We start from the raw sequence: 1,153,433 nt of genomic DNA, 5'->3' as shown, positions 1-1,153,433 counted from the left end.
GTCACTGCCAACAGGGTTTACTATGGCAGCTTAAGAAAAACAACTTATGGCACAACAAATTTGCGCAGTCACTACCAACAGAATTTACTACAGAAGCTTAAGAAAAGCAACTGCTGGCAGAATTTAAAAGAATAATCAAATTAGAAGAAACTTAAGTAGCAACTGCCAACAAGAGAACCATGAAAAGCTATTGATGTAATTAAAATTTAGTATAACACTGACAGTTTAAGTGAATGTTAAATTCAATTCAGAGTGGCTAGTCCAAGGAAATACTGGAGCAAATATGCAGGGTGTTTCAAAATGAACACAGGTTTTAAGGCTTTGTAGCATTCATTACATTCAACTTGCAATTACAAATAACATTTCAAATGAAAGCGGAAATCAAATAGGTGTTATTAAAAGTGTTCAACGGGAAGACCGTTCTTCCCAAACCTTGATCAGTGTGTCTGGGGTAATTTTTGCAACAATGCTGTTTCTAAAGTCGGGCAGATCTGCTGGTAGCGAAGGCACGAAAATCGCAAGGTGTAAGGTCATGAGTGAACATGGAGGTCATGATAAACAAGCTCTGTCATCCAGCGGCCGGGTACAACGTCGTTTAACCAATCGCGTACCGTGTTATGCCAGTGACGCTGTGCAGCATATTCCTGCCTAATAAAGTTCTTCCTTTTAGCTTTTTCCAATTGAGAAAAGAGTCGTAGTTCTAACGCATCAGTATAAGAAACACCGGTTACAGTTGGTTCACCGAAAAAGAGATGTCCATAAACTTTCCGTCGGGATATGGTTCAAAAACGTTCAATTTAGCGGAGTCTCGTTGCAGCTGTACCATCTCGGGATATTTGCTGAATCCCAGATGCGTAAATTATGTGTGATTACATTTCCATTTAGGTGAAATGTGGATTTATCACTGAAGACGACACGATCCAGAAAACCATCGTCCTGCAGCAACGTTTGCAAAGTAGGCAAGTAAACCATAGTCCGTAGTCTGTCATATGTTGGCTTTAGACCTGTGAGAGTCAAACATTTCCGCTCAGGGGTGAAGACTGATATTGTGGGGAGACGTCTTGGGCCGGATGTATACTGATCTTATTTACTCGTAACCTACTTAAAGCAGTATCTTTCGAACCGGCAGTTGGTTGCAATATGTTGACCGTTGACCTCATGTACCGATCGTTAAAAAACATCGGATCCATCCGGAACACTTCGTGTCAACTTTTCTTTGTTTCAGATTGCTTCCACTCTCAGCGACACTGTATTTGCGCGACGAAGTATGTGTTGTTTGTGTGAGCAGGTGATTAATTGTTTAATAACAGTAATTGCACCTGTATTTAAAACTTCCACGCCGGCGCAGATAAATGTTTTTCTCGCCGTTGGGCGGTGTGTTATTCATTCTTCACTTCAGCTGGCGGCGCTGCTTTTCATATTTATCCTCGTGAGGAGGAGGTCGTATTCAGGGCCGGAGGCTACTGTTTTAATACACTGATCTTTCCTCAATTACAACAAATTATGTGGTATCTCATTTGTCCAGAAAGCCCTCTCGTTGAAGGGTCACACAGAATAATTGTATTCACAGCTGTTCGTTGCTGATAGGTAATACATTATACGCTAGTGTTTTGCTGGTAGCATAAATGGAAGCCAGTTAAGGCTGAGTGCCCTGCGCTGCCGCTCAATCTCGGTTTCCGTTCACAGAGAATCATGTTAGTGGCGGTACGGCTATAAACTAAACGTTGACTCACACCACTTTCAAAATAAACAACCCAATATGAATCTGAACTTCCTGCGTGTCTTCGTCATCAAAACCAATAGTACGAAGAGTTGCCAGCGAAACTGAACGGGCATTTCGATGGAACGACAAAAGTAGCTTTTTTACTGTGACTGCAGTTACTTATTGAATTTTATTCGTGCTGAACCATCAAGTGACTCTTTCGCCTCCAACTCTCCTCTTCAGTAATCTATTCATTGTTACAACTTTGTGTTGGAAGTTACGCAAAACCTGTGACATTTGTCTGTCCTGTTGATCAAATGGGCCAAATAACAGAATCCATGAACACGTCAACATTGCAGTATGCAGAATGCCTCCGTTCGTAACATTAGTGCTGTTTATACAGGGTGAATCACCTAAATTGCACCGCAATGGAAAGTGCTGTTGATGTTCGATTTTCACAGAATGGATTGGTAGTCAGGGGCTCGTATTGTTAGCCAACAGATAGATTGTAATAATACTTACAAAGTGCATTTTTGAGCAAACATACACTTTCTTAAATGTAACAATGCTCTTTTACATTAACAGACTATAACAGAGGTTATATTGGCTCTGATAAATCTTTTTTAGTTGTATATGATGCTGGTAGGAGGATCTGTTAACATGTTTAGTAACTTTTTACTACTGAGGTCAGGGGATGTAGGCGGCCGAAGTACACGACCTGCTCGAACTATGCCTGTTGGAGCGTATTGGCGCGTTTGATGTCGTCTTACATCAGCAGCAAAACGTGATTTTTCCCCTCGTGCACATAACTTTAGAGCTTTTAACAACTGCAAACGATTAGGACATAGATTGTAAGCCTCTCCTTAAAAGTGTCCACATAGACGTCACTGGAATTGCTGATTCTCGACTAGCCTTCCGAACTGATTTCTTGGTGCTAGCGTGAAAGTCTCTCACTTGTTCAACATGTTCTTCAGTCACTTTTTGTTGTTCTATATTCTTTCCTGTTTCAGTTGCTATTCAATTTGACGTATTAATTAAAATTGTAAACTGTATGTAATAAATGCTACAAAGCCTTAAAACCCGTATATTTACTAGAACTGTACCAGCAAGATCCTATTAAATAATGAAATTCAAACCAAAAGATACACATTTTCACACATAAAACTTATTACAGAAAAGACATTCAAAATTTGACGGGAGCAAAACTCAATATCGCTAATCATATCTCAAAATAACGCAAAGGTACACAAAATTATTTTGTAACACTGAACATTGGGCCGTTAGATGGTCTTAGTTATAATACACTAGCCTCTGTTCCGGCGTCCATGGGTACTCAGAAAAACAGACAATACTACAAAGCCCGCCCCTTCCTGTAACATACGAAACACAGACGAGTAATTTTAAAAACTTCTAAAATATACGTGTACAGAACAGGAAAACTTGAAGCTAAAAGAGCCGCTTATACTCGAAAGGTACGATGAACAACCTTAAACAAAATTTAACTACCATGTCAAAGCATTGACTTCACTGACATGAGGTTTGCAATGCTGAGCTGGGGTGTCAAGCTACACGACAGGATTTGGCCAAGCGGCTTCAGTAATACCGCAAGATCACTTACAGACAGTCGGTAGAAAACTACTTAATAAACAACCTGACGTAACTAGTTCACTGATTCTACTGCGCTTCTTACGAAATTGATTTACCAGGACAGCTAGTAACGCAGATGATAACATCACATAACGACATAACAGCGTTAAAACGAAGGATAAACGCTTTCAGAGTATCGTTGTATATATCAACAGCAGCTCAAATAACAGACTGCAAGCAAGCAATACAAGTAGCGTTCATGAACTAACAAAGCGTAATCCAAAAGCAGCCCTTGTTCACAGTGATTGGAGGTGACTCATAAGCAGCATACCCGCCGCCGCAGCAGACACAGGTTTCCCCTGGGTACTCAAATGTCGAGTACAAGTAAGCGTCGTCGGAATAAGATTTCTACAGGGCGATCTTCAATGGCTGAGCGACAACAGCAGGCACTTCGGACCTTCTGTAATTGTAAACGTCGTTGCTCCCCAGGTGTACCACCGCCCACGAATTCACCCCTTTGCCTTACGCAGTCGCTTAATAGAAACTCACTGACTGCCCTGTAACTGACAGGGCCTCTGCCCACCGCGAGCTTAAATGGCCCGCCACGAGACGTTACCTCCCTTGTTGCAGAAACACCACTCGTCGCGCAGCCACCCAGCAGCGATGCTGCCACTCAGAGGCACCTATCGATAATACGCAACAAAGAAAGAAACACGCATAGCACACGTAGTAATGATGATACCCTTCCGTTTCGCTACACGAACATCTTGAACGACCGACAGAAAAGTCAGTGGACCTCTAAAGAAATTACCTTATCGTGAATATTTCAGAGAAATTTACTTCATTACTCCACAGAACGCGCAAAAACTAATATTGCAGTATTAGGCCGCATTAAGTCTAAACGCGGACAGATCTGCATCTTCCAGTACTCAGATGTGGAACGATTTCAATCTGTTCATTACTGAAGGATATTATCGTTTCTCTGCGCATATTGTGGCTCTCCCTGTCAGGTCGAAGTACTAGTGACAGTTCGCCAATAGTCACTATTATGTTAATTTTCTTTCCGACTTACGATGCGTTTTGCACATGTAAACCCATTGTGAACGAGAAGAGACTGTGTGTGTAGTTGTTGTTACGCTTCTGTTTCACATCTGGCACAGAGTTATACGAGGTATCTACTTAATTATAGAAGTACTTGCCATAACTATTATCTTCACTTCTATAGAACTGATGTGATTCGGAAATGATGTGATAATTTGTGACGTTACCCAACTTCACCCGCTATAACATGAAGATTGTGTACATCATAGTAAGACACTTCTTTAACTTTATTTCTCTGGGTTTGATCAAAATGAAAGTAACGCAAGAGTTGCTTCTACCACACATCGTGCGATGGATATCAGAGTAAAAGTGTAGATGTTACCATTAGATGACGCGAAAATTAAGAAGTTAATGTAATACACTCGTATAATGCATTACTTTTTTCTGTCGTGCAACAGTGAAAACATGAAACTTCTACTTTACGTTACATAAAGTTTCTTTTACTTCGTGATAAACTAAACACCACAAATCACGAAAATTATGAACGAGCCATATTCCTTCAAGTAGGACTAGGACTATTTCGACACAAAGCTTATTATAAGTCAGACGCGAAAATTAAGAAGTTAATGTAATACACTCGTATAATGCATTACTTTTTTCTGTCGTGCAACACTGAAAACATGAAACTTCTACTTTACGTTACATAAAGTTTCTTTTACTTCGTGATAAACTAAACACCACAAATCACGAAAATTATGAACGAGCCATATTCCTTCAAGTAGGACTAGGACTATTTCGACACAAAGCTTATTATAAGTCAGAGTGACATCTCTCCGCTGCAGCTGATCGAAACTCAGTATAAATTGTACGTGTGTCTTCCACCACGAAATCACAGATCATTTTCAAAACAGAAAAAAAAACAGAAAAAAATGATCGTATGACGAAAACCATTAACAGAAAAAACAGTTTTAGAGGGAAAAAGAAAGTACAGAACTAACCTAACGCAAAACATTATGTACGGCAGTTAGCTAGAAAAACTGATCTGGGATTAACAAAGCGATTTGTAAACATTATCAGTGGTTAAAGTCAGTTAAAAGCCACACCGAATCATAAGAAGGCAGGGAATGTGAAGAACCCATTTAGAAGTATGCAATCCAGACACACTACTGTTTCAGAGGATTGCAACACTGGAAGAAAGGAGGAAAGAGGATAAATGTTACCACTTTCTGGCAGATTAAAACTTTGTGCCACTCCGACCCTTGAACTCGTGACCTTTGCCTTTCTCGGGCTAGTGCTCTTCAAATGAGCTACCCAAGCACGACTCACAAGCTGACTTCACAGGTTTACTTCCACCAGTACCTCGTCTTCTACCTTCCAAACATCACAGAAGCTCTCCTGCCAACCTTGCAAGACTAGCACTTCTGAAAGAAAGGATATTGCGAAGACATGGCTTAGCCACAGCCAAGGAGATGTTTCCAGAATGAAATATTGAAATCCCCGTCAATCCCTCAAGATTTCAGCTTCCAGCGGTTCCCCTGTATGGTGCAGTTCCTTTGCACTCAGTGCAGCTAGTTTCTTTCCCGAAACCAACTTTGTGGTCAGTCTCGATGTCGACCTAACCGTAAACCACAGAATTACTTCCTTTTCGTGTCTGGGCTGCAGAGATGGCAGTAATTTCGTAGTATGGTACTGTCATAGTTCGATCCTCGAGACAGTATTTGCTGTCGCAGTTCAAAGACCTTGAAACTGATGGTTCCATCGACTCTGACATCATGGTGGAGAATGCAGAGAAGACGGCGCCAGTCTGCCAATGGGGGAACAATATACCGTTGGACACTACGCGGACTCTGTGAAAGATACAGGTATTTATGGCTCTATGCTCTCAGCAGAACATGCCATGTAAAGTGTGAGGATTCTATAAGTGTGAGAATGCAACTTTCTTGTCCCAAAAGCAACTGCAGTTTACCCCTCAAAAATGAATGAATCAGATAGGACTCAAGAGGGTCATAGGAAACAATATGCTGTAACAATAACACGCTGCTTTGAGGCACCGATAGGATCGAGCCAAAACAAATTCCTTTTTTTTTATTTGTAGGCCTCTGGGAGCGAAAATGCGAGAATTTCATTGGTCAGTCTGGTCTGATGTAGCACTTTCGGAAAATTATTGAGAAGTGGGAGGGCGCTCCAGGAGAATTGACACTTGTCATTTGTTGACTGCTTGCGATAGGCTGGAACTGGTTCTTGAAGGCGTTAGGTAGCTTTTCGGGATAAAAGGCGTAGTATCCGACACACTGGCCACCGACACCGTTAAAGAAATGGAGGATCTGCAATCAGCTTTGGCGTATATAGGTTGCAATGTACTCAGTAAACGTTAGTGTTAATGCGCGCTACCGCTACGGTCGCAGGTTCGAATCCTGCCTCGGGCATGGATGTGTGTGATGTCCTTAGGTTAGTTAGGTTTAAGTAGTTCTAAGTTCCAGGGGACTGATGACCTCAGAAGTTAAGTCCCATAGTGCTCAGAGCCATTTGAACCATACCCCATACAGGGAACGCGGACAAAAGTGTGTGTCGACTGGCCGTGATGGACGGTCATCGAACAGTATTGTGTCAAAAACTAAAAGTCATTGCAGAACTGAATGCCCTTCTGATAAACCAAACAACAAAACAACACCAAGGCAGTTCCATATGAAAGGAATTGCATGTGGAACTGGCATTTCATAACCACTCATTAACGATGTGGATGCCCGTAACAGTAGTACTAAGTGCCGAAACTATCAGACCTGCACTACGGAGCAACGGCAGAAGGTTATTTGGTCGAATGTGTCTCGTTGCACACTGTTTCCAACTTTTGGTCGAATTTACGTTCTTAGAAGTGGAGATGTCGCGAGTTCGTTGATCGTTTGTACTGCCAAATGGTAGTATTGGTTCAAATGGCTCTGAGCACTATGGGACTCAACTGCTAAGGTCATTAGTCCCCTAGAACTTAGAACTAGTTAAACCTAACTAACCTAAGGACATCACAAACATCCATGCCCGAGGCAGGATTCGAACCTGCGACCGTAGCGGTCCTGCGATTCCAGACTGCAGCGCCTTTAACCGCACGGCCACTTCGGCCGGCATAATGGTAGTATTCCATAGGCCCCATGATTGCTGTGCAAGGTCGTATTACTGCGAAGGATTATGTGAACATGTTGGCTGATCAGGTGCAGTGTTCGTTCCCCAACGGCGACGCTGTGCGCCAAGAGGACTGGGCGCCTGTTCACGCAGCTCGCATCGTCCATGGCCGGTTCTGTGAGCACGAGGATGAATTGCCGTACCTACCCTGGCCAACACCATAACTCAATACTCTTGAGTCTTTGTGATGTATCTCCATCACCGGTCATTATCCATTCTAAGACTAGTGGAAGCTGTTTTGAATGTCAGCGGGTTTCCTTCATCGTATTAGGCATGGTAATGTGATGGGTTTTTCGTGTTTCCCTATTCTTGTCCGCCCCGTGGCTATGCATATTGTGAAAAGTAAATGTCCAATAAAGTTACCTTACTGACGATCTTCAGCATCGTCCCCAAGGTGGACCGGTGTCCTCTGATTTGGAGTCGAGTGGAGAATCTAAGCCAGAGACTACGTCGACTCTGTGTCGAAAATGGTTGTTGATTCCTCGACCTACGCTATGAGACGGAAGGTTGCATTACACACAGGAAGCAGTTATATCAGTAGCACAGTACTTGTGGCGTGCACACAGGTTTTTTTTTTTTAGATTAGGTTCCTCCCCACGGAAACAGACCGTCGGCCTGAAAAATTATCAGTTCATGAGACTGATGTGGGTGTGCCAAATGTAAACACTGTTAGTTCACCTAAACAGGTCATTCCAAAGGATTTAAATATGCTACATCTGATGTTAGTAAATTGTCGAAATGTCTGTAGCAAGATCCCCGAGTTACTCTCTGAAATAAACTGTAGCAATGCCAATATTGTATTAGGTACGGAAAGCTGGTTAAAACCAGACATAAATAGCAGGGAAATTTTGAATTCGGATTGGACAATGTTTAGCTAGGATAGGACAGATGCTATAGGAGGTGGTGTGTTCATTGCAGTTAAAAGCTGTTTGAACGCAGTTGAGATCTATACTGGGTCGGACTGTGAAATAGTCTGGATAAAGCTGCCAATCAGACCACCAGCATCCACATCTAACTGTCGCAGCACGTTTCAGTGAAAGTCTTGAGTACATAAGAAATAAATATATAAATTATTCATTAGTTGTAGGTGGAGACTTTGATCTGGCCTCCATTGACTGGGAAAATTACACGTTTATCACAGGGGGTAGAAGCAAAGACTCATGTGAAGTTATCCTAGGAGCTCTCTCAAGATACAACCTTGAGCATCTGGTTAGGAAACCAACTCGAGATGGGAACATATTAGATATCTTGGCGACAAATAGACCTGATCTGTTTGAGGAAGTTAATCTAGAAGAAGGTATTAGCGACCATAATGTCGTTGTGGCTTCTATGTCAGTGGAAGTTGCAAAAAAAAAAAAAAAAAAAAAAAAAAAAAAAAAAAAAAAAAAAAAAAAAAAAAAAAAAAAAACAGCCTAGAGTTTTCTTGTTTGGGAAAGCAAATAAAAGCGTCATTAATGAATATCTTCATAGTCAGTTCCACGCTTTCACCGCGGGACGCAAAGTTATTGAGCATCTTTGGTTGGAATTTAAAGGTATTGTCCACCAGAGAAGTTTGTGCCTAGCAAAAATATAGGGGAGGGAAAGGATCCACCTTGGTACAACAACATATTAGGAAGTTGATCAGAAAGCAGAGAATTTGGCACAGTCTTTTTAAACGTAGTCACAGCATCGCTGACAAACAGAAATTATGCGAAATGAAAGCAGCTGTTAAAAGCTCAATGAGAGATTCTTTTAACGAATTTGAAAGCAATATTTTATCTGCATTTTCTAAAAACAACTATAAAAAATTTTGGTAGTACGTAAAATCTTTGAACGCTATAAATAATTCAATACCTTCTCTTGCTGACAGTACGGGTGATGTAACGGATGATGGTAAACGGAAGACCGAAATTCTAAACATAGCTTTCAAAAACTCGTTTATGGTAGAGGACTGCAGCACCATTCCCCCTATCACTTGTCGAACAAACGAAAGGATGGCTGACATAGTGTTTAGTGTACCTGGGATTGCAAACAGTTAAGATCCTTAGACGACAGGAAGGCATCTGGCCCAGACGGTATCCCCGTAAGCTTATACGTTGACTATGCTACAAATTTAGCACCTTTCTTTTCCATCACGTATCAGAGATCGCTGGAACAGCGGAAAGTTCCACGGGACTGGAAGAAGGCCCAGGTCATAGTAATCTATAAACAGGCGATAAAATCGGATGCACATAATTACCGGCCAATTTCACTGGCATCGATTTGTTGTAGATTCATGGAACATATTTTGTGTTCAGACATAATAACCAGAAAGACTCTGAGCAGCTCATCTGCAGAAAACAGCACGGTTTTAGGAAACAGCGGTTATGCGGGACACAGCTGGCCCTCTTTGTGCAGGATATACAACAGGCTCTAGATACCGGTTTCCAGGTTGATGCCATATTTCTCGACTTTCTAAAGGCGCTCGACTCAGTTCCGACTTGTCGCTTGCTCCAAAAAGTTCGCGCTTACGTTCTATCCCATGACATATGCGGTTGGATAGAAAGTTTTCTAACAGACACAGAGCAGTATGTCGTCCTGAATGGGGTGACTTCAACAGAAACAAGCGTAACTTCAGGTGTGCCCCAGAACAGCGTAATAGGTCCGCTGCTTTTCACGATTTACATAAACGATTTGGTTGATGGTATTGACAGCTGCATTAGACTGTTTGCCGATGATGCTGTAGTCTACAGGAAAGTAGGATCACACGAAAGTTGTGAACAAATCAATGAGGATTTGCAGAAAATAAATGCGTGGTGTAATGACTGGCAGTTATCTCTCAATATTAGTAAGTGTAACCTACTGCGCATAACAAGGCAAAAATCCCCATTAATGTACGAGTACAAAATAAGTGCCCAGTCCTTGGAAGCGGTAACATCCGTCAAGTATCTGGGTGTGACTATTCGAAATGGTCTCAAATTGAAAGATCAGGTTACACAAGTAAGGGGCAAGGTGAACTCTAGATTGCGGTTTATTGGCAGAATCCTGAAGCGATGCAGTCCTTCAACAAAGGAAATTGCTTACAATACGTTAGTTCGTCCATTCTTAGAGTATTGTTCGTCTGTATGGGACCCTTACCAGTTTGGTCTCATTCAGGAGATTGAGAATGTCCAAGGAAGAGCGGCGAGATTCATGACTGGTACATTTATCCATCGTGAGAGTGTTACAAATCTCGTAGTTTGTAGTGGGACACACTTGCAGATAGACGGCGCGCTAAACAGAGGTGTCTGCTCTCTACAATTCCGCAATCCGATCTTCGCCGAGGATGTACAGCATATATTATTACCACCAACTTTCAAATTGCGTAATGATCACCATTCAAAGATAAGAGAAATTAGAGCTCGTACTGAGGCGTTCAGACAGTCGTTTTTCCCTCGCGCGATCCGCGAGCTGTACAGGGGGAGAGGGGGGAGGGGAGTATGTGTTTGGCGCGAATTGTGCCCTCATCCACACAAAGCTTGGTGGCTAGCGGAGTATAGATGTAGATGGTGTACGAGCGAAGTTAATTTTACGCCTGAAGATATCTATCCGAAAGGAATGTTATGTGTGTTCTGTTCATGTGGCAACAGTAGGGAAGTGTATCGAACGCCTTTCTGTATTTCAAGCCACACGTCATCAACATGGACGCCGATATCCACTGCCTTTTACGTTTCGTGAACAAACAAATCGAGTTGGGTTTAACACGATCATCGTTGGTGAAATCCATGTTGAATCACTTGGAGGAATTTTCGGTATCGAGAATTGTCATAATACTTGAGTATAAAATGTGTTTCAAATCCGACAGAGGACTGATGTTAGCGGTAGAGGCCTATAGTACTACTCACTAAGTTTAATTTGAAGGCGATTAATTCTGTTTGAATAAGTCCGTTAACAGTACCTCATTTAGAGCAACATATAAGATGAAATGAATTTTTGAAAAGAATTCGTGCAGCGACGGACGTGGAGTGCTGATGACACGTGCCGAGGCACTCGCGTCTGCTGAGGTTGTGTCGCCACCATACAAAAGAGAGCGCTCCGATATTCGCTCGCGGCGGGGAATTTCACGCATTCGAAAGCAAAGGAGACGCGAGCGGCGCCCGAGTGTGTGTCATACAAAGTATCGATGTCACGCTTTGAAGTGCAGCCTTTGCTGTCGCGCCTGCAAAATCGAAACACTAATTGCAAACAAGGGAGCTTCTGTTGACTGGAGCAGGACCACGTGCCTGTAGTGACAGCGGTCGCAATAAACAGCCACTGTAGTGACGATCTTCCGCCGGTTCACTGTCACTAACAAGTGGAAACAACCACGAGTGGCACTGCAGGTACAGCTTGCATGAGAACAGTCGTTGCTCTACATCAGGCCTGAGACAGTTGGGGACGAAAATATTCTAACATTACTTTTATACAGCCTGGTTTAGTCAAGTGATGATCGGAACCATCATCCGGATGTGGTAGAAAAATACTTTAGTACTTTATTGGTCAGCCTCGACCGGCACGTTCAGCACCTACTTAAGTTTCAATACGTCACGATCATCGTCAAGCCGGCCGAAGTGGCCGTGCGGTTAAAGGCGCTGCAGTCTGGAACCGCAAGACCGCTACGGTCGCAGGTTAGAATCCTGCCTCGGGCATGGATGTTTGTGATGTCCTTAGGTTAGTTAGGTTTAACTAGTTCTAAGTTCTAGGGGACTAATGACCTCAGCAGTTGAGTCCCATAGTGCTCAGAGCCATTTGAACCATTTTTTGATCATCGTTAGATCCAGCCACTACGGAGAAGACTTACAAAGTCAGCCCGCCGTAGGTCGCTCTAACACAGTAGAAACTTCGCGTGGTGAAAGAAGGGCCAGAATAAATTGACTTCTTTTGCTTCGTTTTAGGTGGCAACACCCAATAGTTTCCGAGGAAATGACGAAGTTTTGATGCTTCTTAACTAATTCGTGCCTATGGAATTAAACCAAGTGAGGAGGTAGCATCGAGAAATATAGTGAGATTATCTATAAAACATGTAAACATTCCAGACTTTAATAAAAATAGATTTTATTAGCTCTAATCTTATAGATCCTTATATGATTAACAGCAACTGAAAATAAAAAGCATATGAATTCTAATATATCACTGTTCAAAAAATGTTCAAATGTGTGTGAATTCCTAAGGGACCAAACTACATAGGTCATCAGTCCCTAGACCTACACACTACGTAAACTAACTTATGCCCGAGGGAGGACTCGAACCTCTAGCGGGTGTGGCCGCGCAGCCCGCGACAGGACGCCTCAAACCGCGCGGCCAGTCCCTGCGGCTATTTCACTGCTTGGTCTGATTTTTTTTCTTTTGTACTTCAAGAGAACCAGTGCATTCCTCATAATATCATAAAAACATTCAAAGCTTTAAAATTCAGAGCTCCATGAGCAACGTGTTAAGGCACAAATGCTACAGTCGTATAAAGAACGATAGCTCTGCTCATTATATGAGACAGTAATGTATACAAATGACTAAATTGTTACGTAAAGACACAAAACTTTGGCCAAAAACTGAGGGTTATTGTATCTCCTTTGGTATAATCCGTTTGTTTGCTGCTGTTTTTCATTGTTTTTTTTCTGTTCCTGACGTAACTGTTTTACATTATTATTTGAATTGTTTTGACAATTACTGTAGTTTTAGGTGCTTATTTGGGTTACTTATTTCTAAATTTGATTTTTCCCATAATTTATTTACTTTACTTACACTGTCTTTTGTTAGATTTGCTGATTCTATATGATTTTATCATATATGAGATTTCGAGATTCTGTGGCCGTTTCGTACACATTATGATGCCGTTACATTAATTGGTTTGCTTCTTGTTGGACTCGAGTACCAAATCTGCCGCTGACTTCTTGGAGACTAACAAAAAACTGCTGGTAATTGTTTCCCCGAAAGTTTTAACCCGTACTGTGCTATTTACGAGAGCGTAAGCTCACAAGTTCAAGCAGCTATGGTGATGGAGGATCCAGGTGACATGCGGAGAGCGACTAGAGATGAAAATAAAACGAGCGACTCGTGGGTGTTCGATCGTTTTACGAAGGCTATAAGCAATCGACATGGTTACTACACGAGCACTGCGGCGGTGGGGAATGGCTGCAATAGACTGATTGGTGTCGTAAAATTTTGAATAGAATGCCTGGAACACCTGGTGTGATTCTTTCAAGGGGAAACACAGTTTTCAGCAGCATACCTTCTATGAATTACTGGGAAGAGAACGACTGTTTCAACTTACACCTCCACTGTAATTCCTAAATTCTTGACCTGTTTTTCTTATAAGTTCGGATCAAACAGAATGTATCACATCACTAGAAAGAGGACGACTGCAGTTGAGGGGAGAAAGTTACAGACTTAGCTGTCGGTCAATTGAAACAAAGAAATCTATGAACAGTTTTTGAACATTTTGCGATCTTACATTAAAAAAAAAACGAGCCGTTCTGTATATTATTTACAAGTAGGATGAGCAAAGATATTCCACCTTATATGATGGCCTGGTCGTCGCTGAGATCGGAATTCCGAAGTTTTCATTAAAAGTTATTCCGTCAAAGGGTATGCTGTTCTGTTAAGTGCCTGTCAGAAGTGCGTTATTTTCTCTGCACCGCAAATGGAAACCACCAGTACAAGGGATGCACGCCTGCATTCATAATCAATTGCAGACACCAGCTTTCAAGAGAATGCTTTGATGTGCTTGGTTTGCCGCGAAATTGTCGACAGAATGCGAAGTATTTAGCAACGTTATCGAGATTGCTTATCCTAACGCTATTCAAACTGAAAAATGTGAGTGAGGCGTACGTCCCACACACATTGCTCATGGTGCTCCGAACTTTTATGCTTTGAATGTTTTTATAATATATGTCACTTCGGGGAATGCGCTGGTTTTCTTGAAGTATAAAAGTAAAAAATCAACGCAAACAATGAAATACTAGAATCTATATCTTTTTCATTTTCAAAATGGTTCAAATGGCTCTGAGCACTATGGACTTAACTTCTTTGGTCATGTCCCCTAGAACTTAGAACTACGTAAACCTAACTAACCTAAGGACATCACACACATCCATGCCCGAGGCAGGATTCGAACCTGCGACCGTAGCGGTCGCGCGGCTCCAGACTGTAGCGCCTAGAACCGCATGGCCACTGCGGCCGGCTTTTCATTTTCAATTACTGTTTATTATTTAAGGTTACATTATATAAGTACCGATAAAATCTATTTTTAATAAGATTTCAAATGCTTGTTTCTTTCTTCAATAATATCACTGTAATTGTTGGCGTCACAAAATATGCTGATGTCATTGACATTATATATTTCTATGGCAGCAAAAGAAAGATTAATGCGATTCGATTTGAATACAAAGAGCAAAAATTCGAAACTGCTCTTAGCCAGTACGCTACCACCTCTGCTAGTTTAATGCTGCTCTCACGAACTGATGAGATAGCGTCGAAACATAGATTGTCATTTTCTTGTAAACTATTGAGTTTTTACACGTAAGACGGAATAGACGTTCCATTATTTTCACCCTTTTTTTCACCAAGCGAAGCTTCGACCCTATCTGAGAGCGACCTATAGCGCATTACCTTGTTCCTACAGTAATATTTGTAAACTCTTAACGCTAACTAATGTAATAAGAGTGCGGTATTGTAACCAGAATGCGACTTCATTATTACGAACGATTAGTTACGAACTGCCACAATAAATACAATATTGCTTCAATATGTTGCATGTTACTAGTTACTGTGCCCTCTTGGCTGTTCAAGGCGACGTTTTATGCGTCATATTCGCACCTGTATGCAACACTGCACTCGTCTCTGGATTGAGTTACGACTTCTTTCAAACACAGTCAATCTTGACAAGACTGTACAATTCTTTGCTCCAGTTCTTCAGCCATATCAGTGGGAGAGCTGTACACTTCACCTTTGAGGTGACCTCAGACAAAAAAATCCATTGGATTTAGTTCGGATTATATTGGAGCCCCTCTCCGACCGATCCATGATAAGCGGTTGGAGCGTTAGATGTTGTCTTAGCTCAACAGCGAAAACAGCCACTGCCCCATCATGCAGCTACATTCCCCAACCATATGCCATGAGTGGCAGTTTATCCCCACTGATGGAGACGTAACCGAAAAGTTTACATTTCAAATGCACTTGTAATAAGTAGGGCAACATTTGATACTGAAGTCAGTGTAGACTGGTAACCACACATTGTGCAATTATCTTGCAAACGGCTTGCATTCGGGCTCAATTTTACTGGGAAGTTTTTACTTTTATTACTGTAAATTTTCCATTTTCGCTGTTAATTCTGTTGTGCCCTATAGAAATCAAGACTGACGACTGAAATAACGCTACTGACCTACAATTGGTAACAGGTAATCACGTTAAACGATTTTAGCACTCTCTAATCAGACACCCTACAATATAATTTGAAGCAGTATACGCTGGTGTGGAAAAACTATGGGCGAAAGTAACTTTCGCTTGATGTGTCACTGATAGGTAACACAGATCGATGAGACTTTGACCACATAGAGAAAGAACTGCTACAATACACACTGAAGCGCCAAAGAAACTGGTATCGGCATACGTATTCAAATACTGAGATATGTAAACAGGCAGAATACGGCGCTGCGGTCGGAAACGCCTGTATAAAACAAGTGTCTGGCGCAGTTGTTAGATCGTTTACTGCTGCTAAAATGGCAGATTATCAAGATTAAAGTGAGTTTGAAGTTGGTGTTATAGTCGGCGCACGAGCGATTGCACACAGCACCTGCTATGAAGTGGAGATTCTCCCGTACAATCATTTCACGAGTGTACCGTGAATATCAGGAATCCGGTAAAACATCAAAACTCCGACGTCGCTGTGGCCGGAAAGATATCCTGTGAGAACGGCACCAAGGACGACGGAAGAGAATCGTTCAACGTGACAGAAGTGCAACTCCTCCGCAAATTTCTGCAGGCCCACTCGTGTATCCTTGATGACTGCACAACGCAAAGCTTTACGCTTCGCCTGGATCCGTCAACACCGACATTGGACTGTTGATGACTGGAAAAATTTTGCCTGGTCAGACGAGTCTCGTTTCAAATTGTTTCGAGTGGATGGACGAGTACGGGTATGGAAACAACCTCATCAATCCATGGATCCTGCATGTCAGCAGCTGGTGGAGGCTCTGTAATGGTGTGTGGCGTGTGCAGTTGGAGTGACATGAGACCCCTGGTACTTTTAGATACGACTCTTGACACGTACGTAAGCATCCCGTCTGGTCAGTTGCTTCCATTCACGTCCATTATGCATCCCGACGGACTTGGGCAATTCCAACAGTACAATGCGACACCCCACACGTCCAGAATCGCTACAGCGTGGCTCCAGGAACGCTCTTCTGAGTTTAAACAGTTCCGCTTTAGCACATCTGGGATGCCTTGCTGCACTACTTCAGACGTTAGTCGAGTCCGTGCCACGCCTGTGCGGCGCTTCTGCATGCTCGCGTGGGCCCTACACGATATTAGGCAGGTGTACCAGATTCTCTGGGTCTTCAGTGTAGTACAGAGGGTAATTGAAAGAAATACGCCATGATACTTTTATTCAAATACAATAATTACACTGAAGTCAACGCGATTCATGGTAGTCCTCTGGACACTAAAAAGGGCGGGACATGATTCCTAAAAGGGTGTGTGATCACTGCGGACGGCGTGCGTCGTCCACAACGTGCTCCCGTGCTCGTCACAATGTTGGTAAGGAATTGATGAGGTAAGGCATTCCATTCCTCCACCAACGCCTTTGAAAAACTTCTTTCCGGTCGTTGGTATATGGGGACGTACTGCAACACGTCTCCCCAACACACCACACTGCGCACAACAGGATTTTAGCCGGGGGAACCGGCAGGCCAGTGCATTCGCTGAATGAATGCTCTCGTTCCAAGAGTTCCTCCACCTGCGCTCTTCGAAGGTTCTCAGAAGCACAGCACAGACCCAGTGTCTGCTGGGTGGTAGCCAGTTTCCGCGGAAATAGTCATTGTTACCTACTGCTTATTGTGGCAAGTTCCGGCGCTAATCCGCTTGTCACAGACACGCTGCCGCCGATTGCCACAGCTTTCCCTTGAGGTTGATATTTGTCTTTCTGTTCGCATATCAACGTGGAGCCGCCTACTGATGCTTGTATGGTACGAGAAACTTCGTTGCTTCCCTCAAAAATTACGAACTGTTCAATCCAGAGTTCGCCCATGCCACCAAATATAGTGTGGAAGGTGGTGACCGATGCAGAGAGACACTTCGAAGCAAGTACCAACCTCATGAATCATCATGATACTTTTTGTAAAGCTTGAGTGGGAAATTTCAGTTGATTTCCTCTGTTTTTACGTAGAAAATGGAACATATTCATTCGTCATATTGGCAGCAGCATTCAGTCTGAAAGTGGAGCTTGGGTATTGCAGGAACCCAAGAGAGAACTTTGATTGTAGAGGATTCGCTTCCTGAGTCTACTCTGGTACTGACGGGCCTCTGTACTTGACGAATGTGTTACGCCCAGGCAGTAGCGTAAACCATCTTCTGAGCAGCTCACATTTAACACACGTGGTTATACTTCTTGTATGGTCAGTTAACTATTTTAAATATTTGTGAGCTGCCGAGATATTTCAGTCTTATTAATTCTGGTTCTTGCAGTCCTCCAATTAAATGCCAGTCCCACTGAGTTTAGAGTCATTTTATTTTAGTTTGCTAAAATTTTCAGGACATTGTTCTGCATTATTTACTATTTACATCAAATGGAAGTTTTGTACTCTCCATCTGGCTAATGTCCTAGAATTTCCTTACGGTTATATGACCTTTCAATAATAAATAGCCGTGCGGAGTGGCCGCCCGATTAGAGGCTCCATGTCACGGATTGCGTGGTCCTTCCCGCCAGAGGTTCGAGTCCTCCCTCGGGAAAGGTTGTGTGTATGTGTTGTTCTTAGCTTAAGTTAGTTTAAGTAGTGTGTATGTCTAGGGACCGACAACCTCAGAAGTTTGGTACCTTAGGAATTCACACACATCTGTACAATTTTTTGAATAATAAATACAACCAACTACATGTCTAGGATGTTGACTTCGTAGGGACGAGTTTCCGTTTTGTGCAGTGCCAATGCACTATTTACAAAGATGTACGAGATGAATAGATGGCAACAAGTGCCAAACTCTCACGCTGTTTTGTATAGCAGGAGTAGTTGGCGCACAAGCTATTGAATCTTATTTCGACCTCGTGCAGGTCTGTTAATTGTGTCGTTATCCATCTTAACTGTCTCATGGGTTTCGTCTAGGAACATTCTGCATTCTAAGCATTTAATTTCCACAGGTACTGAATCAGCTAGCTACACGCCAATAAACGTATTTCCAACACGAAGCATGTAAATTTCAATATTTGAAAAAAAGCCTTTCACCGTCTTAATAGCATATAAACGCTCTGATTATAGTTTCAGTTCATTACGAACATTTCCAGCTGACTGCGTTGCATTTGTTAATACAGTAACGCGTCAGGGTTCATGTAAGAGGAACGTTCATTACTGATCAAGATACTGCAAGACAATTACTTCAGAAGTTCGGGTAGCAACGAGACTAAGACGTATTTCCATTAAGAACTCATAGTCATTTGCAATTATGGCTCTGTACGGTTGTTAAAACAGATAGAATCTAGCTATAGTATTTCATAGTTTTTATGAGGACGCGTCTCACATCATGAAGGTCGTAAGCTGCTTCCTTGACTTCGAAAAACACGTTGACGGAGTAATAACAAATCCACTTAGAATATTTCTTACCGCAACGGATGTTTGGATTGCCTTTTCCTTTCCATGCTGCTAAGTCTTCCTGATTGATGTTGGTAGAGTTTCCGGTCTGTTGTCTGGGGCGTAACTTCACGTGCTCGCGAATTATCAGAGAAACAATTAAACAAGACCTATAGAAGAACAACAAACAACACGACCGTTTTTACTGAATCCGCCTATGTAAAACTAGGATAACTTGTCGCAGAACTAGATTTATAAAATTCCTCAGGAGTAATATTACATGCGATCGTTTGCTTTGGAAGGAGGTGTCCTATTGCAGCATTACGAAAATACAAATCATCTCTTTTCGCCGGCTCATAATTTAGAGGCCATCTCTGGTGATCACAGACCTCTTTCAATGTTCCTGATTCGGCCTCATGAGAAGCGTGCGTAAGCCCTTCCAAACGGGTGCTTTACTGTGTGTTTGATTATTGTTAAACACGTGACTCCATTCTCTTTGAGGCTGTTCCTCTAACTGGTATGGACAGTACTGCTCGCACAGTGCGGTAGTGATGCTACATCCGAGGCACCAGGACAGCGCTTTGCCGCTGCCGTTTTCTGTTTAAATGGCAAACAGCCAAGCCCATTGTTGACTAACTGTCCCATGGCCTTGTGTACGGGGCTCTCAGTGTTTATATTTATGCTGCTGTCAGGTCAGGTTCATTGTTAGCGATTTCATTAGTCCTCTGCATCGATACAGAGCCGTGAATCTCGGTGGTCTATAGTATAGCCAATCAGGTACACGAAAATTTGCTACCCATTCTAGCACACCGTCCTCTATAGCAAAAGTAAACTCTGGAATGAAGCTCTTATATAGGCATTCCAAAATCAACCTGAAATATGGGGTATTCTCAAAGTCGCGTAACATTTTGAAATTTAGCTAACAGAGCTCCCTATTTTCAGTTTTAGGAGGTACGAGAACGCATTCCGTTACAGAGAGAAGAGCGGTAGATAACTGTTCAAATACCCTCCAGATCACCTTACTTTATGTTTTCTCCTTAGTCACACGACATTTTATTTAGAAGACTTGCACGTATTTTTAGTAGAAAAAGAAAACTAAGTGGTCGGAACACGAGCTCCTGAAACAAGGTGTGTACGCCAGAACGTATTCTTTTTCCATTCCCATAGCAAGGTACTAACGTAAAGTTAGTTTGAAGAATACTGGTGGAGTGTTGGCTGCTTGAGAATCTCTTCCGGAGAGCTGTAAGCGGAACTCTCCCTATCGAACAGATAAGAGAGGGCTACTTCCGAAAGTCGTGGGTGCTCTTCCACTTTCCTCACTATTGTTTCCTCCTTTTACTGCGAGAACTGGCATTGGCGCTTTTATCATCGTGCGAATGGCAGAAGTTTGCCGTTCACTTCTTCCGACGGAAAACAAGAAACCAAATAAGCGGGAAATGGGAAAATGCAGTGAAGAAAAGAGAGAGGGCGGGGGTCAGAGAGGGAGAGAGAGGAAAAAAGATGAAATCTTTTCTAGAAATAGGGTTCCATGAGATCTATAAGACAGAATGAAATAATGGAATCAGAGGGCAGTGGCATTGTCAGGTACGCGTTGTTTTATCTTGCTGTTAGCTTTCATACAGCAACGGAGGATCTGTGACGCTGCAGATGTTACACAGAGATGATTCGTTAGCGTAAGACTCCTTTCGATCCACATCTGCATAATATACAAATCATTCCAGTTGTAGAGAGTACTTATTGGGCCATGTTTCAATATTACCTGTTCCATCTGAGAATGGAGCAACGTAAATAATGACTGCTTTATCCTAACAGATATTAGTCTAATTTTATCCCGTTAGTCTCTGTGGTAGCGACACTTAGCGACGCTTGAGGTGGTGTAAACAGCGACGCCACTTAACAGTGAATAACTGCAAACGAGTGATTTGGAGTGACAAATCACAGTAGACGATACTTGTCGTCTTGTGTAGTGCCAACAGTGAAGTTGTAAGGTGGCTATAATTTCGCATCTTACAAGCTCTCATTCACTTGCCGTGATCTACAAACACAATTAGGTATCATGTGATAGGTTGTACATCGTATATACGAATATATAAATGAGTCTGATATTGGTACGTACGTCTTGTAAATAATTGTTAACGCTTATTGCATGAAAGGTACGGAGTGTCTTTATTATGAAAACGGCGTAATTAATGATTGCCTATACTAGTAAAGGTTGGAAAGCCAGTGGAAATAAAACAGCTGGCGGAAATGAAGCCGTGGGTGGAAGGCCCACACATTGGTCCTGCTTATACACAGGAAATAGCAAAACGAACGTCGTAGCACCTAAGTGCTGGTGCAAAATAGAGTCGCGACCGGCCGGTTTTGTAGTTGAACCGGAAGGATTATATTTCGGAAATGCTGAAAATCTTGGACGCAGGTGAGAGGAACGAAGAAGCAGCATCTCAGAAACCACGCAGGTTGGGTTATTTCTAAGGTTTTTACTCAGAAGCGTACCATTGTACGAGCATAGGTTTTTTCTCGCAAACTTTCCGCGCTGGACGACAAAATACTAAAATATGGTTGGTCGGCGTGCGGAAGAATCTGTGGAGAGGGAGAATATTCCGCGGTTTCGGGAATATGATTCGTTTTTTGAATTACGAGGGTGGGGAGCCAAACCTTCCTGGGAACCCAGCGGTGGAGAGGGCAGTCTTCGGTTGTGAGCGCCCGTGTGTGACAGTCGCCCAGTATTAGCTTTGTTGGCACAGGCGGACTTGTTGCCTTTGCTCTCAGGAGAGTTTATAGTTAGAACAGTTAAGCACTATACTGTTGCGAACATATACGATTCTGGACTTCACCTCCGGGTTGGAAGTCGTCGTTGAGTACGCACCGTTCAGTAACTGAGAGCACCTCTTCTGCCTATACTTGAGACGGTATCTGAACTCCGTCCTTGTGGCTGGGAGTTCGCGTTTCTTGTCTGTAGGACACAGAGAGGAGAAGACAGTATTAGAATATATTAGTCAGAGGACCGCCCTCTGTCGTTCTAGTGTTTGAAAGGGTTTATTTGTGGCTGGAGTTCTCCCACCGTCGCAGACGAGTACGAGAACCATCACTTCGACGCACCGGACGCAGTACATACGGTGATATCGCAAATTGCTTCGGCGTATTAGTGCTATAAAAGCCAAACAGCTGTGATCACGTTAGTTTATTTCCACTGAGGTTCCACACCACCGTACATCAGCTTTGAAAGTAGTGTCTTCTAGTGTTTGGTACGTAGATGACGTCGGTCATTCCGCGTTATTGATATTAGATCACGCAGTCATAATAAGGGGCAGAGTTACTTAGGAAATGTAAACTTTGTAATATAAAGTTTTTTTTTTTAATCTACGATAAATATATAAGCTGGAACAACGTTTATCATTTAGTAAGATTAGTTGCTTTCATCATTCAGTTATGTTTAGATTGTAATTTATAGAACTAAGCGATCCTAATGTCTGCGTCAGGGGGTAGTCAGACAGGGCCAAATCTTCATTTTAGCGTTTATTATTTTCCGTTGCGCACATTCGTTTTACACCCGCCAGGAGTAGCATCTTGGAAAGTACATGGGAAGTGATGTTACGGTATGGGGTGTTTCCGTAGTTAGGGTATGACACCCTTATTGGGCTTAAAAAAATGGCTAAATTAAGAAAGATATAAACACATTTTACGACATTGTGTATTGCACACGGTAGAGGAAATACTCCGAGACGATGATTGTGTCACCATGACAATGCACCGTGCCATAATATCACATCTGGCCTGCTCAGAGTCCCGATGTGAATCCAATGGAGCACGTCTAGGATGAGATATAACGGCTAAGTCACCCCAGCCGCAGAGTTCAACTTCACTACCTTCTCTCCTTTCATTTTTTGAGGAAGAATTCGCAGCCATTCCTCCACGTACATTCAGACAACTCATTGAAAGTGTCCCTAGCAGAATTCAAGCCGTCTTAAGGGCGAAGAGTGGACAACCTCACATTAATGTCCAATAATAAGCGTCTTTATTTTGATCAGACAGTGTACTTAACAGTCCTTTTATTACTTTTTATATCCTGCATGTTAATAAAGCCAGTGTCAATTAGCACGATCTCTGTTGCCTACGTTCGATGTCCCGTATTAGTACAACTTGATACGGATCTCTTACAGCTGAGCAGTAAGTCAGTGTCTCCCGTACTAGTGCCGTAAAGGTAGACTGTTTCGTAGGAAAGATTCAGTTCTCCAATAATCTACCAACAATCCATTTGCCTCAACCACAGCTTTGACCACGTTTCACTTTGTCTCATTATGCTGCGTTACTCCGCGTTATTGTAGACACGACACGCTCCAAACGCAAGGAAGGAAGGAAGATTAGGGTTTAACGTCCCGTCTACGAAGAGATCATGAGGGCGCAACACAAACCTGAACTGGTTTAAGACAGGGAAGGAAATCGGTTGTGTTCATTCAAAAGGAGTATTCCGTCATTCACCATAAGCAATTTTCAGAAACCAAGAAAACCTAATTTTGGATGGCCGAATTGGGACTTGACCCGCCATTCTGCCGAGTACAAGTCCACCGTCTCGTAACTATTGCGTCAACTCTCTCGGTGACTAACGGAAAGACCCAACTTTTTTTCGTTTTGTTTAGAGGCATCTTAATATTTCCACATATTTAAAGCTAGCTGCTAAGATCCATTAGTTCTATACTTACATATTTATCTCTTGCAGTGCACTTCCTTGATGACAACAATGAACCGTTACATATAAAATTATATTCATGTGAATATATAATCTATCTTTATTTTGGTTCTGAATGTTAACTAAATTTACAGTGTCTATCATACTACTTTCTGTTATCTTTATTTTGTCTGTCGCACTTTCTGAATGTAGCAGAAAACACTGGGTTAAAGGGTTCAGTTAAAGAAGCAAAAAAAATTGTTAAAATGTCATTCCCCAGGACTATAGGCCTTTAGAAATAGCACCAACAACCCGCACTGAAATTAAGAGAATTATAAATATACTGAAAAACAAGAGCTCATGTGGTGTTGATGGAGTCTCGAACAGTATTTTGAAGTCTTGTTCTAATTTAATAAGTGGACTCCTTAGCGATATATGTAATGCTTCGCTGTCACAGGGAATTTTTCCAGAGAGATTGAAATACGCAATTGCCAAACCTTTTCATAAAAAGGAGGCAAGAATGACTTTAATAATTATAGATAAGTCCCCTTGCTAACTTCATTTTCTAAACTATTCGAAAAAGTTATGTATTCAAGAGTAGTCTCACATTTAAGTGAAAATAGTTTACTCAGTATGTCAACAGTTCGGATTCCAGAAGTGTTACTCGACTGAGAATGCTATCTACACATAGTATTATCTACAGATAGTACAAGTCCTAAATAACAAATTATCGCCAGTTGGTATTTTTTGTGATCTCTCCAAGGCATCTGACTGTGTGGATCATGTCACACTCTTATAAAAACTCAGGTTTTATGGAATTGAAGGCTATACACATAGCTAGTTTGAATCATACTTAATGAACAGAAAGCAAAAACTTGTGCTGAATATGTTGGGAGGGTGGTAAATTCTAGTGACTGGGGAGTTATCACAAAGGGAGTCCCACAGGGTTCAATTTTAGTTCCTCTGCCGTTCCTCATTCATGTGACTGACCTCCCACTTAACGTTCAGCAAGAAGAACTAGTGCTTTTTGCAGATGACATGAGTGTTATAACAAATCCCGTTCCAGAAAAAGCAGCTGAAGATATTGTGAAGAATGACAACTCAGTAATGTCTTATGGAATAGTTTTCTGGGGTAACTCACGACTTAGACATAAAGTATTGATTGCACAAAAGAGAGCAGTGAGAATAATAAGTGGTGTTCACCCAAGGACGTCATGTAGGCACATTTTCAAGGAGTTAGGTATTTTAACTGCACCATCAGAGTACATAAATTCGCTAATGAAATTCGTTACAAATAATCCATCTCAGTTCCCGAGGAACAGCGATGTCATACGTACAACACTAGAGGGAAAAATGACCTTTCCTATTCGTTGTTGAAGCTGTCAGTTGCTCAAAAAGGAGTACATTATTCAGCAACAAAAATCTTTGATCGTTTGCCCAACAACATAAAGTGTCTGGCAGGTAGCAGATCAAGTTTTAAATCTAGCTTAAAATCATTTCTTTTGGACAACTCCTTCTACTCCATGGACGAGTTTCTGTTTCAAAAATGGTAAAAAAAAAAAATTGTCCTCTAAATGTAGTTGCATGTGTAGAACTAAAAATTTCAGTAATATTAATATTAGCACTGTTCATGTCTGTATATATATATATATATATATATATATATATATCTTGTAATCTGACATGTTCCACATCATGTCGATAAAATAATCGGGAAAAATGATCTACGGTACATGACATAACTAAAACTAAAACTAAAAACTAATATTTAGATGGCTATCTGTACGCTACTCTGTGACATTCTTTTCCACTCTCAGTAGGTTGTTCCTCTACGTGGCAGAAAAAGAGGGGTAGGTTATGTTATTTCAATATGTTTTGACTAATTTAGAACTATCTACTGATGTTAGTACTATTACAACAGCATATTCTACTACAATAACAAGCAATTCAACTACTTCAAGTGTAAGAAGACCCTATAACTTCTATCATCAAATTCATTTTTCTACAGCAACTATTACTACTGAAACTTGTGTTACTAATATTAAAATTTAACTATACGTTTATTGTATAATACCTCCTGAGAATTCGGTTTATAGGCGACTGCTCGCAATAAAAAAAGCATTGGGTACAAAAAAAGGTCGAAACCCGTTTGAGTACAAATTTTCATTTGTTAAGTCATATTCATTACCGACATTCCTGATAGATGAGGAACATCAAGAAGGTGAAGTGAAAACTCTTGAATTATCGCTCATATGACTGCAGTTTCCCATGAGGAAATAGCTTTTTGAATTATTGATATTGTGATACAATCACAACATAATTCATGACGTTGTGGTGACAGTAACTATCTTTCGTGAAGGACTACATATTTATTTATCTAACCATTTATTTAACAAAATTGCTCGAGAACAGAAGAACTGAAAATCGTCTACAAAAAACTAAAATGCAGTTCAAGTACTTATGGCTGGAAGCGGGCGAAACTAGGAAAGTACTGCAAAAAAGAAGAGGATTGGTGAATTAAAAAAATGAAGAAGAGGAATGCATGCCTTCTTGTTGGGAAAAAACAAGAGGACGGCCCTTTTATTATCAGCAACAAAGTATCGCCATGATTGCCTATTTCAAAAACTGTAAAACAGAGAATGTCTTTTACTATGCAACGTTACTGAACCATTTACAAATCCTCACCCAACCTATTTCTCATATTTTCACTGTTTTGATTTCTTCCGTGTTCTAATACAAAAAGATACGAGGGAAAGAAATTTATGTAAAAAAAAACTTTGGAAGTTCATTTGGACACATCATTGGAGGTCGATGAAAATTATTTTTACGTACACAACTTTTACTTTTTTCGTAAAAACTGTTATACATTGTTGACCAAACATCGATTTTCACAGTATACCGACACATTTTTTGTAGGAAATACGTGAAGCAACGATTATTACCGTGATCTTCGCCGAAATAATACTGGGCGACTATTACAGGTTTTTGTCAATAAATAAATGTATCAGTGTGTTAGTGATGTTGATGTTTGAAGCTGTAGAAGGGAGTCGTTGGAATCTTATCGTGGAACTAGAGAAAGCGTTCGATCGTGTGTCACCCCGTGGTTCTAGTGGTTTCTACGAAACCTGAAGTTGCCACGGGAAGGTTAGTTCGTGATCTGTGGCAACACAGTGATATTCATCACTCCGAAACGGAAGAAAATGTGGGGACGTGACTGCACCGCACCAGTTAGTACATTGTTGACCAAACATCGATTTTCACAGTATACCGACACATTTTTTGTAACAAATACGTGAAGCAACCATTATTATCGTGATCTTCGCCGAAATACTACTGGGCGACTATCACAGGTATGAGATTTCTCTTTAAAGATCAACGGTACTGATAGGGCATCACCTACTTTTTTCACAGTTTTCGTGAATTTTACAGATAAATTACTATAACAACGATAAAAGGTCACGGAAATACCGCTTACCCGCCACCAGGACTTCGGTAATGTTGTGGAAGTAATGTTGTGGACGACTAACTCGCGTAAAATGTGGTCAAGTCTTTTTCCAAATAAAGTGTCTTACGTCATAGTTTCTTCTGAAGACGAGATAATTAAAGCACCCGTTACAGACGATACCCAGCCATAATTACACCATACCACTAAAGTAGTTCCTTAAAAAATTCACTACTTTGGGTCTGATTTTTGTTACAATACATGAGTGACAACTACCAGACACTGTGTTGAAATAACAATTATATTTAACCGGATTCAAGCAGCGTTCAACCATTTTTGTTTTCGTCTTCGGAGAAGAATTTTTATAGTGTTCCTGTTAGGACATTTTTCGTATTGTGATAAGGTTGTTTAGAAGAAACAAAAATAATACCAAATACTAAGAGAAATACAACGAGGCTGGGTACGACGTAAGGAACAATAAAATGCTTGAATAGCTTTAAATCCCTGGGTGAACGGACTGTAACAAACGGAGTAGACAAAGAAAGCTTAGATTTACAAACAACAAAAACATTTACAACAAAAAGTGCTTTTTCGTGGATATCAAAATTCATAATTACTGCTCTGTCTTAAAAACAAAGTGCTGATATGTATCTGAGCCTCTTAACCTCTCTGAGTAATGTTTAGTAGCGGAGTTAGAAAGGAAAGAAAGATAGCCCACAATATACTGAATCTTAATTACAAAAACGGGCTCTCCATAAAAAAAATGGAAGTATGTTGTAAAATGGACCAAAAATACGAACTCCATGCGCAGACACTGAGTTCGGTTTTATGGGCACATAAGAAGAATGAATACCTCCAAACTGACGTAGAAGTCTTCATCGTCTTTTACCTGAAACCGAGAACAAGGACACCATGGTACATGAATGTAAAAGAAAACCTGCAGAAATGAGCATACAACCAGAAGACATACAAAACCGAAATTTCTTGAGAAGAGCTGTAGTGTGAGCCTTTTCTAGATGAGACACGAACACTTATTGCAAATAGTTGAACACCGTGATAGACAAAGTTCGTTAATGAAAAAGCCTGTCTTAATCAAAACAAAAACAAAAACTGATAAAAATTGTGTTAATGGTTTTAAGCTAATCGAAGTCTTTAGATGGACGACTAACGATCTAAAATGTATCAGCATCCAGAAGAATTAGTAAAAGCAACACGGGAATAGGGCGTTTCATTGATGATAAACGCATGCCAGTCATAAGCAGCCTCATTTCAACATAGTGCTCGGTAGCTGTTATTTATATCCTGCGCTGCATTGCAATTACTAGCGCGAGACTGATAGTTTATTAGTTTTTATGCTGTGACTCCCAAGTATTCGGCCTATAAGTGGCGTATAGTCCTCTTTCCGTCGCTAGTGCTCAACATGTCAAGAACCAATATCAGGTGATTTCCGCACGGTGGACTTCTAATTCGATCCGTTGTAACGTTATTTCTAAAAATTTTGTGTTTTTGTTTGCCAATAAAAATGAAATACGTAATGTTTGTCTCACGCAAATTAACTGTGTGATGTGTTGTTGAGCAAATGACATAAACTGCAAATCCAATAAGCAATTTTCATAATGAAATTAATCCCTCTGAAATTTACCCAGTCTCGTGAGCACTGAATTCAATGGCCCTGTACAATAAACTGATAAATTCCCTATGCAGATTAACAATGAAGTAAATTTTTCGTAGCTCTAGAGTCGAAACGGATGTAATCTTGGTGTTATGTTCTCTCTGCGGTAGGCATAGAAAGTATTCAATCTGGGCACAGCGAAGTGCAATGCCGGCCGCTGTGGCCGAGTGGTTCTAGGCGTTTCAGTCAGGAACCGCGCTGCTGCTATGGTCGCAGGTTCGAATCCTGCCTCGGGCATGGCTGTGTATGACGCTCTCAGGTTAGTTAGATTTAAGTAGTTCTAAGTCTAGGGGACTGATGACCTCAGATGTTAAGTCCCATAGTGCTTGGAGCCATCTGACCATTTTTGAAGCGCAATGCCGACCGCGAAATAGCTTCATACAAATAATATCAGTAGACTGGTTGATAAATAGATAACCTCGCAAATGTTCAGTGAAAATACTGGATATTGGCTCAGCGCTGTGCAATGCTGCCCGCAATGAAGCTGTTATAAACATTAATACTTTTCTGATTATGTCACATTAATATTTTTATGACTCTGGTTGAGAAATGATTTATTTACAAAAATATTCATTGGGTTCAAATAAACATGACCTGCAAGAGGATGTGCCACTGATAAAGGGATATCGTAAGACAAAATGCTTCAGTTTGAAAATCGTATTCAAAATAAAGTTTCTCCGTCACCAAATATGATGTGAAACATTTTACATTAACTTCAAAATCGGTGAACTTTTGAACTAACCTACAATTCTCACTTACTCTCGTGATTAAAAATACTTGAATTGTTACATGAGAAAAAGTCTGACATCATTTGGCAAATAGATTCCAAAATTTAACTTCTCTGTATCAGGATGACAAAACACACAAAATATTACCAATCGGGTATACCTAATCAATCTGAACATTAAACCTGATGGAAATGCCTGGTCAGTAAATCCACATTGCGTTGCTGCATACTTAAAACTAAATATACAAAATTTCATAACCTTAAAGATTTGTTCCAGCTACTTTGCCTTTCAGTTACAGTATTAATTCATTACTCTTCTCTAATTGCCATGGACAATGGTCAATATTTTTAACGATTAGTATCACTTCAATTCTCGATAATCTTATAGCCTTACAAATTAATGAAACACACTTTACACTGTTATAGAAATAACTACGACCTAACAGTTACGGGCTCTGTGTGAGCACAAACAATACCATTCATCACTTCATTTTATAAAAACTGTGTTATGCTGCGTCTCTAGACCAACAGGCTTTAAGTCTTACATCCTACCTATAACAGAGTGCAACGGCCACTGCTATTGAGCTCCGCGCTCCCCTACTTACAATCGATTTCGATTCTGCCACTCAGGCAACATATTTGGTTCATTGGTATCAGAAACGCCGCGTCCTCTACATATGACAATCGTTTCAGGTCATTTTTCATGAATTATATCACAAAATTGAGCTCCACGCACAAGTGGACCCCTTGCAGTGTGAGCATGCTGGTAAAACTCTTCTAACAAACGTTCTCCTGGGCACCAAGTGAGGGAAGCTCTGATATCCCCCAATCTGTTACTTGTAAACTAATAAACACGCCGTCGGTGTTCCCCGACGTACAAGTAAACGATGAACGCCTGCACTACCGTTGTTACAAATGAGAATCCTGACAGAGATAAAGCTCGTGAGCACTGAATTCAATGGACCTGTACAATAAACTGATAAATTCCCTATCCTCACGAAACTTGGAGAGCTAACTGTAACGACCACAAGAACGTAGGGTTACACTCCATCCAGGAAATGTTACGTTTTTAACTATGTCACCTGACCAAAAAATAAGTCATGTTAGTCCAAACAGTGTATGTAATAGTACTGGAATGGGTGATGCTACTTTAGGGACAAAGAAGGTATTGGAGATCTAAATGTCTGACATCCCTGAAACTGGTACCTGATCCTGGCAGCTGCAAGTACTTTCAGAGCGGTTCATTACGATAATATGAGGAACTGGAGAAGACTGTACGTTTCATGTCGAATCTTCCGCGTAGCAGTCAGTTCTGATTACACCAAAAGACGAAGTTATAATGTTTTAGTCACTGCTATGATTTCTTGAAACCAGCAAAATCAAGTTCTCCAGCAGCCAGATTTAGCCGTTACGATTCGTGGTGGCTGTCACCTAAATCAAGCGAAATGTTTCCGCTTAATTGAAACGTCTCCACAACAACATAGATCTTCCCCCAGCTTCCACCAGCCCTCCGGAAAGCAGTCCACCCTAAAGACTCGCTAACTCGGTTCGGCAGATAACACGTTTCCTTTCACCGAAACCGAGCAACAGTAATGAACTATCTCCTATGTTTAACTTCCAGCCCTGACACGCAATTTTTCAGTGTTCATTTAAAAACAGAACTGAAAAAATTCTTAGCAAAGAAACAATTTTTTGTCATGGGCTACCTACATGTCATCTTTAGGTACATTTCCAACGTAAATTACTTCTATACTGGCATTACTCTCTCTGCTAGAAAAGTAAAATACAATACATACGCCAATATGCAACCCCGATAAGAATATAAGCTATGGTACATTTGAAAAACAAACACCCTCTTGCTACATTTACCAATATTCCTAATAATTTGCCTCTACCACCCTTCGTTACTTGTCAGTTTGAATTTTTAGTAGCCCCGTCAAAATAACAAGTAATGTTCTCTTCCGCAAGTTTAAAATGACTGTCGAGATACATACGAATAAGATTTGCTAACATTCACTCTAAAACTGATCACTACTGCACATGGTTTGCTGATAATTCTTCATTTTAGATATTTCGTAAGGAGATTGCTAAGAGCAACTAAGATAAGGGTACTCCAAAGAATAGGCTAAACTCACTTTCTAGACTGTATAAATGAATATTACTGTCTGAGCGGCATCCCAGGAGCTGTTCAGTCTCCTAATTGGAGTGCTTTCTTATCTCCCTTCCTCATGAACGCTGGTACCTTGCCTTTGCGAAATGTGCCTACTGTATCTAAAATCTTTGAGAATGTGATGTATTCTAGAGTAGTATCTCAACTGAGCAACAACAATATCCCTGGAAAATGGCAGTTTGGATTTCAGAACAGTTGCTCTACTGACAATACCATTTACAAACTCACTCACCAAATTTTACAAGCATCAAACGATAAAATAGCGGCTGTCTAAGGCATTTGACTGGGTGAATCAATTTATTCTTCTAGATAAGTTTATGGGTTTGATGCTCTAGCCAATGAACGAATAATGTCGTATCTAATGAAAAGAACGTAGAAAGTTGTACTTAGTAATTCAACCAATGCAGTCTGGGGACATTATTCTGACTGAGGAAACGTCACATATGAGGTCCCCATGGCTCTCGTAGATACACTATTGTTCCTCATACATGTAAACGATCTTCTTCTGTCTAAAATACAACGAGCAGAATTAGTTATTTTTGCGTTGAGAATAGTAGTGTGATCAATCGAAGCATATATACAGCAACATAAGGAATGGTGATCAAAGTTCTTAAAAGTATCATTGACTCGTTTTCTGAGAATGGTCTCACACAACACACTCACTTCTGTACATCTAGGGGTACTACACCAATGATAAGTGTGACACATATTGGGGAGATAATAACTTCAAAAATTTTAAGTGTCCAGATTGACGGGAATTGAAACCGGAAAAAGCAAATTTTGGAACTCCTAAAACAACTTAGTTCAGCCACGCTTGCACATAGAACAATGTAAACCTTGGAGGGAGACAAATCAGTAAGTTGAGATATCTGAGTATTTTGATTCACTAATGTCATATGGAATACTGTCCTGGGGTACCTGATCCTTAAGAAAGAAAGTCTTCATTACTCAAGAACGTGCTGTAAAATGCGGTGCTCACCCAAGAACATCTTATAGACATCCGTTGAAGGAGTTGGACATTCTGACTATTGCTCCACAGTATATTTATTCCCTAATGAAGTTTGTTGTAAATAACCAATTGCAGTTCAAAAGAAACAATGATGTGCATAATTACAATACCGGATGGAAAAATGACATTCATTACTCAACACTAAGGTTGTCGTTAGCAACTAAATTATAACTTACCCAGTGATATATTTGTCTGACAGGCAGCAAAGAAAAATGTGAAAACAAACTGAAAAACTTTCTCCCTGACAACTCCTTCTATTCTGTAGAAGAATATCTATTATTGTAATGTATAAAGGGTGGCGGTTGTTCGAAATTACTAACCAAATCTACATACATTTATAAAAAAATCGTTACTAATGTTCGGCATGTAGCCATATTCACAAGTAAAATTGCGATGTGAATGTAAAATGCCTTGTTCCACCTCCTTACGATTTATTGTACCAATGATCCATAGACATAAAACTGAGTAACTAGGGTGTACCTCTCTAGTGTTGGCGACTGCGTGTATAATTTAAAGTCATGTTTGTGTTGCCGTTGATGGAGAGAGAAGGTAGAGAGAGGATGGCTCCGCTTGATTAGCACCAACGGAACCGCCGAGCTTTATGCCTCCATCCGACGGAAAAGTCAGGACCAATAGCGTCACATGTTCTTACTCCATGAGGCACTACTGAGAAGTTTTGCAGTTTCACTCAGGACACTGCTGCAGTAACTGCACGTCACCACCTCAATTCCGTTCTTTCACCACCAGGGTTCGAACCGAATACTTCCGACTCGGACGCCACTGCACAAGTATGTGTTCACGAGTTCGTGTATGGAGATCGTTTCTGGTCGGAATGAATGGAGGATTTGTACGTCTGCTTCGCTGCAAAACACTTAATGACCTATTTTGTAACGAATTTGTTGTTGTGGTCTTCGGTGCGAAGATGGGTTTGGTGCAGCTTCCCACACTCCTCTATCCTGTAGAAGTCTCATCATTTCCCACAGCTACAGCTGACTATTCAACCTACATCAGTTTGAACCTGTTTACAGTATTCGAGCCGTGTTATCCTTCTGCAATTTTACGCGCCCAATCCCCTCCATTTACCTCCATTACGACACTGACGATTCCTTCGCGCTCATGTGTGTTTCAAACAATCCCTTCTTTTAGTCAAGTTATACCAGAAATTTCCCTTTTCCTCATTTCGATTCTGTACCCACTCATTAGTTACTTGATCTTGCCCTCTAATCTTCAGCATTCTTCTGTAGCGCCCGTAAGATTTTACGTTGACTATGCTACAAATATAGCATCATTCTTATCTGTCATCTATCAGAGATCATTAGAACGCGGAAAGTTACAAGGGACTGGAAAAAGGCCCAGGTCATAGCAATCTATAAAAAGGGTAGAAAATCGGATGCACATCGATTTGATGTAGAATCATGGAACATATTTTGTGTTTAGACATAATGACCTTTCTAGACTCTGAGAAGTTCATCTGCAGAAACCAGCACGGTTTTAGGAAACAGCGGTCTTACGAGACACAGCTGGCCCTCTTTGTGCATGATATACAACAGGCTATAGAAACCGGCTCCCAAGTTGATGCAATATTTCTCGACTTTCGAAAGGGGTTTGACTCAGTTCCGCACTGTCGCTTGCTACAAAAAGTGCGCGCTTACGGTCTATCCGATGACATATGCGGTTGGATAGAAAGTTTTCTAACAGACAGGGAGCAGTATGTCGGGGGGACTTCAACAGAAACAAGCGTAACTTCAGGAGTGCCCCAGGGCAGCGTAATAGGTCCTCTGCTTTTTACAATTTACATAAACGATCTGGTTGATGGTATTGATAGCGGCCTTAGACTGTTTGCCGATGATGCTGTAGTCTGCAGGAAAGTAGTATGACACGAAAGTTGTGAACAAATCAATGAGGATTTGCAGAAAATAAATGCGTGGTGTAATAACTGGCAGTTATCTCTCAATATTAGTAACTGTAGCCTACTGCGTATAACAAGGCGAAAATCCCCATTAATGTACGAATACAAAATAAATGCCCAGTCTTTGGAAGCGGTAACACCCGCCATGTATCTGGGTGTGACTCTTCGAAATGATCTCAAATGGAATGATCAGATTACAGAAGTAACGGGTAAGGCGAACTCTAGATTGCGGTTTATTGGTAGAACCCTGAAGCGATGCAGTCCTTCAACAAAGGAAATTGCTTACAATACGTTATTTCGTCCAGTCTTGGGGTATTGTTCGTCTGTATGGGAGCATTACCAGTTGGGCCTAATTCAAGAGATTGAGAAGGTCCAAAGAAGAGCGGCAAGATTCGTGACTGGTACATTTAGCCATCGCGAGAGCGTTACAAATCTCATAGAAGGTTTGAAATGGGACACACTTGCAGATAGACGGTTCGCTAAACAGACGGGGCTGCTCACTAAATTCCAAAATCCGATCTTCACCGAGGATGTAGAGCATATATTATTACCACCAACTTTCAAATCGCGCAATGATCATGATTCATAGATAAGGGAATTAACAGCTCGTACTGAGGCATTCAGACAGTCGTTTTTCCCTCTCGTGATCCGCGAGTGGAACAGAGTGGGAGGGAGAGGGGGGGGGGGGGAATATGACTTCGTGACTTCGGCGCGAAATGTGCCCTCCGCCACTCACCGCTTGGGGGCAAGCGGAGTATATATGTGGATGTAGATTTAGATTTTAAAAGCTTCTGTTCTCTTCTTGTGTAAACTATCGACCACGTTTCACTTCCGTACATTGCTACGCTCCACATAAATACTTCCTAATATTTAAACTTATATTCGACGTTAACAACTTTCTCGTTTTCATCAACACTTTTCTTGCTATTGCCAGTCAGCATTACCTTCTCTGCTTCGACTATCGGCAGTTATTTGGTTTCCCTAATACCCTAACAGATAAACTCATCAACTGCTTTTAGTGTCTCATTTCCTAATCTAATTCTATCAGCATCACGTGATTTAACTCAGCTACATTGCATTACCCTCGTTCTACGTTTGTTGATTTTCATCTCGTATTCTCTTTTCGAGACTATGAATTCCGTTCAACTGCTCTTCTAGTCCCTTATCGTGTAAGAAGGTGTGCTGAGAAGTAATCCTTCTGAATTTTTTATGTGAAAAGTCTTAAATCTTTTTAAATAAAACAAATGTTATTAGCATTCCGCATCTTTAACCATCATGTTCACATATTTACAGCCCTCTGCCGCTAGAGGGCTCCGAATTGTAGCGCTTAACATGGCGGTGTGTAATCTAACTATGACGGTGCGTGAGAAACAGCGTGCCGTGATCGAGTTTCGAATTCGAAGAATTCGTGCACAAATGGAGCACCCCCCTTTCAGCATGACATTTCCAGACCACACACGAGCGCTACGACATCTGCAACAGTCTGACGCCTTAGGTTCACTGTCAGCGGTCATCCTCCATACAATCCAAGCTTGGCCCGGGTCGATTCTCAACATTTTCCAAAACTTAAAGAACCCCTTCGACGGTTTCACTTTAATAGCCATGAAGCGGTGAAAGCAGAGGTGAAGTTGTGGCTGTCAACTCAACTACTTTTTCCCTCTGGTGTTCCTCGACTCTCATAACTGCAATCCTGCCTCTCTACATGTTGTAGATAACCCTTCACTACCTGTATTTCATCCCAAATGCCTTCATACTTTCCAAGAATGTAGTTATTAATTTCGATTTTTTTTCATTCTTCGTATCTTTTGTTGACTGATCAGGTTATTTACGTGAATGGTGTAACATTACCACAGAAGTTATCAGGCAATAAGGCACTGATTTAATCTGACTAAACATCTCTCTCTTGGTCATCACTCAGGGCCGAACCCGAGCTAGAAGACAGCAGTTCGAAAACTTGTCACTCGAACTGCCGAAACAAATCCTTCGACGACGCAGCAGAATTAGGAAGAAGCACAATGCTGCTGGACAACAGTCCACGCTGTTTGTTTTGAACGGCGCGGCGTAGTCGGCCAAAGTTGTCCGCTGCCTTTATGGACGCTCTTTCGACCCAAAAACTGGGTGACTATAACATTTTGATGCTGAGTACTTGTTTGGCTTTTTTGATTTGTTTGAGGATCGTGAATGATGCTATTCCATTGACTGACACTTTGTTTCTGGACTCTTATGTGTATCTAACATTTTGATAAAGAACTGATAGTAAAATTTCAGGAATCCTTAAGCTCGGTGCATCAACAGTGTCCTTTCTGCTCAGTCCTTGATTGGAGTTCGTCAGTCACAACTGAAGGTTCGCCTGGTCATTGTTCATCATTAACATTCGTTCGTGCACCATTAAACATGATGCACCATATTCGAACTGAACCCCCATTGATTACATTTCCATAAACTTCTCTTATCTGACTGCTAATTTCGATAGGGTGGGCTTCCTTTTTTGCATTCGGAGACACTGTGAACCTCGTACTTAGCAGAATCGTTAATTTAGTCACACTTTTTAAAATCGCACAATCGGTAAATAACATTTTCTACTCGCTGTTAGCGTCGTACTGGTACCAATGGTTAGAAAGGTCTATGTTGGGGGCACCGTCAGATCATAAAAATGGTTCAAATGGCTCTGAACACTATGGGACTTAACATCTATGGTCATCAGTCCCCTAGAACTTAGAACTTAAACCTAACTAACCTAAGAACATCGCACAACACCCAGTCGTCACGAGGCAGAGAAAATCCCTGACCCCGCCGGGAATCTAACCCGGGAACCCGGGCGTGGGAAGCGAGAACGTTACCACACGACCACGAGCTGCGGACGTCAGGTTATAATTTTCTTTACTTTTAAAACGCTCTCGTATTTCTCATGGAACAAGTTGAGGCGCTCGGTGCTAGATAATGGTAAGCCACATTTAGTACAATTTAAAGGAGAAACATACGGAGGTTCAAAAAATTACGTAAATTTGGATGGGCAGAAGAGGTATGTTTATAGTACTATCAGGTACTAAAAACATTAAGGTATTATTTGTATATCACTAAAATTTCAGTGTCAACATTTGGCTTCACTTGTCATAATTCACGCTGCGTTCATTGTAATATACTGCGATCAATTAATTCAGGTTCGTCAACCTGCTCTGTGGCTTCGCACTGAGACAGGGAAGAAAAAAGAATGCAAAAGCTGTGTACAGCATGAACGTAGGAAACTACATTGAACAATATAGTTAACATCTGTGTAATTGCAAGCCACAATAAACCCTGCAGAACGTACCTATGATACCCTTCACAAGCACAACAATATATACCTCAACCTGTACTGTTTCCACTGCAAGATGCCATTTTGTGCCGGCTTACCACACAATAGCATAAAAATGACATGCTTGTCTTGCCGCAATACACGACAACATTATGTATTTTGCCGCCTATTAGTTTCTTCAAATACTATTCCGCGAGTGGCTTGCCAGCCTCCAGTAAATACGAAGAAGTTACAAATCTCAATGTTGCTCATTGTGTGGATTACCATTAAGGAAAGACCACACTGAGCGGAACTACACTGCTGCTAACCGGCGCGCCACGACGCGAACAAATGTTGTTTATATGAAATCGTGTGGGACAGATCGTACTACGTTGAAGCGAAACTTCACGGTACAGTTGACAAACTGGCCGTGCGGCGTCGCGTAACTTCATTGTCGATAGGGCTGTACAGCAAGTTTCGCGACACTGCACGTCATTCAGATTGTACGTCCTTTCATGTGCGAAATGAAAGTTTGTTTGCCATGATGAGCTGAAGAGGAAAAGTTTATTCTATGTTCAAAAATGGCTCTGAGCACTATGGCACTTAACATCTGAGGTCATCAGCCCCTAGACTTAGAGCTATGAAAACCTAACTAACCTAAGGACATCACACACATCCATGCCCGAGGCAGGATTCGAACCTGCGACCGTAGCATCCGCGTGGTTCCGGACTGAAGCGCCTTGAACCTCTCGACCACAGCGGCTGGCTTATTCTATGTATAAGTGAACATAGTTATATGGCCGTTAAAATGAACATTTCATGAATAGTACCAGGAAGAGCATCATTTAGAAAGAAATTGCCAAGGAAATTGAGTAAACATAAACAATAAACATACGAACACCTGCAAATTATGGTTCTTTTTTTAATTTTGTGGAACGGACAGTGACGTCTATCGTTTATAACTACATGCTTGTTATTACATTTTCGTACTACTTATTTTCTCCTCGATGACATTCTATGTTTACAAGGCCAAAGTACTTTGCAGGGAATTCAGATAATCTTCAAATCCATCCCGCATCTGGATAGCACTGTTTACGAAATTACCTCCTATTTGAGAAAGGTCTCGTTCTCTGAAACTCTTCGGGCTCTGCTATGTTTGTAAGCGTATACTTTGTTCAGTTGGTCATTTCATTGTGTACCAGTATCAAATGGTTCAAATGGCTCTGAGCAATATGGGACTTAACTTCTAAGGTCATCAGTCCCCTGGAACTTAGAACTACTTAAACCTAACTAACCTAAGGACATCACACACATCCATGCCCGAGGCAGGATTCGAACCTGCGACCGTAGTGGTCGCGCAGTTCCAGACTGTAGCGCCTAGAACCGCTGGGCCACTCTGGCCGGCTGTACCAGTATCTTCAGTATCAAACAACACTGTATCATTTCTGAGGAAGCTGCACACGTAACAATCGGCAAGAAGCACGTTTACTGCATGTTTCTGACTGAGACGGATCTTGTGACAATCCTACATTTTTTGGCGCAATATTCAAAATTCGTTTGCTGAAACTCTTCGGGCTCTGCCGTATACATTTTTCAGTTAGTCATTTAATTGTGTACCAGGTTAACATCTCATATAGGTTTTTAATGGAAATGCTTCGTCTTCAGCAATCGCGTGCTTGCCTGATAATTCTTTTGCGCCTGGTATAATCAAGGTAGCCGGCCGGAGTGGCCGTGCGGTTCTAGGCGCTACAGTCTGGAACCGAGCAACCGCTGCGGTCGCAGGTTCGAATCCTGCCTCGGGCATGGATGTGTGTGATACCCTTAGGTTAGTTATGTTTAATTAGTTCTAAGTTCTAGGCGACTGATGACCTCAGAAGTTAAGTCGCATAGTGCTCAGAGCCATTTGAACCATTTTAATCAAGGTATTTATTTCCAATTTTGTTGCTAGATCTGACCGTGAAATGGTCCCCGCATCGCTAGTTTTACCAAGGTCACCAACGTTCACATATAAACATATCAATTTGGTCCCCTTTGCTCGGAGCTTGCCGAACGACTTGTATACAACATTTGCTTCGTATCGCCGTGTCGCTGCAGTTCAAATACGGTACACTAAATATAGCCGCGTGGAGCCGCGCCGATCTGCTGCAATGCAGTTCCGTCTTTATCTGGCTCCGAGCACCTCACTGATCATAAGTACTCAGTAGATTACGACTTTTGGGAAATCAGTAATCTGTGTGTGTGTGCTCCGAGCACCTCACTGATCATAACTACTCAGTAAATTACGACTTTTGGGAAATCAGTAATGTGTGTGTGTGTGTGTGTGTGTGTGTGTGTGTGCGTGTGTATGGGTGTGTGTGTGTGTTAGGGGGGGATCATCATTAGTTAACCAACAGTCATCACACAGAATCACTTCACTACTGTTCTGGTAACAAGAAATGGAAATGAGCGTATGGCATCGCTGGCCGGAGGAGTTCGGCCGCCAAGTGCAAGTCTTATTTCATTCGACACCACATTGGGTGACTTGCGCGCCGGTGATGAGGATGAGGACAACACAACACCCAGTCCCGGGGCGGAGAAAATCTCTAAACCGGCCGGGAATCGAACCCGGGCCCGCTTGCATGGGAGGCGAGCATGTTACCACCTTTTCTTTTCGATATAGTTCTTTGCGTTTGGTCTGGGCGGACGTCACAAGACATCAGTTCTAGCTGATCGTTGATTTTTTTTTTTTTCATTAGAGAGAGCACGTAGCCCTCTGACCGAACACGCTGAGCTACCGTACCGGCATTTTACCACCCAGCTAAGCAGGCGGGCACTGTCCTGGTATTCCCCCTTTAACGCTGCGCAGCGTCGCTCTTGTCCAAATGTGCTCGCCAGCGCTTCCAGCATATAGCGACCACTCACGATGTGTAGCAAGAAGCGACAGCTGCAGTGTAAAATAGTAACTCGGTCTACAGCGGCGCGCTCCACATGAGCTACAGGCGCGCGAGCTACGCCCCCGGCTGTGCTGTTGCACGCGTGTCGCGTTAATCTTGGGCCGCAGACCGCAGCCGCAGCGATACCCGGCATCGTAATTACCGGCCAGCCGGCCCGGCCTTCATTAATTACGGCCTGCAGTGGGCGCCACTACCGCCCTCATTTCCGCAGTGCGCGAGCTGCACCGAGCTTATCGCCACGCGGCTCTGCCCGCGGCAAGTCTTGCGCACTTGTCGCCATGGTAACAGCTACCACAGAACATGCACTACATAATGTCCAGACGCGTCAAAGATTTCGACCAAGCAGATCAATCGTTACTAATGTCTTGCAGGTAGCATAAAAAGTGCGTCTTGCTATTTTCTGAGTCAGCAGACTTCTGACTTGTGTGACGCGGCCTGCCACGAATTCCTCTCTTGTCCCAAACTCCTCATCTCAGAGTAGCACTTGCAACCTTCGTCTTCGATTATTTACTGCATGTATTCCAATCCCTGTCTACCTCTACAACTTGTGCGCTCTACAGCTTCCTCTAGTACCATGGAAGTCATTCCCTGAAGTCTTAACAGATGTGCTAGCATCCTGTCCCTTCTCCCTTTTCCTTCCACATATTCCTTTTCTTTCCTTTTCTACGCAGCACCTCTTCATTCCTTGCCTTATCGGCCCATTTAATTAATTTTCAGAGTTAGTCTGTAGCACCATATCTCAGACGCTTAGATTCCCTTCTGTCCCAGTTTTCCCTAAATCTGTGTTACACTACCATACTATGTTATGCTCCAAACGTACATTGTCAGAAATTTTTTCCTCATTTTAAGACCTACGTTTGATACTAGTATACTTCTCTTGGCAGGAACGCTTTTGATGTTCTCCTTGCTCCGTTCGTCATTGCTTATTTTGCTGTCCGCTTCACTTACTTCGTGACCATTAATCCTGATGTTATGTTTCTCGTAGTTCTCATTTCTGCAACTTCTCATTACTTTCGTCTTTCTTCGATTTACTCTCAATCCATAACCTGTACTCATTAGACTGTTTTTTCCACTCGGCATATCATGTAACACATCTTTAGTTTCAGTCAGGATAGCAATTTCATCAGTGAATCGTATCATTCATATCTTTTCACCTTCAATTTTAATTCCATTCCTCAACCTTCCTTTTATTTGTATTACTGTTTTTTCGATGAACAGATTAAACAGTAACGGTGAAAGACTACTTCCCTGTCGTACAACCTTTTTAATCCGAGCACTTCCTTCTTGGTATTACACTCTTATTCCCTTTCGGCTGTTGTACATATGTATTACACGTCCCTCCCTATACCTTACCCCTATTTTTCCCAGAATTTCGATCCGCCATCATTTTACGTGTTTCAACGCTTCTTCCAGGCCGACAAATCCTATCAACGTGGCCGGCCGCTGTGGCCGAGCGGTTCTAGGCGCTACTGCTACCGTCGCAAGTTCGAATCCTGTCTCAGGCATGAATGTGTGTGATGTCCTTAGGTTAGTTAGGTTTAAGTAGTTCTAAGTCTAGGGGACTGATGACCTCAGATATTAAGTCCCATAGTGCTTAGAGCCATTTGAACCATTTGAACCTATGAACGTGTCTCGATTTTTTTTTATTTAGTCTTGCTTCCATTATCAGTCTCAACGTAAGAATTGCCTCGCTGGTGTCTTTACCTTTCCTAAAGCCATATTGGTCGTCGTGCAACATATCCTCAATTTTCTGTTCCATTCTCCTTTATATTATACTCGTCATCAACTTGGATTCATGAGCTTTTAAGTTGATTTTGTGATAGTTCTCGCACTCGTTAGCTTTTGCAGTCTTCGGAATTGTCTGGACGATATTTTTCCGAAAGTCACACGTTATGTCACCAGACTCATACATTCTACACTCCAACGCGAATTTTTTTGCAACTTCCCCCAATTATTTTAAAAGTTCTGATGGAATATTATCTATCCTTATTGCCTTATTTGATCTTAAGTCCTGCAATGCTCTCTTAAATTCTGATTCTAACACTGGACTCCCTATCTCTTCTAAATCGACTCCTGTTTCTCGTTCCATCACAGCAGACGAATCTTCCTCCTCGTAGAGGCCTTCAATGTACTCTTCCCCTGTATCCGCTCTCTCCTCTGCATTGAACAGTGGAATTCCCGTTGCACTCTTATGTTACCACCCTTGCTTTTAATTTTACCAAATGCTGACACATTTTTCTTGAAGCCATTTCGTCTTGGCTACCCTGCACTTAATATTTATTTGATTCCTCAGCGACTTGTATTCCCGTTTTCCTCAATTTCCCTTGACGTTTTTGGATGTCCTTTTTTCATCGAAGTATTTCTTCTGTTACCCATGGTTTCTTCGCAGTTACCTTCTTCGTACCTATGTTTTTCTTTCCAATCTCTATGATTGCCCCTTTTAGAGATGTCCATTCCTCCACAACTGTACTGCCCAGTGAGCTAATGCTTATTGCTATATCTATAGCCTTAGAGAACTTCAAGCGTATCATCTCTTCATCCCTTAATAACTCCGTTATCCATTTCTTTGGTCACTGATTCTTCCTCTCTAATCTATTAAACTTCAGCCTACTCTTCATCACTATTGCATTGTGATCTGAACCTATATCTGGTCCCGGGTACGCCTTACAATACAGTATCTGATTTTCGATTCTCTGTCTGACAATGTTGTAACCTAACGGAAATCTTCCCGCATCATCCCCTCTTTTCCAAGTATGCCTCCTCCTCTTGTGATTCTTGAACGAGTATTCGCTATTATTAGCTGAAATTTATTACAGAACTCAATTATTCTATCTCCTCTCTCATTCCTTGTCCCACGCCCATACTCTCGTGTAACCTTTGCTCCTTCTCCTTCCCCTACAACTGCATTCCTGTCCCCAATGACTATTAGATTTTCATCTCCCTTCACGTGCTATGTTACCCTTATAATATCCTCGTACTTCCTCTATCTCTTCATCTTCAACTTGTGACGTCGGCGTGTGTACCTGAACTATTGTTGTCGGTGTTGGTTTGCTGTTGATTCTGACTAGAACAACCCTGTCACTGAACTGTTCGCAGTAACGCACTCTCTAGCCTACCTTCCTATTCATAACGAATCCTAAATCCGTTATTCCATTTTCTGCTGCTGTTGATATTACCCTATACTCGTTTTACCATAAATCCTTGTCTTATTTCCATTTCACTTCACTGACATCTACTGTTTCTAGATTGAGCCCTAGCATTTCCCGTTTCTAGCTTCCCTACCACGTTCGAGCTTGTTACATTCCACGCCACGACTCGTAGAACGTTATCCTTTCGTTGGTTATTCAATCTTTTTCTCATGCTCACATCCCACTTAGCATTCCTCTCCCGGAGATACGAATGGGGGACTAGTCCGGAATCCTTTGCCAATGGGGAGATCATCATGACACCTTTTCAGTCACAGGTCACATGTCCTGTGGATATCCATTGCGTGTCTTTAATGCAGTGGTTTCATTTGTCCTCTGCATTCTCGTTCCGTTGATTCTTCCACTTTTAGGGGCGGTTTCCCAACCCAAGGACAAGAGTGCACTGAACCTCTCTCCGCTCTCCCGCCCTCTCTGACAAGGCCGTTGGCAGAGTGAGGGTGATTTCTTATGCCACCAGTGCTGCATATGAATCGAAATTTAAACGGTGGCGGGTTTTGAAACGGCGATCGAGGACGTTTTGATTACTAATCGAAGACGCTTCTCTTAGATCACGGGTTCTATTACTAAATCTACATCGCTCAGAGTGGCCAAAATTCGTGGCAGGACACTGGACATGACATTGGTAGTCGGTTGCTGAAGTCTATGCGGTACATTAGTTTCCGCATACTCGCGGTAGAAATAGGTTCCTGACGCCTCGCGTTCAGGCCAGAGGCGATCTGAGACACAGCAGCCCGTCGATCGCCCCGTGTGTCTGCGAAGGCGACGTGACGCCTATTTGTGAAACACTTGCGATTCACCTTCGTGGCTGTTTACCGGGATGGACACATTGTCACTAAGCAACTGAAAATCCACAATGGACACTGTTGACCTTCCTTGTATATACTTGCCGTATCTTATGACTAAGGATATAAAACAGTCGTTCTATTTAACGGCCAAATCCCTTGCCTTCTTTGCCTTATTTCGTTCTATTTTTAACCAAAATTGCTACTGTTTTTTGTCAAATTTCGTGTTTCTTCCAAATACAGTAATTTTCTTGTCAAATTCCATATATTTTTTTGCCAAATTCTACGTTATTTTTTGCCAAATTACGCGTTTTTTGCCACATTCTGTGACTTTTTGCCATATTTGTTGTTGGTTTATTTTGCCAATATCGGTTATATTTTCGTCGTCACGTGGAAGTTCGTTAAAAAATATCATTTCATGAACATCAGCCTTGAGGTGATCTGTAGTCAAAATGCAGTTTTTACATTTAGTGTCTATCAGTTACGAGTGTTGGTAAACTGATGACCTCAGATTTATAACATTTTTATAAGGCAAAATTAGACATTTCGCGATATCTCCTAACACGCGCCGATTTTATCTTCTTTCGCTAAAACCGCTAATTTCGTATTATCGTTTTTGCGAAATTTTTGTGTTCGTAGTTGCGACCCATGCGTCTTGTGCCGAATATGGTATTCTATTGAAAGTCAGTTGATCTCGAACGAAGTGCCATGTGCACTATACATCTATTTTAACAGATTGCTCGGATACTACCGTGCGTGCGCACGCGCGCGCGCTTCTGTGTGTGTGTGTGTGTGTGTGTGTGTGTGTGTGTGTGTGTGTGTCTGTGTGATATCATAGACGATCAGTTGATTACTCCTTTTGAGTTGGCGCATCATCTTACAGGTCCACGTTATCTAGACTTCCTTGGACACGAACTTCAGCCATTATTGGAAGAGGACACTTTGACTGCAAGAATTGGTATGTTCTTCCCGCATTCACATTCTATTCGTCAAAACATAACATTCCCTGAAACATGGACCGTGAAATATAGTCACGTTTCTTGGTTACCGAAGTCCCCGAGACTTACTATTTTAGATTAATGCCTGTAGAGACGGTTGGAAGGCGAAATCTACGTAAAATAAAAGAGACGAATTCATCGTTCGAATTATGAATATAGCTTCTCTCATAAAAGAACACCAAGAAGATCTCAGAACAAAAAGGAAAATTAAGCTTTTAAGTCCCGTCGACAGTGAGGCCGTTAGAGACGGGGGGCAAGCTCGGTCTCTTTCTGGAATAGGGAACTAAATCGGCCTAGCCCTCTAAAAGGAACAGTTCCGACATTAGCCTGGTGCAATACAGGGAAATCACGGAAAACCTGAACCTGGCCGGACGAGGATTGGAACCGTTGTCCTCCGGAATACGATTCCAGTGTGCTAACAACTGCGCCACCTCGACCAATGACCTCAGAAGAGCTACACGTAGTGCTGTCAAGAGAATATGAAAGTGTATTCAAGCCGGAGGTGGAATTCACGAACATCAACTTTCAAATTTGTCATTTGTCTTTGCTTAATTCATTCTGTGAGTATCTGATTAGGTTATACACCCTAACACAAAAAATATCGGGCCGCATTTCGAAGCATTCAACATGAAAATTCTGCTCCAGTCAAAGAGGTTTGAGGCAGAAGACGTGCCTGGAGATGCTCCAGGCAGCGGTGGGATACCAGCCTGGCTGTCACTTCTCATACTGTCTGATTACCAGGAATGATGGTCTTATTTTCATAGCAAGAACCCTTTGTCTGCGCGGCTATCCCCGTAGGAGGTTCGAGTCCTCCCTCTGGCATGGGTGTGTGTGTTGTCCCCAGCGTAAGTTAGTTTAAGTTAGATTAAGTAGTGCGCAAGCTTAGGGTCCGATGACCTCAGCAGTTTGGTCCCATAAGACTTACCACAAATTTCCAATTTTATCCTCTTTGGCTGTCGTCCGCGACACCATCACAGCACAGCGGCGTGTCGACGATATTCTACGCCCCGTTTTGTTGCCTTTCGTGTCACACCATCCTGGGTTTACATTTCAGCAATATAATGCCCACTAACAATCAGCGGAGGTTTCTACTGCTTGTCTTCGTGCCTGCCATACCATATCTTGGCCAGCAAGATTGCCGGGTATCTCCCGAATTGAGAACGTTTGGAGCATTATGGGCAGGGCTCTCGGACCTGCCTGGGGATTTGACGATTTAACGCGACAGTTGGGTATAATGTGGGACGACATCCCTCAGAAAAAAGCCAACAACTCTATCAATCAATGCCAAGCCAAACAACTGCTTGCATATGGACCACAGGTGGACCAACGCGTTGACTTGCACAGTTTGTGAAGCTCCTTCTCTTGGCGAAATCATCCAATTTCCGTGAGTTCTGACAGCTGTATCTCTGTAATCAATGTGAGTGTTATACGGAATGTTTCCAATTAGTATTTACTACTATCTCCTAAAATATTTATAGTTCCTCCTGAAACACATTTTATACAGCTACGCAGGTTGTTCACAGCTTCTGTTGTCAATACTCCTCAAAGCTTCATACATAGACACACGCTTCTTCATGCTCATTTGTATGTTACATCACATAGTACATTATTTCGTTGAAGGCTTATGTCACATTACTTCGATTCATTTATATATATAAAATTCTGAGTTATCAGAATTTTCGCCCTCATTCTTCAATCTCGTTGTTACTCAAATGATTATATACCTTTCTGTCTCTCAAGAACACCTGTGCAGCGGCAGCGGACACGGAGGTACGATTCGAGTCCTGGTGTTGGAAGCATCGACAGTTCTTGGCTGGGGAGGAGAGGAGAGGTGATGGCGAATAGTTATCGATCACCAGAATCCTGGTACTATTTCTGTAAAGAATCATGTCGAAACAGCTCCGTTTGATGGTCTGAGTGGGATATCTCCGGTCATGTATTTCGAAATGAAAAAACGGGTCATGAACTGGGCGCTTGGTTGTAAGTAGCAGTGGCTCGTACTGCCTTCGTCCCATAGCGGTCTTCGAGCTTCAGTGAGGGCGGTAGCACAGCGCTCGGCGTGCCAGGTGGCTCGCCCAGTCCGGCAGCTGCGGCAGTGGCGGCCCAGCTCGTTGACGCCTGCGGTCTACGCGCCGTATCGCCTTGCACCCCAAAAGCCGGCTCGCATTCCGCGGGTACGCAAACGCGCTCCCTCACGCGAAAAGCGCCGCTCTCTGCCGTCGGAAGTGGCTCCACCGCAGCGCGTCTCGCCAAAGCAACTGACGCTGCTGTCATCTTTGCAGCTGAGTATAGAACTCAGTGCTCGAGATGTATCATACCGGGAGAAATGCTGCAGTTTGCCGAACATGAATCTGTATCTACTTTTTACAACAGGATTTTTTTAAATTGAGTACTAGATTCGATCAGATCTATCCTGTTAACACCAAATAGACGATTACCCACTGCGTGGTTGAATGCCACCTGGCAGCGTTGCTGGCACGTGACGTGGTACCAGAAGTATGTAAATGGAGCTGACACGAGTGGTGAATTATTGTAGAGACAAAACTGGCCGCAAATGGGGAGATACACTGACATAAGGGTCGTTCACAAATGGCTAGAGTTGTGAAACTACTGTAAGCTACCATACACTACCATAAATAAGTGTAGGGTACAGTGCATTTCCTAATAGCTGTGTTCAGTTAAGATCTTACCCCCGTTACCTGTGTGCTAGGTGTGTTGCATACCCATCAGGCGTTACTTAATAGCGATCGCTTTCTTTCCGTATGGGATCAGTGTCTTAGTAGATCCCCTTAAAATCTGCAGGTAGCAAACTGTCTAGAAACTCAGTGAGAATTCGACACTTAATCTACGGAACATTTTTATCGTACATAGTTAGCCTCTCGGCTGTTACTTAAGACAAAGTGCTTTTATATCAAAACTGAGACTATCAACATTTAACACGGATTTTATTCGAAAATTGTTGATTTGGAAAATGAAAAACGGGGATGTTGTAGTTAAAATAAAAGAAAACAATACAGGTTTCTCATGTAGTGGTATGTAACGCAATTTCCTCAAGGAAAAGGCAAAATAAAAGAAACGCGAAATAATAGTATATTTAACATCGCTTCAATACCTCGTCGAACTTATATAAAATATGTATCTGTTATAGATAAACAGCTTCCACATTTCTCAGTTGCAGCAAGAAACTCTTGCCTTTGATAGTAATGAAGAACGTTCTACTGAGTACAAAATGTAAATAATAATTACTTTTTTTATGTTTACGATCGAAAACCGTTCTTTCATCAAAAACAATTGCTTTGGTTACATAAGATCACAAAAGTTACGCGATCAACAAATTTTTATTGTTGTTGTTGTTGTGGTCTTCAGTCCTGAGACTGGTTTGATGCAGCTCTCCATGCTACTCTATCCTGTGCAAGCTTTTTCATCTCCCAGTACCTACTGCAACCTACATCATTCTGAATCTGCTTAGTGTATTCATCTCTTGGTCTCCCTCTACGATTTTTACCCTCTACGCTGCCCTCCAATACTAAATTGGTGATCCCTTGATGCCTCAGAACATTTCCTACCAACCGATCCCTTCTTCTGGTCAAGTTGTGCCACAAACTTCTCTTCTCCCCAATCCTATTCAATACTTCCTCATTAGTTATGTGACCTACCTATCTAATCTTCAGCATTCTTCTGTAGCACCACATTTCGAAAGCTTATATTCTCTTCTTGTCCAAACTATTTATCGTCCATGTTTCACTTCCATGCATGGCTATACTCCATACAAATACTTTCAGAAAGGACTTCCTGACACTTAAATCAGCACTCGATGTTAACAAATTTCTCTTCTTCAGAAACGCTTTCCTTGCCATTGCCAGTCTACATTTTATATCCTCTCTACTTCCACCATCATCAGTTATTTTGCTCCCCAAATAGCAAAACTCCTTTACTACTTTAAGTGTCTCATTTCCTAATCTAATTCCCTCAGCATCACCCGATTTAATTTGACTACATTCCATTATCGTCGTTTTGCTTTTGTTGATGTTCATCTTATATCCTCCTTTCAAGACACTGTCCATTCCGTTCAACTGCTCTTCAAAGTCATTTGCTGTCTCTGACAGAATTACAATGTCATCGGCGAACCTCAAAGTTTTTATTTCTTCTCCATGGATTTTAATACCTACTCCGAATTTTTCTTTTGTTTCCTTTACTGCTTGCTCAATATACAGATTGAATAACATCGGGGAGAGGCTACAACCCTGTCTTACTCCCTTCACAGCCACTGCTTCCCTTTCATGTCCCTCGACTCTTATAACTGCCATCTGGTTTCTGTACAAATTGTAAATAGCCTTTCGCTCCCTGTATTTTACCCCTGCCACCTTCAGAATTTGGAAGAGAGTATTCCAGTTAACATTGTCAAAAGCTTTCTCTAAGTCTACAAATGCTAGAAACGTAGGTTTGCCTTTTTTTAATCTTTCTTCTAAGATAAGTCGTAAGGTCAGTATTGCCTCACGTGTTCCAGTGTTTCTACGGAATCCAAACTGATCTTCCCCGAGGTTGGCTTCTACTAGTTTTTCCATTCGTCTGTAAAGAATTCGTGTTAGTATTTTGCAGCTGTGACTTATTAAACTGATAGTTCGGTAATTTTCACATCTATCAACACCTGCTTTCTTTGGGATTGGAATTATTATATTCTTCTTGAAGTCTGAGGGTATTTCGCCGGTCTCATACATCTTGCTCACCAGATGGTAGAGTTTTGTCAGGACTGGCTCTTCCAAGGCCGTCAGTAATTACAATGGAATGTTGTCTACTCCGGGGGCCTTGTTTCGACTCAGGTCTTTCAGTGCTTTGTCAAACTCTTCACGCAGTATCATATCTCCCATTTCATCTTCATCTACATCCTCTTCCATTTATAATATTGTCCTCAAGTACATCGCCCTTGTATAGACCCTCTATATACTCCTTCGACCTTTCTGCTTTCCCTTCTTTGCTTAGAACTGGGTTTCCATCTGAGCTCTTGATATTCATACAAGTCGTTCTCTTATCTCCAAAGGTCTCTTTAATTTTCCCGTAGGCAGTATCTATCTTACCCCTAGTGAGAAAGGCCTCTACATCCTTAGATTTGTCCTCTAGCCATCCCTGCTTAGCCATTTTGCACTTCCTGTCGATCTCATTTTTGAGACGTTTGTATTCCTTTTTGCCTGCTTCATTTACTGTATTTTTATATTTTCTCCTTTCATCAATTAAATTCAATATATCTTCTGTTACCCAAGGATTTCTACTAGCCCTCGTCTTTTTACGTACTTGATCCTCTGCTGCCTTCGCTACTTCATCCCTCAAAGCTGCCCATTCTTCTTCTACTGTATTTCTTTCCCCCATTCCTGTCAATTGTTCCCTTATGCCCTCCCTGAAACTCTGTACAACCTCTGGTTCTTTCAGTTTATCCAGGTCCCATCTCCTTAAATTCCCACCTTTTCGCAGTTTCTTCAGTTTTAATCTACAGGTCATAACCAATAGATTGTGGTCAGAGTCCACATCTGCCTCTGGAAATGTCTTACAATTTAAAACCTGGTTCCTAAATCTCTGTCTTACCATTATATAATCTATTTGATACCTTTTAGTATCTCCAGGGTTCTTCCATGTATACAACCTTCTTTCATGATTCTCAAACCATGTGTTAGCTATGATTATGTTGTGCTCTGTGCAAAATTCTACCAGGCGGCTTCCTCTTTCAATTCTCTGCCCCAATCCATATTCACCTACTATGTTTCCTTCTCTCCCTTTTCCTACACTCGAATTCCAGTCGCCCATGACTATTAAATTTTCGTCTCCCTTCACAATCTGAATAATTTCTTTTATTTCATCATACATTTCTTCAATTTCTTCGTCATCTGCAGAGCTAGTTGGCAAATAAACTTGTACTACTGTAGTAGGTGTGGGCTTCGTATCTATCTTGGCCACAATAATGCGTTCACTATGCTGTTTGTAGTAGCTTACCCGCATTCCTATTTTCCTATTCATTATTAAACCTACTCCTCCATTACCCCTATTTGATTTTGTGTTTATAACCCTGTAGTCAGCTGACCAGAAGTCTTGTTCATCCTGCCACCGAACTTCACTAATCCCCACTATATCTAACTTCAACCTATCCATTTCCCTTTTTAAATTTTCTAACCTACCTGCCCGATTAAGGGATCTGACATTCCACGCTCCGATCCGTAGAACGCCAGTTTTCTTTCTCCTGATGATGGCATCCTCTTGAGTAGTCCCCGGTCGGATATCCGAATGGGGGACTATTTTACCTCCGGAATATTTTACATAAGAGGACGCCATCATCATTTAATCATACAGTAAAGCTGCATGCCCTCGGGAAAAATTACGGCTATAGTTTCCCCTTGCTTTCAGCCGTTCGCAGTTCCAGCACAGCAAGGCCGTTTTGGTTATTGTTACAAGGCCAGATCAGTCAATCATCCAGACTGTTGCCCTTGCAACTACTGAAAAGGCTGCTGCCCCTCTTCAGGAACCACACGTTTGTCTGGCCTCTCAACAGATACCCCTCCGTTGTGGTTGCACCTACGGTACGGCTATCTGTATCGCTGGGGCACGCAAGCCTCCCCACCAACGGCAAGGTCCATGGTTCATGGGGGGGAAAAATTTTTTTATTAGAAATATATATTAATACCTTCAGCTGCTGTAATTTTTGTTACTTATAAAATGCAGTTTATAATCTGTAAGGATATAAAATAAACGCTGAATTAACAGTGAATGATGTGCGGTTCTAATTACGTGCAAAACAAACAACCAAAGAAACAAAAAAAAAAAAACAAAGAAGTCGTCGGCTCACATTTGCTCTCGTTCATTTATGTTTCTTTCCCTACCAATGTTACCAGCACTGCCAGTAATCCTGACATTTGCTGCCTCATTTACATAGTTTACGGAAACTACCGAAACGTAGTTTTGGTAGAGCGGCACTCTGCAAAGGGCAGTTTATTGTGGCCCGTAGCCTCGGAATGAGCATCTCGAAAAAGACGTAGCTGGTCAGCTGCTGGTATGCTACTATCGTGTGCTTCTATGGAATGCAGTGGACAGAAGGGGAGCCAAGAAGAGGCGACAAGGATTTGGACGTCCATGTTTCATCATAGAACGTTGAGTTCGAAGACTTATCCACTCTGTAAATCAGGACAGACGGTGATCATTTCAGACCAGACAACGGAATACAAGACTGGCACGTGAACAAGCGCTTCACAGCACATAGTTCCGTGAACACTGTCGAACACTGGGCTCTGCGGTAGACGACCATTGCGTGTTCACGTGTTGACCAAACGACATTGTCAGTTACGATTGCTGTGCGCACGGGACCGTCATAGGACCGTGCATTAATAGAAACGTGTATCTTGTGGTATGAATCATGTTTCTTGTTGCACCACGTCGGTGGTCGTGTCCAGATAAGCCGCCATCGAGACGAACGGCAACACGGAACTTGCACCGCGCCACGCAGATAGGCCGCTTGCGACTGCATTATGTTCTATGGGACGTACACCTGGACTTCTATGGGAGAGTGGTGGTAATCTAAGGCACAGTGACCGCTGTGATTACTGCGATCCAGCTGCATCATTGTACTCTTCGCAACTACGCCGACTACGACGTTATCTTCCAGCATGATAACTGTCGGTATCTCAAGGTGAGAATCGTGCTACAGTCAGTGTTCGCCTCACCACAAACACCAGAACATTCTGAAGGAGATTTCAGGACAGGGGTTGAAACTTCGGTCTTTAGAAGAAATTTGAAGTGTAACATAACAAGCCCTAACATCCCAGAAGATTTTTCTTTAAGTGCCAACGACCAAAGAGGCCTCCAAATTTACACTTTCCATTATATATATATAGTCAGTTCTACCTTTTCCTCTGTTTCTGCGTCACATTCGAAATGTGATACCTCGTTCAGCTATTTTTCAACACTTTTGTAAAGTATTAATTTTATTTTATTGTAACTGTTAGCTCAAGTTGAATTTTCCCCTTTTCCACCTCGTCTTCACGCATTTTCGGGCGAGCAGGTGCGTGAGCGCACACACACACACACACACACACACACACACACACACACCAGCGCGCGCGCGCGCGCACGCACTCCTTAGGTGACATTTATTAATACCGGCAGATGGCACCACAGACTTACGATGCACGTTGTTTTAAAGCTGGAGCCGCCATATCAGATGGCCCAGAACTTTAATAGACTACTGTCTACGATCGCTTCTTAATTTCTGTCGTGTACACACAGTAATTCCTTTAAACAGAAAATGTTACAATACTTTCCTGAATAACACACTGTCGGGAAGACACTTTCCGACTCTTTATTGATTTCAAATACATATTTGATCCAGTAATATGATGCAATTAGCGTAACTTTGTTTTTATTATAGGTTCCGAATAAAGAAGGACGTAAGTATATGATGTGGCAAGGCTGCTTTCGTAATCCAGTACTTTCCTTAATACGGACCGAAGAAACTGATGTTTGCTCTATGTCCTCGTCCCGATAATAAAGGGAACAGATTTTGCTACGTTTGCTCGGTTTCCAGTCTTCCTCTCTCACAGCGTTCAGCCAGAGAGCTTTTAGAATTGATGTGATAGAATATCTGAAGTCAAATGACAACAATATAACCATTACACTAAAAGTAATCAGCACATTCAAAGTTCATATGATAAAGGAAAATAAGGTTTGAACGAGTCCAGTAACAAATGAAATGTGATTCCCTTACACTTTAGACTATAATAAGAATAATTGCATCTGTAAATGACGTAAGCTGGCCTCTTTTATCAAACACTTCCAGCCAAGGATAATGACTGGGGCAGCTGACATGGTGGACGTCGGCTTCAAGTTTTTGACGTCTTGACAAATCCCTTTATTACATCTCCACGATGCTTACACCCTAGTCCCCATAGGCAATATCTTTTTCAGTGTTGTTCATCTACATTGTATCATCCTTGACTGTGATAGTTAAATACAAATGATGGCATTGTAAGCTGAAAAGCAATTAACGTAACCAATTAATACGGCAGAATGTCTACAGGTGTGTGCTTTTTACTGACATTGTTCTATCAAGAAACTACGAAAGATTCAGTTAATGCAGTACATCTCTTTTTAAAGCCCTACTTTACACCGTCCATAGCAAAGCGATTAGTTCGTAGTGGTTTCTTTTGACGCTCGCAGTTTTATGCATACGTGTAGTGTACAGAGATTTATCATCGAACAATGTCCCAAAACGCTGGGATAATTTCTCATTTACGGTCTAAGGAGATGAGATAAGAGACAAAAAGTTTGTGAAGTCTGAGTTCAGAACTGACAGAATATGGGAGATGTCGAATCACCTCCCAGTCAAACTACTAAACATACATCATTTTGGACTGCAATGTATGTAAGAAGGCGCCTGTCATATGTGTTCTGTCCAGAGAGAATCAGACAATACTTCGCTGCGCCACCAAGATGTCTGTCTCTGTCACACACCCATGTTCGAGAAGTGCCCTCTTCTAGCAACTGGAAACTCTGAATCAAGCTCTATGTAGATACTCTATCTGCTTATTCTGACTCTCCACTGAAAAATTCATGAAAACTCTACAGTTCTCTCTTATATACAGAGCGCTTGAAACAAAAAAGGACACGAAAATAACGTCAGATCAGAGTAGTAGACGTGTAATCGAGCAAAATCTGCCAGATAAGCAAATCGATCCACAGCCGCCAGACGGCAGCCAACAGCCAAAATCATTCGCAACATGCCAGTAATTTTCGACAAAGTGATCTTTTCGAGTATGCAAATTCACTAGCGCTCTCGAAGGCCTAAATTTAAAGCATTTTCTGTGAAAAATGTATAGAGGAGAAAGAGAAAAAATTAAATTTGATTACTGTTTAGTGCTTTATCAGTGGCTTACATTACAGTTACTGGTCTATGTACTGAAATAAAAGTTCGCTTGCCTCTTCGCACATTGGAAAAGATTAAAATATATTGCCTTTGTAGTTCACTAATGAAAACATTGCGCCTTACAGTACGTAATATCGACTACCTTACCGCAATACTGTTTTTGTAGTGAAACTTACTACTTTATCGTATTAATGGGATTACGGTGTTTTCTAGCGTAGGTGATTTAATAGTCAAGCTTTTCCCAGCGAAAAAAAAAGAACAGTCGCTTCTAAGGAAACCAGATATGGAGAGGAATTTAGTTCCCGTTGCGTTGACTATTTACCTTAATCGATGGTCTTGAGTCAAATTAACCAGTAACTACGCTCTGTAGCGTAACAGGTATTAGCTGTGGTAATCACGCTAACTGGGTCCATTCAAAGGCACTCGTCGCTGATTGCTTGCCGGTTTGTGGCACGAACACCGCCTCTTGGTTTTGCACATCGCACCGCCGCCTGCCTCGTTACGTTCACACAAATATAGCAGCGTACGTAAGAGAGTTGTACACTCTGTTTTATTATTGATATTTATGTGCCCGTAACAAGTTGGAGGTGGCAATGATAACAGCTCTGAAAATATACCAAGGAGGCAGTTCATAGTACTTCAGCGTCGTATTACACTTATCAAAAAAAGTTTTCGCCCTGGCTCCCAGAACTCCTGAAGATAGACGTTGTCTGTGCATATCATCACAGACGCAGTCCCATTGACTGTTTAGAGATTTATCTAAACCCGCCCAAAGATGTGAACAATCATGCATGAGCAGCGCCTATTAGACGTAGGGGGTCAGACAGCCTATCAGTTCCAGTTATTCCATCAGAAAGGAGGTACACGGCCCGTGTTGTCTGTAGTTCAATCATGCCTAGATGGTCAATACCGCGGTTCGATAGCGTCCGCATTGTTACTTTGTGCCAGGAAGGACTCTCAACAAGAGTAGTGTCCAGGCGTCTCGGAGTGAACCAAAGTGATGTTGTTCGGACAAGGAGGAGATACAGAGAGACAGGAACTGTCGGTGACATGCCTCGCTCAGGCCGCCCAAGGGCTACTATTGTAGAGCATGACCGCTACCTACGGATTAGGGCTCGGAGGAACCCTGACAGCAACGCCACCATGTTGAGTATTGCTTTTCGTGCAGCCACAGGACGTCGTGTCACGACTCAAACTGTGCGCAATAGGCTGCATGATGCGCAACTTCACTCCTGACGTCCGTGAGGAGGTTCATCTTTGTAACCACGACACCAAACAGCGCGGTACACATAGGCCCAAGAACATGCCGAATGAACCGCTCACGATTGGCATCACGTTCTCTTCACCGATGAGTGTCGCCTTCAACCAGACAGTCGTCGGAGACGTGTTTGGAGGCAACCTGGTCAGGCTGAACGCCTTACACACACTGTCCAGCGAGTGCAGCTAGGTGGAGGTTCACTGCTGTTTTGGAGTGACATTATATGGGGGGACGTATGCTGCTGGTAGTCATGGAAGTATTGGGTAAGGGAGTTTGTGGTGCAGTTTTAATATTAAATTGATATGCGAATTAATTAAATTGATCAATTAATCACCCCAACCCCAGTCCACCCTCATCCCTGACCACATGCACACCCACCCCCAGATGGTGTCATGTGTTTTCTCAGCTGCATGTGTGCGACCCCCCGATTCCTTCTCCCAACCCATGCCCACAACCTACCCTACTGGCAGATATTTTGAATTTTGGTGGGAATTTCTAATTTTGGAAGGAATTTATGTGCTGACGTCCCACCCCACCTCCCCACCCACGAATTGACGAGAAATTAAAAATGGCGGTGCCGTTACAGAGACTCGAGCCCTAGTCCTCCTGGGTAGATACACCAATTGCACCCCCCTAACACAATTATACCATCAGAGGCGCTTGTAATTGACGGGAAATTAAAATGGCGGTGCCCTTTCTGGGACTCGAACCCCGATTCCACTGGATGGGAAGCCCAAGTGCACCCCCTAACAAATGGAAACTGTATAGGTTAGTGTACTTTATTTTGATCGGGAAACTGACGCAAATATCGATCCTAATCGTACATTTAATCACAAAGATCAGGCCTAATTACGCAACTATATGCATATTGGTACACAAGGAAGGCATAAAATCGCATTGCAACTCAGAAACAGATGATAACATACAACTGGTGTTATCCGGCTGGGAAAAATTTCGCAATACCACTCCAACTTTACCCTACACGTACAAGCTGGTGGGGAAAGGGCGGAGGTGTAAGTTCTTTTTGGTGGGATATATGTTCAAGTGACGAGATGCTGGTATTGGACAGAAGGGATTTTAAAAAGTGTTTTACCTGTAAGCATACAGTATCTGTCGTTGTTTGACGTCAGATTTCGCTACATATGGCTGCTCATAAACCATCCTGCAGCCCAGGAAATCAAATCGAATACACGATACCACAACTGATGGAAAAATATGCAACCCAGTTCTAATTACACTTCGAAATTGTCCTGAAGAAACCAACACTCAGGGTAATAATGCAGCACATGTACTCTGCAAAATTTTCGTCCTAAAAGACTGTAGAGGAGGCGGTAGTTGAATGTGCATTCTCCTCAATAGGCGTCCACAAACTGACGAAATTCGAGGCCCCATTCCTCCCTCCCTCCACGCCTCCCGCCATCCATCCCCTTACAGGGGTGGGGAGGGGGGAGGAGGAGGGAGTCATGCTCCTTCAAATGGCCAGCTGCTCCGCTGACTGCCTCGCGGCATGGGCAGGCCACTGTCCATCCTCTGCTGTCACTGGCCGCACTTGGCTTTCCATCATCTGGCCACTGGCCACTGCCTTAATGCAGTGGTCCTAAACAACACAAAAGGGAAATTAAGTAGCATAACCCAGACCATCCAGAGGACACTCAAGATGGCTATTTCAAAAGTCGTGCCATTTGCTGTTTTTCTGCACACCCGTGTACGGCAGCGGACCTCCAAGTGACCCTCGCATGTGGCATATCTTTGATGTAGCGCCCCCTAGCACAAAAGGGAAAATTACAGGCATATCCCTGCCCATCCGGAAAACGGTCCAGATCAGCACTCGGCCTTCCACCATATGGCCACCGCCTTAAGACGACGCTCCTATACCAACACAGTAGCGTGTACAGTCAACTAAACAATTGCAGATAAAAGGACGGCCTCCTCACATGGAGAGAGTGGCTGTGTCTGGCGACCCCCCCCCCCCCCCCCCCCCCGTAACCCCTTCACCCTCAGCAGCCTGCTGTTTGGTGTTGGAGAAAAATTGTATATGATGTCAACGAATCTATAATCAAGCATCTATTAAAAACAGCAAAACACATTTGCGACCATAATAATACATTTGACAACAAGAAGCTATAATTCAAGAGAACTATGACAGGGTGCCTTTTACCTGTGCAATGATATATCATACTAGCGTTTACGAAGCAAATCGTGAGAGCCTGTCTCGCCTTGCATAGGTGGGGGATTGATATTTCGTTAAATATAGCCAAAACGAAGAAAAAAAAGAAATACTTGTCAAGAATCATTTTGTGCTGCCCTAGACATCTCTTCCACCAGACAGGTCATTGATATCAGTTTGACAGGCTAATTAATTAAACTGATCTTGAGAGTCACTTTGCATGGCAAATAAATTTTTTTCAGCAGTCAGATTATACTCACCAGCTAGCACAGCTGGGAATCCATGGATGGAACGTGATGCTCCTTTCGAGGAACACTACTGAGAAATGACATTTGAAGCTGGCCACAGTAAATGTGCTGCATTTGGAGGGGAGGAGGAGAAAAGGGATGGGGCACACATACAGCTGAGAAAACACGTGACGTCATCTGGGGGAGCGGGTGGACGTGTTCGGAGGCGAGGGTGGGTGGGAGTGGAGGGATTAATTGATCAATTAAATTAATTTTCATATGAATTCGATATCAAAATTCCACCACAAACGCCCTTACCCTACTACTCATGGAAGGCGCCGTAACATCTGTACCATACGTGAATGCCACCCTCCGGCCGATAGTGCAACCATACTGGCAGAATATTGGCGAGGTATTCGTCTCCATGGATGACAATTCGCACCTTTATCGTGTACATCTTGTGAATGACTTCTTTCAGGATAACAATATCGCTCGACTAGAGTGGACAGCATGTTCTCCAGACATGAACCCTACGGAACATGCCTGGGATATATTGAAAAGGACTGTTTATGGACGACGTGACCAACCAGCCACTCCGAGGGATCTATGCCGAATCACCGTTGAGGAGTGTGACAATCTGGCCCAACAGTGCCTTGATGAACTTGTGTATAGTATGCCACGACAAATACAGGCATACGTAAATGCAAAAGGGCGTGCTACTGATATTAGAGGTACTGAGGTGTACAACAATCTGGACCACCGCCGGCCGAAGTGGCCGTGCGGTTAAAGGCGCTGCAGTCTGGAACCGCAAGACCGCTACGGTCGCAGGTTCGAATCCTGCCTCGGGCATGGATGTTTGTGATGTCCTTAGGTTAGTTAGGTTTAACTAGTTCTAAGTTCTAGGGGACTAATGACCTCAGCAGTTGAGTCCCATAGTGCTCAGAGCCATTTGAACCATTTGGACCACCACTTCTGAAGGTCTCGCTGTACGGGGTGGTACAACATGCAATATGTGGTTTTCATGAGCAATAAAAAGGGTCGAAACGATGTTTATGTTGATTTCTATTCCAATTTTTGTACACGTTCCGGAACTCTCGGAACCGGGGTGTTGCAAAACTTTTATTGATGTGTCTATTTATTCCACGAGATGCATTAATTCATCCGCCAGAAATACGCAAGAAATTTGATCAGTAATGGTAGACGTTGCTCTCGAGCTACTTGATGACCAATATGCACAGATATACCTGAGGTACCGGTAAGATGAATTTCTTTAATTTTGCCTATGTGATGGATATGTCACATAATGATTAGCTCTTCACGGATCATGTGAATCAGTTTTAGCTGACTAACATGCGTCAGCATCAGTTAGATTCGTCGCGAGATCTTCGTCAAAGACTCTTTGACGTATGCCTCTTTGAAGTGCACCATTTTCTCATATTGCTTTCTCTAATTGTATTCTCCTAGCTGTCAGAAAAAAGAAAGATTTAAGTTCTCTTGCTTTTCCAACGTACGTGAAAAGCGTAATATATTGAAATTTAATACTCCCTTCCCATGTCTCAAGAAGTGATCTTACTTTTTCACGTAACAAGTGACTTCTACAGAGGTGAAAAAATTTAATTGAAAGACTGATACTACATAAACATACGCTTTTTCTCATGAGCAAAATCGAACTGTAACTGAATTCCTTTCTGTATTTGGAACATGGGGGAGTAGCAGAAACAAGATTAGCGTCAAACTTAATGAAAATTAGGGACAATGTAGTAGCCTAAGTGTAGGAATTTTGCTAACTTAGGAGCAAACTAACACAGACTATCGCAGGAATAGATAACATTAATCGTCAAAAGACTTCTTCTAAATCAAACGCAGCTCTTAACACGAGAAAGTTTCTGTGAACACACGATGGTATGGAGTCCCCTAGCGGTTGTTCGTTTGTGGCACCATGGTGACTACATCACAACAGAAGTCATTTTGTGTGTTGGAATTTGCGCGATGTTGGTCCATCGTTCAAGTGCAATGTGCATTCCGCCAACGATTCAGCAAGAAGCTGCGTCTGCAGAGCAGATACATGACTGGCACAAAACATTCTTATATTACATAATAGACAGAGATACCGAAATCAGATATTGGATTTTAAGGGATGTCCCGGAGCGGAGAGAGATTCAGATCACAATCTGGTAGAGATGAAGAGAAGACCGAAGTTTAAAACACTGGTCAGGAAGAATCAAAACGCAAAGAAGTGGGTACGGAATTATTAAGGGTTGAAGAGATCCGCTATAAGTTATCTGAGGCTACAGGTACGGCGGCAAGGAATAGCTCAGTGGGTAGTTCAGTTGCAGAGGAATAGACATCTCTAAAAACGGCAATCACAGAAATTGGAAAGAAAAACATAAATACAAAGAAGATAACTGCGAAGAAACCAAGAGTAACAGAAGAAATACTTCATTTGATCGATGAAAGAAGGAAATACAAAAATATTCAGGAATATAGAAATACAAGCCACTTAAGAATGAAATAAATAGAAAGTGCAGGGAAGCTAAGACGAAATGTCCACATAAGAAATGTGAAGAAACTGAAAAACAAATGATTATCGAAGGACTGACTCGACATATAGAAAACTCAAATTAATCTTCGATGAAATTAAAAGCAAGATTGTTAACATTAAGAGTGGAATGGGAATTCCACTGATAAATGCGAGGAGAGAGGTGATAGGTGGAGAAAATACATTTAAGACCCTCATGATGGACGAGGCTTGACTTATGAGGTGTTAGAAGAAGAAACAGGAATCGATAGAGAAGAGATACAGGACCCAGTATGGGAGTCCAAATTTAAAATAGCTTTGAAGACATAAGATCAAATCAGGCATAACGGTTAAACAGCATTCGATCAGAATTTCTAAAATCATTGACGAATCTGGCAAAAACATGACTGTTGATACTGGTGTGTAGAATATATGAGCGTGGGGACATACCACCTGACCTTCGGAAGAACATTAACCACACAGTTCCGAAGATTAAAAACGTTGGCAAATGAGAGAATCATCGCACAGCCAGCTTAACAGCTCATGTATCCTAGTTGCTGACAAGAATAACGAACAGGAGAATGGAAAAGGAAACTGAAGATGTCTTGGATGACTATCAGTTTGGCATTATGAGAGGTACAGGCAGCGTAGAGTCACTTCTGACGTTGTGGACGATAATTGAAGCTAGACTAAAGTAAAATCAAGACTCATATGATTTGTCGATCTGGAGATAGAGTTCGACAACGTCAAATGGTGCAAGATGTTCGGAACCGAGAGAGAATAATAAGAGTGGATTACGAAAAACGAGGTGCTCGGATTAAAAACGGTGTAAGACAGGAATGAAAATAAAATAAAAATTCAAGAGTGGAATTAAAATTCAAGGTAGAAGGATGTGACTGGTAAGATTCGCTGATGAGGTTGCTGTTCTCAGTGTATGTGAAGAAGAATTACAAGATATGTTGAATGGAGTGAACAGTCTAATTAATGTAGAATATGAATTGGGAATAAGTCGAAGAAAGACGAAAGTGCTGAGAAGTAGCAGAAACGAGAACGGTGAGACAATTTACATCAGGATTGACGGTCATGAAGTAGATGAAGTTAGGGAATTCTGATACCTACGCAGCAAAATAATCCATGACTGACGGAGCAAGGACGATACAAGAAAAGGCTAGTACAAGCAAAAATGTCATTCCTGGCCAAGACAAATCTACCGAAGTCCAATATAGGCCTTAATTTGAGGAAGAAATTTCTGAGAATGTACTTTTGGAGCACAGCATTGTAGGGTAGTGAAACATGGACTGTGGGAAAACCGGGACAGAAGAAAATCGAAGATGCAGTGCTACAGTCTAATGTTGAAAATTAAGTAAACTGATAAACTAAGGAATAAGGAGGTTCTCTGGTGAATGGAAGAGGAAAAGAATATGTAGGAATCACTGCCAAGATGAAAGGACAGGATGAATCGACGTTCCATCTTTCGTGTAAAGTAAACCGCCACAGCGTAAGAATTGGGGGTCACGAAATCCTGGCTTCGTCTTAAAAAATGAGAGAGACTAGCCGAAACTAAACGAGTTTTTTGCCATTTCTGTTCTCTTAGTTTATGGACCTTTCTTTTTTAACGATGAAACTGTGACAGGAATGTCACACCCGAACACACCGCGAAATTGGTTGTTCCCTCAACTACACGAAGATTCCTCTGATTTCATTTTCATGTACAACAGCGTCCCACCTCAGTTTTATTTTGAGGTGTGACGTTACAGTAACATCATCATCCAATAAAGTTAGACTGGAAGAGGTGGCAACAAGTTCTCGTTCATTGCTTTTTGCTACCAGGTCACCGCCTCGAACAATGTGGGGCTACATAATAGACAGAGTCTTTGTCCCACCTATGGTGCAACTGTCAATTCAATAAATAGGGACCTGTTGATTCCGTGCGTGGGATGAAATGGTCTTCCTATCGATGTTTCTCGAGCAACGCGTTGTACTCATGTTGAGTGAATGGTGTAGTGCCTGTTCGAACATAAAACTTTAAACCTTCCTCTATCGAGTGACATTCGATATGTGTTTCCGTTAGGCTCGTGCACAAGTTCGTAACGTTTTCCCATAAACTTAATAAACAGAACAGATACACATAACAGAGACTCTAGTAATTAATCTATTTTTTTTCACTGTTTCTTCCAAAAATTTAATGAACACAACAGATCACATAACAGAGACTTCACTATTTACAACAGCCTGCCAACGCTGGAGTAGATTTTCGACTTCGCGACTGTAGAAATCACGTAGTTTTGAAGAGACGAACTCGTGAACCATGCTCGGAAAGCATTTTCATACGGAAAGGAAGTTCCTTGAAGGTTGTTAGATAGAGTCCGGAAAAGGTGAAAATCTCGCGGCGCAAGATCAGTTGTAAAAGATGGTTGTGAATGACTTTCCAACCCAACACCTGTAGAGTGCTTTTTGTCGATCTAGCAGAATGCGTGCGGGCTTTACCGCGGAGTAGCATCACTTGACGCAGTATTCCTGGTTGTTGTTGTTGGATTGTGTCTGCAAGGCGTCTCAGTTGTTGACAATAAATGTCATCAGTGATGGTTACACCACGGGGAAGCATTTAGTAATTTACCACGTCGTCGCTGTTGCATCAGATGCATAACTTAACCTTTTGTGGCTGTGCACAGGCCTTTGTACGGGGAGTTCCTGCTTTGTTTGCGCTCAACGATTCCGTTTTTTTCTTTGTGTTATGAAAGGGGCATCATTTTTCGTCACCAGTTGTTGTTGTTGTGGTCTTCAGTCCAGAGACTGGCTTGATGCAGCTCTCCATGCTACTCTATCCTGTGCAAGCTTCTTGATCAAATGGTGCAAATGGCTCTGAGCACTATGGGACTTAACATCGGAGGTCATCAGTCCCCTAGAACTTAGAACTACTTAAACCTAACTAACCTAAAGACAGCACACCCATCCATGCTCGAGACAGGATTCCAGATTGAAGCGCCTAGAACCGCTCGGACACACCGGCCGGCGCTTCTTCATCTCCCAGTACCTACTGCAACCTACATCCTTCTGAATCTGTTTAGTGTATTCATCTCTTGGTCTCCCTCTGCGGTTTTTATCCTCCATGCTGCCCTCTAATACTAAATTGGTGATCCCTTGATGCCTCATAACATGTCCTGCCAACCGATCCCTTCTTCTAGTCAAGTTGTGCAACAAATTTCTCTTCTCTCCAATTCTATTCAATACCTCCTCATTAGTTATGTGATCTACCCATCTAATCTTCAGCATTCTTCTGTAGCACCACAGCTCTAAAGCTTCTGTTCTCTTCTTGTCTAAACTCTTTATCGTCCACTTTTCACTTTCATACATGGCTACACTCCATACAAATACTTTCAGAAACGACTTCCTGACACTTAAATCTATACTCAATGTTAACAAATTTATCCAGAAACGCTTTCCTTGCCATTGCCAATCTACATTTTATATCCTCTCTACTTCGACAATCATCAGTTATTTTGTTCCCCAAATAGCAAAACTCATTTACTACTTTAAGCGTCTCACTTCCTAATCTAATTCCTGCAGCATCACCCGATTTAATTCGACTACATTCCATTATTCTCGTTTTGCTTTTGTTGATGTTCATATAATATCCTGCTTTCAAGACCCTGTCCATTCCGTTCAGCTGCTCTTCCAAGTCACCAGTAACGATACAGTATAGGTAACTGATGATGAGCCATCAGAGATGCACATATGGCCACCCTCTGATTTTCGTGCATTTGGCTTAGAGCATCAATTTCCCATGCACCTGATTTGTAAACCTTCCACATTGCATGCAGGTGTCACACGATGGTGTAATGCTAACAGTTCATTACATTTGCCAGTTCTCGACTACAGTGATGTGAATCGTGGATCAATGCGTTTAAACGATAGTCATCAAACCCTAAAAGATTTCCTGAACTTGGGGAGTCGCTATTGTCAAGACGATCTTCCTTAAAACGAGAAAACCATTTCATTTCCGTGCTCTGTCCAAGGGTATTATAACCATTCACAGCGCATTTGTTTCTGGCTACCTCTGCTGCTGCCACCCCTCTATTGAACTCAGACAGAAGAATATATAAGAAATGTGACGATTTCTTCAGTTGTCACTCCATTTTCTGTCGTCCACAGCTCCACTCGACGTCTCCAAATGACAACATGTAAACTGAAACTGCAAAATTGACTTACGATTAAAAATTGGTTGGTGCAAATGGCTCTGAGCACTATGCGACTTAACTTCTGGGGTCATCAGTCGCCTAGAACTTAGAACTAACTAAACCTAACTAACCTAAGGACATCACACACATCCATGCCCGAGGCAGGATTCGAACCTGCGACCGCAGCGGTCGCCCAGCTTCAGACTGCAGCGCCTAGAACCGCTCGGCAAAAAATGGCAATCGATGAACGAACCCATAGCAACCGGCGTACCAATAAGCAAAACAGACACGCTCCGAACTTACGCAGCGACCTAATGTCTTTCGTAGATTGTTTCTAATAAACAACTGAAATCTCTTCTTTCTTTTTGAATCATCGCTTAGTTTTATTGTCGGGTTGACTGTGATCCGCTACTGGAGCACTTCACCACTGGCCGCGGGAAGAGCCTTCTGATTCTCCCTCTTTACCCGTCGCGGCTCACTCTTGCTGCGCGGTCACGGTCGCGGCCGGCCACCTAAGAGCGTTTACGGCGGTCGCCCTCACTCAGTTATGTGCTGGCGCCCATTAGCGCCCGCAGCCTCCTCAAAGGGCCTGCCGTGAAAGAGGGCCCGGCCGCCCACTAGCAAAGGTCAGGGTTCACGTCCCGCCGCCGCCCGCCGATCAATGGCTGCATTCACAGCCGCAGGCGTGGGAAGGAGCGAGCGGCCGCCGTTTGTCCTCTGCCACTCATTGTTTTACGAAGGAGACCGGCAAGGTGTCAACGCCCTCAGATCAGCGTAAGGCAGCCAAGAAATGTGCTTCGGCGAGTGCCGAGGCAGAATCCCCCCCCGGCCACTTTGAGTAAGCTCCTTACAGCACGGAGCCGTAGAGTATAAAGCCATTAACGAAAGCCTGCGTCCTCAGAACCGACAAGGCTCGGGAGTTGTGAAGGTGGGGAGGGGAGGGGGCGGGGGTAATCGACGGAGGTGATGTCTAAAGGACCGCCCCACACGACCTCCGTTCACTTCCAAAGATCTTACAAGGAAGCCTTACGGGCTATTCTGCCCTCTTCATGATTTCCTTTGTAGCTACAGGATAACAGTTTCCTAAAGCAGTTCTACGCAATTCTAAAAAAAGAAAAGAACATTCAAAAAAGTCCTTTTGGAAAATTAGATTTCCGAGCCTTGTTAAGTATAAAACATTTTCGAACTGATTAATATAGTCGCCAGTAGCCGGGTAGATGGACCGAAACGTTGCGCCTTAAGATGAACTCCATTACACCATGACATAATAGCCCGCAACTTCCTACACTACTAGCCATTAAAACTACTACACCAAGAAGAAACGCAGATGATAAACGGGTATTCTTTGGACAAATATATTATACTTGAAATGACATGTGATTACATTTTCACGCAATTCGGTTACAGAGATCCTGAGAAATCAGTACCCAAAACAACCACCTTCGGCCATAATAACGGCCTTGATACGACTGGACATTGAGTCAAACAGAGCTTGGATGATAATATTCTTCTCGGGAATGCAGCCGGATCATTACGTCTTCATGACACAATATTTCCGCGATCCAACTGGCCGCCATCTTCAGGTGAGAGTGCTGGTGCACGATGTCGCCGAACTGACTTCCCAGCGCAAGCGGCGGCCCCTATATAGGCCGCAGAAGACCCACAACGCGTGTGCGAGAAGGTGCCGTAACTGCCCTCTAGCGCAGTAGACATACCCCGCCGCCAGTGGTGGAAGCAGGCGAAATCGAGATATCCCTGTCAAAAATTAAAAAATTTCATTCCGACGATCGAACCACAGACCGTTGTTTTTTAATGTCAGATAACACTGGGTCCCAAGTCTTACTTAAAAGATAACCCTTGTCTCTATTAATAAGATTGTCAGATAAACGAATCTCTATGGATTCTTTTAAAACACATTCCCAATAGCGAGATGCAGGGACAACCACTTGTGTCTCGTCATATAGCATTCTGTGTCCCTCGGTGAGACAGTGTTCCGCCACTGCAGATTTCTCAGGCTGAAGCAGCCGTGTGTGCCGCTGATGCTCAACACATCGATCCTGAATGGTCCGGATCGTCTGACCAATATAAGCCTTTCCACAGTGGCAAGGGATCTTGTACACACCGGGCTTCCTCAAGCCCAAGTCATCCTTAACAGAGCCAAGGAGCGCTCTAATCTTGGCTGGCGGACGAAAAATGCTTTTGATATGATATCTTTTCAGAATCCTTCCTATCTTCGAGGAAATGCTCCAGCAAAAGGCAGAAAAGCCACCGATTTGCAGGTATCTTCTGGTGGTTCAGGCGAAGGTCCAAACTGGAAAGCACGACGGATCTGTTTATCTGTATAGCCATTCTGCTTGAACACAATCTTAAGATGGTCCAATTCTTGTGTCAAGCTTTCTCCATCTGAAATGGCATAAGCTCTTCTCGCCAACGTCCGCAGGACCCCCGTACGCTGGAACGATGGATGACAGCTAGAAGCATGTAGGTAACGGTCCGTGTGCGTAGGCTTTCGATAAACACTGTGTCCCAGTGTCCCATCATCCTTTCTGTACACCAGAACATCCAGAAACGGAAGCTTTCCATCACTTTCCACCTCCATGGTAAACTTGATGCTAGGATGCAGGGAATTAAAATGATCTAGGAGGCGGCCAAGAGCTTCTCTCCCATGAGGCCACACCATAAACGTATCGTCAACGTACCTCCAAAAACAGGTTGGTTTTAAGGACGCCGTCCTCAGTGCCATGTCCTCAAAATCTTCCATAAAAGGATTGGCGACTATTGGGGACACTGGGCTCCCCATAGCCACTCCGTCAGTCTGTTCAAAATATCTGTCATTGAATAAAAAGTACGTCGACGTCAACACGTGGCGACAAAGCCTGGTTGTTTCCTCATCCAGTTTCTCACCAATCAATTGCAAGGACTCTTCCAGAGGAACCTGGGTAAAAAGCGACACGACATCAAAGCTCACAATCAAATCCCAGGGACTAAGAGACAAGGACTTCAATCTCTGAATAAACACCATAGAATTGGAAATGTGATGTTCGCATTTACCGACGTGAGGGCCAAGAACAGATGCTAAATACTTGGCTAGATTGTAGGTAGGAGCACCCAAATTACTCACGATCGGACGAAGCGGGACCCCTTGCTTATGAATCTTGGGTAGACCGTATAATCTCGGTGGCACGGCAGCACCAGGACGGAGTTTTCTCAGAACGTCGTCAGGTAAAGAACTCTTCTTCAGTAGTGAAAGCGTCTTCCGTTTTATCCGTTCAGTTGGGTCGTCCTGCAGTGTTCTGTATGCTGAGTCTTCAAGTAAGAGATCCATCTTTCCCAGATAGTCATCACGTGACAGAAGAACCGTTGCGTTGCCTTTGTCCGCTGGTAGAACTATCAGATCTTCGTCTTCTCTAATGGACCGGACGGCTGCCCTTTCGAGAGAGGAGATGTTACTCCGTGGAGGCGGCGCCCGCCGCAATGCATGTGAGACCTCTTGCCTAATCTCTTCAGCTCGATCCTCCGAAAAGCTGTACACCGCTTGTTCGACTGCGCAGATGAATTCGGTGATAGGCACATTCCTCGGTGTAGGGGCAAAATTCAGGCCTTTCTCCAACACTGACAGCGTGGCGTCGTCCAGTTCTTTACTCGTTAGGTTAATCACTGCCCGTCGACGGGTGTCGTCATCAGATATCATGGGTTGAGCACAAAGCCGTTGAAACTTCGAAGACTGTTTCCTGACGGCGCTCCTATGCGTCCAATCTGATAGTGCCCAAGAAGAACTGTCGGATGCGTCCTATGCGTCCAATCTGATAGTGCCCAAGAAGAACTGTCGGATGCGTCCTATGCGTCCAATCTGATAGTGCCCAAGAAGAACTGTCGGATGCATCCTGGGAATGGGTGGATAGGGGCCGCCGCTTGCGCTGGGAAGTCAGTTCGGCGACATCGTGCACCAGCACTCTCACCTGAAGATGGCGGCCAGTTGGACCGCGGAAATATTGTGTCATGAAGACGTAATGATCCGGCTGCTTTCCCGAGAAGAATATTATCAATTATTACGTCGGGAGAGCCTTCGTAGTCAGAGCTTGGATGGTTTGTCCAGGTACAGCTCCCCATGCAGCTTCAACACAATACCACAGTTCATCAAGTGTAGTGACTGGCGTATTGTGACGAGCCAGTTGCTCGGCCACCATTGACCAGACGTTTTCAATTGGTGAGAGATTTGGAGAATGTGCTGGCCAGGGCAGCAGTCGAACGTTTTCTTCATCCAGAAAGGCCCGTACAGGACCGGCAACATGCGTTCGTGCATTATCCTGCTGAAATGTAGGGTTTCGCAGGGATCGAATGAAGGGTGGAGCCACGGGTCGTAACACATCTGAAATGTAACGTCTACTGTTCAAAGTGCCGTCAAGGCGAACAAGAGGTGACCGAGACGTGTAACAGATGGCACCCCATACCATCACGCCGGTTGATACGCCAGTATGGCGTTGACGAATACACACTTCCTATGTGGGTTCACCGCGATGTCGCCAAACACGGATGCGACCATCATGATGCTGTAAACAGAACCTGGATTCATCCGAGAAAATGACGTTTTGCCATTCGTGCACCCAGGTTCGTCGTTGAGTACACCATCGCAGGCGCTCCTGTCTGTGATGCAGCGTCAAGGGTAACCGCAGACATGGTCTCCGAGCTGATAGTCCATGCTGCTGCAAACGTCATCGAACTGTTCGTGCAGATGGTTGTTGTCTTGCAAACGTCCCCATCTGTTGACTCACGGATCGAGACGTGGCTGCATGATCCGTTACAGCCATGCGGATAAGATGGGTGTCATCTCCACTGTTAGTGATACGAGGTCGTTGGGATCTAGCCCGGTGTTCCGTATTACCTTCCTGAACCCAGCGATTCCATATTCTGCTAACAGTCATTGGATCTCGACCAACGCGAGTAGCAATGTCGCGATACGATAAACCGCAATCGCGATGGGCTACAATCCGACCATTATCAAAGCCGGAAACGTGATGGTACGCATTTCTCCTCCTTACACGAGGCATCACAACAACGTTTCACCAGGCAACGCCGGTCAACTGCTGTTTGTGTATGAGAAATCGGTTGGAAACTTTCCTCATGTCAGCACGTTGTAGGTGTCGCCACCGGCGTCAACCTTGTTTGAATGCTCTGAAAAGCTAATCATTTGCATATCACAGCATTTTCTTTCTGTCGGTTAAATTTCGCATCTGTAGCACGTCATCTTCGTGGTGTAGCAATTTTAATGGCCAATAGTGAAAAAAACATTTTCGAACTGATTAATATAGTTGCCGGTAGCTTGGTAGGTGGGAACGAAACGTTGCGCTTTAAGATGAAATCCATTAGACCATGGCATAATAGCCCGCAACTCCCTATTAATTGCGAAATTTACGGCCGTGGAAGTTTTTGTTTCATAATTAAAAACAGAGCTTGGATGGTTTGTCCAGGTACAGCTCCCGATGCAGCTTCAACACGATACCACAGTTCATCAAGTGTAGTGACTGGCGTATTGTGACTGTCAACAGTCGTATTATCATTAAAAACAAAAATATTCCATTTGTATCGAAAGAGTATAACTGAATATGTGTAATCCCCGTTTCTAATTTCCAGTTCCATATGTTAACAAATGCAGAACTGAAGTAAAAGTAAAAAAAAAAAAAAAAAGTTGGTACTAGCAAGATTTGAACTATGGATATTATGAATACCAGAATTTTCCTCTACACACTTTCTTTTGTAAAGAAATAATTTACTGACTTACATTTCGTAAGCAGAGATATCTTTCATACAACAATTCAATTCCATATAAAAAAACTATTCACAATACAATGAAAAAAGGAAAGAAATTTGAACGTAACGAATCAAAGTGAAACATCAGTGGTGTGCTTCCGGGTGTTCTCCCGAGTGGTTTCCTATTTTTACACATCATTTCGAAGACAAGCGCCTTCTTCACGTGTTGCGAGTTTTGCTGTTGCGTATACTAGCTACCTGAATTGCAACCAGAAGTCGCAAAAAAGAAGCACGTCCCAAAACATATTCTCCTATTCACCTGTTCTGGGTACCTATGTGCAAAATATTATTCCCTCTTCCAAATGCTTCACACCTGGCTAAAAATGACTTACGCGTTAGTAGCGCCATCCATCGGTAATGCTGGAATTCAATGTAGTGTTGGCCCAACCTTAACATTGATGGCAGCTTCCACTCTCGCAGGCATACGCTCAATCAGATGCTGGATTGGCAGCCCATTCTTCACGGACTGCTGCACTGAGAAGAGGTATCGATGTCGGTCGGCGGGCGTTCTAAAACATCCCAGAGGTGTTCTGTAGGATTCATGTCAGGACTCTGTGCAGGCCAGTCCATTACAGGGATGGTATTGTCATGTAACCACTCCGCCACATGCAGTGCATTATGAACGGGTGCTCGATCGTGATGAAAGATGCAATCGTCATTCCCGAATTGCTCTTCAACAGTGGGAATCAATAAGGTGCTTAAAACATCAATGTAGGCCTGTGCTGTGACAGTGCCAGGCAAAACAGCAAGGGTATAACACTACAACAGCATTTACGTAGCTTACGTAATCAAATACCAAATTTGGTTTATTACTTATTATGCCCCAACAGAACAAATAGTCCTGTCACGGAAAAGCCGCCGGCCGGTGTGGCCGTGCGGTTAAAAATGGTTCAAATGGCTCTGAGCACTATGGGACTCAACTGCTGAGGTCATTAGTCCCCTAGAACTTAGAACTACTTAAACCTAACTAACCTAAGGACATCACAAACATCCATGCCCGAGGCAGGATTCGAACCTGCGACCGTAGCGGTCTTGCGGTTCCAGACTGCAGCGCCTTTAACCGCACGGCCACTTCGGCCGGCGCCGTGCGGTTAAAGGCGCTTCAGTCTGGAACCGCGTGACCGCTCCGGTCGCAGGTTCGAATCCTGCCTCGGGCATGGATGTGTGTGATGTCCTTAGTTTAGTTAGGTTTAATTAGTTCTAAGTTCTAGGTGACTGATGACCTCAGCAGTTAAGTCGCATAGTGCTCAGAGCCATTTGAACCATTTGAACGGAAAAGCCACGTATAACACTCCCTGTCTGCTGCTGCTATACCATAACCTCGAAGCTGGAGGCAGTTTGCAAAACAGAATTATTTTGTTAGAGTAATTATGGTATAACGCAACAGAGCAGTATTACCCTCTGAGAGGAATTTTATTATGTTGACCGTATTGTACCTAACGGAGGTGGCTTATCGGAAGTGAAAGTCAGAATTACGTAAATATTCAAACAGTAACAAACAAAATTTTGCCTATCTGCACTGTTTAACTGATAAAGAAAACGGTCGCCAGCCTAACTAGGCAAGTGAATGATTAACATTCTCGTTCAAGAAAATAGTTATTAGTAACTCTAATGGATAAACACAACCTAGACTTGGCCACACGCGAGTGCAATGAACTCTGACACCTGCATATGTTAACGTTAAGGTTGGAACAAACAGCTAGAGCAGCACAAACTATTTGTAAAATTATAATAGATGACGAAACACACTATTACTTTCAGGGCTTGTTCAAACTGAATGGTCTTTATAACATTACTATTTAACATTCACTGCAGAATCATTAAGTGGATATAGGTTAAATCTCTCTCAGATAAATACTTTACTATTTAAAATGAAAGTTAATTGGAATCCACTGAAAGATTGCTTCTCACTATCATTTGAAGAAAGAAATTATGATTTTCATAATTAATGGTCTTTCTGTTACTTGTTACTCAGCATTAACACAATAGACAAACTGTGGATCCAGTTATACGATTAATATGCACTTCCAATACACAAGAGAGACAAACATTTAGCAATCATGAACATATAATTTCCTACTATTGCAGGTTTCCACTTTTACTACAGCGAAACACAATGTTGACAAAATTGCAAGAAACTGACTAACCTTTCTGAATTTAATACAGATATCAAGGTGATCATTTGCTAAGCAAAACTTTATAAGCCTCAGTCTTAAGAACTTTTAATTTTGTAGTTGGCAACAGCACTTTAATAAGCAGTTTTAATAGGAAAATTATTTTCAGCAAACAACATTTACTTTAACTTACCCTCTTGCCACATTAACTTTAACTTTATTTTTACTAAGTTCAAGAGCCATTAATTAGCATAACATTGGTCATAAATGTTCTTTCAGTAGGGACACTCGGTAATTACTTTAGTTCAAACGGAAAGGAACCTGAGAGGTGTTATGATTAGGAAAAAATTAAGGTAGGTACATAAATTTAGGTATAAATTACCTTATATTTGTGCACACTAAAACATCCATTAAGCTGATCCTTCACTGTACATCATTGTAACATTCCGATGCAATGATTGCGCAATGTGGTGGCAACTGCATGTTGGTAGGTGGAATTGCAGGTAGAATTGCTGGACTCAGTCATTTCTTGGTGGCGATGATAGATACAAATTCCAGAATAGTTCCAGCTATTTATCCATCCATCCGAGGCATTGGAAGGTAGCAGTAAAAGCCTCTCTCGGAACCAGCACAATATGCATACTTTACATGGCAGTGCACAGTTTGGTAACTTGTCCCCGACTCGTAGCTTGTCCCCCGACTCGTAGCTTGTCCCCCGACTCGTCGCTCGTCTCCGACTGACTCTTATTCCACCTTTTCTACCTAGGCCAACCACAATTTGCGTGCGCTACACAGTTCCGTTCCCGAGGGGAACCACTACATCGTTTACATACAAACTAACTAAGAACCCTAAGTGAGGATCAGAAATTTACATAACAACAAACATACATTTTAAAAAAGACAGAATATTTGCACATATTGACATTTCTACCAAAAATTATTCACACAAAATTATAATTATATAGAGTAAGTTCTGTTCCCTCCAAATGGTACAAAGAATTTAAATGACAGATGTGCTACACAGCATGCAATCAAATCATGACATCAAAGTTTTAACAAAGAAAGGAGTATACAATTTTGTGTTCTCTATTCTATCAAACACACTTACAGAAGCTCAATGATGTAACATTAAATGAAACAAAAGCAAAATAAATCAGTAGAGCATTAGAGCTATGGTGTTACAAGGGGTGCAAGCCTCTCCATGAAACGCACGACCACACCATAACACCACCGCCTCCGAATTTCACTGTTCGCACTACACACACTGGCAGATGATGTTCACCAGGCATTCGCCATACCCACACCCTGCCATCGGATCGCCACATTGTGTACCGTGATTCGTCACTCCACACAACGTTTTTCACCGTTCAATCGTCCAATGTTTACGCTCCTTGCACCAAGCGAGGCGTCTTTGGTATTTACCAGAGTGACATGTGTGTTATAAGTAGCCGCTCGCCATGAAATCCAAGTTTTCTCACTTCCCGCCTAACTGTCATAGTACTTGCAGTGGATCCTGATGCAGTTTGGAATTCTTGTGTGATGGTCTGGATAGATGTCTGCCTATTACACATTACAACCCTCTTCAACTGTCGGCGGTCTCTGTCAGTCAACAGACAAGGTCGGCCTGTACGTTTATGTGCTGTTTGTGTCCCTTCACGTTTCCACTTCACTATCACATCGGAAACAGTGGACTTAGGGATGTCTACGAGTGTGGAAACCTCGCGTACAGTTGTATGACACAAGTGACTCCCAATCACCTGACCACGTTCGAAGTCCGTGAGCTCCGCAGAGCCCCCCATTCTGCCCTCTCACAATGTCTAATGACTACTGAGGTCGCTGATATGGAGTACCTGGCAGCAGGTGGCATCACAATGCACCTAATATGAAAAACGTATGTTTTTGGGGGTGTCCGTATACTTCTGATCACTTAGTGTATGTCGAGTAGAATACAAATAAAGTTGAATAAGATCTCCTATAAAACACGCCGTACTGTGTGTGGCAACGATCAGTAAGCTGGGATACATGCTGCAGAGATATGAACTAAGGCCATTCGTACGTCCGGCACCCAAGACACCGGATGTACTACGAGCTGTTAAAGGCGACATAGCGCTTCGTCTGCCAGGCGTGTATGATGTCCCTTGCGAATTCGGCAGGTCGCAAAGCTGCGGAGCGTTCTACGGAGATCAAGAGACATGTTAAAGGAAGGCAGCTTGACAAGTCGGCCATAGATGAGCACTGCCTGAAAAACAGATACACTATACAATTTTGAAAGACGAGAATCTTCGCTCATGCGTCAATATTTTGGTATTCCATTAAAAAGGAGGCGGCTGAGACTAGAATTTATAGCAAAAATTTTAAGAGAGACCAGAAGGCTATGGGGACGGCTTTGTATATTGAAAGAAAGCAAAGACGGATGCTTGATGCTCTTAGTGAGTGACCGTTTCAGACGTCCGGTCTGCCCCTCGCGCCACTTGGCGTCACTCAGTCCAGCCCGCGGCCAACGAGATGTACGGACCCTGCAACGAACTTGCGACGTCACACTAGTCGACTTGTTCGTCACACTTCGCGAACGCTCGGCTTCGTGCAGGGGTCACGGAAAATAAGTATTTAATTGAAAAAGTACTGACTAAACTTTTTTGATTTTGTCATGTCCTACCGAGCACTTGCATGCATTTTAAGATTCAGTCCAGAATTGTTACACTCGTCTGAAATATTCACTCGTGCCACACTGGAGACGGCTGCTGGCATTGTAAGACCTGCCGTATCCCGTGCTCTGACGTACGCGCCACGATCTGTCTTTCCTGTGCGTTTCAGCCTCGCGGCGGGCCGGAGAAGCTATGAGCTGCCCAACCCATCTTACGTGCACCCGGTTTTTCGGCCCTCTATGATTATGCCATATGTTGTAATCGTGGCTATATAAGCGAAAAACCGTGCAAGTCTTGGTAGTCAATGGTTTTTACTCTTGACGACGATGGCGGAGATAGCCGTAGAAAGTGCGAGTGTTTTATCCGAAACGACGTGAGTTGAAAACCAAGAAGACTATTTTTCAGAGATGCAACCGCGAAAGACTCCGAAGCTTTCAGATTGTTGCTTCACCTCACTTCCAGGTAAGCCGATGTACGAGTATTAGGGTACACAACTAATCCAAATTTGAGACATAAGTTGCTAACGCAGCGTTCTGTTGCAAATAACATATTATTTGTTCATATCATGACATTGACCACCCTTGATTTCTGTTGTTAAAACTTTTTTGAGAAATATTTCTCCTTATATTCATCCATTTTTGTTGTAATCTTTGCTTCCATTCTGTTCTACCTTTTCTTCATTTCTAGTTTTAAAAGAATAGTTGTCTTAGGTATACTTTCGTTATTTTTACTATTTTTTTGAACGAAATTTATTTCGACAAGATGATTTATGACAAGATTGAACTCAGCTATCAGCGATTATGTCAGTTATTTGGAACAGTTTTGTACTTAAAAGCGCTTGAAAATCTCTGATGTACAGACAATGAACTCGAAATTTTGTTGTGTATGATGAACGTTTAACACGGCCAGTCGATGAGACCTCCACTTTAGAAATAATTACTGTTTATCTGGATCTGTAAGGCTTCTTCAGTAGGCGCGCGAGGTAGCCGCGCTGTCTTAGGCGTCTTGTCACGGTTGACGCGGCTCCTCCCGTCGGAGGTTCGGGTCCTCCCTCTGGCATGGGTGTGTGTGTTGTCCTTAGCGTAAGTTAGCTTAAAGTTAGATTAAGTAAGGGACCGATGACCTCAGCAGTTTGGTCCCGTAAGACCTTACCACAAATTTCCTATTTTTTTTGCTTCTTGAGTAATGATTACACAACATTATTCCATAGATCCGGCAGGCAGTAACGGTGGAGTTTGTGCTTCTTGAGACCCAGTAATTCTTCAGTACAGTTCCGCATTAACGGCTGGTTAACAAAACATATGCACGCAGGTATTCGTTTAGAGTGAACACTTCCTAGCAAACAAAACTTATAGTGTCGTTGTTACTGAGGAGGCATCGTCAGAAGCAAAGGCAGCGTCCGGTGTAACTCACAGTAGTGTGGTCGGCCAGCTGCCGTAGACGAAATGTATCAACATCCGAATAATTCCTGCGGTACTGCAAGGCTTTTAGCTAACAACGTAGTGGTGAAAAATAAAATGAGATTGTTACAAACTGATCGCGAAATTCAGAGTCTGCAGATTACCAACGCCTCGTTAAATATTAAAAACTCGCTGATGAGCCAAAACACTGTGACCACTGCTCATGGAGAATTTTTGCTGTCTGGTGGCCATGAGGGCATTGACGTTGTAAGAAACGTGTAGACGGTGTTTCAGAGTATTTGCATCAAACGTCTGGGGTGGTACCCGTAGATCACGTCAAGAGGAACAACTTTTGTTAGAAACAAAATGTTCGCAGATGCTTACCACTGGCGTCGTGCCTTGTTTCATTGAATTCACCCGCCATGGGAAGACGAGATTTCATCAAATTGCCAGGGTCTACAAACCAGGTGTGCTGCATCTGTATGCTGGCTACCCGGTAAATTCGTAGAGTGATTTTCAACGAGGAAAACCTTAAAAATACGGAGAAAGCTATTTTATAAACTCAGAATATCCCCTTTCACACTGATCAGATAACTGGATTATACTCAACACACATTGGATACGAACGACACAGAGAGCTTACGTCCTGCCTTATCTCAGGAGCATATTCGGTTATAAAAGCCACCTATCGTCGTCGGAAAGGATCTCTGAATACTTTATCTCTAACGAAATTTGTTTTCCATTATGTGCTCTGTCACTCTTAGACATTTGATGCAAAGACTTTGGAACACCATGTATAAGCGAAGCAGAGACATATGGGAAGTCTTTCTGGCAACGATTTAGACCGCAAGTGAGGACATAACTGTGATTTACCGTCTTGTAAAGTCATCAGATGGTCAAAACAAATGGCAAAATGATTTAGACAAGATATCTACATGGTACGAAATGTGGCAATTGACGCTAATAATGAAAAGTGTAAAGTCATCCACATGGGTACTAAAATAAATCCCCTAAAGTTCGGTTACACGATAAACCACGAAAGATAAAAGCTGTAAATTCAACTAAATATTAGGGATTGCAGTTACGAATTACTTGGATTGGAACGATCACGTAGATGATGTTATGGGGAAAGAAAACCAAAGACTGCGTTTTGTTGTCAGAACACTTGGAAAGTGCAATAGATCTTCTAAAGAGACTGCTTACACCACACTTGCCCACCAGCTTCTGGAGTATTGCTGTGCGGTGTGGGATCCGCATCAGATGGGACTGACAGAGGACTCGAAAAATTTCAAAAAAGAGCAGCTCGTCTTCTTTTATAGAGAAGTAGGGAAGAGAATGCCACGGACATGACAGGTGAACCAGGATAGCACTAATTTAAACAAACGCGTTTTTCGTTGTGGCATGATCTTCTCGTGAAATTTCAATAGCCTACTTTCTCCTTCGGCGGCAAAAATATTTTGTGGCGCCCACTTACACAGGTTGAAAAGTCATCAACAAAATGATAGAAATCAGAGCTCGTACAAAAGTTTTAACTGCTCGTTTTCCCTCGCACCGTTCGATAGTGGAACGGCAGAGAAGCTGCTTGAAGGTCGTTCGATGAACGCTCTGCCAGGCATTAAACTGTGAATTGTAGAGTAGGCATGTAGATGAAGATGTAGATTTAAGCGTCATAGAGGAATTGCAGATTATTATGGCCCAGTGCCTGGTAAGGAGCATTTCGGATACGACGGAGATGGTCAGCTGTTCGCATGCTACTGTCGTGAGTGCCTGTGGAACAGTGATTCAAAGACGGCGCCACCACGAGTTGACGCCATTTGGTTGGTCGTCCACAGCTCGTCACAGAATGTGCAGGTTGCAGGTTTCTGCGCTCTGGAGGATAGCCGACGATGTAGCATGTCTGAAAACAGATGAGAACTCTGATGGGCGGGAATGTTTCATATTAAAATGCTCTTGTGTGCCTGAATGTTTCAGAACGACTGGTTTGATGCGGCCCGCCACGAATTCCTTTCCTGTGCTAATCTCTTCATCTCAGAGTAGCACTTGCAACCTACGTCCTCAATTATTTGCTTGACGTATTCCAATCTCTGTGTTCCTCTACAGTTTTTGCCCTCTACAGCTCCCTCTAGTACCATGGAAGTCATTCCCTCATGTCTTAGCAGATGTCCTATCATCCTGTCCCTTCTCCTTATCAGTGTTTTCTACATATTCCTTTCCTCTCCGATTCTGCATAGAACCTCCTCATTCCTTACCTTATCAGTCCACCTAATTTTCAACATTCGTCTATAGCACCACATCTCAAATGCTTCGATTCTCTTCTGTTCCGGTTTTCCCACAGTCCATGCTGTACTCCAGACGTACATCCTCAGATATTTCTTCCTCAAATTAAGGCCGGTACTTGATATTAGTAGACTTCTCTTGGCCAGAAATGCCTTCTTTGCCATAGCGAGTCTGCTTTTGATGTCCTCCTTGCTCCGTCCGTCATTGGTTATTTTACTGCCTAGATAGCAGAATTCCTTAACTTCACTGACTTCGTGACCATCAATCCTGATGTTAAGTTTCTCGCTGTTCTCATTTCTACTACTTCTCATTACCTTCGTCTTTCTCCGATTTACTCTCAAACCATACTGTGTACTCATTAGACTGTTCATTCCGTTCAGCAGATCATTTAATTCTTCTTCACTTTCACTCAGGATAGCAATGTCATCAGCGAATCGTATCATTGATATCCTTTCACCTTGTATTTTAATCCCACTCCTGAACCTTTCTTTTATTTCCATCATTGCTTCCTTGATGTACAGATTGAAGAGTAGGGGCGAAAAGCTACAGCCTTGTCTTACACCCTTCTTAATACGAGCACTTCGTTCTTGATCGTCCACTCTTATTATTCCCTCTTGGTTGTTGTACATATTCTATATGACCCGTCTCTCCCTATAGCTTACCCCTACTTTTTTTCAGAATCTAGAACAGCTTGCACCATTTTATATTGTCGAACGCTTTTTCCAGGTCGACAAATCCTATGAAAGTGTCTTGATTTTTCTTTAGCCGTGCTTCCATTATTAGCCGTAACGTCAGAATTGCCTCTCTCGTCCCTTTACTTTTCCTAAAGCCAAACTGATCTCCACCTAGCGCATTCTCAATTTTCTTTTCCATTCTTCTGTATATTATTCTTGTAAGCAGCTTCGATGCATGAGCTGTTAAGCTGATTGTGCGATAATTCTCGCACTTGCCAGCTCTTGCCGTCTTCGGATTTGTGTGGATGATGCTTTTCCGAAAGTCAGATGGTATGTCGCCAGACTCATATATTCTACACACCAACGTGAATAGTCGTTTTGTTGCCAGTTCCCCCAATGATTTTAGAAATTCTGATGGAATGTTATCTATCCCTTCTGCTTTATTTGACCGTAAGTCCTCCAAAGCTCTTTTAAATTCCGATTCTAATACTGGATCCCCTATCTCTTCTAAATCGACTCCTGTTTCTTCTTCTATCACATCAGACAAATCTTCACCCTCATAGAGGCTTTCAATGTATTCTTTCCATCTATCTGCTCTCTCCTCTGCATTTAACAGTGGAATTCCCGCTGCACTCTTACTGTTACCACCGTTGCTTTTAATGTCACCAAAGGTTGTTTTGACTTTCCTGTATGCTGCGTCTGTCCTTCCGACAATCATATCGTTTTCGACGTCTTCACATTTTTCCTGCAGCCATTTCGTCTTAGCTTCCCTGCACTTCCTATTTATTTCATTCCTCAGCGACTTGTATTTCTGTATTCCTGATTTTCCCGGAACATGTTTGTACTTCCTCCTTTGATCAATCAACTGAAGTATTTCTACTGTTACCCATGGTTTCTTCGCAGCTACCTTCTTTGTACCTATGTTTTCCTTCCCAACTTCTGTGAGTGCCCTTTTTAGAGATGTCCATTCCTCTTCAACTGTACTGCCTACTGCGCTATTCCTTATTGCTGTATCTATAGCGGTAGAGAACTTCAAACGTATCTCGTCATTCCTTAGTACTTCCGTATCCCACTTCTTTGCCTATCGTACAGCGCAGATTATTGAACATGGTGTCCACAGCAGACGGCCTATATGTATTCCATGTTAGCGCAACGATATCGTCAGTTCCGATTGCAGTGCACATGGGATCATCGAGAACGGTCCGTGAATCTATGGAAACGTAGCCCCTTTCCGTATGAATCACATTTCTTCTTACATCAGGTCAATGGACGTGTCCAGCTACGCCGTCATAGAGACAATGGCTGCTCGAAACAGGCACAATGCCACAGTCGCCGACTGGTCGGGGCAGTGTTATGCTGTGGGGGACGTTCATCTCGTATTCCATATGACCTCTAGTACTAGTCGTAGGCACCATGACCGATATGGAATAGATGAACAACCTTGCGGACCACCTATATCCCTTCATGCTTCATGTGACTGAATCTTCCAACAGAATAATTGTCCGTGTCGCAATGCCACGATCGTACTACGCTGGTATGAGGAGCATCATAGTGAACTCACGTTGATGTCTTGGCCACCAAATTTGCCTTCTCTGAATACGATGGATGGTATCTGTGGCGTTATTTGGCGCCACTTCCGCATCCACAACCCACCGACTCGTAATTTACGGAAATTGTGTGACCTTTGCATAATCATCAGGCTTAAAATACTGTACCTATAATCGAATCCATGCCACGTAGAATCGCTGTTGCACTGAGTCTCAATCGTGGAGCAACACACTATTGCGCCATTGCAGTGTCCGTTTTCATTCTCATTACGATGCATAGTTACTTTGAGCATGCATGCATGTCCAAAGGAACGTTGCATCGTAATCAGAATGACGCAGGCATTGCAATATCGTATTTCTCCAATTAATTACAACGTCTGACCTGTATGGCAATATACATAATGGATGTACGAGTACAGGTTGACAACATATGGAAGCTTAGGTCTGGCCGTGAGTCGTGCACACAGATAGTCAAACAGTAAGGGTGCCGCTCGCGATAGGCGGGAAATAAGGGTTTGAATCTCGGTCCTGTACAAATTTTCACTGTCGTCATTTCATTCTACAACTGATGGTTGTCCTTATTCACAATTGCGAATACATTTAATGAACACACTATTAATCAGGTGGTCACAGTGCTTTGGTTTATCAGTGTGCATGTAACGCAATTCGCGTAAATAGATAAAAAGGTGTGATCCCGCTTCAATACTCATTCGGCGAACAATCACGGGAATCAGTCAATAGAAATTTCTGGATCAGTTTAAATGTACTTTGAAAGAGATGTCAGACTTCTACGACATATAATTTACACACAGAAGAGGTCGCTTACGGGGCCCTAACCAAGTCTGATTAATAGAAGATGAAAAATATTCTAAGAATAGCTGCAAGCTTCGTCTTCTTCACGACTGCGACAATCGACTGGTTTTAGCAACCAATTGTCCTGTCTATGTATCTTCATTCAGTCTGAGTTTTTTTTTTATCATTTTTTTTTCAGCCAAATGAAACAAGCGGCATTATAGTCCCTGCCGCCAAGACCGCTATGTGGATGTTTTCCGCTCACTCCCTGGTAGATTCACTTGATGTGAGACAACTGCCTGAGCCAAGTCTCTGACGTTTGACGTTTAGATCTGTTACAAGAATGTTTTCAGTCAGTCTCTGGGTTTGAGCGATTACACTTACATATCCTTTCAGACTGTTATACATGAACCATGACTTCGGTTGCCAACATTCTTACAAACAGCTACCTTATTTCGAGCAGAGGTGAATGAATGGATACTGTACGAGCTGTGAACGCCAACTTGTACGGTGAGAGCCGCTTCATATGAGCGGAAGGTTTTTGCTTATATTAAATTCTTCCTCCTCCTCCATCAACCAGTTTGCACGCTTGCCCAGCAGAGCACAGCGCACCCCGCTCTGCGGTACCAGGAGAGCAGCCGAACGGGGGAAGTAACCAGCACATGTTGATAACAGGCGGCTGCAGCCAGCGGACGATACGCGCCACCTCTTCGCTGCTTCTGCTGTCCTGGACAGCAGCGCAGCGGGTGATGTAAGTCACTCCCAGTGATCCAGGCAGGTGCGAACGGTATCAGACTCGATTGTGATTTGTACGTATATAGCCAATAACGTAATCTTCTGCGCAAGTAGGTACATTTGTTTGGTAAGGCTTGTTTGGCCCTTGTGAGCCTTCTTTCGATATCTCTGTCTCCTGTTGCCACTAGGCGGTGTGCTCTATCACTCCACTACCAAAATGCCGAAGTCCTTCACCTGTTTCTGTTATGTTTCCTGCTCTAGCGTAGAGTCTCAAATCCTTGTTTAGTTTTTTCTGTCAATATGCTTTTTGTTTTATTTGCATTTATCGTCATTCTAGAGCAGCCATTAAAATCGGTGACATATAATTCGTCTCATTTTCTGCCATCGGAAAACGCAATGTGTATTTTTACGGTAAATTATTACACCTTTTGTTCTTTTTATTGTCTGCCTTGCATTTTAATCAAAATTAAATAGTCATGAAGTAATCTGTCATCTCACGAAGCGGGCCCATCGTGAATACACAAGTTACTATACGAATACAAATCTAAAAATAACTTACTGTTTCTAAAAAATGTGCTGTAGAACGAAAGTATATATATTGTAAACATAAGTCAAAGAATTTGAAATGTAAAGATGCTGCGTTTCTACAAACACACAGGTGTTATTATCTCAGAGAAGATACAGGGCATTATTTACAAAACACATATTTGAGAATATGTCAAATGTAGATTATTTTATCAAATGGTAGTAGTGGATAAATTAAACTCTTAAAATTACTGAGCAAACTGTTACTGCTAAGCTCTGTTTGTTGATTTAATTTGTTTTCAGAGAATTTTGCTTTGTGTAATATTATTTCTAATTATTCTAGTGGATCAAGTTTTTTACCATGGGTTTCTGTTTGGAGTACAGCTGGGCTGTTGTGAATGTCGCATAGTCTGTGTCTCTTAACGTGCATATGGTTGGCTACTGTGAATTTGTCGAAGTGCTTACTTCTAAAAGCGTCAGTGTGCATTTTTTTGTGTGTGGAAAGTTCTCACTGTTTTGCCTGTCTAAAATACAGGATAATAGTTGTATTGTAACATATATTCCACTATGTTCTGTTACTGGGGTGTTTGTGTTAACTGTGTGAGGTAAGTGGCGTTGAAGTTTGTGGTTTTCGGAGAATGGTATTTTAATATTGATGCTTCTAAAGAAGTTGGTAATTTTTTTGAGACGCTCTCCCTAAACAGGGAAGACTTGGGAAGAAATGTGTTGTGTCAGTTATTATTCTTGTAATGTTTCTGTTACTGACGTTGGCCTATATTTTTTGGATAGTTTGTCAAATGATTTTTCAGAATACCCATTATTGCTTTTATCGTATCAATTTCCTGTATAAATGCTTTGGGTTTCAAGGACGATGTGTGTCCTATTCAATGTGGACCTAAATGCAGCGTACTTGTGTCTGTTTGGATGATGTAATTATTCATATATTGTAATATCAGCGTAGGTTTGTTTCCTATACACGTAAAAACTATGTCCTTGTTCATTCCTAGATTGCATTTTTTTGTCTTATTCGCTTGATTCTAAATTCTTCAGCAGTACCTTCATGTTTTAATTTTTTCGCTCGCTGCTTTAAGATATTGTTCGCTATTCTATAAACTTAAAATAGTACATGTGTTGTGATCACTGTTGCCCAAAGTCGATAATACATTTCTATTATTGCTATAACGATTCTATGTCTAGCTTTTCTTATGATTGGTCGTGTCGTCATAACATAAATTTTACTTGGACTGTCGTTTGTGCCCTTTTCTTCTACTGATTCTGGCTAAAATATGAAATGAATGTTTCCCTTGTTACATATAGCAATCTGATGGCAAATAAAATGCTAATTTGAGAGGAATCGTTTGTAACTGTAGTATCAGATGTTTAGAACCATACTGGTTCCCCTCATAGAAATCTTTAGCCTGCAGCTACGTACGGCGAGCGCGTCACGTTTCTTGCGTGTTCATTTTGTGACTCGTTCGCTGAGAGCTCAAGCACGGAGCCTCGTAATCGGCTGGCCGCTCGAGAGGAGTTTTCAGATTTCCCTCCCTTCAAACTCGAAGTCATTAGTAGCGGATTTGGCGGACTAATTATTCGAAATTGAGGCTTATAAGGCGACCGTCATTCAGAACTTGAGTTCCTAATTTAGTTCCCTCAATACCCCGCCGAGCTGCACGTTTCAGGCATTGAAACTGCAGCGCTCTCACTTTGCACCGTTAATACCAACTTCCTCATGACGTGAAGTCTCCTAGCTCGGATGAAACAGTTCTGTACTTTCAGTATCACATTGTTCAAGTACTTTACAGGAGAAATGAAGTCTATTTCAACCAGGGACAGTATTGGTCTTTATAGAAACGCTGCCTTTCTAGTTTCAAAACACTTTAGCAATCTGCATAACTCAGTGCCTATCGTAATCAATCAGTTAATCATTGGAACAATGATGCATGCTGCAAGAAACTTTTTGTATAATAATTTCGTTGAAAGAATAGAAGCATAAAAGAATGTGATGTAGTAGAACTTTTTGAGTGAGCGATTTTTATGTTTATCTTGGTTACAAGATCTAGCTGACAATAACTGAACAATATATAAAATTTGAAAACATTAAAAGGAAACCAATACTATATTCAATATTAATTAAACTGTACCTAAATTTCTCATATTACTTAAAGTTCTCAGTATCACTTTGACTAGGTACACGAAAACTTCCCAGCTTGCACAACTTAGCACCAACAGGTAGCACAAAGAGTGTCAGTAACAAGTTTTCATGACGTAGAACACAATGGAAACCACTGTATTAAAGACACATAAATTTTATCGACAAAACGTGTATCTTGTAACTGAACAAGTGTCATCAAGATCTGCATATTGGCAAATATTCCATTTTAGCTCCTCATTTGGATCTCTGGGAGGAGATAGCCAGGCATACGGGAGCATGAGAAAAATATTTTAAAAAACCAACAAAAGGGTAAACACTTTAGGAGTCGGAGAGTGGAACGTCAGAAGTCTGAATATAGTATGGAAACTACGAAATATGAGAAGGGAATTACAGATGCTCAATCTAGATCTAGTGTGGGTCAATGAAGTGAAATTGACGTAAGATAACTGTTTCTGTTTACATTAGCAAGAGAAAACGGTATAACAGGACTTGGAATAGGAAAGCAGGGAAGCGAGCGAGTTACTGTAAATAGTTCAGAGATAGGACTGCTCTCCTCAGAATCGACAACAAACCAACATTAACAATAAAAGCTCAGGTATTTACGTCAGTCTCACAATCAGAAGATGAAAAGATGGAGAAAATACATGAAGACATTGAAATGTACGAGAGTGAGCTCCTGGTCCGAAGAATTGTGTTTAGACTGGTTGACTGTCAGTTAAGCAATTCGACCGTGTTCGGATTTCATGCAACCAGGGTGTAAGCCATCTAAAATTCTTGAAGTACGTTAATCAAATATTTCTTTGTTCGACTTATAGATCTTTTGTATCAGAATTAGACTTGACTGAAAAAAATACCCGTTCTCTTGTTGTCCATAAATTGCAATTTAGTCGATAACAAGTGAAAGATGCTTTATCCTGATGAAATTCCAACTAAATGTAATTATCTCAGACTGTGAGCTCAAACTATTGGCACGGTTGAAAAAACCCTTCTAATACTTGAATATATAAGTAGTGTATAAACTGTTGTGTAATCTGTCATTGTAAATAAAAGAGCTTTTTCACTTACGTCGTAAAATCAAATTTCAACTCTGTATATTTGTATGAATGTATGTCGTTAGTAACCAACAATCGCAGACTACTACTTCATTACAATTTCATTACAGTTACTGCTATATTTTCTTATTTTTTCTTTCTTATCATTGCAATGGCATCGATTGATAACCATTGGAACAAGAGTTTTACAACAGTCGCCGGAAGGATCATCTCGCTATCGCTGGCCGTTGCTTCAGTTGTGCAATGTATGCGTCACCATCTGTGGCTGTAGCAGCGAAAACTCTACCGTTGGAGTATTTCACCGCTCTTGATGTTAACATGAAACAAAGAAGACAAGCATTCACACACTAATGAGTTGCAATAATATACAAATTAAGCACATAAATTTAAAGAATTTACCTTTACAAGCATTAAATTTTATTACGAAGTCCTCTCACCTGTTTTCACTAAGGTTATTATAACAAGAGCGGGACAGCTTCAGATATTCTATTACCTCACAACGGGTAACTGACTGTGTGATGGGGTATGAAAAGCTAAAAATCATGGAGGTCTGAAACGGTTTATTAGATGATGGAACACAGGAAAAGGTAAGGGCAAATACGAGCTCGATACTAAGAATGTGAGAAGTGAAATATTTCTTCAGTTCTGCAATAAATTTCGGCTAGTAATATAACGAGCAAATTTTAAGCCTCCTCTATACATTGGTTTACTCCATGTCTTTATGTACACAAATGTAAAGAGGAATGATTTATAAATTAGTAACTTTTTTCTTTCACTATAATTATATGTTGCTTTTATATATCTGTGAGACCTTTAGCCCGGTAGGTAACATTTTATCTATGTAAAATAAAAAAAACGATCAACATAGAAGTAACAAATGATGAGCAGTAGTCTATGGAAGGACTCTGGATTATTAAGATGAATGACTAAGGCACATTTGACAATTATCGAAAGTTTAATTATTTGGTGGAAAGCAGAAGAGTTTTTAGTACGGTGGAAAGTGGAGAATCTTGGAAGGTTTCAGGGACGGCTCATTGAGATCGAGATCAAAATAATTTACGGGGACGGATAATGAGTTTTCAGAACCTTCTGGGAAGTGACTGGGTCACTGTTGCTGAAACATCTTACAATAATTCGAAAAGTCGACGCAGAAGAGGATTTGACAGAAGTTGAAGAGCTTTGAAAAAAAGAAGAGTTGCAAGACAGAAGATGGGTTTCAGACACAAAGTAGAAGACATAGAGAAGAATAAGAAGCAGACAACAGCTCGAACAATATTGAACCAGAAGCAACCACATCAAGAAGATGCAAGTACACCGTGATTTCTTTGAGCAACCGTGATAGCGTTACGGAGATGTTTAATAAACTCAAGTGGCAGACTCTGCAAGAGAGGCGCTCTGCATCGCGGTGTAGCTTGCTCGCCAGGTTTCGAGAGGGTGCGTTTCTGGATGAGGTATCGAATATATTGCTTCCCCCTACTTATACCTCCCGAGGAGATCACGAATGTAAAATTAGAGAGATTAGAGCGCGCACGGAGGCTTTCAGACAGTCGTTCTTCCCGCGAACCATACGCGACTGGAACAGGAAAGGGAGGTAATGACAGTGGCACGTAAAGTGCCCTCCCCCACACACCGTTGGGTGGCTTGCGGACTATAAATGTAGATGTAGAACCAAATGAGTTACTTTCCATGTTAAATTGAACAGAAAAGAGACTACGAATTTTACCTGTTCTACGCACTGTACTACGAGTGGAGACTGGTAGTTATTTTTGTGTGTGTTGAACCTTGAACTATTTCAAAAGAGAGCTTAAATAGTGTGACGGCCGAAGCTTCTGATCACTAAGAAAAGTGACATTTCGACATTTAAACTGTGTCTACAATAGTTACCCAACGTAATTCGTTCCTGCATCGCACTACAAAATAGATTTTTTTCGAAACTTTACAGTGTTTTCAGCTGAAACGACGTATCGGAGCAGTCGTGAATTTTTATTTAAATCCTTGTAATTAATTTTGTAATTGACAAGAGAGTGCCAGTTATATTCGAAACATAACAGCATAGTGACTTCAGCAAGCAGTTTCCCTCACGTGTGGTACGACCCAAGGTTAACCACATCAGACTTCAGAGGTTATCATCCAGCCAGCATCTTTGACTAACATCACGTTACAATCAGAATCTTATAACTAACTCTTAAACAAAGATGGACAAAGTCAGAAGAACATTGTTAGCATTCCTTAAGAAAAGTAATTAAAAGAATTTCATAGCATACCGAGTACTGAAACGTTAAGTTCCTTTAGTTTTACAATGAGACGTTCTGACGTTGGTCAGCGGTCGTTCTATCTGAAAAAAAGAATAACACTCCCAGCGATTTCACGCCTTCAAAAACGAATTATATCTTTGCTCGTTGTACAATTATTCATGCAGAGAATAACAGTCAAATCTTTCCATTAAAAAGTCCTCAAATTGAGCTCAATGTTGGTACCTGTTTTGCAAAGGTTGGCCGCCACAATGAAAGAACGGATTAAAATAAACAAATTTGACTAATCAGATTTATAAAATTTTCAATAATGAAGGGTCACCTATTCGAAGTCATGAGCTTGAACGAAATAAGTTAAAAAGATCAATTTTAATTAAACTCGTTTATTATCTTGATATAGATTATATAACAGGATCTGAGTTGAATGATATGAAAATTAGAATTTGTTGTAACAATGTTGTTGTTGTTGTTGTTGTTGTTGAGGTCTTCAGTCCAGAGACTGGTTTGATGCAGTTCTCCAAGCTACTCTATCCTGTGCAAACTTCTTCATCTCCCAGTACCTACTGCAACCTACATCCTTCTGAATCTGCTTAGTGTATTCATCTCTTGGTCTCCCTCTACGATTTTTACCCTCCATGCTGCCCTCCAGTACTAAACTGGTGATCCCTTGATGCCTCAGAACATGTCCTACCAACCGATCCCTTCTTCTAGTCAAGTTGTGCCACAAACTTCTCTTCTTCCCAATCCTATTCAATACTTCCTCATTAGTTATATGATCTACCCATCTAATCGTCAGCATACTTCTGTAGCACCGCATTTCGAACGCTTATATTCTCTTCTTGTCCAAAATATTTATCGTCCATGTTTCAATTCCATACATGGTACACTCCATACAAATACTTTCAGAAACGACTTCCTGACACTTAAATCTATACTCGATGTTAACAAATTTCTCTTCTTCAGAAACGCTTTCCTTGCCATTGCCAGTCTACATTTTATATCCTCTCTACTTCGACCATCATCAGTTATTTTGCTCCCCAAATAGCAAAACTCCATTACTACTTTAAGTGTCTCATTTCCTAATCTAATTCCCTCAGCATCACCCGACTTAATTCGACTACATTCCATTATCCTCGTTTTGCTTTTGTTGATGTTCATCTTATATCCTCCATTCAAGACACTATCCATTCCGTTCAACTGCTCCTCCAAGTCCTTTGCTGTCTCGGACAGAATTACAGTGTCATCGGCGAACCTCAAAGTTTTTATTTCGTCGCCATGGATTTTAATACCTACTCCGAATTTTTCTTTTGATTCCTTCACTGCTTGCTCAATATAGAGACTGAATAACATCGGGGAGAGGCTACAACCCTGTCTCACTCCCTTCCCAACCACTACTTCCCTTTCATACCCCTGGACTCTTATAACTGCCATCTGGCTTCTGTACAAATTGTAAATAGCTTTTCGTTCCCTGTATTTTACCCCTGCCACCTTCAGAATTTGAAAGAGAGTATTCCAGTCAACATTATCAAAAGCTTTCTCTAAGTCTACAAATGCTAGAAACGTAGGTTTGCCTGTCCTTCTAAGATAAGTCGTAGGGTCAGTATTGCCACACGTTTTCCCATATTTCTATGGAATCCAAACTGATCTTCCCCGAGGTAGGCTTCTACTAGTTTTTCAATTCGTCTGTAAAGAATTCGCGTTAGTATTTTGCAGCTGTGACTTATTAAACTGATAGTTCGGTAATTTTCACATCTGTCAACACCTACTTTCTTTGGGATTGGAATTATTATATTCTTCTTGAAGTCTGAGGGTATTTCGCCTGTCTCATACATCTTGCTAACCAGATGGTAGAGTTTTGTCAGGACTGGCTCTCCCAAGGCCGTCAGTAGTTCTAATGGAATGTTGTCTACTCCCGGAGCTTTGTTTGGACTCAGGTCTTTCAGTGCTCTGTCGAACTCTTCACGCAGTATCGTATCTCCCATGTCATCTTCGTCTACATCCTCTTCCATTTCCATAATATTGTCCTCAAGTACATCGCTCTTGTATAGACCCTCTATATACTCCTTCCACCTTTCTGCTTTCCCTTCTTTGCTTAGAACTGGGTTTCCATCTGAGCTCTTGATATTCATACAAGTGGTTCTCTTTTCTCCAAAGGTCTCTAATTTTCCTGTAGGCAGTATCTATCTTACCCCTAGTGAGATAAGCCTCTACATCCTTACATTTGTCCTCTAGCCATCCCCGCTGAGCCATTTTGCACATCCTGTCGATCTCATTTTTGAGACGTTTGTATTCCTTTTTGCCTGCTTCATTTACTGCATTTTTATATTTTCTCCTTTCATCAATTAAATTCAGTATTTCTTCTGTTACCCAAGGATTTCCACTAGCCCTCGTCTTTTTACCTACTTGATCCTCTGCTGCCTTCACTACTTCATCCCTCAAAGCTATCCATTCTTCTTCTACTGTATTTCTTTCCCCCATTCTTGTCAATTGTGCCCTTATGCTCTCCCTGAAACTCTGTACAACATCTGGTTCTTTCAGTTTATCCAGGTCCCATCTCCTTAAATTCCCACCTTTTTGCAGTTTCTTCAGTTTTAGTCTACAGTTCATAACCAATAGATTGTGGTCAGAGTCCACATCTGCCCCTGGAAATGTCTTACAATTTAAAACCTGATTCCTAAATCTCTATCTTACCATTATATTATCTATTTGAAACCTGTCAGTGTCTCTAGGATTCTTCCATGTATACAACCTTCTTTTATGATTCTTGAACCAAGTGTTGTGTGATTAGGTTGTACTCTGTGCAAAATTCTACCAGGCGGCTTTCTCTTTCGTTTCTTACCCCCAATCCATATTCACCTACTACGTCTCCTTCTCTCCCTTTTCCTACTGACGAATTGCAGTCACCCATGACTATTAAATTTTCGTCTCCCTTCTCTATCTGAATAATTTCTTTTATTTCATCATACATTTCTTCAATTTCTTCGTCATCTGCAGAGCTAGTTGGCATATATACTTGTACTACTGTGGTAGGCGTGGGCTTCGTATCTATCTTGGCCACAATAATGCGTTCACTATGCTGTTTGTAGTAGCTTACCCGCATTCCTATTTTCCTATTCATTATTGAACCTACTCCTGCATTACCCCTATTTCATTTTGTGTTTATAATCTTGTAGTCACCTGACCAGAAGTCTTGTTCACCCTACCACCGAACTTCACTAATTCCCACTATATCTAACTTTAACCTATCCATTTCCCTTTTTAAATTTTCTAACCTATCTGCCCGATTAAGGGATCTGACATTCCGCGCTCCGATCCGTAGAAAGCCAATTTTCTTTCTCCTGATAATGACATCCTCTTGAGTAGTCCCCGCCCGGAGATCCGAATGGGGGACTATTTTACCTCCGGAATATTTTACCCAAGAGGACACCATCATCATTTAACCATACAGTAAAGCTGCATGCCCTCGGAAAAAATTACGGCTGTAGTTTTCCCTTGCTTTCAGCCGTTCGCAGTACCAGCACAGCAAGGCCGTTTTGGTTATTGTTACAAGGCCAGATCAGTCAATCATCCAGGTTGTTGCCCCTGCAACTACTGAAAAGGCTGCTGCCCCTCTTCAGGAACCACACGTTTGTCTGGCCTCTCAACAGATAACCCTCCGTTGTGGTTGCACCTACGGTGCTGCTATCTGTATCGCTGAGGCACGCAAGCCTCCCCACCAACGGCAAGGTCCATGGTTCATGGGGGGAGGGTAACAATGATATACTAAGAATAAACTAGCGTGAAACTAAAAATCGTGAAATGCACACAGATTGATAAATTTGGGTGTGCAATACCATTAAACTAATTACTAACGAAGATTCTTCACAAAGAATATCAGTTAATCATACCGGAGATTTGATTATTCCTCAATTATTTATGAGCAATTGAAACTAGTAACAAGAAAGACTGCTAACAGACGTGCAGGTGGTGTTCCAATAGGTCTGAGCAGCTCACAAATGCATTTAAAGGAAATTGTCGAATACTAAATCCAACTCTGAGTTAATACAAATGCAACAGAAGATGCGATTTAAACGACACACAGTTTGTGAGTTGCTAAGGGGAAAAAGGAATGCGCTGTTGTGGAACTGCGACACTTACTCAAACGCCAAACCCGTCCAAAGCCGCAGACAACCATCTCGTCAATTCAAACACGGACCCCACTACTACCACACACTCTCCACAACAGTATGTCCTCGAGGAAAGGGTATATCACAACTACCAGTCTGACAACCCAGGATTTTTCTTTCCAGCACAAATCGCAGGGGAGAAACTACTGAAAGTCTTCAACTCTGGCCGCTGTGTATTCCTTAGTTGTTTATCTCGCCGCTCAGGGTACACCAAAATCAGGGCTGGGCGGGTTGGAGCTCTCAGAATACGAAAAGTTCCCACACTCTGGAAACACAAAGTGGCAGAGTCGCATACTCCAGTGCCCAATACGGGCAGCAGATTCGTGACACTTGCGAACTCTTCCGGGACTCAACGGAATTTCCTGACTTCAAAGTGAGCGCTCTATCGTGCCGACAAACGAGAACGGTCACGGGCATCCTGTGAGTTCTTAGAATTTCGCGGGCCTTGAGAAGTCTAGCGAAGGAGCCCCATGTTCCACAGCATTCAGCCCTCCCAGGAACGATGCTGACTCGTCAGAACTGTTTCACGGAAGAGAAGATATTGTAACTTGACTTCCAGAATCACTACATACATCTGTTCTCCGAGCACAGTTTAGGAAACAGAGATATTTTCAAACCGAATAAAGATCGCATAGTGACATCGAATGTACCAGTTACGTTTCAGTACATTAGCAGTATAGAACACTTTTTTGCAGTAGAACTTTCAGTTGTACAGTATAATTTAAAATCTGCAAATATTTGAGCTTCTGTACTAATTGAGCACCCCTGATCTAGGGTTGCCGGCACGGTAGCTCAGCGTGTTCGGTCAGAGGGTTGGCTGGTCTATGTAATAAAAAAAAACTGTGTGAAGGGATCAACAACAAAATGTAGAAAAAGGGGGCGTCTTTGGCTAGTAAACAAAACGTCTTCGGTCCTGGGTTTGTAGCTCGCCACTCAATTTTGATTAATAATCAGCATTTACAGCCGAAGGCTTCCGGCATAAGCAGTCACTGTCATTCTGCCGGCGGCCTTGTCAAATATGACAGAGGAGTCGATAGAGCTTCAGGACACTCTCTTGTCCTTGTGGTGGGAAACTGCCTCTAAAGGGGGAAGAATCAGCAATGATCAACTGCATGAGGACGCAGAAGGCAATGGAAATAACTGCATTAAAGACACATAACGTGTAGCAACAGGACATGTGGCCTGTATTTGAAAAAGTGTCATAATGATCTCTCCATTGGCAAGAGACCCCGAATAGTTCCCCATTCTGATGTCTGGGAGGGAACTGCCAAGGGGGAGGTGACCATGAGAGAAAGATTGAATAACCAGCGAACGGATAACGTTCTTCGAGTCGGGGCGTGGAACGTTGAAAGCTTGAACGTGGTAGCGAAACTAGAGAATCTGAAAATGGAAATTCAAAGGCTCAATCTAATTGTAGTAGGGGGCCAGTGAAGTGAAACAGAAAGAAGACAAGGATGTCTGGTCAGATGAGTATAGGGTTATATCAACAGTAGCAGCAAAAGGTACAACGGAGTAGGATTCATTATGAATAGGAACGTAGGGCTAAGAGTTTGTTACTGTGAACTGTTCAGTGATAGGGTTTCTCTTATCAGAATCTACAGCAAACCAACTCTGACATTGATAGGTCAGTTATAAATGCCAACAGTGTGGTAGTTGTGTAGGCTGAAGTGCAAGCGATTAGTCAGGAAGAATCAATATGCAAAGAAGTGGGATACAGAAGTACTAAAGAATGACGATATACGCTTGGAGTTCTCCAAGGCTACAAGCACAGCAATAAGGAACAGCTCAGTAGGCTGTATAGCTCAAGAGGAATGGACATCTCTAAAGAGGGCAGTCACAGAAGTTGGAAAGAAAAGCATAGGTACAAAGACGATAGCTGTGAGGAAACCATGGGTAACAGAAGAAATACTTCGGCTGATCGATGAAAGAAGGAAGTACAAAAATGTTCAGGGAAATTTAGGAATACGCAACTACAAGTCACTGAGGAATGAAATAAACAGGAAGTGCAGAGTAGCTAAGACGAAATGGCTGCAAGAAAAATGTGAAGAAGTCGAAAAATAAATGTTTGTCAAAGGACTGCCTCAGCATACAGGAAAGTCAAAACAACCTTCGGTGAAATTAAAAGCAAGTGTGTTAACATTAAGCGTGCAAAGGGAATTCCACTGTTAAATGTATAGGAGAGAGCAGATTGGCGGAATGAGTACACTGAAGGCCAGTATGAGGGGGAATATTTGTCTAATGTGACAGAAGAAGAAACAAGAGTCGATTTAGAAGCAATAGGGGATCCAGTATTAGAATCAGAAATTAAAAGAGCTTTAGTTGACTTAAGATCAAATAAGGCAGATGGGATAGATAACATTCGATCATAATTTCTAAAATAATAGGGGGAAGTGGCAACAAAACGACTATTCACGTTGGTGTGTAGGTTGTATGAGTCTGGCGACATACCACCTGACTTTCGGAAAGATATAATCCACACAATTCCGAATACTACAAGAGCTGACAACTGCGAGAATTATCGCGCAATCAGCTTGACAGCTCATGCATCCAAGTTGCTGACAAAACTGATATACAGAAGACTGGAAAGGAACATTGAGGATGTGTTAGATGCGATCAATTTCGCTTTAGAAAAGGTAAAGGCACAAGAGGCAATTCTGACGTTGCGGTTGACAATGGAAGCAAGACTAAAGAAAAATCAAGACACGTTCATAGGATTTTTCGACCTGAAAAAGCGTTCGACAGTGTAAAATCGTGCAAGATGTGCGGAATTCTGAGAAAAATAATTGTAAGCTACAGGGGGAGACGGATGATATACAAGAGCCAAGAAGGAATAATAGAAGACCGAAAAACTAAGCGCTCGGATTAAGAAGGGTGTAAGACACGAATGAAGTCTTTCACCACTATTATTCAATCTGTATATCGAAGAAGTAATGATGGAAATAAAACAAACGTTCAGGACTGGGATTAAATTCAAGGTGAAAGGATATCAATGATACGATTCGCTGATGACATCCCTATCCTGAATGAAAGTGAAGAAGAATTACATGATCTGCTGAATGGAATGAACAGCCTAATGAGTACAGAATATGGACTGAGAGTAAATCGAAGAAAGACGAAAGTAATGGGAAGTAGCAGAAATGAAAACTGCGAGAGACTTAACATCAATATTGATAGTCACGAAGTAGATGAAATTAAGGAAATAGGCAGGAAAATGATCAATGACGGGCGGAGCAAGGAGGACATCAAAAGCAGACTAGCACTGACCAAAATGGCATTACTGGCCAAAAGAAGTCTACTAGTGTCAAACATAGACCTTAATTTGAGGAAGAAATTTTTGAGAATGTATGTTTCGAGGACAGCACTGTATGGTAGTGAAACTAGACTGTGGGAAAACCGGAACAGAATAGAATCGAAACATTTGAGATGTGATGTTACGGACAGATGTTGAAAATTAGATGGAATGGTAAGGTAAGATAAGGAATGAGGAGGTTCTGCGCAGAATCGGAGAGGGAAGGCATATGTGAGTAACACTGACAAGAAAATGGGATAGAATGATAGGACAGCTGTTAAGATATCAAAAAATGATTTCCATGGTACTAGAGGGAACTGTAGAGGGCGAAAACTGTTGTGGAGGACGGAGATTGGAATACATCCAACAAAAAATGGTGTTCTGATGTGAAGACGTTGGCACAGGAGAGGAATTCTTGCCGGCCTGCACCAAAGCAGTCAGAAAACTGATGACTCAAAATAAAAAATGATTTATCACATTCTCCGTATGTGTTCGCCCTTCAATAGCCTCATCATTAATGAAGTTATTATTGCTTAATACATTCAACGATGTTGTATAAAGACCGGCAGTTATATTACTTAAGAAAGCGAGGTTAAAGGTAGGATATAATGGGACACATAACAAAAACACAGTATTTACGTTAGAGTCACTTACAGTTTCAGGTGTCAATCGCAAGTGTTTTTATTGTGTACTGCATTATGTGTCGTTTTGTACTGTGCAACCTAACTCTGGTTAAGCGTTGCTCATACAACTGACGTTTCAGTAGCACTGTGTCAACATTTTCGATCTGAATATCTTACGCTATACCGAGCAGCCAGTACTCATCAGTAGAGCACATATGTTCACTTCCTCTTTCCATAATACTATATTAAACATAAACGTCACACTTGATATCACTGCAGTATCAGTAACAAACGGTTAATGTCTCAGTAATTATCATTACAATACACCTTCCGATGTACATATATGTAGTGTAAGAGAAAAGATAGCCACAAGACAATTCCACAGATATATTCAATCAAATGTGAAAAGTCCTATATAGTTACAGTTGTGGTTTACATCGGCATTTTTCGTATTTATTACACAATTTAGTAATGATGAAGCATAGACTGAAATGTAAGAGAATCGTTAGGAAGAATCACTGTGTAAGGAATTACAGTCCTGCATTATTGGGACTAATGACGTGAGTTTGAAACTCTGTAACACTGTACATACTGCGATACTGAATAGCATCAAAAGCAGTTCAATTGAAGAAGAATGTAGATGTCCGAAAATGGTAATCACAGGAGTTGGATAGAGAAGTACAGATATAAGGAAAGTAACTTCATAGAAACCTCGGTTAGCAGAATAATTTCGTTTGATTGGTGTCCTAGAAATAAATTATAATAGTTTCCATCATCTGGTAGTCAGTCAAATTGCAGAAGTGGTAGTTCCCTCCATACTTCACCTAATTGTGACTTCCTCTGTCCCCGCTTGGTTTTCGTTAAAAACAGTCCGGCATTACAATGAGCCATAGCCCGAATACTACTTACTACCACATGGAGCAGAGAATGATTTTTTATAAAAATATAAACATTCCTTTGCTAATCAGTGGTGCAATGCGTGGATAATTGCTCTCGCACACCGCATAAGGCTAGGAACGCGACTTCGAGCGCGTACACTAGTCCAGTTCGTACTACACCACGACCTCGGAGAGAACAAAGTCGAATGAACGTTTTAATTCATCATTATAACACACGCATCGGTTTGTTTCATATTTGGTTGAACTAAGTTCTGCTGATTAGTGACATGCTATTCATGTTACATCTCGTGTTTTTCCTGCAACAATCTGTAACCAGCTTTGATATCGTCTGTGGTCTACATCAGGTAACTGCTAGGTCATTACAGGTTGTCCCAGAATGTAGAGACTGACGTCGAGAGGCTGTAAAGGGTATCTTGCGTAATAAATCGATGATTGTGTCCGGGAACGTCGTTCGAAGACGCTACCACAGCGTAGGAGTAACAGGTGCGAGCACCTGCTAGTCAGGAAACTTGACTTTGTACGCTGACGGAGTGTAGCGGAATGCCTCGCAATGTTGTTTATTTTTTAATGAGAGCGACTGAATGTAACGATCGCTAGAATAGAAGATGGAACGTAGACCGGCCTTGCCTCCTACCAGTGCGAGTCTCTCTTGCCTTGGTGGATTACGGTTTCACACGCGCGTTTCTATCTGGAGTTCATTTTTCGCCTCTATACCGAAAAAAAATTGGAGGTTTTTGAGGGTTCCAGAAGAAAAATAAACTGCGGATGGAAAACCATGACCAAAACCGTCATCCACCAAGTCAACAGAGCGTCGTACTCCTAGGAGACAAGGCCTTTCCAAGCAGCAGTCAGCTCCGTCTTCTCCACTGGCGACAGTCGCAGTCAGTCGCAATCACTGAATAACAAACAACATCGCGAGATGATCCAATTACGGTCGGGCGGCGTGCAAAGTCACGTTTCTGCTGAAAGGGTGGCCCAGTCTAGGGCGCCGGCGCCAATAACGTCGACGCTCTGTCTTTGGATGACGGTACTGGACACTGATTCGTACCCTCGATTTGTTCCTCATGGCAACCCCTACAACCCGTCGAAGTTCGTCGCAAAATTTCTGGGACACTGTATTTATAGAAACAACCCTCGCGCGCGCATGAAAACGGTTATTTGTTCTTCGGCTCCGTTTTTGTGGATTCATTATAATTGGTCAAAGCAATGCCTCCTCACCATTCTGGTCAAGTGTACTGCCTATGGTCTGTATCTTTTATCTTTCACTGATACTTTCACGCGCGCACGCTCGCACATACACAAACACACGCACACACACACACAAACACACACATATACACACACACACACATACGGTGGAGCGTGCGCGCGCGCCCAAAGCGTGAGAACGGAAAGGTGAGTTGCCTTGCTATTCTTCAGACTCACGTTATTTACAAATCATTCAAATATCTATTATATAATTAAAACGAAAAAAGTGATGAGTTCAAAAGTTAACGAAGATTAATCATGTACATGAAATTTATATTTAAAACATTATTGACAATTGTTGTTGTTGTGATCTTCAGTCCAGAGACTCGTTTGATGCAGCTCTCCATGTTAATCTATCCTGTGCTAGCTTCTTCATCTCCGAGTAACTAGAGCAACCTACGTCCTTCTGAACCTCTTAGTGTAATCATCTCTTGGTCTACCTCTTCGATTTTTATCCTCCACGATTCCATCCAATACTAAATTGGTGATCCCTTAATGCCTCAGAACGTGCCCTACCAACTGGTTCCTTCTTTTAGTCAGGGTGTGCCGCAATTTCCACTTCTTTCCAATTCTGTTCAGTACTTCTTCATTAGTTACGTGATCTACCCATCCAATCTTCAGCATTCTTCTGTAGTACCACATTCGGAAGCTTTGGTTCTCTTCTTGTCTAAACTTTTATCGTCCATATTTCACTTCCGTACATGGCCACACTCCGTACAAATACTTGCAGAAAAAACTTCCTGGCACTTAAATCTATATTCGATGTTAACAAATTTTTCTCCTTCAGAAACGCTTTCCTTGCCAAAGCCAGTCTACAACTTATATCCTGCCTACTTCGACCATCATCAGTTATTTTGTTCCCCAAATAGCAAACTCATATACTACTTTAACTGTCTCATTTACTAATCTAATTCCCCCAGCATCATCTGATTTAATCCGACAACATTCCGTTATCCTCGTTTTGCTTTTTTTTTTCTTTACTGCTTGCTCAGTATACAGATTGAATAACATTGAGGTAAGTACAACCCTGTCTCACTCCCTTCTCAACCACTGCTTCCCTTTCACGACCCTCTACTCTTATAACCGCCATCTGGTTTCTGTACAAATTGTAAATAGCCTGCCGCTCCCTGTATTTTACCCCTGCCACCTTCAGAGTCTTAATGAGAGTGTTCCAGTCAACATTGTCAAAAGCTTTCTCCAAATCTACAAATGATAGAAATGTAGATTTGCCTTTCCTTAATCTTTCTTCTAAGATAAGTCGTAGGGTCAGTATTGCCTCGCGTGTTCCAAAATTTCTACGGAATCCAAACTGATCATCCCCGAGTTCGGCTTCTACCAGTTTTTCCATTCGTATGTAAAGATTTCGTGTTAGTATTTTGCAGTCATGACGTTAAACTGATAGTTCGGTAATTTTCACACCTGTCAAAACCTGCTTTCTTTGGGATTGGAATTATTATATTCTTCCTGAAATCTGAGGGTATTTCGTCTGTCTCATACATCGTGCTCACAGATGGTAGAGTTATTCCACGGCTGGCTCTCCCTAGGCTGTCAGCAATTCTAATGGAATGTTGTCTACTCCCGGGGCCTTGTTGCGACTTAGGTCTTTCAGCGCTCTGTCAAATTCTTCACGCAGCATCATATCGCCCATCTCATCTTCATCTATGTCCATTTGCATTTCCACAATATTGCCTTCAAGTACATATCCCTTGTATAGACCCTATATGTACTCCCACATTTCTGCTCTCCCGTCTTTGCTTAGGACTGTTTTCCCATCTGAGCTGTTGATATTCAAACAGGTGATTCTTTTTCCTCCAAAGGTCTCTTTAATTTTCCTGTAGGCAGTATCTATCTTATCCCTTGGATATATGCCTCTACTTCCTGACATTTGGCCTCTAGTCATCCTTGCTTAGCCATTTTGCACTTCCTGTCGATCTCGTTTTTGAGACGTTTGTATTCCTTTTTGCCTGCTTCATTTTTGGCATTTTTATATTTTCTCCTTTCATCAGTTAAATTCAGTATCTCTTCTGTTACTCAAGGATTTCTACTAGCCCTCGTCTTTTTACCTACTTGATCCTCTGCGGCCTTCACTATTTCATCCCTCAAAGCTACCCATTCTTCGCCTACTGTATTTCTTTGCCCTGTATTTGTCAATCGTTCCCTAATGCTCTCTCTAAAACTCTCTACGACCTCTGATTCTTTCAGTTTATCCAGGTCCCAACTCCTGAAATTCCTACCTTTTCTTCAGTTTTAATGTACATTTCATAGCCAATAAATTGTGGTCAGGGTCCACATCTTCCCCTGAAAATGTCTTACAATTTAAAACCTAGTTCCTAAGTCTCTGTCTTACAATATATATATATATATATATATATATATATATATATATATATATATATATATATATATATAAAATCTATTTGAAAGCTTCCAGTGTTTCCAGGCCTCTTCCACGTATATAACATTCTTTTATGATTCTTAAACCAAGTGTTAGCTATGATTAAGTTATGCTCTGCACAGAATTCTAGCAGGGCGCTTCCTCTTTCATTCCTTACCCCAGCCCATATTCACCTACTACTTATCCTTCTTTTCCCAACTATCGGATTCCAGTCCCCATGACTTAAATTTTTGTCTCACTTAAATATCTCAATAGGTTTTTTTTATCGCATCATACAATTTCTTCAGTCTCCTCATCATCTGCGGAGTCCGCCCCCGGTAGCTGAGTGGTCAGCGCGACAGACTGTTAATCCTAAGGGCCCGGGTGCGATTCCCGGCTGGGTCGGAGATTTTCTCCGCTCAAGGACTGGGTGTTGTATTGTCCTAATCATCATCATTTAATCCCCATCGACGCCCTAGTCGCCGAAGAGGCGTCAAATCGAAAGACTTGCACCCGGCGAAAGGTCTACCTGGCGGGAGGCCCTACTCATACGACATATATATATATCATCGGCGGAGCTAGTTGGCATATAAACTTGTACTACTGTGGTAGGCGGGGGCTTCGTGTCTATGTTGGCTACAGTGATGCGTTCACTATGCTGTTCGTAGCAGCTTATCCGCGCTCCTATATTTTATTCATTATTAAACCTACTCCAGAATTACCCATATTTAATTTTGTATTTATAGCCCTGTATTCACCTGACCAGAAGTCTCGTTCCTCCTGCCACAGAACTTCACTAATTCCCACTATATCTAACTTTTACCTATCCATTTCCCTTTTTTGGACAATTATGACGATTTGACAGTTATGCTTCTCGTAAGTCCGAGATGTGCGCTGTATGTACGACGATCACTTACCGCTTCGGACAGGAACGTGAGAAGGGAAGATGGAGCGATGCAGGACGATATGAATACATCACCCTGACTGGCGGGAGCAGGTGGGTTTCGTGAGTATTAGGAACTGCGTAAACCCCGGGGCACCGGGACAGAAAGGTGCGAGAGTTGAAATACGGTAGCTGAGAGTGGTCTTTGCTATTGAAGCACTGCTTTATGAAAATGCGTGGACCACGATTTTAACTGTAGGAACGTCTGAGACAGTTGTTCGCTGCGCCACAGCAGCTCGTTTAAAAGCGCTGCCAAGTGAAATGAGTGGATGGAACGACAACGGTGCATTTTGGAACGACCTGAGGTATACTGTGTCAGTAACATCTTTGTTGTCTATTTTTTTTGTTTTCCTCGTCCATAGACCTGAACAATGCGAGATGTAAAAGGCCGTATTTAGTGTTGCATTCTTCATTTATCCTGAGTATATGAATAGCTCCATCTGTTTCCCTCTGAATCTCAGCGCGACACCGACCTGGCAACACAACCAGGCTCACAAATTGTTTGGTGCACCTACTCCCGCTTGAAGACAGTACTTCGTTCAGGACAAAAATAGCTCTGGGAAGAAAACACACGTAGTTGTTTCTTTTTATTTTTATTTTGTATGAGTATAAAACGACTATCCGGACTGCAGACAACCTAGTTGAACAAACAAATTAATTTTAAAATAATGCTTCATGGTACTGAGAACTTCAGCCTGTGAAAGTAAATAACTACAAAACAAAAGTTGAAGTTTCGATTGCTTTGCGGCTGTCCTATTCGGGGCAGAGAAACCACTGGCTGTGACAAGTTGTATTCTGAAAACAGGGTGTTAAAAGAAAAGTGTACAATTTTCTTACGGCAGATAGTACGGGTCAATACAACAATAACAATTCTAGTAAAACTATGACCGGAAAGCAATATTATATCCTTTGACAGCTGTCTGTCTGTTTACCAGTAGCCCCAAACTACTGAAAGATTGTATGCCTAAGCAGGAACTTGGGAGAGTTCTTCTTTTCCACCGTACGAATATTAAGCTGATTACAAGGATTGAGTGCATCTGGTAAATAAAAGGTGTAAGACCAATAAAATAATTCTGAACTTTATTCAGTTGAAGATTAAATCTGCTCCAAGCTCAGAAAAACGGGCATTTCGGTGTGGTACATGAAAATCGCCAAAAGCCGAAATCATGATTGTACAATACATATACAGTCAAATGGCTGAACTTCCATTTAAACAAGAGAACCTAATGTTTTTCTTCCATAAACGCTCGAGCATAAACGTGTGCACCTATGTGACTATTGTGGTAACATATTAGCCCACTCTGTGTGAATCTCGATTCATGTGTAAATAAAATGCTGTCAAAGGTGGATATTGAGCGCTCCCTCTTAGAATTCGTTAACAGTACTGTAAAATTGACATCATGATCTTGAGGCCTCAAACGACAACACGCTGTAACAGACATGGAAAAAAGTAACTGCTTGAGCAGAATTCACCAAGCACGAGTGTGGATTATGAATTCAGCAGCTCTATTTCTTCGCTTATGTCTTTCAGCATCGTATTCAAATCGTCGTAAGAACTGCTCCTCCAAATCTGGGGGACGAATTGTGCAAGGTCTACCACGGTCTCTCGTCTTTGCTGCGATTAATTCCGTGTCTGCATTTCAGAATAAGCTGAATATTTTTGTCAGATGGACTGTGACATTCAAGTTGTCATTCGGTGGACATTATACGTACCTGCTGATTAATACCGTTGGCTAAACTGTACCAGAATACCATATCCCCCATCTCAATGTGATTGTTGCTTGAATTCCATGAAATCACGAATCTTGTTCGGATGGCAGCATAACTTCAAAGCAATACGTACCGCATGGCTGTTGTCGGAGACTATTGTTAGAGTTACTCGCATTCTGACAACACACCACAGACAGAGAGATAAGTACAGAGACAAACATAACGACTGAGAAATGAGCAATGAATGCCATTGATTAAAACTTCACGGATTATCAGTCGAGTCATCGGGCCGTGTTGTTGCAATGTTTCGACTAGTTTCGCTCCCGTTATCTTCAGGTGAAGTGTCGGGTTCATGTCCGTTTCTTCCCTTTATAGCCGCTGGACTGGAGGCTGTTCTGTCGAGGGCACGCGATTGTTTCACCCGTTGCTTCTCGTCAGAGAAACCAGACATGATTTCACCAAAAGTGAAAGTAGCCATATCTCGACAAATATTTCTGGATATCAATTTTATAGAATGTTTTTCCATACTTTGTCAGCGCTGTCTTCTGCAAGAACGTGAGACATATTTTTAACATAGGGTCATAGATGAATCGCTTCTTATCTTGAGATTTACAGCTCTATGTGTTACCCCGAAGTTAACATCGTGCTCAGATAACAATGTGTACTGTGTATTTTTTTTATTCGTTGTACTCAAGTATGGAGCTGATTTGACCTTATTGACCACTTTTTCTCCTTTTTTTCTCCCAGTAACTCTTCATTTGTTCACTCTGTTTCGTTTTACGTTCTTCTGTCTCTTCAGAATGTTACAGGAAGCTTCCTCAGCAAATTTGTATTTGTCAATTAGGAGTCTACATTTCGTTTTACCTCAAGTAATTTTTTCATGAATTCTAATTTCTTTTAAGTCTTCATTAACGTACGGTAGCCCGTTGTTGTGGTTTTGCTTCTACATCACATCTACATTTACATATATACTCCGCACATCACTTGATGTTGTTATGTTTAGGATTTTCTTTGTGAGCCTGTTGCTGTTCTTTTTATATAATTGATTCTAAATCTGTAATTACCGTTTCTTGATGACATCTCTGGTTTTCTTACCTGTAGCCAGCTAAATCTCTCGTCATTTCTTTTTCATCCAAATGGCACTCCGTACTATTTTGGGAAAAAAATTTGTCTCACCAAGTGAATTCCATAATTTTTCAATTACTGACTTGCATTTTTGCATGTATTAGCTCTTTAAGCACCTTGCTTTGTTGGTAAAACAGGGAAACACTCGTGTATTCATACAATATCGACAGGGTCTATCAAAAAGTAAGGTCAATGATTGATGAAAAGATAGTGGACCTTATTTGCAACAAAAAATGTTAATACAGCTTTTCCCTATTCGTCACTGTTTTGGAGTTACATATGTGACAGATTTCACATATTGTTCGTGTGTACTGACCCCATACATGAAAAAAGTATGTCCGGGAGATCATGTGTTTGCACGCCATATTGAAAGTCACACGTAACCAGCCACTGCGTGAGTTTCTTTTGCTGGCGTTTGCGTACGGTCCTGCGACTAACTACAGCCTGCAGTGTCACTGACACAGTCTTTCTTTTTTTTAGCCGTTTGTGCTCCTGGACGAGACCGCTGAAACAATCAGTTGCAGAGGTGAAGTCGTGTGTGAACATCCACAGTATTTACTAGTAAGCAATAGCGGACGTGCACTTTGCTTACGGTTTCTGTATTGGCAATCCGGCCGCGTCTGAAGGAGAATTCCGAGAGATGTTTTCGCGATTATGCCATCCAATGAGACTGGTGTTTCAATCAATTCACCAATGCATGGGGGATGGAGAAATACTGCAACCTAGGCATCACGTTGGTCGTCAAGGACATGCTCCATAATGTGACGAATAAATTTTTGATATTGTAGAATCACGTCCATCTATCAATACAATGCAACTTGGGCGACGTGTTGAACTCCTTCACTTATATGACTGGCGAGTACTTCATCGGAAAGATCTTCATCCGTACCATCTGAACCCTGTGCAACAATTAAAGCTGCAAGATGATGGACATCGTCTCGCATACTGTCAGTGCTATTTACCGACCACTAATGACCAACCAGATTTCGAGAACCACGTCTTCTGGACAAACGAGTCGGTATGCACAAGAGATCGTGCTATGAACTGACGCAACTTATATGTACCGACGAGAATCCTCGTGTAACTCGTTCCACCTCATTCCAAAAGAGATTCAGTGTTATCATATGGGCAGTTATCCTTGGTGGTACATTGTTGGCTTATCCGTACTGGAGGACAGAATGGCGAGGGTGGGGATGGGTGTGGGTATTGATTATTTCATTTATTTGGCTGGTATTACACTATCAAATTTCTTTGTCAAAGATTTGATCAAAGATGTGATCAAATATACCGTCTAATATATTTGACAAAGATCTTTGACGTAGCGCTAGAAGGAGTATTACACTGCCATCATATTTTTCGTCCAAGTTCAAGACGGCTGGCAACAACAACTTGTTATTAACCGCAGCAGTTGCATGTACCACAATTGCACTGTGTGCACATGCGGAAGAGAAGCGGGGGGAAAAAAGGAAACATACCTGGATGAAGCCGTGGGTTTTACGACGACACGATGAAAGCATTCAACAAAACTTGTTAAGTGAGCTTGTAGTGGAGGACGTCAAGTCGTACACCAATTACTTAAGAATGGATGAGCACACATTTCTGTATGTGCTCAATGAAGTGTATCCTCACATCACAAAGCACAATATTCACTTAAGAACTGCTACATGTGGAGAAGACAGGCTCACTATAACACTCCGATTCCTTGCTACAGGAGAGGGTTAGGTTAGGTTAGCTTAGGTCAGGTCTCCAATCTTCGTAATCTATTTTTGTATTCGGCGTGCCTCACGTTGTAAAGCGCCTCATCAGCTCCATACATCTCTATTAATTTTGTAGTTGTCGGCACACACCAATTGTATTTACCGGCAATGTTTATAAAAACACTACAGACGACAGAATGCAGCGATGATAGCGCTCCATGTGGTGACATGTCACATTGCAGTGAACAGAAGACAAGCAACTTCTTTGATCAAATCTACAGCGAGGCCCTAGATTTGATCACATATTGGACGACATTTGACAAAGTTACCTATTACACCATCAAATATCTTTGACAAAGATATTGGACAAAGATATTTGACAAAGAAATTTGATAGTGTGATACCGGCCCTAGGTGTGCTTACAGCAATACTGGGTGATATGCCCCGGAAGGCAAGCCAACACTGCTCCAACACATTTCCGACTACGCTCCGATGGTGACTGGACAAACGTTTTCCAGCTACATGGACTGGAAGGGCGGTACCCCTCCTTGGCTCGCCCTTACACCACTGAATGACGTGCAGCGAGAGATTAGGCAGCGTGCTGAGATCTGTATTTGTGCGGGAAGGAGGCATTTCGAGCATCTGCTCCAATATGGCTAAGACGAATCAAGGACAATGACACGTACTAATGCAAATTATTAAAGGAATTAGATGAATAAAATGAATAAAATTAGAAATGCGTTCACTGAAACTGATATTCAAAGGAAAGAGAAACATATGTTATCTCTACAAACTGTGACCAATATGGAAATAATATTAACAGTTTTTGTGCAAATGAGGTTTTCTTTCATCTCACCAAGGATTTATCTTACCTTTTGATACACTCTGTACGTTAGTTTTTGAAGACTGATGTAGGATCGAAAGTGCTAACGGTTAACTATAGTGTTCATTCGATCACATTAAGAATGTTTGGAGCGCATTTTTCCCCCTTACCAATCTCAGTTTCTTCTTATCTATTAATTATAATCTACACCTCTATTTCAAATAAGTCCACTGATAACAATGAGAATACATTAAAAAATACGCCTCTAATCTTCAGGGACGATGAGCATTAAGCTGGTTCCGCATAACTTTGCAGGTAGCAGCTTTGTTTGGGATTTTTGTAATCCCTTTCCTTCTTGTGCATCCCGGCACAGCAGCGGACCCGCTACGGTACGCTTTCCAGCTCCACCCTTCCTCACCCCTCATCATCCCAACCCAACACTCCCAAGGTACCCCTCGGGAAGGCCGTTTGTTACTCCTTTCAGACCTAAGCGAAACTTTGCTTTTGTGTACTCGGAGATTCAAATACAGCCGCCGTCCCTCCCCTACCCCCGTTCGTCCCTACTGTCTGTGTTCCGGAGACCGGCGCGCCACGTGGATTCGCTGCTGCCGTATCGGCCAACGCTGCGCACTGGGGTACTTGTAAGCCCGCTGCTTTTTTTTCCCTCTTGGTCTGCGGCAAAGTCTCTCTTGTTCGTTGAGATTCGGCAAGACGGGAATCGCCGAACTACTCCAGACGTTGTCGGCAGAGTTCCTTTCGTAGCTGTCTTTGTCGACAAGCGGAGAACAGGAAGGAAAACATTGTCGTTTCAGACCTCTAATAAGTACTGCTTTTCTGCTGTCTGGACGCTGAAATTCGAAGAATATTCAAGGGAAAGAAGTAACCGTAAAGGAAACAATCCTCAGATTACCGGTGTACATTACTAAATTATTATTTTGATCTGGTAACTTTGAATGTTATTCGGACTTTCGTTTATGGATCACAAAAAATTCGTTGGAACTGCTGTAATAGTATTGCTTTACTTTTCAAAAGTTATTGAAAAGTCATCTCCATTGTTAGCGCTGAACATGCTTTGGTTGGGGGTGGAAGGAGGGGGGGGGGGGGACGAGCGCAATATCCCTATCCAACCATCCAGTTTTCAAGTTTTCATGGATTCATTCAGTAGCTTAATGCCAGTATTGTTCCTTGAAAAGGACACGATCTGTTTCTTCCCAATCTTTGTATAGACGATCTGTTGCCCCGCTAAAAAATGTGTCGTCGTTGTCGACACGATATTCCCTTCTTCTAGCTGCTCACTAAATCTATTCAGATGTGTGTCACAGAACAGCGGAAGACACATATTCACTCTTTTGTCTCATTTATTTAATTCTACGCACTGCAGGATTTCCACCTCAGTAGTCCTAGGTCGTTTCGACTCTTCTACTTACGTCTCTGGAAAAATCCTTCCTTAAACACGCCACCTTAATTTACGTCATGCTTCTGAACATCGTATAAATTATTTCGAGATGCGGTTTCGTCTCTAAACTCCATTTAGGTAACTATGAGGTAAAGAAAATTTTCCAGGTTTTTCTTCAACAGGAAAAGCTGATTGCAAGTTCATCCGTTAGCTAATACCACCTGCCACAGTCCACGTCATTTATATTAGTTGAAGAATGATCAGAGGTCATAACTTTAAAGTGAGCTGCAAAAGTCATAAATTTTCTGCAAATTTTAAACCATTAAGCTGTGATCTGTGTATACAAGAAAGGGCTGCACTAACGGCCAGGTTCTTGTTTGACTATCAGGAGAGTGAAAAGACATGTTGTAAAATGTGAATTGACAGAGCCTCGAAGAAAGACACAGCATAGGTCGTGAGAACTTCCTTTGAAAATTACAAGAACTGTCTCGTCTCTCGGGGTAGAATAGGCCTACACGAATGTCTCTCGGGCCCAACGCATCTACCTTACAGAGATCGTGCAATAACCGGCAGTCATTGTTACCCCGCTCCATATGTGATTGGCACGGAAGGAAATCTTAATAAGTGGTTGAGCAAAACATACCTTCTTAATGGCACATCGCTGTGATACAAAAAGACAGAATTTCAAACACGTAATATTCCGTTCGCGGCGTCTCCATTTGCACCGGACATCTTTGAAATGTATGAAGTCACTGCGCAGCCCTAAATTCACGAGCAGGCTGCGTCTGTTTTCACCAGAAGATAAGTTTTAGACACGCTTTGAATTTCAGCAACGAATGCGGACTATCTCCTAAATTACCTGTCGCACATCAAGAGAAAATGTTAGAAAACTATATTAAATGGTGCAGACAACGTCATAAAACACGAAAAGCCTTCACAACCGCGATAATCTATCTGCATATTCATCTTAAACAATGGTTCAGGTATCTTTCTGTCTGTGACTCCATAATTCAACTATAATTAAACATGTATTCCACAGTGTAAAGCGCTTTAAAAGTCTTGCAAGGGACTCACCTTGAGAATGGCTGAAAGCCTGTCAGCCGAAATCCTGGATACACTCCCCCAAAATGACGGAATATAGCGAAACAGTTTCCACAGGATTTTTCTTCTGTCTTGTAACTTAAATGATAAATACTTAATTCATTGGGCGCAGGTCCTTTAGCACCGCAATTGCCTAGGCTGATTTGCTGCCTATCATCTTCAGTACTCTTAACTTATCTTTTTTACTTTTCTTGTTGCTTTTATGTTCTTCAGTCTCGCATTATTGACAGTTCATTAAAATATATATTTGTATAATCAAAACGATAAAAGTGATGAGTTTAAAAAGCTGCAGAAGAATAATCATACGTGTTTATCGCCATTTTATAGCTGAGTCGGCGTAAGTTGTTCCCTGTGAACTGCATTGCGCTGGGGGAGGCAGCTTCGCAGGTCTACCTCAATCACCAGCATAACGCGATTATGTAAACATCTCCATGGCAATGTTTCAGTAGTGTCACAGCTCTTTAGACGACTGCTGTTTACGCCTGCAGACTGTTAGTGCTTGGCAGGTGAAAGCTGGCAACAGAGCTATGAGCTGTCAGGGATCTTCTTATACGCTGTCTCGACTACAGTTTCGAAGCATTTTAAACTTTTTCAGATACGTTGCTATTTCTATCATACTTCTCCAAACGTATTTAATATTTCCTTTTTGTAAAGAAACCGGTTCTAAGCGATCTACTTTGCGAAATTTTGCCAGCGTGTTTATCGAGTTTTTAAGGTGGAAAACGGCGATGAAGTAAATTTTGATTCTTTTAGACTCAAAAGAAATGAACTGTGTCAGAATTTGGCAAGGAAAGCCAAAAGTACTGCAAAATTATAAAACACCGGAACAGGCGGTAATATGACTTAATGAAAATTATGAAAATTAAATAAACTTACACAAAATGAGTGGGCGTTAAATCAGGCGATCTGCTGGCCGTCGAATGAAACGACCAAACATCCACCCGTCTAGAATAATGGGGTGCTGCACCATCGTGCTGAACCAGCGCCTCGCAGCTAACTGAAGTGGGATGTCTTCTAGGAGATGCCAAAGATTCAGCTCTTTCTGTAGGAATTACAAATACAGTCGACCAGTCAGTCTCGGAGCTAAATAAACAGGTCCAATGATGTGGTCTCCTAGAATGCTGCACCGTATGTCAACACCCTACTGCGCTGGCATGTGATGTGATCGTAACCAGTGCAGGAATGCAGTAATGTAGATTGTGTCTATTGACAGTGGCTTCATTGGCGAAATAGCAGTTTGTCTTATGAAATCCGGATTTGCGGCTACTTTATTTACTAGATTTCTGCAGAACGATAACCGATTTTGGAAATCGTTTCCATATATCTGTTGGTGTTTCATTGCAACAGAAGCTTTCGTCCCGAAGACCACGATATTCTCAGGTCCACAGCATCTCTTCTTTGTCCTAGTTTCGATGAGAAATAGGCACTACTCAGCGAGATCTAATTAATTTCATAATGTTAATAATAACGATATTATTATTATTATTGTTATTACTATAGGTACAACTAACACTGAAACCTAAATGATGCAAGAATCTACAGATTTTAAACATAGTTCTCATAGTTGGGCAGATATCAGATTTCAAGTTACCAAAGATTTCGTGCCTTGCACCAATGATAAGTGTGCAACCTCGTCCCTACTGGTCGCAGACCAGAAACTAATGACAGACGGTACAATTTGGCGATTTACCACATACCTCAGTCAAATATGCAGATGTGCCTAAGAGAAACACTGCGCATATATGAAGAACCATGCCCCTCCAAAATATTCTTCAAAACTCATGCAATCACAACCAAAATAAAATAGAAGAGAGAGACGGAAAAAGCAGGTAGTAATGATAGAAAAATAATAACAAGGCAAACAATGGCAACACAAGGATTTGAACCTACTAACACTAAAAATGTGTTTATTCAAGAAAAACAAATGTTGGATAACTCTTATGACAGAAGAAGAAAATTACAATTGAAACTATTTAAAATGCTTTCTGAGTCTTCATAGAAAAAGAGCTTTGCAGCTACTCTGTGCAAAGGCGTCAGCTCGTCGGTGGTGGCGAGGTAGTTAAAGTATGTTCATCAATTGTCAAATGCAGTGGCTACATCCTCTTGCTTAGTGTACGATTCTTCTGGTGGTAATGGTTTTTCGTTTCAGCACAGACGGGGCAGAGGTAGTTAGTGCGACGTAGAGCGAAGTTTGTATGAGTACGGCTATAACATTCCTTACACACACGACGCCGCTATTAATGTCCAGTACACAGTTTTGAAACAGTGTAAAAGTTAATTCAAAACGTCGATCGTGCAGTTAGTTCGTCCATTTGTAGCATGCTAATCACTTCCGCGAATTCACAATTTGGTGAACAGCTTTCATATGTAGTAAAAGTTTAACAGTTTTTGTAAAAAAATGGCTCTGAGCACTATGGGACTTAACTTCTAAGGTCATCAGTCCCCTAGAACTTAGAACTACTTAAACCTAACTAACATAAGGACATCACACACACCCATGCCCGAGGCAGGATTCGTACCTGCGACCGTAGCGGTCGCGCGGTTCCAGACTGTAGCGCCTAGAACCGCTCGGCCACCCCGGCCGGCAACAGTTTTTGTAGCAACGGAATATTCATACATATGAAACAAAACATGGGGATGGAAAGGTAAAGGATAGATGGAAATGCGTGACTCCCAGCCGCGCAGGGCATTGTGGTAATGCAGTGGCGAACGTTGCAATTTTGTACCGGACCGGGACTCGAACCGGGTGCTTTCCTTCTCTACAACGGTTGCGTTAAACACCTCGGCCTTCCGAACACGCTTCCAGTCCGACCCAAATTCTGAACTTATCGCACCCTGCACTGCAGCGTCCCTCGTCCATTATCTTCCTACTTGCGAATAATTGATCACCTTAGAGTTCGGGCGATATTAGTAAATCCGCACTGAAACACATGTCAAGCAGCCGTCACGCTTATACAGAAATGTATATATCTGAGTGGTGTCTGTCCTGTTGGACGTGTACTAATGCGGATGCACTAATGTTGTCCGAACTCCTAAGGGAATCACTAATTTGGAAGTAGAGGCATTGCAGCATGCAGTAAGTTTAGAGCCTCGGTCGGATGGAAAGCATGTCCGAATGGCAGAGGCGGTTAAGGCAACCGTTTCAGAGAAGCGGAACATTCTCGTTCCGGCTCCAGGCTGGCACAAATTTTCACCTGTCGCTATTGCATTACCACAACGCTCTGTGCAGTTGGAAGTCACCAATTTCCACCCCAATCTTTCCCATTCCTTCCCCGACCTCTATTTCATAAGTATGTATGCACCAACCGCGTCCTTACAAGTGGTGCCTCTTCCGTCTGACAGTTTGTACAGAACAGTCACCTCTCAAATATACATATTAAAGTATTTTACTTTGTCAACTTGCTTTGCTGCAAAACAATCTGATTGTAATAACGAAAATCAGCGTCCACTTGAGTGTGCATTGTCACTGCTGATTAAAACACCCACGAAGCTCGTAGTATTCAAAGAGTCTAACAATTTACTTCACAACGTTCACGTATACGTCTAGTCCAAGTTGTATCCGAAACACAAATGCTCGATAGTATGTTTTGCGTGTGGTTTTTATCCGACGCGTTACTGACACATCGAGATAACACAACCTCGCGATCTTGCCACTGCACGCCCACTGACTCGCTCTGTCGACTGCGAACATCAATATCCTTCTCGCTTCGTGGAGCGTACAGCAAATCAAGACCAGGAGTTTAAAAACCTCCTTGGTTCTACACATTCCGTTTCGTTTTCCATGTTGCATTTAACAAAAGTTATCACAAGAAAGAGCAGAAAAGAAATTGAAAGTTTTACTTATTCAAAATTAAGAGTAAACATATTAATAAGAGATTCTTGATGTAAAATAAATAAAGTAAAACATAGCTACATTTTACAAAGTAGGACAAAAAATAGTCTGAACCATCGAAGACATATGCACAGAGGGAACAAAAAGCGAAATTTGCATTTAGCACACGTCTACAATACCATTAAGGAAATAGTGAAAAAGGATTTGAGCCAATAGATTGGTTCCGCTATGCTGACACCTTACCGACTGCATACGGGTTGTTCTGTTGTTCTGGTTATCAGTCTACAGCTTTCGTATCATAACAGCGACAGTCGCGTGGTAGGCTTACTGCACAACGCAAAATAAAATACTGAAAAATGACACTTAAAGACTGGGGACAGCATCGATCACATTACTGAGTCACGTGCGTCGATTGTTCCGTTTCATTGCTTTTCTTTTCTTTTCTTAGCGCCTCGAGTAAGATGAAGGACAAAAAAGGATTGTGAAATTAGGTTAAAAGTGCATCACCATTCCTTGAAAAAAGAAACAATAATTAACGTTTTTATTGCCGTGGAATGTAGGTGCTTGAATGACATTTTTGTCTGCTTTATGACCCATCCACAACGGAGGAGTTTACATTAATTTAGAATTTCTTCTTCAGTTTCCGTTAACTTCCTTAATAATAGTGAGCTCGTAAGGTGCAACTTTGACTTTCGTACTTATTATAGCAACGGATGGTAATGGGTCATTTGTATTATTTCTGTACTTAATTTCATTACAGTCACATTCCTTATTTGTTTTGCCTTTCTCTCTAGCTGCATCTCACAGTTTGTGACTACGTTTATCGTCGAAATGAAAGTAAAGTCATTGACACGGCTAGAGTTCGGGAAACATTTCGTTGTGGAATTGCCTATGTACTTTCCCTATTTGGACTTCATCACACTCTTCTTGCTCACTTACTACGAATCAAAAATTTCGCAACCAGTCACAGACTAAGTGCAAAATTTGTCAACTATTACTCAATGCACCGAAACCAAACACGGAAGGAAGAGTAGACGACATCGTAATCAATTTGGCTTGGAGGACTACGCGACACAACGGTATGTCATCTGAACGAGTCATTCGCAACGCTTGAGGCTGCACGTCTCCCTGCATTCTTTCTAGGTAGCCGAGCTATTTGTTTGAACTTATTTAGTTTTATTTTTTTAAACAATAAAAGTTGCTGTCTTTGCATTGAATTTGCACTACTTGTAATCGTATCTGCAAGCGTTTATTGCTGTAAGAAGAATCATTGAGGCTGTCTTACTTTACTTGTAATCATTATAATAGCAACCAATATCTTGCTCCTTTATAATACCACTTGTTCCGCTATGGAAACATTGGTCAGTGAAACTTTATTCTATAATTATCGACGTTTATAGTCTGGTGTTCTACGCATTTTGACACAACTACAGTGTGTATCTAAATTCAGATTTCACTCATTGAGGTATTTTAGCAGCGATCAAGCAATTTTCACGTCCAATAGGAATGATGTTTGCAACATTATCATTCGTGACCAACAGAAGTAATCATGTAGAATAATTCACCAGCAAAGTACTTGGAAGAGCAGTTGAACGGAATGGACAGTGTCTTGAAAGGAGGGTATAAGATGAACATCAACAAAAGCAAAACAAGGATAATGGAATGTAGTCGAATTAAGTCGGGTGATGCTGAGGGAATTAAATTAGTAAATGAGACAGTAAAGTAGTACATGAGTTTGTTATTTGGAAACAAAATAACTGATGATGGTCGAAGTAGGCAGGATATAAATTATAGACTGGCTTTGGCAAGGAAAGCGTTTCTAAAGGAGAGAAATTTGTTAACATCGAGTATTGATTTAAGTGTTAGAAAGTCGTTTGTGAAAGTATTTGTATGGAGTGTAGCCACGTATGGAAGTGAAACGTGGACGATAAATACACTCCTGGAAATGGAAAAAAGAACACATCGACACCGGTGTGTCAGACCCACCATACTTGCTCCGGACACTGCGAGAGGGCTGTACAAGCAATGATCACACGCACGGCACAGCGGACACACCAGGAACCGCGGTGTTGGCCGTCGAATGGCGCTAGCTGCGCAGCATTTGTGCACCGCCGCCGTCAGTGTCAGCCAGTTTGCCGTGGCATACGGAGCTCCATCGCAGTCTTTAACACTGGTAGCATGCCGCGACAGCGTGGACGTGAACCGTATGTGCAGTTGACGGACTTTGAGCGAGGGCGTATAGTGGACATGCGGGAGGCCGGGTGGACATACCGCCGAATTGCTCAACACGTGGGGCGTGAGGTCTCCACAGTACATCGATGTTGTCGCCAGTGGTCGGCGGAAGGTGCACGTGCCCGTCGACCTGGGACCGGACCGCAGCGACGCACGGATGCACGCCAAGACCGTAGGATCCTACGCAGTGCCGTAGGGTACCGCACCGCCACTTCCCAGCAAATTAGGGACACTGTTGCTCCTGGGGTATCGGCGAGGACCATTCGCAACCGTCTCCATGAAGCTGGGCTACGGTCCCGCACACCGTTAGGCCGTCTTCCGCTCACGCCCCAACATCGTGCAGCCTGCCTCCAGTGGTGTCGCGACAGGCGTGAATGGAGGGACGAATGGAGACGTGTCGTCTTCAGCGATGAGAGTCGCTTCTGCCTTGGTGCCAATGATGGTCGTATGCGTGTTTGGCGCCGTGCAGGTGAGTGCCACAATCAGGACTGCATACGACCGAGGCACACAGGGCCAACACCCGGCATCATGGTGTGGGGAGCGATCTCCTACACTGGCCGTACACCACTGGTGATCGTCGAGGGGACACTGAAGAGTGCACGGTACATCCAAACCGTCATCGAACCCATCGTTCTACCATTCCTAGACCGGCAAGGGAACTTGCTGTTCCAACTTGACAATGCACGTCCGCATGTATCCCGTGCCACCCAACGTGCTCTAGAAGGTGTAAGTCAACTACCCTGGCCAGCAAGATCTCCGGATCTGTCCCCCATTGAGCATGTTTGGGACTGGATGAAGCGTCGTCTCACGCGGTCTGCACGTCCAGCACGAACGCTGGTCCAACTGAGGTGCCAGGTGGAAATGGCATGGCAAGCCGTTCCACAGGACTACATCCAGCATCTCTACGATCGTCTCCATGGGAGAATAGCAGCCTGCATTGCTGCGAAAGGTGGATATACACTGTACTAGTGCCGACATTGTGCATGCTCTGTTGCCTGTGTCTATGTGCCTGTGGTTCTGTCAGTGTGATCATGTGATGTATCTGACCCCAGGAATGTGTCAATAAAGTTTCCCCTTCCTGGGACAATGAATTCACGGTGTTCTTATTTCAATTTCCAGGAGTGTAGTTTAGACAAGAAGAGAATAGAAGGTTTTGAAATGTGGTGCTACAGAAGAATGCTGAAGATTAGATGGGTAGACCACATAACTAATGAGGAGGTATTGAATAGAGTTGGGGAGAAGAGGAGTTTGTGGCACAACTTGGTTAGAAGAAGGGATAGGTTGGTAGGACATATTCTGAGGCATCAAGTGATCACCAATTTAGTACTGGAGGGCAGAGTGGAGGGTAAAAATCGTAGAGGGACACCAAGAGATGAGTACATTAAGCAGATTCAGAAGGATTTAGGCTGCAGTAGGTACTGGGAAATGAAGAAGCTTGCACAAGATAGAGTAGCATGGAGAGCTACATCAAACCAGTCTCAGGACTGAAGACCACAACAACAACAACAACAACATAATTCACTCCTCTCAGCGGCATTGCCCGAGGAAATAGCGATAGTAAACTATTGTGGTTATTGTAATTATTACATAAATAACCAGCTAGCTAACAATTTTAAATCTTAAGAAGAGCCAACGAAATGCACAGTTTTCACGGTCTACTTTGTAAAATTGTTGTCTCTTCTTCTGTATCACAGTCTACTACTACAAAGGCTGCTTACATTGGCCATTGTCAAGACATTACTTATAAAGGTAATAAGTAATACGACGACTGTTTGACCCAGCATACGTTAAAGAGCAGAATTCACTTATTTTGCATGTTTGCTCCTGTTTCACGCAGACAATATGTTTCCAGAAAGAGTTCCTCTTTACACTGAATCCAGTTTGCTATCCACCACAAGGCCGCGAGTTTTATTAATGGAATATAGTAGTGTCTTCACATTAAGCTTTTCTGTCTTCAACATCACAGCTGCTGTTGTTAACATTTCACATCAAGTAGAGTTGCAAACGGCTACTTATCCTAGTAATTTTCCATTCCTGTCTAGCATATTTTTCACAGCGCGGACGGCCTTTGTTTTGTGAAGATAATAGCAATCAACAGTCTTCTGCTCAAGCAGTGCCTTGGTATCATTGTCTAATACGTTAAATATTTAATAACACAAAAAATATCGATAAGATAAATAAAGATGCAAAACGTAGGATGACAAATTACGTCCTTCAGCTGTGTCGTGTCATGGGTGACCAACTACTTCAGCGTACGTCAGTACGCTGCTAGAATACTCCCAACGCTCTTCTTTGCGGCTAAAATATTGTCAATTGTCAGTCGATTTCTTTGAGAGCAAACGCATTGGACCGCAAAGAAGTTTAGGTGTCGAATCATCCTATTCCTGCGGAACAAAGGAAGAGCGACGTGTTTATGCATTTAGGGCACTCGACGGTGGGATTGTGAGCACCCTGTTATTTTCTTTATCTCTCAGTCCGCGCTAGTTATGTATACCATAATAATGATTTTTATGTGCCGTCATTCATAATTGAATAGGCTTTCGAGGCCAGAGTCAGTCGACATAAAAGTTTTCTGGGTACGGTACCGCGTCATAACCGAATAGACGAACACCTTCGCCGGGTTGGGGTGTAGCCTGTCTTCTATAGTTGTCGCAGAATCAAGGACGTGCTAGGCTCCACTAAGGACAAGGCAGATTAATTACACACTGCAGGTGTGTACAAGGTGGAATGCGAATGTGGAGAGGCATACATCGACGAGACTGGCAGGCCAATAGCAACTCGTATTCGGAAACACGAGCGCTATATTCGTCTAGGGCAACACAACAAATCTGCAGTGGCAGAACATCAGCAAGACTGCGTAAAAGAAATAAAATTCAGCGAAGCCTGTGTGTTGGCCAAGCAGCCGGTTATGACGAAACTCAAAATCAGAGAGGCCATCGAAATACTTTAACACCCTAATAACATGAACAGGGAGGATGGACTCAGACTTGCCCAATCTTGGCTGCCAGCAATCGGAGCCCAACAGACCGCACTGTCAACACAAGGCACGAGCACTACCGGCGAGTAACTGCCGCAGTGCGCCCGGCGTCCAGCATTTGGTAAACAGCAGCCAACTACTCCTTCGACAGTGACCACCAGTCATGGCATATAACACAAGAGCCAATAGACAACAGAGGTTGAGCTCTCCCTCTACCGCTATAAGCTATTAAAATTAAATTCCCTCTCCTTCTCCCTTAAGTGACGAATGAAACGAGCTATCTTTTTTTAAATTATGGCGTAATGGCATGCGCAGTGAACGGTAGCAACAAAGTATAAGGGACACTGGATAGCTAGAAAGCACCAATAGACCCAGAAGAGGGGCGCTGCAACCGTGGCCGAAACATAGTTTTTTTCTCCAGCAAAATGGTTCAAATGGCTCTGAGCACTATGGGACTTAACATCTGTGGTCATCAGTCCCCTAGAACTTAGAACTACTTAAACCTAACTAATCTAAGGACATCACACACATCCATGCCCGAGGCAGGATTCGAACCTGCGACCGTAGCAGCAGCGCGGTTCTGGACTGCGGTGCCTAGAAACGCTCTGTCACCACGGCCGGCACCAAGTCCCACCTCAGATTCGCCGGTCACACACATTTCGACAAAGTAATCACTCTTTCACAGTAGATAACATTAGACGCAGATATGTGAGATACACAAATTCCGTTCCGCGGGTGGAGGCGGCCGGAGTGGGGCGGGAGCGCGGAAGGGAGTGGTGGGAAGCGGGGAGGGAGGGAGAGTAACACGAAGAGCTCACGGCCAAAGTCTACCAAAAACATTGTCAAATCCAGATCAGTATGCCGACCCAGTGAAGATAGGAATAAGGCCGAAGAAGGAGGTAACGAATTATAGACGATCCAGCGTCTTGCAAGTACACATATTTTGTAATTTTTTGTTTAATCCTCAATATATTTCAATATAGTTGTGGTATCCTCACTGGACTTCCTCTTCTATCATTTCTGAAACTTATACAAACAAATTGTACGTAGGTTAGGAATGTCTTGACATAGTTTTTTTTTTACATCATGTGCGTCCTATGGCTGGTAACAAAATTTAACCTCAAATCTACTTCAATAGAGCAAGTGAGCTGCAATACAGGGGTGCTAGGGCAACGTCTGAATTGAATTTTGTTTTATAATATAACTTATAAATTAAATATAACCTCTACTTTCTGTATTCTGGTATTTCGACGCTTACCACTACTGTAGTTGACCAGGTCGGTGTTGTACTTGGCTATTATATACCTCCCAAATGTCTTGTTCTTGCTTTTACGTTAAAGGTGACTTGTGGGCATAGATAAAATTTGGTGAAATTGATTTGGAAAACTATTTGGTGTGCAAAGATTACGGTACAGTATAGTCCGACAAATATGTAGAAATTTCATAATAAGATGCTGTGAACATATAAGAGCACTGAAAGGCGATAGCCCACATTCCACACTTGCGTACTACCTCGCTGAAAACATCCACCACCCCGCGGCAACAGACCTCTAGATTTCAAAAGACAATTATCATCTATACTATTCATTAACAGTGAAAGAAAATTACCACGTCCAAAAAGTTATGTACAGGGCAAAAAAGTCATCAATGATAAAACAGTATTCTACAACACCTTACTCAATGCTCAAAACTGAACTACGAAACAGCTCATGACAAAGTCACACACACACACACACACACACACACACACACACACACACACACACACACACACACACATAAACAAACACAAACGCACAATCAAAAGCCATCCAGACAAATGAAGCTTCGAGATCGCCAGTCCAAAACAAATCTGTCAGCTTCATATCTTAAAGACAATTGTGCAGCGAAAAGTGCATATAGATCCTAAACATAACAGTATAGTAACATCCAGATTCGCCAGTCAGCACGAGCACGCACATAAACGCAATTACTAACCCATAACACAATCTATATACAGCAAATTACACCAAATAGTTTTCCAAACCAAAACCTCATGAAAATTTATCGATGTCCACAGTTCACTTTAAACATAAAAACAATAACAGAATTATGTAGTTTAATAGGCAGAACAATACCGGTCAACTGTAGCAATGACAAGCGTCAAAAAGAAGCATAAGGCACAATTTTACAGGAATACGTAGTTCAGAGGTCATTGTTGTTGTTGTTGTTGATGTTGTTGTTCTTGTAGTCTTCAGTCCAGAGACTGGATTTACGCTACTCTATCCTGTGCAAGCTTCTTCATCGCCGAGTAACTACTGCAATCTACATCCTTCTGAACCTGCTGAGTGTATTCTTCTCTTGGCCTCCCTCTACGATTTTTACGCTTCACGCTTCCCTCCAGTAGTTAATTGTTGATCCCTTGATGCCTCAGTTCGTGCCCTACCAATCGATCTCTTCTTCTAGTCAGATTGTGCCACAAATTCCGCTTCTTTCCAGTTCTATGTTGTACCTCCCTATTAGGTACTTGACTACCCATCCAATCCTCAGCATTTCGAAAGCTTCTTTCTCTTCCTGTCTAAACCATTTATCATCCATGTTTCACTTCCATACATGGCTACACTCCATACAAATACTTTCAGAAAAGTCTACCTGAGACTTAAATATTTGCTCGATTTTAACAAATTTCTCTTCTTCAGAAACTCTTTCCTTACCAAAGCCAGTTTAAATTTCGTATCCTCTGTACTTCGAAAATAATCAATTATTTTGCTCCCTCAAATAGCAAAACTCATCTACGACTTTAAGTGTCTCATTTCCCGCTCTAATTCCCTCATCATCACTTGTTCGTTTTCTTTTGCTGATGTTCATCTTATATTCTCCTTTCAAGACATTGTCCATACCGTTCAACTGCTCTTCCAGGTCCTTTGCTGTCTCTAACAGAATTACGCCATCGGCAGACCTAACAGTTTTTATTTCTTCTCCGTGAATCGTAATTCCTGCTCCAAATTTTTCTTTTGTTTCCTTTACTACTTGCTCATTACACGGATTGAACAACATCGGGGATAGGCTACAAACCTGTCTCGCGCCCTTCTAGCCCATTGCTCCATTTCGTGTCCCTTGACGTTTATAATTGTCATCTGGTTTCTGTTCAAATTGGAAATAACCTTTCCCTACCTGTATTTTACCCCTGTCACCTTCAGAATTTGAAAGAGAGTATTCCAGTTAAGATCATCATAAGCTTTCTCTAAGTCTACATATGCTAGAAACGTAGGTTTGCCTTTTCTTAATCTATCTACTAAATCATAGGGTCAGTACTGCCTCGAGTGTTCCAACATTTCCACGGAATCCAAAGTGATCTTTCCCCAGTTCAACTTCTGCCAGTTTTTGCATTCGTCAGTGAAGAATTCGTGTTTAGTAATTTGCAGCCGTGACTTATTAAACTGATAGTTCTGTAATTTTCTCAATTGTCAACGCCTGCTTTCTTTGGGATTGGAATTAGTATATTCTTCTTGAAGTCTTGGGGTATTTCGCCTGTCTCATACATCTTGCTAATCAGATGGAAGAGTTTGTCATGACTGGCTGTCCCAAGACCATCAGTAGCTCATACAGTAATCAAACTTTCAAACCAGACGCTGCTGTAACATTCCTGGGTTATAGATGACGTGTTGTTTTAATATACACTTGCGGAGGATGTCTGTTAATAGCCACAGGATACACACAATGCAAAGGAAGGTACAGTGCACATGTAATCTAAGCAACAATAAAATTAGAAGTCGTCATATTCCTATCCTACATAAAATAGATATATTTGAGAAACAATAAAACTAAAAAATCCACTGCAGACGACAGAACTGTGCCGAAACATGTTTGGGGATTAAACGAAACAAAAGAAAAATATATGTTCTTGCAACAGTGGGGGAACTTCTCCAATTCATTACTATTTTCTGTAAGCGTGGGTGCAGAGCCTAAAATTCCAGTATGATAATAAAAGAGTGATGTCCATTTCTCTACCATATTGGAATTTCACTTTTATGATGTCCCTCTGTCTGGAGAAAAGTGTAGCATACGGTCATTGGTAGCTTTTTAACTGTTTTACGCATTCTATACGCCTAGAGATTGGAAAAATCAACTGATTAAAACCGATACCGATTGCAGTCCTGAATATCCGATATTTTTAGGTATTTGTTTTGTCTCGGTTATAACAGGTGCTTTTTTATTTTTTACTAATAATCGAGTAGACAGCCCGAAATATGAATTATTATCCATAGCAGCCGTGCTAAAATTTTTCGTTTTTGACTGAACCTTTTTTAAAAAATGAGCAATTTTTATTCGTAAAGTCTGCATTGGTTTGAACTAGAAATGAATGACAGAAAATGGTAAAACAGCGATCAGTGTTGTTTTATTGACAATGACGACAGAAACGACCAACAAACAGATGGCAAAAGAGCTGGTCCAGAACTGCTGAGATAATAATGTCCCTGTTGCGGTATGTAGTGGCTTAAGGGGGCGTGCTCGTAGGTGGAAGTGTGCAAGACTTGCCCCGACCTGTGTACACGGTATTCTCTCGCTGTCGTGGCCAGTCATCCGTTGCAGGGCAGAATGGCACCAACCCCAGTCTGGAAATGTTTTTAAGAAGTGACTGAGCAATGAAGTACAATGTTTCATTTGCTTTAAAAGATGAAACATTGGTCTGCCATTTCTATATAATAATAAAAGACGAAGAGAATTTGGGTAACGGTAATAAATTAAAAACTGAACATCAGTTCATTCGTATTACACAATAAAAACAGAAAGCAGATTTCTCTTCATAATATGACTAACTGTAGCCTATGAAAACGGACAAACGAACACGAAAAACACAGTTCTCCAAATTCAATGCTCAAAAGTGGTACGATCCCCGATTTCAACATGATCTGAGCAGAGTTACAAAACATTAGAACCAATGCGAGAATTCTGGTGACTTTTTGTATATTCAACCACTCTTCACTTTTCAAGAAGAGCAGCGAACGGTCGACGGACTAAGTTTTCTTTTATTTGCCTATTTAATGTAATATTTTGATTCTATGTATCTTGAAGCTGAAAGAGACTAAATTTTTCAATCTTTGTTCGATTTCTGTGTTTACTACAGGAAATGGAAGGAATAAACAATTGAAGATCAGTCATTTCAGAAGCGGCTTGCTTCGAGCGGTTTTAACACTCAGGTTAAACTGGCATGAAAAAAAGCAGTATAATCGAAAACCGGTAGCTTCATCGATAAGCCCCATTCCTACTGTAGAATTCTGCCGTGGCCCTTCCTCCTCCTGGCCACACTCCACGCCTTCCCCGCGCTTCCGCTAGCGAGATGTATCGCCGCAGACCCACCCTCTGCTCTTTGCCACAGAAACAGCGCGTGCATTCGCCGTGGGCACGACGCGGCAAGCGCCAAATTAAAAACAGCCCTCCTTGGCGGTCCTCTGGGAAATAAAACTCCCGTCAAGCCGGCTCCGCCTGCACCCAGCGGAGCGCAGTTCCGCGGCGATTCCTCGTTTTCCCACAGTAAGCAGCCGATACACGAACACCCACGTTGTTTCAGGTTGCAAGCAGGCTCTGCAGGAAGTTACATTTAGGACGACATTTCCACAGCGCTAAGTCTTACGCTTAGTGAAACATACAATTTGCGACGCAAGCAACTCCAAAACCTTGTGCGTAGGAGAGAGAAAGAAAGAAAAATAGGGTGAGTGTGAGGCAGAGAGTGCGAGAGGCTAACAGAAAGAAATGAAATCGAAACCATGGCCCATACAAGATACAGGCAGCCACTTCGTATCGTACTCTGACGTACAAGCAGCTCTGTGAGAATACGAGACTGAAGATAGAAGCCAGAAATAATCTCTTCACAAGATCACTGGTTCCATGTAGGCCTCTCGGCCACAAAAATCGTAAAAATGACTGTATTACCAATATCTTACAGTTATGCAGAGTATGCGTATGCAGTCTGGTACAAAAACCCATCAAATATAGTTGTCAAGGCGCTAAAGGAAACGTGTAGACTTACCACAGGTTAGTAACTGTGTATGTGTGGCCATCATCCGCATTTACAAAAATATGAGTTGCTTGATGCCGGCCGGGGTGGCCGAGCGGTTCTGTGCTCTCTACAGTCTGGAACCGCGCGACCGCTACGGTCGCAGGTTCGAATCCTGCCTCGGGCATGGATGTGTGTGATGTCCTTAGGTTAGTTAGGTTTAAGTAGTTCTAAGTTCTATGGGACTTATGACCACAGCAGTTGAGTCCCATAGTGCTCAGAGCCATTTGAACCCAGTTGCTTGAAACCTACGCCATTGTACCAACTTGGAGACTTACCGTCACAGATATCCGTCGTAAGGCCGCTACCAAAGCGGAAAAAACAAATGTGGAAAAGAGCCGGCCGGAGTGGCCGAACGGCTCTAGGCGCTACAGCCTGGAACTGCGAGACCGCTACGGTCGCAGGTTCGAATCCTGCCTCGGGCATGGATGTGTGTAATGTCCTTAGGTTAGTTATGTTTAAGTACTTCTAAGTTGTAGGGGACTGATGACCTCAGAAGTTAAGTCCCATAGTGCTCAGAGCCATTTGCACCATTTTTGAACAAATCTGGAAAACCATACATCAGGAAAAAATACATTCCAGTATCCACAAAGTTGAGGTCCAGAAGAAGTTTCCTCAAGACCTCTTCAGTCTTATAAACAGCAGCAGCTACAGAAAGAAAACAGTTGTGGATTTTTCAACTTCAGAACAACTCTATCAGGCCTCTCTCTTCCAAAATCCACTCACTTGGGCATGAACAAACATGGGTAGATTGGAGGTCACTAAACTACATTTGTTCTGGTGTTGGAAGATGCAGAAGTAATCTCCAGAAGTGGCACTTCCCAGTGGGTACCACCAACTGTAACTGTGGAGAGGCACAGACCATGAACACATACTGCAGTGCCAATTATACCCTGCATCATACACAGAAGATCATCTGTTTGCGATTCTCAGCGCAATTTGTGGTATCATAGATCGATACTACGTCCCAGCAGCGTCTCACAGTTGTCAACGGAAAAGTACGTTCCCGACAGACGCCGAAAGCGGTTGCGCAGGGACCTGGCGGATCCAGTGGAGCGCGCCCGCTGTGCGGTGCCTTCAGCGGCTCCGGCAACGAGAGCCCTCTACCACCGCGGTATAGGAGGCGGCGGCAGCTGCACGGGCCAGTCTCTGTTGTAGCCTTCGACAGTCTGCAGTCCTAGTCAGCATTCAACAGTTCGTTCGCGGATTAGTAGCAGAAGCCGCACAATGCACTACACTTCTCAGTTTGGTTCTTGTAATAGTTGGACGCTATTGCTGTTTGTTTCTTTGTAAAGTTTCTTAGCAACGCTTGAAGGAAGCTACATCCTAAGTAAAACTTCTGTTTACTGTATTTATGTGTTTCTTAAGCATTTCTGGTCCTGTCCAGCTGAACTACATGTACGTCTACATCTACATAGACTCCGCCAGGGCCGGCCATTGTGGCCGAGCGGTTCTAGGCGCTACAGTCTGGAACCGCGCGACCGCTACGGTCGCAGGTTCGAATCCTGCTTCGGGCATGGATGTGTGTGATGTCCTTAGCTTAGTTAGGTTTAAGTAGTTCTAAGTTCTAAGGGACTGATGACCTCAGATGTTAAGTCCCATAGTTCTCAGAGCCATTTGAACCATTTTTTTTGACTCCGCAAGATACCGTATGGTACGTGGTGGAGGGTACCCTGTACCGCTACTAGTTGTTTCCTTTTCTGTTTTACTTGCAAACAGTGAGAAGGAAAAACGACTGTCTGCATGCCTCTGTATGAGCACTAATTATCTTATCTTCGTGGTTCTTAAGCGCAATGTATGTAGGCAGCAGTAGAATCGTTCTGCTTCAGATGCAGATTCTCTAAATTTTCCCTCCATGAATTCTCCGTAACATTTACGTGTTTTTCGAACATACTGGTAACAAATCTAACAGCTCCCCTCTGAGTAACTTCGTTGTGTTTCTTCAATCCGACCTGATAAGAATCCCAAACACTCTGGCTGTACTCACAAATATGTTGCACCAGCGTCCCATACGCCGTCTGCTTTACAGGGGAACCACTCTTTCCTAAAATTCTCCTCAAAAACCGAAGTCGAAAGTTCGCCTTCCCTACCACAGTTCTCACATGCTCGCTCCATTTCGTATCGAAATGGTTCAAATGGCTCTGAGCACTATGGGACTCAACATCTGACGTCATCAGTTCCCAAGAACTTAGAACTACTTAAACCTAACTAACCTAAGGACATCACACACATCCATGCCCGAGGCAGGATTCGAACCTGCGACTGTAGCGGTCTCGTGGTTCCCGACTGAAGCGCCTAGAATCGCTCGGCCAACCCGGCCGGCATTTCGCATCGCTTTGCAACGTTACGCCCAGATATTTAAACAACTTGACTGTGTTAGGCAGGACACTAGTAATACTATAGCTAAATACCACAGGTTTGCCCACCATGTCCTTCAAATAATTTATGTATGTAGAGAACGAGAGAGGTCCTACCACACTCTCCTGGTACACTCCTGATGATACACTTATCTATGACGAACATTCGAGTCGAGGACAACATACTGGTTTCTGTTCTGCAGTCGCCTGGATCTTTGTGCTGGGCGAGAGATTCACGATAAGTGCAAGCTAGGTAAGGGTCCAGTGTCCAGTGCAATAGAGTACTCCTTGTAAAATCGAACTGGAATTCCGTCCAGACTTAGTGAGTTATTTGCTTTCAGATCTTTCAGTTGTGACTTTACCCCAGGGATGCCTATTACTACGTCGTCCATATGGGGGACTGTGAGGTTGTGAAATGACGCTAAATGATGTTATGTTGGCACGATTCTCCTGAGTGAACGATTTCTTGAACGTTAAATTTAAAACTTCGGTTTTTGTTTTCCGCTGTCATATCACGCAGGTCAACAAGGGACGGAATGGAAGTCTAGTACCCGCTTAGCGATTTTATATACATTGTCACTACAACGACAGCTCCTGCACTACTCTGAAGCCCACCTCTGCTTACTGTCACGAATGAAGTAGGACACAACACGATTGAAGTTGCAAGATTTTTGTCAACAGTAACGTAGTTTGATGGTTCTTTCTTTCATTTTTAATGGTAATTACCGTGTACTGTATTTGTTTCTCACTCGAATAATTAGAATGATAACAGCAGCTGGAGTTTGGTCGTACCTTTCGTTCTGTACACAGTTACCATTTCGCTCTGCTTCCTCAGCTGCGGGTTGCAAGTTAGTTTACAACACTAGCATATACGTCACTCATCTCTAAAAACCTAACCTTCAGCCCTGTCACGGGAGAAGCCACATATAACATTTACTTGCCGTGAAACTAACTAATGTTACGCTCTGGGAGGATTATTAAGAACGACCGCACGTGTGTCAAATGGACAAAGGTGTAGGATTATAGGTTTGCATTTGGTGAAATTAACAGGAAAGAAACATACGGAATTTAACCTTATGAGTTAATGGAAGTGATAAAATCATAAGTGAATGAAAAAAAGAACGGTCGCGAGCCCAATTGGAAAAATTAATTTGGAAATATACGTTTAAGAAAACTGAATATTGGTTGTTGAAGTTACTTCCGTTGAGATTTCCCTTTGAATAGCAAACAGGATACAGACTGCCACAGTGCACTCTGAACTGTGTGTAGTAGCAGTTACCAAAAACGCATACATCAGTAAATTATAAGAAGTAATTTTCCACCAAGCTCATACAAATGATAGCTTCCCTCAAGAGCATTACTTGATCAACTACTGAAATTTTACTGCATGATGTGCAAAACAACATTTGGTCTTGAGGGGCTTTTTTCTTAACTGACATTAATAAAATCAATAAAGACGAATAATCTCATAAATACACCGTTTAAGCTCCTCTACATACATCAGTTTTCCTTAGCAACAGTAATAGTTCAATTTTTTCCTAATACATTACATTACTGAATGTATGAAGTTAGTGAAGCAGTGGCGAAGATTGGTGGCAAGAGAAATGGCTGCCAACTGTACTCACGGCTCTCGAATGTTCGAATGCTTTATAAACTCTCTTCTTGGCGTCGGATTTTCACCATATTAGAGCCATTCCTTTTAGCCGAGAATACCAAATAATACCCAGATCCACATCCGAGGCAAATCCATTGTAAAGCAGCTTCCAATTGCACCGTCGAAATGTACCGTGCTACGGCTAGCCAGATACTGCGTATCGTTCACACCAAGGAGCCGCCAAAACCACCTTTTACATCGCGTCCTACCACTTCCGTTGCGGAGAGACTTCCCTACGTCTTTTATATATTACCAATACAAGTGCCCTAAACATGAACCAGCTTTCAATAAACATTTTCTTTTTATCACATACACATATTATAATAATTTATCATTTTCCATATATACATTACAAAACTCTAATTTTCCTGTCACAAATCCAAGACTTTAAATAACGAAGAATACACACCCCATAATTACAGATACACAGTTACATAATATAAACCCACTTCTAATCGATATAAGTGTTACAAGGTGTGGACGAAAATTGCGGTCTGCAACATAAGTGTTGTGATTTGGCCTTATTGTTCAAAAAATGGTTCAAATGGCTCTGAGCACTATGGGACTTAACATCTGTGGTCATCAGTCCCCTAGAACTTAGAACTACTTAAACCTAACTAACCTAAGGACACCACACGCATCCATGCCCGAGGCAGGATTCGAACCTGCGACCGTAGCGGTCACGCGGTTCCAGGCTGAAGCGCCTAGAACCGCACGGCCACACAGGCCGGCGGCCTTATTGTGATTTGTTCATTATCCGGTACGTTTCTTCTTAAGGAGCATGTGAAATAGCTGCGAAATAGCTTAGGAAAGTAGTAAGAGTGCTAGGATGCTGCAAAGCGAGCTCAATATTTCACGTTAACGGGGAACGTATGAACGGACTCAGAACGGAACTGCACCGCTGCTGCTGCCGATGCAGTATTGCGGTTGCGCATAACGGCGAACTGACATCATCCCTCCTCTTCCTTGCCCAGCTGTCAATCACTTTGTCACGGGAGGCCCGAGAACATTTTTCCATACAAGCGACGTATCAAGTGGCGGCCCTTCCGCTTTCTCCTTTCACTCCTACAATTTTACGTGTGTCACTTTTCCCTACGAGTTGTGATACACACTGCCTAAAAATCTTGCATTTGGGTGTTCGTGGTGTATCTCAATTTGGCGCCCCATGCGTCGGCTTGTGACGATTGTGCCTTAAACTGGCCCAGCACCTGTTATTCTAATCCAGGTCTAGAGTCTACTCTAACGAAGTCCCTTGCTGGGAGTGGATGTTCGTTTAGTCTTTCCGATGAGCCATTTGGTAGTTTCTCTGTTTATTCTTCCGCGCGGAGGAGTAGTTAAGAGAAGCTAAGAGACACTGTATGCAGTTCATTGTACAAGTAGTCACAGTGTGCGGCAGAATAAAGTGAAATATCAGTTGAGTCCAAATTCAACCGACAACGTTGCTCTTGACATTGGGAACCATTTGGCTTCAATTTCCAGTGACGCAGTAATTCGTTTTCTTTGTTTGTAACCACTTTTGTGACAGCGTTATTAAAAATATCCGTACACTGCAGCAAATTGTTGTAAAGAAACATTCCCATAGAACTCGCTGTTGGCAGTGCAGTTAAATTCTCTTAGAAGATTGGCTTAGAAATGAGTAAGGTACGGCAAAATAAATAACAGGCTCCATAAAAGACCCGGCGTGTAGAGGATTAAGTGCGAGTGAGGACGTGAGTACACAGGACAAACACAACGCAGCACCTGGCAACGATCCATCAAGTACAGTAGACGTATATTCGCCTCTGAAAAGACTAAGACGCTCAGTTACGTCAGCAGATTCTGGGACTCGGTCATCAATAAGGCAGTACAACTAAAACTCATGAAGACAGTAAACTGGAAAAGGGACTTCCATATTAGCCCCGCCTGAATGAGATGATTGTGGAAGAGTGACGGGAACGCTTTCTCCAACGATGGGCGCCGAATGTACTGCCACCGCAACCTGAAGTTCACGCTTCTGCACGCACTGTAGTAGTAGCAGCAGTACTAGAAAAGCACCACTACGCGATCTAGCCCAGACGGCCCAATTGGGATGAACCGACCGCCGTGTCACCCTCTGCCAATGGCGTGATTCAGATGCGGTGTGGAGGGGCATGCAGTCAGTACACCGCTTTCGCGCTCATTGTCGGCTTTTCTGACCCTATAGACCTACTTCTTATTCAAATAGTTCCTCAGCTGGCATCAAGGGGCTGAGTGCATCCCATGCCTGTTCTCCTACCAAGGAAACATCCCCCGCCAGACTGAGAATCGAACCTGGATCCACCATAAGCAACTGAACGCGCTGCGAAGGAGATAATTGTTGTGGTAGTTTTGTAGTTTTATTAATCAATAGATCACTTTACAACGATATTAAACATGTTGTCGTGTTACAGTTTCAGATTAGAAGGGGAAAAAAAGATATAATCGATATACACAAGCATTTACGCAGGGTGGTCAGAAAAAGTCTGAAAACCTTATAAGGGTATTGATTGGGAAGTTGTGCTGAGAAGTAATTGTTAAGAAAAAACTCGGTACGCTGCACCGTTTCCAAGTTAATTAACACTGTACTGAGCTAGTCAGGTTGCTGTGCGTGCAGATTCAAGCGGCCCGCAGAGATGGTGTCGCCAAACGTGTTCTTCGTTTGGTTTCCTGAAACTGTACAAGAGAGAGATACACAAAATGGACATGGGACCGTAGTAACGACAGAAACCGAGCTAAAGGTTGAGCAAATTTGAATTATATTAATACTTTCAGCTGCTGACGGGCGTTGATATATATCAACGGGAACAGGTGAAAATGTGTGCCCCGACTGGGACTCGAACCCGGGATCTTCTGCTTACATGGCACACGCTCTATCCATCTTTTTTTCACTCAGTTTTTTTTATTACAGAGGGTAGCTAAACTCTCTGACCAAACATGCTGAGCTACCGAGGCGGCAATCTGAGCCACCGAGGGCACAGACGATAGTGCGACTGCAGGGACTATCTCGTGCACGCCTCCCGCGAGACCCACATTCTCACCTTGTATGTCCACACACTACATTCGTAGTGTCCCACCCCAACACACTCATTACTCGTGGAAGACATTCTTACCAAGTCCCGGCCGGCCGGAGTGGCCGAGCGGTTCTAGGAACAGCGCGACCCCTACGGTCGCAGGTTCGAATCCTGCCCCGGGCATGGATGTGTGTGATGTCCTTAGGTTAGTTAGGTTTAAGTGGTTTTCAGTGTAGGGGACTGATGACCTCAGAAGTTAAGTCCCATAGTGCTCAGAGCCAAAAAATGTTCAAATGTGTGTGAAATCTTACGGGACTTAACTGCTAAGGTCATCAGTCCCTAAGCTTACACACTACTTAACCTAAATTATCCTAAGCACAAAAACACACACCCATGCCCGATGGAGGAATCGAACCTCCGCCGGGACCAGCCGCACACTCCATGTCTGCAGCGCCCTAAACCGCTCGGCTAATCCCGCGCGGCTGCTCAGTGCCATTTGAACCATTTGAACCAGAGGATAATTAGAGACTAAATACTTCTTACCACAAAGCCAGCCTGTGCAAAACATCCCAACCTCGTCTGGTTTACCTCTAGTTCCCTAAATTGTCTTTGTTTCCTTACTGCCAGCCAATGATCACAAGAATTGCCATCAGACTATTGATTTCGGCCTTCAGTGACCGTCTTCAGATCTGTTTGAAATATATACGAATATAATAAAGTCACAGTGGCATCGTCAGGAGATATAAACAAAACAAACAAACGCATCGTCGAACGGGATACAGGTAGCGAACTAGGCTTCAGTGCTGGGTGAGTCATAAAGTGAACGGCGCTACTGTTCAAAGAAAACTGTTGAGCTATGGCTATGTTAATTTTGCGTATGCCTGTTGTTGCTTCCACTCTGGCGTTATATTTTAAATGGATAAGAATATGATCGCTACATACCGAAATCGTTAGTCAAGCGACTTTTTTTTATATCACAAACTGGAATTAAAGAAACAGACTATCTATATTTCCTGGATGTTTTTATTCACGACTAAGTCGCACATTCCCTTTATTGTCTTGTTTATACATTATTATTGTTCTAAACTAGGTATTTCTAGTTATTTCACGAAGTAGAACACTTCTTAAATAAGGAGATAATTCAGAGGCTTCCTTTACTAGGATACAGGATGGCTGGCAGCTTTTCTAGGAGCTCTTTGCGGTGTGGGGGAGTAGCCATGTATGTGAAAACCGGCATCCCAGTTGAGTCAATTGATGTTTCAAAGTAATGCACTGAAAAGGTGTTTGAATGTTGGGCAGGTTAAATTTAATGGAGCTAAACTTCTAACTGTTTTATTCATAGATCCCCAGACTTCGATTTCACAACATTTTTGCTAAAGCTAGAGGAGGTTCTTGGTTCACTTTATAGGAAATACAAAAAGTTAGTTATATGTGGTGACTTCAGCATTAATTGTATAAGTGATTGTGCAAGGAAAAGGATACTGGTAGATCTCCTTAACTCATATAATCTTATGCAAACCGTATTCTTTCCAACTAGAGTGTAAGGGAACAGTAGAACATCCATAGACAACATTTTTGTTCATTCCTCATTACTAGAAGGGCATTCTGTTACCAAAAAGGTGAATGGCCTTTCAGATCATGATGCACAAGTTTTAACTCTAAAAGATTTTTGTGCTGCAACACATGTTAAATATAGTTTTCAACTGTTTAGGAAAGCTGATCCAGTTGCTGTAGAGACCTTTGTAAACCTTGTCAAGCGCTGATACAGTAGATGATAAATATAATGCTTTTCTCAAGACTTTTCTCGTGCTCTTTGAAAGTTGCTTTCCGTTAGAACGTTCAAAACAAGATACTAGCACAAACAGGCAGCCTGGGTGGCTGACTAGAGGGATAAGAATATCTTGTAGAACAAAGTGGCAATTATATCAAAACGTTAGAAACAGGCAAAATCTAAATGCAGCAGCCCATTAAAAACAGTATTGTAAGGTGCTTAAAAATGTTATTAGGAAGGCAAAAAGTATGTGGTATGCAGATAGAATAGCTAAGTCTCAGGATAAAATTAAAACCATATGGTCAGTCGTAAAGGAAGTGGTTGGTCTGCAGAGACAGGTCGAGGATATAGAATCAGTGCGTAGTGGGAATGTCCGTGTTACCGATAAGTCACATATATGTACAGTATTTAATAATCACTTTCTGAAAATAGCAGGTGAACTAAATAGAAACGTAGTCCCAACAGGGAATCATATAACGCTCTTAGAAAAAAGTGTTCCGAGACTGTTGCATGGGGGCTTAATTAAATAAAATGCAAATATTTTTGGTAGCTGTATATCCGATTACGCTGTCTCGTAAACGGTTGGCCCTGACTAGTATTATTACGCAATCTGACTGCATGGAACAACAACAAAGAATGAAATGAAAATTTTCGTTAACACAATTAATTAATTAAGTCCCCAGCAACTATAAAACCTACGAAGCCAACAAAGCTCAAGTGTAGCTGTTTGTGTGTGGAAGTGTGATTCAACGTACACATCTGGCACGGTTCTTCTTCACTAAAACAAGAAATTTTAACTATCATTTATACTGAAGTAATTAAAAAATAGAAATACTATAATTGCGTAAGGGAAGCAGAATTACCCTCTAATACAAGAACACAAGCCAGATGCTTTGTTGACTGAACCTGTAATGATGCATTATTCAGGACATTGAAATAATGAGAAAAAAAAGAAAAGGAGTTTGTTACGTCATTTATATTGATGAAAATCACTCTAATCCTTACAATATATCTCCACACCGATTCTCTACTACCACATCTCAACAAGACTCTCCAATATCACATCTCAGCAAGCACTGCCTACTAGCTCATCTCAACAAACACTCTTCACTACGACATCTCAGCACAGACTGCCACGAGACCTCGACAGGCACTGACTACTACGAGTTCTCCCCTAGCACTGTGTAGGCGGCTTAATAATACTCTTTGGCGCAATCTCTGGCGCAGTGGCTCAGTGTAGCCACCTTTCGTATGCCCCTCCTCCACAGGCCAGAATTTGATGGTATTATTGCCAGCATTGGTGGTGAAAATACCACCAAATTCGTCCACAAAAATACAGACAAAACAAAAGATAATAGTAATACCTAAATATCACATAATTAGTTAAAATTTTGGCTTTGCACTGACCTTTCAATAACCTAATATATAAAATACAGTAGGCAATACAAATTCTTTCATACATGTGGCTTTACATAATAGTTTACACAATACACAAAAAATCAGTTTATACAAATGTTCACATAAAATGCTTTCAATGATTAGTTCCAGTAGTAGCACCCAGCGATGGTCAACAGGTGCAAACACCAACAAGTGACATCATTTTAGTAAAAGCAGTTTCATCAGTGGCACCCAGTAAAGTTGAGCAGGTACACACAGCAACAAGTGACATTATTTCAGTAGAAGCAGTTCATCAGTGGCACCCAGTAAAGTTGAGCAGGTACACACAGCAACAAGTCACATTTCTCAGCAGAAGCAGTTCCATTAGTGGCACCCAGCAATGTTGAGGAGGTGCAGACACCAACAAGTGACATCATTTCAGTAGAAGCAGTCCATCAGTGGCACCCAGCAATGTTGAGCAGGTGCAGACACCAACAAGTGACATTATCTCAGTAGAAACAGTTCCATCTGTTGCACCTAGTAGTGTTGAGCAGGTACACACAGCAACAAGTCACATTATTTCAGTAGAAACAGTTCATCAGTGGCATCCAGTAAAGTTGGGCAGGTGCAGACAGCAACAAGTGACATCATTTCAGAAGAAGCAGTCCATCAGTGGCACCCAGTAAAGTTGAGCAGGTACACACAGCAACAAGTCACATTATTTCAGTAAAAGCAGTTCATTAGTGGCACCCAGCAATGTTGAGTAGGTGCAGACACCGACAAGTGACATCATTTCCATATAAGTAGCTCCATCTGTGCACCCAGTAATGTTGAGTAGGTGCAGACACCAACAAGTCACATTATTTCAGTAAAAACAGTTCCATCTGTTGCACCTAGTAGTGTTGGGCAGGTACACACAGCAACAGGTGACATCATCTCAATAAAAGCAGTTCCATCAGTTGCACCCAGCAATGATGAGCAGGTCCAGAGAGCAGTCCATAATATTCACTATCACTGATCACACTGTTCATCAAAGCTTATAAGCAGAAATTAAACATGTCCTAGTGGCACCAATCATGTAGAAAAAGTACAAGTAACAGTCCATAATATTCACTATCACTGATCACACAGTTCATCAGCAGAAATTAAACGTTTCTAAGTGTCACACATCATGTTGAAAAGTGCAGGTAACAGTCCATAATATTCACCATCACTAATCAGACAGTTCAAGCATGAACAATAGTTTGAATACACATACAAATGCTTTTACAATGCTCTTACACTAAACATACAAATTCTAATAAACACACAAATTATATCAGATAATTGTCATATTAACTATTACAAAAACTCAAATATCAGTAAACCCATAATATTTATGGGTGTCAGTGCAAGCCACTACAAACAAATAAAATAATATTTAGGAGATAGGTGGGTAGGATTAGGAAAGGAAAACACACAAAGCACACTCATTCATCTTTCATCCACGTTAAGTACTACTGTGTAATTGAATGGTGTTAACTGTGTAAATGTAATTCTGTCAAAATCTGATGTTCATCATGTGTATCAAGTAGTAGTGGCAGCAATGTATAACAGTCAATAATAGTTAAGTCAACGTCATAGTCATCATGTCAAGACCAATGTTTGCCAAGCCAGATCAAATGTACTGTTGTTGAACAACTGTCAGTGAGCCAAGATATGCAAATACTTCCTCTCTTCAAAAAAAATATATACTGCTTAGTGATTTAACAAAGTGTGTGTATAGACTATCTTCCTTCTACTTTAGTGTTCTAGTCTGCTATCTTCATCCTCCTTGTTCCATTAAGACCAACAAAAAAAAATATGCTTCTCACTTACTTTACCTCTTATCCACCAAAACTCCAATAATCATCAACTTCACACAATCTCAATAATACCTCAATAATACCTCTTCAATACGTCGATACATATAAACCTTATTGCCAATATATGCTCCTCACTTACTTTACCTCTTATCCACCAAAACTCCAATAATCATCAACTTCACACAATCTCAATAATGCCTCAATAATACCTCTTCAATGCATCGATACATATAAACCTTATTGCCAATATCATCTCACTTCCAACACAACTCTTTCCTCTAGTCAGTCTCCTCGAACAAGTACAGATAAAATCCTAATGCAAACTTCAGTTCATCATCCCATACAATCTGAAGACACATTGTCAACACACAACCTCTGTGTAATCCATCTGAGCCAAATCTTCTACTCATTATGAATTATAAACAAAAGAAATGCATACATGACCTCTAACAGACTTAGTTCGAATAACTCTCAGTAATTAAGTACGATTACGGAGTGTGAATGATCATAATATTTCACAGTGTGTACACCACTTCAAGAATTATGGCAAACAGAAGCAAACATGTGGAGTATTTCTTGTGTCAAGTGTCACTTCCTATTTCAATTGCTCACGAAAAATGCAGTGTAATGACTGTCAATGGTCTAAACCTATTTTTGGTATGTCATGTCGTTAGCCTCCTTCCTATTAGCATAAATTTATACAGCTTCCATAAAACCTCAGCTCATGTGACTTCTATGAAGTTTCTTGTACTAATGTCGTTCGTCGAATTATAGCAGCTCATTTTCTTATCTTAAAAATATAAGGCACTGAGCGTAAGCAAAACAAGCAATAGCGAGTAAATATACCAGTAGAGAACAGAATGTCAACAAGTGTATGCAGCACAATTCTTACAACGAGGCTCTGCCAAGCGAACAATCTATAATTAATACAATAGTGTGACCTAAACTCTATGTTCATACACAGTATATCAGCATTTCTATACACCAAATTAAAGAGTAGTTATGACAACAAACAGAAATGTATAAATATGCAATCCATACGCATAGCAGCAAACAGGTCATTAGCATCATATCAGCATAAGCAAATAAATGTTCATATGTCATCTTAATAAGTAAACATGAAGGCGCAAGCAGATAAATCACAAAGTGTAACCTACATACATAACCACAGTCAGCACAATTAATCAGGTGACAATTATAATTTAAATAAATAAGCACAGCAGGCACATAATTAAAAAAAATATGACATCAGTGAAAAAGCATAGCAGCCAAGCGATGCATAATATATACAAATAACAATCCTGTTCATTAATAAAACATTGACAAAAATCAGCTAACATACGCAAGCACGTCGCTTCACAAGTAATTTCAGAGAACATGAAATTAGCACAAAGTATGAATCACGTAATCGCGAGCAGCAAATTACGTCTAAAGTACGTACCTAAGTGGAAATATGTTACCTGAAAAATGAACTCAATTAACAGTTACCTTTTTTTTAGTTTATTAGTTTCTTCTTGGAAATTACATTCTTTCTGAAAATTTCTCGATAGCAAGTCCTCTTAACGTCGGAGACACACAGAATTTACCTGAAGTTCTTAAATATTTTATAGAACCGTATCCTGAAAAATACTGAATGTTAATAACATAATTCATCAAGTCACTATAGCTTTATACTGAATTTAGTCGGAGAGATTAAACTGTGTATTTGTTTACGGCTGTCAGTGCATTCGCACTGAGCGCTCGATCAGCTGTAGGCGCGTGACGTAGGAAGCAATTGTTCGCGGTCAACGACTGCCTTGTGCGGCGCGCAGACTTGACTGTTGCTTTGAGTATGTCCCGCCGCCAAAACACAGCGCGGTATCCTTGTACTCTCCGCATGTTTACATCTAGCTGTTGGTTTCTCAAAAGTATGTCATTCCACAAAAATTTTTCAAAAGTATATCATTCCACAAAAATTTTGGAAACTACGAACCTCACGTTTTGTGGTAGGAACAGCATGATTACGAATAGCGTCTAATTTTTCTGGATCAGGGAGAATACCTTCTGTAGAAATAATGTGACCGAGAAATTTCACCTGAGAACGACCAAATTCAGATTTTTTTTTTTTTTTTTTAAGTACACTGTAATGCCAATTCGTGCAAAAATACGAAATAATGAATCCAAAATTTTGTTATGCTCACTCCAAGAACGTTTAGCAATAAGAAAGTCGTCAACATACGAAGTAATATTGTCACGAAGATAAACAGGTAACATTTCGTTTAAACTACGAATGAATGCTGCAGAAAATATAGTAAGTCCAACGGTAAATTCCAAAGTCACTTTTGGGTAAAACAGTCATATCCGGTTATTGTTTATCTACTGTCTAGATAGATTGATAGTAGAAGAGTTGTTTTTGACAGATGCAAAGAATAGTAAAAGAGTAGGCAGCGGTACAGAAAACTAAAAGAGAAATAGCACCACTACAGCTCGAGGCCCTATGCTCGCTACGGCACATATTCACTTAGAGTAGTGAATCCCCTGAGGACGTTAATAGCTGCACATAATTTTCAGTTTGTGACTTTGTGGCACATCTGGCGGAAGTGTGTACATAAATTGATCTAACCATGCACATGGATGTATGTCATTCTTAGAATTGCGGAAGATCTTAAATTTCCGGACAGTCAAAAAGTGTTTATAGTCAAAACTTTCGCCTCGTGGCGACAAAGACCTACCGCGTCTGTCCCAGTCCCAATGACGATTATTGCTAAGTTCGCGCGCCAGGCGCTCTCTTGTTGCATTCCGTAAATGAAACAAATTATTTTCTTCAAACCCCTCTGCTATCTGTGATTCCAAATTTCTTTTGCTGTCTTTTCCTACAATTTAGCCTTCGATCTGTTTGACTTGCTTTCGTAATGCCTCAACTTCCCTTTTAACGCGTTCATTAAATTTTCCCTGATTTTCAACATGCTTATTTATGTTCTGGTACTCTTCGGTTTCTGCAAATGGCAATGGTGCTGTATCATCTGAATCTCTGTCCCCATTTAAACTAAGACTTGTCAATTTATCTGAAATCTCCTCAACTCTTTCCGATAAATCACCTATTTGTTCTTTCTGTTTATTTACGTCTTCCGTAAGTGTCGCGACTCGGGTTTCAGTATTAACACATTTAGTAGTTAACTGTTCATACTGTTGTGTTAGGTTATTTAATCTGTCATTTGGTACGGATTCCTCGATTCTCTCAAATATTTCTTCCTTATCGTTTGCACGTTGTAAATTTAACTCTGAAAATTTCTGTACTATCACGCGATCTCTTTCTTCCTGTTCTCTATCCTGTTCCCTTTGTCTAATCTCTACTGCAACTAATCTATTATTGTGAGCATTCAAAATCGGTTGTACTTCTTCTCTGATTTCTTTCTTTAATTCATCTTTCATATTTTTGAAACATGTCCCTATTCGTGAATCTAACCGTGTTTCCAAAGTTCCCATCTCTGTTTTTAATTCAGATCCTAACTGTGATCCAAGTGAGTCTAACCGTGTTTCCATTGTTCCCATCTCAGTTTTTAAATCAGATCCTAACTGTGATCCAAGTGAGTCTAACCGTGTTTCCATTGTTCCCATCTGTGTTTGTAATTCAGATCTAAACCGTGTTTCCATTGTTCCCATCTCAGTTTTAAATTCAGATCGCAAATTTAATATTACACTCATCAACTGCTCCATATTAACTTGTTCGAGATTCCTTTCGCCCCTATCATTTCTCACAAAACCAGCTTCCTTCGTCGTGGCTGTAAAGCTATCTGTGTTCGATACTATTCCAGATTCTTCTATCGTTAATCTCGTATTCTGTGAATTTTCTAATTGAGAAAAATCTTGAACTGGTTCCGGACTGTTTTCCCGACTTATTAAATTGTTTTCAACTCCATTATTCAAGATACTGTTGTCCTGTGTTGGCGAGTTCGCCATGTCAACAATTTCGTCATTTCACTATTCATCATTTTCGCCTTTTTCATCGATCGCGTAATCATTTACAAAACATACAAAACTCGTCACTGTACGAAAATTATACACAATGACTCCTTATCTCCAACAATACCATTCACATGAAATGTTTCCCTCAAACACGATTAATCGAACAATTGAAATAATTGCACTCAATTGTCAAACCCATAGACAAGACAATAAAAATTAAATTTTGAAAAATACCATTAGAAGAATGCCAATTACCAAATCTACACTTGCAATATAAACTACAATTACTAAACTACAAATTACTACAACAATACTACTGTCTACTATTTTTACAATCAGAAGATTCCAAGGGACGATCCGAAGCAGCGGTCGCCACGTGCATGGGGTCTTAATTAAATAAAATGCAAATATTTTTGGTAGCTGTATATCCGATTACGCTGTCTCGTAAACGGTTGGCCCTGACTAGTATTATTACGCAATCTGACTGCATGGAACAACAACAAAGAATGAAATGAAAATTTTCGTTAACACAATTAATTAATTAAGTCCCCAGCAACTATAAAACCTACGAAGCCAACAAAGCTCAAGTGTAGCTGTTCTGTGTGTGGAAGTGTGATTCAACGTACACATCTGGCACGGTTCTTCTTCACTAAAACAAGAAATTTTAACTATCATTTATACTGAAGTAATTAAAAAATAGAAATACTATAATTGCGTAAGGGAAGCAGAATTACCCTCTAATACAAGAACACAAGCCAGATGCTTTGTTGACTGAACCTGTAATGATGCATTATTCAGGACATTGAAATAATGAGAAAAAAAAGAAAAGGAGTTTGTTACGTCATTTATATTGATGAAAATCACTCTAATCCTTACAATATATCTCCACACCGATTCTCTACTACCACATCCCAACAAGACTCTCCAATATCACATCTCAGCAAGCACTGCCTACTAGCTCATCTCAACAAACACTCTTCACTACGACATCTCAGCACAGACTGCCACGAGACCTCGACAGGCACTGACTACTACGAGTTCTCCCCTAGCACTGTGTAGGCGGCTTAATAATACTCTTTGGCGCAATCTCTGGCGCAGTGGCTCAGTGTAGCCACCTTTCACTGTTACCTGAAATGCTCCTCCATGATACTGATAAGAGGGAGATTGAGTTAATAATTAAATCACTACAGACCAAGAACTCTCATGGATATGACGGGGTATCTAGCAGAATACTGAAGTATTGTTCTATGTATGTTAGCCCAGTACTTAGCCATATCTGTAACTTTTTCTTTAGAAGTGGTCGGTTTCCTGACCGATTAAAGTACTCGGTAGTGAAGCCACTTTATAAAAAGGGAGACAGGGATAATGTTGACAATTATAGACCTATTTCTATGCCATCGGTGTTTGCTAAAGTTATCGAGAAGGTTGTATATACAAGGTTACTGGAGCATTTAAATTCACATTATTTGCTGTCAAATGTACAGTTTGGTTTTAGAAATGGTTTAACAACTGAAAATGCTATATTCTCTTTTCTCTGTGAGGTTCTGTACGGATTAAATAAAAGTTGCGAACGCTAAGTGTTTTCTTTTACTTAACGAAGGCTTTTGACTGTGTTGACCACTAAATATTACTGCAGAAGTTGAACCATTATGGAGTAAGGGGAGTAGCTTACAATTGGTTCGCCTCTTACTTAAAGAACCGAAAGCAGAAAGTAATTCTCCGCAATATTGAGAGTGGTAGTGATGTTCAGTCCCAATGGGGCACTGTTAAGTGGGGCGTTCCCCAAGGGTCGGTGCTGGGGCCACTGCTGTTTCTTATTTATGTAAATGATATGCCTTCTAGTATTACAGATGATTCAAAAATATTTCTGTTTGGTGATGACACCAGCTTGGTAGTGAAGGATCTTGTGTGTAGTATTGAAACAGTGTCAAATAATGTAGTTCATGAAATAAGTTCATGGCTTGTGGAAAATAATTTGATGCTAAATCACAGTAAGACTCAGTTTTTACATTTTCTAACTCACAATTCAACAAGAACCAATATTTTGATCAGACAGAATGTGCATATTATAAGCGAGACGGAACAGTTCAAGTTCCTAGGCGTTCAGATAGATAGTAAGCTGTTGTGGAAAGCCCATGTACAGGATCTTGTTCAGAAGCTTAATGCTGCTTTATTTACCATTAGAACAGTATCTGAAATAAGTAACAGTTCAACACGAAAAGTAGTCTACTTTGCATATTTTCATATGCTTATGTCGTATGGTATTATTTTTTGGGGTAATTCTTCTGATTCAAAACGGGTATTTTTGGCTCAAAAACGGGCTGTTCGAGCTATATGTGGTGTAAGTTCGAGAACCTCTTGTCGACCCCTATTCAATAGTCTGGGAATTCTGACATTGCCCTCACAGTATATATTTTCTTTAATGTCGTTTGTTGTTAGCAATATTAGCTTATTCCCAAGAGTTAGCAGCTTTCACTCAGTTAATACTAGGCAGAAATCAAATCTGCATGTGGAATGCACTTCCTTGACTCTTGTGCAGAAAGGAGTGCAGTATTCTGCTGCATCCATTTTCAATGAGCTACCACAAGAACGCAAAACTCTTAGCAGTAGTCCAAACTCTTTTAAGTCTAAACTGAAGAGTTTCCTCATGGCTCACTCCTTCTATTCTGTCGAGGAGCTCCTGGAAGAGCTAAAAAATTAAGCAAATTCCAGTGTGACATTGTTGATTTTCTTTATTTAAACTTACGACTTGTCGCCTGAATATGTTTTTTACATTTCATTTTATCTGTTTCTACTATCGTGTTATAATTTCATGTATTGACTCGTTCCATGACCATGGAGACTTCTCCTTAATTTGGTCCCACGGAACAATAAATAAATAAAATAAAGTGCTACACTGCTCATTCAGTTTTCACCACGAATCACGTCACATGCATACAATTTCCCTTGCCTTGAAAAATGAGACAGAATCCGTCGGCACTATTCGTCCACCTACTGTTATTCCAGTCGATGTAGACCAGAAGACCGGAACATATACACTTCTGACAGAAAAAAAAAATCTAAAGGGAAACACCCAGAAGACGTGTTCACATGGCAATCTAACTTCACACATATTCATATTACTAACGTGTGTGTAAATGATTAGAGCTACATTTCCCTGTGATCGCTATAAAGGTCACCACTGTTCACACAGTTGATAAGGGGCGTGACCAGCGTCAGAAGTTGAGTGATCAGTCTGAAGGAGACGGAGATGTGGCGCATCCGTGTGAGGCAGCACTATCCGAACCTTGATAGAGTTTCAGAAGTGCCTCCATTTCGCTGGCTCGTCGAATCGTGCAGTATCCAGGTTTTTGGGGTGTTCAAATGTGGCTGTGTGGGAACGTGAGAGCAGGTATACTCGTCTTCGTGTTTCCGGCCAACCACCTCAAGGGTGATTGGTGTACGTTGCATCAAGCACATTGCAACCCCTTCATATTTGCGGTTCCCATCCGAGAACAAGTAATGGACTCGCTGAACTGTTCTCTGTCATCTCGCACCATTGCTCGGAGACTACAAGAAGCTGGACTAAGGAATTACTGTACCATTCGTAGGCTGCCGTCAACACCACAACACAGATGCCTGCATTTGGCGTGGTGCCGCTTCTGGGAAGCATGACTACTAATGAATGACGTAACATCATGTTAAACGATGAATCGCGGTTATTCACTGCCACGGATGATCGTCGTCGGCTAGTATGGTGTCTACCTGGGAAGAGGTCCCATTCTTCCAATATTTTGGAGAGACGCAGTGGTGTTATTGCTGGTGTGGTGGGCTGGAGAGCCATTCCGTATGACTTCAGGTCACGGCTGGTTGTGACTGAGGAATCTCTGATGGAGCAGTGGTATGTCGCGGACGTCCTGGGTCCTCATGTGTTATCTCACATGTGACAGTATCGTGGTGCTATTTTTTTGAAAGGATAATTCTCGTCTACAGATAACATGTGTCCCTATGGACTGTCTGCGTGATGTTGAAGTAACCGCGCAGCCGGTACTTTCGTAGTGTGTCCGCGATAGAACATGTTGGCACCAGCTCTGATATCAGCTCCGTCCCTGTGCCACTAAGCATAATACCAAAGAGCAGTTGCAACCACTGTAGGCCAGCTTACTTCAAGGGAGGTTACAATGGCTTTATGACAACGTTCCTAACTGATTTAAAGCATGTATCCAGGCAAGAGTGAGGTGTAGAGTAGTATTGATATGCCCCAAGTTCTCTGTAAATTTGACTCGATTTTATAATCACTGAAATAACATCGCATTTCCTCTCAACCCGTGAAGTATCTTTTCGTTTCTACCTCCTGACATTCATAAGCCATTTTCCTCCGGCTGACAACATTTTTCGACTCATCCTTGCCCTACTATCTCGTCGTCTGTATTACTTCACACTCTGATTATACGAGGTTCATTCAATAATTAAACAGACAAATTGATCTGGAGAAAAAAGCGTTTATTTTTATATAAAATACTTTTTCTACTTTTCAACATAATCCCCTTTAACGTTTATGGACTTATTCCAACGGACTACCAGCTTTCTTATTCCCGCTGCAAAGAACTCCTGGAAACCCTTCCCACGTAATGCCTCCTTCAGTGCACCAAACAAATGGAAGTCAGGACTGTAACGGGGATGAGGTAGTACTTCCCAGCCCATTTTGTCGATGTTTTCACGGGTTAGTTGAGCAATATCAGGAAGAGCGTTGTCTTGCTGGAGAATCACACCTCTCCTCTGAGATCGAAAACGTCTCTCTTTCATGGCTGGCTTCACCTTGTTTAAAAGCAAATTCGAATAGTACTAGCTCTTCATTGCACGCTGCTCTTCCAGAAAATCACAAAAAACTGGAACTTCAGTATCCCAAAACACCCTCAACATGACTTTTCCTGCTAATAATTGGGTTTTGAGTTTTTTCTTGACAGGTGAGTTGGTGTGCTCCCACTTTGTCTTCTTGATTCTGGCTCATAACAGTGAACCCAAGTTTCTTCACAAGTTTAAATTTTGTTGAGGAAATGCTCACCTTCTCTTTCATAACGTTTCTTTATCTCTGTGCACCCTCTCAACCTTGTTTCCTTTTGTAGCCGCGTCAACTCCTTTGGGACTCATCTTGCACATATTTTGCGATACTTAAGCTTGTTACAGATAATGTTATTAACTGTATCAGTACTAACTTTCAGCTTGTCAACTATTATTTCCACAGTCACACGGCCATCGGCACGCTGTTTAGCGCCCGAAAACCTCAAACCACACACACACACACACGAATAATGTCATCAGTTCGATTTTCAATTGAATGAGTTGAAATGCAAATGGTCGACCAGAACGGTGCTCCTCAGCCACTGAGTCGCGAGCATTTGCGAACTGCTCTACCCACTTGTAAAAATTTGCACGATTCATATAACCTTCACCGTAGACATTAGACATTCTACAGTAGATTCGCCTTCAGCAGTTTTTCGCCTTCAGCATGTAAAAAATGAATAGCAGAACGTTGTTCAACTAATGTGGACGTTTCAAGGGGACTAGTCATCTTGAAATGTATTTTTGAGGTTATAAAAAAACAATGTTGTTATATCAGCTGATCAGGGCTCATCCCAGGGATGCCAACTTAAAGCCAAAAAGGACCAAACTTGCCCTACTAACAGTTTTCCCCCCAGACCAATTTGTCTCTATAGTTACTGAATGACCCTCGTAATAATTAATTTGACCTAAACGCGTTTCTTGTCACTGGCATTGACTGAAGCGAGTGTGGAAAACCTGAATCATATTTTCATTTGAAAATGCTGTCTGACTCCATATGTTTTTGTTGTTGTGGTCTTCAGTCCTGAGACTGGTTTGATGTAGCTCTCCATTCTACTCTATCCTGTGCAAGCTTATTCATCTCCCAGTACCTACTGCAGCCTACATCCTTCTGAATCTGCTTAGTGTATTCATCTCTTGGTCTCCCTCTACGATTTTTATCCTCCACTCTGCCCTCCCACCAGATGGTAGAGTTTTGTCAGGACTGGCTCTCCCAAGGCTGTCAGTAGTTCTAATGGAATGTTGTCTACATCCGGGTCCTTGTTTCGACTTAGGTCTTTCAGTGCTGTGTCAAACTCTTCACACAGTATCGTATCTCCCATTTCATCTTCATCTACATCCTCTTCCATTTCCATAATGTTGTCCTCAAGTACGTCGCCCTTGTATAGACCCTCTATATACTCCTTCCACCTTTCTGCTTTCCCTTCTTTGGTTTCCATTTGAGCTCTTGATATTCATACAAGTGGTTCTCATTTCTCCAAAGGTCTCTTTAATTTTCCTGTAGGCAGTATGTATCTTACCCCTAGTGAGATAAGCCTCTACATCCTTACATTTGTCCGCTAGCCATCCCTGTTTAGCCATTTTGCACTTCCTGTCGATCTCATTTTTGAGACGTTTGTATTCCTTTTTGCCTGCTTCATTTAATGCATTTTTATATTTTTTCCTTTCATCAATTAAATTCAATAATTCTTCTGTTACCCAAGAATTTCTACTAGCCCTCGTCTTTTTACCTACTTGACCCTCTGCTGCATTCACTACTTCATCCCTCAAAACTACCCATTCTTCTTCTACTGTATTTCTTTCCCCCATTCTTGTCAATTGTTCCCTTATGCTCTCCCTGAAACTCTGGACAACCTCTGGTTTAGTCAGTTTATCCAGGTCCCATTTCCTTAAATTACCACCTTTTTGCAGTTTCTTCAGTTTTAATCTACAGTTCATAACCAATAGATTGTGGTCAGAGTCCACATCTGCCCCTGGAGCCGGCCGCGGTGACAGTGCGGTTCTAGGCGCTTCAGTCCGGAACTGCGCGACTGCTAAGGTCGTAAGTTCGAATCTTGCCTCGGGCATGGATGTGTGTGATGTCCTTAGTTTAGTTAGGTTTAAGTAGTTCTAAGTTCTAGGGGACTGATGACCTAAGCTGTTGAGTCCCATAGTGGTCAGAGCCATTTGAACGATTTTTTTTTTTTTTTTTTTGCCCCTGGAAATGTCTTACCTGGTTCCTAAATCTCTGTCTTACCATTATATAATCTATCTGATACCTTCTACATACATTAGTTGTAAATATAAAATCGAACTGATACGGATGATATGAAATATTTTAAAGCACACGAGGGCTGTGCAATAAAAAAAAAATGGTTCAAATGGCTCTGAGCACTATGGGACTTAACTTCTGAGGTCATCAGTCCCCTAGGACTTAGAACTACTTAAACCTAACTAACCTAAGGACATCACACACATCCATGCCCGGGGCAGGATTCGAACCTGCGCGCGTAGCGGTCGCGCGGCTCCAGACTGTAGCACCTAGAACCGCTCGGCCACTCTGGCCAGCCCTGTGCAATAGACACAAAAGATTAAAGTAAACTTTTTTCCTCAGGAGCCCCACTCTGCAACCCGCTTCACTGACTCTGTCAGCTACTCCCACAGAGCACTACTTTTACTTTGGACAGCAGCGTTCTGACGTGTGCGCCGAGTGCAAACAGTGTTGTTGTGTCCCCCGGAAGCGGGCACCTCCTTCCGAGGGATTATGAAGAGGAGTGCCCTTTGTGAGAGGTCCGACTGGCGGCACTCGTCACAGGCCGCACAATGCGCCCCTCGGAGCCTCGCCGGCTGGCATTACGCATTTATCGCCGATGCCGGCGCCCTCAGCTCTCCCCGCCTGCTAATTCTCTCGCGCCGCTCGTGTGCTTCTTTCAACCTGCCAGCGCTTTCAAGGACACCGGGCGCGCCGCACGTGGCTATACGGCACAGAAAATATCTCTTTTGCTACAAAAGCGGGCAATTAGCGGTCGCGACCACAGTGCTTCTACCGCACGAGGCCTACCTTTGAGAGGTACTTTCTTTGCTGGGAAAGCTGACGGTTCCATCGCCATTCGTCATCCAGTCTTATATCGTACCCTACCTGCAAGTCTCTATCAGTCTGCCTGACAGTGGTTAATCGCAAGCCAGCACTACTTCTACCTGTTGTCGCGTTACGCGTTGCTGTTGTTGTTGGGAGCCCGAAGATTAACCTGCGCTCTTATATTCAACCACGAACGGCTCCTGTGCAATGTCATCAACAAATTGCAAGTGAAAGTTGTGGTCACAACAGTGACCTTTTTTTTTTTTTTTGAGTCATCAGTTTTCTGACTTGTTGTAACAAATTCCTCTCCTGTGCCAACCTCTTCATCTCAGAGTAGCTCTTATTGCAACCTATGTCCTCAATTATCTGCTTGATGTATTTCAATCTTTGTCTTCCTCTACAGCTTTTACCCTATATAGCTCCCTCTAGTACCATGCAAGTTATTCCGTCATATCTTAAGAGATGTCCTACAATCCTTTCCCTTCTTCTTAGAGTGTTCTCCATATATTTCTTTTCTCGCCGATTCTTCGGAGAACGTCCTCGTTCCTTACCTTATCAGTCCACCTAATTTTCAACATTCTTGTGTAGCACCGCATCTCAAATGCTTCGATTCTCTTTTGTTTCTGTTTTCTCACAATCCATGTTTCACTGCCATACAATGCTGTTCTCCAAACGAACATACTTAGCAATATCTATCTCAAATTACGGATTAAGGCCTATGTATGATACTAGTAGACGTCTCTTGGCTAGGAATGACGTCTTTGCCAGTTCTGGTCTGCTTTTTATGGCCTCCTGGCTCCTTCCGTCATAGGTTATTTTGCTGCCTACGTAGCACAACATCCTATCCACCAATCCTGATGTTAAGTTCCTCTCACTTCTCATTTCTGCTACTTCTTACTACTTTCGTCTTTCTTCGATTTACTTTCAGACCACTCAGTCCACATTCTGTACTCATTAGACTGTTCTTTCCATTCAGCACATGGTGTAATTCTTCCTCACTTTCACTGAAGATAACAGAATCACCAGCAAATCTTGTTATTGATATCCTTTCACCCGGAATTTTAATCCCTCTCTTGAGTCTTTCTTTTATTACCGTCATTACTTCTTCGAGGTATCGATTGAACTGTAGGGGAGAAAAACTACACCCTTATCTTACACCCGTTTTTATTCCGAGCACTTCGTCCTTGGTCCTCCGTTCTTACCGTACCCTCTTGTTTCTTGTACTTGTTGTACATTACCCGTCTTTCCCTATAGCTTACTCCTAATTTTCTCAGAATTTTGAACATCTTGCACCATTCTACACTGTCGACGCTTTTTCCATATCGACAAACCCTATGAACGTGTCTTGATTTTTCTTTGCTCTTGCTTCCATAATCAACCACTAAGTCAGAACTGTATGGAACATTTATACTGCGTACAGCGGAAGCTGTGAGGGGTTGCTGGTCCCCCATCGAGCGCCTCCCCAGGTGGCGGATAGGGGAATGCTCACCAGATATGGTGGGTACCAGGAAAATGAAATACCCGAGGCGGACCAAAACCAGTAGCTGCTGCCTTTCAGAGAGACAGCGCCGCCAAAGGCTGAGAGAAACCCGAGAGAAAAAACTCCTGTGAGTTCGATTGCAGTCAAGGAAGCAGATCTCCTATCGAGCTAGGGTGTATGCGTTGACAACCCGTGAACCTGAAACCAGCGTATCACACAAATTGCAACATAGAATATCAACAATGGGACATATTTAAAGATGACAAACTTGGCAATCAAAAAAGTGGCACGGATAAGATTCTGGGACGCGCGTACAATGTGGCCAGTGCAAGTGATACAAGAAATGGAACGATACAGATTAGAAATTTTAGCGTTAAGTGAAACAAGAATAACTGGATTTGAAGAAAGAAGAATAAAGGAAGGACATATCCTCCTCTAATCTGGAAGAAAGGATGAAACCCATATTGAAGGAGTGGCATTAATATTAGACTGGAGAGCAAAGCGGTCTTTAATAGAGTGGCGCCCAATTACAGAGAGAATCATAGTCGCTCGCTTTGCAACGAGGTTAAAACCAGTGACTATTGTAAATGTTACGCACTAACAAAATTGCCTGAGGATGAAGAGAAAGACAAGTTCTATAGCAAACTCCAAGAAGAACTGCAAAAGTGTCGAAAAAGAGATATCCTCCTTCTAACGGGTGACTTTAATGCAAAAATTGGGAATGACAACTATGGGATGGAGCAGTTATCGTGCAACATGGTCTCATAGAGCTCTGCGGCATGTTAAACTTCAACATCGGAGGGTCCATTTACCCCCATAAATGGTGTCACCAAGTGTCGTGGGTTTCACCACGCGGTAGAACAGGGAACTAGATATACCACTTTTCAGCTAGCAGGACCCGGCGAAAATCACGCATAGACGCGAGGAATAAAAGAAGAGTATAGGTCGGTGGCGATCACCACCTTATACTGGCAACAGTCCGTCTAAAAATAGCTGCGCACAAGGGACATTATGGGCAGAAGAGGTTTAAGTTTAATTTTGGAAAGTTGAGCAACACAAACGAGAGGAGCTCTCGACCCAACTGAGGAATCGTTTTGAAGTGCTTAGCAGAGGAATCAAAGAGAATGACATTAAAGATAAGAGAACCATCATCAACAATCTCGCAGCTAAGGCGGCTGCAGCAGCTAACAGAGGTGACAAGAAGACACTATATAACATATAAAAAGGCTCTATATAACATCACAAGGAAACTGTAAAATAAGAGATTTGGGGGTGACAAGCCTGTAAAGGACAAGCAAGAAAACTACTAGCAAATCGAGCAGACCAAGTGCAGAGACGGAAACAACATTTTGAGAACTTTCTGAATCGTGGAACTACAGATGATAGAGTAACTCAACTGAAGGTGGATGGGGAATGATTCCCACAAGATATGTCAATTAACGTAGAACTGTCATCCAAAGAAGAAATCGTTAAAGCAGTGCAGTAAATAAAAAATGGAAAATCTCCGGGCCTGGACATCAATCCAGAGTTACTTAAAGTAGGTCCCTCTATAATAACAGAAATTTGACATCTACTCATGACAGCCATATGTGTGAATGAAGAAGTACCAAATGATTGGAGTATAGGCTCGCTCATCACGTTCCCTCCCCAAGAAAGGAAACCTATCGGTTTGTGATAATTGGAGAGGCATGACCCTGCTGTCAATCCCAAGCAAGATCGTCTCACGAATAATCCTAAACGGGATAAAAGCTTATGTAGACAAGAAATAAGAAGAGAGCAGTATTCAGGGAAGGTCGCTCTTGCATTGACCAGATAAACACCTTGAGATTAACAGCTGAACATTCATATGAATATGAGCCATCGCTTTACATGTTGTTTTTAGACTTTGAAAAGGCCTTCGACAGTATAATTAGAACAAAAATATGGAGCTCACTGTAAGCTTTTGAAATTCCCAAGAAAATAATTGCTCTTGTCAATAAACGTTCCAGATTCAATATCATGGTCTGCTTTCAGATCAAATAGCAGTGAAGACAGAAGTTAAGCAAGGCTGGATGCTTTCGCCGATACTAATTAACGCAGTACTGAATCTTTTACTGGCGCAAGCAATGGCTAAAGAAAGGGGAATGAAATGAAGCAATGTAACTCATATAGAAGACCTAGATTTTGCAGATGACCTTTGCCTTCTGTCCCACAACCTTAAAGACACGAAAGTGAAACTAGAAAATCTGAAATCTGCTGCGAAGAAAGTCAGTTTGAAAATTAATGCCCAAAAAACAAAAGACATGCGGGCAAATGATAAGAACACAGCAGTGCTGAAGCTAGAGAGCCAGATAATCGAAAAGGTGGATAAGTTTTGCTATCTTGGAGGTATGATTACACCATTTGGTGAGGCAACATAGAACATTAACAGCCACATCAACAAAGCCAAAGGCGGTTTTACAATTTTCGCTCTATCTGGAGATCGAAGGACATAACACTGAGGACCAAATTGCGGATACTTTGAAGTAATGTACTCGTATGCTTCTGTATGGATGTGAAACATGGAAGGTGACAAAGCAGCTAATCCATAAGCTGCAGACATTCAGCACAGATGTCTGAGGAATATCCTGGGGATACGGTGACCAAAAGTCATCACTAACGAAACACTCTGGGAAGGTATCAATCAGAAGACAATTGAGCTGCAACTAAGAAGCAGGAAGTGGAGATGGTTAGGACACGCACTTAGGAGACCAAACGAAAATACTGCGAAGGAAGCACAGGGACGACGAAGACGAGGCAGGCCCAAAATGACGTGCAGACGATCAGTTGAAGCAGAAGGTCAACAGCAAGGAATAGGATGGAAGAAGTGAAAATACTAGCAGCAGACAGAACAAGATGGTGACCCTTTGTTGCTGCCTTATGCTCCACATTAGGAGTTGAAGCATTTAATAATAAAATAATGATAATACAGGGAAAGCGGAAAACTTCATCCCCTAAGTCACCAAGCTGACGAAAATTTGTGCTGAGTGATCGTGACAGACACTGAAGAGAATTGTGACTAAAGATTTGAGGTTGACAGCTGTAAACGTCACTGGAGAACTGAATGCTGCATTCGCGAACACTGTCAGCGATAAAACAACGCGAAGGGGCCCCAGAAGCTAGGAATTTACAAGGCGAATTGAAATTCCAGAACCTCACGTCAGCGTTGCAAATTTCCGTAACAGGAGTACGCGGTGCCGAGGCGGTAAAACCTGGACTGTGGAGAAATGCATGAAAATCCTTTGGTCGTATGAGTATTGTTTCGCACTGTTACCGGCTTCTGGCCGAGCTTACGTCCCAGGCGTGAAACACGATAGGGTTTCGGTGATGATTTGGGTAGACATATCGTGGTATTCCATTGGCCACATGGTTACTCTGCAACGTCGCATTACTGCCAATTGTTATGTGATCATTTTGGCTCAAGCTCTGTCCCACGGTACAGTGTTTGTTCCCCAATGCTGATGCTGTGTTCCAAGACGACAGGTCCCCTCTTCACAAAGTCCGCGTCGTCCAGGCCTGGCTTTCTGAACACAACGTCGCATCTCCTCTGGTCACCACAGTCATTAGATCTCATCATTTAAGCCTCTGTAGTCTACTTTGGAGGGAAAGGTGCGTGATCGCTATAAATCCCCATCATCGTTACCTAAACGTGCCACTATTGTGTAGGAAGAATGCTATAAGATACATTTAAAAACCGTACGGGACCTCTATTTATCCATTCCAAGACGACTGAAAGCTGTTTTGAATGCCAACGGTTTTCCTGTACCACATTAAGCATGGTTTTTGGTGTTTCAGTTTTTTTGTCCAACCTCTACACGTACTCGGGTACCGCGCGCTGCGGAATTTGAATCCGCGCCAGACGTCATGGACCTCGAAGACCCTTAGAATTCTCTGCACCAACACGCCGTAAGCTGTGGCGGCGCGCGCCTCCTGGCCCGCTTTTAGTGTGAGGGTGCCACAGTGGAACACGTGGTCCCAGGGCCAATAGCGGCGCCCCCGACGCGTACTTAAGCGCCTGCCTCGCGCTCAGCCGTGTTTCCCCCTCCCCCCCCTTCGCTTTTCCTCTCCTTCCCCCCTTTTTTATTTTCCCATCATCTGTCCAGTTTCCCCCCACCTGCTGTCTGCTGTGGTATGTCACATTTGCCAACTTTTTAGTGCAGTGTTCCAGTGAATGTTCAGTGTTGTTCGTCTTTCTAGTGTTGCGAACAGAAACCATGCTGTCGCTGGGTGTGAATTTTATGTCTTTTGCGAACAGAAACCAGACTGTCGCCGTGTGTTTTAATTGTCTGTCTATTGTTTTACCTGGCTGCTTCGAATATATTTTATTAGCATCATCATCCCTTTGTTCTATGTTTTAAGTTCCACGATTTTTTCGCCATGTTACTTTTTAAGTCCCCGGTTTTGTCGCCTGTTTTGATTATTTATTCCCTTCATCTTTTTAAAACAAAGTCTGTAGGCTGAGGAGCAGCATACTACGTTGCTGCGAGCCCGCCCCCTTCGGGGGGAACCGAAAAAAAAAAACAAAAAAAAACAAAAAAAAAACAAAAAAAACTCAGCCTGTCAGTCTAATCTCGCGTACGTCGGTTTACACCTCGCTTCGCGCTATACAGCTTACTTACTTCCTTGTTCTGTGTACGAGTGGCCGTGTTTGTTTCCTTGTGACTCCGTTGTTTGATCTTGTATTCGTTCTGTCCTTCGTTGGTCGTGTCCGTCCTCTCCCGTTGTGTTGTTCGCGGGCCTCTCCGCGGGTCCCGCCGCACTTCCCGTCATTGCTACCCCGCGACCGTCTTGGTCGCAGTTACAACACATACATTTCAATCTGTTCATGCATTCATGCCTAGGTCTTCCTCTACAGCCCCCCCCTCCCCTCCTCAGACATCACTCGATTACCGTTTTCATTATTCAGTTAGGATGTGTTCTATCAGCCGATCCCGTCTGTTACCGACGTTGTTGATGAGAGACTTTTCTAGTACACATACGCTCGTATGTTACGAGGTTCAAGACCATTTCGTTCAGCCTTACGCAGAAAGTGATATGAAATATTTAACTGATTTAAAATGGAAGTACAGATTCGGACTGTAATAGAGAAGACGAATCAGATTGTAATCACTGGTGGACTGTATACGTAATTCACGAGCTGATAAATTTGATTGGCAGTTTTCACCCTTATAGATAATTTTTCCGGCAATTCTGAAACGCCAAACATAATCCCAAGATAAAGTGCTACGGAAAGAGAAGGTTCGCGTAGTTCTCTATAAGACAAATTAGTACAATAGTTCCAAAATTGTCATCTGTTGAAAAGGAAGACTTTCGCCATTGTATTCAAACTTTGTTCGGAGACACTGTTCCGCTTAAGGGGGTGCAGTTTTTGGCGGGAGTGGTAGTTTGGCGTCTCCTCAGAATGACCAATATAAAGCACCAAGGATCTTCCCTGCTATTCATCTGACCCGCCGCAGGAGAGACAGGGCTGCCTCTCCAGTTAGGCTGGCAGCGTAAAACGAATTTTTCTTCGCAGCGGCAACACTAGTGTGTAGCCTCCGATGTTATAAATCCGAGAGATGCGTGCTGCGGAGGCCCTCTAAAGAATCTTCTGGACGCAGTTACACTATATCGATTACGTTACATCGGAAGATCACGTGTAAGTCAGCCCTCATTTTCGTTGCAGTATTTTTTTGGACATCATTACTCTGAAACTAGGCGTGTCAAGTAAATAGTCGATCAGAAACCGGTTGCGTTTTTAGAAGATACACAGTAGGGTTGCGACAGCGGTGACAACATGTTCTTGTTTTCGGGTTTACAGGCAGCCCACCAACTCACTTTGAACACATTTATGGTAACCAAAACTCTGATGAACTCGCGCTCTAGTTTCTCCGTCTAAGTCCCTCTCACAGCTCGTTGATTATGTGTGTATCTTTCCTGGTTGTTTCTCCCTTAATACTACTATTGTTTTTCACGAAAGAGTGGGCGAACTCCCACTGTTACTTCCTTATGTAATTCGTGTATTTATTTTCCACTGGTTGCTTGCTCGTGCCAGTAGTCTTCCGAAATTGTCGATTTTTTGCTGTTCTCACATTCTGAAGGTTGTCTCGCTTTTTCCATTGCTCTTAAGAGCAATATACAGATTTTAGTTCAATTGCAGCATCTCAATTATTTCTACGGCCCCTTCTCCTGTTCCTAAATAATTTAATCAGCCTAAAATGAAACACCTGTTCTCGTTTGCGAGATACAATGATGGCAGTTAAGGAGACAGGCAGTTTTGCATCTAATGTAAGGTCTGATTTATCTCCGAAATCGCATGTAGGAGTGACCGAGCAGCAAGTACATTTTAGATCAATCGCACTCCACCTTCTCTATAATAAGCCTCGTCACGGAGACTGACGGCTTAACAATTCCCCCTAGTTTTTCACCATCTGAAGCATTTGTGCAACTCCCTAACGCTGCAAAGTTGTGCAATAAATTTCTTGTCTCCCCACTGCGATTCAGTACCTCCTCAATAATTATTCGATCTGCCCACGTAATCTACAGGATTCTTCTGTAGCACCACATTTCAAAAGCTTCTATTCTCTTCATGTCTGTCTTTTTCGAAAACAGTGACACCTGGAAGGAACGTCGTACTGAGTACCGAAATTTACAGTGAAAATGGAATAAACTAATGTTTCCGAGTTGTTACACTGACAAAGGGCCTGCTTAAATGATTCCTTCAAATGGTAAATTTGAAAATACATAAAGTCGAATGATGGAAATCAAGGTTTCGGCTGTCATCGCAGGTAGCCTTCATCAGGATCATATCGATCATGTTGCAGCAAACGCACAAAATCTTCAGTCAATCTGTTACCACCCGAGGGCCGACAAAATTTCGGAGGTTATTCAGCGACATCTACTGAATATTTTGAAACATGGGCCCCACGGTCTCCGGTGGTCCATTACATTGCTTTCCGTTGCATTTATTAACTAGATGGAGACGTATTGTCCGCATGTCACCATGAACACCTCTAATGTATAGAAAAACAAGTACTGTCACTTTTTTACTTTATTTGATACCCCTTTTCGATCCGTTATTAGGTCCGAAGATGCGTTAATTATGAATTGCAGCGAAGCAAATGTCGTCAGTTGTCAATGATACAATTTTAACTGAAGAGTGACAGACGGTGATTGTTTTTCTACGTATTTATTGCCCTCATTTCTCTCTGTATCTGCATTGCACTGGGAATATCTGCACAAGAGTACAAATGAAGGTATACAGCGTGCGTCTTCTTTTGGAAACAAACTTCTTCCATTTACTCACGGCGTGTGCTGTCGGCAAAAGTGACGCTCTTCTCCCTCAGGCTTATATTCAGTACTGCTGGGTTCCGTTCCGGTTTCTTGTTTTCTGGCAATATATTAAGTTATATTTACTGATGCAGAGTAGCAAGTGCTGAATGCAGTTGAAGAGTCGCCCAATGGCGCTGAGTTATTACTCTGTAAAAGGGACCGACGAAAACAACAGGTCCCTTTACACCATAATTACCATAATACCGTCTTCGAAAATTAGTTCACACAATGTAGGCAGTGGACTGTGTAGTATGATCATACTGCTATGAACACATTTACGGAGCTTCCTTGTGACACACATGAAGCTATTTCATTCATCCATATTGTGGCGTGTATGGTTTGATTGCGTGTTGTACAACTTCAGCAAGATTGCAATAAAACTAGTTACTTATTATTAATGTATCATGAGGTTTTATTTTATCACTGCTTTTCCCGGCTAATGATCGTTATTTTGCTCCTCCTGGGAACGTGTAGCAATGTTGTCTGTCAAGCAGTGTAGATGGCACTAAGTTCATGCACAAAAGTAATCTTATAGAACCAGCAAATAAGCTAAATGCATGATAAGTAATCTGAAGTAAATAAGAGTAATGATTTTTAGTAATTTTCAGTACTGTTATACAATAGTCTCTTTACAAGTTGCAGATCGTTTATCGAATTTAACGCTACTGTTACTCGAGGTGGCAACACTTTTCTTTAAGTAAAATGAACAGTTTTGTCACAATACCCACGCACACAACACCAATGTATTTTTTCCTGTCAAATTATTTCATAAACGTCGTTACAAAATAGCCAGTCTTCATACATCAGCAGATAAGAATTTATATCAAGTAAGATGCTGTTTGCATTCATATAAGTTCACTGTATTAACAGTCTAACTGGAATTTATTATCTCAGAGTGGGTTCTGGGCCACCAATACACAATTATTATTGCAATTATGACCAAGAACATTTATGTCAATGTAACAAACCAATTTAAAACTGCCGCTGCAATAATTCACTAAGATGGCGGCTAACATAAGACAATCACTTATCGATTTTGCTTCAGGTCCTGTTTTACTACTAACAAATAATATATATTAAATCTTTTTGCACCTTCACTATATGCATTAACACTTGAAAATATTTCTCATTGTTAATCGCTTATTATTCAGCATTTACCAATAAACCGCACTATAGATCAATAGCGCTAATGGCTGCGATCTTTTGTAGCTGAGCAGAAAACTTAACATTTATATAGGACGAGAATTACAATGAAATAAAACTCCAAACAAAGAAGATTCATTTCAATGACACATAAACTCTACTTTCCAAATATTAAATAAACAACATAATACAATTTTTTACAGACCTCTGTGTTACAAGACATCAATCACATCCTGTCAGTACAACAGTTTGAACAAGGAGAAGAAGGATTTTTCTAGAAGAACCGTTGATAACAAAAGATTGAGATTTTCATTATCTTTTTCCATGGGTATTATCTGAGATACAATTTTTTACACAATATTAAATTATGTCACTAACAATAGATATTTATTATTTTATTAACGATGAAGTCCTTTTTATTAATATCACGAGAATACGATTAATGTTCATTCACATTCCACACACAATGCTGTCAAGAATATTATTCTGAATAAAATATAGGCGTGGATATTACAATATCCAATAAGTCCTTTCGAAACTTTCAAACCTACTACTGCGTGTGGTGTCCGTATATCATGTGCACCTTAGATACTTCAACGAGACACGCGCTTCTTGGTGCATACGCGAAGATAGTTACTTTACTGATAATGATATCCAGACCTAGTGACCGCAGTGTCATGGCTGCATATATATTAATGGTGTATTTGTTACATTACAGAAAGCTAAAGTAAATGTGATGATTTGGATCGTAAGGTAGAAAACACTGTTATTACGTTTAATGAGACGACTATTGCCACGAAAGTGATTTTTGACGTTGCTATACATTAATGAACTGCGCGAACGAAACCAGCATTGTAGCTACAGCATAAACAAATCGTTTACGGTAGAGCCGCTGCTATCACAATATTTGTAAGCTAAGCGGCTTCAATAACACAAGGACAACGTAGACCGTCGACCACACAGGTTGTTCGTCCCGTACAATTACACACTATTCGTCTCTTCCCTTCGTGCGGAGAACATCATGGAAAGAGTAAAATCATTTATGGATCAAGCTGGATTTTGGTACCAGTATTTGTTTCAGCTACAATGCTGTTAATTTTGGTAGGCACTATCGATAGGCTGAAAGCAAAAATTAGTTGATTATACATGTGAAACTACACTGAAGAACCAAAGAAACTGGTACACCTGCCTAACATCGTATAACGACCCCGCGAGGACCCAGAAGTGCCACAACACGACATGGCATGGACTCGACTAATGTCTGAGTGAATTGAAACCATGAATCCTGCAGGGTTGTCCATAAATCCGACGGGGTATCTTCTGAGCAGCACATTACAAGGCATCCCAGATAAGCTCAATAATATTCATGTTTGGAGTGTTTGGTGGCCAGCGGAACTAAATTCAGAAGAATGTTTCTGGAGTCACTCTGTAGCAATTATGTACGAGTAGGGTGTCGCATTGGCCTCCTGGAATTTCCAAAATCTATCGGAAAGCACAATGGACATCAGTGGATGCAGGTGATCAGACAGGATCTCACGTACGTGTCACCTGTTAGAATCGTATCTAGACGTGTCAGGGGTCTCATATCACTCCAACTGCACATGCCCCACACCATGCCTCCATGAGCTTGAACAGGCCACTGCTGATATATAGAGTCCGTGGAATCATGCGGTTGTCTCCATACCCGTACACGTCCATCTGCACGATACAATTTGAAACGAGACTCGTCCGACCAGGCAACTTGTTTCCATTCATCAACTATCCAACGTCAGGGTTGACAGACCCAGGCGAGGCGTAAAGCTTTGTGCTGTGCAGTCGTCAAGGGTACACGAGTGGGCCTTCGGCTCCAAAAGCCCATATCGATGATGTTTCGTTGAATAGTTTGCACGCTGACACTTGTTGACGGTCCAGCATTAAAATCTGCAGAAATTAACGCAAGGGTTGCACTTATGTCACGTTGAACGATTCTCTTCAGTCGTCGTTGGTCCCGTTCTTGTAGGATTTTCTTCCAGCCACAGCGTTGTGGGAGATTTGATGTTTTACCCAAATCCTGATATTCACGGTACACTCGTTAAATGATTGTACCGGAAAATCTCCATTTCATCGCTGTGCCCAGCCGCTCGTGTGTCGACTATAACACCACGTTCAAACTCACATAAATTTTGATAATCTGTAACTGCAGCAGATCTAACAGCTGCACCAGACACTTCTTGTCTTATATAGGCTTTGCCGACCGCAGCCCCGTATTCTGCCTGTTTACATATCTATGTATTTGAATACGCCTGCCTCGGGCATGGATGTGTGTGATGTCCTTAGGTTAGTTAGATTTAACTAGTTCTAAGTTCTAGGAGACTAATGACCTCAAAAGTGGAGTCCCATAGTGCTCAGAGCCATTTGAACCATTTTTTTTTTTTTTTTTTGAATACGCCTTCCTATACTAGTTTCTTTGGCGCTTCAGTGTATATGATATGACTGCGGCGAAGGCTGTGTTTCGACGGGAAATTGTCTCTTCAGCATTAATAACCTTCCACATACAGGGCTGGAAACATCAAAGATTGCTGCTGTTAACACAAAGTTTATATTCATTGCTGGTCCCACAATCGTAGTCGAATTTTAATGTTACCAAAACACTGAAATTCCTGGAAAAAGCTGTTAATCTCTGGCATCTCTGAAAAAAATGTCGTCAGGTTCTATGAGAAATGCTATAAAATCATATGAACACATTTCAGTATTTATGTACGTTCGGATAGGTTAGGCTCGTTTGGAAGGCGGTATCTTAAGCGGCTGTTCACGTTTTAAGATACTAGTTTAGATATTGTAAAAAATATATAGAGTGCTTCTCATCTCACTGTATAAGTAATGTGAAAGACTAACAACTAGAAAGCTTGAAATAACTCACAAATTTTGTTTGATGCGGAGTATTCTTTGACATGAATAGTAGACAACATATTCCTACAACAAGTAACAAAAAGTAGGTGAGGACTAAAAACACCTGCATTGATGAATCAAAACGTTATGAGCTTGGACCACCTGGTGGCGTTTTGGGCACGTGACGCGGGAAGCTTCACACACACACATGAACACAACGTTCTCCATGTTCAACCAGATGTTAAATCACACAGAACACTATTTTGCGTTGGATTTCTTCCACATTAATTGCTTTTACAAGAAAATCACGTTCCAACATCTTTAATCTATGACACTAATTATCTTGTCATTCTCCTGAGCTCAGCATCTCATTGATTACGACGGGACAGTGACTCAGTTTTCCAGATAGACTGAAGGGAGCACGTGGAGACGTGCATACGCTACAGTAGCATCTTTATGAGCCTAGAGTCAGTTTTAGAGACGTACTGAAGAGAAAGCTACGGGCATAGCAGTACATTTGTGGTCACCAGTGGCTGCCTCTAGTGTGTGCAGTAATAGTGCAAAGATGCGAAGAAAAAAATGCAAAATTGTTTCATTTGTATCAATACCCACTTGTCTCCAAATTGGGTTTAAGTAGAAGAATGTTACACAACATTAATCAACCGAATAAGGCAGTTCAGTTATTAATACACAGCCTATATTGCCATTCAGATTTAGGTTCTCCGCGGTTGTCCTAAGACATTTCTGGAAATGCCGGAATGGCCTTACAGCAAGGCCATGGACGACCATCTGTCCTATTCCCGAAAGAGATGGTTGTACATTCCGTGCTTTTACATGTTGAGCTATTTATTTTAATTGTATTAATATATCATTGTAATATGATCCCTGGACGAATAAATAAATAAAAATATTTCGAAATACGTATAACACAGCATTTTCGGTGTCGTTACATAATATTAATGTTACTTAAACGATTATATACCGCTCTACAAACTTTAATATTTTTGGAAACCTACTTCCCCCTTAAACACAGTCGTTAACAAAAGCCGATATGGTGGCGTTCGTTATACATAGGAGAAGAATATTGTAATGAAAATAAATGTCTTAATTTTTACCTATGGCTCCAACTGTATATATTTATTTCACTTCTATTGTGCACATCTCTATGTTCAGCTGTGCCACATCGCTCCCATACCTCTTGGAACGCATTCCTAAACTACGTGCACAACACGCTGGTTCTGCAAGGCAACTGAAATTTCAGTTGTTAACAGTCTTTTCCACACCCATCTATATTCCTACAAAGTTTTTTAGGGTCTTCAGGGCAACATTTCCATACGATTATTTCTTCCTGGATGGGAAATCACAGTTCCTCAGACACACAAGTTGTTCACAATTAAAATACATGACTTTTTTTATTACCCTAACTGTGTATATTGACTATTTTTTGCACCAAAACGTGAATCAATTTATATCTTCTTCTTCTTCTTCGCCGCAATCGCAGTTTGGCATGTTTGCTGTTCTTTTTCGACACAAATGCTTCTTATAGCATAAGTGGCCAAATATCAAGTGTTACTTGGTTTATATCTCAACCAGTTGAGCACCTGCACTTCGTAAACCGCCTGATTTCTTGTACGAGACACATGTTAGCATTAACGGTGTTTCTAGAGCTAGAATCGTAAAATTCCTAATACGTAGATATTTTATTTTGGCCCTAAAATGTGAAAACAAATGTGTTAGAAAAAATATATCCTGGTTTATGTGTCCAGTCCAGGCGTATTTTGGTACAATCGTACCAAAAAACCAATAATTCACTTTTCTGGAAAAAGAAGATTTCCAACATCAAAGATACGGCATTTGAAACACATCAAAAGAAGAATGTTTTACTGCCTTCTAAACTTCTTTTTATTCGTTCATTTTTCCTTGTCGCGCGAAAGTAAGTGGTAACGTGCACTTCGGGCGTAAACAAATTTTGGCGCTGAGTAGGTGATGCGTCTTTCCTTCAGTAGGCTTGATGGAGCGTAATGTGAGCTCATAAACTACGGTCGCCTGCAAACAGCAGTCACGTGATACCCTCTACAGCGAATGCGGATTCTTTATATTAATAATTGAACATCATTTGAAGCGTATGTCCAATAAGATTGTTGCTGTTACAATGAAGCATATATTTTTTAAATATTATTTATAATATTAATGGGTCATAACATTGCATTCCATATCGAACGTAACTGGCGCATCACAAATAAAACAAGTTTTAAAAATTTGCTTTACCGAAAAAAAATTAAAGTGTATGGCTCTGTTGTCCTGCAAGATATTCGTCGCTCGCACATTAATGCTGGCTTTCTTAACTGCGAGAATAATTACTTCTGCAGGAAATGTAATCATTTTCAGTTCACTTACAAATGCTGCACCTGCTGTAGAACTGGGGTCTTCTGTGTGGAAATCAATTTGTATGTTCAGCTCCAAATGGGGACCATTTCAATAGTAAATTTTCACAAAGGATTGTTTCTTCTTTGCTGAACGAGAGTCTTGAAAAATGTTTCGGATGGTTTATCTGACACTTCTGAACTCAACATATCATCTCGATTACTAGCAAATGTTTGGGTCCGGGATCATACTGACTTGTAGTCGATTATCAGCTAACGTTAATTTATACTTGACAACTTTTTCTGCAGTCTCATTCCAGGTATTTAATATTTTCTAGAAATCCTTGTGTAACTCAAGTGGTTTTTCTGAGTTATTCTAAATTAGAGCTAAGAAATAACAAGACGTATCACGTTCATTTAGCTGCATAATTACAACCACTTTCGCATTAGTATTTTGTGAAGCAGATGATCTTAAAACTGAGAAACTTTAAAAGATTCGCTGATGGCAGAACAAATTGTCGAAAGAAGTTGACAGAAAATACAAGCATTTTCCCACAAAGTATATCTCGCGACCAGGAGCTCCATCGGTAACCGGAACCATATGATAGCATAACAGTTAAACTTTATTTCAAGAGAAACGATAATAGTATATTTGGACTGTATTGACGTCAAAGCCATTTGTGACACAGGCTACGTTCACATGTAGATACCATAGTCGCCACGGAAACTAGTGACGAGATACAATCAACTAATAACTCATGATTCGCCAAAAGTTCAAGAAGACAGTGTAATATGCTGAATCACCAGAACATACTGTGAGTCGTTTAAGTCATCCCTTGATTTTGGACCAACAGCAAAACGTACCAAGGCCTTTCTAGAAAACAGTGTTTTGACCGAAGTAGTGTAGTGGCAGACTCGTGATGCTTTATGGTTGGCAGTCTACATGGCGTTATGAGAGAGTTCTCCGTCTGCTACGATTTATCTCCATTAGACACGGCTGACAGCAGCGGCTGACAAAGCTGAAGTGCCGATCGATGAGAAAACGTGCACGCCAACATTCCAGATCCCGCACATGCAGTTCTTAAGCGTTCCGAGGGCGGCAGACGAGAAAATGTAGTCTGTCAGAAATCTGTTGAATCCTTGTGAATGTCGGACTATTTAGAAGAAACAAGCGACCAGAATCTCATCAAGCCTAAATTTAGACGGCCTTTCCTACCGATACTGTTAGGTCAGTAACTAAAATTTCATTTTGCTGTTTCTAATTTCACATATCTAATCCACACATTTATGTTTACTGGGACGTATTTACTTATTTATCACTTAATTAAAATTTCGATTAGATTCTGAAGATTATGTAAATGAAGCTGTACAAAGCTTGATAAATAATGACTGCTAACGTATCATCCTGAGACTGTCCTTTTTTCCACAGGCAGGATAGTAAACTGCTTAGTCTAACGCTACGGCGAACACTTGTCAGTTCCACATTTAAGTGTACATTTCAAATCCACAATGGTAACTCACCAGTATTATAGAAAACACGACCTCCAAGACATTACTACTGCTGTTACAGTTTGCTGTAGATAATGCTCATGCAGCTAATTTTGCAACCAATATTCTGAACTGATCCAATGGATTGTGAATACAAGAAAATATTCCTAGAATTAAGCGCAGATGGTTTCTTAAAAATAATAAGAGCAAAGAAATATTTCACAATGACGCGACCTCTCACAAATACGCGCCCATTTGGCCTCCAACCCCATCGCTAGAAGCTATCTAAAAAATGTTTCAAATGGTTCTGAGCACTATGGGACTTAACATCTTAGGTCATCAGTCCCCTAGAAGTTAGAACTACTTAAACCTAACTAACCTAAGGACATCACACACACCCATGCCCGAGGCAGGATTCGAACCTGCGACTGTAGCAGTCCCGCGGTTCCGGACTGCAGCGCCTAGAACCGCACGACCATCACGGCCGGCTAGAAGCTATCTACCTATTTATTTGGCTACGAGTATTTCGTATTTCTCTCTCTCTCTCTCTCTCTCTCTCTCTATATATATATATATATATATATATATATATATATATATATATACTCCTGGAAATTAAAATAAGAACACCGTGAATTCATTGTCCCAGGAAGGGGAAACTTTATTGACACATTCCTGGGGTCAGATACATCACATGATCACACTGACAGAACCACAGGCACATAGACACAGGCAACAGAGCATACACAATGTCGGCACTAGTACAGTGTATATCCAACTTTCGCAGCAATGCAGGCTGCTATTCTCCCATGGAGACGATCGTAGAGATGCTGGATGTAGTCCTGTGGAACGGCTTGCCATGCCATTTCCACCTGGCGCCTCAGTTGGACCAGCGTTCGTGCTGGACGTGCAGACCGCGTGAGACGACGCTTCATCCAGTCCCAAACATGCTCAATGGGGGATAGATCCGGAGATCTTGCTGGCCAGGGTAGTTGACTTATACCTTCTAGAGCACGTTGGGTGGCACGGGATACATGCGGACGTGCATTGTCCTGTTGGAACAGCAAGTTCCCTTGCCGGTCTAGAAATGGTAGAACGATGGGTTCGATGACGGTTTGGATGTACCGTGCACTATTCAGTGTCCCCTCGACGATCACCAGTGGTGTACGGCCAGTGTAGGAGATCGCTCCCCACACCATGATGCCGGGTGTTGGCCCTGTGTGCCTCGGTCGTATGCAGTCCTGATTGTGGCGCTCACCTGCACGGCACCAAACACGCATACGACCATCATTGGCACCAAGGCAGAGCGACTCTCATCGCTGAAGACGACACGTCTCCATTCGTCCCTCCATTCACGCCTGTCGCGACACCACTGGAGGCGGGCTGCACGATGTTGGGGCGTGAGCGGAAGACGGCCTAACGGTGTGCGGGACCGTAGCCCAGCTTCATGGACACGGTTGCGAATGGTCCTCGCCGATACCCCAGGAGCAACAGTGTCCCTAATCTGCTGGGAAGTGGCCGTGCGGTCCCCTACGGCACTGCGTAGGATCCTACGGTCTTGGCGTGCATCCGTGCGTCGCTGCGGTCCGGTCCCAGGTCGACGGGCACGTGCACCTTCCGCCGACCACTGGCGACAACATCGATGTACTGTGGAGACCTCACGCCCCACGTGATGAGCAATTCGGCGGTACGTCCACCCGGCCTCCCGCATGCCCACTATACGCCCTCGCTCAAAGTCCGTCAACTGCATATACGGTTCACGTCCACGCTGTCGCGGCATGCTACCAGTGTTAAAGACTGCGATGGAGCTCCGTATGCCACGGCAAACTGGCTGACACTGACGGCGGCGGTGCACAAATGCTGCGCAGCTAGCGCCATTCGACGGCCAACACCGCGGTTCCTGGTGTGTCCGCTGTGCCGTGCGTGTGATCATTGCTTGTACAGCCCTCTCGCAGTGTCCGGAACAAGTATGGTGGGTCTGACACACCGGTGTCAATGTGTTCTTTTTTCCATTTCCAGGAGTATATATATATATATATGAAAGCTTGAGTACGAACATAACCTCTGCACGACGTGTCACTGCCGGAAAACATAGCTCGATGAGACTTGGCACGCACATAGAAAGACCTCTAAACCGTAGTACTGCAAGAAAAGCGCAATGAGGCGAATAGAAATGACACTTTTATTCAAAGCCAATAATTACTTCGATGTCACTGCGATTTATGATGGTCTCATTGGCATTACAAATGACGGGACGTGGTCTTCAATAGGTCATTTGATCACTATGGGCGGCAATGCATGCCTTGTAACGTGCTCCCATGCTGGCCACGAGGTTATTAAGGAGTTCTTGTGGCAGAGCCTTCCACTCCGCCTCCTGCTTGGTTGGCAACTGTTGGGTTGTCGTGGTCCATGTTGACGTATTGCAATACGTCTCCTCGACGCATCTCACGTCCTTGATGGGATTTAAGTCAGGGGTACGGGCAAGCCAGACCAGCCGCTGTATATTCTCTGTTTCTCCACCTGCACTGTTCAAGACGGTCGCGCATTTTCGTCCATAAAAATGACGTGAGGCCGAATGCACCTCTGAAAAGACGTACCGGGGGAACGAGTACAGTCTTACAATAACGTTTATCGGTGAGTGTACCGTATTCGAAGGTTGAAGGTCAATACGCACATGCAACATTATGCCTTCCCACACTATAACGCCTGGACCACCAAAGCGATCTCGTTCGACGTGTTTCTGGACGTATATTCATATTGTAAGAGGTGGGAACACGTATCGTATCTAGGAACATTGTCGGACATACAACGATCTGCTCTTGTAAACTTTCAGAAGTCTCCTAGATCCAGCACACATTCCTATGGGCGTCCAACAGTTGTTCGGCCATTTCAAATCGATCGTGGATGAGGCAGTCCGCATGCTTCCCGTGGAGTTATTCGCCAATCTAATAATATCATTTATTTCTGTCTTATACGCTGGAGCTGTTGTACATGTCTCTGACGCATAGAGTGATGGGCAGTTAATGTCTATTGTTGCTTTTGGCTCACAGAGTGATCGGTGGCTGTTGTGAAAATACTGTTTCAGATTCCAAAGTCGCATTTCGTTCATATACTCAAAATCGGTTCGATCCTTGCACCCCTTTCGCAACTGAAGCAGTCAGTTTTTCGAACGCCCGTTTAGAATTATGAATGTCATAAAGGTACAAAAATGTAAAGCTGTCGTCAATGTGAAGGTTGGTTTGAACACCACAGTCCTTTAGTAGGCATGGTGTCGTTGGACGTGATATGCTGTTGTCTTCCTCCGACCTTGAATTGACAAACCCGGCCAGTTATAGTGTGAATCACAGCTTAACGTGGGTTCCGAACCATGGGTACCACGGTGCAACTCGGCATTTTCACGTCAACAAACATTTCCAGAGATGAAGAAAGTGTTTAACTAGCAATGCACGCATACATCGTGATAATAATTGGTATTTTCTTATGGATTTTTTCCAGGCATGTCTTCTCCAGTTAATGAAGCCAAAAGTGTAGCTCAGAACACTGGAGCTACTTGTATATTAAGGACGCTGAAGGTGTTTGTTCATTTAAATTCGATTTCAAAATTGAGGAAATCCTGTTGACGTTGTACGCATATATGCTTAGTTTTAAGGTTCTATACATCAGTCGTTTTAATTTACAGATTTTATTACTACTATTACAAAACAAGAAAGTAAGGGAATAGGAGAGGAAAATTTTCAAACTTCGAACAGAACGGCATTGCTCAAGAGTACGGAAGAATCAACACGAGCCAGCTACTAGATAAAAAAAATTACGACATGGTTAGTTGATCATCAAGAGTGTGACATCAGCACTTCTATGTGTGAGTGAGAGCGAGATCAGTGGAAACTGGTTAGACGAGTGTAGACCAGCCTGCCTTTGTTACTCTTGTAACATTATGTAAGGAGCTTTAAGGAGGACGCAACAACACCCAACATGGATTTCACAAAGCAACTATGACACTGAAACAAATTGGTTCAGCAAACGTAGCAGAACGAATGACCACTGCAAATCGTAAAGATAAGAGCCGATTCGGCGAAGATAAATAACATCAAACAAGCAGAGCCTCTCCTCAACGTCATAAATACTCTAAGCCGCTAGGCTAGAGTGAGCCGATCATTAGGATCAATGGGACTCATGTCTTTCGCACTCAGTGTTTTGATTATTGTGTTGTAACCTCTTGGGTATGAGATTGTTGTAGTATCGGTCATACTCCTGTCACCTTACGAGATGACCACTGATCTGCAGCCATGGATGATAGGGGCCGGCCATCAGTAACAGTCGCTATTGGTGGGTTGTCCGGGGGAATGCCAATAGCGTTCCAACATGGGGCACAAACTGCTCTAAACTCCACATAACTTTGGGCAGACGACCTACTGAACCGGAGGAGGGGGGGGGGGCAAGATTAGTATTCAAGATGAGCTCAAGGCATCCGACATCAGAGTCCATCTCTGATGGGAAAATATGGGCAGTGACCTGGAAGGGGCAGGGAGTACTCGCAGAACGTCGTCTGAGTCACAATACACACACGCTGTGGTCATCGTCGTCTCTGAGCAGAGCTTCCGACGGGGCGCCCCTTCCACACACGGGAGGCAACACGCCTACTAAAACTCACCCACCTGAGCACATGGTTGATGCAGCGAGATACGGCAGCCTGAGCGATCCATTGGGTACAGCAGATCCGCCGCCGGCTTGCTAAGCCACCAGCCGTCGCTGATGCTACGGCGGCAAGATGCAGTCAGAGAACTAAATGAAGTAGTAAAGTAGTAATCATTCCTATTTCCTTGCGTCTGTCGAGGCCACACAGGTTCCTCGGCCTTCATGACAAACAGGAGGAGTTCCAAATCAGGAAGTGGGCGACCCCTACGCTATTATCGGCTGAAAAGGACCCACTGTTAAGCCTATTATTCCATTCGTTTTCTCAATTTGAAGGAAACGTGCAATAAATCAACACATTTGTAGAGCATTTCACTTGTTCAAAGTATGATCTTCTAAACTACATTTAGTATTCTGCTTTCGGTCGCAAAGAATAAGGAGTTTTGTGGTTTTCCAACAGGAGAACATGCTACTTATAGTTCCCCACGACAGAAACACGATTACTTTAATTCATACCTCAGCACTGTAATTTTTCTATTCTGTTCTGTTGATAGTCATAGGGGAGATTTGCCCAAATTGTACTAGTTTCGAGATTTTATTTATTGTAGCCTAAACACTAAGTTACAACATTATTTAAACAATGCTATCCTCGACTGCAGGATATTTTTCTGGGTATCTGTTTTATAGAACGGAAATTCTGAGAAAAATAAGCACAGTACACTTAATTTTCTAGACATATGTAAATAGTGCAAATTAGGTATTTGCTTCCCTCATTCGCATCAGTGGGTGCATAAATTGTACCACAGTCATAAATTATGTCCCTGATTTAAGTTTAAGGAAATTTCCCATATTTTAGTTCTCATATCACTATTTGCAGGCATTGCTGTATAACTTTTTCACTCATTGCGCCAGCCGGCCAGTGTGGCCGAGCGGTTCTAGGCCCTTCAGTCTGAAACCGCGCGACCGCTACGGTCGCAGGTTCGAGTACTGCCTCGGGTATGGATGTGTGTGACGTCCTTAGGTTAGTTAGGTATAAGTTGTTCTAAGTTCTAGGGGACTGATGACCTCAGATGTTAAGTCCTATAGAGCTCAGAACCATTTTAACCACTCATTTCCCCATCTGGACACATTTTCCTTGAATCTGAATTTTGCATTTCATACATCACATCAGTTTATCGGTTCAAACGTTCTCGCAGAACTCGCCATACTCCCTCTTTCCCACAGAGTCTCCAAAATAATTCTTTTTCGCAGGTGAAGCTGTAGTTCTACATTTCTTCCCCGGTACTTCGGTTAGCTTTTGTTTCTTTTTCTGTAAGCTACTCGTCAGCTCAGAGGCACCTTGGATAGGTCTCAAAGTTTTGTTTGGAAATTTTATTATATGCATCGGATTCAGTTATGTTTCTCGGACAGACACCTTTAGCTCACTTTTCGCCACCCATGGTTTTTGCTGCATTGGCGTTATGGGGCAATCCGTTTCGTTACATAATGCTGAAAGCAAGTTTCCTTTTGTCCGCTGTGCATAAACCGTTGGCTTAGGCACATTTTACTTGCTTGTACATTTATTTAATCCATGATCCCCATTTACATGTTCTGTTACAGCTAAATTCATCTGCGCTTCTCTTTCCCTAATACCTTTTTGTGGACGTACTGTAAAACAAAATAATTATTTAATCAATAACTTACGATAAAGGATCATTATAAAATTCTCCATATCCTTTCTAAACATTACGTTGGTCTAATACTGCAAAATGTGTTTTTTTTTTTTTTTAATCACGGCACGAGAAAGTTTCTTAAATTGTACCGGTACAATATAGGACATTTAACGTGGTGCATTATAGACTACGTCGCCATTTTGTCTTTGTCGATTTCCTATTAGTTTCCTTCAAACGAATCATAAAGAATATGTATTCGTGACTGTCTGAAAAGTAAGATTATGTCGTTTATATTCACCCATAAATAAACCATTATGGTAGCTCTTAGTTTATAACAATAATTCTCTTCGCCACGTACAAAAAACGTTATATGAAAACTAGAATAAAATGAATGCTGTCTTCAGACGAGCTGTTTCTCAACACACAAAACTCATAACTGACAATATGGAGCCAAGGAGCACGTCGTACGCTCTGACGTTACTAAATGTCGGATAATACAAGAAGTAAGGACTTTAGAGTGGTGATATAAATTAGGAGCTGGTACGATATAGGTAACTCTCCGCTATCATTTTGCAACTGAAAGGTAAGTTAGTTTGTCTGGCCTTCTTGCTATGAAACAACTGTGCTTGTAAGTGTTAAGTTTAGATCGAACTGCAAATATAATAAGTTTTTGCATAACGTTCACAAAACTCTTTTTCTTCCATCACCCTGACGGGAAAGTTTAAATTAATAATGCTAATGAAATAGCCGACAAAGCTGGTGACGTGAGAGAGAGAGAGAGAGAGAGAGAGGATATTGAGAATCTCGTGCGGCGCGTATGCGCTTTAGCTTAGGTGACTTTTGTAGGCTAGTTTAAGGCTGTTTCCTGGCTTAATAGACCGTAACTGTTTTCTATCAATTATTCATCTAGACTTCCACCACACTTCCACTACAACTACACCTCTGTCGTATAAATTAGTCGATGTGGTTAGGATCATTCATTTCGATATACTGGCGCCAGAGATACACACATAAAAATCGTCCAGAGAGTAACCGAGACTACGTTACTGTAAAGTGGGTAAAATCCAGCGGTGACTGTCCTCTGCTGTTGTCCGCGTGGCGCAGCGCCTGTGCCGGAAGTAATGGAGCGGACCAGAGAGAACGAGCCAGCAGTTACTGGCCTCTGCCGGCAGCTGGGACTTGGGCGGGTAACAGATCTCTAGTGCTCTGCCGTAGTTTAGCGGAGTGCCCGGCCGAGTGGATGATGTGCGCCTCTGCAGCTGCGATCAGGCGGTGGCATATGAATTCTCCGTCGCTCGCAATTCTGCTATACTGCCGGGTTTACGGTCGTCAAATTTTATCTCTCTCGCCGTATGAATGCTTATGTGGCGATGCGATAAAAGGAGCGCCCAGACAAGCTGGGCTCTCTTATGCGAAATACAGCGCTGAAGCGAAGCATTGACGAACGTATGAGGAACTATATGGCGACAAATATTTCGCATTATTATTCGTGAGTTATTAATAACAGGACATGATTGTCTAGTAACTAGGCTAATATCAAAGTGAGTTAGAGTTTTTAACCTGCACGTTTTTTAAAAAATGGTTTGGTAAATAAGGTAATGTAAAGATTTAAATATCGTTATGGTATTCCTGAGTGAGATGTGTAACGGGATGGATTCAGCCTCCGGTCGGAAATAGTCTTCTCCCCTGTGCACGATGGTCGCTTTCGTTACGGACATGTGAGAGCGGAATTGCGTGCGTATTTGTAAACTTTACGTGATTATAATAAGTAATGGTTGCATGTATTACACAGTGTTATGTATGCGTCTCAAATAGCACGAACAGACAGCCTCCGAGCTTAACATCCCCATTCGAGGTACGGATCAGCACCAATAGTGTCACATGCTCTCATTTCAAGAGATACTGCGGAGAGGTTTGGAATTTAATCCAGCACATTGGCGCAAAGACTGGTGATTAGTACCATTACGTCAAAATACCTCCTTTCCTTACCCATCAAATACCGGCAGAGCTTATTCACCACCAGGATTCGAACAGGCCATCTTCCAAGTGGAGTATTACTCTACAGACATGCGTTATCGACGTTGGCGAGTATAAGGTAACGTTATTCGCGACAACTGCGCCCTTCAAGTTCCACTGCCAGATACAGATTACGAAGAACGTACAGCAGCTGCACAAACACAAGATACTGCGGATAATCAGGATTTTTCTTATGCTTTTAGTTGAAATTTCACTTTTCCGGCTGTGGAACGCCGACTCATTCGTCTAAAAGTGGTTTACTTTACTACACTTTGCAGAAATGGTTGTGGGGGACTGAAACACTCTCAGTTACCATTCCATCCCTCGTCCTACTATGCCGCAGTGTTTTTTGACTTAAGATTATTATTCATTGGAGAATACTTATCTTCATCTACAATAGTAACAGGTCTTCGTACACTATATTAGTGATAAGGTTTGATTTTTGCTAAACCAAACTTTTGAACGTCATACGACATTTACGTGCATGTGGTATTACATTTTCCCTACAACTTATGTATTGTACTACAGATGATCTTTCTTTTTCTTCTTTCATTAAATTCTAGTGATACGAATAGATGGTCCTTTAATACTTAGTAACACGACACCTGCAAATGAACCTGAACAACAGTGCACCTATGGTCTTAGAAATCAGTAGAGAATATTGAATAACCTATCCATTTCTATTCCCAGAAAGTTCATTGAAGAGTTGCCTTTTTTTTCTTGATAATCAGTCTAAGTGTTACCTTCTTATCTCGTGCTAATTATTTCATTTTCCCGGCATTCTTGAACAAATGTCAATGAACTGTGACACGTATCTCAAATCTCATATTCTGCGCAAGTTTGTTCCCAGATATAAAGAAATAATGAGCTTTTCACCTTTTTAGTCATCAGTATTAAGACTTTTCATTTCGTATTTTGCATGCTCTTTCAAAGTCTTTTGTGGCGCTTCTCATTCCTTGTTTCCCATCTCCATTTCGTCCTTATTAAACTTATAGATGGTACAGTGCTTAAATGACACCTCATTTGACACTTCAGAGATAACTGTACATGACCAGTTTTAGATGTTCTACTGCATAATAATAAAGTAAAATAGTACGAGGTCTGAATCTCAGCAGTAATTTTCAGTGCTTCTGGAAAAACCACTGAATGTCACTCATAACGTATTTTACAATATGGTATTGAAATAATGAGTGTTGTTCCTCGTACAACAAAAGCGCTTGTCTTAAGTTGCCCTTTCCTCGGATTTTGGCAGTTTTAACCTAAAGGAGCGACGCAGCGAGTTGGCACAGTGGTTAGCATACTAGACATGCTTTCGGGATGACGACGGTTCAAACCTGCGACCGTCCAGCCTCATTTAGGTTTTCCTTGATTTCCCACCCTCATTTAGGTTTTCCGTGATTTCCCTAAATCGCTTCAGGCAAATGCCGAGATGGTTCCTTTGAAAGGGCACGACCGACTTCCTTCCCCATCCTTCCCTAATCCGATGAGACCGATAACCTCGCAGTTTGGTCTCTTCCCCCAAATCAACCCAACCCAACCAAAATCGCTTCAGGCAAATGCCGGGATGATTCCTTTGAAAGGGCACGACCGATTTCCTGTCGCAGCCTTCCCTAATCCGATGGGACCAATGACCTCGCTGTTTGATCCCTTCCCCAAAATCAACCAACCAACCAACCGAACCGGACGAATTAGGAGCGGCCCTCGAAAGAAGTCAGAGAGAATCGTTTGCCCATTCAACACTTCAGACTGATGTGTCAGTAACATTTCAACACAGAGCTGTGCATAAACTTATTCTGGGCAGAGGTTAACTGGTTAACTGGTTAGTGAGTCGGGATTCGGAGTAGTGCTTTCCGTCCTGTTATCTCCAGTACTACCACAGGGATCGGTAGGCAAAGGAAACGCGACTGGAGCCAATGGAGGGGAAGTCAGTGGACAGGAGAATACCTAGTCGGCAGGTATGGTTAACTAGTGAGTATATAGAACTTCGCGGCTAGTGAGCCCCCTTCGGCTGATTATTATAGGAGGCGAGGAGGAAATGGATGAGGCGATCATTCGGCGAAAGACGTATACACTATCTGATCAAAAGTATCTTGACACTTTTATTGGACATTAATGTTGGGCATGTCCACTCTTCGACTTTACGACGGCTTGAACTCTGCTGGGAACACTTTCAGTGAGGTGTCTGAACGGCTGTGGAGGAGTGGCAGTCCATGATTCCTCTAGAGCCTAAACCGGAGAACGTCATAAAGTGCATACTGGGGTCAAGAGCAACGACGACATTCTAACCCACCAGAAAGTTGCTCCGTTAGGTCCATGTAGGCACTCCGGACAGGCCATTTCATTTTCAGGGATGTTACTGTCCACAAACCATTGCCTCACACATTCTGCTTTATGACAAATTGCAGTGTCATTCTGAGACAAACAATTATCGACTCCGAACTGTTCCTCTACTGTACTTAGCACACGATGCTGTAAAATGTGTTCGTATTCTTCCGCGTTTAGTGTTTTCTTAAATCCAATAAGGGAATTACAATTATCCGCTAAAAACTTCTCAATATCTTTACTTCCTCTGTATTTCACCACTGGCGCTACATATGATGGCAGTTAACGTTCTCCAGGCATTCCTCGAACCCAAACCATTCCATCGGATTGCCTCAGGGTATCGAGTGATTGTTCACGCCAAATAACTCGTTACCGATCATCCACTGCCGACTGAGGTCGCTCTTTGTAACACCTCAAGCGAAGTGTCGCTTTGCATTGACTGCAGATAATATGTGCATCATGCTCGATCATTGTAAGCCATTCTTTTTAATTCACTGTGCACAGTAATTGCAGTAATTGTGCTAGTTAGCCTGCTGGGCCGGCCGCGATGGCCGAGCGGCTCTAGGCGTTTCAGTCCGGAACCGCGGTGCTGCTACGGTCATAGGTTCGAATCCTGCATGTATGTGTGTGATGTCCTTAGATTAGTTGGGTATATCTAGTTCTAAGTTCTAGGGGACTGATGACCCCAGATGTTAAGTGATGTTAAGTCCCATAGTCTTCAGAGCCATTTGTTTTTTTTTTTTTTTTTTTTTTTTTGCTTGGGCAGCTTTGGAAGAGTTCAAACGTTCCTACTTGATTTCTTAGATTCGTGTGACAATCAATGACTAGTCAACTTCCCTTTTGACCTATGTATTCTGCTGTTCCTGCTTCCTTTTACACTGTTGGGTCCCCTACCGTGACATCTAGTGGTGAACTCCGCATTACAGAAAGATGTCGGGATACGTCTGAAGAGAGAGTGCACGCCAGCAATGAATTACTATTTGAAGAGTAACGAAATATTTCAAGACGGTGCGATATCAACTTATAGCTTTTCTTCCTTGTAAGTTCCTGGTGCAGGAATAACGGGTAACAACAGTACATTTCCCATTTTCTGGCGGTGAAACATGTTTTACTGTACGTAAGGATCAAAAGTTTTGTATCTTCATAAGTATGATATGTATTACGTGGTTTATCTTCGAAGCCCCTCCCCACCCACCCACCACTTCGTTTTTCCTCTCCTTCCCCCCTTTTCTTTCCCATCATCTGTCCAGGTCCCCCCCCCCCCCCCCTCGTCTGCCCTTGGCTGTGGTATGTCATATTTGTACCATCTTTTTAGTGCAGTGTTTAAGTGAGTGTTCAGTGTTGTGCGTCTTTTCAAAGTGTTGCGAACAGAGATCATGCTGCCGCTGGGTGTGAATTTTATATCTCTTGCAGACAGAAACCAGATTGTCGCAGTGTTTTTTAATTGTTTGTCTATTATTTTACTTCTCTGCTTCCTGTGTATTTTATTAGCATCATCAACCCTTTGTTTCATGTTTTAAGCTCCACAATTTTCCGCCATTTTACCATTTAAGTTACTGTTTTTATCGCCTGCTTTTACTATTTATTATCTTCATCTTTTTAAAACAAATTCTGTGGGCTGAAGAGCTGCGTACTAAGCTGCTGCCAGCCAGTCCTCTTCGGAGGGAATCGAAACTCAATAAAGAAAAAAAAATCTTCGAAGTAGCCTCTTATAACTACTTCCTTACCTATCTCTGCTTCATCTCTGTGTAAACCAAGCGAGAAATGTAATTCAACACCTAGATGTTCCGTTGTTAGAATGTGTTTAGCAGACGAATCAATAAATTTATCAGAGCGTTCGCTGAATATTGTAGGTGCTGTAATATTTATGTTATGTGTAAGCACCGAAAATAATAAGTATTAAACATTGCAGTCATTTTAGATAAGCAAAAATAATTCCGATACTTACAATATTTTAATGGTTACTGTGGTCATGCCCACATCGATTAAAAATGTTTTGGAAAGCTTAAAATGTTTCTGGCTAGAAAGTAATACGAAGGTGAAGGTTATGTGCGCACTGTGATTGTACCAACATAGAGGAAAGGATCAGCCTTCGAAACTGTGACTGATTCTTTGTCTACCCCTCCCCACCCCCCTCTCTTACTCCATTCACCAGAAAGACGGAAAAGAATTTGCTTACAACGAGTTATTCTAAGCGCTGTAGTAAATAGATGTCTTGTTTCTCCTGCCTAAGTATACTTTGGAAGCATTTATTATTTGATTATCAGTTTGGATGCCGCACCTGAGACTACGACAGCAGCAGCTAGGCGATGTGTGGAAGAATCCGATACCCGCACTCCTAGAGAGTCCGTTGATTTGGATAGCCGATCAACAGGATCCATCACAGTTCCACACTTGTCTAGTAGCTATACGAGAGTCTCGAGACTTTTGCAATTTTTTTCGGGGCTATATAGTCATAGGCCACTTTCTGCCCGTGTAGGGTGTCTGAAGCGACAAGCAGCGAGCAGATGCCGCATTGAATTCTTGGAAGCAAAGATGCCACGTGCGCGCAAAGGCGCATCAAAGCTGACGGCGAAATATTTCAGCCGACTACTAGCGGCGCCGGGTGTGTAGGATCACACCGGATTAAGGGCTCTCGGCGAGCTGCTGTCGGCATTTTGGCAAGAGTTTGAGCGTCCGCCTTTGTACAAATAATAATGGCGCCCAAATCCGACTGGGCGTGGAACGGCGAAGTTGGGGCGAGGCGGCAGCAGCGGCTGCGTCTGCCAGTGGCTGGAGGCCGGACGGCAATATCCCCAGCGGCGCCGGCTGCAGACAGAAACAGGCCGGCTGAGCCATGGACAAGACGCGGATTACCGCTGCCTCGGATTCCGCCAGAGCTGATGGCCAAACACGCGACGGATATTGCTGACAGAGGTACGTATGTAGCCGTGCCACAATGCAGGTCGCCTCGCACTTGAGTCCGAGCCTACTACTGCTGCTGAACGCGCTGGGCTGGGTGGAGAACTTGTAACGGGACATCCTTCTCTAGCATTGCTTCTCCCCGACAGTAGTTTTCGACACCAGTATTATTTTTCGAATTTTGGACAGGTCAATATTACCTCAGCTTCTTTTCTCAAAACTTTCGTATAATTTTACATACAGTATGTTATATTTCAAGCTAAAATTTATCAAAAGGAATCATTTTATTTTGGATGTTATTATCGATCAATACTAATTCTGAATGTACAATTAAAATAAATTTTTTATAAACATTTTAAATTACCAATTATTTGACACACTTAAAATTTCTATTATTATTTACGCAATCTAGCACAGTTTATTGTGTTATTTTTGCATTCATTTAAGAAGTAATAATCTAACTTGATAGAAATTCATTTGTCAAGAAAAACTGTAAACCCTTTGGCGTATTGTTATTACAGCAGAGTGAAGTCGTTGTAAGCATGCCTCTGATATGGTCGCACGTGTTTCTCTATTTTGGGCAACAATGTAATTTCGGCTTTGTTAAAGTAAAAATTCAAAAGACTGTACAATATAATAAAATGTGACAAAATATATTAACGTAACAACAAAAATTCTACAACAACAATCTTCAGACTTATTTAGATCTATTCAACCATGAGGGCCTAAAATGTGAGAATTTCATCTTCAAGAATCAAACCTCTACACAAGAAGAACTGGAGCCAACTCTACACGAAAAAGTGGACGATAAATGGAATTAGGAAAGAGGACGATAAATGGAATTAGGAAAGAGGGGGGAGATTAAAAACTCCTTTCGGATGTACTACAAATTATGTAGGCCTTATAGTCACGTCTAATACAAAGTGAGAACTTATTTCGGTAATACACGAGCCTTCTGGCGTACACAACAACTCTCGCACTCTTCAACTCCCTACAGAACAATAATTAAGATATAAATAAAACAAAATAACAAAACGACATATCACCAAGGAATCATCCGAATGGCGCAGAAATCGTAGATGTGACGTACAGAAATAGCATTTAGGAACAAACAAATGATTACTGTTTGCCGGCCGGAGTGGCCGTGCGGTTCTAGGCGCTACAGTCTGGATCCGAGCGACCGCTACGGTCGCAGGTTCGAATCCTGCCTCGGGCATGGATGTGTGTGATGTCCTTAGGTTAGTTAGGTTTAATTAGTTCTAAGTTCTAAGCGACTGATGACCTCAGAAGTTAAGTTGCATAGTGCTCAGAGCCATTTGAACCATTTTTTGATTACTGTTTCTGAAAGAACTGAGTGATTAAGAGAAAGGGCTTGTTAAATTGAGCAGGTTAGTAACGTGTTGGTCTACCTGCGGTGCTGATTCAAGCAGTTATTCGGCTTGTCATTGATTGATAGAGTTGTTCGATGACCTCCTGAGGGATATCGTGCCAACTTCTGTCCAATTGGCACCTTAGAGCATCAAAATCCGAGCTGGTTGTAGGACCCTGTTCATAGTGCTGCGAGCGGTTCCCAATTGAGGAGAGGTCCGGTGACCTAGCCGGCCAAGGCAGGGTTTGGCAAGCACGGAAACAGGCAGTAGGAACTCTCACCGTATGCGAACAGGCATTGTCTTGCTCAGATCTACGCCCAGAATAGCTTTCCATGAAGCTGGGCGTAGAACATTGTCGACGTACCGCTGTCGCTATGAGAGTGCCGTGGATCACAACCGAAGTGGCCCTGGTAAGGAAAGAAATGACACCCCGACCATCACCCCGGGTTGTAGGGCCATATGGTGGGCGACAGTCAGATTGGTATCCCACTGCTCTCTTGGGCGTGTCCAGGCTAGGAATCCCATTCGCTGGAGTTGGTCTTCAGTGATGAATCCTGTTTCGAAATGATTCCCCATGACCAGCGAAGCTGTGTCTGGAGATGCTCCAAACAGCGGTGGGATACCAACCTGACTGTTGCCCGCCATACGGTCCGAAAACCAGGAATGATGGTCTGGGGTGCCTTTTCTTTTCATAGCAGTAACCCTTCGCTTGACATCCGGGGCATTCTTAACACCACAGTGGTACGTCGAAAATAGTCTACACCCTGTCTCGCTGCCCTTCTTGGCAAGCTATCCTGGGCATACATTTCAGCAAGGTAGTACCGTTCCTCACACAGCAGAATTTCTAATGCTTGCTTCCGTTCTTGCTTTCGACCTTGCCAACAAGGTAGCCGGATTCCTCCCCCATTGAGAACCGTTCGGAGTCTTACGGGCGGGGCCCTCCAACCAGCTCGGGACTCCGACAGTCTAAGGTGATGAATGATACGATTCACTGATGACATTGCTATCCTTAGTGAAAGTGAAGAATTACATGATCTGCTGAATTGAATGAAGTCTCGTGGGTACAGAAAATTGAATGAGAGTAAATCGAAGAAAGACGAAAGTAATGAGACGTAACACAAATGAGAACAGCGAGAAACTTAACATCGAATTGATGGTCAAGAAGTAGATGAAGCTAAGGAATTCTGCTAGCTAGGCTGCAACGTAACCAACGACGGACGGAGCAAGGAGGACATCAAAAGCAGATTAGCACTGCCAAAAAAGGGCGTTCCTGGCTACGAGAAGTATATCAAACATAGGCGTAAACGTGAGGAAGAAATTCCTGAGAATGTACGTTTGGAGAACAGCATTGCATGGTAAGGGAACATGGACTGTGGGAAAACTGGAGCAGAAGACAATCGAAGCATATGAGATGTGGTGCTACAGACGACTGTTTAAAATTAGCTAGACTGATAGCGTAAGGAACGAAGAGGTTCTGCGCCGAATAGGAGACAGAAGGAATATGTAGAAAACACTGACACGGAGAAGAGACAGGGTGATAGGACATCTGTTAAGACATCAGGGAATGACTTCCATGCTACTAGAGGAAGCTGTAGAGGGCAAAAACTGTAGAGAAAGACAGAAACTGGAATACATCCAGCAAATAATTGAGGATATAGATTGCAAGTGTTACTATGAAATGAAGAGGTTGGCACAGGAGAGAAACTCGTGGCAGGCCGCATCAAATCAGTCAGAAGACTGACGACTCCAAAGAAAAAAAAGTGCCAGTTGGACAGAATTTGGCACGATATCCCTCGGGAGGGCACCCACCAACTCTGCTAATCAATGCTAAACCATATGGGACACACGTGACCCAACGCCTTATTGCCTTGCTCAGTTTGTGAAGTCCTTCCTCTTAAATGAATCATCCAATTTTTCTATAATAGTAATCACTTGTTTATCTGCACATGTACATCACATCTACCAATTTCCTTCCCATTCGCATAAATTCTTCGTGATGCGTCGCTTTTTTTGTCTTCTAGTGTTTATGAATTACTTTTATCTTTAGTCAGAAAAGGAGGAGACGTAATATAACTACACAGGGTGATTTTGTTAATTGGGGACAAATTGCAGGAGGCGATCCCTGAGAGGATAAGGAGCTAGAAGGGCCACGTGGACAAATGGTCAGAAATTTTTTCAATCGGAGGTAAACGTACTTGAAGGTGGAGATAAAAGATCTCACAACACCCAACTGTAGGCTACAGAGAATACCCGTGGTGTGGTGACTGTGGGCCATCAGCACCGGTTCAGTCTCAATGTGTGGGTGGAAATTATGGGCGACTGCATTGTGGGACCAGTCATCCTTCCACAATGCCTCATAGGCACTTCCTGCAGGAGACTCTGCCTTATCTGCTGCAAGGCGTGGCGTTGATGGTATGATGGGCAACGTGGCTACTAAGTGATTGTGCTCTAGCTGGCTACCTTCTTGAATGTGGAACTAAACTACTAGTACTAAAAGAATGTGTGGAGTATTCTGGATCCTATCGATTTCATGTAGACATGGCTGTAATCAGATTTTCAATTTCGACATGGTTCTATGTTTCTAGACCCGCTTCAATTTGACATCGAAGAGAATTTATAATTCAAAGACGCTTTATCTCTGCCTTCAGGCAGACGATCCGCTCTCGGAACGCATTTCCAGCCACACGTCCGTCTGACCTTTTCTTGTTGCTTACCCTCTCAGAGTTCGTTGCCGGTAGTTTGTCCCCATTTAGTTAAATCATTCTGTGGAATCTATAAAATCAGTTAAGCAATAATTTATGTAATGATAAAGAAGGAATTTATGGGCTACATAAAGGCACATGCTGCAGCGATATAACGTTTCCGTTCACTTCGTCAATGTTACTAGAGGCAGCAGTAGCTAGTGGTCGATATTTTGTAGGCGGAGTGAATGCTCTACGTCTGTAGATACAAGTCTACAATCGTGAAAGGAATATCTACCTCGAAAAAACGTGTAGTTAAATTCAGAAGAGTAATGTGACATCATTTAAAAAATATATATCTTTAATGTCAGCGTCTGCAAACAAAAGTGGATGTACGTGCCATGGGATGGACGAAATAGTTCATAGGCACTTGACGGTTTGGCAAAACCACAAACACCGTCGGAAGAAGACCACTGGCTGATCGGAATGAGTTACCGCTTTTCAAATCTCCACTGAAACGATACCATCCAACATTTTAACCATTGGTGCTGTTGTCTGATAGGAGACGGACGAAAGCGTGATAGATTGCAGTGATTTCTAATTAAATACAATACCAGTGGGTGACAAAGTTGCCCGCTTCCCGACAGTTGAAAATCAAAAAATGGTTCAAATTGCTCTGAGCACTATGGGACGTAACTTCTGAGGTCATCAGTCCCCCAGAACTTAGAACAACTTAAACCTAACTAAGGACATGACACACATCCTGCGACCGTAGCGATCCCGCGGTTCCAGACTGTAGCGCCTAGAACCGCTCGGACACCCCGGCCGGCTTGAAAATCCTTACCTACTTGTAAGACTGGTACTTCGTCAGTCATTATTGCAAGAAATGCAACACTGACTGTTCAGCATACCGACACTGTTCTCAGTGTGCTCTTCTGGACTTACCAGACACCGCTGGGACATGGTAGTGGCGGTTACGACTAATACTCAAAATTACGCAGTGCAGATATTTCGAAAAGCGGTGATGACTTGTAGAGGTTGGGTGTCTTATGAAAATATTCGATTATTCAGTTTTCTGTAAAATTTACAAGGAAGTGCATTGTACTGTATGATTCATGTATAGTGCGAAGCAAAAGCGAATTTGAAAAGCAGGATGTGAGACAAATACTGCTCCACTTGCACTTTAAGTAGTCTTAATGTCTTTTAACCATTTGCTATGCTACACCTTTACGTTCTGTGCTTAATTTGCTCAACTATCAACAGCGCAGATCACAAGCTTACTCGCCACTATACGAAGTTGCCGATGCTTACTAATAACAACCTCCATACAGACGACGTCTTCCATCTGGTGGTAATAGTTGACCATCGAAATGCTTAATCGTAAAATAAATCTTCGTGTCTGCCGTTAAATCATATGTTGTATCATTTATATTGTGGTGCTGGAGGTGTCGGGAGTAGTAAATGGCAGCAAGTTGTAGGAACGTGAAGACTTATCAGTTTAAATATTATTTGCTAGCGTTATAGCACAGCCAATCAGAGCGCATCAGATTGGATAACAAAATAAGGAAATCTTATTAGCGCTCAGCTACAAGACATAAAACACGAGTAGAACACACATCAAAAAAAGTTTTGCATTACCTCGGTTCAGAGACTTCAAGAACGTGTACAGAAAATGGGAATAGAGATAAAAATAAACATCATTTCCGCCCATTTTATTGCTCATGAAATCCACACATTGCATGTTGTACCACCTTACAGCGAGACCTTCAGAGGTGGTGGTCCAGATTGCTGTCCACACCGGTACAATACCCTTTAGCATGTCCTTCTGGATTGATGCACACTTTTATTCGTCGTGGAATACTGTCCACAAGTTTATCAAGGCACTGTTGGTCCAGATAGTCCCACTCCTTAAGGGAGATTTGGTGTAGATGACTCAGAGTTTAGAAGAGATAGGGGACCCAGTATTAGAATCGGAATTCAAAAGAGCTTTGGAGGACTTACGGTCAAATAAGGCAGAAGGGATAGATAACATTCCATCAGAATTTCTAAAATCATTGGGGGAAGTGGCAACAAAACGACTATTCACGTTGGTGTGTAGAATATGTGAGCCTGGCGACATACCATCTGACTTTCGGAAAAGCATCATCCACACAATTCCGAAGACGGCAAGAGCTGGCAAGTGCGAGAATTATCGCACAATCAGCTTAACAGCTCATGCGTCGAAGCTGCTTACAAGAATAATATACAGAAGAATGGAAAAGAAAATTGAGAATGCGCTAGGTGACGATCAGTTTGGCTTTAGGAAAAGTAAAGGGACGAGAGAGGCAATTCTGACGTTACGGCTAATAATGGAAGCAGGGCTAAAGAAAAATCAAGACACTTTCATAGGATTTGTCGACCTGGAAAAAGCGTTCGACAATATAAAATGGTGCAAACTGATCGAGATTCTAAAAAAAGTAGGGGTAAGCTATAGGGAGAGACGGGTCATATACAATATGTACAACAACCAAGAGGGAATAATAAGAGTGGACGATCAAGAACGAAGTGCTCGTATTAAGAAGGGTGTAAGACAAGGCTGTAGCCTTTCGCCCCTACTCTTCAATCTGTACATCGAGGAAGCAATGATGGAAATAAAAGAAAGGTTCAGGAGTGGAATTAAAATTCAAGGTGAAAGGATATCAATGATACGATTCGCTGATGACATTGCTATCCTGAGTGAAAGTGAAGAAGAATTAAATGATCTGCTGAACGCAATGAATAGTCTAATGAGTACACAGTATGGTTTGAGAGTAAATCGGAGAAAGACGAAGGTATTGAGAAGTAGTAGAAATGAGAACAGCGAGAAACTTAACATCAGGATTGATGGTCACGAAGTCAGTGAAGTTAAAGAATTCTGCTACCTAGGCAGTAAAATAACCAATGACGGACGGGGCAAGGAGGACATCAAAAGCAGACTCGCTATGGCAAAAAAGGCATTTCTGGCCAAGAGAAGTCTACTAATATCAAATACCGGCCTTAATTTGAGGAAGAAATTTCTGAGGATGTACGTCTGGAGTACAGCATTGTATGGTAGTGAAACATGGACTGTGGGAAAACCGGAACAGAAGAGAATCGAAGCATTTGAGATGTGGTGCTATAGACGAATGTTGAAAATTAGGTGGATTGATAAGGTAAGGAATGAGGAGGTTCTACGCAGAATCGGAGAGGAAAGGAATATGTGGAAAACACTGATAAGGAGAAGGGACAGGGTGATAGGACATCTGCTAAGACATGAGGGAATGACTTCCATGGTACTAGAGGGAGCTGTAGAGGGCAAAAACTGTAGAGGAAGATAGAGATTGGAATACGTCAAGCAAATAATTGAGGACGTAGGTTGCAAGTGCTACTCTGAGATGAAGAGGTTAGCACAGGAAAGGAATTCGTGGCGGGCCGCATCAAACCAGTCGTAGACTGATGACAAAAAAAAAAAAAAATAAATAAATAAATAAATGCAGAACAAGGAATCAGCATAAGGTCGTTGCAGCGTCCCTGAATATGGAAGTTAATAGGAATATAAAAAAAGGGAGGAAGGTTTATCTGTTTAGCAAGAGTAATAGAAGGCAGATTTCAGATTACCTAACAGATCAAAACGAAAATTTCTGTTCCGACACTGACAATGTTGAGTGTTTATGGAAAAAGTTCAAGGGAATCGTAAAATGCGTTTTAGACAGGTACGTGCCGAGTAAAACTGTGAGGGACGGGAAAAAACCCATCGTGGTACAACAACAAAGTTAGGAAACTACTGCGAAAGCAAAGAGAGCTTCTCTCCAAGTTTAAACACAGCCAGAACCTCTCAGACAAATAGAAGCTAAACGATGTCAAAGTCAGCGTAAGGAGGGCTATGCGTGAAGCGTTCAGTGAATTCGAAAGTAAAATTCTATGTACCGACTTGACAGAAAATCCTAGGAAGTTCTGGTCTTACGTTGAATCAGTAAGTGGCTCGAAACAGCATATCCAGACACTCCGGGATGATGATGGCATTGAAACAGAGGATGACACGCGTAAAGCTGAAATACTAAACACCTTTTTCCAAAGCTGTTTCACAGAGGAAGACCGCACTGCAGTTCCTTATCTAAATCCTCGCACAAACGAAAAAATGGCTGACATCGAAATAAGTGTCCAAGGAATAGAAAAGAAACTGGAATCACTCAACAGAGGAAAGTTCACTGGACCTGACGGGATACCAATTCGATTCTACACAGAGTACGCGAAAGAACTTGCTCCCCTTCTAACAGCCGTGTACCGCAAGTCTCTAGAGGAACGGAAGGTTCCAAATGATTGGAAAAGAGCACAGGTAGTCCCAGTCTTCAAGAAGGGTCGTCGAGCAGATGGGCAAAACTATAGACCTATTTCTCTGACGTCGATCTGTTGTAGAATTTTAGAACATGTTTTTTGCTCGAGTTGTAGGGAAGCAGCCTACTCACGCCATAGTAAATTCACATCAGTCCTTCCATTGTGTGCCAGCCAGTCCGGTGTAACTAGCTCTGACGTCATAAATGTGTCGCAATACTTTAAAAATGAAGTAAATAACCTAAAATGTTTCTAGCATTTCAGAAGTAATACTAAATTAATATGTGTTGAATATCAGTTCGATAACTTTAACCATTTTCGAAATTTGGACGTTTTTCTGTAAAAATCATTGGCGCAACAGAAAAGAGCTAGAGACTTAAAAATTTATATTTAGATTCCTTTTACATAATTATTTAATAGAAACAGTCTTATGGATCTCACAAATTAAGATTTTAGTTGAAATTCAATATTTTCTGGTTTTTGTCTTAAAAATTAAGGAAGCAAGACAGATTAAGTAGGTTAATAAATAAGGCTAGGATGTTTAAGTAGAATGGAGATCCGCTATAACCATGAAGATGTGAGAAGTTTCAACTCAATAACTGTAAAACTATAGCGATAGCGTATCTTCAAAGGGCAAGTTCAGATCTCGTCTACTGCGTGTAGTGTAATTAAATTAATTCTCTCGCCCAAAATATTTAACTTAGCCACGTCAAACTTTTATTATGATTACTTACCTGTGTGCTGAATGCACATTTAAATTGAGAGCTTCATCGGCCATCAGCAAAAGAAGCTATGATTTATTCAATAACTTAATGTGATGCATTACTAGCCCAGCGGCTAGTTGGGAGAGCCGATTTGATCAGGCGTTCCCTTAGCCGTCCGCACCGCGGCTTTATACCTGTATATAAGAACGCTGCGCGAGGAAGCAAGGCCCCAGTTCTCTCCAGACGCTGAATAGCACGCCATCTGTGTCGGGAATCGCGTTGCGTCGGTATCATTGCTATAAACAGCCTCGGATGCCGTATTAAGTTACTCGGGATACGCGTAACCATGAAATTGTGTTCGAGAGAAGTGTTAATTCTGGGATGACTTTAATTATCTATCTTCAGTTTGCGTATGTCGTATTTTCACGTGGCGCCGCGGGACAGACATTCTACCATTATTTAGCGTGGCGTTTGATGAACATTATCATCAAATTATGGCGAGCATTCATTTAAACATTTAATTTGGACAGTTATAGTTGCATCAGCGCATTAGACTCTGAACTGCTCTGTTAGTCAGATTGTGTGGATTCTTCTTTTTTTTTTCATCTGTGACTTTCAGAATATACTGAACTATGTTTAATCAAAATCGTTTTTGATTATGAATCCCAGACAATCTCCTAATTTCTCAGAGCTCTAAGTGTATTTCTCAGATGAAGTGGGCACTAGGAATTCTAATTACAGGCTTCACGTTTTGCTAATCACTTTCTGGTTGCCAATATTGTGGTTAGAGAGCCAGTGTTGAGAACGGCAAAGACAGCATAAACAATAGGAACATTTTAACAACAACATAATTTCCACCCGCCGCCCCACAGAGTATCATGTCGCTTTTGGAAACCCAGAATCTACTATGTAGGAATCGACATGGATTCCGGAAACAGCGATCGTGTGAAACCAAACTCGCTTTATTTGTTCATGAGACCCAGAAAATATTAGATACAGGCTCCCAGGTAGCTGCTATTTTTCTTGACTTCCGGAGGGCGTTCGATACAGTTCCGCACTGTCGCCTGATAAACAAAGTAAGAGCCTACGGAATATCAGACCAGCTGTGTGGCTGGATTGAAGAGTTCTTAGCAAACAGAACACAGCATGTTGTTATCAATGGAGAGACGTCTACAGACGTTAAAGTACCCTCTGGCGTGCCACAGGGGAGTGTTATGGGACCATTGCTTTTCACAATATATATAAATGACCTAGTAGATAGTGTCGAAAGTTCCATGTGGCTTTTCGCTGATGATGCTGTACTATACAGAGAAGTTGCAGCATTAGAAAATTGTAGCGAAATGCAGGAAGATCTGTAGCGGATAGGCAGTTGGTGCAGAGAGTGGCAACTGACCCCTAACATAGACAAATATAACGTATTGCGAATACATAGAAAGAAGGATCCTTTATTGTATGATTATATGATAGCGGAACAAACACTGGTAGCAGTTACTTCTGTAAAATATCTGGGAGTATGCATGTGGAACGATTTGAAGTGGAATGATCATATAAAATTAATTGTTGGTAAGGCGGGTACCAGGTTGAGATTCATTGGGAGAGTGCTTAGAAAATGTAGTCCATCAACAAAGGAGGTGGCTTACAAAACATTCGTTCGACCTATACTTGAGTATTGCTCATCAGTGTGGGATCCGTACCAGATCGGGTTGACACAGGAGATAGAGAAGATCCAAAGAAGAGCGGCGCGTTTCGTCACAGGGTTATTTCGTAACCGTGATAGCGTTACAGAGACGTTTAACAAACTCAAGTGGCAGACTCTGCAAGAGAGGCGCTCTGCATCGCGGTGTAGCTTGCTCGCCAGGTTTCGAGAGGGTGCGTTTCTGGATGAGGTATCGAATATATTGGTTCCCCCTACTTATACCTCCCGAGGAGATCACGAATGTAAAATTAGAGAGATTAGAGCGCGCACGGAGGCTTTCAGACAGTCGTTCTTCCCGCAAACCATACGCGACTGGAACAGGAAAGGGAGGTAATGACAGTGGCACGTAAAGTGCCCTCCACAACACACCGTTGGGTGGCTTGCGGAGTATAAATGTAGATGTAGATATATTTGTGGGGGAGCGGAGGAACTAACAAACCAAAGCCTGAACCGCGCCTGTCCACCTACTCCCTTTAGCCAATGGCGCCATTCACACGTATTCTAAGGAAGAATGTCTGTTAGTAGTCTTGTCAAATCATAGTGGGGAATAACATTTTGAATGAGAAACGGATGTATCCAAGTACGTGTTCTCGTTGCACAAGAAATCTTATTCCGAGTGCCAGTCTGAAACAAATTTTCCATTTTCACTGCGTATTAAAAGCAGTCATTTGTTTCTGTATTGTAAATATTTCTGATCTTAATGAAATTTTATTGTTGTTGTCGTGGTCTTCGTCCTGAGACTGCTTTGATGCAGCTCTCCATGCTACTCTATCCTCTGCAAGCTTCTTCATCTCCCAGTACCTACTGCAACGTACATCCTTCTGAATCTGCTTGGTGTATTCATCTCTTGGTCTCCCTCTTCGATTTTTACCCTCCACGCTGCCCTCCAGTACTAAACTGGTGATCCCTTGATGCCTCAGAACATGTCCTACCAACCGATCTCTTATTCTAGTCAAGTTGTGCCACAAACTTCTCTTCTCCCCAATCCTATTCAACACCTCCTCATTAGTTATGTGATCGACCCATCTAATCTTCAGCATTCTTCTGTAGCACCACATTTCGAAAGCTTCTATTCTCTTCTTATCTAAACTATTTATCGTCCATGTTTCACTTCCGTACATGGCTACACCCCATACAAATACTTTCAGAAACGACTTACTGACACTTAAATCTACACTCGATGTTAACAAATTTCTCTTCTTCAGAAACGCTTTCCTTGCCACTGCTAGTCTACATTTTATATCCTCTCTACGTCGACCATGATCAGTTATTTTGCTCCCCAAATAGCAAAACTCCTTTACTACTTTAAGTGCCTCATTTCCCAATCTAATTCCCTCAGCATTACCCGATTTAATTCGACTACATTCCATTATTCTCGTTTTGCTTTTGTTGATTTTCATCTTATATCCTCCCTTCAAGACACTATCCATTCCGTTCAACTGCTCTTCCAAGTCCTTTGCTGTCTCCGACAGAATTACAATGCCATTGGCGAACCTCAAAATTTTTATTTCTTCTCCATGGATTTTAATACCTACTCCAAACTTTTCTTTTGTTTCCTTCACTGCATGCTCAATATACAAATTGAATAACATCGGGGAGAGGCTACAACCCTGTCTCACTACCTTACCAACCACTGCTTCCCTTTCATGCCCCTCAACTCTTATAACTGCCATTTGGTTTCTATAAAAATTGTAAATAGCCTTTCGCTCCCTATATTTTACCACTGCCACCTTCAAAATTTGAAAGAACTTTTATATCTGTGTATAATAATTTCTTTTTTACTTAATAGTGCAATCGCCTTAAAATGAATAACTAAATTAATAAATAAACGGATTTAATTCTGAAAAGTAATAGAAAGTACGTTAAAGAATGAAATATAAGTATACACAGAGCTTAAGAAAGAAAAAGTTATGTCTCACCGATCAGAAGCACCCTTCTGAAAAGGCTACACAGTAATCCCAAAATAAAATGAAACTTTAGGAGGAGTACGAGGGTTCACACAAATATTTTGCACTTGATATGCCAATGCTTGAAATATAGTGTACATCCTAAACTAAATATTAGTACATATTAACAAAATTTGACGTATTCATAAACGATTATAGTGCGCCTTATCGCTGCTGGAAGTGTAGGCTAATCCCATAGTGCTTAGAGCCATTAGAACGACATAGTTTGCCGTGTATGTGCATTTTTCTAAGAGCACGAAGATGAGTTTGTCGTACTCCTCCACATTTAAACCCAATCGAGCACCTGTGGGACCACCTCGGCCGGACTGTTCGCGACATGGATCCTCAACCATTATACCTAGCGCAGCTGGCCATGGCCATACCTTCGCACACCTCAACACCTCGACCACCAAAACGATCGCAAGGAGTGTAAAAAGAGGAAATGGGGTACCAAACTGACCAGCGAGAAGCCTAGTTTTGCAAAGAAGGGTTCAATTGCTTGAAAGTAATCATAGTATCTAAGAAATACTTTATTAGTGATGTAAGGGAAAATTTGTTGTCAGAATTTTCATAGCCAGGCGAAGAGCATGAAATGTGCAATTGGGCTACAAAATTGACCAGGCAAAAAAAAAGTTTGTCTGAAAGTAATCAGAGTGATTAACAAAATAAAAGAATACCTATAGATACTTAAATATGTCACATGGCATACTTTCTGAACAAAACTTAAGTATAAAAGAAGCTGAAAGAAAGGGACTAATGTTTTGTGAAATGATTCTTCTTACAGTACGAAACAAAACAGATTACAGAAACTCTGAGTGGTACCAGAAATCATGCTCAGAAAATACCCTCCAGTGCTCTTTAAAACTGTAAGATTCTAAGTTAAACTTTCGAGTTAAATTTACTGCCTACGATTTCGAGTATCATTTAGAGGAGCGTGAAAAGTTTTTCTAATCTGCTTAGACGATTTCATAAAACATTTGACCATTTTTCTTTCTTAAAAACTTTTTTTATTTGATGAGATATTGAAACACCATCGAGAAGAATAGCAGGCAAAGTTTAGGAAGTAAGAGGGACGTAATGGTAGAATTTAAGCTATGAGCGTGGATCGTATATCTTTTACACGAATTTTGTTTGGTAAGAGCATTGCCGGCGAAAGGAAAGATTCGTGTTTCGAGTGGCGGTCCGGTAAACTGTTTCACTCTGCCAGGGACTCTTCAAGACAGCACACACACTCCGGTGGAGAGTGAAAGATTGACTTTGGCTGTCGTACTAATATTCCCAGTTTTGAGTAACAGCCTTGCGTAAAACAGCGTGTCTGTAATTCTCTCTTTCAAACACACAAATGTGATCTTCATTCTGAGGGTTAAAGGTGAAAACCGGTGAACGTTACCAGCATTGCCATATCGGCGAAAAATGAGCTTTCTACTGACGCACATCGTAAATCTTTCGTAAATGCAAGCCAGCTTATGTGCAATCGAAGCTGCAACAGCCCCACAAAATCCTATGAAACAGGTGAACCCGCTCGAGCCGCACCAAATAATCCGTAGGCACCACTGAACGCACTACAAGCAATTTTAATTATTTGGGGTAAATTCCGAAACTTTCATATGATTACGCTTGTGGTTAGTTTCTGACAGACAGTTAGCACTTCATCTGATTGAAAATAGACACTATCTCTATCAGTAGCTGAGACAAATAATTAACGTGCAATAACAATCAATCATACTGATCATAGCTTTGAAATGAATCAACACGAATGATTACTATTTATTTCTTTTTTTCTTCTTTTTCCTCGGCTTACTCCATAATTTAAGGGGCTCGACATGTTAACGTGAGTTTGCCAACATTAGTGGTAGAGGATGCCCTTTCTGTCGCCATCCCTGTACGGAATTTCTGTACCCCATCTGTCTGCGTCTAGTATTATCGCACGTGAAAGCGCGATAATGTTTTCGAATTGTTCATGAATCGTGTAACTGAGGCGAGACGTTTGTAACAGTCCAAACTCACCTAGGGGGATGTGTGAAACCGCCTAAAAGCCACATTCAGATTGATCGCCACAGCGGCCTTCGTCTTTAATTCACATGGAGGATTCGATCCGGTGCCCGCGCTCTTCCCCGGAATGCGGCGACGGCGTGCTAAGGCACGCTTCTATCTGGTCGGGTCCGAATGGCTAGTGCAACAATCCCTCTGTGGATCTTGTCCCGCAGTTCGTATACTTCTACAGCAACAAACTTACCTCATATCCTGGAAGAGGAAATTTATGTGCGTTTGTACAATGTAGAAATTGTGACCATGGGATGATAGGCAGACAGTTACGTAACTAAAATTTCGATTAAGTTGATACTGAGTCGATAATAGCAAAAACAAGGGGATTCCAACCATAATGCAAGCTTACACATAGCGAAATACGAAAGGCACCACACTTTACCGAAAGTACAAGCCTCGCCAACTCTTCTCGTTGTTATTATTACTATTTTAAAATGGTTCAAATGGCTCTGAGCACTATGGTACTTAACAGCGGAGGTCATCAGTCCCCTAGAACTTAGAACTACTTAAACCTAAGGACATCACACACATCCATGCCCGAGGCAGGATTCGAACCTGCGAACGGCATTGAAAAACACATTTAGAGTGAACATAAGAGAATGCAAAGATAGAATATGGAAAGCAAGAACGTATATGTGGACAAGAACACGTGTCAAATTACAGATTGGTCGGTATGCACTTTAAGATTCACGAAAAGCAACTAATCGAAATTCTGCAACCAATGTAATCCCATAAAATAGCTTCAACTTCGGTAACACAAGAAGTAGGAGTGATTAAAGTTCTTTCACGAAACGTGTGTAGGAATAATTGAGCTTTCGTTGCTCGTAGCTCAGTCCGTCCTCAACAACTCCCCCCTGTCCCACAGTCTTACGGAAAGTGCGGGCTCACACAAAGTGTTAGGACACACAGGGCCATAAGAATAGTTTTAACTTAAATAAAATATTTCTGAGAAATAATTAACAAAATTTTCCTTTTAGACATACAGTAAAACTTCTATGTGTATACCTATCCTATCTATGAAACGTTATTGTACAAGACTGTCAAACATTTATGTTATGTCGTTATTCAATTTACACTCTCGATTAGACAAAAATTCATTTTAGTGGGGCCATTCGGATAGTGGTAGGGGCTATTTGAATAAGGTTAATTATGGACAGATATACACGGATGTTTAGGTGGAAACAATACCAATTTCTGTTTGAATAAGGTTAACTACGGGCAGATATACACGAATATTTAGGTGGAAACAATGCCAGTTTCTATTTAATAGTGATTAGGCCTAATACTGCAATAATAATTTCACATCAATAGAAATTCCATGAAATTCCTGTACAAATTAACACACTCCCCCATTACGTTGGGTCTTCTGGAACAGTTTGTGAAAGGATTAACCAATGTTTCACGCATCCCTACAAGAAGTTTCCATGCCATGTATACAGGATGACTTTTTACACCGTGTACAAACTCCAGGGACTGATCGATGAGATGATACGGAACAAAAAAACCTCATGAACTTATGTCCGGACATGCACGTTTCCATGCTAGAAACCATTTGTTCAATCGTACTTTGTTACAGAGACTGCGGTCCAATACGTGCGGTACCAAGCAGCCACAGTTACAGTATGCATGGTTTACTCCTAGAGGGTGGTACTGTTCCTCATACGTCGTGCCCTAGCGTATTCTTCTGCCATAGTAATTGGTAATGTGGTGTCCGATTCACTTCTCTTGCTGATTTATCTTGTAGTGGATGTGATACAGCGTTGTACGAAATGGTTCCGTAGTCGAATCGAGAGCTTACCAACAAAGTTTTTACTTACGGAAAGTCAAATGTAAACTTGCGGCGTGGCAGAAAGATTGTATCAGGAGACCTACCCCGCCGACAACACACCATTTTATCGTTTGCAACAGTGTTTCGCCGTTTGCCTGAGACAGCGTCGTTTCAGTAAGCAAGAAATCATGAAGGACGTGCCCGAAATGTTCGAACACCAGACTTGGAGGAAAACGTGATTAACACTGTGGAAGACGACCGCCGTGTCAGTACCAGGCAGTTGCCCCGCCAGTACTGGGTAAGCCTGACGATCGTGTGGAACATTCTCCGTGATAACTTTTGTTGTCCTTATCACTTATAGCAGGTGCAGAGTCTACTACCAGTTTTGTCACTGGTTTCTTGACCAGGCAACACGATTACGAAATTTGTGTCATACTTCCTATTCACAGATGAGGCCATCTTTCCGAGGAGTGGTATCTTCCACTTTCATAAAAGTCATTTGTGGGATAGAATGGAGAGCCCCACGATATGGTGACAGCGAACCATCAGCATCGGTGCAGCCGGAATGTGTGGGCCGGAATAATTTGAGGCCATATTTTGGGACCAGTGTTCCTTCCACGTCGCCCAACAGGGCGGAACTATCTGCGTGTCTTGCGAGTGACTTTGCCTCCCTTGTTGGAAGAAGTGCCATTCATGATTCGAAAGGTTATGTGGCTGCTACGTGATGGTGCTCCAGTCCACTTCACCTTCAACGTCCGGACGCTCTCAGTAGTGTCTTCCCTGGTCGACCCGACGAAGGATCCCACTAGTATGGCCTGCTCGTCCACCGGATCTCAACCTGTTCGATTTCTCGTTATGGGGCATCTCAAAAGTATCATGTATGCAGAGCCCATTCCAGATGTGGAGACACTGGAGCAACGTATTGTGTGTGGCTCTGAGCACTATGGGACTTAACATCTGTGGTCATCAGTCCCCTAGAACTTAGAACTACTTAAACCTAACTAACCTAAGGACATCACACACATCCATGCCCGAGGCAGGATTCGAACCTGCGACCGTAGCAATCGCGCGGTTCCGGACTGAGCGCCTGAACTGCTAGACCACCGCGGCCGGCTGCAACGTATTCATGCTGCCTTTGACACTGCTGGGATGCAGCCTGGCCAATGTGAACGTGTGAGACAGAACATGCGTTGAGGCACATGGAAACCATGTTCAACAGATTGTGTAGCTATGGATGCTTGGTACAGCACGTATTAGACCGCAGTCTCTGTGACAATGTATGATTGAATAATTGGTCTCTAGCATGGAAATCATGCATTTCCGGACATAAGTTCAGTAGATCTTTTTTGTTCTCTATATTCTCATCGTTCAATCCCTAGAGTTTGTACACGACGGAAAAGATCACCCTGTATATTAGTTGCTTTTTCATGGAAGGGGAGATTTGTAGGAAGCTCATTTAGAAGTTCTAAGTGCTGTTTCTCTTCCGATCGCGGCTGATCTCGCTTTCCAGAGATACTCTGACTTTCTCAATCAGAGAATCGCCGATTCTTTCAGAAAGAAACCCACCAGTCCTTTAGCTACGACTTTCGAGGGATATTTGATGCTGTTCTGGACAGATAGTTTGAAGGCTGCGATACGCATATTTTACCGAAATACATATTATTCTATTCTGAAAAGATACTTCCAGATCTTTAAGAAATATATTTGGATGTCCAGCAGAGTTACCATATGAATATTTTTTTGGTAAAAGAGAACTAATTAACATAACGTAATGTTTTTCCTTTCGATAAAGTCGGTACAAACTTTCAAAAGGTACTCCAAAAGTTTTACTGGCTTCTAGCATTCATGTCCCTTTCATCTCTGCTTCAGCTGCCTTCTTAATCGACCCTTCGCCTCATTCTGTTCTGACTTCTTCTTCTTCAGTAGTACTACAGCCTTTGGTGAGCCTTGGCTTCTTCAACAAACTTCCCCCACACTTCTCGTCTATTTGCTGCTCTTTTCCACCCCCCGGACTCCCATACTGGTGATATCCATTATTACCTCGTCGATCCATCTTCTTCTAGGTCTCCATTTTCGCCTAACTGAATGGATCATACCTTTCATAATTTTCTTTGGAATTCTATACTCTGCCAATCTCTCTAAGTGTCCTAGCCATAGTATTCGCTGTGATTTCACAAATTTTACTATGTCCCTGCCTTGTACTAACGCTTGTAATTCGGCATTGTAGCGTATTCTCCAGCCTCTCCAGCCTTCTTCCTCCCTTATTGGCCCATAGATTTTGCGTACTATTTTCCACTCAATGGTTCTTAGTGCATTTTTATCGTGTTCTGTCAATGTCCATACCTCTGAGCCGTATGTGATAACTGGGCGGACTAGAGAATTATATATTAGCAGTTTAGTTATTCTTGTAACAAGGCTATTTTTGAAAAGTTGCATATTTGCAAAGTAAGCTCTATTTCCTGCTTCTTTCCTTCCCTTATAGCCTTTCCAATACTGTTATCATTTGTTATTAGGGCTCCCAAGTAGTTAAAAGCGGACACTCCATTGAAGCATTCCCCATTGATGTTTAGGTTTTTAGGGGTCCTTCTTGGCCTCAGATTGTGACATTACCATATATTTTATTTTGTTTTCATTTACTATGAGGCCAATTTTTAAGGCTTCTGTTTCCATTGCCCGGTATGTTTTAGGAGTTTTTTGGCATTTCTTCCTACTATAGCAATGTCATCAGCGTATGTACATATCTGGCTAGTTTTCATAAATATGGTGCCTACTTTGTTGATTTTATTTACTACACTATGCAGGGCTATATTGCTTCACACCTTTATTAAAGTCAAAGCTTTCACTTGTTCCGCTAAGGACCCTTACTTTTGCTCTTGTCTCTGTCATTTCATTCTGATTAGTCTTATTAATTTAGCACGTATGCCAACTTCTTTCAGACTCTGTATAGTTCTTGCCGATTTATGCTGTCAAAGGCTTGTTTGAAGTCGATGAATAGGAAATGTAGATTATATAATATTCGTAATCCGTTCTGACTCTTTTCCTTTTATATATTCTCACCAGCTGAAGGAGATGAAGTAATAATCGCATTGCAAATATGCACTTGATCTTATATTCAGTTTTTCACTAGCTATTCTTAAAGCCCCGTTTCCAGTTATTCATATAAAGTACATTTTTTATGTTATCGTGACGTAGATCGACTGTATACTAACAGATGGTAGCACCAGTCACCAGTGCGGCGTACGAAGGAGTAAGTCAGTTTTACAAACCGTACAATGACCAGTTGTGAATCACTTACCTTTTACACTTTAAAGCAATCTTAACGAAATTTCTAAAGTCGCAAAACTAAATAGACTTGTTCACTGGGCAGACAAGGTTTCAGGAGATCAGACTCACATAATGACGTTTTATCGCTGTTAATGTCGTGGCACAAAAAAGTCTTACATTTATACATATAGTCCCTCCATTCAATAAGCCCCTCTCTATCCTGTGCCAGCTTTTCGGCGCAACCAGAAGCTGTCGTTACATTCACTGACCAACTTAACAAAGACGCACGTGACTTTAGTAATTATTTCGTCTTCTGGAGGCTGACGAAAGTTAGTGTGTTTAATGTTTACCGCTTTACATAGAGGCAACACAGACACCTTTCAATTTTCATGAGCAGTTTCTAGCGCTCCAGGTCTTTTAAAAAGGAACTACACTGATTTTCCTGCTCTCGTGTTTAAAAGACGCAGTGAGATAATACTAAAGCAGTACCAGAGTGCGTGCTGGCCATGTGGCCGCGCTTGGAGTCTGCTAATGAGATTTATTGATTACGCCCTGCTGCGACTCGTCCGGGCTGTGATTACGCTCCAATAAATTTCTCGCAGCACCAGAATTACAGACCGGCATCGTAATTATCTCCGAAACGTCTGTTTTATGGACGATATCATTTAACAGTTGGACCGGTTGCGAAATGCAGTAGCGTTCGAGGCATCTGTTGCTCAGCAGTACGAAAAACTGGTGTTGGTATATTTGATTAATATTGTGGGAAATATAAATATGTTTCTCCCTATTTCTCTCTGCCCCTGCTAGTGCACGTCTGCAACTTTGAGTAAACGTTATGGACGTCAGCTGGATATTACGATTGGTTTGGGTTCTGTTCAGTTATTTCTGTTGAAAGTATCATTAAACAGTTATTGTAATATTTATTGTGTCAGTTTTTCGACTGCTTGTGTGAGTAGTTGAATAACATTTCTTGATTGCCGATCGTAACATCAATTTATGACGCCTGCTACAAGATTTCCTACTGACTGGAATGTATGTCACGTGCATAGTTTGAAAGTTGGTAACAGTTTACATACGAACGAGAGTTCTGTCAAGACAGAAATGTGTAAATAATTGAGTGGACAATCAGAATAAATGTGTGATACAGGTTGACCATTTTTGCAACGATTTATGGCCTGTGTCCTTAAGTTTACAAGATTTGTGCATATGATTTTCACTGTACCTGGCTTCTTCGATACGCTGAGAAGCACGAACAGAGGATTTTTGAATTTCCGTAGATAACACATAGCTGATTGGAAGACTACAGCACAAATTTTACACCAGCTGGGTCCTCCTAGTTATTCTGGGAATTCACTCAGTGGTACATGTGGATACTGTCCGCAGACTTCATTGTGCTAAGAGGTACTAGTAAGGAAGTAGTAAACTGAAACGTCATACCTGATGCGGCAGTTTTTGGTTTCCTAACACCGAACAAGAGAGCGATACGAAAATTACACGTGGGACGGTGTGCAGTATCGGACACTATTGCATACGCTATGAGAATAGCTGACACTAACTGTATCTGGTAAGGCGCTTGAATTTGCACGTACAGTGGCCTATTCGCTAATGAGAAGTAGGAGAAATGAGAATAGCGAGAAACTTGACATCAGGATTGTTGATCGCGAAGCAGCTGAAGTTAAGGAATGGACAAAGCAAGGAGGCATCAAAAGCAGACTAGTACTAGCAAAAAGGGCATTACTGGCCAGGAGAAGTCTACTAGTATCAAATACAGGCCTTAATTTGAGGAGGAAACTTGTGAGAATGTACGTTTGGAGCAGAGCAATGTATGGTAGTGAAACGTGGACCATGGGAGAACCGGAACAGAAGAGAATCGAAGCATTTGAGATGCGGTGCTACAGAAGAATGTTGAAAATTTGGGATATCTCTACAGAATCGGCGAGGAAAGGAAAGTATGGAAAACACTGACAAGAAAAACGGGCAGGATGTTAGGATATATGTGAAGACATCAGGGGCTAACTTCCATAGTGTTGGAGGCAATTGTAGAGGGCAAAAACTATAGAGGAGGACAGATACTGAGATACATTCAGCAAATAATTGAGGACGTAGGTTGGAAGTGCTATTATTAGTTAAAGATGTTCGCACACGAGAGGAATTCGTGGCGGACCGCATCATAACAGATGAATGATGTTAAAAAAAAGAAAAACAAAGAAATAAAAACAAAAACAATCATGTACATTGAGAATTAAAGGGGAACGAAATAACAAATAATCTCCTTGAAGGTTTCAGATGGTACCAGAAAGGAGTGCAGAAAAACGTAAGCAGTCGCTTCGCAGAAGCCAGTCCCAGCAGCACGAACAAGAGTGTGGAAAGATGATACAGAATGTGGAATAGCTACGGAATCGACATAACGAGAGAACTTGAATACCAGGAGGATGCTGCATAAGGACTTCTCGGGACATTGTGCTTCTGACAGACTAGAGTGGGGCGTCTGACAGAATATCATGGAGCTACGGTTCAAGGAACCCACAGTGGCTTGTCAGATACAGTCGCGGGATGTATTCTGGAGTGCTACTCGCAGAACACGACGAAAGAGAAGACCACACCAGACACATACGTGGTGAGTGAAGTATATCAGCCCACCTCTACACGGATGTCTGTCTCTTGGATTCCACTTGTCTGCAGTAGGAGCTGTAGTGCAGAGTGTTTTAAGTTAAAGCGTGAACTACTGAGCTTTGTAAAGTATGTTGTTGTGATACACAACAAAAAATAATTATCTGAAAATAGAGTACTTCCTTTTAAAGGGAAATATGTCCAGATTAATGCAGATAGAAACGAGAGGCCTTCACTGTCTGAGACAAACTGGAGGCTCGCCGGTTTTGTTTCGTGGAGAAAATCGGTCTCGCAGGAAATGCAACACTTGTAAAAAGAACGAAATCCATGATCTCCATACCTGTCATAATCTTAGTGTAATATTTAGTGAGCGCTCAATCAATTGAACCCTTGAATATAAGCGTTACGACCTAGCTATGGAAGAAAGCTAATATTTTAACAATGACTTTATAAAATAGTGATATGTGATATTTTTCAATCCGAATTCCTAGACTCCTGCCGCAGTAAGCAGGAACAGCCACCAACATCGTCAACAGCAGCAGTCAGGTGGATATTACATTCATACCTGTCCATGGAAGATCAGTTCTATATACAACGACCGGGATACAACGTTTGACCGTATAATGATTTCAGTAGATGCAGTAGTTCACAACGTCGCATCCTCTATCTTATATACTTTTTCCATCGGTCACTAAGTGCAAAAATCGACAGTTCATTGCAGTATTCAGCATAATGTCCGACCGACATCGTATCGTAAATTTAGTTTAAGGTTGTAAGACATGAGTAGGTAGTTAGGCAGATCGACTGTTCAACGTGTAACATTCGTAACAAGATACTGGGTTTCTCGTAAGTTTCTGCTTTTTTATATCTAATAGTAATTTTGTATTTGACTTTGTTGTAAGTTTATTCCTGATGGTGTATCATAAGAGTCGACACGATTACACTGTTGTAAATCAACCCTATCCGATCAAAGCAACTGTGAATGAAAAATATTTGATAGGTGGTTACATTTAAGAAACAGAGGAAATATCTGAATAGCAGTACAAGCCGTTAACTTGAAACGTTTAAGATATCTTAAGCCTGATTTCGCCCAAGTGAACTGTGAGAAAGTCCTTACTAAATGACGTATAAGCTAACGGCCTTGCCACAGTAATAACACCGGTTCCCGCCAGATTACCGAAGTCAATCTCTGTCGAGCTGGGCAAGCACTTGGATAGGTTATCATCCGGTCTGCTGAGCGCTGTTGGCAAGCGGGATGCACTCAGCCCTCGTGAGCCAAACTGAGGAGCTACTCGTACTTGATTGAGAGATAGCGGTTCCGGTCTCGAAAACTGACGAAACGGCATGGTGAGCGGTGTGCTGACCACATACCCCTCCCTATCCACATCCAGTGACGCCTGTGGGCTGAGGATGACACGGCGCCCTGTCGGTACCGTTGGGCCTTTATGGCCTGTTCAAGAGGAGTTTAGTTTTAAATGAGGGTGTAGTCTCTTTTCATTGCTATATTAACTGCAAACATATCGGTATGAACTTCTTTTTAAATGTAGACAGCTGGAAAGCAACGGACGTATCATCTAAGGATAATTCATCAGTTAATTACGGTAAGACCTCTGCTCTCATTTATGCTTGAGCCTTGAAAGAAAATTACACGTCAAAAACTGAATGGTTTTGTAAAACAGGGAATTGAAGTGCAAAGACTGTTAAATAATTACTTCGCATTATGAGTTTCATATCAAGACACACTCTTACATTCTAAAATTACATCAGTAACAACAACAAAAACTAAACGACAAAAGAATGTGCTGTTCAGAACTTCCGACGCACGTTTGCAGTCGCTGGTGCAAGGACATCCGACAGACTGAAGATATTCCATCGGTATCATTCTAGGAAGAATCGGCGAAGAACGGAACAAATGGAAAATACTGACAAGAATAAGGGACAGGATGATAGAACATGTGTTAAGACAGCAGGGAATATCTTCCAAGGTACGAGAGGGAGCTGTAGGGGGAAAAACTGAAGAAGAAGGAAGATATTGGGATACGTCGTAAACATAGCCGAGTACGTTACGTTCAAGTGCTACGCTGAGATGAAGAGGCTGACAGACGCGTAGCCTGATGACTCAAAAAGTACCATTGCAAACGTGTCGTTAAATCCACTTAGGAGGGACTTCGACGAGACTACATCTTTGAAATTTAAAGCTTGGTATTCTCCCTCTGGTATGTAACTATTCTTCGTCTGCTGTGTGCGTTTCTTCGAGCACGATGACATCGACTTCGAATTTCCTTGAGAGCCTGGAGAGACTTATACATTTTGTTCGACTTATTCTTTTGATACATTATTTTAACAAGCAAGCCAAGATAGTCGAATTCTACGAACTGAAGAGGCCCTTCCCGCTCCTTATTTGTACTTTGACCAAGAGGTCTTTTAGACAATTGGGTATGCATTTCACCTACGCGACAGGCAGGCAAATTACAAACCACAAGTCAGATTCAGAAGCCAGGTGTTCTCGTGCTGCACTACACCAAAAAACCTACGAAAAATACTGGATAGCAACATCTTTCAAATGAGGCTGCTAAAGTCAAAACCATAAGTAACATTCTTCAAAAATTTGCTGATAGACGGGGAGATAATGCTCGAATTATAAGATCTGCAGCCTTAGCCCTATAATAATCTGATGCTTAATACTGGTGTTCGACCTGGATCACTAGTGCTCACTCTTAGAAAACGTACAACTCAATCAGGCAATGTAAATAATTGCGGAGTACAAACTCCGGCATCATGTTCTCAGCAGTTTCTCACCTCCAGCTCCAAGAAGGTCAGAAGCTCTGAATGTCTGAAACAACATTCAGAAAAATCCTTAGCTACCCATTCATCGAGATATTACACAAAGAGAACACCAACGCTTGAAATCAAGGAAATGGTCATGGAGCACAGCAAACGATCTTATTGGTTTCTTCTTCAGTGCGAACCATTCATGGGGAATCCAGAAGGAACAGTCATCAATAGTCAACAAACATCTAGTTGAGAATTCTTCCATACAGATGCAAGGACTCGATCTCTGCAGACGTCAATGGAAGGTCATAAACAGGATTCGGAGTGGACAAGGCAGGTCATCTAACGCACAAGTGGGGATGTGCTTATTCTCCAAGTTTGCAACCTCCCCACTGTATTTTGTTTCTGTATGGAATATAGCCCAACATTACCTCCCACTCTATAAATGTCGACTTATTAACAAAACTAAGTATTCACAAACTGTTATCCAACTTACACTTGTATGATAACCGTTGACTAAACAGAACCAAATTTGTATTGAACTGTAACTGATTTGAACGCAGCTTGGCTTTTTATTAAATGCTCAACTCAAGTAAAGCAGTTATCTGGCCATAATCAGAATTTCCACTTACTTCGCGTCTTGACAAGATTGTACAGGTTTCTTGCAAGCACAACAGCAAAGAGCAAGCAGGCAACGGTTAAACTAGATTTCTATTTATAATCATATATTCAGACTGTTGCAAGTGGTAATGCATGATGATAAACAGAGGAGCGAGGAGAGTAACTATTCCGATGAAATGATATTCCGAGACAAAGACTTTAGAATGAAATACATATTCAAAAGGACAGAGTAAAACTCGGCGTTATCTTCGCACTTAACATTGGTCTAAACAATACTATGCTTAACAAAGTGAACAACGATTTGAAAAGGGGATGGTGTTATCAGAGAAGTTCTATAAAAATCAAAAAGCTTAATCAATAGGTATCTTAATTCATGACTCAGGGAAGTGGAGTGGTCTTTCAATTCTGAGCAAGTTTACTAGCTGACAACAATCATTCCGACAAATTAGGTGTATAACGCTGCAGTCTTGCCTCAATCTTCTTCTCTTCAAAAAAAATAATGTCATTCAAAATTATATTCTTTTCACCTTTCATTGCCTTCATCATATTCACCCTTGCTGTCCTTTCTTCATCTAACAGATACAACTATGAATGTATCACACTGTCCAGAGGAAAAGACAGTGCCACCCAATACCAAAGATTGTTTAACAGTAACATGCCTTGCTCTCTCTCTGACATCGATGACATACAAAAATCAGAATGAGGTGACGACCTTGCAAACTGTTACTGTGGTGCCTCCTTAGAGTCAATCTACTACATCGTTACTGACTGATCTCTTCGAGCGTACAAAAGGATGTTAATGGACATTCACCACACTTCGAATGAGACGATCGAACGGATCAGGGAAATAAATCTGGAGATGTAAGATCGTATGAACTAGTGATTGTGAATATTTGTCCACAAGTGTTGTATCTGTGTATTTGCTTTCATCATGCGATCAACAAATAAATCTTAACGTTAAATCATAAGTACTAAGTATTGTAATTTCTCCAGAGGTACTAATCCGATTTAAAAGACTGAAACTTCTATGAACGAGTGTGTTTTATAACTACGATTCTAACTGCGGAGATTTCTAAATTTCTGTGAGAAAAAGTGTTTTTGAAATCGATATCTCTGTAATCAATATAGTTACGAAAATAGAATGCACATAGTTTACTGACGGCTTTTTCTCAACTCATCTGGCTAAAACCAGAATTGTGATAAGGTAAACAGTTCCGGAAATATCTGAGAACAACGGCTTAGCTGTCACCCTGTACAATCCCCTCTGAATCTCTAAAGACAGGCATGCGGCAGGCAGATATAATGTATAACTATTAGTAGTCCTCCAAGACAGTGTACATGACCTTACATTTGATATCTACATTGAAACGCCAAAGAAACTGGTACAGGCACGCGTATTTCAATACAGAGAGATGTAAACAGGCAGAATACGATGCTGTGGTTGGCAACACCTATATAATACAGCAAGTGTCGGGCGCAGTTGTTAGATCGCTTAGTGCTGCTACAATGGCAGGTTATCAAGATTTAAGTGAGTTTGAACGTGGGCTTACAGTCGGAGCACGAGCGATGGGACACTGAATCTCCGAGATAGCGATGAATCGGGGATTTTCCCGTACGATCATTTCCCGACTGTACCGTGAATATCAGGAACCTGTAAAATATCAAATCACCGACATCGCTGCGGCTGGAAAAGGATCTTGCAAGAACGGGACCAACAACGACTGAATGGAATCTTTCAATCTTTCAATGTGACAGAAGTGCAATCCTTACGCAAATTGCTGGACATTTCAGTGCTGGGCCATCAACAAGTGGCAGCGTGCGAACCATTCAACGAAACATCATCGATATGGACTTTCGGAGCCGAAGGCCCACTGGTGTACCCTTGATGACTGCACAACACAAAACTTTACGCCTCGCCTGGGCCCGTTAACGCAGTCATTGGACTGTTGATCACTGGAAACAAGTTGCCTGGTCGGACGAGTCTCGTTTCAGATTGTATTGAACGGATGGATGTCTACGGGTATATAAACAACCCCATGAATCAATGGACCCTGCATGTGAGTAGGGAACTGTTCAAGCTCGTGGAGCCTCAGTAACGCTGTGGGGCATGTGCAATTAGAGTGATATGGGACCCCTGATACGAATAGATGCGACTCTGACAGGCGACACGTACGTAAGCATCCTGTCTGAGCACCTGGATCCATCCATATCCATCGTGCATTCCGACATACCTGGGATATTCCAGCAAGACAATACGACACCCCAAAAGTCCAGAACTGCAATAGAGTAGCTTCAGGAACACTCTTCTGAGTTAAAACACTCCGCTGGCCACCAAACTCCTCAGACATGAACATTATTGAGCCTATCTGGGATGACTTGCAACGTACTATTCAGTAGAGATCTCCACCCCTCGTACTCTTACAAATTTATGGACAGCCCTGCAGGATTCAGGGCCTCAGTTCCCTCCAACACCCCTTCAAGACATCAGCTGAGTCAATACCACGTCGTACTGAGGCACGTCTGCGTGGTCGCAGGGGCCCTACATTATATTAGGCAGGTGTACCAGTTTCCTTGGCTGTCTAGTGTAACTACCCTAATATTTAGAATCGGAATAGAGGACACCCACGTATTTTAGTTAAAGCAAGCTCACAGAAGTCAGATAGTGTCTTGCAAGATTCGGCAGAAAGATGTGGAGCGGATTTTTGTCGGGTAGTAGGGGGGAAGAAGCCGGCGGTGTTGGATGCAGGCAGCGCATGCGTGGCAGGGGGCTGCGGGTGGCACGTGCGGTGGTTGGCGAGGACAGCCAAACGCTGACAGATTGCCCGAGGCGGACCGCTCCGTGGCCTGGGGGCAGCACGGCAGCCAAACACTTGCCGGCAACAGTTGCCTGGGCAGGGCAACGCGCGCGGCTTGCTAGCTCCGCTGCGGATTCCGTCCTCCTTCTTGGCAGATCGGAATCGTCGACAGCCTGAGAGGGAGATGAGGTAAAGGTTCAGCCTTATAGCAGTGAACTGCAGACGCGTATGACAGCATTGACCCTGAGATATGGCTGATATCCTCATACTCACGCACATGTTCAAGGTGTGTACAGTGACACAATATATCCAAAGTATAGCACACAATATCTTTAACTTTCTTGGTGCCACAGCACTGCGTACATCATATTATCACAGACTTTAAGTATTTATTGCAGGAGGCGGGAAAGAAAATTCTTGCACCTACCATTTTTCAGGTACAGAAACAAATCAAATTCTCTGTTCCATGAACAATAGAGCACATTTTTCCATGTAATGATATCAGCTTGCCAAGATAGCTCATTATAGTTACTATAAATTCGCTAGTAACAATTTCATAAATTTCTCAATAAATGTTGTATATTTGTTTATGTACTACTTTACCTGTTTTGTAGTATTGTTATAAAATGTATAAACAATTTTTATGAAAATAATGTTTCATCTAGAATGTACCTCCACGTACTACTAAATTATATCTGGTTGTAACTTCAAATACATAAGATCTTAGCAAATGTCTTATCTGAACATATTTGCTAAGAGGTTGTTTGTAGAAATTCAGTGTAGATTTGTAGAAACTGAGTGTATTACTCCTTATTTTTCTTGTAATTTAATTTAATTTCATAGACCTGCATTATTGTATGAGAATTGAAATATTGTGTGATAGAGCTGTGATCTGAAATAGGTCCTACCTGTAATACCTGTATACAACCTCCTTCTTTACTATCAAATGCTGTTTCTGAAGAACACTTATATCAATTGCAGCTAGTTCTTTCATTGTTTAAAATACTCTTTCTTATAATGATCATATTACACACCCATTTTGAATCATAATTTTGAAGATGTTTCTCGATTCACCAGAGATAATGCTTGAAAAATGTACACCATCTAAATTAGTGAAATTTAATCTTTAATCATTTAAACCTTACTTAGATTTCCCTTCTTAATAACTTCTATCTTATGATACTCAGGTCCTATTCTTCTTAGTTTTCTTGTCTGTCTAAGAGGTGTTTGCCAATTCTTTTAATAATTCTGACTTTATAATGTATTGTTTTATATTTATTTAAATCTTCCATTTCTGTCATTTTGTCCACCATATTATTTTTCAATTATTTTTATGTGTAACAATATGATCAGCCCACTCTGTAAGATGGCTTATAGAACACAGATGCATTTGTAGCAATAGATCCAAACATCTAACATAGTACCATGTATGTCTAAATTCGTAATACTAATGTATCATACTGTTAAAAGCTAATTCCACATCTTCTGAAAATTATCTTTTTGGATTTATGTGTATGATGAAAATAAGCTATGTATTCCTAGAGACATTACATTTCTTTTAAATAACTTAGAAGTATATTTCATTAAACTGAAAATAGAAAGAAGTTGGTTGTTTTTGTTGTACCACATTCAGGAATAAAATATTTACTAATTTCGGAATCAGCATTACTGTGATTTTACTTTAACAAAGTATATGTTTCACAATATATAATTGCAAAATTCAAAGCAAATATAGTGGCTGTGTATATATACAACTACAACTAGTTTAGTTGAAGCAAATTGATAAACTAATTTCCAAAGATCCCCAAACAAAATTTTTGCGTATGTTCCTCATGAGCTGGTTGTATTTTATCTGTTTTCAACTTGAAATCCTTGTATCATTCCTGACATGTTTCTTGGATATCTAACTGGAAACAAAACTTTCTAAATCAGCATACTATCACACTTTCCAATTTATTTCCAATTTGGAATGTTTTAAGTAAAAATCCTTGTTATGGGGCTTCTATTCACATTTAATCTTTAATTTTAAAATTTTCCATTTTTTCACAATTTTACATTGTTGCCTTCTTCTACATCCTCTATTTTATATTACAATACTGATTAGAGAACCCTATTTACTGATTATGAATGAATTTTTCATTATAAACTCTAGTATAAGTAGCTGTATTTCCCCATCATACTCTCTTTTCGATTGTAGTCCATTGTTTGCATAGTAATGTAAGAAATAAATATGAATCTTTTTTATAATAGTGTTATTATAGTTAATTTATCTATGTATTTTTTGTGCCATTATTTAACAAAATAACTTGTGTTACTCCATCTTTTCTTTCAAACCACATAATTTACACCAACTGCACTTATTTTTTAGGATTTATATATATTGATACTTACCCAAAGGTTACTAAATTATTTTGTATTATGTTCCTAAATTCCATATTTCTTAATATTTTGCTATCCTTTTCCATACATTTTCAAAATCTTCTGGTATAATGTCATTCCTATAAAAATTCGATTTCTTCCTCTTTTGGCTACATTTTTTTAAATTTTACTGCCTCTTTTTAGTTTATAGTAAATGTGCTGTATTATTGAATGTTATATATTTACTTAATCATGAAGTAGATCACTGCTTCTCTCCTAAAATTAGTGCTGTAACATTTGTATTCTGTATCAGTCCAAGACATTCAACTTTTATGTTGTTAGAATCAGCAGAAATCAGTGCATATAATTTAATATGGTGTGTTTCTCCAACACTAATGTAGCATTTATGATTAATAGCTGTAATATTTATACATTCTTCAGTTCGAAAGTAGTTGTTTCCTAATGGATTAAACCTGAAGTCAGATGAAAAATATTTTGCTTCTCTTTCTCATGTTTCTGGTACTGTCATTAATATTTAAAATCATTTATTTTAATTCTTAATTATATAAATTGTAACATATGCTTCAAAAAATTGTTCAATCATAGCACTTCTACACAGTAATTATCTTAAGTTCTTTTACTTGTTTAAATAGTGCTCCAAAATGAAACAGAGTTTCATCAGAATAATTTTATTATTTTCTTTTAATTTTTTAATTCATCTAAAAATCTCCCTTATTTTTGTACACAGTAACTACTATTAATAAGTTTAAAAGTTCTATTATTAAATCTGCTAGCTTATAATTCACTCACTCATACATTTGTTAAAATTATTTATAGAGCTGCAATTGCTTGTTTATACATTCACTTAAAATTATACATTGTGTTATAACTTTGGAACTGATGGAACTATTTTCACTTGCTGTCTAATAAATAAGGGCTTTTGAAAAATATATTTTCTAAAATTAAAAATATGTCTCTACTAACTGATTAAGCATAATTAAGAAACTGTTCATATCAATAAAGTAAATAACTGAAACTAAATAAAATTTCCACTGTAATAAAATCTACTCAGTAACTTTCTTTGGCAGTCATCCAATTTTCTAATAATGTTACTATAGCATGCAACAAATGACAAGCTGGTATGAAGTGTACTGCACTACAATATTAACCCCTAATATGAGTGTTTCACCTCACCTGGCCAAAGTATGTGGGAGTAATGTCACATACAGTCTCTACATAAAGTAAAATTACACAGCAGGGTTCTTATTTAGAAACTGCAATTAGGTTATTATTCTTTTGTGACTCTTGTTATGCCTTGTAATTGAAGGAGAAACATCGACAAACATGTCAAAACTAAAATGCAGCGGGGTCATGGCCTATCGATACTGCAGTTTTTTGCAATACTGGTGATCACATTGCTCAGGATTCCATAACTGTCATATGAATATGGAACTGGTAGGTTCAAAAAGTCCATACTCAAAACTGTGCATGTTCAAATGCCCCACACAACTAGTCACTGAGTGTTTGACATATTATTCATTCATCTACAGTATATCTTCAGCTATATGAAGTACCTTGAAGTCAGGAAATCGGTTGTTTACATGGCAAACATTCAAATGCATAGTCTGCTGATTTGTGGAGCACAGTGGGCTGCCATCACAGATAATACTGTTGTGATTTCTCTTGATGTGGCAGCAGATGAAGTTGCACTAACAATGGTACACACATACAGGCAATACTAGACAGAGAAGTGGCATAGAGGTCTTCTCAACTGCGTTCCATTTTTGCATTTAGCATCATGATGTAGTTATTCAAGTGTGGAAGCTTTGAGGAGAGAGAAAGATTCCAGACTGTATTCATCATCATCATCCAGATTCAGCAACTTGTTAGATGGAATGGCATTTCAACAACTGTATAAAACACAATCACTTCTGCTTAGTACAACAGATAATTTGGAATGTAAGAGGGGAAATAAAGTTGATGAACTGAACCGAAGATCAGAGAATTGAACAGAAGAATGAAAAAGGAGGCAGTATATGGTAATAGACAGTACAGTTAGTCATCTTGTTCTTGTTTGTTGGTCACACTTGTTGGTCTTTCTTTAGCTGCAGAAACAAAATATCTCTTCCACACAGTATAGAATAAATGCAACAATATTAAAAAGTTAGTAGTTTACACCCAATCTGAAAGGAAACCTTATTATCCATATTCCTGTTTTTAAGCTATCTCTTGTATTCAATCATGTATTATTTATAAACAGTTAGCTATCTGTCTCTTTTCACCACAATCATAATTATCTAAATCCTTGACAACACAACACTTTTTATTACTTTCTATTATTTATACGATATATGCGCTGTCTGTTCGAGGTAAAATCTAAAAATTCATTACTATGGATTTTCATTTTAAAAATAAATTATACATTATTCATGCTTCATTTATACTGGAAATAATGTGGAAAAAATGCATTTAATCAAAATATAATAATTTTTAAAAAAATTTGAGAGATTTCTCAGGAATGATTTTGTATCACCTATTGACTTCTATTTAATATCGTGTTTTGTTCATAAGATTTTTATTCATGTTTAGAAATCATAACATTACGATCGATTGAGAAAATTTCCTGACATTTACATGTTTTGTATAAAACCGAACAGTTAGTGTTGATGTTCATGGAATAAAGGTACACTGGTGAATTTATAGGCTGTTTGTATATTGGAGAAACTAGAGGTACTATGATTACATTAGTGTATTCCTTTCTTGTCAGTTCACCAACGATATATTTCAGAACCCACAGTACTACAGTTTGGTAGTCAGTACATCAAGTAATTATCAGGACAGCTGACACACATATGGGAGAAGTTTCCATTGTTTATTCTGTGTCTGGAAGTCAGTTCAACTATACTGTGTATGATTTTGTTGTTCTTCAAAACTGTGTTTTAATTTTCTCTTTGCAAAAGTAGTTACTTGGTTTTGATACCTCGTTGGATAACCTGTTCCATTGATATCATATTTTTCTTTAGTTTGGGCTCTTCATTTTACATAGGGTTCTACTTTGTAAATTGTGTATGACTCTTCAACAATCACTTCATCTGTATAAAAACTCAAAACAAAAGTCCTAATTTTTGACACATACAAAAAAAACAAAGGAATTATGGGTAAATCTATCAGAGTCGCAGTCATAGCAGGTAACATGTCTAAAGCAACATATATATATATATATATATATATATATATATATATTTTATACACTAAAACTACTGTGCATGCCTCTCATTTGCCTTTAAAGAGAGTAACTGACGATTCTGTAATGGGCACAAAGGGTAGCACAGTTATATGATGGGATTTGATGCATAATAATATTATTGTGTAGTTCATATTCTACATTCTTTCACCAAGAGTTTAAACGCTCATTTTCCTGCCTTTATCCCTTCTCTGATTCTTTCATTGTCATAATCAAATTACATTCAACTTTTACTATGCTGTTAAATTTTAAGGTTCTTCAGTGAGCATGATAAAAGTAATGTAGTTGTTCAGCACTTCGTTTTGTACTTACACATGTAACCTTCTTGTTATTTTTATCTCATTTTACCTAATATTTATCCTATTTTTAACTATACAGACGTTCTCCGTAGCTTATTCTATCATTGGTTATTGTTTTTACTTCTGCAAGTTCCACCTTATCAGATGATCACACTTTTACTGATTTTTCCTTTCACAAAATAATATTAAAAACTATTTTCTCTTTATATTCTTAACTGTGGGCCGATATTTAAAAAACTGCATCAACAATATTGCTATTAAGTTTCGAATTTCCCTGTAATACTGACTACTCAATGAGACTGCGGGCAAAATGTCATACATGGCTAAACTGTTACACTAGCTGAGTACCTTTCAGTCATAGTTTGTTATTTCTAGGAAAGCAAGCTGCACCCTAAGGAAACAATACATAACAGAAACCTTAAGCACACAGACGAAGAAAACAGCTCTGCTTGCTGCTAGGAAAATCTATATGGGTTTATCTGTTGTGGCTTTGTTGGTAGGCAGGTGGTAAAACTGGATCTCTTGAACAAGTGGCAGCAGAACACCACATGGATTGGGTAGGTCGTGACCAATCTACTTAATAGACAATATCGTCACGTTAGCAGTTATGAAGACATTTTTAAATGTTTCTTCAATTTATGCCCCAATTAGTGCCAGTAATTATAGTTACATCAATAGCATGCAAATAGTAGTAGGGTACGCTTTTTCCTTGCAGCAGACGCAAATTATCATTCTGTCTGGATAAACGGAAGCTTTCGTAATGGAATTTGCACTCTTTGTAAAGCTCATTCAGTTATTTCCTCTTTTTCTTATGCATAAAAAAGCGGTTTACAAGTGAACATACCATAATAAACATTATATAAGACAGATAACATGGAATGCTATTTATTGGTTAGACCATCAGTGACAGAGCACAGCGAGTTCCTGCTGCTAATAAGACAAGTACACTGTTTGTTTATTACATATATTTATGAGTTTCAAACAGGAGCGGGTTCAGAAATGGAAAGGCACTGTGATTGCTGTATACAGATGCGAGCTGAGTTAGTGACCCTATGCTCATAGCTCCAGGCAGTGTTGGCTTCTGTCACACAGCTTGAGGCTGCTGCCAAGGAGCATCACTATGGGAGGTCAGATGTGGGAATGCGAGGGACGTCGAGCACGACCCACATGTCCCCCGATCGATCCAGTGTTGTGGCTGCCCAAGGTACTGCCTGCACTGAGGTTGACCCCTCACCCATAGTCGTGTGGGAGATCATTCCAAAGCCTGGCTGGCAGCGAAAGACTTTCCATGGGCTCGACTATAGGGCCACCCTGGTTCATTTGTGTGACAGGTTTTGGGAATTATCTGTGGCTGACGAAGTCTCTGTGCCAGATGCAGTCGTCCACCTGTTCCAGAGGAAGCTTCTCGACCTGCAAGGTCTGCGCATTCACAGAGGTCGGGTTTACTGGTAGTTGGGAGCTCCACATTAGGCGCGTAATGGGGCCCCTTAGTAACATGTCTGCCATGGAGGGAAGGAAGCCAGTGTGCATTCTGTGTGCATACTGGACGTGGAAAGAGTGCTTCCGGATGCCATGAAGAGTACAGGGTGCAGCCAACTGCAGTTGGTAGCTCATGTCGGTACCAATGACGTGTGTCACTTTGGATCAGAGGAGATTCTCTCTGGTTTCGGGTGGCTAGTGGAAATGGTAAAAACTACCAGTCTTGTTTCAGAGATTAAGGCGGAGCTCACCATCTGCAGCATCGTCGACAGAACTGAATGTAGTGCTTTGGTGCAGAGCAGAGTGGAGGTCTGAATCAGAGGCTCAGGCGGTTCTGTGACAGTGTAGGCTGCAGATTCCTTGCCTTGCGTCATCGGGTGGTGGGTTTTCGGGTTCCGCTTAATAGGTCAGGAATACAATACACACAGGAAGCGGCTACACAGGTAGCGGGGCCTGTGTGTTTGGGACTGGACGGTTTTTTAGTTGAGAGGGTATCAGGAAGCCACAGAAAGGGCGTTCGTCTAAAAGAGGGCAGGTAAAACACAGTAAGGTATTGTAGAATCGATCGGTATTGTAGTTCTAAATTGTGTAGCTGAGTTGGGAAAGAACCAGAACTTCAAGCCTTAATAGAAAGCACTGAAACATAAATAGTTATAGGTACATAAATCTGGCTAAAGACGGAAATAAGTTCAGCCAAAAATTTTTTCAAACGATCTAATAGTATTCAGAAAGTACAGATTAAATACAATTGGTGGTGGAGTATTTATTGCAGTCAGAAGTAGTTTGCCTTGTAGTGAAATTGAGGTAGATATTTCCTGCGAAGTAGTACGGCTAGGGTCAGACTTGACAATCGGACTAAACTATTAATTGGATCGTTTTACCGACATCCCCCCCCCCTTCCGCCCCTCCCCTCCCCCCCCAATCAAAAGATACAGTTGCTGAACAGTTCAAAGAAAATACTTGAATCTCATTTCAAATAGGTACCCCACTCATACAATGTATAGTCGGTGGCGACTTCAATCCACTCTCGATATACTGGAAAAATTATATGTTTAAAGCCGGCGGCAGACATAACACGTAACCCGAAATTCTACTGAATGCTTTCTCACAAAATTATTTTGAACAAGTAGTTCACGAGCCTACGCGAAGCGTAAATGTTTGCAAAAGCATACTTGACCTCTTAGCAAGAAATAATCCTGGACAAATAGGGAATATCATGACGAATTCAGGTATTAGCTACCATAAGGCAGTTGCTGCTAGGCTGAATACCGTAACACCCACAACCATAAAAAAGAAACGCAAAGTACATCTATTTTAAAAAAGCTGATAAAAATGCTCTTAACGCCTTTTTAAGAGACAGTCTGCACACTTTCCGATCTGATCACGTAAGCGTATAAAAGATGTGGAATGATTTCAAAGAGATAATATCGACGGCAGTTGAGAGGTATATACCACATAAATTAATAAGTGATGGTACTGATCCCCATGGTACACAAAACGGGTCAGATCGCTGTTGCAGAAGCAACGAAAAAAAGCATGCGAAATTTAAAAGAACGCAAAATCCCGAAGATTGACACAGCTTTGCAGAAGATCGAAACATAGCACGTGGTTCAATACGAGATGTTTTTAATAATGTCCACAACGAAACTCTGTCTCGGAATTTGGCAGAAAACCCAAAGAGATTCTGGTCGTACATAAAGCACACCAGTGGCAAGACGCAATCAATACCTTCACTGCGCGATAACAACGGTGAAATCACTGATGACAGTGCCACCAAAGCAGAGTTATTAAACACGGTTTTCTGAAACTCCTTCACCAAAGAATACGAAATAAATATTGCCGAAATCCAATAAAGAACAACTCCCGTGATGAGAAACATAGAAGTAGATATCCTCGGTGTAGCAAAGCAGCTTAAATCACTTAATAAAGGCAAGGCTTCCGGTCCAGATGGTATACCAGTCAGGTTCCTCTCAGAGTATGCAGATGCAATAGCTCCATATTTAGCAATTATATACAACCATTCGCTCACAGAACGTTCCGTGCCTAAAGACTGGAAAATTGCTCAAGTCACACCAATACCCAAGAAGGGAAATAGGAGTAATCCGCTGAATTACAGGTCCATATCACTAACGTCGATTTGCAGTAGGGTTTTGGAACATACACTGTATACGAACATTATGAAGTATCTCGAAGAAAACTATTTACTGACACATAGCACGGATTCAGAAAATATCGTTCTTGCGTAACACAATTAGCTCTTTATACTCATGAAGTAATGAGTGCTATCGACAGGGATGTCAAATGGACTATATATTTTTAGATTTTCAGAAGGCTTTCCAAACCGTTCCTCACAAGCGTCTTCTAACCAAACTGTGTGGCTATGGAATATCGCCTCATTTGTGCGACTGGATTCGTGATTTCCTGTCAGAAAGGTCACAGTTCGTACTAATACACGGAAAGTCATCGAGTAAGACAGGGGTGATAACCGGCGTTCCACAAGGAAGTGTTATAGGCCCTCTATTGTTCTTGATCTATATTAACGACATAGGAGACAATCTGAGGAGCCCTCTTAGGTTGTTTGCAGATGATGCTGTCATTTACCATCTTGTAAAGTCATCAGATGACCAAAATGAATTGCAAAATGATTTAGATAAGATATCCGTATGGTGCGAAAAGTGGCAATTGACCCTGAATAAAGAAAAGTGTGAAGTTATTCACATGAGTACTAAAAGAAATCCGCTAAATTTCGATTACGCGATAAGTCACACAAATCTGAAGGCTGTAAATTCAACTAAATACTTAGGGATTAAAATTACAAATAACCTAAATTGGTATGATCACATATATAATGTTGCGGGCAGAGCAAACCAAAGACTGCGATTCATTGACAGAACACTTAGAAAGTGCAACAGATCTACTAAAGAGACTGCTTACACTACACTTGTCCGCCCTATTCTGTAGTAGACCTATTGCTGTGCGGTGTGGGATCCGTATCTGTTGGGACTGATGGATGATATTGAGAAAGTTCAAAGAAGGGCGGGTCGTTTTGTATTATCGCGAAATAGTGAAGATAGAGCCACAGACATGATAAGTGAATTGGAGTGGCAATCATTAAAACAAAGGCGTTTTTCGTTGCGACGGGATCTTCTCATGAAGTTTCAATCACCAGTTTTCTCCTCCGATTGCGAGAACATTCTGTTGGCGCCCACCTACTTAAGGAGAAATGATCATCACGATAAAATAAGAGAAATTATGGCTCGCACAGAGAAAATTAAGTGCTCGTTTTTCCAACGCGCCGTTCGAGAGTGGAACGGTTAAGAGACAGCTTGAAAGTGGTTCATTCAAACCTCTGCCAGGTATTTAATGGTGAATAGAAGAGTAATCACTTAGATGTAGATGTAGATGTAGATTACCCCTCTCACGTTCCGTGGTTTGCACCTGAAACGTGCAGTACTAATATGCTGTAATTATTTAAGTTTAACGATGGAATGTTAGTTGCCGTACAGTGATTCATTCCACCACATTTGCTAATTCTCGCTACGAATGATGTGTATCGTTATGAATGAAAGACGTTATCAGCTGTCAACGACTCTGATCATGGCAATCATTCACGTCATTGTGGGCTTCTTAGATATAAGAGACACATTTTCTCGCCAAGATTTTTACCGTAGGCTTCTTGGTCCGAAATTTGTATTATGCACTTTGATGGCTAAGTGTGCGACCAGAGAGGTATCATTCTGAAAAGGAACTAATAGCTACAAACGATAATACATATAGACTGTGCTCGCATTCTGTTTCGATCTTGGGTCGACGTTACATAATTGCACAATGTAAATTGTACAAAAATGTTCATGAAGCCCTCATAGGTAACAACAAAATATTTCTGTGTAAATCGCCTCCTGAGGTCTACATCGCTCATCGAAGTTTGCTTTCTTTATTCTTGCCTCTTGGAAGGGCGGTCTGCGAAGTAAGAATAATTTTCCCCGTAAAAATCACGTCCCTGCGAAAAATTAATCAAGAACTGCCTGACTTAATTAAAGCCATGTCCGCGGCAGTAACACAGCAATTAAAGTCCCGTAAATTAATGACACCCTCAGTGGGCTCGACGCTGTTTTTGCTGTTGTTGGGGGAAGGGTAGGAATGGCAAGAGGGGGGGGGGATTGAGAGGGGGAGGAAAGAGGAAGGAGGGGAAGTGATCGTAAAGCTCACCACAGATGGGCTGCACCCGGTCGTGCACTCGTAAATCTCTTCTGGTTTGCGGGACACACAACAGCCTGAAATATGGCACTCACTCTTCTATTTGTAACTCTGCAATGGTCGTTTGCTACTGACTTGGAACAGATGGAAATGGACTATCCTTGCTACGCAGAAGGACCTGACTCTCAAATTTTTTGCCAAGGCTGGGATATCACCTCGCCCCTCCAAATCGCCAGCTTCTTCTTGCGGGATCGCGACATTATCAAAGAAGAGTTTCTCACGAAACACACTTACGTGGCAGATGCCGTGCGTCTTTCAGAGTGGAAGACTATGCCACACCATCCCATTGTAGTAGAGCGCACAGAAGATGAAAGCGCTGTCATAACTTAGCCAATGTGACACACCTCCACTACATATCCTGTAGCTACATGAGCCATCTCTTATTTACGTTACCATCTATACTGTCCAACCATAGGTTGCCATATCTATCTATACCCAATATTTATTTGTAACATATATAATTATGTTGGAAAAAACTAGTTTGTATATATTGTTAGAATAATCATTAACACAGACTGCATTTTTTATAAAACAAATAAAACTAGCTACTGTGCTTTTTATTGGAATATCCATTACCCAGAGTTTTATCTTACTGAGCCAGCAGAGAATTTAAGCGCCAAGCTCCAGCATTCCCATGTATTTACAGTAACAAGTATTTGTCCTGTATATCACTCCGTGTGTACCATAACATACGGTGACCCAAAAATCCGTTACCATTTGAAAATTCAGCACTTCACGCAGTAATGTTAAGTAGAGAGGGGATCACTGACTCCTATTTTTGAAGTTGCCTTAGGTTTTATTTAAACTAAAAAAAGTACACAAACTGAGCAACAGATGACGCATCATATGACAGAAAAGCAATATTTAGCATAACAATTGATTTTTAGCAAATGCGATGTTCTTTGTAACAAACGACAAATGCTCATGTCGGCCTCCATTCGTCAACAATGTATGTAGTCGTGGGACAATGTTGTGAACAGCACATCAGCAGATATGGTCAGAAATTGCTGTCTGGTGCTGTCTTTTGGCATCGCTAATGACGTCGGACGTTCGGGGCTGACTTGTGACTTCGTGTAACCACACGGATTGAGGCCTGGGGACCTGGGAGTATAAAGGAAATGACGGCTCAGAACCACGCAATCGTCACCAGACGTTGAGCGCAAGAGATGTTTCATTCGTGTAGTAATATAGGATAGAGAGCATCCCGCATAAAAGTCTTACCTTCCAGCAGCTGTTGTCAGCCACGTTAAGAACGATGCGATTCTGCAAAACATCGGCAATACGTCGCATCCGTATCGCTGACAGTTTGACAGGCACCCGCATTTTCTAGATGGAAAATGGTCCGATCACGATTATGTGGTAGACCCATACCGCACCGTGGTTATCTAATTGTGCAATGGGTTTTCCACAACAATTCTACGAATTTGGATAGCCCAGATTCTACAGTTGCGGGTATTCTCAATCGGTGTATTTATATCTAGCGCCTTCTGTTTCAGTTTTTCCACTCGTTTTTGGTTTCAATTATACCTCGTGTCATTTCAGGCATGCGCATCTAGTTTTACCTGACTTTTTACATGATTCCGTGAATTAGTGTATTTTCAAATGTTAACAGACTTTTCGGTCACCGCCGGCCGGTGTGGCCGACCGGTTCTAGGCGCTTCAGTCTGGAACCGCGCGACCGCTACGGTCGCAGGTTCGAATACTGCCTCGGGTATGGATGTGTGTGATGTCCTTAGGTTAGTTAGGTTTAAGCAGTTCTAAGTTCTAGGGGAGTGACGAGCTCAGATGTGAAGTCCCATAGTGCTCAGAGCCATTTGAAACATTTTTTTCGGTCACCGTGTATGCTGCTGCAACTACCACCAAAATATTAGCTTTTTCTTGCGTAGAAAATTACATATTACAGATACAACTAACCAGGAATCTTTGCTGTCATACTTAGTAGTTCCTTAGATCATTTAAACCTGAAGGTATCAAAGCACAACGCCAGCACAGAGAGTTTGTGCGGTCATCCCGTTTTGTTTCACCATCTCAGCGACAAAACTTGGTTGGTGTGGTTCCATAATACCGTGGCTGCATGTCTCTCATACTTAGAACCTAAACTGATTGAGGTTGTGTCACTCGGACCTCAGCAGCCAGAGCTCCACCCCTCAACGAAACCAGTTAGCATCGCTTGTTGTTCAGTAATGAGCTACAGTGCTAGTCCTCCTTAGATCAAGTGTCCAATTGTCGTTTGATTTTCCCTGCTTCCCTTTCGACGCCCCACTTATGAATCAAATTTCCCTGCCACATGTCAGTCTCCCCCCCCCCCCACCCCCTCTCTCTCCTAAATATAGCGATGTATCCTTACTGCCCTTCAACCCTCCACCCACTTTTCACACCCTCACTGCACTTACTGGCAATTAGTTAACCTCTATTGAGTTTCCAGAAGCACCATCGTCATCTACATCATCCCGCCAACCCCACAATCGACATCGTTGTTACTTCTAACGCGCTCATCAAAAGGAATAATCGCATGTTGTATTCTCTCTACACTATTTTATTCGTTTTAGCTATACCTGAACTCAAGGCGTAATTGGGGTAACTGACACCCTCGGCAGACTTGAACTTTGCAGCCCCCGTACCCCACCGATATTTTCCAATTTTTTCACAACCTTCCTCGGTGCTTAACCTGTTTGGTTTGTTGCGATTAATATTATTTCATTTCAGTGTTCTTTTCTGTATGATATAGTTAAGAACAAGGATTAACATAGTTCAAAGTAGCATTACTTGCAATAGCGTACGGACAATGCTCTTTCATTGTTTCACTGGCAATGACAGCAGTGACAAACAAAACAAAAAACGGAAATTATATTTACTAACATTCTGCGTAAGCGGTCGTTGACACCTGTAAGGTATCCGACGAATTTCGATGTATGTACAAGAGCTGCGCTTGTTTTTATTTCTTAAGCGATTTCGGTCTGCACTATCTGGTCAAAAGTACCCTGACGCCCCTTCATAATGTGGAATTGACCCATTGTATGTCTCGAGAACCGGACCTGAAAGTATAGAAGGACACGGGGAATATTGTGTTGTCAGAAGCCAAGCGGTAACAGAATGAGTCCATCAGGGGAGCTCAGTGATTTCGAACTTGGACCAGTCACTGGATGTCACAGGAGTGACAAATCTATCGAGGATAGATTTACTGCCCATTCCGACTGTTGGTGACCCGATTGTGAAGTGGAAAGGCGAAGGGTCAACTACAGTTAAACCAAGACCGAATAAACCTTGTGTATTGACAGACACGGATAGCCGAGCATTGTGGAAGGAGGTTGTATAAATCTGCCTCAGATCAGCGGAAGGAGTCACTCGCAAGCAGTTCAGCTAGCACAATGGCTGTGATTACGGAGTTAAAAAGAACTGACTATAGTGGTCAAGCAGTTCCTCATAAGCCACACATTTCCATGGTCAGTGCTAAGCGATACTTGAAGTTGTGTAAAGAGTGCCACTAATGGTCAGTTGATTACATCAGTACTTTTTGAATGCAACCCAAATGTTATATTCAACTGAATCTATTACAATGATCACTTTAGAGCTTCTTGATTTCATGTCTGTTAGTGATATGGAGTGATGAATGACGCTATACCATGTAGTAATCCAATGGAAGGATTTGAATTTGGCCAATACGTGGAGAACGTTACCTGCTGTCGTGTTTAGTGGCAACAATGGAGTATGGAGGAGTTGATTTTACAGTTTGGACTGGTTTTTCGTGACTAGGGTGTGGCCTCTTTGCTGCGTATAAGAAAACGCTACATGCAGAAGGATAAGAACACATTTGACAGCATTGTCTGGCGTGTACAGTAGAAGAACAGATGGGAGGCAATGATTGTTTGTGTCAGCATGGCAATCTACATCTAAATACATACTACGCAAGACACCATGTGGTTATGGACAATGAGATTCCTGATATGGACTAGCCTGTCCAGAGCCCCGACCTGAACCCAATGGAACACCTTCCGAATGAATTACTACGTCGACCACGCTGCGGACTCCAGCGTACAACGACACTACCTTCTCTGGTAGTTCTTTGGGAAGAACGGTCTGCCAGATATTCAGGTACCTCACTGGAAATGTCCGCAGCGGAGTTCAAGTCCTCGTAAAGGGGAAGGATGGAAATACTGCACATTAATGTTTACCAATAATCGTCCGAAAACTTTTGATAAGATAGTGTAAACTCGGCTGTTCCCACACTATTATATATTAGCGATCAGTGAGACAGACTGAAGACGGTCCAGAGTGGATCGAAATTGGTTGGTCAGTAATGCATAAAAAAGTACAGCTACTGTATATACAATCAAATTACCCTGAGAAGAACTCTTTCGTTACACTCTACATCGTAACCGAAAAGAAGGACAAGTGTCTCTTTAATAGGTAGCGCTAAGTATTACGGAACTGTTCAACCCTCTCCTCCATCTCCGTGTCATCCTCCATCTCCTCTCTCTTCTTCTTCTGTTGCGTCTCCTTCTTAATACTTCGCGTTGCGTTTGCTTCTTCGCCTTGCATTTTGTCCTTTAATACTGTTCATCAGTTTTTTCGCCATCTGAAACAGCGCCCCAATGGAAACGGAGCCCAGAACATGCGCCCTGGCTGCAGTTCCTACTTAAGCCACGCATGAACTATATGATTATTTTTAGAGTCACTAGGCTGAAGAACAGCAGTGTGCCTGCTGTTAGCTGGCTCCCTTACATGTATGTACGTATGTGAGTGAGAGAGCGAAAGGAAGGGAAAAGGAGGTGAAACACAAAATGGTTGAGAAAAATTACATCTATAACCTGTACAAATATTGGACACGTATAAAATACAAACATATGGCGGAGGAACGGCGGATAGCGGCTAGCTGGAGTGCGCCAGCGGGATGCTTAGGCTGAGTCTGGCAGTGCCGCCCGAGATGATCTCCCCCGGCGCGGGTCGTTCTCTCCCCACACGGCAGCGGGGGCGGGCACGGCACGCGGTTTGTTTACTGAGAGCACGCCACGCCCAACACGCAGAGGCAAAAACCCGACGCGCTTCATCACGATTCCCTCCGCAGCCTGTTTTGTCCATCGCAGCCCCACAGGAAAACATGGCAATCAGCCTCGATTACCACTCCTTTGAAATACACCGTTATACTGCCAAGCCGACCATTTCCGAACTACAAATATTTATCTGCGGCTTTTTGCGTGACGTGAAATCGAATTATCGCTTCAGGGTGATAAGCAATGCAACATATTTCTTTTCTCGGTTGAAAAAAGAATGAGGAATTTGTTATTGGAGCTTGTGGAGTATTTCCGGCCGGCCGCTGTGACCGAGCGGTTCTAGGCGCTTCAGTCTGGAACCGCGTGACCGCTACGGTCGCATGTTCGAACCCTGCCTCGGACATGGATATGTGTGATGTTCTTAGGTTAGTTAGCTTTAAGTCGTTCTAAGTTCTAGGGGACTGATGAGCTCAGATGTTAAGTACCATAGTGCTCAGAGCCATTTGAACCATTTTTGAGTATTCCCGCTTCAGCCCCTATAGTTTCGTGAAGTTCCGATAGGTGGCGGCGCTATGTGTAGCCTTCAAAATGACGTCTTCAACGGAGGTGTGTTCCAAGCAGAGATCTGTCACCGAATTTCTTTTGGTTTGCAGAATGTTTAAGGAGACATGGCAGTGAGCAAGAGCACAGTAAGTCGTTGGGCGTTGCGTCTGTCATCATCGCAACAAGGCCGTGAAAATCTTTTCGATCTCCCGCCTGCCGGCCGGCTGCACAACAGCTGTGAGTCCTGGAACGTGCGGACACTCTCATTCGAGGTGATCGACAAAAACGCAGAGAAACCACTTCTCAAAGCAAGGCCTCACACAAGTCTGCGCATCGGAAAGGAGCTCAAAAAGCATTTTTCTTCCTCGTCCACTCCATAACCTGGATCTCGCACCATCCGACTTCCAGCCAATGGAGGAAGCACTTGGCGGGAAGCAGCGCATGGATGATGAGGAGGTTATTCACGCAACAAGACGTTGGCTTCAACGTCGACCAGTACAGTGGGACCATGTGGGGATACGGGCCCGCATAGCAAGGTGGTGTAAGACCCTCGCATTAAGTTGAGCATGTGTCGAAAAACAGGATTTTCTAACCAAAAGAGTGGGGAATAATATGGTGTCCTCGGTAAATCCAACCTACGTTCAGAAAAAAGTGTTGCTTTACGATTTTAACATAGGAATCATACAGCCAACCGGTTGCAAATAACTGTTCGGTACATTGTCCTAGGTTTCGTCAGAATGAAATGTGACAACAGTAAAATGACACTGCGAAAAAGCAATGGTTCGAGTTAAGAGCAGATACCCTCAAGTCAAAAAATAAAATATATCACGTTCCAGCCAGTGGTGGCCGTGCGGTTCTAGGAGCTGCAGTACGGAACCGCGGGACTGCTATGGTCGAAGGTTCGAATCCTGCCTCGGGCATGGATGTGTGTGATGTTCTTAGGTTAGTTAGGTTTAAGTAGTTCTAAGTTCTAGGGGACTGATGACCTGAGATGTTAAGCCCACAGTGCTCAGAGCCATATTGAACCAGCAACGACATCAGTCTGGTGTTGTTCCTACCTAACCATACATGCCAAATGCTGGAACGTGTTTTATTCTATTTTTTGACTTGAGGTGTCGAAACCTAGGTCAGTGTACCGAACACCCATTTGCAAACGGTTGGCTGCATCACTCATATGTTTAAAGAAAAAAGAAAGTGTTGCATTACTTATTGAAAGCTCCTCGTAAATTTGGCTTAGAGTGCCTTGTGAAGATACTTCCAGTGTTCGAAATTTTTGCAATACGTTATCAGTCTTGACGGCAGAAAACGTTTATAATTTCTTTCGAACATTTATGTCCACCACAACATTTCATCAGCGATATTGTTGTATGTACTTTCACTAATGGCAACCTTTGTAATAAAAGGCTTAAATGAGCCATCATGCTAAAGCGTTATGCGAGCTGGACTGTTATATAAGTTATTAGTAAGAGTAGTCGTAATATTACATGTTTTCCTTGCAGGTGTGATATGCATTACGCTGAAACTCACATCTACAACTTGATGAAACAATTACGTTACAATTTTTAGGTTCACAAAATAAAGGTCATACGTCGTCATTGGCTTCGGTTTTTCTATGCTTTAATAAGAATAGTAGAGGTAAATGGCTCTTAATATTATACAAATATTTTTAACTTTCCCGTTCCTTTCCCGTTATTTGCAATTTGAAATTAACGTATTACACACATTTATTGAGCTATTGACGGACGAGTCACGTTCCGAGTCCCATCCCTCCGCTTTTTCTGCTGTTTCCTATGTTTACCACATATGTCATTTTCTCCTCATATTTCGTTTCTTTTCTTCCATTCATACTGCTGTTTCATACTTTCCTCTCATCTACATACAGAAAGTGGGACTTCCTGTGTGTTATTTATCATTCTTGACTATTCTGTGTTTCCAATTTTTTTTATTTGTATGCATATGCATTTACTTCTTATTTAACATATTTAGATTAGACGCGATAGCATTAAATTTTACGAGGTTTTGTGGAATCAAAAATAAAATAATATAATCATCAGTGCCAACTATTTTTCATCCATTACCGAATAATGGTATCTGCCAGACTTCCGTACGCATCAGAGTCTTCCAGTTTGTAGCTTGAAGTATGTGATCCATGTTTATTGTCGTTTTTGGGTGACTGTTCCTCCAGTTCTTGGTAGACCAACTTCACAATTGTAGATGAAAAGCACAGATATCCATAGTTTTAAGCTTTTCGTGTACAGTTTATCGATTTCGCCTTCCATCAGATTGTCGTCTGAGCGACTGTTATCCAGCAAAAAATTCCGAAGTCCATCTGTTCATCTGTTCATCTGACCAAATGTCTACACCCTACCCATTACACTTCCATAAAAATCGTTCTGCCATCATCTTTTCATATTAATTTCACTTGCTAATTTTATTCATATTCCGGTCCGTTTCGTTATTCAGACCCAGTTATTATCTTTCGACAGTTGTTCATTTTTACGCGGATGGACTCATAAGGCTACCGTGATCGATAACACATAAATGAGGACACGGCAAACGTACTGACTTGTGTGATTAAGAGAACTGACATCGTTCTTTCAACGCCTGGTGCCCTGGTAACTTTCACGTCGAGTGACTGTTGTTTGACTATACTCAAATGATGTCTATATATCCAGATTTTTCGTTTTCTACAGTTAACTTAAAAGTACTGTACTTTATGTAAATGGGAAACTAGTGGCGACTATTTCTTTTCCATATATAGTCAATCCATGTTTACTGCCCAGGGGTTGATAAAAATGATGGGCTTAAATTTCGTAACATCAAATCTACTAACGCGTCTTTCTTCTCATTTTGCATCTGTGTGTAATATTAAGTACATGTACTGAGTGCTAAACACTTTTTCTTTGGAAATTTCCGCGCAGTAGCAACTTACTATTGATGTTTGATGTTAGATAAGCTTATTTTTAATTACCGTAGGCTCAATGGTTTATCACCAAAAGTAACACTGTGGAACATTGTATAACAAGGAAAAAACTACCGACCCAGAAATATACATGTTTTAGTTCCGACTGATTACGAACTTCATGTTAGTGACATAGGAATTCTATAATTCTAACAATCGATATGTAGTTACTTTCAGGGCCGCCTGTAAAACAGTGCCGGCCGCGGTGGCCGAGCGGTTCTAGGCGCTTCAGTCTGGAATCGCATGACTGCTACGGTCGCAGGTTCGAATCCTGCCTCGGGCATGGATGTGTGTGATGTCCCTAGGTTAGTTAGGTTTAAGTAGTTCTAAGTTCTAGGGAACTGATGACCTCAGATGTTAAGTCCCATAGTGCTCAGAGCCATTTCAATTTGTTTTTTTTTTTTTTTAACAGTAACTAAATTTTTCTTTGTTTTTATCTGGTTTATTTCCTTTTATTTATCCTACTATCCCGTCACGGTAACAGAAAGAATGAAAATGGAAGCAAGATTAGAGTCGACAAGTTGAGGTTTTTGAGTTGGTTAAAGTGCAGCGCAGCGCCAATGTGTGATTGTATGTAGGGCCTATATGGGAAACCTCGGAAGACCGTCCTCGAATTGGCCGAAAAAAACAACATTTATCATCCCAGGACTGCACCAAGGTAATCCTCGCCTCCCTAGTTTGTCACGTTACTGTGTAGCGTGTCAACTGGAATGAAGAACCGGTAGCTCTGTGACTGCATGCGACGACGTGTTGCACCCACGGACTTTGAGAACGCCACAATCCAGGAGATCACATTTTTCGACCTTCAAATTTCACACTTGCTTCCTTCCCTTCCAGCGCGTAAAATGGTATTTCACTTTCCTGACTGAAGTGTTGGAGTTAATTTTAGACGTATACATCTACAATATAGAATGGCTATATTCTTACGGATACGCTACAATAACTCTGTCACGTAAAGCTGTTTGCAGACCCAGTAAGCCATCTTGAGTTTTGTGATTCCGTTGCGGATGAGGAGTAGGGGGCGTTCTTAAGGGATTAGGAGACGAATCACTGCCATGTTTGTGCGTAGGGAATCGGCGACGGAATCCGTGCGCCAGGGGTTTGTTAGACTGTATCTTTTCTGCGACTCAGTAAAGGTTAAACGAGGCAGCGCAAAAAAAAAAAAAAAAAAAAAAAAAAAAAACGCGGGCATTACTTTGGTACTGTTCTGTAAAGATGCGTATTCGCCTTGGGTGCAGATCAGCTCAGAAAGAGCAACCTTACCAAGGAATCTGCATAATTTCCCCTGAAGAGGGTAACAACTAAAGAATCCCAAGATTACCTTTGAAACTGTGATATATCTATCTGGTCGCGATCGGCAGTGTTAAATCTGCAATATAATGAAGTCGCAGGCAGTGATTTCTACAAATTCGAAGAATTATGAAATGAATAAAAAGGCTGTACCCTGGTACGGGTCCAGGTGCAGATGCGTACGGTATGGGAGATGATGAAGCTTGCACTGGATAGAGTAACATGGGGAGCTGCAACAAACCAGTTTTCGGGCTGAAGAACACAACAACAGCAAAGTAGGTGACAGGGAGATGAGGCGTGACATATCCAGCATATTTTTGATGTAGTTTCATTAGCAGCTGTGCGACAACTACAACAAAGAGCAGCTATTTGGCTTATCCGAATCAGGTGATAGGGAGTCGCCGTCCTGCAGACTGAGCAGTATGAGCTCTGTGATCAGCAGTTGTTAACCGATTACTTTTCTCTCCCGTACAGAATTCGTTTAGACCATAGAATTCGATGGCTATGTCTACTTCCGTTCCAATTTTTCTATTTGTCGTTTAAAAGTAACAAATGTAATTTTGGCATCACCTAATTTCGGTAACTATAACTGTGCCATGAGAATACGAAAACATGAGTCAGAGAACGCAGATGATATTTGTTGCAATATCTAAATTAATATGCTCCGGAAAGTTACCATGCACAACAGACATCATTCGCCTCTTAAAGTTGAATAAAAATACGCAGGCAGCTGCAGACACTGGTGCAGGGGCATCTACCAATGGAATACGACGTATATCCATTTAATTATTTTTAGAACAAAGCATATCTTCTGCGCCGACTTTTGATTTAAATTTTATGTCACCCCCCTTTACAAAAACGCAAACAATATGCAGGCTGATTGGAGTGCTGATGGCCATAATAAAATTGTTACATAAATCCTTATCTATGATTTAAAAATTCAGAAGCTACAGTCATGAACAGTTTCAGATATGTATTCACTTCTGGGAAAAAGTGCAACAGAGATACATCACGCACTTTCGCTCAGACTGCAAAGTATACTGTCTTCAAAACATTGTTTATTATGTTTATTATCGACTTAATTTGTGGATGACGTCTTTAAAAGCTCTTGTAAAACCTACAGCACTCCGAGAACATAGCTTTTTTGTGTGGCAGTAATTTGTCACTCTACGGGATACTTTGTCTAGTTCTTGTTTCACACTTAGGCCTATGATCAGACAGAGCACTGTCAACGATTTCTCAAAATTTCTCGAGAAATCTCGAGCGAGTGAAAATCCTGGTCTCACAAAGTGTGGTCCTGGCTCTGAGGTAACACGTTACCACAGTCAGTTTCGGAAAGATAAAAACAACTGATGAAATCTTCTCGGGCTTCCATCCGGGTAGCTGCGTCGAAAATCCACGACGTTCGATGAGTATCATTCTCATCATCTTCGCCAGAAGAAATTATTGTTTGGTTTGTGGGAGATTCATTCTTGTTTCTTCAGTATCCTGCAAGTTAAAGAAATATAATATGTATAATCAGTGGTCTAAATTACCGAAAATCAGTTTATTTGTGTGAGTTACGCTTTAAACAAAGCTACTTTCGAGCATTACACACGAAAAGATGATAATGTTAAATATCTGTAGTATTTCGTAATCTACGTACGCAAACAAATCGTTACGCGTAAATAAAAGCTCATCTGGTTTTGCTGGTGTTTCAATATGATAAGCCCTGTCTTACCTGACATATGTAATGGATCACTAACTCCAGGAATTTTCCCAGAGAGGCTGAAATATGTCATTGTCAAACCCCTTCAAAAGAAAGGCGACAATATTGTCTCACTTGGACACCAATAATATTCTCAACAAATCACAGTTTGGATTTCAGAAGGGTTGTTCTATTAAGAATGTCATTTAGATGTTCACTCACCAAATTTTGCATCCATTAAATCATAAAATAAGGACGGTTGGTATTTTCTGCTACCTATCTAGGGCATAAGACTGTGTGAACCACAATATTCATCCAAGTAAATTGAAGATTTATGGGATAGATGATACAGCCAATCAGTAGAAAATGTCATATCCAAACAATGAAAAGCAAAAAGCTGTACATAATAATGCAACCATTGTAGTCAGAAATCACATATGGGGTTCCCAAAGGCACAATATTAGGTCTACTGTTGTTCCTCATATATGTAAACCATCTTCCGTCTAATACACAACAAACAGAATTAGTTCATTTTGCAAATGATGCTAGTATTGTAATCAATCCAGGCATGCATACAGAAGCAGAAGAAATAGTAAGCAGTCTACTTAAAAGTATCATTTACTGGTTTCTTACGAATGGTCTCACCCTCAGATTTATAAATACATAACATATTCAGTGCTGCACATCTAGCGGTACTACACCAATGGTAAGTGTAATACAGGGTGAGGAAATAATAAATAGGGTTGAACCTTCAAAATTCTTAGGTATCTATACTGATGATAATTTAAACTGGAAAAAGCAGACTTTGGAACACCTAAGACAACTTAGTTCAGCCGCATTTGAGCTTAGGCTCATTGCAAATCTTGGGGAGGGACAAATTAGTAAGTTGGCATATTATGCATATTTTCATTCAATAATGTCATATAGAATAATATACTGGGGTAACTCATCTTTAAGAAAGGAAGTCTTCATTGCTCATAAACGTGCTGTAAGAATCTTTTGTAGTGATCAGCCACGATCATCTTGTAGAAATCTGTTTAAAGAATTGGGCATTCTCACTACTGCTTCGCAGTATATTTATGCCATCATGAAGTTTCTTGTATATTATCCATTGCAATTCAAAAGGAACAATTATGTAGGGAATTACAATAACAGAAGGAAATAGACATTCATTACTGCACATTAAGATTGTCCTTAGCAAAAAAAAGTATGTACAATGCTGCAACAAAAATTTTTTATAACTTACGCAGGGATAGAAAATTTTACCAGATAGCAAAGTAAAATTTGAAACAAAATAAAAAATTTTCCCACGCCAACTCCTATTCTGTAGAAGAATTTCTATTACTGTAATGTACAAAAGGTGTAGTGTAGGAGTTTCTAACTCACATCTGTAGAAATTTAATAAAGAAAAAGGAAAACCTCTACAAATTTTCAGCATATGACCATATTTAAAAATTAAGATGTGATGTGTATGTAAAATGACTCGTTCCACTTGATTACGATTTATCGTGTATATGGTCCATGGAACATGAAACTAATTAACTAATGAATGATCCTTCTTCGTTCTGGTACGCTTTGATCAGTAGAAAATACCAGAAGAAGATTAATATATTACAAGCGAATTTGTGAGAGGTACACTTAGTAAGAGATTAATGGACTACGACTGAATTTTGGCAATCTTGTCATTATGGTAATTAGGTGCCGACTACGGATATGTTGCGCCTCGTTGATTTACTACAAAATTCTACGAAAAGAAAATGAATGAACTTATTTAAACGAAAATTAATTAAAGCTTACAGCTAACAATAAGACGTGCCTTCACTCGCATAAATATTAGTAATAAATTGAAAGCAGTATGTAATCCCGGTGTTATGAAAGTACAAACAGTATGTCTTAACACAGTACGCAAGATAGATTTTCCCCGGAATCAAGCTACAGCTCTAACACCATTAAACAGTAATTTCATGCGTAAAGATATGTAAATGAGACGGAATTCAAGAAGTAGAGTTTAATAATTTATGTCTCAGGAACTAAGAGATTAATTAATAACAAATAGTATGCAAGTCGAAATTATTTATATATGCCTTGCAGGTCCTCATAAATCTGTATTAAAGAAACTGAGCGTAGTTAGGTTATAAGCTTAATGGTTAAGCATTAGTGCACGAACTGTTGTGGATCTGGTGAGAGATAGATAAGACAGAGTAAGGAAACCAAAATGATTCCGAAAATTTTCTGGTACAAAAGGCATCTCATGTACAGCTTTCACTTGTTTTCATGTTGATTACATCTGTATTTGAGAGCTTTTGAAAATATGACTGAATTGGTATGGTGATCCACAGGATTCGCTATGAAATATTCTGCAAAAGTAAGGAAAAAAAAGCATTCAAATGGGATGAATTTGAATATAGCGCAGCTTCCTTTCCGCTATACGTGGTATAGGTCATCGAAAGTCTGCGTTAATATGCAGCCAGTGTACCGCACCTTTTTGTGAAAACTTCAAGTACAATATTTGCGAATCGTCATATCACTCATCTCTACTATCCGAACTGTAAGGAGATCTGTAGATGTGATGTGCATTTACCGACAAACAAACGATTACAATGTAAGGAAAGCTGGATGCTTCAGGAGAAGGAGCTTCACAAGTTGGGCAAGTCAATAACGTGGTGATTCACCTCTTGCCTTTAAGCAGTACGTTACTAGGATTGGCAGTGAGTGACAGAGTTGTTAGACGTCTTCCTGAGGAATTTCGTGCCCAGTTCTGACCAACTAGTGCGCTAGATTGTCAAACCCTGTGCTGGTTGGAGGATAATGCCCGTATTTTCCACGTTGTCAATTTGCGGAGAGATCCGTGGTCCTTGTTGGCCAAGGCAGGGTTTGGCAAACACTACAACAACCAGTAGAAACTCTCGCTCTGTGCGTGCGGACATTATCTTGCTGGAATGTATGCTCAGGCAACTCGTTACGACGAGCTACAAAATGAGACGTAGAATATCGTCATCGTATCGCTGTGCCATGAATGACACCACAGGGGTTCTGCTATGGAATGAAATGCACTCCAGACCATCATTCTTGGCCGAAGGGCTGGTGACCGTCCGTATAGTATCCCATAACTGTTCAGGGCGTCTCCAGACACTTCTTTGCTAGTCATCGGAGCTTAGTTCGAAGTAAAAGTCATCACTGAAGACAATTCTAATCCTTTCATTGAGATTCCAGGACGAACGTTCCTGACACCACTGCTACGCTTGACCTGCTGTTCCCAAGAGTCCCAGGCATTTTCCTATGGGGTTTACAGTTTACACAGGATGATTTAACTGTTTTGTGAGATGCAGAACTGTACCTGAGTGTTTGTCAAACCAGAAATTTACGCGTACAGCCCTGTGGATACGCCAGTTTTCATATTCGGAGACAGGAGGAGGAGGAGGATATTAGTGTTTAACGTCCCGTCGACAACGAGGTCATTAGAGACGGAGCGCAAGCTCGGGTGAGGGAAGGATGGGGAAGGAAATCGGCCGTGCCCTTTCAAAGGAACCATCCCGGCATTTGCCTGAAGCGATTTAGGGAAATCACTGAAAACCTAAATCAGGATGGCCGGAGACGGGATTGAACCGTCGTCCTCCCGAATGCGAGTCCAGTGTGCTAACCACTGCGCCACCTCGCTCGGTCGGAGACAGGAAACTCATCATGGAGGCGTATAAGAAAAGCAAAGACTTGGTCACCGAGAAGTTTTAAATAAGCACCCTAATTCATATTGACGATAAGATGAATGTGAAGGCCAAATTCATGATGTGGAACACACCCCGAGATTTACATTCACTTTTGGCCTAAACAACAACCTCCACATACAGTGTAGAGGAGTGTACGCGCTACACTGAGCTGACGGAGCATTCCACGCCTTGCGTCATTTGAAAAGACGAACAATTCCGAACCCCGGATCACATAACATGAGGCTACTCACTGTTGCTGTGCTGTTTGGCTCTACGAAGACGTCCGCTGTGAGCATTGGCTTTTTGCTATGTACCCTACTATAACTGTCCATCCCATGTAGACACGTTAACAGTCCGCGACGATTCTGTACCTTCATTCAAGGTGTGATAATGGGCATGTCCTAGCATGAGGGCTCTTCCCGGCCATTCTTTCACGTTCCCTCGTCGACCCTACTTACAGTACTGACTTATTTCAATTGGTTGACACATACACACCACTTTACTGACATGGTTTACGTCAGTAGCGGAGAGTCACATAAGCACCTGGTACCAGTTCTAGAGCATCTCCAAGAATTCCGACGATTTACAGAAGCTCGCAGTTAAGCTCGGATTTCAGTACCAGATGTTTGTAGTAGACATTAATAAAAATAAATAAATAAAAAACATTTTCCATGCACGTATGATCCGAAAGGGACGGAAATAGGTAGACGTGATGTACATGTGCAGGCAAACAAATTTCAGAGAAATTGGATGATTCATTCGAGAGACAGAGCTTCACAAATTGAGCAAGTCAGTAACTCGTTGGTCCACATTTGGCCCTATGCAAGCAGTTATTCGGTTTGTCATTGCTTGATAGTGTTGTTGGATATCCTCCTGGCCAACATCGTGCCAAATTCTGTCCAATTGGCGCGTTAGATCGTGAAATTCTCGAGCTGGTTGGATGGCCTCTCCATAATGCTCCGAACATTCTCAGTTGCAGAGATGCCCGAAGGTAGGGATTGGCAATCACGGAAACAAGTAGTACAAACTCTCGCTATTTGCGGGCTGACATTATCTTGCTGAAATGTAAGCCCAGGATGGCTTGCCATGAAGGGCAACAAAGGGGCGCCGAATATCGCCGACATACCACTGTGTTGCAAGGATGCCGTAGATGACAACCAAAGGGTTCCTGCTATGAGGTGGAAGACACCCCAGACATACTGCACCTGGTTGTCGGACCGTAGGACAGTCGACGGTGAGGTTGGTACATCTTTACTGGTCATCGGGATTCAATTTGAAGCGGGACCCGTCACTGTAGACAGTTCTTCTCCACTCACTGATATTATAGGCGCCACTGCAAACGGGCTTATTGGCGTACTGGTAGTGGGCGCCGTGAGTTCAGTCCCATTTCTGTGAGCATTAGTTACACGTCGGACCGATGATGATAATAAATCCGGGGCTCTGAGTGCCTCTCTGACTATTGGTCGGTCCTCACGTTCTGTTGTCTCCTCCTTGACACTATGTTCGGCCATGGTTCAGCCATTCCTGCCAACATCAACGATAGTGGCATCTCTCCTACTCAAATGTCGAGTGATTCTGAAACTATTCCAACTAGCTTCTTTGAGTCGGATTTTACGTCCTCACTCAAATTATGACATCTGTATATTGTTCATACTCCTGTCTGCGAGGCATAGTTGCTGTCCAATTGAGTACAGGTAACTGGAATCGACGCGCCCCCTGTTCACTAACCTCGCTAGCTGCGCGGTGACATTGCACTGCAGCGTCTCACATTCATCCAACGGTAGCAAAAGTTTACATATTTGCATCTTACATCGAAAACTGTATGAATATCAACTTGTGGTCAATTTGCATACATCCTTATTGGTGCGTCGTCTTTTTTGTCTTAGAATGTAGTTTGCACAATACAACTTTATCTTGTAATCTGACAAAAAACCTAAAGAGATTCTGGTCGTGCATTAGGTATACCAGTGGATAGATACAACTATTACACTCATGTTCAGAAACAAACAGAACTCCTTTAACGACTAGAGATGGGACGTTAATATTCACAGGTCATGTACGTTAGTATGCTCTGCAGAAATGATTAGCATTTGAGCCTTGTCCGCCGGCCACTGTGGCCGAGCGGTTCTAGGTGCTTAAGTCCGGAGCCGTGCTGCTGCTACGGTCGCAGGTTCGAATCCTACCTCGCGCAAGGATCTGTATGATGTCCTTAGGTTAGTTAGGTTTAATTAGTTCTAAGTCTAGGGGACTGACGACCTCAGATGTTAAGTCCCTTAGAGCCATTTGAACCATTTTTGGGAGCCTTGTCGCTTCACGAGTTCAAGGTCACTATCGACATCACGGCGCAAGATTACCTACCGGTAAAATATGCCTGCGGCTCTCGTTGAGAATGAGTGTCGTTTGAGCAGACACGCAGGATGCCTCGTAGACGTATACGCGAATCGTACTGTCAAATTAGTGAGTTTGAAAGAGGGCACATTTTGGCATGATGCATTCCATCCGAGAAATTTCTGCTCATGTGGGACGAAGTGTTTCAGTAGTGCAACGGGCGTGTGCAGAATGGTTCACGGAAGGCCACAGTACATGGCGAGATGGGTCAGGTCGCACTGCCCAGACCATCCCCCGAGAAGATCGTCACCTCATCCAAATAGCACTGCGGGACGGATCTGCGTCTTCCTCGGCTCTGGCGCTACAGTGGAACAGTGCAACACATCGTACACTATCACGGGTGACAGTCCGTCGTCGTTTATTACGGCATGGGTTAGGAGCGCGTCGTCCACTTCCCCGCCTACCTTTGACGAATGTGCAGAAACATGCTAGTCGGCAATGGTGTGTGGAATGACGTCACAATGGTGTATGGAACGACGCCACTGGTCTCATGTATGGCATCAGCTAGTATGTCAGACAAATCCAGGTTCTGTTTCTTTGAAAACGATGGCCGCAATTTGGTTTTCCGCAGACAGGGGGAGCGGCATCACAGTGACTGCATTCGCGCAAGAAACGCCAACTCCAGGCGTTATGGAGTGGGATGCTGTTGGGTACAACCATAGATTACAGTTGGTGTGTATCCAGAGCACTGTGGCCAGTCTGACCTACGTGAATGACACCCTGCGACCCGTATATACACCCTTTCTGCACAACACCCCACACACCATTTTTCTGCAAGACAATTCGTGACCGCATGTTGTTGCACAAACACGTGGCTTCTTGGTGTCAGAGGATGTCAGCCTTTTGCCCTGGCCCGCCAGATCACCAGACTTGGTGGGGGGGGGGGTGTGGGGAGGGGGGGTTAAACGACGGGTGCAGCACTGTGATCCAGCGCCAACCACCACAGACGAACTTTGGAATCAGCTGAATGCAGCATGGATGGCTATTCCACAGGACGCCATTCACGTCTTATTCGTGTCGATGCCATCACGCATGGAACAATTTATCAGGGCCCATGGCGGACGCAGGTAACAGAACACATGCTTAACCAAGGTGATTGAAATCCTAATTATTTCTACAGAACATACTAATCTATATATCCTGTGAATGTGAACGTCCTATCTCGAGTCGTTCATGGTGCTCTGTTTTTTTCTGAACATCAATGTACTTTCGCGATCTACATAAAAAATTCAGGAGACGATCAGTGCAGAACTCTTAGATTGTTTGCAAATGTTGCTGTCGTTTACAGCGGAGTAAACTTGTCAGAAAATCAATACTGATTACAAGATATGCGGATGGTGCAAAAAGTGGCAGTTTATCCTGAAAAATAAAAAGCGTGAGGTCCTCCGCATGGGTACTAACAAAATTCCGTTAAATTTCGGAGTCGTCAAAACTCATGGTTAATTAAATATTGTCCACACAACGAAGTGCCTAGGGACTACAATTATGAACAACTTGAATTGGAACGTCACATGGAAAGTGTTGTCGAGAAGGCGAGCCAACGACTGCGTTTCCCTGCGCAACACTTAGAAGATGCTACAAATCTACGAGAGCTGCGAACACTATGCTTTTCCGTCCTGTTCTGGAGTACTACTGCGCTGTAAAGTATCCTTACCATAGAAAATGAGGGAGTACATCGTAAACGTTCAAAGACGAGCAGCTCGTTTTGTGTACATTTAGATGCAGATGTGGATCTACAGCACTGAAAACCGATCAGTGGGCTCTGTTAAGGAGTTCACTGTATTTGGTGGAAGAGAAACAGATCGGTATCTGGCGGAGAGCCCGGAAACGCGATCATACGAGAACTCACGGCAGCCAACCGCCGACGCTGGAGCGTCGAATGGCTGCTTGCCCTCGTCGCCCCTCGCACTCACGCCGCCGCTTTCTCTTGTTTACAAACAACGGCGCGTCGGCGGCTGCGGCTGCGGGGGCCACGCCCTTGTGAGTTCCGGCGGCGCGCATTTCATTACGGTGCGCTGGGCGCCGGCTGTCAGCCAATGAAAGCGGCCGATCGATGACAAGGCGAGCAATCCGACACAGTGGTCACTCATCGAAGATATTCTCGGCGGTTCATTGCTCGCCAAGGACCCGCTAAAAGCTGCATGTCAGATTGAGGGAAATGACGGCCAGAAATTATTTCCTTAGAATGAAGTACAACTTAGTGCATCCACACCTTTATTCCGCGAGCCATCTTACGGTGTGTGGCGGAGGGAACTTTGTCTACCTCTGTCACTTCTCCAGACGCGATAATTTCTCAGGGGGGGGGGGGGGGGGGGTTAGTGTCGGTAAGACACAGTGAGAGTTCGAATCTCTCTTACTTTACCTCAACGGTATTTAAGTGAAATTTACGTAGGAGGATGCGATACATTGGTTGACTCTTCTGGAACATAACTCTTGGAATCTTGTCAGTAAACTACAACGTGATACAGACCGTATCTGCCCCGCCTGCCACTGGAATTGGCTGAGCATATTCGTGACGCTTTCGTTCTTACTAAATGTAGCTGTAACGAAACGCGCTGCTACTCTTTGGTTCTTCTCTATTTTCTGTAGCAATCGTATCTGGTACAGACAACATCAGCAATAAATGGACGCAACTAATTATTGGTTAGTTCCACTTATTCTTCAACAGATCAGTTTCTGTAACTCTTTAGGCTTTTTCGGCTAGGGTTTTTTTTCTGACTGATGGCAACCTCTCCTGATTGTAAACTCTTCATCTGAGAAGAGTTTACAGCACATGTCCTCAATTATTTGCTGCAAGTATCCAAATCTCTATCTTCCTACATAATTTTTATCCTGTATAGATACTTCTAGTATCATAAACGCTACTCCTTGATGTCTTTACAGATGTCCTATCATCCTGTCCCTTCCTCTTGTCAGTGTTTTTCATACATTCGTCTGTAGCACCACATCTCAAATGATTCAGTTCTCTTCTACTCCGGTTTTCCCACACTCCTTGTTTCACTACAATACAATGCTGTGCTCCAAACATACATTCTCAGAAAATTATTCCACACATTACGACCTATGTTTGGTACTAGCAGACTTCCCTTGGTCAGGAATGCCGTTTTTGCCAGTGCTAGTCTGCTCTTTGTGTCCTCCTTGCTCCGTCCATCATGGGTTATTTTGCTGCCTCGATAGTAGCATTCCTTAACTTCTTCTATACCGTGATCACCAATCCTGACGTTAAGTCTCTCACTGTCCTGATTTCTGCTACTTCTCATTACTTTTCCTTCGATTTACTCTCAGTCCGTATTCTACACCCATTAGACTGTTCATTCCATTCAGCAGGTCCTATAGTCCTCGGAATAACGACTAACTGTTTGCAAAAAAATGTCAAATATGAGTGAAATCTTATGGGACTTAACTGCTAAGGCCATCAGTCCCTAAGCCTACACACTACTTAACCTAAATTATCCTATGGACAAACACACACACGCATGCCCGAGGGAGGACTCGAACCTCCGCCGGGTAAAGCTGCACAGTCCATGACTGCAGCCCCCTAGACCGCTCGGCTACGCCCGCGCGGCTACTGTTTTCAAATCCTTGTTCTTTTCCACCAATAAACTAACACTTAAGATCAGGAATTTCTAGCTCATGTGAAGAGCGTATTTTCAGTGTCTATTCCTGTTTAAAATATTCATTGACGATGTCATACACCATGGTGACTAAGGATCAGTTGTACTAAATTTTCAAATTTAATCAGGCGCCATTACACCATTAATGTGGGACATAACTAACTTTGAGAGTTCACCTCTCATTCTGAAATAACTTAATCGTTCAAGATCAAGCGACCTTCGCAACATTTGGGAAAAAAACTGAACTCTTGAAACTAGTTATGTCATATAAGTGATCTTATTTATGGATTCTTCCGTTTCTTCTTGCTAGAACAGTTCCATATTTAAGGTTAAATGACAAGTGCACTGTTCTTTTTTAAACTGATTTTTGTTTATTAGTAACTAGTTTTCAGATTACTAGGCTTAAAAATGTTATTCACAATGTAAAACATGTTTGTTTCTCAATATAAGTTACTAGTGCCCAGTTAGATAGTTCTCATCCAAAGTCACAACCTCACAAACTATGGCATCATAACCATATAGCCTGTAAAATTTAAAACTATATTTTCTAATTATTGTATATAAAACTAACTATTGCCTAAAGTTTAGTTTACAAGTTAAAAAATACTAATAAAAATTGTTACACAACATAATGTAGAATATCTAGTGTAATAGAAAAAATGAGTAGTTTAGTTATAGTTTAATAATTTGCTGTGTTTAACATTGTCCATTGCGTAAAGTGTAATTTCAACATTAAGAAACAAGTAAGATGCGCAACACTCTGTGCAAGTGATTATATCTTCGCCTGTAATGTTTAGTTACCTAAGAACCAGTGTCTCTTCCAGACGCTAGTCAGTTCTTTCCCGAAGATGGCCTAATAAGGCGAAAACTAATTCGAAATAAACAAAAACCAGTAGAACAAAAGCATTGTACTTGTTATTCAACCTTAAATCTATTAAATGATATAATGGTGGCTGGAGATAATTTATTAGAGTTTCTACTGCTCATTTACTTCACACATCTAAACCGTTTTCTGGAGATGCTCTTGAACTGAAATCCTTAAGTTCCACTGACAATCCTGTTATGCGACAAAACTTGTAAGGGAACGTGAGAGTAAAAAGTTTTACAAATTTCGTCAGTTGGTGTTACTCAACCACGCGCGAGTGTCGCTAGCCGCCAGCCGGGAAAAACAAACATTTCGGCACCGTTACTAGGTCAGGCAAAACATTGGCACTCTTACGAGAGACTGTGCTACGAGCAATTCAGCAGAAAATGGTTAGAACAGTGCAGATCAAACTGCCTTTACTACTGCTGCGACGTTATACAGGAGAAGTTATAGGACGCAATAACGATTAGCGAGAGCTTGAATAAGCAGTAAAGAACCTGTAATAAATTCATTACGCAAATGCAGCAGAACTGAAGACCGCTGACGACTCAGGAAGAGCAAAATCATCTCGCCCTCCGCCCCCCCCCCCCCCCCTCTCACTAGCTTTTGACACCCGATCAACAGAGTTGATGGTGTTCAGGTCGTTCGCACTGTGGTTATGGTAGATTGTTCCAGTGTTAGTCTTGCACTTGCTGCTCTGCGAGACGATCAAGGATCCGAATCTATAACTGACGGAGTCCACCATGCGGTACTGACGTAAGCACAGCAGCCAACATTGATAGGTAGACCGAAGATCTACTAACACAACTCCAGTACAGGACGGAAGCTGACCTAAACTCCAGCGTCGCAATGTTCTCGAGGCCTACTGTACCGGCGAGCGAGGTTCAGCATTCAGCACGACTACAAAGCATCCAACATCGCGGTTCACCTTAGGGGACAACGTGCGCACTGACCTGGGAGAGATTGAGAACTCCCCGAAACGACGTGTGTATCGAAACAGACACGTACCGCTCACCGACATCTCCAAGAACAGAACTACGGTGGAGCGTGCCTCTCTCGCCAGCGGTCGATAAATCCGCCATATCAGGGAAGCAACATAGCCAGATTCGGATTCAACATCCCGTCGAAATACATTTGATTAGAGAGGGAGCGTAAGCTTGGATTGTTTCAAGGGTGGAGAAGGAAATCGACTAAGCTCTTTCAAGGGAACCATCGCGGCATCTACCTGGTGCGATTTAGAGAAATCACGGAAAACCTAAGTCTGGATGGCCGGACGCGGATTTGAGGCGTCGTCCTCATAATTGGCTGTACGGGTGTGTGTTTGGAGCGTACGGGCTATCAACAGGGCGATTATCAGCTTCGTTATACTTATTAAAAGAAACGAATGTGGATAAAATTACTAAAATTGTCGTCACGCGGTGATGAGGAAACCTATAAAATGACACTTATTCACTCAAATCCAATTCAGTCGGGGTTTCCAGCCCTGCACAAGGCGGCTCCTAGAATCCATCTGTCAACTGGTCTTCCCAGTCATCCGGTCATTAGCACTGTCTTTTACTCAGTATTATCTAAGCGCATGTGCTTTTACACTGTCGGTTACTGGTCCCACAAGTTTTTATATGTTTTTGTCAAATTTAACATATTTTCATAAATTTAGGTGATAATCAGCTGGAATGGACGCCACAAGTGGTGGATGAACATAACCTACTCTTTCACGTTGCTCTTATCTGACTACATAGAATCGCGGTGCAACTGAGATAATAATAAATAACTGTTGTTGAGAGATGTAGTTATTACAGCATACTCTGTTAAGTAGCGTAGAAAAATCAGTTATTTTATGATGTATGACTTGGGATCACTGGGTCTACAAATTATCGAAGAGTCTCAAACTTAATAATAACAAAAAGTTATTAATTTTGGCCATTATTTTTTCGGTCAAGTTCGTTACTTGCAAAACCCACGTAAATATTTCGGTAGGGTACTCATTTTCAAGACCCTATGGAACGAGCATTGGCCTCAGAGAATATCAAACTACTTGGAAATATATTTATCGACAGCACCCATTCCCGAACTTGACGTTGTTTAGCTCTTTCGTGCTCAAAAGAATATAGAATTGAGTTCATTTAGGATTCCACCAGCACCTGTAGGATCTGCGCTCTACTGTCAGCGGAAGTACTCTTAAATCCAACCACTCCATCACCACAAAAGACACTTAACAATAAACAACACCAACAACAGTTCGCGATCGAGAAACAGCACACTGCAGAAAAGCGAGTGCACTGTGTCCGCTGAAGCGGAGGGGACGTGAACTTCCTTTGATGATTTGCTCTAAAACAGACACCAAACGGATCACAAGCGAATCCTTGAGAATGCGATCCGCGTACGACCGAATGGCAATATATCCAAGCTTTTACACCAGAGAGAGTTCTCATTCGCTGCTGCGCGTTCGCTTATGTTCGCTTCGGTGTGAAGGGGGCTTTAGCTGCCATATTTCGAGCGGTCGTTCTGCAGTTGTTCTGAAAACAAGAGAGTTGATGTGTGGTCTTGTAAGCTAAACAACTGCTGAATTTCTTTTCCGAATCTCTAAAAAGACTGAAAACTGTGGTGCATTTTGTGGACATTGATGTATTTGTTGGCTTGTGTAACAAAGCATGTTTCAGGCAACTTCTGCTTGCCAAGTATCTTAAGCCATATGGTATCTGAGAATTCTTTGACAATGGAGAATCCTGAGAAAGCTTGCGTCACACTTCGTGCCATGCTTCAGGAGCATAAAATCGTAAGTTTTAGTTATGACTAAGAAATTAGTTGCTGGATGGAAGATATGGTGAATTTTCTATGCGTCTTTTAATATATGTGATTCAGTTTCTGACAGTCGCAACAGACATTACCCGAAATAACTGCTTTTTGCTCTTTGGAAATTTTGACTGTTGTATACTTTCATATTAGAAAATATAAATAATAGACAGTTTTTATGTGAGCAGATAGTTACTTGTTTTCGATTACTACTTCAAAATATAATAAAAGACCTTTTCACACAAAGTAAAAACTGCATATTGGGCTGTGAAACACCCTAGGTATCAATTTCATAAGTACATGAGTATTCGTTTTGAGAAGACTGGATCTATATAATAAGCAGAAGATGAACTAATTCAAGAGAATGCTAGCTTAGCTAGGCAGTGCCTTAAATGCTAGTTTCTTAACCTTAGATCACCCAAAAAATTAGATGTATATTCGACTGGAGGAGTGGGTTGCGTCGTAATGTACCTGATCCGCGACTCGGAATTTCCCTAGTTGATCCACTTAATACACATGTCTTTTGACTTTTTTTCAAATTCAACACAAATTGTTACTATATGCTACATAAACATTTTATGAAGCCAAAATTTCTAAACCTATTTTCTCTTAACTGTCTTCTCCGATAGTAGTGGGCTGCACATATCTCCAGTTTATTTTCTAATGCTGTGCTTGATGTATCTTATGTATCGTACAAGAAGTATTAAACCACACGAAGCCTGATCCTAAACGATATTTTCCATAATAAGTCTTCTTGTTCTGAACGTCACTCAATCAATCGTCTTGGACTGGAGTATTGCTGGGGATAAAGAGAAATATCAATTAAACTGGTTATATTTCATGTCAATAAATTTGGGAATATGAAGGTGCTTTTATGTATTCGATAGGTCAAAGTGCGCTGTTTAAAAACCTAGTGTCAAGTTAGCTGGTATACCATTTACATATAAGATTTTTCTTTTTCAGTAATACCTCCGACGAAGATTATCTCTGACATTTTCTCGCAAAAGGCGAGGACAAGTTTTCCCTGATGAGACAAAATGTGTGCAGAAGAGACGGCTTTCAGTTTTATAACTTCGATACGGTTTTAAATGTAGAAATCAGGGCAATAATTTGGCAGGAATTTGAAACCTTCTCGAATTGAATTCCGCGCTGAATTATTCAGCAGAGCGCACTGGCAGTCTGCGCTGGATTCGCGCCAACGTTTTATTGCGCACTTCAGCTTTTTTGCTCAGTCGCGCTGTAGCGGCTTATTGACCAGCATATGCGTCTGGAGGTGGAGCGGTGGGACTTCGGCCAGCTCCAGCAACCCCGGTCTCGCGTCCCTCACCAGGCACCCGTGCTCGCCAAAGATTTCACCGTTTAAGTGTAGGCTTGACACCCGTGGGTAACGCAAGCGACTAGTGTCATAATGGATATAAGGACATAACATTGTCGCGACATAATATTGATGCCGATCTACCAGAACACTGTGGTCGATTGTGGCATTTTCATTACGTGAACTTGACCCATAACTTCATTTTAACAGTGTCAGTATGCAACCGTAAAGTAGCTGATAAATATTTGATATAGGAAAGGAAAACATAGGTGCGAAGAAGATAAATGCGAAGAAGCGGTGGGTGACAGAAGACATGCTTCAGATGATTGATGAAAGAAGGAAGTACAGAAATGTTCAAGAAATTTCAGGAATATAGAAATACAAGTCACTTAGGAATGAAATAAACAGAAGGTGTGTGGAAGTGCTAAGGCTAAATGGCTGCATGAAAAATGTGAGGAAATTGGGAAAGAAATGACTGTCGGAAGGAAAAATCAAAATAAACTTCGGTGAAATTAAAAGCAAGGGTGGTAACATTAAGAGTGCAATGGGGATTCCAGTGTTAAATGTATAGAAGAGATCGGGTAGGTGGAAAGAGTACACTGAAGGCCTCTATGAGAGGGGAGACTTGTCTCATGACGTGACAGAAGACGAAACAGGACTCCATATAGAAAAGATAGGGAATCCAATATTATAATCAGAATTCAAAAGAGCTTTGGAAGGCTTAAGAACGAATGAGGCAAAGGCAACAGACAACAATCCATCAGAATTTCTGAAATCAGTGCTGGAAGTGGCAGCAAAATGACTAATCATATTGATGTGTAGAAGGTATGAGTCTGCCGATATACCGTCAGAATTTCGGGGAAACATATGCAAAAGTCGTCAAGTCTGATAATTGTCACACAATCAGCTTAAAAACTCATGCTTACACGTTGCTGACAAGAATAATATACAGAGGAATGGAAAACAAAATTGAGGATGTGATTAGATGACCATGAGGCTGCCATTAGGAACGGGAAAGGCACCAGAGACGCAGTTCTGACGATGAAATTGGTAATGGAAGCAAGAATTAAGAAAAATCAAGACATGTCATAGGTTATGTCAACGTGGAAAAAAGCGTTCTACAACGTCAAACGGCGCAAGACGTTCCACATTATGATAAAAATAGGGGTAATCTGTAGGGAAAGACGGGTAATAAACAATATGTACGTTAGCCAAGAGGAAGCAATAAGAGTTGAAGACCAAGAATGATGTACTCGGATCAAAAAGAATGTAAGACAGTGAAACAGTTTTCATCCGTAGTGATCAATCTATACGTCGAAGAACCAATGACGGCAATAAAAGAAAAGTTCAATAATGGAATTAAATTTCAAGGTAAAAAGTATCAGTAATAAGATTCGCTGATGACTTTGCTATTCTCAGTGAAAGCGAAAAGAATTACAGCATCTGCGGAATAAAATGAACGGTCTAATGAGTACATAATATGGACTGAGAGTAATTTGAAGATGGACGAAAGTATCACAAATTAGATTAGCGATAAACTTAACATCATGATTAGTGAATGAAGTTAAGGGATTCTACTACCTAGGCAGCAAAATAACACGTGATGTACGGGCCAAGGAGGACATAAAAAGCATACTATCGCTGGTGAAAAGGGCATTCCTGGCCAAGAGAAACTACTAGTGCCAAACACAGGCCTCAATTTGAGAAAGAAACTTCTGAGAATATAAATTTGGAGCACAGCACTGTATGTGAGAAAACCGGAACAGAAGAGAATCGAAGCATTTGAGATGTGCTACTACGAAAGAAAGTTGACAATTCAGCGGACTGTTAAGGTAAGGAATGAGGAGGTTGTCCACATTATCGACGAGGAAAGGAATGTATGGAAAAAAACTGACAAGAAAAAGAGACAGGATCGTAGGGCATCTGTTAAGTTATCATGGAATAGCTTCCATGGTACTAGAGGGATATGCAGAGGGTAAAAACTATAGAGAAAAACAGAGAAGAGGTTGGCACAGGAGAGGAATTCGTGGCGGTCCCCATCAAACCACTCAGAAGACTGATGATTAAAAAATGATATAGTAAACATCAATCGCACTAGGTTAAACATTGTAATCGAATAATTTTTTTGACAGCCTGCCTGTAAAAACGTGGTTCAGCGCGTTTCAGACAAAACTTGGAATACGTTTGCTTATCAGGTGACTTATCATGTGATTAAAACTGGTACCAGTGACGACAAATGAACGATATGACTGGAATTTTTCATTCTGATTTTTCATTTTCTGGAGTACTGCCACCTGCCATGGACTCGAACGGTGAATAACTTGACTCCTGATCTTTGCTGATTTTCAACGTCTCGAACAGCTCTATGTCTCCAGAATGAGATTTTCACTCTGCAGCGAAGTGTGCGCTGGAAGGTAGGAGACGAGATACTGGCAGAAGTAAAGCTGTGAGGACGGGGCGTGAGTCGTGCTTTGGTAGCTCAGTTGGTAGAGCACTTGCCCGCGAAAGGCAAAGGTCCCGAGTTCGAGTCTCGGTCCGACACACAGTTTTTATCTGCCAGGAAGTTTCAGCTCTATGTCTGTAATCGGTGCTTGCTACATTTTCTCTTTGACATGTGAGCCTAATCTGTGGCTAGCGCAGCTGTGAAATCTATGTCACCTATGGCGCAATTGCACTGCATTTTCCGGACTAACTTTCAGTAACGTCGTTTTCGTAGTTCGAAGATTAAGCAGGCACGCTTTCACAATTACAAGTCAGTCTCCGACTCGACCTGACAATGGCTGGAAGCTGAAATGTGGAAACAAGAAGTAATAATGTTCAGGATGCACGCACAGAGCATGATACAATGATTCAAAAAATATTCGACAATGTGATTACAGAGCCTAAGGGTTGTTACCGTGACTGACTTTTCTGCTACGAGTCACATTATTTATGTATTTTTAATTTCATACATTTCTACGCATTCAGATCAATTTTTGCTCATTATCATTTCATTGCATGATTATATAAGTTGTTTATGCACCCATAGATCTTTCACAAAATGATATCAGACACGTTATCTTAAGTGAAAAAGGCAGCTGTAATCACGACCTTGATGGTACTTCCACCATTATGTTGAATTTTTCGAATTGTCACCTTGGCCTGTCTGCAACAGCTGAATCAGGAACTCCCTACAATGAATGAGCTGCAGGGCTGAAGATAGTGGAAAATGTTACCCACTCTTTTGGTTACAAAACAATATTTTTCAATATAATCACCGATCAATGGAAGGCCTTATGCCACTATCCTAGTGTGGGCCTGTATGCCCACATACTGCCACTCTACTGATTGATTTCATAGCCATCGTCTTGCTGCATCAATAATCTCCCCATCAACCACGTACAATTTCCCTCAGAATTCACACATCATGGGGCCAAACAGATGGAAGTCGGAAGGTGGGAGGTCTGGGCAGTAGAGTGGATAAGGAAGAAGAGTCCAATGAAGTATTGTGAGTTCCTCCCAGGCACGCAGACTTGTGTGAGGCCTTGCATTGTTATGGAGAAGAAGAAGGTCGTGTACATTTTTGTGGCAACGAAAACGCTGTCATTTCTTCAGTTTGCTGACGACAGCACAGTGAAATGAAATGATCGTATGGCATTGCCGGCCGGGAGGCCCCAACCGGGGACGTTCGGCCTCCAAGTTCGAGTCTTATTTCAGGCGACGCCACATCGGGAGACTCGCGTGCCGATGATGAGGATGAAATGATGATGAGGACAACACAACGCCCAGTCCACGAGCGGAAAAAAATCTCCAACCCAGCTGGGAATCCAACCCAGGGAGGCAAGCACGTCACCACTCAGCTAAGTAGTCGACGATAGCACAGTTGTATCATGGGATATCCATGATAGATATCCATCTCGATCAGACTTGTTATGCAACTTTCATTGTAGGTTTCGGCATACAGCCATTATCAGATCATCAAACCTGGTAATGTGCGTTGTATAACATATGTGACCGCGGACTCGTTGTCGGATAGTATGTCTTCAGTGGATGAACAATAAAACATTACAGTCAACGGCAGGAAGGTGATACCCCTCACTCGTAAAGGCTTATAGCATTTAGCTCAAGTTCACGTAGAAAAGGAGGCAGTGTGAGCGTGTTAGAGAAAAGCTTTCCTGTTCAGCGACTGAGTTACTATTGATAATCCTCTGGCCGAATATGCAATATGATCATTGCTTGTCCTACCACATTTGCAAGCTTTTAGAACGGAGAGTCGTTTACGAATTCTGAAAGGCGTGACTGTGCATCCAAGAATTCGAAAACTGTTGCTCGTTCTACGATGTTCGGGGTTTACGAAATCCTCCTACTTCCGTATTACAGGCGAATATGAATTTCGTTTCCGAGCGCAAAGTACCAGCATCGCAGAGTCGCGGCGAACTCTCTTCTGGCGATAAGATCAGGAGTGGAAACTTTTCCGGCCACCTCAGCAGACGTGTCTGCTGCTCGGCGCGCGGGCGGAGCGAAACACATAGAATTAGTTGTGCAAACAGTACGGGGGCGGCAGCGAGCAGCTCCGAGCGCGAGGTGCTCGGCGGAGGGCGGGCGACGCAGCCGATCGACGGCGAAGCGTCGCGCGGCGCTACGACCGATCGACCTGCTGCAACTCGATAGCGTGGGACTGGCGCGCCGCGCCGCCGGGCCGCTGCGCCGCTCGGATTTCAGTGGCCGCGAAGTCCTATCGCCGCTCGGCAACGCGGGCCGTGCGTAGACGCCGCTCGCCCGTATCTTTCTGATAAAAGAATATGCGGAAAGTGGCCCACGACACGCGTAGTCGCGTGAAAAGTTTACCTTCCGCGATACGTACATACATTTATGGGGCCTACGGAGTTTAAGGCCCCTGTTATGCGAGAGCCCATAGCGCTCCGTTTTCAGTGCCGTGTTTACTTCGGACGACTACAGTAGTGGCACACTACACTGCACTGTCAAATACTAGCGCTGTCAACGCATGGAAATTGGCGTTACCGGTCGTTGAGCGCCCCTGAAGCCGAGTTTATGGTTCAAGTGGCTCTGAGCACTACGGGACTTAACTTCTGAGGTTATCAGTCCCCCTAGAACTGAGAACTACTTAAACCTAACTAACCTAAGGACATCACACACATCCATGCCCGAGGCAGGATTCGAACCTGCGACCGTAGCAGTCACGCGGTTCCAGACTGTAGCGCCTAGAACCACACGACCACTCCGGCCGGCCCGAGTTTATGTCTCGATCCTTGGTAGAAATGAATCCCCATTATACGGGGCGTATTTAACGCTGCTCACTCTTTCGATTTACAAGATCGAAAGTGTACGTGTGCAGTCTTCTCGGCAGCGTTTAATGAATCGAGGACGTAAAACACTGTTGATGGTGATCCGTCTGCGGGATGGGGACGTTAAGCTGGCCCTCTTAGTGGCCTCCCAGAGCAGTTGGCCATGTGCCGGCACCACGTTTCATCCTCTCTCTTCTCTCATCATCCCCGACGCGAACAAGACACTGTACTACACACACACACACACACACACACACACACACACACACACACACAGTATTACATTCATCTAAAGTTAACGGATGCACTTACACACCCAACTCTCACACTTCGTGAATGAAAGGTATCTGCCACGCGGGATTAACGTAGCGGTCTAGGGCGCTGCAGTCATGGACAGTGCGGCTGGTCCCGGCGGAGGTTCGAGTCCTCCCTCGGGCATGGCTGTGTGTGTGTTTGTCTTTAGGATAATTTAGGTTAAGTAGTGTGTAAGCTTAGGGACCGATGACCTTAGCAGTTAAGTCCCATACCAATGGGCGTGGAGGATAGGAAAAACATTTCCAGTGAGCCCGCTGAACCTGCCCTCCGCGGTCTCGCAGTCATTCATGCCATTCGACTTCACTTTACTCAAGCGTTGGTCTCCCTCTACAATCTTTACGCTCCTAACGATCGACAGACGATTCCTTGATGCCTCGAGACGTGACCTATAAATCGATCCCCTCCTTTAGCCAACCTGTGTCACGAATTTCCTTCTTCCCTAATTCGATTCAGTACCTCTTCTTTAGGCATTCGATCTAACCACCCAACCGCACGGTTTGAGGCGCCTGGCCACGGATTGCGCTGCACCTCCCGCCGGAGCTTCGCGTCCTCCCTCGGGCATGGGTGTGTGTGTTGTTCTTAGCATAAGTTAAAGTAGTGTGTAAGACTAGGGACCGATAACCTCAGCAGTTTGGTCCCTTGGAATTCACACGCATCCAACCATGTAATCTTCTGCAGCACCACATTTAAAAATTTCTTTCCTCTTCGACATAAAACTTTCTGGGTATGATACCTCGTCATAATGTATAAAACACTACTGCTGCTGGAGAAAAACCAACGACTCGGCCGCGGTTGTGGCGCCCTTCTTCTGGATCTACTTCTTTTCTCTTCTTGTGTGAAGCACTTACTGTCCCAGTTTCACATACGTACTACGCTACACTCCAGACAAATAACTTCAAAAAACACTTTCTAATGCTTAAATTTATATTCTACGATTATGTTAACAAATTTCTCTCCACGATTATATTAAAAAATTTCTTTTTATCAGGAATGCTTTTATTTGCTGTTGCCATTATGCATTTTATATTTGCTACCTAGACTCATCTGCTCCTTTGTCTCTCATATCCTCATCTAATTCTCTCAGCATCAACTGATTTAATACGACTGCATCCCATTGCCCTCGTTTTACTTTTGTTGATGGTCAGCTTACAATCTCTTTTTCAACACATCATTCATTCTATTCAACCATTCTTCCACGTCCTTCGCAGTCCATGACACAATTACAATGTCATCGTCAAAACCTAAACTTTTTATTTCTTCTTCCTGAACTTCAGTTCCCTTTCCAGATTTGCTCCGCGGAGTAGCCGCGTGGTTCTGAGGCGCTTTGTCACGGTTGGCGCGGCTCCGTCCTGTAGCCGAGCGACCGCTACGGTCGCAGGTTCGAATCCTGCCTCGGGCATGGATGTGTGTGATGTCCTTAGGTTAGTTAGGTTTAATTAGTTCTAAGTTCTAGGCGACTGATGACCTCAGAAGTTAAGTCGCATAGTGCTCAAAGCCATTTGGCTCCGTCCGTCGGAGGTTCGAGTACTCCCTTGGACATGGGTGTGTGTGTCGTTCTTAGCGAAAGTTAGCTTAAGTAGTGTGTAAGCCCAGGAACAGATGACCTTAGCATTTTGGTCCCTTAGTACCTTACTACAAATCTCCTTTCCAGAGTCCGCAGCAGGTGGTCGTGCGGTAGAGTTCTCGCTTCCCGCGCCATGGTTCCCTGGTTCGATTCCCGGCGGGGTCAGGGATTTTCTCTGCCTCGCGATGACTGGGTGTTGTGTGATGTCCTTAGGTTAGTTAGGTTTAAGTAGTTCTAAGTTCTAGGGGACTGATGACCATAGATGTTAAGTCCCATAGTGCTCACAGCCATCCATCCATCCTTTCCAGAGTTCTTCCTGGAATCCTTTACTGCTTGCTCGGTGTACACGTTGAAGAACATCAGGAAAAGGCTGGAACCCTCTTTCAACCCTTTCCAAACCACTGCTTCTCTTCCATGTCCTTCGATACAACTGCAGGCTGATTTCTGTACACGCTGTAGATAAATTTTTGCTCTTTCTACTTTATACCTGCTACGTTCATAGATTTAAAAAGTGTGTTACAGTGAACAGTGACAAAATCTTTTACTGAAATTGTAAAAGTAGATTTACTTACCTTTCTTCCAGCTATATTGCGAGATAAGTCATAGAGCCAGCATTGCCTTGCAAGTTCCTACGTTTCTCCAGAACTGAAACTAACCTTCCCCAAGATCGGCTTCTGCCACTACTGAGTACTTTGAGACAGTTAACAAAAGAGGGAAATAGATTAGGAAATGAGGGACTTAAAGTAGTAAAGGAGTTTTGCTATTTGGGGAGCAAAATAACTGATGATGGCCGAAGTAGAGAAGATATAAAATGTAGACTGGCAATGGCTAGGAAAGGGTTTCTGAAGAAGAGAAATTTCTTAACATCGAGTATAGATTTAAGTGTCAGGAAGTCGTTTCTTAAAGTATTTGTATGGAGTGTAGCCATGTATGAAAGTGAAACATGGACGATAAACAGTTTGGACAAGAAGAGAATAGAAGCTTTTGAAATGTGGTGCTACAGAAGAATGCTGAAGATTAGATGGGTAGACCACATAACTAATGATGAAGTATTGAATAGAATTGGGGAGAAGAGGAGTATGTGGCACAACTTGACAAAAAAAAGGGACCGGTCAGTAGGACATGTTCTGAGGCATCAAGGGATCACAAATTTAGCATTGGAGGGCAGCGTGGAGGGTAAAAATCGTAGAGGGAGACCAAGAGATGAATACACTAAGCAGATTCAGAAGGATGTAGGTTGCAGTAAGTACTGGGAGATGAAGAAGCTTGCACAGGATAGGGTAGCATGGAGAGCTGCATCAAACCATTCTCAGGACTGAAGACCACAACAACAACATTCACATAAACAACTTACACTTTTTGCAACAGCTATAGGTCACAGCAGCTGTACAAAGCGACGACTTCCAGTAGCAGCGCGTGCATTACATCATACTCCAATCACAGGATTGAACTCGGGGTTAAGAACAATTTGCCCTCATTGCTTGCACCCTTTATTTTGTGAGAGCTTTGTTACTGTCCGCCCATTTATTCTCCTTGTCTCCTGTGATGTGCACCGAAGTGCAACACTACACAAAACATATGTCAAAACAGCCACTGCCGTATGGTCACCATTGGGCAACTAACATCACAGAAATAATAACGGTCGTTTACAATAATTATTTCACCAATATCGCCATAATTGCACGAATCAAAATAAGACAAGGCATTACAAGTCTAGTTAATGACAAGTCTGGTCAACTAACTAGTGGAGTATAAGGTGTGCGGGAAAAGTAATGGGACTGACAACACTGTGAGCGATCTGTAAAAACTGTGTTGTACTTGGTAGACCGGCGTGTAGAGCTCCTCCAGGTGCTCAGTCCGTGTTCCGGCTCCACATAGCCGTCATGTGATTTTTGAGACCACAATCAATAAAATTGTGAATCTGTTGTGTGTTACCAGAATGGAACAGTTGAATTTAGAGCAACAAAATGCCATGAAGTTTTGTGTTAAACTTGGGGATTCCGCTAGTGTGACCTTTGATAAGTTGAAATAGGCCTATCGGGAACATTCCTTAGTGAACCACAAGTTTTTCACTGGCACAAATAAGGCTTATAACACATTGAAGATGAACCTCACCAAGGGAGACCTTCTATTTCAAAATCAGTACTAATTGTTTTTGAACTAGGAGTATCGTGCGTAAGGAATTTGTTCCTCTAGAACAAACAGTCACCAGGTGTTTCACAAACATTTGCTCGACGGGCTCAGGAAACAGGTGAATCGACTGAGGCTGGACATTGCAGATAAGTGGATGCTCCATCATGATAACGCCCGATGTCACACGGCGACTCCCACTACGGATTTTTTTAACTCAAAAATCATTTCTGTGCTTCCAAAGCATCCGTGTTCGTCTGATCTGAGTTCCTGTGCCTTTTTCATTCCCTGAAACTGAAAAATTTCTTAAAACGACATCATTTTGGGACTCTTGAGAACATACGAACGAATGTGAGCAACGTGTTAAAGGCCCTTCAAGTTGAATTCTTTCGGTGCTCCTATCAAAACTGGGGAAACTACTTTCAAGGGGATAATACCGTTGTTTGAAAAACATAAAACCTAAAACATAAAAACTTTTCTCACACACCCCGTACATTCATCCCCTCTGAATTCTTCAAAGTGTACATATCAGGAACAAATTGACGAATGCTTATTGATGACTCCTTTCCCAAATTATCCATCAACATCTCCTCAAACTCTACATTTCAAGTCATTATTTATGAGCCCTCTATTATTTGAACTATTAATTTCTTCTAATTAGGTTGACGCCTGCTGCGAAACTTTTATGTGTAAAGTTGTTCTGTTTCCCGCCCGGTATATCCTGTTTCACCGTACGTTAAATGCGTGTCTGCACGTAAGTGTAAAGAGTAATTCTCATTCTCCGACAACCAGTAGTGTGAAACGTAACGTACTACTTGCAATATTCGTTTTAGACAATTTTTTTCTGAAAATATTCAGTTTAGGATACTCTCCCATCTCCCATCTGTATAATTTTCATTCTTTAACTTTTAGACACGCTGTACTTTGTGCCAGTCTTGATTCTCCGTTCTACTACTCCCTGCTAACTGATTGATAATTTTGTTGGCATGTTTTACTGTATAAGAATATTCAATAAATCTCGAAATAACCACTTGCTTGTGATATCAGTCAAAGAACAATACCAACCGGCAATTAAACGCATGATACTAAACGAAGCTTAGTTTAAGAATCATGAAAGAAGGTTATATACGTGGAAGAGGCCAGGAGACACTGGAAGATTTCAGATAGATTACATAATGGTAAGACAGAGGTTTTAAACTGTAAGACATTTCCAGGCAGCAGATGTGGACTCTGACCACAATTTGCTGGTTATGAGCTGTAAATTAAAACTGAGGAAACTGCAAAAAGGTGGGAATTTAAGGAGATGGAACCTGGATAAACTGAAAGAACCAGAGGTTGTAGAGTGTTTCAGAGAGGGCATTAGGGAACAATTGACAAATACGGCGGGAAAGAAATACAGTAGAAGAAGTATGGGTAGCTTTGAGAGATGAAATAGTGAAGGAAGCAGAGGATCAAGTAGGTAAAAAGACGAGGGCTTGTAGAAATCCTTGGGTAACAGAAGAGACATTGAATTTAATTGATGAAAGGAGAAAATATAAAATTGCAGTAAATGAAACAGGCCAAATGGAGTACAAACGTCTCAAAAATGAGATCGACAGGAAGTGCAAAACGGCTAAGCAGGGATGGCTAGAGGACAAATGTAAGGATGTAGAGGCTTATCTCACGAGGGGTGAGATAGATACTGCCTGCAGGAAAATTAAAGAGACCTTTGGAGAAAAGAGAACCACTTGCATGAATATCAAGAACTCAGATGGAAACCCAGTTCTAAGCAAAGAAGGGAAAGCAGAAAGGTGGAAGGAGTATATAGAGGGGCGATGTTCTTGAGGACAATATTGTGGAAAAGGAAGAGGACGTAGATGAAGATGAAATGGGAGATATGATACTGCGTGAAGAGTGTGACAGAGCACTGAAAGAATTAAGTCGAAACAAGGACTCGGATGTAGACAACATTCCGTTAGAGCTACTCATAGCATTGGGAGAGCCAGCCCTGAGAAATCTCTACGAACTTGGTAGCAAGATGTACGAGACGACCAAATACCCTCACACTTCAAGAAGAATATAATAATTCCAATTCCAAAGAAAGCAGGTGTTGAAAGATGTGAAAATTACCGAACTATCATTTTAATAAGTCACGGCTGCAACATACTAAAACGAATTCTTTACAGACGAATGGAAAAACTGGTAGAAGTCGACCTCTGGGAAGATCAGGTTGGATTCCGTAGAGGTGATGGAACACGTGAGGCAATACTGACCCTACGACTCATCTTAGAAGTTAGATTAAGAAAAGGCAAACCTACGTTTGTAGTATTTGTAGACTTAGAGAATGCTTCTGACAATGTTGACTGGAATACTCTCTTTAAAATTCTGAAGGTGGCAGGGGTGAAATACAGGGAGTGAAATGCTACTTACAATTTGTACAGAAACCAGATGGAAGTTATACGAGTAGAGAGGCATGAAAGAGAAGCAGTGGTTGGGGATTGAGTGAGACAGGTTTATAGCCTATCCCCGATGTTATTCAATCTGTACATAGAGCAAGCATTAAAAGAAGCAGAAGAAAAACTTGGAGTAGGACTAAAAATCGATGGAGAAGAAATAAAAACTTTGAGGTTTGCCGATGACATTGTAATTCTGTCAGAGACAGCAAAGGACCTGGAAGAGCAGTTGAACGGAATGGGAAGGAGGATGTAAGATGAATATCAACAAAAGCAAAACGAGGACAATGGAGTGTAGTTGAATTAAATCAGGTGATGCTATGGGAATTAGATTAGGAAATGAGACAATTTAAGTAGTAGATGAGTTTTGCTATTTATGGAGCAAAATAGCTGATGATGGTCGAAGGAGAGAGAAATTTGCCAACATCGAGTGTAGATTTAAGTGTTAAGAAGGCTTTTCTGAAAGTATTTGTAAACATGGACGATAAATGGTTTGGACAAGAAGAGAATAGAAACTTTAGAAATGCGGTGCTACAGAAGAATGCTGGAGATTAGCTGGGTGGATTACATAACTAATGAGGGGGTACAGAATAGAACTGAGGAGAAGAGAAATTTGTGGCACAACTCGACTAGAAGAAGGAATCGGTTGATAGGACATTTTCTGAGGCATCAAGGGATCACCAATTTAAAATTGAACGTGGAGGGTAAAAATCGTAGAGGGAGTCAAGAGATGAATACACAAAGCGGAGTAAAGGATGTAGGTCGCATTAGTTACTTGGAGATGAAGAAGCTTGCACAGGATAAAGTTGCACGGAGAGCTGCATCAAACCAATCTCTGCAGTGAAGACCACAACAAACAACTAAACGAAGTCGGGGAATTAATGTATAGGAACTGGTATGATTTGCTTGCAAGATGCATGTGAAGAGAAATGATTGAAGAAAATTCAAATTTGCATTCTACATTGTTGAAAGTAGGCATTACACTAAGGGGGTAAAAGACATGACATAGATTAGATTAGATTAATACTTGTTCCGTGGATCATGAATGCAACACCTAGTCATGATGTGGAACGTGTCAGTCTAACAAAGGCTTTCTTAACTTGCCGTAATTCAAGTTTTTTCTTTTCTTTTCTTTTTTTAGCTGTAAGCGTCAGATTTACATATAAAAATTCACCTCTTGAATAGAGGGAGTCGTCATTCAGAAATTCCTTTAATTCCTTTTTTAAATGTTGGTTGGATATCTGTCAGACCTTTGATACTATTTGCTAAGTGAACAAAGACTTTTGTGGCAGCAAAATTCATCCCTTTCTATGCCAAAGATAGATTTAACCCAAAGTAGCGACGATCAGAACGTAAACAGTCTCCACCGGAAAAACCCTTTATTAATTGTGGTTACGGTTTCGGTCAGCTACTGGTGGTGAACGGAACAGGCATTATGAACTCCACGAACGTTCAGCTGTCAGGAATGACACTGGGCAGTAGATGTCGACATCAGACCTTTCCCCCTTTTTATATAATAACAACAGAATGTTTCAATCTGTCAGGAAAAACGCCCTGTTTCAGTGAGCTATTACATATGTGGTTGAGAATTCTATTTATCTATTGGGAACTACCTTTTAGTACTCTTGGGAGATGCCACCAATCCCATGTGAGCTTCTACTTTTGAGTGCCTTTGTTATATTCCTAACTTCAGAAGGAGAGGTGGCTAGGACCTTAATTTTATCAAATTGCTTAGGTATTGCATTCTTCCATGTATAGTTTTGCCTTTTCTAATGAACATCTGGCTCCTATTTTCTCCACAACGTTTATAAAATGACTATTAAAAATATTTTCAACCTCTGACTTCTTGTTAATAATCTTTTCATTCAGTTTGATGGTAATACATGTGTTCTTGATTGCCCTGTTAAAGCTTTCAACAATATTCCAAATTGTTTTAATTTAATATCAGACGTGCTGATCTCAGGCATAGTTCACGTACTTCTGGACTTTTTAATAACTTTGCTTAATACATTAAGTAGTTTTTATAACATTTGACTGTTTCTGGGTCATTATTCTTCGTTACTATTAGATACATTTCCCTTTTCCGTTTCCAAGATATTTTTAACCTTATTGCAAGCCATGGTACTTTTCATGGTTTCCTACAATTATATTGCAGTGTAGTCTTAGGGAGACAGTTTTCAAAAATACTCACAACTGTATCATGAAAATAGGCTGTATTTTAAATTAGCATCAGGTTCCCAGCACACCCCATCCCAGTCTAACTGCTGCAGGCTTTCCCTTAAATATGCTGTCGTTAAATCATTAATTGAACTCACCATTTCGGGGGAATGTTTTGCATGGAGCTATGTCATATACTGTAACTAGCTTTGCATCGTGATCAGAAAGAGCACTCTTCAGAGGATAAACGCTTGTCTGATTGAAATTTCCGTGGTCTATGAAAATATTTTCTATCAGTGTGCTGCTTTCCTACACTACTCGAGTAGGAAAATAAATAACTGATGTCAAGTTGAAAGAAGTGAGTAGTACTTCAAGAGGATTCTTCGTATCAGGCTCTTTCAGAAAATTTACGTTGAAATCCCCGCAGATAAGCAGGAATTCAAGTTTTTCAATAAAACTTGAAAATTTTCCAGTAGAGACCTATACATAGCTACAATTATGAAATTAACATTACTTAGTTCAAGCTCACAGGCACATGCTTCTATATGTTGCACTACACAAATTTCTTTAATTTCTAAATTTTTAACACTATGATAACTTTTAACATATATGGCATCTCTTCCGTTTTCCATATCGTCTCTACTCACATATACCGAAAGCTTGTCTCCACTTACACTTATCTTTTTCATAGCTGAGACTATATGATGTTCAGACAGGCACAGTACGTCTATTCCATTCTCTGTTTCTGTATCTCCCAAAAGAACAAGAAGTTCATCTACTTTGTGTTTTAATCCTCTGATATTCTGAAGGAATATACTAACGTTATTTTACACGGTACTTTTAAAATAATCTTGTGATATTTTAACTTCTATAGTACCTGCCTGTCTGAGCTTCTCAATATACTTGATTGCTTTCAGTGTTGTATAACTGGACACTGATCTTAGCCTAAAAACGAGGTACTCCCACGAGTTTCAGTGATCCTCCCCTTTAACGATTTTGCTATCAACCCAGACAATTTACCGTCCCCTTTCGTACTGAGATGCAGGTCATGGCTAGTGAAATCCCATTCCAGCAACACTTTTGTTAAGTAGGGACGGCTATAAATTCAGCATGGCTCAATATTTCTGCGGGGGACTTGTGGAGTCGACTCAGATCAGTCCATTATCGGTTTCCAACATATTACGGATCCTTCTTCAGAAATATGTCACTTATATTGTGGCCTTCCTGCTGGTTCCTCGGTTTGTAGCCGTTATGATTTTCCGCACTAAGATAAACAATGTTTCTTTCGAATTCGGTTAACTTGCGAGAGACTTGGTTTTCCTTCTTTTGACCGCCACAGAAATATACGTGAAATAATTTCAAAGTTATTAAATGGGACGAAAACTTACGTGTCTATTTCCGTGCGACAAATTCGCAGCGAATTTCTGTCGTATTTTTTAAAGTTAACACATTTTGGCATGTGCGCTACGTGAGTGCTGTTAAATGTTCAGAAAACTGCTCAAACACACACAATTTTATGTAGGGCTGCAGGTTTTCGTGGCCGTTGTCACTAAAATTAAAATCTTCTTGGTTGTTAGGCCTTCTTTAGAAGGAAATAAGACGCGGCCTAACAACGCAGATGATTTTAATTTTACATACCATTTTATGTTTTATGGCCACACACACGCTCAGCATTTACAAAACGTGACCCAGGTTCACAGCAGGAAAGCAAGACAGGGCCACATGGAGATGGATTTGTAGAAAATCCGCAATCGGTAGGGGTTTGATATAAATAACGCTTTTAATCGTACCAGTGGCTGCTTGCTGTTTTAAATTGTAAACCTTAGACTTCCAATAAATTACACAAGAAAAGAACAAGTAAATGACAACTAAAGTTTAGAAACTATGCTGTGGCAAGCAGTTTGTACTTTAGAAGTTTATGGAACATTGTGTTTGTAGACTCTCAGCTAGAGGTCAACAGATGTGTGCATCAGGATCTTTTCTTCTTCGCTCTTCAAATGTTTGTAAGATGTTGCAAAGGCCCAATATAGTTTAATGTTGCCCATTTTGAAAATGAAGCATTACGACGGTAACAACGCCCCAACAATGACATATTTGATACAACTGGGCGTTAGCGGTAGGTTAGAAACATGATGTGTGATGTCAGAGTTCCATATAATTTACCGAAATAACATGCAGTTCGGCATTATCCAAGCGGCGCTATTAGCCCCCTCATAAAATGAGCCGAAATACTGTGTGCTCACTGTTGGACATCTGCTTCTGAATTACATTACGAAGTTACTGAGACTATTAAAAAGAGAACTACCAAGCAAGCACATCGTACGTTACACGATCTTAGCCATTAAAGAGCTGTATTGTCACCTTCGTTGCGTCAGTAAACCTGGTGTCAAATGCGCAGTCATACGGGAGCTGCATGTTTCGATAACTGCTAATTATGGCTACGAAGTCTTTGACGACAGAGTCCTTGGACAAAAAGATTCAGATTTGACCCGTTAAGTCTATCCAGTTGCCAGTAATGCTGGGCAATATGTTGAAACGAAATCTGTATTCCAAAGCGACAGAAGCTTCGAAGTATAAAAAAATTACGTTGCAGTTAACTGGAGTGCAACACGGTTACGTAGATAACTCGTCACCGACTGACGCTCTGGAAAAGTGAGTCACAAGCAGGAATGTAGAACTCAGCTCCATCAGCTCTGTGCTGAGTCAGGAACATGGTAGTCACTAGTATTTCAAAGAGATGATAACACAGTCTGTAACACAGTCTTTAGACGCTTGAAGATAAAAAGTGGTGGGGACAAATGCAAGTAACATAAATAACAAGATAAATTTCGTAACCATATCAGAAATAACAGGCACGTAGAAACTTTTTAGAAAGACGAAAAAACACAGAGGAAACGTAGTCTTAAAGAGCCTACCGTCACCGTTTCGAAACGCTGATAGTCACAGTACAGTTCTTTTCAACATCAAATGTGGACGAGTGAGGCAATGACAAAGTAAATCCGTGGAATACCCAGTCGTCACCTGGATTAATAACTGACAAAGATTATTCAAATTATTCCTACCTACCGCCTAACATTTCTGTGCAGACTGAAGAGCCGCTACTCAAAATTCAACTAAAAGAGATATTGAGTAAATTGTATTTTGAAATTCAACTCTTTATAATTCGTTTTTATTAACATGAATATCTGCATGCTATTATCAAACAGTGAACTGAAACAGATAGGAGGAAACTCGCCATATAATCTAGAGAACTGAACGTTCTGGCCAAAAGGTTTTTTGCTGTTCTGCTTTCTAATCCGGATAGTTGCCTTCTTTTGTGACGAAGTGCACTACCAGTGACTGAATGTTTAAGCTCTCCACTACGAGTATAAAAAATCGTCTCGCTGAAGATGATTGTTAAGAAGAATCTAGAGTTTATGAAAACAGTTATCAACTGCAGCCTTAATTACAGTGAATAATGTAACCTAAATTTATTCTTCAGTACTGTTTCAGCGTTTAGGATCTCTATCAAGACAATCTCACTAAGACATCGAAAAAAATTTAAGAGGCTCAACTAGTACTGTAACAGTTCGTAACGGCCCTTACGATAGTGCGATAGAGATGCTTGGAGCACTTAGATGAGGCCAGTAGGAAGACAAACGACGTAATTCTTGGGAAACCCTGTTGGGTAAATTTGGAGAACACGCATTCCACGTAGAGACTGTAAGAGCAGTAATCTCTTTTTCGCATATCGCGCTTAGAATTCATAGAAATAAGATAAGGAAGATAAGGGTCTATATCGAGGCACACAGACAATTATTTTCCCTCTGTTCACAAGCAAATGTGTCAGAACAGGGAAAGCGAATAGTGATACAGTGTGTTCCACTCAATGCACAATGCGATGATTTTTTTAAGGAAATATGGTGAATATATCATGTTTCAATTTATAGTTTATTGAGATCAAATCATCGCAGACTATTCAAGGAGAAGCCGACAAGCGACAATGTTGAACGCCAGGAAACGCTAGAAAACCTATGATGAAGAAATCAACACGTTATCGTACGTTTACGACTAGCAGTATAACACATGTAAAAAATTGTATACAGATTGGCACTATCAGCAGAATTTTTCTGAGAGCGAGGAAGTCTCAGCAGATATGCCTTCTGGTTGAGTGGCTTTGAATATAAGGCTTTTTTTCTCTTGGGCACAGCCATTTGTGGTATGCTACGCTGGCGATATTCCCTGTCTAGTTCTTGGGTATGAGTGACGTACGAGAATGCCCGTGGAAGGTTTAATTAAGTTGTCGTAAACACGGCTGCTGGGAGCACGTTGCGTAGAATCTCTCAGCACAGATATACGCCCGCTCTCCTCTATTTACAGAGACAATAAAAGTGGATTGTGTCGAGGTGTCTTCATAAATAAACCACACGCCGCGCCGCCTCCAGGAAATAGCAAGCATTCCAGTCAGCTCGGAAATAGATTTTCGTTAATGCGTGGAGCCGTGGTGCGGCTGTTTATAGAGTCCACGCCATGTTTTTCTGCCGGTTCTCTTGCACATTAGACTGGAGATGTTCACAGATACGAAGTATTTCTCCTGCTCCTTGAACAGTATGCGAATTGTAGTCTCAATCAACTTTCGGTTACACATTCGTCACATTTGCTGAAAATACAGTGTTTATAAGGAAGAAAACATACCATCATGAACTTTCTTTCCTCTAAACCTCGATTTCATAGATAAGGTCGTATAAGAAAGACTAGCGATAAGCGCTCATCGTTTTGTCGACGTCGACATCATTACAGACGTGGCCCTAGGTGCTAGTAGAGAAGGAAAGGACACGATTCGGCATTTTTCACAGTGTTTTAATAAAATCCGAGAAAACTCAAATGAAGATGTCTGTGCGAGGATTCTAACCTGTTCCTCTCGGATAACTGTTCAGTGTTTTGGAATACTGAGCAACGTTAAATTGAACGCTCCAGAGAAGTTCGGATCACAATACCCCCAGTTCCATTTACATACTAGTCTTACCTCTACAATAGGTTTCGCCTCAAATTTTATTACAGATGACAACAACACATGTCGTTTCATCACACACGTTTTTTTATGTGATCGCATTTTTCTCGTTGAAAAATCTAACACACTTTAGAATGAGTCGTAACTGAGTCTAAAGTGACTGCGTGAATAAACAACGTAATTGGCAACTGGAGTGTTTCGTTTCAATAAACATGTAATCAGCAGTTGCGGAAGAAAATGCAAAAGTTCAGCAACAATTTCAGTCTTTCAAACTATTCGTTACACTAATATTCACAAAGATGCTCTCACATCTTGACAAGATTTCAGAACGGTTTAGAAATTCGAGACCTGGTTTAAATATTCAAAAATGTGCATATATACTCCAATATCTTCACTTCCATGAAGTCTCGTCATACTACAACGTGAATGGTTTGGGTGTCCTTCCTTTGATCAATGACTCGCATTTTCCCTTCTAGAAAACATTTTAGTATGTTGTGGAGCAAATATTTATGCTTTTCTGTGGGTATCCCACATGGATTTTATGCCGTGTTTTGAGGATATTCTGCAGCCATAGTGTCTCATCAACTAGCTGTAGAAGAGGGGCTAACGATGTATTTAAGAGGCGGAATCATATTAGGCAGAACCGGTTTTCAAAATCCCTTCTCACGAAGCAGATTTATGTTATTATCAGTTTTTCGGTATCACTTTAGTCAAACACCACGAGGTTCCCTTTGAATAAGCTACGTTTGGTTTCCTTTCCTGGCCTTGCCCAATTAGCCTTCATTCTCTGTCTGTAATGCAATAAAAAGGCGATCTCATATGACAGAACATTAAACTTCAGTCCACCTCCTAGATCTACATACACGCTCCGCAAGCTATGCACAGTACATATGGAGGGTACCTTTGTTAGACATTCTTTCTCACCTTCGACTGGCAAATGGAATGATGGAAAAATGATGGCCTTTGTGCGTCCTAGGATAGAAGGGTGAGTCCCTGTTTAAGGTCCCGTCGACATCGACGTTATTAGAGACGGAGCACAAACACGGAACTGTTTAAGGATGGAGAAGGAAATCGGCCCTGCTCTTTCAGAGGAAAGCGATTTAGGGAAATCACGGGAAACCTAAATTCGGATTTCCGGATGCGGGATTGAACTTTCGTGCTCTCGAATACGAATACATTGCGCTAACCACACTGCCACCTGGTGTATATGTGTTCGTCCGAGCGCGCGCGTGCGTGCGTCTTTACGGACCCTAATCACTCTTAACTTAAACGGGAGAAGTGCTTCGGACGTGGCAGAATATTTCTGCCGTAAGTCGTAAATACTGATCCTCTAAACTTTCTCACAAGCTTTTTGCAAAAAAAGACGTCCAAGGATCCTCGCTTTAGTTCACTCCACGTTTGAGCAACACCCTACTACGCGTAATATCGAATAGTAACAAGTCTGAATGCATGAACCTGGTGGACCACCACTACTAAAGACAGGGTCGTACAAGCGCCCTTTACTGTACAGAGTTCCTCCAACAAAGCAAAGTCACCCATTCGCCTTTCCTACAAGTTGCATTACCTGCTGGTTCTATTTCACGTCGATTCGCACCGGTAGAACCAGATAATTAATCGAAATTGTATTTGTTAGTGACACGAAAGTCTCTTCCAACATCCACATTACTTTATATTTATCTATGTTTAAAGCAAGCTGCTATTCATCGCACTGAACAGAAATTCCTTACAACTAATTATGAACATATCTACAGTCGTTCAGCGAGGACTTTTTCCCTTATCCATTACACAACAGCAATATCAGCAAATTATTCTGGTAAGTCACAACATTATGACCATCTACGGAGCGTTGATACACCTTTGTAAATCAGCACAGCAGCGATTCTGGGCGGCATGGCTTCGACAAGTCGTTGGTAGCCTTATGAAGTACATACCACCAGACATCTACTTACAAGTTAGGCAGTTCCTGTAAATTGTGCCCCCCCCCCCCCCCCCCCGTTTATGGCTAATGGCTACAGAGGTGGAGCGTGATAACGCGACAAGGGTGTTCCATAGGGTTCTGATCAACTGAGTATGATGGCCAAGGCATCAGTGTGAGTTCATTATCATACTCTTCAAACCACTATAGCACGATTCTTTCCATATGACACTGACAGTTATCCTGCAAGAAAATGTCATCAGTGTCAAAGACCACATCAAGCATGAGGGTCCTCAATAATATCAACGCAGTCTACAGCCATGATAGTGCCCCACAGTATAATAGTGACTGCGTCTATGGCGCGGTTCATATTTCTAACAGCTGTTCGCCTTGGTGCTGAAACTGCGTGTCCAGTCAAAACCCTCAACATGGTGTAACATGAAACGTAAGTCATCAGACCAGGCGACACGTTTCGGTTGATCCACGTTCCTGTCTCGGTGATCCTGTGGTTGGATCGACATGTGGACACGTAGATGTCTGCAGAGCAGCCCACGTTTAACAACGTGCTCTGAACACTTTCGACGGCTCCAGCATTGAACTCTATCGTCAGATCTGCCACAAACCACCGTCTGTCCTGCTTTAGAGAGCAGGCAGGCCTCTGGTTTGCAAGTCTATGGCTGAAATGGCTCTGAGCACTATGGGACTTAACATCTGTGGTCATCAGTCCCCTAGAACTTAGAAATAATTAAACCTAACTAACGTAAGGACAGCACACACATCCATGCCCGAGGCAGGATTCGAACCTGCGACCGTAGCAGTCGCGCGGTTCCGGACTGAGCGCCTAGAACCGCTAGACCACCGCGGCCGGCTGCAAGTCTATGAATAAGCATCAAAGTCCAGCACCTTGTCATCTGCTCGTGATTTCCCACTTTCCATAGATGCTCACGACAGTAGCACACGAACAGCCGACCAGTTTCGCAGTTTCTGCGAAGTTTCTTCCCAGGTGCTGGTCCATAACAATCATCCCTTTGTCATTGTGGTGTGTCAGTGGGCTTCCCCATTTGCGGCACGTATCATCTCAGGTTCGCTTATCTAGTTTCCTTAACGTATCACGTGCTCGCAGTACCATCCTGCATCGTTCAATCTCCCGATGAGCAGCGTTCATAACGTTTTGGTTCATTAGTAGAACAGAAAACAACTGGAGTGGCCCCACTAAACGTCTCTACGTACCTTGAAATAACGTTTGTCTCTGTTGAACTATTGTTCCCAAGGATATACAAGCTGTGTTTGTTAATCGAATAGTTTTTGAGCCTTCCTTCTCCGTGGTATTTCTTCATTTCTTGTTTCCGCAGTCCACACATGCTCTTAAAATATTCCTTAACTACCAAAAAATAATTCAAAGGCCCTATTTGTTAAGCGAATCAAGAAAAGCACGTTAAATATAACTCTCGGTGGTTGAATGGAAATTTAAATTACTCTCGTACCATCCAACAGCTCCACCACCTACGGCCTTATTATTATGAGCGCAATTTGATACTGAAACTGTCTTATGGCGATGACAAAAATATATGTATGTACATTTTTCTTTTCTTTTGCAGGTACGGTCCTACAGCGGACAGCATTTTACGCGGCGGCAGGCCGGTGGTTTTTGCGAGGAAATCGTTGCTGAAAATCTGAGAGCCATAAACAACCAATTTTGTAAGGTTAGTGAAGTTCTGTATAGTATCTCTGGCTGTCTGTCCGATTCTGCCGACCTAAGCAGCTCTGAATATTCAACATGTTAGCTTTGACAAGGCATCGCTAAACCCAGTGCGTATATACACACGTAACTTCAGTTCCATAACGGCCCGGCAGCTCGTAAGGAAAATACAGGGTGCGGCACTTCTGTTGCGCCTCCTGGAAAAGGTGAACGACCTATCGACCACACAGCGAGCTATTACAGGTGGAGACGGCTCTGATCTACATCTACATACGTACTCTGCAAGTCACCGTATGGTACATGGCGGAGGGTGCTCTGTAGTACTAATTTCCTTTGCCGTTCTACTCGCAAACAGAGCGAGGGAGAAATGACTGTTGCATGCCTCCGTATGAAGCCTAATCTCTCTAATCTTATCTTCATGGTTGCTATGCGAAATGTACGTTGGCGGCAGTAGAATCGTTCCGCAGTCAACCTAAAATGCCGGTTCTCTAAATTTTCTCAATAGTTCTCGAACTGAACCTTGCGTCCCCTCCATGAATTCCTATTTGGGTTCCCGAAGCATCTTCGTAATGCTTAAGAGTTATTCGAATCTACCGGTAACAAATCTAGCAGCCCGCCTCTGAATTGCTTCGATGTCTTCCTTTAACTCGAGCTGGTGCGGATTCCAAAAACTCGAACAGTATTCAACAATGGATCGCACTATATGCGGTCTCCTTTACAAATGAACCACACTTTCCTGAAGTTCCCCACTAAACTGAAGTCGACCCTTCGCCTTCCCTACTACAGTCATTTCATGCTCGTTCCGTTCGATATCGCTTCGCCATTTTACGCCCTGATATTTAAACGACATGACTGCATCAAAACAACACACTACTAATGCTATATTCGAACATTATGGGTTTGTCTTTCCTACTGCATTAACTTGCAATTTCCTACGTTTAGAACTAGCTGCCATTCATCACTCCAACTAGTAATTTTGTCTGAGTCATCTCCTATCCTCCTACACTCACTCAACTTTGACAACTTCCAGTACACCACAGCATCATCAGCAAACAACCGCAGACTGCTGCTCACACTGTCCGCCAGATCATTTATGTATAGAAAATGATATCAGTGCTGTCACACTTCCTGAGGCACTCCTGACGGTACCTTTGTCTCTTATGAACACTCGCCGTCGAAGACAACTTACTGGGTTCTATAGTCTAAGAAATCTTTGACCTACTGTCATATCTGAGAAGCTATTCCATACGTTCGTTCCTTCATTAAGAGTGTGCCATGGAGCATGGTGTCATATGCTCTCCGAAAATCTAGAACTATGGAATCTGCCTGTTGCCCTTCATCTGCAATTCGCAAAATGTCATGTGAGAGAAAGACAAGCTGAGTTTCGCCCGAGTGATTTTTTTTTGAAGACCGTGCTGTTTCGTGGACAGAAGGTGTTTTCTCTCGAGGAAATTTATTATACTCGCACTGAGAATGTGTTCAAGGATTGTGCAGCAGACGAATATTAACGATATTGGTCTATAATTCTGCAGTTTAGCCTTCTTATATACCGGAATCACCCGTGCCGCTCTCCAGTCGCATGGGGCTATGCGGTGGGCGAGAGATTCACGATAAAAGTAAGGCGCCAATTCTGTAGAGCACCCTTTGTAAAACCAAATTGAGATTCCATCAGCACCTGGCGACTTACTTGCTTTCAACTCTTTCAGTTGTTTCTCAGCGCCAGGAATGGTTCAAATGGCTCTGAGCACTATGGGACTCAACTGCTGAGGTCATAAGTCCCCTAGAACTGAGAACTACTTAAACCTAACTAACCTAAGGACATCACACACATCCATGCCCGAGGCAGGATTCGAAAGCGCCAGGAATGTTTATTCCTATCTCTTCCATACAGTAGTCTGTGCAGCGGTCATATGAACATTGTAGTGCACTCGCGATTTGGAACGTCGATACGTTGGAAGAGCGCTTGTTTCCAGTGTAAGAGAATAGAGTAATAGCCGATTATATGGTCACTTCGAGATTTCTTAAGGTTACTTAGCTGGAACAGTCGATGTAAATACCTATCTTTAAATTTTCCATCGTTAATGGGGAGCGGAAGTTTAGTTGTACGTAAGTTGCGATGAGGAATAAATCTGCCTCTGACCGCAGAAATGATTTTAAATTTCTTTTTATTGCTTCATGATCGGTATCGGGGCTACCAGTCCCAACCTCAGATGCAGCTGGCGTATATACACGTAGTCGATATGAGGCATGTTTTTCCCGGGTTGGTAGCTGCCTGTCATCACCATCCGCCAGTCGCGTGCGCTGTAAAACCTTTGTCCACAGCACCATTCGGAAAGTGACTCCATGAATGGTTGGCAACAAATTACGTTTATAGAGAAGCGGACAGATAGGCATATTCGTGTTGGGTAACTACAATATTTATTTCACTTTATTTATTTGTTTCTTTAGGCCAGACTATTTACGCCTTGAGACCATATCGTACATGGGACTGAGAACACATTTTCTAGAGTCACGAAATTTTTAGACGTGGTTTAGCCTCAGCTGTTTTCTAATAACAATAACAATGGATAGATACATACTGACCAAAGCGTTGCAGCTAACAAGCCTGTCGTAATCTGATTTCATCCATTACTCGTAGAAATGGTCTTGAAATCCTGCGACTGTGAAGGCAATGGGTTTCTTTATAATTACCTTTTATTTACCAGTGACTATTTCCTTTTATTTGTATTTTACACGACGCATTTCGGCAAATTATTCCCATTTTCTAAACCCGTCGTGCAAAATATAAATAAAGCGAAACAGTGACTGTTATCAGAAAAGTTATTTATAATAAACCAATCCCGACGTAGCACGACAAATGGTTCAAATGGCTCTAAGCACTATGGGACTTAACATCTGAGGTCATCAGTTCCCGAGACTTTGAACTACTTAAACCTAACTAACCTAAGAAATCGCACATATCCATGCCCGAGGCAGGATACGTACCTGCGACCGAAGCAGCAACGCAGATCTGGACTGAAGCGCCTTTCACATCCATGCCCGAGGCAGGATTCGTACCTGCGACCGTAGCAGCAACGCGGTTCTGGACTGTAGCGCCTAGAGCCGCTCGGCCACAGCGGCCGGCAGTTGCAAAAATGGTTCAAATGGTTCTGAGCACTATGCAACTTAACTTCTGAGGTCATCAGTCACGTAGAACTTAGAAGTGATTAAACCTAACTAACCTAAGGACGTCACACACATCCATGCCCGAAGCAGGATTCGAACCTGCGACCGTAGCGGTCGCTCGGCTCCAGACTGTAGCGCCTAGAACCGCACGGCCACTCCGGCCGGCGGCAGTTGCACTACAGCCAGATAACCTATCCTTAGTACAGTATGGCGATACTGATAAAGGGGACTCAGACGAAACTGAAGTGTAAGGATGTGAACATCGAGGCCAGTTGAATGTAAATGTTACAACTGATACTATCCCCTCTGTCACTGGCGCCCTGCCATCAGTGTTGGATAACCTGCAATACGCTGCCCCTTCTATCCCAGCACGTATTAAAGCCAGTGAAATACAGGACAGAACGTAAAATCTTTCGTAATAGCCCAATCTAGCGTGAAGTATTATAAAAATAATTGAGGTTACCAGACTTATCCTTGGCAAAACAGGAAATAATGAGTAACCTGGGTTAGACGTGGTCATATTCAAATATATAACCTCTGTTGTGAGAAGTTAAGACATTAATAACAATAATAATGAGGGGATGCAGGGTAGTAGACAGAAATTCAGCCAACAAGAGCATTGGCACGATAACGCTTCTAGAACATTGTTAAATTCACCTCAACATGAGGATTTATCACAATAAGTCACAAACATAATGTAAAATCTCCATGAAGTTTTTGATTTACCTTGTGATAACAGACTTGAAGTATTAATTTTACTTTCTTACTTACGAACTACGTGTTTAAGTACTATTACTTACTTAATATCACGTATTTATACAGTCATACAATTTTGTACGTGTTACATTACGGAGAAATCAAAACAAAACTCAGTTATGTTACTTTTAACAGCCTAACTTTCTCTAGTTCGCTTACGTCCGTCTATTTGTGTGCGACTATCTGGACTGAGCCAAATTTACAGGGAGTATTTCCATTCGGTATCCCATCGACATTGCAGTCCCTGCTCCGAGAGCCCCTGTGACTCATCGTCCTACCAGTTGCGAATCGAGCGCGAACGCCGTCTACCTGGCTGCAAAAGCCAGAAATCCCTCTCGGCTCGGCTGCTGTGCGGGATGACAGCTGTAATCTGCCCCTGCAGGCCGGGATTCGCAACCCTCCCTTTCCCCCTCCCGCCAGCCGCCGCTCTGCTCATCTCCGCCTCGCGGACACGTGCGCCCTGACAGGTAGCAGCTCGGCTCTGCTCAGATAGTGCCGGCGGGCGCCGCGCGTGGCGCTGCGGTCTGGCTAGCGGCGAGACGGGTCCGACACGCCAGTGTGCCTCAGGAGCGGGCGCGGTGCGTTTGTGTGTGTAGTGTTGCTGTCGCGGCTCGGCGCCCGTGTGTGCGAGCCGCTTTTGTGCGCCGGCGACAGTGGCAGCGGCGTCGTTCACCGCCGCTGACCGAATACTGGACAGACCACGCGTCAGCACCAGCTAGTTGCCTGCGCTCCCCGAGAATTTTTCCGAGGTAACAATGTACTCCACGGACGGAAACACTCCACCCTCGAACAGGCAGCGAACTTGACGTACTGTTTTATTTCACGTCAACATGTGTTACCACTGGATTCACTTGTAGGAAATAAACAATTCGTAAAGTTTGTTTGTGTAAATGCTATTAACAGCGCGAAATAATAAGAACCGCACATTTTGGCGTTTAAAAGGCCTAGCCGTGGTGTTCGCGCCTCTTCGCGTGCAGTCTTCTCCTCCGACACGAATAGGCATTTGTTGCTAGGATACCGAACCTGCTGCCCATTAACACCACACACCTATAAAATAAACCTCTCAAATTTTGTAAATCGCTCAGGAAGTACCTTTCACAAGCAGGAAACCCACAGTATTTTTCTTATTTATTTATTTTCTTTTTTTTTACGATACTGATTGTCAATTTTCTGTATCCAGAAGAAGTGTACTCAATTCTTCGGAAAGTAGATGCTTTTGGGGCGCGCAGTTGTGTGTGTGTGTGTGTGTGTGTGTGTGTGTGTGTGTGTGTGATGAAGACGGAAAGAAAGCGAGCTTCTGGTGTAAGGTCTAAAATGCAGATGAACTTGATTTTTATCTTGGGCTTTACTTCCTCGTAATTTTTTCACATGCGTGTATGTACATTAAATGTTAAATACCTGCACTTGTTATACCTTTCAAGTAATGCACTTTTGTGTTTCGAAATAGGCTCAATGCTGCAGACTTGAGTTACAACTATATAATCTTAAGGTATTGTTGTTATTAAGAGCTCTTAAGTTTCCCGTGGGTAAAAGTCTGTCGCTAGCGTAGTTGCTGTACAGTTGTCTCCCAAATTTGGATACCGATGTAGCTATCCTCCTCCGCCTCTTAGAGTTGTAGCTGAAGCGGCTGATACGAGTTAATGAACAGCACCCTGCAACTCGCGCGCGAAGTTATGAAACACTTTTTCTTGCCTTTAGTACTTCATGTGTTTCCGCTGATTACGCCCTGTGACATTTGATTCGTTTTATTCTGTGTGTCACACCCACACTGTCATTTTAGCTAGCAAAAGACAGACAAATGTTTTGGTCATTGCTTCAGAATATTCTGAAAAGACATGGGTCTACAGTTATGTACAATTTGTTCAGCTTCGATCTAAAATTTGTTTTTTAGTCGTTTCCGTATGAACGAAGTTATGACAGAGGCAATGTGCGCTACCCAATCCACAGTCTTACTGTCGAAGACCTGATACCTGTTAGTGTTCGCTACACATACTGCTTCCGTCTAATAATTTTCGTGCATAAATACTGTTTCGGCCGCTACCTTCGATAGTTTAGTATTTTAATTGTGCTGGATTAACTTTCTGAAAACGTTTATTACGTATCGAAGGACGTTACCTCTTCATTTTTGCCACAAATGCTGTAACTACCAGCAGGCATTCAGCGATGACCAAAGACCTGCTATCTAAACAATTACGAAAATGTTGTGTGCCCTTTTCGTAACATTGGTCGACGACAACGGTAATACTGCCATCATCAGCGACTGACATCTACAGACATACATGGAGACATTTTAAGCGAGGATTACCTTCCGTAGGCTATCAAATTTTATAAAGCATCAGACAACTTCAGAAGCACTAGCTCTTTCATGCTACATCCAGTTTGCGTTTTCTTCGCAGTCTAAGCTGATGGACCGGATTATGGAAAAGTGTCTTCTTTCCTTTCCATTTGCCAGTGTGTTCTCCGGAATTGGGGTAAAGTCTATCAGTGGCGTATGAGAGCGGATTTTCATTTCCAACATTAGCGTTACACATACACAAAAGAGCCATCTTAACTGAATGTTCATCAGGACCAGTGAATTTGAACGTGTTTCAATATTATTGCAGGCGTAAGTACTATCGCGTCCTAAAATACGTAATTGTCAAGTGTATAATGTAGAGTAGTTTCGATGATTTCTCGACGTAATCTGAATTTTACATGATCATACTGTTATTTACTTAGTATGTAAGTCATTCTATGCCCAAATTGAATAGTAATAAGCCGAAAGGGGGAACAGGATCGTCAATCGTGGACCCCACAATTTCAGCAGTTGTATGAGACCTAATTTTCCACGGTTGTATGGCAAGGACTGTAAATGCAAATGTATTTCTTTTTTGCTTATTTGCTTTTGTATACAAATTTCACCGTTAAATTGGAAGGACCATAAAGCATTGCTAAACTTTGCTATCTTATTCGGTAGACTGCTCGGGACAAGTGGATTCTTCATTGGAAATAGCTGCTACAAGAGAGTTCTTATTCCGCCACCAGCTCTACATCAGAACGAAACCTCTAGAGAAGTTCCTCGGAACCAGATATTCTCGCATAGTTACTCGTTACTGACAATGGTATTCTTGGCAGTAAAGTTTCACTTCAGTGTGCTACGTAACTGTTCGCCCCTGTAAAAACTGCAGGGAGATTTTTGTTCTTAAATTTCTCATCCGCTACCGAGAGTGAAACTTATTAAAGTTCATATATTTTCTTGATCTCACCTCTCCCATCCCTCTTCTTTCAACACACTCTGCTTTAATTTTCAACGGATACAAGAGTCTCTGAAAAAAGAATAATTCCAATGAACCGGATCCAAGAAAGTCTTTCGACAGGTGTCCCTTGGTTGTCAGGCATGTGCCAAAATTACAAATTTCCTCCAAAATAGTCCCAACTGGTAACCCTTCCGTCCCTTTCCCAATGCGCTAGGACACTGGTGTAGTGCATCAAACTCTCTAGAATTTTTTGGAACATTAATAGGCCTACTTGAAATCACTCTTACTTGAATACGAAGGCACCAAGCTTTACGACATCATATTGTCAGTTTACATCAACTAAGTAGGGCTACATTAACAACCTGCATAGAATTCCTTACGACGTCGTCGGATAACTTCGCGAAGGTGTAGATCCAACCGCAGCCTTGTATAGCGTTATTTTAATTCGATACTTTTTTTAAACTGATATACTTCACACAAGTTCGTGTGTGTGTGTGTGTGTGTGTGTGTGTGTGAGAGAGAGAGAGAGAGAGAGAGAGGGAGAGAGAGAGAAAGAAATTGTAGTTCACCGACCAAGGAGGGGGCTCACAATGCCCCGGTTCGGCACAACATTGCTCGTCAGTCTATTATCATTACCAGATATATCTGATAGTGGAAACAGAGAACATCCGAATGAGAGCAGAGCGCTTCATCACAGTTTTAATAAACGCGATAATTCACAGAAATGCTCATCAAATCCAGAGGCAGACGCTATAAGAGAGGCCTTATGTGTCATCGTATGGTTTACTGTTAAAATTCCAAGAGGTTACGTTCCTAAAGGAGTCAGTCAAACTGCTTCTTTCTACGCATATCTCGCAAAAATATCGTTAAGATAATGTAAGAGAGGGTAGAACTTTCGCGGAGGCTGCTGTGAATAGTTCCCCCCAGCTTACCGTTCGCGTCTGGGATAGGAGATTGGGGTAGTGGCAGTGATACTCAAAATACTCTCCGACACACACCAGAAGTTGACTTTGCGGAATATGGAATCAGAGAGAGAGAGGGTCAGACAGACAGACAGACAGAGCAGTTCAAGGGTGGAGGATCATTGACTTCAATGTAACGATAGTTTATGGGGAGTTTATAATGGTAGCGGTAATGGTTCAGTCACGGACGATGGTATTCCTCAGCTGACGTGCTGGAGTGTAATGGTGACGCCTGTGGTGGGCAGCTGGTGGCGGTGGCCGGTGGCTGCAGGTAGTCGCGAGTCAAGGTCCCTCGCTGCAGGCTGCTGCACTCTGGGCCGGTAATTGGCTGGCCAGTGACATAAGCCAGGATGACACGGCTGCGGGCTGTGTGTGCACCGCCGCGGCGCGCTCAGCAGTGACGCAACACGGCACGCCGCTGTCTGTTTTCATGCGCCCCGGCGGCAGCCTTGTCCCAGATCCTCTGAGTACCCTACCCTACTCTCGCCCGGCAACCGCTGCTGCTTTCGCTTAATTGATCTGATACACCCGAACGGTCGCCGCGGTGGAAGTTTCCACGACCGTACTCGCTGACGAATAGTGGTCAGCATTTGCAGCAGTTCACCGTGTGCAAGGCAGTGTAAGAGGCAGTCAAACGAAAACCAAACACCTGCCACAACGAGACCATGAAATGGTCCCATTAAAAAGTAATCACCACATGCATTTAGACAATTATCCCAGAGGGAGACTACACAGTCAGTTCCTATTCCGTAAAACGCAGTCGGCCGCTGTCCGATCCACAACCGCATCCATTTTTGCACTTCCTCGTCCTACCAAAACCGACGTCGACGCATGCCTTTCATCAGATCGGAAAAGTTTTGGAAATCACACGGTGAACGATCAGACGAATGTGGAGAATGGCCGTGCGGGATTAGCCGAGCGGTCTCAGGCGCTGCAGTCATGGACTGTGCGGCTGGTCCCGGAGGAGGTTCGAGTCCTCCCTCGGGCATTGTTGTGTGTGTTTGGCCTTAAGATAATTTAGGTTAAGTAGTATGTAAGCTTAGGGACTGATGACCTTAGCAGTTAAGTCCCATAAGATTTCACACACCTTTTTTTGTGGAGAATGTAGCGTCGTTTCCCAACCAAATCACTGAAGCGTCTCCTTCGTCCGATTGGCAATGTGTGACAAGAAGATGATTCTGTCAGAAAGTGTTCCTGTGCATTTTGACTTCATGGTACGTCATCGTTTCTGAAAAGTGTCTTCACAGCGCTGCGCATTGATTATTGATTCCAGGCTCGAGGAACTCCACGAGCCATTGAAGAAGGAGGTCATCATGACCTTACCGGAACTTGTGCGAACAGTTTTGGATTTCTTTGGCCGGGCCGATATTGGTTGGGAAACACTACAACGTGCTCTGTACAGCCCTGAGCCTTCAGCGTGTGAATTTCACAGCTTTGGAGACCCGAAGAAAGACGTGAGTGGACGTCGGTTGTGGATCCGCCAGTGGCCGATCGCGTTCTACGAAACAGAAATTGATCGTTTCGTCTCCCACTGGGATAAACGTCTTAGCGTGTGAGTTGATTGCTCTTGAATGGAAGCATCCCATGCTACCGTTGTGGTGAGTGTTAGGTTTTCATTTGACTGCTCCGTGATGCCTTGGTCAGGAACTGATTATTTTTAAAGAAAAGATTAAGATTAGAAGTAATATAACAGAAAGAATGTAAAATGAGGTGATCAGCCACTTCTTGCTCCATATATGAGGCGTTAAAGAATATTCCATATCCCCTCCGTCCGGTCCCATCCCATTCCAAGATTAATGGGAGGTGCCGTAGAGCTGTAAATGGTATTTCATAGTGATACACGGGAAATAGAATTTTAAGCTACTTTTCTAAACCCGTCTTTAGGTTACATCTGGAAGAATCCATCTTGCTTGGTGTTCTACAGGTCCTCTATATAAACACTGAAATATTCCATGGAAGCTTCAAATTCAATTTTTCTGTTTGACATATCTCCTGTCATAAACACAAAGAAGAGAATCACCAAACAAACGAGAACACATTCTGTTTCTATTCCACAGCAGAGCATCTAATGTAGTCCGTTTGCTTTTACCTACTACATGACTCTTGTGAACTAGATGCACTAGATATCTTTCATCATACGACTTGTCCGAAGCTCGTGGTCTAGAGGCTAGCGAAGCGATTTTCTCTGTTCAGCGACTGGGAGTTTGTGTTGTCCTCTGTCCTCATCATTTGTGACAGCGGCTAGATTGGACTGTGTAAAAATAGGGACTTTGTACGGGAGCTGATGACCGCGCAATTGAGCGCCCCACAAACCAAACATAACATCATCATACGATATGGGTTCGACAGTTGCTTCCATTTGCCATATCATAACGGAAGACAATGTCTGCCATTTCCTGTGTGGAATAATAGCTTTCTATTATGATGCTAAGTGCAGACAAAACTACAGTGTAAAAGCATTTCACAAATTTTTCCAAACACAAACTTGTACCATTACCACTAAGTACACCCTGCACTTATCCAGAACTGTGGGTATGGTTCACATTAACAACACTAGCAGATATCCACTGCATGATGTATCCATGGACAATAGCGCAGGAATGTGTTCTCGTTAGTTTACTGCATTCTGTAAGTCGTTCGTTATGGTAAAGAGATTGCAAAATACAAAACAAGATATGCGTTTTACAAAAAATGGTTCAAATGGCTCTGAGCACTATGGGACTTAACGTCTGAGGTCATCAGTCCCCTAGAACTTAGAACTACTTAAACATAACTAACCTAAGGACGTGACACACATCCATGCCCAAGGCAGTATTCGAACCTGCGACTATGCGTTTTACAGTATAGAACGTGTACGAGTACTTAAAGCTCTGAAGGTATGAAGGTTTGCTCTAGCCATGTTTACCGGACATTTTTATCTCAAAATGTGAAATACTTTTTTAACACCTTGTACATTTGTACTCATATTTTTAACAGTATTACAGCTAATTTATTCCTCCACATACCTCATTGTGTCAACAGTCAGCGCAAACTCAACATGGTTCCCGCAACCACCGATCGTGTCCGACGCAACTTGTTTTGTTTTCAGTGAGACCTCAAAGGTAGTAGTAGCGGAGCTGTTCAGGTCCATGTCCTGATTCGCGACTTCCGGAAACTCTTCGATAGTAAACAAACTGCGTAAATACTGAATATTTGAACGGATATGTAAGTGGACTGAAGACTTCCTAGAAATCCTCGGTATTTCGTTGTTAACGGGGAGCATCGTTAGAAGAAGAAGAAGAAGCAGTGTACCACAAAGACCTCAACAGCTCACCATGTACACAAATGACTTGGCAGATAACGTTTGAAGCAGACGACGCAGTTGCATACATTAAGCTCACATCGTTAGGATACTTGAATATGACAAATGCCTGGGGCAAAGATTGGCAGCTGAGACCCACTGCAAGTAAATGCAGTGTAATGCGCGTGAACGAAACCATCAGCCATCGTTCATTTTCGGTGATCAGTCTCTGCAAACAGCCACTACCATGCGGTACGCAGGAGTATCATCCCGAGGAATTCAAGGGGCAACGATCACACAAATTTCAACGCAACGAAGACAGATGTCAGGCAAACTTATTGGAAGAAGTCGCTTACAGGACACGCACTCCACCAATTCTTGAGTATTTTTGGGCAGTCTATGGACCTTACCAAATTGGCTTGTCGAAAGTGATAGAAAATAATTCAAAGATGAGCTACACCACTCGTCAGTAGACGCATATCAAGGGTTTGGTTTTGGGCGATGACTGTTTCTCTCTCACTCTCACTCTCTTTTTCTCTTTTCTTTTTCTGTCTCTTTTTCTCTATCTCTACCTTTCACCCTTTCTGCCCCCATCCGTCGTTCACGCACATACAAATATAGATTGCCAACACATTCAATTTTACGTGCAACAGATGCATACGATTAACAATAATAATAAAATATAATAAATATTTTAATATAACTATAATAACAATAATAATTTGTTGAGATCAGTGATTAGTAAATGTTTGTAGCGTAAGGTCCAAGATGGTAAATGGAAACAGTATAGCACTTAAAAGGCATTCTTCAGAAAATATGTTATTTATGTAAGAACCTCAGTGGAAACAAAATCCCACGACTTTGACAATGCTATAATTTACACGATATAAAATGGAATTGTGCATTCACCATTATCAGTTTTCACTCAGCACTAGCACAGTGACACAGGTGTGAATGAGAGGTATGTCGTTTCTTCCTGTCTTTATCGCATACGTTTGGGAAGACTGGAACTTTTTCCCGGTGTGGAGTGTTTTTTTTTTCGCAGTATTCCCTTGCTTAACTTCCGATGTTTTCCCAGTTCTGCCTATGGACTCTCAAACATCATCGGATTTGTCGTTGACAACAGATATTGTCGACCTATGGATGTGCACCCCCTCCCCCCGGGATTCGCGCGTCAGATTTATCCAGGCACCAGTAGAGATTTAACGCAAATGCCCAATAAACCTTATGGTAAGACGTTACACGATAAGCGTTGAACATTGCAGGCAGAATAACTCAGGAAATTCCGAGAACTTCCATTCCACTGTGTATCAAGAAATGTATTGCCCTCCTTTTATATAATGCTTGAAAACAAAAGTACAAAAGTTTATTAACGAACATCCACAGCTAAAGAACTTTATTTCGAGAAAAAACATAGCTGAAGAGGTATGGTTACTTTATTTAAAGAGCGCAACCGGTTTCGTAATGTTAGTTTCCTCATCTGGTGAAGTCGGTTACGACGTGATACTGGAGTACAATTGACATTAATGTTCCCCTGGTTCCTGGAATTTCACTCCATTCTAAATATCATCTCGCAGCTCACGACAGACCAACGTAGAAGGGAGCCAATATCAATTGTACTCCAGTATCACGTTGTAATTAACTTCACCAAATGAGGTAAATAACATTACGAAACCGGCTGTGCTCTTTAAATGAAGCAACCATACAGCTGCCGTGATGGTTTTTACTTGTCGTAATATAAAGCTTCAGTTTTTTCAACCAAGTTAATTTGTCGAACTGGTACGACGTTTCGATAAGTGTAACACCCATCAGCTTCCGGCTAACATTCCGATGAAAGCACTCACATGAAAATCCGCGAGTTTTACATAAGAAATATTTTACTTTTTGCAAAATGCGTTTGGCGTTGTTATTACAACGCTTCCCAGAGTTGTACGTTTACATAAGAAATATTTTACTTTTTGCAAAATGCGTTTGGCGTTGTTATTACAACGCTTCCCAGAGTTGTACGTAAGAAATATTTTCCTTTCTGCAAAATGGATTTTGCATTTTTATTCGGACGCTAAAATTAGAGAAATTCGAGGTCATGCAGATGAGTAGTGATCAATGTTCTCCTCGCACATCATCCACACATTAAATAGAAGTGTTGGGGGGAGGGGGGAGAGGGAGGGGAGCGGCGGTGAACCACGTACTCTCTTCCGCACGTACGAGAGTTTTCATAGCTCAGTTGACGGCAAACTTTACGACTGCGAGTTTTTTTCGAACAGTCAAAACCTGTTAAGATTTTCAGTTTCACCATTCAGTATGGATGACTGCTGTATCTGAACAAATGAGACAATATACTTCCCTCCAGCAAGGCTGTATACGCACTGAGGTACTCACTATTTACGTACAGGCATGGTATTACTGTCTGACCCCTTTACAGAAATGGTTTCTCTCGCTACAATTCTCCCACTCATTATATGACAATGATAGTATCTTCCAAACAGTTCCCGTAACGCAGCCGGTCAAGACGACGTTTCCATACGACGTTTATAAACGACATCTTGCATTTCAGCGCGAAATTAGCAACACCACATACGCTGAAGTGTTCGTTAGTGCAACATTAAAACTATACACTGTTTCAGCTGTCAAAGTATTGAAGATAAGTTCTACTACGTTTCTTCTTACGAAGTGAACAACAAAATCAATAGGACTAAAAGGGAAATATTATACAGTCTAACATCCAACACGGGAGAACACGTGAATTAGACTTGAATACAATCGATACTTCGATTTCTAGTAGACGCTAACTGCTGCTTTAAGGTCGTTTTCGAGGCTACATTATTTTATTCAATTATTCCTGAAGTATCGTTACAACTGTATGACTATTTCTGTGTGAAAACGAATTGTACTAAACGAGTGGGTGACATTGACTACCAGGAAGAAAGCCGCTGTTATATTATCAGTAGAAATACTTTCGGCTACGGTCTTATGCACATGTAAAAAATCCGGATTGACAAACTCAAAAATGAAATGAATATCCATCTCCATCGCTAACGGACGCATGAACCTTCGCACTTGACCAAGAGCGAATTTCAATACTAGTCGTAGATAAAATTTTCATCGCCCGAATTTGGCCAGCCTGTAAACACTAATCAACCAGAACATTATGACCACCTACTTAATAGCCGGTATGTCCACCTTTGGCACGGATAACAGCGGCGAAGCGTCGTGACATGGAAGCAATGAGGCCATGGTAGGTCCCTAGAGAGAGCTGGCACATTTGCACATGCGAGTCACCTAATTCCTGTAAATTCCGGGGAGGTGCGATGAACTCTTACGCAACGTTCAGTCACAGCCCAGATGTGTTCGATCGAATTCAGACCTGGCGAGTTGAGGGCCAGCTCAACGATTGGAACTGTGTTTCTCTAACCACTCCACACACTCCTGGCCTTCTGACATGCCGCATTACCTTGATGAAAAATACCACTGCCATTGGGAAACATGACTTTCATGAAGGGGTGTACGTCGTCTGTAACCAGTGTACGACATTCCTTGGCCGTCATGGTGCCTTGCACGAGCTCCACTGAACCCATGGATGCCCATCTGAATGTTCGCAGAGCGTAATGGAGGTGCCGTCACCTTATCTCCATCCCGCAGTACAGTTGTCAAGAAGCTGTTCTCCTGGAAGACGACGGATTCGCGCCCTTCCATACCCATTATGAAGACCAGGCAACGCTCTCCTGCTGTACCAACGTCCAGTGCCGATGGTCACATGCCCATTTCAATTGCAATTGCAGATGTCGTTGTTTTAGCATTGGCACATGCTGGGTCTTCGGCTTCGGCTGCGAGGGGGCGGTCGTTAGGAGTGTTCGGTACACTGTGTGTTCAGACACATTTGTACTCTGCCCAGTATTAAAGTCTGCTGTTAGTTCCGCCACGGTTCGCCGCCTGTCCTGTTTTACCAGTCTGCCAAGCCCTCGGCGTCCGACATCTGTAATGAGGGGTGACCGCCCAACCCCACGACGTCTGGACCTGGTTTCGCCACATGTTGAAGTCACTCACCACCGCACTTCTCGAACAAGCGACAAGAAATGTAGTTTCCGTAACGCTCCTGCCGAGCCTCCGGGCCATCTCAATCGGCCCTCGGTCAGATAGATCGCGTGCCTTCCTCATTCTATAATCGGACAGCATGCTCACTGACACTACATGAATGTTGCGTGTGTCTAATTAGCAGTCATTCCTCGCCTGGACGGGTTTATAGAGATAGGAGATCGGTGGTCATAATGGTCTGGCTGATGAGTGTATGGTAGGTATGGTGATGTACAGATGTAAAGTTCCAAATCGCCAGGTTTTGCGCCAGTATCCGAGGTTAAGCTCTATATCTTCAAAGTGGAGGGCGGGCTTTTGACACTGTTAACTGCGATCCGTAAGTCAAATCTAGACGGTAGACCTGACGAATTCTTTCATGTCTTTCGAGACAAGTAGCCGGTATCTCATTGACAACACAAACGCTACCCATACGATACAATTATTCGCCGCAATCTCCGATAGGGCACAGAAACAAATGTAAAACGAAATGTCATCCAATCATGAAACAACTCCCTCAGAAAGAAATGTGAGTGAAGAAACAAACGACAATACACTACTGCACAAAAACAAAGCACACTTCAGTGAAAACATCGCTATATAAACAAACTTTTTTGTTGATAACAAAATATTTCTAACAGAAACCACCAAGAAGTTAACGTTATTTTTCTAGTTATAACTATCAATGAGTGTTGAAAATGTTTGCAGTATAAAATCTCAGCTTCTCTCTCTCTCTCTCTCTCTCTCTCTCTCTCTCTCTCTCTCTCTGTGGCGCGTAATACACAGCTGCTTCTGTTTAATCAACTACGCATGCCAAGACAACAAGCCACTCAAAAACTTAGCAAACAGAGCAAAGTACTATCCCAACAAACATTCCACTAAGTTCAAACATTCTTTGCCGCTGAAAAGCGTCACGACTGTTTATATGTCCGAGAGCCAGCAAGACTGATGTATGTCGCTACAGCAACGTTCGGGATGCGTGAGGCAACTAGCTGCACTTTTATACAGCCTTACCAACTCGTAATCAATATTAACGTTCTGTTCTTTTGAACAATATACGGTGTAAAAGAACAGAAAGTCAATATTGAATTCTTTATTAACATTTATCGTAATTATTGAAAAAAATCACTTCATTATTATTCTTAACCAAATACTGAAAGTAAAATTCATAGCGTGTCATATGTCCGGCTGCTTAGCTAGGTGGTAACGTGCTTGCCTCCCATGCACTGGGCCCGGGTTTGATTCCTGGCCGGGTTGGAGATTTTCTACACTCGGGGATTGGGTGTTGTGTTGTCCTCATCATCATTTCATCCACATCACCGGCCGCAAGTTTTCCAATGTGGCGCTGACTGAAATAAGACGTGCACTTGGCGGCCGAACCCGACTGGGACATCCCGACCAACAATGCCATGCGATCATTTCATTTTTTTTCAACGTGTCACATACGAGTAACATGTTTCTGTGGTTTCACATTTAGTTAAAACAGCCGCCCCCTTACACGTTTAATTATAGAGGAAAACGTGTACATTTTCTCCAAGATAACATTTTCTCCGGTCAGCAGTGTTGTTACAGATACAAAAAGATCAGGAACCAAAGTGATAAAACATGAACACCAAACACCAATCGCAAAATTTTTTTACAGTGGACGCCTTAGTAGATCTAATGTAATTATTCTTTTCAAATGTATAACACATCTATCAAATGTCATAGGCAATGCGGCATTCAAGAAACGAGCCTATCACAAAGGCTACATTATTTCAGTAAGTTATCTCGCTTCTCAGTTAGTGATTATAGCACTGTGGTGTCACTGTGAAATTGACAGGCGGCGAATTCACGTGAGTAGTTTCGATAATGTGTACCGCGTTGTCCCCAAGCTCACCGTCCTTGCTTACTGACCTAACCAGTGGAAGTACACCTAAGTCATTGCCAGGAACAAAAATAACTAATTTCACCACAGGACGTGCTAAACTGTCAAAGAGTGTTTGAACGCAACAGAATGTTTGTTACAACAGTACGCTGTGTTTGTGAGGTTTTGTGTGGCCTGTTCCCTTGGCGTTAGTGATTGCTTACACAGTAACGAGGTGTTTGTTCCGTTCCATTACCAGAACAATGGGACATTATTTTACACTTTTTTTGTTTCTCGTTATCCGTTCAAGATGTTCTAGATATACACAGTTTAAACCTGCGTTAGCACGCAGAGTTTTATTTTTGACATCTTTCTCTTACACCCGTGGCCTAGGTTTAGCGTCTTTGATTAGTGAACGAAACGTCATCAGTCCCGGGTACTAAACCCGCCACCGCTGAAATCTTGATTAATAATCAGCAATGTCGGCCGAAGATTTCCAGTATAAAAAGTAACTCTCTTTCTGCCAACTGCCTTGTCAAACAGGGCGGAGGAGCGGACAGAGGTTCAGGGCACTCTCTTGTCCTTGGGAAGGGAAACTGCCCCTAACGGCGGAAGATTCAGCAATGATCGGCGGGATGAGGATGCAGAAGGCAATAGAAACAACTACATTAAAGACACATAACGTGTATCCACAGGATATGTGGCCTGTAATTGAAAAAGTGTCATGATCTCTCCACTGGCAAAAGATTCCGGAATAGTCCCTCATTCGGATCTCTGGGAAAGGACTGCCAGGGGGGGGGGGGGGGGGGGGCTGACCATGAGAAAAAGATGTAATAACCAACGAAAGGAAAACGTTCTATGAGCCGGGGCGTGGAATGTAGTAGGGTAGCTAGAAAATCTCAAAAGGAAAATGCAAAGACTCAATCTAAATGTACTGGGGGTCAGTGAAGGAAAATGAAAGGGAGACACTGGTTTCTGGACAGACGAGTATAGAGTAATATCAACTGCAGCGGAATATCGTATAACAGACGTAGGATTCGTTATGAATAGGAAGGTGGGGCAGAAAGTATGTTACCGAGCGGTTCTAGGCGCTACAGTCTGGAACCGCGCGACCGCTAGGTCGTAGATTCGAATCCTGCCTCGGGCATGGATGTGTGTGATGTCCTTAGGTTAGTTAGGTTTAAGTAGTTCTAATTCTAGGGGACTGATGACCTTAGAAGTTAAGTCCCATAGTGCTCAGAGCCAGCCAGAAAGTGTGTTACTGCGAACAGTTCAGTGATAGAATTGTTCTTATCAGGATTGATAGCAAACCAACATCGACAAAGATGGTTGAGATATACATGCCGACGTCGCAAGCTGAAGATCAAGAGATAATATGACGATACTGAAAGAGTAATACAGTACTTAAAGGGAGATGAAAATCGTATAGTCATGGGGGACTGTAATGCGCTTGTAGGAGATGGAATAGAGGAAAAGGTTACACGAGAATATGGGCTTGAAACAAGAAATGAAAGAGGAGAAAGATAGTGTTCTGTAATAAATTTAAGCTAGTAATAGCGAATACCCTGTTCAAGAAACACAAGAGGAGAAGATACACTTTCAAAAGGCCAGGTGATACGGAAAGATTTCAGTTAGATTACATCATGGTCAGACAGAGACTCCGAAATCAGATACTGGTTTGCAAGGCGTACCCAGGAGCAGATATAGATTCAGATCACAATGTAGTACTGATGAAGAGTGGGCTGAAGTTCAATTAGTCAGTAAGAGTCAGTATGCAAAGAGATAGGATACAGAAGTACTAATGAATGACTTGATACGTTTGAAGTTCTCTAAGACTGTAGATACAGCAAACAAGGAGTAGCTCTGAAAGCAGCACAGTTGTAGAGGAATGGACACAGAAGTTAGGAAGAGAAACATGGGTATAAAGAAGGCAAATTGCGAAGAAACCATGGGTAACAGAAGAAACACTTCAGTTGACCGAAGGAAGTACAAAAATGTTCACGGAAATTCAGAAATGCGGAAATAGGTCGCTGAGGAATGAAACAAATAGAAGTGTAGGGAAGCCAAGACGAAATGGCTGCATGAAAAATGTGAAGGAATCGAAAAAGAAATGATCGTCGGAAAGACTTACTCAGCATATAGCAAAGTCAAAACAACCCTCGGTGAAGTTAAAAGCAATGGGGAATTCCACTGTTAAATGCAGACGAGAGAGCGGATAGGCGGAAAGAGCACACTGAAAACCCGTATGATGGGGAAGATTTGACTTATGTGATAGAAGAAACAGGAGTCGATTTAGAAGAGGTACGGGATCCAGTATTAGAATCAGAATTTAAGTTTTGGACGACTTAAGGTCAAAAGCAGGAGGGACAGACACCATTCTATCAGAGTTTCGAAAATCATTGGGGGATGAGGCAACAAAATGGTTATTCACGTTCCTGTTTAGAATGTATGTGGCTTGTGACATACCATCTGACTTTAGTAAAAATATCATCCACGCAATTCCGTAGACTGCAAGAGCTGACAAGTGTGATAACTATGGAACAATCAGCTTAACAGTTAATGCAACCAAGTTGCTAATAATAATGATATACAGAAGAATGGAAAAGAAAATGGAGGATATGCTAGATGACGATCAGTTTGGCTTTAGAAAAGCCAATTCTGATGTTGTGATTGGTCATGAAAGCAAGACTAAATAAAAATTGAGACACCTTCATAGGATTTGTGGACTTGGAAAACGCGTTCGATAATGTAAACCGGTGCAAGATGTTCATAATTCTGAGAAAAGTAGGGGTAAGCCGTAGGGAGAGACGGGTAAGATATAATATGTAGAAGAGCCAAGAGGGAAAAATAAGAGTAGATGACAAAGAACGAAGCGCTCGGATTACAAGGTTCGTAAGAGTGTGATGCAGTCGTGTGTAAGACATGGATGCAGTCTTTCACCCTTAATGTTCAACCTGTACATCGAAGAAGCAATGATGGAAATAAAGGAAAGGTTCAGGAGTCGGATTAAAATTCAAGTGAATGGATGTCATTGATAAGATTCGCTGGTGACATTGATATCCTGAGTGAAAGTGAAGAAGAATTACATGATTTGCTGAATGGAATGAACAATCTAATGAGTACAGACTATAGACTGAGAGTAAATTGAAGAAAGACGAAAGTAATGAGAAGTAGTAGAAATGAGAACAGCGAGAAAACATCGGGATTGAGGGTCACAAAGTAGATGAAGTTAAGGAATTCTACTACCAAGGCAGCAAAATAACAAATAACGGACGGAGGAAGAAGGGCATCAAAAGCAGACTAACAGCGGCATAAAGGACATTCGTGGCCAACAGAGATCTACTAGCATTAAACGTTGGCCCCAATTTGAGGAAGAAATTTCTGAGAATGTTCGTTTGGAGCACAGCATTGTACGTCAGTGAATCAAGGACTGTGGGAAAACCGGAACAGAAGAGAATCGAAACATTTGAAATGTCTTGCAACAGACGAATGTTGAAAATTAGGTGGACTGATAAGGTAAGGAATGAGGAGGTTCTGCGCAGAATCGGGGAGGAGAGGAACACTGGTAAGGAGTAGGGCAGGATGATAGGACATCTGTTAAGACATGAGGGAATGATTTCCATGGTACTAGAGGGGAGCTGTACATGGCAAAGACTGTAGAGGAAGACAGAGACTGGAATATAGCCAGCAAATGATTGTGGACGTTGGTTGCAAGTGCTAGACTGAGATGAAGAGGTTGGCACAGGTCAGGAAATCGTGGCGGGCCGCATCAAACCAGTTAAAAGACCCATGACTCAAAAGAAAAAAAATATTTTACAGATCCATAAGGATGGTGTGTCTTTGTTCACTAGATGGTCCTGTGTAGAACGTTCAGCCACCTTGTTGGGAACATTGTCTCCAGCCACTGGCACTGAAACCTTTCCCTACCTAAGTGTTGAGTGACTAGGATGAATATATTTATGATGTTTGTTCTGATGATGATGAGGAGGAGGAGTAGGAGGAAACAGAAGACAGTGGGTCAGTCTCCAATTATTATGACTACAAAAAGCCGACAGAAGACCGTTCTGTCAATGAGGTGTTTGGTTCTCCTTATTTCTAACGTTAGTCCTCTTCCATGGGGACGGGTTACCATGACCAGTATCACGTAATCTTCCTTGACGAGACAGAAGCGCGAGTTCTGGTAGACAGCCAAGGACGATGGCCCGCAATCTGGTGGCAGTGAACAGTATGCTAAACAGTATGCGATTACCTCTCCTCTGTAGGACAGTCAAATACTAGGAACACAAAATTTCCACCACCGCCAGTACTGGAACCGAGTGCCTTACAAGTACAATGTAGCCGCATTAACATTTTTCAGTAACAGTCGCTACGAAAGCACATGCTATGCAATGTAGGCCGAGTCCAGATTCGGTGATAGATGGCCGATCATATAGTCAAAGATAACGGCACTTCTCATTATGTATCTTTACACCAATCACTTGTAATCTTGAGGACTTCTTGAACTTCAGCACAATTTTTTAACGACGTTGTCTCCCTGTATACAAAGGATAAATTTTAATGTGTCATCTGGAAAAATAATTAGGTTTTAGTTTTTTAGAAGGTACATATTTGCAATCCTAGTATACACTGAAATCCCCAGGCTACAGAATTATAGGATGCCGCAAGAGCAGCCATCATAGAAAGGTGATATAGTGGACTGAGGTATGGTAATTTGTTTTCTGCGTTTGAATGTGATCAGTACTGAGACAGTTCACGCTCAATTGGTGGCATCCGTTGCTTCCTTTCCGGTGAATTTTTCTTGGTATGGCGTTTCTCCAAAATCGTGGATAACTGAACAAATCCTTATATATGCTAGTATTATGACGGAGTCGCCACTCCCAAAGGCATTTTAATGATTCTAATACCCTAAACAGTGTTTGAGACCTAATAAGACTGTAAAAAAAAATTAACACCTGTATATTTAGACACTATTTCTATCACTTCGTTAATGTTCAAACAACTGAAATGCATCCTTTTTCTGCCTTTTTAATAAACTAGAAAATTATCATTGAGGCGTTTGGTTCTTGCTATTTATAATAATCCTTTTGTATGTTTGGTTTTTTCTCCGCCACGCGACAAGGTTATTCAGTTCTTCACTTTTGTCCTCACTGGTACCATGGCCAAAATTCTGCTTTCACACCTGTTAATTGTGACGAATGGCGTCAGTATTCTTAAGAGTTCTTCCAATAATAAGAGCTACCAACGACAGACCGCTCGCTAAAACAATAGCGGTTGTGTTGTTTGAAAGTGAGTTTATATTTTGTTGTCTTTTCAAGGCCCAAGCAATTGTACTTTGGCTCGAATTTCACTATTTGAGAATGTAAGCAGCTGGCAAAGGGTACAGCCATAACGCGGCAGTGGTGGTTAAATGATGAAGATGCTTTCATTGAGGCCGAAAAAGTCTGGATGTCGAAGACGAAGAGGTAGACCATCTCTCTTTTAAGAACCGGGTATCGCCAGAGACGTAGAGATCCTCTTGCTCTAAGACCGGCGTATCAGAATCGGGGAGATAGTGGAAAAAGTGAAGCTCACCCATGGAGCTGCTTTCGACATCTTGAACGAAGGTTATCGTCCGCTGGGGTCCGCAACTTCTCTCGTTTAAAAGGCACGCCGAATAGAGACAGGAGAGGACGCGTGCAGCTGATCACGCCAGTTTAGACGGCTTCTTAGTGACCTAGCCACCACGGGCACGAGTGCTGGGTGTGTCACTACGACGCTGAAACTAAGGGGCAAAGCGAGCTATGGAAACTTGGTAATTCACCGCTGCCGAAACGATTAAGACCAAATCAGCGTCAAACAAGCTGAGTGTTTTCCAGTACTGCCATGATGTGCACCAACAGATTATGCGCATAAAGGGCAAACTGTCAAAGTAGCATACTATTGCAATTTCGTGACGAGGTTACTGGGGGCTGTCCAAGAGCGTTTTTCTGCTCCACAACAACTCCTCAGTTCATTTTGTACAGGACAGTCTCAAAAGATGCATCTTTGGACTGTCAAATTTTGCCTCACCCTCCCTATCGTCCGAAATTGGTTCTCACTGACTCTGTATTTCCTCGGATGAAGAAGCCAATGAGTGGCTTGCATTTCCAGAATTACGACAAGAAGATTTTTGATGTGTAACAGATTTCTGTAACTGAGGTCTCCGTCAAGTAACCAGTCGTTGAGAAAACTGTTTCGTACTGAAGGGTGAAGATGTAGAGGAGGACTAACAACTCTCTGATTGCAACTAGCTTTTTGCCTAAATGATAATTAAAGTCTTGCGTTTGCTCAAAAATAACTTTCCTGCTACGAATCACGATTTTCTTTTATTTATATTCTGCTTGGTGCCTTTCGGGTAATATCAAGCATGTTTTCCTCTGTGTACTATGCCATTTTTTATATGTGAGGTTCTGCATTGTTTTGTTGTATTTAAGGTTTCTTGTGATCGATTCGTGCAGAATATCACACACAAGCCTATTAAATATCAAATACAATATTCTATTCACAGAGTACATCGAGAATAACTGACGCACATTAACAAACACAATTAAACCTAAAGACAAACGAACAATGCAGAACCTCACACATCAAAAACATCACCAAGAAATGGCACAGTACACAGAGAAAAAGGCGCTTGAATATGTGAATCATTTCCCGAAACGCGTCGTGCAAAATATAAGGAAAAGAAAGTCTTAACTGATAGCGAGAAAGTTATTTATCATCAAACTCATTGTTTTCACAGACACAGGCTTTCACAAAACATTTCTAAAGGGGTAAATAAAACTTCATGACTACGCCTCGGTCACTGGGTTGCCTAACGATAGCATCAGAGAGATGAATATGTGACCTGCAGAACCCTTTATATGGAAGGCGATACAAGATGAGCAGAAATGTCGACTGCAGAAAGTGCAAATAAATGGCAAATTTAAATTGCTGTTCTATTTCGTTGTTTGTTTACACGAATTTCTGGAAGCCACCTGTAGTCAAAACAAACGTCCGCGAGCGGATGTCAGAAGTCTTGCGCGATGCTCACGCGCGACGAAAAGTAACGACAGCTCCGTCAATACTGATTTTTGTATAAAACGGCGCAAAATTTTCTGTTCCTTCTACGAACTTTAATATGTCATTTGCTTTTCGGAACTACCGAATCCACCTGATTTAATGTTTGCAATAACGGTGCAGTGACACTTTCTGCACTTAGAATGAATGTCACTTTCCCTCAATTAAAAACGAAGTATTTTCAGAATTAAAAAAAAAAGATAAGCAATATTTTAATCATCTAGATTGCAAACATTAAATTGTTGTTTGCGATCCAGACAATAAAAGGGTAGTATAATTTAAAAAAAAGAATTCTGAAAATACTTAAAATCTCTTTGTTTCACGATAATGTTAGGTATTACTAACGACGTATTTGTTTCTGCTAGCTACAATATTTCAGTAAAACAGTGTGCTATTTGAGATACTCTCGTAAGCATTTATCTCGATGTGGACGGGAATGTTAAAACACCATAAGTAGATTGATAATGTCTGCAGCTGTTTTATAATAGGAAGACTACTACAGAAATAATTTTGCACAGTGCGGAACTGACGCCCTTTAGCGTGCCATATGTGTTCTATTGGGTTCATATGATGCGAATTTAGTGGCCAAGGAATCAACGTGAGTTCACTAGAATGCACCTCAAACCACTGTAGCACGTTGTGGCCATGTGACACAGCGAACTACCTCGCTGGGAGGTGCCTCATCAAACAAGAAGGCATGAAAGTAATCAATAATAATGTTCACTTAGTCCACGGCTGTTACGGCGCCTTCTGTTACCATCAAAGGTCCCGTGGAATGCAAGGTGAACATCCTCCCGTACCATAATAGTGCCCTACCGGCCTGCGTCGGTGGCGCGGTGCATGTTTCGAGTAGCCATTCGCCTGTATGACGTATCCGCACACGTGCGAAAACCTAGTGTGAGGAAAGCATAATTTATCCGACAAGGCGACACGTTTCCTTCGATCTACTGTCCGATCTCGATGATCTCTTAGCCACGGCAATCGTAATTGACGGTGTCGTCGGCATCTGAACACGGGTGGTTTGTCTGCTACAGAACGCCACGCTCATCAGTGTGTGCAGAGCGCTTGTGACACTCCGTTTAGGGGTACCTTATCGGTATGTTCTTGGGTTAAACGTCAACGAAGAAACGTGCTACAGATTTCGGTTGCATCTCGACCGTAGTTCCAAACATTTCCCTGGCTGGTTCCATGTGAAAGACATGTTTATTGTGCTGCGACATGGTGAAGCCGGAAAGCAGACTTACCTACGCGCTCAGGTACAAAAACGGGATGCCTAGATTTCACCCAGGAGGCCCGTGTTCGACTAGCGGTACCGGAACGAAATGACACGTTAACCCCATTCTTTTGTTGCCTCGGAACGAAATGTAAGTTTAATCCCTTTAATTTGTTGCCTCTTTCTGCCCCACCAATGTTTTTACCGAAATCAATCGGATCGCCAGCATCAATAAAAAGGTTCATCGCGTAAGACAACGGCAATCTCAGGTTCACCTGATAACTCTATATAAAAATAGATAACCACATTCGAAAGTTTAAGGTGGACATTGCAAAACAAACGACAATTCAAAGAAACTAAAATCACTTACAGGTGAGAAGACTATTAAAAACGGCACGCCGATACAAATGAAAAGTGTTTATTAATTTCCGTTAATTAACATTCATATATTTTTACACTCTTTGAAATGTAAGTTTCAATTTAGTCTCAGAAATATCTTTACACACCTGAAAGCTAGCGGAACAGACGAACTACATTTCCTGTAAGGCTAAAATCTTCTGGGGTGTCAGGCCGCGTCATATTTCCTCTAAAATAAACGGCGCTTCGTCCCCTCTGCTGGAATCTTCTTCAGAATCTTCCGGTGACCGCTATTGCTAGTGGACACCGGAAGACCCTGTAGAAGATCCCAGCCGAGGGGTCGAAACGTCGATTATTTTAGAGGAAATACGAAGCGGCCTAACACCCCAGAAGACTTTAGCTTTTAGTGACTAGGGCCACGAAAGCCTGCAGACTTAGAAACATTTCATGTCTTCTGCAAAAGTAATCAATACTCCCACCCGGAAATAAGCTGTAGAAAATTCCGTTCGACACTTTAGCTTTCACTGTAATTACTGCGCTTCTATGCTTTCCACTGCTCCAGACTGAACTGACAACCTCTTCCTTGGAGCGGGTTGTCATGCTTGTGGCCGCCACCCCAGTCTCCCACTGACTGCCCTCGCGCCCCCCTCGCTCAAACAGTCGGGTGCACTTTTCGCTTTCTTCCTCTCTTAATTGATTATCTCGCCAAAATCGATAAAACCGAGCTCCCACTGGTCACTCGGCTCCACGGCCGACTCCCACTGCTGTGCTGGGTGCTGCCAGGTGAATTTCCGGTATAACCGTCGTCCGGAAACCATAGACATCATTTCACAAAAAAGAAGCAACGCTTTGTCCCCATAAAAGCCCACAATCGCCTGGCTTCGCAAATAGCATCTGAGTTCGTTACGCCACGGTACGGTTCAATAACTTCTCCCGTTATCGCCTAGACTCCGAAGTAAACATTACTGTGAACTGTTCCACAGTGCTTCAATCGGCGATCCCAAGCATCCTGTGCGCGCAGATACGTCAGCCTTCCAGCTTCCTAATGTCACTGCACAATATACACTCCTTTCACATGCGCAAACTATCTAGGAAGGTGACACTTTCCCTGTGAACGAGGTGCAGATTCATATCTGGTTCTCACACTGAGATTTAACACAACAACAACTAATGGAAAATTAATGTGACTCAGCTGCTTTTTCCGTTGAAATAATTCGACAGCTGCACTTGAAAATGCTGCGATCGGTCCTGAACTCGACCCGTATTCTCTGCTTCTCGTCAACTGTCGCCCTGACAACCTCGGTCATCCGGACACGTTTGTCCGACTCAAATTCCCAACACCACTGATATTGTGCCTAGGCTCGTTTTACCCTTTGCTTGCAGCCTCACTGTATTCCCGCAAGGGGACGAACGATCCGTATTAAACCAATCATACTGCCTGTCGCCGGCCAGTGTGGCTGAGCGGTTCTAGGCGCTTCAGTCTGAAACCGCGCGACCGCTACGGTCGCAGGTTCGAATCTTGATGTCCTTAGGTTATTTAGGTTTAAGTAGTTTTAAATTCTAGGGCACCGATGACCTCAGATGTTACGTCCCATAGTGCTCAGAGCCATTTGAACCATACTGCCTGTCGAGGTTTATGCTTACAAAAATATGTGTAGTGCCTCGTCTTTCGAACATGTCCGTAAGGACAGAGCGCTACCCATACACTGGTCAGCCAGAACATTATAATCCCCTACGTACTATCGATATAAACCCGTCCAGGTGATAGCAGCCTCGCCTGGCGAGGAATGACTGCTAGTCAGCCATAAGCTTGTAGTACGAATGCTGTATGTGGGGAAGGCACGCAGTCTATCTGAGATTGACTGAGGGCAGATTGTGATGGCCCAGAGGCTCGGCACGAGCATTCCGGAAACTGCAACGTTTCGGGTGTTCGAGGATTGCTGTGGTGAGTGTTTTCAGCACATAGCGAAACCAAGGTGAAGGCCCGCCAAGACGTCGTGGCGTTGGATGGCCGCCCCTCATTACAGATGTCATACGTCGTAGGCTGGGCAGAATGGCTAAACAGGAAAGGCGAACCGTGGCGGAATTAACATCAGACTTTAATACTGGGCAGAGTACAAATGTGTCTGAACACACAGTGCACTGAAAGCTCCTAACGATGGGTCTCCACAGCCGTCGACCCAAGCATGTGCCAACGTTAACACCATGACATTAGCAACTACGACTGAAATGGCACGTGACCATTGGCACTGGACGTTGGCACAGTATCAGAGCGTTGCACGGTCTCATGAATCCCTATACCTTTTTTGTCTTGCCGATAGGAAGGCGCGAGTCCATCGTCTTCCAGGGGAACAGCTCCTTGACGTCTGTACTGCGCGCCGGAGACAACCTGGCGGCAGCTTCATTATTCTCTAGGGTACATTCACCTGGGCATCCATGGGTCCAGTGGAGTTCGTGCAAGGCGCCATGACGGCCAAGGTGTATCGTACACTGGTTGCAGACCACGTGCACCCCTTCATGGAGATCATGTTTCCCGATGGCAGTGGCGTTTTTCAACAAGACAATGCGCCATGTTACAACGCCACGAGTGTGATGGAGTGGTAACGGAAGACTGTGGCGAGGTCTAGGTGACGCACCACAACACACTGCCCTTTGTCAGAATTGCTTATGTCAGCAAACTTCCCATATGCAGGCCGTCTGCTTCGCTAATTTGCTATCCTTATTGCGTCACGTGCCCCGGACCCCAACAGGCAGCATTCAGTCTCTTGGTGGGCATTATCATATTACTTTGCACATAGGCGTATTTATTTTCACAGTTCTCGAGACGTGGGGAACCATTGGTTTAGCCTTAGGCAAGAGCACGATTCGGCGTCAGCCGCTAGCGTGCCAAGAGGAGATGGCTTGCGGTCTGAGTAGGCTATGCTGGTTCCCGGCCTCGCAGGTCACGAGGTTGAGCGGGGCGTTGCCCCTCATGCGTTTACGGCAGTGCGCTCGCAGGGCCCCTATCACGCCGTGCAAATAGGCTGCGCGCACGGCTCCAAAGCACCCACTTAGCAGGCACAATAGCTCTTACCAACAGCAAACGCCTGAACGCTTATCGTACTTGATATTCTCACACGTGCTCTCTCTCTCTCTCTCCCGCGCGCGCGCTTGTGTGTGTGTGTGTGTGTGTGTGTGTGTGTGTCTTCAGATATAGGACATAAATTGAACATAATGAAAGTTTAAAAGCGTGTTGTTGGTCGGGACTCGAACGTGGGACCTTGACCTTTAGCGGCAAAGTGCTCTGCCGACTGAACTATTTAAGCACCCATATGGACGGATCTGAAGCTGTGACGGTGGCCCCTGAGTCGTGCTTCGGTAGCTGGCCATGAAGAGTACCCCTTAGTCAGTAACATGGTCACCTACTGGAACAAATCAGTCACGAAAATCAAGTTAAGTCGCAAACAAAATACTCAAAATGCAGACTGTTTTGACACCATGAATGAAAATGTAACAGAGAGAAATCATTGTTCGATGTAACTTTACGCATGTGTTTTTCGACTACCGCTACTACTACTATTATTATTTCTATTATTATTATTACTGTTTTTAAGTTGTTGTTGTTGTGGTCTTCAGTCCTGAGACTGGTTTGATGCAGCTCTCCATGCTACTCTATCCTGTGCAAGCTTTTTCATCTCCCAGTACCTACTGCAACCTACATCCTTCTGAATCTGCTTAGTGTATTCATCTCTTGGTCTCCCTCTACGATTTTTACCCTCCACGCTGCCCTCCGATACTAAATTGGTGATCCCTTGATGCCTCAGAACATGTCCTACCAACCGATCCCTTCTTCTGGTCAAGTTGTGCCACAAACTTCTCTTCTCCCCGATCCTATTCAATACTTCCTCATTAGTTATGTGATCTACCCATCTAATCTTCAGCATTCTTCTGTAGCACCACATTTCGAAAGCTTCTATTCTCTTCTTGTCCAAACTATTTATCGTCCATGTTTCACTTCCATACATGGCTACACTCCATACGAATACTTTCAGAAATGACTTCCTGACACTTAAATCAATACTGGATGTTAACAAATTTCTCTTCTTCAGAAACGCTTTCCTTGCCATTGCCAGCCTACATTTTATATCCTCTCTACTTCGACCATCATCAGTTATTTTGCTCCCCAAATAGCAAAACTCCTTTACTACTTTAAGTGCCTCATTTCCTAATCTAATTCCCTCAGCATCACCCGACTTAATTAGACTACATTCCATTATCCTTGTTTTGCTTTTGTTGATGTTCATCTTATATCCTCCTTTCAAGACACTGTCCATTCCATTCAACTGCTCTTCCAAGTCCTTTGCTGCCTCTGACAGAATTACAATGTCATCGGCGAACCTCAAAGTTTTTATTTCTTCTCCATGAATTTTAATACCTACCCCGAATTTTTCTTTTGTTTCCTTTACTGCTTGCTCAATATACAGATTGAACAACATCGGGGAGAGGCTACAACCCTGTCTTACTCCCTTCCCAACCACTGCTTCCCTTTCATGTCCCTCGACTCTTATAACTGCCATCTGGTTTCTGTACAAATTGTAAATAGCCTTTCGCTCCCTGTATTTTACCCCTGCCACCTTCAGAATTTGAAAGAGAGTATTCCAGTCAACATTGTCAAAAGCTTTCTCTAAGTCTACAAATGCTAGAAACGTAGGTTTGCCTTTCCTTAATCTTTCTTCTAAGATAAGTCGTAAGGTCAGTATTGCCTCACGTGTTCCAGTGTTTCTACGGAATCCAAACTGATCTTCCCCGAGGTTGGCTTCTACTAGTTTTTCCATTCGTCTGTAAAGAATTCGTGTTAGTATTTTGCAGCTGTGACTTATTAAGCTGATAGTTCGGTAATTTTCACATCTGTCAACACCTGCTTTCTTTGGGATTGGAATTATTATATTCTTCTTGAAGTCTGAGGGTATTTCGCCTGTTTCATACATCTTGCTCACTAGGTGGTAGAGTTTTGTCAGGACTGGCTCTCCCAAGGCCGTCAGTAGTTCCAATGGAATATTGTCTACTCCGGGGGCCTTGTTTCGACTCAGGTCTTTCAGTGCTCTGTCAAACTCTTCACGCAGTATCGTATCTCCCATTTCATCTTCATCTACATCCTCTTCCATTTCCATAATATTGTCCTCAAGTACATCGCCCTTGTATAGACCCTCTATATACTCCTTCCACCTTTCTGCTTTCCCTTCTTTGCTTAGAACTTGGTTTCCATCTGAGCTCTTAATATTCATACAAGTCGTTCTCTTATCTCCAAAGGTTTCTTTAATTTTCCTGTAGGCAGTATCTATCTTACCCCTAGTGAGTTTTTAAGTATAAGAGAAGAAATCATATTTTACAACTCACGCCTAGTTCCGTGTGCATGCAGTTAAATTAACAAAAATAGGACAGACCAATGTCATCTATAAAAAATTTGAACATATCCTTCACGTCATTAACGTATATTTCATTTTTTCCTTTTCTTGTAGTACATGTTAAATTCTTATTTTGTGCTGTTTAATATCTCTATTTTGCATCTAAAACCAGTTCAGGTAATCTACAACATAGCATAAACGAAATGTTCAGCAAGAAGAAGTAAAAACAATTTATGTGTTACTATGGATACAAAGTGGTAACTGCTTTAGTTAGCCTTTTTATTATCATTAGTATCAGGTATTGAAATAATAATAATAATAATAATAATAATATTGACCTACTCGTTTGGAGTGGTGAAATGGAGTAACACAGACCTAGAAGCACTCAATACACTTACACGATCACAATGGCACAAATGTAGAATACATCACGTACATTCAGCAACAGAAAGATTCACATTAAGCAGAAAGGAAGGAGGAAGGGGATTTATCGACATAAAAAACCTACATTATGGACAGGTAGATAATTTAAGAAAATTCTTTATAGAACGAGCAGAAACTAGCAAAATACACAAAGCAATCACTCATATAAATACATCGGCTACACCATTGCAATTTCATAACCACTTCTACAACCCTTTAGATCACGTAACATCAACAGATACGAAGAAAGTAAATTGGAAAAAAAAAACACTACATGACAAGCACCCGTATCATCTAACACATGGCTAAGAAAAGGCAATACATACAGAGAGACAGAAAGATTCATGATTGCAATACAGGATCAAACAATAAACACCAGATATTACAGCAAGCGTATTATTAAAAATCCCAATAGCACAACAGATAAATGCAGACTTTGCAAACAACTAATAGAAACAGTAAATCACATCACAAGCAGATGTACAATACTAGCAAATACAGAATACACCAGATGACATGACAATGTAGCAAAAATAATACATCAACAACTTGCCATACAACATAAACTAATAAAACAACACGTTCCCACAAACAAGTATGCACCACAAAATGTACTGTAGAATGATGAATACAAATTATACTAGAACAGAACCATTATAACAGATAAAACAACACCACATAACAAACCTGACTTCATACTCACCAATAAAAAGAAGAAATTAACACAACTAATCGAAATATCCATACCCAATACAACAAATATACAGAAGATAACAGGAGAAAAAATTAAAAAATACATCCAACTGGCTGAGGAAGTCAAGGACATGTGGCATCAGGATAAAGTTGACATTACACCAATTATACTATCAACTACAGGAGTCATACCACACAGTATCCACCAGTACATCAACGCAATACAGCTACATCCAAACGTATACATACAACTACAGAAATCTGTAATTATTAATACATGTTCAATTACCCAAAAGTTCCTAAATGCAATGTAACATATACCGTACAGTTAAAAGGAAGTCACGCTTGATCAAGGTCCTCATCACTTTCCATTTTTAACCAGACATAACGTCTGAGAAAGGTAAAAAAATAATAATAATAGTAATAATTACCATCTGTTCCTTGTTTAATGTAAATAATTAGACGATGTACTGATACTGATTAACCTTGTAATTCTCATATTTCAGTTCAATAAAAGATTTAGTTACAAAAAAAAGGATAGCTCAGTCGGTAGACAATTTGCTTCCGAAAGACAAAGGTCCGAATGGGCACGCAGTTTTAATCTGTCAGGAAGTTTCAATTCAGCACATATTCCTCTGCAGAGTGAAAATACATTCTGGGAAGGATAGTTCAGACTGGCACTAAGCCACGTCTCGACAACATCCTTTTTTTCTGAAGCGCTGGTCCCGCAACGTAACACAGCACAACTTCTGTGAAGTTTGGAAGGTAGGAGATGAGGCACTGGCCAAAATAAGACTGTTGCGGCGGGTCGCGGATCGCGCTTGAGTAGCTCAGTCGGTGTCGGCACGGCAGAGCGTGTTCGCTCAGCGGACTGGCCGCCCTCTGTAATAATAATAATAATAATAATAATAATAATAATAAACGTTAGAGTTCTTGCGTAGAAAGGCAAGTAAGAAAGAAAAGTGTCGGCACAGGAACTTCCACAAAAGTAAGGCTCGTAGGTTCGACTTCCGATCCGGCACACAGCTTTAATCTTGCAGGAAGTTTCAGATCAGCGCACACTTCGCACCAGGTGAATAATTCATTCTAGATTCAAAATGTTTTGAACTACCTAATAGATAGATGCAAATCCCTGCTTGGGCAGCATGAATTAGGTTTATTTTATTGGCAAACAATGATGTACAGCTCAAGACGATAGCAGCTCGAGCAGCAAAAAAGGTGCTATATGATCAATGTTCTTTATTGAATACTAGGCTCGGTCTTTGGGATTATCGACCGGTCTAAACACTTGGTTGAAGCAGTATATGTTAACATGTTACTGTCTCATCCGCCTTGTCTCTGCTATCTACAACGAACTTCCTGGACCGAAATATAAAGCTAGATTCACCCTTCAACTTTAGCAATAGTCCCTCGTTGTACGGGATCATCCGCGCTACCGAACTTAGCTGTACACGGGAATGATAGGTCAGCGAACGGACGTGCGACACGACACGATACGACACGAGAAGCGATGAAATGTGGTAATTGTAACACGCCAGGGAGGAAAGGTGGCAGATATGCAATACTAATAAAAGCTTGCCTTAGCACTCGAGACTGTACAGCAGTCCCTAGACACAGGATCAGGGCTGGATATTTAACGACCGTGTGCCTAAACCGACGTACCTGGTCCTTCACGCGGCGGTTGATCTGCTGCTCTCTGCACTGCCCTCTATGATGGGTCCTGTAATAACTATTGTCTAGCAGGGAGAGGAGCCACTCACACCAACAATACCAAGTTGATCTGGTAGAATTCACTGTATTCTGTTAAACAGTCGCACAGGTTGGAGCTGCACTGTCCACAATTAACATTATTCCACAATGGACGTGATCAGTATTTTCTACTCCAAGTACGTGTCCGTTGTGACGTAAAATGTTGCTGTCTAAGTGATGGCGTCCAATGCAAATCGCGATGCACAGACACAAAATAATCACTGTTCAACGGATGTTTTATCGGTCGACAATTGGCACATTTCTCCCAACAGTACCAAACATTTCAGTAGCTTATAACACGAGCGTGCGCGTGATCGAATAGCGACGTGGATGCTCCATAAAATTGTGGGTACGATATACGAACGAGACAGTACCTGCGCTCATGATATTCTGTCACCTAAAATGACGTGTGTTTCTTTCACGTATAATTAGGATCATACCAGTCCACACTATTTTTCCATAACCGTCGCGGCACGGTTGATTGTTGTTCTCCCGACAAGATACACGAAACCGAGGAATATCACCTTTTGGATAAACATCGGTACTGCATCGTGAAGACTGAAATTAAACGCTAAACTTGTGTGGCAAACATTTTCAGTTACTTCATAATAACTCGTATTATACGTGCTGCAGCCACAGCATCAACACAACACTACTCCCACGCTCCACGAAAGCCACGCCACAACTCCCTATTGTTGCTCTGCGTTCGGCAGAGAGGCGACTATCGATAGTCAACGATTCAATTCCATGCTTACATATCCTTCTTTTTGTTCCAGACTTTGGGTCGCCGCTAAGTAAATTGGAAGTATGTATTTCCGTTGATATATGTTTCAACCTATAAATTATTTTATGTCATTACCTCTCATTTAAAACGTAGAACTAACTTTACATTACAAAGTTCAGTATATATTACCACATCCCTGTTTTGAAACGGAACATTAACAACAAATGGTTAATTAGCCATATATGGTTTCTGGACATGTAATTGAGAACTAGTTTGGTAGTAATTACGCAGAGGCGCAGTTCATGATTTTGTTTATTCTCTGTGAAAGCGTAAAGTAAGGAAATTATTCATGATTCATGAAGTGGACTGTAGTTGTACAGTCTCTAGTATTTTATTAATGAAAAATGAGTGGCGTCCCGTTCAAACAAAGCAATTGAAAATTTAAATACAGTTTAGTTTATTACAGCCTCAAGATAACGTCCTACGTGCTGTTTTCTGCGTATCGGATTGCAATTATGGAAGACTGCCGGTTGGTGAACATTATTCAGAATATACGCATTCCAGTCAAGGAGGTGGAAGCAACTAGGCATCTCTCATGTACTACAATCTTAGTTCAAATGAGATCAGTGAGACGACATATGTCGTAGCGCGGAGGAGGTATGATGGAAAGAAGGGAAGGGATTTATCACATACTCATAAATCCTCTCGTCTCTCTTTTTCGCTTGTCGTACGTCGATTGTGTCAACTGCAGAGTTTGAAAGATAGATGGTTAGTAGAACAGACACAATTGCGTATTTTAAAATAATTTTAATTCTGTCACAACTACTATACAAAACGAGGTCTTCAGTTTACACCTCCTCTTGTTGATAATGAGTGCAGTTCAGCGCAGCGGTTGGCCGGCCGGAGTGACCGAGCGGTTCTAGGCGCTTCAGTCTGGAACCGCGCGACCGCTACGGTCGCAGGTTCGAATCCTGCCTCGGGTTTGGATGTATGTGTCGTCCTTAGGTTAGTTAGGTTTAAGTAGTTGTAAGTTCAAGGGACTGATGACCTCAGATGTCCCATAGTGCTCAGAGCCATTTTCAGCGCAGCGCAGCGGTTGTCATCGTGTGATAGGTGTGTTTGTCTGCAGATTTGAAGACTGCCGGCTAGAACTCGGTTATCAGCCGACGGCAGCCGCAGCCCGTGGTTATTAAACAGCCGGCCGGCTGGAGATAGCTGGTGGAGGGGGGAGAGGGGAAGGCGGCGGCGGACCGCGATAATGCCATGGAGCAGCGCGGTGGCACAATACAATACAATAGTCTTATCTGTCTCCCAGCTGCGCCTAGCTGCATGACTGTCCCGCCATCATTCCGCTGTCGGCCGTACCGGTTTTCCGAAACTGGCACGCATGTAAATGACTGGCACAATTATCCGCGTGTTTGCCGGCACCTCGCGCTGTGGGCAGGAGGGTGCGCGGGACCAGATACCGATCTCCCGTCACCTCCTCCCCCCCCCCCCCCCACTACCCACCCACTACCGTTCCCTTACTGAGGGCAGCCAACCTGATTCCGTCGACCTCAGCGGCTCCGACATTTTATGCCATCATCTTAGACGTTAATTGGCTTCCTCCGGGATGTTGGCAGGTCAGACACAACCTGTGCTCCACTCGTGACGTGTTGTTGACCTTTCTCGGGAGTCCTCTCCCGTGTAAACCGGTACCGGGCGCGTACCTGACACCTGTGCTTTCTAAATCATTGTTTGCATACTTCGACGTTGTGTAGGTGTGACAGCACGCCTACTTTTACAATCTTAAGTCTCCAATCTTCTTTCTACATTTCATGTTCTAGTAACTGGTTTCAACTATACCCTGTCAAGATCATATTATTATCACGACAGCAGTGCAAGCAGCAAGCTAGGCACTAGTGCCCCCTACTGAGCAGCAGCAGCAGATGTGTAAACGAAATAACGTGTTACTGCATTGGTTATTTGTATGTTCCTTAATTCTGTCACTGGTTAATATATATACGAGTGGTCTTAAATTCTGTTTATTACTTGATTTATTACAAACAACCGATTTTATTCGTGGTAATATATTCACAGTACTTTGTCTGATAAGTGTGAATACCATTTTCTTGTTTCGAAGTTGACAGATCTATCAGAGAATAAATAGTGGTCTTCACGGCACTAATCTTCAGAGATGGTTTTGTGCTCAACTAGCATAACTCTCCTCATATCTTGTAATATAAAAGACAGTAAATTTTTATTCACAGTATCATTTCCTACACTATATAATATAGAAGCAATTCGGGAGTCATTTCTAAACATACATACAATCAGTTTTCTCCCGCGGCGTACGTGTAAGCAAACAGACTTCGGGAATACTGTTTCTAGTTACATCAAATTTTACCGATTATGCAGCGTGAAATGCTTTTTCCAACTAAGAATGAACATTGTAGATAATATTGTTTCACGAATTTTTTCGCAAAGTTAGCCGCTGAGATAATATGAATTATTTCCGTTGGCAGTGCACATGTGGGTCGATTGATGGAATTATGCAGCCTGATGAAAACAGTTTATGCGCACACTTAAATGTAATAGACATATTTACCCATTTGTGATTGCTTTTGCTAGGATCGTTCTGACATTCGAGAATATTTATCTTAGATATATATGAATGAAGATCCTTGACAGGTGAAGTTCTGTCTGATCGTGTAATGAACTGTTGGGAAGAGATTACAGAAGAGCACGCAGACGATTCAGTATGTGGAGAAGGCTCTGATGCAGCTACTCTTTCTACTGTTTCAAACACTACTACTGTAACTGATTGTAGCCTGGATAACACAGTCCCGAGGAGACCAGAGGGTGAAACGTACAGTACATATGAAGCAGGTAGGTTAAACTGTTTTACTGTGCTTGAAAAAAAAAATAAATAAAACATTTCAGAAAAGTCGTGAAGCTGACTCTGATACTGATATGTACGTGGACAAAACTTTGCTGTAAAACCCAGTCCTTTGAGAAATGTATTCCTCCTGAGAACGTATATTTACAAACAGAAGCTGACATTGATAATTTCCTGCATCCTGCAGATTTTTTCAAACTTACCGGGGAAGCTACCATGTACAATTTAGTGTTTCTGATTCATTGCATAAATATTTACCATCCCGTAACATAAGGTGGATTTAGAAATACATAATGAATTTAGCAGTTTTATTGATCCCAACAAATAGCACATACTGATATATATTTCATTGTTATGGTAGATGAAATAATTTGTCACCGAGCGAGGTGGCGCAGTGGTTAGCACACTGGACTCGCATTCGGGAGGACGACGGTTCGATCCCGCGTCCGGCCATCCTGATTTAGGTTTTCCGTAATTTCCATAAATCACTCCCGGAAAATGCCGGGAAGGGCACGGCCGACTTCCTTCCCCGTCCTTCCTTAATCCGATGAGACCGATGACCTCGCTGTTTGGTCTCTTCCCCCAAACAACCAATCCAAATATTTTGTCCTATAAAGGTTAGAAGCGCCTACCAAAGCGAATGGGAAAAGTCACGTGTGGCTAGACACGCCACGAGTGCACCTCAGTAAATTTCGTGAAGAGAGAAAACTATCGTCGTGCCGAGTGCTCAAAGTAAATCAGCAGGTTTTGTTTTGCCTTGCGCGACCGCTGCATTGTATGACGTGGCTTTAGTAGCAAAAACCGCAGGGCAGCCCTTGTCTCCAATCACAGACGTGTCGTGGTATCCGTACCTCCCAAGGAGGCTGGGATAAATTCTAATCTCCTAAATAGATTAGATTCTAAACTTCTCGATCTCCCCAAAAAATGACAAAGATATGGGAGGCAGTATGACCAAGCTGTCGGCTGAAACTGTCGTGTGTCCTCTGACGACAGCGTCTGGCGACCGCTGTCGGTGCCACTGAGACCGCGGCGCAGCCGTGGAGCACAAGTGGCCGCGGAGTTTGCCTAAACTCGCTACCCGCACCCTCTGATGCATGTTGCAGGGAACAGAAGGCAATTCATGTCTGCGCGCGAAAGCGCATACGATGTCACACGAATTCTGCCGATAAAAGCCGAAGCGTTCACTCACAACTGTGCTTGCAAGCGAGGAAGGCGGCTGTAGCTTCACAGTTCACAGCTTCCATGGCGTGCTGGCGAAGGGATTTCGATGAAACCGAAGTCAAAGTACGGCAACTTCGAGTCAAGAACACGTGAATATTTTAAATGAACAATATGAGCTGAAACCATGATTTTTATAAAATAAGATTAAAGATTACGGTAACGGAATCAAACTCTGCGCAGCATTAAACGAAATATGCTGTTAGTTACGCGTAAAAGCGTGTAGGCAGCATTCAGTAATGCAGGAAATTAAAAAGAAAAAAATCTCTATATACGGAACCCCAGCGACCAGGATACTGTGTGGAGTGCTCAAAATGGCTACTAAGAGTACATTACGACGGAATCACTTCTCGTCTTTTTGCAAGTTCTTTGTGAATGTTTTGAGGAATCGCCGACGCAGAGCATATTTCCTTATTAAATAGAATTATACAAAACAATCACCTACTACACCGAACTTCATATCATTGCCATTGGTCTCTTATAAAAATCCATGCAGTATCATGTTTACACAATTTACACATAAGACAAGTACGTATACACGTGGGTTTGTCAATAATAAAAGAACTACCTGACACGTCTCTACTTGTCGTTATTTCTGTCTGAGTCTCTATAAGAGTCCTGTAACAGAGTGGATCACGAGGTGGAGGTCCGTACCGCCGAATCCATCCCAACAAAAGCAATGGTGGTACAACAGATGATGGCCGAGTGGTTCTAGGCGCTACAGTCTGGAACCGCGTGACCGCTACGGTCGCAGGTTCGAATCCTGCCTCGGGCATGGATGTGTGTGATGTCCTTAGGTTAGTTAGGTATAAGTAGTTCTAAGTTCTAGGGGACTGATGACCCCAGAAGTTAAGTCTATAGTGCTCAGAGCCATTTGAATCATTTGAACAACACATGATGCATTGAGGAAGCGTTTGCAATATGTTTATGCAGAAGAACATCTTATGAATTTACAGGTTTCTTCTTAGAAGGAAAATGAGGATTTTGAGGAAGCTGATGTATCGTATGCGGGAGTGGCTGCGCTCGGAGCTGAGGAGGTACAACCGGGTTTTTCGATTTCGGAGGCGTGCAGTTCGCAAGAACGCTCATCTCAGATGGTCTCCTCCCTATTACGCGGAGAGGAGACATCTGCCCCAAAAAGAACCTGCCGAGTACTGCATACTCTTTTCTCAGTTGCTGAAATAACCAGACAACTTTCACTACATCAGGTGAAGAGAGACACTTTGTTACGTACTCCAAATGATTCGTGGTGACGCTGAAAAGCAAGATTACAAACACTCTGCCAGACTTTAAGTAAATCAAGTAAAACAGGTAATTCTCATTTAAATTTCAGTGACTGTCATTCAGGCTATATGTAAAAGACAAACATAAATTTTAGAATAAAATATGCTTAACATCTAAAGCACTTAAAACTGGGAATACATGCATCATTTTTTGCGAACAACCTCATATAACAGAATCACCACCCTACTAGCGCCACTACAGTAACTTCAAGCCTAAATAGTGGCATACGCCGCATTTTTCACTTGAACACGGAATTTTTTTCTGAGATTGTGATATAGGCCTAAAACTTCAGATACAGATTTTGCCTGTGCTACAGCTGACATTCTACTTAGAGTACAGAAATGAGGCTGCAATGCCTAGAAAGGCGCAGAACATACGTAATGTAACATAAGGTAACGTTCAACTAACTATCATTCAACTTTTAACAATCAATAAATTGGCGATTTCGGATCTGAAGTCCGAGATATCCATTTTATTACTATCTTTCTCCTCACTAGGATGCCACAAACTCCTTCTCTATTGTACTAAAGTAATAAAATTCTCAGAATCCCTATTAGCCTTTGGGAACGTCTCAGCATTTCACCGAAGGAAATAAAAGCATCGTCGAAGACCGTCCGTTCGGTCGTCGAGATGTGTTGTCCCGAGATCACTCATGTAGTGCTCTACTGATTTGAAAAGACTGGCCGTCTTCAGCCGATGTCGGTCGTCGGCGTAACGCCCCGATGTCGATGTCACCGTGACCGCGTGAACGGACACTTACGCAGTTTCGTAATGAGATTATAAATACAAGGACTTTTAGTTCGATTGTAAACAAACTGTGAAACTTTATTTTTGCACTTAACATGCCTGTCACGCCTGACAGTAGTTTGGTATACAAGAAAAGCCAATTTGCTCTGTGGCGCAGATTTCATATTAACCTGTAGGTTCTCCAAAAAAAATAGTTTAAACGGCTCTGAGCACTACGGGACATAACATCTGAGGTCATCAGTCCCGTAGAACTTAGAACTACTTAAACCTAACCAACTTAAGGACATCACACACATCCATGCCCGAGGCAGGATTCGAACCTGCGACCGTAGCAGTCGCGCGGTTCCGGACTGAGGCGTAGGTTCCCCAATAACAAGCTGTTTCTGTCAATTTACGGTGGCCGAGAAAGCGAGTACATTCCACTTCTAATAGAGAGAAGCACGTATTGTTCAGACTATTCTTTGGGTTGATGACACACTTCCTCTCGTCTGCAAAATTCCAGACAATTAATTATTTCCAGAGCTTGAGATAAGCCTGTCTTCCTCTAACCGCAGTGGAAGTCAGTATGTTTACACTTGGCGCCGGTAGTAACTGACGAGTTTGAATGTCAATATTTCATCAGCTTCTCCCTAAATTTTCTACCGTGGAGGAGTCATGCCTCGTCGTTTTTAAACACAGAGACGTGCCTGGAACTGCAGTAAAAAGGGAAAATTTCATATCTGAGCGCCTGCATAGCCTAATGATTAGCGTCGTTGCCTTCGTAGAGGAAGGACCGGGTTGGTGTCTCCTCAGAGTTCTCTTAGGCAGAGCGGTCTGGAATGGGGTCCACCTGAAGGCCAAATAAGGAGCTGCCTGAATAAAGAAGAAGCAGCATCACAGGGACTCACCTACTGGCAAAAACGGCCTGGAAGGGATTAGCGGCATGCTGATCATATGACCCACGGTCATAGGTCACTACATCCAGTAGTCAGCTAGTCGGGACAAGCCTACGGCCTAATCCTTCAGTGGTGTTTACATTATGTTTGCCTTGCATGTATGTCAGTGAAACCCTTGTTTGAAACTGGATGGCGGGGTAGTACAGATTCGGTGTTAAATAGAAAATAAAACATGCAGCCCGGATGTGACGTTTCCAGAGAAGCGATGCCTGCATTCGCAATTAACAATTTAGGGACTACCTTGATAGGTGTGAGTGCGCGAGGACATAACCTCGCTCCTTCCAAATCTGATTACGAAATATGGATGGTTTGGCACGATATCACCATCCAAATATAGTGTCTTCGAGCTGGTAAACGTAACACATCCAGAGCCTACGTACTGTTGTCAGTCACATGCTGGTATCACCAAAATTCAGATAGCTTTTGTTGCTTATGGAACACTGAGTGGACAAGCAGCCGAGATCTCTACGTGTGGAGTTCTGTCCGCTGCCCGACGTCGACTGGCCGGACCGGGTGGACGGGTGGGAGACGCGACCACAACGGAACACGTTTAATTAGTGGATGCCGCGTACCTAGACCGGATGTTATCGGGCAAGGCGCCAGCCACAGGCGCCAGCCACCAGGACCGCCTGTCTCCTGATCCCTCCGTGGTGCTGCTCCCTGACGCCTACGTCTACATTTGCGCTCCGCAAACTACACTGAAGTACGTAGCAGAGGGTACTTCAAATTGCACTGCGTATGTGGGGTTTCTTCCCGTTGCGTTCGCTTATGGAGCGTGGAAAAAATGAATGCTTCGCTATCTCTGTGCACTTGAAACCCTCCCCCTTGCTCTAATAAGTACATACCCCGGTGTTTGGTTGTAAACTGGAGTCCAAAATGAAGGCAACAAACGGAAATTTTGCAAGGTTACGTATATTTTGCAACAATACGGTGTGAATACATGCTAGTAAAGTGGAAACAATGTAAAGAATACAGAAGGTAAATAACTGCAACGTGCATAACAATAGACGAAAATGTTCGTCGTTTTTTCCAACTTAACGGATTTGCACACGCATTCCGACAACTGGTTAATTTGGTCAGTGTGGAGTGTAATCACCTTTGGTAGCAGTACAGGCCAGACATCGATGGGTCATGCTTTGAACTTTGTCGTCAACCTAATGATGAGGCAATAAAGCCCGTTCTTCCTGCACAGCTGCTCGCAAGTCTTGGAGAGTGATTGGAGGATGCTGACGTGATGCAATCCGTCTCCCTAGTGCATCCCACCCCCCAGCCCCCCTCCTGCAAGAGGTGGAGTATCAGTACGAAGTCTGCGTCCACAGCACCTCGCCACAACCACACATTAGGTCCCAATAACTCGTCACGATACGTTACAGCAGTTAAACATTGCCCATACACTCGTATAATTCCATGAGAAGGTGTTCATGTGGTCAATATAATCCCTGCCTTCCACGATATCGGTCTCTTTCCACAATGTTTTGATCCCGAAATCGTGTTCCACGTTCGCTCCAGATGCGAAACCGTCGAGAACCACTCTCCAGACCAAATCGGGACCGAGCGAGGTGGCGCAGTGGCTAGCACACTGGACTCGTATTCGGGAGGAGGACGGTTCAATCCCGCGTCCGGCCATCCTGATTTAGGTTTTCCGTGATTTCCCTAAATCGCTCCAGGCAAATGCCGGGATGGTTCCTTTCAAAGGACACGGTCGACTTCCTTCCCCGTCCTTCCCTAATCCGATGAGACCGATGACCTCGCTGTCGGGTCTCCTTCCCCAAAACAACCCCAACCCAACCAACCAAACAACAACAAAACAAAATCGGAACTCATCTGTGAAAAGAACGTTGGCTTACTGTTCGATCATCCGTGAGGCATGTTGGCCATTCTCGACGTTCCTTTCTCTTGAGACGCATCAGAGGTACACATACAGAAGGTCTCTAACAATAAAGGCAACTCCACTGAAGCCTTCTGTTCACCTTCTTTGCGTCGATACAACACGTCGAATGGACGCTACGAGGTCAGATGCCAGTTTCCGTGCAGTACTAAGGCTCTTTCTGATGTCATGGCCCTCCACCGCAGAGAGTCTGGTAGGCTTCTTCTCTCTGCCATACTGCACCGTCTGTGGCCGTGTACACAGCGATTGTGGATTGGGGACTATATGGCGAACACTGCCCTGTTTGATAGGTGCCCTCACGTCACCGCTGGCATCGTTGTTTGTTGATCGGAATGCCATCTCCCGTGCAGAACACGATCGGACAATCTGTTAAGAGTTTGTATGATTATACCGTGAATTAGAGACAGGACAGACAAATAGCGGTTTCTTGCTTCAATTTTGGACACCAGTGTAACACACAAACTGAAAACGCGATTGTAGACCCCTCACCCCTCGCAAAAATTCTCGAAAGCACTCCTACCTGGATTCTTCCAAAGACTTCACTATCGCGGCAGCTGACAGCACCAGGTCGTGGCCTCGGTGATGTGTTGTCGGGTTGTTAAGTTAAAATTGTAGGAAAGTGATGAGCTAATCTGCAGCAAAGAGCACATCATGTGTTTTAAGAGATGCTATCTCTTATTATGGTCTGAAAATCTAACCAAATTGTTCAACCTAAATTATATTTGTAGCTGTTAACTACAGGCACTCGTCTCACTTGCTGGTACATTAATCCAATAATGTCTACTTCAAAGTAATACAGTCGTCCTTGATGACACTTTAGTCAAAATATATCCTGAGTGGCTGCAGTTTTGGCCTTCACATTTTCGTCGGATTACGACATTTTTAATAATGATATTTTCCATAACAACTGGTTGTAGCCATCATCACCATGACCGATTACTTTAGAGATTTTAAGAAAAAAGTAATACGATTTTACACCTGAATAGAGCCATCACCGATTCTACCATTCACTATCGCTCCCGCTAACAGACTTTGCTACCAGCAAAGAAAACAGACTGCCTCCTGATAGAAAGCAGCTTCTGGCTCGAGTCGCAGCAAAGGAAAGTTTGTTGTGGAGCCTTGCTTACAAAGAGACCGTACGAACTTCGCCTCACCGATTTCATTCGTATTGGCAGGATGTGTAAACGGGAAGAAACAACGTTCAACCGTTTTCGATAAAACTGCATTTGAAAATTTTAGAGGCGCTTATGTATTTTGTGGGCCAACGGTTTCTGAGAAAACTGCATTTGGAAATTTTAGAGGAGCTTATGTATTTTGTTGTCCAACGGTATTGCCGCAGTGGTAACACCGGTTCCCGTCGGATTAGGTGCTGTCGGGCTTTGCTTGCACTGTCCGGGTCTGCCGAGTGTCGTCAAGCGAGGTGCACTCAACCCTTGTGCGGCCAAAGAGGAGCCACTTGACTCAGAAGTGGCGACACCGGTCACGAAAACTGACAACGGCCGGGAGAGTGATGTGCTGACCACATGCTCCACCGTATCCGCATCCGGTGTCGCCTCAGGGCCGAGGATAGCCGGCACGGTAGCTCAACGTGTTCGGTCAGAGGACTGCTTGGCCTCTGAAATAAAAAAAACTGAGTAAAGGAATCAACGATCATCTTGAACGGACGTCTGGTGATGTCCGCCTAGACCAAAAGCACCGAACTATATCGAACAAAATGGAAAAAAAGGGTGTATGGCGGCCGGCCGGTCGGTCGGTAGCTACCGTTGGGCCTTCAAAGCTTGTTCGGGCGATGTCTGGTAAGAACGAGGTTGGTGGGTCGAATCGCACCGCCTCCGCCGGTATGTTTCTTTCAAATGGTTCAAATGGCTCTAAGCACTATGGGACTTAACATCTGAGGTCATCAGTCCCCTAGAACTTAGAACTACTTAAACCTAACTAACCTAAGGACATCAAACACATCCATGCCCGAGGCAGGATTCGAACCTGCGGCTGTAGTAGCAGCGCGGTTCCGGACTGAAGGGCCTACAATCGCTCGGCCACAGCGGCCTAGCCGGCACTTAATTCAAACAACACATTTATGATGACTCTGCAGTTTATCAATATTTAATGATTCATTTATTTTTTCGTAATCTTAATCATAAAAAAGGACATTTTTTTTTCTTAAGGAGATTGGAAATAGAGAAAAAGGATACACGAGAACTTTGAAATCACTGTAGTCATTTTGTTTATCTTATTGTATCTGCATTTGTGACAAGTAGAATATATAACCTACAAAGCAGTGCACGAATCAAAATGATACTGATCGCAGAAACATGAAGACAATAATGATTGCGATAAACGGGACATTTATTAAACGCCATAGCTTTCCGTGTGCACGGTTACGGTTATTTCAGTACGACTGTTGCAAAACAAACGTGGTTTACATTCATAATCGGTTCTCGGGCGTCACACCATTTTGCGGCGTACCGCGCATATCGAAGCAAATCGCTGCGTAATGGTGCAGATAGCTCAGAAAAAAGCGGTATCGACAGCGAGATTCGGCTCAGCGACCTCAAGTTTCTACGTCTACATCTACATGGATACTCTGCAAATCACATTTAAGTGCCTGGCAGAGGGTTCATGAAACTAAGTGCTTACCCGATCGGCTAGTGGTTCCTTGAATCCTAGTGACTCTACCAAGTATATAAGCAAGTCTCAATTTTCTCGAAAACGGTTAAGAGTTGCGGTTTTCTGTTTACAGATGTTGAAGTCCTCGTCGTGCCTTAAGCAACCCGCCAATTTGAAACAAATCGGCGAGGGGAAGTTCCTACTGCCCTTTTGTTAGCCAATAGCAATTGAAGGTGTTGTTTTCAGGTGGGTGACGATGTGCCACGTCAACAAAATGCCACACTGGAACCTCCGCATCTCCTTCTGCCCGAACTGTAGGTCTTGTGACCACATTACAGATCTTCGACACCAAGTTTAATAAAGCGTTACACCATCCTCCGTAGTGGAGGCTCCTGAAGCACGCCTGTGCAGGGACCTCGATTCTACATCTACGTCTACATCTACATGATTACTCTGCAATTAACATTTAAGTGCTTGGCGGAGGGTTCATCGAACCACAATCATACTATCTCTCTACCATTCCACTCCCGAACAGCGCGCGGGAAAAACGAACACCTAAACCTTTCTGTTCGAGCTGTTATTTGTCTTTTTTTTATTTTGATGATCATTCGTACTTATGTAGGTTGAGCTCAACAAAATATTTTCGCATTCGGAAGAGAAAGTTGGTGACTGAAATTTCGTAAATAGATCTCGCCGCGACGAAAAACGTCTTTGCTTTAATGACTTCCATCCCAACTCGCGTATCATATCTGCCACACTCTCTCCCCTATTACGTGATAATACAAAACGAGCTGCCCTTTTTTGCACCCATTCGATGTCCTCCGTCAATCCCACCTGGTAAGGATTCCACACCGCACAGCAATATTCTAACAGAGGACGAATGAGTAGTGTAAGCTGTCTCTTTAGTGGACTTGTTGCATCTTCTAAGTGTTCTGCCAATGAAACGCAACCTTGGGCTCGCCTTCCCTACAATATTATCTATGTGGTCTTCCCAACTGTAGTTGTTCGTAATTTTAACACCCAGGTACTTGGTTGAATTGACAGCCTTGAGAATTGTACTATTTATCGAGTAATCGAATTCCAACGGATTTCTTTTGGAACTCACGTGAATCACCTCACACTTTTCGTTATTTAGCGTCAACTGCCACCTGCCACACCATACATCAATCTTTTCTAAATAGCTTTGCAACTGATACTGGTCTTCGGATGACCTTACTAGACGGTAAATTACAGCATCACCTGCGAACAACCTAAGAGAACTGCTCAGGTTGTCACCCAGGTCATTTATATAGATCAGGAACAGCAGAGGTCCCAAGACGCTTCCCTGGGGAACACCTGATATCACTTCAGTTTTACTCGATGATTTGCCGTCTATTACTACGAACGGCGACCTTCCTGACAGGAAATCACGAATCCAGTCGCACAACTGAGACGATACCCCATAGGCCCGCAGCTTGATTAGAAGTCGCTTGTGAGGAACGGTGTCAAAAGCTTTCCGGAAATCTAGAAATACGGAATCAACTTGAGATCCCCTGCCGATAGCGGCCATTACTTCGTGAGAATAAAGAGCTAGCTGCGTTGCACAAGAACGATGTATTCTGAAACCATGCTGATTACGTATCAATAGATCGTTCCCTTCGAGGTGATTCATAATGTTTGAATATAGTATATGCTCCAAAACCCTACTGCAAACCGACGTCAATGATATAGGTCTGTAGTTCGATGGATTACTCCTACTACCCTTCTTAAACACTAGTGCGACCTGCGCAATTTTCCAATCTGCAGGTACAGATCTATCGGTGAGCGAGCGGTTGTATGATTGCTAAGTAGGGAGCTATTGTATCAGCGTAATCTGAAAGGCACCTAATCGGTATACAATTTGGACCTGAAGACTTGCCCGTATCAAGCGATTTGAGTTGCTTCGCAACCCCTAAGGTATCTACTTCTAAGAAACTCATACTAGCAGCTGTTCGTGTTTCAAATTCTGGAATATGCCATTCGTCTTCCCTGGTGAAGGAATTTCGGAAAACTGCGTTCAATAACTCCGCTTTAGCGGCACAGTCGTCGGTAACAGTAGCATCGGCGCTGCACAGCGAAGGTTTTGACTGCGTCTTGCCGCTTGTGTACTTTACATACGACCAGAATTTCTTCGGATTTTCTCCCAAATTTCGAGACAATGTTTCGTTGTGGAACCTATTAAAGGCATCTCGCATTGAAGTCCGTGCCAGATTTCGCGCGTCTGTAAATTTTAGCCAATCTTCGGGATTTCGCGTTCTTCTGAACTTCGCATGCTTTTTCCGTTGCCTCTGCAACAGCGTTCGGACCTGTTTCGTGTACCATGAGGAATCAGTTCCACCTCTTACCAATTTATGAGGTATGAATCTCTCAATTGCTATTGCTACTATATCTTTGAATTTGAGCCACATCTCGTCTATATTTGCATAGTCAGTCTGGAAGGAATGGAGATTGTTTCTTAGGAAGGTTCTAGTGAACTTTATCCGCTTTTTGAAATAAAATTATTTTGGCTTAGTTTCTGGTGGATTTGGAAGAAACGGTATTGAGCCTAGCTACAACGACCTTGTGATCACTAATCCCTGTATCTGTCATGATGCTCTCTATTAGCTCTGGATTGTTTGTGGCTAAGAGGTTAAGTGTGTTTTCGCAACCATTTACAATTCGCGTGGGTTCGTGGATTAACTGCTCGAAATAATTTTCGGAAAAAGCATTTAGGACAATCTCGGAAGATGTTTTCTGCCTACCACCGGTTTCGAACAAGTATTTTTGCCAACATATCGAGGGAAGGCTGAAGTCCCCACCAACTATAACCGTATGAGTGTGGTATTTATTTGTTACGAGACTCAAATTTTCTCTGAACTGTTCAGCAACTACATCGTCGGAGTCTGGGGGTCGGTAGAAGGAGCCAATTATTAACTTAGTTCGGCTGTTAAGTATAACCTCCACCCATACCAATTCGCACGGAGTATGTACTTCGACTTCACTACAAGATAAACCACTACTGACAGACACAAACACTCCACCACCAATTCTGCCTAATCTATCTTTCCTGAACACCGTCTGAGACTTCGTAAAAATTTCTGCAGAACTTATTTCAGGCTTTAGCCAGCTTTCTGTACCTATAACGATTGCAGCTTCTGTGCTTTCTATTAGTGCTTGAAGCTCAGGGACTTTCCCAGCACAACAACAACAATTTACAAGGACAATTCCGACTGTTCCTTGATCCAAGCACGTCCTGTATTAGCCATGCACCCTTTGAGATTGCAGCCCACCCCGTACTTTCCCGAGGCCTTCCAACCTAAAAAACCGCCCAGTCCACGCCACACAGCCTCCGTTAGCTGTGTAGCCGCCAGCTGAGTGTAGTGAACTCCTGACCTATTCAACGGAACCCGGAACCCCACCACCCTATGGCGCAAGTCAAGGAATCTGCAGCCAACACTGTCGCAAAAACCGTCTGAGCCTCTGATTCAGACCCTCCACCCAACTCTGCACCAAAGGTCCGCAGTCGGTTCTGTCAACGATGCTGCAGATGGTGAGCTCTGCCTTCATCTCGTAAGCAAGACCGGCAGCCTTCACCAATCAGATAGCCGCTGGAATCCAGAGAGAACTTCCTCAGATCCAAAGCGACACACGTCATTAGTGCCGACATGTGCCACCACCTGCAGCTGGCTGCACCCTGTGCTCTTCATGGCATCCGGAAGGACCCTTTCCACATCAGGAATGACTCCACCCGGAATGCACACGGAGTGCACACTGGATTTCTTCCCCTCCTTAGCCGCCATATCTCTAAGGGGCCCCATTACGCGCATAACATTGGAGCTCCCAACTACCAATAATCCCACTCTCTGTGATTGCCCGGACCTTGAAGGCTGAGAATCATCCTCTGAAACAGGGCAGGCAGCTGCATCTGGCTCAGCCAGAGACAGTACCTGAAACCTGTTTGTCAAACGCACCGGGGAGGCTTTCTGATCAGCCTCCAGGGACGTCTTTCGCTGCCTGCCACGCCTTGGAACGACCTCCCAATCAACCATAGGCGAGGGCTCAGCCCCACTGCGGGCAGCAACCGGGGCAACCACAGCGGCAGACCGATCTGGGGACAGACGGGACGAGGTTGACATCCCCGTGATACCCAAGTCCGGCTCCCCACAGTGGTGCCAGTGGTGCCCATTGGCAACAGCCTCAAGCTGCGCGACCGAAGTCATCGCCGCCTCTAGCGAACACAGCAATCACAGTCCCTGTCCATTCTAATCGATGTTGAACAACAGTTACTGAAACACGAGACCGTGCCTAGATAACGCAAGGGAAACACGCAAAGAATGTATGAACTAACCAGTACAAATACCTAACGACTGCGCTACAATCGGCCTGAATTTACGATTACAGTAACTAAAACTCGAAATTACACCTCCCATACGACACTCACACGCAATTTAAGTAAGAATCTACGAAGTAAACACAGAAAAGAAGCTATATACGTATCTTTCTGCGCTGTCGATGTGCACCAACTGGGAGCTCAGGGAGGGACACGGGTTCGAAGCCTGCCAGTATTTGGTCGGCCAGGGGAGGAGAGGTAGCGGCAGGAACTGCTTGATCACCAGTCTTTGCGCTAGTGTCCTGGATTAAATTCCAGTCTTCTCCGCAGTGTCTCTTTAAGTGAGTCACTCGTGTTTTTGTAGGTTCCTCAGTTAATACTGGTTCTTGAAGCTTCGAAAGTAAGCTTTCGGCTGATAGTTGGCGTCTACCTTCGAGCGTCTGCAAGTCCAGTTTTTCAGCGTTTCCGTGACGCTCTCCCACGCTGCCTTATTTGTATAAGTTCAGCATCCTCTGTTAGTTCTGACTGGTAGAACACTCACGTGAACAATTTTCTTACACAGTGTCAGACGAGGCTTTTCTTGCAATGCGTTCTCTTCTGATTGCATTTTCCCAGTATCATACCCATGAAACAAAGCCTGTCACATATGATTCAGTCCGTGTGGTGACCATTTCATAGGCGTAGCGCTTATTATATCCAGGTATTATTACGATTTAACTGATGCTTACAGTGAGTCACTGATATTGAGTCATAGGATACTATGATTTTACATTTTTTGAACAGCACAGTTTCACATTTCAAAACATTTAATTCTTATTACCGACGTTTGCGCCACTTAAAAATCTTATCAATATCTAATCGAGTATTTGTAAAACAATTTCCAGCCAGTATTTGATTATGGATTACTGTATAAAAGAAATCCCTGTTATATAAGCTATGCAGTCACCATATTTGATTTTTTACTGGCGACTTCGGTGGAGATACAGAAGGGAGCGGAGAACTAGAGTTTAATATCCCGTCAACGATAGTCCAGTCGCAGCAGAGGTCTGGATTCTGGACATAGCCATATCGTTTTCAAATGAACCATTTCGGATAACCTAAATTAAGATAAACGGAAGAAGCGGACATCGAAGCAGTATCCCTCTCGCATTCGAGTCCGATGTCTTAACCAGTGCGTTGCTTCGCTTGGTGATGGTGTAAAGAGCTTCAGAGAAAGGCATAGTTACTTTCCAGACAGGCTGTTCCGTTAAAAAACTGTATTCATCATTACTCGCCAGTTTGAACCTTACGTCCTTGCCAAGCATAAATATGTATGTAGACACATTCCTATAATACGTCAAAATAAGAAGAGACATGCTATGCAAGTTTATCATTGCATGGCCATAATTGGACACATCCTCCAATCATAACAGATAATCAGAATTAAGACACTTATTCACAGTCAACTCAGATGTTTTCATCGCAAGTATATCTGTGCTCATGCCTTTCCTGGAATTTATACAGAATATGGTGAACTACGAGTAGAAATTGAAAGTTATGTAGTACGGTTAATATCCTTGCGAAGTTCTAAATTTGTGAAAGTTATCTAAACGTTTACATGTTTCGTTACCAAAACAAATCTTAGGATTAGTTAAGATCCTTATATACACCTAACACGGTATTGGTGGTCCCTCTATCATAAGGAAAAATAATTAGTTTCTTTGGTGCCTTATCCTGAGTAACCAAGGAATCATGAACGTGGTAATGGTGGAAAGTGTCAAGTGTGAAAACTGTAAATGGAGACGAGGCTTGAGTTTACCGGGCAGATTCATATGGACTTAGTTTGCAGTAATTAGAGACGGGCAGGATTTCGCAGGATAGCCAAGCATGGACAGCTGTGTCAAATCATCAGACTGAAGACGAGAACAACAGTAACATAAATCTTCCAAAACATATTTGCAGTTTCGTAATTCAGACGATGTGAAATCTGAGTGTGAAGTCGCCGTTATCAGTATTTCAAATAGCAACATTGTGATAGAAGGCCTGCAGATGATAGTTACACGAATTTGTAAGTGAGGGGGATGCTGCTGCTTTCAATTCGTTCTAGTCCCGTTCCTGAAAATCAGGATTATGTATTTAGTGGAGGGTCTTTCCCTTGGCATCTGACCTCGGCCAACATCCCATGTTCCACTAGTTCTTCCTGTGGATTCGCGAACTGTGTCTGGCTCTGAGCACTATGGGACGCAACTTCTGAGGTCATCAGTCCCCTAGAACTTAGAACTACTTAAACCTAACTAACCTAAGGATATCACATACATCCATGCCCGAGGCAGGATTCGAACCTGCGACCGTAGTGGTCGCGCGGTTCCAGACTGTAGCGCCTAGAACCGCTCGGCCACTCCGGCCGGCGAACTGTGTCTGATTTGCTGCTGTCCGCAGCTGTGGTCAGCCCGCGAATGGACGAGTTTTCCTGGCTGGCATGTCTTGTGCAGACGGCCAGGCAGCTGGCCCACTCACATAAGCAGGCTCTCATGCTTGTATTCTACATAGCTTCGAATTTTCTAGAGTCCTTGCTATTTTATCGGGTCTAAGTTTTTAAGCTACTTTATTTTCTGAAAATAGCCGAGAAATAAAACACTTTTAAATTTTCTTGTGTGTCATTACCGTCCCAAACCACCCACCAACCTCTTAACCTCTTGCAGCATCCCAGCACATAAGACTGAAAACATTCGGAAATCAGTGAAGGATGATTTTTTATTGCAGAAGGCTGGAATCTACTAAATACATTGCCAATGTGGTATGGTATAGCCCAGACAACGCACACCGTGGATGAACACTGCACAGAACATACACGATGCACTCGCCGTTTGCACCCAGCCAGTTCTGCTGTTGTTGGGCATTGTATCTTTACTGGACACTTAATGGCGTACGATAAAACAATAATTTTGGTCACAGACACAACTTTATGGGACTCGATTATTAAATAATTGTTGTAAATACGTACTGCGGACATTCTTCAGAACCGTGAGAGCGGATATCAGGTTCGTTGCGCCCCATAATTTCCGCAATTTGCTGCAAACGAAGATGCTAGAGTACGCCGATGGCCATGGTGACCCCTAGGACAGGTAATTTCCGCAGTCCACCGGCGATGACGCTGCCGACCCATTTTGTGGTCAGTGTATTATCACGAACGCATGCGCAAGAGACTGCATCTGAAGAGCACTTAATAAGTTTTCGGACGGGAGGAACCTTCGCCAGTCTTCAGTGGCTGACCTGAAGATGAGTGCCAGGCGCGCAGTCGAGATATCTTGGAGTGCAGTTAAAGAAGACGTTCTGTGAGCCGGAAACTTCTTTGAATATTCAATACACCGGAAAAATTCAGGGAATGTTTTACAGGCGGACCTGCATTAATTCCCTGCTACACCACGTATAGCCAGTCGACGTAAAGGTCGCCAGCGTTGCTTTAACCCTCGAGAGACGGTTAAACTTTCGCCGTTCCAAAGTCAAAAATTAAAAGTTCTGTAACTATCCAGCCACTTCAAGGAAGATCCCGAGATCTGACCACAGGACAGGTTACATCTTCACAACTAACTGTCCGTGCACCGTTTGCCAGTGCTATTTAACAACTCTCGCTGATAATCTCCACGCAAAAAAAACATTAATGCAATTCAGTATTAAAAAAAAAGGAAAAAAGTCGTACAAAAACGAAAACAAATGGAATTTGTATGTTTCAATTAAACCTCTCCACATTCTGATACAAAGTGTCTCTTCCTGTGGAACATTTACACTCTTACTGATACAAAGTGTCTCTTCCTGTGGAGCATTTACACTCTTACTAAAAGTGCATCAGTCTTAGAGAAACACAGGATAGTACCTAATCAGACTTCTGTACAGTGATGCGTCGTGTAAAATTATGCCAGTGTGCTACAATGTGATGGGCTATAGCCTTTCGACTTATACTGAGGTGACGAAAGTCATGTCATAACGACATGCACATATATAGATGGCGGTAGTATCACGTACACAAGGTATAGAAGGCCAGCGCATTGGGGAGCAGTAATTTATGCTGAAGTGATTCACGTGAAAATATGTTCCACATGATTGTGGCGACGCGATGTGAATTAACAAAATTTGAACGCGGAATTGTAGTTGTAGCTAGACGCATTGGGCATTCCATTTCGGAAATGGTTAACAAATTCGATATTGTGAGATCCACAGTGTCTACATTCCGACGGAAATACCAAATTTCAGGCATTACCTCTCACCCCTGACACGCAGTAGCCGGCGGCCTTCCCTTAAAGACAGACAGCAGCGGAGTTTGCTTAGTCAGTGCTAACAGACAAGTAAAACTGCGTGAAATAACCGCAGACATCATGTTAGGTTGGATCCTAGACGACTGGAGAACCGTGGCATGGAGGTCAGATGAGTCCAGGTTTCTGTTGGTAATAGCTCACTGTAAGGTTCGAGTTTGCGCAGACTGCACGAAGCCAATGATACAATTTTTCAAGAAGGCACTGTGAAAGCTGGTGATGGCTCCATAATGGCGTAGGCTGTGTTTACATGGAATGGACTGGGTCCTCTGGTCCAACTGAACCGATCATTCACTGAAAATGGTTATGTTCAGCTACTTCGAGACATTTGCATCCATCCATGGACTTCATGTTCCCAAATGCGGCGTGTCAGCGAGCCATACTTGTTCGCAATTGGTTTGAAGAACATTTTGGACAATTCTAGCGAATTATTTGGCCACCCAGATCGGCCGACATGATTCTCATCGAACGTTTATAGGACGTAATCGATACATCAGTTCGTTCACAAACTTCTCCACCAACAACACTTTCGCAGTTACGAACGGATATAGAGGCAGCTGCATGGCTCAATGTTTCTGCAGGGAACTTCCAACGACTTGTTGAGTCCATGCCACGTCGAGCGGCTACACTAAGCCGGGCAAAGGTCAGGCACGATATGAACACGTATCCCACGGCTCCTGTCACCTCGGTGTACAGTGATAGAAATCGTAACTAAGTTGAATACTTAACGAAATTAAATTTTATTTTAAATACTTTAATACTGTGGTGAATAAAATAAAATGGTGAAAATGTTGGTGTCTGTGGTAATCGAACCCAGGTCCGCAAAGTATTAGTCAATGCTTCGTACTAGTGACGCACAGTGGAGGCAGGACATTGGCGCTTTAAAAGTCTCTTACACCCTACGCCTGTACAATATGCTACCCGCAATTTCAAAGAAAAATACGACCGTTTGAATTTAGTAATCTGTGGCAAAAAATTGACATGGTTGTTCAGAACATGACCTGCCATTCTTAAAACGTAATTCAACTCAAATTTCCGGAGAAGTCTGTCTATCTTGAACGAAATAATGCCAACAGAGAGTAGAAAAGCTGGTGATTTTGCCAGCATGCTGGTCTCTGGGGTTAAGAGTGGAGCAGTATGTGACGTAATATTCGTCCCGCGCGCCGCACAAGAGTGCATGGATTCCGGTCGCCGTGTATTTGATTTCGCGCGTTGTCGCGGAGGAACGGAGAAGACAGCTCCGTTTCACTGCCCGCCGCTGACGTGCCACTTGTTGTGTGTTCGGCGACCGAAGTAGCCGTGCAGTTCTAGGCGCTGCAGTCTGGAACTGCGAGACCGCTACGGTCGCAGGTTCGAAACCTGCCTCGGGCATGGATGTGTGTGATGTCCTTGGGTTAGTTAGGTTTAACTAGTTCTAAGTTCTAGGGGACTAATGACCTCAGAAGTTGAGTCCCATAGTGCTCAGAGCCATTTGAACCATTTGTTGTGTGTTCGCTTGGTAGCGTGCATCCAGGCGTGGTGAGCGCGGCGGCGCTGTCACCGCCGAGGCCTTGGCGCAGCCACCCACTTCCTGGGACTTGCGTAACGCGCCTCTCTCTGGCGCCTCTCCCGCTCGCGACACCGATCCCACAGCACAGGAGCGCATAGCAGAGCGCAGCGGGCGGCTAGGCCACTGTTTGCTTTGGACGCGACAGCCGCCGCCTGCAGCCAGCAGCCATTAACTCAACCCGCTGCTGTCAGGGGACGGCCGGGTCGTTAGCTCGGCGCTCAGCGGCGGGCGTGTTCGGCACGTGTTGCCCGTACGCAGGCTTAATCTCGTCCAGGGGTGAGTGCAAGGGCGGAGGGGAGCAGGGAGGGGGTGGCGCATCGTGTTTCGGAATCCCGGCAGAGTTCCCCGGAAGGCGCTTGTGTCAGCACAGGCGCCTCAGGAAATTGCTTGCTGCAGATCTATGTAACTTGAGCGCATTGCGCTACCTTACCCTTCGCTGTCTGCATACTGTAGTCCTACATCCGAAAAGAGTTAACACTGCGAATGGGAAGTACTTCTCTTGTCAAGAAATGTAATAAGCTTTACTCCTGATGACGAAAGTTACATTAACCCTCGAGAAATTTGATAATAAACTCCATTTGCTGTCTTTTCAGAAGCGTCTTACTTCGCCGTTACATATTCCGAAGGGACTGGACTCTTGTGTGAACTAACATTTGTGCGGGGAGTCGCAGGTAGTCCGTCCGTTAGTTGACGAAGCCCACGAATGGGAAAGCAAACAAATAAAATGCCTTGGGATCCGCAGAAATGTCAACACATCCCGTCTCTGCACAATTGTCGCAAACTCCATTTCGAAGGACACATTCATCTTTAGGGCTTGAGGAACTTCAGGGTGGTAGCTACACGCTACAAACGCTTATCTGTGAATTTTACTGATTTTTCGGTTGTACCGCATTGAAGTAATTTTTTTCGTTTTCTTTATGCTGTTTATGACGATATGTGGTTTTCAGTTTGCCAATAACTGCTGCCGTTCTCGGCAACTGGGTGAAATTTTACTCCTAGCCTATTGTGCGAGTTTCCATTCTTTCTCGTGGCTGGTATAATGCGAATACAGCGTGTTTCAAAGTCTTTGCATCAAAGTCTCGGGGTGATAGGTCATGTCATGGGGAACAACATCTGTTAGAGACAAAATGACAAAATGTTAGCTGATGCTTCCTGGTGGCGTTAGGTGTGTTTTTATTGGATTCTCCTGGCCTGGGACAACAAGATTTCTCCGGACTATCAGTGTCTACTAACCAAGTGTGCTGTGTACTATCTACCCCAGTAAACTGATGAAGATTTTTAACAAAGATACTTCAAGAACGAGTGTGCCTAAGAGGAGAGTGATATTTTAGAAGCGAATGAGGACCTTGAGTTTTTCTCCGCCTGTCTACATTCACGAAGAGCAGATGACTGGAGTATAGGCAACAAACACTGAATACGAGCGCCAAAGAATGCCTGTGCCCTGACACATCTTTGGAGCTTAACCAATAATTACAGACTCCTATCACCGCTGGAAGCTTCAGCGACCATTTTGTCCGTAACAACAGTTGCTCCCCACGACATGACTGTCAACCGCAGACGTTGAAACACCCAGTTTGCTATTTTACATAGATCACCTGCTTTGTTAATGTCAAATATGTACGATTAAACACACGTAATTAATGAGCTCATCTGCAGCAGACCACAAGTGCTGAAGAAACACGTAGAAGCCATTGACCTTCAGCAGTAATTGGACATGTCGATGAGAAAAGCACAGTGGTCTTTTCTCTCCTGCCGGCCGGAGTGGCCGAGCGGTTCTAGGCGCTACAGTCTGGAACCGCGCGATCGCTACGGTCGCAGATTCGAATCCTGCATTGGGCATGGATGTGTGTGGTGTCCTTAGGTTAGTTCGGTTTAAGTAGTTCTAAGTTCTAGGGGACTGATGGCCACAGCAGTTAAGTCCCATAGTGCTCAGAGCCATTTGAACCATTTTTTTTTTTTTCTCTCCTGCGAGCCACTCTGTCAGGAGTTGATCCACGGTTCGATTCTGGGAAAAGAGGGAGGAGGAGAGGGAATCGGTTACAGTTTGTTACTATCTCTGTCTCCTCTCGCTGCACGAAATATAACTTGCCAACATCCCCAGTTTTAACGTGCCACAAATATGTACTATTTCAATAATAATGAGAAAAAACATGAATTATTTTATTATTATTATTTTGATGAGAAGAAAGAGAGCGTGGAGCTGGGATTGTAAGTTTCCAAACCGCAAGACATTTCTCGTCCCTCCCCCACCCCCCCCCCCCCTACCAAATACTTTATATTTTGATCATTTCTGCCCAAAAACAATAAAATCTACACAATTTTATTTCTGAAGCTTAACACAGTTACAGCAGAATTCACTAAGTTCCCAACTGGCACTAAACAATTTATGAAAACGTACGTTAATATGTCCAGTTTCCAGTTACATAAGAATTAAATAGGTCCCCAAATGGCACTAAAGACTTGATGAAAACGTACGTAAGTACACCTAATTTACACTAAATGGCTGACAAACACAACCAAATCTGAGAAGATGTAACCTTGCTAGTTTTTCAGAGCATTTAACTGGTCACCCATACAGACTAAAACATTTTAAAGACTGTCACAAAACACAGAAACAGAAAAAAACATGACTCCAAATTACATTTAGAACATGCAAAAAGAAAAGCCTTCATAATTTCGAATAAACAAGATTAACATTTAAGCACAGGAAATAGTTAATCCCGATACCAGATCAGAATCACATGAACATATGCAAAATACATCTTAAAGCATTGGCAGTCCTTTACAAGTTCCTTAATTCTCTTTCAAGAAAGCAGTACAGACGAAAAACACAACCACAACCAGATTACACTGCCACGATACTGGAGAAGCAAATGAAGCTTAAATAAAGTTTAGCTAATTTTCGTCTCGCGACGACCATGGATGGAAACACACAAGTTACTCGGCTGTGAAAAATAGAAAAGTTGCAAGCGTTTATTTTTAAAACACTCCCCGTCTGATGCATTGTGTTCATCGGTGCTCTCTGGTGGTGCGGTCAACGAAGTTGGCAACTCGTAGTTTCTTACGCACAGCTGTGCTCGGTCTGCCCCTAGCCCATCATTCCAGACTGTAGCATGCTAGGGACGAGATCTCCAGAGATGTTGTTACCAATGTGTCCAGCAACGGTGCAAATCTGAGCAGCATGGCGCACCGGAGCTCCTCGGAATGCGGCCGTGTAGTCGATGGTAGTCACTGATGGCACGAAGACTCTATGGCACTATACAAGCAGCACACACCGAAGCCACGGCTGCGGACCCACCGCTCTAAATTCGGGCAGTCGGCGTCAACTGCACTCTCTTGTGAAACTTTAAAGCACTGGTTGCTAGGTTACAACAACATAGATATAATAGAGGGAAACCCTGTATTGCTTTATCACAGCTCCCAGAGAACGGCTATTCAGAAAAATACAGCCTTTGAAAAGCAGGAACTTTAATAGCAGAAATCTAGAAGTATGGAATCAATGTGAAATACTCTGTCGATAGCACTCATTACTTCGTGAGAATAAAGACCTAGTTGTGTTTGACTTCGATAACGTCATAATTTACATAGAAAAAAATAGAAGTGTGCATTCAAAATTATCAGTATTTCACCAAGCACTACGTCTGCTAACACTGGTTTGAAAATTATAGCTATATGGCCGTCTAAGTCCGCAGCTCGTGGTCGTGCGGTAGCGTTCTCGCTTTCCACGCCCGGGTTCCCGGGTTCGATTCCCGGCTGGGTCAGGGATTTTCTCTGCCTCGTGATGACTGGGTGTCGTGTGATGTCCTTAGGTTAGTTAGGTTTAAGTAGTTCTAAGTTCTAGGGGACTGATGACCATAGATGTTAAGTCCCATAGTGCTCAGAGCCATTTGAACCATTTTTTTGGCCGTCTAAATGAGGGGAGTCATTTCCGACTTTGTTCAGGATGTCAGTCTTCCCGGTTCTGTCTTGTCTTATTCGACTTCCACGTGGGCTTTCAATAAGTAATGCAACAGAGATTTTTTCTGAAAGCAGACTGGTTTTATTCAGGATTCCTATACACCATATTATACCTCAAATAATCTTCGTTCAATACGATGGCCAGACACCACCTTACTGGGAAGTCCTGTACGCGCATGGTACCACTCTACTGGTCGACGTCGAAGCCAACGTCTTGCTGCATCAATAACCTCCCCATCATCCACGTACTGCTTCCCGCGGCGTGCTTCCTTCATTGGGCCAAACAGATGGTAGGCGGAAGGTGCGAGATTCGTGCAATGGGATGGATGATGAATAACACTCCAATAAAGTTTTGTGAGCTCCTCTCGGGTGCGCAGACTTGTGGGAGGCCTTCCGTTGTCACGCAGAAGAAGAAGATAGTATGAATTTTTGTGGCGACGAGCACGCTGAAGTCGTTTCTCCAGTTCCCGAGAATAGCACAGTGCACTTCATGCTTTGCGCGACTTCGTTGCACTGATGATAGATGCCTCGCCCAACGACTCACCGGGCTTCTGTTCGTTGACATGTTTCCGCAGACATTCTGCAAGCGCCTATGAATATTGACGATGTTCTAGTTTTCGACAAAAGAAACTCGCTGACAACTCTCTGCTTGGAACGCATCTCCGTTACAGACGCCATTTTGAATGGTACGAGGCCCCTGCCGTCTATCGAAACTTCATGAAACTATAGAGGCTGTAGCAGGAATATTCCACGATGTCCCACAACACATTCAACTGAAATTGGCCGAGAAAAAAAATGATACTTTAGTTATTGAGCATCCTCCGTACATGCAGACTCACGTGCCGTGTCGGATTTGTTGTTTGCAGTAGGTATGGTCAGCCTGTGAATGTTTCTTCTTGGCTGTGAATGTCTCCTCTTAGCTGTGAATGTGTCCTCTTGGCCGTGGATGTCTCCTCTTAGCAAGAATGTTATCGGCTAGACTGTAAGTCCAAGCAAGTGAGCTCGTTCTTACTCAAGCAATTGTGAAGTATCCTGCGTAAAACATAGTTTGCAATTTCTAGGATCGTGTACCATTTCTGAGACTCTTTCGTTTTCAAGCTGCTTTATTCTCCCTTATTCTCGTTTGTGTGACCCAGTTTCTCATACATTTCTCTCCTCGACTGAACATTCCTTTCAATTAGCAGGACGCTTTTCTTTGCACATTCGCTGTAATCCTTGGGCAGTACATTAAATGGTTGTTCCCGAGTTCATGTGATGACTAATGTTTTCTCTTCGACGGACAGTCGTAACTGTCAACAGAATAAACACCATTGCGGACACGTTACAGACTGTATCGTTTGTTTCTTTCAAGAAAGTCTCGTTACTGTAGACAGTTGTTTGTTATGAAAATCTAAAAATTTCCTTACACGTACCATCCATCCACTGTTCATTGAAAAAGTTATGCTTCCTGTAATATTCATTCGCAAATTTTGGTCTGTTCTCTCAGAATAGGTTCCGCTACCGCCCGTAAATTTTGGCCCGAATGGTTTTGTTATCTAAGCTGTCCTCACAGACTAGAGTACAAGAAAGTCAATTGAAGTTGGAGCAAAGTATCGAAATTTATCATGGTTAATAATTATGTTTTACTGAATGGTTACGTAGAGCTATTTCGATTCTAAAAGTTTAGAGTAGTTTCACGGATACCGACTTAGCAAATATGGTGTATCACTTGTTGTTGTCGTAGGTTTGAGTCCGGTTTGCTGCATCTACCCACGCTAGTCTACTCTTTGCAAGTCTCTTCACCCCTGAATAGGCCCTGCAACCTACATCCAGTTGAACCTCCTTAGTGAATTCATGCGTAGGTTTCCCTCTACATTTTTTTTCCTATTGCTTGATGTCTCAAGATGTATCCAGCCACCATATCCCTTCTTTTAGTCAAGTTGTGCCATTAATTTCTTTTTTCCCAGTTCGATTCAAAATTCACTCATTAGTTATTTCATCTACCCATCAATATTCCGCATTCTTCTGTAGTAAACTTTTTAAAAGATTTCTTTTCTGCTTGTCGCAAAGGCTAATCGTCCATGTTTCAGTTCCGTGCAACGCTACAGTCCAGACAAATATCTTCAGTCAACATTTGCCACCACTTAAATTTATATTTGTTTACAGGATCTATATGGCGCATTGGTATCGACCGATTACCTTGCCACCCTCTGCCAATAGCGCCACTGGATGTGGTACGGAGGGTCGTGGAGTCAGCCCCCGTTCTCTCGGTCGTTGTCAGATTTCGCTAATTGGAGTAACTACTATCGAATCAAGTAGCTTCTCATTTGGCATCGTGAGGCCGACTGCACTTTTTACAATCCTCACACCAAGGAAAAATCCCATGCAGTACCGAGAATCGAACCCGGGGACCCTACAAGTTAGTCAGCCACGCTGACCGCTCACGGAGGCGGACTAAATTTGTATTAGATAACAATTCCTCTTTTTGAGCAACACATTCCTTGCTATGCTAATCTGCATTTTATATCCATTTCTTCTTCGACTGTTTTGAGTTATTTTGCTGCCAAAATAGGAGTAACAAATGACATCTGCCGCCGGCCGGGGTGGCCGAGCGGTTCTAGGCGCGATAGTCTGGAACCGTGCGACCGCTACGGTCGCAGGTTCGAATCCTGCTCGGGCATAGATGTGTGTGATGTCCTTAGGTTATTTAGGTTTAAGTAGTTCTAAGTTCTAGGGGACTGATGACCTTAGAAGTTAAGTCCCATAGTGCTCAAAGCCATTTGAACCATTTTGACATCTGCCTGTTTCAGTGCCTCGCTTTTGTTGATGATCTTCTTATAATCCCTTCCCAAGAACACTTACGACCCACATATTCAAAAAGTTAGCGCATAGCGTTAGTGATGGGAAGTGCTACATTCATGCAGGTGAAATGAAGTTATACCAATGTGTGGAACGCATATTTTCTTTCTCCTATAGTTCCTTTGCGATCTGACGCTAGGCTAGAACTCTGGCCAGACATGTCATCCCTGAAAATAGCCTTCGTTTGATGGCGTCGGAAATAGTTTCAGTGTGTCGTCGATCACCGACAGACTGGGAATCGTTCCGCGCACCCGGGTTCAAAGTTTACACGAACCGTGCGTGCGTGTGTGTGCGTTGGTGAGGGGGCAGCGGGGAGGAGGAGGGGTAGTGCCAGAGACGCAGGGCGGAGGTCAGGATAAAACAACACGGGGCGCCGCATCGCACAGCAGCGCCCGCGATAGCTGCCCGCCAGGGTAAACGCCGCTCATAGTTCCAAACAAGTAGCAGGCGGCGATAGGCCTGCTCACAGACAGCCCGTCGCTCCTACTGTGCGGCAAGTCTGCGCAGTAGTTTTTGCTCTGACGGTGTGGTGGAGAGGAAATTTCAAGTTATTACTGAAGCTGGTAGAGCCAGTGCAGGGGCATTCGTCAACGTGTCGAATAGTCAAGACAGTGAACATGAGTAGTTGAGAATGTCGCATCGTTATTGTGGTTGCAGGGGTCTGTCGTAGGTCAGTGAAGCAACTAACGGTAAACAACTACCTTCCAATTGGAAAAAAAGGAAAAAAAAATTAAGGCGCAGTTCATTCCCAAGAAGGGTCGTTAGACAGAGATGCATAATTATAGGCCTAAATCGATGACGCCAGTTCTGTTGTAGAATTATGCAACATGTCTTATGCTCCCGCAATATGTTTATGGAGAACGAAGATTTCCCGCACAAAAATCAGTATGGATTCCGCGAAGAGAGATCTTGAGAAATTTAGTCCATGAGCTCCACAGCGCTGTATACATCGACTCTCAGGTTAATGCTGTGTTCCTTAGCTTCCGGAAGGCAGCCGATACATTTGTGCACTGTCGTCTAGTAACAACATACGAGCTTACCAAGTTTCGGACCAGACTTTGGACTGAATGCAGGACTCTGTTGCAGAAATAATTTAAGTGTCTTTCGTGACGTAACGAAATCGGCAAATGTAGAGGGTAATTTCAGAAATACCCTAAGGGTACCATTTACAATTTATACTAATGATCTAGCGGAAAGTACTGGAGGTTTCTTGAGGCTATTCGCGGACGGACTGTTCCCTGTAGGGATGTTCCAACCTCAGAAGACTGTAGCGAAATGCAGAAAGGCCTGCATCGGATCGAGGACTGGTGGAGGGCGTCAAAATAACTGTCACGTATTGCACACACAGGCGAAGAGATCCACTACTGTTACATTGAAACATTGGCGCCGGCAGCTGTGGCCGAGCGGTTCTAGGCGCTACAGTCTTGAACCGAGCGACCGCTACGGTCGCAGGTTCGAATCCTGCCTCGGGCATGGATGTGTGTGATGTCCTTAGGTTAGTTAGGTTTAAGTAGTTCTAAGTCCTAGGGGACTGAAGACCTCAGAAGTTAAGTCCCATAGTGCTCAGATCCATTTGAACCATTTTGAAACATTGGAGACAAATCATTGGAAACAGTAGCTACCGTAAAATAACAAGGAATGACCTACAGTGGAACGGCCACATAAAACAAATTGTCAGAAAAGCTTTTGTCAGCTGAGAATCACCGGGAGAATATGAATAAAATGTAATTCATCCACAAAAGAAGTAACTTACAAAGCCTCGTTCGACCGATTCTTCAGTATTGTTCGTCATTCTGGGACCTTTATCAAGCAGAAATAATAGAGGAGATGGAAAAATGTCCAACTGATACATTTCGGCACAGGATTACTCGGAGCGAGAGCGTTACGTAGATGCTCAACAAACTCCATTGACAGACGTTACATGACAGGCGTTGTGCATCACGGAGACATTTTCTGTTAAAATTTAGAGATCGTGTGTTCTAAGAAGAGCGGGACAACATTCTTCTTCCTCACACATATGTCCAACGAAATGATAATCACGAGAAGCCGCGCGGGGTAGGCGCGCGGTCTTAGGCGCCTTGCCACGGTTCGCGCGGCTCTCCCCGCCGGAGGTTCAAGTCCTTCCTCAGAAATGGGTGTGTGTGCTGTCCTTAGCGTATCTTAGTTTAAGCTGGATTAAATAGTTTGTAAGCCTAGGAATCGATGACCTCAGTACTTTCGTCCCATAGGAATAACCACCACCATCACGAGAAACTGAGAGAAATTAGAAATGTGTGTGTGAATTCCTAAGGGACCAAATTGGTGAGGTCATCGGCCTCTAGACTCACAGACTACTTAAACAAAGAACAACACGCAAATCCATGGCCGAGGGAGGACTCTGATGGGAGGGGCCGCGCAGTCCATGACATGGCGCCTCTAACCGCGCGGCGACTCCGTGCGGCAGAGAAATTAGATGTCTTGAGGAGCTATATAGCCATTAATTGTTTCCACGCGCCTATCTTGAGTAGAACAGGACAGGGGAGAAAGGGTAGAAGTACCAAAAGTAATATCTGCCTCATATCGTAAGGTGTCTTGGGGAGTATGGTTGGGAAGTTTCTGCGAGAGATGAAGTATGAGTATGAGTGTTCTACTATTCTGCACCGCCTAGAAACGTTGTAGATTTGTGTGTGCGGTGCTTCACCATACATCCTCTGCGTATTCCAACACCGGCCGTATCAGGGTCTTGAAGGGGATCGTACTGTGTGCGGCCACCATAGATGTTGGATTAAACACCTCACTCTGCCCGGTACTTACCTCAAGATCTCTTACCTAGTATGAAGTTCAAGTATTTTCTTATGACATACCGAGTGAGACAAGGCATGGTGAAAAGGTGGAGTTTTATTCCGGAAATCAGCTGTTTAATCTACCGTTCGGCCATCCAAATTTAGTTTTTTGCTTGAGTTCCCAAAATCACTGTGTGTAATCGTCAGGATGAATGCTTAAAAAAAAAAAAAGCACTTCGTCTTCAGGCAAGAAGTGGCCCATCGGGACCATCCGCCCGCCCTCTCGTCCTCAGCTGAGGATGCGGATAGGAGGGGCGTGTGGTCAGCACACCGCTCTCCCGGTCGTTACGATGGTTTTCTATGACCGGAGCCGCTACTATTCGGTCTAGTAGCTCCTCAATTTGCATCACGAGGCTGAGTGCACCCCGAAAAATGGCAACAGCGCATGTGGCGCGGATGGTCACCCATCCAAGTGCCGGCCACGCCCAACATCGATTAACTTAGATGATCTGACGGGAACCGGTGTATCCACTGCGGCAAGGCCGTTGCGATGCTTCGAAAGGAAACCATTCCTTCCTTCCTTTACCACGCAACACGACTTCTCAACACACTAACTGGTGGTAGATCTGCTGTCTGTTACAAATTCTCAATGGGTGGTGATGGTAACTGGTCCGATTAACCGGGTCTTTTGCAGCGACCGTAGCCACCACTGTGCACTCCATACTCACTTTCTGTGACAGTGAACAGCTGAATCATTTGCATGAAAGCCAGCTGTAGTATTCGTATGCTGAAACGCAAGGTCTTTAACGTGATAACGCTGCACCGAGGATCTCCAGTTAGTATTAGACGCTGTGTCTGCACGTACGTGAAAAGTGCGATCTCAGAGAGAGCTCTGGAGGAGCATCACGTGTGATAAAAGAACTCATTGTAGGCAGAGATTACGCTAGAGGAAAGTACGGCAAGGAAGCTTAAACGCAAATGGCTCAGTAATCGCAGTTGAGAAGACCAGAACCAGATTTACAATTTCTTTGGTTTCTCTAAGTCGTTCCAGACGAATGATTGGACAGTTTCTTTCTGCAGATTGTAGCTTATTTCCTACTCCATCCTTATCCATTTGAACTAGGGTAGCTAACAATATGCAGCTTGTGTGATATGAATTATGCCGTGTGCAGTAAACTTTTTTGCTCTTCGGGCTGCCGGTTGAAACATATCATGCTAGATTGACTGGTAATTGCGACTACCATAATACGGTTCTGCTCAAATAATAACAGAAAAATGCAAAAAAGTGATCTTCGGTGAGATCGCAATGCCACATCAAAGTCGACAACGCGAATCGATACCCCAGACAATAAAAAGGGCTCGCTGCAATCCTAACAACCAGTGGGAGGTACTGGAGAAATCCACGCCTCGCGCTGAGATCAGCTAGCGTCGACCAGACAAGAGCTCTGACCCAGTTCGTGGCCTCATCTGACCTTCTGATGAACTTACACTTTAGTAAATGTCGATCAGTGTAGCTCAAGAGAACAGTTTGTTAATTAGTGCATCATGTCGTTGACAGTTGTAAATTATTCAGTGCTCCTGTGGCAAAGACGTGTGTCAAAGCTAAGTAAATCCTTAGTTCATTAGCGTAATAAAGTGAATTAATGTCATGAGTTTCAGTTTCTATGGGGCTCCTCACTGAGCACCCACAGTTATGGCGGGACGATTGTAGTTTCGTCTGGTCGTAACACAAAGTTATACAAGGTGTTACAAAAAGGTACGGCCAAACTTTCAGGAAACATTCCTCACACACAAATAAAGATGTTATGTGGACATGTGTCCGGAAACGCTAAATTTCCATGTTAGAGCTCATTTTAGTTTCGCTCAATGGAGCATGTTATCATGATTTCATACGGGATACTCTACCTGTGCTGCTAGAACATGTGCCTTTACAAGTACGACACAACATTTGGTTCATGCACGATGGAACTCCTGCATATTTCAGTCGAAGTGTTCGTACGCCTCTCAACAACAGATTCGGTGACCGATGGATTGGTAGAGGTGGACCAATTCCATGGCCTCCACGCTCTCCTGACCTCAACCCGCTTGACTTTTATTTATGGGGGCATTTGAAAGCTCTTGTCTACGCAACCCCGGTACCAAATGTAGAGACTCTTCGGGCTCGTATTGTGGACGGCTGTGATACAATACGCCATTCTCCAGGGCTGCATCAGCGCATCAGGGATTCCACGCGACGGAGGGTGAATGCATATATCCTCGCTAACGGAGGACATTTTGAACATTTCCTGTAACAAAGTGTTTGAAGTCATGCTGGTACGTTCTGTTGCTGTGTGTTTCCACTCCATGGTTAATGTGATTTGAAGACAAGTAATAAAATGAGCTCTAACATGGAAAGTAAGCGTTTCCGGACACATGTCCACATAACATATTTTCTTTCTTTGTGTGTGAGGAATTTTTCCTGAAAGTTTGGCCGTACCTCTTTGTAACACCCTGTATGTAGGAAACGATAACATTTGACCCCAGCAAGTGGACGGGTGAAACAGGTACCTGCAGGATGTGCTAGTACAGAAAAGTCAAAGTGAATTTTAAATTCGTAGTAAGTCATGGTGAAGTGTGATCGTTTCTGAGCAGGTTTTGAGAAGGAAAAGTGGTTTACCGAACAAAATCTTATTTGTGGTGATCAAGATAAATGGGGTGCCTTGTTTATATCTGAGACTCTGAGATCTACATGCCTGGCAGAGGATTTATCGAATCATCTTGACAATATTTCTCTACTCCCCTCCAGAAGAGCGCACGGAGTAGAACGAACACGTATATCATTCTTTGCAAGCTCTGATTCCCTCTTTCTATTATGACAGTCGATTCTCCCTCTGTAGGTCGGAAAAAATATTTTCGCATTCGGAGGAGAAATTTTATGATTGAAATTTCGTGAGAAGCTCCTGCAGCATCGAGAAACGCCTTTGTTTTAATCATGTCGACCCCAAATCGTGTACCATGTCCGTGATACTGTCTCTCCTGCGTCCCGATAATACAACACGTTCTGCTCTTCTGTGAACTTCCTCCGTTAATCCTATCAAGTAAGTATCCCACAGCACGCAGCAGCACTCCAAAAGAGAACGGACAAGCGTAGTGTAAGCAGTCTCTTTAGTACGTCTGTGGCATCTTCTATGTGTTCTACCAATAAAACACAGTCTTTGGTTCGCCTTCCCCAAAGTATTTTCTGTGTGTTCTTATCAAGTTAAGTTCTTCGTAATTGTAATTCCTACGAATTTAGTTGATTTACGGCCTTTAAATTTGATTGATTTATCATGTAACCGAAGTTAAACGGATTTCTTTTAGCACTCACGTGGATGATCCCACACTTCTCATTATTTAGGATCAATTGCCAATTTTCGCACCACATAGGTACCTCTTCTAAAACGTTTCACAGTTGGTTTTGGTTTTCTGATGATTTTACTAGACGATAAACGAAAGCATCATCTGCCAATAGCCTAAGACGGCTGCTCAGATTGTCTCCTAAATAGTTTAAATAGACAAGGAACAGCAGAGGGCCTATAATTCTACCTTGGGGAACGCTAGAAATCACTTCTGTTTTACTAGATGACTTCCCGTCAATTACTGCGAACTATGACCTCCCTGACACGAAATCACAAAACCAGTCGCGGAACTGAAACGATATTTCATAAGCACGCAATTTGATTAGAAGCAGCTTGTGAGGTACGGTGTCAAAAGCCTGCTAGAAGGTTAGAAATACAGAATCAATTTGAAATCCTTTGTCGATAGCACTCGACACTTCGTGTGCGTAAAGAACTAGTTGTGTTTAACAAAAATGATATTTTCTAAATCCGTGTTGACTGTGTGTCAATAGACCGTTCTCTTCGAAGTACTTCATAATATTCGAACACAATATATGTTCCAGACTCGTTCTGTAATTTAGTGGATTACTCCTATCGCTTTTCTTGAATATTGGTATAACAAGTGCAATTTTCCAGTCCTTGGGTACAGATCTTTCGTCGAGCGAGCGGTTGTATGTGATTGTTAATACGGAGCTATTTCATCAGCCTACTCTGAAATCAACCTAATTGGTGTACAGTCTGGTCCGGAAGACTTGCATTTATTAAGTGATTTAAGTTGTTTCATTTCTCCGAGGATATCTACTTCAAAGTTACTCATGTTGACAGCTGTTCTTCCCTCGAATCCTGACTATCATTCACAGAGCACAACTTTTTGATTTTCATGCGTGCTTGATATGAGGAGGGTGCAGAGGATTATGCCCTATATCATCGTTGACACCGCTGTAATCTCCGGTCACAGTAGAACACCACTACATCATTTTCCTCCATCATCTTCATTACTATCATCACTCTCCATCTCACATCCTCTGCTGGGGAAAGATCCGAATAGAATTTTCTCTTCAGTACAGTATACATGCAGCATGTTTCCTACTGTCACCCAAAAATCTGACGTCGTTGTTGTTGTTGTTGTTGTTGTGATCGTCAGTCCTGAGACTGGTTTAATGCAGTTCTCCATGCAACTCCATCCTATGCAAGCTTCTTCATCTTCCAATACCTACTCCTTCCTACATCGTTCTGAATCTGCTTAATGTGTTCATCTCTTGGTCTCCCTCTACGATTTTTACCTTCCAAGCTGCCCTCCAATACTAAATTGGTGATCCCTTGATGCCTCAAAACATGTCCTACCAACAGATCCCTTCTTCTAGTCAAGTTGTGCCACAGACTCCTCCCCGATTCTATTCAATACCTCCTCATTAATTATGTGATCTACCCATGTAATCTTCGGCATTCTTCTGTAGCACCACATTTCGAAAGCTTCTATTCTCTTCTTGTCCAAACTATTTATCGTCCATGTTTCACTTCCATTCATGGCTACACTCCATACAAATACTTTCAGAAACGACTTCCTTACACTTATATTTATACTCGATGTTAAAAAATTTCTCTTCTTCAAAAACGCTTTCGTTTCCATTGCCAGTCTACATTTTATATCCTCTCTACTTCGACCATCGTTAGTTATTTTGTTCCCCAAATAGCAAAACTCCTTTACTACTATAAATGTCTCATTTCCTAATCTAATTCCCTCTGCATCACCCGACTTAATTCGAGTACATTCCATTATCCTGACATTATTCAGATGAAACCGGGGATCAGTTGATTATAAGCACCTATCCCTGCGATTCAGGCAGGAACCCGGTTCCGTTCGATGCTGAGATGCTATTCCAGTATAGTTGGAGAGCCTCTGCAACGCTGTTCGAGTTTAGAGGGAATTCATGTGGATTGAGGTGTGAATGGTAATTTGGATTGGGTTCGAATCCCGGATTTGGTACAAATTTTCATTGGTCGCTTCAGCCTGCATATATACAACATACCTGTCATTTTATTGTCACCTAGGTGTTATTTTTATCTCTTGATGTTCAGCGAAGAACTTTGTGGACCATCTCCCAGCCATTCGGCTGGCTACATGATTAGTTTCATCACTCACATAATTACGTTACCGAGTTCAGTTTAATCCTGATCCATTTCTTCTATTTCCTATAACTTATAGTAACTGCTAATATACATTACTCAGTTTTTTTGCTGAGAAACTCTTTGTTTTAATATTTGTCGTATTAAAAACATCTGTCTTGTATGCATAAGTCAAAATTGGTAATACATACTGACAGCAGACCGCCCGTTTGAGAGATATAATAGCTGCGTTTTCGATATTCTGTTTATCAACGCCTCTCCAATATTTTACGTCTGTGATATTACCTAACGCCTTTTGAATCAGTTTCTTTTCTGACGAAAACAACGGTCTGTACTCGTTAAAGTTCAGGATTTTATTCTGATAAATGTGTTTCATTCAGGTAACAGAGTTTTTAACATCACTTGCAATAAATGGAAGGAAATTCAACTGACACCAGCCAAACCCCGCGCATGAATAACAAATGCAAATAAATAAAAAAAAGACTTCTGGTTTCTTTGAGGGATTCATTCTTATTGAGAAATTTGGATGGTTATGTACAACACTAATTTTCTCAGAGGGAAATAATTGTTTGCCATTTGTGCTATAGTGGGGGTACACATTCTTGTTTTCAGCAGGAAGTAACATGTCAGGGACTGCAAAGCTGTTTGTATATAGATTGGTGTAGGTATTTCGGCCTCGTTTGATATCGTAAGGGCAGATTTAAAATCACTCCAAATTAAGTAATCGAGAATTTATCATGAGCCCTCTTGCAAGATTTGTTAAGCGGTTCTCTGCTGTCCGTGTTAAGTATAGCGTGATGCCGTCGCTCGATAACTCACGGAATAAAGCCTGTGAGGTAATGCTGTTTTATGTAGAACACGTATAGCGCGAGGCAAATGAGCGATTTACTCGACAGCGCGTGCGGCGTGTTCAGCCAACCGCCTCTGATAAAAATCACCCAGGCACTTGTTGTTCTCTGAGACGCGGGAACGACGGGGAGCCATTCTTTAGCACCTGTATCTTGCCTTTCATCTGCGTTTCCCCACCAATAAACAACTACAGACGAGGTTCCTTTCCACTGCAAGCAGAGGCATCACAACGGGTTACAGGGAATTTATCTCTTATTTTAGTCCTCTGTTCTCGTCTTGCCCACGAAATCTCGCCGCGACATACTATTTTTCCTTGTATCTTCCAGCAAAGTGTGTCTTCCTAAAGCATAACAACAAACATCGCACTACGTGACTACGAAGGCAAGTTCCATCTTGTTCGCTGTATCGTAAAACGCTTGAAAGGAAATCGACTATTACTACCGGAGACAAACTCATATGAATCTGCGTTCTATTTCTTCTTTTCAAACGTTATAGATACGACAGATGTTACCTACGAGAGTGGGATTTCAGGTGCTGCCGTGACTTCAAGCTCTCGTTCTCACATGCAGTTTATTTCTTAGTACTTCCCAGAAAAAGGACATAAGGTAATCGATGGCCATACTAGAGACATTTTACAAATACGAAGATACTGTGTATATTTATTCACTCTTTTAGTAAACCATCTGTCTTTTTGCATACTACAGTAACTTTATTTGGTCAGAGGTGTTCGTGCTTTATTTTTACAAGCATTCTCAGCGGGAATGTGATAATCTTCCCGGACGTTCAATTTTAGCAAAACTTCAAACAATTATAGTATGTATATCTAAAGCAGTGAATGTCAATTTTGCATTATTTATCATGTGTTTATTTCTTTTCATGGTTCTTTCAACAAACAAATAGGCAAAGTGAAAAAAGAACGAAAGAATCACATTCACCACAAGAGTGAAAGATTCATTCCGCAATCAAATTCTAAGCTATGGATAAAAGTACTGTTTATTTTAATTTGATTCCGAAATTTGCTTACGCAGTGATCTCGAGAGGGACGTTTGTTCTTTAGTATGTTATCTTAGTAATGAGTATTAGCGTATTGAATCACACATATTGATAAGAAAATTCATATGCTAATAAGTGTACAGATATTAAGAATACACAAATGTTTATTTAGAGTCCATAACTAAAAATTTTCCAAGACTATTATCCAGTAAAGTACGCAGGACAGCTTCTGAGGAAATTGTAAGCTGGAAAATCAAGCTAAGAGTTAGTCTGTGAATCGTATCTGGAAGGGTCAGTGGAGAACAACAACGCATGGAAATGAATTCTGTTTTGAGGGCCTATGCGACACACAATTTTAATTCGCAAGGATATTTGTGAACAAATGTAACTCATGTACTGCCGAAAAGAAGAATAACAGAGTAGCTTTTGTATTTGTAGCATAGTATGGTTACTCTAAAAAGAAAGTGTCATGATCTCCACTTATTTTAGTAACACCTTTAACCGTGATGTGAAATTTAATGAAATTAGGGTTTAACGTCCCGTTGACAAGGAGATTATTAGCGCACAAACGATGATTAGACAAGATTAGGACAGAAAATCGAGCCTTTTTTCTTCTTCTTCTTCTTCTTCTTCTTCTTCTTCTTCTTCTTCAATGTGACCGTCCGCAGTCACCTGAAATTATTTAGGGAACCCACATAAAACTTAAATCAGGATGGTTGGATTGGTATTTGAATCCGCAGTCATCCGAAATGCAAGTCCAGTGCTCCGACTCCCTCGTTATTTATAGTATCAGACGATTCAATATGGTGCAGTTATTCCAGGAGATTATGGGGAAATTAGATTCGGAAATGGGTCGCACAGGGTAGTAGTTAGCTCACCAAGAGAACATTAAATGAAGTTTGACACTAGCAACAGAAGTAGGTGTATTTCTTAACTTTTGAAATTATGTATTTATTTATTAACGCTACAGAGTGACCCATCACCTTGGTAACTATACTGGGTCGTTTGCTACTACAAACCAAACAATTTTCAGAATTTTAATCCTTTTCGTGTTTCTTTTATATAATTAAATCGTTAGTTAAAAAAGAGCACAAAATACATATTTACAGTCTGAAAAAAAATTTTAATATATTCATAAGATGAAATTTTAAATGAAAGGAAACATTTAGTTGGCAAAAGAAGTCTCTTCGTGTAGCTATTTCTATTGGGAGGGCTTCGATAAACAATTCGAGCCTGTCTAAACAGAATTTGCCTATTCTATTCTACCATAGCTACTACTATATGTATGTACGTTGTTATACACTCCTGGAAATTGAAATAAGAACACCGTGAATTCATTGTCTCAGGAAGGGGAAACTTTATTGACACATTCCTGGGGTCAGATACATCACAAGATCACACTGACAGAACCACAGGCACATAGACACAGGCAACAGAGCATGCACAATGTCGGCACTAGTACAGTGTATATCCACCTTTCGCAGCAATGCAGGCTGCTATTCTCCCATGGAGACGATCGTAGAGATGCTGGATGTAGTCCTGTGGAACGGCTTGCCATGCCATTTCCACCTGGCGCCTCAGCTGGACCAGCGTTCGTGCTGGACGTGCAGACCGCGTGAGACGACGCTTCATCCAGTCCCAAACATGCTCAATGGGGAACAGATCCGGAGATCTTGCTGGCCAGGGTAGTTGACTTACACCTTCTAGAGCACGTTGGGTGGCACGGGATACATGCGGACGTGCATTGTCCTGTTGGAACAGCACGTTCCCTTGCCGGTCTAGGAATGGTAGAACGATGGGTTCGATGACGGTTTGGATGTACCGTGCACTATTCAGTGTCCCCTCGACGATCACCAGTGGTGTACGGCCAGTGTAGGAGATCACTCCCCACACCATGATGCCGGGTGTTGGCGCTGTGTGCCTCGGTCGTATGCAGTCCTGATTGTGGCGCTCACCTGCACGGCGCCAAACACGCATACTGCCATCATTGGCACCAAGGCAGAAGCGACTCTCATCGCTGAAGACGACACGTCTCCATTCGTCCCTCCATTCACGCCTGTCGCGACACCACTGGAGGCGGGCTGCACGATGTTGGGGCGTGTGCGGAAGACGGCCTAACGGTGTGCGGGACCGTAGCCCAGCTTCATGGAGACGGTTGCGAATGGTCCTCGCCGATACCCCGGGAGCAACAGTGTCCCTAATTTGCTGGGAAGTGGTGGTGCGGTCCCCTACGGCACTGCGTAGGATCCTACGGTCTTGGCGTGCATCCGTGCGTCGCTGCGGTCCAGTCCCAGGTCGACGGGCACGTGCACCTTCCGCCGACCACTGGCGACAACATCGATGTACTGTGGAGACCTCACGCTCCACGTGTTGAGCAATTCGGCGGTACGTCCACCCGGCCTCCCGCATGCCCACTATACGCCCTCGCTCAAAGTCCGTCAACTGCACATACGGTTCACGTCCACGCTGTCGCGGCATGCTACCAGTGTTAAAGACTGCGATGGAGCTCCGTATGCCACGGCAAACTGGCTGACACTGACGGCGGCGGTGCACAAATGCTGCGCAGCTAGCGCCATTCGACGGCCAACACCGCGGTTCCTGGTGTGTCCGCTGTGCCGTGCGTGTGATCATTGCTTGTACAGCCCTCTCGCAGTGTCCGGAGCAAGTATGGTGGGTCTGACACACCGGTGTCAATGTGTTCTTTTTTCCATTTCCAGGAGTGTATTAATTCTACGTGATCTGTGTACGACAGTGCTATTTGTTACTACAATTGCTTCCTCCACGTAACTGCGCCGTAAGTGGGAGAGGAGCCTCGGGAGGTGACCTCGGGCCTCGCTCCTCGAAGAGAGCTTCTTATCTATGTTGTGCGCTTGTGTTTGTGTATTTACATCTTATTATACCTCGTATGTACGTTTATGCACAATTTTATAAAGTTCACATGTTTTACAGTTTACATGTTTGGAAATAATGATCCGAAGAACTAAATAATTACTTCTTTTACTTGTACGAACAGGAAAATTCGTTTTTTTCCCTTGTTCTAAGTTATTTCTAGATTTCATGCTTGTATTTCTTGCAGTATTGTTGCTGTCGTGTGATCTGCTACTATGTCGTACATAGATCTGATTATATTTGAGTGTTCATGTCATCAACTGTGTCTGTATGATCATTTGTTTCTAAATCAGTGTCTGAATGTTTGTTGACCCATGCATCTTGTTATGGTGTAGGGTGTGTTCCGGGCCGTGATCTTGTGTATGGTCGTTGCTGCTTACAAGTCTGCGGTTAAGCATGCTCCATTTATCTAGGTCTCTTTAGCTTGCCCTTTGTCTTTGCTGTCTGACGTCGGCCTTACGTGTGTGTGTGTGTGTGTGTGTGTGTGTGTGTTTGTGTGTGTGTGTGTGACACATTTTATTGGACCCCCACCAGGTCCATGTTGCCCACATTCACGCATATCACTTTGGATAAGGCCAAAGCGGTGCGTGTGTGAAGGGTAAGGGCAATGGCCCGCCAGGGACTGTACCATACCGCGACTTGGGTAGACATGTCTGAGCCTCGACCATTCCCGGATGTTCGGGAAGAAGGAGAAAACTCGACGGATCTTCTCGGATGTTAGTCATTCTTTTTGCCATATCTCATCCTTCCAAAGATTTAATTGGCGTTTTTCTGTAATATGCTTACCTGTTTTCTCACATACCATATCCAGGCTTCCCCTTTTGAGCCAGTATGCTGCTGTTCTGTCTAATGGTTATGCCAATAGGATATGCTGCAAGTGCAATGCTTGCGACTTCCACGAACGTAGTGCCAAATGATCCTCACATTCTGAGCAATACACTTCTTTGTCCACGCCCCACAATGGTTTTTTGGGTCGTTGAGTAATAGTCGACGTACCCAGGTACTTGCTGCGAAACACATCATAGATTCAAAGAGGGCTGTATGACACATTCTCAGTGTCTGCAATTGTAGTCCTTAGTGAGCTGAGTTTAGAAAGGTGAGTTTGTGCATTACTCTTGACGCTTTTTGAGTTGTAAGTCTCATATGTTCATTGAATGTTAGCCGTTCGTCGAGGTGTGCCCCTAGGTGTCTTGTTGTTATTTTCCTCTGCAGGCTAGTGTTAGTTCAACCTAAGGTGGGGTTTCTCTGCAAGGCCCCTTTGATCAGTAAATATACTGTCTTGTTTGCCATAATTGTGAGCTTGTTATGGCTGCACCACTCACCTAGTTTTATAAGGAGATGTGTAGCCTTGCTTTCGAGTTAGATTCTCTAGTTTGCAGTTCTTACTGCTATAAGTCAGCATAAGCCACACAATACCCTTCACTCTGTCATCTTCGTCCATATAGTTTATGAGCTGTTCTATGGCAACATCCCAGAAAATTGGCCCACAGATTGAGCCTTGTGGGCATCCGTTACTTTTTCGATAACCTTTTGCGTTCCTGCTTGCCATTGTACTATCCTATCTTTGCAGTAGTCGAGTAAGCTATGGTAGAAGACTGTTGGCGTCTGCATCCCTGGTAACCTTGCGAAGAAGGCAGACCACCAGAGATGTCGAAGGTGCCTGCTATATCTATTGCTATTACTTCTGCGTATTTTTCTGGTGTGGCCTGTATCATTTCCAGGGTGCGGTTAAGTACATTATCTATTGAGCTTTTTGTCCAAAACCATACTGGTGTGGAATAAGGCCGAAGAGCCTCTCCTGCGCCTTAGCCAAACTGATCTAGAGGCAGAAGGGCCTATAAGTCTTTGCTTGAGTTTGTTTCGTCTGCTCGCTTTAATTTTTTAATGTACAGTGGCTGAATGACGATAGTCAAGCATTTGGGTATCGCCATTCAATGGTTCCAGCTCCGTACGCAGCCACTGTCCATCTATATGGTCTGAAGATGATCATGTGACGATGGAAACCGATCACCTTTTAATGAATGTGCCTTGCGATCTAGACTGTTTTATAATTAATTTCAAATAATACATTGTGATGGCTGACTTTCTCTAGCGATGTTTTCAAAAGTAATTGTTAACGCTGAATATAAATTTAACTGCTACGAAGTCTTTTTTGAAAGATTTTTGCCTGCATTGTAGTCGCTGCTGATTTGCTGGGTAGATCGAATAACTAACGAAGACTGAATCGAAAAGGAAAAAAAAAAGAAATTTATGGAATCACTTGACCAAGTAAGGATGTAGGTAGATAGGACACGTTAGCTGCCCAGTAGGCGATTTGTGACATAGCGCTATCCACCTACAAAAAAGATACAGGAGCCAGGTAATACATAACAGCCGGCTTAATGCGATTTGCTTGATTATACTCTTCCTATAATAAGATTCCACCGAGGCGAACCATTTTGCCATTTGACTACTCGATGGGTTAGGTTGGATGTCGTTTTAAATTGATGTACTTATCAGGAAACGCAATTTGCGCATACGATCATGTGTGGTAACCCTAGAAAGTTTCGTATTATCCCACTGCTTAGCTTTTGCGCATTTTATGGCGTTCAGCGACAGCCTGAATTTCCCGTGAGAAGCGGTACTTCTCGGCGGAGTAATGCACGATAAATTACTTCCTGCAGGATTCCTATATGAATGTGTAGTAGTGACTAGTAACCTTCACCAGAGCACACACATAATTCATATAAATTACGAACGTTGGGATGAGAATGACTTGCAATTTATGGAACCGGACCAACACACTGAATATCGCCTAAGAACGAAAAAGCACACGAATAATTGTACGACTTGTAATCTCGTATTATTTTAAACAATATTCTGTCTAAAATTTGGGCCGCAATCGAAGAAAGACTGTCGTTCTAGCCTATCATCGTAGAAACACACTTAAAGGTACCAGCCACATGCCAAATTCGTGACAGAATAAGTTGATGTCTTTGTGCTGAATGTGATCACTTACGAGCTTATCTACGAAACGAAATGAAAAGGCTCAGATAGACGATCTGGTGCAATCAAAGCAGCTTTAATGCATTAAAAAACACTATATTCAGATAAACCAAAGTAAAATAACCCATAAAATCTTCCTTCTTCATCCATTCGATTGTCACTTAACAACAAATTTACACTGAATATGGACATTACGTTACTACTAAGTGACTACGCAAAAAAGCAAGCGGAATACATTGCTCGTGCAAATGCAACAATACGAGAATCGGTTTCCTTTAATTTACGCCTATGGTCACAAACATTTTGTTAACAGATTACCGGTTTCGGTCTTTAATGACCATCATCAGATCTGTTTCATAAAAACAAAGTACTAATGTACTGCAGCCATAGTGGCATCGTCAAATGTTAAATGCGGAAGCAGCACCAGCATCGTCATATAAATAACACCATATGCACGAGTCTTGTTGTCAGTAGCACTACTGTTTAAATCTTCCAGACTTTGGTTTCCTTTCAGTGTTCCCTTCTCCGTTATGTTAGCTAACCCGAGACGACTTGAATCTTCCCCCTTCCCTACTCTTTTCTGCTTATAAATTGTGTGACATTCACGGACTAATGAATTTGAAGCAATACATCAATTTAGAGCCTCATATGAGCAAATATTTAAAGGGAGCGATTTTAATTGCTATTAAAGAAAGATTTTTTATTTCGACAGGTATTATTCGTGACACTATTATAATTTTTTCTCGGACCATAATTTGCAGAAATGATAGCCTCTGCATAAAAATAGTGAGACTGTACTGCAGTGCCGTAATCATAACCATGTTTAAATCAACACGACACCAGAAAGATGACCAAATATCATTTCATCTTGCGAAGGCAAGAAAAGAAGTACGGAGTGTGTTGGTCGAGAGACCTTTATGTTGATTTGAAGCTGTGAAATAGTTCTGTCTTAATCACTTTTGCATTGTACCACGTTGTCTGATGGCTTTCAATTTCCTTAGATTTCACTACATTCTGACACGTTTTTGGGCATCTTTAACAGTGTGGTCTGGTTTGTGCATAGCGCTCTCACACCATAACAAATGCTACAGCGAATGTAATAAAATCAAATATTTCGAAATTTACAGCATTGTCACAGCGGGAACTCTAACTCACTGGTCTCCATGTGATAACCGTTTGGATAGAACAGGATTAACTGTCCCATCAAGTTATCCAGCTTTTAGTGTTACGCAGTTTCTACGGATCTGATAAGGTAAATGCTGGGAGATTACCTTAACAAGGACACGACTGATTTCCTTGATCATTTCAATAATATGCTTCGTTTCTAATGACTTCGTCTCTGACGGGACGTTACACTATATCTTCCAACCTTTCATCCGCCTGAAAGTGGAAATTCATTCAAATTTGGTGGTGGCTTACAAATAGTATTTTCCATCTTTTTCGACAGTTATTGAACAGGGTGTCAAATTACAACGCAGTCGTACCCTTTTCTGTGGTCACCCACGCAAAAATTTCGTTCAGAGTTTAAGGCAAGAAAGAACATTACGGTGTTGGACGATCGCTCAGTAATAATTGACGCCATAGACTCATTAGAAAGAGTACACTTTGCATAAGAATTAACTATGAGAGAGAGAATTCCAACAGGGATGGTGCAAGAGTTGAATAGTGATCAAAAAACTTTTCTGAGCAGTATGTAGTCAGTCCACCTTAATGATCTTAATAAGAATCCATGTTATTTTGTACGACTATTTCGGACCGTGGGTGACGCCAGAAACGGAACAACCACCAGAATAGTCAATGAAAGCAGGTGGCCTTGAGGCAAAGAAGTCCATTTCATCTGCTGTATGCAAAAAGTAAAATAATAGAACAGTGCTATAGAAATCTTTTTTACCAGATGGACTTTAAAAAAAGCGAGTTAGACTTGAAGAGGTGCAGCCAGAAATAGAAGAAAAGGCCATCTCGCATCAGCAGAATGAGTTCACCCACTGCGGGATTTAAAGTATGAGTTGTTGGAACAAATATTCGCTACATTTAGTGCCGTCTGACTTTTATCAGTTCCCACACTAAAACAGTTATGCCTGGAAAAACGTTTTGGGTTCAGTGGAATGGTTATGGCTGCCGGCTTTTCTACTGACCCACAGTTCCGCTTCAGGCTTGGCAAAGTCCTTCGACCTAAGACATAATTACACAGAAAAATAAGTGAGCTTCCATTGCTATGCCGAGAATATACCAAGTTACCGTCATTAAAAGACAAAATTCGGACTTCTAGTGTGTCGAATTTCAATCAGTAAGGTTGACGTTAGCTCGCCCGGTTCGCGCTGCTTCTCGAGCGGAACCGCGCAGGGTAACCGTGCGGTCTTGGGCGCCCTGTCACGGTTCGCACGACTCCCACCGTCGGAGGTTCGAGGCCTCCCTCGGGCATGGGTGTGTGTGTTGGGCTTAGCGTAAGTTACTTTAATTAGTGTGTAAGCCTAGGCACCGATGACCTCAGCAGTTTGGTCCCATGGAACCGTACCACAAATTTCAAAATTTCCAAGCGGGAAGGCGTGCCAGCCCTGGCACGAATCCACCCGGTGGGTTAATGTCGAGGTTCGGTGTGCCGACCAGCCTGTGGATGGTTTTTAAGGGGAGTTAGAACGGAAAAAATATTTTTTTCACCTTTTCGAATTTTTATCTCACTAGAAAATTTGCAATTTTCCGTATAAAATTATATATATATATATATATATATATATATATATATATATATATATATAAAAAATCACTTATTAACTCACATGGGTAGTATTTTATTTTTTTTAAATATAATCCATACCGGTTGAAAATGATAAAATTTTTACGTGCATTACTTCAAGATCTAATAAAATCGGTAATTTTTTATATAGAAGGCTGTGGATTGTTGTGTTATAAAGGTTACCAGTTTTGGTCATGTCCAGAAAAGGATAGGCACCAGGTTAAGGAAGTTGAAACAAAGTTTGAGAGACAAGAAACATTCTGATGGTGAAACCGTAAGAGGCAGGCTGACAGACAAAATAATTGATGAACTACAGCAGTATTATGGGATGGCAATTAGAAATAATACTGAGGATTTGCTGAAAACGAAGCAGGCACTATGGGTTACCTTCTTCCACAGACTGTCAACTGATGGAAAACCAGTACACCACCTTTGACCTCCTGAACCTGATTCATGGTGCAATTACCACAATGCCCAGTACTCAAACAGTTCATACAGCCATAAACATTCCATCCCAGCAGCAGTCATGGACATCATAAAACCTTCTTACAGAGACCTGGCAAATCCTGAATTACTGAAGAAGTGTCTGTATGGTCAGACTCCAAATCCCAATGAGTCGTTCAATAATCGTTTATGGACTCGCTTACCAAGAAATTTTTTTGTTGGAATGAAGACACTAAAAGGGGGGGGGGGGGGGGTAGCGATACTGTTATCGCTTTTAATGATGGCAACATTGGTAGGGTGAAACTGCTGCAGCATATGGAAATTAAACCTGTAGCAAACAGCATCAGAGGATGTGAACGGATGGACAAGGTTCGCACTGATAATGCAGAGTATGCAGCACATTTGGCCACTAAGGAGCCCAGAAAGAAGAAAAGAGGAAAAAACGGAAAAAGGATCAAGAGGATGGTGCAGGGCGCTTCTGAGTGACTAAAAATAAAAAAATTAAGCATATATTGAGTTAGTCTTTTGAAACTTTAGAAGCCGTTCTTGAAAATTTACATTTTCTGTTGCCTTTTTTCCTAAATCTCAGAAACCACTTCGAGTATAATATACAAATTTTCTGGGAGTGATAATATACATATCTTGAATCTACCGAACTAAAAGAAGAAAATAATTTTATGTATAATTAAAATTATTTAGGATAATGTACGAAAAAGTACACAAAATTTTAACCGTTTAATTAAAAAATTGTATTTCCGAAATCAGCGGCTGAAATGCAATTATTGTAGTTCAGCAGACTCAGAACATACAGTTTAATGTCCTGTAAAAGTTTCATGTCAAAGGCGACAATGGTTCCTCAAATACAGGGAAGCCAAGTCATTAAATTTAACATAGCCTGGATAGTGCGTTCCAACTCCGCTCAAGGCGGTTTTCCGTCTACCTCGCCGAATGCGGGCTGGTTCTCCTTATTCCGCCTCAGTTACACTATGTTGGCGACTGCTGCGCAAACACTGCCGTCATGTACACGTACACCATAATTACTCTGCCACGCAAACACCCGGGGCTACACTCGTCTGGTATAAGACGTTCCCGGGAGAGGAGTGTCCACTGAGGGCTCAACCGCACCCTGGGTTCGGTGTGCGGCAGCGGTTGTGTGGGTGGACTGCTGTGACCTGTTGTGACGTTGTGAACCACTGAGAGCTACGACGCGACGAAGCCTCTCCGTCGTTTCTAGGTTCCCAGTTTAATACACACTACACACAACACGCAAGGTTGCCGTTACTGAAATGTACACATGTTTACTGAAATGTAGACCTATTATTAAGCAGTTCAATAAACCTTTCTTATGCGCAATAGAAGGAAAAATTCAGGTCGTCGTTGTATGGAGCTAATGCAAGTCGAATAGACCTGCACCTGTAGCTGTTAAGCTATGAGGGAACGGTAGTGTGAAACATCTCATTGTAAACTGCGCATACAAATACCAATTTCCAAACCTGTATTCGAGCATGTTGTCCACCATCAGCGGCATATATTGTATACGTTTATATCAAATGACATGTGTGTCGAGAATGAAAGCGCTATGTTAAAAGTCATGTGGGTATCTGTGCTACTCAGGTCGTTGTGTGCTCATGTTAGCTGTTCTAACGCTAAACGGCTACACTTTTTGATCTTCTTGGAAACTAATACACTTGGATACTAATACATTTAACTCCCAGTATACAACAAGATGGCTTTTAACAATTTCCTCCAATCTCTGGAGCACGAAGCATACAAAATTTTCATCTCACTGCAGTTCAGGAGACATGAACTGCACTATGTAGTATTTTACGATCTGCAGCACTTACTACATCTTACTTGTCGATAATGCACTTTTCGCAGACAAGATCCCTGTGAAAAAACCGTTCATGAAACACAGTTCATTGAGAATAGTGCAACCACTTTCCGTTCAAATGCCCTGGGACAATTAATGCGAAAACCGAATGTTTGATTTTGATGAAAACAGCTCAAACTTTTCTTTTATACTTCTTGCTCAGAGCATTAAACCACTCAGATGTGATTAAAGATGTTTTGGTGGCATGTTACTATCGGAAATTGTTATACCTATTTATAATGGTGATATCTTAGCACGAGGAAGTGTAAATAAAATTGTTTCGTATTGATTTCCAATTTTTTAAATGCCTATGAAGTTCCTTATTATGTAATTATATTTCTGTGTGTTTTAATTGTTTGAATTTTGTTATTTTCAAAATCGTTACCTAGGAGCAAAATGGATTTGTCGGCTAGCGAAATGGCTTTCAATGTTTCATTCGAAGAAAATTTGCTACATATCGCTGAATCAGGTGCAGAAACGTATTAGGCTGCGATTTCCTACAGAGCGAACAGCAAAAGCGTTGATGCGACGGATGTTTACGTGTTTAGTTCAGGGCGCGGCCGCGTGCGGCGCCAGCTGCAATGTGCTGGTGCGCCACAGCAAGGTTTTCTTCGGGAGAAAGCCAAGGCTGGCCAAGCCACTCTCTCGCGCATCGTTTTCTTTCTTTGCTACCGGTTGCCAGGCACTCGCTTCGTGACCACTGTCACCAATGAATCATTCTAAAAGGACTTCAGCGCCCAAAAGCTTAAAGGAAACGCCAGGCATTCACATCAGTCGTAAATTTCCCGTTTTGTGAAATTTTTGCATGATTTGTGTCTCAGAAAGTTAGAGCGTATTCAGTTATTATTTGTGGTGGTTACACCAGTTAAGAATCTCACATAAAAGCAGCTTTGCGTGAACCACATATCATCCCAACAAAAAGCCTATTGTGATTGACATTTAAATAGGAAACACCATATCTAAAAATTGTTTAGCTTCGTCAGCACGACTGATCCGAAACACACTGCATTAACAGAAGCTGTAGCAACTCATGTTGATACTCGAGGTTTGAGCCTGAACATTGTTTATGAATTCTCAGTTTCCTTAAACCGCTGGTTGCTATTCTATTCACACGTCTGCATTCACGAAAAGTTTCTCAGTTAGTTAGCGCCGTTCTCATAAAGATTTTATTATAAACATCTGATTACATGCGTAGATATAATCAACTATGTACTAACTTATCGTTAAAAATCTTAGATTTCTCTTGCATGATGAGCACCTTTAGAGATACCGCTCAGCCGAGCGGTCCAAGGCGCTGCAGTCAAGGACTGTGTGGCTGGTCACGGCGGAGGTTCGAGTCCTCCCTCGGGCATGGGTGTGTGTGTTTGTCCTTAGGATAATTTAGGTTACGTAATGTGTAAGCTTAGGGACTGATGACCTTAGCAGTTAAGTCCCATAAGATTTCACACACATTTCAACAAGATACCGCCCACTTCGGAACTTAGCCGTGAGGAGTATTTGTCGATAAGTGCAAGTGTATTTTAGAAATAACGTACTTTGTCTGAGAGGCAATAGTTGTTTTAGGTCTGTGGCCACCAGTGTGAATAGAAACAGGCAACTGAAAATCAGATAAAGGAAGTTCGTATTCGAAAGGGTGTACACCAGTGATGTAGCTGTAGGGAACTACTGTCGAATAGTTCAAATAGCTCTGAGCACCATGGGACTTAACATCTGAGGTCATCAGTCCCCCAGAACTTAGAACTACTTAAACATAACTAACCTAAGGACATCATACACATCCATGCCCTAGGCAGGATTCGAACCTGCGACCGTAATGGCCGCGCGGTTCCAGACTGAAGCGCCTGGAACCGCTCGGCTACCACGGCCGGCGAACTACTGTCACTCGGGTGTTTGGGCAGTAACAAATGGGAAAGAAAATTCTAGATTTGGGAAGGGGATCAATCACAAATACCGAGACCTACAGGTAGTATAGTCCTCCTTGTATAAAATAAATAAGAGATTCATTTGAATATGACAGACCCGCTGCTTTCTACAAAATCAGTTGAGTAGAAACAAATTAGGTAATCCAGGAAGCAACAGTTTAACACAAAGATTAAGCAAGGAAAACATTAGAAGTACAGTGATGCAGACGAATAAAGTTGCTTCAACAAAAGAAAAAGCTGTGCTGTTTTTAGCTACTTACATGGAATTGACGATGTTATTCCTGAAATATTATGTGGGACACGTAAGGGCAGTGTTACATAAAAGAAATGCGTTCATTTTGAAAAAAAATTGAGAAAATTGTAGAATTGCTACAAAAACTATATGTCTTAAAATTAGATAGAGAATTCAAGTGCGCTGTGAAGAGATGTTAATAATATTTTCCTAAGTGTCATGCACGCAGTACATACATTGAAAAGGTAAGCACGAGATATTACACTTAAGACTACAGCATCACCTCAGCTATAAATCTCTAAATAACGGAAACGATAATAAAATTGGCCCAATAAAGCTGAGCAGTTCGTCTTCCTCCCAGACAACGCTGTTGCTTCGCAAACCACCCGCAACGAGAAGGTGGCAAATACTGGGACATTGCAAATGAGAAATCATGTGGAAATACATACTTCGCAAATTGTCCGTACGACAGTTTAAACATAAAGTTATACCAAAGCAGACCGTGAGGAGCCTACATACCCTGAAACTGCATCCTTCGTTTTGCTGCGAAATGCAGAATAGTTTCTTCGGGTTCTCTGAGGAGATAGCGTTGTTTAAACTGTTACCATAATATGCAAATCGTATAAAATGAGTAGATCAATAATAATAATCATAATCATTAGCTTAGATGATAGATAGATCAATAATATTAATCATAATAAGCATCATAGATTTCGTTAGATTTGAAAATAATTGCAGGCGAATGGCGGAATTATTCCTTCAGCACTAATACTAGCGAACGGTAGTCATGAAACGAATTCGTTGAGTGTATAGGCCCTCTTGCGACGTTACTAGTAACCTAACCTCCACGTACCCGATTTTATAAAGAATCGAACTCCAGTGTATAAAACAGTTTCAAACGTCTGATTACTTTACAAAGCTTAGAAATATGATTAAAGTTTGTTGGAAGTCGCCAGGTGCTCTCACTATCAAACACTGAGTGAGCGTAATCTGGCTAATTTCCGCTTCGTTTCAAGAAGAGCTAGTTATTGACGCATCTCTATGTTTATGACGTCATATCTTGTAAGTTACATGTCATACGATGATACTAACTCGTAGGTACATACAGCGGTATACGTGGAAATTGTTTGCAAAATGTGTCTCAAATACAGTTAGAAATAAAGAAATCTTAAACTGAAACGTTATGCACGATTCTGCACTTTTACCAAACGAACAGCGAAAGTGTAGTAAGCGACAACCCTTGTCTGGGATGTCAGAGAAAAAAGCGTCTAAAAGGTTTGGAATTACATGTTTCCTACCTTACGAAATGAAAAAGTTTTCTTCAGAAACTTGGAAGTGATGAAAATTCGAGTGGTTTCAAGTACGACTCCAGTGCTATGGGCAACGTTGCGCGGGTTCAGTACCTCCGTATGCAACCTGGGATCACTGCATAACGCTTCGGCCCGTTGCTCCAACAGTATGCCAGATGGCGTGTCCTTGCCTAGAACTATGATTGTTCGAAAAATAAAAGAAGTTATATGTCCAATAATTCCTGTTACACTAATTTCGCACGACACTCTTGTTTCCACATTATGCAAGGACACTTAACGTAACTGATGAAGCCTTTCATAGCTCCAAGTCTAATGTTTTGCGACTTTCGAAACCACGACAACTGCAAACATGCTTCACCATAAAGAAAAGAACACTAGAGGAACAACCCCTCAAGTGTAGCAGTAGCCATTTGCTGTACTGACGTCAGACAACGGTATCTGAAATGGTCAGAAGATGTTGTACCATTGCCTTGTGAAGTTCTAGTTTGTTCACAGTTCTGCTATTCATACACTGAGTGCTAAACCGCGCAACTATTTTTTCTGACTTACATCCAAGGCCACACCTAACTTGTCTCGTGGAATTCTCGAATTAGACCTGTGCGAGATATGTGTCACGTTCCGAACAACGGCCCGTGCGTATGCGGTTATCGAAATCTACTACTGCGGTAACTAATCTTTACCGGGCACTACCGGAGAAGGTACTCGTGCATGAAACACTGTACGTTTGGTCTCTCTATATAGGGTAAGGTTGTGTGATTTCGGTATAGGTACAATTCCGACCAACATAAGGTTTCGCGCCGTTTTTCAGTTTCGTAGTTTTGGTAGCACTTTCATTTGTGTGGTGTTGCAGTGGATGGATTCTGCAACTCCTCCTGTCTTTTCCATGAATACACCAGTTTGTACTACATAGGTATCCTTTTTTCTTTTGGAGACGTAGGTGAAGTTACTTAGTTTTATGAGCTCTTATGAACTGACTTGTTTTCATGTGATTGTAGTTCTCTTTTAGTGAGGACAGAGACTTGCTTTCCGGGCCCGAGGATTCTGAGGCATCTGTGGAGAAAGACTGTGTGGCATGTGCTGCCATCTCTTGGCACAATATATTCGTAATTTGACTCTCACCAGCAGCACTTTTTCCATCAGAAAAAAGGTACAGTTTCGATACCTAAGTGGAATTTCGAACAGTACAGTTCTTTAATTTAGTCCATCAGGACTAGTTGCTGTAGACATGTTATATACAATTACTACAAATAAGTTGTGTATAATTAAAAATTTTCTCTCACGAATCTTTAAAACAAACCCTTATTTTTTTCCTTTAGAAGCCCCGAAAACGATCAGAAAGGAAAACCTGCAATAAATGGAATCGATCTGCATTACATGGGGCAATAAAGAGCACATTTGGGCCTTCGATCTGCATCAAAATTATACGACACTCCTTTCAGAACTCTGCGTGGTGAAGTACAAATTAAAAATAAAATGCAAGCTGAATTATTTCCAACTATAGAAAACAAAATTCGTCGTCCAATTCTGGAATGGAAGATGCTTTGGTGCACAGAGTTTTATTTCTAGAATAGCGAGGACTGAGTCTGACGCCTCTTTAGTCAAGAAGAGCTGCATTTCGATTGTCTGAGAAAGATAGTTTGAAACACGCGTGGAACTTAGAAAGCAAGGATACTGGAATCGGTTGGTTTAGAGCAATTATTAAGAGACACGCTAACCTTCGCCTGCGAAAACCTGAGGTCTTTCACGAGCCAGAGCTGAAGGCTTAAATAAAGCAGAAGTAAGTAAATATTTCCAGAATTCTGAAGTAATCTTAAAGAGATATGATTTGTTGAATGAACCAGAGCGTTTTAATAGTATGGATGAGTTCATCTTTCCTCTTAACGGCAAATCCAGAAAATTAGTTAGCCGTAAAGGTAAGCGAGAATTTGTTCCCATAACAAACGTGGAAAGAGGACAAAATGTGACTGTTGCTGCACGCGTGAATGGATCTGGTACGTATTTACCACTAATGGTAATTTTTAAATGAGTGACATAGTAAACCTGTACACTAACGTACATATAACAGAAACACTCCAAATAATCAAAGACAACTTATTGCATCATGAAAAGCTAAGTAACATAGAAATCTATGAACTGATGGATTTGCTTGAATTAGTATTGTCTCACAATTACTTTTCCTTCAATAACAAATTCTATATTTAGAAATACGAAATACGGTTCAGCAATGGGCAGTAGTTTAGCTGGCCTACTAGCTGACATCTATATTAACGATCTGGAAAACAAATTCTTTAATTTAAAGATAATCCAGAGGAAAAAGACAGTCATTTATTACAAACGCTATGTTGATAACACAGTGATACTATACAATGGAACAACAACTGAAATACTAAACTTAGCCACTAAACTAATTAATAAATATCCCAAAATACAGTTTACTGTTGAACACCAAACACAATAGGGAATTAATTTTCTTGACCTAAACATAACATGTCACAACACCAAACATAAATTCAGAATTTACAGAAAACCCACCACAACAGATGTAATAAATAATACATCATGCCACACAAATCAGCATAAACTAGCGTTTTTCAGATCACCAATAAACCGTCCAAATAAAATTCATGCTGAACCAGCTGTAATAACCAAGGAACTAAACATTTTAAAAACAATAGCCCACAATAATGCTTATGACCCAATCACAATTGACAGACTAGATGCAGAAATGAAAACTAAGTAAAAACCATCAACAAACCTTTCCTCAGCACCAGAAGAAACTAAATATGTCTGTATGCCTTTCCTTGGTATTGTATCATATCAGCTTACAAAACTATTTAAACCACACAAAGTCAAAATCATTTTCCACGCAAACAACAAAATACAAAACAAAATAATTCACAACATTAAAACAACCAGCCCACTATATCACAAATCAGGTATATACAGATTAACTTGTGACAGCTGTTCTTGCTACTACATAGGACAGACAGGGATAAATTTTGAAATCCGATACAAAGAGCGCACTGACACACTCCGTTTAAAAAATTTAAATAAATCCACTTTTGCAGCCCATCTAGCCCTAAATAGTCACTCAATCACAGATATAAAAACCAACCTCCACATTCTACACACTGTAGACAAAGGAATAAAAATGGACCTCTGGAACAATTAGAAATTTTCATACACAACAATAAAACACCCGACACCATCTAAAATGAACAAATTGATTTAGCAAAATTTTAAAGAGCCCTTAAATCTGAAAAACTAATAAATACTGTACTCATCCCATACTCATTCCCCATCTAGCTCATTCCACACCTAAGCACCATCCTCTCTACCTCTTGTTTTCTTACACACACACACACACACACACGCACACACACACACACACACACACAATCTCTCTCTCCCCCACCCCCCTCTCTCTCTCTCTCTCTCTCTCTCCCTCCCCCCCTCTCTCCCCCACCCCCCTCTCTCTTCCTTCCCCCCCTCCCCTCCCTCCTTCCCTTCCCCCCTCCCCTCGCCCCTCCCCTCCCCACATGTATACTACCCTGTTTATTGAGCAATGCGAAACATGCCAAACATAACTTCACTACCAGAAACATTGCCCCAAACACTTTGTTGTAGATTTTGTAAATAGCATAAGAAAATTTTGCAATGTAAAAACATAATAGTAATTTTTATTAAAAAAGTATTCTAATAAATATATATCTTATTACGAATGCCACACAAAACGAAAAATGAGCAAAGAAAATCTCTATCTCCACAAAACTCTTTGGAGACAACAACAGCCACACTCTTTGGTTTGTTTATATTTTGTAAAGCATGTGGGAGTCGCGCTCGGTGGAAAAGTGCCTGTTTCACTTGATATTTAACGATACTGGTAGGCACACATTATGTTTTCTAGAGCCACAAGAATAAAAACTGTGAGTAATACCATCAAATTAATCTTACGATCGTAATATTCTTTCCACATACAGTGCTCACTTTTTCGTCTATGTATTTGCCACAGATGCACGACCCCCACAATACTCCAAACTAAATTGTATCACCTGATGACAAATTGCCAGGCGATTTTGAACCGGTCATGAGTAAATAAAAACTGAAGGAAAAACGGCGATTGGTTGCAGTAATTTCTGAAACCTTTAAACACCATTTTGCTGTTGCAAGAGACACGCAGTGCTTATATTAGCATAATTTCGCTTGATCATATGTGGTATCTCATACGATGTGCAATTTTCTCTGTAGATCCTTCAGATGAGCACTGCCACATCATACCTGTGTTCATTAATTTACGAAATGCCGATGCTCTCACCAATAAAACATTTTTCTACAGAAAGTTTTGAACTCATTATTTCTAAGACGACATAATAACGGTCCAGAAAGAAAGAATGCGCTTTACAAGAATGAATTCAACTGTGGTTGCCAAAAAGCCTGTCACATCTATGATAACTATGAGATACTACAGGACAGATGCAGTGGGACAAGTGAAAGCTATCATCGTATATATTACTGTCTTAAGAGTCATCAACAGGAGTTTAAAATTATATTACTGTTCGTTTGAGTGGTTTGACAGGTATGTCCAAACATGTGACTGGAAATGCATTATACATTGCAATAAAAACAGTCATCATCTTTCCCTGTTACTCTAACTTCCGTGCCGTCAGGAAAGCGGGTTCCGTTATAAAGTTTTGTCATTTTAATTTACTTTCCGTCACTTCTTCCATTCTCTCCATTGTGTTATTTTCGTTACATACGATGAGCTTCTCTATTTCTACAGAGACTAATTTCGTCATGTTCTGTATACAGAGAGGAGAAAGGATATCAGTGCTATGGATCCACTATTGGAGAAATAGCTCCGGAATATAACTTGCAATATCTGGTACTAGCGTTGTAAATGCTTTGGGTGGCGTTTCTCATTTTCTCTTAGAAAGAAAAACCAGGAACATACGACAAACACAAACACTGGGACGTGTTTCCAAATACAGACCAGAAAAGGTTAGTCATTGATGCTTCATGTAAGAATACGAAAATCTACGAGCAGCACGTAGCTACAATCATCCTTACGTAGATTTCTATTTGTTTTAGTGTCCCCTAATAGATGAGACTAAATCGGCTAAGAACAATGTCCAGTTCCCACTACGCTCAGTTAATTGAAAGTTTCCAAGACATGTTCTACGAGTCGGGGCGTGTAATGTAAGACGTTTGAACGTGGAAAGGTAGCTAAAAATATCTTAAGAGGGAAATCCAACGCTTAATCTTCATACAGTGGAATGCAGTGAAGTGAAATGGAAAAAAACTAGGTTTTTAAGTCAGATGGGTATAGGGTAATATCAACATCATCAGAAAATAGGATAACGGGAGTAGGATTCGCTATGAATAGGAAGGTAGGACAGAGACGGTGTTACTGTGAGCAGTTCAGTGATTGGGCATCAGAATCTACAGCAAACGAACACCCACAACGATAGTTCAGGTTTACGTGCCGACGTCGCAAGCCCAAGATGAACAGATAAAGTATACAAGGATATTGAACAGGTAATTCAGTACGCAAGGGAGATGAAAATCTAATAGTCATAGTGACTGGAATGCAGTTGTAAGGGAAGGAGCAGAAGAAACGGCTACGGGAGAACTTCGGCATGGGACTAGGAATGAGAGAGGAGAAAGATTGAATTTTGCAATAAATTTCAGCCAGTAATAGCGAATACTCTCTTCAAGAATCACAAGAGAAGGAGATATACTTAGAAAAGGGCAGGAGATTCGAGAAGATTGCAGTTAGATTACATCATGGTCGGACAGAGATCCCGAAATCAGATATTGGATTGTAAGATGTCCTAGAGGCAGATACAGATGCTGACACCATTTAGTAGTGAATGCCGAAGTTAAGAGATTAGCCAGGAAGAATCAGTATGCAAAGAAATGGAACATGGAAGTATTAAGAAATGAAGAGAGACGCTTGAAGTTCTCTGAGGTACAAAGAAGGTAACTGCGAAGAAACCATGAGTAACAGAGGAAAGACTTCAGCTTATCGACGAAAGAAGGAAGTACAAAAATGTTCAGGGAAATGTAGGAGTATATAAACACAAATCACTGAGGAACGAAGTAAATAGGAAGTGCAAGGAAGCTAAGACGAAGTGGCTTCATTGAAAATGTGAAGAAATCGAAAAATAAATGATTGTGGGAAGGACTGTCTCAGTATATAGGGAACTCAAAACAACTTCCGTGAAACTGAAAGCAAGGTTGGTAACATTAAGAGTGCAATGGGAATCAACCTGTTCAGTGCAGAGGAGAGAGCGGTTAGGTGAAGGATCTGAGGGGGAAAAGAGGGAAAGATACGTCTCAGGACTTGAGTCGATATAGAAGAGGTAGGGTATCCAGTATTAGAATCAGAATTTAAGGGAACTTTGGAACACCTAAGGTCACATAAGGCAGAGGGGATAGGTAATATTTAATCAGAATTTCTAACATCGTCCAGGGCAGTGACAACAAAATGACTATTCACCTTGGTGTCTAGAATATATGAGAGTGGCGATGTACCATCTGATTTTCGGAAAAATATTATCCACACAATTCCGAAGACTGCAAGAGCGAGAAGTGTAGCAGAATCAGCATCCATATTGCTGGCAAGAGTAATACACAGACGAATGGAAAATAAATTTGAGGATGTGTTAGATGACGATTAGTTTGCCTTAGGAAAGGTAAAGCCACCAAGGAGGCAGTTCTGCTGTTGCGGTGGATAATGCAAGCAAGACTAAAGGAAAATTAAGACACGTTCATAGGATTTGTGAACCTGGAAAAGGCCGTCGACAGAGTCAAATAGTGTTCGAAATTTTGAGAAAAATAGTGTTAAGCTATAGTGAGAGACGTGTAATATACAATATGTACAAAAGCAAAGAGAGAATAATAAGAGTGGAAGACCGAGAACGAGATGATTTTGAGAGTAAATCAAAGAACAACGAAAGTAATGAGAAGTAACAAATATGATAACACGAGAAACTTATCATTATCATGATTCTCCTACTGAGGCAGCAAAATAACCAATGACTGACGAAGCGCGCAGGACATCAAAAGCAGAGAACACTGGCAAAAAGGGCATTTCTGGCCAAGAGAAGTCTACTAGTACCAAACATGGGCCTCAGTTCGAGGAAGAAATTTCTGAGAATGTACGCCTGGAGCATAGCATTCTATGGCAGTGAAACTTGGATTGTGAGAAAACAGGGTCAGAAGAGAATCGAAGCATTTGAGATGTGGTGCTACAAAAGAACGTTGAAAATTACGTGGAATGATAAGATAAGGAATGAGGAGATCCTGAGCAGAATCGAAAGGAATATATGAGAGAACATCTAAGTCGTAAGAGAAAAACTTTAATGATAGAGAGGGCTGTAGAGAGATTGGAATACAATTGAAGACGTAGGTTGCAAGTGCTACTTTGAAGAGGTTGCCGCAGGAGAAGAATTCGTGGCGGGCAACATCAAATCGGTCAGAAGATTGACGACTCAAAAACGAAGTCTTTTCGTACCTTTTCTGTTTCGTTCAACAATGGTCTGTGGCAAGAATGATTGTCGGTAGTTCTCCGTATGAGCTCTGATTCCTCTTTCTCACTGTGATCATTTCGTGAACCGTGTATGAGAGGAAGTAAGATGATGCTTGTCTGTTCCGAAATGTACCTCCCCTATGGAGAATTCGTGACTAACTCAATGATATGAACAGGACATTCTGTCCTTGATTCGTGTTTTCCTTTGTTTGTCCGTTTTCAATCATTTCTCGACGTACAGTAATGCCCCAGAGCGCAATGAGAGCCTTTAGTAAGCTTGAGTACCCAGCGCCTGCTGGTGCATGAGTCATAAACGGACTGAAGAATGTACGCTACTGGCCATTAAAATTGCCACACCAAGAAGACATGCAGATGGTATACGGGTATTAATTGGACAAATATATTATACTAGAACTGACATATGATTACATTTTCACGCAATTTGGGTGCATAGATCCTGAAAAATCAGTACCCAGAACAACCACCTCTGGCCGTAATAACGGCCTTGATACGCCAGGGCATTGAGTCAAACAGAGCTTGGATCACGTGTACAGGTACAGCTGCCCATGCAGCTTCAACACGATACCACAGTTCATCAAGAGTAGTGACTGGCGTATTGTGACGAGCCAGTTACGCGGCCACCATTGACCAGACGTTTTCAGTTGGTGAGAGATCTGGAGAATGTGCTGGCCAGGGCAGCAGTCGAACATTTTCTGTATCCAGAAAGGCTCGTACAGGACCTGCAACATGCGGTCGTGCATTATCCTGCTCAAATGTAGGGTTTCGCAGGGATCGAATGAAGGGCAAAGCCACGAGTCGTAACACATCTGAAATGTTACGTCCACTGTTCAAAGTGCCGTCAATGTGAACAAGAGGTGACCGAAACGTGTAACCAATGGCACTCCATACCATCACGCCGGGTGATATGTCAGTATCGCGATGACGAATACACGCTTCCAATGTACGTTCACCGCGATGTCGCCAAACACGGATGCGACCATCATGATGTTGTAAACAGAACCTGGATTCATCAGAAAAAATGACGTTTTGCCATTCGTGCACCCAGGTTCGTCGTTGAGTACACCATCGCAGGCGCTCCTGTCTGTGATGCAGCGTCAAGGGTAACCGCAGCCATGGTCTCCGAGATGATAGTTCATGCTGCTGTAAACGTCGTCGAACTGTTCGTGCAGATGGTTGTTGTCTTGCAAACGTCCCCATCTGTTGACTCAGGGATCGAAACGCGGCTGCACGATCCGTTACAGTCATGCGGGTAAGATGCCTGTCAGCTCGACTGCTAGTGATACGAAGCGGTTCCGTATGACCCTCCTGAACCCACCGATTGCATATGCTGCTGACAGTCATTGGATCTCGACCAACGCGAGCAGCAATGTCGCGATACGATAAAGCGCAATCGCGATAGGCTTCAATCCGATCTTTATCAAAGTCGGAAACGTGATGGTACGCATTTCTCCTCCTTACACGAGGCATCACAACAACGTTTCACCTGGCAACGCCGGTCAACTGCTGTTTGTGTATGAGAAATCGGTTGGAGACTTTCCTCATGTCAGCACGTTGTAGGTGTCGCCACCGGCGCCAACCTTATGTGAATGCTCTGAAAAGCTAATCATTTGCGTGTCACAGCATCTTCTTCCTGTCGGTTAAATTTCGTGTCTATAGCTCGTCGTTTTCGTGGTGTAGCAATTTTAAAGTACAGTAGTGTAGCTCAGACTTCCGTTTCGTGCAAGCAGAGGCCACTTCCATTGACAGAAGAGAACAGACATCAGTGGAACTTAATGACCAATATTATTAAATGATAGATTGCTTAATTACATCTTCCAGGCACAACAAATCTTTGATTTTCAGTATTTCATAAAGTTATCGACTAAATCCAGAAATTTTAAACGGTGTCATAATCTATTCATTATGAGCTATAATCTAGTGTTGAATATTTAACACTGTATGTTAAGAAGTCGAGTACGCATATTTCACTTACAAACCGTGTATGTCTTGCCGCAAAGCAACTCACGACGGGGAAATTACACAGACAGGCAGTATTTGAGAACGAGAGCACTTATCGACTTCCAATAAACTTTACAAATAATTCCAAACCTTTCGCAATTTTTTTCGCTGACACCCTCCAAAAAAATTATGAAAGTAGAAATGCAGCATCGGACATGAAATTCTAATTTGCTACTTCTTTACTACTAACGCTGTTAGAACACAGTTTGCAGACAGTCTGCTCATATACCACTGAATGTAGCTTCAAAAATTGTCATTGTACGACACATCAAAGGACGAGATATGTTATACACGGGAATTCGATTCTTTAAACAATCGGTGTTGGTGTTTTGCTGGTGGATAACTAACACAGTAACTTGAGCCTTAGCTATAACGGTAAATGCTTAGTAGTAACATACCTCTTTACAGTTGACAGAGTTTTCACCGACTGTTCATTGTTTCAGTTATCAGTCTCCGTCTCGTCACTCGTAGCTTGGTGTTTATTTAAATCTCCTGACAAGTGACATGACACTGTTTGCGACTTCAGCGCAGACTCAGTTAAAGTTCATTTGTTTATCACTGAGGAATAGTGAAGTACACATAGTTTCACAGCTGAGTTTACATATTACGTGCAGTTCACCTACTACGAACAGTGCTTTTCTGTTAGTCTTCCAGTACCGACCCTCGTGAACACTGGGAACATTCCTCATATATACACGCATGCAACAGCTCAGTAACCTCAATAATTCGTTTTATTTTAAGTGATGAAAACCGCAATAGCTGTGTCAAAATCAATAACGACTAGTTTGCAACTGTTGAGCAACTGACCCCACAGAAGAACCAAGGAGTTACCAACAGTTTCTCCTCAACGACTGTTCAGCGAACATTGTTGCGTATGACTCTCTGCAGCAGGCGCCTGGTTCATGCACCAATGCTAACTGTTGTTCTTCGGCGACGAAGACCGGAATTTTTACGCCAGTACCTCAACTCTACGTCCAATGAGTTGCAACATGTGGACTTTTTGATGAAACACGTTCTATGCAACATCGAACAAATGGCCGTTTGTGTTTACGACGTAAAACGTCAGAAAGCATACGCCCTGCAAGAGTCGTCGGAAGGGTCCATGCCAGGAAGCACAGCGGGTCAACACAAGTGTGCAGCTGTCAGCTGTCCTTGGGGACGACGTCCATCCAAACATGCGGTTCTTTTTTCTGAGGCACCGTAGCATCCACCAGCAGGACGTTGCAACATGCCACCAGCTCGCATTCTACGTGCGTCGTTTGCAGAAGACGAGGATGAGTTTACAGTACTCCCCTGATTGAAACCAGGTCGAGAATCTGATCGGGCTATTCGCGCCTTGGATCCTCAATCGAGACACCTAGTGCATCAGTGGAGCCGGCATGGATCCATATCACTGTCTGTACATTCCAGAACCTAAATATCTCTCTTCCTGCACGTCTCCTGCTGTGAGAGGTGGCTACTCAGGCTTTTGACAAGTGGTCACATTAACATGACAAGAAACGTTAATCAGATGATGTGGTTTTCATCATTTGAAAAGTATTACCACAAATGTGGCTGCCCCTCATAAGTGCTTTGTAATCTGTTTTATATGTTCTACACACCTTAACAGACTTTGAATTATTCTATACACTTACGAAGAGAAGAAAAAAATACCATAAACTATTTTACACTCGTCATGCTTCGGTCCTGGTATTATGCCTATGAATTCTAATCAATGTTCCTCTGTGCTACTATCCCAATTTCCAGTGTGGAAGCCCACAATTATACTATGTTAACCACATGAAGTGCATGGCAGGGGTACTTTCCCACCTCAGGAGACAAGCATAATTTTTAACTCTATTAATTGACTTACTTTATTAAAGTTTCAACTTAAAATTATAGCTCTTAATAAATAGATTATGACAGCATATAAATTTATGAGTCTAAGTAATACTGACAATCACGTTTGTTCCCCCTGGGAGCCATAAGGAAGGCAGCTTGCTGCTGGAACTCTACTCTGAGTTAAACATTTGGTAATAGGACCTGTATACTGCCGGAAAAAACAAATGCAACACTCTCACGGACTATGTTTAGACTTTAGGGGCACCAGGGTATATTCTGTGCATAGAAGAGGGATCATAGTGTTAGTGATTCATTTGCCACTGACATCGGCCATCAGATGGCTTGTTTTGGCTCCGTATGCAGCAACAGTGCTGAGTTTAGAATTGAACAGTGTTTGCAACTTGTCCCACCGTTGAATAGCTTCAGGAATTTGAACGGGGTCACATTATGGGCCCGCGGGGAGGGGATGGACGCATCGATGAACTGTTGCACATGATCTATACGTTTACGGATCATGTGTCGCTGCTTTCAACAGTCGTCTGTGGAACATTCCCACACCTGTGGACTAAGCTCTGGACGTTCGCGTAGCACAGAGGCACATCAAGAGGCACACATTGTGCGAACAGCGACAGCCAACTGAACATTATCCAGGGACGAAATCCAGACACATGTTGCAATAGCATCGGGTACTATTGCGAATAGCCTTTTGCAGCACGATTAAGATCACATGTGCCTCTGGGAAGACTACAGCTGTCACCACGACACCGCTAAGCATGGCTACTTTGGCGTCGTGAAAGGCTTGTCTGGAAAGTGGAATGACCCTCTGTTGTCTACAGCGATGAGAGCAGGTTCTCTGTTTGCGAGTGATGTACATAAAGGTGCATTATGTAGACCTGCTGAGCTGTCTATTCCAGAGTGTATTCGCCCACGAGACACAGATGCCATCATCTCAGGTATCATAGTGTATGTGGGGAGAGGGAGTCAGCGAGAACTCGCGGTCGCATTTGGTGTCTCTACAGGTTAGAGTAACCACGACAGGGGTGAAATGTGCTCTTTCAGTAACACAGCGCGCGTCCACTTTACACCGTACCGACATATAATAAACAAGACGCAACGTTCTCTTCGTGGTATACAACTGCCCTGGCCAGCTAGATCACCAGATCTCTCGCCAATTAAAGACGTATGGGACATGATGAAGCAGAAATTTACTCTTCGACAGGGCCTATAAGAACCGTTGCTGAATTGCCGTTACTTGGGCCAATCTGTCGTAAGATTGCATTCGGCACCTTTATGATCCTTTTAATACGAGAATACACACCTGCGTTGCCGCCAGAGGACCGGTACATGGTATATTGACATTGATGCCACTGTTTAGCCGCCCTTTACTTTGATAAGTGTGTGTTTACTTGTTCTGAATTTGTTGTCACACATCTCTTGTCAATAAAACGATTTTTTCTTGAGGGTGGTGCATTTTTTTCTCCGTCATTGCAGAATAGTACTGATTGGCGTCCGGTTCTTGTCGAGCACTCTGTCACCGACGTCACGCTCAGCGGCTGCTGCGCCGTCCTCGGCGCATGCCGTACTGTATACCCGCGCCTCGCCGCTGTCTCGCTACTTGTACCGGTTAGCGCCTTTTTACGTCGCGCCGTATGGCAGCCCGGGGCGTGGCGCCCTCTTCCTTGCGCTCGGAAACAAAAGGTTCTCCCAGGCAGGACACTTGCGCGCCTGTCGCCGCGCTTCCCGTTTCGCCCTTTGTGTGCTGCTCTGCTCCTTTTAGATGCTTCCCTCCTTAGAGGCGTGTCTCGGCTACTGGAATCCTCCTCGGCATTCAACTCGGCGCACCCGTGGTCAGCGGTTGACATCGATTCGTTGCTACCCTTGGGATCCTGCATAAACGACAGCATCCACTGCTAAAACTAACGTATGCCGCCCATGTACAGACAGACGGTTTTAAACAGAAAACTGCTGTACATATAATTTTCGCTGAGATATCCAGAGGTCATCCATAGGTGTTAATCTGTATTTCTTCAAACAAAGCTTATGGGAGAAAACCGTATTCTGATATCTGAGTGCTACTTAGTTTTTTATGCGTGGACGGGTGGCCCAGTAAACACGTGACACACAGCCTTCGATCGCTGGACATTTCTAGTGTCCACGTCTCTCACAAATAGTTTTTTTGTTTGTTAACTTGGAAAATGCTGAGCTGCAGCATAGTACGGAGCTAATATGAATTACATATCGCCCTATAATAGCTTCGGTAGCTCAGCCAAAGAACAGAGGAAGGTATGAGCATACCAAGCCCAGAAGGACCTTGTCTATTAAATAATTGTCGTGCTTGCCTTCTATTGAAATTAGACAAAAAAATTAATGTAATTACTTTAGAGAAAGAGAGAGCTTCCGTGTGTGCAGCACAAAAGTCTTATCGTCAGAAGAAACATTTACGTTCGTTGCAAAATCATTTCCAAAACTTACTACAATAAAAATAATAGCTACTTTTCTTTTAAAAAATCACTATATCATTATTTCTTCTGTGACGTGATAGTTTCTCAGTTCTTTGTGACTGTTGCAGGTACAAATGAAAGGGACAAGTAAAGGACAACGAGGCAAGGAAATAATCGCAATAAAAATAGGGCTGGAAACAATGGTTCCCTGATGCGACGTATTGCGACTAACTTCACGGCTACATTATAACAGAGTCCCCGAGGATCAAAACTGCAGACAGGCACCTGAGGACAAACACATTGCAACGAGTGTTCCACATGTCCACGGTTCATGTGAAGGCAGGCTTCAGCACGGCTCCTAAACGAAGCCCATACACGTACAAATATCCGTAGCATCCCTTGGCAACCATCCAAAATACTTTTCTGGAATTCGTCGACACTCTAAAAAGGGGTGGAATATCCCAAAGTTAACGAACTCAAGGTAGGGATCTGGGAGGCTGTGGTACTGGCGAGCCATGTTCGATACATTTCTAGAAACGCTATTTACCAGTACTCATGTATCCGGAACGATGATAAAATAAAACGAGGATAGTTTATCAGTGTTGGTTAAAAACAGTCTTGGTTGCAATTTTAGTTTTTTTTTTTTTCCAACGACGCGTCTCGCCTTATTTAGGCATCTTCAGGCTACCTTTTCTAGAAAAGATAACCTGAAGATGCCTAAATAAGGCGAAACGCGTCGTTGAAAAATAAAAAACTAAAATTGCAACCAAGACTGTTTTTAAACAATACTGTTAAGCACTGGTTTTCTGTATGCCACATATGAATTGGAAGAAAGTTTATCACTCAGTAATTTACGCCTATCTTGCGGTATTTCGAAATAAACGTAGTCTTAGACACTGAAGGTCCTCCAGCATTGCCATGACTACGTGTGTACACGTTGTATCGGGAAAGCGTTGGCTTCCGGATCTGTGTTAATTAGGATTGTCCTCTAACCGTGTATATAATTTTTCAAACCGGTTACCGTAGGTCACCTTTTAAGTCGTGCCAGGAGCTGTACATGTTAAATATCTATACATTTTTTACGGTTTCTCAAACTGATAAGTCTGTGAGATCCAGTCAGATGCGTGCAATTATTGTGATAGCAATAATTCCCACAGCATAATTAAATTAAGAGCAATAGCAGCAGTAATATCAAGAATTATGGAAACACAAGGTCCAAATGACAGTTGTAACGAATCTCTGCATAATTATAGCTAATGTTAATGACTCTTCTAATGATATACATAGAATCTTACTTTTAAATGTAACGAGTAAGATTTTTCACATGTGATATAGTTAGCATGTTTGACTCTCATCTCTCTATGCAACTTCTTTTACAAGATCAATGCTCTCTTTTTCGGATGATCTGTTATTCATTGTTGCTTCCTGTTTTAATCTTCTTGCGTGCACAGTTTCCTTTCATGTGATGTCGGCTTGTAAAATGGATAAAGATCGCGTTTTCGGTTTCCCTGTTCTCTCCAGATTGAGTTTCTGGTTTATTTTTTGGTAATGTTCCTAATACACATGAGTCAAAGAAATTATTCCATGTTTAACAAAGGGCGTGAGTAATATATAAACGCACCAGAAAAAATGAGGTGCTACGTTGCTGGGGTCATATTCTTCTGAATCGGAAGCACTGGTGTTCGTTTTCTTCCACGACATCCGCCTAGAAGGATAGGGATTCTCCCGGTTATTTATGACGGTCAAAAGCAAAGCAGGCATGTGAAAACTCTCCGTTTTTCCCCCTGCTTCACTGGGGTACATTTACATACACACGACCTATTATTGTTTGGTCATTGAACGTTTGCCAATATGTGATACCAATGGAATCGTAGTCCTTTGCAGATCTTCTGTGAATGAATTTCTATATTTTGTAGCCATTCTCGGACACCTTACTTTAACAGTTATATGTTGAGCACTCTTTTTTCAATTAGCACAGTGGAGAGAAACCACGAGTGATTCAGTCTCTTACCCCTACTGCGTATGAAGAAGTCACTGCTGCAGTGACGGCCCATGTACCACTACAGTCACTTTGCGCTGTCGGAAAACAGCTTTACAATCTGAACTGTGCTGATTCCAGACTGTCCATTTGTCGAACGCAAAACATTCGCCGTGTACTATTTTTGCATAAAGAAAGTCGCTGTCTGGCGATAGAGCGTTATCGCGCCGGAAACGATGCTTCTATGAACGCAGCAACTGTCTTCGGAGGTTGAAGAAGCTGCACAACAAACTGACCTCAGAATGTGAAAAAGACCGTTACAGTATCCAGCAACAGCGGAAGTTTTAAGAGACGCTTTTGTTCAATGTAAGAACGCAGTAGAACATTAAAAAATGACGTATACAAATTTCTTTGCAAGTGACAAAAGAAAGGGAATGAAACCTCGAACACACACTATTTCGCCACTGGACCTTCACCAGAAAAATAAAGTAAGTTAAAAATGTGACCTACAATAAATAAAGAAAGGTGTAAGTGATAATCAAAAAAAAAATGGTTCAAATGGCTCTGAGCACTATGGGACTTAACATCTGAGGTTATCAGTCTCCTGGAACTTAGAACTACTTAAACCTAACTAACCTAAGGACATCACACACATCCATGCCCGAGGCAGGATTCGAACCTGCGACCGTAGCGGTCGCGCGGTTCCAGACTGAAGCGCCTAGAACCACTCGGCCACAGAAGCCGGCAATTGATAACCGTTGGACTATTTCCCATGCGCTGCAAGTAGGAGGGCTTTTGCATAATATACAATTTTGTTAAGGTTTATGTAGGAAAATTGTCTTTCTTTGGTGCATACAGGAAAGGTTTAGACACAGAAGCATTTCAGCACTTTACACCGTACCGAGATACAGTAAACAAGATAAACAAGGTACAAAATAGCGCTGCATACGAGAACAAACGACTTCATTAGCATGTGCCATTAGTGATAGTTTCACCAGAATCTATGTCCTGTGATAAATAAAAATCCTTCTACCTCCTCTCCATTCGGAATAGGACACTTATCTGAACATTTAAGTTTAAAATTAAATAAAGTAACGTAAGGTGACTATTCATAAATTAAGATTGGCTACCGAAAAAAGAAACTAATAAGTAATTTTTATATAAATCCGTATTTACATGTTTACAATACTTCTCCACATAGTCTCCATCCAAATTCAAGAGTCTGTCGTATGGTGACACGAACTTCTTCTTCCCGTCATGAAATAACGGTGTCGCCTGGTACTTGAGACAGTTGTTGACAGCATCCTTGACCTCATCGACTGTGAAGTGCTGAGGAGATAGGCACGCTTTTATCCAGAGTAAGAGACGAAAGTCGCATGGTGCAAAATCGGGGGAATAGGGAAGATGTTGAAAAAACTCCAAGCCAAAAAGTCTTAGTTTCTCCTTCGTTCGGGTAGCACATTGTCGCGAGGGACGACGATTCCTTCGGTAATCATCCTGCCCTGTCTGTTTTGGATTACCCTCCGGAGTTTCGTAAGACACACCCACAATAAATGTCGCTACTCTCATTAAGTCTGCTCCTTTCTTTTGCGGTTTGGCAGCATCGACTTGAATTTTTTGGGCTGATTGGAAGAATGAGTTTGTATCCATTTTTCGGATTGTTCCTTGTGTATTGTGTATTAGGGTGGGGACCTAGAAACGACGGAGAGACTTCGTCCCCACAACAGGTCACAGCAGTCCACCCACCCCACCGCCGCCCCACACCGACCCAGGGTTATTGTACGGTTCGGCCACCTGTGGGCCCCCTTGGGAAGTCTCACACCAGACGAGTCTAATTCCAAAAGGTTGCGTGGTAGATGATTATGGTGTATAAGTACGTGGAGAAAGTGTTTGCGCAGCAACCGCCGACTTAGTGTAACTGAGACGGAATGAGGGGAACCAGCTCGCATTCGCCAAGGCAGATGGAAAAGCACCTTAAGAACCATCCACAGATTGGCCGGCGCACCAGACCTCGAGACTAATCCGCCGGGCGGATTCGTATCGGGGATTGGCACGTCTTCCCGCTCGGGAAGCAGCGCGCTAGACCGCGCGGCTAGCCTGGCGAGCTTTGGATTGTTCCTTAGTTTCAAATTTCACATACTGCTCACGTGTCTCGTGCCCAGTTCAAGTATTTCACCACCTCTTCATGAGAACGCTGGAGGAATATCAAGGCCGAACACATTGTTTCAGTTTTGCGAACATCGGTTACATATTTTTGGCACCAGTTGTCCACAAAATTTAGGTTAATCAAACCCCTAGTGTGACAGTTTAGAAGAAGGTTGTCGCTGAAATGTCAGGCTCATCTAGAACCGACTTATCGTAGGCACAATTTCATCAACATATTGCACATTTTCATCAGTGACATCTGAATGTCTACCTCGACCACTTCTGTCATGCACACTAGTCTTGAATTTTACTGCATCACTCCCTCACAGTACCATTCTCATACAGACGAGACAATCGACGATGAATCTCGGCGACACTGACTACTCTTGCTTGCAGTAATCGAATGACGGAACATACATCGCAACAAGCGGGAGACGCAATAACACTGTCCATATTAATCGCTTGCTGCTTACGTGCTGACGAACGCAACAGAAACGGGACTGGCGCAACGTTCAAAGTTCAAATGGTTCAAATGGCTCTGAGCACTATGGGACTTAACTGCTGAGGTCATCAGTCCCCTAGAACTTAAAACTACTTAAACCTAACTGACCTAAGGACATCACACACATCCATGCCTGAGGCAGGATTCGAACCTGCGTCTGTAGCGGTCGCTTAGTTCCAGACTGTAGCTCCTAGAACCGCTCGGCCGGCAACGTTCAAAGTCTCCTTTTCCAGGCACGCAAGCGTCACGAAGAGGCATTTGTTTACTTTTAATGAGCAATAGGTGGTTAATTTATTCAGAGCACTCTTATAAGACAGAAAATTCGAAAATTGTCTTACATTACACACAAGATCTTTGGTAGCAGCACGCTCGTCGTTCACAGTATTTAAGTTGACGGATGTCACATCTGGTGCACGTACAGTGGAGATTAAGAGGGGAGTATTTTATGCATTCGTTAGGAATTACTACATTACGTTAGTGTTTCTAATACGTTGATTGTACTCATGCTTCGGTACCTATAATGACATAACCGTCTCGTTCTAATGCAGTGCTGCGTTCTTTTTTGTAGGCAACGAAGCCTCCAGTCTTATTATACATATGAAATATCTAAGCAGGGATGATACTACGGCAGTGTTCTCTTAAAAGAAACAATTAAGTATTGACACAAATTTATAATTAGGTAGGAATAAGTATAATTTTTAACAACAATAGTTTGATTTTTAGAAAAAAATAGAACTTCATATATTTTTAAAACTGAACTAGTTTTATGAAAATAGTGTAATTACAGCTGTCATTGGATAATGGCATAGGTAATAGGTCGAATGAGTGATTGTGGATCAATCCATTTAATAAAAGTTCAGCCAGAGTGAGTTGTCATTTCTCTTAAACAGTGGGACTGTGGACAGTACTGGTAAATATGATGTTAAGAAGAGTTTCGCTTAATGATGATAAAATCGTTGTTTTATTCATGTACAACCGTTTCCGCGGCCTAAAGCTGCATCATCAGTTGCAACCTATGTGTTAAGAGTACAGTGTCTGAACTTTGTGGATATTGTAATTATTAAAGAGTCGGGTGGGAGGGAGGGAGAGGAACAAACAGCGAGGTCATCGGTCCACCGGATTAGAGAAGAGTGAGGAAGGAAGTGGCCGTGCCCTTTCAAAGGAACCATCGCGGAATTTGCCTGAAGCGATTTAGGGAAATCACCGAAAACCTAAATCAAGATGGCCGGACGCGAATTGAACCGTCCTCTTCACGAATGCCAGTCCAGTGTGCTAATCACTGCGTCACCTCGCTCCGTTTAGTAAAGGTAATGTCTAAAATATACCCTTGATGTACTGAGTAGAAAGTAATCGAGTATATCGAAGGCTGAAAGACTCGAATGATGTAACATTTACGTACCACTGCTCTGTATGAAAAAGTCAAACACTGTGAATATTAACCAAAACTTAATCAATTTCGCTTACTGCATATAAGGATTCGGAGAACCGATTGAATATGGAGACACGTAAAATCGATATACTGCTGCTTCCTGTCACAAGTACTTCAGAACATTATAGTAACGAATGAAGTAGGCGTTAAAGGAACGGGAATGAATGAGAGTCTTTCTTCGGATAGGAAGCCTTGAACATTTCTCACAAGTTGATAATAATCTGGAAGTGAAGATGAAGGAAATGTCGCCATGTTTCGACCTTCACTACCGTTCTCGAATAGAAAATGACTCGAAATATTGCAGATATTTTTGTTCCCTACTCTAAGCTCTATACGAGGGATTCTCGCCATCTACAGGTAACTCTTTCCCGCCAGTCAGTGAAGTTCCGGTGCAGAATAAACGAGGCAGCTTCATCATGACATCCGGCACTTCAGTACAGCATGGTGCTTGGCCTAAGTAGCGCTGCAGCCGTTCTTCCCGAGAGACGGCGGGGCTACGCGGGAGCTTTTGGTGAACATGCGACCGCTCGTTAAATGGAACTGCGACCGTATACCGCAGGCCGGTGAGGCGTGAGTCGTGTTTATTTCTTCCGAGCCCCCATCCGAGCGCCAGGAGCAGCAGCAGCATTCAGCAGCTTGTTATATCTGGTTGAGTGTGTGGCGCCTGGAGGCGTGAAGCGCTAACGACCGTCTCTCCACGTCGTCGGTGGCGCGGGTTGGCCTTGCGGAAGGGGGGGGGGTTAAGGGGTCCTGGCCGGGCAATTACCACCTTCTGGCCTCCGACCCGCGCGTCTAATCGCGACTGATCATTTCTCCGCAGTCTGGCGCCACGCTGTATCGCCGTCGGAGCTTATAGTTCCTGTCACGCCTTTTTCTGTTATCATTGTATCAGGTCACCGAGCCGTTTACGTTTCTGATTGCGCGTCAGTAATTTTTTAATCCTTGGTGGGCTGAAGCGTAAAGACAATGTACCTCTTTTGGTGGGCTGAAGCGTAAAGACAGTGTACCTCTTAAATCGGTAGCGCCGCTTAATTTGCCTCATTCGTTCTGCAAACGCTCATGCCCGTAGTTTCTAGAAGGTGACCAATCTAAAAGCTTGGTTTAGAAAGGGACGACCATGCACAAACGACATAGTTTATTTTGAAACATATATAGAAAGAAGATATTTTCAGCATGAGACATATCTCGCCTTTGTTGACCGTAAGAAAGTCCGTCTCTACTATGGAACATCATCATTAAATGATATGTCCACACCATCTTTTGGACGTCATAGGAAGCGTATACTATGGCACACAAATAGTACTGAAAACCGAAATATCCAGTGCGAGAAAACCATAGATTCCTAGAAGCGAGTGGCTTCTTTGGTGACAACAGCTAGGCTCGCGCGTGGCGTAGGAGCAGCATCGTTCCCAGTAAAGATCGTGGTCCTCTGGCTTGGATCCGAGTATAAGGCGGCTCAAACCAAAGGTCCACACGATTCTGTGACGATCTTTGATGGGTGGCGATTTGTGTAACTCATCTTAATAGGTTAGGTGTGTACTACACGTAGCACAGTACGTCTGCTGTGCACAAGTGTGTTTTTCAGAACAATCTCTCCACAGGTCTGACAACATACGTTCCGATTTCAGACAGGGAAGAATATCAGCACCATTAAGCAAAGAGAGTAGCATTCGTCAAAGTAGGTAGCAGAAGCAAAAGTTATTATAGCACTAGTTATCTGCAAAACGTCCAAGAGAAGATTCCAGAACTAGTTTCGCTTATAAACAGTAACAGAGCCCGCATAGTACTAGGAACAGAAAGATGGATGGAACCAGGTGTTAGCTGAACAACGATTACTGAGCCGTATTTGCAGCCGTGAATAATATAATAATATCCAGTGAGGTTAGGATAGATTCCGATTGCAAAATAGGTTGGTGAAGTTAAGTGGTAAAGTTGGATCAGACATGGTAATCGGATGCTTTTATACACGCCCCATCTCAGGAACAGTAATGGTGGAACATTTGCGGGAAATCTTGGAGAAAGTTGCTTGGAAATTTCATGGTCATATACAGTAGATGGGGGAAGGGGAGGGGGAAGGGGAGAGGCTGGGGGGGGGGGGGAGGGGAGGATCGACTCATGAATGTAACATGCTGAATCTCCTAGCTACTAATGGACGCGAATTTTTCCACTCACTAAATGTAGAACAGGGAATCAGTGATCGCAAGACCGTTATAGCGTCATTGAATGCGGCTGTGAATAGGAATGTAAGGAAAGGTAGATTTTGAGTCTAGGCGCTACAGTCTGGAACCGCGCGACCGCTACGGTCGCAGGTTCGAATCAGGCCTCGGGCATGGATGTGTGTGATGTCCTTAGGTTAGTTCGGTTTAAGTAGTTCTAAATTCTAGGGGACTAATGGCTCTGAGCACTATGGGACTTAACTGCTGAGGTCATCAGTCCCCTAGAACTTAGAACTACTTAAACCTAACTAACCTAAGGACATCACACTCATCCATGCCCGAGGCAGGATTCGAACCTGCGACCGTAGCGAAGGGGACTGATGACCACTGCAGTTAAGTCCCATAGTGCTCAGAGCCATTTGAACCATTTATTTGAACTTTCAGTCTAATTAACGCGCCGCCGTTCGTATCATAGTGGATATCGATTTATTTTTGCCTCTGTTAGGTATATGATGATGAATCACCCGGTTTGCACATGATCACCTGTTATCGTGGAGGGGCCTGAAAATGATTTAATGGAAATTGATCACAAATAAAATAAGACTTTTAAATAGAGCTGAAAGTTGTCGGAGAAAACGACATTCCGTTGAAAGTTTTGTTTAGTTTTGACACCGCCACTTTGTATGACACGATCATAACCGGTTTCGGTCCACAGTAGTATCGGAAGATGGATATCGTGGACCAAAACCGTTTACGATTGTGTCATAGAGAGAGACTGTATCAAAGCGCCTCCTTAGCTCAGTGGTCAGCGTGCCAGAATGCCTCGTGAGGAGGCCGAGTTCGATTCCCTGCCGGGTCGGAGGTTTTCTCCACCCGGGGACTGGGTGTTGTCTTGTCATCCTCCACATCAACATGTAAGGTGCCGAAGAGGCGTCAACTAAGAAGACTTGAAACAAACGACTGGTCCATCCGACGGGCAGCCCTAGTCACACCCACAATCATTCTACATTCAGTGCGTAAAACATAAATAAAACTTTATACAGCTGATGGTGTCATCCCTACTACGCAGACATAATAATAGCTATATGGACTGCAGGTTTTCTTGGCAAATGTTACTGATGAATTCTTCTGGGGTTTTCACCCGAGTCGTGGCGTCCTGTTGTCGCAACTTTCCGACGAGTTTCCTACTCATCTTCACAGAAGTGTCAGGTTGATGTCCTGTTCTTTTTCGGATGCCCGGGATTCTCCCACCCGCTGAGCCCTCGGCAGAGGAGTCTACTGTACAGCACCTATAAAGGAAAGAACCGGACAAAAACATTCCACTTCGCCTGAAGACGATGAATAGGCAGCTCATCGGAACGGTGCGACAAAACGATACCACGGCTCGGCTGATAACCCGAGAAGATTTCATCAATAATAACAGCTGTCATCTAATTGTCTGTCGGACGACGGAGACGCGAAGACATTCAGAGACTGGTGGGGCATCGTCAGTTTCCGATTTTCACTTACCTTTCAGTGAGTTGTAGGGGCACGAAACAAGAACAACAACTCGGTGTCTTAGACTACTAAGTTCTGCTACACAGAACAGCACTTTCTTAAGTTAATAGCTGATATTGCTAACTCATGCTGGTACGACGACTCTCGACCAGGAAGGAGCTTGATGGATCCTGATGGATGGATGGATGGATGGATGGATATGGTGTTATGGGCGCCCGTGATGGATCCTGATGGTGTAATAAATTTTCCATACACTTTCTGATCACTGTATTGTGCACATACATCCTGAGTTTCGCCTCCTGCGTTTTAGCCATTTCTTATGGGGGATAAAACACGTGACACGATGTTACTGCATTCCTCTGATGGGGTGTTCGGTTCAGAGAACCCTTTGATGATATTCCAGAGGTGTAAGCTACACTATGTTATCAAAAGTATCCGAACACCTGGCTGAAAATAACTTAAAAGTTCGTGGCGCCCTCTATAGGCAATGCTGGAATTCAATATGGTGTTGGTACACCCTTATCCTTGACGACAGCTTCCACAGGCATACGTTCAATCAGGTGCTGGAAGGTTTCTTGGTGGATGGCAGCCCATTCTTCACGGAGTGCTGCACTGAGGAGAGGTGTCTATGTCGGTCGGTGAGGTCTGGCACGAAGTCGGCGTTCCACAACATCCCAAAGGTGTTCTATAGGATTCAGGTCAGGACTTTGTGCAGGCTAGTCCATCTTTTTGGTCGTCAGTCTTCTGACTGGTTTGATGCGGCCCATCATGAATTCCTCTCCCGTGCTAACCTCTTCATCTCAGAGTAGCAAGCCGGCCGCTGTGGCCTAGCGGCGCTTCAGTCCGGAACCGCGCTGCTGCTACGGTCGCAGATTCGAATCCTGCCTCGGGCATGAATGTGTGTGATGTCCTTAGGTTAGTTAGGTTGAAGTGGTTCTAAGTCCAGGGGACTGATGACTTCAGATGTTAAGTCCCATAGTACTTAGAACGAATTGAACCATTGTTTCAGAGTAGCACTTGCAACCTACCTCCTCAATTATTTGCTGGATGTATTCCAATCTCCGTCTCCCTCAACAGTTTTTGCCCACTACAGCTCCCTCTAGTATCATTGACTCATTCCTTCATCTCTTAACAGATGTCCTATCATCCTGTCCCTTCTCCTTATAACTGTTTTCCACATGTTCCTTTCCTCTCTATTTCTGCGCAAAACCTCCTCATTCCTTACCTTATCAGTGCACCTGATTTTTAACATTCGTCTGTAGCACCACATCTCAGTCCATTACAGGAGTGTTACTGTCGTGTAACCACTCCGCCACAGGCCGTGCATTATGAACAGGTGATCGATCATGTTGAAACATACAGTCACCATCCCCGAATTGCTCGATAACAGTGGGAAGCAATAAGGGGCTTAAAACATCAATGTAGTGTCACGCAAAACAACGAGGTATGCAAGGCCCCCCCCATGAAAAACACGACCACACCATAACACCACCACCTCCGAATTTTACTGTTGGCACTACACCCACTGGCAGATGACGTTCACCGGGCATTCGCCATACCCACGCCCTGTCATCGGATCGCCTCATTGTGTACCGTGACTCGTCACTCCACAGAACGTTTTTCCACTGTTCAACCGTCCAATGTTTACGCTCCTTACAGCAAGTGAAGCGTCGTTTGTCATTTACCGACGTGATGTGTGGCTTATGAGCAGCCGCTCGACCATTAAATCCAAATTTTCTCACCTCCCGTCTAACTGTCATCGTACTTGCAGTGGATCCTGATGCAGTGAGGAATTTATGTGTGATTGTCTGGATAGATGTCTGACTGTTACACATTACGACCCTCTGCGACTGTCGGCGGTCTTTGTCAGTCAACAGACGAGGTCGGCCGATGCGCATTTGTGCTGTACGTGTCCCTTCATGTTTCCACTTCACTATCACATCGGAAACAGTGGACCTAGGTATATTTAGGAGTGTGGAAATCTCGCGTACAGACGTATAACACAAGTGACCCCAGTCACCTGGCCACGTTTGAAGTCCTTGAGTTCCACGGAGCGCCCCATTCTGCTCTTTCACGATGTCTAATGACTACTGTGATCGCTGATATGGAGTACCTGGCAGTATGTGGCAGCACAATGCGCCTAATACGAAATATATGTTTTTCGGGATATCCGGATACTTTTGATCACATAGTGTGTATCATTAAATCGGCAGCATAATCCAACCGTAATCACTGCGCTCCGTGCTAATCGCAAACAACCAGCCTCACTTAGTGCCTGTGTGGCACGCTCTCAGTATGATTGTCATAGCTTAAGTAGAGCGACCTGAAACTCCGTAAGCTACCTTTGTGAAAATGGTAGCTTATTTTAATTCGTCTCTGAAGCGAATCCCTCGTGTGTTGAATAGGATTCAACTACTGGAAAAACGCTACCTGTAGGTCTTAAGTTACATCTTCGCCTTGCAGATCCAATCGAACTGGCACAGTGGCAGGAATCTGAACTCGTTCTTCAGATCCGTGTCCAGCAATCCAGATTTACGTAGTTGTGTAGTTTCTTTTAACTGCTATAAGCGAATGATTGGATGGCCCCTTTGAAACGGAGACGGTAGATTTCCTTCCCCATTCCTTCCCAATCAGGAACTGTACTCCTTCTTTAGTGACCTCATTGTCGACATACGTTAAACCCTACTTTTCCTATTTACTTGCAGGATTTCGACTATAAGCCGGGAGTTGTAGACACTAATAGCGTCGTCTATCAAAGGGGAAACCTACACAATCAGTCTGGCACCGTGACACTGCGATATTTCAAGCACAGACTTAGGGTTACTTGGCATCTCATGCTCTCTGCAGACGTAACGACGTCGTTTTCAATATACTCAACAACAAATGGCGTCTTGTGACAGAAGAAACTACTGTCCCAGTATCTGTGCGCTGTCACGATGTTCCTTCGGCAGACAGTTTCATATCTACTGTGACATTATTAATGTGACACATACTGTGGTCCAGCGTGCACAGAAGCCAGGAAAGCTTGCGGACTGCGTGCTTTGACATTCCGCTGCGCTGCCAGCCGCCCTCACGTCATGTAAGTAGTACTCTGCCAAGTGAGTATTAAAGACCGTCCTTTTTCTGTAATTGTATTGATCTCATTAAACGCCTGTCGTTCGTCGTCATTCCCACAGTCGTGAAATCACATTGTGGATCACTTCACTGACATTCGCCGCCTCATGCTGTGACCCGCCAGGTTATTCCTAGCAAAGGCTTGCATTCCACGGGCTCTAGTGAATCACGTTTTTGTCACAACGTTTAATTTTATCTAATACTCTCAGTGAGCACCGGTCCAGTGCTCGAGTAAGTCCCTGCTTATGAATGAGGTGTGTACTTGGGTTTCTCAGAAGTCACTGTAACTGTGTGACAAGGAGGGGAAACAAGAGGAAGGGGAGGGGTAGACAACGCCTCACTGCTGTGACTCCTCTATTGCAGTCACCATCCTACTCCATTCCCTGATGCAGAGAATGGAGAACAATTGTGTAAGTCCTAATTACTCTGATTCCATTGTGATTGTAGGGCGCAAGATAAATATAACAAGAAATCGTCTTCCGGAGTTTTATAATACAGAATTATTTTAATTCTTTTAAGATTTGTGAAATATTTTGCAAATCATGTGCACGACTTTATAGTTATTTATGTAAGAATTTGTTACTCCGAGATCGCCTTGTAATTAGGACGTTTAGATTACCAGTATCGGCAATGTATTGACGTTTTCAAATGTGATTAATTCCCTAACATGTTCGTCATGACATAGAACATTTCAATTTAGGCACTCCTCTTGATGTTAAAGAGAGCAGTGACTTGAATTATATCATGACGAAGCAATAAACTGCCGCAACCGGTAACCTCAACATTCTAGTTAATATGCAATCTTTACGTAATACGGTCTTACATTACAAACAGTATGCATGAAATAGTCTAATGAACGTCTCACAAATGGTCTATTTGGATTATATTTTCTGTAATTAACAAATCTAAATCTAGCTCCTGGTTTCGAAGCAAATAGATACATGAGTGCATAGCCATTTATATTTTTAATTGCCGGCCGCGGTGGTCTAGCGGTTCTAGGCGCTTAGTCCGGAACCGCGCGACTGCTACGGTCGCAGGTTCGAATCCTGCCTCGGGCATGGATGTGTGTGATGTCCTTAGGTTAGTTAGGTTTAAGTAGTTCTAAGTTCTAGCGGACTGATGACCACAGATGTTAAGTCCCATACTGCTCAGAGCCATTTGAACCATATTTTTAATTTATTTATGTGTAATTCAATTGGATCTGTTCATGGATGACACTACGTTATAGAATACATTGTAACATTACCATAACATATTTTTAATAAATACAATAGAACATTTAAGTACGAAATTAGAGACCCGAAAAACTTAAGGCAGTAATCATATTAGACACGGTTGTTACGATCGTCATCATCATAATCGTTACCCTCAGCAGAAATAGTGCTCCATGGCCACCTCGGTAATTCCTTACCTCTTGAAGCCTAGATCCTTTTTCCGTCTATACGTTTGGCTGCCCTCTCATTGTCAGTATTTAATTTTCCGTACGGTCATAATAACATTTTCCATCACTCCAATTTTTCTAAGCGTATACCTCTACATCGATCGCTGACCACCCCTCAGTCTTGGAAATGGTTCTCGTTTAAAACTTGGTGTTTCAGAGAACGTATAATTAATTGTGACTATGAGTAGAGACCGAGACTACATGGAATAATTGTTTATACTGCTACCAGTTACATTTATATTTATCTCCTGTTGAACGTACCATAACGCTACATGTTTTTAGCATCTTTGCACAGCGTCAGGGGTGTATTCATGCAGACATATCTGTCATTTAATGATAAAAGTATTAATTAGTCAAAATTAACAGAGGTTTACTGTGCTACAATTTTGTGGTATTCTATCAGCACAACAGTGCACAAAATTGCAAACTCTGTTCTTTAGGTCTTGAAACATGAGGCTGGTTAGTAACAGCTCCCACGAATTTCTGTAAATGATGATTAATTGAAACCCTCAGATGCCGACAGGTGTTGTTCATGTACCTCGATGGGGACAGCTGAAAATGTGTGCCCCGACCGGGACTCGAACGCGGGATCTCCTGCTTACATGGTAGACGCTGTACCCATCTGAGCCACCGAGGACACGGATGAATAGCGCGAATGCAGGGACTTATCCCTTGCACGCTTCCCGTGAGACCCACATTCTCAACTGTCCACAATCTACATACGTAATGTACCTAATAGATATTTGCCCATCCACTCATTACTCAAGCCAACTAAGGTGACGATTCCCGTAAAAGTTCAGGCAACCTGTGCGCATTGCCGGCTGAAGTGGCCGTGCGGTTAAAGACGCTGCAGTCTGGAACCGCAAGACCGCTATGGTCGCAGGTTCGAATCCTGCCTCGGGCATGGATGTTTGTGATGTCCTTAGGTTAGTTAGGTTTAACTAGTTCTAAGTTCTAGGGGACTAATGACCTCAGCAGTTGCGTCCCATAGTGCTCAGAGCCATTTTTTTTGTGCGCATTCACACAGACGAAGGTCAATGGCCGGGTAGCCTTTAACTATATATGAAGACAGTAACTGTTCCCGAAACTACAGATACCATTGATGACCGTCCAGCTATCAACAACACCTGTTGACAGCTGAGGGTTTCAATTAATTATCATTTATTCTAGAGTAGCTGCACGGCCATCAATGGTTCCTATCTTCATATGAATTTCTGTCTTCGGCCTTCCTCTTTAGACGTATAGGTAGTGCTCCAGGGTCTTGTTGATGTGTTCTAGCATCGGTCTGCCTCATTAATACGCACTTTTACTGTCCTTTCAATGGTACTTTTAATGATACCATCATGTCTCAGCAGATGGCCGACCCATGTGCCCCTTCTGTGTCGAATAAGGTTCAAGAGACATGGCTTCTGTTCCTCCACTCCATGGAACACTTCTTAGTTTAGTATCTTGTCTACCCAGGAAATCTTGAGTATTCTGCGGCTGTATCACATCTCGATGTCTATTATTTTATGTTTTTCTGCTTCTCCGACTGTCCATGTTTCACCTCCGCTCAACAGCACACTCCAAAATTGTGAGTGAATTCCTAAGGGACCAAACTGCTGAGGTCATCGAGACTTACACACTACTTAAACTAACTTACATACCCATGCCCGCAATTCAGCGCACTCCAAACAAACCTTTATTAACTTTTACTAGGTCGTTCCTGTTTCTCTACACAGCTGGATGTGAAAAGGTTCCTTCAATAGTTAAAAGCAGCTTTTGCTGGGCTTATGGATTTGACTTGCAGTATGGTTCCTTGATCTTTCGTCTGATGTACTTCACTCCCTAGGAAGGCAAACGTGATGGCCAGTCTCTCGTTGTTAAATGACCATTGGGCAACAGTGCTTTCTCGTCACTAAAATTTTGTTTTACCTTTATTAATTCTCGTATTATAAGAAGAGCTGAGGGTGTTTTCAGTCTGGACCAGCAAATGGTTCAAATGGCTCTAAGCACTATGGGACTTAACATCGGAGGTCATCAGTCCCCTAGACTTAGGAACTACTTAAACCAAACTAACCTAAGGATACCACACACCGATGCCAGAGGCAGGATTTGAACCTGCGACCGGAGCAGCAGCGTGGTTCCGGACTGAAGCGCCTAGAACCGCTCGGCCACAGCGGCCGGCCTGGACCAGCAACGTTTCTGATTGTTCCTAATCTTCACTTAACGCTACGATATCAGCAGGAAACCTCAACTTGTCTATTTTCATACCCCGAATTTCAATTCCTCCTATAGCTCATATTTTCCCTCTAACTTCATCTATTGTCTTCTGAATATATTTCCCTGTTAGCTTAGATTAATTATCATTAAATATGTTGTCTGATTCCAAATACACACGAGTGAAGATGGGCAAAACATGCTCGAGACATGTAGCGTTATGTTAAGTTAAACAGAAAGGAAATATAAATGGGACTCGTCGCAGTGCAACACAAATACCGTTTTCGCTAAAGAACGGTAATTATAATAATAATAAATTGACAGCATAAGATTTTAATTAATTTGAGAGACTGTAATTTTAAGTATAAAAATAAAGTGATGTCTAAAATGATTTTTCAAAACATTCGAAAACACAAATCTCGATATTTTGATTACGCCTACATGTTCAACAGGTGTGAAATATACGATCGGTTAAATTAAGGTTAGAGTGTAATGTCTTGTCAATTTAGTCTTTAGAGACAAGAGTGGGCCTAAGAACCGCTTGCGGTGTTGTCAAGTTAGTCAACTGAGCATTGAACCGGACATCACAGGAACATCTATATTTGGAAGTCAAAACGGTGGTTTCGACTCCGTTCCTGACAAATACGTGTTTGTCGCCTCGCTTGGTTTCAGCGCGTGTCACCTGTTCACGCGACTAATTTTACAAGCCTTTTCTACTAATATCGAGTTGTTATCCACCACGCTATCCAGCACAGTATATCCTTCCCAGGATATAAGAGATGATTTTCAGTGATCCTCCAACTCTCATATTGTAAAATGAATGAAAATATGTATACAATGAGAGTGTTTTAGGAACATGTAAAATTACCACGAGAAGTGAGGATAAAAATACGAGGGGCGTTCAATAAGTAACGCAACACATTTTTTTTCCTGTATAAACAGGGTGGTATTATTCAGGATTACAAGGCACCATATTGTTAACCACTCCTTAGATTTTATGCCATCTCACTGGAAGGGCCTGTATGCTCGCATGGGTCGACGCCGGGGCCAACGTCTTGCTTCATCAGCAACCTCCCCGTCATCCACGCACTGCTTCCCGCGGAGTGCACCCTTCATCGCGCGGAACAGAATGAACTCGGCAGGTGCGAGATTCGAGCTGTAGGGCGGATGAGGAAGAACAGACAAATGGTTCAAATGGCTCTAAACGCTATGGGACTTGACATCTGAGGTCATCAGTCTCCTAGACTTACAACTTCACTACTGGCCATTAAAATTGCTGAACTACGAAGATGATGTGCTACAGACGCTAAATTTAACCGACAGGAAGTAGATGCTGTGCTATACAAATGATTAGCTTTTCAGAGCATTCACACAAGGTTGGCGCCGGTGGCGACACCTACAATGTGCTGACATGAGGAAAGTTTCCAATCGATTTCTCATACAAAAACAGCAGTTGACCGGCGTTGCCTGGTGAAACGTTGTTGTGATGCCTCTTGTAAGGAGGAGAAATGCGTACCACCACGTTTCCGACTTTGACAGAGGTCGGATTGTAGCCTATTGCGATTGCGGTTTATGGTATCGCGACATTGCTGCTCGCATTGGCCGAGATCCAATGACTGTTAGCAGAATATGGAATCGGTGGGTTCAGGAGGGTAATACGGAACGCCGTGCTGTATCCCAGCGGCCTCGTATCACTAGCAGCCGAGATGACAGGCACCTTATCCGCATGGCTGTAACGGATCGTGCAGCCGCGTCTCGATCTCTGAGTCAACAGATGGAGACGTTTGCAAGACAACAACCATCTTCACGAACAGTTCGACGACGTTTGCAGCAGCATGGACTATCAGCTCGGAAACCATGGCTGCGGTTACCCTTGACGCTGCATCACAGACAGGAGCGCCTGCGATGGTGTACTCAACGACGAACCTGGGTGCACGAATGGCAAAACGTCATTTTTCGGATGAATCCAGGTTCTGTTTACAGCATCATGTTCGTCGCATCCGAGTTTGGCGACATCGTGGTGAACGCACATTGGAAGCGTGTATTCGTCATCGCCATACTGGCGTATCACCCGGCGTGATGGTATGGGGTGCCATTGGTTCCACGTTTCGGTCGCCTCTTGTTCGCATTGACGGCACTTTGAACAGTGGACGTTTCATTTCAGATTTGTTACGACCCGTGGCTCTACCCTTCATTCGATCCCTGCGAAACCCTACATTTGAGCAGGATAATGCACGACCGCGTGTTGCAGGTCCTGTACGGCCCTTCTGGATACAGAAAATGTTCGACTGCTGCCCTGGCCAGCACATTCTCCAGATCTCTCACCAATTGAAAACGTCTGGCGAATGGTGGCCGAGAAATTGGTTCGTCACAATACGCCAGTCACTACTCTTGATGAACTCTGGTATGGTGTTGAGGCTGCATGGGCAGCTGTACCTGTACACGCCATCCAAGCTGTGTTTGACTCAATGCCCAGGCGTATCAAGGCGGTTATTACGGACAGAGGTGGTTGTTCTGGGTACTGATTTCTCAGCATCTATGCAACCAAATTGCGTGAAAATGTAATCACATGTCAGTTCTAGTATAATATATTTATCCAATGAATACCCATTTATCATCTTCATTTCTTCTTGGTGTAGCAATTTTAATGGCGAGTAATGTACTTAAACCTAACAAAGGACATCACACATACGCATGCCCGAGGCAGGAGTCGAACCTGCGACCGTAGCAGCCGCGCGGTTTCGGACTGAAGCGCCTAGAACCGCTCGGTCACAGCGGCCGGCTGAAGAACAGTCCAGTGAACTTTTGTGAGCTCCTCTCCAGTGCGCAGACTGGTATGAGGCCTCGCGTTGTCGTGGGGAAAGAGAATTGCAATTTTTTGGCGAAAAACACGCTGAAGCCTTTTCTTCAATTTTCTGAGGAAAGCAGAATACACTTTGGAGTTGATCGTTGCGCCATCAAAAAAATAACCCCTTCAGTGTCATGCGAGACTGTCCCCATTACTTTGCCGGCTGAGGGTGCGGCTTTGAACTTTTTCTTCTGAGGAGAGGTGGTGTGGCGCCACTCCACTGATTGCTAGCCGGGGCACGCAGGAGTCCGGATACTTGGCGCGACTTTGTTGGGATGATTACGGACGCCTCGCCCAACGGCTCACTGCACTTTTGTTCCCTACCAGGTACTGTGCAGGCACCTTTGAATACCTGCGTCACTCTGGTTTTCCGCCAAAAGAATCTCAATGACAGCTCTCTGCCTGGAGTGCAACTCCGTTAGGGGCTCAAATGGCTCTGAGCACTATGGGACTTAACATCTGAGGTCATCAGTCCCTTAGAACTTAGAACTACTTAAACCTAACTAACCTAAGGACATCACACACATCCATGCCCGATGCAGGAGTCGAACCTGCGACCGTAGCGGTCCCGCGGTTCCAGACTGCAGCACCTAGAACCGCACGGCCACTTCGGCCGGCCAACTCCATTAGGGACGCCCTTTGAAGGCTACTTACAACGCGGCCACCTATCGGAACTTCAAGAAACTATAGGGGCTCAAGAGGGAATATTCCGCGTTGTCCCACAACAAGTTTCGCATTTTTTCAACCGAAATTGAAAGAGAACAAAAGTGTTGCATTATGTATTGAACGCCCCTTGTACAAGCTTGTGCCTAATCTCTACATTAGCATTGAATGGAGTTGTTAACATGAATGTTACAGCAATGTCCTTCCACTGTACGAAGTGCATTTACTACTGCACGAAGATAGCTGGCCACAGAATTAGCCTATTGATGATGAAGAGGATCGTGATGCACCGTGTATACGACGTCGGAGACAAAATGCTGAGCTTAAGGCCTGGAGATCGTAAGGTGAGCGTCACTCCTTCTTTGGCAAGACGAGACTTCATCCCGGCAGTGATACGTGACACGTAAGTGTGTGCGCGCGAGCGCACGCGGCGCCCGTTAAACAGAAGCCTCGCCGTAACGACGGCGGGTTTACACACCGTCACCCGGCGTCGCCGACTGGGAGCGGAGACGTGCGCCATCAAGTTCGCGCCTCGCCTGCAGCGTTGGTGGCGACCACCGCGGCGGCGCAGCCGTGAAATACGCCGGCAGCTGTCAGTCTTTCACTCCTCGTGACGGGTCTCAGCTGCCACGCCTTCTGGCTGCTCCGCTGTCGGCCCAAGGGAACTCTGATCTATAGCAGGCGTTGCTGTGCTCCCAGCAGAATTTCGTTCGTGCGCCAATAATAGCTATTACTGGAGCTTACCGCACAACAAGAATGAACCAAGTTCTCTTACAAAAGCTCCTTTACTTATTTATTAGAATAACACTTTGAGAGGGAACGATAAGACGACTTTGGTTTTCATTCTTTCAGTTCAACTTTCGTTGCTCCCAGACTTCCTTCATCCTTCGAGAGTGTCGTTTCTTTTCATCCTGCGTCCTTTTAGAATCTCTTGCTTTCCTCAAATCGTGCCTTTTGTTTTGCTTCTCTAAAAATTATTCCGTTATCAGTTCTATATATTCTCATTCCTGTGTTTTTCACATCTTTGTCGATTTCGGTGAACCACGTGGGCTTGGATTTGTAGATGTTTACTAAGTTCAAGATCTCCTCGGTTAGTTAGTTACTATCCACTCGGTATGTGTGTCCACAAAACTGTATCTTCTTTTCCTCTTTACGTCAGTTCGCCTTTCCACTTCCAAACAGAACCTTCTGTCTGATCTTAATTTTCATTCAACATTACTGTTATGTCTAGATCCCAGTATTTTCCTTGGAATTCTTTTTTCAGCGTTTTTACCTTGTCAGTATAAATTTTTCTGCTTCATATAGTGTTTCAGGGCCTACCACTGTTTGATAGCGTCTTACTTTTATGTCCCAGGAGGAAGCTTTTTGTTGTGTATGTTTTTTGTCATTTGGAATGTCCTGTCCATTTGATGCACTCTATTTTCTATGGATAGCTTTTCTTTTGTGTTGCTTTTTATCCATTCTCGTACGTATTTAAAACAGTTTGATTTAGATATTATCTCGTTATGCATTTTAATGTGTGGAGGGTCTCTATTGATACATTTTTATAAGTTGAGTTATATGCCTTTCAAAACCTTATTTCTGTTATGTTCTTGATATATAGTATTTCCTCTGCACAAGCCTTTTCCTTCCTAAATCCTACTTGATATTCTCCTAGTTGTGCGTAGAGTATCCCCTCAGTTCTCTTTAAAAGTGCCATGGACAACTTCTTATATGAGAAAAACCTTTCTTACACATTATGGGTATTCCAGAATCCGTGACCGTGTATTGAATATAAATACAGAAAACTGTCACCAGTCACTTTTTGGAATACTTATTGATCCCCATAAACTACTTCCCAAGCCTTTTCAGTTTCACCTTCAGATGGGGCACACAGGAGTTACATATTTATTTCCGTAGCACAATTGCGGCTGCAAGCTTACCGCAGCATGGGCGGCATTGTATTTAGTGTCCACCTGTCAGTATTCATTTTAATTGCCTATAGGACACAGATTAACCACGTTTCCTATAAATGTAAACACTTATTGTCACCATAAACCCGCCATCATCCTACATGCGCTGTACAACTGATATATACCAGCAGCTGATTGCAATCTGCCTGCTACAGGAATCAGGAAAAGTGTTACACCCACAGTGTCGGCTAGGATCGTAAGGAATCACTTACTGGAAGATGAGCTTCGAACATAGAGGGTGTTTCCGTATGAGCGTGCAAAAATTTAACGGGACATGGAGTATGCTCCCCTGAACAACATGAGGTAGGCAACCGGGGGTCCGAGAAAATAGGAACAAAGTCACGTTACTGTGTAGTTTTTTTATATACATTAATTTCAGTTAACTGCAAATACCATCGTTGACACAATGAACGTACCACTTGTACTGTATCTTAGAAAATGCGCTGAAACTGACGGCCATCATCCTCAATGCAAGCATGACTTCGGCGAACAATATTCTGACGCACCCTGACAGACACCCTTGGCAGCTACAATTCTAGCAACTAAGTTCATCTCAGTATCAATTGGGGTCTCATACACAAATGACTTTAAAAATCCCCAAAGAAAATAATCAAGTGATCAAGGGGATTCAGGTCAGGTAACCTCGCAGGCAATGAAATACGACCTCCTCTTCCAATCCAGCGACCAGAAAGTACAGCATTGAGATAGTTCCGGATATCTGAACTGAAGTGAGGTGTATCCACATCCTCTCAGGAACAGCCAAGGGTACGTTCTGTCGTGGGACAATGCAAATACCATACAACAGAGCCACCTTACGGACAAGTAAACAAAACCTGCATTATGACTTCCTAGTAATCAGGCTCGTCTTCCTGGTTTCCTAGCAGGAAATAAAAAACGTACGTATAAATAAACAGCACAATACGTGTAAACTTGTACGCATGTTTGTTGTAAATAAGCTGAAAAACAGTAACGTTAGGCAAAGCGGTAGGCAAGTTTACTTCTATATTTCCCTAAGCTGGCTTCTCCGACCCCAGGTTACCTACCACAAACTGTTCATTTTTGCACGCTCTTACGGTAACCCTCCGTATATGCCGCATTATCGGTTTCCTCTCGTACTTCATAACCCTGAGGTCCTTCTCTGATGTGCAGTAGGAGTCTTAAAAGGAGGTATGAGTGGTGTTACGTTTTATATGTAGAGATATCAGATGAATCCTTGGCGTCTGTGGCTGTCATTGCGAATACGTTGTCCACTTAGAGGGCGTCATCTACAGCAGCATACCAGACAGCGACAAATCAGAGAAACTCCGTTCTGCACGCATTACGCTGACCGTACATCTTTTATGGTTTTCGGGGGAACACACAACACAGGATACATGTGGAACACCATACAACCCACTTTCATGCCTTTCTAACAACAATGGAGAGACGTCGTTCTCCATTGGGCCAGTCCTCTTAAGTATTTTTCTCGTGTTACCTAAATGTCCCAGTCAGCCTACCTACATACCGAGACCATTTGCGACAACAGGCAGACGAAGATGAGACATGAAGATGACACTCGACACGTCTACCACCGCATCCATGCGTGATTGCTGGATATCATTGTAATTATGGAAGGAGAAAGTTAGTAATATTGAGATGTATGGCCATGCGAGTTTTATTTCATGCATTGTACAATTTGTGTAATACGCGCTGAAATTTCTTGTATTAGGTTGGTGCGTAAGTTCGTGGTGTTTCTATTTTGCAATTTGGTATTCCGTTTGCTATGGATTTATTTATAGATTTCCATTTTTTATTTGTAGTTCACGGCAGCTATTTGCGTTTAGAAGTTATGATTTTGTCATTTGGAAACAGTGAGTGAAGCCTTCTGTCAGCTACTGCACTGTTTCTATATTGTTTGACCCGTTGACGAACAACTTTTTGTCCTTCTGTGAGCAATCGCCGCTTGCTAGGTACTGTAACGCCAATCGGCCCTGCCCACTACGAAAAATCTCGTTGTTGTCTTCCGTTAACTTATGGGTTCTCTCTAGGGACGATTTCGCTTGGCATCTTGCCACTACTAGCGTTAGGTGATATTTGTAGACTTAATGCAGCTGGTTGAGCTAAACAAAAAAACAACCGTTTTAAAACATATTACTTTATTCCAGTTAAGTGGTCACAAGTGCACAGACCCCAAGCAACCTGTGTCTGGGCCTCTCACCACTTGTGCTGCTTCCGCCAGATTCCGACACACAAAGTAGTCCGTCCAAAATAACAAAGATTTCTACAACTTTCTCACATTCTGAAGTTCTAAAACTGTTTTCTACGGCTAAATGTCGCTGTTCTTGAGCATATGTAACTATTGTATTTTTATTTCACGGAAAATTCTGGTACGACGTACGGCGCTTGGACATCCTGCGAAAATAGCCAACGTGTGGAAATAGTGTCTTTTCATTATTTTAGAGAGCCTCTATTAATGTCATTTGCCGTTGACCATCGATGTTATTGTAATGTTACAGTACCTGACTCCAAATGTCCATTGCCTGGACTTGGTTCGGCAGCGTTCTCTCGGAAACTGACTGAGATGGACTTGCCTTCACTGATAGCTGTAACTGGAGTCTGGTTTCAAATGGATTGTCAGTGACGAGGCGTGACACCTCCGATCCCTGTCGTATATATATAGGACCGCCGTTCTCGCACTGTATTGCATAGTTGCGACCGGTTAGCCAATCCTTGTAGAGACGTTCGAAAGCCCACATTGAAAAACCAACAAACCGAGCAGTATCTTTCACGATGTGATTATTTTTACAGATGACTGATCTAAAAATCTTAAATGGCCATCTTAAGATCCAGTTTGTGTACAGGGGTACAAGGCGTGGTCTTTCTGTGCAGCAGCTGCATCTTAACAAGGTCATTCAAAACGGTCGAAACTAATCATCTGCAACGGAAATTGCGACTGTGTTGGGAAAGAACCATCTTAACATACACATCACTTCAGTGTTATGGAGAACGCATGTCTCCTCTACAAAAATCTACTTGGGTTTCGCAAAGTCAGATCTTGCGAAACTCAGCTCGCTCTGTTCCTCCATGAGATTCACAGCGTTGTAGAAAAAGGGTTGACGCAGTTTTCTTTAATTTTAGGAAGGCGTCTGACACTGTCCCGCACTGCCGTTTAGTGTATATATATATATATATATATATATATATATATATATATATTAGTTTACCGAGTATCTGGCGACATTTGCGACTGGATTCAAGACTTCCTTACGGATAGAACTGAACATGCGGCTCTTAACGGAACAAAAGCGACAGCTGTAAAGGTAATTCTGGAGCACCCCAAGGAAGTGTAATAATATAAATGATCTAGTAGAAAGCGTCAGAAGCTCTTTAAGACCGCTCGCGATGATGCGGTTGTGTATAAGAAAGTAGGACCGTCAGATGACAGTATAAATTTTCAGAATGTCTGGGAGAGGTCTGATGAATGGCGCAGGCTCTGACAGTTGACTCTGAACGTAAATGAATGTAACAAATTGGGCGTACATAGGAAAAGAAATCCACTATTTTACAAATACAGTTTTAATGACAGATCTTTGGAAACAATATCTACCGTAAAATATCTAGGAGCAGCTATACAGAGTGGCATTAAGTGAAATGAAATGACCACATGTAACAAATAGTATGAAAAGTAGAAGCCAGCCTGAGATTCATAGGTAGAATCTTAAGTAAATGTAGCTCATCCGTGAAAAAAGTGGCGTACAAGGCGCTTGTTCGACCGATTCTTGAGTATTGTTCATCAGTGTGGGACCCTTACCAGGTGCGACTGATAGAAGAGAAAGAGAAGGTCCAACGAGGAGCTAGCACATTTCGTCACGGGGTCGTTTAGTCTGCGTGAGAGTTCAAATGGCTCAAAGCACCATGGGACTTAACATCTGATGGCATCCCCTAGACTTAGAACTACTTAAACCTAACTAACCTAAGGGCATCACACACATCCATGCCCGAGGCAGGATTCGAACCTGCGACCGTAGCAACAGCGCAGTTCCGGACTGAAGCGCCTAGAACCGCTCGGTCACAGCGGTCGGCTCTACGCGAGAGACCTCAACAGACTCGAGTGGCAGAAGCTGCAAGAGATGCGTTGTGCATCAAGGAGAGGTTTACTATTGAAATTTCTGGAGAGTACTTTCCGGGAAGAGTCCCACATACATTTTGCGAAATGACCAGTACGAGAAAAATTCGAGAAATTTTAGCTAAAACATAAGCCTTTCTGACAATCGTCCTTCCCACGCGCCATTCGCGATTGGAACAGGGAAGGGGGGTCAATTAGTGGTACGAAGTGTAGCCACCATTAGGTGGCTTGCAGATGAGGGAGGGAGACTTATCCATGTGGTAGCAGTATTAAAATCTCTATCGAGGCACAGTGTCCCCTTTAATAAATTTAAGGAAATGAGTGGGAAAGATTGGACTACAGTTTCACCTGTATTTTCAACACCTTTCACCGTTTTAGTTTCTCAGTGTACATGTAACTGCAGCGAGCGAAAACTAATCGCACCGCGCCCACACGGTTGGACTACCGAGAGGAAACCATACAGCTGAAATATACGGGCCATGGTGCAGTCCCGGCTTTCTGCCGACTCCGAATGTATTTATGACAGGGCAAACACAGATAAGGAGCGGTGGTGTGCCCCTTGTTACAGACTGCTACAGCAACCCTTAAGTACAGTTTTTCACAGTGGTGTAAGACACCCAAAATTCGAGTAAGTGCAAGAATATCTTAAATTCGGCCAATACACTCGCAAGAACACAATTAATAATGAAAACTAACATAACCCAGATGCCTTAGAATATTACTCTCAAGCACTACAGAATGAGAATGAAGAAAGATAAGGATCCGCTAAAGCCTAAGAGGAAGATAATCAAAAATTTGAAACGCTACTGAATTTGCCATGCATGACAAGATTGCCACATCCAAACGGGGTGTATCACTCACATTAAACGTGCCCACTATAACCCACAAATGAAATCACAATATATTTTCGTGTGTCCATGGCTTGACACTAACTAAAGCGGTTAAAAACACATTACATAAGGTTTATCATCACAATTCCAAAATTTATCTTCATTAAATTCGGGGTTTGACTAATATTAGACACAAGATTTAAAATCTCTTTTGGAAATCCAAAAATTATGTCTTGCCCACGGTTGCTTGAACACACTAGGTGGTAACTCTAACGAGAATTCTGTTATCTTTTATACGTACAGACTGTTCAGGAGGAGGTCACTGCAGTTCGACGGACAGAAGACTTCCATCGCCATTAAAGGATACGAAAGAAAAGCTCCACCTTTAAGCCCCATCCGTACTGCAGTTTTCCGTCATCAGGGACGCCCCGCATCGCCGGTTCTTAAAAACGGCCACGTTCCAGGGAGACGACGACGACGACGACGACGACGACGACGACAAAAACAACAACAACGGCTGTTACACCTCCCAAGCAAGTGCACACACAAGAGCTCGCCGTCGACTCAGCCCAACGCCTCTGCACACGGCACAGCAGTACGCTCTCGCAGTATGCGATACCTGTCCACCGATCACGCAAAGCGGATAAAGATCAAGTATTGCGGACGAAGATCGACCTCTATAACTCCACAAAGCGGGCATTGCGTTCATTTGAAGGGGTGGCTAATATTTTATCGTATGATCTTGCAACTGTCACTACTTTGTCTATTAAGCTGCCGGTTTATATTAGACCGTAAAACAGGCGAGCTGCCCAACAGCTCTCTAGGTCACGACGTTCAGCATCAGCGGCTGCTCGTGCAACCAGAGAAAGTTAAGCGACGCCCGACTCGGCACGCACAGTGCTTAACATTAACAGGGATCACAGGCTGAAGAGCTTGGCTGGGAAGCGGGTAGACCGCAAGGCGTAATCGCTCGTGCCGCCACTGGGGGGAACGAGATCGCGGCACGCCCACCTCACGTGTCGCACGCTAGGAGGCGGCGTCACGCACGCACGTCGCGCCGTCACGGCACGGCAGGAAGGCGCGCGTGCCCTCACTCGGCTGTCACGTCGCTTTCTCTCCGGCTTCTCTGTTCTCTACAAATAAACCAATCATAACATGTAATTCTCTCCACTCAGCAATTCGAAAGTGCGAACTTCCAGCAGTCTGGAGTAATTGCAGGGCAGCGACTTGTGTTAATCAATACAAGAGGTAAACAGCCATTGCTGCAAATTTCACTTTCATTTACTTGATAAGAAATTTCGGGTCGGGAACCATTTTCATATCATCCAGATAGTCAAAATATTGAAACTTCCTGGCAGATTAAAACTGTGTGCCGGACCGAGACCTTTGCCTTTCGCAGGCAAGTGCTCTACCAACTGAGCTACCCTAGCACGACTCACGCCCCGTCCTCACAGCTTTACTTCTGCCAGCACCTCGCCTCCTACCTTCCAAACTTTACAGAAGCTTTCCTGCGAACCCTGCAGAACTAGCACTCCTGAAAGAAAGGATATAGCGGGGACATGGCTCAGCCACAGCCTGAGGGATGTTTCCAGAATGAGAAAGTACTAGACACAATTAAGACAAACAGTGACGACGGAATTACATATTTTCTGTTGTAACTGCGACCAGGACGGTCGCGGGTTAGCACTGACGGAAGGCGCGGCGGGACCTGCGGAGAGGCCCGCGAACAACAATACAACAGAAAAGGGCGGACACGACCAGCGTAGGACAGAACGAATACAAGACCGAACAACAGAGTCGCAACGAAACAAACTCGTACACGAAGTGTCGTCTGGCCAGAACGGCAAAGATGGCTGATGCAGTATCGGGAGGCTAAACTTCGTTTTCAGAAAGAACTCCAGGCTGTCAGGATACAAAGCTGGGAAAATTTCGTCCAGAGCCAATTGGCATTGGACCCCTGGGGTACACCGTATAAATTAGTACGAGAAAAGATCCGCTCTCCACTGGAATTATCAACAGTCAGGTATGGGGACAGGATGACGGAATCCTGGCAGGAAACTGCTGAGGTCCTCCTCCGGTCCCTGCTGCCTGACGATAGCGCGGATGGGGAATCTGTTCAGCAACAACAACTAAGATGAGACAATCTTAATGAATACATTAACAATACGGCAGTCTACCCTTTCTCGGAGGAAGAGGTGGCTGCCCACTTAAAAGAGGCAAAGCTCCCGGGCCAGACGGCATTGTAGCTGAGGTGGTGCAGTTCCTAGCTCCCCAGCTAACTGCACCACTCACTCACTTATATAATGAGTGTCTGATGCAGCAAAAAATTCCAAGGGTGTGGAAGTCCGCAAACGTAGTCATCATTCGGAAAGGACCAGATAAAGATCCTACAAACGTAAAATCCTATAGACCAATCTGTCTAATCAACATACTAGGGAAAATATTAGAAAAGCTACTTGCTGACAGACTGGCTGCACATAGAGTGCTGCGTGGGGTGAGCGACAGGCAATTCGGCTTCAGGCCTGGGCGATCGACATCTGATGCGATCGCCCTGGCTGCTGAGGTCTGTGGCTCTACCCCACACAAGTACGTGGTGGGCATTATGGTTGACATCAGTGGCGCCTTCGACAACTTGTGGTGGCCTTCGCTCTTCTCCTGCTTGCGGGAGAAGGAGTGTCCAGGGCCGCTATATGGTTGTCTGAGGAGCTATTGTGAGGAACGGGAGGTCTGGCTATCATCCTCTAGCAAGAGAATTGGAAAAGTTATAACAAAGGGTTGTCCTCAGGGTTCCGTGCTAGGGCCCCTATTTTGGGACATCCATATGGAGCCTTTATTAGACACACTACAACACAGTGAAGAAGTGCTAGAGGTGATAGCCTATGCGGATGACCTCCTCCTGCTGGTCGGCGGCCGTAGCCGCGAAGACATCGAACCTAAAATAGAGAGTGCTTTAAACAAGCTACAACTATGGTGCCAAAACACCAAAATGACGGTGTCACCAAGTAAGTCCACCTACTTACTATTGAAGGGACAACTAATCCGCAACCCAACTGTACGAATCAACCGCTCGCCGGTTCTTCGGAGACGTGACGCACGATATTTGGGCATCATCATTGATGAGAAGTGGAACTTTGGGAAGCACATTGAAACCGTAACCCAGAAAGCCCTACAAACACTGAATAACCTCATATCAATAGGACACAGAAGATTTCACCTTCCACAACATCTGATAAAACTCTATCACAACAGTATATTAACATCGATAGTGGGTTACGGCTCGGGGATCTGGGCACACAGGCTCACGAGGGTGGTGCCCGCCATGACAGTGAGAAGGGTTCAAAGGAGCATGATTCTAAGATCGGTAGGTGCTTATAGAACAACACCAGGGGGAGCACTACTAGTCATAATGGGGCTTTGCCCCCTGGACATTAAAATTAGGGAGCAAGCTGCATGGTTTTGGATTAAAAAGGGAAATATAACAAAAATAGAGGAGATCTTAGGTATTGGGGCAAGGGACAAGGGAGAAATTCGGCAAAGAGGAGTACAATTATGGCAAGAACTTTGGGATGCGGATGAAACAGGGCGAAGGACACATGAGATGATACCAAGTATTAGGGAACGGCTAAAAATGAAGCACTTTGAACCCACCAGGGGGCTAATCCATTTTCTCACTGGACATGGACGCTACCCGGAATACCTATGCCGGTTTGGGAAAAGGGCCACACCTGCGTGTGAATGTGGTGAACCGGAGGGCACTCCCGATCATGTGATTTACGAGTGCCCCCTCTTCAATGATGTTGCCTCTACATTACGGGACCAACTACCTAACCATGACACCTATAACCTAATAAGACAAGAAGACACCTTCCATATAATAAATAAACTAGCCAACGAGGTATCACAGAAGGTGTTAAGGGAATACATGAGGGAACAAGATTAAATAGCACCGATTATGACCAATGCTCCCTACTCCCATTCCGCCTGCGCGTGGATAGGCCGACCCTCAGTCTGGAATCCGCCACGCGCGGGATTAGGGGGGGTGGGGAATATGACTAACCCGAAATCGACAATACACTGGAGATGACGTAGATTAGAATTAGCTAGTAGGAATTAGATTAGAAATTTAGATTTTAGGATCCTGCAGCGATTTACAACCTGGCCAGCCCAGTGTCAGGGGCACGCCCATCGGGATTAGCTCGATGGGCAAGGCAATACAGTAGGTTTGTACATTGCTGACACACCTGTGACGCTGCAGGAAGTAGAATGTAGGTTTAGCTAAAAACTTAGAGATTAGAATAAATTATATAACTGCCCATTCAAACTAACTTATAGCTGTAGCTCACAACTGAATATAAAATAGAAAAAATGGTTCAAATGGCTCTGAGCACTATGGGACTCAACTGCTGAGGTCATTAGTCCCCTAGAACTTAGAACTAGTTAAACCTAACTAACCTAAGGACATCACAAACATCCATGCCCGAGGCAGGATTCGAACCTGCGACCGTAGCGGTCTTGCGGTTCCAGACTGCAGCGCCTTTAACCGCACGGCCACTTCGGCCGGCTATAAAATAGAATTAGCTGCTAATTGTAACTAACAGTAGCAAGTAAGACCCACTAATCAAATAAGGAGGTGGGTTGGATGTATAATTATTGTTGATGGTAAATAAAGAATTTTTCTTTTTTTTTAAAAAAAAAAAAAAATCTCGTACACGAACCAGGAAGAAAGCAGTCTAGCGCAAGCGAGGTGTAAAGCAACGTAAGCGAGAGTAGACTGACTGGATGAGCTTTTTTTTTCCTTTATTGAATTTTGATTCCCCCCGAAGAGGGCGGGCTGGCAGCAGCTCAGTATGCCGCTCTTCAACCTACAGACTTTGTTAAAAAGATGAAGAGAATAAATAATAAAAACAGGCGATAAAAACGGAGACTTAAAGAGTAACATGGCGAAAAACTGGATGAGCGAGTGGCCGGCGCTTAGGTACGCTCTCGGGGGCGCCGCTATTGGCCGCTGGGACCACGAGTTCCACTGTGGCGACCCCACTCTAAAAGCGGGCCAGGAGGCGCGCGCCGCCACAGCTTACGGTGAAACGACCTCTATGGGTCTTCGACGTTCATGACGTCTGGCGCGGATTCAAATTCCGCGGCGCGCGGTACCAGAGTTTCTTTCGTAACTAAAAAGACAACACTGTCCGAACAAGCCTCGGGAGGCCCAACGGTATAAAGAAACCGCCGTATCATCCTCAGGCGATAGGCGCCGCTTGATGCGGGTATGGAGGAGCATGTGGTCAACACACCCCTGTCATTTTTCCTTACCGGAGCAGTTACTGCCCTTCGAGTAGCTCCTCAGGTGAAATCAATAGTAGAGATCGCAGTAACATTTGTTTGCTATGACCGGTTGCAGCTTACATGAAAGCCATACTCAGATTCTTTTGGACCCCGCAAAGGCAGAAACATCAAAGTTACAAACATTACTGTTACACATGGCGTTAAAAGAAAATAGAGAGATGTTGTAGCGTTTACCGCAGTGGTTTTTCACGAGACACCACGATTGTACAGTGTGACGGGTTAAATAGCGGGCAATTTCCTTCCCCACTATGGATTACGTCAGCACCAGCCCACGGCAAGCGCTTCAAAACAATTGAAATGTCGTCGCTGCATGAAGTTTACATTCCCTTAGACCAAGTATGAGTACATAGCAAGTTAAAAAACAATATAAAAGATCACGTAAGTAGACATTCATGTTAAAACGAAATTAAAAAAGCTTACAGATAGGGAAAAGAAGCAGTGTGAATGACAAACACGTCGTTCTTATTAACGTTTTGTCGATAAACGAATATGGTAGAGAATGGTAATTATATGCACATATAGACATTACATAAAGACATAATAACAGGTAAAAGTGCATTAAGAGGTACAACCATTAAAACATATACACGTTGTTATATATTTCCTAGACAGTGTCCTCTCGAAAGAATTCAAAACGACGCCATATCTAGGCAACGCAAAGGCCAAGGAAATCATAGAAGTGTGCACTGAAAGGGACATTGTTGTCGTGGTAACGGAACGCAGAAGTGGCAGCTAAGAAACCAAAGAAGTACGCATGGGGATGCCAACTGCGATGGAGGTATTGATCCAGGTCAATATCTTCAAAAACGGTTGTGCAGACGACTCATAAATTGCAGAAAAAAATAAAAAGCATTGCTGTCTTATGACGGCTCATGGTTTGTAATTGGCGCAACATCGCGCGATTTTTTTTTAAATGACAAACTAAGCGCTGAATTCGAAGCGACCATATTATAAACGCTGTTAGAAAAGTTACTTTGTATCCTCCAGCGCCATTAGTGAGACAAAATATGGTGACACATAAACCAATGGAGCGGCTGCTGTTGCCAATGTGCCACTTGAATACATATACGGCTTCGTGTCTTTCATAATTAGATGATTAAAGGCTATACACGTCTAAATAACATTAAGATACATTACTATTATTCCATTAATTTACAAGAATGGAAAAATAAAAAGTTAAAACGATAGATACGCGCCAGTACATATTAACCTAGCTGGTCCCAAAGCAGCCAACAACCACTCACAATGTGATGTAAAACACGACTGCAGTTCCTACATACTGCCCAAAAGCGCTTCTCGTTAGATACCTTGAAAGACCTTGTGATTTTTCGTCCACTAAAAAAAGGCCCACACCTTCTTCTTAACAAACACACAGAATTTAGAGATAAAGTATATTTTGATCTTTTTCAAACTATCATTTGAAACCAAGGGTGTTGCTTTCTCTCTTTTAATTTACGGCTCTTGCTTTGACTCCTGTCTTATATTTGTTTTATGAAAATTGATTGCTATGCCACTATTTATTCACGTCTAACATGGATGTTAGCGCCACTTTGCAATGAACAAGCTTTTTATCTCACATAGTTTCCATTTTATAGTGTACTTTAGGACCAACTAGGTTAATATGTACTGGTGTATACCTATCGTTTTAACGTTTTATCTTTCCATTCCTGTAAATTAATAGAATAACAGTCATGTATCTTAGTGCTATTAATCACATTATTATCATCACATTATTAACGACACGATGTCGAGTATGTATTCACGTTTCTAGAAGCCCATGCCATGGAAACGTCCACACAGAGCTGCCACTCTGTCACCATGGAACCTTGACAACAGCAGCTGGTCTAATGGCTGATGTGTCACCATATTTGGACTCACTAATGGCGCTGGAGGATACGAAGTAACTTTTCTACAGTTTATATTACGGTCGCTTCGAATTCAGTGCTTAGTTTGTTATTTTAAAAAAATCGCGTGATGTTGCGCCAATTACAAACCACGAGCCGTCATATGACAGCAATGCTTTTTATTTTTTTCTGCAATTAATGAGCTGTCTCCACAAACGTTTTTGAAGATATCGACCTGGATCGATACCTCCATCGCAGTCGGCATCCTCATGCGTCTTTCATTGGTTTCTTAGCTGCCACTTCTGCCGTTCCGTTACTACGACAACTACGTCCCTTTCAGTGCACACTTCTATGATTTCATGGCTGCCATCTTGGCATTTACGTTGCCTAGACAACGGCATCATTCTGAATTCTTTCGAGAGGACACTGTCTAGTAAATATACAACTACTTGTATGTATTTCAATGGTTGTACCTTTTAATGTAATTTTACGTGCTATTATGTCTTTATGTAAATTCTGTATGTGCATATAATTACTATCTAGTTTATTCGTTTACCGACAGAATGTTAATAAGCACGATGTGTTTGTCATTCACACTAGTGTCATAGATGGCATTGCTGCTTCTCTCGAAGTGTAATTTTTTTTATTTCATATGAGCCTAAATGACTACTTGTCTGATGGTTTATAATGTTTTTTAACTTTGAAAATTTCATACAGCAGCGAAATTTCAATTCTTGTGAAACGTTTGCCATTGGCTGGTGCTGATGGTATCCACAGCCAGCGCGGAAATTGCACTCTATTTATCCACGGGGCGCCACAGCCATCAGTCAAAGTGTACTATCGTGGTATCACGTGGGAAACCGAGTACCGCCTGCACCAGTCATAGGGATAAATGCTACAGCATTTCTCTATTTTCCTTTAACGCATTACGTAATATTACTATTTGTACCTTTGATGTTCTTACCCTTGCAGGGCCCAAAATATGTTAGTATCGCTTTAACATATAACGGAAACGGTCATGGTAAACAAACGTTATTGCGATCTCGACTGTTGATTTAACCTATGAATAGCACCAGATCGCTTCGACCCACATATAATGTTGTCTAAATTTAAGAAGTAGCTTCTCAATTGACCTGACAAAAGGCTGAATCCACCTCGCGTGCCAACAGCGCTCGGCAGGCCTGATAGTCACCCATCCAAGTGTTATCCAAGCCCAACAACGCTTAACTTCCGCAAACTGGCGGAAACCGGTGTGACCACTGCGACAAGGCCGTTGGCTTCTTTCGTAACACAAGTAACAATACAAGGCGTTCGTATTTCCTGGATGCAAATTAGTTTAAAGGCACTCACTGACTTGTTACATTATCGCATTGTTAGTACTTTTCCAATCTTTCCTACTTCCTAAGTACCTCAAAAATTCTTTTCGGTGTTGATTTTGTAAGAGACTGTAGTTTCTTGGATTGAAATTGTCGCCCATTCTATTCGTGTCGAACTTTTCATCTCACATACAGCCCCAAATTTACCTTCCATTTGTAATAAACACGCCCTGGAAGTATTCTGCAAAGATTTTCCATAGGTTTCAAATCCGAGCAACGTACAGGCAAGGGCAAAACGTCACTATCTTTATCTTCATAGGAATTTTTAGTGGTCGAGCGGTTCTAGGCGTTTCAGTCTGGTACCGCGCGACCGCTACGGTCGCAGGTTCGAATCCTGCCTCGGGCATGAATGTGTGTGATGTCCTTAGGTTAGTTAGGTTTAAGTAGTTTTAAGTTCTAGGGGACTGATGACCTAAGATGTTAAGTCCAATAGTGCTCAGAGCCATTTTTTCACTACATGCCCGGTCACTAACGGTGCCCGTCTCCTGTCTGCAGTACGCACGCACTAATAGATCACAAACCCGACTGCCTTTATATCGTGTTCTGCCCTCTTCCAAGTACACCGTTGATCTCTTGTTATCTACTGTACTAATGATAACAAATGTAATATATTTGACAGCGTCTGTATACTGGATCTCATACTATTGCAAATACACCATGCACAAGTATTCCAAGCGACAATGTTAATTATCCTACAAAAACCCAAGTCTGTATACTGATTTCCAGTACTGTATAACAGAGTGCAGATGGGCCGTCCAGAGCAGCACTGAAGAGATACGCACTGCGGCCTGGCCTCGCACAGCCCCGCCGCCCACGCAGGAAATGGTTCCTGCCGGCGCGTAACGTACTTCCGGAACGAGATCTCCGGTGATAGCGGCCGTGGCGCCCTATCCTGTTTATAGGGAGCGGCCACACCAGCAAAAGCTGTAGCGCCCAAGAGTACTACGCAGCTGCTATTTACAATAACACATCCTTAGCTGGTGGTCGTTTCATTCTATTACTGCCTGGTTTCACGAGCAGTTAGTCCTTCCAAGATCTCACGCATTGCTGCGCAACGTGAGTATACGCGTCCATCATCAAACTTGTCACCTTTATTTTCCATTATACAGTTTTCTCGAGATAGAACTCAAGATTCTTAATTTTCTAGGTAAGCTATGCGACCGAACCTGAATTTTTTGTCTTATGGCTTTATATAACAGATATTCTTTACACCGTTCTCTTCAGTACCTCGGTGCAAAATAATTTCTTTTGACTATCAGCTTTGATTACTAGCAGAGTATTGACTGCATGTTTACATTCACACAGTCATGGAGTATTGCGACCCGCCAGGGTAGCCGAGAGCGCTAACGTGCTGCTCCCTGGACTCGGGTAGGCGCGTCGGCCGCGGATCGAATCCGCCCGGCGGATAAACGACAAGGGCCGATGTACCGGCCAGCCTGGATGTGGTTTTTAGGCGGTTTTCCACATCCCGCTAGGTGAATACCGGGCTGGTCCTCATGTTTCGCCTCAGTTACACGGCTCGTAGACATCTGAACACATTCGCACTATTCCATGGATTACACTCGACGTAGACAGTTGGGGTACACTAATTCCGTCCCAGGAGGTACGGGGTGGCGGCAGGAAGGGCATTTGGCCACCCCTTAAATATTAACATGTCAAATCCGATTAACGATGGCTGACCCTGCGTATGTGCGGGACATGGCTCAAGCGATAGATAGTCATGGAGTATTGCAACATGGAAAACGATAAGAGTTAGAACAATACCAGTAAGGAAATACTAATGAAAGTTAGAGAAAAGTATAGCAGCTGATAAGAAAATGACCTCTGCGAGGGATTCCTTGCTAAGGAGTGCGGCTCTTTTTTTCAGTGCTTATATTTTTTTGGGGTTTAGCAGTCTATCTGAGTAAGACGCGGCGCACGGGTTGCTATAGGCTTCTCATTAATACGTTTCACAATTTAAAGCACACACAAAATGCCACACACTCACTATTGTTTCAATGAACGAGAATGCTACTCATAGGCTACATCCAGCACAGAAATTTCCAAGCTGGTCTTCAAAAGTCCACAATGTATGCTTTTTTACTAACGGATAACTTCAGTAAGATGGGGAAAGAAGCACTCGATGACCGCTTTACGCTTCTCAGAGTTTTATAGAGTGCGCTTATGCAGAACTTTTTGTGATGATCGGTCCATTAAACCCGAAAGCCCCCTTCGTTTATATAAACATTCACAATAAATCCCCAAACAAAACAATTCTCTGCTGAAATCACCACATGTCAATGTGACAAATGAAGTGACACTTTACACCATGGAAAAAAATAGAATGTAGCGTGTTACAATAGGTGAGATCAGTACTCATGACAATGAGCCAGAGCCTTAATATTCGAAATAATGACTAGGCATACCAAAAAAAAAATCACTCGCTAAGATAAGATTTCTGTTTACTTTGAGTCATTATATGCTGCATACAATACTTGTTTCACTGTTCTATGTACGAGGGCGTGCCAAAAAGTAATACCTCCGAATTTTTTGTGTGAGAGCTCTTGACAGACTTTAAACAAAACAAACGTTTTTAGCATTCTACATATTTATTCTTCATATGTACATATCTGCAACCTCTGTCAGTAGACGGCGCCGAATTGTCGCTTGGAACATGGTGTGTAGCGTATGTCGATGTGAGAAACAGCGGACTTTAACAGAGTTTCGAATTCCAAGAGTTCGTCCACACATGGATCACCCTCTCCTCAAGCATGGCAGTGCTGGACCGCACACGAGCGCTGCGACATATGAAACAATTCGACGCCTTGGGTTCTGTCAGTCACTGGCCGTCCTCCACACAGTCGCCGCCTTGCTCTATCCGCTTTTCATCTGTTTCCAAAGCTAAAAGAACAATTTCGAGGACTTCGCGTTGGTAGTGACGAAGCGGTACAAGAAGAGGTGAGGCTGAGGCTGCGTCAACAAAGTCACAAGTCCTATAGTGACGTCATCAACAAACTGGTCGCTCGTTGGGACAAATATGTTCGTCGCCAGGGTGACTATGCTGAAAAATAAATGTATAGACATGAAGAATCAAGATGTAGAATGTTAATAACGTTTGTTTTATTTAAAAAGCTTTAACTTTAGATTATTAAACCCTCATAACATTTACGATTGCAGATGGTTCCAATTCGCGGATCCCGCCAATGTGGTATTGTCAGTATAGCGTGTAAAACTGTAAAAGAATTTCTAGTAATGTTGTATGTGACTTACTACTGGAGACCTTAAAATTGTAATTTAACAGTGGAAAAAGTATAAATTACGACTTAACTTTGAATAAAATATGAAGTAGTAAGATTTCAGTCGGTTTAGTAACAATGTAACAATTCCCAATTCCCCCCTCCCGCCCCCCCCCCCCCCCGCCGCCGCCACCGCCCTCCCCCCCCCCCCCCCACTCAGTGTTCAGTGTTCTAGGGCTAAAAGTTTTCACATACAAAATTCGAAGGCATTACTTTTCAGCATGGCCTTGTACATTGCACTTTATATTTTCTACGTAACATACAATAACATGTTTCAGTGTAGGAGATCATAATCGTATACATTACGTCAATGTTACTCCTTCCTTCACTTGTCCTAGGAAAGGACATAAAATATGTATCTTACATTAAAATTTGAAATAGTTTTATTCATAGCTTCATAAACTAGCAGCAGGATGCTCATCTATATGCGTGCAGAGAGTTAGAAAATGTGTATGTGTTCCATATTCTTACAGGGGATAGCTGTGCTCACATCTGGAATAAAGTCATATATATGTTGGTAGTGTCTGTATATTTACCATACTGAGGTTGTGCTGGTTTCTGAGCAAAATTGGTGAGTGCACACACTGCAGCACTGTAAACAACGTAAATATTGAAATACTGCTTTCCTACTGCACGCTGGAAGCGAAAGACACGAGACACGGTAGTGTGGTATTGTTCAGCCAAAGGTGTTAATCAGCGGGTCCGTGTCGTGAACGTCTAAGACGCGCACAGAGCGAAATTTCAACAGAAGACAAATGTTCAGCAGGTTATTCCAGCGACTTGCGGTGGCTGTACCAAAACGGAGTAGTCCACACGTCAACAAGTTTTGGTTTCCAGATGTACGATTACAGGATTTTTCTTATCTTGTTTTGACCAATATTAACTCCTGCTGGGAGGTGAGTTGACATGGATTTTGTTCAACTTGGTTACTGTTTAAGAGGGTAAACCATTCAGTCTACATCTACGTGATTACTCTGATATTCACTATAAAGTGCCTGGCAGAGGGTTCAATGAACCACCTTCAAGCTGTCTCTCTACCGTTCCACTCTCGAAGTGCGCGCGGGAAAAACGACCATTTAATTTTTTCTGTGCGAGCCCTGATTTCTCTCATTTTATCGTGATGAACATTTCTCCCTGTGTAGGTGGGTGTCAACAGAATGTTTTCGCTATCGGAGGATAAAACTGGTGGTTGAAATTTCATGAGAAGGTCTCGTCGCAACAAAAAACGGCTTTGTTCTACAGTGCTACTTTTATTGTGTTTAGCGGTTTTCGGCTTACAAGGCCATCTTCAGACATTTACTGAGTATTGTCACCGAAGAAGTTACAATTTTTGTAAACAACTGTGGAAGAGAAGTTACACATCTAGATTGAAACAGAGACATAGAGTAAGTAACATCTTTGACAGTATGGTGGTAGTGCACTGAAAAAGTAAAAAAAAAAACGAACAGTAAATAAATAAAAACGCAGTAGACAGGAAAAAACTGACACAAAATAGGAAAAGCATGCCTACATAACAATTTCTATTAATAAAAATAATAAAATAAAATTAGTGCTTGACAAGGCTACTCCAGGAGGTATAAGACATGGAGAGTGATACACAAACCATTACAAGAAGAAATAATTACCATTGTAGCTACAGAATACATAAGTAACTTAAGCAATATCAGTAAGATAAGCAGAAATAAATGCTGGAAATTGGATGAGTTTGAGGGAACATACAGTAAATGTAATCTTTGAGAGTGTGGTGGTACAGCACTTTTAAAAGATAAAAAGGCTGAACAATACACAAATACAAAAGGAGAAAACTGGACAACTTAAACATTATATTCAAAACTGTGGCTATTCAACAGTTTGCATTAAATATATGAACCAAGTATAATATAAACAATATTTGATGAGACAACTACAAGAGGTATTAAACAAGGGCAGTAACACAAGTATTAGTTAAAAGAAAGCCTTAACAATTCAAACTATGTTTTAATGATTGCCACTCCAATTCAAGTATCATGTCTGTGGCTCTATCTCCCCCATTCGCGATAATACAAAACGAGCTGCCCTTCCTTGAACTTTTTCCATGTCATCCGTCAGACCCACCTGATGTGGATTCCATACCACACAGCAGTACTCCAGGATGGGGCGGACAAACGTGGCGTAAGCAGTCTCTTTGGTAGACCTGTTGCACCTTATAAGTGCTCTGCCAATGAATCGCAGTCTTTGGTTTCCTCTACCCACAACATTTTCTATGTGATCATTCCAATTTAAGTTACTTGTAATTGTAATCCCTAAGTATTTAGTTGAATTTACAGCCTTCGGATTTGTGTGACTTATCGCGTAATCGAAATTTAGCGGATTTCTTTTAGTACTCATGTGAATAACTTTACGTTTTCTTTATTCAGATTGAATTGCCACTTTTCGCGCCATACACATATTTACCTAAATCATTTTGCAATTCGTATTGATCATCTGATGATTTTACAAGACAGTAAATGAATATAGCTATTGAAGGAGTACAAGTAGGATATCAGATAGTATGTAACATCCCAATAACTATGCAGACGATATTATTAAATGAGAACGAAAAAAGTGCAAAACTGTCACTGGAGTACCTTGCTGAAATTTTAGTGAAAGATTGTCTCAAGTAAGTGTCAATGAGAGTACGGTACTGAAACAGACCACAACCTGGAATTCTGAAGGTTGTGCTGGACATATCTCGTGTAGAACAAAAGAGGTAAGCTACATACGATCACAATAGTAATAGACATTTCCCATGTGCTGCAGACACTGTGTGCTACAAAGAGGTCCTACAGTAAGAACAACATGGAACACCGAAATGTGACATGATATGTTCAGAAATGTCGCTTTATGTGCAAAGGAGATTATCACCTTGGGCAAATGAATATATCCTGTTTGACGAAGGAGGAAAGAACATTTTGGAAGAATTTTGAGGCACAAAAAAAACCATATCAAGTTCAAATACATAAATTACTACAGGTGAAGAGTTCATTTTAAAGTCAAACGAGAAAATTTTGGCCACGAAGATGTTAAACAGCTAAAAACGGATGAAAGTCAGTGAGGATTGGAAAGCAATTGGAATTAAAAATCCCGCTGCAGAGTGGAGGATAATTCTATCTTCCAGATAATGGTGAAAAAAGAAGCAGACAGGACAGTTAGGAAGAAAAATGGGATGATCAAATCATTCGTGATTTTGAAGGGCAGAAATGGATCTACATCTACATGATTACTCTAGAGTTCACAATTAAGTGCCTGGCACAGAGTTCATCGAACTATCTTCAAGTTACTTCTCTACCGTTCCTCTCGCCAACAGCGAGCTTGAAAAACGAACACTTAAGTCTTTCCCTGCGAGCTCTGATTTATTTTATTTTGATGATCATTTCTCGTAATGTAAGTGCGCGCCAACAAAATATTTTCACCCTCTGAAAAGAAAGTTGGTGATGTAAATTTCATAAGACGGTCCTTCTACAGCGAAAAATGTCTTTGTTTTATTGACTGCCACCCCATTCCGTATATCATATCCGTGGAACCTCTTCCAGTATCTGGCGATAATATAAAACGAGCTGGCCTTTCTCTGAACTTTTTCGATGTCCTCCGGCAGTCTTATCTGACGTGGATCCCACACATCACAGCAGGACCAAAGAAGAGAGTGGACGAGCGTAGCGTAAGCAGCTTCTTTAATAGATATATTACTCGTACATTTTCTAAAAGTTCTGCCAATAAATCTCAGTCTTTGGTTTGCTCTCCCCACTACATTATCTATGTGAGCGTACCTAATCAAGTAATAAAATTATCTTCTACAACACTATAGGATAACTTTTTTAGGATTCTAAGACATTAAAGAATATGTTCCTGGTACAATGACCCAGACTATGTACCGTCTACGAAATCTTCCAGTGACAGCTGAGGTGTCTCTGTATTAGGATGACTCACAAGATATTTCAGTTTTTTTTATATGTTAGATTCAGCCAAAGCCCAATTCACCAAAAAGGAGAATCCGGATGCGAATTTGAACCGTCAACCTCCCGAATGCGAGTTCAGTGTGCTAAGCACTGCGGCCGCCTCGCTCGGACAGTTTACCAGATACAATTATGTCACGTAATGATACAAACAGAACTTCGCACTGACTTAGTTATAGAACACAAAACACAATGTACAATACAGGGGGAATCAGACTTCCATCGAAAAAGATTCTGAGTTGCTAGTATGTATTAAAAGAAAGAAATTGGGTCAGTAAGTGCATACTTTAAAAGCTATGAAAATTTGTTCCTGTTCGCTATTGTGAAACACGTCTCATTGCTGAACAAGTGCTCAAAGCATTAAGGTATGTGCTTTAAGAAACCGCACGTTATTCTGTCTACAATATTACTATAAAGGCAAGTATTCATAAGGAAAGGTTGTCAAAAACACATTTAGCCATGGACCTGTTCATGGAACTAAGGGTTGTGTAAGAGAAAAATGTGAGCATAATCTTTAAAATACCGCGTAGTGTGTTCTCGAATGATTATATTTATCACGTACTATTAGTGTGAGGGGTAGTGAAACGAAAACGAGACAGATGGAAAGAAAAGCAAGTAAACTGTTTACCATTTCAAAGGTTTATCGCCATAAACTGCTAATACATTTAGTCAGCTGGGAGACAAGAAGGTCAATGGCTTTGTGGAAAAATGTTCGCCATTGCCTACGGAAACACGATTGTACCCACGCGTGCACTCTTGGCCCGGAGCAGATCGAAGGGCACGATTGTCTTGCTTCAGGGCTCCAAAAATAGAAAATCGCACTGGGAGAGATCGTCGCTGTGCTCTGTGTGGAGAATTGTAGCGTGGGAAGGGCAGTGAAGAGGGGGGGGGGGGGGGGGGGAAGGCACGTGTTTTCAAGGTTGTTCCCTCTTCCCTGCTAATCTCTCCCCATGTGATTTCCATATTTTTGGTGCCCTGAAAAATAAATTGTGGCCATCGATTTGCTTTGGACGAAAAGTTGGACGCCTGAGTACGATCTTGGTTCCGTAGGCAACTGCAAACATTTTCCCATTAAGATATCTTTTCTCAGAGTGGTATAAATGTAATTAACAGTTATGGTGATTATTTTTGATTTAGTAAACAGCTTACGTATTTTTCCCATCTGTCTCGTTCTCATTTGAGTTCCTCCTACAACTCCGCTGCAGCGTGGCACGAGCCTTGGAGAGGGTACTACTTGAATAAATGTCTCTTATTAGCATTTATGTGACCTGCTCTTATTCACGTGACCTGCTCTTAGTCTGTAAACAGTAACGATTTTCCTCCTCGTGAGCACCAAGTTGAGAAATTAAGAGTGGCACGGAAACTGTTTCTGTATCGCCCAGTTACAGTTTAATGTTACCGTCCACGTGCACTAGCATTAGGCGTTCTGGTTTAGCTTTTTTGGCGAGTGTACTATGTAAACCACTGTATGGTAGGGATATATGCCCCATTTTCGCCAATTGATGTGCACCTTAGACTCTCTTAACATCAACATAGTCCGGCATTCTAGAAGAATCAGATATCTGAGTTCCTTGGAGCACGGTACTCGTTCCGTATTCGTTCGGCAGCGGCTGGCCAGCAGATTGTGCCCGAAAGTCAGGGTCGACCGGTGCTGCGTATGCGGGTGCCAGGCAGGTGGCAGCGGCAGTGTCGCCTGCAGCAGGTGTGGCCGTCGGCAGCTGGTGAACACGGGCCAGGACCGCGCGCCCTTGACTGCACTTGGCCGGCTAGCGCCGCGGCCCGCAGCTCTGCAGCGGCAGCAGGTGGAAGCGCGACGCCATCAGCATGCGCACCGGCCGTGGCCAGCCCAGCCCCTGGAAGGCTTCCAGAGGCCGCGCCGTCGTGCTCCGTCGACGCGCTCCGTCACACACCGCGCAAGCTGCGCACCGAGCCGACAGCACCACCTGCTACCAGCCGTCTGACGAGTCTTTACCGCTAAGAGCTGTGCCCGCTGGTGTTTAGCTTATGGAAGACCAGGAGCACTGCTCACGTACTCCGACTCAACAAAAAATGGTTCAAATGGCTCTGAGCACTATGCGACTTAACTTCTGAGGTCATCAGTCGCCTAGAACTTAGAACTAATTAAACCTAACCAACCTAAGGACATCACACACATCCATGCCCGAGGCAGGATTCCAACCTGCGACCAGAGCGGTCGCTCGGCTCCAGACTGTAGCGCCTACAACCGCACGGCCACTCCGCCCGGCCCGGCTCAACAAATTTGCGGCTGCTTGGATGCAAATATCTTCCATTTCGCGCTATTCTGAATACATAGTCAGAGCAGGTTTCGTAACGCTCCAAGGTATACGAAATCATGACAGTATCCGTTACTTTAACAACATTCTACCACAGTCTAACATAACAGTGGCCGAGTGGTTCTAGGCGCTTCAGTCTGGACTCATGCGACGGCTGCGGTCGCAGGTTCGAACCCTGCCTCGGGCATGGATGTGTGTGATGTCCTTAGGTAAGTTAGGTTAAAGTAGTTCTAGGGGACTGATGACCTCAGATGTTAAGTCTCATAGTGCTCAGAGCCATTTGAACCCTTTTTTTCTAACATAACAGTCGCGACACTTCGCCTCGATTTTGTTGCGTACTGCGCCAGCGGCGCGCCAAGCGGCCAGTAAGTAAAACTGTAGAACGTGAAAGCGAAAGCGAATGGCGGTTGTTTATTTTGGTTTGTGCAATGGTTTTTACAAACGGGAGCGTCTGTAGCGCAATAAAATGCAGAAACAACAAGAAGAAGAAATCACACCTGTCTTTTTTTTAGGTTTCCTAAAGACCCCGAGAGGCATATACCATCATGATACTAAACTGCATCGCCATGATTTGCTTGCAAACAACAAGTGAAATAATGATTGTTTCGCTTTAGTAGCAGAAAACGGCTAGTGAGCAGCAGACGACAAGGTCTTATGAAAATTACTCTGTGTACCTTTATAATAATATCAAGTTTTGTTCACTACACTTCGAACCAAACCAGTTCATGAATGCAGACAATAATAAACTGGTATGGAATGCTGTACCCACACTGTTTGACATCCCGAATAAGGTATCTCAACCGATGATGAAGAGGAAACAGCCAAAAAGTTTCGCTAATTCTTCTAAAGCTGTAAAACAGTCTTACGGCACAGAAGCAGCCCGTTCAACTCTCCGTATATCAGTGCCAGATTCATCTGAACCGTCAAGACAGACCTGCTTTGAAGATGAAGTGGTTAGATTAAGTGCATTATTCGTGTCTTGCAAAAGCATGTGAAGTGTCAAATGTGCAGATGGCTAGACTTCGTGCAAAACTATTACGGGACAGGGAAATTGCCTATCATTTTAGCCACAGACAGCAATAGAAACTGTTTCAGAAGGATCAAATGAAGCCGGGCGCTGTGCCCGAGAGGTCCTAGGCGTTTCGGTCCAGAATCGCGCTGCTGCTACAGCCGCATCTTCGAATCCTGCCTCGGGCATGGATGTATGTTATGTCCTTAGGTTAGTTAGGTTTAATTAGTTCTAAGTTCTGGAAAAAGCGTTCGACAATATAAAATGGTGCAAGCTGTTCGAGATTCTGAAAAAAGTAGGGGTAAGCTATAGGGAGAGACGGGTCATATACAATATGTACAACAACCAAGAGGGAATAATAAGAGTGGACGATCAAGAACGAAGTGCTCGTATTAAGAAGCGTGTAAGACAAGGCTGTAGCCTTTCGCCCCTACTCTTCAATCTGTACGTCGAGGAAGCAATGATGGAAATAAAAGAAAGGTTCAGGAGTGGAATTAAAATACAAGGTGAAAGGATATCAATGATACGATTCGCTGTTGACATTGCTATCCTGAGTGAAAGTGAAGAAGAATTAAATGATCTGCTGAACGGAATAAACAGTCTCAGGAGTACAGAGTATGGTTTGAGAGTAAATCGGAGAAAGACGAAGGTAATGAGAAGTAGCAGAAATGAGAACAGCGAGAAACTTAACATCAGGATTGATGGTCACGAAGTCAATGAAGTCAAGGAATTCTGCTACCTAGGCAGTAAAATAACCAATGACGGATGTAGCAAGGAGGACATCAAAAGCAGACTCGCTATGGCAAAAAAGGCATTTCTGGCCTAGAGAAGTCTACTAATATGAAATACCGGCCTTAATTTGAGGAAGAAATTTCTGAGGATGTACGTCTGGAGTACAGCATTGTATGGTAGTGAAACATGGACTGTGGGAAAACCGGAACAGAAGAGAATCGAAGCATTTGAGATGTGGTGCTATAGACGAATGTTGAAAATTAGGTGGACTGATAAGGTAAGGAATGAGGAGGTTCTATGCAGAATCGGAGAGGAAAGGAATATGTGGAAAACACTGATAAGGAGAAGGGACAGGATGATAGGACATCTGCTAAGACATGAGGGAATGACTTCCATGGTACTAGAAGGAGCTGTAGAGGGCAAAAACTGTAGAGGAAGACAGAGATTGGAATACGTCAAGCAAGTGATTGAGGACGTAGGTTGCAAGTGCTACTCTGAGATGAAGAGGTTGGCACAGGAGAGGAATTCGTGGCGGGCCGCATCAAACCAGTCAGTAGACTGATGACCAAAAAAAAAAAAAAAAAATTTCTAGGGGACCGATGACCTCAGATGTTAACTCCCATAGTGCTCAGAGCCATTTGAACCATTTGATCAAATGAAGAAGTACAAACAAATTTTGAAGACTCCAGGATCCCGGTATTTAAAAAAAGGTGCTCTTGATTTGTTGTTCAGTAAGATTAGAAGGAGAAACGTGCTGCAATAGGGAAAGACGAAAATAAGTTGTTTGCTTTAAATTAATTATATTACAGCACCCAAGCATACAGGTTTCGTCAGATCGTTTTATGCTTCCGTCAGTGTGTACTTTAAAAAGGGATGTGGAAGGCCAGGAAATGTGACATTCCACCATTTAAAGCAGAAGGTACAACATTTTTCTGATTCTGATACATTAGTGAATATTTCTTTAGAGGAAATGTCTCTAATGACAAATTTAACATATGACAGCAATTATGACAGCGTTATTGGGGTTGAGGACTTGGTCCTTACGCGCACAGCATATTTCCTCCCACTATTTGGCATTTACTTGTCCCACATAGAATAGTATGGTGTGGAAACAGGCGACAATGACGAAAACGCAATAGGCCTACGGAACGATAAGTGGGGGTCTATCCCTTTTGGACGTATACATCTCTGTGTTTCGTACGTGCGAATCTGTGTCCTTAGTTTCTTTTCGTATCAACGTGGTAATTTGCAGTTCTATCCAACATCACAAGTTCAAATGGTTCAAATGGCTCTGAGCACTATGGGACTTAACTGCTAAGTCTCCTAGAACTTAGAACTACTTAAACCTAACTAACCTAAGGACATCACACACATCCATGCCCGAGACAGGATTCGAACCTGCGACCGTAGCGGTCGCGCGGTTCCAGACTGTAGCGCCTAGAACCCTCGGCCACCCCGGCCGGCCGCTATTACATGACTTGTGACATCAGTGTATGTCGTTAATGACAGAATTATACCAGGCGGAAGCACCGAGGGGCGTGATATGGATAGTATCTGTCTCTTGATGATGTCAGGGTGCGCTATAAAATCAACAGCGGAATATTTGTGACAAGAAAGGATAGTAATTTTATTGCTGGTCGTTTCACTCGCAGCAGTTTACGCTGTCCTCTTAGTTTCACTCCTACCCACACACTCTGAAATCGCTACATATTCGGAAGTGAACAATCGAATATATATTTCGTCCTTTGTTTTCTGATCAGACGGTAACGTAAATAACATCGAATATTGCTTAACTTACTTATATTACATTCGTAAAATATTCCCAGAATATGTTAAAATCGCTGACAAGGGAACCTCCCCATCGCACCCCTCTCAGATTTAGTTATAAGTTGGCCAGTGGATAGTCCTTGAAAAACTGAACACAGATCAATCGAGAAAACAGGAAGAAGTTGTGTGGAACTATGAAAACATAAGTAAAATACACAATTTGAGTAGTCCATACGCAAGATAAGCAACATGAAGGAGAGTGCGAACTCAGGAGCGCCGTGGTCCCGTGGTTAACGTGAGCAACTGCGGAACGACATGTCCTTGGTTCAAGTCCTCCCTCCAGTGAAAAGTTTAATTTCTTATTTTCAGTTTAGCTGACAAACTCTTATGTTTCCATCACTTTTTTGGTAGTGATTATCACATCCACAAGAAAACCTAGATCGGGCAAGGTAGAACAATCTTTTTACCCATTCGCCAAGTGTACAAGTTAGGTGGATCGATAACATATTTCTGTCATGTGACGCACATGCCGTCACCAGTGTGGTATAGAATATATCAAACGTATTTTCCTGTGGAGGAATCGGTTGACCTATGACCTTGCGATCAAATTTTTCGGTTCCAATTGGAGAGGCACGTCCTTTCGTCTACTAATCGCACGGTTTTGCGGTGCGGTCGCAAAACACAGACACTAAACTTATTACAGTGAACAGAGACGTCAATGAACGAACGGACAGATCACAACTTTGCGAAAGTAAGAAATTAAACTTTTAACTCGAGGGCAGACTTGAACCACTGACCTCTCGTTCCGCAGCTGCTCACGCTAACCACGGGACCACGGCGCTTCTGAACTCATACTCTCCTTGATGTTGCCTATCTTGCGCATGGACTACTCAGTTTGCATATTTTGCTTATTTTTTTCATAGTTCCGCACAACTTCTTCCTGTTTTCTCGATTGATCTGTGTTCAGTTTTTCAAGGCCTATCCACTGTGCCAACTTATAACTAAATCTGAGAGGGGTGCGATGGGGAGGTTCCCTTGTGAGATCAGCATATAGTGGGATACATACCTAATTACGTCAGTTCCGTAGCTCGCGTCGCGTTACTCTGAGGAAATGCCATTTTCATATGTTGTTTCGATTATCATATCTCGTGAAGGCTTGTTGGAGAATTACTAACTGAAAGTTAATAAACGGCATGTTTCAAGTTACACTGAAGTAATATCCAAGTCATCGGATAGCGATATGCACATTTATAGATTGCTGTAGTATCGTGTACACAAAGTATAAAAGGGCAGTGAATTGGCGGAGCTGTCATTTGTACTCGGATGATTCATGTGAAGAGATTTCCGACGCGATTATGGCCGCACGACGGGAATCAAAAAGGATTTGAACGCGGAATGGTAGTTGGAGCTACACACATGGGAAAATCGTTTTCAGGATGCGGAGAATACCAAATTTCAGTTTTAGACTACCTCCCGCCACGGACAACGCAGTGGCCCACGGCCTTCACTTGACATCCTAGAGCAGTGGCGTTTTTGTAGAGTGGTCAGTTCTGACAGACAAGCAGCACTCCATGAAGTAACCGCAGAACTCAATGTGGGACGTACGACGAACGTATCCAGTAGGCAAGTGCGGCGAAATTGGGCGTTAATGGGCTGTGGCAGCAGACGACCGGCGCGAGTGCCTTTGATAAGAGCACTACATCGTCTGCAGCGCCTCTCCTAATATTGTGATCATATCGGTTGGACCTTAGACGACTGGAAAACCGTGACTTGATTAGCTGGGTCCCCATTTCAGTTGGTAAGTGCAACGATGGAATTTTTATGGATGACAATGCGTCATGTCCCCGGACAATTATTCGTGAATGGTTTGAAGAACATTCTGGAGAATTCGAGCGAATGGTTTGGCCACCCAGATCACCCGACTTGAATCCCATCGAACATTTATGGGACTTAATGGAGAGGTCAGTTCTTGCACAAAATTCTGCACTGGAAACATTTTCGCAGCTATGGACGCCTATAAAAGCAGCATAGCGCAGTATTTTTGCAGGAGACTTCCAACGACTTGTTGTGTCCATGTCACGTCGCTGCACTACTTTCGGCAAAAGGAGAAGATCAGACACGATATTGGGATGTAACCCATGATTTTTATCATCTCAGTGTGTAATAAAAAACATTTAAATAAGCCAAAATGAATAAGGCGCCTGCCGCATCGAGTGACACATCATTTTGACGTCACTTCCATTGGTATAGCTCTGCCGTTAATAGATACTGTAAGTATACTTCTTAACTTAGCCGGGGACAGTGTAACCTTTCTTTCGCCGTTGGTTCTGTTTGAACTGTAGCACGCTTAGTGCGGACGACAGACATTGTTTGCGGTAAAAGTGTATAATTAGGAGCCTGAGAGTGGAAATTACGTGCATGGTTACGTTAAAGATATTGAAATGTATAACGCGTCACTTAACAGGGAGGCACGAAACGATATGACAAGAGATGTAAGCAGAATGTGTCTTATGGTGGTTATTTCGTACGTATAACTTGAAGAATTTTCACGAGGAATGGACTACAGTGTATGAGAGGTAGAACTGTGATTTCGACCAGCATGTGTGTAAGAGCTAGAAATCATAGTAACTGACTCTTAATAATAAATTCCAAAGTGTCTGGAAACTTGAACTATTGTTATTCGGTACTTTACGAATAATTAATAATACATACTAGTAATAATGATATTAACAACCAATGTATGTGAGCTCTGCTATTAATTAACCAGTCCAATAATGGAAAATTAATAATGTATGACAATTATTTAACGATAGTGAGTTCACAATCACACCAATTTGAAATTCATTGTACTTTTATTTATTTGTGATAACGAATTCACAACCCTTCTCTTACGTTAAGAACTATTAGACGAGTTTAACTGACAATGTGAAATGTTTTTATTTACTCTCGTTACTGTCCGTGCAGTAGAACGCAATTTTTCATTGATGCCTCTGCTAGATAAACGTGCTGAGCACGCTGGTTCTTTCAAGTGTTCCTTTCTGACTTTGTGCATGTAATTGCATTCACTGTCAATTCAAGCTGTTACTTAAAGCGCTTTAAACATTTTTCCTCTGAGTACGTATTTTCACTAAAGCTTCAGTACATTATTTTAAGTAGGCAAATTTTTGTCTTTACGTCGCTGTAAATGCAACGATTTTACTTTTGCGGCATTTAGATTTCTCAAGATTTTTTCAATAATTACTAGTACTTTTACTATATTCCCTTTGATTCTGAACGAAAAAAACTACCGTTTACCAATAACGTCGCTAAAGCAGATTAAATCTGGTACCAGAACCGTTTATCCAATAAAGTCGTATATTTATATGGTAGTTAATTAAGTTTTCCAAATTAGAGATTAGCGCCACTGGTATCAATGTCGCAGTGTATATCAAATACGAAAAACGTAAAATAATACTTTCCTGTTCTAACACACTCTCAATCAAATCACGTCAGTTCGAATTAAGTGGCTCAGTAAATGCACACACGTTGACTGGAGAAAGAATTTGTATTACTCTCATACATAACCACGTCCTCTTACCAAACATGGATCGTTCATTTTGTTAAATAAGACTATGTCGCTTTGTCAGGTAAACATTAACACACACCTTGAGGGGAAAGAAATTAATTTTTATGGGATCAAAATGAAATGAATAGTGCTCAATAACAAAAGGTACAAGAACCACCTGTTTTGATATAATTGCGGTTTGGATACAAAACGCGAAAAATCACGTCAAAAAGCATGTGTACTGTTGTCAAGAAAAAAGAAGTGCAGACTGTTTGGGCAAATGTCATCGTTACTCACAGTTTGATAGTTTTAACAATGCCACAGACTGAGCCAAGTAACCTATCATCGGTGGGAAAACAGTTGGTGCGAACGACGTATGTGGGTGATGAGTGCGCATAACATGAATGCTAATACGGCGGCTGAGGTCTAATGCAATTCACGTATTGTAAAAACAGCCAGATCCATTCCACTGTAATGAGAATAGATAGACGGTATTCACCAAAGCGATAGAGTGCATATTAGGGCTACATCACGTTACTCAGTGTTTTATGTAGTCATTTTGTGGCCGTATCGAAAGCAGAGTACTTCATCTCTGAGTTCGTAAGGAACGTAATTTTTGAGTATCACATAAGTTGTTCTTCAAATCATACCTGATTCATAAATTGTATTTTCTACCATTCGTGCAAATACTGATTCATTTCAGCTATTTAGAAATTTCGCGTATTTCTGTTAGTCTCACACAAAGTATGAATATGTGGATTACAGATACAAAGACATATAATTTATTGAAACTGCTTGTGTGTACGTAGTAACTAATTTTAAACCACAATCTAAAATTTTAAGAAGAAATAAGTGTACGTTAAGTACAACGTGCAAAATGAAAAGTAGGCTACGATACTGAGTTTTAGAATGAAATATACCTGGTAAGTCTTTTGTTAAAACTTGGCTAGTCTTATCGAAAAAATATGTTTTAGCTACGTGAGCAGGGTCCATCTTAAATATTACTTTCATAAAATTTTGACGCAACCAAACGCTCCCTGGCGTAGTGGATAGGTTATCACTTCCGTTTTTTACCCTTTGCAATACTCTTTTTGCTTCAGTCCAGCGTCGGTTGGGGAGAGTTCTCTATGACCTGCGTGTCGTTTCTCGGTATTTTGTTGGATGTATCTTTTGTATAGTACAGTGTTTCCTAACACACTTTTCCTGAACAGAATTTTTCAGACGAAACTGATCGTCTGGAAGTACAGTATGCATACATTGGTTGAGAGATGAAGTATCCTCCTGTAATCACGGAAGTACAGTATGCATACATTGGTTGAGAGATGAAGTATCCTCCTGTAATCACGGGTAATCTCGGTTCTGACTGACTTAAAAATTCGCAGTTGAGTGATATATCGTCATTATTTTTACACGTTGTCTACTTTAAACATCCTTTGTTTTGACTATACAGAACATGGCGAAGGGTTGTCACAACTTGCTTCGCTGCCGTGTAGATGTATTCTGTTTCTTGTTTTTATCATGACCGATGGATAGTCTCTAGTAATGCTATGGCTTTGCTGCTTCGGTCCACTGGATATGGTTTTGGAGGACATGATTCAATGGCTCTAAACACTATGGGACTTAACATCTGAGGTCACCAGTCCCCTACACTTAGAACTACTTAAACCTAACTAACCTACGGACGTCACACACATCCATGCCCGAGGCAGGATTCGAACCTGCGATCGTAGCAGCAGCGCGGGTCCGGACTGGAGCGCCTAGAACCGCTCGCTCACAGTGGCCGGTGGGACATGATTAGTGTTCATTTACGCTGATCCACTGAACCGTGTGGATGACAAAGAAATCGGACTACTCATGCGTTTAACATTATTAGTATGCGCTTAGAATGCTAGAATCACCAAGTCAGTCCCTTCACCGTTGGAAATCTTGTTTTCAGAGGAATGGGTTTCTTTTCGAATAGAAACAAAATAGCGAGATTTTAAGGAATATCGACCACAGTAGGTGATACATCTCCAAATAGAGAGAATTTGAGCGGTAAATTTCGTTATAATTTCTTCTTTTACTTCCATGAACTCCGCCCTTAAGAACCATTATTTATCTCAGACCATGCATGAAGTGAGTTACACCATCGTTTGTGAACCGTAACAAGTCGCATAAAAGTAATGTGATAGGTTACTTAATCTGTAGAAACTCGTGCCTTCCTAGTGACGAGAAAGAGTGGGAGATAGCTCTGTGTTCATGTATGCAGTTAGGAAAAGAGAAGGTAAATGAATTTTGTGAGCTATTGGAAAAGACCAGAAATAAGAGGACTGTAGACTTGTTTCTGCAAACAAAAAACGATAATTTATGTAACTTTTTTGTCCAAGTGATGAAATTTTGACTACCCTCGCAGACTAGTAGGATGGTAGTATTTTAGTACTAGCAAGAAGTGCCGTGACTTAAAATCCAACTAGTGCCCGAATTCAGGGTGTCACGTTTCCCGTTAATCCCATTCCGAAAGACTAGCTGAGAGTTAATTACGCGTTCTCGTGGGATGAATTTACGCTCGGCGCTCTGATGAAAGACGCACGCCCATTTAGCTGTCGTGTCTACTTAATGCCAGCGCGTACTTCCCCTTCGCCGCGTTGCCTGGAGTAGCAAATTGATACGGAGAATCCCCGCATCGTCTGAGGCGGCTCGGGTTTCGCACCAACTCGGCCCTCTTCTAATATTGCGGCTTACGAGTCCCTGTGCTAATGAATATGCATGTGCCGTGTTTTTTTTCTCATGCACAATAATGTGAACAGATCGTAGGGCGTTTGATTCAATTACGAAAGCAGCTAATATGGCTGGTGTCTGCAGGTTCCCCTCCACAACTCCTCTATTACAATTAGTTCTCATGCGAACCCATCCCAAGGAGCCAACAGCTTGGCATTTATGAGACAATGCTAATTTTTTATTATCTTTGTTCTGCATTTGCTGGTATTAAATTCACTACACCGTGTGAAACATTCCGTTCTGTTATCTCATTTGTTTACATTTTCTTTTAAGACCGTTACACACCGAGCGTGTGTATGTAATGAAGGAAATATGCGTTCCCTTTTTTTCCCTTGTTTAATATGAGATGAAACGGGGAACACCTACTACAAGCAGTTATTCATCACAACAGTACAAAATTAAACATAACGGATTCCTGCAGCCTTTCGTCGAAAGAAGATTGCGGTAGGCAGCTAGTAAGATAATTTCTTTTCATTTGAGACTGAATACATGGCTTACGTCAAGATGATAAAATTTATATGATAAATACACCTGCACTACACAATAATATTATATAAACTGAATACTAACTGAATTTTCCGTCTAAGCTTGGCAGAACGTTATAACAATATTAAATAGGAAACACTTCCTAATGTTCTGCAAAACTACATTTATTTCGTCAAAACTAGTTTCCTCCTTCTTAGGCCATCTTCAGGTGACAACTGAATGTTGCGAACACACAAAATTACCTTCTACTGACGTAGATATTGTTTACACAGAAGAAACCAAAACTATGGCATGTAGAGTGTTGACATACGAAATTATCACTTTTTGGTCAAACGAAATAGTTACATTTCCAAAAACAGGAAACACACTTTTTATGGGGAGATAATTTAAAAACTAATAAAAAATAGTCAAATTAACGATTTCAGTCTAGTATTTGAAACTAAACATTAATTTAACACAGCGGAATACAACGTTTTCCAGTATGGTGATCTTTCTAATTTTCTTAATAGAATGTAAAATTTCACATTCTACGCCTTATGAGTGAATTTATGTGATAAGATGATTGACAGAGATTGAACTTCCCTTTCTCATTTCTTTCTTTGTTTCTTTCTTTATCTTTAGCTTCTCTCGTGTTCAGAAAACCTAAGTGCCACACCTCTGCTATCTTGCAAGTATATACTTTTCCACAGTGCTTGAATATATTACACACCAAGGGATGCAATTTGCCTTCACTACTGAATAAAAATTTTCATACGCTCTTGATATTATAAAATGAAAGAGTTCTATTGCTACACTTCAACTTTTTGCGAAGTTATCTGAAATTTTGACAGTATCTAGGTCGACGCACCAGTTTTTGTGATAACTCACTGGTTCGTGTTGGACAGTGTGTGGAAGCCGTAGTAAATTACCAATCACCGGAGTTGTAGCCATTACCGGAAGCGATGTGTCTGGTTGTCGGTAGTCAATTTGAAAGGAAGATTCAGGTATTAGAACGGAGGTGAGGTGATGCACCATCGAATGGAAAACTGCATGTCTGTGGTTCACACATGAATGCCGAGCTTGCAGAGATTACTGTGCCTGTAGCTATGGTTTCTCTGTAAACGCCGAATAAGGGTCTCCTTCTGTTGATACCTATATTAAGGTCCAAAGTACTGTAGTAATGTATCTGATTGTCTAGTGGCAGCAGTCAGTAAATACCGATGATGCTTTGGATAACCAGTACGATCCATGACCACTCAACCGCTTTCACACATTCCACAGAGATTGGTGGGAGCTAGGTCCAGGGCGCGCACATGTTGCTCCGTAGCTTCCGAGTTTTGTTTGGGCCAAAAGAAGTGGGGGAACTACAGAAACATTCTCATGTTCACGTAAACAATTACCAAGCTTGAACAGTATCCTGTAGGCAAGCGGGTTGTATCACCTCATAGTAGTTCGCTGTCATCGACGAATACCAATGCGTACCGCGACTTGTCTACTTGCCCTTTGTTACCCTCCAAGCATTTATTGGCTGTGAATAGCTAGATCTTGGTCTCTGATGATATGTCCGGCCTGCTGAAGTGCATGTGCTGAGCAGCGGCTCTTGCATCATGCAACCAGGAGATAGTTCTTGAAGGTCGGGCTGCTCAACCGGTTCTGTTCTCCAGGATTGAATTAGTGAGCAGTCAGCTGCTCTGTGGTCCGTCTGACTACTCCAGTCGTGGGGGAGCCTCGTCGTCGAAGCGTTATTCCAACATCGGTCTACTCTGGCTGCATCTGTTGTTCCAGATCGAGGCGCCCAAGGAGTATGCTAAGAGTGGTAGTGATAATGTCTGTATTATTGCCTCACAAAAAAAAATCGAAATTCATTTTTTATCAGGTTTAAGGTGCATCTCTTAAAATCACGTAACATTGAAATCCCCGTGCCACAGTCCCATAGCAGGCAGCTAGAGGAGCTTTGTATGATGTGGAGATGGGCTGCACTGTGATTTTCGGGTCCTCTAGTGGCGGACTGCGATAGTGTGACGCAGGATTTCAGTGTGTACTTGGTTTTCAGAGATGCACCTCCAACCAAATAAAAAAATAATGTTGTAATATTTTTGTGTGGTAGTAATTCAAACTTTATGAATAAAGACTCGTGGGCTACCCGAAATAAGCATATCGTTAAAGTCGGAGTGTTTACACGTGTCATCCTTCATAAACACGTGATGAAATGCGCTGTTGCTCGGGCTGTGAGCCATCTTACTCTTATCGTTCCCACTGATGGCCAGTACATGGTCTGTTGATACTCCAGTCACTTGAAACGCCCAAGTTCTTTCTTCTTTGAGACGTAAATCTCGATCAGTTGTTCAGTTGCTGATGACTGTAAAATGCAGTTACAACAGACAAATGATAGCAATTCTTGTCTACATTAATACAGTACTGGATTGACACAGATGCAAACATTACTGAGGTACGCGAAAGATTTTAACAAAGCAATCTTAAAGAGATCCTTGTGTTTGCAGAAATAAAAAGTAGCATTATAGATCGCAATATTATTTTATGTGTTATGTTGGGAATCGGTTTCGATCATTAAAACCATCTTCAGACCAAGATTACAGACGGCCAGAGGAACCAGTGCACTCAGCAGATCATGATAGACATTAGTTGGTGTCATATTGCGCCTCTGGGCACTGTGTCCTCTGGTCATCTGGAGTATTGGTCTGAAGATGGCTGTAATGACTGAAACTGGTAATCAGCATTTAATATGGCCAAATACTTTATACACCTGAAAGTATTTTATACAAGGACGCGGCACAACAGTCACAAGAACTTTAATAGTCTGTGTCACTCCTCCAAGACTGTCATATCCATCAAAAAATATTTTGGTCTTCACCGTACACTTGTTGGACGAGCCCTTGGTGCTCAGATAGTACCATGGAATTTTTACTAGTAGGAAAAATAAAACATCGTTTCAAAACAAACATATCAGAAAAGCCATTGCAGTTCCCCGTTATCCGCGAGGCTTTATCTCGACTCTCGATAAGTCGGCTTTGTGCGCGCCGATGGTGGCGGGCCGTTATCTGGGGCCGGTTTCATTAATATGCAATCGCAGCCGCGCTATTATCCATTGTTTACACGCGGATAGAAGGGTGTGGCGGCGGCGGCGGCGGCGGCGGCTTCAGCAGAGTTAATCGCTCAGCGGCGCTCTTGTTGCAGGTGCTGAACCTCCAAAGGACGGATGCTGTTCGTGGAGTAGTGCCGGCCCAGCTACAGGTGAGCAAGCAGCTGCCTGTTCACTCATTGCTATACCGCTGCGGTTAGAGCGAATTTGGGAAACGTTGAAAAACATATGAGAAGGTGTATGTGGGATTTTAGGAAATAGCCGTCAGTCACAAAAGTAACATTAGAGTAGCCACTCAGATACTGACTACTCAAGTTTTGCATTAAGGCCTTCTGCAATCACTCGTTTTCTTCGTATCCTGTTCTAACTGCAGAGGTATAACACTATTCGAACTCACTTCGTGGACTTCTACCAGTTGCCCTGCTGCTCTAGTTCGCAAGCACAGTTCATACATAGGGTTACTCATAAGTACCTCTTGGGTTTTAGGACTGGAAGAAGAAAACTGCAAGACATACAAAAATATGGCGCATGTTGGAACATGTGAAGAAATCATCCGCCCAGTACTGTCACACAAAATTAGTTTGTACATGCAGATAGGCAACCCGCTGAACAGCTTTCCAGAGTTGTTGCCGCGGGACAATTAGTTCCACGGACTTCAACGAACTACTCGTATTAAACGCCTGTATCGTCAGTTAAAACATGGAGAGACTCGCTAGCGATCGATATGCGTCTGTTGTCGAACATCTGTCGTCATGGATCTTGGAGCTGTATCAGTTAATGAGTTAACGCTGAGTTCTATAATTGTGTAGGCCGGCCGCGGTGGCCGTGTGCTTCTAGGCGCTGCAGTCCGGAACCGCGCTGCTGCTACGGTCGCAGGTTCGAATCCTGCATCGAGCATGGATGTGTGTGATGTCCTTAGGTTAGTTAGGTTTAAGTAGTTCTAAGTTCTAGGGACTAATGACCTCAGATGTTAAGTCCCATAGTGCTCAGAGCCATTTGAACCATTTGAATAATTGTGTATTGCCTCTAGTTGTTGCAGGTATAAAAATGACATCATTGAAAAAAAGGTGATAGTGCATTAATGGGGAAAAAAGTCAGTGCACTTCTTACGCTGGATAAAATGTATAATTGTTGAAAAACATAGCTGCTGACATTGGTTTTGGAATTTCAACAGGGCGAGACTGGAAGAATAAATAGAAAGAAGTGGCAGACTTGCTTCAAAGTGATAACAAAGGACACTTTAGAGAGTCGTGGGACAGCAAAGAAAGAACCGCTAGATGACGTACTTATCATGTGGTTTTGTGTAAAGAGGGAGAGTGAAGTTCCGACTCCAGGCTCGATATTGTAGGAAAAAAGCGTTAAATTTAGACAAGAAGCCTTCTAATGATGAGTTAGTTACTTAGTTGGTTACATGTTCCATCGATAATTTGAACTATTCTCGTGTCGAAATGACATGGAACGATTTAGTTTACAGAATCCGTATGAATCGTTACTGGTAACATTAATGAGCACATTATCATTTTATTCCTGCTTATGCAACTGCATTTAAAAACAATTTTTTTGTTCCGAAGATGAAAGATCGACACAGCCTCCAGCGACTGGAGAAAGACTTTTAGGAGATACAGTAGCTGCTGACAATATAAAAAAATCGAAAATCTTGTTTCTTTTGAGAAGTTGCTCCGATTCAAATTTTGTGGAATTGCACATTATTTGAATTTTAGTTAATCCGGATGACGTATCGTCGCGCCCAGTCCTGATAAACAAGGTCCCGCAGTATTCATAAGCCTACCTGTTCACCTGTTTCAAATCCAAGCGTTTTAACCCATTTTGGTAGGTTCTTGTGAGACATACTGAGACATAAAATGGATACGAAAAATCGGCAGAAAACCCGCAAGCACGTCATGAGAGTCTCGTTTCATTACTCGGATTACTCGTGTTATCTCAAGTATTGATAACTGTTACAAGGGTCCGTGATATGCAGTGTTGTTAAGGATCAGCATGGGCATGACAAGAATGAAGATCAAGGAACGATGCTTTAGTAACTGCACCGTGTCCTGTTTAAAGAAACCATCCCGACATTGTCATTGAGCAATTTACGGAAACCAAGGTACGCCTAAATCTGGATGGCCGATGTGGATTTGATTCATCGACGGTTCAAATGCGAGTCGAGTGTTTTAAAGCGCTGTGTCACCTCACTCTTTGACATTAAAGGAAGGAGTCAGAATCCGAGAATTCGCTTCCGATAGCCACGACGGCACTTGGTGATAGATTCCCGTCCTGCTAAAGCATCACTATCAACAACGCAAAAAATACTGTTCGAGGTTTCAGATTAAATGGAAGAGAATGGCGCACGTTGCTGTGATCCGTAAGTAGTTAAGTTATTCACCTTTACCGCATCTCATTCTGAAATATGTAGTGTCATGAATAATTTAATTCACAAGGCCAGCATTTAATCATTGTTGACGAAGAGAGAAACATTATCACTAATATTTTACGTGTGGACTTCAGAAAGCAAAATCTGTTGTCCAACAAGAGTGGCACATAGAAGAGAGTACGTTTTCGGGTTCCGTGTAGAGAGAGTTTTACTGCGGATAACACGCACTTCGCAGTGTGCTAGTGAAATGGCACGGCAACTGGAAACTAATTCCCAAGTTGAAGTACGTAGCACAGTACGATCCTTGTGCGCAAAATGTCTAAATCTCACACAGATTCATAGTGAAATTCTAGCACCATGTATACCAAATACAATGTCGCATGCAGCCGTAGTGAAATGATGGTAACAATTTTACCAGGACGATCGGGAAGTTCAGTTAATTCACCATGCGATCTCCACCTTGTCGACCAGCTGAAATAAAATCCGGGTGGAAAGAGGCTGTCCAGTGATGAGGGCGTTTACACAGCGAGTCTCGAAAGGCTCCGTGACCAAGGAGCGGATTTCTATCTTCGAGGATCTGAACCAGTGGTGGAAGAACCCGACTGTTGTTTACAGATACTTGGTAACTATCTCGAAAAATAGTGTCATGTATCTACGCTGCTTTGAAGTGTAGTGCTGCATTCAGCAAAAGTTACTCGGCTGACAAAGAAATGTGCAGCTTTCTTTTTGAAGTCCGCTCGCATAAGTGTCTCCTATCTTTTCTTCCTTCTTCCAGCATTAAGTTTCCTGACCATTCAACTAAACAAATCTTGACCGCATCAGTTCCTGACTCAGTATGTATACTCGTTTATTTTATGGCCGACTTCAGCCTAATATAGAAATACCTACCTTGTTTAACTTCGTTCAGACGATTTTTAAGAATGGATGTCTTCGAATTACCAACTCATCTTTTTGTGTTGTAGCACTCAGTCCTGTAACATGTGGAATATAAAGCTTATGATTTTGCTGTGACTTTCGCAATATTATATTCAGGTGATCTGTTTCTCGATACTTTTGTGTCTCCCTATTTTTCGTTACAAACTACGATGTATATACCGTTTATAACATCAAATACCAAACTGGGACATCAACAACAGAGAATCTTGTCACGTTTGTTCTTAAAATTATTTTTCTCTTTTAAGAATTTCTCATTTACGTAAATTATCGTGAGCTGGTAATTATTTCTTAATTCATTGCATTTAACATGCTGCTACAATCCATCGTACTGGTTCTCGTTTGTTCACTTATTAGTTTTTTTGACTGGATGTTCTTCGCATATGGTTATGGAAGGCCATGTTGCAGTCTGTCTGGTTCCGATCTGACAGTACAATCAGACGACTACCTAGGGGGAAATTACTTCGTTTGTTTTCGTCTTTAATTTTATGGTGGCTTTAATGTCTCTTATAGTATCTGTGTGTTTGATATTCAAATCTGCATCCACTGGTGGATATGTTATACACAAGAACTCGCTATATTTAATAGGCATTACCTCTACCTTAAAAATCATGTACTAACATACCATTTTCTCAACAAGGAAATTACAGATTCTCTTTCGCGGTATCCATTTTCCCAATTTTTACTGCCAAGAAATTGAAAAAAAAGTGTCTCCCTATGCATACCAGTTCCGCAAGCAATCATTTTTTCTCTTTCCCTTTTTTTCTTACTGATGCGTTGCTGAAGTAGAAATTCGTGCATTGAATTCAGGATTTCTTTTGAAATTATTCGTCTTCCTAGCATGGGAAGTTATTAAAAATTTGTTGCTTCAGTATCTCCACATTGAGTTAGAAGCATGAAAGAGCTTAATGTTATACAACTGCTTTCCAAAAACTTTATTTCTCTTAACACCTATAATATCTCGTAAACCTTCCATTCCAAGGTTGGATATCCTGTGATTTGAGAACAAGAGCTCTCGTAGCGCGCTTTTTGGGGTGTGTGACGCTCCCGACGTTATCTTTGTTCTTGCTCAGAACTTACCATCCTGGTAACGTTCTATGAGTGAAATCTCCATGCGGGAATCACCTTTGCTTTAGTCATCAGTCTTCTTTCTGGTTTGATGAGAATTGCCACGAATTCCTCTCCTGTCCATACTCTCCATCTCAAAGTAGCGTTTGCACCGAACGTGCTCAATTATTTATTGGATATACCGTACAATCTTTACCGTCTCACACCATGGAAATTATTCCCCGATGCCTTAACACGTGTCTTATCATACTTTCCCTCCTCCTTCTTTGTGTTTCCCACATATTTCTTTCCTCATTGATTCTGCGGTGAACCTGTTCGTTTCTTATCAGTTTGTCTTGTTTTCAGTATCCTTCTGTATTACCAAATGTCAAGTACTTCCATCCTCATCATTTTAGTTTCCCCCATAGTCCATGATTTACGTCAATTCAGTGCAGTTCTTGGAACGACGCACCTTCTCAGTAAATGTGTTCCTCAAATAAAGGCCGGTGATAGTAGAAGACTTCTTTTGATCTGAAACGCTCCCTCTTCCTGTACTAGTTTGCTTCGTATGTCCTTCTTGCTTCATCCGCCACGTGTTGTTTTGCTTCCTAGGTGGCAATATTCAACTTCTTTTATTTCATGGCGACGAATGTAGAGATATCTTCGTCTAACTGTCTTACTGTGATAATTATTGTCAGAGTATCCACTCTCATAACTTCAAATGCACATCATTTGAAGAATTACTTTTACTATTTATTATGTTGTACATGGAAGATTTTTATAAAGCTTTCTTATGAAAGTCACTTGCAAAAGCGACCGAATCGACCAATACAATAATATAATGACGCGGTCACATACCAGGAAAAAATTTTGGAAGACAATAATAGCCACGGAAATCTAAGGTCTCAAATACCCCGTTTCAAAATTAGCAGACTATCAGACCTAAATGCATAGACGTAAACTTTTATCGGACGATGTGTTTATGCATAATCATCTCAGTGTTGCGAATACTTATTTCGTTCGAGAATATGTCGACGTCTGGGAGACTTTAAAATTTTTTAATTGCATATGACATATGCATATAATTTTAAAGCACTCTGCCAGGTGAAAGCATGCTGTGGGAACTAGCTGGAGAACAATAAATATTTTAGCAGCTTTGTGATGGTTACACACAAAAATATATTTTATAAACTGTTGTTATTGTGGTGGTGGTCTTGTTGTCTTTAGTTCGAAGACTTGTTTAATGCAGCTCTCCGACTAGTGTATTCTGTACAAACGTCATTATCTCTTACACTCGCGCGCGCGTTTTAACAGCACATTTCAAACGCTGTTTTCTTCTTGTCTCAGCTATTCATCAATCACGCTCCACTTCTGTACAGAGCTACAAAAGGTTCAAATGACTCTGAGCACTACGGGACTTAACATATGAGGTCATCAGTCCCTTAGAACTTAGAATTACTTAAACCTAAGTAACCTTAGGACATCACACACATCCATGCCCGAGGCAGGATTCGAACCTGCGACCTTAGCAGCAGCGCGGTTCCGGACTGAAGCGCCTAGAACCGCTCGACCGCCACGGCCGGCCGCAGAGCTACATTCTGTACATCAAACTCTTCATAAACTCTGTGGACCACAAAGATTTTATGATTTGTGGATTTTACAACCACACCGACGGAGGAGTTGGCGGTAGAAGACAGACAGCCGCTCATACCTGCTGATGAAACGTGGGCGGCTGATCACTCTACAGTAAGTTTACAGAGCTTCGCCAGACCTGTAGCTGCGTGTCTGTTTGATTTGTACCAGTTAGACTATTTTCTCGCCAGGCATCTTCAGTATTGAACAAAATAATTGTGGGTATTTGGCAGTGTGATCATAGGACAAGAAAACAGCTAAATCACAGACGTTTCGACCGTCTTTGCAGTGATTATTTTAAGGCGACTAACAGTTAGAGGTCCTGAAGATTACCGCTGCAAAAACGGTCGCAACGTCAGTGGTTCAGCTGCTTTAGTGTTTTATAATGAAGCAGCCTAATACTCTAAATTATTTGTTCACATAGAATTTGTATTTTCAGCACTGTTTTAGTAAACAGGCCACAACACTTGCAACAGAGCCCCATTACTGCTCGCGCCACGGACTCGCGATCCAGTCTGCGTGTTGGCGGTCTATCGCGGTCTGCGCAGCTGCAGGCTGGCAGCCGGCGGCTACTGTGCAGTCGAGCTGAAGAAGAGCGTGGCGCGCCCCGATGAGTTCCCATCGATCGCTATCTGCCGCGCCAAGGCCGAGGGCGAACAGCTGCCCGCAGACTGCACACGCACACGCAGACGCAGACGCCGGCGCTGGCGCTGGCGTGGTCGGGTCGCCGCGCCGCGCCGTAAAACTGTCTGCAGGCCAGTGCTCCGACACCGGCACCGGCGCTTAGCACAAGAGCAGTAATTAAGCCGGCCTCGCTATCCTCTTCTCTGCGCTCTGCTGCTGCGGCTGCTTCTCCAGATAGCATCTGCGTCTCGCACTGCAGCCCCACTCGCTCTGGGTACAGTCGCAGCACCGGTCACTGTCAAATCGCTCCCTGTGTACGTACGCTCGCCACTACTACTATAAATTACGTCGTCTAGTTGTCCCATGCAAATGTTGTAGAAGTCAGCACTGTTCGTTCTATATACCCTCTTGTGGTCAGTCTCGGCGCGATCTACAATGTATGATACTGAAAGAAACTTCGTAAGCCAAGACCGCAAAGAAAAGGCATTATATTGCCACAAGCTGAGACATCGTCGTGAAAAAAAACAGTGACCTGTATATGTAATAAGTTTCCTTTAATTTACGTCAATGGTCACAAACTTTTTGTTAACAGATTACCGGTTTTGGTCTATAAAGACCATCATCAGATCTGTTTCATAAAAACAAAGTACATTAGGACTCTGTTTTTATGAAACAGATCTGATGATGGTCATTATAGACCGAAACCGGTAATCTGTTAAAAAAATAAGTTTGTGACCATTGACGTAAATTAAAGGAAACTTATGGCATTATATTGGATTACCAGTTTCGACAGAATTATGCTGTTATCGGATTTTATGCTTTAAAATTTTTACTACATGTTGCATCAGTGTCGCAAGTTGCTTCACATGGCATACATGCTTCCCACTACCATGAACATAGCTATACGTCGGCATATCAAATATAAAACTATCATGCAAAAACTTAAGCATAATCATATTGCGGCGATTAAAAGTGTTCGTGTTCAGCACTAGCTATCAACACTGATGCACAAAATGTTGTAAAGAAATTTTAAAGCATCCGATGATAATAGCATAGTTTTGTCGAAACCGAACATCCAATAAAATACTTTTTTAATATTGGCTTTTTTTGTATGTTACCATTCCCCAAGAACATTACAGTAGTTCCCAAGGAACAAGGGTTGGTCTACGATCACCCATGTTTGCAAAATATCGATTTTATGAGTACAAACATCCATATTTAAACATCGATACTGTAGTCTTGGGCATTTCCTAATGTCGATGTTAAAGAAAATATGTCGACCTTCCTCAGTGACAAAAAAAGGCTTCTTTTTTCCATAATCAATATTTTGACATTTAAAGCGAATCTTTTTCTGAAGATGTCTCGCAATGATACCACTGCAACATATTTGCGACTTGTCAAATGGGACGGCGAACGGACGGGAAGTAATACTACATTTTTGAACAAATTAAAGCAGGAATATTGGATATTTTGTGTAATAATTTATGACGTCACAATCACTTAAATAGAATGTAGGGTTACGAAGTCTTTCCGACAAACGTCTAGTGTGACAGGTCGTGTTATGGGGAACAACTTTTGTTAGAGGCCGGCCCTGGAATGACGAGATTTCACCGAAGTAGCAGGGACACTAACCAGGCGAGCGGTATATCACATAGCCCAGTAAACAGTGTTTTTCGACGAGAAAACCAGTCTAATGTGTGTTTCTAAGCGGAGGAAGATGTTTCAGAAGCGAATGAGGAATTTGTTTCGCTCGATAGCCTTTCGCGCTGATCAGATGTCTGGATTATATAGGCAACACACATTACATATTAACGCCGCAGTATGCCTGTGTCCTTTTGCCTCTCAACCTTAAACGGCAGGAAGTTTCGGCGAGTAGTATGTCTCTGACAACAGCTGTTCCCCGTGATGTGATCTGCTTCAGTGATAGTGACATAATAAATTATTATGCGAACGTTTGCGTGGGGCATACTTAAAGTTCACAATATATCAGTTCTTAAAAAAAAACATTGGCTATTATTGCAGACAAAGATGGACTAACGCCTTTCATTGTTCATTCATTTCATTTCATTTCATTGTTCATTCATTTCATGCTTTCGTGATGTCAGATACTGTGGGCAACACATTGCCGTATTGGAAAACAGACAAACCGAACTTAATTTGTGCGGTGAACACTATAGAAAGCACAAGAAGGGAATAATTTGCAAACTGGTACAGAACGGACCTACCGTCGCAGCTCACTTGTTATCTGAAAGATCGTCTTCTAATCTTTAACAAGAAGTATTACAAACATTGAGTTTTCCGTATCCAAAACAGTAAAAACTGCGCTTAAATGTTTGAGCCGTATAGCTACATCGTCGGCCTCTCAAAGACTGTTCTCAAAAGCAGGATATGCACTGTCTCAACAACACAGTGTACTGAAAGGGGAAACTTCCCTCAAAAATATTTTTAAAAAATGTAGGCAGTGTAATGTTAAATGTTGCCGTATTTATTTATTACTAAATGTGATATTGCAGGTATCTGGCGTTTGCTTTTTACATCGTTTTATAAATTTATCATTTAATGTAGACGTGACAAACACCGATGTTTTAGGGTCTGTTATTATGGACCATCGATGTTTAGACATCGATGATGAAATAGAAATCAGCACCGATGATTTGCCAACATCTCACATCTCTACAAGGAACAACGCAGATGCATCAGATGTTTTGTAGCAGTGGAGTTGATTTAGCCAGCTATGATCAAATGTCACTTCGATTTATGATGTGAACGAATATGTTGCTGATACACATTTTATTACTGTTGACATTTTGTGTGTGTTACAAACTTAATGGTCGCACATCTTATTAAAAATACGTGGCAGTATACGTAAGCACTGGAGTAATCTTATGTAGAATGCCGAGATAGTTAATGTTTGTGGTTACGTTCCAGTAACAAAGCACATTCTTAGTACACACATACGAAGACACAGCGTTCCATACAAAGTGGTTCTAGAGTCATTTTGATCTGCTCGCTATAGTTGGCGTATTTATCTACAGAGAATGTCAGGGAAGAGAACTATCAGTTCTGTCTTCTTACAGTTCTGAACTGTCTTCTTACAGTTCTAAAGCAAAGTGGAACTTGAACAGGATTTTGGCGATCATACCGTGATTTAAGTCCGTACTGCAATTAACGCGAAAGGAACTGCAACGCAGAGGACTTGCGAAAACTTTAAGTGACACTGTGCATTTAACATCACAAACACAGTTTTCAGCAGAAGAGTGTATCTTCCAAAATGACAATGTTCCTGCTCACATGGCTTGACGTGCACAAATCTGGGTGGACAAGGAGGAAATAACATTTCTCTTCCATAATAACCAGATTTGAAATATATCAATCAGTTAAGGTCTAAGTTGGCAAATCTATGTAGGTTCCTGTAGTCTGTCCAGTACCTCTGAACAGTTTCTTCGTGAGGGTCGGAATAATGCAGTAATACAATTTCAAAACCACCGTAGCTCATGATATCAGCATAAATGTATCAGACTTTCAGTGCTGTATTTGTGTGATACACTGATGAGCCAAAACATTATGACAACCTGCTTAATAGTTTGTTTGTACGTCTCTGTAACTAAATACGTAACTGATTCTGCGAATCAGGAATCTGACAGTTCGTTGGTAGGTTTGTGGAGGTATGTGCATTATACACCACTGGCCATTAAAATTGCTACACCAAGAAGATATGCAGACGATAAACGGGTATTCATTGGACAAATATATTATACTAGAACTGACATGTGCTTACATTTTCACGCAATTTGGATGCATAGATCCTGAGAAATCAGTACCCAGATCAACCACCTCTGGCCGTAATAACGGCCCTGATACGCCTGGGCATTGAGTTAAACAGAGCTTGGATGGCCTGTACCGGTACAGTTGCCCATGCAGCTCCAACACGATACCAGGGTTCATCAAGAGTACTGACTGGCGTATTGTGACGAGCCAGCTGCTCGGCCACCATTGACCAGACGTTTCCAATTGGTGAGAGATCTGGAGAATGTGCTGGCCAGGGCAGCAGCCGAACATTTTCTGTATCCAGAAACGCCCGTACAGGACGTACAACATGCGGTCGTGCATTATCCTGCTGAAATATAGGATGTCGCAGGGATCGAATTAAGGTAGAGCCACGGGCGAAATACATCTGAAATGTAACGTCCACTGTTCAAAGTGCCGTCTTTGCGAACAAGAGGTGACCGAGACGTGTAACCAATGGCACCCCATACCATAACGCCAGGTGATACGCCAGTATGGCGATGACGAATACACGCTTCCTATGTGCGTTCACTGCGATGTCGCCAAACACGGATGCGATCATCATTATGCTGTAAACAGAACCTGGATTCATCCGAAAAAATGACGTTTTGCCATTCGTGCAGCCAGGTTCGTCGTTGAGTGCACCATCGCAGGCACTTCAGTCTGTGATGCAGAGTCAAGGGTAACCGCAGCCATGGTCTCCGAGCTGATAGTCCATGGTGCTGCAAACATCGTGTAACTGTTCGTGCAGATGGGTTTTGTCTTTCAAACGTTCCCATCTGTTGATGCGAATAAGATGCCTGTCATATCGACTGCTAGTGATACGAGGTCGTTGGGATCCAGGACAGTGTTCCCTATGACCCTTCTGAACCCACCGATTCCATATTCTGCTAACAGTCACTGGATCTCGACCAAGGCGAGCAGCAATTTTGCGACACGATAAACCGCAATTGCGATAGGCTACAATCCGACATTTATCAAAGTCGGAAACGTGATAGTAGGCATTTCTCCTCCTTACACGAGGCATCACAACAACGTTTCACCAGGCAATGCCGGTCAAATGCTGTTTGTGTATGAGAAATCGTTTGGAAACTTTCCTCATGTCAGCATGTTGTAGGTGTCGCCACCGGCGCCAACCTTGTGTGAATGCTCAGAAAAACTAATCATTTGCATATCACAGCACCTTCTTCCTGTCGGTTAAATTTCGCGTCTGTAGCACGTCATATTCGTGGTGTAGCAGTTTTAACGGCCAGTAGTGTATGCATACGAAGAGTTCATGTAATTCGCGTATACAACGGGGCAGCTGATTTTCGTACGCGGTGATTGCGCCCGATAGCGACCCAAGTAGATTCCATAGGATTTACATCAGGTGTATTTGGTTGCCAAGACACCACCTTGAGTTCACTAGAATGCTGCTCAAACAACTGTAGCAGGGTACTGGCACCGAGACCCGGACAATTGTATTGCTTAAAGATGTCATCGCCGTCGTGGAAGACATCAAGCATGAAGGTATCAGGTGGTTCGCAGCTGTCAGCGTGTGTTAGATTACTACCACAGGTCCCATGCAAGCGCAGGAGAATGTCTCCCATTGCATAATACTGCTCCCACCAGTCTGCGTCCGTGGTGCGCAGCACGTTTCGAGCCGCCGTTCATTTCGTTGACGGCGTTTGTGGAGACAACCAGAGCTCTAGTGCCGAAAAATGTGGTTCGGCTGAGGAGCTGACACGTTTCCATTGATCGACGGTCTAATCCCGATGGTCCCGAGCCCACTGAAATCATAACTGACAATGTCGTTGGCTCAACATGTGAGCGCATAGGGGTGGTCTGTCACGGAGCTCTTTGTTCAAAACTGTACGATGAACGGTGTGCTCTGATACACTAGTGCATGCACCAGCATTGTGCTCTTTCGGCAGAGTGACATAGAGCACCATCTATGCTACTTTACAGAGCAGACAAGCCTCTGAACTCCACGTTCTGTGAAGATTCGTAGACGTCCAGCCATTAAGCGCGTAGTGATAGTTTCACTGACATACCTCTTTCCGTAGACGCTCACGACAGCAGCATGTGAACATTGGACCAGGCTCTGCGTAGTAACAATCTGTCCTTTGTCAACGTCGCTTATCTCATTAGTTTTTCACATTTGCAATCTATATCTTCACTTGGGTGATACCCCGTCCGAAGCTGCTACGCTTACATTGTAACCTCCCCACACGAAATAATTAAATATTATTTGGTTAATGATTCTAATTTTTGTGTAACCTCACAACATAACTTAATTAATAATAGTAATATGATTCTATTTTTTGTGTAACCTCTGAACAAAATTGGTTCCCATTTAATGTACCCACAAAATTCTTTTCTCATTTAATATAAGCTCGAAACAGAAAAATTCCTAAACCTCGTAATAAAAAATAAATTCAGTAACCTGGTAAAATTTGGACGACAGCAGTGCTGCGTCATGGCCCTGTAAGATCATTCTGAATAAAAAGCAAAAATTCTCACCTCGATAAAGTCGGCAACTATCTGCTCTTACAATAGCTCTTTTCCGGCACAGCTCTGTGCAATGCTGGCCTATACATTTGTTATTTATGAAAGGAAGCAAATGATTTTTCTTTTGCAACAATCGGAATGATCATGCATTGAAAAAATATTAAATTCCTTAAACTGAAATGAATGCTTGTTATTATTAGGACATTTTTAAAAGATATACGTGGGAGTTTACATAATATTACCAGATATGCGCGAGGCTACTTTTTTTTTTACCTTATACAATAATACTCAGGCTCCGGCATCGCTGCACCGCGACCGGCCCAGCCAACATGATACACCAGACCAGACCAGAGCAGACACACACACTGGCAACAACTTACTACTACTGCTACACAGTTCGTACAGTCAACACTGCTCTCAGGTCAGCGATTCTCTTATACCTTGCGTATCGCAGGCAGCGCATGGGCAATACATCGAAATTACATCTGCTCGGACCTCTTACATAAAATTACATCTGTATTACATCTGCTCGGACCTCTTACAACATATGTGTGTTACCGCGCACGTGCACGCAAGCTCACCAGACGGCATCCAACGTCGCAGTGGGCGGTGGTCATAATGTTTTGGCTTATCAGTATATGTGGGGAAAGTGATGACTCCACTTAATCGATACCTTATTTGTATAGCATAACTTACAAAGCTCTGTCAAGGCAGGTAGGCGAGCGAATATGAATCAATAAACAGGACGAACAACCATTGGCTCAGTACTCACAAAGGAATGCACAATTTCACACCTTCGCCTCAGAAATGCGACACAAACAGCTAAAACACATGTGAACAATGCAAGACAGTGGCGTAAATGCCATTCCTGCTGTTGTATTAAAGTGACGCCCCGCCACCTCATTAACAGAAACACTACATTATCAGGATCTTATCCTACAGTAGCAGTTTGGTACCACGAAAAGAGCAGAGCCTGCTGCTTAATTACATTTATACCTCGAACATTTACAAGCGAATGACAAAATGTCGGTTATCGCCTTCAAAAATGAAGTGCAATTGATTAAGAAGGACTCCTTTTACTGTTTTGTTACGGAAGTTGCGTGGTCGCTAATTTACAATACATGTGCGTCTAAATTTTAATCCGCATATATCTATTACTGCCATATTTAATATCCTTCCTGTATTTTAAAATTTCAAGTGATTGTACTGCAAAATAATGAAGACGCAGTTTTTTTATTTTAAAGGCAATGTTACTGAAACGGTGGCCTTCTGTTTCCAAAATTCATCAAAATGTCGCACACGATAAATACCTTTTATGACGTAGCCCCTGTCTCTAAATGCATGGGTGTTTTTCAGCTCAACTGAGTTTAGCTTTTTGTCTAACATGTATACTTGATTTGGCCCAGATCAGTGCAAGAAGGTATGCAAGTAAGATTTTCGAAAACTAATGATATGCAAAAGTTAACTACTTTACGGTGTTCTCAGTGCACGTGGCTTTTTGTCTGCCATGACATCCAAGGAATTTGTTAAAAGAAACAACTGTGGATCAAGCTGCCTTCTAAAGTAAAGTATTGCGATATGGAATTCGCAATGATTTGTAACGAAACTTTTCACAGAAAGAGACGTAGGCTGTAGTAATTACGAATGCCAAGACTAGGGACGCAGGGCAGATTCCATTCCGTTACCTGATGTTTAGGTCACAAAGCAAGAGGGCTATGTTAGCAATTTTGTCCTTAATGTTTATCACATTTCTCGTCTCCTTATAGAATATATTTCACTGCAAAGTTTAACAAGTACTGTACAGCTACACTCTTTTTAAAGGGTCTTTAGTGCAGTTAAATAAATACGTACATGTGCTTTTAAGACAAAATTGCTTCAATATCTTACTACACAAACAGTTGTTTTTAGCTACACAGTAAACACTATGTACTGCATACTCATTCTTCATTGTACTTTTAACCGGTCGAAGAGCTTGTTCCATTGCCTTTGAAGGTTCTGGAAGTAAGAGAAATTAGTAGCTTAGAAGATCCACAATCGATAAATGTATGCCTGCCGGGGTGGCCAAGCGTTTCTAGGCGCTACAGTCCGGAACCGCGCGACCGCCTCGGGAATGGATGTGTGTGATGTCCTTAGATTAGTTAGGTTTAAGTAGTTCTAAGTTCTACGGGACTGATGGCCTCAGATGTTAAGTCTCATAGTGCTCAGAGCCATTTGAACCATTTTGATAAATGTATTTTCTGTACAAACGTTTACCGACGGCTGCTTTTTCTTCCTAATTTTAGGATGCCCATTTAGAGTCGTTATTTTTGTCATTCGATTGAGCAGCTATTGGTCAAAAATTCAACATTACTGTTGATGGTAAGGTGTAAGCAAATCAGAGAAATACACCACTCTGTTTAAGCCTTTGTATTCTCTGCAATTATGTGGTCGTTGGTTTTGTGGCACGAGGAGGGATGGGTTCCACTCTCCTAATTCTGAAAATGTCGATCTCTGTCGACTGCTGTCAGTGGAGAGCGTAGCGTTTCATGCGCAGTCCTAACAGGATAAGGCATTTTTAATTCTTGTTTCAGTCTTTCGCGAATTATTTCGCTTTATTCTTTCCCGGAACCCGACAAGCAGTTTCTATTTCTTTACAACAAATAGGTTACGTAGATGAGAGAGACAAGTAGTTATAGGCTGTTCTTATTCTACCTCGTTCTGTTGAAATGCAATACGAAGATGCCACTGTCACCCACGTTAAAGGAAGGCAGATTGAGAACCGCATTTGAGAGCCGATTTTTGAATACTGCTGGCACGGAGTTACGTTATTCCTCTTTTTAGTAGGACCGTCTGGTCACATAAATTTGTCTTTATAAGTTTATTACTCCACGAAACACTCATTAGCGAGCACCTTAACTTTCATTTTAGTCATTGAGAAACACCTTCGGTTTGCCACATATCGCAGAGACCAGATTCTGCGGCCAGCTAAAATAATAATCTGGTGTATGACAGCAGTTCGTAATCGGATTTCCATAATGTAAGCTATATCAAAACGGTCATTTACCATTTACAATAAAACAAAAGGTGAAAGAATATTTTTTGGAAGCTCACTTGACGTATAACATCAAAAAGATGAAAGTTCCGTTCGTACTATTCAGTTGATTCTTCTAACTGTCAAGCCATCGTGAAACTAGATCATGAGTCAGTACTAAGAATACCATGCATCAGTTATCAAATATGTGTGATTTATTTCGAGTTTCGTGTCTATTCTATCATAGGAAATGAGGGAATAATGTAGCCCCGAAACATGTGATGGTGTGTAAATCACATTTTTGACAGCTGGCGAGTAATATTCTCAATACTGTACCATAGAAAGAAGGAACCCATAAATAGTGAGCTGTGATCTGCTATCTGCAGCGAAGAGTGCACCGTTTTGAAAGTCCCGGGAAGATTAAAATTTTATGTTAGGCAAGGGCTCGGATACGAAATATTGCCTTTTGATCTGCAGCTACTTGTGTAAACAAAATGTCAGTATGTATTCGCTGTATGAACGTTAAAAAATGGTGAATATTATGGAGTGTCATTTCTTTGCAGAGAAGTTTGCGCTTTCTGGTTACTTTCCAAAACTGAAACACAGGTTTGTAGTTTCCAAAGATTATACGTATCCCCAAAAACTGTTGTACAAAATCTTTCACAAATCGGCCTTTCAATAGCCACCAACAAAAAATATAATTAAAAACCTTATAGACTCTTTTTAAGATTATACGGAATGAAACAACTTAAATTAAGATCCTTCCTTTTAACAAAATAACAAGCATAATTGTCCACAAATTTAATAGGAAATTTAGCGGGACTAAATCCCCATTCGTAAAACAAGCTAGAGTACAGAACAGTAAATAACAAATTGTAAGTAAAAGATCAAAATCCCAATACGAGATAGTATACTCAATTTCTGTCAACTAAGAATCTGACAGGATACAGTCAAGTAGAACCGAGCGTCACCAAGACGTAGACTGCCGAGCTAACGCCGTCCGAACATATTTCAATAAAGGCGGCCTCGCCGCAGCCCCCCCCCCCCCCCAAACCCCCTGTGTTGGTCGTTCCGGGACTCACTGTGCCCGCCCTTCGTAGCACACTGTAAAATTAAAAAACATAGTACAGACAACCAAACCGAAGGACATAACACAACCCTGTTATTTCAGAGTTATGCCCCCCCTTTTGATTTAATACCCTTAACACATGAAAGACCTTAAACAAATAGCATAGAAAACTATTCAGTTCTTACTGCTCAATTCTTTAAGCTTACAGGCAGACACCAATAACAAGCATGAGTCTGGAGAAGTTAACGGCATGCCGAACGAAGAGCATAAAAAACCATAATACAAGACACCAAAGTCACGGCCGCTTCAAACGGAGATCACAGAATAAATCGTAAAATACTCAAGTAACATTACAAACACACTGTCTTACCACTAAACATGGCCTGCGCACTATTCTAAAATGACTCAGGCAGCCTTCGCCCTACTCACGCTTAGTGCTCCCGTCACTGAGCAAAGTTTTACAGTCTTTCAGCACTACTCAACATACACTGGAACCAAGAGTGAATTCCTTATTCCCGCCACGGCGGTGATAATCACATAAAAATCACTGTTTCCGGCTGTGAACACAAATTACGATCAGATTGATCACAAACACAACTTCAAAGAAATGGCTGATGCGCACCTTTAATAGCGGCAGACGACGAGAATCCATATAGCATACATGGGCATCCAGCAGCAGGTAGTACAATATACACACTCTAGTGCATTGCAGGCCATCACCACCATCCCACCACACCGCCGACACACTCCTCAAATCATAACACAACGCCGCGAGTAACCATCGCTCCTCCGTAACGGTCGCTCCAAGACACGCCAACAAAACTTACCCCCAAGCAACGGGCAAGCACCACCACTAGGGACCCATAGCAAAAAACCAAGAGAACCATACCCGGAAATTCGAGATTAAATAGCGGCTGGAAGAGGAAAACTAAAGAGAAAACGCGCATGCCAGCTCTAACGGGATTACTGCCGCTACTAGATAAGAGAATCACTGGCTCCAGCGACTCCCCCACGGCTCATGTGGTGTTTTTCATCTTAACGATATATTTATAGGAACATACTGGTTGTCAGTCGACAGGTACTCGTAAAGGGAGGGGGCACCTTACAAAAAGGTGTGGGTTTTCTGAACTATTAGTATGTCATACATTGATGGTAGTATGGAATCCAAGTTTTCAACTTCGGGAAACCTATTCTAACGCGAAATTATTGTACTGCTTCTTGTTTTTCCTCTACGTTTTTTCCATTGTCCCCTGAAATTTAAGTTCATGTGGATGAGTAGGAAAAACAATCCTGCGACGTTCGAATTCAGCATTACTAGGTGCTGTTTGCACAGTCACAGCGATTTAATAACTAGCCATAACTTCACAAAGCGATATAAGTGGAACGAGCACCTTAGGTTGGTAGTGCGGTTCAAATGGTTCAAATGGCTCTGAGCACTATGGGACTTAACAGCTGAGAACTACTTAAACCTAACTAACCTAAGGACATCACACACATCCATGCCCGAGGTAGGATTCGAACCTGCGACCATAGCAGTTGCGCAGTGCCGGACTGAAGCGCCTAGAACCACTCAGCCACCGCGGCCAGCTGGTAGTACGAAAGTTCTTTTTGCGAGACAGTATTGAGAAAATTTAGAGAAGTGGTACTTGAGGCTGACTGCAGAACGTTTTGACTTCTCTACCATCTTTTTACGAAACTATGGGGTGGTTTTCAGTCTGTACCAGGAGTGCAGACCTGTACCTGCAAAATAAACGAAACGTTAAATTAGTTTACTCATCTTGAGTGGTAAGTGGTTATCTGTACTAATTACTTGAGAGAATATGAACGTTGTGAACAACCTTGAGAGAGTGCAGGGCACTCTCACTTCTGATTCGGTGTAGAGAATACGATCTAGAGCGATTTGACTTCACACATTGTGATGAAATGGTGGGCAGCAGTTTATGGTCTTGTTTGCGTGCTTTAGGGAAAGAAATACAGTAAGCTTTAGCTGCATTCAAAGGAACAGGGTGCCGACTTAAACGACTGCAATAAAAGCACGGCGTTGGTGGGGCGACAAAGCGCGGTTTTTCTGGAGAATGGTGAGGAGACATTTCCAGACGGGCCGTGTCGCAGTCGCATTGTGTAGAAACACATTAAGCTTCGGCGCCAGACATCCAGGTATACAGCCTAGCGCTGAAAAGACGCCGACAGGACATTGTAGGCCTTGTTAGGGAGCAAGCCGCCAAAAGAAATGTAAACGTTCTGCAAATGTCCATGGGACAGGAAAACTGGCGCCCAAACATCCAGACTCTGTTTCATAATATCTTTTGTCAATGTGAGTTTATGGCCGTTCTTTGCAAATTTTGAAATGGACACAACAGGGGAGATAACAAGCTGTTTACGGAGGGCTGTGATTCCACCCTGTATTGTGTTAGCAAAAGACATGGCAAACGTTTGGGAAAGAGGCCACGAAGCTGAATTTTTTTCCGTTTTCTGCCAATTAACTTTAAGTCTCTGATTGGTCAAATCGGTTTGCAGTGCAAAGACCATTCACTGAGGTTAGAATGCGGGACTCCAGCTCGTGATTGCCTTTTGCGAAATAGGAGGAAGTCAAAAAAGAGAATTGTGCTTTTGAAACCGAGCTGAGGGGGAAATACTGAGAAAGGGACATTGTCTCTTGTACTGGCGCTTCGCTAGTAAAGATCTGCAGGTCTCTACCTAAATGGTGAGACTTCTGTCCTTCACTAGGGCGTGACTTAGAGCCTGTGGCAGTCACGTTCTGAACCATCAGAGGCACTGCTTATATCATCACAGTCACAACAAGTGATGTGTGGGTGTACTTACTTGTCTTGAGTCAGCCATCTAAACATTTGACGTATTCCAACACGTACAGTCGTGGCACGGAGTCAAATTGGTTTGGCAGACTAGCAAACGGGTCCACCTGCACACTGGAATCCATCGGGGTTTCAGAGGCTCTTAGGGAAGTACCTGTGTTGTGAATTAACCAAACGCGAGACCCCGTACTTGTATTTTTTGGGAACACACATTTAATAACAGATTGCCACCGTCCATGACTTCAGTTGCCGAACACATCATAGTGTGGCACCTTGACCAGTAGGATGGTAAAGTATTCGCTGCTGCAACGTAGGGCTATAATATCTATTTCTCAACACCCTGTTCTTTCGAACCATATTTTTCCGTTTTTTGTATGGTAGAATAAAGATGCTTGGTGTGGCGTGGTGGTGGCATAGTTTGACGCCATAACCTGGATTCACGTGTATGAAGTGAGATAGAGCGAGTAGTGTTCTGGTTAGTGCCGTGTGTCGATCCCCAGCAGATCACTTTGTCCACCATAGATCCCATTATAGTAAGGCTTTTGTTAAATACATCATTTTGTATGATGTTTCTTTAATAATTTTGTTGTCTTGTCTTGTTTAAGCTCAATAAATCGATTGTGAATTAGACTACAACTTCTCCCTGGGTTCTGATTAACAGATCCTTCGCATTTTTATGGCAGTCTAGATCAGAAATATAAGAAGTAGTTTTTTTCAATTGGTGTCGACTGCGTGGATCTTTTACTTCATTAACAATAATCGTCTTTCAACCTTTTTGTCGATTACCGGTTTCGGTAAGCATGGTTACCATTTTCATATGTGGATAAAATGCTACATGTACGGCTGGTATAGGAGACATGTAATAATCTTTTATTGAGATCTGAAAATGGTAACCTTGCTTGTCGAAGCCGTTAATAGACAATGAAGACTGTCTACAAATGATCTTGGCTAAATACTGGGCTTTTATCGTTTCGAGGTGACAATTCAAAGGAACCCTCACTGGTGAGTCACTTTCATAATAAGATGTTCAGATGGTTCAAATGGCTCTGAGCGCTATGGGACTTAACATCTGAGGTCATCAGTCCCCTAGAACTTAGAACTACTTAAACCTAACTAACCTAAGGACATCACACATATCCATGCCCGAGGCAGGATTCCAACCTGCACCGTAGCAGTCGCGCGGTTCCGGACTACAGTGCCTAGAACCACATGTCCACCGCGGCCGGCTAATAAGATGTGTAAAACGAGTAGCAGAAAGGTAATTTGGGGCAAATAAAAAAGCGGAAGGTGTGGCGACCGGGGCGGACCGCAGGCCTTGGCGGTCGCCGTGTCGCCTAGTGGGAGAGTCTCTCTGCTTTAAGCCCGCTCGCGCCTTGGCTCGTTGCGGGTCATTCCATCCCGCTCTTCTCCGGCTCCGCTCGCATCAGCCGGCAGCCGCCCCGCGCCGTAATAACGCGGGAACACGTCGCCGGCCGCCAGCTGCGGACGCCGCAAAAAAGGCGGCACTGCCCGCGAGTCGTCGCCGCTGCACGGCGCCTCGCCAGTCGCCACCGGCGACCCGCCGCGCCACTCTGGTTTTCCGATTCCGCTCTCAGTGGCTGCCACTCCGCAGCTGCCGCTCCACTCCTGTTACTCTGCAGTATGACATCGATTATTTGTCAGCCAGCGTGTAGCGGATTGCTGCGCAGCGCTCATCCACTAATGTGCAGAGAACACGCACATATGTTTGCGTCAGCTTCCTCTCCTACGTCGCGGAGGCTACGTCATTTCCTCCTGCGTTCCTACGGTATCCCTCGTTTCTACTTTTATAGGCAGTACCTCAGAATAACAGTCTCCAGAGAAATTTAGCTTTTTCAGTACTGGTGCGATTCAAGACACGAGACGACAGCGGATTAAACAAGCAAATCAGCTATACATACACTAAGATATGAGACATTTTGACCAATCCCACCATACTTAGAACGATAGACCAAAACTTCAGTAATTTCCTTAACAGGATTGTTATAAAAACACTTACCCCTCCTCCGCTCCCCCAACCTCCGCCACCCTTTCTCTCTCTCCTCTCTCACCCCCATCACTTCTCTCTCTCTCTCTCTCTCTCTCTCTCTCTCTCTGTATGTGTGTGTGTGTGTGTGTGTGTGTGTGTGTTATAGATAAGGAGGGAGGGGGGAAAAACTGTTTAAGTGAAAAAGAAAGACAGAACCCTTAGAGGATTAGTTCGTTGTCTGTCCGTCAGGAGCGGGTAGATCTATTAAGTTCACTTTTTTGTCACATGTTAATTTCTATGATCCCTGGTGGTGTAAGAATTTTAAGCTTCCAAGTCAATTCATTCAGCTCTGCATGCCGGATTGGTTGAGCGGTTCTAGGCACTACAGTCTGGAACCGTGCGACCGCTACGGTCGTAGGTTCGAATCCTGCCTCGGGAATGGATGTGTGTGATGTCCTTAGGTTAGTTAGGTTTAAGTAGTTCTAAGTTCTAGGGGACTGATGACCTCAGCAGTTAAGTCCCACGGTGCTCAGAGCCATTCAGCTCTTGCCAAGAAAAGTGACACACTTAGAAAGGAAGGACAAAATGAAATGCAACTTCGCTTGTTGCGACGCTATATGACCTTATTTCGAATTCGAGGCAAATTAACAAATAACTTGGCAGTATGAGCTCGCTGCAGCCTCAGTGCGTGCAATGAATTAGTTGAGAAAAATGTCATAAAGCCGTTGCATCCACTCCTGAAGCGCAAAACTTGCCGCTCTTTTCAAATTTTAAGTATTAGGGTTCCCATTTAATAAAATCACTTTAACCTCCAAACAACTTTGGAACTCATGTTCAAGGTCATAGCCAATAGTAGCAATGGGTCGCCCTCTTCGCCACTTACAGCTTTTATTTAAAACGGAGGGCTCCATCCCATATCCTTCCCTATTTATTCCCCATTATGGATAAATATAAGAATTATTAAGTCGTTCGAAAAAGTGCTCTCCCTCAATTTTGAGTAAACACATACTATATCTTTCAATACAATAAACAGAGATAAATCAACAGTTGATGTAGCTCATAAACAGGAATCAATAGGTAGGGTAGAAAGCTCAAAATTTTTGGGCTTACCTATTGATGACAACTGGAAGCATGAAAAGAATGTCACTGAGCCTCCCAAACAGTTAAGTGCACCTTGTTTAGGACGTCCAGGAAACAAACGAATCACCCTCCTGACATATCCTGCCTACCTTCACTCGATAATGTCTTATGGAATAACTCATCACTTGAAATGAAAGTATTGATTACTCAAAAGCGACCAGTAAGACTTAAATGTGGTTCCACTCGCAGTCCGCACGCAGGCAGCCACTTCTCCAAGGAATTACGCATTTTCAGTGCACTATCACAATATTTATACTCCCTAAAGAAATTCGTCATAAATTATCGAAAACAAATTGAGATAAATAGTTACGCCGATACAAAATATACAAGAGGAAAAAAGACCATTACTATCCATTATGAAAGCCGTCGGTGGCCCAGAAAAGTGTTCAGCATGCAGCAATAAAAATTTTTGATGATTTGTATAATATCATAAAATGTCTGACAGGACTGAAATTTCTCAAGGTGGATTGGGCTGAGTGGTGGTCTGCTATACTTCACCTAATGTACCAAACACTTAAATAAGTTGCCACCTGAACATTCCTTTTGTATACAATAAATGTTGCTTACTAAATATTCGGTGGCCGTTAAGTATTATTAATCAGGGTCCAGCTAGTCTGTGCCCTGAATCTGTGTGCTCTCTTCCTCCAACTTGGCTCTGACTTCGCCTCCTTACAGCCTGCAGATAAAGCTACTGAAAATTAAATTCTCGTTCTCGTTCACTCCATCACATAAATAAGAAGTGAGATTCTATTCACCTTCTTATATCGTCTACAGAATTACAACTCGATAAATGAGGACAGCTACCCACTCGTATACTGCCTCACCGTAGTACTTCCGTAACAGATCTGATATTCAAATTGATAATTAAAAATTACAATACATTAATTATCTTTGACATTTCACGTTTTTAGATTTCATGGAGCTCTTTCTTCCGCACCACCCGTTCCAAGGAACTCCTACCTCCACCTCCGTAGGTAGGGTCGTCTGACTACTATCCACTTCCGTACAGTCACTGGATCGTTAGCTCTGGTATCAGCGCCTCCCAACAGTGGGGTGCTCACCACTTATTGACTACTCTGGCTCTAACATCTTTTCTCTGACATATGTGTTTAAGGACGTCATACCTCTCATTCAATGAATGGAGTGTATCGCTACAATATCAAGGGAAGTTTAGAGACTGTAGCCACTTCTCCTGGAAAACTTGTTCTATTCCAAGGACAAATTTTTGTTTAGAATCTTGTAGACTATAAGAAAGAGACCTGGTTGTTAAGTGCAGTTGCATTATTATGACTAAATAATTAAATGATAATTAATGTTAACACTGATCGCGTATACTTATCCCCTAAACTCAACTGTTCCACATCAGTTCGGTAAAGGAATCGTTCAAATGATATACGAAACATGTAACTAGCTAATTATAGTTCCTCAAGACTTTCTGTAAAACTTCTCAACGGTTTCGTTTCCTTACACCCTAAATACAGAACTAATTAGGTAACATAGACAGCTCCACATACACTCTAAAAAAAAAGTCGTTCAACGTAGGAATTATCCGATGAGGACGGAAATTAGCAGCTGTGATGTAAATGTTCAGACAAACAAATATTAAAATTTCAGAAAAAAGTGAATGATTTATTCAAGAGACAGAGCTTCATAGCCGCGTTGATCCAACTCTGGCCGTTACGCAAGCAATTATTCGGCTTGGCATTGATTGTTGGAGTTATCTGATATCCTCCTGAGGGATATCGTGCCAGATTCTGCCAAATGGCGCTTTAGATAGTGAAAATCCCGAGATGGTTAGAGGACCCTGCCCATTATGCTCCAAACGTTCAGAATTGGAGAGAGATCCGCTGACCTTCCCGGCCAAGGTAGGGTGTGGCAAACACGGAGACAAGCAGTTGAAACTCTCGGCGTGTGCGGGCGGCCGGGCATGATCTTGTTGAAATGTAACACCCAAATGGCTTGCCACGGAGGGCAACAAATAGGGGCGCAGAATATCGTCGATGTATCGCTGTGCTGTAAGGATGCCGCGAATGGCAACCAAAGGGGTCCTGCTATGAAAAGAAATAGCACACCACACCATCGCTCTTGGTTGTCGGGTCAAGGGCGTGTGACAGTCAGGTGGTAAGCCAGCGCTGTCCAGGGCGTCGCCACACGTGTCTTCGCTGGTCATCCAGGCGCACTTCGAAGCAGAGCGGTATTCATAAGAGTTCTACTCCATACAATGAGACTCCTGGCTGGAGACGTCCGCTACGCAGTCTTAATCCGTCACGAAATTTCAAAACAGCGCAGGCATTGTGGAAATATCTGCTTCCTTTGTTGATTACACATGTAATTAACCCGTAGACAAGGAATGCAAAAAAAGTCGCCGAATTTAAGATCTCGAGGACTGTCTGGCTGCCAGTATTTTGTAGCTCAATTAGCGCCACCCAGGCGACACATACACGCTAATTGAAGTTTCCGAGTCTGTGTTAACCAATGATCTATCAACTACTGGTGAATATTTTTGCAAATGGAGGTTGCACCCAAGCACCGTTAAGAAATAAATCTCTAACTTTCACCTAAACAAGATGATAGTCAACACAGAGCTCGCGTTCCACCTTAAAGGAGGGTTATTCAGGCGTAACAGAAACACGGAATAACTAGAGATCATGCTTGATAGACTGTACCATTACGAACAAAATCTATTAAGAACAGATGCAAAAATCAAAACTCTAAATAACATCCTTCAGAAACTCTGTGGCACATCATAGGGATCAGCTGCATCAACACCTCATACTTTGGTTCTGAAATTGGTTTACCCTGCCGCAGAACATTGCTCACCAGCGTGGATGAACAGTGCTCACATAAAACTTGCCGATACACAACTCAAATGTACCAAGCGTCTGATAACTGGTAGCATATAACACACACCTACAATCTGGCCACCGACAACCTTCATCTCTGCGGCGGGAAAGTACCGCAGCACAAAAACTACAGAAAAATTCTAACCTCCATGTTCACACATGCCAGCAAACATAGGCTTCTTTCTCGTCACTCACCCCTGGAAACCGTAAGAATGTTTGTTGGAAACGGCTTTAATACTGATGGCTGCTGGAGACACACATGACAGAGTAATACCACGACAGAACAAGTGAAGATGCTATACATATCGACCAAGCCACCTCGCTTTGATTTGCCACGCAATATAAGAACGGTTCTTAATCGAATAAGAACCAACGGTGGAAGGTGTGCCCATTCTTTGCACAAATGGAAGAAAATGACATCTCCGAGCAGTGACGTGGCACTGAAAAGCAAACTGTTCATGATGTAGTTCAAGAACGTCCTCTGAGACCTTTCCTTGGCGATCCAACAGATTTCCTGGTGATGGCATAGGAATCCACAGACTATATTCGTAGTCTGAGATAATTGTAATATCTTCTGGTAAACCTTCCGGGATGTAAGGTCGTGGTCCATGAAACTCTTCAGCTCCTTTTGTGACGTAGCGATATCAAAAGAAAAATGAACACACCTTGTTCTTTTTCGAACGCGTCGTTGGTAGTGTCTCGATCTCAATCAAAAATTTTAAAAAGCTTCTGCAGAAGATATGTGACCAGTTGAGTGCTTAGGTGACCTCTCGATGTTTCCCTGCAGTTGCAGTTCTTATACAGAACGTTTCAGTGTGTATTAGAACATGTAATCTTTTATACATAACGTCGGTAAATTCTCTGGGAACAGTTCCAAGTTTCGACAACATCACAATATTCAATTTATTCAAATGACAGACGAAGTATATATCATTAGTATAGCTATTGCGGCTTGTAACTGGTATCATTATATTTGCACGGTCAGGCAGAAGAAATACATGCATAATTTAAGCATATTTCTGATGTTTTCTCTGCCAGAATACAACATTTTCGTTTTTGGATTATACTGGTACTCTGAGATCTACGACAAGTGTGTGAACCCCGGTTTCGTTTAGAGCGCTCGTACAAAAGAATCAAAGAACAAAAGCCGTAAAGTAAAAGCGAGTCTGGCCCTAGGGCAAGCTAAAGCTCGTGTGGCGGACAGGACTTTTGTTCCTCTAACACAAACGGGCCTGCCAGCTGCAAGGCACTGGGATCGAGCCCCGCTGCTCCCCAAGAGTCATTCACCGCGAACAAAGGCCCCGTAAAAGTCCTGCGTGCAGTTGTTCTTTTTATCTACACACGGTCTAGTGCACAAGATTTAAAAATTCTTGTTCTAGAATTAGAATATTCTCTGTTCAGTTCCTCTTTCCTCTCTCGTTTTGCTGAATATGTATTATAAATATTAGGTTCTGCGTATTTTATTTTATTTTTTAAATTAGCTTTTCCAGATAGTATACTAATGTCTCATTTCGAAAAATCTGCTAGATCGATCTGTATGTTGGTATGAATTCATTTTACCATCTAAGTGAAGTGCTGCATAATAACAGCTGTCACATCGCAAGTCATTTTATTCGTTGAGCAGCCGCTGACTGTTGGCTTGAAGAGTCCAGTTTCGGTTCCCACTGACCATGTCGAATTTTTTTGCGTCCACGCACTCTAGTGATGACAACTAACATGATTCTTCATTAAAACAGCAGCGATATCGACACACGAGCTGCAAAGTGAGGAGAAGTCGTAACACTCGCAACGACACCCGCACCGCCAATCTTTCCTTTATCGCTAAAATCGCGAAAATAGTGTATCTTCGGAAAACTTCAGTTTCTTTTCTTTAAAGTACTTTCAGCTCCATATTCAGTTTCGCAGGACTCTTACGACAGCGTAATTATTATCGTTAACTATATTTCATGACATATGTATGATTTTGAAATTCATCACAATTTTCAGTCCTAAATTGCGTTATTGCTTATGTAATTGTTGATAATTTCCACACGTTTCATATTTCTGTAAGTATTCAAACGTTACACAAGTCCGAAGTTAAATCATGTGTCTCGTACTTGGACTGGCGTAGAAACATCTAATGCGCTTTAGACGCGTTCAGGGTCTGATTTAACTTTGTTGCAGTACTCAAAATTTACCCTGTTTCCTGCCTTAGAATCACAATCTATACTGCGTAAGCACCTTACGGCGTGTTACAAAGGGTACTAGTGGTACCTATGTTATTTCTCAACCGGCCTCTCATCCATTCGTGTCGAGTGACTGTCGATGAACCTCCGCGTGAACTTTAATTTCTCTGATTTTTTCTCGCCGTGGTCATTCGCGAGTACGTGACCGACGTCCCACTTGACACAATGCTCAGCTTATGACTTGAGCCGAATCTGACTCGTACCTGATGTAATATAATACTCCTTTGTCTGTTATTCTGTTACATTTAATACGCTAGCTAACAAAACAATTAAGAAGTCTGTATTTTTCTTGGGACAGGTAACTCTGAGGCGTGTCGGTGAGGTTATAACAGAAATTCTGACGACTCTGTTCGACAATGAAGTTTTGACATGGCTCTAATTGCTGACTATATGAGCGAGAAGAATTGCTGAAGTTCTTCTCTATTTTTGGTAAACCATGTTAGAATATCACTAAAACTGGCAGGAAATTGTAGGAACGCGTTGAGATACTCAACGTTTCGTGCAAAGATGAAAGCTAATAACCTATATAAAAAGGAAGTGTTTCGCTAGTAAGCATCAAAAGATCCACTTATTACACTATTACCTAAAAGTCACTACCATCAGTCAAAAATAAAACACCTAGCGATTTCCATACATAACAACATAACGTGAACAGTCATATAAATCACTATAGCCGACGTTATCGACCCGACAGATTCAGAAACTGTATGGATAATTAAGAATATTACATTTATAATTAAGAATATGGGTGACCATCAGGGTCGCTATGAGCTGTTGCCATTTTTCGGGGTGCACTCAGCCTCGTGATGCCAACTGAGGAGCTACGAGACCGAATAGTAGCGGCTCCGGTCAAAGAAAACCATCTTAACGACCGGGAGAGCGGTGTGCTGACCACACGCCCCTCCTATCCGCATCCTCAGCTGAGGATGACACGGCGGTCGGATGGTCCCGATGGTCCACCTGTGGCCTGAACACGAAGTGCTTTATAATCCAGTACTGGCTGTCACTCAGGAACACTGGCGAGCAATACTCAAGAATGTGTCGGAATAAAATTATGAAACAAACCGTGAAAGAATTGTCTTAGTGTTCATTCGACGTAGCTTATTATATCACCTATTCCCCAAGACAACATTTATTGGAATAACATAATTCTCAATTATTGTTCCGTCTCAGTTGCTCATTTTTTACTTGGATAATATGTTTCGATCACTCTGGATCATCTTCAAATCTAAGAAGCTGCATCAGCAACCCGTCTTGTCTAATCAGAATCACATGTCATACTACTCTGAACCACAAATCATAGTGCTTTGATAGGTGATTCTGAGTAGACAAGACGGGTTGCTGACACAACTACTTAGCTCCAAAGATGATACATAGTGATCAAAACATATTATCTAAGTAAAAAATGAGCAACTGAGACGGAACAATAATTGAGAATTATGTTATTCCCATAAATGTTGTCTTGGGGAATAGGTGATATAATAAGCTACGTCGAATGAACACTAAGACAATTCTTTCACGGTTTGTTTCAATATTTTATTCCGACACATTCTTGAGTATTGCTCGCCAGTGTTCCTGAGTGATAGCCAGTACTGGATTATAAAGCACTTCGTGTTCAGGCCACAGGTGGACCATCGGGACCATCCGACCGCCGTGTCATCCTCAGCTGAGGATGCGGATAGGAGGGGCGTGTGGTCAGCACACCGCTCTCCCGGTCGTTAAGATGGTTTTCTTTGACCGGAGCCGCTACTATTCGGTCTAGTAGCTCCTCAGTTGGCATCACGAGGCTGAGTGCACCCCGAAAAATGGCAACAGCTCATAGCGACCCTGATGGTCACCCATCCAAGTGCCGGCCACGCCCGACAGAGCTTAACATCGGTGATCTGACGGGAACCGGTGTATCCACTGCGGCAAGGCCGTTCCCTGGATTACGATAGGGCAGATGTCATTTAGTACTCTACATACCCGCCACCTCCACGCCGCCCATCCCACCTCCCCTAACCACAGATCGGCGATGGCTCACAGTGAGGATGAGACTGTAAGAGTCCAATGAGGTTGGTACATTTGTCGGGCAACAATACCTATAAACAGACGTAAATTCGTCAGAGGGAGGACGGAATACTATACTGCAGCTGACCACAACATTACATAATTACCTCCATGTTAAAATGCAGCAAAAGGTCAGTCTAACGCGTAATCTTACTTGGGCGCGATGGATAAGTAAACTCGGCCTGTCTTTACAAAGTGAAGAATAACGACGTCTTACATACCCCCTTCAGTCTTCGTTAGTCCACAACGCATGGCCTCGGCCCCACTGCCTCCTTGTAACACATTTTCAGTGGTGGAAACGGATTCTGAAGCTACTATTTAACTGCGAATATTCACTTCGTGCACCCAACGCCGGATTGTTAAAGAGTTAAACCGACTTGAAATACCAAAGTCTACATCGTCTGCAAACCATAACTATCGTATCTCATCGATACTGCCACGGAAGATATTGGCGATATCGCATCAAAGAGGTTGAGGCATTGCCGACGACTCAAGTGTTACCGTCACGCATTGGCCAGAATGCCTTTGTAAGCAGCGGTCGAGAGGTCATTGACAGGCTTGAAATTGAATTGAAAATTGGAATTGTTTTGTAACCGATGCATGTAATTGGGGTTGCGTCTGATTATATCCACTGCTCGAGGACATTAGGTTTGACCACCAATGCAGAACTGTTAAACTGGAAGATGGTTTTTCTTGCTGCTGTGAGATATGGAGCAAAGGCACAGGGACTGTCTGGTACGAGATTAAGGGCTTGAGAATAAAGCACTTTGGATAATACCAGACACGCCCTGGTTCGTTCCGAGAATGCTCACAAACCGAGATGTAAGCATCCCATCCACCTTCACCTTCATGCAAAAAAAGAACTCTTTCCTTCTATGACAAATCTGATATGTCACTACACCATCTCATTTCATCACTAAGATCTGACTCCTTTCGAGTGAACTACAAACATCCAACGAACGTTATAACTTGCCATTTTATGTATAACAATTGACGCTAGATAACATACTAGAACTAAACTAAAGAAACGCATGTAAATAACCCCACATTTCTTACCCTTCAGCTTAAACAGTAGGTATTCAGGCAAAATCCACAGGTTCTTCAAACAATAAAGCAGCAGCCACTGACAGGTCGTTTGCCGAGTGAATACTGTTGATATCATCCTCGTGATGCGCTACCGCAACCTGGCTGCCCTCTACTGTTCTGGACTATAGACTACTATACGGACTATTAACTACTGTGCTGATAACGACCTTTTAAGGACTTGCGGACTTTATGATACTATTGTTCCAGAATCAAGTTTGCTCGGCCAGGCCGGTTCCATTCGTGCAGGTTCTGTGAACTGTAAGTTGTTCCGTAGTTGCCTTTAATTGTGAATTAATAAAAACTGCGAACGTTGGTATACTACAGCCAGATAAAAGTGTACAAAAACAGCATTGTCACTTTTATTTGTATTCACAAATTCCCTTTCACTTAATACACATATGTTGCAACCTAATTCCAACTATTTCGGTCTTAAGCTCCTGGTAAAAAAAGTAACACGTCAGCGTAGATTCGGAGTCCTGTGGCAGTCAGTAACGGATGCTATCTCATATAATTCAGTTACTTCCCTAGTGTTCATGATCTGTTGTGACTAATGTGTTCGACCGGTCATCTTGCTGACCTTATGCTAGCAGCATTTCCAGAAGTTCTCTTCGTGCACGGTGATGGTCCTGCAATTCACGATTACTCGAGCACGTCGTGTTGCACATAATACTGATCAGTGGACGGATAGGAGCGGACATCTTCCATGGCTTCTATTCACATTCGTCTTAATCTCATTTGATTTCTTTCTGTTTCCCGACATCTGTCAGTGATGGAGCATCTCTTGTTACACGAGTCTTGCTAGCTTGTGAGTCAATATGCACTATGCTACAGTACGCCAGTTATCAGATGTCAGTGCAACTTCTTTAAGAGATTGTCATCCGCTGATACAGTTAAGTGTTTTTCTACGGTGAGATTCTGTATCATGTTGTCTGTACGTTTTTACGCTTTTTGGCTCCTCAACTGTACCGTTTCCGTAATATGGTGCTGTCTTCATGGTATGTACAACAAATGGCGGTCAAATTAATTTAAAAAATGTGGCGGTGAGTTGAAATCTAATATTATGTGATAGCCATCCCAATGTTGCTATTTGGCGTAATTGTGCGGACGGAAGATGATCTGCTTATTAACGAAACAATTCGCAAACGAACATTTTCAATTTCGTAGGCATTTTGCCACACTTTTCTCTAATACGTACGCAAATGAATGGCGCCAAACATATGTCTGCTAGCAAGAGCTTAGCCAGCGGTGGCCTAGATGTATGCAAGAAACGAACATTTAGCCACTCGAACTGTTCCTGTTGCTTCTAAAGCGCTAGAAGGTACGTCACCTACTAAATATCTTATTATGGAAAATAAAAACAATTTATTCTCCTCCATTTTCTTCTTTTACGTATGTTTCTCCTTTCGTTTCTTCCACATTTCTCTCATCATTTCTCTTTGTTCCTCTCTCCTTCCTTCTATCCTCCTGCCCAGCCGGATGTCAGCCAGTGGCTGAAGGTTCCGCCACCTGCTGGTCGTAGGGCTTCTGCGTCGTCGTCAGCCTCCGACGCTCCTTCAGAGCTCTCCCAGCCCTCTAACCCTAAGGACAGGCGCGAGAAGAAGGAACGGAACATGTCCAAGAAGAAGGACGTTCCGGCGGTTTCAGTACCGCTTGCTGCAAATAGTTCTGGCTCCGGGGATGAGGTGGAGATCCTCGCCTCTGCCGCGGATCTTGCCCTCACGGAACCCTCGGGGGTCTTTCCTATGGACACAGCTGACTCTCCCCCGGTGGCGGCAGTTGGATCTGAGGCGTCGTCTGCCTCTTAGTCGCCTTCACGCCCTCCCAGTCCCTTACTGCTTCCATTCTCCAGTGGAACCGCGGCGGTTATTTCCGCCACCTGCCTGAGCTCCGGATGCTTCTGAGTGTTTCCCCTGTTCTCTGCATTGCTCTTCAGGAAACTTGGTTTCCAGCAATGCGGTCCCCCGCCCTTCGCGGTTATCGGGGATACTATAAGAACCGCGCTGCCTGTCAACGAGCGTCAGGTGGTTTGCCTCTTTGTTCACCACTCTGTCTCTAGGTCGCCAGTACCCCTTCTGACACCTTTAGAGGCAGTCGCTGTCAGGGTTGAGCTCTCGCCGGCTATTACTGTTTGCTCTGTTTACATTCCTCCGGATAGGGAGCTCCCGCGACATGTCTTGGCTGCGCTGCTGGCTCAACTTCCGGCACCATTGCTGCTTCTGTGCGATTTCAATGCCCGCAACCCTCTATGGGGTGGGACTGTCTCCGATGACCGCGGTCGTGCCGTGGAGCAAGTGTTGGCTCAGCTCGACCTTAGCTTCTTGAACACCAGTGCTCTCACGCATTTCAATGTGGCCCATGGCTCGTTCTCGGCCATCGATCTCTCTCTTTGCAGCCCCGGACTTGTCCCATCCCTCCACTGGAGAGTGCATCCTGACCTGTGTGGTGGTGACCATTTTCCCATCTATTTGTCACTTCCCCAGTGTCATTCTTCTGGGCGCCTGCCCCGCTGGGCTCTCAACAGGGCTGACTGGCTGGCTTTTACTTCCGCTGCCACCATTGAGTCTCCCCCACGGGGTGACATTGACGAGGTGGTCCGTGTCTTGACCACGTCAATCATTTCTGATGCCGAGGCTGCCATCCCCCGCTCTTCTGGACTCCCTGGTGGTCGCCGGAGATTGCTGAGGCTATTCGCGACTGTAGGCGGGCTCTCCAGCGTCATAGGCGGCACCCGTCTCTGGAGACCCTCATCGCCTTTAAGAGGCTCCATGCCTTGGCTCGTCGTCTTATTGCACGGCGTAAGCAGGAGTGCTGGGAGAGGTATGTCTCATCCTTGGGGTCCCGTGTCTCCCCCTCGCTCGTGTGGTCCCAGATCCAGCGGATTTATGGATACCGGACCCCTATGGGTGTCCCTGGGATCTCCCTGGACGGCGCTGTCTGCGCGGACGCTGCCGCCATTGCTGAACACCTTGCCGCGCACTTTGCTACGAGCTCTGCGACTGCAACTTACCCCCCCCCCCCCGCCCCCCCCCCCCCCCCCCCGCCTTTCGCCCTCTAAAGGAGCGAGCCGAGCAGACGCCATTATCATTCCACACGCGTCGTTCTGAAAAATACAATGCTCCTTTCAGTGAGAGGGAACTCCTCGCTGCCCTCGCCGATTGCCCTGATACAGCACCAGGACCAGACTGCATCCACGCGCATCTGCTGAAGCATCTCTCCAGGGACTGCCAGAGACACATCCTCACCATCTTTAACCGCATTTGGAGCGAGGGCGTGTTTCTGTCGCAATGGCGAGAGGGTGTTATTGTCCCCATCTTGAAGCCTGGTGCGGACCCACTGGCGGTGGACAGCTATCGTCCCATTACCCTCACCAACGTTTTGTGCAAATTGCTCGAACGTATGGTGGGGCGGCGTTTGTGTTGGGTCCTTGAGTCATGCGGTCTCCTCGCTCCATCCCAGGGTGGCTTCCGTCGGGGCCAGTCTGCTGCGGCCAATTTGGTGCGGCTGGAATCTGCTATCCATACGGCCTTTGCCCGACATCAGCATCTCGTTGCTGTATTTTTTGATCTGCGGAAGGGGTATGACACCACATGGAGGCATCACAACCGTGCTACGTTGCATGAGTGGAGTCTTCGTGGTCAGCTCCCGGCTCTTCTTCAAACCTTTTTATTGCGCCGCTCTTTCCGGGTGCAAGTCGGTGCCGCCTCTAGCTCACCTTTTTTTACTGATTGGTTTGATGCGGCCTGCCACGAATTCCTTTCCTGTGCTAACCTCTTCATCTCAGAGTAGCACTTGCAACCTACATCCTCAATTATTTGCTAGACGTATTCCAATCTCCGTCTTATATACAGGAAAATGGGGTCCCGCAGGGCTCGGTGTTGAGCGTCGCGTTATTTCTAGTGGCCATTAATGGTCTGGCTGCAGCCGTGTGGTCGTCGGTGTCTCCTTCTTTGTATGCCGACGACATCTGCATCTCATTTAGCTCAACGACTACGGGAGTCGCCGAACGCAGGCTGCAAGTAGGCGTTCGCCAGGCAGCATCATGGGCTCTGACTAATTGTTTTCAGTTCTCTGCAGCCAAGACTCGAATTATGCACTTCTGCAGGCGTCGGACGGTCCACCGTCATCCTGAACTTTACCTAGACGGCCACCTCCTTGAAGTGGTGGACACTAGCCGCTTCTTAGGACTCGTCTTTGATGCCCGGCTCACATGGGTTCCTCATATTACTCAGCTGAAGCAAAAGTGCTGGCGGCACCTCAACGCCCTCCGCTGCCTGAGCCACACGTCTTGGGGTGCAGATCGCTGCACGCTGTTGAGATTGTACAGAGCCCTTGTGCAGTCCAGGCTTGATTATGGGAGCCTGGCCTATGGGTCTGCATCACCCTCAGTGTTGACGCTGTTGGACCCCATACACCACTGTGGGGTTCGGCTTGCAACTGGTGCTTTCCGTACGAGCCCCGTGGATAGTCTACTGGTGGAGGCCGGGGTTCCCCCGCTGCGGATTCGCCGCCATCGACTGCTCGCCGACTATGCTGTCCACGTGCATTGCTCCCCGGGCCATCCCAATCATCGCCTGCTTTTCCCTGCAATGGTCCTCCATCTGCCCGAACGGCGACCTAGGTCTGGGCTTTCCATTGCCGACCGTGTCCAGTCCCTGCTGTCGGAACTGGGCTCATTCCCTCTTCTGCCTCCCTCCCGGGTCCGTGCACCTACGCCTCCCTGGTGTATGCCCCGGCCGTCCGTCCGTCTGGACTTGGCACGGAGACCCAAGGACTCGGTTACGCCTGTGGCCCTCCGTCGCCGTTTTCTTGCGCTCCTCGCCTCATTTTCGGGCTGTGAGACTGTCTATGATGGTTCCCTGGTTGATGGTCGTACTGCCTACGCTTTTGCTCACGCTGCCCATGTTGAACAGCTCTCTTTGCCGGCTGGCTGCAGTATTTTTACTGCAGAGCTGGTGGCCATATTGCGCGCTCTTGAGCATATGCGTTCCTGCTCAGGTACGTCCATCGTCATCTGCAGTGACTCCCTGAGCAGCCTCCAGGCTATCGACAGCTCCTATACCTCTTCTCCTCTGGTATCATTTATTCAGGAGTCTGTTTCTGCCATTACCCGCTCTAGTCGTTCGGTGGTCTTTGTTTGGACGCTAGGTCACGTTGGCATCCTGGGGAACGAACGTGTCGACATGCTGGCCAAAGGGGCGATCGACGGCCCTGCTTTGGAGATCGGCCTCCCGGCTCCTGATCTGCAGTTGGTGTTGCGCCGTAAGGTGCTTGGGATGTGGACTGATGGGTGGCGTGGCCTGACATCCCCGAATAAACTGCGGGCTGTTAAGGAGACGAGCGATGTGTGGCAGTCCTCCCTGCAGGCTTCTCGCAGGGACTCTGTCGTCCTGTGTCGGCTCCGCATCGGCCATACCTACCTGACGCACGGCCATCTTTTGCGTCAGGAGGATCCCCCCCCTGTATCGGTGTGGGTCCCGGCTGACGGTTGCCCACATTTTGTTGGAGTGTCCCCGACTGCGTACCCTCCGGCAGTCTTTTAATCTTCCGGGCACTTTGCCTTTGGTTTTATGCGACGATGCCTCCATGGCTGACGACGTTTTAAATTTTATCCGTGGTAGTCCTTTTTATGGTTCCATTTAGGGAGGTCCTGCACCTTTCCGTTTCTGTGTCTCTTGTCCTCGAGTCTCTCATAATTGGTTGCAGATTTTGGTGTGTAGTCGGATGGTTGACTCTTTCCCTTTTTTTTTGTTCTCGTGGTCAGTCAACCAGTCTCCGGCCATCTTCTTTTCTTCTGTTTCTTTCTGTCTGGTGTTCATCTGTACTCTTCTTGTCTGTAGTGTTCGTTGCCGCATTTGTGTTCTTTCAGTGCCTGGGGGGGGGGAGTCTCCTTCCTCTTGGGGTTTTACCTGCTCCGCAAATTTTCGTCTCGCCTGTTTTTGGAATGGGAGACTGATGACCTTAGCTGTTTAGTCCCCCTTAAACATCCCAACAACCACCATCCTTCTATCCTAATTTCTTTCTGAGTGGCAGTCGTTCCGTAGTATCTCGTGGGATAATTTGGAGTTCGCCTATGTCCCTTCCAACTTCCTTGCATCATGTGCTATCAATTTTAATTTTGCGAAGTACTGGTTGCTGCATCTAATGAGTACCTGGTGAGATTCGTCTTCATGGATGGAAGCTTAGCGGCATTCAGTTGTACTTCAGTAAAATACCGTTACTGAATAATCCATTCAGCTTTTTTATCGATTATATTTAATTCACATGATGTACTTTGAAATTTTACAATTTCATCTTCAGACTTTCTCGCGGGAGTCCAAACCAACCGAAACATTAGCGCTACCGTCACCATAAAATATACTAGTAATTGTTCTTCTGTGAACTTACATTGAAGACAAACATACAGTAACCGAAGTTTCATGTCTGCCCCATGTAAACTACAGCATGAATTATGCGGTAACAGTGTATTTTCTAAACATTAATTAGGTTTGTGGTCCATATGATAAAATATTTTAGATCTGGAAACAAGGCGTATGATTGCATTTGAAGGCATTAACCTATGTGGCGCCATCTGGCGTATTTGTCGGTAATAAAACAAATATTTCGAAGATGTGTCGCTGCACTAAGCAATGGGTAGGCCATGCACAGAGTAGCCACACGGCATGAATTCTGGACGGGTATTCAACACACCGCGCCAAATTCTTTAAGTTTACATAAAGCGATTAGGCTTACATAATGAAATGAAATCTAATCTTTAACTCTGCTACGCTAGAGTGCTAACTGCCCCATACCTAGTAGACGTATTCTACCGATCATTAATTTAAATAAACCTAATAATAGACATATAATTGCTTGAAGATACCATATAATTCCATGAAAAGCAATGGAATAGTACAACATGGCTAAACCTCTAAGGTTTCTGTGTTTGCTTTCATCTACATTCAATATCGTCCAGTAGAGTGTTGTGTACATACAAATAAGAGTAGTTCACTGAACTGGTAAGTTTATCTACTTGTGAAACGAGTGAATACCCATGCCATACTGCCCTGCTCTCCCTGTAGTATTGTGATGTCCGCAGTGTACTTGCAAACAATGGTAGAACGTATTTCACGAGACTGCGAAACAATGTGGCGATCTATAGGGAGAGTGCAATACACTCTTCATCCATAGGAGAAAACAGGTAGCGATAGTGACTTACCACGACGAGGATGACCTCGCAAAACAACTATAAGTGATGACAGATTCATCAGAATTGCTAGTAAGAGAAATAGGTTCAAAATAGCAGCACAAATTCGCTCATAATTGGTAGAAATGAACAAGAAAAGCCGCGCGGAGTGGCCGCGCGGTTAGACGCGCCGTGTCACGAATTGTGCGGCCCTCTCCCGCCGGAGGTTTGAGTTCTCCCTCGAGCATGTGTGTGTGTGTGTGTGTGTGTGTGGATAGATGACCTCAGCAGTTTGGTTCCTTAGAAATTCACACACATTTGAACAAGAAAAACATCTGTTGCGACAGTAAAAATAAGGCTGACATGATGTCAGCTTGAACGGATATGTGGCAGTGAGGAAAACCTTTCTGAAGCCCGTAAATAACACGAATGGGCTCGAACTGGTAGAAAACACTGCAAACCGACACATGAAGAGTGGAAGAAAGTTTTATTCATATGTGAATCGAAATTCTAAAACTTTGTTAATAGAAGGAGGACATTTGTTAGTCGATCACTAGGAGAAAGATTGTCCTAGCAATGTGTTCTACGTACTGTTATACACAGTAGGGCTTCTGTTGAGGTTTGGAAGAGTTAACGACTGGAGACAGAGTTAACGACATTGTGAAAATGGAAGGGTGTATGGATCAGAAGCATACTTCAATATCATACGATATCATGTGGACTATGCTTAAGGTTCACATTACAACAGGATAATGACCCAAAACGTTGGTCGACGTTCTTAAGACGTGCGCTGCATGAAACGAAAAACAGAAACTACTGAGAGATATAGTGTGGCCGTCCCAAAGCCCTTCTTGTAATCCCACTGAAATGGTCTTGGACAAGAAAGCTAGACTTAACTGGGAAGTTTACACAACAAGCAAGGACCATACATGGAATGTCATTAAGCATGTGTGGAATCATATAGATTCACAATAACTGCAAAAATTTATTGACCTGGCTCGAGTTTGTGTCACTAAATTCTATCGCTATCCGACGACTTTTGTCGCTTCAGTGTATAAAACGCCAAATTAACGTGTAATATACAACATGCCTTGATATACCAATTGAGCGCAATCGCTCAAAGTAGGTAGCAGTAACGCCATCTACGTTCTGTATGTAAGAAGACTAAGCGGCGGGCTTCTTATTCAGAAACCACACATGAAAGTTGTTTAATTGTGAGAAGATCGTGTTATATTCCGTTTAAGAACAAGGAATATTTGTCAGCAGTATTGAAAGGATAGTAGCGTATCAAGAATTTGGTTAATCGTTTCGCGATACTGTTGCACGCTTTGATCGAGATCAAACGAGCATCATTCGAATGTGGATTCTGAGTTCATGAGGGCCATACTCAACACCATTCAGGATCTCAGCTGCTCCACGTGACTGGCGCCAGAGAGGGGAGTTACTGTTCGCTCTGCCGTGCAGGATTGTACAGCCGCTGCATGTGCCTTTAATCAGAGAACTGATTACGGACGATCGCCATTATGACCCTGTACCTGCTATCTACGGACGGCCAGCATTACGACCCTTGTTGCGGCTCTCCTTGACAGCTGTCCAGAGACAGTCGCGCCAACAGTGTTGCGCCGAACGACAACAATGAATAGAGGAGAGATCCCGGTTTTCCGCACAGCCCCACAATGGTTGTATCCGTGTGTGGAGGCTCCGAGGTGAATGCCAGACTGTATTCGTCGTCATTATCCGGTCCCACCACCTGCGTGAAGTTGGATATACAACAGGATCATCTCTGGTTCATGCAGCCAGTAATTTGGACAGCAGGAGCTACATTTCTGATGTGGTACTCCAATCGATATCTTTCAAAACGTTAATGCAGGTCCTCGTGTTGCCCATGCTGTTTTGACCTAACTAGGTGCAAAGAGCGTTCGACTGTTGCCCTGACAAGTGTGTTATCTAAATCTCTCTCACTGAAAACGTCTAGCGATGAGTTTCTGAGGAAAAGGCATGCTGCCACTCACCAGCCAGTATGATTGATAAACTCTACCACAGAGTTGAAGAAACGTAGTGGTGTCTCCTGTTTGTCAATGAAGCTTAGTTCCGACTCAGTGCCCAGCCGGGTGCTGTGGCCAGTCGTATCTGCTTTCAAAACCCCGTTTGTGTGAAAGTGAAATTAAACTGAATTTGAATAAATTATGAATCAGGCGCACACAAGTATACTCCATGGTTTGTTACAAAAGAGAGTTGGAGATAGAAAGCATTAAAAACAATTATGTGAATTATAACTTGTCAACGACGCGCTTACCGATGAGAATTGCAAATTAAAACTCTGAGTTGGCAAATTTACTTAATGAGATAGAGCTGCTTAATAACCTTATTTCTGCATCAGTGAATTCATTCGCAGTCTGACTATGAGGATAACAGTGACTGTTTGTCTGCAAAAAGAAACTAGGAACTGAAGAATATGAGACAGTGGAACCTATCTTGAATGTGAACTACGTTACTTTTACTTGTCCTAATATGCCGGAGCTGCGAGCGCCACTTAAGAAAACCTTGAAAGTAATGTGAGCACGATGGAGACACTGTGGTCTCCTGGTCTGCAGTTCAGTGCTACGATAGGGCACCTGAGGACTCGAACATTGGATCCCAGAAGACTCTCCCACTTGAGAGCACAGCAGCAACTCTTACCTCTGTCTGCTGTGTGCGACGTGCCCGCACCTCATATTTTCCAACTTTCCAACAAACGGCTTGCTCCTTCCTTCCCATCAACAAAATGCCTACACTAATCCTCTCAAATGTTACTACAGCCCACCAATGGCATAATTGTTTCCTTGAAAAGATATCATGCCAAGAAAGGGCGAAACATCAACAAGCCAATGAATTTAATTTCGTCCCCTCTTTTCTAAAAACCTTCGCGTTAATAGTTAAATCCTCCTGACGTCACTTTTAACACCATTAGGTGCTCATCCAGCCACCAGCTAGCCTCGCATTGCAGGACCTGTGGAAATAAAAGCTGTTGGACCTGTGGAAATAAACACTGTTCAAAAGGCTCGTCACCAAATGAAAGCAGCTGTCAGGACAATGAGAGATTCTTGTAACGAATTTGAAAACAATATTTTTTCTGCAGATTCTAAAAATAACCCCAAAAAATTTTGGTCGTACGTAAAATCTATGAACGCTACAAATAATGCAATAACTTCTCTTGCTGACACTACAGGTAATGTAACTGATGATGATAAACAGAAGGCCGAAATTCTAAACCTAGCTTTCAAAAACTCGTTTACGGTGAAGGACTGCAGCACCCTTCCCCCTTTCAATCATCGAACAAACGCAAGGATGGTTGACATAGTGTTTAGGGATTGTAAAACAGTTAGGGCATCTGGCCCAGACGGTATCCCCGTAAGATTTTATGTTAACTATGCTACAAATATAGCGCCAGTCTTTTCCATCATCTATAAGAGATCATTGGAACAACGGAATGTTCCACGGGACTGGAAGAAGGCCCAGGTCATAGCAATCTATAAAAAGGGTAGAAAATCGGATGCACATAATTATCGGTCAATTTCACTGACATCGATTTGTTGTAGAATCATGGAACATATTTTGTGTTCAGACATAATGACCTTTCTAGACTCTGAGAAGATCATCTGCAGCAACCAGCACGGTTTTGCTAAACAGCGGTCATGCGAGACACAGCTGGCCCTCTTTGCGCATGATATACAACAGGCTATAGATACCGGCTCCCAGGTTGATGCCATATTTCTCGACTTTCGAAAGGCATTCGACTCAGTTCCGCACTGTCGCTTCCTCCAAAAACTGCGCACTTACGGTCTATCCGATGACATATGCGGTTGGATAGAAAGTTTCCTAACAGACAGGGAGCAGTATGTCGTCCTGAACGGGGTGACTTCAACAGAAACAAGCGTAACTTCAGGTGTGCCCCAGGGCAGTGCAATAGGTCCGCTGCTTCTTACGATTTACATAAACGATCTGGTTGGTGGTATTGACAGCGGCATTAGACTGTTTGCTGATGATGCTGTAGTCTACAGGAAAGTAGTATCAGACGGAAGTTGTGAACAAATCAATGAGGATTTGCAGAATATAAATGCGTGGTGTATTTACTGGCAGTTATCTCTCAATATTAGTAAGTGTAACCTACTGCGTATAACAAGGCGAAAATCCCCATTATTGTACGAGTACAAAATAAATGCCCAGTCTTTGGAAGCGGTAACATCCGTCGACTATCTGGGTATGACTATTCGAAATGATCTCAAATGGAATGATCAGATTACACAAGTAACGGGCAAGGTGAGCTCTAGATTGCGGTTTATTGGTAGAACCCTGAAGTGATGCAGTCCTTCAAAAAAGAAAATAGCTTGCAATACGATAGTTCGTCCAGTCTTAGAGTACTGTTCGTCTGTATGGGACCCTTACCTGTCGGGTCTGATTCAAGAGATTGAGAAGGTCCAAAGAAGAGCGGCAAGATTCGTGACTGGTACATTTAGCCATCGCGAGAGTGTTACAAATCTCACAGAAAGTTTGAATTGGGACAAACTTGCAGATAGATGGCGCACTGAACGGAAGGGACTGCTCACTAAATTCCGAAATCCGATCTTCACCGAGGATGTAGAGCATATATTATTACCGCCAACTTTCAAATCGCGCAATGATCACCACTCAAAGATAAGGGAAATTAGTGCTCGTACTGAGGCGTCCAGACAGTCGTTTTTCCCTCGCGCGAACCGCGAGTGGAACAGGGGTGGGGAATATGACTTTGGCGTGAATTGTACCCTCCACCACACACCGCTTGTTGGATAGCGGAGTATATATGTAGATGTAGGAACAGAAATTTGCTGTAATTTGTGAACGTGAAGTAGGTGAGAACTGTTTTGTCATGTTTCCAGAAAGGCCAGGAGATGTTTGTCTACTGAAGTACTTCTTTTAGCGACCTACTAACGCCTACTATCTACTGAAAGTTACATCTTCTGGAACGAGGGACTTTAATCTCGGCCATCCCACAGACTGTGTTACAAACTGAACAGTGGCCTCTCCGTCCGTTCACTGCTTGGCAAAGCGTCTTCCATTCCCATGTTTCTGCGAAGGCCAGTGTGTTCACAACTCTCCACGGCTAGTTTCACTGTCCTTACCTACAATATTCACAGCATTCCTTACTTCCAAAGCAAACTGATGAACCCAGTACCATTTTAGATTACAGAAAGTTAAGAAGAGGAAGTGAAACCAGTTCATATGGTCATTGTGATATCATGATTCCTGTTAACGTAATTCATCCTCCCTCCAATTGCATAATTAAGGGAAGTAAATGAAAAGTGGCGAGCCAAATGGATTGCCTCCTTTCAAGCCCTGTGTACAAAATTTCACACCTTGGATATCTCCTACAAATTAAATAATTTTTCTTCTTACTATACCGTGTAAGTCAAATATCGCTATTTCCTAATCTTCATTGTGTTGTAGGTTTAACAATCAGTAATGTAGAATGCCCATTCATCAGTTTCTCTTGAACAAATCTCATTTTTTATGTAATGTGAGAGACGTGTAATGTGTTTGCACCCCGGAAGTCTGAGATCTGTCGAAAATCGTTTAAGCTCTAAGTGCCCGCAGTGCGGTGGGCTGGTTGGTTAATCATGCATGCGCCGGCCGCTATGGCTCCCAGTTTGCATTCTGGACGGGCTGTGCGGCTCCTTCCGCCGCCCTCCGACCAGGGCATAAATCAAGCCGTTAATCGCACCGGTACGTAATACTGCGCCGATTTACGAGCCACGCTGTCGACACACGGCTCACTGCGTCTGCCCTCCAAAATCCCCACTCTTGTACGACTGTGTCTTGTAGGGGGCCACCTCCCTAGCTGCAACATCTCCAGCCCGTCTTCATTCATAGTAATTCTCGAACTAAGCTGTTAACACGGCGAAGGTACGCTGTTGAGCAACAAATTTTCCGTACCCCAACCAATTATGTGGAAAGGAAAAAGCTTTCTAAAAACGAAAGGACTAAAACTTACAGAGATCGGATATCTCCTAAGGAACTAGTGATTCGAGATAAAATACATGCTCGGAATGAAATGAGAATGAGAAGTAACTTAGCCAGGTCCCTCTGTAAGGAGCCATCCCACATTTGTCTACCGCGAGTTATGGAAACCATTTAAACCCCAAATGTGGGTCGCCCGTTGACAATTTCAGTCACCTCGGCTCGGATTTGAGTGAGTGAGTGCCTCAGTCGGCGACACTCTATAATATTCTTATGCCGATATACACTACTAGCCATTAAAATTACTACACCACAAAGATGACGTGCTACAGACGCGAAATTTAACCGACAGGAAGAAGATGCAGTGATATGCAAACGATTAGCTTCTCAGAGCATTCACACAAGGTTAGCGCCGGTGGCGCCACCTACATCGTGCTGACATGTGGAAAATTTCCAACCGATTTCTCATACATAAACAGCAGTTGACCAGCGTTGCCTGGTGAAACATTGTTGTGATGCCTCGTGTAAGGAGGAGAATCGTGACATTGATGCTCGCGTTGGTCGACTTCCAATGACTGTTAGCAGAATATGGAATCTGTGGGTTCAGGAGGGTAATACGGAACGCCGTGCTGGATCCCAATGGTCTCGTATCACTAGCAGCCGAGATGACAGCCATCTTATCCGCATGGCTGTAACGGATCGTGCAGCCACGTCTCGATCCCAGAGTCAACAGATGGGGACGTTTGAAAGACAACAAACATCTGCACCAGCAGTTCGACGACGTTTGCAGCAGCATGGACTATCAGCTCGGAGACTATGGCTGCGGTTACCCTTGACGCTGCATCACAGACAGGAGCGCCTGCGATGGTGTACTCAACGACGAACCTGGATGCACGAATGGCAAAACGTTATATTTTCGAATGAATCCAGGTTCTGCTTACAGCATCATGATGGTCGCATCCGTGTTTGGCGACATCGCGGTGAACGCACATTGGAAGCGTGTATTCGTCATCACCATACTGGCGTATCACCCGGCGTGATGGTATGGGGTGCCATTGGCTACACGTCTCGATCACCTCTTATTCGCATTGACGGCACTTTGAACAGTAGGCGTTACATTTCAGATGTGTTACGACCCGTGGCTCTACCCTTCATTCGATCCCTGCGAAACCCTACATTTCAGCAGGATAATGCACGACCGCATGTTGCAGGTCCTGTACGGGCCTTTCTGGATAAAAAAAATGTTCGATTGCTGCCCTGGCCAGCACATTCTCCAGATCTCTTACCAATTGAAAACGTCTGGTCAATGGTGGCCGAGCAACTGGCTCGTCACAATACGCCAGTCACTACTCTTGATGAACTGTGGTATCGTGTTGAAGCTGCATGGGCAGCTGTACCTTTACACGCCATCCAGTCTCTGTTTGACTCAATGCCCAGGCGTATCAATGCAGTTATTACAGCAGGAGGTGGTTGTTTTGGGTACTGATTTGTCAGGATCTATGCACGCAAACTGCTGAAAATGTAATCACATGTCAGTTCTAGTACAATATATTTGTCTAATGAGTACCCTTTTATCATCTACATTTATTCTTGGTGTAGCAATTTTAATGGCCAGTAGCGTACATCTGACACTACAGAGGGAGCCACCATGTGGTGGTTGCTGGTACCTAGAGAGTAAAGGTGTCTAGCTGTAGTCCGCAATTAGGCTAATAGTTTTTGGAAATTGGCGTGTACAGAAATGTAAACATACTCGGAGTATGTGCAGAATAGAGTACTATTAACATCTCGGAGAATACCTTTAAGCCAGTAGCGTCCTCCCTTGTGTGACAGGGCGGTCGGACCTCCATCAGATTCAGTGTGCGGAGGACCACAAAGTGAACTGACAGCAATTACCAGTGAGCTTCGACGGCAAAGCCTTCAATATCAGCATGTGAGCGACTTCGGACGGCGCAGAATAACTAGCCACCGGGAAGAGAGTGTAGTCTCTCTCTCTCTCTCTCTCTCTCTCTCTCTCTCTCTCTGTGTGTGTGTGTGTGTGTGTGTGTGTGTGGGTGTGTGCGTGTGGGTGTGTGTTCCTTCTGCCACTTTCATGATATGTCAAATTTATTTTGTTAACTTTGCGACTGGACGGTCTTCCATTAGCCACACTCATCAGTTAACTTAGGTAAGGAATGCGTCTGCGCCATCTCTCTGTGGATCATGTAGACGTTGCTCAGTCCGTTACCGCATTTTTGCCGACGCACAGAAGCTAGCTCCGCATTTACTAGTTTCTTGTGGGGTGAGATCACTTGTTACACGAGCGTGTTACAAGATCAGTATCTCCACCAATATTTTCGGTATTTGTTTTTCTTTTTTTTATTATTTTCTGCAGGGAAACGTCTATTCGCTCGTCAGTAATGCGTTAGCATTGCTTAAACACACAATGGATAGGTCATGTCTGTACGTGTTGCCGCTCATTTGTTTTTGCCTATGCCGTCATCGTACCAGTGTAGCAGTCATTTTTTCAGCAGGTGTTGAGTGTAGGCGCATGTGCGTCATTGCTACGAATTCACGTTGTGCGAAGATATAAATTGGTGTAGGGTTGAAGCACATTTCGCTAGGACTTTTATGAACGTGTCATTATGAAAAGCTTGCGGAGCGCTATGAGGACGCAAGGGGAGACATTGCCCGCAATAAGTGCCAAAATCAGTATTAAATTGAAAAGTAGCACAGATTCAGAAATTTTCGTTTCTCTTTACTCTCACGAGGTAATGAGTGGTATCGACAGAACTGACGAATGGTATGGAAAAGTTCAAAGAAGGGCACCTCGTTCTGAATTATCGCGAAATGCTGGAGAGAGTGCCACGGATACTTGGGTGTCTACACCTACATCGAAACTGCGCAGTCCATATTATGACGCGTGGCGGAGGATACCCTTTACCAGTAGTTGCCATTTCCTTTCCTGTTCCACTCGCAAACGGAACGAGGGAAAAACGACTTCTTGTAGGCCTCCATACGAGCCCTAATTTCTCGTGTCTTATGCTGGAGGTCCTTAAGCGCAATGTATGTTGGAGGCACCAGCTTGAAATGCTAGTTCTCTAAATTTTCTCAGTAGCGTTCCTCGAAAAGAATGTCGGCTTTCCTCCAGGGGTTCCCATTTGCGTTCCCGGAGCATCTGCGTAACACTTACTTGTTGTTCGAACCTACCAGCGACTGCTTCAAATGTCTTCCGTTAATCCGACCTCATACTCAAGAATAAGTCGCACTAGCATCCTATATGTGGTCTCCTTTAAAAGTGAAGCACTCTTTCCTAAAATTCTTCCAATAAACCGAAATCGACCGTTTTCCTTCCCTACCAAAGTTCTCACATGCTCGTTCCATTTTATATCACTTTACAGTGTTACGCCTAGATATTTAAACGAGTTGACTGTGTCAACCAGGACACTAATAATACCGTAGCCGAACATCGCAGGTTTGTTCTCCCTACTTATCGGCATTAACTTGTGTTTTTCTACATTTAGAGCTAGCTGTCACTCTTCATACCAACTAGAAAATTTGTCTAAATCGCCTGGTATCTTCCTACAGTCACTCAACTTCGACACCTTACCGTACACGACAGCATCATTAGCAAATAACCACAGATCGCTGTGCCTCCTCTCCGCCAAATCACTTATTTACATAGAGAAAAACAGCGGTCCTACCTCTCGGCACTCCTGACGATACCGTTGTCTCTGATGAACACTCGCCGTCGATGACAACATACTGGGTTCTGTAAGTTAAAATGTCCTGTAGCCACTCAGATGTCTGTGAACCTATTCTATATGTTCGTACTTCCTTTAATAGCCTGCAATGGGGCACTGTCAAACGCTTCCTGGAAATGTAGAAATATGGAATCTGCCTGTTGCCCTTCATCCCTAGTTCACAGTATATCACGTGAGAATAGGACAAGCTGAGTTTCGTGTGAGCGATGCTTTCTAAAACCATGCTGATCTGTCGACATAAGCTTCTCGGTCTCAAGAAAATTTGTTATATTCGAAATGAATGTTCAAGGAATCTGCTGGTCCGTTCTTATACCCTTCTTATATACTGGAGTGACTTGCGCTTTTATCCAGTCGCTTGGGACTGTGCTCTGGTCAAGAGATTCGTGATAAATGCAAGCTAAGTAAGGAGCCAATGCCGTAAAGAGTACTCTCAAAAACAGTATTGGGATTTCATGGGGAGCTGGTTACTTATTTGCTGTCAACTCCTTCAGTTTCTCTACGTCAGGTATGCTTATTAATATGTCGTCGATACGGGAGTCTGTTCGATCGTCAAACGACGGTATGTTAGTATGATTCTCCTGCGTGAACGATTTCTTCAACGTGAAATCTAAAACTTTGGCTTTTCTTCTGTTATTAATAGCTGCGTCACCAGATCGGTCAACAAGTGACTGGACAGAAGGCTTAGACCCACATAAGTATAGATTCTTTACAGACGCACGAATCCCTACTAATCTTTGCTTGTCATCACTTACGAGTTCTCTTTTGAACCGCGAGTGCAACAGTCTCTACTACCTCAGCGTTTTCCAAATTTCGTTATTAAACCATAATGGGTCTTTTCCGTCCTTAATCCAATTACTAGCCACATAATTCTCCACACCACGATTTACAATCTGCTAAAACTTCGCCCATAATTCCTCTGCGTGCATCTAACTGGAACTAAGTGATGTCTGTTCGCTGTCTAAGTGAGAGGCTAACAACTGTTTTTCTGCTCTTTCTAGCAGAACCACTCTCCTAGCCTTCTTAACTGATTTAGCTGATATAAAGACATTATTATCGCTAATCCCCGTTTCTAAATTAATGTTGTAGATAAGGTCCGGCCTGTTTGTAGTTAGATGGTCTAAAATATTTCCGTTGCGTGTAGGCTGCCGAACTATCTCCTCAAAATAATTTCCAGAAAACGTGTTCAAAACTACTTCGCATGACTGTCTGTCTGTAGCCGCTGCAATGAATCCATAGATATCCCAGTCAACATTCGATAGATCAAAGTCGCCTCCATCTAGTGATGCATGATCTGGGTATTTACGCGATGCTGACCGTAGATATTCCACCAACGAGTCTAGATGTGTCTCAGCGGAATGGGGGGGGGGGGGGGGGCGGCAGGGAGCAGTAAGAACATCCAACAATTAACTTGGTTTCACATGGACCTATTATACAAGACCAGATATCTTTATTGTCACACTCAACTTCGACGTCAACAGAAACGATATTTTTGTCAGCTGCATGAACACTTCCCCTAGTATGTCCTGTATACGGTCTTTACGATGTAGGTTCCATGACTCGCTAAATACCTCAACGCTTTCCACTTCGTGTGGAAGCAGATACTTTGACAATTTACTAACTTCCCTTGCTGCGTGTCAATTGGAGAGTATTCATCAGAGTACCTGAAACTACCACCTAGACAAAAGAACCTTCATGTTCAGTTCACATGAGTTCTGCTACAATAGTAGCTGCTTCATTTATGTAGTGCACCCCTGACCTACCAAGGAGAGTCCTACAAATCGCCAAGCGATAACTTAGGTTTAGAAACCGCCAGCCAAGACTTCTAGAGTCTACGAGTCCTTCGTTCGAGACCTTTTCCTTGGCTCCAAACCAAAGAACGCCAATCAACACTGGGAACGATGCTGCACACCATGTGTGAGGCTAGCAGTCTTCACCACTTCCGCCATATGCCTGTAAGAACTGAGGATTGCCTCAGAGCCGGCCGCTGTCGCCAAGCGGTTCTAGGCGCTTCAGTCCGGAACCACGCGGCTGCTGCGGTTCCAGGTTCGAATCCTGCCTCGGGCAGGGATGTGTGATGTCCTTAGGTTAGTTAAGTTCTAGTAGTTCTAAGTCTACGGGATTGATGACCTCAGATGTTAAGTCACATAGTGCTTAAGGCCATTTGAACCGTTTAATAGCCTCAGAACCCAAGCAACAGGAGTCGATGGTGGTGACATGAGCCATAACTTACGGACGGCTGCAGGCAAGGCCGCCTCCACATCTCAGATGAAACCCACCGGCTGACATACAGAGTATATATAGGCTCTCTTTCCAGCCCTGAACGCTATCTGCCTAAGGGACTCGATAATGCACCTGACGTTGGAGTTCCCGGTAACTGGTAAACTCCTTCCCCCGTGTGCCTGTCTGACCCTGCTGAAGGAGCGGCCACCTGTCCACTCACAGGTGAATGGGCGATGCCAAACAATGTCTCCACATTGGGCCTCTATTTCGAGCTACAAGAACGCGTTACCACTCGCCACTCGTCCTGCTGTGAGGGCGGATCCACCACGTCAGGTACAGGAGGAGGTCCCTCTATAGTAGAGCCCTTGGGCGAAACAAGCGACACCAGAAGTGTCACATGTGGCACGCCAAATTCTCCGCCACCGCTACATCCCGAGGCAGCAGCCTGAAGATGTCCGCCAATAGGCAAAAGCGCATTCAGATGTTCGCAATCTCCGGCCAGCTCCACCTACGTCCGCAAACAGCATGCGCACATCATAACCATCCTAGAATGACTAACCGTAGAAGTAAACTGTAACAGCAGATATAATCATAGATATGCAGATGGCTGCCACCTGATGTGTCACCAACGGACCCTGACGCCTCAGTGAGCTATGTAGCTGGCTGTTCAAAAGAAATGCAAACTGTGCTACAAATTTCCAGAATTTACACTTACAAAATGCCAGCTTACACCTCTTAAAAAGGAAAAACGCACTAAATTTAATAAATGTACTACGAGGAAAAGACAGGAAAAGATAAACATTTAGATTTCTGCGTAAAACAGTTGCGTTTTTCGTTCAGGAAGGGTGTTTTCAAGAAAGCCGGCCGGAGTGGCTGAGCGGTTCTAGGCGCTACAATCTGGAACCGCGTGACTGCTACTGTCGCAGGTTCGAATCCTGCATCGGGCATGGATGTGTGTGACGTCCTTAGGTTAGTTAGGTTTAAGTAGTTCTAAGTTATAGGGGACTGATGACCTCAGAAGTTAAGTTGGCTGGCTCTGAGCACTATGGGACTTAACTACTGAGGTCATCAGTCCCCTACTTAAACCTAACTAACCTAAGGACATCACACACATCCATGCCCGAGGCAGGATTCGAACCTGCGACCGTAGCGGTCACGCGGTTCCAAACTGACGCGCTTAGAACCGCACGGCCACACCGGCCGGCAGAAGTTAAGTCCCATAGTGCTCAGAGCCATTTGAACCTTTTTTTTCCAAGAAATTTACATCACGAACTTTTTCCTCTGAATACGGAAATACATTTTTGCTGTAACCATCCGTAGGGGGATACGACATTGTAATAAAATATGAGAAATCGTAAGTCGCACGGAAAGATTTAAGTGTTTGTTTTTCCCGCGCTCTACTCGAGAGTGGAACGGGAGAGAAATAGTTTGAAGGTGGTCCGGTGAACCTCTGCCAGGTACTTAATTGCGAATTGTATAGTAGTCTTGTAGATGCAGAAACCTACAAAATAATGAAAGTCATCGTCTCGTAAGTGTGATCAGAATTACAGAAACGTTAACTCAGAGGAAACCTCGCAATGAAAGGAATCCAAAAGCCCTAAAAAGTCCAGTGGAGAGCGAATGCGATAGCTACGGCAACGTCGAGGAGGAAATGGAAAAATCGTCACAAAACGATTACGTGGCTCGCCAATCGGGCATGAAACGGCCAGGGACACTCCAAAAGCTGCGGAAGGCAGTACAGAAAACACTGATTATATAGAAATAAATGGCGACGTGAGAGTAAATTATATATTAATAGGAAACACTTGTTATGGTTTTATTTCGACGTTTACAAGCAAAATATACGGCACGTAGATCAACCGAATGCAGAACACAGTTATCCAGAACTGCCACTGATTTCTAGATTCTAATGACCTGAACTGCGAACACAGAATTTTTTCACATAATATGTATTTTTAATGAAATTAAATACATAAAAAAATAAATAAATAGTAAATAGTTACCTTTTTTTAAAATTTGTTTTTAGTTAATTTGCCTTTCTTTCTTTCTGTACGTACGAACTTTGTTGTAGAACCCCTTATTTACGTGTGGTAATAAAAATTCATTTAGACAGAATTAAGTACATTTAAAATTACGTGAACTTAGTCAACCCTCTCATGCTGATAGATTCATATTAACTGATTAAGAATATTTAGTTGAGAATTATATCTTTTACATAATTCGGCCTTGGCACACATTTTCTAAACGCAGTGGTTTTTTTTTTTAATATTTACTGAATTCTTTCCCGGCGTTAGCTATGGAACACAAGACTGTCTCTATTAGCAGAAAATGGTTAAATATTGCCAAGCCGACGTTTAATTATCATTGATAAAACACACTTCACTATACATTTAAGTTATTTGAAAGAACCAACAAATTGTTAAATTTCAACGTTAACTATCCGCCTATGAATGCACAAATGTGAAACTAGTAATAAATTCCGTCAGTCTCAGGATCGCTGTAAAAGAAAAACATTTTCTTAATTCACTGCTAATTTTTATCTGCTCCCGATTTACGGGTTTGGTTAATTTTTCTTAGCGGAACAATTTTTTAAATGTGCCGCCGCTGCAAATCGTTCGGTCGCGGCACAGCCCAGCAACACCAGCGATAATTGCTAAAAATGCTGAAAATTCTTTAAAGAAATATTATAGATGACATGGGCAAGCTAATTTACATTAGTAATACACACTTTTGATAAATTATAATGTATTTAGACCACAACAATAATTCAACTTACATTAATTTGTAATTTCTCCTCTAATGGCAGCTAAATCTAGATACAGACAAATGAAGTCTACCCATTCATAAAATGCTACGTCACAGGTTCCTCTCTCTCTCAGCTCTCGAGGAAGAAGACAAAGAATGCACACTAGGTATTCCTATTTATATCACTACCAACCGTTAATGTCTCTTTGCAATCTGCGGCTGTATTTTACATTTTTGTTATCACAGATATTGACACATTTCGCAATTACATTATGAGTATAGAAATATTACAATCATAAATACATCGAGAATATTATTACAGAAAATATTATAATAATAACGAATGTCCTTTATACAAAATTAAATAATATTTTTTGTTAAATAATTACAGTATATACAAATTGCTTCATAGCGGCGTATATAGTACAATTAACTTTTAGTTTATTAATAGTGTGTGTGCTGTCAGGGAACGTTATAATTTGAATCTATAAAAATGTCATAGATAGACTCTCTACCAGTTTCTTCTCTGTTTCAGACCGTCTTCCCTTTCCTCCTTACCCGACCCAACCGCACCGTTCCCCAATATGACGAGTTTAGTTCACAATCTTGGTGTCTGCCTTGTTTTTAAACAAAACCTCGCCAAAAAATCAAATGGTTTATGTCGGAAGCTGGCTACCCATACGTAGAAGCTTTTCCCTGAGATTTTCGAGGTTACAGGATACTTGCTATGGAACGGGGGTCCCTTATTTCCTCTCCTATTTGTTACAAAATATAGCCTGCCCTTAAATACGTAATGAGAAGTAAGTATCTTGTGTACTTTTGAGGCCTAGCGACCAGTAACTAATTTTATACTGCGCCTTCTTCCCACAAATGGGAAGACGCGCCTCCACTATCCTCTGAACTCGCTAAAGAACGCTGACAGAACCGGTCTGAACGGAACACATACCTGCTGGCGGCTGCGCTGTCACTCTACGTTGTTTCACTGCTGTTGGTTCGCCGTAGGCGTTTTTATTCTTGGCAAGGCACGCGAAACGCTAGTGTAGTAATTTTCTATTCACGTTGTTTGTAGGAATTTACGAGAGCGCAAATGTTTCAGAATGAGCATTGACGTCAAAGCATTGTTTTGGTGCTCTTGTTGCCACAAACCCGCAGAATACGCGTGCTTGTATGTGCAGATCGTTTCTGCTTTGTTTCGTATGTGCCTTTAGACATTGAAAACAGTTACTCGAGTCTCTGCTATTTCACATTCACTATATCTAAGATTATTTGCATTATTAATGACTTAGGAAAATTGTAATTTACATTCTGCGCACTATGGAATCCCTTTCCCGGTGGCCCACTTTATAATGATAGCAGCGCAGCAGTAACTAAGAACCCAGAAAACATGCCGGTTACTGAATAGGGCCAAAATAATTTTCCTTATCTTTTTAGAGTATTAACTGCTGTTAGTAATGAACCGAGCGTTACACTAAGACGACAAGTAGTAGATAAATCACATTTGGCGTGAGCTTTGATACTAATGAATTATCTGATAGTCGAAATATATGAGACAGGTTGTCGCTACAATCCAGATCTTTCATTTTACCTACCATGTCTTATCAGCTGATTCATACCTAGAATCACACCCTGAATCTGTCAGTGTGTTCCCTTCATAGCTTCAGACACATGCTATCACACGACAGCGCAGTCCTAGCTGACACCAGGAAAATCTGTCTACGTGACTACTCTGCAATTCACACTTACGTGAGAATTGGGAAGTGGTTGTTATTTCCTCCAATCATGTTCGTTTTAGTTGACTACAGATACTTTCAATTAACACAAGGATAAATTGGGTCTAACCTAAGTTCGAAATGATCTGCCCTCTGCCGGCGGCCTTGTCCTATGATCTCTGCTTTCTAGCCACTGTTGCACTCCAAACTAGGAGCCAGGTTCTACTTCAGTCCTTTAGGAAAAACATTTCTGTCTGATCGTCATCATCAGGATCATCATCATCATCAGCATCAGCATCATTATTGTTATCCCCATCATCAGACGACTGAGAACCACCAGTAGACAAACCTCTCCTGTAGACTTCTCCAAGCAAACGTTACTGTCTGCTTCTGCATGCTCTCTACGACAGCAGATATCTTGACAAAAAGAAGATATTGGTTGATACGTCACTTTCCGAGCTATCAAGGAATAGTCAGTTTGATACTGGAGGGAAGTTTGTGGGATGGGGAAATAAAATTGTTGAGAGAAGAATGTTACCATGAATACATTAAAAAAGGCTTAACTCGCGAGGTTGCTAACGCACGCTTGTACAGTGACACTCGACGGTGGAAGGGGGAGGGGGGAAGGAGGGGGGGAGGAGGGGTAAGCCGGTTCGAATACTGGTGGTGGAAAAAATTTTTTATGGGAAGTATTTGGTCGGCAAGCGCAGAAGAGTTGATGGAGTAAAGTTCATGATCACTAGACTTGGCGCCAATGTTCTGGTTTAAATACCAAACCTCTCCACAGTGTCTCGTGAAGTGAGGACATGTGACACTGTTGATGCTGATCCATGCTTTGTATGGGCACGTTAAGCTTGACCACCATATTTGTGCTATTCGTGGGGAGTAGACCATATGCTGGCACCGGGTTTTATCTTCTCTCTTCTTTCACCATCGTCATCATAGAACACACACACACACGCACACACACGCTCACACACACACACACACACACACACACATACACAACATAACGCAGACATGTAGTGCTACAATATGTTGTAATGGAGCATGAATTAAAATCGACGTAAGTTTCAGTAGTTATTCAGGCTTCCATGGGATACAGTAGCATGGAAATCTGCATCAACGCAGTCTCCGAACTGACTAACACAATGACAAACAACCACCTACCTACCGTTTGGTCGATCTCTCGGGCCATTCTTATTTTTTTGGAACACAACAAAGAACTTCACCTACCTTCCATCTGACTCGTTGCATGCCCCACCCACCTCTACATAGTTTTCATTACTATAATAATTACGTCTTCCGCTTTTCTGTTTCCTGACCCATTAGTCTACTCTCCATCTCTCCTACTGACTCCCACCATTCATCTTAACATCTGAATGTTTTTCACATTAAATGGTATTATAGCACTGCCACATGTCAAAACTAGTCTTAAATATTGGCTGTAAAGTTTGTTATTCGGACGCACCGGTAACTTAAATGAGAAAACACTGTTTAGTTTGCTGAAATCGCACTTGACCAGTTTTACTCTTTGGCTATTTCCCTTTCCGACAACCCTGCCGTTGACTTCAACAGCCTTAAATTCAAAATACACACATCAAAACAAGTTTTGCATCACCTCGGTTCCGAGAGTTCCGGGAACAGAAAATAGGAATAGAGATAAACATAAACATCATTTCTGCCCTTTTTACTGCTCATGAAAACCACACATTGCGTGTTGTACCACCACGCAGCGAGACCTTCAGATGTGGGGTCCAGACTGCTGTACACACCAGCACCTCTAATACCCAGTAGGGTTAATGTCTGGAGAACATGCTGGTCACTCTAGTCGAGCGATGTCATTATCCTGAAGGAAGTAATTCACAAGACGCGCACGATGTGGGAGCGAATTGTCGTCCATGAAGACAAATGCCTCGCCAATATGATGCCGATATGGTTTCATTAGCAGTCGGAGGATAGGATTTACGTATCGTACAGCCGTTACGGCGCTTTCCATGACCACCAGGCGCGTACGTCGGCCCCACATAAAGCCACCCCAAAAAAACAGGGAACCTCCACCTTGCTGCAATCGCTGGACAGTGTGCCTAAGGCGCACAGCATGCCCGGGCTGTCTCCAAACACGTCTCCGACGATTGTCTGGTTGAAGGCACATGCGATACTCAACGGTGAATAGAACGTGATGCCAATCCTGAGCGGTCCATTCGGCATGTTGTTGGACCCATCTGTACTGCGCTGCACCGCGTCGTGATTGCAAAGATGGACCTCGTCATGGACGTCGAGAATGAAGTTGCGCGTCATGCAGGCTATTACGCATAGTTTGAGTCGTAACACGACGCCATGTGCCTACACGAAAAGCTTTATTCCACATGGTGGCGTTGCTGTCAGGGTTCCTTCGAGCCATAATACGTAGGTAGCCGTCATCCACTGCAATAGTAGCCCTTGGGTGACCTGAGCGAGGCATGTCATCAACAGTTCCTGTCTGTCTGTATCGCCTCCATGTCCGAAAAATATCCCTCGCTTTGGTTCTCTCAGAGACGCCTGGACACTTCCCTTGTTGAGCGCCCTTCCTGGCACAAAGTAATAATGCGGACGTGATGGAACCGCGGTACTGACCGTCTAGGCATGGTTGAACTACAGACAACAAGATCCGCGCACCTCCTTCCTGGTGGAATGACTGGAACTGATAGGCTGTCTGACCCCCTCCGTCTAATAGGCTCTGCTAATACATGGTTGTTTACATCTTTGGGAGGTTTTAGTGACATCTCTGAAAATTCAAAGGGACTGTGTCTGTGATACATTATCCACAGTCAACGTCTATCTTCAGGAGTTCTAGGAACCAGGGTGAAGACAAACTTTCTTTGATGTGTGTAGTTAAAATATAACTAATTCCTTTCGAATATGTTGATTACTCATTATTATTTCCTTATTATAATTAATGTTCAGACCGACATTTTAAATTACTATATTAAGATCTTTGATCCTTTCAAGCATTGCTAGACTAGAAATAAACCGTAACTCGTTGTCACCAAAACTAAATCTTGCTTTAACATAACTCATTTATTGTAGACGAATACTGCCCACATAAGTATATTACACAATAGTGATAAATATTTTAGCATTTGATACTATTATTTTGTGGCTCGTGGTCTAGGGGTAGCGTCTTTGATCCGTAATCAGTCTTCGGTCCCGGGTTCGATCCCCGCCACTGCCTTAATTTTGATAAATAATCAGCATTGGCGGCCGAAGACTTCCGGCATAAGAAGTCAACCTCATTCTGCCAACGGCCTTGTCAAAGAGGGCGGAGGAGCGGATAGAGGTTCAGGGCACTCTCTTGTCCTAGGGGTGGGAAATTGCCCCTAAAGGCGGAAGAATCAGCAATGATCAACGACATGAGGATGACCAACACCGACAACGATAGTTCAGGTATACATGCCGACGTCGCAATCTGAAGATGAGCAGATAGAGAAAGTGTATGAGCATATTGAAAGGGCAATGCAGTATGTAAAGGGGGACGAAAATCTAATAGTCATAGGCGACTGGAATGCAGTTGTAGGAGAAGGAGTAAAAGAAAATGTTACAGCAGAATATGGGCTTGGGACAAGGAATGAAAGAGGAGAAAGACTAATTGAGTTCTGTAGCAAGTTTCAGCTAGTAATGGCGAATACGCTGTTCAAGAATCACAAGAGGAGGAGGTATACTTGGAAAAGGCCGGGAGATACGGGAAGATTTCAATTAGATTACATCATGGTTAGACAGAGATTCCGAAATCAGATACTGGATTGTAAGGCGTACCCAGGAGCAGATATAGACTCAGATCACAATATAGTAGTGATGAAGAGTAGGCTGAAGTTCAAGACATTAGTCAGGAAGAATCAATACGCAAAGAAGTGGGATACGAAAGTACTAAGGAATGACGAGATACGTTTGAAGTTCTCTAACGCTATAGATACAGCAATAAGAAATAGCGCAGTAGGCAGTACAGCTGAAGAGGAATGGACATCTCTAAAAAGGGCCATCACAGGAGTTGGGAAGGAAAACATAGGTACAAAGAAGGTAGCTGCGAAGAAACCATGGGTAACAGAAGAAATACTTCAGTTGATTGATGAAAGGAGGAAGTACAAACATGTTCCGGGAAAATCAGGAATACAGAAATACAAGTCGCTGAGGAATGAAATAAATAGGAAGTGCAGGGAAGCTAAGACGAAATGGCTGCAGGAAAAATGTGAAGACATCGAAAAAGTTATGATTGTCGGAAGGACAGACTCAGCACACTGGAAAGTCAAAACAACCTTTGGTGACATTAAAAGCAACGGTGGTAACATTAATAGTGCAACGGGAATTCCACTGTTAAATGCAGAGGAGAGAGCAGATAGGTGGAAAGAATACATTGAAAGCCTCTATGAGGGTGAAGATTTGTCTGATGTGCTAGAAGAAGAAACAGGAGTCGATTTAGAAGAGATAGGGGATCCAGTATTAGAATCGGAATTTAAAAGAGCTTTGGAGGACTTACGGTCAAATAAGGCAGAAGGGATAGATAACATTCCATCAGAATTTCTAAAATCATTGGGGGAAGTGGCACTTTGGTGTGCAGAATATATGAGTCTGGCGATATACCGTCTGACTTTCGGAAAAGCATCATCCACACAATTCCGAAGACGGCAAGAGCTGACAAGTGCGAGAATTATCGCACAATCAGCTTAACAGCTCATGCATCGAAGCTGCTTACAAGAATAATATACAGAAGAATGGAAAAGAAAATTGAGAATGCGCTAGGTGACGATCAGTTTGGCTTTAGGAAAAGTAAAGGGACGAGAGAGGCAATTCTGACGTTACGGCTAATAATGGAAGCAAGGCTAAAGAAAAATCAAGACACTTTCATAGGATTTGTCGACCTGGAAAAAGTGTTCGACAATATAAAATGGTACAAGCTGTTCGAGATTCTGAAAAAAATTGGGGGAAGCTATAGGGAGAGACGGGTCATATACAATATGTACAACAACCAAGAGGGAATAATAAGAGTGGACGATCAAGAACGAAGTGCTCGTATTAAGAAGGGTGTAAGACAAGGCTGTAGCCTTTCGCCCCTACTCTTCAATCTGTACATCGAGGAAGCAATGATGGAAATAAAAGAAAGGTTCAGGAGTGGAATTAAAATACAAGGTGAAAGGATATCAATGATACGATTCGCTGATGACATTGCTATCCTGAGTGAAAGTGAAGAAGAATTAAATGATCTGCTGAACGGAATGAACAGTCTAATGAGTACACAGTATGGTTTGAGAGTAAATCGGAGAAAGACGAAGGTAATGAGAAGTAGTAGAAATGAGAACAGCGAGAAACTTAACATCAGGATTGATGGTCACGAAGTCAATGAAGTCAAGGAATTCTGCTACCTAGGCAGTAAAATAACCAATGACGGACGGAGCAAGGAGGACATCAAAAGCAGACTCGCTATGGCAAAAAAGGCATTTCTGGCCAAGAGAAGTCTACTAATATCAAATACCGGCCTTAATTTGAGGAAGAAATTTCTGAGGATGTACGTCTTGAGTACAGCATTGTATGGTAGTGAAACATGGACTGTGGGAAAACCGGAACAGAAGAGAATCGAAGCATTTGAGATGTGGTGCTATAGACGAATGTTGAAAATTAGGTGGACTGATAAGGTAAGGAATGAGGAGGTTCTACGCAGAATCGGAGAGGAAAGGAATATGTGGAAAGGAGAAGGAACAGGATGATAGGACGTCTGATAAGACATGAGGTAATGACTTCCATGGTACTAGAGGGAGCTGTAGAGGGCAAAAACTGTAGGGGAAGACAGGGACTGGAATACGTCAAGCAAATAATTGAGGACCTAGGTTGCAAGTGCTACTCTGAGATGAAGAGGTTAGCACAGGAAAGGAATTCGTGGCGGGCCGCATCAAACCAGTCAGTAGACTGATGACAAAAAAAAATAAAAATAAAAAAATAAAAAAATTGTACTTGAATGGCTCAGCTGGTAGAACACTTGCCCACAAAATAGGCTAAATGTCCGAGGTTCGAGCCCTGGTCCGGCACACACTTTTGATCTACCTGGAAGTTTCATTTGTTCTATGAGTTAGTGGTTAAAAAGTAGGTTGTAGAACAGAAGGACAAAGATAACATGCTGTGCGTATTTGAAGTTAACTTGCTAATCTGTATGTTATTTTCTGTCGTTAGTCCTATCATCAAAAATACTAGTTACATTAAAATTTGTACATTTTTCAGCTAAAGTCATCATACTGTTCCTTATTATTTCTTTTAAACAGCGTTGGACAATTTATGAGGAATAATTCATGGCAGAATAAAGGTACTGCGTTGCAGTATCCACAATATGTAAAAGTCGTAGGAACAATATCACGAGCAACACATATTGTTCTACTGGCAAACTCCTGTAAAATGTTAGTTTTGTTTCTCGAAGATGGTTGAGAAATATTATTTCTTAAGACAGTAGCAGATGTCTATATGTCTCGCTCTGAGATTTCAAATGGTTTGAAATTAAAGATTGGCGGAGGTGGCTTCAAAGTGTACTTGTACTTTCTTAACTGGTCAAACTCTCACACGCGCAGAACGTTCAGTACTACAACTGTAATTAGTAACTCTGAAGTACATACTACAGTTACAGTTATTACAATGTAGCTTGTCAAAGGCAGAAATCTGCTTAGTCACAGTTCACTCACGTGTTGCTGCCGAGCTGCGTTGGAACTTCGTTTCTCACAGGTAGGAAGACGGCCATTTATCGATCGACTAAATCGGTAATCGTAATGAGAATGTCATGCTGAAATCGTTGACTGTTAACAACACCTTACTCGAATAATTTCGTCCGCAGCTCGTGGTCTACTGGCTAGCGTTGCTGCCCCTGGATTACGGGGTCCCGGTTTCGATTCCCGGCCGGGTTGCAGATTTTCTCTGCCCGGGGACTGGCTGTTTGTGTTATCATCATCATCATTCGTGATAGTGGCTAGATTGGACTGTGCAACAAATTGGAGTGTGAAAAAAATTGAGGGTCTTTACGAGTGCTAATGACCACGCATTTCAGCGCCACACAAACCAAGTATCATCATCGTCGAATAATTTACTAGCGATCGCTGATCAATCCACATCAATGTGTCTGCTTTTTGTCTGTTTAATAATTCTTTTAAAAGTTTTAGCTACTTCTTCAGATCCTGTATCGTTCGCTCATTATGCCATCTCAGGGAGCTATATTAGCAATGCCTGTCACCCAAACCATCATTTCCATAGCCAAAATGACTCTCCCTGCTCTGTTAGTCTAACTTTCTTATGCATCACGTAGTAACGTTACCATTTGTGTTTTTCGTCTGCGTATATAGACGCGAAGTGGTCATTACCATTGGAAATAATAATCTTTGCACAGCTATTAAGCTCTCACTCATGTTTTGCGGACTGTCTGTTCGATCCTAATTTGATGACCTTGAAATCCGAAAGTCGGTTGACAAATAAATATAAAATAAATATTGTTGTGGAACATTACTTCTCTGTATTTCAGTTTTTAATTGAATAATAACTAGTGTATTAAGTAATATCAAACGTTTTGAACAGCACTTGCAGTTAAGCGACAGTCACGATCTCGCTCTTCTGGCGTGCTAAAGCATCAGTAAGCTACGTCTGACCGCTGTATCTGCACTGAGTAGCACGTTGAAAGATCAGATGCTGGTAGTACAGCAGCGTTAAGGTGGGCCGTTAGCGAGAGCCTCTGCGCCCTGTCACGCAAATCAGCAATAATGACAGCGGCCCGACACGTGCACTTGAGCAGCTAATGGCCGCCCGCAGTGTTTAGCGAGGAGATCAGATGCCGCCGCCTGCGTGACCGTCGGAAGCTCGCCGGATAAGCGCCTAGCCTCATCTGCTATGCTGCCCTTGCCTTACGGCCAGATTGTCATACAGTGTAATCTGTTAGGAGCTGGGTGCTCCAACAGTAACAGCAAGTGGCTATACACGATGAATTTCAAGTTACCCAGCCTACTATCAGATGTACATATAGTACGAGTGTAAGAAATTTATCGTGAATTGCAAAATTAAACCGTCAGAGAGGCGTAGTTGTTCTACAATTGAAGTAGCAAAACACATATTCTCATAAAACTGTCTACTACACTGAAGCATGAAAAAGACTGGAATAGGCAAGCATATTCAAATACAGAGATATGCAAACAGGCAGAATACAGCGTTACGGTCGACAACGCCTAAATAAGTTAATAAGTGTCTGGCGCAGTTGTTATATGCGTTACTGCTGCTACAAGGGCACGTTCAAGATTTAAATGATTTTGAACGTGGTGTTATAGTCGGCGCACGAGCGATGGGACGCAGCATCTCCAACGTAGGGATGAATTGGAGATTTTCCCGTACGACTATTTCACGAGAGCGCCGTTAATATCAGGAATCCGGTAAAATATTAAATCTCCGACAATACTGCAGACGGAAAAAGATCTTTCAAGAACCGCATCAACGACAACTGAAGATAATCGTTCAGCGTGACGAGAAGTGCTACCCTTCCGCAAATCGATGCAGATTTCAGTGCTGCGGCATCAAAAAGTGTCAGCGTGCGAACAATTCAACAAAACATCATCCGTATAGGCTTTCGTATCCGAAGGTCCACTCGTGTACCTTTGACAACTGCAGCACACAAAGCTTTACGCCTTGCCTGGACTCTTCATCACCGACGTTGGACAGTTGATGACTGGAAACGTGTTGCCTGGTCGGACGAGTCTCGTTTCAAATTGTATCGAGCGGATGGTCTTGCTCGGGTATGGAGACAACCTCATGAACCCATGGACGCTGTACGTCAGCAGGGGAGTGTTCAAGCTGATGGAGGCTCTGTATTGGTGTGGGGTGTAAGTAGCTGGAGTGATATGGGAGCCCTGATACGTCTAGATACGACTCTGACAGTTGACACGTACGTAAGCATCCTGTTTGATCGCCTGCATCCAGTCATGTTCATTTTGTATTCCGACGGGCTTGGACATTTCCAGAAGGACTGTGCGACACCCCACACGTCCAGAATTGCTACAAAGTGGCTCCAGGAACACTCTTCTGAATTTAAACACTTCCGAAGGTCACCAGTCATGAACTTTATTCAGCATATCTGTGATGCCGTGTAGTATGCTGTTAAGAAGAGATCACATCCCATCGTACTCCTACCGATTAATGGTCAGTCCTGCAGGATCCATGGTGCCAGCCCTACTCCAGACATTAGTCGAATCCATGCCACGTCTGTTGCGGCACTCCTGCGCGGATATTACGCTGATGTACCAGTTTATTTGGCTCTTCAGTATACTGCGATTGAGACTGCTGGAAGAAGTTCAAATGATTCAAATGGCTCTGAGCACTATGGGACTCAACTGCTGAGGTCATTAGTCCTCTAGAACTTAGAACTAGTTAAACCTAACTAACCTAAGGACATCACAAACATCCATGCGCGAGGCAGGATTCGAACCTGCGACCGTAGCGGTCTTGCGGTTCCAGACTGCAGCGCCTTTAACCGCACGGCCACTTCGGCCGGCCTGGAAGAAGTCTTTTCAATTCTATACGTCTGTTTGCTGTTTCCTTCTTCAATAGATAAGGAAAATGATTAAATGGGGGAAGTTTTAGACTAACTGTTTCTGAGACTCGCCGTTTATTTTCGCAAATATTTTACAAAAAATGCAGATATGGTTTTTGTCTTGCAAACGTCCGCATATGTTGACTCAGAGATCGAGACCTGGCTGCACTATCCGTTACAGCCATGCGGATAAGATGCCTGTCATCTCGACTGCTAGTGATACGAGGCGTTGGGATCCAGCACGGGGTTCCGTATTACCCCCCTGAACCCACCGATTCCATATTCTGCTAACAGTCATTGAATCTCGATCAACGCGATGGTACGCGTTTCTTCTCCTTACACGAGTCATCACAACAACGTTTCACCGGGCAAAGCAGGTCAGCTGCTGTTTGTGTATGAGAAATCGGTTGGAAACTTTCCTCATGTCAGCACGTTGTAGGTGTCGCCACCGGCGCCAACCATGTGTGAATGCTTGCATATCACAGCATCTTCTTCCTGTCGGTTAAATTTCGCGTCTGTAGCACGTCATCTTCGTGGTGTAGCAATTTTAATGGTCAGTAGTGTATTATTGCTCTTTTCTGGAGCTTGAAAATTGTGTTCATATTTTGTGCATTTGTTCTCCAAAAAAGAATTCCATCGCTAAGAATTAACTGTACATATGAATAGTATGTAACTAAAAGACACTGCATGCTACACACGAATGATAGGATTCTAAGAGCGTAACATGCTGACAACATTCTGTTTGTAAGTACCTTTGTGTGTTCACGTCACTTCAACTGAGAATCAGTATTCATTCCTAGAAATTTTGCATTTCTTACACTGTCTATAGAGGTGCCATCTACATTTAATTTAACGTTGTCATTTTTCCTCTTCAAACTGAAATTCATGGCATTAGTTTTTTTATGTTCAATGTCACTTTATCGCTTATCGACCACACGTACACGTCCTTGAGGGTTTCATTTGCTTTTTCTGCGAGGAGTTCTCTTGTTTCTTGAGTAACTGTAATATTGCTGTCATCAGCGAAGAGAATTTTTTCACCATGAGTAAATCTACTGGGAAAGTCATTGATGTATATCAGGAATAGTATTTGTCCTAATATGCTACCTTGCAGAATCCCTATATTAATTTATTTTGATTCTGTAAGTGCTTTACTAAACGTTTGGATATATTTGAAGTGTGTGTTATCTCCATTTTTTCCCCTATCTGCTAGGTAAGATCAAAACCAATTAGCTACCCTTCTGATTCCTAATGCTTCTAATTTATTTAATAGAATCTTGTGGTCGACTGAATCAAAGGACTTAGAAAGATCCAAACTTATGCCTGTGACACACTCATCTTTGTCAAGAGCATCAAGTACAACTTTTGTGAATTCTACTATGGCTGACTACGTATTTTTGCTACTTCGAAAACCAAACTGTGATTCGCTTAAAAGATTGTATTTAATCAGGTAATTCATTAATCTGTCTTTCATAATTTCTTCTATTATTTTTGAGAAGGGTGACAGCAGGGAAATGGGTCGGTAATTTTCTGTGTGTTCTACATTACCTTTCGTAAACAAAAGTACAACTCTTGCCTGTTTTAGCTGTTATTGATATGTCCCTGATGTGAAGGATTCATTTATTATATTTGTCAAGGGGCCTTGTATAATCTCTATGCATTGTTTCAGTACACGCATTGGCTGTCCATCTAAGCTTGCTGACTTTTTATTGTTTAGTTTTTGAATCGTTTTATTGACGTCATTCTCTATGGTTGGAAGTAGGATCATTCTATTTAGTGCAACATTTATTTACAGGTATTATATTTGTTCGGGGGAATTTTTGCTGCATCTTCTCTGCAATACTTGAAAAATGCTCGTTTACATAGTTTGCTAAGTGTTGTGGATCATTTATTACCTTATCCTGCTCCCTTAGCAGTATGTTGTTCTGTGTTTGTTTGCCTCTCCCTGTTTCCTTTTTTATAATATCCCAGACTGCTTTGCTTTTATTCTCTGCATTATATACTATTTTGTCATTAAATAAATGTTTGCATCAATTCCTGTAGTCTTTTTGTATCTATGATAGAAATTTAAGAATTCTGGAAAATTGCGACTCTTTTTCATGGAACTGAGGTATTTAAGTGTTCGGAAGGACTTTTTAATACCTGCTGTTATTCATTTGTTTTTGTGAGATGTTGATACAGACATGCATACTTTTGGAAATGCCATTTCAAAGTTCAATTTAAATAATGTGGAAAATATAGAGAATTTCATATTCATATTGGTTTCCTTGTACATTTCATCCCAGCTGTGTTTTGCTCGTTCTTTAGAAAAATCTTTTATTTTGATTTCTGACAGATGCCGTTTGCAGGCTTGTAGTTTAGGGATTGATTCGATACCTGATTTTACTGTTGTTATTTGACAGAGGTGATATGATAGTCTGAGATCTTTTACGGCTACATCACATTTTTCCCTGTCCATGTGTGTGGCCACATGGTCAATTACTGATGCGGTGATTGTGGTAACCCTTGTTGCACTATTGACCAATAGCGACATGCCAAAACTTTGAAGGATATTTATGAGGGTACTGCTGGATTCATTTATGATATTTTTGTTGATGTTAATGCCGCCGCACATAATTATGTTGACCTTAGTACTTTAGACTTTATCTAGCACTTCTGTTAATTTATTGAAAGAAGTATCCGCACTACCACTGGGAGACCTATACACACACAAAATGGTTACTTTCTTGGTGATATCAAGCCTTGTTAATTCAATAGCTGATATTTCAAAGTTTTTGTCTTCACTTACTGTACTGATGTCATGTCTTCATTTGAACTGCGTTCCTGTTCTGACATAAATGCGTGATCCTCCACCCCTTGAAGCAGTTCTACAGTAAGAGTCTGCCCTTCCATACAGTGATAATACTACAAGTTGGATTTCTGTGCATCTACACCAATGCTCAGTAACACAAACTACTGTGCAGTTCAAAGACTGGAGCTCAACTTCTAATAGTTGCATTTTATTTTTTGTTGATTGCATATTTTGATGGAGGATTGTTAAGTCTGTGAAATTTCCCACGTTACTCTTTCCAATGGTTTGTTTTTCTTTGTTACATCTGGTATGTGAGATATTTCAAGTGTTAAAATCTATCTTGTGAGAGTGATTGTGTTAAAGAGTGCACCTGCGTTCATTGTGTGTCAACACTGATGTGACACAAATCCCAACGTAGCAAAGAACTGAACATCTCTTACTTAAGTGTTCAAGACATTCTCCAGAATGTTCTGAATAAGAGAAAAACGTGTGCAACGTTTGCCCCGACAGATTGACTCTCAACCAAAAACAACGCAGCGTGGACGCAGCCGCGACTTGATAAAATTGAAAAACGCGGGTAATTCTATATTATCACGGGTGACAAGACCTCGTATTATCGATACGAACCTACCACGAAACGACAAACTGCAGAGTGGTCTGTGATGTTTCGCTAAGACCGATGAAGGTGCGAACGTGACGCGTGGGTTGAGCATCCCAAAGAAAGGCTTTTTCTCATAGTTTGACATGGTTGTACGAACGTTCTTTGCGTTGTGCTCAAGTGTGGGAAGACAATATGGTACTCCTGAAACACTGAAATCCCTATCATAAGTCTTCTTCGTTTTCTTCTGCACTTCAAGACTTAGACAATACACGTGTCTCGACTTCACATAACTCAATGTCTTTTCTCATCCGTCCTACATCTCCTCTTCCTGATGGCCTGTAATTGTTTACAACGACTGGAATTCTTTCATCCATCCTCTTGAGGTGTTGTCTCCGTTCTACCTTTTTTATTCAGTCTTCTCATTTACGTTGAAAATGCCCAACTCTGCCTGGAGATCGTCATTTTTTATGCAGTTCCTCCTCGAGCAATCTTTGGCAGTTTATAAAATACCATTTCTCCTGATTGTGTTATTTTTATCTCTATTTATCTCAATCCAGATTTCGCTACCAGAAAGTAGCGCTTTCATTGCCATTGTTTTACACAGTTTCAGTTTTGCGGCCTTGCTAACTATCCTCCATTTTCCATCAGTCTGGAAACTTTCTGGCCTGACGGTGTTACATTTGAAAGAAAAGAATGAAGGTTAGTATCCAAAGACCCGTCGCAATGTGATCATTAGAAGTGTAGCACAAAGTCTTATCGTTTCGAGGTTGGGGAAGGAAATCGGCTGCGCCCTTTTCAAAGAAACCAACCCGTTATTTGTCTTAAAGGAGTTAAGGAAATCACAGAAAACTTAAGTTTGGATGACCGGACTGAGATCTGAACCATTGCCCTCCCGATTGCGAGTCCATGCGTTAACCGCTATTACACTTCGCTTGGTGGGGGTACATTCTTAAGACGGATACTATGAGCGTTGATAAAATATTTTGTATTATTAATTGCATTCAATGTTTAGAAACCTGTTCCATGATATATTCGTCAACACTTCGTTTACGCCCTAGCAAGTATAGACGGAGCATTAGCCGAAGCACTGGCCGAAAGAACTGCAAATGTAAAAAATTCCAGTCGAGTGTATTACGCAAGCCCATATGTAATACAAATCGTTGTTCTATCACGCAACACGGCCCTACGTGGTGCACAACCCTTCGCGATCTCAGTTTGAGTAAAATGGAGTTACATCTACTATACTGAGATGTGCAGTCATGCTAACATCCAACAAAAATTTAAATGTTAGAAAGTCTTTTCTGAAAGCATTCTTCTGGAGTATAGCTTGCACGGAAGCGGACGATAAATCGTTCAGACAGGAAGAGAGTTGAAGCTCTAGAAAAATGATGAAAGTTACTGTTGTGTCGAGAAATCTTGCATAATCGTCGCGTCGCTTGCAGCTTAGGCGCTAGCAGGGGGTGGGAGAGGTGGGTTGCTCATTTTTGAATAGGCAAATGCAATAAACAGACTATGCAAGCAGTCAGGTTAAATATATATAGATCTCAACGACACAATCTTGCCAGTTCACAAGCAGCTAAGACAACGGGTCGTGAAAGCATTCATTCCTCGAGCAACAGAGGAAGTTAAACTGCATAGTTACGTGTTCGTTGCTAGTCTACTCTTGACTATAGTTTTTGCTCTACCAAAGCTACGGTTCAGTACTTTCATACACTACATAAATGTGCTAGTAAATGGTAGAATTACCAGTATTATCGATAGCTTTGGGTGAGGTGGAAAGAAACGTAAGTGAATATGTAAGCTTTCTTTTTTTGGTTACTTTGCACATATTATAGCAGCACATCATTCACTGTTCGTCAGCTGTGTATTTTATACCCTTACAGAATATAAATTGCATTTTATAAGTAATAAAAATTAGTCGACCGCGTAATTTCTGCCCGTTTTTGTAACCGAAGCATTTACTTTTGATGCAAAGACAGTTTACAAACACAACCATTAAAAAATCTGTGTAACTATTATTGTTATTTTGTACTCAACAGATCGTTCTTCATCATGATCAAAGGCAAGAGTTTCTTGTTATTATTGATAAATGCAAAGCTTCTTTACGAACAATAGAAACATGTTTTTTATAAGTTCAACGATGTTTGATATGTTTTTGTTTCGCGTTTTTTTATTTTTCCTTTTGCTTGAGGAAATTTCGTTTTCTAGCGCTGTATGATAAATTTATATTGTTTTCTTTATTTATGCTATGACATCCCTCTGCTCCACGTTTTCAGATAAAACCCAAATTATAGATTCACAAGTTCAATTTTGCTACAAATGCTGTTTATTTTTAACTTACATACAGGTGGATAATTATATAGAACAAAAATGTTCCGTGGATTATGCGACCGTTTATATATCCTCATTCAGTTCCTAGTGGTTTACTGCTTCCTGTTTTTAGGGTAATCGAGTAACTGATCGCATACATCAAGAAAGCGATCGTTATTAGCTAACGCCTGGTGGGCATGCAATACAACTAACTTACTGGTAAAGCGTGTACGACATTAACTGGATAACTACGTAGAATAAAAATGTTTTATAGGTTATTCGACCATTTATATATCCTCAGTCTGTTGCTAGATAGTTTAGTTTAGGGTAATCGGGTAACTGATCGATAGATCAAGAAAGGGATCGTTATGAGCTAACGCCTGGTAGGTATGCAATACACCTAACTTACAGGTAACGAGAGTACGACGTTACCTGACCATAGCTTCTAGGAAACGTAGCTTTACGATCACTCATGGTAGCCTACAGTAGTTTTACAACTCTACTCTTGCCTTCCCAGCAGGTTGACCTCAGCAGCGGTTTCGCAGTACGTTGGCTCGTTGCATCCGAAGAGAGGATGTTGTCGAGTGGCCGGCGCAGCCGTGCATCGGCGCGCCCCCTGCTGACTCATCCCTCCCTAGACCCATTAAAGTCGCGTCGCCCTCAGCTGATGCGCCCCTCCCGGGACTGCAGTTCTACAATGTTTTCATTACGCGGTGGTGATTGAGGGCGCTTATGACGGGGAATCTCTTGTCTGGTGGCCGTAAATCAGCCTAACTGCTCGGGCGCAGCGCTTTATGGAACTCGCCTAATGCAGCGGCGACGGCTGGCGCGCAGGTGCCGACCACCGGCTGCATTCCTCGCTCCGAGGCCAGCGCTATATCTTCTACCTGCCTAAGCATCGCATCATGCTGCTCGACCGTTTCGGCGCAATAAAAACTTTTAATTATGTACACGAACCGCAAGCTTAATAAAAGAGTACAGAGTTTCGAGGACGCTTGACCTGCTCGTATAGCGCAGAGCGCCATTTCACGAGACAGGGGGAGGAGCCGAAGCTGTTTTAACGTTCGAAAGTCTCGTACACTTGGGTGTGGCGTTCAGACGATACTATGACATTTTGGCGAATCCGGACATCGTCTCGATACACGCAACTAGTTAAAATACGACTTGCAGACAAGAGTAGGCATAAGATATTTCTCCCCTACATCAGCGCTATACTGTGGTGTCAGATCTGTCACTTGATCACAAAACAAAACTCATTAAGTTTAGATACCGCAGTGACGGGAAATAAAACGAGAAAGTTAGCTAGTTACACGTTCCAAAGATCATATGAACGATTTTTGTTTCCAAAACGATGTGGAACGAGTCAGCTTACAGCACATGTGTACGTGATTAGTCTTAACATTAATGGACATAATATTTTCCAATCATACTCGTGCAACTAATCTTAAAACTAGTGTTTTTATTTTTTTGTACTGACTGTCAGTTTTTAAATAAAAAATCTAGTATGGAATAGAGGTACTCCAGAAGAAATAGTTTTAGGTTAAGATTTAAAACTCAGGTTACTACTTTTTTATGTATACTGAACTCCTTTCCGTGTCACTGAAAGCTGTAATAATGAGTAATGGAGGTCACGTTTTCTTCTAGTGGTTTAAGCGTGGATATCGCTAGTATTCAAAAACATCGTGATGCATATTTATGGCTAATTTCATTAGCGAATATATACAGGGTGGCCAAAATGAAACTGTCCCGCAAAATATTTATTGCGCCTTGTGATAGGCAACCCATCTTACATCAGCTGCATCCAGGGCAGGGCCTATTTAAAGATACGTGAAACACTTTCTAGGCCAGTTTTGTAAGAGTGAATCAAAAAGTTTTCGTGCGAAGGCCTAATAGCTGCGTCAGTCAGGCAAATCTTTACTGGCGTATCGCCACTCTACTTCTCTTATATGATGGTTAACTGAATGGTCGCAAGCAATAAAAATGGAATGTGGACTGTTAATAAGTTAATGCTTCGTTACTGAACTATCATTCACGGTGCAATGAGCATCCGCATCGTAGATGAAGTCAAATTCATCAGAGAAAACCATTTCTCAGTACTCCGCTGGTGTAGTTATTATCATGAAATCCATACAGCATAATGCCGAAGGATAAATTTACAATTCACTCTACATAAGACGGATGACACTGTATTATGATGCCATCAAACGTTCCACATACATAGGTTGTTTAAAATGCTAGTGGTCATGAAGTTTTCCACCTCACAGAAAGTGAAACGTAAATGTATGTATAATAGAAAGGAAAGTCACACTTTATTCCGCAGCATACTACTTGGAATGTACAGGATGATTCAAAAAGAATACCACAACTTTAGGAATTTAAAACTCTGCAACGACAAAAGGCAGAGCTAAGCACTATCTGTCGGCGAATTAAGGGAGCTATGAAGTTTTATTTAGTTGTACATTTGTTCGCCATTTCAGCCAACAAAGTTTTTGGACCCTTTTTCTTCGAAGGTGCTACTGTAACTGGACTACAGTATCTGGAGATGTTAGAGAATTGGCTGTTCCCTCAGCTCGAACAAGAAGCACAACAATTCATATTTCAGCAGGATGGAGCGCCACCACATTGGCACTTATCTGTCCGTAACTACCTGAACGTCAACTACCCGAGGCGATGGATCGGCCGCCAGGCAGCCCGTGACAGAGCACGTCATCACTGGCCTCCAAGAAGCCCTGATCTTACCCCCTGCGATTTTTTCTTATGGGGGTAGGTTAAGGATATGGTGTTTCGGCCACCTCTCCCAGCCACCATTGATGATTTGAAACGAGAAATAACAGCAGCTATCCAAACTGTTACGCCTGATATGCTACAGAGAGTGTGGAACGAGTTGGAGTATCGGGTTGATATTGCTCGTGTGTCTGGAGAGGGCCATATTGAACATCTCTGAACTTGTTTTTGAGTGAAAAAAAACCTTTTTAAATACTCTTTGTAATGATGTATAACAGAAGGTTATATTATGTTTCTTTCATTAAATACACATTTTTAAAGTTGTGGTATTCTTTTTGAATCACCCTGTATATAATTCAGTGCCCTGAAGAATTACTTTCTCTTTATTCTACAAAAAAAAAAAAAAAAATTGAATTGTTCTTTTCATGGATCTTACCCAGATCAATGTTACGCTTCAAGGACAAATTACCTCTGGTTTCTAGTCTAGGTAACAAAAGATTTCAAGTACTAACTTTCAATACCAAACAATATATTGTGTTTCCTGGGGTCTTCGTGTGATCAAAGAAAGATTTGGATTAATTTTTGTCACAGTTTAATTAAAAAACCAGATAATGTCCGTTTCACCGTTGGTTAAAGATTGATGTACATGTACAAGTACTAATAAATATTTTTGAGAAATGTTTTCTTCTTGGGCACCTCTGCTGTAGAATTTGTTTGAACAAAATTACCTAACCAAGCACGGATTCCGCAAGAGCGAACTATATTTTGTTTCCTTCCATGCTTTTGTATGTTCGAGCGGTCTTCACTGCATGTAATTAACACCTTGTTATAGAAAAATGACGGAGTCACATGTTCAGGTCCCGCCCAGTGCACTGCAGCGCTGTGTGTATGGCGAAAAAAATGAACCCTGTGTTTGGATTACTACGTTTGTTCCAACGTAAAAAACCTGAACATTAATGATGTTTTGGAATATAGTAAGAAAAGTATTTCGTTAATTCAACGATATTTCAAGCGAAAAACTAACAAAGAGACCATACGGCATTAGGATTTTTGAATTTTTTTTTATATTTGTGGTACAAGTTTGGAACTAAGTATCATTCGCCAAAAGCAGTTCGATGCATTTCTAAAAAAATTCTCGAGGAAATTGACTTTGAGTTTACTGAGTGTCTCTGATACCTTAAATCAAGCTCTTTCCTTCAGAAACAGAATACTCACGTGCCAAACGGATGACCTGGGTTCGATTCTCTGCTAAGGACCACGGTGAGCATTCACCCATTTCGACAGCTACACTCAGTTTTTCGTTTTCGTTTAACGTAGATTTTTTTTTCATTAATGTAACGTGTATAGCACGGCGCCCATCTGACCATTTAGCGGCGGTAGTTCGTTGCTTGTCTTGGAAAGTCTCAAACATTACTACAGTTGTTCTGAAGCCGTCTAGGTTTTGTGAGTCTTTCGATTATATACATGTTTCCTCTAAATATTTTTTACATGTATGTAGTACGGTGTTCTTGTATTTTTCCCTCTTTCCAGTAAAAGACGTTGAGATTGCTGTTTGCACATTTATACTCATTCATTGGACCGACGACATCGCTGTTAGGTAATTTTATATGAAAATTTAATCTATGATGTTTATGTACTGACAATCATTGGTAGTGATGCACATTTCGTTTACTGGTTGGAATCAATTATTATCATCTGAGTAGTCTTTCTAATTCTGGTTTTCTATCAATTACAGGACAGTTTTGGAAAAAAGAACAGTCATGTAATATTCCAAATGTTACGTACTGGTAATGTTAGAAGAGCGCTTTATTCATCTCCTTGTTTTACGATATTTTTTTCGTAACGAAATGTTGTATGAGACGAATCTGATGACTCACATAGGGTCACATATTTTTTACTTATTTTACTTCTTTGTACAACTATAATGTATTCCGTATGTGGGTAACTTTTGTTAATTATAAACCCACATTTCTCATCGAAGTACTGTGAAGCAGTTACATTTTTTGCCAATAATGTCTATCTTCTGCATTTGTTATTGAGTGATGCTTGATCATTTGAATATGGTTTTGAATCTTAAGTTGAAGGGGTCGGTGGAAGAAAGTGTTAGTATTAAATTTACTATAGATTATACTGATAATTTATCTGATGGTTTTTCGAATGTACCACATCCCCATAATATTTCCATACGAACAACGAAACATTTCTATCTGGTATATAAATTGTTTTGTGTTATTATATTCATGTTTTTGTCTTTAGCCAATCTTTTACGAGGCAGTATCTCAAAATTCGTGTGGGTTATATTTTCTTCCGTCACTCCCTTTAACTGCGTTTGCGAAAGTTATAATAAACTAGCAACTTGCCTCAGCTTCGCATGGGTAGCACTAAGTGTCTGTGGCCAGACGAAGCGTTTGGCTTAGCGATAATAAACTAAACAGGGTGAAGAAAAAATTCCACACTTGGTGACTGGCACGCAGTACTTCATCCCAATTGAAGATACATGTGTATCTAGCAAAATATAGTCTCGCCAAAAGGATTAAATGAAATTCCATACCTAAAGAAAAAAAAGAAGGCCTGACAACGCTGCGTGCCGTTTCCCCAGAATAGGTAGCATGAACTCTGCGCGGTGCCGAAGCTGTCGCAGTATCTCAGCGAGACGAGGCAATGTCATGGGACTCGCCAATGTTCAAGTCGCGTTTTTTTCCTTCGGTTAAAGCCTCAAACTGTTGAAACGTCCCCTTAGAAAAATTAATGAATTACTGTGCTGATAAACCTCTTACATTATTTGATTTTCAAACAGCTGAGCAGAACTGAACGTACTCAGACATTTCGCTCTTTCCCTATTCTGATCAACACTAAACTGACACACAATATTTTTAGCGCAACGCAATCTGACTTTCAAAAATCCCTACAAAAGAATGGCCCTGACTAACATTAACATATACGTTTGACAGATCACTTACCTCACAAAAATCTTCGTTACTCGAGCTACTGCAATATAGCGAGCGCCACTACTGCCAGCTAAATAAAAGATTCAAAGTACTGAAGGCACTAACTACTGATAGGCATAGTTAGCAAATGAAAGATTTTAATAGAGAACAAACAATGTATTTACCTTAATAGTGTTGAAAAATCATAATATACATAGCAGTTCATGAAATCGACTTACAAATTTCGAAACTCCGCCATTTCTCTCCCCACATCCACCACTGCTGACGGGTCACCTCCAACTGCACAACGCTACGCGCTGTTAACATCCAGCTGCCCAACACTACAATGGCAGACAACAATGCAAACTAACCACAGACTGCACACAGCACAGCCAGTGATTTTCATACAGAGCGCTACGTGGCGTTACCAATAAGAAAACCTAAACAGCCGACTTACACTGTATCCAATTTACACGTCCACAATGCAGTATCTTGTGTATTTCTTTCTGTTAATGTAACCTTTAATTAAACATTAAGACATAACGTGAACTTCTTGCAGACATAAAGGACAACTTTGTTTCGCCCATTACACAAATAAAAACTGAACAAAGCTGCGCCCGAACACGCCTTGAAGGCCCAACGGTATCGACCGGCCGCCGAGTCATCCTCAGCCCACAAGCGTCGCTGTATGCGGATATGGAGGGGCGTGTGGTCCGCACACCGCTCTCCCGGCCGTATGTCAGTTTCCGAGACCGGAGCCGCTACTTCTCAATCAAGTAGCTCCTCAGTTTGCCTCACAAGGGCTGAGTGCACCCCGCTTGCCTATAGCGCTCAGGAGACCGGATGGTCACCCGTCCGGTTGCTACCCAGCCCGACAGCGCTTAACTTGGGTGATCTGATGAGAACCGGAGTTACAACTGCAGCAAGACCGTTGGCAGACACAAATAAAGCTAATAGAAAGTAACAGCGCACACAGTAACGTCGTCCGTATCCAGCGAAGCACAATAGACACAATAGGAAGGCTACACCAGACTGCACATTACGCACAATAAGTCGATTCTGTAAGATTGATGTCCAGGCTTATCTTCATAGAGCCGGTACGAACACGTGCGAGAGGTGTTCAGTTCAGAGCAGAAGTTCAAAGCGATCACCTTACATTTGCAGACACTTCGCGACTCGTTGGATAATACTTTGCCGGCATCTACGCAACATATCTGCATCCACTGCTGCTGAAGCTGGATGCACCCGAACTGCTAGGTAATGGGTGGAGTATTAAGTACACCCAATTAAGATTCCGGAATGTGGAGGCCAGAAGATTGGACTTCAATAGCCTCTCCGCTTCGCTGGAAACGCTTCATTTAAATAGTTTCGCACGTTCATTCCAAAGTACATCGGTAGACCATCATGCTGAACCCATAGCTGACGCCCAGCAGCAAGTGGAACGTTTGTTAACGCGTCAGGCACAGTATTGCAAAGAAATGTACGATACAGGGCCGCATTCAACTTGTGCGGTAGTAAATAAGGGCCCAAAGGCACTCCTCCCACGATTCCAGACCACAGCTTTATGCCAAAGAGTGCCTGAAAGCCACGTTCACGGGTGCACGGGTGACATGTGGGTTGTGTTCCGATCAATAATGGCTGTTGTGGAAGTTGAAAATATCTTCACGACTGAAGCTATATTCACCAGTCCATAAAACGTCGCTTAAATGTGTTAGTTATCTTCCACGTGGAGCAAAAGCCATTTACAAATGTATACTCGCCGAATGCGCCTTCTGACTGCTGGTGTTAGATTCACGTGCGAAGATTGGATGCTTTTAGTGATAGTGCAGCACTTGAACAACCAGTCTTTGATACTTCTGGAACTACCTTACAGTATCACGGGTACTTGCCGACGTGATTGGTTTCAAGAATCACGTCCTCTGTTTGTGGAGTACCTCGAGTCCTTGTACGATCTCTGTCCGTTACTAGTGGACAAAGATTACCGGTTTCCTGATGGCATTGCTTTAGGCGACGAAAAACATTCTGATTGGAATGATGCCTTTGGGAATACCATGCAGCATACCAACGAGCAGCAGCAGCTTCGTTATAGGCTGCACCCAGTGCCAAAAACATATCCACGCAGTCATCGTCTGTGTACTCCATCGGAAAGCCGCCCTACACGAACTTGATAGGACTGTACGGTTAGTAGACACATGAATGCAGTTTAATGGATCCCACTGTCATGTGATACGCTACTGTCATGTAACAAAATGATGTCCTGTTTATAAACGACGAGAACTAAGGAACTGACGTCTATCAAAGCAAAAAGGAACCTGACGGGTGGACGGGTGTTCGAACCGTAGCTCTATGGTAGATCTGGGTTTGATGGCCCAGTAGCCTACATGAGCTACGACGGTTGGTGCAGTAATGCTGACAAGGGATCCTCCCCATCGCACCCCCCTCAGATTTAGTTATAAGTTGGCACAGTGGATAGACCTTGAAAAACTGAACACAGATCAATCGAGAAAACAGGAAGAAGTTGTGTGGAACTATGAAAAAATAAGCAAAATATACGAACTCAGTAGTCCATGCGAAGATAGGCAACATCAAGGTTAGTATGAGCTCAGGAGCGACGTGGCCCCGTGGTTAGCGTGAACAGCTGCGGAACGAGTGGTCCTTGGTTCAAGTTTTCCCTCGATTGAAAAGTTTTTCTTTATTTTCGCGAAGTTATGATCTGTCCGTTCGTTCATTGACGTTTCTGTTCACTGTAATAAGTTCAGTGTCTGTGTTTTGCGACCGCACCACAAAACCGTGCGATTAGTAGACGAAAGGACGTGACTCTCCAATGGGAACCGAAAACATTTGATCGCAAGGTCATAGGTCAACTGATTCCTCCACAGGAAAACACGTCTGATGTATTCTATACGACACTGGTGACGGCATGTGCGTCACGTGACAGAAATATGTTGTCGACCCACCTAACTTGTATACTTGGCGAATGGGTAAAGGATTCTTCTATCTTGCCCGATTTAGGCTTTCTTGTGGCTGTGATAATCACTCCAAGAAAAGTGATGAAAACATAAGAGTTTGTCACATAAACTGCAACAAATGAATGCAACACTTCCACAGTCGCACAATTTTCCCTGTGCTCTGTCAAAACATATGTTTTTAACGTTTTCAAATTTTTCCGTGTGTAGACCGTCAAATCCTGCATATGTCCAAGCAAATCTGAACATGTCCTGGGATTTTGGAGAGCGAAGTTGATTATGTGTGAGTGCAGTTGCTCACGCTAACCACGGGACCACGGCGCTCCTGAGCTCACCCTATCCTTGATGTTGCCTATCTTGCACATGGACTACTCAGCTTGTATATTTTCCTTATTTTTTTCATAGTTCCACACAACTTCTTCCTGTTTTCTCGATTGATCTGTGTTCAGCTTTTCAAGGCCTATCCACTGTGCTAACTTATAACTAAATCTGAGGGGGGGGGGGGGGGGTGCGATGGGGAGGTTCCCTTGTGAGTGACCCACGTTCCTCTGTACATTCCGATGCGCTGCAAGATGTGACGGTGTTGCCAGCTCCACGTTCTCATACATGCGTTTTCAAAATTCACCCGATCTGATTTTGCAACACAAATTTTTCTCTTGAATCTGGATGTGAAATCGCATGCCGACCCCCAAATGCGAATTTTGTTTCTTCACCGCGTGTACACAAATCTTCCACATGAATCAGTGTATCTAATCGCGAAAACTGTATCAAAATCCCTGCAGTAGCTCCTGAGGTTAGCCTTCACATGGAAGCAGAAAAATGCGGCGGAGGAGCTTATAGTACTTCATCGATAGTGCAGTCGATGTCGAACATAACTTCATTAAAAATATAATCCTTATCTGTAAAGCACTCGGTTCCATTCCACAGCTAAACGCAAATAACGAGCAGTGCTGAAAGAGGATCTACCTCGACAAATAAGACGTCCGTTGCTCTGGTGCACTGGCCGCAATCGATTAATGCCACGAAGGGGATCGCACTCTGCATACAGATGCGGTTCAAAGCGAGTGTCGCGCGGCCAATGAATGGCCCAATTAAGCTAATAAGATGGCGAAGGCTGGCGGCCAGGAGTGCAGCTCGGTCCTGGCCAGAGATTGGCCGCCGGCGCGGCTTAATAACACGGCGGGCCACTCTGGCACGCGGCGTCGGCCCATTACCGCCTCTCGAGGGCGCCGAACGTGACGCTGACAGCGGTCACCGAGCACTACTGTGGTGTCGGGCACTCCTTCGTTAAGAGGGCCGCGCGCGTGAGGCCCGTGTATTACGTACAAGTAACCCACTCCGTAGCGACTCAGCCGGCGGGCGAGTAATTTGACTAATCACCTATCAGGGGCGTGGCCGTCTGGACGCAGTTCATTAGTGCCCTCGGCGGCAGCGCGGCAAAGGCTGGCTTTGGCACACCAGGAGCAGCAGGGGCAGCAAAAGCAAAAGCAGAGGCCTCCTGCGCCATTAAGAGGCGGCCCAGTCTTCTCCGCGGGCCGGTAGTCTCGTGAAAGGCGGGCAAACGCGCCGCTCCAGACCTTTACCCTCGAGTTACGTAAGGCGCCCGCACAGACGGGAGTCCCTGTCAACGAGGCTCGTTAAGCACGCCTGTCTTTCAAGCTCACATCGCGTCTTCCCACCACCACCACCAACTCCTGCTCTTCTCTCAGCCTCGTTGGAACATGTCTTTCCTCGTGCGCCTTTCCACGGAACTCCTACGTCTAACGATAGCCTCAAGAGCCGACCAACGTGCTAAAAGCTCATAATCCAAGAGAAGCTATGCACCCTTAAGAGGAGATAAAATGAAATTTATTAATAAACGACGTAAATTTCTTATATGAATTTACGATCATTTTGCATTTTTGAGTGTACGCCACCTAGATCGCTTCATAAATATTTATTCATTACGACGTATCGGCTACTGTCAGCGTCGGAACTGTAAGTAGCGTAGCATAAAGTAACATACATCACTAGGCGGGAATGGGTAATAAAGAGAAAATTCTGGTTGGGTAATATTGCGGAGAGAAAGCCTTTTCGTCAGCTTCAATACATCCTCAGTAAAACTGTCGAGTTCCCTATATAGGCAAGCTGCAGAGAGCGATACATACATTATACAACTCTATTGATCGGAAACTAAGTTCTTGAACACTTATGATGAAGATCAAGAACAGAGATTGAATAAGGGTCCCGCCATTTGACTTCATCTACTGTTTATTCTATTGTACAATCATGAGTTGTACAACCATGATTTCGGCTTTTCGCCGTTTTCGATTACAACAATGACTATATATGTACAGAATGCACGAAAAGTACCATGTACCAGAATTTAGGTAACATTATGTCGATAAAATTAGGATCAACATATTTTTTGAAATTATTAGAGTTTAAAAAAATTGTTCACATTGTGTTACTTACGTGTTCAGCATGGTTAGACTTAAGCAAACTTGCCTATACAGGGTGGTCCATTGATAGTGTCCGGGCCTAATATCTCAAGAAATAAGCATCAAACGAAAAAACTACAAGGCCCGCTAGATGGCACTGCCATAGGTCAAACTGATATCAACTGCGTTTTTTTTAAATAGGAATCCCCATTTTATTACATATTCGTGTATTACGTAAAGAAATATGAATGTTTTAGTTGGACCACTTTTTCGCTGTGTGATAGATGGCGCTTAATAGTCACGTAACATTCCTCCAGTGCGGACGGTATTTGCTTCGTGATACATTACCCGTGTTAAAATGGACCGTTTACCAGTTGCGGAAAATGTCGATATTGTGTTGATGTATGGCTATTGTGAGCAAAATGCCCACCGGGCGTGTGCAATGTATGCTACTCGGTATCCTGGACGACATCATCCAAGTGTCCGGACCGTTCGCCGGATGGTTACGTTATTTAAGGAAACAGGAAGTGTTGAGCCACATGTGAAACGTCAACCACGACCTGCAACAAATGATGATGCCCAAGTAGGTGCTTTAGCTGCTGTCGCGGCTAATCCGCACATCAGTGGCAGACGAATCGTGCGAGAAACGGGAATCTCAAAAACGTCAGTGTTGAGAATGCTACATCAACATCGATTGCACCCGTACCATACTTCTATGCACCAGAAATTGCATGGCGACGACTTTGAACGTCGTGTACAGTTCTGCCACTGGGCACAAGACAATTTACGGGACGATGTCAGATATTTTGCACGCGTTCTATTTAGCGACGAAGCGTCATTCACCAACAGCGGTAACGTAAACCGGCACTATTGGGCAACGGAAAATCCACGATGGCTGCGACAAGTGGAACATCAGCGACCTTGGCGGGTTAATGTATGGTGCGGCATTATGGGAGGAAGGATAATTAAAAATGACTCTGAGCACTATGGGACTTATCATCTGAGGTCATCAGTACCCTAGAACTTAGAACTAGTTAAACCTAACTAACCTAAGGACATCACACACATCTATGCCCGAGGCAGGATTCGAAGCTGCGACCGTAGCAGTCGCGCGGTTCCGGACAGAAGCGCCTAGGACCGCTCGGCCACCCCCGCCGGCGACTGATAATTGGCCCCCATTTTATCGATGGCAATCTAAATGGTGTAATGTATGCTGATTTCCTACGTAATGTTCTACCGATGTTACTACAAGATGTTTCACTGCATGACAGAATGGCGATGTACTTCCAACATGATGGATGTCCAGCGCATAGCTCGCGTGCCGTTAACGCGGTACTAAATAGCATATTTCATTACAGGTGGATTGGTCGTCGAAGCACCATACCATGGCCCGCACGTTCACCGGATCTGACGTCCCCGGATTTCTTTCTGTGGGGAAAGTTGAAGGATATTTGCTGTCGTGATTCACCGACAACGCCTGACAACATGCGTCAGCGCATTGTCAATGCATGTGCGAACATTACGGAAGGCGAACTACTCGCTGTTGAGAGGAATGTCGTTACACGTATTTCCAAATGCATTGAGGTTGACGGACATAATTTTGAGCATGTATTGCATTAATGTGGTATTTACAGGTAATCACGCTGTAACAGCATGCGTTCTCAGAAATGATAAGTTCACAGAGGTACATGTATCACATTGGAACAAACGAAATAAAATGTTCAAACGTACCTACGTTCTGTATTTAACCTACCTGTTACCAACTGTTCGTCTAAAATTGTGAGCCATATGTTTGTAACTATTACAGCGCCACCATCTATCACAAAGCGAAAAAAGTGGCTCAACTAAAACATTCATATTTCTTTACGTACTACACGAATATGTAGTAAAAATGAGGGTTCCTATTTAAAAAAACGCAGTTGATATCCGTTTGACCTATGGCAGCGCCATCTAGCGGGCCAACCATAGCGCCATCTGGTTTCCCTCTTCAAGCTAGACAAGTTCCGCTCTTTGTAGTTTTTTCGTTTGACGCTTATTTCGAGAGATATTTGGTCCAGTCACGATCAATGGACCACCCTGTATAATGAAGGTGTCGTAGTATATAAACGAGAACATATTCACAAAGGGTTTGGCAGAAACAGAACAAACATGTCAGACATACATTTAACAACTACATCACAAAATAATCACTTAGAAACATTCATTACCCTTGCAGGCGCCATTTTCTATAGCCACACTGTGGAATTTACTAGTTTAATGGGAGCCAAAGGTGAACATAGCAGGCTGTCAGTTTACCTGGCGTAATCAGTGGCTGAATCCGAAGAAATGTTGTAGGCGACAGACCAGCGTTAGGTAATTTAATAAGTTATATAAATCTTTGGAAGGACATTCTAAATTGTGAATAAATAATGTAAACAAATGCGCTAATACTGTTATACATCATATACTATGCTGAATACGCAACATAATCATGCGTAAATGGAACATAGATCAGTTGTAAAAGCAAAATCTGTCGAAGTGTTTTATGAAGCGGACCCATGGACCACAAAGTATCGTACTATGAAACAGCCTTCGAATATTTGCCACAAAAACGTTGTATAATGTAATGTAGTATAATGAAAAACTGCCTGTTGGCTTGTCTCTGGTTCATCGGCTGACTGAGGCTTCGCCATCACGAGTAGCTGACACTCCATTGTTGGTGGTGGACCGGAATTGAACTCGTGACCGCAGATTAGATGTACCTGGCGCGACAATGTACGTGGTCATTTTGGGTGCTGTTCTCCGCTTGTTACCTGCAACGGCCGTTCGCTGGAACACGGGAATCCAGAGGCTTTCTTCTTGAAGCTATTCTCACTTTCGTGTATTTCGCAGCGTTCCTGTAAAATCTTGTCTGATAGCTCTTCTCTAGAGGCAGAACTTCTGCGTCGGCGAAATTTTACTGTGTGGTCGGCCTCACAAAGTGAGTGCTCTGCCAAGGTCGAATTCTCCACCTGTCCCGACCTGTAATACTGCTTATCGGATGTGCATGGTATGTGGTATATTCGTGACATTTTAAGTGGGTCAGTTTTCTCCTTTGACGATTTGAGACGCTCTTTGATCTTCTCTGTCGGTTTATAAATAGTCTTCTCGCCGTTTTTGCGCAATGTTCGGTCGATTCTGCCCGTCACTCTGTAAACGCATGACAGGAGGCCATACCCGATATTTCTCTGTCCGGTGTGCCACTTCACCGTGTGTTTGGTACACTTTTTATTTGACTGGTGGAGTACCCATTGCTCCTCGTAATGCTTTCCAGGTGTTGCATCTTGCGTCTGAGGTGCTGCGGCGTTACGAGCGTATTAATCACGCGTCTTTTCTGGCTCTGGTGGAGATTTGACAGCTTGTGCAGGTATCGGTTTGGGTGTGTCTGTTTTCGATAGACGCTGTGTCCCAGGTTTTCACCATCCTTTGTGACCAGCACATCTAGAATGGGTCCTTTTCTGCTTTCATGGTAAATTGTGTGTTGGCATGGAGACTGTTGTCCCAGAAAATCACCGAGCTATTGCTCACCATGGCTCCACACAACGCGGCATCATCGACGTATCTGCCCCGCACGTTACGTTTACAAGGTGCCAAGTTCAGTGCCTGTGCTTCGAAATGTTCCCTGAAGAAGTCGTCCACCACTGGCCTAAGAGGATTACCCATGGCGACGCTTTCCAGCTAGTCGTGGAAGTTGTCATTCTACGTGAAATAGCCTGTGGTGAGGCAAGCATGAAAGAACTTGCGGGAAAATGCAATAGAAGTGCTCCAGAGAGCTGAAGAAAAAAACTTGGACCAAACGACATCCTGGTTAGCTTTGATTATGTTCTTTGTTTGCCACTCAGTGACAGAAGCCAACAGATGGTTACGGAACAAGTGGCCACGAAAGCCTTAACAATTTTGTAACGGTATGTTGCAAAGCAACTGTGTACATACACAAAATGGGGAAAAAATGTTAGATTTGGAAGTAGGAAAGGGAGGGGGAGCGGTGAAAACAAACTGGTGGCTGGAGGTAGTATGGAGGGGGTGGAAGGGATAGTAATTGAACGTAAGTGCAAATGTAACGGGGGGAGGAGCAGTGTATAAAAACGAAAAACTAAGTATGGCCGGAGGAGGGGGGGGGGGGGCAGTAAAGAGATGCAGTAAAATAGAGATTATCAAGAATAGAGTTAATCTTCTGAATCGTACTATTAAGTAAAACCTCTAGTAACAAGCTTCGGAACTCTGTTATCTTAGTATTTTCCATTTCTTTAATTTTTTCTTAAAGTACACTAGATCGTGTATGTATTTCCGTTTATTAGAACGTTTCAGGTACAGATACGTAATTAAGAGTAATGCGTTCACGCCTACGCTGTGGGCGACGTGCGTATTCGTGTTTTCCTTCACCTGGCGGCACTGATTCTCCTATTTCTCGCTGTGGGTCGGCTGTCGCATTCAAACTCTCTAGGCTACTGTTTTAATATACTGAACTATTTCTAAAAAACGAGGAATCATATAAAAAATTTTACAATAATTTAATCACGTATTGTGGATGAGTGACACAGAATCGTATTCAGAGCAGTTCGTTGCGCCTGGCTGAGAGGTAAAGTAACACTACCAGGCGGCATAGAAATGCTTAACAAATTCACCTTACAAATCTCAGAATTCGTGAAACAATATTATGTTTCACTATTTTATTGAATGGCTCTGAGCACTATGCGACTTAACTTCTGAGGTCATCAGTCGCCTAGAACTTAGAACTACTTAAACCTAACTAACCTAACGACATCACATACATCCATGTCCGAGGCAGGATTCGAACCTGCGACCGTAGCGGTCGCGCGGTTCCAGACTGTAGCGCCTAGAACCGCTCGGCCACACTGGCCGGCGGGACTGATGACCTCAGAGGTTAAGTCCCATAGTGCTTAGAGCCATTTGAATCATTTTCTATTGACATATGCTATATCGTTTACCTGACGAAACAGTTTGTCGATTAATTATCGCATCTCAAGATGGCAACATTGTGTTCAAATATTTCGATAATTGTAGATTATATTATGAACAAATAAAATTTGTCTTTTTTACGTAATTTACAGAAAAATTATAAAGCAATATTAATCGTAATTCGTGTAATGTATATACGTGATTTACTGCTTCTAGCAATTTTTTGGAAATTTAGCTTGCACACAGCTGTATTGTGACTTCATTAAACAGTTTCGGAGACAAAGAGGCCGTATGCAAATGTAATGTGACATTATTAATCAGATGCATGACAGATCATAAATCTTAACAAGAATCATCCCATAAATCTACATGATAAGTGTAACAATAACATGGGAGTACATACTGCACACAGAAGGTAACATGGTGAAACACGTGGAAAGAATAAATACGTCATAATTCAATAAATTCGCAAATGCTTCGATGTCCTTATTGACGTACGTTAACTTGGACTTAGCAATGATGTTATGTAGCACTTCACATTTTTCCGTTTCCTTTATGGTTGAGGACGTAAATACACAGGAATTGTCATCTTTCGATACCATAACAGACGATTTGATCTTTGGTAATGTAAAAAATTTCTTTGCTGTCACTTAGCCAGAAAGATGCACACTTGTATTATATACTGATGTTTCACGAAAGAGAATCTGTTCACTAGCAGGTCGTCTTGTAACTCTTGAAAAATGATTTTGGTGGAAAGGTCTGTTCACCGTTCTTTTCTAAAAAGGGCTAACTAACGTGGTTTCACTTTCAGTACGTACAAAATGTTAGCATCTCAGAAGCTAATCCTATTTTTTGGAAAACGCTGCTCTTTTAACTATGCCTGTTTCTCAACTATGTCGCAGTTTACAGTTCGGCGGAATTTATATGGTTCACAAACGGATTAATTTCCTGTTCATCGATTAATATTGAAGGAACTTGATCTGTAACGACTTGCATCTCGATGGACATTACTAACAGATTCTAAAGTAATATTAGACATTTCTGTACACTTCAAAATCACTTACATGCGTTTCGTAACTATCAGAACCAAAGTACGGCAATGTTTTGGTAGTGTGAAGTGTGCTATCCTCAGATACAGCCTCGCTATTAGACGGAATGCGCTATTCAGAATGCCTCGAGGACATTGTTGGAGTCATTCTGCTACGATACTGGCGCTGTCACTCAGTTACAGTCACGGCATAAAACGTGAAGCGTCAGCAAAGACCGACGGCGAGACAGTTCACAAGAAGTAAATGTCAGCCGCTGCATTGAGACATTCGTCAACTGTCACCTGTGTCCTGCCTCTCTACCGCCCTACATTCCCACAACTGTTATTCACGCATTTTAAACGCTTTGAAATGCCTACCTGTGGACTTAGATTAGTTCTCAACGTGCCGAGAACTGTATTTGCTTTGTCATTTGTTATAGACGAAAAGTTTCTGGTAGATCAGGAACTTCAACCTCACAATGGACAGACCGGCATGCTTTCCATAGACCTCTATTTTTTTTTCAGTATGTCCGTACTCTTAATAATACACAAGAACTCGAGCACCAATAATGTATGATAATATTATCAAAACATAGCTATTATTAACAGTGACAAAAATGACAAATATATGTAACCATGTGAAATTAATAGATTCCGAAACTATAATTGGAAATAAGACGAAGAGCAGGTATTCTATATCAAAAGTCGGGATTAGGTGTTTATGTTCAGTGTTGCCGATACAACAATTACGATTTAACACGGGTTTTTCTTGTCAATGTTTGACTTTCTTTAATCAACGCAGTAAATGTTATCTGTTTATAAAAATTATAAAACTAGCGTTGTGAAGGTTTACGTAGAGATTGTGAGTGTATCTTTCAAGCTACGTCTGTGTAAAGTGGTAGCCTGCTAGGAAATGTATCAGTATATACATTGTGAATCCTAAGTAAATAAGAAAATCAACTGATTCGTTTTTCTCCACCTATTGTATTCTAGTTTCATCAGGAGCTGACTAGCTTACATTACTGCATACAGCAGTGACTTATTGCGTAAGCAGCTTCCTAATTTGGTTGACACGTGGTAGCATGAGCTCATTAGTTGCTAAGAATAGCCTTCGCATACAGACAAAAAACGGAGCGGGGAAATGTATTTCATCGCAGTTCTGCTAATTTGCACCTAATATTTGTACTTTATATACATCAATCTTCCTCGTGATTCACTGTTTCTACCTTATCCAAGTCCCTACAGTAGTTCCTGGGATTAGCGTAAACATGCAGACAGAAGTGAGCAGGGTACTTTAGTTTATGTATATACGGAAGGGAAGGGAAAGGAAGGAAGAAGAAAAAAAAACGAAGCCTTCTGCAAATGATATACGTCAAAACATGCACTGATGGAAGAAAACTCGCAACACTAAGGAGGAGTCGAGCGACATAAAGGGAAGTTGGTAGGCGAGTTTCTACATCTAAAACATGATTATTCAAATTCCGCGCCAGTCCTATATTAGTGGTACCATTAGTGCCACTATGAGGATGCAAATCCGGAGAGCGTTAAACGCGTATTGTTAAGGTCGTGAGCGTTAGTTACCTTTTGAGATTTGACGTGGTGAGTTGATGATAGTCAGAAATGGATTTAAGAGACGCCATTATCAAGTCGTTTGTTGGTTGGGTTGGAGAGAAAGGGGCCAAACTATAGGGTATCAACACGTTACTGAGTTTGAATGCGGTCGTGTAATAGGTCTGCAAAAAACTGGATGTTGCTTGTGCAACGTTGCACAAATAATTAGCATGGATGTAGCCACTGTAAGTGATTGCTGCCAGCAGTAGTTAAGAGAATGTATATTCGCAAAAAGACGGGGTTCTGAACAGTCACATGGCACTACCGTTCGGGAAGACCAAGGTCAAGGTGTTCAGCTTTTGTATCTGCCGCAACGTAATGCATCTGCAGCTGCAGTTTGAGCAGTCGCTGGCACGAACTGTTCCAAGGATAGCTCCGAGCAGACGTCCTGCAGCGTGCATTCCACTAATCGAAAACCACCATCGTTGGCTACTTCAGTATTGTCAAGCGAGAGCTCATTTGAGGACATGGTGGAAGTCTGTTACGTTTTGCCGTGCGTTTCTAGGCGCTACAGTCTGATGCCGAGCGACCGCTACGATCAAAAGTTCGAATCCTGCCTCGGGCATGGATGTGTGTGATGTCCTTAGGTTAGTTAGGTTTAATTAATTCTAAGTTCTAGGCGAGTGATGACCTCAGAAGTTAAGTCGCATAGTGCTCAGAGCTATTTTTTTTTTTTTTGTTATGTTTTCTGATGAAAGTTTGTTCTGCCTCGAACAAGTGATGGCCGTGTGTTGTTTTAGGAGAAAGAGAGTTGAAGAGGACCTACAGCCAACCTTTGTGCGTGCTAAACTCTATAGACCCACTCCTGAAGTTACGATCTGGGGTATGATTTCTTATGGCAGGAGGAGCATTTTCGAGGTTATCCCACGCACTCAGACAGCAAATTTGTCCGTCAGTTTGATGAGTCCACCTGTTCTACTGCCATTCATGAACAGCATTCCAGGGGGTGTTTTCCAATAGAGTAACGCTCGCCATTGTAGCGCAAGATACTGTGCAAAGTGCCTTGGCCTGCTCGATCAGCAGGTCTGTCTCCAATCGAGCACATACGGGACATCATCAGAAGACAAGCCCAGCGTCATCCACGAACAGTATTAACCTATTAACTTCACTGTATTGACCGACCAAGTGCAACAGGCTTGGAACCTCTTCCCACAAACTGACAACCGGCACCTGTACAAAACAACGCATGCTTGCATTCAATATTCTGGCGGTTACACCGGTTATTAATGTAGCTGCGTATCATATTTGCAGTGGCTTATCTCGCGCTTGCATTAACCTGTGATCTTGCAGTGTTAATCACTTAAATATGTCACCTAGACGAATGTACTCCCGAGATTTCATTACTCTTCATTAATTATTTTTTTGGTGTTGCGACTGATTTCCATCGGCGTATTTGGATACAAAATAATAAAAAACCACGTTGTGTTTTGTCTGCAAAGAAGGCGGAGTTTTAAAAACACAAACTTTATTCGCAGACACGGGAAAAAATTCAAGAGGAGCTTCCAACTCCCAAAAGAGGAAAAAATTCATTCGTTGCTTCTGTGTGTTTTGAGTACCATAATATTTTGTCCAACCCGGCTGCAGGCTCGTAGACTGCGGAGAGGAAGGTGGTGGAAGCCGCCCCGCTTGAGATAACCGGCAGCAGCAGTAGCTGGTCCAGGGACACGGGGTGGGGAGTACGGACCGGGGAGGGCCCGATAATTGGTATTCGCGGCGGGCGCCGCTGCTCATTGTGCGGAGCGGAGCCGGCGCTGCCGATAACCGACACAACAGGCGGCCCGCAACCGCGCACTGCCTGCTGGACCGGTCGCGGCCGCGGCTGAGGCGCCGCCAGCGCCCGCAGCCAGGGCGGCTTGGCTTTCACCCGTGCCGCGCACTCCTCTCCTCAGTTTGCAAGTCAAAGAGGGCGCGGGCTGGCGATAGGATGGGGGGGGTGGGGGGGGAGGGGGGGTCAGAAAGTCGCGGCCTGTCCGGCCTCAACCTCAGCGGCTCATTGAAGGGAGACGGCCGCCTAATGCCGTCCCCGCGCGGAACGTGTTCCTCAACACGCAAACACCACAGTGTGATTTGCGCTGCAGCCAGCGACTCAGATAGCGAAATTCTTTATTCGCTTCCACAACTGGCGGCGACACATAATCGCCACAGGCAGCGAGTAAACCACAACTGGTCAGAGGCACGCCCCCCTCCGACACTTTATGTTAGTACATGTTCTGTTTGGTGGGCGGGTATATGGGTATCTCTGACGAACTTCTGTATCCACATTATTTCTACGACACAGAACCACACCTCAGTTACGATACTGTAAAGTTAGACGCAACGGAATTTAAAAGCAAATGACAGAAGTATTTGGACATGGGCAGTAAAACTGAATTTGATGTATTCTATTCCGCGAGTTCTCTGCCGCGGTTGTCGAAATTACTGCGTGTCAGTCTGAATCTATCGCGGTGTTCTGCAACGCGTATAAAACCAATGTTATTGTGTTCAACACAAATTTGTATCAAAATTTTTATTATGCGTTAGTTAAGCGGTATACCGGTAAGTCGGAAAACAGGTGCGTGTCAGAAGTCATTAGTGTGTGGAGGGAAGCAAAGATGTTCAGCGACAAGAATTGTCTTAGTGATCATATAAATAAAGAGACTCAGAAGGTAAGTTACGTAATCTTAAGGTTCAAGGGAAAACACAAAGAATGTTGTCTTTCATGTGCAAAGAAAGTAAAGGTTCAATGACATTTAATTTATATAATGTGCCAATAAGAGGTCAGTTTTTTAGGGCTGCATGAAAACGGTTAATTCTGTTTTGGAGGAGCCTTTTTGTCCGCCTGTCTTGCTATCGGAATACTACCCATAGTTGGAATTTTTAAAATAGCCTCTTTATCAATTGCCAAAAAATAGATAAAAGATGTTTTTATTAAAGTGTTTTAATCAATGGCTAAGAAAAATTAAAAGATTTTTTACATGTTTTTTCACGGGGCAAACCTCACGAAAGGGGTAAGTCTCACTTGAGATGAAGGAGACCGAGCGAGGTGGCGCAGTGGTTAGACACTGGATCGCATTCGGGAGGACGACGGTTCAATCCCGCGTCCGGCCATCCTGATTTAGGTTTTCCGTGATTTCCCTAAATCACTCCAGGCAAATGCCGGGATGGTTCCTCTGAAAGGGCACGGCCGACTTCCTTCCCCATCCTTCCCTAATCCGATGAGACCGATGACCACGCTGTCTGGTCTCCTTCCCCAAAACAACCAACCAACCTTGTTCCTCCTGCCACCGAACTTCACTTCACTTGAGATGAAGGAGTGGGGGAATCCCACCACATCTCACCAAATATTACCAAGGGACCATAGCAGACACAAATTTTAAAGAAATACCTTCGCGTAATTAATGGGCGACTCCGAAACCTATTGGCCCATGTCAATAAAGGAAGACAGTACGCGGAAACAGTACAGAACATTCTATCGCAACCGCCACGTTGCCCCGGCATGTATCACAGGATATTTCTGTTGGCGATATTCTGTCTCCATTTCAGTCATGTAAGGTCGATTACAGTGGTCTAAATCATCCCTGTGCGAGTGCGGTGCAGAAGAGGTCACCAACTACACAGGGTGATTCAGTTGCCCTACCGCTGTCGTTTTATCCAACCCGCAATGTTGCAGTTGGCTTTCATAAACCACACACAAGATTCTCATATTCTCTCGCTCGCTACGCGGAATTTGTTAGTCCTACAGAAAAAAATGAGCAGAACCTTTTTGTAGTCAACTTTTTTACCTGAATACGATTTCTCTAGAGACCGTAGTTTTCGAGTTAGTCAAGAAAACGTAAAAAAATGATCTTCCAACACACCGCCACTCCCACACTGTCCCCTGCATTCAGGATTTCTTGCATGTTGTTCATGGCACTCTGTCCTACCATAGTATAAATGTTAGCGACTGAACAATTATTTCCCAAATTCAACCATTTTTGGTCTTCATCGATTGGCCTCATTGAACCCCAGCTTAGTCGAGCACTTACAAATTGCAAAATTGACGTTTGTGTATATTTACCCCGAAATTTTGTGAATTTTAACATCCTAAAATAAAAATAGACATCGCTGTATTCGTCAGGTCGTGTGACTACCAAGCTCCAGTGCTTCTAAGGGCTACGTTTGAATCGAACTGTCAACATAATTAGTTTAACGTTTACAAAAGTCGTCATTTGTTCATAGGCAAGGAGCCGACTATGCTGGTGGCGTGATAGCTCCATCAATACAGATCTAAGAAGGTGGAATATCGGGAAAAATTTACATAGTTGTAAATTTTTGAACAGTGACAGTGGGAAGGGGAGGGGGGGGGGGGTTAGTGCCACAGACAACGGTCTAGAGATCCTAGCTACTGAGGGTGAGTATGGAGAGAGGTTGAGGATCGTTTGAATGACACTTTTGTACGTTTTTCTTGAATACCCGGAAAGCGTGGTCTCCAGCGAAAACGAGTCTCAGTACAAAATTTAACTGCATTAAATATCTTACAAAAGTTGTGCTCATCCTTTTCTGTAGGACTAATAGTTTGCGCGTTGTGAGCGAGAGAATATGAAATTCTCGCGGGAGGTTTACGAAGGCCAACTTCAGCGCTGTGGGGTGCATAAAAAGACATCGGCTAAGGCAACTGAATTACCTTGTACAATCACTGTCTGCCCGCTCAGACCTGAACAAATCACTTGAGCAAAGAAATATATGGAAAAGTCTGACTTTGAAGGAGTAAAATGATAAGACGTGTACTACACGTGTAGATCCAAGGTTTGGAGGTGGGGGAGGGGGGGAAGGGGAAGGGGATGTGAAGGCGGCGGCGTCGGCGAAAAATATCACTCATACCGCTACCTGCTAGTCGAAAAGGCTATATAAGATATTTCTGTCACCCAAGATCAGCTCTTTGGAGTTGAAATATTAGTGTCACGTTAGTGTGTTAATGAAATGAGGCGAAAAGGAGACTCGTTTCACCTTTTCAACCTTCGTAGCAACCCATTCCATCAGAACGGTTACTTTTGGAAATATTTGGTCCACCTCTTGGTTGAAACGATGCATTGTATCCATATTTTCGGTGCACCGCAACAAGTAATTATTGCTAGGTTATCCTTAAACTATAGTTTTCTTACCTTATGTAACAGGGCTACACACGCCACAAATTACTTACTTCACTTTCTTATTGGTGTGGTTGTCATCCAGTACACACCATAGTTCTGAGAACGTTAGCTTGTAGGTCATCCTAGCACTAGCTGGCCAAGTCTAGTCGAATGACACAGTTATTTTCCTAAACTTTTACCAAAATTAATGAAATCAATTGAAATATGTCCTCAGTAGCTCTCACAAAGATAACAAAACATGTGATTGGGGACGTCATGAAACCACACCAGAATTAACCTTAGAAGACCAAAAGGGGGAAAATGTCTCATTCCTACGATATCGTCGTTAAGTTTACTACTCCATATTTTATTGAAAGGAAGTCATAATTTGTAATTTATGCACTGGTTAATTACAGTTCTGAGGTCTCCATTAACATGTCACATACAAAAAACTACAGAATGTCCTGTTTTGCACACTATGCTGACAATACCAGACTGGCGGGAATCGCGAATTGGTACCAAGTGCAATCGTAAATTTAGCTACCTCATACTTTGTGTTTACATGTGACTCATTCCCCATAGCTATTTGACAAAAGGTCAAGCCACATAGTTATTTTTAACGAATGTAAGCTGATACATAAGGAAAATTGCACAAACTCTTTCAACGACAAAGCGTTCCACTACAATCCTCCAAAAAATGGTAAATTTAAAAACAAAAATAATGTGTGTTGCACAATGTTTTCGCAGAAGTTTGACAGCGCTGCTGAAGTTGCCAACGGCCCCTAAACCACAGAAGCCCCATGGCTGTGAAATACTATTTTTTGTGCGGTATGGACGTGGGAGCGAGAGTTCCCCCAGAATTTGTTTTCTGTGGTGTATAACCACTACCGACGTAGAAATGTCAGCATTAAATTTTTAAAAATTGGAAAAATAGTTCATAAAACAATGTAGAAAGAACTGAAAAAATAGTGACTCTTTCACGGCACTCAAGCTATGTTGCACTGTGTGCTTGAGTACGCCGTCTCTCACCACTGTTATTTACTTATTAGTGGCACGCCATTTGCACGCATTCCGAGTTTAGAATCACTGGGGCCATTCTTTAAAACAGTTGACAACTGCAAGTTGGTGACCCAAAATTCGCGCAGGAGTTGTGCTCTTGCTCGTGTGCCAGGACTCTTGCCACTCCACGGCACGCTGTCTGACTGTGATGACCGGGGAGAAGAGCAAACTGCGAAAGCGCCGACACGGATGAGAATCGAACCCGGGCCTCTTCGCTCATCAATCTGCCGTGTTAACTTGACTTCATATTTCTCAACAACATAGATCACAACAATAATTTTCTGTATTATTCAATTGTTTTTGGCATGCTAAAGTCATAAATTTTTCACCTGGTATAAACTGTCGGCATACGGAAAGTCGTAGACAACTTCACAGATTTTCGCTCTCAGGTTGCCATGTAATTGTGACTTATTTAGTTTCATAACCGAAAAAACCTTGCCCACATATTATTGGATCATAATATTTTCTCGCGTTTGCAACCGCATTTCGGAGATGTGGAAACTCTTTACGAAGAAAATCATGTAGACCATCTAGACACTTCTAACGTAAAAGAATTTGTCTTTTAAACTGGAATTACGATGCAGTTCCATCTACACATGCAGAGATGCGCTTTCAACTACAAATGGTCTCGAAACAAAGACTGGCAGTGTACTTAAAGCGCTTAGAAAATAATCTTTGTGATTTTTCCGAGACCACAATAAATTCTTCAGACCTCACGTTTCCGCATCACACACAGAAACACACACACACACACACACACACACACACACACACACACACACACACACACACAGAGAGAGAGAGAGAGAGAGAGAGAGAGAGAGAGAGAAGGGTGCAAATGGGTGCAGGGGTGAAGGAGATAACTTTTCTTCCTATAGCCATTCTTTCGAGCGAAAAACGACCCTTGTTTATGACCTAGTGAGCAATCATTCCAAAGCAACAGAGAAAGGAGTTCACTTTACGGTAGCATCATTTGCAATACAAGAGCGTTTGAGTGACATGAACAAGACTGGTCACTACCGCGAGTCAAATAGCTTTTAGATACTGAGATCAACGCTAAGTTGTGGCCGAGTACATAATAAAGAGCACCAGCATGCAAACTCAAAATTGCCTTAAACAACACCAAATGATCCAACTATGAGCTCAGAAAGCGAAATATCCACAACATTTATGAATCACCTACCGAGGCTTCAGCAACGAAACACCAGCTTCCTATCCAGATGCTAGAACGGGTATTTATTTTCGGTAGCAAATCGGCGGCCAATCCAGTGTGTCATGTTTGCCGCGAAGTTCAAAAAATGGTTCAAATGGCTATGGGCACTATGGGACTTAACTTCTGAAGTCATCAGTACCCTAGAACTTTGAATAACTTAAACCTAACTAACCTAAGGACATCATACACATCCAAGCAGGATTCGAAACTGCGACCGTAGCGGTCGCGCGGTTCCGGACTGTAGCGCCTAGAACCGCTCGGCCACCCTGGCCGGCTGCCGCGAAGTCTGGAGTCGCCGTTGCCGGATGCGGAACTATCAACCACACTGTAACCTCCCCACAAAAATGTAAAAAAAATGAACCAAGTGTAACCTCCCCACAAAAATATAATAATAAAATGAATTTTAAATATTTTTACTTGAATGTAACCTCCCCACGGAAATAAGAATTAAATGAATTTTAAATATTGTAACCTCTGAACAAAATTAGGTTCCCATTCATTATCTCTGTGCAGAAACGCATTCACATTTAATGTACCCACAAAATTCTTTTCTCATTTAATGTTAAGTTCGAAACAGAAAAATTCCTAAACCTAAAAATAAAAAAAATATTCAGTAACCTGGTAAACTTTATGACGACAGCAGCACTGCGCCACGGCCCTGTAATCTGAATAAAAAAACAAAAATTCTTACCTCAATAAAAACTGCGAATATATCTGCTCTTACCTAAAAAATTTTCGGCACAGCTCCGTGCAATGCTGGTCTATGCTTTGTGACTCGTGAAAGGAATTATCATGCATTGGAAAAAAATCTTTAAATTGAAATGAATGCTTTCCTTTTTTTAAAAAAAATTACTTTATATTATAAAAATTGTTATTGGGGCATTTTTTAAAAGAAATTGATTGACAGTTAACATACATTACTAGATATGCGCAAGGCTGCTTCTTTACCTTCTACAATAATATCCTCCAGAGTCCCGACCAGAGCAGACTGCAGACAAGCGCAGACACGCGCAGACTACTGCCGACTACGCAGACTACAGCATACTACTCAAGACTACTGCCCACTAGCACAGACTAATGCCGACTAGCGGCAAGCAACAACTAACTACATAGTGCTCTCTGGTCAGACACTCTCCTAAGTCTTGCCTGTTGCAGGCAGCGCATATAGCGCACACCTCTTACAACACTCTGCATCATTTTTTAAATCACTGGACTGGTAGAAAATTTGGTGCCTGTCCCCTTTGTCTAGTACTAGGGCGAGCTTTGGAAAGATTGTAAGGGCAGAAAAGCTCGATAGCTGTCACACAATCAGCTTAACACTCAATCATCTGAGAACAATGTACAGGGCCGGCCGGTATGGCCGAGCGGTTCTAGGCGCTTCAGTCTGGAACCGCGCGACCGCTACGGTCGCAGGTTCGAATTCTGCCTCTGGCATGGACGTGTGTGATGTCCTTAGGCTAGTTAGGTTTAAGTAGTTCTAAGTTCTAGGGGACTAATGACCTTAGATGTTAAGTCCCATAGTGCTCAGAGCCATTTGAACGATTTGAATAATCTGCAGAAGAATGGGAAATACGATCTGGCAGATGTAGATCAGCACCAGAGTATCAATTTTGACGTTGGGATTGATAATTAAGAAAAATAAAGACACGTTCTTAGAACATGTCGACCCTTGAAAAGCGTTCGACAGGGTAAAACGGCGCAAGAGGTTAGAAGTTCTCATAAAATAGCCGTACGCTATGGAGAAAGACGGGATCAAGAACCAAGAAGCAACAATAAGCATGGAAGACTATGTACGAGGTTCTCGGATTAAATAGTGTGTCATGCAGTCTTTCGCCACTACTGTCCAATTATACATCGAAGAAGCAATAACGAAAATGAAAGAAAGGTTGTAGAGTGGGATTTAAATTCACGATATCAGTGATAATATTCGCTGATGACATTGCAAACAGTAAAAGTGAGGACGAATTGCAGGAACTGACCCCCATATGCTCTCCATAGTCCATTGCCTATGGTGTTCTCGACAAAGTGACCTTTCAAGGGAGCCAATGTTACATACTCGTCTCGCCGATGGTATAGGCAATGTGTTAAGGTGGTTAGTTTGTGAAAGTCGGCATTCTTTACCTGGACCGGCTGAGAGACATAGCTGACAGTGATGGCGATTCCAGGTGACTCCTTACGGATTCAGAGGGGTGACGTCATGTAGCTGTCGCAGCTGCAGCTGTAGTAACATAGCACGAGGCCGCTCTTGTCCGGCCGATATCCCAAACTGTTGAGACCACGCTAGTGTATGACCGTATGTGCGAGACCAAACTAAAGGCGCAATTACTAAAGGGTAGAATGGGCTCGACTGTGAGAACTGGGATCGCTGGGTAGGATACAACCGTGAATTATCTCGACCTGACTTTGGCCGTCTATGTGGATGGCTAGCGGGGAAGCGTGTCACGGCTTCCTGAAAGGCACCGTCGAGCTCTCAAGCTCTGAGCACTATGGGACTTAACTGCTGAGGTCATCAGTCCCCTAGAACTTAGAACTACTTAAACCTAACTAACCTAAGGACATCACACACACCCATGCCCGAGGCAGGATTCGAACCTGCGACCGTAGCGGTCGCGCGTTTCCAGACTGTAGCGCCTAGAACCGCACGGCCACTTCGGCCGGCAAGGCACCATCGTCATCACCTTACTCATTTATACTTTAAATGTTCTGACCAATGCCTCCGCTTTCGAGCTAGACACAGAACGATAACGTTCGATGGTCAGACGTGCTACGTAGTTCTTTCGGAAAAAGGAAAAGAACTAGGCTGATGTGTCAGATTTGGGTAGGGTGCAGCACCTTCTTTATTGCGAAGACTGTTGCTAGTGCCTAGATTGTAGCTGCTGATGCAGTTGACGTCATCTGGGTAACATATGGGAAGTTAGAGAGAGCACCCATATCAAGTAACAACGAATTGCCCTCTAACGAGCCTGCAGAGTCGACTTACTCGCACTCCTATGGATGACAAAGTAGTCTCTAGGGAGAAACGTCGCACCGGGTCCGTCTTGTTTTGTACGCATCTCGTGCCGGCCCGTAACTCTGCACATCTCTGGCCAATATATATGTCGTCTTATCTTCGAAATGCGTCGCTCAGTAGCTTGAGTAGGTGGTGCTGGAACATAATCGTGATCACAATCCACCACTCTAGTCTTCCGTGGCCAGCAGAAATACCCTCAAATTAAAAGTTCTGTTGCACTTCGGAAACTGAACCCCTAGTGTAGGTTCCATGTCTTACGGTAGGTGCAACGCCCAATCGAAATGCTTACAACGCGGTACGTTGCGGGCCATCGGACGCTCATCCGTGAGTGAACTGTTTCCATAGCCGTCACGAGCAATTCGTCCGTCGTGTCCCTAATGTCTTCATAAAGCCGGAAACAAAAAGCCTCTTGGTTATCGAACTACTGACCACGAAGCATGAGTTGATCACATTGGCATGTTGTGCAATGAGTTGGTAGCAAATTACTTAATGTTGAGCCGGCCGCGGTGGTCTAGCGGTTCTAGGCGCGCAGTCCGAAGCCGCGCGACTGCTACGGTCGCAGGTTCGAATCCTGCCTCGGGCATGGATGTGTGTGATGTCCTTAGCTTAGTTAGGTTTAAGTAGTTCTACATTCTAGGGGACTGATGACCACAGATGTTAAGTCCCATAGTGCTCGGAACCATTTGAACCATTTGAACTTAATGTTGATTGCTCCAAAAACAGCACCCACTGTTGTAATCTCTGGCGGGTCGCTCGGGAACCAAAACGTGAAATTAGCGGCTTGTGATCCGCGACCAGACACAATTTTGTTCCGTATTAGTAAACTCAGATTTTTTGACACCATGACTAGTAGCCACTGTCCCCTTTCTTCTTTGGCTTTAATTCACACACGATGTAAGTGTTTCAGACGCGCGTGGACTTGAACTTTGGCAGTTCTGAATTGCAGAGTATTTGTCACGGAGACGTTTTATTCCTGATCTAAATTTGGCTAGATAAGTTGCAGAATTTAGCTTTCAAGAACGCTGCCTGACAAGCGGCGGAGCACTGAAATTTGACTATTTTTGAAACTGATTGAGGTGGTAACGTTCTGTATACCTTTATCATATTAATTTAACTTACCCGGGAACTTGAGGAGCTCCTTCAAATCTTTGACAGCAGGTGGATTATCAATCGCTTCGTCGTGGGACTGACGCCATATTTGGTCAGGATGTCGTCAAGGTACCGAAAGTTTGATGGAAAAATCTATGTTTGCAATGTGGTAACGAAAGTACATCTCCAATATTGTAAATCGCAAGTTAGATGTATCCCTGAAACCGTCTCACACAGCATGAAAACACTTGGATTTACAACTCAAAAGGAATCTAGTACTACTGTGTTATCGGTCGAGGAGCTGATAGGTGAAACCATTAATTAGTCAGCTCTATGGATTATTCTCTGAAGTGGTTGTTCTGCGAACACAACAGAACGTCGTTTGTAAGGGATAGAACTTGTAAGCTCATAATCTGAATCGGAAATATAGCTCACGCAGGTTAAGGTGGTGCAACTGCTTGTAGGACGATTCGTAATAGGTGAAGCGATAATATTCTAACATTCAGCTGTCCACCATCTTATTTTCATATCTTGTAAACAGACACACAGCGCTATTTTAAAAGCGCAGTTTTCAGAGAGGTGATAATCAGGAAACCAGAAAAAATAAGTAGAAACACACACACACACACACACACACACACACACACACACACACACATACAGAGAGAGAGAGAAAGAGAGAGAGAGAGAGAATGCACTTCATAGCATTTCTAGTCGTAAAGACAGTGAAAGAAAAGTGAAAGAAAACGACTATAACGCAAAATACAGAAGGGCGCTAAAACCGCAGGCTGCTGTGGCAACGTATGTATAAAAATTATTTATTTTTCTCAAAAACGGAAATTTCTATATGTGCAGATAGCAAAGACCAGATTTCTCAGTCATTTTACAGAAAGAACATAAAAGAAGCCATTGGTTACGCTGTAACGTCAGTGAAACGTGTCTGGGTGAAAAGAAGAAAAAAATTACGTTTGCTCGAGGCATAGCCTACCCAAAACAGATATTCTGTGTCTCTGGAAAATTTCGGCCTAAACAGAATGTTCATGATATAATGTTCTCACAAAACAAATAGGGTCGGTCGTCCATAACAGGTATGACAAATATGTTGTTGTACGACTATAACAGAAATTTTGAAATCCTGTGTACGAAACTTATTGTTCTGCAGGTTTATTTTTTCCTAAAATGCTAGACCATTTCCTAGTCATTATAAAACAAAATCTTCATTAATATATAGTTGTTTCGTGTCGGAATTTCATATGTTTTCTGCTGCTAGTCAGCGTTTTCAAGTCTTAAGACATGTTGGCTGCCTACTTTAGCAACGCCTCCACGTAAAATGCATTTCCGAGAAAACCCACTCTGCTGGCTGAAATACTCGCGAACTTTGACTCTTAGTGTTATTTGTCAACTGCGACTATCGGCGAAGAGAGGCAGGGAGGGTTGCGCATTTCCTCTCCTCCCGTGAGGAACTTTATACTTTTTACGAGTCGATAGCAGTGAGGGAGCAACTGCTGTCGAGTGATCGACGGCCTCAAGCGGTAGATCCGCAGGGGTCGATCCATCTTCTTGGGAATTGTTTTCGCTGAGGGTTCTCTCTCTGGCACTCTCCTGCGAAACCGACTGCAGGAACTTTTGTAGCTTTCTGACGATATAGGTCCACCAAGTCCACTAGTGGACGAGAGTAAATCCAGATATGACACACTAGTGTAGAAGGCAGCAACACAGAACGCCTCAGGTATTAAAACGTAACTTACATTATGCCTTAACTCATGGTGGAGATTTTCGATTAGCACCACAAAAACACCAGCGAAAATAGCACTAAAGTAAATATGAATTAACGACGACTATGAACCCTCTTTTGACATCTAGTAACAGTGTCTGGTTATCTTTCGGCATTTGGAAACATGAGTTTCAGGGTAGAAATTCCATACATCATCTCCATAGTGGTTCCTGATTTATTTTTGTATGGCTTATGGTTTTCATGATATAATTCTCTGAAATTATTTTTAAATTTTTCACCGCAGAACAACACCGAAAAGTAAGATTTTCAACCTGAAACAATTCTCATAAGCCATTGTGAGAAGCACTCATACATAACAGGGTATAAAAGTAGCCCGTATACATGTCGAAAATAGTTATTAGCCTATGTAAAACTTGTAAATCTTCATGTCAGTGCTCTCTTCACGAAATTTCTTTTGCTGCTTCTGTTTTTTAGGGTTTAATGTTGTATGCATAGAGAGGTTCTACAAGAGAGATTTAAAAGTAGAATACGGAATTTTCGGCGTTATCAAGGGAGTCATCCTTGCCTTTTGATAAAGAATTCTAGTTTCATTCCAGAAGTCATGACAACTGTGGTATATCGTATGAAAGAGTGGCACCACTGCGATCGCAGTAGATACATTGGAAAGTCCGCGGGCAACATTACGGAAATAAACCAGAAATAATCCGGTACCAGCGTTTGAAGCATTCAGTGTGAGGTTAGCCGTGCTATAAGATGGATCCTCCCTCACGCACCCTACTCACCAGACCTCAGTCCACGCGACTGAGCAAACCATTGCTTGGGAGGCGCTATGCAAACACGGCGAATGTCCTCACGACATTTCATCGACGGATGGCACACATTGATGGAAAAAATAAATAAAAATAAAAATGGTGTTCATCGTCTCGCACATCGGTAACAGACCTGTGTTTATGCACTGGGGGACCATTTTGAAGCACAATAGTTGATTTTGATTCGTTTTTGTTCTATTTGTACTCGTGCACAATAAATTTACACATAGTTAGAATGCAAGTGTTTCATTTAAACCTTTGCCGTGACCTTCTGAACTGGAACGCTATTTTATGTTGGCATTCAGAGACACACGGCCGTACCGGCTCAGTGCACTTCGTGGAATTCTTATGTTGTCGCATCATCTCAAAGAATCCCATAGTTGCCATTACTTGTGGAAAGGCCCTCGCAGTAAAAATCTGTATCGATATGTATGAAGATGGAGTATGAAGTTATGGTTTATGAAGGTGTGTGAAGTTGCTCTTATTCCGTATGATTCCGTACTAACATCCTCTGCTAAGGCTGGATTGGATGTCGTTTTAAGCCGCTTTCTCACATCCAGCTATGTAAGTACCGACCTGAAACACGCCACGCAAACATTAAGAAAACGTTCTCACACTTGAACATGGGAGCTACGCTAGACGCAGACGGATGGGGTGCACAAATTTGGCGACAAAGGACATTCGGTCACGAACTACCACTGACATTTTCAAAACCCATAAAACATTGCCCATCACGTAGAGAAACGGAGAAGAGGCAAGGCTGAAGGAAAAAAGAGCAGGAATGACCACTGCTGCAGCTGGATGCTACAGTCTCAGTGATGTGATTTGTATCACTAAACACTAAACTGCGACTGCTTGATCGTGGGCTTAAGGAGACTAAACATCTAATGTCGTTTTCTATGCTTCCCACTCCCCCTGCCAAAAAAAAGAAAAATCACTACCCAGAACGGAATCAGTGTACTCTGTTTGTCTGCATCTAGAGTTAATTCTGCGTGCCAGTGTGAGAACTTACCAAGATGTATGTGGGAAACAGCTTAAAGACCACGCCCAGGCTAGCTGGTACATCGACCGTCCCGGAAGTGCTGATTTAATGCTCACAACTATCTGTTTGAATCCATACACTAACAAGGCAAACCCCCAGTGGCACCCCTTCAGATTTAGTGGCAAGAGAGCCCAGTGGACACCCCCATCAAAAACTGAACACAGCTCAAAAATGAAAAAAGGAAGAAGGTGTACTAAACTATGAAAAAAAAGCAAAATAGAAACAGTGAGTGTTCGAACGGGAAGTGGTGGAATATAGAGCAATGTCAAACAGCAAAGGCGTTGTGGTTAAAGCCAGCACGGTAGCTCAGCGTGTTCGGTCAGAGAGCTGCTTGAAATCTGTAATAAAAAACTGAGTGGAAGGATCAACAAAACGAACATGAACGGCTGTCATGTAACGTCCGCAGCTGGCCGAAGTGGCCGAGTGGTTCTAGGCGCTACAGTCTGGAACCGCGCGACCGCTACGTCGCAGATTCGGATCCTGTCACGGGCATGGATGTGTGTGATGTCCTTAGGTTAGTTAGATTTAAGTAGTTTTACGTTCTAGGAGACTGATGACCTCAGAAGTTAAGTCCCATAGTGCTCAGAGCCATTTTTTTGACGTCCGCAACGACCAAACACATCGATTAACAACGAACAAAATGCAAAAAAAAAAGTTGTCACGATGATGGACTGCCAAGCAAAAGTGAGTCGTGTTCAAACCTCCCTCCTGCCTCGTGCCAATCTTTTTTTTTCACTGTTCGCTCCATTCAAATTTGTGTCTGTGTCGTGGTGTAACGTCCGTTTGGAACAGTGAGGTGTAAGAAAGGGACCTATAATAACAGTTGATTCTGCACAACAACTCTATTGGCAGCGGCAACGAAGTGGCTTTCGAATGGGAACCGCAAACGTTTAATGACAAGGCGAGAAGTCAACCGAATCCTCCACCGAAAAGCACGTTTTAGTGGCAGTACGTTTGTCATGTGATAGAAATCTCTTATCGACGCTCGTAATTCGTACGCCTGGTAAGTTAGTGATAATAAGCATCCTGTTCTTAAGAATGTGAATGTGATCACTCCTAAGGAAGTGATGAAAACATGATAGTTTGTCACATAAACTACAACAAATGAACGCAACAGTTTCACAGTCACACAGTTTGTCTGTGCTCTTTCAAAACATATGTTTTTAACGTTTTTTCAGATGCGTTCCGTCTTGGAAATTTTGACTATTGGAATTCTTTTTTGTAACAGAGTTCCCATCCGTTTATTTGTTGTTTCCATTTCTGTGAGACGTCTATGTGGTGGGCCCATATTATTTCGGGCGTGCAGCCGCATAAATTTCACTTTTTCTTCTAATATTTCGGCTGCATATCGTCAAGCCATCTTCAGAGTGAGCCGAGATCACCTCAGCTCACTCTGAAGATGGCTGAACGGTATAGAGCCTTAATATTAAAAGAAGTGGAATTTATGCTGCTGCACGCCAGAAATTTTATTGAACAATCATTGCGCCTCGAAAATATGAAGAAGATGCACATCTATGTGGTATTTCGCCTGCTCTCGCTCTTCATCACGTTCACTTGCGACTGTAACGTATTCTCACCACATGACTCATATTCTATAACCAATATATAGTATGACAACTGCCAACGCTTCAGAAAGCGAACAAAAGAAAAGTTTCAGTGAGCAGACGGAAAGATCATAATGTTGTAAAAAAAAAAAAAAAAGTAATTGGCGCGAGTGAGTTTTTAACACGGATTGTTCGCTTAACAGTCCGTGACCACTTAACCACAACTCCACGGCTGTCCACTTACGATTTATATTGCACTTGTTAAGCTTGGACCGTTCAGTGTTTCTATTTTACTTTTTTTTTCATGGTTGAGTACACCTTCTTCCTGTTTTCATGTTTGATCTGTGTTCTGTTTTTGACAGTGTATCAACTGGGCCATCTTAACACTAAACGTGAGAGGGGTGCGATGGAGAGTTTGTTAGCAAAATGTTCCAATTATATATAATTATTAGTATATCCAATTTTCGTTCAGTTATCGGATTCGTATTTTGATGATCCAGCATAGTTTGAAAATGATAACTGGAAAATATTTTTAAATACTTGTATCTGTCGTGATAAGTGAACACATTGTTTGAAACACATTAGTTGCTATCCCATACAGCAGATCGTGCCCTCTATGAACTATTGATTATGGACTTCGACTTGTATTGTCGCAGTATCTTAGATGATCTTTTGAAATGCGCATAACCGCTGCAACCGAAAACTTTGCGTATCCTTTAAATTACAAAGACATGTTAGTCATCAGTAAAAAAACACCATACAGGATGATAGTCCGATCACCCACTCATGCCAGAAGCCTTTCCTTCAGTTAGAAGAGAATTTTTGGTGCGAAACAGCTTCACGGAAAGGCGTCGCAGCTAGCGGGCAAGCGAGGCTTTACCGGGAAGAGCGCTGCCAGAGAGCATTGAGACGGGTGGACGCTAATACGCAGTTCTCACGTGCGGCGTGCGACACGCACTGGAGAACAAAAGTGAGCGACTGCGTGAGAACAGAGTCGCGCGGCTGGTGAACCTCTGGGTTCAGCTACTCCCGTCCAAGGAACGTGCAAGTCACATAGAGCATCGATGTTCGGGGAAAGCATCCAACCTGGTTCATTCTTTCTTTCCTTCCCGCCACAAACTCAAGTTAGAAATAGTTCTCTTCTGTTCACAACCGTCGTGATCGCGTTTGGTGGACTTTTAAGAACGTAGACTTCCATGGCTAATATTAGCTTCAGTTAAAATTGCAGCCAAATTTATCGTTCAGTTAATTCATCACAACAATGTGTAGTCCCATTAATCTTAAGGTAACAGCCGGCCGGAGTGGCCGTGCGGTTCTGGGCGCTACAGTCTGGAGCCGAGCGACCGCTACGGTCGCAGGTTCGAATCCTGCCTCGGGCATGGATGTGTGTGATGTCCTTAGGTTAGTTAGGTTTAATTAGTTCTAAGTTCTAGGCGACTGATGACCCGAGAAGTTAAGTCGCATAGTGCTCAGAGCCATTTTTTTTCTTAAGGTAACAGACAGTATATAATTCGTTGTTTGATGCTTCTGTTTCTCCTGCTGTCCTCTGCCAGTTGAAATGTGCGTCTTTCTTCAGTTTTTTATCCTAGCGATCGAGTTCTGTACTTTCTGGTCTTCGTCTTTCTCTCGGACTCCTCTCTGGTACTGCCTTTGTCTATATTCCGTCATTTCTTGGTGTGACACGTCCTGTCCATTCCCATTTTAGAACCTTTATCGTTTCCACAATATCCAGAACTACTGGTTTGTTCTTATATCTTACTTCTTTTCCCATCTTTCGTAGTGAGATCTAGGACTGACTTTCCCATAGCTCTCGAAGATGTTTAAAGTTCAGATTTAAACTCCAAGTTTCACAATACCGGAAGGACACACTGTTCGGAAACAACCTTTTTTGAGTGTTGGCTTATTGGATTTAGCAAAAAATTGGCCAGGTGCGAGTAGGACCTGCACTCTGAGGGTTCCGTTCAATCTTAATTGTGTATACAAACAGTACATCCATCCGTAAGTCTCCACGGTTTTTGTCTGATATCGACACTGGTATCAGCAAGATAATGGTTCCGGTAAATCCACGACTTTTGATAATGCTTTAAGTTAGAAGAAGGATAACAAATGACAAAACAAGTACGTTTCTCGTCAGATATAATTACAGATTAACAATTTTATGTTTTCCCCTTTCAGTTATTTTTTCTCCTTTACTTAATCTGTGAAACCTTGCTTCTTGCCAAATGTCATGATTCTAAACTAAAGGAAAGTACTCTATACATTTTGATGAATGAGTTTGCGAGTAACGAAATACGAGTATGTGACATAAAATGGCCGCTTCTTTTGATTGCGTTGACTTACAAACTTAACTTTTTTTTACACAGCCAAGGGTCCGTAAATCTTAATACGTGACATAGATTTCAATTAGATACGTCCATCCGTTTTGAGAAAAAGGTTTATAACAGACAGATAGACCGACCGACAACAAGGCGTTCCGTTTGTACCAAATTCGGTAGGAACCCTAAACACAGTTGCTTTCCTTCTATAAACTCTCTCAAGGACAACTATAAGTAGTTTCAGGGATGTATGGTCACTCTGCTTTGCCCCTCTTCCAATGGAAAATTTCCTCACGTGTTTACGTATTCTGATAGAAGCAACCGAGGTACGACAGATTTTTCATTATATGTTCATGTATTTTGTTTCCATACCTTGTTTGGTCATGGGCTGTATAACTGTAGTGTGGCTGACAGAATCAATAGCCTTCACAGCATCTATAAAAGCTATGCATAGTGGAATTTCATATTCATTGGCTCGACTAATTACGTAACATCAGATAAATCGTGCTGTAACCCATCCGGAATCGAGCTTGTTTAATGGGCTCTACGTTTTCCATAATAACTGTGATTGAATTTGTAATGACTTCAATGAAAAACTTTGCAGAAAACGGGGAGGGTAATTGCTGAATCCGTGACTACTTCCTTTTTAGTGTAGAAGGATTATTCTTTGCTTTGTTGTAGGGGCGGGGATGCTGCCTTTTTGTATACAGACAGTAAAGATATTAGCCAGATGTTTTTCTACAGTTTCACTAGTAACTGTAGGTATTTCAGTCGTCACACCGTCCTGATCCCCTGCTGTACCATTCTGCATTTCATTTATACCTTCCCCTACTTCTTTTGAGAGTATTTTTGGGACTTCATCATTTTATGTTGCATAAGATGTACTTAGTGTTTCATGAGATTATTCACCCAGACTGCTTTAGAAATTCTTTCTGTGATCTAGAATTTATTCCTCATCTCTTATGCTTCTCTAATCACTGTCACTTGCTGTTATTTCTGATGCACAAATCATAAATTTTTGTTTAACTTTCTTTAAGTTCCTCGCATTCGGGAGGACGTCGGTTCAAGCCCGCGTCCGGCCATCCTGATTTAAGTTTTCCGTGATTTCCCTAAATCGCTCCAGGCAAATGCCGAGGTGGTTCCTTTCAAAGGGCACGGCCGACTTCCTTTCCCGTCCTTCCCTAATCCGATGAGACGGTTGACATCGCTGTCTGGTCTCCTTCCCCAAAAAAACCAAGCAAACCAAAAATCTTTAAGTTCTTTTAATTCTCCAGTGCCAATTTTACAGCATTTTCGTTGTATCTTTTTCCATTTTCTTTTATTTTCTTCGTTAGACATTACCTAGTACTGTGTATTCTATGTTATAAACAGTTGTTTTAAGTGTAACACTGGTTTCAGCTCTCTACTTCCTTGTTCGGTTAGTAATTTTGTCTGATCCCGTGTCTTGTGCAGTTTTCATTGTTGATTCCTTATTGACCTAATCCATTAAAATTCTCTTTCTTTTTATTTTTGTTTATCAATGTTGATCATTTCCTTCTTTCACTGATTTCAGTTTCCTTCTTTCTAATTAGATGCTTCTTTCTTTCGCTCTTAACCGTCTGTGGTTGTTACCAGTATTAAATTGGTTTGCAAGTGAAACATCTTTGATTACCTTACTTTGGTTTGCAGTAATGAAATCAACTTCATTCGGAGCCTCGAGATTTGGATTTCACTTCCAGAGATCCATGATAAATAAACTATCCTTTTAGCAACTGGAGCAGGCCCTTCGCATCTTTTACTTCTTTCAGCGGTTCCATGACAACCTACAGAAACATTTCATCATTTTTTGACACCATCTTTGGCATTTAAATCCCTAATTATCAGTCTACAGTAACAGTCCCGTAGTTTATCGTGTACTATTTTATCTTCTCGCAAAACGCTTCCTATTGAACGCTAGGAGCACGACCTTGCACGACTTGCAACTTCTACCTCTGATATTTTTACAGAAACCCATGCTATTCTACGTTATGTCCCTTCTGATACAGATATCTTGTAACTTATGTTATTATTTACTAGGAAGCTCACATCGTTTAGTCTTCGATGTGGTTCTCCTGAATGATACATAATGTTCTCTGAGTTTAGTGTCCGTCATGTACTCTTTTGCTTCCAAGGTAGCAGAATTCCTTCATTTCCCGTACTTCGAGTTCCGCAGTTTTGATGTTAAGTTTATATCATTTCTACTACTTCTTATGACTTTCGTCTTTCATCGGTTTACTTTCAATCTATTCGCTCGATCAGTTATTGCGCACTTCCACTGAGGATAGCAATGCCATCAGCGAATCTTATCGCTGACGTCGTTCAGCCTCAATTTTAAACCCCTCTTGCGCCTTTCTTTCGTTTCCGTCATTGCTTCTTCGACGTAATAGATTGAACAGTATTGTAGAAAGAGAAGTACATGCCAACAAATGGAGAACGGATTGAGTTCTTAGCGGGAAGTTATTTTCAACAAAATAAAAAAGAGCTCTGAGTAGACTGGAAGGACAAAGGGAAAGGAACGAACGAACCTCAGCGATTTTCTGGAAGAAAAAAAAATCCACCTTCCCCGGAAATTTCTGCCATTCGTTCCGCCCAAGTATCGTTTTTCACCACACTGTTAATAATTGAGAACCCCTACGTTAAAATGCTTGCTTCTGTATTTTGTAAGAAAAACGTCTTTTACGCACGCGGGTTTGTGTGTGTGTGTGTGTGTGTGTGTGTTTAGGCACCTTTCCAAGCCAATTTTCCTACTCTCGCACGTGTCTGCACTTTATTGCTGGAATTTGCATCCCTGGGGCAATGGCGGAGGCGGCGGGGGCAGGGGCAGGGGCCGTGGTGTTGGTGGTGGTGACGGTGACGAGTGGAGGGGCAGGCGGAGCGATGGGATAGGGAGTGCCTTGTGACGTGAGGGTGGCGGCGGGCGCGTCAGACTGTCGTAAATGTTTCGCCCGCAGCACACTGCGGAACCCTCAGGGAAGAGATTGGGGAACGAGCGACCTGCGTGACAGGCAGGACCGAGATCGGCCGTCCAGCTGGGTCCTGCCTCCTCCTACATTGATAATGCGGCGCCGACGCCGCCCCCACAGTTCCACCTGCACACCCCTCTGCGTGAGGCACAGACAATACCCACAGCAGGCTATTCGCCAACCTGTCGTTCGCATTAACTCGACGTGGAGAGAGAGAGAGAGAGAGAGAGAGAGAGAGAGAGAGAGAGAGGTGGGGGTGGGGGGGGGAGAGACGTCATTACATTATTAACCTTATTCCGCGGCTTCTAACCTAGTAATTTTTTAAAGTGACATAAATATTTCAGCTAGTCTGGTGTCCTCCATTCACTACGTACTGCTTACCCTTTCATGGCAACGTTATACTACAATTGAAATCTTTTATGATATTTGTTTCCCATCTCCTCGCAATGTCTGCGCCTATTATTTTTGCCTCATAGCACTTCTTTCATCGTCAAGCTAATTATTCCCTGATACCTTAGCAAATCTCACACTAACCTGCCTGAATCTTAAAACCACTTAAAATATGTGCAGCGCAGACCATCAGATTTTTGATAGGGATGAAATTTATTGCATCAAGTATTACGTTACAATACTAATCAGTTTCAGTTTCAAATGTGATTGCGTGTGCGAAGTGTATGGCGTATGTTTCTCTCTCTCTCTCTCTCTCTCTCTCTCTCTCTCTCTCTCTCTCACACACACACACACACACACACACACACACACACACACACACACGTCACATATTGCATACAGGAACGCATTTTGTAACACATCGAATTACATCGAACTGCCGTTCACGAACGGCTTCTAAGGTCATTCCACAGTCGGGTTCCTGCTACTACAGTGGTATTTAAAGAACTGTGACTGACGCCCGAACAGCAAGGAACTATCATGCATCGAGTTTAAAAAATAATGCATTGATAATGGCTAGACACTAGCCAAAATCTGGATTGGCGTAATAAAACCTGAAAAAAAAGTAAAAATAAAAATAAAAGTCTGGTTGCTGCGCTCTATCATTTATAAATTACGTGACATTTGCTGAGTGCACCCACTTTCCTAATGGGAGGTAACTTGATGAATAATAATAATGACAATAGTAATATTTATAGTGATAATAGAAGATACATAATGTATTTATAGCGGTACAAAAGTCATAATTTCTGGGGCAGCGAGTTCTTAGGAAGACACATTTAGGCAGCCTACTCTAGCTAAGAGCTTTGAGAAATAAGGAAAATATGCAGAATGCGATTTCCACTCTGCTGCGGAGTGTGCGCTAATATGAATCTTCCTGGCGGATTAAAACTGTGTGCCAGACCGAAACTGGAACTCGGGACCTTTGCCTTTCGCGGGGAAGTGCTCTACCAGCTGAGCTACCCAAGCACGACTCACGCCCCGTCCTCACAGCTTTACTTCTGCCATACCCCGTCTCCTACCTTCCAAACTTAACAGAAGCTCTCCTGCGAACCATGCAGAACTAGCACTCCTGACAAAAAGGATACTGCGGAGACATGGCTTAGCCACAGCCTGGGGGATGTGTTTGATGTCCTTAGGTTAGTTAGGTTTAAGTAGTTCTAAGTCTAGGGGACTGATGACCTCAGATGTTAATACTTTAGAGCCATTTGAGCAAAAGTAATTATTGATAGCTTGTATAATCAGTATTAGAGCCTTACAAAATTGTGATAATAGTAATGATCTTTTGAAAAGAACTTAGTTTCGTACTGAAACAGAATCTAATCCTTTAGTTTCTACCACTCAGAAAATTTCGTTTTACCCATCAGCGGGTAATTACCCCCAGTTTGGAAACCGCTGACGTAGAGTTTACAGAGCCCCTATAGCTTCAGAAATATAATAGGAAGGAACAGGTTCTCAAATTAGAGAAGCCGTGCGACGAATTGTGAAATAACGCAAACGGTGTTAAATTGTGTACCAGACCATTTCCATAAACTATTTCGGACTGGCTTTGATGGTTTCCCATAGGGTTCGGATGACGTTACGATGCGCCGGTCGTTGGCCATCTGCTCTCACCATTGCTACCGTAAAGGTATACATTTTTACGAAGCGGCTATGGTCTTAAAATTTAAATACCTTCTAAGTCTGTAACGTTTACCTTTGTGTAGCAGTATACGAAACTTTTCGGAAGAAATTAATTTGCTGTAAGTCCAGAAAAATATGTAACAAACCATACTTTTGTCAACTACTTTTCAAATGTTCCTTTCTGTGTTGTTTATGTAATATGTTAGTGGTACGTTACTCTCAGATCCGGAGATTAGCAATGCTTCAATCTCATATACCTATGGCGTCGTTTACGATGTTAACACACTGAACTACAAAAGGGCAAGCATTGTTTATTGCGTTGTCTTTGGTTGGCGGAGCCGTTTTCGGATCCCTGTGGACTGTTATATGAAGCGTGAGAAAGTACGAAATGTGGGTTGCGACATAGGAAGCGAGAAATTGGTGTGAAACGTAAAACCGTGTGCTCTGGCTCCGGCGTTACGGTCCAGCACCCGCCGCCACATGTGTGCACGCGACCGTGCCGATGTAGTAACGAACGGCAAAATTTAAACCTTGCAGGCATTCCTAAGTTTTCGAAAGGTCTTTTTAAACGCATCTTCGTAAGTTATCTGCACGTATTGTATGGTCTTAACAACTATGATATTTTTTGTCAATTATTTGATAATGAAAACACGCATCAGCATTTCTTCCCCCCCCCCCCCCCCTCCCTTTCCAGCCAACCGTTCCAGCCGTTTATGTCATCAATTGATAATGGCCTTATTCGCCGAAACTAGCTGTCCTTGTCAAAAGTTTGTTTAATAAATACAGGCTAATTAAAGGACAATTTTATCCACGGTGTGGACATAAGTTCTAAGATTTTATTGAAACATTGCCACTATCTAAGATGGTCAGTTGTGTTCATGAGCCGGCCGGTATGGCCGAGCGGTTCTGGGTGCTTCAGTCTGGAACCGCTTGACCGCTACGGACACAGGTTCGAATCCTGCCTCAGGTATGGATGTGTGTAATGTCCTTAGGTTAGTTAGGTTTTAGTAGTTCTGAGTTCTAGGGGACTGATGACTTCAGAAGTCCCATAGTGCTCAGAGCCATTTGAACCATTTTGTGTTCATGACGACCAACTGTGATCTCATTTAAGCGTCCAGCGTTACATTCCTCTTAAATGATATAAATCGTCTCACCCCATCTTTCCCAACAGTGATCAGCTAGTCACAGTTCCCTGCCATACTATTGTAGTTACAGTACATGCACTTCATCAATGAATATTACGAAGTGACAGTAGACAGTGTTTTTCGTGGTTCTGTCTGAAAGTATAACTAAAAGTGAGAGAGAATGCAGAGCACTGGATGAGATTTCTCTTTAATATTTTCCCTTTTAAAATGTAATTTAAACATTTCAGCCTCGTTCGTCTCCAATTATTTAGTAAGGGCGCTCATGATCTCGACGTTCAGTGCCCTATAGTCCTTTATAAAATCAACGAACCAATAACTGTAGACCACATAAACTGAGATGAGCTTTGAGTCTAGCACTTGGTACAGGCACCTAACCCTAATTTAAATCTGATGGGCATTGAAATATCACTTTTGTCTTAGTCTTCTTACGAAAGAGCCAAGACCAGCAGAAATTGACTAGAATATTGATTCGGAGGAGAAACCAACTTTTTCCAATTGTAAGCGAAATAAGAAATGTTTTGTGAGTTTTTCCACAGGCGACTCCTGGACGAAAGCGTTGGTAGTAAGCTATTGGAAAAAGAATCAGTCGGGAAGATGTGGTTGCAAGAATGCGCTATGGAGTAGAGACTTCCAATTTCAGTGGTGAAAGAGAATTGTGCGCTGGTTTTCAGAGAGAGAGAGAGAGAGAGAGAGAGAGAGAGAGAGAGAATGGTAATACGGTGAGAGACAATGGACTTCGTTCGATACAAAAACCGATGAAGAGTAATTGGATCACTGACATTTCTTTATTGACTGCGAGAACGAAGCTATTAAACAAACTCTTAATGACACAGATTTCTTTCTGTAGACAGCTGCACAATGACCATATGCCCATTTTCACAAAATGAAGAGAACCGTAACAGATGTTGAACCAATAATATTTCATTGTTTATGATTGGTTTGGGAATAATATAATTCCATCTTCTGGCATACACTGTAACGATAGAAACAATATGTTACAGTTATGGATAAGCAGTCATCCGAAAATGAAAAAGTGCTGCCTTTAGGCTCCTCCTCAGCGAATTAATGTTCCGCCTACGCCTGAAACACATGATTAGGAATTGGGTATAGATGGCCATACAGCCGCACGCAATGGTTACTCTGCAACTATGGTTGATAAACTGCATAAGAAAATACGAATGAAAGTGGCAGAAAACGGAACTACACCACTCCTCCTCTATATGAACGGAAGGCGACATTCATCTACATAGATAATCCTCAAGCCACCATACGGTGCGTGGCGGTGGGTACCCTGTACCACTACTAGTCATTTCTTTCATAGTTTCACTCGCAAACAGAGCGAGCTAAAAATGACTCTCACTATGCCTCCGTACGATGTATAATTTTTCGTATCTTGCATTCGCAGTCCTTACGCGCAATGTTTATTGGCGGCAGTAGAGTCATTTGGCAGTCAGCTTCAAATGCCGGTTCTTTAAATTTTGTTCAATAGTGTTTCTCGAGAAGAACATAGCATTCCCTCCAGGGCTTCCCATTTGAGTTCCCGAAGCGCCTCCGTAACACTTTCGTGTATTTCGTGCCTACCGGTAACATGCAGCAGTCCGCCTTTGAACTGCTTCGATGTCTCTCTTTCATCCCACCTGTTAAGGACCCGAAAGACTCCAGCAAAAGTGAAGAATAGATCCCACCAGCATCCTATATGCTGTCTCTTTTACAGGTGAACCACTCTTTCCTGAAGTTCTCCCAATAAACCAAAGTCGACCATTAGCCTTTCCTATACAGTTCTCACATGCTCGTTCCATTTCATGTCGCTACACAGCGTTACGCCAAGATATTTAAACGACTTGATTATATCAATCAGGACACTAGTATCCGAACATTACAGGTGTTTCCTACCTGCTCATCCACATTAATTTACATTTTTCCACATTTAGAGCTAACTGTCATTCATCACACCAGCTTGAAACTTTGTCTAAGTCGCCTTGTATCCTCCTACAGCCATTCAGCTTCGACACCTTACCGTACACCACAGCAAATAATCACAGATCGCTGCCCATCCTGTCCGCCAAATCATTTGTGTATATCAACACAGGCCCTACCCCACTTCCCTGGGGTACTCCTGACGATACCCTTGTCTCTGATGAACACTCGCCGTCCGGGATATCCTACTGGTTCAAATGGCTCTGAGCACTATGGGACTTAACATCGGAGGTCATCAGTCCCCTAGAACTTAGAACTACTTAAGCCTAACTAACCTAAGGACATCACACACATCCATGCCCGAGGCAGGATTCGAACCTGCGACCGTAGTGGTCGCGCGGTTCCAGACTGAAGCGCCTAGAACCGCTCGACCACACCAGCCGGCGATAACATACTGGGTTCCACTACTTGAGAAACCTTCTAGCCACTTACATATCTGTGAACTTATTCCATATGTTCTTACCTTCGTTAAAAGCCTGCAATGGGGCACCGTGTCAAATGCTTTCCGGAAATATAGAAGTATGTAATCTGCTTGTTGCCCTACATATATCGCAGTGTATCATGTGAGAAAAGGGCAATTTGAGTTCCGCATGAGCGACGCTTTCTAAAACCATGTTGATTTGTGAACAAAGCTTCTCAGTCTCAAGAAACTTTAATATATTTTAACTGAGATTATGTTCAAGGAATCTGCAGCAAACCTAAGTTAAGGGAACTGGTCTGTAATTTTTCTGATCTGTTCTTCTATCCTTCTTGGGTACTGGAGTCACCTGCGCCTTTTTCCAGGCACTTGGGACTTTGTGCTGGGTGAGAGATTCAAGATAAATGCAGACAATCATAGTTCCTTTACGCTTCATGGAATAATGCTCTGTTTGCTGTTATCTTTTCATTTTTGAATGACTGCTTATCCATAATTATGATATGTTGTTTCCATGAGTTACAGCGTATCCTGGAAGATGGAACCGATCGAAAACAATAAAATATTATTGGTCCAACAGCTGTTCTCGCTTTCGTCATTTCGTGAAACCTCATAATTAATAGTCTTATATAATTTTTTCAGTGTTCGAGGTGTCCTCGTTTTCTTGAACTCCTGCTGTAAATTACATAGGATATCCTGGCATCCTCGTGTGCGTAGCACACAGTCTGAAAATGATTACATTAGGAGAGTTTATGGTAAATCATCGTAATTGTTGACGACTCCGTGCTCGGGGCTAAAGATGGAAATCCTTGAAACAGAGCGCTGTGTCGATGGTTTTCGACCTCGAGATTATCCTACATGACAGACAAAGGTAGCTGACAGCTTCCCGCTACTCTTAAATGTCTTGAGATCCAGAATGCACTCTCCATCCACTATGACTGTAGAGACAGGAGGGAATGGTCAGCCAGTATCCTAACCACTGAACTTCCTTATTCAGTAAACTGGAAAAATAATATTGTTATTTAAGACGAATATATAGCCACAATTTCATAGAACTAGTATCAGTTCAAATCCCATCTTCAACACATTTCTTGGTCATCAGTCTTCTGACTGGTTTGATGATCTTCTGATTAGCTTGACACGGCTTCGTCTCCTGTGCCCACCTCTTCATCTCTGAGTGTGACATATATGCAGCATTCATGATTTTTTGTGAACTATATTCCAATCTCTGTCTACTCCTGCAGTATTTGTCCTCTACAACTCCCCCTAGTACTCTGTAATTTCGTGATATCTTAACACATTCCCTACTATCATGTCTCTTCCCATGCTGCGTTTCCCACGTATCCCATTATTAATCGATTCCACAAAATGCCCTGCTCAATTATTATCTTGGCGCTTCACTTTTCTGCATCCTTCTTTAGCGCCACGCTTCAAAACGCTTTGGTACTGTTATATCTCGATTTTATTACAGTCCATGATTCACTATCATACAACACTCGGCCTCAGACGAACATTATCAAATAGTTTCCTCCTCAACTTCTTATCCATGTGTGATATTGGTAAATTTATTTTAGCCAGTCTATTTCTTAAATCATCGTTGCTTCGCCTCTCATGCGCCATTACGCATCCAAAGTGACAGAATTCCACGTAAATTAACCATGATATGCTCAAAACTGCAATGGCAAAACGTTAGTATACCAAAGTCACACGTATTAGCACTGCAGAATAATAACCTCACTCAAAACAACGCCTTTTACAGAGATCCTTAATGCGTAGTGTAATGGAACCTACATGTTTTTGTAATGTACAAGTGGGAATATGAAAATCAGAAAATACGGCATTTTAGTTTAAAAGATGGCGGCACCTTGTGACGGTGATCGGTGCTGGGAGAAGGAAAGCTACACCTTTTTTAACTCTTGTGGCATGGCTAAAAGTGAGGTCACTCGAGTGACGCCACAGAAATTTGTGTGTTTTTGCCCACGAATTTCGGTGACGCCACTCGAACGGCGGCGAAGTAGCGACATTTTTGTTGTGTATGTAACCCGGACTTAGGTTGCAAGTGCAAGTGTACTCTGAGATGAAGAGGTTAACACAGGAGAGAAATTCATGGAGGGCCGCATCAAACCAGTCAGAAGGCTGATGACGAAAAAAAAAAAATCAGGCTTAATGACGGAGAGTTGGCCTTTAACCCTCTATCAGGTGACATGGTTTCTAACTTTGCAGGGGCAGGAACGTGCGCGGTCTACCTCTGTGTGGTCTGCATGCCACGGTAGCGGCTGGCGGGTTGACGCCCGCATGAGACCTGCAGCACGGGACAAAGCGTTGGCCGGCATTGTGCGGCCAGCTGGCTGCCGCTGGCGCCAGCGCCGGCTTCCGGAGGTGGCGCCAGCCCGCCCTGGCGACCCGTCCCTCCTGATCCCAATTTCCTGTCGCCAGTAACCCGCTCAGCTGCTCCTAATGACGCGCCGTGCGCAGTGTGCGCAGAATGGCTTGGTGATCAATTACTGTGCCGCTTGTCAGCGTTCAGTCGTCAGTCAAAACCAGTTTAAAGCCTTCAAATGTCTTTTTTCTGTGAAAAATTATAATATTGCGAGAGATATATGATCTGATAGCTAATGGCGTTTCTGCTTATCTCAGGCAGTAGATGCGAGACTTCAAACTCTGTTGAGAAACACTGAAAGGTTCATAACGGTTGTGTGGTCTCCAGACGCTCATGATTCCCCATTACCTCCATGACTGGACTGTATTAAGAATATTTACACACCACTATTACTAGTGCTTGTAATACTAACGCTATTTTGAGGAGGCTGTGAGTTACAGTCTTTTAATATTTTTATAAAGATCATTATTTGGCTCGGTATCTTCTTTAATGAAACTACCCGTTTTTCTCAATTGTACCCCAACTTGAGCCATCAATAAGCAATAAAAAGGATCATAATTAAGAACACGAAGAATGATCACAAACAACTGTCATAACTCAGCTAGTGTTGCTAGGAGAAGTTTGGCAATGAACTGTTAATTTAGTTTCATCATAACTTCAGGTAATGGTAGTTTGCATGTTACTACACCTCCTCCCCCTCCCCTTCTCCCTCTCCCTCCCTGAAAATGTTACTTGCGCTCACCTACACTTTTAGTATTAACAAAAAATATGTAAAATGTTTTATTAAAATGATAGTAATTTGTTTATATTGTCAGTATGTGTACGCCCTCCTAACTCAATATCCAACAAACTGCTTTTGACATAAATACAGCAATTGAAAAACATTTGACCAAAAATTTGAGAACCTATCTCACGAAATTGATGTAAGAACTATAATGGTAATAATCTCTTACCACTTTGACTGTGTTATAATTTATGCAAAGTAAGATTGAAATATGAGCTCATCATTGTCAGAATGTTGCTTAGTCTAAAGACTGCGACTACTTTGGTGTGTACACGAGGGTCCTGGTGTTTCTTTGGGTTCATTTACATACAGGTTCCGGAAGTCACTCTGTCTGTTTTCTTTTTCTTAGTGGAAGGTGTTTCTCTTTCTGTCTTACCTTATTCAACTTTCTGTCGTTCGTCGGTTCTGCGTATGGACTTAAGAACCGTGTAGAATTTATTCCTGAAAAGGAGGCGTGGTCAACCTGGAGATACATTGTGCCTTTACGTGCTTGGAGTGTTACCAGTCACGTCGTGAGCTTGTCCAAATGACCCACCCTCAAGCAAGCAACTGAAAAGTATCCCTTGTTAAATGTAGCTTGCGAGTTATAGAATTCATTGCCATTTTCGAAATTAGTGATTGTCATGTTGCCTTATTCTACGAAAGCTAACTGTGACGTTTGCAAATTGAGATGTGTAGAAACAACACGTTTCAACTGACCTGATCCTTTTTAAAAATAAATCAATAAAAAACATAGCATTTGGGGGGGGGGGGGGGAGTGAGGTTCTCGTGACTTCCTCTCCAACCTCTTCGATCCACACTCGTTCAGACCGAAATAAATAGTTCCTTTGTTAAAGAAACCATTTCGTAGTAATACAAGACAAGCTAGAGCAATCCTCGTCGCTTTCACAAAACAATAAGTAAATTGTCCTTGTAGTTGGTCACTGTACACAATGACAATAGCATACAAAATGTTATTTTTTATTTTTTTATTGACAGAGAGCGAGGTTTTGTATAAATCAAATTACAAAATGATGGTAACACATTGGGAAGATACTTAAAGTGTGTAAGACTGTATGGATCAAGCGCAACAACATGTGCTCATTTGGGCAGCTCGCTAAATCAAATTTAACGTGCCAACAAGAAGCCACAAATCATAACCAAATTGTGCAACACAAGTTCGATGCCACAATACGCAAGTAAGGATCTGCAGAGAATATGGAACTCACTGCCACAAATGCAATGCTTACGTTGCCGTAAACGGCTGGTGTGCGCCGATCACCACCAGTGGGCGACCATAGATGAACCCCCTCGCTACTTTCATAAAACTCCTGCATAGATGCGGCAACTCCATGCTTTTGCCGATGTAATGTGTGACAGTCGTTGCTAAATTCACGAAAAATCACTCTTAATTTCCTTTAGGGCTCCGTGACTCACTCTGCAAAACCGGTATCCTTGTAGAATGGCTTTGTTGTCTGTCTGTACGACTCTGTGTTAAAAACCCTTTTCTTCTCTGTAGCAAGTGTACGTATCAAGTTCAAATTTTTGTCACATATTAAGGTCTACGGCACTCTGATGCTGTGAAATTTTAAGCTAGTAATCAATTCATTCAAAAGATACTGCAATTACGTCACAAATTTTGACACTCGAAAACTCACTCATCAAAACCACTAGGGTTTAGCGTGAATCATAAAATTTGGCAAGAATCAATGTTTCGCAGTACAAGTAAAGGAAAATTACGAAAATGTTTATTTGTAATTGTAACATATCGTTACGACTTCTGCACCACTTGTTAGCAGCACAGTGGCTGCGCCAAAGACTGAGACGGCGTGGAGTTTTACAATTATTTATTGAGCTTTTTTACAATTTCTCTCTCGTCGTCGCTGCCCAGCCCTGCGGATCCCTCGGCCTGGCTGCTGCTGTGTAGATTCTCTGGCAATGCGCGCCACGCGCGCCGCTGATCGCACTCGGTAGCCTCAGGCCACCAGTGCTCCGCTGAAGCCAGGATGCCCTGTGGTTGAGATGAACTCGTCGCCGCTCGGCGCCATGAGGTCAGCTAACGACTCCTGCTGAACCAGCGGCTGGGAAGCCGTCAGTCGCGATGCCCACGAGGTCCCGTCATGGACGGACCACGCGCCGTGGGGCCGGGTTGCCGTGAAGTCCTGGCGTCAGTCCCCGGCAGCGCCTGTGACCAAGACCGCGCTGCGGCCGGTCCTGCTGGAAGTTCTCGCTGTAGTCAGTCAGCCATGGTGCAGACCGAACTCGGGCCGGCCTCCAGAGCTGAAGTTGACGTCTGGCGGCGAACGGATGACTCCTGTGAGCTGGAACAGACTTCCGGAATGGTCACCTACGAAGATTGAACATTCGGACATGGACCACGTCCGTTCTTAGATCCGAACTGCTTCCTAATGGCTTTTGTCTGTTGCTGCCTGCGCTCCACTATTTATATCCAGCAGGAGGACGTTTTTTACCCTCGGTGGTAGCTTTTTGTTATTACTCCCGCAGTATATTGCAGCATAACTTAGCGTGCTGACCTCACTTCCCCTTACTCAGCACTCTCCAGGCTTCGCTCGGCGCTCAGTCTGTGTGCATCCTTGAGTCAATCTGTTGGTAGACTGCTGCTGTCAGCAAGGCTATCTGTGCTTGCCTACTTCGCAACGCCTCGGTCACCGGCGTGCCTCTGTTTTGCCATTCTCAACTGCGTGAAGCAACACTTACTTCATGTGGCCGCTACAATATGAAAAAGAATTTCTTTTCGTCTTTTGTTATCAGACTTCAAACTTTAATTTAAGACATTCTCGTAAGTCTTGGAATTCCTGGAACCGATATCTTGCTACTATTAGTGTCACTAATAGGCGAAAATAGTCAATACCCTCGATTCTCGGAATGGATAAAGTGTCTGTATATAGGGTGACAATTATTAAACTATTCGAAATTAAATCTTCATAACTTTTGAACGTTGGGGTGAAGATGATTTCAGAGCGTTAAGTGATTTTATTTTTTACACCAGATGGTGGAACTTTGTGTTCCGAAACTGGTAGTGTACCCAATAAAAGCGGTTTCTTCATTTTTCAAAACTGTCTAACAGTGGGGCATCGTCTGTCTATTTGAAGTATACGCAGAAAGGCAAGAATGTCCTGCTAAATTATTCATTGGGTGCCATGGGGTGGCAGCAGCTTTCACAGACCACAGAGGGTGCAGACACCTCCATGGCATTCAGTAGCTACGGAGTCATCATTTCACAACTTCCGTAAAACTGTCCATATCAACAGAGGAGACCCTCTTGACTTAATGAGATTCACAAAATGCCTTCTACCGACAAAAGAGGCCACATAGACATTTCCGGTATCACACAACTTGTTTCAGTGCAAGGCAGCTTTTCCAAACACACTGCTCTATTATCCTCACTAAAATAACCACCAGATAGCGGCAGAAGATCAGGTAATATCACACACCGATATGTGACATCTTGGCAGTAACGCCACAAAATAAAAGCTAGCATAGTCGCTACTTGTCATTTGTCTCTTTCGACAGCATCGAATTACAGTACGTGAGTTCTGTTTAAATGACGGCTTAACACTCTGTGGACAGGCCTGATTACAGCTACAGCATAAAGGTTCCAACTCTTGGAAGTAGACTGTGGCTCCCTCCTGTTGATCGGGAAGAAGTCGAGCAGTGGCGGGCACCACGCGACCGGACAGAAGAGTCGTCCGCAGAGCAGTGCAACCGCGGTCGTATTCCGGTCGATGTGGCGCGAGTTAACCTCTGGCTGCGCCATCAACAGTTACGTCACTGCGACGCGGCGGCGGGCCCGCATCCCGCCTCCTGCAGAATCCGGAGCTGTTCCGAGCAGCGGTTTCAGCGCATCCCGGACTAATCTTCGCTCGCGTGGCGTTTATTTAGGACGTCAAAGAAGGAAGCGTGCAGTGCAACGCTGAAGCGAAAGACACAAAAGTACTTTCGAATCCTTGTCAGTCATTTACATAGGTAACATCTCTGTAGTACTGGCCATAAAAACAAGTTAGATTGGGTAACTAATGTAGAGATACTGAACTGAATTAGAGAGAGAAGAAGAGTACGGTATAAGGTTTCGTTTTATAGGAACATTCTGAGGCATAGGGGAATAAGTTTGATAACGGAGGGATGGGTTAGAATGCAGGTTCAGGTGGATGCTAGTTTTCTTAAAGCGACAGTAGAATGACAGTGATATAGAAGCTCATACCTATACAGGGAGTTTGTTCTTAGAAGAACTAAATATTTCGAAAAAATGCGCAACGCATGTAAAACATGTTCCAGACGAAAAGCTGATGTTCCCAAAGGGGACATCTGCCTGCATGCTGACGCCCGCCCCCCCCCCCCCCCCCACCCCGAAGTGGGAGGGATTCCTTTTCTACACTTACATTCAGAAAAAAAGAAAAAAAAATAACAGGGAATCGCGAACGACTAGAGATAGGACGTTCGTATTCACGAGACATGTACATTAGTATGTTCTGCAGAAATGATTAGCATTTGAACCATGTCGACTCGCGGGTTCAAAGTCTACATCGATATCGCGGCGCAACACACCCTACCATCGAAATGTGCTTGCGGTTCTCGTTGTTGCTCTAAACTGAACGTAACTGATCATTCTGACTTCAGTAGATGTGCAGGATGACTCGCAGACGCGCGAAGCGTACCGTCAAATCAGTGAGTTTGGAAGAGGGTGGCCGGCCGGTGTGGCAGAGCGGTCCTAGGCGCTTCAGTCTGGAACCGCGCGACCACTACGGGCGCAGGTTCGAATCCTGCCTGGGGCATGGATGTGTGTGATGTCCTTAGGTTAGTTAGGTTTAAGTAGTTCTAAGTTCTAGGGGACTGATGACCTTAGAAGTTAAGTCCCATAGTGCTCAGAGCCATTTGAACCATTTGGAAGAGGGTGAATTATTGGCGTGAGAAAATATGATAAGAGTACATACATCCGAGAAATTGCTGCATGTAAGGGACGAAATGTTTCGGCAGTGCAACGGGTGTGAGCAGGAAGCAGTTCACGGAAGGCCATGGAATACGACGAGATGGGTCAGGTCGCACCATCCAGACCATCTCCCGAGAAGATCGACACCTCATCCGAATGGCATTACGGGATAGATCTGGGTCCTCCTCGGCTCTGGCACAATAGCGGAACAGTGTAGCATCGTACACTATCAGGGGTGACAGTCCGTCGCTTTTTATTACGTCGTCCACTTCTCCGCCTACCTTTGACGAATGTGCTGAAACATGGTAGACGGCAGTGGTGTATCGAACGACATCAGGAATGGCATCTGAAGTTAAAATCTTCTGGGTTATTAGGCCGCGTCATATTTCTTCTAAAATGATCGACGTTTCGACCCCTCTGCTGGAATCTTCCTCAGGATCTTCTGGTGTCCACTAATGCTAGAACTTCAGTGACAACGGTCACGAAAGCCTGCAGACTTACAGGTTCTGTTTGTTTGAAGATGATGGTTCGCTGCAGACAGGCAGAGCGGTAGGGCAGTGACTGCATTCGTACAAGACGGCCAGCTCAAGGCCGTATGGTGTGGGGTGCTACTGGGCACAACCACAATTTACAGGTGGTGCGTGTCCAGGGCACAGTGACCAGTGTGGCCTACGTGAATGACATCCTGCGGTTCGTAGCCATACCCTTTCTGCACAACACCCCAAACGACATTTTTCAGCAGGACTACGCACGACCACTTGTTCCTTCTTGGGGTCACAGGATGTCAGCCTTTTTCCCTATCCCGCTAGATCACTAGACTTTTCGCCAATCTAAAATGTGTGGGATATGGTGAAACGTCGTGTGCAGTGCTGTGGCCCAATGATATCATAGATGAACTTCGCAACCAGGTGAATGCAGCGTCGATGGCTATACCACAGGCCGCCATTCGCGCCCTGCATTCGTCGATGCCATCACGCATCGAAAATGTTATTTGGGCTCATGGCGCACCCTTTGCCTACTAGGCTGAACATGAGTATATTTTCAAATGGAACCCCCCCCCCCCCCCTTTGCCCTTTCTTTTCCAGATTCGGATTCTACGACAAAAAATACTAAGAGTTAATCCGAAACACTTTTTATCCAATTGTGGCAGATGGAACTATAATTGGCGCAATAATTCGGGTGGTTGGACCGAAGAACACACCGAAATCATTCATCCAGATAGTGAGAGTCGAGGTACCTCAACCAAATGAAGCATCCTGATGATATGGGAAGTCACCGAAATCATCGATGAATGGAATAGGAAACTACGTTAAGTTAAAAGTAACTTATTTGACGGACTTTTAAATGTCTACCTGTAAAATTTTTACATTGGAATCAACTTAGTAAATTAAATCAAAATTTGAACACTAATATCAACCCTTTAGATCAATAAAATTTACATTTCTATAATTTATAAAAATTACAGTTTCCGACACAGTTGCGTATTATAGTTTTATTGGTGAATAGTTTCGGTCATTTCAACTCATTCTTAAACCATTACCTACGTTAGAAGGTACGATGTTACTAACACAATTTTGATTCTACCTACATTGAATTGTATTGTATGTTAACCGGGGACCTAGAAACGATGGAGAGGCTCCGTCCCGCCGCAGCCGCAGTGGTCCACAGCCCCACGACGTCTACCGCAGTCCACTTCACCGCCCCACACCGAACCCAGGGTTATTGTGCGGTTCGGCCCCCGGTGGACCCCCCCAGGGAACGTCTCACACCAGACGAGTGTAACCCCTATGTTTGCGTGGTAGAGTAATGGTGGTGTACGCATACGTGGAGAACTTGTTTGCGCAGCAATCGCCGACATAGTGTAACTGAGGCGGAATAAGGGGAACCAGTCCGCATTCGCCGAGGCAGATGGAAAACCGTCTAAAAACTATCCACAGACTGGCCGGTTCACCGGACCTCGACTCAAATCCGCCGGGCGGATTCGTGCCGGGGACCAGGCGCTCCTTCCCGCTACCTACATTTTCATGAAAATTTAATATGAGACTGTTCTTAATTTCAAATACCGGAAACATTGAATTTTGTCGATTACAGCGCAATCTATCACAAATAGATAAAATTTTGGGTTACCCCAAGCATTTTTTGGCGTAGAATCAGAGTCTGCTTTAAAAATGAGAGGGAGGTGGGTTCCCCATGGCGGAAGGGTTAGAAACTGGTCAGTCTTCGCGCTGGGAGGTATTCCCCTTGAAAATACTAGCTGTTCATATGGAACATTTGTTTCGCAAGGTGTGTATGTTTTAAGATGTTCAAATACCATTCTTCTCTGGACATGTTCAATATCAGTTTGGTAAGTTTATTGTTCCAAAAGATGTGTTTTATACAGCATTCTAAAATACTGTAGAAGAAGTAGTACTGCAAAGATAAAGTGATAACGCTTTTCGTCGCGTTTTTACGTATTTAAGGCGAATGCTGGACTCTTATTTTTAAACATGAGCTACAGTCGATATCATCCCTTAAAGTTATGCAACTGTATGAGTGTTCCATTTATAATTATATCGACATCGATAAGACCATAAAGACTGGTCACCTTTCATTCATCGTAATCTGTGGCCTGGTGGTCTAGCGGTAGCGTATTTGCGTAGTAATCAAAACATTGTAACTTCGGGTTCGAAGCAGCCACTGCTTAAATTTTGAATAAGGATCATCAGCAACGAGGGGTGAAGACTCCACGTCATCCTCGTTCTGCCATTGGCGTTGTCAAAGAGAGCACAGGAGCGGACACTCTCTTGCTCCTGGACTGGGAGACTACCCCGAAAGGCAGAAGAACCAGCAATAATCAAAGACGCGACGATGTAGAATGCAATGAAAACCACTGCATTAAAGAAGAAAAAAGCGTATTCCCAGGACCCTTGAGCTGGAATTGGAAAATAGTCATGATCTTTCCATTGGCAAAAGATTCTTGGAAAGAGCCTCTCTAACGGAAGGTAGCCGTGAGAACAAGATTGAATGATCATCGAAAGGGTAACGTACAACAAATCTCAGCCTGTGATTTGAGAAGTCTGAATGTGGTAGCAAAGTTAGATAATATGGAAAGGGGAATTCAAAGCTCATTTTAGATATAGTGGGGGCTAGTGAAATGAAACCGAGAGAAGATTTTTTTGTTCCGGGGCATATAGGATAATATCAACTGCAGCAGAAAACGGTGTAACGGAAGTAGGATTCTCTATGAACACGAAATAGGCCAGATGGAAAGTTACTGCTAACAGTTCAGTGAGAGAGTTGTTCTCATCGGAATCAACAGCAAATCAGCGATAGCAGCTATAGTTGAGGTATGCTTGCCGACGTCGGAAGCAGAAGATGAAGAGAGAGAGAAAGTGTATGAGGATACTGAACTGGCAACTCGGTACGTAAACAATAACCTAATAAAAATCATGGCGGATCAGAACGCGGTGGTAGGGGAAGGAATATACGTTTTTACGGGAGAATACGAGCTCTATTGTAGGAATGACAGGAGAAAGAATTCTGAAATAAGTTTCAGGTTGTAACAGCGATTACACTCTTCAAAAAGCACAAGCAGAGGAGAACAACTTATAAAAGGCCTGGGAAGACGGGAAAATTCCAGCTGGACTGTATCATAACGGGAGACAGATTCAGAAATCAGATCCTGAATCGTAAGGCGTACAAGGCGTAATACAGATTCAGATCACAGTTTTGTAATGATGCAGAGTAGCCTGAAGCTTAAGAAAATTGCCCAAAAGAACCATTATGTGAAGAAGGGGATACTGAACTATTGAGGAATGATGATGTGCGTTTGAAACTTTCTAAGGAAGTAGATATTGCGACAGTTAGTACCACAGATGCAGTTCAGATGAAGAGGTATAAAATCTCTAAAGAAGCCAATTACGGAATTTGGACAGACAAATACACAACGGCTGAGGGGCGTAGTGTTTAGCACACTGGACTCGCATCTGAGAGGACCGTGGTTCATACACGCGTCTGGCCATCTTGATTTAGGTTTTCCGTGATTTTCCTTAATCGCTTCAGCAAATTCCGGGATGGTTCCTTTGAAAGGGCACGGCTGACTTCCTTCGCCGCCCTTTCCTAATCCGATGGGACCGATGTCCTCGCTGTTTGGTCCACTCTCCCAAACCAGCCAACAAACCAACGAACAAATACACTGTGCCTGATAGGAAGGCTGACGAACCCAGAAGGGGAATAGGAACAATATGAAACTCCACACGGGTTGATTGGGTATGTAATGTTATTTCAGTAGTGGTAAATTTGTGATAAGTTCATATGGGACCATATTGCTGAAGTCGTCGATCCCTAGGCTTACACACTACTTAACCTAACTTAAACTGACTTACGCTAAGGACAACACACACACACACACACACACACACACACACACACACACACACACACACGCACGCGCGGAGGTCTCGAACCTCCGACGGGGGGAAGCCTTGGATCATGCGCGGCCTATTTCAGTGACTTCAGTACCGTGTCAGATATACAGGGTACTTCGCAGAATGAGTGCGCTAATCACTATGACGTCGGGCTCCCTCTGGCCCTGCTGCGTGCCCTGATACGATTTGGAAGGGTGCCCTTCTTTTGTCGCTTGTTCTCCTGAAGCAAGCTGGGTCACAAGTGATGTAACTGCTTTTTGATATCCTGAATACTGGCATTAGGACGGAGTTGACGGAGTACCTCAACATCAGTAGACAGTTCATATAGACACGTGGCACGTGTGGACGAGCATCATAATGTTAAAAAGTCGCACCACAGTACTTTTGCATGAGATGTAACGCAAGAGGGCGCAATATGTCCGCACCGTTGTGGCGTCAGACTTCCCTCAGTCACTGCCAGTAGTGACCTCAAACTAGACTCGGTGACTCCCCACACCATGACGCTACAAGTAACAACACTGAGATTCTCTAAACATAGGAAGAATGGAACATGTTCATCGCGGGTAGTGTGGAACCGCGATTCATCGCTGAACAGGATGCCACGCCATTCCTGAGCAGTCCATGCTTAACGGCCACTGCACCACTCCATACGCAGCCGTTTTTGTAATGGTGTTAACAGCAGCGTCCATATGAGACGGTGATTTCCTAGTCTGCCTGCTGCTAGTGTTCGAGCATTCGTGTACCTCCGGATTGTTACTGTCTCCTAATCAGTACTACATGGAGACGTCATAAACTACCACATTATCGTGGTAGGCCAAGTAACTTTTATTGAATTCTGAATTACACTTCAATATGAAACAGGTACGAGTACATGACACTATTTTCCAAAGGAATCGTCAAGTCTCTTTAAAGAACGATCGGAACATTCTGCCGATCGTTCAATTGCTGGACGATAGATATCCGCTCTTTAGTCACGGAACCATTCGAGCATGACTGTATGAACGTCCTCATGGCTGTAAAATCTCTTTCCTCCTCCGCATGTACTTTCAGTTCCCCTAAAGGATGAAAATCACATGGTGCAAGATCTGTATGGCAGATCAGCGTCACCGACGTCTGTGCAGCCTTCGACAAATTAATGGCACAATGGCTGGTCCATATATCGCCATAACGTCGGAGTGAATTTGTGTGTAGTTTAGGCAAATGGCTCTGAGCACTATGTGACTTAACATCTGAAGTCATCAGTCTCCTAGAACTTAGAACTACTTAAACCTAACTAACCTAAGGGCAGCACACACATCCATGCCCGAGGAAGGATTCGAACCTGCGACCGTAGTGGTAATTCAAGCGTTTTCCCCACAAGAATCGTGTTGCCCCAAATACTTCAACTTTGTAGAACATTTCGGACTGCAGGTATTTCTCACGCACACTATAATACACGTGTTTCGTGCACCTGTCACCCGTACCTCATCAGAACTATGTCTGCAAGAATCCTGAAACATATACGCACTTCTGAGAATGCACCATTCTCGTTGCGTAATGGTCGTACAAAGGGGCGGCAGATGTAAATTACTTTCTGAAGCACGATTTGAAATACCTCTCCTACTTTTGGCATCAGAAATACAAGCTAGCTGTATTTACAGGTTAGGCTGACTTGTTAATCAAATTATATTACTCCAGTTTCGATGATTTTTTGAATACTACTCCCTGTATTGTTTTTTATCCATTTTCTGAGAACAGTGTCATTTAATAATTTTCTAGCAATTTGCTGTTCGTGGAAAATACTGAGAAGTTATTTTGATCGCAATGAACCTACCCTAAAAGGAATAAAAATCAAAGAAATGCCTGCATATTGGAAGTAGGTAGCCTACTAGTGTTATCGACGAAGACCAACAGCACAACGAAAAATGGGCCTAGGAAGTACAGCTCAAATGTGTGAGTTCTATATCAGTACGAGGGACGTGGAGCACAGTCGAAGGGGGATGGTGCTGTTTGACAGCAAGCAAAACTTTTGAAAAACTTGAACTGCTTCGGACGGCTCAAGGTCAGGTCTCCAGGGCCAAAACTATTAATATTGTTCAGTCCCCAAAGTATCGCTACCGGAAGTATGTGAAGATATATTAGTCTAATGGCAACTCGCGCAGAGGCCTATTACCAACTACTTATTTACAAGCTATGTCATTGAATGCAGTAACAAGAAAGTGTACTAGCTAATAGCCGGCCGCTGTGGCCGAGTGGTTCTAGGCGCTTCAGTCTGCAACCGTGCGAACGCTACGGTCCCAGGTTAGAATCCTGCCTCGGCCATGGATGTGTGTGATGTCTTGGGTTAGTTAAGTTTAAGTAGTTCTAAGTTCTTGGGGACTGATGAGCTCAGCTGTTAAGTCCCATAGTGCTCAGAGCCATTTTCTGTACTAGCTAATAAAATAAAAAAGTCACTTTTGCCGTATCGTTTGTAGTTGGGTTGCTTTGGGGGAGGAGACCAGACAGCGAGGTCATCGATCTCATCGGATTTGGGATGGAAGTCGGCCGTGCCCTTTGAAAGGAACCATGCCGGCATTTGCTAGGAGCGATTTATGGAAATCACGGAAAACCTAAATCATGATGGCCGGACGTGGGATTGAACCGCCGTCCTCCCGAATGCGAGCCCAGTGTGCTAGCCACTGCGCCACCTCGCTCGGTCGTTTGTAGTAATACTCTGTGCACAGATGGGAAAACAGAAGCTGACAGTGACAAAATCCTAGCAGCTTACGCCACTAAGGTAGAATTAATTTATATTGTAACTGTAGCGTTAGAAAACATACACGGTTGTGTGCTTCCACAACGAAATCAGCTAACGGGGCCGCTAGATTAAACGCCCGGAACAGGCGTGCTGATTCCGAATCCGCCTTTGCCCGATTCGTTAGCGAGACAAATGGAATGACCTTAGCGCTTATCGGTCCCCCGGCTCTCATCAGCAATCAGTGGCGAGTGACGTCACGGCTGTAATTAGCGGCAAGCGGCAGACCGCGGGTCGTCGCAATCAGAGACGGGTCGGCCGCAGCCGCGCTCGCCAGCCTCCGGGGAAAGCACGGCACGTGGCCAGGCCGAGCATCACTTTTGGTCGGCCATTGCAACCACAAACCATACAGCAAGGCTCAGTAACGTACGTTACATGTACAACGCTGCTTGGGATACTGGACGAGACCGCAGGGGAATTTGTGTTTGATCTATCACAGAACACTGAATACTTTTACGATATGACCGGAACATTTACTGTTAAATTATGCAGACGATAGAACGCCGTATACTTAGGACTTTGGAATAAGAAATTAACGACCAGGAATATGTTTCTATTCGTCTTTAACATCTAAACTAAACTCCGTCCTAATAGATGTCGGAAGGTCCAAAGGTACCGACCGACCGCCGTGTCATCTTCAGCTGACAGGCGTTACTGGTTGCGGACATCGAGGATCAGCATACCGCTCTCGCTGTAATTACTGGAATTATCGGTTTTCGTGACCGGATCTGCTTCTTTTCAGTCAAGTAGCTGCTCACTTAGCCTCACAACCTCACAAGAGTTTAGTTACATGGTTCAAATGGCTCTAAACACTATGGGCTTAACATCTGAGGTCATCAGTCCCCTAGAAAAATGTTCAAATGTGTGTGAAATCTTATGGGACTTAACTGCTAAGGTCATCAGTCCCCAAGCTTACATACTACTTAACCTAAATTATCTTAAGGACAAACACACACACCCATGCCCGGGGGAGGACTCGAACCTCCACCGGGACCAGCTGCACAGTCCATGACCGCAGCGCCTTACACCGCTCGGCTAATCCCGCGCGGCAGTCCCCAAGACTTAGAACTACTTAAACCTAACTAACCGAAGGACATCACACACATCCTCGGCCGAGGCAGGATTCGAACCTGCGACCGTAGCAGCAGCGCGGTTCCGGACTGAAGCTGCCTAGAACCGCTCGGTCACAGGGGCCGGCTTAGTGCACATCCCTCCTCCCCCCCCCTCCCCGCCCCGCTGAGTTGTGGTCTCATATATTCACATCGATTTATAGCAGGATTTTGGAACATATACTCTCTTCTATGATTATGAAATACCCCGAAGAAAACGACATATTGGCACTCAGGCAGCACATTTTCTTTGGCAAATAGAATTGGATCTTTATTCAATCGAAGTAATGAGTGTTATCGACAGGAGATATCGAGTTGATCACGTATTTCCAGATTTCGACAAGACTTTTGATACCATTCCTCACAAATAGCTCCTAAGCAAATTGCGTGCATATGGAGTATCGTCTCGTTTTTGCGACTGGACTCGTAATTTTCTGTCAAAGGTCACAGTTCGTAGTAACCGACGGAAAGTCATCTAATGAGAGCCAAGTGATTCCTGACATTCTCAAAGACCGTCCGCTCTTTTTATAAGCGTTTTAGGAGACAATCTGAGCAGCCCTCTTACACTGTGTGCAGACGACACTTTCTTTTAGTATCTGTTGGTGTCATTTGAGTATCAAAACTAATTGCAAAATTACTTAGATCTCTTTATGATGCCAAAAGTGGCAATTGATCAAACAATAGAAAGTGTGAGTCCTCCACATGAGTAATAAAAACAGCTAGGGAACACAATTACGAACAACTTACTTTGGAACCGTTATATAAAACGTCTTGAGGGAATGACGAACTAAAGGCTGTGTTTTATTTGCTAAAAATATTGGTGGAACACAACTGCAACAGATCTACTAAGGAGGCTCAGTACACTACGCTTGTCCATCCTCTTGCTGCCCCGGTGGCATCCTTCCTTGCCAGACGGACTGACGCAGGATATCGACAAAATTCAAAGATGGTCAGCTCGTTTTGTGTTGTCGCGAAATAGGGGTCAGACTTTAACGGAAATAATAAGCGAATTGGGATGCCAGTCATTAAAACAAAGGCATATTTCGTTGCGTCAGGATCTTTTCACGAAATTACAGTCACCAACGTTCTCCGCCGAATGCCAACTTATTTTCTTTACTCCCACCTACATGGGGTCAAGGATTTTCTCTGCCTCGTGTTGACTGGGTGTTGTATGCTGTCCTTAGGTTAGTTAGGTTTAAGTAGTTCTAAGTTCTAGGGGACTGATGACCATAGATGTTAAGTCCCATAGTGCTCAGAGCCATTTTTGAACCCACCTACGTAGTGAGAAATGACCGCCGTCACAAAACAAAAGAAATCAGAGGTCGCATGCAAAGATTTAGGAGTTTTCCACGTGCTGTTCGAGGGGGAACACTCGAGAAATTATGTGAAACCGGTTCTATGAACCTTCTAGCGAACTCTTTAGAGTGAACTACAGAGCAGTCGTGTAGATGAAGATGTGGATGAAAGAATCATTGTGACACTCAAGTTAAAATCTAAAAAGTTTCGGTAGAATGGCCACCTTATAAATTTTTGGAAACGAGGTCTAGATGGCGCTACTCATCTGAGACTGTTGTATTATTTTAAAATGTATCGTTGTTAAGACAATGGTAGTAGTTTGTTTACAATGAACAGTGAAAGAAACGGTTTTGTGAAAAATGGAAATTTCACGTGAAGGTTTCGATCGGCGATTACTTACGTATTTCATAAAGCACATCACATACACAAGCGACAGCTCGTAACTATCCGTCTTGCAGGTTGTGCGATCTGTCCGCAGGCCGCCAATGTGTGCGCATATCGCAAATCGCTGCGACTGATCGGTGGAATTCTAATATAATCTGAATGGATCTCATGCGATGTGTGGCTATATGTCTGGCTGGCTGGCTGGTTGGCTGGCTGGCCGGTCCGTTGCGATTTGTTTGCCTAGTTATTACTCATGATTGTATAGTTTTGTTCCGTTTCACTTTGCCCACACCGAGTAAGTGACACCGAGATCCGAGTTGCCATTTATACTAAGAAATAATATAAACATGAAAAAAATATTGGAACTCTTCGATTTAGCAGTGGTTAGAATTTTGACGATTGTGCCATACAAGTATAATTAACGGGAAGTCCACAGTAATAGTCACGATACACTGGACTCCTGACGATTTTGAGTTATTTATGAAACAAAATTGATTACGCACATTGTTAAAGTTCTTAACTTCTAATCAGAATGACGCATCGCAATATTAAGCGAATATTTTAATTTAAAATTTTAGGGCACATTTGTTATACTTTCACACTTAAGTCCTCTGTCATTTCATATACTCTAAATTTCACCCATACAGTTTACAAGAGTTAAGGGAATCAGAAGCGCTGTCACAGAAAATATTTTTAGGCACATCGACATTGCAAAACCAATCACTCAAATGCTTGTACTTAAACTATAAGATTAATGAATGGGAAAGGAATTGAGGACTAAGAAATGAAAAACGAATTGTATCTGCACACTGGAAAGATGTGCACAGCCACTTGGTACTGGTGAAAACCATAACACCTCCTGTAAAATAAACTACAGTTCTCACGGAAAGCATTTCAAAAAGAAATTTTTTAAATTTACATTTTGCAATTACTCATGAACATACCACGTTTCCTTGGATAGTAATAAATTATGTATCAACTGTTTATTTCTGATACTCAATTTTAGAAAAGAAAGAAAGAAAAAAACTGAGACTACTTCCACATCTAAAAAACTACAATGAAACCCTTAACCAATTATCCAACAACTAATCTTCTACAAGGACTACAGGATTGTTTCCGCAACTGGATTCGTTCTCACACTACTGCGGTCAACAGCCATTGTTTGCTGGATTCCTCGGCCGTCTGGCAGCATATCAGCAGCGTTTCCACGGTGGCAAGTAATTCCACGCACCACTGTTGCGCCTTGATGAGAACACTTCCGTGATCACTTGCACCAACGCAATGTAGATTCTTGCGACTGTACTTCATTCGGTAAAGTTGGAAGCTGGAGTATGCAGAGTAGTCGACATTCTGAGCCATCCCAAAGGCGTCCCACTGAGTTCAGATCGAAATTCAGGACAGACCAATCCATTTAGGCAATGTCACTGTACGCAAACCATTGCCTCCCATGTGCAGCTTCGTGGCAGAGTGCGTTGTCATGTTGATAGTAGTCGTCTCCGAATTGTTCTCTACTGCACCTAGTAGACAGTGCTATAAAATACACTACTGGCCATTAAAATTGCTACACCGCGAAGATGACGTGCTACAGACACGAAATTTAACCGACAGGAAGGAGATGCTGTGATATGCAAATGATTAGTTTTTCAGAGCATTCACACAAGGTTGGCGCCGGTGGCGACACCTACAACGTGCTGACATGAGGAAGTTTCCAACCGATTTCTCATACACAAACAGCAGTTTACCGGCGTTGCCTGATGAAACGTTGTTGTGATGCCTCGTGTAAGGAGGGGAAATGCGTACCATCACGTTTCCGACTTCGATAAAGGTCGGATTGTAGCCTATCGCGAGTGCGGTTTATCGTATCGCGACATTGCTACTCGCGTTGGTAGAGATCCAATGACTGTTAGTAGAATATGGAATCGGTAGGTTCAGGAGGGTAATACGGAACGCCGTGATGGATGCCAACGGCCTCGTATCACCAGCAGTCGAGATGACAGGCATCTTATCCGGATGGCTGTAATGGATCGAGCAGTCATGTCTCGATCCCTGAGTCAACAGATGGGGACGTTTTCAAGACAACAACCATCTGCACGAACAGTTTGTGACGTTTGCAGCAGCATGGACTGACAGCTCGGAGACCATGGCTGCGGTTACCCTTGACGCTGCATCACAGACAGGAGCGCCTGCGATGGTGTACCCAACGACGAACCCGGGTGCACGAATGGCAAAACGTCATTTTTTTCGGATGAATCCAGGTTCTGTTTACAGCATCGTGATGGTCGCATTCGTGTTTGGCGACATCGCGGTGAACGCACATTGGAAGCGTGTATTCGTCATCGCCATACTGGCGTATCACCCGGCGTGATGGTATGGGGTGCCATTGGTTACACGTCTCGGTCACCTCTTGTTCGCATTGACGGTACTTTGAACAGTGGACGTTACATTTCAGATGTGTTACGACCCGTGGCTCTACCCTTCATTCGATCCCTGCGAAACCCTACATTTCAGCAGGATAATGCACGACCGCATGTTGCAGGTCCTGTACAGGCCTTTCCGGATACAGGAAATGTTCGACTGCTGCACTGGCCAGCACATTCTCCAGATCTCTCACGATTTGAAAACGTCTGGTCAATGGTGGCCGAGCAACTGGCTCGTCACAATACGCCAGTCACTACTCTTGATGAACTGTGGTATGGTGTTGAAGCTGCATGGGCAGCTGTACCTGTACACACCATCCAAGCTCTGTTTGACCCTATGCCCAGGCGTATCAAGGCCGTTATTACGGCCAGAGGTGGTTGTTCTGGTTATTGATTTCTCAGGGGCTATGCAGTCAAACTGGGTGAAAATGTAATCACATGTCAGTTCTAGTATAATATATTTGTCCAATGAATATCCGTTTATCATCTGCATTTCTTCTTGGTGTAGCAGTCTTAATGGCCAGTAGTGTATGTTCACATCCATCCGTATTTAGCATTTTGTTAATTGCAATAAGAGGACCACACTCTAACTACTGAAAACAACCCCATACCGTAACACCACCTCTTTCGTACTGCACGGGTGGCACTACACGTAATGGGGAAAACACTGTTCTCTAGATATTCACCAAACGCAAACTTTTCGAAAGAATTTTCACAGATTATAGAGTGATACATCACTCGAAATCACTCGTTTCCATTGAACTATTGCCCAGTGGCATCTCTCATTACAGCGCCTGAGGCATCCTTTAGCATCAGCTACAGCAATGTGTGGGTTGTGAGGAGCTGCACCACAACTTCACTCCATTCATTTTGACTTCCGGTGCACAGTTGATAAGACTGCTGGCAGCGCTTCGGCACTCACGAGTGACTCCTTGCACTGATTTCGTAAGATATTGTACAACCCCCCTCCACAATGCTAACTATCCTTAATCGGCAGTTAGTAAGGTCCGTCTGGTCTTCGTTTAGCTGCGGTATTCCTTCACAATCACGTCACCAACAGTCGACTTGGATAGCTTTAGAGGGGTTGAAATGTCCCTGACGAATTTGTTACGCAGGTGACATCAATGACCACTCGACTTCCGAAGTCACTGAGATCTCCTAATCGACCCGTTATGTTGTACGTGCTTCTCTACTAACAATGCAACACTCTCCCTCTCCTTAACAATTGGCGAGCCCGCCTCCCGTTACACCTACTAGTCAGTTCTGTATCTGCAGTGTTTGGATAGTGAAACTGAGGTGCAGGTAAAGCTGTGAGGACGGTTCGTGAGTCTTGGGTGGATAGACCAGTCGGTAACAGCATTCCAAGCGACAGGCAAGGTACTTGGTTCGAGTCCCTGGCCGGCTCACAGTTTTAATCTGTCAGGAAGTTCCAACCATTGTGGTATTCGAATGCATCTCCTATCAGTAGGTGAGCGCACATAGTTGAGCCGATTTAAGGAAGAAGTATGTTTGCCATGAGTTGGCAAAAAACGGCTGACTGAGAAACTGAAGTTGTGTGTAAGACTCCATTACGCTCGCATGTGGTAAATTATAAATGTCACGAACGGGGTACAGGTATTTCTTTTATGCCTTTTGCAGTCTTTTCTCAGCAGTGGTGTGAAACCCTCCCACCTCACGGATTTATCCACTCGTGAGAGATCCGTTTCAGCTAACGACCACTCGTTGTCATGTAGATGTGTTCCGCGTGTCCTTATTATCATACGGCCCACATGAATATTTAAGCTGCTGGGAGACAGTCTCTTCCAACGGGATTGAGATAAATACTTGATGAATGGGGGGACTTACGAACGTGCTACGCATTAGGGTCCAGCTCCGCGACGCAGGCATGCCACGGTCCACGTGCCGACCCGAAAGTGCTTCAACTGTAGCTGACATCCTGGGAGCCACGGCACGAATAACGGTTACTTTCTTACGAATATCATTGCTATGTGCTATATTTTAGGATATAGCCAACGATTTACACATTTCAAATGAGTTAAAATTAAGGGATAATTTTATTAATCGGCAGTACATTACAGTCTTCATGTGGTAACAAAAGATTCATATCTGAGGATTCTTTAGCCATCGGGTTTCCAGAATAGTAGCTTAACACCTGTAACAAAAGCCTTTTACTGTACGATATTGGACTTATTGACCTAAAGTCTTCCGTAGTGTACAAACGACGTCAGCAGTTGCTTAATAACTTCCTACACAGCGTAGCACACACAATACGCGCAAATCCTTTTGAACATTTGACTATAAATCGTTTTGGGCATAGATTTTGGGCAGTTGACTGGACAAAATTGCATCTTATGCTAAACTGTGTATAGTTACTCGTTCGAGACTTGAACGCGGTAAGCTCACCTTTCTTCGATCTTTTAATGGTTATAATTAGCCTTCTCTCTTTCCATAATACTGCACGGAGTTAGAGAAACAGTCATAGTAATGTAACAGACTGTTGGTTAAAACATGCTTATCACAATGGATATATTCTTTCACACTGTAGAGATAAATGAAAATGAGAGCACCACAGAAAGTGTGAACTGTAAATTATGTTTTTTTTTTTTTTTTTTCAGTTCAATCGTATGGCTAGGGCCCCCCGTCAGGCAGGCCGTTCGCCGGGTGCCGGTCTTTCAATTTGACGCCACGTCGACGACCTGCAGTCGATGAGGATGATAGGATGATTACGATGACAGCACAACACCCAGTCCCTGGGCGGAATAAATTCCCCGACCCAGCCGGGAGTCCAACCCGGGCCCAGAGGATTGACAATTCGTCACGCTGACCATTCAGGTACCGCGGGCGGAGCAATTATAGCTGAAAATATGGGATTAAGTGCCTAGAGCGCTCCCAGAATTCCTCGTAAGTCTTTCAGTGTTATGGTGTTCCAAGAAGACGCCTTTCACCAGCATGAAACATTCATGGACACTACTACACTAAAAATGCATAAAATCGGCCAAATCATCACAGACAAGTTTCTATTTCTTATTTTTTATTAATATGTGACTCATAATCTATATTCTGAATTATACTCTAGGAACTTCCGAATTACACGGTGTATATGCTGCAAAGTTTCTAGTAGACTCCTATGCATTCAGGGATCCCCTCGGATAAAACTGAGAAATCTTTGAGATATTATACTGAAGAGAAAATACGAACAAGGAAACTGAAATATCTCCTCATTTACATGATTGAGAGGTTTGGAAAGCTCATTAGATACACGTGAGTTTCATACTGCTTCCTGCCGGGAAACATCGCCATTTAAAATAAAATAGTTCTGACAGTACTTTCTTTTAGACACTCGTGTTGACCATACAAGTGTATACTGATACGTCTAGTTATTAGTCCATATAGGTGAATTCATCGCTGCACACACACACTCCAGTCACAGGAAAAATAGCTGGTATTAATTTAATTTTGTCCGCCCCGATAGCTGAGTGGTCACCGCGGTGGTCTGTCACGCCAAGAGGCCCGGGTTTGATTCCCGGCTCGGTCGGAGATTTTCTCCGCTCATGGGCTGGGTGTTGTGTTGTCCTCATTATCATTTCATCATCATCATCAGTGGAAGCCAACGGGAAACCACCACTGGAATCACTTCCCTAGACGCTCATGCGGTGGACCTCTCTGACGAGGCTTCCCCCATGACAAGACCTGCCGAAAGGCAGATCACAAAGACGAAATTTAATTTTTACAAAATACTCTCCTACTATTGCGATCAATCTGTCGTTTTTCGCAAATTTCTTTCTTATCATTTTTCGAACATTGCTCCTCATTCAGTGAAATTAATTACTTACAGAACCGTAACAATCAGTAGAATAAGGTGAATGAGGAGACAGTTCGTATCTCAGCATGTGCAGACGTTTTGACTATCGGTTTTTCAGTGAATACGACTGTCTTCACCTCTTTGGTGATCAGGTTCAAAAAAAATGCAGAACCGTAACAATCAGTAGAATAAGGTGAATGAGGAGACAGTTCGTATCTCAGCATGTGCAGACGTTTTGACTATCGGTTTTTCAGTGAATACGACTGTCTTCACCTCTTTGGTGATCAGGTTCAAAAAAAAAAAAAAAAAATGGTTCAAATGGCTCTGAGCACTATGGGACTCAACTGCTGTGGTCATAAGTCCCCTAGAACTTAGAACTACTTAAACCTAACTAACCTAAGGACATCACACACATCCATGCCCGAGGCAGGATTCGAACCTGCGACGTAGCGGTCGTGCGGTTCCGGACTGTAGCGCCTTTAACCGCTCGGCCACTCCGGCCGGCCTTGGTGATCAGGCTCCAGTTTTTTCTCCATTGTTTTGAATGCTGCATGGATTCGGAAATGAGATGGTCAAGATTCAAGCGTGGCTACGTGTCCATACAGAATGTTCAGTGGACTGTTTATAATCGTTGGCAGGTAGTGTGTTTAAATTTTTGACCGTACCTCTTTTAGTCGAAAGTCAGCAATATTGATAATCTCGTTCAAGTTTTTTCCGGTAGCTGCCCATACCATACTGCGGTCTTTTATTTATTTTTTATTTATTTTTTAATAGTAGCGTGTTTTGTGGCATCAATGGGCCGCTAAGAACGCACATCATTTTCCGTGTTTTCTATGCACCATCATCCACATTCAGACTCATGAATGCGGAAATAAATAATTTCCAGTGTCAATGCAGTGAGCGTCATTAGCTTAGTTTTAATTTCTGCAGCTCTCGGAAGTTGCACATAAAACCGTTTAGTAAAGGCACTTTTTTCAGTTTCATGAACGAGTTCCGACGGATGCCGAAAAACAGCTGCACATCTCATCCTTCTACAACTTCCAACAAAATCATTACAGTCGTTGCACACAGTTAAAAATGATTAGCTCTTTCGTAGAAATTTGTCTGAGTTAATAAACTGCTCTCCTAAATTTGAATATAATTTTTGTCTTTTGTATTATTAGAATTAATTTTATTTTTTGTAGGCCGACAAACTATAGACTAGAATAACGTACATTGTGATTGGACCCTCTTGTTCATTCTCTGTTTCCTTTTAGTAAACTCACTGTGTCTAATACCTTGTTTCTCTCTCACCATTTTGGTGTTTTTCATTTCGGAATATACTAAAAGTTACGAGGACTGTTCTGACGGAGACATGGTCAGGGGCTTTTCTAGTCGTATCTCTATTTCTACAAAATCGTTTTTCAATTTCTTTTACCACAGAACTATGATTTTAGGCTTAAAATCGAATGTGTTAGGAAGGATAAAATTTGGCTCCAAGTTTCGATCGGCGTCACTGTTACTAGTCGGGACACAAGTTCTGACTGGAACAGGATGGGGAAGGATTTGGCCACTGACATTTCTTAAGGGGACAATCGCAGCCATCTCCTTAAACGATTTAGGAAAATTGCGGAAAATCAAATTATGGACGATTGGATGGAGATATGAACCCTCTTCTCCCTAACGCAAATCCAGTGTCGTACGTAGCCTTTGCGTCATCTAGCTCCTCAAAGATGTTACAATAGTCCTAGTCCACCAGGAGCTTCCATTCGCCAGTCGTTAAAGCGAATTCTGAGTTTGTGATTTCTGTTGATATTAATCGTAATGGAATTTAAGATCCAGTTTTTCGTTTCTGAATCTAGTGTATCGTTCTAAATCTCTCGCTCTTTTCGTTGTATTGCAGCAATCACATTCAGAAATATAGACACAGATTTGATTACACTTTTAAAATGTTGCGTTTATAATAATTATACTGCATCATTGAACGTTTTCTAGTAGGTGGTTGGGAATTTTTCTTTAATTGTTCACTTCTATTTCCCATATGCCTCTTCAGTCGTCATTCTGCTTTTCAGTCGCCCAACATCAACATTATTCTCTTTAATGAAAAGCTAAACTTACCCTCAACAATCTTGTGATGTAGACACTCTCTGCTCAGTAAGTAATTGCTTTCAGTTAGTAACAGAGAATACATTGATCTAGAATCGCAAGAGGAGAAGATATACTTTGAAAAGGCCTGGATTACATAATTTTTAGGCAAATATTCTGAAATCAGATATCGGATTGTGAGACGTATCCAATTATAGATGTAGACTCACAACAAGACTTAGTAATGATGAAGAGTAGACAGAATTATCAGGAGATCGTCCAGGAGAATCAGCGTTGAAATAAATGGTACAATGAAATACTGAGGAATGATAAGGTGCGGCTGAAATTGTCTAAAGATGTAGATACTGCGAAAATGAAAAACGAAATAGACAGTTCAGCTGAAGGTAAAAGGTCATCTCTAGAAAAGGCAATCACAAGAACTGGACTGTCAAATGTAGCTACAAGGAAGGTAATTGCGAAGAAAACTTGGGCAACGGAAGAAATACATTAGTTGACTGACGAAAAAAGAAAGAACAAAAAGGTTCACGAAGGGGTTCGAATACAGTGATATATGTGAGACAGGAATGAAAAAAATAGAAAGTATAGGAAAGCTTAGGAAAACTTCCCGATTTTAAAAATAAATGGCCATTGGAAGGACTGATTAAACATAAAAAGAAATAGAAACGTTCATCGCTGAAATAAAACCAAAGGTGTCAACATTAAGAGTGCAAAAGAAATTCCGCGCAGAAGAGAATACACTGAAAGCTTCTACGAGGGGAAGAACAGTCGAATGTGATAGCGAAAGATATGAGAGTCTGTGTGGAAGACATAGGGATTCTGCTGTTAGCATTGTATGGAAGTGAATCACGGACTGTGGGAAAACCGGAAAAGAAGATAGTCGAAGCTTCGGCAGTAATATATATATATATATATATATATATATATATATATATATATATATATATATATATAGGTTCTTCAAAGAATCGAGAAGGAGAGGAACGTGTGGGTGACGTTGACGAGATGAAGGTGCAAAATGATAGGACATGTGTTAAGACATAAAGGAGCAACGTCCATCGTACTTCGGGATCCGTAGAAAGCAAAAATTTTAAGAGAAGACAATGACTGGAATATATCGAACAAATAATGGAGGACATTGAACGAAAGTGCTACTTTGAGTTGAAGAGGTTGACACAGGAGAGGAATTCATCCATGTTGTTTCGGGATTTGTATACTAATGAATATACACTATCGGACTTAAGATGTACTGATTGTGATCTGGCGAAAAGTTTCACTTATGAAATATTATGTAGTTTTGGTGCCACGCAGTAACCCTGTACTAAATGACAATAGGTCCGAGAATGACCTAATAAAAAGGAATGAGGTCACAAAAGGAACTAATAAGATTCATATAGCCAAGGAAAAAGTCTGAACACACACACACACACACACACACACACACACACACACAGAGAGAGAGAGAGAGAGAGAGAGAGAGAGACGTGTTTTCCGTAGGAAAGCTGGTGCTTTAAGAGAAGTTTCCTCGCAGTCCTTGAGTTGAGCATGGGGACGGGCGTTCTGTCGGCTATAAATTACGAGCAACAAGGCGCCTCGGCTGCGTCGTCAGGCGCCAGGCTAATGTCTGCTGCAGGACAACGCGCGTGCAGTGCTACAGATGGCTCTGCTGTCACCGAGGCGCTGATAACATCAACCAAACTAACAGCTCCTCCAGTCAGGCGAGTGCTCAACAGTTCATCACCGTGACAGGTATAATCACGAACTCCGTGATCCATTAGTGTTTTACTGAACCCAGCTTACAAAGAGGAGAATGTGCGCTCGTTCTTTCGGCATTCCTCGAGTCCCTTTCCAGTAACGAGACTAGTAACCGATATGCAAAGTCAGATCTAAAAGTAGAAAAAAATGCTAATGTAACACTGTTTGTCAGTGCAGAGAGAACAAAATTCCTTTCATGTTGCCTCAATCTCTCGATACAAGGTCGCCGTCTTACGGATAAAAACTGTACTGAATGTCAATCTTTTTTATTGCTAATACTGAGCAAATGAAACAAATATATTATGCGAGTGAATATCACAGTAACAGCCTCCCAGTATGTTAAAGAAAGGTGGATTTACATTCTTAAGGAAACCAAAAATTCTGTACGCAAGTGTCAACTGTTAAAATTATGCGAGTATTTGTTTTCTATTCCCGCACAATACGCCACTGCGAAAAGAGTATTTTCGCTGATGTCGGCCAATGGACTGATGTAAGAAATCGACTGCTGCCAGGGACTATGGAGTCAGTCTTACAGTGGCATTTTAAATACAAGCTGACTTGCATGGAGTTTTATAAATACGTAAAAGGAAAACAGTCTTTCCGAAAAACGTGAAATCTTCCGAAAAATATGGTGTACCGTCTACCGCGACAAGTTCCATGTAGTTGTGTTCTAAATAAGAAATAAATATGTTAAATTAATTTTTTACTTCACTCCTACACCCCCATCTCAGTGTCCAGACCAGGTTCCAGCTAGATATGGCCACGCTGCTTTCTGTGGATGAATATCGGTCTGACAAGGGTAGCCAGATGTTGCGTTTTTTCGGGACAGTCTTGGTTTCAGATTAAAGAAATCAGTGTCGCGAAAAATACTTCCGGGACGGCAGTTTATCCTGGATTTCGGATTTCAGAGAAATATTATTATACTATCTATTTCTTCTCCAAATTCCTTCGTGCATTTGTATTTCAACTCCAGCTGTTAAGCTAAATAATGAAAGCTTTCATTACCGCAAGCTGGCAGTGTCCATTATGGAGTATTATTGTGCGGTAATGCTGTTGAGTTTCCGTTATCATCCCATCTCAGTTCAGTTTAAGTTTTCCTCTGTTTCTCTGCCTGAGTCATATTGCAGTTAAGTTTTTTATTATGGTGTTTAATTGTTTCAAGTGAACTCAGAATGCCAAAGAGGAAGTGGTCATTCCAAGAAAAATACCCGGAGGAATGGTTCTTCATAAAACGAGGGAGAAATGACCATGAAGAAGAATGTGTAATTTGTAAATAATATGTTCCCGTTACACATGAGGGAAGAGGAGACGTTAGGGATCATTTAACTAGCGTAAAGTATAACTCAAAAGTGTACCGTGCAAGCACTTAATTTGTACAGTTAATTGGTTTCAAATTAAATGTGACGTTGGGCAGAACAAAATCAGCAGTAATCGTGAAATCAGTGTTCGTGTGCTACACTGTCAAACAAATATGCGATGATGTTTCAAAGGTCTCTTATTTTGGCACAGCTACAGACAGAAGGAATCACAAAGCCGAGTAAGAATTTCAATTCATTAATTACTTATCTTAAGCTTAAGAGAAGTGTCCCGGTTTATGCCTCCCAAATTACGTCAATTTTTTGTCAGTTTAAGAGAAATGTCCCGATTTGTCAGACAGATATTATGGCAACCATAAGTCTGGCATCTGTCTTCCTTTAGTTTTATGTGTCATTCCATTTTCAGTTGCTTCGTACGTATACCATTATTCCCAGATATTTTATGATTGCGACTGCTTTCTGTTCTGCATCGGTGGAATCATTTGTTTACTCGTATCTTGAGAGTCAGCAGCCAATCTCTACACCAAGCATCGATCCTCAAGTTGGAAACAACCTGGGACGATGAATGGGCGCAGCTGCAGAATATACATAGGAGAAATGGGTGACTCATAGGTTTCGAAGCACGAAGACGTGCATAGGATGTAGTGAAAGCTGTTCTGAAGAGAAAATAAGGCTACACTGCAAGACCGGTGGTATTCCCATTAGTATCATAGAGGCCTTACAAAAAATTAACGCTCCAGGCAAGAGTTTTTGTTGACAGCGCTTTCTGACTTCTGTTCATTAAAATGAAACTGTCGCGATTGTATTTTACGCTGAAGTTTCATGGTTCATGAAATTGCGTTCGGCGTATCTCACAAATGAAACAAAGCCATATGAAAGAAGTGCTGTGTTATTTAACGGTCCATCCTGCATGTGCACCGAGGGCGCTGCAGCAGCGAAAGAGATATAACACAGGTATATTGACATTTAAGGGCTGATATCAGACGTGATGACATCTGGGGGAGCAGAGCAATGAGTTGTTTAGATTTGACGATGAGCAGACGCGCGACAACAGCGGGCGGCGTCGCGTCGCCGTTCGTCCCTCGCGATGAATGGCAACAGCTTTGCCGGCGGGTCGAAGCGCGGGAGGGGCCTGGCCACTGTCTCCATGGCAACGCCGGCCCGCGGGGATTTTTTAATTGCGGGCGCGTCGGGTCCGGCCGGCAGGCGGCGATCCGCTCGTCGCAGGCCTCCACTGCGCGCCTTTTAATTGGCCATCGGGTTTTTTAATCAGTCCATTAGCAAGGAGCAGACAGCGCCAGCGGAACAGCGATTTTCAGATTCACCCCTTCTTCCGTGTCACATGTCGCTATAGGTGATGAATCAAATGCAGTCTATTTTATTTTATTTTTTTCTTTATTTATTTATTATTTTTTTATGGTTGTCACCAGACATCTGTTTGGTTTGACGTGGCCGCCTTGAGTCCTATTCCTCAAAGTAGCCCTTACACCCAACACACTCAGTCATTTATTGAATACATTCCAATCTCGGTTTTCCCCTGAAGGTTTTACTCTCTACAGCTCGTTCTAGAACTGTGGAAATTATTCCCTGATGTCTTAACACATATTCCATCATCCTGTCCTTCTTCTTGTCAATGTGTTCCACATTTTATCCTCGCTGATTGTGTGGAGAATCTGCTCATTCATTACCTTACTTGCACATTACCCGTTTTTGTCTATTAGTCAATTTCCTCCTGCCCACCTCCTTCACCCCAACTTCATACATTTCCTCCGTCCCCCCTCTCTGTCATTTTCACCTCCCCTTCTCTCTGTCCATCTGTTCCTCCCTTTCTGGCCATCTCATCTTCAGCCGCGCGGGGTAGCTGCGTCTTGTCACGGTCCGTGCGGCTCCCCCCGTCGGAGGTTCGAGTCCTCCCTCGGGCATGGGTGTATGTGTCGTCCTTAGTGTAAGTTAGTTTAAGTTAGATTAAGTAATGAGTAAGCTTAGGGACCGATGCCCTCAGCAGTTTGGTCCCATAATACCTTACCACAAATCTCCGATTTCCATCTCATCTTCACCTCTATTTTCTCCTCCTCCACCTCCCTGACCATTTCCTCCCGCCCGTCTTTCTGTTTCTCTCCTCGTCTCCTTCTCTCTCTGTCCATCTCTCTTTCTGTCCTCCTTCTTCTCCCCCTTCGAGCTCCGTATTAACAACCCCCACCCCAATAGAAGGTTTCTGGTTCTTATCCCCACGGTGTTTCTTTCCAGATAACAAGTAATAATTGTACTAAGTTAGGTTGAAATCGATCCGAGGATTTAACAGGAAATAAACGTAAATATGCATGTGAAACGTTTTTGTATAGCTAGCTAATTTCGTCTTGCACTTTCACTTGCACCCAGATCAATATTTATGAAGTCTTACCTCCTGAACTGTGAGTCTGTGGAAACTGCCTGCGAAATGTGTTTCCAATAGAGTTAGTAGTAAAGAACTGCATGAACAACGAAAATCTAGTAAGCGATAAACTACACTCCTGGAAATGGAAAAAAGAACACATTGACACCGGTGTGTCAGACCCACCATACTTGCTCCGGACACTGCGAGAGGGCTGTACAAGCAATGATCACACGCACGGCACAGCGGACACACCAGGAACCGCGGTGTTGGCCGTCGAATGGCGCTAGCTGCGCAGCATTTGTGCACCGCCGCCGTCAGTGTCAGCCAGTTTGCCGTGGCATACGGAGCTCCATCGCAGTCTTTAACACTGGTAGCATGCCGCGACAGCGTGGACGTGAACCGTATGTCCAGTTGACGGACTTTGAGCGAGGGCGTATAGTGGGCATGCGGGAGGCCGGGTGGACGTACCGCCGAATTGCTCAAGACGTGGGGCGTGAGGTCTCCACAGTACATCGATGTTGTCGCCAGTGGTCGGCGGAAGGTGCACGTGCCCGTCGACCTGGGACCGGACCGCAGCGACGCACGGATGCACGTCAAGACCGTAGGATCCTACGCAGTGCCGTAGGGGACCGCACCGCCACTTCCCAGCAAATTAGGGACACTGTTGCTCCTGGGGTATCGGCGAGGACCATTCGCAACCGTCTCCATGAAGCTGGGCTACGGTCCCGCGCACCGTTAGGCCGTCTTCCGCTCACGCCCCAACATCGTGCAGCCCGCCTCCTGTGGTGTCGCGACAGGCGTGAATGGAGGGACGAATGGAGACGTGTCGTCTTCAGCGATGAGAGTCGCTTCTGCCTTGGTGCCAATGATGGTCGTATGCGTGTTTGGCGCCGTGCAGGTGAGCGCCACAATCAGGACTGCATACGACCGAGGCACACAGGGCCAACACCCGGCATCATGGTGTGGGGAGCGATCTCCTACACTGGCCGTACACCACTGGTGATCGTCGAGGGGACACTGAATAGTGCACGGTACATCCAAACCGTCATCGAACCCATCGTTCTACCATTCCTAGACCGGCAAGGGAACTTGCTGTTCCAACAGGACAATGCACGTCCGCATGTATCCCGTGCCACCCAACGTGCTCTAGAAGGTGTAAGTCAACTACCCTGGCCAGCAAGATCTCCGGACCTGTCCCCTATTGAGCATGTTTGGGACTGGATGAAGCGTCGTCTCACGCGGTCTGCACGTCCAGCACGAACGCTGGTCCAACTGAGGCGCCAGGTGGAAATGGCATGGCAAGCCGTTCCACAGGACTACATCCAGCACCTCTACTATCGTCTCCATGGGAGAATAGCAGCCTGCATTGCTGCGAAAGGTGGATATACACTGTACTAGTGCCGACATTGTGCATGCTCTGTTGCCTGTGTCTATGTGCCTGTGGTTCTGTCAGTGTGATCATGTGATGTATCTGACCCCAGGAATGTGTCAATAAAGTTTCCCCTTCCTGGGACAATGAATTCACGGTGTTCTTATTTCAATTTCCAGGAGTGTATTTCTTTTCATAATTTTTTGGAGGGTGTCAGCAACAGAAAGTCTCGTATAGGTTTGAAATTGCTTGTAAAGTTTGTTGCAAGTCACTAAGGTTCAAAAATGGTTCAAATGGCGCTGAGCACTATGGGACTTGACTTCTGAGGTCATCAGTCCCCTATAACTCAGAACTACTTAAACCTAACTAACCTAAGGACATCACACACATCCATGCCCGAGGCAGGATTCGAACCTGCGACCGTAGCGGTCGCGAAGTCACTAAGGGCCCTCATTCTTAAATACTAGATGAATACAGCCCGGCTGTTTGCGCATCGTGACCTACGTTACATTTCGCCCCACCCTTTTGAAAGGAAGGTGGTTCTTAGACCACAACGGTTCTTTCCCTACAATAAGTGACATGTGTCCCAAGTTTGCTTGAAATAGATCCAGTGGTTAAGGCGAAGATGTGGAATATACATTAATAACACTTTATAATATGGGTGGATTATCAGTCCACGTAATACTTAACGTCTTTCTACAGCACTGTATCTCAGGCATTCATCTCAGCTTCTGTCACTGTCCATGCTACACTTGTTTACAATACCGTGCTCCAGACGTACATTCTCAGCAGTTTCGTCCTCAAATTAAGGCCAACATTTGCTGCTGTTAGGCTTCTTTTGGCCAGGAATGGCCCTTTTGTCAGCACTAGTCGATTATTTATGTCATCTTTACATCTTTTGTCACATGTTATTTTGCTACTAATGTAGCACAGCTCCTTCCCCTTGTCTACTTTGTAATCCGCAATTCAGATGTTAATTTTATCAACCACCTCATTTGTGCTACTCCACATTACTGTCGCATTACTTCTTTACTCTCAGTCCATATTCTGTGCACAGTGGACTGCTCATTTCCTTCAGTGTGTCTTGCAATACTCATGGAAAAATTCCTGGAGTAGTTGGTGTTAGAGCTGCACCTTTTTTAGATTATAGTCAGCTGATAGATATACCTGCTTAAAGGAAGTCCCTCTAACTAAGGGCTCACCTTCAGGGGATGTACTGTTTCCAAGTAGAGAAGGAATTAGCACATTTCATCAACATATAAGAGGTGTTAGAGACAAAGTTAGTGAACTGCTTATAGATGTTGACTCTGAAATTATTGGTATATGGGAGCACCACTAAAATAATTTGACAATTCAGAGGCTTCTTTTACCAGGATGTAGATTAGTTGGCTGTTTTTCAAGGAGTTCCTTGTAAGGTGGAGGAGTGGCTATGTACGTAAAAAACAGCATTCCATTTGAGTCCATAGACGTATCACGGCACTCCACTGAACAGTTATTTGAATGCTGTGCAGGGGCAGTTGAATTTAGTGAAACTAAACTTCTAATCGTTGTTGTTTATAGGTCCTCTAACTCTGACTTCAGAGCATTTCTGTTCAAGCTAGAGATGGTTCTTGATTCATTTTTGTAGGAAGTACCAGAAATTAGTTATATGTGGTGACTTTAATACAAATTTTGTATATGATGGCGCAAGAATAAATGATGTTGGTAGATATCATAAATTAATATGATGTGATGCAGACTGTGTTTTTTCCAACTAGGGTGCAGGGGAATAGTAGCACAGCCATAGACAATATTTTTATTCATTATTCATTACTAGATGGGCATTCTGTTAGTAAAAGGGTGAATGGCCTTTCAGACGATGATGCACAAATTTTAACACTAAAAGGCTTTAGTACTCAAACAAATGTCACAGTTAATTACAAACTATGTAGGAAAGTTAATCCAACAGCAATAGAGTTTTTTTAAACGTTGTCAAGCAAGAGTGGCAGGATATTTATAGTGGCGACAACATAGACGATAAATATAACGCTTTCCTTAACACATTTCTCATGCCCTTTGAGAGTTGCTTTCCATTAGAACATTCTAAACGGGGTACTAGCAGTAATAGGCAGCCTGGGTGGCTGACTAGTGAGATAACGATATCATGTAGCGGGAATTATATCAAAATGTTAGAAGAAGTGACAATCAAGCTACAGTAGCCCATTACAAACGGTATTGCAAGGTGCTTAAAAATGTTATTAGGAAGGCAAAGAGTATGTGGTATGCAAATAGAATAGCTAATTCCCAGGATAAAATTAAAACCATATGGTCAGTTGTGAAGGAAGCGTCTGGTCAGCAGCACAAGGTCGACGATATAAAGTCAGTTCGCAGTAAAAATATTTCTGTTACAGATAAATCAGATATAAGTACAGTATTTAACAATCATTTTCTGAGCATTGCTGGAGAATTAAATAAAAATCTATTTTCTACAGGAAATCATATAACTTTCTTGGTAAATGCCTTTTCGAGATTGATCTCTGAATTACTCCTCTGTGATACGGACAAGAAGGAGATCGAGTCAATAATTAAATCACTGAAAACAAAAGACTCCAATGGTTATGATGGAGTGCCTAGTAGAAGATTAAATTGCTGTGCTATAATGTTAGTTCTGTATGTAGCCATATTTGTAATTTTCCTTTAGGAAGGGTCAGTTTCCTGAACGATTAAAGTACTCAGTAGTAAAGCCGCTTTTTGAAAAGGGAGAAAGGGATAATGCAGGTAATTTTAGACCTATTTCTATGCCATGAGTGTTTGCTAAAGTAATTGAAAAGGTTGTGTACGTAAGGATAATTGATCATTTTACATCACACGATTTGTTATCAAATGTACAGTTTGGCTTTAGAAGTCGTTTAATAACTAAAAATCCTATATTCTCTTTTCTTTGTGGGGTACTGGATGAGTTAAGCAAAAGGTTTCGAACGCTAGGCTATTTTTTTATTTAACTAAAATACTGCTCCAGAAGTTGGACCATTGCGGAATACGGGGAGTAGCTCACAATTGGTTCAGCTCTTACTTTAGCAACAGACAGCAAATGGTCATTATTCGGAATGATGAGAATGACTGTGATGTGGGGTCTGAGTGGGATATGGTCAAGTTGGGGGGGGGGAGTGAGGAAGGGACGGTACCCCAGGGATCAGTGTTGGGGCCACTCCTGTTCCTTACTTACATAAATGATATGCCCTCTAGTATTATTGGTAACTCTAAAGTATTTCTGTTTGCTGATCTTCCCGCGCCCGGGTTCCCGGGTTCGATTCCCGGCGGGGTCAGGGATTTTCTCTGCCTCGTGATGACTGGGTGTTGTGTGATGTCCTTAGGTTAGTTAGGTTTAAGTAGTTCTAAGTTCTAGGGGACTGATGACCATAGATGTTAAGTCCCATAGTGCTCAGAACCATTTGAACCATTTTTGTTTGCTGAGGGCACTAGCTTGGCAGTAAAGGATGTTGTGTGCAACATTGGCTCTGTTTCAAATAGTGCAGTTCATGACCTAAGTTCATGGCTTGTAGAAAATAAACTAACACTAAATCACAGTAAGACTCACTTTTTACAGTTTCTAACACACAATTCAACAAAACCTGACGTTTTAATTTCACAGAATGGGCATATGATTAGTGAAACTGAACATTTCAAATTTCTAGGTATTCAGATAGATAGTAAACTGTCGTGGAAAGGCGACGTTCAGGATCTTGTTCAAAGACTTCATGTTGCCATTTTTACTATTCGAACGGTATCTGAAGTGAGTGATCATTCGACACAAAAATTAGTCTACTTTGCTTATTTTCATTCGCTTATGTCGTATGGTATTATATTTTGGGGTAACGCTTCGCATTCTAAAAGGGTACTTTTGGCTCAGAAACGGGGAGTTCGGGCAATTAGTGATGTAAGTGCACGAAACTCTTCTCGACCCGTGTCCATGAGTCTGGGTGTTTTTTCATTGGCCTCTCAATATATATATATACCTTACTGTCATTTCTTGTAAACAATATTTGCTTTTTCCCAAGAATAAGCAGCTTTCACTCAGCTAATACTCGCCAGAAATCAAACCTGCATTTGGATCGGACTTCCTCAACTCTTGTGCAGATAGGTGTGCAGTATACTGTTGCATCCATTTTCAATAAGTTACCATTCGAATTCAAAAATCTTAACAGTAATCCACGCGCTTTCAAATCGAAACTGAAGAGTTTCCTCATGGGTTACTCCTTGTATTCTGTCGAGGGGTTCCTTGAAAAATTGAGCTGATTCTTGTTGTATTGTTGACTGCGATTACGTAAACTTATAGACTCACTTTTTTCAGGTTCATAAACATTTATTTTTATCTGTTATTTCTTTTATGTTGTAATTTCACGTACTGACACGTTCTATGACCTTGGAGATTTGCTCCTCAATTTGCTCCTACGGAACTTGACGTATAAATGAATAAATACTTGCAAAGTTAAAGCTGTTTTAACCTGAATAGCTTCTTTTTGAATGAACTTCGAACAACAATACTTCATTCAGTACTAATATATTTTGGAAATGCATTTGACCTCATTCCTTATACTTAACTGATTTTAAATAGGACAGTAGCACAATGCAAGGCTGGAGGTCTTTAATGTTTTAATTAATCCAAACTTAACAATACAAGCTACCCACTTTTAAATCACTTTAAACATCTTAACGGTGAAGCAGCATTGCTAATTTAGCATATATTAGTATGGTTTATAAAATCAGTGCCCAATGGCCCTTATTCACGCACAAAAAGATACATTATAAGACATTGAAAACGAGGTACTTTGTAGTCACTTAAGCAGGTTAAAGTTGTTACTTCATGTACTGTTCATCTCGAGGAAAAGCACCAATCTTCAAACTGTTACAAAACTCAATTTCAAGAAACATCAGCTCTTACATATTCTGGTCTCTGATGGTGATTATTATGCTCTGTTAGGTAATCAGACATGTTGTATCACACTGTACAGCTCACATACCATTTGCACGTTTTGTTTGTTGCACACATCTGAACAGAAAAATTATTACTTCAACAGCTGTAGTTATTATAGGACATCCATACAAGGCTACCAATGATAATCTTGAGCAAAAAGCATCCACATTTTGCCTGCCCTGAGATTTGTTTTTGTGTCACACACAATACAGAACAGCTACTGGAAAGGAGTACACTCCTCTACAAACTATGCCGATGTGAACTCTTTGTCCTCTTGAGAACCTGCACCATGCCTTCACATCATAGGCAGTTTCCCAATCCAAAGATTTACAAATTGTTTGCCTAACCTTGGTGAGTTTATACATTCATTTTGGCAATTTCAAATTGTTTCAGATAATTGCAGCGCTTTTCTACTCGTACAATTTTAATTAGAAGAACAATAAAGTACTAAAGTTACTTAAATCATGTAACATCGTTTAATACTATCGTGGCGACCTAGACAGCAGGCGCTGACGACACCATGCACAGTATATACATCATGCTGGTAGTAGCAGGCTCAGCTCCTACAGTGCAAATGACGTGGGACTTCGCAACCCCGGAACTCAGCCGCCAGGCCAGCAGAGGGTATCAACAGCGCTCCAGCCAGCCACCAGGCGGCGTACACGGCAACGATACGCCTCGTTGACAAACCGCACCTCTTCATTCCGCCACAGTGCCGTGTGCCGAAAATACGCCCGCAAGTATCCATCTGCGATGTGGCGATTTAGGCTGCCGCACAAGCTACAGATAGCAGTTCTCGTGCAGCCAGCAATCAGAGGACTTTCACTTATGCCGCCTCCCCAAGAACTCGGTCGCCATCCTGGACAGCAAGCCGCCTCCACGGCCCTGAGACTCTTCGCGTTTTAGGTTACTTGGCAGCTGAGACTTGTATTTGTACTATTGTTGTACTGACCGAAAAGCTAGTGTCGGACTTACAAATTTTATTTCCTATACAGTCTTCATGCTTCAGCAAGTGAAGTGCCTATACAAGATTTCATCAAACGTTTGTTCATTCTATAAACTGAAGTTGTCTGCAGACTTGTTTACTAGAACTGAGCCAAGAAGGCTTTTCCATGTCCAAGTTAAAGCTCTGAATATTGTTTTATATGGTTACTTGAAGTGATTGACTATTTGAAGCATAATGGAACTTAATTATTTACACTCCTGGAAATTGAAATAAGAACACCGTGAATTCATTGTCCCAGGAAGGGGAAACTTTATTGACATATTCCTGGCGTCAGATACATCACATGATCACACTGACAGAACCACAGGCACATAGACACAGGCAACAGAGCATGCACAATGTCGGCACTAGTACAGTGTATATCCACCTTTCGCAGCAATGCAGGCTGCTATTCTCCCATGGAGACGATCGTAGAGATGCCGGATGTAGTCCTGTGGAACGGCTTGCCATGCCATTTCCACCTGGCGCCTCAGTTGGACCAGCGTTCGTGCTGGACGTGCAGACCGCGTGAGACGACGCTTCATCCAGTCCCAAACATGCTCAATGGGGGACAGATCCGGAGATCTTGCTGTCCAGGGTACTTGACTTACACCTTCTAGAGCACGTTGGGTGGCACGGGATACATGCGGACGTGCATTGTCCTGTTGGAACAGCAAGTTCCCTTGCCGGTCTAGGAATGGTAGAACGATGGGTTCGATGACGGTTTGGATGTACCGTGCACTATTCAGTGTCCCCTCGACGATCACCAGTGGTGTACGGCCAGTGTAGGAGATCGCTCCCCACACCATGATGCCGGGTGTTGGCCCTGTGTGCCTCGGTCGTATGCAGTCCTGATTGTGGCGCTCACCTGCACGGCGCCAAACACGCATACGACCATCATTGGCACCAAGGCAGAAGCGACTCTCATCGCTGAAGACGACACGTCTCCATTCGTCCCTCCATTCACGCCTGTCGCGACACTACTGGAGGCGGGCTGCACGATGTTGGGGCGTGAGCGGAAGACGGCCTAACGGTGTGCGGGACCGTAGCCCAGCTTCATGGAGACGGTTGCGAATGGTCCTCGCCGATACCCCAGGAGCAACAGTGTCCCTAATTTGCTGGGAAGTGGCGGTGCGGTCCCCTACGGCACTGCGTAGGATCCTACGGTCTTGGCGTGCATCCGTGCGTCGCTGCGGTCCGGTCCCAGGTCGACGGGCACGTGCACCTTCCGCCGACCACTGGCGACAACATCGATGTACTGTGGAGACCTCACGCCCCACGTGTTGAGCAATTCGGCGGTACGTCCACCCGGCCTCCCGCATGCCCACTATACGCCCTCGCTCAAAGTCCGTCAACTGCACATACGGTTCACGTCCACGCTGTCGCGGCATGCTACCAGTGTTAAAGACTGCGATGGAGCTCCGTATGCCACGGCAAACTGGCTGACACTGACGGCGGCGGTGCACAAATGCTGCGCAGCTAGCGCCATTCGACGGCCAACACCGCGGTTCCTGGTGTGTCCGCTGTGCCGTGCGTGTGATCATTGCTTGTACAGCCCTCTCGCAGTGTCCGGAGCAAGTATGGTGGGTCTGACACACCGGTGTCAATGTGTTCTTTTTTCCATTTCCAGGAGTGTATTTTGCGCACTTGGAACTTCAGTGGTGAAGAAACAATTTATTTTGTCTTTGGAAACTTTTTGGTCTATTCAGACTCACAGGAACTTGAGAAGTGTTGGAACTGTAATGAAATTTCACTCTGCAGCAGTGCTACGCTGATACGTAACTCCTTGGCAGATTAAAACTGTGTGCCAGGCCAAGGTTTGTACTCAGGGCCTTTGCTTTTCGCAGGCAAGTGTTCTACCGACTGAGCTACCCAAGCACGACTCACGACCCGTCCTCACAGCTTTACTTCCGCCAGTAACTCGTCTCGTAGAGCACTTGGCCGCGAAAGGAAAATGCTCAGCGTTCAAATTTGGGTCCGGAACACAGTTTTAATCTCCCAGGGAGTTTCATGTTTGAACTGTGTTTATCAATACATTTGTGAGGTTACGAGTACTTCCCTTCTTTTGAGGATGTCTTCATAGAACGGAACACGCCAAATACAGTAAGCTGAATTAGAAAAAATGAAAAGACGTTTTATAAAAAAAGTAAAAAGCTGAGTAAGCTGTGTGCATGTTGGCAGAGTAGTTAGGTTACAATCCAAGTAGTCGATAATATGTACCAGGTGATGAAAAAGTCAGTACAAATTTGAAAACTGGATAAATCACGGAATAATGTAGATAGAGAGGTACAAATTGACGCACATGCTTGGAATCACAGGGGTTTTATTAGAACCAAAAAAATACAAAAGTTCAAAAAATGTCCGACAGATGGCGCTTCATCTGATCAGAATAGCAATAATTAGCATAACAAAGTAAGACAAAGCAAAGATGATGTTCTTTACAGGAAATGCTCAACATGTCCACCATCATTCCTGAACAATAGCTGTAGTCGAGGAAGAATGTTGTGAACAGCACTGTAGAGCATGTCCGGAGTTATGGTGAGGCATTGGCGTCGGATGTTGTCTTTCAGCATCCCTAGAGATGTCGGTCGATCACGATACACTTGCGACTTCAGGTAACCCCAAAGCCAATAATCGCACGGACTGAGGTCTGGGGACCTGGGAGGCCAAACATGATGAAAGTGGCGGCTGAGCACACGATCATCACCAAACGGCGCGCTCAAGAGATCTTCCACGCGTCTAGCAATGTTTTTTGATTCTAATAAAACCCCATGTCATTCCAAGCATGTGTGTCAATTAAAAAAAAAAGGTCAAATGGCTCTGAGCACTATGGGACTTAACATCTAAGGCCATCAGTCCCCTAGACTTAGAACTACTCAAACTAACCTAAGGGCATCACACACATCCATGACCGAGGCAGGATTCGAACCTGCGACCGTAGCAGCAGCGCGGTTCTAGACTGAAGCACCTAGAACCGCTCGGCCACAACGGCCGGCGTCAATTTTTACCTCTCTATCTACATTATTCCGTGGTTTATTAAGTTTTCAAATTGATACTGACTTTTTGATCACCCGGTATTTTGGAATAACAAGCTGTCAGATACTTGAAGGAAAGTATGTGCCTTTTCAATCTCTCTCTGTCTCTCTCTCTCTCTCTCTCTCTCTCTCTCTCTCTCTCTCTCTCTCTCTCTCTCTCTCTCTCTCTCCCCCCCCCCCCCTCCCACACACACACACACACACCTTATCACCTTATTATCCCAAAGCAACACACACGCGCCCTTGGTAGGTAAGTGGCTAATATTTGACTTTTCTTCCACCAGCTGGCATATTCCAGAGATATGCTAACAGGCAAGGGTTCCAGGTGAGAACAAGCTGTTCTGCATCTCAAAGGCAGTGCGATGCTGCCAGCGCGGCCCGCCCGCCGCCGATGTGGATCGCAGTGGGTGCCCATGCCGAACCGGCCCCGCAAAGTGCCACACTTGCTACCACGCTTCCAACGCAGCCACGCTCTCGCTCAATTACTCCCGCAATGGGATCGTTAAATAGGATCCGCTTCGTAAATAAGACCTGCCTAACTCTGAATCGCGGCGGGGGAGCGAACAAACAGAGCGAGCCCGCCCTCAGGGAGAGAGAGTCTCGAGAGGCGGGCGCCCTGCGCCCTGCGCCGCGTCAAAGGCGCCCTGCCCTGCCCCGGCCCGGCCCTTCGCTTCCCTTCCGTGCCCTGATGAGCGCGCCCGCGACGCGTGACGGGCCCTGCTAATAGCTGCAGCTTCGAGACGCGCCTCATGCATGATTGAAGGCTCAACCGCCTCTCCTCAAGCTGGCCGGCGCCTCAGGATATCGACGGACACGTCCGCGGGAGCGTTCATGGGGAACTCCGGGACGATTCCTTTACAAAATTCAGAGGATGAACCTCCTGCCAGTTCCGTCGGAAGCGAGAAAGCCCTTTTGTCTCTAATGAGCTCTGTGTCAAAGCGATCTCTACTGCGTGCTCTACGTCGGCGCAAGGTGCCTACTGCTGCCCGAAATCGAAACCTCAACAACGTACAAAGACAATTTGCATTAAAAGCTGTAGCTCCTTTATTGAAAATGGACTAAGTACTCATTTGACTTACTTTTAATACACACTCTGATGGGCTTTATATCCTTGTACACTACTGGCCATTAAAATTGCTACACCAAGAGGAAATGCAGATGATAAACGGCTATTCATTGAACAAATATATTGTACTAGAACTGACATATGATTATATTTTCACGCAGTTTGGGTGCATACATCCTGAGAAATCAGTACCCAGAGCAACCACCTCTGGCTGTAATAACGGTCTTGATACGCCTGGCCATTGAGTCAAACAGAGCTCGGATGGCGTGTACAGGTACAGTTGCCCATGCAGCTTCAACACGATACCACAGTTCATCAGGAGTAGTGACTGGCGTCTTGTGACGAGCCAGTTGCTCGGTGACCATTGACCAGACGTTTTCAATTGGTGAGAGATCTGGAGAATGTGCTGGCCAGGGCAGCAGTCGAACATTTTCTGTATCCAGAAAGACTCGTACAGGACCTGCAACATTCGGTCGTGCATTATCCTGCTGAAATGTAGGTTTTCGCAGGGATCGAATGAAGGGTAGAGCCACGGGACGTAACACATCTGCAATGTAACGTCCACTGTTCAAAGTGCCGTCAATGCGAACAAGAGGTGACCCCATACCATCACGCCGGGTGATACGCCAGTATGGCGATAACGAATACACGCTTCCAATGTGCGTTCACCGCGATGTCGCCGAACACGGATGCGACCATCATGATGCTGTAAACAGAACCTGGATTCATCCATTCGTGCACCCAGGTTTGTTGTTGAGTACACCATCGGAGGCGCTCCTGTCTCTGATGCAGCGTTAAGGGTAACCGCAGACATGGTCTCCGAGCTGATAGCCCATGCTGCTGCAAACGTCGTCAAACTGTTCGTGCAGATGGTTCTTGTCTTGCAAACGTGCCCATCTGTTGACTCACGGATCGAGAAGTGGCTGCACGATCCGTTACAGCCATGCGGATAAGATGCCTGTCATCTCGACTGCTAGTGATAACGAGGCCGTTGGGATCCAACACGGCGTTCCGTATTACGCTCCTGAAGCTACCGATTCCATATTCTGCTAACAGTCATTATATCTCGACCAACGCGAATAGCAGTGTCGTGATACGATAAACCGCACTCGCAACAGGCTACAATCCGACCTTTATCAATGTCGGAAACGTGATGGTACGCGTTTCTCCTCCTTACACGAGGCATCACAACAACGTTTCACCAGTCAACGCCGGTCAACTGCTGTTTGTGTATGAGAAATTGATTGGAAACTTTCCTCATGTCAGCACGTTGTAGGTGTCGCCACCTGCGCCAACCTTGTGTGAATGCTCTGAAAAGCTAATCATTTGCATATCACAGCATCTTCTTCCCGTCGGTTAAATTTCGCGTCTTCGCGTCTGTAGCACGTCATCCTCGTGGTGTAGCAATTTTAATGGCCGGTAGTGTATTTTGTCGTGTGACTTCGGAATTCTTCGGTTGAATAGAAAAACTGGATCAGTACCGATGTTGCCGAGTTAGATGCTCATCGCAAACGTACTGTACAGAGATATTAACCAACCATCTCGTGTCTGCGTGAGGGGACCCCAATACTCAGCTCAGCTACGCGGTTAGAGCAAGCGTTTCACAATACAGTGGACTCCATGTCAGTCACTAGAATTGCAGCAAATGCAAGCCTTTCACCGTAAACGGGCTCCATGTCGGTCGCCAGAAATACTATTGCGCATTAGCTACGGGCAGGCAGATATAATGGTACCACACCGCCCTAGTACTGCTGCTGGTACATTGACCGTCACATTATTTAACCAGTTCTACGTCGAATGATTTTCATTAAGTGATTAAATACAATTATTGTAGATTTCTTATCATTATGAGTTTTTTGTTCATTACGTATACATAAGATACCGCACATGATACCTGAGATTCCAGTATTCATAATTACTTACGGGTATTTTTCATGGATCAGGGGCTTTAGATCTGATTGTTACTTTTCTTTCCTCAGAGGCCGTTTATCCCCAACATTGTATTTACGTATGTTGTTACGCATTTATAATTCGCTTTCGGCTGACCTGCACCAGGTGGGTTCCTTGCTGCTGTTTTTCGTATCTTACGCCACATACACAACCAATTACTTATCGTGTTCGCTGTGTATCACTATATATTTTTCAGTTGGATCAGGTTTGATATTTCTCCCTTTTCAAAATTTGTTGAAGACGATGTTGCTTACTGTCATTACCTTACAAGGTTCCACATTCTTCACATATGCTAATAAACACACTTACGATTTTTAAGATACATTCTTCTACTGTGTGTTTTTATGTTCATGACTTTTGTCAGTTTTATGATTCAAGGTTGTATATATGGCGTAACAAAAATATACTTCACAAATTGCAGGACACATTCATTACACGTAGACGAAGAAATTATGTTATATGAATTTGAGTCTGGAAACGCTTTGTTTCCATCTTACAACTTATTTTTTTCAACTCATTAATCATGGGAAACACACAAGAACAGAACATTAGAATCATGGGTAATATGCACTCTTGGTGACGTCTGGTTACGTTGTGCACCACTAGTGTTTTGTTTCACATGTCCCTGTTGCTATGCGACGTACGTAATTGCTTGTTGACAGGTAGCATCAACTGTTGCAGCTATCAGTACGACCGTTACAAGCACACGAGTTATGACGTAGAGTTAATCACAGACTTGCCTCGTGTAATTGCAGTGTACACAAATGCAGAGAAGATACATTCCCATTTGATGCGTGGTTTAGCTGAGGGCAATGGCGCTCGTGCTCAACTTTTGTACCGGGATAGATTTCCAGGACGAAGATGCCCCGACGGGAAAACGTTTGAAGCCATTGATCGTCGACTCGCTACCGGGGGAGGCCTAGAAGGACGATGACAACGAAACGGAAGCCGCAATTCTTCCTGCTGATGGATAGATAGATGTGGACCAATTGTCTAACCTCCACGCTCTCCGGATCTAAACGCACGGGACTTTTATTTGTGGGGGCATTTTAAAGCTCTCGTATGTGGAACGCCAGTACAAGATGTTCAGAGTCTCCGTGCCCGTATTATGGAAAGCTGCGAAACCATACGCAATACTCTAGGGATACATCAGCACATCCGAGATTCACGACGACAGCGGATTTATGCATGCATCATACCCACGGAGGGCATATGGAACACCACCTGTATGCTGGTGCATTCTGTTAATGTGTGTTTCCTGTATTTAATGAGTTGGCTAAAATGATTTGTAACATGGAAACAAGGCCTTTCCAGACCCATTCACCTAACACAATTTCTTAATCCACGTGTGAGGAACATGTCCTGCAGTTTTTGCCGTACATTCTTGTTATACCCTTTATACACGCGGATCAGCCAGAACATTGTGACCACCGACCTACTATCGATACATGCCCATCCAGGCGATAGCAGTGTCACCTGGCGAGGAATGACTGCTAATCACACTAGCGCACGGTGTAAGTAGTATCACTGAGCGTGCTGTTCGTGTGTAGAATAAGGAAAGCGCGCGATCTACCTTAGTCTGACTGAGGGCAGATTGTGATGGCCCTGAAGCTCATCACGAACATTTCGAAAAATTGGACAACTTGTCGGGTGTTCGAGGAGTGCTTGATTCAGACGTCGTGGGGTTGAGCTGACACCCCTCGTTACAGATGTCGGACGTCGTAGGATGGGCAGACTGGTAAAACAGGACAGGCGGCGAACTCTGGCAGAACTAACATCAAATTTTAATGCTGGGCAATCTGTGTCTGAACACACAGTAAACCGAGCCTACGAGTGGCCTCCGTAGCCGACGACCCACGAATGTGCCAATGTGAACACCGCGACATCAGGGACTACGACTGAAATGGACACGTGGCCATCGGCACTGGTCGTTGGTGCACTATCAGAGTAGAATCCCGATACCTTCTTCATCATGCCGATGGCAGGGCGCGCGAATCCGTTGTCTTCCAGGGGAACAGCTCCTTGACACCTGTACTGCGGGACGGAGAGAAGCTGGTGGTAGCTCCATTCAAGCGGGCATCCATGGGCTCAGTGGAGCTCGTGCAAGGCACCATACGGCCAAGGAGTATCGTACATTGTTTGCAGACCATATACACACCTTCATGACGATCATGTTTCCCGACGGTAGTGGCATTTTTCAACAAGATAACGTCCATTTCACAAGGCCAGTAGTGTAATGGAGCGGTTCGAGGAACACAGTGCCCCTCAGTGCTTTGTACGTTGCCTGTAACAACGTTCTACGGAGCCCTTTTGTTTTATTTAACTAAATTTAGATTAAAGAGTATTAGGGTGTGTGCAGAATCAGTCAAATCAACACAAAAGCATGTGTTCACTTTCCGATTATTTGTGTGTGTCTCGTCGCTGTCCCATCCCAAGACTCTCCCGAGGGGAAGCTAGAACGCATTACACTATCGTGTATGAAGAAAAGAATAACCGAAGAGGATTGTTATCATCAGGCATTGCCCTTCATGACAATGCTTGGCCGCACACTGCAGCTCCAACAAAGACACTCCTACAGCGTTTTCAATGGAAAGAGTTTGATCGCCTACCATACAGCCCGAACTTGGCTCCCTCTGATTTTCATCTCCTTGCTCACATGAACCGCTGACTGTGAGGACAGCATTTTGGCACAGAAAACGAGCTGGGAGCCTAAGTAGAGGATTGGCGGAAGTCATAGGCGGGTGCCCTCAACGACGAGGATATTAGAAACTTTGTACCACGCTACAGCAAATGTCTAAGTAGGAGTGGGGACAATGTAAAGAAGTAGCTGAAAGGCGTAGGTAAATGATGCAACACTGCGGATTCCATTTCGTGATCGTAGGACGCTGGGAAAAAAGAGCCCTCGAATGAACTAGTTCGCCAGAAGACGCTTATACCCCGTTACCGGGTATGCGCTGTTGCAAGGAGGTGACGATTCAGTTGCGTCTTTCTTTGAAGATGGTAATGTAGGTATTAAAGTTCTTTGTGATCTATGTCTCCGTACATCTTCATACGAATGCCATTACTTTTTTTCTGCGGCGAATACATTATATAGATGTGGCTATGTGTCCTTTTATGCTGATAAGCTGTTCGTTTACCGAAGACGATTATCCAAAACTAGGCTCCATATTAACTCAGTGTAAGAACATCAAGTTAAAGCGAGATTCAGCGGGGGTGTCTCGCTTTAAGCACTCTAGTTCTGCTAACTCTTTGTACATGAAATTATTTCCTTAATACGTAATGAACTGGAATTGTTAATTTTATCGTTAATTGTTAATTTTATCGTTGACAAAAAGAGACAAAATAGATCACAACACTTATAGAAATTAAAGTTACTGAAAGTCTGTTATTAATGATTTATTTAGACGTAACATATTAGAACGAAGTTCGCTGTTCATGCATCTGCTCTGCGTGTCCATTGAAACCAATAAAATAATTCTACACTGTAACAGCAACCACCATTAGTAGTAAAGACAGTAATAAAATAATATCAGTGCCTTTTCTTATGCTCGCGAGAACATAAGAGTTTGGGCTGGCTTTAGTCTCTATACACAAAATGACGGCATAGTCGCGCGTAACAAGTATTTGGCTCCTGAATGTGTGACGTTGTAATGATACTTTCCATCTTTTTCTACGATATCGAAGTCAGCGATCCAAAGTACATGCGATGGCAGATACGTAAATCGCCCGTTCTGCGTGTGGTTCAAGACCAGAGACATAATTTACTTCCTAATTCAGTATCGTAATTTTAATGCTATTCGATTCAGACACTGCAGCACACATGAAGGGCTTATTTCAATAGTGGTACAAGTCAATTTTTGTTCTTTCTGAGAGACAGAGTCCTAAAGTTAAATGAGCACTGAAAAATCTGCAGTTGTGATACCAGAAATATTCAAGTATATATACTTGAGTATTTCTGGTATCTCAACTGCAGATTTTTCAGCGCTCATTTAACTTCAGGACTCCGTATCTCAGAATGAACAAAAATGGACTTGTACCACTACTGAAATTAGCCCTTCACATATGTTGTCCTATAAATGAAGCGAGAATTTTCGTAGCTGTTTCGAGTCAGGTTTTTCTATGGATTTACCAGAAATCGCAAACACTGTAATATATGAGAAATTTACAGACGCACCTGAAAAAGCAATCATAACAATCTGCAATTTCTGCAGTACAATTATAGCAGTAAGAAGCGGTATTCAGTCCGGAGACTGGTATGATTCAGATCTACACCTTAATCTAATCCAATCAGAACCTCTTCATCTCCGAATAACTACTAAAACGTATGTCTGTTTGAACCTGGTTACTATTCATGCCCAGGTCTTCCTCTAAAGTTTTTTTGTCTCCCACACTTTCTTCAGTGACGATTTCTTCATGCCTCATGATGTGTCCTAGTAACTGATCTCTTCTTTCAATAAAATTGTTCCACGAAGTTATTTCTTCTCCAATTCGATTTGGTACCTCCTTGATAGTTATTCGACCTGCTCAGTGGCACCACATTTGCAAAGCTGCTATTCCCGTCTTGTCAGAATTGCTGATCATCCACGTTGCGCTTGCTTTACAAGGTTGCAATCCAACAAATACCTGCAGAATAGACTTTCTAACAGTTAAATTTAAGCAAGATGTAAATAAATTCGTCTTGTTCAGAAATGGTTTTCTTGTTGCGGCTATTGTGACTTTATATCGCCCCCGCTTTGGCAATCGTCAAGTATTTTGCTGCCCAAACAGCAATGTTCATTTACAATTTTTAATGTCTCATTTCCTATTCTCATTCCCTCAGCACTGGCTGACTTAATTCCTACTGCATTCCATTTTCCTTGCTTTGCTGTTGTTGATGCTGATCTCAGAACCTTTTTTTCAAGATACTACCATTCCTGCCACTTCTCTTCTAAACCATCCTCTGTCTCTGACGGAATTACAAGGTGCGTACGAACAGTTACATGGACGATCCCAAAAAAATAAAGGAAACAAGAGTTATAAAAAAAATTAATGGCATTCAAAGTAATCATACACTTCTGAAACCGGTTGTAAAGCTGTTGGAAACTGTGGACAAACGCTTATTGTGGAATCATTTGAAGCCTAGTGGTCACGCGTTGGTGGATGTTCGTATCATTACAGGATATGAGAGAGGGTGCTACCAATATGATCCAGAGAACCAGTGACAGTGAATGCCATGGCATTCCTCGTCTTTCCCACCTCCGTCGGGTAGCATGATGGATCGAACTCTCGCTGTCGAAAAAGACTATCAGCATTATCTTCACCTTGTATTCTGTCAGCAGTCTCTTTTGGGAGGGGGAGGGAGGAGGGGAGGGGGCACGATGAACACCATGAACTGTCACTTTGTCTCTGGATCGTACTAGTAGCACCAGGTCTCATCTCCGGTAATGATGCGGACATCTAACAACGCCATTGTAAGTAGGTTCACTTTGCGCTGTAGCCTTGGGGGAACCGTAAAGCTTAGCACCAGGGCGTCTGCTGCTTGACTCGCCCTCACCAGCGATTCTCCGGCTAGTGACTGCAGTCCCTCTCCAGCCACAACAGTGGGTGCCGCGCTGTCACGAGTCACAGTAGTAGGCGAACTTGGGACTTCGACGGCAGTCGGGCAGCGTTGCGGTCTCCCACCAACTCCTGCCCCCTCCGCCAGCCTCCTTCCCCACCCCTCTCCCCCACCCCCAGTGGCTACGCCCGTCCGCCGTCCACAGACTGCTCAGCTCGCTACTTTGAGCCCCCATTACCGGAACTTGGCAGCCCCTCCGACATTGCGTAGTGCTCCCGATAAACTCCCCCTAAGTACTGAATAGTTCCACGAACCTGCCTGCAGCCCATCTACTGCGCCGACACAGGAAATCCCCCTGCCGTTCTCTTGCTTTCACTCGTGTCGTCATTTGAAAAATCTTCCTCAATAGTTACACAAGATGCAAAGTCTAGCAGTTTCGGACCAGAAGTTGCCTCTAACTTCCCACACGTGGTGTAAATCTACATTCTCATGTCTGTCTGCACGTATACTCTCGCAGTCACAGCACAATGAATGATGTCGTCTGTTTCCCTTTTGAGGTAATTTTTTCTTTGTGAAGACATAGATTTTGTGTCCGTGTTTGCTTCAACAATAAATATCTGTTGAAATATCCTGCCTTAAGTGAAACAAAATACCTATTATTCGTCACCCCTACATGATTCGGCGATATTTCGTCATTATATACAGACCTCCATTTTTTATATTTCGAACAACAAGTGAATGTTATATAAGAATACACGTAGTTCTGGAATTGTCATGACTATATTCAAAAAGTTTTAATACAAATACACTGGTGTGATTTTCGCATGATGTGTCACTGATGGGCAACGTATCTCGTTGAAAATGGGACCATACATACGAAGAACCATTACAGTGAAGTACAAAAGGTAACTGAAATAAACAGGCGACGAGGCGAACATAAACGACATTTTTATTCAAAGTCATTAACTACCCTGAAATCCTGCGATTTACGATGGTCCCGTGGACATTACGAAATCCGGAACTTAGTTCTTAATAGGGTGTGTGGTCGCCATGGAAGGCAATGAATGCTCTGGAACGTGCTCCCATATTGGCTACGTTGTTGGTAGGGAGTTCTTTCGATAGGCCGTTCCATTCCTCCAATAGAGCGGTTAACAACTGCTGGAGTGTTGTTTGAGCATGCGGATATAGGTCAGCCCATTCGGCGAATATCGCCTCATCGCTGTTTGATGCGGTCGCGCGGTCGCATCCATAAAAATGAAGTCAGGGTCGAATGCAGCTCTGAAAAGACGCAGTTGGGGAAGAAATATAGTGTCACAATAACCTTCACCGGCGAGTGTACCGTGCTTAAAGATTAGATGGTGAGAACGCCCGGGCAGCATTATACTTTCTCACACAATAACAACTGGACCACCAACAGGACCATGTTCAACAATACCGGACAAACTCTAATATTTATTCTCGGCCATAATGGCTCTGTTTGTGAACCGTGACTGTGTGGGATAATTATTTATTTCTAATTTCTGCTACCAGTCACATTTTTATTTTATGTTTAATCCAACATAATACGACGCGTTTCGAACATGTTTTGTTCATCTTCAGACGTTTATACATACATACATATAGAGAAATGATACTTAAAAATAAACAGTCTTAAATTAGATTATTCTAGAACTCTTTGTCCATTGTTTGTTACTGTAGCGGCTTGTGTGGCATTTGGGGGGGGGGGGGGCAGTGGATGGCTAGAAATCGAAATCAGTGATGTCTTCTGCTGGTTTTCTTCCTTGTGGTTGACTATGTATGATACCACAGCGATTTAATCATCTTGCTGCTTCATTTGCATCACTGGTGTAATGGCGGAGCTATTGATTAACGTTATACAATTGCACATAGTATTTTGTCACTGATTGCCAAGGTAATTCACTGCACAAATCGCTTTGACATACATGTAAACATTATGCATACAACACAAGATGGCGGAATGAAGATGAACAGAACATATTCGAAACGCGTTGTATTATGTTAGATTAAACATAAAATAAAAAAGTGACTGGTAGCAGAAATTAGAAATAAATAAAAACCCTAATATAATGAAAGGTAGAAACACGTTACGCACCCAGGAACATTGTCTAGTCTGGTCATTTTGGGGGTCCATGTGTTACTGTGTGGTGAGGCATAATGTCAGGCAAATCTCTGAACTCGGTGCACACAAGTCAACGTTATTGTACTCCTTTGCCATGTGCGTCTTTTCAGGGCCGCATTCGGCCCTGATTTCATTTTTATGGACGGCAATGTGCTACCACATCGAACAGCACAGTTGGAGAAGCTCTTGGAACGGTAGAGTATTCGGCGAATGCGCTAATCTTCCCGTTGCCTATGTTTAAAATACATCAGGACGTGTAGGATGCTTTGGGACGAATTATCGCAGCACGTCAACATGCACCAACCACCATCCAACAGTTGTCAGACGCATTGGGGGATGAATGGAACGCCCTACGACAAGAAGTCCCCCACCGACCGTGTGGTCAGCATGAGAGCATGTTGAAGAACATGAATTATTTTCCGTGGTGATCACACACCCAGTTAAGAGTCATGCCTCGCCTTTTGTAGTGTCCAGGGGATCTTCATGAATAGCGGTGTCTTCAGCGTAATTACTGCCTTTGAATAAAAGTGTCAGCTCTGTGCATCTCATAGCGTATTACTTTCAATTACCTTTTGTATTATACTGTAGAAGTTCTATGTATGGACCACGTTTCATCCAGATATGTTGCTTGGCAGTGACACATCATGCGAACGTTACTTTCCTCCTTACGTGTTGCACAACGATCCGTGTAGCTGCTTTCGTAATACAATTTGTAATCTGTAACCAACAAGGACTTCAATTAATTGCTGTGCCTTACATGGAACGAAGCTTTAAGACATAAAATGAAAATACTGGTGGTGGTAGGGTATTTCAGCACTTTGTAAATGTTCTTTTTCTCGCTGCTACTATCTTTTCATTAATACCTGCTATCAACACTGCTTATATTAATTAAGTTTATAGTGGTTTTCTCTCGGAGGTACAAGTGATCAACTGTATGTCCCTGTTGCATATGTTGTAAACGTATCCTGTTTCCACGGTCCCTACGCGAATTATACGATGGTGACGGCATAGCTCACTGCTATCGCACTGTCTCCCTCGAAAAAGGTTTCTCGTGTAAAATTGTAGGATAAATTCAAATAATACCGTAGTCTTTCTTCCTTACCTACACGTTTGTGGTTGAACAAACGAGTAACAAAACTATCCACCTCTTTTAATTATTTACTTCTTCATACAAATACAAATAAATTTTAAACGTGAACAACATTTTGGTGTGCATTATTTCTTAATTAGACAGACATAAAATCAACGAAAACTGTTCAGAATCAGATGAGGCGTCTCGCACATTAATGTGCAAAGCAGGTTAATCTCAACGAGCAGTACTTCAGGAACGTCACTTTTCTCCACGAAACATTGGAACAAGATACAAAATGTACGTCTCAGTGACTTTTATAGGTGTGAGATAGCCGTCTCAGCTGTTAGCATATGCTAAAGGATTAAGTGATTTGTTCATCATACCCTCAATGTCACCACTAGAGCACTTTAAGTGGTTAACACGCTCCATAAATCCATCAGTCATGGCTACAACCACTCGAAACAACGTAGGATAACAGACATTTTAAGAATTGAACATACAGGGACACATATGCTACCTCCGACAATTTATTTACTACAGCACAATAACACAAATTACAGCAAGCATGCGTCCGGGTTAGCGATTCATACAAAGTCAGTGTTTGGAATGTATCACATTATCCCGACCTGACAAACATATCAACTAAAGAAGAAGGAAAAGAAAGGCAGTTTTGAAATGGATTCTAGCGCCCATTCCAGAAAAATAATGCTAGTGCACTTGTCCCAAGAAAGACACCTGTACATAATATTTCGCTTCAACAACAAAATACCTAAGGACGAAGGGAAAAATTAGTTGTCTCCCATAAATGACAGAAAGGAGAGTGAAACACCTCTATAGACACAATGTGTTTCGTGTGTCTTTAAATAACCTCTGTTGTACGGACTACCTGTCTATGTATTTATTCATTTATTTACACGTCACGTTCCGTACGTCCAAGTTGAGGAGCAAATGTCCAAAGTCTTGGAATGTGTCAGTACATGAAATTACAACATAAGTAATAACAGATAAAAATAAAATGTTTATGAACCCGAAAAACGTCATTCCATAAGTTTAAGTAAACGCAACCAACAATACAACATGAACAAGCTTAATTTTTCACGGAACTCCTCGACAGAATAGGAGTGGCCGATGAGGAAACTCTTCAGTTCCGATTTGAAAGTGCGTGGACTATTGCTAAGATTTTCGAATTCTAGTGGTAGCTTATTGAAAATGGATGCAGCAGTATACTGCACACCTTTCTGCACAATAGTTAAGGAAGTCCGATCCAAATGCAGGTTTGATTTGTACCGAGTATTAACTGAGTGAAAGTTGCTTATTCCTGGGAATAAGCTAATATTGTTATCAAGAAATGACAGTAAGGAATATATATATACATAGATTTTTCAACAGTAAGCTGTAACCAACAGCTTTCATTAGTCATAACATTTGTAGAGAGTGAGTTCATATATACATTTGAGTAACAGTTTCTATTTCTCCTTTTTTCTAGGTAAATGAATACTCCATGCAGATAAGACAGTACTGCACGCAGTTTATACCACGACCACGTATGCCCCGTGGAAAAATTCTTCGGATCTCTTGGTTACTTACTGGACGTTGTGGAATTACCCGCTAAGGTAATCATGCTGCACTTCGCTTGGGAATTTTGGCTTGCTGCTCGCAGTTTGTTAGTATCAATGATTTTAATACCGCGTTAATAGCTTACATTTCGTTTATTGATAGCAAAAAAACAGTGTGTTTGATCATACAAAACACTGGGGAAAGAGGTGTGAAATATCTGCCATATACAACATTCTATGGGCAAGTTTTATGAGGAATCTTTTTATGGCGCCGTGCGCGGTTTATGAGGATAGTAGCCCGTTGCGTGACACATTTAACGACTGCAAGTAACAAGTTTCCAAAATGGTGTTGTTAAAATTGTGTTTACTGGGTCGCAGAAGCCCGAGAGTACACTTTGCTTGAGTGATTTTTCACAGCTGCGCCATGAAAACTGGGCGCTAACCGTTCCCTGACATGCTATTCGTTAACTAAGTCAGATTTGGGACAGCACCTGGTGAAAGATTGCCGCAATAACTCACTCGGCGCACAGCTTGCGCCCAGATCTAAATCATTTTCCAAATGAGATTTGAAAGATGAATAACGAACGCAAAAAATGATAAAAGATATTATCTTTGAGTACTTTTTTTTTTTTTTCAAGCTGCTGCAGTTTGCTGTCAGGCTCACCATTATTATCCTATTGGCTCTCCCAAGGGCAGGGGAAAAACTGAAATTTATTATGGTATCGCAATGAAGTGAATATGAAAATCAATACCTATATATAGTTGTAGATATCTAGGGCGATTTTACGTTCTGCAGACTCTTCACAGTCCCCTTTGGCATAACGATTGTTACGAATGTTACGGGAGGGATTATTGGCAGAGACTTTTGTTTCCTCTTTGTTTTTACTTCAACTCCCACGTTCCTGCATAACTAATAATGAGCTGCTGCCTCAGACTCAAAATCTCTGGGCTCATTATTTATTGTCCGCAGATTGTAGTCTAGTGGCTAGCATTGCTGCCTCTGGATCACGGCGGTCCGAGTTCGATTCCCGGCCGGGTTAGGAATGTTCTCTGCCCGGGGACTGGGTGTTCGTGTTTTCCTCATCATTTCATCATCATCATTCGTGACAGTGGTTAGATTGGACTGTGAAAAAATTGGACTGTGTAACGATTGTCACTTTTCCGGGCACTGATGACCGCGCAGTTGACCGCCCCACAATCATCATCATCATCATCATTATCTATTAGCCCCTACCATTTTTAAATAGCCAGCATACCAACAGCTAAACATCTTCTTTTGTTTTCAAAACTTCACAGCATTAGGAACTGAACACTTGCTTTGATGCTATGTTTTGATTTGCGTTGCCGACTATACGCAAAACAAATGCCACTTCAAATACACAAACCGATCACAAATACCCCAAAACTTACACTCGAAAGTTGGCAAGAACAATAGGCAGTCTTCAAGGCAAACCAAAACGTAGCATCGAAACAAGTTCCTAATGCTGTGAAGTTCAACCACGCATTCTGTAAGTAGAATTTAAAATATTACTACGCTATAGAAAAGCAAACCACCAGAACTATGTATAACCTACATACACATGGTCTCAAAACGTAAACTACATAGTAAAAATACACTACTGGCCATTAAAGTTGCTACGCCAAGAAGAAATGCATATGATAAACGGGTATTCATCGGACAAATATACTATATTAGAACTGACATATGATCTCATTTTCACGCAATTTGGGTGCATAGATCCTGAGAAATCAGTACCCAGAACAACCACCTCTGCCCGTAATAACGGCCTTGATACGCCTGGGCATTGAGTCAAACAGAGCTTGGATGGCGTGTACAGGTACAGCTGCCCATGCAGCTTCAACACGATACCACAGTTCATCAAGAATAGTGACAGGCGTATTGTGACGAGCCAGTTGCTCGTCCACCATTGACCAGACTTTTCAATTGGTGAGAGATCTGGAGAATGTGCTGGCCAGTGCAGCAGTCGAACATATTCTGTATCCAGAAAGGCACGTACACGACCTGCAACGTGCGGTCGTGCATCATTCTTCTGAAATGTTGGGTTTCGCGGAGATCGAATGAAGGTCGTAACACATCTGAAATGTAACGTCCACTGTTCAAAGTGCCGTCAATGCGAACAAAAGGTGACCGAGACATGTAAGCAATGGCACCCCATACCATCACGCCGGGTGATACGCCAGTATGGCGCTGACGAATACACGCTTCCAATGTGCGTGACCGCTGCGGTCGCAGGTTCGAATCCTGCCTAGGGCATGGATATGTGTGATGTCCTTAGGTTCGTTAGGTTTAAGTAGTTCTAAGTTCTAGGGGACTGATGACCTCAGTTGTTAAGTCCCATAATGCTCAGAGCCATTTGAACCATTTTTTTGAACCAGTCAATCAGTAGGGATAAAGTCACACGAAAACACCAAACTCAAAAATCTACAGAAGTGAATACAATTTATTGGCTTCAATGAACACCTCGCCAAGCCCATCTCATTCACTAAACACCACCTTACAGGCCGTTACTTGGCTCCATAGCCTAAGGCGAAGTCTGAGTTTTCAGCGTGTGCACTTTCCCCTAACGGCAACATTCTCCTAGGAAACCGAATTGACTCAACCCCAAACCCACGCCCGCTTACTGAAATGCACTTTCGGATTTTCACAAATTTCTGCACTTCAAGAAATAACTTTGTTGATCACGAATGGAATACCTTCCCCAGAAACTGCGAAGAAACCATTTCCGCCCCAGAGGAAACATCCTTTCTACATCCGATGAGGGCTCCTGCCAGATTCCTCGCTTTCGCGAACTCCGAGCGCCCAAGCAAATTATTTAACCTTTAGCTCTTCCAGCCAGTCACAATCAGGAGCAGAATGAAAGCATTTCCACAGACCATTTCCTGCTCCCGCTTTTAGCACTTCTGTAGGACTCTTACAGGTTTTTCTGGCACATATGTTAGAAAACACTGGCCATTATGGTGACATCAACCTAATCGGCTGTGGTCATCACCCATTTAGACGGATTCAGGGCAATACCATTCCATAAACACCAGGCTGAAGTAGGCCTTCTTCCGCCAGAAACCGACCGTATCATAGACAATAGCCAAAACAAGCGCAAACAGGCGAGGCCCGGAAATTATATCTTACACTGGATGTATAATAATGACACAGAATGTGTTTTTTCCACTTAGTCTATTTCGAAATTGAGAAAAATATGCCGTTCCTATTGTACGTCTCATTGTTATTAGTAATATTATTATTAGTTCCTATCTAGTACTACTGTTTAAAATGTCATTCTTGGCGTCGTTACACTTGTTATTATTATTTTTACCTTCGTATTGACCGAGTGTGATCACGCAACAGTATCAGTTGCTCTTCTTTCTTAGTTGTGTCCTATTTTTCCAGGACACCTGTAACGAGTGCTAGAATGGGGTAAGTACTGCCTATCACTATTTCCCTCTCGGGTAGGAAGTTACAATCACCTTCAAATCTTCTGTCCCTGGATCTTGAGGGGGTCGCGCTGCTTCTCTTTACAGGTGTTTAGTCCGTAATTGAGGACAGTGGTGAAACTACGGATTAACGATAGCCAGTAAACACAATTAATTTAGCATATATTGCGTAAAAAGGCATAATGTGATGTAACCGTGTCACCATGTTTTATAACATGGACCCATTTTTCTGAGTGACTTGGCGAGCTGCCCCCTTGCTATAGGACGCAATGAAAACTCAATGTGATTATGGCCAGTCTCTAGAGACAGCGAGTAAAGTTTATTCGAGATGAAATGAAATGATCTTGTGGTAGAGTTGGCCGTGAGGTCCCGTCCGGGGAAGTTCGGCCCCCGGGAGCAAGTCTTACTACAGGTGCCGCTACATTGGGTGACTTGCGCGTCGGAGATGATGAGATGATGATTATAATGATGATGACGACAACAATAATACAACACCCAGTTCAAGGGCAGAGAAAAATTTCCATTCCAGCCGGGAACTGAACCCGGGCCCACAGCACGCGCGTTACCACTCAGCTAAGCGGGCGGACATGCGAGATGAATCCAGAAATCGAGAGATGCTAGCCATGAGTTGCGAAATATGAATACAGAGACAGGGGCCGAACGAGAAGGCTTGTACAGTCAATGGAGTCGCGATGCTGGATGCTCGAGATGCAGTCAGACTGACTGCAACATAGCAAACAACGTGGCTGTTGCAAGCTTCCTATCAAGAGTCATTCTGACCTAAGTGGAAGGTCTTAACATGAGGCTATTCTCAAGGTAATGGAAGAAAATATTTCCATATCAAAGCTGCTGTAACCACCGCACAATTACCGACTACGTAGCGAAGGCGTCATGGATCAGCAGCCGGAACGGCCGGAAAACATAATGTGTATCTGCAGTTAACAAAAACGTTTCTGTAGCCAACACAGCCAGCCGGGGTGGCCGAGCGGTTCTAGGCGCTACAGTCTGGAACAGCGCGACCGCTACGGTTGCAGGTTCGAATCCTGCCTCGGGCATGAATGTGTGTGATGTCCTTAGGTTAGTTAGGTTTAAGTAGTTCTAAATTCTAGGGGACTAATGACCTCAGAAGTGTCCCATAGTGCTCGGAGCCATTTGAACCATCTGAACTGTAGCCAACACAATACTGGGTGAGGTGGAGCCGTTGCTGAAACCCCAGCCTGGAGAGGCGTACGGTCTCTTGGTGCTCAAGTAGTGACACCGGTTTGGGTGTCACGTCCTACGAGTGAGAGGGAATTGCTCTGCCTCCATGACTGACGGTCTGCCTTCAACTTAAATTCATACGTAACGGCCCGTATCAACACAGAATTAATTTTTCCATCGTGTGTACTTTCCAAATTAATTAAATGCCAATTGTATGAATTACTTTGCTCCCTACAATCGATGGCCCTCCTTGCAAGCAAAACATTGGTGGTATCCATTGGCTCGAGAAAAGTAATGTAATTACATAAATCGATTGATTTAACTTTACGACTTTTTAATTAGTGTTCCACCCGATCTGGGCCTACTATCAGTGGACCCGGAATTTTGCAGGCAACGCAAATCGGGGATCGAAATCAAGAAATCAATTTTATTTGGCTCTCTTTCTGACTTGGAGAGTCATTGTGGCTGCGCCACACATTTTGTATTCCTTGAAAAAGTCTCCGTGCAATGTATTTTATGTACCTCCCCATGTTGCGTATTTGTTTCTTCCGGCCATATTGTTCCTAATTCCTTATTTTTTCTGTCTTGAAAGTCTAATTTTAGTGTTTTATTATTTAAATATTTTCTTTCGTTCGTTTTTGATTTGTTAGTACTGATTCTTTCTATTTCTTTAATACATGCTATTGTTGGCGACATTTTTCGGAAATATAAGAATAATAGTTATGCTATTCTGTTTTCATTCATACGACAGAGATGTCCAAAGGAGAACCATGCATTCCTATTTTTTTCCGTTGAAATTCTGAGATGATTGGCTGTTCGTTGTAGAAGATTTATTTGAGTAACTGCTTGTATCTGACTTTGTCCAAAGTATTGCAAAATTATCTGCAAAAGCTAAGCAAACTATCTCATTTAATTTTTTTCATCATTTTAGAATTATTGGATCAGTTTTGTGATTCTTTTTTATAGATCAAAATTCCAGATCTTTATAGGTCTCCTAAAGCTTTTTCACCTTGTCTTTCACCAGTTTTTGTTTCAAATGGCTGATGATTTCTCCCATTCATTTCACTTTAGGAACCGTATTTGTTACAATTTCACGAATTATGTTTGTTAAGTGTGCTTAAACATCAAATATTCTAATGGTTTCATTCATTGTTTCTCCGCTACAAACATTTCTCGAAACAAGAGCGCTATTGTTGTTGGTATTTGGTTATTATTAGGCCTATTATTTATTTTTATTGTTATTACTGTATAACATAATAATTATTACGTAACATGACTGGTACAAACTGCTTCACGAGTCTGTATCGGTTCAGTTGCATTTATTTCTCAAATCAAAGCGGGCAGTGCGGACTGCTGGCTGGTGGCTCAAAGTTTCTGACTCGAGGACGCGGATACCGTGAGTACCCACGGTCGCTGTCACGTACGACAGAGAAACTGTGCTCACGACCTGGTTGGCACCCTGGGGTGGTTGCAGCGCCTGCCCGGTTTATTCTGAAGCTGCGGTTTCTGGGAGTTAATCCCTGATGCACAGCTGCAAGGGGCCTTTGCCGCAAGTGTACACCTGAGAGGTGGCAAGTATCTATTGAGCACTGATGTCAACAAGATCTTGCCTTTCCGTTCCCATGAAGTCTGAGGAATTTAGCACCTTCTCAACAATATATCTGTTCGGCCAATCCTGTGTGTTCTCTCCCCCTCTAGACATTATGTGTGCTACGTGCTGCAACAGTGAAAGACGGTTAAAACTTGTTAGCAACCCAGTAAGTTATTTACGCATATTTTTTCTTCGTATCAGGGAAATTGTTGGAGCATTCACCTATAATTTCACGCTTCCAGGCACTCTTAACGTTAGTCTCTTTGACTGTAGGCTTACTGCTGCTCCCTCAACATAGTTTGGGGTGAGAACAGACAACTTTGTGTTCTTATCATTCACTTCCTGGCGTTCTGATGGTTCGTTTCCTGGCTGGCGTTCCGTGCCGACAGTGCAGTCTGAAGATGTAAGCGTTGCTTTTACTAATGGCATGAGGCGTTAGTTTCATATAGTCCGCACTGCGAGCAGATCGTATTTATCTGGATGCTTGTGCACCTTGGATGCGCAGTTCTCTTGTTGATTTGACGAGTTTTGCAGGTGAAATACTTTGATTTTATACGCCTTTGTGTTCCTATCGGTGTGCTTCAGAGAATACATAATTAGCTTCACTATGTCATGTTAATTTTGTGTGCTGTTTTGTTTTCCATAAGCCACTTTGCTATAAAATCGAGTAGTGGCTTTGAATTTGAATAAATACTTCACTATTACCTCCATTTAAGCACCCCACTTTCTACTGCTTCTCCCATGATTCGGCGATACTTATTCAACAAATATAATCATAAATACAGTAAGGTGGTGATTTAATGCGATGGTGTTCTCTTTGCGGGCAGTGGCGAAATTATGAATTGAATGTTACATACAATGCAAAGCTGTGGTGACGAGTGGGTAGCGCTCACAAGTTTTTATTTTCGAGCTCAAACCGTTACTAACGTAGATTAGTTTCACTTCTTCATCTACATCTACATGACTACTCTGCAATTCACATTTAAGTGCTTGGCAGAGGGTTCATCGAACCACAATCATACTATCTCTCTACCATTCCACTCCCGAACAGCGCGCGGGAAAAACGAACACCTAAACCTTTCTGTTCGAGCTCTGATTTCTCTTATTTTATTTTGATGATCATTCCTATCTTTGTAGGTTGGGCTCAACAAAATATTTTCGCATTCGGAAGAGAAAGTTGGTGACTGAAATTTCGTAAATAGATCTCGCCGCGACAAAAAACGTCTTTGCTTTAATGGCTTCCATCCCAACTCGCGTATCATATCTGCCATACTCTCTCCCCTATTACGTGATAATACAAAACGAGCTGCCCTTTTTTGCACCCTTTCGATGTCCTCCGTCAATCCCACCTGGTAAGGATCCCACACCGCGCAGCAATATTCTAACAGAGGACGAACGAGTGTAGTGTAAGCTGTCTCTTTAGTGGACTTGTTGCATCTTCTAAGTGTCCTGTCAATGAAACGCAACCTTTGGCTCGCCTTCCCCACAATATTATCTATGTGGTCTTTCCAACTGAAGTTGTTCGTAATTTTAACACCCAGGTACTTAGTTGAATTGACAGCCTTGAGAATTGTACTATTTATCGAGTAATCGAATTCCCACGGATTTCTTTTGGAACTCATGTGGATCACCTCACACTTTTCGTTATTTAGCGTCAACTTCCACCTGCCACACCATACAGCAATCTTTTCTAAATCGCTTTGCAACTGATACTGGTCTTCGGATGACCTTACTAGACGGTAAATTACAGCATCATCTGCGAACAACCTAAGAGAACTGCTCAGATTGTCACCCAGGTCATTTATATAGATCAGGAACAGCAGAGGTCCCAGGACGCTTCCCTGGGGAACACCTGATATCACTTCAGTTTTACTCGATGATTTGCCGTCTATTACTACGAACTGCGACCTTCCTGACAGGAAATCACGAATCCAGTCGCACAACTGAGACGATACCCCATAGGCCCGCAGCTTGATTGTCACTACTTAATTAATCTGTTATGCCGAAATATTTGTATCTATAAATCACTTGTTGCAACGTATATACAACCAATATGTAACGTAGCTGCAACAACTATTGCCTACGTTCGTCAGTGAAAATGGGCTCGATAAGCAATCTGAGCTAATCAATAAACGAAATCTAACCTGAATAACACTGTGTGCGTGTTGTATGAGTGTCAGTTTCACTGCCATTTAAACCCTCAGCAGATCGCTACATGAAAAACTTGAAACTAATATTTGGATAAGCTGTCTGACTACGTATTTGAATAAGAATTTACAAATGATACAGAATATGGCTTGTGCAGTCGAGTTTAATGGATTACAGTACATGACATGTTGTGGTATGTCAGTGTCTCTGTTTTGGCCCTAAGTCTTACACTCGTCTCTTTAGATAACCACCATTTCCATTAGGTTTACAGTAATGCGCAGCAGCATGCAGTAGCAGCGATTAAAGCTTATTGTTTCTACGAATAAATTTCATAAATAGGGGTTTGGCTGATTGTCAGTTTAACAAATTACTTAAATTTCAAAGTTACATTAACATTTAGTAACCACAACATGGTATTCAGAGGTGGAGAATTATTATTATTATTTGGAGGATAAGGAGGCTGACAAGGAAAACATGGGATTATTGCAGACTCGGACTAACAATAACGGGCAACTGTTTTTGCACTGTGCTTCTGAATTTTTACTTGAATTCCATCTTCAAACTTAGTTAAGCCATCTAAATCTGTTCTGGCTATATAAATGAAATGAGGCCTTGAGTGTGGTAAGATCTGCCATCACAGACTTGAGGTCAGGGTCACACGTCTCCTGTCTCCGAGCTCTCGACCGACACCACTACTTCCACTCTCACAGACAGACCTCTTCTCACAACAAGGCTTAGAATCGCGCTCCCGTGTTTCGCCCTCAGGTTATTGTTAGCGATATCTGAGTGCTTACACAATGCAAAGAATTGTTCTCAATGTAATGGAGAGTTCTGACACACTCCTTACATCGTTCGTTACAAGAGAAGTCCTGAAGGTTCATCAGATCGATTAAACAAATAAGACAAAACATATTCAGGCCAAAGGCTGCGGCCATTGGTAACAGTCGATAAAATAGAGGAGTGAACGGAGGGAGGAGGAACGCTTGAGAGATGGCAGAGTAAAGTATTTTCATTTTGCGTGTTCTTGCATTCTTTGTCACCTTTTACGTGAGTCATGGACCCATACTTAACCAGCGGTTAATTAGCTCTGTCGTGGAATTGACATTCTCGTGCAACTCGAGTAATTCACGATTATTTATTTTGGCCCACGGTATTCGCTGTCATTGCATCTAACAACCGTATAACTGTTCTTTCCTCTCACATTTTACGCCGTCGCTTGATAAGAGAGTCACAAATCTGGCTCCTGGGTTAATTAAATTTACAAAAAAAAAAATGGTTCAAATGGCTCTGAGCACTATGGGACTTAACTTCTGAGGTCATCAGTCCCCTAGAACTTAGAACTACTTGAACCTAACTAACCTAAAGACATCACACACATCCATTCCCGAGGCACGATTCGAACCTGAACCGTAGCGGTCACGCGGTTCCAGACTGTAGCGCCTAGAACCGCTCGGTCACCCGGCCGGGCGGGATTAGCCGAGCAGTCTAGGGGGCTGCAGTCATGGACTGTACCGCTAATCCCGCCGGAGGTTCGAGTCCTCCCTCGGGCATGGGTGTGTGTGTTTGTCCTTAGGATAATTTAGGTTAAGTAGTGTGTAAGCTTAGGGACTGATGACCTTAGCAGTTAAGTCCCATAAGGTTTCACACACATTTGAACATTTGAACCACCCCGGCTGGCTTAAAGTTACAGCTCGAGCCTGCAATCTGATGAATACTTTCTCTCGAAAATATTACACAACGGTGAAATAGTTAAATGAAACGTAACTGAACGCAGAAATGAGGGACATACTGTCTTTATAACATCTATTGAGATTGATTTTCTATTAATTGTCTTTTAAATTGGTTTTTTCTTCAAACGTTCAGTACGTTTAGAAGCAGCAATTAAAGCTGTAAAGGTTCTCGACTACTTGCTTACATGAAGACGAGCTATTATATTACTCTGTCGTCAAGTGCAGTAAAACGGCAATTGTGGAAGCAGAAATGTACGAGTAGTATGTTGAATTGTGCGTATACTGGGGGTAAAGAGCTACGGCAGTAGTCCAAATAGTTAATGGAGCAATGTTTGGCCGCCTCCTGAGTGCCAATGAATCGAAACCTCATGTCTCGTCAGGAATTGTCAGGAATGGGCACTGTAATGTATTAATGATACTCATATACGTGAGAATGGCGGCTAAAATTCCCATCTAGACTTGGACCTACCGTGCCTTCCACAAACTGCTTAAAGTTAATGCCGCGAGGGTTCCATTTATTCCCGCATCCTTCCTTAACGGTATTTCAGTCTCTTCTGTAATGACCTAATAGTCAAAGTGACGTTAACACCCAGACTTCCTTCCTTCGGTATTTATTTTGGAATGTATTCTGTTGAATGGATTTTCTCATTTATTTACAAGCCGTTTAATTTGTTAACTTATTCGCAGTACTCTATACTTCCAAATGTGCAAAAATTCCTTTCAAATTACGTGAAAATCGCTCATACAACGTAATGTAATATATGTTGTTTAACCTCCACAGCTATAATATAGCGCTGAGGAGCATGTTCTAGTGGTGGGCAAATCGAGAACCGAGAACTTCAATGTTTCCTATTCCAACAGTTTCTCGTTCTCGCGAATCGACCTCGGTCCGCAGTGATCGTCTCGTTCTCGTGAAACTACCTCGGTTTTCGGTTTCTGGTTCTCGCTTCTCAGTTCTTGCTTTCAAATTCTCGGTTTTCGGATCTCGTTTATGACTTCTCGTTTCTTAGTTCTCATTTGCTAGTTCTCGCTTCCTGCCTCCCACTTTTCAGATCTCGGCTTGTATTCGTTTTCGTTTGTAAAAACAAGACCAAAGTTTTCGTTCGGTTTTCAAATTTGTATTTGTTTTCTCCTTGTGCCTGCTCCCTTTTACTGCAGGAATCCGGGCAACTTGACTGATCAGTTTCTATGTTAAAAAATTAGAACGCTGAAATATGTATTAAAACACATAATACAGTTTCCAGCCGCCGTGTAGTCCACGCCTAGACAGCCAAGATGCGTATTTAGCTGCTTCTATGTTTTCTTTGCGGTACATTTCTTAAATTTCGTGTGTGATTTCTCTCTGTTTAAGAGGTTTGTTCTCACGTTTTGATAACTAAAGTGTTGTCAGGCAATCTATAGCACAGTTTTCATTTCTGCTGAACAGCCATCCAGCTGCACAGCTCATGAGGCGTCAGCTTCCATTGATGTCGCATCAGTAGGTTAACAAGTTGCATATCTAGGTTTCTGTCTGTGCTTCTATAGGCATTTCTTTAGTTAGTTATGCTGGAAAGGTTAGGATGTGTGGAAGCTGCGTGCGGCCGCTTGAGTATCTGGCCGCAGTTTGAAAACATCTGGAAGTGCTTTCTGCTACGGTCAGTCGTCTTCCAGCACCTGCCTCGGGGTGTAGCGTTGGCGGAGAATCTGGCTCGTTGCATGAGGCACCTCAATTAACGCTTGTTTCCCCCACGGGCTCTGCGGCCGAGACACCTCCCAGTATACCCCGTATGATGGATTCCCTCTCACAGGAGAAAGAGTGGCGCTGGTAACACGTTCGCGTTCATTTGCCTGACCTCGTCCATTTACCCTACGTGTTGATAGGTGGCATCTCCCTCACCAGGGTCCGAGCAGGCATACTTGAGCTGTGTTTGCTGGTTATCAGGAGCTCCAACTTTAGGATCGCCATGGAGCCCCTTAGGGTCTCAACCAAATGCTTCGTCGACTCTGTGGTGGTCTGGGCTACAGATTTCTGGACCTGCGTTATAGGGTCCGAAATTGTAGAACTCCTCTTCATGGGTCACGTGTGCACTACACAAAGGAAGCAGCTACATAGGTAACTTGTGGAGTGCTCTTAGGGTTTTTTTAGGCTGAGGGATAGCTTGAGGTTCTCTGATGAACAATTGCCAGGCGACTCGAACATAGCGAAATCAGCGTTCAGAATAAAGATACTTCAGCTGTTCAAATGGTTCAAATGGCTCTGAGCACTATGGGACTTAACATCTGAGGTCATCAGTCCCCTAGAACTTAGAACTACTTTAACCTAACTAACCTAAGGACATCACACACTTCCATGCCCGAGGCAGGATTCGAACCTGCGACCGTAGCGGTCGCGCGGTTCCAGACTGAAGCGCGTAGAACCGCTCGGCCACATCGGCCGGCATACTTCAGCTGTCAACATTTTATTAGTAAATTGTCTAAGTATTCGTAACAAAGTTCCCAAATTTACTGCCCTCCAGGAAAGTTCTAGCGCTCAAATTATTCTTAGGACCAAGAGCTAGCTGCAATCTGAATTGGATAGCTCTGAGATATGTAGCGATTCGGGGAACGCATATAAAATGGCTCTGAGCATTATGGGACTTAACATCTGAGGTCATCAATCCACTAGAACTTAGAACTACTTAAACCTAACTAACCTAAGGACACCACATACACATCCATGCCCGAGGCAGGATTCGAACCTGCGACCGTAGCAGTCGCGCGGTTCTGGACTGAAGCGCCTAGAACCGCTCGTCCACCGCGCCCGGCGAACGTATATCGGAAAGACAAATTACAGGCCATAGCAGTGGGAGTGTTCACTGCAGTTAACAAAAAAATTGTCTCTACTGAGGCAGAAGTTGAGTGAGACAGTGAAGTTATGTATCGCGTTCAACAGGTGTAGGTGAAGCCAGGTTAATTGTTGGATGTTTTTACCAGTTGCTCAGCTCCGCTGTGACAGTTCTAGTCATTCAAAGAATCTTTATGGCCAGTAGTGCGTAAATACCCAAATCATGCATTGCTAGTTAGAAGCGACTTTAATCTGCTGAGTATAGTCTGGGATGTCTATGTTCAAAAATGTTCAAATGTGTGTGAAATCTTATGGGACTTAACTGCTAAGGTCATCAGTCCCTAAGCTTACACAGTACATAACCTAAATTATCCTAAGGACAAACACACACACCCATGCCCGAGGGAGGACTCGAACCTCCGCCGGGACCAGGGGTGTCTATGGATACATTGCTGGTGAACAGACAGACCGTCGTGCGAAGTACTTTTGAACACGTTTTATGAAAACTGTTTTGAGCAGCTAGTTTGGCAGACCATATGCAATGGAAATATTTTAGATCTCGTAGCTACAACCAGGCCCGACTTAATCGACGGCGTCAGTATTGAGACAGGAGTCAGTGACCAGCATGTCATCATAGCAGCTTTGGTTACTGAAGTTAATAAATAAGTCAAGAAGGCTACGAGAGTATTTCTCCTAGAAAGAGCTGGTAGACAGTTCTTAGCACCCCACTTAATTGACATAATTTAGTTCCAGTACGATAGACAGAGAGAAATTACGGGCGACGTTTAAACGGACAGTAAATCATACTCTGGAGAAATACGTGCCGTGTAAGTTTATTAAGGACGGTAAAGTCTCACCGTGGTTTAACAATGAAATTCAGAGAATTCCGAAGAAGCAAAGGCTGTTGCACTCTCAGTTCAAAAGAAACGCGCAAAAGACGACTGGCGAAAGTTAATAGAAAATCGAGCGGCTGTAAAAATATCGATGCGCGAAGCTCACAACTACCATCGTCATACTTTAACAGTAGACTGCCGACAATCCGAGAAAATTATGGTCCTTCGTAAAATCGCTAACTGGGTGTAAGGCTTCTGTCCAGTCACTCGTTGACCAGTCTAAGATGGCAGTAGAAGATAGCAAAAGCAAAGCCAAAGTTTTAAATTCCGCGTTCACGAAGTCGTTCACGCAGGAGAATCGTACATACATACCATCGTTTCACCATCGGATCCTGAAAGAAAGGAGTTTCTTTCAGAAATCCTAGCTCTGCAAGTTTCACAGGAGAGCTTCTGTGAAGTTTGGAAGGTAGGAGACGAGGTACTGCCGGAATTAAAGCTGTGAGACCGCCTAGTGAGTCGTGCTTGAGTAGCTCAGTTGGTAGGGCACAGGCCAGCGAAAGGCAAAGCTTCCGAGTTCGAGTCTCGGTCCGGCACAGTTTTAATCCGTCAGGAAGTTTAATAGCACTGCTGTATTACAAGAGTAAATGACCCTAGTTTTTAAGCTGTTATCAAGTTTTAAACGTGACTCTCGGTAACTTTGTCAACTAAGTGATCAATAGATCAGGACCCGAATCAAAAGGATGGACGGGAGGGGGGCGGGCGGGTAGTATTAGCGACTAATTTAGTGGAGGTCGCGGGAAGGAGCCCAGCTTGGGTATCATGTTTAACATGAGACCTTGCCAATTGGAGTGGATCAGAATAATTGTATCAACTGTCGGACTTTAGTTAGATGTGGTATATATTGCTGGTTGGATACATCATGTCGATAATCTGAAACATTTATGACAAATGATGATTGTCGTCCTTCCGTGGTACACTCATAAATATTCGCACATAAAGTGATGATGTTATGTTCTCTGAATTTGTATTCGTTCTAAGTAATGATTCTCCATCATGAACAGGAAAAGGGGAGCTGACTGCGATCGTCGCATTTGATATCCTGCAGTTGACAACTATCCATGCTATAGATATCATGACGAAAAGTAACAATAATGTAGCACAAAGTGTCCAGATATCTGCAGAATTTTCCGTCGTTAAGGCAACCGTATACTTCCGTGTATCAGTTTTACGATTTGTGAGACGACATGTGTAACTTACTTCCTAAAGACGCTACGTATACTCCGAATATAGCCTTCCATGACGATACGAGCACTGCGCAAGACTGACGCATTGTCGGAAGAGAGTACATGCGGGTTTCCTACATACACAGCTCTGCTTTAGTACTGATAACAGGTACATTGCAAAGTCCTACTGAAATTACACGACAACTGGAAACGTGCTCCGAAGTTGAAGTATGCTTAACGGTACGACTGTTACGGGAAAGACATCTAAAATGTATCATGTCCGAAAGAACAGACACCACGCAATTATATAATTAATTCGCCTAGCTGGGAAATGGATCCACCTTCTTAAGTGCGGACGCACAAATACATCCGACTTTCTGTGGGGATCTCAGAGTAGCGAGCGTGGAGGGAATGGACAGGGACTGCCGATAGGTAGCGCTCGATCGGAGTGTGAATCGACCGTCAGACGTGCCGAGACAGTCCGCGCAGTTATAGTAACGCGGTGTGTCGAAGGCGCAGTGGTTAACGCACCTGTAGTGTCCAGGAGATCCCGTGTTCGAATCTTGGTCCGGTACACATTTCCATTCATCGCTGCTGATTCCGCGTAATGGCCCGATGCAGTGGACAGCAGTTATCCCTTTCCTTTCCCCCCCCCCCCCCCCTTTCGTGCTTCCTCTCTCCACCTTCAATTTACATACAATGTCTAAATTGCTTACAGGTTCACCGTGATATTCTTGCAATATTTCGACGTCCAACCATAGTGAAATGGTGCTGACAATTTGACAAACGTCGCCCGGATGTGGGTGATGTGATGCTGATCGAGAATGAAGGCCATGGACATCGGCCTCCGACGACAATGTCCCGGCAACCTTATCTGTAAGCTGAAAGACCAACCTAGTGGCCGGGGGGGGGGGGGGGGGGGTGTAGCGGCGGAGCGGCAAGAGAGAATTCTCCAGCGACGAAGACGTTAATGCAAGGTTTCTCGAATGGGCCCGCGACCAAGGAGCAAATTTCTATCGTCCAAGAATTAAACGATTCGTCGAACTTTCCGACCACTGTTTACAGACTCTGTGACTATGTTGCAAAATAGTGCCATGCATCTGTGTTACTTCGAATTACAGTGCAGTATTCGATAAAACTTACTTGCTTGCCATAATAACGTGTAAGTTACTTTTTAAGTCCCGTCGTATATAAGCGAATTCGCAGTACTAAAAATGGTTTGTCATCTATGGCATAAGCACAGTCCATGTAACACATTACATTTAGAGTTATTACGAGAAATAGTGCCGGTGATGTTTATGGGGAACCCTCGTCAAAACTTAACGGTCACAGTGATATATTTCTGGAAGGCAGTTACGTACATTAACATCAACACTATTGCTCAAAACAATCATAATTTCTAATAACAGGCAATCGGACTGAATGTGGGTAGAAAAATGGTTCAAATGGCTCTAAGCACTATGGGACTTAACATCTGAGGTCATCAGTCCCCTAGACTTAGAACTTCTTAAACCTGACTAACCTAAGGACATCACACACATCTATGCCCGAGGCAGGATTCGAACCTGCGACCGTAGCAGCAGCGCGGTTCCGGACTGAAACGCCTAGAACCACTCGGCCACAACGGCCGGCGAATGTGGGTAGAATTAACTAAGTAAGTTAAAGAAAATATTAAGTAAAAACCAGTGTATGTGTAAATTTAGACCTCACAAAAGTAAAACCAGATTACCTGAAACTTTCAGGATTAATGAGATACAGCAAATTGAATTAAAATGGCAATGCTAGTCGCATGTCCAAGTGACACTTTCAAATTCACTTCAATTTCAACACAGGTTGCAAGGAACAGACTTGACAAGAACAACACAACAGGACTCATTCACTCACTCATTCGTATTAAACACTTTTAGCAATATTAGGTAACGTAATAAATGTAGGAGATCAAGTACTTCAGTAATGAATAGGGCCAATGCAGTAGGGTTCCTATCTAAATTGATGCTCGTTGCAGTGCAGCGCAGCGCAGAATGTCTTTAGCAATTTTATACTGTTTACTGATGTGTCGTTTACGCTGTTCTAGTGGTTCTTAACGTTAAACTTATTCATCAGACACAGGAACTGTTTCTTCTATTGGGTGAATCACTATACTCGAACGCAAGATTTAGCTTTGCTAATTCAGCCTATCTACTAGCTTTAGTCTTTATAAATGGAACGTGTGACAAAGTTTACAGCCAAAATACATTACTTTCCTAGAAAGAGTATGGAGGCGGCGCATTACTGGGGACGCTGACAAGTAAAGTCCACGCTGGCATCGGCTCATCTGTGTGCGCACCGCCTCTCACTTGCATCTTAGTCTCCAACTGGTTGGGCCCGTCTCCTCAAGCGAATTACATGGGTCATGGCAGCTTCTGCGCTTGCCGAGCAGCAGTGGCCGCGACCGCGTCACCTCTTTCGCTACGACCGTACTGTTCTCGTGCCCAATTTTCTCGTTTGCGCTTAGCGCTTTTACAGTGGTTTTCCGAAACGACAATACTGACCCACCATTATATGTCCACCCACGCGCCACAAACCACTGTGAAGTGTATGGCATTAGGTATGTAAGTAGGCTGTTTAGGTTCTTATATTGGTAACGCCGCCGCCACGTAGCGCTCTGTATGAAAATCACTGGCTGTGCTGTGTGCAGTCTGTGGCTGGTTGGCATTGTTGTAATACTCGCTATTGTAGCGTTGGGCAGTTGGCTGTTAACAGCGCGTAGCGTTGTGCAGTTGGAGGTGAGCCGTCAGTAGTGGTGGATGTGGGGAGTGAGATGGCGGAGTTTTGAGAGCGGATGATCTGGACAGAGACAGTAAATTTGTAAGACTAGATGTCATGAACTGATATATATATTATGACTTTTGAACACTATTAAGGTAAATACACTGTTTGTTCTCTATCAAAATCTTTCATTTGCTAACTATGCCTATCAGTAGTTAGTGCCTTCAGTAGTTTGAATCTTTTATTTAACTGGCAATAGTGGCGCTCGCTGTATTGCAGTAGTTCGAGTAACGAAGATTTTTTGTGAGGTAAGTGATTTGTGAAAGGTACAGGTTAATGTTAGTCAGGGCCATTCTTTTGTAGGGATTTTTGAAAGTCAGATTGCGTTGCGCTAAAAATATTGTGTGTCAGTTTAAACACAGTCATGTATAATATTTATAAGGGGACGTTTAAGGTACTTCGCACTGTGCCAGTTATTAGTAGTTTAAACTCCTCTGTACGCTCTCTAATTGGTCTCATCGTTTCTTCGCGATCCAAGCGGGAACGATAGTAATGGAATGGACTATTTCTCTAGGTTCGCAACTTACAGCCAGTTCTAAAAACCTTTTAAGTATTTTTTCACGAGATAGTTCGCATCTATCTTCTAGCGTCTGCCAGTTCAGTAGTATTTGTTACACCTGATAGGTCCTATGACTTAACGGTTTCCATTTGTGACTCACTGATAATATAGTCATAGGATTCGATATTTGTACCTTTTCAAAAGGTTATAATTTTACATTTCCGAACATTTTGCACCTCTTTGAAACCTTATCAATATTCTACAGAATATTTGTGAAGCTTTTTTTTATTTGTTTTAGACATTCTTTATTGTATATAGCCGCATCATCTGTTCAAAAATGTTCAAATGTGTGTGAAATCTTATGGGACTTAACTGCTAAGGTCATCAGTCCCTAAGCTTACACACTTTTTTTTTTTTGGTCATCAGTCTACTGACTGGTTTGATGCGGCCCGCCACGAATTCATTTCCTGTGCTAACCTCTTCATCTCAGAGTAGCACTTGTAACTACTTCCTCAATTATTTGCTTGACGTATTCCAATCTCTGTCTTCCTCTACAGTTTTTGCCCTCTACAGCTCCCTCTAGTACCATGGAAGTCATTCCCTCATGTCTTAGCAGATGTCCTATCATCCTGTCCCTTCTCCTTATCAGTGTTTTCCACATATTCCTTTCCTCTCCGATTCTGCGTAGAACCTCCTCATTCCTTACCTTATCAGTCCACCTAATTTTCAACATTCGTCTATAGCACTACATCTCAAATGCTTCGATTCTCTTCTGTTCCGGTTTTCCCACAGTCCATGTTTCACTACCATACAATGCTGTACTCCAGACGTACATCCTCAGAAATTTCTTCCTCAAATTAAGGCCGGTATTTGATATTAGTAGACTTCTCTTGGCCAGAAATGCCTTTTTTGCCATAGCGAGTCTGCTTTTGATGTCCTCCTTGCTCCGTCCGTCGTTGGTTATTTTACTGCCTAGGTAGCAGAATTCCTTAACTTCATTGACTTAGTGACCATCAATCCTGATGTTAAGTTTCTCGCTGTTCTCATTTCTACTACTTCTCATTACCTTCGTCTTTCTCCGATTTACTCTCAAACCATACTGTGTACTCATTAGACTGTTCATTCCGTTCAGCAGATCATTTAATTCTTCTTCACTTTCACTCAGGATAGCAATGTCATCAGCGAATCGTATCATTGATATCCTTTCACCTTGTATTTTAATTCCACTCCTGAACCTTTCTTTTATTTCCATCATTGCTTCCTCGATGTACAGATTGAAGAGTAGGGACGAAAGGGTACAGCCTTGTCTTACACCCTTCTTAACACGAGCACTTCGTTCTTGACCGTCCACTCTTATTATTCCCTCTTGGTTGTTGTACGTATTGTATATGACCCGTCTCTCCCTATAGCTTACCCCTACTTTTTTCAGAATCTCGAACAGCTTGCACCATTTTACATTGTCGAACGCTTTTTCCAGGTCGACAAATTCTATGAACGTGTCTTGATTTTTCTTTAGCCTTGCTTCCATTATTAGCCGTAACGTCAGAATTGCCTCTCTCGTCCCTTTACTTTTCCTAAAGCCAAACTGATCGTCACCTAGCGCATTCTCAATTTTCTTTTCCATTCTTCTGTATATTATTCTTGTAAGCAGCTTCGATGCATGAGTTGTCAAGCTGATTGTGCGATAATTCTCGCACTTGTCAGCTCTTGCCGTCTTCGGAATTGTGTGGATGATGCTTTTCCGAAAGTCAGATGGTATGTCGCCAGACTCATATATTCTACACACCAACGTGAATAGTCGTTTTGTTGCCACTTCCCCCAATGGTTTTAGAAATTCTGATGGAATGTTATCTATCCCTTGTGCCTTATTTGACCGTAAGTCCTCCAAAGCTCTTTTAAATTCCGATTCTAATACTGGATCCCCTATCTCTTCTAAATCGACTCCTGTTTCTTCTTCTATCACATCAGACAAATCTTCACCCTCATAGAGGCTTTCAGTGCATTCTTTCCACCTATCCGCTCTCTCCTCTACTTTTAACAGTGGAATTCCCGTTGCACTATTAATGTTACCACCGTTGCTTTTAATGTCACCAAAGGTTGTTTTGACTTTCCTGTATGCTGAGTCTGTCCTTCCGACAATCATATCTTTTTCGATGTCTTCACATTTTTCCTGCAGCAATTTCGTCTTAGCTTCCCTGCACTTTCTATTTATTTCATTCCTCAGCGACTTGTATTTCTGTATTCCTAATTTTCCCGGAACATGTTTGTACTCCCTCCTTTCATCAACCAACTGAAGTATTTCTTCTGTTACCCATGGTTTCTTCGCAGCTACCTTCTTTGTACCTATGTTTTCCTTCCCAACTTCTGTGATGGCCCTTTTTAGAGATGTCCATTCCTCTTCAACTGTACTGCCTACTGCGCTATTCCTTATTGCTGTATCTATAGCGTTAGAGAACTTCAAACGTATCTCGTCATTCCTTAGTACTTCCGTATCCCACTTCTTTGCGTACTGATTCTTCCTGACTAATGTCTTGAACTTCAGCCTACTCTTCATCACTACTATATTGTGATCCGAGTCTATATCTGCTCCTGGGTACGCCTTACAATCCAGTACTACTTATCCTAAATTATCCTAAGGACAAACACAAACACACACACCCATGCCCGAGGGAGGACTCGAACCTCCGCCGGGACCAGCCGCACAGTCCATGACTGTAGCGCCTTAAACCGCCCGGCGACTCCGGCGCGGCGCGCATCATCTGTGAAGTCTTTGATGTTACTACTAGTATTATCTGGAAGTAATTCAAATATAACATGGACAGCAAGGGTAACAGCACCCTTCCCTGGAGCACACCTGAAGTTACATCTGTGTCTGTCGATGACGCTCCATCCAAAATAGTGTGCTGCGTCCTTACCACCGAGACCTCCTTAGCCCAGTCACAAATTTCGATCGATAGCCCATACTATAGAACGCATATTTTTGTCCAAAGTGTCTACGAAATGCTCTGGTTAAAACAGAACCTAAGTCAGCCGCAAATTCTGTATGGAATCTGATAGGAATTCCACTGGGAATGGAGCTTGTTCAGTTTTAGCGATTTCAACTGTTTCTCAACGCCGGTGACACTAATATCTGTTTCATTCATCTTTGCATTGGTGCAGGAATTAAATTGGTGCAATACCCCTGGAGTTTTCTTTCTAAAGAAACCTTTGAGTTCAGCATTTCGTGTTCTGCCTTGCTACTCTCAATTTCAGTTTGTGTCATCCGTACCTATATGGAAAGTACGTTTCATCGTACTAACACCCTTTACTTATGACCAGAATTTATTTGGCTTTTGTGAGGGAGATTTCTGTAATATTCTGATACTATAGTCGTTAAAAGGTTCGCGCATTGCCCTCTTGTTAGCCAAACGCGTTTCATTCAGCATCTCTCTATCTGTGACTCTATGCTTCATCGTACTTCTATTGTGTAGTAGTCTCTGTTCCTTTAGTTTTCTTAGAGTGACTATACAGCCAGTAACATTGGAGGTTACCTCCCATCATCATCTGCATATCTGTCCATTGCCTGGTCAACTATTCTTTTATATTCGAGTTACAGCTCCTCTTAATGCTCATGTCTCGTACTAAGTGTTTAAAGTTCTTCATCGAGATATGACAGTACTGCCCCTTCATCTAGTTAGCTGAACATATGAGTCTTTCAGTTGTACTTTGGTAATCATTGTTCCTATAACTTCCTCATGGTCGCCGATACAATGAAATAAAATGAACGTACGGCATTGTGGGCCAGGAGTCCCCCATTCGGGAAAGTTCGGCATTCCACACCACATTGGGCGACTTGTGCGTCAGAGATGGTGATGAAATGATGATGATGAAAACACAACACCTAGTCCCTGAACGGAGAAAATCTCCTGCCCCAGCCGGGATTCGTACCCGGCCCCCTTGGCGTGGCATTCCGCCGTGCTGACCACTCAGCTAATGGGGCCGGACCAGTTTCAGACATACACATACTCAAAGAGATCAGGTCTATTTGTTGTCCTTAGAACCGACCATTTACAAGACTGTAATTGATTGTTGAATAACTGAAGCCTCCTGTGAAGGTGACAGTACTGCATTGTTGTGAAAGATACGAAGCGAACTGATTTTTTCTCCTGGACTTTTCGGCTGCCTTTAGGGTTGAGTCTGGCGATCGACGAAAAGATCCAATTACAAGTTTATGCCCACCATTGACATTGAGTCTTGCCTAAACAATCTCACATGCCGCTTCAATTTATGTCTCGGTGGATCTGAGTTTTCATCAACGCAACTGGTACACCACCTCCATTTCCCATTAGCCTCTCCGTTCCAAATATACATTGCTAATTTTTCAGATTTGAAGTAGCTTTCTGTACCTAATGTGAGTTCCACTGCATTTTAGGAGAGCTGTCACTTTTGTTACACATTCATACAGTGTTTTCTGAGTCCTATAACAGTTCAGAGAATTAACATTTATAAGAACAATATCACCAATTAATCTTCCGCAATTTACTCTTTATTTACAAATCGATATACTATTCATTAAAGAAAAATACTACGAGTAGTACTATGCGCACCTCATGTAAGAGAAATTTAGGTCACTACACCAATTACAAGGTTAACAACAAACAAATTAATTTACGTTTGTAGCTATCTTCTTACATAATGTACTCAAGAAAGACAATGACTTTGACTCTTACGATTTCTTGAGGGGAACAGCAACCTGCGTTGAACAGCAGCTATCTACACAGGCAGCTCTCATATGCTCACAATTTAGTGGGAAACGTGTCTGGCCTGCTGCATTACATTATTCTAAGAATTTTAAATTATTTTCGTTCCACAGGAGCATACTTCCGTGGACATCCTGCTCGCTTCCACTAAGTGTTTCAACTGAGACCCCGTCGTGCGGTCGTTTTCAATGAAAGAATTCGAGAAAGCAGTTGCCGCTAGTGTTTCGTCCGTCGCTTTTTTGCACGAAATGGAAAACGCCCAAACGCTGCTCTTACTTCTCAAAAGCTCGTGGGGCTTTCGCTTGCGTGGGCGCCCAGGGAAGTGATAACACCGCAGCACGCGAGCATCCGGGGCGATTTCAGAGAACTACGCACCACCGGTGAAAACGTTTTTATCGACGTGAGAGGAATGCCATTCGGTAGCTCGACTCTCTCTCTCTCTCTCTCTCTCTCTCTCTGTGTGTGTGTGTGTGTGTGTGTGTGTGTGTGTGTGTGTGTGCGTGCGTGTCGGAAGCGTGCATCTTTCTCATCAGAATTTCATTTGAAAAAAGATTTTTTTTTTCATGCGAAAGAACTCAATTCTCGATCATAATTCTGAGCAGAGGAAATATTCATTGTGGTGAAAAATGGTAGGGCACAACCATCCATAGGTAACTTATAACTGATCAACGGAGCTACCAACCTACATCACTCACATCTATTTGCAGAGGAAAAAGCGAGCACATCCAGAGTTCAAATATTATGACTTAACTAGAACAAAATGAGCTGCTTCGTGGAAATCAGCATGCATTCAAGACAAATCGATCATGCGGAAAGTTTTCTCGCCCTTCGCATTAACCCCAGACTCTTGGATTCTGGTAACAAGGTAACCGAGGAAGGTAACTTACTGGTTCAAATCATCGCCCGGTCGTCTAGATACAAGTTTTCATACGATCTGCAAATCACTTACGGCAAACTCTGTGACGCATCCGATTTCCTTCCCCATCCTGCTTCAGTCTGAATTTGTGCTTCGTCCATCCCATCGGGTGGACGTTAAGTCTTAATCTTTCCTGTTCTTCCTTAGGTAGCCTATTTTATCCGGTGTTTCTAAATTTTCGATAAACGTTTCATTCAGTATCACACTGACGCCATTTAATGAAAATACATTCAGATGAGGTATCAAACAAGGTTAGCGAGTGACTCGCAAAATTTCTTGACAAACTGATTACATCATGTTATCCTAGTTGAAGAGTCATCTACAAGTGATGAAGTAACATCAGGTGTGCCTAGGACTGTGGGATCGTACCGTTGCTGGTCATGTCCTCGGTTACATTAATGAAACCGCAGATATTATTAGTTTGATTTCAAGCTTTTGGCAGATGATGCAGTTATCTATGAGAATATTCTTCCGTGCACAAACTGTAGTAATACCCTGTTGCAACTACACAAAGTACTATCTTCGTGCAAAGTCTGGCGGGTAGCGTTCGATGTAGATAGATTTAAAATTGTGCACTTCACAACATGTGCGTATTTGAAGTGTAAACACACAGATGTAAATAAGACGAAAGTTGGGCTCAGAGTCATTGGAAGAAAAGTTGCAGTTTGTCATAGTACAGGTTTCTTAGAAGTAACTTGTAAGGTTCATACTTGACGACTGTCTGATGGTCTACTGCACCTATGTCACTCCGGGCTAACAGAATGACGACTGGAGACAGTGAATAAGAGAAGAGAGATGCCGTCTGTTTCGTGAGACTTTACTTAGGATATTCAGGTAATATTTTTCCAGGACAGAAACTACATACGAGGGATATTCAGAAAGTAAGTTCCTATCGGTCAAGAAATGGAAACCACTTTGAAAATCTAATAAAGCTTTGCACATATGTGTTCGACAGGGTCTCTAGTATGCCTGTCGGTTGCATCACTTTGCTCTTTTCAGTTCTGAGTGCATGGTGAGCACATAAAATGCGTAGAAAATAGTGTCTCCCGCCGAGTATGAGGTCCCGGTGAGAGATTTCGTCTGATGTTATGCAGCCCACATTACAGAACTGTCATACGGTTCATGCTTCGTGACAATTCTCGCTCGCAATCTGCAGGGGCAATGAAAATGCTCGTGCAGCGTTTTCAATGGGAAGTGTTTGATCACCCGCACTACAGCCGATAATTGGCTCCCTCAGTGTTTCATTTCTGCTCACATTAACTACTGGCTTTGAAGACAACATTTTCGCACAGACAACGAGGTACAGACGAGCGTAGAGAATTGGCGGGAAGCACAGGCGGCTGCCTTCTATGACGAGGGTATTGGAAAGTTGGTGTAACGGTACGACAGATGTCCTAGCTGGAGCGGCGACTATGTAGAGCAGTGGCTGGAACCTGTAGCTAACTGTTGCAGATAAAATATTTCTGATTATCATAGTGGTTTCCATTTCGCGATCAATCGAAACTTACTTTCCGAATAGCCCTAGTATTTTCCTTAGCCCTCCACGCATCTATCAAGTGCAGTAGATAACGAAGATAAAAGTTCGCTAATGAGTTCGTACAGAGCTGTACAAGCAGTTATTCTTCACATGCCCCATTCAAACACTGTTGAACATGACTGCCTTTAAGTAGGAAACTGAGATCAGTATATATATATATATATATATATATATATATATATATATATATATATATGTGTGTGTGTGTGTGTGTGTGTGTGTGTGTGTGTGTGTGTAGGTGGTGGTGGTGGTGGTGGAGGGTGGGGGGAGGGAAGAGAGTAATAATCGAGTAAAATAGTACATATAGTTTTATCATTAAAATGATTTCCAAAACATCAATAATACCATTCCCAGCCTTGAACTCTGAACTCAACACTGATCCATTGTTTTAATAAATCGTTAGGATGTTCCGATCCTGTGACTAAGGCGAAATATTATATCTTCAAGGGTTTACCCCTTCTCGAACGGAGTCAGAAGATGACTAAATTTCAGTCCTGGCGAGTATACGTAACCTACTGACTCTGTTCTGCTGTATTTATTGTTCACCGTAGAGACTGGGACTGAAGTTCACAATGATTTAAGCGTTGTAAATACCGATCAAAGCACCCTATCATTAAGATTGTGATAAACAACTAATGTCAAGCCTTGCGAAGTTCCTGTACTTCATTCTGCGTGGCAAACGGGACTTTTTTTCTCTATTCGGTACCTACTTTTTTTAAATTACACTTTTTTGAGAAGAGATTTCCTTTATTAAAAAACAATGATTCAAGAAAATACATTTCTCAAAAGACATCCAGGTTAGTGTCTGTCTGTTGAGTACTGGTATTGATTTGCAAGGAGAACTATCACTTTTGTATGGAAGTACCAGTAAAACAGATTTTTAAAACTTGGGTATGTTTCCCCTTTGTTTCACAAGTGTCATGAACCACGAAAATGGGATTTTTGTAAACCACATATTGGTTTTGTCTTGAGTCAGAAGACTGGTTTAATGCAGCACTCCTCGCTAGTTTATCATGACCTAGCCTCTTCATCTGCGCATAACTATCGCAACTGATGCCATTTCATTTGGCTTACTGTAGTCTCCTACAATTTTTACTCCTCGAACTTCCCTCAGTTACGAAATCGACGGTTCTTTGATGCCTTAGCATCTGTGTTATCCACCGTTCCCTCCTTTTAGTAAAGTGTTGCAATAAATTTCTGTTCAGTTCAGTACCTCCACATTTGTTATCCCGACTCCAAATTTAATATTCAGCTTTCTCCTAAAGAACCTTATTTCAAAAGTTTCTATTACCTTCTTATCTGAAACGTTCGTCGGCCACGTTTCACTTCCTTACATCTAACTTTATATTCAATATTGACAAATTTCTCTCTTTCAGCATTTATTTTCTTGTTATTGTCAGTCTACGTTTTATATCGCCTCTATTTCGGCCACCGTACATATTTTGTTGCAAAAAATAACAGAACTCTCGTACTACTTTTATTGCCTCACTTCCTAATCTAATTCCTCCAAAATCGCATGGTCTAACTCTACATTTCATTACTCTTGTTTCGCTTTTGTGATGCTCATCTTACAACCTCTTTTCACGTCACTACCCAAATCCGTTCAACTGCCGTTCCAAGTCCTTTCCCGTCTTTGTCAGTGTCACCATAAAACCTCGAATTTCTAGTTCACTCTGAACTTTAATACCCTTCTCAAATATCTTCTTGGTTTCTTTCACAGCTTGCTCAGAGTACACATCGAATAGTTCCGGAGATTGGCCACAACTATGCCTCACTCCATTTTCGACTACTGCTTTCCTTTCATTTTCGTCGAGTCTCATATCTGTGGTCCGGCTTCTGTAGGAAATCTATATAATTCCTCGCTTCTGTATGTTGTCCGTGCTATATCCATAATTTCAAAGATTTTATTCCAGTCAACGCTGTCAAAATATTTCTCTAAATCTTTAAATTCCATAAATCTAGTTTCGCCTTTCTTCAGACTGTCTTCTAATAATACATTTTGAAAACAGTCCGTATTAAATTGTAGAATTGTAGAATCCTATGTCTTACTCTCCAATATTTCTCCTCACAGCTTTAGAGCGTGTGTACGTCACTTTATAATTGCCCTTTTCTCTGAGTGCGGGAGAAGGTGCTGTCGCGGAACTAGCTGTTGCGCAAGCGTTTCAAATGCCAGCAAAGCCCCACGCCGAATGCGTCGTGTCGGCCAGGCGGGGTCCCGCGCCATTCACCGATGCTCCAATTGGCGGATATTCAGCGCGCCCGCCCTAACCCTTTGTGCAAGTCTGCGGGTCTTTCACGCAGCGTACAATTCAATAGAGCGGCCGGGCAAGCGGTCTCCATGCCAACCGTGTCGTCGTTGTCCCGGCCCCGGCCACCAGAGGGTTGCAGCTGCCCCCGCTTCCCGCAGGTGTCTCGTCACCCTGTATCATCACGCCCTGTACGACACACACAAACGGTACCTTAATCTCACGATATCTTCGATAGTCCACACTCCCTAATTTTGATAAGTGTCAGTCGATCATAGAAATTGGCGCTGTATATAAGAGCTGCTTAACGTATACATTTTTTGTAGAGTTGTTCGTGGCGCTGATATTCCTGACAGAGCCTCATAAAATAATTGTTGCTAACGACTGTTAACACTGAGATTCTAAAACTTCCTGGCAGATTAAAACTGTGTGCCGGACCGAGACTCGAACTCGGGACCTTTGCCTTTCACGGGCAAGTGCTCTACCAACTGAGATACCCAAGCACGACTCACGCTCCGCCGTCACAGCTTGGTAGAGCACTTGCCCGCGAAAGGCCAAGGTCCCAAGTTCGAGCCTCGATACGGCACACAGTTTTAATCTGCCAGGAAGTTTCATATCAGCGCACACTCCGCTGTAGAGTGAAAATCTCATTACGGAGATTCTACATTGACATCTATACTCCACAAGAGTGTGGCGGAGGATACTTCTGCTACCATGTTTTCAGTCGGATCATGACAACGCATCAAAGTGGTTCAAAGATTGGCTACTTGCTTTCAGAAATTTGAAATTTAGGAATTTACAAAACGCAGAAAATATAGTAAGTCACAACTGGAACCTGTCAAGTCATGGAAATATCTAATTGATACGGATACGAAGTTGAATGATCACACAGGCTCAGTCACAGGTAAAGCAAGTGTAGATTCGGTTCGCTAGTAGAATACTAGGAAAATGTAATGAGCCCACACAGAAGATTGCTTACAAAACACACTTACCATCAATGCTAGAACATTGCTAAAGTGTGTGGGCCTTCAAACCAAACAGTGCTAGAAAACGGCTCTGAACACTATGGGACTTTAACATCTGAGGTCATCAGTCCCCTAGTACTTAGAACAACTTAAACCTACCTAACCTAAGGATATCACACACATCCATGCCCGAGGCAGGATTCGAACCTGCCACCGTAGCGGCCGCGTGGTTCCAGACTGAAGCCAAACGGTACTAAAAGGGGACATTGAACATCTGTCAAGAAACATAGCACGCACGATCATAGGTTTATTTGGCACATATTGTAGAGTCACGGATATTCTGAAAAAACTGTACAGACAGGTGCTTGAAGGTAGACACAAGCTATCCCGCTAAAGCGTACTTAAGAAGTTTCGAGAAAGAATATTAACTAAGGAATCTAGTAATATATTGCAACGTATACGTATAGACCGTCAAAAGATGATTAGACTAATTACGACTCCATAGAAGCGTTTACGCAATCATTCTTCTCGTGTTCCGCACGCGAGTGGAACAGGAAAAAATCTTAATACTTGATAGAAAGAAAGTATCCTCTGCCTTGCGCTTGAAAGTGGCTCGCAGAGTACTCTTGCAGATGTAGATTACATTTATTTACTTTCAGGGTCAAATTTCAGTCTTCGTGAACGTTGTTACCTTCTGAGACCCATCAGGTTCAAAGTTGATGCGTTTCCCACCTCTACGTGATCCTGATGAGGTTCGCCGAGCACTGTTCCACTAAACGACGCAGATACCTCAAAGATGACGAGGAGAGTGTACTGTGTTAGATTAGATTAGATTAATACTAGTTCCATGGATCATGAATACGATATTTCGTAATGATGTGGAACGAGTCGAATTTTCTAATACATGACATAATTAGGTTAATTTAACAACATACTTAAGTTAATATAACAACTTTATTTTTTGTGTTTTTTGTTTTTTCTTTATTTTTTTATTTTTTAAATTTTTTTTCTTTTTTTTCTTAATTTATATCTAAAAATTCCTCTATGGAGTAGAAGGAGTTGTCATTCAGAAATTCTTTTAATTTCTTCTTAAATACTTGGTTATCTGTCAGACTTTTGATACTATTTGGTAAGTGACCAAAGACTTTAGTGCCAGTATAATTCACCCCTTTCTGTGCCAAAGTTAGATTTAATCTTGAATAGTGAAGATCATCCTTCCTCCTAGTATTGTAGTTATGCACACTGCTATTACTTTTGAATTGGGTTTGGTTGTTAATAACAAATTTCATAAGAGAGTATATATACTGAGACGCTACTGTCAATATCCCTAGATCCTTAAATAAATGTCTGCAGGATGATCTTGGGTGGACTCCAGCTATTATTCTGATTACACGCTTTTGTGCAATAAATACTTTATTCCTCAGTGATTAATTCCCCCAAAATATGATGCCATATGAAAGCAATGAGTGAAAATAGGCGTAGTAAGCTAATTTACTAAGATGTTTATCACCAAAATTTGCAATGACCCTTATTGCATAAGTAGCTGAACTCAAACGTTTCAGCAGATCATCAATGTGTTTCTTCCAATTTAATCTCTCATCAATGGACACACCTAAAAATTTGGAATATTCTACCTTAGCTATATGCTTCTGATTAAGGTCTATATTTATTAATGGCGTCATACCATTCCCTGTATCGAACTGTATGTATTGTGTCTTATCAAAATTCAGTGAGAGTCCGTTTACAAGGAACCACTTAGTAATTTTCTGAAAGACAGTATTGACAATTTCATCAGTTAATTCTTGTTTGTCAGGTGTGATTACTATACTTGTATCATCAGCAAAGAGAACTAACTTTGCCTCTTCATGAATATAGAATGGCAAGTCATTAATATACAATAAGAACAACAAAGGACCCAAGACTGACCCTTGTGGAACCCCATTCTTGATAGTTCCCCAGTTTGAGGAATGTGCTGATCTTTGCATGTTACGAGAACTACTTATTTCAACTTTCTGCACTCTTCCAGTTAGGTACGAATTAAACCATTTGTGCACTGTCCCACTCATGCCACAATACTTGAGCTTGTCTAGCAGAATTTCATGATTTACACAATCAAAAGCCTTTGAGAGATCACAAAAAATCCCAATGGGTGGTGTTCGGTTATTCAGATCATTCGAAATCTGACTGGTGAAAGCATATATGGCATTTTCTGTTGAAAAACCTTTCTGGAAACCAAACTGACATTTTGTTAGTACTTCATTTTTACAGATATGTGAAGCTACTCTTGAATACATTACTTTCTCAAAAATTTTGGATAAAGCTGTTAGAAGGGAGATTGAACGGTAATTGTTGACATCAGATCTATCCCCCTTTTTATGCAAAGGTATAACAATAGCATATTTCAGTCTATCAGGGAAAATGCCCTGTTCCAGAGAGCTATTACACAGGTGGCTGAGAATCTTACTTATCTGTTGAGAACAAGCTTTTAGTATTTTGCTGGAAATGCCATCAATTCCATGTGAGTTTTTGCTTTTAAGCAAGTTTATTATTTTCCTAATTTCAGAGGGAGAAGTGGGTGAGATTTCAATTGTATCAAATTGCATAGGTATGGCCTCTTCCATTAACAGCCTAGCATCTTCTAATGAACACCTGGATCCTACTATATCCACAACATTTAGAAAATGATTATTAAAAATATTTTCAACTTCTGACTTTTTGTTCGTAAAGTTTTCATTCAATTTGATGGTAATACTGTCTTCCTCTGCTCTTGGTTGACCTGTTCCTCTTTTAATAATATTCCAAATTGTTTTAATTTTATTATCAGAGTTGCTGATTTCAGACATGATACACATACTCCTGGATTTTTTAATAACTTTTCTTAATATAACACAGTAGTTTTTATAATTTTTGATAGTTTCTGGGTCACTACTCTTTCTTGCTGTCAGATACATTTCCCTTTTCCGGTTACAAGATATTTTTATACCCTTAGTAAGCCATGGTTTGTTACAAGGTTTCTTACGAGTATATTTAACTATTTTCTTGGGGAAGCAGTTTTCAAATGCATTTACAAAAATGTCATGAAATAAATTATATTTTAAATTGGCATCGGGTTCATGGTACACCTCATCCCAGCCTAACTGCTGTAGGCTTTCCCTGAAATTTGCAATTGTTAAATCGTTGACTGAACGTACTACTTTGGAGGACTGTTTAGTATTGCTGAATGGAGCTATGTCATATATTGTAACTAGCTGTGCACCATGATCAGAAAGACCATTCTCAACAGGCTGAGCATTTATCTGGTTAAACATATCTTGGTCTATAAAGAAGTTATCTATCAGTGAGCTGCTATCCTTTACCACCCGAGTAGGAAAATCAATAACGGGTGTCAAATTGAAAGAACCGAGTAATACTTCACGGTCATTTTTCCTATTACCCTCTTTCAGAGAAAAGTCCCCACAAATAATAATTTGCTTCCCCCTGTCTGACAGATAGCACAACAAGGAGTCCAAATTTTTCAGAAATAGATGAAAATTTCCTGATGGGGACCTATATACAGTTACAATTATAAATGTCCCTATATTTAATTTAAGCTCACAGGCACATGCTTCTATATGTTTCTCTACACAAAACTTTTTTGTTTCTATACTTTTTGCACAATGATAACTTTTGACATATATAGCAACTCCTCCTTTCTCCATATTTTCTCTCATTACATGTGCAGAGAGCTTATATCCACTTACATTTACCTTATCCATATCAGTAACAATGTGATGCTCAGACAGGCATAGTATATCTATTTCATTCTCAGCTTCTAAACCTTCTAAACAAACCAGAAGCTCATCTACCTTATTCTTTAAACTCCCAATATTTTGATGAAATATACTTACATTATTTTTAATTATACTTTTATGAGAACCTTTCCTTATTCTGAGTTTCTCATTGTGCTTAGGCCTAGTTCCTATACCAGTGGTCACATGGTGTTCAGAGAGGCAGATTATGTCAACTGGGTTGGGTGACTTTAATTCATCAATGCAATTACCTAGGACTGAGATACAACTTGGTGGAGATAAAATTTCTGGTGATTGGTGAAAATTTATAATTGATAGCTGTGATTGGTGATCAAATGTACTAGAATTGTGCTGTTTAATTTCTTTCCTAAACTGAAGATTTGTTTCAATCCTGACCTCTCGTAGAACTTGACATCTTTCTGTCTTACCTATCCTAAAAAAGGTGCTGCTCCAACACCTGTAACCACTGGTATTTTACCATTCATGGCAGTGCCTCCCCCCCTTAAATTTCCTGCTATTACCCCAGCCAGCTTCCCCTTCCCTTTCCTGTTGAGATGTAGGCCGTGCCTGGTATAGTCCCACCTACTGAGATAATCAACAGGAACCACACCAATATGAGCCCCCGCACCCGACCCAAGCAGCTGTTCCAACTCCAAATTAACTCTCCCAACAGAAGAGTTCAAATGAGGCCGGTCATGGTGTCTCAGGACAGATACAAATTCAACATTGGTGTGTTTCGATGCCGACGCAATCTTTACCAGGTCACACTCTATACTGTACCCAGGATCTCTGTCGATGCTGTTCCCTGGCCCTCCCACAATAACCACGGTGTCTTCCCTGGTAAATCCTTTACAGAGTGAACCTAAATCCTCTGTCACCTGATCCAGACTAGCACTTGGTTTGAAAAAATTTGTGACCTGGTATTCTGGTCCTAATTCCTCCTGCAGAAGTTGGCCTACACCTCGGGCATGAGAACTGCCTAACAACAAAACTTTCTTTCTTTTCGATGACTTTCCTACATTCTTTTTCAATTTCCTATTGAAAGTTTGTTGTGTCCTGTCTACACCTACCTCTGCTTGAGACTCATCAGTTTCTAACTGAAGCAACAGGTCAAACTTATTTTTGACATTCACCACAAAACTGTCAGACTTAGTTCTAGGCCTGTTCCTTCTGCTACCTGTTGCCACTTCCCACCTCTCTTTGCCCTTCTCCCTCCTTAACCTGTCCAGATCTTCCCTAGTCTGATCTAGCTCAGCCTGAAGGGCAGCAATTTTCCCCTCCTGTTCCACTATCTTCCTATCTCTGCTGCAAATCCTACATAACCACTGATGAGCCTGATCCACTTTCCCAACACCCACGCCACTGCAGTCCCCCAGTGAAAGAAACTACTACATCCATCACACCAAACCCCGGAACTAACAATTCTACGGCAAGTCAGGCACTTCTCACTCATGGCAAAAATAATACTTTAGCTAGAATAAATCAATTAAATTACCGAAAATCAAAAAAGACGTTACAAGAATTAAGCCTATTCACAAATGTATATAAGCAAGTTTCTGATTTAAAATTCCGCTGTTTTTCTGAGATCTGTATTAAAACAATGAAGGTATACGCTATTTATTATATATTTCACTCGATGGAATGAAAAAAAGGACAATTAAACTAGATACTTTAACTCTGATTCTCCAAAAACGTTACGAGAATTAGGCCTATAAACAAATGTATATAGGCAAGTTTCTGATATAAAGTTACGCTGTTTTTCTGAAATCTGTATTACAACAATGAAGTTATACGCTGTTTACGGTAGTTTACTTATTTGTTACCGAGAAACTAGTTAAATTACCGTGAAACAAGAAACAAACACGTTTACAAAATTTAAGCCTAAGCGCGACTTCGCGAAGTTACGATCTTTTCGTGTTTTCTGAAAAAATACGCAAAGAAAAGTCAAACCTTTAATGGCAAGACTAAACGATACACTAATGCACGTATTTAATTTGTTGTCGGCGTTAAACTAAATTATATTCCTGTCTAAATCACTTAACTTTCTGGAAATGGTTTCTGGCGTCACTTACTCGGCGGCCATCTTGGCTTCTCTGGTCGGATGCAGATCATCCTCCTTCATTAATATGTCCGTTAAATTGATTTAGTACGTTCAACACTTTAGTTGTGTCCCACCAGACAAGATTAATGAGTCTCCTGTTCTTTGTTATTTATTTCACCTCTGTTGCTACCCGATTAAATTCGAAAAATCCCTAATTCAGCTATCCAGCTTCTGAAACAGATTTCGTTTCTCACTTGCCATCCCCCTTCATCATTTGCCGATTTCAGTCAAACGTTGAACTTCTGGAGGAAAGGAGTTCCTGATAGTTCAAATGACGACAGATTTCTGTTGCAGATCAGTAAAATCTACCAAATCGTTCCTTTACTATAAAGACAGTGATCTCAAAAGGACAATTTGTTGCTTTGCTGCGCCTTCCATACTTTTTGTAAGCATCCTAACCTAAATTGTGTATTACTCCATTTAGCCTCCATGAAATTTCTGCTGATGTGATGTGTATCATCTTTTCCGCGCACTAAAATATAGTGCAGCCAGTATATCATAACTTGAACTGTTGTAGTTTACTTTCTTGTGAGCCAGCAGCCTGATAGAAGTCTTGTAAAAATAATGACATTATAAATATGAATCCAAGCCCGCTGCGTCAACTGAATTTCTTTATTGCGATAGGCCTCTTTCTACTATAACTGCCATTGTAAAGGTATCTGCGAATAATACATAGAATTTTATTATTATCTGCTTAAATTTTTTGGTATTTACATGTTATGGCTCTGAGCACTATGGGACTTAACTTATGTGGTCATCAGTCCCCTAGAACTTAGAACTACTTAAACGAACCTGCGACCGTAGCGGTCACGTGGTTCCAGACTGTAGCGCCTAGAACCGCTCGGCCACTTCGGCCGGATATTTACATGTTATGGCTATATAGTGTGTGCAGTTCCGTCTAGTTATTCTTGACTTTTATTCCACATCGAAGCATATTGTCGCTTATTATTTTCTGTCTATATACAGCTAAGATCAAACGGTTAATCAACTAACTTCATACACCATATAAGGAACTTTGTAACCATTTAGCATCGTTGGTGCAACTGTCAAATGTGCTCTCAGAAATTCGTCACCAGGTAAATACGAACTAAAGTACGTTGGACAGCATGCACTAATGTGAAAAAGAGACAACAAGTTATCACATATTCGATAAAATCCAAACATATGTTACAGAATCACAGATAGCGGTTTGATAAGCTACAGAAGCCACCGATGTGAAATGTGAGCCAAGACTAACTAGACGTAAGTACCATTGTACACACAAACACACACACACACACACACACACACACACACACACACACACACACCATATAGCCATAACAGGTAAATACAAAAAAAATTAAGCAAATAATTATAAAATTCGCTGTATTATTAGCAGGTAGTCTGACAAAGGCAGTTATCGATGAAATACGGCTATCGCATCTAAAGGAATGTAACTGAAGTACTTCACTTCGATATTTGTAATGTCAGAACAATGAAATATTTTAAGTATTTACTTTCTCGTGAAATTTATACATTCGAATCAATAGCCACTAAGTAATTACAGCAACAAAGAAGGCATTCAAGAAAGTAGATGTACCAGCTCATGACAGTTTCCTCGATGTCAAGCCTGCACGGACGATGATGCCATTGCTCATCTTGCAATGTGTTTTGATTGGTACTTACCGTTCATGTTATTTTCCGTGCTCTGTTCTGTATTTCTTTCTCTTTTACTGTACGCTCTTTCCCCACAAGTATGAATTGTTTATGAATATATTTCGTGCTATGTAAAATTTTATGAAGAAAAGTTATAATGAATTCACTCTCATTCTATGCCGAACAGGGAATAAATGTAACCTGTGACGGAGGACGTTTACAATTGATAGCTAGAATTGAAGAACGCTGATATGCACTGTTTAAGAAATTATGTAAGGAGAAAATATTGTGGAGTGATATTTGGGCAGTCACTTACGGAGAATAGTGTTAAAAGGAGTACTTTAGGTGTATAGGACACAGTGTAGTTGTGTCGGAGAGTGCAGTGATAAGGACTGACGTTGGATCATTGCGCAAAGGTGACGCGTTAGAGCTGTTTGGCGAATTCTGTATTGAGCTATTGTTTGTTCAACGTATACACAAACTATAGAGGTAAAGAAGGAAGCCAGAGAAGAAGATCGAAGAGTTGAAGAATGGAGAAAGGTGTTTAATGGTGCAAATCCACAAGCGAGAAGAGTCGGAGGTACTTGAGAAATGAATAGTGGCGGATATACACTGATCAACCATAACATTATAGCCATCTACCTAATAGCTGGTATGTCCATCTTTGGCACGGATAACAGCGGCAACGCGTCGTGGCATGGAAGCAGTGAGGCCTTGGTAGGTCGCTGGAGCGTGTTACCTCTACATGTTACCTAATTCCCTCAAATTCCGGGGAGGGGTCGATGAGCTCTGACGCCACGTTCGATCACCCTCCCCCGTCACTCCCGCCTCCTCCCCCCCCCCCCATGTCTTCAATAGGGTTCAGATATGTCGAATTGGAGGGCAGCACATCAATTAGAATTCGCCACTGTGTTCCTAGAACTAGTCCATCACACTCCTGGCGTTGTGACATGGGGCATTATCTTGTTGAAAAATGCCACTACCGTCGAGAAACATGATCGTCATGAAGCGGTGTACGTGTTCTGCAATCAACGTACGATACGCCATGGCCGCCATGGTGCCTCGCACGAGCTCAACTGGACCCATGGATTCCCATTTGAATGTTCGCCTGAGCGTAATGGAGCTGCCGCCAGCTTGTGTCCGCCCTCCATTACAGGTGTCAAGGAGCTGTTCTCCTGGAAGAGGATGGATTCGCGCGCTCCCATCGGCATAACAAAGAAGATATCGGAATTCGTCAGACCATGCAGTGCTCTGTCACTGCGTCAACGACCAGTGCCGATGGTTACATGCCCACATGCCCAGTTGCCGATGTCGTGGTATTAACATTGGCACATGCGTGTTTCGTCGGCTGCGGAGGCTCATCCTTAAGGAGTGCTCGGAGCACTGTGTACTCTGCCCAGCCTTAAAGTCTGATGTTAGCCACAGTTCGCTGCCTGTCCTGTTTTACCGGTCTGCCCAGACAACGACGTCCGACATCCATAATGAGGGGTGGCCGCCCAGTACCACGACGTCTGGACGTGGTTTCATCTTGGTTTCGCCACGCGTTGAAGACACTCACGACAGCATACCTCGAACAACCGATAAGTGCAGTTTTCGAAATGGTCATGCAAAACCTCCGGTCGTCAATATCTGCCCTCGGTGAAATTCAGAGAGATCTAGCGTGTCCCCATTCTACAGATGGACAACACGCTCACTGATACTACATGCACTGTGCGTGTGTCTGAATGGCAGTCATTCCTCGCCAGGAGACGCTGGATGTCGCCTGGACGGGTTTATATCGTTAGTAGGTCGGTGGTCATAATGTTCTGGCTGATCAGTGTAGTCTGCGTTGAGTATCAGAAGTTTGTAATTGACGGATACTGAACTAAGATGTACTTGTCGAAAAGGTCTAAAGAAATAATTACTCTCAAGAGTTAATTGGCCGGCCGTGGTGACCGCGCGGTTCTAGGTGCTTTAGTCCGGAACCGTGCGACTGCTACGGTCGCAGGTTCGAATCCGGCCTCGGGTATGGGTGTGTGATGTCCTTAGGTTAGTTAGGTTTAAGTAGTTCTAAGTTCTAGGGGACTGATGACCTCAGATGTTAAGTCCCATAGTGCTCAGAGCCATTTGTACCATTTTTAGAGTTAATTGTCTTGTTACAGAAAAAGCAAACTTATGTAAGAACCTGGACATGAGAATGAGCTGTGTACGAGGAAAGTAAAGAATGATATGGGAACATTGGAGTTTAAAAACAAAATTTTAATTAAGTAATTTTTATTTAATAACTGGGACGGCATAGCACGAATTTTCTGTGGAATGAAATTCTAAATCAGTGTGCACGCCTTTGAACAAGTAAATGCAAGTGGTGATGAACTTAACTAATGCAATATTGTGATTTCGCTAGAATTAGACATCAAATCCTGTTCGGTAGCTTTCCAGTGATTTGCTTCGGACTTTTATTTGCATCATGTTTTGTGAATGGACTATTTTTCGGAGCAAGATTTTGGTTGTACAAATTTTCAACGAAATTTGTTCATATCGGACACCGAGCAGCCATTTGTAGCAGATAGGGACGATCCGCTACACCGGGAGAGGACCAGAGATAAAACTGCATTCAACTGCGGCCGGTGATAACAGAAGGTAGGAAGCTATGATACCCAACTCGCTAGCCACGGAAAGACAACAATAACAAACCGCAGTGTGCACTGCGCAAACTTCTAGTTCCGTTACAATCGTTGCAGTTAGTTACCCTACAGAATGTCACCAGTAAATTATCTAAAAAAATACAACAGAAAGCATTTTAACAAAATAAACTTTTGCAAATGAAATCGTAGAGATGTAGTTAGTTTCAAGACCTAAATCTGCATGACTACTATGCAAATCAAACGTTAAGTGTTCGGCAGAGGGTTCATGAAACCCTTCCAGACTATTTCTCGAATAGTATGAGGGGAAAATGAGCAAAACTTACCGTTCCAGCTCTGATTATTCTTATTTTAGTACAAAGATTTTTGTCGCTTTCTGTCGGTGGGAATCAATACATTATTTTCGGATTCCGACGAGAAAATTAGTGAATAAAATTTCGTGAAAACAACTCGCCGCGGCCAAATATGCTCTTAGCTTAATTATTGTCACCCAACTGACGCCTCCCCCCCCCCCTCCCAATTTCACGATGATACAAAACGAGCTGCCCTTATTTGAACTTTTTCTGTGTTCTCCGACTATCCTATCTGGTAAGGATCCCGTATCGCGCTGCAGTACTCCAACCTAGTGGAGTCAGCGTCTTGGCAGATTCTTCGTATCTTTAAGTGCTCCGCCAATAAAGCGCAGTCTTTGGTTCGCCTTCCTCACAGCACTTTTTAAGTGATGAGTGCACGTTAAGTTGTTTGTAATGGCGACCACCAGGTATTTAGTTGAATCGACAACTTCTAAATTTATGCGATTTACCGTGTAAACGGTGGAGGATCGCGCACATTTTATTTTTTTGGTATCAGTTGCCACTTTTTGCATCATACAGATATTTCGTCTTAATCATTTTGCAATTCGTGTGATCCTTTAATGATTTCACTAGACGGAAAACGTCACAATGCAACCAGTAAAAGTTGGCTGTTCATGTTCCAGTTGTGTCTGTAGATTGAGACAAAAGACCAATCACACTTCCTTGGAAAACGCCAGGTAGTACTTTGTTTCACTCGGTAGCTTGTCAGCAGTTACTGAGAACTGTGACCTTTCTGACGGGAATTCACGAATCCAGTCGCACAACTGAGACCATACTCCATAGGTACACAATTTGATGACAAGTCGCTTGTGAGGAACGTCGTCAAAAGCCTTCTGGAATTCTAGAAATATGGAATCAACTTGAGATCCCCTGTCGATAGCACTTCTTACTTCGTTTTAATCAAGAGCCAATTAGATTTCATAAGAACGATGTTTTCTGAATCAGTGTTGATTATGTGTTTTCCTTGGGGTTTTCATAATGCACGAACACGGTACATGTTCAAAAATACTACTGCAAATCGATGACACTGCAGTAGGCTTATAATTTAGCGGATTCCTTCTATTTCTTTTCTTGTGTATTGATCTGAACTGCGCAGCTTTCCAGTCCTGAGGTATGCATCTTTCATAGAACGAGCGATTGTGTACGACTGATAAAAGTAGAGCCATTTCACGAGCATACTCCGAAAGGAATGTCATTCGTAAACAATGTGAGCAGGAAGATTTCCCTCTATTGAGTGACTTAATTTGCTTCACCATAACGAAGGGATCTACTTGTAAGTTGCTCATAAAGACAGTTCTTTATTCGGATCATGGAATAACTACTGCAATTTCTTTCGTGAAGGAATTTCGGAAAACCACGAAGGTACTGATCGTTTCTTGCCGACCAGAATCTCTCTTGATTTTCTGCCATATTTCGAGACAGATTTTCATTGCGTAAACTATTAAAAGCACTAGAATTGAAGTCTTCGTTAAATTTTTAAGCTTTTACTCGTACGTGTTTATTCCCCTACAGTGAAAATCTAAAACTTTCTCGCAGGCAGACCTATTACACATAGTTATATGTAGGCTATTAAAGGTAATCAGCTATTATGTATAAAAGCTTAGGTTCGAAGAAAGAGTAAGCGTTGAATTTCGCCTCTTCTTCTATTTCGATAGGAAGTTACTCTTTATTTTCTTTAAGGTTTAAAGAACGTAACAAACCAAACCAATATTTGTTTGAGTAGTAATCTGCATAACCAAGCAACCTGCAGTAATAGAAGTAGCACTTGCAATTGAGATTAAACACAGATGTGAATCTTGGCTCCTATATACGTCCAGAACTTACATCGTTTTGCGAACAGTTGACTTTCATAACAGATTTGTCTGATGCACTTTTGGAATGCATGTGTGTATTTAAAATGTGAAGCAATGGCTTAGATGTGGGCTGGTCAGCTGTTACTTGTTGGTTGTATGCTGGTTGTAAGTTGTACGTAGAGGAGTGGTTAAACGTTGTCGATCAGACTGACTTTTGAGTAGGCATTAAACAATCAGCTTACTTGAGAACCGTAGCGCACTTCAGTAAAGACAGTGACAGTTGATTAGCAAGAAACTGTGTAGTTGGCAATCGCTATTATTATTAATTCAACTTCTTATCTGGCGACGGTTGTCTGAACCGTGTTACATAGCACTGAAACAGACTACTAGATAGCACTGTAACGGAGTACGGGAAATAAAGTAACACTTGGAGCTGTCCAGACAATATAATTACTAGGTACAGCATAATTATCCATCGTTATAATTTTCTTTTTATCTATTTGCCTCTCGTCTTTACACCTCAGTTCAAAATTAGGAGCCGAGTGGTCTGAGGCGTCTTGTTACGGTCCGCGCGGCTTCCCCCGTCGGAGGTTCGAGTTCTTCCTCGAGCATGGGCGTGTGTGTCGTCCGTAGCGTAAGTTAGATGAAGTAGTGTGTAAGCTTAGAGACCGATGACCTCATCAGTTTGGTCCCGTAAGACCTTAGCACAAAAATGGAAAATGACCATTTCCAGTCAGTGCCATTGAAAAACAAACGAGCAAAAGGTTGTAAAATGAATACCTCTGAAGGAATCGAGCGATACAACTGCTTACGGAAGGAGGCTTGGTCCCTATAATAGCGCTGAGGGCCAAAACTCGCCTGGAGAAAGCCTTGTGCGCTCGCCCACGTGACGAAAGAACTAGCACCTGCTAGATTCGTCTGTCAACTGTACTCAGTCGCGCTGGAAACAGAGGGATGGAAGCTTCAGTAGAAGAGCACAGAGGTGTAGAGCGTTTCCTAGCAGTGGAACAAGTGCGGTAACGGAAATTCAAATAAGAATGGCGCAAATGTACCGAGACTACTTCCGTTGGAACTCCGACGTTCAATCCGACCTCTGGCGCTGTGGCTGACTCGCGAGTCATCAATAAAGAGGGCACTCACGTGCTGGACAATGGCATCGGTAATACAGTGTGGCGTTCCAGATCGAGTGTCTTCAGCCAGTGACATCCGCCCTACCTCGAATCGCTAGTGCCACGCCTTGAATATTACAGCAGACACATGTAGTGCTTGTGCCATTCTTTGAGGAATTTCCATTACCCGCACACATTCCGATGTCAGGAACGGCACAAAAACCCTTCGCTGTTCCTTTGCAACCTCCATTTTATCCATGAGTAAGTGCTGTGGACGGTCGACGTGTGTACTTGCTCGCTCTATGGTCACGTGGGTGTGTGTATCCATGTCTCTCTAACAGGGAACTTGGGGTTTCGGCTCTCTTACAGGGACCACTTCGTCTTCCATAGCCAGTGGTATAATTATCCCTTCAGCGGCTTTCGTTTTACGGTCTTTGGATTTTTCTTTTTCATTAACACTATTATCCCAAAAGCTGCTCTCACTTTGTCAAGCTTAAACTGGTGACAATACTTTTCTTAATTACTTTATTCAATAGACCTCTTCATTGCCCTCCATTTCAGTAAACCTCTATCTTCATCTGTGTACTGCCCGTCCTATTGTTTCCTCGTTAATAACACTCCATATCATCGAAACGCTGAGCTAATTTACCTTCACTCAAAGGCGACAGGTCGTTAATTCCCAATGACGTGAACGAAAGAATGGAATATATTATATCATTTGTATATTACAGCTTGCGAAAGAAGGTAGATTATTGTAGTAATTCATGCAGCAATCTAAATGGCTACGGAACATGTGAGTTTTTCTCCGAACCTACCAGGGCTACACCATTGAACCGTTCTCTCTTCTAGAACGACGACAGATAATCAAATGTTGCTGACAGCATACTTAGCCTTAGTGATACTCATAAACTATCATTGCGTAAATCAACTATTCTTACGAGTGTATACAAACGAGGGCTGTTAAGTAAAGAATGATCATAATTTTTTTTGCAACATACCTTTACTCATCCTCAACATTTTGATTGTCCTTCTCAAAGTAATCTCCCATGAATGCGAAGCACTTGTCCCAGCGTTTCTGTCAGTCTTTAAATACACGCTGGAAACCATTTTTTGAGAGGTCCTTCAAAATCGCCTCCGCAGCCTTCACCACTGCTTCTGAGGATTCATAATGCCTCTTACGAAGGCATTTCTTCATGTTAAGGAATAGAAAAAAGTTACATGGGGCTAAATCCGTAGGGAGGGTGAGGGATGCACTTCACGTTGATTTTTGAAAGAGATTCAGCAACAACATTGGTAATAAGCGGCCGCGCATTATCGTGTTGCAGCAACAGCCTGCTTCATGGAAATGTGGTCTTTTGCGCCGGATATGGACTTGCAATGTTTTCAGGACATCCCTGTAGTATTGTCCAGTTACTGATGTGTGTACAGGTACAACATGCTGATAAACTATTCCATGAATATTAAAGAATGAGATGACCGTAACTTCCCCAGCAGAAGCAACCACTTTTGCTTTTTGGGGGTTGGTAATGAAAGAGATGTCCACACTGAGCTTTGCTGTTTGCTCTCAGGATCAAAATGATGTACCCAAGTTTTATCAGCAGTGATCACATTTCAAAGAAACTCCGGATCTTCCTCTGACATCAACTTTAACTAGATGCAGACCTGCATGCCAATGTCCTTTTGTTCGGGAATCAACAGCCTTGGAACCCATCGAGCACAAGCACGTGACATGTGTAATTATTCTGTCACCAACGTGTGGGTAGCACCCAATGAAATTTCAGTATTTCAGAAAGTGATCTTAAGGTATTTCGTCGATCCTGTCTCTCAATGACAGCAGCAGTGCTGATGTTTTCTACCGTAAGAGCAGTAACTGGAGCACCGGGTCTACCTTCCTTTGAAACTGATTGTCTCCCCTCTTTAAACATTTTTAACCACCTTCGAGCTGTGCTGTAGGGAAGAACAGCTCTCCATAGGCTTCCTGTATCATTGTACAGGCCTCAGCTGAAGACTTGTTGAGACGAAAGCAGAATTTCAGAGCCGCATATTGTTCCTCGGGTTTACCTCCATTGCAGCGGTAGGCGATACTGCCTGAGCTTGCCTGCCTCTCATAAGTGGGAACCAGGAGAAACAACAATGAAACTACTACAGCGTGTTTGTTGCACATTAAGCTAACAGAAATCATAAGATTAAATTTTAACACGAGATATTATGACCATAAAAAGTTATGATCATTCTTCATTGAACAGCCCTCGTACATACGCATTAATAGCAGAGACCAGCGATTGCACTGCTAGAGACCAAATGTAATTTTACCGCCTGCAGCAAGCTATTATAGCTCTCCATATGTACGCCTGTTTTAAAGACAATGGCCAGCTGCGCCGTTATTTAAAAGAAGAGGCTTAAAATTACCTCTTCCATAGAAGAAAACAGGGGTAGTTACTTTCTAAGACTATAATCTAAGCATCGTATATAACACGCGCAGCTATAAACCTGTAACTATAACAACAGAGGCTGCGCTTTGGATGGCACAATACAAAAGATGACGCTAATTTCATAATTACGTAAAACGTTTCTCACTGACAGCCTCCGTGAGCGTAGAACATCATGACTTTCGAAATATGTTAAGGGGACTTTATGCGAACAGCAATTATTCGGCATATTTTTGCAGTGTCATGGAGATTTACTAGCGGTCAGAGATGAATAAATTTGCGAAGTTCAGAATCACTAAGATGCGAGATTACAGAGCTACATTACTTATCAGAGCGTTCCAATTTGTCAGCAGCAGCAGCAGTAAATCATACAAATCTAAAGGCTGTCAATTAAACTAAATAGTTTGGGATTACAGGTACGAATAACTTAAACTGGAACGATCACATAGATAAGGAAAGCATGTGAGGAAAGCATGCCAAAGACTGCGATTTATAAGCATAACATGTAGAATACTGCCGGCCGGTGTGGCCGTGCGGTTCTAAGCGCTTCAGTTTGGAACCGCGTGACCGCTACGGCCGCAGGTTCGAATCCTGCCTCGGGCATGGATGTGTGCGATGTCCTTAGGTTAGTTAGGTTTCAGTAGTTCTAAGTTCTAGGGGACTGATGACCTCAGATGTTAAGTCCCATAGTGCTCAGAGCCATTTGAACCATTTGTAGAATACTGTCACGTAAAAGGGGAGATAGGGCCACGAGTGTGAGACGCGAAGTGGGGTAGCAGTCATTAAAACAAAGACGTTTTTCGTTGCGGCAGGATCTTCTCATGAAATTTCAATCACCAACTTTCTGTTCAGAGTGTGAAAATATTTTGTTGGCATCCACGTACATAGGGAGAAACGATCATGAGAGTAAAATAAGAGAAATGAGAGCTGACACGAAAATATGTAAGTGTTCGTGTTTCGTGTGGTCTGTTCGGGAGTGGGACGGTAGAGAAATAGCTTGAATGCAGTTCTATGAATCCTTTGCCAAGCACTTAATTGTGAATTTCAGAGTCATCATGTAGATGTAGATGTAAATTCCGTACAGAGCAGCTGCAAAAGGCTGTCGAGCTTAATTCTCAAGACTGCTTGATTATTGGGTGATATATAACGATTCACGCAGTACGAACCGGATCTTCGTACAGTAAAGTAACTGATTACTAAAATAAAGTAGATAGGCTGAGTCTGTAGATCCAGAACTATACGAAATGGGGTTTACTTTCTGTTCCACTGGTTTCTGTCCCTACATTAAAGATACGTTCGTATACGTTACATGACTCATTGAGAATAAACTATCTCCCTCCTCAACAATGAGTCACTCCCACTAGCTGTATTTGTGACATCCGCGAATATCTTCCAAGTACGCCACACAGCCGATCAGATGGAATTCTTCTTTATGTGAATCTTTATGTGAGCTCTGGACAATGCGTTGAACAACAAAGTGTCATACTGATTCCTGAGACTATGCAGTCGATTTTCTTCAATCGCACAGAGCGAGGTGGCGCAGTAGTTAGCATACTGGACTCGCATTCGGGACGACGACAGTTCAAACCCACGTCCGGCTATCCAGATTTAGATTTCCCGTGATCTCCCGAAATCCCTTCAGGCAAATCACGGGATGGTTCCTTCCCCATCCTTCCGTAATCCGAGCTTGTGCTCCGTCTGTAATGACCTCGCTATCGACGGGACGTTAAACACTACTCTCCTCCTCCTACTGCTTCTTCAGCCGCTGGTCGTCAAGACCTTTCATACGCGTCGCAATATCCGAAGTTACAGCGCTTGCATGGCCAGTTTGATCCTGCTCATGGAAGGAACTTGTGTCACCAGAATTTGCCCGAAAAGTGAACGTGTGATGGAATACAGTACAAGATGTTTGCAATTAATTCACTATTAATTCCGAACCTGTCGTCAGAGTCTCAAGAAGTAAGAGAGCACTTGCGGTGACACAGTGGTTTAGCCACGTTTTACCACTGGGTTTATTGCACCTCCCATTGAACTTTATCTTAGAAGTTCTAAGTATTTGTATGATGATGGCAATAGCTGAAGCGTCACAACGGTCGCTGACTCACTAAGGGAACTGATCATCCAAAAAAACATTACGACCACTGGCCAGCGCAAGAACAAATTCCGCCTGGTAGCACTGCGGACGTGTGGTGCGGTAGGGAATGTATATAAGCAGAGCGTAGACGAGTAGGGAATCATTCTAGCAAAGATATGAACCACAAATATGGAAACATATTGACGTAAGCGGATCTGATAAAGGACAGATCGTTGTGGTCCAGCGTCTGGAACCAGCATCTCGGAAACGACAAAGCTGATCGGATGTTCGTGCGTTGCTGTGATGAGCATTTATAGATAGTGGCTGAAGGACGGTGAAACTACGGATATGCGACGAGGTACTGAACATCTGCGCGTCATCACAGAGCGTGGCGGTCGGAAGCTTGACCGCTCTATAAAGAAGGATAGGAGGTGATCTGCAGCAGACCTGACGTCAGAGTACAATGCTGATGTAGGCACGAGTGTTTCAGCGCGCAATGATGAATACGGGGCTCCGCAGCAGACGGCCTCTACGTGCTCTCATGATGATTTTAACATCGTCAACTTCGCTGCATTGGGCACGGGATCGTTGGCGCTCGGATATGCCGTCGTCGGCTGCTCGATACATGCACCGCTTTACGAACGCAAGCCGATGGGAGCAATACATTGTTATGGAGGGTATTCACTTGGGTTTCCATGAAAGCTGTGGTTGTATCCGGAGAGACCATGGCAGCTATGAACTAGATGAATATTATTACACCGAGCGAGGTGGTGCAGTACAGACCAGACAACGACGGAGCAAGCTGTGAATAACGTCATCAATGTCATGTTGAGGTAATAACGCCCATTCTTCCTGCGGAACTGCTCGCAAGTCTTGGGAGTGATTGGTGGATGCTGACGTGATGCAACCCGTCTCGGCTGGTCCCGGCAGAGGTTCGAGTCCTCCCTCGGGCATGGGTGTGTGTGTGTTTGTCCTTAGGATAATTAAGGTTAAGTAGTGTGTAAGCTTAGGGACTGATGACCTTAGCAGTTATATCCCATAAGATTTCACACACATTTGAACATTTTGCAACCCTAGTGAATCCCAGACATGCTGTAGATTCAAATCGGAAGAGCGATCAGGCCACGCCATGCATGCAGTACCTTCCGTTCCCAAGCAAACATCAGCCATTCGTACTCTATGAGGTCGAGCATTATCGTTCATCAGTACGAATTCTTGGCGCACAGCACCTCTCAAAAACCGTATTTGAGGCCCCAAGACCTCGTGACGATACCTGTCAGCAGTTAAACCTTTCCAGTTCACACGTACAATATCATGAAGAGATGTTCCGAGAGATCAACATAATACCTCCCCACACCATTAGCGATCTTCCTGTTTATCGGTCTCGAAATTGCGAGTACATAGAAAGAAGGATCCTTTATTGTATGATTATATGATAGCGGAACAAACACTGGTAGCAGTTACTTCTGTAAAATATGTGGGAGTATGCGTACGGAACGATTCGAAGTGGAACGATCATATAAAATTAATTGTTGGTAAGGCGGGTGCCAGGTTGAGATTCATTGGGAGAGTCCTTAGAAAATGTAGTCCATCAACAAAGGAGGTGGCTTACAAAACACTCGTTCGACCTATACTCGAGTATTGCTCATCAGTGTGGGATCCGTACCAGGTCGGGTTGACCGAGGAGATAGAGAAGATCCAAAGAAGAGCGGCGCGTTTCGTCACAGGGTTATTTGGTAGGCATGATAGCGTCACGGAGATGTGGCAGACTCTGCAAGAGAGGCGCTCTGCATCGCGGTGTAGCTTACTGTCCAGGTTTCGAGAGGGTGCGTTTCTGGATGAGGTATCGAATATATTGCTTCTCCCTACTTATACCTCCCGAGGAGATCACGAATGTAAAATTAGAGAGATTCGAGCGCGCATGGAGGCTTTCCGGCAGTCGTTCTTCCCGCGAACCATACGCGACTGGAACATGAAAGGGAGGTAATGACAGTGGCATGTAAAGTGCCCTCCGCCACACACCGTTGGGTGGCTTGAGAAGTATAAATGTAGATGTAGATGTAGAAATCATATTCCACGTTCCTTTCAGATGCGAATCCCTTGAGAACCACTCTCCAGAAAATATCGGGACATGTCTGTGAAAAGAACATTGGCCTACTGTTTAACTGTCCAGGTGGCATATTGACGACTCCACTCTAGACGTTTCCTTTTGTGAAAACGCATCAGAGGCACACCTGCAGCAGGTCTCCGACAGTAAAGACCACTCTGTCGAAGCCTTGTCTACACCTTTTGCCTCGACACAACACGTCCAGCAGATGCTTCGAGGACAGATGCCAGTTGCTGCGCGTTCTAGGCGGTACTGTCGTGCCCTTACAGCCACATAACGGTCCTCTCTTTCTGATGTCACACGTGATGGGCCCTGCTCTGGTCTTCGTGATACCGTTTCGGTCTCTATAAACTGTCGCCACATCCGAGAAACAACAAAACGATTCACGTTAAACCATCGGACCACGTGAGTTTGCGACTGGCCTGCTTCCATTATTCTTATGGCTCTCCAACGCAGAGAGTCTGGTATGCATCTTGTCGGTGCCATACTGTACAGTCTGTGACTGCGTACACAGCAGTTGTGGATGTGGGACTACCCACAAGTCACCACCCCGTTTGATAGGTGCCCTGACATCATCGTTGGCGTTGTTTTCCGTTGACCGAAATGCCACATTCCGTACAGAATATGATCGTTCGGACATCTGTTGACAGTTTGTATGATTATATCGTGGATTACACAAGGGACGGGGAATAAGCGGTTTCTTCCTTTAATTTTGGACACCAGTGTAAAACGCTATCTGGCCTGCAATTTACAGGAACTGCGTGACTTGCACTAGACGTCTACTGCCACAAATGTCCAGAATACCAAGGACATTTCTAATCCATCTGACACAAAATCGCTGCTGTATTGGTTCCAAAGGTAGACTGGCGCGCTATCAAGCAGGTGTCGGCATATTTTGTCTCACGTGTAGTATCCAGCTACATAATTTATTGGGAGCGCATTGAATGAGAGCAAGATTTTAATGCAATAGCAGAAGACTGAGATGCGTGACAAAATTACGCAATATGCATGAAGTTTTAACATATTTATTCTTTCTAGTACGCCACTCCTACAGTCGAGTCAACTTACGAAACTCCCTGACACCTGTCAGCACTTTTGACAGCTTTCACCTCCGAAATGTAAAACTGCTGTAAGCGAAAACAATAGTTGTCTATATAGCTATGAAGAGGCGTTGCCGTAGACAAGTTTAAAAAATCGCGTTGTAGACATGCGAAGCAGCTGCACCCAGCGTGCAGAAACTTCCGGCATACCGTAATTACACAATCGTGTATTATGTTTATTTCTTTGTACGACTGTTTCATAATTTTAAAGACGTTTTCACGAATATGTAGAAATAAAATTTTTCATTATTACGCTACAAACACGGTTCAGGTTTTGTTTTCGTTTCTGTTAGGAAGTTGGCAAAATGAATACCCGGGCAATGCTGGGTTGTATAAAAATTTGAACAGTGTCGTTCTCATAGTTATTTATTGTCTACTTCAGTCCTTTTAGCCGTTGGAAGATAAGTATACACTTTGTTTTACATTACTGGTATCATTGCTATAGTTACGGAGCGATCATAAATATAGCGAAAAAAGAGCTTGATGATACTTTCAGGATCCAACGCATCTAACAGAACTGAATTTTCTTTTTGCACTTAGTTTCACTTCATTCGGAGCAGAAATTACGCAGTAACACTACATAAAATGTGTATTAAAATAGACAGTAGTTACAATACTGTCTGTAACAAAAATGGTTCAAATGGCTCTGAGCACTAAGGGACTGAACTGCTGAGGTCATTAGTCCCCTAGAACTTAGAACTAGTTAAACCTAACTAACCTAAGGACATCACAAACATCCATGCCCGAGGCAGGATTCGAACCTGCGACCGTAGCGATCTTGCGGTTCCAGACTGCAGCGCCTTTAACCGCACGGCCACTTCGGCCGGCTGTCTGTAACATAATATGCATATGAATATAACAATCTTCAACAATGGAGAAAAGAGTTCTAGTGGTGCGGATGCTCTGCAAAACAGTAACTTTTCTTAACCCAATGTAATCAAAACCTGTGTGTGTGGGAGGAGGACATTTGCATCTATACGGTGTATGCTGACGATTTTTAACTGCCAGGCGTCCCTTCGACGACGAGCGTCTTACAGTAGCTTGCAGTAAACCTTATTTTTTTTAAAAAATAAACAAGTGACCTGACTTATTTGAATGTTTCGTTACAGACTCCACTAGCTGAGATTCGGGAAAATTACTGAAAACGTTATCTACAAATAAAGCCGTTTCTCAATCAGGCTGGTTTAAATGGTTCAAGCACATCAAAAACGGTCTACCAACAAGTGGAACAGGTAACTGTAAGATGGCTTGCAGACTGTGGATGTATCTGTACAGGAGTTGGACAAAAATATGGAAACGCTTATGCTTGAACATAAACGCAGATGCTAGCCACGCCTGCTGGTTGCGCTGTTGTATTAGTCCACAATCAGAATATGTGCAATGTCTTCAATACGTTGCATGTGTGATTCATGTTCAGAATAGTGTTTTGTGTAGTCGAGAATGAATTATGTTGAATTCGAACGTGGGCAAACTGTTGGTGCTCGTATGATTGGTGCTTCCGTAGCCAAGGAAGCCGAAGTGTTTACTGTTTCAAGAGGAACCATGTCGAAGATTTATACCACATACAGGGAAAGCGGAAAAACATCATCCGCTAAGTCATAACGTAGAGAAAGACGGTGTTGAGTGATCGTGATGAACATTCATTGAAGAGGACTGTGTCAAAAAATAAGAGAACGACAGCTACAAAAGTCGCTGCAAAACTGAATGTCGCATTCGTGAACCGTCAACACTAAAACAAGACGAAGGCTCTCCAGAAGCAGGGAGCTACAGGGCGAGCTGGAATTCCAAAGCCACTAACCAGTGATGCAAATGCCCGTAACAGGAAAACACGGTGCCGAACCCATAAATGATGGGCTATGTAACAATGCAAGAATATCATTTGATTGGATGAGTCTTGTTTCACACTATTTCCAACTACTGCCCGAGGTTACGTCCCAAGAGTGAAGCACAGCGGGGGTCTCGGTGACGATTTGGGCAGACGTATCGCGGTATTCCGTGGGCTCCGTGGTTACTTTGCAAGATAGCATTACTGCTTCGGATTATGTGACCAGTTTGACTGATCAGGTTCATCCCCGGTACGATGTAGGTTCTTCAGTGGTGATGTGTTCCAAGGCGACACTGCCGCTGCTCACACAGCTCGCACCACCCAGGACTGGTCTCGTGAGCACGAGACTGAGTTTTCGCTCTCCTCTAACCACGAAAGTTACCAGATCTGAAGTTCATGGCGCCTTTGTGGTCTACTTTGTTGAGAATGGTGCGTTATGGCTATCTACTTCCGTCATCGTTTCTTGAACTGGCCGCTATTTAGCAGGAAGAAGGTATAAGATTCATTTGAAAACCACACAGTACAAGTATCTATCCGTTCCAATACGACTAGGAGCTGTTTCGAATGCTGACGGTTTTCCTACGCCGTATTAGGAGTGGTAAAGTGTTGCGTTTGTGTTGTTCCCGTATTTTTGTCCACGCCCGGTAGATGTAGAATGCACTTTCCGATCCTGAACTGTCAGCGAATGCATTGCAGGAGAGAAAAAGAAATGAATACAAAAATCTCCACCAGAGACTGACACAAAGCGAAAGTAATCCAGTTATTTATCACGTCAATGTGATTGGATTGAGGAGTTCCTATATAACAGAACGCGTCATGTCATTCTCAATGGAGAGAAGTCTTCCGAAGTAAGAGTGATTTCAGGTGTGCCGCAGGGGAGTGTCGTGGGACCGTTGCTGTTCACAATATACACAAATGACCTCGTGGATAACATCGGAAGTTCACTGAGGCTTTTTGCAGATGATGCTGTGGAAAATTGTACTGAAATGCAGGAGGATCTGCAACGAATTGACGCATGGTGCAGGGAATGGCAACTGAATCTCAATGTAGACAAGTGTAATGTGCTGCGAATACATAGAAAGAAAGATCCTTTATCATTTAGTTACAGCAATTGGAAGCAGTTCATTCCATAAATTATCTGGGAGTAGGCATTAGGAGTGATTTAAAATGGAATGATGATATTAAGTTGATCGTCGGTAAAGCAGATGCCAGACTGAGATTCATTGGAAGAATTCTAAGAAAATGCAATCCGAAAACAATGGAAGTATGTTACAGTACACTTGTTCGCCCACTACTTGAATAATGCTCACCAGTGTGGGATCCGTACCAGATAGGGTTGATAGAAGAGATAGAAAAGATCTAACGAAGAGCAGCGTGCTTCGTTGCAGGTTCATTTAGTAATCGCGAAAGCGTTACGGAGATGATAGATAAACTCCAGTGAAAGACTCTGCAGGAGAGACGCTCAGTAGCTCGGTACGGGCTTTTGTTGAAGTTTCGAGAAGATACCTTCACCGAGGAGTCAAGCAGTATATTGCTCCCTACTACGTATATCTCGCGAAGAGACCATGAGGATAAAATCAGAGAGATTAGAGTCCACACAGAGGTATACCGACAATCTTTCTTTCCACGAACAATACGAGACTGGAATAGAAGGGAGAACCGATAGAGGTACTCAAAGTACCCTCCGCCACACACTGTCAGGTGGCTTGCGGAGTATGGATGTAGATGTAGAATGTGAAACGTATGATGCATTAAATGAGAAGGAAATCTACAACTTAAGAAAAATTAAATCAGTCGACAGATAGTTTTGAAAGAATTTTGGAAAGACATCTTAGCCGGCCGCGGTGGTCTAGCGGTTCTAGGCGCGCAGTCCGGAACCGCGCGACTGCTACGGTCGCAGGTTCGAATCCTGCCTCGGGCATGGATGTGTGTGATGTCCTTAGGTTAGTTAGGTTTAAGTAGTTCTAAGTTCTAGGGGACTGATGACCACAGTAGTTAAGTCCCATAGTGCTCAGAGCCATTTGAACCATTTGAAAGACATCTTAGAAGCACTGGTTCGTAGAAACGACAGCAGAGCATTTATATCAGGACTGAGTGTCAAATCGTGGCTCAAAACTATGTATAAAGTTTATAGCTAGAAACAGATATAAAAGAACGATAATAATGGAAATGCAACGGTTCTTTACACAAAATACGAAAGGCATTTAGGTATCGAATTCAAAGCAAACGTAAACAACACGCTTATTCTCTGTTCCTACTTTGTGCTTGTATAAATAGTGCCTGTCCTCATCTCCTCAAGCTGATATGGGGAAACCTCTGCAGTTACGGTTCGCTGCTGAAAAGTAAAACTCTTGCCAAATAAGAAGCACTTTGCAGCTGCTCTACTACTCAGCAGTCTGATGAAAGATGTTACCGCTACAACATTTCAAAAAATTATCGAGGCAGTGTATGCTTCTTAAGATTGAAAACATATGTGGGGAAAAACTCCACAATGAGCATTGCAATATTTTAACACAGATATACGTTTATCTAATATTCGTGTGGTTAATGTTCAAAGCATTCGCTGTCACTAGATATGAAAACGGCATCATGTATGTACAGTGCAACAGAAGATGTTATAGACTCGCCACTAATAATATTTAAGGATGAATACCAAGTACACTGTTTTTATTCTACACAAATCAGTAGAACAAAAACAGTGTATTTGTATTTTAACCTTAAATATGGAAATATTGTAGCAAAAAGTAACGGAAGAATGTATAAACAAGGTTAATAATTTTTATTATTCTGTGCTAGAAATAAATGTCTGGATGGTCTTAAGAGCAGAACTCTGTCTAAATGCTGAGGTAAAAATAAATTCATCGTGATTAATTAAGGCTAAAGCTATCCTTAACCTGAAGGATGCTTTGAAAACTGTGTACTTTTGCAGGCACTGTTCTGTTGGAGCTGGCATGTCCAAACCTTCCGCCGTCATTCGAACTGAAATCGAGACAGGATTAGAGAAATTATAGTTAAACGTTCACTCTGACACATGGTATATCCTGGTATTTTTCATACAAACAAATCATTACTAAAGGCGACAGAAGCGGTTAGTGAGAGGAGAAAATGTGAGGAGTGAGTGAGAACTGAATGCCGGACCTTTCGATTTGTAGTACGACTCCTTTTCCCTTCACCATCAAGCCACACCCCTCTTAAAATTTGTAACTGTGATTATGACTCCTGCGATTGGCTACGGAGATAGAACTTAATATTCATTAGTTTTTCCGCAACTGAAGCAGTTAGTACATTATTTTCTTCAATTTCATGGCGTGCTTCTAGTAATGGATATTAAGTCGTTGCTATAGGATTATCAGCTTTTGGTCATCGATCTCTGTAGTCTCAGGGTAGAGATTCTGTCTTATAAAGACTGGCCCTTTTTCTCTTCATTTCTATTTTCAGGCTGTTAATTGCCTGTTAAGGTACTCATATTTTTCTCAGTCTACCAGGGTTTCATTGTACTTTTGATGTTTATTTCTTTATTTCACGATTCATTCCTTTCAGGAGTTCAGTCCACTTTATTTTACCTTCTTCTAACTTTTCTTCAATGTCCCTTGCGTTAATTCGATTCTCGAATCAGTATTTCTGATTCTATATATTCTTTTGGGTCCCTTGACATTTCTAAAAACCTCCTCACAGTACTCTGTATGTACATTGCCTGCTTCCTGTTTACCACTCATGATTTACTTCCTTCTAATCGTGTTAGTAGAGCAACAACTTACGAGAATGTAATCACATCTGTTTCAGAGTTCCATTTTACGGATATCTGCTAATTTTTCAGCAAATACTACTGAAGTTACTCAATTTATATCATATATCTTTATTAAAATTATGTCCGCCCCGGTAGCTGAATGGTAAGCGAGACGGATTGTCAATCATCTGGGCCCGGGTTCGATTCCCGTCTGGGTCGGGGAATTTTGTCTGCCCAGGGACTGGGTGTTGTGCTGTCCTCATCATCATCCTCATCGACTGCAGGTCGCGGAAGTGGCGCCAAATTGAAAGCCCGGCACCCGGCGAGCGGTCTGCCCGACGGGGGCCCTAGCCATACGATTAAATAAATAAATCAAAATCATACGTTATATCTGCTTGAAGTTTTTGACTTTTTCCTGTACTTAATAGTTAATGAAATTTTCAGGTTGTATTCGTAATAACAAATTTTATTATGTTCATAAAAAGCAATCTGCAAGTCATTCTTAAAAAAGATATAGCGTAAGGTCCTCAGCATAAATGACTTTAATACTGGCGTTAATCAGCTGTGAGAAGGTGTTTACGTTAAAGCTCCATATAGGCTACTTATAGCATCGTAGATGTAGATATTAATTTCGGTAGAAGATGCACAGAATAGCCAGAAACAGTGTGGAAAGCTTGCAAGGGCGTTGCATGGGACGCTGTGCTGAGAGATAAGTGACAGGAAGAAATTCGATACGTTGCGTCTTTTCCGAATTAGCATTGAAGCCAATGAGGTCGTTGCGCGAGCAAATCCAAGCAGCCCGCAGAGACATGGTCGCCAAACTTATTCTTCATTCGGTTTCCTCAAACGGAACAAGCGTAGCTTTTGTTCACTTAACTTGTATTTATCACTTCGGGAAAAGGCATATTTTACTCATGGACCCACAGATGTCTGTGCATTACCGCATTTTGGCGCGTGCTAGTGTTCGAATTTGCGCACCCAGCGACCTAACTGGCTAATTTCAGAGCTAAATAATTCAGAAACTGCGCAACGTATCAAATTTTTTTCTGAACAGTTATTCCTCAGCACAACCTCCCCTGCAACATCCTGACAAGCTTTTCAGACTCTTTCTGACCACCCTGTATAGCATCCCTACCTGGATCTGTCAGTTGTTGCTCAAGATCTGACATAAAGGATGGGTTTTACACATGCTTTGAATTTCAGATATTGAATGTTAGCAGGTATCATCGCTATTTACAAGTCTGTCTGAAAGAACTTACGCTGTGGACGATCGACTGTTATACAAAATACTTCGAAATTAGTTCGCTGACTATGGAATCCTTAACATCAGCTGTGTATGAGTCCTGGTCCGGCACAAATTTTCATATGTCAGTGTTATGTTGTAGATCTGTTCTTAACACGACTGACGCCAAGGAATTCGCAGACAGCGAATTAATTTCGAAGGGATATCATCTGTACTTCGTTATAGTCCATAGTTTTTCTCTTAAAATATTATCGAAGATTGTATAAATATTAATTTGAGAAATGTTTATTGAAATGAGGCTTGGTTCCCTATAGCTTGTATTATTTGAAGAAAGTCATATTTAAGAATTAATATTTAATGATGCATAGTAAAAAATAATCTAAACTAAATATTTCACCACGAAACAATGAAACAGTAAACCTACAACAATAAAATGAAATAGTATTGTCAGCTGCAAACTGCACTTGTGCTCTTGAATACCGAGATTATTTCACTGTATTTACTGCACACTAGGGTTATTTAACTATATTAGTGCGTTCTACTGTTGACGGCAGATAACATTGTGCATATGTATCGTATTCTAGTATTTCCTTTTCTGTATTATTTTTAATTTTAGTTCTCGACGCCATAGTAAGAACTGTAACCAATAGGCTGACGTAAATAATTTTATGCAAGTGTGACGCATTGATTTACGAGTGTTTCGTGACCACGTTCAACACATACCGCTGCATTGACAGATGATCGAATGTATCTCATGATCTGTCCTTTACGATACAGAGTGACGATCGGTTGGTTGAAACTGGAATGAAAGTTCATGGCATCGGTTTTCGTTCCTGCATCAAGCTCGTCGCCTCAGAGCAGCACGTTGGATATGTCCCAGTCTCTGACTTCTCTCAGAGCTTTTGCGCTCTACAGCTTTTCTAGTACCAATGAAGTTATTCCCTGTCGTCTTAACATTTGTTCAATTACCCTGTCCTCCTCGTCACTGTTCTCCATGTACTCGTTTCCTAGCTCATTCCGCAGTTTTTGATCTTCCATTCTTATTGTTGCGTCTGTATTTTCACATATTGTACAGGTGGCCAGCGAAGGAGTCCCTGATTTCAAATGTAAGTATCTCGAAAACTGGGATCGATAGACGAGTGCAGCAAATAATATGTTTATTGTGAAAGCCGTAAGAATTTTTTGTACACGTTATATTGAAGTTTTGAGTTAGTTCTAAAAGCTGCTAATAGATGGCGCTGTAAGAGGTTGAAATCATATATTCCACTGAACAACGTGTTTTTCTGTAACTGGAATACCATAGGTTAGAACACAGTCCTACGTCAACAAGGCGCAGTTTTCAGACGCGATTTTATATTCCAAAAGAACCCGATGCGGAAACCATTCGCAAACTCTTCGTCAAATTCTAACGGACAGGCAGCGTGGCTGATGATCTAGCCGGGAACGCTGGCTCTAACAAGGGAACCTACCCATCGCACCCCCCTCTGATTTAGTTATAAGTTGGCACAGTGGATAGGCCTTGAAAAACTGAACACAGATCAATCGAGAAAACAGGAAGAAGTTGTGTGGAACTATAAAAAAATAAGCAAAATATACAAACTGAGTAGTCCATGTGAAACATATAAAACATCAAGGATGGTATCAGCGCAGGAGCACCGTGGTCCTGTGGTTAGCGTGAGCAGCTGCGGAGCGAGAGGTCCTTGGTTCAAGTCTTCCCTCGACTGAAAAGTTTATTTTCTTAATTTTCGCAAAGTTATGATCTGTCCGTTCGTTCATTGACGTCTTTGTTCACTGTAATAAGTTTAGTGTCTGTGTTTTGCGACCGCGCCGCAAAACCGTGCGATTAGTAGACGAAAGGACGTGCCTCTCCAATGGGAACCGAAAACATTTGATCGCAAGGTCGTAGGTCAACCGATTCCTCCACAGGAAAACACATCTGATATATTCTATACGACACTAGTGACGGCATGTGCGTCACATGACAGGAATATGATGTCGACTCACCTAACTTGTACACTTGGCGAATGGGTAAAAAGATTCTTCTACCTTGCCCGATTTATGTTTTCTTGTGGATGTGATAATCACTCCCAAAAAGTGATGAAAACATGAGAGTTTGTCACATAAACTGCAACAAATGAATGCAACAGTTTCACAGTCGCACGGTTTTCCCTGTACTCTGTCAAAACATATGTTTTTAACGTTTTCAAATTTTTCCGCGTGTACATCGTCAAATCCTGCATATGTCCAAGCAAATCTGAACATGTCCTGGAATTCTGGAGAGCGAAGTTGATTATGTGTGAGTGCCTGAACTTTGATAATTGACACACGATCACGTAAACAATACTGCTCTGTGTACCTGTGTAGCTTCGCAAAATCATAGAATCTTTTCACAAAGTATTTCACTTGCCGAAAACCAAACACATCTAACGGTTGCACAAGAGGTGTACAACCTGGAGGAATGATAATCACGTCTACTCCTACACTAAAATTGTCTGAAAGTAAAAAATTAAACTTTTCACTCGAGGTAAGACTTGAACCAAGGACCTCTCATTCCGCAGCTGCTCACGCTAACCACGTGACCATGGCGCTCCTGAGCTGACAACCTCCTTGATGTTGCTTATGTTGCACGTGGACTACTCAGTTTGTATATTTGCTTATTTTTTTCATACTTCCACACAACTTCTCCCTCTTTTCTCGATTGATCTGTGTTCAGATTTTCATGGCCTATCCACCGTTCCAACTTATAAATAAATCTGAGGGGGGTGCGATGGGGAGGTTCCCTTGTAAGCATACTGTAGTTATTCAAAAAGACGTCATGGTTTGTGGAATTGTCCAACAAAATCGATAGAAATGCAGCACAGACTAGTTTGAAGCGTTCCAGCACACAGAAAATACTAACAGCTTAGGCATGTTTCCCTTCATGATCCGCAGCCTTATCTGTACGAGCTGTGCGACAGATAGCTGACTTTGCGAACCAGATCCCACACCGATTGATACTGAAGAATTTGATGTTGGCTGCATCTGGTTCACAGATGAAGTACACTTGCACCTGAATGGAGTAGTGAATAAACCAAATTGACGATTTTGCGGTTCCGAAAATCCTCTTTTCATGTGAAACAAAACCACTGTTTCTCCCAAAGTTACTGTTTGGGCTTTGGTATACAGCAGTGGTACTATTTCTCCCTTTTCCACATGAGAAACGATTACTAGTGAACGTTAAGTTGCAGTTTGTCATCACACAGCTAGCGTTGGAGGTTCGACCAAGCACCGAGTGGTTCAATCAAGATGGGGCCAGACCACATAGCACGAAGCAGGTGTTTCTCATTCTTGATGAATACTTCTTGAAAAGATTCACTGCGTTGGATTATTCACATTTATTGGGTCATGGGTGGAGTGGCCAACATATTCGCTCGATCTGTCTCCTTGTGACTGTACTGCTTTTTGGAGCGCATTGAAAGACTCTGTCTGTAGGAACCATTCCACCATGCTGGACGAGCGTGAATTGGCGAACTGTATGGCATCTGAATCCATTTCCGTTGAGACTCTTCGCGATGTGATGGCAAATTTCATTGGTCGCTTGCGCTACCCCCGTACTGGGTGTATTGAACTTTTCGAAAAAATTGTGATGTGACTGCAAAGATTGCTTGCAGAGGACGAGTCTAATTATGTACGCTGATACTGCACCATCTCTTAGCAGCTTTCTGAACTATTTCGAAAGTTCTGTATGAAATTATTACAGCTCTCCTAATAAACATGTGTTTGTTGCACTCGACCATTGATCTTAGTTTCAAAATTATTTAATTTTGAAATCAGGGACACCTCTTGTGGACACTATATATTACCTGTCTTTGCTTACAGCTTACACCTATTTTTCTGAGAATCTCGAACATTTTCTGTAATTTGACGTTACCGATCGCTTTTTCTAGGCTACAGATCTTATGAACATGTTTTAATTTTTCTTCAGTTTTGCTTCCATTATCAAGCGCAACGTGAGAACTAGCTCTCTGGTGCGTTCCCAAGTACAATCTGATCATAATATAACGCACGTTCATTTACTTCCATTCTGCTGTATATTATTGATGTATGAGCTGTTAAGGTAATCGTACGATGAGTCTCGCACTTAATTGCCCCTGTTAATTTTAGGGTTGTATACATGACATTACTCCGAGAGTTTGATGATGTATCTCCAGTCGCATCGTTCTACATAGCACGTGACTAAGTCCCTTAGTTGCTGTTCCTCAAGCCTTCCAAAACTCGGCATATCTACTCCCATTTCTTTTTCTATCAAGTCATCAGACAGCTCCTCCACCTCATAGTATCGTTCGATGACTCTCGGCAAAGGCGCTCTGCCCTCTGCGCCTAACAGCGGAATACCTTTTGTATTCTTAATACAGACGCCTCTGCTTTTAATTTCACCAAAGCTTAGTTTTCACTTTCATATATACTGAATCAGTACTTCCGACTATAATTTCATTTTAGATTTGTTAACATTTTCCCCGTAACCATTTAGATTTAGCTTCCCAACACATCCTATTTATGTGATGCTTAAGTGACATGTTGCTATATTCCTGTCTTTTCGCAGACATCTTACTACTTCCTTCCTTCGTCGATCAGATGAAGTATTTCTTTTGTAGCTACCTTCTTTGTACCTATATTTGTCTGTCCAACTTCTGTGGCTGATTTTTTTAGAGATGTTCATTCCTCTTCAATTGAACTATCTGCTGTGATATTCATTGTGTAATACTTAAAAATTTAGAGAACATCAAAGACTAATCAACATTCCTCATTTCTTTCCGCAATGATTCTTCCGGACTATTCTCTTAAGCTTCAACCCTCTTTACATAATTACTAAGTTGTGATCTGAATCTGTTTCTGGTCCTGGGTAGGCGTTTAACAATTCACTATCGGATTTCGGAACCTCTGTCTCATCAATATGAGATCCAGCTGGTATCTTACCGTTTCTCCAGGCTGTTCCGAAGCAAGCATTTACTATTACTACCTGAAATTTATTTGTATGTTCTTAAATATATCTTCAAATACAGGGTATTTATAAATGACTATCGGGGTTTTCACGCTTAATAATATATATTACATTAAGCTTACAGTTATAAATGATATGTCAAATGAAAGAGCAACTCAAACAATTGTGTTTGGCACTAGTGCGCATGCGCAGCGCGCAATGTTTCCATCGCAATCCGCTAGACAGCGGAACTTCACTGTATCCAAGCGCTGGATAGGCCGCAAGGGGCCCAATGATAGGGCTTGCCTTGCATGGCCTCCACGTTCACCCGACCTAACGCCATGCGATTTTTTCAATTGGGGCTTCCTCAATCTCGCACTTAATTGCCCCTGTTAATTTTAGGGTTGTATACATGACATTACTCCGAAAGTTTGATGATGTATCTCCAGTCCCATCGTTCTACAAAGCACGTGAGGTGATGACAGTGGCACGTAAAGTGCCCTCCGCCACACACCGTTGGGTGGCTTACGGAGTATAAATGTAGATGTAGATGTAGAATGATCGTGTGTACGTGCCTCCGCTGCCTCCCTGAATTAAGAAACAGGACTGAAGCAGCTGTTGATACAATCACTGAAGAGACACTTATCAACGTTTGGGAAGAACTCGGCTATTGACTTGATGCGTGCCGTGCGACAAATGGTGCTCACATTGAACATTTATAAGATTTTTGGTGCGCCCCGCTTGCCAACAGCGCTCGGCAGACCGGATGGTCACCCATCCAAGTGCTAGCCCAGCCCGACAGCTCTTAACTTCGGTGATCTGACGGGAACCGGTATTACCACTGCGGCAAGGCCGTTGGCACACTGTCAACTTCAAGTCTTCAAAAAATTTTGTTGCAAAACAAGTTCATTCTGAGTTGGAACATCGCGCCAAGTTTCCAACATCTTAGCCACTAACGCGACGTTCCAACTCAAAATGAGTACGTTTTATAGCAATATTTTTTGAAAACCTGAAGATGGTAGCAAAGTGTATCGAAACTGGTTTTTGTAAAGAAAGTCAGTATTCCGTAGGAATATATATATATATATATATATATATATATATATATATATATACGAGGGGCGTTCAGAAAGTAAGCTCCAATCGGTCGCGAAATGGAAACGACTATGAAAATCCGATAAAGCTTTGCACAGATGTGTTGGGTAGTGTCTCTAGTATAACCCCAGTTAGCATCACGTCGCTCTTCTCATTTCTGAGCTCGCAGTGAGTGCGTAAAGATGTCTAGAAAATAGTGTCTGCCGCCAAGTACGAGGGCCTGGTGAGAAATTTCGCCTGAAGCTATGCAGCTAACATTACATAACTGTCGTCCTGTTTCGTCTTCACGACAATTCTCAGCCGCATTCTGCAGGGGCAATGAAGATGCTCCTGCATCGTTTTCAAATGAAAATGTTAGATTACCCACAATACAGTCCGCAATTGTCTCCCCCTGAGTTTCATCTCTGGTCACATGAACCGCTCTCTTTGAAGACAACATTTTGACACAGACAACGAGGTGTAGGCCAGCGTGGAGAATTGGCGGAAAGCACTGGCGGCTGCCTTCCATGATGAGGCTATTGAAAAGTTGGTACAACGCTATGACAAAAGTCTAAGTCAGAACGGCGACTACGTAGAGAAGTAGCTGAAAGGTGTAGCTAATTGTTACAAGTAAAACATTTCTGATGTTCACTGTGGTTTCAATTTGGCAATCAATCGGAGCTTACTTTCTGAACAGGCCTCGTATATAGAGGGTGTTACAAAAAGTTACGGCCAAACTTTCAGGAAACATTACTCATTCACAAAGAAAGAAAATATGTTATGTGGACATGTGTCCGGAAACGCTTACTTTCCATGTTAGAGCTCATTTTATTACTTCTCTTCAAATCACATTAATCATGGAATGGAAACACACAGCAACAGAACGTACCAGCGTGACTTCAAGCACTTTGTTACAGGAATTGTTCAAAATGTCCTCCGTTAGCGAGGATACATGCATCCACCCTCCGTCGCATGGAATCCCTGATGCGCTGATGCAGCCCTGGAGAATGGGCTATTGTTTCACAGCCGTCCACAATACGAGCACGAAGAGTCCCTACATTTGGTACCGGAGTTGCGTAGACAAGAGCTTTCAAATGCCCCCATAAATGAAAGTCAAGAGGGTTGAGGTCAGGAGAGCGTGGAGGGCATGGAATTGGTCCGCCTCTACCAATCCATCGGTCACCGAATCTGTTGTTGAGAAGCGTACGAACACTTCGACTGAAATGTGCAGGAGCTCCATCGTGCATGAACCACATGTGTCGTACTTGTAAAGGCACATGTTCTAGCAGCACAGGTAGAGTATCCCGTATGAAATCATGATAAAGTGCTCCATTGAGCGTAGGTGGAAGAACATGGGGCCCAATCAAGACATCACCAACAATGCCTGCCCAAACGTTCACAGAAAATCTGTGTTGATCACTTAATTGCACAACTGCGTGCGGATTCTCGTCAGCCCACACATGTTGATTGTGAAAATTTACAATTTGACCACGTTGGAATAAAGCCTCATCCGTAAAGAGAACATTTGCACTGAAATGAGGATTGACACATTGTTGGATGAACCATTCGCAGAGATGTACCCGTGGAGGCCAATCAGCTGCTGATAGTGCCTGCACACGTTGTACATGGTACGGAAACAACTGGTTCTCCCGTAGCACTCTCCATACAGTGACGTGGTCAACGTTACCTTGTACAGCAGCAACTTCTCTGACGCTGACATTAGGGTTATGGCCAACTGCACGAAGAATTGCCTCGTCCATTGCAGGTGTCCTCGTCGTTCTAGGTCTTCCCCAGTCTCGAGTCATAGGCTGGAATGTTCCGTGCTCCCTAAGACACCTTCGTTCTGGAAATCTGTTTCGATACAAACGTGCCGCGCCACGGCTATTGTCCCGTGCTAATCCATACATCAAATGGGCATCTGCCTACCCCGCATTTGTAAACATTGCACTGACTGCAAAACCACGTTCGTGATGAACACTAACCTGTTGATGCTACGTACTGATGTGCTTGATGCTAGTACTGTAGAGCAATGAGTCGCATGTCAACACAAGCACCGAAGTCAACATTACCTTCCTTCAATTGGGCCAACTGGCAGTGAATCGAGGAAGTACAGTACATACTGACGAAACTAAAATGAGCTCTAACATGGAAATTAAGAGTTTCCGGACACATGTCCACATAACATCTTTTCTTTATTTGTGTGTGAGAAATGTTTCCTGAAAGTTTGGCCGTACCTTTTTGTAACACCCTGTATATATTTAATTACTTGGGACCCCCTTCTTTGTTGTCTGACCTTGCTTGAGCACTCAAGTACAGGTCTCGGTCCATGGCTTGGAGTGCTTCAGTTGTAATGTGACTGCTGATAAATGTCTTCTGCGTAGAATACAAACAGAGGCGTCTCTAATAGTTCAGTAACTTGGCATAACGCCAGACATAATCGTTTTCAAAAGAAGGCAACTTTATCCCACGTACAAAAATGGATCCAACTGACGGTACCAGTCTTTTCAGAAAATTCTACAGATTTTTTTTGATAAAGAATTAAGAAAAATATTTAAATGAATTCGTGTGAAAGTGGCTTTAAGAAAAGTGAAAATATTTCCATCGCACAGCAGAAAGAAATTGACGAGAGCTCGAGATTTGAGGCAGCGAAAGTTTCACAAGCGTTTTATCCACAAAACGAACAATAGCTTAGGTATATTTTACTGTTCGGCGTCGGCCTTTATGCCGGCTCGCGCCGGCTTACTTCGTAACGCAGACAGGCACGTGTTCCGTCGGAGAGGGCTCCACGAGAGACGCGAGCGCACCCCAGGCCGTCGCCGGAGATTCGCAGAAAATAGCCCGAAAACGCTTCGGGTCCGTGAGCAAATACTCTGACAATGAAGGGAGGAGTGGGAGCGAGAGAGAGAGAGAGAGAGAAAGAGAGTGAGAGGTGGGGAGGGGGGGGGGGGTCTGGGGTGGAGGGCTCCCGGCGACTGTCGCAGTGGAGAGCAGCGCCCCGATAGGATCTGGACAGGCGGCCGTTACGGGCGGATGGCAACTGTGTGTGTGTGCGTGTGTGTGTGTGTGTGTGTCAGCCAGGACGGGACACGCAGTGCTAGAGGAGCAGGAGCGTGGCTCGGCGGTGCGCGGCCACGCAGATCAATACGGCGCGCGCCGGCACGCACGGGCCGGACAGCGGGAGGCTGGTGGTTCGCAGAGCACAGTGGTGAGACCGCGCTGGAGCCCCCATCTGCATACACCGCGGGCACTGTCACTGCGCGAGACACACTGCAACTGCACGATGAGCCGCGCGGGTAGCATCGATCTCACGGTACATCGTGGGCAGCAAGGATGCTGTCTCACAGTCCCTGACACCAGAAATGGAAATATTTGTAAATACTTTAATATTATTTAGTGTGTACGACTGGAAATCCGCTGCAAATTTGTTAAAGGATGTTTTTCAGCATATACCTTTGTTCAACAGCCCGTACTAACTGCGACAAAATTTGGAGGAAATATCCGCCATAGTGAAATGGGTAATGGAAAAAGGTGTCTCTCAAATGAACGTTTACCTGTATACTTTCTGTGGGTGATGCCCATAGCTCGTAAGTACAGGGTGTTTATAAATGAATATCGGAGTTTTAACGCTTTATAATGTTTATTATATTAAACTTACAGTTATAAATGATATGTCAAATGGCCGGCCGGTGTGGCCGTGCGGTTCTAGGAGCTTCAGTCTCGAACCGCGTGACCGCTACGGTCGCAGGTTCGAATCCTGCCTCGGGCATGGATGTGTGTGATGTCCTTATGTTAGTTAGGTTTAAGTAGTTCTGGGTTCTAGGGGACTGATGACCTCAGATGTTAAGTCCCATAGTGCTCAGAGCCATTTGAACGATTTTGATATGTCAAATGAAAGAGCAACTCAAACAGTTGTGAGGGAAACCGAGGAACTGCTTGACGGAGAAGTAGCGGACCCGGTCTTGGAAACTGACATACGGCCGGGAGAGCGGTGTACTGACCACATGCCCCTCCATATCCGTATCCAGTGACGCCTGTGGGCTGAGGATAACACGGCGGCCAATGAGTACCGTTGAGCCTTCATGGCCTGTTCAAGGGGAGTTTAGTTTTGGTTTCAGAAATTGACAGTAAAGCCTCTCGAAATAAACTGTTGTAAATAAAGAAATATTTATGCGATCTTGGCTTTAGAAAGTTTTTACCAAGTGAAACAGATCGCGCTCCTTCTGATCTCCCAACATGAGAAAACTCAATCAGACTGACCTCCTCGTTGCGATTAAGGCTCTCACGCATTTCGTTTCTTGAAATTCAATTTATTTTCGATGTCTGCATACCTTTACATGCAGATTTCTCCCTCAAACAGTAATCGGTGAGCAAACATACTACCATAGTCAGGTTGGGTACATGCTGAGGAACAGTATCTCGGAAGAAAATTGTGAAGGTTCTACCTCGGTTGTTGTTTCCATGTATTCACTTAATTTCACACGACTGGGCAATTTCAGCCCTAGAGACCAGCCGCAGCCATCACAATTTTCCTAAATCATTAATCAGATACGTTGTATTGCGACATCTTGGCACCCACAGCACTTGAGAATGGAGCGTAAGGCCGAAATTGGAAAAATCATGTGGAGTTAAGTAATCTGAATACGTGTAAACAAACAGCAGAGGAGAAACCTTAACGATTTCTTTCAACAAATGTGGATTTGGTACCCCACACGAAGAAATGGTTTTAGTATCCTGTAATCTAATCCTTCACACAATCATGAGAGAAAGTAATTTCTCTAAAATGGCGACAACTGTTAGAAACGCTGGAAATTTGAACGGCTCCTTCTACTTAAAAGGTGTGTCTGACAGAATCAAAATGTCATCGGCAAGCCACAAACATTTTTATTTCTTCTCCCTGAACTGTAATTCCTCCTTGCTTTCCTTCACAGCTTACTCAACGTCTAGATTGAATAACATCGTGGGTAGGCTTAAAGCTTGTCTCACTCCTTCGCAACTGATGCCTCCCTTCCTCGACCTTACATTCTTATAACTTAAGTCTGGTGTCTGTGCAAACTGTCGATAACCTTTCATTTTATGTATTTAAAAATGCCGAAATCCTATCTTCTGAGATAAGTCCTAGGAGCAGTACTGCCTGGTGTGTTCGTACATTTCTGCGAAACGCAGCCGGGCGGAGTGGCCGTGCGGTTCTAGGCGCTACAGTTTGGAACCGAGCAACCGCTACGGTCGCAGGTTCGAATCCTGCCTCGGGCATGGATGTGTGTGATGTCCTTAGGTTAGTTAGGTTAAATTAGTTCTAAGTTCTGGGCGACTGATGACCTCAGATGTTAAGTCGCATAGTGCTCAGAGCCATTTGAACCATTTTTTTGCGAAACCCAAACCGATGTCCCCCGAAATCGGCCCTTTTCCGTTTTTGCCATTCTTCTGTAAATAATTTTTTTCGATTTTTTGCAACCGTGACTTACCAAGCCAACAGTTCGATAATATTCACATTTATCGGCACCGACTTGCTGGAATTTTTATTACATACATACTTCTCGAAGTCTGAAGATATTTCGCCTCTTTCGTATGTCTTACACACCAGCTTGAATAATTCTGTTAAACCTGGTCTCCACAAGGATCTTAAATAATTCTGAGGAAATGTCACCTACTTCAGTGGCCATGTGGCGACTTACGTATTTCAGTGCTTTGTCAAATTCTCCCTGCAGTATCCTCGCCTTCATTTACTTCCTCTGCCGATTCTATAATGCCATCTTCATTTCCTTCAGATTGTCCACCTGTGTATTCCCTCAACTTGCACCTTTCAGCTTTCCATTCTCTGTTGAGTACTGCCCTGCCATTTGAATTCCTCACGCTCACACTAGTACCCCTTTTTATTTTTTCTGTTGGCGGCATCGTCCTTTACCCTAGTCAAGCATGCCTCTATAGCCGTGCGTTTGTCATCTACCTACAAACACTTAGGAATTTTACATTTTCTTTCAGTCTCATATTTAGATGTCTGCATTCCCTTTTGCCTAGTTCCTTTGCTTCTCTTTTTTGTTTTCTCAGTAGCTACGAACCCGGCATTGCCCCGGGATTCATTTTGCAAATTTTCTACCAGAAATGAACATAAGAAAACATTTCATTTTCGCGCGTTCGCGAAAACACTTTTGAGATAGTGAAACAATCATACAATGAAATATGCACAACATAGAAATGTAAAAGTACAGTATCCAAATTAAAAAAACATGATCCTGGACAGTTTATGTACGCTGGGCGCAGCTCTGCCTCCGCGTCTACAACGCGATTGTGTAAACGTCTCTATGGTAGCGCCTCCTCACAGCTCTACAGACGGCTATGCTTTTCGCCTATAGCCGTTTGCGCTTCGCAGTTGAAAGCCGTTAAAAACGCTGCCAGATATCAGGGATTTCCTTAGGCTGACTCGCTTATAGGATTGTCTTATTGGTAAAGAATAAATGTATTAAAACTTGATGCAGGACTGGCAATTTTTCACACATCTCAGTGTATATGATGGCATCTGCTGAACTGTGATGAGTATGTGGCTGTTACCACCACAGCAATTGTTGCCTGGCAGCACGGAATATGTGTAATATGTTTAGCGGAAATCGGTCTTGTGGTTTAGGAGAAGATGTGGAAACATACATGCACAGTTTTATAACATATATGAATTTCGTCAGTAAAATTCGGTATCCAAATATTACTATTGGGCACTGTCTCTTTGCCTATTTGATTGCTGCTTTTACTATTTCATCACTCAAAACTATCCAATCGGCTTGTATTGTATTCTTTTCCTCTATTTCAGTCAATCGTTGCCTAATGCTCCCTCTGAAATTCTAAACAACTGCTAGTTCTTTCAGTTTATCCAGATCCCATCTCCTTAGTTTCCTACATTTCTTAAGTTTTTCAGTTTTAATCAGCAGTTCACAACCAATAAATCATGATCAGAGGTCGCATCTGCCCTTGGTAATGTTTTGCAATTTAAAATTTGGTTTTGAACTAGAACTGCTTCATTGTATTAGACCTCGCATTCGATAAATAACAGTAAATGACGTAGGTTGTTGAATTTTGACTTTATTATTTATACGCCCTTTACCTTAAATTGTGAAATTTATTGAAATTATGAAATTTCAACAGTAAGTGCTTAGTAAAGCTTACAGTATTGTAAGGTCGAAACACTACAAGCCAACGTCCGTAGCCTACCTCCTCGCGTATAAATCTCGCAAATTGCGATGACAGCAAAGTGAGAAGTATTTCATCTCAATCGGAGATTTATAGGAAGTCGATCTTCTCGCTTACGATTCGAGAATTAAACTAAGTTGGGGAAACGACCGTGGTACAAGAGTTAACCTCCACCATACGCATCGTAAAGTTCCTTACAGAGTGTACACTTAAAAGCGGTATACCAGTATGTGATACGAGTGAGAGACTATGCATTAAAATTAGACCGCAGTTTTGAGGAAGATAGACAAAGTCATTGGTTGGAACCACCTGGTATCGAACAAGCACTGTTCGGAATTGCTAGGCAGGAACATCAACCCTACGCTGCTACAATGTCTCTTCCAGTGACTTAAACATGAAGATTCAAGTAGACAAGGGCGAAGCGATAGCAGTAATTCTCTTCATAACCGTATTAATCACAGCAATGAAAGTTGGTAAAACTGACTTTGGAAGGATAACAGAATCCCCGTTTGTTAAAGAAAAGAAGACAGCCTCCTCAACAGATAAGACCTCAGCCATAGTCGAACAATAACTTGCAGAAAAACATAGAAAAAGCCCTCGACAGACAGCGGACACAATTACCATGCGCCGGCCGAAGTGGCCGTGCGGTTAAAGGCGCTGCAGTCTGGAACCGCAAGACCGCTACGGTCGCAGGTTCGAATCCTGCCTCGGGCATGGATGTTTGTGATGTCCTTAGCTTAGTTAGGTTTAACTAGTTCTAAGTTCTAGGGGACTGATGACCACAGTAGTTAAGTCCCATAGTGCTCAGAGCCATTTGAGCCAATTACCATGCGGAGATTGCTGCTCAGATACAGCTAACAGCAGCTGTGTTCCCATCAGTCAACGCAAAGCTGATTTTCGATCTGAAGAGGTCTCGAGCATAAAACTATAAACGCAGTTTCCTTACTCCATTGCCGGCTGTGGTGGCCGAGCGGTTCAAGGCGCTTCAGTCCGGAACCGCGCGACTGCTACGGTCGCAGTTTCAAATTCTGTCGCAGGCATGTATGTGTGCGATGTCCTTAGGTTAGTCAGGTTTAAGTAGTTCTAAGTTCTAGAGGACTGATGACCTCAGATGTTAAGTCCCATAGTGCCCAGAGCTATTTGAACCTTACTCCATTACGAGCATCGAGTATTTGCTAACATCCGCAAGTTCCGCAAAGTTCGGATAAAAACTACGAGATTAATATTAAATTCTTTGAAGGTGGCTTGTGAGTTCATCTGCTTTTATCTTTATGGCAGCCTCCTCACTCGATAGAATAATGGCTAAAGACGTCGGTAATTTCGTAAAATCCACGCCACGAAGGAACAACCTACGATAGCAACATTTTGTAACATTACACCGTCTAATTCTCAGAAGAATTTTATGGAGATTCATTGAAGCCGCGAAGGCCTACTAACTTGCAAATTTTTAATGGTAGGTTGTAACCTTCCCACAAAAAAATATATAATATAAATGATAATATGAATATGAATCTAATTTTAGTATAACCTCAGAACAAAATTGGTTCCCATTTATAACCTCCCTACAGAAATTCATTCACATTTAATCTCCACACAGAATTTGTTTCCCATTTAATGTACCCACAAAATTCTTTTCTCATTTAATGTAAGCTCGAAACAGAAAAATTCCTAAACCTCGTAATAAAAAATAAATTCAGTAACCTGGTAAATTTTGGACGACAGCAGTGCAGCGTCATGGCCCTGTAAGATCATTCTGAATAAAAAGCAAAAATTCTTACCTCAATTAAGTCGCCAACTATCTGCTCTTACAATAACTTTTTCTGGCACAGCTCTGTGCAATGCTGGCCGATAGATTTGTCATTTATGAAAGGAAGCAACTGATTTTTCTTTTGCAGCAATCGGAATGATCATGGATTGGAGAAATTAGTAAATTCTTTAAATTGGAAATTACTTTATATGACAAAAATTATTATCAGGACATTTTTAAAAGATTTACATGGGAGTTCTCATAACATTACTAGATATGCGCGAGGCTGCTTTTTACCTTATACAATAATAGGCTCCGGCGTCGCTGCACCGCGACCGGCCAGCCAACACGATACACCAGACCAGACCAGAGCAGACTCCACACAAGGGCATACTAGCGCAGACTAGCAACAACTTACTGCTACAGCTATACAGTTCCTACTGATCAACACTGCTCTCTGGTCAGCGATTCTCTTATACCTTGCATATCGCAGGCAGCGCATGAGCAATACATCGGAATTACATCTGCTCGGACCTCTTACATAACCCTCCACTGGGGGGGGGGGGGGGGGGGGGGGGGCAAAAATTTGGCAGCGATGGTGAGTCAATTGGACTTGCCATGAGCAACAAATTTTTCTTAATTAACTAAGTTTACAGTCACAGAGTATATACATATATATAAGTGTAGAACATGAAATGAAATAGAGTGCACATGCACTGAGTACAGAACATATCAAGAAATTACAAAATGTATACGCAATGAGTACAAAACATATTAACAAATGACATAAAGTGCATACGCAGTGTAGTTTTTTTACTATTTTACAAGAACTAGGATAGGAAAGGGAAGGATTGCATCATGGTTGTAGCACAGTATGTTGCACGTAGCTGCACTGAAAGTCCATATCTTTCTACAGAAGCACAACACCAAGTGAGACAATCTGAAGTTCTCTTCCCTGAAGTATTAATCAGTGTGGCCAAGACACTGAAATGTCGTATTAATATTCAGTGTTATCATTTTGGTAGTACATTAGGTACACCAAATAGTGGGACCATAATACCATCTCCATCGTTCAAGATGGTGGACAGCATGATGTGTCAACACCACACTTCTATAGGGTACACCAACGTAGAATTAGTGCAGAAACCAAATATGGTGCTCCATGATCATAAGGATGGACAGGACAAACGGATATTGCCGTAATTTCTGGTAATTAGGTCAGAAGGTGAAGGACATTAAGTCTTACGCTAGTCATCATTGAGAATTACACTAGTGTATCAACCGATTTGAGTAATTGTTGGCACTCATTGCCTAGTTACTAAACATTTCTGTACTATGTATGAAGTATTACAGAATATTATTCATAAGTCATCTGATTACAGTGAACATTGGCACTCATTGGCCAGTTACTAAACATTTATATGCATTGTTCAGAAGTCATCATTCAAAACAAGAGTTAATTAATGGCATAGTATTAACATAATTCATTTAGTTATAGTAATCATTGGCACTCATTGGCCAGTTACAAACCATCAGAAGTCATCATTCAAAACAGGAGTTAATTGATGGCATAGCATTAACATAGTATTAACATAATTGATTTAGTTATAGTAATCATTGGCACTCACTGGCCAGTTACAAACCATCAGAAGTCATCATTCAAAATGAGAGTTAATTATTAGCATAGCATTTATAGAGTAAAGCAAAAATATTATTTACAGAAATTATTGGCATACCATTTATACATTGTTACAAAACATCATTCAGTATTACTCAGAACTCATCATTCAAGTGACATAGGACATATTTAAAAATGCAACACACTGTGACTATTACTCAAGGTCTATGGTTAGAAAACATCATTCAGTATTACTCAGAACTCTCTTAAACTGGTAGCATTATTTGGGACTGGTAATACATTTTTTTTGTGCTAGCAATGCATTGCGTTGAGATCGATAATTAATTGCTGGGGCATGAAAATATTTGCTTTTGACTTATTGCTGCAAATAAGGATTAGTAACGTCATTTGTCATGAGCCAGCTGTAGCAAGGTTATGAAACAAGTAGAGTATATGTGATCACATTCATGAATGACACACACAAATGGGTAAAAAAAATTGCAAGTACTAGAACAGGTTTAATAACTAACTGCTTATAGCATATTAATTTCATGAATAGCTTCTCCTGGAAAAAATACAAAATGGATTATTAAGCTGAAAGAAGAAACGCATATTATGCTGAAAAGTAGTGAATTTTGAATTAACAGGTAATGAAACGTGTACTCAATATGTATGTACTCTAGCTGTCCTTTCCAAAACATTCAGTCATTATACCATGTGACAGAAGACATACTGTCAAAACGAACTGCAACAAATACTTAAATAACTACATAGCATCTCTTAACTAACAGTAAATATATATACTTCATCATTATTCTCATCTGCAAAAAAAACTTAAAAGTGGTGCGTTAAGTGGCCATATAAAATTTATCACTATCATCACCTGCAAACAAAAACTTCATTATTCATATAAGCATATTCTTCATCACTATTCATCATCATTCATTATCATCTGCAAAAAAGGCACTTCATTATTCATACCACCATTTACTTCATACAACTATTCATAGTATAGAGTTTCTTATTTATAGCATATTTCATCACTAAAACTAAGATGTGTAGTTCTGTCTGACAGCCTGCATCAATTGCCTCGTATTCTGAAAGAAAAAATTAGTTAAGACTGCTATCATACGATGTGTGTAGTATATTCTTGTTAGTGTTTGTTAATTCTGATCCATTTACTCTTCGTGACGAGGTATTGCATCTTCTTTCGTTCATTCCGAAGGTGAAATTCCCATTTCATAGTAATCCATTGTGGTTTGTTTAATTTATTTCTTTTCCACGTTATTGCTTTCTGAAAATGATGAATAAGGATTAATATCTTGCATTTAAATCATATACCCATTAAATAAAGACTTGTTTCTAGTGATATAATTAAGCATACAGCATAGCATGACAGAAAACGTATTATGTCAAAAACATAGGCAGTGTTCAGGTGCAAAAATGTACACAGAGTATCATAATGTAGTAGCAAAAAAACGTAAAATAGTCACGATGTTGAGATATCATAAGACAAAATGTCAAAGTCAACTGGTGTTTGTTACATCTTAAACATTTCATAGTGCATACAAACAAACAGGAAAACAATCATACATACATGAAAACGGAAAATGTGCACGGTCTGATATATAACGACAAGAAATGACTTTCTTTGTGTTCAGCTTGTATGTTGTGTAGTTAATAGAGGCGAGAGTTGAAGACTTTAATGGAGAAAGAATTTGATAAAATTAATATGTCATTAGATAGAATTGCATAATTGGTCATAAAATATGTAAATTTATCTGGAAAAATGTGCACGGTCTGATGTGTAACGACAAGAAAAGCGACCTGCTAACCTTACCTTGCCGGGCACTTGCCAAGAAAAAATATGATAATCAACAGTAAGTAGTCACACAAATATAATTGCATCATTGGTCATATAAAAATCAGAAAATGGCATTACAGTGTAATAAATCATAAAGTATGTTCATTCAATAAAGAGTTTAATATTGGAGACATGGTGATTGCCTTTACTTTTTCTGGTTCTCAGAGTTTCGACGTGTACTACACTGGGGTGAGGAAGGCTGCGAATTCGATATGGACCTGCGTATAGAAGCTCAAATTTACTACATCTACTCTTTCCTCTGTTGGATTAATAATGTGTGCGTACTAATATCTTCTGTCCAATGTGAAAATCACGGCGTGTACAAACCTGTTTTTGCTGTCTTCTCCGGCGCTCTGCGGCACGTTTGATGTTGTTCAGCGCAATGTCAATTATTTCATGGTGTCGTAGTCGACGAGATGTAGGAAAGGATACTAATTCTTTAATTTTGTTAGGTGGGTCAACATTTTTCATTATAACAGTCGGAGATAGCATAGTAGATTCATTTGGTATGGAATTAATTACATCCTGAAATGAGAGTATGTGTGTGTCCCAATCAATATGTTTTTATGGCAGTATATTCTACATAGTTTACCAATTTCTTTCATTAGTCGTTCACAAGGGTTCGAAGAAGCGCGGTACCTGGATATGTAGATCGGAGAAATGTTTCTAGCTCGTAACATACGTGTCCATATGGCAGATCGAAACTGTGATCCATTGTCGGAAATTACTTTCAATACATGCCCTACATGGAATAAAAAATGTTTTACAAATGCATTCGAAACAGATTTAGCAGTAGCTTTGCGTAACGGAGTGAAGGTAACAAATTTCGAAGTGAGTTCAACAGCGACAAAGATGTAGCAAAAACCTCTATTAGTTCTGGGAATCGGACCAAAAATGTCTACAGCGGCCATGTGTCTCAATTTAACAGGTACAATGGGATGTAATGGAGGAATATGTGAAGTCGTATCTGGCTTAGCTTTCTGGCAGATTTTACATGACGCTAAAACTCGTCGAATACGTTTCTCCATATTGGCAAAATAACAGTTCTGTCTCAGTATAAGAAAACATTTTCTGGCTCCGTAATGTGCGTAACTTAAATGGTATACCAAATTAATTTGTTAACAAGCTCGTCAAGAATACATAATAACCAATTGTTGCTGTCAGGGTGAGAGCGGCGAAACAGAATATTATTGCGTACAGTGTAATGGTTTCTAGTGGTAACATTATTCCTATTTTGCCAAAGGTGTTTAATTTCTTTCCATATGTTGTCTTTACTCTGCTCTTGTGCTATGTCTCGTAATGACGACGAAATGAAATTTTCAAATGCAACTTGTTGAATATACATGACGCTGAAATTTGCTTTGCAGAAGTTGGTTGCGATGTCTTGCTCATTGTTGCTGAGAGAACGGGATAACACTGGACTCGCATTCGGGAGGACGACGGTTCAATCCCGCGTCCGGCCATCCTGATTTAGGTTTTCCGTGATTTCCCTAAATCGCTCCAGGCAAATGCCGGGATGGTTCCTTTCAAAGGGCACGGCCGACTTCCTTCCCCGTCCTTCCCTAATCCGATGAGACCGGTGACCTCGCTGTCTGGTCTCCTTCCCCCAAAAACCACCATCACCAGAACGGGATAGTGCGTCTCCTACAATATTTTGTGTACCGGGAATGTGAACAATTCTAAAATTAAATTCCTGTAAATAAAGTTTCCATCTGCTTAATCTGTCGTGTGTAAATTTAGCGGAAAATATAAACTGTAAAGCTTTATGACCTGTGTAAACGGTAGTGTGTCTTCCATAAAGAAAATGCCTAAATCTCGTAAATGCCCATACAACACACAATGTTTCAAGTTCTGTGACAGAATAATTGCGTTCAGCAGGTGACAGAATGCGACTCGCAAAGGCGATGTTTTTAACTACTGTGGTACCATCTTCTTCAATTTCCTGAAAAATGTGTACGCCTAAACCGGTGTTAGAACTGTCGGTGGCAATGGAAAACTTTCTAGTAAGATCTGGATGTGATACAAGTGGTGCATTCATCAAAGCTTGTTAGATTGACAAATTCAGACTATTGGTTTTTCATGTAATAGTGTGTCTCAGATGTCGTCAAAAGAAATAACATTTTCGTGAACAAGATTCTCTGTGTCATAAGTATTGCTTGCGTTGCTGGAAGATGCAACCTGTACTGTATCTAGTCAAATTCTATCTGACGTGCTATTATTTCCGGGAGGATGCTGTGACATTTCGACTATTTGTATTGTTCTGTTATTTCTTCCTGACGTATTACGTTCGGGATGATATCTCCTGTCTGGTTCATTCATGATAATCTGTTGTTTCGGATGATTTTGTTGCTGGTAAGACAGACTGTTATTAAACGTACGCTGAAAATTGTGCTCATTACTTTTACGTCTGTCATGATAGTCATTACTATACGGCGCATTGCGATAGGAATTGAAATCATGTGTCTTCTGTACGTAGTGATTTCCTTGTTGCTGTGCGTTGCTATTTGGTGTGGCCGACGCTATACGCGTAGGCGGCGAAACATTAAAGCTTGGTTGACCTTGCAGACTACATTGTTGGTTAGGTATGCTAAGCGGTTGGTTTTGTTGCTGTTGTCGGGAAAAACCTCTATTGTTACCAAAATGTGGTTCCTGTTGCTGATAATTTTGACGATTGCTTAAAATGTTGTACATACTGATGATTACAATTTTGTCAGTTATTAAAGTTCTGGTGGTTGTCATTTCGTGAGTGTCTAATGAAAATTGTCACTTTCGGTAAAACTTGTCATATCAGGTTTTCATTATTCATTCCTAATTCTAGATAGATCGATAGTTGAAGAGCTATTTTGATAGATATCAAGGATAGTAGAAAAGAAGGCAGCAGTGCACAAAACTAAAGAGTAAATAGCACTACTACGGCTTGGGGCCCTGTGCACGCTACGGCACATATTCATCGAAGTGTAATGAATCCCCTGAGGTCTCTTACGCGCTGCAAATAAAATTTAGTTTCAGCATTACAGGCAACTCCGGTGAATATTCAAAAGCAAATTGTTGTATCCAGTCCAAAGGGTGAATCTGTGTTCTGTCATTCTTAAATGCCTTAAATTTTCTCACGGATAGAAAGTGCTTGTAATCAAAATTATCGTCTCTGTATGTCTTAGCAGGTTCAGGATTGTATGATAATCTGTTTGTCTGTGACTGTTCAGAATCTAACTCACGTACTCTCTGTAAATTACCTAAATTATACTGGCTGTGTGAGCCTGACAAATGTTCGCAAAGTGGCGTATGCTGTGATGTGTTAAAGGCTGAAACATTTTTCATCTCTATCACTTCTTGCTGTAAAGTTGACAATTTTCTACGTAATGTATTATTGGACGAACCTATCTCACTAATTGTCTGCTGTAAATTTTGGAATTCGGGTGTTTGATTAAACGAAACAGGTGACGTATCGCCTGATTTGGTGTCATTATTACTTTCGATAACATCAATACGACTGGCCAATTCATCACATTTTTCAGTCAGTACTTTTACCTGATCGTTGTTTTTATTATCACAAGCGTTAATTTGTTTTTGTATTTTACGTCTGGTTTCGTTCAATTTTTTAACGTCTGCTTTGATGACATCGGGATCCTGTATTAGTTCTAATCGTTCAAGTCTGTCGGTCACTGTCTGAAAGTCTACTGTGTGTATGTCTGTTTTTGTTTTAAGATCAGAGATTTCATCATGTAATTCGGTGTTCAACTGTTTGATAGTATTAATTTCGTCTGATACTGTAGCAATATTGTTGTCTACGTATGTTTTTGCTTTCGTAAACAATTTACGCTTATCTTCCTGTCTCTGTGCAGTAATTGTTTCCATGACTTGTTGCTTTACTTTATTTTGTTCCTGTATAAATTTACTGTAACGCGTTTCACTATTTTGTAGGTGGCGATTAAAACGTTCGTCAATTTGGCTGTTCTGTTGGTCAAATTTCGTGTCTACTTTTGCATCCAGTGTACGTGAAAGTTCTGCTGACATTAATTTAAACTCGTCGCGTAACTGTGTTGCGTTTTCAGAGCATTATTTAGCGACTGCACTAATTTCATCTCTAAGTAATTTCGTTGTAGCTGCTTGCGTATTCCTTAATTCTTGAGCAACAGATCTAATTTCTTCACTACTGCTCCTAGCACAAGCCTTAATTTCCTCGCGTAATTGTTCTTTAGTATCATGACATTGCACGGCAACGGCTGTAATCTGTTCACGAAGTTGTTTGTTCGATTCATTAAGGTTGTCATATTTTTCATTCAATTGTTTAAGATTTTCATTAAGTTGTTTGAAGTTGTTATCTTGCTTATCATTCGACTGTTTGGAATTATTGTCTAGTTTTTCATTAAGTTGTTTGTAATTGTTGTCTTGTTTTTCATTCGACTGTCTGAGTTTTTCATCAAGTTGTAGCAATACTGCCATAACTTGATCTATGCCAAAAGTAGCGACTCTATTTTCTATGCTGTGTAATGGTGTAGGTGCCGTTGTCACGTTTTGTGTAATCATTTGGTCATTCTCTGATTCTTGAACAGGTTCGCCAATTGAATGTGCATTGTTAGTCACTACCTCGGAATCAAATAAATCTGACGTATTTTGACTACATTGTTCATCTTCGTGAGAAAAATTTATCTGTTCACTATGCAAATTTTGCAAACCGGGTGTGTCAAACTGTGCAGCGTTCATTGTATCGGAACGTGCCGCGTCATCAGTTGTTAAATTTACTGTGGACATAATTGAATTTGTTTGTTCATCATTAGGATCAAAATCATTACTAGTGATAGGCATGTACTGATTATCTGTAATTAGGGGATTATCACTATTACACTGAGTGTCGCAAATATTATCGGTCAAACTATTCGAGTCGGCTATTTCACTCATTGCACATCGCGATGTACTATTAACAGTTTTTCGCGGCATTTTTCACAAATCAAAATTAAGCACAAAAATGAAACAAAGACAAAGCAAAAATGGAGCAAATACAGTTACAACAAAGAGCAACAAATTGCCAATGATCTGTGAAAGAAAAAGTGACAAATTAGTAAATGCATTGCACCAGATGCAAACTACATTTAAGTAAATAAGAGCAGATATATGACTACTCCTCAGAGATTCACAAAGAAATACGATCCTGGCAGGTTGTCGCCAAGTGTAACCTCCCCACAAAAAAAATATATAATACAAATAATAATATGAATATGATTCTAATTTTAGTATAACCTCAGAACAAAATTGGTTCCCATTTATAACCTCCCTACAGAAATTCATTCACATTTAACCTCCACACAAAATTTGTTTCCCATTTAATGTACCCACAAAATTCTTTTCTCATTTAATGTAAGCTCGAAACAGAAAAATTCCTAAACCTCGTAATAAAAAATAAATTCAGTAACCTGGTAAATTTTGGACGACAGCAGTGCAGCGTCATGGCCCTGTAAGATCACTCTGAATAAAAGGCAAAAATTCTTACCTCAATTAAGTCGCCAACTATCTGCTCTTACAATAACTTTTTCTGGCACAGCTCTGTGCAATGCTGGCCGATAGATTTGTCATTTATGAAAGGAAGCAACTGATTTTTCTTTTGCAACAATCGGAATGATCATGGATTGGAGAAATTAGTAAATTCTTTAAATTGAAATGAATGCTTGTTGGAAATTACTTTATATGACAAAAATTATTATCAGGACATTTTTAAAAGATTTACATGGGAGTTCACATAACATTACTAGATATGCGCGAGGCTGCTTTTTACCTTATACAATAATAGGCTCCGGCGTCGCTGCACCGCGACCGGCCAGCCAACACGATACACCAGACCAGAGCAGAGCAGACTCCACACAAGGGCATACTAGCGCAGACTAGCAACAACTTACTGCTACAGCTATACAGTTCCTACTGAGTCAACACTGCTCTCTGGTCAGCGATTCTCTTATACCTTGCATATCGCAGGCAGCGCATGAGCAATACATCGGAATTACATCTGCTCGGACCTCTTACAAGGTTACGTGGCGAACCTCAGCCTAGTCTTCGCCCACAATTGGAGTTGCGGACAAGCGTACTTTTAAATAGTCATGTTCCAGCTAGAAGGTATTTCACCGAGAAGATATAATTCCGAAACAACCCATGAAGCCAAAATGAAACGCTGTGGACGCTGGATATGCTACGATGAACCTTTACTGATACCCTTCAATTACGGAGCGAGACTTACACGACTTCTAGCTTTTGTTACCTTGTTCGTTTACTCCTTACGCAATCTATAGCAGTGTGTTAATGGAGTATTTTCGCAGAGTATCTCATTCCTTGAATCCATTTCGATTCAAGCTGAACTTGGTCTAAATCTGGTAGTTACTAAGAAAGGAGCGAGTCGTTGACTTTCTCCTCGGTAGCGTCTTGGTGAGTGGCGATATTTTAGTGCGCAGTTTACACTGCCTGAATCCTTTCCATACGCCTTCCTAATGCTAGTACCTACACAATAACTAATTTATCCGTTTTTTAAAAATAAGCTACAAACAATAATATTACCTTACTGGCTGCAGAACGACTCTTCAATAGTTGATACAAGCCTTCCCGCTGCTAGCATTCCGACATAAGGGGGAGACGCGTGGTGTCTCAGAGGGCGCTTCGTGTCGCTTGTGCTGTCACTCATCCGGTAATAAAGTTTCGGGATCCATTACCTCCACAGACGCCTAATGGCCCCTCCGGTAAACAAAAACTGAATACGCCGGAGGAGTCAGAAAAAAGAAACGCCTCCTTAATGGCATTACCGTAACAAATAAAGAGGATAACGAGTCGGGCGCGCCCTAATAGCATAATGGGGAGAAGCTTTTATCCCGCAACTGTACCGAAGCGCCGTCACGGCTCCGGAACGTTGACGTAGTCACGGAACACAACATGTACCTCTGCAGGCTCAAAAGTCAGCGATTTTTAAATGAAACAGTGAAAAATTTTCTCTAAAATCCTTTCTGTTTCTCAATGTAGTCTCCCTTTTTCCGGATTTCTTCTTGAATCCTTCCCAAAAATACTTTAAGATCTGCAGAACATAAGCTTGATTCAACCAACATTGTTTCGTTCGACGTGATGTTCCTCCCCCCTAACCATTATTCCGGTCTTGAAAGTAGAACTTGAAAGCGTCCTCTCTATCTTTGACTGAAATGAATACAGAGAATACGTGAATTCAGTAAAATCCCTGAAAATGTGCCCCATTTAAATATTTACGCAAAAATAGTTACTAATTCTATCCGACCACGGCTTAGTAATAAAAATAAAGAGTAGGATATGACTTCGTTGCGCAACAGGAAAAGAAAACGGGACATGACTCTAAGAATCTTTCTTTCTTTCACTTACGCCATAGTCCCACAGCAATCGCAGGGTCGGCGCGGTTAGAACGGATTTAGCAAGGTTAGTTTTAGGGGTGGCCGAATGCACTTCCTGCCGCCACCCTGTACCCCCAGGGATGGATTCAGTGTACCCCAGCTGTCTGCATCTAGTGTAAATCGTGAAATAGTGCGAACGTGTTTCAAATGTCTGCGACGCGTGTAACTGAGACGGAACGTGGGGACCAGCCCGGTGTTCACCTAGCGGGATGTGGAAAACCGCCTAAAAACCACATCCAGGCTGGCCGGCACACCGGCCCTCGTCGGTAATCCGCCGGGCGGATTCGATCTGGGGCCGGCGCGCCTACCCGAGTCCAGGGAGCAGCGCGTTAGCACTCTCGGCTACCCCGGAGGGTGGGACCTGACTCTAAGATCTGGACTATAAATGATTCTGACTAAGAAATGTAGACGTGAACACTCTTGCAGACAGATCACGTGCAGTGAGGCTGTACAACACCACACTGTAGCTCTAATGTATATCGGAAAAAAACGGGAATTAAATAACAATTACGTCGAATATTGTCTTGAACACTATGATGTCTCGTAGTCTTGACAGTGCTGACTCATCACACAAGCTGTAAAGGAATGAAAAAAATTGAAACATCCCTGCTGACAGAGAATTCGCTGTCAAGTTCGTATTCAGATCAAGTACAGTCATAACAATGAATAAAGGAAACGTTTGCTACGCAAATATTGTGCTAATTTCACAAGTGAATGGGGGAGGAAAATAAATCAAAGATGTTTTAGTGGAATTCTGGATTGTTAATAGGCAGATCACTTATAAATGACAAACAATGAATTTGTACTTGTCCTACGACGGCTTACGAGGTGTAAAAAGCTCAGAACAAAAGAAAACTCCATACAAATCGGAATACACTCTAAGGGAGGTCTCCACACACGTCTTCGCTGATCATTGAGGCTTAGTTCGAAACGAGACTCATCACTGAAGACAATCCTACTCCTGTCCATGAGATTCCAGGCCGAAGACGTGACTGGAGACGCCCCAGACGGCGGTGGGATACTAACCTGCCTGTCTCCCTCCATGCGACCCGACAACCAGAACTGGTGGTCTGGGGTGACGTTTCCTTTCATAGCAGGACCGCTTTGGTTGACATCCGCGGCATCCTTACAGCACAGCGGCACATCGACCATATTCTGCACCTCGTTTTGTTGCCCTTCAAGAGAAGCCATCCCGGGCTTAGCTTTCAGCAGGAGTATGCCCGCTCGCACACGTGATGGTTTCTAATGCTTGTCTTCATGCTTGTCAATCCCTACCTTGCCCAGCAAGGCGTCGGATCTCTTCCCAATTGAGCACCTTTGGAGAACTATGGGCAGGGTCCTCCAACCAACTCGGGTCTTTGACGATCTACTGCTCCAATTGGACAGCATTTGACACGACATACCGCGGGATGACCTCCGGCAACTCCATCAATCAATGCCACACAGAATGACTACTTCCGTAAGTGTCAGAGGTGGATCAACGTGTTATTGGCTTGCTCAATTTCTGAAGCTCTTTCTCTTGAATAAATCATTCAATTTTTCTGAAATCGTACTCACTTGTTTGTCTGTACATTTCCATCACATCCACCAATTCCTTTCCTATTCGGATAACTGCTTCCTGGTGTCTGTTTTTTTTCTTGTAGTGTATTATAAGCAATATTAAATCAGTGGGAGTGTAACAAAACAAGTAGGCTAACCTCACTGATAGACAGGTGAAATACCGATACTATACCGTGAGCGTGGAACAAGATCAGTCTTTCTGAAAAACGGAAGTTAAATATGAACACAAGACTTACCATCTATAGAATTGAGAGCCTTGCAAGTTAAATATTATGCCAAGCACCTAGGGCATGCCGTGCTCTATTGCAAACTATAACAAGAGAATGGCCATCGGAACGTAACCTCGGCTCAAATACACATCGTCCATAAGTCGACAAGAGCCAATAAGCAGTAAGCACCAGTCATCCGTAGCAAGACGGAAACAGAATGAAATAAATTTTCGTCTCCTATTGAACGGCGCACGCTGAAACGCAACTCTGCCCACGTTGGCCTCCAAAATATCGCCTTGACCCTACGTTCACTTTATCAGCCATACATTGTGGTTGAACAGGGTGATAATGAACTGCACAAAGGTCTGGCTTGTCCAGACAATCATGTTTTCCGTCTTCATTTATGGTTACACGTTACGAACTCTCAAGGCCAGAGACTAGCAGCACGTTGACGCATTTGAACTTTGGTACTGGCGTGAGGAATGTTAACCAGTGGAGTCACAATCCTTCACGGGAATGCACGGCCGCATGCAGTGGAAGTGACATAGGACTCGCTTCAGTGGTTTCAGAGAGAAATGTTTCAACATTCGCCATACAGTCTGGACATAGCTCAATCAAGAAGGTAAAGAATGACTTTGTAACGCTTAATCACTCAAAACTCGCATAAAGCGAATAATTTGAAAAGTGACTCTCTGATGAGCATCTTTCAAAGTAAACACAAGGGGCCAAATCTGCAAAATATGTATAACGAATGACTTTTGGTTTTCTCTTCGTCAGATTTTTTCTCTCCTTCCTACCCAACAAAGAGAAATAATAGATACTTCTCATCATTTTTACCTTCCACATACAGTCAAGTAGCGCCATATTTATTAATAAAATAAATCGGTCTGGCACATGTCCTTGATAACAGTACACTTTTCAAACCATGCCTTACAAAAGATAGCTTCATAATTTTTTAATTATTATATTTCATATACCATGTTTTGTGTCTTACCATTTTCATACTCAAACTTACGACTTCGGAAATAAAGTTCAGTGTCAGTATGCACTAAATCATATGCCAAAACAAAATGTCAACTCAACATTGAACGTGATACAGATTTACAGATTTGCGTTTGAAAATCCAGATTTGAGTTTGCACTGTTTTTATTATACGCAAAACAAATGACAATTTATTGCTCATTCTTGTGCAATGTAAGCTTTAAGACTCTGATGACCTTATTCAACAGGACTTAAAACTACTGTTACTTCCGTTTCGAAATGCGCAACCAGTACAGGAAAATAACCACATGGCTACGTATTTTTTCAACTGCGGACAGTGGCAGAATGCTTGTTTCCTGTAACTATCTACCCAAATGTTAGCGTAAAAATTGGAGAAGCTGACATTAAAAGTTAAAAGTTTTTTACAATGCAATACATCGTTTCAAATTTTATTAGTCATTTTTAAGTTGTGTCCTCCTGTGAGTAACGCAGCATTCATGGTACAAAGTGCGTTCCAGTCCATTTGGGACTGATTGTGTGAAATTCCGAACTCGTGGCTGGTTGCGGCGTTACAATCCTTGAAGTTCCAGTAACAATCGTGTAAAAGGTCAAAGCGCTATCATCACTGTAGCAGGCCTCTGACCGTGAATGTAACTACAAGACATACTCGTCGGAAAATGACAGTGGCGAGGCAACATGAAGTTGTGTGTTAAGTTTTGTGTTTGTGCTCGACAGTTCGTCAAATTAGACTCCAATAGCAAGAGGCAGGTTCCTGGTCGCTGTTCCACGACAATGCACCATCCCACAAAACGAAGATCGTGCACGAGTTTTTGGCCAGCAAACGGACCACAGTCGTAGATCACGCGTTATGTTGGCTGGATTTGGCCCCAGCCGGCTTCTAGTTGTTCGCCAAATCGAAGTTGGCAATGGAAGGGCACCGCTACGTCGGAATTGAGGACAGCCAAGAAAATTATACTTCAGTACTAGATGCAATTCCAAAAAAGGGCTACAGTTCATTTTCAAAACACTTTTAAAACGTTCTGAGCTGTGTATTGATTCAGGGGGAGACTATTTTGAATAAATACGGTGATTCTGTAAACAATTTCCATGACTTCTATTTTCTATAGCTACAGTCCTGACTGAACTGGGACACGCTGTATTTTTTGCTTATTGGCACAATGTACACTGGGACATTAATTTCCATTCTTAGATTTGGCGATCATTTCGTCTATCAAACGACGATATGATCAAGTGTTAAACTGCTTCTGCTGCATCTAAGGACATAAACTACTTCATGTAGAGAACGATTTTCAATAAATTTTAATACATCTGCTGTGAGTAACAGAAACACCAAAAATGTTTTTTTTTTTTATTCCTCACAGTATCAGACAAGACGTATTGTGTCCTTTTCATCCATAATAGGAAAAGTTTTACAACTCCAACAGTGTTAGTTATTTTAATTATTGTATTTATGTGCATACAATCCTTCTGGAATAATCATAGTGTCATCTGGATTAAGTTCCTCATCACTTCAATAGTGTTGTCCACTAAAAGAATCTTCCAATTTGCGGAACAAATGATAATCACTTGGAGCTATGTCCAGACTGTATGGCGAATGTTGAAACATTTCTCTCTGAAACCACTGAAGCGAGCCCTATGTCACTTCCACTGCATGCGGCCGTGCATTCCCGTGAAGAATTGTGACTCCACTGGTTAACATTCCTCACGCCAGTACCAAAGTTCAAATGCGTCAACGTGCTGCTAATCTCTGGCCTTGAGAGTTCGTAACGTGTAACCATAAATGAAGACGGAAAACATGATTGTCTGGACAAGCCAGACCTTTGTGCAGTTCATTATCACCCTGTTCAACCACATCTTGGTGAGCTCCTTCATAGCCGTTCGGCCTCGCGTTATCTGTCTTGCTATCTCATCTGTTGATCTAAGATAGGTGAAAGAACAGACTTCCAGTTCTTTTAATCGGCCTGAGAGTTGGGTCTGTGCTCCTCGATCAGTTATCATGAGTTTGGACTCGTTGGGATTGCTGTCTAATCCATATGATACACTAATGTCACTTATTATTGATAGCAGATTAATAAGTTCATCTTCGCTGTAGGGTAAAAGCTTGGTGACGTCAGCAAATCAGAGGTTGCTAATAGTTCTACTACCAACCGAGATGCTAACAATCAAGAGCATTCTTAATGAAATGTTCTGAATAGATGTTATACAGTTGCGGTGGGGGGAATAGGACACAACGCTGCCTGTCACCTTCTGGTACACTGAAGGAATCAGACATGGCAGCACTTGTCTTCACATCTGCGAGGTGTTTGTTGTATAGTCTTCTGATCAGTGCTATTAAGTGCGCTGCGACACACAACTTCTGTCAGCACCTGCCACAACTTTTCCCAGACATCACAGTCAAAAGGCTTTCCTGTAGTCAAGGAAGCAGATTAAAGCAGGAGTAAAGAACTCTCGCGACTTCTCAGTTATTTGTCGAATGTTGAGGATCTGTTCATGCTTCAACAAAACCTTTTCTGTAGGTAGGCGAGAAATTAAATTTATAATCTGACAAAATTAACGACGTGGGCTTTGTGGTTAGATAGTAACCGCATGCCAGGTTTTCCTTTTTTTTTTTTTAAATGCAAATTATCTGACAGTTGATTGGTAGTAAGTCGTATCCGGGCCCACATGAAAATTCCATCTTCCTCCTTTTTCCGTGCTGTTTTTTCTTTGTCTCTTTGTCTCATAGTTGGTGTTTTATGTACTTGCAGTTGTCAAACGATTTATCAGTCTGATGCGATGTTCAGATTTCGCCTTTGGTGAGATGTGGCCACATATTTGATTGTGTGCCTTCAACCATTGACCATATGTTTTAAGAATATTCATGTTCATTGGAGACCATTACCTTTGACAATTCACAGTATAGTACTTTAGCCAAGACTGTTAGTGACTGATCGCACGATACGAGTATAATATTCCGCATATCCCCTTCCCTATTGACATGTTAATTATTTTCCCGTTTTCTGCTGCACATTGATTTTATTCGTTCGTTATTTACATACGACGATTCTCATTTCGGAAGTTTGGCGTTTTCAAGCAATCATGGAATATACGATATATAGTTTTTTCGTATAACATTTTCAAGATAAAAGTTAGATAGCTTACGTCTATTTTGGTACGTATTTATATTTTAAAGTCACACATTATAGTGTCTTGGAGCGTCTGTTGAGATTTATCAGTTTCCATGATGTTGAAGCTTGTCCGAACATTATGTGAAGGGCCTATTTCAATAGTGGTACAAGTCCATTTTTGTGCATTCTGAGATACAGAGTCCTAAAGTTGAATGAGCGCTGAAAAATCTGTAGCTGAGATACCAGAAGTATTCAAGTACATATACTTGAATATTTCTGGTATCTCAACTGCAGATTTATATATATACTTGTATATTTGAATATATACTTGAATATTTCTGGTATCTCAACAGCAGATTTTTCAGCACAAATTTAACTTTAGGACTCTGTATCTCAGAATGAACAAAAATGGACTTGTACCACTATTGAAATAAGCCCTTCATGTATTGTGTGCACTTTTTTGCACTTACGTTCCTTTGACAGCACAGTCCACTCTACTGACACATACACGTTTACAGTGAATTTAAAATTCATGTTCGCGAAGTCTCAGTGGTAACAGCTACGTACAAAGATCGTATTACTCTATGCTTTCGTGTACTAAGTAGATACATAATTGGTGTTGAGAGCTCTAATGTTTTTTATTTATTTTTTTGTATTGTGAAGCGCTGAAAATGATCCTCTCTTTTTTACGAAGTCAATAAAGTTTTCTAAATATTGCATGTTCTTTACTTCTGTATGTTGATTAACAATTTTGTCTGGAAATTAGAGTACTTCCAAAATGTTCATTATGGTTCCCTTAGATATACAGTGCAGAATTTTCATGGCATTTTCTATTTGTTCTGCTTTATGCGTCAGTGCCGAGTGGTATGTTCGTAATGCGTTTGATCATTGATTTGAAGAAAATAAGTTTATATGACAAGTTTGTTTGTGTGGCCATCCTCCGCAGCAAGCATATAAGTACTTGTTTTGTAAATAAAACTGCCTTTTCCTGCTGCTAGTTACTTTATTTATCCCATACGCGTTTCGCCTTCTCCTGTTCTAAGGCATCAGAAGTGGGATCTATAGCGTTACAGTTTTGTTAGTTATAGATTATCAAAAAGTTCACTTCGCGATTTTCTGTAAAAAAAGGTAATTACTTACGATTTGCTGATCTGCATTTCCTCACATCTAGTCTGGAGGTCGCACTAGCACATTTATCACTGCCATACAATTACATCTTTGTGTTCTCGCCTTCCACACACTGCTCACCATGTTTCTCAATCTTTTTTGTGGTGGACTATTGTTGTGGAAGGCGAGAACACAGAGATGTGATTGTATGGCAGTGATAAAAGTGCTAGTGCGACCTCCAGACCAGATGTGAGGAAACGCAGATCAGCAAATCGTAAGTAATTTCTTTTTTTTGCAGAAAATTGCGAAGTTAACTATTTGATAATCTATAACTAACGAAACTGTATCGTTATAGGTCCCACTGACGATGTCTTAGAATAGGAGAAGGCGAAACGCGTATGGGATAAATAAAGTAACTACCAGCAGGAAAAGGCAGTTTTATTTACCAAACAAGTTTATGTGAATTTGGGATACAGTTATGATTGTTAATAATGACATCTGTCGTCGTAGTTTCGTACACACCTCAAAAGTATGGCGTTGTCGTTATTACTTACTGTTAGGCTCAGAAAGCCGATTGACTTAATTGTTTCTTATCTTGAGCTCTTGACAATTTTTCAACGTTTTTTTGAACTTAGCATTAAATCTGTTATCTGGGTTGTGCTATATAGTTGTGACATTGTTATTTTTCAAGAAGTCAGCACTTTCCTACATAATTTTCGTGTTTCATACCAACCACAGTATTACCCTTATCTGATTTCACTTTTAGTGCATTACGTGTCCTCAACTTATTATTTATACACTCCTGGAAATTGAAATAAGAACACCGTGAATTCATTGTCCCAGGAAGGGGAAACTTTATTGACACATTCCTGGGGTCAGATACATCACATGATCACACTGACAGAACCACAGGCACATAGACACAGGCAACAGAGCATGCACAATGTCGGCACTAGTACAGTGTATATCCACCTTTCGCAGCAATGCAGGCTGCTATTCTCCCATGGAGACGATCGTAGAGATGCTGGATGTAGTCCTGTGGAACGGCATGCCATGCCATTTCCACCTGGCACCTCAGTTGGACCAGCGTTCGTGCTGGACGTGCAGACCGCGTGAGACGACGCTTCATGCAGTCCCAAACATGCTCAATGGGGGACAGATCCGGAGATCTTGCTGGCCAGGGTAGTTGACTTACACCTTCTAGAGCACGTTGGGTGGCACGGGATACATGCGGACGTGCATTGTCCTGTTGGAACAGCAAGTTCCCTTGCCGGTCTAGGAATGGTAGAACGATGGGTTCGATGACGGTTTGGATGTACCGTGCACTATTCAGTGTCCCCTCGACGATCACCAGTGGTGTACGGTCAGTGTAGGAGATCGCTCCCCACACCATGATGCCGGGTGTTGGCCCTGTGTGCCTCGGTCGTATGCAGTCCTGATTGTGGCGCTCACCTGCACGGCGCCAAACACGCATACGACCATCATTGGCACCAAGGCAGAAGCGACCCTCATCGCTGAAGACGACACGTCTCCATTCGTCCCTCCATTCACGCCTGTCGCGACACCACTGGAGGCGGGCTGCACGATATTGGGGCGTGAGCGGAAGACGGCCTAACGGTGTGCGGGACCGTAGCCCAGCTTCATGGAGACGGTTGCGAATGGTCCTCGCCGATACCCCAGGAGCAACAGTGTCCCTAATTTGCTGGGAAGTGGCGGTGCGGTCCCCTACGGCACTGCGTAGGATTCTACGGTCTTGGCGTGCATCCGTGCGTCGCTGCGGTCCGGTCCCAGGTCGACGGGCACGTGCACCTTCCGCCGACCACTGGCGACAACATCGATGTACTGTGGAGACCTCACGCCCCATGTGTTGAGCAATTCGGCGGTACGTCCACCCGGCCTCCCGCATGCCCACTATACGCCCTCGCTCAAAGTCCGTCAACTGCACATACGGTTCACGTCCACGCTGTCGCGGCATGCTACCAGTGTTAAAGACTGCGATGGAGCTCCGTATGCCACGGCAAAGTGGCTGACACTGACGGCGGCGGTGCACAAATGCTGCGCAGCTAGCGCCATTCGACGGCCAATACCGCGGTTCCTGGTGTGTCCGCTGTGCCGTGCGTGTGATCATTGCTTGTACAGCCCTCTCGCAGTGTCCGGAGCAAGTATGGTGGGTCTGACACACCGGTGTCAATGTGTTCTTTTTTCCATTTCCAGGAGTGTATTTTTAAGAGTATTGTATTCATTGCGTGCAGCTCTTTTGAAGCATTTTCTATATTGAATTTCTCTGTCTACGAGTTTTGCTATTTTTATTGTCAGTTCATTCTGTTCTCATATCGATAATTTTGTCATATCTTTTGAAATTACTTCCCTTTTGTAGTACATCAAGCCTACGAGTTGCAGAGGAGGTCTATAGAAAGATTCCACTGCCCAAATTATTGGTGATACACGCTATTAATTCCTTTAAGGGTTTTTCAGTAACATTGATCTCTGAAGCACATTAGTAATAGACTTCATATACTGGTAAAAGTAGTCTATTTCTAGCAAGGTAGTGTAATTCAGTTACAGTATCTAGTTTTTTACGAGCTTCAGAGAAACAAATTAACTAAACATACTGCACTCTCTTCATTCAGTAATCCGAAAAATTTCGTTGTGCTGTGTTAAAACGAGTCATTTCTCGAGGTTTAGAAAGATAGTAGTACTATCGAACTGTGCACAGTATAAGTGACCTTTCATATGACCAGTTTCTTATGAAAAATGTACTGCGACGGGACATAGTGGCTGCAGTGATTAGTTTTATTATTTAATAGTGGTACCCGTGAAAGTAGTGATGCTACCGGGTACGTGTTACACAGTAGAGATCTCAAACTAGTTACCACTAGTGTGGAATTCGTGAACTCCTCTCATTTCGCTGGGAAAGAACTCTCAAAAGAAAGAGACAAACATCTTCATCTTCTCTTTGAAGGAAATCCATCTTCTCCAACTAAAATGAAACCTCTCACTCGCAAGGAGACAGTGCTGAAATGAACCTCCGCCGTGACAGATTAAAACTTACTTTGTGTCGTAGCGGAACTCATCCAAAATCCCTGACACAAGGACACCGCTTTTACGAGTGGACAAGTCGTTGGAGACGGAGCTATATTTTCTAATTAAGGCTCCGATGTGCTTATCATTTCATGATCAACAAGATATTTTACTAGTGTATTTAAAGGCAAACACAGGGTTTCTGGAATCTAGATATAACTTCCATGTTTTAACCTAGTGAGTTATAAATGCAACTGGAGAACTTCGAAAGGGTGCGATGTGCTTCCTTCAAAGGCATTCGTTGTCTGTTGAAAACAGAAGTAAAGTGACTTAACGCTAGAAAGAGCTTAGAGTGAAATTTTTCGCTAAGGTAACCAGGCAATTTGCTGTAACTGGTAGTCAACGGCCATACTAAAGTTTCACCTCAGCGACCGAGTACACATTGTACAGTGGCGCTGGAGCTATGTTAATGAAGCCAAGTGTTGACTTACGAGCGAGGACAATCTGTACATAGGAAGATACCTCTTGCTTCCGTTGCGTCACTGGTTGATGACAAGCAGTGTTCACGACGATTTATGGTGGTAGTTGCATGAGATTTACCCGCGAACGTTTCAAGATGCTTTTCCATGGTATTCGCCTCACGCCTCATCCTAATGAGTGCATTGTTGTGGGAGCTAGTGTAGCTGCACTGTTTCTTGCCCACTTCCACACAAATTACATTATAAGGACGTAATTACACTGTTTATCTGGTATTACATAACAGTTTTGTTCTTTTTTCAAGAAATATCAGATGTTAAAAAATATCTCATTTTATTAACGGAAGCCACTGCCTCAGCAGATAAATAAACACACGATGCTAAAAAGAACGCTGCTCTTTGTGTGCCCCGACTCTTCAGAATGGTCGTTTCAGCATTATGAACTGATTACGATGCAGTAGTAGTCACTCTACTGGGACTCTTTGATAGTGTCCAAATAGTGTGAAAACAACAACAAAAATTATCACATGTAGGAAAACATTTATGGAGCAATTTCAGAACAGAAGCAGATAGACCGTTCCCACGGCTTCATGGACAGCAATCAGGTACAAAATTTTAAATTTCAGATTGCCCTCTACACTTGTAATTTTTGGGTAGGGTCATAATTTGAGCATAGAAGAACATCTGTGGAGTCTAGCAGAGTAAGAGAAATATTTTTGCTCCAATAAAGATCTGCATCTACTTGGCCTTGTTACTAGAACACAATATGGGCAAAGCTAAAATTCTTGTTGCTGTATCACTGCGGCAGACAGTTTTGATTTATAAAGGTTCACGACGTCGTTTCTTGGTTGTTATTCCCATTATCTGTCTTCCTTTGCCGTCGTCATAAAATTGAGAAATTCCTAAATCTGTTGTAATCTCCGTGTCGTTATTCTATCGGTTGTTTTCCTTCAACTGTCCATGAAAAACAGGTTTATACTTAAGACTTCCTACGTCGATAGCAGGATTACAGAACGTGCTAACGACAGGTTACGTGGATGAGCGACTGATTAACTTGTCTCCCGAAAAGAGTTTCCCTTGGCTACGAGCTGAATACAGATTCCCTCGAGGAAGGACTCTCTTTCTGATAGGTCTGGATTACAACGGGAACGTCACAATCATCAGTCGTTACACACATCTTATTCGTATGTTTTGAGATGCCAACCTTAACTGTGAGATTTAGTTCCTTTACTTTCAGTTTTTGATCTGTTAAAGTTCAGTGCTGCGTTCTCTTCTCGTGCCATCGTTCTTCACTAGAACTGCATTTTACTTCATTACTACAATTATCAATGGCATTTACTCCATACTTCGTTCAAAACTTTTTACTTCCTATCCACAATCTGCAACAGGATGATCTTGCGGTGGATCTACATCGATGAGAGAATGACTATTCTCCAAGGCAAGCTAACTGCCAAGAAAGCACGTTTACTCGCTATAATTTACAACTGTCAGCAGAGTACCGCTCTCCTGTTTAGGCCTACATAACAGTTCAGCCGTAAAAGCGATAGCCCTGTTATACTCCTCATTGGCCGTAATGTATCTGACATGCTACTTAAAACGTACCTCAATCAGTGGCAGCTTCCTTTCGCACTCCCTTATCGAAAGTTGCACAGCAAACACCGTATATCAAATGTATGCGCCAGAATTTCTCCTGCTCTGTCATCGCAGTTATTATGCGATATGCACATGGCGAAGTAAAGTATTACTTGATACCTCACGAACTAGGTGTTCTCGAAATTTAAAGAGCAGTATTTTCCTATTAACCTCTGTGTAAACTTCCTCAATGTTAACCGTGTATCATCTTCACACACGTAGAACTTATAATGAAATTCTGAATTCCACTCGAAGAAGATATTGAACTTAAAGTTTATATCAAGAGAAATAAAGGGATTATAATTGTTTTTAACATTTTATTTAAACTTATCAATTTCCATCGGGTTGCAGCTGCTTCGTGCGTGATTGTTTGACCTCAATGGAACCTGCACGATGCTATCAACATGCAGAGAAAAACCACTTGAATCAAAGAGAGTGATAAAATAATCAAGATCTTCATAGCTCTACAGTTACTTCTGTATCATATCCTCACGAATATAATCGAATCGTTAACATCACTAACTGAAATATTAAATGAAGCAACACAAGTTTATTGAAAACTTGGAAAAACTTGAAGATGAGTAATTAGCGCTAGCGAGTAACATCGCTCTGAGCAGTAATCTATATGAGATTAACCAGTAGCTTTTCTTTACGCATACAATATAACTGTGAACGGGAGTACTTACAAAGATTATCAGTTTCTTTTCTAACGCAGTTGCGATTGTTGCTCAAATAGCCACGACAGCAGCGACGCTAATAGTCGAGAGGACTAACTTCACTCACATTTCATCGCTGGAAAACGACGTCACGAACATTGCGAATGTTGTAATCGCACCTTTGTAACGGTCGCTGTTGACGAGTCGCCATAGCAACCAGCGTAAATCTAATATCGTATTCAAACAGTAAAAGACATACTCTGTATAGAAATGGAGATTTTAATCGTTTCTAGGTAGAACCATGGTGTTATTTTGTTAATTCCTTTTTATTTTTGTTTGTGATAGATCAGTCTAATGCGAAAGATTAAAGAATAGTAATATGACTTTGTCTTCAGTGATTTTAATACTTACACGTTGAATCCAGGAATTGATTCAGAAGCTAATTATTCATTTGACAGTAATTACATTTTCATCCGTTTGAGTTTCATGATGATATCAGTGAAGTGAATGAATAACTGTAAATTTTAAGATCGTTCACTTCAACAATAACCATCTCATGCATTTTTTTTCTATTGCAGCTTGCGGTGGCCAAGCAGGAAGCCTTCAAAACCAGTGGCAAACCGTCAAACCAACACTGACTTTCTGGTCTTCCTACGCTAGTCTCGGAACTACCATGGCCGATGTTGAAGGTATGTTGTATCAACTGTTACAATCAACTGTGCTAACGTGAATGTGGACAAACTTGAGGGGAAAAAAGAAAAAGACATTACGACTTACGTATGTTAAAACCTGACGAGGTTCACGAAAGTCAGAAATTTGATTCCAGTGTTCCTCTGAAAAATGTCGGGCTTTGAGTATTGGATTTATATACTCAAATATTAAAAATTAAAGTTCACTTCATTAACGAATACATTACCAAGAGATCTCAGTATAGCACGATTCATGCGTAAGGTTGACTGTACCGGTATAATTACTGCAATGACATTTAAAGTTTTATAGTTTAACTATACCCTCTAATGAAAACAGAATTATGTCAAATTCATATTATACGCCCCAACTTAATTTCATAATATTGTATATTGTTGCTACCACGCGTTTTTCTAAGGTCTCTTTGGCTGGATTATATTCCGTGGTTACATCAAAAACAGTTGAATTCGAGACCCAGAAAGTAGCTCACGTACGTTAGCCGTAGCACTCGTTAACGTAATCCTTTAGTCCAACCAGTTTCCTTATACGCAGCCTTACATTTAAAGAATTATAGAATGTGGTTGTTTTCACATATGTCGTGTGATTATTGTGTTAACTCCAGTTCTCTTGCCATGAGAATACAGGTCCTAACGCTCTAAGGTTCAGCTCGACATTCATTGTTTACAGTTTAACTTAGGTTCTGCCTCTAGTTATTTAGTTTCACTGATACCACTCCCTCCGATGCGACAGCACTTGTATGCTAGCAAGTTTACTATGAAGTGCAAGCACATCCAACAGAAAACATAATATTCGAATACTGACAAAAAGATATACAAGAATAACACAATCAATAATGCCAAACATGTTGTTGGTATTATTCGGATACTCACCTGAAAATACTTTACAAAATTTGTAAAAGAAGCTGGAGGTACTTGTTTCTGTGGAGTTCCGGTGAGCAAGTGGATTTTCAATCGGCTTTCCAGCTTAAAGCTCCTACCTCTGTCATCCTGGCTAAACATGCTGCTTCATGTCACAAATACTTTAACATACAACATTTCGGCGTCCGGAAATAGTTCGAAAGGGTAGCGATCAGTTTAACAAATTTTGACAAGGCTAGGCTTCGAAACTTAGGATTTGTCGCTTATAAGAAGGAAACATTATTTATACAAGCAAGTAAGGTTTATATTAAATAAAAATGTTTCTGGCTTCCTAATAAATACAGCTTGCTACGTTTCAAACACTTATCAGAAGCGTTTTGATTAAATGATAACGAACAGCTCATTCATAAATATTTTAATATTTACCTTCATTTGATATAGAATGCATTGTTGGAAGAAAGTACACCGCCTGCTTTCAGAATAATCAGAATACAAATTTACCAGAGAATGTTGTCCCAGTGAGATCCCTCGGATCATTCCCATAGTGCCACTGTTTTTTGTTACTGTGGGGAAGTCAACACTCTGGCAGTGCAGAGCTTATTCGACAGAGCAGTTGGCCAGTCATTCGTGATGCAAACTGGTGGACCTCTTTGACTTCCAACGAGAACAATGGCGAGATGTGGTCATTTTAAAGCAAAATGAGATATTTCTGAATTCCTGAATTTAATTATAGACAGCATTGGACCTAAATTGTGCGCTGTTTCGTGTCCAAGAATTATCCACCATATCACACACTTGTTGTTCCATTACAAGATACAGTCTACGAAATTGGCAATGCCTTTATGCACAGATGTAGTTATAAGAGCACACGGGAGAACTGCAGTACGTTTCCAGCTCCACCCAGCACCCTATTTGAGCATTACAGGGGTGTATAGGAAGATTTCTTCTCTCATCATCACTGAACTATACTCTGCTCATGATGAATTTATAGGTTTATTCTGGAAAAAAATTACCACTTGTATGCAACTATTCAGGCACGCATAAAATCTGTAAAATAGTCTTGAGGTTGTCTAATGCGGAGTGAATAATATTCTTGCTAGTGTATCCATTATTCTGAAAAATTTGTGTAATGACTGCCATCATTTACTCCTCCTACCCACTCTCTTTTTCTGCTTCACATGGATGATTATTTCAACTAACTAGATACAAAATGTGTGTGTCATGAAGATACGTATACTGCTTAGTACGTTGTGTTGAATGTTTAAATTACCGCCGTAATTTGGATGTAAAGGTCAAACAGCAGCCGTGTTTGCAGAGTAATTAAACGGAATTTAGGTCATTCTGTTATGCAAACATCTTTTTTTGCAGCTAGACGTGTTTCAGCATCTTTGAGTCATCAATAGCTGCTTTTGATACGGTCTTTATTTTCTAGTTTGTTAGGAATTGGAAGATCATTTTTCATTATTCTATAACTTGCCATAGTTATCTTTGTGATGCTCGTTCTCATGTACATTCTCACTGATATGGAAACACACGCAGAAATACGTGACATGTTTTTGTTGAAACTTACAAACTTCATAAAGACACTAAGTTTGGTTCCCAGAGAATAAGACTGTAATAAAAGTACCCAATGACAATTGCACAAAGATGCTGAAACATGATTAAAAGATCACTTATCATTAGGCAGCTCTTTTCTGGAAATGAGAAGTTGAGAACTGTTTGTAGCTGTTGATTGTTATGCATTCTGTATTTTGTCAAAAGTCCCCACGCATTCTGCGTTTTGCCAAGAGTCCCAACAAACGTAATACTTGGTGCAGTAAATTACGAAACTATTTCAAAATTTTTAGAGCTTACGTGAGTGTAAAACTCTTGTAAGCTTTGCACAGATGAGCGGACATGGTTAATTAAGAGTGGCTGCAAACTTAGCATATCAGCCGCTGCGAGAATGTCTGCAATAGCGTCCTCCTGTTAACGTTGCAACAGTTGTATATACCGTTTCATTCAAAGCACCAGTTAGCTTTGGCGCAAGTGGACGTCTGATATTACAGAACCAATGTCGATGAACTGCTTGACACACACATTTTCCATGGCCACAGTGTTCACACGTTTTTGTTATTTTATGAAGAGTACATGGACAGTCTGTTGTACGTTACTCCGGCACCGTCACAATCCACTCGATACTTGTAACGTGGAGCATACAGTTGTTCTTAATTGACCGACTGCTTGGGTCTCAATACCGAAATTTGTACAGTCATCGAGTAAGACGGTCAGAAACTCAACCCGTCAGTAATTTACCGATCCTGTTGGGTTTCTTGACGAGTTGCGAGACAAGTGCTAATAATCATATTCTTGAAACTATGAAACTCAGACAAATCATAGAAGGAAAACAATACATTTCTTGACAAGAACTCATACTTGGAAATGGTGTATCCTGTTCCGCGCACTATACCAAGCGTTGTCGGTGCTCATTCTATTGATGTACAGGACTCTGTTTCGCTATATAGTGCACGGACCATATTTTAACAACAGCAGAGGCCTAGTCTACCACCAAACACGTGAAATTTAAACAGCCTTACCACAGTACCACAAATTATAGAGTAGTAACTAGGACAACAAATAAACATTTAATCTGAAGTTTGTTGTTTGAAACTAACTCTCAGAAACCATTGAATAGCTGCGTAACGAATGTGAAGATGGTGGAAACATGGAGAGAACAGCGAAATCGCCTATAAGACATCTTAGAAGGGTAGGCTGTTTATTACAGCAGTCTTCCTGATGCCATACTCAAGGGAGGACGGAGAACTAAGCAACTGTGCAACAGAAAATCATGAGAGGGAGTACTACATACCAAAGACATGGGGCTAAGGACAAGCCTAACAAGAATTCGTGTATAAAAAAAATAGCAATGCGAGTCTGTGCTTCTACGTTGCGATTACGACGAACTTTTATTCGACATTCCACAAATGGCAGCAAACAGAATTGTTTGATACAGAGTAAATCCTTGTAACTGTACGCTGCTCGGCAGTAGCAGGTTACCGCATATGGTTGTCTTCGCGTCTACGCAGCCACGTGTTGGCAGCTGCTGCTCGGCGGGGTAAACATCAGCAACCGCGTGCTCCCCTTGTTTACATTAGGCGCCGTCCGCCCAAACTTGTGCAGGTGGCACGCCTAATGAAACTTTGTTCCTCAAGCTGTAGGCATTTTTTAATATTTTCTATTCTATTTAAATTATGACATGCAAATATTTCGCTAGCTGCCACCATTACCATTCTCATTAGACTGTTATCCCCTGCTATACCACTTTCACTAGCCGCTAGGTATAAATTTGAAACGGATAAATTAGAACATTTGAAGAACCAGATTATTTAAAATATATTTCCACAGTGTGTGATGTACTACGACCTTTCAACATCCTATATCCAACAGCCAACATCCAATTTCCTGGTCCGCTGTAAGACTTAGGCCCTAAAATGGCCGAACAGAATAAACAAAAAAATAAAAGAAGTAAAGAAAACACATCGTCTAGCAATGCTGCATGGGAAGCACACACCCAATACGCGGGTGTAGTTCACACTTAAATGTAGTAAGTAGGTTTTCGAGAAATCGAGGTTGAAACTTTTCGAACCTGTTGTAGACCATACGATAGCGCTAGCCGTCGAGAAGCGGTATCATTGTCATCAGCTAATCCACCATACCGCATCTGCCCGTTCTGCACTTCCACCAAACATCTACATCTACAAACATACTCCGAAAGCCACCGTACGGTACTTGGCGGCGGGTATCCTATACTATTACTGTCAATTCCTTTCTTGTTCCACTCGGAAATGGAGCGAGGGAATACGACTATCTATATACCTCCGTAAAAGACGTGATTTTTCTTATCTTACCTTCGTGACCATTAGGCAAAATTTATTCTGACGGCTATAGAATCGTTCCGCAGTCAGCTTCAAATGCCGGTTCTCTAAAATTTATCTGTAGCATTGCTCGAAAAGAACGTTGCCGTCCCTCCACAGCTTTCCATTTGTGTTCCCAAAGCTTATCGTAACCCATGCGTGTTGTTCCTATATACCGGTAACAAACCTAGGAGCCCGCCTCTGAACTGCTTCGAAGTGTCCTTTATTCCGACCTGGTACGGGTCCCAAAAACATGAGCGGTACTCAAGAATAAGTCGCATTAGCTTCCTCTATGTGGTCTCCTGACAGATCTACAATACTTTCCCAAAATTTTCCCAAGAAACAGAAGTAGAACATTCGCCTTCCCTACGACAATTCTGATATGCTCGTTCCATTTCATATCGCTTTGCAATGTTAGGCCCAGATATTTAAACGACGTATCTGTATCAAACAGCATACTACTAATACTGTATTCGAGCATTACAGGTTTGTTTTGCCTACTCATATGCATTAACTTGCATTTCTCTACATTTAGAGCTAACTGCCATTCATCACACCAACTAAAGAAATTTTATCTAAGTCGACGACGACGATATCTTCCCGTACACCACAGCATCATCGGCAAACGTCTGCAGACTGCTGCCCACCCTATGCGCCAGATCATTATGTACACAGAAAAGAACAGCTGTCCTACCACACTTCCCTGGGGCACTCCTCACGATACTCTTGTCTCTGATGAACATTAACCGTTAATGACAACATACTCGGTTCTGTTATTTAAGAAGTCTTCGAGCCACTCACTTATCTGGGAACCTGTTCCATATGTTCGTACCTTCTTTAACAGTCTGCAGCGGGGCACCGAGGAAATGCTTTCCGGAAGTCTAGAAATATGGAATCTGCCTTTTGCCCTTCATCGATAGTTCCCAGTGTATCATGTCACATAAGGCCAACCTGAGTTTCGCACAAACGATACTTTCTAAAACCCTGCTGATTTGAGGAAACAAGTTTCTTGGTCTCAAGAAAATTTATCATATCAGAATTGGGAATATGTTCAAGGATTCTGCAGCAAACAGATGTTAGGGATATTGGTCTGTAATTTTGCGGGTCCGTTTTTATTTTACCCTTCTGACATACATGAGTCACCTGCGCTTTTTCCAGTCGCTTGGGACTTTCCGGTGGGGGAGAGACCCACGATAAGTGCAAGCTAAGCAAAGGGCCAACACCGTAAACTGTCCTTATATTACCGGATTGGAATTCCATCCCGACATGGTGACTTACAAGGTTTCAACTCTTTCAAATGTTTCTGTACGCCATGGATGCTTACTACTATGTCGTCCATGCGGGACTGTGTACGATGGTCTTACTCTAACTATGCTACATTACAGACAAAGTTTGAATATTACACACTTCCTAGAGCTTACGCAAATGGAACAAATCGGTTGGTCCTTTTTCCTTATGTGGTCTACGGTGTGCTTTAAGGGGCTTACGGAGGTACCATTTAGTTCATGGTCAGTTCCTGAGGGGAAAAAAAGCGCTATTCACCATTTTTTCGCCGTCATCAGGATACCTAATAACTAACACCAGAAATTTGCTCAAATCTGAACGGCATGCTCTATCCGTGTTTATCCAGAAGTGCCATCTTCCCGTTTTCAAAAATATTTATCCGTTATCGAGAAACAAAACAGAGTCAGGGATTCCAAGACAGCAATTCACAGCAAATGGTTGAAATTCCTAAGATCCCGATCTCGACCAACCCTGAAAATTTTCTTAATATCTTCATCTGTTTCTGAGGTACGTACATTCAAATTTACCCTACTTGTACACTCAAAACGTGAACTTAAAATCCGGTTGAGGCAAAATCGAAACAATAAAAAATCGCAGCAAACTGCTCAAATTTTAACGATATATTCTACCCCCCTTTCCAGTCAGAGTCTTTTAAACACGAGCGTATTCGCGTTTTTTTGTTTTTTGCTCCGATAGGAGCGTTCTTCCGTTGGTGGAGTATAGTGGCTGAACGAGGTTATCCATCTATTAGACTAAATATAATTTTATATGCATAATATGACCTAAATCTAATTGCAGAGAATGAGGATGACCTTCAGGTGGGAGTGTATAAGTTAGCAGCAGATAGCCTCCGATTACAAATAAGCATTGTAGATACAACGATAATGGTATTTCAGGACATACAACGAGTAAAATCTAAAACAGTCCACAATAATAAAATCTTTGGTCAAGTTGAACGTTTTAAATGTCAAGGATGCACATCAGTTACATAAGTAACCATGACACGGACCAAAAATTAAATAAATGTACTTCCATATGTGGAATGACGGTAAAAAAATTTGAAGAATAAAGCCAGGAAAGAATCCCAGCTGGAGTTTTATAAAATCATAGCAGTAGGTCTGCCAAACCTTACTTACAGAGGTGAAGAATGGGGACAAGACACTAAAAAAGTATGCACGCTCAAGAAATGTGGTTTCTAAGAAGAGTTGATGTACAAGGTAAGATCGTAGGGTAAATTAGGGTGTAAGGAAAGATTTAGGAATATGTAACCTAAACGAAAAAAGACAGGAACATGGAAGGAAAATGTAGAGCATACGGCTGGTGAAAGACTCCCAGTAAAGGCTCTCAGTTACAAATGCACTGGAAGAAGAAATGTAGTAAGACCATACAAGAGATGGAATATGGTAAAAGGTAATTTGCCTTATACATTAACCGAAGAAGAAGAAGAAATTTGTTGCTGAGCATACGTTGCATATCTTCATATGCTGCATTTGAGTCGTTGCCCCAGCAATGCTCCTCAGTCTTTTGGCCCTAGCAAGTACGAAATCCCGCCGGCAGTGTCTTCGCGCTTGACTACGAGAGTGTATCGTGCAACCAAACACGAGCTTTCCGCGCAGCTGTTGTAAGAGGCACCGTAGTGAAGTCGCTTTCTCTGCGAGGCAGCTACTTTACGATCTGCACTGTCGACCGGTTCGTGTTTAATATTTCAGCGAGCTCCTGTCGTAAACAGGGGATCTATATTTAATGGTGATGGCAGATAGCGCCGCTGGATGTACGTTGCTCACCGCCTCCGCCTGCCTTCTTTGCTGCTCGCTATAACTGGGCACCTAAGACGTATTTCCTGTGTGCGTAAGAAAATGGAGACACGGTTGTATTGCTTCTTAAAGCATTAGTCTTGTAACAAGGTACGGGTTTGGTACAGAAACCATGCAAGAAGTTAAAGTTTTCGTACCACTGCAAGATTCAGATACACTTGTTTCTTGGTGGCAAGCAGTAGTTTATATCAGTACTTCGTGGGCTCGTTGTAACTAACAGTTCCCAGACACTTCTAATACGCTAACTGTCCCGATTGAAACTGCGAGTGGCAGCCTTGTTACAGAGGCTGAAATAAATGACACGAGCAAAACATGGAGCGTATTTGATGGTACAGCGTTCCAAATACAAATCTCCTTGTATTCTGCTGTTAGGATGGTGCTACATACCAAAAATGTGCTTTCTGGTTGAAGGGATGTGTGTCCACATATCAAAGATACGGTCTTCATTATATGTCGTATCTGCACACACTCTTAGTTGAACAGTGCAGAGTCAACCTGGCACGGCATCTGAGGTGGCGCAGTCTGTGCGGTGGCTCTCGACTCGGAGGTAAGATAGGTGGAATCCTGGGAGTGCAAGAAATTTGCACTGCCGGCATGTGTGGCTTTAAGCGCCTGATCATCCCACCAATATCCTGGATTATTACATTCCAAATACTCTCTGAAGTATCCCATGAAATGAGGGCATGCGACATTGTTGATAAAGATCTGTCCGTCAGATAGGGATGTTCGGCCCGACGGCCCTCCCTGTTGACATTCAAGAGAAGTACGCGATGTGCCGGCACCTGTTTTTCTCCCGATCCCTTCTCTCATCATACAACATAAACATGACACAACAACAAACTCACTCAATACAGTCACCTATACTCAACGGAAAATTGTCACACTTCACGAACGACATGCTACTGCGCGCGAAATAACGAAAAACTTTACAAACAGGTGCTTGCACTTACCTTTCTGTCTCTCCCAGTCAGCCGTTCCATACGATATCTTCACTGTTACTCGCTGGGAGGTGCCTTCATATCCTGTCAGGCTATGTAAATTTAGGTTTCCTTCGATTCCTTATTTACCTCCGGCAAGGTTGGTTGCTTTGGAAAGGCTACGATTTCCTGTCCTATCATTGGCCATTCAGAGCCTGTGCTCCGTCTCTAATGACCTTGCTATGAACAGGACATTAGCTTAGAATTTTCCTTTCTTATCTCTCACACAAAAAATTCAGGCTACAGACATGAGACAGGTAGTACATGATTTTTTTGCAGTCACAAATTAAAACTAACGTTAACTAAGACGGTATTCTGTGACAAGAATGTAAGTACTGAGTCAACCAAGTCCCCGTAAAAAAAAGCAACAACATACAGGGCAAGATGAAACAGTCTTTTAAGATAAAGAAATTACTTTTTTGATGTGGTTTTTCGTGACCTATGCAACCTAAAAGGATTATGCGCAGATGGAACTTTTGAGCAGTACGTTTATTGCATATGTCAATATCGCGCTGTTTTTAGTAACATATGTTTGGAAAGTTTGATTCAGATACAGTATATCGTAAATTGTTTCAAGTAACGAAGTACAGAAATGAGACGTAGTGCGGCTGACAAAAGTGAATGTAATTTTTACTTAAATACATTTCACTGTCTGATAATCCAGTCCATTTGTGTTTCTTTCATACGTTTCTGTCAGGCAATTATGGCAAGGAATTATTTAGATCACTTCGTTATTATTTAATCGTAACCGCGAATGTTGATGCCACAATAAAGTTCCGGACTCGCAGTAACGTGTTGCATGATAACAAAACGGAACTAATATTGTTTTCCTAATTAAGTTCCACTTCCTGTCAGAGGTGTGTAGGGTTAACTGTTATAGATCTTTTTAGCCAGATACTAGCATGCTGGAACTGGGGCAAATGGTCTGTCAATTGCGACTATGTGCATGTGAACTCATCAGTCATTTTCATTGGAACCAATATAAATTTTTTTGGAGAACTTGGTATGGAGTACAGTATTTAGATTTTTAGATTGCTGTGATGGTACTATTCCCGATAGGATTTGCGTTTCTCAAGATAGCTTGATTTAATAAAAAAAAGGAGCTGTTATTTCCAGTCACACTGCCCTTAAACTGGGATCACTATCACCGTCATTATTACCATTATCAAGAATTCGAAATATATGCACGAAATACGCCTTGTTTTCAGTAAAATCGGAATTTTTGCTCTGGCTGGACTAACCTGTTCTAACAGGTATGTCTTCATATACGTAGCTAGCAGAGTTACATTAGAAAAGCGAATGTGCAGGAATAATAGATCTGAAGCAATAAATACATGTAGCGTGATGTCGGTAAAAAAATAAGTTTTTAAAAATGTGTGGAAATGAATTTAATGCACTGACGGAGAGTAGAGATTTTATTTGCTGAGAATGTGGATCTTGATTCCTGAACAGTTTGTTGTATTTTTGCAGTTTAGATAAATTAATAAACTGCTTGGTTCCTTGATTTGCAAACAGAAGAATGATAAACAACTCAATTTGTAAGTGCCAGAGTAGTTGTGCGCAACTGATGCGAAACTCGTAATAGGAAATAATATTATCAATGAAGCATTCCATATAAGTATGGATGAAACAAATCCGAAGCAACGACTACATCCACAGGGAGTCAGCACTGGCATTAATTATGAATTCAGCCTTGCCTAAGACTAGTTCTAAGGTGTTTCAGAAGTTCCGTGACGACTCTTATGTTCTTGAATCCGTTGAAATCCTTAGATTTTGGTGAAGCGACGTGTACAAAGATATTAGCAGCTGAAGGAAATGTGAGAACAAGAGACTTGCATGAAAGAGAATAGCAGTTAAAATTAAATTAACTACAGCGATGAAATTCGCCACTTTGTTGATCTGTAACGTGAAACAGAGGGATGTTATGGTAAAAATAAAGGAAACAGTACAGATTTATCATACAGCGCCATGAAACGCAATTTCCTTAACAAAAAGGGAAAAAATAACCAAAATCAAAAACATATGTGTCGAACGTATCCGTAGGGCCTGAAATGTGGTATTCCGGGCACATTCTTGACACCGTGAATCTCAAAATATTGTATTCTCTGACGATTCAAAATTGAGTTCCATGCATTAATACAGGAAAGTGATGTAGTCTCAGGTTGGAACTGGCTCTTAAGGAAGCTGCTTTAGCCCACGGTTCAGTGTCTCGAGATTCGCAAGTTGTTTACTTAATGATGAAAATAAAAGCCATCAGTCACTCTTTCACAAAAATATTTAAATGAAAGTAAAAATTTTAGGCCACATCTAGTTACATGTAATTATACATTGAGATGACAAAAATCATGGAATACCTCCTAATACCGTGTCGGACGTCCTTTTTCTCGGCGTAGTGCAATAACTCGATATGGCATGGACTCTCAACAGGTCGTTGGAATTCCGCTGCAGAATTATTGAGCCATGCTGTCTCTATGGCCTTCCCTAATTGCGAAAGTGTTGCTGGTGCAGGAGCATGTGCACGAACTGAACTCTCGATAATGCCACATAAATGTTCGACGGGATTCATATCGGGCAGTCTGGGTGGCCAAACCATTCTCTAGGATTGTCCAAAATGTTCATCAAACCAATCGCGAACAAATGTGGTCTGGTGACATGTCACAGCATCGCCTATTTGAAGTCCATGAATTGGCCGCAAATGGTCTCCAAGTAGCCGAACTCAACTATTTTCAGTCAAAGATCGGTTCAGTTGGACCAAATGACCTAGTCCATACCATGTAAAAACAGCTAACACCATTGTGGAGCCACGCAAGCTTGCACAATGCCTTGTTGACAACTTGCGTCTATGGTTTCATGGCGTTTGACCAGACTCAAACCCTCCAATCTCCTCTTACCAACTAAATCAGGACTTACGCAATAAGGACGCAGTTTTCCAGTCGTTTAGGGTCCAACCGATATGGTCACGAGCACAGTAGAGGCGCTGCAGGCGACGTTGTACTGTTAACAGAGGCAGTTGCGTCGCTCGTCTGCTGCCATAGGCCATTAAAGCTAAATTTCACCGCACTTTCCTAACGGATAAGTTCGTCGTACGTCCCATACACATTTCTACGCTTACTTCGCGCAGTGAAGCTTGTTTGTTATCACTGAAAACGCTATACAAACGCCGCTGCTTTCGGCCGGTAAGTGACGGCCGTCAGCCACTGCGTTGTTCGTGGTAAGAAGCAGTGCCTGAAGTGTAGTACTCTGGGCACATTCTTGACCCTTTGAATCTCGAAACATTGAATTCCCTAATGATTCCCGAAATGAAATTTCGCATGCGTCACGCTCCAACTAGCATTTCGTGTTCAAAGTCTGTTAATTCCCGTCGTGCGGCATAATCATGTCGGAAACCTTTTCACGTGAATCATCTGAGTACAAAATGACAGCTTCTCCATCGCAGTGCCCTTTAATACCTTTCTTACGCGATGTTACCGCTATCTGTATATGTGCATATCGCTATCCCAAGACGTTTGAAACCTCATTGTACTTTTCAGACGGCAACAGTTACGTTTCTTAAATGAGTGGCATCACCAACATGTCTACTGTTGCGATAAACACGGAAATTTTAAATTCACGCTACTCCCGACGACTAAGAATGGATTAAATAGAGAACGGTAACGCGTGAAATAAAAAACAGTTTCTGCGGAATAGTTGATGTTGATTCTTTGTTTCGTCAGGATAACCGACTGTCGCAGTCGCAGAGACCTGTAATTTGTCAGTATACGATTATTATACCATCTTTTTCTTGAATATACCTCCGTGGTTCAGAAACAAGTTTCATCTATTTTGCCTTAGACTTTCCTCACGCCATAGAAATAAAAAATTAGGAACTGTTGAAGGGTTCACGACCAGGGCTTCTGAGCTCGAATGAGTCAGCTGTAAATAAGGTCCGTACCCTAAAGTGCACCCCAGGCGTATACTTACTGTTTCTCCCTTGGATAGCAACAGCATCCGGGGCGAGGGGTGACAGTTGGAGGGCGCAGAAGTGAAAACGGGAGCACTGCTGCTAATAACCTGCTGCTGCAGCAGTCTGAGAAGGAGTAAACGAATTTGTGTGTTAACAACCAGTCCTTTTGCAATAAAAAGAAGAAAAGTCGCTTTGTGAATACACCTTCCCTTGTTTCTTGTTACTGCGATAACTATTTGCATAATGGAGAGAGAATAAACATGAAATTAAACCACATTACAGAATGCAGAAACGTTGATGGCTGGAATGATAAGTCCATTTTAAATACTAAAACGTATTAAACTGTAGATTACGTTCATTCTTTGGGAAACCATTTGAGGAATGCAGAAACGACAGAAACCGAATAGCAGCACTTCCAAAATTTTCATCAACAATGAAACCGTTTTTCTCTGAAGTAGATGTTAGTTCTTCTGTTGTTTCTGTGGAGAAAGTATTACAGCCTCCGATCACAAATGAGCTTACAGAGTGTTCTTCGATCTCTTGCAGCTGTAGGCATATATTTGTCACCGCATTTACAACTAAACGCACCCTCCGTTAAACCTCCCTAAACATTTGCTTGTAGTTTAGATTTACGCTGTACCAGACCTACGGTTCAATTGTTTTGATCCACTACATAAATGACGCGGTAAATGGTAGGATTATCGATAGTATTGGTAGAACTGTCAGAGAAAGAAACACAAATAAATGTGTAAGAGAGAAAATGGGAACCAAAGACTTCTCCTTGTTTCTTTTGTTTCATCGATTGTTTCTTTGGACATAATTTTCACCGCACATCATTCAGTGTTAGTCAAAAAAATGGTTCAAATGGCTCTGAGCACTATGGGACTTAACATCTGAGGTCATCAGTCCCCTAGAACTTAGAACTACTTAACCCTAACACACATCCATGCCCGAACCTGCGACCGTAGCGGTCGCACGGTTCCAGACTGAAGCGCGTGGAACCGCTCGGCCACTCCAGCCGGCATTCAGTGTTAGTCCATTGTCGTTTTATATCCTTACGTAATAAAAATTTCAGTACGTTTTGGATGAAGAACTGCGACTGTGGTTTAAACTGGCAATTTATTTGGTAACAGATATGCAACCAGTCGCTTCTTTTAGGTTTTTGATACGATTTATTCAACCATAAACATGATTTCGAGCCACTGCAGGCTCATCGTCAGATGGAGGTGTTTCAAGAACATTATGCTGTGGACCAAGTGTGGCTAGATGTAGTGCTGATGAGTGCACTGCCTTGTGGTAGCCATACCGAATCTCTTACTATAATGTACATTATTAAGCTATGCACACAAATGTACCCAGTATTCAGCTGCGCTTGTTTTTACACTGATTCACAGAAAATAAACATTTTACGTAGAAATTTGATATGGATACCACAAGGCAGTGCATTCATCAGCACTCCATCTAGCCACACTTGGTTCAAATGGTTCAAATGGCTCTGAGCACTATGGGACTTAACATCTGAGGTCATCAGTCCGCTAGAACTTAGAACTACTTAAACCTAACTAACCTAAGGACAACACACACATCCATGCCCGAGGCAGGATTCGAACCTGCGACCGTAGCGGTCGCGCGGTTCTAGACTGAAGCGCCTAGCCACACTTGGTCCACTGCGTAATGTTCTTGTAACATCACCATCCTATGATGAGCCTACAATGGCTCGAAAACATGTTTATCGTTGAATAAATCGTATCAAAGAACCTAAAAAAACCGACTGGCTGAATATTTATCACCAGGTAAATCGCTAAAGAATAAAAATATCATCTCCGCCCGGGGTGGCAGAGCGGTTCTAGGCGCTACAGTCTGGAACCGCGCGACCGCTACGGTCGCAGGTTCGAATCCTGCCTCGGGTATGGATGTGTGTGATGTCATTAGGTTGGTTAAGTTTAAGTGGTTCTAAGTTCTAGGGGACTGATGACCTTAAAATTTAAGTCCCATAGTGCTCAGAGCCATTGGAACCATTTTTTTGAAAAAATAGCATTTTATAAGTAATGAAAATGAGTTGATCGCAGAACTTCCGCGCTTTTGTGTAACCAGAGCAATTACAACCAAAAAAAATCTACAAAATTTTTGTTGTTGCACTACTGGCTATTTTAAATTGCTACACCACGAAGATGACGTGCTACAGACGCGAAATTTAACTGACAGGAAGAAGATGCTGTGATATGCAAATGATTGGCTTTTCAGAGCATTCACACAAGATTGGCGGCAGTGCCAACACCTACAACGTCCTGACATGAGGAAAGTTTTTCAATCAATTTCTCATACACAAACAGCAGCTGACCGCCGTTGCCTGGTGAAACGTTGTTGTGATGCCTCGTGTAAGGAGGAGAAATGCGTACCATCACGTTTCCGATCGGATTCTAGCCTATCGCGATTGCGGTTTATCGTATCGCGACATTGCTACTCGCGTTGGTCGAGATCCAATGACTGTGAGCAGAATATGGAATCGGTGGGTTAAGGAGCGTAATACGTAACGCCGTGTTGGATCCCAACGGCCTCGTTATCACTAGCAGTCGAGATGACACCCATCTAATCCGCATGGCTGTAACGGATCGGGCAGCCACGTCTCGATCCCTGGGTCAACAGATGGGGACGTTTCCAAGACAACGACCATCTGCACGAACAGTTCGACGACGTTTGCAGCAACATGGACTATCAGCTCGAAGACCATGGCTGCGGTTACCCTTGACGCTGCATCACAGACAGAAGCGCCTGCGATGGTGTACTCAACGACGAACCTAGGTGCGCGAATGGCAAAACGTCATTTTTTCGGATGAATCCAGGTTCTATTTACAGCATCATGATGGTCGCATCCCTGTTTGACGACATCGCGGTGAACGCACATTGGAAGCGTGTATTCGTCATCGCCGTACTGGCGCATCACACGGCGTGGTGGTATGGGGTGCCATTGGTTACACGTCTCGGTCACCTCTTCTTCGCATTGACGGCACTCTGAACAGTGGACGTTACATTTCAGATGTGTTACAACCCGTGGCTCTACCCTTCATTCGATCCCTGCGAAACCCTAGATTTCAGCAGGATAATGCACGACCGCATGTTGCAGGTCCTGTACAGGCCTTTCTGGATACAGAAAATGTTCGACTGCTGCCCTGGCCAGCACATTCTCCAGATCTCTCACCAATTGAAAACTTCTGGTCAATGGTGGCCGAGCAACTGGCTCATCACAATACGCCAGTCACTACTCTTGATGAACTCTGGTATGGTGTTGAAGCTGCATGGGCAGCTGTACCTGTACACACCATCTGAGCTCTGTTTGACTCAATGCCTAGGCGTATGAAGACCGTTATTACGGCCACGGGTGGTTGTTCTGGGTACTGATTTCTCAGGATCTATGCACCCAAGCTGCGTGAAAATGTAATCAGATGTCAGGTCTAGTATAATATATTTGTCCAATGAATACCCGTTTATCATCTGCATTTCTTCTTGGTGCAGCAGTTTTAATGGCCAGTAGTGTATTTTATTTTCAGTAGAACGTTCTTCATCATGATCAAATGCAAGAATTTCCTTTTGTTATTGATATAACATATTTTATACAAGTTCGACGAAGTATTGAAGCTATGTTAAATATATTTTCGTTTTGTGTTTTTTTCTTTTTGTTGAGAAAACGGCGTTTTATAGCGCTACATGACAAATCTGTATTGTTTCCTTTATTTTTACCACAACATCTCAATGCTTCACGTTTCAAATCGACACTTTTCGAATAAAACCTGAAATAATCATTGACAATTTAAGTTTTCTTATAAATACTCTTTATTCTTAAACAACAGACAGGAGGACACCTGTGTGAAACAAACTTGTTCCGTAGGTTACGTGGCCCTGTACATTTCTTCACTCAGTTTCTAGATGTTCACTGCTCCCATTTTTTAGGGTAACCTAGTGAGACACTAGACGCATGTAAAAGTAAGTAATCGTTATTAGGTAACGTCCGTTAGCATTGCAACGTACCCATTGTACATGTAACAGTGGTATGACTTTAGCTGACCGAAGCTACTAGGAAAATTTCCGGTGTTTACATTTATGGTGCTCTACGGTAGCTCAGGGGGGTTTTATAACTCTAATGTAGTCCCTTTGCGGAGCGGATTCTTCTCTGTTGTTCCGTATTACGTGTCACCCTGCTAAGGTCGTAGCAGGACGTCTCATTGTTCAGCATTCGCTACAGTCTTTGAGCACACATTCCCGGTGATAATAAGATATTATGGGGCACAGAGACCGTAGAATGTAGAACCTTGACGACTGAGGAAACTCTGCTAGATCTGGAACCATGCGTAAATAATACCATATGAGCCATTGTTAAATCCGGAGGATAAAACTTTATTTTCTCTTCATATCCATTATTATTATTATTATTTTCAGTTATGTCCAGTTACAGTAATACACGTTTTTTTTATTTGACTCAACCAGTACTGACGTTAAATGATTAAGGTGCAGATCTCATTAAACCAAAGGTTTGGTTTCAGCATCACAATGCACGGTCATGTAGTAAGTTGTAGGCCATTGCCTTCTTCTATCGTCTAATCTGAGCTGACTTACCCAGACTGTGTCAACTGTATTTTAAAATGGACTCCGAACCGCGGTGTAACTTGGTATTTCTCACGTACACACCTCGCTGTCAGTCGTAAAACATGGCAGGTGTCTACTCCGCCAGATAAAATTCAGTTATTTCAACAATTTTCACTCACTAACGCACACGCAGTTAATAACAAAACTTTTTAGAAACTCTGATTTGCTTACCTGTATAGCATACACGATAAGCTGGATTCACAGAAGAGACTGTCTGCGACAACTTTAACGTCAGAAATATTAGGAATGTGGATGATCCACCATTGTTATTGAAAATTACAACATTCCAAAAGTGCGGAGAATATATGTACAGTCAGAGCTTAAGTGGGCAGAGTTATGGCGTACATATAGACCGAGAAGCGACGCCTCTTGTACGACTGGAAAAGTTACGTTAGAGCACAGTTGCTGAATGGCCGTCAAACGAAGAGATGATGTGAAGGACGGTACTCAGCGAAGAGCAGGTACTGGACACACGATGCAACTCAACACTTTAACAGCATGCATCGCAATGGGCGTTTCGACGTAGGACTTCCTCGATTGCTGTGCAAGTGCCTGTCGTTGCGGGTCGTAGCCCTCTGCCGCAGGTTAGATAGGTGGTCAGTGTGTAAACTTTTTTTGATGGTTGTGGCGTAGTGGTACTAACTTATAGGCTTCCTTTGTGGATGATCAAGGTGTAGCTTTATCTTTATTGCAGTCTTGGTAAGGGCCCTGGGCTTTGTGTTCTTGGGCCCTTACAATGTGTAGGTGGAAGTTGAGGTAGGTAGTTACTATGGGACTTCGATAATCGCCCGACGGACCTGGACCCGGACCCGGACCCGGACCCGGACCCGGTCCCAGAGCTAGGAGCTACTGATCCACCATATTCCGAGGACACACATTGTAAGTGATGTGACGCTGGTCATGGGGGTTTCTATTTTGTACATGAGCTTGCGTGTTTGTTGGATTAAGGTATCGTAGATGATTGGTTTATTAAGCTCTTCATGTAGGTCGCGCATTCTTGCCCACATGTGTACCCCAAGAATGAGTCGACGACATTGATTTTGCAAAGTCCGGATCATTATCAAATTAGAGGGGCTTGCTGTCCTCCACGTGGAACAATCATATAAAACAGCTTTAAAGGCCAAGTTCCGTACTGACGTTTACCTGCGAGCTGGCCAGTAGAGGATATACTGTAGTTGGCGGATGGGTTGTAAAATCTTGATCCTTTGTTAATGCATATGATCCCACTTCTGGTCACCAGTGTTAATGTATACGAGGTGCGGCTAGAAAAAAACCGGACTGATGCTAGAAAAAACATTTATTTACAATTATTTACAATTTCATGTTATCTCCTTCAATGTACTCTCCTCCTCGGTCTCTACACCGCTCCATACGAATTTTCCACTGCTCATAGCAATGCTGCAGATCATTTTCGGTAAGTCCATACATTACTTCCGTCGCTTTTTCTTTTACTGCTTCAACAGTCTCAAATCTAGTTCCTTTCAAAGCTGACTTGACTTTAGGGAAAAGAAAAAAGTCACAGGGGGCCAAATCAGGTGAGTAGGGTGGATGATCTAAGATGGGAATGTTGTGTTTTGCCAAAAACGTCTTCACTGACAACGCACTGTGAGCTGGGGCATTGTCTTGGTGAAGGATCCATGACTTTTTTCTCCACAAATCGTTCCGTTTTCTCCGTACTCGCTTACGTAGGGTAGCCAGGACGCTAATGTAGTAATGCTGATTCACTGTTTGTCCCTCTGGTACCCAATCAATGTGCACAATCCCTTTGATGTCAAAAAAAAAAAACAATCATCATTGCCTTGAATTTCGATTTTGACATTCGTGCTTTTTTTTGTCGTGGAGAACCAGGAGTTTTCCAATGCATCGATTGGCGTTTAGTTTCGGGATCGTAAGTAAAAAACCACGATTCATCGCAAGTAATAACATTTTGTAAGAAGGTGGGATCACTTTCAACGTTTTCCAGGATGTCAGAACAAATCATTCTTCGGCGTTCCTTCTGTTCAATTGTGAGACACTTTGGAACCATTTTTGAACACACTTTGTTCATGTTGAAACTTTCATGAAGAATCTGCCTAACACTTTCCTTGTCAAGTCCTGTTAACTCAGACACTGCTCTGATTGTTAAACGGCGATCTTGTCGAACAAGTTTACCGATTTTTTCAATGTTTTGCATCAGTTTTTGCTGACAATGGTCTGCCAGTGCGAGTGTCATCACTGGTGTCTTCGCGGCCATCTTTAAATCGTTTAAACCACTCAAACACTTGTGTTCGCGATAAACAATCATCGCCGTACACTTGTTGTAACATTACAAACGTTTCACTTGCAGATTTTCCTAGTTTGAAACAAAATTTGATGTTAACACGCTGTTCTTTCTGTACACTCAACATTTTCCGACGCACAGACAAAACGTCAACTACTTAAAACAGACGCCACGGGCAGACTGAGTGCAGGAGGCAGATGAAACTCGAGCAGTAGGCGGAGCGAGAGTCACGTGACAGGCCACGCGACTTTCAGCCTTATTGCATTCGTTTTATTGTTTCACCAGTACTAGTCCGGTTTTTTTCTAGCCACACCTCGTATGGTCAGGGAATGGGGGAGAAAGTTATTATACATGCCTCGTGACGAAAGTGTGCAGCAGGTCAGGATTTGAGAGTGGGCATCCAGGGCTGCAGTTAAATGACAAAATATGAAATTAGATACAATAAAGAGGATATATTTCAATGTGCGGTGTACAAGGGGCGCGCCTAGGGTCAGAAGTTACCAGGTTTAGACCAGTCTAGGAGGTCGAACAAATAATTGAAATGGGCAACGGAAGGGGAAGCAGTTGATGTTAACTTACGTTGGTGGCCGGTCATGAAAAGCAGATCACGAGGTTCTGCCTTCCGAAAAGACGTATGTTCTGCTCGAGGTCTGGATTACAAGAGAGAGAGAGGCAACCGTGTTCCGCACCGCAAAACACTCCAGCGACCACACACGTGACCTGTATCCTACGCACGCTATTGGCTAAAACCAGTGCCGTGAATTCGCTAGTAGTTTCAGCAGAGGTTTCAGGGCGTCTCTTGTCAGCAGCTTTAACTGGACAGAACTGCCTCGGTTTTGAAAGACAGGCAACTTGTATCACGTAGGCACATCATAAGTTGCTCTAGGAGTAAACTTGGAAAGATTTGACTGGGCCTTTGAAATATTTTTTTTTTAAACCAATTCCCTAAAATATTCCTTGACTGGCTGCCACCATGTACATCTCTTATCCCGTACATGCAGTTTAAAAAGTAACTTATGGGCGAATGTGATCCTAGGGTGTTTGACCTGACTGCTCCATGGAATTTCCTGATGGTGAAAGATCAACCTCTCTCTCAAACCCGGGCGGTGACAGATAAATACAATCGCTCTCGTCTTGTTTGTGTTGATAATAATGGGATCTTCCTTGTTCCAATCTCCTACCATCGTGAATTGACGTTGAAGGCGAACGATGACCGCGTTGGCCCTCCGGCTACTGGTTAGCAAGGCGGTATCGTCTGCGAGTTGGTCGAGCACCAACCAAGGCAGTCGCGGAATATCACTGACATAGATGACAAAAACTAGTGGAGACAACACGCCCATAGACTACTCATACAACAATGTTCAAGTAACTGGTTCAAAATGGTTCAAATGGCTCTGAGCACTATGGGACTTAACATATATGGTCATCAGTCCCCTAGAACTTAGAACTACTTAAACCTAACTAACCTAAGGACATCACACAACACCCAGTCATCACGAGGCAGAGAAAATCCCTGACCCCGCCGGGAATCGAACCCGGGAACCCGGGCGCGGGAAGCGAGAACGCTACCGCACGACCATGAGCTGCGGACTGTTCAAGTAACGCCGCCGTTTATATGCTCGTTGGCTAAATGTTAGGCTTCCAAAGAGCCCCAACTCAAACAGTTAAACAGAGATGGCCGCATGACTGCTATGGAGACTGCAGTCTGGCAGCCTGAATTGGTGATCGGCACAGTGGATCAGTGCTACGGCTGATGACTTGAGTCGCTGTTGAATTAAACATCATGTCTGTGCATAAATGGAAATCTGGACAGCAACCACTATACCGAGACGGTTTTAGCCTTTGGCACTGATTCTTCTTCATGCAACTGCGTATTCAATATTTGCCTCGTGGTGTAGTGAAAAATATGGAGAAGCCATCTCTGAAGAGCGACTGAGACAAAGCTTCCACAACTTGCACGATCGCTCGAAGAATCATACATCGAACATTTCTGGGATGTGGTTAGCTGGTACCTTGCTGGTTACGATGCTTCAGCAATCACTGTTTACGCTTCTCAGACTCTCGTGCAAGTTGCAGGGAAGGAGACTGCTCTGGAACATGTGCAGGCTCTCCTGTTTCCATACTTCGACGTAAAGAGGCTCGATCACCGCACGTTGAAGCTAAACACAACGCTTAATTTTCATTCGGGATCTTTTGTAGCTGTGTATCCTATTACACTGTGTACTGTCATCGATAACTCAATGGTAAAGTGTCATAGTGCGTCTAATTTTATTTTGTATGTAATTTAATTAATAAAAAATTTCTCAAATGACGTTCACCTGCAAAATATTTTAACAAATCATTAATATCATTAGCGCAAGTATTACATGTTCATTTCTTGTAAAATACGTGAAATTCTTAGTTTAGAGAAGAACTTATATACTGCGGTAGTTGTTGCAATTATTCTGTTTAATTTCTCTAATTTATGTCTAAAGGCTGTTTAACACTATCCACGTGGCTGTAAGTGTGTGCCACAATCTCTGTGCTGTTGTATTCCTTAGGATGACCTGTACCGAGGGAATGATCTGTAATAGCAGATTTTCTCGGCTGTTTTATACGTTTGTGACGTTTATGTTCAGCACACCAGTCCTCCAAGGTCCGGATGGTCAGACCAATGTACGAAACGCCACGATCGGCTGCACTCCTTGCAATACATAAAACAAACAAAATTGTGTCCCTCTTAATATGCAGTAAGTACTCTTCATTGGTGCTGTTTACATACCACAATTTTATTTTTTTGACGAAACCGGAGTGGCTGACGATTTTGACTGCACCGTAACAAGGGCGATATATATGTAATGCTACACTTTTCTTTCTACACATGTCTGAAGTTGGTCATTACCGACTGACATTAATAACTTCATTACACGTAAACATTGTGATCCAAGACTGGAATTCTAATAAAGCAAACATAAAACAATATTTATAAGGCAGTAAATAGCTCTCTTTACATTATCCTTGCCGGCCTGGGTGGCCGAGCGGTTCTAGGCGCTACAGTCTGGAGCTGCGCGACCGCTACGGTCACAGGTTCGAACCCTTCCTCGGGCATGGATGCGTGTGATGTCCTTAGGTTAGTTAGGATTAAGTAGTTCTAAGTTCTATGGGACTGATGACCTCAGAAGTTAAGTTCCATAGTGCTCAGAACCATTTGAACATTATCCTTTGTGTCTTGTCTTCTTTCTTAGTGCCTGATAATATAGAAAATTATTTCTCTCTTTACATAGATCTGAGTTTTCCCCTGTTGGGACCATTTTCATTTAAAATGTTTATGTTCTTATTTATGTACGATGCAGACTTTCTTGTCTAAGTAGTGTAATACCATTTCGGTTTCAGATATTTCGGTTGTCTTGTGGGAGAATACTAGGAGGAAAAATACCGAGGCTCGCGTAAGCATTGCAGTGTACAACGAAAACGAAGCAAACAGAAAGATAGAGATTAAGAAGACACAAAAGCACAGATTCACTACTATTATAGCATTGAGCTCTGCGAGAAAAGATTAACTTAGAGCGTCAGCAGACAGAGCCAAAAACCGCTGTTTCTGGGCACGTGAAGTCCGCAGCATACTCAAAATTTCAGAACTTCGCACTCGACATAGTCAGTTGATCATTTACGTGACATACCCACAGACGACTTGGTTGGCGCACGCACTCACATCGAGTAGTCGATTTTGACCAAATGGTCGTTCGTGTAAAACATGCATCAACAGATGCAGTTCGCTTGCTCGTGCCCGATACCGCGAACACAGGGAGAAATGAAAACTTTGCCGGAGACGAGCCCCCGTTCTGGTGCCGTTAATGGCCGGTTTTCCGTGCTGTTGCATTAGAGGCGGAGCGACGTGAGCACGCAACGCCGCGACGCATCGCCGGGTCGCCAGTGAAGTGCGTGAGCGGGCAGGCGCAGATGCGGCTCTTGTGCGGATTGCAAGCTTCGCCTCCGCCTGGCGCGGCGCCAGCGTAACGAGATGGGCGCCGGCGTGCTGTCCCCCCGCCTCCCACCGCTACTCCGGCGGAAGCCGCCCGCAAAAACATAGCGCGCCAGCTTTATTTCTTTGTACTTAATGCGCGTTCCACTCCTTTGTGATACTCGCTTTCCTGTTTTGGAAGCGGCGCCATACCGACAGAATTGCGACTCCCAATATCAGGTCCATAAAGGGACCGCAATGTTTCCCTCTGCTGCCGTTTTTATACGTCTGGGTCTGGTTGAACGCCCCAAAGCTGTAGTTTTCGGTTTCAGCAGAGAGTGAGAGTGAGTGAGAGAGAGAGAGGGAGAGAGAGAGAGAGAGAAGGAGATAGAGAGAGGAAGAGAGAGAGAGTGGGACGGGGGGGGGGGAGGGTAAAGGGGGGGAGATCGCGGATTGGTGAGGGGGGTGAAGGAGAGGTTCGCTTTTTTCTCGAAAAACAACAGCGATTTATTGTTGGTGCAGTTGCCAAATTACATCTCGTCTGTATCAGGCGCTTTACGGTTGTGATACAACTTCGCCGATATTCGCTGTGGAATGGCAGACGCAGTTATAGCAGCCATTTATACACAGACCCTTGAGCAATTATTTCGGTAACGTCTTTCAAGGTAGCAAGTGCGCAGCAAGTAATCCGAACAACACATGACAATTCCGTCATCGTGAAAGATGGTTCAAATGGCTCTGAGCACTATGGGACTTAACATCTTAGGTCGTCAGTCCCCTAGAACTTAGAACTACTTAAACCTAACTAACCTAAGGACATCACACTCATCCATGCCCGAGGCAGGATTCGAACCTGCGACCGTAGCAGTCCCGCGGTTCCGGACTGTAGCGCCTAGAACCGCACGGCCACCGCGGCCGGCATCGTGAGAGAGATAACTAACGCACGCTTCTGCGCTCACAAGGGGACCCTACGAACTTTTCCTCACCAATTTGATTCATGTCTTCAGGCTGTGTAGGGCACGACTAGGACTTCGACATATGTAAATACCATGATGCAGCTCCCAACGTTCTACTAGAAAATAGAGTTCGAACATTTTATGGGTGCTCACATACTTTGTATGGTCACTAGTAAACAAGGACTCCGCACGCAAGGAAGTAAACGCTTAGTTTCATAAGTACGAGGTCCGCGAATCGAATACCGCTTCCGATACTCTTTTTATTTCGTCCCCATGTAATTTTAACAACAGGTATGCGTGTTACGCCGCAAAATTGAGTGATGACCGAGAACCGCTTACGAATGTAAACAAAGTTTATATTGCAATAGACATGATGAACAAATCACGCACATGAGAAAATTCGGAGTTCATTACAACTACATTATCTCGCAATAATTATTGTTTCCCATGTTTCTGTGATCATTATTATCCTGATTCGTACAGTGCTCTAAAGGTTTACATTATTCTTGCTACAAATGTAGAGAAAATAATATAAATAAAGTTGCACTATTGATCTGATCTAAAGTTCTTGTGTGTCCATTTATTTTTCACCCTCATTATGATGTTTTTTCGCCTTTTTCCAGGCTAAGGATTATGAAAATAATAAACGAATCCTTCAATAAACACGGTTTGCACAGTCATCATAATTAAGTGGGAGGAAAAAAATGGAGTACAGGCATATATGTTCCATCTGTGGACCTCGCGCTCCTGAATCTAACCGCTGAACACACTCGGCTGCGGACTTCTAGAGTACTAACGACCATACAGAATGTATCAGTGAGTGTAAAATTTTCAAACCAGTTTTCTCAGAAACGGCTGAGAGTTGTATCTTCCCCTTTACATATGCCCTACACTTCCTGTCAGAATAAAATCGGCTAGGAAAACATCGGTCTCCTTGTCGACTTGGAGGTACAACTTCGAAAGCATGATGAGGCTGTTCGCGGATGGTACTGTTACGCGCAAATGATTCGCAACGCCAGAAAATTGTAGCAAAATCGTGAATTCCTGCAGAGGGTCGAAACTTCATGCAGGAATTGACAGCTTGACCCTTAACATACGAGGGTGTGTAGAAAAGTAACGCCTCCGAATTATTATGCGAAAACTCTTCAAGCTTTTTAAATAAAAGAAGCTATTAACGTTCCGCATCTTGATTCGTTATATCTACATATTTATTTCGCAACACAATCACCCTGTCGACGAACGTATTTCTCTCAACGAGAGGCCAGTTCGTTGATACTGTCACAATAGAATGATTGACTTTGTTGACGGAGTCGCAATCGCACCTCCGCTCGCTTTGCTTCATCACTGTCAAAGTGCAGTCCTCGAATATGTTCTCTAAATTGTGAGAACAAATAAAAATCGAATGGGACCCAGTCGGAACACCAAGGAGAACCATAGAAGAAATTGAGTACAATGCGTCAGATTCTTGCAGATGTCGCAGCGATAATTCAGTAACTGATGAGACTTTCCACTCCTAGCCTGTTAAGCTAGAACACTGTGGGTGGATGTCCTAATTCAATAACCACTTACTTAGAAAATGACGAAGTCGTATACGTGGATTTACGGCCTTACAGCCTGTTTCCTTTAGCTGATTACATTATCCACGTCATTGATTCGGCGAATTTATTTTCGCGATTTCTGTTCAGTTAAATGAGCACTGCGGTACATCATGTACCATCCATGATTGGATTGCTGCATTTATCCGGACAGTCGCCTCTAATTTTTCGTTATCTTTTTCTGTCAACGCCAGAAGAATCAAGAGCGTTGCTTCAGACAGACTGGGTCATTAGTAAGAGTACCGACTTTGACACGAGAACCAATTAGCAGTAATAGCTAGAGCACGCCTTTGCTTATTCCGTCGCCTTACACCGATCGTTTTCCAAACTACTAATCTATAGTCATTTGATAACTCCTGATGCCTTAATTGGTATACAATCAACTCTCACGCGGTATGGTCTCGACGCTACTAAATGCAATGACATAATAGTGCTTTCCTGATAACGTCTTTTTGTACACAGTTTCTTTTATGCATTCGCCACAGGTTTTCTTATATGGTGCTGTTTTTTATGCCACTTCTAGTTGTAGACCGTATTAGCGTCATGCTAATATTTCACGACAACCATAATGTAATGCATCCTTAAACAAGGAAACTAATCAAAAACTATTTGTGATTTAATTTAATTGATGACGCCGGACTAAACTCCAAAGACGATACGTCGTCATCACTACTGACTTGCAGCCCTCTGCGTAATATCCAAACTGGAAGTAACTAGAAGACAACAAAAGAGGGCACAAAACGTAAAATAAAAATTGGACGTAGTGTTGCAAGAGAGTACAGTTAGTCCTGCAGACTGTCCTACTTCCAACACTGTGATTAAGGTACTACAGTCGTTTGAGAGAAGTGCAGAGTTCAAAATCAGTATGGCCAGTTATGTTCCTTCCTTAGTTTTACTAGATCAGTTTTCACAAAATACGCATGGATTCATCGATTGGTTACCGCATATTACTTTCCTTCGATGACGGACCAATCCATGGCCTTCATGTCTTCGAGATGTTGATCCCTTAGTATGCCGCGACTCTGTGTCATACAACGACCTCCTGTTTACGGAATATTTCTACATCTTCATCTGTACCCTGCAAATCTCTGTGAAGTGCATGGCAGAGGGTACGTCCCATTGTACCAGTTATTAGATTTTTTCCCCTTTCCAATCACGTATGAAACTCGGGATCAATGACTGTGTAAATGTCTCTCCGTGCTGTAATTTATCTAATCTCCTCACCATCCCTAGGAGAGCGACGCGCAGGGGGTTGTAATATATTCCTAGAGTCATCATATAAACCGGTTCTTGAAATTTCGTAAGATCTTAAAGAGCTTTTCAGTTCATTTTCTTCAGCTTCTCTATGACACTCTTCAACGGCTCAAACAAACCTGTGTCCATTCGCGCTGCCCTTCTCTGTATACGTTTAGTATTCCGTATTACTCATATTTGGTACAGATGCACACACAATTTAGCAGTATTCTAGAATTGGTCGCACGAGTGATATGTAAGCAATCTCTTTTGTAGACCAATTGCATTTCCCTAGTATTGTATCAACAAAACTGCTTCAACCGCGACTGAGCGTATGTGATGGTTCCATTTCATATCCCTAAAAAGTGCAGCCCTCAGTTATTAGTATGCGTTGGTTGACTGAAAATGTGACTCATTGATATTACAGTCGTAGGCTACAACGTTTCTTCATGAAAATTTAAGCAAGGTGACACTATTTGATTCACTTTGAAATCTTAGCAAGATCTGACCGAATATTTATGTAGAGTCTCAATTTATTATTATCATGGCCATATTTTATTTTTTTTACATACATCAAAACAAGTTTTGCATTACCTCGGTTCCGAGAGTTCCGGAACCTGTACAGACAATTGAAATAGAGATCTACATAAACATCGTTTCCGCCCTTTTTATTGCTCATGAAAACCACGCATTGCAAATTGCACAGCCATACAGCGAGACCTTCAGAGATAGTGGTTCAGATTGCTGTACACACCGGTACCTCTAATACTCAGTAGCACGTCTTCTTGCATTGATGCATGCCTGTATTCGTCGTGGCATACTATCCACAAGTTCATCAAGGCACTGTTAGTGCATATTGTCCCACTCCTCAACGGCGATTTGTCATAGATCCCTCTGAGTGATTGGTGGATAACGTCGTTCATAAACAGCCCTTTTCAATCTATCCCAGGCATGTTCGATAGGGGTCATATCTGGAGAACATGCTGGCCACTCTACTCGAGCGATGTAGTTATCTTGAAGGAAGTCTTTCACAAGATGTGCACGATGAGGGCGCGAATAGTCGTCCATAAAGACGAATGCCTCGCCAAAATGCTGCCGATATGGTTGCACTATCGGTCGGAGGATGGCATTTACGTATGGTACAGCTGGTACGGGGCCTTCCATGACCACCAGCGGCGTACGTCGGCCCCACACAATGCCACTCCAAAACAGCAGGGAACCTCCACCTTGCTGCACTCGCTGGACAGTATGTCTAAGGCGTTCAGCCTGACCGGGTTACCTCCAGACACGTCTCCGACGATTGTCTGGTTGAAGGCATATGCGGCACTCATCGGTGAAGAGAACGTGATGCCAATCCTCAGCGGTCCATTCGGCATGTTGTTGGGCCCATCTGTACCGCGCTGCATGGTGTCGTGGTTGCAAAGATGGACCTCGCCATGAACGTCGGTAGTGAAGTTGCGCATCGTGCAGCCTGTTGCGCACAGTTTGAGTCATAATACGATGTCCTATGGCTACACGAAAAGCATTATTCAACATGGTGCCGTTGCTGTCCTCCGAGCCATAATCCGTAGGTAGCGGTCATCCACTGCAGTATTAGCCCTTGGGTGGCTTGAGCGAGGCATCTCATCGACAGTTCCTCTGTCTGTATCTCCTCCATGTCCGAACAACATCGCTTTGGTTCACTCCAAGACGCTTGGACACTTCCCTTGTTGAGAGCTCTTCCTGGCACAAAGTAACAATGTGGAGCGATAGAATCGCGTCTGGGGCTACTGACAACACGAGCCTTGTAACTCCTTCCTGATTTAATGACTGGAACTGATCGGCTGTCGGACCCCATTCGTCTAATAGGCTCTGCTCATGCATGGTTGTTTACATCTCTGGGCGGATTTAGTGACATCTCTGAACAGTCAAAGGGACTGTGTCTGTGATGCAGTACCCACAGTCAACGTCTATCTTAAGGAGTTCTGGGAACCGGGGTGACGCAATACTTTTTGTGACGTGTGTATTTAAATGGTTATTTCTTATGTGTTTCGTATATAATTCAAGAGGGACACTTAATACAACTTGATTGGGTGTAAATTGCGAAAGAACAACTACAGCATTCTGAAACAGTGTCCGAATAAGTAGCCTAACAGCCATATGAACCAGTGGAAATACATCTCTGGGTAACCGAGAAGACACCTGTGCGCAGTAATTGCCGTTGTCAAGAAGCCATGTTTACAACATGACAAGCAACGTATAAAACACAAATGAAGTTAAATCAGGAGGACCTTCTTGAGTTAAATATTGCTCAAAACACCACCAATTGCAGAGCTGTAGCTGTAGAAGTCGATGTATGTAGATTGCAGCGTATCTCTTCCTTAGGTGGCTTGCTAGCTCGGTCAGGTAGCCCGGAAGAGCAGTACCGTGACGCAGCTAAAAAGGTTGCGCTCTGGACGGCGTCCAGCTCATCGCCTTAGCTGGCTGGGTAACCGCTTTGGAAGTCGTTCAGGTCGCTCGCTCTTTCTGGAGAAGGTAGGGCACGCCAGCGAGGTGTTCCTCACTGTCTGCAGCACATCCGGAACAGCCTGGCTGTCCCATCTGTCTAATAGAGAGCTACCTTTCTGAAGATACTAGAACAACGACACTTTTTGCTGATCAGTCGTAAGTCCCGCATGTCATACTATTAGCCAAAAATTACTTGAAATTTGCCTGCACCTCCAGTGAGATTAAGGCTAGGCTATTACACAAATACACCGCGCTATCAGTGCCGTCAGCTATCGATCCCTGACTGTGTCATCTCGCGACTTGTCTCAAGCGAGTGACTCTGTTGCTGGGTTGTAATGTTGTTGCTGCTGATGTCTCCAGTCCTAAGACTGGTTTGATGTAGCTGTCCATGTTAGCATATCCTGCGCAAGCCTCTTCACCTCTGCATAACTGTTGTAACCTACATCCCTTTCATCCTGTTTACTGTATTCATGCTTTGCTCTCCCCTACAGTTTTGACCCCTCACTCTTTCCACCGTTACCTAACTAAGGATTCCTTGATGTCTCAGGATGTGTTCTATCAACCGATCCCTTCTTTGAGCCAGGCTGTGTCATATTTTTTTCGGAATTTCTATTCTTACCTCATTAGCTTTTCGACTTACCCATATAATATTCAGAAAGCTTCTGCAGCATCACCTTCCAAAATCATCCATTCTCTTCTTCTTTGAACTTTCTACTGTTCACGTTTCACTTTCGTACAAGCTTAGACTCCAGAAAAATACCTTCATAAAATATTTACTAATATTTAAATTTATATTTGGTGTTAACAAATTACTGTTTACCAAAAGCTATTTTCTTCCTATTGCCAGAACGCGTTTTATATCTCTCTACTTTAAGCATCATCAGTTATTTTGCTCCCCAAACAGCAAAATTCACATATGACTTTTAATGTTTCTTAAAGGTTTATTTTATGATATAATTTCCTCAGGAAAGCCCAATGTAATTCGGATCCATTTCTTCCTTTATTTTTGTTGATGCTCGTCTTGTAACCTCTTTTCTAGATACTACCAGTTCTGTACAGCTGATCTTCGAAGTCTTTTGCCGCCTCTGACAGAATTGCAATGACGTCGGCTGAACTCTTTTTTTTTATTTCGTTTCCCACGTTTGTCTTTGGTTTCCTGTACTACTTGCTGAGTGTTCAGAGTCCATACTATCGGAGAGAGGCTACAACCCTGCCTCATTTCCTTCGCAACTAGTGCTTCCCTCTCATGTCCTTCGACTCTGCAGTCTGGTTACGGTACAAGTTGTGGATGACCTATAGATCGCTCTGTTTTGTTCATGTTACATTCAAAAATTTCAGAGAGCTCGTCACAAGCTTTAACTAAATCTGCAAGGGCTATCAACGTAATTTTGTCTCCCTTCAACTTACATTCTGGGATATCGCAGGGTTATTTAGCAAGCGCGAAAGCATCACGAGGATGCTCATCTAACTCCGTTGAAAACGCTAAGTTAGAGGCGTTACGCAGAATGATGATGCTTGCTATTAGAGCTCTGAGAGCGTATACTCATAGAAGAATCAGCCAGTATAATACTTCCTTCCATGTCTACCTCGCGAAAACACCGTGAAGATAAAATTAGAGAGATTTGAGCTCACACGGAGGCTTACAAACAATCGCTCCTCCAGCGAACCATTCGCGACAGGAACAGGACAACGCGGAAGTGACACTTGCAGGCAAGGTATCGTCCCTCACACATTAAAGATCGCTTGCGGACTATGGATGTAGATGTAGGTAAGACGTGGAGTCAGAATTACCTCGCGTGCTCCGTCGTATGTTTTCAGGTTAATTAGGAAAATAGTTTTGTAATTCGTATCTTGCCGTTTCCCTCGGTTTCAAGAGCTGTGTATGTAATTGAAACACTTGCTGTCCAGTCCCGGTCGTGGTCTGACAATCTAGACAGAGTATTATTTTGCTAGAAATTTCGTCGTCGATCTGCATGTAGGTGTTTTATTCATTTTCTCTCTGGTGATCGTAAAAGCTTGACCGAGTTGCCTTTATATCTTCTGTGCAGTTAACTTTAACAGTTTAGAAGTCTTGTTGACTGTGTTTGTGAAATTTCTACTTGGAGGCTTTTGTTTCTACATTTAAAAACGCTATTTAACTTTAAAGGTACCGCCACGTTATCCAGGGTGAATTCAATTTTTCGCTCTAAGCGCATTCCAGAGATTGAAGGTACCAATTCTGCTTATACTGAAGAAGCTGTGTGTCGAGATAACTAAAAGATTATTTCTTCATTTAAAACTTCCGGGCTGATAGGCCGTGGTCGAAGTATAAAACTCTCCCCTGACGTTCGCCGCTGTACCTCCGAGGATGTCTCCCGCAGTCGGAGACGAAACGTCAGAGGAGAGTTTTATCTTCGACCACGGCCTATCAGCCCGGAAGTTTTAAGTGAAGACAATACCGGCCGTGAAAGCCTACATTGTATATAAAAGATTATTATTAAAATTTGTAAGGAAAATGTAATTGCAGGAGCAGACAGAAAGGTCATAACGCGCTTAATATTAGTGTTTACCAAGATTTCTGTTGTTTCCATTTCTTTCAGTCACAGAAAAATCTGAAACGTAATCAGTTACAGAGGCACTATGTGTAGGCACCAGCAAGAGAATAAAATGTTTACTCTTCTGATGTAATATTTTCCTTTTTATTCTTACGCCGTTTCTGCATCCTTCAGTCAATGCTACGACCACATCCTAAATCATCAGCATTTCAAATTGCATTCTTCGCCTTTCTGTGAGTATTTTTCACATCGCTGCTTACCACCACTGACAGTCTTTCTCAATCGTTGCTCAGAGTGACTCGGCAAAATTTGGTTCCCATACCGTGACTATTTTTGTAGTAAAGTTATTCACGACCTTCTTTTCTTGGCTATTATACATGTTAATTGGTCATTTCATAGACGTAACTGTAAATTTAATTTATCATCCTACTCTTGATGTGTATCCCAAATGAAAGAAGTTTCTTTTATGGTAATAAAAGCGTGAAACACAATAGGCAAACAACGGGTGTCACATCTGGCCTATGCGGATAGTACCACGTCATAAGACACGTGTCCGTACGGCGAGAGAGTATTTGGTAAGAAACTCACAACAGGACCAGCGATTAGCTGAAAAACGGAGGTGAAAAATAATTCGTTTAATTTTCCACAAAAATAGAATTAGAATGAATGCTAAGAAGACAAGAACGAGGTGTAGGTGGGTATGGAGGCCGATAATGGAAGGGAGGCAAGACTGTAAAGCGATAACGAATAATTATGTCAATAGAGTAAATTATTCCATTCTTGTAAAAGGTGTAGAAAAGTTGATAAAAATACAGGGAGACAATTAAAAACTTATTGTTTATTTTCCCACCTCATTTGCACATTTCTTTTTTGTGTTACGGCTAGTTTCGCTCGAAGCTGATCTTCTGTTCTATGTAGGTGAATAAGCAGCCCGTCGTATGCATATGAAACGACACATCAGACTCCTAAATATAAACACAGTTACGGAATCTCTAGCGTCGAATATGTGGACAGCAGCTAAAATCAGAAGAGAAGTTGATAAAGAGAATTAGATTATCGGAGGAGCGTTATGAAGAAAAGACGACTGCAGCTACAGCCTCATCATCAACGAGGTCATTAGAAACGGGTGCTGGCTAAGCTGAAGAGAGAGTTTCGGAACCGTACATGTCCTCAAGGAGTCTTCCCGGTATTTTCTTGGTGTGACAAAACTGAATTCGGATAGCCAACGAGGATGTGAAAATAGCAAAACATGAATGTATTCTTGCTCCTTAACGGTCAAATTTCTCTTGATGAAAGGAAGAGGGTGTTTCTAATGTTTACCACGCCAGGCACTTGCAGGATCTTTTCCGCAAACTAGTCGTATTAATGACTGGAAACCGTTTGTTGGCGTATCCCTTACGCTCTATGCTAAAATTTGTCGGGTTGTCTGTTCCGCTTAAAAGCTTCAGCAGCCCCTGAGGAGAACTGTGGCAAGCGAAGGAAAGCCTGCCGTTTCATTAGTAGCAGATTACACACTTTAATCAAGTTACGAAGAACTGTGGGCTTCACGGTAAGCAGCGACAGTGGAAAGTAACTTGCAAGCGAAATAAGGTTATTCACAACGAACGTGTCCATTCTGCAACGGTTGAAGAGGGTGAGCGAATTCGTAACGCTTCAGGTGAACAACATGAAACTGACTTACACGCTGCACTTGCATTTTTAATTAAGGTTTCAGCGAATCCCGAGTGTCTTGCAAGACATCAGCCTTGGGACCCAATTTGCTTATAGTTAATATATTTGTGCGGCAGCATAGCTGATTTTCACGAATATCTCTTGAACAATGAGTGCATTACTTCGTACTGGAAGGCAGTAGTCCGTAGTTGGAACGAACCGTCCATTCTCTCCACAATCAGGATAGGAAACGGGCAGTTGTAGACTGCACCTCCCGAATAAGCTACACTGCTTGCAACCGCTTCGTCGCCTGGCTAGGCCACTCAACAGTTGTCTAAAACAAAGGTATTACGCTGTACTAAAATACCTTTTAAGTAGAAGTGAAACACTTCGATTTAGAAAGCTTTTAATAACCTACGACACTAGAAAGAGAAAACACCATGGATGAACCAAAATCCGACTTTTCTGCAATTATTACAAATGCTTTCACCACAGTGAGTGTATATCGACGATATACATTGCTTGTCTGCAGTAACGTCTGAAAATTTCAGTTTAATGAACGTTATGAATCGTTTGCTCGTCAGGAAGGTTTATTTGTTGTATGGGTATTATAGGAGTATTGACAAATGAAGAATGAAATTTTAGAAAGCTACGTAGATAAAGTATTTGTAGATTTAGAGAAAGCTTTTGACAGTGTTGACTGGAATAGTCTCTTTGAAATTCTGAAGTAACAGGGGTAAAATATAAGAAGCAAAAGGCTATTTACAACTTGCACAAAGGGCAGATAGCAGTTATAAGAGTCTAAGGGCATGAAAGGGAAGCAGTAGTCGCCGTCGCTCCGAGAACAGCTTAATATAACGACTTTGTGCTAATGTTCCATTGCACTCAGTACCCCCACACACGAGGAGCGTATTGCCAACTCTTCCATCAGTAAATCTATCGATACTGCTGTGTACCACTGTTGATGTACAACTAACGCTGCGGACAAACTAACCGGAGACAGAGGAGGGCAATATTCAATGCAAGCTCGAGGACACAGAGTAAAGCGGGCATTATTCTGCTCAACAGCAAGTCGCACATAGTTTCAACATTTGCACTGTTGTCCAGATATTATCAATGCAGTACAGGCAGATGAACTTTTATGAGAAATCAAACGAAATGCATTAACTCTGCAACAAATCAAATGTCGGTGGAATTTTGGTTCTCTCTGTATGAAACTGACAGGGTCATCTAAAGAGCCAAGTCGACGTGGCTGCCTTATAGCTAACATTAGTTTATCCACTCTAATGGTGGTTGAGCTCCGTGACTGTAGACTGATTTACTTGAAGAAATACAACAAACAGCCACTTTTTTTACGTGTCTTTATTTATGTCAAGTTGCTCTTGGGGATTTGATCCTTCTTCAATTGCCGTAAAACGTTTATTGCCTGCAGCGTTCAAAATTTTGCCGGTAAAAGCGTCGTACTGACGTAGATACAAATTTGTTACGCCAATTGAAGAAGGGTCTAATCCAGAAAAGCGTCTTGCCATAAATAAATCTATATAAAACAGTGGCTGGCTGCTCTGCTTCTTCTAGTAATATTTTATAATTAACACAGCATATAATAACGCAGTAAATTATCAACATATGCTTGCGATGACATATCACATAAATTATTGAAACAATGGAAAATCCAGGGTGGAGTGTTATATAGATTACTGAACTATTGTGCCTCCCGCTCTATCCGTAGGTGCTTCGAGATCGGAAAAAAAGAGTTCAGTACTTGAGGATGAAGCCGTAGTTGATTCGAAACCGATAGCAAACAAATAAAAAGTAAATGACATAGCTAAGTGGAGACTGAATAGTACGAAAATACAATGATGCGTTGTTTATCACACTCCTATTAATCCGGATTTCTAGATCATCCGGATCGGTTTTTACAGTAACGATACAGTACTTGGCAGCAGCAACAATTTACAACGACAATCATTAAATTTAAATTCAGCCAACCGCTATACACAGATTCCGCACGTGTCAATTCACAAGTTGATACTGACCTGTGTAGTACTGAACTGTCCCCCTTTGTTGCGAGTGTAAATGACGTCGGACAGAAAGAAGATGGTAGTGTTCATGGGGAAGATCTTAGATGCACTGCATATGGCGGAAAAAGGAGGACTGTTGGAAATCGTAACTGCTGAACTTTGTGTTGAAGCGTTTCCGAAGATTCCAAGATACTCAGACGAAGAAATTACAGACGTGAATTATTCTTCTTAAGGCACCTTATTTTAAACGAGGTTGACGGTCCACGTAGCCAACTCTGGACGTGACTTGGGAGCATGGAAGGCATCCTCTGGCGTGCAATTGTACTCTCTCCAAATGTGATTCAGCTACGACTTCCTAGGAATTGAGATTTCCTTTGTTTGATAGTGAGATATAGTTCGTTTTGTTTTTTCTTCTGGTGAAGTGCCTCTTCGTTTGAAATTTTCGGGGCCCAAGGTTTGAGTAAGAGACGATTATACAGATACATTTCAGAATTATCAGTTCTTTTTTCTAGACACTGTTGAAGGGTCCAGCTTTCGCATCCACACAGAAAAATGGAGACCACGTAGCAAGGAACGATTCGCATTCTCAGTTGTAGACTAAGATCCAATGTCATAAGAACAGTTTTTCGTGCTAATTAAGTGTCCTCTGGCCTGTTTTACTCTACATCTGATCGCTTTCTTGCAGTCAGATTGTTCATCCATCATAGGGCCCAAGTACTTCAAGGTGGATACTTCTTCAATCTTGTTTTCTTTTCTTGAAAAGGTGGCTTGGATTCATCTCTTTGATGACTTCAACTTTGGGACAGGAAGTGGACGCGCAATTACATGACGCTGCCGTGTTACTACTGATGACGAAATTATCATCATTTGCAGACAATGACGGTAGTGATGATGGATTAGTTGACAAAATTAGCCGTCAAACTGAGACCATTATGACACACGCACAGAGGCAGCAACGTAACCGGACAAAATAACCGTTTATTTGGAGCGCTAAGTGCAATCAACTACAGCCAAACAATCGCTGGTGAATCGCATAGGTGATCACGCTGCACATAATTGGCATAATAATCTGGCGTGAAAGAAATCTGCTGACGATTTCCATGTACAAAACTCATTTTTAGGGTTCTGTACCTCAACCGATAAAAACGGAACATTCTAGGATCACTTTGGCCGGCCGAAGTGGCCGCGCGGTTCTGGCGCTGCAGTCTGGAACCGCGAGACCGCTACGGTCGCAGGTTCGAATCCTGCCTCGGGCATGGATGTGTGTGATGTCCTTAGGTTAGTTAGGTTTAACTAGTTCTAAGTTCTAGGGGACTACTGACCTCAGCAGTTGAGTCCCATAGTGCTCAGAGCCATTTTTTTTTAGGATCACTTTGTTGTACGTTTGCCTGTTTGTCCGACTGTTGAAAATCCCATTTCTTAGGAACTGATAGACGTATCAAGTTGAAATTTATGCCACGTACTAAGATTTACGATTCCTTGTCGGTGGATAAAATTTAAGTTTCTAAGTCAATGCAGTCAAAAGATACGACCATTTATGTCACACATTTTGATCTTCGAAAACTCATTCATTAAAACCTATAGGGTATATACCGTTGACATAGAATCACGAAATACGGCAACAAGCAGGGTTTCACAGTACAATTAAAGGAAACAATCTGAAAACTGTAATTATATCAAACAATGTTTTTGTCATTTGATATCAGACTTCAAAGTGATAAGGGGTGATGAAAAAGTTTACATTCGAAGATCGTACAGTCCACAACCGGTATGCCAATTAGGCAAAATTGCCGTGAGCGTTGAGGCAATCGCCACATCGATGTACCAGGTTGAAGATGCCTTTTAGCAAAACAGTAAACCCCGCTGCGTGAAGAAGTTCGTAGCTCCTTGCTGCACATTCTTATCCGACAGGAATCGTCAACCATCCAAGGCCTCTCTTAAGGGACCGAAGCCGTGATAATCGGATGGGAAGAGAGCAGGATTATAGGGCAGATGCACGTATATCTGAACTTGAGCGTTGCGACATTTGTGATATGGGGACGTGCATTATCACGAACGAGTAGCACCGCTTGTTGCAGTTTTCCCGGACGTTACGCAAAAAATTTCTCGTTCTTCATTCTTCGATGGACGTCTAAGAGTGTTTCTCCTTGAGCAGCGAAGTAAAGAATAACATCACGTTGGCGCTTCATCGACTCATCTGGTAATGACGTCTCCATAGTTCAAGTTTCCGCATGTACCATATACACGTCGGATAGGAACCAATGACACAAATAATCCTTTGTCTACATGTCGGTGCTTGTATACCCGCATCGGAGTCGCACTGTATTGCATGCGCGCTGCAGCAGCGCTGTCAAACGGAAACTTTTTGTTCGCTCACTTATAATATTGTTAAATGTGTGTGAAATCTTATGGGACTTAACTGCTAAGATCATCAATCAAGCTTACACACTACTTAACCTAAACTATCCTAAGGACAAACACACACACACACCCATGCCCAAGGGAGGACTCGAACCTCCGCCGGGACCAGCCGCACAGTCCATGAGTGTAGCGCCTTAGACCGCTCGGCTAACCCCGCGCGGCAGTTATAATATTAAGGTGTTGGTATTCCTGTGACCGATGTCTTGCCAGTGTCAATGTCGATAATAGGCAAAAATTGTCGAGTTTCTTGATTCATGGGGTGGATGAACTGTCTACATATATAATTAACGCTTAGAGCGCCAGTCCTACTCGCAGCGGGCCTTTTTCTTTATTATCTACTCAGTTTGTATCTTTATGTGAAAATTAATACAAAATGTCTATGTGCATCATGTCGTTTTATTTTTTTTGTGACTTCCCGGATTTTCTGTTATTTGGATGACCTATGCTCTCACGTGGACTGAATAAACGAGGTTCCACAGTAGTCTTTATTCTCCATAGTAAATACTTAGTATACTTAGTAGCAAGCACTCCTAGTTTTCAGTTCTCTGGAAGCAACAAGAATGCTCGCCTTCTCGCCTTCTCTCTCTCTCTCTCTCTCTCTCTCTCTCTCTCTTTGTGTGTGTAGTTGTGTGTGTGTGTGTGTGTGTGTGTGTGTGTGAGAGAGAGAGAGAGAGAGAGAGAGAGAGAGAGAGAGAGACAGGGAGAGCAATAAATAATGTGCTTAAAGTGATTGTCGACTGTTTGCAAACACGCTATTCGCAACACGCACCGACACCAGTTACGGCTTTCCTGGCAGGAGGCGCGGCGCAACGTGTGCGGCGGACCGCGTGGCCAGGGGCAGGGGGGACAGTGTTGGCGGTGACGCGGGCCGGAAGCAGCTGAGGCTGCGGCTGCTCCCGAGGCGCACGTGCCGGGAGCTGGCGCCCACGTGTGGCCGCTTCCCAGCTGGAGGTGAGCACGGCCAGCACTGCGGCAGGCCAGAGCCGCGTCGCGTCGTGCGGAATGCCAAACACGGGCTCGCACCTCCACACCATTCGCTGTTAACCACAGGTGTGCTGACACGCGGCGGCTCCCTGTACAGTATCCTGGGCGGTCGACATGAGTATTCACCACTCCACTTAACAACTGAGGTAGTACTCGGACAAGGGAAAAATCCTTGCAGCTGACAAGGGGAAATCCCTAACCGGTGTAAGCAAACTGTTGCAGTTTCCACATTCAAGAGAGGAGCCAGGGCCAATTTTAATAACTACGAAGGAATTAGCCTTTACAACATTGCATATAACGTTTTTACGAGAATACTCGTCTCTCTCCACCTGACCTGTTCGGGTAGCTTAACATTTTCTTTCTTTTTCTTTTCATTTTACAGCAACACTTGCATCCTACGTCCTCTGTTGGATTTATTCCATTCTCGGTCTGCCTACACAGTTTTTACCCTCTGCAGCACTCTCTAATACCGTGCAAGTTATTCACTGTTGTCTTAACACATGTTCTATCCTCCTGTCCGTTTTTCTTTTTACTGCTTTCCATATATTCTTTTCCTCGACTCCTTATTTCTTTTCTTAGCAGTCCACCTAAATAAGAACATTCTTCTGTCGCTCTACACCTCAAATGTTTAGATTCTCTTCTGTTCCAATTTTCCCGCAGTCTGTGTTTCACTACCATACTATGCTGTGCTCCAAACGTACATGTTCAGAAACTTTTCCCTCAAATAATGCCTATGTTTGATACTAGTAGATTTCTCCTGGCCAGGAATGCTTCTTTTACCGGTGGTAGTTTGCTTTTTATATCCTCTTTTCTCCGTCCATCGTGGATTATTTTGCTGTCTAGGTAGCGGGATTCGTTAACTTCGTCTGCTTCGTGTTCCCCAATACTTATGTTAAGTTTCTCGCTGTTCTCATTTCTGCTGCTTCTAGGTACTTCCGTCTTTCTTATATTTACTCTCAAATCATATTCTGTACTCGTTAGACGGTTCGTTCCGATCAACATATCCTGTAAGTATTTTAGCTTCTACCGAGAACTGACAGCAGTGCATCTTATCTTTGATACCTTTCACCTTGAATTTTAACACAACTCTTGAACCTTTCTTTTATTTCCTTCATTGCTTCTTCGATGTATGGACTGAACAGTAGCAGCGAAAGGTTCAAATGGCTCTCAGCACTATGGGACTTAACTGCTGTGGTCATCAGTCCCCTACCACTTAGAACTACGTAAACCTAACTAACCTAAGGACATTACACACATCCATGCCCGAAGCAGGATTCGAACCTGCGACCGTAGTGGTCGTGCTGTTCCAGACTGTAGCGCCTAGAACCGCTCGGCCATTCTGGCTGGCAGCAGCAAAAGGCTACATTCCTGTTTTACACCCTATTTAATCCGAGTACTTAGTTCTTGGTCTTCCAGTTTTGTTTTTTTCCTCTTGGTTTTTGTACATATGGCATATTACCCGTCTTTTCCTGTAGCTTACTCCCTTTTTTCTCATAATTTCTAACATTTTGCACCATTTTACATTGTCGAACGCTTTTTCTGTGTCTTGCTCTTAGTTTACCTTTTCTAAGACCAAATTGATCTTCATATAACACATCCTCGATTTTCTTCTGCACTCTTCTGTATATTATTCTTGTCACCAAACTGGACGCACCAGCTGTTAAGCTGATGGTGCGATAATTCTCACACTTGTCTCTTGCAATCTTCGAAACCGTGTGGATGATGTTTCTCCCAAAAGTCTGCTAGTATATCGCCAGTCTCATACATTCTACGCACCAACTTGAATGATGGTTATGTTTCCAGTTTCGCAAAATAATTTTAGAAATTCCGACGGAATTTTATCTATCCCTTCTGCCTTATTTGATCTCAAGCCGTCAAAAGCTGTTTTAAATTCTGGCGCTAATACTGGTTCGCCCATCTCTTCCCTGACGACTCCTGTTTCTTCGGCTATCACGTCATCAGACACGTCCTTATCCTCATAGGGCCTCCATTGTGCTCTTTCTACCAATCAGCTGTCTCCTCTGCATTTGACAGTGGAGTTCCCACTGCATTCCTAATGTTAACACCCGTGCTTTAAATTTCCCCAAAGGTTATTTTGACTTTTCTGTATGCTGAGTCAGTCCTTCCCATAGTCATTTTTTTCTGGATTTCGTCACATTTTTCTTTAGCCACTCCGCCTTAACTTCCTTGCACTTCCTGTTTACCAAGTGCCTTGTATTTCTGTGTTCCTGAATTTCCCGGAACATTTATGCACTTACATCTTCTGTCGATCAATTGCAGTGATATTTGGTTTGTGGGGCGCTCAACTGCGCGGTCATCAGCGATCGTACAAATTCCCAATCTGTGCACAGTCCGATCTAGCCACTTTCACGAATGATGATGGAATGATGAGGACAACACAAATACCCAGTCCCCAGGCAGAGAAAATTCGCAACCTGACCGGGAATCGAACCCGCTCAATTGAAGTATATCTTCAGTTACCAATGGTTTCTTTTCTGTCTTCTTCCTTGTACCTATGTTTTTCTTGCCAGCTTCTGTGACGACCCGTTTTGGATATGCCCAGTCCCCTTCAGCTGATCTGTTCACTAGCACAGAAATACACCCTCACAGAACTTCAAGCGAATTGCTTCATTCCCCAGTACTTCGGTATAACATTTGCGCGCTGATTGTTCCTAACGTACAGCACGCTAACTTGTGAAACAGGGCGGTGAGACGGACCTATATCGAATTCACGCAGCTAATTAACTAAGTCTACATCTACATCTACATGATTACTCTGCAATTAACATTTAAGTGCTTGGCAGAGGGTTCATCGAACCACAATCATACTATCTCTCTACCATCCCACTCCCGAACAGCGCGCGGGAAAAACGAACACCTAAACCTTTCTGTTCGAGCTCTGATTTCTCTTATTTTATTTTGATGATCATTGCTACCTATGTAGGTTGGGCTCAACAGAATATTTTCGCATTCGGAAGAGAAAGTTCGTGACTGAAATTTCGCAAATAGATCTCGCCGCGACGAAAAACGTCTTTGCTTTAATGACTTCCATCCCAACTCGCGTATATATCTGCCACATTCTCTCCCCTATTACGTGATAATACAAAACGAGCTGCCCTTTTTTGCACCCTTTCGATGTGTGTCTGATTTACCGTTCAGCCTAATCGTTGGTTTTAAGCGGTTTTTAGTGTTTATTGACGAAAATGATGGGCATCCTATTTTTCTGAAAATAAAATGCATACACAGTTCAAGTGCGATAACACACAGAAAAAGTTTAAGTCGCGTAAAGACAAATGGCGTACAGGACTTCTCTCCCGTAGGTTATCTGACGACTGTGACGTAGGTTATCAGACCACAAAGTGAAAATAAATAAATTTTCCGTGTTTTGTAAACAAGAGACACCATACGACGGGATAAACATCAGGAAAGAGAGAGACTGATTTCTTTCCCATGTTCAGTCACCGAGAATATCTCGAAAATAAGGTGGATGGACAGACCTCATCACAGGTTGGTAGTCCGCGCGGGGTAGCCGCGTGGTCTGGGGCGTCTTGCACGGCCCGCGCGGCTCCCCCCGTCGGAGGTTCGAGTCCTGCCTCGGGCATGGGTGCGTATGTTGTCCTTAGCGTAAGTTAGTTTAAGTTAGAATAAGCAGTGCGTAAGTTTAGTGACCGATGACCTCAGCAGTCCCATAAGACCTTACCACAAATTTCCATTTTTCCACAGGTTGGTGACTTTTCCGCGCTTTAAACTAGGGTAGGCGGCGATCTGCAGCAGATCTGGTGCCAGAGTACAATACTGGTCAGGTGCAATCTTTCGGAGCAGACCATTCAGTGCACATAGTTAAACATGGGGCTCCACAGCAGACAACTCCCGTGTGTTTCCATGTTGGCCCAGTGATATCGTCAATTGCCATTGTAATGGTCACGAAGTCATCAAGATTTGTTCGTGAATCAAGAGGAACGTGTTGTCCGCTCAGATGAAAAACGTTTATTGGTCGACCACGTCATGTCTGGACACCCTGTCATATAGCCGAACTGGTATTCGAAACGTGCACCGAGCCACAGTCACAGGCCTTTGGAGGTCGAATTATGCTTTAGGTACTTCCGTAGAATCTGTGGTAATATTCGAAGGCAACATTACAGCTGTGAACTACGTGAACATTATTGTGTACCACTTGCATTCCCAACAGCGATGGCATCTCTCAGCAGAATAACTGTCCGTTGTCGCATCCCAAATCTGAGTGTTGTCGGGGATTGTGTGGCAGAGACTCGCTATGAGGGAATTAACCGGTTGGCCTATGTCATGTAGTCTTGATGTAACTATTCCTTCTTGCAAAATAGGATAGGGACTGGAAGGTAACTTGGAAAGATAGTAATAAGAAGTGTTGGTGGATAGGAGGTCCGCCAGTTATGCAAAACATCGTTTTTTCTCAGTGCCCAAACATGTTTCGGCACCACTGTGCCTACATCAACGGGTTTTCGTTTTTATTTGTTCTGTAATTTGTACATTTTTGTTAAATGATTATAAAATTATGTACATCTTTAGTTAAAAAATAGATCGTTTCTTTTGTAAATACCTTTACATTTGGTGTGCATGAATTTTCTGGATCACTTGTGTGTTAATTACTACGTAGCTTGTCATCTGCAACCAAACAATGTTGATGAGAAAGTTTTTTGCTAGGAGTTAACCTATCTTCTAGAATGTAATTTAATTTGTCGCGATGTTTTCGCCCCTATATTCGTTTTTACTTACGTTTTCGTGTGGCAAGCACTTCCATTCTCCGCATCATGCTGAGGTGTTGTGATGCACTCGTAACTATAACAAGTATTTTCCATAAATAACGTAGTAAAACACTTTTCACTTGACCAAAACACAGTGTGATTGTGGTTTGTTGTGTTCAAATGGTTCAAATGGCTCTGAGCACTATGGGACTTAACATCTGAGGTCATCAGTCCCCTAGAACTTAGAACTACTTAAACCTAACTAACCTAAGGACATCACACACATCCATGCCCGAGGCAGGATTCGAACCTGCAACCGTAGCAGTCGCGCGGTTCCAGACTGTAGCGCCTAGAAGCGCTCGGCCACACCGGCCGGCTTGTTGTGTGTCCCAGCTCAGTCAGTGTTGATTTGTTCACCAGAGAGTTTGGCGTCAAATTTGAATTTTGTTTGCATTCTCTCTCTCTCTCTCTCTCTCTCTCTCTCTCTCTCTCTCTGTGTGTGTGTGTGTGTGTGTGTGTGTGTGTGTGTGGAGTTCCTTTAATATGTTAAATAGTGTGCCCATGCAGAGTGTAGTGCATTCGTTTAAGACCTGTTTTCCTTCTGCTATTGCCTTCTGTATATGGAAGTTTTCTTCAATGGTCAGTACTCTTAAGCCTGTTTCTATTGTGATTGGGTGGTGATTATGGGCTACAAGGTGGTCAGTAAATGTGCTATGGGAGCTGTTGCTTTTTAAAGCTCTGAGATTGTCTGAATATCTGGTTTTGAAGTTTTTGCATGTTTGTCCTATGTACACTGACTGGCAAGTGTTGCACGTGAATTCATATATTCCTGATCTGTTAAATTTATCCATGGGTGTTTCTTGTGTTCTAATCTTTTTCTGTGTTGTATTCTTTGTCCTGTATCCTAGTTGGAGCCCCTGTTTCTTTAATATGTTGCCTATTCTGTGAACAATCTTGTTATTGTAGGCGAGTATGTTCCATTTCGTATTGTGTTCTGCAAAGACGCACCATTTACACAAAAAAAAGGAATACCATATAAAAGACAACACACACAGCTAAGGAAGCGCACAGAAAACTCACGCACGCGCGCCCGCACACACACACACACACACACACACACACACAAAGATAAAATGCAAACAAAATTCAAATTTGACGCCGAACTCTCTGGTGAACAAATGAACACTGCTACGTTATTGGTGGAAAATACTTGTTATAGTTATGTGTGCATCAAAACACCTCACCATGATGCGGAGAATGGAAGTGCTTGCCACACGAAAACGTAAGTAAAAACTAACATAGGCGCGGAAACATCGGGACAAACTAAATTGCATTCTAGAAGATAGGTTAGCTCCCAGCAAAAAACTTTCCCATCAACATCGCTTGGATGCAGGTACAAAAGAAACTATCTACTGTTTGAACTAAAGATGAACATAATTTTACAACCATTTAACAAAAATGTTCACGTTACAGAATAAATAAAAACGAAAACCCACCGATGATAGCACAGTGGTGCTGAAATATGTTTGGGTACTGAGAAAAAACGGTGTTTTGCATAACTGGCGGACCTCAAATCCAACAATTTTAACTGCAAACACGGCCAACACAAGTAGCTGCAAATCAAAGCGATGAATAATAAGAAGTGTGTTACAATTCCCAGTGTATTTCCAAAACTGACTTGTCTTCAGCTGCTCTTTCCGGTTGGGCTTCGTACCGACCAAGACACCAACCCTTTATCGAGAGACCAACCCTTCATAGAGAGACAGTGGTTTGATGGCACCGTTCCATCTATGCTGAATATCACTGTTAACTGGTACTGCACCCACTCAACGACAAACACGGTTCCTCAATACTACCCCCTTTTAGAGCTTCCGCCAACTCTAATTCCCTATTTCTCTCAGACTCTCTCGAGGAGGGCCGTATTCCTTAGTTTTGTTTAGCCTTTCGCCTTCTTCCTCGTCTGTCTGTGACATTGAGTGGTACTGAAGGCCTTCTCATTGGCTCTTATTTGCACTTGCCTTAGTGACTTTTCGCAGTCTGCGCAGAGGGTGAGAGGAGTCTGTCCATGTACTGCGTTTGTAGCCTATTATTGGCTTCGTATGACGTATAGGTTCCGTTTCCAGAACACCTGTCTTTTTCTAGCCCTATGCTTGGTATTACTTTTGTGAAACTTTCCGTTCCCTCATTATGCAAATTTGTAGTGAGTATACTCGGCAAGGATACAACGTAATGCTGTTGTGTTCACTGCAGTGGTTCAAATGGTTCAAATGGCTCTGAGCACTATGGGACTTAACATCTATGGTCATCAGTCCCCTAGAACTTAGAACTACTTAAACCTAACTAACCTAAGGACATCACACAACACCCAGTTATCACGAGGCAGAGAAAATCCCTGACACCGCCGGGAATCGAACCCGGGAACCCGGGCGTGGGAAGCGAGAACAACTGCAGTGGTTGCCGCCATCCTGACGCGGGTTGTATACTCGCCTTAGAGTGAAACCTGCCGATTCCCGCTGCTGCAATGAAACTGACTTTTCCTTTACGAGACTTTATCCTTTTTCTCTATGGATACGGCACCGTGTCACAAGGCAAGGATATTTTTGCAGTCGTTTGAGGAGCATGATAGTAAACGTTGCTGTCTTGACCACTAATTTCGCCTCATCTGGACCCCATGGAACCCATGTGGAACGCTATCGGGCGTCAACTCCACGCCCACAAACCATCGGAGTATGATTAGGGAATATTTGCCCTGCGCGTTGACATTTGGTGTCACATACCTCCAGAGACCAACCAAGGATTTGTGGAATACATGTCACGCCAGATTCGCTGCTGTATTGCATCCCAAAGATGAACCAAAGCGCTATTAAGCAGATTTTGGCTCACCAGCATACACTTAGAGATACCTGAAATGCTATAACATGATGAAGTCGGACGCGAATAGCAATGTACATTCAAGCAGGCAATTTTGCCTGACCTGTGGCAGGCCCTCAGCTATCATTTCTTACCGAAAGCGTAACCACTATTTTATTGGCTAACAGGTGATACTATACTACAGAAAGGTAAATGTGTCATTGTTACGTATTCTTTTAACATAGTAAAGTTCGTAAGAATGTAGCGTTCTGCGAGTTACCAGCAGAGACTGAGTTCGTTGAAGCGTAGTCAGTCAGTAGGTCGGCAGCGCGCAGCGTCCGCCCACCAGCAGGTATCCTGCCTGTGGGCCGGCTGTGACTCACACAGGACACGGCGTAAACACAGCCGACCTTACTCATCGGCCGCCCTCTTCAAAATAGCTCCAGGTGGCCGTGGGCGACGCGCTCTCACACACCGCATAGAGCTCTGCGGCATCAGCCACCAGGCAACAAGCTCATTGATTCCATGGCCATTTTACACACAATGTTTTTCTGCGGTCTCAATGACATGAACACTTCTCTTCCGTGGACAGACACACATTCAGAAGACCTATTCATTCTAAATTTCTACTAGTGGTATTTACTAACTAATAGGAAAGATTAGAGTTTAACATCCCGTCGACAGCTTAGTCATTAGAGCCTGTAGTTACTGACTAGAATAAGCTCTGGTTAAGGAAAAAGATCAGAGTAGGACTAGGGTTAGATATCTATACTTGTATCTGAAAAGCCTCTAGTTACATACCCGTCAGTACAAAAATATGGCGAAACTGAATTAATAAAAACATAGAGAAAAATTAAGATTTTTTTTCCCATCATATGTCCTACACAGTCTGTCCTCACTTGGAATACAACCCACAGAACGTTCACACAACCATGTGAAACTGTTAAAAAAATCCTTCCTAGGCATGTTCAACTCGCCCGTCACACTGGCATGAACTCCGGTTATGTCATCGAAGCGTTGACCCTTCTTGTGCCTTTCTGCACTTCGTAGTTTTGTGATAGGGTCGTATTGACAACGCTAAGTGTCGTCACCCATGATGATTTCTCCAGAAAAGAACTGTCCACGTTTCTCACTCCTCTCATGTCGCGGCAGGCGTCCACGAGTCGTTTTATTCGGGAGTCAAGATGTGTGGCACAAACACTCCACACACTTCTCCCTTTTCCAAAAAATTCTCGAGAGTGTCTTGATCATTTTATTCAGAAATGTTGCTCCATTGCGATTTTTGACTCAGCAACGTTGACACAATAAGGTCGTAAGTCCGTTAACACAGCGTGCTCGCAACTGACTGGTCGAAAGGAAATCTGTCGTTTACAGTTGTTAGTTCAAGCTGACACCGCAGTTATTGCGCTGAAGTCGCTTATACGCCAGATATAAAATCAGTCTCAGAACTTTTTTGACGGACGGCGTAAAATCGAACTCATCTGTATGGAGCGCTATCCAATTTTTCTCTGATGGTGTCCGCAGCTTGTGGTCAAGTGTTTGTGGCCTAGTGGTTGTGCTGTTGCCTCTGGATCACGAGGTCCCAGGTTCGATTCCTGACCGATTCGGGGATTTTCTCCATCCGGGGACTGGGTGTTTGTGTTGTCATCATTTCATCGTCATTCGGGAAAATGGCGAGATCGGACTGTGCAAAAATTGCGAGTTTGTACGGGTGCTGATAACCACGCTGCCAAGCGCCGCACAAACCATATCACTGCTATCGTATGAAGGTGTCCAGCACTAACAAGGCCATCTAACATATAGTAGGAATTAGATTGAAATAATTTGGTTGTGAGACAGGACACAAAGCGTCATTGATGACGCCTCTACCACACAAGTGGATCACATCAATTTAGGGAATTAGGTCTCGAGTTTCTGTAGAAGACGAAACGTCGTATACGGATGAAGTGTGGTGTACTCTGTAATCCATTATTTACCAATAAACGTTTGGCCAACCAAAAATAGTTCGCGCCTCTTTATATTTCTGTTATCATAATTCGCATTGGAGTTTGCAGCAAACTTTCGAAAGTACCATAAAAACTCGATATTGAATTTAAAATTTACTCCCTGCTGTGTTTTTCTTTCTAAGATTCTTCGTTCTTCACAGGTATGCATAATGTTTGCCTATTTCTTACTTCAAAAGGATCTTTATGACGAAAGAAAGACATACGCACAGCCAGTTACAAATGCCATACGATATGCGTGACGATATGTAGTGGTACAACGTGACATTGACTCCAAGTGTGTTAGTCTTCGTGCGATATGTTTCTGCTACTTCTTACGACATAAATACGTTTTCACATCTACTAACAAATAATTAAAATTTCAGAGAAGTGTTTCTTCGACACACGTGGAAGGCAATAGTCCTATAACGCTGCTGGAAGAGGACTATTACTCTAAAATAAGCGATATCACCTACAGAGTAATTTACTAGTGATGCTGAGAAGTCACATCACAGATGTAAGGGAAACGGAACACACAAGTCACAGTACATATCGAGGCAAAAGTTTCGATCTGAATACGGTGACGGGGGATCACTCTTTGAGCAACGTGATGACTTTGGAACATGGTGGTTTGTCTTCGGAAATGTCACGTGTTCAAAAAGCTTAATATTTTGATCTACACAGTGAACTGGCAACAGCAAGTGTACTCCGTGAACGCAACTTTAGATCAATGTGTCCATAGACAGTCGTCATCGTCCTTGATCGTCTAACAAGTCCATTTAAGTGCCGGAACACCTCTGTTAGAGCCCATAGTACTCCCCCGCGCGCACTGTCAAGAGAATCATACACACGCTACGCACACCTGTGCTGAATGGCTATACGTTTGCACATGACCACTGTTCTTAAGCGTCAGGACCTTTCGCAACATTGTTAGTACGGAATCTTAATCGCGGGAAGGATATCCTATCGAATAACAAATGGAGAAACTTCGTGCATTTCAGTACACGCCAAATAACCTAGAACTTCATTCACGACGGTGTTTCTGGAATATGTTGCATAAAAATCGATGGAGGAGGTTGTAAGATTGTCTTTTAATAGCAGGTTGTTCAATGTATGTTTCAGCTACTAGTTTGCGGCACTGAAAGTTGTTCCAATATATCAACAAGTCTGAAGTAAAATTTGTGCCTGGATTACATGCGAAAGCCTCCACAGTACGTTCACTTTATAAGTAACACTAGCCGCGTAATGTGGGATACATCGATGAAAATTCATCAAGTCGGATGTTTCTAGTTCGTGGGTTCATCCTAGTTATTGGTTCGAGAAACTTCTCCATAATTTCGCTCAGGAATGCTTCGCTAATTACTATGTTTACTGAATCTTAAGTGTTCCATGAAGAAAATATTGAAACGTGAAATAAAAATGAATTTTCGTAACCTTTCTGTTAATGTTAATAGACTACGTGACAAGTACCGCGGTGGATGAAAGTAGAAACTGTTTGTCAGTCAAACCTTACAGTTCTATCATTAAATTTGCGTTGGTGGTTCATTTTGCAGTTTCTCAGTCATTGCAAAATACGTACAATATACAGGGTGATTCAAAAAGAATACCACAACTTTAAAAATGTGTATTTAATGAAAGAAACATAATATAACCTTCTGTTATACATCATTACAAAGAGTATTTAAAAAGGTTTTTTTTCACTCAAAAACAAGTTCAGAGATGTTCAATATGGCCCCCTCTAGACACACGAGCAATATCAACCCGATACTCCAACTCGTTCCACACTCTCTGTAGCATATCAGGCGTAACAGTTTGGACAGCTGCTGTTATTTCTCGTTTCAAATCATCAATGGTGGCTGGGAGAGGTGGCCGAAACACCATATCCTTAACATACCCCCATAATAAAAAATCGCAGGGGGTAAGATCAGGGCTTCTTGGAGGCCAGTGATGAAGTGCTCTGTCACGGGCTGCCTGGCGGCCGATCCATCGCCTCGGGTAGTTGACGTTCAGGTAGTTACGGACAGATAAGTGCCAATGTGGTGGCGCTCCATCCTGCTGAAATATGAATTGTTGTGCTTCTTGTTCGAGCTGAGGGAACAGCCAATTCTCTAACATCTCCAGATACTGTAGTCCAGTTACAGTAGCACCTTCGAAGAAAAAGGGACCAAAAACTTTATTCGCTGAAATGGCGAACAAATGCACAACTAAATGAAACTTTATAGCTCCCTTAATTCGCCGACAGATAGTGCTTAGCTCTGCCTTTTGTCGTTGCAGAGTTTTAAATTCCTAAAGTTGTGGTATTCTTTTTGAATCACCCTGTATTGGTAACGCATGGCTTGACACGAGACTTCTATCAAATCTAAAGTTTTAACAAACCGAGCACCTGTTTTTCTAAGCGTAAGAATTATTTTCTTAGAAAATAAACTTATTTCAGATTCTGCATATTAGCCGTGTACGACACACTCCTTTCTATTTATTGATGTTGGCTTCAGATGGCTCTAAGCGCTACGGGACTTAACATCTGAGGTCATCAGTCACCTAGACTTAGAACTACTTAAACCTAACTAACCTAGGAACATCCACACATCCATGCCCGAGGCAGAATTTGAACCTGCGATCGTAACAGCAGCGCGGTTCCGGACTGAAGCGTCTAGAACCGCTCGGCCACAGCGGCCGGCTTGATGTTGAGGAAAGGGAAAAAATGACATGAGATCATGCCTGAAAAATACGATCGACGTGGAACTATTTCGGCTATTCCTGCTTCTACTCCAGAGGCAAAAGGTCCACAGCTTTAAACTGAGATGCTTTAGTAGTTTTTACGGTTGCGGCGTGCAGTAAATCCAGCTAATAACTACAAAACGTCTCTAGACGACTAACAAAAAAATCTACAGGACAGATAACATATATATTGGTTGCATCTTGTAACCGTGAGTCACTTAACTTTTTATCCCTTTAATTTACTGGTCTCTGGACATCACTACAACAGCCAGTGTCTCTTCCAAGTATACAGGTAGTGTGCCTATGGAAGACAGGAAATATCACTATGTACAACAACTTCAACTCGAGTACACACTTAAAACAGTTATTAAATGTAGTGACATGGTTTAGTATGATTATTTTGACACATTTCCATCACTTGCTGAATTACATAGCTGAACCTTTGTGTACAATTTGACTCCCCAGTAAGAAACTGAATACGTGTCTGTATAGGGTTATATCGTTTGACATGTCACTAATAAGATTTTAACGTTCGTCCCCAATGACATTTATCTTAGAGGAGAACCGAAGATAATTTTGTTGATGTCTTCATTGGGGTCGTTGTCGCAGGTAGGGAAATGGGATCGTATGGAAGACAATGGGCGTGACCTCCAGTGATTAAATCGAAAGAGTAATATTGTCACTAGAAACTTTCTGTTGCAATTACTGTTTTTTTTTTTTTTTTTTTTTTTTTTACCAAGAACGTTGTGACCGTTGTTACGTAATCTCTTCCTTTATTTCCGAATGACAGGCGTAGCTTGTCATTCCGTTGTTTCCTAATTTTGGATCTAACGGTACCGAGAACCCCGTAGGGTGGGAACACACTTAGGTCGTCCACATATTAAAGTTAGCTTACAAGCTAACATAGAGGTAGGTACGCTACGGATTTTCCGTCCGAAACCGGCCTGATCAGTTAGAGAACTCTGGGATATAATGGTACCAAGGGACTCATGCGGTAGTAAATCACTTCACTCAGTCAAACATCATAATTAGTTTGCAACATAGAGGTGAGTACCCTACGGAGTATATTATACAAGAGATAGATACTGACATTTAATTATTATTGTTGTTTAATTTCTTTGGGTGCCAATTGCCTTATTAATGTGTTAGCGTTATACAAAATGAAGTGAATAAGCTGAAGTGAAAAGTTTAGCATGGTATCCTCATACCTGTCTATATCAAACAAAACAGAAAAATAAGAAAAGAAACACAAGTCATCAATACTAATAATACTTTCTATGTTTATAAAATTTTGTAATATTTTAGGATAGTTACTCTACCATGTTGCTAAATAGAACGCAGATTTTGATTTCTAAATTTTACGTAGTAATCAAGAAAGGCATATTGAAACTGCGGAAATAAAATTTGTAAGAACTGCAAGGGAAGTAAAATCACAGGTGGAATCAGACAGGACATTCGGAAAGCTCTTTATAGAGAGGCAGTGTAGAAGAAAAGTTAGTGAAAATCAAATGATGAAAGTAAAAAGATGAGGACAGCAACTGGCAGCACATTGCGTAACAGAGAAGCGAAGAAGAAGAAGAAGAAGAAGAAGAAGAAGGAAGAAGAAGATTATGATGATGATGATGATGAAGACGGCTTCCGGAGTATATGTTTGTATAGTCTTGTATAATTCGTACTGTTGTTATTGTGTAATTGGCATTGATAGTGAAGAGAAATCTAAAACCTGAGGTTATTTTTCTTTCTCTGATTGATAAAGCCAGTTTCGGCCAACAAATCCTTTCGCAAAGATTAGCAATAATCTAATTACTCACAAATAGTGGCTGCTTGTAATCAAACCTCCAAAAGTGTCTTTTTTATGCTGTACCCTGTCAAGGTCGCCCAAAATGCAGATATCTTCCATGTGAATTACCTCTAAGCTGCTCTAATCCATTTGTACATGAGTGTGTTGAAAGGTGAAAAAGCTAATAATTCTACCAGGATCTCAAAGGATCATCCATTTACATGACCGTATGCAATATGTAGTACGAGGGAAGTTTTGAAGGGTAGGAGTTTGAGGCAGAAGAAACAGTGCCACGTCAAATTACGAAAGAAAAGAGCCTCTATTACAATCTGGCCTGGTGAAAAGATTGTTGGCGGGTATATTCTGCTGACAGCTCATGAAATCGTGCTGAAGTTCTTGGTATGGGAAGTTACGGTTGTTGCTGGACACCGACAATGTCTCCTTGGCCGATCGCAGCGACTTCGATCCTGTAAAATACCAAGGTTGTCGCCAGAGTGGTCAGTTTGATTATAAAACGAGATGATGAATATAATTATTGCGTGGCATTTGTTCGCGATTCTTGAGTTGTCAGTTTACTTGCGGTAGACGATTGTTTGGCTTGTAGCTTGCAGGGCCAGTCAGGCTTGCTACAGCACGGAGGTTCACCGAACTAGAGTTAAGCGTTTTGTTCCAGTTTGACGTATTCGTATTCTGCTAAAGAGTATCCTTGGTCTTTTGTGCATTCATCTACGGTTGTGATTGTAATTTACCAGATATAGGATGAGTGCATTATTCACCTAATCATACAGCGTAAAGGCCAGCATGTTAGCCTAAGCTTACGAGTCAGGAAAGTTAGGCAGACACGCATCGAATTGGCGGAGTGGATTGTGGTGGTACAACGGCCACCCTGAATGTGGTATTTAGGCGCTACCCACGGTTTTTTAGACAAATGCTGTGTTGGTACCCAAATCCACCTTAGGAATTACAGTGGACAAATAGCTGAAATACGATAACATATAGAAGAAAGCTTACACGATTCACAGACATATGGCGCATACGAATTCCGTCCTTTAGGACATCCGGCCACACAGGTACCTCTCTGCCCACAAGGTGAATTGGAAGCATGTTAACAAAAACGTGGAATGAAATACCACCCGAAGACAGTATGTAGAGTGGGTAGTACGTAACACGGAGCAGGAGACCACTCCAATACTGTGAGAGTGACGTGTTATAAGTGTACACAATAGCCGAGAATAAGATATGAGCTGAGTCAAAAAGGGTGGAAAACCACCCGCTGCCCTATCTTGCTGGCAGAGGGCCAAATCTATATAAATAAAAATGCAAATGTTCGTTTGTTCAAACGTGTATCTCCGAATGCTTATATAATGTATAAAAGGGAAAGTTTATTACCAAAAATCTTCTTGAACTATTTACTTCAAATTTTTACACAATACTCTAATACACATTCGGACGGATATAGGCTATATATTTTAATATATATAATATATAAATATATGTGTAGTATGTTAAGGGGAAACGTTGTTACCAAAAAGCTCAAAGACTACTCGATCGATTTAATTCTAATTTTTAGACGTTACTGTCATAAATGTTTGGCCACATATAGACTATATATTTTAATATACGTGATATGTAAAATATAAATAAATACGAAATATAAAATAGGAAATTGTAGTTATCAAACAGAAAAGTTGTACTTATCGCTTATCGGCTGATGATTAGAATACTGCTAAAGAATATGAATTTGCAATAACAATAAACAACGCTGACAGCCAGAGAGTGAGGGCAAGAGGAGATGGATAGAGGGTGATTGTAAAGTGGAACAGAGAGAGGTGGGCAGAAGAAGATGGACAAAGACAGGGGGAGGGAGGAAGAAATGGACAAAGAGTGCGAAAGGAGACAGGCAGAGAGAGGTGAGAGAAGATTAGGACAGATTAGGACGTTTATCGAGTAACTATACAGATTAAAAATTGTGCTTTCGCTTTTCTTTCTGTACCATTTCACCAGACTGACCGTCAGCAAAGAGTGGCTGGGAACAGCTAGAAATGAAATAAAAATTTTCCAAATCCTGAAAAAATGGAGCCCTTGCTAGACGAGATAAACTCTAGGGACAAGACAGGATGAAGGCTGTATTCAAATGTCTTGTACTCAACTATTCGTAAACTGTTGACACGATGCTTCGCATCAAGTTTCATCTTGATATCCTGATGATTTTCTACGCCGGAAACGCGTTATATCAAGAAGAGTCTTGTTATTTAGTGGCCGGAAGAAGTGCTAAGTGCGTGCTGAGTTAATGTATGATGGAGCCAGGGTGCCCCGTCCTCCGCGACCTTGCGTCGCAAGTTAAGCGCAGCCTGTTTGGGGACGGGTGGCTGGTGTCGGCAGCCGGCGGCCGTGACCTGCGTGTGCCCCGTGGCCACACGGGCCGTTCCCAGAGTGCAGTGCGCGGCTTGACCTACCCTCACTGCGCAGTGACGCGGCCTCCGCCCAGATGCCGGCCTCCTCGCCTTCCGGTGAAAGTGAATGCCGGCCGCCCGCCGGTCGGTGAAATGCGGCGAGAGGCACCGCCCCCAGTCACGACAACCAGATCCCGCAGTCGCCTTCCCGCTGTTAATTTCTCTGCTTGTACTTTCCTCGGTACAGCTCCATCCATGAGACTTTCCCACACGCCCAACTCCGGAGTAGGCGTGTGTACCTGTATGCGCCCGGTAACTGCTATAATCCAGCGTATGTTTTTTTTTTTTTCCTGCTTATTCTGGCTGCTTCAGCGTGGCCAACCACGAATTCCTCTCTTGGGCCAACCCGTTCATCTCAGAGTATCACTTGCATTCTAGATCCTCAATTATTTGTTGTGGCAGAGCGGTTCTAGGCGCTTCAGTCTGGAACCGCCATGCTGCTACGGTCGCAGGTTCGAATCCTGCCTCGGGCCTGGATGTGTGTGATGTCCTTAGGTTAGACAAGTTTAAGTAGTTCTAAGTTTAGGGGACTGATGACCTCAGATGTTAAGTCCAATAGTGCTAAGAGCCATTTGAACCATTTATTTGTTTGATGTATCCCTGTTTTCCTCTACAGTTTTTACTCTCTGCAGCTCTCCCTAGTACATTGGTTCCCTACATTTCTATGACCATTATCCCTGCATGCATCATCTACTAGGCAGTGTCCTCCCGTTGCGCTCCCTCTCCCTCCCTCTTCCCCAACAAAATGGCTCTGAGCACTTTGGGACTTAACTGCTGAGGTCATCAGTCCCCTAGAACTTAGAACTACTTAAACCTAACTAAGCTAAGGACATCACACACATCCATGCCCGAGGCAGGATTCTAACCTGCGACCGTAGCGGTCGCACGGTTCCAGACTGTAGCGCCTGGAACCGCTCGTCCACTCCGATCGGTCCTTCCCCAGCACTGATGAGCATTTGCACATATCTAAACTTTAAAATGGGAAAGAAATTTATCTGGAGGCTTTTTATTTTTAAAATGACGAAATATGAACGATATTTAGTTTTTACAGTTGTTTATTAAACCACAAGCTAATGAGCCAATGAGGCAGTCGATTCTGCTTTTTTCTAACAACGGTTTTTACAGAATGATGAAGCATTTCTCTGTGCATCGCAAGTGGTACCTACAGTTCCTCCTCAGAGGAGGAAGCTACCTATCCACATTGAGGGAAGATACGTGTTACAAAATGTGCTTTCTTTGCCACCATCCACTTCCTAGCGAAACGTGCTTCCCCACACCACCTCTTCTCCGAGTTAAAATCAACCAAGTTAAAATGCGTCCGCTACACATATAACGTGTAAATAAGTTGGTTGCTGGACTCCTTATTTCTGAACTGGTAGAAAGTGCAAGGCTTCAGGTTGCAAATGCTTTGTGTCAGACTACTACCGCTACTGCCAATAATAACAACAACAATAATAATAATAATAATAATAATAAATGTGTAAGCCCTAAAACAGTATACAACGAATGTAGTGCGGGACAATACGTTGAGAATGTGGGTTTCGCGGGAGGCGTGCCAGAGATAAATCCCTGCAGTCGCGCTATCCTCTGTGTCCTCGGTGGCTCAGATGGATAGAGCGTTTGCCATGTAAGCAGGAGATCCCGGGTTCGAGTCTCGGTCGGGACACACATTTTCATCTGTCCCCGTTGTATGTCAACGCCTGTAAGCAGCTAAGGGTGTTCATTTCATTGTAATGCTATTATATAGATCGCCACTGCGGACTGGAGGGGCCAGTCAGAGTCGCCCAGTCAGTCGCAGTTCCAGTCACCTAGTCACACCCAGTCAAAGACAGTAAGTCGCAGTCAGAGTCACAGTCTCTTGCTCATATTCAGTCAGTAGCTAGTGACCAGAGTAGTGTACATAGTGGGACTTCTACTTCACCAGCAGTGAGGCTAACGTGAACTATTACGGAAGAGCCTGTGCCACAACTGCTTGCTTAAAAATAAGTAGCTTCTTGTTCTTATGAATAAAGAACCCTGTTAAAACGTGTGCAGGATACCAGCAACCAAACAACATCCTCTCCTTGCTTCCCATGGTACAAAACTCTACAGTGTCATCGACGACACAAAAGATTCTCCACACGTAGCGCTCTTCAATATACTCTTTCCACATATTCGCTTTGTCCTCTACATTTAATAGTGGAGTTACTTTTGCGCTCTTTATTTTCACTTGTTTCTTTTAATTTCAGTGAAGGTTGTTTTTTTTTTTTCCTTTTCTACATACTGAATCAGTCTTTCCGACTACCATTTCTTTTCAGCGTTGTTCATATGTTCCCTCCAGTCATTTCGCCATGGCGTACCTGCATTTCCTATTTTTTCCATTCCTAAGTTCGTTATATTACTGTTCTAACGATTTTAGGAGCGGTTGTCACGTATTAAGATGTATGATTTGCAGTTCGATCATAATTTAAGATTTTTTTTATTTCGTTAAAACAATCCTTAACAGAAGTTGTCTATCAGGAGGAGCGACCTCCAGATTAACTTTGTACTTTATTAGTAATTAAAAAACCAACACTCCAAAATCATTACAATGGTATCAAAGAACTCTCTTAAAATCTGGCCATCCGTGTCATAGACATTTCAAGAACTTTTTGATAGTAAACAAAATAATTTTACAGCAATAGATCTTAATAAAAATAAATAACCTTTATCAGGACTGGGCCTCGAGAATATTAATTGAACACAGCCGAACAAGGAATGAACTCAGGGAACAGCGTGCCGTGGCAAGTAATGACTTTCGAAGACAACAAGAGATGCTTTAAAGAACTAATAAAGCGTTCTTAGACTAGACATTAAATATCGGCCACTAACACTGGCCTCACCAGTTCGATTACAAAATGTTCTAACTTTGCTTGTTCATAAATCACAAAATATGGAAAGTAATACATTCACCTCCCGATTCAACACAATGTCCATAAGTCAAAATGTTACAGTAAAACTGCTTGCAAGCCACGCGAAACAACTTTCTCTCGGTACACGAGATAGTAGCTTCTCAATAACAAGTGGTCTGTGCACTCAATACACGATCCGACTCGCCATCGGAACCCGACTTGTAGCCAGGTGTGGCCGCACCGTCGTCGTCGTTCGAGCGATACGGCGAAGTTGATTGGCCTACAGGGAAAATTCTTCTGCCGCCTGGAGTGCATTGCTGCGAAGCGCTCTCGCAGCACTTGTGGCCGCCCTTTACATTATTCCAGAGGCGCGCTGGTTTCGCTGAACGGGAATTAAAATCCGCGCGTACAGGTGACTGAAATGAACCGTCACAACTGTGTTCCTGTCTTTTCCTCAGCAGTATTTTTGCCTTACGTTCTTCTTTTCTCCATCAGTTGAAGTATTTTTCTGTTAACGAAGTTTCCTTCAGGTTTACCAAACCTGCACCTATTCTTAACTTTCCAAATCTAGTTATCGCCCTTGTTAGTGATGTTCATTTCTCTTAAACTGAAATGCCTATTGCAGTCCTCGTTTTCGCAGTATCTGTAGCTTTAGATAACTTCAAACCCATCTCATTGTTCATCAGTATCTCATTTCCACATTGATTCTTCAAGATTTGTACGCACAGAAGGGGAGAATGTTGAAAATTTAGCAACGTGCACAAGCGCTTTAGCTTAGATGTTTATTGAAGGCGAAATTGAGGTTGTTTCCCTGCTTGATGGACCACAAGTGTCCTGTATCAAACTGTTCGTCTCGATCTCCTCTGTATCACTGTAGTACATTGTAAACAATTATCTTCTACATACCGAGTATCGATCGCGACTACTGAAAAGTTTTATTTGAAATAAACATCGGCCATGACAGCCTATATTATTGGATTGACATATCCTTATTAGTTTCAGATTTCTGTTTGCGAATCATATTTGCAAAGCTGTAAAGTAAGTCTTTATTTTAAATGTCTCATCCAGTGGCAATTCGTTCCTGAATAAATGTTGATAGGAAATCGTGGTAACGGCCAGGATTACTGCACAATTACCGGTTTCTATTCACCATCGATAAGTACAAATCAGCAGCATTAAAAATATTTGCTAAGAGCACGTTCGTAGAATGTATCAATGTAAAGAATAGTTCTTTTGCCCTTTCTTGCTTGCCAGTTTTATAGTGTTTCACTTTCGTCCAAAAAGAGGCAAGATTGGAAGGCTTTGAAATTCTAACCACGACCAGCACGACGTAGCAGTCTCCTCGGTGCTGTAAGTCTTCAGAATTTGAGATATAATCTTATAGAAAATGAAACATTCTTCCCTTTAAGCTCAGGCTCTGTCGGGACACAGTTCTGGCTCTCCAAACAACAGGCCAATTAAAACTTATCAAGCTGGAAGCTGCCGGTCATTTATTATGCAACGTCTGCTTCTTTGTGTAAACGTTGTGTTGGCCAAGGCCCCGTCAAATAGACGGACATGGAGATGAGAACGGCGTTGGCATTACATCGCTTAAAGTAGTTCTACACTGCAGATACAGTATTGGGGAAGCAGGATGCTGTCAAGAATCATGAACATGGCAGACGTTCAGCAAACGTATTTAAGTTTTAATGAAGGATGAAAACAGCCAACACAAATTTGTGCAACCGGTTCCCTGTTATTATCTTTCATTAAAACTTAAGAATATTCCTACAAATAAGAGCAAGGTTGTAAATCATAATGAAAAAACCCACGCTTCTTATGCAACTTCTGTCATCGGTTAATATGTTTATATTATGTCTTAGAGAGGCGTTGTTTCATCTAACAGAGTTAGCAAGCCTAGCCCTGATGCACAACTTGTAGCATCTACCCCTGCAGTTTTCTGAACATGTCTGTGACGGTCATTATTCCCGAATTTGCCCGTTTACGAATCACGCAGATCTTATATTTATCTACCCTTTGACTTTCGTTCCGGTTTGGTTAGAATATCGCACACCTGAATAACAATAATAAAGAATTAATAGGATGGCAGTTTTCTAAAATGTCCTCTTATAAGTGAATTACACTTCTTTAAGACCATTTCATAGTATCTGTTGCGTACGTGTCTTCCTAAAGTGGATTAATATTATAATCGTTCCAACATACAGTGCAAATACCTACAAGTATTTAACATACACCGAAGGACTGCGAACAATACGCTGGATTGAACAAATCAATAAAAAAAATGGTTCAAATGGCTCTGATCACTATGGGACTTAACATCTGTGGTCATCAGTCCCCTAGAACTTAGAACTGCTTAAACCTAACTAACCTAAGGACATCACACACATCCATGCCCGAGGGAGGATTCGAACCTGCGACCGTAGCGGTCACGCGGTTCCAGACTGTAGCTCCTAGAACCGCAAGGCCATACCGGCCGGCCAGATCAATAAAATATCTGGAAAGAGCATAGATAAATCCCTCGGAGGTTTTAGACAGAAACTCGTTCAGATGAAAATTGACAGATAGGAAGTCAGTTGAAGGAATAAAGTGCGCTGGAGAAAGAAAGAGAATTCACGGAGTAAAAATGAGAGCTGTATGGTAATTAAAAAAACTAAACCATAAAGCATTGCTTGATCCAGTAGTATCCACTGACGACTAATAATAATGACAACAACAATAATAATAATATAGAAAAACTCATTTTACGACCCCCATATTTGAAACTACATCGTCCGAAAACATGTGCATGGAGTAAGCGACGTTATGAACCAAATATACTAGTGTACTTGATGAATAAACTATAGCGAGAGAGGGGGCATAATCATTAAGGAACTGGACTCGCTTTCGGGAGGAGTGGTGCTCAAAACTTTGTCCTATCAGTCAGATATAGGATTAGTGTTGTTTTTATAAATCGTTGAAAGCGAATTCCGGGATGATTAGTTCGAAACGGCTACGTCCGATTCTCAGCAGCATCTTTGTACAGTCCGTGTCTGTGTTCCGTCGAGTAGACTTAAAACCAGAAATACATTTTTTGACTGAAATTTGTCTTAAGTATTAAGGGAAAGCTTTTATTTATTTATTTATTTATTTTTTGCAGTCAATGAGTATTAGAACTCCATTTTTTATATTATTCAGTTGTACTTCTCGCGATGTTTCAAAGACAGTGTATTTACCACGTGCAGAAAGAATTCATTCTCCATCTGCCTATACCTGTCAGTAAAAATAATTGCACATATGTCTACTCTTACACCACGGGACGATTTCACCTAAACTTGGTCCACGTATCACTATCTGAAAGATGTGCTACGGGAGTAACAAACACACACCTCTCAAATGGGTGGGAGTGGAAACGGGGTGAGATAAAAGCCTAACTTGGGCTCTATTGGAACAGTCTTGATCAAATTGTCTGTACAAATACTTAATTGTTTGTGTTATTTGTAGTATTTATATAATTGTTTGTTTATTTAGTACGTGGTGTACTAAATATGTCACCACGACCCCAAGAGTGATGTTGAGGCTGATAAGCCATGAGATCTGTCTGTAACGCCTGCAGCTACGTATATCTACCGTACTTGACATGCGTATTATCTGCTATCTGAAAAATAAAATTGTTACTGTGACAGTAAGACACCCCTATCACACACAGCGGTCCTAGGAAACGCAGTAACGCTTCGAGCAATTTCCAGAAAATTTTGTGTATAGATGAGTGATTATTTGTATAAAAATACTGTGTGAGTAAAATACCCCTACCATAGGGAATGGAGATGACAAGAGGTGACAGGTCAACATGTTCGAAAATGACCTTTCGGTATTTCTTTCCTGCAGCTAGTTGGCCAGGAATACTTTAAAAGTATGAAGTGCAGTCTGTCTCTCTGTTGTGTTGTTCATTGCGTTAACCAGAACCCGAAAATTAGAATTCTAGCCTGCGAATGATATAGACAGCGTTTTTTGACGCCATAGATCATGATACATGGATGACTCACACGGATTCATTTAACATCCTCGCATGGTCTAAAACAGCGGCAAATTAGACTGAAGATTGCAGGACGATATTCGCTGCAGATGTTTATGTGTACAAAAATCTGTAAAATACGTCGAATATATATTGCTAAATATTCAAATTTCTTCAAAAATGTTCAAATGTGTGTGAAATCTTATGGGACTTAACTGTTAAGGTCATCAGTCTCTAAGCTTACACACTACTTAACCTAAAGTATCCTAAGGACATACACACACACACACACACACCCATGCCCAAGGGAGGACTCGAACCTACGCCGGGATCGGCCGCATAGTCCATGACTGCAGCGCCTCAGACCGCTCGACCAATCCCGCGCGGCAGATTTCTTCCTCACACAGACAATATACATTTATTGTCTGTGCTACAGAGTAACAGTTAAGTTTTTTATAGTTCTTTTATGTTGTTGGTGTTGTTGTTATGATCTGTTTTCCTATTGTTAAAGTGTCGTAAATGTCTGTGTTGTAATGTTAACCTGACCAATACAGGTGGCGTTATTACGTAAACGCAGTCTAATAAAGTGTGTCACCAAATTCAATTGAAACTGTGTAGCTGTGTTGCAATTAACTTTTACCAAAAATAATTAGGAAACATAAGACAGTGCACTAAACAAGCTTTCCTGTAAAATTCTGTATTTCACAGTCAGTGAACAGTGCTACAGTGCGTAATGTCACTATACGTGACCAGCAGCTCCAACACACAAAACTAACAGGTTAAACATTCTACATAAAATTACGAACGAATTTTGATAGTATAACTGTCAAAAATGCTTGTGTTAAAATGCACTGTAAATTAATGTACGCAAAGTGACTAAATAAGTTCCAAACACTAAAAGAGACACACGCAAATGTAACACTGTGCTGTAAGAATAAGACTGTGGAAAAGAAATGAAATCTGAACTAAACTTTACGCAAACTGACCATGATAACAATTGCTTGGTTGTGAATGTTAAATTGTCCCTAACGAATTTTCGTGGCATACGTTGTGGCAACACAAACCAGGTACAGCTGGAAAGTGTTGAAAATTAAAATACAGCTCAGCAACAAACCGGCTAAAGACAGGAAAAAGCCTCTCCCAAGTGCAGTTCAAGGAAAAACAGCTATGCATCGCACACAATGCTTTACGTTGGATGACTTAGTGCAGTGCGACGACACACAATTACAAAACAAAATTTGTGTGTGGAGGAGACTGTGGCAGAAACTCGACTTACTAAATGATACAAAAGACACAAGCATTCAAAATCTGTACCGTCAGTAATGACTGTCTTTCCTTGGTAATTACAAGTATATTTACAAAAACATTTAAAAAAAAAATTTACTCTGCCAAGCAATGCATTATAGAAATGGGAAACCAGTGATGAAGCTACATCTCCAAGCACAAGCCACGTGAACAGATAATTTTGCCTTATCTCGTTTCGACAGTCAAACTAACTGACCCGTAAACTGCTAGGTGTTTGTCTTTCTCAAAATAATTATGAATTAAACGCGAGTCATCACTGCAGCGACAACATTACTTGAAAATCTTCGCCCGGACGGTGTGCCCGAGCGGTTCTAGGCGCTTCAGTCTAGAACCGCGCGACCGCTACGGTCGCAGGTTCGAATCCTGCCTCGGGCATGGATGTGTGTGAGGTCCTTAGGTTAGTTAGGTTTAAGTAGTTTTAAGTTCTAGGAGACCGATGACCTCAGTCCCATAGTGCTCAGAGCCATTTGAACCATTTTTTGAAAATCTTCACAGTTCTCAAATCGTTCTTTACCAAATCACGTTTCCGAAAAGCAACATCCATTGCATTTGCATCCCTGTGTTACTTCCAGATCGCTCAGCAGCATAATCAATACCAGCCTCCCTCACTTCTCACTGAATGCTACTGGAAACGACAATGCTACTGACATACAAAGATCACGTTGCTTTTACTGACAAGGGAACCTCCCCATCGCACCCCCCTCAGATTTAGTTATAGGTTGGCACATTCGATAGGCCTTGAAAAACTAAACCCAGATCAATCGAGAAAACAGGAAGAAGTTGTGTGGAACTACGAAAAAATAAGCAAAATATACAAACTGAGTAGTCCATGTGCAAGATAAGCAACATCAAGGATAGTGCGAGCTCAGGAGCGCCGTGGTCTCGTGATTAGCGTGAGCAGCTGCGGAATGAGCGGTCCATGGTTCAAGTCTTTCCTCGGGTGAAAATTTTTACTTACTTTATTTTCGCGAAGTTATGATCTGTCCGTTCGTTCATTGACGTCTTTGTTCACTGTAATAAGTTTAGTGTATGTGTTTTGCGACCGCACCGCAAAACAGTGCGATTAGTAGACAAAAGGACGTGCCTCTCCAATGGGAACCGAAAACATTTGATCTCAAGGTCATAGGTCAACCGATTCCTCCACAGGAAAACACGTCTGATATATTCTATACGACACTGGTGACGGCATGTGCGTCACATGACAGGAATATGTTGTCGACCCACCTAACCTGTACACTTGGCGAATGGGTAAAAAGATTCTTCTACCTTGCCCGATTTAGGTTTTCTTGTGGATGTGATAATCACTCCCAAATAAGTGATCGCATCGGACGGACAGATAATAATTGTCTGAAAATAAAAAATTAAAATTTCCATTCGAAGGTAGATTTGAACCAAGGACCTCTCGTACTGCAGCTGCTAACGCTAACCACGGGACCACGGCGCTCGTGAGCTCAGGCTGTCCTTGATGTTGTATATCATATACATAGACTATTCAGTTTGTATATTTTGCTTATTTTTTTCATACTTCCACACAACTTCTTCCTGTTTTCTCAATTGATCTGTGTTCAGTTTTTCAAGGCCTATCCATTGTGCCAACTTATAACTAAATCTGAGGGGGGTGCGATGGGAAGGTTCCCTTGTGAGAACCTCTGTGGCGTGGAATATCGACTACTGAAGACTTCTGTTGCAAAAATGTCGAGTGTACAAATTTTAAATATGACGCATCAAATAAAAATAGAGCTCACACCACTTACACTGAATACCAAAAAATAAGCTATTAACCATACAAAATATGTGTGACATTTGTACGCGAGTAGAAAGATAGTCTTTCATTAAAAGTAGTAGGCCGTGCATGTACATGTACAATTCAAATTTCTTCCACGCGTTCCTTCTATGATTTCCACGGCATCTACAATTCCTTCTATTGCCATGATATTTAGCATGTCAAGAGAAACATTTCATATTCAGACGTACCGTTTACAGCAGTTTCTCTCGAAGTGGAACTGCCTATTGTACAACATGGTTTTGGCTGAGATCCCCATATCCCATATCCAGGTAATGAACATCGTTTTCGAAAGCGTTTTCCGATTAGGTGTTGTACGCAGGGTGCGAGAAAATCCGGAAAGCGGAGCACATTTAGGGGTCGATGGCGTTTCCGTAATCCGGCAGCGTTTAATAGCCGGCGAGACCGGTTTTCGGCGCCCCCGACAAGTCATCCATTTGGCGCTCGCGCGCATCACTGTGCAGGGGAAATTGCGCGGCCCTCGCTGGAGAGCCCGCCGCAGACCGCCGTTCCCGGCCTTATTTACGAGAGCCGACGCCGTAAATATTTAAACCCTAACAGGGCGCCGCAGCCGAGTATTACTTTCTTTTATTCCGCTCTTGTTTTTGCCGAGTGCGGAACAGCAAATCATTACTAACGCGAGTTTCAAAAGGGGTCAGACTCAAGGCTTGCTCTCCGCTGCCTCTGGGAGGCACTTACACGTCCCGCGTTGCTGATCTCACTCCACGGCTACAAATTTATTCTGCGAATGCCGTAAAGTGAGCGGCGGATTGTGGATTCTTAGTGTACTGTTCATTGTAGATTCGTCTGAATCGATCCAACTCCAACATGTTGATGTCCGTCGATCTATAACATTTTACCTCCGTAATCCGCAGTCAGTAGCTGTCTATGCAGCTACGAAATGTTTATAGATTTAGTACCGATAACTGGTAAATATACGCTTGTAAGCTATTCAGCGTCTTTCTTTGAACACCGGCCTGAGCCAGTTCGGATCTTTCAGCATTTTCTCAGTCCCTCCCACAAGTCAAAGAATACTGTAACAATTTGTGTTGAAATCTTCCGAATGCACAAATCCTGTAACTTCAGTCTTATTTGGATCTCAAACTTCTGAGCAGCAGTACTATTTTGTCTGTTTTTAAATTTTTAGTTTAACATACATGAGAACAAACCTGCCTTCCGACACACAGCTTTAACGGTCCAACTTCCAGCACTTTTTTGTGTCACTCATTTCCATAGACACCAAGTATGTTGACAGTATTTTTAATGATCTAACATAGAAACGTAGATAAGTTATTCAACGCAACAGTGGTGATTCTATTTTTATAAACATAACATTTAAGAAACGAAAATAAATTTACATTTGGGTCATATTGATCCAGTGGTGCTCAGTACAAAACACCGTAAATAATTTTTAATGTGTTGTAAAGATACAACCGAACGAAATATAATTGACTCACAGGAAGAAAGTCATACATTTTGTAATAAAAGCTTTGAGAATTAGGGATATGTAGTTTTTCAATGTGCTTATGGGTTCATATTGATCCCAGTGGCGCTAGGAGGGTTAATTATTTATGCAATGCGGCATTTGTGGTGTAGTCCTCTCATCTTCAGGTATAGGAAATTTTCAAGGACATTTAACTGTTATCTTTACATTCGCACCCATTCAGACATGTGGTAACATATACAACCAAGCATCAGCTATATTGCGGAGGGGGAGGGGGGGGGGAGCGGATAGTATGATGTATATTCAGCACTTCATGCCCTATCAGTTTCGTACCTGCCGATTATTATGCTCAACTGAAAACCACAACACGTAAGACGAATTCAAAAATACGAGAGTGTGCTGAAAAGTAATGCTTCCGAATTTCTTATGTGAAAACTCTTGAAACTTTTTAAATAAAACAAATATTATTACCATTCTACATCTTTAGTCTTCATGTCTACATATTTCCAGCCCTCTGCCGTTAGAGGGCTTCGAATTTAGCATGCCACATGACGGTGTGTACCATACGCCGATGCGTGAGAAACAGCGAGCTTTAATCGAGTTACTAACCGCATAGGAGTTGGTCCTTCAGCATGACAGTGCCAGTCCACTCAAGAGCGCTACGACATCTGCAACAACCCGGCGCGTTGGTTTCACTGTCAGCGATTATGCTGAATACAGTCTCGATTTGGCGCCATCCGATTTTCATCTGTTTTCGAAACGTGAGGCACTCCTTCGACGACTTTCCTTTGATAGTGATGAAGCGGGACGAGCAGAGGTGAGGTTGTGGCTCCGTCAAAAAAGTGAAACGTTTTACAGTGACGGTGTCAACAAACTGGTCTCTCGTTGGGAGAAATTTGTTCGTCGCCAGCGTGTCGATGATGAGAAATAGATATGTAGGCACAAAGAATGAACATGTGGAACGTTAATAACGTTTATTTCATTTAAAAGGCTTTGAGTGTTTTCACGTAAAAAAAATCAGACATTACTTTTCAGCACGCCCTCGAAAATATAAACTCATCTAAGATATACAAAACTCGCAGATACTGGTGAAGTCTGGACAAGACAAATGTTGCAGGTAAAGAATACATAGGATAACACACAATATAGAGAGTGCAAAGCTTTGATCTATTTGTTTGTTCCTCCGACCCACGAAACTATAAACATGACCGCGTGCCTATTTATGAAACTGCGGATGGGACGCTGCGAACGTGTCTGTAAAACAATGTACAAAAAAATGGCTGGAAAAATCTAAATCTTGCTGGATGGATGAGGGTTTAATGGAATTTATACGTTACGGAACTCTTCAATTACTTCGTGGAGAGTATACCACGTAATTTGCAAATGCACGTGGCGGCTAGGGTTAGGCATATACCCTGTTACCTGAGCTGCTTTTGCGGAAGAGTTTTCTGATGTTTTTAGTACTTTGTAACGCCTTTTCTTTGATATGCTTAACTTTTTGGCACTTGAGTGGGGACTGGAATGCCGTGACGGAAGAGAATAGTCTCCTCTGACAAATCACTTACTGGTCGTCTCTACACTTTCTCCTCGTTTCAGCTGCCGACGCTGACTGGGAAATGGAGATAAACTATCTTACTATTGCGTTATATGTATTCCAGTGATACAACCATGCTTATTAAATTTCTTGTTATTGCCACCAGCAGCAATGATGAAAAATGTATATCATGCTGGTTACTTCTCCAGTACCAGTCAACATGCACTATGGTTTTGTTTTCTGTACACGCGAACAACGGAGGTACCCACTTTGGAATCCTTCAGATCGGTTGCGATAGACTTTAACTCCAGAGAAGTTAAAATAAGTTCTAGGGGACTGATGACCTCAGATGTTAAGTCCCGTAGTGCTCAGGGCCATTTGAACCATTTTGATTGTATGCTACGACGAATACAGGCATGTATGGTTCAAATGGTTCTGAGCACTATGGGACTTAACATCTGAGGTCATCAGTCCCCTAGACTTAGAACTACTTAAACCTAACTAACCTAAGGACATCACACACATCCATGCCCGAGGCAGTATTCGAACTTGCGACCGTAGCAATATCGCTGTTCCGGACAGAAGCGCCTAGAACCGCTCGGCCACAACGGCCGGCCAGGCATGCATCAATGCAAGAAGACATGCTACTGGGTATTAGAGGTACCGGTGTGTACAGCAATCTGGACCACTACCTCTGAAGGTCTCGCTGTATGGTGGTACAATATACAATGTGTGGTTTCCAAGAGCAATAAAAAGGGTGGTAATGATGTTTATGTTGCTCTCTATTCCAATTTTCTGTACAGGTTCCGGAACTCTCGGAACAGAGGTGATGCAAATTTCGTGTAATCACAGACATTCTTGGTCATTTGGGCTTTTTGGGCATCAGGCAGTGGTGTAAGGCTTGTTTCTGTGCCTGACGTTTCGTACTAGATAGCGGGAAACATCCTCGGAATCTGTAAAGACATAATTAGCTAATTTCCAAACATAAACAAGTTCAGTAAACCACACAGCTGAACTGTTCTTGTTTAAGTTTGAAAATCAAATAGTTGAATCTTTATAGCCTCTCAGGTGATCTCCCGAGGAGAGGAAACTTTGTGCACAGAAAAATCCCTTACGCCACAGGATGATGCCCACAAAGCCAAAATCAACAAGCATGTAAATCTAGCTGTTAAAGCCTAGATCACATGTAAATATTGATAGAACTGTGGCTTTTTGGCTCCAGATAAATTCTGGGAATATTTTAATATACAAGAGCTATTTTTTTTTTCGACCTCCGATCGAAAAATTAAAACAGCAATGAAAATCCCATGAAGTTACCGTACAAATGTATTGCTTAGTGTCTAGTGTGCCCACCGATCATGCCACGTCGCACTTCCTGGCTCTGAGCGTACAGTGAGCACGTAAAGATAGACAACAGTCTCCCACCAACTTTGAAGTGCCTGCTGAGAGATTTCACTTGATTTCATACAGCTCGGTCTTGGCTCCCTCTGATTTTTATTTTTTCGTTCACATGAAACGCTCGCTATGAGAACAGCATTTTGGCACAGCCAGGAAGCTGTAGACCAGCGTTAAGGAATTGGATGAAAGTACAGGCGCCTGCCTTCTATGATGAGAGTGTTGGAAAATTGGTACCACGCTACAACAAATGTCTAAGTTGGAGCGGCAGCTATATAGAGAAGTAGTTGGAAGGTGTAGCTAAATGTTTCAAACAAAATTTTTGTCATTTGCACACTGGTTTCCGTTTCGCGCCCAATGGGATGTTGAAAATCCGTGACGTCCGGAAGACTCAACGACGCTACCCGGAGACCACAAAGTGTTACATCCACTAATATTGATCCTTAGCTTACATCGAATTCGCTTCTCCGTCAACTGAACGTAGAGTGGTGAACTCAGTATCATATCTAGGTGTACTGCCGTGTTATTTACTGGATTTTTACAGTATTTCCCGATGTAAATCCTCTCAAGTGCAAAAACTATACATAAAACCATAGTGATGTCTACGTTATATGCTGAAAACAATGTTAAATTAAATTTAATCCACGTTTCTTATTGATGTCAGGCATATTCTTGGCACTGAACAAGTGTCTGTCCCTACGGCTGTGGAATATTGGAAAGCAAACACTCGCCGATTGCGTCAGGACTGAAATTTTACAGCGTCTGTACACACACACACACACACACACACACACACACACATACTACTGCTGTTGGCATTAGTGTCTTGGAATGCACGGCTATTGCTGCCAGACAAAAATAAATTTCATCTGGTTTTTCATCATCATAGCGCAGTGTTCATTACACCGAGCGCGTAACCTGAACGCCGTCGCTGTGAATAGCATCCATCATAAACCTCTGATCTGATGTGCACAGGATGGATGTCGTCTACGAAGCATAAAACGCTTGTTTTATTTGGCACCTCCGAGCCCGAGTTACTGTTCCGTCCCGAGTTAAACTGAAACCCATTTCATAAGAAGCGGCAGCACAAAAGACGTATCCTCACATACCCCCTTCCCCCCCACCTCTCACACCAACGTCTGGTTTCCTCGCAGCTCTGCCAAGTAAAACACATAAAACTTGCTGGCGGCAGACGACGCCGTTTCTCTTGCATTAACCTTTATTTTTCTTTCATTCTCCGCTTTGGGTCTCCACCTTGGAGACGGGTACTCGTCATCAAGTGTTTAGCGGCTTATAAACTACGTCATAAATCTAAAATATTTCAGACACCACTAAAAAGAGTTTTCTGTATTGGATACGACTAAATGGGAGCGACCATTTAATTGTCTTATCAATGCTAGCTCCTTTTTTTACCCAGCAAGATAAGTACGGCATTCCAGGTGCAGCTGTTAACTTTTTATAACGGCAGTATGTATCGCCTCGAAGGAAGAGGACGTATCTGTGAACTTCTCGTGGTCTGCATTGAAATTGTTTGAGTAGAGAGGCTTAGAATGCGCTAAATACAGGGTGACAATTATTCAACCATATGAAAGGAGAAATGTAAATTAGTTACAAACTACGGCGAGGACACACTTTATTCAATACGCAAACGTCACTACAGATGTTCGGATTTAGGTTATTACATGTTCGATATCCCTGCCATCATGGGTGATGACGTGACGAAGACGAATAGCGACATTCTGCGTGACCCACTGGAGTGTCGGAACATCGATGCTGACGATGTCCTCGTGAATGGCTGTTTTCAGTTCAGAAATAGTTTTGAGATTATCGCTGTACACCTTGTCTTTAATATGTTGTTGTTGTTGTTGTTGTTGTGGTCTTCAGTCCTGAGACTGGTTTGATGCAGCTCTCCATGCTACTCTATCCTGTGCAAGCTTCTTCATCACCCAGTACCTACTGCAACCTACATCCTTCTGAATCTGCTTAGTGTATTCATCTCTTGGTCTCCCTCTACGATTTTTACTCTCCACGCTGCCCTCCAATACTAAATTGGTGATCCCTTGATGCCTCAGAACATGTCCTACCAACCGGTCCCTTCTTCTAGTCAAGTTGTGCCACAAACTCCTCTCCTCCCCAATCCTGTGCAATACCTCCTCATTAGTTATGTGATCTACCCATCTAATCTTCAGCATGCTTCTGTAGCACCACATTTAGAAAGCTTCTATTCTCATCTTGCCCAAACTATTTATCGTCCATGTTTCACTTCCATACATGGCTACACTCCATACAAATACTTTCAGAAACGACTTCCTGACACTTAAATGTGACACTTAAGTCTTTAATATAGACTCACAAAAAGGAGTCGTGTGTGTATAGCCCGACAAAAAGGAATAGCATGTGTTCAGACCCGGGGAATATGGCGGCCAATCGATGCCCACGCCAATGGCTTCTGGTTAGCTCAGAGCCAAAATGCGGCTCCCAAAGTACCCTACTCATCCAGGACTTCAAACACTCTTCTGCCTCGATGGGGTCGAGGCCCATCTTGCATGAAATGGGATGAAATCATCTTCCAAGAGCTTCACGTACCGTTCGGTAGTCATTGTGCCATCAAGGAATATCGCACCGATTATTGCGTGACTGAACATTGCACACCACCCAGTCATCCGTTGAGGGTGAAGAGACTTCTGAATCGCGAAATGCGGATTCTCAGTCCCCCAAATGCATCAATTTCGCTTGTTGACCTATCCAAATGAAAGTGGGGTTCGTCGTTATACCAAACCATGCAATTCCCATCATGAACCGCGGCCAACCGTGCAGTTTGAAAGTCGTAACGCAAACCGCTCAGAGGTTAGGAATGGTCAATATTCAGAGACAGGACAGGAAATATCTTTCGAAGCAAAGAAGTAAACATGAGCTGTGAAATGCATACCTTAAGAGCTGTGAGTACTTGCTCATCTATCATGCTTTGTAACACATCTCTTCCACTGAAAAATTGCTTGGATCTCTTAAGTTACGCATTTTAGATCCCATGCTACTAGACTCTTTTTGCTTCGACTGGCCGTTCCTCTCACATTCCTGAACACTGACAATTCCTCCTGGGACAAGCTGTATAGCGTGTGTACTAAATACAGGGTATCGTAAATAATAGCGAAAATTGACAAGGCTGAAAGTTGTTATGACCTGACGAGCCTACAATCGTCCGGCCGTAACTGTGGGCTCTTTAATTGCTCTGGGAGATGGCTCACTGGAGATGGGTTTAACGTCCCATCGACATCGAGGTTATTATGTGACTCATTGGACCTAAAACACTTGAAGTATTTGTTCACTTATCATACGAATGAAAAAATCATTTATGTAAGTTGATACAATCCTTTGCCACAGGAATGCTTGAATATTTACAGATTGTCATTGATCAATAAAGCATCCTTTGATGCATGCAGTCACAAACTCATCTCCTGAAGTATAATTTTCAACGTCTACAGAAGTACGTTTCCATCTGTTAGCTGAATAACTCTTTATTTCTACTCGATAATGTTCATTGCTTCAGCTGAGATCACGAACTGAGACAGAGCGCTTCCATGCTCAACTCCGTACTGATCTTACATGTAAGGTCGTTGCCGTGCTGAGAGAGAGGGTTTGTCTTCTTCAACCTCTCCCGTTCGTCGTTGGGGGTTCCAGCGAGACATAGCTGGTGTTTGTGTTACTGATGTGCGTTCCCAACGTTGGTGTGGCACCGCGAACTCAGGACGATACCATGAAAGTATATGACAAAGAAGCAAAAACGCTCCAGTAAATATGAATCCGTAAACGAGCCCTTTGCAAGGTAACTACAAACAAGTGGTTACGGGACACCTCTGACTTCATTGTGGAGTATTGTCGTAGTTAGTAGAATTATATTTGAAATGAAAACTTTCTCATTAAGATCCCAAGTAAGTGAGCTCAAATTTCACCCGTGGCCTACCCTGCAAGGAGCACAATACCTGTTCAGCAAGTTACATTTACAATTTTCTGTACACTTGCACCTGTAAAAGCTGGCTTTAAACGTGCCATCCTGTCGTGCAGACGTAGTACCACGCTCACCTCTGCATTGAGTTATTAATTCTTTCAAAAACCTCCGGATCATATTGAAAATCTTGACCAGCCTGTACATTTCAATGCTCCAGTTCTTCAACAGTATCAACTGGAGTGTTGTTTATTTGTCAGGTGCTCCCAGACGGAAAAATGCACAGGATTGAGATCAGGTACAAGCCTTTCCATCTTCGACCATAGTGACGGGTTAGACGTCGTATGTAGCAGCAAAATGTGACCTGTGCCCTATTAGGCTCTATCACATTACGCAATCCTGGACAGTGGGTTGAAATTTTAACCCCATTAGATGCGTGCTTAATAGAAAAGCTTACATTTCAAATACTTTTGCACAAATTAGAACAATATTTCATAATGAAGTATACTTCCACCCGTGCCAGTTTTCGCTGTAAATTTTTAAACGCCCTAGTATTCATAATATGGTCAGGAAAGCCAGCAAAACGGCCGGGAGAGTGGTATGCTGATCACATGCCCCTCCATACCTCTTCCGCATGACGCCAAAAAGCAGAGGATGACAAGGCGGCGGTACACATCCCTTGGGCCTCCACGGCCTGGACGAGGAGCTCGTTTTTCTATTATTCATAATGGACATTGATTAAGATAACATGTGACTTGCGCCCGCATCTCGTGGTCGTGCGGTAGCGTTCTCGCTTCCCACGCCCGGGTTCCCGGGTTCGATTCCCGGCGGGTTCAGGGATTTTCTCTGCCTCGTGATGGCTGGGTGTTGTGTGCTGTCCTTAGGTTAGTTAGGTTTAAGTAGTTCTAAGCTCTAGGGGACTGATGACCATGGATGTTAAGTCCCATAGTGCTCAGAGCCATTTGAACCATGTGACTTGCAGGAAACAAATGGAAAATAAGGAAATAAATTATAAAAAATACATCAGAATCTATAAGCGTGTTCTCAAAACATTGTAAGTCATGTGGCGGAGAATATATGCTGCATCACAGTAATATTTTCCCTTTTCTGTTCTACTCGTGGAAGATGCTGGTGTAAATATTTTCAATACATCACCGAATATGCCAAAATTTCATTTATTTCAACCTATAGATCATTACGTGAGACATAGGATGGAAGCAGTAACGTGTCTACTAATTTGTCCTAGAACTTGGCCTTCCATTATATAGACACCAAGGTTACTACAACGTGGCCTCCCGCAATTCAGAGACCAAGGCTTTCCACTGTGAATAATACTTTTATTAGATTTTGTTCAACATTTTTGTAATGCTGTCACTGTCCTTAACTCTCCTATTACCAGTATTTTTTGTCTTATTGGGTACCACTGGGGTTATAAACACTGAGGCGACAAAAGTCATGGTATGGCGATATTCACATATACAGCGTACACAAGGTATAAAAGGACACCATTGGCGGAGCTTTCATTTGTATTCAGATGAATCATACAGTCCATTTCGAAAATAGTTAGTGAATTCAATATTCCGAGATCCACAGTGTCAAGAACGTGCCGAGAGTACCAAATTTCAACCATTACTTCTCACCACAGCCTATGCACTGGCCGATGACCTTTCCTTAATGACTTTGAACAGCGGCGTTTGCGTAAAATTTTGAGTGGCAACAGACAAGCAGCACTGAGTGAAATAAACGCAGGACGCAGTGTGGGGCTTATGACGAACCTATCTGTTATGACAGTGCGGCGAAATTTGGCTATAATGGACTATGGCAGCAGACGACCGACGCGAGTGCCTTTGGTAAAAGCACAACATCGCTTGCAGCGCTTCTCATGGGCTCGTGACCGTATCGGCTGGGGCCTTGACTACTGGAAACCTGTAGCCTGGTCAAATTTGTCCCAATTTCAGTTGGTATGAGCTGATGGTAGGGTTCGAGTGGGCGCAGATTCCACGAAGCCATGAACGGAGGTTGTCGACAAGAGGATTGCGAAGGTGGTTCGATGAACCTTCTGCCAGTCACTTAAATGTGATTTGTAGAGTATCCATGTAGATGCAGATGAAGGCACTGGTCCCACAATGGTGTGGACTGAGTTTACAGGGAATAGACTGGTCCTCTACTACAACTGAACTGGTTGTTGACCGAACATGGTTATGTTCGGCTACCTGGAGACCATTTGCAGCCATTCATGGACTTCGTGTTTTGGATGAAAAATGGCTCTGAGCACTATGGGACTTAACATCTGAGGTCATCAGTCCCCTAGAACTTAGAACTACTTAAACCTAACTAACCTAAGGACATCACACACATCCATGCCCGAGGCAGGATTCGAACCTGCTACCGTAGCAGCAGCGCGGCTCCGGATTGAAGCCCCTAGAACCGTTCGGCCACAGCAGCCGGCTGTTTTGGATGATAGTGCACCGTGTCACTGGCCACAATTGTTCGCGGTTGGTATGAAGAACATTCTGGACAATTCGAGCGAATGATGTCTCCACCTAGATCGCTCGATATGAATCCCATCGAACATTTATGGGACGTAATTGAGAGGTCAGTTCACGCACAAACTCCTCCACCGGCAACGCTTTAGTAATTATGGATGACTATAGCGACAGCGTGGCTCAATATTTCTGCAGGTGACTTCCAATGACTTGTTAAGTCCATGCTATGTCGATTTACTGCACTGTTCTGGGCAAAAGTAAATCCCAGACGATATTAGGAGGTATCCTATGTCGTTCGCCACCTCAGTGTATGCCTCCTACATTGGCAGTATTTTAATGAAGTAACATAAAAACATACTTTACAGTTGTTCAATGTAATAGTAATAATTATATTCACATAAATATTGCGTTCAAGAAACAAATAGAAATTTAGATTCGGTTCATACTGACGCCAGTGGTACTCAGTGCAAAAAATCAAAAATAAATTTTAATGTTTAGTAAATATAAAACTGAACAAAACATCTTTGGGTGCAATTGACTGAGTAAGGGGAAGTCATATATTTTGAAAAAAAAAAAAAACTTTGAAACCATTGGAGACACAATTTTTCAGTGTGCTTGTGTGGTCATATTGACGCCAGTGGCACTAGGAGTGTTAAATATGCCTGCAGAAAACCGCGAGCGTCTTATTTCTTCTGCTAAAGTTAATAAGAGTAATAATTGCTCGACTGACACTTTTACTAAAGAACTTGTCCGTGCGTTTATTGCACATCATAAGAATTCCTCGGATAAGTTTCAGTGTGACATCTGTCCTCCCCATGTCTGTATCTGTGCAGCTGTTCCGCCTTAAATTGTTTCGTGATACTAAATACTTGACAGCTAGGACGAATAAAGTGACTCTCTCTGAGTTTGTCTTGTCATGTCCGGGTTGCTAGTGTTTCCGAGGCAATCTCGGTGTAGAGTACCTTTGGTAAGTGGCGGGGGCTTGGCGATGTATGGCCCCTCATTGAGCTCTGAATTCAGGGGCTTCCGTTGCTCCCTAGAAGGAGCACCTCGCTTGTCATCCTTCCTCTGTCTCGCTTTCTTCTTTTTGTCCCTTGCATAAACTTCGCTGACATTGGTAGACCTTGGGATTTTCTTCCGCTGCGTTTTGCGCGGTAGGCTATCTCTGATCTACAGTCATATAGACCTGTCTGTTCGAGGACAAAGCGACCTAGTAGTTCGGTTCCTTTTACCATCCAACCAAGCAATTTTTTTAAAATGCTTCCTGCTCTACTAAAGGTAATACAGGCTTAATAGTCTGCTTTTAGCTGTAGAAGGAATTGCGGAACTTTCTACGAACAAATTAAAGTTCAGGGAAAAATGATAAAAACTTTTAAGTTTGCTAATGACAGTATAATCCTACCCGAGACAGCAAAGGACTTAGAAGGGCAGTTAAACGGAATGGTCAGTGTCTTGGTAGAATGACTGAAGTTGAATGGTAACAGAAGCGAAGCAAGGGTAATGGAACAAAGTCGAATTCAAGCAGGCGTTGCTGAGGGAATTAGAGCAGGCAGTGCCATTAGAAACTGTAGATATGTTTTTGCTGTTTGGGCTTTGAAATTACTGATGATGACCTAAGAAGAAACGATACAAAATGTAGACTGGCAGTGCAAGAAACCGTTTCTGGACAAGAGAAATTTTTTTAAGCTCAGATATAATTTAAGGATTAGGAGGTCTTTTCTGGAGGTATTTACGTGGTGTTAGCCTTACATGGAAACAAAACGTGTACGATAAGCTTTTCAGACAAGAAGGGAATAGAAGATTTTGAAATGTGGTGCTACAGAAGAATGCTAAAAGTGACATGGATAGATGACGTAACTCATTAGGAGGTACAATAAAATTGGAGCGAAAATAAATTTGTGGCACAACCTGATTAGAAAAAGAGATCTGTTCATAGGACATATTTTGAAACATCAAGGCGTGGTCAATTTAATATTGGGGGAAGGTGTGGGGGGTGAAAAATGCAGGCTGAAATGAATGTGGGTTGCAGTAGTTATGCACAGATGAAGAGCATTGTACAGGACAGAGTAGCATGGAGAGCTGCATCAGATCAGCCTTCGGATTGAAGACAACACCGACAAGCTAATCAGACACATGTCACGTCCGGACTCAAAAGTAACACGCTGTCGGTCTTTCGTTCTGAATAGAAGCTCCAACATGCATTATTGGAGTTACCAGTCATGGGAATGGAGTTTGCACAGAACTTCCAGTCCAAACTATCACAGCAACGTGATTCTTTTTTTCGTTCCTCAAACATTATCTTAAGGTGTCGATTACAAAAAACAAACACTAGTGTCTTTTATTTTTCATTTACTTTGAAAAAGATGGGAGCTTCTAAAAAAAACGTTCTAAGAGAGACGCCTTTAAGCGATAATAAATAGTATCTGGGAGGAAGAGATTTCAAAAATAAATATATATATATATTGCGAGAAGTGAACTCGTCTAGCAATTTGGCACGTGGGTTGGGACTGCCTGGGCTGCCCCAGGGCTGTGGGGTCAGCCGCTTAAATAGCCGTCAACGCCCCACGAAGCACCTGCCCCCTGCCACAGGTTGACCTGCGTCCCGCCCACGCGGGACACGGAAATAGCTGGGCGCCGACCGGCCGCGCTCCACCTGCGTGGGCAGCTAACGGCCACGCCCAGCCACTCTGCTGGGGTCGCCAGGTAGTGCTGACCGTGCATCTCAGACTCCTCAGCTCCACATTTCTGTTTAGCAGCTTGATCAGTTTCATATCAGGAGGGTATGTACACTGAGGTGACAAAAGTCGTAGGATAGTACTTTCTAATATCTTATCGGACCTCATTTTACCCGGCGTAGTGCAGTAACTCTACGTAGTATGGACTCAAGTCGTTGTAAGTCTTCTTCAGAAATACTTGTATTGAGCCATTCTGCCTCTATAGCCGCCCAGAATTGGGAAAGTTTTGCCGGCGCTGGATTTTGTGCACAAACTGACTTCTCGATTATGTCCCATAAATGTTCGATGGGGTTCATGTCGAACGATCTGGGTGGTCAAATCATTTGCTCGAACTATCCAGAATGTTATTCCAACAAATCGCGAACAACTGTGGCCCGCGACGTGGCACATAGTCGCTCATGAAAATTCCAACGTTGTTTGAGAACGCGAATTCCCAAATGGGTGCAAATAGTCCACAAGTAGCCAAACACCCCAAGGTCGCAATCCACTCCATGAAAACAGCCCAAATCATTATGGAGCCACCACCAGCTTGCACAGTGCTTTGTTGACAACTTGGGTTCATGGCTCCATGGGGCCTGCACCATTCTCGAACACTCCATCAGCTCTTACGAACTGAAATCGGGACTTACCTCACCAGGCAACGGTTTTCCACTAGTCTAGAGTCAAACCGATATGGTTACGAGCACAGGACAGGCACTGCAGGCGGTGTTGTGCTGTTAGCAAAGGCTCTCGCACTGGTCGTCTACTGTCACAGCCCATGAACACCAACTTTCACGGCACTGTCCTAAAGAATACGTTCGTCGTACGTCTCAACATTCATTTTTGCAGTTATTTCACAGAGGGTTTGATCGTCTATTATCAATTACAGCTTTACGCAAACGCCGCTTCCGTAGGTCGTTAAGCGAAAGCCGTCGGTCACTGCGTTGTCCGTGATGAGAGGTAATGCCTGAAATTTTATATTCTAGGCACTCTCTTGGCACTGTGGATATAGAAACATTGAATTCCCTAACGATTTCCGAAATGGAATGTCCCATGCTCTTTGCTCCAACTGCCGGCCGGTGTGGCATGCCTCGGGCATGGATGTGTGTGATGTCCTTAAGTTAGTTAGGTTTAAGTAGTTCTAAGTTCTAGGGGACTGATGACCTCACATATTAAGTCTCATAGTGCTTAGAGCCATTTGAACCACTTTTTGTTCCAACTACCATTCCGCGTTCAAAGACTTAATTCCCATCGGGCGGCCATAATGACGTCTGAAATTTCTTTACATGAATCACCTGATTATAAGTTATAGCTCCACCAATGCACTGCCCTTCTTGACCTTGTCTACGCGATAGTACCGCCATCTGTGTGTGCGCATATGGCTAGTCCATGACTTTTGTCACCTGTGTGTTGATCTTCTTCTTGGGTTTGCAGCCTGATCTTCAAATTACCGTAATATTTCGACAGTTTACCTGACCGTCTTCTTCTGGTGAGACTCTACTGTTGAAGAGTCGCAGTCGAATTTGTGCTAGTCTGGAGGTGGTACACCTACACACCTACTTCCGTCCAGAAAATTTCGTGACTGGATTAATAAAAGATAAGAAAAGTCAACATTGTGGCTTGGATGCTTATGTGTTCTTCTTAGTCTCCGCCTCTCTGCCTCCCCCGTCTCCCCCCTCCCCACCCCCCACCTGTCACCTCACCCTTTCTTGAGCACTCTTGAATAGAATACACAGAACGTTCATACAGCCACGTGAAACTGTCAGGAAAATCCTCTTTTGGGTTGTTGTTCAACTCGCGCGTCACGCTGGTTTGAATGTTGGCTATGTGGTCAAAGCGTTGACCTATCTTGTAAATTTATACACTACGTTGTTTTATTGTGCGGTCTCCTCATTCGTGATAAAGTTTTCCACAAAATAATTGTCGGCGTTATCCATTTCAATCAAGTCGCGGCAGACGTCCAGGAATATTTGTTTTTGATCAAGGAGGCAAGGGTCAAACTCTGCACACACTGTCGTCTTCTTCAAAGCATTCTGGAGTATATCTTGAACTCTTGATTTAGAGATTTAAGATACTTCTCATTTATTTTTCCATCTCAAAAAATTTGGAAATTTGTGGTAAGGTCTTACGCGACCAAACGGCTGACGTCATCGGTCCCTAAGCTTACACGCTATTTAATCAAACTTAACCTAACTTACGCTAAGGACGACACAGACACCCATGCCCGAGGGACGAGTATGTCGGCTATACTGGTTTAGAGATGTTGCTCCACTGTAGTTTGTTACGCAAGTACGTTGTCACACCACGGTCGCACGTCCACTCCTTAACACTGCCTGCTCACAACTGACTGGCTGAAAGCACATCTGTTGTTTACAGTTGTTAGTTCAAGCTGCCGCCGTAGTTACTGCGCTAACGCTGCTTGTACACCAGGAAAAAAAATCAGTCTGTGAACTTTTTGGATGGACGGTGCAGGTCGGCAGAGAGCACTCAACGCATGTAACAAGTGCCGTGAGTAGCTGCATAGTAGCTCTCGTCCCTGGTAATAATGGTGTCTCACCTGAAGATGACAGCTAGCTGGGCCGTCGAAATATTGTGTCGAATTGAAGATGCGACTGAAAAGGCTGAAGGGTATCACAAGTAGTTTCACCGGAAAAGATTACGAAGTCACAAGTTACGTACTTATTTCTCAACAGATGTGGGGAATAATTAAGTGTTCGAAACAGAAGGACTTCATTACCTATCCCTAATGTTTGATTGTGTTGCCCCCCCCCCCCCCCCCCTCCGAAAAGAAGTTCCGTAAGTAGAAACCTGACATGGTTGTTTAAATGCCTTTAAAGAGTAAAACTAGTATCGTTGTGAAACATGGTGATACAGAACTACTCAACAAATAACAACACATGGAACTACGTCGTCGCACACATCTTTCTCGAAGGCATCCCAAAATTCTTCAGCAGAGTTAAACTAACCTTGAAAGACCCGACGTGCCTGGAGCATTTCGTGAGCTGCGCCATCTTTGGTCCGATACGACATGGCTGCGCGTGAATCAACAGGACTAATGGTCTCCTATGGTCTATCATGAGAGACATAGCAGGGAGTCCATTTCATCTAACATAAACATTTGGCATACCAGTATATCCGAATTGGTCCGTAATGTACCATAGTCCTACTGCGTCAGACACCTGTGTTATAATCTGTACCCGGAGTTGTTCATGTAGGTTGATCGACTCTGCCACGCGACTATGAGACAGCTGAATGCTCAGAGTTGTTCACGTGTTGCTGCTGTCCGCTTTTTGTTGAACGAACGATTTACTGTCTTGTCAGTTACGCTGCTGTAACAAGTCTTCCCGACGGCGCACCACAGCAATCCGCGGGCCAACGGGAGTCGTGTCTACACTGATTTATCATCCGTAAGCTTCGGCACGATACACCATAATGAGCTACGCGCAGGAGAGCTCCTCACCATCTCAGTCTAAACCTGACGATATTCACAAGATCTTGTACCTCGCCCACGCTGTGCGTGGCTACTGATCAGCCAGCCTCCGACATGTCTGACAGTATAAACTGTTACACGCAGCGCCGAACTCACTTCGAGACGGCATGAGCGATTTATCAACGCATGGCACCGACCTGCAGGGCGGGGATAGGGTGACAGACCTTCCCCTTCTACCCTTCGGTCCCGTGGCAGCCGTTGCTACAGCCTAGCAATACCGCACGATTCACTACAGCGTTCTTGTTGACAGCTTTCTACTGAGCAATATGTTCCTTGATCAAACGTTTTCTCTCATGCAATAGCAGTATTTGCCTCCTTACAGAGACACACAGAAAAATGCACAAATGTTTTGTGTCAAATATCAAGTGCAGATGTTACCTTTTAGTGTGGGAGAATGGAAACCCTAAGATCGTCGTAATCTGACTGATCACCTCTTGTCAAGACCACACAGGCGTAGGTATCTTCGCTGCTGCTGTCCTCATCGTCTGATAAAGAAATAATATTTTGACGGATTCTGCTCTTACGCCTTCTTCTATGATCGTCCTCGTAACCTCCTTCCTCACATGGTTCAAGACGTTCCTCCAACTTTATCATTATTCATGTGACAGCTTCATTTACCAGTGGCTCTTTGTCTTACAATGCAAAAGTTTTATTTCTCTCCGTGACATGTGCTTTTATTTGAGCCCACAAAACTTCATGATGTTGTTTGACAGTGATACGGTACATATATAACTTTGTGGCCATGGCTCTCTGCTAATTTATCAGTTACTCGTCTTCTGTGGCATGTATCGTTTCACTAATTCCAGAAGTTCTGCTTTTTGCGTATTCTGTCCTTCAACCAGCTGACTATTTCGTCTCTCCTTGCAGCAGCTATTGCTGCTTTATTTAATTGTTCAGAATGATACAGCACATTGTCCGTTGCAAAAACACTAAAAGAACTGACATTTAGTAGCAAAAGAACAACGAACTAGTCTTTAAATGTATCTATATTAATTTCCTCCTGTTAACAGACAGTTTATTGTATTTACTGAAACATCATCATAGCACCGGGCACAAAATCGTTCGTAGAGGCAGCATGAACAGTAATTAGTCACCCTCCATTACCAATGGGACACTTAGTTCTATGGCGCGTGTCGTCTATCCATGCGACGGATCAACCATGCCCCACACTGACCCATGGCCGCGTGGGATTAGCCGAGCGGCCTATGGCGCTGCAGTCATGGACTGTGCGGCTGATCCCGGCGGAGGTTCGAGTCCTCCCTTGGGCATGGGTGTGTGTGTTTGTCCTTAGGATAATTTAGGTTAAGTAGTGTGTAAGCTTAGGGACTGATGACCGTAGCAGTTAAGTCCCATAAGATTTTTTTCAAAACAAAGCTGACCCATGTTTCGTTAACCCATATTACATTCTCTGGATTCACTGTTAGCAACTCATGCAGGGAACTACATCTCCGTACCACAATGTCTCCACGTTCAGTTAGTACCTTTGTTCCTGAGAGCTTTTCCCATCACAAGCCAACTGTTTTTTAGCAATAGATAGATTTCTTGTTCTGCCTGTGAACAAACCACAGTCTGACAGTGACGCCATCAACTTTTTAAGTGTCGGGTACTTCTTATTTCCGTAGTATGCGTATATATGTTGCCTGATAGCACATTCGTCAAAGCTGTCTGTTTCAATCACACAACACGATCTCTTCAGGCGTCTCAATAACAGGGCTTCCAACTGAATTGGCAGCCTCTTTATCATTTGTGACTCTCTTTACTGTACCTATAGGGATGTGCAGTGCTTCGGCAACTCACTTTAATCACTGGTATCAAAGGCCCATGATTGTCCCTTTCCGTTTCAAGGTAAACACGCAATCATACTACTAATATATAAATCGCCGTGCTTGAGATTTCAGCCTATTCCTCTTTTCTGCATTACAAGGGAGTATTTGCCGCATGTGCGGCACGGTGAGGAGGGGGGTGGGGGGAGGGAGGCGCACGGGCCCCGGCTAGGCGAACTGAAAGCAAACGACCTGACTGACCGTCATTGTCCCACGTAGCACGTGCGTCAGCGCCACTATAGCTATTAAACTGTCCTATCGCAGTACGGTCTATACTGACGACTCTCTGTATTTGTACTGTGAGAGAGTAGGTTTCCTTCGTACTGATTGTGAAGCAAGTTGCTTTGAGTTTTCTTGCGATCTACCAACGTTCAGTTGTTACAAAATTTTGAAGATCATAATCTTATTTACCCACTATAAAAATCATAAATCAGTTACCTACCCGTTTATGATGTGTAGTAACAAAGTTTCAACATAATGAAATATAAAGTTACGTCATTATTTATTTGTTTACAAACAGACGTTTGCAGTCCTGCTAGACATAGAACCCGCTGAGCCACAGTGCCGTAGCACGTCGCTGTAGGAACCAAAACAAACTGACACAGCACAACGAGAAAGTGGAGGTTGACGCAGCGATTGTGTTTTGGCTCCTCTAGCTTTCGAACGAGTGTCTCTCGGAAACAAAAAAATAATTAACTTCGTTTTAAGTCGGTGTTAATTAAGACTTTTTGACTACGCCTCGTAAAACATCGAGTGGTAACACTATGTTCAGTACAAAAAAAAGCAAATACGGAACCGGCAAAAAATGCATGACTTCCACAAATGACTTGTATTATTTTGCTCCAGATTAACAACATTCTCCCACCACGCAATCGAAATTTCGTTGGAGGTCAAACGCTCATTGCAAAAGCTAGAGGGGCATTGAATAAGTAATGCTATGGTTTTTTTCTGAAAGCAGCTTTGTTTTATTTAGGATTACAAGACACCACATTATTCCCCACTCTTTGGCTACAGAATCCTATATTTCAACTTAATTTCCGTTCAGAGTGACAGTCTTACTTCACCTTACTGGGAAGGCCTGTACGCCGTTATGGTAGCACTCTACTGGTCGACGTCGGAGCCAACGTCTTGCTGCATTAATAACCTCCCCACCACGCACGTACCCTTCCCGTGGACTACAGCCTTCGTTGAGCCCAACAGGTGGAAGTCGGAAGGTGCGAGATCAGGGATGGAGGGTGGATGAGGAAGAACAGTCCAGTGAAGTTTTGTTGAGCTGCTCTCGGGTGTTCAGACTTGCAATGGAGAAGAAGTTTGTTTGTGGCGTTTCTTCAGTTTTCTGGGGATGACACAATACACTTCAGAGTTGATCGTTGCACCATGAAGGAGGACAACAAACAGAATAACCCCTTCAGAGTGCCTGAAGACGGTCGCCACGACTTTACCGGCAGAGGCTGCCACTTTGAACTTGTTCTTCGGAATAGAGATGATGTGGAGCAACTCCATGGATTGCCCATCTGTTTCCCGTTAGAAACGATGAACCCAGGTTTCATGGCCTATGGCGATCGTCGAAAACAATAGTCACCATGAGCCGTGTAATGCGCAAGCAATTCCGCACAGATGGTCCTTCGTTTGTCTTTGAGTTCTTCTGTTCGACGACGAGCAACCCAGTGCGCACACACCTTTGAGTACCCCAACTGGTGGATAGTGTCAGAAGAACCAACAGAGACGTCCAGTTGCGCAGTGAGGTGTTTGTTTGTGATCCGTCGATCACCTCGAATCAGGGTGTTCGCAAGTTCGAACAGTGCAGGAGCCACAACTGTGTGCTGCCGGCCGGCATTCGGGAGACTGGGCAGGTCTGCACGACCTTGTTGCGATGATGACAGACGCCTCGCCCAACGACTCACTCCCAGATTTCCATTTCCGTAGATGTTCTGCAAGCGCTTATAAATATCTGTGATGCTCTGGTTTTCCGCCGAAAGAAACTCACAAGGGGAGATCACGACGTTTGGAACGCGGATTTACTGCAAACTTCGCACACTCATAGTACTCCATGAGGACAACAAAATGTGTAAGCAGTAGCGCGTACTTCTCAAGCGTTAATGAGAAAATCGCAAGATAATTTCGGTCGTCAAATATACAGGGTTATTACAAATGATTGAAGCGATTTCACAGCTCTACAATAACTTTATTATTTGAGATATTTTCACAATGCTTTGCACACACATACAAAAACTCAGAAAGTTTTCTTAGGCATTCACAAATGTTCGATATGTGCCCCTTTAGTGATTCGGCAGACATCAAGCCGATAATCAAGTTCCTCCCACACTCGGCTCAGCATGTCCCCATCAATGAGGTCGAAAGCATCGTTGATGCGAGCTCGCAGTTCTGGCCCGTTTCTTGGTAAAGGAGGTTTAAACACTGAATTTTTCACATAACGCCACAGAAAGAAATCGCATGGGGTTAAGTCGGGAGAGCGTGGAGGCCATGACATGAATTGCTGATCATGATCTCCACCACGACCGATCCATCGGTTTTCCAATCTCCTGTTTAAGAAATGCCGAACATCGTGATGGAAGTGCGGTGGAGTACCATCCTGTTGAAAGATGAAGTCGGCGCTGTCGGTCTCCAGTTGTGGAATGAGCCAATTTTCCAGCATGTCCAGATACACGTGTCCTGTAACGTTTTTTTCGCAGAAGAAAAAGGGGCCGTAAACTTTAAACCGTGAGATTGCACAAAACACGTTAACTTTTGGGGAATTGCGAATTTGCTGCACGAATGCATGAGGATTCTCTACCGCCCAGATTCGCACATTGTGTCTGTTCACTTCACCATTAAGAAAAAATGTTGCTTCATTACTGAAAACAAGTTTCGCACTGAACGCATCCTCTTCCATGAGCTGTTGCAACCGCGCCGAAAATTCAAAGCGTTTGACTTTGTCATCGGGTGTCAGGGCTTGTAGCAATTGCAAACGGTAAGGCTTCTGCTTTAGCCTTTTCCGTAAGATTTTCCAAACCGTCGGCTGTGGTACGTTTAGCTCCCTGCTTGCTTCATTCGTCGACTTCCGCGGGCTACGCGTGAAACTTGCCCGCACGCGTTCAACCGTTTCTTCGCTCACTGCAGGCCCACCCGTTGATTTCCCCTTACAGAGGCATCCAGTAGCTTTAAACTGCGCATACCATCGCAGAATGGAGTTAGCAGTTGGTGGATCTTTGTTGAACTTCGTCCTGAAGTGTCGTTGCACTGACTGACTGATGTGAGTGCATTTCAAGCACGACATACGCTTTCTCGCCATTTTGTCTCACTGCGCTCTCGAGCGCTCTGGCGGCAGAAACCTGAAGTGCGGCTTCAGCTGAACAAAACTTGATGAGTTTTTCTACGTATCTGTACTGTGTCGTGACCATATGTCAATGAATAGAGCTACAGTGAATTTATGAAATCGCTTCAATCATTTGTAATAGCCCTGTATACCTGTGCGTGTCCATTTTTACCACGAAGCGGCGGCAGCCGAATGGTTAGCGTCCAAGTCCCGTAATCACTGGATCGATCGATCGAGTCCCGTTCGTCAGTTTTTTTTTTAATTTCTAACACAGTAATTTTCTTTACTATTTATATTACAGTTGACATAATGGGAAAAATACGTGTAATCGGATGAACTTTTATTAAATTTACAGTGTTATTCGTTAGTCTACAAATTTTTATTATCACAAATAATATAATATTCGTAACTATCGACTAGTAAATGACCAAACGCATAAAGTGATACTGAAAGTGTATGCTTGTCCGTGTCTTCGAAATTGTTCGTGTGGTGTCACCGCCAGACACCACACTTGCTAGGTGGTAGCTTTTAAATCGGCCGCGGTCCATTAGTATACGTCGGACCCGCGTGTCGCCACTATCAGTGATTGCAGACCGAGCGCCACCACACGGCAGGTCTAGAGAGACTTACTAGCACTCGCCCCAGTTGTACGGACGACTTAGCTAGCGATGCAACACTGACGAAGCCTCGCTTATTTGCAGAGAAGATAGTTAAAATAGCCTTCAGCTAAGTTAATGGCTACGACCTAGCAAGGCGCCATCACCAAGTTATATTGAGATGATAATACTGTATCAACAAGACCAATGTTCACCAATTGTGGATTAAAGTTAAGTATTCCAGCAGCTACGTACTTTTCTTTCAAAAAATGGCTCTGAGCACTATGGGACTCAACTGCTGAGGTCATTAGTCCCCTAGAACTTAGTACTAGTCGAACCTAACTAACCTAAGGACATCACAAATATCCATGCCCGAGGCAGGATTCGAACCTGCGACCGTAGCGGTCTTGCGGTTCCAGACTGCAGCGCCTTTAACCGCACGGCCACTTCGGCCGGCTTACTTTTCTTTATAGCATTCATTACGTATCCTGTTTCAGACCTCACGCCAGCCTGCGTGAGCTTATAGCGTGCATTTCGGCTTCCTCAAACAACACGGTGTTGGCACTTCTGCTGACACTTCAGTTCGTATTTAATTGAAAGAGAACGAGAAATTCCTTCTCGTGAGACGCTATTAAAATACAGCCCGTATTGCTTGACCAATTATCAGTGCCGATATTTAAGGAAATGCTGCGTTATGCATGGTTTGCTTCCAAATTATCGTCTGAAAGAGAGGTTTTTGAAAATGTTAGCGAGGTTTGTTTTTTCAAGGAAAACCTTAAAAGACCTTGTGTATGCGGAATCGTAGCATTTATTCAGCTGGTGCCGTTTAACTTTGTTTTCCATGTTTTTACGAAAAATACCATCCTGAAACGTGTACTTGTAATGTCGAAAGCGACGATTAATTGCACGTCTTTCGAAAGCAGTCCGTGCCGGTGAAAACTTGGAGATAACAAGTCGTTTAGGTATAAGAGATTTCTCAATTCACGGACAAGCATACATTTTCAGTATCACTTTATGCGTTTGGTCGTTTACTAGTCGATAGTTATGAATATTGTATTATATGTGAAAACAAAAATTTGTAGACTGCCAAATAAAATTGTAAATTTAATAAAAGTTCGTTCGATTACACGTATTTTTCCCATTGTATCAATTGTAATATAAATGGTAAAGAAAATTAGTGCTAGAAATTAAAATCTCGTGGTCGTGCGGTAGTGTTCTCGCTTCCCACGCCCGGGTTCCCGGGTTCGATTCCCGGCGGGGTCAGGGATTTTCTCTGCCTCGTGATGGCTGGGTGTTGTGTGATGTCCTTAGGTTAGTTAGGTTTAAGTAGTTCTAAGTTCTAGGGGACTGATGACCATAGATGTTAAGTCCCATAGTGCTCAGAGCCATTTTTTAGAAATTAAAAAGAAACTGACGAACGGGACTCAATCCATCGATCCAGTGATCACGGGACTTGAACGCTAACCATTTTTTTTTAAATCTCATTTTGTTCGTTTTCGCTCGTTGCATCTGCTCGGGGCGGACGTCGAAAGACACCCGTTTAATTTCGTTGTTGATCGATTAACTCAGTTTTTTTTATTACAGAGGGCAGCTAACCCTCTGGCCGAACACGCTGAGCTACCGTGCCGGCGTCGGCTGCTGCCGCTTCATGGTAAAAATCGCCACGCACAGATATATATTTGTCGGTCGAAATTATCTTGCGATTTTCTCAATAGCGCTTGAGAAATACGCACTACTGCTTACACATTTTGTTGTCTATATGGAGTACTACGACTGTGCGAAGTTTGCAGTAAATCCGCGTTCCAAACGCCGTCTCCTCCCCTTGTCAGTTACAGCTCCCTGCTTGGAACGCACCACCGTTGCAGACGCGCAGCGGGAACTTTCCACGATCTCACACAGCAAATTCCACATTTTTGCGATCGAAATTGGCCGAGAAAAAAGTGTTGCATTCCTTATTGAACGCCCCTCGTATTAGAGGAGATTTCTGTTCAGATACATATTCCTTGCTGATCTTTCATTGCACAATGATATACACGCAGCAAATGTCACAGTACCTGCCAAATGAACCGAAGTCTGCCGAAGAGGTGACCAGACATGCATTTGTTGTGGCAAAAGCGGTTCAAAACGATAATCAGTACGCTAAGAATGCCAGCTCACTCAGTTTTCTGACGAAATTGATATGATGTAGTAGATTGTGGAAGAATCTGAGTAAACTGATGTTTTATTAACGTTGCTGTTCCTGCACTAAAATTAGTACGCAGGTTGAGCCCGAACGCTACCTACAAAATTTCAAAGGTTATTCAGGGATATTTTCCGAGAGTTTTGATATAGCCCTAAGAAACGCCTGGTCTCCGGTGGCTCTTAACAGAGTAACAATGCAATTATTTTCAAATGGCTCTGAGCGCTATGGGACTTGACTTCTGAGGTCATCGGTCCCCTATAACTTAGAACTACTTAAACCTAACTAACCTGCCCGAGGCAGGATTCGAACCTGCGACCGTAGCGGTCGCCCAGTTCCGGACTGTAGTGTCTAGAACCGCTCGGCCACCGGGCGTTATTCAAACGCCAACACCAAAACTGTCAATATAAAACAAAGAGTAATGGAAAACCTCAGACGCAGAAGTAATGTGATGTGGTTGCCGCTCTTCCAAGCGTTAGTGAAGCACAATATTCTGTCTCGCTGATAAGATACAGTTAGTGCAGAAGACAACGAGAAGTACTGAATGCAAGGTCGAGTACGAAGAGTAATGCGGCCATTACTGTTTCCAACTACTTGTGACGTGGGTAAATGGAACATGTTTGTTTCCAAACAAGGCATTTGCAGCGCTTGCATATATTTTGAGTGCAGTTCAGATACAATGTTACATGAGGTAATAAAATCAAACGAAATGCAATTAGCCTGTAACGACAGGAGAACAGGTGTCCCTTGCACCAAAATATTTTATCCCTGAACAATTTCAGAGTTTGGGTTACCTCTGTACAACTTATTAACAAATGAGTCACTAACATTTTGTTGCATCCTCTGTTTGTTATAGCTTACTAGATCAAAGAAAAAATGTCCCCCCAGTCAGTTTACATTGTATTTTCTATTTTGCAACTTATTACAGGCCGTATCTCGAGACTCAGTGATTCTGTATGACATTGATCGAATTTCCAATCTGCATTTCATCATCTGCTGCATCTCCTTCCGTACCGTTGCTGTACTCGCTTCTCCCTTCCTTCGCCGGGTGCTCTTTCTAATTTGGGTCGCATTTGACATTAACTACGCTGGTTTAGGAGCACTCTGGGTCGCCGTTTGAAAGAGGGACCACCTTCGGCGCGTTCGCACCACTCGTCTGGAATACGAACGCGAGGCGAGCCCTCATCTCCTGCATTTTTAAAAACAGGGCTGCCAATCCGGCTGTCCATTAGCTGACGCGCGCCAGGTCACTTGGCGCGTGAACTTTCCAGCCGCGTAGCGTTCATAATGTGATCTGCCAATCGATTTCTGCTTGTCACTAGTCAGCAGATCACGCCAACTTCCTTCGCTCTAGTGACGGTGGCTGAAACCCTGTAAATTCAAATTATAATGCTATTCTCTTTTTATTTGACGCGGCAGATGAATCAATGCGTTACCACTGTATATAAACGCTCACGTATTAACATCCCTACGTTTGTGTACGAATACACGTTTCTATGGGACGATCATTTCATAGATATTACATTACATTGGTGGAAAAGTTCGTAGCATTTTTTTCATAAGTTTACAGGTATACATAACAGACTTTTCAATATTTACAATCGTCTCCCAACGCTGGGGTAAATTTTCGATTCCGCGAAATTACTTAGTTTTGAGGTGATCAACTCGTCGGTCCATGTTCGGAGCTCATTTTCTTTCGGAAACGATGCTGCTTGAAGGTTTTTCGATAGAGAGGGGAAAAGGTGAAAATCTGAGGGTGCAAGACCAGGTGGATCAGGTGGGTGTGGAATAAATCCTCAACTCAGTTCCTGTGTACTATTTTTTCAGTCTAGCCGAATGCGGGCTGGCGTTATCGTGGAGTAGCATTATTTCATACGATCTTCCTAATCGTAATCTTGGACTGCGTCCGCAAGACGTCTCAGTTGCTGACAATACACTAAATGTCGACGGTGATGGTAGCACCTCGGAGGAGCTGTTCGTAGTACATCATACTGTCGCTTTTCTACCAGATGCATAACATTATCTTCTGTGGATGCGCGCAGCTCTTTGTACGGGGAGTTGCTACTTTGTTCGGGCTCAACAAATCCTTTTTTTTTCCTTGTGAGAGGCTAAAGACACCATTCCTCGTCACTAGTACCGGTATAGAATAGGAATGGTCGGTGTTCTTTACGAGGCATTTGATGAAGAGCAAGCAGATATGCACATATGGCCACTTGCAAATTTTTGTGATTTTCGCTTAAAGCTTGCAAATGTCTGACGATGGTGGAATCATTACAGTTCATCTTCTTTGCAGTTCTCGAGAAGACTGATTTCGATCATTGTGAATTAATGCGCTTAAACGATCTTCGTCAAATCCCGAAGGTCTTCCTGAACGTGGAGAGTCACTAGTGTCAAAATGATCCTCCTTAGAACGGGAAAGCCATTTTCATGCCGAGCTCTTTTCAGTAGCATTATGCCCATACACAGCGGAAATGTTTCTTCTGCCTTCACTGCTGTCATCCCTGTATTGAACTTAAACATAAGAATGTAGCGGAAACGTTCCGATCTCTCCACTTGGCACTCATTTTCTAGCGGCCGCTGTTCCACTCAGTATCTCCCAATGACAGAGTGATAATACTTAAACTCAAATAGCAGCAGTGAACTACAAATAAAAAATGGCAATCGATAAATAAACCCATAGCAACAAGAATACCAATATGCGCAACAAACTTATGCACTAAATTAATATGTTCCATGTTTGTATTCTTACGTTATCCCTTTACCGTTCTTCACATTAGTCTCCCTGCCCAATTATCCCATCGTAATGTTGGAGGAAATGCACAATCCCATCGTTGTTCAGCTGATGAATTCTCTGGTAACGGGTGGCAGGAAGCTCTTCCAGAGATGAGTAACGGTGCCCCCGTATAGGTTCTTTTAACTTCACGGTTAAGTCAAAGTCTAATGAACTATACGGTGCACGAGGTAGCACTTCCCCTACTCTGAGGGCAGCTTTTGTGAATTTTTTCTGTTGTATTCCTGAATGAATTCGCTATAATACGCTCCTGTGACACTTTGTCCTCATGGAATTCTCTGTAATGATGATTTCATAACTATAAGGAAAGGTCTTTGTTCCGCCTTTGATTGAGTTCGACGACACTTTTTTTGTGTGTTGGAAGGGTTGATCTCTCCACTCGACCGACTGTCATTTACGCTCCGGCTCAAAGTGTCTATCCCATGTTTCATTAACAGCGGGGATTTTAGGCTAGAAAGTTTGACCTTCAATGTCAAATCTTTGCTTCAGTAAGGTTTCAATGTCTGGCCATTTGTACTTTCGCTCATCACTCAAGCGCTGACTGAAATCACCGCACAGGAATTGTTCCTTTTGTTCAATTCATTTCTCAAAATACGGACTACTGTTAGTAATGGAATCCCTGTTACCTTAGAAATTTCTTCAAAAGTTGCACGAAGATATCCAAGAACATTTGCTACATGTTTCATACTTCATTCATCTGCAGATATTTTCGGCGTTCACGTTTTTGGGCCGTCATTTGTGCACAAACAACCTTCACGAAGACAACTACCCCAACGACAAATTGTACTACACTTCAATGTTTACTCACTACAAACTTCACTTAGAGCACTGTATGTTTCAATCGAATTTTTGTCACGCAAAATTTCGTTCTTAGTACGCGATCAGTTATGCTCGACAGACACAGTTCCCGAGATTAGTGCGGATGCCATCTCCAACTTCCGTTATTATCAAACAAAAGAATGGTAATCGATGAAAACAAAAAGCAGGCTGCTCCTGAAAATCTTGCTCTACAGCTGCCATAACTAGCAATATCGATACATCATTCACTCCACAACTAGTGGGTGATTTCTGAAATGACGCTTGTATACAGGGTGAACCAGAACTCGCGGTTTCTCATCGATGTTTTCGTGTAAAAGAACCGCGGTCTCCAGTAGCTCGTTACAGGATAATGATATTATTATGATTTATTCAGTTCGTAACTGCAGTTACCTATATTTATGGGAAAATATCTTCACAGTAGTGAAAATGTCTTTAATAAGACAACAGAAAAAGAGGGACATGATGCAATCGAGCAGTACTGAATGCAATGCAATGTTGCGGTCGAAGGGCACAGTGGTCTTCACTGTTGTCGTAATAAGTACCATGACTGAATCTACCTCTACATCTACATCATACTCCGCAAGCCACCTAATGGTGTGTGACGGAGGCTACTTTCGGTACCACTGTCCGATCCCTCCAACCCTTTTCCACTCGCGAGTAGTGCGTGGGAAGAATGATTGTCGATAAGCCTGTGTATTGGCTCTAATTTCTCGAATTTTTTTCTTGTGGTCACTACGCGAGATGTATATGAGGGGAAGTAATATGTTGTCCGACTCGTCCTGAAGAGTGGTGTCCCGAAATTTCAATAGTAAATCTCTCCGTGATGCACAACGCCTCTCTTATAACGTCTGCCAGTGGAGTTCGTTTAGCATCTCCGTAACGCTCTCTCGCCCGTCTAACGATCCCGGGACGAAACGTGCCGCTCTTCGTTGGATCTTCTCTATATCCTCTATCAACTCTGCTTGATAGGGATTCCAGGTAGATGAACGATACTCAAGAATCGGGCGAAAAAGCGCATTATAAGCCACTTCTTTCCTGGATGAGTTACATTTCCCTATGATTATTCCGATGAATCTGAGTCTGGTGTCTGCTTTTCCCCCTATCTGTTTTATATGGTAATTTCACATAAGATCGCTCTGGATAGTTACGCCTAGATATTTTACGACAGGCGCTGTGTCCAGCTGTTTGTCATCGATAGTATACACTCCTGGAAATTGAAATAAGAACACCGTGAATTCATTGTCCCAGGAAGGGGAAACTTTATTGACACATTCCTGGGGTCAGATACATCACATGATCACACTGACAGAACCACAGGCACATAGACACAGGCAACAGAGCATGCACAATGTCGGCACTAGTACAGTCTATATCCACCTTTCGCAGCAATGCAGGCTGCTATTCTCCCATGGAGACGATCGTAGAGATGCTGGATGTAGTCCTGTGGAACGGCTTGCCATGCCATTTCCACCTGGCGCCTCAGTTGGACCAGCGTTCGTGCTGGACGTGCAGACCGCGTGAGACGACGCTTCATCCAGTCCCAAACATGCTCAATGGGGGACAGATCCGGAGATCTTGCTGGCCAGGGTAGTTGACTTACACCTTCTAGAGCACGTTGGGTGGCACGGGATACATGCGGACGTGCATTGTCCTGTTGGAACAGCAAGTTCCCTTGCCGGTCTAGGAATGGTAGAACGATGGGTTCGATGACGGTTTGGATGTACCGTGCGCTATTCAGTGTCCCCTCGACGATCACCAGTGGTGTACGGCCAGTGTAGGAGATCGCTCCCCACACCATGATGCCGGGTGTTGGCCCTGTGTGCCTCGGTCGTATGCAGTCCTGATTGTGGCGCTCACCTGCACGGCGCCAAACACGCATACGACCATCATTGGCACCAAGGCAGAAGCGACTCTCATCGCTGAAGGCGACACGTCTCCATTCGTCCCTCCATTCACGCCTGTCGCGACACCACTGGAGGCGGGCTGCACGATGTTGGGGCGTGAGCGGAAGACGGCCTAACGGTGTGCGGGACCGTAGCCCAGCTTCATGGAGACGGTTGCGAATAGTCCTCGCCGATACCCCAGGAGCAACAGTGTCCCTAAATTGCTGGGAAGTGGCAGTGCGGTCCCCTACGGCACTGCGTAGGATCCTACGGTCTTGGCGTGCATCCGTGCGTCGCTGCGGTCCGGTCCCAGGTCGACGGGCACGTGCACCTTCCGCCGACCACTGGCGACAACATCGATGTACTGTGGAGACCTCACGCCCCACGTGTTGAGCAATTCGGCGGTACGTCCACCCGGCCTCCCGCATGCCCACTATACGCCCTCGCTCAAAGTCTGTCAACTGCACATACGGTTCACGTCCACGCAGTCGCGGCATGCTACCAGTGTTAAAGACTGCGATGGAGCTCCGTATGCCACGGCAAACTGGCTGACACTGACGGCGGCGGTGCACAAATGCTGTGCAGCTAGCGCCATTCGACGGCCAACACCGCGGTTCCTGGTGTGTCCGCTGTGCCGTGCGTGTGATCATTGCTTGTACAGCCCTCTCGCAGTGTCCGGAGCAAGTATGGTGGGTCTGACACACCGGTGTCAATGTGTTCTTTTTTCCATTTCCAGGAGTGTAGTTGTACAGTAGTGAATTTCTTTTCCTGTGTATGTACAATATGCTACATTTATTTACGTTCAGGGTCCACTGCCAGAGCCTGCATCAGTCATCAATTCTCTGCAGGTCGTTCTGCAAATTATTACTATCTTCTGGCGTTGCTAAGACAACTACCTCATCTGCGAATAGCCTTAAAGAGCATCAGACGCTTTCTACTAGATCATTTATATATGTTGTAAACAGCAACGGTCCTGTCCCACTTCCCTGTGGTACTCTGGACATTACCTTTACAACCGTCGATTTTGTTCTGTTAAAAGCGACGTGTTGAGTTCTATATGCAAGAAAGTCTTGAATCCAATCGCAAGTCTGCTCCGATACTCCGTAAGCTCGTTTTTTTTTTCATTAATCGGCCATACGGAACGGTGTCAAATGCCTTACTGAAATCAAGGAAAACAGAATCAACCTGAACGTCGTTGTCCACTGCGCTGTGGATCTCATGGAAGAACAGAGCGACCTGTGTTTCGCAGGATCTCTGTTTGCGGAATCCATGTTGATTTTTACAGAGGAGATGATCATTTTTCAAAATCGTCATAATTCTTGAGCATAAAACATGTTCCATAATTCTGAAACAGATTGACGTCAACAATGGAGGTCTATAATTGCGTGGATTTTTTTTTTTTTTTTTTTGTTTTAGGGCGCAAAACTGCTATGGTCATTAGCGCCCTGTCTGTGGCTTAGGAAAAGGTAAAAAACCAAAATGGAAACCAGCAGCAATGGGAACGAAACTCAAAAAATTGGAGAAACTAAAAGCAGAAGGAAAGCTTAAAAAACCACTACAGAAATGGGTTGGTTGTCTCCAAAAAGAGCTACAAATGACTGACGTCATCTCACTGGCACTAATAAACTCGAGAACGCGATCGGTTGAGCGCGTGTCATCTGCTAAAATGGACGATATTTCAGGCAACAGCTGTAGACGAGCGCGTAACGGAGTAAAATAGGGGCACTCAAGTAAAAGGTGTCTTACCGTCCACAGCTGAGAGCAGTGGGGACAGAGTGGGGGAGGATCCCCGCTTAAAAGATGTCGATGGCTAAAAAGACAGTGCCCTATCCGGAGTCTAGTTGTCCGCAGCTCGTGGTCGTGCGGTAGCGTTCTCGCTTCCCGCGCCCGGGTTTCTGGGTTCGATTCCCGGCGGGGTCAGGGATTTTCTCTTCCTCGTGATGACTGGGTGTTGTGTGATATCCTGAGGTTAGTTAGGTTTAAGTAGTTCTAAGTTCTATGGGACTGATGACCATAGATGTTTAGTCCCATAGTGCTCAGAGCCATTTGAACCATTTTGGAGTCTAGTTAAAATTACCTCCTCCCGACGACGCGTTCGGGAGGAAGAGGTCCAAGCACAGGGAAGAGCTTTCACATCCCGCAGTTTATTATGGGGAAGTGTCGACCAATGTGCGTGCCATAAAAGAACAACACGACGACATATAACACTCCGTAGATCGGCGAAGGGAATCGTGCGAATAGCTGGCCGAAGAAGAGAGACTGCAGCATTGGCCGCTATATCGGCCGACTCATTTCCACAGATACCAACGTGTCCTGGGATCCAGAGGAACGCCACCGAGACGCCCCCCAAGTGGAGCAAGCGTAGGCAGTCCTGAATCCGGTGGACCAGAGGGTGGACAGGGTAGAGAGCTTGAAGACTGAGGAGAGAGCTGAGAGAATCTGAACAGATAACATACTGTATCCGCTGATGGCGACGGATGTACTGGACAGCCTGGAGAACAGCGTAAAGTTCCGCAGTATAAACCGAACACTGGACGGGAAGCCGAAATCAATTTGGGGTGTCGCCAACAATATAGGCACTCCCTATACCAAACGATGTTTTTGAGCCATCAGTGTAAATAAATGTGGCTTCCTTCATTTGTGCACATAGGGCAGAAAATGCCCGACGATAAACAAGTGAAGGGGTACCATCCTTGGGAAACTGACAAAGGTCACGGAGCAGGCAGGTCCGGGGACGGAGCCAAGGCGGTGCTGTACCCCAAGTTGTCAAGAAAGTTTTAGGAAAGCGGAAGGAAAGAGAATGGAGCAGTTGACGGAAGCGGACTCCCAGTGGTAGTAGGGAGGAAGGGCGGCCTGCATACCCTAAATCCAAGGAGGCGTCGAAAAAAATGTCATGGGCCGGATTAGCAGGCATAGAAGACAAATGGCCAGCATAACGACTTAGAAGGACAGCTCGCCGATTGGACAGCGGAGGTTCAGCAGTCTCAGCGTAAAGGCTTTCCACAGGGCTGGTGTAAAAAGCTCCAGACACTAAACGTAACCCACGGTGGTGGATAGAGTCGAGACGCCGAAGAATAGACGGCCGAGCAGAAGAGTAAACTATGCTGCCATAGTCCAATTTCGAGCGCACTAAGGCGCGATAGAGGCGGAGAAGGACCACTCGGTCCGCTCCCCAGGAGGTACCATTCAGGAAACGCAGGGTGTTGAGGGATCGCAGACAGCGAGCCGAAAGATAGGAAACGTGGGAGGACCAGCACAGTTTTCTGTCAAACATAAGACCTAAGAATTTAGCGACGTCCGAAAAAGGAAGGTTGACAGGTCCTAGATGTAATGAAGGTGGAAGGAACTCCGTACGACGCCAAAAATTAACACAAACGGTCTTATTGGGAGAAAAGCGGAAGCCTGTTTCGATGCTCCAAGAGTGGAGGCGATCGAGACAGCCTTGAAGACGTCGTTCAAGAAGGCTGGTCCGTTGAGAGCTGTAGTAGATCGCAAAATCGTCCACAAAGAGGGAGCCCGTGACATCAAGAAGGAGACAAACCATAATTGGATTTATGGCAATGGCAAACAGTACAATACTTAGCACGGAGCGTGGGGTACCCCGTTTTCTTGGGAGAAAGTACGGGAGAGAGTAGTGTTCACCCGCACTTTAAATGTGCGCTCTGCCATAAATTCGCGAAGAAAAAGGGACAACCGACCGCGAAAGCCCCAAGAGAACAGTGTGCGGAGGATGCCTGTCCTCCAACAGGTATCGTATGCTCTCTCTAGATCAAAAAATATTGCTACTGTTTGGCGTTTCCGGAGAAAATTGTTCATGATATAAGTGGAGAGAGCAGCAAGATGGTCAACTGCAGAACGATGCTTTCGGAAACCGCAGTGGGCAGGTGTTAACAGGCTGCGGGACTCAGCCACCAAGCTAAACGGCAATTCACCATACGCTCCAAAACCTTACATACACTACTCGTGAGAGAAGTGGGGCGATAGCTAGAGGGGAGATGTTTGTCCTTTCCAGGTTTCGGAACAGGAACGACGATAGCTTCCCGCCATCGTCTGGAAAAAGTACTGTCGGTCCAAATTCGATTATAAAGGCGAAGGAGGTAACGCAGACTATGGTATGATAAATGCAGCAACATTTGGATGTGGATACCATCCGGTCCTGGGGCGGAGGAGCGAGAAGAAGAGAGTGCATGTTGGAGTTACCGCATGGAGAAAACAGTATTGTAGCTTTCGCGATTTTGAGAGGAGAAAGCAAGAGGTCGCACTTCCGCTGCACGTTTCTTCGGGAGAAACGCTGGCGGGTAATTTGAAGAGCTCGAAATCTCAGCAAAGTGCTGACCCAACGAGTTAGAAATTGCGACGGGGTCCACTAATGTATCATGCGCGACAGTGAGCCCAGAGAGCGGGGAGAAACTAGGCGCGCCTGATAACCTTCCGAGGAGGGAATGAAGGTGTTAAATGAGCTAGTAAAGAAGTCCCAGCTTGCCTTCTTGCTATCGCGGATGACGCGACGGCACCGCGCACGGAACTGCTTATAGCGGATACAGTTGGCCAAAGTAGGATGGTGTCTGAAAACGCGAACGGGGCCAGCTGCAACACTACACAAACAGAAGAACCAGAGACATGGAGATGGAAAACGAGCCCCTGACGGACTGCCAGGCGCACCAGACCGAAGATGGAACACCCAGAAGTGGGACTGGTGGGCGCGGACAGCAGAGGGAACATCCAGAGCCGCAGCGGACTAAAAACGGAGCGGCAACGCTCCAACAGGTCGTGGTGAGCGGGCGCGGACCGCAGGGGGAACGCTTGGTACCCCAGACCCTCGATGAAACCCCCAGGAGCGGGTTTGGTGGGCGCAGACCGCAGAGGGAACACCTAGAACCGCATCGGACGGAAAACGGAGCAGCAACGCTCCAGCAGGTCGCAGGGAATGGGCGCGGACCACAGAGGAGGGGGGAGGCCATAGCCATAAGTGCTGGACCAGGTCCACTCGAGGAGCAGTCTCAGGTCGCACCTGATGAAGGTTACGAGCTACGTGACCGAAATATCGTGCAAGTACGACGCTGATATCCGGCAGAACACCCGACAACCCAAGATGTCATTAGATCGCCGGGAAATCCTGAAGTTACATTTTAAGGGGTGTTTTCCAACAAGATAACACTCACGTCATACCGCTGTTGTAACCCAATATGCTGTAAAGAGTGTCGACATGTTACCTTGGCCTGCTTGATTATCAGATCTGTCTCCAATCGGGCACATATTGGACATCATCGGACTACAGCTCCAATGTCATCACAACTGTCATTAACAGCGCCTCTATTCACCAACGATTTGCAATAGGCATGGAACTACATCACACAAACTGACAGCCGACACCTGTACAACACAACGCATGTATGATTGCATATTTGCATTCAACATTCTTTCGGTTACACCGGTAATCAAAGTACCAGCATTTGCAATGGTTTACCTAGTACTTACTTTACCCTATGATCTTAGAGTGTTATTTACTTAAGTATGTTACCTAGACAACTGTATTTCCGGAATTCATCACTCTGCTTTAATTAGTTTTTGGTGTTGCGATATTTTTCATCAGTATATATAGGATAAACCACCTAAAACGTGCACTGTGAATATTGCGGAAGTGGAAAGTGTTATTAAAGTGCTGTTTTCACAGAATGGATTGGTAATCTGGGACTCATATTGTTATCCAATAAATAGATTTTAATTATACTTAGAAACTATATTTTTGTGCGAACATACACTTTTTTAAATGGGACAATGTCTATTAAAATTAATGAACTAAAACTAGGTAGATTAGATAGTTAGCGGTGTCTGTTGCAGGAGTCTAATGGCACTTGTACAATACCTGTGTTAGCACACACTAAAGAACAACACACGTGAATACATTACTTATGTGGATTCTGACCAGTAACGAGACAACTGACCAACACGGGCTGTGTTGAAAATGACAACTACCAGCTGCAATACAGGCTTCCAGTCTTGTATGGAACGACTGCTGCATACGTGCTAACGGTTCAGCAGAGATATCCGAGCAGGCTGCAGTAATCGTCGTTGCATCGGGTGTATTTGGTATGTCCTTGTTGACCGTTTCCTTCATCTTCCCTCACAGAAGGAAGTCTATGGGCGTGAAAGCCGGGGAACGCGCCAGCCAAGGTACAGGTTCGCTCCTTATAGGTAATTCTACAAACGAAATTGAGATGGGGAACGTCGCCACAAAATAAAAGACCAACAGAGACGTTTTTTCCTCACACTCTGATACCATTACGATCTACTAAGATCCACAAGACGTTACGAAATGTGTAGAAATGTGCTATGCATATTAGATGTTTTGTTTCATTAATTTCTTCACAATACTTTGACACATTTGTAACTTGGTTACGACAGGTATGACTGCCAATAGAGACATTTCAGTTGCTTTACACAACTTGATGCACGGCCTTGGAACCACAAGCTATTATTTTAATTCATTATTCTAGGCAGTGTGTAAGGATTCTTAAATACCCTGGTGTTGTGTACATAGTTCCGCGTAGTCAGCGCGTACACACCTTTCCGACTAGAGCGCGCCCCACTAAGCACAACAGCGCAGGCGCAGCGCTCGTCCCTCTCTGCACTACGAGATGGCGCTGCCATAGAGACGGACCAAATTCTGCATCCGCCCATCCGCGTATTAATATGTAACGCAGCCAATGAGATTGCTGCTAATGTAGAATCTTTTCTCCTTGCAGATCACACTCGCGCAGTGATACATGAACACGCGAGGTATTATAACAAGTGTACAGACCTCCGATTAGTCAGTCTGCATTTGTCTGCACCAGTCTGTACCAGTCTACATTTGTCTGTGCCAATCTATAGTCAAGTTTCAGTCTGCGCCTAATAAGATTACCATATTCCTGTACATAGCCATGAAGATAAATGTATAGACACTTTTGTCAAGTATCAGAGATATACATGAGAATAAGATTAACGTACCAATACCAAAGGAACTTCAGATTGTCAATTGTAAATAGCATCCAGAACCAAGTTAAGTAAATGTTATGCTTGTTTTTATTTTAATAAATGAGTGTGAATAATTAAGTCAAGTTGGTTAAGCCGTCGGCACACGGACCGTGCATCCAAACGTTGAGCGTTGAGCGTGCCAAGTTTCTGACGTCATAGCGTGGAACAGCACGTTCGGCAGTCTTTCCGAACCGTGCGTCTGAGCGTTGACCAATAAGATGGCATAACGCCACCTAAGTCACATGCACGCCGTCTCCCTTCAGTACAGAGTTGTGAGGCGCCAAGTTGCCATTCATTTCAAGCCTATATCTATATATGTCGTTTCTGAGCACCAGCACATTGAGAATCCTGCAAAACCCATTGTTAACTGTGAGATCCGTTTCAATAAAATTATGAGAAACATCATATTCTTGGCAAAAGAATTATTGTAACTTGCTTATTGTGAGAGTAGGCTATTTGAAGGCAGCGACACACTGAAGATCCACCCAAAATGCATTGTTCTTGGTACTATTTGTTATAATTAAATTTCAGTTAGTAACATATCTTCGATTAAGGTTTCCAGCAAGGGGTAACATTCGCGTTTTTGTTAGGTTGTGATACTTTATTATTAGTTTAATATAAGTATATACTATAATATTTGATGTTGTGTAAATATAAATTCACCTTTTTCTGTGGGGTGACTTTGTTCGATTGGCTTAATCCAAAGGACAGCTTGTGCTACTTTTATAAATATATTTTGCTCCTTTTTCTTTTACGCTTCATAATTAACATGTTGCAAAGATTCTGCTACTGGATAGGAACAGTGATGAAGTAAGACTGACCTTGGAGTTTTACTAAAATGTGGGAATGATGAAATAATGTTTATCTTATGTGGAGAATTATTCCACAATTGTAACACACTGTTTGTAATGGAACTTTAATAAGCCTGCGTCTTTATTGATTGGACGTGGTACTTTCCTTTTCGTGGCCGATGGAGTAAATTTGCGTTTTAATAGAGCTAACGTGGGAATTTTACGCGGGCCCGTTGAGTAAACAGTGTGATTTACGAACTAGAAACATCCCTCAACTGCCGCTGGAGTGCGTTGCGATCGCGTATACCACGTTGGGGCCCACGTACCGTATGCACAAGTCGCATCGTTTCCGAGCGTACAGCAGCACGTTGAACTTGGCACGCTCAACGTTAACGTTCGACAGCACGGTCCGTGTGCCGACGGCTTTACCGTCAATCTGCTACTCTAAGCGTGCAACTGGCATTTCTATCGTCTGACGTAACGGGAGAAGATAAACAACGCACGACAAGACCACGAGACATATTGCTGACACTCGCCTACTTCGTTAGAGCGACAAGTCAAATAATCTGATGGTGTGTGTGCTGAAGGTCTTACAGTACGCACACCACACCTGGCACGCTCTGGAGTTTCAGAGGACGACTGCGTGAAACTGCAGTACGTAAAAGAAAGAGATATGCATCGATGGATAGAGCGTCTCTCCAAGTTTTCAACTCACATTACAAGTGGTCAATGTGGGTACCGTTTGTTACTCAGCAAACGTGACATCAGCAACTGATAGAAGTCGCTGCCGCTGCCGTCTGAGAAGGCGCAATGACAGCGGCCTGCTTTGGAAATCTGTTCATTTGGTTGCCTATATGCAGGCGCGAACTAATTCTATGTGACAATACGGAGTGTACGAGTGGTTTAGATGTTCTGACACGCCTGCTCTCTAACTGCGCACTCTGCAAGTGCGTCACGGCTGGTATTACGAACCGAATTGAGACAGTGTTGTGAGTGAGTACCGAAGTGCGACGCTGTGGACGTGGTGAACTACTACAGTTGCTGCCACTGCGGGCTATTTGTGCCGCGGTGAGTCAGTGAGCGCTCCAGCAGAGCGCCCGGGAGAGGACGCGGCTGTACAGGGCCGGGCCGGGCAGGACAGGACAGGACAGGACAGGACAGTCTGGTGTGTCTGCTGCCTGCTGCGGACACACACGTCTTGTGGCGGCCGCGACGCGCCGGCGCCGTCTCTATTTGCCGGCAGTGGCCGCTGACCCGATCCACCTGGAATTACGGCGGCGCGCCGGAAACAGCGAGGCGTGCCGCTGATCACCGGGGCCGTGCTGCCGCGCACGGCGTTTATCCGGACGCTACGTTCGCACCCCTCCCGCACCCCTTGTTTACGATTGTATCCTCGACACTCTACGTCTTCGGGGAACTAAGTGGGACAGAATAATGTGACACATCATTTCCGATGCTGTAGGGCAGTGCCAGCACGGTAACAATTTACAAGGTACGAGTTTTTACTTTACAGACAGTTTTAATGGACATACTGCGTCTGATAAGTGCAGCGACTGCTCTCAGAAAAAGTTGTTGTTGTGGTCTTCAGTCCTGAGACTGGTTTGATGCAGCTCTCCATGCTACCCTATCCTGTGCAAGCCTCATCATCTCCCAGTACTTACTGCAACACCTACATCCTTCCGAATCTGCTTATTGTATTCATCTCTTGGTCACCCTCTACGATTTTTACCCTCCACACTGCCCTCCAATACTAAATTGGTGATCCCTTGATGCCTAAAAAAAAAAAAAAAAAAACGTGCACATGGCTCTGAGCACTATGGGACTTAGAACATCTGTGGTCATCAGTCCCAAGAACTTTGTACAACTTAAACTTAACTAAACCAAGGACATCACACACATCCATGCCCGAGGCAGGATTCGAACCTGCGACCGTAGCGGTCACGCGGTTCCAGACCGAAGCGCCTAGAACCGCACGGCCACACCTGCAGGCCCTTGATGCCTCAGAACACGTCCTACTAACGGGTCCCTTCTTTTTGTCAAGTTATGCCACAAACTTCACTGCTCCCCAATTCTATTCAATACTTCACCATTATTTATGTGATCTACCCATCTAATCTTCAGCGTTCTTCTGTAGCACCACATTTCGAAAGCTTCTATTCTCTTCTTGTCCAAACTATTTATCGTCCATGTTTCACTTCCATACATGGCTACACTCCATACAAATACTTTCAGAAACGACTTCCTAACACTTATATCAATACTCGATGTCAACAAATTTCTCTTCTTCAGAAACGCTTTCCTTGCCATTGCCAGTCTTCATTTTATATCCTATCTACTTCGACCATCATCAGTTATTTTGCTCCCCAAATAGACAAACTCCTTTACTACTTTAAGTGTCTCATTTCTTAATCTAATTCCCTCAGCATCACCCGACTTAATTCGACTAAATTCCTTTATCCTCGTTTTGCTTTTGTTAATGTTCATCTTATATCCTCCTTTCAAGACATTGTCCATTCCGTTCAACTGCTCTTCCAAGTCCTTTGCTGTCTCTGATAGAATTACAATGTCATCGGCGAACCTCAAAGTTTTTATTTCCTCTCCATGGATTTTAAGACCTACTCCAAATTTTAGTTTCCTTTACTGCTTGCTCAATATATAGATTGAATAACATCGGAGATAGGGTGCAACCCAGTCTCAGTCCCTTCCCAACCACTGCTTCCCTTTCATGCCCCTCGACTCTTATAACTGCCATCTGCTTTCTGTGCAAATTGTAAATAGCCTTTCGCTCCCTGTATTTTACCCCTGTCACCTTTAGAATTTGAAAGAGAGTATTCCAGTCAACATTGTCAAAAGCTTTCTCTAAGTCCATAAATGCTAGAAACGTAGGTTTGCCTTTCCTTAATCTTTCTTCTAAGATAAGTCGTAAGGTCAGTATTGCCTCACGTGTTCCAATATTTCTGCGGAATCCAAACTGATCTTCCCCGAGGTCGGCTTCTACCAGTTCTTCCATTCGTCTGTAAAGAATTCGTGTTATTATTTTGCAGCTGGGACTTACTAAACTGATAGTTCGGTAATTTTCACATGTGTCAACACCTGCTTTCTTTGGGATTGGAATATATCCAACAAATAATTGAGGACATTGGATGCAAGCGCTACAATAAGGTGAAAAGATTGGGACAGGAGAGAAAGTCCTCGTGTTACACATCAAACCAGTCAGAAGCCTGCTGAACTTTTATAACCCAGTAAAAAATTGGTCTCTTATTGGAGAATCGCTATAGGAAGATACATGAACTAATCTGGTCTCCTTTTCTTTTTACTGTCGCAGTCAAGAACGTATCGGTTCAGCATGTCTTCTAAGTGCCTTGCCCATACGGTCTTATATTCTACAGAGGGCACTAAGCATTTTCGCCTTAAAACGAAACATTTATAGCCGTAAATAACTGACTACTAATAAAACACTGATTGAGGTTAAGAGTGTGTCCTCCATTCGAGATAACAATGGTTCAAATCCCCGTCAGACTGTCCTGATTTCGATTTTCCGTATATTCTCTGAACCGATTAATACCGGGACGTTTCCTTATAAAAGGAGACTGTTGGTTTTCTTCACCATCCGAGATTGTACGGCGTATTTGTAATGACTTCGTTGCTACCAGGACTCTAACCCTAGTCGGGATTTCTTCATTATTAGTAACAGAAGCATATTGTAAAAGGCAATGATTTTCTGTGATGGTGCCTGCTCTCCGTTGTGTGGCGAATAAATGTTATTACATCTGCAAGCTAAGATATCCGCCCATAGTTCGTCAGCGTATCACCGACTGGTGGGCAATAAAGGCGGCTTCTGATAGGCACTTCCATATTATGGAAATAGATGCACTACGCTAGTTAATTTACATTTTATTACTTGATAGTTTCTCCAGCGACACTACCCGGTTTAGATTAGCGCATCTTCCACTACAGATACAACCAAGAACGATTTGCTTCTGGTAGACACGTCATCATTGCAGCATTTCCTGCAGATCCCAACATGAAAACGCATACGACATGGAAACTAATGACCCTGTGGGCAAACAAAGAAGGGATAGTAGGACGTTAATATCAACAATATAAAGATCGACAGCCTGTTCCTAGGAGACTCGAGATCACGAAGGATGTACTAATCCGAAGAAGCATACACTGCCGAAGCGTGAAAACATTTGAATGAAGGAGATGCCTACACTTAGTAACTATCATTTTAGCAACTTGCATAGTACACTCTATGGTACATCTTTGTCAAATATGTGATTTACATGACTAATTTTTATCCGTATGCGTGTTGTTATTTGGTAACTTATGTGAGTAAGGAAGGATAGTGTCTGCTGTTCGCCCTCAAATATCCTAAACGAAGCATGAACTCTTGAAGGCTACGTTCTGGGAAAAAGACCAAAAAATTTAGAATAAGTCGCTTACAGAAGCTTTCTAGAGTGACAGTTATCACAGTATATTGATCCAATCTCCACTTTCGATCGATAGCGGCCTATTGCCTTATAAAATTTATCACGCACCGAGGGATATAAAAAGTCCTGTAGATAGCAGGATACGCTTCAGAACCACATAAAATCGTTAATGTGATGTGTCTATAAAGACTGCTGGTACGACACGTCGTCCAACAGTTATTACGTAGTGAGCCAACTGCTGGGATATCTCAAGAGGCTTCTTATTTCGCTATTAATATGGTCACGATCACCTTAAGCGCACGGTTTTACGACGGTCGCAGTTAAGGAGTAGTTCATTGCCCAAGACTTGTATGGATTTCGCTTAGTGGGCGTGTGAGAAGCACTTGTTGGCAACACTACGGTGAGAGCAGCAGGGTACTTGGAAATATAAGCTAGTCGGCCAAAATATTTAGGAAGGATGTCTTACTTGAAACAGCTTGGAGTATAAACGGTAAAATAAATAAGTTCCTTCATTCATCTAAAGCACTCGATTGATGACGTAGGCTAAAGCAGATTGTTTTAAGAGGATGGTGTCGTGGTTCCTGCAGTCGGCAGTTTATTCCTCTTCATTCTTAGGATTGTTATGGAACATGTATCAGAAGTTTTCAAAGGCTGAACTAAGGCGAAATTATGTGATAGACTTCATTACGTTCATCGTCTTGTTTTCAATGTAATTCGCGCAGTTGAATTTAGTATTTTTGTGCCCGTAATGATGACAGGCTACTATTGAAATATTGACATCTTATTTTTACGTATACAGACAAGCATATCTCTCTATAGATAAACACAAAATTATGGCTATAAACCAGACTAAAGAGAACCCAGTTAGGACGATAAATTGCAGTGGCGGAAGTTGAGTAGACTCAACGTAACAAATCACGGAATGAGAACAACAGTCACAATAATAAGTATTCTTACAGAAGCTGAAAGGAATGCTGTCCACTGAAATTTAAAATTTTGAAATAGGTCTACAGGTGGCGCAAATCCTGAAAGTGCTATGCTTCGAGATGCAGTGAATTCTCAATTAAAGATCGGTCAAGGATATTTTGTCATCACAAGTATTTTCCGTTTCCAAAATTTTAATCTCGATAAATTAATTTCGGACAAGAGCACATGTAGAATTCAGAATTCTCGGTAATTGTGCATACGTTTTTTATGCTTTGATGTGTGACATAGGCGGATGTTTGAATTACGAGGTGTAGGTGATTCAAATTGCGTTTACACACATTAAGTGCTTGTCTTTGCTTGTCGTAGAGACAATATGGATACTATTATGAATAACTGTTCATATCTGATAATGTATCATTTCCGTCCTGCAGAATTAAATCTATGAAATAATGTAACACCCACATACATCCTGTGAAACAAGGATAATGATTTACTGTCACTGGTAATTGCTAAATTCATTACTGCTAAGTAAGGTAGCAGTGCCTAGTTCTAATGGTATTTATACATAGTAGTGGAACACGACACAGACTATCAGCAGATGGCTCGCCGCCGGGCATGCTAGGTGATCCTCTTGTACCGTACGCTTACTTCGTCGCACTTCATTGTACATCTTTCACACATTTGTAAATTGCTTGAAATTGAAGCAGTTGTCATTCATGTCTTAAATTTCTATTACTCTTTCATCCAACAAACGTAGTGGGGTCGAATACCTTGTTTTACATATTCCTTCTTATAATACAGAATCTCTACTTTTCTCGACATTAGCTCCTGTTCAGAATACAGTACACCATATATACATTAAATACCTATTGCACTTTCATGCAGCAACCGAATGAGTGAAATATTATGTTTTATACATGTCACTACCTGCAACATGGCTTCTTTTCCTTTCTGAAGAGCCAGCCGGAGTGGCCGAGCGGTTCTAGGCGCTACAGTCTGGAACCGCGCGACCGCTACGGTCGCAGGTTCGAATCCTGCCTCGGGCATGGATGTATGTGATGTCCTTAGGTTAGTTAGGTTTAAGTAGTTCTAAGTTCTAGGGGACTGATGACCTCAGAAGTTAAGTCTCATAGTGTTCAGAGCCATTTGAACCTTTCTGTAGATCCGTTCCCTTTCAAAATGCTACACGCCTAGTTCCCAGTACATGTCGCCGAAGTGTGTAACTATAATTTAGAATTATCCTGTTTAAAAGAGGAGAGACGATTAATGTTTAACGTCTCATAGACGTCGAGGTCGTTAGAAACAATAGAGGACATAAATTCCGCATTACTAATATGGTTTAATTTTAACAGCTGTGGTACGTTGTTTGGTCCCAAAATAGTCACCATTGTGCGCATGGTCGAAAAAACGGGTTCTCTCTCGTAAGAGGCACGGGGAAAAGTGTTATAAAAATCATAACAAAAGTGGATATGAGATGTAATTTGTACATGACGTACCTTTGTGAATGAGAAATGAAGACAAATTACGAGAAGTTCTCGAAATGGACTACCGCCATCTGTATCCATAGTTCAACACGGCGCTGCATGTTGATGACGGAGTATCGGGAGTGACTGCCTGGATTTCTCGGCGGATGTTCTCACGTGCGTTTGAGGGAAGCAGGCCTGGTTTCCTAGCAGCTCTGTGACACGTGCTAACCGATAGTTCATATTCCTGCAATAAACGATAAAGAGACTTTGTGGGCGACGCCAGCAATCTTGTCTTTTTGTCTATAAATGACAAAATTATAGCACGAGTCCGCGATCATTATGATTAGTTAATAAAATTGACAATTTTGATGGCTACTTATATTCTTATTTTTAAAAACATATATCTTAACGCGTGTCGGCCATAGCCATTATCATAATGTATCAGATGAATAGATTGAATGAGGAGTAATTTCTACAAAAATTACAATAACACACTTATAGAACAGAAATATTACAGACCACATTTAAATTTCATTAGTTCACGTGTACACTTGCACCATGACTAGCGAAGTTTAGTGAGGTAGCCTACCTTAAACAACAATCTGTGGCGTTAATGCAATTGGGCCTGTCACTTTAAAATTAAAATTAACGCCTACGAATTGAGCATATAATCGTTACATGAAAGATAATGTATAATGAATGGACTTGTCATGCTAAAAATTCTAAATTACATCTACATGCCTAGCTTCTATTTATAACGACACGAACTTAATTCCCAGTACATCATATACGCACTGCACTTCTGTTGCACTTTCACGCTTGACCGTATTAGAGTGGAATACCATGATTTACACGTATTTCATTCTGCAGTGCAGTCATTTTGTAAAAAATAATATGAAAGACAGTAAAACGTACTATTTTGTTAATGAAAAAAATGTAGCTTTGAAATTATATAAGGCGGAAGTTGACGTAACATTATCTCTGCTGTGTGATGTGCAAAGCTGTATTGCAATGCTATTTTCTTTTTGTAAAAGCTTCTATTCATGGTTTTATTATTAAAACGTATCTGTGGCAAGGGATTTAACGTATTAATACAAATTTGGAGTTTAGCGTGGCATTTCCAGTTTATTATTTTTATAGATTATTTTATGGAATGACTGTGTCCTCGGTTTTAGAAGTCAGTTTGAGTTTTAACGTAACAGATCCAGTTGCATTTAAAGCCACTTAACGGCCATAGATTGTTATTTAAGGTAGCCTGTCTCATAAAGTAGCGTTAGTCATGGTACAAGTGTACATGTGAACTGACGAGTACAACGTATCGAGATTTAAAAGTAGTACGTCACCATTTTGTTTCAGGCATGTATTATCGTAGTTTTTGTGGAAATTACTTCTCATTCGTTCTGTTTATCTGATAGATTCTGATGTTGGCTGTGGCTGAAACTTTTTAAAAATTAAAACACACTACGGACGGAAAAATAAATTAGCTCGCCCTCATAGAGGTTTCCAGTTCATTCAAGATTTATTGTTGCAACAGTGCATATGCAGTACAGGAAATGATTACATTTACAGATAAATATCACAAGCGGATCTGAGATACCAGTTATCGATCCATACTGAAACATGCATATTAGTACGCGGTGTAGCCTTCACGGGCGGCAATGCAAGCGCTGACTCTGGTATTCAGTCGATGGTACAGATTTAGAATACTGTCTGGGATACGTTTTGCCACGCCTGCTTGATCACTTCACGTAGTTCTGTAAGAGTTGTTGGATGACAGGTTCGCAACTTTTCGTGTCGCCTGAGCTCACGATACTTCGTATCTGTGCTGTGCTAGCTGTATGATCTGCATCTTGCATCCTACACCAATCCCGACGGGCTTTTGTGCTGCTCGGACGTCCAGAACATCGTCTACGGTTGTGAGGATGTTCACATGTCCACTGAAACCAGCGTTGTTGCACGACTGACGCAGCACATCCAACTTGGGTGGCAATTCTGGGGAAGGATCATCCCGTCACTCAGCAGACCACAATTTGACCCCTTTCAAACTCACTCAGTACAGTTGGCTGTAGGAAGCTTGAGTGCATCTCCGTGGCATGGGTACCTGCTTGATTCACACGGCTACGCCACACTGAGCTTCTGACAGACCATTCCCTATTAGTAGATACAGATGGCGCCCTGACGGGTAAGCCACTACGCTATCTTTTGGCGGACGACGTTAAAACCATTGCCATCAGTAAATATATTATCTCCAAGTGACGTAAGCCGTCATTGGATCAACATTGACGTCGTCTCTCCAGGTATACTATTTGTTTCTCCGGTGGAGCATAAATAGCCTTCAAGACGGACAATTTTACTGCATAGTGACAATATTGTGGGCTCTTATAATGGTTTCATGTAATTTATAGACAAAAAGACACGGTTTTTGGCTTAGCCCACAAGAGTTTTCCGCCGTGTATGCAGTAATCTGGACTATCGCATAGCCCGTCGTGTGACTGTGTAGCTACGAAACCAGGCTTGTATCTCTACAAAGAACGTGAGAACATCCGCTGTGAAACCCAGGCAATCACGCCAATATTCTGGCACCAATAATCACGAACACGCAGCGCCGTGCTGAGCTGTGTACACAAGTGCGGCGGAAACTCACTTCCAGCACCTCTCGTGATGCACATTTATTTCTCAGCCATAAAGGTATGTCATATACAAATTCACGGCTGGTCCCGGCGGAGGTTCGAGTCCTCCCTCGGGTAGGGTGTGTGTGTTTGTCCTTAGGGTAATTTAGGTTAAGTAGTGTGTAAGCTTAGGGACTGATGACCTTAGCAATTAAGTCCCATAAGATTTCACACACAAAAAAAAATATACAAATTCATATCCGCTTTTGTTAAGATTTTCGTAACTTTTCCCGAGGCTCCTTAAGAGTGGAACACGCCATGTACTTGGCACTTCTCCAGGTTGTTATGACGTGATCGAGAAAATCGTTTGTTTACAATATGACGAAATAACAGCTGCGAGCGCTACATTACTGATTCGAAGGCTGGTGATATAAGCTTCCGCCGAACGGGAAGTAGTGTTGGTGGCTATGTAAATGCATAGCAAGAAATAGCCGATACTATTTACAGGACCCGAAAAATAAAAAGACGAAACTCTCTGAAAACAGGAAAACGCGAGACACTGAAAGAAATAGCGCGGCCGGCTCGCCGCTCCTGGGATCGAGCAACAAAAACATACAAACACCGGGACGACGGCCAACTCGCCGCCTTTTGTTGGCCGCAGGGAGCCAATTGATAGCGGCACCAGCGACGCGTCTAAGACACAAGGCAGCTACGGATCTCACTTCTTAAAACAGGCAGACAAATATTTTCACAGTCTTCTTCGGACTGATGTAAATCAAGTTCAGGTCACGGTGTTCGAGCAGTTAGTCAAGGCGCGATTACTGATGCAGAAAGACAGAGGAGGATTGCTGATCGTATCAAATATTTATGATAAGTCAGTAAATAATCAGTTATCATGTAAATAAATGTATTATACCGGATCTCATCATTCTTGATATCGTCAAATACAACAGATAAAATAGTCTTAACTTCCGATGAGATGTGACACATTGTATAAATGGGTATGCATACGGGTACAGTGGAATATTCCGCTGTTATGTTTGCTCGATTCCTGTGTACCAATTACATGGGCGATATTTGTTTTTCCGGAAAAATGACATACGCAGCTGTTCCGTGATGTTTTTTCTTTGCCCTCTCCTCTTTTCCAGATCGTTGGTAACGCAATGGAAATGACTGTGATGATACTATAAATAAAATTCTAAATAATCTTTAAAATTTGAAACGGCGTGACATTAAACTTCTGTGAAATGCTCCGGGCGAATAAAGCGTTGAACTGTGGTATGAAACAGCGGCGCCGACTTTTGGGCTTTTATAAAAATCGCGAACAGAGTTTAGCGGAGGAACGCAGACACAATTAATATTGAAAGCGAACTATAAAAAAAGAAAGAAGGAGACTTCTACAGAGCACTGCAAAGCTATAAGTTTTGTACGTAAAGATATTGAAATCTACCGCTTATAAAGGAAAGTGACTTTCGATTGTAAGTTTAAGAATAACTGCAAATCCATAGTAAGAAAAATATTTGTTTTCTAGATTTGTTATTTTAATTTCAGTCAGTCATTTAAAAGCTATATTACTAGTGCATAATAAATGTTGGATGATACGTTAATCTTTATTTTTAATAAACAAATTTTGTGACTTACCTTGTGGCAACAGAAACCCGGTACTGCTCGAAAGTGGTGAATATCAAATTACAGCACATCATCAAAACAGCTAAAGAAAACCTTGCCAAGTGCAGTGCAAGGAAAAGCAACTATGCTGTGCACATTACGCTTCATATTTTGAGCAGCTGTGTTCTGCTAAGTGCAAAGAGGTACAATTAATTACAAAACTAAATTTTCGTGAGGGGACGATAGAAGAAACTCGCCTTAATTGACTGAAAAGAGAATTGAATTCAAAACTGTATTGTGAACCACATGCCTTAACAGTTACAACCATCTTTACAAACATCGTTTTTTATTTAAAATTTAATTCTGTCATGAAATTAGTTAATAGAATGATAAAGAGGTGGTGATTCTGTAACTCTGATCTAAGCTATGTGAGCAGATAACTTTGTTCAATCGCGTCTTGCCAATCAAAGTAACTGACGCAAACCAATAAAGGGTAAATAGAGATAAACATTAGCCATTCTCAGGCTCTTGATAAATTATGCGCCAGCGAGCAGTACAGCAACATTACCTGAATATCTTCATATTTTTCAAATCAATCTTTACAAAATCATATTTCCTAAAAGCACCATTCTTTGCGTCTACACCTATGTTCTGCTAGTTATTTCCAGACCGCTCAGTAGCTTGAGTGCTTGACCTACACCTCACTCTCACTTCCCACAGTGTGCCACGCTGTCAACAACAATGCTACTGACAACCAGAGATCACATTGCTTGTACTCAGAACCTCTGTGGCATAGCATATCGACTATTGAAGACTTATATTTTAAAAATATGCTATGGACAAATATGACGTACGACGTGTCGATTAAAAAGAGAGTTCGCATCACTTTCATTGAGTACCAAAAATAGCTAGAAGTCTTAAATCTTCGATGCAATAACTGTATACTTAATTTGAAGACGTTAATTTGACTTTTAGTTCGACATTTTCAGTTTATTACTGTTATAGATTATTGTATGAAATGACTGTGCTCAAATTTTAGACGTCAATTCGAATTTTAATATGACAAGTAAATCCGCAATAATGCCACCGAACGGCCACAGATTGTGATTTAAGGTAGGCTGCCTCACTAAACAGCGCTAGTTACGATAGAAGTGTACATGTGTACTAATTAGATTAATATGTGGAATGTCATCTTTTTGTTCTGTGCATGTATTATAGCAGTTTTTGTAGAAATTACTTCTCATTCGCTCTGTTCATCTGATACATTCTGATGATAGCTGTGGCCGATATGCGTTGAGATGTACATTTTTAAAAATAAAAACATAAATAGCCAGCAAGATGGATAATTTTATTGATTAATGATAATGATCATGGGTTCGTGCGATGATTTTATGACATTTATGGGCAAAGGACAGAAAGACACGATTGTTGATATCGGTGACAAAGATTCTTCGCCGTTTATTGCAGAAATCTGGACTATCGCTTAGCAAGTGTCACAGAGATGCTAAGAAACCAAGCCCGCATCGCTACAACGTATTTGAGAACATCCGCTAAGGCAGTCACTCCCCATATTCCGTCACCAAACTGCAGCGCTGTATTGAACTGTCTATACATGTGGATAAATGATCGCCCAAATCGTGTCAGCAAGTGTGCGCCCCACTCAGCGCCAGGCCCAGGAAAGTCTCTCTTCCTCCGAACCAGTTCCTCAAGTGTCCGAAATCATCCTTCTATAAACGAAAATCCCAACTTTTTAGAAAATTTAGCATGAAACAAACAAAGGCACAACATACGCAATGACCGACTGACTGAACGACAAATTGTACCTGTGTAGGCGTTTCGACCAACCGACCGACCGAGAACTTTCTTTGTCATGATCTCATGCGGGTAGGATCGCCCGACACACCCCACCACTCCACACAACACTGTGTGCTGTGTGTAGCGCTGTCGTGCCGACGGCCCAGCAGAAGATCGTCTTTCGCCACTGCGCGCGGGGAGTTAAATGCTGGCCGAGTGAGGTGGCGCAGTGGTTGGCGCGCTGACTCGCATGCGGGAGGACGATGGTTCAAACCCCAGTTCGGCCATCTTGATTTAGGTTGTCCGTGATTTCCCTAAATCTCTTCAAGCAAATGCCAGGAGAGTTCCTTTCTAAGAGGGCACGGCCGATTTTCTTCCCTATCCTGCCCTAATCCGAGCTTGTGCTCCGGCTCTAATGAACTCGTTGTACACGGGACGTTTAACACTAATCTCCTCCATTAAATGCTGTTCTAATGTAAATGACAGGATGGGAGGCGGACGAAACTTCAGAGTTTTGGAGATGTTTGTGGAACGCGTAGTGCGATGGGTTTAGCAATACAAACGCAAGAACTAAATCTGTTTTCCAAAGAATTCATAATGGTTTCGTGTGGCGTATAGAGAGAATAAAAGTCGGTCGACTTTCTGTATTTCTGTTTTCGGTTTGATTTCCGATACTTGCTGGAATTGAAATCGAAGAACAGAAATATCGACTTTCAACGGTGTTTCATTTCTTATGTATGTGTTATTGCATTCATTAGATGGTTCCAATTTGAAATGAGTTTCATCAACTTACACGTCATCTTTTATATTACGTATATAAATTAATAACTTTTACGCGCACTCTGTGATGTATTAAATCAGTGAACTATAAATCACGTTGCAGGTTTCAGAAAACATTGTACTTAACAATTGTGAGAATACAACACCAATTAATTTAAGGTTGACGTAACTTCTGCCAGTGGCTATAAAACGAAAAGCTGTGCTCGCAGCTTACAACATCTCTCCTGAGAGTATTCATTTTCGTTAGTTTGATGATGATCAGCTCCGAAAAGTATGATTCATCCATTCTTTCCTTGCATTAGCCTTTTCTTTGCCCTAATTTTCTCTGGGCTTTTTGTGGTATTATTATCTTTAAAATAACCAAGGCAAAGCGCCGTTTTTGTTTCTGTTTTTGTGTAAAACCAAGCGGAATCTCGTAGAATATAAACTCAGTGGATACAAGATAACAAAATCACAATAGAGCGGCGCTGTAATCGCTGAGTGCAGTCGGGCGGGACGTGTGTAGGCCGCCACGAAATTGGTCGGTCGGTCGGCCGATTAATTGGCGCATATGTAGAGGCCTTAACTCAGCGCTGCTCTCAACGTGATGAAAATGAAATGTCGTGTGACTAGGGCCTCCCATCGGGTAGACCGTTCGCCGGGTGTAAGTCTTTCGATTTGACGCCACTTCGGCGACTTGCGCGTCGATGGGGATGAAATGATAATGATTAAGACAATACCCAGTCCCTGAGCGGAGAAAATCTTCGACCCAGCCGGAAATTGAACCCGGGCCCTTAGGATTGACATTCTGTGGCGCTGACCACTCAGCTACCGGGGGCGGACTCAACATGATTGGTGAGACGTTCCTTTGCGTGAATGTAGGGGAACCATGCAGCAGTTTCCCATTATTGGCTTAAGGAATGTACCATAACATGCAGGAGGTTGGTATCGGCTGCTATTCGTATTCCACGCATTGGTCGATCCCTTGGCGGAGAGGTACGGGGGCTTGTAAGAGGCATTAGACTGGATAACGAAATCTGGAGTGGAAGACTACGAATTTTCTCATGGTGCGCGCAGAGCTGTGGCGGCCCGTTGTTAGAGCTGCGTGCAGGGCTCCTAAGTCGTCACGCTCATTGATACACCAGAGACATGCAGTGGATTAACTGTAGACTACCTTCAAAGGAGTAAACGTTTTCTGATAAACAAAGAAGCAGGGGTTTACCGCAACCGACTTCCGCCAACGACAGTGCACTGGGGACCCACGTCCCTTATGTGCAGCCCCTGTGACTGACCTCCAGAGGCCAGTTCAGATCACCAGATCACGGGATGAACATATGGGCCTGCTCGTTTCTGACAAGAAAACGTGAAGATTGTAAGTATGTTGTTTAGGTTTTTATGTTGGTAGCGCCACGTAGCGATCTGTACAAAAATCACTGACTGTGCTTTGTGCAGTCTGTGGCTGATTTGCATTTTTGGAATCTTTCCTATTGTAGTGTTGGGCAGTTGGATTTGAACAGCGCGTAGCGTTGCGCAGTTGGAGGTGAGCCGCCAGCAGTGGTGGATGTGGGGAGAGAGATGGCAGAATTTTGAAAGCGGACGATCTGGACGTGTGTCCATCAGAAAGAGTAAATTTGTAATACTGGATATCATGAACAGATATATATATATATATATATATATATATATATATATATATATATATATATATATATATATATGATGACTTTTGAACATTATTAATGTAAATACATTGTTTGTTCTTTATCAAAATCTTTCATCTGCTAACTATGCCTATCAGTAGTTAGTGCCTCCAGTAGTTATAATCTTTTATTTAGCTGGCAGTAGTGGCGCTCGCTGTATTGTAGTAGTTCGAGTAACGAAGATTTTTGTGAGGTAAATGATTCATGAAAGATATAGGTTATTGTTAGTCAGGGACATTCTTTTGTAGGGATTATTGAAAGTCAGATTGCGTTGCGCTAAAAATATTGTGTGGCAGTTTAGTGTTGATCAGAATAAGTAAAGAGAGAAATGTCTGAGTACGTTCAGTTCTGCTCAGCTGTTTGAAAATCATATAACGTAAGAGGTTTTTTAGAACAGTAATTCATTAATTTTTCAAAGGGGATGTTTCAAGCCTTCTTCCTGAGTTAGTAAGTCATGTAATTTCCTCAAAAATATCCAAGAAGTAAGCAAAAAATAAATATCACATAGCTATTAGTGACTGTCATATTACAAAGTCATCAGAATAAATATATCTTCAATATATTTTGTTCTTTAATTCGAAATATGCTAGAAACACATGACGTTTCGAACTATTTAATCTTTACGTTTCCGTGCCTCAGTTGGTAAAACGGAATCTTAATACGATCGTTTTGTTGTCCGTCTGTCTGCACGACTTTCAAAAACACTTCTTTTTAGGAATGGATAGACGTATAAAGTTAAAATTTATGTCGGACACCCAAGTCCCACCGTGCCTTGACGCTGTGAAAAGGAGAAACTACTAAGTCACTGCAGTTAAAAGATACGGCCGTTTAATGTCACATTTTTTTACACTCGCAAACTCACTCATCGAAACCTATAGACACTTCTCGTTGGCCTAGAATCATGAAATTTGGCAAAAAGCAACGTTTGGTAGTAGAAGTAACGGGGAAAAATCCGAAAAATTGTTAATTTCTAATTCTCACACACGAAAAAAACTCTTTAGTTATTTGTTATCCGAAGTCGAACTTGAAATTATAACAATCAGTAGTTCTGCCTTCAGGTTGACTGGATCGCAATGGTAGAAATCAAACGTCAGGCAAGGGATGATTTTAATGCCCATATGACGTGTTGCGAAATTTACCCATCGTCAGATATCCAGGAGCGATTACTGCATGTAGATATGGCGTTTCAAGTTGTATGTGAAACAAGCATTCGCAGACTAGTCACTCTTTGCTTTATTCTTGACTTTTACCGTTGCGACCCCGTCAGTCCGAATGGAGAACTACTGATTATTTTAATAATAGTCACCTGTCACTTGCATGATTTTATGTTGCATTTACGTTTATTGTCAAAACTCTTGGAATCGCTGGGACTGTTATCTTGCCAGTATTAGTGTCGATAACAAGCAAAAATGCTCGAGATCCTCGATTCCCAGAATGGGTGAACTATCTCTATACATAACTAAGTTTGTACGGAACTCGCAGTGCGCGGGTCCTGTTATCATCTGACCAATATTTTTTAATGTTGAAGGTGAGTCAAAACACTGATGCAATCCTCCATTCCAGGGCTTCCCGCTACGATTTTCTCGAATTGCACAGCGTCACGCAAATAAAAGTAGCCCACGTAAGAATAAAGGAAATGCAGTGAAATTACAGAAACGAAGAGCTGAAATGGACGTATCATTTATTTACAGCGAAAAATTCAATTACAGAAGATGCTGAAAGTGACCCCGTGCAACACCAAAACACAGCTGTGCGTGCGTTTAAGCATATTTAGATACACCCGGGTAAAGATCGAATATCGATGGCGACATCTACACGACTGATGTTGTCTTTCAGTTTCTGTATTGTGTGTGGATTTGTTTAATAGATCTTGCTTTTCAAGTGGCCCCACTGAAAAAATATTGCATATCGTTAGATCTAGCGAATTCGGTAGTCACAAAGGTTTTCTGACAGTTCGCTCCTCAGGAAAGACATCAAGGGCTAGTTCCAATGGTGCCAGACGTGTGACATAATGTCCCCATGCTGGAAAAGCAGTCGTTCATATTCTGTGAGTTGAGCACAAAATGTATCAAAAATTTCCATTACATGCATCCATGTTGAGGGTGGAGTCAAAACATACCGGTCTAATGATGCGCTTTCCTCATACACCGCACCAGGAGCCGATTTTTTCATCATGGAGCGGTTGCTCACACACAACGTTAGATTTCTCCATTGCTCAGTACCTCGTGTTCTGTGAATTCACTTGCTTCATCACTTTCAGTGTAATGGAAGGGGTCTAAAAAACCTCCGCTGATATCTTTCAAAAGCCACGTGATTGTAATCCTCTCGTAACTGCTACACAACCGTTACACGATATGGCGTCACATTAAGACTTTTCAATATCCGCTGGAAACTCTTCCTAATTAAATGCGCCTCTTGGGCCAATTTACGTGTAGACATCTCTGATGTCTGAATAATTCTTTGACGATGTCTACAATAAATTTTGGTGTGCAAACTGAAGGAGTTTTTTGTCGCCCGCCGGTGTGGCCGAGCGGTTCTAGGCACTTCATCCTGGAACCGCGCGACAGCTACGGTCGCAGGTTCGAATCCTGCCTCGGGCATGGATGTGTGTGCTGTCCTTAGGTTAGTTATTTTAAGGAGTTCCAAGTTCTAGGGGCTGGTGACCTCAGATGTCAAGTCCCATAGTGCTCAGAGCCATTTGAGCCATTTTTTGAGTTCTTTGTCGTTTTACATTTTGCACAGATCCGTCGGAGCGCAAATGTTTATGCAGGTTGTGTATCGCGCTCTTTGCTGGTAGTCCTTTGTCCGCGTACTTGACCCCATAAACGTCGAGAATTTCCTTAATCGAAACTGTTTTCAAATATGCCTCCACAATTTCGGTTCTTTCTTGAATCGAGGAAGTCATTTTGCAGATTGCAACTTCACTGATGGAAATGCCGTATGGCTAGAGCCTGGTAGACCGTTCGCCTGGTGCAAGTCTTTCGAGGTGACGCCACTTCGGCGATTTGCGTATCGATGGGGATGGAGTTATGATTATAAGAACAACACAACACCCAGTCCTTGAGCGGAGAAAGTGTCCGACCCATCCGGGAATGGAACCCGAGTCGCCGCCCGCGGTGGCCGTGTGGTTCTAGGCACTGCAGTCCGGAACCGCGGGACTGCTACGGTCGCAGGTTCGACTCCTGCCTCGGGCATGAATGTGTGTGATGTCCTTAGGTTAGTTAGGTTTAAGTAGTTCTAAGTTCTAGGGGACTGATGACCTAAGATGTTAAGTCCCATAGTGCTCAGAGCCATCTTTTTGAACCCGGGTCGTTAGGTAAGACATTCCGTCCCGCTGACCACTCAGCTACCAGGGAAGGGCACTTCACTGATGAAATAAAGTAAACGCTGACAGAAGAATGCTAACAATCGATAATTGCATAAAACTGTCCATTATTGTAGCTGTTTATTTCAGAAGTTGAAATTTTGCATTCGCATTTGAAGGGGAGGCAGCCTACTTTTAACTGCGCCACCCTTTAGTTTCCAACGGCCACAGTGAATAGTGTCAGTTCGAATGTGATGGGCGCCACCGGTTCACGCCGGCGCCGTGGTTCTACTCTGTCCACAAGCATGTGCGGGCAGAGGTCAGGGGTCCGGCCCCAGGCGGCGGCCTTGCGGCTGTCGCCGGTGTCTCAGCCGGTCCTGCGTTATGCATGAGCAGAGGTCGTCCATCGCCACTGCGCTCGTTACGGCACCAGCGGCGCGTTCTCTTTCTGCTACCTCTGCCGCCCGGCTCCACGGCACTCTCTGCGCTGAGTTGCACTGATTGTCATCCGTCTTGTTCACTATGTTGCGGTTTCGCAGATGTGCTGCTCCGGTCTACATGCTCCGCTAAAAGAATGAGGCAGTGCAAGCACGACATCGGTGCGTAGCTATTCACATTCCAGCTCAAGATAGTGCACACTACGAGGTGCGTCAGAAGGTAGTTTCTGTTTCGTAATGAAAACAAAACAAGTACAGGTACCGAAGAACCGTTTACTGGAGAAGAAACGTACAAATCTTCAACTACCTTTCTACAAAGCTCCCATTATTTTCTTGCCATTTTCATAGAATGGCACAAGATTTTGTATGCTGTCCTCATAGAAGTTGCCGCCTGTGTTGTCAACTATGTGGTAACATGTTCTTTGAGCTCGTCATAATAGTTGAATTTTTGGCCAAGGAAAAATGGTTCAAATGGCTCTGAGCACTATGGGACTTAACTGCTGAGGTCATCAGTCCCCTAGAACTTAGAACTACGTAAACCTAACTAACCTAAGGACATCACACACATCCATGCCCGAGGCAGGATTCGAACCTGGGACCGTAGCGGTCGCGCGGTTCCAGACTGTAGTGCCTAGAACCGCTCGGCCACCTCAGCCGGCCACCAAGGAAAGTTTTCAACCGCAAAAAGAGGTGGACGTCAGTAGAGGCTAGGTTAGGGCTGTATGGAGGACTCCAGCCAAAGTGGTCTAAGAACTGTCGTGTTTGTTCGCATTGTGAGGTCGGCCATTACCAACACCTTTTGTGATCTTTTTGCTGCGCTTATTCTGTGTTGTGAAATGCAATTGCGGAAGCGTCTCACAGTAAACATGTGCACTTACTGTTTCGCGTCTTAGTAAGAAATACACCAGCAAAATGCTGTGTCTGTCGCAAAAGACTATCGACATAACTTTTCGAGATGTCAAGATTAGTTATGCGTTAGTATTCACCGCTGACGCAAGGTAGCTCCCGCCCAATGAGTGTCATCCCCCAGTTTCTGCTTTGTTCAAAAAATCATTTCCATTTTTGCTTTAACGTGACAGAAAGTCAAGTGCACTGCCCAGATGCTGTTATTCGGGTTGCTCTATGAGAAAGTCTGGCACTCAACGAGCGCAAAGTTTTCAAAAATTTAGTTTTTCAGAAACAATGTCATGAAGAAAATATCGTGAAACTTGCGGAAAGTTACCAGAAGCATCGGATACTGTAAACGTACTTTTTTGTTTTACAAGTACACGCCAACTGCAAGACCCAATTCCGCACTGACCAAAAGTGGACGCCCAGTTTGTTCATCATCGCGCAGTTGATCACGTCGTTCTCTAAGCTGTCGGACCCATCTTATCACCACTGAATCACTCACAGCATTTCTTTCCCCGTGAACACTGCAAATCTGTCGATGTACGTCGACCAGTTTAGTTGTTTTCGCATTCTGATAACTAACAGCAGATCTAATGTCGAAAGTGGCGAGATTTTCAGTCATCTCGCCATTTTACGTAAGCACTATGTAGCTTAAGCAACACATGGAGAACTTAAAATGCGTCGTCTTCTTTTTGAATCAAACCATCTGCAGCGCATGTAGTGAAGTGCTGTTGAAGCGCTGCCGCAATAGGATATACAAACGCAGCTTATATTCTAGTCTTACTTCTTAATTCTGTTTTACGCGTGTTGCTCAAATGGTTCATCAATATAATTTGCTTACTGTTGAAAAAACATAAAGCTTTTTTCTGCCGGCTTTGCGATCTCGGTGTATCGTCGTTACTTCGTAAACCAGAAACCATTGGTTAAGGTTCCGCCTCATGAAGGTGTGGGTTTTAAATGCGCCGTTATTATGCATTTTAAGCACATACGTTTTTTCACATGCACTTAGATCTCCATGCAGACGGAAAATACAAAATGAAAAATAAGGGACTAAGTAATTCACAGAGGGCAAGTCTAAAAGATGCATCGGTGTATGTCTAACTAATCAAAAGCCAATTTATAAAACAAAATGTTCGGCCTTAAAACAGACTGCGAAGGTACAGTGCCTTTGACCTGCTTCTAGTTTCGAATACATACGAAAAATGGTTCAAATTGATTTGAGCACTATGGACTTAACTGCTGAGGTCACCAGTCCCCTAGAACTTAGAACTACTTAAACCTAACTAACCCAAGGACATCACACACATTCGTGCCCGAGGCAGGATTCGAACCTGCGACCGTAGCGGTCGCGCAGTTCCAATCTGTAGCGCCTAGAACCGCTCGGCCACTCCGGCCGGCAATACATACGATCGGCAATGACTGCATAAAAAGGGGGATTAAGATGACGATTTAAAATATTTATATGTCTTCGTATTAAAGAGATTTTCTTTTTGAAGCAACTGTGTTAAGTGGCTATAAGGGTTTGTATTAAGAGTGGGCATGCGTCGTTTCTCCTCCAGTGTATACCATCAAAAGGAGGAATGAGGTTCAAGGGTTACCCTTCATCTGTGACGAGATCATTGGAATCCCAGGCCTAGCTCCAGTAGGACGCGGTTTTGGAGAGAAATCCCTCGTGTCCTTCGTAAAGGACCCATCGCAGCCTCATCCTCAACAGATTTGAGAGTTCACTCAGAACATAAATCTCGATGGCTCGATGGGGATTTAAATCCTGCTCCTCCAGAATAAAAATCGCGGCGCAACAACAGTTGTTAGAACAATAAGTGACGTGGAGAAAAATGTGACTAAAATACCCAGCTTTTTAAATTGATTTTTCACTGAAGAGGAACGTGTTACACCATGCAACACCAGTCATATTTATCAAAATTTATGGAGGTGACAGGCACATAACGAACATTAAATGATTAAAATTTCATTCCATTCCAAACTGTTCTCCAAAAACATTAGTGTGAGGTGTCATCTTCCACAGGCATGGAAGAAGACAGTCTCCGAATGCCATCTTGTGGAATTTCTCGTCATTCCTGAAAGACATGCTGTGCCAGTTCGTAATAATGCTTACTGGAGACTTACATGAAAGTATATGTCTTCCCATAGCATTCTAGTTATGCTTTATGGTTGACAAATTGTTCGTTTTTGAGTATCCAGACCAGGAACACATTTGGCGACACCGTCTCTGGTCAGCCGCTTGAAGCTGCGTGCGCGCGCCAGCCTGCTCCAATGCAAATGAACTCTGAAACGGCACAACGTGCTTTCTTAACAATTATTTCTCGGGACAACCTGCATTGTAACACCCTCCCAAGGTTTTCAGACTGTTAGTGACCTTGGTGTTCCTTACCAACCTGTATATGTGAAATTAGCTGATTCCCTTACGTTGCTTTATTATTTATTTTCACGTCTTACGTAGGGAAAGGAATGAAATCTGTCTACAGTGTAGAAACTAGCTTGCTTAATTTGCATGTAAGTTAAATTTGACTTTTATTTCACCATCTGAGTCGCAAATTTATTTTTATAGTTAAAAATGTGCAACTGAGACAATGAAATAATATTCGTAACGAAAGATTCCGCAACGGTGTTGAAATTTAAGTTCACTCCTTATTTCACCGTCGCAATTGCACATTCATTTTTATAAATAAAAAATGGTCGCCTGAGATAGTGAAATAAAGACTAAATTTAAATTTAAACATAGTTGCGGAACCTTTTGTTTCGACTATGTCGGCAATAGTTATTTACGTCTTTTAGTAAAAATAATGTCTTTTATGTATTTATTGTGATATTAATGTAACACAAATCTTGCTTGTATACAATGTTTTGTCACCAACTGTTTTGTCACCAACTGTTTTGTCTGCAGCGAAAGCTATGGGATTGGCTCTAAGATTGTTGTTTGACTATTGTTATATATCACTTGCTCTCCAACTACACCTCCACTATATAAAGGTGCTATGGGTACTTGAAACATACAGTAGTTTTCCCGAGCCGGCCGCTGTGGCCGAGCGGTTGTAGGCCCATCAGTCTGGAACCGCGCAACCGCTACGGTCGCAGGTTCGAATCCTGCCTGGGGCACAGATGTTTGTGATGTCCTTAGGTTAGTTAGGTTTAAGTAGTTCTAAGTTCTAGGGGACTGATGGCCTCAGATGTTAAGTCCCATAGTGCTCAGAGCCATTTGAACCATTAGATTTTTCCCGATACAGAAAGCCATATGTGCACCTAGTTTGGTTGAAATGTGTCTTCCCGTTACAGAATTCTACCAACATGTTACCCGTTGTCTAGCGGTAGCACTTTGAATGGTCACCCTAATGTCCTCGGTCCAGCTTACACTTTGATTAAAAATCAGCATTGGCAGCCGAAGGAATAAGCAGTACCCCTCAGTGTGTCAACGGCGGTGTCAAAGAGGGCGGAGGAGCGGACTGAAATTCACGGCACTCTGTTGTACTTGGAATGGGAAACTGCCTGTAATGGCGGATGTATCAGCAATGATCAATAGCATGAAGTTACAGAAGCTAATGGAAATCACTGTGTTAAAGACACGTAACGTGTATCCACAGGACATGTGGCCTGTAACTGAAAAAGTATGATGATGATCTCTCCATTGCAAAAGATTCCGGAATAGTCCCCTATTGAAGGTCTCTATGAGGGGGAAGATGTGTCTGACGTGATAGCAGTAGAAACAGGTGACGATTTAAAAGAGACAGGGGATCTAGTTTTAGAACTAGAATTTAAGCGAGCTTTGTAGGACTTAAGGTCAAATAAGGCAGAAGGGACAGAGAACGTATCATCAGAATTTTTAAAACCATTGGGGCAAGTGTCAACAAAACGACTCTTCACGTTGGTGTGTAGAATGTATGAGTCTGGCGATATACCATCTGACTTTCGGAAAAATGTCATCCACTCAGTTCCGAAGACTGTAAGAGCTGACAAGTGCGAGAATGACCACACGGTCAGCTTAACAGCTCATGCATCCATGTTGCTGAGAAGAATATACAGGATGGAAAAAAATTGAGGATGTGTTAGATTATGATCAGTTTGGCTTTTGGAAAGGTAAAGGCTCCACAGAGGCAATTCTGACGTTGCGGTTGATAATCGAAGAAAGACTGAAGAAAAATCAAGACACTTCTGTAGGACTTGTCTACCTGGAAAAAGCGTTCGACAAGAAAAATTCTGAAAGATGTTCAAAATTTTGAGAAAAATAGGAGTAAGTCATAGGGGAGACGGGTAATATACAGTATGTACAAGTGCCACAAAGAGTATACAACCAAGAACGAAGTGCTTGGATTAAAAATGGTGTAATACAGGGATGTAGTCTTTCGCCCGTAGTGTTCAATCTAATGTTGAAACTTAGGTATTCTGGTGCAACGTAGCTACAACAAATATCGCTATGTTTATCTGTGAAAATGGACTCGATAAGCATCCTGAGCTATTAGTAAACGGAATCTAAGCTGCATAACACTTTGTGCGTGTTGTATAAGTATCAGTTTCACTGTCATTTAAGCGCTCGACAGATCGTTCCGTGAAAAACTTAAAACACCTATCTGACTGCGTATCTGAATATGACAAACTACAGGAACCAATGAACCTGTAACAATGAATATCTAAGCTATTTGACTGCGTTTTGAATAATAATTTTCAAGTGATACTGAATCTGGCTTGTCTGAATTAAGAGTTTAGATCCGGCACACTGTAGTAACTAACGGTGTACAACCAACAGAGCATCTAAAACCATTCCGTCTCACAGTAAACATTACCATCTTCTTCTGCTGAAATCACGTATAATGTAAAGTAATGTGCATTTCCAGCAGTGTCAGAAATTAGAAACTGGGAAACGGAACTTCCACTCTGCAGCATGTGGACGCTATAGTGACACTTTCAATCACATTAAAGCAGGGTGCTGGATCTAGATACGAGTCAGTCTTTACCATTCACGTGTAAAACGTTGACAGCCCCCCTGAAAAGAAAAACGAAAAGAATTTACGTTTGATCAGTATGTAAGTCAGTTTGAAACAGTAACTTCAGTCCACAAATCCTCGATTATCTGCGATTCTAACCTTATACTTTTTTTCTGAGTCAGCAGTCTTCTGACTAGTTCGATGCGCCCCGACATGAATTTTTCTCTTGTGCCAACCTTCTCATCGAAGAGTAGCAATTGCAAACTACGTCCTCAGTTATGTGCTGTATGTATTCCAAACTCTGTCTTCCCTACGGTTGTTACCGTCTACATCTTCCTCTAGTACCATGAAGGTTATTCCCTGAAGTCTTAACAGATGTCCTATCATCCTGTCCCTTCTCATTGTCACAGTTTCCATACATTCCTTTCCTGCCCGAGTCTGCGTAGAACCTCCCCATTCCTTATCTTATCAGCCTATCTAATTCATAAAATTCGTTTGTAGCACCACATTCAAAATGCGTCGATTCTCTTCTTTTCTGGTTTCCACACAGTTGATATTTCACTGCTGTACGACGCTGCGCTCCAAACGTACATTCTCAGAAGTTTCTTCCTCAAATGAAGGAATATGTTTGATAGTACTGGACTCTTCTTGGCCAAGAATGCACATTTTGTCAGTGCTAGTTTACTTTCTCCTTGCTTCGTCGATCGTGTGTTATTTTGCATAGGTAGCAGAATTGCTTAACTTCGTCTATTTCTTAGTCACCAATTTTGATGCTAAGTTTCTCGCTGTCCTCCTGCTTCTTCGAATTACTTTCGTCTTTCTTCGATTTCCACTGAATCCATATTCTGTACTCATTAGGTTGTTAATTCGATTCAACATTCTTTTTCTTTACCTTTTGCCTAATATCCGTCGTAACATAAATTTATCTACGTATGTTAACAAATAGCATCTGGGACCGATGACCGCAGCAGTCTGGTCCCTTCAATCCCACAAACCAACCAACCAAATAGCATATGTTTTAAACTGAAAACATGACGAATTCTTCTTTTGGATATGGGCTGCTATTTTTTGACGTATCTAAACAGACTAAGCAAAAATATTTACTTTGACAGTGAAGAAAGATGCTTTACACCTCATTACTCTTTTTCAGCTTGTTAAGCATTACCATATTATATTATCAGTATATTTAAAATCACGTCCACTTTGCTTCAAGAAACACTAAAGAACCTATAATTTCCATTAAATTAATTCCGATTGCTGACGACGTCATACTGTAAATGGGCCGGCCGCGGTGGTCTCGCGGTTCTAGGCACGCAGTCCGGAACCGTGCGACTGCTACGGTCGCAGGTTCGAATCCTGCCTCGGACATGAATGTGTGTGATGTCCTTAGGTTAGTTAGGTTTAAGTAGTTCTAAGTTCTAGGGGACTGATGACCACAGCAGTTGAGTCCCATAGTGCTCAGAGCCATTTGAACTGTAAATGGAACAACGTTTCGGCACTATTTAATATGTCTTTAATCAAGGTATCTTGCACGTTTGTATCAATGTAACGTAGTCTCATGGTGGCCTCTACAACACTGACCGAAAAGCTGGTTCATATTACAACACAACACGATTAACAACCCAAAAGAATGTTACGAAAACCTGACAAAAGCCGCGGAGGCTTATGTACATACCATACATCCTGAAATTAACAAGGAAAGTATGTAAGTACATATTGTTCTGAAAACCCAATAAGTATTATCGATGCGGGAGAGAGAACATGTTTTCGATGAAATAGAAATGCAAGTTTTCAGCTGCCAAAGATAAAAATTTTCAAAACATCCGCACAAAGGTAGATGGTTCAAATGGCTACGAGCACCATGGGAGTTAACATCTGAGGTCATCAGTCCCCTAGACATAGAACTACTTAAACCTAACTAACCTAAGGACACCACACACATCCATGCCCGAGACAGGATTCGAACCTGCGACCGTAGCAGTAGCGCGGTTCCGGACTGAAGCGCCTAGAACCGCTCGGCCACAGCGGCCGGCACGAAAGGTAGAAAGAAATTTGCATTGCAATGGAAAGAACTTGCAGCGGTATGATAACGTTAATATTCGCAAACCACAGGATAGGAAGGATTGTTAAAAGGACAGCTTACTTGACTCAGAAGTTAAACAAAAACAATGAGAAAGGTGAAAAGGTCTTGTAGAGAGCGGTACAGTATCGTCCGAACTATCACATCGAAACTGAAGAAGACACAGAAGTTTTGAAAGAAGTCGTTCTCTAATTAGTATTTGTACCAGAAATATCTGAAGCAGGGAAGGAAGAGGACTAGTGCATGCAAAAAGACAATAAATATATTTCTGCAGAAAAATAAATGTTCTAGTGTTAATTACTGACAAAGAATCGAGGACGAAATTACTGAAACTCAATATTCTGTGTAAGCGATACGTTTAGCAAGAGGAAAATGCAAGAGATGAATTCAGAAGCACCTGATACGGCTCTTCAAGGAGGGTGTTGAAAATTAAGATAACGTACGACATGATGTATGATAAAGAATAGTCAAGGAATTCCACGTACTAGAGGTATGGGCAGGCTGGTGAAAGACTACTATTGAATGTGATATAGCTAATTTGCAACTGGGGGACGCGGCTGTAAATGCGGAAACTCAAACGGCAGATAGAGATTGCAATATGTGGAACTCAAACGGCACATAGAGATCACAATATGTGGAAAGACAATACTTGACATTGGACATACTAGGCCTGCAGAGCTAAACAGATCAACAGACGAATAAAAGTAGCGGTAAACAGCATCAAGGCATTCAAAGTACTGTCTACTGTAAAAAATAAGAGACAGAGAGACTGACGAAACATTTCATTGCATGTGGTAGATCAACTAATTGTGAAATGCAGCCGTGCCTGGTTAAAACCCGCCACGGTTGTACTCTTTTGCTACCTTTATTTTAACTTATTTCACTTGGCCTTTTTTTAGGTTTTGTTCAGGACTGTGTCAAATTCTATCCATTCACATAAAACAGTTAGTACGCTGTTTTTGTTGTTTTTGATATATGGCAGCCAGGTATTTAGATCTTTTGGGATTACCAGAGGACGTGCAACATAGCATAAGATCCAGTTGTTAAAGTGATGTATGTGGAAGACTCAGTAACAACACAGGTCAGAGGTTTGATTCGAACCCCTGACATTCGCTTTACGCAATAGTGACTCTCATCAAAGACATGGTTAAAAAGAGTCAGAAAGGTGACTCACCAGAAAATACAAGGTATCAATAAGCGTTGGACAGAAATCGTTAGCTGTTTCCCCCTTTGCTAAATAAATTTTCATTTATGTGTGTATGAGAGGACTACATAATTACGAGAATTCTGTATGCAAGAACGAACACCTACAGTTTTATAAGTCATAACTACTGTATCACCTTACGTCTTCTCCGTTGTCAAGCTATCTTTTTTTGCAATTGCGTAAGTCTCTTGTCACCTAATGAAGGTGTAGGAAACCAAGAGCCGTACAGTGAGAAAAAAAATGCTTCAGAATATAAAGAAAGTTTTTTCTTTAGTTGGTATGTATTAACTTTGAACGCTGGTATTATGTTTACGAGTATATTTACTGTGTAGTTAGTAAAAATAGTTTTAGGTAGAAAAGTTACTATGGGCTTGAAAATTTACTATTGCAAAATGTTGGGTGAATTAAGTGCCTAGACCATGTCACATCTGCAGTTTGTAGTATAAACGGAGTTCTGCTGAAAAGAGGAATTGATACGACATTCAGTAGAGATTGATGTGGAATCTTCGTACTCAGCGCCACAATTCGAACAGTGTTAAACAAAAATAAAATTTGGAAAATATTTGCTCAATAATAGCAACTTCGTAAAGCCATTACGGCTGTCGGTAATGCCTTTGTGGTCACCTCCATCATTTCCAGATTGATAATGGAATAAAAAGCACTTCATATATTGTCAGACTGACTGCTAAAAGACGGACGAACAGTTTCAGAATATCTTAAAGACTATAAAATATGGAGGTCTTACCAGCCCTCTGCGTTTCGGCACCCCTCTTTAGGTCGACGCTCCCAAGACTCCACTGTGTTGGCTCAGACTTCCTGCATTATCCATTTTGTATTTTTCTTTCGTCATTGCGTGTCTTTCCGTTCCTCAGCCAATCTGACCGCAAAATTTCCCCTACCGCTGCTCCCCGAGTGTGCGCACCCTCCCTTGGGATGAGCCACTGCCGCTCCAGCCCTCTGGCGGTCGATGTTAGAACTCCTCCGGAAATAGTCCCCGAGGCGCCCCTGGCGGAGACTTTGGTAACTGAGTTAGCGGGCGCGCTAGTTATCGCGTGCTTCCCATCGCTGTGGCCGCCAACGCCCCGTATTCAATTTGTGTTCCGCCTTTCGCAGGACTAGCAAACGAACTGCAACGCGCATTTCCCCGGAGTACGCTTTCCTAGTATGTCCCATTCACGAAGTAGACATCTCCAGGTATAATTCTTCGGTATACTGTAGATAAATCACGAGATGTTTACAGCTGTCATGGCCAAATTTGTTTTGGTGACAGGATTAAACAAAAAGGTTAAGGGAATTTTAAAAAATACCGCAGTGAAGGTATTTTGTTTACTTCGTAGGTCTTTTTTTCTTGTTTCCGTAGCAATTCGTAAGAGGGCCCTTGTCAACTGTATCTCTGATACATGACACATGCATAATTTCCTTGTAAGGTCTGCAAATGTGACAGTTTTTTAGAGAACGTTAAAAAATCACTGCTTTAAATAAGCTATGCGTGTCTAAGGACCAAAAAAATATTGTCGTGGAATTAATAATGAAATTCTTATTTTTTAAGGTGAAAAGGAAACTAGCTACAATTGCCCTACTTTTATTTATTTCACAGCAAACCAGTTGTCGATTTATTAGGCCATCATCAGGTAACAACTGGCTAAAAATATTTCAAAAGTGCATAATGTCTGGTCATAACAGTGGGCACGAAACATCATATCGAGAGCTCTTTACGGGAAAATTGACTGGTATTATGCAATCAACCACATTAAGATTAATTTTCTTTCACGAATTGGTAATTAATTATTTTCTTACTGAGGAACGACCTAACGAGTTGAAAACACGATTGTAGCAAACTAAGTACCTGTAGTTCAAGCGGAATTTGTGTGCATTCAACCCCTGCATATGACACTGTTCTTCTACAGAGCGACGGGAGACATCTTCATTATCTACTTAAAATTTCCAGTTGCATATGGAGGAAATGTACATCTAATTTACAGCTGCAAGAACTACGTGATAACGATGGTTTAGGGCTTTTGAAGGTGAGCATTAGATCAACAAGAAAAACAAATTCTGCCTAGGATGGTCGATAGCTGGAATATGTACGTGCCCTGCGGCATATATGCTTTCGTTTTTCAAGAACTTCAAGAGACATATCTCACGTGACATGCAAAACAAGCTGCAGGCGTGGAACTGGGTAGTTTCAGAACACCCCACTAGCTTCCTACGCCAGTCCTTGTGGCTACTATTAGTTTCCAAAATTAAATAACGATAACAGGAAAATATTTCAGATGTTCAACTGTGATTTCCTAAGGGACCAAACTGCTGAGGTCCTCGGTCCCTAGACTCACATATTACTTGAACTAACTTATGCTAAGAACAACACACACACCCATGCCCGAGGGAGGACTTGAACCTCCGGCGGAAGAGGCGGCGTAAACCGTGTCATGGCGCCTCTAACCGCGTGGCCACACCGCGCCGCAGGAAAATATTTCCTTGACATCACAACCATAATTTTTCATGCAGAGAATTCTCTTCAAATTCTATATGTTGTTCTGTAACACAGACCGTAAACATATTGTTAGGAAACATGACAGCGGTAGGAGATTACCGTGCTAAATTCTGATCAGGTTAATCAGTTTTGCATTTCGCGGAAACTGTGTACTTCGCTCCTCCAGAAAATATAGTCCCGATATACTGGTTGTTGCGAAGGGAATGCTAGACCTTTCAGGAAATAGTGAATTCAACAATTTAGAGTCACAAGATCGTATGGATTTGCATTCAGATCGTAGTGGGTGCGAAGATACATGACGCGAACACGTCAGATGCGCACATGTCTCAAACAGACGACCAGCACACGGGGTTCTGATGCCATAATCGAAAGAGGTTGGTTGGTTGGTTTGTGGGATGAAAGGGACCAGACTGCGATGGTCATCGGTCCCAATCGAAAGAGGCCACAGTTTCCAGCGTAAGCTGCAATACAAATATTGAAAACAGCAACGCACATCCTCAAATTTCTTCATGTGTCGGCTTGAAATTTGTTGGCGCGTTTTCTACTGGAAATTCTCTTGACGCGTACTGCTTCAAAGTATGTGGACAGATTTCGGAGACTGATAATGTTCTCAAACATCTTCAGAACGTGCAAATGAGCAGAATGTAGATCACGCAGGTGGCATTTTGCAGTCAACTACATGTAGCGCTAGGAAAATCACAAGGAGAAATTCGACACAAACAGGTGGTCCACACAAAAGCAGAACTTCTCCACAATGGGAAAAAATTTCCTTCTATATCGATTGCTTCTGCAGTTAACATGAAGGACACATACGAGAATTTTAAACTGCTATTCACACATATCCAACATGATAAATACAAATAGCATATATGTGGAGATCCTCCAGCTTATTGCAGTTCTGCTCGGCCTGCAGCTAGGGTACACAAAATACTACTGTTTCATACTGGTTCTGCGCCCGCTACAGGACATGATAATTTCCTTACGGTAACCCCAGTCCCCTCGAGGGTTGTGGATCCTACCACTCTCTGGTGGTTAACATAATAACAGATGAAACACAATACCGAAAACTCGCCCAGAGTGTGGGAACTCGTGAAACATTTTTTGTGGGAAGATCAGTGCATTCACGTCAGACAGAAGAAACGGCAGTCATGCAGTAAGAAATGTGAAATGGGTGGTGCAGGCGTAAAGGAATATGAACTCTATTGCGAGTCCGACTCCGTGCCCTTATGAGTCATTTTTAGCTCTCTGTTATTTTAAGCACTAGCCGAAATACAGTTTACTGTATACTAATTAATTTATGCTTCTGATGTGGGTATTTTCTTTTAGTAATCTTTAAAAAATGACAATCACGCGGCCCCTTGTATTGTTATTAACCTTACATGATGAGATAAAGACGATACCAGGCACAAAAGCCCATATTTCAGTAATTTCGTCAATCTGGAATTTCAGCTAGTAACTGTAGTATCATTTCGACAGCTTCAGTGGAGTAAGGTATCCGGAATGTTTAAGAGATTGGAAGTAAGGCAACCAGATTGAGGAAATATATAGATTACTAACAATATGTGAATTGTATGAAAGGAATAAACCAAGAGATATGGATGTAAACCAGCGATATAGTTTGTCCTCATTGCTTTTTAAACAGTGATGAAAGTGAAAACTTGAGAATAAAAAAATAAAACAAGAAACAAACAAAAAGAGGAATAACGGGAAGCAAGAAAGCTTTCTTTAACGAATTAAGGTCATGAATAATTGAATGAGATAAATTTACTTACTTAATATGGTTGTCTCTCTGGAAACCTACCCTCCTAAGAGTCTGAATCAGGTCGTATAGTACATTCCTAACATTAAAAATTCTTTGAAACTTTTAACTGTAATAATGCAATAATGAAGATATTAATTTATGCCATATTATATAACAATAAGTATATTTAAATATAGTTATTAAATAGAGAAAATAAGTACGAAATTAAAAGCAGTACGGAAACAAAAAATTAAAATGAATGTATTTGATTTTATGAAGTTTTATCTTGCCTCCCTTCGGTTTGCTGGTACTTCGGTGTGTCTTCGTAGTTTGCCTGCACCGAGTCAGAAAAATAACCTACACTGACGGAGACGTGCATTCGTTTGCAAATATTATTTTCACACAGACTGTGTTATTCTATATTCTGTGCAGCTGTCCGGTTAGTATGTGGCACTGTTTCCATCCATAATGTATTTGGCTCTACTTATGTAACGTCAAACATTTAATATTGTAATTATAATTAAGTATCCACTTTTTCTCGACATTACGTCATTTAATCAGAATTTTTTGAAGAGGAACTGGCTATCCTGTTATTAGACACTAATGTGTTTATATTATTTAAAATTCCTTTATTTTGCCGTTTAGCTGCACATTTATGGGATGGATCTATAGTAGGATGATGGCCACGCTACCTGTGGGAGGGCCTATTGAACATCGTGAAAGATAAATAAAAACTTTGAGCGTGGTTATAAAATGTACCCCAGGATAGTATGTGCAACCACGTTGAAGAAATACCGTTGTAAAAAGCAAAAACATTCTATTTATGGGCGTAAGAAGTGCGAAATTGTGAGAAAATTAGGGATAAGTTTTTGGAAAAGACGGTAATATACACTATGTACAAGAAACAAGAGGGAACAATAAGACTGGAAGATCAAGGGCGAAGTGCTCAGATTACAAAGGGTGTAAGGCAGGGATATAATCTTTCGATGCTACTGGTGAATCTGTACACAGAGGAAGCAGTGACGGAAGTAAAAGAAAGGTTCAGGAGTGGTATTAAAATTCAGGTTGAAAGGATATCAGTGTTAAGATTCGCTGATGATATTCCTACCCTCAGTAAAAATGAAGAATTCCAGGATCTGCTGATTGGAATGAACAGCCTAATGAGTGTAGAAAGGGAATTGAGGGTAAACCAGGAAAAGTAAAAGGTAATGAGATACGGCAGAAATTAGAATAGCGAGAAACTTAACATCAAAACTGGTGATCTCGAAGCAGACGAAGTTAAGCAATTCTGCTACATAGAGAGCAAAATAATACATAACGGACGGAGTAAGGAGGACATGAAAAGCAGAATAGCACTGGGAAAAAATGCATTCTTAGCCAAGAGATGTCTAGTATTGTTAAACATACGCCTTAATTTGACGAAGAAATTTCTGAGCATGGACGTTTGGAAGGCAGCATTGTACGGTAGTGAAGCATGAACTGTGATAAAACCAGAACGGAAGAGGGGCGACGCGTTTTAGATGTGGTGCTACAAATGAATGTTGAAAATTAGGTCGACTAATAAGGTAAGGAATGAGAAGGTTTTCCCCAGAATCGGCGAGGAATGGAAAATATGGAAAACAATGACAAGAATAATGAACAGGATTGTAGGGCATCTGTTAAGACAGCAGGGAATGACTTTCGTGATACTAGAGTGAGCTGTAGAGGGTAAGAATTGTAAAGAAAGAGATTGGAATATATCCAGTGAATGTTTGAGGATGTAGGCTTAAGTACTACTCTGCGATAAAGAGACTAGTACTGGAAAGGCTGGTACAGGAGGCGGGGCGCGTCAAATAAGTCAGAAGGCTGATGATTCAGCAACAGCAAAAAGTCATTCTTCACTCAAGTTTCTGTCTTCATTCATTTAGGAGAAATCAGATAAATCTTTCGAAAACATATGTAATTATAATACTGGTTGGAGCTTTTGCTCTTAGAACTGTATAATTCTAAATACAAGATGTAGTAATTATATGAGACCACACTGACGGAAGAAATTACACCTTATTGCGCGCGTCTTACTTTTTTCCTCCAAGATATGGCTTTTTTACACTCTGTAACATACAGTAGGGAGAAAACCCGCCAGGGTAGCCGAGAGCGCTAATGCGCTGCTTCCCGGACTCGGGTAGGCGCGCCGGCCCCGGATCGAATCCGTCTGGCGGATTAACGAAGAGGGTCGGTATGCCGGCCAGCCTGGATGTGGTTTTTAGGCGGTTTTTCACATCCCGCTACGTGAATACCGGGCTGGTACCCAAGTTCCGCCTCAGTTACACGACTCACATACGTTTGAAAACGTTCGCACTATTTCATGACTTACACTAGACACAGACAGCTGGGGTACACTACTTCCGCCCCAGGGGGTTTGGGGTGGCGCCAGGAAGGGCATCCGGCCACCCTCTGAAATTAACACTGCCAAATCTACATCTACATTTATACTCCGCAAGCCACCCAACGGTGTGTGGCGGAGGGCAGTTTACGTGCCAGTGTCATTACTTCCCTTTTCGGTTCCAGTCGCGTATGGTTCGCGGGAAGAACGACTGTCTGAAAGCCTCCGTGCGCGCTGGAATCTCTCTAATTTTACATTCGTGATCTCCTCGGGAGGTATAAGTAGGGGGAAGCAATATATTCGATACCTCATCCAGAAACTCACCCTCTCGAAACCTGGCGAGCAAGCTACACCGCGATGCAGAGCGCCTCTCTTGCAGAGTTTGCCACTTGAGTTTGTTAAACATCTCCGTAACGCTATCACGGTTACCAAATAACCCTGTGACGAAACGCGCCGCTCTTCTTTGGATCTTCTCTATCTCCTCTGTCAACCCGATCTGGTAAGGATCCCACACTGATGAGCAATACTCAAGTATAGGTCGAACGAGTGTTTTGTAAGCCACCTCCTTTGTTGATGGACTACATTTTCTAAGGACTCTCCCAATGAATCTCAACCTGGTACCCGCCTTACCAACAATTAATTTTATATGATCATTCCACTTCAAATCGTTCCGCACGCATACTCCCAGATATTTTACGGAAGTAACTGCTACCAGTGTTTGTTCCGCTATCATATAATCATACAATAAAGGATCCTTCTTTCTATGTATTCGCAATACATTACATTTGTCTATGTTAAGGGTCAGTTGCCACTCCCTGCACCAATTGCCTATCCGCTGCAGATCTTCCTGCATTTCGCTACAATTTTCTAATGCTGCAACTTCTCTGTATACCACAGCATCATCCGCGAAAAGCCGCATGGGACTTCCGACACTATCTACTAGGTCATTTATATATATTGTGAAAAGCAATGGTCCCATAACACTCCCCTGTGGCACGCCAGAGGTTACTTTAACGTCTGTAGACGTAGCTTCTGGGTTTCCAAAAACGACATGATACTCGAGCAAAAAACATGTTCTAAAATTCTACAACAGATCGACGTCAGAGATATAGGTCTATAGTTTTGCGCATCTGCTCGACGACCCTTCTTGAAGACTGGGACTACCTGTGCTCTTTTCCAATGATTTGGAACCTTCCGTTCCTCTAGAGACTTGCGGCACATGGCTGTTAGAAGAGGGGCAAGTTCTTTCGCGTACTCTGTGTAGAATCGAATTGGTATCCCGTCAGGTCCAGTGGACTTTCCTCTGTTGAGTGATTCCAGTTGCTTTTCTATTCCTTGGACACTTATTTCGATGTAAGCCATTTTTTCGTTTGTGCGAGGATTTAGAGAAGGAACTGCAGTGCGGTCTTCCTCTGTGAAACAGCTTTAGAAAAAGGTGTTTAGTATTTCAGCTTTACGCGTGTCATCCTCTGTTTCAATGCCATCATCATCGCAGAGTGTCTGGATATGCTGTTTCGAGCCACCTACTGATTAAACGTAAGACCAGAACTTCCTAGGATTTTGTGTCAAGTCGATACATAGAATTTTACTTTCGAATTCACTGAACGCTTCACGCATAGCCCTCCTTACGCTAACTTTGACATCGTTTAGCATCTGTTTGTCTGCGTTTAAACTTGGAGTGAAGCTCTCTTTGCTTTCGCAGTAGTTTCCTGACTTTGTTGTTGAACCACGGTGGATGTTTCCCGTCCCTCACAGTTTTACTCGGCAGATACCTGTCTAAAACGCATTTAACGAATGCCTTAAATTTTTTCCATAAACACTCAACATTGTCAGTGTCGCAACAGAAATTTTCGTTTTGATCTGTTAGGTAGTCTGGAATCTGCCTTCTATTACTCTTTATATTCCTATGAACTTCCATATTCAGGGATGCTGCAACGGCCTTATGATCACTGATTCCATGTTCTGCACTTACAGAGTCGAAAAGTTCGGGTCTGTTTGTTATCAGTAGGTCCAAGATGTTATCTCCACGAGTCGGTTCTCTGTTTAATTGCTCGAGGTAATTTTTCGGATAGTGCACTTAGTATAATGTCACTCGATGCTCTGTCCCTACCACCCGTCCTAAACATCTGAGTGTCTCAGTCTATATCTGGCAAATTGAAATCTCCACCTAAGACTATAACATGCCGAGAAAATTTATGTGAAATGTATTCCAAATTTTCTCTCAGTTGTTCTGCCACTAATGCTGCTGAGTCGGGAGGTCGGTAAAAGGAGCCAATTATTAACCTAGCTCGGTTGTTGAGTGTAACCTCCACCCATAATAATTCACAGGAACTATTCACTTCTACTTCACTACAGGATAAACTACTACTAACAGCGAGAAACACGCCACCACCGGTTGCATGCAATCTATCCTTTCTAAACACCGTCTGTGCCTTTGTAAAAATTTCTGCAGAATTTATCTCTGGCTTCAGCCAGCTTTCTGTACCTATAACGATTTCAGCTTCGGTACTTTCTATCAGCGCTTGAAGTTCCGGTACTTTGCCAATGCAGCTCCGACAGTTTACAGTTACAATACCGATTGTCATAACAAAGCCGACCCCGCGTTGGAGCGGGACAGAGGACCGAGAAAGAAAGAAAGAAAGAAAGAAAGAAATCATACGGTAGGGAGAAAAGGAGGTCCCCATCGAAAAAGTCGGAATAGTGCTGACTTATCAAACAGGTAGTCATCGTATCTCTTTTTGGAGATGGAAGTCTTTAAACGAGTTACTATTTCCACAAGACCGCTCTGTCGACCCACGTGGATCAGTACGATAGGGAGCGGTGGGGTGGGGAGAGGACAGGGAGATAGGAGCGAGGCACGCACGCACGCCGTTGGCGAGCGGTCTTGCCAGTAATTGAGGCCCGGCCGGCCGCTAAATCTGGACGAGTAATGGAATTAGGCGGCGCTCGTCGTCGCCTATTAACACGGCACGCGCTGCGCGGCCGGCGGCCACCAGGGGCGGCGCCGGGACCGGACGGGCCGCGCAAATTAGTTGTAAGAGGTGGGCGGCGGCAGCGGCGGCGGCTTTAATAAGTGATTGAGAGGCGGGAGGCGGCGCCGCGTGCGGCTGACACCCGCGGCGGCCCGCTAATTGGATCGGTCAGCGGCAGCGCGCCTGCCCTGTCCTCCCACTGTCCCCCGGCTCACGTGACAGGTAACAGCGTCTCCACGGTGAGCCGTCAGCAGTACGTCTGCGTAACAGCACTTACCGAAATGGAAATAAAAGACTGCACGTCTGATTTCGAAAATACACTGTCAAGGCAGCTTATCATTATCATCGCCCCCATTTATTTAATTTTATTTATTTTGACAGAGCACAGTGTAGAAAGAACACTCCATGGATTGTCTGCACGTAAACCTTGGTCAGGAGGCTGATTGTGCGTGCAGAGGGAACTTAGAAAACATACTCACATATTGCGACCGTCTACACACACAAACACACACACACACACAAACATACAGAGAGAGAGAGAGAACGACAAAATACTACCAATAAATTCCATAGTTCTAAGACAGTTTTTGTTGTTCAATGATTGATATTCTTATCCATGTTACCAGTGAGTTCAACACGCATGTAAGAACACGACAACCAATATAAATCAGTGTTGGCGTTCGTATACTCAATGACAACTGTTTTAATACCGTTAGCTCTTTCCAAAACGCAGGCTACACGACTCGCCTAACTGACCACGGGCTCTGAATAGGAAAGAGTGACAACGGCCGAAATCCTGGAAAAATAAAGCAGTTGTATTCCAGTCATCTTTTGGATATTGTAGCTGCTCTTATTTTCGTACTTTCTAAGAAAAGCTGGAGAGAACTTCCGGCTAATGCAAGACACCTGTTATTAGGTTTGTTGTTACCCGAACATGTGTCTACACTTTATATGATATCTTCAGTGGGACTTTTTGTTTATTTTCTCTCACGTGACACCAGCTATGTGCTCTACACCACGTCTTTTTTCTATGCTGTGGTCTTTCTTCCCTTGTTCATGACGTGCCAAAATGTTTCATTCCATATTGTTGGTTTTTGCTGTCACACCCGCGTTTGATATAATTTATCGGCATAAAGTCTTTACCGCCATTTCACGTGATGTTAGCAACAGCACTCCGTTTTCAGGCCACAAGTGGCCCATCGAGGCCATCCGACCGCCGTGTCATCCTCACTGAGGATGCAGATAGGAGGGGCAAGTGGTCAGCACACCGCTCTCCAGGTCGTTATGATGGTTTTCTTTGACCGGAGCCGCTACTATTCGGTCGAGTAGCTTCTCAGTTGGCATCACGAGGCTGAGTGCACCCCGAAAAATGGCAACAGCTCATGGCGGCCCGGATGGTCACCCATCCAAGTGCCGGACATGCCCGACAGCGATTAACTTCGGTGATCTGACGGGAACCGGTGTATCCACTGCGGCAAGGCCGTTGCCCACGTGATGTTGCATGACGAAAAAACAATGACAAGCTGTAGAATGCATGGTAGATGTAAAACTACCAGCATACACAACTAATAGCGTCATATGTGAAAGAAAATAAACAAAAAATCCATTGAAGGTAGCATATAAAATGCTGCGGCATGTTTTTGTAAAACCAAAACAAATAAAAGGGCGTCTTATACAGATTCCCTGTTATTCTTCTGTACTATTGATCTGTTGTCCAGGTTGAAGTTTCGACAGTACTGAATAGCGAGGTCTTTTTGCCCGAAGGTTTTTGTAAGGGTCCCCAGTGCTACGGGATTGCATCTGATAGATATTTCTGCTACAAGGCACCTATATCAGACATCTGGTTAACGAAAGCATATTCTTCCAGCACCAGATGCAAGAAATTTACCGACACTTGACGTTCAGCAAGCGCTAGAAGTCCAGCATAATAGGCACATGAATTAGCAATATTATCTCGATGCAGGGCGCTAGACGGTAGATCAATAGCCGGTTTCAATGAATAATTGATTTCGAAACTCCGCTTTCAATTAACAAGGAGGCAGTAACGACGTTCAAGGTTGTTGTGTAAACTCAGATCTAACAGAAGAGCCCCCGCATGACTGAAACATATCACTCGAACTAATCAATTGATAACTGCTCACGAGTACTGCAAATTTCGTGCATTGATAACAGATTATTCAGTACGTTCACATTGCCATAAAATATGTTCAGGATCTGTCGTTTGATATGACGATTCCCTTAAAGTTTTTTAGATAAAATAAACGTTATTAACATTCTGTACATTTAGACTTCCTTTCTCCATGTTCATAGTCACTCTGGCGAGGAACACATTTCTCCCAGCAAGAGACCAGTTTATTGTTACCATCACTATAGAATGTTAGACTTCGTTTATGCAACCACAACCTCTTCCCTACTTGCACCGCTTCATCACTATAAAAGCGAAGTCTTCGTAGGTGTTTTTTAAGTTCTGGAAGCAGATGAAAATCAGATGGGACCAACTCGGGACTCTATGGAGGATGATCGATGACAGTGAACTCTAGTCGCCCTATTGCTGCAGATTTCGAAGCGCTCGTACGTGGTCTGTCAGTGGCATGCTAAAGGAAGGTGCTCCATGTCTGGACGAACTCTTTGAATTAGAAACGTGATTAGAGCACGCTGTTTCTCACTCACCGACTTTGTTACGTTACATACCGCTACGTTACACGCTACAAATCGGAGCACTCTAGTGGCAGAGAGCTACAAATATGTAGAAACGAAGAATAAATATGTAGAATGTTAAAATACGTTTGTACTACTTAAAAAGCTTTAAGAGTTTTCACATAAAAAATCCGGAGGTTTAGAAATCTGAACGAGGTGTCAAAGTCGTTAAGATATGGACTGATATTTGCGAGTAGTGGTTCCCTAAATGTTGGGTTATTCTTTCAACAAGGACGTAGTTCATTCCTTCCCTTATCTTTCCCATCAGAACTAATGGTCCGTCTCTGCTAAGGAAACGGCGAAACCTAATTTTTATGTCTTTTCTTTGTTCCGTCATTTTGAGTTAGAATCATCTAGAACCTCTTCAGTAATCGAAATTATCTCTTATACTCGTTATTCCGTATTTACTAGGTTTGTCAAGTGCATACTGTTCTTCAGAATTCCAATTTATTCTTTATCGAGGGCGTGTAAATCGAGTAATTTACGTAGAAAGAAGTTATTAACTTGGCAATGAACATTATACTTCGAAGGGGGCATACCATCCTATGAGAACAGATGAAGAAAAAGAGTTCAAGGAGGTTAGTGTAGAGTTTAATGTTATGTCGACGTCGAGGATATGAGAGAAGGAGCGCTTGTTCAGTTGGACAAAGAACGACGAGAGGCTGAGCACTGGTCTAATAAACCACCAGAGTATTCGGCTGAATTGAATTAAAGAAGCCACGAGGAAAACGTGATTCAGTGTTACCGAATGAATGTATGAACCGGTTTTCCTAGATATGTGTCCGCTGTTTTAACCATTGCACCCTCTTCCTCAGTCTATAAGAGATCGCTAGACGATCAAAGGAATTGCAGAAAGACTTGGACAAGATTTTCACATAGTGAAATGAATTGCAGCTCTCTTTAAATGTGGATAATTGCAAGGTAACGCACGTGACAAAAAGAAAGAACCGTGCAGTGTATGATTACAAGATTAGCGCTGAATATCTTGAGCACCCCACATCTATAAGTGTTTAGGGGACACTCAAATTTGTAAGGAAAAATGCAGACATCTGTAAATAAAATCACGTACTAGACGCCAGTGTGACCAGATGTACTGTTCTAGTGTTTGAAGTATCAAGTGGGCCTGACAACAGACTATCAAGATGTGTTACAGGGATAGTAACTGGCCGGTGTTACACATTCGAAAGCCCAATAGAAATATTCGAAGAACTTAAATGGTGGGAAGAGAGACAAACCAGTTCTCTTGAAACCCCCTGGATAGATTTACAGAACATTTACTCGATGAAGACAGTTTGACAGACTGGCACCACGCTGTGTCTTGCGTATGGACCACGAGAATGAGATAAGAGAATTTAGAGCGAAAATCGTTCTGGTACCTCTGACAGTGGACCTCTTCTACTGAAAGCCGTTTGCGTTCTATATTTTGTAAGAGGTAGTATGCTTTCCATATTTTGTAAGAGACAGTAAAGGAAGAAAAAAAAGAGTCAAGTAAAGATGCGTTTTAAAGTGCGTACTTTAAGAGTTATGAGCTTGTCTTCAGTAGAAGAGATGTGCGTCTCAGTAGCAAAGGTGAACAACTGCTCATAGTTCTCAACGGACGCACTTAGTGGCGCATGTTTACTGGAAGTTTTTTCTTGTGTTGGTCCATAATACCTCTTCCCAAAATACGGAAAGCAAAGAAGTAGAACAGGTCCACTGTCAGAGCTATCAGAACGATTTTCGCTTATAGCTTTCGACTGTATTGTTCCGGACAAGAGTCCCTTACTTCAAATCGATGTAAACCAGAACATTATGACCACCTACCTAATAGCTGGTATGTTCACCTTTGGTATGGATAATAGCGGCGACCCATCGTGGCATGGAAGCAATGAGGCTTTCGTTGATTGCTGGAGGGAGTTGGCACTATTTTTCCACGTAGATGTCACCTAATTCCCGTATATCCCGGGGAGGAGGCGATGAGCTCTGACGTAACGTTCAGTCACATCCCAGATGTTGTTGATCAGTTTCAGAAATGGCGAGTTGGGCAGCCCAGCACATTAACTAGCACTCGCCACTGGGTTCTTCGAACCACTCCATCACATTCCTGGCCTTGTGACATGGAGCGCCGGCCGCAGTGGCCGAGCGGTTCTAGGCGCTACAGTCTGGAACCGCGCGACTGCTAAAGTCGCAGGTTCGAATCGGGCATGGATGTGTGTGATGTCCTTAGGTTAGTTAGGTTTAAGTAGTTCTAAGTTATAGGGGACAGATGACCACAGCAGGTAAGTCCCATAGTGCTCAGAGCCAAGCCATTTGACATGGAGCGTTGTCTTGTTGAAAAATGCCACTGCCATCGGGAAACTTGATCGTTATGAAGGGGTGTACGTGGTCTGCAACCGCCGTCATAGTGCCTTGCGCGAGCTCTACTGGACCCATGGATGCTCACGTGAATGTTCCTCAGAGCAGAATGGATCCGCTGCCATCTTGCCTTCGTACCGCAGCACGGGTGTCAAGGAGCTGTTCTCTTGTAAGACGACGTATTCGCGTTGTACCATCGGAATATTGAAGAAGGTATCGGGATCCATTAGATCATGCAACGCTCTACCATTGCCCCAACGTCCAGTGTCGATGGTCACGTGCCCATTTCTCTGGTAGTTACCGATGTCATGATGTTAATCATGATGTTAACATTGACACAAGCCTGAGTCGCCGGCTGTGGAGGCCCATCGTTAGAAGTATTCGGGGCACTGTGTGTTCAGATACACTTGTATTCTGCCCAGTGTTAAAGTCTGACGTTAGTTCTGCCAGTTAGCCGCCTGTCCTGTTTTACCAGTCTGCCCAGCCTATGACGCCCGACCTCTGTAATGAGGGGTACCCGCCCAATCCCAAATCCTACGACGTCTGGAATTGGTTTCATCTTAGTTTCGCCTCGTGTTGAAGACACTCATCACAGCATTCCTCGAACACCCAAGTCGAGCCGTTCCCGAAATGCTCGTGCCTAGCCTCCGGGCCATCACACCATCACAATATTCAGTCGTTCAAACTAAGATAGATCGCGCCCCTTCCCCATTCTACTCTCAGATAGCACGCCCACTGAAACTACATGCACCGTGCGTGTGTCCGACTGGCAGTCATTCCTCGCCAAGTGACGGTGCTATTGCCTGGACGGGTTTATATCTATAATAGATCGGTAGTCATAATTTTCTGGCTAATCAGCTTATTTACCCTTCTCTATTATCCTTGAATGTTTGAAACATCAGCAGGGGAATGATCTTGTACGTAGATACATTGGGTGTAAGCGATTATTGTTTCAACATATCACATTGGTGTAGAGGAAGTCGCGACAAACAATTTGATATAGAACATTTGCGCTCCACCAACTAGGAAAACCAGCTCAAACTGGCCTACAAAACCATCAAAGCCACAGCGCATGCGCGTCGCGCGATATTTCTACTATTTTCTCGCTATCTTTGCGCCAACTATTAGTGCTAGAGAAAAATATGTATAAGACCTTTTTTCGTAGGAATTTAAATATAATTAAATTTTGTGGTGGGATACGTTTTCGATAGAGGTCATTGTTATTGAAGGAAAACTTACAAAAGTGATCTTCAAACGCATATGCATCCGCCTCCGGTCGGGATTTTTAGCATGTTGTTCACGGCACTCTCACCTAGCACAGTACAAAAGTTTGCTTCTAGACGAATTATTTCCCATATTACAAATTTATAGGTCATCAGTGACAGAGATATTACGTCACAGGCACAGTTGTGCACTTACAAATTGTAAAATTGACGTTTGTGTAAATTTTTGTTCAGCTTTATGAATTTAACAGCATTAAATTAACTCTTAAATCGTTTCGATCGTCTGGCCTTCTTGCTACAAAACTGGTGTGCTTGTAAGGGTTAAGTTTAGGTAGAACTGTAAACGTAATTAGTTTTTCGCATAACGTTTATAAAAGACTTTCTTTCATTGCTCTCACCACAAATTTTATACTGACAAAGTTAACGAAATGGGCGACTAAACCGGTTGCGTAGCCGGCCGCTGTGGGCGAGCGGTTCTAGGCGCATCAGTCCGGAACCGCGCTGTCGCTGCGGTCGCAGGTTCGAATCCTGTCTCGTGCATGGATGTGTGTGATGTCCTTGGTTAGTTAGGTGTAAGTAGTTATAAGTCTTGGGGACTGATGACCTCAGATGTTAAGTCCTATAGTGCTTAGAACCATTTGAACCATTTTGAACCGGTTGCGTAATAGTCCAGTCAATGAAGATCAACAAATGTCGAATATGGCAAATAATTCGTGTAGTCACAAATTTATGTACAGTGGTAGGAGAAAGTGTCATGAACAACATACTACAAGTCCTGATTGGTGGGGCCGGCCTGTGTGGCCGTGCGGTTCTAGGCGCTTCAGTCTGGAACCGCGTGACCGCTACGGTCGCAGGTTCGAATCCTGTCTCGGGCATGGATGTGTGTGATGTCCTTAGGTTAGTTAGGTTTAAGTAGTTCTAAGTTCTAGGGGACTGATGACCATAGTTGTTAAGTCCCATAGTGCTCAGAGGCATTTGAACCTGATTGGTGGGAGCGGCTGTGAGGATGTGTTTGAAGGTCACTTTTGTAAGTTACTCTTGAATAATACATTAACAGCAGCCTCTATCGAAAACATTTCGCACTACAGAATGAAACTAAATTAAATTTCCTACAAAAAAGGTCCTAGTCATTATTTTTTCTAGGGCTAGTAGTATGCGCAAATAGAGCAGGAGAATATCGAAATTTTTTTTTGGTACGGAGGTTTAGGACAGTTTCCCATCTTGATGGACGACAAGTGCACAGTATCGAATTGCTTGACTCGATATCCTCTATACCACTGTAATACATTGTAAACAGTTATCGCTTACACCCTCTATGTATAGATGTATATACAGGTCCATAAGAGATTGAAGTGCCGAGAGTTAGCGAAACCGTAGAAGTATTTCCTTAATTACCGCTGACGATGTCTTCGAAAGCTACGCCATGCCCCCCCCCCCCCCCCTCCCCAAGTAACATCAGATAAGATTTTTCTTTTCCAGACCCCCAACGTGAACGGGACTTGAAGCTAGTGGCCAAAAATAAACCGAAAACTCTCCATCTCGAATGCAGACGCCTTCTGCGAAACAGCAGAGTTCATCATCTTCTCCTCAATAAGCATCACCTCTGTGAGCCGCCCCACCAGCACGACGCAGTGGTATTTTGTCGCTCTGGGTTGACTGTCGCAGATCTGCCGCCGCCGACCACGGCAGACAAGGCGAGCGAAGCAGACCTCATTAGCCTGGCCGCAACTTAGGCGGTGCGTTCAGAGGATCGGACAGCCACCGGGGGTATGTGTGGCATAATTACTGGCGGCTGCCTTTGAGCAGCCACTGGCAGACAATGCGACACTGCCAACTCGCCTAACAAGCCTCCCCAATATGCAAACACGGACACAGACGAACCGCCCACACCCTGTAGGAATGCCGAGGGGAAGGCCTGCAGAGCAGACGACGAAGGTGCCTCCTCCTCTTCCTCCCAAGTTACTGCCAAGGTTCACCACAACGTCTAGCAAAATCAAGAAGATGCAAATTGCTGGCGAGGCTATTTGTCATTACTGCCTAACATACACTAATGGGCGAAAACATTATGACCACTGATCATTTCATGACTGAATGCCTGCTGGTGACGTTACAGAAATGTGACGCCGTAAGGAAAGTATAGAAGCGAAACAGATATGAGCGGGGAAACATTCTAACGGATCGCACGTTGGGAAAGCCACTAAGACGAGCGAAACTGACAAAGAACAGATTGTTGTTACTATACTGTATCTCCCACGGGGAGATGCTTGATAAGAAGTACTAAGACACAAGTAAACAAGACCAAGGGTTTATTACAACCACACTAACAGGCATACTCCTGAAATACACAGTGAACAAACGTAGTTGGGCGTAAAGACTATACCACTGATAATCCACAACGACGGGAGTTGAGGGTTCGACGTAGTTGGCCAACAATTACTTCTCGGGGTATCGCTGGAAAGTCGTAGGTCTCGCTGTGGTGGCTTGCGACCGTGCTCTGATTATGGGTTGCTAAGAGCCGGCCCATGAATCAGTTCAGAACTCCAGTGGAGCGAACTGCCGACGTGTTGGCTTGCTCCGCCCTGTATAGCGGAGACGTGAACAAATTCGTAGCGATCCAGTTCCGCACACTCTGGCATTGCGGAGGAAATACGACTCAGGCTCGGAGGACATCTGGTGGCGCGTGTTCCGCCGTCTGTCGTCCTTGTGATCGACGTAGTCCGAGGAGGCGACGCCTTGTACATATGCAAGCCCGCAATGCTTCAGTGTCTGAGGGTTTCCCGCTCCTGTAGGCAAATAGCGGGTACATGGTAGTTATGGCCTGGTGCATGAGAACGAGCATATCGGAAATAGCGAAGTTGACTGTTGGTATGCTACTGTCATTAGCATCTGTGGAAAGAGGTTATAAGACGATGAAGCCACGAGTAGGCGGTGAAGTGCTTATCACCCTGTGATGTAAAATAGGTGGCGATCTGTGGCAGATATAACGACAGAGCACAACGCTGGTGCAAGTACGTTTCGGAGTACTTCGTTCAGCGTACATTGTTGAACAGGGCCCTCTGCATCAGACGACCCTTACGTGTTCCCATCGATATCGTCCATTACGATAGCAGTGGGTGTGGATCTTCGAGACTGGACCGTCAGTCAGTGGAAACATGTCACCTGGTCGGATAAATCACGTTTCTTGTTGAACCAGGCTGATGGTCATGTACACATACGCTGTTACCCAGGCGAATGGCTGGTTGAAACTGCGCCCCGAACGCAGGCTGATGGGGGCCCGTTTTATTCTGTGGGATACACTCACTTGGGTTTCCATGTAGCGTGTGTTAGTAACCGAAGGCACCATGACAGCTATGGACTACGTGCACATTGTTACGGACCGCCTGCATCCCTTCATGACTGACGTCTTCCCCGTAAGAATGGGAAAGAACGACTAGTTAAAATTTATAGCGGTGTTTTAGTTCCGAATGATCGGTATTTTTCGGTATTTCTTTGGTCTCTGTTTTAACAGGTGTTTTTTTTATTTTTTGCTAAAAACCGATTAAAAAACTGAAATATCTATTAGCCATACCAGCAGTGCCAAAATCTTTCGTTTTCAAATAAACTCTTTTCAAAAAAGAAATAATTTTTATTCGTAAAACTTTCATTGTTTTGAAATATTGTGTTATTATAGAAAATGGGAAAAGCGATCAGTACTGTTTTATTGACAATGCCGACAGAAACGAGCAACAAAAAAAAATGGTTGAAATTCCTCTGAGCACTATGGGACTTAACATCTGAGGTCATCAGTCCCCTAGAACTTAGAACTACTTAAACCTAACTAACCTAAGGACATCACAAACATCCATGCCCCAGGCAGGATTCGAACCTGCGACCGTAGCAGTCGCGAGGTTCCGGACTAAAGCTCCTAGAACCGCTCGGCCACCGCGGCCGGCAAATCGAGCAACAAACACATGGCATAAGAACTGGTACAGTACTACTGGGATAATGATGGCCCTGTCGCCGCGTGTCGTGGCTTAAGGTACCTCTGTACGTGCAGTGTGCATCACTTGACTCCACCTGGTCTACAGGGTAATTTCTCGCTGTCGTCGCCGCACATCCATTGTACTGCAGAACTCCACCAAACCTAGTCTGGAAATAACTTTACGAAGTGACGTAGCAATGTAGTACAGTGCTTCATTTCCTTTTCAAGATTAATCTGTCTGCCATTTCTGTGAGATAATAGAAGAGGAAGGAAATTTCCTATTAGTAATAAATTAAACACTTAACGACAATTCATTCATAATATACATTAAAAAAACAAATAGCTGATCTCCTGCCTGTGTCTATATAATAGGAGGAGGAAGAGATTAGTGTCCAACGTTTCGTCGACGACGAGGTCATTAGAGACGGAGCACGAACTTGTATTAGGGAAGGATGGAGAAGGATGCGACCGTTCCCTTTCGAAGGCACCATCTCGCCGTTTTCCTTAAGCGATTTAGTGAAATCACAGAAAAGCTGAATCAGAATGGCAGGGTCCTCCCGAATGCGAGTCCAGTGTGCTAACCACTGCACCACCCACTCTATTATATAATTTGCTTTTATCTGCTTGTAGTGTTGGGAAACGGAAGAATTAACAAGAAAAACAAATTTATTCAACCTCAGTTGTCACCATTTAGCACGGCTATTTGTAATGCCCAAATATGGTTGATCCTCGATTACAGCTTTTTTTTTGTCAGAGTTTCCAAAACATTAAAATCAATAGGAGAATACTGAAATTTTTTGAAGTATTTAATCTCTTAGCACTTTCCGAGAATAGCGGCGAACGCTGCACGGACTAAGTTTTACTTTTATTTGCCTATTTAGTTTAGTATCTTTATTCAACGTTTCTTGAAACTGAGAGGGTAAAAAATTTTTCAATCTTTTTTTAGATTTCTACCGTTATTCCAGGAAATAAGGGGACTAAAAAACCGAAAATCGCTTGTTTCAGAAACCAGCTATTTTGAGCGTTTTTAAAAGTCAGGCTAAACTGGCCTGAAAAAAAAAAACCTACGTAACCGAAAAGCGGTTGTTTCAGCGATAACCAACATACCTGCTTCCCCGACGCCGATGGCACTTTTCAGAGGATAACAGTCCGTTCCACAACATCAGAATTGTGCTACCGTGGTTTGAGGAGCATGATAGTGAACTTAGGTTGCTTTCTTGGTCAGTAAATTCGCCTGCTTTGAACCCGATGCTATCATATCTGGGACGCTGCTTTCTATCAGCTCTGCTTCCACAAACCACCAGCCCGTAATATACGGTAATTGCGTGACCTGTGCGTAGGAATCTAGTGTCACATGCCTTCGGACAACCTTCCAAGGAATTATATGTGGATCAACTCGCTATTAAGGTGCTGATCGTAATGTTTTGGCTCATCAGTGTGTAGGTCAAAGGAAAATCAATGGAAGAATATCGTCGAAACCGTTTAAGACAAGGTCATTAGATTCGGTGGAGACTACATCTCATGTCTAATAGAGTAAAAGAGCAAAATCTTTACGCAATCGCGCACCAAATTTACTGACAATCTAATGAGTAAAAATAACTATACGTTGGATTTCGGCTGCTAGTTAGCTCTCCCTGGATCTATTTCCGCACTTGCTTCATTTGCAGTTTTGATATTCACATCTTCTAACAAGGGTTACCGTGCTCTTATCCAGTATCCAAATGAGAGTGCCAGTTAGTAGCCACAGATTTACACGTTAAAGCTGTAAGTAGTGTGGAAATGGAAGTTATCTAAGATTAACACACAATTATTGAGTACTGCCTTCCGGGTTTTAAGGAAGACTAAACATATTTTTGTTTTTATGCGCACGATGCACAGACTTTTAGAGCGCCAGGGGAGCCACAGTGTTACGTGAGACGAGAAGCGTCAGACGCAGTGTTACTAGCATCTGGAAGGAGGCAGCATTCAGATCGAGCAATAATGGATCACACGCAGTCAACAGGTACCGACCATCATCTATGCCCAATGAAATATCAACACGACGCGGCTTTTTTCTATATACCTGTGTATGACCGACAGAAAGTGGCTCGCTGTTGAAACCAGTGAAGCAATCTTACATACATTCATATGTTCTAAACCACTGACAAACGCTGGACAAAGCATACCTTTTACTCCTTTTACTGTTTTTAACTTTATTTCGTTACATTACAGTTACTAAATATTCATATTCACTTCTCAGCCACTAATGGCTGCGCATATATGTTTGTGTGTGCTGTGATAGGTGTTTGATGATCTTCACGGTTCTTGCAAAATCAGTATAAATAGTTGCGTGGCCAGTTACCGAAATTTTTCAAATTATGCTTTTTCCTTAAAAGACACCTGTTTCACTTTTCAATTACCTACTGGTTCAAGTTTTTCAGGGTCTGTGTCACACTCCCCCTCGGGGCATAGAAACCTGTTCGTTTTATATCCCACGTCAGTCCTAATACGAATCATATATATTGTAGCAACATTCTAGTACACATAACACATTATTCTATTATGTTCTGCGTCGTTTTAAAAGATGTCAGAATACATACCGTCGCCCCATTTAGTTTTTAGGATAGTGTTACATCTACATATTGTATTCATTAATCACATACGTATCGTTAAGTTCATAGCTTTACATTTCTGCACCTCTGGCTCCCGATCTTTATCCTTGGTTGAAGTGCTCTATAAATCTGAATGGATATTAGTACAAGTCTCTTCCAATAATAGTTTCGCACTAGTACAGAAACCCTGAGATTCCTGTTGATTCAGTCTGCAAAGTGATTAGCTAACTGTATTACGTAAATAACTATCTTGCGTAAAAATATTATTTCTGCTCTACTGACAAAGACAAAAGCGTGCTACGTGATCACGTTAAACTTGGAGTAAACTAACATGAAGTTCTCAAGTTGCCAGTGAAGTGTGACGAAAAGGTACAGCGTTCCATTCGTTGACTCTCTTCCTCTTATATGATCAACATCCGCTGGAATTCTGTGCGTACGAAAATCAGGCACACGATTCTACAACATCTGAGCTCTTATGAGTGAGCTGATCATCAAGTATACGAGAGTGTGACACAGGCATTGTGAAGGAATTCTACGGAAAAGCTTTCCTATAACCAGCAGTGTTACCATATTCGTACTTATACGGTATCATTTCAGTAATTGAGATATTTCAAGGTACCACATCTAAAATGATTCCTTGCCGTTTTTAACTATTTTAGTTCGTTTATCCACTATGGAACAATTTCAGCCTTACTCTTTTTCAAGTACCCTGTTAACGATATTTTACAAAAACTCTGTTACATTTTTATTACATTTCTGATAGTTAAAGCTAAAAGCAATCATGAAACAGAATATAGGATACGTTACTCGTATATGCAATAAATTAATTCAAACAGTCATTAGCTATCTGACTATCAAAATTATCTGGTGGCAACTACTGCCTTACTGGTCTTTTGTACGTGACGCATATGAAGCACACAACTTAGCGTTGTCCTTTCGAGTGTATGATTGAAACGTTACAACTAGCACTGTCGGCACTGTAGTGCGTCACTAGTTTAAAATCACATATAATGGTAAACACATAGTCATACTCGAGGTATTGGCTAGATTGAACAACAGTTTGTTTGAACAGATTCAGCAAAAGGTGCTGTTACAAACACGTCGTATCAACTGTACACTTCAGATGTACAGACATGTTGTAAATATGTGTCAAACGTGTTTCACCTTACTTAGCAGCGTATGTACAGGGCTAAGAGAATAGGGGTTAGTTTAAAGGCGTTGAAAATGTAGTAGAATGTAATGTACAATAAGATAACAAAATGTGCGGAAAAATCTCACGTCTTTATAAAGTGGTCACAATAAATATTGCATGTTACCGAAACTTTAAAATTGAACGTTGTGATTCAGAAATACGTGATGATATAAATACTTTGGTTTGTTTGTAATGTAATTCCAGCGGAAACGGTCCATGTTTCTACCGAGCGGACTGTATGTGCGGTCTATGGCAACTGTTTCACCTGTAAACATTATAATACCTGTGCTGTGTGTCATCACGAGAGCTGTAGTGCTTCCGGATGTTTTGGACAACAATAACGTAGGATCAGAGGCGCTGTATAGTCACTCCAATAGGGCAGCGAATGAGACAGGCCGACGTCGCAGTAGTTGTCGCTGTGAGTCGAAGTTATGTCTCTAGAACGTGGTACAAGGTTCTAGCGACAGATCAGTTGCGGATCGTTACAGCAGTGGCCACTGAAGATAAAAGAGCAGGAGTGCAGGTCTGATATTTGCAAGTAAACATCAGCAACACATGCGACGCGTCTACGACGACAGTTCTAAACAGCTACAGGAATGCAGGTGACGACATAAATGATACCAAATAGGCTCCATGAGAAGAGATTACGTGACAGAACACCTATCAAGGCTCCCCGTCTAAATTGGGTTTGGAGGGGTGCACGTGTCACTTGGACACAAAACCACTCTTTATGAGCGAGGTAGCATTGGGACACAACGCTCTCTTTTGATGAGACCTAAATCAGTCTTCATCCAGACATTATTGATATTGGTGTGTAGAGGCAACTATGACAACGTTTACACCCCAGATGTAGTATAGAGCGCCACCCTTATCGAGGAGGTACAGCAGTGTTTTGGCATGGAATCACGTATGGCGCAGTACATCCACTGTGCCAATAAACTGGAAGATGACTTGCATGCGTTGTGGCTCTGTTCTGTGAACATATTTGAGCGGGATTCACTCTGATGGACGATAGTGCAACCCCCAATGTTACACTCTTGTGAACATCTTCCTAATGGACCATACGAACAGTCAGATGCAAAGACCCCATATTCTCCAGATAGCAGTTGCATTAAAAATGCGTGGGCCATGCCAAAATGAGCGGCTGGCAAGCGCCCTTTCCCACCACACACGGGAAAGAGGCCGCCGTGGAAGAATAGATCAATATCGCATACCCTTATCTGGACAGTTTGGTGAGGGGATATGCCGGACAGCATTAGTGTCTCAGCTACGAGGACCACTTGGTTGTATGTTATACAAGATGACAATGAGAATAAACTGTAGTGTCTGAAGTGAAATTTTTTTCTTTATCAAGTGGAAATTTGTTTATCTTCTTTATTTTCGTTTCTTGTGACTGTATCTGATAGTGAAAAACCAATTTTGTTTCCTGTTATGTCCAGTATGGTCAGTAAAGCAATATGCAACATTTATTTTGACCGTTGCATTAAAGCCACATCCTCTTAGGATCGAGATGTCTTAATAATTATCTGCGTTGTGTCTCCGTTTGTCTTCTGTCACTGTGAGAAAGCTGGTGAGCTCTAGGGAGCCGCAGAGCTTCTTCGTAGAACTGGTACAGATTCTGCAGTAATTTCTATGTTTGTAATTAAGTCTGTTCATTTAAAACTAAGTCTCACTAGTCTCCACTTCTTGCAATATGTCCCCAAGTTTGCCGTTATGTTTTATGTAGAGCCTGCATCGAATCGTTAACGTTGAGTGCATTGTGTTATGACTACTTTATAGTAAGTACAAATGCGTTAGCGTTACTATCACTTTAGTTTGGTCGGAAACTGGAATAAGCACGACGCACACACTATATTTCATGCGTACACGCAACATTGGGCATCTGTAGGATTTTCATAATTTTCAATTACTTGCTGTTAATAAAACTGCTATTTGTAACGAGCAGTTTTATTACAACTACAAAATATTTATCATTATAATACTCAAATCTACAGGGATATCAGGAGTTTTTGTAAACAGTGGATTGTAACTTTTTCAAAGCGCTAACTGAGGAAATTCTAACGAAACATAACAACTGTTCAAGTATCCCGTAACATTTCGATGTTTATTCCTGTAAACTGAAACTGAACTGGATTCCTGTCTTTAACTTCGTGTATCTCTGTTGTAGTGCTGAACAAAGTAAACTGGTGTAATTCGAAAACGCTGTCTGATAAAAGAGCCGTCTAGGCTGAAACTATACAACTGTAATCTAATTACAGACAAATAAATTAGAAAACCAAAACTGTATACCAAATGAGCTGTCCTGCTAAATTCTGCATTGTGCGGTGCAGTGTGCAGTGCTACAATGCGTGACGTTACAATGTGTAACTTCCAACAAACAGCAAACAGAATTTTGAAAAAATAAATAAGCAATATGTTTTTATTACAATGCCCTGTGAATTTAAGTACCCAAAATTTTCTACACAAAATCCTTAATGATTGATACACACGCAAATGTGACACTGCACTGGAAGAATAAAACTATCTGCATATGGAATGAGACGTGAATACACTTTACCTAATTAGAATCATATAATAATTTTGAAATGCAAAGCCGTGTATAAATGATGTTGCTATATTCTGATTGTAATGTAACCGGCCCTAATTCTTTTTTACATATGGTTTACCTATGATAAAAGAAACTTGGTATTGCTCGAAGTGAAGAACATAAAATACGGTAAAACATGCAGCGCAGCACCAAGCAAGTTAAATAGGAAATGAGAAGCCTTGCACAGTGCAATGCAAAGACGTGCAACTATTTATTGTATGTAGATCATACTTCACCTTATATACAACTGTGTTCCGCTCTGTGCAGTGCGGCTACACACATCTACATCTACATAGATACTCTGCAAGCCACCGTACGGTACATGGTGGAGGGTACCCTGTACATCTACTAGTCGTTTCCTTTCCTGTTCCACTCGCAAATGGAGCGACGGAAAAACGACTGACAATATGCTTCCGTGTGAGCCCCAACTTCTCGTATCATATCTTCGTGGTCCTCACACGCAATACATGTTGGCAGCAATAGAATCGTTCGGCAGTCAGCTTCAAATGCCGCTTCTACAAATTTTCTCAATATGTTTCTCGAAAAGAACGTCGCCTTCCTTCCAGGGATTCCCATTTGAGTTCCCGAAGCATCTCCGTAGCACATGTTCTTCGAATCTGTTGTTAGTGTGCTCTTCAGTCCAAAGACTCGTCTGATGCAGCTCTCCATGCTAGTCTATCCTCTGTAAGCCTCTTCATCCCCGAATAACTATTGCACCCTATATCCGACTGAATCTGCTTACTGTATTCAACTCTTGGTCTGCCTCTACGGTTTTTACCCCACACGCTTCCATCCAGTACTAAATTGGTGATACCTTGATGCCACAGAATGTGTCCTAAAACCGATCCCTTCTTTTTGTCAGACTGTACCACAAATTTCTCTTCTCCCCAATTTTATCCAGTATCTCCTCATTAGTTCCGTGATCTATCCATCTAATCTTCAGCGTTCTTCTGTAGCAGCACATTTCGAAAGCTTTTATTCTCTTCTTGTCTGAACAGTTTATCGCTCATTTTCACATCCATACATGGCTACTCTCCATACAAATACTTTCCTGACATTTAAATCTATACTGGATACTAACAAATTTCTGTTCTTCAGAAACGGTTTTCTTGCCATTGCCAGTCTACATTTTATATCCTCCCTACTTCGACCATCATCAGTTGCTTTGCTTTCAAAATAGAAAAACTCATTTACTACTGTAAGCGTCTCATTTCCTAATCTAATTCCCTTAGCATGACCTGATTTAATTCGTCTACATTCTGTGATCCTCGTTTCGCTTTTGTTGATGTTCATCTTATATCCTACTTTCAAGGTACTGTATATTCCGTTCAACTGCTTTTCCAAGTCCTTTGCTGTCTGTGCCGAAATTGCAATGTCATTGGCAAACCTCAAAGTTTTATTTCTTCTCCCTGGACTTTAGCTCCCACTCCAAATTTTTCTTTTGTTTCCTTTACTGCATGTTCAGTATATAGATTGCATAACAACGGGGATAGGCTACAACCCTGTCTCACTCCCTTCTCAACCACTGCTTCCCTTGCGTGCCCCTCGACTCATAACTGCAATCTGGTTTCTGTACAAATTGTAAATAGCCTTTCGCTCCCTGTATTTTAGCCCTACCACGTTTAGAATTTGAAAGAGAGAATTCCAGTCAACATCGACAATAGCTTTCTCTGAGTTTACCTATCTTCTATGAAAAGTCGTAGGGTCAGTATTGCCTGGCGTGTTCCTACATTTCTCCGGAATCCAAACTGATCTTCCTCGAGGTCGGCTTCTACAAGTTTTTCCATTCTTCTGTAAATGATTCGCGTTACTATTTTGCAGCCATGACAAATTAAAGTGATAGTTGGGTAATTTTTACACCTGTCAGCACCTACTGTCTTTGGAATTGGAATTACTGTATTGTCCTTGAAGTTTGAAGCTATTTCACCTGGCTTTTATTCTTCTTATACACTGGAATCACGTGCCCTCCTTTCCAGTCGCTTCGGACTTGGTGCTGGGCGATAGATTTACGCCAAAGTAGTCTAGGTAAGGGACCAATGCCATAGAGTGCTCTCTGTAAAACCGAATTGGGAGTCCATCTGAACCTGGCGATTTATTTGCTTTCATATCGTCCAGTTGTTGCTTATTCCTTTGTCGTCCGTGCGGGAGCCTGTCCGATGGTCAAATGACGGTATGTTTGTAAGATTCTAGTATGTGAACAATTTCTTGAATGTGAAATTTAAAACTTCGGCTTTCGTTTTGCTATCTTTAACTTCCACACCAAACTGGCCAATAAGGGACAGAATGAAAGCCTGAGACCCACTCAGCGATTTTACACAAGACCAGAATTTTCTCGGATTCTCTACCAGATCTTTTGCTAAGGTGTGGGGGTGGTAGTTTTTTTATGCTTCGCGCATTGATCTTTTCACAGACGCATGAATCTATACTAAACTTCGCTTATCGTCATTTGTGTTTTCTCTTTTGAAACGAGAGTGCAACTGCCTTTGATTCCTCAGAATCTCCGAATTTCGTTATTATACCATGATTGCTCTTTTCCATCCTTTATCCAATTACTAGGCACATGACTCTCGAGATAACGATTTACATTCTGCTAGAACTTTGCCCATAATCCCCCTACGTCCACCTTACTGAAACCAAGTGACTTGAATTCACTCAATTATGAGAAAAGTGACATTATTTCGTGAGGAGACGGTGGTGGAACTCGAACTTGCTAAATGACTGAAAGAAAATTGTCCTTTATAAACTGGTTTGCAAACACTGACCGAGCGAGGTTGCGCAGCTATTAACACATTGGACTCGCCTTCGGGAGTACGACGGTTCAGAGCCGCTTACGGGCACCCTGATCTAGGTTTTTCGTGATTTCCCTAAATCGCTTCCGACAAATGCCGGGATAGTTCCTTTGAAATGGCACAGTCGACTTCCCTCGCCATCCTCCACAACCCGAAGGGACCTATGACTTCGGTGTTTGGTCCCCTCCCCCAAATCAACCAACCAACCAGCAAACATTGAAACTCATAGTCTGTCTATTACAATCATCTCTAAAAATTTTATCTTTTATAACAAATTTTAATCTTCAAAGTGATAATTACTGAAAATGTTAAAGCAGTGGGAAAATCTTTGCCATTGACAGCGTGTCATGTGAATAGTTAACTTTACTTAATCGCTTCTGAACGATGAAATTAACTAATCCAAACCAATTACGAAATATCACACTAAAACTTCCCATTATTCAAACACACCACAAATGCTCGCAAGAAGGCAGTACAGCAACAACTGTACCTGTTAATCTTCGCTTCTGAAATTAGTCTTTACCAAATCATATTTCAAAATCAATCCTTTTTTGGGCCGTTTCCTGTGTGCTCTGCAAGCTATTTCAGATCGTTCAGCAGTGTAGACGACACCCGACTATGTCACTAGCTTCTCTTAGGACGCTTACAACAACGGCAGTGCTACTGACGCCAAAGTTCACAGCGCTTATACTCAAAACCTCTGTGGTGTAACAGATCAACTATCGAAAACGGCTGTTTGAAACGACACATTCAATGAAAATATAAAGCTCACATCAGCTCACATCACTTTCCTTGAATACCAAAAATAAACTAGAAATCTTACAACTTCGCCTGGGAAAGCATTGTAATATTATTTGTTTCAGTAAATGTGAGAGGGAAGTCTTTAGACTATGTATCGGTTCAAAATAAAAATTATTGTTACGTACACACTACTATTTATTTCGTTCTTTTTCTACTGTCAAAGTTTTCCGATGACCAGAGATGAAGATGTCGATGAAGATGACTTATGAAGATGACAAGTGATGCTGCAGTCCTTGCCTTCGCAGATCTTTCAAAGACGTTTCTTGATTTATTGTAAATAGTCTGTATACCAAAATAGTGGTAGACGCTCTAGTGTGACATATTCTACGGTAGCTACAAATACCAAACAGTTTTCGAAGCAACAATTTCGTTCGATTCAACTCTTGTTTTCGTAATCCTGTACCCTTTTAGCGTCTAAAGCAGCGCACCCGAAACGATCTCGGAACTCGGTTGCTTACAGTGCAGGGGGAAAACACAGCTGCAAAACGCGTTACGGGGTTGAATCAAATAGCTTTCCTTAATTTTGCAAAAGATCAGATTTTTCTGTCGTTTATAGTTAACACGTCAACTCCTGTATGGGCACAAATCGCTTGCAGAATCTCAACAACCTTAATCACGTGGAATCTCATGTTTTCTATTCCATCTTTCTAAACCCTTTTCACTATTAATCCTTGAATCGTCGAAATCCTCAATTTCATGCATTCGATGCTCACTTCATCTGTCTCCTATCTCCAGTCCCTGTACCTCTGATTTTACATTAATTTTAATAATACTTATACAATAGAAAATACGTACAGTTTTTATAAATAAGATGGCATAAATGAAAGAAGGAAGAAAAAACAATAAATCCCGACAGAAAACTGGTCACATTAACACTTCTAAAATACGTCATGCTGGCTTCTGCTGCAACGTCAGAGATGTCGACTGCGTTCCCCGTTACGCTGTATCGGCACTGCCGCCCATTATGTGCCCCGGGGGCAGCTCTCGTGCTTGGCGAGAAGATGGGGGACGAAATTAATTGCGAAATTCTCTGACGTCATTTCACGCCAGCTCTCGGGCTCTCCCCCACACGGGAGGCCGTGCCTCATGCTGCTGGGAGCGGCTCCGTTAGATTTGTCGATGTTGTAATTGTGACAATTAATGCGCGTCTGTCAGCCAGAAAATGGCAACGTTCCCCCGCCAGAGGCCGCGCTAATGGCGAGTTTGGGCCGCCGCCTTCCGCGCCAGAAAAAGGCGCCACGTCCTCCGGTTGGAAGGGTGGGCGGGGGCGGTGGGGGCTGATGGGGGGTGGCTCTGATGGAATGGAGCGACTATCGCATCTCCATAGCTCGGCGCGTGCGTCTTCCTCTCCACTCCTCGCGTCGCGTCCCGGCGCCCCACTGATTCGTCCCCTCGGTGTCTGGCGCCACCTTAGGCGCGCCGTAAATCTTACCGCCCATGCAAGCCGCAATGGATTATGCAGCGCGAGACAAGCTCTCGGGCTCCCTAGCAATTCCCATGCGGCCGTAGCGCGTTTTGCAGCTGTGTTTTCCCCCTGCACTGTAAGCAACCGAGTTCCGAGATCGTTTCGTCGGGTGCGCTGCTTTAGACGCTAAAAGGTTACAGGATTACGAAAACAAGAGTGTTGGATCGAACAAAATTGTTGCTTCGAAAACTGTTTGGTATTTGTAGCTACCGTAGAATAAATTCTTTGTAAACATAACCGGCAGCCGTACACTCGTTTCGAGGTATATTCAGTAAAAGACTGCAAGTCATTTTCCAAAAGGTTTATTTCAAAAGGTTACAAATTCAAACTTTAATTACCTTCAGTATAGTAAGCACCCAATTCGATCCACTTTTCCTGTCTCTGTTCCCAGTCCTGGAAGATGTGGCGATGCTCGTTCTTTGTCATACACTTCTAAGTCGTTACTAAAGCCATCACCAGCAAACTATGACGTCCCTTAAGCTCATTAGCGTTGGGATTGAGAAGAACCTGACGTGGTATCATAATTGGAGAATGAAGTTCAAAAATGGTTCAAATGGCTCTGAGCACTATGGGACTTAACATCTGAGGTCATCAGTCTCCTAGATTTAGAACTACTTAAACGTAACCAACCTAAGGACATCACACACCTCCATGCCCGAGGCAGGATTCGAACGTGCGACCGTAGCGGTCAATCGGTTCCAGACTGAAGCGCCTAGAACCGCTCGGCCACAACGACCAGGAGAATGAAGTGTAAGGGGTATCATAGGAATGCCTTTTCTGGCCAAAACGCCTTTACAGTTTGGATAATGTGAGGCCTGGTGTTTACCTGAAGAAGCTGCCAACCCCCAACAAGTTCTTTCATCTTTAGAATGTGTCCCTTTACCTCTTAGCTCAGGACCTGCCTACTATACTCTGCAGTAACTGTAGTGCTTGTTGGGACAGTACCTGTCTACCCTATGCCTTTGTAGTCGAAAAAGTGATGACCATGCCATTGTTCTGTTTGCATACGTCGGGTTGTTGGCCATGTGGCACCCACTCTGTGCAACGTTTGTGCGACTTATAGACCCGCATTTCATCTGCAATGATGATATTTTGTCTTTACAAACACCGTCATCTTTATTTCAATGTTTCCAAACGCGGTACATGCGAACATGATTGTGTTTTTGACAGGATAAGCATTCGCCTTATCAAGTGTACGCATTTTCTAAGCATGTGCAAATGTTCCTTTATATGACTACGAACAATCCCAGTTGATAACTCCAGAAAGCGTGCAAGTTGTCTGATAGTGAGAAGTGGATCATTTCGAGAAATTACGACCAGCATATTGATTGTTCTCCCTGTCAAAAGCATAATAGTCGCATCTTCTGCTGCTTGCAATTCACAAATTTCCTCAGCCATCTCCAAATGCTTTGTGCACAGTTCAGTAGTATGCAGTACTCTCAGACGGCGATGGATTGTCCCCCTCCCCACTTGACGCGTTTCAGTGTTAGTATTCTATTGAATGGCCCCAGTATATGACCTCGATTTCAATGAGCAATCACTTTTCTATCCGTTAATTAAACAATTTAGAAGTACCGCTGATGAATGCCTTAAAGAGCGAACATAGAGTGGCTTATCTTGCGGCGGCCGCCATGTTTTCACCAGCCTGCGTGCAGCATGGACAAGCTGAAATGCAATCAACTACCAATCACAACAAGGCAAGGCTGGACGTTTGTACATTTTGTAGCCGATGACTCCAAATCAATCATGTCTGTTATTAATTGTGGTTATCAAACAGTTCAAATGGCTCTAAGCACTATGGAACTTAACATCTGAGGTCATCAGTCCCCTAGAAATTAGAACTACTTAAACCTAACTAACCTAAGGACATCACACACATCCATACCCGAGGCAGGATTCAAACCTGCGACCGTAGCGGTCGCGCGGTTACAGACTTAAGCGCCTAGAACCGCTCGGCCACAGTGATCGGCAATGGTGGTTAACGGCACAGTTTCTACTGCCCAGCGATTGATTACTAAGCTCGAGTGCAAATAACCCTGGAATTTTTAGTGATCGTTGTCTTGTGCATTCACACAAATGTTAAAATTTTCATTTGTTTTTAAAATGACTAACAGTGTTGATAGTTTTCCGATAACTGAAATATTGTGAAAGTTATTGCAATCACAAATAATTAATTACGAAGTATGGTTTCACTTACTGGTGATCATATAGCCCTCAAACCAGATGAGAGACATTGTGCTGTCTATGGGGGCGGTGTAATTGCTGGTCTTACGCCTCCATGCGTTTGTTTGATGTGAGTATGGTCTCCCATGACTGTCTGACCCGACTGCCACTTCTTTATGTTTCCATACTTTTCTGGTGGCGCCTGAAGACGAAGCTTTAATTTTTCGAAACCCATCTTGGAATAAGTTACTGGCAACTGAAGCGAATTTTTATCGTATAAACTCTGCATATTATCAGTTGTGTCTTTCTACAGTTGACGTTCTATATCTAACCTTACTCGCATACCAAAAGGTTTATTAAGACAAAACCTCGGTTTGAGAGGCCTTTGTTTATCAAAAGGGAGAGGGGTGAGGAATGGCGGCGGAGGGGGATGGGGGAGGGGCGAAAGAGCTAAACTGCCTCTTCGTGCGCGTCCGCCGCTGTTGGAGAAGCGAACCGCGCCGCGCCGCATGTGGGCGGCAGTGTCCGAGGCGCGGTGCCGGCTGCCGGCTCGTTATGGCGTCGGCCAGTGACCGCTGCTAACGAGGCACCAACCCCGCTCCGCCCCTCCCCTCCAACGTCAACCACTCGACGCTCGCGACCTCTCCACTCCCCCGCGGCGCCCAATGTTCATTAGAAAGCTCTTCAACCGAGAGCATCTCTATAGCTGGCGATGAAACACTGCCGACTGCAGTCGACTTTGTGTAAAATTGCTTCTAAATTCGTTCATTAACGCGGACCCGCCTCTTTTCCCTTTCCGCCGCCTTAAAAGTGAAATTTCGCGTACTGCTTTGTCGATCGGAAGGACCTTTATTTCCCTCCACTGCTCGCCGTCCTTCCTCTCGACTGCGTGATTCATGAATTGTAGATACCCTATCTGCGACTGGGAGTTTATTTGTAGCTCCTCCAAATATATACGGCGGCAGCTACCTTATTTTTTAAAAATATCCTCATTAAAATCCTGTCCCCGCTATAATTTATGCTCCGGTTGTTGAGGATGTTGTAAAAGTGGAAGCTTTACGCCTGGAGAGCTCCGGCAAAACAGCTAGACTACTTGCTGCCCTTGGGAAAAACACGTGCAGTGCTGCCGGAATTATACGATGTTAAGAAGAAGTGCCACATAACTAGTTAACGCAGTATCCAGACATTTAGTGTTATTTATTAATTGAAGACTGTTTTTCTGATTAGTTCCACAGTTTTTCGAACTGCTGTATATAATATTTAGCGTGATAAAGCATATAACCTGACCCTTGCAGAGTACCATAATCATACAGAGTTTCACCGTGTTAATTGTACAGTACTAATAATACTGTATAGAGGATCGCTAGTACAAATTTACAAGATGTGTGACAAGATTCTTTAGGACTAAACAACAATAGCGCTAATTACACTGGATACAAAGTGCTTTGCAGAAAAAACACCGCAAATATAAAATATGTTCCGAATATTTTAGTTGAAGGAATGAATTGGAAGATTGTTGTAAGTTCCTATAGGACCAAACTGCTGAGGTCATCGGTCCCTAGGCTTACACAGTACTTAATCTAACTTAAACTAACTTACGCTAAGGACAACACCAACCCACCCACCCACCCACACACACACACACACACACACACACACACACACACACACACACACACACACACACACACACACACACACACACATGCCCGATGGAGGACTCGAACCTCCGACAGGAGGAGCCGTGCGAACCGTGGCAAGGCGCCTGAGACCGCGCGGCTACCCCGCACGGCAGTGGGAACAATGAATTTTCTCATATGTGTGAAAGAAATGTAACCACTCCGAAGAAATAAATGAGGACTTTTCCAATTCTTGTTCCACAGGAACGGATGCATGAAACGATTCAAGGAATAAGCACAGAAAAATATGTCCAATTAAAGACCATACATCGAAACACTGTAGAACAATATTGGAAACATAGTGCCTATATGAAGGCATACGTTACCATTGAGTAGTAAGTTCCGCATTTGTAAAAAGAAAAGAAGTCTAGTAACCATAAAGTTATTTTAACATTGCCCAGAACATAGATACAGCAAAATAATGCAATCGTTGACTGACAACATATTTACCAAACATATTTTCAGACGTCTTGATATATATTGAAAATGATGACGACGACGACAGATAAACCAATAATCTGGATTAAATAGAGAAATAAATATTTTAAAAGAAGGACGTATGAGAACAAAAATTTATAGGAAGTAAGTATTAAAAATGGAAGAATTCCAGAGTAGAAGTGGAAGAAGACTAACATAAAGCGCTCCAAGGATCGGAAGAGGGTCCACGTTGGTAGTATGTCGGATTTATGGAAGAAAACAACAACTGATTAGACACTGAAGTTATACGTTCTACTTACAAGGGCATGGCAGCAGACTGTGTACCATATCCTTACCAGTGATCCTAACGACATCAACTTAACCCGTAATATTTTTCCTTATATACATAATGACATGGGCAAGCAACGGGAAATCACCCTACTGTTTTGTTCCCAAACAGTGCCCCAGTCGGACCACCAGAGGGGCAGCCGTATGCAAAGCTATGAACATAGAAAAGAATTTACCCAAGATTGCGACTTGGAATGTACGAAGCCTGTGCAAAATCAAAAATTACACTTTATGGAAAGGGAATGACCGCGAACGAAAATCTGAACATCAGGACTAACAGAGACTCACTGAAATGGCAGTAGGAAAGTCAGAACAGGTAATGGCAATACAGTTAATTTCATCTGACGGGGCATATAACTCCATTAATGGAGTGGCCTTGTTAGTATACAAGGGATGGAATGCAGCAGTGATCGACTACAAGCATGCCAGTGACTAAATGAGACTATTGAAATTCAATACTAGGCCTTGCAAGTTAAATGTTGTACAGTCAAATGCACCAACTGCTACAACTGATGATGAATAATTAGAAATTGAGTGTCTCTCCATCTGCATTGAATCGATACGTAAAAAGGAAGTGAGCAGTTGAAGGAAATTTTGATGTTAAGGTACGCAAATGTGACTCACCAAATGAAGTACTTGGTTCTCATGTTTAGGCAAAAGAAATGGTGATGGAGATCGACTCACCCAGTTCTGCTTCCAACACCAACGACGAAGACTTTACAGCCGGTCCTCACCAGGTGAAACTTACCGTAATTATACTGACTATTATTTGACTGGCTTGAGATATAGGTCGTTCTTTAAAATATGGAGAATCGTCGGCATGACTGTGGATTTAACCATCGGTTTATATGTTTTTAAGTGAGAATGAAACTATCTAAACATAAAGGGACGCCAAGAAAAACAGAATACTGGAGAAAAGGCTGAAACTGAAATTTTTGGGAGACGAATCGAAGACAAATTGTCGACAGGTCAGTCAGATAATATCACATCTTCAGAGAAATGAAACTTTCTGGAGCAGACATTAGTTGAAACTATTGAGAAAATAGTCAAGGATAGCGAAAAGTGAAGATAGAAATAACTATACAAATAATTGAGAACAGAAAATTAATGAAGATGAAAGTTACCTGTGTTAATATAGGGAAGTTACTGGAGAGAAAAGAATAATTACATCAGCGAAATATGCGAGAGGGCTAAGAAATTTTGTGACTACAACGATACCAGGTGTCTGTTCAGTGAAATACAGAAAGACTAAGATAGAACACCTCTGTCCGGTTTAGAACTAGCCGTTGAACTGTGAATGCAGCTAGTTGGACATGGATAACAAAGCACAACTTACCCGTTCAAACATCTCAATGGAGAAGAAACCTAACTTCTTGAAAGTAGTAGTTCGAAGAGCTATAGCTAATCTGTAAAATAAGAAAGTACCTGTATCTGACGTCATTACTGTCAAAACAATCAAAGCGTCAGAAGATCCAGGTTTGGAAATCCTGCATGTATAATAACGCAACATGGATAGAAGACTGGACCAAGCCGTTAAAAACTTCTTTTTGTAAGAATGGAGCCGAAAGTTGTGAGAACTACAGAATTATTTATTTAATTTCACATGTCAGTAAGATACTTCTAAATGTCGTCCGTGAATACCTGAGAACCTCCTGAGATTATGACATAGCGCCAGAGCAAGCTGTATTTGCACATAATAAAGGGTAATGGGAGCTGACTCTCATTGTCAGACAGCTAGTACAGAAATAGAGAATTCAATAACTCTTAATTACTTTGTCTCTAGGGCTACAGCATGCCTTTCGTCTGTGTTCCATGGAAAGAACTGTGGATTGTGCTAGAATACATGGGTATTCCTGATGACCTTATTACCCATATAAGAAATCTTTATTCTAATAGCAAGACAGTAATCAGACCAGAGAAGACAATTTCAAGCCATTTTGAACCACGTAAAAGACAGCGATACATTTTATCAAATGGTTCAAATGGCTCTGAGAACTATGGGACTCAACTGCTGAGGTCATTAGTCCCCTAGAACTTAGAACTAGTTAAACCTAACTAACCTAAGGACATCACAAACATCCATGCCCGAGGCAGGATTCGAACCTGCGACCGTAGCGGTCTTGCGGCTCCAGACTGCAGCGCCTTGAACCGCACGGCCACTTCGACCAGCGATACATTTTATCACCAGTTATATTCAACAGAGCATAGAATGCGAGAATGCTCTCTGACTCCCATCCGCACACGGAAAAATGGACAAACGTAATAGTATATTACGCACTATGGTCGAAGTGTTAGAAATATATAGATCGCTGTCTGGAATACTTTTTTCAAAACATGTTATGACAAAAAGTAATCTAGGCTGGACAGGTGATATCAGAATTCGAGGACGAAAATTAGTGATTTTAAGATTCACTGGTGGCATCATGCTGTGCACAGTATCACTAGTGGAAATGAAATAATTGCTGGACATACTTAAGAGAGAAAGTGAGAAGATTGAGTTGTCAGTGAATAAGAACAGACCGAGATAAAACTTGTTGGTGATTTGACTGTATATTATGATAAATAAAGAACCATAATTGCCCCCCCCCCCCCCAAAAGAAAAAACTACACATTGATCTTGCCAAAAGCCGAGAAGCGATTCTTGGTGTTGTAGCTCTCTGGGGCACTCCGGGATGCTCTCTGTTTGGGGCGCCATGTGCATCTCTGTGAATCGCAACTCGATTGCGTCACACACCTGAGGGCTGTATGTGTCCTGTGGTGTCAGACTTCGAATTTTTCATTCGTAGGCGGCAGCAGCCCGATCAAGTCTGGCAGCGCGAACGGAAATGGTCGCGCTTATACAGACCCTCTCGTTATCAAAACCGCAACTTCCTGTTTCAGCGTTGAATCGCCGTCGACGGCTAGGAAAGCTAGGGCCGTCAACGATGGAAAAATCTGCATTATTTCCCACGTTGTACTGAGTCTCTGCGATTTTTTTAGGTGGTTACCTGAGTTTTGCGCTTTTTAACAGTGATAAATGTAGTCATGGTAATGGATTGCTTACCGTGGTTATTGCTCGTTGTGGAAGTGCTGAGAGTACTGGTGGCCTTGAAAGTTTTAATAACCGGACGTCATTCCTTATTGCAGTTTTAATATTGGTGAAATATTTAGTAAGGACGTTCGTCCTTCGTATTACTACTCTACGATGCCTTTTGCATTGGGGACTCGTGGACGTTGTAAAGTGGATCAAGATGAAGCTATTTATGTATGGTGCAAAGGATCGGGTGAATGTGAAAATGTAAAACATGGTGATTTGCGGTAGTATACTGAATTTTGCTCCTTTTAACAAAGATACATTTCGTCATTGTGAAGGGTGGCTTACCGTGATTATTGCTCGCTGCGGAGGTTTTGCGAGTGTTGGTGGCCTTGAAAGTTTACTAACCGTTACGTCATTGCTTATCGTACTTTTAATGTTGGTGAATTATTTAGAGAAGACGTTGAAAGTGTGTATTTGGCTGCTGCACGGGCAAATGCTTTGAACGACTCACTAGATGCGTCGCTCTAGGCGTGATCGGCGCTCGCGCCATTGATAATATTGGAGTCACTACTGGACTTAACGAGAAGAATAAAGTGAAGCGGGGGGCATTGGTTCCCACGGTTGAGAAACGAACCAACAAAGCAATCTTTTAAGATTCCAGGGTGAGAAGAGGTTGTCCAGTATTTGTTTCCAGCGAATCCTGCAGTTCTTTGGTCACATAGTTCGACAAGAGGCGTCTGAATTCGAGAAGGCGATCACCCAAGCCAAACTTGAAGGAACAAGATTGCAGGGAAGACCACCGAAACGACGGATGGACAAGATAAAGGAAAAGACATGCCAAACATTGTACCACCTACTCCGAGATACAGAACACTGGGATCAATTGAGCCAGATTGTTAAGAGGATAAGTAATGGGTCGCCCACTTTCAACTGCGATGTCGGCCTCCAGCACGTCCGGCGACACAGCCTTTTCAATTGTGTCCTCTGCTCAACTCACTTCAAAGTCTATGTGCACTGTACTCTACCCATCCCTTAGTGCAGCCGGTCCTAAAAAACTGTCACTTGCTCACTCTTGGTGGAGCCAGTGTGATGTTTCTATGGGTTCCTGGTCATATCGGTCTGCCAGGAAACGAGGCTGCTGACGCTGCTGCCAAGACTGCAATCCTCGTACCTCAGCCCGCGAATACCTATATTCCCTCCGATGATCTCTGCGTTGCTGTCTGTCAGGAGGTGCTGTCCCTTTGGCATCGCCAATGACCCTTCCTTCACGGCAATAATCTTCGGATTATTAAGCCTCGCCGGCCGGTGTGGCCGAGCGGTTCTAGGCGCTTCAGTCTGGAACCGCACTGTTGCTACGGTCGCAGTTTCGAATCCTGCCTCGGGGATGGATGTGTGTGATGTCCTTAGGTTGGTTAGGTTTAAGTAGCTCTAAGTTCTAGGTGACTGATGACCACAGATGTTAAGTCCCATAGTGCTCAGAGCCATTTGAACCACTAAGCCTCTCCCAGCGCCTTGGACGACCTCCTCTCGGCCCTCCCGCCGGGAGGAGATTATTTTAACTCGGCTGCGTATTGGGCACTTCCCTTTTTAGCCATCGTCACTTGCTAAGTGGCGCTTCTCCCCCCCCCCCCCCCACCACCTTGTACACATTGCGCCCAAATTTTAACTGTCCGTCATTTCCTGATGGAAAGCCCTTTTTTTAACCATTCACGTTCCAGCTTCGGTTTGCCGTCTGATTTATCAGCCGTTTTAGCGAATGACGCGCGGGCTGTCGACCACGTTTTACTTTTTATGCGCCGAAGCAAAATGGCGAAGGCCATGTAATTTTTAGTTTTGGACCTCCATTTCTGTATGGTGTCTTCTTTTAGCCCTTTTCCACGTGCCTGTTTTTTTGCTGTCATCTATTTTGTCAATCGGGACTGACGTATAGTCGTTTAACTTCTCTCTGTGTTCGTGTTATATATTTTTGACTTGGGCGCGTGTGACCCCAGTTGTTTTTTGCGCCCTAAAGCAAAACAGAAAAAAAACTTTCAGGTGTGAAAGACGGATTATTGTTTATGATAAGTCCATAACGGAAAGTGAATGAAATAATTGATACATTACAATTATTGCACAGTTTATTTCTCCGAACTACCGTCCAGTCATGAAATGAATAATGGAACAGATGCGAGTGGTTTTCTGAGTCCAAACGTGAAAGAGAGTGCGATCTTTAACGTTCTGGATGACGTTCCGTACCGAGGAATGTAGCAGTTGATGCTTATACGCCAAATATTCAAATTACACAGCGAATTACCTTTTAGAACGTGAGGAGAGCTGGCTGAAACACGCAAGAATGCTCTTTATCTTACATGTAGGTGACACACTTTGGTGCGTATTCTCCATTTCGCAAAACAGTGACATTGATCTGACATACCACGATTTCTTTTGTCCTATCAAGATCAGTCCAGAGTGTCAAGCGCAACGCCACCTCGCTCCCTGGAAATCCTGGATCTGACTTATCGAGAAGCCACGCTGAAAGAAGAGTTTCATAGATTGAATGATCAGACAGCTTATTCTGGGAGTCTTTAGATTTTCACAACACTTTACGTAAAATCGAGCCATTTTGTAAACACTTTTGTCCAGTATCCATATCTTTTGTCTTCAGTTTGACACCGCGGGCCCCAGTGTCAGTAGCATATTCACAAGTTTTATATGCTACCTAAGAGGAAAAAATTAATTATTCCTCTCCAATCCTCGAATCATTTGCTCGAACCCAAAAAATATGATCCATTTTCACGAGTGCTTGTGAGACATTTTGAAATACCGAAGGATGATGGTCTTTGCTTTTTCAGTGTAATACAACGGGTGTGTATCCATGTCGCATGGATATTGTACAAACTGACCAAGAGAACTGTGTATCTCAAACTATAGCCCTGAGAGAGGCATGACATGGGTTGCAACTTGATAAAGTTGATGTTCTATTTTTCATTTGCCCTGATTTCATAAACAGACCATCTGTTTCGCTCCAAAGCACAACGGACGCAGGCTGAGTTCGCATCCCTTCGCTCCCAGCTTCAGGCAGTGTTGGCTTTGGTCACACAGCTTGAGGCTGTTGCCAATGGGCATCACTGTGGGGTTCCGGATGGGGGTCTGTCGGGGACGGCCAGCTCGTCCCACGCATCCCCCGATCGGACTACGACTGTGGTTGCCCGGGATACTGCCCGCATTGAGGCTGATCCCTCACCTGTGGTAGAGTGGGAGGTCGTCTCAAGGTGTGGCAGGGGGCGAAAGACATTCTGGAGGGCTGAACGGAAGGCCTCTCCAGTTTGTCTGACGAACCGGTTTCAGGCTCTGTCTCAGGCTGATACTGATCTTCGGCCTGACATGGCTGCTTGTCCTGTTCCAGAGGTTGCCCCTCAGTCTGCAAGATCCGGGCGGTCGCAGAGGGTGGGCTTACTGGTAGCTGGGAGCTCCAACGTCAGGCGCGTAATGGGGCCCCTTAGGGATATGGCAGCAAGAGAGGGGAAGAAAACCAATGTGCACTCCGTGTGCATACCGGGGGGAGTCATTCCAGATGTGGAAAGGGTCCTTCCGGATGCCATGAAGGGTACAGGGTGCACCCATCTGCAGGTGGTCGCTCATGTCGGCACCAATGATGTGTGTCGCTATGGATCCGAGGAAATCCTCTCTGGCTGCCAGTCTCGATAGCGGGATGAAAGCAGAGCTCACCATCTGCAGCATCGTCGACAGGACTGACTGCGGACCTTTGGTACAGAGCCGAGTGGAGGGTGTGAATCAGAGGCTGAGACGGTTCTGCGACCGTGTGGGCTGCAGATTCCTCGACTTGCGCCATAGGGTGGTGGGGTTTCGGGTTCCGCTGGATAGGTCAGGAGTCCACTACACGCAACAAGCGGCTACATGGGTAGCAGGAGGTGTGTGGCGTGGGCTGGGCGGTTTTTTAGGTTAGATGGACTCGGGCAGGTACAGAAAGGGCAACAGCCTCATCGGGTGCAGGGCAAAGTCAGGACATGCGGGGACCAAGCAGCAATCGGTTTTGTAATTGTAAACTGTCGAAGCTGCGTTGGTAAAGTACCGGAACTTCAAGCGCTGATAGAAAGCACCGAAGCTGAAATCGTTATAGGTACAGAAAGCTGGTTGAAGCCAGAGATAAATGCTGCCGAAATTTTTACAAAGGTACAGACGGTGTTTAGAAAGGATAGATTGCATGCAACCGGTGGTGGAGTGTTCGTCGCTGTTAGTAGTAGTTTATCCCGTAGTGAAATAGAAGTGGATAGTTCCTGTGAATTATTATGGGTGGAGGTTACACTCAACAACCGAGCTAGGTTAATAATTGGCTCCTTTTACCGACCGCCCGCATCTCGTGGTCATGCGGTAGCGTTCTCGCTTCCCACGCCCGGGTTCCCGGGTTCGATTCCCGGCGGGGTCAGGGATTTTCTCTACCTCGTGATGGCTGGGTGTTGTGTGATGTCCTTAGGTTAGTTAGGTTTAAGTAGTTCTAAGTTCTAGGGGACTGATGACCATAGATGTTAAGTCCCATAGTGCTCAGAGCCATTTGAACCATTTTTTTTACCGACCTCCCGACTCAGCAGCATTAGTGGCAGAACAACTGAGAGAAAATTTGGAATACATTTCACATAAATTTTCTCAGCATGTTATAGTCTTAGGTGGAGATTTCAATTTACCAGATATAGACTGGGACACTCAGATGTTTAGGACGGGTGGTAGGGACAGAGCATCGAGTGACATTATACTGAGTGCACTATCCGAAAATTACCTCGAGCAATTAAACAGAGAACCGACTCGTGGAGATAACATCTCGGACCTACTGATAACAAACAGACCCGAACTTTTCGACTCTGTATGTACAGAACAGGGAATCAGTGATCATAAGGCCGTTGCAGCATCCCTGAATATGGAAGTTAGTAGGAATATAAAAAAAGGGAGGAAGGTTTATCTGTTTAGCAAGAGTAATAGAAGGCAGATTTCAGACTACCTAACAGATCAAAACGAAAATTTCTGTTCCGACACTGACAATGTTGAGTGTTTATGGAAAAAGTTCAAGGCAATCGTAAAATGCATTTTAGACAGGTACGTGCCGAGTAAAACTGTGAGGGACGGGAAAAACCCACCGTGGTACAACAACAAAGTTAGGAAACTACTGCGAAAGCAAAGAGAGCTTCACTCTAAGTTTAAACGCAGCCAAAACCTCTCAGACAAACCGAAGCTAGACGATGTCAAAGTTTGCGTAAGGAGGGCTATGCGTGAAGCGTTCAGTGAATTCGAAAGTAAAATTCTATGTATCGACTTGACACAAAATCCTAGGAAGTTCTGGTCTTATGTTAAATCAGTAAGTGGCTCGAAACAGCATATCCAGACACTCCGGGATGATGATGGCATTGAAACAGAGGATGACACGCGTAAAGCTGAAATACTAAACACCTTATTCCAAAGCTGTTTCACAGAGGAAGACCGCACTGCAGTTCCTTCTCTAAATCCTCGCACAAACGAAAAAATGGCTTACATCGAAATAAGTGTCCAAGGAATAGAAAAGCAACTGGAATCACTCAACAGAGGAAAGTCCACTGGACCTGACGGGATACCAATTCGATTCTGCACAGAGTACGCGAAAGAACTTGCCCCCCTTCTAACAGCCGTGTACCGCAAGTCTCTAGAGGAACGGAAGGTTCCAAATCATTGGAAAAGAGCACAGGTAGTCCCAGTCTTCAAGAAGGGTCGTCGAGCAGATGCGCGAAACTATAGACCTATATCTCTGACGTCGATCTGTTGTAGAATTTTAGAACATGTTTTTTGCTCGATTATCATGTCGTTTTTGGAAACCCAGAATCTATTATGTAGGAATCAACATGGATTCCGGAAACAGCGATCGTGTGAGACCCAACTCGCTTTATTAGATACAGGCTCCCAGGTAGATGCTATTTTTCTTGACTTCCGGAGGGCGATCGATACAGTTCCGCACTGTCGCCTGATAAACAAAGTAAGAGCCTACGGAATATCAGACCAGCTGTGTGGTTGGATTGAAGAGTTTTTAGCAAATAGAACACAGCATGTTGTTATCAATGGAGAGACGTCTACAGAAGTTAAAGTAACCTCTGGCGTGCCACAGGGGAGTGTTATGGGACCATTGCTTTTCACAATATATATAAATGACCTAGTAGATAGTGTCGGAAGTCCCATGCTTCTTTTCGCGGATGATGCTGTGGTACACAGAGAAGTTGCAGCATTAGAAAATTGTAGCGAAATGCAGGAAGATCTGCAGCGGATAGGCACTTGGTGCAGGGAGTGCCAACTGACCCTTAACATAGACAAATGTAATGTATTGCGAATACATAGAAAGAAGGATCCTTTATTGTATGATTATATGATAGCGGAACAAACACTGGTAGCAGTTACTTCTGTAAAATATCTGGGAGTATGCGTGCGGAACTATTTGAAGTGGAATGATCATATAAAATTAATTGTTGGTAAGGCGGGTACCAGGTTGAGATTCATTGGGAGAGTCCTTAGAGAATGTAGTCCATCAACAAAGGAGATGGCTTACAAAACACTCGTTCGACCTATACTTGAGTATTGCTCATCAGTGTGGGATCTGTACCAGATCGGGTTGACAGAGGAGATAGAGAAGATCCAAAGAAGAGCGGCGCGTTTCGTCACAGGGTTATTTGGTAACCGTGATAGCGTTACGGAGATGTTTAACAAACTCAAGTGGCAAACTCTGCAAGAGAGGCGCTCTGCATCGCGGTGTAGCTTGCTCGCCAGGTTTCGAGAGGGTGAGTTTCTGGATGAGGTATCGAATATATTGCTTCCCCCTACTTATACCTCCCGAGGAGATCACGAATGTAAAATTAGAGAGATTCCAGCGCGCACGGAGGCTTTCAGACAGTCGTTCTTCCCGCGAACCATACGCGACTGGAACAGGAAAGGGAGGTAATGACAGTGGCACGTAAAGTGCCCTCCGCCACACACCGTTGGGTGGCTTGCGGAGTATAAATGTAGATGTAGATGTAGACTAGTTGCCCCTACATCGCCAGAAACAAACTTCGCTTGGGTGGCTCTTATGAATGCCTGTAACGTAATATTGTTTTGTTATAACACAATGTCACATTCCCACACTCAGTGCGCTACTGTTTCGGTGTCTTGATATTTAACTAACGCACCAGATGACTGTCTGGGGATCAGAAACCATACGACGCCATTTCTGTTCCCCATAGCAGGAAAACATAATATTAAAAAACCATATTTCTGCCACAAATGTTCGAATCAAGTTAAGTTCTCTCGATCGACTACCTTCGCACTAGAGTCGTTATTAATCTCAGCTGTGGACGCCACTTGGTGCTTAACATTTACAGGCATGTTTATCCACCCCTCTGCAGACTTTTGCTTATACAACCCCATTTTTCTTCTGTATACAAAAGTAACCTCTCTGTCTTTGCCTTCTCTCTAGTTTTTGTGATTTTTTTCATTTCCTCGTGTTTGAAAAAGACCCATCTCTTTTCCCTTTATTTATAGCCCAAAGTCTCGCTTGTGGGAATGGTTCAAATGGCTCTGAGCACTATGGGGCTTAACAGCTATGGTCATCAGTCCCCTAGAACTTAGAACTACTTAAACCTAACTAACCTAAGGACATCACACAACACCCAGTCATCACGAGGCAGAGAAAATCCCTGACCCCGCCGGGAATCGAACCCGGGAACCCGGGCGTGGTAAGCGAGAACGCTACCGCACGACCACGAGCTGCGGACTTGTGGGAATGGCACGAACTTCTTCACATCGCACAAATTCTTTGGCCTTTCTCTGCTGTTGTCATTTCTGTGATACAACGTCGCAAACCTTGTGTAGTTTCTACCTGTGCTAGTATTTTCTTCATTTATACCCTACTACGTTTCATTGAGTGTGAAGTTACAGTAAAAATATTTGATTTTATATTTCTATAGAAAGACGTGTGGACTTGGTACTGAAAGTTTCGTACCGAAAACCTGGCAAAGAGATTATTCTATAAAGAATATAATTCTTGCTGTACAGTGGTTACTCCCAATTAGCACCTCCGAACTCAAAGAAAAAAACTCTTAAATATTTGAAATACACACGTAGAGCTATCACTCCGTATATTTTGGACGTGTTTGATGTGTCTGCTAATGTAACCGCAATGTATGTACTCTGATTCTTTTTCTGCTTCCTTGAATCCCTTTCAACAGTTTGAAAAACTGATTTATCTGTTTCATTTATGAGAAAAATTTACGTAGCTATATCGTGAGAATAAATCTTACAAGGACTTTGAATCTGTGCCCACAGTTATAGATATTATTACATGCGCGTCTTTATTTGAACGACTATTTGAAACAGCTTGAGAGAATAGATAGGAAATTACATGGGAATGAAAATATGAAAAATGTCTCTTAAGACATTCATAAAAAGATCTTACACCATGTAGAGCCTATCTGAAACAAAGAAATTTATTGAATAATGTGTTATTAACACTATTTACTATATAGTGGAAGCAATAATATAAAGGTTAGAGAAAGAGGATGCATCCCCTGTGTGGGATTGATGCGCTGTTGGCTAAATATTTGACTCAGCTTCAACATCATGTTCCGTACTCCCAAATCGGATTATTGCTCTCTCGATACAACTGCACCACCACAATGAGTTTTGACGTTTAGTTTAAGCCTCCAGTGTATTTGGAGTCTGTTCCGTCTGTTGTGCCCGTGTGGGTTTGTGTTGTCTAATGCCTATGCTCTGAGGTAAAGCTGAGAGAGGCAGTTTTCGTTTCAGGGACTTCTAGTTCCCGTTAGTTTTACGAAGGTCGCACAGCCGTAGTAGCGCTAGAGCCGAACGTTACGAAACCATATGTAACACACGAAAAAGCTTCTCTCTGCGCAGCGCACTGGTGTTTGAAGACAACACGCAGCTGCTGCTTGCAGACAGCCGGTTCGATGACAGACGTAAATATTCGACAATTCTCTGGTCTGTCTGTTTTGACGTTCTTACCCATTCGCTATCATGTTTCTACGCTCTTTAAATCCAAGTCATTTGATTTCGGTTACTAAAATATCGCTGACTTTCATAAAAAGAGTCCTACTTCGTTTTTTTCTCCTTTTTGGTACAGTAATGGCTTTTTCGTGACGCCACTCTGCTGGCTGCGTGGATTAGTAACAACTTACAGTAAAAAATGTGTAGGATAATATTCCCATGTGGTCCCATCATTTTTTGTCCTGTATGTCAACTTGACTCTACTTCGACATTACTCGGTGTATGTGAATTCATCAAGCTGAACTGTACTTCCAATGTCCTCTTAAACTTTACATCCCTATGCAGGTGGTATTAGTGAGCTAGTTCTCAGATCGTAGGCAGGCAAGGAAACATAAGTGTCTGTAGAAAACAAACCAAGCACCGAATTCATGATACTTTTATTTCTTCTTTACAGTCGAAACTTGATCTAAAATAATACTGCTTGTAGGAATATGTTCGTACCGGACGTCATGAAAACTTAATCTGAGTACTTCTCTTCTTCTACATAGATGACAGAGTTTTTATTTCGGAGGAATGTGGTTCAAATCCAGATCAGCTAGAATGATTCAGTTTCTAATGGAGTACCTGAATGCAAAGACACTCCCTTGTACTAGCCAACAGCGCAGATTTCTTTTCAGATTCGGATAGGTAGTCTTACATGCCATTTCCATAAAGGTCGCTAACTAGAACACATACGTATATTACTTACCGTGTATTAATAAGGACGTGCAAGTCCAGATTTTGCACGTACCAGTTGGATAGCGCCACGTATCCACCACACCAACCACACTTCATCCTCTTACAATTCTTTCACATACGACCAGACAAACCGAGATCACGTTTTTTGGTTCGAGCTGCTACCAATAGATATGAAGTGCCTGAGGCAGGGAAGAAATTCATGATGGAATACATCAAACCGTTCAGATAACTGATAACACACCCCTTAAACGACAACGATCGTTGCTATCTGTATGGACGTATAATCTTCGGTTCAGTTTTATCGATTTTTAATTAGTCACAAGTATGACGGTCGAAGGCTCTAACCTCCAAAAATAAAGTAAAAAGTCTAAAATTAATGTTTGTTATTGTTTTTAAAGGTGCACCCGTGGTCTATAGATGGTGTCTTTGATTAGAAATCGAAACTTCCTTGGTCCCCGGGTTCGAACTCCGCCACTGCTCAAATTTTTAATAAAAATCGTCATCGCCGAAGACTTCCAGCATAAGAAGTGACCCCCATTCTGACAACTTCCTTGTCAGAGATGCGGGAAGAGTGGACAGAGGTTCAGGGCATTCTTTTGCCCCTGGGGTGGGAAATTGCCCCTAAAGGCGGAAAAATCAGTAATGATCAACGGCATGAGGATGCAGAAGGAAATAGAAACCACTGCATTCAATGCACATAGTGTGTATCGACAAGACATGTGGCCTGTAATTGAAAAAGTGTTACGACGATTTCCCCATTGCCAAAAGATTACGGAATAGTTTCCTATTCGGACTTCCGAAAGTGGATTGCCAAGCGGAAGGTGACCATGAGAAAAAGACTGAATAACCAACGAAAGGATAACGTTCTACTTGTCGGGGCGTGGAATGTCAGAAGTCTGAACGTGGTAGGAAATGCAAAAGCTGAATCCAAATATAGAGGGAGTCACAGAAGTGAAGTACAATGAAGAAAAGGATTTCTGATCAGATGAGTATAGGCTAATTTCAACAGCTGCAGAAAATGGAATAACGAGGGTGGGTTCCGTTATGAATACGAAGATAGAGCAGAGAGTGTGTTGCTGTGAACAGTTCAGTGCAGGGTTGTTCTCATCAGAACGACAACGATAGTTGAGGTATACATGCCGACGTCACAAGCTGGAGAGATGGTCATGGCACATGAGAATATTGAACGGGTAATTCAGTACGTAAAGAAAGACGAAATTTGTCATGGGCGACTGGAACGTTGTTGTAGGGAAGGAGTAGAAAAATGGATTACTGGAAAATATGGGCTTGGTAATAGGAATGACAGAGGAGAAAGACTAATTGATCTGTGCAATAAATTTCAGATAGTAATAGTGAATAGAATACTCTGCTCAACAGTCACAAGAAGAGGTTTGGTACTTGGAAAAGGCCGGGACATACAGGAAGATTTTAGATAGGTTACATTATGATCAGGCAGAGATTCCAAAATCAGATACTGGATCGTAATGCATACCCAGGAGCAGATGTAGACACAGAATTTTATTCATGGTCGTAAGCATATTAAAATTTTTTGCAATTGATGATTGTATTTCATCCTGAAAAAATCACAATTTAGTGGTGATGAAGAATTAGATAAAATTTATGAGCCTAGTCAGGAAGAACACTATGCAAAAAAAATGGGATACTGCAGAAGAGCCGGCCGCGGTGGCCGTGCGGTTCTAGGCGCTGCAGTCCGGAATCGCGGGGCTGCTACGGTCGCAGGTTCGAATCCTGCCTCGGGCATGGATGTGTGTGGTGTCCTTAGGTTAGTTAGGTTTAAGTAGTTCTAAGTTATACGGGACTGATGACCTAAGATGTTAAGTCCCATAGTGCTCAGAGCCATTTGAATTTGAACTGCAGAAGAATGTAATGAAGAGACATGCTTGAAGCTGTCTGAGGCTATAGATACTGCGATAAGAAATAGTTTAGTAATCAGCTAGTTTGAAGGGAAATGGACTTCTCTGAAAAGGGCGATCACAGAAGTTGGAAAGAAAAACATAGGTACAAAGAAGGTAACTGCGAAGAAACCATGGGTAACAGAAGAAATACTTCAGCTGATCGACGAAAAAAGGAAGTACAAAAATGGTCATGAAGACTCAAGAATACAAAAATACAAGTCACTTAGGAATGAAACAAACAGGAAGTGGAGGAAAGCTAAGGCGAATTGGCTGCATGAAAAATGTGAAGAAATCGAAAAAGAAATGTTTGTCCGAACGACTGACTCAGCATACACAGAAATCAAAACAACCTTCAGAGAAATTAAGAGCAATGGTGGTGGCATTACAAGTGCAATGGGAATTCCACTGTTAAACGCAGAGGAGAGAGCGGACAGGTGGAAAGAGTACATTTAAGGCCTCTCTGAGGGGAAGACTTACATGATGTGATAGAAGAAGGAATAGGAGACGATAGGGAAAAGATGTAATGCGTTAATATTCAGTACTTGTTTTTTTCTGGAATTGAAATTATTACATATCTATGTAGTGTATCCCGTATGTACCGCTGTGGACTGTTTTATCACACATCGTAAAGCACGTTGGAACTAAATCTTGCACCAGCTCCGTACAGTAACGGCTCACCGGGAACTGGCAGGGACGTTGGTTGCGAAGCATGAGGGACAACACGACTTTCAATCGAACTGTAGAGTACCACGAGCAACCAATACCCTCGAGACTCTTCAACCTTCGGAAACACAACTCGTCGGTTCCCAAGAAGCTAGAACATCTGGACGGCCCTTCTGCCCGTCAGCTTTCTATCCTCGGACGGGTGAAACAGGGTGGGGTGGACTGGGAAGCGGGTTTATTTCCCCCCTTCCCCTCCCCCTCAGGTCTTTTGCCCCATGTATATTTCTCTGTGAAGCTGCGTGTTTATTCGGCTCTCCAATCTTGTCGTCGCTCTGGCTGGTAGCCTCTGTCTTCGGTTGCTCTCTTTCCCCTTTTGCGCTTTTTATTTCGTCCCACCGCCCCCGCCGCCCCCGCTGAGTGCCGTGCGGCGTGCGTGGAGCCGGCGGAGCCCCGGGATAAGCCGTGTCACAGCTGGCTGCGCTCAGGCTCGTGAATGTGCCTCGGGCCGAGTGCCCGGGCGATTCTCCGCCACCGGCTTGTCTCGCTTCCCCAACCTCCATTCCCTGTTCGTCCCCTTTTCGCGTCTCGGCTTCGATTTGGAGGGCGTTTCTGATACTGAATATCGACTAGGCATTAGAATGAATTTCGGAGATTAGCATTAAGTTTTCTGGAGGCGATTTCCTTGCACCTACCGGTTCCCAGAAGGACAAGTCCAGCACGACAACGCACGCGACTGACCTCGGAGGCAATGTCATCCTTGTCACACGAGATCTACATACAGTAATATCAGCTGTACAGGTCTGAAGGAATTAAGTGAGGTCTGTATGATGCACTAAATCAAAAAATGTTACTTTTCCTCTTAAGCCAACTTCTATATAAGAACTTGATATGTGCAATATTTAATTCGTATGCCACGTCTGGTACTATATTTGTTCGTCATAGTGCACCTTTTATTGTCGGTTGTGACCGTCAGGTAACGGATGTTATTGAAACAAGTATAATAAACTCGATCATTAAATAATATCAAGAAAATCTTCCAATAGTGCGTGTTTGCCGGGTAATTGGGTCACGTCTCATCATTCATCGTGCAGGAGAGTGCGTTTCGAGATACGTCTCTGTTGAAAGAACCACTACCTTTCTATAAAAAGATTATGAATCGAATATAATCTAACCGAATGGAAAACATTCGAAGTGCCGTATCTCACCCTTGTCATCTGTATAACCACAAAACATAATGACATGAATTAGAAAATAAATACTTTATTAAGAACATTGTAAATGCCATACCAGGAAACCGAATAGATCTAAGTGCTAGTAAGTAAGTTTTTGTTCCAAGCGCCATTAATACTGAGTCAGTACGTTTTATTTGTAATAATATAGAAATACACCATTAAGGTTTTTAGTTAAAACAACACAAAAACTATTTCCCGTATCTTTCAAATTTTGTATCTCTAGAGGGAAGCGGTGCATGGCACAAGGACCAAATGCCATCTCCTGTCGTGTATATCAAGACTTTCCCCACGGTCTGACGCCTGGATGAAGTCTACGGAGATGCAACAGAGTACCGAGAACATATACAAATCAAAACGCGTTTTGTGAAAAATCGCACATAGAACTTTTTCAATTTCCAGTTTTGCCCTGATGTTTGAGATTAATAATAACGGAGAGTCTTAATGTATTCATCACAACACACGCCCACCATGCGTAATGAAGATACCTTCTGAAGACAACACAACCTACGTACACTCCTGGAAATTGAAATAAGAACACCGTGAATTCATTGTCCCAGGAAGGGGAAACTTTATTGACACATTCCTGGGGTCAGATACATCACATGATCACACTGACAGAACCACAGGCACATAGACACAGGCAACAGAGCATGCACAATGTCGGCACTAGTACAGTGTATATCCACCTTTCGCAGCAATGCAGGCTGCTATTCTCCCATGGAGACGATCGTAGAGATGCTGGATGTAGTCCTGTGGAACAGCTTGCCATGCCATTTCCACCTGGCGCCTCAGTTGGACCAGCGTTCGTGCTGGACGTGCAGACCGCGTGAGACGACGCTTCATCCAGTCCCAAACATGCTCAATGGGGGACAGATCCGGAGATCTTGCTGGCCAGGGTAGTTGACTTACACCTTCTAGAGCACGTTGGGTGGCACGGGATACATGCGGACGTGCATTGTCCTGTTGGAACAGCAAGTTCCCTTGCCGGTCTAGGAATGGTAGAACGATGGGTTCGATGACGGTTTGGATGTACCGTGCACTATTCAGTGTCCCCTCGACGATCACCAGTGGTGTACGGCCAGTGTAGGAGATCGCTCCCCACACCATGATGCCGGGTGTTGGCCCTGTGTGCCTCGGTCGTATGCAGTCCTGATTGTGGTGCTCACCTGCACGGCGCCAAACACGCATACGACCATCATTGACACCAAGGCAGAAGCGACTCTCATCGCTGAAGACGACACGTCTCCATTCGTCCCTCCATTCACGCCTGTCGCGACACCACTGGAGGCGGGCTGCACGATGTTGGGGCGTGAGCGGAAGACGGCCTAACGGTGTGCGGGACCGTAGCCCAGCTTCATGGAGACGGTTGCGAATGGTCCTCGCCGATACCCCAGGAGCAACAGTGTCCCTAATTTGCTGGGAAGTGGCGGTGCGGTCCCCTACGGCACTGCGTAGGATCCTACGGTCTTGGCGTGCATCCGTGCGTCGCTGCGGTCCGGTCCCAGGTCGACGGGCACGTGCACCTTCCGCCGACCACTGGCGACAACATCGATGTACTGTGGAGACCTCACGCCCCACGTGTTGAGCAATTCGGCGGTACGTCCACCCGGCCTCCCGCATGCCCACTATACGCCCTCGCTCAAAGTCCGTCAACTGCACATACGGTTCACGTCCACGCTGTCGCGGCATGCTACCAGTGTTAAAGACTGCGATGGAGCTCCGTATGCCACGGCAAACTGGCTGACACTGACGGCGGTGGTGCACAAATGCTGCGCAGCTAGCGCCATTCGACGGCCAACACCGCGGTTCCTGGTGTGTCCGCTGTGTCGTGCGTGTGATCATTGCTTGTACAGCCCTCTCGCAGTGTCCGGAGCAAGTATGGTGGGTTTGACACACCGGTGTCAATGTGTTCTTTTTTCCATTTCCAGGAGTGTATATCATGTGTTACAGGTGTGCATATTGTAGATACATAAGAGAGCCTCCAAGTTAGATAGACCCATAAAAACTCGTATCAACCCTCCTTGCGTAACTGCACCGCCACAAAATGGTTCAAATGGCTCTAAGCACTATGGGACGCAACATCTGAGATCATCAGTCCCCTAGACTTGTTGTTGTTGTTGTTGTTGTTGTTGTGGTCTTCAGTCCTGAGACTGGTTTGATGCAGCTCTCCATGCTACCCTATCCTGTGCAAGTTTCTTCATCTCCCAGTACCTACTGCTACCTACATCCTTCTGAATCTGCTTAGTGTATTCATCTATTGGTCTCCCTGTATGATTGTTTCCCTCCACGCTGCCCTCCAATGCTAAATTTGTGATCCCTTGATGCCTCAGAACACGCCCTACCAACCTGTCCCTTCTTCTCGTCAAGTTGTGCCACAAACACCTCTTCTCCCCAATTCTGTTATGACTGGGTGTTGTGTGCTGTCCTTAGGATAGTTAGGTTTAAGTAGTTCTAAGTTCTAGGGGACTGATGACCATAGATGTTAAGTCCCATAGTGCTCAGAGTAATTTGAACCATTTGAACCCAATTCTATTCGATACCTCCTCATTAGTTATGTGATCTACCCATCTAATCTTCAGCATTCTTCTGTAGCACCACATTTCGTAAGCTTCTATTCTCTTCCTGTCTTAACTATTTATCGTCCATGTTTCACTTCCACACATGGCTACACTCCATACGAATACTTTCAGAAACGACTTCCTGATACCTAAATCTATACCCGATGTTAACAAATTTTTCTTATTCAGAAACGCTTTCCTTGCCGTTGCCAGTCTACATTTTATATCTTCAGTTATTTTGCTCCCCAAATAGCAAAACTCCTTTACTACTTTGTCTCATTTCCTAATCTAATTCCCTCAGCATCACCCGACTTAATTCGACTACATTCCATTATCCTCGTTTTGCTTTTGTTCATGTTCATCTTATATCCTCCTTTCAAGAACTGTACATTCCGTTCAACTGCTCTTCCAAGTCCCTTGCTGTCTCTGACAGAATTACAATGTCATCGGCGAACCTCAAAGTTTTTATTTCTTCTCTATGGATTTTAATACCTACTCCGAATAGACTTAGAACTACTTAAATCTAACTAACCTAAGGACGCCACACACATCCATGGCCGAGGCAGGATTCGAACCTGCGACCGTAGCAGCAGCGCGGCTCCCGACTGAAACGCCCAGAACCTCTCGACCACAGTGGCCGGCTGCACCGCTACACATCTGATTCATTAACCATCATAGCTATTTGCGCTCAAATTCCAAATTTCGGAGCGTATCGATGGCAACACTAAAGCTGTTATTTGAGACGGAGGTCACACATCTGTTGGAGAAAAATGGTGCACGACCGCCCCCCCTCCCCACCTCCCTCCGGTGAGATACTCAAGTGATCTAACGAAGGGGCAAAGTAAACATAAGTCAGATCGGCCGGACTGAACTCTGACAGGTGAGAAATTGTCAGCACTTTGGCGTCGGAATTGAGAGATTTATGAACGTGATGGTTCTCAACGGGAAGGTGTGGCGATCACAAACAATGTAACTCTAGAGCCCAGTTTCAACTCAGTGTAGAACTGTGCTAACCGCACCAAATAGTTACAGTTGAAATAAGACATGTACGAGTGGGCATCAGAAAGCAAGATACACGTTATTTTTGCAGGTCAAGTAATTTCCACTGAATGTTACACGGTTCTTTAAAGTGAGATGAATCTCTGCGCATTTTTCATTTTTTGTCCAAAAAATTCTTACTGTCCAGCGAACTTTAACTTTGGAATATGTTTTCTATTTCCATGTAATTTCACTCCCACACTGAGATGTTGTCTTCCCCGCAGCAAAGCTGTGCCTGCTTAAAACTAGGACTATATACTCAGTTCTGGCAATGCGCCACTTTCTGATTTCCCTACGTACTTCAACCAAGAAAAAAAAAACCTAAAAACAGTGTACAGCGCCACAGGGGCGTAGAAAACTGGTAGCTTAGTTAAACACAACAAACAGGCATAAATTCGTATTTGTGTCAAACAGAGCCCATAACAGCCACATCATTAATCCAGGTGGGGCTGACACAGTTAAGTATCCTTAACAAGGTACTTCAATATTTCAGAAAGATATAGGAGAAAGAGCTGAGAGAAATAAAATACATTAATTATTTGCTGCGGTAGGAGAACAGGCGGTAAATTATCTGACCATCAGATCTTGTTCCGTGGGTTATATTCTTCTGGACGTGATTTCTCCGGTTCAAGTAATTCGTGAAACCCTTAACGACGACTCGCAAAGACGGTTCACGGTAAGATCTGTGTGTTTAAGTACTTGGAATAGAATTTCAACCAACATGGCGCATAATTGCAGGTTGTCACCGATTAATCTGTATCAGAGACAAAGATATCGTCAGTAATTCTCCAAGGATAAACTGTCTTCGAATCTTAAGTTTTTGTACATAAAGTAATAACTTTTTTATCGATTGAATCACACAATAAATATTTTTTCTTAGTTAAAATTTCATTTGTTCCCTTGCATTCATTCCTTTACGCGTAACACTTCTAAAGTAAAGTATAATAAGGTACCGATTACGTTTGCAGAATACGGCCAGATGACATATGTCCAACGTATCATTACAGAGTGCTTTGAAACATATGACGCATTATTGTGACACACACACGCCACAGGTCGCCGTGCCAGTGTCACACATCTGTTTTAAAGCACAGTAGAATGGCACGTTGCTTACAGGCTGAGAGGAGCCGTTTCCGTATGATGGATGGTGTGTCGCCAGTCATCACTCTATGAGAAAATGAGAAGAGGTTCGGTAATCTAAAACAGAATGTTAAAACACCGTCTTCAATCATCTTCTCTCTCCCCTCCCCCGTAAGCACCCTACACCCTCGACGACCAGATACTAGAATAAAAAGTTTCTCCCTCCGTAAAATTCAGTTACATCGCAATAGCGTTGAATTAACAACGTTGGCTACTGTGACAGATAAAAGAAAGACTCTGGTCTCTAAGCAAGTTCTATGTTCTTCCCCATCGTGTTGTGAAGAGTATGATACAAAATGGTACAATGTTTAAGAACCTGGACTCAAATTGAGTAGTCTCGTGCTTCACTACGTGTGCGGGCATACTGAGTAAGGTTTTTCGTACTTTCTCTAAATCACTTGTGGCGAATTCTGAAATTGCTCTATTGAAACTGCCATCGCTAATTTCCTGTGCCCCTTTTAGAATAATGCCAATACCGATGGTGCATTAAATATTAATTTCATATTCAGTACTCTTTCTGTAGCACCTCTATGTCGATTCATTAAGAATAATACTAATGTATCTCACTTTCCATTGTTGTTTGTCATTTATGGAGCTTGCAGCGCCGGCCGTTGTGGCCGAGCGGTTCTAGGCGCTTCAGTCCGGAGCCACGCTAATGCTGCGGTCGCAGGTTCGAATCCTGCCTCGGGTTTGGTTGTGTGTGATGTCCTTAGGTTAGTTAGGTTTAAGTAGTCGTAAGTCTAGGGGACTGATGACCTCATATGTTAAGTCCCATAGTGTTTCAGCCATTTGAACCATTTTGACACACGTCACCTGACGACACTCAAAAAATGCTGTCGGTACGAGGGCGTGTTGAAACGTAACGCCTTCAAATATTTATGTGAAAAATCTTAAAGCGTTTTAAGTAAAGCGAACTTTATATTTTATATCTTCATTCTTCGTGTCTACATATTTATTTCTCATAGACACCCTGGCGACGAACACATTTTTCCCAACGGGGGACAGATACCGCCATTGTAGAATGTTATACTTTTCTGACACATCCGCAACCTCACACTTGCTTGCACCACTTCGTCATTATCAGATTGAAGCCCTCGGAGGTGTTCTTTAAGTTTTGGAAATAGATGAAAATCCAGTGAACGTAGTCGAGACTGTGTGGAGGATGATCGATGTCAGCGATCCAAAGGCGTCGGATTGTTGCAGGTGTCTCAGCGCTCGTGTGTGTGGTCTGGCATTGTGATGTTGAAGAAGAGGATGCTCCATGTGTTGAGGAACTCTTCGAATTCGACACTCGAATACAGCACAGCACGCTGTTCCTCACGCACCTACGTAGTTAAGTTACACGCCGCCATCTTATACGCTACAATTCAGTGCCCTCTAGCGGCGGAGGGTTGCAAATATATAGACATGAAGAAGAAAGATGTAAAAATTTCAGTGAATTTTGATTTATTTAATGAAAAACTTTAAGAGCTTTCACGTAAAAATTCCGGAGGCATTACTTTTCAGCACGCCCTCGTGCTACCAATAAAGCAGTCTGCACCATGGTAGCTGACGTGATTATGTACGAATTTATTTTATATTATCATCAGCAACGGTAGCACAAACGAGCACAACAAAATATTGTTTTCGCTTACGTTACTACCCAAGAGTATCAGAAAATTCCATAATAGCTAACTGGAGCTTTGGAATGACTGCTAATTTGCGGAGTCCAACCTTCGCTGTACGGCTAAGGCACAGGCGTCTCCTGATATAACGGCCTTTAATGGTGTGTGGTACCAAGGTATCAGACGTGTATTTCCGAGAACCCTGAGCTGCTTCAGTCTTCCGATCATTAATTAGTCGTTTCGTATTTCTCCGAAACCACTTCCATCATGTACTGAGGGGTTTCTGTAACGGGATGAGATTAATCGTCTGGTTGTAGAATTCGTCGCCCGAGTAGGAAATTCACTTCCGTAAATTCCAGGTGTCCTCTGCCTAAGTATTAATTTTGGCCCTGAAACCAGAGGTAAGTTGTTAGTATTTGCGTGGGGTTCACGCAAAAAAGACCTCACCTTTTCAATGAATTCGATCAGCCAGACATACTACCACAGTACTTGTTTCCTGTCTGTTTCAAGACAATGATTCGCTGTCTCTGTAGGCAACATCATTGTCGGGTATGAGAGATTTCTCTCCTTCCCGATTAAAATCTCCAGTGACTCGTATAGAATGAAAAAGTGCACTTACGTCAGCACTAGGTATAGTTAAACTGTGCAAATGATTACGCAGAAAATTTAAATAACCTCGGATCAGATAGATTTGATATTGAAAAATACTTTCCTACATATACTGTAGTATCATTTCTTCAGACCTCAAACAACTTGAAAAGAAATCTTAGAAGGAAATTATTTCGTTTACATATAATTTTGTCCTGTGAAATATAGTACATTAGGTAATACTTTACACAATTTTTCAGATATTTAAGTAACTAGGTGCTAGCATACAGAAATTAAACCGTGATACACATCATTAACATGTGTCTCCTTGTCGGGAACACGATTGGCAGATTACTGGATTCAGAATGTAAGCTTTGCATTCAATCAGTACCACTCAATTGAATTCTTTTTATTCCGTATAAGATTACCGAGACCAGCCCCTTTTACTTATAACTCACAAGGTGCAAATGCCTTCAGCATGTTCATTCCTATTTTCATTAGTTTCTTTTCTTTTTATTATTTCAGTATGAGGTAATTTCCGAGGGTAGGATTTTAGTTTGAATAACGCTGTTAAGTTGTATTTCAATGAATCGTTGTGGTCGCACACATTTTTTTTTAATTTTTTTTTTAGGAAACAAATCCTCTGTTGCATAAAGAGTTCTACGGAACGAAAATAATGTTTCATATATCCGGCTAGCGTAACATTATTATCTAAAGGACAACATTACAGCGTAAATTCAATCGCAGAAAATACAAAGGAACCCTACTTAAATTTTCTCATTCCGGCATTCGTCATTATTGTCGTGAAATGTGACTGGAAACGTTCACCGTAACATTTTTCATAATGGGGTTACGGCCCATGCTCGAATAACAGATGAGGCTCTGCTCTGCTTTGTCAGCGACTACGCTGAGTGGCCTTTGTCGTGTCTCTCCATCTACATTCTGCTAGCAAAAAGAGTGGCTGATGTAAGGGACAATCTAAGCGAAGGGCGTACTCTGATATACACACCGGAATGCCCTACTCGCCACAATGCAACAACGGGGCTCATGTGTATAGCCCAGGCTTTCTACATGGTGTGCCGGCTGGGTTCAATCACAGCTCATTCCCTGTTACTCCTCACCCAATGAAGATACTGCTGCCGGGGGAGTACGTTTGTAACAGGGTAATTCAAACTGAATCAAAACTACAAACATTATATTACATTTGTGAAACGTGCCATTCCTTTTGATTTTCAGGTGACCAAATACTCATTGTCAGACCCATACTGTCGCAAATCGCAGAGCAATCTCAATGTTGTATCGTGACGCTGGGACCTTCCTGCTTAATTTATTTGTCTGACGGCGGAAAAAACGTGTTCACAATAAAACATTGACACAGACGTAGCTCCGGCTGCGCTGCTATTCTAACCGACCCCACCCATCTCCCTGCCACAAGTTTATTTTCAAACAGAAGTTTAAATGGAAGACTAATTTTACATATCAGCAGTGACTTAGATCTCCTTTAGAGAATACGATTGTGATTGAAGCATTGGTCTGCCCGTAAATTCATACTGGTCTCTAATTCTCTGGGTACTTCGTGCTCTGGTGCTGGATTTGTTCTCTGTATGTCTTTGTATGCAAATTCCAACGCTGTTGGTAAATAAACTGTTAGCACAATTTCAGATGATTAATTTAATTTTTAGCAAACATTCTTCCATTTTAACACAAAATTATATACTGCTGCTAACGCTGGCAGTGTCACAAAATTGGTAACACACTTAAATATAGTACATGCACATCTAACTCAAACTGTGTGTAGAAATCAACTACTGCTTTTGAATTGTGCATGATATGAGCTTAAATGGTGACACTTTTGAACACCCTGAATGTTTAATGTTTCGTTAGTTTTATCTTTGAACTTTTCACTGTAAGGACCATTTTTCTAAAACAATATATATATATCACAGGTTTACACATTAGTACTTATATTGATGTAATTGAATAAGAGCAGACCTATCACTATGTCAAAACTATTAATAGTGTCATAAAATATGAAGGCTATTTTCTTTCAAGATCCAACCGGTCACGAAATGGAAAACTGAAAATCTATCAGCAGCATTAAGCTACCTACTTCCCCACATAGTCGTGTGGTAACAACTTCGCATTACCCTCATCGTAGAGGGCATCCACCTGTGGTTTCCACCAATTCTCTTCTCTTATCTGTAGCTTGTTGTCTGTGCCAGAATGCTCTCCTTATAGTCAGCGTTTCATGTGAACAAAGATATGAAAATCCGAGAAAGCCAAGTCTGGGCTGTACAGTATGTGGTCAAACACTTCACACAGAAAACGCTGCAGAAATAGCTTTGTTGAAGCTGTAGTGTGCGACCGAGGCTTGTTCTGAATTGCCCGTCGTAGACGATTTTCTGAAATCGCTGACAGCCTGTGCTGTGAACACGATATTGCAATGCCTGTGTTATTCTGACGTACTATGCACTATCGTATTTATCCGTCGACACTGGGCAACCGTCTTTTAATTAAAATGCCTCCCCTCTGCATAGGGATGTACAAGTACATGTTGTAGAAATGTGGATGACGACATATGGAAGTTTGGGTCTGGCCTTCAGTTGGGCTGGGATAGCATAATCCCGACTGCTCCCGATAAGCGGAAAATCTGGCTCGAGTCCCAGTCCGACACAAATTTTCATTGTCGTCATTCCATTATGCATCTGATGGTAGCTCATATTCGCTACTGGGAATAAACTTCGTACATTGTGAACATCTGCACGTCCTGCTACAAAGTTCCTGTACCATTGCCGCACTTTGCCGCTACGCGTGACATTTGCGTTATGTGGTGTCATGAAATCAGGCGGAATCGCGCAGCATGAAGAAACTGCATGACAGCATCACTTCACAATTGGCGGGAGACAATTGTACTAGGCATCTTTACGCTCTCAGTACGGGAAAATGCGATGAGATGCGATCGACAGGAAGCACTCTGCAACCCATCTGTGCAAAACTTCACCGGTTTTTCTCTGTGGTTTTAATTTCGCGACCTATCGGACATTGAAAAAAAACAGGCCTCGTATTTTAACAGCATCTTTTGATGTGGCAGTATTTCAACCAATCGTCCACCTAACTGGGTATTTAGGAATTGAATCATCACTACAAAACATGATTGTACAGGGCGAGGAAAAAATATGGTACCATTAAGCAAGTACGTTATCAAATGAAACTGCAAGGCAGGGATTTGATTACATGGTTTCAGTTTGGCACCCATCCTTCTCAGTGCACTTGTGGAGTCTGTCCATTGTTCATTGTAAGGCGCACTGGGCCATTTGGGTAATGATAGAAGCGATGGACTCAGTGTTGCAGTACTTCAGGTCGTCCAAGTTGCTAGAGTTGCTGGTATAGAGACGATCCTAGAAAATGCCCCACAGCCAAAATCGCATGGCGTCAGGTCGGGTGAACGGGATGGCGATGGTAGGGGATCACGTCTACCCATACATCGTTTACCGAACACGTCGTTCAAGTAATCCCAAATCATGTCACTGTAATGGGCTGGGACCCCGTTCTCTGGGGAATGGCAAGTGGTGCGTTCTTCTCCATTAATGTGCTGAGCAGGGCAAAGTAATTACCTCCCCTGTCGGTTTGTTCTTCAAAAAATTAGAGTCCAGTGATTCCGTATTTGCGCACTGCATGCCAAAGATTCAGCTTGGAGGGATCCCGCACGTGCTGTCGAGCTTCCAGGGGGTGTTCGGTCGCCCAGATGACACATTTGTACTTTTCACACGGCCGCTGATGTGGAATGTTACTTCGTCAGAAAACATGAGCAGGATGCTAGACTCCAGGTGCACCATTTCCAAGATAATTTGTCCAGCACTCACACGTACTTGCTTTTCACCTTTGTGAGCTGCTGCACAACCTGCAAGTGATCTCGCTTCATTCATAAATCATGGTGCCGGCTGCTGTGGCCGAGCGGTTCTAGGCGCTTCATTCCGGAACCGCGCTGCTGCTACGTCGCGGGTTACAATCCTGCCTCGGGCATGGATGTGTGTGATGTCCTTAGGTTAGTTAGGTTTAAGTAGTTCTAAGTCTAGGGGACTGATGACCTCAGATGGTAAGTCCCATAGTGCTTAGAGCCATTTGAACCATTTTTGAACCTAAATCATCATGCAGAATTTTAACCACTGACCCTTGAGATACGTTAGTCTCTAGAGCAAGTGGGTGCGAGGACTTGGTTAGTCTGGCTACCATCGCTCCCTGGACGGGGATGATATTCTCTTGAGTTTGAACAGACCTCTTTCTACCGCTGTTTCCGTTGAAATCATCCTGAACGGACAGTATCATTACAAACATTTCGTAGATCCTACCAATTTTCAGGAGTGATGGTGCATCAAGTTCGTCTCAGGCCTTGAATTTTTCTTGTACGATACTTGAGAACTAAATGATCGCTATCTTCCGTCGTTCCTCAATGGAATATCGGGACGCCACGGTTTAATCTGCGAAAAAAATTGCTGTTATATTTTTGCCTCGCCCTGTATTTTTGAAGATTCTGTTGCTCCAGACTGGCTCCCTCAGAAGCGATGTTGCTGTCGGCAGCAAGTGACGCTCGAGCAGCAGCAGCTGCTGACGGCGGACAGTCGTATTGATCAGACAGCTGGCCGCGCGGAAGAGGACGGCACCGCCTCCACGTCTGCCCCCGCTGGAGACGGCGCGCACAATTAGGCAAATCAGCCGGGCTGGTCTCCTGGGCAGCCAGCGACGCGCCGGCATCGGAAAAGAGTTCCCGGGGCACTCGCGTCGCGGCTCAAAGCCACCGCTAGGGAAAAGCCACACATTCTCCCCTCCCTATTACCGTCGCACTGCTCGCCCGTAGGTGCCCACATGTCTCCGTACCTGAATAATGCAGAAAAAGGGATGGCGGGTGACGCCGACGGGCGGGCGGTTAGGGGAAAAATGAATCCGATTACGTATCAAAAAGAGACGCGAAACAGAGGAAAGGCCATTTAAGGGCTCCCCGGGCGTCGCGCTCGCTGTGGGGGAAAGCCGGGCGTGCTGTGCGTGGATTTGCATCACGCCAAATTTCCTCCTGCCGCAGTATATGCAAACCATGTGGCGCAGCTCTTTGCGGGCTGCGGTGCACAAAGCGAAAAGGGGCTGGTCTGGGCAATTATCGGGTTGGGTCGGGCGCCCCTCTGCACACTCCATCCATTACGGACCTGCACTCGCTTGTATAGAATGAGGTAGCGGTACAGTTGTTACGACAGTGGGCTCGTATTCGGAGTCACCGAGCTTCAAATAGCCGTCCGGCCATCAATATTAAGGAAATGCCCAGATGGTTCCTTTGTAAAGTACACGGCCTATTTGCTTCCTCATTCATATGAATATAAATTGGCAAAACAATTTACTCTAGTATGAAGTACGAACAATGTCGTAGAAGGCTTGGTGATGTCACACTTGCCTGTCGTCTAAGCGCAACAATCGTATGCAACAGGCTAAGATCTATATTTACATATCTACTCCTCAAGCTACGATACGGTGCTTGTTCTAGTGCATCTTGTACCACTATTAGTCATTCCCTTACCTGTTCCAGCTGCAAATGGAGCTAGGGGAAGACGATTGTCTATATGCCTCTGTACGAGTCCTAATTTCTCTTATCTGGTCTTCGCGATCCTTGTGCAAGATGTTCTGTGCTTGCATTAGAATTGTTTTGCAGTCAGATGCTTCTGCCGATTCTTTGAAAGGATACTTATTGTTGTTCACCACAGCATTCACTTTTGCACGAGATGAACAGATGTACCCTATATGATCAAAAGTATGCGGCACCCTCAAAAACATACGTTTTTCATATAACGTGCATTGTGCTGCCACCTACTGCCACGTACTCCATATCGGTGACCTCAGTAGTCAATCGAGAGAGACCAGAACGGGGCGCTCTGCTGAACTCACGGACTACAAACGTGGTCAGATGATTGAGTGTCACTTGTGTCATACGTCTGTATGCGAGATTTCCACACTCCTAAACATCCCTAAGTCCACTGTTTCCGATGTGATAATGAAGTAGAAACGTGAAGGGCGACGAACAGCACTAAAGCGTACAGGTCGACCTCGTCTGTTGACTCACAGAGACCGCCGACAGCTGAAGTCGGTCGTAATGTGTAACAGGCATACTTCTATCCAGACCATCACACAGGAATTCCAAACTGTATCAGGATCCACTACAAGTACTATGACAGCTAAGCGGGAGCTGAGAAAATTTGTATTTCATGATGGAGCGGCTGCTCATAAGCCACACATGACGCCTATAAATACCAAACGACGCCTCGCTTGGTGCAAGGAGCGTAAACGTTGGACGATTAAATAGTGAAAAACGTTGTGTGGAATGACGAATAACGGCACACAATGTGGCGATCCGATGGCAAGGTGTGGTTATGGTTAATGCCAGGTAAACATGATCTGCCAGCGTGTGTAGTTCCAAGAATAAAATTCGGAAATGGTGGTGTTATGGTGTGGTCGTGTTTTCCATGGAGGAGGCATGCACCCCTTGTTGTTTTGCGTGGCACTATCACAGGAGAGGCCTACATTGAAGCTTTAAGCACCTTCTTGCTTCCCACTGTTGAAGAGCAATTCGGGGATGGCGATTGCGTCTTTCAACACGATCGAGCACCCGTTCTTAATGCACGGCCTGCGGCGGAGTGGTTACACGACGATAACATCGCTTTAATGGACTGGTCTGCACAGAGTCCTGACCTGAATCCTACGGAACACCTTTGGGATGTTTTGGAACGCCGACTTCGTGCCAGGCTTCACCGACCGACATCGATACCTCTCCTCAGTGCAGCACTCCGTGAAAAATGGGCTGCCATTCCCCCAGGAACCTTCCAGCACCTGATTTAACGTATGCCTGCGAGAGTAGAAGCTGTCATCAAGGCTAAGGGTGGGCCGACACCACGAACTTATATTCAGCCAGGTGTCTGGATACTTTTGACCAAATAGTGTATATAGATCTGCATGACTACTGTGCAGTTCAGACTTACGTGCCTGGCAGTTTTGAAGGTTCTTTGACTCCAACAGCTATGAAAATATTACTTCTCAATCTCGTGTTAATTTTTTGGTAACCAGTCCTAAGTACCACTGCCATTGTAGGTGTGGGCGTTTTGTGTGTTTTATATCTTGTGGATACACTCTTGCAGTGCTCAGTGTTGCTCCTACTCGAGGGCCGTCGTACAGCTCACTTTTAGTTTGTCCAGTATTTTCTTCATCTCGTGTACAAGGTACTGGGAGATTTAAATAGTGTGTTTTGTGTTATACTTTTTTATCATTGCGTATTACAGGCTTCACTATTGTGAAGGTTTTCCTCAGACTCGAGCATGATTGGGGAAATCTTAATTACATTATCACGTAGTAACAAGCTGCCGGAGAGCGTGCGTCCCTTATACCAAAATACTCGAAATTTATCCCTGAACAACCTCCGAAAGTTTGTCGGTGAACTTCTGGTTCACCCTGTACAAGGTAATTCCATATGTAGCAACTCAAGTGAACACTGACCAGGACTATCATTTGACAGTGCTCTATTCGCTCACTGACAACATTTATTCACAATGTAATGTGTACGAATTCATGTTTTCTTGTAAAGAAGCCACTGCTTAATTTAATTGGCTCAAATGGCTCTGAGCACTATGGGACTTAACTTCTAAGGTCATCAGTCCCCTAGAACTTAGAACTACTTAAACCTAACTGGCCTAAGGACATCACACACATCCGTTCCCGAGGCAGGATTTGCACCTGCGACCGTAGCGGTCGCGTGGTTCCAGATTGTAGCGCCTAGAACCGCTCGGCCACCTCGGCCGGCTTACTTTAATTATGTTGCATCATTTTTTCATAAAAATATAATGTTATTGACTCTTTTGCGCGTCGGTCGTTTATTCTGGTACCTTTTAATACCAAATCAGATAGACGGAACGATTTTTCTCAGTGTTTCTGTGCGAATATTGAAGTCCATTTCTTGTGACTAAAACTGTGAAGTTTCCGTAAGGTAGCTATTTCCTTCTATTGCTGCTTAGCAACACATTCGCTCTATCGGCAATGGAATATTCATTGAGTGCACTTGATTCTTCTTTAGTGTAGATACTTGAATTCTATTCTACTGGGCATTGTGTCCCTCGGTTGGTCATTTGCACATCATCACATCATCGAGCTACTCAGCTCTTTAACGTTTTGCTTGTACATTCCGTCGCCTTCTCCGTCGGCTCTGTCACTCTTGTCTCCTTACAGCAATCAGCAATCGCACCTGTTCGTAAAGCCATTTCCCGCGATAACTTTCGATGCTTGCACTTCGAGGTATATAAACTGGGACATGACTACACACTTTTGTCGAGTAATACTTGAAGGAAATGAACGAACAACAAAGGCCCCGTGAAAAATGTCCGACAAAAATTGGAGAAAGGTAAGCCATTCTGTTGATCACTCTGGTATTGGTGCCATAATTTTGCTTTCCTAATTCCCGTGCCGTTTACATTGAGCAAGACACATTTGCATGGAAATACATCTCGATTCACTTTCACGGAATTCGTAATTCAAAGCTGTGTATAATATCCGAGAGCAGCCAGGCTTGTAGCCACAGTGCGTCTCATTGGGTGCGGCGAACAGGTGAGCCTTGTAGAGTCCTGGCCGGGCGGTATTAATATTATCGGGAAACGGCGTCTGCAGCAGCCCGCCACACTGGCGTTATTAGCGGCCGGCCCCACGGTACTCCGGACTCTGCTCCCAGCCGGGGATGGATGTTTCCCATTATCGGCGTTTTTGAGCCCGCCGGCGCATTGTCCGCTCGCCTCTTTGTAATCTGGCCGGCCGCTTGTCCGCCGCCCAGCTGACGGCAGTGGGCTGCGCCACCCCCTCCTCTTTTCACCTGTCGCTCGCGTAATGAAGCCCGCATTCGCGCACGTGCTCTTGGCGACTGCCAGGCGCGCGCTGGCTTATTCACCGCTCGGTGCAGACGTACGCGTCTGTCGCACTGCGCCCGAGGCGATTACGGCAGCGCTCGTCGTAAACGAGACTGCAGGACATTTTGTATTCTGCAGAGTGGGCAAAAAAACGCTGGTCAGATGTCACTGCGCCAGCGTCTCTCGACGCCACGAATCGTACAGTTGTCAGGCTTTCGAACACTGGTAACATTCATAAAGGCATTAGTTGGCGCGACATAAAAATTAAAATCAAATATTTAGTTAGAGAGTATGATCTTTGACTGAGAAACGTGTGTGGATTTCGCATGTGCAAGTCGGTCATCCACAACTATTACTTGGATTGTTCATGTCGAATAAAATCCGGTGCAGTTGTAATATCAAAGTTCCTTTAACTGTCGAAGGGCCAAACATACCTTAATTCCGTACGACAAAACCGCACAAGTCGTGAAGAAAACCTGACAAGTATATCCAGTAGTATGAGAGAGACTGTGCGGATGAGACACGAAAAATGTCGGTCGACAGTAAAGATTCGAGGTAAACAGGGCCTGAAAGAAATAAGATCGGCCAGCTGAGAGTAAAACTCTCGCTGAAGGTTCCGTACACAGTTAATAGTGTGTACAAGCATTTCATCCATTCTGGGAACCGAGAATCTCACGATTTTTGACTGCTATCGACGTTGATGCTGGCAATATATGGTTCCCAGGGATACAAAAAAGGTTTTAATTTCAAGTCTGAAGTCGAATAACAAATGACAAAAGATATACAGTGGCGGTCGAAATAATAGAGCCACCTCTATTGACGAGATTAAGAACTAGGATATCTATTAGTTCGCGAAATCGCCACGAGTGCCGTGTTGTCAGTCCCTTGTAGACAACATCAGGGAAGACGTTGCTGCTATCTTTAGTCGTCCGAAAGGAAGCGTTTGAGCTAGACGTGTGAAAAGAGGCATAAAGGTAAGAATCTTATGGGTCAAAATAATAGAGCCGCTTTACACATGTGCCTTTAAATTGATTTTTATGCAGTTGTTTTGTATGTAAATTGACGTGTGGTTTTGTTTACATTCGTCTAGATGGGCAGAGCAAAGCATACCAGTGAAGATGAGCGTATAGTAATGTTCCGGATGTTCAAAAGTGGGATGTCCATGAATAAAATAGCCAATGTCTTGCACGTTTCGCGAAAACGAGTCCAGAACGCCATGAGACGGTCAAAACAAACAAAGCCGCAGGTGGAGAACAGGGGGCGACCTCGTGTAACTACTCCTCGCGTAGACAGACTCATCACTAGGGAAGTGAAGAAAGACCCATTTTTGTCAACACCACGACTGAAAGCCATTTTGTTTAGCGACGAACATGATGTTCAACCATCAACCTCAACGATTCAAAGACGACTGAGATCTGCAAAATTGAATGGGCGCATTGCAAGAAAGAAGCCACATGTTTCACAAGCTAATGTTCGGAAAAGGTTAGCCTTTGCCCGGAGAAATGAACAAAAACCTAATACTTGGTGGAGGAACATCCTTTGGTCCGATGAATCCAAGTTTAATAGGTTTGCCTCAGACGGAAAAGTCTATGTGCGCCGCCCACCAAACCAGGAATTTAATCCCAAGTACACTTTAAAAACTGTGAAATACGGTGGCGGAAGTGTTATGGTATGGGGATGTTTTTCGTGGTACGGCATTGGTCCAATACACCGTATCAACGGCATAATGAACGCAGAAATGTACAAAGACATCTTGGCAAATGTGATGCTGCCTTATGCTGAAGAGGAAATGCCGCTGAAATGGAAATTTCAGCACGATAACGATCCAAAGCATACTGCAAGGATCATAAGGCAGTTTGTTCAAGAGCACAATATCGAAGTATTAGAGTGGCCACCTCAGTCCCCTGACGCATCACCCATTGAGAACTTATGGGAGATCTTAGACAAGAGAATTGACCGCTCAAAAGCTACATCGTCAGAAAAACTGTGGGAAGAAATTCAGAGAGCCTGGTATGCGATCAGTAGTGACGAATGCAGGCGTTTAGTAGACTCTATGGGTAAGAGGTGCAGGGCAATCCTCAAAAATAAGGGTTACCCCACGAAGTACTAATGCAGTCCTATGCAAAAAAGACTGTTCCTGTACGTTTCATAAGACTGAGATCAAGTACAATATATTTGTTTCAATTGGCTCTATTTTTTTGACCCTGTGGTCTGGTATTCTTTTGAATATTATCGATTATTACTGATTATTTTGTGTTGTGTTATCGAAATAACTGACTATAGTACAATGTGACTCGGTTGTAATGGTTTCCATCATAGTTCAAACATGTCAAGTAATAAATGTGCAATTTATTCCAAACCTTTGCCAGGTGGCTCTATTATTTTGACCGCCACTGTATGTTTTCGTATAATGTAATTACAAGTTATCAATTTTCTCAGGTATTTTTCTTTACTTTTACTGTAAAACCTTTCTTCTTGCCAACTTTCTTGACTCTACGTCGAGAGGAAGTACCCTATAGTTTCAAAATAGGTAACATAAATGGCCGTATCCTTTGACTGCGTTGGCTTTGAAAGCTGACGATTGTTACAGTATGCATAAATTTCAACTTGATACTTCAACCTGTTCCTGAGAAGATGGACAGACTGATAACAAGTAAAAAATTTTTTTTCTTGTGATATAATTACAAATTAACAATTTTCGAATTTTTCCTTTGGTTTTATTGTGAAGCATTGCTTCTTGCTAAATTTCACGATTATAGGTCAACGGGAATTATCCTGTACCTTTTCATAAGTGAGTTTGCCGATATCAAAATATGTGACATAAATGGCCATATATTTTGATCACGTTGACTTGGAGCTTCAATTTTTTATACCAACAAGGACCTGTGGACGTTAGTACTAGACATAAATCTCAACATGATATATCTTCCTGTTCCTGAAAAAAAAGTGTTTTTAACATTCAGACAGGCAGACATATAACAAAGCGATCCTATTTAGGTATGGAACACTAAAAACGCTGCTAAATTCATAAATTTGAACTGCTAAACGGGAAAAATAACCCCGACCTGTTACCAACGTCCAGAAATACGGCACAGACTAGAGAATCTGAAATCACGGCATGAACCAAAATGTCAGTTACTCAACAGTTTTAACGGTCCTTTTAGTTTAATAATTTTCTTTAGTGTCCTATTTAGTCTTCATTGAGTATTACAGTAACACCTGACAATCGGATTCGTGTCCTGAAACCCGGCCCGGACAGAGGTAAGTGCCTTTACCTAAAGAAAGGGAATTTGAAGTTACAACAGAGTCATATGAACGAAGTGAGTCGTTATTTAAAAATTGCTTATCTGAACAGCAGATCAACATATGAAGCGAACAGCTCCTCATATTAGGTTATCCTGTTTCTATGCAGCATGGTCACCGCACATACCAAGACTCTACAGAACTACATTCATATCTATGTTTACTTTTGTAAAATGCTGTTTTATTGCGGTTTTAATCCAAGGATTAGTTTACACCCCGAAACATGTTGCTTATTTAAAAGAATTCAAGTAGTCAACAAACGCTTCGACTGGTAACGGCCTCTAAAAAACCCTTTTCGTATGAGTAATTGGAGATTTCTTCTCTTAACTTACGTTTTTCGAAATATCGTTGAAACTTCGTGCCGCTTCTAAGCGTCTGTTGGTCTAATTTTTCTATGTACGGAGAAAGAGAAATTGCCGTCATTATAGCTGCAAACTATTTAAAAAGAAGAAATTAGTTTATTCTGTATATATCCTTTCTGTTATAAGTTACCCAATCATTTCCTGGGGATACTGAACTTACAAGGATCGCAATTTCAGACAACCGAAGTGTGTTAGTAAAATAATGCTTGGTTTTAATTAAAGAATACCTTGCAAATACCTCGTCAAAAAAGTGGATATTTTACAACTACTGCAAAATACAAATATTCATTAATGGCTCTTGGTATTGCGCCTACCAGTATTCTCTTTTCACAAAAAATAGTGAAAAACGTGAATGTAACACTAGAACAAAAAACACCTCTGTAAGGAGCTCAAGAGGTGTGTATTAGTAAATAAAGAAGTCAGATACATGGATACCCATGTACCCAGCTACCTCCTAGAGCACATAAAATGTGTAACGTAGTGATACTGAATTAAAACAACTTTCTGTTAGGCAACTCCTTCTATTCTACTGAAAAGTATCTTCACAGATACTCTCAAATTTAATGTTTTGGGTTAATTCACAATTAGAATTAGCACTGTAATACAGCATGTAATATCATTCCACCATTTTGTACTTAAATTAAAAGTACATCCTTTGTCTCATTCCACATTACAGAACCATTCTCCGTGTGATCAAAAAAAGTAGCGTTACTCCGAATTGCATCTTCGGCTTAAAAGTAAACAGATTAGAGACATGTAGGAAAGAAGTTTCCGTGGCTGTTTTGAAAAGGTAATCTCTCTGTGTCTGTCTGTCGGTCTGTGTCTCCCTCCCTCTCCTCGTCTCTCGTAGTGGCCTCCATATTACAATAAAAAGTCGGAAAAGACTGGCGCCCTGAATTCAGAGCTTGGGTACTGTAAAGAATGCGTACGCGCATGTACAAAGAAAAGCGGCAAAGTGTAAATAATATTAAATGAGGTAAAATGCTTAAAATCATTACTGTAGCAGAGTTACTATTTATAAAAATACCCATAATCAGCGTTATAAGCGTAGATTTAATGATTTCAGTTTCTTATTGAGAAATGTTGTTGATGATTTATTCAGAAAAGGGGAAACGCGTATTTAGTTTTCCAAGCGGAGATCAGTCTATTGCACACGGGTTGCTGGGGAACGCAGCGAGTAAAATTTTTACGTTTCATGCTAATTGTGGTATACCACGGATCAGTAAAGTTTTTTTAGTTACAGACCTTACAGCTTTTAGATAACTGAAACTAATCATCAAAAAATATTTATATGTATTCTCTCTGATATGTCGGAAAGGACAGACACAGTTTTGATCCAGCAGCTACTATGCATTGATACACAAAGGAATTACAGACGCAGTCTGCGAAAGGGCATTCATTTAAATCAATTGCTGAGAATTTGTGCCATACTGATAATCGAACCTGGGTCCGCTGATTGCTAGGCAGACGCGCTGACCAATGTGCTATCCGCACACATTACTCGTTTCAACTCCACGGGTTACCCTACCACACCTCCCATCAGACGCAAATTCCGAACTTATCCACACACTACTAACATAGTGCCCCTCATCCATTATCCTCGTTACTTGCGGCATTTCGTCTACTTCCGTAAAAGTTCGAGCCGGGTGTGCATCTGCACTGAAAAGATAATTGGACGTCCTCGCCTTAGTTACACATATATGGTGCGTGTTCTTTCGGACATGGCGAGGACTGCAAATGATCTCTTCAGTGCAGGTGCACAACAGGCTCGAACTCTTACGGGAAACGACGAAATGCCGCGATTAATGAGAACAACGGACAATTGGCACTACCTTGGTAGTATGTGGATAAGTTTGGAATTTGAGTCTGACGTTGGGCGTGTTAGTCCTACCCTAAAGTTGGTGTTATAGGCCCTTTCCTGTTCCTTACCTATATGTTCGTCAGAATAGAGGTCAGGAGCGGTGGGCGTTGTGATAATTAAAAGTAATCAAACTGGAATGGATCCTGTTTATTCATGTAACGATGGTACATGGGTGCCTACGTAGGGCTGAGCAGCTCCAAGAGGGGTTGCCGTCTGTTCATCAGGAGGTTTGAGGATAGAGGCAGAGGCTAGAGGAACGACTACTCGGGGCCGAGGTCTGAAGTTAAGAGGGCGCGGAGCTGTTTCCAAGCCGCCCTCGCCACTCCCGGCCGCGTCCCCATGCGATAACACGACTAGTCTCTGATTGGAAGGTTGATTCCGCCAACGCGCCTTGCTAGTAGCGTACCCTCGTCAGCGCAACCAACCCGTGGGACTAGAGTCTGACCGAGGAGCACGTGGCAGGAATGTGCCGACCAGGGTCTTCCGGCCAGCACCTTCCGCCACAGTATGCCCAAGCCGGTTACGGCCGTACATTATGAATGGAAAAATTATTTAATAAAATTTTATCGGCAATGATCCCTTTTGGAGGGGGGGTCTCCTCCCTGCACATATACAAACGATTTGTGAGACAATCTGAAGAGCCGTCTTAGGTTGTTTGCAGATGACGCTGTCGTTTATCGACTAATAAAGACATCAGAAGATCAAAACAAATTGCGAAACGATTCATAAAAGGTACCTGAATGGTGCGAAAATTGCCAGTTGACCATAAACAACGAAAAGTGTGACGTCATTCACATGAGTGCTAAAAGTAATTCGTTAAACTTCGGTTACACTATAAATCAGTCAAATATAAACGCCGTAAATTCAACTAAATACCTAGGAATTACAATTACGAACAATTTTAATTTGAAGGAACACATAGAAAATGTTGTGGGGAAGGTTAACCAAAGACTGCGTTTTATTGGCAGAACACGTAGAAAATGTAACAGGTCTACTAAGGAGACTGCCTACACTACGCTTGTCCGTCCTCTTTTAGAATACTGCTGCGCGGTGTGGGATCCTTACCAGATAGGACTGACGGAGTACACCGAAAAAGTTCAAAGAAGGGCAGCACGTTTTGTATTATCGCGAAATATGGGAGAGAGTGTCACTGAAATGATACAGGATTTGGGCTGGACACCATTAAAAGAATGGCGTTTTTCGTTGCGACGGTATCTTCTCACTACAGTCCAATCACCAACTTTCTCCTTCGAATGCGAAAATATTTGGCTGACACCGACCTACATAGGGAGGACCGATCACCACGATAAAATAAGGGAAATAAGAGCCCGTACAGAAAGACATAGGTGTTCGTTCTTTCCGCGCTATACGACATTGGGATAATAGAGAACTGTGAAGGTGGTTCGATGAAACCTCTGCCAGGCCCTTAAATGTGCTTTGCAGAGTATCCATATAGATGTAGATGTACTGTGTCTGGATTGCGCATTGATTACCGTACATTCCTACCAAACAGGAGACTCAGGTACGAATCCTGATCCGGAACAAATTTTCAACTTTACCCATTGATTTAAACCAACGCTGACTCGCAGCCAATGCCTGTAATCGCTTTGTGTCCTAAAAATAAGTGTATTGTGATCTAGAGTGTGTTACTGAGTCAACTTTCCAGTAAACATGGATCAGCAAACGAGCCCTTTGTACATAATTCCGAATTCGAACCGTCACCGACATCGATATGAAATATTTTTCTAGTTAGAGCAAATGAATTCCAAGTGCTAATTTTTGTGTTAAGCACTCCGTCTTCAGGCCACAAGTGGCCCATCGGGACCATCCGACCGCCGTGTCATCCTCAGTTGAGGATGCGGATAGGAGGGGCGTGTGGTCAGCACGCCGCTCTCCCGGTCGTTGTGATGGTTTTCTTTGACAGGAGCCGCAACTATTCGGTCGAGTAGCTCCTCAATTGGCATCACAAGGCTGAGAGCACCCCGAAAAATGGCAGCAGCACATGGCGACCTGGATGGTGACCCATCCAAGTGCCGGCCACGCCCGAAAGCGCTTAACTCCGATGATCTCACGGGAACCGGTGGATCCACTGCAGCAAGGCCGTTGCAATTTTTGTGTTAAAGGTCCATCTAATCGTCTTTCTGTTTTTTCTAGCTTTATCCCGTATCTTCACAGGGTCGACATGTTTGGGTGGATTTGGCATTGTTAATGGTAGAGGGTGGCCAGATGTCCTTCCTGTTATCACCCCCTCCCCTCAATCCGCCCCAGCACGGAATTGTATCCCATCTACCTCCGTCTAGTGTTCTTACATGTGAAAGTATGAGAAAATTTTCGAGAAATTTGCAAATCGTATAACTGAGGTAGGACGTGTATACCAGCCCTATATTCACTAAGTCGAATGTGGGAAACCACCTAAAAGCCAAATCCTGGCTGGCCGGCACACCGGCCCTCATCGTTAATCTACCGGTCGGATTCGATCCGCAGCCGGCGCGCCTCCCAGAATCTCTGAAGCAGTGTATAAACGTTTTCGGATTCTTCTTATTCTTCTTCTTCTTCTTCTCTTCCTCCTCCTCCTTCTTCTTTTATATATAAATCTCGTTTTGTTCCGTATTGATCGTTGTATTTGCTCGGGCTGGACGTCCCATGACGCTTGTTCAAGTTCATCGTTGATGCATTCACTCAGTGTTTTTTTACAGAAGGCAGCTATCCATCTGACCGAAAACGCATACAGACCAAAGGCACATTATTTCGCCACTAGTTAAAGACATATAGGGAGACGTTATAACCCTTGCGGCGCGGGATTAGCCGAGCGGTTTAAGGCACTGCAGTCATGGACTGTGCGGCTGATGCCGGCGGAGGTTCGAGTCCTCCCTCGGGCATGGGTGTTTAGGTTAAGTAGTGTGTAAGCTTAGGGACTGATGACCTTAGCAGTTAAGTACCATAAGATTTAAAAAAGCAAAAACAAAGAAAAACCAGTGTAACCCTTGATATAAAGCAGCACCTTTGCCTTGACCTCAAAGATCAATTCACCTCATTCCCCTGGATTTTTCTCTAGTCATCGCAGAAGTGATGTGTACACTGCTCTGCTTGATGCGATTGAATAACTGGAGCAGGGATATGTTTGTTGTCAAGATTTACGCGATGGATTGAAAGAATTGGTAACTCATTGCTAAGACGAGAGCAATATTACTTCCAAATTCCAGGACAGTACGTGGAACACTTCCTTGCACAGATAGAAATGTACAAACAGTTCGCACATTCAACGTTGTGTAGGAGTATTGTATGCCTTCGTAAGGTAGGCCATGGATAATATTTGATACCAGTTAGACCGAAACATATTTGAAAAGTTTACGTTTCAAATAAATCTGTACTAACCAGGACAATATTTCATGCTGAAATCAGTGGTGACTCGTAACGACACATTTATGAGTACCTCTCAGACGGTTCGTTTGTAGACTCGTGTTTACTGGAATCTTTAACGCTTTGCGTTTCTTCATTGGAGACAGTTTTCGCTGTAATGATACATTGTAAACAAACGACTGCAGTACTGTCTTACACGCCCCGTAGCAGCACCTTGTGTTTATTTGTGTCCCACTAACACTAAAGACGTGATAATTGTGGTTTGCAGGCGGTTCCTCGCACTGGCCACTGCAGACGGCGCGGCCGTCTTTCGCCGAGCCCAGGTAGACGACGACCAGTGAGCGAGGCAGTCCGCCAGGTCGCAGACAGCCCGCACCAATGTTCGGGCTCAAGTTCCGGTCGTGGATGGAGTCGCACATCGTGCGACCGCGGAAGAAACAACAGCAGCAGCAGCAGCAACAACAACAACAACAGCAGCAACATCAACAACAACAGGCGGGGTCGGCGGCGGCAGCTGCGGGCCGCGGCGCTAAGGCGTTCGGTGGCGGAAAGGCGTCGGGGGCGGGACCCGGGGGCGGCAGGGGCGGCCGACCTCTAGGCTCCGCGGGCAACTCCCCCAGCAGCCCGGGCCGGGCGCGCAGGGACCGCGAAGCCGCCGCCCAGGTCTGTACTGCGCCCGACAAAATATTACTGACACTCTTCGAAGAGCATACTACTCGCTTTGGGGTGATGTAGGTTCAGGCTGTTGTGTGATCCTCCACCGTGTATGCACCCATCGCATTTATAACGACTTGATCTCTGCTGCGGATACTTTTAATGACGTGTCTGCATGTATGTGAAGAAATGGCAACAGTTCCTCAAAACCAGAAACCGGAGAAGGCATTGATGCTGGACGCTGAGGTGTGGAACGAATTTGATGTTCTAACTCTTTCAGATGTGTTCCATTGGGTTCAGGGTGCATCGTCACGCTGATAAAATCAACCACCGTCTCCGAGCTGGTCCTCTGTTGTATGCAGTACACAAAACTGTGAAATGTGTTAATATCCTTCCGTATTATGCGTTCTCTTAAACGCAGTAAGGGAACCATCTCCTAACCACGTAAAACACCATCTGCTTCGTAATTCACTGTTAGCACTACACACGATGGCAGGTAACGTTCTTCAAGCATTCGTCAAACGCAAACAACCCCTTCGGATTGTCACAGGGCTTAGCGTGAGTCATCACTCCAAATCACTCATTTCCAGTCATCAGATGTTCAGTGGCTCCGTTCTTTACATAACCTCAAGCGCCATTTAGAACTGACTACATTTTGTGTGGCTTATGAGGAGCTGATCGACAATTTTAACTCATTCTTTTCTACTCACTACGCACAGTCATTATGCTAGCCGGACGGCTGGTAGCACGAATGATTCCTTCTGCTCATTTCGTGCCACCTTTTTTAACCAGCCTCCGCAGTGCTCTGTAGTCCCTGTCTGTCAGCACATTAGGTCTGTCAGGTCTTGCTTTAAGGGTAGTTTTCCTTCTCATTTCTGCTTCACAGTCACACCACCGGCAGTCGGCTTGGCTAGCTTTAGGGAAGTTGATGTGTCTCAGATGCGTTTTTTACTCAGATGAAATCCAATGATTTGCCAATGTTTGAAGAACCTGCCCGACCCCTTCTTCAGTTACTGCTTCTCTACTGACAACACAATACTCCCTGCCTTTTGTGACATCTGATTGTCGCTCCGCATTACATAGCGGTGTCCGCATACTTTTGATCAGATAGTATATTCTTATTTTTATAGGTATCTACGCCTACCCCCTCTACATTTCCTTCCAGCAAATTACCTCCTCTCTGTCCTCTCTCTTGCTCGCATTTCCATAGACTTCTCACTTCTTCCAGTAGTACTCTTTAATTTCATATTTTATAAAGGGTTTTCCAAAATGATTGTTCCAAAATTTTATCACGTACATTTCAGAAATGGGGACAGCAGAAGGGTGCAGGTTTCAGCGTAATGTTCCCACACTCCTAAAGATCGAGCGGAACAGAGTTCAGTGCAGCGCAGGATATCTAAGCGATATTCGAATTCCTCCCATGTCCGGCCTAGCATGTTCTCATTAACAAATTTAATTGCTATTGTAATCGAGCTCGCAGTTCTTGCAGGTCCTCCACCGGCATGCGGTAGTTATAATACTTCACAAAGTCCAAAAGAAAAAAAATGTACCGGAGTTTTGCGTGGAAATCTTGGGGGCCTGAAAATGAGTCCATCTCTGTCAATCCAAACTGGGAATGCATCGTCTAAAGCCCTTCTAACGATCGGATCGAGACGCAGTGTGGAGGTGCGCCATCCTGCTGCAGCATGATGTCAGGCTGCGGTTCCCCAGCATGTGGAAATGAAAACTGTTTCATTATATAAAGAGCCGAGGTTAGTGCCACATCAGCTAAGAAGAACGGTCCCACCGCGTATTCATGAAGCAGACTACTACACCAAACAATTACCTTTACACTGCCCCGCACAGTTTCCATGTTAAACAGAGGGTTCTCGGAGTCACATATGCTCACCGTGTGTAGGTTTGGACACAAGAAAACAAGCTTAGTCCGTGACCTTCACCTTTTTCAGATGGACTAGCCCATCGTCGATGCGACTCAGTATCTCATTTGTAAATGCTTTACGTTTTGGCACGCAGCTGCTTCACTCTGTATGCATAAAGCTCTGTTCTCATGTGTGGCACCCTGTGCTCCGTGGTTGGTGATAACTGAAGCTGTCGAGACGATTGACGAACTGATTTGGTTGGTCTCTGGCTAAATTCCTGCAGCATCACTTGTGCCTGGACGTTCAGAACTTGTCCTCTTCATGTCGCTTCCGGATTCTTTGAACGTCGGGCACCACTGTGTGAAGATCCGTCTATTTTCGACCAGAGTGGCTATGTCGCCTGCTAACTTAGTTAGTGATATTGTTTATTGCTTTTTCGAAACGATCACTTCCTTTAGTCCTTAATTCATGTAACTAGACGCCATGTGCTGCTCAACGTAAACATAAGTTTTCCTTTAGTACAGTCTCCTGTCGGTAGTGAATCTACTAAAAGTAGGAGCGTTTTTACGGTTCTGCAATGTATAATGTTTGATAAGAGTTTTGATGGGAGTTTAATAATAGATTTATGCTACTTACAGAAGCGGTTAGTCTACCTTATTGCCATATGAACGACATGGCGATCTGCGAAACTGTCCACAAACTTTCTCATGGAGACAACTGATAAGAAGAAATAGCGACTTCGGTTTCGAAACAAAAATTCACGAGCGTATGATGAAACGGACATTGAAAGACGGCCATTGTCCCTTGAGTAACAGATCTATAAAATTTAATTTAGTTCAAACAGTAGAGAGAACGTGCACAACTTCTGAATATTACAATGCATAACTGTACAGCGCCTTTGCAACTGCTGGGCCTGACTATTCCGGAGAAATGTACTCGCTGTTTTACCAAAGGTCACATCACACCCGACGGTACTGAGGTACGGGGATGTGCGCTGGACGAGGCATGACGGGGAGAAAGCACCTCTCGCGACGCACCCACATGTGACACCCAGTACGCTACTTCCGGTGGGGATGCGTTACATACGCCACAGCATCCTTTGTAAGGCGGGCGCGTCGTAACTTACTACTGAGGTGAGTCACGAACTAAGGCCCCTCTTCTGGAAACCATCTCGTAGTCCTCTACGGCATGATTCAGTTGTTGCTCTCTGCCCTGCAGCTTAAAACTACGAAGTCTACGGCAGCTGTCGGCCCAGAAAACCGTCAGACAAATAACAGCCCATACTTCATATTAAACTTTCACTCTACAGCCGAGTGAGCTCTGATCTGAAATTTCCTGGGAGATAACTGCATGCCATCTTTTAACAAAGGCTACACTTAAATCTACCAACTACACGGTGAACGCGGAGCTAAAGCCATGAAGCGAATGAAAAGAATTCAATGTTCTCCCCTCTCAACGAAAACTCCGTTGAAGGGGCGACAGTTTGCTTGCAGCCAATGTGACAATCGTGAATGTTCTTCAAAACTTAATTGAGGGGAACGCTGCAAAAATTTATCTGACATCGCATACAAATACGTATTAACAATTTGTTGTTACTGAGTCTGAACGTTCTTTCACTGTATGTAGATGTAGCACACAAAGTCTCTTGTAGGGGTGGGGGGGCTCAATACACAGCATTGCATGGAGAGAGGAGCTATCAAACAATCTTGCGACCACACGTACCGACTAGCATCAGAAAATCGCTGCTTCAGAATGCGGCGAACGGGCTCTCCGAATCTCCCAAGACTACTACCTATGTCTGAAATGATCTTCGTCTACCACAACTCGAAAACACTTGTTGTCCGCAATCCGCCTCCTTTCACGAGAACCTTTCAGCCACGTCCCAACATTCTGTCCTGCACGTTTTCAGTTATTAAAAAATGCAACTGAACTGATACAGAATCGTAAAGTGATCGGTGCCGGTCATGTTACAGTTGTTGAAGTGTCCAATCGCTAGAACGCCTTCAATTAGTCTGATGTGATATTCAGTTCAAGCACATTTATTGACTGCGACAGTAAAACATGAAGAGTAATTTTCAGCATTTCCAGCAGCGACTGGGATTCTCTGTTTTACGCCGCCTTCACAATTCCGTCACATAGTAGCCCTATTCAGACGACACGGTAAATATTGATGATTCTGTGTGTTCCATGTTCCCGTGGTCTAGGATCAGCGTATTTGAAAAGTAATCAAAAGTCTTGAGTCCCGGGATGGAACCCAACCTCTGCTTAAATTCTGAATAAAAATTATGAGCAATGGCGACCGAAAACTTTCTGCATAAGAAGTCACTCCCGTTCTGCCAACGGCCTTGTTAAAAAGAGCGGCAGAGCGGACAAAGGTTCAGGAACACTCTTGCCTTGGGGTGGGAAACTGCCTCTAAAACACCAAAGATCATCAGCGGCATGAGGATGCAGAAGACAATGGAAACCATGACATTAAAGACACATAATGTGTATCCACTGCAGATGTGGCCCGTAATAGAAAAAGTTTCATAACGATCTCTCCATTGCCAGAAGATTCCGGATTAGTCTCCATCCGTATCTCCGGGAGGGGACTGCAAAGGGGGTGTTACCATGAGAAAAACATGGAATAACCAACCAAGGAATAACATGCAACGAGTCGCAGCATGAAATGTCAGTAGATTGAACGTACTAGAAAAGCTAGAAAATACGAAAAGGGGAAATGCAAAGGCTAATTTTAGATATCGTGCGTGTCTGTGAAGCAAAATGGAAAGAAGATAGGGATTTCTGGTCACACGAATATAGGATAATATCAAAAGCAGCAGAAAATATTATAACAGGGAGTAGGATTCGTTATGAATAGGAAAGTAGGGCAGAGAGTGCGCTACTGTGAATGGTTAAGTGATTGGCTAGTTCTCATCAGATTCGACAGCAAATCAATAACGTCATCGATAGCATAGGTATACTTCGCAAGCAGAAGATGAAGAGAGAGAGAGAGGACAGAGAATACTGGACGGCTACTTCAGTATTTACAGAGGTGAAAATCTAATAATCGTGGGGGATTAGAACGCCGTTGTAGACGAAGAAATTCAAGAAGGGTTACGGAATACTATGTGTTTGGTCGTAGGAATGACAGAAGAGAAGGACTAATTTCAGATGGTAATAGCGATTAATCTGTTTAAGAATAACAAGAGGAGAAGGTGTACTTAGAGGACACCGAGAGACACACATGAAGGTTCCAGATGAATTACATCATGGTCAGAGAGAGATTCCGAAGTCAGGTGCAGACTCAGAACACAATTTAGTAATCGTAAAGAGTAGACTGAAGTTGAAAAGAATCGTCCGCAAAAATCAGTGTGGATAGTTGAACAGGAGTGGACATATCAAGAAAAGGCGATAACAGATGTTGGGCAGACAAACATAGGTAAAACGGAGGTAACTGCGAAGAAACCATGGGTAACAGAAGAAATACTTCAATTGATCGACGAAGGAGGAAATACAAAAATGGTTTCGGAAATACAAGAACACAGCAGTATAAATCATTTAGGAATCAAACAAATAGGAATTGCAACGCTTCCAAGGTGAAAGGACGGATTTATGGATAGCCTTGCAGGATTCATGGTGTCAGTTTCCTCCAGCACTACTTCAGACGTTAGTCGAGTCAATGGCACGTCGTGTTGCGGCACTTATGCGTGCTCGCAGGGCCCTACACGACACACTATGTGATCGAAAGTATCCGGACATCTGGCTGAAAATGACTTGCAAGTTCGTGGCGCCCTCCATCGGTAACGCTGGAATTCAGTATGGTGTTGGCCCATCCTTAGTCTTGATGACAGATTCCGCTCTCGCAGGCATACGTCCAGTCAGGTGCTAGGAGGTTTCTGGAGGAATGGCAGCCCATTCTTCACGAGTACTGCACTGAGAAGAGGTATCGATGTCGGTCGGTGAGGCCTGGCACGAAGTCGGCTCTCCAAAACATCCCAAAGGAGTTCTATAGAATTCAGGTCAGGACTCTATGCAGGCCAGTCCATTGCAGGGATGTTATTGTCGTGTAATCACTCCGCCACAGGCCGTGCATTATGAACAGGTGCTCGTACGTGTTGAAAGTTGCAATCGCCATCCCTGAATTTCTCTTCAACAGTGGGAAGCAAGAAGGTGCTCAAGACATCAATATAAGCCTGTGCTGTGATAGTGACACGCAAAATGACAAGGGGTGCAAGCCCCCTCAACGAAACACGACCGCGTCGCAACACCACTGTCTCCGAATTTTACTTTTGGCACTACACACGCTGGCAGATGACGTTCACCGGACATTCGCCAAATCCACACCCTGCCATCGGATCGCCACATTGTGTATCGTGATTCGTCACTCCACACATCGTTTTCCCACTGTTCAGTCGTCCAATGTTTACGCTCCTTGCACCAAGCGAGGCGTTGTTTAGCATTTACCGGCGTGATGTGTGGCTTATGAGCAGCTGCTCGACCATGAATCCAACTTTTCTCACCTCCCGCCTAACTGTCATAGTACTTGCAATGGATCCTGATGCAATTTGGAATTCCTGTGTGATGTGGATAGATGTCTGCCTATTACACATTACGACCGTCTTCAACTGTCGGCGGTCTCTGCCAGTCAACGGACAAGGTCGGCCTATACGCTTTTGTGCTGTACGTGTCCCTGCACATTTACACTTCACTATCACAACGGAGACAGTGGACCTAGGGATGTTAGAGAATGTGGAAATCTCGCGTACAGACGTATGACACAAGTGACAGGCATCCCTTTCTGCTCTCTCACGACGTCTAATGACTACTGAGGTCGCTGATATAGACTACGTGGCAGTAGGTGGCAGCACAATGCACCTAATATGAAAAACTTATGCTTTTAGCGGTGTCTGGATACTTTTGATCACGTAGTGTTTTACGCAGGTGTACCAATTTCTTTGGGTCTTCAGTGTACGTTAAAAACTTAATGAGCGGATTGTTTTAGAAAATCACGAAGTACTCTGAAGAATGAGGTGACAAGAAGGAGATTAGTAAAACTCCTGCTATGTCTTCCAGGAATGATTAAGCTGATCATTGAAAGAGCAACAGACGAGAAATATTTTCAAACATACAAATATTAAATGTGTAGGACAGACTATCGGACATGTTAGGTACAGTATGCCTGCAGGGATGAAAATGTTAGCTCATGGCAGGAAGAAACGGTCTGAAAATAACTGTCGAAAGGCTGACGATTTAGAAAAAAGTGAGTTGTTAGTATTTTTATGTGGTACTCGATTTAGCATTAATTCAATTAGTGCTGTTTTGTTGTGGCCTCTTGCAGAGTCTACCGGCGACGTATGAAGCTTCGCAGCTGTTTTCCAGCAACCTCTCTGGGTATGGTGTTATCATTGGGTTGGCGGCGTGCCCTTTGATCTTGCTATTCTGAGCACCTTGAGAGCATGTCGGACAAGAGGGTGACTAAAAGGCGTCTTCGTCTGTCGGTTACTTCAGAGGCTCCTTCATTTTAAAATATAACGCAACAAATTCCGTTATTGTACACTGCCTGCACTTTCAAGAAACTGTCGTTTTTATCTTTTAAGAGAGACACCCACAAATACTACAGATGTCACTAGTGCAAGGTAGTGTAAAACTAGTGCTTGAAAAGTTTACTATAAGATGCCTCTAACAGTCAAGTAGAAGATTGCTTCTGTGTATGATTCTGTCTGACCCCTCTTCTTATCGCTTTTGCTGTGAACGTTAATCGTAGCAAAAGGACTAGGGGCAAACAGTTTTCCTTTTTCTTTTTTTTTCTTCAACATAACTGACAGCAGTTAACTATGATGAAATACATCCATTGCTGGGAGTATAAGGAGTATACTGTGTGGATCACTGTGACTGTGAAACCTATGAGGCAATAGGAACCTATCGTACATTTCCAACTAAGACCGATATGCTTCATGGGTGGGATATATATATATATATATATATATATAAAATGTGTGTGTATGTGTGTGTGTGTGTGTGTGTGTGTGTGTGTGCAAGAGTGAAAAATTTTTATATCTGCTGCGTCAGCTAGGTTTGTAGAGTAATTAGCACGCAAACCAATAATTACAATACAGTCATGGTGGAAAATGGTATTGCGTTTTAATAAATTTGCAAACCGTTTTACGTTATTGTACCTCCGTAGTAACATATATGAAAAAGGTGATTGGTCGGATGTTAGCGATTGAGAAGAAAAGCAATGCTAAGAAATATGAGGATTTTAGAACCATGATTGCTCATGCCAAAAAACTCTACTGAGAGTGATAAATCTAAGCTGTCACGGAAGACTGGAAAAATGTATTGCAGAGGAACACCTGGATTTGGAAGAAGAAAAGTGCAAGAGATGCAATTGGACTGTTGATCATTACAGGCGAGAGATACGTGGATAGGGAGAGATAAGTTTATACTGATTTCAAATACTTAGAGAAAGCCTTTGACAGATTACAGTAGAATAAATTAATAGACATTCTAAGGAAGAATACTGTCAACTGAAGGGATAGAAGGCTGATTAAGGATCTATACCTACAACATAAAATACAACTACAGATTGGGGATGAGATGACTGAGGAAAGCGTAATCGGAAGGGGAGTGAGGCACAGCTGGTGTCTCTCCCTAATATTGTTTAACATATATTTGCAACATATAACACAGAAATGTTTGAAACGAGAAAGAGGAGTGCAGGTTGATGGTACGAGGATAGAACGCACTCGATTTGCAATGACATGTTGTTTTTGGGAAAGAGCGATAGAACTATGACTGGTATGTTAAGAGAATTAAATAAGATATGTGAGGAATTTAGAAGGAGAGTTTATAAGAAAAAGCCAAAACGTATGACGATCAGTGGGAAAAAGGTAAGAACAACTATAAAGTAAGGAGCGGAAGATACAGAACAAGTAAGTGCTTTCACATATCTGGGAAGCATAATTTAGGAATACATCAGATGCCATAAGGAGGTGAAAACGCGTATAGTAATTACCAAGCAGGCATTTAATAAGGGGAGGAGAGTTCCATGTGAGTGCATAGACAGGCATTTGAGGAAGAGAGTGCCGAAGTGGTCTATACTTAGCGTTGCATTATAAGGAGCTGAGTCATGGACACTGAGGAAAGATAAAGAAAGAAGAATAGAAGCATCTGGAACGCGGATTTGTAGGAGGATGGAAAATATAAAACGAGTAGATAAATGAGGCGTTGTTGAGAAGAGTGGGAGAAGGGAGAGAAATTTTAAAAGAAATCAGGAAGAGGAAACACAACTGGGTTGAACACTGAATGAGACAAGATTGTTTAGTATTGGATGCTATGGAAGGAACGGTGAGTGGAAGAAGAAGAAGAAGAAGAAGAATAAGAAGAAGGAGAAGAGGACGCAGGAAATACCAAATGGTGGATAGTATAAGGATAGAAAAGAATTACGAGAAAACAAAGAGGGTAGCAAATGACAGGACTGCATGGAGAGCTACATGAGAAGACTTGACTTAGGACCGATGATGACGGTAATGGTGGTGATGATTATGATGAGAAGACAGGGCAGACAGATTTACTTGAATGGTGGCAAACTTCCAGTTCACACATAATTTCCACTATGACGATCGGAGCGTTATAGAACGCAACTTATATAAGCCACTTCATAATATACGTTTCAGTGTTAAATGAGCGTATACCTTCTGCAACTGTGCAGATACACTGCAATACATGACGAATAGATCACTTTATTGCTGCACCCAATATCTCTCTCTCTCTCTCTCTCTCTCTCTCTCACACACACACACACACACACACACAGAAAGAGAGAGAGAGAGGAAATTTACAGTCAGTGGGTAAAATAATAGGCACCTAGTTAAAAAAAAGCACACTGGTCATTTTGGAGCACTACAAATGGCTTATAAATGGTGCCAGGCGATCATATCAGAGTACACCCGTGACGTAAGTCATGACAATGAAGTGGTGCGTAGTGACAGTCGGCTGTATGAACCACGCTCGACGTGGAGACGCAACAGAACGGTAAAAACTAGCCATCTTGTTTGGACAAGCCCCATCGTCGTACCATGAATGAAGCTGATCGAATTACTGATGTATCAACGTGGTCTGTCCAACGTGCCTACAAGAAATGTCCTACCAATCACAGGCACGTAACACGCCGTAAGAATAACGGTCGTAAAAACAGGGAATGTCCTGTCTTGTTGCTGACAGTGGATTCATTCCCAAAGGAATTTTTGCTGTCAGAGAATATAAGTCCATCTCAAAACCAGTTTTCGAGCGAATATTGTCAAGGGAGCCCTACGCAATGCAAATTTGCAGTCGTTTACCTTGCAAAGGGCAGTTATTCACAGTGGCGCAAAGAGCTACATGTCTTTAATAAGGCGGAAACGAGACAGTACGACATTTGAGTAGCGTATTGGTCCAACGATCGCTGTTTTCCCTCCTGTCTAATGCTACTAGGTGTCGAGCGGACCGGCGAGCCAATGAAGCGTTTAATCTGCAGTGTGGAATGGGTCTACTTCAGGCCAGAGGTAGTTCTGAGCTGTATTACGTGTGTATCTCATGCCATGACTCCACCCTACTCATACAGATTACCAATAACGAGTATCAAAACGATTATTTCGACATTATCGCTGAGCAAGTGATCCCTTTCTTCTTCATCTTCATGATGGATACCCTGTGCGTACTTCAGTTTATAGGATGAGAAAACAAGTGTTCAATGGACTTCACGCAGGAACGTTCCTGGTTTGACAGACACTCAGATACTACATCGCGCCTAAAAACGTTGCTAAGTGATCCCATCTTAATCCCATAAAAATGCCTTGGAGTATTTGGAACAGTAAATGAAACATAGCAATCGCTCTAATCATCAGTGTGTGGCTTCATGTGGATATGGCAAACCTGAAGAAACTTGTGGACATCGTTCATCGCCCAATTGGGGCCATTATTAACGCTAGACCAGGTTTTATACGATATTAACGTGATATATCCTGGATGTAACAAAAAAGAGTCAGCCCATATCACAAACTATGTTTATTTTTATGATATGGTAATCTGTTTCAGTCGCACATAGACCATCCTTAGTCTAGTGTCTCCATTGATAATGCATGAGGTCGAAGCCCCATTGATATAAATCAATGCCCACAGACAGCTAATGTCTGTAATTCCTTTGTGTCTTGATTCATGATGGCTGCAGGATCACAATGGTGTCTGTTATTTCGGACATGTCCGAAAGAACAGACACCACATATGTGATTGCTTTTTGTTAAATTACGATACACGATCGTTGACGTTCCAATTATAAATTCAAAAATTATTCTCCTGGGTGTGTTTGTATTTCCCTTAACAATAGGCCGGCCGAAGTGGCCGTGCGGTTAAAGGCGCTGCAGTCTGGAACCGCAAGACCACTACGGTCGCAGGTTCGAATCCTGCCTCGGGCATGGATGTTTGTGATGTCCTTAGGCTAGTTAGGTTTAACTAGTTCTAAGTTCTAGGGGACTAATGACCTCAGCAGTTGAGTCCCATAGTGCTCAGAGCCATTTGAACCATTTGAACCTTAACAATATTGTGACAGTAACGAGCTTAAAATGACTCGAACGGCCTGGTGTCAACGAAGAATTTCGGTAGGTTCCCCGTTGTTGTCAGGAAAATGCTGACGCTGTTAACTGCCTCCCAAATAATTCGAGTTGGTCTCTCCTTGACACTCCCTCAGCTCTAAGGAATTTGGCTGAACAGAATCGAGAATTCTACAGAGGCCAGCCGTGACCACTTGGCTGAAGAATAAAATATAGAAAAATCTGAACATCAATTTAAATATTACTCTGGTTCACAACGATTTTATGCAGCCGAATAATCTGGATTCAGAATAGCATCAGGGTTTGTAAGAGTTTAAGCAAGGTTCAAATGGCTCTAAGCACTATGGGACCTAACATCTGAGGTCATCAGTTCCCTAGACTTAGAACTATTTAAACCTAGCTAACCTAAGGACAGCACACACATCCATGCCCGAGGCAGTATTCGAACCTGCGACCCCTAGCAGCAGCGCGGTTCCGGAATGAAGCGCCTAGAACCGCTAGGCCACAGCCGCCGGCTTTAAGCTAGGGTGTATGTGTCAGTGCGCCATGTGTGTGTGTGTGTGTGTGTGTGTGTGTGTGTGTGTGTGTGTGTGTGTGTGTGTGTGCGTGCGCGTGCGCGTGCGTGTGTGCGCTGTAAGGGTCCCTCCTTTTTCCACACACTGGCTCGTTTAACTAGCAGGCAAATGGGTCTTTCGAATGGTGACAACTTAAATTGCGCTCAGCAAAGGAGGAAACCGTTTTCATACTGCCTTCACGTGTCTGTAATTCACTGCCACACAAAAAATAACTGTTGTTGAGAAGAATGCTCTGCGATAATAGACACGATGTCTTCAAACAACTGAACGCGCTTTACTATCTCCTTCCCATTCATATTTACACAGAGTATCACACCTAAGATTCGTCAGGCGCATTTTCTCTCGTGTTTCGGCAAATATTTCCAATTTAGTTTTTGAATTGTGTAGGTGGAGCCAGCCCAAACAATTAGTCCTCATCACGTCTCTCATGCGACGGCCAGAGTCGCGGGAAAGCGTCAGTTTGTTTCTCATTACAAACAAAATTATTTTTAAAGCGGTGTTTTACGTGCCCATTTATAGACCGCTCTCAGATTAGTCTAGTGCGATATTTCTTTTATCGATATGTTTTAAGAGGGACAGTAAAAATCGAAGAATAACCAATACACCAGTAGCGACAGCACTGCCCTGACCTGTGCTGACTGCAACCGCCAAGCATGCCATGCTACTGAGTCTGTTTATTCTTCATGTTTTACTGTGCCTGCTGTAAATGTAAATGTCGTATGACTATGGCCTCCCGTCGGGTAGACCGTTCGCCGGGTGCAAGTCATTCGATTTGACTCCACTTCGGCGATATGCGCCTCGAACTGTGCCTGTTAATACACATCGATAAAGCAGATATTGGACTCGAGTAACCTTGGAATGCTCCTCGAATGAGCACGTAAAATTCCACTTTAAAAATAATGTTGGTTGTAAAGGAAAGCAAACCGACGCTATCCGGCGACACAGGGCATCGCATGAGAGACGAGATGAGCACTAATTGTTTGGGCTGACTTCACCTACACAGCCGGCCGGTGTGGCCGAGCGGTTCTAGGTGCTACAGTCTGGAACCGCTCGACCGCTACGGTCGCAGGTTCGAATCCTGCCTCGGGCATGGGTGTGTGTGATGTCCTTAGGGTAGTTAGGTTTAAGTAGTTCTAAGTTCTAGGGGATTGATGACCTCAGAAGTTAAGTCCTGTCGTGCTCAGAGCCATTTGAACCATCCACCTACACAATTCAAAAACTAAATTGCAAATATTTGCCGAAACACCAGAGAAAATGCGCCTAATGAATCTTAGGAGACACACCCGGTGTAATTCACAACTGAAAAACACTTTATTTCCGAGAACCTGAAGTTTGTTTAAGTTGGTTCAGTACGAATCTAATCATAAATATAATACAGTCACCTATAAATTATTGTGCATGCTGGTTATGTTTCACGTCTCCATTTCCCGTTTCTTTATCGTGAGAAGACATCTCTCCCGATCTCAACTTCTAATCCTTAAACAACTACAGACTCTTCGGGCAACCGGCCGCTGTGACCGAGCGGTTCTTGGCGCTTCAGTCGGGAACCGCACTGTTGCTACGGTCGCAGGTTCGAATCCTGCCTCGGGCATGGCTGTGTGTGATGTCCTTAGGTTAGTTAGGTTTAAGTAGTTCTAAGTTCTAGCGGACTGATGACCTCAGAAGTTAAGTCCCATAGTGCTCAGAGCCATTTGTCAAAGACGCAGTGCTCTAGTCCAAATGGCTCTGAACACTATGGGACTTAACTTCTGAGGTCATAAGTCCCCTAGAACTTAAGAACTACTTAAACCCAACTAACCTAAGGACATCACAAACACCCATGCCCGAGGCAGGATTCGAACCTGCGATCTTAGCGGCCGCGCGGTTCCGGACTGAAGCGCCTAGAACCGCTCGGCCACTCCGTTATGCGCAGTGCTCTGGTTTTGTGTGTGTGTGTTTATGTTTATTGTGTGTGCGACACGCCATGTACTTTGAGCAGGAGGCATCGAAATGAAACTGGTTCAAGATCAGGAGTAACCTTGCTGGTGAAAATTCTTTTCTTTAGCTTGAATCCTCATCTCCGTTACAAGTAATTTTCACGGTGACGTTGATTATCCTCCGAAACAATGAGGAACTGTGTTCATTTCCCAAGCGGCAGGAGAGGCGATCTTCAGCGGGACACAGGGTGCCATAAAACAGCTGCGTTTCCGTAGCCGCCTCCCACCCGCGGTGCCTCCGGCTCCGCCCCCGCTAGTCGCCGCCGCCGCCGCCGCCGCTAAACGCTTTTAGTGGCAATCTGCAGCCCCCGCGGGGCACGAGGCCTCCCCAACACCCGGCACTCCGCCACCGCCTCCTCCACTCTGCTCGCAGGCCTCCTGCCACTCAGCGATGACAGCAGGGGTGCTTCTTGTTCTCAGCCGGTACTCAGCTGCGGGAGAAATACCGCAAGCAATGATCGGTTTCTTGTGCTCCACACAAGTTTTTGTACACTTCGCGTATAAGCCACACATTGTTCCTGATGACTACGTCAGGATCATTTACAAAGCTAACCTGAACCTTACCGACAAAATTTCGAAAGTGGTTCACGGATATTTTCCGGTTGTTTGGCTAAAAGAGTCCTGTGGCCATCAGTTGTTCGTTACAGAGTGATATCGTAATTTAGATTTCTTCTACATTGTCTAACCACATTAATGTGACCACCTGTCGAAAGCCTGAATAACCACGTGTTGCAGCGCGGACCGCTTTGTGACGTGGAGGAACAGAGTCAGTGAGGTTGTGGACGGCACCGACAGGATTGTGGAGACATGCTGACTCCAGAGCTGTGGCCTGCTGCGCTAGTTTTATATTGCAGGATGAGGGCGGATCCATGGCACGAACATTCCGGTAGAGATTCTCAATTGCGTTAAAATCTGGGGAGTTTGGTGTCCAGGGGAGTATTGCAAAACTCATCTTAGGTGCTCTTCTAGCCACAACGTACATTGCTAGCTGTGTGACATGTTGCATTGCCTTGCTGGTAGATATCGTAGTACTGAGGAAACCAAGCTGCATACAGGGGTGGACATGGTTCCGAAGGATAGATGCATATCGTAGACCGGGGTTATTATTGTACAGGTTTTACAGTTTTTCACATGCCCTTTCAAAGTGAGCGAAGATATTGCTATGTTTCCAGTCTCAAGTAATCCGTTTCATCTTCCTGTATCCGAAAAGAACCGTCAGAATACCGAAAAGTGACTATATATTTCAAGGAAGCCCTGCAAGTTGTCCTAACTTTAACCTGTCATGGTGTGTGACTTTGGGACAGATACGTTTTTTCCTTATATCAGACAGGGAAACTAACTACTTCTGTTGTAGTACAAGAAAACTGAATCTTGCAACCAACAAAAGTAATAGGTCCTTGTAGTAATTCCTATTGACCAGTTTCATTTGGTGTAGTTGAAAATGTATCCACTGTCTTATACACTGGAAGTCTGCTCCTCCTCATGTATCTTCTGCGGCGGTACGGCATGGCGATGCGTAGCGTGCGGCTGCCTCGAGTCAAATGAGCCTGCAGCTGCCTCAAAACCGGATGACGCCACTGATAAGACGTCACGCGGCAGTTATCAGCGCCGTTGCGCAACACCAGCTGAATTATTCTGCAACACGGTCCTAGTAATACTAGGGACCGTGTTGCCCAGGCCATTTGAATCGCGCGCCACAGCCTCGTTCTGCGGCTAAGTCCCGATCAAGTTCACCCGCCTTACACAGCGGCATACCGTGAACGCACGACCCCTGGGGAGGTGGGTGGGAGTTTTCTATGAGATAAATACGCATGCGCCAGAGATGACAGTGCTGGTAGCAAGAGCGTCAGTCATAGATAAAACTGTATACATCTAAGAATAAAAGAAAGCAACCACAGAGTCAGCAAATCTACAGTGGTTGTGAAGTAAGTGGTTGATTATAATGGATGGTGTATGTTGGAATGGCCGGCAGTGGAGATTTAGAACCACATTTCCTTTGAGAGTGCAGAAACGAAATTATCTGTCGAACTTGAAACCCTCATCGCGGTCGAGCAGGCCATCTGCTAATTATATTTCCACAGTTTCCTTGACCACTGAACCCCAGTAGGATGAGGCTCTAGCCACTATCTTAACTTTCTCGTAAGCCATGGAATGACAAGTGAATATACAATGTTCAGACTCTGCAGATTCATTGACCTGTGTAAGGTGGATGTATCGCTGTTGTTCAATGCAACGTTCTTGTACAGAGAGTATTGCTTGTCCTTTGTAGCTTGTGAGCGTGGCAAAAGATGCTTAGAGCAATGGCTGAACACTGCTTAACAGGACTGACAACAGAACCGCCTCTATGATTTTTTTTTTTAAAATCCTGGTCTATTTGGTGTTTCCTCAATCGACAGCAGAGGCGCTTACCAAAACATTCGTAAAGACAAACAGTTTTTTGTGCTTATCAGTGCGTTCTGCAACTTAAAAGAACAAAGTGAAATAATGGGGACCTTAACTGCATCTGCATGCCTTATAACTATGTGTTCGCTACTTCGTTAGAAAATAGTGTCCAGCTATTGTAGTGTTCAGTCCGCGAATGAGATCTTTTGCAGGAAAATTCAATAAATTATTATTTTCTCCGTCTCAGTTGGGTAAATGTACAATTTATTGCTGCAAAGGTTACACGTTACGGGCTGACTCACCAATTCGTAAACCACACACCTTATTATTAACAAAATGGTGCCAAAAGGTACAAATAGCTTTGTACAAAAAGTTTAACTGTGAGCAACAAATACTCTCACTGATGAGATAGCCTATGTGTCTACTGTTACACCTGAACTATACAACCAAACTTGTGGTTTGAGAAGGGGCAGGTCAGACTGAAATCGGTGACGACTGCAGCAATAAGTTGTATACCCAAGAAAGTGAGACGAGCAAGATAAAAGTTTATCAAATTTTCCTCAATACGATATAGTTGCGGACATAACACACGAAGCATCACGCCACGAATCAGCGATATCTTTTTTCCCTACAACTTTCAAACTCTATCACTGGTCTTATTCTCGATGCAGTGCCTGATGTTGCCAACATTTTGGTCTGTAATGGACGTCCCCCAGTCCATTATGACGCACAAGCTCTTCTGAGTACGCCACATGAAGTACTTTGAGAACACCTGACGTCTGGTCGGCTTCAGTGATTCAAATCCTATAATTTGTAAATAATGTCGCTAATCACTCCACCACTGAATATGTTCGTCGCCTGTTTGCCACTTCTCCCAATTAACACTGGGGGCATAAAGATTTATTTTAACGTAAGATCTATTTCCACAGTCATTCTGCTACACTAGTGTGGTTCTAATAACTTCAGGACCGTGCCCGTCGGCAATGATGGTCGCTATTGAGAACCCCAGCATTGGTTTCCGGGATACAGGGACCGTTCTCTAGTCCAGGGAAAATGGGGTGGCCTTACCTAAATACAGCTAGCTACTGGTGGTCTGGCCCGACGCTGCTGTTTTCAAAGGCAAAAGATTTCCACATGACGCACGGTGTTTCTTAAGAGGTTTTGGAAAAGACTTCTGAGAGGGAGCGGAGGAAGCAGTAACTAATAGCAATTACTTAGAGCTTTAACACGAACGGGCGATGGTGGCTGATACGCTAGAGCGTCTGTATGTGAAAATAACTTCGTGGAGCGGTATTTTAGCTCGCTAAATGAGCAGTGTGCGGGGAGCCATTGCGAGGGCAGGACGGGAGTCGTGGTCCTGTAGTGTGGAGCCGAGGTTTTAAAAGGAGGAATGTGTGAAGTCACGAGTGGGTGACCCTTAGAAAGGAATAAATTTGTTACCTGGCTATTGCAAGATAGGGGAATGATTTAATTAGTGAGCGTTTCTTAGGTGAATGGAGGTCTCATATTACGTGGAGACCTTACCTAGCTCGAGATTGTGTTTGATAACAACGAGACGTACTTAGCGAAGTTCCCTATAAGGCAATAAATCCCATTTGTACAATTTCAAACTTGCGATGTTTAGTCGTATGCCTTTCTCCCATTTACATTTATATTGTTATCCTGTTTTAAGTACGAAGCAGATAATACAAGTCTTAAATTTTTTTTGGAACTCTCGCTGACTCACTCTTTCCGTTCCTTCAACCGCGTCGTGTTGCGGAACCGTCCCCATTCGACACTATCGTTCCGCTGACCTCAATCCATGTGACGTCCAGCTCCCTGTGCTCGAGTGGGAGACTTCGGGCAACACACCCTTGCACTTTCTTTTATTTTCACTGAGTAGTTAATATATTATGGTACTTAATCTATCTCGTGCTTAAGCTTTTCCCAGAGCTGTGTTTTAAGGAAAAGAAAAATTTTATAGGAGTGTAAAATAAATAAAAAACATACAAAAATATTTAATTAAAATGAACAACTCTTTGGTAATACATCAACGCAATTGCGAAAAGGCCCACACTATATCAGGTTGTTTGCAAATCGTGTACTCCAACACTTTCCGGTATTGGATGTTGCTCCACAGTAATCTCCTTAGCCATAGCATCCATCACCACGCTTCTCTTCATACATTTATGTGCCTCTGTCCAGCACAGGTTGACCTGCCGCTATCACAACAGAATTGTTCCTAAAACAGTGCTCAAAAACGAACTAAAACAGTTAAAACACGCAGAGCATATGGGGTGGTCCATTGATCGTGACCGGACCAAATATCTCGCGAAATAAGCGTCAAACGAAAAAACTACAAAGAACGAAACTTGTCTGGCTTAAAGGGGGAAACCAGATGGCGCTACGGTTGGCCCGCCAGATGGCGGTGCCATAGGTCAAAAGGATATCAACTGCGTTTTTTTTTTTAAATAGGAACCCCCATTTGTTATTACATATTCATGTAGTACGTAAAGAAATATTAACGTTTTAGTTGGACCACTTTTTTCGCTTTGTGATACATGGCGCTGTCATTGTCACAAACATATGGCTCACAATTTTAGACGAACAGTTGGTAACAGGTAGGTTTTTTAAATTAAAATACAGAACGTAGATACGTTTGAACATTTTATTTCGGTTGTTGCAATGTGATACATGTACTTTTGTGAACTTATCATTTCTGAGAACGCATGCTGTTACAGCGTGATTCCCTGTAAATACCACATTAATGCAATAAATGCTCAAAATGATATCCGTTAACGTCAATGCATTTGGCAGTACGTGTAAGGGCATTCCTCTCAACAGCGAGTAGTTCGCCTTCCGTAATGTTCGCACATACATTGACAATGCGCTGACGCATGTTGTCAGGTGTTGTCGGTGGATCACGATTGCAAATATCCTTCAACTTTCCCCACAGAAAGAAATCCGGGGACGTCAGATCCGGTGAACGTGCGGGCCATGGTATGGTGCTTCGAAATCCACCTGTCATGAAATATGCTATTCAATACCGCTTCAACCGCACGCGAGCTATGTGCTGGACATCCATCATTTTGGAAGTACATCGCCATTCTGTCATGCAGTGAAACATCTTGTGGTTACATCGGTAGAACATTACGTAGGAAATCAGCATACATTGCACCACTTAGATTGCCATCGATAAAATGGGGGCCAATTATCCTTCCTCCCATTATGCCGCACCATACATTACCCGCCAAGGTCACTGATGTTCCACTTTTTCGCAGCCATCGTAGATTTTCCGCTGCTCCATAGTGCATATTATGCCGGTTTACGTTCAGAGTAGTCGCCATGCAATTCCTGGTGCATAGAAATATGGACGGGTGCAATCGATGTTGATGTAGCATTCTCAACACCGACGTTTTTGAGATTCCCGATTCTCGCGCAGTTTGTCTCCTACTGATGTGCGGATTAGCCGCGACAACAGCTAAAACACTTAATTGGGCATTATCATTTGTTACAGGTCGTGGTTGACGTTTCACATGTGGCTGAACACTTCCTGTTTCCTTAAATAACGTAACTATCCGGCGAACGGTCCGGACACTTGGATGATGTCGTCCAGGATGCCGAGCAGCATACGTAGCACACGCCTGTTGGGCATTTTGATCATAATATCCATACATCAACACGATATCGACCTTTTCCGCAATTGGTAAACAGTCCATTTTAACACGGGTAATGTATCACGAAGCAAATACCGTCCGCATTGGCGGAATGTTACGTGATACCACGTACTTATACGTTTGTGACTATTACAGCGCCATCTATCACAAAGCGAAAAAAGTGGTCCAACTAAAACATTCATATTTCCTTACGCACTACACGAATATGTAATAAAAAAACACGCAGTTGATATCCGTTCGAGCTATGGCAGCGCCATCTAGCGGGCCAACCATAGCGCCATCTGTTTTCCCCCTTCAAGTTAGACGAGTTTCGTTCATTTTAGTTTGTTGTTTGATGCTTATTTCATGAGATATTTGGCCCGGTCACTATCAATGGACCACCCTGTATAGTCCTAGGCATCAAAGTCGAATCTATTCTTTTTTCGGGCTTTCCTGCGGAAGTTTCAGCACCGGGGAGGAAGGGGCTTTATTTTGACAACTCCGTGTTTCCACACGAAGGGTACACCGGGACTGTCAGTCGCTCGGAGAGAGGAGCCAATGGAACGCGCGGAGAGATAGACGGCTGTTACCGGAAGGCGTCCGAGGACACGTCTGCGCCTGCACTGTTATCGGTCTCCCGCGAAGCCCACGCGCCGTAATTTGGACGCCGGCGGCGCGGCGCGCGTCGCCATGTTTTATTTATTAGCGCACAGCTGATGGCCCGGCCGGCGACCGGGCATACATCACTGCGCAGATAAGCCGGCGCGCTGCGTCCCGCCAACTCCGCCCCCTCCCGCCAGTGTGGCGCCGCTCTCTGCCTTCCACCCCTCACTGCGCGGCGTCCCTGCAGTGCGTGCTACGCTGTCGGGCTAACTCCCCCACTTTCTCGCGACGGAGAGGAGATCCCGTGATTCAATCGAGCGACAACCTCTCTGGGCTGGTTTCCGTCTTCTTAGCTAACGAGGGGCCTTGGCGAGGCGAGCAGCAAGTGCTCGCGGAGGTCGCAGGCCAACCGCGGCGATTCATCTCGCTGACTGGCAGACTTCAGCTGTAACAAACATAACATATTCACCACAGTCTACGACTCTATATTTACAGTATCACTACAAAGTATTGGGCACACCTACCATTACACATACATTACAAACAAATAAAGATTATACCAAGACGCTGTTATGTTTAAAGATACAGTAGTTAACAAAAGTTTCTTCTAGTATAATCAGTTTCTCACAACAAAACATTTGTTGACAGAAATAAATCAGTTCCTCTACATATCAAAAAGTATTGGTACACCTACACGAAAACGAAGCTGAAGTGTCTCTAATTAACATAACAATTCTAGTAGACTGTGTAGATACCGTTGGCACTGATGACAGCCTGTAGACGTCTCGGCGTGGGGTGAACCAAGCTACTAGTAATATCTGATGAGATTTTCCACCATTAGTTTAACAACCCCGTCGAAACTCCCGCTGCCCTATAGAACGAGATTTTTGAACTTTTGTATCCAAGTGTCCCCAAAGGTACTTTATTGGGTTAAAATTAAGGCTCTGTGTAAAATGAAAACCGTTGTTGGAGCATTATATAATAACCACAGAGTTCTCAGGACCGTATGCTTAGGGCCGTTGTCTTGTTGAAAGTAAAAGCAATCATCAAGACTCAGCGTCTATGCACTGCTACGAATATGGCCTCGCAATAGATCGAGATATTTACGATGATCGTGACACCTTCAAAATTGCCAAGCCCAATCCTCACCCCCGTGCACCCGAGACCATTATGCTTCCTTCAACATATTTTACTGTAGGTAGTACTCACCCCTTTCCGTCAGATCAAAACGACTCAAACTTGGATTCGACACAAAATAGCGCAGTATCCCAAAATTCAGTCGATTTACTGACAAACTTTGTCCAACTGCAAGCGTCTTCTTCGCTTGATTTCCGAAATAAATGATTTCTTTGTCGAAGATCTGATATGAATATAAGCTCCGTTCATAAAATTCCTAACAGTCTGAGCACTAACATGTTTGTTGGAAGTTGACTGGATGTCCGATACAAGCGATCCAGTACATTTCAATAGCACTTTTTCTGCAACACGAGCCGGCCGCTGTGGCCGAGCGGTTCTAGGTGCTTCAGTCAAGAACCGCGCTGCTGATACGGTCGCAGGTTCGAATCCTGCCTCGGGTATGGATGTGTGTGATGTCCTTAGGTTAGTTAGGTTTAGGTTCTAAGTCTAGGGCCTGATGACCTCAGATGTTAAGTCCCGTAGTGCTTAGAGCCATTTGAACTATTTGAATCTGCAAGACGAACTATCCGCCGACGCTCCCTATATGAAAGAACTCATGGACGTCCGGATCTGAGTTTGCTGTCTATTCTACCAGTCTCTTGAAACTTGATGATTGCCCACATTGTTGTATAATTGACAGAAATATCTTTGCCAGTCTCTCGGTAACTTTTACCCTGCGAATGTAATAAAACCATCTTGTTGTGTAACGATGCAGAATGCTCCTTTCCTATCGGTCTCATGGTGACAAGTGAATGCCCTTAGTACACTGGCTGTCAGGCAAGCGATTGTACTGTTGGTCTTCTTCTGTTGCTCATATCTGGTTCACGCTGTGCTTTCTGTCAAGTACAATACGAGGGCTGTTCGGAAATTACGGTTCGATCAGTCGCGAAATGGAAACCACAGTGAAAATCAAAAATCTTTTATTCTCAACACTCAGCCACACCTTCCAGCTACTTCTCTAAATAGTCGCCGCTCCGACTTAGATATTTGTCGTAGCGTTGTACAAACGTTCCAGTACCCTCGTCACAGAAAGCAGTTGCCTGTGCTTTCCGCCAGTTATCTACACTAGTCTACAACTCTTTATCTGTCCCAAAATGTTGTCTCGTAGCCAGCGCTTCGTGTGAGCAAAGATGAAACTCAGAGGGAGCCAATTAAGGACTGTATTGTGGGTCATCAAACACTTCCCATCGAAAAAGCTGCAGGAGCATCTTCATTGCCCTTGCAGAATGAAGCTGACAATTGTATTCCAGATGGAAATGCTTGACATTTATGCTACGCGGGCTGCATAGTTTCAGGTGAAATCTCTCACCAGAACCACATACTTGGCGGGAGACACTGTTGTTGTAGGTATCTCTATGTGCTCGCTATGGGCTCAGAACTGAAAAGAGCGACGTCATGCGATCGATGGACATACTAGAGACACTACCCAACACATCTGTACAGAACTTCATCAGATTTTCAGAGTGGTTTCCATTTCACGCCAGATCGGACATTACTTTCCGAATACCCCTCGTAACAAACGTCGTACAGTGTGCCAATACTTTTTTGAGCAGGAGAAAACATCATTTAATTGATTACATGTGTTTCTGTTGTGTCTTGAAAATATTTTAATATACAAATTATTTCTTTTAGTGAGTCAGAACTAGTGATAGACATATAATGTTTCTAGTATTTATATATTTTGTATTAGATAAGAAAAGATGTCTGTGCAGTACTTCTTGTTGTCACTGCAACATGCTCACCGTAGTGTACGACTTCTGGCAGTACTGACTTAAACTCATCTGTTCAATGCACTGTATTACGGTATGCGGCCCTTCTGAGCTCTAACAATCAGCTGCTTCGAGCTCGTGGTCCTGAGCCTATCTTCTCAGTACTGTCTCGTTCCCGACACGGCTCTAAATATTCTAAGTCCTCAGACTGGCGACTACCGGCACAGGGGTAGCGTCCCAGACGACTACCTACTGTGCTTTCCTTTGGTTCGGCGCGAGTCCCACCTTTATAGCGCTCACCAAGTTGCTGGAACATTCCCTCTGACGCCCAACGCCGGCAAGGGAGTGTACATTACCATATCTGGGGTAACTCATGGTGTACTTGTGTCACTACGAAGAGCAGCTATACAGGACCTGGGTCACGCGCTTGCTGACCGTAGTCCGTCTCCATATGTGTGTAATCTGTGTCCGTCGCCTGCCTGTCGCTATTTCAATAACCCATTGCGCCAAAGCTTCCACCGTCTACCCTGTACAGCTCCTAGCTACAGTTTGAATGTACTGCCGTATTACCTCCCTTAGTATGCGAAATCCGCGATAGCATGGAAATGAAAGAGCTGGCCCTAAGAAGTGGACTGTAGTTGCCTGCCCTGATTAAAAATTAATAATTACTAACTAGTCATTGGTACTATCAGCTGCTATAATGAAACAAGGGCTACAAATTATGTACATTTATTGTCACGAGTTCAGTGACTGCTCTGAAGAAACAAGGATCATGGGAGAGTGATAATTGTGGATCTTCAAAGGGAAAGGACTGGAAAAGTTTTCATGAAACATACCATATGAACATGAAGTCGTGTTAACTGATTGCCAATCACGAAACTGAAGAGTTGATGATGATTGCATCGGGAGGTTAGTTAGAAAAGACAAATAGAATCCCAAAGAGGAAAATCATGGCCGAAAGGTCACCACACAGTGACTGATTAATCAGTCTGAACCGACGGACCTACCATCCCCTATGAATTTTTTATGCCGTTGCTGCAACACTTAAGTCATTTGCACGAGACGGTGTGAAGTGAGGTTGCAGGGGAGTCGGACGCTAGCATGGCGCGGCCCTCTGTTCGAGAATTGCCTTCTCTCCTCGTGGTGAAGAAGATCGTTCTCTGCTTTTCTCGACGACCAATTCCGTCTATTAGGCTCACAGCGAAGAAGTGTCTTCTGTGGCTCCCAGCGAAGTAACGTCTGCCAAGGCTCCCAGCGAGGAAGTGTCTGATACTTTCCTCTCGTGCTCGTTGTCGGTGTGAGACCACCAAAACTGCCATTTCGGCCAATCTGAGACCGAAAACTTTATTTCAAGAATCCCAAACTTCCCAGAAATTCAGTTCTGGAATTTCCGGCGTCGGTTTCTTTGGAAGATTCCGAACGCCGGCCTATCCGAACTCCTCTTTCTAGCAAATTGCTATTGCTACCCTGTGTCTCACAGCCGTTACCAAAGGTTCCGAATTCCGACATATCAAACCGCGTCTCGCCAAAACTTTCCGTAAGTGCGTGTTCTAAGTGTTTAAGTTCAAGGCACCAGTGTTGCGTTGGCACTAGACAAAGGACTGGTCTGTAGAGCCGCCTAGTGGCTACTGCACAATACTGCGATTTTATCGCACGGAAAACGCCATTTGTATGTGGTCTCCCTTTTCATATTCGCCAACTGGTGAGGGCAGGGCGAGTTTGCTGACAGTACGCAAGTGCATTCTTCCTGAACGTGGCTAATTTTGTCAAAGACGCATGCGTTTGGAACTAAGAGATGTTAAAGGAAAGCGCTACAATCCTCACCCATTCCTACACATAATATCGCTCTTTTACAAATACATCGGAATTTATTCATTAGATGGACCTATCTTTTCTATGGCTTACGTGTGCCGATGAAAAAGGAGAATGAAACACGAGGCTGACTGCAGACCGACGTGTTTCTCACTCCACAACTTTCTTCAAGTGTATTAGAGGCAACTGAAGCCACACGGTAATGACTGAGCTACCGAATTTCTGGGATGTTGATAGCTACTTTCCGCCCACTGATCCAAATATTCCCAGACTTTTCTATGAGATTGAAATGAGACCATTTAGCATGCACACCCAGATGCGTTGGGGTGCACGAGTGTTCGTCAAATCAGGAACGTCTGCTTGTGGATCTTTGACCATGCTGTTGTCCACAGCAAAGAAGAAAGGGCTGTACCTGGTTACCAAGAATATTGAAATAAGCATTATGGTTCAAATTCCGGTAAGCTGAATAGGTGATACGAGTCACGGAACAAAAACACCCCCGAAACGTCGTAGGACCACCTCCGGCATGAACTACAGCCTCATTGGGCCGCGATTCACTCTACGTACTGCGTCATTCGAAAAGAGGAAAACTGGCGACTCCTTAAACCATACTACACGTCGCCAGTTAGCCACTGACCACTTTCTGTGTTATTTGGGCCACTGAAGACGTGCAGCTATATGTATTTCTGGAAACAATGGCCTTTTGCGAGATAGACAATTGTAGATAACCTGTGCATGTAATTTCTTTCACTTTGCTCGCTCGGAAACTTTTTCAAATGGAACTGCATTCACTGACAGGTGTAATTCCTATCGGAAATAGATTTATTTACCGTCTGTCGATGATTGTTTTTATTATTTCAAACTGATAGGTTTCGGTCAGTGCCTCCTTCTTCAGTTCGCTTCCCACTGTTACAGAGTTCCAAGACGACAGGGGCCTTGTTCACACAGCTCGCGTTGTATGGGACTGGATTTATGAGCATGAGGAAGAAATCTCGCACTTCCCGTGGCCACCACAGTCACCAGTCTCAATATTATTTATCCTGTACTGTCTATTTTGGAGTGAAAGGTGTGTGATAGGTGTCCACCTTGTGATAGGTGTCCACCTCCTTCATTGTTGCCTGAACTTACCACTATTTCGGAGGAAAATGGCGTAAGATTTCCTTGAAAACAACCCACGCCACTTTGGAGCCACCATCAGCTTGGACAGTGGCTCGTTGACAACTTGAGTCCATGGCTTCGTGGGGTCTGCGCCATACTCGAACCTACCATCACCTCTTAACCACTGAAATCGGAAGCCATCTGCCCAGGCCACGGTTTTCCAGTCGTCTAGGGTCCAACCGATATGATCACGAGCCCAAGCGAGGCGCTGCGGTCGATGTCGTGCTGCTAGCAAAGACATTCGCATCGTTCGTCTGCTGCCACAGCTCATTAACGCCAAATTTCGCCGTCGGACGTCATACATTGATTTCTGCAGTTATTTCACACAATGTTCCTTGTCTGGAAACTGAACGCAAACACCGCTGCTCTTTGTTGTTAGGTGAAGGCCGTCGGTCACTGCAATGTCGCTGGTGAAAAGTAATGCCTGAAATTTGGTATTCTTGGCACACTCTTGACACTGTCGATCTCGGAATATGAGTTCCCTAGCGATTTCCGAAATGAAACGGTCTATACGTCTCGCTCCAACTACTATTCCCAGTTCGAAGTCTGTTAATTCCCGTCGTGCGGCCATAATCACGTCGGAAAGCTTCTCATATGAATCACCAGAGTACAAATGACAGCTCCGCCAATGCACTGTCCTCTTATATCTTGTGTAGGTGATACTACCGCTGTTTACATATGTGCATATTGTTATACGTGCCTTTTGCCACCTCAGAGTACAATCGACTGGCACATATCGCCCCCCCCCCTCCCCCCTCCTTTCATAGCCGTGACTTACAGTAAGAGTGGAAGGGTCACATGACTGTCCGGTACCAGTTCTACGCCATCTGTAGCGTTGCAATGCGTCAAGTGTGCTCTCTTAAGCCAGTGATTAATACCAGGTGGCACAGCATCTCGTCGATGTCTCCAGTCCTCGTATTGAACAAATTGTGTTAGCCTTCCTCACTTGTTTGACCTTTTTCTGCCCACGTCCTGTTCCTAATCCATTACATATGGAAACATTTCTATACGTCTTTCCACAGCGCCTGATTTGCACCTGGTGGCCAAAATTGGAACTAATTTTTTTTTCAGCGTCAGTCCGCCCTGAACCTCTGTGAGTTGGTGCTCCTTAAGTATAACGACCCCAGTATTTTGTCCGGTGAGTTTTTGTATGAGAGATTTACGCATTATCCTATAAGTTTACCACTGGAGTGCACTACAAGCACCAGAAAGAACAGCACTAGAGATGTCAAATTACTAATGAGTGCCAAAGAATTTCCACTAATAGGAGAACATACACAGATGAAACTCCTAAGAAACTGACCTCCGTTACTTTCCGGATTGTTCGAAAATTTATACAACCTACATTGACGAAAATGGAAACAAAATTTGATGCATATCGATCAGTGTTTCCTTTTTACTGCTGGGATGGTTGGATGGTTGTTTATTCTTAGAGAACTTGCTAATTTTTGTGGCCTTTAGCTGGACGTACGGACAGAGAAGGATATTACGTGACCAAGAAGAGCACAACCCTCGCACATGTCGTACCTGCGTCCCTCAGGGAAATCCTCCAGTCTTTCTTGCAAATATGGACGAAGTAATTTTCGCCTGCTGACAAATTATTCTTAATGTTCATCGCCCTGAATTCTGTAATCCCTAGAAGCAGTTACTTAGTTTATATGTCCGCAAAAGTATTAAAATTTTGCCTTGATGTGAATGAAAGCCGTTCGCAATAAACCTACATGAGATGCAAATTCACACTGGGTGAGGTTAGTAAATTGTTGAAAAGCTTTAAGATTCATATTTTATTGTAGTTGTTTACTATTGTTGTTGCCTGTGACAGAATTGCAAATTGATTGCCTCTCTTGAGCGACTCTTACATATTCGTGTATATTCTCATAGAAAATATCCCTATAAGGATTTTTATTTTTCTATTAAATTACGTGTGTAGTTCTTGTTGCGTGATGTTGATCTTTTAAGGCATAACCAATAGTCCATCTAATTCTTGGAAGAAATAGGATTGTAGGAACATAATCAGAGTTTGCTTAATCCTCCACTGATAAAACCAGACACCTTCGGAATCACGCTTTACCCAGTTTTACCGTAATCTGGAAACATCAATAACTTGATGAATCCAAAAGATTTTGTATTAAGACAACAACTTCGGAGTCCAGGGGAACTTTAAGTTTCTAACGTTTCATTTAACACAGCCACAACTCTTTTTGTGTGTGCCTTTTCTGCTCTTAACAAGGTAGAGAACGATCACTTTATTTTTCCTCACTTGTGGACCACACGCTCTTTGATCGTAGTCTTGTGATTAAATGCGGTTACGAAAAATGGCTATCTTTGCCTAGGTAACTGTAGAAACGATTGCGATCCAGACTACAAAATTCCAGTGGTATGTTCCTTGTTGTTGTTTGAGGAAATGTAACAACGAATTCTTTATTACAAACGTAGTGCGATAATACTTGACTGCTGTGTAGTTGTCTTTAGATCTGTAATAAAATGTCGTCACATAAAGTTGCCAGATTTTACTTGCACCCATAATAGGTGCTGAAATACAGTATGATGATGGTTCCCAGTATCTAAAAATGCGTTGGAAATTATCTCCATCAATCTCGTCAGTAATTTCCCCTTAGTGGAATAAATGTAGTTACATCTTGCCTACATTGGATGCAGGTAACAATGGATTTACGCATGATATCAGAGCACGAACTCTTAAAATTAAAATAAAGCCAGTATTCTTGATTTATTTTCGTGTGTCTGCTCAGCTAAATGTAATAATTCGCAAGATACAATAAATATACGGCGGCCCATTGCTAAGGGTTAGACACTCATACAGTTCCAAAAATATATCATGATACCACACTATTTACTAAAAATTCCTTAAATGCTTCTATGCTCCTGGTTATTTTGCAGACTAAATAACTGTTGGTAAAGCGCGAAAAGTGTAATATGACACGAATAATGATGGTTTGTGGGTGAATAGGGTGGATCACATGGAAACTGGAATCAGATTTACAGCCAGCCTAGGTAATGCAGAAATGACTTTCGAAGCTTGTTCAGGTCGGCAGACAAATCGATATTTGGCGGTTCTGAAAGGGGTGATGCTGCGTCTCTGCAAGCTGAAAAGCGAACACCTGACGCACAGCGAACGCAATGCGCCACTCTGCGTCTGCATTCACGTCAACTCATGGTGTTTACTTCCCTCGAATTTGAAATGACATCTGAATAGACTGAATGCATTTACTTGCGTGCTGAAATGATTCGAACTGACAGAGACGAGCGAGGCGTCGCAACGTTATCACACTGTTTATTACCAGGGGGACTGAAATTCGAATGTGTTTCAGGCTCTACTAATGTAGGGATTTATACGAGTATACACTGCGCAACAGAATTAAAGGGTCACTTTTTCAAATCCCTGTAATTGTGTTCCATTGCGACGCAGAAGTTTAAAATTTGGCTCAAAGGTATCGACAATCTTCCTCTGTAATTGTGCAAAAGCGTGGAGCCAGGTGACGTCATTCCTCTGGCTCGACGGTGCTTCGAACAGCAAGGTGCGATGGAGGTCAGCACCGCGTCGCTCAATGTTGAAATCACGTGCTTTTCTTATGAGTGTCCCAGGAAAACATTCCAGACACACTGCCGTTCAGATTCGGAAAAGACCTCGGAGGGTAATATGAGTAGCGTCAGTGAAACCACTCCTTTCCGTAGGGCGTTGTAACCAAACATTTCGATGCCGTAAACGACATTCGCTGTGAGATGAACAACCTTTGACACTGCTGGACACCCTCTGACGTTTCAGCCCTTCTCTAAACACATTGTGGGGCTGAATCCACATTTAACGTGATCGCAGCCCTTTGGAGCATAGTGGGACCGCAGTTTTTGCTCTCGTACGGATTGGAACCAGTAGCGACAGTTCAAAACCATTCGACGAAATTTGAACGTGGTACAAAGAACCAAACGGTGCTTACGCTTTCCCAACCCTCCTGTTTCACGTCCTCCTATGGCGTGATAACGGAGGGGTGTGACATTGATACATGCGTGAATGAAACGGTAGAGGAACCCTCCAAGACCTGCTAATTCGGCAAAGCACTCGGTGACATCCAACAGCTTTTATTAGGAATTTTTAAAAATGGAAGTGTACAGAGACAACTTTGAAGTAGTCCTACGCGCCAGCAGGCAGACAATTGTAATGGTTGAGGTGTCAAGTGGATGCCTACCTGCAGGCGCCTCGTACTACTTTAAAGATTGTCTCTCTACACCTTCATTTATAAAATTCTCAATAAAGGTGAGCGGGTGCCTCCGAGGCTTCTGCCGAATTGAGGTTTTAGCCACTGAGCGAGGTGGCGCAGTGGTTAGCACACTGGACTCGCATTCGGGAGGACGACGGTTCAATCCCGCGTCCGGCCATCCTGATTTAGGTTTTCCGTGATTTCCTTACATCGCTCCAGGAAAATTCCGGGATGGTTCCTTTGAAAGGGCACGGCCGACTTCCATCCCTAATCCGATGAGACCGATGACTTCGCTGTTTGGTCTCTTCCCCCAAACATTCCAAATGAGGTTTTAGCCTCAGGAGATGGCTTAAGGGGAGGGGGGTCTGTCTCTGGGGAGTTGATTCCCACACATTTTGCGTTCGAGAACGACAGTCCGCAGGGCGATAAGCAGCAGGAAGATGTTCTTTGAAGACTGGTGACACACTCTACTTTTGAACCGCCTCAGGCATTTTCTTATCGATTCTGAGTGACAGTGTGATTGGAATTTTTTCCACGGCCACTCATAAGAAAAGCACCTGATTTCAACGCTAGACGTCACGACCTCGATAGCAGAGGCCTCAAATGGAGGGGTGAAATGTGGGTAAGGGGGTTGTGACGACGTTTCCATCGTGTGACACGTCCACAGTGGCGTTGGGCAGAATTGTGGTGAAATTTGGTGTCAACGTGACACCATTTTTATTAACTTCTGAGCTGTGGCCTTTCTCCTCCCCGTCGTCGAGCCCGAGGGTGACGTCACACGGCGACATGCTTTTTCAGAGTTACAGACGATTGTTTTAGGCAGCTTTGAACCAACTCTCAAACTCATGCGTCGCAATGGGAGACAATTAACATATTTCGAAAAAGTGTTCATTAAAATATGTTATAGTGTATTTAACGCATTATCAAAGACTGAGACTCAACTGATTCCTCTGAGTGCACTTGATGGCTGAGATACAGGACTTGTAGTGAGGAGAACATGAGATCCTTATAAGTGGGACATATAAGGAAACATCCCAACAAGTCTACTTGAAGAAAGTAATCTACAGTGCAGTCTTCTGTGATATGTTGGTTACCTAAAGATGCTTAGAGGCGGCTGTGCCATTCAGCCTAAGAAGATATGTTTGTCTGGGTCTAGGTTTTAGCCGACTTTGTACCAATGGACCATCCCGCAGATTATAATTTTCAAATAGCCATGCAAACTATTAGGCTTTAAGTGAAGGCCATCTATCCATGAGGTAAGGACCTCGCATCTAAGTATCGTATTCTATCATGCTCACCAATTGCAATATTTATCTCCTTCCATTGTTTTGTCGCTTTTTCATTATTTGACAGTTATACCGAGTGGACAAAACTATGGGAATATCAAAAACCCAACTCATTGTCATGCCTAATACGAAGCAATTTGGGATTCAAAAGATCTTCCAGTCGGAAAGGATAAACACAGTTCTGACAACGTAACTACGTTTTCGTTATATACACCAAACTGCTTTACGATGTGTGACAGTGATATACAGAAAGCAATCGTCTTACACAGAAAGGTGTGCAGTGTTTAATGCTGATAACAAAAGAAGCTATGTACAGTCATTTTTTACTTTTGTTCTCCTCTCAAGGAGTAGAGAGGCTGTTTGAGCCCCAGTTCGCGGTTCTTTCCAGCCAATTAAAAGCGGGGGCGGGGGAGGTCTATTTGGGAATGTAAAGCTATTTATTTGTACAATCCACAATCGCAGTATCTGTCTTGAGGCGCCGGCCAGAGTGACCGTGCGGTTCTAGGCGCTACGGTCTGGAACCGCGAGACCGCTACGTTCGCAGGTTCGAATCCTGCCTCGGGCATGGATGTTTGTGATGTCCTTAGGTTAGTTAGGTTTAAGTAGTTCTAAGTTCTAGGGGACTGATAACCTCAGAAGTTGAGTCCCATAGTGCTCAGAGCCATTTGAACCATTTGTCTTGAGGCCTTTATATATGATTTATCTGTGTTTTAGCACAAGTCGAAATCTAATTATTACATATCGCCATCACTTCCGCATGGTGGGTCGTTAATGTTACAGTTATTCATATAAACGATGTTAAAAACATTAACATTAAAGACACAACAAAAGGATACGGCGACGACATGTAATCATGTCACCTTTTTTTTATTGACATCTGTCAAAGCTCAGTTACAGTATTTGATAATGGCCACACGGCCAAGATTGGAACAGTACATTGTACAAATAAATAATTTTATTGTCAAATCGCGATTATTTTGGCCTTTACAAAATATATTTTAAAACAATAACCCTTATGAAATGAATATTTATTAAAACACAAGACGCACATGAAAATAGCATAGAGCGTGTATCAGGCTGCTTCATGTTGTACCCGATACTACTACAGCTGAATTAATACTTTGTGTCTAATGATCTCAACGTCGACGGTACAGTAAACTCGAATATTTCTTTCACTCCTATAGAATGTCTACTTCAAAGAGCTACTGCCGTCTCCCTCATGTTTTAGCATGAAACAAAACGACTCGCCTTGTCTTGATGAAGTCCCTCTCTCCCCCCCCCACCCCCACCCCCACCCCACACACACACACACACACACACACACACACACACACACACACACGAATCCACCATTTTCGTCATCTACATTTTCGTCATCTTTTGTTCGAAAATCAGAGTTCATTTGTTGCCGTCCATAATGAACTCTATTCGCTATGCATGGCCGGTAGACTTACGTTTTTCACTGAATTGAACTTTATAAGCATGAAGATGCAAATCTTTCGTCAGAATACGCTGTAGAGAGTTTCTCGAAATGTTCAGTTCTTGATCAAAGTACCGATATTTTGTGTCGAACGACTTGTTGAAGGATGGTCAGAGTGCTTAATATCACTAGTTGATCCAGTCTCCCTAATTTTTTAAATTAATCTCTTCACAGTTGAAGTAAATTATTACTCCGACCATATTTTGTACGAAAATTGAGAATTATAGTTGCCAAATCTTCATCATTTTTAAAATATACCTCAACAATTAAAACGTGTTTTTTTTTCATGTAGCGCACCATTTGTAATAATGCTAAACGGTCAGCTGTCACGCACTGTTTTGTTTTCGCTGGCAACAGTTAACTGCGCAAGAATTCTTGTGTGAATTTACTGTCACTGCCGAGCGGTTGTAAATTCGACAATGGCACTTATGACCGACGAAGTGTTCACCAAATGTACATTACGCGCCCTCAGCTTACTGGCCAAATTTCTGCCGTGAAGTTCTGACAAAAGTAAATGAAACAGTGACTCGAACAGGCTGCCTAAGCAGTTCGCTTATTTTTGGCTACGACAATGAATTACATGTGCTTCACACATTTATATTACTCTAAAGCCTCATTAATTTGTAGAAGTCATAGCTTGTCAGAAGTGTTCAACGAAGCGTATATTATAGATCAACTACGTATTGAACGCAACACATCGCAGTAGAACAAAAAAATATTGTTTTTGTCTTGCATGGCGTTCATAGTCATATAACTTTTTAAAAGACACCATTATCACCTTTAAGAGTTTTTATTTTTTTGACTCATCAGTTTTCGACGCGGCCCGCCACGACTTCCTCTCCTGTGCCAACCTCTTCATCTCAGAATGACACTGGTAACCTATGTCCTCAATTATTTGCTGTATGTATTCCAGTCTCTGTCTTCTTCTGCAGTTTTAGCCCTCTACAGCTCCCTCTACTACCATGGAAGTCATGTCTTAACAGATGTCCTATCATCCTGTCCCTTCTCCTTGCCAGTGTTTTCCACACGTTCCTTTCCTCTCCGATTCTGCGCAGAACCTCCTCATTCCTTACCTTATCAGTCCACCTAAGTTTTAAAATGTGTGTGAAATCCTGTGGGACTCAACTGCTAAGGTCATCAGTCTCTGAGCTTATACACTACTTAACCTAAATTATCCTAAGTACAAACACACACACACACACACACACACACACACACACACACACACACATCCATGCCCGAGGGAGGACTCGAACCTCCGCCGGGACCAGCCGCACAGTCCATGATACCGCGGCATAGACCGCTCGGCTAATCCCGCGCGGCACCTAATTTTTAACATTCGTCTGTAGCACTGCATCTCAAATGCTTCGATTCTCTTCTGTTCTGGTTTTCCCACAGTCCATGTTCCACTATCTTAAAACGCTGTGCACCAAACTTAGACTCTCAGAAATTTCTTCCTCAAATTAAGGCCTATGTTTGATACTGGCAGACAGCTCTTGGCCAGGAATGCCCTTTTTACCAGTGCTAGACTGCCCTTGATGTCCTCCTTGCTCCGTCCGCCATTGTTTATTCTGCTGTCTAGGTAGCAGAATTCCTTAACTTCATCTAAATCAGTGCGCTCCGTTCTTTGTCGTCCACTTTTATTATCCCCTCTTGGATCTTGTACATATTTTATATTACCCATCTGTCCCTATAGCTTACCCAAATTTTTCTCAGATTTTCGAACATCTTGCACCATTTTACATTGTCGGACGCTTTTTCCAGGTCGACAAATCCTATGAACGTGTTTTGATTTTTCTTTACTCTTGCTTCCATTAACAACCGCAACGTCAATATTGTCTCTCTGGCGCCTTTACCTTTTCTAAAGCGATCGCCAGCTAACACGCTCTCAATTTTCTTTTCCATTCTTCTGTATAAGAATCTTGCCAGAAACTTGGATGCATCAGCCGTTTAGCTGATTGTGCCATAATTGTCGCACTTACCAGCTCTTGCAGTCTTCGAAATTGTGTGGATGACATTTTTCCGAAAGTCAGGTGGCATATTGTCAGACTCATACCTTCAACACACCAACGTGAATAGACGTTTTGTAGCCACTTTCCCAAACGATTTTAGAAATTCTAATGGAATGTTATCTATCCCTTCTGCCTTATTTGATAATAAGTCCTCCAAAGCTCTCTTAAATTCTGATTCTAAAACTAGAGTCCCTGTCTCTTCTAAATCGTCACCTGTTTCTTCTTCTATCACATCAGACAAATCTTACCCCTCATAAAGGCCATCGATGTACTCTTTACAACTCTCCACTCTATCCTTTACATGTACTAATGGAATTCCCGTTGCACTGTTAATGTTACCATCCTTGCTATTAATTTCACCGAAGATTGTTTTGACTTTCCTGTATGCTGAGTCAGTTCTTCCCACAGTAATTTCTTTATCGATTTTTTCACATTTTCCATGCAGCCATTTCGTCTTAGCTGCCCTGTAATTCCTATTCATTTCATTCCTCAACGAATTGTATTTCTGTACTCCTGAATTTTCCTGAACTTTTTGTAATTCCTTCTTTCATCGATCAACTGAAGTCTTTCTTCTGTTACCCATGGTTTCTTCGTAGTTGCCGTCATTGTACCTATGTTTTTCTTTCCAACTTCTGTGAAGGCCCTTTTTAGAGACGCCCATTCGTCTTCAACTGTACTGCCTACTGAAATACTTCTTATTGCTGTATCTGTAGCCTTAGAGAACTTCAAGAGTATATCGTCATTCCTCAGTACTTTCTTACCCCACTTCTTTGCGTATTGATTCTACCTGACTAATCTCTTAACCTTCAACCTACTTCTCATCACTACTACGGTGTGATCTGAGTCTATATCTGCTCCTGTATAAGCCTTAAAATCCAGTATCTAATTTCGGAATCCCTGTCCGACCATGCTGTAATTTAATTGAAATCTTCCCGTATCATCGGGTGTTTTCCAAGTGCACGTCCTTCTTTTGTGATTCCTGAACAGAGTATTCGCTATTACTAGCTGAAATTTATTGCAGAACTCAATTAGTCTTTCTCCTCTCTGAGTCCTTGTCCCAAGCCCATATCCGTCTGCAACCGTACCGTGCTCTATTACTCTCTCAATATCTTCATATACTTCGTCTATCTCTTCATATTTAGCTTGCGACGTCGGCATGTATACATAGACAATCGTTGTCGGTGCTGGTTTATCACTGAACTGTTCACAGTAACAATGATCCCTACTATATCTAGACTGAGCCTTTGCATTTACCTTTTTAGATTTTCTAGCTTCCCAACCACATTCAAGTTTCTGACATTCTGCGCCCCGACTCGTAGAACGTTATGCTTCCGTTGCTTATTCAGTATTTTTTTCATTATCAGCTCCCACTTGGCAGTCCCCTCCGGGAGATCCGAATGGGGGCTATTCCGATATCTTTTGGCAATGGAGAGATCATAATGACACTTTTCCAATTACAGGCCGCATGTCTTGTTGATACAAATTATGTATCTTTAGTGCAGTTGTTTCCATTGCCTTCTGCATCCTCGTGCCGTTGATCATTCCTGATACTTCCACCTTTAGGAGCAGTTTCACATCCCAAGGATAAGAGAGTGCCCAAAAAAAAAGTCCGCTCCTCCGCCATCTTTGACAAGGCCGTTGGCACAATGAGGGTGACTTCTTATGCCGAAAGTCTTCGGCCGCAAATGCTGATAACTAACCAAAAGTTAAGCTGTGGCGAGTTTCGAACCTTTAACCGAGGTCGTTTTAACTACTAATCAAAGAAGCTAACCCTTGACCACGGGTGCGTTCTCCTTGACAGTTAAGATTATTTGTTTATGAAGTCCACGCTTGCAATTTATTCCTTCGGCCATTTCATGAGGGGCACCGAAAATTTCGTGATTCGAACAAGTAAAATTTTGTAATATTAGGCAATGTATACATGTCTTGGTCGCATGGCCCACTCTGCAATACGCCAAATACCGCTGCAACATTAATGAGGATAAAATGGAAGATATGCAATAATTAATACGTTTTGGAACAACGGTGATTGTTCATAAAAAACGTTAACTAAAGACTATCCAAATCGCTATAATTTTACTTGTTTGTGAATCTTGACGGCAGTTTGTGAATACGTTGATGTGTAAAAATGTTTCAGTTGGGGGTACCACTCCGTCGTTACTGGCGATTCATTTGGCCCTCTGTTCTAGATCAGGAGTAGCCTGCTTGTCACCCAAGCTTTCCATCGGCGGGCATGCTGAGCAAACATTTTGCCGTAATTGCAGAGCTCGTGTACACAAGTGTAGAGTAAGCGCTATCCTATCAGCACACACTTCTCATGGCATATGTATGGTGTTTGGCTGTATCGGCCTCTCCCATCCATACCCCGGCCTCATGAATCGCGCCACTGTAATTGCCAGAAAAATCGATTCCTCCACCAAGTCAGGACATCATTTGCAACGAAATAAAGTTCACAACAAAAGTAAATGAACTGGAAGTTCCCATTCGTCGGAGGGAATAAAAAAAACTAAAGCCGTTTTCAGACGTCGTCTCTTTTATGCGACTAACTGCATTTGCTGAGCGAATGCTCTTTGAGGGAAAGTTGAGCCGCCCGCGGACGGGGTCCATCGCCGGCGGAATCACTGCGGTCTGCATCGCCAGAGGGGCTGGCGGAGGGTGCGTTCCACAGCGGCCGCAACTTTTACTCCGCCGCTGCCAACTTCTGCAGAACCGGCGCTCTGCTCCGGCCGCTTGCTTCACACTCTTTTCTTTTTCTTCTAGAAACAAAGTGCGGCGACGGATTATACGCTAGTGCTAGCAACTTATCAGGGGTCCGGGGCAAGGCGACAGTTTCTTCGTTCGTGCGCTCTGAACATGTTACTGACGTGGAATCGAAAGACAGAGGAAGAGACTGAGGAAAAGAACAGAGTGATAAGTAGACATCTGAATAGGTATTTCTATGTGGCAGTCTGTCTCTGAATACCCACTGCTCTTCGTTAGAAAGACGCCAGCCTCGTAACTACACTGACGGAAAAATATCGCAACACTAAAAAAAGTAATTAATGTAGATTAACGAAATTTCGGAAATACATTTGCCTAGGTAACATATTTAAGTGACAAACATTGCAAGATCACAGATTAAGCAAAGCGAGAGATAAGTCATTACGAATGTGAAACGCTGGTCAATTAATAGCCCGTGTAACCACCAGAATGTTGAATGAAATCGTGCAAACGTGCATGTACTATGTCGTACAGGTGCCAGTCGTCAGTTTTTGTGATGTAGTTCCATGCCTGTTACTCTTGATCAGTCAACAAAGGGTCGTTTAATGCTGTTTCTGGTTGAGATTGGAGTTGTCGTCCGACGATGAACACATGAGCTCGATTGGAGACAGATCTGGTGTTAGATCACGCCAAGGTAATACGTCGACATTCTGTACAACATTTTAGGTTGCAACAGCGGTATGTGAGCAAACGTTATTCTGTTGTAAAACACGCCCTGGAATGCTGTTCATGAATAGCAGGAAAACGGGTCAAATCACCAGACTGACCTACAATTTCGGAGTCAGTGCGCGTAGGTTAACCGAGGGAGTGCTGGTGCTGTTATACGAAATCGCATCCCTCACCGTAACTCCAGGTGTAGGTCTAGTGTGCCTAGCATGCAGGCAAATTGTTTGCAGGCCCTCAACTGGTCTGCTTCTAACAAGCACAGGGCCATCAATGGCACCGAGGGAGAACCAGCATGTGTCAGAAAAGACAACAGTTCTCCACCCTGCACTCGAATGCACTGAAGTCGCTACTGGCACTGGTTTGGTGTCGGTGGAGGCAGTGCATCTGGCTCGGAACTGTCGAAGTTGTGGTCCAGCTGCTGCTCCAATTTCTGCTGCAGTTGCAGTACGAAGTGCCAGAGCGGTACGTCGAAGATGATGATCTTCCCTCTCGGCAGTGGCAAGTGACCGTCCAGAGCCCAGTCTTCTTGAGGCCATGCAGTGTAGTGACCACCGCTGCCAGCAATCATGTACAGTGGCTCATTTCTGCCAAGAAAATGGTTCAAATGGCTCTGAGCACTATGCGACTTAACTTCTGAGGTCATCAGTCGCCTAGAACTTAGAACTAATTAAACCTAACTAACCTAAGGACATCACACACATCCATGCCCGAGGCAGGATTCGAACCTGCGACCGTAGCGGCTGCTCGGTTCCAAACTGTAGCGTCTAGAACCGCACGGCCACTCCGGCCGGCTTTCTGCCAAGAGTTTCTGACAATATCGCAGAAGGAAACATCCAACTTCTCGTAGCAAAATTACACGACGTCCCTCAGATTTAGTGAGGTGTTGATAATGGTGTCTTTGTCACATTAAGGGCATTCTTGACTAACATCAGCTCATCATGTACAGTCTCAAAGGTAACCAACGCTCACACCGCTCCAGCGTGTATTGAAAACAAATCTGATTTGCGTCTTAATAGTGGCACTACTAGCGCTACTCTTATTGGACACCAACATGGCTACGAAAACCGAGCCTTTTTGCCGGATAGTCATGTCACTGACATCTGCACTTAAGCTGCGACTGAAATTCTCTGCAATAGTTAACAAATGTTTCTGACAAATGGTTTACTTTTACACAGCTACAGTCTTTGTCGTCAATTTTTTAAACCTACCATAACGTCGTTAGGTTTCTTAGTTGCCTGACTTTTCCACGTCACAATTACGTCATGGAATCGTACACCCGGCCGGAACTTCGGAGGGTTTCAGTATTCACATCGCGTTCAATTCTATCGTCTTCATTAAAAATAATATCTATATGGCACTGACACTTTGCATTTAATCTTATATCCTTTTTAATACTAGTCTCGTCCGTAAACGATTTGGTTTATTTCTATATTTTGCTGGAGGACAAGGAATTTACATGGACTTATTATCGGTTCAGATGAAGCTGGATTTTTATGAATAACGAATGTTATTGATGAACCACTTAATGTTCACGATCAACTAAACACTCACATTACCAAACACTTTTTCACGCAGAAAGCAGTTGCTTGGGTTATCCGCGTGGTGGTGCGCAGAACTTGAGTTTACGACACAGCAACAGACCGTGGCAATGTTCACTTCCGTTCTCTCGTAAAAGCGCGAATGTGTCATTAATCACTCTTTGTCAGGACTGTCAGTTGATCCTTATTCTTTCGGTACGCATAACTACCATGAGAGCAGCGCTCTGCACTGATAAGCGAATGTAGCGGCAAATAGATTTTGACGTCACAGTAAATGCGCGGAGTATACGATCAAAGCGATGGCTACATAGTGTAGTTTTGCGTCTTGTATAGCGAGTAAGAGACAGCATCGAGGTAATCCAAAGCATCTGGCAGTACCTGCAGTCATTAATAAGCAGAGCTGAGGCAGCGCTCGTCTCGGTAATTGGTGGTTCCAATCTTGTTCTTGTACGCATGTACGTTCGCCATGTAACGATGAGATGGTAGCGTCTTTACCATTAGGCTGTGCGCCAATATACTTGGTTAAATTATGAAATTTTCAGGTGTCCCACAGCTAAAGGGTACCTGACAATTGTAATGGTGATCCGTGCAGCACGTAGGTTCATTAAACTCGGCTGCTCCCTTTAGGGCTATTTGAAAGGAGTATGCTGTGCACGAGCACTGGCTTTCGCCTTACCCCTTCCTGTCATTTCCACGATCAACGACGAACAACACAAATACGACTAGATATCAAACTCACTCCTCGTCTTAATTTTTAATACAGCTGTAGCTAATACGGATTAGGGTCTGTAATAGCTATTATTAAATAATTTTAGAACTGCTACGCTAGTCCCAAAAGGATTCTGCTGTTACTGCCAACTGGTATTTCAGTGTATGTACAGAAATTCTATTCATGAGGGACAGTCAAATGAAAACCGAACACCCGCCACAGTGGGACCATTAAAAATGAATCACCACACACGTCAAGCGTTCGGCCGCTGACTAATCCACTACCGCACCCACTCTTGCACTTCCTTGTCCGGCTGAAACCGACGTCCAGATATGTCTTTCTTTAGGTCGCCGAACATTTTAAAAACACAGTGAAATATATCCGAGCTGTACGGAGGATGTTGCAATTTTTCCTAATCAGATCGCTGAAGCCTACCTTCGTCCTATTGGCAGTGTGGGGCTGGGCGTTATTGTGCAACGGGATGATTCCGTAGAGCAGCTTTCCGACAAACCGAGGCCAAATGGTAAAGCCAGCAGTGGAAACAACCCACATCTTACCCTACAGAGAAATCCAGAGCTGTTCACACAAGTGCCCTCCAACCATCTCGGGATTTTGACGATCTAATGAGCCAACTGGGCAAAATTTCCCACGATATCCCTCAGGAGTACATCCAAAAACTCTGTCAGTCACTGCCAAGCCGAATAACTGCCTGCATAAGAGTCAGAGGGGTAATTGACTTAATCAGTTTATTAATCTGTTTCTGTTGAATATAACGTCCATGTCTCTAAAATTGTAATTATTTGTTTGTCTGTCCATGTACATCACGTCAATCGACTTCCGTCTCATTTGGATAATTCCTTAGTTATGCGTTTTCTTGTGTATATTTACAATAAAACTGACATACGATTGAACGTTGTTAATGAACATTATAGAAAATACTGGAAATGGCCACCGTTGACGTCGATGTAGCTCTCTGCTCGATCTACCAAGCTACAGGACTGCTTGAACGCAGAATTAGCGTTTCCAGTGTTCTGCTCTAGCACTTCCTGTGTACGAGAATGCTTTGAGTACACGTAAACCTTAAGTTTCCAACACAGGTAGAGGTACCAGGCGATCGAGGTGTCCAGGAAATTACGCTGTCTCGCTGATTGTCATCTCCGCACGAATACCTGAAGCACTCGTGTCAAAGTTGTCAAAGCGGTGTTTGATGTTGCTCCGTCTTGATGAAAATATCAATAAAGCCTTTTGTGAGTTGATCCACGTGTGGATTAAACAGTTTCCGAACTTACCGGTTAGCACAACAGTTTGGCAGAACAATCGATTTATGCTGCGGGCACCTGACATTTCGCAACATGAACTGTGCTGCTCATAATACTCAATGGTAAACACTTCATCGTGAGCACCATTTCGTGTTGCATTCCACTTGTCACTAAACACGTCTGCTCCTTTCTCTCACTCGAAACTAATTACACAGCGAAGTACTCGGTACAGAGCATGCGGGAGATGCATATGCGATGACACTTGACTGCAACCGATTGGTGCATAGAAATTACGGTTTCCAGCATTTTCTGTGATGACCAGATAATTAGTACACACTTTTAAAGGCATCCAGTTCACTTTTTGCAATAGCGCGTATGGCGTAGATGAAATGGTTACAATTACAGATTCAATAGCACTGGCGATTGTGAGGTACCATGTATCGACCCATGCTGAAACATTCATATTAATATGTGGTGCAGCCTTCACGGGCGGCAATGCAGGCGCTGACTCTGCAATCCAATCGATTGTGCAGATGGCGAGTACTGTCCTGGGATACATTATGCCACGTCTGCTCGACCTGTCCACGTAGTTCTGTAAGAATTGTTGGCTGACGAGCCACACGACTCACTTCCATCATATCCCACTCGTGTTCGACTGGAGACAAGTCCGATGATTGTGCTGCACAGGGAAGCTGTCGCGAGTCTCGCAGAGGACACAGAGTTTCACGGGCAATATGTGGGCGAACATTATCCTGTTGGAACAACATATCACCTTGCTGTTACAAGAACAGCAAAACAACTGGTCTAATAACATTCTACACGTACCGAACGTTGGTTAGCGTCCCCTCCAGAAACAAGAAAGGAGAATTAGAGTTGTAGCTCATGCACCCCAGACCATAAAGCCTGGGATGGGGCCAGTGTGTGTTGAACAAATGGACTCTACAAGAAAGCGCTCACCACGTCTACATCGTACTCGAAAACTACCATCACTTGTGTGCAAACAGAATCTGTTTTCATCCGTGAAGACCACGGAGCGCCATTCCATTTTATTTTCCTAGGTTCCTCTGACGGCGCTAGTCGAGCCGTGCACGTTGATGCTGTGGCATGAGTGGAAGACAGGCTAGAGGTGTGCGTACCCGTAGTCCCACTGTTAATAACCTTTTCGCAACGGTTCGTGTTGACACGTCTGGTCACAAAAGCCCTCTTATCTGTGCTGTGGTAGCTATACGATCTGCCATTACTGTCCTTACAACACGACGATCCTGGCTCTGTGGACGTCCAGAACCTCGACTACAGGTGTGTGAATGTTCACGTGACCTCTGATAACAGCATCATAGCACAAGTATCATCCCGCCGCTCGGGAGGCCACAATGTGATCACTTTCAAACTCGCACATTTCAGTTGGCTTTAGGAAGCACGAGTGCATCTCCATGACTTGTTTGCCTGCTTGCTTCACTCGTCTGCGCCGCCCTGAGCGTTCTGGCTGTTAGCATTCCCCATTAAAGGGTAGACGCAGGTGGCGCTCTGGTATCTATGCCGCTACGTTATCTTTTGGCTGACGAGCTGAAACCATCATAAGTACATTTACTATCTCCCTGGTGGTATATACCGTCATCGGATCATAATAGACGTCGTCTTTCTAGGTGTACGAATTTCTTTTCCGGTAGTGTATATGTTTTCCGAGCCAATTTGATTTTGTCCATTCTATATATTACAGAAGAGCAAAGTGGATAGTGTAGTATGGAATGCGTTTTTCTGATCGATTTGGCAATTATTAATTCAAGTACAATAAATACCGAGCTATAGTATTGTGCTATTTGTTCCTCAAAAATAACGAAACACTTATCGATTGGAGTATAGAGGATTAGAATACAAGGTATAAAGTACATGTCGCTAACTCCAAAAGAGAAGGTCCTGAAATATATTTATCTCAGAAACTTTAGGCGGCAGATAATATTTCTGAACGGAACTTTCTGCTTCGAATGAGAGTTTCTGTCCTGGAATATTGATCTTTTCTCCTGAGCCATATGATGCAGAGAAAATAACTGTAATTGATCCTTGATTGAGCTGTTTTGTTACATTTCAGCTTTTGCATTGTTCGTGATCTATGAGATTTGACACAAAATATTTCTGTGCACTCTCAGAGAAAATAGTAAGTCTTCATAATAACAATTATATCGTCAAAGTAAATAAACTAAATTAAATTCCGTCCGAACAAGCTGCGGAAAGCCCAACGGCACCGACAGACCGCCGAATGATACTCAGCCAGAAGGCGTTAATGGATGCGGATATCGGGGGGGGGGGGGGGGGGGGGGGCATTTGGTCAGCACCCTGATCGCCCTTCCGTTGTCAGTTTTCGTAACCGCGAATAAGTAAATTGTTTTGATGAAATAGGGTAGGGGAGTAATACAACTGCTTGTTGTTAATCCATATCAGTTTATTATATATGTTAGTGGCGATGATCAGAATGTAATGTAATAACAATTGCTATTAACAGATTTCGCAACTACAATTGAAGAACGACTGCCGCTGGACCTATTGCGCTAGTATTCTACAGCGCTTTGACTGATGAGCGTGTAGTTTTCACCACTACCATGCTTAATGAACTCCGTTTAATATCATAGCCAGCATAGCGAAATAGTAGTGCTTGGACGCATAACAATTTTGAGCAGGAACATCAAGAACTAATAGCTATTGCCTTCGTGGACTAATAGACAATTTTTATCTGCTGGTACAATATTTATGTGTGTTCGATGAACATTGTTGGCCATAAAATCAGGATTATAACGTAAAAAGTCAGAGACTGGTCATAGCACGACTGTTACCGTATGAAACCCTAGTTACTAAGCGTAATTTTTCGATATCCAAAGGCTGGGTAGAGAATGACTGTTGGCGTATAAAACCAGTAGGAGATACATACAGGTTTTATAGGCCAACAGTAATGCTCTGACCAGCTACGCACAGTAATGAAGTTGTGGTGGTTAACGTTATATTTATGTTTCAAGTATACTCCCATTTAAATTGCTGCAGTGTTGCTGGCGTGCAGCTAGCCACGCTTCAGAAGGCGCTGCATGTACCTAGGTGCGAAGGGGTTTTTACACAGCAGGTAACGACGAGAGCACGTGGCGCTTCAGAAAGAATTACGATTCAGTGGCGGCTGGCCCATACTACTCGACTCGCTGAAACGTCGATCACAATGAATTGTAATTGGAGTATGCAGTGTAAGGCAACGGCTTTGCCATAGTGTATACACCGGTTCCCGTCAGGTCATCGAAGTTAAGTGCTTTCGGACGTGGCCGGTACTTGGATGGGTGACAATCCGGGCTGCCATGCGCTGTTTCCATTTTTCGGGGTGCACTCAGCCTCATGATGTCAATTGAGGAGCTACTCGACCGAATACGAGATGTATGTATTTCGTGTGCAACTTTGCATTATGTATGATGAAGGGAAGTGAGTGTTTTCAGCTATGTAATAAGTAGTGCTTTCGGTTGTGAGAACTAAATGCGAAATACTGAAAGGCGTTTTTATATGTTTTAAATGGGCAGATCATCATAAAATTGTATGTTTTGGATTTTGCTTTTGTGGTTGTATTGTCAGTTCTTTTTATCTTGAAACAGTACTTCTATTTAACATGTGGCTGATGTCATTAAAAGTGTTCACTGACTATAAATAAAAAAGCGGCAGTTTTTATGTAGGCCTACAGCTTTACTGAAGCTGGTATCACTACACTAGCGTGGGGCGCCAGAAAGAGGGTGGGGCGCCCGAAAGACCAGTTTATGCCATAATAACACATTAAACTTAAAAACAAACGTTATATTCCAGCTTACCCAGTGTAATTCTATACGAGAAATATAATTTCAACTCAGTTTTAAACAATAAAATAATTGGTGGCTCAAAGGATTCATGCATAACATGACTCCTTCCACATCCCTGAATACTGTCCTCCACCATTGTATTTACTGAAATTACGTTTGAACGAACTTAGGGATCTGGATAGTCAATGAACTGTTCTATGAACAGGGTAAAGGCACGTAAAGTATGGTTGTGCGAACGATTTTCTTTATACTGAATATCTGATCACCGTTAGTGTGAAGTTTGTATTATCGGCGAGTAATAATTGATGCAAATTGCAGAATATAGTCTCTCTTCTTCATCTTACTAATATTGCCTCCCATTAAGATTTCAAGATTTCCTGCTATATGAAATCAATATATTCACTTGCGGAATACCATAGTGTAATGTTCAACGATGAGGTTATTCACAGTGATCACGTGTGCAGACAAAATTTGGTGTAAATAACCTACAGAGTCTGACACCCCAGAGGAGCGACACCGTATTGTGGCTTGCAGATTCGAACGTTTCCCGCCGCCTACATCCGGGGTGCTTTCATCCAGAGGACACTGACAGCTCGCAGAAATGTTGCGGAACTGTAATTTCCAAATTACTTTTGACACTGTACCACACAATCGGCTTGCAGTGAATTGTGTGCTTATGCAATATCGTCTCAGTAATGTGTCTGAATTCATGATTTCCTGTCAGAGCGGTCACAGTTCGTAGTAACTGACGGAAAGACACCGAGTAAAACAGACGTGATTTCTGGCTTTCCCAAAGGTAGTGTTATAGGTCCTGTACTGTTCCTTATCTACATAAACGATTTAGGAGACAATCTGAGCAGCCGTCTTTGGTTGTTTGCAGATGATACTGACGTTAAAACTCATAAACAGATGAAAACATATTGCTAAATAATTTAGGAAAAATATGTGCATTGTGCGAAAATCGGCAATCGACTCTAAATAATGAGAAGTGTGAGGTCATCCGCATGAATGCTAAAAGGAATCCTTTAAACTTCGGTTACCCGATAAATAAATGTAATCCAAACGCCGTAAATTCAACTCAATACCTAGAAATTATAATTATGAACAATTTAAATTGAAATGAACACACAGAAAATGTTGTGGCTGGTTCAAATGGCTCTGAGCACTATGGGACTTAACTTCTGAGGTCATCAGTCCCCTAGAACTACTTAAACCTAACTAACCTAAGGACATCACAGACATCCATGCCCGAGGCAGCATTCGACCCTGCGACCGTAGCGGTCGCGCGGTTCCAGACAGTAGCACGTAGAACCGCTTGGCCACTCCGGCCGGCAATGTTGTGGGGAAGGTAAACCGAAGACTGCGTTTTATTGGTACAACACTTAGAAAATGTAACAGTTCTACTAAAGATACTGACTATGCTATGCTTGTCCGTCCTCTTTTGGAGTACTGCTGCGCGATCTGGGATCCTTACCAGATAGCATTAACGGAGTACGTCGAGAAAGTTCAACGAAGCACAGCACGTTGTGTATTATCGCGAAATATGGGAGAGAGCGTCACGGACGTGATACAGTAATTGGGATGGACACCGTTACAACAAATGCGTTTTCCGCTGCGGCGGAATCTTCTCACGAAACTTCAATGACAAACTTTCTCCTCCGAATGCGATAATATTTTGTTGACACCGACATACGAAGGAAGAAACGATCATCATAATAGACTAAGGGAAATCTGAGCTCGCACAGAAAGATAGAGTTGTTCGTTTTTTCCGCGCGCTGTTCGAGAGTGGAGTAATAGAGATTTATTGTGGAAGTGGTTCGATGAACCCTCTGCCAGGCACTTACGTGTGATTTGCAGAGTATTCATGCAGATGTAGATGTAGAATAGTAGCGGCCTCGGTCTAAGAAAACCTTCATAACGACCGGGAGAGCGTTGTGCTGACCATACGCCCCTCCTATTCGCATCCTCAACTGAGGATGACACGGAAGTCGGATGGTTCCGATGGGCCACTTGTAGCCTGAAGACGGAGTGCTTATGTAATGTAAGCATTATCTTAGGAAGGTCGTTAGTGAGCCGGAAACGGTTATCTTCTAGTCGTTCTTGCTTTATATAGCGATCAAGAAAGTTAAAATTTATAATAAATGATACAGTTCCGAGTGTCTCCCTCATCCACCAACGTCGCTCTTACATAATCAGTCTAACATTATGTATAACTCTGATCAGCATATTGTTATCAGAACATACACTCGTGTCCAAAATTAAAGCAACAAATTTAAATTTTGTAAAGTTGCGTTTATTTTGCCTCCAAACAGTATAAACAGATAATAGTAAAGTAGAAAAATTAAATATTACAGAAAGTAAACAACTGCAACATGCATAGCGGTAGACAAAGATGTTCTCCGTTTTTTCCACCTTATAGGATTTGCACACACAGTCTGACAACTTGTTAATGAGATCAGTGTGGGGTGTGAACACCTCTGACAGCAGTACAGGCGTGACAACGGCGGGGCATGCTGTAAATGACGTCATCAGTCTCTTGTTGAGGCAAAAACGCCCATTCTTCCTGCAGAGCTGCTCACAAGTCTAGGAGAGTCTTTGTCGGATGCTGACGTGATGTACCGTTCTCCCTAGGCTATCCCAGACGTGCTCTATGGGATTAAAACCGGGAGAGTGAGCAAGCTACGCCATGCGTGCAATATCGCCCGTTTCCAACAAAACATCAACCACCCGTGCTCCGTGAGTTCGAGCATCATCGTCTATTAGTACGAAGTCTCGGCCCACAGCATCACAGGTCCCAAGATCTCGTCACGATACCTGACAGCACTTAAACCTTGCCGATTCACCCATACAACTTCACGAAGAGGTGTTCGATTGATCACACTGTTAGGGACCCTCCTCGATATCGGTCTCTTTCCACAATGTTTGGGTTCCGAAATCGTGCTCCAAGTTCCCTCCAGCTGTGAATCCGCCGAGAATTACTCCTCAAACCAAATCTGGACTCATCTTTTGAGAAGAACATTAACCCACTGTTGCATCGTCCAGGTGGCATGTTGACGACTCCACTCTAGACGTTTGCTTCTGTGAATATGCGTCAGGCGTACACACACAGCAGGTCTCCGGCAATAAAGGCCACTCCGCCGAAGTCTTCAGTACGCCGTTTGCCTCGGTACAATAAATGCAGTGGATGCTGCGAGGCCAGATGCAGTGCTAAGGTGGCACCATCGCGTCCTTACAGGTAAATTACGGTCCTTTGATTCTGATGTCACAGTGGTCGGCCCTGCCCTGGTCTTCGGGATATAGTTCTGTAGGCACCCTCTCCGTACCATACTGCACTGATTGCACTGCACAGTGATTGTGGATGTGGGTCTACCTGGTAAACACTATCCCGTGTAATAGGTGTCAAGACGTCATCGTGGGCGTGATTGGCCGTTGACCGGAATGACATCTTCCGTGCAGAACAGGATCGTTCGGACATCTGTTGACAGTTTGTATGATTATGTCGTGAGTTAGACAATGGACGGGGACTAGTGGCTGGTTGCTTTAATTTTGGACACCAGTGTATACGCTTTTCGCAGGCTGGTACCGAGGCAGAAGGTACAGTGCTTAAGGCATTGACTCGCGTTCTAGGAGAACTGGACTCAAATCCACGTTTTGCCACATACGCATTTCGTTTTTATGTGGCTCCCTAAGTCTATTAACGTGGACAGTTCCCTTGAAAAGGACGCGACCGATTTTCTCAACCTTGTTTGTCCCAAACTGTGTTCGATACAAACGACATCCTCGTTTTCCGTCTTTTCAGTGCCTAGTCTGAGATCCATGCAAGTCCGCTGAAACGTTGGTTCTATATCTTTCTCTCTTTCCATTCGCAAACAGTGTTCTATACGTGGAGATTTTGTACTTGTCACTCCGGTCTTTACTCAGAACGTCTATTGGAGGAACAGGAGTACTTATTAAAATACTCCGGGGTATTATGGATGAATGTCATGTTGAAACCCCACGTTTCGTCCCCATCTGCGGAGAACATCTCCAAAGGGGCTTGTGGATTTTTCAAAGGCCCGATCGATAGCGTGGCTCGGTACGACTAAACTGAAATTCCGTTTCCGCGCGCTCCTGCGCAGAGGCATGACGCCACATGTTTTGAAGATTCGAACGCAACTGACCGTTGTCACTTGCTATTGTCCGCTATCGCTGTCAGTCACCTTGCCGTGGAAGACTGGTGCACATCTCCTGCAGCAGCAGAGTCCAAACATTGTTTAGCTTCACACCCTCCTCCTTCCGATTAAAATTATTGGTGTCATCTCTATAGCCTCTCTGCATAACCTTTCACAGCATCCTCTTGCGGTTGCCTGTACCTGAGCCTTATCAAAGCGAATCCAGTCGTTTTCTGAATGCAAAGTATGTTCCCCAGTAAATGATCTTTCTGTCTCTTCCCTTCTGTAGTTGCCCGTATCTTCTTTTAATCGTTTTCCAATTGTTTCCCTTTTTTTAGTAGTACCCAAGTACTCTTTCACGTCTACACAACTACACGGTAGCCTGTAAATTCCTGCTTTGGGCAACGGTTCGCTAGCATTCGTAGCCAGACATAGCTGCTCCTGTGCCTTCCGAGTGGGTTTGTGGATTACAGCGACATCCAGTTTCTTGAAGATCTTTCCTATACAGTCAATTACGTCTTCAATGAACGGCAGGAAAACCTTGGAATTTACAGACCTCTGTACATCGCTAAGATCTTTCCGTGGCTGTCTTAACGTTCTTTTTATCTCAGCAGCTGAATACCCATTATTCTACAGCGTGTAGGTCAGATTTCAATTGTGCCTCGAGCAGCTTCGGTTCACAGATGCTCCTTCTCCATCCGCTAACGTCTTTATAAAACCTCGCTCTTCTTTGGGTGGTGATTTGAATGTCGTCGTAGGTAAATGTCCGCCTGTGTGCATTTTCGGTATACCGTGTCGTTCAACCTACCACCTTTTTTGTTTCAGGGGCCTTTTAAAAAGCTATAACCCCGCCACCCCCACCTCCACACGACTTGAAGATGTTCTCCTCAGAATGGGACAAAATAAGTGTTTCCGGCCATCAATGTTTACATTTTACAGAAGTACTTTAGCTTACATGACTAGCATATACATCTCACGAGGAGAACACGACAAGTGCCATAGTCTGATTTTCTAGAAACTTCGCTAAATGGAACACGAGTCAAAATAAATGATCACGTATTTCGGCTTATCCTAGACACACGAGGATTTCTGAGAGAACGACCGTCAAAGTTTTCCACGCAATTTTTTGTAGTTGATGAGCTCAGCCCAAATGGTCGCACAGTGGCTAGCGTCGCAGCCTCTCACTCCGTCGTCCCGTGTTCGAAACCCGATTATTGATTTCGTTTATACTATTTTTTTTTTCATTTATCTGCTCATGTCCTTAGAAGATAACCACACGAATGCGTAGAGGTTACAACAGCGTTACATTAATTGTAAAATTACAACTGGGTTTCACGATAAGTTTCATACAATTATTGTGTAATAAATGTGTACATGCTATTTTCAGGGGTTACAATCTCTTTAAATTATTATATTCTTGTATTTCATTCTTATATCAATTCTTAATTCTCAGATTCTATTCTTATGTTTATTCTTCAAGAAGCTTTTTCGGGTTCTCTTAGATTATACCGATCGTATCTAGAGGGGTATCGCAGTAGTTAGCACATTGGACTCGCACTTGGGATGACGTCGGTTCAAATCCGCGTACGAACATCGTGATTTAGATTTTCCGTGATTTCCCTAAATCGATAAGGCAAATGGAGGAATGGTTCCTTCGAAAGAATACGGCCGCTTTCCTTCTCCATCCTTCCAAAATCCGAGTTCGTGCCTCGTCGCTAATGGCGGCGTCGTCGACGGCATGCTAAACATCATTTCCTCCTCCTTTATACTGATTGCAGAAACATTCGAAAGATAGAAATTCTAAACACGACGAGTATCACGTGAAGGCTGTTTTGCCACATGGCCATTTCTTCATATAAATCTCATTCGGAAAAGAAACGTCGTTAACATTGCTGAAGATTTCACACGTTGGCAATAATTTCGCGGAAGACCGCGCATAACGAATCACTTTTCCGAAAAGTGGGCTTGTAACTGAGTATGAATCATGATACGCTTCAGAAATTTCACCGAAAACAATTTCATATAGTTTTTTCGTCCAATTATTGTTTGTTGTTGTTGTCTTCAGTTCTGAGACTTGTTTGATGCAGCTCTCCATGCTACTCTATCCTGTGCAATCTTCTTCATCTCCCAGTAACTACTGCAACCTACAACCTTCTGAATCTGCTTAGTGTATTCATCCCTTGGTCTCCCTCTATGATTTTTACCCTCCACGCTGCCCTCCAATACTAAATTGGTGATCCCTCGGTGTCTCAGAACATGTCCTACCAACCGATCCCTTCTTCTAGTCAAGTTGTGCCACAAGCTCCTCTTCTCCCCAATTCTATTCAATACCTCCTCATTAGTTATGTGATCTACACATCTGATCTTCAGCATTCGTCTGTAGCACCATATTTCAAAAGCTTCTATTCTCTTCTTGTCCAAACTATTTATCGTCCATGTTTCACTTCCATACATGGCTACACTCCATACAAATACTTTCAGAAACGACTTCCTGACAAATCTATACTCGAAGTTAACAAATTTCTCTTCTTCAGAAACGCTTTCCTTGCCATTGCCAGTCTACATTTTATGTCCTCTCTACTTCGACCATCATCAGTTATTTTGCTCCCCAAATAGTAAAACTCCTTTACTACTTTAAGTGACTCATTTCCTAATCTAATTCCCTCAGCATCACCCGACTTAATTCGACTACATTCCATTATCCTCGTTTTGCTTTTGTTGATGTTCATCTTATATCCTCCTTTCAAGACACTGTCCATTCCGTTCAACTGCTCTTCCAAGTCCTTTGCTGTCTCTGACGGAATTACAATGTCATCGGCGAGCCTCAAAGTCTTTATTTCTTCTCCATAGATTTTAATACCTACTCCGAACTTTTCTTTTGTTTCCTTTACTGCTTGCTCAATAACATCGGCGATAGGCTACAACCCTGTCTCACTCCCTTCCCAACCACTGCTTCCCTTTCGTGTCCCTCGACTCTTATATCTGCGATCTGTTTTCTGTACAAATTGTAAATAGCCTTTCGCTCCCTGTATTTTACCCCTGCCGCCTTCAGAATTTGAAAGAGAGTATTCCAATCAACATTGTCAAAAGCTTTCTCTAAGTCTGCAAATGATAGAGACGTAGGTTTGCCTTTCCTTAATCTATCTTCTAAGATAAGTCGTAGGGTCAGTATTGCCTCACGTGTTCCAATATTTCTACGGAATCGAAACTGATCTTTCCCGAGGTCGGCTTCTACTAGTTTTTCCATTCGTCTGTAAGGAATTCACGTTAGTATTTTGCAGCCGTGACTTATTAAACTAATAGTTCGGTAATTTTCACATCTGTCAACGCCTGCTTTCTTTCGGATTGGAATTATTATATTCTTCTTGAAGTCTGAGGATATTTCGCCTGTCTCATATATCTTGCTCACCAGATGGTAGAGGTTTGTCAGGACTGGCTCTCCCAAGGCTGTCAGTAGTTCTAATGGAATGTTGTCTACACCCGGGGCCTTGTTTCGACCCAGATCTTTCAGTGCTCTGTCAGACTCTTCACGCAGTATCATGTCTCCCATTTCATCTTCATCTACATCCTCTTCCATTTCCATAATATTGTCCTCAAGTACATCACCGTTGTATAGATCCTCTATATACTCCTTCCACCTTTCTGCCTTCCCTTCTTTGCTTAGAACTGGGTTTCCATCTGAGCTCTTGATATTCATACAAGTGGTTCTCTTATCTCCAAAGGTCTCTTTAATTTTCCTGTAGGCAGTATCTATCTTACCCCTGGTGAGACAAGCCTCTACATCCTTACATTTGTCCTCTAGCCATCCCTGCTTAGCCATTTTGCACTTCCTGTCGATCTCATTTTCGAGAAGTTTGTATTCCTTTTTGCCTGCTTCATTTACTGCTTTTTTATATTTTCTCCTTTCATCAATTAAGTTCAATATTTCTTCTGTTACCCAAGGATTTCTAGCAGCCCTGGGCTTTTTACCTACTTGATCCTCTGCTGCCTTCACTACTTCATCCCTCAAAGCTACCCATTCTTCTTCTACTCTATTTCTTTCCCCCATTCCTGTCAATTGTTCCCTTATGCTCACCTTGAAACTCTGTACAACCTCTGGTTCTTTCAGTTTATCCAGGTCCCATCTCCTTAAATTCCCACCTTTTTGCAGTTTCTTCAGTTTTAATCTACAGTTCATAACCAATAGATTGTGGTCAGAGACCATTTCCCCTGGAAATGTCTTACAATTTAAAACCTAGTTCCTAAATCTCTGTCTTACCATTATATAATCTATCTGATACCTTTTAGTATCTCCAGGGTTCTTCCATGTATACAACCTTCTTCTATGATTCTTGAACCAAGTGTTAGCTATGATTAAGTTGTGCTCTGTGCAAAATTCTACCAGGCGGCTTCCTCTTTCATTTCTTACCCCCAATCCACATTCACCTACTACGTTTCCTTCTCTCCCTTTTCCTACTTCCGAATTCCAGTCACCCATGACTATTAAATTTTCGTCTCCCTTCACTATCTGAATAATTTCTTTTATTTCATCATACATTTCTTCAATTTCTTCGTCATCTGCAGAGCTAGTTGGCATATAAACTTGTACTACTGTGGTAGGCGTGGGCTTCGTGTCTATCTTGGCCACAATAATGCGTTCACTATGCTGTTTGTAGTAGCTTACCCGCATTCCTATTTTCCTATTCATTATTAAACCTACTCCTGCATTACCCCTGTTTCATTTTGTGTTTATAACCATGTAGTCACCTGACCAGAAGTCTTGTTCACCCTACCACCGAACTTCACTAATTCCCACTATATCTAACTTTAACGTATCCATTTTCCTTTTTAAATTTTCTAACCTACCTGCCCGATTAAGGGATCTGACATTCCACGCTCCGATCCGTAGAACGCCAATTTTCTTTCTCCTGATAACGACGTCCTCTTGAGTAGTCCCCGCCCGGAGATCCGAATGGGGGACTATTTTACCTCCGGAATATTTTACCCAAGAGGACACCATCATCATTTAACCATACAGTAAAGCTGCATGCCCTCGGGAAAAATTACGGCCGTAGTTTCCCCTTGCTTTCAGCCGTTCGCAGTACCAGCACAGCAAGGGCGTTTAGGTTGGTGTTACGAGGCCAGATCAGTCAATCATCCAGACTGTTGCCCCTGCAACTACTGAAAAGGCTGCTGCCCCTCTTCAGGAACCACACGTTTGTCTGGCCTCTCAACAGATACCCCACCGTTTTGGTTGCACCTACGGTACGGCTATCTGTATCGCTGAGGCACGCAAGCCTCCCCACTAACGGCAAGGTCCATGGTTCATTATTGTATTTTGTAATTTATTCACCAGAAATACTATTAGTAGACGAATAAGCACAACGTTATTTCAATATACTCGTACAATGGAAATCATTCATGTGGTAATCTTATACGGACGTGGGTAGATAAGCGAAAAATAAAAATAAGAATAGAAGTAATAACCGGATTTCCACCACGGGGCACAAAAGTGTGAAGCCGCTCTTGTGCCACAGCTTCGGTTGAACTATTTACTCGCTCGAAAGGTACATAAAGTACCTCGAAAACTTTGACTGTCGGTTCTCAGAAACGGTCGAGTATTATTTATTTTATTTTCATTTATTTATTGCAAATGTAAAGACCTGTCACCTGATGTTTTAAAACAGATCGTATTTTACAATTCGTTTGCCATGTCTTTTTTAGTGTTTGGTTTTGTTTTTATTTGCAACATTTGACAAAGAATAATATTTTTTTGAAAAATGTCAGTAATTTGAGGTTGAAATTTAAATAAAATCTTTGTTTTACGAAAATAGGACAGAGGGGAGATTTATTAGTTTCATCACCGATTGTGACTGGTGGTGAATACCTCGGAATGGTTTGTTCGAGCTGTTCACCGCTAGTCACAACAAAAAAGTTCAGTTAGTAGTAGAGAAATAGTATTGCTAATACAATGTGTTAATATTAGGTTGTCATCGGTATACAATATTGAGTGCTTTCTTGGCTAGATCGCCACTACCTTACACCTCATTTGCTGTAGAATTCGCTATCCTTAAATGTTATTTGACTAATATGTATAGTTTGTCGGAGCATTTTTGCATGTTATGTCTCATTCATAATTGTAGGCACTGGACTCGCATTCGGGAGAACCACGGTTCAATGCCGCGTCCGGCCATCCTGATTTAGGTTTTCCGCGATTTCCCTCAATCGCTCCAGGCAAATGCCGGGATGGTTCCTTTGAAAGGGCACGGCCGCATTCCTTCCCCGTCCTTCCCTAATCCGATGAGACCGATGACCTCGCTGTCTGGTCTCCTTCCCCAAAGAACCCAACCCCATAATTCTAGGTGTTTCATTTACTGCTACATCTCGTCTTCCTCCTCCTCCTGTTCCTCTTCAGTGTCACTGTTTTCGCTGTCACTGTGGGTGTCGTTGCTCATCCTCTGGAGAGTATGGTCACTCTGCATATAGGCAAGTCTGTTATGTCGTGTCCGCAAATACTCTTCGTGCGCTGTTTTTTAAATACTATTTGTTAATGCATTTAGTTGCACCCGTTGTTCTTCGTCTTTTATTATTGTGTGAAACCGTCGAGTATCGACGGATAAGCGGAGATAAATGTTCACTTATTTTGATTCCTCTGTCACTAAGCGCAGTTTTTTGGAAAATCGGGTTATGGAACTTGCCGTGTTCTCCTCCTCAGTTCTGTTCACATGTAAAATTGATGGTTGTATGTATTTTATGTATGAGGGGACGTGGTACATAATTAGCTGGACGTAGAATGTAGGAAGTTGTGGTTGAGGCGGAGAGAGCCCTGACCGCGCCGCGCGGCGCCTTTTGCGGCAGGCTGCGGCGGCGTCGGCGTCGGCGGGGAGCGGCATCTCGCTGCTGGCGCATGCGCAGCAGCGCGGCACGGCGCACAGCCTGTCGTCGCCCGAGTCGGCGTACTCGACCGGCTACTCGACCGACGGCACGTCTCCGGGCGCCTCCTTCCCGCCGGAGTACTACATCAACCTGCGCACCGGCACGCACTACTTCCACAGCAGCGGGGGCGGCGCGGGCGCAGCCGGAGGCGGAGGACCGGCTGGCGCGGGGGCGGCGGCCGGCGCGCTCGGGCACCAGCCGCAGCTCGCGTACCACCACCACCATCACCACCAGCACCACCACCAGCAGCCGTTTCCACCTCAACACCCGAGGCTTGTACAGGTAATCAGAGCATAAACACAAGCGTGCCTTTTACTTTAATATATCTGGTTGTAACAACACTGTAGGTATTTTATGTTATTTCGCAGCAAACAGCTTTATTTGAACCAATTTTTCATTAGCCACTATAGGTTTCGTGGCTTATAGCCACATCATCAGGTGCATACAAACGTAAAAACATGGTCAACGTCATGGCAAGGAATATAAAAGGCCTAACCATTAACAAAATTAATGATAGTTGGGCCTTCTATACTCCTCGCTATGTCGTTGACTATGTTTTATCTTTTATGCTGTGGCTGTAACCTATGAAACCGGTAGTGCCAAATAAATAACTGGTTCAAGATAAAGCTGTTTGCTGAGTTCCATATATAAAACGCGCTACCATAGCTGCGGATGTCACGACCACTGAGTAGTATGTTATGTTATTTTGTTGCGCAGTTGAAAACAACGCCGTCAGTTCATGGTCGTATTAACGTGTAATATACTAATTTCCTGAGACGTCTGCAAAATTTATACTGACAGAGCCAAATGAAGTGACAGGAACGTATATTGGACAGTTTTCTACCGAAATACCATCTTCTCACCTCCTCCGTTTCCCTCCCCCACGTTCCCTAAAAAAGATCTGTGTTCTTAACTTTTTATTTATTTTTATTTTTTGAATGTGGTGCCACACAGATCGTAAGTGTTTACAGAACGTCATGGTTCACCCGACAAGAGCTGCTAATAAATACTTCATTATTTACAACTGGTTTCAGTCCTCAGACCATCTCAGATATCTTACTCCATTTGCAACAGATTACATGGTGATATGAAACTTATGGCATCAATTATCACAATTTGTATAGTAGATAACTGTTGTCAAGTACTAGGCATATTATACTGTCAATAATAAAAAGCACCAAATGCAGTTGTGATGGAAAGAAGCCAAGATCGCTAAGTATTATCTACTTCACGATGACATGCATTAAATTTCCGAAGACCTGATGATGAGAGCAAGCTCCTGTCGAAACTGGTCACAGTGAAAAAAATAATAATTAGCGATCTTGGCTTCAGACGAAATTTCTTTCCTATGATTTTATGCTGTTTGATGCCACTGGTTTTATATCACCATATAAGCTGTTTGAAAAGTCTTAAGGATACCTGATGACAGACCGAAGACCGAAACCGATTGTAATAAAGCGGTATTTATTATCAGCTCTTGGCGGCGGACTATGACGTTTTATAAATGTGTCAACTCTTCCGAACCGCGTGCCTTTCAGGAAACCGTGTCGTAGAACAGAACCATTTCTCAAAAAACCTTCTCAGATAGCAATAGGTCATTGAAGATTCGAAGCTCATTAAATGAGATAAACTCTTCTCACATTCATGCAAGCAGTGAAGAGTCAACGAATATAATAATTAAAGTGGGCAAGAGGCAACTTAAGAATGATACTAACGAAGCTTGTGGACATATTAGTAAAACTTCTAAATGAGCATTCCGCAAGCAGGTGGACTTAAACTGTCATGAATTAAAATTAATAGCATGTTCAAGGCATATGAAGCGAGGGAAAGCAGGTAAACAAATTAAACAGTACAAGAGACGAACATTGTGTAAAACTTCAGGTTGCTATTAACCGAAAACCTTGGATTTCTTGGTTCAGATGAGTCAGATCAATGAATGAATTAATTAATCAACCAACCAGTCTGCTAAACAATGCTCACTTCTACAACTTTCAAATCTTTTCCGCATATGACGAATCAGCATTACTGAGGCTGTCAGTGGAAAGAGGATAGAGGAAGGATTTACGTTCCTACTACAGGGAGTTTATTAGAGACGAAGTTCAAGTGTGACTGGAAAAGAATGGAGTGTTATTTTCAAAGGAGCCAACCGAGTTTTTTGTAGAGCTATTTGAGGAAACCCCAGAAAATCTAAATCAAGATAGTCAAAAAGGGAATCGAACCTTAGTCTCCTCGAACAGGAGTTCTCTCTCTTCTAATGACATGGTAGGGAGTAAAGTAACTGTCAAAGCTTATACTATTATTTGGGTAACAGCTACGAACGGCTGTAGATTACCTATTATCCACAAACGATGTAGTAATCTGCTGGACATTATTTAAATACTTGTGTACATGTTACATTTTCATTTAACGAAAGAGTTTAGTATAACAAGCAAAGTAAATCTTGCAATCTAATTGTTGCGACAGTCGTAAAACATACATAAAGTGCACATGTTAGTGCTATTTTTAATATAGCGCTATGTGTTTCGAGCCCCATATAGTTTAGATTGTAGCTGTGCGTTTGTAACCTATGTTTCGACAAAACAGCCTGTGGAAAGTAACAGATAATGGTGTTCAGAAACTTAGATGAGAAGCATAATATAGTCATGTGCTTACTTTCACTTATTATCAGATAGATCTGGTAGCAGAAACAGAGAAAATCTGAGGAAGAGCACTGCGTTTCGCCGCAGATTCATTTAGTAAGCGTGAAAGAGTCGTGTTCAACCAACTCCAGGGACAGACGGAGCAGGAGAGGCGATCTGAACACCGTGTGGTTTACTGTTAAAGTTCCAGAGCGTACGTTCCTTGAGGAGTCTACCAGTATACTGCTTCTTCCTACGTATACCTCGCGAAAAGAAAATGAAGATAAAATTAGAGAGATTCGAGCTCATACGGAGGATTAGTTTCCGTGAATGACTCACGACAGTAGCAGGAAAGTGGAGGAAATGGCAATTTTAGACGAATTTCCCTCTGCCACAAATCGTAAGGTGGCGCGCAGAGTATATGCGTAGGTATAGATACTGATTTGTCGGATACCGATTAACTATGGGTTCAAACGCCTCGCCACAAGTTAAATAAAGCAACGCAATGCACACTGAAAAAAAGAAAAAACGCAAGTTTTGTGACTGGCCCTGCCGTTGCCATAAAAGTGTAATTCAGGGACTCGAAAACCGTGAAGTGCAATTGTCATATAGTGGCTCGATTAAAACAATTGGATCATTATGAGAATAACAGAAACTCGGTTACTTAAAAATCAGTGATATTATCTATTTCAATCACTAATGTTCTGCGCGACAACTGTTTTTGGTATCTCCTCACTTAAGCATGTGCCTTCTCAGCGCATAGGGGAAGTAATTCGATTCATGCGTTGAGTTATGTGCCCATGGAAATCTGTCTCTCGCGTGGAATCAATACATTTTATAAAGATCTTCATGACTCATCCTACCCCATACACGAATTCTTTAGTAGGTATGTGCCTGACTCATAAGTGTAGGGAGCCATGGATGTTCCTCACAGAAACTGTAGTTGGTTCTTTTCATTTGTACTGTACGGAGTACAGCAGAAATTACTTTTTTACCGCAACCCAATCGTTTTCTAACGACGTTCGGCAGGTGAAAATCCAAGACTCGGCGGAAATATCATCTCATATTTCTTTTGTGGTAGTATCTCTGCTAAGCGTTCACTCTTTTCTGTTTTTTATGCTCTCGTAAATCCTGTATGTTAAATTTCACTGGTTTAGATGTGTTCCTCTGTAACAGTGCCTGTATATTCCACTGAAGAAAGCTGACCCACTGAGGTCCATTACGTATGCATCTCACACATTTCCAGAGCGGCGTCGGGTAAACTTTTGGACATTAAAGTGCAGTTCTGCGCAAAATATTTCGGACTGTGGCAGAGCTTCAACTCCGAATTTTCATCGTGTCTTTTTTGTATAGACTTCGCTGTTTCTTATATATCTACCTCTATTTAGATGGATTTGGTTCGAACGGAATCCCTTTGAAAACCTTGACCCTGTGTTCCATTCTTCAAATGAGTATTAGAGGCCTGAGTCTTTATTTTACAATGTTATTTTTTTCTTTCCAGTATAAAGTTTTCATATTGCTTCATTGTGTCGATTGTATGAATAAATTCGAAATAATAGTGATATGGAACCTGATTAGTGCGAGGCTGGTTGGTTTCAATGTGGCAACGACTACAGTTTAAATCCTTACCGCTATTTTGATTCTTTTTTCAAAATATGCAGTATTCCAATATACAGTTATGTCCTCCGTTATGTGAGCCCTATTTCTGGTTCTAGTTTTGCTTTCCTGCTCAATCCAACTATCGGATTATATTTTATTCAAATTGTGATATTTTACTGACAACTTTGGCGTTCTGTCGTAAATAACTGTACGCACCGTCATTGTAAAACAGCTTGTCCTCCATTTTCTCCTCTCATTTCAATCGTTTTGTAGCAATTCGTGGGCTGTTGGGTTAAAAAATCCGCTGGTTTCGATGTTGGGCTTCACCTGTGTCGTTCCTTATTCGTCTTAAAGCGGCGTGTTTCTTGACGACTGGTCTTCCACATGTCTCCCAAACTCAGCTCAGTATCCGCTTTTACCACAAAACAATGTACATAACAGTATTTTCCTCACTGCAGTTTAATTTCGATATGATTAATGTGAAATCAGTACATCTAAACTAGTGTCTGAAGTATTCGTGAGGGAAACGTTCTTGCATCCTGCCGCTTTAAAAGTAAAGTAATTCGAGAAATTTTACAGTCTGTCACATTCTGTGTTAGTCGCCGCACAGATATAATCGGAAAGAAAAGCTAGGAAATATTTTTATGGTTTAACATCCCGTCGACGATGTAGTTTCATTATAAATAGAAGACAAACTGGTAATGCGATAAGACATTGGAAGAAAATAGGCCGTATTGTTATCAAAGGAATTCGTGTCATTCGATTTTGCGAAACCGTAGACATTCTAAACTCGAACGTTCGGACGAGAGTTTAAACTACTCTCGTGCCGAAAACGAGTCAGTACTCTGTCAAATGCTACGCTTCTGCTCCGTAAACGTATTCCGGACGTATTTCAGGAAGTGCTACTTCGTCTGCATAGCTTGAATGTGTAGTTTTTAAGACACAGGTTAGGCCGTGATTTACGGACTTTTTCCCACGAATTTTCTAGGTTGATACCGCGATGCGCGACGTTCGCCGGATACAATCAGTGTTGTTCTGCTCACTCAGATACAGAGGGATTTAAAGGACGCTCAATAGGAGCTAGCGAAAGTGAGAAGGGAAGTTTGATGGAAGCCGTTGGCAGGAGCCTAAATCCACTATTGGAAGTCAATGAATACATACAGCTAAAAGAACATCATATAAACAGTAGTGAGGCTATGAGTTAAAAACGACTTTGAGTGTCAGAAGAACGAACCTTAGCGTGTCGTTATGGTAGACTTCATTCTGGGTGTTTCCATTGTGTACAGAGTTGGAATCTCATCAGAATTAGAACGTACGATAATCCAAGAAAAGTACTACAGCTAACTCTAACGTATTTGCGGACGACATCTTCTTTTATAACATCACACCACTTAGTTTCTAATGTTCTCGTTCAACAGTAGACGTTATTTGTTTCCACAGTTATATAACGAATGGTACAATTACCCTTTGTCCACGTCTTCCACTAAAACACACATTGGTAGGGTGCATCTATTCAAATAACCGCGACTCCAAACTGAAAATTTCACAGGTTATCACTAAACGATGCATTCTATGCACTGTAGTGGTCCTAGTCAAGTTGTCAGCTGGACGATGACGTCCCAGTCACGTGACGTAACCGTTAGAATGAAGGCTGCGTTTCGCAACCACTTTGCGCTATTTCTGGCTGCCGTGTGTTCGAAAGGCAAACAACGGGTTTTGCGGTGTGGGCATCCTTCAGTGTCGGACGGCTACAACGAACGACGGCAGACCGATAGCCGTCATTCCCGGACAGCAGAAATATATTGCAGCAATTACGAGCAATCTGTTTTCTAATCGAGTTACGTAAGCACGGGCGGTGTGCGGGGCGGGGCGCCCGCTGGCGGTGGCACGCGAAGTCCTGCGAGCCGAACACGCGACGCAGCAGCCACCGCGACGCTCCGGAACGGACGGCGAAGGAAGGGAGACGGCAATTTGACCAGCAAAGTCTTCTAAGCAGGGGCTCTAATCCCTGCTGTCCAGTTACTCAGGCGAATTATTTCACAGTCTAACGTAACAAACAAGCTCACCGCATAAAGTACGAGAAAATAGGCCTTCACTGAGTTGAAAGTAATGGGATAGCGATATACATGTATACAGATTGCGGTAGTATCAGGTACACAAGGTATAAAAGGGAGGTGCATTGGTGGTGCTGTCATTAGTTCTCATGTGATTTATGTGGAAAGGTCTCCGACGTGATTACGGCTTGACGAAAGGAATTAATAGACTTTCACCGTGGTATGGTAGTTGGAGTCGAGGAACATGAAAGGGAAGCAGTGGTTGGGAAGGGAGTGAGACAGGGTTGTAGGCTCTCCCCGGTGCTATTCAATCTGTATATTGAGCAAGCAGTAAAGGAAACAAAAGAAAAGTTCGGAGTAGGTATTAACATCCATGGAGAAGAAATAAAAACTTTGAGGTTCGCCGATGACATTGTAATTCTGTCAGAGACAGCAAAGGACTTGGAAGAGCAGTTGAACGGAATGGACAGTGTCCTGAAAGGAGGATATAAGATGAACATCAACAAAAGCAAAACGAGGATAATGGAATGTAGTCGAATTAAGTCGGATGATGCTGAGGGAATTAAATTAGGAAATGAGACACTTAAAGTAGTAAAGGAGTTTTGATTTTTGGGGAGCAAAATAACTGATGGTCGAAGTAGAGAGGATATAAAATGTAGACTGGCAATGGCAAGGAAAGCGTTTCTGAAGAAGAGAAATTTTTTAACTTCGAGTATTGATTTAAGTGTCAGGAAGCCGTTCCTGAAAGTATTTGTATTGAATGTAGCCATGTATGGAAGTGAAACATCGACGATAAATAGTTTAGACAAGAAGAGAATAGAAGCTTTCGAAATGTGGTGCTACAGAAGAATGCTGAAGATTAGATGGGAAGATCACATAACTAATGAGGAGGTATTGAATAGAATTGGGGAGAAGGGAAGCTTGTGGCACAACTTGACTAGAAGAAGGGATCGGTTGGTAGGACATGTTCTGAGACATCGAGGGATCACCAATTTAGTATTGGAGGGCAGCGTGGAGGGTAAAAATCGAAGAGGGAGACCAAGAGATGAATACACTAAGCAGATTCAGAAGGATGTAGGCTGCAGTAGGTACTGGGTGATGAAGAAGCTTGCACAGGATAGAGTAGCATGGAGAGCTGCATCAAACCAGTCTCAGGACTGAAGACTACAACAACAACAACAACAACAACAACATGGTAGTTGGACATAGATGCATGGGACATTCCATTTTGGAAATCGGTAGGGAATTCAGTACTCCGAAATACCCAGTGTCAAAAGTGTGCCGAGAATTTCAGGCTTTACCTCTCACCACGAAAATCGCAGTGGCCGACTGCCTTCACTTAGCGACCGAGAGCAGCAGTGACTGCGTAGAGTAGTCTGTACTAACAGACAAGGAACACTGAGTGATATAACCGTAGAATTCAATGTAGGACGTTCTATGTGCGATCCGTTAGGACAGTGCGGCGAAATTTGGCGTTAACGGGCTATGGCAGCGGCCTTCCGACGCGAGTGCCTTTGCTAGCAGCGCACATCGCCTGCAGCACCTCTCGTGGACTAGTGACCATATCGGTTGGGCCCTAGACTACTGGGAAACCGTGGCCGGGTCAGTCCGGATTTCAGTTGGTAAGAGTTGATGGTTGAGTTAGAGTGTGACGCACACCCCATGACATCATGGATCCAAGTTGTTAACAAGGCACTGTGCAAGCTGGTGGTGGCTCTATATCGGTGCTGACTATGTTTACATGAAATGAACTGGGTCCTCTGGTTCAACTGAACTGATAGTTGACTGGAAATGGTTATGTTCAGCCATTCATGGATTTAAAGTTCCCAAACAGTGATAGAATTTTTATCGATGGCAGTGCACCATGTCACTGGGCCATAGGTGTTCGCGATTGGCTTGAAGAACAATCTGGACAATTCGAGCGAATGATTTGGCCATCCAATCGCCCGACATGAATTCCGTCGAACGTTTATGGACATATGCAGTAGGTCAGTTCGTGCACAAAATCCTGCAGAGGCAACACTTTCGCAATTATGCACGGCTACGGAGGCAGCCTTGCTCAATATTTCTGCAGGGGACCTCCAACGACTTGCTAAGTCCGTGCTACGTCGAACTGGTGCACTACGCTGGGCAAGAGGAGGTCTGACAGGATATCAGGATATATCCCATGACAGTGCACAGGTCGATACATGTCGCTTTGGAGCGCTGTAGTTGGTGTACAACTGCTAGCAGGCCGTCTTATGACCCTCTACCGCTAAGTCAGCGCGGTAACATGGGCTGACTTGGAGACGTGAATGAATGGCAGAAAGCAACCACCGTATCTGGATGTTCCCATGACTACACCGTGAATGAGGTTACTCCATTTGCCAGTGCATCAACACGGATTGTCAAGTATTGTTACAAGGACTACGCAGGCATAATTACTACGCGCTGTAAGAAAACCGATCCTAAAACTTAAAGATATCATATACGAATTGCATACTATGTCACTGAGAATCGATTTCAAACCCGACTGCAGTTATTGCTGTTACTTAATTCTCATCTCAACCAGTTTCCCTTGGAACACTATGAAGATCGAGGAATTGGTCGAAAGTATGGGAACTCCTCGAGAAATGCATGCTTCGACATAAACGCATATGCTATAGAGACCTTCAGATCGCGCTATTGCATTTGACCATGAACGGTACCTGTGCGATGCCCTCTATACGTTGCAAGTGTCAGTCGTACTCAGGACAATGTTCTGTGTAGTTTGTGAGTGAATTATATCAGAGCCAAGTGGGTTCGAACGTGGGCACATTGTTGGTACTCGTATGGCGAGTGCTTCCGTAAGCAACGGAGCAGAAGTATTTGGTGTTCCAAGAGGCATCGTATCACATATTCATACCGCATACAGAGAAAGTGTAAAAACATTAACGACTAAGTCACAACACGGATGAAAGTGTATGTTGAGTGATACTGACAGGCGATCACTGAAGAGGATTTTGACGTAAAATAAGAGGACCACAGCTGCAGAAGTCACTCCAGAACTTAGTGTCACACTCGTGAACCATATCAGCACCAAAACAACATGGATGGAGGTCTATAAACTGAGAATTGCAGGATGAGCTGTAATTTCAGGATCGTTCATCAGTGAAGCAAATGCCCGTAACAGGAAAAAGTGTCCGCTGGGTCGGGGATTTTCTTCGCTCAGGGACTGGGTATTGTTTTGTCTTCATCATCATTTCATCCCCATCCGGCGCGCAGGTCGCCCAATGTGGGGTCGAATGTAATAAGACCTGCACCAAGGCGGCGGGGGCCTCCCGGCCAATGACACCAAACGCTCATTTCCATTTTACAGGAAAAAGTTTGGCCGCAGCGTAAAACTTGGACTACGTAGCAATGAAAAAATTACATTTGGTCGCAAGAGCATTGCTTCACACTGTTTACAGTTTGTGGATGAGTTTACTGCCGTTGAATGGAACATGGCGGGGTTTCGATGATGATTGGGCATCCATATCGTCGTATCCCATGGTTGCTTGGCAAGGTCGCTTTACTGCCAAGGATTATATGACCATTTTGGTTGATCAGGTCCATCCCGTGGAATATGATTGTTCCCTAGTGATTTTGCTGAGTTTCAAGAGGACACGGACCCCTGTTGACACAGCTCGTATCGTCCAGGACTAGTTTCGTGAGCATGAATCCCCTTGAAAACCGTGCAAGGCCTGTATTTATCCATTCCGAGACGATTGGGAGCTATTTTGAATGCCAGCGGTTTTCCTACATGGTAATGTGTTTTTGGTGTTTCCATATTTTTGTTTAACCCCTGTGCCTCTGTCCAATGGACAACTGAAGTCTGGCACCCCAAGAAAGGCCATTAGTCACAGCGGCACATGAAGCTTCACGTATCCAGTGGACAGCACAACACGGAATCAAGTAACAGCTGTCCGGACGCGTTAAGCGCGATTCGAAAGGCTGCGATTTGTCCTCATTTTCCAAACGATGCAGTGCGTCGACTGCACCGATGGCTCAATGTAGCGTTTAGTTCGCAGGGTAAGATGGGCGTAACTCAGGCTAGGAGTGGTTCTGTGACATTTTGGGGTTATTTTCGTAGTTTGACTTTGTCCCATCATTCATTTTCCAAGATGTTTATTTCAAGATACTCGTTGACCAATTGACGCCTTTCCTTCGGCTACACAGTTCTGTGCACACTTCCGTCTTAGTCAAGGATAACAAACGTGTTCCATGGCTGCATGTTTACGTTCCTAATTTGATGAACAGCCAGGGAACTGGACTGGCCCACTAAATCACCCGATCTTAATTCCATACAAAATCTCTATGTCAGGGTGGGGAATCTTGAATCATTATCAGATACAAGAAAGAAAATGCATTCCTTTGTATATTAGTTTTAATTATCTCATTCTCCTTGGACAGTTTAGTGTACAATAAGATTGGGCTCTCGAAATGTTGAATGAAAAGTTACAGCCAACTTTCTTTGAACACAGTGTTTTTCTGAAGTGATGCGATAGGTTATATCTCAAAATAATTATCTGTTATTTTTTCCATGGTGCATTTCGAGGTCTTAAAACATCATCATGAGGCATCAGTGGGTTACATTAGAATTCCTTAGTCTGGATGTAGCGTAGAGTTCTTTGTCTTATCTTCATTTCGAAAGAAAAATGTTCATATGTGTGTGAATTCCTAATGGACCAAACTGCTGAGGTCATCGGCCCCTAGACTTACACACTATTCAGAATAACTTACGCTAAGAACAACATACACACCCATGCCCGATGGAGGAGTCGGAACTCCGGTGGGAGGGGCCACGCAATCCGTGTCATGGCGCCCTAGACCACGCGGCCACTCCACCCGGCCATTTCAAAGATGTCCCGGCTTAAAAGAACACTTTTGATTTTATCTGTGTTTCTGTTTTTCGTGATCTTGCCCATTACTATCGAAGAAGAATCTTGCCGGCAGGTCCACAGCTGGTAAAGCATTTGTTTTGGAAGTAGACGTCCCCCATCTACACTTTGTTTTCATTTTATTCATTTGCCTTTCGCTCATTGTGACTTGTTTTGGGGTCGCAGTCCTGTTCTCAAGCCATCAATCATCCCTTAAGATAGTCATTTATCAGCCTGTTGCCTCTGTTGATGGCAGTATTACACAACAGAATAGTATACTTGATGCAGCCATAAGAGTTTCAAAATTCTTCCCCCGCAATGCCAGAGGCAGAGCAAACAGATGAATAGCCGGGCAGAATTCCAACGAGGAAGATTCGCTGATAGGATTGTAGCAAACATGGAAGCTGTTGCAACACCATGAATAGGCTGAGCATCATCGTAAGCATGTAGCAAAATGACATAATGGTGATACAGAAATATTGACACAATAGTGACTGTGCAAGAATGCTTTAGTAGGACACAAGTTAACTACTCAGTTTAATGGCATGACGAAAAAGAGCATCAGAAAGGTGAAGTTGCGAAATTCTGAATCGACCAAGAGAGCTGATCAAACGAGAAGACTAGGACGAATGATGTGATTGCCACCTCACAGTAACAGAGCACATGAATTCATCATTTATAAATATTACTTCTGTTCTGGCGGAGTTCTGTTCGGTTTGCAGCTGGTCGACTCTGCTGATCCATCTCCTACAGTCTTCTATGAAACAGCAAGTGCTGTATGGTAGGACTTAGCAACTGTTAGTGGCATTAGCAATTAGCATGGCAATACTGAGAGGAAGTCACGGCTGTCACCATCTGGCAGGCTGTCTGGAAGCCTCTCCAGCGGGACCTGGGAGCAGATCGTGATCTGTCATCTTGTGGGCGAGCCACTTCTACTACCCACCTCTGTTTCTATCGCATACTTTGATGGTGCCAGGCTCTCTCTCTTGATGGGAAGTCACAGCACTTCTCTACACGACTTCACAGATTCTGAGCAGACTTGTTAGATGCCTTCCCTGTGTACAGTTTACAGGGAGTCACAGATATTCTGAGCATCGTCTCGTGGAAGATGGTTGTAGCAGCACTGGACATGATTGAGTAGTAATACAGGCAAGATTATTTCCCTCAAGACATTATGGCCACTGAGCTGAGACGCCGCCCCCTGCATGTCGAACGCTGACTGGGGCATTCCACAGCGGTCCGCTACCACCAGCCCTGCCCACATTGGCTGCCTGAAGTGTTTAATATTGTAATGCTATTCCACCAGTGCCTTCGGGTGGTGGTCTATCAGCCTCCTGACCTTGGGCGTGAATCACCACCCACCATAATGTCGTACCCCTAGTGTAATATAGTAGGCACGACTACATGGGAATTAGTGTGCGGCCCCATCCCCCCCCTCCTCCGCGTCTCTAGTCACAAATAGCAAAATAACAAAAAAAATCAATAAAATAAAAACGGAATGAAGCTGTGGAATGTCCACTTCGAAAAGATTTTTTATTGTGTTTCGTGTTTGTGTGCTAATCACTGAAACAAATGTGAATTTATAACGGCACAATCCCGTTTTTTAAGTCATGACTGGCATGATGCACCCTGCCAAGACCTTCTCTCCTGTGCAAACCTCTCCATCTCATAGTAGCAATTGCAGTCTAACCCCAATTATTTGCTTGATGTATTCCTTCTTCCTATACAGTTTTTACCTCCTACAGCTCCCTCTAGTACCCTAGAAGTTATTTCATGTTGTCTTAATAGATGTCCAATGATCATGTCCCTTCTTCTTGTCAGCATTTTCCATACATTCCTTTCCTCGCTGATTCTGCGAAGAACATCATCATTCCAGAATGAGATTTTCACCCTGCAGCGGAGTGTGCGCTGATAAGAAACTTCCTGGCAGATTAAAACTGTGTGCCGGACCGACACTCGAACTCGGAAGCTTTGCCTTTCGCGGGCAAGTGCTCTACCACCTGAGCTAACCAAGCACTTCTCACGCCCCGTCCTCACAGCTTTACTTCCGCTAGTATCTCGTCTCCTACCTTCCAAACTTTACAGAAGCTCTCCTGCGAACCATGCAGAAGTAGCACTACTGAAAGAAAGGATATTACGGAGACATGGCTTAGCCACAGCCTGAGGGATGTTTCCAGAATGAGATTTTCACTCTGCAGTGGAGTGTGCGTTGATATGAAACTTCCTGGCAGATTAAAACCGTGTGCCGGACCGAGACTCGAACTCGGGACCTTTGCCTTTCGCGGGCAAGTGCTCTACCACCTTGAGCACTTGCTCGCGAAAGGCAAAGGTCCCGAGTTCGAGTCTCGGTCCGGCCCACAGTTTTAATCTGTCAGGAAGTTTCAACATCATCGTTCCTTACCTTATCAGTCCACCTAATTTCCAACAGTCTTCTGTAGCACCACATCTCAAATGCCTCGATTCTCTTCTGTTGCGGTCTTTCCACATTCCATGTTTCACTGCCATACAACGCTGTGCTCCGTACTTACATTCTCAGAAATTTCTATTTCAAATTAAGAACTGTGTTCAATACCAGTAGATGTCTCCTGGCAAGTAATGCCCTTTTTAGTGTTCTTTTTCCTGGAACATCTTCGAAGTGATGGTTAAGACGACAGCTGACCTAATCCAAAATAAGGAATACTAAGAAAATGCCTTGATTCGCCTGAAAATTAACTGCTTTAATTCATATTATAAAGAGTTACAGCTTACAAGTCACTGTACAACATGGACGACATGAAATTATGAACAGTTCGGCCTACTATAAGACGGGTGAGTGTCGATGAACAAGGGTGGCGAGGGCAGGGGTGGTGTCGTAGCTTCACACTGTGCTCTCCCCCCCGGCAGCGGCTCCGCACAGCGTCCGGTGTGCAGGTGTCTGAGGGCGCGGCCGTGGTGCCCAGCCACCGGCGCACCGAGTCCTACGACGAGTGCCGGCGCGTGCCGCTGCCGGTGCCGGTGCCCGTGCCGCCCGGGCAGCCGCCGGCCGACGGGCAGGCGCAGCCGCCGGCGCGCGCCAGCTACGCGCTGCCCGACGAGTACTCGTCGCCGCCCGCGACGAGCGCGGCGCCGTCCCCGCGGCAGCGCAACCGCATCCGCACCAACCCCTGGCTGGCGGGCAGCTCGCTCAGCTCGAGCGCCTCCTCGTCGTCGGCGGGCCGCGGCAGCCTCGCCGGCGTCTCCGGGCCCCAGCAGCAGCCTCCGGCGCAGGCCCGCGCCCAGCGCCCGCTGGAGTCCTCCAGCGGCAGCGACGCCACGCTGCCCCGGCGCGCCAACGACGTCGCGGCCGCCACGTGAGTTGCGCCGTACTATAGGCGACATAATCGTCTCGAGAGATTCAGCAGCTGTGTAGATACTCCTGATTATTCACATTTATTGTTCCGTCTCTGCTGCACACTTTTAATTACGTTACACGTTTCGATCACTCTGGATAATCTTCAGATCTAGGAAGTTGCGTTGGGAGAGGCCTTAGAAAATGTAGTCGATCAACAAAGGAGGTGGCTTACAAAACACTCGTTCGGCCTATACTTGAGTATTGCTCGTCAGTGTGGGATCCGTACCAGATCGGATTGACAGAGGAGATAGAGAAGACCCAAAGAAGAGCGGCGCGTTTCGTCACAGGGTTATTTGGTAAGCTTGATAGCGTTACGGAGATGTTTAGCAAACTCAAATGGCAGACTCTGCAAGAGAGGCGCTCTGCATCGCGGTGTAGCTTGCTGTCCAGGTTTCGAGAGAGTGCGTTTCTGGATGAGGTATCGAATATATTGGTTGCCCCTACTTATACCTCCCGAGGAGATTACGAATGTAAAATTAGAGAGATTTGAGCGCGCACGGAGGGTTTCTGGCGGTCGTTCTTCCCGCGAACCATAGGCAGCTGGAACAGGAAAGGGAGGTAACGACAATGGCACTTTATGTGCCCTCCGCCACACACCGTTGGGTGGTTTGCGGAGTATAAATGTAGGTGTGGATGTAGATGTAGCAATCTGTTTTGTCAATTCAGAACCATATATTAGAGGACAGTACTACGATACGTGCCTCTGAGTAGACATGACGGGTTGCCGACGCAACTGCTTCGATCTGAAGATGATCGATACTGATCGACACACGTACTCTAATTAAAAATGTTCAACTGAGGCGGAACAATAGATGAGAATTATCTTAAACTGAATTGCTTTACTTCCCTGCAACCACGCCACTGCTTCTCTGCAGTAGCTTCCATTCTTTCATATACCGTTTAGGTTTTTCCATTATAACTGACAGTGACCTCTTGCTTCTGAAGTAGTTAGCGTAATATTAAATGTTTTCTCAATCATACTCACTTAGCGATGAATCACATGCCAGACGACGCTCTTCAAGAAACAAATTTTCACCCTTGGATTAAATATACGAGAATCTTCACATACTGAAAGCTGACAAACGTTGGACATTAAAAGATCGGACTTATCAGTGTCGGTCTAATTTAGCTCTTAACTCACAAAGTGGCTTTTCTGTAACGTAAGTACAGGTGGAATCTATCATATCCCTATATTTAAACCGAGATTTAAGGTACAAATCGTAAGAATTTTTAATTAATCAGGGAAAATTTATTTTTATAATTATTTAAGAGTTTTTTAATTGCTCCTTGTTCTTTTATAGCGCTAATAAATCCTGCAGCATTTTACTTTTTATCATAGGAAATCACATATGTCTGTGTGGCATTTTTAAATAGTCACATAAAATGAGTCTTAGGGAAGCGAATTTTACATTCTAAAAACTATAATATCTGTATAGCAAATGAATTTACATGTAAACCTAAATGCCACGGTTTAAACTTGCACATAAAAATTACACGCAATAAGTGCAAAGAGACAGAAAAATTTATACTAAATGTTGATATCTTCATTTGTCGTCATCAGCACCCAGAACACATTTCATTTGAACTAACACTTTAAAGTAGTAGGGTTCGATAAAAAGTAGTGGCAACACGACGTAACATGAAGGATATGTATCCAATGGCATGTGCTACGCACTGTCTGTAGCTAATAACAGAAAGTCAGTTCAAGTAGTGCAGCGAGAGGCGGCGGCCGTGTTTGAGGAAGTCATAGTGTGTACATGCATGCATGGATCAAAACTGAAGTGGCACATTGTCGGAGGACACAACAATGTTTTCCGGGACTGCGTTTTGTTGGCAGAACACTTAGAAGATGCGACAAACCCACTATAGAGACAGCCTACATTACACATGTCCGTCCTCTGCTGGAATATTGCTGCGCGGTATGGGATCCTTACCAGGTAGGATTGACGGAGGAGATCGAAAAAGTGCAAAGAAGGGCAGCTCGTTTCGTGTTATCGCGCAATAGGGGTGAGAGAGTCACTGATATGATACGCGAGTTGGGGTGGCAGTCACTGAAACAAAGGCAGTTTTCTTTGCGGCGAGATCTATTTACGAAATTTCAATCACCAACTTTCTCTTCCGGATGCGAAAATATTTTGTTGACACCCACCTACGTAGGGAGAAATGATCACCATAATGTAAAAAGAGAAATAAGAGCTCGAACGGCAAGATTTAGGTGTTCCTGTTTCCCACGCGCCATTCGAGAGTGGAATGATAGAGAAGTAGTATGAAAATGTTTCGATGAACCCTCTGCCAGGTACTTAAGTGTGAATTGCAGAGTAACCATGTAGAAGTAGATGTAGACTGCATGAGGTGTGTGGCGACGGACCATTGACATGTCGCACAATGCCGAGAAGGATGAAAGTGTTTCGGGATGGCAGGCATATCATTCAATATCGGCCCCATTCGGGACGTTCTCCCATGGGCAGCATGACAACTGAGCTTATTCCCTCCCTGCTGTGTGTTGATCGTCGATGGACTCCATCCCATCATCCTTCACGAAAGTTCTCGGTGCCATACGGCGAGTATAACAGTCACTCCGACGCAACTCACATTGGAGAGCAAGTTAGAAAATTTTCGCTTGGTCTGAGAGACCACATTTCACGAATTCAGGGCTGTAAAACTGAGAGTGTTTAGTACTACGTTTCAGTGTCTAGCGTTTGTCAGCTTTCAACACGTGAAGATTCGTTATGTTTAACCAGATCACGAGATGCTGCTTCTCGAAATGTGTCTGAAGCAATATTATGTTAATTTCTAACATCACGTTCCATATTTTCTGTGGTAGAAACTCTTCAGTGGCATGGAATGAGTCAAGCTCTGCTTATGAAAAGTATCAAAACGTCAGAGTACTCCAGAAATTAACGCAGGATAGAGGAAGGACTCCGGAATCACCGCTCTTGGCAAGGTCCCAGTGGAGTTGGTTCGCCGATGCCTTCCTCCGACATGTTGTCAAGTGTGTATCTGTGTCGGGTGGATGACTGTGATTAGTGCGTGTACAATGCAATTTGGAGTCTGTCGTACGTGAAGGAAAGGGAGAGGGTGAAACATGGTGTCGGGACACAGCCTACTCCTCTCGAATAGCACCCCATCCAACGGACGGATCGCCATCAACAGGGTTAGATGCCTTCACTTTATGAGACGCTGTGGAGAGGTGTTGATTTCAACCCAGGTCATTGGCGCAGAAACGAATAAACAGGAACTTCACGCTATCGCCTCTGTTCCCCTTGCTGGCCAAATACAGGAAGTGAAAATGTTCCACCAGCAGGATCCTAAATGGCTTACCTCCGAGTCAAGCGCCACTGCAGAGGCGTGCGTTAGCAGCCTCATCTACGGAGGCAGGTTATACAAAGTATGCTAGTAACAAATTACAAAGAGCTGATCTAGTCATATAAATACCTGAGGGAAGTACTTTTTCGCTATTTAATTTCCACAAACGTACTGTGCCGATACTGAGCACTTCGGTGAAACGCTGGGACCCATTAACTGATTTGAGTTGCAAATCGAAAAAGAATTGTACATTTATTTAAATAACAAATTTTGAGTCCCGCAACATATAAAAGTATATTGAACAGCCGTTCTTAAAGCATCTCAGCAAAGCACTTTTCCGTCTGGAAATTTAACTTGAACTCAAGTAGCTAACATTTTAAACTCTTAAAGTTATACCACAAAAGTCTAGTAAACAGAAACAACATCAAACGCATCGACAACTGTAGAAACAAGGTCACAAACAGTTTCACTGAACGTCTTAAGAATTTAAAAGCATCGAAACAACTATTAAAACAACGTACTTAGAAACCAGGGCATTTTTTAAAACACAAGGTTTGAAACTTTATTAGTGGCAAGTACTCATTTACAAGTTGTACAAAATAAATGCGTGTTTCGAAGATCTACTCTCCTTCAGAGCAGTGACCACCACTGCGTATAACCCGTTGCCAGCGTTGTGGAAGTCGTAGGACACCCTTAGTAACGGCAGATGATAGTGCGAGTGGAGCGGTATGTTGGCCCACGAATCTCTGTAACAGTTCTGAAGCAAATGCCATGAAATGTTTCTTCCAATTTAGGAATCCAGTCGAATTCACTCCGAGAAGCCTAACGGGTGATACAGTACTTCGCAGCTCCATCGATCGAAGAAATCAGTCACAACTTCCGTCATATGCTCCCGAGCATTATCCTGAAAAATGATGGACAGGTCCTGCACAGAGAGTCACCGCTTCTTTCTCTAAGCTGTTCGTTTTTGGAAAACAGCCTGCGACGAGCTTCTGCAGGATTTACATTAAACTGTCTGAATTCTCAGTCAGATCTGCATATTCAACATCGGCGAGAACGAAAACGACTAGAGTGTACACTGGCATATAACACAGGGGGCCGTCGCCTCGCTTATTCGACCGTCAACAGCTCTGGACTCGGCTCCGGCTCACAGCACGCCGTCCTCGAGCCGCGATATATCAGTCCCACCAGAGGGAGCATACGCCACCTCTGCCCAGCGACTCATAGGCAGAGAGTGGCAGTAACCTAGTTACATAAGTAGAGGTGCCAACCTTGGCACAGTATACCGATATACAGTATGTAACAAAAGATACTGCAGACTTCGATGGTTTGTGAGGAATATCTTGAGGAACAAATGGAAGGAAAGGCCATTCAGTGACGTTATGAAGAGTCGAAATTACAGGTCTCAACGCATGTCCTCGGCAGTAAACTCGACTTCGAACGCTGGCGGACTGCAAGCAAAAGTACACGCCATGGGCCTGACAGTGCCGACCGGGTCCACGTATGCCACAACACTGTCGGAGCCAACGAGAAACACAGGCCCTGCAACGAACTTGTGACGTCACACTAGTCGGCTTGTCTGCCGAACTTCGCGAATGCTCAACTCCGTGTAGGGCCCGCGGAAGATCAATACGTAATTGAAAAGGTGTGGTGTCACCGCCAGACACCACACTTGCTAGGTGGTAGCCTTTAAATCGGCCGCGGTCCATTAGTATACGCCGGACCCGCGTGTCGCCACTGTCAGTGATTGCAGACCGAGCGCCACCACACGGCAGGCCTAGAGAGACTTACTAGCACTCGCCCCAGTTGTACAGCCGACTTTGCTAGCGAAGCTACACTGAACGATACGCTCTCATTTGCCGAGACGATAGTTAGCATAGCCTTCAGCTACGTCATTTGCTACGACCTAGCAAGGCGCCATAGCATTTGATAATTAATATTATGAAGCATGTACCGTAACGAGAGATGTTCTACAATTGTGGATTAAAGTTAAGTATTACATCAACTACGTACTTTATTTGCTACTATTAATTCCTTTAACTGTTCCAGACCTCACGCGAATCTGCGTGAGCTTAACGCGTGCCTTTCGGCTTCCTCTCATTGTGACTTGGCTGTCTTGCCAAGTCACAACAAAAGGTATCCATTAAAGGTCTTAAAATTGTCCTGTGCTATTGCAAGAATTCAAACAATCAGTCCAGAATTATTAAACTCGCCTGAAGTAGTTACTCACATCCCGCTGAGGACGGCTGCTGGCACTCGTAAGACCTGCAATGTCACGTGCTGTGACGTAAGCGCCGTGGTATGTCTTTCTCGCGGGCCTCGCGACACTGCAGAGACTGAGAACAGTGGCGTCAACGTACCAAACTCACGTGTGCTTCCGAAGGTGTAGCCTAGTGGCAGGGATCGGGACTGGTTCTCCGAAGCTCTGTTGCCTCTTTGGATGGAATATGCATTCCTATCCCCACTTTGTCTTTTAAGGCACTTCCTAAAACCCTCAATATCTGTTGGCATCCTTTTCTTGTGCGTGTTTGGTGGTAGAAAAGGATCTTATTTAAGAAAAAAATGAAAAAATGCTCTGCTCTCCTCTTTTACCACTTAGCTGCTAGTTCTTCCTAAAAACGTATGTAATTTCACTCAGCAAATTTATTTGATGGTAAAATGAAATAACGTTTAAGGTGAACATTGGTGTTGACAAGAAATTACAGATTACGATAAATAAATGAAAGCAATGCCTAGCAAAATACACTTTTACTTGTCTTTTGAATATTTGAAGTTTTGCAGTATCCCGTCTGATCTCCGCTAACAACCTGTCAAATGACTTATCCACTAACATTTGAAATTACTTGCTGAACCCTTGACATGAATATGTAGCCTATATGAACTTCGCTTTTCTTTTGATATTGTTGTTATAAATTTCACAGCTTATCCTAAATTCACTCACATTATTAACTACAAATGGCATTTAGCGATCAAATATATTAATAATAAGAATCTCGCGTCCCCAAAGAAACTACTGTAAGACGGCCGCCTGTCGGCTGTACGCAATATCCTCATTGATCACTTCTGTAGAATAAGTACTTTATTTTAGCTCCTCTGCACTAGGGGATTGTACCATAGGACAATATTAAGTGAAAATACGCAAAGGATACTTGCAATTCCCTCCTAAAACATTGGGTGGAATGACAACACCTGTCTTTGCACCCTGAGCAATATAATGCTCCATTCAGTCACTGGGAATTACTCAGTCCTCTTGCTGATTGTCCTAACACATCCTCTGGACTGCATCCAGTCCCAAATGATTAAACATCTGTCAGCGGATTACCAGCGCCACCTCCTTGCTGTCTTCAACCGTATCTGGAGCGATAGCGAATTCTCGTCGCAGTGGCGAGAAAGTATCATAGTTCCTGTGCTAGAAGCCTGGTAAGAACCCGCTAGATGTGGATAGCTATCATCCTATCAGCCTCACTAACGTTCGGTGCAAGTTGCTCAAACGTATGGTGAACCAGCGGTTGTGTTGGCTCCTTGAGTCTCGGGGCCTTTTCGATCCATCCCAGGGCGATTCTCGCCAAGGTCGTACCACCACTGATTACTTGGTCTACCTGGAGTCTGCCATCCGAACGGCCTTTCCTTTGGGTCAACGCCTTATTGCCGTCTTTTTTGACCTGACGAGAGCCTATGGTATCACTTGGCGACACCGCATCTTCGCTACTCTGCACCAGTGGGGTCTCCAGGGTCCACCCCCTATTTTTATATGGAACTTCCTGTCGCTCCGCACTTTCAGAGTTCGAGTCGGTGCTTCACAGAGTTCGCCTCACATTCAAGAGAATAGGGTCCCACAAGGCTCTGACTGAGAGCCCCACTCTTTTTAATTGCCATTAATGGCCTCGCACCAGCAATGGGCTCCTCAGTATTCCACTTCTTATATTATGTTGACGATTTTAGTATTTCCTTCCGCTCCTCTTCTCGTATTGGTGCGTCTGAACGTCGACTGCAGGGAGCCATACGAAAGGCACAGTTGTGGGAATTCACTCATGGCTTTCAGTTTTCAGCCGTCAAAACTTGCATCATGAACTTCTATCGTCGCTGTACTGTCCACCCACATCCGAGACTTTACTTCAATGACAAACTACTTAATGTAGTGGAGACTTACCACGTTTTGGGACTGGTCTTCGACGCCCGCTTAACTTGGCTTCCCCATCTTCGTCAGCTTAAACGAAAAGTGCTGGCGGCATCTTAATATTATTCAGTGCCTGAGCCACACCAACTGGGGTGCTGATTCCCCTACACGTTGCAGCTGTACAAAGCCCTTGCGCAGGCCCATCTTCTCTATGGGGTCTAGTGTATAGTTCAGCATTGCGGCTGCTGGATCCTGTACACCAATGTGGAGTTCAGTTTGCAATGGGAGCTTTCTGAACAAGCCCAGTGAACAGCCTCCTCGCGGAAGCTGGAGTTCCTCCATTGCAGATCAGGCGACAACAGCTGCTTGGGAATTATTCCGCCCACATTCATAGTTCGCCTCACCATCCAAATTACCGTTTCCTTTTTCCTAACATCTCCCGCAGTGGCGGCCTAGATTAGGAATTCCAATTGCAATCTGTGTCCGGTCGCTTCTTATTGCACTCGACACTTACCCTCTACCAACTTTCATGAGGGTCCACTCGCATATGTCTCCATAATCCATGCCTTTGCCACAGCTTCATGTGGACAGACCACAAGGCCCAAAAGGGTCATTTCTACCTGAGGCGCTCCGATGACAATTTTTCTCTATTCTCGCCGAGTTCCAGGGCTCAGAAATATTCTACACCGAAGGCTCAACGGTCGATGGTCATGTTGGCTTCGCTTATGCTCACGCTGGACATAATGAGCAGCACTCCTTACTGGATGGCTGCAATGTTTTCACTCGCGCTTTTGAGCATTTTTGCTCCTATGCAGGTGAGTCGTTCGTCATCTGTAGTGACACCCTTAAGCAGCTTCAGTCTCTCAACCAGTGCTTTGGTAATGACTGTCCAAAAGTTTCTTTGTGCCTCAGAGACGGGGGGACGTTCAGTGTCCTTCACTTGGACTCCTAGGACTAGTCGAGATCCCGGCCAATGAACTTGCTCACAGGCTGGGCAAACAGGCTACCGTGAATCAACTCTGGCGATCGACCAGCCAGAGACTGATCTCTTATGGGTCTTACGCCATGAAGTTTTCAGGATTTGGGATACTGAATGGCGCACTGTCAGTACACCACATTAACTATGTGCTATCAAGGAGACAACGAGTGTGTGGCGGTCATCCACGAGAATCACTCACCGGGACTCCATTGTCCTTTACCGTCTTTTCATCGGCCGTACTTGGCTGATTCACGGTCACCTATTTCATCGCGAGGACTCAATTAGGTATCGCTGTTGTTCCCACATGACTGTCGTCCACATCTTGTTGACCTGCCAAATTTTAGCCGCTCTGCGGTGGACCTTCCCGCTACACTGCCAATGGTGTTGGGAGACAATGCCTCGACTGTTGATATAGTTTTACGTTTTATTCGTGAATGTTTTTTGTTGTCATACAATCTAAGGGTTCGCATGTGGCCTTCTCTCCCAGACCTCCACCCTCCCTCCATTTTAACTCTTCCTCACTCTTTGTTTGCTGTTTTTTCTCCTTGGTGTTCGTCTTTTCCCTATCTTTTGAGGCTGGAGATTTTAGTGCGTTGCAGAGTGGCTAGGTCTTTTCTTTTTGCAATCTGCCAGCCTCAGTCATATGCTCTATTCTTTTGATACCTTCTCCTGCTTTTTCCCCTTTTGTGCACGTTCTTTCCTTTTGTCTTGCCTCTTTCGTTTCCTCTATCCGTGTGTTTCCCAATTAGTTTTCCCCTTTTTTAATTTCGACACTTTTTGGGGAATGGTTTTATCACGCGACTTTTTTTCACTGTGGAAAAAGGGACTGATGACCCTGTAGTTTGGTCCCCATCTCTCAAACCCAACCAACCAACTAACAACCCGGGTCAGTTGTCATCTAGACTTTCACCATTCACTCCTGCAATCCCGAATGCTATGGATTCGAAACTAATAATCTGTGTTTTCGACTGTTTTTTATTATGCCATGCCCATCTCAACCACCCCATCGAAGCTCTATAGGCTTAAAGTCTTCGGAATTGGCACTAAGAAGCCTGACTACGACGGTATCCACCACTAAAATTTGTAGTTTTTGGTAATTTTTAATTTATTACTTCCTTACCACAGGCCTCTTACTCCTTGCGCTGCTAGTAATGCCTTAAACTGCTCCGTCAAATATTTTTCTTATTTCAGACACTAGGTCAATATATATTCCTGACATGTTCAATTTGGGAGCGATCTGCAATGTATGGTTACTGAATAAAGCTTCACAAGCGAAGACCGTTAGAAAGAATTTTATTGGATGACTGGTTTTGACAGAGCTACGCTGTCATCATTCGATCTTACGTTATAAAAATTCAAAAGCATTAAGATCCGATGATGCCAGAATAACTATGTCGAAACCAGTCATCCAATAAAATGTTTTTCTTAGTGATCTTGGCTCGTCGTATTTACTTCAGTAAACGTACAGTTGATCAGATTTGTACCAGGTTGAACAGAAACTGCTCTCAGGGATCCAGTGTGCTTTCACGTATCATACTTTATGTACTCACTCTACACCAGAAAGGTGCCAGGGGTATTTCACGCCAGCAGTAAATTTTTTCTAGATAGTAACTCATATGCTATATGTTTGTTGTGATATCCAACTTTTAAGGCCAGCAGAACACCCCATCTCTATCAAAAGTTTTGATGATGCATGCTGCTTCAACTACTGTAGCTGTATGTCGTTTTAACCAGCGATAACAGTACGAGACACATAGTGGAGAAAGGTTGCGAGCGGGAAACGGAGTCTATTTTGCAATCTTACAGATGTCTAAGAAGACTGTTATTACAAGAACCAGAAAGTAAAGGTATACTTATTGCCTTGTACTACCAGTTGTTACCAGTGGATATGACAGAAGCGGACATAAACAATTTTAGAGGACTCAAACAAAAACAATGTGAAAAAGCGATGGGCCTGCGAGAGAGGCAGAGGAATGGAGAGTGATATACACTCCTGGAAATTGAAATAAGAACACCGTGAATTCATTGTCCCAGGAAGGGGAAACTTTATTGACACATTCCTGGGGTCAGATACATCACATGATCACACTGACAGAACCACAGGCACATAGACACAGGCAACAGAGCATGCACAATGTCGGCACTAGTACAGTGTATATCCACCTTTCGCAGCAATGCAGGCTGCTATTCTCCCATGGAGACGATCGTAGAGATGCTGGATGTAGTCCTGTGGAACGGCTTGCCATGCCATTTCCACCTGGCGCCTCAGTTGGACCAGCGTTCGTGCTGGACGTGCAGACCGCGTGAGACGACGCTTCATCCAGTCCCAAACATGCTCAATGGGGGACAGATCCGAAGATCTTGCTGGCCAGGGTAGTTGACTTACACCTTCTAGAGCACGTTGGGTGGCACGGGATACATGCGGATGTGCATTGTCCTGTTGGAACAGCAAGTTCCCTTTCCGGCTTAGGAATGGTAGAACGATGGGTTCGATGACGGTTTGGATGTACCGTGCACTATTCAGTGTCCCCTCGACGATCACCAGTGGTGTACGGCCAGTGTAGGAGATCGCTCCCCACACCATGATGCCGGGTGTTGGCCCTGTGTGCCTCGGTCGTATGCAGTCCTGATTGTGGCGCTCACCTGCACGGCGCCAAACACGCATACGACCATCATTGGCACCAAGGCAGAAGCGACTCTCATCGCTGAAGACGACACGTCTCCATTCGTCCCTCCATTCACGCCTGTCGCGACACCACTGGAGGCGGGCTGCACGATGTTGGGGCGTGAGCGGAAGACGGCCTAACGGTGTGCGGAACCGTAGCCCAGCTTCATGGAGACGGTTGCGAATGGTCCTCGCCGATACCCCAGGAGCAACAGTGTCCCTAATTTGCTGGGAAGTGGCGGTGCGGTCCCCTACGGCACTGCGTAGGATCCTACGGTCTTGGCGTGCATCCGTGCGTCGCTGCGGTCCGGTCCCAGGTCGACGGGCACGTGCACCTTCCGCCGACCACTGGCGACAACATCGATGTACTGTGGAGACCTCACGCCCCACGTGTTGAGCAATTCGGCGGTACGTCCACCCGGCCTCCCGCATGCCCACTATACTGCACATACGGTTCACGTCCACGCTGTCGCGGCATGCTACCAGTGTTAAAGACTGCGATGGAGCTCCGTATGCCACGGCAAACTGGCTGACACTGACGGCGGCGGTGCACAAATGCTGCGCAGCTAGCGCCATTCGACGGCCAACACCGCGGTTCCTGGTGTGTCCGCTGTGCCGTGCGTGTGATCATTGCTTGTACAGCCCTCTCGCAGTGTCCGGAGCAAGTATGGTGGGTCTGACACACCGGTGTCAATGTGTTCTTTTTTCCATTTCCAGGAGTGTATAGTCGTGAAGTACAATAACTTATTCAAGAGAACGATATCTACATCTACATGTATTGCTCGTAAGCAACCATACGGTGTGTGGCAGAGTGTACTTCCCTGTTCAATTCGCGAGTCCGCCTCCAAAGCTGAGCGGTCAGCGCGGCTGACTGCCGCGGGGGAAGCGGGTTCGATTACCGATCTGCTAGGGATCTGTTCTTTTTTTTGTAATAGGGCTGGTACGGTATTCATTCAGCTTCTTCGTGACGCTAACTGAGGAGCTTCTCGACTGATTAGTAACGGATGCAAGATCAAAAAACCCGACAACGACCGGGAGAGCGGTGTAGTGACCCCATACCCCTCCCGATGACGCCATTGGCAGAGGATGACACGGTTGTCGGTTGGCCCCGGTTGGCCCATCTATGGCCGGATAGTGGAACTTGACCTTCCCTAACTTTGCCTGTTCCAGCAGCTAATGATTCGTGGCAAGAATGATTGTCGGTAAACCTAAGTAATAGCTTTATTTTTCTCAGGTTATGTAGTAGTGGTCATTGCGCGAGACGTATATGGAACGAAGTAATATGTAGCCCGACTCTTACTCGCTCGGAATTTCAGTAGTATACAGTAATGCGTAACGCCTCTTCTGCAGCATATGCCACTGGAGTTCGTTTAGCATATCCCCAATTCTCTCACACCGACTATAGCCCGTGACGAACTGCGCCGCTCTTCGATGGATCTGCCTCTATAAAGATATTAAGCAATTTGCTAATTTTCAGAGAATGGGCTGTTTGGGATACATGGGGAGGATAGCAAATGGCAGCTTGCCCAAAAGCATATTGAAAAGAAGATTGTATTCGGCCAGACGGTTGGCCCGACCAAGAGAAAGACGGATGGATCACGTGCGGGCTGAAGTTAGCAAAATGAAAATCTAAGGATGGAGGGAAAAAATGGAAAGCATAAGTGTGAGGAGGCAAATTATCGAGGTGTGTAAGGCTCTTGTAGTACCTAAGAAAATAATACTAATAAGAAGAAGAAGAAGTTAGTGATGTAGCAATACTCTGCACACTCAAGTATATAGTAATAATAAATCTATAAAAGCGTCGTGTTTGTCTTTGAACATGATAGTTTCCAAAACTACTAGACAAATTTCCATGGGGTTTTCGCAGGTAACTTGAGCATAGTTTGGGGCACCGTATAGGCTTTAGTCCACCAAAAACGGATCACAAAAAAAAGACATTCATCCGTATTATGAATGTATCTTTGTTCCATATTTCCTCCGAAACCACTGGACCGATTCCAACCTGACAGGGTTCACATACCACTTGCTGTTTGAAAAAGAATAGTTGTGGGTGTAAGAACCACCTACCTGCCAAAGGGGTGTATTCGTGACATATTTTGCGGACAGTGTTCACATAGGCCACAGAATGTACTTATAAAATTACACTGCTGGCCACCGTAAATGCAACACCCTGAAGGAAGCATCCGAATCAAGTGAAATTTACACCATGAGTTTGCAGCGATGAGATATGGAACTGATTAGAATTTCAGCGCAGACGCACATCACGCGCGCCTGTGGCGCCACCTCATAGCGCCATTTAAGGCTTGGCGATTTCGACGAGTGTACGTTCGGCACGTGTGTTTACCTTGTGGTTGTTTCACAAGACGATCAGTTATGCCTCGTAGACAACAGCGAACATCTTTTGATGAAGTATCCGAGTTCTACAGAGGAAGGATAGTGGCTTACCGAGATTGTGGATTATCATACAGAGAAATCGCTTGTCGTGTTGGACGAAACCAAACAACTGTAATGCGCATATGTGACCGTTGGATGCAGGAGGGTACGACGGACCGACGTGGTCAATCGCGTTCACCTCAGTGCACCACTGCACGTGCTGATAGGCAAATTGTGCGCATGGCAGTGACGGATCGCTCAGTGACATCCCGAACCATAGCACAGCACATTGCGTCTGTAACGCATCATCCAGTGTCTGCGCCTACCATTCGACGCCGTTTACAGCAGAGTGGTCTGTCCGCAAGACGTCCATTGCTTCGTCTACCATTGACGCAGAACCACAGACGTCTCCGTCGCCAATGGTGTGATGACAGACGGATGTGGACGGCAGAATGGAATGACGTTGTCTTTACTGACGAGGCACGCTTCTGTCTGCAGCACCACGATGGTCGGATTCGATTGTGGAGACACCGTGGAGAGAGGATGCTGGACAGCTGCATTATGCGCCGCCACACTGGTCTTGCACCGGGTATTATGGTATGGGGCGGTATTGGATATTACTCTCGCACGCCTCTAGTACGCATTGCCGGTACTTTAAATAGCCGGCGCTACATATACGAGGTGCTGGAGCCAGTTGTCCTTCCTTGCCTTCAGGGCTCGGCCACAGCCATATTTTAACAGGATAATGCGCGACCACACATGGCACGCATTGTCCAAAGGTTCTTCGTCAATAACCAGATTGAATTGCTTCCCTGGCCGGCTCGCTCTCCGGATCTTTCGCCCATAGAAAACATGTGGTCCATGGTTGCTCAACGAGTGACCCAGATTACATCCCCAGCTGCCACACCAGATGATCTTTGGCAACGTGTGGAAGTTGCTTGGGCTGCTGTACCCCAGGAACACATCCAACGTCTCTTTGACTCAATGCCGAGACGTGTGGCAGCGGTGATCTTCAACAATGGCGGCTACTCTGGCTACTGATTCTGGCAGGAACCACATGTCACAGACGTCTGTAAACGTAATCATTTGATACTTGGTCAACATGTTATCTACAAAATAAATTTTGTTGTGCTACCTCTTGTCTTTCTTGGTGTTGCATTTACTGTGGCCAGCAGTGTATATCTATGTACGACAGTTCAGGATACATGACGTCACTAATATTGAGATATGTGAAAAACTTTCGCAGCCTGCCTGATATTTAAATTTGTTATTACTAACCCGCTGAACCGATTTCGAGGAAATTTGGTAAGAAGATAGGTTGAACCCTGAGGAAGAACGTAGGCTGCCTTAGGAAGTGTGTAGTATGAGATACTTATTGAGTTGACAATTAGGGAAGCATATTTACTCACTGAAAAAGTTATTCACTCTTTGGCTATTGGACTTTATGGTATTTGTGAAAATGCTTTTCTTAATCGATATGTGCTGCGTAAAACGAATCAATGTAATGAATACAATGCTTATACAATCATCAATATATTTCTTACATACTTTCACAATATTTGTTGCATTATGTACACGTTGCATAAGTATTAGCTACTGTGCACACTACCTATTATTAGAGAACGAAAGCACTTACTTACTTGCAACAAACTCTACACACAATTTCGAACTTTTTGTCGCTGACAGCCCACACAGAATGATGAAAGGAAAATATTTTTTCGCTGTTTTCGCTTTTCATACAGTAAAGCTGTCACATCAGACATGACATCATGACGTTAACATTGATTACTTGTTTGCTACTAACTTTACTCGCAACACACTGGGCAGAAAGTTTCAAGAAATGGTGCTGAATGTACCTACAAAATTATATCATTGTACTATACATAGTTCAGGAGATATGAGGGAAGGATGAAGAGCCGGACAGAGACAGAGAAGTGTAAGTGATAGGTGATGGACAGAGAGAGTGGGGAAGGAGGAAATGGGCGGAGAGAGAGAGAGAGAGAGAGAGAGAGAGAGAGAGAGAGAGAGAGATTTGGGGGAGGGGGAGTAGGAGATGAACAGAGATAGGGGCAGGAGGAGATGAACAGAGGGTGTCCGTGGAGGAGGTGGACAGAGAGAGGGAGAAGGAAGAGATGGACTAACAGAAGTGAGAAAAATCCTTACCAGGCTCAGCTCCGGGTACTCGGCTAGTGGGGAATATTTTCTTGAAATCTTCCTTTTCCCCGATTACGCTTAACTTTTCGACTTTGGTGAAGAAGTATACACTTTTGGTGTGACAGCGAGCACGTCGAGATTTTGTGCATGTTTTGTGACGCGGCCTGGTGGCAGCATGCAGCCTGCAGTTGGGGACAGAGAGGCGGTCCTCCAGCTGCACGGAGCCTCGCCTCGTGGCGTAGCGGCGCGAGGGCCGGTGGAGAGCGTCAGGCCGTGCCGCGGCATAAACACCACGGCCGCCGCCGCCGCCGCTGCTGCTGCTGCTGCTGCTGCCTCCCAGGGCAGAGCGCGACGCCCGCGTCTGCCCGCCGCCGCCCTTCCCGCCACCCCCGGCGTCTGTCGAGGGCTGATCGAGGAGATGCTTGTCGCCGATAACGAGGGGCGGTCGGCCATAATTAGAGAAACCTCGAGGGGCTACTTTACAGCGCCGTGCCAATCCACACAAACACGCGCTTGCACTTTCTCCTTCCGCGTTCCCCTTCGAGTGTGCACTAGTCCATCTTTTCTCGGAAGAGTGTGACGTAGCTTTATAATAAGCTTGTCTACACTATTGACATTACTCAAAAGTATGTCCTTACATTTTTGCTCATGCACAGAATACCGAATAAAAAAAACCTGTACTCTTAGTGCTGATTTCTACAAAAAATTACAGAGATAATTCGGAAATGGAAGAACCTTTCGTTACATACACTTCAATATTAACAGGGAAAAGAAAAAGAAACTAAAGGAAAATATATGTCGCTGTAGAGCTTCACGTACGCCTTATTTGTCGTAACGCAATTTCAATTTAGCTAGTTTTTCGTCGTATCAGGCAGTTGTCTCATAATTTATCAGTTTCAAAACAGTATCCTGATTGGCATAGCGAAAGAGATAATGCAATAGCAAGAGACTGCACACACTTTCGGGAGGAGCAATTAAGACTGAATCCGGCTTGGTTCTTCTGAAATAGCCACAGCTAACTTCCCTCCCTTCCCCCCGTCCCTCCCCCGCCACCCCCTTGCCCTATTCGAGCCTATGTCACGTCTCAAACCATAACCTTCCTCTTTTTATCCACTGCTTTTTGCTTCTGGCCGGCCGGAGTAGCCGAGCAGTTCTAGGCGCTACAGCAGTCTGGAACTTCGCGACCGCTACGGTCGCAGATTCGAATCCTGCCTCGGGCATGGATGTGTGTGATGTCCTTAGGTTAGTTAGGTTTAAGTAGTTCTAAGTTCTAGGGGACTGATGACGTCAGCAGTTAAGTCCTATAGTGCTCAGAGCCATTTGAAACATTTTTTTTTTTTTTTTTTTTTTTTTTTTTTTTGCTTCTGAACGCCGTTGTCAACTAGATCTTTACCAACACTCAGGAAACAATGAAGCATCACTTTAAATCTAACTGTGCACTCTAACTTTCTCTCAGAGCTTTAGTTATTACAGACAACTGCGTCTTTCTCGGCGCAACCAACCCAAACTCTCTGTATCGTAAACATTTATTGGTACAATCTTGAAGCATTAAGTTTTCCTTTCGGACACTGACTGGATGCGTAATTTGTACGTCATAGACCAAAAGCAGGAGATGTAACGACGACCACCTAGAAATTCCGGATCATCTCTTGTACTTCAGGTTACTGGATTGGATTGGATATCGTTTCTATTATAGATGCTTATACACTCGCCCGTCGTGCACCGCAGTAGGCAAGTATCTGTGCGTCGTACAAATGTGGAAAAACTTAAATATTAAGGAAACTTATTTATGGTGTCAGTGCCAAGTAACACAGCTCGAAAAAACTTTGACGCTGCATATGAGTAGGAAGAAGTTCTACAGTACAGAACAGAAGGCAATTGAAAAAATACGTAATGAGATGAACAGAATGCCACGTTTGTTCAAATACAATAATTATGCTAAAATATTGTATTGTATGTATGTATGTATTGTATGTTAACCGGGGGCTTAGGAACGACGGAGAGGATCCGTCTCCGCCGCGGCCGCAGTGGTCCACAACCCCAGGACGACTACCGCAGTCCACTTCACCCCTCCACCACCCCACACCGAACCACTCTTTCTGGGTTATTGTTCGGTTCGGTCCCCAGTGGACCCCCCTCCAGAGAACGCCTCGCACCAGACGAGTGTAACCCCTGTGTTTGCGTGGTAGAGTAATGGTGGTGTACGCAATCGCCGACATAGTGTAGCTCTGGCGGTATAAGGGGAACCAGCCAGCATTCGCCGAGGCAGATGGAAAACCACCTAAAAACCATCGACAGACTGGCCGGCTCACTGGATCGCGAAACAAGTCCGCCGGGCGGATTCCTGCCCGGGACCAGGCGCTCCTTCCCACTACGGAACGCCGTACCTAAGACCACACAGCTAACTGGGCGGGTGATTATGCTAAGTAACTACAATTCTCTACTCACTATAAACTTCGGGACACGGTTAATAAAGTGGGTGGTCACCATGGACGGCAGTGCATGCTCTGCAATGCGCTCTCGTGCTGTCCTCAAGGATAAGGATTTCTTGTGGTGGGGCGAACCGTTTCTGAAAAAACGCAAATAGGGAATAAGTACAGCTTCACAATAGCGTTGACCGGTGAAGCTACCACGTTTAATGACATGGAAGTCACTAGACCTGTGCAACATTATACATCCCCACGCCACAACATCTGGATCACCAAAACGATCATTTTCGACAATGTCCTTGCATCCATTACGTGCATCTACCTCTCGCCATATGAGGGTACGTCCTTAATCAATACTCAGACTGAATCTGCTTTCACCCGAGAAGTACACGGGACTGTACTTCTCGTGCTCTTGTGCCTGTGCCCTCGGCACCGTCGCAAACGGTACCGCCAATTTACGCATGTCAACGAGGCACAACATACTGGTCGTCGGTCAGTCGCTGTGTCTCTGTAGAACGTGGGACTGCGCGTCCTGCATTCCTGTTAAATGTTGCAACTGCACTCGCTGTTTGTGGTGGGTCCCTTCTTGCCTATTGCACGACGTAGCGGTCATCAGCTGCCATACTCGACCGTGGTCGACCGCCTCCTCTCCTTACGGCAACCGTGCCAGTGGTTCGAAACTCTGCGTGTGAAACAATACAGTGAGCAATATCAGAGTCCTGTGCTACACTACCCAGAATTCGTCTTCCTGCCAATTTCCCGATTGCTCTACCTCTTGTAAAGTAATCCAGATGTTGTGTCCGGGCTATGTTGTAATGAAGAACACCACCACAGTGCACCGTAATTACAAGCTGATTGACACAGTCTCTTCACGTTCTTTTAGTTGCCTCGCATTGAGGGGCTAGCCCCATTGGGGCTACAGGCACTTCGACCACGCGGCATTGTGCACGGCTGAGAGACCTTTAGAAACATGCTCCCGCACTTTCGTTCATTTCAACCGACTTTTTAATATGTTGCTTCACTTGTATGTTACATTAACTATCTCGTCCTTACGTTTTACAGAGCACAGTAGAACAATAAATTTTAGCGCCATACTTACCCACATAGACCTTCAGGCCCTGAATACCTACGACGCCCTCTTCCTCCAAAACCATTCTTTTTACATCTCCGTATGTACTCAGCAAACTATCGTATATGTATCGTATTATCTATCTCCCCTCCTTCTCATGACCCCACTCCTTTGTACCCCCCCCCCTTCTTCCCCTTCCCAACTAATGTACCATGATCTGTAGCGAGAACGACTTAAACTGGAACCATCACAGAGAAAATACGGCCCAGAAGGCGAACTGAAGATTGCGTTTTACTGGCAGAACCTTGAGTAGATGCGACCAATATATTAAGAGACTCCTTACACTGCGCTTGTCGGTCCTCTCTTGAGTAATACTGCATGGTTTGGAATCCTTACCAGATAGGACTGACGGCAGGCATTGAAAAAGTTCAAAGAAGTGCTTCACGTTTTATAGTATCAGGAAATAGGAGAGTGAGTGTCACGGATATAATAAGCAAGCTGGGGCGGCAATCGTTAAACAAAGACGCGTAAAGGCGTTCTTTACTGCGACGAGGTCTTTTCACGAAGTTTCAATTACTGGCCTTCTCTGACGAATGACGAATTATTTTTTTTACACCTAGCTAGATAAGGAGAAACGAGCGTCATAATAAAACAAGAGAAGTCAGAGCTTACACGGAAAAACTTAGGTATTCATTTTCCCACGTGCTGCTCGAGAGTGAAACGATAGACAAGCAGTCTGGAAGTGTTTCGATAGACCTCCTGCTACGAACTTAAGTGTGAAATGCAGAGTAGACTTGTAGATGTAAATGTAGATATCGTTCCGTTTGAGTGATAGACTGAAACTAATTTTCCATCACGATCAATACGCAGGATACATTTAAGCAGAAGTAATAAATTTCTTGATACTTTCTGGAAAATCTGCTCTAGTAATTTTTGTTTGTATGACAGATGCTGGAACTGAAAATAGTTATATATTTGACTTAGTCTAGTGTCAAACCCTGAGTTGAAGATGGTCGCTTGACTTTTGCAACAGCCGTTCTTTAAATACATTAACACTGTGCAGCACCGTTTTACATTGAATAATTTTTATGATAAGTCTTTTCGTGACGTGCAATAATATGCTTGTTACTTGAACATTTGTGTCCCACGCTGACTAAATAAATCTGATACGTTTTCCGCAGCTCTTCTTCCGATCTTCTTCACCTCTTCTGTCGATTGAGCTTCAAAACACCGTAACAGTCTCAGGCTGAAGACAATTCAGTTGGTTAGGAATTCTGCAGGCGACCTCGCTATGCCTCTGTGCATTCAAAGACATAATCTACGATAACACCATGGAAGTAGTTTTTGAGAAACTGATTCGAACAAGGTAGTGTGTGTGTGTAAAAACACAGAGTAGTGTGACATCCTAAATCAACCTGCTGGAATAAGTACTTAAAACTCAGCAGATAATTCAAGATAAAGATAGATAAAAACGTGAGTGAGCACCAACTATTATTGCTCTGTTTTACTCTCAACACCTGTGTTGAGGAAGAACCATGAGAACAGTGTGTCTCCCCTCAAATAACATAGCGTCTGTACAGCATGCTGCATACTACTGTACAACTCTCATCTCCCGGATTCATGCATTGTTAAATCTTGGTTATCCAAGTTTCTGATAGACGCCTGAAATGAAGATAGCCTTGCATCCCTGCTCACTAGACGATTCTCTGCTTGAGAGTTCTCTCTAGTACCAATTAAGATGAGATTTCCGCTTACAGGAAACCAACGTGAGTAAGATATGGCAACAAATGGTTACCACCTTTAGGAGGTAACACGGCAGTTGTCTTCATAAGACATCTGTTGCCATGGTTGGGGGCGGCAGACACCGTGAGTTATATCGCCAGCCTAGCAAGCTGAAAATGAATGCCGAACCCGTTTCCCAACCTTCCATGGACACCTTATGATCTCACTTCTTTAAAGTTAGTGTCCTTTTCTTCTGTAGTTCTCCATGTTCTCTGCCACATAGCTAACGTGTGGCATAACTGGTGTACGGCAGCCGGCGCTCATGCTCTGGTCACCATTCCCGTGGGGGCGAAATTTTGTGACGGGAGAAAAAGAAAAATGAGGAAATGTATATCTGGGTAAGTCATTTCAGAAGTCGGAGGCCGTCAACGACATATCAACTCCAAAAAGAACATTCCTAGTAAAGCACTGTGGTTTTCAAAACAGTTCTCAGATTCATGACTGCTTGTACTATATTTCCGTCATGGTATCTACACTGCGCAACACAATTAACGAGGCACTTTTTTGAAACCCCTTAATTGTCTCCCATTGTGACGCATAAGTTTTAAATTTGGCTCAAAGGTGCCTTCCTGTGTAGTAATGAAAACACGTGGCGCCCTGCGACGTCACCTTCGGGCTCGGTGAAGCATCAGACAGCAATGTCTCTACACATGCGAAAAAAAGGCGACAGTTCAGAAGTTCACGTGAAGTCTAAGGTGGGTTAATGATGTCACACTGGCACCAAATTTCATCAAAATTGTGCCCAATGCCACCGTGGATGTTTCAAGTGACGGGAAGATAGTCATACCACCTGTTGTCCAGATTTCATCCCTTCTTTTGACACCTTTACGTTGGAGGTCAGAACTGCGACGCCCAACGTTTAAATCACCCGGTTTTCTTGTAGGTGGCTAAAGAAAATATTACAGACCCACCGCCTCTCAGAATTGACACCAAAAAGCATCAAGGGGTGGCATAACGGGTATCAATGAAACCACCACTTCCCTTGAGGTATTGATTCCCACATATTTCAAAGCCGAAAACGACATTTGACTGTGCAAGAAGCAACGGGGCGATATTCTTGAAGCTTTTGAAACTGCAGACAGCGTGCCACCACACAGACGGTTCGACCCTTCTCTAAGGACATCTTGGTCCTGGAATCCCATTGAACGAGATTATACCCCTTCGGAGTTTGAATTTTATCCAAAGCAGCGAAGAGTGTTTATGCTTTCTCGGCCTTCCTGTTTCGCGACGTCGTTTAACCTGATCACGCGAGGGGGAGAGGGTGCAAATTGAGGCATGTGTGAATAAAGCAGTGAAGTGTCCCCGTAAGGCCCCGCACTTCGGGAACACTAGGTGTCGCCCACGTATCTTTGTTCTGCACTATAAAAGTGTACTTATATAGACGCAGACCGTGACGGCTTCCTAGGCGCCTGCAGCCAGGCAGAACATTCTACACTCCTCCACGCCACATGTCCAGTAGCAGGCACTAGAGCAGCAGCGTAATGCCATCAGCTGAAGAGGGTCAACGCCCCAAGGGAAGCGGTGGTTTCATTGATGACCTTTACGTCACCTCCTGAGGTCTTTTCGTGTCGATAGTAAGCTGTGATGTACCTGAAATGTCTTATTCGGACATCCATAAGAAAACCGCGCGATTTCAACTTGGGAGACCATGGTTCTGTCCTCTATCACAGAGGCGTCAAAAGAGGAGGTGAAATATGGGTAAGAGGGGGTGTAACGACTTTCGTATCGTGTGAAACGTCTATGGTGCCGTTGCGCAGAATTTTGGTGACTTGTGGTGCCAATGTGACATTTATTTATTTATTTACCACTTTCTTTTAGCTTATTGCCTATATAAAAGAATATACCGAACATTGCACATAAATTGGCATAAATATAGCACACAATATTGTAACCTAATTTCAAATATTTAATAATAATTAAGTATTATGCTGTTTAAAGGTGGAAAAAATCTGCATGGAAGATGCCAAAGCTATATCATTAACCAACCTTATACCTCTCATAAACGCCTGAGCTATGGCCTTTTTTCCGCATGTTTGAAGCTTCGCCGAGCCCGAGGGTGACATCACAGGGCACCACACCTTTACACTGTTGCAGAGGAATGTTGAAGGCACTTTTGAGCCAAATTTAAAACTTCTGCGTTGCAACGGGAGACAATTAAAGGTGCTCGAGAAAGTAACACTTTAATAGTGTAGTACAGTGCATGTTGCTGAACAGGTAACCCGAGGGACATCTCTCGTTGGAGGTTGCCTGTCTAACGGATTCCCAGGATAACAAAAAATTGATTTTCAGTTTTTAATAGAGTTATTATTCAAATTTAAAAATTTGAACCATCTATTCATTAAGAGCTATGACCTTATGTTAAAAGTATAACACAGTAAGTCAAGTACTATGGTATGTATGTCTGGAGACACCGTAACTCGTGGTATGCACTTTCCAGTGTTTCAGAATGAGAAAACTGTTGATTTCCAACTAACTTTACACAAAATTTCAAACCTTTACGAATCTTTTTCTCCTTGACTCCCCGCCCAAAATGACGAAAGCAAAAACGTTTGTCGCTTCCTGCAGTATCGCTGTTGATGCAATAAAACTCCAGCGTCATGCATCATGTTTTAATTGACTATTTCTTAACTACTAGCATTATTGGTAACACATTTTGACCGAGCGAGGTGGCGTAGTGGTTAGCACACTGGACTCGCATTCGGGAGGACGACGGTTCAATCCCGCGTCCGGCCATCCTGATTTAGGTTTTCCGTGATTTCCCTAAATCGGCCCAGGCAAATGCCGGGTTGGTTCATTTGAAAGGGCACGGCCGACGTCCTTCCATAATCCGATGAGACCGATGACCTCGCAGTTTGGTCTCTTCCCGCAAACAACCCCAAACACATTTTGCAAGCAGGATCCACATTTACCACTGATAGGCACCTCCACAATTATGTTATCGTACGACACATGTTTGTGAGAATATGGCCTTGAGGACTATGCGACTTAACTTCTGAGGTCATCAGTCGCCTAGAACTTAGAACTAATTAAACCTAACCAACCTAAGGACATCACACACATCCATGCCCGAAGCAGGATTCGAACCTGCGACCGTAGCGGTCGCTCGGTTCCAGACTGTAGCACCTAGAACCGCACGGCCACTCCGGCCGGCTTGTGAGAATATGACACTTTATAAATGTAAGTATGATTCCTTAAAAATATCTGTGCTGGGGGTTGACTGGTAAAACTCCTACTGAGAGTCAATCGAGTGTCTTATTTTAATAGGAGTCGTGAGGACCCTTACCACAAAACTCATCCGCCATAAACGTTATATGTCAGTGACTTGTCTTTTGTGCCTGAGATGTGTGCACTGAACGTGCGCCGGTGTCGCAGGGCGGGCCGCGTGTGGGGCCGGCAGGCCGCGACGCCGACGCCGCCCCCCGGCAGTGGCAGCCGCGGCAGCGCCTCGCCCGCCCCCGCAGGCGCCGGGGTGGCGGCCGGCCCGCACGGTCCCGGCTCTGCCGTGACGTCACCGCGGCGCGCCAGCCTCTGCTCGTCGACGTCCTCGTCGACGGTGTCGTCCGCCTCGTCGTGCGGCGTGGGCGGTGCGGGCCCCGGCGTGGGCGGCGGCTCGTCGGCGGCCAGCAGCGGCTGCGGCGGCCGGGCCTGCGTGTCGGCGCCCGTGGGCCGCGCCACGCTGTCCGCACATCTCTCCCTGTCCGCCGACGAGCACGACGAGTTGGAGCTCGACGACGAGGACGACCTCACGCTCAACGAGATGCTCGGCAAGTTCGACGAGAGCTACGTCTATGAGAAGGTAATGACACACTGTTTCTTTACACTAGACCCTCTTTCAGATATACACACTGCCGGAAAAAAATTACAGCACCCTCAATTTTGTTGTCAAATGTGGTGACAAATAGTTCATCACTACAGGCATATATGATAACAAATTCAGACCAAAGGAAACACACACGTCACAGTAAAGGGTTCCCTGGCAGTCGCAGTAATACTGTACCCCCTCTGGCGGAAACACAGGCAGATATACTTGCACGAAAACGATCATGAAGGTACCCCGGGGGACTCTGCGATTGATTCTACAGAGCGTCTTGCGCCTTTTCTTGCAGTTCGGCAATGGTTCTTGCAGGCGCTGTAGAACAATTAAGTTCCCACTTCAACATGTCCCATATGCGTTCAACTGGCGATCTTGCTGAACAGGGCAGTTGTGGTACACCAAGAAGAGCACGTTGCGTAGCCGCAGCCGTATGTGGAAGAGCACTATATTGCTGAATAGGCACATCACTTTCTGTCGAAGAAATGGTAGTAGCACGGGAATAACAGCCGGTGCATTGTAATGGGCACTGGTTATCTTACGCCAAACACCAAATGTGACAAAGTTGTAGTTAATAGCACCTCGTAGCCTATGGTGAGACCTATGTGTCATGGGCGAATGCAGTCTGGAATAGGTAGCTCAACAGGTCTACGTCATTCACGTACACGTCCATCACTGGCACACAGACAGAACCTACCCTCATCATTGAAGACAACAGAACGGCATTCCACTCTGCAGTAAACAGTTTCAAGGCACCACAGCAGCCATGCTTGGCAGTTCGTGGTGTAAGTGGCAGGTGCACACATGATCTCAATCGTGCTCCAAGCCGACGGTTCCCAATGGTCCCTGATGTGGTAGCAGGTGAAACATGTGCCAGGATTTCGTCCCTGTATGATGTTCGATCGACCGTCGCTGCTTGCACGATGCGCAAATTTTGACGTGCGTTTGTGCTACACAGACGTCCAGACCTGTTTTACAGTTGTGAAAATGTTGCACAGACCCCTGCTGAAAGCAGCGACCTACCGCCGATACACTGTGCCCAGTATTAGCAGCAGTCCGTTCGTGCGTCCACCCACCCATGTGATCCCATACAAATGGCTGAAGTTGTTCAACTAGAGTATGTACTCTTTGTTGGGGCACGTTTGTACCATAAAATGGATGTTCCAAACCCTGTTCACCTTTAAACTCAGCATAGTTACGGCCTGCACAGTCAAAACAAAGGGTGCACAGACAGAGCATCTGAGCGCCACCTGATCGTCGATGACCGTGACAGATGAATCGCTAACACTACAACTTCTCATTATGGACATACCCTGGCGCCGCTGAACTCAGTCCTTGATGATGTTACATTTCTTCGGTAGTGTACTGCCCTACCTCCTTACACGAGACGAGTCTTGCAATATCGAAAACGGATGATACATTACTTTCTATTTTAATTGCTTACTAGAGCGACTAAGCTTCTTGGCTTCAATGCCGGTTAACATTGTGGAAGTCCCACAATATTTAATCGAAACAGGTGTTCGACACCTTCAAGTGATAGTACTGGGTGGTTACAGTTCAAATCACGGTTTTCAGAGTTCTGCAGTTAGGGCTGTCTACATCGCAGTGCGCTGAAACATCGTATGTATGTTCACTAATCGGCCACACGTGGAAAAATAGCGCTGTAAGCAATCAGAATGTGAAATGTTTCCTGTTTTGAAGTCGATATGCTCTTTGTCACATGGTGAAGCGTGTTCATTTCTTTTGCAACGTGACTGTTGGTGTAAGGAATGAAGAAGGTTGAAGTTTTCCTCACGAAACGCAATTAATGAGAAGAAAGACCGTTAACTGCTGGTAAAAATTGCTTAATCTGAACGACAGCAATGGGAGCGCTGCACTGCGGGAATATCGCCGACAGAAACAGCTGTCAAGAGACCCCATATCAGTCAATGGGCTAAATAATATCATCAATAAATTTGAATAAACAGGTGAATTGAGTGGCGAAGCATGGAGAGGGCGGCGGCCCATTCCCATGGCAGTTGTTGACGGAATTTCTGTAGCTATAGCCGACCATGTAGCACATGCCTCAAATTATGCAACCAGTGCTCTAAATGTGTCACGGGAATTGTCCCTCACCGGCCGCTGTGGATGAACGGTTCTAGGCGCTTCAGTCCGGAACCGCGCTGCTGCTGCGGTCGCAGGTTCGAATCCTGCCTCGGGCATGGATGTGTGTGATGTCCTTAGGTTAGTTAGGTTTAAATAGTTCTAATCCTAGTGGACTGATGACCTCAGATGTTAAGTGCTCAGAGCCATTTGAACCAACCAATTGTCCCTCCCCAGTCAACAGTGCGAAAGATTTTGTGCGGCGCATTTAACACTAAGATACCTGCAAAATTCAGAATGTGCACCAAATGAAGCCTCAAGGTAGGCTACAACGCCGTGACTTTGCCCTTCGTTTCTTGGTGCACATGGAAATGGATGACATATGACCAGGGAATATTGTTTGAACAGTCCAGCACATTTTGCTCTGCACGGAGCCAAGAATGCACTAAACTACCGCATGTTGTGTGGGAACATCTACAGCACTCAGCTTACAGGACCGGATGGGTGTGGTTTCACAAGCTCCCCCTCCTCCTGCACCCACACCATATTCTGACTGCTTACACCACCATATTTTCACTTGGGGGCAGAAAGTGGAACTATTAATTTTTCAGCATGTTCCACAAGCACACTGATTAATGAGCGTACCTACCGTATTTTAGCGTCCTGCGATGTATAGAGCTCGCAGTGTAGCACTCGGAATTCTGTCAGTTTCTTTATGACCACACGTTGTTTGCCTTTGTCATTGCCGCAAGAAGCTACTGATGATACTCGCCCGGAGACATCGAAGTTCATCGGGGCCAGGAGCAGGAATTACATCCTACTACAGTTGTTTCGATCAAATATTGTGGGACTTAAATTACGTTATCCAGCAGTAAACCTGAAAAGCGTCCTTGGCATCCAATACATCGAGAAAGCCTGAAAAGACTCAATTTTAAAGTGCGTTTTCGAGGTAGTTCAAATAAACTACTTGGATGCGCAGAGAAACACGATAAATCATAAATTATTGTTTTCCGCGTTGTTCTGCAATAACTGGTTTTATGATAATTCAGTTTAGGCTTATTATGCCAACCTCAAACGACAACTGGCTATCATAGCAGCAGGTGATATGTCTGCAGTAGCCAACTGATGTTTCCCAATCACTTATCTATCCCACTTTCTTGGAATATAAACGTATGAGTAAAGGATTTATTTATAACAGATAGTTGTACAGAGTTCTGTTTATTTATTTAAATAAAATTTCTAAAAAGTTAAATGGTCTGGCAGAGTGATGGAAGTCTGAATTGCTCAGACTCTTTTTTATCATATTTTTGACGCCAAAAAATGAATGTTACCATACAGACTGATGCAGATGATTATTATGGTAGCAGTACCTGATGAGGATCGGTTACATCTGATTTGATTATACAGTAACGTGGTGGTAACACTACTGCGCTTCGGTCGCGTTCTAGCCTTAAGAGATGATTGCTGTAGGTATATAGTATTATGGTGTTATATATCTACCGGAACCTTCCTTCTAGGTGCCTGAATGTTTTTATCAGTGGACATGAATAGATTTATCGCAGTACAAGGTGCTTCAGAAAATTTTCGAGAATTTTAATATTGTGCCCAAACAACAGCAGTACAAACTTCCACCACTAAGAGCCCCTAGTCGTGTCTTTCAACTGCCAGTAAGCTACCTGGCCTCGTTGTGAGTGCAGCGGTGAGGATTTCATAGCTGGTTTCGGTATTCTAATGCTTCCGTCAATTCCGAAATGGCTGACCGAAAGAATAAAAAATCTGCATTAAGTTTTGATTGTAGCTTTGTGAAATTGCAGTTGAAGTCCACCGCGCGCTAAGGAAAACTTCTGGTGAGCAAGCTTTGAACCAAGAAAGAACATTTGGGTGGGTTAACTTATTTAAAGATGGCCAGGAGTCGGTGCACGACGTCAGACACTAGGACCAACCGTCATCTAACACAAAAATGGAAACGATCGCGAAAGTACGTGGAGCGATCACCAAGAACAGAAGGTGGATAATCCACGTAATCTGTGAAATCGTTACAATTTCGCACGGGAACGTCAACGCATTTTAGTTGATGGACTGAACATGAGACAAACTGCAGAGAAGTTCGTTGTCTTTTGAACTCCGACCAACGAGGCTGTCGAGTTCAGATGTGCTGTGAACTGCAAACAACAGGTCGAGGTGATCCAAATTTGGTGTGCAGGGTAATAACGGTTATGACCCTGAAACAAAACCGCAACCTGCACAGCGGAAGCCACCGTATTCTCTTAAGTCCAAAAAATCACGCCCAGAACTCAGCAACCTCAAATCAATGCTATTTTCTTTTATGGAACTGTCCATAAAAAGTTGCTTCCATGTGGTGGGACGTCAATAGAGAGATTCTTCTGCAATATTTTGAGGCTACTGAAGTAGGATGTTGGACGCAAACGGCTTGAGAGATGAGAGAACAAAGACTGGTTGCTCCATCATGACAACGCACCTGCACACAACTCGATTATTGTGAGAGTACTCCTGGCAAAAAGAAAAAAAAAAAAACTCTTCGCTTGCCGCCCTACTCCCTGGTCTAGCCCGTTGCGATTTCTTACTCTTCCCGAAAATGAAGCTGAAAGGGTGGCGTTTTGACTCAGTAGAAGAGATTCAAGCAGAAACGCAACTAATTTTGAACATGATTCAGCCGCCAGCACTGTTTTCCAACAACAGGAAAATCGCTGACAGCATTGCATACAAACACGAGAGGACTACATAGATGGTGGAATTAAGATGCAAGGTAAATTTTCTGACTTTCACGGGAATATTTTCGCGAAATTAAGGGTAGAAGCTCGTAACAACTAAACAGAATGCGTTGCACTCTGATGTCCACTGTAAAATTAGTTTCTTCCTTGAGTTCATATGAATAAGGGACTCTCAAACGAAAACAAGACAGATGGAAAGAAGTAAGTAAACTATTTATTATTTCAAAAGTAATCGCCTAACTGTTAATACATTTATCCCATTGTGAGACAAGACGGTCAATGCCTTCACGAGAAAATGTTTGCCTGTGCCTATGGAATCATGATTGTACTCAGGTGTGCACAGCTTCATCCGATGCAGATCGACGCCACGAATATCTTTCTTCGACTCTCCAAACCTATGAAAATTGCCTGGGAAGAGATCAGGACAGTATGGAGGATGTGTAAGAGCTTTCCAGAGAAAGCCAAGTTGTTTCGACTACGCTACCAAGCCCTTACACATTTTCCATAGCCGGCCGCGGTGGTCTCGCGGTTCTAGGCGCTCAGTCAGGAACCGCGCGGCTGCTACGGTCGCAGGTTCGAATCCTGCCTCGGGCATGGATGTGTGTGATGTCCTTAGGTTAGTTAGGTTTAATTAGTTCTAATTTCTAGGGGACTGATGACCACAGATGTTAAGTCCCATAGTGCTCAGAGCCATTTGAACCATTTGAACCATTTTCCATATAGCCCCGATTTCTCCCCATGCGATTTCTAAATTCTTGGAGTCCTGAAGAAAGACATTCGCGCCCGTCGATTTGCTTCTGATGAAGAGGTGCACACCTGGACACAACCATGGTTACATATGCAACCTCAAGCATTTTTCCACGAAGGCAGTGATATCCTTGTCTCAGAGTGTAATAAATGTATTCACAATTTCAAGACTGCTTTTGAAATAGTAAACAGTTTACTCCCCATCTGTCTGGTTTTCAACTGACTTCCCTTGTAAGTCAGGATAGCACTGTTCTAGTATGAACATCATGTTGACTTTTTCGTTATTTTCATCTTACTGATTCTTATATGACCTCTGTTCCACACTTTATGATTACCGCCAATGCTGCTTGGAATAGCATCACCCCTGCGCTTGTTCATAGACTAGTTGTGTTGGGGATATTGTATGAGACTTTAATGGCTGCTGCTGCCGTTTCATGCAAACGCACGCTGAAAGATGTACAGTTATCTGTAACGTAATTCCCAGGTATATGTAATTTCCTACTTTTTGCAGCGGTTCATTGTATAGAGTTAAACTGTCTCTGAATGATGTTTTTCCTCCGTTCCTGAATGTCGTTTGAGTAGTCTTATCTTGCTTTACTCTTATTATCCTATGTGAAAGTTAGTCTTTGTAGTACTTTCCAAGCATACTCTATTACTATTGATCCTATCACCAGTCGTGTGCGTACAGAATCATTTCTACTTTTGAGTCTTCCTCTATTGTGTTCCTGACATTCGGTGCACGGATGTTAAGCAGTCGATGAAGAAGAAGTTCTACAAACGCCAGCTATATTAGATGGCATCTGCACCAGAGACTGTAGGAACCAGTGACAACGTAACAATAAGACTCGCAGTACACAGTTTTCATCATAAAATATTTACCAGCAACACATTTCACGGACCGACTCAAGAGCACAAATGTGTGCTGTGCCGTCAAGGAAGTCAAGGATGTAGAAAATAACCACATGATAGTGTGCACAACAGAACGAAATCTGTGACTGACTAAGGCAAAGGCTAAAAACTTACATAACCTTGTAAATTAATTCTCACTCTGAGCACACATTGCTAATTAATAAATGGATAAAATTAGTTGTATTGTGACATTTTAAATTGAATATTCGAAGTTAGCTGCTAATACTTTCGTTATATTTCGTACCATAGGCCTATTTCGGCTGTACTGTCATTGTCAAGTACATGTGAATATTACAGTTTGTAGACTTAATTTAGTCGGTATTTGTACATATAGCATCTTTGATGAATTCTTTTGTTGATTATCACTTTTGTTATGATGAAATAAAGTCTCGCAGTAATTTGACAGCTAGTTGAGAGTTCTCAATGATGCTGTACGTTTACAAAGTGTTAACAGCTCTTCGGCGGTATCGTTTGAGTTACAGCTAATTTAGTTGTTTGTGCAAATTTTGGTTGTTTATTTTCTTTTTCTTTTGTCATGTTTCCATATTTCAAAAAGATTTTCTAGGCTATATTTATGTCTGAAATCGGTCTGTTCGTTTAACATGCCGAGCGGATAACAGAAGCGGATAATTTTTCATGTTTGTATAAATTTCTAATTCTTCCAGGATTACCAGAACGACATATTAAATGGCTAATGGATACGAGCACTATGGGACTTAACATCTGTGGTCATCAGTCCCCTAGAACTTGGAACCACTTAAACCTAACTAACCTAAGGACATCACACACATCCATGCCCGAGGCAGGATTCGAACCTGCGACATATTAAATGAACAGATCGACTTCAAATATAATTATTACCTGGAAAATTTTACTGGCATTGTGGAAGATAACGGATAAGCAACAAACAACCAAAGATTACAGAGACAACTAAATTATCAGTAATTGTAGCAATACCGCTTACTAGCTATAACCAATTTGTAAACATACAGCGTCGTTGAGAACTGTCAATTAGCTGTGAAATTACTACGTGACTTTATTTTACAGTCATAAAAACGCGACAGTTGACAAAAGAACTCATCAGTGATGAAATATGTACTTCTCGTCCAGTGAGATGTAAGTTTATATGTAGAATTAAATGCGTATACAAATATCGCAAAAGAAAATGAAATTTATAAGCTGTAATACATCTACATCTACATACATACTCCGCAATCCACAATACGGTGCGTGGCGGAGGGTACCTCGTACCACAACTAGCATTTACTCTCCCTGTTCCACTCTCAAACAGAACGAGGGAAAAATGACTGCCTATATGCCTCTGTACGAGCCCCAATCTCTCTTATCTTATCTTTGTGGTCTTTCCGCGAAATATAAGTTGACGGCAGTAAAATTGTACTGCAGTCAGCCTCAAATGCTGGTTCTCTAAATTTCCTCAGTAGCGATTCACGAAAAGAACGCCTCCTTTTCTCTAGAGACTCCCACCCGAGTTCCTGAAGCATTTCCGTAACACTGTCGTGATGATCAAACCTACCAGTAACAAATCTAGCAGCCAGCCTCTGAATTGCTTCTATGTTCTCCCTCAATCCGACCTGATACGGATCCCAAACGCTAGAGCAGTACTCAAGAATAGGTCGTATTAGTGTTTTATGAGCGGTCTCCTTTACAGATGAACCACATCTTCCCAAAATTCTACAAATGAACCGAAGACGACTATCCGCCTTCCCCACAACTGTCATTACATTCTTGTCCCACTTCATATCATACAGGGTGTTACAAAAAGGTACGGCCAAAATTTCAGGAAACATTCCTCACACACAAAGAAAGAAAATATGTTATGTGGATATGTGTCCGGAAACGCTTACTTTCCATGTTGGAGCTCATTTTATTACTTCTCTTCAAATCACATTAATCATGGAATGAAAACACACAGCAACAGAACGTACCAGCGTGACTTCAAACACTTTGTTACAGGATATGTTCAAAATGTCTTCCGTTAGCGAGGATACATGCATCCACCCTCCGTCGCATGGAATCCCTGATGTGCTGATGCAGCCCTGGAGAATGGCGTATCGTATCACAGCCGTCCACAATACGAGCACGAAGAGTCTCTACAATTGATACCGGGGTTGCGTAGACAAGAGCTTTCAAAAGCCCCCATAAATGAAAGTCAAGAGGGTTGAGGTCAGGAGAGCGTGGAGGCCATGGAATTCGTCCGCCTCTACCAATCCATCAGTCACCGAATCTGTTGTTGAGAAGCGTACGAACACTTCGACTGAAATGTGCAAGAGCTCCATCGTGCATGAACCACATGTTGTGTCGTACTTGTAAAGGCACATGTTCTATCAGCACGGGTAGAGTATCCCGTATGAAATCATGGCGGTGAATCGAGGAAGTACAGTACATACTGACGAAACTAAAATGAGCTCCAACATGAAAATTAAGCGTTTCCGGACACATGTCCACATAACATCTTTTCTTTATTTGTGTGTGAGGAACGTTTCCTGAAAGTTTGGCCGTACCTTTTTGTGACACCCTGTATATTCGCAGGCATACTTGACAATGGAAATGCTGCCGAAATAGGCCTATTGTACGAGATAAAGGTATTGACACACAGACTGAATATTCATTAAAATGTCACATTACGAAGTGTTTCATGCTCCAAACCGAACTATACAAAAAAATAATTATGCTGGGTTGAAGACAGAGCACTGTAATGCATGCCATAGATAATAGAGCCCGTAAGTACTGTACGACGTGAATAAAAAACGTTCTTTGTCGGACACAGGAAACGGATATCCTAAGCGACAGCGATCCCACGGACTGTGACGAAGACACGGACTTCGACACGGGCCAAGAGTGCGGCGACGACGACGGCGACGTGGACGGCGACGACGAAGACGAGGGCGAGGCTGGCAGCGGCGAGGCGGACGGGGGCGGCGGGGGCGGCAGCGGCAGCGGCGATCTGGCTGACGAGGAGGAGCTGGACTTCATCGACAACGGGTCGTGCGTCGACGTGGAGGCGGCGGAGGAGCGGCGGCGACCGGCGCGCAACCGCGGCCACTGCACCTACCACATCCCGGCAGACCTGCTGCCGCAGCCGTCGTTCAACCAGCAGCAGCAGCAGCAGCAGGCTGTGCCGCAGGCGCAGACGCAGCCGGCGCCGGCACGCAAGCCCTCTGGCCGCTACCGCGAGTCGTTCCTGCGTCGCTCCAGCGCCCGCCGCCACTCGGCCGCCCGCTCGGCGCTGCACGTCACCAGCGAGCAGTCGCAGGCGGCGGCGGCTGCTGCGACTGCCGACGCATCGTCGGCCGCCAGGGAGGGCACCGGCAGTCCGCTGCCCGTGGCGCGGCAGCATAGTGCCAGGCGGTAAGTTCGCTTCCAGTCATGTCTGTCTGAAGCCGTCGGCACTCGGGCCGTGCTGTCGAACGTCAACGTTGAGCGCGCTAAGTTCAACGTGCTGCTGAACCCTCAGAAATGATGCGACTTTTGCATACGGTACGTGGGCCCCAACATGATATACGCGATCACAACGCACTCCAGCGGCGGTTGCGGGATGTTTCTAGTTCGTAAATCGCACTGTTTTCTAAACGGGCGCTCGTAAAATTAACACGTTAGCTTTATTAAAACGCACATATCCTCCATCGTCCACGAAAAGGAGAGTAACATGTCCAATCAGTAAGGGCACAGGCTTATAAAAGTTCCATTATAAACAGTACGATACAAAATGGTTCAAATGGCTCTGAGCACTATGGGACTTAACATCTATGGTCATCAGTCTCCTAGAACTTAGAACTACTTAAACCTAACTAACCTAAAGATATCACACAATACCCAGTCATCACGAGGCAGAGAAAATCCCTGACCCCGCCGGGAATCGAGCCCGGGAACCCAGGAGTACGATACAAATTTGCAATACTTCTCCATGTAAGATAAATATTATTTCATCATTCCCAGATTAGTAGTGATTTAAAATGGAATGATCATATAAAGTTGATCGTCGGTAAAGCAGATGCCAGACTGAGATTCATTGGAAGAATCCTAAGGAAATGCAATCCGAAAACAAACGAAGTAGGTTACAGTATGCTTGTTCGTCCACTGCTTGAATACTGCTCGGCAGTGTGGGATCCGTATCAGATAGGGTTGATAGAAGAGATAGAGAAGATCCAACGGAGAGCAGCGTGCTTCGTTACAGGATCATTTAGTAATCGCGAAAGCGTTACGGAGATGATAGGTAAACTCCAGTGGAAGACTCTGCAGGAGAGACGCTCAGTAGCTCGGTACAGGCTTTTGTTGAAGTTTCGAGAACATACCTTCACCGAGGAGTCAAGCAGTATATTGCTCCCTCCTACGTATATCTCGCGAAGAGGCCTTGAGGATAAAATCAGAGAGGTTAGAGCCCACACAGAGGCATACCGACAATCCTTCTTTCCACGAACAATACGAGACTGGAATAGAAGGGAGAACCGATAGAGGTACTCAAGGTACCCTCCGCCACACACCGTCAGGTGGCTTGCGGAGTATGGATGTAGATGTAGATTTTAGTAAAACCCCAAGATCTGAGCAAAGTATCTTTATACAAATAGCACAAGCTGTCCTATAGATTAAGTCACCTCTAAAAAAAAAAAAATAAATAAAAAATAAAAAAAAATAAAAAAGTGAACTTACATTTACATAACATCAAATATTATAGTATATACTTATTTTAAACTAATAATAAAGTATAAAGTATCAGAACCTAATAAAAACACAAATGTTAGGAAAAAATTTGGAATTGTCAAGCCGCTATTGCCCAAACATGCTACTTCATACGTATCAGCAACACTACTAACATTTTTTTCGTTTTCGTTCGTTGTATCTGCTCGGGATGGACGTCGCAAGACACCCGTTTGAGTTCATCGTTGATCCATTAATCCATTAACTCAGTTTATTTATTACAGAGGGCAGCTAACACTCTGACCGAACACGCTGAGTTACCGTGCCGGCAACGCTAAACTTACAATAGACTATTGGCGCTCAATCATAGCATGTTACCACACGCTAAAAACCTTAATCGTAGATATGTTACTAATTGAAATTTAACTATAACAAATTGTGCCAAGAACAATGCGTTTTGGGTGGATCTTCAGTGTGTCGCTGCCTTCAAATAGCATGCTGTCATAATACGCAATTTACAATAATGCTTTTGCCACGAATATGATGTTTCTCATTATTTTATTGGATCGAATCACACAGTTAACAACGGGTTTTCCAGTGATTCTCAATTTGCTGGTGCTCAGAAACGGCATATATATGCATAGGCTTGAAATGAATGCCAATATGGCGCCTCACAACTCTGTACTGAAGGGAGACGGCGTGCGTGTGACGTAGGTGGCGTTGTGCCATCTCATTGGTCAACGCTCAGACGCACGCTCAGAATATCTGACATGCTAGATATCGCTCTGCACGTTTGGAGACTCCCGAACGTGCTTTTCCACGCTATGACGTCAGAAACTTGACACGCTCAACGTTCGGTTGCACGGTCCATGTGCCGACGGCTTTACAGGGAGACAACCCGGCAGTCGGATAATGGTAATTTTTGTATTTGTAGTACGTGAAGTATCAGTCTCCCGAAGCGAACCGGTGCAATTCTCAAAAATTCTCGAGGTAATCGTCCACCTCCTTAACTCAAGAGGTCAGCGCATTCTGACTGCCATGCAGCGTGCCCGGATTCGATTCCCGGCTGTGTCGGACATTTTCTCCTCTCGAGGACTGGGTATTGTGTTGATCTCATCATCACTCACACGTAATCTGACGTGAACGGAAAAGACTTGCAACTCGGCAGCCGAGCCGGCATTATTGGCCGAGCGGTTCTAGGCGCTACAGTCTGGAACCGTGCGACCGCTACGGTCGCAGGTTCGAATCCTGCCTCGGGCATGGATGTGTGTGATGTCCTTAGGTTAGTTAGGTTTAAGTAGTTCTAAGTTCTAGGGGACTGATGACCTCAGAAGTTAAGTCCCATAGTGCTCAGAGCCATTTGAACCATTTCGGCAGCCGAAATTCGCCGGGTAGGGATTCCCAGCCGTCAATACCATACGTCCGTTTCGTTTCGTTTCATTCTCTGGATAATCGGCTTCGTATTTTTCTGAGGAACTTTAATTCATTAATATCGGGCAGCGTGGTTCACTCGGTAGTATTAGAGAACGGTAATCGGGTAATCTTTCGATTGCTGGTTCGAATCTCGCTATGGCCTTTCTTTTCGTTTTATTTTTTCATTCAGTTCCAGTACCTACATCATTTAAATATAAAATCCATCGAATATATTGTAATTAACACATACCTGATCATCATTTACTGTTACAAATGCACGTTTTTGTTTCTAATTACGTATCGGACATTCAAAATTACAGTTTTTATTGCAAATATAAACTCTTAATTGTCGATCTTCTGTGAAAAAAAAAAAGTGTTAACAGACTTGAAACTTTATTTCTCATCTACATGATCTTCATTAACAATCTTTTTTAAAATATCCATAATTAAGAAATAATGATTGAAATGTGGGCAGTATGTAATTAGAAACCAGAAGACATGCATTTTCGCGTTAAATGGTGATTAGATACGTGTTAATTAGCACATACCGGAGGAATTCTATATTTGAATTATGTAGGTATTTGAATTGAACGAAATAAATAAAACAGAAAAGGAAGACCTTAATGATAGTCGAAAAAGCGATCACTTGATTTTTCGATTACTACTGTGCAACAGTACCAAATTTATTTTCCTTTTCAGCTTTTATTGAACAGTTTGCAGATTTATTACATCATAATACAGTAAAAATACATGGTGAAAATTGCCTTAATTTTAGTGACGTAAAGTGCCTCGTAAAACTTGAACATTGGTTTTATCGAGAACTTTTGAGAACAAATCGCACAGAAAAAAAAAGTTTGTCTTGATTGGTTGTAGCGTTCTGAAGCTGAGGGTGGAGGCCTTCTTGTTCCGGATTGTGATAGGTGATGAAACCTGAGCTCACCATTTTGAGCCCGAAACAAAACGACAGTCGATGGAATGGCGCCATTCCCACTTTCCACAGAAGAGAAAACAAAGCAACTGCTTCTGCCGGTAAGGTCATGATCACCATGTTCTGGGACTGGAAAGTTGTGAGTCTCATTGATTAGATACCAAGAGGCTGTGCCATTAATTCAGAAGCAAATGTCAACACATTAACAAAACTCAAGACCGCTTCCAGCGGCTTCGGCTCCACAGCACCGCAGGAGATATTTTGCTGCAACACGATAAAGCTCGGCCCCACACAAATCTGAGGATTGCTGCACACATCGCAAAACAGAGTTGGACAATGTTACCCCTCCCACCCTACAGCCCTGACCTGGCCCCCTCGTTTGGGCCATTAAAGGATACCACTCGTGGAAGATATTTTGAGGACTACGAGAAGGTGATTCACACAGTGAAGCAATGGCTCCACCACCAGAATAAGGATTGGTACCAACAGGGCATAAGAGCCCTTGTTTCGCACTGGAGGAAGGCCATAGAACGGGATGGAGAAAACGTGAAAAAATAGAGTGTGTAGATAAAACACCATTCTTCCGCGTGTGTAATTGTCATTATGTTCATTAAAGAATTGTTGAAGAAAAAGTATGCGTTGCATTACTTTCTGGCCAGCCCTCGTGTTTAACGTCCGTCAAGAATGCAGTCATTAGAGATGGAATGCAAGGTAGGTTTGGGGAATGGCGTGGAAGGAAATAGGCAGTACCCTTCTGAAACGAGCCATCCCGAGATTTGCATGGAGCAGTCTAGGGGAATAACGGGAAATCGAAATCTGGATGGCTAGATGGGGATTTAAATCGTCCCCCTCCTAAATGGGAGTCCACTGTGCAGTGGTTAACTGCTCTGCCTAGTTTAGTAAACCACACAGGGTTCTGACTCATCCCACAGATCTTCCACTACGTTCGGGTCGGGACTCTGGGCAGGCCAGTCCATTTCAGGAATGTTATTGTCCACAAACCACTGCCTCGCAGATGCTGTTTTTTGGCAGGGTGCATCGTCATGCTGTTACAAACAGCCGTCTCTGAACTGTTTCTATAATGTACGCAGTATACAATGCTGTACAATGCTTTCGTATCCTTCCACATTTACTATTTTCTTAAGCTCAATTAGAGAACTACAACGTATCAATGAAAAATACTCCCATACTGCAACATCACAACCTCCATATTTACTGTTGGCACTACCACATGACGACAGGTAATGTTCTCCAGGCATTCCCCAAACCCTTCCATCGGACTGCCACTTGGTACAATGTGATTCATCGCTGCAAATCACTCGTTTCCAGTCATCCATTTATACCACCTCAAGTATCGCCTAGGATTGAATACAGAAATGTGTGGCTTATGAGGAGCTGCTCGACCATTGCACCTCATTGAAATGATTCCTTCCACAATGCTCGACGTTCGCTATCCTTCAGTACATGAGATGTGCCTGGTCTTGTTTTAGCTGCGGTTGTTCTTTCGCGTTTCCTCTTCATAATCACATCACCAACAGTCGACTTGGACAGTTTTAGAATGGTTGAAATCTCCCTGTTGGATATGTTACTCAGGTGATATCCGGTAACCAATAGCGTTCGAAGTCACTGATCAGACCTGACCGGCACATTCTGATGTTACTTTTTCTCCACCGACAACACAGTTGCCTCCTTTTATAGTCGCGGGTCCGCCTATCGTGACACTTGTCGGCCAATTCTGCATTGCATAGGGGTGGTCGGCTACTATTGATCAAATAGTGTGTCTGGCAGAAATACCTTAGTCTTCAGATCTAAAACTCGACCAATATCGAATATTTTGAGAAGTAATAATCTTGATATGTAACTCGCTACAAGAGTTTTCTCCGTAATTAATAATAACGCTTGTTATCTTTACATTGTTTTGTTATCTATATTGAATTAAGCAAAAGTCATAAAACATAAAGTTGGTTCTTGTATAAAAACCGTACATTGTGCATATAAACAGATGAAACTTCTTATACATCTACATCTACATTGATATTCCGCAAGCCACCCAACGGTGTGTGGCGGAGGGCACTTTACGTGCCACTGTCATTACCTCCCTTTCCTGTTCCAGTCGCGTATGGTTCGCGGGAAGAACGACTGTCTGAAAGCCTCCGTGCGCGCTCTAATCTCTCTAATTTTACATTCGTGATCTCCTCGGGAGGTATAAGTAGGGGGAAGCAATATATTCGATACCTCATCCAGAAACGCACCCTCTCGAAACCTGGCGAGCAAGCTACACCGCGATGCAGAGCGCCTCTCTTGCAGAGTCTGCCACTTGAGTTTATTAAACATCTCCGTAACGCTATCACGGTTACCAAATAACCCTGTGACGAAACGCGCCGCTCTTCTTTGGATCTTCTCTATCTCCTCCGTCAGACCGATCTGGTACGGATCCCACACTGATGAGCAATACTCAAGTATAGGTCGAACGAGTGTTTTGTAAGCCGCCTCCTTTGTTGATGGACTACATTTTCTAAGCACTCTCCCAATGAATCTCAACCTGGTACCCGCCTTACCAACAATTAATTTTATATGATCATTCCACTTCAAATCGTTCCGCACGCATACTCCCAGATATTTTACAGAAGTAACTGCTACCAGTGTTTGTTCCGCTATCATATAATCATACAATAAAGGATCTTTCTTTCTATGTATTCGCAATACATTACATTTGTCTATGTTAAGGGTCAGTTGCCACTCCCTGCACCAAGTGCCTATCCACTGCAGATCTTCCTGCATTTCGCTACAATTTTCTAATGCTGCAACTTCTCTGTATACTACAGCATCATCCGCGAAAAGCCGCATGGAACTTCCGACACTATCTACTAAGTCATTTATATATATTGTGAAAAGCAATGGTCCCATAACACTCCCCTGTGGCACGCCAGAGGTTACTTTAACGTCTGTAGACGTCTCTCCATTGATAACAACATGCTGTGTTCTGTTTGCTAAAAACTCTTCAATCCAGCCACACAGCTGGTCTGATATTCCGTAGGCATACTGCATATTTCACACGAATTGTTAAGGAACTTGGAGGAAACAAAATGCTTCCTGCCAGAATGATATTTTGTCTTACAATCCTGTTGAAGAAGTTAACTAATTCACTCACAGTCCAAAAAATACTGAAATTTCCCCTTAGAATTTTAATTCTGTTGCTTGTAAAAAGAAAGGACTTTAATCGTTTCAGACTGTTGGTTACAGTATCACCCGTTCATATGTAAAAACGATGACCGTCGCATTAATATCGGAAATTTTGGCGAAATTATGTTAACTGTACAATTGCATATGTAAAACTAACACAAGATGTTCCGATGTTGATTTCGTCTGTAAATACACACTTCGCATGATGTGCAACGACAGAAATTTGGTTTATGCCCTCCGTCGCGTGACTTAGATATTGGTTTCAAACCGTGCTACTAAAGAGATGTGGTCTGCCCGTGTATTTGCTTTAGTGTGTGTCCTATTTTTAGATTGGAGTAACAGGGCACCCATGGTATAGGGTAGAACCTTTGATCAGCAATCAAAACGTCCTCGGGCCCGGGTTCGAAACGCACCACTGTTCAGATTTTGATTAATAATCACTATTGGCGGCCGAAGACTTCCGGCATAAGAAGTCAACCTTATTCTGCGAACGGTCTTGTCCAAGAGGGTAGAGGAGCGGACGGAGATTCAGTGCACTGTCTTGTCCTTGGGGTGGGAAACTGCCCCTAAAATGCTGAGGAATCAGCAGTGATCAATGGCATGAGGATGCAGAAGGCAATGGAAACCAAAGCATTAAAGACAGATGACATGTATCCACAGGACATGTGGCCTCTAACTGAAGAAAGAGAAGGTCATGACGATCTCTCCATTGGCAAAAGATACCGGAATAGTCCCCATTTCGGATCCCTGGGAGGGGACTGCCAACGAGGAGGTGACCTTGAGAAAAAGATTGACTAACCAAAAAAAAAAAAAAATGTTGCTTACCGCTTTAGTCAAGTTTAGTGTTGTCTCCTTCAATACTCCTTCTGATTGCACACACTTTTTCCAGCTCTTCTGCCATTGATGGTAACATTTCTGGAACTCATCTTCTGTGATATCCTCCAAGATCCTCGTCACAGCTTTTTGGACATCCTGTGTTGTTTGAAAATGGTGTCCCTTGACCACCGTTTTGACTCTTGGAAATAGAAAAAAGTCGCACGGAGCAATATCTGGTGAATAAGGTGGCCGTGGTAGTACTGAAATTTGTTTTGAGGTTAAAAATTGTTGTACTGACACAGCAGTGTGGGATGGCGCATTAACGTGATGCAGAATCCAATTATCAGCAGTATTGGCACGGACATGAAGAACTCTCTTACGAAGTCTTTCTAATATTTCTTTCTAGTAATACTGGTTAGCTGTTTGTCCAGGAGGCACCGACTCTTTATGAACAATTCCCTCGGAATCAAAGCAGCACACAGGCATGTATTTCACTTTTGACTTTGACATAGGAGCTTTTTTTGGTCTGGGTGATCCCTTTGAGCACCATTGCGAACTTTGGCGTTTTGTCTCTGGATCGTACTGAAAAAACCAACTTTCATCACCAGTGATAACACGGCTCAACAATTCTGGATTGATTTCCGTTTGCTCTAACAGATCGGCTGCCACGTTTTTCTGTGTTTCTCGCTATTGTAGTGTGAGATTTTTGGGGACCATTTTTGTACAAATCTTTCTCACGCCAAGATCTTCAGTTATTATTAGACGAACCGTTTCTCGATTGATGTCCAGTTCTTCTGCAATCATTTTCACGGATAATCTTCGATCAGATCGTAAGAGTTCACGCACCCTGGCCAAATTGACATCCGTCCATGAGGTTGATGGCCGTAAATTGCGGTCTTCATCTTCAACATTCGATCTGCCTTCACTAAACGTTTTATGCCAACGAAAAACTTGAGCTCTTGACATAACCTCCTCTCCAGAAGCCTTCTGAAGGTTACCGTAAGTTATGGTCGCGTTTTCACCCAATTTAACGCAAAAAGAAATGGCATACCGTTGCGCAATATTATGCGGATCCATTTCCATGACGAGAGACACAAACACATGTTAACTTACTACAGCACAACTCACGACTGAGCAGTTGCATCAATGTGCCGCTTGGACTAGAAGCAGCTTATAGACCAAGGTCAAAGATATTGTGCCTACGAAAGCCTGCAGGTTTGACACATCTTGCAAAGAAAATAAGTCTCATTACTTTATTGTCGCACCTCATATATAGACTTCATCTTTAAGATGTAGAAACACGCTTACCAACTTTCGTTTATGTCGCGCAGTTCCTTCACAGTGCTGAGATTTTTTTTCCCGTCGGTGTATTAAGAGAAGAAATAACTAATTTCAACACAAAGTCATCCTGAAGAAAACTCTGAAATTTGTCATGAAAATAGTTACAAATTTATGAACATGGTAAACATTATTGTGTAGACTATCCAGCTGAAATGTGTGCATGTGTGATCTGAAATATACACTACTGGCCATTAAAATTGCTACACCACGAAGCTGACGTGCTACAGACACGAAATTTAACCGACAGGAAGAAGATGCTGTGATATGCAAATGATTAGCTTTTCCGTGCATTCACACAAGGTTGGCGCCGGTGGCGACACCTACAACGTGCTGACATGAGGAAAGTTTCCAACTGTTTTCTCATACACAAACAGCAGTTGACCGGCGTTGCCTGGTGAAACGTTGTTGTGATGCCTCATGTAAGAAGGAGAAATGCCTACCATCATGTTTCTGACTTTGATAAAGGTCGGATTGTAGCCTATCGCGATTGCGGTTTATCGTATCACAACATTGCTGCTCGCATTGGTCGAGATCCAATGACTGTTAGCAGAATATGGAATCGGTGGGTACAGGAGGGTGACACGGAACGCCGTGCTGGATCCCAACGGCCTCGTATCACTAGTAGTCGAGATGACAGGCATCTTATCCGCATGACTGTAACGGATCGTGCAGCCGCGTCTCGACCCCTGAGTCAACAGATGGGGACGTTTGCAAGACAACAACCATCTGCACGAACAGTTCGACGACGTTTGCAGCAGCATGGACTATCAGCTCGGAGACCATGGCTGCGGTTATCCTTGACGCTGCATTACAGACAGGAGCGCCTGCGATGGTGTACTCAACTACGAACCTGGGTGCACGAATGGCAAAACGTAATTTTTTCGGATGACTCCAGGTTCTGTTTACAGCATCATGATGGTCGCATCCGTGTTTGGCGATATCGCGGTGAACGCACATTGGAAGCGTTTATTCGTCATCGCCATACTGGCGTATCACTCGACGTGATGGTATGGGGTGCCATTGGTTACACGCCTCGGTCACCTCTTGTTCGCTTTGACGGCACTTTGAACAGTGGACGTTACATTTCAGATGTGTTACGACCCATGACTCTACCCTTCATTCGATCCCTGCGAAACCCTACATTTCAGCAGGATAATGCACGGCCGCATGTTTCAAGTCCTGTACGGGCCTTTCTGGATACAGAAAATGTTCGACAGCTGCCCTGGCCAGCACATTCTCCAGATCTATCGCCAATTTAAAACGTCTGGTCCATGGTGGCCGAGCAACTGGCTCGTCACAATACGCCAGTCACTACTCTTGATGAACTGTGGTATCGTGTTGAAGCTGCATGGGCAGCTGTACCTGTACATGCCATCCAATCTCTGTTTGACTCAATGCCAGGCGTATCAAGGCCGTTATTACGGCCAGAGGTGGTTGTTTCTGGGTTCTGATTTCTCAGGATCTATGCACCCAAATTGCGTGAAAATGTAATCACATGTCAATTCTAGTACAATATATTTGTCCAATGAATACCCGTTTATCATCCGCATTTCTTCTTGGTGTTGCAATTTTAATGGCCAGTAGTGTAAGTATTCTGTTAATAACGCCACGTATTACTCGTACCTGTACGCAAGATAAGATAGTCTTGGGTGAAATTTGCGCCCAATTAAACAAGGACTTAATCGAAAACTTTACACTTCTAAACATTTGTGTTAATTACGACAGTATTTGATAAGGCAGTGGCGGCTCCTAATTTCACAGCTGAAATTATCTCACAAACAGTTTTCTTGTGCACTCGTGTTTACTGCAACGTTCTTCGTTTCTATACTTTCACCTGTGTCAGTTTCTGCTGCGAATTATGTTACACCCAGTACACAAGTTTTGCTCCTGCCCGCCCCTGGCGCCACTTTCAGCTTTGAGCCCCGAGCGGCCACTTGTGTCGCTTCTACTCGTCTACATCTACTTCTACACTATGTGATCAAAAGCATCCGGACACCCCAAAAACATAGGTTTTTCATATTAGGTGCATTGTACTGCCACCTACTGCTAGGTACTCCATATCAGCGACCTCAGTAGTCATTAGACATCGTGAGAGAACAGAATGGGGCGCTCCGCAGAACTCATGGACTTCGAACGTGGTCAAGTGATTTATTTATTTATTTCGAGTCAAAAACATTACAACAATATTTACAATATATACAATATAACAAATCAGGTCAAATCATAAAAGAACAAACTAAACGGTATTAGCCCAAAATTGTGCAACGGCAGCAGCATTGTCTGAAACATCAACAAGCTCTTGTGTGGAACATGATACAGGACATCTAGGACAGTTAATTAAATGTTTGGTTGTCTGTTCTTCTCCGCAGTCACACAAGGTGGAAGATTCCTTCATGAAGCCCCATTTAAACAGATTGTCCTTAGTTCGTCCGACGCCACTCCTGAGCCGATTTAGAGACTTCCACACTGTCCAGACTTGATTTCCACCAGGAGGAAGGGTCTCAGAAGGAGTCATCCAATCGTTACTGTCCTGTATGGTACAAGTCATCTCATGCAAAGCAGGTTGATGTGGCCCTGAACGAAACCTGCAGGACAGTAACGGGATGCCTCAAAGCTACACCTATTGATAAACTCCATAAACTAGCAGGTATTGCTCCTCCAGACATAAGGCGTGAAGTCGCAGCCAAACTTGAGAGACATAAAGCAGATCATAACACCGATCACCTGCTACATGGATACCAGCTACCAATTAGTAGACTCAAATCTAGGAGGAGCTTCATGAGAACTACTACACCCCTCACCGGTCGGACTGGAGCAGCCAGACTATCTCAGTGGTCAAGTGATTGGGTGCCACTTGTGTCATACATCTGAACGCGAGATTTCCGCACTCCTAAACATCCCTAGGTCCACTGTTTCCGATGTGGAAACCCGAAGGGACACATACAGCACAAAAGCGTGCAAGCCGACTTCGTCTGTTGACTGACAGAGGCCGCCAACGATTGAAGAGGTCGTAATGTGTAATAGCAGAAATCTATCCAGACCATCCCACAGGAATTCCAAACTGCATTCAGGATCCACTGCAAGTACTATGACAGTTAGGCGGCTACTCACAAGCCACACTTCACACCGGCAAACGTCAAACGGCGCTTCGCTTGGTGTAAAGAGCGGACCATTGGACGATTGAACAGTTGAAAAACGTTGTGTGGAGTGATGAATCACGGTACACAATGTGGCGATCTGATGGCAGGGTGTGGGTGTGGCGAATGCCCGGTGGACGTCATCTGCCAGCGGGTGAAGTGGTGGTGTTATGGTGTGGTCGTGTGTTTTATGGAGGGGGCTTGCTCCTCTCGTTGTTTTGCGTGACACTACATTGCCTCCCACTGCTGTCGCGCAATTCGGGGATGACGATTGCATCTTTCAACACGATCGCGCACCTGTTCATAATGCACGGCCTGTGGCAGAGTGGTTACACGACAATAACATCCGTGTAATGCACTGTACTGCACACAGTCTTGACCTGAATCCTGTAGAACACCTGTGGGATGTTTTGGAACGTGGACTTCGTGCCAGACCTCACCGACCGACATCGATACCTCTCCTCAATGCAGCACTCCGTGAAGAATGGGCTGCCATTCTCCAAGAAATCTTGTAGCACCTGATTGAATGTATGCCTGCGAGAGTGGAAGCTGTCATCAAGGCTAAGGGTGGGCCAACGCCACATTGAATTCCAGCATTACCGATAGAGGGTACTGCGAACTTGTAAGTCATTTTCAGCCAGGTGTCCGGATACTTTTGATCACGTAGTGTACGTCTCCATCCATACTCTGCAGTCTACTGTGAAGTGTATAGCAGAGGGTACGTCCCAATGTATCAAGTATTGGGGCTTTCTCCTATTCCATTCACATAAGGAGCACGGGAAGAAGGATTGTTTAAATGCCTCTGTGCATGCTGTAATAAGTCTGATCTTGTCCTCACGATCCCTATGGGAGCGATACGTAGGTGGCTGGAATATATATCCTGGCATCATTCTAAGCTGGTTCCTGAAATTTTGTAAGCTGGCTTTTTCGGGATAGTTTACGTCTTTCTTCAAGATTCTGTTAGTTCAGTTCTTTCAATGACACTCTCCTGCATGTCAAACAAACCTCTGACCATTCGTGCTGCCATTCTCTGCATGCGTTCAGTCGCCTTTGTTAGTCCTGTCTGATACTTGAGTGATATTCTAGGATAGGTCGCATGAATGATTTGTAAGCAATCTACTTTGTAGAATGATTGCATTTGCCTAGTATTCTACCAATAAACCAAAGCCTGCTACCTTCTTTACTCACAACTGAGCACATGTGATCATTCTGTTTCATGTCCCTATGGAGTTTTATTCCTGGGTATTTGTACGAGTTGATCGGTTCCAACAGTGACCCACTGATGTTGTAGTCATAAGATATGACCTTTTTTCGTCTTTTGGAGTGCACAATTTTATAATTCTGAACGTTTAAAGAAAGTTACCAATCTCTGCACCACTTTGAAATCTTGTCAAGATCTGGCTGATATTTGTACAGTTGCTTTCAGACAGGACTTCATTTTAGGTATCTGTATCATCTGTGAAAATTCTGAAGTTACTATTCATATTGTCCGCAGGCTCATTAAGATACAAGGGACATTCTGTAAGTCATGGCAACGATTGTATGTTGTGCCAATGTCTGGCATCACCATAATTGCAGTAAATACATTCGAAAGCCCCGGTGAAAACATTACAGGAGTCAAGACACATTGCAACCGCATGTGGGGTTGGCTCGGTGCCAACACCTGAAACATCCAGTATGAGATTGGCTACAATTTGGATCCTTCTCTACACACCAGACCTCAGTCCATGCGACTTAGGCCTCATCTCACAACTGAGGAAACCGTTGCATGGGAGGCGCTTTGCAAACAGGGCAGATATCCTCACGGCATGTCAGTGACAGGTGGCACACATTGGTGACAATAGAAATGGCGTTCATCGCCTCCCCTATCAGTGGCAAAGCTGTGTATATGCACTGGAGGATTATTTTGAGACACAGTATGTTGATTTTGATTCATTTTTATTCGTGCACAATGAATTTACACAGAGTTCCTACGCCTATGTTAATACACACTGATGTACCGGTTCAATGCGCAGCGTGGAATTCTCATGTTGTCGCACTGTCGCAAGAAATACCATAGTCGCCATGACTTGTGGGACGACCCTCGTATAACAAAAATAGCAAGAGACCCAACACGCTGCAGTGAGGTACACACGAAATTACCTGTAGATTAACCGAAGAGTCTCAATCTAAAATAACTTGCTGCATTCTCCATACCAAGAAATCCTCAATCCAGTCACGGATTTCGCTTGACACCTCATATAATCGTACTTTTGACAATAATGAATCAAATGATTTTCGGGAATTGTCGCTTGGGCCGTATACCGGTCTTGACTGTTGCTCAGAAATATTTCTTTTATGTTTAATGTAGAATCCATTGCCTCACCCTAGTACATCAGGTAGTAAAATGTCACAGGGCACAGAGCTTAGCGATACTGCTGGAACATTGTCACTAGACTCTCTAAACAAGTTAACCGAGTTGACTGTCCTTAGGTTGATGAATGGTACAACATATTTGCGCATACTGTTAACAGGATTAGAACCTGTTTAAGAGCAATTCAGGTGGGTGGTAGTATCGTATAGGAAATACTAACACTGGTTGGAAAGCTGTTCCCAATATAAGCTGCTTCGAATGTCTGTGTAGATGTGTGGTCTTATATTCAATGGGAACAGGGGATAATAGAATAACCCTTATGAAACTAAAAGAAAGACTTCACAGTTAAATAAATCGCAGTGATAGCCAAAATAAACACAGCCTACTCGACAGTGCATCTTCGCACAAATTCTGCTGTTGGATAACATGACTGTTGCTCCACTCTGTGCATAGAAACCTGTTTGAATTCTACTGTCCACGAGCTGGTCCACAATTTCCTGCTTAAACCTGTTGCCACTCTTCGAAGGCGGGTCTTTTTGAGAATGTCCGTTGATCTAGAAGGATTCCTGTGACCACATACTGCAACTTTCAACAGTTCCCAAGTATTCTCAACTGGGATTCATGCCAACAGATACCACCGGCCATTCTATTCCTCTCTAATGAAGCACGGTGGTCTCCAAGTGGGCGCGGCGTGCTCGCCCATTTTCGTCTTGAAGGACGAGCCCATCATAGAAATGTCAACTTAGTGCTGGAAGACAGGTTTATGGCTACTGTCCAGATACCGCAAAGCCCTTAAATGGTCCCTAATAGTAATAAGTGGCGTTCGTCATTACTTGATAGTGGCCCAAAGCAAGAGACGTGCGCCTCCCTGCTGAAGCCGTTAGACTCCATGTCTGAGACAAGCATCGGTAAATGGCTATCTTCACAGTCTTCTACGACAATCGTCAGGCATCATACAAACCCTGAATTCATCTGTGATGAGAACCCAACGCCACTGAACCAAGGTCAGTAGAAGGTATTCCGTTGTTCAACATCTTTGCTCATCATGGCGCTGGGAGAATCGTATTGTTATTTCTAACGAACTCCTAGAAGCCAAATTGACCTTAAAAGATGGCTACATGCTGGCCCTCCCAGTTCTTTCTAAAGAGGCAGTGCGCAGGGCTGTTGCATTCTCTATTCCCATACTACGAGTCACTAGGTAACAGTCATCAATTGATGTTGCCCGTGGCTGATACAAACTGAAAGAGGCTCTGTGGTCTTCATGAGGTGATTTTAATTATGTTAAAACTGGTCCTCTGTCTGAGATAACAATGTTCTTTAGTCACAGTGACCACATCCAACTGAGCGGCACCCATATATCGTTATTTCCCTGTGATCTTAACGAGGACTCTAAAGACGAGAGATTTTATGTGTACTAGGCTAAAACTGTAGACTTTGAGGAACTTCCTGGAACCGTAAGACAAATGGAATCGCCTCGTCGTCCTCGAACTTAAGTTGAATATACCCAAGAGAACGTTGTAACTGTGCAACAGGCGTCAGAAATTTGGCCCGGGAATGGCTGCTGCTGGGTCACTGCTACCCAAACACAGTGGTCTCCAGCACCAGTAATAGGAACGACTACAACAGTATGCCGACTGATCAGTCGTTGTACAGCTGGGTCCTAGTGTCATGAATTTCAACAAGGTTCTCATACAGAAGATGCTGGAGCGTAATGGCATGAATGGAACAAGGAGCACCAGGAATACTCCCATAACGCTGCACAGGCAAATTCCTGAAGATCAGGAGTTTCACTTTCGCCATGAATGTTGATAAAAAAATAGAACTACAATATGACCAACCTAGGAGTCCTCACTGAGTGTCAGCTGGTAACAAATGGCGTGGAATGTTGCATGCTATTAGGATGGAGGTGACAATTTTTTGCCTGGGGGCACGGATACGGCCAGACATTACTGAGATGATAAGGTCTCTGCATCTGTTTCGTGACAGTGTATTTAGCAGGATGTTTTCTTTATTTCCTGATCACACAAAAAATCACTTGGGCTTGAAAACTTTTGTCTGAAATGCATTCCCATCTGTCATTACCCATTGTTTGGGCACTGGGCAGTCCCACGGTGTATGTTTTCGTGTGTGTTGAATGTCACAATTGGGTTCATTCGATCCTCATATGCTGACTGTGAGTAGATAAATCGAATTTGGGCTCTGTCTTGCAAGAAAGTATGAGGTCAGGTGGTCGAGATATGCTTTACCTCTAGACAACTTCTTGTATCATAAAGAAAAGTCCCTATCTCTTGTTCCCTTATCCGAATGAATCTTATTGCTCTTCTTGAATATTTAAACAGGAATTTTTAATTTCAATTGAAAATTCCTTTTATACATCTAAAAATTTGTGTCGTTTGTTTGCAGTTCGGCGGACGATGGTTTTCCAGTGGGACGTAGAAGCTCCACTCGACACCACCATCACCATCATATGCAGCAGGCACACAGTCAGCCAGGCTCACGGAATTCGAGCGAAAAGAAGAGGCCATCTCGGTGCTCTGTGCGTCGCTCTGCGAATAGCAGCATCAGGGAGAGACAGCACGAATCTGATCACGACCGGGACCATGAAAGAGAGTGGCCCAGTGCTGGATCGAGAACTGGTGCTGCTGGGTCGCCATTACCCAAACATAATGGGTTGCATCACCAGCAACAGGCGCAACCACAGCAACACACCGACAGATCAGCCGACGTACAGCTGGGTCCCAGTGTCATGAATCTCAACAAGGTCCTCATGCAGAAGATGCTGGAGCGTACTGGTGTGACTGGAACAAGGAGCGCTGGAAATACTCCAATAAGCCTGCGCAGGCGAATTCTTGAAGGTGAAGGAGTACCACTTTCGCCATCCAGGCTGATAAACAAAAATATTAGACCACTGCATCCCATGAATTGTAACACTGGTGCCAATGGGAACTGGAACCAAGATGTCTCACCTAAGATGATTACAGACGTATACTGCTCCCCTCAGAAACAGCGTTCAAATTCCGTGAGCTCAACAGCCAGACGAAGCGACACTGGCTGCGGAGGTATCTACAGTGGAGGAAACGGCCTGATGCGCAATGGTGCACGAGGTAATGCCAATTATTTGGCAACATTTTCATCTGAGATGGCACTTGTGGAAGCAGACAAAGAAGCGGACCGTAAATATAGGGAGTTAATCCTAGAAGCAGAAAATATTCTGGTCAGCATGAAAGGAGGTATAATGGATAAAACTACAAATTTCATGCTTCCAAAACCTAAACCATATTTCTTGAACTCAAATTATCTCAATGACAATTGTCCCAGAACCAAACCACCAGCAATGCTTAAAAATTCTGCTAATGAAGAAACGATAGTTTTAAATTCTGGCTCCAGAAATGAATTGAGGTCACCACCAGAAATTTTAAGATCACGTACAACCTCACCAAAACGAATTGTAGAGAATCACAATGAAGATCAAGATTTGCAAAATGGTAACACGTTTTTGATGACAGGAGAGGACTCATTCAAGCGACATAAAGAGCCAGACAAAATCCTAGCCAGCCCAAGAAAGAGACAGAACAGAAATATCAGAAGTATGCCAGTGCAAGGATCCAGTTCATCTGAATCTGATGGCTCCTCAACCCCACATCAGGAAGATGTAACTTTCTCGCCAAAGATACCAGTTTCTGCCAGCACTAATAATTTTCAGAGACCTGCTCTGACAACATTCCGCTCTATTGATATTGGAAATGCAGCTGATGGGTCTAGATACTGCCCACAAAGCGAACCTGTCAAAAGGAAGGTATACACATGCAGTGCAACATTTGACAGACTGCAAAAGTCTTTAGAAAAAAGCCAGCATACATCTTTCAGACAAAAAGGCGGTTCTGCCAAAAATACTACCAATGAAGGTAAGTATTTTATGATATTTAAAAATAATAATGTGGGGAAAAATTAGAATATGTGATAACTTAATTCAGCTTTTGGATTGCTTGTTTGTAATAAATATGTCTCATAAAAAACCTTAGGGAATGAAAATAACAACATAGACGATCCATGTACTCTGAACTCTCTTATAGATGTTTTTTGTATGTATGTTTGTGTGAGTATGTGTAGTTTTATGTGAATGTAAACTTCACTTGTTCCTCAATGTATAGTTTCCGTGTGAAGCCTCTAAACTGAGATGACAGAATCTGTAAATAAAAATTTTATGGCTATGGCATCTGGCAAACACAACACTGAACTCAGTTAGTGACTACCTCAACGATCTCATTCATAAATGGATGTGATCCAGAATTTGTCAACTCCTCAGCAAAAGAGTAGGGAGACACTTCACTCACAACCTCATGCTACATTGGAGTTTGATTGACCACCCATGTTCTCTGTCAGCACTGTGACATTTGACAGAAAATGATTAATCACAACAACAGTAAACTTATAAGAGAATAACACTGTTGTTATTAGCAAATCCTCTTTCCTGTTAAGTCTTTTTATTTTTGTTTAAAACATGTTTATTGACAAGCTCCAGCATGATGTAATACTGCTATGGAGTTTCAACAGAATGCAAAAGAAAAAAGTGAAAAATGTCAGTGTGTGTGCGTGTGCGCGTGTGTGTATGTGTGTGCGTGAGAGAGAGAGAGAGAGAGAGAGAGAGAGAGAGATGAACTCAGTAAGAAGTAGGAAACAGCGTGAAACAAGACACACACAACCAAATCACTCTCATCCATTGCTCCATAGTCCAGGTTTTATGGCTTCAACAGCACATTTTCCTGTTAAACGACATTTTCATCACTGTTAAGTGGTTTTGGAGTTTCAGCTCGCTTTACAAAGCCTCATTATGGAGCTCCCTTTGTGTTTTTTTGTGTTGAGTTGGTGCTGACAGAGTTCGCAAGTGTGGTATTAAGTTCTACAGTTACTTTAGCAGCTGTCGTCCCCTTATTTTTCGTCACAATTCTCTTCAATGATCATCTGTCATGATCACTCAATACACATTTTTGGCCCTGTTATGACTCAGCAAATGATGTTTTTCTGCTTTCCCTGTATTTCATATAAATATTCAATATTGTGCCACTAAAAACACCAAACACTTTTGCTCACATGAGCATCAACAATACGCCTACGTTCAGGTTCAATTAGCTCCTACATAATTCACTTACTACTACTACTACAACACAGTACATGACTGACACTCTTAATGTATTGATGATGTTGCACAGGTGTCATTCATGGCCCAATAAACAGCAAAATGTGCAGACTTGGCTAGAATCTTGCATTTATCTTCAAGCACACGTTTCCCATGGTGTTTCCATATTTTTGTTCGGTGCACATTGTTCATCAAAGCTGCTAGAAACAGTTCACCAGAGTGGCTAAAAAAGGTGTTTCTATTCAGTTATCTCTGTCACTAAGGGACAGCTGTATGAATTTGGAATGTTCTTGGAATAGCACGGGAACCATATTGCACCAGTGTGAGACAACACCTAACTGGAGTATAAACTGGGGATAAGCTGTCCCCTGATTTTGGACTGGATTTGATAGGCTACCTGGAAAAAAACTTTTTTATGAGTGTGTCAAAAACAGCTATAAAAAAGCTGGCCAGCTGCGAGTACGACTCATGCACTGAGGCTTCCATACAAACTTTAGTTATGTGTAGGCCCTATAGACAGATCATCCATTCTGGGAATCAAGGATCTTGATGATTTTTGCCTGTTATTGACACAGATACTGGTAAGATATCAATCCCAGGGATTTCAAGATTTTCGAGAATATTTTACTTTCAGGTTTGAAGCCAGGTAACAAATGACAAAAGAAATTTTGCATGTGATATCAATATGAATTCACAGTTTTCGGATTTTTTCCTTTATTCATACTGTGAAATCTTCCTCCTTGCTAAATTTTATGAGTCCACATCAAGGGGAAGTACCAAATAGATTTTAATGAGCGAATTTGAGAGTGCCAGTATCAAAACATGACATAAAGGACCGTATTTTTGATTGGATTGACTTAAAAGCTTAAAATTATTACACCATCAGAGAACTATAGACCTCAGTAAGCAACATAAATTTCAACTTCTATGACTCCCCAGGTTTCAAACAGATGAACAGGCAAGAAAATGATCATCAGTTCTCTTTTACTGATTGAGGTAGGTCCTACGGAACAGTAAAGATGGAGAGTTTTTAATCAGAAAGAAAAATAACAAGAAAGTGGCACACAGACGCAGTGATTTTGAAGAATACATGTATTCAAAAACTGCAGTTAGATTTTGGCTGTCGAACGATTCTGTTTTTTGTTATTTCGGCTGTGTAAAAGAAAGAAGTGCAGCATTTGACTGACCCATGCATCTCCATCTGTGTCTGAGAGAATATTCTACCCCTGGCATGTAGGCTGCCTGGCACAGGTAGTATTGGCATGGCTTCCAGGGACTTCCGGTGCAGATGGGCAGAGTGGGGGCAGGGGAGAGGAGATGGATAGTGACAGAGGGGATGGATGTTGTGGACAGAGAGAAGGGAGGAAGAGGAGATAGGTAGAGAAAGAAGGAAGGAGGTGTGTTTTGAGGGTGTATCAGCTTGCCTTGCAGGGGATGGGACTGGACAGGGCTGAGCAGAGGGGGAGTGTGAGAGAAGAATAGTGAGACAGAGAGGGGAGGGTGATATGGAGATTTAGAGAAGGGATAGGAGGGGGTGATGTACATAGAAAGTGTGGAGGAGGATGAGATGGATGGAGATGGACAGAGATGAGTGAGGAGAGGATGTGGACAGGGACAAGGACAGGGGAGGAGGGGAATATGCATGAGGCAGGTGGAAGGTATGCATATTGGAAAGGAAGGTGAGGAAGTAGGAGATTGAGAGAGAGAGGGGTAGGAAGATATGACTAGAGAGGAAGTGGCTGAGGTGATGGACAACATGAGGGGGGGGAGTGGGGAGAAGGAGATGGACAGATAGAGGGAGAGAGGGGTAGGAAGATATGACTAGAGAGGAAGTGGCTGAGGTGATGGACAACATGAGGGGGGGAGTGGGGAGAAGGAGATGGACAGATAGAGGTGGTAGAATGAGGTGGATGGAGACTGGGGACAGGAAGAGGCAGACACAGAAATGGGGCTGGAGGAGATGTATACAATAACTGTGCCAAATGTGTATGTGAATGAAGCAGTAGGGGTAAGGCTAGCAGATTAAAATATTTATGAAGTAGCTATCATGATTATTGCTGTGGTAATAATTAATAGCACTTTGATTGACAGAAATAGTGTAGCAGAACACAAGCATAAAAGCTTTAAGTTAAGACAAGAAACAAAGAACTTGCCAGCTACCTCGTCCTCCCTCCCATAGCTACTAGAGGTCATTACACAAGTCAAAGTTAAGTTTATGGTAGGGACAATTCATCTAACATCTTGCTGAGATAAAACAACAACAGAAAACAGAAACATCCAGCTGAGATAAAACAACAACAGATAACAGGATGGATGAGTCATATGTTTAATTTTATCTCAGAAGTGTAAAATGAGTTATGGCAATTCTTTGCAAATACTGGCAACTGTTATTTTTATTCATATGTGTATGAATATTATTATTACTATTATTTTTATTATTAATGACCACCATTTTCCATTCACAACAATTGAAAAAGTGTATTAAGAATGGATGTATGAACAGAGGCTTACAATTACAAATTTTATGTTATTTAGGTCCCCTATTGCTATTTTTGTTCATTATTCATAGTCCCTGGGAAACTTCTATTATTTGTGTAACACATCTGAATTGTCAGACAATAAGTTTTTCTCAGTGTTCTCTTGTGTTAGGTGAAGTTCTGAAAAGACTTCTGAATTTGTGCCTTGAACAATTCAGAACAACATTTTCATTAAGTACTTACTAATTCACTGTAACTGCCACATAACATAGAATTATAAATATAACAGAAGCTACGACAGATTATTTCACTATATTTACCTTGAGAGGCATCATAATCTAAGTGATAGCAGTGTCCTTTCACTGTAAACTTGTTTTATCTCATATATTATACTATCCATTGTAAGTAATTACCATACATGGGGAACCACTTGTTTGCAATCTTTGTTACTTTTGCTGGGCATAATATTGCCTTCTTTCATCTTTTGGTGCATCAAATTTCAGCTTCAGTTATTCCCAAATCTACATGCCATTGTTAGGGAATTGAAAATCTAACATGTTTCCCCATGTTTTATTCTGAAACACTTGATTTACCCCTTACTGGTAAAACAACAAATATCAGATCCTTCATTTAACAGACATCAAGGTAAGAGTGTTGTATCACATTTAAACAAAGCTTTAAAGCTGGATAAAATGGTAATCATTAACTTTGTCACCAGATGTGACACTGTCCAATCACTTTCTTTCCACAAAGTTGTCTTAATATTCGTTGCCATTTACTTTTTGTAAATAAAGCTCTCACCATTGTGTATTATTTAAAAATACATGTGCTCAGTAACAATGTTTGTACTTATAATTGTCAAGAATTTTGTTTCTAATCTTAGCAGGAGAGAAGAGTGGGCGTGAAAGCTTAAAAGAGAAGTTAGAACAATTGCGGAAAGAACGTCTTGAAGTTGAAGCAAAAGTTCGAGAGGCACAAGAAGATGAAAGGAGAAGATTTGATGACAAAAGGCAGTTTTCTCTGTTACGGCGTCAGATGCTTGTACATACAATTGAAGGCCTGAAGAAAAGTCTTGAGGACCAATCAGCTAAACTTCAGGAAACTTACCAGCCAGATATTGAAGTACCTGTAAGTAACAGGAGGCACTCAAGCAGCAGTATTGGCCTGCAGCAGGAGGCAGACTGCATTGAAAATGATCAGTAGCAAAGCTAATGAGTAAGGAAGGAAAGTGCAAATGTAGCACCTAAAGTATCATTATAGTGCCCTATGAAGGGCTTCTTATGAGACTGATAAACTGGTTTATGTGTTAGGAGCTATCAAAAACTCCCCATTTGAGTGTCGAATTAAAAAAAAAAAAAAATATGTTTATTCAATGGGAGCAACAGAAAGTGTCTTGAGCAATTCTATTTTGATATCTAAGCGTCACAATAATATGAAGTCATGAGCTTCTGGAAGTTATGCATATTCCTTTTTTTTAATAATTGATATATGTGGACAATGCAAATGACTATAATTGATGTTCAGTTGTGTAAAAGAATGTATTTATGTATATATATATCACTCAAGAAGCAATTGGTAAATAAATATGAGAGACTGTTGGCAGTGCTCAAGCACAGTAAATATGCAATATTCCTGAGGCTGTATACTCTATAATTGTTATCCAGTATAAAGTGGTTTCCACTAAAAGCATAGAAGTTTTATAGAACACAGTGAACCTCCTGTAGAATTTCACAAGTAAATTAACAAATTGCATTGGTTCCAAGTGATGTCTTGCACAATAATGAATAATGAGGTAGAAATAGAAATAAATTGCCCATTCAAGATGTGTTGACGAAAAGTTTATATCTGCATTTGGAAAAAAATGTTAGTTAATCTAAAACCTGCTTGAGAAAATTGTAAAACTTTTGTTATTCAGACATAAAATTTGCAGCTATTGTCTTATTTTTAACAGCATCTTAATACTGATATACTGAATTGGGCAAATGATGTATATTATTTTTCTTATATTAAGCTGTAGAAGTATTCCATGAATGTTTGTAGTCCCTAGAATGTATAATATTCCTCTAGGATGGAAAGAAAAATGATATATGCATTGGCAAGGAAAACAGTAGCTGTCAAATCTTAACTAGGAGAAACCTGTTAACCAAACCACAATATCTACAATGCTAGAATGACAGAAAAATGTCATGTAGAAAATATTAGAATAATAAAACTTAAAATAGCATCTCCCAGATAGCTTTGTCATATAGATTGTGGTAGAAACAATACGTTTGTTAGACAATTGTGTCAATATGCAATTAGCAGCTGTTTTCCAATAGAGTGTCTCATTTATGTAACTTCCTGCTGTGAACAAACTACAGGTACTATCATCAACCTTTGGCACACTTTTTTCCCAAAATATTTACAGATTGGTTCACTTCAAATAACAATCTGTGTACCACTTTAAAACTGTGTCTTCAGAAAAGAACCAAAGCAATTACTTACGTGAATCTTTATAGTTTGTATCTATGAAAAGATCTACTGAAATACCAAAGAAATAAGTTGGTAAGAAAAGTTTATGATAATATTGAAGAGGATTTCTATTACAGTGCTCTGGCATAGTGAAGATATGGCTGTGTGCAGAAAATGTAGTTACTTCAGTTTTCTGTTTTTGTATTTTGTTTCATTTTATGTATGGAAATATTATTTATATGACAGTTTTGTTAACAAAATGAAGTTTCATCTGATATTTTGAAACTGAACTTTGTAAATAAAAGATATTAAGTTATGTTTTCCTTTTGTATGCATATCCTTTACTACTGTATTTATTTCATATGATACTGAAGTTATTTAATATGCACAAAGGATTGTGGCAATCTAATCACAATGTTGAATACTGCCTCATACCTATGAAATATTACATGAAATTATTAAAAACAAACAAAATCTGAAGCTCTTTCAGTTTGCAGTAGAATATCCATTTATTGTGCAAAAATACATGTCTTTAAATGAAACCAATAGTTAATTAGGTCTGATTTAATTACTAGTACTTAATTATTCAAAGACCACAAATCAACAATAAAATATCAGTGTTCTAGAATAACTAGAATTTGGCACTTGAGGTTCCTTCACAACATACCAAAATGTTAATAAAGTGTTCAAAGAAATTACACACAACAGAAGTTAGAAAACAAAGATATCCAGATTCCTGGATGATAGGAAACAGTTGAGAAGGCACTGGAATCAAAGTAATAAATGAAATAATAGCAAAATATAAAGGATGTAGAGTAAATAACAAGTGAGAAATAGAGGAAGGAAAAATGAGGTTATTTTTAAATACAAATAAAATCACATGAAAGAAGAACTACACAATATGAACCATAACAATGAGTGGGGTGAAGGGTTCATTGTTGACAAGTTTCAAAGCAAAGGGAAGATAAGGTACAATGATATGACAGGTGTTAATTATGGTCTATCCAGAAATGATAGCAAAATTAATCACATCACTATAAAGCCTTAATTGTGAAGACTTAATCTTTTTGTATGACTGTTCTTGATTATACAGCCAAATCACCAGAGTTGTAGTGTCAGCTACTACCTTTGGACATATTAATCTGATATTGCATTTACTTATTACTGTTACTATCCTGACTTTTCTATTCTATTATTTAAGTAGGACATACATGTTACACACGTAGTTCATTAAAGACTAAATTTAACTTGGACTTCACCATTTATTTTATTTTCTTATATCTCTCTCTCTCTCTCTCTCTCTGTCTCTCTCTCTCTCTCTCTCTCTCTCTCTCTCTCTCTCTCTCTCTCTCTCTCTCTCACACACACACACACACACACACACACACACACACAAAAAAAAAAACCACAATGAATCTTGATTACAAAAATCATGGAGTAACAACTTCTTTTGTTAAATTCCAAAGAATAATAATGCTGAAACTTGAAACTTCCTGGCAAAATAAAACTGTGTGCTGGACTGAGACTCAAACTTGGGACCTTTGCTTTTTGCAGACAAGTGCTCTACCAACTGAGCTACCCAAGGATGACTCATGCCCCATCCCCATAGCCTTACATCTACCAGTACTTCATCTCCTACCTACCGAACTTCACATGAGGTATCCTGTGAAACTGTGAAACTTGCGGGACTAGCACACTTGGAACAAAGGATATTGTGGAGACATTCTGGAAATGATATTATGCCAACTTACCATTCCAACCATTTTACAAAGACAAATACACACACTAATTTGTCGAGTTCCCACATTACCCTCTTCTCAGCAGCACAGTAATTTTAAGATGTCAACTAATCTTGCAGGAAATTGAATTTCCTAACCAGATTTTGATCTTCTTCTAGGTTTTTCACCCTCTGTATAGTTTGGTAGTTGCACTGGGCTGACAAATCATCTGGAGTCTCTTCAGGATGTTTATCATTCTCATATGCCAGTTTTCATCAATTGATGAAGATTCACTTTGAGTCGAAAAAATTTTGAAGTCCTTTCAGTATTTCATATGTGATTTCATATGGAGGCTCTAATACCTTAATCGGTTGAGTGACCCTTATAAACACATGTGTTGAGAGTCTAAGGTCTTTGTGTATGAATGGTGTTTCCTTTGCTTTGTGGGGATATTGTACAGGTTTCAGATGATTTGTATACTGTTTCAGTTGTGACCCACATTGAGATAAACCTGCAACCCCTTTTGTGCCATGCTCTTGAAAAAAATCACCTGGCATCCTGATGGGCAAGCCATAAACCATTTCTGCAATTGTAGCATTACTGTGTTCTTTAATGGGACATTTAAGACCAAGAATGATTACATATATTATTTGAGTCTAATTTAACAGTATCATGGGCTTGGGTTGTTGCTTTACATGCCCAATTAAAGCTTTCAGTTTTTCTGTTTGACTGTGAATGATATGCTCTAGCTTGTATTAGTTACAGCATATATTTTGGATAGTGCTTGGAACACCTCAGTTCTAAATTGTATTTCATAGTCTGTCACTATATATACAGCATCCAAATCTACTGATCTGACAACTGAAAAATGCTTATGCTACTGCTTCCACTTGTATGTCTCAAAGAGGTACTGCCTCTCTGTCCAGTTTGCAACTTTATTGATGTGTGTAAATAATAAGCATTTTAATCAGAAGGGGGCATTGGTCCTATCAAGTCAAGGTGAATTATTTTGAAGCATTCATCAATGCTAGGAAAGTGTCCTAATGGCACTTGAACTTGTCTGGTACTTTGTTTTTTTGACAACCAGGACATGTTTTAGCTCAGTTTTGGACATCCATTTTTTAATATTGATCTAGATGAGAGATTGATCTTGATGAGATCATATTTACAGCTGTCTTAATGTCTGGATGAGCCAAATTATGATAGTGTTGGTAAATAGTGTATCTAAATGGTTCAGGAATATATGGGTGAATCATTTACGTTGATGCATCACACCACAATTATTTTGCTCCATGTGTCAACTGGTATTTTAATTTAAGTGATGTATGATGGGTAGACTATAGTTGATGAAATTCTTCATCATGTTCTTGTGCTTGAATTATATCTTCATAGTTATTTGGAGCTAATTCTTCAAGCTGTGTTAAGCTATCAGCAACAATATTTTCTTTACCAAATACAGCTCACAGATACATAATAAACTACAAAATGTACTGTAGCTTACATAATTGGATTGACATTGTTTCTTCATTCTTTTGCTTAAAAGCATATGTTAGAGGAACATAATCAGTATTAAATAATGAAGTCTCTTTCTTCTAACAGATATTTGACAGCTAAGCAGCTCTCTGTCACATGTGGAATACTTCTTCTGTGCCACTGTGAACAGTTTTTGGAAAAAACTCCTGTTAGTTTCCACTGTTTATCTTGCCACTGTTGCAATGCAGAACCTGTAGCAGAATCTGATGCATCCACAAATAATGCAATTTGACTGTACAAACCAGGAAATGTCAAAAGCATAGTGTTTGTGAGATTATCTTTGCATTTTTGGACCTGAGCAACTGTTTCTTATGTCCATCAGTATGTCTTTGGTCATTTTTAGTTGTACCTCTCAGGTAAACAGTCAGTGAAGCTTAGGTTTCAGCAGTACATTCCAAATTATGACAATAAAAATTGATGGTCTTTAAGAATGCTCTAAATCCATAGACTGTTTTGGGTCATTTGTACTGTCACAACCATTTCTGGATCCAGTTTTGTTCTTGCAGGTGTAATTAAATGCCCTAAGAATGTTAACTACTGTAGTGGGTACCAAATACTGATTTTCCAACATTTATTATGAGACATACTCATTCAGTTGTTTAAAAAGTAAATTTAGATGCTCAAAATGTTGCTCCAGAGATTCAGGTTCTGTTAAAGTATCATCCATATTTGGGGAACAGAAATCTAGTTCTCTCATAACTTCATGTATAAACCTCTGGAATGTGCTAGGCACATTATGAAGGCCAAAGGGCATACAGCTAAATTCATCAAGACCAAAAGGTGTAGTAATAGCTGATTGTGGTTTATCTTCTTCAGCTAATGAAATATGGTAAAGGACTTTGAGTAGGTCAATCTCTGACAACATCTTTTTATTTTGAAGCATAAGATTTACATGATTCAGATGGTGATGATCTACAAAAACCCACTACTGACCCTTTGACTTCATGACAGGGTGTAGTGAACTGCTCCATTCTGATTATGATGGATGTGTAACACCATTATTTAATAGAAATTGAATATCTTTTTTCAATTCTTTACAATTTCTGTGGGTCCAACCTATGAGCATTACTGTATACAGATGTACCACTAGATGCAGCATGTCATGCGTCAATAACTTTAGTACCAAAGACTGTTTTGTCCGTAGAGGAAATTCCTTCAGAAGTCTGGAAAACTGGCACGTTGCAGAGGGTGAGTTTACTGAGTCTTTAGCATTCACAGTGGTTACCTCTGCTGAAATTTTTGATTTTTAGATGTTGCCTATCAATTTCCTTTTACCTTTGAGATGAGTGAGTAAACCATAATAATGAAGGAAATCAGCCCCCAATATGCCTTTTGACACATTGGTCTGCCAGATTGGCAGTGTCAGCAGGGGTACCATTTTCATTGCTCAGTGCAGCCTCAATTCATTGCTCAGTGCAGCCTCAATTTTGACAACTGCTGGCACGCAAGGGCTAGGGAGGTTGATCATGTACACTGGCTTAAAGTAATCAATGGATTCTGTGGTGACAGTGGCATGGAGATGTACAGAAGGTCTTCTACACTTGTTTTAGCACATGTTGTGGGCCTGAGTACTGTGGGTGAAGTGTGGTTACCTGGAACCTGCCGAAAGCATGATATCTGTGCACATACAGAGGTAATGATGCATGAAGGACATATGCTCGCCAGACACAGGCACAACTTGCGTTTGCCCAGTTGTTGTATGAAAGCTAGTTTGCAGGTTGTGACCAGCATGTGTTGTGGCAGATGAAGTCATCTATGATGGCGAGCAGCTGCCAATACATGAGTTTGGTGATGGCTGTACCCAATTCAGTTGTGTGGGGCACTTGCAAGTGTAGAAGAACTAGGGACCAATGGGCAAAGGACTTGCACTCACTGGATGGCAGACCAAGTTACAGATTGACAGGTAAGGGCAGCTTTTAGTTTCATGTGGAATCTCTCCACCATGCTGTTAGTGGCAGAGTGGTAACTAGTCATAAAATGGATGAGCTTATCAAGTTTTGGTGAGTGTTTTAATAAGACAAGATGTGAAGTGTCATCCACAGTTCATCATGATGTGGTAGGGACATCTAAAATGCAAGACCCAGTTGTCCGTGAAAGCTTTTGCCACTAAATCAGTCATCATGTTGGACAGCAGTGCAGTTTCCAGCCACTGATGAACTTGGCAGTGATTGTGAAGATGAACTTTTGGCCATTTGACAATGCAAGAGGCTTACAGTGTCAATATAGACATGGGGAAAATGATGGTCCTTTGGGAGAAAAGAAGTAATAGGGGCATGCACATGACAGCCTACATTGGATTCCTGGCACGGAAATCAGATTCAGTCTCAGTTGGTGCAGTCCTATTGGACTCCGCGACAAGACCAAATGCTCCTGCATGAGGGATGTGGATGCATGGACACCAGGATGTGACAGGCCATGGAGGTGTTTGAATGCCGAGGGAGAAGGGAGGGGTGGATGCACTCCATGTAGTTGCCTGAGTGGTTGGAACTTACAGAAAAGTTGCACCACATGATAAATCCACACTGGAAACTATGTGTGGTTGGACGCTGAGGCCAGGATTGGAGGTCTGGGTGGCAACCAGAGTGATGTAGTCAGTGGGGTGGTGAGGGTGCAGGAGTTGCTGAGGCAGTTGATGTTGATGTCTACCACATGCCATATGTTGGTTGTGATGTGTAAAAGTATTCCTGCTGATGGAGCTGCCTAGGAGAATTCTTTGTGTCTTTCTTTCAACAAAACACTGTTGTAAGGGGGTGGTGGTCAGTGAAGAACTCAAAGCAGCATCCTTCCACAAGGGGCAGAAGTATTTCACTGCCTCATATACAGCGAGGGCCTCATGGTCATTCACGGCCCAACTCTGCTGCAGCTCAGAGAGATTTATGGAAAAGAATGTCAACAGCTACCAGGAGTGGAAATAACATTCACCACTTGCCACATGGATTTGTAATTATCACGGACAGCACACTAACAGTTACCTTAACAAAATCTAAGCATGCAGGATGGTATTCAGTCCTAGCAAGTTCACTATCCGTTATTACATGAAAAAATGCGTTTTGTCACACTTCAGGCCCACATCTCGTGGTCGTGCGGTAGCGTTCTCGCTTCCCACGCCCGGGTTCCCGGGTTCGATTCCCGGCGGGGTCAGGGATTTTCTCTGCCTCGTGATGGCTGGGTGTTGTGTGCTGTCCTTAGGTTAGTTAGGTTTAAGTAGTTCTAAGTTCTAGGGGACTTATGACCACAGCAGTTGAGTCCCATAGTGCTCAGAGCCATTTGAACCATTTTGTCACACTTCATCTCTGTGAACCTTTTCCTGCCTTTTGGTGCTCCCTTAAGTAGTTCATTTAACAGAGCTGTGATCAGAGCATGATTGGAAATGAAACTCTGGTAAAAATTTATGATGCCCAGAAGCTGACAAAGCTCTCTGATTGTGATTACTTGAGGGTATGGGACTATGGCTTGTACTTTATTTTGAGAAGGGCATATGCTATTTGCATCTACAGTGTATCGTTGGAAATGAACTTCTGTTGCCTCAAAAATACATTTTGAAAGGTTTATTACTAGACCATTCATGCATAAGTGATCAAAAACAGAGTTAAATTCTGTAAATGTTCCTCCTCAGACACTGACATTATGAGATCATCATCTATGTGGATGTAGCAGAGATTGAAGTCTCATGCAACCTCATCCACGAAACGCTGATACATGTATCTGATAATGTGCATGCACTAAGTCAGCTGTGGAAAAGATTGTCTTACCATGTACATCAGCAGTTGCATTTAAATAGTGGTAGTTGCCACATGGACACCAACCATTGTTCTTCAATGGAATGACATGCAATGGGGCTGCTCAGCTGCTACTTGAAGTTTGACATATGCCTTGTGCTAACATACTACAAAATTCCTGATTGACTTTTTTTTTTTTTCCATGTGTCTAGAGCAGGCTTAGGTAGGTGGTCCCAGCATGGTGAGAATATGGTGCACTATTGTTTGACTGCCAGTAATGTAGGTGACTGCCTAGTAACTTCATGAAAATCCTTCAGCAGCCTCGTACATTGCGTGTCCTTGGCGATTACTCATGCTGCGATGGGGGCAGTGTTGTTAACCTTTCCTTGGGTGTATAGATTTGTTGTTGCATTGTTCAAATGCTGCCATTGCAGGTCAGGAATCAAATCATGCAAAGACAGGAAATCTACTTCCAAGATCAGTTGAAAGGTGTTGGCCACTGTGAACCGCCACTCGAAGTTTCAATGGAGGCTGGGGTTGAGTGTTAATGTAACTCATCCATAGGTATTAATCTTCAAGTCACTGGTGGCATACAAGTTATAACCATCAAAGTTGTGACTTCATAATTTCATTGCTTTATACACTGACACCTCAGCCCCTGTGTCCACAAAATAGTGTACATTTATGCTGTGATCTGTGAAGAATAATCAACACATGTTACTATTGGAGATAGCTATAGCTGCCATGGGATTCCATGTTGTGCTCCGTTCACATGGTAATGGTCATTTTCTTGTGTCCTTGCCAAATTTTTTATGATACCACCACGTATTTGATGCCACAGGCAAATGGTTATGACTTCTCAATGAATGTCAATGGGGCCATTCTTTGGAATGCACTGTTTGCAACACAGAAACCTTGAAATTAGTTCTGCTAACTGAGCCTGCAACAATATTAAAGTCACTGCAGCTATGTTATCCTGTTGCGTGATCATTGTTGCAACATTCATTGAGGTGTAAATCACTGCCATTTTATCTGCTGTTTGTGCTAATGCATTCACACTCCAAGTCACTCCATTAGGATTCTCTGTGTAACAGCAGGTAACCTCAACAATCAGATGTTATGTAACACACCATCACTGACTGTGTTGCTGACTAGTGTACATAGGTGCCATAAGAGTGTTAACAGAATGCAGTCTCCAAGGTCTTCTGTCCATAGAAGTTTCTCAAGGTACTTTGCTTCTGATTGAGACAGGCACGTAATCAGAGCTTTCATGATAGCAGCTTACCGTTCCACTTCTGGCAGTGTTGTGAGGATATCTTGCACCTCAGTCATGAAGTCTTCCATTAGTGCTGCAACCACACAACTATACTTTGTTTTATCTGATGAAATATCACTAAAATGAAATGGCTCTTCAGCTGTGCAAACTGTAGTACTGGACTGTACTGCTAGAAGGGCAGTGGTTTTATTGACTCTTCCAGTCAGTCTGCTACTCTGGACTGATTTGGTAATAGCTGTTGAAGTATTCATTTAAGTGTGAAAATAAACTCAATGCAGTTGATGCAGACGTAACAAGTACATATGTTCTGATGCAATTCGAAATGTTGAATTCAACACAGTAGTAATAACATATTCATATGATATCAGGATCACTAAATGCACAATAGTCTGCTCAGATATGGATTTATTCGACATACATATTAATTGTACTACTACTGTCATAGGCGTGGGCTTCGTGTCTATCTTGGCCACAATAATGCGTTCACTATGCTGTTTGTAGTAGCTTACCTGCACTCCTATTTTTTTTATTCATTATTAAACCTACTCCTGCATTACCCCTATTTGATTTTGTATTTATAACCCTGTATTCACCTGACCAAAAGTTTGCTCCTCCTGCCACCGAACTTCACTAATTCCCACTATATCTAACTTTAACCTATCCATTTCCCTTTATAAATTTTCTAATCTACCTGCCCGATTAAGGGATCTGACATTCCATGCTCCGATCCGTAGAACACCAGTTTTCTTTCTCCAGATAACAATGTCCTCTTGAGTAGTCCCTGCCCAGAGATCTGAATGGGGGACTATTTTACCTCCGGAATATTTTACCCAAGAGGATGCCTATGGTACAGCTATCTGTATCGCTGAGGCACGCAAGCCTCCCCACCAACAGCAAGGTCTATGGTTCATGGGGGTCTATATGCCAACCAGCTCTGCAGATGACAAAGAAATTGAGGAAATGTGTGATGAGATAAAAGAAATTATTCGGATAGTGAAGGGAGACGAAAATTTAATAGTCATGGGTGACTGGAATTTGACATAGGAAAAGGAAGAGAAGGAAATGTAGTAGGTGAATATGGATTGGGGGTAAGAAACGAACGAGGAAGCTGCCTGGTAGGATTCGCACAGAGCACAACTTAATCATAGCTAACACTTGTTTCAAGAATCATAAAAGAAGGTTGTATACATGGAAGAAGCCTGGAGATATAGGTTTTAGATAGATTATATAATGGTAAGACAGAGATTTAGGAACCAGGTTTTAAATTGTGAGACATTTCCAGGGTGAGATGTGGACCCTGACCACAATCTATTGGTTATGAACTGTAGATTAAAACTGAAGAAACTGCAAAAAGGTGGGAATTTAAGAAGATGGGACCTGGATAAACTGGCTAAACCAGAGGTTGTACAGACTTTCAGGGAGAGCATAAGGGAACAATTGACAAGAACGGGGGAAACAAATACAGTAGAAGAAGAATGGGTAGCTTAGGGATGAAGTAGTGAAGACAGCAGAGGATCAAGTAGGTAAAAAGATGAGGGCTAGTAGAAATCCTTGGGTGACAGAAGAAATACTGAATCTAATTGATGAAAGGATAAAATACAAAAATGCAGTAAATGAAGTAGGCAAAAAGGAATACAAACATCTCAAAAATGAGATCGACAGGAAGTGCAAAATGGTTAAGCAGGGATGGCTAGAGGACAGATGTAAGGATGTAGAGGCATACCTCAGTAGTGGTAAGATAGATACTGTCTACAGGAAAATTAAAGGGACCTTTGGAGAAAAGAGAACCAATTGTATGAATATCAAGAGCTCAGATGGAAACCCAGTTCTAAGTAAAGAAGGGAAAGCAGAAAGGTGGAAGGAGTATATAGAGGGTCTATACAAGGGCAATGTACTTGAGGACAATATTATGGAAATGGAAGAGGATGTAGATGAAGATGAAATGGGAGCTATGATACTGTGTGAAGAGTTTGACGGAGCACTGAAAGACCTGAGCCGAAACAAGGCCCCGGGAGTAGACAACATTCCATTAGAACTACTGACAGCCTTGGGAGAGCAGGGACTAACAAAACTCTACCATCTGGTGAGCAAAATGTATGAGACAGGCAAAATACCCTCAGACTTCAAGAAGAATATAATAACTCCAATCCCAACGAAAGCAGGTGTTGACAGATGTGAAAATTACTGAACTATGAGTTTAATAAGTCACAGCTGCAAAATACTAACGCGAATTCTCTACAGGCAAATGGAAAAAACTGATAGAAGCCGACCTCGGGGAAGATCAGTTTGGATTCTGTAGAAATGTTGGAACACTTGAGGCAATACTGACCCTACGACTTATCTTAGAAAATAGATTAAGAAAAGGCAAGCCTACGTTTGTAGCATTTGTAGACTTGGAGAAATCTTTTGGCAGTGTTGACTGGAATACTCTCTTTCAAATCCTGAAGGTGGCAGGGGTAAAATACAGGGAGCGAAAGGCTATTTACAATCTGTACAGAAACCAGATGGCAGTTATAAGAGTCGAGGGACATGAAAGGGTAGCAGTGGTTGGGAAGGGAGTGAGACAGGGTTGTAGCTTATCCCCGATGTTATTCAATCTGTATATTGAGCAAGCAGTAAAGGAAACAAAAGAAAAGTTTGGAGTAGGTATTAAAATCCATGGAGTAGAAATAAAAACTTTAAGGTTTGCCGATGCCATTGTAATTCTGTCAGAGACAGCAAAAGACTTGGAAGAGCAGTTGAACGGAATGGACAGTACCTTGAAGGGAGGATATAAGATGAACATCAACAACAGCAAAACGAGAATAATGGAATGTAGAGAAATTAAGTCGGGTGATGCTGAGGGAATTAGACTAGGAAATGAGACGCTTAAAGTAGTAAAGGAGTTTTGCTATTTGGAGAGCAAAATAACTGATGATGTTCGAAGTAGAGAGGATATAAAATGTAGATGGGCAATGACAAGGAAAGTGTTTCTGAAGAAGAGAAATTTGTTAACATCGAGTATAGATTTAAGTGTCAGGAAGTCATTACTGAAAGTATTTGCATGGAGTGTAGCCATGTATGGAAGTGAAACATGGACGACAAATAGTTTGGACAAGAAGAGAATAGAAGCTTTCGAAATGTGGTGCTACAGAAGAATGCTGAAGATTAGATGGGTAGATCACACAACTAAAGAGGAGGTATTGAATAGGATTGGGGAGAAGAGGAGTTTGTGGCACAACTTGAGTAGAAGAAGGGATCAGTTGGTAGGACATGTTCTGAGGCATCAAGGGATCACAAATTTAGTATTGGAGGGCAGTGTGGAGGACAAAAATCGTAGAGGGAGACCAAGAGATGAATACACTAAGCACATTCAGAAGGATGTAGGCTGCAGTACATACTGGGAGATGAAGAAGCTTGCACAGTGTAGAGTAGCATGGAGAGCTGCATCAAACCAGCCTCAGGACTGAAGACCACAACAACAACAACAACAACAACATATATTAATTACAAAGTATGTGCTATTCATAGTGCTAGTTACATTAGTGAATAAAAAGCAACAAGTAAATAAAATAAAATAAAAAATAATTCAGGCTACTCAGTTATGACTGTAAAGAAACTTTCTATTATAGCAGCATGAAACACATTCAGTATTATCTCATTCTGACAAATTTTTAAGTTGGATCAATATGACAACATTTTATTTCAAAAACTTAAACAGTTTTTTTCTCTTTTCAAGTACACTCATCTTTGAATAACTTTCCACATTGCACTGAGATTATGATTCAGAGTTACACGGACGTATGTAAGGGGAGGTCCAGGGGGGTCCAGAACCCCCCCCCCCCCCTCTTTTCCTTAGTTTACACACAAAAAATGGCAATATTAGAAGAATACCTGCTTTTGAAACCCCGTGCCACAAAATAGTTGCGCACTGCGCTTGGTTGACGTAGTGTCAAGCCATGGAGGATTGAGGCTGCAAAAAATAGCTGTGCCCTGTGGCAGTTTGTCTACCTCCACCCTCACTATATGTGCAATGGAAGTGAGTGCAATCTTGCCAACCGTAGCGGAATTCCATTATGCATATTAGAGTTTTTTGGCCTTCGTGGCATAGTGGCAAAATTCTGAAATTGTTAAAAATGTAGCGGAATTCAACTTTCTTTGGCAAAATGTAAAATCCTTTTAAATTTTCACTGCCAAGTACAAAACATGTAATATATGCACGGGAATGCAGATACCGTACCGTCTTTCTTCATGATGACAGACATTGAAACTAAAAGACTTATTAAGCTACTCACAGAAATGTTAAGTGACTTGTTGAAAGTATGACTAGACATCCAAAACAAGAACCGTTGTTGATCATTATTACATTTCGTACACAATTATGGAGGAACATTTCCGTAAGTTTTTTGATATACAGCAAAACTGAATAAAGCAATGCAGAAGGTCAATGTTGACCTAATGAACACTTGCAGTTATGCGAAAACAGTTAAAACTACTCTACGAAATATTCAGAATGAAAGTGAGTTCTCAGTTCTTTTTGAGCAGGCAAAGCAGATGAGCTCAACTGACATAACTGTTCCAAGCCCCACTGGAAGGCAAACCCAATGCAGCAATGTACCAGGAGAAACTGCTGAAATATATTTTTGCCGAAATGTATTTTACCCTTTTATTGAACATGTGATCACAGAACTTGATGCTCGTTTTGAACCACATGAAGTAACAATTGAAGGAATTCAGATGCTTCTGCCTGAGAAAACCAATAATGACTCCAGGACAAAAGAAATCTTAAGAAGATGGTGCAAATATTTCTTGTTGAGAATGTAGGCACAACAATTCTGAATGAATATGAGCTGTGGCACAATCACTGGAAATCTGTAGAGGAAAAACCTGTCACTGCAGTAGAAGTTATTGATCCGTGTGATGAACTGTTTTTCCCTTCGATAAAAAAGCTTCTTATCATACTAACCACACTCCCAGTGTCAATGGTGACTCCTGAAAGATGTTTCTTGACTATGAAAAGGCTAAAAACTTACATAAAGAGTAAAATGGGAGGTGAAAGACTTACTGGTCTTGCTCTAATTAGTGTTCATCATGATCTGGCGGTGCAACTAGATTGTGAAGAAATTATTAGTAAGTTAGCAGACATAAAAGGCTAAATATAATACTTTAAATTAAAGTAATTATTGTTTATTTTTAAATTAACTTACGACCTGAAGTTACAGCAAAATGCCAAAGTGTCACAATTTAAATACAAAAACTAATATAATAATATTATTGCTTAATATAAATGATTAATAATGATATTCAAAAATATATATTTACCTCCAATGTTAGCTTAAAATTAGTTGCTTTTCCATAAATAAGTACCTCAACAGCTACAATATATATGTTTTATTTAAAGACGCTTGGATCAATTACTTTCTCTCTGCAGTTTTACCCACTTGCAATATGGATGCTAACATATTTGTTGGTTTTTTAATTTCTGCTTGATTGACTCTATTGGCGTTAACAGCAAAACCTTTTTATGTGGTGGGTGAAGACAGTTTTACCTTCCTAAATTATAATGTTGCCCCCCCCCCCCCCCTCCCCCCATGCAGTAGTTGTAGGTACGTTCCTGCAGAGTTAGCAGCATTTATTACTTACTGGCATGTTTTTAACCTAATGGAGGGAGGATAGAATGGTAGCAAGACATAACTTGTAAAAATGAACAGAAAAGTTGAATAACTAATGCAGCACAGAAGAATGCAAATCTGGAAAGAGTGCTACACAGCTGGGGCCTTGTGTTTGCAAAGATCTTATGATGAAAATAGCTAATGTGTCCCTGAATTGCAACATCATTGTGTTCTACAACCTGTTATTACATATTTCTGTTTCCAAATGTTTGTTATGGCTCCTGATGCTCAAATTCTTAGCAAAACATAACAATGATGAAAAAACATTTTCCTCTTAACAGATTTCCTTATTAATTTCCAGATAAACATATCACCTACAAATCTGAGTTTGTATATGTTTTCCCACAGTAGAACTTTCAACACTCTTGAACATCTGTTGGCCTTTACATGACTATATTAACAACATGAAACTGCCCTCGATTTCCTTAGAAATATTTTCTGTATAACAACCTGCTAATTCCTGACATTAATTTGACTGTACCTTCTTTGATACAGTATTCCTAAATTTTTGTAACACTTTGTCATTTTGATCTACAATAAAGTCCACATTTGGTTCAATTGCAAGGTTAGTATATTTATTTCTAGTCTGTGCACATTGTTCAAATCCATTTATTTCTTTATTTATTTGTCCTCTGAATCAATCTTGTACAAGACATTCAATGGTAATGCACAAAACTTTCATTTTGTGTTGGAGAAGTCATAGTAAGATATGATGCTTTGATGACATGAAACAATGTGATGAAAATTTACATAACCTGATTTCACATACTTAAGCTTTATTACAATTCTATTTTAATTTCATATCCCTGTCACACATATACACAATAAGTACACAGTTGGTATATTTGTGGATTATGGCTTATTACAACAATATTATATGCACACTGAAAGTAGAACACATGTGAACTGTGTTTTATTTGTCTCAAAACATACATAATCTAAATCATTTGATTAAACATACAGGAGACAAGTCAAATTGTGGTAAAATTTTCAGCATAAACCAAGAAACAGCTGATGTTAACAGACAGCATCATAGTAATACTAATACACTTTTGTCATACATACATACAATAAAATCTAACACTCAATTACCCCTTGTTCAAATGATCATTTCATCCTCTATGGATTTTTCTATTGACTAGTAATGATGCTCCTCAAATAATTTTTGTCTGCTGTGTAGGAAGGTTATAATTTCATAAATGTGCGTGGAGGGAACAGTTAGGATTTGCAATTTTCAGAATAATGGTTGACAAGACAGTTTCAGTATTCAAGATACAGTACTTGAACTTCCTGAGAAAATTATCCCATATCTAATGACAAATTTGAAATAACTATGATAAGCAATTTTTCATGTATGCACGTCAGTGGAATTTTCTAGTATTTTCAATACAAATGCAAAATTGCATAGCTTATTTGATAGGAAGTCAATAGTGTATTCCAGCACAGTCCCAGGAATTTGACATTGTCAACTTCTTTCACACGCTGATTGTTATGTTCTGTTTTGAGTTCCACGCATTTCGAATGTTTGGTTTTGAAATATACCATATAGGTTTTTGCAATGTTCGGTTTCAACCCATTTAATTGGAACTGGTTTTCTAAAGTATCCAGTGTGCTTACGATGGAGCTTAGAATTCTTTCTGCATCATCATGTTCATTTAAAACAGAGCTATTGTCTGCAAACAGAACTGATGGGGAATTTATATTTGTGGATAAGTCATTTAATTAGAATAGGAAATGGACTGGCCCAAAATGGAGCCTTGAGCCACATCTTGTAATACTGTACTCCGTTCAGAATAATAATTCGGTGCATGTGAGATGATAGTTACCCTTTGTTTTCTGTTGTATAAGTATAATGTTAGCCAATTTAGAGCATTATTGTTAATCCTGTATCTGTCTAATTTGTAAATAAGCAAGACATGGTTCAAGGAGTCAAATCCTTTTGTGAGATCACAGAAGATACCTGCAACTTTACTCCTCTGATCCAATGAATTGCCTATCTTTTCAGTAAAGCTATTCACTGCATCCAGAGTGTTTATTCCTGGTTAAATTCCAAATTAGTAACTTACAATAATATCATTTTTTACAATAAAGTTTTTATCTGATCTGCAGTTACTTTCTCTAATACTTTTGACAGAACTGGAAGAATAGAAATAGGCTGATAGTTTCTCATGTCTTCCTTCAACCTTTTCTTGAAGAGAGATCTGAATTTGGTGTACTTCAAAACACTGGGAAAGCATCCCTGTTCAAAGGACTGGTTGAATATTTTTGTTAGGGGAGGTACTATTATGCCACACACTGTTTCAATGACTTTTTTAAAATCCATAAGATACCCAGCTTCTTGGTGGATTCCAAAGGCATTCACTTTACTCCGATACACTGCTATATCAACATCTAACTTTGCCACATTTATGAAGAATTCATTTAAACACCCTGATATTTGAGCCAGATTTGTAATAAAGCTATTATCTACTTTAATCATAGATATTTGCATAGTTGAGCATCATATAAATGCAAGCTTCTTCACACATTTTACATTAGTGTTTATTGTTTATTTCTTTTACAGAATTCATTTTTACAATCAATTTATATTTGTGTCCATACATATGATCAAAATCCTTTCACAATAAGAAAATTGTCACACTCATCATTTGAATATTTGTGTTGTATGACAGTATGTACTATTTCAGTATTATTGTTGCTTTTCATAAAAGCATTTCTACATCAGTCCAGAGTAAACTTTAGTCCATCCAGTTTATTTTCTACCTCACTAAACCAAGTCACAATACGAGTTCTTATTCCCTCACACTTTTAAATGTTTATTTGAATATATTTTATATTTTGGACAATCTGCCACTGTTTTCAGCCATTTGATTCAACATCTATACTCCACAAGCAATGTTTTGCTGTATGGTGGAAGTACTTTGCCTACCACTGTCACATCCCCCTATTGGTGTTCCAGTCACTTATGTTTCACAAGAAGAGCAATTGCTAATAATCCCCCTTGTGAGCTCAAATCTCTCTAATTATATCTTCATGTTCTTTTCATAAGATATACATAGGAGGAAGCAATAATTGCATGACTCTTCTAGGAATGTACACTTTTGGAACTTTTAACAGTAGACCATACTGTGATGCAGAAAGCATCTCTTGCAGTGACTGCCACTGGAGTTGGCTGAGCATCTCCATGATGCTTTTGCATTTACTGAATGAACCTTATAATGAAATGTGTTGTTCTTTGGATCTTATCTATTTCCTTTGTCAGTGCTATCTGGTATGAAACCCACACTGCCAAGCAATATTCTAGTATTCGTTAAACAAGTGTTTTTTAAGCTATTTCCTTTGTTAATGGACTGTATTTCCTGAGAATTCTTCCAATGGATCTCAGTCTGGTCTCTGCATTAGCTTTGAATAATTTTATACCTCCATTTCACATCAGATTGTTCCATATGCATACCCCAAAATATTTTACAGAATAAATGATTCCAGTAATTACGTTTCCATCAAATTTTTGTAGTAGATCTACATCTATTCTCTACAAACCACTGTGAAGGACATGACAGAGGGTACATCACATAGTACCAGTTATTTCCTGTTTGAAACACATATGAGGTGTCACAAGAAATCATTTAAATGCCTCCGTGCATGCTGTAATTAATCTAATCTTGTCCTCATGACCCTATTGGAGAGATAAATAGATGGTTGTAATATATTTTTAGAGTCATCATTTAATGCCAACTCTTGAAATTTTGTAAGCAGGCCACCTTGGGAAAGCTTACATCTACCTTCAGGAGTCTGCCAGTTCAGCTTCTTCACTATGACACTCTCCCATGGGTCAAACGAACCTGTGACCATTTGAGCTGCCCTTCTCTGTATATATTCAATACCCCTATTAATCCTATTTGTTTTGGGTCCCAAACTCTTGAGTGATATTCTATAATGGATTACATAAATAATCCACAAGCAATCTCCTTTGTAGACTAATTGCATTTCCTCATTATTCTACCAGTAAATCAGAGTGTACCACCTGCTTTACTCACAACTGTGCCTATGTGATCATTCCATTTTAAATCCCTAAAAAATGTTACACCCAGGTATGAGATGATGGATTACAGTTGTGAATTCAGTGACAATACGGTCTTTGGATACTACATTTTTCATTTGTGAAGTACACAATTTTACATTTCTGAACATTTAAAGCAAGTTGCCAATCTTTTCTTCACTGTCAGATCTTATTGAGATGAAAATGAAAATTTTTATATCTTCCTTCAGTCAGTATTTTATTAAAAATAAGAGCATCACCTGTAAAATTTTTCAGGTTACTTTTACCACTATACTGAGGAACATTGATATACAATGTGAACGGCATTGGTCCCAGCACAGTTCCCTGGGACACACTCAAAGTTACTTATATATCTGCCAATGACTCTCCATCCTAGATAATATGCTACATCCGCCTTACCAAAGAAAGCTCAACCCAAACATAAATTTTATTTGATACCCCATACAACAATATTTTTGGTAATAACTGTATATGTGGTACTGAACCAAATGATTTTTTGGTAATCTAGAAAAACTGCATCTACATGATTGCCCCGATCCAAAGCTTTCAATACACCATGTATCAAAAGTGCAAGTTGGGTTTCATGTGATCAATGTTTTGAGAATCAACACTGGTTGGCATGTAGGAGGTCATTCAGTTAATTATGTTTGAGCTCAGAATAGTTTCTAAGATTCTACAACAAATTGATGACAAGGATACTGGACATTATATTGATCCTAAAAAGGCACAAACATTCGCTCATTCCTGATATGATCCACCTGTTCAATGAAAATTTGAATAAAGGTGTGTCTGAATTAAAATATACAGTAGTCAAGTTGTTGCTCAAAAAAGGTAGTACCGTCAAAGTCAAAAACTACTAACTAATCAACTAATTCTGGTCCTGAGCAATTTATTGGAAAAGATTATTGCACTAAGATTAGAACACTTCCCTGTCAAAAAAAGGTGTTGTAAGGAATCCAACATGGTTATAGGAAAGGCTGTTTAACTGCTTCTGCCATATGTGACATAGAACATAAGGTACTTATGAAGTTAAATGAGAAAAGAAAGCATGGCATGTTTGTTACTAGGTCAGTCACATGCATTTAACACAGTATCTAATCAGCTGCTACTTGTTGAACTGGAAACTTCTGGTAACATAGAATAGCCAAAAATCTTTTAAAGTTGTACCTGTAAGACAGATAACAGGTCACACAACTCTCATTTGAAGTGAGCAACTTTATTAAGAAGTATAATTCCAGTCCACCAATAGTAAAGTGTGGCGTGTTCTGGGGCTATTATTGTTCATATTATATATAAATGATCTGTCCATAGAACACAACAGCCAGTTACTGAACTACAAAAATGACAGAACAGTTGTTAACTGGAGCCCCAGCATCAACAATCTGGCCCAAAATTGTATTGATGTCTTACTTGAATTGAACGATTACATCTGAAAAAAATCATTTAACCTTAAACATCAGTCAGACAAGTTTAATTGACTTTCCAGTGCACCACAAACATGCTGAATGGAAATTCTGTACTGTGTCTGATGGTACACAGATAAAACTGTATGATAAATTGGCTTTCCTTGGCATGATGTTAGAGCATCACCTCTCTTGGGAGTATTATACTGATTTCTTGTGGCAAAAATTAAGTAAATCAATTTATGCGATGAGGACAGTGGCACAAGTTCTTAATTAAAATCAAATGAGTGTTATCTACTATGCTTTAGTTTGTCCACATTTCACTTATGAAATTAAGGTGTGGGGATGTGCTGCTGCCAAGTTTGTAAATAGGGTATTCATCATTTAAAAATAAAAAAAATAAAAGAAATTTAAAAAAAAATTAAAAAAAGGCAGTAAGGACAATATGTAAGCTTAGTTATAATGTGTTTGCAGATTTACAGTTTGTTTCAAGATGACACCAGCCTATTGACTGAAGGAAATAAAGAAGAAAATCTTATGCATCTGCAAAAGATATTATGAAAGAAGTGTCTGAATGGTTAACCAGAAAGAGGCTGGTAGTTAATCCCCCGAAAACAGTACTCATGAATTTCCACACAGATCAAAATAAAAATGCAGCACAGCCATAATATGTATAGATAACCAAAACATTAGTGCTGTCACTGAAATTAAGTTTCTTGGGATTCATACCAAGGAAAATCTTAAATGGAGCTCTCATGTCACATCCCTAAATTCAAAACTGGCAAAACTGAGCTATGTGGTAAGAATTCTTTGTAACAATTATAATGAACAAACAGTTAGGGCTGTGTTCTTTGCTTGTGTGTATTCAATACTGAAGTATGGTATCATTTTCTGTCTTTAAAGATCTAAAGATCTTAACCCTTCCCTGCATTTATATACCGGAAGTAGTGATGCACCTGAACACAAAGTACACTGAGAAAAGAAAATCGTTTTCCTCAAAACAAAAAGTGTCCATGATTACAGTACAAGGTCAGATGGTGACATACATATTAGTCATTGTAACACCACATTATGCCAAAAAGGTGTATATCATGTAGGAACAAATCCATACAACAGATAATCAAGACATGTAAAATCTCTTCCTGACCTACAGATCTTTAAAAAGTCTGTAACAGCCTGCCTTCTGAGAAACTGCTACTATTCAATCTTAAGGTTTCTTATGAAAGAAAAAAGGGAATTTGTATATTTAATCATAGAAATAAATTATAAACATTGTAATCTTACCCTCCTTCACAAAATTTGTTGATTGTCACTCTTTTCAAAATAACTAATTCTTTTAATAAGGTTTGCAAGTAGTAAGATGTACAAATAACTTTTTTACTTATCTTCTTTACTCATAGTTGGCTTCAGTTTGTCACTTGTAGGGGTTGATTCTCAAGGCTAAAATTTTTGACATTGTAGGTTCCAAATGACATGATAACGACTGAAGAGCTGTCTGTTTTTATCTTGATTTTTATTTTTTCACATTTTCCAATATCATACCGTCTTTACAATCTCCACTTTTAAATCAGAAATTACATTCTTATTGCCAAAATTAAAAACATGTCCAACCATATCAGATGCATGCCCACTACTAACTCAATCTATGGTATTAACAATATTCCAAAGAGTTTACAAACTTCTTTGACAAAAGAAGAATCTTCACCAAGTTATATCATTATTTTATAAATGAGTCCAGAAATAAATTTAATAATTAGCATCAGATCATGCAATTAATAATATGAATTTTCAGTGTGCAGATATTTTGTGATTTCAGATGTTTCTAAAAGAAGAGCAATTTTAACTTTACATATAGAGTTAGTACATGTTCATTGTAACATTAACTTGTACAAGATTTTAAAATATTTTTGGTATCGATTACTTCTGTTGAATGAAGTTAATTTTAAAAGAGAGTGTCCCTTTAGAATACGCCCTGAAAAAATGTGGAAACAATGTGTTTATGATATATTGTGAGAGACTATAAGGTTTACCAAAAAGTTTACAAAATGATGTCAAAAGATAGAATACACGTGTAGAGAAGTATCTGATACATAACATATTACAGAAAACTTAAGAAAAATATCTCCTATACAAGTCATAATCTATACATATATGAGGACATGGCATTCAGATTTTCAGATCTGTGGAACATTCTGTCACAAAACAATTGATACAAAGTCAAAACTACAACATTGCAATACTAAACTATATAAATAAATACAGAGACAATGTAAATTACTAAAATTACAAATTGCAACATTAGATCCATAAAATCATAACTTAAAAATCTTCAAAGGAGAAGAGAAAAAAATTCATAGCCTAAATGTACAATGCGTGAGTCAACTCGAAAAACTCACAGTGCCGTGCACAGATCAGAAGAATATATTCAACCATGAGTAGGAATATTGTACAAAATCAATCAGCCACATAAACCAGATTATTTAAGGATATGTTGACTCATGAAAGGACAAAATAATGAAAAAATATTAGAGTCTAAGCTTACAGTTGGGGATTGTCCCATGACTCCAAACCACACCGGTTACAAACCAGCAAAAAATGTTTCGACACAACAAAATGAGTAAAGTTCATAATCATAAATACACGTAAACAGAGTCATAATTAGCTTTGAATGATGACATAATTCAGTAGCTTGAGAACCAAAATCAGTGTATGAAAGCAGACATGTATAAATCTTGTTATATTGTCTATACTAGGAAATGTCTTTCACACTATTTGCTAATTGACCCTACAGACTAACCTACATACATAGAGACCTAGAAGATTCATTTACAATTGATAAAAAAAATACCTATTGATTTCAAGTTGCATAATACGTTAGATAGTCAATCACCCTAATTGAAAAAAAAAAAATGCATTTATGCTGAATAACACTGTCTTTAGCAGTCTTGGCTAACAGTTCACAAATATCAGTCACAACACAGATCCAATCAACAGGTACTTGAGTACGGTACCCAGCACCCACAATCTGTTGTAAGTTTACTGGTGCAGCAGGGTGCAGCCATACAGCAGTTTGCGGGATTAGATCTGCCAACACCTCTAAGTTTCTTCCCTGCAGTTCACATCACATGCTCCAGCGGATTGGTAATTTCCTGTCTAGCACATGCATCAAATCCTGAAAATATTGTTTTGTGTACTAAATATGTGGTCAATACCTTCTTCACATCACTCAGCATATGCTCTCCCTATTTACATTCCAAAAGCAATTATGAAAGATTTACATCAGATAAGACTAAAAACTGTTCACACATGAAACGTTAATAATCAGAGTTATGAACTAACAAGGCAATACACAGATATACTTAGATATGATTCTTAATATTTGTACTACAAATTATGAACATTGTCCCATTTCAAAATTGTAAAAGGATCTACTCATTTAGTCTCAGGGTATATAAGTATCAAACTTGAAAACACAAATCTATTACAAAACATAATTATATAGTGTATCATAGATTTAAACTCAGTCAATAGATAAGACAGACCTTTAGAAATCACTTCATTTTACATAATAAACAAAACAAAATTATATAGTCTTTATAAATCTACAAAGATAGTGTATATTTTCTTCTAGACTAGGAGTCATTATGCATCCATGTTCATAGGTCTTGTTCTCTTTGACATTTCACATACTTGCTTTGCTTACCAGTAGCTCATATTACTTTTGCATGTACAATGGACGTCTCCACAGAATTCTTCCTATACTTGATCTTGTCTCTAAATCGTTCTGATATGCCACAGCTTGGGCTACCTTTATTTCAGTCAAACTGTTCCCTTCCCACTGAACAATCTTAGTCTTAATGTAAGGACATCCAAAATCTGACTCATCATCTCTGTTATTAGACACTTCATGTAAAAGACCACTTTTTATTTCATCAAATTCTACATCCGCACTGCAGGGTTTTATCAATTTTACTGTTATCATAGTTTTACTTTGGTTACAATGAATGGATCCCATAGCACAACTAACATCACTTATTACAGAAGGAACACAAAATATATCACTGTCAAAATTATACTTCCTACTTAGATCTTCTTTCACTTCATTCCACCAATTTGGATACAAGTTTTGACTAACCATAGCTAACTTATTCCAGAATGCACATTTATGTATGTTATCATCAATCTGGTCCCAAAAAAACTTCAAAAAGTTTTCACCTTTATTCTCTAGGCTTACAGATAACTCACCTTTACTCTTTGGATCATTACTCTGCATGACATTAACGAAAAACTGCTTCGACTGGACTGGTATTTCATGACTCTCACTTACATCATCACATACCTCACTTACCTTAACTGTATTGTCAACATCATTCACAAATAACTCTGGAACTTCATTATTCTTAAATTCCACAAATACCTGATACTAAAATTAATGCAATGAGTAAATGAACTAATAAGGCAATATGCAGATATACTAAGATATGATTCCTAATATTTGCACTACAAATTATGAACATTGTCCCATTTCAAAATCGTAAAAGGATCTACTCATTTAGTCTCAAGGTATATATGTATCAAACTTGAAAACACAGTCCTATAGAAATCACTTCATTTTACACAATAAACAACGTTCCATTATCATCATCATTATCATCATCATCATATTCTTCCAAAATTGCTTTACCAACAACATCATTAACAACGCAAGTCTCATCTCCATCAAAGTCATTCACCTCACCTACATTCAATTGCAATAAACTACCAGTCTCAGACTTACCAACCTCAATTATTTCACAGCTTTCATTCACATCTACATCAAAAACCACCTGATTTACATACTTCAATAAAACTGTTTACTGACCAAGAGAAAAAAAATCTTTAGTACATACTACATCAAAATTCACACTAATCTCAGTTTCTGGTTTGTGATTAGTACCTACATTATAATTAAACATAATACCTCAAAACTTTTGATCAAAACATAAATGAGAAATCTGATATTCCTTCTGTTCAACTTCAGATTCCTGTGCCATATTATTAGCACTGTTGTTATTGTCTAATAGTAGGTGTAAATTAGAGGTCCTGTGCTTGTTGTGTTTCCTCACCCCAAAACTGTGGACCTTCATTGAGGCGGACTGCCATTTCCTGAGTAGTTACCTCTATGATTGTTTCTTCTATTAAACTGTTTTCCGCATTATTTCTATTCCGCTGACGTTCAAAATTTCTGTCTCTGTTAACATTTTGACCCTGATAGAAGTTACCAATATCTCTGTTTCTGCAGCTATTCCCATTATGATTTCTGTCATTTCGATTATTATTGTACATACTTCTTTCTACTATACCATTCAGCCTGTCAACATATCGTAAAAATTGTTCAAGACAATCATCATTTCCATGTATTAAATCCCACTGCAACCTTTCTGGTAGTCTCCTGTTAAGTGCATCAGACAGTGTCATTTCATCAAATGGTTTGTCGAGGTGTGTTAATTTCTTATGTTAGTTCTTATGAAACTCTTTCAGAGTACCATCCCTTTCCTATAATGAGGACCACTCAAAAATTAATTTTTAATTCTCCCCTGTTCAGCTTCTGATCAAATTTTCCAAAACATTGATATGTTTCCCACTGGCTTAAATTTTAATTTACCCAAAACAGAGCATTCCTTCAAGACATCTTTTAACAAATTTAATTTTTTGAGTTTCACTCATGTCTGACACAAAATTATCTACTATACAGTGGTGCAGAAAAGCCACTGGATGTAAATTATCTGATGGAAAAGTTTTGATAAGAATGCTGGATGATGCAATACCATTGTTTGCATACAGATTTTTGTGAATAAAATTTTCCTGAAACACTGAATTTTTTTTATCTAAAATTAATTTCATAAATAATTTGCACTTATCTTTCCTTTTTGATGTCCCTATAGTAGTTGTAAAGTACTCTTTCATTTGATCTGGTCCGTCATTGTTGGTTGTATCTCATCACTGTTGATACGATTTTGTTGGTTGGCTCTTGGTCTTGTTTCTTCACAAGATCAGAAATTCATTCATATACACACACCAAAAAAGTTTTGCATCACTGTAGTTCCAAGAACTCCTGAGAATAGATGTTGACTGTGGGCATTGTATCACAGACACAGTCCCTTTGACCGTTCAGAGATGTAAGCAACCATGCATGAGCAGTGCCTGTTAGATGGAGGGGATCCAGTCATTCCACCAGGAAGGAGGCACAGGACTCATGTTGTCTGTCATTCAACCATGCCTAGATAGTCAATACCTTGGTTTGATCGTGTCCACATTGTTACTGTGTGCCAGGAAGGGCTCTCAACAAGGGGAGTTTCCAGGCATCTGGGAGTGAACCAAAGTGATGTTCAGACATGGAGGAGGTACAGAGAGACAGAAACTGTCAATGACATGCCTTGCTCAAGCCGTCCAAGGGCTACTACTGCAGTGGATGACCGCTACCTATGGATTATGGCTTGGAGAAACCCTGACAGCAAAGCCACCATGTTGAATAATGCTTTTCGTGCAACCACAGGACATCGTGTTATGACTCAAACTGTTCACAATAGGCTGCATGATGTGCAACTTCACTCCTGATGACCATGGTATGATCCATCTTTGCAACCACAACACCATGCAACATGGTACAGATGGACTCAACAACATGCCGAATGGACTGCTCAGGATTGGCATCACGTTCTCTTCACTGATGAGTGTCACATATGTCTTCAACCAGACAATCATCAGAGATGTGTTTGAAGGCAACCCGGTCAGGTTGAACACCTTAGACACACTGTCCAGTGAGTGCAGCAAGGTGGAGGTTCACTGCTATTTTGTGGTGGCATTATGTGGGGTCAACGTACACCTCTGGTGGTCATGGAAGGTGCCATAATGGCTACATCCACATCTACATCTACATTGATACTCCGCAAGCCACCCAATGGTGTGTGGCGGAGGGCACTTTACGTGCCACTGTCATTACCTCCCTTTCCTGTTCCAGTCGCGTATGGTTCGCGGGAAGAACGACTGTCTGAAAGCCTCCGTGCGCGCTCTAATCTCTCTAATTTTACATTCGTGATCTCCTCGGGAAGTATAAGTAGGGGGAAGCAATATATTCGATACCTCATCCTGAAACGCACTCTCTCGAAACCTGGCGAGCAAGCTACACCGCGATGCAGAGCGCCTCTCTTGCAGAGTCTGCCACTTGAGTTTATTAAACATCTCCGTAACGCTATCACGGTTACCAAATAACCCAGTGACGAAACGCGCCGCTCTTCTTTGGATCTTCTCTATCTCCTCCGTCAACCCGACCTGGTACGGATCCCACACTGATGAGCAATACTCAAGTATAGGTCGAACGAGTGTTTTGTAAGCCACCTCCTTTGTTGATGGACTACATTTTCTAAGCACTCTCCCAATGAATCTCAACCTGGTACCCGCCTTACCAACAATTAATTTTATATGATCATTCCACTTCAAATCGTTCCGTACGCATACTCCCAGATATTTTACAGAAGTAACTGCTACCAGTGTTTGTTCCGCTATCATATAATCATACAATAAAGGATCCTTCTTTCTATGTATTCGCAATACATTACATTTGTCTATGTTAAGGGTCAATTGCCACTCCCTGCACCAAGTGCCTATCCGCTGCAGATCTTCCTGTATTTCGCTACAATTTTCTAATGCAGCAACTTCTCTGTATACTACAGCATCATCCGCGAAAAGCCGCATGGAACTTCCGACACTATCTACTAAGTCATTTATATATATTGTGAAAAGCAATGGTCCCATAACACTCCCCTGTGGCACGCCAGAGGTTACTTTAACGTCTGTAGACGTCTCTCCATTGATAACAACATGCTGTGTTCTGTTTGCTAAAAACTCTTCAATTCAGCCACACAGCTGGTCTGATATTCCGTAGGCTCTTACTTTGTTTATCAGGCGACAGTGCGGAACTGTATCGAACGCCTTCCGGAAGTCAAGAAAAATAGCATCTACCTGGGAGCCTGTATCTAATATTTTCTGGGTCTCATGAGCAAATAAGGCAAGTTGGGTCTCACACGATCGCTGTTTCCGGAATCCATGTTGATTCCTACATAGTAGATTCTGGGTTTCCAGAAATGACATGATACGCGAGCAAAAAACATGTTCTAAAATTCTACAAGAGATCGACGTAAGAGATATAGGTCTATAGTTTTGCGCATCTGCTCGACGACCCTTCTTGAAGACTGGGACTATCTGTGCTCTTTTCCAATCATTTGGAACCCTCCGTTCCTCTAGAGACTTGCGGTACACGGCTGTTAGAAGGGGAGCAAGTTCTTTCGCGTACTCTGTGTAGAATCGAATTGGTATCCCGTCAGGTCCAGTGGACTTTCCTCTATTGAGTGATTCCAGTTGCTTTTCTATTCCTTGGACACTTATTTCGATGTCAGCCATTTTTTTGTTTGTGCGAGGATTTAGAGAAGGAACTGCAGTGCGGTCTTCCTCTGTGAAACAGCTTTGGAAAAAGGTGTTTAGTATTTCAGCTTTACGCGTGTCATCCTCTGTTTCAATGCCATCATCATCCCGTAGTGTCTGGATATGCTGCTTCGAGCCACTTACTGATTTAACGTAAGACCAGAACTTCCTAGGATTTTCTGTCAAGTCGGTACATAGAATTTTACTTTCGAATTCAATGAACGCTTCACGCATAGCCCTCCTTATGCTAACTTTGACATCGTTTAGCTTCTGTTTGTCTGAGAGGTTTTGGCTGCGTTTAAACTTGGAGTGGAGCTCTCTTTGCTTTCGCAGTAGTTTCCTAACTTTGTTGTTGTACCACGGAGGGTTTTTCCCGTCCCTTACAGTTTTACTCGGCACGTACCTGTCTAAAACGCATTTTACGATTGCCTTGAAATTTTTCCATAAACACTCAACATTGTCAGTGTCGGAACAGAAATTTTCGTTTTGATCTGTTAGGTAGTCTGAAATCTGCCTTCTATTACTCTTGCTAAACAGATAAACCTTCCTCCCTTTTTTTATATTCCTATTAACTTCCATATTCAGGGATGCTGCAACGGCCTTATGATCACTGATTCCCTGTTCTGTACATACAGATTCGAAAAGTTCAGGTCTGTTTGTTATCAGTAGGTCCAATATGTTATCTCCACGAGTCGGTTCTCTGTTTAATTGCTCGAGGTAATTTTCGGATAGTGCACTCAGTATAATGTCACTCGATGCTCTGTCCCTACCACCCGTCCTAAACATCTGAGTGTCCCAGTCTATATCTGGTAAATTGAAATCTCCACCTAAGACTATAACATGCTGAGAAAATTTATGTGAAATGTATTCCAAATTTTCTCTCAGTTGTTCTGCCACTAATGCTGCTGAGTCGGGAGGTCGGTAAAAGGAGCCAATTATTAACCTAGTTCGGTTGTTTAGTGTAACCTCCACCCATAATAATTCACAGGAACTATCCACTTCTACTTCACTACAGGATAAACTACTACTAACAGCGATGAACACTCCACCACCGGTTGCATGCAATCTATCCTTTCTAAACACCGTCTGTACCTTTGTAAAAATTTCGGCAGAATTTATCTCTGGCTTAAGCCAGCTTTCTGTACCTATAACGATTTCAGCTTCGGTGCTTTCTATCAGCGCTTGAAGTTCCGGTACTTTACCAATGCAGCTTCGACAGTTGACAATTACAATACCGATTGCTGCTTGGTCCCCGCATGTCCTGACTTTGCCCCGCACCCGTTGAGGCTGTTGCCCTTTCTGTACTTGCCCAAGGCCATCTAACCTAAAAAACCGCCCAGCCCACGCCACACAACCCCTGCTACCCGTGTAGCCGCTTGTTGCGTGTAGTGGACTCCTGACCTATCCAGCGGAACCCGAAACCCCACCACCCTATGGCGCAAGTCGAGGAATCTGCAGCCCACACCGTCGCAGAACCGTCTCAGCCTCTGATTCAGACCCTCCACTCGGCTCTGTACCAAAGGTCCGCAGTCAGTCCTGTCGACGATGCTGCAGATGGTGAGCTCTGCTTTCATCCCGCTAGCGAGACTGGCAGTCTTCACCAAATCAGATAGCCGCCGGAAGCCAGAGAGGATTTCCTCCGATCCATAGCGACACACATCATTGGTGCCGACATGAGCGACCACCTGCAGATGGGTGCACCCTGTACCCTTCATGGCATCCGGAAGGACCCTTTCCACATCTGGAATGACTCCCCCCGGTATGCACACGGAGTGCACATTGGTTTTCTTCCCCTCTCTTGCTGCCATTTCCCTAAGGGGCCCCATTACGCGCCTGACGTTGGAGCTCCCAACTACCAGTAAGCCCACCCTCTGCGACTGCCCGGATCTTGCAGACTGAGGGGCAACCTCTGGAACAGGACAAGCAGCCATGTCAGGCCGAAGATCAGTATCAGCCTGAGACAGAGCCTGAAACCGGTTCGTCAGACAAACTGGAGAGGCTTTCCGTTCAGCCCTCCGGAATGTCTTTCGCCCCCTGCCACACCTTGAAACGACCTCCCACTCTACCACAGGTGAGGGATCAGCCTCAATGCGGGCAGTATCCCGGGCAACCACAGTCGTAGTCCGATCAGGGGATGCGTGGGACGAGCTGGCCGTCCCCGACAAACCCTCATCCCGACCCCCACAGTGATGCCCATTGGCAACAGCCTCAAGCTGTGTGACCGAAGCCAACACTGCCTGAAGCTGGGAGCGAAGGGATGCCAACTCAGCCTGCATCCGAACACAGCAGTTGCAGTCCCTATCCATGCTAAAAACTGTTTTGCAAAGAACGTCTGAACTAATCTACAGAGAGCGCAAACAAATCGACAAAATTTAAACGGTTATTAAAATACAAGATTGCCTAGTAAATGCAGTAATGCTGCTACTTGCGCACTGCTGACACTGCTCGGCGGCGGAAGGAGACTAAGCGAAATTACACTATTCAGGTACTAAAACACGATGCTACACTCTCAAATACTATATTACGCCCGAAATTTATGAATTAAACAATGCAAGAACCAAAAACACGCTAAGAAATTAAGAATTAAACTATGTAACAAATGAGTGAGCTAGGAGTATACGACTTGCTGCTCAGCTGCTTATCCAACGGCAGCAGGGAGCACACTGACTGCGACCAACCGACACTGGCCGTTCAAAACAAAACAGTAGACAAACGACTACGCGAATTTACACTATTCAGGTACTAAAACGCGATGCTACAACTCTCAAATACTATAATACGCCCGAAATCTATGAATTAAACAATGCAAGTACCAAAAACACGCAAAGAAATTAAGAATTAAACTATGTAACAAATGAGTGAGCTAGGAGTATACGACTTGCTGCTGCAGCTGCTTATCCAACGGCGGCAGGGAGCACACATGAATGCCATCCTCCGACCTATAGTGCAACAATATTGGCAGCATATAGGCGAGGCATTCATCTTCATGGACGACAAATCCCACCCCCATCGTGCACATCTTGTGAAAGACTTCCTTCAGAATAATGACATCAATTGACTAGAGTGGCCAGCATTTTCTCCATACATGAACCCTATCAAACATGTGTAGGATGGATTCAAAAGGCCTGTTTATGGATGATGTGACCCACCAACCACTCAGAGGGACCTATGCTGAACTCCGCCATTGATGAGTGGGACAATCTGAACCAACAGTGCCTTGATGAACTTGTGCATAGTATGCCACATCGAATCCAGGCATGCATCAGTGCAAGACGACATGCTACTAGGTATTAGAGTTACCAGTGTGAACAGCAGTCTGGACCACCACCTCTGAAGGTCTCGCTATATGGTGGTACAACATGCATTGTGTGGTTTTCATTATATAGGACATATCAGCAGATAGCAGGACTTTCCACCATTATAAATAAATAATGTCATGTGACTTGGGCCTCCCATCAGGTAGACCGTTCACCTGGTGCAAGTCTTTCAAGTTGATGCCACTTCAGCGACTTGCACGTCAATGGGGATGAAATGATGATGATTAGGACAACACAACTACCAGTTCCTGAGTGGAAAAAATCTCCGACCCAGCCGAGAGTCAAACCCGGGCCTTTAGGATTGACATACTGTCACGCTGACCACTCAGCTACCGGGGGCAGACTTTCCACTGTTATAATGGTGGGAATCAAATCCAAGTTACTCAATGAGTTTTGAACAAGAGTATTTAGGAGAAAGTTTCAGCAGACTGTTTGGCTTGGTTTATTTGTTCAGCTGTAACCATGTAGAGGAGAAAGTATTTGAACAATCCAGATATATTTTCTTATATTTGTGGATGTTTTATGATAGCCTCTCTGAGACAGAACATAACCTCATTTGTTAAAAGTTTCTCTTTTGTTTATTTTGTAGTGAAACTGGCAGATTAAGATCAACCTTGGGCCCTTCATAGCCTAAAGTGTGTAGCATTTGTGTTGTGGATTTAAGAAACTAGTCAAAGGGAAAATTAAAGTCCATTACTCTTTGAGTTCCAATGGTGTGGCATTGACCAAAGAACCACCCAGATGACTGTTACTGCAGCATTTGCAAAGTAAAAGGCTTCAATGCAACAAACATGAGTGGAATGATTTATACTGATTTGGAGTCTGCTAGAAAAGCTATACTACATGGTTCTGGTGTTAATGTACCTTTCTATCCAAAAAAACTTCAGATAATGCATTCTGAATCAAGTAGTATATCAGATGTTTCTTGTAAATATCCTGATTGGGCAGGTGTACAAGAAACATCCCAACATTTTGTACAATTTGAGCTAAGCAATTTGGTCAGAGAGTTGAATCTTTCAACTCCACAACTCCCAGTTCAAAGGCTCTAAGAAAAGAACTTACTCACTTCAGGAACATATGTAACATTTTATAAGCACAGTGATCATTTTGCCATAACCACACCATGATCACTAATGCTAGTTTCAATGTGGGCATCATAAAATTCTTCAGGTCTATTTATTGGATATTAGATCTAATATATTTCCGTTATGAGTGGGGTTCTGGGCCATGTGTTCTAGGCAGTTTTCAGGGAAGCATTTGATAATGTTTCACAGGATGTCTTATTTTATCAATTGATTGTTGGTTGATTAAAGTCTCTACTGAAGATTACAGTATGACTGGGGAACTTAAGTACAAGTTATCTGAGGTTTTTTTCTAAAGTTTTCAATAACATCAGGTGGTGAGTCTGGTTGGTGATAGAAGGATCCAGTTACATATTACACCCACCCTTGATACTGAGTCTTGCCCAAACAGTCTTGCAAACAGCTTCAATTTTTATCTCTATGGATCTGAATTTCCTGTCTACTGCAATAAATACACCATCTCCATGTCTCATTAGTCTATCCTTTTTCCCAAAAATCTCAATGCTATCAACTTAAAGTTTTAACCAGCTTTCTGTACCTAGGATCATGTGAGCTTCACTGCTTTTCAGGAGTGCTTCAAACACTGGTAATTTGTTGTGAATGCTTCAGCACTTAACTACTAGTATATTTGTACTCTTGCCTGTGGGGAGCACCTTTTGAATCTTACACTAATAGCTCTGGGTCCTCTACAACTGTAATTGCCTAGACTGGATGGAGAGCCATCTAATTTGAAAAACCCTTGTGTGCACCATGCACAGTCAGCTGCCTGGTAGCAGCCTCTGATGTGTAGTGAACAGCTGACCTATAGGAAGATCCTAAAATTCTCAACCCTATGATGCAAAGCTTGGAATGTGCTGCCTAGATTGCCACATAACCTTCAAAGTCTATGGTTCAATCCTTCCACTTGACTGAGAAAGGGGGAACCATGGTCACTTCTACAGACAATGCTGCAAATTGTGAGCTTTGTTGAAACTCCATCCACATGGCCAATCTTCTCAATTTTCTCTTGCAGTCACTGTAATGATTCAAGTATGATTTCAGAGTACAGATGACAGGCATTGTTTTTCGTCTAAAATGGGCCACAATCTGAAGTTGGATCCACTCTGTTCGCTCAACAGCTGGTGCAAAGCTGTTGAATGAGGCTGCTGGGCCCATACTCTGAGTCCACATGGTGTTTGGTCCTGTCTCTTGCTGTCATTTCCCTAAAGAGTACAGTTATTCACTATACATTTGAACTGCTGATGATTATTAGATCCAATCCTCTTGAGTTTGTCTCCTGTTGAGACAGGACAAATCAAGTTCCCCAGCAGGTGAAATGAGTACCAATGACAGAGTTTCAATTTCAGGGAGAGACAGCGCTTCAATCCTGTTAGTTAGGGGTCAGCATAACACCCTGAGTTCTCCCTGGTACCTGCTTAGCCTGTACAGGGCACCTATACCTTTCACTGGCTTGCCACTTGTAGTCAAATGGATTAGTAATGGTGGATCCAGGATCCACAGATGAGGACAGTACTTGAGGTATGTTTGGTACCTGGGAAGCTCTCCCAAGACAGAGATTCACAGCAGCTCCCCAAGGGGCCCACTGTTTGCTTTTATTTCCAAATTTGGCTGTACTTGCATCTGTAATTTTTTTTTGACTAATCACTATGTTAGTGTCTGCAGACGAAAATGTAAATTTACCATAAGACGATGAATTGAAGAGGACTGTATAATGGTTCGAATCCACTCAGATAGTAATGAAACTTGAGAGTTGGGATAATCCCTTATTATTCATAGGTAAGTTAACAATCAAAATATACATCTTTGCCATTTATATGGCTTGTGCGGCCATGAGCTAAGGACAACTGTCCAACCGACAGCCTATTCACCACTGCCAAATCTCTCGCTCGTTGTGGCGAGTGTACCATTAGGTGCCTTTGGAAGGGTGGCCCACAAACCACTATCCCTCATGTACAGATACCTCCAGAGAGGGCAGCGCTGTCCAGAGACTCAGGCCAATGTAACAACCAAACATACCAGCTGCCAAAGAAATATTAATTTCTTTCCAGAATAATACAAGTAACACAAGTCCTGCTAAATCACAGAAAATAACACAAGTAAATACACACAACATTGCACCCTTCAACCAGGTATTCTCTCCATAGAGTTTGTAACTGGTATCTGGAAATCACAATCACATAAACAAATATACATTTAAACATAAAAAATAATGAAGTACACGGAGCCTGCTGCAAGGTACGTACATGACAAAAGGAGAAAACACACAAATAAAAAACATGAATACACTGATCACTTTTGTATCACATCATTTGGTGAAGGGCAAAGCTTGCAGATTACTCCTCCTGCACAGGCCACGAAGGTCCAAAGGTACTGACTGGCCGTCGTGTCATCCTCAGCCCACAGGCATCACTGGATGTGGATATGGAGGAGCAAGTGGTCAGCACACCACTCTGCCAGCCATATGTCAGTTTCCAAGACCAGAGTCACTACTTCTCAATCAAGTAGCTCCTCAGTTTGCCTCACAAGGACTGAGTGCATGCCGCTTGCCAACAGCACTCGGCAGACCAGATTGTCACCCATCCAAATGCTAGCCCAGCCTGACAGAGCTTAACTTCGGTGATCTGATGGGAACCAGTGTTACCACTGCGGTAAGGCCGTTGGCCTAAGCCTTGCAGATTGGTCTCTTGAAAACCCTTGCAGTGTGCAAATAGTGGCCACTTGCACTATTCCATCACACCCTGGGTGGACTTCTTCAATCATGGCCGGCTCCCAACATACGGCTGGCAGATTATCTTCTCTTACTATGACCAATGCACCAGGATGCACATTCTGACTTGAGACAGGCCACTTGGCCCACTGCTGCAGATGATGCAGGTACTGAGATGACCAGCACCACCAAAAGAACTGGAAGCCTTACTGCAGTAGTTCCCCCCTTGTGAGGAAGATGAGGTTGGCTGTACTGAGATCTGGCTGAGTGATGCTTGTCATTACGGTTCCTGTTGTGACAGTGCCACGAGATTTCAAAGTGCCGCTACGTCAGTACGCGAACACGGCGATAGAGGCGCTCCGCAGCTCGGCCGAGCGCGGGAGCGCCACCTGGCTATGAACGGCGCCGGCCGCATGTCACGGCACGGCAGTGGAGTGACAGATTCGGAGTTGGAAGCATGTAACTCGCTATTGCTCTACGTTGTATATCCACGCAATTTATTAGGATTAAAGGTTATAACACTTTTTGGCGACGAGGATGGGATATTTTTTTTCCTGTGTTGTGGAATTGTGTGTTCGTGTCGGGGCAGACATGGAACAGCTTCTGCAAGCGCTCATTGACCAACAAACACAGCTGACGGCTGCTATTCAGGCGTTGTCGACGTCGCTTACTCGTCGTCTGTCTTCCTCTTCTCCGCCTCCGTTCCCTCCTTACGACGAGGCCGCTGAAGATTGGGAGGATTATGAGAAGCGTTTGCGGCAACACTTCTTGGCTTTCAGCGTTGTCGACGCTCCTATGTGTAAGTCGTTATTTCTATCTTGGATTTCCCCACGGATCTATCAGCTGCTATCTCAGTTAGCCCCTCTGCGGGAACCAGCCTCTCTGTCCTTCCAAGAAATGTGACTTATTGTCTAACTATTACCGAAAAAACACCCATGTCGTTGCCGCCCGCGTGTCGTTCTACCGGTGTCGTAAACAGCCCCATCAATCCTACCGGGCTTGGGCGGCGGAACTACACAGTCTGAGTAGGAAATGTCAGTTTGTCACGGACACTCATCATGAGTCTTATGCTGATTCAATGGTTAGGGATGCTATTCTCCGGCTTGCTCCTGATTAAGAAGTTCGGCAACGTGCCTTACAACTGCCAAACCCGTCGTTGTCGGAAGTTCTAAGCATCGCTCAATCTTTTGAAGTGTCTCACGCTGCTGGTGCGCAAATAGACGCGTGGTGTGATGTAGGCGCTGTACAGACCACTTTCGACACGGACAATTTGCCTGTTTCACAGGGGAACGACGATGTGGCGGCGGTTCACTCGCGTCAACAACGTCGCGTTGGGCCACCACGCTCGCAGCGAAAACAGCAACCACAGAAGCAGGTTCGTTCCGCACTTCCTTCTTGTCCACGTTGTTTCGTACAGCATGACAGGGCCGCGTGTCCAAAACGTTGGGCCACATGTAATTCAAGTAGGAAAAAAGGCCACATTGCTTCTGTGTGTCAGTCCCCTAAAGTTCCTGTCGACGAGGACGAGGCATCGGACATGGACGTTAACTGTGTGCTTTCTCAAACAAATGAGTTGTTTGTTACTGTTCGTGTTCTGGATAAAGACATTCGCATGCAAGTGGACACTGGCTCTGCAGTAACTCTCATTAATTCTCGCACGTATTTGGAGTTGGGCTCCCCTCCCTTGTCTCCAGTTACGCAAAATCTGAGAACTTATAATAAGCAGAAAATTCCTATCGTTGGCCAGTTTGATGCTTCCACTGCCTACAAGTCAGTTGTTCGGCCCCTCACGTTTTATGTGGTGGATCATGCTGGCACTGAAAACCTGTTCGGTTATGATACTTTCCAGTTGTTCGGGTTCTCCATTGATGATGATGTGCACCTCATATCTGAGGATATTCCGTATCACCAGCTGGATGGATTGTGTTCTAAATTCTCGTCCGTGTTCTCTGCTGGTCTGGGTCGTGCCAAGGATTTTGAAGCCCACATTACTCTTAAGCCTACGGCTCGCCCTAAGTTTTTCCGGGCACGCCCTATTCCGATGGCGTTGCGTGCACCTGTCAAGGCTGAGATAGACAGGTTAACAGCTTCAGGGATCCTCCTTCCTGATACCTCCAGCGAATGGGCATCGCCAATCGTGGTGGTTTCTAAACCAAACGGGAGTCTGCGATTGTGTGGTGATTTTAAAGCCACTGTCAACGCTCAGAGCCTCATTGACACTTATCCTCTTCCCCGTCCTGAGGAGTTATTTACCAAGCTCGCTGCGGGCCAGTTCTTTTCCAAACTTGACTTATCGGAGGCATACCATCAGTTGCCGTTGGATGCTTCTTCCAAGGAATTTCTCGTCATCAACACTCCTTGTGGGTTGTATCAGTACCAGCTGTTACCATTTGGCGTCGCTAGCGCGCCGGCCATTTTTCAGCGGTTTTTGGAACAGCTCACGGCTTCCTTTCCCGGCTGCATCAACTACCTGGATGACATTGTCATGGGGGCCTCCACTGAGGAGCACCTTCACAATTTGCGTTCGCTGTTTCGGGTTCTGCATTCGGCTAGGTTGAAGTGCAATCTGGACAAGTCACAGTTCTTCCAACCTTCCATTGTTTATCTTGGTTTCCACTTGTCCCGTGAGGGTATACGTCCTCTACGACAGCATGTTGCGGCCATTACTGCTCTACCCCAGCCGTCTACGGTCAAAGAACTTCAGGCATTTCTAGGCAAGATTGCTTATTATCACAAATTGATTCCCTCCGTGGCAGCGGTGGCTCATCCTCTGCATCAGCTGTTACGCTAAAACGTTCCTTTCTGCTGGTCCGACGAGTGTGAGCAGGCTTTTGTCTGCCTGAAGGCTCATTTGCAGTTGGCGCCTTGTCTTGCCACATTCCGTCCGGGTCAGCACTCGGTTCTGGCGACTGACGCGTCACGGTATGGCCTAGGGGCTGTTCTCGCCCATCGGTATGAGGATGGGTTGGAACGACCCATCGCCTACGCTTCCAAGACCCTCAACGATGCCCAACGGCGTTACTCTCAAATCGAAAAGGAGGCGCTCGCTATCATTTATGCTCTAAAAAAGTTCAGCGTTTTTTTGTATGGTTCTAAGTTTCACCTCATCACCGACCACAAGCCGCTGGTCTCTCTGTTCAGCCCCTCGGCGTCGCTTCCAGATAAGGCAGCTCACCGCCTGCAACGTTGGGCCTTATACTTGTCTCGTTTTCACTATGAGATTCACTATCGCCCCACGGCCCAGCACGCCAACGCTGACGCGTTGTTGCGTTTGCCGATGGGCTCCGCCCCGGTTTTCGATCGAGATGAACTCCTATGTTTCCACATTGATGAGGAAGAACGTCGTGCGGTCGAGGGTTTTCCACTTACAGGTTCGCAGGTCACGTCGGCTACTGCGCGGGACCCGGTCCTGCGTCAGGTGATCGGTTTTGTTCAATGGGGTTGGCCGGACAGGACCAAGGCCCGGGCATCGGATCCCCTTCGCAACTACCATGCCTTGCGCCTTCGTCTGTCTGTCTGTCTGTCTGTTCGTGAGGATGTTGTTCTTCTGGCCACGGATGGCGCATCTCCACGGGTCGTGGTGCCAGCCTCTCTTCGCAAAGATGTTCTCAAACTATTGCATAAGGCCATTGAGGGATTTCTCGAACTAAGTCCCTGGCCCGCAGGCACGTTTATTGGCCCGTTATTGATTCGGACATCGCCCACATGGTCGCTGCATGTGGTCAGTGTGCTCAACAACTGGCTGCACCCCGTACAATGCCCTCTCCATGGCCTGATCCGGCGCAGCCGTGGGAACGGGTGCACGCTGACTTTGCCAGCCCCTTCCTCGGCACTTATTGGCTACTGTTGATTGACGCCTTCTCGAAGTTTCCGTTTGTTGTTCGATGTCCGTCGCCCACCACTGTGGCGACGACGCTGGCTTTGTCCAAAATCTTTGCGCTAGAAGGTCTTCCATCCACGATTGTCACGTACAACGGCCCTCAGTTCTCTTCACAGGCCTTCCGTGATTTTTGTACTGGACAAGGGATTCATCATGTTACAGCACCGCTCTTCCATCCGCAATCGAATGGGGAGGTCGAGCGCCTTGTCCGCACTTTCAAAAGCCAGATGAAAAAATTCCTTAGTGATTTTTCCACAGATGACGCTCTGTTGCAATTTCTGAGTTCTTATCGTTTCACGCCTCTGGGTGATCGCAGTCCTGCTGAACTCTTGCATGGCCACCAACCGCGCACTCTACTGCACCTGCTTCACCCTGTCAGGCCTTGTGTTGTCTCCTAGTGCGGGAAAATACCCAGTGGGCGCCAACGTGTGGGCACGGGGGTATGGATCTCGCCCTAAATGGATTCCAGGGGTGGTCCAGGCTCTTCGCGGCCGCCGGCTTTGTGAAATACGTACGGACGACGGCATGGTTGTTCGCCATTATGACCAGATGCGCCCACGAGTGGTGGCCACGCCGGTGCCACCGCCCCTTCTTTCGTCTCCACCAGCCCGAGAAGCCAGTCCTGTCGCTGCTGCCGATTTTCCGGGCGTGTTGCTGCAGCCGACGTCGCTACCGCTTCCGAGTACGCCGGAACCGGCCCCAGTCGCGACGCCGCCTTCTCCGGGACCCATCTCGCTGGGGCACACCCCCAGGTCCACGACACCTATGGATGCTGCTCCGGAGTTTTCCCCCATCATCTCGCCCAGGAGGCGCGTTCCAAGCGCAAGCTTCCATCCTGGACATTTTCGACCATACTCTCGTGTTTCTCCGCGGGATCTTCTCAGGGCCTCCCAAGAGGCCATGGATGTCTCCGCACTGTCCATGTCTCCAAGGAAGTGAGTGTTTTTTCTTTTTTTTTCAAGGGGGAAAAGTGTTGTGACAGTGCCACGAGATTTAAAAGTGCCGCTACGTCAGTACGCGAACACGGCGATAGAGGCGCTCCACAGCTCGGCCGAGCGCGGGAGCGACAACTGGCTATGAACGGCGCTGGCCGCATGTCACGGCATGGCAGTGGAGTGACAGATTCGGAGTTGGAAGCATGTAACTCGCTATTGCTCTACGTTGTATATCCACGCAATTTATTAGGATTAAAGGTTATAACAGTTCCAATCAGGAAATGACATGGAGTGTGGTCTTGGGGATCAGTAGGATCGCAAAACAGTGGCATGAGAGGATGAGAGTTCTACATCTACATGATTACTCTGCTATTCACGATTAAGTGTCTGGTAGAGGGTTCAATGAAACACCTTCAAGCTTCAACTGTTCCATTGTCGAACTATGTGCGGAAAAAATGAGCACTTAAATTTTTTGGTGTGAGCCCTGATTTCTCTTATTTTATCATGATGATCATTTCTCCCTATTTAGGTCGGTGCCAACAGAATGTTTTTGCAATCGGAATAGAAAACTGCTGACAAATTTTATGAGAAGAGCCTGTCCCAACGAAAAACGCCTTTGTTTTAATGATTGCCACTCCAATTCATGTATCATATCTTTGGCACTATCTCCCCTATTTTGTGATAACACAAAACAAACCACCCTTCTTTGAACTTTTTCGATGTCATCCATCAGTCCCACCTGATGTGGATCCCACACTGCAGAGCAATACTCTAGAATAGGGTAGACAAGTGTGGTGTAAGCAGTCTCTTTAGTAGATCTGTTGCACCTTCTAAGTGTTCTGCCAATGAATCACAGTCTTTGATTTCTCTACCCACAACATTATCTATGTGATTGTTCCAATTTAGGTTACTTATAATTGTAATCCTTAAGTATTTAGTTGAATTTACAGCCTTCAGAAGTGTGGCTTATTGCATAATCGAAATTTAGCAGATTTCTTTTAGTGCTCATGTGAGTAACTTCACACTTTTCTTTATTCAGGGTCAATTGCCATTTTTTGTGCCACACACATAGCTTATGTAAATCATTTTGCAATTTGTTTTGGTCATCCAATGACTTTAAAAGATGGTAAATGACAGCATCATCTGCAAATAATATAAGAGGGCTACTCAGATTGTCTCCAATGTTGTTAATGTAGATCAGGAATAATAGAGGGCCTACAACACTTCCTTGGGAACACTGGATATTACTTCTGTTTTACTTGATGACTTTCCATCTATTACTATGAACTGTGATCTTTCTGACAGGAAATCATGAATCAAGTGGCCAAACTGAGTTCAAGCAAGCCTCAATCTGGCAAGTCACAGTTGTCAACTAACTCTTTTAATAAGCTTCAAGAGGAGTAAGATGTACATGTAACTTTTTACTCATCTTCTTTTCTCATAGTTGGTTCCAGTACATCACATCTAGGGGTTGATTTTTGAAGCTAAAATTTTTGACAACATAGGTTCCAAATGACATGATAACTATTGAAGAGTTGTCTGTTTATATCTTGATTTTTATTTTTCACATTTTTCAATATCACACCATCTTACAATCTCCACTTTTAAATCATAAATTACATTTGTACTACCAAAATTAAAATCATGTCCTATCACATCATAGGCATGTCCACTACTAACTCATTCTGTGGTGCTAACAATATTCCAAAGAGTTTACAAACTTCCCTGACAAAAGAAGAATCTTCACCAAGTTATATCATTATTTTATAAATGACTCCAGAAATAAATTTAATAATTAGCATCAGAATGTGCAATTAATAATATTAATTTTAAGTGTACGGATATTTCATAATTTCAAATGTTTGCAAAAGAAGAGTAATTTTAACTGTACATATAGAGTTAGTACACATTGATTCTAACAAAGTAATTTCTTTTTATACATTTTAGCATGAAATATAATACATTATGTACAAAATCATAAGAAATTCCCTTAGAAAACAGCTGAGATAATATTAAACTATGCAAGATTGAAAAATAGTTTTGGTATTGATTACTTCTGCTGAATAAAGGTAATGTTAGAGGAGGGTGCCTTTACAATGTATAGTATTTAATAAAATTTGTAATTGTTAACTGTATAGATTCAATTTGTTATAACAATTTAAATGATGTGTGTTCGATGTTTGTAAAATGAATAGATAAAATGTTTTCTGCCCAATGTCCTGTGTATGATATATGTACTGAAAAAGAAGTTTGTATGGACACAAAAATAAACAAAATGTGAATCTTGCAAAGTGTTTTTCAAAAGTAGGAATATTTTAACATTATTGTAAATATAGGTTTACAAAACTATTCAACTAATTTTAAAATACAAGAAGTATAATAGTCTAAATAGAGATTGCAGAATTACCACACTAGGAGAGGCTACAATTATCATCTGGAATGATACAACAGAAAAGGTGCAGACAATATCCCCTTTTACATGAGGTTAAGATTTAATAACAAACTGCTAAAAAATTTAAAAAGCTCAAATGGTAGTTGCTTTGAAGTGGCTTTGTAAGAGTTTCTTATCAATAAATGCTTTTATAGTATTAAGGAATTCCTTTCAGATCAAAATACGGGTGGAGCTCCTCCACGCCCACAACGGCATGATGATCAACACAAAAGGTCTACTGCCATCTGTGCATATTAGTTAGTTTCCACTAAGAGAGGTCTCACAGGATGTGGGTACTGTGGTGTTTTTCATACTTCTGGTTGTAATTAACCATTAATATGCACTTGTCTGGAGATATATTGGGTCAAAAGTTGAATGAAGGGTAGTAGTTTGATGGGCAGAGGAAAAAAAGTGCCAAGTCAAGAGCCAAGGGAAAAAACCCTCTACAACAGATGTAAGAGCAGTAGCACTCTTCTTGCTGCCTGTGACAGGTCATGCAATGCAACGGCTTTGTTAGCAGTGGGTATCATGCAGGTGCCTACCTTTGATGTTATGGAGCAGTGTTACTCAGTGGCTGCTGCTGGGTACCAGCGTTGGCTTCTTGGTCAGCATCAGCATGCCTGCAACATTTGATTTCATCATAATTTTGTGTTCGATATACCATATATCAGATTCACAGTGGAGGGTAGTGTTTGCAGTTTGTCTGTACATTTGTGTGTGACCTTGTCAGCTTCCCTTCTGTAGCCTGTTGGTCATCTTTAATAGTAGCTAACCTATCTTGCCAATGTCTTCCTTTCGGAGGAGCAGAATACTTTCATTTATACTTTCATATGTACCAGTAATCAAGCTATATAAGTTTTACATTTGTTGACTATAACTGTTGGCACAAAGTTATGAGGATGTGGAAAATACATCCACAACACATTCGTTTATTATGGAGAATAAATAATAAATAAATCACTTCTACTATCCTTAATGTAAACAGGTGTGACCTGTACTGTCTTCAAACTACTGAGTGTGGTTTTTGTTTGAGGGATCTATAGTAGGTTATAGCTCAGAGAGGGGCTAATTCAGCTGCAGATTAGTATAGAATTTGATACAAATTCCATCAGATACTGGAGCTTTGTTCAATTGATTTCAGCTGTTTTTGACATCACTAACACTTATTTCACTCATCTTTGTTTGAGGATTAAATTGATGGACTTCTCCTGGGTTTTTCTACGTAAACAAACATTCAAAAATGAGGTTAGGTATGTCTGCTATTGCTTTTCTAACCTCAATTTCAGTTCCTGTCACATACACAAGGGACTGGACACTAACTCAGCTGCCACCAACAGCCTTTATATCCAACCAGAATGTTTTCGTATTTTGTGAAAGGTCACTTGAGAAAATTCTGCTACAATAGTCACTGTAGACTTCACACATTGCACAATTCTCTCTTGAGAGCCAAATACATTTCATTCAATATCTCTGTGTCTATTGCCCCATGATTTGCTTCACACTTATTATGCACTCATCTCTCTTTCCTTAGAAGTTTTCTTACAGTGACATGGGAGTCCCTCAAATTATGAACTGTTCTACAGGGTACATGTCTATCCAGTGCATGGTCATCTATTTTTTTAAACTTCAGTCATGGTTCCTCTACAATCCATGTACTGTGCTAAAAGTTTCTATTTCCTCATCGACATATGGCACCATTGCTTTTCTTTATTTAGTTTGCTGAACATATGCAGGGTGTCCTTTCTAACTAAAGACACTGAAATATCTCAATAACTACATATCAGATAAAAAAAAGTTATAGTTCAAATTTGTTTGTCTCGGAGGGGGGACTCCAATGATACCACACTCAATCCACCACCCCACCTCATGTGTGGGTGATGGGGGCAACCTTGAAATAAGTCATGTGAGATGATGGTTAGGTGACAGTGTGAGTTGATGCTTCTCCTCATACGACAGATCAGCATTTTGTAGCTTGCCTCCAACCCATAGCAGTCTCATGTCATTGAGGATAGGATGCAGTGATTTGAACTCGCTGTTTTTATCCACTAGCTTTATGGTCTTCAACTGGTAGATTTGCATTGTGAATGTATCTTCTTGTGCTATCCTGACATACTGTAGTAAAACGTCCTGCAGTTCATTGTGAGAAAATCCAGCAGTTACTGTCATTTCCTTTGCAGGCTTGCAGTTATTAATAAATCTATGACAGTATGCCATTATCCACTGTAATCGTGACAACTTTGAGAATTGACAGATGATACTGTCTTGCATTGCTCTGGTAATGTGACAGAGGACTTTAGCCCTTTCTTCTGGAGGCTCATGGATTGCAGAATAACTAGAGGTATCTATCACAGGCCATGAGGTGATGTATTCCTTAAACCAGGCTGGTCCTTCCCACCAGAGGCTGTTTCCTTGCAGGTCTGCAGGAGACACTCCTCGTGAATTAAAATCAGCTGGGTTTTCCATTGTAGATACATGGTTCTATACTGCAGCTGCATATATTCTTGTATCTCAGAGACATGGTTCCCCACGAATATCTTCCACTGCATGGGTGGAGTTGCAAGCCATGCCAGTATGATGGATGAGTGAGTCCACAAGTAATTACATTCTATGTCTGTACCCAGTGAGTCAACAACATGCTGTAGTAGTCATGACAACAAGAGAGCACCACAGAGTTCCAGGAGAGGTAAGGACAACCTTCTCAATGGAGATACTCATGTTTTGGAACTTAATAATTTGACACTTGTGATTCCATGATGACAAGCTAATCATACATATATGCAACACCCATAGGCCTTCTCTGAAGTTTTGCAGAATCCATGCAGTTAAATGCTGACAAGTTTTCCTTCTGTAATGATTCTACAATCAACACAAAATTTATCTTTCATGTGAACCTCTCTGTATAGTTTCTGCCTTATGCAATTCAACTCTTGAGGCCAGGGCTCATCCCATGTTAACTGAAGCTGACACAGACATTGCAAAAAGATTTTGAATGTGGTAATAATGGGACTAATTAATCCCAGAGGATCAAAACATGGATGACGTGACAGCCAGTACACTGCATTTTGTGAAGCTGTAGACCTTATGGGCTGGCTTGAGATTATTCACAATTTGGAACTGATCAGCAGCTGGATGCCAGAGTAAACCTAAAGTTTTAATATCCTCATTGTTATCAAGCCGTAAGGGTACTTGTGTTTCTCTTAACTCTGAGGGGATATTTTTGAGGAATTCCACACTGTTACTGGACCACTTCTGTAATGAGAAACCACCTTTCTTCAGAAGCTTCATGAGATCTTGCTGAACTTTGATTGCAGTCTCTACTGTATTGCAACCTGAGATACAATTGTCCACATAAAAGCCATTAGCAAGAATGTTTGCTGCCTTGTTACACCTTCCTTCTTCATGAGCTAATTGTAACAGACATCATACTGCAAGAAAAGATGCAAAGGCCAATCCATGTGTGACTGTCATTAACTGATATTCCTGCAGGGGTGCAGATCTGTCACTCCTCCACAGTATTTGTTGGTAGGCACGATCTTCTTCCACTATCTGAACTTATTGGTATGTCTTCTCTTTGTCAGCTGTGAAGGCAATGATTGCATGCAGAAGCATAATATTATGCAGCACAAATGCTGTTGAATCATTGGTCCGGCCATCAACAAACTGTTTAGTGACAAATTAGAGCTCGTTTTGGGTGAACAATCAAAAACTACCTGTGTTCTGGTAGTTGAGCAGGCTTCCTTAATAACTACATGGTGTGGCGTGTAGTATGTAATGGCAGCAGGTGTAGCTACTGGTTCCATATGTCCTATGACTTCATATTATCTCATAAATGTTGTGTATCTTTCTTTAAGCTTCGGGTGTCTTGCCAGTTTCTGTTCAATCTGAGAGAAGCATTCTGCTGCAGTTTTAAAAGATTCACCTAATTTACTTGGCTCTTCATGAAATGGAAGATGGACAATGAATCTGCCTGTGGAATCTTTCATTGTGTTTTGCATGAAGTGTGCTTCACATTGTTCCTCTTCTTTCATAATTACATCATGATTTAATTCTTCTTCCTCCCAGAATTTCCTCAAGAGTGTTTGAACATCAGTGTTTGTTTTTATGGAGCATGACATTACTGGCCACGATTATGAACTGTTGTGCTCTACCATTTAATACTGAGCAGATGTGACCCAACCTAGTTACGTTTCTTGAAGCACAGGATGATCAGTTGCTATGGAGATAGACCTTGATTTGTGAATGTATGGACAAAATTCTGGTCCTAGCAATACGTCAATCTTTCCAGGTGATCAAAACTCTGGATCAGCGAGTTGTACATTTTTCAAGTTCCATGTACTGCAATCAATTATTTGTTCAGGCGAGATGTGGCACAAATTCAAAGACATAGTAGCAACAGCAATTGAGAGATTCATACCTCATAAATTGGTAAGAGATGGAACTGATCCCCCGTGGTACACAAAACAGGTCCGAACTCTGTTGCAGAGGCAACGGAGAAAGCATGCGAAGTTCAGAAGAACGCGAAATCCCGAAGATTGGCTAAAATTTACAGACGCGCGAAATTTGGCACGGACTTCAATGCGAGATGCCTTTAATAAGCTCCACAACGAAACATTGTCTCAAAATTTGGTAGAAAATCCGAAGAAATTCTGGTCGTATGTAAAGAACACAAGCGGCAAGACGCAGTAAATACCTTGGCTGCGCAGTGCCGATGGTACTGTTACCGACGACTGTGCCACTAAAGCGGAGTTATTAAACACAGTTTTCCGAAATTCCTTCACCAGGGAAGACGAATGGAATATTCCAGAATTTGAAACACAAACAGCTGCCACCAACAGTTTCTTAGAAGTAGATACCTTAGGGGTTGCGAAGCAACTCAAATCGCTTGATACGGGCAAGTCTTCAGGTCCAGATTGTATACCGATTAGGTTCCTTTCAGATTACGCTGATACAATAGCTCCCTACTTAGCAATCATATGCAACTGCTCACTCACTGATAGATCTGTACCTACAGATTGGACATTTGCGCAGGTCGCACCAGTGTTTAAGAAGGGTAGTAGGAGTAATACATCAAACTACGGACCTATATCATTGACGTCAGTTTGCAGTAGGGTTTTGGAGCATATACTGTATTCAAACATTATGAATCACCTCGAAGGGAATGATCTATTGATACATAATCAGCATGGTTTCAGAAAACATCGTTCTTGTGCAACGCAGCTAGCTCTTTACTCGCACGAAGTAATGGCCACTATCGACAGGGGATCTCAAGTTGATTCCGTATTTCTAGATTTCCGGAAAGCTTTTGACACTGTTCCTCACAAGCGACTTCTAATCAAGCTGTGGGCCTATGGGATATCATTTCAGTTGTGTGGCTGGATTCATGATTTCCTGTCAGGAAGGTCGCAGTTCGTAGTAATAGACGGCAAATCATTGAGTAAAACTGAAGTGATATCAGGTGTTCCCCAGGGAAGGTTGTTTGCAGATGATGCTGTAATTTACTGTCTAGTAAGGTCATCTGAAGGCCAGTATCAGTTGCAAAGCGATTTAGAAAAGATTGCTGTATGGTGTGGCAGGTGGCAGTTGACGGTAAATAACGAAAAGTGTGAGGTGATCCACGTGAGTTCCAAAAGAAATCCATTGGAATTCGATTACTCGATAAATAGCACAATTCTCAAGGCTGTCAATTCAACCAAGTACCTGGGTGTTAAAATTACGAACAACTTCAGTTGGAAAGACCACATAGATAATATTGTGGGGAAGGCTAGCCAAAGGTTGCGTTTCATTGGCAGGACACTTAGAAGATGCAACAAGTCCACTAAAGAGACAGCTTACACTACACTCGTTCGTCCTCTGTTAGAATATTGCTGCGTGGTGTGGGATCCTTACCAGGTGGGATTGACAGAGGACATCGAAAGGGTGCAAAAAAGGGCAGCTTGTTCTGTATTATCACGTAATAGGGGAGAGAGTGTGGCAGATATGATACGCGAATTGGGATGGAAGTCATTAAAGCAAAGACATTTTTCGTCGCGGCGAGATCTATTTACGAAATTTCAGTCACCAACTTTCTCTTCCGAATGTGAAAATATTTTGTTGAGCCCAACCTACATAGGTAGGAATGATCATCAAAATAAAATAAGAGAAATCAGAGCTCGAACAGAAAGGTTAGGTGTTCGTTTTTCCCTCGCGCTGTTCGGGAGTGGAATTGTAGAGATATAGTATGATTGTGGTTCGATGAACCTTCTGCCAAGCACTTAAATGTGAATTGCAGAGTACTCATGTAGATGTAGATGTAGATGTAGGCAAGGCGTCAGTTATCTTTGACAAAACTAAGCATTTGACAGATGACATAAAGTTGCCTACACAGGAGCTGACTAGTAAAGAGACATGGTGCTTTGCTTCTAAGTGGGTTGCATGAATTCCTGGAATTAGTACTCTGCTGTGCCACCTTTGAAGTCTGAGGTGTTGTGCACATGTTTCTGATATGAAGCATGACTGCAACCCAGAACCTAATAGAGCATGACAAGTCTGCCATTTTCCATTGATATCTTTCAACCTTATTCTCACTGTCGCAAGGAGTACTCATTTGCCTGGACTGATCTTCAGTGAACAATAGCTTGATGTACCTGACTGATTTTTGCCATTGTGTTCGTGTTACATGTACTCTGTACACTCCTTCCTTGGTGCATCTTGTGTCCATTGTGATTCTGCACGTAATAATGTGTGGTGTTGTTTACCACAGGTATGACAGGTAATGGAGAAGTTGTATTAAGAAGCCCTGTGATCATTCTTCAGAAAGTTGTAGCACAAGTTGTTGTGCATCTTAGCAGCCTATATTCACTACATGTGGCTTTCCTGAATTTTCTGTATTTGTGCAGGTTGTGAGGCTGGTAGCACATGACACATACAGTAGTTGCAGCAACGTATATCTGTTATGAATACCCAAACTGCTTTGTCCTGGGCACACTCTGATGTTTATTAACAATTGTGCTGTGACATTGTGGTGCTGTAGTCTTGGCTATTTCTAAAGATTTACTTTTAATCTTGAGAAAGGCACAAGTTTCTTTAAATGTTGGAAAGCTACCTGAATGCAGACTGGCTTCAAACTTGGTTCTTATAGAATGTTCAACCCTTTTGATAAGGAGCTGTGATATAATCATGTGTTTGCATAGAGACATCTAGCTGTAATGCCATCAGTGCATACAGATTGCGTAAGTCCCATTCAGTAGTGCATGAAGTTCACTTGCACATCATCTCTGTGGGACACCACCTTGAAGTATCACTGTCCATGCATGTGGGGAGGCTTGTGTGTTCACGTGGAGCTGAGCACTATGCCAGCTATGGGTACCTATGGTTAGTAAGGTCTTGGCTGATGGACCAGACTTTGTGTGTCCCACAATGACCTGTCGTCCCACATCCACTCCTTGTCCTATCCCAACTCCTCAATATCCAACCCAAGGTGTGATGTGATTCATGCCATGGGGTGCGTGGCACATGGGAAGATGTGTTGTGAACGGAGCCTCAGGGATACTGAGCGACCTCCCTGAGTAATTAGCCTTGCACCGCGTGGGGTTTCCAGGGTGTGGACCGATTAGATCCCCAACTTTCATGTGACCAAAATGGACATGAAAGAAAATAGCAATACTGAGGGGCAATTTCAGGCCTCAGACATCCAAACACTGGGAATGGAACCAATGGAAAACATCCCCTCAGCTGAGCTGAACAGGGGGCGGACTTGTTCAAGAAGTGGGAATGGTTACTAAGAAGTTGGACCAGATTAAGATCAAAGACTTGTCTGGAGCTCAGAGGAGGAAACTTCTTATGGAACAAAAGCTAAAGGAAGGAAAAGAGTGCCTTTCTAAACAAAAGTGCAGAGAACTAAATGGGCTTGAGTCCAAGACCTCCAAGAAAAGACTGTCCCAGTGTGAAGGGGGTGCACAAACCCCTTCTACATTGAGGGCAGACAGTAAGAGAACAAGGGAGGAATCTAAGACTCCCACTTCTCAGGATAAGCATATCGAGTAAAAGCTGAGGGAATAAATTGGAAAACAGACCTATAGTACTGCAGTCTCGGTTTTTAAGTTGAATGTTATCCAGCAAGGCTATCTACTGGTCAAGATCACCTTGCACTAGGAGTAGCTCGTGCAGAGAAGATTGGCAGCTCTTTGAGAAGACTGGGAGAGGATGATGGTCCAGGACTAAAATTCAGGAGAGTCTATCTGGATCATGGTGCTCTTATCTTTGTCTGTGAGGGAGTGGGTACAGTGTACTGGCTTAAGGAAAAGGTGCCCCTAATATCACTGTAGCAGTATGCGAAGCTGCTGGTAAAGACAGTGGCTGAGCTCCTCAAGACTGCAAGGATATTAATCTGGGTGCTAAAACTCCTTAAGAATACCTCTCCAGAGACTCTTTTTGAGCAAATACGAGCTCAAAACCTGAAAGTCTCAACAGAGGAAGGTAACCAACCGGAAGGTTGCACCAAACGGCCAAACCCTTGTGGTGGAAGTCAGAGAGAAGTCCCTGAAGACAATGCTGGAACAGGACCTGAGACTATTCTTGAGGTTCTCACAGGTTACCGTCAGGTGATCAAAGACATCAGAAGTGACACTGGCGGCAAGACGGAGACTGAATGTACTGCAGATAAATCTGCAACACAGTAAAGGGGCCACTGCTGCCCTGAGTCATCTTCTGGGAAGACAAGAAGTGGACATGACCCTGATACAGGAACCCTATTTATATAAAGGGGTAGTGTATCAAGCCTCAGTGGCACTGGACATAAACTGGTTTATACTAGAAATATAACAAACTCCAGAATGTGCATTCATGTAAAAAATATAATTCTCTTCATGCCATTGGAGGACTTTTGTTCTAGGGACTTATTGACCGTCAGGATGTGGCAATGTGAGGAATGTATCATGAGGGAATTTTTAATGGCATCGGCATACCTTCCTTACAAGGACAGTGCTCCTCCTTCTCAGGAGATGAGGAGACTGACAGAAGCCTGTGCACAACAGGGTGACCAACTATCGGTTGGACGAGATGTTAATGCCCACAACTTAGTGTGGAGCAGCACTGACACCAACAGTAGAGGTGAGAACCTTCTAGAATTTCTTCTTGCTAATAACTTAGAGATCCTCAATAGGGGCAAGGAACCTACATTTAGGAATATAAGAAGGGAAGAGGTAATTGACATAAACTTCAATTCCACATTGATGGGTCGATATGTCAAACAATGGCATGTGGCTTTAGAGCCATCCTCATCAGACCACATGTATATTAAGTTCCAGGTTGAAATGGGCATTAGACAGACCATGTCCTATAGGAATCCCAGGAAAATGGACTGGGAGGTGTATAGGAGGGACCTCCACTCAAACCTATCAGAAGTCAGTACTCTGATAAGGAATGCAGTAGAGTTTCAGGAGGTAAGGAGGTAGCAGAGGCCAGCATGATCTCATACCATGATAATGTTGGTGGAACAACAACCTGGAGTCACAGAGGAAACAGGTACAAAGGCTGTTTAACCTTGTGAGAAGGAAAGAAGAATGGCCAGAATATTGGGAGGCCCTTATCAAATACAATCCTGCAATTAAGCAAGCAAAGCAGGCATCCTGGAAGGTATTCTTGAGGTGTTAGAGGGTATGGCTGTTCAGGCCAGATTTCACAAAATCCTCACTATGATACCAACGTACCAAGGAGGAACTATAAGGAAAGAGGATGGGGAGTACACAAGGACACCACATGAAATGCTGGAACTACTCCTCAAGACATATTTTCATCAATGTACTCTGACAGAAAACATAGACCAGGACGAGATCCCTGAGAGATATTGGTTTTCAGGTATTCGAAGGGAGAACTGGGAATCTGCCAGAGAATGTGTCAACCATAGTTAAATCCAATGGGCTGTGGGAACATTCCAACCATTCAAGTCACCTGGCCCAGATGGAATTTTTCCAGCACTCTTGCAAAAAGCAGCAGTGAAATTCATTATTCGTATGCAAGTTATTTAGGGTTAGCATAGCAGCAGGAATCATTCCTAACATCTGGAGGGCTGTGAAGGTTGTCTTCATTCCAAAGTCAGTGAGAATTGGTCATGCCAAGGCCAAGGATATGAGACCAATCAGTCTGTCCTTCTTTCTTCCTAAAACATTAGAGAAACTAGTCACTGTGCATGTTAGGGAGAGGAGATTAACTAAGGTCCCTCTACACATAGACCAACATGCATACCAACCAGGAAAATCATGTGAAACTACTCTCCACCATGTAATTCTTCATGCTTTCCCGGCGATCTGTTGACATCTTGGATATTCGGCAATCCAGCCGGATGTTCGCGTCGTTTTCGCATGATATTTCAACAGCGTGCCTCACTGTCTTCTTCACGTGCTACCTGACTCTGGTCCTTGGGTCGATCGAGTCCAGTATTTATGCCTGGAAGGTGCTGGCCATTCCCTAATCGGTCTGCACTGAGTCAAGTGTTCCATATGTGGTCCACACCCACCAGACTCATCTTCAATGGACCCCTCCAGTCGCAGATGTTCCGGCTGCCATCCACACCCGTTTTGGCCGTCCTCAATGGTTGTGGTCATCATCTGAGGTGTGTCAGACCCGATATGAGATGTTGAGTACTCCGTCTCATGACTGTTACTATGATTTCCACTTCTGTTTTGTGCTGGGCGCTCCATAATTGGTCCGTGCCACGTCGTGTGTTCTGTGTGTGGTCCGTGCCCGCCAGACGCGGCTACATTGCCCCTCTCTGGTCGCCGGTGTCTTGACCGCCGTCTGCACCTGGCCTGGCCATCTTCTGAAGTCAAGTTCATGATCTGGGGTATGTCAAATCTGGTCTCTAATATCTGACACCTTGTCTCACAGCTGTTCTTTCGGTCTCCACTTCTATTTCTTGTAGAATCCCGAAGTGTCCTGTGTTGAGTTTTCACAAACTCAAGCTCTGGATTTGGTGCTGATTTGGTACCCTGAGTCATGGTTGATTAGATTGTCTGTGACCTTAATCTCAATGGTTTCTTTAATGACACTGTCCCAAAATCTTGAGGTCTGTGTCACAAACTTGGTGTCATTGTAATCCATTGAATGACCAAGTTTCAGACAATGCTCTGCTATGGCTAATTTAGTTGCCTGTCTGAGTCTGGTATGTCCCTGGTGTTCTTTACACCTGATGTCCACAGTTCTGGTGGTCTGGCCAATCTATGACATCCCACACTGCCATCGTATGTTGTAAATACCTTGCTTGCATAGTTCCAGGTCATATTTTACATTCCCCAGCATAGCCCAAATTTTGGTGGGTGGGCAAAATATGCTCTTGATGTCATATTTCTGGAGAATCCTGCTGATTTTGGCAGAAATAGGTCCGGCGTATGGCGGGTATGCCTTTTTATTTGCCTCTTCTGTTTCTTCTTCTGAATCCTTTGGCTGACTGGCAGGTTGAAGTGCCTTCTGGATATCTCTAGAGGAGTACCCATTCCTGCTGAACACTGATCGTAAGTGTTCTGTTTCTGTGGCCAAACTATCAGGAACTGACAGAGTTTGTGCTCTGTGGATCAGTGTTTTGAGCACTCCATTATTTTGTGCCAGATGGTGGCAACTGCTGGCTTGTAGGTATAAGTCAGTGTGCATAGGTTTGCAGTACACACTGTCCAAACGTGCCATCTGCCTTTCTCTTCACTAGAACATCCAATAACAGAAGTAGTCCATCCTTCTCCATTTCCAATGTGAACTGAATGATCAGATGGCAAGAGTTCAGATGTAGCAGGAATTCATCTAACTTCTCCCTACCATGGGGCCAGATGACAAAGGTATCATCCACATATCTTTTGCTTCCTTCACTGCTTGCTCAATATACAGATTGAATAACATTGGGGAGAGGGTACAATCCTGTCTCACTCCCTTACCAACCACCGCTTCCCTTTTGTGCCTCTCAACTCTTACAACTGCCATCTGGTTTCTGTACAAATTGTAAATAGCCTTTTGCTCCCTGTATTTTACCCTGCCACCTTCAGAATTTTAAAGAGAATATTCCAGTCAACATTGTCAAAAGCTTTCTCTAAGTCTACAAATGCTAGAAATGTAGGTTTTGCCTTTTCTTAATCTAGCTTCTAAGATAAGCCATTGGGTCAGTATTGCCTCACGTGTTCCAAACATTACTATGGAATCCAAACTGATCTTTCCCGAGGTCGGCTTCTACTAGTTTTTCCATTTGTCAGTAAAGAATTCGCATTTGTATTTTGCAGCCATGTCTTATTAAACTGATAGTTGGGTAATTTTCACATCTGTCAACACCTGCTTTCTTTGGGATTGGAATTATTATATTCTTCTTGAAGTCTGAGGGTATTTCGCCTGTCTCATACATTTTGATCACCAGATGGTAGAGTTTTGCCAGGACTAGCTCTCCAAAGGCTGTCAGTAGTTCTAATGGAATGTTGTCTACTCCCAGGGCCTTGTTTTGACTTAGGTCTTTCAGTGCTCTGTCAAACTCTTCACATAGTATCATATCTCCCATTTCATCTTCATCTACATCCTCTTTCATTTCCATATTGCCCTCAAGTACATGGCCCTTGTATAGACCCTCTAAGTACTCCTTCCACCTTTCTGCTTTCCCTTCTTTGCTTAGAGCTGGGTTTCCATCTGAGCTCTTCATATTCATGCAAGTGGTTCTCTTTTCTCCAAAGGTCTCTTTAATTTTCCTGTAGGCAGTATCTATCTTACCCCTAGTGAGATAAGCCTCTACATTCTACATTTGTCCTCTAGCCATCCGTGCTTAACCATTTTGCACTTCCTGTCGATCTCATTTTTGAGACGTTTGTATTCCTTTTTGTCTGCTTCATTTACTGCATTTTCATATTTTCTCCTTTCATAAATTAAATTCAATATTTCTTCTGTTACCCAAGGATTTCTACTAGCCCTCATCTTTTTACCTACTTGATCCTCTGCTGCCTTCACTACTTCATCTCTCAAAGCTACCCATTCTTCTTCTACTGTATTTCTTTCCCCCATTCTTGTCAATTGTTGCTTTATGCTCTCCCTGAAAGTCTGTACAACCTCTGGTTTAGCCAGTTTATCCAGGTCCCATCTCTTTAAATTCCCACCTTTTTGTAGTTTCTTCAGTTTTAATCTACAGTTCATAATCAATAGATTGTGGTCAGAGTCCACATCTGCCCCTGGAAATGTCTTACAATTTAAAACCTGGTTCCTAAATCTCTGCTTTACCATTATATAATCTATCTGAAACCTGTCAGTATTTCTAGGCTTCTTCCATGTATACAACCTTCTTTTGTGATTATTGAATCAAGTGTTAGCTATGATTAAGTTATGCCCTGTTCAAAATTCTACTAGGTGGCTTCCTCTTTCATTTCTTAGCCCCAATCCATATTCACCTACTACGTTTCCTTCTCTTCCTTTTCCTACTATTGAATTCCAGTCACCCATGACTATTAAATTTTTGTCTCCCTTCACTATCTGAATAATTTCTTTTATCTCATCGTACATTTCTTCAATCTCTTCATCATCTGTGGAGCTAGTCGGCATATAAACTTGTAGTACTGTGGTAGCCATGGACTTCATATCTATCTTGGGCACAATAATGCATTCACTATGCTGTTTGTAGTAGCTTACCCGCGCTCCTATTTTTTTATGCATTATTAAACCTACTCCTGCATTACCCCAATTCGATTTTGTATTTATAACCCTGTATTCACCTGACCAAAAGTCTTGTTCTTCCTGCCACTGAAATTCGCTAATTCCCACTATATCTAACTTTAACCTATCCATTTCCTTTTTAAAATTTTCTAACCTATCTGCCCAATTAAGGGATCTGACATTCCGCGCTCCGATCCGTAGAACACCACTTTTCTTTCTCCTGATAACGACGTCTTCTCAAGTAGTCCCCGCCTGGAGATCTGAATGGGGGATTATTTTACCTCCGGAATATTTTACCCAAGAGGACGCCATCATCATTTAACCACACAGTAAAGCAGCATACCCTCGGGAAAAATGACGACTGTCGTTTCCTCTTGCTTTCAGCCGTTCGCAGTACCAGCACAGCAAGGCCATTTTGGTTAGTGTTACAAGGCCAGATCAGTCAATCATCCAGACTGTTGCCCCTGCAACTACTGAAAATGCTGCTGCCCCTCTTCGGGAACCACACGTTTGTCAGGCCTCTCAACAGATACCCCTCCATTGTGGTTGCACCTACGGTACGGCTATCTGTATCGCTGAGACACACAAGCCTTTCCATCAATGGCAAGGTCTATGGTTCATGTTCAGTTATAATGAATGGAGATTACAGGAAGTAGGATATCCAAACCAACTACTTAACTTTCAGATGCATCGTCTTGATGCTGCAGCCTGTGCCTCTCTGTTGCTCCGTCAAAACTCGTCATTGCCATTCCACCAATGGATGGCTGTTGCTGCACATTATTTCATCAAATCCATCACAATCTGGCCCAGAGGACCAAAATTTTTAGCGTCTGCAGATGAAAACATAAATGTACCGGAGGACCATCAATTGAAGAGTACTGTATAAAGGTCTGAACCCTTTCAGATTGTGGTGAAATACCAGAGTTGAAATAATCACTTACTATTCATAAGTAAGTTAACAATCAGAATATACATCTTTGCCGTTCACATGGGGTACTTGGCCATGAGGAAAGGTCAGCCGCCTGACTGACAACCCATTCCCCAGTGCCAAATCTCTCCGTCACCATGGCGAGTGTACCTTTTGGTGCCCTTGGAGGGGTGACCCATTGACCACCACCCCTCATGTACAAATACCTCCAGACAGGGCAGCACTGTAAAGAGACTCTGTCAAATTTAACAACTGAACACACTATTTGCTTTTTCACTTAATAGAACAGAGAAAGCTCTCAATGTCACTTCCAAGTTTGAAATCCTTTCTTTTTCAAGGTTAACCACTGTCTGATCTACGTGTGATAGTCTACCCTACTGCTTCACTAGCCTTCTGTAGCACTTTTCCTTCTGCGATATTCATATTAAAACATTTCATAACTGAAATGATTTCAGTGCCTTTCTAAACTGAAATGATTTCAGTGACTCTTTCATAATAATAATGCTAATTTAGCACTTCTTCATATAATTTTTTGAAAAGAAATTTGAAAATTAACTTAACTTTTAAATTGAACCTTGATTATGAAACTTCATTGTCCTCACAAGAGGGGTTTTGTAAGTGCTCAAATTGAATTGCTGATTTTCTAGTCATTGTTATTTAGTTTTCTTAATTGTTTTCCAGTTTCAGTATTGACATTGTTTACAAACGATTACAGTGTTTATTGTGAGTGCACTGTATCTGCACAAAATCTGATGTCTAAATAACCTAACAAGACATCTGTGTACTCAACAATCACAATAACAAACGAGTTACTAAAGCTCCTACTTTTAACATTTTTCTAAACAAAAGTGAACTGCAATGAATATGGACATACAGGATGGTTTTTTCTTCCCATATTGTGCAGGTAGTAGTAGGGACCAAATCAGAAAAAATAGTCTTAAATGGATACCTATAGAACAAAGAGATTTGTCTCACAGTAATGGAGATTAACACTTGCTCATAGCTCTTAAGGCATGCATTAAAGGGTTCTTACTTAATGGACATTTTTGACTTGTTTTGGTCCATACTACCATCTCTCGGTATATAGAATATTTTTCTTTAACAACCTGTATTTCAAAACTAGCATTTATATGGAACAGAGGTACAGTTTCATTTTTTTTTAATTAAATCCTCATTTATAATCAAAGGTCTTAGAAATGTTGTGTTTATTTACCTTATTATTTTCAAGTATAATTCTTTAAATAAAATTTGTTCACCAACACAAATTTCACTCTCAGGATCAGGAGATAGATAATTGAGAGTTAAACAATAAAATATTCTTTGGTATTTTTGAAATAACATTTTAACTATTTCAAAGTATGACATGTTTTTAATTTTATGTTTAGAAGAATGTATAAAAGAAAATCCAAAACTTATTGCACCACCATATACAATTTTTCTTTTTTAATTTATTTATTTATTCAAAAAGTGATGGTAGGAGTGCTTGAATGCAATGATTTTCACAGACTGCAGAAAATCATAACCGAAAGGATTGCTCACATTAGCTGTTGACAAGTTCAGGTGAAGTTATTTCATTATTAGCCCAAAATTATTGCATAATTCAGTTATAAATATGTATCACAAACTACTAATCCAAAACTTTACATATGGTAGAATTTTTATTTGTCATCATGCTCTTCATATTTGAAATTTAGTCTTCACTAATGCTACAAACTGCACAATATAACATAAAATGACTCAATTTACATAATTATGACTGAACATATAAGTGATCAATGGAACATAAAAGCATCTACCATTTCGTTTGGGGTACTGTATAATGTTGGAGCTCAGAATATGTCCTAAGATTCTATAACAGGCAGATGTCTATGAGGCTAGATGGTAGTTATGTGGATTTTAGGTTTTTTTGCCATTATACAGGGCAGATATGCATCATGAGAAGGCTTCTGAACTATTTGTTCCAAATACTTTTCAGAGGAAGAATTTAGTATTATTTCGTAGGTTGACATGCCATGTGTAACACGTACAGAACCGTAATCATTTCACTTGATTGTTGGATGATTAAAGTGGCCTCCAATAATGACACACTGATTGGTTAACATACCTATTAGCAAGCTGAGGGTTTCACTAAAATTTCTGGTTACATTAGAAGGTTGCCCTGGTTCTCAATACAAGAGGTTTATGCCAGATATCCATGCAGTGAGATGACAAAAGTCAAGGGCTAGTGATGTGCACATATACAGATGGGGTAGTATTGCATACACAAGGTATAAATGGACAAAGCATTGGGGAGCTGTCATTTATATTCAGATGTTTTCATGTGAAAAGTTTTCTGTTATGATTATGGTCATGCAATGGGAATTAACAGACTCTGAACACAGAATTGTAGTTGAAGCTAGACACATGGGACATCCCATTTTGGATATTTTTAGAGAATTCAGTGTTCTGAGATCGACAGTGTCAAGAGCACATTGAGAATACCAAATTTCAGGCATGACCTATCACCATGGACAACACATTGTCCAACGGCCTTCAGTTAATGACCAAGAGCAGCATCATTTGCATAAGGTTGTCAGTGCTAATAGGCAAGCAACACAGCATGAAATAATCACAAGAATCAATGTGGGACATGTACCAAACATATTCATTGCGTAGTGTGGAGAAATTTGGCATTAATGGGCTATGACAGCAGATAACTGACACGAGTGCCTTTGCTAACTGCATGATATCACCTACAGCAACTCTTCTGCGCTCTTGACGATATTGATTGGACCCTAGAAAACTGGGAAACTACAGCCTGGTCAGATGAGTCCCAGTTTCACTTCATAAGAACTGATGGTATGGTTTGTTTGTGGTACAGACTCCACAGAGCCATGGACCCAGGTTGTCAACAAGGCACTGTGCAAGCTGGTGGTGGCCCCATAATGGTATGGACTGTGTTTACATGGAATGGACTGCATTCTCTGCTCCAAATGAATCAATCATTGACTGAAAACAGTTATGTCTGTCAACCTGAAGATGATTTGCTGCCATTCAATAATTGAATTTTTACTGATGACAATGTGTGATGTCACAAGGCCACAACTGTTGGCAACTGGTTGAGGAACATTCTGGACAATTCAAGAAATGTTCTGGCCACACAGATCACCCAATATGAATTCCATCAAACATTTATTGGACCTAACTGAGAGGTTAGATCATGCACAAAATCCTGCACGGGCAACACTTTCACAATTAGGTATGGCTATAGAGGCAGTATGGCTCAATATTTCTGCAGAGGACTTCCCATGACTTGCTGAGTCCATGCCACACTGAGCTGCTGCGCTACACCAGGCAAAAGAATGCCCAACATGATATTGGAGGTATTGTTTGACTTCTGTCATCTCAGGGTACTTACCCAGACAGTCCTACATGCAGCTTCAATTTCTGTCTAGCTTGATTTAAGTTCATTATCTACTTCCATATCCCAGTAGCATATACTTTTCATATAGGCCTATACTCAGATTTACCTGAAAAAAATAACTACTGTTAATTTAGGGCTCAGTCTGTTTCTATACCTAACATTGTATGAGCTCCACTCGTTTAACTATTACACCACTGCCACTGAAATGCAAGCATCTGGAGCTGTAGTAGTGGGTGTACTTATGTTTGAAGTTTCATGTAGTGACACCTTTTGGTGTGTTTGCCAGTGGAATAAAATTTACAGACTTTTGTAGCGTCCAGGGCTTGACATATTCTGGGTGGACATTGTATTGTTTTGCAGAGTGACAGCTCCATAAAATTTCTGTATCTGTACATATTTCCACTTTCAAATCTACTGTTAGCAACTGATGCTGCAAATACAGCAACAAAGTTATGTATTATTTTTACTGTTCGGTATTAAATGTAGAATAAATTAATATCAGAATTCTCTGTCCCTGAACAGCATACATTTCTTGGTCCTGGAGCCACCAAAGTTGTAGTATTAAAAGGTCATTAATGAAATTTAGGGCAAGTTGTAATGTAGTGTATTAATAGAAACGTTTTGATTATATTTCTCTGAAACATACTTCTTATACATGCTGATATGGTTAGGGTTGCATTATGCCACTGAAATCTGTTGCTACGTTTATACATCACCACATGCATACCAACTGCAATACAGCACACAGATTTACTTTATTAAAAATGAACATGACCTTTTCTCTCTAGTCTCAGAATATTACAAATACAGAGGGTTCACTCATTTGTTCTCATTTAATTATTTTTAATTAGCAGTTACATACATTATTTTCCAGAACCTTGGAATGTATCTTTTATGAGAATCAAAAGTATCATTTGCAAATCAGATTACTCATGACGAAGTTACAGAGCTTAGCATTATTGCTTCAATAGATAGAACAAAGCGCAACACCAGTAAAACATTTTTTGACAGGGAAGAATTAACCTAATGTTTTATGTCTGCCTGGAGTGGCAAACATAAGTTGGAATTGGTAGCAGGATGTGACTGGGGTGTGACACAAGATCTTATGGCTGAGAAAATATTGGTCTCAAAGTAAGGTGCCAGTGATCAGGAAGATTACTTATCTTTATTCTCCACACTGAAGCAGGCACCATTTATTGCTCTCATAGCAAGTAGCTACGTAATTAAGTTCACAATACAATTCACAAATCCACACAGCAATCCAAATCATAACTAAGTTCTAAGCCCAAGGTTGTAATATAAGATCTATACAATAACACTTTAATATTAACGCAGCTAGTGAGCAAGAGCGAGTGGCTGTTGTGTCAGGTCTGTGCTCCCATTATATTTTGTGGCCATAGAGGGAGCTTCAGGCAAGAACTATTGAATGGCATGACATCTTCAGCAGGAGATAATGCCATGAACTTCCGGCAGCCACGACATGAAGCTAAGGCTGACCACCACGCATGTGTGGCAGGGCTGAGCGATGGCAGGGCACGCATGATATGGTTAGGTCTGTGGACATAGCATTCCTCCCCCCTTGAAGACCCACCATGATGTCAGAGACGGTGAGTTTCTGATGGCAGAGGGGGAAGTGTGGCTACTGTGCAGTGAGGGGGGGCCAACCTAGCGAGGCTGGGTAGAGCTGCGTCCCAGCATTCACCCTGCGCTGGGGCCAGAACCAGCCAAAACAGCCCCAAAGACGCCATGTACAGCAGGCACGGCAGACCCAATGCGTTAGCACGCCCCGACACTCAAGAATGACAACAACGACAACCCCACGGGTGATGCGGAAGGTGACCCTGGAGCGGCCGCACAGATAGAGGTCCGGCACTGCAGCACCTGAGGGTGGGCCGGACCAGCCCGGACAACCGCATCGACCTCCATCGGCATAGGTGCCGGCAGCAGTGAAGGCCACCGGGGCAGGGATGGCAAAAGGTGCCTGCCATTGAGGGACCCAGGCGAGGCCACAGGTGTGTCTGCAACAGGGAAACCAGCGGCAGAATCTCAAGGGTCACATGGCTGCAGCTGGTTGCGGTGTCGGCACTGCATGCTGACGTGGCAGGAAATCAGCTACATGTGGGTGCCCAAATGCCGAACGATGATGCCCCGCTTCCAGCGCCTGTGGCCTGCAAACAACCGAAGAAATACTGGGGTGTTTGGACAAAACGATCAGGTGGCTGCAGTGGTGCTGCCCCGTGTGGGGGCGGTTGTAGCAGGGTGAGCAGAGTTCAGTGCCGACAGCCATGGAGTAATTCTGCCAGTGACAGACCACCCCAAGGTTGCGAATGGTAGGAAGAAAGGAATGTGAGCAAAGCCTGCTCTCTCATGTGGGTGGCGTGAAGCTTGCCCATCTGGTGCTTGAAAGTGCAGGCAAATTGCTCAGCCTCACCATTGGACTGAGGGTGGAAAGGTGCACCCATCAGATGAGCAATGCCGGCCACTACACAAAATTGTTCAAAGTCCCGAGACACAAAGGAGGGTCCATTATCTGTGACAAGCATTTCAGGCAACCCCTCGATGCTAAATATCGACAAAAGGGCATGTATGGTACAATGGGTAGTGATATTGGGCATAGCAACCACAAAAGGGAATTTACTAAAAGCATCCACAAGAATAAGCCATCGAGTACCCCCGAATGGGCCCACAAAATCGAGGAGCACCTGCTGCCAAGGCACAGTGGGTGTGGGCCACACAGCAAAATTTCTGGGGTGGGGCCGACTGGTGTTCAACGCACGCACTGCACTGGGCGGTTAACTGTTCAATGTCTCTGTTTATGCCTGGCCACGTGCAATGTTGGTGAGCAAGTTGTTTAGTGCGCACCATTCCCCAGTGGCCCTGATGGAGTAATTTCAAAACTTCACGCTGTAGAGACGTGGGAATGACCACCCGAGTCTGTCCAGATTAGGAGTAAAGCAACAACACATTACGTTGCACTGTCAGGTCGTGGCGATGGGCAAAATAACGTCACACGATGGGATTTGCAATGTCCTTTGGTGAACGTGGCCATGCAGTGTGAACAACACATAGTAGTTCCTTTAAGTCAATGTCTGAACCCATGGCCTGTGCAATTTTCCTAAAGTACAGGGGGATACTATGCACTACTTCACTGTCTTGGGAATCAATGTGAAAACACGCAATGTCCAATTCATCAAAAGCACTGTCATGGGCTTTTGGCCATCTGGACAACACATCCACTTTACAATGTCGGGATGCGGGTTGTTACAATATGTCATATTGATAGTTTGACAACAACAAAGCTCTTTGTTGCAGCTCTTGCGCTGTACGGGGGGTACCAGCATTGCAGGGTAGAATAATGACTGTAACGGCTTGTGGACAACAACTAAAAAAAATTTTCTGCTGTATAAATATCTGTGAAACTTAGTAACACCATATATGATGGCTAATGCCTCCTTCTCTATCTGTGAATAATTTTGTTGTGTGTTGGTAAGCAATTTTGATGCAAAAGCTATCAGCCGATCAGCGGATCCATCATGGTGGGACAACACAGCACCTAAGCCATAGTACGAAGCATCCACAGCAAGCACAACTGGTTTGGAGGGATCGAAGTGGACAAGCAACGATCACTCAATAGCGCATTTTTCTGTTTCTGGAACACCTCTTGGCATTCGGCCGTCCATACAAATGGAATGTTGCGCTGATGTAATTGGTGCAACGGTGCAGCAATTTGTACTACATTAGGAATGAACCTATGATAACATGTTATTTTGTCCAACACAGATTGTAATTCCGACAAATTTTTAGGAGAGGGAAGGTTGGCAATGGCACGAAGATGTGACCGTAAGGGATGGACACCTTGTGCATTGATTACATGTCCCATAAATTCAATTTATGTTCGGAAAAACACACATTTATCTCTGTTCACTTTTAGTCCTGACTCTGACAACACTGTAAAGAGGTGACACAAAGTCTGCAAATGTTCATCCAGAGTATGACCGGCAACGATGATGTCGTCCAAGTAATTTGAACGAAACTGAACCTTGGCAGTCAGTTTTGATAAGTAACACTGAAAAATAGCAGGAGCAGATGAACTGTTAAGGGGAGACGCAAATATTTGAAGAGACCCAAGTGAGTATTAATCATGAAAATGTTTTGGGATGCTTCATCTAATGGAATCTGCAAGTACACATCCCGCAAGTCTATCTTGGAATAATATCTTGCCAAATCTAATTTGTCCATTAATTCCTCAGGGCGTGGGAGAGGATAGCTATCAACAATCATTTGTGGATTCACAGTACTCTTGAAATCCACACAAAGACGTAAAGAATCATTCGACTTTTTAAGCGCAACTAATGGGGAGGCCCACTGACTAGCATTAACTGGTGCAAGGACTCCTGAAGTTTGCAAAGAATTGAGTTTGTCTGCTACTTGGTCACGTAATGCATGAGGCACTGATCTGCCTTTGCACAAATGTGGCTGGGCGTTTTCCTTGAGGGTGATGTGTGCAACATAATCACGTACACAGCCCAAGCCACTGCTAAACAGTTCAGGGAACTCCTCACAGAGGGGGACTACAGCATCTAGAGTAGGGAGGGCACTGATTGCTAAGACATTGTTCTGTATGCTTAGGCTGAACAAATCAAAACTGTCAAGTCTGAAAATGTTTTCGCATGAGGGTGCGGCCACTACATGGAACTGAACTGTCCTGGTCACGTCGTGATATGTTGCTGGCAGGCTACACATGCCAAGTACAGAGATATGCTCACCACTATATGCTGTGAGTGTAGAAGAGGGCATGGCAAGTTTAGGCTTTCCAATAAGTGCATACACATTACTGTTGATAAGTGTCATGGAAGCACTGGTATCAAGTTGAAACATCACATGATGGGTAGCAATAAACAAGTCTATGTACAGTTTGGTAGCCTGCTGGTGCACAGAGGGTGGCAAAACACTACCACCATGAATGACATACACACCACTCCACAAATCACTTGCAACAACACTGTGCGAAACACTGTCTACACTAGAGGCAATAGCATTAACAGACGGAGCATGGCCAGACGTTCTAGATGCCAAAGTATTTTGTTTCAGCTGCTGGCATATGGACTGCACATGTCCAGTCTTTCCACATTTGTAACAAGAGTAATTTCGTGAGGGACAGTTTTTGCAGAGGTGACGAACATTGTACTCAATGGCGTCCAGGAGGAAGCAACCTGTTTATTCCGAAGCGAAGACAGTTGATGGAAATGCAAGCCACTTCTGCCCTGCTGTTTGGGAACACGCGGAGTGTGCAGTGACTTGTCCTTACTGCGGTCGGTCCATTGCAAACTAGGACTGTCAGACATACGACAAATTGTAGGCACTTCAAAACTATTTTGTGCATTCTCACATGCATCTCTGCTCTCTAGTATAACCAGTACCTGATCAAGGGAGGGATCTGGGATCCATAGGAGTTGCTCCCAAACATGAACATCCTGTACACTTTGAGTGATTGCATCACGAATCATGGCATCAGCAAATGATGTTCCATAGTCGCTTGCAACTTTACAATCACGGGTTAAGCCTTTCAATTCCGTCACCCATTATTTATAAGTTTGACCTTGCTGTCGACGGAAGCAAAAAAACGGAATCTAGCCACAGCGACTAAAGTTTGTGAGTCAAAGTATGTAGACAGGGCCTGAACACACTGGTTGTAGGCTAATGATTCTGGGTGGGTGATGAGGAAGAGTTTCTCCAACAAACAATACACATTAACACCCACGGAAGCCAGCAAGAATGCAAGTTTAAGCTGACCTGGATGTTGGTGAGCTGGGACATGTGCCTTGAAGAGAGCGAGGTATTCATTCCAAGTTTCAGTTTCCTCCTTGAATTCACAGAATGGCGGCGTGCAGGTCGGCCAATTGGTTGGGCTGACTGCAGGTGGGGAGGTCGGTTGCCTCTGCGGTGCAACCAGCTGCTATATGCCAATCAAGAGCTGTGTCATCTGCTGCATCCACAAAAGCAATATTTGTTCACGCATAACTGCCGGAGCAGCAGATGCTTGCACTGTAGTGGTAGGACCAAAGTGTGGAGGCAATGGATCTGCCATGTTAGTTAAAGTCAATCGCGCCTCGTAGTTAATAACAAACAAAACAAAGATAAAAAGTTCTCCACTCTGCAAGCAGAAAAGTCCACAACAAATAGAGTTAAACCCGGTTAGGCACAAGCAATGAGGAAATGGTGCATGAAGTGGAGTATGATCTGGCGTGTGGAGGTGATAGTGGCATTGGGAAGCAAAGTCCGCCCCCAACACAGCAAAACGAAATAGCCTCATCACCACTTTTATGTCTGCCTGGAGTAGCAACATAAGTTGGAATTGGTAGCAGGATGTGACTGGGATGTGACACAAGATCTGATGGCTGAGAAAAGATTGGCCTGAAAGTAAGGTGCCAGCGATCAGGAAGATTATTTATCTTTATTCTCCTCACTGAAGCAGGCACCATCTATTGCTCTCATAGCAAGTAGCTACATAATTAAGTTCACAATACAATTCACAAATCCACAGTACAGTCCAAATCGTAACTAAGTTCTAAGCCCAAGGTTGTAATATAAGATCTATACAATAACACTTCGATATTAACACAGCTAGTGAGCAAGAGCGAGTGGCCATGCATCGGGTCTGTGCTCCCGTTATATCTTGTGATCATAGAGGCAGCTGCAGGATAGAACTATTGAATGGTGTGATGTCTTTAGCCAGAGACAATGCCATGAACTTCCGGCAGCTGCGATGTGAAGCTAAGGCTGACCACCGCGCATGCGCCGCCAAGCTTAGCGATGGCAGGGCGAGCATGATTTGGTTAGGTTCACAGACATAGCATAATTTTTTGTGGTAATGCAGTACTAGTCATTTGTGCCTACAGCTCATATGCTCTAGCAGATGATCTCACATTGTAGCAGTTGATGTGTCACTTGGAAAAAGCCACATCATGAAATTTACACACTCAAGGACAAAAGTTTTCTCTGCAATGCACCTCTTTGCTGCTGCACGTGGGTTTTGCCCTAAAGCATGCAACAGGAAACATCAACAACTCCTGGCACTTCCCACATTGATGCCAAGCTGTCCAGAAGATTGGTGCAGCAATTTAATGTTCTTTTGGTGTTAATGTTTATGTTCAAGTTCCTTCATTATCAGAACTTAATGGCTTTTGTAGTGCTCCAGATAGGTACATAACCCATGAAGATATTGATGATGAGTCAGTTTTGTGAGTCTATAAAGCAGCATTGCAGGCTCCTGTGATGCCTATGAACTAGTAGGCGAGATTGATACCATACTTGAGCACAACATTATTCAGCACTCGCCTCACTTTCTCACTTCCTGAGAATGGAGTATCCACTTCTTGGAGCCCTTTAAGTTATAGTGAGTGTGGCAACATGAGACCTCCTTTCTGGAGCTATATGCAAACCACTGTGGTCCCATTTTAATGTATTACTATTGGTTAGTTAATTAAAACTATTCTTTGTTTATTTATTATTATAAATTGACATTTTTTATGTGTGCTTTTATATTAATTATTGGTTTCAATTGGTTTAGCTTAGTTCCTTATTTCATTTTATCTTTACTCTCCTGAAAACCTGAAAAATATAAATGTTTCATTTTAAATACCACAGGAGAACAAGAGATGCATTATGCAGTAGCAATCTTGTGGAAATTCCTCATCATCATCTCCTCCACCTGAAATCGCTAAAACATTTATTCTCTATGCAGATCATTTGACCCAGCTGTGTGCTGTGTTGTTTGATGAGTCTGGATGATAGGTCCAACAATTTAGCAAATTAAAGTTTATTAATTCGGAGATAATCTCTCAACGAATTATGACCGTGGAATACGCAGGTTCGCACTATCGTTCCAAACTTCACCCCTGAGTGATCACTGTCTTGTAATATCTGTACTGTACTGTGATAATTAACTAATTTTGGTATGGAGATATACACACCTTGAATACTTGATGTTAGTTATTGGATTTTATTTTGTGCAAAAAGCTATGTGAACGTTTTACTGTACACTGTAATGGTGTCTCACAACAATACAATCTCTCTGCTCCTCTCTCACATCCATTCTCTCCATTTCCTTCACAAAGAATCTATAAACCAAAATCTTTGGTTTGGTAAGACACAGAGACACGTTTGTAGCATGGAATGCCCGATTCTTGCAATCAGTATATGCCGTTCACCAAGGTATCAATTTGCCGCACACAAATTGGAGTTTAGCATACATTGGTAAATCACATTGTCTCTCTTGGGCATGAATTATCTTTCCTTTGTGGCCAAAATTACAATAAAAAATTACTCTACTGTTTTAGCTTTACTACAATATTACTTAGGGGAATGTGCTTGCGGCGGTTGACAACTTTTGTCCCTTATGTAATCTGAGTAGCATTCATAATCACTCGCTACTGGTAATAAGGATAAATATTTTGACATTAACTGTCTAATTAACTCTGTAAATAGCTAATGTGGCCATAGACTTCTGATCAGAATAGCCTTCCCATTCGGAGGAGGTCCCTGGGGGAAACCATGGTAAACCTAGAACAAGACTAATTTAACCTCATGTTCCGCCCAGTAATTAATGAAAATTATTTAAAATTTTAACTGGCAGATCTGAAAGTGTCTTCATATAATGTGTTCTTGCAATGGTGGAGTCAGGTATAAATAAATGTGAAGATATGAAACTTCCTGGCAGATTAAAACTGTGTGCCGAACCGAGACTCGAACTTGGGACCTTTGCCTTTTGCAGGCAAGTGCTCTAGGTAGAGCTGGTAGAGCACTTGCCTGTGAAAGGTAAAGGTCCTGAGTTTGAGTCTCAGTCCAGCACACAGTTTTAATCTGCCAGGTAGTTTCATATCAGTGCACACTCTGCTGCAGAGTGAAAATCTCATTTTGGAAATGTGAAGGTATGTTGGTAGTGATGTCAGCATGAAGACTCATGGAAGGTGCAGGGCAGGTATGCATAGAGACAGAGGATGACCCTCTTGCTATTGTGTGTTGGATGGTAGGGTTGGTCAGGAACAGGGTTGATCCTCAGGCAGTAGAAAGGATGGACCAGACTGTTGCAAGTTGTGTGTGTTGTACTTGCGATCTCATTATCGTGTTCTTGTCAATAGTGAGAATAAGATATGCAAAAGTATAATTCTGTTTAACATTTTATTTAGACAAGAAGTTTATTTTAAGCTCAAATAACAGCAGAAAAAACATTACGAAACCTTTCCAGTTTAATGAATATTATCAGTTTTTTCGGTAACTAAGTGAGGAAAACAGTAACTGTAACAGGAATACTAAAAAAGTCAAAGCACATTATTAAATTCGGGAAGCGCACCCTGCAGCAAGGAGAAAGTGCATCACAGTGCTCCTGGTGGTCAGTGTGCGAATGCTGTTGATGCACATGATGATCAGCTGATTAACTGATATCTGTTTCAGCTGACACCCGACGTCATACACCAACTCCCTTTGGGAAAGCGGAGCACTGTCATTGGACGATGCTGTAAGTGATGTCCCTGAAGTGTGCTGGGAAGTGTACCCATTGTATGAAACACTTTGGAGCCAATGATGATGTCGGTGGAAGTTGCTGGGTGGCGGATGGAGGTTTTGCCTGATTGCGTTGTAGATGGAATGTGAAGAATCTAGTAGGCCGAATGCTGGTTTCACTCTATCAATGGAAACAATATTCATTTTGCTATTGACAATGATATCAAATGTTTTGTTACCTCTAAAGATGACATGATGTGGACCAGGATATGACGGTGTGAGTGGCAGTTTGACACCCTCTACTCACAACATTACATGTGTACAGGATCGTAAGTCTCGGGGTATAAATGTTTGCAATGTACCATGGCATGATGCTTGTCATGGTTGGATCTATGTCAGCCTTTCTGTGAGGTGGGCAACAAATACTGGTGCATTAATGTCATCCAAAAAAATTGTGTGCGGGTCCACGAACTCACCAGGTAGCCATAGGACTTCTCCATATACCAGTTCTACCTATGAGGCATCTAGATCCTGTTTGTACATGTTGTGTAGGCCAAGCAAAACCAGTGGTAAGGTGGAGGTCCATTGTGATTCATGGCACATTAAGGCACCTTTAAGCATTACTGGCAGGATGGTAACTTGTTGTTGTGTGGTGCAATTCACTGCCAAATTTACTTGGTTGGGCAAATAGATCAAATTTGAACTGTCATCCTCTGTCTGTGGTTATATGAAATGGACAACCAAACTGGGTGATCCAGTGTGACACAAATGCAGTGGCTAGTGTCTCAGTAGAAATGTTATCTACTGGAATGGCTTCTGGCCAGCAGGTGAATTGGTCCATTACTGTCAGTAGGTAACATTTTCCTTCTGAAGGGGCAGTGAATCTACTACGCAATATGAATATGGGCAAACTGTGCTGTCGTGTCTCGAAATTTGCCCACCAGCTCAGAGACAAGGTGAGAAATCTTTCTGCGCTGGCACTATACGCATGTGCGAGCCCATGTGCGACAGTCTGTTTTTATTCCTGGCCACACAAAATGGCTAGCTAGTCTAATTGTTGCCTTCACACTGGGGTGGCATAAATTATGTACACTTTTGAAGGCTTGCTTGCATAGAACCGTAGGAATGAACAGATGAATTTTCCTAGTTGAAACCTCACAATATAGCTTTGCGTTTGCAGCTGGAACATTGGTTAGCTGTAGTTGAAGGCCAGACATTGCATCTTGTAAACAATTTCGAAGCTCCAGGTCAGATTCCTGAGCTTGGGCTAACTGTACAAAACCTACAGTCTTGTGATACTGCTCACCTGGGATAGACAGTCTGCAACAACATTCTTGATTCCTGATATATGCTGTACATCAGTTGTGAATTGTGAGATGAACTCCAATTGATTATATTGTCCCAAAGAACGTTTGTCATTATTTTGCTGAAAGGCGTAGGAGAGGGGTTTATGGTCTGTAAAAATGACAAAAATTCTAGCTTCCAACTGTGTATAGAAATATTTAATGGACTCATAAATTGCCAACAATTCATGGTCGTATGTGCTCCATTGTTGCTGGGCAGGAGATAGCTTTTGTGCTTTCGAGAAAAGAATGCGAGAGGCTGCCAGGCTCCGTCTACATATTGTTGCAAGGCAGCACTGATTGCCTTATTGCCTTCTGGCTAGCGTGTACACCAGTGCGATAGGTGCTTCCAAAGCTGGATATGCAAGAAGGGCTGCGTATGCCATACTTTTCTTGGCTGCTTTGAACGCATTTTTTTCGACTCTGTCCACAATACCAACATTTTGCATTTAACCTTAGGACCAGATAAAGCTGTGGTAAGAGGATCTTGGAGTTCTGCCTCATGAGATAGGTAACATTGGTAGAAATTAAGTTCTTTAGCAGTTTCTGACTGTAGAATACTCAATATAGCCTCTATTTTCACTGGTTATGACAGTGATCTCTTTGATGAAATCCGATGGCCTAAAAAGGTAACCTCCATCTGGCCAAAAACACACTTTGAGGTGTTCAACACTTCCTCATATTTGTTAAGGCAATTAAATACCTCAATCAGGTGCTATATCTGTTCTTCTGGGGTCGCTGAAAAGATGAGTATATCATCAAGATATGCAGAACAACACCTCAAGCCTTGCAAAATGGAATCTATAAATCTTTGCCATGCCTGGTCAGCATTTCTCAATCTGAACATCATAAACAGACTTTCAATCAGACCAAATGGCATTATAATGGCCATTTTTGGAATGTCTCTTTCGGCAACAGGAATCTGTGTATATACCTGTGCACAATTTAATACGCTAAACACCTTTTTTCCACATAATGCGTAATTATAATCATTCAAGAGAGGAACAGGGTACCGATCTGGTATTGTTCTAGAATTCGAAGCTCAGTAATCACCACAAAGATGCCAAGCACTGTTCATTTTTGGCACTAAATGGAGGGGTGATGACCAATGCCCACTAGATGGACGAAAGAGGCCTTCCTTCAACACTATATTTAATTCGTCTTTGGCAACAGTGTATCATTCAGGAGCAAGAAGCCTGGGTCTGCATGAAATGGAAGGGCCTGTGGTAGTATTGATATAATGCACGGAGTTATGACATACCTTTTGTGGGGCCCCAGCAGGCCTTGTAATAACCAGGAACTGTTATAGAAGTACGGTATATTCATCGCTCTTCGACTGGATCAATTTTGGCGTCATGTAGTGCTGCACTACATTGGAATCCATCAGCAGATAGTCCTGTGACATTGTCTATCAGGCGGTCATTAACGATGTCTGACAGCAGTCAATAATGCGCTAAGAAATCACCTCTGATTATAGGCTTGGTTACATCTGTCATGGTGAAACTCCACTTGTGTAACTGGGTCCATGGCAAAATACTTAAATCAGAACCTGTGTCCACCAAAAACTAGCACCCTGTCTTGCGATCTGTCATAAAGAGGTGCAAGGACAGCAACCGACACTCCAGAACAATTACTTCTGTCTGTCACTCACAACTGAGAAACATTCATGGCGAAGTACACTTACACGCATGATCTCTGATTTTCCTGTGGTACCAACACATGTCTGCCCAGGTTGAATCTTTGGCTGTGGTGGGTTTCACAGAGGAATGACTTCATCTTATGACTTCTAGATCTTCTGTGGCATTGTCCTCTAGTGTACCTGTCAGAGAGTAGTTCACCCATCTGCTTACTCAGCCCATCAAACTTGCTCACGAGACTGTTGTAATCCACTCACATTACCACTGAGGCACTATTACATGCTGTCTTAATTTCAGAGCAGGAGGTCGGAATGATGGCATCTTGAATTTGATCCACCAGGTCCGCAATGGCATCCAGCAACATGTCCGTCTGGATTGCTATAATGGCCTTCACATGTGCCGGCAGATGGCTGCTCCACAATGTGCTTAGTAATGTATTGGACACTGTGTGTATGTTGACCTACCTTCTTAACTCACAGATATACTGCAATAGATTTCTGTCACTGACATCCTCTTGTGTGACAACCTGCTGCACTCATTCTTCCTGTGAAGTGGACACCCTTCATATTAATTCAGTCTTTGATTTCGTGCCTGATTCCATGTTCGGAGGCGAAGTTATAACACCTCAAACTTCAGCTGCATAGTGGTGGTCCAGCTGACTGACCACCAGTGTAAATGTAGTGGAGTTGGCGGTCACTCTGGTGCAGAGGAAACTTGCTACCAGAGCAAACCATAATGCTGGGTTGTGGGGTCAAAACAGCAGTAGCCGCACGGCCAGTCTTGATATGGTTGGCAGGTCTGTCTCTGCACCAATTTCTGATTCTTGAAGTTTGCTGCTAACCATAGGTGCTGCTGATTTATTTTCTCTCTAACTGCGATCACGTTGTGGTCACCACTGTCACAAGTTGTGTGTGTTGTACTTGCTATCTTGTTATCATGTTCTTGTCCACAGTGAGAATAAGATATGCTCAAAGTATAATTATGATCAACAGAAGTTTATTTTAAGCTACCATAACAGCAGGAAAAATATTATGAAACATTTCCAGTCCAACGAATATTACTAGTGTTTTTGGTAACTAAGTGAGTAAGTCAGTAACAGTAACAGTAATACTAAAAAAAAGTTAAAGCAAGTTATTAAATTCATGGAGCATACACTGCAACAAGGAGAAAGCATCTAACAGTACTCCTGGTGGTCAGCACATGAACTCTGTTGACATGCACTGGCCAATCAGCTGATTAACTGACATCTGTTTTGGCTGACACCCGACGCCACTACAAGACCCTCATATCGCCATTCACAGGGCGATGATGTGTGAACATGTAACATACCCCAGAACGTGTATCAATGTTAATCATTACTGATGGAAAAGTGCTATGAGAGAATGGGTTAGTATATATAATTTTCATTCTCACTCTACTGATCTGAATTCAGAGATTTGGAAGAAATAGTACACAACTTTATTACTCAGAATTCGAGTAATCTTTCATCACATTAACCAGTTTTTCCTTTACATAGTCATTTATGAATATCAGAATACCATATCAATACACTCACATTGTCCGTGGTAAACTATGGTGATAATTCCTGTTAGTGTCATCACATACTATTTTAACGAAGCCCAATAATTGTTATTGTAGATGCCGCTGAGTATATCTTTGGTCTTTAGCACACAGATAATCACTCTTGCACCTCATCGCTAGTTCATTTTTATAACACTGCACCAGCATGTGTTCATAACTTATTTTGCAGCTGGCAATACACAACACTTCATTGGAAGTTCATTGTTGTTCACAGTGTTGTTGTTGTAGTCTTCAGTCCTGAGACTGGTTAGATGCAGCTCTCCATGCTACTCTATCCTGTGCAAGCTTCATCATCTCCCAGTACGTACTGCAGCCTACATCCTTCTGAATCTGCTTAGTGTATTCATCTCTAGGTCTCCCTCTGCGATTTTTACCCTCCACGCTGCCCTCTAATACTAAATTGGTGATCCCTTGATGCCTCAGAACATGTCCTACCAACCGATCCCTTCTTCTACTCAAGTTGTGCCACAAACTCCTCTTCTCCCCAATCCTATTCAATACCTCCTCATTAGTTATGTGATCTACCCATCTAATCTTCAGCATTCTTCTGTAGCACCACATTTCGAAAGCTTCTATTCTCCTCTTGTCCAAACTGTTTATCGTCCATGTTTCACTTCCATACATGGCTACACTCCATACAAATACTTTCAGAAATGACTTCCTGACACTTAAATCTATACTCAATCTTAACAAACTTCTCTTCTTCAGAAATGCTTTCCTTGCCACTGCCAGTCTACATTTTATATCCTCTCTACTTCAACCATCATCAGTTATTTTGCTCCCCAAATAGCAAAACTCATTTACTACTTCAAGCGTCTCATTTCCTAATCTAATTACCTCAGCATCGCCCGATTTAATTCGACTACATTCCATTATCCTCGTTTTGCTTTTGTTGCTGTTCATCTTATATCCTCATTTCAATACACTATCCATTCCATTCAATTGCTCTCCCAAGTCCTTTGCTGTCTCTGACAGAATTACAATGTCATCAGCGAACCTCAAAGTTTTTATTTCTTCCACACGGATTTTAATACCTACTCCGAATTTTTCTTTTGTTTCCTTTACTGCTTGTTCAATATACAGATTGAATAACATCGGTGAGAGGCTACAACCCTGTCTCACTCCCTTCCCAACCACTGCTTCCCTTTCATGTCCCTCGACTCTTATAACTGCCATCTGGTTTCTGTACAAATTGTAAATAGCCTTTCACTCCCTGTATTTTACCCCTGCCACCTTCAGAATTTGAAAGAGAGTATTCCAGTCAACATTGTCAAAAGCTTTCTCCAAGTCTACAAATACATCACTAAATTGCACTTCTGCCAGTCTTCAAAACTGACACTAGCTTTTATCAAATTCAATTACAAATTTATTTACTACTCCCAAATCTACGTAAATTCATCTCAGTTGGTTCTCTTAATATGTTGTCATAGCTCTTACTCTTTACAATTTAATTTCAAACACCCCACAATGATCATACATATCTCGCTGAACCTGTTCAGCATTGTCCTTCCTAATATCCTCATTTGTAATCCATCCAACCAAATTTCGTAAAAACCCCACCAAGTGTACTGACTTTTGTCTTTAAGCTGTTTAATCACCTTTTGTCATATGCTGTTGCCTTGAATATATGTAGTCATTTGCTCTTGATGTGAATATTCTCATGTATTACATGTGCAAACAAAGTTGACACTCGGCGCAGTGGCTGATGGGAGTAACCGTGATCATAAGGCTGTTGCAGCATCCCTGAATATGGAAGTTAATAGGAATATAAAAAAAGGGAGGAAGGTTTATCTGTTTAGCAAGAGTAATAGAAGGCAAATTTCAGACTACCTAACAGATAAAAACGAAAATTTCTGTTCCGACACTGACAATGTTGAGTGTTTATGGAAAAAGTTCAAGGCAATCGTAAAATGCGTTTTAGACAGGTACGTGCCAAGTAAAACTGTGAGGGATGGGAAAAACCCACCGTGGTACAACAACAAAGTTAGTAAACTACTGCGAAAGCGAAGAGAGCTCCACTCCAAGTTTAAACGCAGCCAAAACCTCTCAGACAAACAGAAGCTAAACGATGTCAAAGTTAGCGTAAGGAGGGCTATGCGTGAAGCGTTCAGTGAATTCGAAAGAAAAATTCTATATACCGACTTGACAGAAAATTCTAGGAAGTTCTGGTCTTACGTTAAATCAGTAAGTGGCTCGAAACAGCATATCCAGACACTATGGGATGATGATGGCATTGAAACAGAGGATGACACGCGTAAAGCTGAAATACTAAACACCTTTTTCCAAAGCTGTTTCACAGAGGAAGACCGCACTGCAGTTCCTTCTCTAAATCCTCGCACAAACGAAAAAATGGCTGACATCGAAATAAGTGTCCAAGGAATAGAAAAGCAACTGGAATCACTCAATAGAGGAAAGTCCACTGGACCTGACGGGATACCAATTCGATTCTACACAGAGTACGCGAAAGAACTTGCCCCCCTTCTAACAGCCATGTACCGCAAGTCTCTAGAGGAATGGAGGGTTCCAAATGATTGGAAAAGAGCACAGATAGTTCCAGTCTTCAAGAAGGGTCGTCGAGCAGATGCGCAAAACTATAGACCTATATCTCTGACGTCGATCTCTTGTAGAATTTTAGAACATGTTTTTTGCTCGAGTATCATGTCGTTTTTGGAAACCCAGAATCTACTATGTAGGAATCAACATGGATTCCGGAAACAGCAATCATGTGAGACCCAACTCGCTTTATTTGTTCATGAGACCCAGAAAATATTAGATACAGGCTCCCAGGGAGATGCTATATTTCTTGACTTCCGGAAGGCGTTCGATACAGTTCCGCACTGTCACCTGATAAACAAAGTAAGAGCCTACAGAATATCAGACCAGCTGTGTGGCTGGATTGAAGAGTTTTTAGCAAACAGAACACAGCATGTTGTTATCAATGGAGAGACGTCTACAGACGTTAAAGTAACCTCTGGCATGCCACAGGGGAGTGTTATGGGACCATTGCTTTTCACAATATATATAAATGACTTAGTAGATAGTGTCGGAAGTTCCATGCGGCTTTTCGCGGATGATGCTGTAGTATACAGAGAAGTTGCAGCATTAGAAAATTGTAGCGAAGTGCAGGAAGATCTGCAGCGGATAGGCACTTGGTGCAGGGAGTGGCAACTGACCCTTAACATAGACAAATGTAATGTATTGCGAATACATAGAAAGAAGGATCCTTTATTGTATGATTATATGATAGCGGAACAAACACTGGTAGCAATTACTTCTGTAAAATATCTGGGAGTATGCGTGCGGAACGATTTGAAGTGGAATGATCATATAAAATTAATTGTTGGTAAGGCGGGTACCAGGTTGAGATTCATTGGGAGAGTCCTTAGAAAATGTAGTCCATCAACAAAGGAGGTGGCTTACAAAACACTCGTTTGACCTATACTTGAGTATTGCTCATCAGTGTGGGATCCGTACCAGATCGGTCTGACGGAGGAGATAGAGAAGATCCAAAGAAGAGCGGTGCGTTTCGTCACAGGGTTATTTGGTAACCGTGATAGCATTACGGAGATGTTTAATAAACTCAAGTGGCAGACTCTGCAAGAGAGGCGCTCTGCATCGCGGTGTAGCATGCTTGCCAGGTTTCGAGAGGGTGCATTTCTGGATGAGTTATCGAATATATTGCTTCCCCCTACTTATACCTCCCGAGGAGATCACGAATGTAAAAATTAGAGAGATTAGAGCGCGCACGGAGGCTTTCAGGCAGTCATTCTTCCCGCGAACCATACGCGACTGGAACAGGAAAGGGAGGTAATGACAGTGGCACGTAAAGTGCCCTCCGCCACACACCGTTGGGTGGCTTGTGGAGTATAAATGTAGATGTAGATGTAGAAAGGCATTTCCCATTTACAGTCGCTCCCATCAGCCACTGTGCTGAATGAAAACTTTGTTTGCACAAGTAATACCTAATACTAACATTTTCATAAAAAGCTGAGACAGATATCCACTAATGACTATAGTATTAAATGAAATTAAGAAACATCATAATTAAATTTTCCTTAATAAAACTAAAACCATGTTGCTGAAACAAAACATATATAATTACATATTCACTGTGAATCATCTCTTACGTATTTCTATTGTATCATCATACACGTATCTGAAATTGTAAGGAAAATTGCCTATATTTATATTATTCTTAGTTGAATTAATTTATTTTTCTTCTATTTCTTTGTTCCTTCAGGAATGAAACATTTTTAAACCATGATAGGGATATAATCCCTTTATATTTCTTGTTTCAGGATGTCCTAAAAGATATTATCCCGTATTTGGTATCCTAATTACCTCAAGCGGTTCTTCATACATTAATGGCCAGCCATGAGGGTTAGACACTTTGTCTAAGGCACCTTGTCACAGTTCACATGGCTCCTCCCATTGGAGGTTCAAGTCCTCCCTCGGACATGGGTGTGTGTGTATTGGTTGTCCTTAGAGTAAGTTAGATTAAGTAGTGTGTAAGTCTATGAACCGATGACCTCAGCATTGATGCATGTGGATGTGTCCATAATGATACCTTTTCCCCAATGCCAAAGGATAGTCTTTGTAATACCCTCTTGACAAAATCTTTCTTGCTTTTTCTTGCCTTTTCAGTGAGATTTATTAATGCTGTTCTAATCTTATCTTGCCAGTGGGTTTCTTTTTGTAGTATCTTTGGAATCTTATCTGTCCATTCATTTCTTTCTATTCTCTCAAACATTAGTTCAGCTGGTGTAAGGTTTGTGGTCTTATGAGGCAAATTGTTCATGATTTCCTCAAAGGTATCAAGATATTTTATCCATCTTGTTTGCTTTGCATGGCAATAGGTTCACATAAATCTGTTTAATTCATGAAAAACCCTTGCAATTTGGTTCATGCCAGGATTTTGGAAGTGAAGATTTGTGTTATATTTGCTCAGGGTAATCCATGCCTCCACCTATATTTCTTGGTCCACTGCACTGTGTAGTTTCCAAGGCACGGGATAGAAACTATGGCAATATGTTCTGTGTGGCTTGACATTCACATGACATGTATAATCCTTCGCGATATCTGGTTGCTCTTCAAATACTCTCATATACTTCCATAATTGAGCAGACATTTGTGTCCTTTGCTCTTCCTTAAAGTGCTCTGGTTCACTTAACTTCTGTTGTATCTGCTCAGATACTCCTACTTGCACTACTCTAACCAAACTTGTCTTGAATTGGTGGTGTTCTTTTATTATTAATTGTATCTTTGCCCCTTGGCAGTATCTTCCATGTTTTCCCTCTTTTCTTAGTAGGTCTACCTGGGCTAGAGGTCCGTTGATACAAAAATTTTGCCGTGCAGAATGGCTACACGGATTGAGGCACCCTGTCACTGATTGCGCGGCCACTCCCACTGGAGGTTCGAATCCTCCCTTGGGCATGTGTGTGTTGTTGTTGTTGTTGTTGCTGTTAGTTCAAGTTAGTTTAAGTAGTGTGTAAGTCTAGAGACCAATGACCTCAGCAGTTTGGTCCCTTAGGAACTCACACACATTTGAACATTTGATCCAAAAATTTACCTTCCTAGTAGAAAAGTCTAATTTTGCATCCTTCTCTAGGATAGTCTCTAATCCAAGATCACTGTTGACTATTAATTTATCAACTACTTAGGAATGCGCCTGTTATCGCCACATTTCCTAGATTCAGTTTTAGCATCATCTGTACCCTCAGGGGTTGGGATCACATGCCAAACACTCCTAGTATCTTTCAAAGTTGTGCAGTAAAAGTTGGTAACTGGGTCTTCTTCACTAATGTATCAAGTAGGTTCATAGATAGTAAAGTTACTGATGCGCCCATATCCAAAACTACTGTCACTGGAATACCCTCTATTACAACTTTAATTGCAGATGTGGGTTCTTATAAGTATTCTTCTGTACATTTGGTTGTGTCAGCACAAAGCTCCTCTTCTATTAACTTTCCCTCATTATATCCCATCATATGAACTTTCTGCCCATAGCCCCTATACCTTTCCTCAACCACTCCTCTGGGGCATGATTCGGTCAGAATTAATTTTCCAGTTGTGATTCATTTCCATGAATCACACCCTCTCTCACTTCTGTAATAACTGGTGTCTGTTCTCTCCAGTCATTATTCATTGGCACAGAAGACTGCATCTGTCTGTTATTGTTTTGCCAATTCATAGTATTTGGATTTACACTCTATCATGGATTTTATCGTTTATTGTGTCTATTCCATCTGTTTCTTCTATTACAGAAATTATTCCCATTGCCACTATGCTGGTTATGATGTTCATCATAATTATTAAAATGCTGCGGGGTGTGACTCGCATTTGTTTCCTGAATCAGCTGATTGCTTGCACGGCTGCCACAGACATTATTCGCTTGCGATTACGAGTTGCGTCTATCTGCTCTTTCCTTAATGTCTTCTTGGATCAAGTCAATGGTGTCCAAGACTGACATAAATTCTTCTACATTCTCCTCTGATGTGTGTATAAATTTTACTCACACCTCAGCTGGAAGTCTTGCCTTCAAAAAATCCTTAAGCATTATAGGCTCAGCCCAGTATCTTGCTTTGTTTAAATACTTCTCAATGTATCACCATAGACTTACAGATTTTGCACAGAAAGGTTCCAGGTTAAATACTTCTTTCCTTAATTGTTCTTGCATGCTGTAATGGTACTTGAATTACGTAGCCATTATGGCACCTCACCTCAGCCTCTCGATACCAGGAATATTCTACTGTGTTTCTGTAAAATAATTAACATATTTCTGTGACAACATTCAGATTTGATTTCATTAATGCAGAGGTACTGTGATACATGGATATGTTTATATTGCAATGATATTATTCTTATGCGTCTTCTTTCTTTTGTCACTATGATCTTTGATGTGCTTGTAACTCTGAATTTTGGGCGCATAAGCGATTATTGGAGAGTCGAGTCTTGGTCGTCATGTTGAAAAGATGCAAATTGTAGTCAGTTTATGAAATGTGAACTTTAACAGTGAGGAAGATATTTTCAAGTATGTTTTATATTGTGAAGTGATGTTGCAACAAAAGTAATAAAAAAGAAGTTTAACTTAAATTCGGAGTGCTTATTACTTTTTTACATCACCATTGTCTTAACTTGCAAAAGTTTAATCTTCAAGAATGGTTTATGAAACACATCTGTAAAACTATTGAATATCACAGAATAACACCTAGGCCTCTTTGCATCTGAGCTTGGAATCATCACTAACTAGATTTTTGATGATTGAGCCATGAGTTCACAATGAGACCAGTGTGGGAAACACGAAAAGATGAGTGCCTAGTTTATCCATTATTTCAAGAAATGACTTTATTAACTGTGCTCTAATGACACCTGCCACACAATATAACTTTGTTGTTGCCTGAAAATGCAATATTTAGCAGCGTGAGCAAAACTACAATCATAATTAATTTTTGACCTTTGTTGTGGTAGGGTTGTTAGAACGTCGGTGCTCTTGCTGGGATAGGCAGCACCAAATATTCAAAAATTAACTGTAGATGTGTTTCAGGAAAAGTACGTAGTGAATTTGTTATGAAAAATAGTGACAAAAACCTGACAATCAAATATTATGGGGACACAACCACAGGACGTAAAATGGACGCAAAAAACAATGGGACGACAAAGGATTTAAAATAAACACTATGACTGGATTCCGCCGGCGAAGACTTCAGCTATAAGTTAAGTAAAAATTCTAATGAATTTTGTAATTTGGTATTGTCATTTTTACTGGTTCGTTTTTTGTTAACAGTTAATAATGGACAAAATTAATGAAGGGGAAGAAATAGTTGGGGGGGGGGGGGGGGGATCAAAAACTTGATAAAATAGAATTAATACTGTAACTCCTGAATAAGCAAAATGAAAATATAAATAATTTAAAATCTGAAATGAGGGCTGAAATTGACGAAAGTTTAGGGGAGAATTTGAATAAGCAATTAAATGTAATAAAAACTGAGTTAACCGAGGTCAAAAATACACTGGAAGGTAACTTAAAGGTGATAGAATCAAGGGCAGATAATGTGGAGAAAAAAGTAATTGTTTTTGAAAATGAATTCATTGCTGAAAATAGTAACAGAGTCAGGGAAATTCAGGAACTTCAAAATGAAAATGAATCACTAGATGCAAAATTAGATGACTTTGAAAGCAAACAATGTTAATGCAATCAGTAGTGCTGAGAAAAAGGTTGACAGTTTAGAATCAAATCCAAATCTTACCAATAAAGTAGACACATTAAAAACTAAAATAAATCAAGTTGAAGAATATGTTGTCAACAAAAATTTGTACAGTCATGGACCAGTATGGCTGAACCCGTTAGTGAAAAGTTTTCCTTGTGAAAAAATGCACCCAGTTGATTTTTTGCACCATTGCAAGGACAATTTTGTGCCAGAAATGTCTGATAATTCAAAAATTAAATTTGTCAAAAGGGGAGGCCCTATCCTGGGCTAACTGAAATTTCGATCAGTGGGAAACCTTTGCAAATTTTGAGAAAAGCTTCTTAAACAAATTTTGGTCAGAATCTGAACAGGGGAGGATTAAATCTGAATTTTTAAATGGACCTGTTTTCAGAGGGAGAGTGGGCACCATGAAAGCATTTTGTAAAGATCAATTGAGAAAATCTTTTGATGAAATGACACAAATAGATGAGCTGAAAAGAAGGCTACCTGAAAAACTGCAATGGGATTTAGTTCATGGGTCTGATGATTCTTTGGAAAATTTTTTAAAATATGTGGATAAATTGGATAGGGCATTAGAAAGAGGGAATATGCAAAATTTTAACAGTGGTGAACACCAACAGGGGGGAGGGGGTATTCAAACAGGTATGGAGAGAGCAGAGAATACAGAGACAATAGACATGAACAACACAGGGGAAACAATAGGGATCATAATGGTAATGACAGAGACAGGGATAGAAATTTTGGAAATAGAAACAGGTGGGATGACAGAAACAGGGGGGAACAAAATTGGAGGTCAAACAACAGAGAAAACAGGCAGGAAAACTCCGGACCGCCTCAATGAGGGTCCGCAGTTTTGGGGCGAGAAAATTTAATCACAATAGGACCTACAATAACAACTTGGAAATTACAGACAGAGGAAGAAGGAGAAATGTAACTTATTATTATAACAAAACCAGTGAAAGACAAAACAAATACACACCACAAATAACAGACACTCATGATCAACACCAAATTAATACTTTTAATTTTGAACAGAAATTTTGGGATACAATAAGAGAAAATAATCATGTTGAAAGCAATAAGGTAACTACTTCTGAGAACAAGCCAGATGAGGATATTGCAATTGTGCCAGAATTTTCTGATTGGGTAGAGAATGAAAATCTATGTAATTCTGAAGTATCTGACAAACATTACAGCTCTGATTTGAATAAGTTATTTAATGAAAATGAAAAGTTATGTGAAGAGAGAGAGATGGAACTTAATGTGACTGTGGATAGGATGCATGATGAGGAAAGTTTTGGTTTTGATGAAAATATGGAAACTAATGATGTTGTTGAGAGTTGTACAGAGGTAAGTAATAGTGAGATTAATGCTGTGGGTGAGTATCAGGTATTCGTCGAGATTATTTCAAGTAAAGTAGTGAAGCTGTGTGATAATGAAGTTGATAACTGTGAGCATTATGATGGGGTAAGTGTGGTTAGTAATGAAGAAGTGGACACTCATGCATCTGAAGAACAGGTAAAGTTAAGTCAGTGTAACCAATCTAATGCAGCAGAGGACTGTAATGTTGTGCCAGCTAATAGTATGAAGTATTTAAACCCACATACAAGTTCTGAAGGACAAGGTGAAAAATTTTTAAAAATATTATGGAACAGTTGCAATTACAAAACAGATAGGGAAGAGTTTTGGAACTATTTAGCTAAAATTTGTAGAAGGTTATGTCCTTACTGGTGGCAACATGTAAAATGTAATGAATATCTGTTGTATGCTCAACCAGTTGTATCCATAGATGATGTTAATGAAAGTGTCAATGTGTGTGTGAAGCTATTAAAAACTGATAAGGAAAATAATGAGGGTAATTTTAGAGAAATTGAAAATGACCTGTCACATGAACCATTAAAAGAAAAATTAGAAGAATGTGAATTAGGGTGTTCATACATTATAGCTAAAGTAAACAAATGGGACGGTAAATGTCTCATTGATACAGGGAGCCCTATTTCAGCCATTTCAGAAAAATACAGAAATAAAATTAAAGAGTGTTGATTTTATTGAGGCCCCTGTGATGGGAGTAAAGATAAGAGGAGCTGCAGGCAAACACAGTAAAGTCATCAAAAGTCAAGTATTTTTATCATTTGAAATAGAAGATGTAAAATTTGAGCAGAGTTGTCTTGTTATTCCGAGTTTAGAAGAGAACATATTCTTTGGCATGGACTGGGTGTTAAAGGTAAGTGCTGCATTTAGCTGGAGTGAGATGAAGTTAATTGTGTGTGAACCCAAAAGCAATACTACTGTGTGTACACAACTATTTATTATACACTGTGGAGAAGGTTGCAATCATGTCAGTAAAATCATAGACTATGAAGAGAATTTGTACTGTTATGATGACAAGCCTGAGCTAAATTTTTCCAGTCAGAATTATGAAAACCTAGTTAAAAACCAAGTAGAGGAAGAAATTAATTTGGACAGTGATCAGAAGAGATAGTTGGAAAATTTATTGTGGGAATTTCAAGATGTTTTCAATGAAAAACCTGGAAGAGTCAAGAATTATCAATGCACTTTACACCTTAAAAATCATGAACCTTTTTTTCTCAATGTAGAATCTGAGATACAAAAAATTGATGCATGGGGTATAATTGAAAGAAGTAACAGTGATTATAATAATCATTTGGTGGTGGTTTCCAAACGTGGAGGGGGTGTTAGACTTGTACTTGATTCTAGACACCTTAACGAATTTTTGAAAAGAGAAACTGATCATCCAGAAAACATAGATGAACTGTTACATAAATTTGAATGTGTGAAATTCATGAGCAGCTTAGACTTAACATCAGGCTTTCACCAAATTTCTTTAGAAATAAATTCTAGAAAATACACTGCATTTTTGTATGGGGGAAAAAGTTACCATTACTGTGTTGTACCATTTGGACTAACTGTTTCTGTTGCTGAGTTTATTAGAGCATTAGATCTTGTTTTGGGGGATGAACTACTCTTTAAAACAAATACTAACAAAGAGATAGAGGGGCTGGCCAGTACTTACCTCAGCTCAGTACAGCCGATAGATACACACAAAACAGAACTGAAAATTTACATTCCTAGCTTTCGGAACTTTGTTCCTTCATCAGGGAGGAGAGAGGGGAAAAAAGGGAAGTGCAGCGGGATCGGTTACAGGGGTAGGAACCGCTGGGTAGAGAAGGTAGTCTGGGAATAACTGGTGGATAGGGAAATTAAATAACTAAAGTTGAGATAGTAATCATAAGAAGGAGTAAAACACGGAGGGAAGGACGAGAAGGAAAGAAATTGTGTTGGTAATGTTCAATACCAAAGGAAGACCAGTAAATAAGAAAAATACGGAAAAAGTTGACCAGACCAAGCAAGTATGTCCAGATCAGGGGAAAAAGAACACACGTAGCTCAAAAACAGAGATAGCGAGTGGCGAAAAAAGATCGCGCGTGCCGCAAAAGCGATCGCGCGTGCCGCAAAAGCGATCGCGCGTGCCGCAAAAAAGATCGCGCGTGCCGCAAAAAAGATCGCGCGTGCCGCAAAAAAGATCGCGGGTGGGGCAGAAATGTCCCAAATATTTTTCTTGTGGCAGAGAAAGATAGCCAATGGCACAAAAATATCGCCAGCAACAAGAAATCGACGGAAATGGATGATACTGGTAGGTGTGGAAGAGATTGTTGGCAGTGATTGTTGGCTGGGAAACAGCGAATAACGAACGTTAAAACTATGGAATGTTGAATAAATAAATCAATAAATAAAAAAGAGAAGAGGACTATAAACGGAACAAGATAATAGGAGGAAGATGAAACTAGCACAGTTGGTGACGAAAATATTTATTTATGTATATATAAAACACTGAAGAAGAGAAAGTGTTAAGATGACAGACGTAAGTGATAGCTAACAAAAGGGACAAAACAATGAAGGATGTGGACCATATAGGTGATCTAAATGATTAATGGAAAATCTCATATAAGATGTGAAACAAATACTAACAAAGAGATAGAGGGGCTGGCCAGTACTTACCTCAGCTCAGTACAGCCGATAGATACACACAAAACAGAACTGAAAATTTACATTCCTAGCTTTCGGAACTTTGTTCCTTCATCAGGGAGGAGAGAGGGGAAAGAAGGGAAGTGCAGCGGGGTCGGTTACAGGGGTAGGAACCGCTGGGTAGAGAAGGTAGTCTGGGAATAACTGGTGGATAGGGAAATTAAATAACTAAAGTTGAGATAGTAATCATAAGAAGGAGTAAAACACGGAGGGAAGGACGTGAAGGAAAGAAATTGTGTTGGTAATGTTCAATACCAAAGGAAGACCAGTAAATAAGAAAAATACGGAAAAAGTTGACCAGACCAAGCAAGTATGTCCAGATCAGGGGAAAAAGAACACACGTAGCTCAAAAACAGAGATAGCGAGTGGCGAAAAAAGATCGCGCGTGCCGCAAAAGCGATCGCGCGTGCCGCAAAAGCGATCGCGCGTGCCGCAAAAAAGATCGCGCGTGCCGCAAAAAAGATCGCGCGTGCCGCAAAAAAGATCGCGGGTGGGGCAGAAATGTCCCAAATATTTTTCTTGTGGCAGAGAAAGATAGCCAATGGCACAAAAATATCGCCAGCAACAAGAAATCGACGGAAATGGATGATACTGGTAGGTGTGGAAGAGATTGTTGGCAGTGATTGTTGGCTGGGAAACAGCGAATAACGAACGTTAAAACTATGGAATGTTGAATAAATAAATCAATAAACAAAAAAGAGAAGAGGACTATAAACGGAACAAGATAATAGGAGGAAGATGAAACTAGCACAGTTGGTGACGAAAATATTTATTTATGTATATATAAAACACTGAAGAAGAGAAAGTGTTAAGATGACAGACGTAAGTGATAGCTAACAAAAGGGACAAAACAATGAAGGATGTGGACCATATAGGTGATCTAAATGATTAATGGAAAATCTCATATAAGATGTGAAACAAATACTAACAAAGAGATAGAGGGGCTGGCCAGTACTTACCTCAGCTCAGTACAGCCGATAGATACACACAAAACAGAACTGAAAATTTACATTCCTAGCTTTCGGAACTTTGTTCCTTCATCAGGGAGGAGAGAGGGGAAAAAAGGGAAGTGCAGCGGGGTCGGTTACAGGGGTAGGAACCGCTGGGTAGAGAAGGTAGTCTGGGAATAACTGGTGGATAGGGAAATTAAATAACTAAAGTTGAGATAGTAATCATAAGAAGGAGTAAAACACGGAGGGAAGGACGAGAAGGAAAGAAATTGTGTTGGTAATGTTCAATACCAAAGGAAGACCAGTAAATAAGAAAAATACGGAAAAAGTTGACCAGACCAAGCAAGTATGTCCAGATCAGGGGAAAAAGAAGACACGTAGCTCAAAAACAGAGATAGCGAGTGGCGAAAAAAGATCGCGCGTGCCGCAAAAGCGATCGCGCGTGCCGCAAAAGCGATCGCGCGTGCCGCAAAAAAGATCGCGCGTGCCGCAAAAAAGATCGCGCGTGCCGCAAAAAAGATCGCGGGTGGGGCAGAAATGTCCCAAATATTTTTCTTGTGGCAGAGAAAGATAGCCAATGGCACAAAAATATCGCCAGCAACAAGAAATCGACGGAAATGGATGATACTGGTAGGTGTGGAAGAGATTGTTGGCAGTGATTGTTGGCTGGGAAACAGCGAATAACGAACGTTAAAACTATGGAATGTTGAATAAATAAATCAATAAATAAAAAAGAGAAGAGGACTATAAACGGAACAAGATAATAGGAGGAAGATGAAACTAGCACAGTTGGTGACGAAAATATTTATTTATGTATATATAAAACACTGAAGAAGAGAAAGTGTTAAGATGACAGACGTAAGTGATAGCTAACAAAAGGGACAAAACAATGAAGGATGTGGACCATATAGGTGATCTAAATGATTAATGGAAAATCTCATATAAGATGTGAAACAAATACTAACAAAGAGATAGAGGGGCTGGCCAGTACTTACCTCAGCTCAGTACAGCCGATAGATACACACAAAACAGAACTGAAAATTTACATTCCTAGCTTTCGGAACTTTGTTCCTTCATCAGGGAGGAGAGAGGGGAAAAAAGGGAAGTGCAGCGGGGTCGGTTACAGGGGTAGGAACCGCTGGGTAGAGAAGGTAGTCTGGGAATAACTGGTGGATAGGGAAATTAAATAACTAAAGTTGAGATAGTAATCATAAGAAGGAGTAAAACACGGAGGGAAGGACGAGAAGGAAAGAAATTGTGTTGGTAATGTTCAATACCAAAGGAAGACCAGTAAATAAGAAAAATACGGAAAAAGTTGACCAGACCAAGCAAGTATGTCCAGATCAGGGGAAAAAGAACACACGTAGCTCAAAAACAGAGATAGCGAGTGGCGAAAAAAGATCGCGCGTGCCGCAAAAGCGATCGCGCGTGCCGCAAAAGCGATCGCGCGTGCCGCAAAAAAGATCGCGCGTGCCGCAAAAAAGATCGCGCGTGCCGCAAAAAAGATCGCGGGTGGGGCAGAAATGTCCCAAATATTTTTCTTGTGGCAGAGAAAGATAGCCAATGGCACAAAAATATCGCCAGCAACAAGAAATCGACGGAAATGGATGATACTGGTAGGTGTGGAAGAGATTGTTGGCAGTGATTGTTGGCTGGGAAACAGCGAATAACGAACGTTAAAACTATGGAATGTTGAATAAATAAATCAATAAATAAAAAAGAGAAGAGGACTATAAACGGAACAAGATAATAGGAGGAAGATGAAACTAGCACAGTTGGTGACGAAAATATTTATTTATGTATATATAAAACACTGAAGAAGAGAAAGTGTTAAGATGACAGACGTAAGTGATAGCTAACAAAAGGGACAAAACAATGAAGGATGTGGACCATATAGGTGATCTAAATGATTAATGGAAAATCTCATATAAGATGTGAAACAAATACTAACAAAGAGATAGAGGGGCTGGCCAGTACTTACCTCAGCTCAGTACAGCCGATAGATACACACAAAACAGAACTGAAAATTTACATTCCTAGCTTTCGGAACTTTGTTCCTTCATCAGGGAGGAGAGAGGGGAAAAAAGGGAAGTGCAGCGGGGTCGGTTACAGGGGTAGGAACTGCTGGGTAGAGAAGGTAGTCTGGGAATAACTGGTGGATAGGGAAATTAAATAACTAAAGTTGAGATAGTAATCATAAGAAGGAGTAAAACACGGAGGGAAGGACGAGAAGGAAAGAAATTGTGTTGGTAATGTTCAATACCAAAGGAAGACCAGTAAATAAGAAAAATACGGAAAAAGTTGACCAGACCAAGCAAGTATGTCCAGATCAGGGGAAAAAGAACACACGTAGCTCAAAAACAGAGATAGCGAGTGGCGAAAAAAGATCGCGCGTGCCGCAAAAGCGATCGCGCGTGCCGCAAAAGCGATCGCGCGTGCCGCAAAAAAGATCGCGCGTGCCGCAAAAAAGATCGCGCGTGCCGCAAAAAAGATCGCGGGTGGGGCAGAAATGTCCCAAATATTTTTCTTGTGGCAGAGAAAGATAGCCAATGGCACAAAAATATCGCCAGCAACAAGAAATCGACGGAAATGGATGATACTGGTAGGTGTGGAAGAGATTGTTGGCAGTGATTGTTGGCTGGGAAACAGCGAATAACGAACGTTAAAACTATGAAATATTGAATAAATAAATCAATAAATAAAAAAGAGAAGAGGACTATAAACGGAACAAGATAATAGGAGGAAGATGAAACTAGCACAGTTGGTGACGAAAATATTTATTTATGTATATATAAAACACTGAAGAAGAGAAAGTGTTAAGATGACAGACGTAAGTGATAGCTAACAAAAGGGACAAAACAATGAAGGATGTGGACCATATAGGTGATCTAAATGATTAATGGAAAATCTCATATAAGATGTGAAACAAATACTAACAAAGAGATAGAGGGGCTGGCCAGTACTTACCTCAGCTCAGTACAGCCGATAGATACATACAAAACAGAACTGAAAATTTACATTCCTAGCTTTCGGAACTTTGTTCCTTCATCAGGGAGGAGAGAGGGGAAAAAAGGGAAGTGCAGCGGGGTCGGTTACAGGGGTAGGAACCGCTGGGTAGAGAAGGTAGTCTGGGAATAACTGGTGGATAGGGAAATTAAATAACTAAAGTTGAGATAGTAATCATAAGAAGGAGTAAAACACGGAGGGAAGGACGAGAAGGAAAGAAATTGTGTTGGTAATGTTCAATACCAAAGGAAGACCAGTAAATAAGAAAAATACGGAAAAAGTTGACCAGACCAAGCAAGTATGTCCAGATCAGGGGAAAAAGAACACACGTAGCTCAAAAACAGAGATAGCGAGTGGCGAAAAAAGATCGCGCGTGCCGCAAAAGCGATCGCGCGTGCCGCAAAAGCGATCGCGCGTGCCGCAAAAAAGATCGCGCGTGCCGCAAAAAAGATCGCGCGTGCCGCAAAAAAGATCGCGGGTGGGGCAGAAATGTCCCAAATATTTTTCTTGTGGCAGAGAAAGATAGCCAATGGCACAAAAATATCGCCAGCAACAAGAAATCGACGGAAATGGATGATACTGGTAGGTGTGGAAGAGATTGTTGGCAGTGATTGTTGGCTGGGAAACAGCGAATAACGAACGTTAAAACTATGGAATGTTGAATAAATAAATCAATAAATAAAAAAGAGAAGAGGACTATAAACGGAACAAGATAATAGGAGGAAGATGAAACTAGCACAGTTGGTGACGAAAATATTTATTTATGTATATATAAAACACTGAAGAAGAGAAAGTGTTAAGATGACAGACGTAAGTGATAGCTAACAAAAGGGACAAAACAATGAAGGATGTGGACCATATAGGTGATCTAAATGATTAATGGAAAATCTCATATAAGATGTGAAACAAATACTAACAAAGAGAAAGAGGGGCTGGCCAGTACTTACCTCAGCTCAGTACAGCCGATAGATACACACAAAACAGAACTGAAAATTTACATTCCTAGCTTTCGGAACTTTGTTCCTTCATCAGGGAGGAGAGAGGGGAAAAAAGGGAAGTGCAGCGGGGTCGGTTACAGGTGTACCTTCTCTACCCAGCGGTTCCTACCCCTGTAACCGACCCCGCTGCACTTCCCTTTTTTCCCCTCTCTCCTCCCTGATGAAGGAACAAAGTTCCGAAAGCTAGGAATGTAAATTTTCAGTTCTGTTTTGTGTGTATCTATCGGCTGTACTGAGCTGAGGTAAGTACTGGCCAGCCCCTCTATCTCTTTGTTAGTATTTGTTTCACATCTTATATGAGATTTTCCATTAATCATTTAGATCACCTATATGGTCCACATCCTTCATTGTTTTGTCCCTTTTGTTAGCTATCACTTACGTCTGTCATCTTAACACTTTCTCTTCTGCAGTGTTTTATATATACATAAATAAATATTTTCGTCACCAACTGTGCTAGTTTCATCTTCCTCCTATTATCTTGTTCCGTTTATAGTCCTCTTCTCTTTTTTATTTATTGATTTATTTATTCAACATTCCATAGTTTTAACGTTCGTTATTCGCTGTTTCCCAGCCAACAATCACTGCCAACAATCTCTTCCACACCTACCAGTATCATCCATTTCCGTCGATTTCTTGTTGCTGGCGATATTTTTGTGCCATTGGCTATCTTTCTCTGCCACAAGAAAAATATTTGGGACATTTCTGCCCCACCCGCGATCTTTTTTGCGGCACGCGCGATCTTTTTTGCGGCACGCGCGATCTTTTTTGCGGCACGCGCGATCGCTTTTGCGGCACGCGCGATCGCTTTTGCGGCACGCGCGATCTTTTTTCGCCACTCGCTATCTCTGTTTTTGAGCTACGTGTGTTCTTTTTCCCCTGATCTGGACATACTTGCTTGGTCTGGTCAACTTTTTCCGTATTTTTCTTATTTACTGGTCTTCCTTTGGTATTGAACATTACCAACACAATTTCTTTCCTTCTCGTCCTTCCCTCCGTGTTTTACTCCTTCTTATGATTACTATCTCAACTTTAGTTATTTAATTTCCCTATCCACCAGTTATTCCCAGACTACCTTCTCTACCCAGCAGTTCCTACCCCTGTAACCGACCCCGCTGCACTTCCCTTTTTTCCCCTCTCTCCTCCCTGATGAAGGAACAAAGTTCCGAAAGCTAGGAATGTAAATTTTCAGTTCTGTTTTGTGTGTATCTATCGGCTGTACTGAGCTGAGGTAAGTACTGGCCAGCCCCTCTATCTCTTTGTTAGTATTTGTTTCACATCTTATATGAGATTTTCCATTAATCATTTTGAACTACTCTTTAAACTTACTCTATATGTAGATGATATTTTGATTTCTGGAAAAACATGGAAGGAACGTTTTGAATTGCTAACACAGGTGTGTACAAAATTAAGGGAAGGGTGTATGACCTTAAAATTAGAAAAAGGTAAATTTGGGGTAAGTGAATTGAAATCTTTGGGACACATTATTTTGGAAAAGGGGATTGAACCTGACAGAGAAAAAATTGAAGCTATAGAGAATGTTCCTGTTCCTAAAAATAAAAAACAATTAAAATCTTTTTTTGGTCTTGCTGGATTTTACAGAAAGTATGTCAGTACTCAAGCTATGAATGCTTCTTGTATATGTGATCTATTAAAGAAAAATACTGTCTGGAATTGGTCATCTGATTGTCAAAAAGCATTTGATGAGATAAAGAAACAACTTTCACAGAGCAGAATTCTATATAGGCCTGACATGTCTTTACCCTTCTGTCCACAAGTTCCTTGATGTCAGGTACTGAGAAGCCTGCAATTTTCTGGTATCACAGGAGATCTGGGGACATGGCAAAGCAAGAATACAGTGCCCTGCTCACCCCCAAATGTTAGCACTAATCAGATGTAAGTGCACTGACCAATTGCTGGCTGTCATCTCAGCACCTTTATCAGTGGGCGTAAGTCTGGGCAGAAATATCTCGTAGATACTGGTTCTGACTTACATGTGTTCCCACACACAAAACTGCACAGCAAGCAGCTACACTCCCTGTTATGTTTGACTACTGCCAACAATTCAATTATATTTACATACAGAGCAGACCAGTCAGAATCTTTGAATAGGGCACGATTTCACATGGGATTTTTTGGCTGCAGACATGTCAAAACCTACAATAGGTGCAGAATTTTTGACACATAATCAACTGCTTCCTGACATGGTGAATACACAGCTTTTTGATGGTGTCATTGTGTTGACAACTGCAGGTTTTCATTGAGATGTGACAGTTCTCATGGTTAAACTTGTGCAAGATATATGTGGCAAGTATGCTGACTTATTGAAGAGATTTACAGCCTGACAAGACCTCCAGGAGCAACAAAGGAGATACCCCATGACACAGTGAGTCAGAAGGACCATTAGCCTTCTGCAAACATTGTCACTTGGCACCAGATTGACTTGCCATAGCGAAAGTGGAATTTGATATCATGATTTGTGAAGGGATGATGTGGCCGCTGAGTAGCCCCTAATCATCTCCACTACACTTGGTGCCAAAAAAGAATCCCACATGATGCTTTTGTGTGATTATTGGACCATAAAAGCTAGAAGTGACGTCAATCAATACCCCATACCTTTGCTTTGAGACTGTAGCTATGCATTATGTGGCATGATTTTTATTCAGTGTTTTAGACTGTCCAAAGGTATAAATGCAGATTCTAATGGTGGGAGCAAACATACAAAAGACAGCCACTATCACTCTTTTTTACCTTTTCAAGAGATTTTGGCCCACAAAATGCTGTGAAAATAAGGCAAAGGTTCATTTATTATGCGCAACAAGACCTAGATTTCTGCTTTGCTTATCTCAATGACATTTTTGTGCTGTCCACCTCTCTGGAGCAACGTCATCAACATCTTACTGAAGTGTTCAGAACATTGGAAGGGTATGGTGTCATCCTAAGTACTGCCAAGTGTGTCTTCAGCCACGCACAAGTTGATTTTTTGGCCACAGGATCATGTTGTCGAGCTTGCTACCCTTGCCGTAGATAGTTGAAGCCATCCTGCAGAAGACATGGCTACAGACCAGCAAAGAACTGCATCTTTTGTTGGTGTCTTCACTTTCTATTGGTGACATCTACCTCTAATGAATGAGTTCCAAGCACCATTAACAGCAGCACTCACTGCCCCAAAGAGCAAGGGAAACTCACAAGTTTTGTGGATTGATGGAATGATCTCAGATTTCAAAGCAGCCAAGTGGAGTATAGTGGATCTGGCATTACTCATGCACACAGAACTAGTGCACCACTGGCATTGGTAGTTGATGCGAGTCAAGTAGCAATCAGAACAGTGTTGAAATAACTTTGTGATTGAGCATAGCAGCTGCTAGTATTCTTCTCACACAAGCTGTCTCTGCCTCAACAGAAATGTAGTGCCTACAACAGAGAACTTTTAGCAATCTAAGCTGGAGGACACACAATTCCCAAACATAAGCCACTCCTGTATGCATTCCAACAGTTCGTCAGCATGACCAGTTGGTCTACCTTTCTCAGTTCAGCGCAGATATAAAACACATTTCTGAAACAATATAGTGGCTGGTTAAAGACTCCAAATCATCACTCAGACTTTTGATAGCAGAAATTCCTGGCACTGATGCAAAGTTGTACTGCAATGTGTCCAGCAGCAAACCTTGTTCTTTCCTGCCCATGGAATTCAGGAGATTTGCTTTTGATAATATACTGGGTAACTGCAATTAAAGTTAAACTTTCAAAATGCTGTAGAAATAACACCAATGGTCAGAATGACATCAAATTGCAAAGGAATATTATCAGAGGAGGGGGAAAACGTATAGCAGAAGAAGAAAACAGTATGAAAATTGATCAATAGATGGTGCTGTATGTGTCAGAAAAACGCCTGCCATGTGCACAATCCATTGAAGTTTGTATAAACATGCCAGGTACATGGCTTTTCCTCCTTTCTCACGTCACTCTGCGTAAGTTCCAGTCACTGAATGGTTTGGAAAAAGGCGTTGTCCAATGACTGATTCAGAAATTCGAAAAGACAGGGTCTTTCGGTGTGCAACCTGGTGGAGGGAGGAAACAAATTGATTTGAAATCAATGGAAGCAGTGGCAACAGCAATGCAGGAGGTGACAAGTGGAGGTGTGCAAATGTGTAGTGCATGGAGAAGTGCCTGAACACTAGACATATCCCATGCGCTGTGTATAAAATCCTACAAAACAACCTTCTTTGCTAGCCATTCAAAATTACCCTTGTGCATGAGTTGTTTCCTGTTGACCTGCCAGCAAGAGAGACCTTCGTTTTAGAGTTTTTTGCTTGTATGGAACTGGACAATGATGGGCTGTGGAAGATTTTGTGGTCGGGCGAATCCCACTTCCATCTGGCAGGGTATGTCAATATACAGAATTGTTGAACACGTGCAATGGAAAATTCACACACAAATCAACCAGTAGCACTTCATCCTGGAAAGTTCACTGTGTGGTGCAGGTTTATGGCATCATTTATCACAGGGCCATATTTTTTCGAAGAGCCAAGTGCTTCTGGTCCTGTTACCTGTACCATCACGGGTGAGTGCTATGAGTGACTTCTGTGCAACCACAGCATTCCAGCTCTCCAATAGCATGGATCTGTGGATGGGATCATTTTTACGCAAGATGGCACATCTACACACATTACAAATCCAGTTAAGCAGCTGCTGAAGTGCAATTTCAGAAGTGCTAGAATAATCAGCCTCCATTTCCCTACAGCCTGGTCATCCCAATCGCCTGATCTTAATCCATGTGACTTCTGGCTGTTGGACTATCTGAAAGATGGTGTGTTCAGTGTTCCGATTGCAAACTTAGTTGCATTGAAGGTTCAAAATGGTTCAAATGGCTCTGAGCACTATGGGACTTAACATCTGAGGCCATCAGTCCCCTAGAACTTAGAACTACTTAAACCTAACTAACCTAAGGACATCACACACATCCATGCTCGAGGCAGGATTCGAACCTGCGACCGTAGCGGTCGCGCAGTTTCAGACTGAAGCGCCTAGAACCGCTCGTCCACCATGGCCGGCTGCATTGAAGGCATGCATTGCACAACACATTCTGAACGTGACCCTGAAAACACTTCAATCAGTTGTGGAACATACTGTTTCTTGATTTAAACTTGTTGCAGAATATGGTGGACAGCATACTGAACATGATTTGCACCACTCACATGGAAATTAATAATCCAATCTGATTTTGGTTGATGCTTTTTATGTGGTTTTTGGCCTCAGGACAATTAAAAACCAATATGATTGATGATTTTTATGTGGGTTTTGGCCTCAGGACAACTAACAACCGATGTGAGTGATGCTTTTTACGCAGTTTTTGGTCTCAGAACAATTAAAAACAAATTTTTCTCATCCGATGTGATATGATCTTGCCATGGTGGATGGGCTTATGTAACTAACAGTATCACACCTGTACAGCCATGCACACTGATAAGTACAATTTGTTTAACATCAAATGTGTACATCTTAGTCATTGTTGTATGAGTCATTTGACATTTGTGGTCGACCACTATTAAATTATGGTGCTTACAGTACCACCTATTGCTGCATTTTGTAACTATTTATTTTTCTTCTGCCATACATTTTCCCCCTTCTCCTACAATTGGTTTTACATGGCCAGGAGTCAAGAAACATTGCTGAGACTGGGCACGGCCATGTATTAAATGGCATCTTAACATAGCCAACAGACGTGTGAATGTGCCAGTGGATAGCTTTCCAGGTAAAACAGCTTGATTTGCACATGTTTGTATTGTTATTGTCAGCTCCTTAGCTGCATTGAAAGGCAAATGTTATTTATTAACAATGATAGACTGCTTTGCCTACTGGCCAGAAACTGCATGAGTAGACAACATCTCAGCAGAGACCTTAGCTTATGCCTTTGTTTCTTGTTGGATGTGTCATATTGTGGGTATCCTTCACATGTCATGACAGATTGCAGTACAGACTATGTATACGGTTGACTAAATTCTGTGACACTGTGTTTCATAGAAAGATGAGCTATCACCCCACAAGCAGTGGGATGACAGAATGCTGGCACCGATCATGGAAAGCAACCCTGATTTACCATGACACAAGTTGAGAAAAACAGCCCTTCTAATGCTTTTGCTTGGTCCAAGAAACACTTACAACCCAGATACTGATGCTTCAGCTGCCAAACTGATGTATGGTGAAATGTTACGGCTGCCAGGGGAGTTTGTGGGTACATGGTTCTTGCATCTACATAACTTGACAGATGGTAATTTTATTTGTCCATTGACAGAACACATCTCCCACACCCAGCCTTCTCAAGTGCTCACACATAACACTATGCTCTGATGGTGTCAAACACCTGTTACAACTATGTTACTCAGGACTGAATAGAGCAGTGCAATGATGGGGCTGCATGCTTTACATTATCGTTAATGCAAAATGAGGTCAACACAGCACAATTGCAACTCAGTTACAACTGCTTTGACACCAAGGGTTCCAACAACTGTTGACATGAAGAAGCCCACTGGAGAAACAACACAATTGGGTTGTAGCATCCATTACCATACAACAGTTTTGGACACCAGTTCACATTCCCAGCAGGGGCTGCAATGCAAGTTGTGCTGTTCTCATGCATAATTTTGTAATGCTTTCGAAGTGCTTCCACACCAGGCACTAGAGTCATTGTATTCTATTATGCTTGTGTGCTTACTCTTAGAATAGTCTTTTATTCCATTGTTTATTAGTTGTGGAGATGCTTTTTGACTGCTGTCTATTCTAGTTGTCAGATTGATTCTACTTCCATGTAAAAGGCCTCAACCCAGCTAGCACTCAAGCTTATTTCAAGGTGGATATTGAGTTTAGGTTCAGTTGAAAATTCAAGATTGAAAAATCAACCTGTTACACAGCTTATCTCAAGGTGGCTATTGAGTTTAGGTTCAGTTGAAAATTCAAGATTGAAAAATCAACCTGTTACACAGTTTACATCAAGCCGTAAAAATTTAGCTTGAATTAAAATAATTTTCCCAAGCTTGAAATAAACTGTAATTTCCCTGGAAGGCTGTACAGCAGATGCACATGCAGCATAGCTTCCGTAGACGTCCACGGGAAGTGCCACAAGCATTTATAAGCCTTGCGCTGACTCTGCTTGGTTTACGGCCATTTTACCTTTGTGACACGCGTTAATGATTGTTGACTGTTGTGAAGTTTATTTTATACTGCAAAATAGTTCGGTAAGTGTGTGGCATCTCCTGCCTTACTGCTACACGGGGTCTGATGAGGATATGTAGTGTATTACAGGTACGTTGGTGCATTTTTCTCTAGTGGTACGTTAATATTACAAATGTTAAATATTATTACATAACGTAAAGAAATATCATATTCTTTTACGTAGAAAAATTGAGCCTGGATGAAAGTGAAATGGATTACCAGCTAAGAATACATATTACAAGTTGTTCAGCAAAAAGACGTAATTTTAAACCAGTTCTCTAGTACGTGGCACCAATAAATTAAAACTTAATGTTATTGTACCTTTTTAAAATCTCACCTTTTTATATATATCGCCCTATTACATTTGTTTACCTGTAAGTACTCATGTGTATCACACCATGAATGAATAATCATGAAATGTGAAAAGTTTCTTTGCGAATACAAATAGTAATGACATGGTGAACGGGAAAAAGTACATCAAGAACCAGTCACTACATAGATGTCAGTCTTTTTTATTTATGTAGCTTTGACTGCTCTTTATTGCAGTAATATGAAATTTCTTCCTGTTAGTATGACACTCTTGCACAAAGTAAATATACTCAAGAAATTCAAGTCAAAGAAGTCTTAAAGTTGGGGAAACAGTAATATCAGAGTTGCAGTCTGTTATTACGCCATCAGTCTTGAGAGAATTTGTTGAAGCTGTCAATTCTTTCTGTGATGATGGACACAAAATTTCTTGTGACTCATGCGTGGCAAAAGTTAAGCTTATTCATAATAAGTGTAACATTACTTTTCATGGAAAGTAGTGCAAATTTTGGATCTGGGCTGTACTGTGAAGGATAAATCTGTTGAGAATGATTGTAGTACTGTTGAGAAAGCTTACCATATTCCAACATTTATGAACAACAGGGGACACTTCTCATTTGACTAGAACTTTAAAAAAAAATCTGAGTTTATTGTGAATGTTTGTACCTTTTTGATGTTGTATTTAGCTTAAATAGTGTGTGTTTAGTTGCACTACATATTGCAATTTAATATTCTATGCAAATCATACAACAGACAATTTGTCCCACCCATAACTATACAGTTATATATAGTGTCATGCATTGGTGCAACTTAGTTCTTTTTCTAATAGCAACATGTTTCTTTAATAGAAGAATGTAAGCTTCATTTGTATGTGGCTTGGCTGAATTATGGACAATATCAAAGCAGAAATATTGTTCAGATGTCAAAATTGTTCACTTCTGTGTCAGTTTTGTCCCACCCATAACACTGTTATTATGTATTGCATTATAGACAGTTCAGTATGTATATTCGAACACTGTATTTTTTTGGAATGAAGAGTATCAATTTGTTGCTTAAAACAGTAATTTTGTTGTTCCCTGGGTGAAATAATACTGGAAGGCCTACTGGTACGTCTTACTTTTATTGTTATTTGTAATGTGGCTGAAATTTAATAAAAGGCAATATTAAAATATGACAAGGAGAACATTTTTTGTTCTTTTACATTTCAGTTCCACTGAACTGGTAATTTCTTAAATTCATTTCGATTTCATCTTTTATTTCACTTTGATTCGGTTTTACTCACCAAAAAATAATTGTGGATAGAATAAAAGTCTACATTTTTCTAAACAGTAGTTTCCTTATAAACTTACAGTTTGAGGTGTATATGATTTCAAGTAATTGTTTCTTTATAATTCAGATTAAATGGCCCTGAAACTGTTAGAAATAGTGAAGTGTGGCTTCCTCATGAAGTCATTGCAAAATTACCCAAATGTCATCTTTACTTTAAAAATTTCAAACAAAAAGTTATTTCAAATTACTTTAAAAACTCTTTAGAATGAAGTCAGCAGTAGCAGCTGCTTACTCAGTGACGTTTATACTAGTGAATGATTCTTACTACACCAGTGAGTTTGAAGTTATTTTGCTAATCTGGGGCATAAATTATATTTAGGTTGATCAGTTTCAACTTTTTACATTTTTTATGTTTAGGTATGCCTAACATTTTCTTTTACCTGTTACAGGATCATTATACTGGCAGGAGTCAGCGATATTTGATCCTGATCTGGTCTGTGTGCTGGGGCTGGAGGGGCTTCAGAATAATTAAATTTTAAAATAAAACAATTTTAAACATTTTGAAAATAAAATTTTTTAAACATACATGTCTTGATAATTTTTTTCACACCATTTCCATTCTGATATTTATTTAATTAATTAGGTTCAATAAATTCAGATTAATATTAAAACAAGCTGTAAACACCAGGCTGTATTCCATGTGTGTAGATACAGCTGGAGCCAAACTTGATAAGTAAAGCTTGAAATATAGCTTGAACTCTGCCAACTTTGATGTTTGTTTCAAGCTTGAATCCAACTAACAGGCCTGAATATTCCAGCTTTGATCAAGTTTATATACTTGAACTTTACATCTGGAAACAAGTTTGAAACCGGCTTACTGTGCTATCTGGGAATATAACATATGTCATTACCAATAACCAATAAAGGGTTACTTATTCTGACATGGGCAATGGCCTTGTCGCAGTGGATACACCGGTTCTCGTGAGACCACCAAAGTTAAGCACTGTCGAGCGTGGCCAGCACTTGGATGGGTGACCATCCGGGCCGCCATGTGCTGTTGCCATTTTTCGGGGTGCACTCAGCCTCGTGATGCCAATTGAGGAGCTACTCGACTGAATAGTAGCGGCTCCAGTCACAGAAAACCATCGTAACGATCGGGAGAGCTGTGTGCTCATCACACGCCCCTCCTATCCGCATCCTCAGCTGAGGATGACACAGCGGTCGGATGGTCCCGGTGGGCCACATGTGGCCTGATGACGGAGTGCTTTTTTTTATTCTGACATTAAGAGTTTCTTTCAGTATATCAGTGGCTAATAGTATGCAAGCAGTAATTTGTCCAGACAGCCCCAGACATAGGGTCACTCTGTTAGTTTGTTAGTATGATATGTGAGTGTTGTGTTATGGCTTTGAAGTAACCTGTGGCACACTCTAGTGAAGAATCAAGAAAACTATTTCAGAACACGGTTTTATAGAGGTTTTGACTAAAAACTAAGTGTGTATCTAAATGTGAAGATAAAACAACAAAATAGACTGCCTCCAGCAGTCATAGGCTCCTTTCCCTCTTGTAATACATCACATGTAAATTGTTATACTTTGTACAGAGAGATGTTGTCAAGAAACTACTAGCTGCAGAAAACCTATAGCTAAACAGAAAAATTATCTTGAAGTACAAAGAATACTTAGCACAACAACACTATTATTTCAGAACAGATGATCTTCTACTGAGTTGGTGAATATACACATTAGAATAAGTATTTCAGTGGTATACAAATCCTTTTGTGTCATGTTTATACAGCTCAAATTTCATACTCTTTTATACAGGGTGTTCAGAAATTCCCATTACAAATTTCTACAACTTGAAGGAGGGAGTGAGTACGTAAATTTTTAAAAAAAGGAAGCCATGCCTGGAAATGTACCATTCGCATTCTACAACGGTTTCAGTTTAGATGTATAACTCACCTACTTCTGCTTGATGAACTGAACTAAGTGTGATACTGTATAATTATTAGATAACAATTTGAAAGGAAACATAATGAGCCTCATTTGTTTGTATTAACACTTAAACATTACATGTCTGCATTATTACAAAACAAAAAGAACTCAGCACACTCTACATATAGAACAATACTGATGCATTGCAACAGCAGCTTGTGTCAAAACAATGTGTGTGTGGCAAAGCATCTTCTGGTAACACTCTTCATCCTACTTGTTGTCTCTTAAGTTTTTAGCATAGTCACCAGAACTCATGCTAGCAGATCTCACTCTATCTCTACAGGAGTCTTGTAAACTAAGCTTTGCATGCAACCCCACTAGAAGTAGTCCACAACATCCTGTCTGTCCTATTGCATACCAGGACAAGCAAACCTTGTAACTTTTTTCTCTACTTCAGCAGACACAAACATATTACACATCTGAAATGCAACCATTGAAGAAAGGAAAAGATGCAATTCTGGTCATGGATTCCTATTCAAAATATTATGAACTCATACCCTTCTACAAATTCAAGAAGTCTGTAATGGGAATTTCTGAACATTCTGTATAATCAGGCAACATGTTGCAAACCTTAATTACAAATGATTATGTTGCCAACAATGGTAACATTATACACAAACGACAATTATGGCTGGGATTCAGAGCTAGAGGTTGAAAGGACTGTGAGAAAGAGAGCTATATTTTGGATATGCTAGAGCTGTGGATTTTGTAAACTTACTCTGTTATGTATTATAACTAAGTAAATGCTGAAGTAACACACTGATACTGGGTAAAAGATATTCAGATACGTATACTCTTAATAATATAAACAGAATATGTAATATCAGCCAGAAATTGGGTACAAAGTTTTGATTTTATTTTGGTGGCTCTATTGAGCTTTGTGAGCTATGTAAGTTATTGTTCATTTTGAAAATATGAAAGGAAACATCCGAATAACTAAATTAATTCATGGAAAATATGAAGGGGAGGACAGAGACTAAATAACTAAACTAATTTATGGGTAATATGAAGGGCACATGGAGGCTGAGGGAAATAGAGAGTGAGTGAGTGAGTGAGTGAGTGAGTGTGTGAGTGTGTGTGTGTGTGTGTGCGTGTGTGTGTGTGTGTGTGTGTGTGTGTGTGTGTGTGAGAGAGAGAGAGAGAGAGAGAGAGAGAGAGAGAGAGAGAGAGATTCAGGTACAAAGGATAAGAGGAGTCATTGAAGGAGAGCAAAGTTTTCTGGAGCAGGGGGTTCTTAAAATTATATGTTACATGTTTCAACTAAATAAAGATTGGAGTAATAATTGGTTTTGTGTGTGTGTGTGTTTTGCAAATTTAATAATGTAGGCTATTGTTTAAAGCAGAGATGATATTATTGTAAATGTTGTTATTTTTATTTTTTAAAATAGGCTCAGATTGTTTTATTTGGTGTTTTTACATTTTGAGCGTTTCAAGCATGTCTAATTTTTTGCCAGCAGGTGGATGGTTATGGCTGATGTGTTTTTTGTTTTTGTTTTTTAGTTCTGCCACGTGTTCTTTGAATCTAATCTCAAGAGATATATGTATCTATCTGGCCTACACCGAAACAGCCACAGTCTAAACATTCAATTTTATACACACCCATATAGTGAAGTGGATTCCATGTGTTGCTGTTGTGAAATAACTTCTGCTAATCTCATTGTCAGTGGTAAAAGATTTGTTTAAGCCTTTTTGTCTGAAGGCATTAGCAATCTTATATGAAACATTATCCAGAAATGGGATTGTATGGAACATGTTATTTTATTCTTGTTTCTTGTTTTTCTTCTTCTTTTGTGATGTGATTGCTTTTCCACTATTGAGTGTAATAGGGTGTGTACCATAGAGCTATTATAGCCATTTTCAATAGCTGTTTGTTTTATCATTTCAATTTCTTGTTTATATTTATCTTCTGAGAGCAGTAGTTGGATATCTCTGTTGATCATTTACAGCAATGCTGCCATTTTGTGGACTATGGAGTCATAGGAGGAGATGTGGATGGTAGTACATGTTGTGTTATACTGTCACATTCTTGGTGTTCAACTGTGAACTTTATATTTTTATGAGAGCTGTTGAATAGCTGGCTCAATTCATTCCTATCATCACCTGGTGATGCAAGTTTAAACCTTCAAAATGCAGTATGGATGTAAATAGACAGTGACTGGTAACAGTAAACTTGTGGTTTCATTTGATATCAATAACAGTCACAGTAAAGCCTAACCTAAAATGTTCACATTTAAAATTCTGTTCCATCATACATGCTGCTCTGTGGCGGTTCACCTTCTTTGTTTTTTCGTTTGTTGTTCTCCGTGTTGATCTACTAGCTAAAAAAATTAGGGAGTGGAAGTACAGTATTGTCTACTGTAAATGATGTAGCCAACACATACACATTTGCATTTCGCAGTTGTTTACTATTGTTTAACTTTTGATAAGCCTCATTAATAGTTTTCAGGTGAACATCCACATACTTCTACAATAGTTTACTGTTGTACATCTACGAGCAGAAAAAACATAATCACATAGTCCACAGTTCTTTTGGAATAATCAGGTATGCATGGAACAGACACTGATATTGGGACATTGTTTTGACACACAGCCTAATCGTGTTAAACATATTTCACTGTTAAGCTGATGCATTGTTGTTGTTCTAACCTGGACACAGGTTTCTTGTCTGAAACTTGGCTGTGGACTGACTGTCTCATGATCAAAAATTGTGCCCTTATATATCCTCATCATAATAGGTAGGCCTACTGAAACTACAAATTGTTTGAAGTTAAATTTACAGAAATTACAATTAAAACTTAACTCATTAAATTAATTGAATACATTGAAAAATTTGTTCTTTTTAACAGTTTCTTCTACTACTAGGGTTGAGCTGAATTATTTGATTAAATCATGAAACTAACAAATATTATTACATGAACAATACTTTTGGCAAAACTGTTAATTACTTTGGAATTAATTAAGGGCTGGTTTTGTTACATTTTTTTGAAGAGAGCCAAATAGATACTTTAAGATCACTAGTAGTTGTACCTCCAAATGTTTATACTTAGTAGACAATTTATATTTGTTTATAAGTGAACAATAGAATTTAAGTTACGAAACAATCACTGACTTTCACCCTACAATAAAAGATACTAACTAGCAATAGTTAAAATAAATTAGAAACTCAATTACCTACATGCACTTAACCACAAAATTAGATCTGGTGTTATATTCTTTCAAACTGGGGGCAAACCTTTCTCTTTTATGAAATGCAGGTTATACTCACATATATTAATGGTAATTAATTCAAAAGTGAAAAAAAAAATTAATTTTAAGGAAGCAGATGGCAAAACAAGAGGGAAAGTAAAAGTATCCCTGCTTGCTTCATCGCACCACCCCTTCATTGGATTGCCCAGACAGATATTTCAAATAGCTAAGTGGGCAGTTCAATGACCACAAGTGATGCCAGAAATTGGGTTTAAAATCTACACACACAAAAAATATTACATAAGAAATTTTATCAAAACTACAGTACATATGTTTTTCAAATTTATACCTATATAAACTAGACATATGAAAATCCCCATACAAAATATTTACGTACATTGTATTGTACAATTGCACTAAATATTCACAAGTTATACTTTCAATAAAAATCAGACATTTTCATGATAATTGATGTCCTTTTTTGGTAAGCAAAGATTACATTTTAAAATACATCTAACTTTATACAAGTCCTGTCTGGCTAAACAAAATAAATCCTCATGGGCTTCAAAAAACTAATTTGTACTGCACATTGTAGATCACTTTCAAGTAGAAAATTGCACTTGCTCAATGTTTAGCATTTTTCACAAGCAATTTCACACTTTCTCACAAAGTTGTCCACACCTTCAACAGGTCCAAGTGGCAGTTAGTAAAGAAATGCACTGCTATCAGTCCCCTTGCAGGTGGTTCTCCTCCACCACAGTACATGAAAAAATCAGACAAAATACCCTACTTTAGTACACTTACTTTTACTTTTAACTTAAGTCTAAAGAAATATGTTTAACAGTGATGGCAATTAATACTCATTACATCATAAATAAATACATTACATAGTTCTCATAGCATTACAATAATTAGCACTAAAATTGACTATAGTACGAAAGATGTGGACTAGAAAAAAATTTAAATCAAGTGCACATTACACTACAAAACATTACTCTAAGTCCTAACTGTCTGAAGCTGGGATAACTCCCAGCTGGAAAGATTTGGGTCTCTTTCCCATTTGCAAAACAACAAAAACTCAACTTGTGCAGTAGCATAAATTTACTAATCACTATGTTATGAAAAAGGAATAGAGTCATGATTTCATAACTTAATTACTATTAAAATATCAAAATTAAGCGGATGGAAGTTGTACCAAATCATTGTCCCACGTCTCTACTCAACTCTGAGCACTACGCTCATTCAACCAGAAAATTAAATCCTCATGAAATCACTAAATGTTACCAAATGGTTGACCTGTCAGAATATTCACACCAGTCTAGCACCAAAGTTATCAGTTAATCAGCAAACTTATTTTTCTTCATTTAGTATTACCACTTTAAGCTCATAATTCTTCAGAACACAAATAGAAGTATTCAGATAATGTGTAGACCCAACGATGTAACATTATATGACTTGTACCTCTTTCTGTTAAGCTCTCATTCCCAGCTGCAGTGTCATGAACTGCACAATATATATAGCACCCAATGTTGCCTAGTTCAAAATTAGATCATCAATACAGTTACACCACATTTGTTTGTATACAGTAATCTTTTTCATTACTCAATAATATCTGTCAGCTCCATTATTTTACTTACACCTCTAACATCATTAACTAGTGGAGTGCATTCTCAAAAAATACCCCTACTGCAGAGACAGGCTCCCTAACCATTAAGATCCTAACATTATTCATTGTTTTATTATATCATTATTGTTTCATTATCTAATAAATAAACACCTACTCTGCCTCTCTAATGCAAAATTGATTCTACAGAAAAACACTCCACAGTAAAAGATCCTTATGCTAAGGCAAACTTAACTCTCATTACTGATCAGACAAAATTATCACTCAGAAAAACTATTATTTCACTGTATCCCATCAAACTGCTTAATATTTTAGCCTGAAGGGTGATGTACATACAATTCTTGCTTATTCTTTCCACACACATTACTCCAGGCAACTATGTCTAAAGTTAACATAAACTAAGCACAAAATTAGGTCTGGTGTTATATTCTTTCAAACTGAGGGCCAGCCTTTCTCTTTTATGAAAATGCGGATTATATTCATGGTTATTAATGGTAATTAATTCAAAAATGAAAAAATGAATTTTAAAGAGGCAGATGGCAAAACAAGAGGGAAAGTAAAAAATCTAAGCTTGCTTCGTCACAGTTCCATGTATGTGAGTAAGTTTGGTTCTGTTTTCCTAGCATTTAATTCAAATATTAAATACCATAAGATGTATTATTCTTTTCAATTATACAACAAATACTTGAATATTAATTATATTTAATTTTTCTTTCTCCATAATTAGGTGGATAATTAATCTACTCAAAACACTCATATCATTCTTGGTCTTTGTCTTTTGAAAGCTACAATGTTATATCAGGTTTAGTGCCACTTCAATTTTGTGGGCAAATCTTTGAGAACATGTAATAGGGAGTACTGCAGGAGCTGCTGGTAGCTGGCAAGTGCAGAGTGTTGTAATTTCAGGTAAAGAAAAAAAGCTGTTGAAATATTGTAAGGTAGACCAGAACACTTGGTGAAATCTGCTAGTGCAGTAATAAAGCATAATACAAGAAAGAGGATTTCTCCACCAAAGGGTTCCAGTGGTGTTGAGAATGTGACTAGGAGTAGCACATTGGAATAGTAGGGACACTGCCATCTTGGATAAATAGTTATCATTTAGGTAGCGTTATCATCCACAGCCTAGTTAACAGGATGTGGGGCTATTTCAGTCAAAGAGACCACACAGAGCCAGCAGTAACTGTCACCAATTCAGGTCTCCATTGTGATACCATCCTTCTGCACTACATCTACCTTGTGGACTTAGTACCACAGTGCAGCGGGCCATCCCAGGCTCCCTCTACCAGCAAGCTGGACTCCTGGTGAAGGAGCAGTGGGTCAAATCCCATGCGTGACAGCCATCTTCCTCCATCGCAGTGTGTGGGCCACTGCACTACATGCCAACAGCTGCTGGGATATGGCTGTTCATTGCAGAACTAGCTATTGTAGAAAGTTTTTTGACTGTCTTTGTGGCTGAAGCAAGGTGTGTGTGATGTGACTCACACAGTCACACATCACTATGACCCCCCCCCCCCCCCCCCAACGCCACCACCACGTAACCTGCCATCCTGCCCTCCAACATTTATTGCAGAATTGTAAGATAACTTGAAAAATTTTACTTTATGATGTGCACAATACCTAAAATTCCAAACATTGACCAGATGCTTATCTGACTCCACTTAAGTATAAATTATAATTTTTTGGTTATCAGTAGTTCATGAGCTACCTAGTTTGCCTAAGAACCAGACTAATTACAAAATATCACTACTCCAAGACAACATTATCACTACTCATATGTAAACCTATATTCAGCGGCCAAATTTCTGATAAAGTGGATGACAAAATTATGTAAATATCTACAGCATTTATATGGTTAATGATGAAAATATGTTAGCAAAATTTTCACTCATTTGGTTTCAGGGGAATTAACATCCTTGTGGTGACTATCGACCAAGTCGCGGTTAATATCTTTGTTTTTGGCAAGCTCTTTGCCCCAGTCTGTGGTGGCGCGCGAAAGTGTACGGACGTGTACCGAGAATTCAGAATGTAAACAACTGTATATGTGTGCTTACGAGAAATAAAAATAGTGTTTATTACATGTGGTGTAGCGTGCATCATTGAATTCGGCAACCCAACCACACTTACCCATACTGGTGACCCCGAATTTTGTTCGCGAGTGCTACAACGAAATTTAATACCGTCGAACAGTACACAATGGAGCGCTTGCCGCCTGCTACACCGACCACGTGCCAACTAAGTGTTCCAACGGACACTTCGGCATGGTTTTACAATTATCCACCGGGCATCCGCAATAGCTCTACGCAGTTTCTGAACACATCGATTAGCTGTACTCAACAGGACAGTGTTTATACAATTCCACAGCCACGTGTTCCGAGTGCTCAACAGCCGACACAATGTGCTCAAACCCCAGTGACTATGTTTACAGGTTTCCCAAGTGCAAGTGTGAATTTTCCACCCGAATCAGTGACTGTACAAATCGAGCCGGACGCTCAAGACAGGAGAGTTCATATTTCTGCCGGAACTCCGGATTTTGCACCAACCCCCCCTACACCACCAGCGTCCGCTTTACGAGTGTTTCCAATGGCACACGCCGTTCCTGCCGCGTGTGTTCCACAAACATTAGGTGATTTTAACTATTTTAATGCACCTGTAGGGGAGGGGCCCGGAAACTGTATTCCGTCGTTCGCCGCACATCGGTCGACTACGGTCGATTCTACCGCGCCGGTTCATTCTACGCCCGTCGGCGTTACTCGGTCGACCGCTCGATTCGTTGATTTCTTGACCAAGGTCGAGCCAGCCGCGCCTACTGTGCCGCGTGCCACTGACAGTGGCGGAAGCTGGTGCACCGCTACTGCACCCGAGACAATTACGTTGCAGAACTATGGACAGGGAGAGACAGTTTCTGATAAACATTTATGTCAAGACTTTCCCACCCGTTGGCCGAAGCTACCACCCCTTCGCAAGGATCACCCACGCACATGGTTTACCTTAGTCGACCACGTCCTGCAGCTACACGGCGTCGCCGACGACAATTCGAAGTTCCTATGCTTACTGTGTCACCTCCATGACGAACTGGATCTGATCTGCGACATTGTGGCTTCGCCCCCCGCTACGGACAAATATGCGTTCGCCCGACGCACCATCCTCGAGCGACTATCCACATCGACAGAGGAAGCTATCCGCCTCATCAGTCAGGAATCGCTGGGATCCAGGTCCCCGTCGCAACTCTGGCGTCATCTCCACGCTATGATTGACACGCATCACATGCCGGACATTACACTTTGGACCATCTGGTGGCTGAAACTTCCCCCGCAAGTTCAACTTCACCTTCTACATGTAACTTCGGCCCCACTAGATGCCAAACTGAAGATCGCAGACCAGGTTTACAACATTCTGCCCCCCCCCCCCCCCCCCGCATGCCCCCCCAGGGTGCCCTCAGGCCTCAGGGGTTGGCACACCTGCGCGGCAGTTCCCATCCTGCAGTACAGAGTGCGCACGACTCGCTCCATGCATGCGGGCGGAGCCAACGCCGCCTGGCAACCGCCGCAGTAACTCCTCTCCTACCAGCACTACTGCAGCGTCGCCATCAGAGGGAACTACAAACAAGTCCCCCTCCACTGCCGCTTCGACCTCAACCAGCACGCCGGGCGACGCCACGCGCCGCCCCGCTTGGTGTTATTTCCACTCCCGCTTTGGCGACGCGGCTAAGAACTGTCGTTCTCCATGCGCGTTCCCAAACTAATAACGCGACCCAATTCAGGCGCTACGGGCCGCGTTGAACCGCACAGACGCCTATCACTAAATACTTCTTCTCCTCACGCGCCAGGACGCTTGTACGTGAAAGATGCAGTGTCTTGCCTTTCATTTCTAGTTGACACAGGGGCCGAGGTTAGTGTGATACCTTTGTCCGCAGGTATTAAATTCGAGCTTCAGCCTTGCCCCCCACTTCGAGCCGCCAATAATTCCCTGATCCGCTCTCATGGAATAACGAATTTAAGCCTTAAACTGCAGGACATTAATACGCCCTTACAGTGGACTTTCGTTATCGCGGATGTGGATGAACCCGTGCTTGGGGTAGATTTTCTCTTAGCCCACGCACTGTCACCCGACCTACAACGAGGTACACTAACCTTTAACTCGGGAGACCGTACCGCCGGTTCAGATATCTTACCCCTCTCATCCGAAAGCACCATTCTGCTGCGTGAGCTAGCGGAAACTGCTGTTGCAGTGCTTTCTCTTAGATCACACAACGACGAACTTCGGGACAGCAATGGGGCCCTCCGCTTACGCATCGCCGCCGTGCAAGCCAAGCTCACGGACGCGCGTAAGCAGACCGCCCAGCTGTCGCACACGGCCACGCCCCCAACCCCCGCACCACTTCCTCGCACCTGCAGCCAACGCCGCGTGACATTTCTACTGCCGGACGGAGGCTGTACCCGCGACGCTACCAGGTACCCCACCGAGCTCTTCGACAAGGACTACCAGTGGATCACCGCCACTGCTGCTGAACTGCCGGCCTTGGACACACACACGTGTGCATTACAGGTTAGTCACAGTGCAACGGGTGCTGGTCCAGTATCCCCATCGGTTTTCGCGATCAATAACGGTACTGTCCACAGAATAAATACCACAGAAGGCCCACCGGTACGTGCAAAGGCTAGGCGTTTAAATCCGGAAAAACTTAAACACGCCAAAGCTATTGTTCAGGAACTTTTAGATAATAAGACTATCCGCCCTTCTTCTAGTTGTTGGTCGTCACCCATTCATTTGGTGCCTAAGAAAGATGACACTTTCCGCCTCTGCGGTGACTATCGGGCGCTTAACGCCAGAACAATTTTAGATAATTATCCCGTCCCAAATATTCAAGACTTTGCTTCCCAGCTGCATGGGGCACAAATTTTCAGTGTAGTCGATTGTCATAAGGCGTACCACCAACTGCCAATGGCACCTGAGGACGTTGAAAAGATCGCTATCATCACCCCGTTCGGGTTGTTCGAGTATTTGTTTATGCCATTCGGCCTTAAAAATGCTGCACAGACGTGGCAATGGTTCATCGACTCGCTGGTTGGAAAACTGGACTTTGCATATGCGTACCTGGACGACTTGTTAATTTTTTCTTCCTCCCTCGAGGAACATGAACAACATTTAAATACAGTGCTCCAACTATTAAAAGCAAACAGTATCGCAATGAACAATACTAAGTCACAACTCCGCCGCGCCAGTGTCACTTTTCTGGGCCACAGAGTTTCGGGCGACGGCATCCGCCCCCTAACTGAACGGGTGGAGGCCATTAGTATGGTGCCTTTGCCCAAAGATTTTCAGGGCCTCTGCCGCTTCCTTGGAATGGTAAATTACTACCGTAAACATATTCCCCGCGTCGCCGACATACAAGCCCCACTGACGGATGCCCTCGCAGGAAAAAACACATCAGGGTCTCGGGCGGTCACGTGGACTCCAGATATGCGTCGCGCATTTGATAATCTAAAGTCAGCCTTGCAGACAGCGGTTACGCTTGCTCACCCCATTCCTGATGCTCCCATCTCGCTTACTACAGACGCAAGTGATACAGCAGTGGGGGCAGTACTTCAGCAATCCGTGGGTTCTGTTGTACAGCCGCTCAGATTTTTCTCCCACAAACTGACCGCTTCCCAACGTAAATGGTCGACCTTCGACCGGGAACTGTTTGCTATTTACGCTGCTATCAAATATTTGCAAGACGATATCGAAGGTCGCCATCTCGTGGTATTTACCGACCACGAGCCATTGGTTTACGCTTTCCGTAACCCAGGTAAGGACTCATCCCCGAGACGTTTTAGGCATATGGACCTTATATGTCAGTTTATGAATGACATACGTTACGTCAGAGGCGCAGACAATGTCGTCGCTGATTTTCTGTCTCGGGTGTTGGTTTTATCTTCACAACTGGACCTCAGTGAGCTCACTAAATTGCAGACAGAGGATACTGAACTCGCAGCATTGCGTTCCGATATCAAAACAGGACTCAAACTAGAGTTACGGACACTTCCTGGGTTTTCATCACCCATCTGGTGCGACATTTCAACAGGACGCATACGCCCGGTGATTCCTGCACCTCTCCGCCGGGACATATTTAATAGTATCCACGACTTGGCACACCCTGGCATTCGCGCCTCCGCACGTCTGGTATCTGAACGTTTTGTTTGGCCCGGGGTGATAAAACAGTGTCGCCGTTGGGCACGAGCATGTGTGGCTTGTCAGCGCGCAAAAGTAGGACGTCATGCACAGCCCCCCATGGGTACGTTCGATGTGGCAAAAAGAAGATTCCAGCACATACACATCGATATCGTCGGGCCCTTACCCCCTTCAGGCCCCTTCCGTTACATACTGTCCGCAATTGACAGGTTTACCCGCTGGGTAGAGGTAATTCCTCTCACTACTATCACAGCCGATGCAGTGGCCCGAGCCCTGCTGTTAATGTGGATCTCGCGCTTCGGCTGCCCAGTCTCTGTCACCACCGTCCAGGGCCGCCAGTTCGAGTCTGCCCTCTTCCGACAGCTTTGTGAACTGTGTGGGGTGAAACGATTTAGGACTACAGCATACCACCCCCAGAGCAATGGGCTTGTGGAACGCTGGCACCGAACGCTTAAAGCTTCCCTGATGTGCCACGGAGGTGAGTGGGCCGATGCCTTACCATGGGTAATGTTAGGCGTTCGGGCCGCGTACAAAGAGGACCTTGGCGCATCCCTGGCAGAGGTACTGTATGGAGAACCCCTCACACTCCCAGCAGAGTTAGTTGAGCCTTCACTTCCTCCAGATCAAATCTGCGACTCGACATTCGTCGAGCAGGTCAAGGAGCTAATTGCTAACATCCGCGTGCCACCTCCTCGACCACACACGCCCCCTCCCGTATTTCTGCATAAGGACTTGGCGTCGTGCACTCACGTCATGGTGCGTGATGACACCATCCGACCGGCACTCAGACCTCCATATACGGGCCCGCACAGAGTCATATCACGGCGTACCAACACGTTCGAAGTGCTCATTAACAGCACGCCTCAAACGGTATCCGTCTGCCGCCTCAAACCTGCATGGACTCTGGGAGAACTGCCCGATACCCCTCCCAGTCAGACCCCATCCCCTGCTGCACCCACCTCGCATGAGGCATCTACCGACAGTCCATGGATGAGCGACGCCCATTCCCACACGTGTGACGTTCCCCACTCCCAGTCGTGTGACAGTGCTACAGGTGCGTGTGACATTCCTAGGCAGAGTGATGCGTGTGATGACTTACCCTCCTACAGGCAGCCCCTCGCCTCTCCCCTGTTAGGATTCAGTGATGTATCAGGGACCAGCCTCAGAGCGTGTGATGTCACCGATGACGACTCGTGTGGAGATTCTGTCAACCCGTATCAGGAAGTGGTAGTGAATGTCAACACAGATCTTATTTGCAGCTCTAATGTGTTTTTTGTTATGCAGCCGGGTAATGTGTACATCTTCTACGAACAAGCCAGCTTCCCCAGTGACAACTTAACTCACATTCATCTCCTCCAGTCTGTCCCCTTGCCTGTTGGTACTGACTCATCAACGGTCAAAGTCCTACGTACCGCCACAGGCATTCAGATCCGCTATCCTGGCCCCTCACAACCCACCATCCCCTCCCCAGATCCCTCAACTGCTGTACGAGGATTCATCCGGTCAGGCAGGACTATCCGCCCCCCTCGCTGGCTCGAAGACTTCAATTACTAATGTAATGTAATGTAAGGTATGGTTTCTGATTAAACACCCTCTCCCTCCCCCCTGGGTGTTCCCTTTACATGTATGCCCCAATATTTATGTTTGTGCTCCACACTCTAGGGGGGGGGGGGGGGGGGCTAATGTGGTGACTATCGACCAAGTCGCAGTTAATATCTTTGTTTTTGACAAGCTCTTTGCCCCAGTCTGTGGTCGCGCGCGAAAGTGTACGGACGTGTACCGAGAATTCAGAATGTAAACAACTGTATATGTGTGCTTACGAGAAATAAATATAGTGTTTATTACATGTGGTGTAGCGTGCATCATTGAATTCGGCAACCCAACCACGCTTACCCATATCCTTAATAAAAATAAATAAATAAATAAATTGATACTGAAGTAGAATCCCATATTTAGGCAGACTTAACATTGTAATTCCAAAGAAATTATTCCTGTATCTGAAAGTTCACATTCAAATGAATCTTCTTCCACATAGGTATTACAGACCTTGGCTGTAAGCAGAGTCGGGAAGGCTGAAAATTTGTGCTGGACTGGGACCTGGACCCAGATCTCCTGCTTAGGGAGTTGCTCTGACTACTAAGCCGGGTAGACACAGTGGTCATTGCAACTACATGGACTATCCAAATGTGCCTTCCATCAGACCCAACTTCTCAACTTATCCACACACTGCTAATGTACCCCTTTGCCCAT

At 42.6% G+C, this 1,153,433-nt stretch overlaps 1 protein-coding gene and 4 pseudogenes across 1 annotated transcript; 2 read left to right on the top strand and 3 right to left on the bottom strand.

Moving 5' to 3' along the window:
* The first annotated feature begins 274,128 nt into the window (after positions 1-274,128).
* LOC124731761 lies at positions 274,129-1,038,328 on the top strand. The gene is made up of 12 exons (XM_047248518.1): positions 274,129-274,307; positions 429,804-429,860; positions 696,988-697,098; positions 906,803-907,086; positions 914,368-914,420; positions 964,399-964,588; positions 978,479-978,583; positions 978,629-978,924; positions 1,003,212-1,003,635; positions 1,012,909-1,013,489; positions 1,030,351-1,031,852; positions 1,036,445-1,038,328. Exons 4-12 carry the CDS (start codon positions 906,913-906,915, stop codon positions 1,036,762-1,036,764), a joined length of 3,645 nt encoding a protein of 1,214 aa, XP_047104474.1. The 5' UTR covers positions 274,129-274,307; positions 429,804-429,860; positions 696,988-697,098; positions 906,803-906,912; the 3' UTR covers positions 1,036,765-1,038,328.
* Positions 663,512-663,629, bottom strand: LOC124726079 (annotated as a pseudogene).
* Positions 840,370-840,487, bottom strand: LOC124726134 (annotated as a pseudogene).
* Positions 1,038,329-1,072,775: 34,447 nt separating the features above from the next.
* LOC124726455 lies at positions 1,072,776-1,072,893 on the bottom strand (annotated as a pseudogene).
* A 66,262-nt stretch (positions 1,072,894-1,139,155) lies between these two features.
* On the top strand, positions 1,139,156-1,139,273 carry LOC124726046 (annotated as a pseudogene).
* Positions 1,139,274-1,153,433: the final 14,160 nt, after the last annotated feature.

This window comes from Schistocerca piceifrons, chromosome 1 (genome assembly GCF_021461385.2).
Source record: "Schistocerca piceifrons isolate TAMUIC-IGC-003096 chromosome 1, iqSchPice1.1, whole genome shotgun sequence".
Lineage (NCBI taxonomy): Eukaryota > Metazoa > Arthropoda > Insecta > Orthoptera > Acrididae > Schistocerca > Schistocerca piceifrons.
This window is presented reverse-complemented; position numbering and strand designations above follow the sequence as displayed.

What these genes read in the sequence shown, in the direction of transcription:
- LOC124731761 (XM_047248518.1), top strand. Translation starts at nt 906,913, where the DNA reads ATGTTCGGGCTCAAGTTCCGGTCGTGGATGGAGTCGCACATCGTGCGA. An exon ending in GCCGGCGCGTGCCGCTGCCG is followed by an intron (nt 978,584 to 978,628) that starts GTGCCGGTGCCC and finishes GCCGACGGGCAG; the next exon opens with GCGCAGCCGCCGGCGCGCGC. An exon ending in AACGACGTCGCGGCCGCCAC is followed by an intron (nt 978,925 to 1,003,211) that starts GTGAGTTGCGCC and finishes CCGGTGTCGCAG; the next exon opens with GGCGGGCCGCGTGTGGGGCC.